Below are 1108961 nucleotides of genomic sequence, written 5' to 3'. Positions count from 1 at the left end.
TCCTTGGTGATCAGGGAGCCTAAGTATGTGAGGTTGTCCACCACAAAGGTAGAGTTATCAACAGTGAATTGGTGACCGATGTTTCCGGCTCTATTGTTGGGTGTTGATGTCATCATCTTAGTTTTCTCATCGTTTACTTTCACGCCCATATTTTTTTAGGCATTTGAGAAGGTGGTATACATTTCTTCTAGTTTGCCTGTTGTGCGGGCAACTAGGTCCACGTCATCTGCATATGCCAAAATTTGGGATGATTTTTAAAAAATATTTCCTCTGTTGTCTATTCGGGCATCTCTGACCGCCTTTTCCAGAGCTATGTTGAAGAGGAGACACGCCAGCGCATCTCCCTGTCGCAGCACAACATTCGTTTCAAACGCCTGTGATTGTTCGCCCTGTATTTCGACTTTGCAAACGACTTTACGCATTGTAGGCTTAAGAGCACACAGTAGCCATCAACAGGTAGCAACAAACGCGGTCCAAGATTGAGAAAGTTCTGCGAACTTTCAAAAGTGAGGCAACAGTACGTCGGTAATTCGACACTGACAGTGACGTTTATACTATCAAAAACAATAATTTTTATACACATAGGCGCGAAATGTTGCCAAATCAGTGACGTTCGATTTCTTGTTATAAAAAATCGATTTTTTTTGTCTTTCTAATGCCCGGTTGCACCAACAGATCTTAGGGTTAAGTCGAGAATATCGTAAGAATTAATATAATATAATTATAATATATTACACTAAGAATACCAGAATATAATAATAGATAAATAATTGATAATAAGGTAAGAATCTAAAATTATGGTGCAACGTAAGTGATACTCAAGGAGGCCCTATCTATAAGTAGAGCTTAGCTAAGCTGGAGCTTAAGATCTGTTGGTGCAACCAGGCATTAATGGCGGTACAGGATCCTTTTTTCAATATTTTATTTAGTTATAGAGTAATTTCCACATACTAAAATATTTCTGAAATTGGGCTCTGTACCGCCATTCTTTATTATATTACGAATATGTGTGCCAAATATCTCGACAAAATATTCCAAATTAGAGCCGCAATCTTGGAACTCGTTTGTTGCTACCTGTTGATCGCTACTGTTTGCTCTTAACCAATCTTATCAGTTTATCAGGAATGTGGAATTCTTCCATGGCTTCATACAATTTATTTCTTAGAACACTATCATAGGCCGATTTAAAATCTACGAAAAAAAGGTATGTGTCGAAATTGATTTCATTGGTTTTTTCCAGTATTTGCCTTAGCACAAAGATCTGGTCTGTTGTTGATTGACCAGGCCTAAAACCACTTTGATATTCTCCAAGAAGCTCCTCTGAATGTGTACTTAGGCGACCATATAAGATACTCGAAAATATTTTGTAAGCTGTATTAAGGAGGGTTTTTCCCCTATAGTTTCTACATTCCAATTTATCACCCTTTTTATGTAGCGGGCAAACGATTCCAACACGTGAGTGGTGTCATCCGGGATTTGTTACTCATTCCAGGCTCTCAGCATTATTTTATATATTTGATTAGTTAGAGTAGCACCTCCATTTTTAATAAGTTACCCGGACATACCATTACTTCCTAGAGATTTATTATTTTTCAGGTGTTTTATAGCATCCCGTACTTCTTGAATTGATGGAGGCTCTAAAGGTGTATTGTTGGTTGCTCCTGGGGGTGGTTGATTTGGATCTTCTACTTCGATGGTAAGTAGTTCTTTATATCTCTACCAACTCGAAATCGTCAGATTAAGATAAGTTAAGTACATGCAAAACAGTGTATATTTCAAAAATCAGACGATTTGAGCGGGGCGTAAGGAAATGGGAGGTCCCAAAGTTTCACAAGAAAAAAACGAATATTTCGCGAAATGAATGACATATCGTAAAACTAAAAAATACGTACTCAATATTTTTCAAAAATCTATCGAATGTTACCAAACACTACACCCACAGAGAGGGGTGGGGAGTAAATTTAATATTTGAAATACGAATCCCGCGATATTTTGCGAAATTAACATCAGATCGAAAAACTGAAAAATACACTTATTCAATATTTTTGAAAAATCTATCGAATGGTACCAAATGGGGTTGGAGTTACTTTAAAATCTTAAATGGGAGGCCCCATTTTTTATTGCAGATTTGGATTCCTTACGTAAAAATAAGTAACTTTTATTCGAGACATTTTTTCGATTTATGGATAGAGGGCGCTATAATCTAAAAAAACGATTATTGGAAATGGAAAATTAAATTAAACATGGAAAACTTTACTTAACTTTTTTGGTTTTAGGACCTACTCTTCACAACCCAATAGGTCGCCAAAGCGCTCGAGTGACTGCACATTGAGCATACTTTGCTCCCCTACAAAACATAATCGTAAGCTTAACAATTACAATTATTTTAAACAAAACTCAAACTTAAGTATATTAAACAAAATCCTTAAGTAGGTACTCTGAAGGACCCGATAAACCATATTTCTCCATTCACTTCTATTTTGTGCTTTTTATCAGTCCCTCACCTACAAGTGTTTAAGGTCTTTTTTCACTTTATTAATCCTCCTCGTTCTGGGTCTGCCTCTGCTTTTGGGAACGATTAGTTTTCTGGTCATTACTAGTTTAGTTCACTGGAATTCTTTCTAGATGTCCCAACCATCTGATTCTTTGTGACTTGACGAACCTGGTGATCCTAGTTTCTTTATACAAAACCATTAATTTGTTGTTAGTTCTTCTCTCCCACCCATCTTCTTTCTTCCGTCTTCTTCCAAATACGCATCTCAATATTTTTCTTTCCAATCTTTTCAGAGAATCCTCTTCCTTCGTGTTTAATGTCTATCAAATGTGGATCTAATTAATGTTTTATATATTTAAAATTTGCCTTGTCTAGAAACGTTTTTTAAGTTCATTAGGGCTCTCAAACTACCTAAGTTTTTATTCCCTTTTGCTATTCTGTCATCGAGCTCCCATTTCTCTTTTCCATTTTTATCGAATATGTACTACACCCAGGTGTTCAAACTTGTCCACTCTCTTAAAACTGTAGCTTTTACCAATTACAGACATCACACTTAAGTCTTCTTTTTTTTTTGTCTACTATCTCTTCCATGATCATATTATATTTGTTTTTTCTTCATTTAGCTCCAATTTCAATTTCTGTGTTTCTTTAATAATTTCCTTCGCACTCTTGTCAAGCCAATTCCAAGCAGTGGTGCTCATTTTCCATGATAGTTTCTTTCACTTTCATGCTGAATTTTCTGATTACTGTTTATCACAGTAAGTTGAATAATATACTGGATAACGGATCTCCCTGTCTCAAGCCTTTTGCAACCGTAAATTGATCTGAAATGTGACCTTGCCAAGAAAATTCAAAGGGGGGTTATTTAGTGTCATTTTAACCGACCTGATCAGTTTCTTTGGTATACACAAATGTTATATTGCTCGATTCAGTTTGTCTCTATCAACCCTATCATGTGCTTGTCTAAAATCCACAAACAAAACATGCAGGGGAGCTTTACCTTCATAACAAGTTGTCTATATCCTTTAAGCAGAATATTTGGTCTGTCTTTTCTAAAGTCAGCCTGAAGCTCATATAAAATTATTCCTTTCGTATAGCAATTTATTCTATTTCTCAATATTGTTTCTGTATACAGTATCTAGTAAGGCTATACCTCTATAGTGGGGCCTCATACAAATGCGTTGGTATTAATTCATTTTCCCATACTTGCACTATTAGTTTCTGTATCATTCTCTGGATTTGCTCTCTACCAAACTTGGATCATTTGTATGTAAATATCATTTTCCCCAGAACTTCTGTTATTTTTCATTTCTTGTATTGCTGACACCACCTCCTCCTTTGTAAAATGCCCTTCATTCATCTCATCTTCTCCAACCGCCCAGTTGTCTACTGCTTCGTGCTCCACTTCACCATTTAATAATAATTCTTCAAAATGTTTTTTGAAGAATTTCTATCGGATCTCTAATTAAATTGTCTTTCATATAACTACAGCGACTTTGGCCATTTTTCCCATCTTTTAGTATTCTTGATAGAACTTCTCTTCTATCTCTTTTAATTTCAACTCATTATGACATCTATTTTTAATTTCTTTTTGATATTCTGGCATCGAGTTTCGAATTCTCTTTTCCATTTTCATCGAATGCTACACCCAGGTATTCATAATTGTCCACCCTTTTAAAACTATAGCTTTTACTATTTATAAACCTCAACCTATACGTTTCTTCTTGTTTTTTCTTATGTCTCTCCCATGATTATACATTTGGTTTTGTTCCATTTAGCTCCAATCCGAATTTCTGTTCTTCTTTTAATTTTATTCACACCTTTGTTTAATTCTTTCGCGGTTCTTGGTAGGATCGTTAGATCATCAGCGAATGACAAGCACTGGTGTTCATTTTTCATGATTGTTTCTTCCACCTCCATGCTGCATTTTCTGATCACAGTTTTTAACACTAAGTTGAAGTGGATAAAGGATCTCCCTATCTCAAGCCTCTTGCAACCGTAGACTGATCGTAAATGTGAGCCTGCCAAGAAATTAATCAGGTGGAGTTCTCTATTAGCCTTACGACATCCAATATTGGACATAGGCCTCCCCTTCGCTCCTCCATCTTTCTCTATCCTGAGCCATGTGCATCCATTTTGAGCCGGCTTGGTGTTTTAGGTCATCTACCCATCTCATCTGTGGTCTCCCTCTCTTTCGTTTATATGTCCATGGTCTCCACTCTGTAATAATTTTATTCCACCTTTCATCTTTTTGTCTAATCGTATGACCGGCGAATTTCCATTTTAGTTTAGCTGTTTGACGAGTAGCATCTTTAACTTTTCTGATATTTCTTACACAGGAATTCCTTTTTCTATCTGATAGTCTTACGTTGATCATTTGTCTTTCCATTGCTCTTTGTGTTTTAGCAATTCTGTCCATATTCGCTTTTGTGAACGTCCATGTTTGACATCCATATGTGAGGACCGGAAGAATACATTGGTCGTAGATTTTCGTTTTTAGATATTGAGGGTATTTTTTATTCTTCAATATGAAGCTGAGCTTACCAAACGAGGCCCACGCTAACTTCGTTCGTCTCTTTATTTCTGCTGTTTCGTTGTCTCTATTCAATTTTATTATTTGTCCCAAGTATATGTATTCATTTACTTCCTCTATTTGATTTTGTTTAACTACGACTCTTAACTCATCTTCTTACCACTTTTTTCTCTTTAGTTATCACTTTTGTTTTGCTATAATTCATATTTAATCCAACTTTACTGCCTTCTTGGTCTAGTTGTTGTATCATTATTTGTAGTTGTTCCTTGTCTGTAGCGATAAGGACCATATCGTCAGCGTATCTTAGGTGATTTAAGTATTGGCCGTTAATGATGATTCCATATTCTTCCCATTGTAATGTCTTGAAAATGTGTTCTAGTGCTTGGTTGGAGAGTTTCGGCGAAATCGTATCTCCCTGTCTAACGCCCCTTTTAATAGGTATGGGGTGTGTATTCTGTTCAAGTTGGATCGTAGTTGTGGCCTTACTGTATATATTAGAGATTAGTTCTGTATACCTGTAATCAGGGCAGATTTATCCATTAGGCAATATAGGCAGTTGCCTAGGGCGGCACATTATGAGAGGGCGGCAAAAATACTGTACAAAAATATTTGTATATAAAAATTATGGATCAGGGTTCTGTCAATAAAGAGTATGACTTTTTCAAATTACTTTAAGAGTAAACAGTAGCGCGTCATCAATATTTTTGTTTTTTTTAAGTTCTGCGAACTTTCAACTGTGAGGCAACAATGCGTCGGTAATTCGACACTGATAGTGACATTTATACTGTCAAAAACGATAATTTTTATACTCATAGGCGCAAAATGTTGCCGAGTCAGTCACGTTCGATTTCTTGTTATAGAAAATCGATTTTTAATAGATCCAATGTGACACAAAATCTAGGCATGGGTTAAAAAATTTATTTGAAGAAAGTGTATTTTTTGTTTTTCTTAATGGCGGTACAGACTCTTTTTTGCAATATTTTTTATTTGCCACATACTAACATATTTCTGAAATCGAGCTCTTTACCGCCATTCTTTATTAAGTATATTACGAATATGTCGTGTGCCAAATATCTCGACAAAATATTCAAAATTACAGCCGCAACCTTGGACCGCGTTTGTTGCTACCTGTTGATCGTTACTGTATGCTCTTAACGCAAGGAAGCCAAAAAATTGTGCCCAACTAAAACATATAAAGAAATTATAAATAAAGAAAAAAGAAAAATTCAATTTGACGAGCTTTTCAACTAGTGATGAGATGAAAATCCACACATTCAATATTATCTATTCTCTTATTTTCATCATAACTTCAGCTCATTTGATAGGTACTCCGAAGTACTTTGACAAGTGTTTAGCAGGTATATTTTATAAAATGCATCGTTTTCCCGTTATTTAAGCTTGAATACTTAGATTTGAGTACTCGTCGAAAAAAATATACATTCAATTACCCATAACTCACTTTGAATTAACATTAGTTTAGTTCTTTAAGTGATGGGTGTATTCAGCTTTTTATTATATTCAATTTTGGTAATAATAACTTGTTTGTAAAAGCTTACAGTTTTTGAGTTATATGTGAAAAACAGCTTTAAAATATGCATTTTTTTAAGAAAAAATAAAATTGTTGATCTTTAATAACTCAAAAAGTATTGATTTATATTAATAACTTTATATAACAAATTTTGCTTAGAATTTGTCTGTCTATCGATTTATGGTATTATCAAAAAAATTTTCACCCCCGAGAAGGGGTGCCATCCACCACCACGGTAAAAGCTCAAGTTGGCATCATGTCACCTTTATTGAGGTATCCTCTAACTCAGCGTTTTCCAACGTTTTTTAGCTTGCGGTACACTAACTTAAAAACTGGTTCAGGCACAGCACACTTAGGTAAATAATCTCTATAATGATAGTGAGTATAACCAAATTTCGCGGCACACCTACAGGGACTTCAGGGCACACCAGTGTGCCACGGCATACTGGTTGGGAACCTCTGCTCTAACTACTCACCAATTTTCATGAAAATCGATGGAGGTTCAATGAAATCGGAGGTAAAAACCTGCAGTGACTGCACTAAGTGAATTGAAAGATATTTTTCCTAATTTTGACATTGCTTTGCACAATTATTTGTGCATCCCAGTTGCCAACGTGTCCGTTGAAGGGCCATTTTCGAAAATGTCAAGCATTAAAAATAACTTTCCATGAAGTATGACGCAAGAACGTGTGATAACAATTTGTCGATTTTGTCAAGAACATTTTTTTGTCTCTTTTTGAAAGGAAGTCTTTGATGTGATCGAACTGGAATGACAATTTTTTCTGTTAAGTATAGGTATATAAACATCGTAGTTTAAATACATTTTTAGTGTATTCTTATTTAAATAATAATTTCTGCAATTTTTTTTCGCAAAAATGGTACATATTTGAAGGGCGGCTACTATAGAATTGCCTAGGGCGTCAATTTACCTAAACGCGGCCCTGCCTGTAATCTACTCTGCTATTGTGTACCTAGTGATTGTTTCACTGCCCAGTGTTTTTTGGAGTCGAATTCCTTTTCAAAATGTATAAATGCCATATATATGGGTATTTGATACTCATTTATTTTCTCCATAAGTAACTTCATTTTCAGTAGGTGATCACATGTACTGTAACCTTTTCTGAATCCATCAGGTGTAGTTATTTAGTGTCATTTTTTACTAGCCTGATCAGTTTTCCTTTTATACTCAGATGTTCCATTACTCGATATATTTTGACTCTATCGACTCTATATGCCTGTCTAAAATCCACAAACAAAACATGCAAGGGTAATTTTACCTTCATAACAAGTTGTCTGTATCTCCTTTAAGGAGAAGATTTGGTCTATAGTAGATCTGTCCTTTCTAAAGCCGGTCTGATACTTATATAGGATTCTTTCCGTTTTTTAATTTATTCCATTCCCCAAATTTGTTACGTATATGGTAGCGAAGTATGGACAATGAACAAAGCAAATACGAATAAATATAGATGGAGGCAAAAACACGGCGGAAAGTTGGGTGCGACGAAAAAATAAGCTTTATAAAGGTACAAAGAGTGAGATAGATTGGACACCTGATGAGAATGGAAAGAAAGAGGATGCCAAAGGTGATCCTAAAACGGGACCCAATTACGAAAAGAAGGAAAGGAAGGCAGATCTCAGAAATGAGTCAATTGTTGGTTGGAAAGGAAAAGCAATAAACAAGGATGAAAGGAGGAGAATTGTAAGTCAACTTAGTAGGCAAGCAGCATGATTGGTCAAGAATCATCCCACTTGATACAAGGTTTGTAATATTATTATGTTATTAATTTATTATATTAATTGTAACTTTAGCCCTATAGTCCAGAGAACTAAGATTTTTCTCGTGACACATCCATATTTTTTAAGTAGTATGGACATCTATATTAATAACCTATATGTTTCCTGCAGCCAATTTTGATGAAATACATAGTTATAAACAAATGAAGATAAAAAACGGTAAATTTTCGTTTTTTTGTCTGTTAATAAAAAGTGAAGCATTCTAAACAAATTTGAGAAAAAGAAACTCATAAATCGTATAAAAAGATTCAATATGGCGTTCGCTCAATATGTCTATGCTTATTTGTTGCTTAGAAAGTTGCAAAATAAGTAATAAATTTTGAGATTTTATAAACCTTCATAACTTATGTAAAAATTAAGTTAGAACCTTCCTATGACACGGAATGCTGAGACTTCTTGTGCTTAAATTATATTTTAAATTTCAAAGCAATTGGTCAAATAGTTTAAAAGTTATTTAATTTATTTATCCCAAATTCATTTTTTTTGCAACACTATAAGTCAGAAAATTATAAGGTCACAGTAATACTTCCGACAGTTTATGAAAAAAACAACATTTATAATATTAACTTAATTAAAATAAAATGACAAAAAGTAATTTTAAACAGTGTAAAATTATTTTGTAAAAACATGTCGATTTTTTGCTTACTTATAAACAATTAGAATAACTCTTTAACCGTTACCCGCAGAAAAAATATTTTTTCACATTTAGAGACTGAATTTTTATACACATTTAGAAAGAAAAACAGTTGTCATACGACAATTAGGGACGAAGTTAGCCCCCCCTTTTTTAATTCACATGTTCTTGCAAAATAATTTTGCAATATTTAGAATCATTTTTTGTCATTTTTTTTAATAAAATTAATAGTGTAAATCTTCTTCTTTCATAAACTATCCAAAGTATTACTGTAACTTCATCATTTTCTGACTTATAGTGTTGCAAAAAAAATTAATTTGGGAAAAACAAATTAAATAACTTTTAAACTATTTGACCACCTGCTTTGAAATTTAGGGTATGAATTAAGCACCAGAAGTCTCATCATTTCATATAATAAGAAGGTTCTAAGTTAATTTTTACATAAGTTATGAATATTTATAAAAACTTACAATGTATTATTTATTTTGCAATTTTCTAAGCAACCAATAAGGATAAACATATTTTTAAAAAGATTTTAATATTATATCGCTTTTTTTGTCTGTGTCTATAATATTTCTATAAATATTTTAGTCATACGAAAGGAGAATAGAAATATCTAGGGTAAAATTCAGAACTGATTGATGATACCTACTTAACATCATAATAAACACAATTAACTTTCTAATATAATTAATTAGATTATACTTATATAAATTTTTAATATTTTCAAGGGAGTGTCATAAAACCATTAAAAAGGTGTTAGGGAAAGTATTTACATTTATCTCTTAAAGACTTGAAAATGTGTACATATTCATTTCAAGTCTAACGAGGTCTATTGCAAATTATTATTATAATAGACTGGTAATGAACTTGACTTTCTTATTATGTAGTAGAGGATCCGATATAAGGTCGACCTGCACCGATTTGTTTAATGGATAAATTATTTTTGATATATTACGTAATTTAGTATGTTAAAAATAATAAAAAACAAGGGTTGTCCCATATAATTTTGTACTGACTTTGACTATAATTAATTAATAATTTAATAAGTGACTTTTTTTCATAAATAAAAAAATCGGTCCCGGAAGATAATTTTTTAGATTTTTTTTTGGATCATTCGAAACAAAAAAGGTTTTTTGTATTTTTCTCTTTGGTTGACCGATTTCGAGTCATAAATAATTAAAACTAAGAAATAGAACGAGAAATGACGATTTTCAAGGTTCAAAGACACAAGTAAAAAATATTATGTTTGTCCTAATCATCAAGTACCTAAATTCAAGTTCAAACCTTCTATCATATCGCGATAAGAATTTTTACCGTGTTTTATTCTAAAACATATGTTTTTAATTGTTAATAAAGAATGTTTCTAATGGGAAGAGGGGCGGTCGGGCTGCATTAACAACTATCGGACAATGTTTTAAAATGAAAAAGTTCCAAATACTTATCCAAGAATTAATAGAATAAGGTGTGAACTTGAGTCTATACTTCGTAATTTCAAAAATGATACTTTTTTACGTATTTACCTTTTTGGGCATTGAAAATAGTCATCTTTTATGTTTATAACTCGAAAATGATCAAAAAGATAATGGAAAAATTACAAAAAACCTGTTTTGTTTAGAATGATTCAAAAAATCTAAAATAATACCTGCCCGGGCCGAATTTTTTTTAATTTAAAAAAAACTTAATTTGTTAATTAATAAGTAATTATAGTCAGAACAAAATTATAGCGGGCACTCCTTGTTTTTATAATTATTGTTAACATACTAAAAATTACATATCAAATAATTTTTATTCATTAACCATTATCCGAGCAACACATTTTACTTACGTAACCGGGCAACTCGGGTCCGTTGGGCCCACCACTTTTTTTGAATGTACTATTCATATTTACCCATATATTTCTAATATTCTTTTTTAATTTTTTATTAAAGTTAAATTTAAATTGCCTAGATTAAAAAAAGGTTACTATTGTATGCGGTCTACCTCGAGGGTGCGATATACCTGAAGGATTTGCACAAAATAATGAAATGTAAGAAAACTGTTATAGAAAAAATATTTATTCGCAAGTAATGAACATTTGGAGCCAACTAAAAACTTAAATAATAAATAAATAAAACCTTTTGTAAATCTACCAGGCCATTTTATTTGAAAAGAGGGGTTGATGTTTTACGCATACCTTGGAAACAGATTACGGTGTTGTTGCCTTTCATTATTGTGTGAAAACCCCTCTGAGAAACGATTATGGTAATTAGCAGCTCACGTATAAAGTACCGAGAGAAACAATCTTTACAAAATGAATAAAACGCATAAGTCAGAAGAATATTATTATTTTCTTTTTACAAATTAATACTTTGTCATATCAATTTACTATTTTAGTTGGAACTAAGCCAAAAGATTAGCTTATTCCCAACTAGAATAGCAAATTGATACGACAAATAAAATTATTATTACGTACTAGGTTAAAAACAATAAAAATAAAAAACCCATAGATTAGTCATTTATTTTTTTAGTGGTCATATATTATATTAGTCATACATTGGTCGATATCAAACGCCTGATAGCAGATGCATTATTTATTTCAAAATATGTATAGGTACTTACCTACCAATATTATTGCATTCCAACAATGATTATCAGTTCTAAAATTCATTTAGAATAGATATAACGTCTATTGTAAGCATATTTTTAATCTTCACATCAAAGAGATGTTTATATTGTTTGTGACACGTTTAGACTTTATTATTGGATATCCAGAATCATAAAACTCGTTTAGAATATCCACAAAAACATTACCTGACTGCCAGGTTAACTTCTGTAACAAATATTTAGACTTTAGTTTACTTCTAAACAAATTCAGTGATGCATAAAATTCAATAAAATTATTTTTATCAGTTTATGATAAAAGAACTGGCGTCTCGGGCCCGTTGGACCCACCTTGTCCGGATAAGGGTTAAACAGATTGGTGCATGTCGACATTATATCTTATCTTAGAATAAACTAATTAAACTTTTTTAAGTATTACTTAAAACTTAAACTTAAACTTTAAAGTATGACTCTGAATTATTTGTGTAAAGTCGATAAGTCTGAAGAACTCATGTACCTTCCAGTGACATGATGATCTGGAGGCACCACTGGACGGATTGATAAACAAAATTCTGGACTCACGAGTAATCGTTCAAGACTTATTGGTCAACCTGGTATGCGAGTCTTCAGGTTGATACGAAGTCAGAAGAAGAGCCCGAAAGGCTTCAGTGGAGGACTAACTCTCTTTTCCAGTAAGTGACCATTATCTCATCGGAAGAAGGCAAAACAAAACAGGCGGGAACCATGAAGGCTGTGTTCAACCATAACTTCCAAACCCCAGGATCAGCCCCACTACCTCCAAAGGAGGCTGATTTGTGTTCAAAATTGCCACAAATTTTGTATAAAATAGTTAAGCTGAGTGAAGTAGGGATCATCTGGCCTGTCACAAGCGAAATTTGTAATCACCTATAAATGTCGGTCATTGATGACCGCTGTGACCTTACTGATAAGAGTATAGGTTACTGATGGCCGCCCTGACGCTTAATGTATTAAAGAATTTCACATGTAGAAACCTGCATAATAATATGACAAACATTTTTAATATCTGAAAAAGTCTATCGTTTAAATCTATTGTAATTAAAAAGAAAGAGCTTATGACCTTTTGACACCTGGCAGATATTCGTGGCCCAAGATGGTTGCTAAAGTTTTCGTTTAAAGTTTCACCATGTTCCCAGATGTATCTACTAACATCGGCGTTAAGCCTTCTTAATTTCAATACACTAGCATGTAGATTGAATTATAATCACAACTATTGTTTGGTTCTGGGGCTAGTTAGCAAGAATATGAGTACCACAATTTTCAACCAACATTCAAAATTCAAACCATCTTTTCAATTTTAATAGTGGGATTACTTATTCTATTTGAGGTTCACTGATGATGGACTGATAGGTCCGAAAACGTTCGTTCTGAACATATTTTATACAATCCATTGGGATTTTTAGGTTTTTTATTTTATACCTATTACATAGAAGTTGTTTTATTTCGATGTTAGAGTTTTTTTATAATCATAAAACTCTTAAAGAGGTGTTAGGGAAAGTATTTATAATTATATCTTGAAGACCTCTAATATGTGTACCTTACATTTCAAGTCTAACGAGTTCTATTGCAAATTATTATTATTAGAGTGCTAATGAACTTGACTTCCTTAGAATAGAGGATCCGATAATATAAGGTCGACCTGTACCTTTTTCTTTAAGAGGAGCAGAGCAAAATGAAAAATTTTGACGCATGTCAAAATTTTCAATGTGTTTTAAATGCATTCATTTTTTCCGAACCCTGAGAAAACTAATAAATATTTTTGAAAAATTTAAACGCAGAATGAAAGCCTACATTATTATCGAGTGCCGAAAATGCCTGAAATCTTATATAATATTGGTTTTAATAAGTTACGGGGGTGAAAATAAAAGAGAAAATTTAGTGTGATTTTTAATTGCAAATACTTCATTCAAAAGAAACTTTTTATTTATTTTAAGGTACTTTCGGCCCTCGGTAATACGTTTATAATTTCATTATACGTTTAAATTTTTCAAAAATAATTATTAGTTTTCTTTGAATTCGAAAAAAATGAATACTTTTCAAACACATTGAAAATTTTGACATGCGTCAAAGTTTTGCATTTTGCTCTGTTCCCCTTAATGGATAAAAATTATTTGATATGTATTTATTAAGTATGTATGTTTAAAATTATAAAAAACACGGGATGCCGATCTAATTTTGTTCTGACTATAATTAATTATTAATTAAAAAATTACTTTTTTATAAACTTATAGGCCCGGAAAGATATTATTTTAGATTTTTTGGATCGTTCGAAACAAAAAAATTGCCTTTTGTAATTTTTCTCTTAAGTTGATCGTTTTCGAGTTATAAGCAATTTAAAACTTAAAAAAAAAACGAAGAATGAAGAATTTCAAGGCTTAAAAACACAAGTAAAAAATATTATTTGTGTAATGATCAATTATTATCTAAATTTAAGTTGAAACCTTCTCTTATAAGGTCCCGATAAGAATTTTTGCCATGCTTTATTCAAAAACATGATTTTTCAATTGTTAATGACGAAGGGTCCTTATAGACGAAGCAACGAAGCATTAAACCTAGGAATTTTGTGCAGTAAGATGAATCGTCATGCAACTTTTTGCATTCGATTAGAGAGAGTGTCAGGCAACTTTGTGAACTAAATTCATCTAGGGCAAAAATTTTTGTGCATAAGAAAACGCATTTTAAAAGTGCATCTCGAAGAGGTGAAAATAAACAATTTAGAACGTGGGCAATATTGATGGAAATGAGTTGAATTTTTATCATCTGGGGTTTTGGGGATCGCTGAGTACGAATTTCATATCGGCGATGGTCTCCAAGGTACCTGGTGCCCACGGTGGAACTCGTCGCTCAGAGTTTTACGTTATAATCATTAAAAATCAGTCAATATCCATTACTCGGGGGTTTTTGAGGTCGCCGGCCACGAATTTAGTGTTGGCGATGGTCTCCAAGATACCTGGTGCCCAGGGTGGAACGCGTCGCCTGGAGTTTTATGTTATAATCATTCAAAATCAGTCAATAACCATTACTCTGAGGGTTTTGGGGGTCGCTGAACAAGAGTTTCATGTAGTCGATGGTCTCCAAGATACCTGGTGCCCAGGGTGGAGCTCGTCGTCTGGAGTATTATGTTATAATTATTCCAAATCATTTAAAACCATTAGGCGGGGGGTTTTGGGGGTCGCTGAGCACGAATTTCATGACGGCGATGGTCTCCTGTGTACCTGGTGCCCAGGGTGGAACTCGTCGCCTGGAGTTTTATGTTATAATCATTCAAAATCAGTCAATAACCATTACTCTGAGGATTTTGGGGGTCGCTGAACAATAATTTCATGTGTTCGATGGTCTCCAAGGTACCTGGTGCCCAAAGAGGAACTCGTCGTCTAGAGTTTTATGTTATAATTATTACAAATCATTTAAAACCATTACTCGAGGAGTTTTGGGGGTCGCTGAGCATGAATTTCATGACGGTGATGGTCTCCAAGGTACCTGGTGCCCAGGGTGGAACTCGTCGCCTGGAGTTTTATGGCATAATCATACAAAATCAGTCAATAACCATTACTATGAAGATTTTAGGGGTCATTGGGCATCAATTTCATGTTGGCGATGGTCTTCAAGGTAGGTATACAATAATCTAAAAAATACGTGTTAAATTAGGAAAAAAGTAAAATAAAATAAAAAATATATTTACTTACTTGAAGTTACACAAATTTCTCTCTTCCGCAATTTCGAAAACCAAAATTATAAAACAGCGCAGCTATAGACTGTAGATAATGAAAATTCCTTTAATACCAATCTTAAACAGCTTGATATTATAATATTATTTATTATTCTGTATTATAAATTACCTATTTTTTAATAGGTAATTTTTTAGGATATAATATAAAAGTGTTTTAAGAAAAATTATTAATGAAAAATATATTTAGCGACACCCAAAACACCGAAGTAATGGATATTTACTGATTTTGAATGAATATAACATAAAACTGCAGGCGATGAGTTCCACCCTAGGCACCAGGTACTTTGGAGACCATCGCCGACATGAAATTCGTACTCAGAGACCCCAAAAACCCCCGAGTAATGGTAATTGACTGGTTTTGAATGGTTACAACATAAAACTCCAGGCGACGAGTTTCACCCTGGGCACCAGGTAACTTAGAGACCATCGTCGACATGAAATTAGTACTAAGTGACCCCCAAAACCCCCAGATTTATGGTTTTTCACTGATTTTGAATAATTATGACATAAAACTACAGGCGGCGAGTTGCACCCTGGGAACCAGGTACCTTGGAGACCACCGCCAACATTAAATTGTGTTTAGCGACTCCAAAAACTCCCCGAGTAATGGTTATTGACTGATTTTGAATGGTTATAACATAAAACGCTAGGCAACGAGTTCAAACCCTTGGCACCAGGTACCTTGGGCACCATCGCCGACATGAAATTCGTACTCAGGGACCCTCAAAACCACCAGGCAATAGTTTTTGACTAATTTTGAATAATTATAACTAAAAACTCCTGGCGACGAGTTCCACTTTAGGCACCAGGTATCTTGGAGACCATGCCGACATTAAATTCGTGGTCAGCGACCCCAAAAACCGCCGTGTAATGGATATTGACTGATTTTTAATTATTATAACATAAAACTGCAGGAGACGAGTTCCGCACTGGGCACCAGGTACCTTGGAGACCATCGCCGACATGAAATTCGTACTCAGCAACCCCCAAAACCCCCAGTGTAATAGTTTTTGGCTGATTTTGGATAATTATAACTAAAAACTCCTGGCGACGAGTTCCACCCTGGGCACCAGGTATCTTGGATGCCATCGCCAACATTAAATTCGTGGCCGGCGACCCCAAAAACGCTCCGACTAATGGATATTGACTGATTTTTAATGATTATAACATACAACTGAAGACCATCGCCGATATGAAAATCGTGCTCAGCGATCCTCAAAACTCCCGAGTATAAAAATTTAACTCATTTCCATCAATATTTCCCAAGTTCTAAATTTTTCATTTTCACCTCTTCGAGATGCACTTTTAAAATGCATTTTCTTATGCACAAAAATTTTTGCCCTAGCTAGATGAATTTAGTTCACAAAGTTGCCTGACACTCTCTCTAATCGAAGGCAAACAGTTTCATGACGATTCATCTTACTGCACAAAATTCCTAGGTTTTGGGCTTTTTAGTGCTTCGTTGCTTCGTCTATTATGGGAAGCCAGGCGATCGGGCTACATTCACAACTAAAAAACAATATTTTAAAATGAAATAAGTCCAAAATACTTATTAAGAGGAAACAGTAGCGATCAACAGGTAGCCAAAACGCGTTCCAAGATTACGGCTGTAATTTTAAATATTTTTTCGAGATATTTGGTACACGTATTCGTAATATAATAAAGAATGGCGGTACAGAGCCCAATTTGAAAAATATATTAATATGTGGAAATTACTCTGTAATTAAATACAATATTAAAAAAACGAGCCTGTACCGCCATTAAGAAGAACAAAAAAATACATTTTCTTCAAATAAACTTTTTTATCCGATGCCTAGATTTTGTTTCATTTTGGAACTACTAAAATTTTTTATTTCATTAGTAGTTCCAAAATGACACAAAATCTAGGCATCGGATAAAAAAGTTTATTTGAAGAAAGTGTATTTTTTTGTTCTCCTTAATGACGGTACAGGCTCGTTTTTTTAATATTGTATTTAATTACAGAGTAATTTCCACATATTAATATATTTTTCAAATTGGGGTCTGTACCGCCATTCTTTATTATATTACGAATACGTGTGCCAAATATCTCGAAAAAATATTCAAAATTACAGCCGTAATCTTGGAACGCGTTTTGGCTACCTGTTGATCGCTACTGTATCACCTTAAGGTCTAATAGAATCAGAATTGAATTCTTTAAATAATTCTTTAAATATAGGTTTTCAAGTTTTTTGGGCCTTGAAAATCGTCATTTTATTTCATATCAAATAATTTTTATCCATTAAACAGATCGCTGCAGTTCGACGTTATATCGGATCCTCGACTACTAAGATCATAATAAATACAATTAATTTTCTAATTATATTATTAATTGGATTATACAGTGTGTCGCATTTAAGATAAAGACATCCCTATATTTCGGCTATCAAAATAAATACAGATTTGAAATTTTGCACAGTCATACAGGTTGATGGTTCACACTTTTTAAGGTAGTCAAATAAACTTTAAATTTACTGCGACTCCACAAAAAGGGTAAATTTTCGATATTTTACTTCGCGTTAGATATATCTTCTTCTTCATGTACCATGTCCTTTCAGAACGTTGGTTACCATCATAGCTATCCTAATTTTATTCACTGTCACCCTAAATAGCATGCTTGTATCAACACCATACCAATCTCGCAAGTTCTTCAAGCATGACGTTCTTCTTCGTCCTGGACCGCGTTTGCCCGCTATTTTTCCTTGCATAATATTTTGTAGCAACCTTGTCCGAAGTACTCCAGCTTTCTCTGCTTGATGCTTTTTATGATCTCAGTAGTCTTGCTGAGACGTTCTAGTATTGTGGAGTTTCGAATCTTGTCCACCCAGGAAAGTTTTAAAATTCTTCTATAGCACCACATTTCGAAAGCCTCAAGGCGATTTAGATCTATTTTATTCACAGTCCATGACTCGACACAATAAAGTAAGACCGAGAACACGTAGCAGCGAAGTAGGCGGATCCTTAATGCCAATTTTAGGTCACTGTTACATAACACCTTGGACATCCTTCTAAAAGCGGCTCTAGCCTGCTCTATCCTAGATCTAATTTCGCCGTGACTTTCTGCGTTACAATTTAGTTGCTGTCCAAGGTAAACGATTTTACCAACTTGCTCAAGTTTGGTATTATTTACATATATAGACGGATTTATATGCTGCTGTTTACTTATTACGAGTATTTTGGTTTTTCGTATGTTTAGATCCAGACCTGCCTCCCTACAACTCTCAACGACACTATCAAGTAGTTTTTGCAGATCTTCTTTACTAGAAGCTAGGAGTACTGTATCGTCCGCATATCGCAAATTATTGATGACTTCACCGTTCACAAGTATTCCTTCTTGTTTTTCAGAAAGAGCTTTTCTGAAAATTCTTTCGGAGTAAACGTTGAATAGCAGTGGTGACAAGAGGCATCACTGCCGTACTCCTCTTTTAATATTAAGAGCCTGTGATTCCACACCATCTACTAAAACTGATTTAGAGATATCGGAAAAAGTAATTTGAAAAATCTCGGGACAGCCGTTTTAGGATCCCGACTACAAATACTGAAAAAAAACTAAAATTGCGAATTTTGTTATGAAATTTGGTATGTGTGATTATCATAATATTTGGAACAACTTCTCCAATAAAATTGTTCCGATATTTCAACGTGAAACTTGGAAATATGGAAAAAAATAAATATTGAAAATTTATCCTGTTTGTGGATTCGCAATAGGTCGCGTTTAAAGATTAAATATCATTTGGCTATCTTAAAAAATGTAAACCATCAACCTGTATAGCTGTGCAAAATTTCAAATCTGTATTTATTTTGGTAGCCGAATTAGAGGGATGTCGTCATCTTAAATGCGACACACTGTATATGAAGTTTTTTTTTAATATTTTGAAAGGAGTGTCTAAAAACTAAAGGGAAAGTATTTACATTTATCTCTTGAAGACCCGTAACATCTGTACATATACATTTCAAGTCTAACGAGGTCTATTGCAAATTATTATTATAATAGACTGGTAATGAACTTGACTTCCTTATATAAATTTCTCGTCAATCAGAATCAACTTTCATTGCACGAATCACAATGCATTAAATTACTCTTTCAAGTATTTTATACTGTGTAATTGATAGTATGCAGATATATTATTAAATTATTTTCACCAGCATTCAATTAGAAGTACTTAACGATATTTCCATCGGACATAAAATTATAATAGTAATTATAATAAATGTGTTTATTAATATTTGCAAATAATAAAATAAGGATCTGTAATCTATTTGTAGGGGGAGATTCAGTTTGCATATTGCTGCCAAAAGACAGCAACATACACCTGCTCTTTCACCTACTAACCCCCGTTGATTAATAGTATATATTTTTTGCTTTTAATTATATATTATGTATACAGGGTGTCTCATTAATAATTGGAGATATTTTAACTGTATATTCCTGGGCTCAAAATATTAAGGTTTACCCAAATCCCTGATGTAGTCCGATAATGATTCCTAAGGGAGCTAGAGCTGTTTGAAGATGACGGCTTCTAATAAGTTTTTTAAATACCTCTGAACGCTTCTATTTCGAAAAACGAAAACTGGTACGTCTACTTATCTTCCATAAAAAAATCGATTCCATAAATTGGTCCCAACCCGATCGGTCGAGTAGCTTTTAAACTATTTGTTTATCCTATTTGAAAAATAAAAACGTCATTTTCAAATAGCTGTACAGGTGCATTGTCAATAGTAGGGGAGGAAAGTATGCTAAATGTGCAGTCACTCGAGCGCTTTGGGGACCTATTGGGTTGTGAAGAGTAGGTTCTAAAACCAAAAAATGTTAAGTAAAGTTTTCCATTTTAGTGGGGACTTTCCATTTTTAATTTAATTTTCCATTTCCAACAATCGTTTTTTCCGACTATAGCGCCATCTATCCATAATTCGAAAAAATGTTTCAAATAAAAGTTACTTAGTTTTACGTAAGGAATCCGAATCTGCAATAAAAAATGGGGCTCCTATTTAAAATTTTAAAGTCACATCCATGGGAAGTCGCGTTTGGTGCCATTCGATAGATTTTTCAAACATATTGAATAAGTGTATTTTTCAGTTTTTCGATCTGATGTTCATTTCGCGAAATATAGCGGGATTCATATTTAAAATTTTAAATTTACCCCCACCCCTCTCCGTGGGCAGTCGTGTTTGGTATCATTCGATAGATTTTTGACAAATATTGAGCACATATTTTTGAGTTTTTAGATCTATCGTTTATTTCGCGAAATATTCGCTTTTTTCTTGTGAAAATTTGTGACTCACCCATTTCCTCACGCCCCGCCCAAATCGTCAGATATACACTGTTCTGCATGTACTTAACTTACCTTATCTTAACTGACGATTTAGAGTTTTTCTAAGGATAGGATTTTCTTTCGCCCCCCCCCCCCCCTTAACGAACTCCCCTATGTTTAGAGCCAATAGATATGGTAGAGGTACATCTACAGGGTACCAGGGTTCTCCCCATATGATAATCTGACGCGCTCGAGTTACTGCAAAAATCCCCGCTTGGGCTCCCCTACCACAATATTCAGAAGTGCTTTTTTGGTACAATTATCTTCGTAAAATCTCAAATTGTCATGTTAAAAAAACATATTCATTTTTAATTGTTTACTTACAAATAATTGGTGCAGAATGAAGTACCATTTTTCGCCTGATAAAAAATTAAATTATCTGCTCCGTTTTAACCTTACAACAAAAACAAAATACAACTTCTGACAAACACATCTTAAAAAAAAAAGAAGTTTGTACGACTCATAGAACCTTAAATAATACTCTTTTATTCACAGCGCAATTGTTTTAGACGCGTATCTTTTGTCAAAAAGGTCAATTCCATACCCACAAGCTGTAATTTGTTTTAATCGATATATTATTATGCCATTATGCTATGTTCAAAAGTTTACCGAAAATTTTCCATGACAAACTATTTATTTAGAACAACTGTTAAACAAATCAATCATAAAAAATTGCTTTTCTCGCTTCAAAATAATTTTTTTGATATTTAATGCCAAATGAACTTGAATGCCGATGAATTTTTTTAATGCCGAATAATTTTTTATTTTTTATTATTTTTTGTTTTTTAAAATGCCAATCTGATGTCCAAACTATTGAAAAATGACCCTATAAAAGCCTAAAAAGGTGCTAAAGTTTTTTCGGCATTTTTAATTATTTATTTGCATTTTTCGCTAAAATTAAGCATTTTACGAAAATTTTTTTGTTATTTGGATTTTTTGGAAAATTTGTTTAAAAAATGTTAGGTTTTTTTGGTTTACTAACTATTATAGTACGGGATCTGAATAGGAGGTCGAAAATAGCTATCTTTATGTCATAGCTATGTCTTTATGCCTTAAGAGGGGGCCGTAGGGGTTGAAATCAATATTTCAAGCACATTTTTTTTGAAAGTATGGCAGAATTATTTTATTTTTAAATTAAATAGGCACATTCAGAAAAACACTGAATAATAAGCCAACGGTGGCAAATTTTTAAAAGACACCTCAAAATATAATGAATTTTGCGGTGGACATCAGGACGCATCCTTGGATCATGGTAAACAAACAATTCAAAAAGATTTTATTAGATTATGAGTTTCTTAATATAATGCTGTCGAGTTTTTTAGTTTTATCTAATTTTGACCTTTTGATATCACTCAGAAGTCAAAACGACGAATTTTTTTGCAAAAAAGAGTGAAAATTAACATATTTATTATTGTTAAACAAAAAATAAGCGCACAACAAAAAATATCTCGACAGCGTTACCTCAAGAAATGTCTAAAGAAAATATATACAAAATTCCAGGTGGGTCGGTCAAGTAGTTTTTCAGTTACAATGTCTACAGACTTTGAAAAAAACAGTTTTGAGGAAGACGCGCTTAAAGCATTGTCAACTTTTATTTTCATTTTATTATAAAGAAAATTAGAACAGCTGTTGACCGTTGTTCTCTACGTTAAAGCGAGCTGGCGCAAACCTGCACGAACGTGAGAAACGGTCAACAGCTGTTCTTATTTTCTTTTGTAAATTACTCCGCGATTGAAAAACATATTCCGGCGTGCATCACTTTACCATTTGACAGACAAAAAAGAAATTGAAAATAAAAGTTGACAATACTTTAAACTCGTTTTTCTCAAAACTGCTTTTTTCAGGCTCTAGACATTGTAACTCAAAAACTACTTGACCAACTCACCTGGAATTTTGTATATATTTCCTTTAGACAACCCCTGAGGTAACTCCGTCGAGATATTTTTTGTTTTATGCTTATTATTTGTTTAGAAATAATAAATATGTTGCTATTTACCCTTTTTTGCAAAAAAAAAATCTTGGTTTAGATTTCTGAGTGATATAAAAAAATCAAAATTAGATAAAACTAAAAAAACTCGACAGAGTTACCTCTAGAAACTCGTAAGCTAATAAAATATTTTTGAATTGTTTGTTTACCATGATCCAAGGATGCGTCCTGATGTCCACCGCAAAATTCATTATATTTTGAGGTGTCTTTTAAAAATTTGCCACCGTTGGCTTATTTTTCAGTATTTTTCCTTGAATTTCTTCTTGAGTAATCTATGAATTGTACTGAATATGTCTATTTAATTTAAAAATAAAAAAAATTCACCATACTTTAAAAAAAAATGTGTTTGAAATATTCATTTCAACCCCTTCGTCCCCCTTAAGGATAGTTATGACTGGATTTTGATAGGCAACCCATGCTGTTCATGTTTGTCTATGTATGAAATTTAATAAAAAAAAATGTTTCATCCGGCAAGCAGATGGGTACATTTTGACCTCCTATTCGGATCTTAGACTATTACACTTAATTAAATTTTAAATGAAACCCCGAAATCAAAAATGAAAAACCATTTACAATTTCGTTGCAACACGAAACTACAGCCGCATTATATTCTAGTTCAGTCAGAGAGTGCAGCAAGCACCTCTACCGGTTTCGAAACTTGTTAGTCTCTCATCAAAAGGCAAATATGGTGCTCTTTCTGTCCCAACCAGGACAAACCCCAGCGTGCAGTTACGTACTACAATGAACGAAATGGAAGGGATGCCCTAGTAGTATAAGAGCTGTGAGACATTTTTGAGTAGGTATTTTAGGCAGTCTGAAAATTTTTCAGGTGACTCTTCTATGATAGTCTAATACAAAAATGCCGGTGTGGCTGTAGGGTAGCGGTTATTTTCCCCAAAATCCCCCCCCCAAATTAAAAAAAGTGTAAAAATTGTCATTACAAAAAATATCATTGAAGTGACTTTAAAGTAAATTTAAATATTCAAATATAAAGAAAATAAAGAGGCCAGGCGATTTGAGGTCGATTTTAACTCTGCAAGATACTTGCATTGGCGCCCCATGATTATTTTCAGGAGGTGCATCTGAACTTCAGAAAATTTCATTTGAACCTGTACATACTATTGCCGAGTATAAAATATACAACTATAAATACATGCATAGATATGTACATTCCTAGCGGACAGGGAGGTGCAATTGTTATTTTGACAGGGTATTTTTTAATTTTAAAAATAAATATTCTAAACAGGTTTTTTTGTGAAATTTTCCAATTGCCATTTGATGAAACAAATTATGCGTGCATATAAATGAAAAGCGCTATAGGAAAGCAGCAGTGTGAGAAAGAGCGTATACCGATAGCTGTTTGCGTCCTCTGTTGTAGCTGATCGAGTCCGTCCGCTCGAGAAAAATCACGTGACCTGGCGATATCCATGTTGTTGTTCCTCGAAACTTTAGAGTATTTATTATATATTATAGTTTTTTAAGTAACTTTTTCTTAATTAAAGAAAAATAATACGTACTATAGAATAGATTTTGCAAATATGATAGAAAAAGACAAATTAATTATTATAAATATATAGGTAGAAAAGTCTAAAACTATAAACTAAATTAATTCTGTGTCCGAATCTTGTACTTCTTCTTCAAACTTCTCATCTGAGCTTAAATGTTCATTCTCTTCTTCTTCGTCAGACTCCCCTGAAGACTCAGATTCCTCTTCTACATGATCTGTAAATAGTTGTAATATGTATTTAGAATTAGTTCAAAATTAATCAGTGATTAATTAATTGAGTTGCTACGTATTCTCTGTCCTTTTATACAGTGTCGAAGCCTGGACAATCACGGGCGCATCTGAAGAAAGACCTACCATTGTTGAGATGTGGTGTTATCGAATAATGAAAAATATCATGGACACAACACTTAACAAACACGGAAACATTAAGAAAGATGATAAAGGCAAAAGAAATACTCAACACTATGAAGGAAAGAAAAATGAGCTAAAATAAATATACATTCTCTTCTTCTTCGTCAGACTCCTCTCGAGACTCAGATTCTTCTACCATTCTACCTGATCTGTAAATAGTTGTAATATGTATTTAGAATTAATGAAAAATGAATTAGTGATTAATTGATTGAGTTGCTACGTATTCTTATTTATATAACCAATGCTTAATACTTTTCCTTGTATAACCAATCACATCACGTTTTTTATTTCTTAGTATATGACCAAAGTAGCTCATGTTCCTTTCCTTCAAAGTGTTGAGTATTTCTTTTGCCTTTTTTATCTTTCTTAATGTTTTCGTGTTAGTTACGTATGTCCATGATATATTTAACATTATTCGATAACTCCACATCTCAACAACGGCAAGTCTTTCTTCAGATGCGCCCGTAATTATCCAGGCTTCGACTCCGTATAAAAGGATGGAGCACACGTAGCAACTCAACTAATTAATCACTTATTAATTTTTAGTTAATTCTAAATACATATTACAACTATTTACAGATCATGTAGAAGAAGAATCTGAGTCTTCAGGGGAGTCTGACGAAGAAGAAGAGAATGAACATTTAAGCTCAGATGAGGAGTTTGAAGAAGAAGTACAAGATTCGGACACGGAATTAATTTAGTTTATAGTTTTATACTTTTGTACCTATATATTTATAATAATAAATTTGTCTTTTTCTATCATATTTGCAAAATCTATTCTATAGTACGTATTATTTTTCTTTAATTAAGAAAAAGTTGCTTAAAAAACTATAATATTTAATAATTACTCTAAAGTTTCGAGGAACAATAACATGGATACCGCCAGATCACGTGATTTTTCTCGAGCTGACGGACTCGCTCAGCTACAACAGCGGACGCAAACAGCTATCGGTATACGCTCTTTCTCACACTGCTGCTTACCTATAGCGCTTTGCATCTATATGCACGCGTAATTTGTTTGATCACCAGGCAGTTGGAAAATTTCACCAAAAAAAACCTGTCTTGTTTAGAAAATTTATTTTTTATATTAAAAAATACCCTGTCAAAATAACAATTGCACCTCCCTGTCCGGAAGCAATGTACATAGCTATGCATGTATAGTTGTATATTTTATACTCGTTAATAGTATGTACAGATTCAGATGAAATCTTCTGAAGTTCAGATGCATCCCCTGAAAATAATCCTGGGGCGCCCATGCAAGTATCTTGCAGAGATAAAATCGCCCTCAAATCGCCTGGCCTGTTTATTTTTTTTATATTTGAATATTTAAATTTACTTTAAAGTCACTTCAATGATATTTTTTGTAATAAAAATTTTTACCCTTTTGTTTAATTTTGGGGGGGATTTTTGGGGAAAATAACCGTTACCCTCCAGCCAGACCGGCATTTTTGTATTGGGCTATCATGGAAGAGTCACCTGAAAAATTTTCAGGATGCCTAAAATACCTACTCAAAAATGTCTCACAGCTCTTGGACCATAGCGGCAACTGCTAGCAAAAGTCTAAGTTTTCAATCTCATAGCACATAAAATAATATTAAAAATATTACTCAACATCCCAGCAGATTGAAAACAATGGGAACCTTCTATGGTAACAGCTCCGAGGCTTCTAAAATTTTTGAACGTGAATTATAAATTGTAACATTCCCTCATTTTCTTTAGTCTCAGCATCCGTTATGGCTTGCAAATTTTAGAAGTCTCCAAGGTGTAACCAGAAAAGGTACCCATTGTTATCAATCTAGTGGGATGTGGAGTAATATTTTTAATATTATTTTATGTGCTATTAGATTGAAAACTTAGTCTTTTGCTAGCAGTTGCCGCTAGGGCATCCCTGCCATTTCTTTCGTGGCAGTCCGTAACTACACGCCAGGGTTTGTCCTAGTTGGGTCAGAGAGAGCAGCATATGTGCCTCCTGATGAGAGACTAATAAGTTTCGAAACCGGTAGAGGTGTTTGCTGCACTCTCTGATTGAACTGGAATAATGATGCGGCTGTAGTTTCGTGTTGCAACGAAATTGAAAACGGTTATTCATTTTTCATTTCGGGGTTTCATTTAAAATTTAATTAAGTGTAATAGTCTAAGATCCGAATACGATGTCAAAATGTACCCATTTGCTTGCCGGATGAAATATTTTTTTATTAATAGCTATCTTTATGTCATAGCTATGTCTTTGTGTCTTAGGAGGGGGCCGTAGGGGTTGAAGTCAATATTTCGAGCACATTTATTTTTTTAAAGTATGGCAGAATTGTTTTATTTTTAAATTAAATAGGCGTATTCAGAAAAATACTGAAAAATAAGCCAACGGTGGCAAATTTTTAAAAGACACCTCAAAATATAATGAATTTTGCGGTGGGCATCAGGACGCATCCTTGGATCATGGTAAACAAACAATTCAAGAAATTTTTATTAGATTACGAGTTTCTTGATATAATGCTGTCGAGTTTTTTAGTTTTATCTAATTTTGACCTTTTGATATCACTCAGAAGTCAAGACGACGCATTCTCTGATATAACTAGAATATCATGTGGCTGTAGTTTCGTGCAACGAAATTGAAAATGGTTATTTATTTTTGATTAACATGTTTACTCTGATTGAAGTACGAAGGGAACCATTCTCGTTGGAGCTTTACCGCGCTGAGCAAATGGGACGTGAATTATAAATTGTAAAATTCCCACATTTTCTTTAGTCTCAGCATCCGTTATGGCTTTCAAATTTTAGAAGTCTCCAAGGTGTAACCAGAAAAGGTTCCCATTGTTATCAATCTAGTGGGATGTGGAGTAATATTTTTAATATTATTTTATGTGCTATTAGATTGAAAGCTTAGTCTTTTGCTAGCAGTTGCCGCTAGGGCATCCCTGCCATTTCTTTCGTGGCAGTCCGTAACTACACGCCGGGGTTTGTCCTAGTTGGGTCAGAGAGAGCAGCATATGTGTCCTAATGAGAGACTAATAAGTTTCGAAACCGGTAGAGGTGCTTGCTGCACTCTCTGATTGAACTGGAATAATGATGCGGCTGTAGTTTCGTGTTGCAACGAAATTGAAAATGGTTATTCATTTTTGATTTCGGGGTTTCATTTAAAATTTAATTAAGTGTAACAGTCTAAGATCCGAATACGATGTCAAAATGTACCCATTTGCTTACCGGATGAAATATTTTTTTATTAATAGCTATCTTTATGTCATAGCTATGTCTTTGTATCTTAGGAGGGGGCCGTAGGAGTTGAAATCAATATTTCGAGCACATTTATTTTTTTAAAGTATGGCAGAATTATTTTATTTTTAAATTAAATAGGCGTATTCAGAAAAATACTGAAAAATAAGCCAACGGTGGCAAATTTTTAAAAGATACCTCAAAATATAATGAATTTTGCGGTGGGCATCAGGACGCATCCTTGGATCATGGTAAACAAACAATTCAAAAAGATTTTATTAGCTTATGAGTTTCTTGATATAATGCTGTCGAGTTTTTTAGTTTTATCTAATTTTGACCTTTTGATATCACTCAGAAGTCAAAACGACGCATTCTCTGATAGAACTAGAATATCATGTGGCTGTAGTTTCGTGCAACGAAATTGAAAATGGTTATTTATTTTTGATTAACATGTTTACTCTGATTGAAGTACGAAGGGAACCATTCTCGTTGGAGCTTTACCGCGCTGAGCAGATGGGACGTGAATTATAAATTGTAAAATTCCCTCATTTTCTTTAGTCTCAGCATCCGTTATGGCTTGCAAATTTTAGAATCCTCGGAGGTGTAACCAGAGATGGTTCCCAATGTTTTCAATCTGGTGGGATGTGGAGTAATATTTTTAATAATATTTTATGTGCGATTAGATTGAAAACTTAGTCTGAAACCCTGAAATTTTATTAACAAACTGCCTAAATTTCTTCACCTAATGTTTATAAACAATTTCGCTGTGATTAAAAAGATATCTTCAGTAATTTTTTTAAGAGTGCATGTAATTTAATTGTTTATAAGGTGAAAAATTGCACTTTAATCTGCATCAATTATTTGTAAGTAGATAATTAAAAACGAATAGGTATACTTTTTTATAGAAAGGCAAAATATGAGACATTACGAAGAGATTGAGACCAAAAAAGCACTTGTAATATTGACAACGCACCTGTACAGCCATTTGAAAATGAGCTTTTTTTCTCAAATGGGCTAAACAAATACAAATTGTCTAAAAACTACTCGACTGATCGGTTCCATCTTTTACAGTTACTACATAAAAACTGAACATTATAAAATGTTTATTTTTTTTAAATAACTTGTTTATTTTAATAATTATAAATATTTGGAAAAAATCATTATTTTAGGGTTTAAATTGTAATTAGTGCGGCAGATTCGTGCCAATATTATAAGAATTGTGCATTTAATGATAGAAGCATATAATTTGGACCAGATATACTACACATACAAAGGATCAAATTTAGACCCAAGGCCATCTCAGATTTTAATTTTTACAAAAATCGCGGGCATTCAAAATGGCGGCTATACATATGTGACTAATAGCACGATAACTTTTAAATGAAAAGTCCAACTTCAACCAAATTTGGTATATAGGTTCTTTTTTTGATGTATAAGATCAAGCTTCTGAACCGGAACAATCGGTTTACCAGAAGTTGTGGTTTTCCTGATTTTGTAGGTAAAAATATGTTGTTGTTTTTTTTTCAATTCTTTCACCCTGAATATATTAATTTTTCAAAAGGTAATACCGGCGTTGTGATATTTTAAAAATACTTTTTGGGAAATATTTTGTTTTTTTTAGATGTGTTAATTACCATTTAATAAATGCATAACTTATCTTCACATGTACCTTTGTGTGGCAGATTCGTGCAAATATTATAAGAATTATTGCGCATTTAATGGTAGAAGCATATAATTTGGACCACATATACTACACATATAAAGGTTCAAATTTAGACATGAGGCCATCTCAGATTTTGTTTTTACAAAAATGGCGGGAATTTAAAATGGCGACTGTACATGTGTGACTAATAGCACGATAACTTTTGAACGAAAAGTCAGATTTTAAGCAAATTTGGTATATAGGTTCTTTTTTATATATAAGATCGAGCTTTTGAATCCGTAGAATCGGTTTACCAGAAGTTGTGTATTTCCTGATTTTTTGGTAAAAATATGTTGTTTATTTTTTAAATTCTTTCACCCTGTATAAATTAATTTTTCAAAAAGGTACTACCGGCGTTGAAAGGAACGTAAAATTATTATCTAGGAAATATTTTGAACTCTTTAGTTATATTAATTACCATTTAATAAATACATAATATATCTTCACATGTATGTATCTATGTGCGGCAGATTCGTGCAAATAATAATATAAGAATTATTGTGCATTTATTGGTAGAAGCGTATAATTTGGACCACATATACTACACATACAAAGGTTCAAATTTAGATAAGGGGCCATCTCAGATTTTAATTTTTACAAAAATTGCGGCCATTCAAAATGGCGCTTATACATATGTGACTAATAGCACGATAACTTTTAAACGAAAAGTCCAACTTCAACCAAATTTGGTATATGGGTTCGTTTTTTGATGTATAAGATCGAGCTTCTAAACCGGAAGAATCGGTTTACCAGAAGTTGTGGTTTTCCTTATTTTTTAGGTAAAAATATGTTGTTTTTTTTCAATTCTTTCACCCTGTATATATTAATTTTTCAAAAAGGTGATACCGGCGTTGGTATATATAAAATGCTTTTTGGGGAATATTATGAATTTTTTAGATATGTTAATTACCATTTAATAAATGCATAACTTATCTTCACATGTACCTATATACGGCAGATTCGTGCAAATGTTATAAGAATTATTGCGCATTTAAAGGTAGAAGGTTATAATTTGGACCACATATACTACACATACAAAGGTTCAAATTTAGATATCAGTCCATCTCAGATTCTGCCTTTTACAAAAATGGCTGCAATTTAAATTGGCGACTATGTGACTAATAGCACGATATCTTTTACGGTTAGAATCGGTTTACCAGAAGTTATGTTTTTTCCTGATGTTTTGATAAAAATGTTTATTTTTTCCATTCTTTCACCCTGTATGTATTAATTTTTCAAAAAGGTAATACCGGCGTTGAAAGGAGCGTAAAATGATTTTTAAGGAAATATTTTGAACTCTTTAGTTATATTAATTACCATTTAATAAATGCATAACCTATCTTCACATGTATGTATCTATGTGCGGCAGATTCGTGCAAATAATAATATAAGAATTATTGGGCATTTAATGGTAGAAGCATATAATTTGGACCACACATACTACACATTCAAAGATTCAAATGTGAGGCCGTAGATATGAGGCCATCTCAGATTTTGTCTTTTACAAAAATAGGGGGCATTCAAAATGAATCTGCCGCCCAAAAGTACATGTGAACATACGTTATGCATTTATTAAATGGCAATTAACATAACTAAAAATTTCAAAATATTTCCTACAAATTTTTTTACACTCTATTTAATTGTGGTATTACCTTTTTGAAAAATTTATATATACAGGGTAAAAGAAGTGAACAAGAAACAACATATTTTTACATAAAAAAACAGTAAAAACACAACTTCTGGTAAACCGATTATTCCAATTCAAGACCTCGATCTTACTCATCAAAAAAGGAACCTATATACCTAGTGTGACCAACTCCAATTTAGTCGAATTCGGGACAAGACTGAAAAGAATACCGAAATCCGGGACTTTTCAATGAAAATCGGGCCATTTTTTTAATAGATAACTTTAATATTTATTTAACATTTTTATGTTGACATACATTTTTAATGGAATTAAGACACAATTGGTTGTAATGATAATTACATTTTTGTTAGCTTTTGACGTTTCGACTTCCAATCCGGAAAACGTTCTCAAAAAGGAAAAAATTAGAAATCAACTAGTGTTGGATTTCTATGTAAATATAACCTTATGTTAGGATAATTTAAAAATGTATATATCATTATAACCCATTGTGGCCCATCATATCCCATCAAAAATATAATTCTCAAGCATGCCACAGGAAAACAGTTTCAGAACATTTTTATGTTGATTCAGAACATTTATTTATATTATTGTTAATTATTTGTCGAACGATTGAATTTGCTTAAAAATGAGAAGAAAGCCTTTAAAATCACTAGGATATATTCAATACAATAGATCAAATATGATACTTGAAATACAGAAACGAAAATAAGTCCACGGTTTGAGTTTTCGTAGAACTATAATACCACGATATAAAATGCATCCATTTTGGATGTGGTATTTGTATTACGCTCTAGAAATTTTCGACTTTTTTTGGTCCCACCAATTCAATTTGATGTGAATTCTTAGACGAATACGTTGAAAATTCGGATGGCCCGGAAGCCTTGTCCGGGACGCCGGGATACGACTTCGTAATTCGGGCTATGTCCCGGATTTTTCGGGCTAGTTGGTCACACTATATATACCAAATAATTTGTTTGAAATCTGACGTCTCGTTCAAAAGTTATCGTGCTATTAGTCACATCTGTATAGTAGACATTTTGAATGCCCGCCATTTTTGTAAAAGGAGCAAAAACTGAGATGGCCTCGTATCTAAATTTAAACCTTTATATGTGTAGTATATGTGATCCAAATTATATGCTTCTACCATTAAATTCACAATAATTCTTATAATATTTGCACGAATCTGCCGCACATATGTACATGTGAAGATACGTTATGCATTTATTAAATGGTAATTAACATAACTAAAAAGTTCAAAATATTTCCAAAAAAATATTTTTACGATTTTTTCAATGGTGGTATTAACTTTTTGAAAAATTAGTACGTACAGGGTGAAAGAATTGAAAAAAAAACAACATATTGTTACATTAAAACCAGGAGAAACACAACTTCTGGTAAACCGATTCTTCCGGTTCAAGACCTCGATCTTATACATCAAAAAAAGAACCTATATACCAAATTTAGTTGAAATCTGATGTCTCGTTCAAAAGTTATCGTGATATTAGTCACATGTGTATAGTCGCCATTTTGAATGCCCGCCATTTTTGTAAAAGGCAAAATCTGAGATAGCCTCATATCTAAATTTGAACCTTTATATGTGTAGTATATGTGGTTTAAATTATTTACTTCTATCATTAAATGCACAATCGTTTCACATATCGGCTGCACTAAATAACTTTTTTGTTAATAACCCTTTTTGATTTAGACAATCTCCTTTTAAAGATCAAGTATTTTCAAGACAGTCGTCTGTTAAACAATTCCATCTACAGTACGTAGTTTTTTCACAATAGTGAAATGAATGACAAAAGTAGCTTATTTTGCTTAAATGTTTATAAAAGACCATGACGCTTTAAACATTTGATTCCCACGAGATCGTACTCCCTTTTTAATTGACTTCCCCAGATTTTTCAGCTGAAAAATAACGGCCAATAATTTTTCGATTTTTTAAGTGTTTTTTGGATTTCGTTTCCTGGGGTATGACCTAATTCCTGCTTTTTTCGATCGCTCGCCATAAGTCAATAAAACTTTAGAGTTTGGAACTAACTTGATTTAAAATTGATTGGAGTATACGTTCAATACTATAGAATGACCTAGTTAAACCCGGAAAAGTAAATAAAGTTCAAATTAATTTTAAAGTTTAGACTTAATGTAGGTCAATATATCGGGCGTTTCATTAATAATTGGAAATATTTTAACTGTAGACTGTTGGGCTCAAAATATTAAGATTTAGCAATCACTTAAATAAACTGTAACTCCTTACTGAGTTACAAGGTGTTTTATTTAAAAATTAAAAAATTATTTTTACCCAGGACTTTAAAACCGTTTGATATATCCTTGTAATACTTGACAGAAAGTGTAGGTACTGTAGACCCTACTAAATTATGTTAAACAAATGTTTCAGGCTATGCTACACTAAACTCGACTTTGGAAAGAAAGATAGTCGAAGTTAGTTATTCAATTTGAAAGAAAGTGAGGAAAGTATAGAATAGAGAAGAAGGAAGGAAGAAGAATAGAATAGAGCACCGGCTAACTAAGCTCGAAAAACAAGAGACTAAAAATAAGGTGGGATTCGAGAGCCAGAAAAAGGAATAAAATTAAAACAGATTTCTTTCTGAAATAATTTGGGCGTGAAAGAAGGAGAGCTGGAAGAATAAAACAAAAATTAGATAAATAAAAACAAACAGAGATCCTGAACAAACTAAAATGGAGGGCGCCAGTCTTACTCTTCAACAAATTAACAAATACCGATATAGATTAAATAAACTTTCATAATATAAAATTTATGTTGTTTCATCCTAAACCAACTACCCTTTGAAGTGAAACTGGAAAGAGATATTTAATAAGCAAAAGCGAATTTTACTAAATTATTTATTACAATTTTCACAAATATAGTACAATTTACAAAAGAAAATATACAATTTTACAGTGTGATACATATAGTTGGTAAATAATTGAAAATAAAAGTCTTAGTGAGCTTTGATGGTTTCAAAATAGAATAACACAGCCCAACAAAAAAAATTTTTTGTCTTGCTGCCGAAAAAAATCAACTGATTTTAGTTAATTCATCTGTGCTGATTCCAAAAATACAAACCTTTTCTTTGTATCAGCTCTAGTTCTCGAAATATAACATACTTATCAAATACTTACATATTCTTACATTTCTGTATATTCAATATTCCACCACTACAGGGTGTCCCGAAAATAATGGTCATAAATTATACCACACATTCTGGGGTCAAAAATAGTTCGATTGAACCTAACTTACCTTAGTACAAATGTGCTCACAAAAAAAGTTACAGCCCTTTGAAATTACAAAATGAAAATCGATTTTTTTCAATATATCGAAAACTATTAGAGATTTTTTATTGAAAATGGACATGTATAATTCTTATGTCAGGAACATCTTAAAACAAAATTATAGTGAAATTTGTCCACCCCATAAAAAATTTATGGGGATTTTGTTCCCTTAAACCCCCCCAAACTTTTGTGTACGTTCCAATTAATTCATTATTGTGGTACCATTAGTTAAACACAACGTTTTTAAAACTTTTTTGCCCCTTAGTATTTTTTCGATAAGCCAGGTTTTATTGAGATGCGGCTTCTTTTTCAATATATTTACGTAAAAATTTTATGGGGGTTTTGTTCCTTTAAACCCCCCTAATGTTTGTGTCCGTTCCAATTAAACTATTATTGTGGTACCATTAGTCAAACACAGTGTTTTTAAAACTTTTGTCTCTTAGTCTTTTGTTCATAAGTCACCTTTTATCGAGATGTAGCTTCTTGTTCAAAATATACCTAAAAATGTAAATTATAAATAAATTTTCAGATTATTAACAGGTCTCTATAACCGTACTTAACCATATACAAATATGTGGTGGATTCGACAAATATTCAAAATATCTCGATAAACACTGGCTTATCGAAAAAATACTAAGAGGCAAAAAAGTTTTAAAAATAATATGTTTAACTAATAGTGCCACAATAATAATTTAATTGGAACGTACACAAAAGTTTGGGGGGGTTTAAGGAAAGGGCTGTAACTTTTTTTTGTGTGCACTATTGTATATAGGTAAGTGAGGTTCAATCAACCTATTTTTTACCCCAGACTCTGTGGTATAATTTATGACCAATCTTTTCGGGACACCCTGTATAATTGCAATATGTTTATAAACAAGCTTAAATTCTAAGACAAATGGACAAATGAACAAAAGGGCCTATTTTAGTGTTCATTTAGGAGATCAAGATAAATCCTGAGCTCCACATGTAGTGTGCAAAACTTTTCTTGAAAACTTGCGACAGTGGACGAAAGGACAACGAAAATGTTTAAATTTGGTTTTCCAATGATATGGAGGGAACCAAAAAATCACTTTGACGATTGCTATTTCTGTTTTGTGAATATAAAGGGCATTAATCGTAACAATCGACATACGTGAACATATCCTAACCTGCATTCAGCAATAAGGCCAATTCCACATCAGCTTGAGCAGGTACCCATTCCAATATTTAGCAGTCTACCTATGTTACCAGGGGATAATGCCGAAACGTTATCTGACGAACTGCAGACTAATAGATTTGAGGAAGACAACAATGATTTTGAAGGGGATTCAAAACGTCCTGAGCGCTTTACTCAGGAAGAGCTAAGCGATATTATCAGAAATTTGAACCTTCCAAAGGATTCTTCCGAGTTGCTTACCTCCAGACTAAAAGAAAAGGATGTTCTTTACCCAGACACCAAATTACATACTACCGTAATAGAGATAAAAGATCCTTTGTCTTTTTTTCTCAGCAAGATTATATGGTTTTTTATAACAATATTAAAGGACTGTTAGAAAAAATGGGTGTATCGGAGTATACACCAGATCAGTGGCGTCTTTTTATCGACAGTTCCAAACGAAGTTTAAAGTGTGTCCTACATAATGGCAACAAATATGGAAGTGTACCAATTGGGCATTAGAATGGAAGAAATGTTCAACAATTTTAACAAACACGGTTGTCATATGCCTATTAAAATTCATTACCTCCACAGCCACTTAGACCGTTTCCCAGAAAATCTTCACCAAGATATCAAAATGATGGAAGAGGGGTATCAGGGAGATGAGGCTATCGCATGATGGCGGATTACTGCTCAAGTCTTCAAAGGGACCGTCCTTTTAAAGCCTTTGCAAGAAAATCATATAAAGGAAAGTTTTTAGGTGACGCCGAATAACACATTTTTGGCGCGACGTTGACGGTTAGGTTATATGAAAAGTCAAGCTTTTTTGGCAGATATGTGTGATGATTTTTGTAAGTACATTATTGTACAAAAAATATCTTACTTTTTATTCGTATTTGGTTTATTTCATGGGTAGCAGCACTACATATATATAGGTAGTGCTGCGTTAAATTACCATATATGTTAGAAATGTGATCTGTTGTCGTATTTTCTGAAAATGATCTGATGGAGCAAATCTGGTGGCATTTTTGGATTCAGCAGACCAAAATTACCTAGAAACAGTAAAAAAAATTTCCGGCAGCAAACTGTGTGTTTACCAGTGTAATCTATCAGTTTTTATGTTTGTACTGTTCATTGAAATTTAAAGAAACCTAAAAATAGCACACAGGAATATTTGTGATACATATTTTACCGCTTTTTGACCAGTAGCGATAGAAAATCCTGGGTAAAGTCTCCCTGAAGACTTTAGTCGGCTGATATTCACATCAGCGATCACCACACCGTAGTAGAAACGAAATTGAATGGTACGTGACCCATAAATTCACGTACGATAGAAGGAAACCATTCAATTTTCGGAAACGTCTAACCATAGACCATTCCAGACAGCCTCCAACCAGAAAGTAAACCTATTTACTTTGAAGAAACGGAAAGTTTCCAGGTACGGAAAATATGTAGAAAAGCCAACAAAAACCAAAACCAAAAACCATAAGACCAAACTCCAAAACTCCAAAATCCGAACGAAAACCAAACCCTGAAACAATAGATTATTCTTTAGGATTTAGAACACTAAAGTGACAATTTTTTACCGGGATAGGAAAAGAAATTAAAGAATTATTACCTTGTATAATGGTTATTCTCACAAACGACTGCTTGCCACCACAGCAAAATAAAGACAAATTAGATATTAGCTGTCTTTCAAAATAATGAACTTTACAAAAACTAAACGATGTATAGAGGTGGGAGCGGATATATTTTCGGTAGAGGCTTTGTAACTGTAACAGCTACTACTAGAGGCGTACGATGGGGAAAGTCATTGGCTGACCCTTCCCAAATTCTACGCCACTGGCGGAATTGCTATTTTAGTGCAATTTTTCGATTCTCCAATACTTTGTATGTAAATAATATCTATACCCATTCAACATTTGAATATCTACACTCTTCATTTGTAACGATAGAGTCATAAGTTTTCGAGATTCTATAGCGGTACGCTTTAATTACTATTTTTGCTAATTTTATTTTCTTAATTTTTAATAACTTTTCTCGAAACGAAATGGCATTGGTCATTTAAAATCCACATGTGATATACAAACCATATGCCGTTGATTTCGAGAAAAGTAATGTTATCCCTTAAACATATTGTGTAAGATTAATGTTTCTTTCAAGTAAACACTAATAGATTGCGATGCCCTCCGAGTGCCACATTCGTTATGTCAACTTCTTGAAATACAAAAAGGTTCTTAAAAGGCAGATGCAAAATTTATGGCCCTTTCTGGTGATTATCTTAAAACCGCAAAACCAGTTGACATAAAAGTGGTGGTCCGGAGGCCAGTCTCTACACAGCATGCAAACGATGCAGACAAACCTTCGGCTCGCTGACAATCAACCCTCTTTCGAGATATAAGCGAACACACCGCTTGTTCACCCAAAATAAATAAATAGATTACTGTTCGTCGTTACACATATTTTTATTATTTGTAATTAATTCCATCAACTCTCCATAACGGAATATATCTGAAGTTAAATAAGAAACGGCACAGTTAATATTTTGATTAATGTATTATGCTCCTTCGTTTTTAACTTCAAATAGCTCTAAAACTAATGATTTTATCGTTACGAATGAAGAGTATATTATTTACAGAGCAAGTATTGGAGAATCTATTGGATAATTATACTAAAATAACAGTTCCATCAGTGGCGTAGAATTTGGGAAGGGTCAATCATTCACATTCCCATGTCGTACGCCTCTGGTAGTAGCCAGAAATGATTATTTAACATAATTTAGTATAGTGTACAGTACCTACACTCTATGCTAAGTATGATAAGGATATGTTTAATAGTTTTAAAGTACCGGGTACAAATAGTTCTTAGAAGTTGGAAGAAATAATAAATTATTTAAAAAAATAATACTAAAACTGTTTGACACATCCGTCTCATACTTGGCTGAAAATGTAGGTACTGTACACCCTAGGAAATTATGTTAAATAGCCGATTCTGGCTACTACCAAAGGCGTACGACAGGGGAAAGCGAATGGCTGACCCTTCCCAAATTCTACGCCACTGACGGAACTGCTATTTTATTATAATTTTTAGATTCTTCAATAATTTCTATGTAAATAATATACCCTTCATTCGTAACAATAAAATCATTAGTTTTAGATATTATACAGAAAACGGCAAAATTAACGGAACACCTTAAAAATGGGATATGTTAGAAGCCTCGAATTTCCTAGACCTGTTGTCCGATTTGAGAGATTTTTTTAGTATGTTATAGTCTTCTTATTTAAGAAAATCGTTGTAATGATATTGTTGCTAGACAGGTAAGTTCATTTTATACCGGGTGTAACAATCATTCTGTATTTTTTCTTAAAGGTCGGAACACCCTGTGGAATATTTTAGCATATATAAAATATTGAAATTAAAACTCAATTGTTGCTTTGCTAACATTTTGTTTTTTAATTCATTCGCTTATGTTTGATAATAAACAAGGCATGTACAGTATGCGTCAAAATAAACAGTACTGAAATGCATATGCCTGAAATTTGTATGTGTCATGGGCCGAAACGTACTGAGCGGTTTCCGAACGTAGCTATAACGTATGTGAATCAGTGGAGTAGCTGAAGATTGGGGCCCCCCCGCGACAATTTTTGTGGGCCCCTTATTATAAACATAACAACAACTAATAACAGTTTAACTACTAAAATATGTGTAAATGACAATGTTTGGCCTTTCTTTAATAAGTCTTCATAAGTTAGTGTTAATAGATTTTTGGGAATAGACATGAAAACCTATTATATTAATGTCTCTCAATACGAAAAACGTATTAGTAAGTTATTGCAATATTTTAACTAAATTTACAGTGAAAACATGAACTTTAAAACTTTTTTTGCTACAAGTTATTTTTTCGTCTCAGCTGAGCACATTGTAAAAATTTTTATACGTTTTCCTTCTCATTTCTCGAAGATTATAACGCGTTTTTTCAAAAAGTTGAAGGGCGGCCGTTAACTCTACTGTTTCAGATTGCAAAAGTTTTAATGTTAGATTAATAAAGTTAAGTATTTTAGATCGAATAGTAATGATAACGGCAAATTCAAAATTATTCATATGCTCTAATAATGCATAAGCTTTTAATTTTTCATCGTCTTTTTAGATAATAATGAAATTTTTGTTAAAGATTTCATTACTTGTCGGAAAGTTCGAAGCAAAGCCATAGCTTAAGTATTGGCGATATAATTTAAGTGTTGGCGATGAATCCAAAGTAATAATAGTACATAGTACATCCCATCTTTTAATACTTGCACATGGGTAGCTGGTAGGAACTCCTTTGGATAGTCCTATCAGGGAAAATGAATCAATCCCTACCCCCCGTAGATTCCAGGGGTTTCCTGACCCGGGAAACTAGTACCTGTTTAGGGTCCCTTGTCCAGGGTTACGAATGAAGACCACAACGGCACCCATGGCGGAGAAGGACACCTTTGGTACGGTATGGATGGCGGAAGTGGCAACCCATTGATTGTAGGGTTTGTATGAAATCAACTAGCACGCAGTGTCTGACCCAGAGTGGGCGGCTGCAAATAGCGTCTGTATCCAGAGGATCGGCTAAAATACAAACCAGAGAAGGCAACGGGAAACCACTCTGGTATATATTTCCCAAGGAAACTACAATGAAAGCACAAACAGAAATGGCCCCTAGTCCCCGGCAGTTCTTAGATGATCAAGAGGTGCGAAGAATCCCCGGGAGGAATAATTTAAATATTTTGAATACAAATTTTAAGATTGCGACATGGAACGTTATAAGTCTGTTCGAAACAAGAAAACTCGCAAATGCATGCCTCGAAATGAAACGTTTAGGATTGCAGATATTGGGTTTGAGTGAAGTTAGATGGCCAGGTTCAGGTAAAGTTAAAACCATGAACAAAACTTTCTATTACTCTGGTAATAATGATCCGGCTCATCGTAACGGAGTTGGAATAATTTTAGAAGACAAATACAACCATGCCGTCACAAACTTTGTGCCATTTTCGGACCTATGTCTACTTATTCAACTATCCGGAAAGCCAGTAAATATTAACATCATTTAGACTTATGCCCCTACGACAGATAAACCCATGGAAGAGCTAGAAGCGTGGTATGCTGATGTAGAAAAACTTATAAAGATGACCAAAAAACGAGACCTAACATTTATCTTAGGTGACTTTAACGCTAATTTAGGTAGAGGAAAGGTATCTGGATTGATTGGAGATTTCGGACTTGAAGTGCGGAACGATAGGGGAGAGAGAATGACCGAATTCTGCCAACAACACAACATGGTAGTGACAAATACGTGATTTGAATTACATCCTCGCAGATTATACACTTAAACTTCACCACAACACAATGAAAGCAGAATAATCCGTAACCAAATAGATTACATATTGGTCAACAAAAGATATCACAACGCTATCATCAATGCAAAAACATATCCTGGAGCTGACATCAATTCTGATCACAATCCTGTTGTTGTAAAAGTGCGCGCAAGATGGAAAATAATAAAGAAACAAAAACCTCAACACAAACTAGACATCCGATTATTGAAAAACGACACTATACAATACTCAGTAAATAAATAATTGAATAAAAATTTAGGAAATTTGACCACCACAGAATTACCGAGTCCGATGACATAAACGTTCTTTGGAAAACTATTAAACAACAAATGAACAATGCAATAGAAAAACATCTAAAAGTATCATCCATAAATAACAAACAGGAATGGATGACAGATAAGATTTTACAATTAATGGACAAACGAAGAGAATCTAAAGGAAAAGATGATCAGGATGGATAATACAAAAGACTAAATAGAATAATTCGAAGAAAAATAACCGCAGCAAAAGAAAAGTGGTCGGAAACAAAATGCGTCGAAATAGAAGAACTGCAACAAAAGCACGATTTTTTTAATTTACATAAAAAGGTTAAAGAGTTTACATCAACTACCAAGCGAACAACTTTTCACACCATGCTGAACACGGATGGCAAACTGCTAGAATCAACGGAAAATAAACTGAAAGAGTGGGAAAACTATAATAAAATTCTTTTTCATGACATACGAGAAGAACCAATATTGGAAAATAACAACGAAGGGCTAGCAATTCTGAAATCTGAAATTATAAATGCAATTAACCAACTCAAAACAAATAAAAGCCCAGGTCCAGATGGAATTTACCCAGAAACGTTGAAACTAATCAGTGAAGAAAATATCTAAATATTTGTACTTTTATTCAATCGCATTTATAATACAGATAAAATACCCCAAGACTGGCTAGAGTCAATATTCATCCCATTACCAAAAAAGCCAAACCCACAACACTGCAATGAGTTCCGTCTGATAAGCCTTATGAGTCATGCAGTAAAAGTCCTGTTAAAAGTCGTACATAATCGTATCTATAGAAAGTGCGAAACAATCATCGGAGACGATCAGTTTGGATTCAGAGCCGGCATGGGAACGAGAGAAGCCCTCTTCAATTTACTAGTTCTCGCGCAAAAATGCTACGAACAACAGAAAGATATATTTATATCCTTTATAGACTTCGAAAAAGCATTTGATAGAGAAGACACGACCTACTATTAGAACGTTTGCAAGAAGTCGGCTTAGATGGAAAAGACATCAATTTACTGAAGAACTTGTATTGAACCAAAACGCCAGAGTTAAGATCGAGGGTTCCACATCCGCAGAAGTAGAAATTAGTAGGGGAGTTAGAGAGGGATGTGTTCTGTCGCCTCTGCTGTTTAATCTTTACTCCGAGTTTCTATTTAAAGAGGCACTGGAGGACTCCAAGGATGGAGTCAAGGTGAATGGCGTAAATATCAACAGCATCAGATACGCCGATGATACGGTGTTGATCGCGGATTCCGACTTGGGTCTACAACGACTCATCGACAAGACCAACTCGACCTGTGAGCAGTTTAGTATGAAAATAAACATTAAAAAAACCAAAGTGATGTCAATCCGAAAAAACCAAAATGTACCTCAACCTTGCACAATAAATGGGCACATTTTAGAACAAGTCAATAGATTTAAGTACTTGGGATGTTGGATCGATAGCAGCTTAAATCCTGATCTAGAAATAAGATCGAGAATAGAACAGGCCAGAAAATCTTTCGAAAAAATCAAAAAACTGCTTTGTGATTCTCGAATAAATCTCGAAATTCGACTACGTTTATCCAAATGCTACGTCTGGTCGACTCTTCTCTATGCAGTTGAGACATGGACCCTTAAAACATCAATCATAAATAAGTTAGAGGCCTTTGAAATGTGGATCTATCGGAGAATTCTTAAAATTTCGTGGACATCGCATACCTCAAACGAAGAAGTGCTGCATAGAATAGGCAAGGCAAGAGAACTTTTCAAGGCAGTGAAAGTTAGAAAAACATCATACCTGGGCCACATACTGAGAAATAATAAGTACCAATATGCTCAACTTATAATGAAAGGAAAGATCGAGTGAAGGAGAGGACTAGGAAGGAAAAGACTATCGTGTCTCAAAAATATCCGACAATGGACAGGGCTGAATTTTGAACAGCTAATAAGAACAGCTGAAGAGAGAGAAGAGTTTGTAATTGTAGTAGCCAACCTCCATTGAGGAGACGGCACTTTAAGAAGAAGAATACTTGCACTAAAAAACATATAATCTCTTAATTATATCGTAAAAAACAACTCCTGTACACCAGCAACGACATCACTCAACACTAGGTTCAGAGTTCAGATTATTCAGATTATGGGATGCACACTGAACATAGGGAGCTGTTTTTTCGATGTCAGTTATGCGCCTTTGTAGGCCGGAATATACACCACTCATAACGCTTGTCCCGTCACACTCTTTTCCTCTGCAGTTGTGTACCGAAAGGTGCTTTAACTGTATAAATCTTAAAATTTTATTTACAAGACCTTTGCACTTTGGTCTAACATGCGAATAAATCCCAAAAAACTTTCAATTTCTGCTTTGGAAGGTAAATTATTTTCATAGCAAGTTATTTTTACGTACCGGAAAATAAAACTAATAGTAGGGGAGGAAAGTATGCTAAATTTGCAGTTACTCTAGCGTTGTAGGGACTTATTAAGTTGTGAAGATTAGGTCCTAAAACCAAAAAAAGGTAAGTAAAGTTTTGCATTTAAGTGGGGACTTCCCATTTTTTAATTTAATTTTCCATTTCCAACCATCATTTTTTCCGATTAAATGTCTCGAATAAGAGTTACTTACTTTTACGTCAGAAATCCAAATCTGCATTAAAAATGGGGCTACTATTTAATATTTTAAAGTAACCACCCATCCCACCTCCGTGGGGGTCGTGTTTGACGTCATTCGATAGATTTTTCAAAAATACTAAATACGTATATTTTGTAGTTTTTCGATGTGATATTTATTTCGCGAAATATAGCGTGGTTTCTATTTAAAATTTTAAATTTACCTCCCATCCCTCTCCGTGTGGGGTCGAGTTTGGTATCACTCGATAGATTTTTAAAAAATATTGAAAACATATTTTTTTTTCGATCTGACGTCTATTTTTCGAAATATTCCCTTTTTTCTTGTGAAACTTTGTGGCTCACCCATTCTCTTACGCCCCGCTCAAACCGTCAGATTTTTGAAATATACATTGTTCTGCATGTATTTAACTTACCTTATCTTAATCTGACGATTTAGAGTTTTTCTAAGGATAGAATGTTTTTCGGGCCCCCTTAACCCTCCGTTAGTCGCTAGGCTAAACGGAGCATCAAGAGTCGCTACGGTGTCAGAGACCGACAATTTAAAAAAAACTAGTTATTGTTATAAAATTCGTACAAATATTTTATATTGTGTATAGGAATGACTGAAAAATATTTTTGAACATGTTTTATTGAAAAACAACAGATATAAAATGAAAAACCGCTTTCATTTTCACTTTCCTCATCGTCAAAATAATTTTCATCGTCGCTAGGAACCATTTCCCATAATTTCATTCCAACGTTTTTGTTCGGCTTTAAAGGACATCTATAAATAAGATTTGACCAAAACTTACCGATAAAATGCAATAATAAGATGCTAAATCTTTAGCTGAACTGCAAGTTATGCCAATAAAGTAATAACCACACCGTTAGTCGCTACGGAGTCTTGCACCGAAAATAGCTATAAAACTCGCACAACTGTACCCAAGTAGGTAAGAATGTACACTAACACGAGGTTAGTTGATAGGAAGAGGTACAGAAAGTGGCGATAGAAAAAAACAGTTATTTTGTAAATCCCGAATGAATAATTTTGTCGTCGGTGTGTGACACCGATAGCGACTAACGGAGGGTTAACGAACTCCCCTGTATTAAGACTAATTAATGGAAGTGGTACATTTACAGTCAACAAGGTTTCTCCCCATGTCATACTCTGACGCGCTCGAGTAACTGCAAAAATCTTTGCTTGGGCTCCCCTACCATAAGCTGATCTTGTTTTGAAATACCTTGAGTGGTATCAAGTTTGAGTGGTATCAGTTTCTTGAGCCAACAAATTTATAACTTCGTTTTGTATTTGGGGGCTCAAGTAATTTGTTTTAAGTTATTGTTTTTATCGATTAATTTAGGATCATAGTTAGCTAGTAAAAGAACCACCGACAAAAAAATTATCTTTTTGGGATTCACTTACCAATCTAAACTACCAATACGTCCACTAAACGCTAAATTGCACCCGGAAAGAGTAAGAGTTACGTCAATTACCTGCTTCATTACTTCCTTCCAAATTCCAAATTCCAAATTCCTTAAAAGTAGAAGTATAAAGCTTAAAGGTTTTAAGGGGCCATTCCTAACGTCGTGGTCCCCCCGCCTTGCGGGCCTGTCAGCTACGCCACTGATGTGAATGTCATGTTATGGATAGATCCTTCAGGATGGTTCTCAGTTTTGCAGAAATTTTTTTTATCGTGGAATAGTTTTTTCGGTAATAAGGAAAAGGTCGCAGAAAACGGTCCAAGCTTAAAGTTAACAATGGTTTCAGAAGGACGGGACAACCTGTCACATAGCCAGGGAGTTTCTTCGAATACTCCGCGATCATTTTGGGAGATCATCACTCACCTGACCTAACGCCACCTGATGCGTATACGCGTGAGGAATGCTGAAGGGGGAAGGCCGATGTACATCGTCTTACATTCCGGTATTGCAGATAAGAATTAAAGTTCTTTTCATGCCAGAGGTCATTTTTAACATCCGTTTTGCGGGAACGTCGCCGTCGTCGTGAATAATGTTCGACGTGAATTTTACAAATGTAGTGCTACTCCCCATTAAATTTTAAACCACTTGTTGCCTTGTCTCTGTAGTTATGATAATCCTATGTGTTTTGTGTTAATTTATTTATTTATTTTAAAATTTCTCAATGTAAGTGCCTACACCCTGTAATTATTTATTCAATATTTGCTTTCTGAACATACACTATCATAAAATAGCTTAAACAAACCCCATTCTTTCTCAGATCACCTTTAATAATCTACAGTTTTTAACCAATATTTTAATTTGACATTCTTTTCATCTAATTAACTTTTTTATAGTTCTCTACATTTCATAGATTTTCTAGTGTTAGGCACCTACAATGATACAAATTAACTGACATCCCTTAGTCCTGTAACTGGGAACAATACAAACTTGCAATTTATTCCTACTTGTCTTTTTTCCTTACTTCGACCTTTGCCCATAGCTCAAAACACCTAAGGGCAAAGACCTTTACAATCGTACAAGTGCTTACAAGAAGTCTATTTACACCTTAGCTGCATTTATGAACATTTCCATCCGAACGTTGTCTTTCTCATAACTAATACATCTGTCTCTGTTTCACATCACACATCTGCCTTCAGGATCCATTCCAATTCACTGTGTTTTGACCTACGATGTATGTCCGCTTACCCAGTCCCTCACCTAAGCTATTCTATTAGCATAATCTGGACGTTTAAACATGTTATCGATGAACTTACAAAGCATCCCTTGTAACGGCATGTAAGTAGATCAAAATTATTAGTCCTGTCGCCAGTAGGGGTACAACGGCCTCCTTAATTCAGATGAACTTACCCAAGTTTTTTTTATGTATTTTGACCCGTAGAATACGAATTTTTTGAGTAACAGTCGATCCGGATGTCGATAAGATTGTTATAAACAAAGAACTTGAGGAATCACATAACAGCGATTTTTCGCAAAACAGAATATTTTTTTGTATTTTGTGGGTTATTCTAAGCAAAAAATGTTTATACAAGTTTTTTCGTAGGATGCATAGTTTTCGAGATAAACGCGGTTGAACTTTCAAAAAATCGAAAAATTGCAATTTTTGAACCCGAATAACTTTTGACTGAAAAATAAAATAGCAATTCTGCTTACCGCATTTGAAAGTTCAAGTCAAATTCTATCGGTTTTGATTACTTTCATTGCTAAAAATTAATTTTTTTATTGTTAAACAAAGCGATAAACACATAGTGATTGAATGATGTTTTCAATGCATTTCTCATTTGAAATCCAACGAGTAGGCGAGCATACAGACAATTTCTACGTAGATTACGTACATTAAAACGCATGCATTGGGCACGGGAAACACTATATGTTTGTGGCTTTGTTTAACAAATAAAAATTTAATTTTTAGCAATGCAAATAATCAAAACCTATAGAATTTGACTTGAACTTTCAACTGCAGTAAGCAGAATTGCTATTTTATTTTTTAATCAAAAGTTATTCGGGTTCAAAAATTACACTTTTTCGATTTTTTTGAAGTTCAAAACTATGCATCTTACGAAAGAATTTGTTGGAAAATTTTTTGTTGAGAATCTCCCAAAAAATACAAAAGAATGTTTTGTTTTGCGAAATATCGCTGTTATGTAATTCCTCAAGTTCTTTGTATATAACAATCTCTAACAATCTTATCGACATCCGGATCAACTGTTACCCAAAAAATTCGTGTTCTACGGGTCAAAATACATAAAAAAACTTGGGTAAGTCCATCTGAATTAAGGATGCCGTTGTACCCCCCTGGCGACAGGAGTATATATAGTTTTTAGAATTTTTTAAAATTTTAAAATTTAACCTAATTTAACAAATAGTCACAAACCGCATCTATTAGACGAAGCACTAAAAATCCCAAAACCTAGGAATTTTGTGCAGTAAGATGAATGGTCATGGAACTTTTTGCAATCGATTAGAGAGAGTGTCAGGCAACTTTGTGAACTAAATTCATCTAGGGCAAAAATTTTTGTGCATAAGAAAATGCATTTTAAAAGTGCATCTCGAAGAGGTGAAAATGAAAAATTTAGAACTTGGGAAATATTGACGGAAATGAGTTGAATTTTTATACTCGGGGGTTTTGGGGATCGCTGAGCACGAATTTCATATCGGCGATGGTCTCCAAGGTACCTGGTGCCCACGGTGGAACTCTTCGCCTAGGGTTTTATATTATAATCATTAAAAATTAGTCAATATCCATTAGTGGGGGGTTTTTGAGGTCGCCGGCCACGAATTTAATGTTGGCGATGGCATCCAAGATACCTGGTGCCCAGGGCGGAACTCATCCCCTGGAGTTTTATGTTATAATAATTAAAATCAGTTAATATCCATTACACGGCGGTTTTTGGGGTCGCTGACCACGAATTTAATGTCGGCGGTGATCTCCTAGATACCTGGTGCCTAAAGTGGAACTCGTCGCCAGGAGTTTTTAGTTATAATTATTCAAAATTAGTCAAAAACTATTACCCTGGTGGTTTTGAGGGTCCCTGAGTACGAATTTCATGTAGGCGATGGTGCCCAAGGTACCTGGTTCCAAGGGTTGGAACTCGTTGCCTAGCGTTTTATGTTATAACCATTCAAAATCAGTCAGTAACCATTACTCGGGGGGTTTTTGGAGTCGCTAAACACAATTTAATGTTGGCGATGGTCTCTAGTTTACCTGGTGCCCAGGGTGAAACTCGCCTTGAGTTTTATGTTGTAACCATTCAAAACCAGTCAATAACCATTACTCAGGGGTTTTTGGGGTCTCTGAGTACGAATTTCATGTCGGCGATGGTCTCCAAAGTACGTGGTGCCTAGGGTGGAACTCGTCGCCTGCAGTTTTTTGTTATAATCATTCAAAATCAGTCAATATCCATTACTTAGGTGTTTTGGGGGTCGCTAAATATATTTTTCGTTAATATTTTTTTTTAAACACTTTTATATTATATCCTAAAAAATACCTATTTAAAAATTATTTTAAAATTTTGTCACTTTTAATGCAGTTGTCGTTAAATTTTGACACTAATGACATTTATGAAATTTTGACATAATTGGCATTTCAAGGGTAATTAAATTACATCAGCGATTTTTTGTGTTTCTGCGGTAATATTTTAATTTTTAGATTTCTAGTCTGCTTTTATGTAAAGAAACAGTGGTTTTTAGAACTCTTTAGCGACGTATTAGTATAATATAATGTTGATGGATTACCCTCGAATTCCGATATGATAAACCAAAAAAAGAAGATGTATATGGTGATTTTTCTATTGACTTTCTTGGGTGTGAACCTGTCTTTTTATTTTACTGCTCCTGGTTTAAAAACAAAGCATAGTATATATGTGAATACCTCCAAGCTACACTTTTATGTAGTTCTGTTCTTTTAAAAATTTTTAATTGATTATAAAAAAACATCTAAAAAGTGATACCGTATTTAAAGCAAAGTAAGTTTTTAATGTTGGTGTTTTGAAAAAGTCATATATTTTATACTTATTAGTTTTGTTAATTACTCTCCCTGGGACTGTAATTCTACCTCGACGACGGTGGGAGGGCCGAGTAACCGGTCGTGGTCCCTAAAAAATTGTGAGGGGAGCACGACCGATGAAACCAAGAACAGTTCCAGCGTCCAGCGACTGTGCACCGGGTGGTCGCCGGACACCGCCGCTGGACGCTAAAAGGCGGCGCAACTGAGGCGAGCAGTTGCGACGCCTTCGCCTTCAGCAGTCGTATTTCACCCTCCAACTTCCCTGCGACTACTCTAATTCCTAAAGTTAATCTCGCCCACTCCAGCGTTGTGGCCGGGGGTCGATGGTGGAGCCCCACGCACCATGCGGGGGCTCTGCCGTCGAACTCCGATCACAAATCTCTATTCGAAATCTTTTTCGACATACCCATAACGAGTAGCCGCCATGTCTTACCCCGCCAAAGTACCTTTCCCAACACACATCCACTCCCAATCCCGCGTAACAGTGGAGGCAGCAGTTACGCGGAAATTCCAGGTAGCCTGTGAATACAGGCTGCTACTGCGTCCGGAGGCAACCGTGATAAAAAGCCTAGAGGAGTAAACCTCAATAAAATAATCCCCACTATCACGGTGGAAGGCATCGTGCCAAAGATATGAGAGATGCGAGGGTTAGAGCATCACAAACGATCCCTTCGGGATACCTGGCGACCTCCCGAAGAACCTAGCCTTAACGTGGTAAGGGCGCACTGCCACGTCGGACGCGTAGCACGTCCCGACTCGTGGGAATTCATATGAATAAAACCAACTCAAAAAAACCTAAAGGAAAAAATAACGACGACCAAAGGCAAAAGGACAATGACGACGCATTAATTAGTAAAATTGAGAATAGGGAAGAACAGTCGCAAGACGGCACAATAGATGAAGATGAGCTGAGAAAGTTTGAAAGGGAATTGCTACAACGGCACGATCAACAGCCTAAACTAAACAGGTCGGGTGCCATAAAGCACTCGACACTTGTAGGGGAAGAAATTAATACAAGAGAAGAAGAAGAAAAAGAGGAGGAAGAGAAAGAAGAGGAAGATCCCTCGGTGAAAATCCTGGAAGCGAAAGCCTTCACAGAAAGTCACGATGAAAAAACGGAAGAAGAAAGGGGAGGAACTTGGGAAGATATAGAGGAGAGTGTTTTAACAGCCTTCTTGTTCGACGAAGAGGACAGAAGAGAAATGCAGCAAATGAAAAAAAGAAAAGGGGACAGCCTTGAGATAAATGAAAAATTCAAAAAAGAAAAACTTGAAGAAAGCAAAAAATATCCAGAAGAAACCGACAGGGAAAAGGTCCAACGGAAAATGAAACAAATACTCGATATACTTAATACAGAAGGCCCAATAGAGGACGAAAGAATAAGAATGAAAAAACTCATAGGGGAAATTAACTCTATGCAAAACAGAAAAATTAGTCCAAATCAAACAACACAAGGGGAGGAGAAAAATATAAGATGCGAACAATGTAAAATTAAGATCGAGCAAGAGAGACAAAGAAAAGAAACAGAAAAAATAATAGGAATTGTAAACAAGGGAGGAGACATAGACACCTTTAGTCAAATCCACGAGAAGAAATGGGAGGACAAGGTGTTTGAAAAAACGAAGTGGGAACATGGGGGACTGCAAGAGACAATTGAAAAAAAAGAATGCATAATAATAACTAAAAACGAAATAAAAGACGGAGGGGTAGAGGGCGTCATAAGAACGCTCAGGGAAGAAGTAGCAGAAATCATTGAGGAATGCAAAGTGGGCGACATAGAGTACATAGAAAATGTAAAGAAAAGCTCTATGGCCAACCAAAGGAGGCAGTGGTACACATATGTAACCAAAGTGGGTGAACAGGGAATGTATGAAATGGCTGTAAAGGCCATAAATATAATAAAAAAAAGGGAGAAGCCCCCGGAAACCGTTAGAGTCATCGTTAACAACGAGATAAATAAGGAAGATGTGCGAAAAGCTCTCGAATTTGTGGGGAGAAAAGAAAATATAGTATGGGAAATAGTTATCAGAGGGAAGGAGATGGATAAAGGGGAGAGGCATGAGCAGGAAGAAGCGCTCCTAATCAAAACGGGGGGGAAATCATACACTGATGTATTAAAAGAGATGAATCAGAAAATTGATATAGGGAAGATTGGCTTAAAAGTAAATAGGCTAAAAAAAACAGAAGGGGGAGACATCCTCGTAAAACTAAAGGGGAAGGGAGCAGCGGAGAAACTGAAGAAGGAGATGGACAGTAAAATAACGGGAATGAGCATGGCTGTTCGGAAGAAAGAAAATTATTTTTCCATCACGGCAATAGACCCTGGGTTTACAGAAGAACAGCTAATAAGCGCGATAACAACATATACCGGTATCCCCGAGGACGAAATAGATGTCAAAACGCTACGTATAAATAGGCATGGGGAACAGGTGGCGACCATAGCCGTACGCCCCTCAAAAGCAGAAGAGCTACGGAGGTATAGAACGATAGTAATAGGTTGGGTTATATGCCCCATAATGGAACGCCATACGCCAGTAAGGTGTTATAAGTGCCTCCATTATGGTCACAGCACCTATGAGTGCACAGGGGAGAGCAGGGTAGCATGCTGCTACAACTGCTTTAAAAACGGGCATACAGCGGTGCAGTGTAGCAGCACTGCGTACTGCTTAACTTGTAAGGAAGAGGGTCATAGAATGGACCGCATGACATGCCCAGCCTATAGGGCGTGGGTGTACGGCAGGGGAGGGGAAAGGGAACACATAAAACATTAAAAGAAACAAAAGCGAAAGGGTGAGAAGTGGTTTCCTGATGAACGGAGGTGGGTCCGTATACAGCCCACCAGTGAAACAGGAAATCACCTTTTATAGGGTAAATTTATCGATTTTAATCATACATATTTTTATTTATTTATTTAATTTATTTGAAAATTTTATCTATACACATTTTATTTATATAAATTTTATTTATATAAAATTTAATTTCACATATAATTTTAAAAATCTTAGTGTGTTGTGTATTGTCCAGTATACCATTTTAATCTTTTATTTATTTATTTACCTATTTATTCATTTTATATTTACACCTTTATTTTATTTATATTTATTGTGTTCAATATATACAAACGGATACGGGTCAACTCTCTAGGGAACTGAACCAAAAATGAACCTCAAGGATCAACCTGGTATAAGGATAATGCAGGTGAACGTGGGCCGCGCAAAACGGGCACACGATCTCGTCCACGCGAAAGCCTGCACGCTAAAAATAGACTTACTCATCGTCCCGGAACCTAACAAAAAAATAACGTCGGACGGTGGCTGGGTGCAGGATACAAACAAAAACGTGGCGGTGCTCTTCAGAAATAAAGATCTTGGCGTGCGTGGCATAGTCAGGGGCGGAAATTATATTCTCATTAAGATGAAGGATTTTTGTCTCCTGGCATGCTACATATCTCCAAACATACCCATCAGAGACTACAAACAAAAAGTAGATGAAATAATGAGCATCGCTACAAGAGAGAAGCAAATAATGATTGTCGGGGACATCAACGCAAAATCTAGGTCATGGGGCTCTCCCATGAATGATGAGAAGGGAGAGTTCTGGAATGAATGGATAGCCCAGGCTAGCCTCCATGTACTCAACAACAACAAACCCACATTCGTAAGAGGGGCTAGCAAATCACATATTGATGTAACCATTGCAACCGAAAGGCTATCCAGACGCATAAAAAATTGGGATGTCCTCGACGAACAGTTATTCACCTACCACTGTTACATAACGTACGAGGTGATGGTTAAAGGGAGGGTTCTAAGAAAACCGATAGGTCGAAGAGAGAAAATATTAAACAAAAACAGGTACCTGTCGGAGATTAAAAAAATCGACGAAGATGCAATTACAGATCTCGGCCAACTTAGGAAGACACTCGCTAATGCCGTTGAGTTGGCCACAGAAAAGACAAAAAATAACGAAAGAACCCCCTATTGGTGGACGGATGAGATAAGAGAACTACGGGAAGTGTGCCTCCGAGCTCGGAGGAATTACACAAGAAGCCAGGGCAACCCCGAGCTCAATGAGATATATAAAACAGCGAAGAGGAATCTAAACAACAAAATAAAGAAAGAGAAAAAGGAAAGGTGGCAGAATCTGATAGACGCGCTAGAAAATGACATATGGGGAGACGCATACAAAATAACAATGAAGTCTCTCAAAATGATCGCCCCATACAGACTAGACGAAGACCAGCGGCGTGAATCCGCGGAACTTCTCTTTCCTGCCAAGGAGGAGCAAGCTTTCTTGAAGATTTTCCCCACGGTAGTGGAGGAGTTTACGGAGGAAGAAATAAAAGCCGCTGGTCAGGAAATCAAATCGGGTAAAGCTCCCGGCCCCGATGGTCTGCCACCCGAGGCACTGAAGATAATAGCAACAGAGAAACCAGGTTTGATCAGAAGAGTATTTAACAATCTACTGCGGAATCAAGAGTTTCCCAGGGAATTAAAGGAAGCAAATCTGGTATTGCTACTCAAGCCTGGGAAACCCCCCGACTCGGCATCCTCCTACAGGCCGATATGCCTTCTAGACTGTCTTGGCAAGTTTTATGAAATTCTTGTGAAGAAGAGGCTGGAAGGGGTATTGGCAAGTGAGAGAGCTCTATCCAGTCAACAATTCGGATTTCGAAAAGGTCGATCAGCAGTAGACGCAGCGATCTGGATTAGAGACGCGGCACAAATAAGTAGAAAGAGGTGGGTGGTACTTGTTCTATTGGACATTAAAAATGCCTTCAACTCGGCGAACTGGGGCCTCATCATCGACAGGATTGTCGAGCTGGGGGCCCCGGATTACATGTCCAATATAATAAAGGACTACCTATCGGAAAGAAGCGTATGCATAACGAAGAAAAATAAGATGAATATGACTGCTGGAGTACCCCAAGGGTCAGTCCTGGGACCCACATTATGGAACATATTATACAATGGGGTACTAGAGGTAAATAGAACACTAGGAGTAAGGGCAATAGCATACGCAGACGACCTAGCCCTACTAATCGAGGACGACACGAATCGGGGCATCATACATAAAGTAAACACAGCAATAGAAAAAACCGCGAAATGGATAGAGAACAACGATTTAAAATTGGCAGTAGAAAAGACTGAGATAATTATCTTGAGGGGACGGCGGGATCGAAAAGACATTAATTTTCGGTTCAGAGGCTCCGAACTAAAACCCCAGAAAACAGTTAAGTATTTGGGAATAATCTTCGACGACAGAAGGTCATTCGGCCCACATATACATGAAGCATGTCGGAAAGCGGAGGCAAGGACCTCAGTCCTACAAAAATTAATGCCGAATATAGGAGGCCCTGGATCACACAAACGGGCAGTAATGCTACAATCCATTATGTCAATAATATTATACGGGGCTCCAGTATGGCATGAAGTTGTAAATAAAGCCAAATACAGAGACATGCTTCTCAGAGCACAAAGAAAACCCCTGATCAGAGTGTGCAGCGCGTACAGAACCGTATCAACCGTTGCTCTACAGGTAGTGGCCGGAGCTGTGCCGGTGCACATTCTGACAGAGGAGAGGGTACGAATGCATCGAAGGGGTAACGGAGCTATAAGTTCAGGACCAGAAGAAAGAAGAAGAAGCCTGGAAAGTTGGCAGGATCAGTGGTCAAGAGAAACAGGCAAAGCCGCCTGGACGAGGACCCTTATCCCTGATGTAGTGAGGTGGTATGAATGCAGACACAGGCGCGTTAACTATTATTTCACACAATTTTTGACGGGCCATGGATCCTTTCGGGCATATACATATCGTATAAGAAAGACTGAGGACGATCTGTGTACCGAGTGTGGAGTGGTAGATGACGCGTACCACGTGATATTCGTATGCCCTGTATATCATGCAGGGCGAACCTCGCTGCAGCTGAGGATGGGGTCCCCTCTGGGTGAGCCCCAAGAATTAATGCATAAAGCCATTATGAATGAAAAAATGTTTGACTTGATCATTGGATTTGTCACTGAAACGATGAAGCATAAGGAAGAAAGAGAGAGGAGACTCCAACAAAGATAATCTGTTTGTATTTCTTTTGAACATGTGTCGTTTTGCACCGACCGGGGTGGGCAGTCAATATACAACTCCCACTTCTGCCGGGGCAGTGTCCTTTAAAATAAAAGGATTTTTAATCCTAGTGTTAGTAAATGTTAGATGTTTTGTTTTTCATGTGTTTATATCTTATGTTGTGAGTGTATAGATGAATGGGCCACTCCTACAGGGGGTGGGGAATGAAAGTTTAGTTGTTCTCACTGGCTGTTTAGTAATTCTTTGCCAGTTTACGGTGGATGGGATGATAGCGTGGTCGCGCCTCCTCACCCATTATCATGCAGATAGGTCGGTTGCCTTACGGACCCTGGCTGGCTGCATGCGTGGATGGGGTGGCGAAACCGGGTTGTCATGACAGTCACAGAGCGCACGCAGAGAGTGCTAGATGGGGTGACGAGCAAAGCTGGTGGGTCAGAGCTATGCCCGCTAAGGTCGGTTCCTGGCCCGCCGGTTGGAGAAAGAGGAGGTGAGTTTAGTTGGTAGGCGGCTTGCTACGGTTAGGCGTAGAGAGTTGAATCCAACACACCTGGGACACCTTCCCAGAAGTCTTTAGAAGATTCTCACCTCCCAAAAAAAAAAAAAAAAAAAAAAAAGTTTTGTTAATTACAGTATTAAAGGAATTTTCATTATCTACAGTCTAAAGCTGCGCTGTTTTATAATTTTGGTTTTCGAAATTGCGGAAGAGGGAAATTTCTCTAACTTCAAGTAAGTAAATATATTTTTTCATTTTATTTTACTTTTTTATTAATTTTTTCATTATATTATACAAATAAATTGATTATGAATACGTGCACTAACATTTAATTTAACACATATTTTTTAGACTATTGTATACCTACCTTGAAGACCATCGCCAACATGAAACTGATGTCCAACGACCCCTGAAACCTTCATAGTAATGGTTATTGACTGACTTTGTATGATTATACCATAAAACTCCAGGCGACGAGTTCCACCCTGGGCACCAGGTAACTTGGAGACCATCACCGTCATGAAATTCATGTTCAGCGACCCCCAAAACTCCCCGAGTAATGGTTTTAAATGATCTGTAATAATTATAACATAAAACTCTAGACGACGAGTTCCACTTTGGGCACCAGGTACCTTGGAAACCATCGAACACATGAAATTATTTTTCAGCGACCCCTAAAATCCTCAGAGTAATGGTTATTGACTGATTTTGAATGATTATAACATAAAACTCCCGGCGACGAGTTCCACCCTGGGCACCTGGTACACAGGAGACGATCGTCGACATGAAATTCGTGCTTAGCGACCCCCAAAACCCCCCGCGTAATGGTTTTAAATGATTTGGAATAATTATAACATAATACTCCAGACGACGAGCTCCACCCTGGGCACCAGGTATCTTGGAGACCATCGACCACATGAAACTCTTGTTCAGCGACCCCCAAAACCCTCAGAGTAATGGTTATTAACTGATTTTGAATGATTATAACATAAAACTCAAGGCGGCGAGTTCCACTCTGGGCACCAGGTATCTTGGAGACCATCGCCAACACTAAATTCGTGGCCGGCGACTCCAAAAACCCCCCGAGTAATGGATATTGACTGATTTTTAATGATTTTAACGTAAAACTCTAGGCGACGAGTTCCACCGTGGGCACCAGGTACCTTGGAGACCATCGCCGATATGAAATTCGTACTCAGCGATCCCCAAAACTGCCGATTTTTAAAATTCAACTCATTTCCATCAATATTGCCCAAGTTCTAAATTTTTCATTTTCACCTCTTCGAGATGCACTTTTAAAATGCATTTTCTTATGCAAAAATTTTTTGCCCTAGATGAATTTAGTTCACAAATTTGCCTGACACTCTCTCTAATCGAATGCAAAAAGTTGCATGACGATTGATCTTACTGCACAAAATTTCTAGGTTTAATGCTTCGTTGCTTCGTCTATATGTGCGTAGGCGTGCTTATGAGTACCTGTTTCTCATATATTTGCATACGTATGTATCAGTTTGTTGTTCTGAAATGTCAATAGTTACAGACCTTTCAAAATTTTTGGCTTTTTATTAGCATTTTGATACAACCAGACAATGTTCTAACTCTGGCTATCTTTAATTCTAGCATTTAACTACTTGTAACGCCGACCTGAAGATGATCTGTATATTGTAGAGATCGAAACCTGTCGTCGAAGTAAATTAAATGATTGTGAGTATGTCTGTGTTTCTTTAGTTCATTTAAAATGAACTCACATATGCAACCCGTTCAACAAATGTTCGAAGGCTATATCATGTATACTAAATATGTATATAAATAATCATTCTTCTTCTTCTTCGTCTAGCCATTCACGTCCACATCTGAACATAAGCCTCTTCAAGTCTTCCTTTCCATTGTTTTTTGTTGTACGCTACTTGTAGCCAATTTTTCCCGGCAGTTCGTTTCAGATCATCTGTCCATCCATAAATAATCATTAACATTTCAATATTCATTTCAGTGCTGTTTATTTGTAGTTGTAGATTTCAGCGTTGGCTCTAACGCACAACGTAAATAAAATGGAAGAAAACGATGCGCTGTTGCGAGCTTGTTGTCTGATTTTCCGTGGCAGACCCGGCTTCAGATGCGCGTAAAACGATATGGGAGTATCGGCAACCTTGCTTTTCATAAGAAGTGTACTGAAATTTACTCGTGAATCCGAGTACATAATATATATATACATACATATATTGCGAGTTTTTGCCAGTGATTTTCCTTTTTTGCCAATTTTGGCAATCAATTTCGCTCAAGATTTTTTTGTACCTTTATATTTCAGAATATTCCAATTATAAGGATATATTTCTATATTGCAACATATTTTTAATGCTGAATAACTTTTCTCCGAAGCGAAATTCATATTTTTTGACATACCTCGTATAAAATTTATAAAATTGATGATGGCACCTTAGGTTTTAGACAATTCAAAGCTCTTTATGAACAATTGCTTTTTTCGCAAAATTAGTAATAAAAGAGTTATCCTACTTATAAGAAATAAAAATGAAGTTTGGAATTTAATTTCAGAAAAATTTGCAATTTTTTTTCCAATTATAATGATGTAATTGCGCACTAAAACATATTTTATGATTATTAATACTTTTTCATGATCGCAATTTTAGATTTGTGAAAAATAAACGAAACGAAAATAAATGAAATTAACATTTTTTGACATAACTCGTATAAGATTGAAAAAATTTGACATCTGATTGTTGAATCATAGGATTTACATCATGCAGAAATTTTTAATAAGAATAACTTTTTTTTCGTAAAATTAGTAATAACAAAGTTTTTCATATGTTTAATTATCCATAAGTAGACGCTGTAAAATTTTAAAAATTAGGCAACCCTCATTTAGAACAGGCTTTTTACGGGCAACCCTATGTCATCGTATTTGCAATTAAACAGTGCTTATTTTTGTGTTTGGTTGATAGATTAAACAAGTAGGTGCAAATGAACAAGACACCTGTTTCAACCTGGAAACCCAATCTATTTGACAGGATAAAAATAGGCACCCCTATGTTTACATGTCCTATAGGCTTTGCACTTACCGATAGTGTTAATTTTTTTTGTTAAACACGTCAGTCAAATTTATGAAAAAAAATCATTTTTTAACTATTAATTAATTATAGTCAGAACAGGATTATATCAAGCACACCTTGTTTTTTATAATGTTTAACATACTAATTTACATATAAAACAAGTAATTTTTTTTCATTAAACAGATCGGTGCAGTTCGACCTTATATCGTATCTTCTACTATAATTTTCAAAATACTCACCGGTATAAATTTCAACAATATTTATATCACTATTCGATATTTAGAAGCCTTACTAGTTGAGTACTACAAAAATTTTCTCAAAATAAATCGAAAGAGTCCTACAAACTCATTTGACATGCACTATAATATAACCTAAGGCAAGCCGCACACCAACGAAACATGAAACGTAAAACATGAAACATGAAACGTAAAACACGTTTCATGAAAATAAAACACGGCTAAACAAATCTTGAAGTCCGCCTACCAATGAAACGAGTGTGATTCATGCTTATAAAACATTTTTATTTTCGGAGAGTTTCATAAATGGCCGGACGTTTATTTATTTAGCAGTGTTTTATTTCCATGAAACGTGATTTACGTTTCATGTTTCTTTGATGTGCGGCCTGCCTTAGAAAGCTTAGCACAAATCTAATCACGCTTTACTGCCAAACGATAATAAGTTTTTAATAATACGATAAATAGTTACCTTCTAACATCTACTCTGTGCCGTATATTAGGACAAAAACTATTGTTTACTTTTTTTCTGATAATTAGATGGCGAAATATGTAGGAGTGTCTTGCGTATTACATAAAATATGGTGGGCATTAATGGATTTTAAATAGTCAGACTATAACATACTAAAAAAATCAATCAAATCGGACAACAGGTTTAGGAACTTCGAGACATCTAACATGTCCCTTTTAAGGTGTTCCATTAATTTTGCCGCTCTGTGTATTAGAAGTTATAAACGTGAAAGGGGCGTAATACATTAATCAACAATAACTGTGCCGTTTCATTTTTAACTTCAAATATCTCGAAAACTAATGACTTTATAGTCCAGGGCGCATCTGTTTTGAGATGGACGAATGGACGTTGAGAGGTGACTCAAATTTTTTTGCAGAAATTGCTTGAAAATAAATCAAATAATAATATTTGAGTTATCCTCCCTCTCAAAAAGGTCCGGAACATTGTTTAAATAATCAAAATGTCAAACATTGAAGGAAAAATTCGATTTTTTTCTTTGTTTTTTGATTATAACTTTAAAAGTATTCATTTTCGAGAAAAGTTGTACTGACATAAAAGTTGCGTAATTTAATTTCCTACAATATAGAATTGGTTAAAAATTTAAAAAATAGTCACCCTAGTTACAAAATAGCAATAATTGCGAAAAAACCATACAAAAACAAGTATTGGCATTTTACGTTTTTCAACCATTTATGCTACACTTAGGACCTTCATATTTCACCCAGAAAAACTTTATGATACAGTAAAACAATTCTGTAAATTTCATTAAGATTGGTTCAATAGATTTTGCAAAATAAATTTTGCAATCCAGGTTTCGCAAAAAAATTCATTTTTCCAAATGTTACAGGACTGAAAATAAAGCAGATAGCAAGTTGAAATTTTTTTTTGCTTATAGAAGTGTACTGTACTTTTCATTTGCAATTTTTAAAATTAAAATCGATTAATTACCACGGCGTCAGAAAATTTTTGAAATAAACAATAATTTTTGGTGCTACGCGCAAGACAGCGGTGTTCGATTCACACAAGTTGATTTCCACCCAAATTTTTTCCAATCTATATCTAATATATTATTTTCTTACTCAATATTTTGTTGTATTTTAATATTTTAATTCCACAAAAATCAAACTATTTTATTATTGTTTGTGAAATATTGTTTAGACAATTGCATATATTTAAAAATAATAAACTTTTATTATTTAAGTTAAAATATATGAGCAAAGAAAGTTTTTGCTAATAAAAGTGTTATTTCAAAGGATAGAGTATGTGTTTTTATTTTGCAATAAACAAATTTATTTATTTATATCGAAATGTAATAAAAATTAAAATGTATCAATCATTATCAAATGTCATTGGAATGCCCAATCAGAGCAAACTATCCGCTGTCCTGCGAGTAGCACCAATAATTGATGTTTATTTAAAAAAATTCCTGACGCCGTGGTGTTAATCGATTTTAATTTTGCAACATTGCAAATGAAAGGTACAGTACACTTCTATAAGCAAAAAATTTTCAACTTGCTATCTGCTTTATTTTCAGTCCTGTAACATTTTGAAAAAATGAATTTTTTTTACGAAAGCTGGATTGCAAAATTTATTTTCGAAAATCTATTGAACCGATCTTAACGAAATTTATAGTATTATTTTACTGTATAATAAAGTTTTTCATGGTGAAATATGAAGGTCCTAAGTTTAGCATAAATGGTTGAAAAACGTAAAATGCAAATACTTGTTTTTGTATATTTTTTTCACAATTATTGCTATTTTTCAACAATGGTGACTATTTTTTAAATTTTTAACCAATTCTATATGGTAGGAAATTTAATTACGCAACTTTTATGTCAGTACAACTTTTCTCGGAAATGAATACTTTTAAAGTTATAATCAAAAAACCAAGAAAAAAATCGAATCTTTCCTTAATTTTTTGACATTTTGATTATTTAAACAATGTTCCGGACCTTTTTGAGAAGGAGGATAACTCAAATATTATTATTTGATTTATTTTCAAGCAATTTCTGCAAAAAAATTTGAGTCACCTCTCAACGTCCAAATGTACTAAGATTTTTACAGATGCGCCCTGGTCTATTATTCTTACGAATGAAAAGTATATTATTCACACAGAAAGTATTGGAGAATCCAAAAATTGCACTGAGGTAGCAATTCCCATAGTGGCGTAGAATTTGGGAAGGGTCAACCATTCACTTTTGACGTCAAGGGTCAACGTTTAACATAACTTGTAACATGATTTAGTAGGGTGTACAGTATGTACCTACATTTGCTGGCTTTGCTGCTAAGTATGACAAGGATATGATGGTTTAAAAGTACTGGGAACAAATAGGTTTTTAAATTTTAAATAAAGCACCCTGTAACTCAGTAAGGAGCCTTTGAGACTAAGAATCTACAGTTAAAATATTTCCAATTATTAATGAAACACCCTGTATAGGTAACTAAATTGAAAAACTATATAAATATTAAAATACTTTGGGATATCCTGAACAATATTATAATCATTTTGTGTAGCTTAAATAATTAAATTATACGTTACATCTTTGCTGTTTATTGGCAATTATCGATGTGCCTTGATCTAGTCAGTGGCGTAGCTAGCCCCACAGGGACCCCGTATCAAAGTTTGTCGCTGGGTCCATTTCACGACTAATATGGAATAGAGCAAAAAATATTTAACAAAAGAAGCAAACACCCTTGTATTTAACAAAATATCTAATTTTAATCGTAATTTTCCAAAACAGCAATTATATTTTTACATTCATCACGTCAGTCTTTTTTAGTAGAAATTACATTTATTTTTTCTACAACCGTGTTAAAAATGCAATTTTTAGCACTCCATAGGAGCGTTAAAAATGCTACTGTAAAGCACTATTTTGTGCTTTAACAATTTTAAGGCACTGCACTTAAAAGTGAACTGTCAAATTGTGAAACGTCAAAATATTTATATTTCATTCATTAACATTAATATTAATAGTACAACTTGCGAAATTTGAAAAAGGTGGTTTAAAAGGTTTTTTAAAATATAATTTAAACTGTATTATTGCATTTTTAACACGTTTATAGAAAAAAACTATTCAAATTTGTTAGAATATACAAGAATAAAAGTAAGATGTTTTTCTATAGTTGTTATGATTTATGTATTGACAGTATAGGCAGTTTTGATGTAATGTCAAGAAAAATATAAAAATGGAATGTCAGTCAAGTTCAAGTAAAAGTTTTTGTAGATATTTTCCTGTAATTGAGAATGAATAAATTATAATTGTTGATATATAAGACGTTATGGTTATTAGAAGAACAGTACTGTACGTTACTACGTAAGTATCAATAAAATATTTATAAATATAATACCTACAAAAACACAAATAAATTCCTCAAGACATAAATCATATTTATTAACCGATTTTCAGCCGCCATTATGACATTTAGATGTTTTACCAGCAGGTTATACGTTTTTGCTATTTGCGCAGAAATTGGCGCAGTTCTTGTACAAGAATCTGTCTCTGGCACAAATTCTTGTATCGTTTCTGATATCGTTTCTTGTATCTGTGTATGGCACTATACATTTTTTTGACATATCAGAAACGATATTAGAAATGATACAAGAAAATGCATAGTGCCATACAGCCTTAAGGCTCTAATACCTGAAAGTAAAATTGACTTATTTAATAGAATCAAACGTGGTGGGTGTATTATACGTCTGATAACATATTTTTGTATTAAAATTTGGCGCATACCTAAGACATAAATGTTTAATACGCCAAAAAAGTAGTTCAAACAGCCCAAATCCCCGTTATACATACGTAGAAAAATTCACTGAATCTAATGGTATAAAAAGTCTATTTTACAAAAACTGGCGTATTATACATTTTACCTTTCAAGCGTCGAACGGTTCCAAAGTTACGGAGGAAGTATAGTATAATATAGTAAAATTGGTCCAAAAAGGCCTAACTCAGACATCCAAATTAAAAGTTTTCCTCCAACACCAAATTGTTCCATATGGTCCACATATGGTTCAGTAAAAAGTTACACCATTTTGAGCGTCCGATTTGTGGGGGTGATGGGGAAGATGGGGAAGAAGTCGGTAAATTAGTAGTTTTTTTTTAAGTTTTTCGTTAATATTTCTAAAACTATGCTTTAACGTAAACTATGTTCTACACAAAATGTTCCATATAAAATTTAAAACAAAAAAGGTTCTATACATAGTTGTTATAAAATTCACGGTTCCAGAGTTACGTAACGTTAAAAGTGGAGGTTTTCGACACTTTTTATATTTTTTGGGCAATTTATAATATTATTACTGATAAAAGAAATTTTCTTTAACATAATTGTGTTTTGTAAATAAAATTTTTCTGTTTCGGTGGCCGATGGTATGTTAGTGATAAGCCCTTGAAGTAACGTCAACCTCACCACCCAAAATCATCACCAATTGCCCAAATAATATAAAAAGTATCGAAAACCTCCACTTTCACCCTTCGTAACTCTGGAAACGTTGATTTTATAACAACTATATATCGAACATTTTTTGTTCTAAATTTTATATAGAACATTTTTGTATAAAACATTGGTTGCGCTAAAGCATAGTTTTAGAAATATTGACGAAAAAAAAAACTACTAATTTACCGACTTCTCCCCCATCTCCCCCCAAACCGGACGCTCAAAATGGTGTAACTTTTTACTGAACAATACGTGGACCACAATAGAAGAATTTGGTGTTGGAGGAAAACTTTTACTTTGGATGTCTGGGTTAGGCCTTTTTTTGGACCAATATATACTATACTACCTCCGTAACTTTGGAACTGTTCATTTTAGGATTGTGCATAGGACCATATCAAATCTATGAAACATAAATGTGTTTATTTTTCTGTTTTAAGAGCTTTTTCTATTATTTGTCTTATTATGAAAATCTGATCGTTCGTCCCTCTTTCCTTTCTGAAACCACTCTGGCTCTCCTCAGAGGTGTTTTCCAGTTTTTCTCTTAGCCTTTTTTCTAGTCTTCTTCTTCACGTGCCATCTCCGCGACGGAGGTTGGCAATCATCATGGCTATTCTGATCTTAGATGCTGCTGCTCTGAATAGTTCGGTTGATGTGCATCCGTACCATTCCCTCAAGTTACGCAACCACGAGATTCGTCACCTTAATACACTTCTCTTGCCCTGGATTTTCCCCTGTATAATCAACTAAAGTATGTTGTATCTCTCATTATGCATACCATGCCCCAGGTACTGCAGCTTTCGTGTCTTGATGGTTTCCAATATTTCCAGTCTTTTGTTGACTCTTCTCATGAATTCGTTGTTTGTTATATGCTCTGTCCATGATATCTTTAGGATTCTTCTATACACCCACAGTTCAAATGCTTCCAACTTTTTAGTAGTCCATGCGTTAAGTGTCCATGCTTATATCCCGTAAAGCAGAGTCGAGAAAATATAACACCTTGCCAGCCTAACTCTCAAGTCTAATTTCAGTTCTCTTGCACAAAGTACCTTTCTCATTTTATTGAAGTTTGTTCTTGCTTTCTCTATTCGAACTTTAATTTCTTTGGAGTAATCGTTCGTGTGATTAATTATTGTGCCAAGATAGTTGTAGTTTTCTACTTGTTCTAAAGTTTTACCTTTAATTGTCAGGCTTTCATCATTATTTTGGGTTTTTGATATCCTCATAAATTTAGTTTTCTTGATGTTTATTGATAATCCATATTCTTCTCCATACTAAACTATCTTGTTCATTAGCTTTTGGAGGTCTTTAACGTTGTCTGCTATTATGATAGTATCGTCCGCATATCTAATGTTGTTAATTGGCGTTCCATTTACCTTTATTCCTGCTCTTTCTCCCTCAAGAACACTTTTCATAATTTCTTCAGAGTATGCACTGGATAGTAGTGGTGATAATACACACCCCTATCGCACTCCTCTTTTAATTTCGAACTCTTCTGATGTGTGTTCGTTAATGCGTGTGTGTGCTTGCTGTTTATAATATAGATTTGTTATAATTCGAATTTGTTTCTAGTATGTGTGTATTTGTTTTCTAGTATACTAGCAGAAAGTTTTCCTACTGTGCTTCCAAGTGTTATTCCTCTATAGTTTGAGCATTCTTTGATATCTCCTTTTCTATACAACGTTGTTATAATGCCTATCGGCCAGTCTGGTCGTAGTTTCTTTTCATTTTAAGCTTGGTTCATGATGTTTAGTAATTCTTGTTGTCTTTCTTCATTCATGTATTTCACCATTTCTGCAGTTATATCGTCATGTCCCGGTGCTTTTCCCATCTTGATTTTGTTGATTACATTTGTTAATTCTTTTTGTGTTATATTTCCTATCTGTTTCGTTGCTCTTGTGGAGTGTGTTGATTTTTGTTTTGTTCTATCTTATCTCCTTCTACTTGTTCCACTTCCAAGAGTTCTTCAAAGTATTCTCTCCACCTCTCCATAATCTCATTCTCTTCTGTAAGTATGGTTCCATTCTTATCCTTCACGTTTTTCAATGTATTTGGTTTTGGTTTTCTCATGCTCTTAAGTGTGCTATAGAAAAATTTCTGGTTTTCACCGAATGCTTCTGTTAATTTATTTCCAAATTCTACCAACGTTCTGTCTTTGTTATTTTTAACCATCTGTTTAACTTCTGTTCTTTTTTCTTTGTACTTGTCATAGCTTTCTTGCTTTCTGTCTGTTAGGTATTTTTTCCACAGTTGCTTCTTTTCTTGTACTATTTTTTCTTTTGTCCACCATGCCGTGCGTTTTTTGGGGTTATTACTTATTTTTGTTACTCCACAACTCTCTTTTGCAGCTGCTAATAGACTATGTTTATAATCTTTCCATCTATCTTCTATGTTTTGGTACTTATTTTCTCTTTTCCTATGTTCGTCTAGTCATTTCTGATATCTATTCTTAACTTCTATTTCTTTCAGTTTGTAGCTTCTGATTTTTTTTTATTATTTTTCTCTTCTTGTCATTTTGTGTCTTTTATTATTCTAAAATTCATTTTGACTAGATAATGGTCACTTCCAATCTCTGCGCTCCTTTTTACCTTAATATTTTTGACTGCTTTCCATATCTCGGAGTTAATTAGGAAATAATCAATGATTGATCTCTCGCCTCTACCCCTCTCTTCCATTGTGTATTTGTGGACGTATTTGTGTGTAAACTTTGAATTTCCTATTATCAGATCATTTTCGATGCATAAATTTATAGTCCGTGTTCCATTATCGTTTCTCGTCTCTTCTCCTTCTTTTCCTAGCCATTTTTCTATACCAGCATTTTGTTTTCCCACTCTTCCATTCATGTCGCCCATTATTATTAAATTGTTATTCTCTGCCTTATCTATTATTTCTTGAAGTTTTTCAAAATACTCATTTTTTTTTTCATTTTTGTTTGTAATAAATAAATGGATGCATAATAGGATGCATCCAAAGTCTATACGAAAAAACGAAAAGCTATGTAAGGACAAGAAATGAAAAATCAAAAGTATTCGACAACAACATTGGATTAAAACAGGGTTGTGTCCTGAGCCCACTACTCTTTAACCTAGTACTATATGACGTAATAAAAGAATGCAAACACAAATGGAGAAAATATAATGTAGGATATTGGAAGTTGAGAATGATACAAATAACAGAACTATGCTACGCAGACGACCTGGTGATCATTGGGGAGTTAGAATAACAATTACAAGAAAATATAAACATATTGTATGAAGAGCTTAAAATCAGAAATATGAAAATAAACAAAGAAAAATCAAAAACAGTGATAATTGGAAGACAAAAAGGAAAACATGAAATAGAAGTAGATGGCAAGCAACTTGAACATGTAGACAGATATAAGTATTTGGGGGCAATCATAAGCCGGGATGGAAAATTAGATGATGAGATAAATGAACGAATTGGAAAGACTGGTAAGCTATACAATATTATTAAGAGTAACTTTTTAAAAAAGAAAGAAATACCTAAGAATATAAAAACGAAAATAGTAAAAAAGGTTGTGAAACCCACTCGAACCTATGCCTGTGAATCTTGGGCATTAACAAAAAGGCAAAAGAATGGACTAGTAAGCACAGAAATGAGATTTTTAAGAACAATAGAGGGGAAAACAAGGAAAGATAAAATTAGAAATCAACCCTTTAGAGAAAATCTGAAAATACACCCAGTTACAACAACAATCGAACAAGGACAACTTAGATGGCTCGGACATGTACTGAGAAGAGGAGAAGAGAAAATAGTAAGACAAATATATGAAGCGAGAGATATGGGAAGAAAGAAGAGAGGAAGACCAAGAAAGACGTGGACAGAAGAAGTGAGGAAAGCGGCCGACAAAAGAGGAATGAAATGGGAGGAAACAAAAGCATTGGCCATGGATAGAAGGAAATGGAAGGAAATGTGGAAGAAAACGACGGAGAATCTAACTCCGTAATAACTCACACCGAAAGGTAGACGAGTTCTGGATTAAGTAAGTAAGTATGCATAGGACCTTTTTTATTTCAAATTTAATGTAGAACATTTTTGTATAGAAGATTGTTCATGCTAAACCGCATAGTTTTAGAAATATTGACGAGAAACGTAAAAACTACGAATTTACCGATTTCTCCCCCTCTCCCCTCTAAAACCCGAGGCCCACAATGGTGTGACTTTTTTCTGAACATTATGTGGACCATATAGAACAATTTGGTGTTGGAGGATAACTTTCACTTTGGATGGCTGGGTTATGTCATTATTCAAAATTAGATTTTAGCCCTTCTGTACTGCATCCGACCAAAATCACGAGATAAAAAGACGTATTGAAATTGCCAGGTCTACTTTTATAAAAATGAAAAAATTATTTTGTAATCATGATATTAGTATTCATCTACGAACTAGAATGTTAAAATGCTATGTATTCAGTACTTTGCTCTACGGTGTTGAGTCATGGACTCTTAAACAGAGGAATATTAAAAATCTTGAAAGTTTTGAGATGTGGTGCTACCGCCGTATACTAAGAATAAGTTGGGTGGATAAAATTACAAATGAAGAAGTAATACGCAGAATAAATAACAAGCCAGAAGTTCTACTGAATATAAAAAAGAGAAAACTTGAATACTTAGGCCACCTGATGAGGGGACAAAAGTACACATTCCTACAAAACATAATGCAAGGAAAAATCCAAGGACGAAGAAATCCAGGCCGTAGAAGAATGTCCTGGATGAGAAATTTGAGAGAGTGGTTTGGCTGTACCACTAACGAATTGTTCAAAACAGCAGTAAATAAAATTAGAATCGCCCTAATGATATCCAATCTCCGATAGGAGAGGCACTCAAAGAAGAAGACTGCATCCGCTACTGATGTCAACCCCAAAAGAGACCTCAAACGATATTTTGATTTCTTTGGTTACACACTCATTGTTTTCTACTACTGACACGTATCGAAAAACTACAGAAAAGTTGATTAACAGAAAATTGGTCAGTTTTTGACAAGTCTTGAGTTGTGTCCAAAATAATCACCATAAATGGCGCTTTTTAAAATCTCTGAAACTATTATTTTTCTAATTGCAATACCTTAATGACCATACGACTTCTAACTTTTATTGTAGTGATTTGTTGTGTTAAACCACGTAGCTACCCTGTAAAGACTACCCAAGTAGCACAATAAAAACATTTTGATTTTATTTAGTTTTATCTACCTTGTAGATATACTGCCAGAACTTTAAAACTGTTAAGCATTTGTCACTAGTTTTAAAGTATCTAATAAAAGTATCAAATAAGACTAAGTAGTTTTAAAATGGTCTAATCTCAGTTCACTTTAAAACTAATCAGTTTTATGAAGAACTTCCGGACTGTTTGGTTCTATTAGATTCTAATGTTGTTCTGAAGCTATTTGCTTGTGGCATTTTTATAATAAACTATTTTTAATGGGAAATAAGCCACAATTTTACCAAAAAATGGTTTTATTAACGTTTCGATTTAATTAATGATGTATTAATTTTAAATTTTATTAAATTCCGTTTTTTATTAATCAATTATAAATTATTTATTTCATGTAATCGAATGAACTATATTTTAGTAAAGTCGTCCCAGGAACGCAACTCATAAATATTGGCGATATCATTTTAAAGTCTTCTACTTTAAAATGTATAATATACGTCTGAATTGCCAATATAAATGAGTCAGATTAAATAAAATAACAGAAGAATTTTTTTACTTAGCAACAACATTTTTGTTTGTTTTAGTAGTATTTTGTATTTTGACAACGAAACCCGATTTGGGCTTCGAAACGTTAATAAAATCATTTTTTGGTAAAATTGTGGCTTATTTCCCATTAAAAAAAGTTTATTATTAGATTCTAGTTTGTTACCTTTTAGTTTTATTGCAGTTTTAAAGATTCTTCTAATATGACTAATAAAACCTATTATTAAAACTATTTGATCTCAAGACTATTATGTCAGTAAAACATGTGCCTTAAAACTGTTTTTTTAGTTTTCTTAAAAGTTGCTTTCTTAAAAGCAATTGGTAGGCTATACTAAAACCAAACGCTCTTAACTGAATCAATTAAGTTATCGTAAAGACTAAACTATGCTTCTTGTTAGAAACAATAAAAATTAACTTATTCCCTCTTCTTTCATGTCCAAAATGGTCGGCCAATTGTTTAGAGAGAAACAGTGGTGTAGTGTGTTGTTAAAAGTGGAAGTACAGTTAACACGGAAGAACTTGTAAGTACAGTCGAACCCGCTTATTGGAATAGACTTCGTGACAAGCAAAAGTATTCTTATAACCAGGATATTCTAATAACCAGTCATTGAAGGCCAGTAGAAACGTTTCGGGACCTCAAATTTCTATTCCTTAAAGCGGGATATTCCTATAACAGGTATTCTATTAAGCGGGTTCGACTGTACTTAAAATATAAACGCACTGGTCATTTTAAAAGAAAAATTACAACACACACAGCACTACGACGCCTCGGTTTTAGGTTAGATTCACATTAAAACCGAATGTCACTATTGATAACAGCATTCAAACTAAACGGTTTTAATTCCAAGGCAACCTTGCTTTTATGTAGGATATATGATCTTGGAAAAGTATAAAATAAAACCATTTGACAGTTCTCTGTCGATAGACCAAATAGATTTATTTGGATTTCGGCCATATTGCTTTCTGGAGATGCTGAAAGCCATGATAGGCTTACATACAAATTATAAATAAGCGACTTAAAGATATAAATTCGATTTATTTAAACATTAAAATTGTAGATAAAATTATTTTTTTTTCAAATTAATATTTTTCTAATTTAAATTTTTTTATTATTTTTATTTTTTAATCGCCAAAAGTCAGAAATTTTAGGGCGCGTGAGTTATTTAGATCTATTTTTGTTAACATTATCAATAAAGTTGGGTGCGCAAGTGTTTTTCTACCTTGAAAGTCCGGAATAACCAAGAACTTTTTATTATTTTATGGTTACAAATACGTATCTACCTATCATAACACATGTAAAAATTTGTTGGCTTATATGGAGTAATGAAGTATATGGGTTTAAAGGATCATTTAATATGGTAAATTGTCAAAAGTCTCCATTTAAGAAACCTTTTTAAGTTTGCTATAAAACTGCCTGCACTTAACGTGTCTTTTAAGGTTTTTATTTTTGGTTTTATTAACCTCTTTCAGAGTGGGCCCTTTTATCCTGAAATCGGTTTTATTGCAACCTTAAGGTTTACTTAAAAACCAAATGGTTTTAATTCTAGTTTTATTCTACAGTTTTAAAGCACCCTTAAAATACTTAATAAACCCGTTCGGTGCTACTTGAGTAGTTGTAACATTCCATATCTCTCGCTGTTCCACATGATGTGACCGAGGTATTCGATTTTGGCTTCTTTTATTGTGGTTAACACTTCTATTTTTTTGCATTCCCAACAAAACACCCTAATTAGTATCGTCTGTGTAAGATATGATCAGGATTCGGTGATAAAGCCACGTTTCGAAAGCCTCAATTTCCTTGCAGATGGCGTCTGTGAGAGTCCACGACTCAACTCCGTACAACAGAATAAAAAAGATGTAACATCGTAGTAACGTGATTTTTATGGGTATTGATAAATTATGACATTTGAATAGTTTAGCCCTTTTTTGAAATGCTGATCTTGCTTGCTCTATCCTAGATTTGATTTCTAGAGAGTGGTCCCAATGTTCACTGATGTTCGTGCCAAGGCAGGTGTATGTTTTTTACTATTTCTATTTGTTGTACCATACGACTTAATAGTGTAATATTGCTGATAATTTTTCCAATTTTTATAAATTGAATTTTTGTTTCGACATATTAGGGGCCCCTGTATGTCGAGGCCACGGTATGTCGGGGGCCCCGTATAATTGATATGGTTGATACGGCGGTAGCTACGCCCCTGAAGCCGATTCCGAGTAGAAGTAAAAGTATGATTTGTAAATGATAATTTTCGCACACAGGTATAATACCAGTATGTACTTACTTTCCTCATTAAATTGGTACAATCATTAACTTTTGTTTTATTTCTAACGAGAAGTATGTTAACTTGACGTTTAATATAGGTTTATTATATGAACGAGGTAGAAATTTCATTTACGGCAATATTGAGGTCTTTAATCTGGGAACGGGGTCATTTAAAATTTTGTGTTCATTTAAAAAGAGTGGAAGTCGAAATTGTAGCTCACTACGTCTTCAAAAATTACTCAAATTCTAAAAAAAATTTGTACACATAAACAAAGAGTCAGATATGATACAAGGACGCCAATTTTTATTTATCGTATGGCACTTGACACATTCTGCCGAGAGGATTTCTTCTGTTTCTTCAAATAACTTACATCTTGTTGCAAGCACCAGTCATCGGCGTAACCAAACTTCCTTGATCTGGTTTCTGGTACATATATCAGCAATGCACAGGCTAAATAGAAGAGGAGCTAGGACAGAGCCCTGAGGCAGCTCATTCTTCAGTTTTCTTGGGGTGCTGATGTCGGTTCCCATGTCCACTTGAATAGTTCGGTCGGCAGGGGATTGTACTGTACAGAGGAGCTTGTATATCATACCTTCTCTCTAGATATCGTAGGCTTCTGTTAGGTCTGTGAATGCGGCTGCAGTTTTAATTTTTCTCTGGAACCCTGCATCAAAAAATATGGTAAGTGAAAGAACCAGATACGCAGCTTTTTCTTGGGTCGGAAACCTGCCTGATCCACCGGTATTGTTTCAAGTAGCTTTGGACTAATTTTGTTGTAGATGAGTCGTTCTAGTAGGTTAAACGTCACCGATAGTAGGGCTATTGGTCTGTAGTTCTTAGAGTTGTTATCGTTTGGTTTTCCTGGTTTTAATATGGCAATGACCTTCGCGTGTTTGGGTTCATGTGGTATGGTACCGGTCTTAATAATGCCTGTGAAAAAGTGGGCCATCCATTCTCTCGCATATTTGCCGCCGTTAATTAAGAATTTAGGATGAATATTGTCAAAACCTGGGGCTTTATCTGGCTTTACATCCTTAAGAGCAATAGTGACTTCTTCGAAAGTGAAAGGGCGGGAGTATTCGGTTTCTGTAGATTGTAATTTTAAAGTTTAGAACTCTCGTTTTACCTTGATTGAATGTGGCTTGTCTTTCCATGCTCGATATGTCGATACCAGATGTGAAGCAATAGTCCTTGGTTTAATTGTTCTTTTGTTCCTTGTTATAGGAGTTCCGCTTCATAATTGCCTTAGTAGTGTCCGTGTTTGCCAGCTTGTTGTTTCAAAATTAAGACTTTTTACAGTTTCCGTTAATTTTTGCTGTCTCGCTGCATCTAGGCTATGGAGCAATTAATTTGCTCATTCTTGAGCGCCGCTTTCAAGGACATTTTGGTACAGTTCTTCGCTATTATGACACCAACCAGGAATGCTATTCGTTTCGATAGCCTCTTGGTATATGCTTTTTGGCCATGCTAATTACGGCTCCGGCGAATCTTATGTAATATCTGCTGGTGGGGGGTATCCAGCCTAGAATATTGTCCAGTTCCGCAGAAAACCTACTCCACATAGCTTTCTTTAGATTCCACCGTAGGGGAGGGATGAATGTGATTATGGAATTTGGGATCCTGCCTCTATGATCACTGGGCGGTGTTAGCTCTGTGGGAAGTCGTCCATTACTTTTGGTGATATTGCTAGAGGTTACTCGCTTTTATTAGTAGAGACAAAATATAGATCAGGGCTGTCAGGACGCCAAGAGGTAGCATGTAAATTTCTAGCCCAACCCATATTAAAAAAAATATGTATACTGTATAGGCATAGGAGTATTTCCAGTAGGAGGAGTATTAATATTCCGATTAATAAAAATAAAATGATTATTGTCCACTCTTTTATCTTTATACCTCTTCTGGTTCTTCTTCTTCTTCTTTTTCTTCTTTTTATGTATACATGACTATATGATTTTCAGTGTGCCTCCTGTAAGTTATAGAAAACTACCTCTCTCCGTCATTACTACTCTATTGGTTATCATCCGACTTATGTGGTCGTTCCATTCCACTCTTCTATTTCTTACCCAGTCTTAATGTTTTTCACCTTGCATCTCCGCGGTATATGTATATGTACCGTCGCGGTGACTAAATAGTTTACATCTTCATTTTTATATTGTATTGCTGTAAAATTGCAGTGTCGGACTAAGCGGTCGGATTTACTAAAGGTTAAATTGCTTGACGGAGGACGAACAGTTGTCAGAAAAAAAAATTAGACGTAGGGTGAAATAGAGAATGCCTAATCGGTAGAGATTCTAGAGCTATTGAAGGCGAAACAGCGGAAATAAAGGTAATAAACGGAGTTTCCATTAACAATATTAGTTTTGCGGATAACACTGTAATATTAGCTAAAAATATTGAAGATCTTCAGAGACTGGTGAACGGAATAGTGGTGTATAGCCAAGAATATGGTCTAACAATGAACATCAAGAAGAAAAAATTTATGAGAATATCTAAAACGCAAACAAATAACGAAAATCTCCTCATAAACGGAACCAATGTCGAACGAGTAGACCAATATGCATATCTTGGAACAATGATCAACTCCAGAAAAGATTGCTTCCAGGAAATTAAAATCAGAATAGAAAATTCTAGAGCGAATTTTAACAAAATGAGAAAAGTGCTTTGCACAATAAATCGGAAGTTAGAGCTAAGAGTAAGGTTGGCTAGGTGCTACAATTTCTCGACACTGTTTTACGGAATGAAAGCTTGGACCTTGAATGCGGCATCAATGAAACAACTGGAATCATTCGGGTTGTGGGTGTATAGAAGAATTCTGAAAATATCATGGACAAAACACGTCACAAATAGAGAGGTTCTAAGAAAGGGTAATAAAGAAATGGAAGTCTTAAATACAATAAAAACCATAAAATTGGAATATCTCGGACATATTACACGTGGAGAGAGATATAACTTCCTCCAACTCATTATGCAGGGAAAGATTAAAAAAAAAAAAAGAAACATAGGAAGACGCAGAATATCGTGGCTGCGCAACCTGAGAGAATGGTACTGTACATCAAATGACGTTTCAGAGCAGCCGTCCCTAAAGTCCGAATAGCTATGATGATTGCCAACTTCCCTCATGGAGATGGCACTTGAAGAAGAAGAAGAAATTGCGTGAAATTTCACGCGTATTGAAAAATAAAATAAGAAGCTCTTAAGCGCGTCCGATACTCTTATTAGTCCTGGATCCCGCGAACCAAAGAAAAGTTTATTAATAGCAAGCTAGAAATTTAATCATAGCTTAACGGTGTTAAGTCGGACAAACTTTGATGTATGGGAACACTGGAACAGGGGAAGTTTTAATTGTGGAATATGATAAACGTGTCATCCTGAAAAGTTTATGATTGTGAAAAATGGCATGTTGTTTTTAAGTTTATTATTCAATAGCCAACGTTATATATGAAAAAATGTTTGTTCGGCAAAAATGTTTGGCATTTTTGCCCAAATGATAGGAATTATGTTGGTGATAAATAGCAGTCACTCTGATTTTTGCATGAGCGTTTAATAAAAGGTTCCAATCAATTGGAAGTTCTGTCCGACAAAATTAATGGGAAGTTTTCGTAGCTTGACGTTCGAAACATGTAAGATATAGACAAAAATGCTGGTGATAAATAGCAAGCTTATTTTAATTTTTTTATGTACAAATTATATTTTGTAACGCAAAAAGTTATATGTCGGACAACAAAAATTTGGGAAAATCGACAGAAATAAATAAAAAATCATGTTTTCAAAATGACTTAGTTGCATAATTATTTATATTCACATACTTGCATTTGTATAGATATACATACATACATGCACACTCCAAAAACTGTGAGGTATTAAGTATAAAAATAATGTATATATTTAAAAAACTTTGTTATTCTTTTTTGGGTGTAATTTGTTCTAGATATCTTTCATATTTTTAGGGTTCTCAAAATAATCATAGAAAATGTCATAGAACATGTGAAAGTAATCTCTTATGGTTTTCTAATTAGGCGCATCAGAAAGTATGGAAAATTTCCTACAAGAAACGTTGTATACATTTTTTCCATAATCAAATCTTAACCCTGTAAAACGACGTCGTTGAAAAATGTGAAGAGTGTAAAAATTCGGTGCTTGTAATAGTAGGGTAGAAAAGTATGCTAAATATTGCAGTTATTCGAGCGTTATGGGGTCCTATTGGGTTGTGAAAAGTACGTCGTAAAACCAAAAAAAGTTAAGCAACTTTTCCATTTAAGTGGGGATGGTTTTTTCCGATTATATCGCCATCTATCCATAATTCGAAAAAATGTCTCGAATAAAAGTTTTTTTATTTTTACGTAAAGAATCCAAATCTGTAATAAAAATTGGGGGCTCCTATTTAAGATTTTAAAGTAACCCCACACCCCACCTCTGTGGGGGTCTTGTTTGGTGCCATTCGATATAATTTTCAACAATATTGAATACGTGATTTTGCAAGTTGTTTTTTTCGAAATATTCGAAATATTCTTTTTTTTTTTATTTTAAATGTATAGGATTTTTTTAAGATTGTTTAATACGATTTTTTAAATATACACTCTTTTGCATGTACATACTTAACTTTTATTCTTATCTTAAATTGACGATTTCGAGTTTTTCTAAGGATTGATTTTTTCGGATCCCCCTTAACGAACTACCCTGTATTCAAATCCAATATATGGTAGAGGTACATTTACAGGGTACAAGGTTTCTCCCCACGTGATAATCTGACGCGCTCGAGTAACTGCAAAAATTCCCGCTTGGGCTCCCCTACCATAAGCATACACGTAAATATGATACATGTAGAAGGCTGCATTTTTCTGTGTAACATTTTGTGCCCTACACAAAGTGGTATTTGAAAGCACATGGTCTCTGACTTTCTGTTGCCTCGTGTGTTGAAAAATAAAATTTATTATACTATGTAGTGTTTTTGGGTCCATTTTTAAGTGTGAACAGTTCAAATTTTAAGCCACCAAATGAAAAAGTGAAAAAATTCAACGGACATTTTTTGAGTAATTGTAGAACACTTTTAAAAGTTCGTAAAATACTTGGTCATTAATTCAATGAGGCTCAGTTGCCGGATAATTGTAAAAATTCTATTGGATATCATTCCTCGTGCTATAGCACGATATAGGCTTTTTGCTAGAAAATTATATAAATTTTTCTCAAATTTCTACAAATAAAATATATAATGTATTATGTCACATGGCTAGAAATAATTTGCCGCCAAAATAAATCGATTAGTTTTAATTTGAAGTTACGATTGCAATTTATTATGAATTATTGTCAAAAATGACAGTTTTTAGTCTCTATTGGGACCGTGCAAGCTTGGAAGAGCGACACCTGGTTTCACAGCTCGGCAACATTTTTAGCACTTTTAATTATATTTTGGCTAATTATATTAGTCCTGGTTACTGGATACATGTCAAGGCAATAGCCCAAAAAAGAGTAAGAAGAAAAAATAAGATTGAGGTTATGTTATTAAAAGGTAAACATTTTACTACAAGCAAAATACCATTGATTAAATTCACTTTAATAATTGCATATCATATCAATATTGTGGAGCAACATATAATTTTTACAATTTATAACACATCATTTGCGAAATCCCATTTTCTTCAATGACAGTAGGTATGAAATATACGTCAATTTGACAATTTCAATTAACAATATGAATTATTTAAAAAGTATATGTTAAGAAAGTTGCAAGATTTGTCCTCTATACGCGCAAGAGCATTTCTCGTATCCCCTCCAAGTACTTGCACACAGCGAATAGCTTGAGGTACCTAAAAGAGTTTGAGATAAATCGAAATATATCGACTATAGGTATGTACTTTTGACATAGAATTATCACCCGTTATTGAAATTTCAAAAATTAATTTTTTTATACTGTCAAACTACGAAATCTACCCATTATTTTTTTCGGACAACAATCATTATTTGTAAGGAATAGTTTACAAATTATATGACGTTTTTGTCGGAAAGCTATTTATCGCCAGCATTTTTGTATATACCTTACAGGTTTTTTAGAACGTCAGACTACGAAAACTTCCCATTAATTTTGTCGGACAGAACTTGCAATTGTTGACTGCAGACTGTTATTTATCACCAATATAATTCCTGTCATTTGACATGTTCTACGTTTCGAACTCGTTAAAAGGCCCAACATTTTTGTCGGACAAACAATATTTCATATATTATATAACGTTGGCTATTGAATAAATTTAAAAACAGCATGCTATTTTTCACAATCATAAACTTGTCAGAATGACACGTTTTTCATGTTCCACAATTAAAACTTTCCCTGTTCCAGTGTTTCCATACATAAAAGTTTATCCGACTTGACACCGTTAAGCTATGAACAAATTTCTAGCTTGCTATTAATAAACTTTTCTTTGGTACGTGGGACCCACAACTATATAGGCATTTGAACGACGCGACCGACGTGCAAAACCAACTGCAATAGCCAAACTCAATAATTGTAACTTAGTTTCATTAAAAAAAACTTCTTTTTATAATTTTCGTGTGCTTACATTTTGTAAAATAGATTTATTTTATTTTGATTTTTTAATTTTAATCGACCTATTGTGGGTCAGCCACTGGTAACGTCACGTTGACGTAAAAATATGTTTTTAAACGAGGTAAAAGTTTTAAAAAATTGATCACTGGATAAAGGGTGTAAACTATTCAATGGCCACAACTGTATTTCTTGCTCTGTCCTGTTTTACCATCGATATTTCTGATAGGCGAAGGAATAAAGCACTAAAATCGGCCTTACCTCCGAAGAAAAAACGACAAGACAGATTTTAATAATTCTTTTTGCATTCTATTCGTGAATGCGCCAGGAAACTTTGTGACCCCTAGGAAAAACTGCATACAAAAATGCATTCTTAAAGTGCATCTCAAACAGACAATAAAAAAAATTCAGAAGTCATCAATTATCGGCTAAAATGAGTTCAATTTTGTTACTTTGAGGTTTTTGGGATCGCTGAAAACGAATATGACGTCGTAAGTGATCTCCGGAGTACCTGGTGCCCAGGGACCTACTCTTTACCTTGTCTTGTGAAGTTTTCCCCAAATTCATTAAAAAATTAGTCAAAAATCATTACTTGGGGGTTTTTGGGGTCGCTAACGACGAATATGACATCGGAAGTGATCTCCAGAGTACCTGGTACCCAAGGTACCTACTGTTTACCTCATCTTGTGGAGTTTTCGGCAAATGTTTGTTAAAAAATAGTCAAAAATTATTACTCGGTGTGTTTTTTGGGGTTTCTAACAACGAATATGACATCGGAAGTGATCTCCGGAGAACCTGGTGCCCAGGGTACCTACTGTTTACCTCATCTTCTGGAGATTTCGGCAAATTCATTAAAAAATTAGTGAAAAATCATTACTGGGGGGTTTTTGGGTCGCTGACGACGAATATGACATGGGAATTGATCTACAGAGTACCTGGTGCCCAAGGTACCTACTGTTTACCTTTTCTCCTGGAGTTTTCGGCAAATTCATTAAAAAATTAGTCAAAAATCATTAGTCACGAGATAAACAGTGGGTACCCTGGGCACCAAGTACTCCGGAGATCACTTACGATGTCATATTCGTCGTCAGCGATCCCAAAAACCTCCTGAGTAATGATTTTTGACTAAATTTTTATTAAATTTGCCGAAATTTCCAGAAGATGAGGTAAACAGTAGGTACCCTGGGCGCCAAGTATTCCGGAGATCACTTCAGATGTTATATTCGTCGTTAGCGACCCCAAAAACCCCCCGAATGATGATTTTTGACTAATTTATTAATAAATTTTTGCCGAAAACTCCACAAGGCGAGTTAAACAGTGAAACCCTGGGCACCAGGTACCCCGGAGGTCACTACTTTTGATGTCATATTTGTCGTTAGCGACCTCAAAAACCCCCCGAGTAATGATTTTTGACGAACTTTTTAATGAATTTGAGAAAAACTTCACAAGGCGGGGTAAAAAGTAGGTACCCTGGGCACCAGGTACTCCGGAGATCACTTTCGACGTCATATTCGGTTTCAGCGACCCCAAAAACCCCTGAGTAACAAAAGTGAACTCATTTCCGCCGATAATTGACGAGTTCGGAATTTTTTTTTGCCTGTTTGAGATGCACTTTAAGAATGCATAGATATTTAAACTATACCGCTTGTTCTATTTACTGACCCTCCAGTTCTAATTTAAACCTTAAATATATTTTCTATCATAACAATGCATTTTGTCTTTTTTGTGAAAATTAATAGCTTAAAATTTCTGGCAGTTATATTAAATTGGTGCAGCATACGTTGTAAATCATTTTTACACACTTTTAAAGATTGCTTCTTTTATTTTATTGCTTCTTTTGTATAGCAGAACATTTTAAGTTCCTTTCTCAGTTTTCTCCCTGGGTGAACAATTGTGGATACAGGAAATCGCCTTGTTATATCCTGTTGTCTGCTTCAATTGGGTCAATAGTTCTTTTTCTGCTTTTTCCCGTTTTTGCCGTTTCCCTTCCGTCAGCCAGGACTTTCATTTGTCACGATCTTCCCAATCTCCGTCTACCAATACTTTCTTAGACATGGCTTCGTCGAGTTCATTTTTTCCATGATCTTCTTGAAAGTCGTATTAGAACGGGAACATTAGCAAAGATGGATGAGTAGAAAACCTTAGATAATTGTACAAGACAGCAAAAAAACACGGAATACATCAAACATCAGTTATAACATAAAACTAATCAACGCAAATATCCAAAAAAGAACAAAAATAAGTAGAGAACTTACATATAGCAAAATATCTAAAATAAAACTGTTGATATATATCCAAATAATCTTCTTCTTGCGGTGCCGTATCCTTAAGGGTGTTGGTTATTACATTTGCCCATTTAAACGTATTTGCAGCCACCCGGAATAATTCTATGAAGGTCATATTCGTCCATTGTCGTAGGTTTTTAAGACAAGTGTTGCGTCTTCTTCCTGGTCCACTTTTGTTATTGATTTTGCTTTCGATTATAAGTTGGAGCAGTTCATACTTTTCATTTCTTGCGATGTGACCAAAATATTGTGTTTTCCGTTCTTTTATTATAAGCATAAGCTCTATTTCCTTTTTCATCCTCCGCATTTGTCGTAATGGCTTATAGCATAGAGGATATTTTGAGCATTTTACCAAGCTGTAATTGCCAAGGTTCAACACCGTAGAGCAAGGTGGAGAAAACATAGCACTTAAGTATTCTAGTTCTCAATGAGATATTTAGCTTGCGGTTGCATATAACTTTTTGCAATTTGTAAAACACTGTACGTGCCTTTTCCAGACATGTTATTAACTCTAGTGAGTGTTCCCAAGTTTCATTAAGATTACTTCCAAAGTACGTTATTCTTGTTAATTTTCCAGATCTGTTCCGTCGATATTGATATTTACTCTTCTGTTTTGATGCTTGCTAATGACCATCAACGTTGTCTTCTTTATATTCAATTTCATTCCAAATTCTCTACAAGCTGTCGTTACTCGGTCCATTAGGAGTTGCTTCGGCATTATCTGCCAGAATGACCGTGTCATCAGCGTATCGCAGGTTATTTTTGCATTGCCCGTTTATAATTATACCATCCGAGGTGCCTTTCAAAGCTTTTTTTAAATATCTTCTCGGAGTAAACGTAGAACAGCAAAGGTGACAGGACACATCCTTGTCTTAATCCCTTATCGATATTGATTTTTCTAGATGTTTCGCTTTTTATTCTGATTTTAACCTTTTGTTCTTGGTAGAGGTTTGAAATGATCCTGAAGTCTTCATCATTGATATTATATGACCTTAAAATATCTACTAGTTTATCACAATAGTATATAATAAATATATAATAAGATGCCACTTTATAAGAAGTTATACAAAATCAAATAAAATCGTAAATTGTACCCCGCACAAACCTTATGAAAATTATGTCTCAGTAGATTTAGTTCATACTTTGGGAAAATACCCTTTGAAGCATCTTGATAAAAAGTTCTCATGGGCACATCTCGATCGTATGGAGGATTTTCAAGATATAGAGGCACAAACTCGGAAAATTATAAGATTTACCGGTTACTCCAATTTCCTGAGTTACTGGTTATCTGCCAACATGTAAAAGTTTGGATTAAATAAAAGTACTAGCAGTCTAGGATTTTTTCCTGGCTATCCAATGACGTCTTTTATTTTGACCTTGACTTTCAACGGACGTCATCTTCTTGAGTATCGAGGGCTTTCAGCATTGAAATGATATAAACAGATTAGTCATGGGTTTTTCATCATCATCAATGGCGCTACAACTCTTCGTGAGTCTTTGTCTTTGGGGGGGGTTTGATAATGACGTCTTGAGGCTTTCAAAAGCTTTTTGGCATTCTGTTGTCCACTAAAATTTTACATTTTTTCTTGATAGTCTATTTATGTTTTCTGTAATAATTTGCAAAGGCTACGAATCTTCTTGCTTCTTTTGCATTTTGTTGTATTGGATATTGTTCCAATGCTGTGATCTTTTCCAGGTCTGGTGCTATACCTTTATTCGAAATCTTGTGTCCTAAATATAATATGTAGTTCTTTTTTTCATAAACTCGCATTTAATTGGATTTAATTTCAGATTTACTTTCCTTAGTCTCTCTAAAACCTTCACTAAATTTTGATTATGCTGTTGTAGACTGTTGCCAAAGACTATTAAATCATCAATATATATAAACATGTTTTCATAATTTAAACCTGACATTGCCAGTCATGGCTCGTGAGAAACATCCAGGGCTTGTCTTTAACCCCATCGGAAGTCGTGTCATTTGATATTAGGTCTGGATCCCGCGTATGAAAAAAAAGTTGATTAACAGGAAGCTGAAAATTTGTTAATAGCTTAAGGGTGTCTAGTCGGATAAACTTTGATATATGGGAACACTGGAACAGGGGCAGTTTTAATTGTGGAACAGGTTAAAAATTTGGAACGGTCAGACCACGAAAACGGCACATTTATTTTGTCCGACAGAATAGACTTAAACTCTCCGAACAGAGATTAAACTCTCATGCAAAAATCAGACTGATATTTATTACCTGTCATAATTCCTGTCATTTGACATATTCTGCATGTTCCACTCAGAACGCCCATTTGGTGATAAATAGCAGTCTGATTTTTGCATGAGAGTTTAGTCTCTGTTCGGAGAGTTTTCTGTTCTGTCGGACAAAATACATGTGTCGTTTTCGTGTTCTGACCGTTCCAAATTTTTAACCTGTTCCAGTGTTCCCATATATCAAAGTTTTTTCGACTAGACACCCTTAAGCTATTAAAAAATGTTCAGCTTGCTATTAATCAACTTTTTTTTCATACGCGGGATCCAGACCTATATTTTGACCTCTATCGGTTGCGAATGCTGTGTACGGTCTGGACTTAGAATCAAGTTCTATTTGGTAATATCCTTGGTATAAATCTAAATGTGAAAAATATGTTGCTCCTGATAAAGCGTCTAGGATTTCTTCTATGCATGGTAATGGAAATCTGTCATTCTCAATTTTGTTGTTTAGTTGTCTGTAATCTATCACAACTCTCCATTTCTTGTTTCCATTTTCATTGTTTTTCTTTGGTACTATAAGTAGTGGAGATGAGAATTCTTATACTGCATTTTGAATAATCCCGTTTTTTACCATTTTGTCTACTTGTCTATTAATTTCGGTTTTTGTCCATGTGGTAATCTATACGGTTTTGTATAAGCAGGTGATACTCCTTTTTGCAATTTTATTTTTGCTTTGTATACGTCCGTCGTTGTGCATGGATCGTTTTCTAAGAAAAACACATCGGAATATTTTACACATATTTTTTCTATTGCTCCTTTTTCCTCTAGCGATACATTTGTTGTGTTTATTATATTCAAAAGTCTTTCCGCACGACTCACCGATTGTTTTGATTCTCCCATGTGGAAAACGTCGAACTTGTCTAATCTTTCGACCTTCGGTCTAAAATTCTTAACAATTATTTCTCTATCGTTGATATTTAATATCCTTACTGGTATTTTTCCGTCGACTGGTTTTGAGACTGTTCCTGCCGAGAATATTCCTTCCGCTATCTCCTGTGGTATAGTTACAAAATCTCCGTAGTATGTCCCGATTTCAAAATAAATTAATTTTTCACATCTCCTAGGTATTATTATCGTGTATATTTCTCCCATAGATAGCATTTCCAAATCTCTTCTCATTCCTTCTACATGCAACGATAATTTTAAAGTTTCGTAATTTATTGTAGCAAAATATTGGGATAAAAAATCGCTGCCAATGACTCCATCGACTTTATTTGTGAAACTTTTCATAATTGCAAATTCCTGTGTCAATGTTATATTCTCTGAGTCATATAATATTTCCAGGTCACACAATAAAGTTCCGCTTGTAAATACAGTTTTTCCCGTAACGCCTCGCAAGCTGATACGTCGGGTTTTGTTTATGTTGGTGTAGTTATTATCTAAACATCCTTCAAAAAAAACGCTGACTGTTGCGCCAGTGTCAATTAATAGTTTTTTGCGTTTTCCTCTGTAATAAACATTAATATAATTTAATCCACTTACTGGAATTATCCGCCTCCATTCGATGGGCCGCGAAAAAAATCTACTTCTTGTATTGTGCTTGTGTGTGGCTGCTCTTGGCGGGGCTGCTCCTCTGTTGCGAAATATGCTCCTGGTGAATTTCTGTTGCTGGGGTTTCTACCTTGCGACCAATTATTCTTTCTCCCTCGTCGACCATGTCCTGCTCCTCTTTTTTTTTGAGACCTACCCCTGTTATGATATTGTATTACTTCGTTTTCATTTGTATTCCTATTATTATATGTCTTGTTACCTTCTTTTCTTCTGTCAAAACTATTTTTGTATCCGTTTGTTGTATTTCTTCTTCCGCCTCTATATGTTTTGTTCATGTGGTACATTCCTGCAGTTTCCGTTCGAGGTAGCGATTCTTCGTTCTTTGCGCTTGTGATCGCTTCCGCTAAGGTGGTAAAGTTCTTGGCTTTCAAAATTGTCTTTATCTCGTCATTTTTTAAACCGTTAGTAAACACGCTTACTGCAATTTTTTCGTTTACTTTGGCCAGCACTTCTTCTGCATCTTTGTTTCCCTCTGCTTGTGCTATTGTTAATTTTGCCATGAGGTCCTCTAAACTTCTTCCAAATTTTTCTATTGACCTATTCGCTTGTTTCGCTGAGTTGATCTCCGCTGGCAGAACAGGGATATATTGTTTTACTAGAAACTTTTCTTTAATATCGGTTATTAGTGCCGCGTTTGTTTTACCTTCAACAGGTACTTCGTTAGTTGCGGTTTTCCCTCATTATCTAAAAATTCATCGTACAATTCAATTGCGTCTATGAATGCTCTAATTGATTCTTCGGTGTTTCCTATGTGAGGGATCAGGTTCCCTGCTGTTTTCAGTTCGAATTTCTCTCCCATCTTGTCGTTGTTATGTTCAACTTGTCTTTTCCGTAGTTCTGTTTGGACTTTTTCGATTTTTTCTCCAATTTTTGCAATAACATCTGCAATGAATTTGTCTTCTGCTGCCTTACAGCTGTCAACTTTGTATACTTTATGCACCGTCCTAAACTGTTCCGTGATAGTCCTGAGTTTTTCCACCCATTTATCTGTGATTAGCTTATTTTTCCTTCGTTCTATAGTGTCTTTTGTGAGATTCCTATTTAATATCTTCCAGAATACGTTGAAATCTTTCCTCAACCATAAATTCGGCTTGGTCTGACTACGTTACTCAATAGTATATGGCCTAATGTCTCGAAGTCGCAATTACTTCGTAAATCTTATCATTGCCGTTAAGTATATCAAATATAACAAAATATAACATATAAAATAATATTATAATAAAATATAAATGTAAGTAAAAATTAAAAGAATCAATAATATTGGATAACCGTCAATATTTAAAATGGCAGTAAATTAGTAAAAAAAAATTTTAAAAAATCAAAATTTCAATATGAAAATTAAAAAAAAAGTAGTCATCAAACTTACTTCATAAGCAGTTAAACAGTATTAAAAAGAAAAATTACTCACGAATATGGGCACATGTGTCTATGCGTTTGGTCCTGGATTATGGGCGTCTAACCTCAGCATCTCCATTGACTTAGATATCTCCTGTCGGATGTGGCGTCGAAGATGCTTCTTCCATCGTCGATACAGTATCCATCCAACGATGATTAGGGCCAGGCTGAACGATACAATTCCCAAAATTCCAGGGATTGATAGCTTCTCGTTTTCGCCGGTTTCAGCTGTCACACCTCCGCTCTGTTGCCTGCTTGGTTTATGAAGATCTGTTCCTCTTTTTCCTTGTTCTGGTTGTTTCCCATCTTAAGTGTAGAGCTGCATACCTCAATCTATATGCGAACCAGAAAACTCCATTCTTTAACTTAAGGCCGAGTCGCCATGTGAAGTTGGGGGTTGATAGACGAAGACACTACCCCGAAAAAACGAACTTGAACTTTTTCAGAAACTTTATTCTTATCTAATTTAATGGTCAATTATATTACGTTGACCTTGAGATAGGTCGCGGGTAACCCATTTCTCGGTAACTAGATCCCCTGACTAGCGCGACAGAGTGCAACGACAACAAAAGATGTCTCAGGTACTCGACCTTCCTATTTATATCTGTTATAGTTAAAAACAGTGCCAATATGTATGACCATATATGGTTAGGTACTATACGTATTTTAATAATGACGTGTGCTTTCTTTGCAGTCTTTCAAATGAGTTCAATACTTTGAACTTTGCTTACTTACTTACTTAGTCCTAAGCCTTTCTACCTTTAGGTGTAAGGCTGGTGGAGTTGAGTTTGGCATTGTAGTCTCCATGCTTTCCGATCTTGCGCTAGGTTTCTTGCACTTTCCAATGTCAATCCCTTCTTCTCGACTTCTTTCCTGATTTCATCTACCCACATAACTCTTGGTCTCCCTCTTTTGTTTTTCCCCTGCACTCTCGTTTCGAACACTCGTTTTGTTAGCCTCTCGTTCGACATTCTACACACGTGCCCGAACCATCTAAGTTGTCCTTCTACTATTTTTTCATTGATTGGTTCTAGTTTTAGGTTTTGTCTAATTGTTTCGTTTCGTATTTTGTCTGTCCTTTTTCTGTTTGCTATTTTCCTCAGGAACCTCATTTCCATAGCATTGACTCTGGATTTTTGTCTCCCCGTCAATGTCCATGTCTCGCTGCTATACATGATTGTTGGTCTAACTACTGATTTAACGACTGCCGTTTTTACTTTTTCCGGTATCCCTTTTTTCCCAAAAAATGTTGTTTTCATAGTGTTAAATAAGCTTCCTGTTCGTCCCATTCTCTCGTTTATTTCCATGTCTTGTTTACCATTTGATTCGATTATTACTCCTAGGTATTTAAAATATTCCACTTGCTCTAGTTGTTTCCCGTCTAATTCTATTGCGTGTGTCTTCCTCGTATTTGAAATTATCATTGTTTTTGTTTTCTCTGTATTAATTTTCATATTTATGTTTGATAGTTCTTCTTCTAGGATTTCAAGATTGTTCTGTAAGTCTTCTCTGTTTTCTGCTATCAATACCATGTCGTCTGCAAATAGTAGCTCCGATAGTTGAGTCTGTTTCATTTGCCAGTATCCTAATGTTAGTTTTCTCATTCTTCTCTTGGCTTTCTTTATCGCTTCATCCAGTACCACTGAGAATAGCAGTGGACTCAGCACGCATCCCTGTTTGACGCCTTGACTTGTAGAAAATTCTCTGGATTCCTCGTTATTGGTTCTTACTGTATTTGTATTATTTTTGTACATATCCTTTATTACTTCTATTATGTGTCTGTCGACTCCCCTTTCTGTTAGTGTCTTCCAAACGTCCTTTCTTCGGATTCTGTCAAACGCCTTTTCCAGGTCAATGAAGCACATATGTATCTCTCTATTTTTCTTGATTACCTTCTCACTTACTTGTCTTAATGTGAATATTAGGTCTTGCGTGCTTCTGTCCTTCCTGAATCCACACTGTGTGTCTTCCATAGTTGTTTCTATTTGTGTTTTTATTCTTGTCTCTAGTATTCTTGCTAATACCTTCCCAGGGATACTTGATATGGTGATACCTCGGTAATTATTACAGTTTCTCTTGTCTCCCTTTTTGTGTATTGGTAATATAATGTCTTTCTTCCAGTCCTTTGGTAATTCTGCTCTATTTATGATATCATTCATTAGTTCTTTCATGCTATCCATTCCCTCTGTCCCCATGAATTTTATCATTTCCGGGGTGATATGATCCTTGCCTGGTGCTTTGCCCAGTTTTACTCTTTCTATTGCTTTCTCTAATTCCTCTCTTGTTATGGATTCCACTTGTTGTTCTTCATTCCTTTCTTGTATCTCCCCTATGTTGTCCTTGTCTACATGAGTTAGCTCTTTGAAATGTTCTCTCCATCTTTCCATTATTTGTTTTTCTTCTGTTAGTACGTTTCCATTCTTGTCTTTTATATTCGGCATCGTGTGCTCTTTCTTTTGTCTGAGTTGTTTTAATGCGCCGTAGAAGGGTTTTTGGTTTTCCCTATAATTTTTTGTCATTTTTTGTCCAAATATCTCCCGTGACCTTTCCTTTCCTGCTTTCACCGCTATTTTAACCTCTTTCCTTTTTTCTTTATATGCTTCGTAATCTTCCGGGTGTTTTGTGCTTAGGTATCTTTTCCATTTGTCTTTTTTGTTCTTTATTTTCTCTCGTATTTCTTCCGTCCACCATTCTGTTCTCCTCATGTTAGTGTTTGCTATTTTTGCTTTCCCGCAAGTTTCCTCAGCTGCTTTGATTATGCTGGTTTTTAGATATTCCCATTTTTTTTCTATATTTGTATTTTTTGCCCTACCTTTCAAAGTATTATCTAATTTTTCTTGGAATTTCTTCTTATATATTTCCTCTTTTAATTTGTAACTTTTTATTTTTTCATTTACTACCTTTCTTCTCTTTTCTTCTTTTTCCTCTGTTGTTCTCATTCTCATTATTACTAGATGGTGGTCACTGCCAATCTCCGAGCCTCTTTTCACTTTCGTATCCTGTACTCTTTTCCATTTGTTGCTGCTTACCAAAAAGTAATCTATGATTGATTTTTCGTTTCTGCTGTCTTGTACTCTCGTGTATTTGTGTACTTCTTTATGTTTAAATTTTGTATTTGTTATAACTAGTTTATTCTCCATACATATTTCTATTATTCTTTCCCCATTTCTGTTTAGCATTTCTTCTCCTTCTTTTCCCATGCACTCCTCTATTCCGCTGTTGTTGTTTCCGACTCTACCATTTAGATCTCCCATTACAATTATGTTTTCTTCCCCATTATCAATTTGCATTTGGAGCTCCTCGAAAAATTTATCTTTCTCTTCCTTTCTTGCATCTTCATTTACTCCGTAGGCTGTTATTATTGTCCATATTTCTTCGTCCATCAGTTTAATTTTCACCGATAATATTCTCTGGCTAACATATGTTTCTTCTATAACGTGTTGTAGTCTATTCGGTGCAATTATTATCCCGACTCCTTCTTTTGCTCTCTCTTTTGTATCCGCTCCTACCCAAAGTAACCAATATCCTTTGTGTATTTTCTTAAGACCTTTTCCTTTCATCTTCGTTTCTGTTATTCCTAGTATTTCTATTTTTTGTCTTATCATATCTTCTACCAGTTCTTCCTCTTTTCCATTGATGCTTCTCACATTCCATGTTCCCATTGTTATCTCTCCTTTTTTCTGCAATCTAGCTTTCCCCTTTTTCCTATTTTCATCCTTGTTTACCTTTGCATCATCTTTTTCCCTATCGCTTTTCCCATTCATTGCCTTGGTTGTCATTGTTGTGGGTCCGGTCTCATTATTTTCTTTTAGTTTTTTGAAGTCCCTTCCCCGATATTTCTGTGAGTTAGTATAAGTTTCTCTTTATTATGGTCCCATTTCCACTCCTTTCCATTAATCTCCAGTTTCATATATCCTATCTTCGTAGTATTACCTTTGTCTTTTTCTTCTTTTGCCATTTTCCTAATTTTTGCTTGTATTTCCCTTTCCTTTCTTGTTAAATCTGATTCTATATACACCTTTTGTCCCTGTAGATTTTTCAGTTTTCCTTTGTTTTTTAGTACACTCATCTTATCCGTTAGGTTTTCCATTTCTGCTACAAAGATTTGGTCGCCGATCTTCACCGCTCCTCTCAGTCTGACCTCTAATTTCAGATTTCTTCCTATGAAGTGTTCTACTGACTCCTTTACAGGCTTTCCGTCGGTAGCATCTAGTGTTAGGCCTTTTAATACTATATTATTTCTCCGTCTATCTTTTTCCAATTGTTCTATTCTATTGTTTGCCATTTTTAAACCTGAACTTTGCTACGATCATAATAAAGTATACAAATTGCAACTAAAATATTATGACCTTATTTTTATAACAAATAAATTAGGAAAATTCCGTGAGGGTTGTCGTGTACCATCACAGGTCCTGTGCCACTAATTCCCATTGTCGCACTCCCATTTTCTCTAGATCTTCTTTGACTGCATCTTTCCACCTTTTTCTAGGCCGCCCTACAGACCTTCTTCTATCTGACCTTTCCCAGAACACATTGTTTATAAGGCGATTGTCGTTACTCCGTATCACATGCCCTGCCCATCATTAGCCTTTATATATCTGACTAGATTTTCTTTCCCGAATAGAGACTCTAGCTTGTTATTGTATCTGCTCCTCCATTCGTTTGTCACGCTGTCTCTGCAAGGGCCAAATATCATTCGAAGGATTTTACGTTCCCACACCAGCAATTTATTTACTTCTCTTTTTGTTAGCTCCATGTTTCGCTTCCGTGCGCGACTTTTGGTCGTATTATGGTCTTATATATCTGGATTTTTGCACCTCGTGAAAGAAGTTTTGACTTCATTAGATGTTTCATTGCAAACAATTGCAAACAAAGATCTGGGGGAAAGATCATGGGTTTTTGGGATCGCTAAACACGAATATGCCATCAGAATTAATCTCCGGAGGACGTGGTGGCCAGGGCCACTGTAAGGGACGTCATATTCTAGAGTTTCGATGGTTTTCGGCATTTAACTGATGCAAATGGATTACTGAAAGGTTTTTTGTGGTCGCTAAATACGAAGATGCCACCAGAACCAACACCCGGAGCACCTGGTTTCCAAGGTCAATGAAAGGGGCTCCTGGAGTTTCGAGAGTCTTCGGTACTACATTGATGCAAACGGATTACCTATAGGTTTTTGGAGTTTCTGAACACGAATACCCCATCAGAACAGACATCGAAGTACCTGGTGCCTAAGGCACGCCATGCTTTGGAGATTCTAGAGGTTTCGGTACTAAATTAATGTAAATTGATTACTCACAGATTTTTGGGGCTGCTCAACGTGAATACGGCATCAGATCCGACCCACGGAGCACTTGGTGCCTAAGACAGGTCCTCTTCTGGAGTTTCACCAGGTTTCGGCATTAAATTGATGCATCAGAAAACACACCGGGGTACCTGGTGCCTAAGGCACGTCATCTTCTGGGTTTTCGAGAGTTTTCGGTACTAAATTGATGCAAGCGGATTACTCTTGTGTTTTTGGGGTTGCTGAACACGAATATGACTTAGATAAAAGACTCTGGAGTATCTAGTGACCACGATGAATATCACTATCAAAATAGAATATAGTAAATCGATCTTAAAATAAATAAAGAAAAAACATTGTCAGATATAAATTGAGTTTATATTTATAAATAATTAAAAAATAGTTTCTGTCCTTGTGGGATCGGTACTCACCGGAGGGACCGCAGACGTTCGGATACAATTAGCGTCTCTTTGCAAAGACAATGGCGTCGACTTTGCAAAGTAACAAGACACTTACTCAACACACACACTACACATTACACCTGAGTTAGTGATAAGTTATACAATTACGTGGCTAAAGGTTCTAGTTCTAAACCAAGGCCAGAATTAGAGAAAAAAAATTAAAACAATTGAATAGCACAACATAATTATTCAAGTACAAACAAAAATCTACAAGTAGCAAAAAACTTTTCACCAATTTGTACGCTTGCTTTGAACAGCAACTCAGAAAACCTCCAAGTACTCGGTGTGTATCAATCCGTTTGCATCAATTTAGTACGGAATACTCTCGGAACTCCAGAAGTTGACGTGCCTTAGGCGATAGGTGCTCCGGTGTATGTTCTCATGGCGTATTATTGTTCAGTAATTCTAAAAAGCCATGAGTAATCCATTCGTATCAATTTAATGCCGAAAACTCTCGAAATTCGAGAAGATGAATAACTTTAGGCACCAGGTGCTCCGTGGATCAGATCTGATGGCGTATTAGCGTTCAGCGACCCCAAAAAGCCATGAGTAATCCGTTTTTATCAATTAAATGCCGAAATTCCCTCTAAACTCCAGAAGATGACGTGCCGTAGGCACAATGTGATTCGTGAGTCGGATCTGATAGTGTATCCATGTTCAGTAACCGCAAAAACCTAAGAGTAATCCATTTGATTCCTCCGAAACTCAAGAAGATAACCTGTCTTAGGCACCAGGTGCTCCTGTGTCTGTGCTGATCACGTATTCGTGTTCAGCAGCCCCAAAAACCTATAACTATGTCTTAGGCACCAGGTGCTCCTGTGTCTGTGCTGATCACGTATTCGTGTTCAGCAGCCCCAAAAACCTATAACTAATCCGTTTGCATTAATGTAGTACTGAAGACACTCGAAACTCCAGGCGCTCCTTTCATTGACCTTGGAAACTATGTACTCCGGGAGTCGGTTCTGGTGGCATATTCGTGTTTAGCGACCTCAAAAAACCCTCCAGTAATTCAGTTGCATCAATTAAATGCCGAAAACCATCGAAACTCTGGAAGATGATGTCCGTTGAAGGTCAACGTCAAAGTAAAGGTCGCCCTGGATAGCCAGGAAAAAATCCTAGACTACTAGTACTTTTCTTTGATCAAAACTTCTACATGTTGCCAGATAACCAGTAACTCAGGGAATTGGAATACCCAGGAAATCTTATAATTCTCCGAGTTTGTGCTTCTATATCTTCAAAATCCTCCATACGATCGAGTTGTGCCCATGAGAACTTTTCATCACAATGCTTCAAAGCGTGTTTTCCCAAAGTATGAACTAAATCCACTGGGACCTAATTTCCATAAGGTTTGTGCGGGGTACTTTAACCGGATGTAACAACGTTTAAACTTGGAGCGATAAAATATCTCTTCTCTTCAACTCTTAAAGAATGTATTGACGTTTGGTTGAATGGTTGTAATTCATCTTTATATGTGGGAGAGTAATAAAGATAATTAGCAAACTTTTCAGGTACAACTTTACTACTTACCAATACATGAGCGTGCTATCTAAAATCAAAGTAATGCAGTCAGTCTAAAAATATGTGTTTTAATTAATTCGACCTTTATTTTTAGTTAAAAAACTAAATTATTATTAGTTTATAATGGATGAATTAGTAGGGTCATCGACTGGTTTAACTAGGAAAAAAGTCCCGAGAAGTGGAAACGTTATTCTAAATAATAATGTATCTAAAACAAATAAAAAAATCTGATTTGCAAAACAAATTATAATTAGTTTTAAAGAGTAAAACGTCATAACACTGTTCAATAAATTTAATTAAGCATGTGTTAAAAATTAAATTAAAATAAAATAATTTATTTAAGGCTTTTATATCACAAATCACCTTATTTTTTTTGGTCCTAGATTTTAATTTCAAGTTAAAATATGAATAAAGCAATGTTCAAATATTTTGCTTCATAACTAACATTACCCATGAGAGTTTGGTGCAAAACTCACAGTTAACCACATTTTGGTCCAAAACTCACATTGTCTGAATTTTAAATTAAATTCACAAAACAATGCTAAAGAAATACAACCATAAAGTTTAGCCAAACAGTTTCTATTACAACAAAGTTGTTAAACAAAAAAATTGAAGGATTATACCACTGTCATTAATATTAAACAGTTTTTCTCATTTTTCCGAAAGTTAATAAACGTGGAGAATGTGAATTCTGCATCTACACAATTCATTATTAGTTAAAATTATTTATAAATAGAATTTTATTCATGAAATAATTTTACTGAATTACACTCGAGCGTTTAAAATTGTCCATTTTTATTTCCCTCCTGACAATTTGACATTAGATGCAGAACTAAAAGTTTATTTTGGTTAATTTTCTTAAATGTGTTATTTGTCAAAACTATAAAACTCGTTGTAATTAATATCTGTCCAATCAGATTATTATTATTATACTGGGAATAATGTAAGTAGATTATTCCCGATATAATAATAATCTGATTGAACAGAATTAAATACGTGATGAAAAATCTTACTACATGATTGGAAATTAAATTCATTAAAAAATAATCAGTAGTAATTGCACAATAGTTCTAAAATTATCGAATTTTTCCCGAGTGACATTTTGACAGTTTTAATTTCACGACCCGAAGGGGAGTGAAATTATGTCAAAGTGTCACGAGGTCAAAAATTCGATAATAATTTTAGAGATCGAGTGCAATTTGTTGCGATTATTTCATGAATAAAACTGTTCAAAACCAAAATTTTATTGTAATTTATTTATGTAAGTACAAATTAGTACAATTAATAACACAGTTGTTATAAATATTTGACGGTTGAAAGTAATTATTTTTATAATTTTTAAAACATTAATTGTCATTAATGTCACTGAATGTATTTTTTCGTAGCAACGAAGGGCATCTGACGTAATATACTTGACGACGGGATATTATAAAAATTATCAGTTTAATTTTTATTTCTGTAGTTTTCTATTGGTCAGAATCTCCTATGAACGAAATAATCGCTGAAATTTTTATTTTTATATGTTTCTGTTGGTCAGAATCTCTATGAATGAAATAATTACTTACTAGTATTATATATAATAATTACACAAGAGCTCTAAAATTACCAATTTGTATTCCGAGTGACACTTTGACAGTTTTAATTTTCCGACCCGAAAGGGTCGAAACTAAATTAAGAAAAAAACAAAAAGGATTAATAAATTTTATAAATCAATCTCGCAAGGTTCCTCGTGTCTCATATCTTAATTCTCTATTACCTCTCTGTTTGCCTACTCTCCTCATCTCGTCGATCTCCTTCATGGTTCTTTGCAGTTCCTGAACAAAACTTTCTGGTCTTTTAATGTTCACAGCTAGCCCCCGAATAGGTTTCTCTATATTATTTTCAAAATTTATTTTATCTCGATTTTTCCACTTAAGCTTAGTGGCACTACAGTAAAATGTCCTCATTATTGACCTGCCCCTGATCTCTCACCATCTAAAGCTCCAGGATTATTGGCTGATGATTTGAAAAATATTCGCAACCTACTGAGGAATCCACCAGCCTATGTACTAATCCCCTTGAAATGCATGCCAAATTTGTTACACAGCTAAAAAGTACCTACAAAAGTAAATTCTCCCTCATCTCCTAGATAGACCTGGATCCCGAGTACCAAAAAAAGGTGATTAATAGCAAGCTGAAAATTTGTTAATAGCTTAACGGTGTCTAGTCGGACAAACTTTGATGTACGGGAACACTGGAACAGGGGAAGTTTTATTTGTGGAACAGGTTAAAAATTTGGAACGTCAGACTACGAAAATGTTCCATATATTATGTCGGACAGAACTTCCAATTGATTTGTTACCATTTCATTAAATTCTCATGCAAAAATCAGACTGGTGTTTCTCACCAACTGGGCATTTTAATGAATGGAACACGAACAACATGTCAAATGACAGGAATCATGTTGGTTAGTAATCAATAAGGGTAACAAATCAATTGGATGATCTGTCCGACAAAATACATGGGACGTTTTCGTAATCTGACGTTCCAAATTTTTAAACTGTTCCACAATTAAAACTTCCCCTGTTCCAGTGTTCCCATACATCAAAGTTTGTCCGACTAGATACCGTTAAGCTGTTAACAAATTTTCAGCTTGTTATTAATCAACTTTTTTGGTACGCGGGATCCAGACCTATGTGCTTAGAGGCATTAAAATCAAAATGTCTTGAGACTTTAAATTTAAGATTTTATTGAATAGATAATTCCGAGCAATCTATAAAATCCATCAGGCCTGGATCTCACGTACCAAAAAATTTTTTTGGTACGCGGGATCCAGGACTAAGAGTCTTACCATTCAAAACTACCATAATATTTTCCTTACAAAATCCCATAATCGTCTTTCCATGAGCATTGACTATTTTGTATCCTAACATTTTAAAATCCATTTACTAGCGGTTTTTTCTCCGGATTTTAAAAAACCGCTTAGATTGCTAACATGTCAAACAAGTGATATTGTGCCGATGTGTTCTTTTGCCCTGGTTAGTGAAAGTCAGCCCTTCTCGTGGGTGAAGAAACATACGTACAAGCTAAGTTCCGGAAATGGAGAAGTCGAATAATTCTAAGCAACTATTGCTCTATACAGATTTTTCACTACGTCAATAATTTTCAAGTTCTATTCGAGTAAATATGTTCATTTTTGAACAAAGAGAAAACACGTTTTTAGACGGCGCCAGCGTTTCGTAAATAACTTTAAAAGTAAGTAGTTTATCGAAAAAAATATTACTACCAAAAATATAGCTTATAAAAAAGTGCAAAAAACGGCGTATGCATAAAGTCTGCAGACCTGGTAGAAGCAGAGTTAGCGCCAATGAAAAGCAGGTTATTATTCGTCAAGTTCCAAATCGACTATTTCAACGTTAAAATAACCAAAAAATAGAAAACTTTTCGGAGAAAACTCATCAAAAGTTTTTTAAACTGTTTAAAAATAGCTTTATTTTTTTTCTGTTTTAGTGTTTCTAGCATCAAAAGTATGCAAGTCGCTCAAAATAAAGTTGGTCCCTTGAAAATCATCCCCAAGCATCAAAAAGTGTTTATTAAAAAAAATTGATTTTAAAGAAAAATATTCTTTTGTTAATTTTGAAAAAATGCCTTTTATTCAAAATAACTTAAAAAATTAATAGTGATACCAAGAATCTCAAAGACTAAAAAAATGTAGGTTTTGCTTTTCTAAAATGTTTTGGATGTTTTTTCTGTTGTTAATCAAGACAACAATTATTTGCTAAGATATAGCTCTCCAAAATTTGTATACACGCGTGATTAGTGACTCGTTGAAGCCCTTTCAACTGCAGCCTTTTCAAAAATACGCACTTTTAACGATTCTAGGTCAATTGCTCGAACGAAATTGCTCGAAATCAACTTCTCGAAAATGAATTGTTCGACATGAAAATTGATTGAAATACAAATTGCTCGAATAAAAAAGAAAATTGTATAGGTATCCAAACATTTATTCACTATATTTATTCAAATATAATATGTAGGTACCTATATAAGAAAGATACTTTTAATATGACAAATTATGTAATATTCCACGTATATAATCACAGATAATAATTTGTAAACAATCGTTTATTAAACGCAATAAATTATGATATGTCTGGATCCTGCATATGAAAAAAAAGTTGAATAATAGCAAGCTGAAAATGTGTTAATACCTTAAGGGTGTCTAGTCGGACAAACTTTGAAATATGGGAACATTGGAACAGGGGAAGTTTTAATTGTGGAACAGGTTAAAAATTTGGAACGGTCAGACCACGAAAACGTTACATGTATTTTGTCCGACAGAACTTCCAATTGATTTGTTACCCTTTCATTAAACTCTCATGCAAAAATCAGGCTGCTATTTATCACCAAATGGGCATTATAATGAGTGGAACACGTAGAACATGTCAAATGACAGGAATTGTGACAGGTGATAAATAGCAGTCTGATTTTTGCATGAGAGTTTAATGAAAGGGTAACAAATCAATTGGAAGTTATATCAGACAAAATACATGTGACGTTTTCGTAGTCTGACCGTTTCAAATTTTTAACCTGTTCCATAATTACAAGTTCTCCTGTTCCAGTATTCCAATATATCAAAGTGTGTCCGAATAGACACCCTTAAGCTATTAAAAAACTTTCAGCTTGCTATCAATCGACTTTTTTTTCATACGCGGGATTCAGACCTATGAGCACTATCTCTATATTTTCTATGGCCCACTTGAGGTTGTTCGCCATTTATGTACTGTTTAAATTTTTAGCTCATTTTAACTTTTAGGGCGGAAATAAATTTACAAAATGCTTAGATGGTCAGCACTTTTTTGCATTTGAAATCTACGATGCCAAACTTCGATAATATTATTTGTTTTAGGAAACCCACCCCGTACTGCATTGTAACAATTCGACTGGTATGGGCAAAAAGTGGTTGACGTTGTTGACGTCCCCTGCGTTGTGACCGGCTAATCCAAGTATCTTCGAAATAATCCAGGACAGTCTCAAACTGGTGGAAATATGTTCTGACCGCAGTGATGAGGAAAAGCATTAACTACGTTATTTGTGGGAACAAATATCAAGGTCCGAAGCATTTTTAAAGTTAATGCTGTCTGTTAATTCTGCTCTCGTATGCTCTTATGAAGCGGTAAAGATTAATTTCATTTGGGATGCTAATTAGAGGGTGATTTTCACGATTTTTTTATTACTAAAAAAAAGATCAACTTTATTTTGAGCGTGACTTGCATACCTTTAATATACGAAAGGCATTGGGAGCAAGAATAGGATATTACCTCCGAATTCTATCCTACTGCATGGATTTTAATGAAATTTTGGGCCTAGCCCTAATTATCTCCTAATTCAATGTCTACCCTATGCCAATGTGTGCTTTTATCTTGGGGGTGGTTCCCACCAATTCTTAGGGGTGGAAAATTTTTCGGTTAAAATTACCACGGAATTCGCTAGAGAACCTAATTCTAAACAAAAACTGTTCTATTTTTTGAAAACTCAATACTTTTTGAGATATTCGTGGTTGAAATTGGCCATTTTCATTGAAACCTAATAAATACCTTTTCGAACGGTTTTTTGCGAATACCTTAAAAACTATGCATCTAACTAAAAAAAACTATATTAAACATTTTTGTAGGTAATAAAAAAACAAAGAGACACTTGCCTTCATAAATCTTCTAATTATAATACAAAAAGAGATATGGTAGGTGAAAATAGTTTGTTTTTTGGTACATTCTTAAATTGGTGTATTCAACTTGAAACAACAGAGAAACGTTCGATTTTGGATGTATAATGGTACTAATACCTTTTGTAGTACTTGAAAAGGCCTTTAAAATGAGCTATATTAAAGGTCCATTACATTAAAACTACGCTAGCTATGCTGCAAACAAAATTGATAACTAATGTATTTTAAGAAAAAATGAGAAGTAATTTTAACTCCCATCCACCCAAATGTAAGTGTATCGTTTTCCTTCCACAATACCTTTTATTATAGTGTTATTTCTATGTTCAAAAATTTGGACGAGTTCAAAATGAATGGTTTTTGAAAAAAAAAAAAGAATAAATTATAGAGCACATTTTTAAATTTTCTTAAAAATCTTCCTTTTTCTCCATGTAACTTGAAAATGATAAGAAATATAGTAATGAATAATAAAAAGTAAATTTCTATCTGCAAAAGCCCTACATTTTTGTGTAGTATCTTTTTTCTCGTCTCTTCTCTTTCTATCTCTTATCTTTTTCGAGTTACATGGAGGAAAAGTAAGATTTTTAAGAAAATTTAAAAATGCGCTCTATAATTTGATCTTATTTTTTTCAAAAACCATTTATTTTAATCCAGTCCAACTTTTTGGACATATAAATAACACTATAATATAAAGTATTGTAGAATGAAAACGATTTATTTAAATCCTGATGGATGAGGGGTTAAATATACTTCTCATTTCTTCATAAAATACATTAGTCATCAACTTTTTTGCAGAATATCTCGCTTAGTTTAAATGTAATCGACATAAAGTACTGCTCATTTTAAAGGTCTTTTCAAGCATTACAAAAGTTATTGGTATCATTGTACACCTAAAATCGACAGTATCTCTGTTATTTCAAGTTGAATACACCGATTTGAGCATGCAGCAAAAAAACCAAACTCTTCTTACCTACCATATCCCTCTTTGTATTTTAACTAGAAGATTTATGAAGGAACGAATCTCTTTGTTTTTTTATAACCTACAGAAATATTTTATATAGTTTTTTTGTTAGATGTATAGTTTTTAAGGTATTCGCAAAAATTCGTCCGAAAAGGTGTCATTTTTCAATGAAACTGGCCAATTTTTAACCAGGAATAACTCAAAAAGTATTGTTTTCAAAAAATAATTATAGAACAGTTTTTTCTTAAAATTAGGTTCTCTAGCCCCTTCCGTGGCTACTTTCACCAAAATATTTTTCAGCCCCGAGAAGAGGTGGGAACCACCCCAAGATAAAAGCTCACTTCGGTATAGGGTAGACTTTGTTTCGTGAGCTATTCCCTACTTACTTTGAAAATATCAAGTAAATCGATCTAGTAGGATGGAATTCGGAGCCAAATACCCTCATTGACTGCCCTATACTAGAAGCTTAAAAAAATAATGATTGTTTTTCATACTGTAAAAAGCTATGAGTTATGAGCTTTCCACGAAAACTGCATCATTTTTCATTAGCTACAATTCTGCTTCTGCTGGGTCTACAAACTTCAAACATGTACCATTTTTTTTAACTTTTTCATAAGCTATATTTTTGCTACCAATATTTTTTAAGTGAGCGAAAAACTCTATAGAACAAAAGTTGCTTACAATTAGTCAGTTTATTCACTCCCTGACTTATTTTGAACGTATAGTTTTTCATTCCCGAGAAAGTACTCACCCTCAGACATCGGTACAATATCACTTTTTTTCTTTGGAATGTTAGCTATCTGCATGCCAAATTTCATATCAATCCTAGCGGCCCTTTAAAATTCGGAGGTGTTGCTCTACTTTACCGTGAGTTAATGGAATATTACTATTAATTAAAAACCTAATATACACTACGTTTTTAATAAAAAAGGGTGAAAGCTATAATAGGCTCTTCGATTCGTTAAAAACTCACTGTCGTAAAAGAGTAAATAATTAATAGTTGTGTGTCAAGTATATATCATGGGTAATATATAGCTTAAAACCATAAACATCACCTTAAAATAACGATGCCAACTACAGTCTGTGGGCCAGGCTATGTCACAATGGCCTTTTTAATTCTGATAGGTTCACCCAAGTTTTTTAATGTATTTTGGCTGCAAATTACGAATTTCGAGGGTGGATTTCGATCTGAGTGGTCAAACAGTTGTTATAAACAATTTAGTTGCTTACGTGAGGGTTCAATAAATAGTCTTACCTTCCGATGGCGCTACTGTCGCAAACGAAATTTATTATCGTATACATTCTACTAGACACTAGACGACCTATACAGGGTATAACAAATATGCAAGTCATAAATTAAATCACATATTCTGGGACAAAAAATAGTTCGAATGAACCTAACTTACCTTAGTACAAATGTGCACATAAAAAAGTTGAAGCACAGCCCTTTGAAGTTACAAAATGAAAATCGATTGCAAATTTCCGAGATTCGGTTTCAGGCATGTCAGCAATATAGAGGCTAAAAAGTAAAGGGGCAAGGACAGAACCCTGTGGAAGGCCATTGTTAAGTTTCATCTGTCTACTCGTTTCCTTTCCCATTATAACCTGGAAGGAGCTGTTTGTCAGCATGTTGTCAATGAGGTTAATTATCTTTCCGCAGGGGATAATACGGGCCAGTTTATATATTAATCCCTGTCTTCAAATAGTATCATATGCTGCTGTTAGAGCTATGAATACTGTTGCTGTCTTTTGTTTTATTTAGAAAACTAGCTTCTATAAAAGTTATTAATGACAGCACTTGGTCCGCACAGCTTCGATGAGGGCGAAAGCCAGCTTGTTCAATGGGTGCGTTTTCTAGTATCCTGTGACTAATTCTGTTGACTAGAAGCTTTTCTAATAGTTTATATACCATGCTTAGTAGAGCTATGGGTCGGCAGTTTTCTGGCTTATCGTTTGATTTGCCCGGCTTCGGGATTGCAATTATCTTTGTTCGCTTAAGTGAGAAAGGAATGTTTCCTGACTGAAGTATATCATTAAAGAACATTGTAAGCCACTGTTTCGTGTATGCACCACTGTGTATCAAGAACTCAGGATGGATACCATCAAACTCAGGTGCTTTACCTGATTTCATTTCTTTCAGCTCATGTGTGACTTCAGAAATAAGTATTCTTGCTGAATATTCGGAGTTCATTCTGTTCGTTTGTTTTAATGCCCTTAAGTCTTTTTCACGTTGGTAGTATGTGTTCGTTCTCGTGGAGCTCTGGTTAGAGATACTATATGAGAGGCAACTTTGTTAGGAGACATTTTAGACTCTCTTGATTCCAGCTGGTTAGCTCCTCCAATTTTCCGCAACAGGGACCATGCCTGCCCGCTTGATTTTTTGAAGTCAAGGTTTTCGACAGTCTTTATCCATTTTTGGCGTCTAGCTGTATCGATGTTGTGTTAAAGCTCGTCGGCTATTTCTTGGTCACCACTTTCGAGAAACTTCGCGTATAAGTCTTCACATGTTTCAGTCAATCAGCGCTTATTACTACACCCACAAACCTCTCGTAATGTTTGCTGGTTGGATGGACCCAGCTCAAGGTCCGGTCTAGTTGTTCAGAGAACTTCTTCCAGTTTGCTTTTCTAAGATTCCACCTGGGTCGAGGATCTGATCTAATTATTGGAATTGATATTCCGATAATGATAAGCACAGGACGTTATTGAGTATGTAGGAAGTCTGCAAGGACACTTCTCGCAGTTGTTAGTAGTTTTCGTTAGTATCTTTTGAGACAAAACGTATGTCTGGGTTATATTTTTTTCTCCATGCAGCTGATTTAAATGTTCCTCTATCTTTGGCATCAAAAACTAGATATGTGTTTTGCTCTTCGGACCATTCTACTAGTGTCTCCCCATTTTCATCATGTGGCGTCCACATTGCGTGGTGGCTGTTGAAGTCGCCGATGCATATGTATAGTAGGATGTGGATGAGTCTTTAGCACTTCTGGGTTCCATGTAGTGGCTGGAGGTCTGTATATGTTAACTACGGTAATCTCTTGAATTTTGGTGACCACTTCATGTATGTTTAAAAGGTATATTTAAATCCCTAGGTCCCTACATAAGGGTTACATTATATTATATTATAGAACGTTTTCGGATTAGAAATCCATCATCAGTGTTAAAAAAGCCAATAGTGTGCATGCCTGAGCAGGGCCCCCGTAAGAGGTACTGGCGCCTGTGTTCAAAAAAGGATTTTGGCGCCCCTTAAGGCATTTTGGATCATGTTTTTATTTATTTTTTTAAGGTAGGTAAGTGCTTGAAATAAACCAGAAAACTGAAGTATAGAATGTGAGTTTCACCCCTTCTCGGGGGTGAAAAATCATACGTTAAAAAAATAGTTATTTTCTTAACAAGTGCAGAAAGTCATACTTTTCCGCACGCGACTGCAGTTTGCCGAACGACGCGAAGCGGGAGTTCGGCAAGAAGTCGAGGGCGGAAAAGAGACTTTCTGCAAGCGTTAGGAACAATGTTTTTTCCACGAGTCTTTAAAAAATGACGAAATCTTAATCAATTAATTTAATTAACCCGGCACCTGCCACGTGGCTTTGCAAGGCGCCAACTGCCACGTGGGGTGCTCACAGCACCCCTTAAAAATTTTCTGTGATCTGCTTGTTTAAAAAACAAAATAATGTGTTGAGTAACACAAGAATATAAAAAACATGTTTTATTAACTTATTAGCCACTAATATGCTATAAAAGTTAAAAAATAAAATGAAAAAGGTGTTATAAGCAAATTAATAAGTACCAAGCGATAATAAATGAAGTCAAGTAAAATATCTAAAAAAATTAAGATTTAGTGAGTATAGAGTCTATTAATATTAAAAATTTAAATCAATTATTTCAATAAAAAATGTAAATTTGACCTGTTTGACCAAAAATACAAAAAAGATTTAAAACTTAAAGTGTCAGATGATGACACCCCAATTCGACTTTAGAGCTATAAGTTCAGAATGATACTAAATAACCACTTCAAACACTAACACATCTATGTTATATAATATTATAGAAAGCTACTCTGACGCAAAGCTCGGTTACCAAACTTGAAATACCAAATATTTGATAAACATGTGTAATGGGGTGCTGGTAGCACCCCACGTGGCAGGTGCCGGGTTAATATGAAAATACATACACAAATTAATTCTTTGACAAGGTTGTCAAAACCAAACTTTCAGCATAATTGGTTAGCATGACGACGATCTTGGTTTCCATGACGACGATTCAAAACCACTGTTATTGTCTATTGATTTGACTTTCGAATATTATGTCAAAATTATTTTATTTCATCGAATTCTCGCGTTAATTTCATTAAAACATGAATATAATAAGATATATATTTGAAATAAATTAGTAAATAATATCTAAATATTAGTTTATTGCATGTATTATAATTACTTTAAAGCTATATTAACATATCTAAATTAACACGCGTGCGGAAAAGTAAAACGCGTGCGGAAAAGTAAAACGCGTGCGGAAAAGTAACACGCGTGCGGAAAAGTAAAACTTTCTAAACTAAAACGCGTACGCGAAAGTAGACATTTTTGCACGCACGTAGAAAAAATACTTTGCAATACTCTGTCAATACTTTTCAATAGTTTTTAAGTTATTTGCGAGTAAATTTATGTTCATTTTTCAACAAAAAAAAAAAAAAATTTTAGACGGATTTTCGCAAATAACTCAAAAAGTAAGTATTCTATCAAAAAAATATAGCTTATAAAAAAGTGAAAAAAAATGGTGTAAGTACCTACCTATGTATGAAGTCTGCAAACCCAGTAGAAACAGAGTTGTAGCTGATGAAAAGGAGGTTCTTATTCTTCAAATTACAAATCAAATATTTCAACGTAAAATAACCAAAAAATCAAGTACTTATGCAGGGAAAACTCGTTACAGCTTTTTTAAAGTGTTTAAAAGAAGCTACAGTCGGAAAAATGAAAGAATACCCATGAAGGTATATATAAAACACGCTGTATTTTCCTGTCACCGTGTCACAAAGAAAATTGCCCAGGGCAAGTACATGTAATAATAATTATTATATGTACTTGCGCTGGCCAATTTTTTGTGTGACACGGTGACAGGAAAATACAGCGTGTTTTATAAGTTCGTTCATGGGTATTCTTCCATTTTTCCTACTGTATATTTTTTTAATATCAAAAGTAAGTAGATAAGTTAAAAATATTGCTGGTCGCTTTTTTTGGTAAAATAAATCATGAAAACCACCCCCTAATTAGCATCCCAAATAAAATTAATCATTATCGCTTCACCACAAGTTTCATCAGTTCAAAAACTAAAAGTCCTGTAGCTAAAAGGGCGAAAAGGCTGAACGAGTCATTAATCATGAGTGTATGCAAAATTTAAACAGCAATATCTTCCAATTTTTGCCTTACAGGAAAACAAAACATCCAAAATATCCAGAAAAGCAAAATCTACATTTTTTTACTACTTGAGATTTTTGGTATCACTAATTAATTTTAAAGTTATTTGGAAAAAGAAATTTTTTCAAGATTGAACTTTAAAACCAATTTTTTTTTAAATTAGCAGTTTAAACCGATGAAACTTACAGATCATGTAAATAAAGCTTTTCTTAAACATTTTAAAGAAGTTGTAATGAGTTTTCCCCGAAAAGTGCTTAATTTTTTGGTTATTTCACGTTGATATATTCGATTTGGAATTTGACGAATACGAACCTACTTTTCCTGTTTTCGACTGGGTTTTGCAGACTTCATATCATTATATAATTTATTTTTTTCACTTTATTGTAAGCTATATTTTTGCTAAGAGTATTTTTTCGATAAATTAATTAGTTTTTAATTGCGAAAAACCGTCTAAAAACGGTTTTTTTTTTGTTGAAAAATGAACACACTCACTCGCAAATAACTCGAAAAGAATTAACTTAGTGAAAATCTGTATAAAACAAAAGTTGCTTAGAATTAGCCAGTTTATCCAATTTTGGACTTATTTTGAACGAATGTTTTCTCACCCCCGAGAATACCCCCAGGTATTATCGGGCGTATTTCCCTGAGAATACCCCTTTTACCCCAGGGTTAAAGCACACATAGGTACAGTAGGTATCACTTCTTGTCTTGTTAGCTATGTGTATGACAAGTTTTATGTCAATATAAGCGGTTCTTTAAAATTTACAACAAAAACCGTGAGTAAATGGACTATTATTAGTAGGCTAAAATATCAAAATACATACAGAATAAAAGCATATCTAACAAAATAAATTAAAATGCCTGACTACCTGAATGTACTAATAAAATTTCGTGTGTGTTTAAACTGAATCCTATTTAATTTCTCAACTTTTATTTTAAAATTAATTTTTGTTTTTTTGCTTCTTTGCTTTTTTGCAATTTTTGACCCCTGGTTTTGGCGCCCCTAAAGGATGGCGCCCGTGTGCATTGCACACTTTGCACATATATTAGCGGGGGCCCTGTGCCTGAGCCACCAAAATGTTTTGGGTAAAAACCCTTTAAATGTTGAAAAGTATTATAATTTACTACATATTTTTAATAAAATTTTGTGATATTGCAAGCAAGTATTCCTGGATATTATCCAGGGCAACACAGGTCTCTTCCCACGTGGTTAGAATGTAAGAGTTGAATACATACCTCACATATTATAGTTGAAAGGCTACTCTAGGTTGCCTGAATTGACTTTTTTTTGTACAATGAATACAGGTATAATGGATTTTATAGATTGCTCCGAATTATCTATCTAAGAAAATCTTAAATTAGCAAAAAAAATTTTGGTAAGGGTCCCGAATAACTCGGAAAATGTGAAAAAAATTGATGAACTACGCTTTTGTTTATATGACCATGGAGGCATTTCTCTTATTGAAGATATACCACCAACTTCTAACCAAATCCAATTGCATATAAAAACGAACATGTTATGTGGTGTGTATACAAATGTGCTTTGATGATGCTGCTGATAACCTCGATCTACATTTATTTTGATGTCACATATTATATAGTAAGGCTCTAAAGTCTCAAGGCAATCAGCCAATCGGGTCGACTGCTGCACATAGGCCTCCCTCAGTTGTTTCCAGTGTTCTCTACACTGGGCCGCTTGTAGCCAGATTCCCGCTACTCTTTTTATGTCGTCGGCCCATCTAGTCGGTGGTCCTGGGCTTCTTTTATAGTTTCTGCGAATCCATTCGATGATTCGTCTTGTCCACCCTCCATCTCGTGTTCTAGCTAAGTGCTTTACCCAGTTGCACTTAAGCGTCGTGATTCTTTCGATGACGTCTTGAACTTCTGATCTTTGCCTGATTTGTTGGTTTGTTATGTTGTGTCGAAGGCTCACGTTCATCATTGCACGTTCCATGTATCGTTGTGTAACTCTGAGTTTATTCGCGGATTTTTGCGCTTTAACAGTGAATCCATAACAAGAGAGAAATCAGAGAAAGCAATAGAAAGAGTAAAACTGGGCAAAGCACCAGGCAAAGATCATATCACCCCGGAAATGATAAAATTCATGGGGACAGAGGGAATGGTTAGCATGAAAGAACTAATGATTGATATCATAAATAGAGCAGAATTACCAAAGGACTGGAAGAAAGACATTATATTACCAATACACAAAAAGGGAGACAAGAGAAACTGTAATAATTACCGAGGTATCACCATATCAAGTATCCCTGGGAAGGTATTAGCAAGAATAATAGAGACAAGAATAAAAACCCAAATAGAAACAACTATGGAAGACACACAGTGTGGATTCAGGAAGGACAGAAGCACGCAAGACCTAATATTCACATTAAGACAAGTAAGTGAGAAGGTAATCAAAAAGAATAGAGAGATACATATGTGCTTTATTGACCTGCAAAAGGCGTTTGACAGAATCCGAAGAAAGGACGTTTGGAAGACACTAACAGAAAGGGGAGTCGACAGACACATAATAGAAGTAATAAAGGATATGTACAAAAATAATACAAATAGAGTAAGAACCAATAACGAGGAATCCAGAGAATTTTCTACAAGTCAAGGCGTCAAACAGGGATGAGTGCTGAGTCCACTGCTATTCTCAGTGGTACTGGATGAAGCGATAAAGAAAGCCAAGAGAAGAATGAGAAAACTAACATTAGGATACTGGCAAATGAAACAGACTCAACTATCGGAGCTACTATTTGCAGACGACATGGTATTGATAGCAGAAAACAGAGAAGACTTACAGAACAATCTGGAAATCCTAGGAGAAGAACTATCAAACATAAATATGAAAATTAATACAGAGAAAACAAAAACAATGATAATTTCAAATACGAGGAAGACACACGCAATAGAATTAGACGGGAAACAACTAGAGCAAGTGGAATATTTTAAATACCTAGGAGTAATAATCGAATCAAATGGTAAACAAGACATGGACATAAACGAGAGAATGGGACGAACAGGAAGCTTATTTAACACTATGAAAACAACATTTTTTGGGAAATAGAGATACCGGAAAAAGTAAAAACGGCAGTCGTTAAATCAGTAGTTAGACCAACAATCATGTATAGCAGCAAGACATGGACATTGACGGGGAGACAAAAATCCAGAGTCAATGCTATGAAAATGAGGTTCCTGAGGAAAATAGCAAACAGAAAGAGGACAGACAAAATACGAAACGAAACAATTAGACAAAACCTAAAACTAGAACCAATCAATGAAAAAATAGTAGAAGGACAACTTAGATGGTTCGGGCACGTGTGTAGAATGTCGAACGAGAGTGCAGGGGAAAAACAAAAGAGGGATACCAAGAGTTATGTGGGTAGATGAAATCAGGAAAGAAGTCGAGAAGAAGGGATTGACATTGGAAAGTGCAAGAAACCTAACGCAAGATCGGAAAGCATGGAGACTACAATGCCAAACGCAACTCCACCAGCCTTACACCTAAAGGTAGAAAGGCTTAGGACTAAGTAAGTAAGTAAGTAAGTAACAGTGTTAGACACTGCTCCATAAGTTTGTACGAGCAAAACACATTTTTTAGAAAATTTTCGCTTGAGACACATGGGAATTGAAATATTTAGATTATGGCTAAGTTTGCCAAATTCTGCCCATGTCAGGCCTATTCGCCTCTGTAGTTCATGTGTTTGATTGTCTCTGCTTATTTTGATCTCATGTCACAGACATTTGTAATTATCTCTTTGTTGTGTGGTAGGGATGGCGGTTTTTTACTAAACACCGGTTTTAGGTTATACCGGTTCTTTCTGCTTACGGTTTAACCGGGCGGTTATAACCGGCAAAAAAAACCGGTTTTTTCAAAAAATAGTTTTCGGTTTTTTTAATCCAATAGGTTACAATGTTACATTTACAATGCCCTTTAGTTTGCGATACTCCACTCGGCTCGATACTCGATATTAATATAAATAAAACACAATTTTTAATAAAAGCATTTTATTCTATTAAGTATTATATTTATTTATTATTATTATATATTTATTGATTATTATTAAATATAATATAGCGTAAGATTAATATACACTGTGTCCGTAAAGTATGGAACAAATTCTTTTTTAGCTAAACAGAGCATTTTAAGAAATAATCCTGAAACACGTCGATTTTTGATTTTAATTTACCGTATTTTAAAATAATATTCTTATATACAGGGTGAATTACTTTCGAGTAATGACGTCACCGTCATTTTTTTTAAATGGAACACCCCCATTTTGTCTCAATTTTCGGATTACTCTAGCTGAGCTGATTCCAAAAATGTATCACATATTGATTCAAATTGGTACAGGGTGGACAAAAATACAATAGTTTTGTGTGTGCTCATATTATTAAATTTTAATGAATTTTTGATATTAAATTAAGATATTAAATTAAACAATATCAAAAATTAATTAAAATCAAAAATTAATTAAAATATCAAAAATACAATAAGTATTTTTGATAATATTGTTAATTTAACAAACGCGTTATTTTATGAACACACACAAAGCTATTGTATTTTTGTCCACCCTGTACCAATTTGAATCAACATGTGATACATTTTTGGAATCAGCTCAGCTAGAGTAATCTGAAAATTGAGAGAAAATGTGGGTGTTCCATTTAAAAAAAAATGACGGTGCCGTCATTACTCGAAAGTAATTCACCCTGTATATTAGAATATTATTTTAAAATACGGTAAATTAAAATAAAAAATCGACGTGTTTCAGGATTATTTTTTAAAATGCTCTGTTTAGCTAAAAAGAATTTGTTCCATACTTTACAGACACAGTGTATACATATTGCAATAATATAAAATTTAACCCAACCATTTCAACTTATAAAAAATTTCCCAGACTCTTTCAAATGATATTTAAAACAATAATGTCAACATAAATATTTTACTTAAAAATAAATTGGATAAATATCTTTTATTTTTACTACCATCAAAAAAAATTATCAGTAGTAATTGCACAAGAGCTCTAAAATTATTGAATTTTTCCCGAGTGTCACTTTGGCAGTTTTAATTTCACGAGCCGAAGGCGAGTGAATTTATGTCAAAGTGTCACGAGGGCAAAAATTCTATATTAATTTTAGAATTCGAGTGCAATTTGTTGCGATTATTTCATGAATAAAACTGTTCAAAACCAAAATTTTATTGTAATTTATATATGTAAGTACCAATTAGTGAAATTAAACACACAGTTGTTATAAATATGTATTTGACGGTTGAAAGTCATCACTTTTATAATTTTTAAAACATTTGTCATTAATGTCACTGAATGTATTTTTTCGTAGCAACGAAGGGCATCTGACGTAATATGCTTAACGACGGGAGATTATCAAAAATTATCACCTTAATTTGCATGTCTGTAGCTTTCTATTGGTCAGAATCTCCTAGGAATGAAATAATCATGTACATCTTTTAACACGTTTGTATACTCTTCTTTTAACACATTTAATACTTCCTGTATGGGTGTATCGTTTTGAAAACGTAGGAAAATCCTTGGAGATTCGTATTATTCGAACATTATTTTTGGTAATCAGAAAAAGTCATTCACCCACTTTCAGTGTCAAGAGTCAAGTGTGAAAAATAGATGATGTTTGCGTCTGCTTCAACCAGATCACTTCTTATGTAAATATTATGATTACAAATACCTTTTCAACGAAATATTATAATAAAACTTAATTGTTTCTGGCTGATGTGAGTTTGCATTTTCAGTTTGCTGCTGTATTTATAAAATAAAATTTGAATTATGGTTTTGTTTGGAATAATTACTTGAGAATAATAATTATGATTGGGATCCAAAATAATACCTAACCCAATCCTAATCACCGTAAAAACCTAATAACCGGTCTTTACTTTAAAAAGAAAAAACCGGTTATAACCGGGACAGAAAAACAACCGGTAAAACCGGTTATTGCGAGGTAAAAAAACCGGTTTTAGGTTAAAACCTGTAGGTTTTTCCTATCCCTATTGTATGGTATTATTTTCAATAGTTATACTTTCACTCATTACGAGATTTATCATAAGTTTAGTTTTCCCAAACTTTATTTGAAAAAAAAAAACCGACGTTTTAAATAAAAAAATAAACAGACTTAATACTATCATGTAAATGTAAAGAACTCTTTTCGGGCAGGGAAACATCGAAACATCGCCGTACCTCAGAGCAAAAGTGTATTAAGTCCAAAATTTCAATGTGCTACTTTTTTGGCTCACTGGGATTAAAATTTTCCCCTCTATTCACTGGTGTTTCTTATTCGCTCTTTGGATTAAAATTGGCCAAAATAACCTTTTATGGACAGTACTAAGTCCACATTGCGCTTAGAGAAAAACAGCATCTTCTGCATTTAAAATGTATTAGATCCAAAATGGTGTATACAGTTCCCAGGGCAAAACCATATTATATCAAACAAAAAGTATTATGTCCCACATAATGCAATTCAGGCAAAGCATTAAGTCCACTGAAATACAGCTAAATGCAGCTGCTGTTTTTAGATGTAGACATCCCTTCTTCAAGTAGCAGCGTGCTTATTAACAAGATTAACAAACCACCGCTGGAGCTTAATTCGTCTACAAGTACCATACACCAAGATGAGGAAGATCCATTTGAATATTCGGGAAGTTTATTTGTTCATAACATTAACTCGAGTACTGACAATGATTTTGAAATCACAAATGAGAGTGAAGATGAAAATGAAAAAGAGTTCATGGAAGCCGATCATCAAAGAAAAGGAAAGAAACGTTTAAGGAACGAAACTACGTGGCAAAAGAAACGAACGAAAAAAAAGAGGATGGCAGGTAAACAATATAAATCTTCCAAGACTAAAAAGACTGTAAAGAAGGGAGGTGCTAGAGCCATGTAGAATCTGCCGTTTAAAATGCAATGCATCTTACGTCCTCAGAGAACACAAATTCACCGACAATTTTGGAATCATGAGACAACCATAGATTAAAAAAAGATAGTCTTTATGTTGTGGTCTTGAAAAAACGTGTATCAAAAGAAAAAGAGAATGAACAGGTGCTCGAGCTGGAAAATGCCATTGTAACTAGAAATATTTTTTTACTTTTTAAGGAAAGAGGATTCAAGTCTGCAGTAAGTTTTATTTGCGTACTCTAGATATTTCTCAATCTTTTGTTAGATGTGCACTTGAAAAAATGCAAGCAAGTGTAGTTGTAGAATGTGACGAAAGGGGAAAGCAGCCATCTATAAATAAAGTAAAGAATGAGGTAAAGGATAGGATTCGTGAGCATATTATAATGGCCTATCCATATGAGGATTCACATTATAGTCAAAGATTGACGGCGAAAAAATATTTTGGAGGTCACTTAAATATTTCTACAATGTTTAGGATGTTTAAGGAAGAATGTGATTTAAAAAACATTCCTTTGGACGAAGTAGGCAAAGCAGGGCTTTACAATCACATTTTTAATACAGAATTTAACTTATCATTGGCTGTTCCTTCAAAAGACACTTGTAATAAATGATAAATGTGATGAATTTCTAATCAATCTAAGACAGTCAACGTCTGAAGCTGAGCGAGAAACATTACAAGTGCAGTATAACGCTCATTTGTTTACAGGCCGATAGACGGTACAAATTGAAACAGATAGACAAGGAGATGTCTAATGTGGGATGAATCAATTGCTGGTCGAGGTGAAAACGAAATGGTCTCGTGCTTGGTCCAGTGCACTCATCCATTACCTCAAAGTAGAACTTTGGTTGTTCTTTGGACCGATAATTGCCAATCCCAAAACCGGAACTTAGAAATGGTTATGTGCTACTTTTATCTACTTTCGAGATATCCACATATAAAAGAAATCAGTCACAAATTCATTTTTCGAGGGCATACGCACATGGAGTTGGACAGTATACACTCAGTTATAGAAGGTTAAAAAAGTCCTAATTTTCAAATTATTACTCAATGGGATTGGTTACAGTTGGCTAGAATTTCCGGAAGAAAAAAAAGATTTTAAAGTGTATGAAATGACAACTTCTAATTTTAAAGACTTTAATAAACTGTACAATTCTTGCGATTCACCGTTTCCAAATAAAAAGAAAACTGAGAATAACGAAAAACTTTTAATTTCAGAGCGAGTACGTATGCAACTCAGATTCGAAAATCCACGGATTCTGTACTTTAAAACAGACTTTTATTTGGAATTTCAGAGTGTAGCCTTTAATCGAAGAGTTGGTAGAAGAAAGTATCAATCTGTAGAAGATTCTCTGGTTTCTTTGAGAGCTACCTTAATTCCGATAAATACTAAAAAATTAAATGATCTTCAAAAGCTGCTAAAGTGAGTTCCAGCGATGTTTCACAATTTTTTTTCAGACTCTAGTGCATAAAGACACAATTCAGATTACCGATAATTAGTGGCAGTAGCCCTGTATCTGTATAGTTTTTAATTATTATTTTTTTGTGTATTTCAAAAAGGCGTTACAACCATTTCTGTATTTTAATTCAACATTTTAAGAAGTTTTTTTAGTACTTGTATTAATAGTTTTGTTATAAACACTTCCGTTCTTCCGTATAATATTTTTAATTATGTATATCCAAACATTTTCTTAATTTTGTAAAATAGGTATAATATTTTTCGTAGGTGGCAATCTTTGCCATAAGGTAGGTGGCAAAATTAATATTAAGTCGCAGTCAAAAATTTATTTTTCAGAGCAAAAATGTGTTAAGTCCATTTTTTTTCAAAAACAGTAGTATTCAAAAAAAAATTCTTTTTAGTGGTAAAAGAACAATAATCAATATTCACATTTATAAGAATTTGCTAACAAAAATTTAATGTATTAAATGCAAAATGTTACAAAACATCTAAAAAAAATTATTTTCGCTCTCCTGCAAAAATTAATTTTATGAATTTTAATACACTTTTGTTCTGAGGTACGGATTCGTGAGATACATAAAAGGCAATAGACTAAGATGGACACGCTACGTGGTACGGAGTGATGACTGATTACGGTAGACTGATTAACAATGTGTTTTGGGAAAAACCGGTAGGACGCCCTAGAAAAAGGTAGAAAATAGTAGCACAGGACCGGAACCAATGGAAGGCAATCGTAAACGCGGCAAAGAGTCACGAAGAGTTGTAAACGCCAAAGATGATGAAATGTAGAGAATGTTCTAAAAACTTATGCAAATTTAAAAATGTTGAGATTTCATGTACATCTTGATGTAGATGCATGAAAGAACATTTTTCTAAAAAATAATATTAATAAGGTAATACCAATTCCTATCCTATTTAGTTATATTTCTGAAAACATTTAAGTAAAAAGTAAAGCAGAAAACTCATTATGAACGCCCGGCTCGGCACAGCCCGACACGGCACAGGACAGGCCGGCATGGCACGTCCAAAAAGCCATTTGTAACGGCCGGCACGGCACGGCATTGGAAAAATGATCATTTGTCATGGAGAGCTCGTCAAATGAAAATTACGATGGAAACATCGATTGTGGGTGCATGAAATATTAAAAAAAAAAGAAGAGAATATGACGAGTTTCATCGTCTCTTCCCGCATTTCTTAAAAGATATGCAAAATTTTTCAAATATTTTTCAAAATGTCTCAAACCAAATTTTATATTTCCGTATTTCAAAACAAACAACGAGCTTTCAGTTAAAAAAATTAGCATATGTCTCCTGACTACCAACAATAGGAAACTTGTAAATTTTTTTTACATCTTGTTCAGTTTTGTTTAAAAATGAGATTTCCACAATTTCACGCTTCAAAACTCATAATAACTTAGAAATACAAATTTAAAATTTTCTGTGTTTTAAAATAGTTCAAACGACCCGTGACGTCACATAGTTGGACTTTATGGTTATATTTATATTAATGGCTATATTTAGGTATATTCTTCTTCTTATTCTTTAGTTTATTGGCCTCCAAGTACTTGGGGCCAGCTCATCGTCGCGGAATAAGGGAAAATATTTATTTTCTAATGACATTTATCGTATGTCATTGTAATAATAATATATACAAGCTTGTTGAGATTGGAGTTTGATACAGTTTTTAAAGGAAAGGAAAGAAGATTTACTATGGAAAATAAAAGAAAACACTATAAGTGTTGTTTAGTGCCATTTTGTAAAAGTGCAAGTTTTCTATGTATTTAAAATAGTTCAAACGATCAAACGTATTATTTCCTACTGACGTTTATGTCTAATTTAAAATTATATATAATTTTGTTTACTTTGTTGGTGCAGAACGTAAACACACAACCATTTGACGTCACGACGCGTTTTGTGCTAGCTGCAATAATTTGAATTTAGAATCGTCTTTAGGGACCAAACGGAACACAAAAACAACTTTTTTATCGTTGGTACCTGTTTTAAATTGTGTTCTGTTTTAATTTATAGCATTTTTTTCTAAATTAAAATTTTATGCAATTTCCCCATTATAACGTACCTACTATACTGGCCGTTCGACTTCAACGGATTTTATTCTCCTCAGAGAATTCCGGCCGTTTCGTTTGCATGGGTTAAGTTGGATTTAAATCTATTGGGACCGTGCAAGTTCGGCAAAGCGACACCTGGTTTCTACGCTCAGCAACATTATTCGCACTTTTAATTATATTGGCAAATTATATTAGTCCTGCTTACTGGATAATTGTCAAGGCCATAGTCCAAAAAAATAATAAGAAAAAAAAAATAAAATTCAGGTTATGTTATTAAAACGTAAACAATTGTATGTAGTAAATAAAATTAGTTATTAAAATGCAGTACTGCAAGCAAATACAATTAATTAAATTTACCTTCATATAATAATTGCATAATTATCATATCAATATTTTGGAGAAATATATAATTTTTCTTCTTCATTGACAGTTAGTAGATATGAAATACACGTCAATTTGACAATTTAAATTGACAATGAATTATTTAAGAAAGTTACAATATTTCTCCGCTATTCTTGCACGATCGTTTCTCGAATTCCCCCCAAGTACTTGCACACCGCGAATACACTAGTTATTTCTAAGAGTCTTTAAAAAATTACCAAATCTTAATCGATTAATTTAATTAATATGTAAATACATACACAAATTAATTCTTTGACAAGGTTGTCAAAACCAAACTTTCAATATAATTAGTTAGCATGACGACGATCTTGGTTTCCATGACGATGATTCAAAACGACTGTTATTGTCTACCGATTTGACTTTCGAATATTATGTCAAAATAATTTTATTTTATCGAATTGTCGCGTTAATTTCATTAAAACAGGAACACAATAAGATATATTTGAAATAAATTAGTAAATAATATCTAAATATTAGTTTATTGGATGTATTATAATTACTTTAAGGCCATATTAACATATCTAAATTAACACGCGTGCGGAAAAGTAAAGCCGCGTGCGGAAAAGTAACACGCGTGCGGAAAAGTGAAACTTTCTAAACTAAAATGCGTGCGCGAAAGTAGACATTTTTGCACGCTCGTAGAAAAATGAATTTGGTCTGTCCTGTGCCGTGCCGGGCTGTGCCGAGCCGGTCGTTCATAATGGGTTTCCTGCTTAAATAGAATGAAAGGGATCTACTTTATGATGATTTAGTTATAAAAATAATATGAGAAAATTATATTATGATATTCAAAAATAAGGTTAACGTATATATTAATTTTTATTTAGCGGTATTGCGCGTACCTTTTCGCTGCGAGCCGAGCTTGCGTATCTTATGCCGAGCGCGCTATTAAAATATCGATATCTGATCCAAAAAATAACGTACCGAACATTTTTTCAAGATCAAAATATTCATTTTAAGTACTTCTATCATTACTGTTTATTCAAATATAAAGGCTTATTGCTCAAATTGGCTTCAAATCTTCAAAAACCAATTAGTTTACAACTTTTTTAAGAAAATTATAACTTCAAACAGGTATAACTTAAATACAAATAAAGATAAAGTACCTAATTAAACAAATTTTGTTTTAAAGCCAAAAAGTTAAGCTTTAAAATGAGCCATTACAAAGCTGATTTGAAGGCGTCAAAGAAGAGTTACTCTATGAGATTGAAAAAGCTTCGAAATTATTTATTTTGCAACAATTTTGCATTACTTTTACAATATCTCGAGTTATAATTATTGTATTAATGATTAGTAAATGCCTTTCTTTGTTTTTAATCAAGAAACAAATTTCATTTAATTAAAAAATATAAATAAACTTCTAAGTGTATAATAATAATATTTATATTAGTGCTGAGGATAACATTTAACATTTAATTTAAAATGGCCAGTGGCGGAACAGGAACAATCCGAAAGGAAACCTATAGAAAGAATGAAGAACTATCTTATAGTGACGACGAAGAATATAAGAAGAAAAAATATAAAGAAGATAAATTATATTTTGAAAAGAGTAACCTGACGAGACGAACACCGAATAAAAGCAACGACACAAATGAAGAGATGATAAAAATGATGCGGGAAGTTATGTGGAAAAATGATGAAATGATGGCAGAAATAAGAACCATACGGAAAGACCAAAAAGAAACGATGGAATATATTAAGGAGCTGAAAGAAAAAAACGAAAAATTGGAAGAAGGTTTAAAAATGGCAAACAATAGAATAGAACAATTGGAAAAAGATAGACGGAGAAATAATATAGTATTAAAAGGCCTAACACTAGATGCTACCGACGGAAAGCCTGTAAAGGAGTCAGTAGAACACTTCATAGGAAGAAATCTGAAATTAGAGGTCAAACTGAGAGGAGCGGTGAAGATCGGCGACCAAATCTTTGTAGCAGAAATGGAAAACCTAACGGATAAGCTGAGTGTACTAAAAAACAAAGGAAAACTGAAAAATCTACAGGGACAAAAGGTGTATATAGAATCAGATTTAAAAAGAAAGGAAAGGGAAATACAAGCAAAAATTAGGAAAATGGCAAAAGAAGAAAAAGACAAAGGTAATACTACGAAGATAGGATATATGAAACTGGAGATTAATGGAAAGGAGTGGAAATGGGACCATAATAAAGAGAAACTTATACAAACTCACAGAAATATCGGGGAAGGGACTTCAAAAAACTAAAAGAAAATAATGAGACCGGACCCACAACAATGACGACCAAGGCAATGAATGGGAAAAGCGATAGGGAAAAAGATTGTGCAAAGGTAAACAAGAATGAAAATAGGAAAAAGGGGAAAGCTAGATTGCAGAAAAAGGAGAGATAAAAATGGGAACATGGAATGTGAGAAGCATCAATGGAAAAGAGGAAGAACTGGTAGAAGATATGATAAGACAAAAAATAGAAATACTAGGAATAACAGAAACGAAGATGACAGGAAAAGGTCTTAAGAAAATACACAAAGGATATTGGTTACTTTGGGTAGGAGCGGACACAAAAGAGAGAGCAAAAGAAGGAGTCGGGATAATAATTGCACCGAATAGACTACAACACGTTATAGAAGAAACATATGTTAACCAGAGAATATTATCGGTGAAAATTAAACTGATGGACGAAGAAATATGGACAATAATAACAGCCTACGGAGTAAATGAAGATGCAAGAAAGGAAGAGAAAGATAAATTTTTCGAGGAGCTCCAAATGCAAATTGATAATGGGGAAGAAAACATAATTGTAATGGGAGATCTAAACGGTAGAGTCGGAAACAACAACAGCGGAATAGAGGAGTGCATGGGAAAAGAAGGAGAAGAAATGCTAAACAGAAATGGTGAAAGAATAATAGAAATATGTATGGAGAACAAACTAGTTATAACAAATACAAAATTTAAACATAAAGAAGTACACAAATACACGAGAGTACAAGACAGCAGAAACGAAAAATCAATCATATATTACTTTTTGGTAAGCAGCAACAAATGGAAAAGTGTACAGGATACGAAAGTGAAAAGAGGCTCGGAGATTGGCAGTGACCACCATCTAGTAATAATGAGAATGAGAACAACAGAGGAAAAAGAAGAAAAGAGAAGAAAGGTAGTAAATGAAAAAATAAAAAGTTACAAATTAAAAGAGGAAATATATAAGAAGAAATTCCAAGAAAAATTAGATAATACTTTGAAAGGTAGGGCAAAAAATACAAATATAGAAAAAAATGGGAATATCTAAAAACCAGCATAATCAAAGCAGCTGAGGAAACTTGCGGGAAAGCAAAAATAGCAAACACTAACATGAGGAGAACAGAATGGTGGACGGAAGAAATACGAGAGAAAATAAAGAACAAAAAAGACAAATGGAAAAGATACCTAAGCACAAAACACCCAGAAGATTACGAAGCATATAAAGTAAAAAGGAAAGAGGTTAAAATAGCGGTGAAAGCAGGAAAGGAAAGGTCATGGTCAGGGTCAGGAAAACAACTCAGACAAAAGAAAGAGCACATTACGCCGAATATAAAAGACAAGAATGGAGACGTACTAACAGAAGAAAAACAAATAATGGAAAGATGGAGAGAACATTTCAAAAAGCTAACTCATGTAGACAAGGACAACATAGGGGAGATACAAGAAAGGAATGAAGAACAACAAGTGGAATCCATAACAAGAGAGGAATTATAGAAAGCAATAGAAAGAGTAAAACTGGGCAAAGCACCAGGGAAGGATCATATCACCCCGGAAATGATAAAATTCATGGGGACAGAGGGAATGGATAGCATGAAAGAACTAATGAATGATATCATAAATACAGCAGAATTACCAAAGGACTGGAAGAAAGACATTATATTACCAATACACAATAAGGGAGACAAGAGAAACTGTAATAATTACTGAGGTATCACCATATCAAGTATCCCTGGGAAGGTATTAGCAAGAATAATAGAGACAAGAATAAAAACCCAAATAGAAACAACTATGGAAGACACACAGTGTGGATTCAGGAAGGACAGAAGCACGCAAGACCTAATATTCACATTAAGACAAGTAAGTAAGAAGGTAATCAAGAAAAATAGAGAGGTACATATGTGCTTCATTGACCTGGAAAAGGCGTTTGACAGAATCCGAAGAAAGGACGTTTGGAAGACACTAACAGAAAGGGGAGTCGACAGACACATAATAGAAGTAATAAAGGATATGTACAAAAATAATACAAATATAGTAAGAACCAATAACGAGGAATCCAGAGAATTTTCTACAAGTCAAGGCGTCAAACAGGGATGCGTGCTGAGTCCACTGCTATTCTCAGTGGTACTGGATGAAGCGATAAAGAAAGCCAAGAGAAGAATGAGAAAACTAACATTAGGATACTGGCAAATGAAACAGACTCAACTATCGGAGCTACTATTTGCAGACGACATGGTAGAAGACTTACAGAACAATCTTGAAATCCTAGAAGAAGAACTATCAAACATAAATATGAAAATTAATACAGAGGAAAAAAAAATAATGATAATTTCAAATACGAGGAAGACACACGCAATAGAATTAGACGGGAAACAACTAGAGCAAGTGGAATATTTTAAATACCTAGGAGTAATAATCGAATCAAATGGTAAACAAGACATGGAAATAAACGAGAGAATGGGACGAACAGAAAGCTTATTTAACACTATGAAAACAACATTTTTTGGGAAAAAAGAGATACCGGAAAAAGTAAAAACGGCAGTCGTTAAATCAGTAGTTAGACCAAAAATCATGTATAGCAGCGAGACATGGACATTAACGGGGAGACAAAAATCCAGAGTCAATGCTATGGAAATGAGGTTCCTGAGGAAAATAGCAAACAGAAAGAGGACAGACAAAATACGAAACGAAACAATTAGACAAAACCTAAAACTAGAACCAATCAATGAAAAAATAGTAGAAGGACAACTTAGATGGTTCGGGCACGTGTGTAGAATGTCGAACGAGAGGCTAACAAAACGAGTGTTCGAAACGAGAGTGCAGGGGAAAAACAAAAGAGGGAGACCAAGAGTTATGTGGGTAGATGAAATCAGGAAAGAAGTCGAGAAGAAGGGATTGACATTGGAAAGTGCAAGAAACCTAACGCAAGATCGGAAAGCATGGAGACTACAATGCCAAACTCAACTCCACCAGCCTTACACCTAAAGGTAGAAAGGCTTAGGACTAAGTAAGTAAGTAAGTAAAAAATATATCTCTTTTAGTTTATGAGCCTTATACTCCGCCTATCCGCTGTTGGGTGAACTGAGTACCTCAACAGCGGGTTGCCGGTCCCAAGCCCGGATAAAGGAGGAGGGTTCAAGGGTGAGGCTAGCGACCTACCATGGTAAAAACGAAAATGCTCATAGAACCGATCACCAAGCCTCGGATACCGGACAAAAACATTTTTTCAAGACGACTCTAGCAAAGAATAGGACTACGAAAAAGGATAAAGAATTAAGAATAGCATGCTGGAACATTAAGTCATGGACAAAGAGAGACCAAGAGATACTAATAGAAATGAACACCCACAAAATAGATTTATGCGCGCTCTCCGAAATCAGAAGAAATGGAAAGGGAACTTCAAAATGCCGAGATTTCCTACTCATATACAGCGGAAAAGACACGAAGCGGGGAACTATGCTAGCTCAGGAGTAGGCCTTATATTCCACACGAAATTTGAAAAGTGCATTAAAAACATCGAATATATTAACCATAGAATCCTGATGACGACTTTGAATATGGAAAACACTAAACTCCACATCATATCAGTCTACGCACCAGATATAAGTAAACTTGAGGGAGAGACCGAAGATTTCTATAATAAACTACAGGATGTAATCGACAAGATACAGAAGAACGAAAAAATAATTATTCTTTGAGATCTCAATGCAAGAATAGGAAACGACAGCATAGATAATATCAAATAACGATTTAACGAAGATACATTGAACCGAAATGGAGAATACCTTGTTGAATTCTGTACCCAAAATTTGTTGAGAATAAACAACACGTTTTTTCCACACAAACCTCAACACAAATACACGTGGCAAAACATGCAAGGCCAACAATCAACAATAGACTATGCAGGGTATCCAGAAACTCTACCGACAAACGAAGACAGGAGATTCTTCAGATAATTTTAAGATAATTTAACCCAATTCACTTAGTCCGAAAATGCTTCCCAAGGAAGCTAGAGCTCTTTGAAAATGGCGTCTTGTAATTAGTTTTTCTTAAATACCTCCAGAACGCTTCTATTTAGAAGAACAAAAATTGGTACGCGTATTTATCTTCAAGATATGAATCTAATCCATCCATTGCAAATTTCTAGTACCGATCATAGGCGTCCGTTTTGGGTAGGGCAACGGTTATTATATCGCATAACTTTTTTATCTTTAACTTTTATGCATTTCTGATACTGGATTATTAAATTGGGAAGTATTTTAGTACTAAAAGGTACTCTTGTTTTAAATCGGTAGGATACACCGTTTTCTAGAAAAATCGATTTGAAAACTTTTCGCTTTTTGAATTAAAAAAAATTTCAAAATAAAAACGGTTTAGAAAGACGAAAACTGGTACATTTATTTATATTCCAGAGATAAATCGATTTCATTAATTGCGAATTTCTAGTATTGGTCATAGGCGTCCGTTTTGGGTAGGTCAACCGTTATTTTATAGCATAACTTTTTGTCTTTAATTTTTGAGCATTTTTGACACTAGATTATTAAATTATGAGGTCTTCGTGTACTAAAAGTTACTCTTACTTTATGTTGGTAAAATACTTCGTTTTTTGTTGAAAAGTTCTTTCAATTTTTTTTCAAATTCCAAAAACGAAAAACTTTCAAATCGATTTTTCTAGAAAACGGCGTGTCCTACCGACTTAAGTCAAGAGTACCTTTTAGTACTAGAATACCTCACAATTTAATAATCCGATGTCAAAAATGCATAACAGTTAAGGACAAAAAAGTTATGCGATAAAATACCCGTTGCTCTACCCAAAACGCACGCCTATGACCGGTACTAGAAATTTGCAATGAATGGAATCGATTCATCTCTGAAAAGTAAATAAGCATACCAATTTTCGTTTTTCTAAATAGAAGCGTTCTGGAGGTATTTAAGAAAAACTAATTTCATGATGCCATCTTCAAAGAGCTCTAGCTCCCTTAAGAAGCATTTTCGGACTAGGTGAATTGGGTTAAATTGTCTTAAAATTATCTGAGGAATCTCCTGTCTTCGTTTGTCGGTAGAGTTTCTGGACACCCTGTATAATTAGTCCATTAAAATGTTACATTTAGGTTGCATTTCTTAGAGGAGTCAATTTTATTTTTTTAATGTGTAGGGGGGTTCAGTAGAAGCTTAAGTTTAAGTTTTTGGGGTCGCCACCCTTGTTCCCCGGCCGCCATATTGGAAAAAGGGGTGCAAAGGGCTTTCGCGCTGTATCTTCTAAACGAGCAATCCTACAGAAAATTTAATTACACATAAAATGTAGGAAATTGAATTCTATACAATTTTATATCTATTACTTTTTATCGTTAAGTGACCAACAAAAAAGTTATAAATAAAAATATGAGAAAATTTTGTAAGAAGTTTCCTTTTGGAGGTTATAACTTTTTTTCCGTTCATTTCACAATAAAATAACATCATAGCGATTTTGTAGAGGATTTTTCAGTGAACAATTTTCGCTATAAAGTTGTTTAATTTTATTTATTATCTTGGTTTTACAGCGCTCCAATCTTGACCAGATTCTCGAATTCTCATAGGAATACAATACAAAAAAAATACTTTTCTATCTATATACAGTAGGAAAAATGAAAGAATACCCATGAACGAACATATAAAACACGCTGTATTTTCCTGTCACCGTGTCACACAAGAAATTGGCCAGCGCAAGTACACGTAATAATTATTGTTACATGTACTTGCACTGGACAATTTTCTTTGTAACACGGTGACAGGAAAATACAGCGTGTTTTATATGTTCGTTCATGGGTATTTTTTCATTTTTCCGACTGTATTAGTCGAGCGGCAGCAATCGTTATGCCGACCACGAAAATCAAATTTAAGGTGAGGGACCAATTTTGGTCTATTTTTATGTTTTCGAGGTCGCTGAATCCGAATATGGAGTTTATTTTTATCTAGATTTGGTGGAACATGTTCAAAAATTAAATTTTATACAAGAATGCCGAAAATCAATTTTGATGATTTTTCAAATTTACCTCGGTGTATCTTTGGTCGCTGTAAATATTTCCTTTTGAAAATTTTACTGTTTAATCTATGAAGTATGTAGGTAACAATGGGATTTGTCCTAAATATTTAAACACATTAAAAAAGGAGTTGTTAGTTTTTAAACATTTTGTCATCATATTTCGTTAGTTTCATGTTTACTTAAAAAGTTGAGTAACAATCTTTTTAGTTTATAATTTTAACCAACATAACAATAAAATACAATTCATGGAGAAGTTTTTTGGACCATTTTAAGTCAAAATATACAATAGGAAAAAAGTTATGTTACTTCATAAAAAGCGGCACACCCCAAAAAACGCTTATATCTCGAGATTCTGACCATGGTGTGGTGAATGGCTAATTTTTATCATACCTTATGATTTTGATAACAAAAATTCGTTTTTTGCTCTTCTTAAGGATTTTGCAATAAGCGGTTGCGTCATTCTTCTTCTGAACCGGCGAATTTGTCCTCAAACAACTTCTTGGGCCGTTTCTATATGTGCTTAGAAATATTAAAATCATAATAAATTGTATGAATAAAAAATACATATAGATAGAAAAGTAAGCCTTTTGTTTTTATTATATCCCTATGAGCATTCGAGAATCTGGTCAAGTTTGGAGCGCTGTAAAACCTATATAACTAAATAGAATTAAACAAATATATAGTGGAAATTGTTCACTGAAAAACCCTCTACAAAATTGCTAAAACGTTATTTTATTTTAAAATGAACTGAAAAAAAGTTATAACCTCCAAAAGGAATCTTGTTAAATTTTTTTTACATATTTTTGTTAGTATCTTTTTTGTTGGTCACTTGACGATAAAAGTAATAGAAATAAAATTGTAGAAAATTTAATTTGCTACGTTTTATGTTGAATTAGATTTTCCGTAGGGTTGGTAGTTTACGAGATATAGCGCGAAACCCCTTTGCACACCATTTCCAAGATGGCGGCCGGGGGACAAGGGTGGCGATCCCAAAATCTTGAACTTAAGCTTCTTCTGATCCCCCCTACACATTAAAGAAATAAAATTGACTCCTCTAACAAATGCAAGGTACGGCTTAAAAAATGTAACATTTTAATGGAGTAAATTACAAATAGAGAAATAATATCTAAACAAATACTAGACGTAAGAGCATTAACATCGCCCAATATCGGATCAGACCATAAAATGGTGCTTGGAAAATTTTTGCTCAAAATACCACAACACAAGGAAAAACCACCGAAGTACTTCGAAAAACTAAACATTGAGTCTCTAGAGAACCAAAACACAAAATAGCTGTATAAAAGACGTTTAGAACAAAGATTTGAGATAAACCCAGTAACAACAGGTGAAGGAGTAAATGAGACATGTGCAAGAATAGAATATAATATATTACAAGCCGCAAAGGAAAGCATAGGGGCCAGAAAAATTAACCTGAATGCAACAAAATATCAAAGCCCTGCCCTGGTTCAATACTGAAATAAGAGATCTGGCGTATGAGAAGAGGAAAGCATACCTACAATACTGCACTAACAAAACACCAAACAATTACCAACCATACAGAGACACAAGAAATGACATCAATTCTAAGATAAGAAATATAAAAAGGGAATATTGGACACGCTTTACCAAAGAAATAAAACACGATTTGTATGGGGCGCAAAGAAAAGTTTGGAAAATACTAAAAAATAGGAAAAAACCCATTAACGAATATAGAAGTTTAAATAAAATAGAAGCAGAACAATGGACCGCCTATATAGAAGAACTATATAAGGAAGATACTATAGTACCTGAAGAAGAGGAAGAAACAGGAAATGAAGACGAATCCAACATAGACACAGAACTAGAAATCACAAAAGAAGAAATAAGGAATACCATACGTAAATTAAAAAGCAATAAAGCACCAGGACCCGATGGGATACCAAATGAACTCCTGAAATACGGAGGAGAAACCTTAATCGAAAACATAGAGATCCTCTTTCAAGAAATAATATGTAGCCAGCGTGTACCAGACCAGTGGAGGACGAGTGCAACAATACCTATACACAAGAGAGGAAATAGCAAAGACCCTAGCAACTACCGTACCATCACATTGCTGAGCACAACTCTTAAAACCTTAACAAAAATACTTGCCAATAAAATCAATGAAGAATACACAATTAATAAGGAACAACAAGGTTTTCGGAAAAATAGGTCCACAATAGACGTCATATTCATAGCCAGACAAATTGCTGAGAAAGCACTGGAATATAATAAACCTTCATTTATGTGCTTTATAGATCTGACTGAGGCCTTCGATTGTGTAAGATTGGAAGATATGCTAAGATTGATAAAGGAGAAAAATCAGCCCAACAAGATGATAAGGATAATTAAAGACATTAATACGAAGAACAAAACCAGAATAAAAGTCGAGAATGAACTAACATCGGAAGTAGAAATCAACTCGGGAATCAGACAAGGGGATCCTTGAGCCCATTGCTTTTTAATTTAGTCATGGACAAAATCATAGAAAACATTACAGGTACTGGAAAAGGATATAAGATGGCGGAAAAACAAATAAAAATCCTCTGTTATGCTGAAGACGCAATCTTAATCTCCGATAACGAGGATAACCTACAGCGAATGACACAAACTTTCAATACAGTGGCGAAGAACTACAACATGAAAATATCAACAACCAAGACAAAATCCCTGGTAGTGTAGGGAACCCATAAGCTGCACATTAGTAATTAACAACGAACTAATTGAACAAGTCTCGAGATTCCAATATCTGGGAATCGAAATATGTAGTTATGGAGATGTTAAAGAGAGCGTCCGAAATCAAGCAAATAAAGCCAATTACGTGTCAGGATGTCTGAGGGATGTCATCTGGAGGAACAAAGATATGAGGCTGGAAGGGAAAGTACGCATATACAAATCATGTGTAAGACCGATCATGACGTACGCGATAGAAATAAGATGTGACACAGCAGAAACCAAGAGGGTACTGAGAACATCAGAAATGAGAACGCTGAGGTCAATAACTGGGAAAACACTGAGAGACAGAATACCGAACGACAGAATAAGAGATCTCTGTAACATACAAGATAGAGTACGGTGGGGAAGACAGAGACGACGAGAGTTGAATCAGCATGTGACGAGAATGGACAGCGAGAGAATAGCCCGTATAGCCAGGGATTCGAAGCCTACAGGCAAGAGACCAATAGGAGGGCCCTTTAAAAGGTGGCGAGATAGCTGGCAGTCAACATCACAGCTACGAATACAAGCTCAAAATCGGTAAGGAACAGGCCAAGAGGCCTATTATAAGAAGAAGAAGAAGAAGAAGAAGAAGAAGAAGAAGAAGAAGAAGAAGCCTTATAAACAATTGTATTGTTTATAACAATTGTTTGAGTCCTTGGAGCGAAATCTACCCTCGAAATTAATAAATACATAAAAAAACTTGGGTGGACCCATCAGAATTGCAAAGACCATGGTGACTAAGCTGGCCCCTGGACTACTAGTTCTGGCCGAAGACAATGTCAATGGTTTGGTCCGGGTGCACACCTCAGTGTAACATACAAGACGTTCAGCGAATGAATAACATATATGTCAGTGGAAGTCGATAAGTAGGCAAAATGCACCTTCAGGTGATTGCATTAACCTCGATCAAGGTCACGGTGACTTCCTCTTGCAGAGGCGGTACAAAAACTAAAATTGTTCGATTATATTCACGCAAAATTACAACAAATCAATGCCAATTTGGTTTTATTCTTGGCGGATACACCGTAAGAAATACTCAGGTGGTAATTCTCTTTTATTTATTGTGGCAAGTTTTTTGTTACTGTGAGCGGGCACACTCAGTAAATTTAATCACACTTGGGTGCTGATTAGACCACACGCGTGAGGTTTCCAATGAGGAATATTTCAATAATTAATCAACATAATCTGCTTTATAATTTATTTGTTAACATGATGAAATTTTTTTAGTTCTTTTAATGATATACGGAAACGTTCATCTAGGAAACCGATTTACTTTAATTCATTAAAAACAAATAAAATAAAATATTTATAATTAACTTTAAGGTTTTAAAAAGCAAGTGCCATTTATAAGGTTCTTGAACTCATAAGTGGAGTATAGGACTTCAGTGAAAACGCGCCATAAAGTTCTATTTTGTGCCAAGGTCTTCACCTCTTCCCAAGACTTTCCTTGACTTCTTATCTTGTCCATGATGGATCTTCTCCAAATTAGTGCTGGGCAACTTGTTATTCTTTCTTCTTGGTGATTCCACTCAGTCTCTGCAATACTGGAGCTATTTTTTGAAGTGTGTAACTGATCCAACCCCACTTTATGGACTTTATTTCATTTGCTACCCCCTTTTTTGTTCGGTCAGTTCCCAGGCAACCAAGTGACGTCATATAACGTTGAGGAAACGTCAGTTTTTGGTTGAATATAACAAGTGTTTGAACATTACGTCATATAAACGTCTTTTGTAGGTGATTTTAAATACGTAAGATTAATGACGTTAAAATTACGTTTAAAAAACGTTTTAGTTTCAGACAGCCTAAGTCTGACGTCACAAAATTGGGAGGAGCTTGCTTGTTTGTATTGACTCCAAACAATTTCGTTTGGGTATAGATAACGCTAAATGTTCATAAGAAATTTCTCATTTATTGTTTACGTGGTTTGTGCCTTGTGTGATAAAATAAGACTTTTTTTTCATTTAGATATTTAGTTGAAGAAACGTGTAAATTAAGCGATTTTTATTTGTTTTTGCTCAGTGAGTTAGTTTAATGCAGTAATTCGTCTTGGCAACTATTTGAGGTTATGTTTATTTGTTTTTAATTAAGCGTTAAATGAAGATATTAAGACAGCGTTAAATTAAGATATTAGTATGCTGGATAACTTGTTAATAAATTATTTATTAGTTTCATATATATGTTGTTTCAGTTTTGACACAGTAAGTAGGTATATATAACTAGTGAAAATTCTAAAATGTGAGGGCTGGTACAATCATGCAGAATTAATGATGCTTCTAGCTTCTAGCCTAGCGCACGAGCGATCTTAAACAAGTGGATTCGACACATGGGACGTAGGCCTATAGGTTTCATGTTATGTACCTATTTTTTATACTATTTTGAAACATCTGAAAGAGGTCACTTTTTGAAAGTATTAAAGACGTGATTTTACCGACGTGAAAAAAACGTAGATACGATTACGTTTTAAAATCGTCACAATTATGACGTCAAATCGATGAGACAAATACACGTGATTTTCAACGTCAGTACTACGTCATAGAAACACGTCAATTGGTCATTTTTATGACGTGTTATCTACGTTATAAAAACGTCGTTTGGTTGCCTGGGTTGTAGCAGATCTTCGTTTATGATGAGTTAGACCAGAAAATATACACAATTCTTGGGGCATTCAGTTTGCCTGTAAGGGTTTTTGTCAGTTTCCAGGTTTCACAACCGTAGAGTAGAACAGACATGAAAATACTTGGATATTTTTTTTCTAGTATACTAGCCAGACCTTCAAACAGAGTTAAACATACTGAATGCTTGTCGAGCTTTTGTATCTTCATCAGAGTATCCGCTTTCTGTTATCATACTTCCAAAATACGTAAAATTGTTCACATTATCAATTTGCATGTTGTTAGTAGTGAATTTATTCTCATCTATTTGGCTTTATTCAGCCCTATTCTGTAACTTTTAACAAATCGAATAGAAATGACCAAGTCGAATCGTAATTACCCAAAATCGGAATGTTTGATATCTATCGCGTCATTTTTGTGTTTGGATCGGTATTCTGTAACTCATATCGTAATCGAAATCTCTGACTTCTATTTCACGCGGTTCTGAGGAGGTGGCAACCGCGCAGTAACTAGCGAAATTGTGTTCTGTGACCTATTTTGTTACTTGAAATATGACACCGTTGCCATTTTTCTCAATGTTTTCATACTTTCTTCATACTATCCTCAAAGTTTTGAGAAGTAAATAAAATATTCGTGTAAATACTGGATGCAAAAAGCTCAAAAAAGGATAAATGGTTTTAAATTAAAGTTAATTAAAATTGATATAAAAAAGAAGATAAACTGATAAATAAAAAAGATAAGTGAAGATAAGAAGTATAAATGCTTTTAAATCAAAGATATTTAAATTGATGTTATTAATTCATTATTATTAATAAATTATTTAAAATTGATATTACTAATAATATGCAATCTTTAAGATTCGATTCCAGTTGAAATAACTGCTAAACAGCTTTTCCCAAAAATGGCATCTTTTCTATAATTTGTTCAGACTATGAGCGTTGACTGATAAATATACAAGTATACTGGTATAATATTTATTTATCAATTAACGCATAAGAAGTCTATCGTATGCTATTCTTGTGCATTATACCATTGATTGCAATTGTACAAGAAATATGCGAACAAAATATGGCAACAATGTGAATGGGAAACATTCAGACGCCAAGTAGCAAATAAATAAGGTTAGGTCCAATTATTCATACTCGTACAACATGTCTAAATGAAATATATATAGTTCTCTAAACAAATAACACCACAGACTAAAAATTAAGCAGCTAAAAAAAGGTACAAATACTATAAATAATTATAAATAAGTAGTATGTAATTAATTATTTTTATATATAAAATATAAACGTCAAAACAAAACAAAATGCGCTTGCGTCAACCACAATTCCGATAATCGAAATCTCATCTCGACAGGGTAAATGCTGTCGAAGTGATTTCTATTCACATTACGATTGTAGAGATTCCGAAGTAGTTATGGAATACGGATTTGGACTATTTCTATTCGACTTGGTCACTTCTATTCGATTTTACTGACTTCTATCATCGAAATGAGTTACAGAATAGGCATGATTGGATTCTCAAACTTATTTTATTGGGTTCAGTGGTAAGTGTCTCCAATTGGTCACATCTTGGAACCTTGTCCTAATCTTGGCCACATCTTGGAACCTTTGTCCTAATAGGCATATATCGTGTGTGAATTCTAGATCGCATAGGCATGTAGTTAATCCATTAGTGTAGATTATTTTTTTCCAGTTTTTAGTGTGATGTTAATATTTTTTGGCGGCAGTTTGATTAAAAAACATAAAAATAAATGAATTTATGCATTCGGATTTATAGATCATTCAATATATGACGTTGCATATATGTAACGCTAGGAGCTAATATGTGCAAAGAATACAAAATATCACTGCAAACAGTTTTATTTATTTAAATACGGAAAATAAAGAAAAAGGAATTTAAACATTTTGATTTGTGTGATAGGTAACGAAACAATCAATACAAAGACCTGCGTTACATTTCCTACAAATCGTGCGTGTTGAACTTTTTCAAGATATTCCAGCACAGCGCCTTCTTTTGTCGTTTGGAATTTTATCCACTAGGTGTTCCATCCTTTCAAATCTAATTCTGCCAGTGCCTTTGGGCGGTGACGAATACTTCTTCAAATAAACTTGCACAATAGCCATTCGAAATTCTATTTGGGACATCTGAGAGTTGTTTCATTTTCGATACAAACACCACGCGTTATTGACTGAAACATCAAGAAGCCATGTAAACAATGCCCAGTACCATTTCCTGTTTCTAATTTGAATCCTGTAATGTCCAACGTTCTAATCCATTTGATCAGTACCACCCATTTTTTTGTTGTACTCTGCAAATACTGCGGTCTGCTAACTTGTATGTGTTTTTTCCTTTTGCGAATAACATTTGACATTATTTGTTATTGGATTGATACCATATCTATTGGAAGCAATGCAAACTACGGAATTATCGACGCACTTAGCTACTAGCACATCATCTGTCTTACTAATGGCACTTTCATAGTATCCCCTTTCCTGTTTCTGAAGATCTTTTTTAGCCAATAAAAGACAGCTCCTAGGTAAACGATTTTCTCTTATAGTCCCTGTGCCTCTGTATCCTTTCGAACGTAAATAAGACAATCAACTGAATGTAGTAAACAAATTGTCAAAGTAAAATGAGAATGGAAAAGATTTCAGATTATCAGGTAGTTTTCTATCATTTTCACCAGTGGTGCTGCCGTCTTTCCAAAGTTTCTTTCTATGTCAATATCGGGAATTACAGATTTTCCCTAATATATCTCGAAATCAATCAAATAGCCCACCACTGTATTTAGGCACCAGACTTTATAACCAAATCGTATGGGTTTGGCTCTTAAAAATTGCTTGCAGCTATGTTTACCGTAATATTTGACCATACTTTCATCAAAAGCCTCTTTTTCAGGAACAAAATACTTTCTGAACCTGTCTTTCACTTTATTTATGAATGGCCTTATTTTCCAGAGCTTATCACCTTTATCAATATTTGCGTTAGAATTTAAGTGAATAAGCCTCAAAATTTGCTCAAACTTGTTGCGTCTCATAGAATTATATACAAGTTCGTTTCTAGTGTTAAGGCTTTGCTCCCAATACATACATTTGCAGGTAGGTTCTTAAAAGTAGCCTATTGGTTTGTTTCCTGTACAAGGAATAAAATTATATCTTCATCTATGAACATTTCGAATATATCAACAACTGATTTGTTTTCAAACAGTGAATAATCTGACTCAGGAAATTGTTTCTCGTTATATGTGAAATCTCCCGAAACCCAATCCCAGGCTGCAGAATCTTTTGGATTTACCAGATGAGCAGGTGTCATTATTTGTCAAATAAATGTTACCGTCTGTCGATTCTGACGGTTGAATAAAATCATCTTCTCCCAGTATAATTCCATTAGTCGTTCTAACTTCTGCATCGGCAAGTAGCTGACGTTTGCTCAAATTGTTCTCATCTCTGGAATCCTCATTTCAGAGTAGCCGGATCCGGTGGCGCTATATAAACTGCCTCTATAGAGCCATCTATCCCGTTGTATTCACCAAAGGCTATATCGATAGCTTCTTGAACAGTCAGGCCTCTTTGAAGAACTGTAGCAAGGCCTCTGAAATAAAAAAAAAACTTAGTAGGTACATACTGCATTTTTAAATTACTGCATTTTTAAATTTTCTTAACTTCTATAAACACTCTGTATACTAATATTTCGAAAAATGTTACTAAAAATACCATACAATGAAAACAAAACACGTAATACATCGGTACAAAATAACTGTAAAATACGCTTACATTGCCCACATAACAATTTCATGTTCTTAGTAGATTCATAGAACATACTTTTCAGAAAAAGTATATACTGAGAATGTGCGTAATTACCATTGCGAATGTGCAGAGCAGATACTGAGTATATACTACATTACAGTACTTAAACGTTCTATGTATATACTTAGAATGTACTACCGCACTTCTTTTCAGTATATACCAAGAATGTTCTTTTTAGAACATTCCAAGGACGTGCTATAAACCTTCTATGTGTATACTTAGAACATACTACCGCACATCTTTTTAGTTTATACCAAGAAGGTACTTTTTAGAATATTCCAAGGAAGTGCTATAGACCTTCTATTTATATACTAAGAACGTACTACCGCACATCTTTGTATGGGAAGAATACTATATTTTTAAGAATATTCTAAGAAAGTGCTATCAAGTGCTATATTGCTTAGAAGTATGTTTTCAGCATCACCTAATCTCATCTTAGGTTCTGCTGGTTCTACCAAATATCTATTTACATATTTTAATTGCAAATGAGAATGTAGTTAGTACCTACAATCTACAATATTACTTAAAAAGTAAGTACATATTTATAAATTTTAGTTATTTATATAAATCATTATATAACATTTAGCTAAACTAAACTATGCATAATAAGTAACTAAAATTTATATAATACTTACATGTACTTACCTATTTAAGTAATATTGAGTTATCAAAATAGATTATATGTATTTTGAAGCACCGCAAACAAAATAAACAGATTATGTATGTTCTTTAGTCCTAGTACTACATCATTCGCCTTCATCCTTAACACTGCATAGATCCATAGATGATACAAATAATGAAATGCCTGTTTTCTTTTTCATATTTTACGGTTTTTTCCTATCCCTGATCCATTCAGGTAAGAATAGAAATGGTCAGAATATGATGGGGGGGGGGGGTATGAATGTATTGTGAAATAACAAAATCGGTGGTCAGTGTTGCCAAACGGAGAGAAATTTCCCTTTTTGCGGGAATTTTCAACATAAAAGGTGATAAAGGGAAAAAGTTAACTCAATAGGGAATTATTGTTCCAGTATAAATTGTAAAATATTAAGAAAAAATCAAAATATTTGAAAATAATTCAACATATCTTCTCAGATTTTGTAAACAGGAGGGAAGTTTTTTTTTATAAAAGTGGGAATTTTTAAGGTAAGTTGACGGAAAAAGCTTACTCGACGGTTGGCAACGCCAAAGCCTTTGGTTGCTTTGGTTGTGCAGTTTGGCACGTTTTGGTTCTGCGAAATGGCCTATTGAATTGAATGTACCTAAATTCAAATTCCAAGGATGTAAAAATACAAATGATTCATGATAAACTCGAAACGGTAAAGTCATTTCAATTATGAAAACGAATTTTTAATAGTATCTATGTAAACGTTAATACAATTAATGTTTAAACTTTTTTACCCTACAACAATTTTGAAATGAAATTCGTCCAATACTACCTACATACATAAATTTTATTAATTATGTATTCTAAAAAATAACGAAGTTGATAATCTATAAGGCTAATATTATACTTCCTATACATACAAATTATTTTTAAGATATTTTAAAATTATCTACTTATAAGTATGTGTTAAGAATGTACTTATAAGTATGTGTTAAGAATATTCGATAAAGGTATATTCTAAGAATAAACTTTTACGAATATTCCGAGATCCTACGTACACGAATATACTTAGTATATTCGGTACGAGAATATACTTTGAAGTATATGCAAAGAACATGAAATTTAGAATGTTTTTAAGGTAGATGCTATGCTTGTACTACACATATACTAAAAAGAATATACTCCGACGAATGTTGGTAGTATATGCTTAGAACATGATGCGAACATCATTGTTATGTGGGTACATCCTAGCGTTACAAATATGTAACAGTCAACTTCCTAACCTAGCAACTTATTTATTTGAAAAAATATAGCTTTTTTACACAAAAAATATGTATTTATATTTACTTTTACTATTTGTTTTCTAATATTAACTTTATTATACAAAATGAGATTTATATACTTACACTTTATCGACGAAGTCCATTATTTCAAGCTTTATTTGTTTTGTTATACTTTATCGACATGCAGATTCAAAACAAAGTTCTAATAAAATAGCACACTTCAAACAATGTAAACACTGCAACCTTCTGACAACAACTGACCTGTTTTCAACTGAAAATTTGCGACGTACAAGACAGAGGATCTATTTGGATGCCACCACTTTGCCGTTACATAACTGTAACGCTAGGAACTAATGGGTTAGCGTCCATTATGTTCCTCTTATGTCGGAGTCTGGAGTTTGGAGAGAACGTAGTCTACCATTATGGTAAAAAGAAACGGAGAAAGTACTCATCCCTGTCTGACTCCAGTTAGTACGTTAAATTTGTCGCTGTTGATTCTATTGTGTGTTACGCTGCATTTCGCCTCAGTGTGCACTAACTTTACAAAGTTAAAGGCATAATCAGCGAATTAATCACATTTGGGTGCTGATTAGACCACACGTGTAAGTATTCCAATGAGGAATATTTCAATAATTATTCAACATATCTGCTTTATAATTTTGATTTTTAATGATGAACCTTTTTTAGTCCCTTTATGCCTTGTTGCACCAAAAAATGTTAAGCTCCAGCTTAGCCCAGCTCGGCTTATAGATACGACCGCTTAAGTTTAACTTCGCACCATAATTTTTGATTCCTATCGATCCAATCCACATGGCAATCTATTGTGACAAGCTAAAAACTGATCTAAGACTCAATGGTGTAACGCGTATATTTGTAAGCTGAGCTTAAAGCACGTCTCAAGTTTAAGATTTGTTGGTGCAACCAGGCATTAATGATATACAGAAACGTTCATCTAGGAAATCGACTTATTTAATTCATATAAGACAAATAAAATAAAATGACTACAATTAACTTTAAAGTTTGAAAAGCAAAGTATTCATTGTATAATTTTTGTAGTAAGAAAGGTCACATTGGTATCACATACAGTATGGTGCAAAAGTTTGGAATAAATTCGTTATTTCGTAAGCCATTCTACGGAAAAATTCTGAAACAGATCGATTTTTATTTTTGAATTATGATTTTTTGGCATATATATCATACTAGTGACGTCATCCATCTAGTTGTAATGACGTAATTGATGATTTTTTTAAATGAGAGTAGGTGTCGTGTGCTGGCTCATTTCAAAGATTATTCAATTCTCTATTCAGTAATATAAACATTGACATAATTATTTATACAGTGTCAAAGAAAAAAATACCTTGAATTAAATTAACTGACACGAAAAGAAGAATGTACGTAATTTATTTAATTTAAAATACATCCTACTGCTGTCATAAAACAGAAAAAATGTATTTGATAAACTAACATTGCTTTTCGCTTAAATTAAATGTTGAAACTACCAAGAGGCAGATGGGTGACAGCTTGAACATTGAAATTAAGCGAAAAACAATGTTTTAAAAAAATGTTTTTTCTCTTTTCTGATAGCAGTACAATTTATTTTGAATTAAATAAATTACCCACATCATTCTTTTTGTTTCAATTAATTTAATAGAAAAAAAATTCTTAGAAATTCTGTATAAATAAGTATAACTGAATTGAATAACCTTTCAAATAAGCTAACATACGACCCCTATTCTCATTTAAAAAATCATCGATTACGTCATTACGCCTAGCTGGATGACGTCACTAGTATGATATATATGTCAAAAAATCATAATTCAAAAATAAAAATCGACCTGTTTCCAAATTTTTCCTTAAAGAAACTGGCCTACGATATAACGAATTTATTCCAAACATTTGCACCATACTGTATAGAGTCGAAATAAGACAGTGTAAGTATTATCTACGAAGTGAAGACAGGTGTGTCTATTTTTTTTTCATCTAAAGTACTACTAATTTTTTTTTCATCTAAGGTGCTACTGTAGTATCTCTTGCTGAGTGGGAAATTTATTTAGTACTTGGTTTTCCTCCCCCCATTATGTCCTCGGTCCTGGCCCTAACCTCTCAATAAAGACTTTCATTAAATTCGTCGTCCTTTTTTACTTTTTCTTCTGTATAAGGATGTAGTGGCTTCATGTTACTTGTTTATTTCTGTACAATATCTCTCTCATGTGCGTGGGGTTTTGCTTCGGACAATGAGTAGCCAGTCATGTCCTTTAATTGGTCCGACCGTCGTGCTGGAGATGGATGCCTCATCCAATTGAATGGCAAATAAAGCTGAAGATTTCCCCACAAGTTGCTCTGTAATATCTTTTGCCATGTAGTAAATCCCGCAAAATATCGTAGTCTTTGAAAGAAGAACATTTTTATTTTTTTAGCTGTCGATTTTCCAATCATCACTCATCCTATTAGTCTAAGATCCGATCCTAGGTCGACTTTCACTCATCTGCTTTTCGGATGAAACATTTTTTTTATATTAAATCTCATACATAGACAAATATTACTTGCATGGGTTGCCTACCAAAATCTTGTCATAGCTATCCTTAAGGGGGGCGTAGGTTTTGAAATCAATTTTTTTTTTGAAAGTATGGTAGAATTATTTTATTTTTAAATTAAACAAGCATATTCAGTATAATTCATAGAGTATTAAAAAAAATTAAAAAAAATACTGAAACATAAGCCAACGGTGACAAATTTTTAAATACACCTCTAAAAAAATGGATTTTGTGGTGGACATCAGATTTTGTGGTAAACAAAAAATTCAAAAACATTTTATTAACTTATAAGTTTCTCGAAGTAACGCTGTCAAGTTTTTTTAGCTTTATCGATTTTTGACTTTTTGGTATCAATCAGAAATCAAAACAATGAATTTTTTGCAAAAAATGGTTAAAATCATCATATTTCATGAAAATGTCTAAAGAAATGGTCAAAATCATCAAAATGTCTAAAGAAAATATATACAAAATTACAAGTGGATCGCTCAAGCAGTTTTTAAGTGTGAAAAAAAGCAGTTTTGAGGAAAACTTGTTTAAAGTATTTTCAAATTTTATTTTCAATTTCGGAGCAATTTACTGTTCTTACGATGTCAGTTGGACCAGAAGCATTTTTGGGGTCCGGTCAATAATTCTACGAAGAGCATAGAAATAAAGATAAACCATATAAACATTTGCTTGCTTCAAAATTGATCACTCCTTGTATTAGTCCACATGGACGCTGGTGTGGCTTACTACTTTCTAACGTATCTTATTGGGCAATACTGAAGAGTAATTGGTCAAATTGTTCGGAAGTGCTTAGGCTCAAATCATATCGTTATCTGGTCAAAATACCTTCTCATGTTTCAAAGGCGGCAAGCAATATAAACACTAAATAAACAGTGTCGTCGTCATAACTTACAATTATTTTATTTTTATAATACATTTTTTGTCTCATTTCTTTAGTACTTAAAAAATGAATAAGCACATTAAATTGCATTTGTAAGTATTATATACTTTTAATGATCAATTTTAAATTTTATTGTATTGTATTATACTGAAACTGTATTGTTTATACAGGATGTCCCATATATTATGCGAGATTTAATGACGTCAATTTGCTCAGTCCGCTGATTGGATAATGTAATTAATGGAATTTTTCATGTTTCATATTTTTATTTTTTCCATATTTTCCTTTGTATGTGTCCATGTCTAAGAGCCATATATGAGGAGAGGGAGTGTACATTGATTGAAGACTCTTGATTTTAGGTATTGGGGGTATTTTTTTTCTTTAGAATAAAAGACAGTTTTCCGAGTGATGCCCAGGCCAATCTTATTATTTTTTTTTATTTCTTCGGTCTGATTTTTTTTATTTAATTTAGTGATTTGTCCTAGAATATCTCTTTTACTTGCTTTATTCTTGTTTGGGTCACTGTAATTATTGGTTCTCCTTGTTGATTGGTCATGGCTTTTGTTTTACTGTAAGCGATGTTCAGTCCCATCTTTGTCGATTCACTATCTAGTGCTTCCATCATTCTTGGTAATTCTTCACTATTTTCTATTTTAATACAATATATATACTTACAAGTCAAAAGTGACATTTGGAAAAATTGTGTAGCTCAAGTTCAAGTAAAATTAAAATATTATCTTGCTTTGTCACCAATATTAATGTCTTCTTCTTCTTTTCCTTCTTCTTCTTCTTGTGTAGACATGACTGTCTGTTTTTCAATGGGGCTCCAGTAAGTTGTCATTCCATCGTTTTCGTGGTCTTCCCACTTAGTTTTGGATCCCGCGTATGAAAAAAAAGTTGATTAATAGCAAGCTGAAAATTTTTTAATAGCTTAAGGGTGTGTAGTTGGAGAAACTTTGATATATGGGAACACTGGAATAGGGGAAGTTTTAATTGTGGAACAGGTTAAAAATTTGGAACGGCCAGACCACGAAAACGGCACATGTATTTTGTCCAACAGAACAGACTTAAGCTCTCCGAACAGAGATTAAACTCTCATGCAAAAATCAGCCTACTATTTATCACCAAATGGGCGTTTTAATGAGTGGAACATGTAGAATATGTCAAATGACAGGAATTATGACAGCTGATAAATAGCAGTCTGATTTTTGCATGAGAGTTTAATCTCTGTTCGGAGAGTTTAAGTCTGACCGTTCCAAATTTTTAACCACAATTAAAACTGCCCCTGTTACAGTGTTCTCATATATCACAGTTTATCCGACTAAACACCGTTTAAGCTATTAACAAATTTTCAGCTTACTATTAATCAACTTTCTTTTTCATACGCGGGATACAGACCTAACTGATCGTCTTCCTATTGGGGAACCGTCTCTCGCCGTCCTTACTACTTTGTTTTTTGTCATTTGGCTCATGTAGTTGTTCCATTATACTCTTCTGCTTTTTACCCAGTTATTGATGTTGTCCACCTTGCATATCTGTCGTATATCTGCACTTCTACCTCTTCCCATATCCCATCGATTTTTCAAAGTATTTTCATCTCTGCTGTTTCTAGCATTCTTTCTGTCCTTTCTGTATCAAGTCGTGTTTCTGCCGCGTATTTATGTCATTATTGGTCTGATAACTGTTGTGTAAATTGCGCCTTTCACTTCTTTTCCAATATTGGTGTGGTAGTTATAAACACGACAAGTGTCGAATTAAGTTCTGAACACACGGATAGTGATATATTTCAACTTGTCAAAAATATGTCCTATGTATAGTATTTTTACTACAAAAGCGATATTACGTAGGTCAAAATTTTTGACGTAAGAGAACTGTCAAAACATTAGAATGTGAATTTTCATTATTGCCATGTTTATTATAAACATGGATATAATGAAGAGTCACATTCTAATGTTTTGACAGTTCCCTTACGTCAAAAATTTTGACCTACGTAATATCGCTTTTGTAGTAAAAATACTATACAGTAGTAAAAGTGACCTTTTCATTAGTCATGAATTAGACAATTCCACTGGAAGAGGAATTGTTCGTTTTCATGTATTTTATGTGTATATTCAAAGTGTAGTCTTATTTCTTTAGTTCTCAAATTAATAAGCACGTTAAATTTCATTTGTATTATGTATTTTTAATTATCTTTGGTGTCAATTTCATAAAGAAATGTGAACAGTTAACAACATTATTACTGTTTAACAAATATTGAACCATAATTTAAAAATAAAAGTTTACTCATTAATTTCTATTGCGCCGCCTATGTTTTACAAACGATGCCGACAATCGGTGTCGAATTTTGTTTTTATACTGGTCCAACTGACATCGTAAGAACAGTACATAGATAAGAGCTACTGACCGTTGTTCATTACGTTTAAGCGCGCTGGCGTGAACCTGCTGCAAAACGAGTCGATGGTAGGGATATTCAACACAATCTCCCTACCTTTCTACCTTCGATTGGCTTTGCAGCAGGTTCGAGCCAGTGCGCTTAAGCGTAGTAAGAAACGTTCAACAGCTGTTCCCATTCTTTTTTGTAAATTACTCCGCGATTCAAAAACATATAACGGTGTGCATCACTTTACGGTTTGACAGACAAAAAATGAATTGAAAATAAAAGTTGGCAAAACTTTAAACGCGTTTTTCTCAAAACTACTTTTTTCAAAATCGGTAGACATTGTAAGTCAAAAACTAGTTGACCGATCCATCTGGAATTTTGTATATATTTTCTTTAGACATTTCATGAGGTACGCTGTCGAGATATTTTTTGGTTTATGCTTATTTTTTATTTAACAATAATAAATATGTTGGTTTTCACCCATTCTGCAAAAAAATTCGTTGGTTTGATTTCTGAGTGATAACAAAAAGTCAAAATTCATTAAAACTATAAAAACCCGAGAGCGTTACCTCCAGAAACTCATAAGCTAATAACATATTTCTGAGTTTTTTGTTTAACATGATCCAATGATGAGTTCTGACGTCCACAGAAAAATCCATTGTTTTTGTGTGTCTTTTCATGTGTCTTTCAAAATTTGCCACCTCTGGTTTATTTTTTAATATTTTTCTTTAAATTTTTTTTGAATATTCTATGAATTGTACTGAATATGCTTATTTAATTTAAAAATATACAACATTAACCCATAAGTACTTAATAACCAAAGAGCCTACCATCACAATGCTCATACTGTAGATGCCTGATAACAATCCAGCACATTCTTACAGAATGTCCACTTTACTCGTATGAACGAAGCATCAACAACATTTGTGAAGAACCAAGTCAGCTGAAGAATATATTAAATTATAATTTATTCAGTACAATTAATTATCTTAAAGATATACATGTGTTTCATAAAATGTAATAATTATATTGTAATTGTTCAACATCCGCTAATAACCTTCCAAAATTTACCATACTTTCAGAAAAAATTCACAAAAATGTGTAAGATTTTGATAGGCAACCCATGCAAGTAATGTTTTTTGTCTACGTATGAAATTTAATAAAAAAATGCTTCATCCGGAAAGCAGATGGGTGAAGGTCGGCCCAGATTCGGATCCCGTACTATATATCAACCGCTACAACAGGTAAGATTAGTTCCGAGTTCCGAAGGAATCATTTGTGGTTTCTTACATTTAACGACACCGTGAGCTACCATGTAGGAGGCGAGAAATGTTTTGGTAAAGATTGATGCTCTTGAAACTAATATAAAGCCCTGGGCTGTTTCAGTTCTCGCAATTTTCTTACAAAAAGCCTCTCGGCTTACTTTGTACCTGACTGTGAGTTGATTCCAAATGCCTATTCCAATGTTGATTTCAGTTTATTAGGGAGCATACTTTTAGCTGTGAAGAATTTGTGACAAACAACACATTGAGGAAATTCTACGGTATGCTACAAAAGTATAGAGTTAATTCATTATTTGAGAAACAGACGACTTTTATTAAACGGTATAATATACAGTTTGATAAAAGTCGTCTGCTTTGTTTTGTCTTTTGCTTATGTTGTTCAGTCAAGCTTCTGTTTTGTTTTGTTAGTTACGCCCGCGGAGTTTTGATATTGACTATGTACCTATATTCTTCCAAAAAAATACAAAATTATGTAAGGACTTAGGCGAGAGCAGTAATATAACTTGAGGTAAACGGAATAAATACAAGAAGTATGACGACCAATATTTGAATTATAGAGATATAATATATCTCCTTTGGTAATACCGGTAAATTTTAAATTCAAATATTGGTCGTCATACTTTCTGTACTTGTTCCGTTTATCTCAAGTTATATTACTGCTCTCGTCTAAGTCTTCACATAATTTGTATTTTTTTGGAATAATATAGCTACATAGTCAATATCAAAACTCCGCGTGCGTAACTAACAAAACAAAACAGAAGCTTCACTGAACAACATAAGCAAGCAAAAGACAAAACCAAATATTTTTTTTATTTAGCTTAAATGCCTCGACAACTAAGGCCATTGGCATGGTATAGTTGATTTCGCAATCAGGTTATTGTGTAATGTGTAGTGTGTATGTTGAGTAAATGTCTTGTTACTTTAGTAAGTCGACTTCATTGTCTTTAGTCCTTGTTTATGTGCCATCTGCGCGCGGAGGTTGGCAATCATTATTGCTATTCTAACTTTTGACACTACAGCCCGAAAGATTTCAGTTGAGCTGCATCCACACCATTCTCTGAGGTTTCTCAACCATGACATATTTCTTCTACCTATGCTGCGCGTTCCTTGAATCTTTCCCTGCATTATTAATTTTAGGAGTTTATATCTGTCACCACGTATTATACGACCCAAATATTGCAGTTTTTTTATTTTAATGAAATCCAGTATCTCCTTGCTGTTCTCTATTTTTCTTAGAACTTCTTCATTGGTTATTCTGTCTGTCCAGGAGATTCTCAGCATTCTTCAATATGTCCATATTTTAAATGCTTCCAATCTATTGGTACATTGTTTATTAACAGTTTTCTCCACACCATACAAATGAACATAAAATACATACATAATATAACACTTTAGTACTCGTTTTCTAAGATTTAGGATGAGGTCACTACTACATAATATTTGTTTCATATTATTGAATGCACTTCTAGCCTTTTCTTATCTACTCTGATTTTTTTGGTATAATCGTTTGTTTCATTCATGTTTATCCATAGGTAGTTATAATTCTGAACTTATTCTATGTTTCTAATATTTTTCTTTGATATAACCATGAATTTGGTTTTCTTTATGTTTAGTGACAGACCAAATTCTTCATTCGTTGTAACAACCTTATCTAAAATTCTTTATAGATCTGTAATATTTTCTGCTATTAGTATTGTATCATTAGCATATCTAATTTCATATATGGGTAGGCCATTTATTTTTATGCCTGCTACTTCATTTTTTAATGCTTTTTTGAATATATTCTCTGAGTATGAACTAAAGATTAATGGAGACAAGACACAGCCCTGTCTAACACCTCTTTTGATTTTTATTTTATGAGTTTTTAAATTATGTATTCTTATAACAGATGCTTGTTCATAGTACAGAATATTTATTGTAATTGTCTTTACAAAGAGACGCTAATTGTATCCGAATTTATGCGGTCCCTCAGGTGAGTACTGATCCTACACAAGGATAGAAAAATTCTCTGACCAGCTGGAATTCGAACACATAACCATCGGATCAAAAGGTCGGCTCTCTTACTACTGATCTACAGACATAAAATATTGTTTTATAGTGTAATCGTTTTAAATAATTTATAATTTTATTTAAAAATTGTATATAAATAATTAGCAGATATTATTACAGACATGTTTTTAGTATCAAATGTTTATATTGGATATACTGTTTTTAATGGTTCCTTCCATATAATAGTAGGTACGCGATTCGAATAGGAGGTCGAAATGTACCCATCTGATTGCTGGATGAAACAAACATTTTTTTTATTAAATTTCATACATAGACAAACACGATCAGCATGAGTTGCCTATGAATCGTGTCATAGCTATCCTTAAGGGGGGGCCGTATGGGTTGAAATCAACATTTTGAAAGTATGAGAGAATAATTTTATTTTTAAATTAAATAAGCATAATAAGTATAATTAAAAGAATATTAAAAAATTTTTTAAAAAAAATATTGAAAAATAAGCCAACGGTGACAAATTTTTAAAGACAACTAAAAAAACCAATGGATTTTGCGGTGGACATTAGAATTTATCATTGGATCACGGTAGAAAAAAAATTCAAAAGATTTTATTAGCTTATGAGTTTCTCGAGGTAACGCTGTCAAGTTTCTTTTAGTTTTAATAATCTTTGACTTTTTACTATAACTCAGAAGTCAAAACAACGACTTTTTTACAGAAAAAAGTGTGAAAATCAACATATTTATTATTGTTAAACAAAATATAAGCATAAAACAAAAAATATCTCGACAGTGTTACCTCAAGGAATGTCTAAAGAAAATATGTACAAAATTTCTGGTCAGTTGGTCAAGTAGTTTTTAAGTTACAATATCTACAGGCTTTGAAAAAAGCAGTTTTGACAAAAACGCTTTTAAAGTCAACTTTTATTTTCAATTTTTTTTGTCTGTCAAATCGTAAAGTGATGCACACCGGTATATGTTTTTGAATCGCGGGGTAATTTACAAAAGAAAATAAGAACAGCTGTGGACCGTTTCTCACTACGCTCAAGCGCGATGGCGCGAAGATGCCGTAAGCGAGTCGAATGTAGGGAGATAATAAGTGCGTTCGCGGGTGCCTGTCGGCGACTAGTCGGCGACAAATTAGCAGCAAAACGCATGCGCACTTTAAAATGATATAAATAATATCGTTAATAGATAAATATACAAGGTATATTTACCTATTATAATTTAATAATTAGTTATTAATATTAATTAAAAGTAAATATACCTTGTTTATTTATCTATTAACGATATTATTTATATTAAATGAGGTTAGAAATTGTCGGCGACAATTTGTCAACTGTACCCGCGAACGCACCTTGTTGAATATCTTCCACTCGCTTGCAGCAGGTTCGCGTCAGCGTGCTTGAAGGTAATGAACAACGGTCAACAGCTGTTCTCATTTTCTTTTGTAAATTACTCCGCGATTCAAAGAGATATTCCGGTGTTTATCATTTTATGATTTGACAGACAAAAAAGAAATTGAAAATAAAAGTTGACAATAGTTTAAACGCTTTTTCCTCAAAGCTGCTTTTTTCAAGGGCTGTAGACATTGTAACTCAAAAACTACTTGACCGACCCACCTGTAATTTTGTATATATTTCCTTTAGACATTGCTTGAGGTAACGCTGTTGATATATTTTTTGTTTTGTGCTCATTTTTTATTTAACAATAATAAATATGTTGATTTTCGCCCTTTTTTTGTTTGATTGTTGTTGTGATTTCTGAGTGATACCAAAAAGTCAAAATATAACTAAAAAACTCGACACAGTTATCTCGATAAACATATACGCTAATAAAATATTTTTGAATTTTTTGTTTGCCATGATCCAATGATAAGTTCGGATGTCCACCTCAAAATCCATTTTTTTTTCGAGGTGTCGTTAAAAATTTGCCATTGTTGGCTTATTTTTCAATATTTTTCCTTGTATTTTTTGAGTCTTCTTTGAATTATACTGAATACGCTTATTTAATTTAAAAATAAAATATTTTTATCATAAAAAAATTCGCAAAAATGTGCTTGTTGTGTTGATTTCAATCCCTACCGCCCCCTAAGGATAACTATGACACGATTTTGATAGGCAACCCATGCTGGTCGTGTTTGTCTATGTATGAAATTTAATAAAAAAAATGTTTCATTCGGCAAGCAGATGGGTACATTTCGACCTCCTATTCGTATCTTAGACTAATAGATAAGTTTTTTTATTCATATATTTATACAAAAACCTTTTACTACAAAAGAAATATCAAACACTGTATTATTTGAAACAAAAACTTTTACTTAGGTATTCATCGTCAGATACTGACTGGAGTAAATCTGTATTTGATGTTTGGTACACTAAAATTGTCAAAGTAATTTTTATACAGATAATCGAATATAATTTCTTTCCTTAAAAAGCATTACAGGGCTTTAAATCAAGCATATGCTAGATCCGCATTTATTACTTTAAGCTGACCTGTATGTTCATATGTACAGAATATCTCGGATGGCGGTCGACAGACGTGCAAAATCAACTTTCTTCCGCGACTTTTATCATCAATCACAAACCAGATCAAAAGTGCATTCAGTATGCACGAAATATACAGGGTGTTAATGATTCAAGAATAAATTCGTCCATTTATTAATATCGATGAAATATAAATTTATTAATATTGATGAAATATTATGACATTGATACTTTTATGAATAATAAATTTTATCATCCCAATAGGGAACTTGCATTAAATTTTAAATTCGAAAAATTGCTATACTAGTCCTGGATCCCGCGTAAGAAAGAAAAGTTGATTAATAGCAAGCTGAAAAGTTAATAGCTTAACGGTGTCTAGTCGGACAAAATTTTGATGCACGGTAATAGTGGAACAGGGGAACTTTTAATTGTGAAGCATTATAAACGTGTCGTCCTGACAAGTTTATGATTGTGAAAAATAGTAAGTTCTTTTTAAGTTTATTCAATGGCCAACGTTATATGTACATATAATACTTATATGAAAAAATGTTTGTCCGACAAAAATGTTGGACATTTTAACGAGTGCGTTTTAGCAGTCTGATTTTTGCATGAGATTTTAATGAAAGGTTAACAAATAAATTGGAAGTTCTCTCCGACAAAGAACACGAAAGAACACGTCCGAAAGAATAATTCATCAATGACTATTACAATATTTAAATATACAACAAGAGATTGTGTGAAAATTACCGGAAATAGTTATTTATGTACCAAGTCAGTAAAGAGTCTTTACTGACGTGGTGCATGCAAAATTTTATCGCCAATCATAAAAAACATTAACACTTACTTAACACTTACTTAATTACATCCTTCTAATGAAAAAACAGTGTGTGTACTTAAGTCCTTATAATAGTCGAAATATGTCAATAACCATTAATATTAAACAAAAAAGGTTTCCTTGCGGGGGATTCGAACCAAGTACTGACACGTCTGTAACTAGATACGCATACCGCTAGCCTACGCAACCACTTGCTAGACATGGCCGATATTATTGTAAAAAGAAGAAATAGGCAAGTAAAAAATGTAAAGAAAATAATTGACATTAAATGAAAAGACATTATACATAAATCATGGTAGATTCAAGGATATGAAAAAGAACTTTACGTACAATATAATATGTAATAGTAATTTTATTTTTGTTGAATTACCTTCATCATTAAAAATAATCGTTATCAGGTGCATTTATAAGAAATTTAGCACTTCTTCTTGCGGCAGGATTTTTGATTTTTTGAGAATGTAATTCCTTCCTTTTTGTTTCAAAAAAGCTGTAAGTTTTTTATAATTGCTTATATCTATGTCTTTATTTGTGGTCAAAGTTGCCTTTAACATTGAATAATAGGACCGATGGACAAGATTCTTTAGGAAATTCAGAGAAATATGCTAGTAAAACACTTCCACTATAATTTGCAATACAATTTTTTTCACGCCATGCTTCAAATATGTCATATTGCCTATTGCATTTTTCGATGGATTTTGCTGGGAGAAGCTCTGAAACTGCCTCTAACGATTTCTTGCGTATTTCAGGTGGCGTTCATGTAATTTCTTCCATTTCCAAAGCAGCACTACTGTACTATAATTTGATTTCGTTTTAACACTTTTATTACAATAAATACAATTTTCAATTTAAACTTTTTAAATATGATAGTGATGACAGGTGACTTCCGCATGCCGCTTTCGATTTTTAATCGATAGATAGTTATCAATATTGAATAATTACTAAATCGGTAGAATTTTGATTAATTTTATATGAATATAATTGCAAAATACTACAGAATTTCACTTTTTGGCATACATTTAATTAATAATAACGTAAATTGTGTACAATATTTCCAATAATTAAAGTAAATAAATTTTAAGTTCACTCAAATAAATAATCGATTACTGCCATCGACCACTTACATTAAATCTAGGTTAATTTGATTAATCGCGGCAGGTAAAGTAAAATTGTTCTTTCAGTACAATAAAGTGTTACTTTACTGCCGCAAATGGCGTCAAATGAGTACAATAATGAATGACTTTAGTGACGGTTGGCGATAAATATTATTACTTTCTGTAGCCTAAAAATCACAGCTAAAATTCTAGGAAATTGCCTACTGTCTGTTGCAGAAAAGTTACTGCCAGAGTACCAGAAACTCAGTGTGGGTTCAGGCGTAATAGAGGGATCGCTGACATGATTTTTAGCTCAAGGCAAATGCAAGAAAAACCCACAGAACCAAACCGGCTACATTATTATGGCCTTTATAGATCTGGTTAAGGCCTTCAACATTGGAAGAGCATTCTGGAATATCTTAACCTCTGCTGAACTTCCTGAAAAATATAATAAAATAATATATAAAATATGTATTAACATAGTGCAGCTACTGCATGCAAATATTAGTGCAAGCGTTCGTACGGGCGGTGGAACCACTGAGCCTTTTTAGATTACCACATGAGTTAAATTTTTCTTCATAAAACGCCGTCTTCTTTCGAAGGTTGGTGATCATCATGATTACTAAAACTTTGTTTACTGTTGCCCTCAAAGCTGTTTCGATGAACAATTAAATATCTGAAATTGCGCAGTCATGACACTCATCGCTTTCCAACACTACGCTTTCCTAAAATATTTCATTTCATGATATTTTATTCCTCTTATCACGTGACATTGTAGTTTTCATATATCTTTATTTCATTATTGAGTTATTTTCTTTTTTAATTCTTTCTGTAAATCCACATTTATATCGTATAGTAGGATATTGAATTTGTAACATCTAAGCATGCATATTTTTGTGGCGACAGCTAACGTTACATTGCAAAACAAAATATTTCTTTCAATGCTGGTTGTTATTTCCTTCGCAAAATCGTTATTCTCTCATTTATTAAAGTTCCAAGATATTTATATCTGAAAGTATATACCTAATTTTTGTTCTTGTCTTGCTAGGAATAACATATCGCTTGTACTATTCCGGCGACTTTAATATAGTACTTTCTATTGCATTTTCAAACCGCAAGTCTTGGGTCAAACTCACTTTTAGTACCTCTAGTACCTCTATTACTAAACGTGTGAAATTTCGGTTGTAAGCTTTCATTCGACACCTCATTTGTCATATTATCTTGTATCATAACGGAGGAGCTGTGTTTACGGACGGACGGACGGACGGACAGACGGACGTGGATAATTCAACGTCTTCACATTTTTCCAAAATTGGGTCAAGGACCGATTTAGTCAGGACCGATTTACGACGTGATCTAGGTACTGTTTAATATCCTGACTGAACTATCCATTTAAAATGTTTATCACATATTATGTATCATATGGAAAAATCAAAATAATTATATTTCCGATTTGGGAGATTTGTTGAATACATATTTTCGCGAATATTAAAAAAATTCTACATATCCTTGGCATTCCTAATACAAGCGAAACTTTCCATACGTGTTAGTGACAGATGACGCGTTTCAGCTAGGGAAACATTTAATGAAACCATTAACCAGTCATGTGATACACTAAATATGTATGTTCAGATACTTAACTATCAATTACCCCCAGTGTCAGTAGTCAAAAATACCCTTACTATCCTAGTAAACAGGTTGCAGAATTGCCAGAACAAAATTATTTTGTCCCAAGAAAAAGCGACCTTAATTAATATTTTGACTGTATTATTAGGCGAGCGATTTGAGGCTTAGAAATCAAAAAGCGACCATGATAGCTGAATGGCCAATTTTGCTCATTCTTTAAATTTTAGAGGTTGGTAAATCCGAATATGAAATTTATTTTTACCTAAAATTGGTGGAACATGTTCAAAATCTTATGGAAAAATTCGAAAAATCAATTTTTATGATTTTTCTCATTTACCTCGCTGTATCTTTGGTCACTGTAAATATTTCCTTTTGAAAATGTTACTGTATCATCTTTCGAGTATTTAGATGACAACGAGATTTATCCAAAATGTGTAGACAAATTATAAGATGGGTTGTTAATTTTTTAACATTTTGTCGTCAGATTTTGTTAGTTTTATGTTTACTTAAAACAGCTGAGTGACAAACTTTTTAGTTTATATTTTTAACCAACAAAGCAATAAAATATAATTCATGAAGAAGTTTTCTAGAAAATTTCAAGTGAAAATATGCAATATGAAAAAAGTTATGTGACTTTATAGACAAGTGGCACTCTTCCAAAAATGCGCTTATTTCTCGAGATACTGACCACTGACCACAGTGTGGTGAATTGCTAATTTTGGTCTTACTTTATGTTTTTAATGATGCTGAAAACGAAAATAAGGTTTGTTTTGAATTTTAGATAGAGAAACATTGTCAAAATGGCAATTTTACCCTAAAAATAAAAAATAAATGAAACCACGTTTCTCTTAAAATAAAAAGTTGCATTATTTTCTTTCTATAAATCATTGTTTTCTTTGTACCCTATATTTTAACATAAACTTGATTAAAAAGCTAAAGTTCAAATTTTGTCCCTCAACGTTTGCAAAAACTTTAAAATTCAGAAAAAAATATTAAAATGGAACAGAGTTATTAAACGCAAAATATGTGATTTCATTTTTTTTATTTTTAGGGTAATTGCGATTTTGCCAATGTTCCCCCAAGTAAAATTCAAAATAAATCTAACTTTCGTTTTCAGCACCACCAAAACATAAAGTATGACCAAAATTAGCCATTCACCACACCGTGGTAAACACACCATACAGTATCTCGAGAAATAAGCGTTTTTTGTGGGGTGCCGCTCGTATATAAAGTCGCATAACTTTTTTCCTATTGAATATTTTGACCTAAAATTTTCCAGAAAACTTTTTCATGGACTATGTTTTATTGATGTGTTGGTTAAAGTTATATTTTGTCATTCAACTTTTTTAAGTAAACATGAAACTAACGAAATCTGACGACAAAATATTTAAAAATCAACAACTTCTCTTTTAATCTGTATAAACATTTTGTACAAAGCTCGTTGTTATCTAAATACTTCAAAGATGACGCAGTAAAATTTTCTAGAGGAAATATTTACAGTGACCAAAGATACAGCGAGGTAAATTTGAAAAATCATCAAAATTGATTTTTCGCATTGTTGCATAAAATTTGATTTTTGAACTTCTTCTACCAATTCTAGATAAAAATAAATTTCATATTCAGATTCAGCGAGCTCGAAAACATAAATAATTACCAAAATTGGTCATTCACCTTAAAGTTGATTTCCGTGGTCGGTATAAGGTAATTTTAGAGGTTGCTGCGGCTCGCCTATATGTGCTGTTGTTTACATAACTTTTTAATAAAAAAACTAATTATATCCGTAATCTGAGAACCGATGAAATACAAAAAATTAGAAAATCTAAAAAATTATTTTAACACAGTATGACGGGTGCCATGGCAAGATGACAACGTGAACAGTAGTACATTTTCATTGTCATCATTCACAAAAAGATTGTAATATAATAATAATCGAGTTTTTCTACAACCGTGTTAAAATGCAATTTTTAGCACTCCATACGAGCGTTAAAAATGCTACTTTAAGGCACTAGTGCTTTAAAAATTTTTTAAGGCACTGCAGTTCGTATTGACCGTACAGGCAATTTTGATGTAATGTCAAAAAAATATAAAAATGGAATGTCAGTCAAGTTCAAGTAAAAGTTTTTGTAGATATTGTCCTGTAATTACGTTTGTAGAAAAAAAAATATTGTATGATATGCGTGTTAAAAAGTACATTTTTAAGGCACCCATGTGAATTGCAGAACTTGCTATCGCTCATTCTGCAAACTTTCACATGCGTGCCTTAAACGTGTACTTTTAACACTTATATCATAAATAACTATTATTTGTAGCAACTAATACATAATAAATAAACCCAGTTTCTCACTGAAGTTGTTAGTCAAATAGACTACAACTTGTGCGTGAGGCTTAAATTTTGATTAAGCATATTAAATAAATAATGAATTTTGAGTTTTCCTACCTCATTTGGTGAATATTGTGAGCCGCCAAAAGTATTACCGACAGTACATCAGCATTATGTCCTCATACAATCAATAATAATCTTTTACGTATGTCGAGCATTTTTTAGTCATTATCAAAAGAAAATAAACATTACGAAAATTATTATTTTCTTAAATTATTATCTTTTTTCAAAAATATGAACTTTAAACCGATTAAAATTTTTGAGATACCTACTTAGGATAAAATAAAGAAAATATAGCAATTACTATAGTCCAGAAAGCCACTGCGCTGCGCATCCGCTAGGAAAAATATTCCGATTCGGATTTTTTGCACAATCTTACTCAAAAAGGACCCCTTTTAACAAATTTGCATGTTGCCAGGACCAAAAGTGGGTCAAAAATTTTCTAAACGTTTTTTTTTTGTTTTTTTCGTAAAATTACTTTTTTTGCATGGAACAAAGGTATTTTAGGTTTTTTGGATCATTCCAAACAGAAAGTTAGGTAGTGGATAGGTAGCCGGTACCGGTGACTTATTCTGTAGCCGGTAGTTGCTTATTATTGGTTTAAATCAAGGTCTATGTTTAGTTTAGGTTATGTTTATATTTGCTTTGGTTTGCTTCGTATGCTCCTGTGTTTGTTTTGTTTGAAGTTTAAAGCATTGAATATCGAATTGAATTAAAGGTTGAAATACCAAAAGAACAAGATGTAACCAAAATTGGTTTACAAAAAAAGAAAATAAAAAGCCTATCCGATCAAGTTGAATTTAAAAAAAAATATTTTCTAATCTCTTCTAATCCTGTTTCGGTATCAATTTTAAAACTATGGTAACTTGTGAAACATGAAAATCTATACAGGATATTTGTTCATGCAGAAAAGCAGAGTTTTGCCTTCTGAACTGCATCAATCAGGCAAATTTGATTATCTGTGATGGGGACTAAATTTTGGTTCTGCCGGGGTACAATAATAATCATAACTATTGTTACTGTTTAATTTTTTTAATAAAGTTTTATTTGATTTTTGAGTTAATGATTGTGATCTGTTTTATTACATTTTCATAAAAATGCACACTGTTTGAAAATAATTATTTAAAAGAAAATGCACTTATTTCGCACAATCATTGAAAATGTATAATGTAAATGCAGCTATTTTGTATAATTTTCGTAAGTAATACACATGGTAATACGTGGTAATACATCATTACTTAATGTATTACCGGTACCGGTAACCAACTCATTGACCGGTAGTTCCGCCCACTTAATTGCTTAAACAATAAAAGCGAACTACCGGCTACGGAAGAAGTCACCGGTACCGGCTACCTATCCACTGCCTTTAAGTTATGATATTGTGGCATATATGGTATACTAGTGACGTCATCCATCTGGGCGTGATGGTGTAATCGATGATTTTTTAAATGAGAATAGGGGTCGTGTGCTAGCTCATTTGAGAGGTTGTTCAATTCTCTATTCAGTAATATAAACATATATATATATATATATATATATATATATATATATATATATATATATATAAAGAATAATTTTGGGGAATGCAGTCAATGTGTTTTGGGCTGATTAGAAGTGAAACACTTTGAACTTTTGTCGAGCTTTCGGACAATTTATTTCCTTTATCAAGACAATCTAAAAATACAAATGTTTAAATTTAGATGAAAACTAGAAAAATAAAAACTTACTGCTCGTGGTTTACAAAATAACTAACATAATTATAAAAAACATAAAAATTCTTTCTAAAAAATATAAATTGTAAACGTAAATTAATTTTGAAATATGTCAAAAAGACATTAATCAAATGTAGTTAGACTACTTTAATAACTCGATAGATTGGGAAAGAAGTTAGTTAACAGTGTATAAAATAATGATATAAAGATGTAAGTAAATTTGAAGTTATAATTATTAGTAAAAAAAAAACTGATAGTAATGTAAAACAAGTTGATTTAGAATGTTATAAATATTTTTCTTTTGATACTATTTAGTGAAATTTTAAAAATTAATAAGACCAAATTGTTTCTAAATTGCATAAATTAGTAATATCAGATCTCAAAATTAAAGTCAAAGTTAGTAAAAATTACAGTCAAAGTTAGTTAGTCAAAGCCAAAATGTTATTATAAATAATGCTTAGATTATTGATATCAGATCTCTTATTAATACAATTTGATTTTTTTTATCCAAACCATTTCTTTAAATTCTCTTTTACGTAAATTTACTTCTCTTTCCAAAATTGTTGCTTCTTGAAAAATGAAAACATGATCCTCATTAATAACATGCTCTGCCAATGCACAAGAAGGGATATTTCTCTTGATATCACTTTTATGAGACGTTAGTCTAAGAGATAGGTTACGTGAAGTCTGTCCGATGTAACATTTACCACAAGTACTACAAGGTATGGAGTAAATAACATTAGAACTCTCCATAATTTTTAGCGGAGTCTTAGTTCTGGTATAAAGACTGTTCAAAGTTTTGACATTTTTAGTAGCAATTTTAATGTTTTTGTTTTGTTTAAATAACTTAATTAATTTTGGTGTTAAAGATGGTAGATATGGTAAAGAAAAATAAGATAAGGTAGGTATACTTTCTATCTCTGTTCCTTGTTCATTGATATCTGCCTGCAGTGTTCTATTATAATTAGTGCTAAAAATTAATTTATTTAATAAACCCCTAGGATATCCATTTTCTAGTAAAATTTCTCTTAATTTTGTGAGGTCACTATTAATAAAATCCCTATGTGATAGTTTACATATTCTGCTTTTTAGACCTAAGATCAAGTTAATTTTCATTTTATAAGGATGATGTGAAAGGTAATTAATATAGCGATTACTACAAAGAGGTTTTCTGTACCATTGAGCTCTGAGGATATTATTAGAATCTCTGTGAATCAGTAAATCTAAGAAAGGTAAGCAATTGTTTACCTCTCTTTCGTAAGTAAATTGGATATTTTCATTCCAATTATTAAAAATAGACAATGTATACTCAATTTTTTCCGATGGTAAAGCCAAAATTAAATCATCTACAAACCTCTTTATAAAAGGGATTGGAAAATTAATTTTACTTCTTACATCACTAATTAGGTCATCCAAAACAAAATTACTAACTATCGGGGAAATTTTTGAACCCATCGGTGTCCCATGGACTTGTTTGTAAATAATATCTTGAAAAATCAAAATATTTGAGTTAAATATGAATTCCAAAACACTTTTAAACGTTTGTAAATTAAGTTTACAATTTTTTGATATTAAATTCCAATGTTTCTCAACACTTACTAGTACCATATGTAATGGTAAGTTAGTAAACAAAGATGTTACATCAAAACTAATGAGTTCATATCCATTTGGCAATTTAAAATTATTAATGTAGTTGCTAAAGTCAAAAGAATCTTGTATACTAAAATCATTAGAGAAATTGTATGATTTGGTTAAGATTTCTGTAAAGAATTTAGAAAGTTTACTGTTGGGAGAATCAATTGCTGAAATAATTGGTCTCATTGATAAAGTAGGTTTATGTATCTTTGGCAGAGCATAAAATCTAGGAACCACAGAGTTATATATTGTCAAAGTGGAAGCAATTTCTTTAGTAACAAATCCTTTATTTTTTAATTGTGAGACAATCTTGTTTGCTTTTTGTTGAAGTGATGAAACAGGATTGTTATCTAGTTTAACGTAATATTTTTTGTCATTTAATAATGCTAAACTTTTTTTTGTATAGTCATCTTTATACATTAGTACTGTAACGTTGCCTTTGTCACTTTTTACCAAATATAACTCTGGGTGATTTTTTAAGAACTGTTTACTTCCCTCATAGAGATTATTTAAAAAATGTTTATTTGAACCATATAAGTGAATGTAATTTGTAATAATATTTGTACATTTAGCCCTAAGGTTATCTTTAATATTATGGTCAAAATTGTTTAAAATATTCTCTATATCTGCTAATAATGAAGATATGCTAACATCTTTACGTTTAGGCAACAAACAAAATTTTGGACCCAATGCTAATAGTTTTTTAACATTGTATGGTATATTAATATCAGTCAAATTTTTTATCCATTTTTCTTGAAAACTAACAATTTTAAAACTATCTAATTTTAATGTATCAAATTTATTTAAATTATTATTTTTAATTTCAAGAAACTTTTTGTTGTAAAAATTATTTTGTCTAAAACTAAAATTGTCAATAATAAATTGTGGAAGATGACTAGTTAATTTAATTTTAGTTTCATCGAGTTCTTTTTCTAACATCCTAATATCTGAAAAAGTAACTTTAATTTCTAAATTAAGTATATTCTTTCCCAACCTCGAATTAAAATTGTGAATGAGAGTTCCAGTTCTTCCTCTTGTGTGGTTTACCAAATTGTTTACGTTTACCGTTCCATTGCTTATATGTTTAGGTAGAAGGTGGTGTTTTCTACATTTTAATAAAAAAACCTTTCTGTTTCTCAAAGATGCCAGTTTGTTGTTCAAGTTTGCCCATTGTTTTAGGAATCCAACAGCAGCAGGACCATATTCATAGTAGATGTTACCATAAAACCCCATTATAACCAATCTATGATTATTAATATGTAGTGACTGTTAATAATACAAAAAGAATAATTTTGGGGAATGCAGTCAATGTGTTTTGGGCTGATTAGAAGTGAAACACTTTGAACTTTTGTCGAGCTTTCGGACAATTTATTTCCTTTATCAAGACAATCTAAAAATACAAATGTTTAAATTTAGATGAAAACTAGAAAAATAAAAACTTACTGCTCGTGGTTTACAAAATAACTAACATAATTAAAAAAAACATAAAAATTCTTTCTAAAAAATATAAATTGTAAACGTAAATTAATTTTGAAATATGTCAAAAAGACATTAATCAAATGTAGTTAGACTACTTTAATAACTCGATAGATTGGGAAAGAAGTTAGTTAACAGTGTATAAAATAATGATATAAAGATGTAAGTAAATTTGAAGTTATAATTAAATAATTTGTTACTAAAGAAATTGCTTCCACTTTGACAATATATAACTCTGTGGTTCCTAGATTTTATGCTCTGCCAAAGATACATAAACCTACTTTATCAATGAGACCAATTATTTCAGCAATTGATTCTCCCAACAGTAAACTTTCTAAATTCTTTACAGAAATCTTAACCAAATCATACAATTTCTCTAATGATTTTAGTATACAAGATTCTTTTGACTTTAGCAACTACATTAATAATTTTAAATTGCCAAATGGATATGAACTCATTAGTTTTGATGTAACATCTTTGTTTACTAACTTACCATTACATATGGTACTAGTAAGTGTTGAGAAACATTGGAATTTAATATCAAAAAATTGTAAACTTAATTTACAAACGTTTAAAAGTGTTTTGGAATTCATATTTAACTCAAATATTTTGATTTTTCAAGATATTATTTACAAACAAGTCCATGGGACACCGATGGGTTCAAAAATTTCCCCGATAGTTAGTAATTTTGTTTTGGATGACCTAATTAGTGATGTAAGAAGTAAAATTAATTTTCCAATCCCTTTTATAAAGAGGTTTGTAGATGATTTAATTTTGGCTTTACCATCGGAAAAAATTGAGTATACATTGTCTATTTTTAATAATTGGAATGAAAATATCCAATTTACTTACGAAAGAGAGGTAAACAATTGCTTACCTTTCTTAGATTTACTGATTCACAGAGATTCTAATAATATCCTCAGAGCTCAATGGTACAGAAAACCTCTTTGTAGTAATCGCTATATTCATTACCTTTCACATCATCCTTATAAAATGAAAATTAACTTGATCTTAGGTCTAAAAAGCAGAATATGTAAACTATCACATAGGGATTTTATTAATAGTGACCTCACAAAATTAAGAGAAATTTTACTAGAAAATGGATATCCTAGGGGTTTATTAAATAAATTAATTTTTAGCACTAATTATAATAGAACACTGCAGGCAGATATCAATGAACAAGGAACAGAGATAGAAAGTATACCTACCTTATCTTATTTTTCTTTACCATATCTACCATCTTTAACACCAAAATTAATTAAGTTATTTAAACAAAACAAAAACATTAAAATTGCTACTAAAAATGTCAAAACTTTGAACAGTCTTTATACCAGAACTAAGACTCCGCTAAAAATTATGGAGAGTTCTAATGTTATTTACTCCATACCTTGTAGTACTTGTGGTAAATGTTACATCGGACAGACTTCACGTAACCTATCTCTTAGACTAACGTCTCATAAAAGTGATATCAAGAGAAATATCCCTTCTTGTGCATTGGCAGAGCATGTTATTAATGAGGATCATGTTTTCATTTTTCAAGAAGCAACAATTTTGGAAAGAGAAGTAAATTTACGTAAAAGAGAATTTAAAGAAATGGTTTGGATAAAAAAATCAAATTGTATTAATAAGAGATCTGATATCAATAATCTAAGCATTATTTATAATAACATTTTGGCTTTGACTAACTAACTTTGACTGTAATTTTTACTAACTTTGACTTTAATTTTGAGATCTGATATTACTAATTTATGCAATTTAGAAACAATTTGGTCTTATTAATTTTTAAAATTTCACTAAATAGTATCAAAAGAAAAATATTTATAACATTCTAAATCAACTTGTTTTACATTACTATCAGTTTTTTTTTTTTTACTAATAATTATAACTTCAAATTTACTTACATCTTTATATCATTATTTTATACACTGTTAACTAACTTCTTTCCCAATCTATCGAGTTATTAAAGTAGTCTAACTACATTTGATTAATGTCTTTTTGACATATTTCAAAATTAATTTACGTTTACAATTTATATTTTTTAGAAAGAATTTTTATGTTTTTTATAATTATGTTAGTTATTTTGTAAACCACAAACAGTAAGTTTTTATTTTTCTAGTTTTCATCTAAATTTAAACATTTGTATTTTTAGATTGTCTTGATAAAGGAAATAAATTGTCCGAAAGCTCGACAAAAGTTCAAAGTGTTTCACTTCTAATCAGCCCAAAACACATTGACTGCATTCCCCAAAATTATTCTTTTTGTATTATTAACAGTCACTACATATTAATAATCATATATATATATATATATATATATATATATATATATATATATATATATATATATATATATATATATAATTATTTATACAGGGTGTCCTTCTACTTCTTTTTTTGTCAAATAATTTAATTTAATAAAAATTTTTTGGACACCCTGTATAAATAATTATGTAAATGTTTACATTACTAAATAGAGAATTGAAGAACCTTTCAAATGAGCTACCACACAACCCCTATTCTCATTTAAAAAAAATCATCGATTACGTCATCACGCCCAGACGGATGATGTCACTAGTATACCATATATGCCACAATATCATAACTTAAAAATAAAAATCGACCTGTTTCGGGTTTTTTCTTTAATGTCGCCGGTTTATGAAATAACCAATGAAAGGAATAAATTTTATTCCTTTCATTTGCACCATACTGTAGGTGGAAAATAGTGAAAATTAAAAAACAAAGGAGTTTTGAATGTTGTATTGCAAAAAATTCTTCGGGATTTCATCAATAGATGTTTAAAGAATATTTGCCTACCTTGGCAACATTCAAATTTTCAGTTTTTCACATAGTTTTTGAGGGTTAAAAATGGCCAATTTCGCAATTTTTCAATTTTTAATCGTTTATATGTCAAAAACTATCAACTTAAGAGAAAAGTCACTAAAGATATTTTCTGTTTGGAATGATCCAAAAAACCTAAAAATCTTTGTCCATGCAAAAAAAATAATTTTAGGAAAAAAACAAAAAAAAAAGTTTAAAAAATTTTTGACTCACTTTTGGTCCTGGCAACATGAAAATATGTTAAAAGGGGTCCTTTTTGAGTAAGATTGTGCAAAAAATCCGAATCGGAATATTCTTCCTAGCGGATGCGCAGTGGCTTTCTGGACTACTATAAATTTTAATTTTTGTGGAACTGGCGTATGTTTTATTTTTCACTTTTTCCTAAAAAATTCGAAAGGGTTCGCATATTTTCATCATAACTTGCTTAATTTTCATCCTATCAACTTCTTTTGAAGCTCGTTTGATAGGTATTCCTAAGTACTTTAGTAAGTATATTATTTTATAAAATTCATCGATTTTCCAATATTTAAGCTTGAATGATTAGATTTGAGTACTAGCCGAAAAGAAATATACATACATTCAATTATTTATAACTCACTTTAAATTAAATTTAAATGGTTTTTGATTTAAGGAAGTTATCCAATTTTTTTTATTTATTTAATTTTGGTAATGATAACTTTTTTGCACAAACTTATAGTTTTTAATTTGTTGTTGAAAAACCGCTTTAAAACATGCATTTTATTAACAAAAAATTTAAATCTTTGATCCTTAATAACCCAAAAAGTATTAGTTTATATTAATAACTTCATTTAACAAATTTTTCTTATTTATAACACTGGTCAACAAAAAAAAAATGAAAAAAAAATGAACAGACACTCTGATGGGTGTTCTTTACTAATTTTGGGTCGCTGAACTCGAATATGACCTCCGTTTTTTTCCATCACCCTCCATTTTTCCGCTCCCCCCTATTCTTGCCAAAATAGTGGTGAAATAGGTAAATTTCGTTTAATTTGCTCATTTCGCCGCGATAAATGCCAACTTATAGATTAAAATTACAGTAAAATAATGATTAAGATTACGCCCAACGATAAACATAATTGGGGATCCGAGGGGGCGAAAAAAGGGGAAGAAAGGGGTATTTTTCTGAAAAAAATGTAAAACATCAGCATTTTTCAGTATTTTTTTTTGGAAAAAAGCGACATTACAGGCCTTTTGCCATTTTTTACACCTTCCGAATACCCCCCTTGAACCGCCTTGCATCATCATATCTCTCTTTTTCACCCTCCCCCCCTTAAAGCCCCCTCGTTCTTCAACAAGAAAAAAAAACATAAATATGGATGTACAAAAAAAAAGAAGTTACCTATTTATTTGAAACAAACTCTTATGTGGTTTTGATTGTATCTGAGAATTATGACAAAAATATGATTAGACAAGGTGGAGGGGGAGAAAAAGTATTGAAATTAATCATAAGGCTAAGCAATCAAAAAGTCTGAAAAAAAACATACCTGCATCTACTTGGAAATTTTTCTCCTTTTGTAAGCGTCCTCCGGTGTTTCTCGAATTTGAGTCCAACAGTAGTCCGCCAACATACTAGGGTTCCATTTTCCAGCGTATCTCTTCTCCATTTGGGCAATCTGCTGATGAAATCTTTCACCATGCTCGTCCGAAACGGCTCCACAATTTTCCGGGAAAAAACTCAGGTGGGAGTGGAGAAAATGGACTTTCAATGACATATTGCAACCTAAAGCCTTGTAAGATTTAAGTAGCTCATCAATTCGTTGTTGATAGTCATCTGACCTTTTGATTCCAAGAAAATTGCGACAAACAAAAACAAAAGATTCCCAGGCTCTTTTCTCTTTTCTTGACAAACTGTTGGAGAAAGCATCGTCATCAAATAACTGTTTAATCTGGGGTCCCACAAATACGCCTTCTTTGATTTTGGCATCACTTATATGCGGAAATTTTTGCTTCAGGTATAAGAATCCTTTACCTATTTAGAGCCTTAACGAATTGTTTAAAAAGGCCCAGCTTAATGTGAAGTGGAGGTATAATGATTTTTTTTTGTCTACTAAGGCACCAAAAGCGATGTTTTTACAACCGGGAATATCATTCACGCTCAAGGGCCAGTCTTTTCGCACATAATGTTGATCTTTAGCACGGCTGTCCCATTCACAAAGAAAGCAACAAAATTTAGTGTATCCAGCTTGCAATCCAGTTAATATTGCCACTACTTTGAGGTCAGCACAAACATTCCATTGATGATGATCGTAACTAATTTTTTTCAAAATTTTTCTTAGATTGTCATATGTTTCCTTCATACTGGTTGCATAGGCAACAGGGACCGATGGTAGATCATTTCCATTATTAAGTAAAACCGCTTTTAAACTAGTTTTTGAGGAATCAATGAAAAGTCTCCAGTTTTCAGATACGTATGGTATTTTTAGCTCAGTCATTAGTCCTGCAATGTTGTTACAGCTAATTAAATCTTCATCATCATCATCTCGCGAGAAAAAGAAATGAAAGCGGAATATCTTTTTCTGAAAAACGTAATATTGACATCTTTCTGCAGGAGATTTTTCTGCTGAAGTCGTGAACCAAGAAGCTCAGCTTTTATTTTAGGCAGGTCTAAATCGCGAACTAAGTCGTTCAATTCCTCCTGAGTAAAAAGTTGTGGTTCGTTCGAACCGTTAGGCGTGTAGTCTCCATCTTGGCTCCCATGTGAGGTCTCCTCTTCCAGTGGTGACGCATTCTGTTCAGTTGCTGATTCTTCATCATCTAGGGTGTAGTTTACGGGTGGTATGGGAACAGGCAGCATATTACTATGTTCCACGGGTCTAATTGCCGAAGGGATATTCGGATAAGTGATGGTACGTTTCGATTTTCGCGAAAATCCAGATATTTTCGTCATACAAAAATAACAGTCCTCGGCATGAGAAGTGGGCTCACGCCAGACCATTGGTACAGCGAAGGACATCGGACGTGATTTCCCACGTAACCACGAACTTAAATTAGTGTAACAACTATTGCAACATAATTTTGGGGCCCATGGCTTGTCTTGATACCCGACTTTGCAACCGAAATAATGCTCATAAGCTTTTCGAACCATCTTATTTAAAGGTCTCCTTTGATTCTTATAAGTTACTTCTCCACAAATATAACAGAAAGAATTCACATCATTCTTACAAAAACGCGGCATTGTAACTCCAAAAACTTTACAAAGAAATGTACTTGAAGCACAGAAAAAAAAACACGTGTGCTAAACCCAAACACCTCACTTTTAATAGTCTAGTAAAATAAAATTACACTACATGTAAATCAAAATGTAAATTCGTCCAGGTTGAAACAAATTTTATATCAAAGTTTAGGTGGGTACAAAAGATATTTTCAAGAAAGTATCCAAATCATACAAGGGGATCATTGTTTAAATAATTAAAAAGGGGTCATTTTTGCAAAAAAAAATACTTTTTTAATTGCTGAGGTCATTCAATTACAAATGAATGTCTATAGGATTGTTTTCCGTAAAGTTGAAGGGTAAATATTTCACATAAGTCTTACTAAATTAAATTTGACCCCCTAGTTATTTAAATATTTATACATAAAACTTTAAAAACAAATTTTCAAAAAATTATTTTTAGCGTTTTAAATAAGCACTATAAAATATCTTGTTTTACAGAATAAGTTGTGCTATGTTATCTGTATTAAGCAAGAAAAAAATTGGTCGAAAAATATTTAATATTTTTTGAGATATTGAATTTGTTTATTAAATGTTACTATATTTTCAATTGCAAAAACGCGGTTGTTGCCAAAGAAATATTCAGCTGTATTAAATCTTATTATTTTTATTTTTATGTATATTTTCGATAAATGTATTGATAAATTTAAATTTCTATTAAACTGCCCCCTAAAATTGCATTTGAAAATAATTTAAATTTGTTTATAATCTGTTGTTTTAATAACGTCGCGGTGATTAAATATTTTAAAATTCCGTTTTGATAATTGGGTTCCTGGGAATTTTTCACTAATTAACAAATTTTTTTGTCTTTTTTTCCTCTTCTTTTTTTTTCTTGACATTGTATTACTACGGGCCCTTTTTGGGTTAAGTTTCATTAAGAATGTCGATTCTCTAAGTTGTAGATTCTAGACCTAAAAATATCAAGATTGGTCTAAAATCACTTAAATAAAATGTGGCTACTTACTGAGTTACAGGGTGTTTTATTTAAAAATTTAAAAATTATTTTCACCAAGTACTTTCAAACTATTTGACGTATCCTTATCATACTTTACAGAAAGTGTGGGTACTATACAGTCTACTAAATTGTGATAAATAAAAGTTTCTAGCTACCACCAGAAGCGTACGACAGGGGCCAGTTAATGGTTGACTCTTCCCAAATTCTACGCCACTGAGGGAATTACTATTTTAGCGAAATTTTTCGATTCTCCAATACTTTCTATGTAAATAATATACTCTTTACTGGTAATGATTAAGTCATTAGTTTTCGAGATATTGGACGTTAAAAATGAAACGGCATAGTTATTTTGATTTATTCATTCATTCATTTTAAACTTCCAATATTTCTCAAACTGATGACTTTATCAATACCAATAAAGTTATTTACATACAAAGTATTGGAGAATCGAAAAATTTCGCTACAATAGTAATTCACTCAGTGGCGTAGAATTTGGGAAGGGTCAATCATTCACTATCCCCTGACGTACGTCTCTGGTATTAGCTAGAAACGTTTATTAATCACAATTTAATAGGGTGTATAATAGCCACACTTTCTGCCAAGTATGATAAGGATACGTCAAATAGTTTTAAAGTACTTGGTAACAATAATTATTAAATTTTTAAATAAAACACCCTGTAACTCAGTAAGTAGCCACATTTTATTTAAAAGATTTTAGTTAAATCTTAATATTTTTAGGTCTAGAATCTACATCTCAGAGATTCGACATTCTTAATAAAATTAACCCTAAAAGGGCCCGTAGTAATATAACTCCAAGAAGAAAAAGAAGAAGAAAAAACGACAAAATTTTGTTAATTAGTAAAAAAATCCCAGGAACCCAATGATCGAAACGGCATTTCAAAATACTTAATCCCCGCGACGTTATTAAAAAAACAAATTGTAAACAAATTTCAATAATTTTCAAATGCCATTTTAGGGGAGAGTTTAACTGAAATTTGAATTTATCAACACATTTATCGAAAATATACATAAAAATAAAAATATTGAAATCTTAAGCAGATGAATATTTCTTTGGCAACAACCGCGTTTTTGCAATTGAAAATATAGTAAAATTTAATAAACAAATTCAATATCTCAAAAACTATTAAATATTTTTCGACCAATTTTTTTTTGCTTGATACTGGTAACATAGCGCAACTTAGTCTGTAAAATAAGATATTTTATAGTGCTTATTTAAAACGCTAAAAATAATTTTTTGCAAATTTGTTTTTAAAGCTTTATATATAATTATTTAAATAAATAGGGGGTCAAATTTAATTTAGTAAGTCTTATGAGAAATATTTACTCTTCAACTTTGCAGAAAAAAATCCTATAGACCTTCGTTGGTAATTGAATCACCTCAGCAGTTAAAAAAGTAATTTTTTTGCAAAAATGACCCCTTTTTAATTATTTAAACAATGATCCCCTTGTATGATTTGGATACTTTCTTGAAAATATCTTTTGTACCCATCTAAACTTTGATATAAAATTTGTTTTAACCTGTACGAATTTACATATTGACTTTTTTTATTTTATTAGGCTATAAAAACTTCGAGACAGTCTGTCTCGAACAACACGCTCACTGCAACTGACAGGTGCTTGCTTGCGAATTCAAGTAGTAAGAGAGATAGGAAGGTGCAAATGGGTAGTGGGAAGGTGTAAAAAATGGCAAAAGGCCTGTAATGTCGCTTTTTTTCCAAAAAAAATACTGAAAAATGCTGATTTTTTACGTTTTTTTTTCAGAAAAATACCCCTTTCTTTCCCTTTTTTCGCCCCCTCGGATCCCCAATTATGTTTATCGTTGGGCATAATCTTAATCATTATTTTACTGTAATTTTAATCTATAAGTTGACATTTATTGCGGCGAAATGAGCAAATTAAACGAAATTTACCTATTTCACCACTATTTTGGCAAGAATAGGGGGGAGCGGAAAAATGGAGGGTGATGGAAAAAAACGGAGGTCATATTCGAGTTCAGCGACCCAAAATTAGTTAAGAACACCCATCAGAGTGTCTGTTCATTTTTCCATGTTGACCAGTGTAATTTGTCCCTTTTTCGATTTATGGGGTTATTATTTTTAATACATAATTTTCACACCCGAGAAGGGGTGGCACTTACCTACAGGTTAAAATCACGAGTTAACACCATGTCACTTTTGTTTCTTGAGGTATCCTCCAACTACTCACCAATTTTCATGAAAATCGATGGAGGTTCAACGAAATCAGAGGTGAAAACTTTCAGTGACTGCACTATAAGTTCTTTTTCAAAAACATTTTAATAAATCCTTACCAGAGGAGAATACATTGGGAAAACAAACTAAGGAAAACTGCTATGTGTAAAGTATTTCAAAAATTAGGCGGAAGTTAGAACAATTTCCTGTATATTATCGTTGATGAAATGACAGACGTATGTGCGGCGACAGGTATACTATAGCTAATTTGCTGATTGGAATTTTGGAGGTAAACTTCAACAATTAAACCTTATTATTTAGTTTTAATGCTTTCAAATGCTGCAGCATATATGTGAAATGCTAAGGGTAATTTAAAGAATTTTTATACTCTTAATTAATTACACTTTTGTAGCCCACGGGGTACATAGAGTTGTAGAAGAAAATAAGATATGCGTTTCCGTTGATGATAAGTTTATAAATTTTATGAAAAAAGTTTCCTAAAAACCCCATTGAGGGTGTGATATCCAGAGTGTCCAGAAACTGTCCTAATAAACGAAGACCAGAAACTCATCAGATAATTTTAAGACAATTTAATCCAATTCACCTAGTCCGAAAGTACTTCCTAAGGGAACTAGAGCTCTTTGAATATGGCGCCTTGTAATTCGTTTTTTAATATTTCCAGAACACCAGAACGCTTATATTTAGGAAAATTAAAACTGATGCGCCTATTTATCTTCCAGAAATAAATCGATTCCTTCAATTATTAATGTTTAATACCGATCATAAGCGTTCGTTTTGGGTAGGGCAACGGTTATTTTTGCGCATAACTTTTTTGTCTTTAACTTTTAAGCATTTTTGCCACTAGATTATTATACTTGAAGGCACTCTAATACTAAAAGATATTCGTGCATTACTTCAGCTGCTTAATAAAAATATTTGCTTTATATAGGCGCCATTTTCTTGAATTTTTGTTTCCTATAAATCCGAACTCTGGTTATAACATTTTTATATATGTAAATAAATTTCTAAATAAACTACTTAAATGTAAAATGCTAAAAAATGATCTAAGAGATAGGGAACAAATGAAGAGAGAATATAGAGAGAAAGATAAAGAAGTTAAAAAAGTGCGAGAAACGACAAAAGACAATATAGCGAAGAACTGTTAATAAAAGCAGAAACAGCAGCAAAAAACAACGACATGGGAACTCTATATAAAACGACGAAAAAACTAAGCTCGCGCGGAAAAATGAACGTTGAGCATGTAAAAGACAAGAACGGGAAAATATTGAAGAATGAAAAGGAAATAGTTGAGAGATGGATCGAACATTTTAGAGAAGTATATGCCAACAGAACAATAGAACACGAAATGGAAAATGAAGAAATAAAGGAAGAACTAAACTTCACCGAATCGGAATTCACAAAAAAAGAAGTAAGTAAAGCAATACAACAGCTGAAAAGAGGGAAAGCAGCTGGAATAGATAACATTACCACAGAACTACTGAAAGCAGATAGAGAAACATCGGAAGAAATCCTGTATGTACTAATAAACAGAATATGGCAGGAGGAGAGAATACCTGATGATTGGAAAAAAGGTATAATTGTAAAGATACCCAAGAAGGGAGATCAAACGAATTGCAACAATTGGAGAGCAATAACACTACTTTCTACAGTGAGTAAAGTTATGACAAGGATGATACTAGAAAGAATGAAAGAAACTATAGACCAGTTGTTAAGACCAAACCAAGCGGGCTTCAGAAGTAATAAAGCATGCACAGATCATATTAACACATTAAGAAACATTGTAGAACAAACAATAGAATGGCAGAGCAAAATCTATATAGGTTTCATTGACTTTAGACAAGCCTTTGACCGGATTAACAGAGAAAAAATGTGGGAAATATTAAAGAGATATGGAATTCCATTAAAATATATAAGAATTATCAAAATGTTCTATGAAAACTATACCGCACAAATCATGCACAATGGGAAACTCACAGAACCAATCAACATAGACAGTGGAGTCAGACAGGGGTGTATTCTATCTCCAACCATATTTCTGATCTTAATTGACTGGGTCATGAAGAAGGCAACGAAAAATAAAACAGGAATTAGATGGAATGCTTTCGGTCAGCTTGAAGATCTAGACTTTGCAGATGATATATGTCTGGTGTCCGAAAAAAGACAACATATGCAGAAAAAAACAGAAAAGGTGACAAAAGAAGCAAGAAAAATAGGACTAGAGATTAACACAAGAAAAACCAAACTTATGAAGATAAATACGGAAAGAGAAATGGGTATATTAATTGAAGGAGAAGAAGTAGAAAATGTACAGAAGTTTTGCTATCTGGGAAGCATAATTGACGCTAGCGGTGGAATAGAAGAGGAAATTAATGGAAGGATAACTAAAGCCCAAAATGCGTTCTATATGCTGAAGAAAACATGGGAGTCCAATAGATTAACAACCAAAACCAAAATCAGGATATTTAATACAAATGTAAAGAGTATTTTGCTATATGCAGCAGAAACTTGGAAAATAGAGAAAAAGATTATACAAAAGGTTCAAACATTTGTAAATAGATGCCTTAGACGAATATTGCAAATATATTGGCCAAATCGGATAAGTAACAAGGAACTTTGGAGAAAAACTAATCAAGAGCCGATAGCCAAAACGATAAACAGACGCAAATGGAAGTTTATTGGACACACATTAAGGAAAAATGAAGATGATATAACCAAACAAGCCCTGGATTACCAACCAACTGGAAAAAGAAAACAAGGCAGACCAATGACATCCTGGAAAAGAAATATTACCAGAGAGCTAGAAGACAATGGGTTAACATGGAAAGAAGTGAAAGCCCTGGCCAGAAACAGAGATGAATGGAGGGGGACTGTAGAGGCCCTATGTTCCAAATGGAATCAAGAGGAGTAAAGTAAAGTAAGTAAATAAATTTCTAAATGACATGTAAGGTACAACTATTAACTATTTTAGATTTCTAAGAAAACTAAATTTATGGTGATCAGTAAAAAGAACATTCAACATATCGACCTGAATATTGAAGCCGAACGTATTGAAAGAGTACACCGATTTAAATATCTGGGATATACAGTAAATGATAAGTGGGACCCAGACGTAGAGATTAGGTTCCGAATTGAAATAGCAAGATCCAAATTCATAAAAATGAGAAAGCTCTTAAGCAACCGCAACCTAAGCGTTAACCTCCGATGGCGCGCCACAAAATGCTATGTACTCTCTACGCTACTTTACGGAGTAGAAGGGTGGACGTTAACAGCAGCAACTATAAAGAAGTTAGCGGCTCTAGAAATGTGGCTGTATCGACGCATACTGAGAATTCCTTGGACAGACAGAGTGACCAACACAGAGGTATTGAGACGAATGGGTAAAGAGTTGGAATTGTTAACAACTGTTAAAAGGAGGAAAGCGTCATACCTGGGCCATGTGTTCCGTAATGATAAGTACAGTCTGCTACAGCTTATCGTCGAAGGCAATATTGAAGGTAGAAGAGGTTTGGGCAGGAAGAAGAAATCCTGGCTGAGAAACTTGAGAGAATGGTTTCAAATACCAGAAGCTGCGAACATAATACATGCGGCACAAAACAGAGAAACCTATCGTTTGATGGTCGCCAACCTTCGGTAGAAGACGGCACATAAAGAAGAAGATTTCTAGGAATTATTTTACTCAGCCATATGTACCACTAATTAAGTTATATCTACACATAGTTTCAAAAGTTATGCATTACCTCTCATATTCACGGTTTTTATACAATCCATCCTAATCACATATTATTTAAAGAACTTTTTCACATAAAATAAACCTTTTTTGGTATTTTATTTTATTCAAATACCAATCTAATTGATCATCTGACTTTGTCAAGGTTTAAGTGTTTGAAAAATTAGTTCTTGTAAAGTTTGTGAAAACGTACTTTTATTTATTAGTTGGACCGTTGAAGAAGGCCATTCACAGCAGTTCGTGAAAGAAAGAGTGATTGTTTCTCAGAGTGATATCTCATGGATATGGAATAGTTTTCTGGACACAAATTATAGAGCACACAAATTATAGATACAGAATAGAGGTCGCTCTGATAGACCGTGAGTTACCAATGACGAACAGAATAGATATATCAGAATTTTCATTCCAATCTCTGTAAGAGTCCTCCAAAGATACTTCGGGAATGCTACAGGAGTCCGAGTATCGTTGACTACATTAAGAAGTTTAGAGTCAGGTTTGAGGAGTCATCGACAAATAAGAGTTCCTCAGCTACAACCTAGACATGTTTTACACCGCCTCCAGTGGACTCAAGAACACATAAAGCTCCTTTAAAGTTTAAGAATTTTTTGCTTTTTTCAGACGAGACCAGAATCTCTTTAAATCGTGATAGTCAGCAAATTCATGTTTTTGCAAAGACATTTTGCACTCATTCAAGCAAAGAGCTTCACAACTAGCACACGGCGTCTAATACTTCCTCTAGCTGGTGGCAGTGATATATTTTGGCAGGTATCATACCAGGGGGGCGCACGGAATTGGTGGTTATTGACGAGACTCTAACAGGAACAAGGAACATCACACGGGTTTTAGAACTTCATCATGAGAGATTCTCATGAGGAGCTGTGGGTGGAAATGTTTCATTTATGGACGATAACGTCCGCCCACATAGGACTCAAACGGTAATGTCTCTCTTGAGACAGAGGCCATTCGCCATTTGGAGTGGCCTGCAATTTCTCCAAACATGAACTTGAACAAACTCTGCCTGGGACAGGGAGAGGAACGGGTGAACTGAGTAGCTCGGAAATCACCTTACTGCAGCCAGTTCGAACCCCGGGTAAAAGAGGAGGATTGAGCGGAGGGTTAACTACTCACCATCGGAAAAAGAGGCTAATTATAAAATATGCAACTTTGCCTCGTAACCGGACAGATAAACACAAAAAATGACCAATGCAATATAAAAGGACTATGAATATCGGAACTTGGAACGTCCAGGGTTGGTACAGACCTAGAGCTGCCACAAATGCTGTGGAACAACTGGAAAACATAGGAATGGATATAACAGCAGTGGAAATATAAAAATAAATAAATCCACCATCTTATTCAGCGGTAACAAAAACGGAAGACATGAATTTGAAACGGGCTTTGTGATTATAAACGCCCAGTTTAGAATATACTAAATTTCAAACCTATAAACGAAAGGATATGCTATATCAGAATGAAGGGAGAACGATACAACATTTCGATCATCTTAGCTTATGCGCCAGCGGAAAAGAAGAATGAAGATATCAAGGATGACTTCACATCTAGGATGTGAACATCAAGGATGACTACGACGCCCTAGAAAAAGTGATAGATACGATGCCCAAACAAGATGTGCGCATATTCTGCGGGGATTTTAATGCTAAAATAGGCAAGGAGCCTAGCCTACACCCCACAATCGGTAAACACAGCCTTCACAATATATCCAACGACAATGGCTTAAGACTCACAGAAACTACAGCAGCTAATAATATGTTAATAAAGTCAACTATGTTCCCGCATAAAGACATTCATAAGCAAACCTGGATCCTAAACGACCATATTACGCGAAACCAAATTGACCACATCATTGTAGATGCCCGACATGGGAACAATATCATAGACGTAAGAAGCCTCAGAAGAATAGACGGAGACACAGATCACTACTTAGTCAGAGCCAAAATCAAATCCAGAATATCTAGCCACAAACACAACAAAACAACAATAAACCCTCAATGGAACATGGACGAAATGTAGAACACAGAGAAACATCAAAAATATATAGAACAACTTGAACTCTGAAAAAGTTTACAATGATATAGAAGAGCTGTGATAAACGACTGCCGAAATATCAACCAAGACAGCTGACAAGATCTTTGAAAGGAGTACACAGAGAAACATCAAAAATATATAGAACAAATTGAACAAACCTTGAACTCTAAAACTGTTTACAATGATATAGAAGAGCTGTGGGAAACGACTGCCGAAATAATAACCAAGACAGCTGACAAGATCTTTGAAAGGAGTAGGCAGAAGAGGGCAAGAACATGGTATGACAATGAATGTCGGAAACAACTGGAAAAAAGACAAACAGTAAGGAAGACATGGATACAATTACAAACAAACAAAAGTAAAAAGGAACACGTCGACTGCCGAAAAGAAACAAGAGAAATGATAGGTACAAAGAAAAGAAACTATGAACAACAAAAATATGAAGCTGTGGAGAGAGACCGACCGAAACCAGGCTCCAGAGAATTCTACAGGCTCCAGAACAGTCTCCACTGAGAAAAGAGGACATAGAACCAATTCTATCCATACACTGAGAGACAACCAAGGCCATATGATAATCGATGATAAAGAACTAACAGAAGAATGGAAAGGCTATTTCAGAGACCTTCTAAACATCATACAGGAATGTTGTTCTGAAGCTATTTTCTTGTGGCATTTTTATAATTACGTATTTTTTTTTATGGGAAAAAGAACAATATAGGGTACTATGTAAACTTGAATTGGAAAAATCTAATAAAATTGAACAGAACATCAGCAAAGAGGAAATGAAAGCTTTAAAAAGTTTAAAAAATGATGACTCCATAACAATCCTACCAGCAGATAAAGGAAATGCAACTGTAATAATGGATAAAATACAATATGAGGACAAAATTACAGATCTAATTACACATGGACCTTATACCAAATTAACGAAGGATCCAACGAAGACACTGGAAAACAAAATTTATAAAACTTTACTCAAATTTAAAAATGATGTAACGTACTATCAAAAAAAAATTAATGACACCTCATTACAGTAAGACACCACATTTTTATGGAGTACCGAAAATTCATAAAGCGAATATTCCACTTAGACCCATTTGTAGTACCATCAATTCTCCTTGTAGTGAGCTCTCAAAATTTTTATTAAATATTATAAAACCATTTGCAAATAATAATGACACATTTATAAAAAATACACAACATTTTTTAAACAAATTAACAAATATTGAATTTAATCCAAATAATATTTTAGTAAGTTTTGACATAAACAGTTTATTTACAAATGTGCCATTAGATAAAACTTTAAACATAATTAAAACGAAGTTAGAAAATGATAATACATTGACAACTAGGACAAAACTAAATGTATCAGCTATAATGGAGTTATTGACATTATGTACTAATAATACCTATTTTCAACTAAATAATGAATTCTATAAACAAAATTTTGGTCTAGCAATGGGCTCTCCTTTATCTCCATTATTGGCTAATATATTTATGGAGGATTTCGAAACTAATATCATTTCTAAACAAAATTTAAAACCCACTGTATGGTGGACAGTAGATGATGTGTTTTCAATATGGCCTCATAGATCAGAATTGTTGGATACATTCCTGAATATTATAAACGACCAAGAAGAGACAATAAAATTTACAATGGAAAAGGAATACAATAACACTTTGCCTTTCCTCGATGTTTTAGTCTCAAAGAAGGATACTGGATATGAGACTCAAGTGTATAGAAAACCAACACACACCAACAGATATCTCAATTACAAATCAAATCACAACATCAACGTTAAAAATAGTCCTGTCGCCAGGGGAGGTACAACGGCCTCCTTTATTCAGATGGACTTACCTAAGTTTTTTTCATGTATTTTGACCCGTAGAATACGAATTTTTTGGGTAACAGTTGATCCGGATGTCGATAAGTTTGTTATAGACAAAGAACTTGAGGAATTACATAACAGCGATTTCTCGCAAAACAAAACATTTTTTTGTATTTTTTGGGCCATTCTAAGCAAAAAATGCTCTCACAAGTTTTTTCGTAGGATGCGTAGTTTGTGAGATAAACGCGGTTGAACTTCCAAAAAATCGAAAAATTGCAATTTTTGAACCAGAATAACTTGGTTATTATTAGGTATTAGGTACGGGAAACACTATGTGTTTATAGCTTTCTTTAACAATAAAAAAATAAATTTTTAGCAATGCAAATAATCAAAACCGATATAATTTGACTTGAACTTTCAAATACGGTAAGCAGAATTGCTATTTTATTTTTAAATCAAAAGTTATTCGGGTTCAAAAATTGCAATTTTTCGATTTTTTGAAATTTTAACAGCGGTTATCTCGAAAACTATGAATCCTACGAAAAAACTTGTAGGAACATTTTTTGCTTAGAATGACCCAAAAAATACAAAAAACTGTTATGTTTTGCGAGAAATCGCTGTTATGTTATTCCTCAAGTTCTTTGTTTATAACAATCTTATCGACATCCGGATCAGCTGTTACCCAAAAAATTCGTGTTCTACGGGTCAAAATACATAAAAAAAACTTGGGTAAGTCCATCTGAATAAAGGAGGCCGTTGTACCCCCCCTGGCGACAGGACTAAAAGGGAATCATTAAATCCTTATATGATAGAGCCAAAATTACTTGTTCTAACGAAAATTCATTTTAAGAAGAAAAAAAATTGTTAACATCTGTTTTATTAAAAAATGATTATCCTTTATCGTTTATAAATAAGGAATTGACAAGATTAGATCGAATGGAACAGAACAACTTAGAACGGGATCCTACAACATTCACAAGAAATAATACGAGGAAAATAACAATACCATATATAAAAGGACTATCCGAGAAACTTAAAACGATAGGAAATAAATTCAACATTTCAACAACATTCAAAACAACAAACACATAGAGATCTATTCTATCTAAAACTAAACCTAACAATGAACAAGAAAGAACAAAGAATTGCATTTATAGAATACCTTGTGAATGCGAACAATTTTATTTAGGTGAAACATCAAGACCATTAAACGTTATAATAAGTGAACATCAGTCTTATATTAAAAACAGAGAATTTGATAGATCTCAGATATGTCAACACGCATGGGATAATGAACATAGAGTTCAGTGGAGAGATTCAAGTATAGTCCTGAAAGAATCAAATAGTAAAAAGAGAAAAATCAAAGAAGCGGCTCTAATTATGCTAAATGAAACCAATTGTGTCGCAAATTCCTCGGTAGAATGCAGTAGGATGTGGTTACCCATACTGAAAGAGGAAGTCAATAGAAAGAAAATACCACGATTAGTAAGTCAATAACATATCGAGTTAGTACAAATTTTATATTTTAGTATTACTTATTGTATATCTATGTAATATTAATATTATTTATAATTTAAACATATTAAAATCAGAATTTGGTATTAGTTTTTTGAAGGTAGATTAAATGTAAGACCAAATACTTACGATCTCGGGATAGTATCACGAGGTTTTTTCCTGGTTTTCCCTCGTGATTTACTATGGAATCTCTAACGCGAGAATTTTACTGTCATCTTTGCATTTGGTTGTCTTTTTAAAGACAGATCACATGCTATGATTTTTTTGCGACGGATATTCTTGAGTTGGGATTGATTTCATGTAATCGAATGAACTATCTTTTAGTAAAGTCGTCCCAGGAACGCAACTCATAAATATTGGCGATATCATTTTAAAGTCTTCTACTTTAAAATGTATAATATACGTCTGAATTGCCAATATAAATGAGTCAGATTAAATAAATTATTAGAAGAATTTTTTTACTTAGCAACAACATGTTTGTTTTATTTTAATAGTATTTTGTATTTTGACAACGAAACCCGATTTGGGCTTCGAAACGTTAATAAATTCATTTTTTAGTAAAATTGTGGCTTATTTCCCATAAAAAAAATACGTAATCATACAGGAAGGACAGCACAAAGAAGAGATTTATATAATAGCAGACATGCTCGTCGAAAATCCCTCTTTTAAAGAAATCTGAAAGGCCTTAAATAAGCTGAAAAATCACAAAGCGCCGCGTACGGACGAGACACCAGTAGAATTTCTGAAATAAGGTGGAGAAACATTACATCGCCAAATCCTCCAATTAATAGCACAGATATGGTTAATAACTCTGCCTGTGTTAGGTGTGGGGTGAACTGAGTAGCTTCACACATGATGCAGCCGGTCCCAAGCCCGGATAAAAGAGGAGGGGAGAGGAGTAACACCTTTATAAAAAACCAGGGTTTAGCTGGCCCGGCTAATAGCACCCTGTAAGGGCCCCTTGTCTAGGGTTATTGATAAACCGAATGATTGTCGGAATAAGCAATCCACCACTTACTGACCAACGGCTTCGGGCGGATGAGTTAGTAAGTGTTTAGGGCACTATTTTGCCCTGGAGTTGAGAAATTGGCTCCGAAGGCGCATGAACCAACAATGTGTCAACGGCATAAGGATCAAGCAGGCAAACGGAAAACCACTTGATTACATATTCCAGAGCACGTTATGGAATGACAAAGGAAAGTAATATAGTGGTATGCGATCCGGCAAGCAACCGGCGCCACGTCGATTCCGGGTCGACGGGTGTGAAATGGAACACCGGGCAGATGGATGTGGGCAACCAGGCTACATCTGCGAAATTGGTGACTGGAAACCCAAAATTAAAATTACGCACAAAACACCGTATAGCCACATGGAACGTCCGAGGTCTGTTAGAACCAGGAAAACTACATATCTTAGAACGAGAGCTTATTAGAGAAAAAGTAGACATATGTGGGATTTCAGAAACACACTGGGAAGGCCAAGGACACTGGGAATCCAACTACTATAAAATATTCATGTCGGGAGCCAATAAAATTGGCCAAAATGGCGTAGCAATACTGGTACGGAAGAACCTCGCAAAATGTGTATATGAATATCTCCCAATAAATGAGCGCCTAATTAAAATTATTCTTGATGGACAGCCAACAAAGGTTCATGTAATACAAGTATATATGCCAACATGCGACGAGACAGATGAAGAAGTAGAAGAGATGTACCAGTTAATAAACAGTAACATCGCTAACATACCCAAAAAAGAACCAGTTATAATATTGGGTGACTGGAACGCAAAAATAGGCAAATCAACATCAGAAGAGCTGCTGAAAGGAACAGTTGGTGGGTTTGGAATAGGCGAACGAAATGAGAGAGGAGAAAGGCTATTACAATTTGCCATCGACACTGAACTTAGTATCACGAACACCATGTTTAAACATCACCCGCGAAGACTATCAACTTGGACTTCACCAGGGGGAAGATATAAAAATCAAATAGATTATATTCTGGTCAGCAAACGATGGAAAAGTTCGGTAGTAAACGTAAAGACAAAACCAGCGGTGGATTGCGGAACAGGCCATAAACTGTTACAATCCGAATTGCGTATCAAATTTTGTAAGAAAATTGAAACAACTAGAACAGTTAAATATATTCCTAAAGAGCCTGGAACATACAAAGAAACACTAAGACATAGTAACACACCAAACATTACTGGCGATCCCAATCAAACATGGGAACATACAAAGACGTGCATTATAGACTCAATAAATATTACAAACCCCAAAGAAACCCAACGGAAAGAAAAACACTGGATGACTGATGAGACACTGAACCTAGTAGAAGAACGAAGAAATATTAGAAACAACGCTGCAAATCCAACAGAAACTGAAAACAAGATAGCAGATGTAAACAGACGCATAAAATTATCAAGTAGAAGAGACAAAAATAATCACATTAAAATATGCAAACAACTAGAAGACCACGCCGACCGTCAAGAATCTAGAGAACTGTTTGCCAAAGTGAAATACTTAACTAAAGAGTTTAAACCACAAACGCAGGTCATTAACGATTACTTGGGAACGACCATCACCAATGCAGAGGGCATAGCAGCGACATGGAAACAATACTGTGAAATGCTGTTTCATAGTGACCATGAAGATGTGAACCCAGAAGAAATAAATGACGAAAAGGAACCACATATTTTAAAATCGGAAATAGAAACCGCAATAAAAAAATTGAAAACTGGAAAATCTCAAGGAGAAGACGGAATCACGGCGGAAGCACTTAAAGAAATGGGAGACATAGGAGTTGAAGTGATGTTCAAACTGCGTAATGAAATCTGAAACACAGGAAAATGGTCAGATGATTGGTGTAAGCTTACTTTCATACCCATTTATAAGAAAGGCTCACCAACTGATTGTAATAACTATTGCACTATAGCCCTGATCTCCCACGCAAGTAAAGTCCTTCTAACTATAATTAACGAGAGATTAAAATCAATACTTTTACCACAACTCCCACAAGAAAAATGTGGATTTGTCCCTGGAAGAGGCACACGAGAATAAATTCTTAATCTCAGACAAATTATAGAAAAATCTAGAGAATTTAATCCAGAAACATATTTGTGCTTCGTCGACTACTCGAAAGCGTTCGATAATGTAAAGTGGCATAAAATGTGGGGAATACTGAGAGATATGGGTACCCCCGAACATCTAACCTACATGCTGAAACAACTGTATATCAACAACACAGCAAACGTAAGAGTCAACAACACATACTCCTATAATTTTAAACTAAAAGCCGGTGTTCGTCAAGGATGTATTATCTCTCCCAAGTTATTCAATATATATAGCGAACACATCATGCGCATTGTATTCGACGGATGGCTAGGAGGAGTATCAGTCGGAGGCCGAAAAATCAGCAATATCCGCTATGCTGACGACACTTTAGTACTACCATCATCAACAAATGAACTTGAATACATCATGTACAGACTAGATACTATTAGTCGTGAATATGGACTTAAAATTAATGCACAGAAGACCAAGGTAATGATAATCGATCGAATTAGAAATAACCAGCCGGAAATACGAAACGTAGCGGGGTTTGAATTGGTAAGCCGTTTCAATTACTGAGTTTCTGTTATCACAAACAATGGTGGATGCGAAGAAGAAATACGCCGACGCCTTACAATGGCCAGATCAGCAACGGTCAAACTCACTAAAATATGGAAAGATACGGCCATAACCAGGAACACGAAACTGCGCCTGGTACGAACGCTTATCTTTCCTATCGCTACCTATGCTTCAGAAACTTGGACCATTAAAAAGTCCGACTCACGACGTATAATGGCCTTTGAAATGTGGGTATATCGTAGAATGATGCGCATACCCTGGACAGCACAACGCACAAATATCTCAATATTATCAGAACTCGACATCAACACTAGGCTTACCACCATCATCAACCAAAATATATTGAGGTACTTTGGACAAATTACCAGACGAAAAGAAGGCATGGAGAGGTTGGTGGTTGAAGGCGAGGTAGAGGGTAAAAGAACTCGAGGAAGATCGCCACTCCGATGGTCAGACCAAATAAAATGCGCCACCGGTTACTCTCTGTCTGAGGCAGCACACCGCGCCCAGGAGAGAGAAGAATGGATAGCAACCATTCGTCAAATACCATAACGTCACCACATCCTTACGAAGGATAAAGGACAGAGGAGGAGGAGGTTAGAAGAAAGGATACCAGCAAGATGGAAGGAAAACATCATAGCGCCCATCCACAAAAAAGGTGACAAAACAAAATGCGCGAATTACAGAGGAATTTCACTCTTAAACAAGGCATATAAAATCCTCTCAAACATCATTCTTAGTAGACCAACCACTTATGCTGAAAATGTCCTAGGAGACTATCAAGCCGGTTGAACAATATCCCTTCGTTGGCTCAGTGTAGTTGGTCTTTAAGTTGTGATGGAAACACCAAATAATAGTATCAGAGTTTATTGATGAGACTTACACTATGGATGTTGACCCGGGGTACTTTGAGTAGAGACTTAAATGGTGAGCGTTGAAGACAATCACTCGCGTTAATGAATTAATAATAATTGAATTTCTAGACAAGAGATCTTAGTTTTATATAAGTTTAAATTGGGTCAATGTAAACACGGGCCCCGCGTGATTTTGTGTATCTAATTAAGGTAAATTGTTTATCTTATGTCAGCAACTTTTGGCTGATGTCCAAATTATATTATTGATAATTGACCAAATGTGTATGTAATTTAATTAATTACGTGTGTGTGTTTAATAACAAATAAATGCATTCGATCTACTGGGTGATAAAATGATACTGTCCAATTTCGGATATGAATACTGAATATTTGATATTGGACATACTGCGGACTCGGGCAAAAACTGGCCCAAGTGTCAATACTCAAAGTTTACATATAAGTATTACATAAAATAGTCAAATTCAAACATGTTAATAAATAAATAGTTTAAGAATAATCAACAATCTTCCAACCGTACTCTAGCTATCAATGTCCGACTCTATCTCTAGATTAAAATTAGGGCAATTGGATGAAAATGTGGAGAGTGGGATGTCGGCCTTTGAAGTCGACGGTACATTGTTATGCCGATTACTACTTAATACAGGTACTTCCTGTTCGTTAGTCTGAGTATGTGGATTCCCTGAACGACATAGTCGTACAACAGGGCGGTATTTCCATAACGTGAGTATCCCAATAATTACCATTATAGTGATGGTCCCGGTGGCTACAAAATAATGCCAATTAGATTCTGGAATCGATTGCCACTGCGTATGCGTCATTTCTTGTTCTAGACTTTCCTCCTCAAGTAACGCGTGACGTAGCTCTCCTCCTGGTATGTCCAGGTAGGTGTTTAGAGGCATGTTAAACCTGCGGGGTGTCCTCGCCACCAATTGGGCCACGGGAGTGATTGGCGCCTTCAGGTAGCTTGTTACCGCTCTCTCCATCCCACTGCTAGTGGGGAGTAATGTAATATTTTTCGTTTGGGCGATACATTTGGGTGAAAGTTTCAGGAATGTGACTCGTTCCAGTACTCTTTCGCTCCGATTTCCATCGCAAATAATAGATATGTGTATCGTGACTGGCGTGATAACGAGCCAGAGGTTGGGGGTACCCATCTTACTCCATTGAGCTGTCTGTATTGTCCTGGCTACCACTGGACATGTGCTATTCTTAGATCGCTCATAAATTTCTTCAAGTATGCAGTTTGGTTGGGTATCCATGTTCCTTATAGCCGTTGGTGAGCACGCTATCTGCGTCTTTGTCAACAGTAAACATCTTTCCCTATCTTCTGCGGTCAATTCGAAGTAGTGCAGTGTGTTATAATCTACGACCAGTAGATTCCTTGGGGCGACAAATGTGCGCAACACCGACCCCTCAACGTTAAGTGGTATGGCCGTGACTTTCAGCATGCTGTACTTAATTTTCCCTGTCACTATGAAATAGCCGATGACTGTTATATATCTGTCGTCATGACTGACTTCTGTTTCTATAATGGGATGTCGTCGTATTTCGACCCCTTGTGGCAGTATCTGCCCTGCTTTCTCTATCAATTTGGTTATCTCACCCGGTTTCACTATATCAATGAAGTGTCCGTGGTTATAGTGAAGGTTTAATATTCCCTCGTAAAATTGAGTATATTCGTCTATGAATTCCATAACTTGCAACGCTATCGTTTGTATTCGCAACGTGCTATATTCGGTTTCTAGTCTCTGTGCTTTGTCTTCTACTTCGTTAAGTCCTTTAGATATTTCTTGTAGGCCTGTGATTAGTGCTTTGTTAAACTTGTTCATTTGCTCGTTTATCCTGTTCTCTGTGTGATTGATTGATGTTATTGTTTCTAACATTATCTTCGCTTGATGCTGTGATCCCTTTATTAGCTCCTTTTGGTTATTGTCTAATGCTTCAATGTTACTGTAGGCTTCGTCATTGACTCCAAATACTGAGGTTAATATTGTTCCTAATATTTCTCTTCTTTCCCTTGCTTTTATTTCTACTGTCAACCCCTCGCTTACTGATTCCGCCTTTCTTTGTCCTTCCTCTAACTTCCCTATTATATCCTTACAATTCACGATTTTTATATCTTGACATAGTTCTCGTACTCCTTGTATCATATTTCCTATTAGTTGGTGCTCTGTTCGAATTCTTCCCTTTTCTAGTAACACCTTTATTCGAAATGTTCCCCGGTCTATAACGACCTCTCCAAGATCTTCTGTGAAAAATCCTGGTTCCGGATAATATATTTTATATGGTTCTGCCTTTATGGGTTTTAACATCGTTAAAAACATTATAGCTACTAGTATTTTCTTCCATCTTAGTGCTGCTGCCTTCTTCGGCTTTTCCTGTTTCTCTTCTTCCAGTCATATTAGTTTATGTATGGGTCTTTTTGTCAGTTTCCCGTTCGCCTTTCGCACTGTTACGACTCTGGTTAGTCCCTCCGCTCCAGGGTGTGTTTCTGTTACCCTCGCTAATGGCCATCTGCCTGGAGGTGTATCTTCTTCTTTTATTATAACTATTTCTTCTTCTTTTATGTTAGAGTGCGCCTTATGCCATCTATTTCTCTGTTGTAATTGGTGCAGGTATTCCTGTTTCCAAATTTTCCAGAAGTCTCTTTTTATTTTCTCCAATAATCTCCACCTCGTCGGCATCTTCAAATAAGTCGTAAGCTCTTCTTCCCGATTTAGTGATATAATTTCTCTCCCTATAAGGAAGTGAGCTGGTGTCAGGGCTATTTTCCCTTCAGGGTCTTCTGCTGACCCACATAATGGTCTCGAGTTCATACATGCTTCTATTTGTGTCAGCACCGTACTCAATTCTTCATATGTTAGAACTGTTTCCCCGATGATTCTTTTCAAGTGATATTTCATTATCCGCACTGCGCTCTCCCATAGTCCTCCGAAATGAGGTGCATATGCAGGTATGACATGCCATTGGGTACCTAGTGCCAGTAATCCTTGTTTTATCTCGTCATCTATTTTTTGATTTTCTTTTTTCAACAAATTTGCTGTTCCTACGAATGTGGTTCCGTTATCGCTGTATACGTTGTTGCACTGTCCTCTGCGTGCCGTAAATCTCTTGAACGCCGCGATGAATGCATCCGTAGACATATCGCTTACTACTTCGAGGTGTACTGCCTTCGTTGACAGACACACAAATACTGAGATGTAGCCCTTATAGCTCCTCTGTCCTCTGCCTCTCGTGGTACTTATTTTTATTGGCCCGGCATAATCTATCCCTGTGTTAGTAAAGGGATGACTCGGGTTCACTCTGTCTTTCGGTAGATCTCCCATTAATTGTTGTGCTGCTTGGCTTTTATACCTCCTGCACCTTAAGCATTTTGCTAGATGATCTTTCACGGTTCTTCTGCCGTTGATTATCCAGTATTTCCTTTTTATATACTGTAGTGTTTGTTGTAATCCGCTATGTAGATTTTTTGCGTGACTATCTGCTATAAGTAACTTTGTTAATGCACTATCCTTTGGCAAAATTATCGGATGTTTTTCTCCGTACTTTAGATTCGTGTGTCTCAGTCTTCCGGTGACTCTTAGAATTCCTTGTCTATCCAGGAATGGTACCAATGACGCTAATTTATTTTTCTTGTCTAACTGCTGTTTCTTCTCCAGCTTCTTTATTTCTTGTTTGAAGTAGGCGTGCTGTGAGTGCTTTATCACCTTTAATAGCGTTTCCTCTAATTCTTGGACTGTCAGCTGACTTTGTCCACTGTCCTTCTTTTTTCTGCATTTGTCTGCAAATCTCCTACAGTATGCAAGTACTCTTCTCATTCTTTCTAAATTTGAGAATCTCTCGCATATGCCCTCCTTTATCGTTGTCGTGTGCACCGTTATTTTCGTTTTGACTTCCTCCTCATTTGTCTCTGGTATTTCTTCTGATTCCTGCGTTAAAGTTTTGTTACTAGTCAGCCAAGTTGGTCCCTTCCACCATAGCTCTGCTTCTAATAATTCTGATGCTGTACTTCCACGTGAGAGGATGTCCGCTGGGTTTTCCTTCGTATCTACCTTATGCCAATTTTTCGGTCCTATAACGCCTCTTATTTCCTCTACTCTGTTGGCGACGAACATTTTCCACCTTTTTGATGATCCCCTTATCCAAGCCAGGGTTATCATTGAGTCTGACCATGCATATACCTCAATGTTTTCCCTATTCAATGCTTGTAGGGTTTTCTTCATTAAATTTGCTAATAGCACCGCGGCACACAACTCGAGCCTCGGTAATGTCGTTTTTCCTTTCAATGGTGCGACTTTCGATTGTGCTATCATTAGATTCGTTTTGATTTCTGGGCCTAACACCCTTGAGTAGATTACCGCTCCATATCCTTTCATAGATGCATCTGCAAATCCATGTAGTTCTACTCTGTTTGTCTTGCTTAAGTTGTTCCACCTGGGCAATGTTATTTTCTCCAGATTTACTAATTGCGCCTGGTATGTATTCCACCTGCTTTGTTGGTTGCTAGTTAATTCTTTATCCCAACTGGTTTTTTGCTCCCATAATTCCTGTATGAACATTTTCGCCTGAATTACTACAGGTGCTATCCACCCTAGTGGGTCGTATAGTTTTGCTACTTCTGACAGTACGTGTCTTTTCGTTATTTTCTTTGCTGTCGTTATCCCTATTTTGAATGTGATTATATCTTCTTTAGGGGACCAGTGTATTCCTAACGTTTTCCGTACTTCTTCTTGTTTGAATGCCTTGGAGTCTACGTTCCTCATTTCCTCCGGTACGTTCTCCATTATTTTTTCTTCGTTGCTCAACCATTTTCTGAGAATGAAACCTCCTTTTCTGAACAGTTGTATTAATTCCTTTTGGGCTATTTCTGCTTCCTGCACTGTCTCCGCTCCTCCTAGTATATCGTCTACATACATGTTTTCTTTTACAATTTTCGATGCCAACGGGAACCTCGCTCCTTCGTCTTCTTGTAATTGCTGTATTGTTCTCAACGCTAAAAATGGTGCTGCTGCCGTGCCGTATGTCACCGTCGTTAAGTTATATTCTTGTATTGGGTCCTTTGTGTCCTTTCTCCACAAAATTTTTTGATATTTTTGGTCTTCTTCTGCCATTCCGATTTGTCTAAACATTTTTTCCAAATCCGCTGAGTATGCTATCTTATTGGATCTCCATCGTAATAGTATATTTGTCAAATCTTGTTGTAATTTCGGCCCTGTGTGCATAATATCATTCAGGCTTACTGCCGATGAGCTTTTACTTGATGCATCAAACACGGCTCTTATTTTCGTTGTAGTACTGTCCTCTTTTCTCACTGGATGATGAGGTAGGTAGTACCCATCTCCCTGGTTTTCTGCTATTACCATATGACCTTGGTTTTCATAATCTTCCATGAATTGTCTGTAATTCGCTTCTAACTGTTTGTCTTTTGCAAACTTTCTTTCTAGTTGCATCAATCTGGCGAATGCCTGCTGCTTAGATTCTCCTAGCTTTGTTACGTCTTCCTTAAACGGAATTCTCACTTCGTATCTCCCGTCTTCATCTCTTTTTACTGTCTGTCGATACATTTCTTCACATTCTTGTTCTTCTACTGATAAACTTGTTTCCTGATTTACTTCTTCTAATTCCCAGAATTTCTTTATTTGTATGTCCATCTCTTGTCTGGATATCATACAGCATACTTCTGCTTTTGTAGTCTCCTTCTCTCGTGCTATCCCCGAAACTATCCATCCTAGTTTGGTGTTTTGACTCAGGAGTCCATTACTTATTCTGTGCATCCCTTCTGTCAATATGTAACTGTATTCTTTTACTCCTAGTAGTAAGTCTATTTTCCCTACCTTGTAATATCTTGGATCTGCCAGTATTGCATTTTTCTCGTTATAGTCCGGTAGAATTATATCCTGTTCTGGTAAATTCCTTGTTATCTTCGGTAATACTAGTGCTTCTATTTCCATCTCGAAGTCACTTTCGTAATGAGTTTCGATTAAAAGTTTCATACTCCAATTGGCTGTTTTTTCTCCTGACGAGCCTATCCCGGATATGGTCGCCTGTATAGGCTTCCTTGTTGTTCCTAGCGTCGTCGCAGCTTGTTCCGTTATAAATGCGCATTGTGACCCTTGATCGATTAATGCTCTCATTATGTGTGAATCTCCTTTCGCATCTCTTATGCGTACAACAGCTGTCGCTAGTAATGCTTCACCTTCCTTATGGCTTGCACAGTTTACTGAATTCTGCCCTCTTTGGTGGTCGTTGATATTCCTATGCCCATTGGTATCTTGTGTATTTTCTCGCCTTCCGTTATTTTGTTCTCTGGCGTTGTATGGATTATTATTTCCTCCTCTGTACCTATTAGCTTGATACCCGTTTCTTCTATTATTCGAATCTCTTCCATTTCTTTCTTGTGTTTGTTCTCCTTTCGTTTCATTGGAGTTTCTTTTGTTGCCTGTGGTTCCTTTCTCATAATGCAACATATGGTGATGGTCTCCGCCACAGTGTCTGCACCTATATTGTACATAACATTGTTTTTCTTTTTTATGTGCTAGGCAGTTTGCACACAATCCTTTTTCTTTTATCATCCTGTTACGGTCTCTTACATTGAGTTCCTGAAATTCTCTGCAGTTCGGTACTCCGTGATCTCCGTTGCATATCACGCAACGTGTTCTTGGTTTCCTCCCAGATCCTCCTTGCTTCTCTTGTCTTTTTTCTGACTCCAGCAGTTCCAGTGTCTGGAATCTTCGCTGTAAGAATGTTTGTGTCGATTTGTACGTCGGTATCTCTCTACTGTCTCCAACGTGGTTTTCGTACAGCCTCCTGGTTTCATTGTCCCATTTCGTTATGATAATTCGGGCTACCAATGGGCTCCACGCTTCCGTGTCTGTTCCTAACCCTCCTATGGCTTCCAGACTTTCGTGGAAGGTGTCATGTAGTGATTTCAATGCTCTAGCAGAAGATTCCTTTACTTCCTGTGCTAGTAGCATCCTGTCTATCAATTTAAACAATATCATCCTTGGATTCTCATATCTATCTTTTAGCATGTTCCAGGCCACTTCGTAGTTGGCCTCGGATATGTTTAAGTGTTGTATCATTCTGTTGGCTTCCCCTCTTAGTTGAGTTTTTAGGTACTGCATTTTTTCTGCGTTTGATAACTGGTCGTTTTCATGTATTACTTTAGTAAACAGATCGTGGAAAGTTCTCCACGTTTCATACCTGCCTTCATACACAGGGATTTTTACCTGCGGTAATGTCACACCGTCCCTCCTCTGTGTGCTTTCTGGCCGTTGCATTCCTGGCCTTATTTTCTTCAAGGTTTCCCTGACTCTCCTCTTTAGTTGATTTATTCTCTCTACTTCTCCATTATCTATAGCGTCTAGTTCCTCATTTACTGCTGCTTCAATTATTAGTGTATTCACCTTTTCCATGTATTCTCTTAACTCTGACTGCAGCTCTTCATCCTCCTGCAAATCTTGTTCATTTTCTGGCCGTAATAATTCCTCGATTCTTTGCTTCCTTATCTGTATCTCCTTTACTTTCGGTGCTTTTCCTCTTTTCAGCACCCTTCCATATTCTTCCAACAGGGTTTTCCCCTCAATATATGTCTTAAATACCTGATCATGGTATTTTGTTTCAAAATATTTTTCTTTCGTTATACCTCCTTCTAGCAGCTTTTCGTGGTTATTCAGAAATTTTGCCCAATATTCTTCTAATTTTTCCTGCCTATCCCGGATGTATTGTTGAGTCCTCCGAGATTGAGAATCCTTTTTAGTATTAGAAACTAGTTTCGCTAATTCTGCTCCTATCTCCGCTTGCTTAACGTATACACTTTCCATGGTTATTTTTATAAAATTTTAAATTCAGCGGTAAATATATTAAACAATATGAACTGTATTTTATTTATTAAGCAATGTACTTAAATATGCCTATAATGTCTGGCTAATTGGCTAGTCCAAGGCCATCAAATTCACACAAAAAAATATCTGCTTATTAACAATTATATTAATTTTCTATACCTGTACTATCACGCTCTCTCGTAAGCCAGAATGTATATAAATAAAAATGTAATTGTATGCCCTTGTCAAGTTTGCAAATTTTTCAACGTTACCGTAGGTCGCTTGCCTGACTAAGTGATTTCTGTTTGTAAATAAACTGAATAGTATTACGATTTCACTAACGCTAAAATTGAAATTCTTTGGTTGGATAATGTAATAAACCTTTGTATTTATAAAAGATCTGTAAATGATATATTTAATATTAATACTGGAATCTTATTCAAATTTGGCAATTAGATATCTATGTGATTAATTTTTACAGAAGTAGGTAAAATATTTTCATTTTCTAAAATAGTGAAAATTTAACTGAAATTATTATATAGAGTGGACTTTTATCGTTCTATAAATTACGTAGTATTTTAATTTTTTCGAAATAAAGTATTTAATTGAAATTAAAGCAAGCTATATGTTTATGAACGTTTCTTTTTTTTTTTTTTTTTTTTTTTCAAATTATTTTTCAAATATATTTTTGTCTCTTTATTATTTATATGGTATACATTCTAAAGTACATTATTTTACTATTGATAGAGTGGAGATTGTTGTTCTAGATTGTTGAATTATAATAAAAATACAAACTTGTTAAATTGTACGATTGTAACAGTTGGAAGATTTTGTAATTATTCAAAAACTTACGGTTTTTTTTTTGTTTTCTTAGACGTCTAGGGTCCCTCGCTTCTGATAGGCTCTGCAATCGGCTCTCGGCTATGGTACTGCTCTTAGCTCTGCTATCGGCTCTCGGCTTTGGTACTGCTCTTAGCTCTGCAATCGGCTCTCGGCTTTGGTACTGCTCTTAGCTCTGCAATCGGCTCTCGGCTATGGTACTGCTCTTAGCTCTGCAATCGGCTCTCGGCTATGGTACTGCTCTTTGCTCTGCAATCGGCTCTCGGCTTTGGTACTGCTCTTAGCTCTGCAATCGGCTCTCGGCTATGGTACTGCTCTTAGCTCTGCAATCGGCTCTCGGCTTTGGTACTGCTCTTAGCTCTGCAATCGGCTCTCGGCTTTGGTACTGCTCTTAGCTCTGCAATCGGCTCTCGGCTATGGTACTGCTCTTAGCTCTGCAATCGGCTCTCGGCTTTGGTACTGCTCTTAGCTCTGCAATCGGCTCTCGGCTTTGGTACTGCTCTTAGCTCTGCAATCGGCTCTCGTTCTCCCGGGTCTAGTGGTCTCTCTCTGAGGGTGTTGCTGGTGTGGACTGTATAGGCTTTCTCAAACTTCCTTGAAGTATTCTTTTTCTCGATAGGACCATGAACAATATCCCTTCGTTGGCTCAGTGTAGTTGGTCTTTAAGTTCTGATGGAAACACCAAATAATAGTATCAGAGTTTATTGATGAGACTTACACTATGGATGTTGACCCGGGGTACTTTGAGTAGAGACTTAAATGGTGAGCGTTGAAGACAATCACTCGCGTTAATGAATTAATAATAATTGAATTTCTAGACAAGAGATCTTAGTTTTATATAAGTTTAAATTGGGTCAATGTAAACACGGGCCCCGCGTGATTTTGTGTATCTAATTAAGGTAAATTGTTTATCTTATGTCAGCAACTTTTGGCTGATGTCCAAATTATATTATTGATAATTGACCAAATGTGTATGTAATTTAATTAATTACGTGTGTGTGTTTAATAACAAATAAATGCATTCGATCTACTGGGTGATAAAATGATACTGTCCAATTTCGGATATGAATACTGAATATTTGATATTGGACACCGGTTTTAGGGCAAACAGATCCACAATAGATCAACTGGTCACACTGAGACAGCTTCTAGAAAAGGGATGGGAGTATAAGAGACCCATACACAATCTCTTCATCGACTTTCGACAGGCATATGACAGCGTAGAAAGAAGCCAAGTATGGAATGCCATGATAGAGTTCTCAATACCAAAGAAACTCATTCGGATGACTAAAGTCTGTATGGAGGGTGGAATATCAAAAGTACGTGTAAATAATAAACTGTCTGACAGCTTCGAAATCAACAGTGGACTCAAACAGGGTGATGCGTTATCTCCACTAATTTTTAACCTTGTATTAGGAAAAGCCATGAGGTCGGCCGAAATAAAAACAACTGCTATCGGTTCAAGGTCCCAACTTATTACTAGCATACTCAGATGACATTGATCTCGTTGGAGACTCCATCCTATCCAGAAAAGCCATTTTCAACAAGGTGAAAGGAGCAACAAGCGAGGTAGGGCTGAGGATGAATGAAGAGAAGACGAAATATACGTGTATAAATAGAACGACACGAAGAGACAGGATAGGGCAAAATATGACGGTCAACATCTTCAATTTCGAAAGAGTACAACGTTTTAAGTATCTGGGGGCTGTAGTCACAGGTGACAACGATGTTACTGAAGAAATAAAAGACAGAATCCAATCAGCAAATCGCTGTCTATTCGCACTGGATAAGCTTATAAAATCAAAAAATCTTACAAGAAGTTCCAAGATCAAAATCTATAAATCCATCGTCAGAGCTGTGCTAACATATGGTTGCGAAACGTGGACCATGACCAAACCAAACAAAGAAAAGCTCAGACGTTTTGAACGAAAAATACTTAGAAAAATTTTCGGGCCTCCCCACGACATTAACACAAACCAGTATAGGATCAAAACCAACTTCGAATTAAAATCACTCTACAATGACACCGATATTGCCCAAGAAATTAAATCACAGCGACTAAGATCGGCAGGCCACGTGCAGAGACTTCATAACGAGAGACTTGTAAGACTGGTATGGGAGGAGATTCCTACAGGCAAAAGACCACTCGGACGTCCCAGAATTCGATGGAGAGAAAACATCCAAGCAGATCTCCGAAAAATGAATTTTTACCCATTTGACCCTAGGTTGATGGAAGACCGAACAAATTGGAAGAAAGTTGTACGGTCAGCCAGGACCCACCCAGGGTTGTAGGGCTACGTGATAATGATGATGAACTTGAACATACATGGGATGTGTTCTCCAGAGCTGTTCAATGTTCATGCCCGGAGGAATCCTAGAACCCAGCATGAATTTACAATTGCCTGTAGAGAAGAATGACAAAATCTGCCACAGGAAATTATTGATCGACTGGTTAGCAGTATTAGAGCTCGAGGCCCGTGGTGGAAATACACGGTATTAAAATATTGTCAAATACATTTTAATAAGAAATCAATTTTTAGTTTTTAATTTTTTATTTATTAAAAGAAAACAGTATGTCCATTAAAAACAAAAAATATAGGTTAATATTATGATGTTTTTAGAAATTTAGAAAGATGTAATAGATGCTTGGAAGGAATTCAAAACTATCCATGGATAACAAATTACTGATTTATAATCAAATATTAGGACAAGTATGGACATACGACGCACAGCTCTGGGGATGCGCCAGTAAAACTAGGGGTCGCCAACTTCTTGAAAATTTCAAGATCTTGTCTTGATCTTGTCTTGATTTCAAGACAAGATCAAGACAAGAAGTAATTTAAGATTTCAAGATAAGACAACAAATTTTATGTTAATATTCAGATTCAATGTCAGATTTATTGTCAAAAAAACAAGAAATCTTGAAATATCGTAAGTAATAATCTAAAACGTATTTATTTGTGAAAAAGATAACTAGTCCAGAAAGCCACTGCGCATCCTCTAGGAAAAATATTCTGATGCGGATTTTTTGCACAATCTTACTCAAAAAGGACTCCTTTTAACAAATTGGCATGTTGCCAGGACCAAAAGGTGGTCAAAAATTTTTAATCGTTTTTTTTTTGTTTTTTTACTAAAATTATTTTTTTTGTATGGGAAAAAGTTTTTTTAGGTTTTTGGATCATTCCAAACAGAAAAGGTCTTTAGGGACTTTTCTCTAAAAATGATAGTTTTTGACATATAAGTCATTAAATATTGAAAAATTACGAAATCGGCCATTTTTAACCCTCACAAAAAATGTGAAAAACTGAAAATTTGAATGTTGCCAAGGTAGGTAGATATTCTTTAAACATCGATTGATGAAATCCCGAAGAGTTTTTTGCAATACAATATTCAAACCTCCTTTGTTTTTTAATTGCTAATCAAGCGTGCGCGACACTATTTTCCACCGACATGCGACAGTAGGGTGCAAATGAAAGGAATAAATTAGTTATTTCATAAACCGGCGACTTTAAGGAAAAATCCCGAAACAGGTCGATTTTTATTTTTAAGTCATGATATTGTGGCATATATGGTATTCTAGTGACGTCATCCATCTGGACGTGATGACGTAATCGATGACTTTTTTTTAAATGAGAATAGGGGTCGTGTGCTAGCTCATTTGAAAGGTTCTTCAATTCTCTATTCAGTAATATAAACATTTACATAATTATTTATACAGGGTGTCCAAAAATTTTTTATAAAATTAAATTCTTTGACAAAAAAAGAAGTAGAAGGACACCCTGTATAAATAATTATGTAAATGTTTACATTACTGAATAGAGAATTGAAGAACCTTTCAAATGAGCTACCACACGACCCCTATTCTCATTTAAAAAAATCATCGATTACGTCATCACGGCCAGACGGATGACGTCACTAGTATACCATATATGCCCCAATATCATATCTTAAAAATAAAAATCGACCTGTTTCGGGATGTTTCCTTAAAGTCGCCGGTTTACGAGATAACTAATTTATTCCTTTCATTTGCACCATACTGTCGGTGGAAAATAGTGTCGGGCACGCTTGAGTAGTAATTAAAAAACAAAGCAGTTTTGAATATTGTATTGCAAAAAACTTTTCGGGATTTCATCAATCGATGTTTAAAGAATATCTAACTACCTTGGCAACATTCAAATTTTCAGTTTTTCACATAGTTTTTGAGGGTTAAAAATGGCCGATTTGGCAATTTTTCAATTTTTAATCGCTTATATGTCAAAAACTATCATTTTTAGAGAAAAGTCACTAAAGACCTTTTCTGTTTGGAATGATCCAAAAAACCTAAAACAACTTTTCTCCATGCAAAAAAATAATTTTAAGAAAAAAACAAAAAAAAAACGTTTAAAAAATTTTTGACCACCTTTTGGTCCTGGCAACATGCAAATTTGTTAAAAGGAGTCCTTTTTGAGTAAGATTGTGCAATAAATCCGAATCAGAATATTTTTCCTAGCGGATGCGCAGTGGCTTTCTTGACTAAACATTATTTTAACATAACATAACATATTTTAATTTATTGAACACTTTTTTTGCTAAAACGATTTACAAAAATGTAAATTAAAAATAATAATTAATGACACTTACCTAATCCTGTTGAAAATAAAATTACAAACTATATTCTATTTTAAATAACAAATTTAGCACATCTTTAATTCAGAATTGATAAGCCATGAATTATTAAGGCAGATAACACTTCTCATGGAGTCAACGCCTAGCCGATTTCTTGGCTTTGTTATTGTTAAAGCTGCTCTTGAAAATAGCCTTTCCGCAGGTACACATGTTGCTGGCGTTCCGAGAAAATCCTTGGCCATTTTCGATAATGACGGGTAGCTATTTTCGTATCTTCTCCACCAATCAAGTATATTCTCAGTATCTTCTGACCTAGGCTCATTTATGTATTTTTCAATTTCATACTTCCATGATTGTAAGTTATCATTTTCAGCTTTCTTAAATAGGTACCTCTACTTTATGCCGAGGATCCAAAATAAAAACTATACAGTATATCCAATTAGTTTTGTTATAGTGTTTCAGTATTTTGTCTCTCGTAGCTTGAATGCGGTAAATTAATTGCGCATCGGTAGCGTCTCTATCAATTTTATTATCAAGTTATGAGCCCAATATTTCCAGTTTGTCTAAAGTAAGTTTACTCCAATTACCACCAATGGGAGTGGGCAATATATTTCCCTTTCGAGTATTGAAGAAAGTGTTTTAGAGCTTCTCAGATACTGACAAAATTTACTGATCAGAACCCATTCTTTATCTAATATTCTGCAATTATTTAGATTTTGGATGTTGTCGCAAAATATAGTTAAAGCATTATTTACACTCAAATCCCATGTTAGCCTTTCTAAAGTTGAATGCCATTTTGAAGGCACATCTAATTTTGGCATAGTAATCTTACAATTTATGGCCTCGCAAGCACTGCTAAGTTTAAGTTAAATTTGCCGTGAGTTTTTGATCTTTTTTGAGAAGGTATTTAATTTTACTTACAGGAGAGTTGAAATCTAAAGCAGTATCATTTATATGATTTTCCACTTCTATAACTTTCTACTCATTCTCCAAATAATCAAAATCTCTTTCAATGTCTAAACTAGGGGTGGCGAACCTTTTTATATTAGAAGGCCAATTTTCAATTTACCATTTTTGAGAAGGCCGCATCCATATATATACGATTTAATTAAAGGGATTTATATGCAAAACATATAATATATCCAGAACAGAAACATACTCATCCAAATTTTGAGGGGAATAATTTTGCTCCATCATAATTTCCGATAACTGTGGGAAATGTTCTTTAGAAATTTCTAATCGACTTAGTAACGATTTAAAGAATAAAAGTTTTTTTCGAAAAGCTTGAATTTTTTGCCACATTTCGTATATATATTTAGTTTTTCCCTGCAAGTTTAAATTCAATTCATTTTGCTTCATTGTCATGTCACATAAAAAGGCAGCATTTCTACAAAATTCTTTATCTGATAAATCGCAATATTTCTTTTGTTCTTCAAAAAATTTAATTATTTGTTGACGCAGGGTGAATATTTTTAGCAAAACTTGTCCTCTTGATAGCCAACGTATTTTGCTCTGATATGGTAAGTCTCCATTGAATGTGTCATTATCTGACATTATTATATCTCGAAATTGACGATGACGCATTGAACTTGATCGATTACAATACCAATAATTTTTCCTTTATGTAACTGCGAGGATCGTTTTCATGGACGTATAAATAAAGATGGACTAGGCATGCTCTACTCTTTGTTCACCGAAATTTGAAGCCAAACAGTTTATAGGCGCGGGGAAGGAATCGAGGTGATAGCAGATAGAATGTGACATTTCCTTCTTAGTCAATGGCGTACCTTCCAATAATTGAACGATATTTGAAACAATTTTTTTGTTTGAATAAATGATTACTAATGGTATTTTTAGTATCGTAAACTTTTTTTTATCGTTTAGTATCGTAAAATTTTTATAATTTTTAATTTATGAAAAGGCCACAGCTTGGGCAAGAAAAGGCCACATGCGGCCTTAAGGCCGCACGTTCGCCACCCCTGGCTAAACTATTTCGATTTGGTTCAATAATTTTTATAAACATACAAAATGCTTATTTTAACACATTGCGTGCCACGTCGCTCCTATATGAGAGATACAGATATTTTGCCAGAGGCCATGTGGCTCATTTTTGATATACACGTATGACTAACTTTCATAGCCGTGAATATCAATGGCCCCTGAGAGTAGTAAACCGATTAAAGCATGGCACGCAATGCGTTAAGCTTGCAATTACACATCAATTTTAAGTTCGCCAGGAAACAAATGCAGATAGGGGACTCCCCCCAGTGGCAGTGGATTCCGAGTTAGCACGCAACGCAATAAAAAGCTCGTCGAGGAATCACCGGACCGGGTAATCAAGAAATTTCAAGATCTAGAAATTTCTTGAGTCAAGACAAGATATAAGATGTCAAGAAAATGTCAAGATAAGATTTTTTTAAATTTCTTTATTTTTTCTCAAGACAAGACAAGAAAAAAAACAGACTAAGTTTTCAATCTAATGGCATATAAAACAACATAAGGTTACTCTACATCCCACCAAATTGAAAACAATGGGAACCTTCTCTGGTTACACCTCCGAGGCTTCTAAAATTTGCAAGTCATAACGGATGCTGAGACTAAGGAAGATGAGGAAATTTTACAGTTTATAACTGACGTCCCATTTGCTCACTGCGGTAAAGTTCCAACGAGAATGGTTCCCTTCGTACTCCAATCAGAGTAAACATGTAAATAACAAATGAATAACCATTTTGAATTTCGTTGCAAAACAAATACAGCCGTATCATATTTTAGTCCAATCAGAGAGTGCAGCAAGCACCTCTACCGGTTTCGAAACTTATTAGTCTCTAATCAGGAGGCACATATGCTGCTCTCCCTGATCCAATCAAAACAAACCCCGGCGTACAGTCACGGATTGCAACGAACGAAATGACATAGATGCCCTAGCGGCAACTGCTAGCAAAAGACTAAGTTTTCAATCTAATGACATATAAAACAACATAATGTTACTCTACATCCCACCAGATTGAAAACAATGGGAACCTTCTCTGGTTACACCTCCGAGGCTTCTACAATTTGCAAGCCACAACGGATGCTGAGAACTTTAGAGCGCTGAGCAGATGGCACGTGAATTATAAATTGTAAAATTCCCTCATTTTCCTTAGTCTCAGCATCCGTTATGGCTTGCAAATTGTAGAAGCCTCGGAGGTGTAACCAGAGAAGGTTTCCATTGTTTTCAATCTGGTGGGATGTAGAGTAACATTATGTTGTTTTATATGCCATTAGATTGAAAACTTAGTGTTTTGCTAGCAGTAGCCGCTGGGGCATCTATGCCATTTCGTTCGTCGCAATTCGTGACTGAACGCCGGGGTTTGTCTTGGTTGGATCAGGGAGAGCAGCATATGTGCCTCCTGATGAGAGACTAATAAGTTTCGAATCTGGTAGAGGTGCTTGGTACCTAGCTAGTAGCTTGATAGCTTGGTGCTCTAGTAGAGATACTAAAATATGGTACGGCTGTATTTTCGTTTGGCAACGAAATTGAAAATGGTTATTCATTTTTGACAAGACAAGAAGTTGTTGTCAAGACAAGAATTCTGTTCTTGTTGACCCCTAGTAAAAACAACATTGAGGTAATCCTAAAGTTTCAAAACATGGTACTAAGTAGCAGCGTTGATGCTCCATGGTACGTAAAAGCAGAGCATTATGTGAGACTAATATACCTGTGTAAAATACGAGTAGAAATATTACTGTAACTTAGTACCTATAAAAACATTACTGAATAGAACTATAGATTTTAAAGTGCACTTTAACAATTTAGGCTAGAATAGAACTGCTCATTGATCATCATAGCTCAGATTGTAGTACAAAGTACATTCAGTTCGTTGGTATAACAAAAATCAGTGGGTTCTGGAAATAGTTAATAATAGCGAAAGTTTTCGGTGATGCATAACTTTTGAAACCATGTGTATTATAATATTTAAATTTTGCAAATCCTCCTCTAGTTAATTATAAACTGGAACCACGACTTTTATATCCGATCTTTCACAGAGAAATTTATTATTTTCCAGCCAATGTAAATGATAATAGATATAAAAGAGATAATCTATGGTATGTATGTTATTGAATAGCGTTCACTATGTATATCAGTCAGATACTGTTAGAATATGTCATAATGAATATTCATGATCTTGGCGCGAGACTTAATTTGCAAACCAGTTGGATATTTTTAACTTTTTTTTTGTTTAATACATAATTATAGTGATTGTGTCTTAATTAATGAATTAAGGTCGGGAAATATGAACCTAATATAGCTTCGACATAATTGACGGACTGAGAGAAAAAGTGGTACAAGTGATATATAGCTAGTTTTGAGAAAATTAGAGTAAAGTGCAAGTAAAGTACTTTTAAAGCGATTACGAACACTCGTAATTTATTTGAAGAAAGTTTATTTTTTTGTTCTTCTTAATGGCGGTACAGGATCCATTTTGCATTAATTTATTTACTTATAGAGTAATTTCCACAAACTAACATATTTTTCAAATTGGACTCTGTACCGCCATTTTTTATTATATTACGAATATGTGTGCCAAATATCTCGAAAAAATATTCAAAATTACAGCCGCAATACTGGACCGCGTTTGTTGCTACCTGTTGATCGCTACTGTTGTCTCTTAATATAGTGACACAGTAATGAAAAACTACAGACAAACATATTTACATAACTAGGGGAGTGCAATTAGAACGAAAACATGCATTGTTTCGGAAAAATTCAAACAAGCTTATATTTTTCTAAAACTTTTTTTGTTAGTTTAATACATGTTAAAGTAAAAAGTTCTACTCGCGGATTTGGCCGCTAATTGTTTATTAATTGTTTAAACAATAACAATTTTTTTGTATTAAAATTTTAAAAATATCGTTAAATTCATCATTTTACTTTGATCAAATATGTTTCTATTTTGTTTTTGATTAAACTCAATCCGAATATGGCATTGCAATTTGAAAATTCTTATACAGAAGCTCTTATACAGTATGTCTGCGTAGCTAGGAACCACATGGAAAACTTTCTTATTATCTGGTTTACGAAAAAAAGTTATTCTTCATAAAATGCTCTGGATAGTCAAAAATCTAATACTCAACCATCAGATATCAAATTTTATCAATTTTATACGAGTTATGTCAAAAATATGAATTTCGTTAAAGAGTAAAGTATCTTTATATTTCAGAATATCAAAAATGCTATTATGAAAAGTTGTTTGAAATTAAAAACTATGTTTAAATATACAATTACATTATTCCAATCGAAAATTTTTTTCAATTTTTCTCAAATTACGGATACTCATCATCATTTTATTACAATTATAACTATTTTATTATCGCTTTTACAAAAAAAAGTTATTCTTCATAAAATGCTCTTCCTGGTCTAAAATCTAAGATACAACCATCAGATATTAAACTTTTTTAATTTTATACGAGGTATGTAAAAAATATGAATTTTTCTGAAGAGTTAAGTGCCTTTATTATTCACAATATTTTAATTAGAAGGATATAATTGAACACTAAAACAAATTTTTTAATTCCAAACAACTTTTCTTTATAACAATTTTCGATATTGTGAAATTTAACGATACTTTACTCTTGAGTGAAATTCATATTTTTTGACATACCTCGTATAAAATTCATTAAATTTGATATTTGATGATTGCATCTTAGATGATATACGATGCAGAGTATTTTATAAAGAATAACTTTTTTTCGTAAAACTGATAATAAAAAAGTTATCAATAGGTTCCAAGTTACGCAGACATACTGTATGTGTATAGAGCTAAAAAAAAATTTTTGCTGAACATTTATTATTGTTGAAGTTTATTATTAAATGTATTTTAGGTAAGTTTTCCAGAAAAAGTTTTGATCACTTTATATAAACATTTTTTTAGCTGGTAATTTTCGGTTTTTGTATTACATATTTTCTCAAAAAGAAATAGTTTATTTAATTTCTAAAGTAAAATAATTTAGTGCGTTTTAAAGATTACATCGTAAGCTTAAAAAAAACACTTGTAAAACTGTAATAGATCTGTTCAAACTTGAGTACTACCGTCTTAAAATGGTGGTAATTCTATAAAACTACGAAGCTTTCAATAATTACATTTTTTAAGACGTCATACCATTTGAATTAAATCTTTGAGATTTTTTTTGAATAAAACATCATTTAGTACGATGCTTGAAAGGTAAGTTGTGCAAAATTGAGAGTTTTATAATACTCTGGGCTAATTAGCAAAATACAAGGAAAAGTTATTTACCAGCAATTTTATTGCTGGAATCGAATCTTATGATTGTATGTATTAATAATATAGATATACAAAGTCCGCAGATAGTGTGCTACTTTTTTTATAAACAAAATGGCGCCCGAAAATCGTGTTTTTTTCAATTTTTGCTCTATAACTCCAAAGATTTTAACTTTAGACCAAAAACACCCAAATAAAAATTCACCGCAATTAAATTCTGCATAGAGACGTGTTTTTTCCGATTTATTTCGACGAAAACTTTCCCCGGAAAAAGCGGGTTTTTCCAACAAAATCTTTAATTTTCAACTAAACTTTTAGATAAATAGTTGTTAATCAATAATTGAATAACTTGGTAACATTAAAGCCCTTTCTGCATATATTATAATTCCAGAAGTCTATGGAAATTGAATGAAAAGTTAGCAACAATTAAAATGTTAATTAAAAATTTACGGTCGCTATAATAAGGACAATAATTATGATGCATATAAATAACTATGATTTTTTCATAAAAAGACACTATGCCTATCTAATGTACTTTACAGAATTGAAATTGGACTATTTAAGCGGCCTCAGGAATATTTTAAATTTATAAACAAATTTTTGGTTTATAAACAAATAGAATATCTCGGGAAATATTAAACAAAATTAAATTGTGAAAACGGTATTCGAAAGACAGCGGCAGGACGCTTCTTTTAAAAGAAAAAAAGTTTAATTATGACGAGTGGTTCCTGAGATACAACCGGTCAAAGTTGACCGGAATTTACAGCAAAGATATAAACAATAGGATCATAATTTTCAAACCATCACCTTTTTATTTTTGTCCTATTTCTCCACACCAATTTTCATATATTTACATTCCTCATAACATATATTATTATAATAAAAACTATCGATAATACGTGTGAAAATTGGCAAAAATAGCAAAATTCCAATCAAAAATTAGGTTGGATAAAATGTAACCCTCAAAGTTCAAAATCGGTATACGTTAACAAAATTCATTTTCTCGGCTTCCCATGGAGCAATTTCCTTCATTCTTTTTTTGTTACCTAATAACTCGAGTAGAGCCATCGAACTAACGCATTATTAAGCGTTAAACTTGCTTTTGTTTTGTTATAATAGATTAATTTATTTATAAGAACAGAAAATTACATATTTTTTCCAGTTGTAGGCTTTTTTTTTAGATAAACTTACTACAAGTGTACCTTTTGAAGTTAAAAACATAAATATTCTCATTTGAAAGCTGTATAATTATTTAAACAATTTTTATTTAAATAAATTAAAATATTGTGTTATAATAAATAAATTCATTTATTATAACAAAACAAAAGCAAGTTTGACATTTAATAATGCGTTAGTTCGATGGCTCCACTCGAGTTACTTGGAAACAAAAAAAGAATGAATTGCTCCATGGGAAGCCGAGAAATTGCATTTTTTTAACGTATACCGATTTTGAACATTGAGGGTTACATTTTCTCCAACCTAATTTTTGATTGGAATTTTGCTATTTTTGGCAATTTTCACACGTATTATCGATAGTTTTTATTATAATAATATATGTTATGAGGATTTTAAAGATATGAAAATTGGTGTAGAGAAAGAGGATAATAAAAAGGTGATGGTTTGAAAATTATGATCTTATTGTTTATATCTTTGCCGTAAATTTCGGTCAACTTTGACCGATTGTATCTCAGGAACCACTCGTCATAATTAAACTTTTTTTCTTTTAAAAGAATCGTTCTGCCACTGTATTTCGAATAATGTTTTCACAATTTAATTTAGTTTAATATTTCCCGAGATATTCTATTTGTTTATAAGCCAAAAAATTGTTTATAATTTTAAAATATTCCTGAGGCCGCTTAAATAGTCCAATTTCAATTCTGTAAAGTACATTAGATAGGTATAGTGTCTTTTTATGAAAAAATCATAGCTGTTCTTATTTATCATAATTATTGTCGGCATTATAGCGACCGTAAATTTTTAATTAGCATTTCAGTTTTTGCTAAACTGTTCATTCAATTTCCATCGGCTTCTGGAATTATAATATATACCGAAAGGGCTTTTACGTTACCAAGTTATTTATTTATTGATTAACAACTACTTATCGAAAAGTTTAGTTGAAAATTAAAGATTTTATTGGAAAATCCCGCTTTTTCCGGGGAAAGTTTTCGTCAAAGTAAATCGGAAAAAACATGTTTCTATGGAGAATTTAATTGCGGTGAATTTTTATTTGAGTGTTTTTGGTCTAAAGTTAAAATCTTTGGAGTTATAGAGCAAAAATTGAAAAAAAAACACGATTTTCGGGCGCCATTGTGTTTATAAAAAAAGTAGCACACTATCTGCGGACTTTGCATATCTATATTATTAATATATACAATCATAAGATTCGATTCCAGCAATAAAATTGCTGGTAAATAACTTTTCCCAAAAATGGCCTATTCTCCGATAATCAGCCCAGACTATAAGAAAAATTAGTCACACATTTTTAAATCATTTTTAAACAAAATTCATGTAAGGCTCATTTTCCTCCCCCACCGTACTTATGCCCATACATTTTATTTCTTTTTATTATAACCATAATATAGCTTCCCTATTCTTCTGTTAGGTTCAGTTTGTAAAATTTCATTGATTCATTAGTTAAATAATTACATTAAAATAACTCAACCGTGCACTTCGCCGTACGCTAGTTTACAGTGCGCCAATGTTTGTGAGAAGGGTGACTTTAGCGTTATAAATAAAAAATTATAGAAGATACAGATTTAATTTTAGAAAATTCTTTATATAAGTTTTTTTGGTAAAATTTTCTGAATTTTTCAATGGTCAAGTCAGTTTTGTTCTAAAATTTATATTTTCGGAGTTATTTAAAAAAACATCAAACTTCGTAGTTCATTTGTTTAATAAAAAATGAAGCACCCACTTCTCGAGTAGAGCTTTTTGATATGTTGTTTATTAAAAATGTCTTAATGAAATTACAAAAAGTTCTAATTTGTTTGATATTTTCCGAAGTGAAAATCTATATGCACTCCCCTAAACGCTGTATTGATAAGTAAAGGTAATACCACGTTGAGATTCAGAGGAGATTTAAGTCATTATAGGCGAGCGGCAGCAACCCCTAAAATTACGTTATACCGACCACGAAAATCAACTTTAAGGTGAATGACCAATTTTGGTTAATCTTTATTTTTTTTTGGAGGTCGCTGAATCCGAATAGGAAGTTTATTTTGATCTAGAATTAGTTTAACATGTTCAAAGATCAAATTTTATGCAAAAATGCGAAAAATCAATTTAAATGATTTTTCAATTTTACCTCGCTGCATTCTTTCGGTGTAAATATTTATTTTCGAAAATTTTACAGTATCATCTTTGAAGTTTTTTTATAACAATGAGATTTGTCCGAAATGCTTAAACTAACAAAAAGAGGAGTTATTAATTTTTAAACATTTTGTCGTCAGATTGAGTTAGTTTCGTGTTTACTTAAAAAAGTTGAGTGACAAACTTTATAGTTTATAATTTTAACCAACACAGCACTAGAATATCTATATTCATAATGAAGATTCCTGGAAAACTTTAACACAAAATATGCAATAGGAAAAAAATTATGTGACTTTATAGACCAGCGGCCCACCCCAAAAAACGTCTATTTCTCGAGATATTAGCTACGGTGTGGTGAATGGCTAATTTTGATCATAATTTATATTTTTTATGGTTCTAAAAACGAAAATTAGATTTATTTTTAATTTGACATGGGGTAACATTGTTAAAATCGCAGTTTTACCCTAAAAATAAAAAAAATGAAATCACGTTTTTTTGAGTTTAACTAGCTACAACTCTGTTCCATTTTCATATTTTTTTCTGAAATTTTTACAGTACCTATATATTTTTTGCATCTCTGAAGACAATGGGATCTGTTCTAATCTGTATCTCTAATTATTATAAAAGTTATGAATTGTTTAAAGTAAAAGATGCAGATTCCTGAATTGCAAAGTTTAATCGCAAATGTTGAGTGACAACATTTGAAATTTGGCTTTTTAATCAAGTTTATGTTAAAATATAGAGTACAAAGAACAAAATGTTTTATAGAAAAAAAAAAATGGTGCAACTTTTAATTTTAAGAGAAACATGATTTCACTTTTTTTATTTTTAGGTTAAAATTGCGATTTTGACAATGTTCCCCCATCTAGAATATAAAATAAACCTTATTTTCGTTTCCAGCACCATCAAAAACATAAAGTATTATAAAAATTAGCCATTCACCACACCATGGTGAGTATCTAGACAATTTAGCGTTATTTTGGTGCCACTCGTCTATAAAGTCACATAACTTTTTTCATATTGCATATTTTGACTTGTAATTTTCCAGAAAACTTCTTTATGACTTATGTTTTAATATTGTGTTGATTAAAATTATGAACTAAAAAGTTTGTCACCCAACTTTTTTAAGTAAACATGAAACTAACAAAATCTGACGACAAATTGTTTAAAAATTAACAACTTCTCTTTTAATGGGTTTAAACATCTCGGACAAACCTCATTGTTATCTTAATACTTCAAAGATGACACAGTAAATTTTAGAAAGTATTTACAGCGACCAAAGATACAGCGAGGTAATTATGAAAAACCATCAAAATTGATTTTTTGCATTTTTGCATAAAATTTTATTTTTGAACATGTTCCACAATTCTAGATAAAAATAAACTACATATTTGGATTCAGCGACCTCAAAAACACAGAATGATCTAAATTAGCCATTCACCTATCATGGTCGCTTTTTCGATTTCTAAGCCTCAAATTAGGGGTGTGCCGCTTGCCTATTAGTGGGTCAGTCAAGTTAGCTAGTTTTGGGGGGTTCCTACTGTTGAGCACAAGTACATTTAATCGTCAACTGGGTACGAGAAACGATTAATAAATGTACTTCATTAAATAATAATAAAGTATAAATAAAGGAAAAGAAAAAGAATAATAAAGTAATTTGAAGGGAAATATGGTGTTCCTGAATAGCTAACCCCGTCACACAGGTAGTTCCCAATTATTTCTTTATATAATCATCATCTGACAAATTTTCATATATAGTATATTGTAGTATTGTTCATCGTCAAACTTTTCGTTACTTCAAGTTGTTCCGCATATAACACAAGAAATTAAATGACAATATGTAAATTGATATATGTATGAGTTGAAATAGATAATTGTACAAAAAGAACAATTAGCAATACTTACAGGTACAAAGATAATTTTATTAGTCCAAAAAAATATTTTTTTTTGTACCAGAACAACCTTGTAAACAATCTTACTAATCGTAATCGTCTAAGTTTTTAGCACTTTTAATAAAATATATTAGTCGTTTATAAACTGCAAATAAAATGACTTAACTTGTTTATTTAATACAAGAATTGTTGTAATTTATAACAATAGATGACTTTTTAAATAAAAATTTTAATATTTTTGTAACTCTAAAAATGGGAAAGTATATTTTTTACGTTAAGATGTCATCATCTGGACACTTAAGATCGAGGTTATTAAAAGGTAAACATAAGCAATATTTACATACACATAGGTACATAAGTAAACAATGTTTATCATAAACGTAAATATATAGGATTTTAATTGCAGTCATATCTACTATTATAGGATACAATTAATTAATTAAATTCACTTTAAAAATAATTGTATTAATATTAAATTTTGGAGCAATATTAAAAATGCAGAATTTAGGTTATGTTACTTACTTCTGCTGTATTTTTATAGAAATCCACTTTTATCTTTATATCTATGTGCTTATAATTTGGAAACGAATAGAACTTGAATTGACTACTTCTTTTTATATGAAGTAAAGAAACACAGACTTACTCACAATCATTTAATAATACTTTGACGACCGGTTTCGATCTCTACCCTATTCAGATCATCTTCAGGTCGGCGTTACAAGTAGTTAAATGATGCCGCTACAAGGGATGCGTTGCAAGTTCATCGATAACATGTTTAAACGTCCAACTTATGCTAATAGGATAGCTAGGTGAGGGACAGGGCATACGGACATTTTGACATTCTTTTTTATCTATCTTTTTATCTAATTAGTTTTCTTATAATCCTCTACATTTCATAGATGTCAAAGTGTCAGGCACCTACAATTTTATTAAATATATGACATCCCTTAGTCCTTTGACTGGGAACAATACATATTTAAAAAAATTTCCTATTTGTCATTTTCCTAACTTTGACCTCTGCCCATATCTCAAAACATCTACGAGCAAAGACCATCACATTAGTACAAGTGTCTACAATCAAGCTTTTTCGTACTTAGCTACATTAGTAACATTCCCACTCGAACGTTGTCTCTCTCATTACTAACACAACATTCTCTGTTTCTCAACACACATTTTCCTTCAGGATCCATTCAAATTTCACTATGTTTTGACCTACGAAGCATGTCCGCTTGCCCTGTCCCTCACCTAGGTATCCTATTAGCATAAGTTGTACGTTTAAACATGTTATCGATGAACTTGCAACGCATCCCTTGTAGCGGCATCATTTAACTACTTGTAACGCCGACCTGAAGATGATCTGAATAGTGTAGAGATCGAAACCGGTCGTCAAAGTATTATTAAATGATTGTGAGTAAGTCTGTGTTTCTTTACTTCATTTTATATGGACTCACATATGCAACCCATTCAATATTCTTTTTATACAGGGTGTTTCATTAATAATTGTCCATATGGTAACTGGAGAAACCTTAGGACAAAATACGAAGATTTAACCTAAAACACTTAAATAAAATGTGGTTCCTTACTAAGTTACAGGGTGTTTTATCTAAAAATTAAAAAAATATTTTTGCTCAGAATTTTAAAACTATTCGACGTATCCTTTTCATACTTGGCAGGAAGTATAGGTACTGTACAAACTATTAAATTATGTTAAACAAACGTTTCTGGCTATTACCAGAGGCGTACGACGGGGGAAAGTGAATGGTTGACCCTTTCCAAATTCTACGCCACTGGCGAAATTGCTATTTTAGTTCAATTTTTGGATTCTCCAATACTTTCTATAAAAGTAATATACTCTTCATTTGTAACGATAAAGTCATTAGTTTTCGAGATCTTTGAAGTTAAAAATGGAACGACACGGTTATTTTGATTAATGTATTGTGTCGCTTCATTTTTAATTTCAAATATCTCGAAAACTAATCATTTTATCGTTACGAATGAAGGGTATATTATTTATATAAAAAGTATTGCAAAATCAAAAAATTACACTAAAGTAGCAATTTTGTCAGTGGCGTAGAATTTGGGAAGGGTCAACCAGCCACTATCCCCTGTCGTACGCCTCTGGTAGTTGCTAGAAACGTTTATTTATCTTAATTTAGTAGGGTGTACAGTACCTACACTTTCTGCTAAGTATGATAAGGATACGCCAAATAGTTTTACAGTACTGGGTACAAATAATTTTTTAATTTTTAATCATTATGAATCATATCATATATTAATCAAAATAACTGTACCGTTTCATATTTAACTTCAAATATCTCGAAAACTGATGACTTTATCGTTACCAATGAAGAGTATATTATTTACGTAGAAAATATTGAAAAATCTAAAAATGGCACTAAAATAGTAATTCCTCCAGTGGCGTAGAATTTGAGAAGGATTAACCATTAACCATCCCCTGTCGTACGCCTCTGGTAGTAGCTAGAAACGTTTGTTTATCAGTATTTAGTAGGGTGTCTAGTAGTCGCACTTTCTGCCAAGTAGGAAAAGGATACGTCGTATAGTTTTAAAATGCGGAGCAAAAATAGTTTTTAAATTTTTAGATAAAACACCCTGTAACTTAGTAAGGAACCACATTTTATTTAAGTGTTTTAGGTTAAATGTTCATATTTTGTGCTAAGGTTTCTCCAGCTACTATATGGACAATTATTAATGAAACACCCTGTATATTCACAATATTGAATAAAATAAAGAATGTAGATTAATTAGACTGATATAGCCATATACTTAGAGTATCCTTTGCTCTAACTCGCTTGCGCATATAGATATCCCAAATTAGAGGAACACGTAAGTGAAGTTCAATTTTGATTTAGAGCAGGATTAGGAACGAGGGAAGCCCTTTTCACTTTGTAAATTCTAATAAGAGAGCCAGGGATGTCAACTACGATGTTAGTCGAAGCAATAAAGCACTGAACCTCCGAAAAAAAGGGCAAGACGGATCTTAATAATTCTTTTTGCATTCGATTCGTGAATGCGCCAGGAAACTTTGTGATCCAGAGCCATGATATAATATTGAAAAACTGCATACAAAAAATGCATTCTTAAAGTGCATCTCAAAAAGACAATAAAAAATTCAGAACTCGTCAATTATCGGCGGAAATGAGATCAATTTTGTTGCTCGGGGTGTTTTTGGGGTCGCTGAAAACGAGTATGACGTCAAAAGTGATCTCCGGAGTACCTGGTGCCCAGGGTACCTACTGTGTACCTCGTCTTGTGGAGTTTTCGGCAATTTCATTAAACATTAGTCAAAAATTATTTCTCGGGGGTTTTTGGGGCCGCTAACGACGCTAAAATTGGCCATTCACCTCTCAGTGGTCAGCATACCTGGTCATTTTGGGGGTGCCTGCCGCTAGCCTATAGAGTGTATAACATGTTATTATCCTTTAGCGGTATACCCATATTCTTACACTTCCTTTTCCAGGATTTTAAAACTTGCTCCAAATATATTTTTAAATAGCGTCGGCGATAAACAGCAGCCCTGTTTAAGACCCTTATTCACTTCAAATTCTGACGAGATTTCCTTGCCTAGCTTAACTTTTGCTATATTGTGGTGGTATAGATTTTTTACAGCTTTAATGAGGTTCGGACTGATGTTAGTTTTCTCGAGGGCTTCCCAGAGTTTACTTTGTGGTACAGTATCGTAAGCCGTATGCTTTAACATAGGGAATATACATTGAGATAATTATGGCAACTGCGCTCTCTCGATGACAATATGGTTGTTAGCATTAAGGGGCATTAACTTCAAAATTGACAATTCATTTCGGCTGACATAAATAAACCATGCCCCGCGCACTATAGTAAAAAAAGGGTAATCGTATTTAGTTTCCTTCCAATTTTACAGAGGCGCTGATGTCGGCATCGTGATTGGTGGAACATGACTTTTGACAAATCTTGCACTGACTAGATTTTGTACGGGCTTTTCCGAGAGGACGCATCCCGCCAGAGATTCTGCGCTCTCTGTGTTCAGTCATTATGGTCGGTTATTATTTTGTGTTTGTAGTTTGTTTGTGTCACCATAAAAAGATATTCAGTCGTGTTTTTTGATATTTTCGTTATTTTGTAATCGAGAACCTTTTTAAAGGTAAGTTTTTTTTAGTTAGTTAGTTATCTTTATTCCAAAAAATCACAAATTTGCAATAAATATAATTTTAACAAAAATATTTGTACAAGAACAATATGTGATTTTAGCCTAAGCGTTGGAACCGTCTAGATCATTAAAATTTATTAAAAAGAATTCATCCAGACTATAAAAAGAGGAGGACTATATTTTCTGATTGTAAGGTAGAGATTTTCTGATTGTAGGTACCTACTGTTTATCCAACAGTTTTAAAATACACATTTTATTTCCCGTTTTGTTGTTAGGTCTAATGGCTCCGATCAGCTGTTGTGTACAGACGGTGGAAAAATTCAACAAGTAATCATATATTTAATCCAAATTAAATACTCATATTTGTATGTAAAATGTCACATTATTGTATAAATAAATAATTAAGAAACAAAAGTTGCTTGTGTTTAACCTTTATTGTCCACTTGAATAAAATATTAAATATTGGAAGTACCGTATGGAGGCTATGATGTACCTAGCATGGAGGCTAGATTACGCTATCCTTCCTATCCAATCAACAACAAGAACGTTTAAAATTTCACACCTATCATGACGAAGCTACTGACCACTTATGTGGAGGCCAGATTTGTAGTATCCTTCCAATTAACCAGGTGCTGAAATGGCGCTGAAATACATGACATATTTTTTGAAGAGTAAGATCGCGTTCTACCCAATCACACAACACTTTTATCTATGAAATAAACGTCAAAACATGACAATGTAGTGGCTAAATATTTTTGGCTTAAGGAAATGGGAAAATTGTCTGTTTAATTTTGAAATTGGCTTTTAAATAAAAAATATTTAAAAAATGAAAGTATTATTAATCATTTATCTCATTAATCACACTCTTTGTTTTTGATTTATTTATGGACAGCCTTCCTTCTAAACTCACTCATTCTGTTCGTTCTAACAGCTCAATTGCACCAACCAGAAACTCGTACTCGAACAGAAGCTTCAACTAACACAGGTTAGCGCAGTTGCCACAATTATCTCAATGTATATTCCCTATGTCCAGCTGAACGATTTACGTACTGTACGTATGATAAAAACAATGCATATTTTCGATACATTCAAGCGAGTAATTTACATATTTATGCTCATATTGAATGCATTTCTTATGCATAAAAATGCCAACTTATTAAACATAAATTTTCATTAATTACGAGCTAACACTCATCACAAATCATCAAAATCAAATTTGCAATATTAAACAGCACAAGAGAAGTCATAATTAATTTAATTATATTAGTGATATGTGAATTAAAATGCAAGAACTTCGTTTAAAAACACTTTTACATCTTTTTCTTTCTAGAGTAAATTAATCACTTTTATCGGAGAATCGTTCATTTGTTAAGTAAAAACAGTTTGCTTTCAACATTTCTTTTTGCGCCTACTTGCTAGGTAACCAGGTCACCCAACTGTTAATTCTATAGTTTTGTTAAGCCAATACTCAAGTCTTTTCTCCTCTTTATTTAGGTACACAATTAATATTTAAGTATTTCTCATTACCAAAACTGAAAGTGATAGACAGTAATTATCGGAGAAATTCTTATTTTATGATGGATTTTAAGTGGATATTTAAACCAGGATATCATTGAATATTTCTAATACATGGTCTAAGCTGAAATTAGGTTAAATAACCAAAAAAAGTTAAGTAAAGTTTTCCATTGAAGTGGGGACGTTCCATTTTTTAACTTAATTTTCCATTTTCAACAAATGTTTATTCCGATTATAAGGCCACCTATCCATAATTCGAAAAAATGTCTTGAATAAAAGTTACTTATTTTACGCAAGGAATGCAAATCTGCAATAAAAAACGGGGGCTCCTATTCTTCTTCTTATTTGATGTCCTTCGATAGATTTTTCAAAAATTTTGAGTACATGTTTCCTATTTAAAATTTTAGTTTGGTGGTCCAGCTCTGAATCAAATAAAAACAAACCTGCCTTTATCTTTTTCATCTTTACTCAGTTTTGAGTACCTACCTGAAACTATCTTTCGGTCCTTTTCCTAGACGAAAAGAAGGTAAATACGTGGGTATTGTCCTTTATTTGCTTTCTTCTATATTCGTCGTCCCTTGTGCTTATATATTGTAAAAGCCGGAGATACAGGATGCAGTCAGAAAGCAGTTTCTTAACGAAAAGTCTTGGATTTAAAATATTGTTTATTATTTTTATTTTAATTATTCTAATTGTTTAAATGTAGTAAACCTTGTATCTATGGCTTTTCGTCTTTCTCCTATTACGAGAGATATCGCTGTTTTGCGTCTCAAAAGATGGAACCATTGCATCGCGATGTTTTCCCTTAAATAGGCACGGTGTAGATATTTGGTTTAGAGTTATGACTGCATAGCTTTACTGATGATGCATAAATGCTGAAATAGCTATATGGAGATGGTGGTCCAATTCTGAATCAAATAGAAACAAAACCTGGCTTTATCTTTTTAAAATTTTAAATTTACCCCCCCCCCTCCACTCAGTGTTTGGTATCACTCGATAGACTTTTGAAAAATAGTGAACATGTATTTTTTAGTTTTTCGATCTGACGTTTATTTCTCAAAATATTCGCTTTTTTCTTGTGAAACTTTGTGAGTCACCCATTTCCTTACGCCCCGCTCAAACCGTCAGATTTTTGAAATGTATACTATTCTTCATGTACTTAACTTACCTTATGTTAATCTGACGATTTCGAGTTTTTCTAATTATAGATGTCTTTTTTTCGGACCCCCCTTAACGTACTCCCCTGTATTAAGACCCAATATATTATGGTAGAGGTACATTTACAGGGTATAAGGTTTCTCCCCATGTTAATTTCTGACGCGCTCGAGTAACTGCAAAAATCCCTGCTTGGGCTGCCCTACCATAAAGAAGCCCTATGATTAGGGATGGCGGATTTTGACAAAACACCGGTTTTCGGTTATACCGTTTTTTTTTGCTTACGGTTTATCCTGGCGGTTATAACCGGCCAAAAAAAACCGGTTTTTGAAAAAACCGGATTTCGTTTTTTTTAATCGAATAGGTTACAAAGTTACATTTACAATACACTTTAGTTTGCGATACTCCATTCAACTCGATATCAATATGATCAAAATTAGTACTATCGAAAGAACATGTATTACTTTTAACACGTTTGTATATTTGTAGAATAGGTACATTTTAACTTTAACTCATTTAATACTTCCTGTATGAGTGTATCGTTTTGAAAACGTAGCGAAATTCTTGGGGATTCGTATTCGTAATCAGTAATTCGATATTCATAGTCAGAGCATTATTTTTGGTAATCAGAAAAAGTCATTCACCCACGTTCAATGTCAAGAGTTAAGTGTGAAAAATAGATGATGTTTGCGTCTAATTCAACCAGATCACTTCTTATGTAAATATTATGATTACAAATACCTTTTCAAGGAAATATTATAATAAAATTTCATAATTGTTTCTGGCTGATGTGAGATTGCACTTTCAGTTTGCTTCTGCATTTTATAAAATAAAATAAAATTTGAATTATGGTTTTATTTGGAATAATTACTTGAGAATAATAATTATGATTGGGCTCCACAATAATACCTAATTTAATCCTAATCACCGTAAAAACCTAATAACCGGTTTTTACTTTAAAAAGAAAAAACCGGTTATAACCGGGACAAAAAACAACCGGTGAAACCGGTTATTGCGAAGTAAAAAAACCGGTTTTAGGTTTAAACCGGTAGGTTTTTTCCATCCCTACCTATGATCAGCTTTATGGTTGACCTCAGCATTTATTTATCTCTCAAAAAAGAAAAATGCTAGAAAATGCACCGACCACCGCACCATAATCCTGATGTCTCACACACTTAAAATGTTTTTAAAGATCATTCATAAACGCATTTACCAAACACTCGATATGGATATTGAAGAAACACAATTTGGATTCCATAGAGGCGTAGGTCCCCGTGAAGCTCTCTTTGCATTCCACGTACTAATCCAGAGATGCTTGGATGTGAACCTTGATATGTAAGTCTGCTTCATAGATTACAACAAGGCTTTCGATAAAGTCCGGCACAAAGAGCTAATGGGCGTCTTCAAGGCAAAAAAAATACAATACAATGACCTTCGGATTATAACGAAATCTATATTATAAACAGCAAGCACACATACGCATTAACGAACACACATCAGAAGAGTTCGAAATTAAAAGAGGAGTGCGACAGGGGTGTATATTGTCACCACTACTATGAACCATGAACTAAGAACATAATGAAGGGAGAAGATATAGTTAGATTTATTAAAGCACAGAGGCTGAGATGGCTGGGACACTTCAATTAATTATAAAAGGGAAAATCCAGGGCAAGAAAAGTGTAGGAAGGAGAAGAATCTCATGATTGTGTAACTTGAGAGAATGGTATGGATGCACATCAACTAAACTATTCAGAGCAGCAGTTTCTAAGATCCGAATAGCCGTAATGATTGCCAACCTCCGTCGCGGAGATAGCACCTAAAGATAATCAACTTTACGGTTTCAGAAGAATATGACTTTAGTTTTATATAGTTCAAAAATGCTAAATCTGTTATCGGTAATGCATTTAAATGATAAACTGTCATTGCAAGAACAGAAAAAAACAGCCATTATTTTTACCTATAATAATAGCAAAATTGAAAGTGACAGTTATTATCGGAGAATCCTTATTTTATTCTAAAGGGGATATCTAAAACCGAATATGTACTATTGAATATTTCTAATGCCGGCACCACACTTCGCTTCGCTATGTGTCATTTGTTATGCGTCTACGCTGTATGCGCCCAAATATTTTTGTCCTTTGAAGTGCTTCAAAAACAGACAACTGGACGGATAGGCGTATTTGCTGTTATTCGTTACGCGTGGGAATAAAGCAAATATTGACGAATGAACCCTCCATACTTTGTCCTATGCGGCCGAATAAGGCGCATAACAAATACCACATAGCGAAGTGTGGTGCCGCCATAATTATAATCTAAGCCAGCGATACTCAACCTTTTTTTTCCTGGGCCACAAAGCAGCTATTGCCACAGCTTGCGGGCCGCAATCTATGTGAAATAATATACAGTATGGTGCAAACGAAAGGAATCAATTCGTTATTTCGTAAGTCGGCGACTTTAAGGAAAAATTCTGAAACATCGGTATTTAGTTTTAAATTACGATTTTTTGGCATAATATGTATCATACTAGTGACGTCATCCATCTGGGCGTGATGACGTAATTGATGATTTTTTTTAAATTAGAATAGGGGTCGTGTGCTAGCTCATTTGAAAGACTATTCACAGGATGCCCAAAAAATTTTTGTTTGGAATTAAATTAATTGACACAAAAAGAAGAATGTATGTCGTTTGTTTAACTCAAAATATAGCATATTGTTGTCAGAAAACAGAAAAAAATGTTTATTTCACATGTATAAACATTGCTTTTAACTTAAATTTATTGATCGAGCTTCCACCCACCTGCCTCTTGGCAGTTTAAACATTGCATTTAAGGGAAAAGTAGTGTTTATTTGTCAAATAAAGATTTTCTTCTGTTTTCTGACAGCAGCAAAATGTATTTTAAATTAAATAAATTACATATATTTTTCTTTTTTTTTGTCAATTAATTTAATTTAAAACAAACATTTTTTGGGCATACTTTATACTTAATTATGTTAATGTTTATATTACTATATAGAGAATTTCAAATGAGCTAGCACACGACCCCTATTCTTATTCAAAAAAGATCGATTACGTCATCACGCCCAGATGGATGACAATAGTATGATATAATATGTAAAAAAATCATAATTTAAAAATAAAAATCGACCTGATTCTCAGGATTTAAAGTCGCCCGCTTACGAAATAACAACGTCGTCCAGGTGCGAATAAGTGTCAGGATAGGTAAACATTTTTTTGCATATTTTATTTCTAAATATGAGGATTCGCACAGGTATGATGAAGCGAACAACGTGAGGAACAAGGAACAAGTAAACGCAAATTTTGAGAGTTTTATAGTTATCCGGTACTAATTTCCAGAATTCTTCATATTGATTTGCGTCTCTTTTTTCTTTAAAAATTGCATTTAGATTTGTATCATTTTTAAAATTAATTAGTTCATGTAACAACTTTGCGCTATTAAGTCAAAACGGTTGCAAGTTGTATAGTAGCGGCTACCTCTAAGTGCCAGGGATTTTTCATTAATAGAAGACATTTCCTAATGTTTCACAAATCATTAAATCTTTCCTGAAATTCATTGCTCAAGAAAACTAGAAGATTAGAAATAAGTAGCATAGTTTTCTGGAAATACATCAATTCCATCTTGTTGAGCTTTCACCAATGTCGGAAAGTTATGCAGATTTTTTGTATTAATTTCATCGATGTACATCTTTAGCTTGTCTACGAAAGCAAATACTTTATTTGTCAACTACGAAAATAATTTTATGTTTACCTTTTAATGTGTAAACGACGATTAAGTTCGCCAAGTTTTTCTGTTATGTCGCAAATAAATGCTAAAAGCCAGCACCAACTAACTTACTTTAGTTCAAAACAATTTGATCATTTACAGGGCCTTTTAGTTAGCCTTCGGGCCGCATAAAAAACGTAAGAGGGCCGCATGCGGCCCGCCGGCCGCAGGTTGAGTATCGCTGATCTAAGCTGAAATCATCAATAATTATGCCTGGACATTTAAAAAATGTATAAAAGTAAGTAAACCCGTTGAATATAAAATAAAGAAGATAATATTTAGATATTGTATTGTAGCACACATAGTAACCTATGGTTTCGAAGCCTAGGTAATTACGAAAAAAGATGAAGCCCAGCTCAGAACATTCGAAAGAAAGATATGTACTGAGAAAAGTGTATGGCCCGGTGCAAGAGGAAGACGGCACAGGTAGAATCAAGAAAAAGACGAGGTTAATGAATTGAATGAAGGGTACTCTATTGTAAGCTTTATGAAAACGGGTATTATATTCTAATGACAACGGATCCCCCTGTCTTACTCCTTCTTTCACTTCAAAATTTTCTGTTGGTTTGTTATTTACTTTTACTCTATTTTCTGTTTTCGTAAGTGTAAGCTTTATCATCCTTATTATTTTTGGTGAAACTTCTAGATTTTTAACGCTTTATACACTCTGGGCCAAAATTAATCGGCTACCTTAAAAATTGGTCATTTTTGATGTCTTATATCCCCTAAACCTGTCATCCGATTTAAGTGATTTTTTTAGTATTTTATAGGCCTATTCCTTGACAATATCGCTATAATAATAATGTTGCTAAACAGGTAAATGTTCATTGTATACCGGGTGTACGAATCAAACTGTGTTTTTTTCTTAAAGTTTGCATCACCCTGGGGAATATTCAAGCATTTGTAGAATACTGAAATTAAAACCAAACTATAGCCTCATGCTTTCTCAACATTTTGCTTTTTGATTGATTCGCTTATGCTGGATAATAAAAAAGTTAGGTTCTTTAACAACTAGACATGTTTTTTATCAATACAGGGTGTTTTTAAAAAATTTTGGCAAAGTTTAAGGGGTAATTCTGCATGAAAAAATAATGACAGTTTGCATCATAAACTTATGTCCGCAAATGCTTCGTTTCCGAGATAGGGGGTGTTGAAATTTTTCTGACAAACTGACGATTTATTTATTGCTTTAAAACCGGTTGAGATATTCAAATGCAATTTGGTGGGTTTTACGACGTAGTTATTGAATATTTTTTGACATACAATTAGGAATTTAATATTCACCATTACGGGTAATATGAGCTATCATATTACCCGTATGCGCGCCAATGGTGAATATTAAATGCTTAATTTATGCCAAAAAATGTGTAATAACAACGTCTTAAAAACCACGAAATTGCATTTGCATATCTCAACCAGTTTTAGAGCAATAAATAAATCGTCAGTTTGTCAGAAAAATTTCAACACCCCCTATCTCGGAAACGAGGCATTTGCGGACATAAGTTTACAAAGCAAACTGCCATTATTTTTTTTATGCAGAATTACCCCTTAAACTTTGCCAAAATTTTTTAAAGACATCCTGTATTGATAAAAAACATGTCTAGTTGTTAAAGCACCTACCTTTTTTATTATCCAACATAAGTGAATCAATCAAAAAGCAAAATGTTGAGAAAGCATGAGGCTATAGTTACGTTTTAATTTCAGTATTCTACAAATGCTTGAATATTCCACAGGGTCATGCAAACTTAAAAAAAAACACAGTTTGATTCGTACACCCGGTATACGATGAAAATTTACATGTTTAGCAACAATAATATTATAACGATATTGTCAAGGAATAGGCCTATAATATATTAAGAAAATCACTTAAATCGGATGAGAGGTTTAGGGGATATAAGACATCAAAAATTACCCATTTTTAGGGTGGCCGGTTAATTTTGGCCCAGAGTGTATATTTCTTTTCTTTTTATTCTATCAAAAGCTTGCTTAAAATCTATGAAGAGTGCCACTATCGGCTTATTATATCCATAGCTCTCAGCTTGTATTTCTCTTAAAGTAAAGATGTTGTCTATAGTACTTCTCCCTTTTCTAAAGCCACACAGGTATTCACCTATGCTATTGTTAAGACTTCTTGCTAGATGGTTTTTGATGTGGACTGCTAATATCTTATATATTACATTTAATAGTGCCACACCCCTATAATTTTGACATTCTGCTTAACTAGATTAGAGTATGGACAAAAGATCTCTATAGGTCGAATTGTGGAGAGGCTGCATGACCTTAACCGCCTCACATAATCTATCTATCCTGTTCCAGAACCATTCTTGGGATGCAGTTCAACTAATTATTCCTTATTAAAAGGATCCTCACAGATTGCGGTCATATATGAGCATGGATAAATAAACGCATAATTATTATTCACAGTAAATTTTGGTTATTGTACTTCTGGTAGTTCTGCTATTTCTAAAAAAGAAATGCATGAAGAAGCTGACATTTTTTTAATGTGCTCTTTTTGTACTTAATTAATAATGAATATGACCGAGGTAAATTCCAAATTTTTGTTATTCATTTCCAATTGTTTTATGACTTTATAAGTAATTTATATTATTGCGAGTTTTTTAAGCCAACGTTTTACCAGGTTATTGAAATGTGTAATATTTAATTGTTTTACAAGTATCATTTTGTAAGCCAATATATTATTACCATGTCATTGAAATATGTAACATTTAATTGTTTTACAACTATCTTGTTTTATTGGACATTTCTGTTTTGTACAATGAAAATTAATAAGTGGCTAGTTTTTATAATTTAGCCAGCAATAAACGTAATTGGTAGGTAACTATATTATTTTCGACTCCAATGCTTACCTTGTCCTGAAATGCAAAAAAATTCTAATAATTTTTAATAAGGACCATATAAGGTAGTTGGGATTATTGCCTTTTTTGTGCATTTTCGGAAAGTACCTAACATACTTGTTCCATTATTTGTTATACGTTTATATATATGCACAGTTTTGCTGTACCTACTTGTTAGTTTTAGTTCTCTAATTAATTTTGTTAGTTACATAAATAAATTATTTAAAAATAAAAAAATGATTTGTTACTTGAGGAAGGTGGAAAAATCCGTGACCAGACACCTCGTAACGCGACAGTTCGTAACCGGACAGTTGGTAACGGACAATTCGTAACAGCGACAGTTCGTAACGGCGACACTTCATAACGGCGACAGTTCGTAACTATACAAATTCGTAACGGACAATTCGTAACGTCGAAATTGAATTATTCTGTTTATTGTTGTTAACGTGGAAACTAACTGTTATTCTTTTTCTCATGATCATCTTTCAATGCGTCACAGTTTTTCGATTTCTTTCTAACGCATTAAATTGTATGTGACAGAAAAAAAGGCACGTCCTTGATTACAGACATTTACAACATTTATTCTAGTTATTCTATTTGTCGATAGATGGCACCATAATAAAAAAAATATTTTTTTTTAATTAGATAATAATATTACAAATATAATCTGTATAATTTATAAATACCATTTTATAAATGCAAGAAACACATTTGATTTGTTTTTATTCCAAATTGAAAATAAAATGTGACAACTGTCAGATTTAACTAAAATGTCATGTTAGAATAAATGTCATAAATGTGTATTACACGGACTTACCCTTTTTCCTATCATTTGTTACGCACTGAAAAATGCTCATGAAAAGGACAATATTACAGTTATAAATGAAACTATGTTTATCAATTTGACGAATCAGTATCAGGATAAACATTTTTAAGGCATTTCATATTTCGTGTTTCAAAATATAATAAAAGTATTTTTCTCCAACCGTGTTAAAAATGCAATTTTTAGCACTCCATAGGAGCGTTAAAAATGCTACTTTAAAGCCCTAGTGCTTTAAAATTTTTAAGGCACTGCAGTTAAAAGTGAACTGTCAAATTGTGAAACGTCAAAATATTTATTTTTCATTTATTAACATTAATATTGATAGTACAACTTGCGCAATTTGAAAAAGGTGGTTTAAAAGGTTTTTTAAAATTTAATTTAAACTGTATTATTGAATTTTTAACACGTTTGTAGAAAAAAAAACTATTAAAATTTGTTAGAATATACAACAATAAAAGTAAGATGTTATTTTATAGTTGTTATGATTTACGTAGTTTTGATGTAATGTCAAGAAAAATATAAAAATGGAATGTCAGTCAAGTCCAAGTAAAAGTTTTTGTAGATATTGTCCTGTAATTGAGAATGAATAAATTATAATTGTTGATATATAAGACGTTTGTAGAAAAAATATTGTATGATATACGTGTTAAAAAGTACATTTTTAAGGCACTCATGTGAATTACAGAATTCGCTTCGCTCATTCTGCAAACTTACACATGCGTGCCTTAAAATTGTACTTTTAACACTTTTATCATAAATAACTATTAAACCAAGTATTAAAGTAATAAAAGCCATCCCTCTTATCAACTACATATAACCGTTGATTGAATGTCTCAAGGCTATTACCAATCACAAGGTTTATTATAATAACAGGTAATTATAATCTTTCCTTTACAAAAGGTTTATTTAAAAAGTTGGGATTGTCTAAAGACGATTGTCAGATTAAAGATTTCAGGAATTAAGTAATTCATTATTCCTTTATCTAGGTACAGTAAAACCTGTCAGTAACGGCCACTAAAAATACGAATTTGTCTAGTTACGAACTGTCGCCGTTACCAAGTGTCGCCGTTACGAACTGTCGCTGTTACGAATTGTCCGTTACCAACTGTCCGGTTACGAACTGTCGCGTTACGAGGTGTCTGGTCACGGATTTTTCCACCTTCCTCAAATAACAAGTCATTTTTTTATTTTTAAATAATTTATTTATGTAAGTAACTAACAAAATTAATTAGAGAACTAAAACTAACAAGTAGGTACAGCAAAACGGTCGACTGGCAAATATTCGTCAAATTATTAATGTAAACATTGTTAAACCAAAATAATAATATACTGTTTATTACATTCTGCAAAATACAGGGTATTCTACAAATAAACGTTAAAATGTATAGATATAGTCCGCCCGCTATAACTTTTCCCATGCGGTACGATTCATTTTCAATCAAATTAAGTCAAAACATAAATTGAAACGAACGTCGATGTGTATATACATTTTGTATACTGTATACTATATACTACATACATCGGCGTACGTTTCACTTTCTGTTTTGACTTAATTTGATTGAAAATGGATCGTACCGCGTGGGAAAAGTTTTAGCGGACGGACTGTACTTACTAATAGATAATAGAATATTGTATAGGGCGTCAATAAATTATTTCATCAATGACATACCATGACGTCACTTTTATTTTTCCGCCCTAGGGAGGAAAAGTACGACTTTGCTCCCTACAATCAGGTCAGGAAAAGTACACTTTCGGTAGAGGTAGGTGGAACGATAATGATCCATACTATTAGAAGCCGCAGAGGTCGAACTTAAATTTTCCAAATTTTTGGGAGTTTTGTGGACGAGAGCGAGAAACAGACCCCAAATGGGAAGGGCCGTAAAATCCACATCTTTGATCAAAATGGATGGTTGACATATATAGGGTGAGGCAGATAAAGGGCCTATTAGAAATATCTCGAGAACTAAAGTAAAGAAACTTATGAAAATTGGAATATAGGGGTTTTGAAGTGTGAACTATTTAATGAAAATATTTTGGTCTCTTTGCTACTTCCGGTTATACCGGAAGTTGATTGTAACTTCGTTTTTTTAAATGGGACACTCTATATATTTTTACGTTTTTGGATTCTCCTCGATTTCTTATTTCTTAAAATATAAAGTTTTGTAATATTATACAAGGTAGATTAAAATATAATTACGTTTTTTTTTATTAATTTCGTAGCAAAATTCACACCCTGTAGAATTGTAGTAGTTTTACATCAAAATCCCTTTATATGTTCAAATGATTTTTAATATGATCTACTATTGTTACCAATTATTAGTATAGCTAAATTTTGAATTTTAGTAAACAGGGTGGGTCGAAAATCGGAATGTGTATTTTCTGAGTTTTCTTAAATGGAACACACTATATTTTAGTATTGTAATGAAATGGTATTTTATGGTACTTTTTAATTTCTTAAGCATTCACTATACCCAACTGCTTTAATTTGTGCTTAATTGTTAATCGCACCAACAATCTTAACTACATAGATATTTTGATAGCTCAACCATTATTGGCAATTTTAAGTATCAGTCTCGATTAGTATGTATTTATTTCCGAAAAATTATTTGTGATTAAATATTTTTACTGCCAACCTAATAAAATTTCAGGTATTTTGTGTTGCAATTAATGTTTGGCTTGAATCACCAATAACTCACAAATTGAAGCCGTTAGGTATAGGGATTGCTTAAGAAATTAAAAAGTATCCTAAAATAAAATTTCATTACAATACTAAAATACAGGGTGTTCCATTGAAGAAAACTCAGAAAATACTCATTCTGAGTTTCGACCAACCCTGTATACAAAAAAGGAAAAATTTAACTATACTAATAATTCTTAACATAATAGACTATATTAAAAATCATTTGAACATAAACATAGTTTGTTATGTCAAAGCATTGATTAATAAACACATAGATACCTCACCTTAAGGTAAAACCGAATTCAGTGTTAAACTCCGCCTACTAACACCTCTTTGCCCCTCAAATCTAAGTACTACCTGACTGGAGGTACCTTAAGCTAGCATGGCCACATGAGCAAAACCCAATTTAACCTATGCCATAATTTTTCACCAATTTTTCACTAATTTATTACCGCCCTAATAATTTTTCACCCCTTAACCCCGCTTCAGGAGAGATGTCACGCTAGCTTAACATTCAAGCTAGCAAAATTCTCGATAAAACGGCATTGCATGAGCGGAATCCAATTTAACCTATGCAATAATTTTTCACCCATGTTAAACTAATTTATTATCACCCTAATAATTTTTCACCCCTTAACCCCGCTTCAGGAGAGATGTCACGCTAGCTTAATATTCAAGCTAGCAAAATTCTCGATAAAACGGCATTGCATGAGCGGAATCCAATTTAACCTATGCAATAATTTTTCACCTATGTTAAACTAATTTATTACCACCCTAATAATTTTTCACCCCTTAACCCCGCTTCAGGAGAGATGTCACGCTAACTTAATATTCAAGCTAGCAAAATTCTCGATAATACGGCATTGCATGAGCAGAAATTAATTTAACCTATGCAATAATTTTTCACCCATTTTAAACTAATTTATTACCACTCTAATAATTTTTTACCCCTTAACCCCGCTTCAGGAGAGATGTCACGCTAGCTTAATATTCAAGCTAGCAAAATTCTCTATAAAACGGCATTGCATGAGCGGAATCCAATTTAACCTATGCAATAATTTTTCACCCATGTTAAACTAATTTATTACCACCCTAATAATTTTTCACCCCTTCACCCCGCTTCAGGAGAGATGTCACGCTAGCTTAATATTCAAGCTAGCAAAATTCTCGATAAAACGGCATTGCATGAGCAGAAATTAATTTAACCTATGCAATAATTTTTCACCCATGTTAAACTAATTTATTACCACTCTAATAATTTTTTACCCCTTAACCCCGCTTCAGGAGAGATGTCACGCTAGCTTAATATTCAAGCTATCAAAATTCTCGATAAAACGGCATTGCATGAGCGGAATCCAATTTAACCTATGCAATAATTTTTCACCCATGTTAAGCTAATTTATTACCACCCTAATAATTTTTCACCCCGCTTCAGGAGAGATGTCAGGCTAGCTTAATATTCAAGCTAGCAAAATTCTCGATAAAACGGCATTGCATAAGCGGAATCCAATTTAACCTATGTAATAATTTTTCATTCATGTTAAACTAATTTATTACCACCCTAATAATTTTTCACCCCTTAACCCCGCTTCAGGAGAGATGTCACGCTAGCTTAATATTCAAGCTAGCAAAATTCTCGATAAAACGGCATTGCATGAGCGGAATCCAATTTTACCTATGCAATAATTTTTCACCCATGTTAAACTAATTTATTACCACCCTAATAATTTTTCACCCCTTCACCCCGCTTCAGGAGAGATGTCACGCTAGCTTAATATTCAAGCTAGCAAAATTCTCGATAAAACGGCATTGCATAAGCGGAATCCAATTTAACCTATGCAATAATTTTTCACTCATGTTAAACTAATTTATTACCACCCTAATAATTTTTCACCCCTTAACCCCGCTTCAGGAGAGATGTCACGCTAGCTTAATATTCAAGCTAGCAAAATTCTCGATAAAACGGCATTGCATGAGCGGAATCCAATTTAACCTATACTATAATTTTTCACCCATGTTCAACTAATTTATTACCACCCTAATAATTTTTCACCCCTTAACCCCGCTTCAGGAGAGATGTCACGCTAGCTTAATATTCAAGCTAGCAAAATTCTCGATAAAACGGCATTGCATGAGCGGAATCCAATTTAACCTATGCAGTAATTTTTCACCCATGTTAAACTAATTTATTACCACCCTAATCATTTTTCACCCCTTCACCCCGCTTCAGGAGAGATGTCACGCTAGCTTAATATTCAAGCTAGCAAAATTCTCGATAAAACGGCATTGCATGAGCGGAATCCATTTTAACCTATGCAATAATTTTTCACCCATGTTAAACTAATTTATTACCACCCTAATAATTTTTCACCCCTTAACCCCGCTTCAGGAGAGATGTCACGCTAGCTTAATATTCAAGCTAGCAAAATTCTCGATAAAACGGCATTGCATGAGCAAAATCCAATTTAACCTATGCAATAATTTTTCACCCATATTAAACTAATTTATTACCACCCTAATAATTTTTCACCCCTTAACCCCGCTTCAGAAGAGATGTCAGGCTAGCTTAATATTCAAGCTAGCAAAATTCTCGATAAAACGGCATTGCATGAGCGGAATCCAATTTAACCTATGCAGTAGTTTTTCACCCATGTTAAACTAATTTATTACCACCCTAATAATTTTTTACCTCTTAACCTTACTCCAGGGGAGATGTTCCGCTAGATTAATATTCAAGCCAGCAGAATTCCAAAAAATGGCACCTCGTGAACGGAATTGTTTATAATAGGTATTATTACTGATGAAAGAAATTGTATTTAACAACATTGTGTTTTGTAAATAAAATTTGCTATTTTAGTGGCCGATGGTATTTTAGTGCTAAGCCCTTGAAAAACGTCAGCCTCACCACCCAAAATCATCACCTCCACTTGTCACCCTCCGTATTTAACTCCGGAACCGTTGATTTTATAACAATTATGTATGGAATTTTTATGGAATTTTGTTAAATTTTATGTAGAACATTTTTGTATAGAACATTGTTTATCCTAAATCATAGATTTAGAAATATTGACGAAAAACGTAAAAAACTACTAATTTACCGACTTCTCCCCCATCTCCCCCATCTCTCCCCGCCCCCCAAACCTGACGCTCAAAATGAACAATATGTGGACCATATAGAACAATTTGGTATAATTTTTTAAAATAAGGACACAAACAATTTTTTTCCATAAGTGGTTTCCACACATTATAATTTCAAAATTTCACCCTGTCTTATTCATAATATACCATACATGATGTAGTTCGATGAAATCAGGTTGTTAAGCAACTTTTAAAAGTATAAAAATATATAGGGTGTTTCATTAAAAATAAAGCTTATGGACTATGCTAGACTTGCGTGAATCACCCTGTACAATCAAATTTAGGTTTAAAAAGCGTATATTTATATTTAAAAATGGACGGGTCTTGGCGTTTTTTAAAATTGTTTAAAACAAGGACAGAAATAATTTTGTTCCATAAGTGCCTTCCACCCTATACAGGGTGAGTCATGAGTAGGGAGCGGATTTTATGCTAAATGCATACTGCATGCATATTTCGCATATTTGAGAACTTTACTAAATTTTGCATATTTTTAAAGAAACATGCATATTTTGTGCCTATTTAAAAACATTTAAGTCCAAAAAAAATTTAAAATTTTTTAATTCAACACAAAATATTTCCCCGCGCAGGCTGTCGTATGTATATATGAAGGGCTTAATGTGAAACAATGACAAGCCACACATGATTTCAAAACAAGTTAGTGTTATACTTGGTTAAAGTAATAGCATAACAAGCCACTAACAAATTATCTCAGCCCTTCGTTAATAGATGGCCCGATAAATCTATGGTCACACTATTGCATAGGTCTAGTTTGTCTCTAGTATCTACTCGACATAATGACAAGCCCCATAAAAATGGCGAACATGGGCGGAAGCAATTCGGATAATTATTGAGTTCTGATGATTCTAGCAAGAAAAATAGTAAAGTTGACTTGAAATTCGATGACAGTGACCGTAACCCTGACTATGTACAATCTAGAAGTGACTCAAGTAATGAAAATACAGTGATATATAATTTTTTCCTAAATGTGGCTTGTCACATTATTACCATTCAAGATTAATGTAGTGGCTTGTGACGTGGCTTGTTATATTATTGCATTTGGTTGTAGGATAATGAACAAGGTCCGTCAATAAAAAGGACAAAATCAAACACACCCGTCAAAAATTTAAAAAGTTGATGGAGACAAAGAAATAAACACTGTTTAACACGTATAGGGTTGAAACCACCACGAACTCAGTCAATAATAGAAAATTATGAATCTACATATATCTAAAATTTGGGTATTTATTATTAATGGAATAATGTAACATGCCACATTTTTTTAAAATAAATGCTGTTTTTTCTCGAGTTTCAAGTAATTTTATTAATATTGTTGTCAACTATGATCTCATAGGGCATGATGCATCGAAATATCTAAACTAAAACAATAAAAGTTGTTACTGGATTTTTTAATATTATTTTTAACATTCAAAGTCAAATATCTCATTTTTACCTTTTTGAGGCTTTTCATTGTTTCACATTAAGCCCTTCATATATTAATTCGAGGACTACCTGAAGAGAGACGGCTCATTCACTGCCTTTCATTTTTTCTTAGAAAATACCCGATCTTTACACAAAGTACTTATTTACTAGTGCTTATCGTACGCCGTTAGAAAATGATTGTAAGTTGTAATGATGGAGGATGGTTTACCTGGAAATCCGAATTTTATTTACATTTATTATATTTAGTAGGTACCTATAATTCTGATAATTCTTTTAAATCCTCTATTGTCAAAAGAATTTACACCTTAACCATAGTTTTACGAATTTCTAACGGAAATTAACAAGTTATTTTAAATACGCCTTAATTACTTCTATTGATGTTGAAAGGATTTTTCAAGTTATAAAAATATTTTATCTGATCAAAGAATACGTTTCCTCGTAAAGAATTTGGAAAAACAAATTTTAGTGAATTATAATCGAAGATAATTTATAGTGATATTGTTGTTTTATTTTAAATAGGTAACTATTGGTAGCAGTTTTTGTGAATAAATTGCATATATAAAAAAATTATTTTATTTGAAAGATAATAAATAAGATTGCCACCCCCCCCCTATAAAAGAACCCCCTAGAATAGAACAGAAAATTTGTGGTTTCTTGAAATGCGCATTTTTTGAATTTTTGTGCATATCTTGCACATATTTCGTAATTTTTTACCGCATATATATGCGCATATTTCATCAAAATTGATCGAATATAAATCCGCTCCCTAGTCATGAGGAACTGTACATGCTCCTACCTCGTATAGAGGCCCCTATGGGGAATAACAAATGACCTAATAAAAAGTGTCTGCTCCCATTGTTTAATAATATACAGGGCGAGTTTCGCATTTTGACAGAAATTTGTATTCGTCATAATTTTTGAACGGTCAGATCGATGTGTCTCTTATTTTGGTCAATCGTTACACTATTACCACCTAATCAACTGATTTATTCAAACTGGAAAAAAATCAGGCCCGAATTTAAAAAATTAGTTCGTTTTGGTCTTAGAAAAAATTTCACCCTGTATATGCTTTTTAAAAACTCTAATGTGAATTTTACAAATTAGACAAATAGGCAATTAAAATGGCATATTTATTTTTCCCCACACGGTTACTTAATTTTTTATTAAAAAATCAAATTTGTCAAAATCGGAATTTTAACCCAAAAATGAAAAAAATATATCACAGTTAACTCGCTACAACTTTGTTCCATTTTAATATTTTTTTTTCTAAAATTTTTACAGCACATATCTCTTACCATTGTGAAGATTATGAAAATTGTTGTAGACTTTTAGTCTTCTTCTCGTAAAAGTTATGAATTTTAATTTAATAAATGAAAAATGAAAAAATTTAAAATTTATCTATTTAATCACGTCTATGTTAAACTATAGAGTCCAAAGAGAAGTGTTATGGGGAGTTTTAAATCTAGACGTGTTATAGAAAAAAAAAATGGTAAAACTTTTAATTTTAAGAAAAACTTTGTTTAATTTTTTTTATTTTTATGGTAAAATTGCGATTTTGACGAATTTGATTTTTTAATAAAAAATTAAGTAATCGTGTGGGGAAAAATAAATATGCCATTTTAATTGCCTATTTGTCTAATTTGTAAATTTTTTTCTAAGACCCAAGCGAACTAATTTTTTAAAGCCAGACCCGATTTTTTTCTAGTTTGAATAATCAGTTGATTGGGTGGTAACATAAATTAAATATTTGTTTAAAAAAAATTAATTTTTGTAATAAAAGTTAATTTTTTTAAATCTATGGGCGAATCAAGAATTTTTTTAAATCTAATCAAGCGAACTAATTTTTTAAAGCCAGACCCGATTTTTCTCTAGTTTGAATAATCAGTTGATTGTGTGGTAACATAAATTAAATATTTGTTTAAAAAAAATTAATTTTTGTAATAAAAGTTAATTTTTTTAAATCTATGGTTCACTTTACTTTACCAAACTTTTAATTCATAGTCAAATTTGATTTTTTTATAAAAATTTATGTAATCGTGTGGGGAAAAAATATGCCATTTTAATTGCCTATTTGTCTAATTTGTAAAACTCATATTAGAGTTTTCAAAAAGCGTATACAGGGTGAAATTTTTTCTAAGACCCAAACGAACTAATTTTTTAAAGCCGGACCTGATTTTTTTCTAGTTTGAATAAATCAGTTGATTAGGTGGTAATAGTGTAACGATTGACCAAAATAAGAGACACATCGATCTGACCGTTCAAAAATTATGACGAATACAAATTTCTGTCAAAATGCAAAACTCGCCCTGTATATTATTAAACAATGAGAGCAGACACTTTTTAATGGTCATTTGTTATACCCCATAGGGGCCTCTATACGAGGTAGGAGTATGTACAGTTCCTCATGACTCATCCTGTATATAATAATATTAGATTAATATTATATTAAGATTTTAGAACAAGAGTCGCCAGAATTTTGCTAAGAATATCCCAAGTGGTTTTTAGAATATCATAAGAATGAAACGTTTATTGGTGTTTATCTCGATATGTATACAATGTGACATTTATTGTTTTTCCCCTGTACTCTATAACTTAGCCTACTTAAGTCAAAATATGAACTACTTAGCAGTACAAATTAATAATTAAGCATTTATACATTAGAATGCAAAAATATTTTGCATTCAGCTAACGCGAATGTGTAGCTTGTAGAATGTTTCCCATTCAGTGTGGTTTTGGTTGTAAAATTATGAGGTTGGTTAACATTAAGTAAAAACTTACCAGAGCCCTTTCTTATTTTACTTATAAATATAGTAGGTATAGTGAAATGTACTACATGTTTTATTTGTAAATAAGCCACAATTCAAGTTAAAAATGAAATTTATTGATGTTTCGACTTCCACTTCGGAAGTCGTCATTGAAATACAAAATATTAATAAATTAAAAATAGTTTGTTTGTGTTGCTTAGTAAAAAAATTCTTCTAAAAATTTAATTTAATCTGGCTTAAACTAGGTATAGTATATATTTCTAAATAAAATAGTAAATTTTTTTCAAAAAGATTCCACAAAGAAACAGCTTCAGAATAATATAAAGTACATACAGTAAAATTGTAAAAAATGATTTTTTTGTCCTTAAATCTTAACTTTCCTATACTAACGTGGTTAAAAATTATTCATAGAAGTAAATAAATGTTAATACAGACCCACTTACTACAACAATAGTAGTAGATACAATAGGTAAACATCTGGGCGGTGGTTTTATGACTTTGAAATGCGGAAAGAATAGTATCATAAAATGCATTATTATCGGTACCCTATTATAAAAATTAAGTAATAAATGTTCCAAAGGGCTGTGTTAGCTATATTCAAAATTACATACCTGTTAATTTAAAAATTATTTTACTTTTATACTTATATATCAGTTCATTGTCCGTAGATATATTATACCTATTCGTGTTTTATTCATTATTAATGATAAAATCTAAAAATCAGTTTTTTAAACTGATCTTTTAAAAAATATTGAGAGATGAAAATTGAGTCCTATAACAATAATAATTACAAGAATAAAAAACCGCTAAACGCCGTAAAAATGAGTGGCGCATACAATATTCCAGCTACAAAAGATCTGATATGAATATTACGTGGCGCGACAATGTATTTTCGAAAAACCAAAATTTTCAAAGTTTAGTTTTTCAGTTTTTCGGCTATAATACTGAGCCGTGTGTATGTCCCTAACAACACACAACATTCCAGGAATGTACTACCAAAGTTCTATCAATATTTGAATGTCCTGGACATTTAGGGAACATTCGGTGAACATCTGTTTAAATTATTCCTGGAATGTTACCATAAGACATTCTGTGAACATACTACCAATGTTCCTATATTTTAAGTTGCGAAATAATACATACGTGTAAGAGATACAACATTACTTATAACATACCAGACAAACTAAGTGACATTTTAGGCCTACAGTGCAATAATATGTCAAATTTAAAGAGTTTCCCAAGATTATAAACATACAAATGTAATAAAAATTATTGTTCGCGAATATTCAATTTGGAATGCGATTTTGTTAATAAAAAAAATACTTATAACTTATGCAAAACCCAAGAGAGGCATTTATATTTATTTCTTTTGCGTTCATTTTCAAATTCGCCGTGCATATATTTTTGTGCATGGCGCTTGAGAGGGCATCACGTGACTAAAAACGACCAACCAACGACCTCGCTTCGGCCATCTTGGCATCTTCATCTTGGCGACCTTGCCTTGCCGTGGATTGTTTTTAGTTGTTTGTATTATTTGTGCTTTTTAAGAATATTTTTTTAATTCGGATACTTTTATAATAGCTTTAATAGTATTATTAACATAGTGCATAAAATGGTGTCCTGTTTTTAACGCAGTTGGAGTAGCAGAAACAAATGTAGATAAAAAAATCTGCAGGAATAACGTTTCAATTATGACAGAAGCTCAAAACAAATGACTGAATGAAAAGCCCTATTAAAAGGTTAGTATGCAAATATGTAAACGAAAGCATGCCCTGTATTTCAGAAAATAAATTAATACTATTAATACCCTAATAATACTATTCATAAAAAATCTTTTAAGTAACGTAGATATAACAAAGTGAATAAAAGGCATAAATCAGAAGAATTATTATTTTATTTTATAAGTTAATAATTGGTCATATCCATTTATTATTTTAATAATAATTGTGAATAAGCCACAAACTTCGCTTATTCCTAACTAAAATAGTAAATAGAGATAGGTAATAACAAAAGGATTTGTAAAACTAAAATAATTCTTTTTGCGTTTTTGCTAGTGTATGCCTTTATAAATAGGATGGTATATAGACCACACACTATAATATGCAGTACCAACTAATGAATACACAGAATATTATAGTCGATTTGCTAAACTCAGTCTCAGTACTAATTACTGTAATTTTGGCAAAATTGGCCAAAAACAAAAAAAATTGTTGTGTCTGAGTTTGGGGAACCGACTATACTAATAAACAATTTCTAAGCTGTTTTATAATAATTTTGTGAGTTCATTAATCATATTTTTTATTTAAAACTAAAATTTGTTAATAATGCTTAGTAATGCATATATTTTGTATTTTTAGCTTTCCAGAAGATCCTGCGAAGAAGACATGAAGTATAGATCAGATTTGTTAATAGAGGAGTATGTTCAAAACACTTTTTAGAAAAAGATATTGACAGAACTTCACTTTCATCTGTTCGTTTGAGAGACTGTGCTGTTCCAATAGCTTATGTCACACAGGTATATGCATAACCTAATTAATAATACAGTCCGTACAATATAGATACTGTTGTAATTCATTATCTACATCAGAGATCTAAGTTGACATTGTTGCCCAACTACAAAAAATTTTTGAATTCATTTTAAGTCAAATATATCACATAATTATTGCGAAGTAGATTATACAACAAAACAGATTAATATTCAATGTAAATAAATAAAAACATCAGAAATCGAAAACAAGAATTAAGGTATAATCTTATGTTACAGTTATTAAGGTACCAAGGGTATTATAGGGATATATGTTGACCGAAAGCGTTATTATTATAATACCTGTGGTGCCTTCAACGTTTAATGCCCGACTAAATTATTCTTTATATGCGAAAAATTTGAATGAATTTTGAATTGATTAGTTTTTAAATAAGTACATTTACCAGTAACAGTAGTAACGTAATTGTGGTAACCATAGTTTTACTTAGGTTGATATTTGTCAACTTGACAGTATCTAAGTCGTTATTTAAATTTAATGCCCAAGGGCGTTATATCGTACTTAACAGACTTCGAAATGTCATTATTTGTCAAATAATGTACCAGTAGGACATTAAAGTAAATAATAAAAACAATAAATATAATGAATACTAAATACTTATTTGTTTGTGAAAAATCTATTTCTTTGTGGCTTTTTTGTAATTAATTATTCTAATGGGGAAATAAGCCACAATTTACTTGAAAAAATAATTTTATTAAGGTTTCTACTTCCACATCGGATGTCGTTGTCAAAATACAAAATGTTCATTATTATTATTTTATTTATTAAATATTATTTATTATTTATTTAAATATTATTTAATATTTATTTTTTTATTATTATTATTTATGCATATTATTACCTGTAAATAATATTTCTTCTGATTGTTAATTGTAAAGGATAGAAAAATTACCTTTTATTTTATTTTCTTTTAGAATCAGCTGAGAGAAGTGGTCTACAAAAAACCAGAAAGGAAACGGAATATGTGGCTACGAAAAGCAAAAGAAAGGTTTACAAAGCAAATGTGACACATTTTTTTATAATATTTAGGAATGTCAGCAAATTACATTAAAAAATGTATATAAAGATTTTTTGCAATAAAAATGTTTATATTTATCAAGGATGTATTATTTGGTATGGCCATATATCGTCAGTGATGTGACAGTACCTCCTATCTGTTTTTTTCAAGAGATTTGTAAGATAGAGTAAAAACTTGTTTCGGCCACCTCCTGTTTTCATATATTTTTTGACTTGTTTTGCAGTAAATTCAACTATCTATTTACTACAAAAAAAGTCAGAATACGTACGAAACCAGAAAGTGACCTTAAAAAATGTTTTTCGTCTCCTGCAAACCTCATGAAAAAACATATAGGAGGTATTGTCACATTACTGACGATATATTTCAGTGAATGTCTAAAAAATATACTGTGAATGTTCAAAGAACGTTCGTAGACATTCATGGAATGTTCTAACAAGACATTCAGTCTAAAAATATACTGTGAATGTCCAAAGAGCATTCATGGAATGTTCCAACAAGACATTCAGTCTAAAAAATAGACTGTGAATGTCCAAAGAACATTCGTAGACATTCATGGAATGTTCCAACAGAACATTCTAAGAATATTTAAAATGCTGACACAGCACTTTCCTGGTACTTTCCAGGGACATTCGTGTGCATTTGGGGACATTCCAGGAATGTTTTCAATGTCCTGTGTGTACATTCTAGGAACATTCATGGAATGTTTTGTGTTATTAGGGGTCTGATCCTGACGGCTCACAGACCATTTGAAATCTGAAATCAACACTATTGATTGGGTGTATTTGCGGTTCTCCTGTATATTCTTGAACTGAAGATATATGTAGCCCCAAAAATATACCGTTTTGTACCTACCAAGTCCTATAACTGGCTTATGGCTGGTCAAAAATCACAAACTACACCGGTTCCGAATCGGCCCTAACTCCCTCTTCAAACACAGAAAAAAAAATTCAGATCGGTTTAACTTATCCACACACATACATACATACATACATAGATACATACAATATAAGTGTATACACTTGTATACACTTATACACATATACACTTGTACATATCCACAAACATTTTCCCTTTTTTAATTAGAAATTGAGTCATATTTATTTCTGAGCTCGGTAACTTTTGAACTGTCAGCAGAAAGATAAAAGAATCCAAAGAGAAATGGTTACAAGAAAAATGTCAAGAGATAGAAGAGCTAGAACGAAGACACGATAGTTTTAACATGCATAAAAAAATTAAGGAGTTTTCTTATACTTACAAGAAAAAACAGTTTGGTAAGTTAATAGACGAGAACAACAAACTTATTGTAGATAAAGAAGAACAGTTACAGACTTGGGCAATTTACATAAAAGATTTGTTTACGGATTATCGTCATATTTCTACGAACTCTCTTGATCTGAATGGACCAAAAATATTGAAAAGTGAGGTGATAAAAGCTATAGATCAAACGAAAGATGGGAAAGCAACAGGATGCGATGAAATACCAGTCGAATTTTTAAAAGTTTTTAACGAGAACAACATGAATGTAGTATTGAAACTGTTCAATAAGATATACGATACTGGTCAAATTCCATCGGACTGGCTGAAATCTACATTTGTGCCCCTTCCCAAGAAATCCAATTCTAAGACGTGTAGCGAATATCGCCTTATAAGTTTAATGAGTCATACCCTTAAAGTATTCTTGCGTATTATCCATTCCAGAATACGAGCAAAAGTAGAACACAGCATAAGTAAAACACAGTTCGGTTTTAGATGCGGTTTTGGAACTCGAGAGCCCCTATTTGCAATACAAGTCTTGATTCAAAAATGCCTGGATCAACAGAAAGATGTTTACGCCTGTTTTATCGACTATGAGAAAGCATTTGATACTATCAAACATGACAAACTCATAGAACTATTACATCTTTCAGGACTTGACACTAAGGATATCCAGATTATAAAAAATCTATATTGGAATCAAACAGCCCACATAAAGAATGGACATATGGTGAGTGAAAACATAACCATTTCTAGAGGGGTTAGACAGGGCTGTATTCTTTCGCCACTGCTTTTCAACGTGTACACGGAACAAATATTTCTAGAGGCACTAGAAGAGTACAATGAGGGCATCAAGATTAATGGCGTACCAATAAGTAATTTTCGATATGCAGATGATACTGTTATACTAGCCGATAACATCGAAGATTTACAGATGATGCTAAATAGAGTAAATACAACTGGCAACCAATTTGGACTGAAGATCAATAGAAAGAAAACTAAATTTATGGTGATCAGTAAAAAGAACATTCAACATATCGACCTGAATATTGAAGCCGAACGTATTGAAAGAGTACACCGATTTAAATATCTGGGATATACAGTAAATGATAAGTGGGACCCAGACGTAGAGATTAGGATCCGAATTGAAATAGCAAGATCCAAATTCATAAAAATGAGAAAGCTCTTAAGCAACCGCAACCTAAGCGTTAACCTCCGATGGCGCGCCACAAAATGCTATGTACTCTCTACGCTACTTTACGGAGTAGAAGGGTGGACGTTAACAGCAGCAACTATAAAGAAGTTAGCGGCTCTAGAAATGTGGCTGTATCGACGCATACTGAGAATTCCTTGGACAGACAGAGTGACCAACACAGAGGTATTGAGACGAATGGGTAAAGAGTTGGAATTGTTAACAACTGTTAAAAGAAGGAAAGCGTCATACCTGGGCCATGTGTTCCGTAATGATAAGTACAGTCTGCTACAGCTTATCGTCGAAGGCAAGATTGAAGGTAGAAGCGGTTTGGGCAGGAAGAAGAAATCCTGGCTGAGAAACTTGAGAGAATGGTTTCAAATACCAGAAGCTGCGAACATAATACATGCGGCACAAAACAGAGAAACCTATCGTTTGATGGTCGCCAACCTTCGGTAGAAGACGGCACATAAAGAAGAAGATAACCGATTTTCAAAATTAGACATGCGTTGGAAAGGTAATGATCAGTAATATTAGAAGCCGCAAAGCTAGCTTGAATATTAAGCTAGCGTGACATCTCTCCTGAAGCGGGGTTAAGGGGTGAAAAAATATTAGGGTGGTAATAAATTAGTTTAACATGGGTGAAAAACTACTGCATAGGTTAAATTGGATTCCGCTCATGCAATGCCGTTTTATCGAGAATTTTGCTAGCTTGAATATTAAGCTAGCCTGACATCTCTTCTGAAGCAGGGTCAAGGGGTGAAAAAGTATTAGGGTGGTAATAAATTAGTTTAACATGGGTGAAAAATTATTGCATAGGTTAAATTGGATTTTGCTCATGCAATGCCATTTTATCGAGAATTTTGCTAGCTTGAATATTAAGCTAGCGTGACATCTCTCCTGAAGTGGGGTTAAGGGGTGAAAAATTATGAGGGTGGTAATAAATTAGTGAAAAATTGGTGAAAAATTATTGCATAGGTTAAATTGGATTCCGCTCATGCAATGCCGTTTTATCGAGAATTTTGCTAGCTTGAATATTAAGCTAGCGTGACATCTCTCCTGAAGCGGGGCTAAGGGGTGAAAAATTATTAGGGTGGTAATAAATTAGTTTAACATGGGTGAAAAATTATTGCATAGGTTAAATTGGATTCCGCTCATGCAATGCCGTTTTATCGGGAATTTTGCTAGCTTGAATATTAAGCTAGCGTGACATCTCTCCTGAAGCGGGGCTAAGGGGTGAAAAATTATTAGGGTGGTAATAAATTAGTTTAACATGGGTGAAAAATTATAGTGTAGGTTAAATTGGATTCCGCTCATGCAATGCCGTTTTATCGAGAATTTTGCTAGCTTGAATATTAAGCTAGCGTGACATCTCTCCTGAAGCGGGGTGAAGGGGTAAAAAATTATTAGAGTGGTAATAAATTGGTTTAACATGAGTGAAAAATTAGTGCATAGGTTAAATTGGATTCCGCTTATGCAATGCAGTTTTATCGAGAATTTTGCTAGCTTGAATATTAAGCTAGCGTGACATCTCTCCTGAAGCGGGGTGAAGGGGTGAAAAATTATTAGGGTGGTAATAAATTAGTTTAACATGGGTGAAAAATTATTGCATAGGTTAAATTGGATTTCGCTCATGCAATGCCGTTTTATCGAGAATTTTGCTAGCTTGAATATTAAGCTAGCGTGACATCTCTCCTGAAGCGGGGCTAAGGGGTGAAAAATTATTAGGGTGGTAATAAATTAGTTTAACATGGGTGAAAAATTATAGTGTAGGTTAAATTGGATTCCGCTCATGCAATGCCGTTTTATCGAGAATTTTGCTAGCTTGAATATTAAGTTAGCACGACATCTCTCCTGAAGCGGGGTTAAGGGGTAAAAAATTATTAGAGTGGTAATAAATTGGTTTAACATGGGTGAAAAATTATTGCATAGGTTAAATTGGATTCTGCTCATGCAATGCCGTTTTATCGAGAATTTTGCTAGCTTGAATATTAAGCTAGCGTGACATCTCTCCTGAAGCGGGGTTAAGGGGTGAAAAATTATTAGGGTGGTAATAAATTAGTTTAACATGGTGAAAAATTATTGCATAGGTTAAATTTGATTCCGCTTATGCAATGCCGTTTTATCGAGAATTTTGCTAGCTTGAATGTTAAGCTAGCGTGACATCTCTCCTGAAGCGGGGTTAAGGGGTGAAAAATTATTAGGGTGGTAATAAATTAGTTTAACATGGGTGAAAAATTATTGCATAGGTTAAATTGGATTCCGCTCATGCAATGCCGTTTTATCGAGAATTTTGCTAGCTTGAATATTAAGCTAGCGTGACATCTCTCCTGAAGTGGGGTTAAGGGGTGAAAAATTATTAGGGTGGTAATAAATTAGTGAAAAATTGGTGAAAAATTATGGCATAGGTTAAATTGGGTTTTGCTCATGTGGCCATGCTAGCTTAAGGTACCTCCTGACTGGACGGTGGCGACATTTATTGAAATTTTTGCCAAGATCGAAAAATAAATTTGAGCGGCTTGGCTGGCATAATAGACAACGATATAAGGGTAGTATTCAGCATTTTCACAAATAATTTTAACGCGCTTGTAATCTCTATTTTGGAATTCCGATTTTACTTCAGATAAAACGCTAAAAATTGAATAATAAAAGTAGTGAAGAGATTTCCTAAAAATTATTTAATTATTAATACACTGCAAAAAAACAAAATAGAAAATACATAATAAAATTAGCAGGGATAATTCACATGTAAATTATTTTTTGCAATTTGTAAAAGAAATTAATTTTCAGAACTAATGCGAAATAAAATATTTGAAGTTGATATACAGAATTTCTTTCCAGATCTAACCCATTCACTCAAGGTAAAATATTGCAAAACCTCCGAATTTTAAAGAATCCATTTTATTGGCATGAAATTTGGTATACACATAGCTAAAATATCAAAGAAAAAGTGATGTTGTGACACTGTGTGCTTTTGCACTGGGGTTAAGTATCACTCCTTCCCGGGAGTGAAAAAATATACGTTCAAGATAAGTCCAGAATTGGATAAATTGATTAATACTAACAACTTTTGGTCCAGAGTTTTTTCAATAAGTCAATACTTTTCGAGTTATTTTCGGGTAAATATGATTTTCGCAAATTACTCAATAAGTATTTAATCGAAAAAAAAGGTATATGTAGCAGAAATACCTATAGTTTTTAAAAAGGTAAAAAAGTGGTATACGTATGAAGTCTGTAGATCCAGCAGAAACAGAGTAGTAGGTAATGAAAAGTGGGTCCTTATTCGTCAAATTCCAAATCGAATATTTCAACGTGAAAATTAAGAACTTTTCGGGAAAAACTACAACTTTTTTAGTGTTTAAAAAAAAGTCTTTATAAAAAATCTAAAAAAGTAAAAAAATCTTTATTTTTGTTTAAGTTTCTAGCATCGAAGTAAGCAAGATATGGTCAAAATAAATTTGGCCCCTATTTTTATTTTTGGTACAAAAGTCGTGAAAATCACCCCCTAGTTAGCATCCGAAATTAAATGAATCGAAACGGCCTTACAATTTACTTAACTTGTTTATTTTTTATATTGTCTGTAAGTTCCATATATTCAAAGCGCCTATTTTTGAAAAAATTGGTTTTAAAGAACAATTTTTTGAAATTCTGAAAAAAGCATTTTTTAGACTATAAAGGGAATTTTGCTTTTCTGAATATTTTATATTTTTTGTTTTTTTTTAAGACAAAAATTGGTTAAAACATGGCTGTTAAAAATTTTCCAAAACTTACAGATCATATAAACACTACATACGTAAAGTAATTTAACAAGCGTTGACGATTAATTTAATTTTAGACGCTAATTAGGGGGAGATCTTTACGATCTTTTTTACAAAAAAAAAAGGAACCAATTTATTCTGAGCGTAACTTACTTACTTTTGATGCTAGTAACTTAAAAAAGAAACAAAAATAAAGCTTTTTTTAAACATTTTAAAAAAGATACTAAGTTTTCTCCAAAAGTGCTTAATTTTTTAATTATTCCACGTTTAAATATTCGATTTGAATTGACTTGAATTTCAAATCAAACTCAAGTCAATCCTTCTGACAAATAATTCAAGTCAAGTCAAACTGGTCAATCGTACAGGTTTGAAAATTCAAACTATTTGTCAAACTAGTTTGAAAGAGTTTGAAAAATAATTTATTTCGTAGATATACTTTTTTAACAATCCACGAGGAAAATAAATTTCCTGTAGCTGGCTGTATACCATAAATCACAAAAAATACAGGATCCTTCGTAAAAGGTATATTTAAAAGACCCTAATAAGGGTTGCATCACAAAACGAAACGTTTTCGGATTAACAAGTAATCCATCATCAGTGTTAAGCCAATAACATGCATGCGTGAGCCACCAAAAAGTTATGGGTAAAAACCCTTTAAAAGGTATAAGACCTTATATTATACTACATATTATGTTTAAAATAGTTAGATGTTGCAAATATTCCTAGATATTACCCAGGGCAACACAGGACTCTAACCCACGTGGATGTGATATGAAAGGGATAAACCTCACATATTGAAAATTTAGTGTCAACTATATCTTTTAAAGGGTTTTTACCCATAACTTTTTGGTGGCTCACGCATGCATGTTATTGGCTTAACACTGATGATGGATTACTTGTTAATCCGAAAACGTTTTGTTTTGTGATGTAACCATTATTAGGGTCTTTTAAATATAACTTTTACAAAGGATCCTGCATTTTATTTTTTTTATTTTTTATATAATTTTTTGTTGAGATAGACATGTGAGTTGCCAATTAAGATAAGAATTTTAATAATACGTTGAGTGCCATATAAATCATCCTTTAGTTCCAATAATGTTAGTATTTGTTTCCTTCTACTCATTTTTAAAAATCATGTACAATAGAACAGTGACACTTTCACAGTAAACTATTTTTTAGCTCAACATGCACAACAAAATTAAATAAAATAATACTAAATGAACAGTTTTTGGTTTAAATGGGATCTAGCTATTTTTATAATTTTCTGCTTTTATAACCGAAAACAATAAACACCGGCTCCGTCTTCAACGACAGAACGAAAGTCATAAAAAAAGTGAAAGTTAAAAAGGAAGAAAACAAAGAACCTCAAAAATCTGTTTCCGTACCAACCCCTTTTTAAGGATGTTAAGGCCTAGTTCCTTGAAATTTTATGGTCAAATTTGGATTATCTACATTTTTTCAATACAAATGCCCCAGAATCTCATAAAATGTGGTGTGCACTACAAGCTGCGTTTAGCAGAAGGTACTAATAAAACAGTAGAAGTTGACCTGTACCTTACAAAGCAGACTTTTAAAATTAAAAGTTGTACTGTTGGAATAAAATCAATATTTGTACATGAAAAACAGGCTATTGATTTATACTCTTAGTACAAAAATTATTAATAAACATTCAAAATTCAAAATATACATAATATAAAGATTTTATATAGATTATTTGTATTTTTTAATTCAATTACATATATGTAAACACAACATTTTCACTTTAAAAAAATTCCATCATTTTTTGACGGAAACTTCAAAATTAATGTGTACATTAATGGGGACAAGACTGTTATTCTGGCCAAACGCTTAGTTTAGCATAAACAGACCAAAGTCGGCGCTTAGTCTACAATTGCGAAACTGTTATGAATGGCAGTTATGGATATATGGCAGTTATGAATGGCAGTTATGAATATCGGCTTGTTATGCAAAACTAAAAACCCTTAATAGACAGAATGTCGCTTGGTTTATTTTTGTTTTTATTAGTAACCGTTAACGTGACAATAACAGGGATTTTTCCAAGATAGTTTTAGCTATGTGTCACCAGAATCCACTGTTATCTCGATTTTAAAGAAATGGCGCTTGGTCGAGTTATGCATAACGCTGTCCTTTTAAAGAATTAGTTCACTGTTTGTGATTTTATAACGCTGTTCTTTATTTTTACATAATAGAAGTATGTATGTACTTTGAAATTTTCATTGTTTTGAAATCACCTGCCGCAACATCAAATAAATCAGTATATTTATTTTTCTTAATTAATACTGCTTCGACTACAGATTGTTTCTGTTAATTTTTGCAGTGAGAATACCTTCAATATCAGACTCAATTTGTTCTGGTACTTATTCTGAACCGAAAAATATCCATATTCAGATATTAGGTTTGTTCTAGCAAACAGTCAAACTAGTCAGAAACCGTCAGCAAACAGTTGGTCAATGAGAGAACATAATACAGTCACCAGTGATATCCCCTCTACTCCCGCTGGTCCACTATTCGCTGATGGTTTCAAACCGTTTGAAACTGATGCTAGAACAAACCTATTGTCTCCCAAAGCCACACACTTCAAAACGAAAGTAATAAACAAGCCAAACTTGGACGTCTAAATATGAACTACAAACTAATTTGCGGAGTAGCAGAATATAGATTCAGACCTATCCAAATAAGTCACAACAAAATCCATACGCTCTCAAATAGAATTGGAAATAAACACGTTGCCAATATGACATTCAAACTTCAAACTGTTTGAAGAAGTTTGATTTCAAGTCAAACCTAAAGATATCGAAATCAAGTCAAGTCAAACTTTTTTACAAAAAAAGTGTGATTTTCAAGTCAAGTCAAGTTTGTTGAATAAAATCAAACTAGTTTGACTTGATGCATCTCTATTCATGAACTAAAACTCTGTTTCTACCGGGTCTACAAACTTCATACATTTATTATATATAACTTCATACCATTCTGTACTTTTTTTATAAGATAGGTATATTTTCGTTAAGAATATTTATTTTTTCGATCAAATACTTAAATACATTTTGAGTTATTTGCGAAAAACCGTGTAAAAAGGGGTTTTTTTTTGTTGAAAAGTGAATATGTTCACTTGCAAATTACTCGAAAAATCTTGACTTAGTGAAAAAAAACTCTATAGAACAAAAGTTGCTTAGAATTACTCATTTTAATACCGGACTTATTTTGAACGTATATAAATTAGGGGCAAAACCCGTGAGTAAATAAAAATATTTTGTGATGGCTCGAAATGTCACATAAAAGTAACGTCATCGTTCAGAAAAAAGTTCAGTTATGTTATAAAACTAAACAATAATACTAGAATATGTACTAGGTATATTAGAGATATGGTATGTTTAACAGTAAATGGTTGAGTTCAATTAGTTACCACTATAAACATCCTGGATTAACCGATAAAAGTATAAAAGGCCCGGTTTCAGGTAAAATTTATTTCAGGCTTTATTATGGGAGTACCGCAAAATTAGTGTTAATTGCAAAAGACAAACTCTGTCTACCTCGGTGGCTTATCGCTCCGGGTGGGTCTTAACAATGGGCCAGGTCAGATAAATTTAATAATATTTACGACCGCACTAATTGAACTCAACCATTTACTGTTGAACAAACCATACTCAAATACCTGCATTTTTAATTTACCGGAAATGAAAATTAGCTATATATTTTTTTCTGAGAGTACCTAACATTGTATTACAAAAAATTGACAATTTGTCTACAAATGGTAAAATAGAAGTCAATTATATTCTGTACAAAATAAGAAATAGTATAGAGGTGAAATAAAATCGATAGGATCTACTGTTCGATCACATACTTTTTACATTTAACAGAACAGAGCTACTAGGTCTGGATCCCGCGTATGAAAAAAAAGTTGATTAATAGCAAGCTGAAAATTTGTTAATAGCTTAAGGGTGTCTAGTCGGATAAACTTTGATATATGGGAACACTGGAACAGGGGCAGTTTTAATTGTGGAGTTAAAAATATGGAACGGTCAGACAACGAAAACGGCACATTTATTTTGTCCGACAGAACAGACTTAAACTCTCCGAATAGAGATTAAACTCTCATGCAAAAATCAGACTGTTATATACCATCTGTCATAATTCCTGTCATTTGACAAATTCTACATGTTCCACTCATTAAAACGCCCATTTGGTGATAAATAGCAGTCTGATTTTTGCATGAGAGTTTAATCTCTGTTCGGAGAGTTTAAGTCTGTTCTGTCGGACAAAATACATGTGCCGTTTTCGTGGTCCGACCGTTCAAAATTTTTAACCTGTTCCACAATTAAAATTTCCCTTGTTCCAGTGTTCCCATATATCAAAGTTTGTCCGACTAGACACCCTTAAGCTATTAACAAATTTTCAGCTTGCTATTATTCAACTTTTTTTTCATACGTGGGATCCAGACCTATACGGCCGGTGAACGGCATGATCACTGGCATCATACGCCAGAGCACGCGGGTTGAAGCCCTGCAAACGACAATCAATTTTTCATTTCTAAAAATGATAAGAGCCGTTTCACCGTACCTCGGAGAGCACGTTAAGCCGTCGGTCCCCCTGGGCTAGTGTACATTGACAATAGTTACTTGAAACAGGTTAAAGATGTAAATGGCGCCGGAACAATCCGAAAGGATCTCTCCGGCAAAAATGCCCTACGATATTATTATTATTTCATTTAACAATTTCTGAGGACCTTTCTGATGGAATTACTTCAAAGAGGTTATTAAAAGCAGATAGTGATGTGTACCAAATACAATGGATTATATTTTTCTTTGACAAAACACCACAAGTTGTCAACGTTTAAATGAATAATATTGATAAAATGACAGGGAATTTCCAAAATATAAATAGCCGAGGACATCTAATTCTTTCATTTTGAGTTTTAAAATATGCAGGTTTTTATCAAGAATGCATTTTTCCCTAAACTTTATAAAAAAGTTTTCAATAATCGCTCACCCGGAAGAAAAGTAACAAAACTCAAAAAATGCATAATTCCAGATCTTGTTCAATTGACTATTTATTGTATTATATTCATGTTTGTTTAATTTTACTTTTATCGAAAATAAGTAATTTTCTGTTTTTTGTTTGCTTTCATGAATGTTATACCACTGACAAATTTTTAAAAGTTTGATTTTCACCAAGAATTTTATATTTTTTCTTTTATGGTCTCTACAGTTTTCAAGCCAGTTTTTCGTTAATAAAATATGCTTAGCCAAATAGGTTTCAATATTGTCAAAAACTGCATTACCTACTTTAAATGAATTAAAGGCCCCGTGAAACTTTTTCTAACATTATTGTAGTAATAGTAACAAATAAATCTGATTATCTCTGAAGAATCTTTATTCATGTGCACCATATTCTCTAAGAAGTAACATTAATTCGTATTTCTGTAATAGAGTTTTAGTGTCTTGCAAATCTTCATGGCATTTAATCCAATTCAAATTCTTTATAATCTTATAGTAAATATAACCAGTAACATGCACATGTAACAGCACACGTTTCTAAATTTGTGGTTGTTGTCTTAAATTCCGCTTTAACTTATCACAGCACAATACGCAGGTTTTAGAAGGTAATACACCTATAGGGTAAGTTCGGCTCTGACGCCACTGTTAACTACTCGCAAGTCAGACAGCGACTGAGAAATCTCGATACGGTTTTCGAGTAGCGCCATCTAGTTGCCGATACGTCTTTCGGTTACCAGGAGGTGAGCTATCTATGGGTAAGTTTATAATCAATGGTCAAAGTACTACAATTCTACAGGGTGTGAATTTTGCTACGAAATTAATAAAAAAAACGTAATTATCTTTTAACCTACCCTGTATAATATTACAAAAACTTATATTTTAAGAAAGAAGAAATCAAGGAGAATCAAAGAATGTAAAAATATACAGGATGTCCCATTTAAAAAAACGAAGTTACAACCAACTTCCGGTATAACCGGAAGTAGCAAAGAGACCAAAATATTTTCATTAAATAGTTCATACATCAAAACCCCTGTATTCCGATTTTCATAATTTTCTTACCTTGAGTTCTCGAGATATTTCTAATAGGCCCTTTATCTGCCTCACCCTGTATATGAATTGGCGAGTCTGTTCCTAAATTTTAAGATGGGATTTGGCCATTTTTCAATTCAGCCAGGTTGAGAGAATCGAAAACTTCGTGTATATTATGATAGTGTGTGAATATTAATCTTATGATATACATGGTGTATTATTAAAAATGTCCAATTTCTGAGTTGTAGATTGCCAAAATATTAAGATTTAAACTAATTCACTTAAATAATATATGGCTCATTTTCAAGTTACAGGCGTTTATTTAAAAATTGGAAAATTATTTTTACCCAGTACTTTAAAACTATTTGACGTATCCTTATCATACTTGGCAGAAAGTGTGAGTACTATACACCCTACTAAATTATCATAAATAAACGTTTTTAGCTAGTACCAGAGGCGTACACCAGGGGATAGTGAATGGATGACCCTTCTCAAATTCTACGCCATTGGGGAATTACTATTTTAGTGTAATTTTTAGATTCTCCAATACTTTCCATGGAAATAATAAACTCTTCATTGGTAACAATAAAGTCATTAGTTTTCGAGATATTTGAAGTTAAAAATGAAACGGCACAATTATTTTGATTAATGTATTGTGTCGCTTCATTTTTAACTTCAGATATCTCGAAAACCAATGATTTTATCGATACTCTCTCTTCAATCCTGACCCCCCGGAGGGAGTGTAGTGGTCGACGTGATATCGTGTATTGTCCGTCTCCAAAGATCTCTGTCTCTGGTCATTTCTGTTAATTCATGCATAGGTCTTTTGCATATTCCTGTAATCTGATCGATCCATCTTGTTTGGGATCTTCCTCGTGATCTTCGGCTTTCCACCTTTCCTTGTATAATGAGTCTTTCCATGTTTTCTGTGTTGGCTCTCATAACATGTCCAAAGTATTTTAATAATTGTTGGAGATGGACTTTACTGGAGAGCCGTTGGCTAACTTTTAGCTCTCTTAAAATCGAATTATTTGTTCTATAATCGGTCTAAGGAATTCGTAGCATTTGTCTCCAACCGAACATTTCAGTGGCGTCTATCTTTCTTCCTTCCGAATTTCTCAGGGTCCAAGATTCACATCCGTAAGTCAGTATTGTGAATATTAAGCAGTTGATCAACCTCATCTTTAACGCTCTTGAAATTTGACAGTTCTTCCATATTGTGGTCATTTTTGCTGTGGCGACTTTTGCTAGATCACATCTACGTTTTATTTCCTCCTGTAGTGACCCTGTGTTTGTGATTAATGATCCCAGATATAAGTATGAGTTCACAACCTCAAACCGATCAATTGTGGTTATATGTGGATGATTGTTATGTAGTCTATCCGCTATCATGATCTTTGTGTTTGATATTTTTAATTGCAGACCAAATATTTGACTTTCGTTTTCAACCAGTCGTAAAAGATCAATCAGCTCTGCTTGACTATTTGCAAGAAGGGCTGTGTCATCTGCGAAACGTAGGTTGTTTATTTTATGACCATTTATTGAGATGCCTTTTTCCCATCCTTCAAGTGCTTTTCTCATAATATGCTCTCCATATATATAAATATATATATATATATATATATATATATATATATATATATATATATATATATATATATATATATATATATATATATTGAATAATTGTGGCGATATTATACATCCCTATCTGACACCCCGTTCTGGATGAAATTCGTTTGAAAGTGTGTCAAGCACTTTAACTGATCCAGTAGTGTGTTCGTATAGTTCAGTTATAAGCGAAATAAGGTGTTGGGGTACGCCCACTTCTTTTAGTATTTGCCATAAGTGACTCCACTTGACCCTGTCTAACGCCTTACGATAATCTATAAAGCATATGTACAGTGGATTATTGAATTCCCTAGATTTTTCGATTATCTGTCTTATATGTAACAGGTGTTCTCTAGTACCCCTACCTTTGGTAAATCCAGTTTGCTCTTGTGGAATTTCTCTTTGAAGGAATGTTTTTAGTCTCTCGTTGATTATATGTAGCATTATTTTACTAGCATGTGATATAAGAGAAATAGTTCTATAATTGTCGCATTTATGGAAGCTACCTTTTTTATGAATTGTGGTTATTGTAGATTTTGTCGTCTTTAGGCCATTGTTTTGAATGCCATATTTGGTTACAGAGTAGATGAAGTAGTTTTACGCCAGTTTCTTCTGTGGCTTTGAGCATTTCTGCTGTTATCATATCTGGACTTGGTGCTTTATTATATTTGAGCTTACTGATCGCGAGTCTTACTTCATTTTCAAGTATATCAGGTTCTTCTTCCACCTCGTCAGAGATTTGGTTAACAGGTTCTTGGCGTTGAGCATCTTTATATAAGTCCCTGCAATACGATCTCCATGTCTCTGCTATATCTTCTCTGTTTGTTCTCAGAGTTCCAGTGTTGTCTTCAATGGCCCAAGTTCTGGCTTTAAAGTCTCTTGTTAAGTAGCGTATTTTTCTAAATAGATCTCTCGGCTGATTATTCTGATCATGTCTCTCAATTTCTTTGCATATACCCTGGTAGTACTGGTTTTTGTCTGTCTTGCATCTTCGTTTTATTTCTCTATTGAGGTTTCTTAAACTAGCTTTTTCCCTTTCACTATGCACGCCACTTTGACAAAGATTTCTTCTATTCTCAATGATTTGAAACTATCGATACTAATGAAGAGTACATTATTTACATAAAATGTATTGGATAATCTAAAAACTACACTGAAATAGCGGTTCCGTCAGTGGCGTAGAATTTGAGAAGGGACAACCAGTCAGTTTCACCTGTCGTACGCCTCTGGTAGTAGCCAGAAACGATCATTTAACATAATTCAGTAGGGTGTACTGTACAGTACTTACACTTTCTGCCAAGTACCTATGATAAGGATACGTAAATATTTTTAAAGTTTTGAAGCAATGAGAATACATACAGTTGTTTCCTGGACATGCTTAATCCTATGCTTTTTCTAAGTTGATAAAAGTCATATTATGTATTCCAATGTTTTTCTCTTTGTTCTTTTCTATACTAGACATGATCTGGCTTTTCGGAATCCGACTTGTTCTTCGCCGTATTGGGTCATGTGTTGTTCTTTTTTTCATTGGGTCATTTTTTCTTTTATAAGTGTTTCTAGTTTTTTTGACCAAGAAAAGAATAAGGGGAATAAAAAATCTATTACGTTCACAGCAAAACTTTATTTTACAAATTGGACTTACAATAGATTATATAAATTTACAAACTTTAAATTCCAAATTGTGCACCATAAGTATATATTATAATGACTAAGATAGTGATTGTAGACTTATTAAAATGGCGTAATAGTGTACCATCTAGTAACAGCAAATATTTAGTTAATATACCCGCAAATCATTCTCTACATTTGACTAACCTTTATTACTTGAAACTATCATAAACAAAGTAATACATACATCAAATGTGACATATCTACCACCAAAAATATATTAAAAATTATATAAATGAATAAGTAAAATAAGTGAAAATTTAGCATACCTATAGAAGTTTTTGACTATCCAAAAAGAGAAGATTTGGAATTATTAGTTCCTTTCATCACTACGTACTTTTGGGAACTAACTTTGTCTCGTTCTAGTAATATAAATAGGCTTCAGCTCGAAAATTGTTTAGCTATTTGAGCATCAAAAATAAAACTAAGACCAGAAAAAATATTCTCCTTCTTCCTCTATGGAAGGATGTCACTCCATTATTTGCGCGGCCGTCCGATATTTCTTTTGCCAATTGGTGGCTTATCTCTTACTATTTTGATCACACGGGTCTCCCCATTCTGCCTATGTGGTAAGTCCACTCTTTCTTCTATTTAGTGCCCATTCGTTTATTTACTGCACATTACATTTTCTTCTAATGTCTACTTCTCCTTCGATCTATCAGCGTGTTCCCTGTAATTCTTCCCAGTACTTTTATCTCTGCCGATTACAGTAGTCTTTATGTTGGACCTGTGTCGGGTATTGTTTCTAATGCATATGTCATTATTAGTTGTACAATGACTTTATAAATTTTATTTCGTCCCAGAGGTAATTTGTCGGTTTCACCATATAGAAGAAAGGTGGAGGAAGATCAGAGATAATATCAAAATGACAGCAACGGAAGCACTTGGAGAACGGAAGATAAGTAAACCTATAGGAAAGAAAAGGAGAACTCCATGGTTCTGTGAAGAAATAAAAATAAAATGCCAAGAAAAAAAGAAAATCTACCTATAATACAAGTCCAAAAGAACGAGACAAACATATGAAGAATATAAAAGAGTACGAAATGAATTCAACTCAATAGTAAGAAGCAAGAAAACAGAACATTGGAAAGCATTTAAACAAAATGGAGCACGACTTTTATGGGATGCAAAAGGAAATGTGGAAAATGATAAGAGGTCAAAGAGCAGAGATGAAGGAATCGATAGAAGTAAAACATATTGATACAAATACATGGACAACTTACCTAAAAAACCTCTATCAAACAGCTAATCACAAAGAACTGCAAACACCAGGATTAGAATCGGATGAGAAAACAGAAATAGAGGAAGATATAAAGAACGCCTTAAAAAAGATGAAAAGTCGAAAAGCTCCTGGGAAAGATGGAATAGCTAATGAACTTTTAAAATACGGAGGAGATAGACTTCACAAAGGACTGAATATCCTTATAAGTAAAATAATAAATACAGGAAGAATTCCAGAAGAATGGAGAACCACTCAAATGATTGCGTTATATAAGAAAGGTGATAGAGCAGACCCCAGTAACTACAGAGGGATAAATTTACTGAGCACTATACTGAAACTCACAACAAAAATACTTATAGAAAATAATGGCGTGCATAAATATATCGGATGAACAACAAGGATTTAGCATTGAAAGATCATGTAACGATGCAGTTTTTGTGATAAGGCAAATAGCGGAGAAATCATTAGAATATAACAAACCAGCCTATTTCTGTTTCATATACCTAGAGAAAGCGTTTGATAGAATCCAATTAAAAGATGTGATACACCTACTATATGACAAAAATTTACCACTGGATATCATAAAACTAATAGAAAACATATATTATGTAAGAAATAAAATAGAAATTAAAGTCAATGGAATAAGAACAGAACCCATAGAAACAAACACAGGAATTAGGCAAGGAGATTCACCAAGCCCTCTACTGTTTAACATAATCTTGGATGCAATAATAAAACAAGTGAAGAAAAAAAGGGCAAAATGGGCAATAGAGAGATTTAAATACTCTGTTACGCTGATGACACCGTGTTAGTAGCAGAGTGCGAAGACGACCTACAAAGATTATTGGATGATTGCACGAGTTCAAGATTAACGCAAAAGAAATGAATATGAAAATATCAGCCCAAAAAACAAAAAGGTTAGTAATTGCCAAAGAACCAATAAGATGCAAATTGGAGTTAGACAATCAAATTATACAACAAGTAATAACTTTCAAATATCTGGGAATTAATCTATCAGCCGAGAAAAATATCAAAGAAGAGATAAAAGACCAAATAATTAAAGCCAGTAGAACGGTCGGATGCATTTGGAAAAACAAACACCTAAGATTGGAAACAAAGGCCCAAATATTTAAGTCAGTTATTAGGCCAGTTATGCCTTACACGGCCGAAACAGGACCAGATACAAGCAAAACACGAAGACATCTGGAAACCAACGAAATGAAGATCTTAAGAAGGATTGCTGGAAGAAGACTACAGGATAGGGTAAGAAGTGAGGAAATCAGACGCATATGTGGGGTAGACAATATAAATACCTGGGTAAAGAACAGAAAACAAGAGTAGACTGAGCACATAAGCAGGATGTCTGAATCAAGGATAGTAAGAATAGCCAGGGACAAGTCACCGTTAGGCAGGAGAAGTATAGGACGCCCAAGGAAAAGATGGAATGACAACTTAGGGGCAGAATGAAAGGCACCGTTGAAGAGAAACAGGCAGTACTGCCTATATAAAAGAAGAAAAAGAAAAAGAAGAAGCCATATAGTGTTATTAATGCATCCTGCCTGTATATTTACTTTTTGTACTTGATCTCTCACTTCTTTGTTCAGGTCTCCTTAGTAAAATAGTGTCATTTCAAGCGCCTCACGCTGGCCTGTATTGATCGGGGTAGGATTTCATGTGGGAGTCCGTGTACCCAGGACTCTCATATGATAAACACTTTGCTTACTGGGAGCCCCTATAGCGCATCAGAGTGGTATCGGGGGGGGGGGCGAAGTGGATGGTCTGGATGGTCTGGATGGGCGCAAGTCTCCCAGGCTTAAGTTAAACCACTATTGCTTGCTTGTATTTTATTTCAATTTTTATTAATTCAATACTTCTTCTTCTTCTTTTTCTTCTTATTTTTTTTCTTCTTCTTCTTATACTTGTTGTAGATATGTCGATCTGTTAATTCCGACGTTGAAGTGGTTGAAGTATTTCGTGAGATGTAGACTGCCAACTGTCTCTCCATCTTTTTGGTGGTCTCCCCGGTGGACGCTTGCCAGCTGGTTTTCCTTCTAGAGCAATTCTTGGTAGTCTGTGCTCTACACCATTCTTTTTACATGACTGAACCATTCTCTTGATCTTTGCCTGCCCCATCTGACTACATCTTGCACGCCACATTGTTCCCTGATGATGTTGTTTCGTATTCTATCTCTTCTTGTCTTCCCTGCTATTGTTATTAGTGTCTTCATTTCGGCTATTCGTAGCATGCTTTTGGTTTTATTGGTGTCTTCTCTTGATCCAATGACATAGGTCATAACAGGTCTGGTGCAAGTTTTATAAATTCTAACTTTGCTGTCCATTCACATATATGGGTTATTCCAGACCACATATCTCAAAAATCCGGACAAGACAGCGGCCTTGTTAACTTGTCCTCTTAGGTCTCTGGCTGGCTCATGATAACTTGATAACTCTACACCTAGATATTTGAACTGGTTTAGCTCTTCTATGGGTATTCCCTCTACCACGAGATTGAATCTAATTGGGTCTTTCGCAATGGTAATGCATTTTGTTTTCTGCGTGGATATGTTCATGTTCAGTCGTCGACATGCTTGATAGAATCGATAAAGTTGTCTTTGTAGGTCATCCTCGTCCTCTGCAATCAGGGCTGCATCATCCGCATAGCACACTATACTGAGTCTACTTCTATTTCAATACTGACATCATTAATTTCTATTTTACAACTTATTTCTTCTTTGCTGATTACTATTGTTGTTGTTTTATGAGTTGAGATTGTCATATTTAATTATTTTGCTTCTATGTTAAATCTGTGAGAATCTCTATCTAATTATACTAACAATATTGCATCGTCTGCGTAACAGAATATTTTTACTTCTTGGTTTCCCATTCTGTATTGTCTTCCTTTGTTGGCACTTTTGATGATTTCATCCATGATTACATTGAGGAGCATAGGGCTCAAGGAGTCCCCGTCTCTTATTACGCTGCCTGTGTCTATAGGTTTAGTAAGTTGTCGATCTACTCTTACTTCCATTTCGTTGTTTTGGTAGATGTTATTAATAGTTTTGGTCTTGAATTTTTGGTTACGAGGTTCAGACTACCTGATTCTTCCTCGAGTCCTAAAAATACCTTTCTCACATCTTTTGTAGCATGAATGACTGCATCTAGATCATCAGCAAAGGCCAACAATAATTTTTATCCTCGATTTCTCAAATCCCCCTGTCAGCTCAGATAATATTTTACTTATTGCTTATTCTAAGAACAACTTGAGTAGCAACGGTGATAAGGAATCTTCTTGTATAAGTCCTAATGTTATACAAAATGATATCGATCAATGGTCATAAAATAAACAACCTACGTTTCGCAGATGACACAGCCCTTCTTGCAAATAGTCAAGCAGAGCTGATTGATTTTATACGACTGGTTGAAAACGAAAGTCAAATATTTGGTCTGCAATTAAACATATCAAAGAAAAAGATCACGATAGTGGATAGACTACATATCAATCATCCACACATAACCACAATTGATTGGCTTGAAGTTGTGAGCTCATACTTATATCTGGGATCATTAATCACAAACACAGGGTCACTACAGGAAGAAATAAAACGTAGATGTGATCTAGCAAAAGTCGCCACAGCAAAAATGACCACAATATGGAAGGACTGTCAAATTTCAAGAGCGTTAAAGATGAGGTTGATCAACTGCTTAATATTCCCAATACACAGGGTCACTACGGATGTGAATCTTGGACCCTGAGAAGTTCGGAAAGAAGAAAGATATACGTCACTGAAATGTTCTGTTGAAGACGAATGCTACGAATTCCTTGGACCGACCATAGAACAAATAATTCAATTTTAAGAGAGCTAAAAGTTAGCCAACGACTCTCCAGTAAAGTCCATCTTCAACAATTAAAATACTTTGACCATGTTATGAGAGCAAATACAGAAAACATGGAAAGGCTCATTATACAAGGAAAGGTGGAAGGCCGAAGATCACGAGGAAGATCCCAACAAGATGGATCGATCAAATTACGGGAATATGCAAAAGACCTCTACATGAGTTAAAAGAAATTACCAGAGACAGAGATCTTTGGAGACGGACAATACACGACATCACGTCGACGACTATACTCCCTCCGGGGGGTCAGGATTAAAGAGAGAGTTCTGTTTCCTATTCTTACCTGTGCATATATGTCTGTCACGCACCTTTGCGTTAGCTTTATTACTTTTATTGATATTTCTAGCATTGCTAGCCATAGTTTGCTTCTTTTTATCGAATTATATACTTGCTGAAAATCAACGAAAATTTGGTGTATCTTTCGGTTGAATTCCAAGTTTTTTTCTAATATTCGTCGGATCGTCAATATTTGATCTATTGTCGAACTTTCAGCACGAAGGCGCATTGGTAGTCGCCTAGAATATCTTCCGAATACGGTTTTAATTTCCAACTTGTTGAAGTCATTCTCCAAATACAAATTAAACCAATTATTTTTATAATACAAAATAAAATGTCAAAAATAATTTGTTTCCATTGTATTCTGAGATATATTTCCGAGGTGGAAATTGAAACATGAACTCGAACCTATTACATATGTGGATAATATTCAAAAGATATTACATTGTTACAATAAATATAGTGAATAATATGTAACGGTTGTTAGACTCATAAAAACCTTAACTTAGTTTCTATTTTGATTATTATGACCACTATTTAAATAACAGGATACTCATTAATAAGACATATTCCATTCTCCATAATTACAATCAAGTTCATAATCAAATTATAGTTGCCAACGTTACCATAAGATTTATTACACATATTTATGTATCTTCTAAACATTTCCTTCAAAACGATACATTTTATAGTATTTAAATCTTCTGCATCGGTGGAATGAAGATAGTGCATAGCGAACAAGACATTAATAAACAAAGGGCCTAGCCGGGTAAGATGATGAAAAGTGCCCCCAACTCGATTCGAATTCCATATAGGTCACCGTTTAGCATATATAGTGAAACTAACTTTCTGAAATTTTTAGCCCCCTAGGTGGTCATGTGACCCACCTAGAGCCTAATTAGGGTTTTTAGGTTTTTATTTTTTATCTCAGCCGCATCGAGAACTAGCGAAAAACTTTAAATAAAAAAGTTGTAAGCTTTAAAAAGTTCTGTCCAAAAAATTTTTTTTTATATTTTAGGCGGGAAATCTAAATTTTAGAACGATTTTAAAATTTTAAATGAGTATAAAAAATAACTAAGACATTAGTTTTCACGAAAAAAAATAATATAGGGTGTATTTTTGCACAATGTTTCACCCTGAATTTTTTCAAATTTTTAAAATTGGTGAAACGCACCTTTAAAAATTAAAAACCGAATTTTTTCGGTTTTTTTTTTGGTTTTTTGATACAATTTCATACATATTTTTCAAAAAAGGTAACACCGTCACTAGAATAGATAAAAAACTGAAAAATAATTGGGGTTGGCTTAATAAAAATTTTTTGTAACGCCATCCATTTTCAAGATACAGGACGTTGAAGACAACAAAATTTTACACATTTTTTACGATTTTGCCGAAACTACGGGCAACATTGTAATAAAAATTGGCGGGTTTTAAGAGGTAGTTATTGTGCATGTTTTGACATACAACTAAGGATTTGATATTTATCATTGGCGCGCATAGGGGTAATGGTCTGAACTTTTCAAAGAAAAAAGATAGTACGCCACTGACATATTTCAAATTACCAATAATTTTTGAATTCCTCGTTCAATTTGCGATAAAAAAAAACTATCTTCTCATTTTTTCATACGACGAGCTGTTTTGCTGCAAAAAATAAAATATCTTAACCTCTAATATCTTAAAAATCGTAAAAAATGTGTAAAATTTTGTTTTCTTCAACGCCCTGTATCTTGAAAATGGATGGCGTTACAAAAAATTTTTATTAAGCAGACCCCAATTATTTTTCAGTTTTTTACCTAATCTAGTGACGGTGTTACCTTTTTTTGAAAAATATGTATAAAATTATATAAAAAAAAAACCAAAATATGCGGTTTTTTATATTTAAAGGTACGTTTCACCAATTTTAAAAATTTGAAAAAATTCAGGGTGAAACATTGTGCACAAATACACGTTATACATTTTTTTCGTGAAAACGAATACTCATTTAAAATGTTAAAATGGTTCTAAAATTTAGATTTCCCTCCTAAAATTATAAAAAAAAATTTTTCGGACAGAACTTTTTATACTTACAACTTTTTTATTTAAAGTTTTTCGCTAGTTCTCGATGCGGCTGAGATAAAAACATAAAAACCCTAATTAGGCTCTAGGTGGGTCACATGACCACCTCGGGGGCTAAAAATTTCAGAAAGTTAGTTTCATTATATATGCTAAACGGTGACCTATATGGAATTCGAATCGAGTTGGGGGCACTTTTCATCATCTTACCCGGCTAGGCCCTTTCCACAAAAAAGTTGAAGTATGCCCAATATTTGCTGATACCAGAATTCTAACAGGACACAGTGTTTTCCTCACATCTAAACATATTTAGATTCTATTTCTAAATCAGAAAATTCAACTAAGGTACTTTATTCTTTAGAACATTAAGGTATCCATTTTGTGTTGTTACATTATACGATATAGATAACAATTTAGATTTGTTGATTCTCAAATGAAATCTTCCTAAGGTACTTTATCTTAGAAATTCAAAAGTTGGGAGATTATCTTTAGCGTTTTAATACGTCAGTGTAACTTATCAATATTTAAAAATTAAATATAAGTAATCTGCAGTCAAATATTACTTAACATAATTATATCTATATTGAATTTGGGTATTGCCTCTGTCCTAGTGTATTGCCAAGAATATCTTTATCTGTGTCAGGTTTTATATACATTTTTAAATTCTTTGTATGGTCTTGATTAAGGCTTTTTGAAAACTCTCTATTTGTTGTAATTTGTTGTCTGATTTTAGAGATGTAGAGTGGGCCCTTAAAGTATTTCAGTATGCAAACCTGAGGACCGGCAACTACATTCAGATTTTTTTACCCGATACCTTGAACAACGAAAAACTGAATCTTGCCGGAAGGTGCGATGGTGCCTTGTTGCCCCCTCCCTCCCCCTATGTTACGGGCAGATAAAAAGCGATTTTCCGCAAAAAAAACAAATTTTTTTGAATTTTCTTGGGCCATTCTAAGCATAACTTTTAAGTAAAAAATAAAATAGCAATAATGCTTGCAGCATTTGAAAGTTCAAGTCAAATTATACGGGTTTTGATTATTTGCATTGCTAAAAATTAATTTTTTTATTGGTAAACAAAGCTATAAAAAAACAGTGTTTGAGCGTTTTGTCGCATGTCCGCACCGCGCCAAGAATTAAAACCGAACGGAACCGACCAGGTAGGACTTCCTTGGCGCGGTGCCGATATGCGACAAAACGCTCAAACACTGTTTTTATAGCTTTGTTTAACAAAAAAAAATTAATTTTTAGCAATGCGAATAATCAAAACCGGTATAATGTGACTTGAACTTTCAGATGCTGCAAGCAGAACGGACTCTCTCTCAATATCAAAAAGACGAAGTTTATGAAAATTAATAAAGACAACCATAATACTAATAGTCCAGGGTAAGGGTAAGGTAGTCAGGTTTTTTCCATGACACTTGAACAGCCAGGGTACTGAAGCGTTTTTTCGACAGGTAATACCTATAAGAGCAAATTGTAATTATTTCCTGCGTAGGATCTGGCGGCCATTTTTATTTATAAACAATTAAGTGTCAAAAAATGACATTTTTCAATTTCTTTTTCAAATCAATGGAAAACAGGGAAATGTATGGTTTTTTTAGTACACATATCTTCAAGATTATGGAAAAAGCTTTAAAATGACTTATTACAAAGTTTGATATACTCATTTATTGTTATCTAATATAATTGCGAAAAAAGGTACGAATTGCAAAAAAAATTATTTTCGCAATAACTGTTGTAAATATTAGTGTACAAACCTGAAATTTTTGTCAAATAAGGGTTCTTTGGTGCTTAATATGTTATAAAAATTTCAAAGCGATTCATTCAATTGTTTAAATTTTATTCAAATTTTTTATCCCAGAGAACATTTTTTTTTGCAATAACATAAGTCAGAAAAAAATGACGTTAGAACTATTCCACAGGTGTCAACTGAAAGAGCATGAGCTATATTTTCCACTTGGTTTAAAAAAAGTGAATAAAAAATGCATTTATTGGTAATCAATAATTATGCAAAAGTATCGTAAATCTTTCCATATAAACTTTTTATTTTGTTATATAAGAAATTATACATATTTATTACAATGTTTTATTAATTATAATATAAATAACATTACTCGGTAGTTGTACACTTAAAACAGGGTAAAAAAGTTAATTTTTTTGGAAAAAGTTATTCAAAAAGGTTATAAAGAAAAATTGACGATACTTTTGCATATTTATTTATTATTAATAAATGCATTTTTTATCCACTTTTTTAAACCATGTTGAAAATGTAGTTCATGCTCTTCCATTTGACACCTGTGGAATGGTCCTAACGTCATTTTTGTCTGACTTATCGCACCTTTAAAGTTAAACCGTTACTAAATGAAAAAAGCAAATTTTACAGTAGAGGGAAAATAAAAAAAAATCTTTTTTTTAATTTGATACAATGCAAGTGATACTGTGACCTTATTTTTGTGAGATATGATAGATATATGTTTACATTCAAACGGACAACAGAGGAAAACCTGAATAATTTATTGGAACAATGTTTCTTGAATTTTTAATTTTTATAGTAACACTTTACCACTTAAATTTATTATATTATAAATGGTAACTATGAAATTTGTAAATAATAAAATTAACCAAAAAATAATAAAGTTGATATTTGTGGGTATTAAATATGATAAATTAACAAACTATCATACTTATTAATATTTTGTTGTCATATTAAAATATTAATAATAAAAAGAATCTTAACAAACAAAAATATTTTTTTCATAAAATAGCTGAAAATAATAAAATCTTTTGAAAAGTTATCATAAAATTCAAAATAATTGATAATAAAAATATAAAGTTTGTAAAATTTGTGTAATCCTTTCAATAGATACATTTTAGGCGACATTTTTTCCCACATGGAGGTCCTACCTTCTTCTCAGGGACGATATTTTTCCTCTTATACATGGCAGTACATATATTTTTGTCCACTATTACATTGTTTTTTAGCTTTTTGCTGTCGAGACAAATGATTAAAATGTTTACGCCTTCGTTTTTTCGGTACATTGCTATCAGCTGGGAGATTTACATTATTTTCCTTTCTGCATTATACTGTTACGCTCTAAAATGGGCCTGTATAATAGTTATAGCGTCTACTTTGAGTTGATATTAAATAGTCTGGATCTCTATCTGCCTCATCGGAAGAAAAGTTTTTACCTGATGTGGATGTATTTGATGAAGATGAGGTTGAGCTAGATGACGAGGAACATTATGATGCTGATGATGAACTAGATGAAAGAGATCTTTTTCCTTTATTATCTGCAACGTCGTTTGTACAAAGCATTCATTTTCTTCGGTAACCGGAAAATCTGTATCCGAATGAGTTACTGATTCAGTTTGGAGTAGTTGTTGTACTTGTAAGCGCAACTGCTAGAGCAAACTTCATAATGTGAATTTGTAAACTGCAACTAACCTGAAAGTCTCACTATTAAATTTAACAATATTGATTTCTTCACGCTCTACGTAAAAGAAAAGAGTGACTAAAGGAATTGTAACACTTTAGTAGTAATAAAAATTAGTGTACATATTGCTACCATTTTAAAAGTGTAGTGTGGTTATACTGAACGTAACACTTTGTTGATGATGTTGTATGTTCATTGTAAAATTTGTTTAAACGAAAACTGTGATTAAACAATATGTTACACTTTACGAATTAAAAGTTTCAAATACATGCTTCACTCCGTCTTTCAGTCGTGTCTATACAAATAAGTAATCACAATGTTGTTTTAAAAATCTGTGTTCACTCCTCAGAATATGTGGAACAACTAGTATAGTCACACTGTTTTGTTTAGCATGTCGAGAACATTTTGTTTAAAACCGGAAAAAAAAATAACGCCATCCAGCCTCTAGGATAAGATTTTGATAGGAGAGTCAAATTGATCAGGTAGCTTATAAAATTTTAAGATAGATGGCACTGATAACTCAATTCTCAAAAAATTTTGTTTAGTAACGGTTTATGTTTAAAGGTGCGTTATGTTATTGCAAAAAAAATGTTCTCTTGGATAAACAATTTGAATAAAATTTAAACAACTGAATGAATCGCTTTGAAATTTATTAAGCACCAAAGAATCCTCATTTGACAAAAATTTCAAAGCTGTACACTAATTTTTACAACAGTTATCGCGAAAATATTTGCGACCTTTTTTCGCAATTATATTAACAATAAATGAGTATATCAAACTTTGCAATACGTCATTTTAAAGCTCTTCCCATAATCTCGAAGATATTTGTACTAAAAAAATCATAAGTTTCACTGCTTTCGGTTGATTTGAAAAAGGGGGAAAATTCCATTTTTTGACAGTTAATTGTTTATAAATAAAAATGGCCGTCAGATCCTACGCAGGAAATAGTTACAATTTGTTCCTATACGCTATGAGCTCGTACGTAGAGGGGATATTTAAAAATTCGCGAGCGCCAGTAGTGATAAGTCCGTAAACGTTTACTGGAAATTTTACATAAATGTCAAAGTTATTAATTTAAAATTAAAATTAAAAACATTAATTATAAAAAATATTAGTTGGTCAAAGCTGTGGTATATAATTTTACTCACAATCGGTTAGTAATTTATGGATTTCTAACCTTTGAAATAATCAGAAAGCGACTTATTACTTACTTTACTTTCCCAGCTAGCCGGATAAGTACTTTCCCGGCTAGCATCTGTCACTTTTTTACCTGCAAATGTCAATGTAATTTTTGATTAAAAGATGGTTTAGAAAGAATAGAATCCACTCAACATTTATTTAATTAAGAAACAACAACAACAATAACAAAAAGAAAACTATTTGGAATTATAAATATTAATAGTTACATTGGAATTATGATTACTATTAACGGTTAAAGTAAGACCGTGTTGCTCAAAATTATGAGTTTCAGAAATGGATGATGACGCCGACGTTTCTGGATTTTCTACATGAGACAACCTATTAGCAATTTTTATTTGTCCATGTAATGAATTCTCCACATATCCCTCTGCTACGGTGTTGGATTTCCAACCCCCCAACTTTTTCAACTGTAGGATGTCTCCACCTGTATTTGCTAATAATGTTGCTGAAGTACGTCTAAAACGATGTCCTGTAAACCTGTTAACATTTTCCAACTTTAAATAAGTTGCTATTTTTTTTGGGAAAACTTCCTATGCCCAAAAGGCTGTCGTGTAATTTTACCAAATCTTATTTGTAAAAAAAATCTATCAAAGTCAATGTTATTACGAAGGTCACAGTATTGCTTTATTATTTTTATCCATTCCAATTTTGTTATTTCAAATGTACGGAAAGAGTAGGTTTTTGTGACAGGAATCACTATTATAATTCGATTTTCTAAAATATCCAGGTCACTTATTTTCATTTTTAAAAGTTCATCGCACCTACAGGCTCCGGAAATGCCAATAATTAAAGCAACCTAAAAAAATTTAATATAACATATATTTAATATGCACTAAATAAATTAAAATTACCTTTTGAGGAAGATATTCTATCGTGGCATTGTCTAAAAATGCATCGATGTCTGCTTCAGAAAAAACACCTGACTTTTTAGCTTGATATCCCACATTCTGCCTTTTCAAAAATGCCCGCAATTTTGCGTATTTACTAATATCAACATTATGCCTAAAGTTTAATACTGCTCGCAACATCGAATATCTTGACCATAATGTGGAGGCTTTACTTTGTTTGCTCATTTCACAAAAATAAGCAAGAAGTACCGTCTCAGAGGTATGCTGCACACCTTTAGCCACACACAATTTACTGTATAGTTCATAGGTGTTTTCATACCTCTCCCTGCTTTTTTCAGGAATTATTCCTTCAGTAGCTCTCTCTGCAGCTACCCGCAGTTCTGGTGGCGTACATTCAAATTCACTATGAGACATTTTTGTAAAATAAACACAATTTGATTATATGTACAATTAATGGCGTCGTGTATCGCCTAAATGTCAGATTCAACAAACTTGTTTTGTTACCTAGCAACGATCTCACAGGTTACTTAAAATAATTCATCTTATCACATAATGAAAATGGATACAGATATTTGAAACGAAATTATTATTGGTAGATTGTGAGTATTAGAAATCCATAAACTACTAACCGATTGTGAGTAAAATAGTATACAAACCTCGCGGGAACTCATTCTAGCCTCGCGTCTGTAGTTTACCTCGGTGCTTCGCACCTCGGTAAACTACCTTGCCGCTCGGCTGAAATAGAGTACTTTTCCGCTAGGTTTGTAATATATTATTACCTTAAATATACTTACGTTTTAAATACTGAATTTAATTTTTTTAATGTTCCGTAATACCTATGTAATTATAAATTAATCTATTAATCTTAGCGCCATCTACACCACAATTGTGAAAGTATCAGAAGTAAGAAATTAATATTTCATCAATAGAACGTCAAAATGATTAGCAAAATCTTAAAAAAATTGATTACAATTTAATTACTTTTTGCGTTGTAAATATTAAGCGATAACAATTAAATAATAAATTTAAAAATTACCGGTGAAAGTTGCATTACTAATCCGCTAGGAGCGACACCAGCGAAGCTCAGAGCGTATAGGTATTACCTGTCGAAAAACCGCTTCAGTACCCTGGCCGCTGAAGTGTCACGAACAGGGTATATTTTTGTCTTATTACCCTGGCCTATAACGAAATCTTGATAGTAGAGGGCCAGCAGATCGAAAGAGTAAAAAAGTACGCTTACCTAGGAACACTTATATGTAAAAGAAAAAAATGACTACACAGCAGAAATCAAAGTCAGAATCGAAAAAGCATGTTTTAATTTTATGAAAATGAAAAAGGTCCTATGTAGCATTATTTAACATTAGCTCTTAAAGTACGCCTAAGAAAATGTTATGTATACACTGTACTATGTTATGGAGTAAAATCATAGACGTTATATTTAGAGACAATGAGACGACTTAACATCTTTGAAATGTGGACCTATAGAAGAATTATGAAGGTTTACGGGGTAGATAGAGTTACGAACAATGAAGTATGTACTGAGAAGAATAGGTAAAGAGAAGGAAGTTGAATTTACAATTGAGAAAGAAAGCTACTGTATCTCGGACATGTGATACGGGGCGAGAAGTATGGCATCCTGCAAGGAAAGATAGATGGCAGAAGAAGCATCGGAAGATGACGAATTTCATGGCTGAAGAAATTGAGAGAATGATTTGGATGCAGCCCAAAACAACTATTTAGAGCTACTGCCTCAAAAATTAAAATAGCTACGATGATTGCCAACCTCCGTAGCGGAGATGGCACCTGAAGAAGAAAAAGAGGAAGAGATCTTTCTTGTTTCCTTTTGTAAAAGATTTTGGGAAATATTGTTTACATCTTCATTATTGATTCCAGTAATCTCAATAACCACAATATATTATAAATAAAACAAAATCGACTTTTTGTATTATAGTTCCGAAGTAGATCTAAACGTCAAGTATTATCACCCTTCATAGGGCAAAATTATTTTTGGTAATATAAATAACTTCAAAGTATATGACGGTTGTGGTTTTAAAATCGACCACATTGCTGCCACGTTGCCGGGTTTTGTTCTGTGGTGTACATTTTGGGTAAAGTTTATTTACGAACACCAATACGGTTTAAAAATGGTTTAATGGTTTAAAAACCACCAATAAACTTTAATTTACCAGCAGCTCGATCGCGATGTAAAACAAACTATTTTGTTTTGGCATCGACATTGCTGTAAACCGAGATGATAGGTCGCGAGGGTGAACGGGTAACACATCCTTGGTATGTGCGATCTCATCGCACATACCAAGCATCGCACATACATAAGAAAATGAAGGTTTGTTTTGACATCGATGTAGCGACCGCGATCGCGACCTACACCGCGCACATCCATGTATCTTCGGCATGTTCGTACCCTAAGGACGAGGCACCATCAGTGCGTTGCACTGCGTCGCTTCGATCAGTAGAGACCGCCCGATTAATCGGCTTCGGGATCGCCTTCGGCCAATATTTAAACCTTCGGCCAAAATTCGGCTTCGGCCAAAACGAAGCCGAAGGTTTCGCCGAACGTGGAATAATAAAATGCTCTGAGTATAATACTATACTATATAAATAATTTCTAAACAATATGCTTCGGCGAGCCTTTGATAATTTGAATAATATTTACACCCTATTTTATACCATAATAAACTAAAACGTTGTACAAACTTTCAGGTAGTAGGTAGGATATAAATTTTAACAATAGGCCAAGATGTCTCAAAGATCTTCATTTGAATATTTCTCACGTAATAAAATTCTGAGAAACTATAATAATTTTATTGTATTTGTTAAAACTCAAGATTACTGGTTTTTTGACTACCTAAAGTAATGGCAAATCCTATCCCTACTATGAATGCAAATATTTAGTCACCTTCGGCTTCGGCTTCGGCTTCGGCCGAAGGTATCCTACAGGTCCAACTTCGGCTTCGGCCAAAAAAAATCACATTCGGTCGGTCTGTATCGATCAGTTGGGATGTTTCAAAGGATTGACGTACAAGGGTTTTCTTCGATGGCAGTGTCATCGAAAGGCAGGTGTACAATGCGTTATTCCGTTGCGATGTCGCAACGCAACGCACTAATGGGGGCTCGTACGTAAAGCCTCGGTTTTCTCGAAAGCGGCACCGACAAACTACGACCGTAATACTGAGATGAATTACGTCAGATTACGGTGAAAAATTCAAGGTTCTTCACTGCGGCAATGAAATGTGCAAACTCAGCAAGCGGTGGCTTGGTACAGCCACCGCTGTGGCAAGCGGCACCGCTATTATTTTGCGTGATACAGTTTTTATGACGTCATTCATCGCAGTGTTACGCTCGCAGTTTGTCGGTGCCGCTTTCGATGAAACTGAGGCTTAAGTGGAGTGGTCGAAATATCGACCACTGACCTTGAAATTGTGGTTAATTAATAAGATAGCAATAAATGGTAGGTATTATTTTCAATATTATTGAGCTGCTCCCCAATTTTATTTGGTATTGAGATTTGATAATTAAAATATTAAATTATTAATAGGTTATTGAAACGTGATGAATTAATGTTGTGTTATTTTTAAAATGACTGTTAAAATACACAAATATCAATTAATAGAAACAGTTGTATATCATAATGGACACATTTTGCCTGTTACACAGCTAATAAAAATAAGTTATAGAATAGAGGCAAATATAAATTATGTACTAAATTGCTAAAGATGAAATGTAGCATCTCCGCGTAACTGCAACTATATATAAATATACAGGAAGAGCAAACGATACATACCATAAATATTACATCAATAAAATATCTAGATATACATGCTAAGATGTACCCGAATCTCCGAACTGTTTTGAAATTCAGAAATAGAAAATCTACAAAAATATGCAATATTCGAATAAAGTTCTTATTTTTGACTCTTTGAATTATTACATTCCTTAAACCTATTTAGTATTTATTTTTAATCTTTACGATTGTGACCACTTTTTGAATCTAGACATAAAATATTGAAAACTTTTCAACATTTCCACAAAATTTTAATTTTATTTAAATAATTATTTTATTACAATTTTGATTTTATTCATTTCACTTTCTGTTTTGTTTTACTATTGTCTTCTAAAAATTGGCGCTCAATATTTTTATCAACTTAATATCCTGTTTCATTTTTCAATTATCTTCAATTATCTTTTACCCGTATTCAAGCTCAGTAACTAACAGTTATAGGCATATAAAATTGCTGTGACGTATTTATGCTCTCTCATAAGTTGTTACAAATATTTGTTAGTTTGCAACTCTTGATGTCTGTCAATGTCCTTCAAAATAATAGAAAGGGAACTTTTTTATAAAAAGCTTCATCTATTTAACATGATTTGTCTCTCCACAATTTATTTTATTTCGTTAAAACTTCTTGGGATTTGTTGATTTAAGGTATAATTGACTCTTACAATGTAAACAAAAATCCAGATGCAAATAGTGCAACATTAAATGATGTTGAGAGCCAATAGATATTCACGGCATCAGAACAACCTACCCAAATCTGTTAAAAATATTTAATTAAAAATGAACTTTTTATCTAAGAGGTAAGGTTGAAAATTGGTTGAGATTGATAAAATGATGAACTACATACTACGTATTGTCAGTATTACTTAAAAAACCAACAAAACAACAAATTGTTAATATGGATAATTTTGGAGGAGCTCTGACTCCGCTGAAAGTCGCAATAATTGTGGTAGTGTTCTTCTTAGGGTGCTTGTCTGTTCAGAACGTTGGCGATCATTCTGGCTATTATAACTTTGTTGGTTGCTATACGGAATAGTTGTGTTGAGGTCTTTCTATACCATGCTCTCAGGTTAGCAAGCTAGGATATTCTTCTTCGTACTGGGACCCTTTTTCCTTAAATTTTACCTTGTAAAATGCATTGCAGTAGCTCGTATCTGCCTCGATTTCTCATTATATGTCCCAAGTACTGCAGCTTACGGGCCTTCACGATGTTGACTATATCTGCGGTTGTGTTCATCCTTCGTATTACTTCTTCATTGGTGACTTTGTCTGTCCATGGTATCTTGAGGATCCTTCTATACAACCATAGCTCGCAAGCCTGAATTTTCGATAGAGTTTCTGCCTTCAATGTCCACGTTTCTACTCCGTATAGACGCACTGAGTACACGTAACATTTAAGGAGCCGTATTTTTGTTTGTAGGGTGAGGTCATGGCTCTTGAACACAGAGCTCATAGTCAAGAATGCACTTTTTGCCTTTCTGATGCGACATCTAATCTCTTGAGTATTGTCCCATGACTCATTGATTATAGTTCCCAAGTAGTTGTATCGTGAGACACGTTCAATTCTCATTTGGTTCACATACAGATTTGCTCCAGTTATGTTTTGCTTGCTGATGATAATTAGCTTGGATTTGCTGGTGTTTATATTTAGTCCATATGTTCTACTTGTTTCCGTTATTTTGTTCATTAAGTTTTGCAGAGCCTTCTATGGTATTGGAAAACACTATTGTATTATCTGCATACCGCAGGTTACTGAGCTTGATTCAATTTTTATTGAGATTCCTTCATCAATATCTTTTAGAGTTTAGAGCCTCTTTAAAAATGTGCTTTGAGTACAGATTGAACATCAACGGTGAAATTATGCATCCCTGTCTCACTCCCCTTAAGATTTTGACCTGATCTGTATATTCTCCATCTATTCGGAGCACTACTGATTGATTCCAATACAGATTAGCTATTATTTTCAGGTCTCTTCCGTCAATCCATGTCCTCTTCAGCACTTCCATTCCGTCAAAGCTTATTTCGCAAAATTATCCCGCGACACCTGTACAAACGCCTTTGAAAATGACCGACAAGTCCCAAGCAATTTCACCTTTATAGGTTCCACAACAGATTTCGGAACCTTAAGTGTCAATGTAATTTTTCATTAATCGTTTTAAAGCATGTTTTGTGTTGAAACAAAGTAAAGGACCCGCTCTTTGGCGATCGGCACCCCCAACATCCTGGCGCCCGTTTGCACCGCACACCCTGCACAATAGGTAAAGCCGCCTCTGAACTTCTGTCAACTAATGGTCGTATCCATTACTTTTTCATTCCTTAATTTCCTCAGATCTTTGTCTATGTGGATATTTTTTTGTCATCTTTAGTGTTTTTTATTTTGTTATTTAGATTTCTGTTGTTCTGTTTTTGTATTTTGTTTTCAGGTTTACATTGTTTTCACTAGGATTTTTTTACTTTAAATTAGTACCTGTTTATGTAAATTAACAAGCAAAATCTATTCAATATCTACAGATTCAACTAGTACATATTCGATAAAATTACATTACAAATATTACATATTTTGGTAGAAACTAGTTTTGAATTATAGATAATGCAAAAATAAAAAATAAATACAACATTGAATACAATTTGATTAATATGGAAAATATTGGCACATAAATAGTAATAATATTCTTAGAAGCTAAACACAGAAAACATTTGTTTAAATATTTTGGAAGATACAGGCAACATTCAGAAAAATTTTAAAAATACTTACAATGTGAGCATAGGCTCACTAAAAATGAATACAGTATAGGAAATAATAATGAAAGACTGGTTTAATAATATCTTTAATAACTGGTTTAATAATATCTGTTATACAGTGATGACCGCGCTAATAACCGACAGAATAACGCAATAGATGGAAAACATATTAAGTTGTGAGATAAAAAGAAATGGAACTTGTTGAGTTAGGAGATTTAGCGATAAAAACCTATAAATTTATATTATATTTATTGTTTCCCACTTTTAGACGTATAGGCCGCGTTTGGCAACTGCCACTGTGACAGTGACAGTTTTAGTTGACATAATCCTCTGATACGTCTAAAGATGGGAAGCAATAAATATTATGTAAATTTATAGGTTTTTATCGCTAAATTTCCTACCTCCACTAGTTTCATTTCTTTTTATCTCACAACTTAATAGGTTTTATATCTTTTGCGTATTCTGCCGGTTATATTAGCGCGCACATCACTGTATAATACGCAATGTATTTTACGTAGAGTAGGTGTATACATTAGGGTGGGCTGAAAAAAATAAATGTTTTTTTTTTCAAGTGCTATACCGCGAAAAACTTGCATATATACTTCATAAATAAAATGCAACTGAGAAAAAAATTATTTTTTCAATATCACGGTAGCGCAATGCAATTAAAATAGTTCGTTTTTTGAAAAAAACTTGGATTTTTAAAATTTTTTCTCCGGTGTAAAAACTTTAAATAATCAATCGCTATAGTGAAAAAACTGTATAATTTGACTTAGAAAACAGAAATACACAATGAACCAGTTTAAAAAACAATGTTTACGGTAGCGCAAACAGCTTTAAATAACGGATAATTACGCTAAAAGGCGCAGTTTACAACACTGCCGTCCCGCGCGGAATGATTCGTTTTGTATGTGACTGTACCGTTTCCCCCACCACTCGTACCCAACCCACAATTCCTTGTGTTGTGTACGCTTGCTTCGCCATTTTGTGAGCTCGCGTCAGTGACTCGGCAGTGTTTGTCAGTGTCAAAGCTTTTGTTGTGTTACTTTTACTGTTACGTTGAGTGTGTGTTGAGTGTCATGGCTTTGTCCAAGAAAATTACGCGTAGTGAGTTTGATTGTCCAATATTCGGTTACCCAAAGGAACTACCTGTAAGTAAACTGCCTTCCTATGAAAACGTTTTAAAGTGCTTCTTTCTTGAACATTACAATTTAGCTGTGGAAACCAACAACAAATTGTTGAACAATAACAGTTTTTCACAAATTTCTAATATTGTTGCACCGAAAGTTAAGCAATTATTTGATAAAGCCTCAATACCAACAGTCTCCCTTTACAGAATTGTTCAAATGATCAATGCCTACAATAACAGTTACAGAGGTCTTATGAAGTGCTACAAACGAGATAAGGAAAAAGACTCGTTCAAAAAAAAAGTTGAAGATTTCAAGCAAAAGTCCTTGCGACTGTTTGATATCTCCGCATGCAAATGCACAATAACATTAGATTGCAATTGCCGAAAGGCCGTTGACTTGTGTGAGTGTCCGGTATCGATTGTTTGTACATGTGAGAAGTCAAAAAAAGTACCAGTCATTGAACTTAAGTTTTTGTACCTTCAAAGAAAACATAGTTTAGGCAAAATTGGTAACGTAGATGTGAAGGAGTCAAAAAAAATTATTCAAAGACAAAAAAGAAAAAACACTGAGTACAGCAGATGTCAGTCGAACGTTGACTCATTGTCACAGCCATCGTGCTCAAAAACTATGGAACCTACACAAATAGAAGACTTTGACTCAACTGAAATAAATAGAAATGAGGATAGTAGCGATGAAGAAGAGTTTGAACCTGTTGTAAAGTCACCATGGCAGATGCGAATTAAATTGACTAATACTGCGCTAACAAGTGATCGTTTTGGAGTTTCTGATAGAGCAACAGCTGCTATTGCTTCTAGCCTTTTGCAAGATTTTGGTATTATAACTGAAACTGAACATTCTAATGTTATTGATAAAAATAAAATCCGAAGGGGGAAAAAGGTTATCCGCACAGAACTGCAGGTGCAGAATAAGGCTGAGCTCAACACATTTCAAGGATTGTATTTTGATGGAAGGAAAGATGACACCATTGTGATTGAGAAGGTAAATTCAAAGCATTTTCGGAGAGTGATTAAGGAAGAACATTATTCTATCATTCAAGAACCTGGATCTGTATATGTTGGTCATGTTACACCTTGTTCTGGATCTGCTCAAAACATTGCCGACAGTATAATTACTTATTTGAAAAAAACTGGACTTTCCCTTGATGATTTAGACGTCATTGGATGTGACGGCACCGTTACAAATACAGGGTGGAAAGGGGGCGTAATTCGAACAATTGAAGAAAAATTGAAAAGGCCAATGCAGTGGGCAGTTTGTCTCTTGCACTTCAACGAATTACCACTCCGACACCTGTTCCAGTTTTTGGATGGAGACACTACAGGGCCTACAACATTTAAAGGACCTATCGGAACAGAGCTCAATAACTGCGAAAAACTCCCCTTGGTGAAATTTGCTAGTGTGGAGTGTGAAATTCCAGATATTGACCGAAGCATATTGAGCAAGGACCAACAGTATTTACTGGACATAAGTTCTGCTGTACAATCAGGAATCTGTCCCATAGATTTATCTCACCGTGAACCTGGCCCACTCTCTCACGCAAGATGGCTAACAATGGCTAACAGGATTCTAAGATTGTATGTGAGTGTTGAATATCCATCAGACGAACATAAAATCGTAGTTCATTTTATTCTGAAGTCATACATGCCTGTTTGGTTCAATATCAAAAAAAGCAAGTACTTAACTGATGGACCAGAACACATATTTCAAACTGTAAAATCCTCAAGATTCCTGCCTGAAAATCTGCTTCAAGTAATAGACCCCGTTATTGAAAGGAACGCTTACTTTGCCCACCCAGAAAACTTGATGTTGAGTATGATAGTAGATAAAAGAACTCACATAAGAGAATTGGGATTGAGACGAATCATAAAGGCCAGGACATCAGCACCCAAAAGAAAGTCAATTAGAGCTTTCCATCCACCCAAATTAAATTTTCAAGCCACAGAGTACAGTGAACTGATTGACTGGACTGCCACCACATTGTCACCACCACCATTACTAAGAAGAATCAGCGACGAAGAAATTCGTGCAAAAATCTTCACTGGGGACACCGCAGCTGAATGGAGATTCGACAAATTTCCTTGTCATACGCAAGCGGTTGAACGATGCATCAAACTTGTAACCAGCGCTTCACAAAAAGTAGTTGGTTTTGAAGCAAGAGATGGGCTCATCCGAACTACACTACAGTCAAGAGCAGCTATGCCATGCTTTGAAAGCAAATCAGCCTTCAAACTTCCTAAACAAGAATGATTATGGACTTAGTGATGAAATATATTCTACTAATCAAAATTCCTTTTTGAATTTTCAATAACAATTTTCATGAAAGATTTGTAATGCTATGATTTAAGTTGATGCTAATAAACTATGTTAAAAGGAATTTGAATTATTAATTTGCAGTCCCCACACTTTAAACAACAAATAAATTAAAAGAAATCTTTTTATTAAAAGGCATTGTGAGTAAACTGTCGCAGGACGGCAGTGTTGTAAACTGCGCCTTTTAGCGTAATTATCCGTTATTTAAAGCTGTTTGCGCTACCGTAAACATTGTTTTTTAAACTGGTTCATTGTGTATTTCTGTTTTCTAAGTCAAATTATACAGTTTTTTCACTATAGCGATTGATTATTTAAAGTTTTTACACCGGAGAAAAAATTTTAAAAATCCAAGTTTTTTTCAAAAAACGAACTATTTTAATTGCATTGCGCTACCGTGATATTGAAAAAATAATTTTTTTCTCAGTTGCATTTTATTTATGAAGTATATATGCAAGTTTTTCGCGGTATAGCACTTGAAAAAAAAAACATTTATTTTTTTCAGCCCACCCTAGTATACATTATATAATTATATGAAAATGTGCACTGCTGCATAAAGGTAAGTAACCACCATTGAGAACCAAAGCTTTCACCAAAAAAATCACAAAAATAACTTTCATCTTAGAATATCACTAGTTATTAAAAAATGAGAATTAAGTGCAAAAAAAGAATTTTAATAAGTTATTTAAAAATTGTTTAATTTCCTTTGGTTTCCCAACTTTAACAAGTTTTTACAATGTTAAATATCCATAATATTAAACTTAGTTAAATTTTAAATGGAAAACTGAAACTTCATTAACAAACTGCCCAAATTTCAGCTCTTTATGTTTATATACATTTGCGCTGAGTTGAAAAAAAATGTATCTCCGGTTATATGGGTCGTACAAACTTTACATTTTTTTTAAGATGTGTTTTTTTAAATTGCTTCTCTTCACCAAGTTTCAGGGGAAGAGGAAAAACAATCTTCTCTAGACTGACTATTGGGTCATTCACAGCGTTTAGCATCTCAGAATATATCTTTATATAGAGATCTTTATATAAGATATAATTATTTATATATTTTGTATAAAGGGTCGTCTGTAGCTAGTGCCATTTCCCATCCGTCAGCCAGGACTTCCATTTCTTGCGATCTTCCCAGTCTCCTTCTTCCAATCCTTTCTTTGATGTGGCTTCGCCGATCTTCTTTCTCCATGATCTTCTCGGTCATCTTCTCCTACTTGTTTCTCTTGGGCTTCATTCTGAAACCTTGTATATCCATGTATTTTCTGCTCTGCGTACATCCACAAAATATTAATTTTATTTTCACAAAATCTGGAGCTTTTAGAAAAACTTTTTTGCTTTCTAGTGTTATTATTGTACACCATACTGTATATTTCTGTGAATATTGATATAAAACATTGATAAAACATTTGACACCTATTTATTTAAATATTGATATTTGATAATATAATTGGATAATATCCAATAGAAGCTTTTGACCCGAAAAAGCATTTATAGAAAAAAATAATTGTTGTATACCAGTTTTGTACCACTTCTAAAGCATTAAAGATGAATACCAAGAAAAAAACAAATTTTAGAAATAAAATTTGGATCTATGTGGTCATTCATTATTATTTACAATGTATTCATTTTATTATACACACATAATATTTAATTATTGAATACTGTATACGGTAACATACAGATATGGAATAAATTCTTTATCTAGTATTTTTCATTCAGTCCATTACTTAACTCTACAAATATACAATATATGCATAGAAAAAACCATTTTGGAACTATAAATTTAACGGTAAAATAAATAAAAACAATCATCTAGTTATTATACGTTATAGTCATATTATTTAATACTTCCTAATCAAGAATAAAAACTGGTTAACATTCTGTTACGCCAGTCGATGGGAACAAGAATAGGATATTACCTCAGAATTCTATCCTACTGCATGGATTTTAATGATATTTTGGACCTAGGGTCTACTTATCTCCTAATTCAAAGTCTACCCTATGTCGATGTGTGCTTCTATCTTGGGGGTGGTTCCCATCCCTTCTCAGGGATGGAAAATGTTTTGGTTGAAATTACCACGAAATTCTATATAGAACCTAATTCTAAGCAAAAACTGTTCTATATTTTTTTTTGAAAACTCAGTACTTTTTGAGATATTCGTGGTTGAAAATTGGCCATTTTCATTGAAACATAATACGTTTTCTAACGGTTTTTTGCGAATACATTAAAAACTGTGCATCTAACTAAAAAAACTATATTAAACATTTTTGTAGGTTATAAAAAAACAAAGGGACACTTGCCTTCATAATTCTTCTCGTTATAATACAAAAAGAGATATGGTAGGTGAAAATAGTTTGTTTTCTGGTACATTCTCAAATTGGTGTATTCAACTTGAAATAACATAGAAACCGTCGATTTTGGGTGTGTAATGCTACTAATACCTTTTGTAGTGCTTGAAAAGAACTTTAAGATGAGCCATATTAAAGGTCCAGTAAATTAAATCTAAGCGAGATATGCTGCAAACAAAATTGATAACTAATGTATTTTAAGAAAAAATGAGAAATAATTTTAACCCCTATCTACCAAAATGTAAACGTATCGTTTTCCTTTCACAATACCTTTTATTATAGTGCTATTTCTATGTTCAAAATTTGGACTGGTTTAAAATGAATGGTTTTTGAAAAAAAAGATCAAATTATAGAGAGCATTTTTAAATTTTCTTAAACATCTTCCTTTTTTTGCATGTAACTTGAAAATGGTAAGAGATACAGTAATTAAAAATAAAAAGAAAATTTGTATCTGAAAAAGCCCTACATTTTTTGTGATATCTTTTTTCGTATCTCTTATCATTTTCGAGTTACATGGAGGAAAAGGAAGATTTTTTAGAAAATTTAAAAATGCCCTCTATAATTTGATATTATTTTTTTTTTCAAAAACCATTCACTTTAATCCAATCCAACTTTTATAACATAGAAATAACACTATAATAAAAAGTATTGTAGAAGGAAAACGATGTATTTAAATTCTGATGGTTGAGGTGTTAAATATACTTCTCATTTCTTCTTAAAATACATAAGTCATCAATTTTTTGCAGAATGTCTCGCTTAGTTTGAATGTAATCGGCATTTAGTATTGCTCATTTTAAAGGTTTTTTCAAGCACTACAAAAGTTATTAGTATCATTACACACCTAAAATCGACCGTTTCTCTGTTATTTGAAGTTGAATACACCGATTTGAGCATGCAGCAAAAAAACAAACTCTTCTTACCTACCATATCTCTCTTTGTATTTTAACTAGAAGATTTGTGAATGAACGAATCTGTTTGTTTTTTATAACCTACAGAAATATTTTTTTTATATAGTTTTTTTGGTAGATGCATAGTTTTTAAGGTATTCGCAAAAATCCGTCCGAAAAGGTGTCATTTTTCAATGAAAATGGCCAATTTTCAAACACGAATAGCTCAAAAAGTATTGAGTTTTCAAAAAATAATTATAGAACAGTTTTTGTTTAAAATTAGGTTCTCTAGCCTCTTCCGTGGCTATTTTAACCAAAATATTTTTCACCCCCGAGAAGGGGTGGGAACCACCCCCCAAGATTACCTCGATATAACGGACCTCTATTTAACGGACTTCGGATATAAATGACAAAAAATCCGATAAAATGTAAAAAAATTAAAATCGTCCTGCTAATACTATACATACTTAATCCTGCCCATACCAAAGTACATTTCATAACAACGGGGTCGCCGTGGACCCCAAATGCTGTATTTTACAAAGAATTTCAATAACTTTTTTATTATAGCATATTCAGGACACATCTGATTTATTTTAAACGTATTTTTTAATAACGGACTTTCGGCTTTAACGGACACTCCGTCCCCCCAGTTGGTCCGTTGTATCGAGGTTTTACCTACATCGATGTAGTAGGATGGAATTCGGAGCCAAATACCCTCATTGACTGCCCTATATTAGTTTGGGATGGGAATTTAACATTTTTGTTCATAATTTAGTTTTTGGTACACTTGCATATTTTTCACTAATAGGTCTTTATTCTAATCTAATATGACTACATATGAAAAAATGTGCACTCACATACTAATAACTAAAATGGACATAATAACCATAGTATACTAAACTTGTCAGTAGTCGAAAATCTAGTACTCTAATTATACCGTGTTGGGAGAAACCAAATATCTTTGAAACAAAAAGATATTAATTATGAAACTTTTTATTGCAATACAATGACACAAAATACCCTCACATTATTCAATTTAAATGGGGCACCCTGTATATTTTTGGAGAGTTTAAAATTAAAAGAACTGGCTATTCATAATTCATGCATACCAAGTTTGGTAAAAAATTGTTAAATCACGATACAAATCACTTTATAGTTAAAGAATAGTTAAAACTAAGACCAATGAGAATAAAAATTTAAAACATAATTTCAAATGTTTAAGATTCTCGAAAAAGTTCACATCCTCGCAATGTGTAAATATTATTAATTTATTCTGAAGCTATTTCCTTGTGGCATTTTTATAATTACGTATTTTTTATGGGAAATAAGCCACAATTTTACTAAAAAATGAATTTATTAACGTTTCGAAGCCCAAATCGGGTTTCGTTGTCAAAAACGAAACCCGATTTGGGCTTCGAAACGTTAATAAATTCATTTTTTAGTAAAATTGTGGCTTATTTCCCATAAAAAATACGTAATTATTAATTTATTTACTATCTATTAATTTATTTACTATTTTTTATAGCCTCATATGAGTAAAAACGTCAACTCGTGTCTTGTTTTTTTTTGTAGTAAAACAATGTACTAAGAAATAAACGAGTACTATTTAGTAGGTAACTGTTGACGAAGCAATTCACAGTAATAAGTTGTACATAGAATAAAAATGGTTCATTTAAGTGAAAAATATCTTGTTAAAATATGTGTTAATGATCGCTGCAATCGGGTTAGAACAGCATCCAAAAAAGTTGAATTTTGGATAAACATTTTCCAAAATTGGCTTATAGACTCATATTATATAGATGGAAACTTAAATGGTCACAAGTATTTGGATTTACTAAATAACCAAATTATTCCTACACTTCAACAGAATGGCCAGTTAGCACCAAATTTTTGGTTTTAACAAGATGAAATAATTCCTTGTAAGTAACGTATGAAATGTAGTGACCCCACTACATATTATTGACGGCTTAGAAATTTTTTGAATGCGAATTTTCCAAATTCAAGGATTGACCACTCATAGGCTGCCCTGCTTGTTCTCTGGACCATAATCCGTTAGATTTTTTTCTTTGGGGTTATCTAAAGTCACGTACTTATTTATTTAGTTGTATCCAATTAAAAAAAGATTGTGTTGAGGGACTTATAGCTGAACTAATTACATAGTGTTATATTATGTCCGTAAGTTTTGCAGTTATTATATATTATAGTTTCCATACGTAAAATAGCAGAAAATATCTTTAAGGTTTAAAATAACAAAAAACCATAAATAAATAATAATAATTATACATAAATATTATACCTACATAAGGTTATGTGTAATGCTATAATATTCATACTACAACGAAGATTTTCTATGCATATATTTACTGCTTTCTAAAATTTTAACTCACTAAGCCCATAAAAGAAGGCACAACAAAAATTGGTCAATTGCCTAATGTCAACATTAATTTGATTAACTCGTTTAATAATAAATAAAACGTTAAACTATTGCTTTTTCCAATAAATTATTCAGAAAGTTAAACTACCATAGATTTTTTAAAACACACTTAATATTTTCACATGTATATAAATGCAAAAATATTTGTTGTGTAAAAAATGCCAATATTTCATTAATTCGGATAAATATATGTAATAATAAAAAAACAGTTGTAGAAAACGTTTTTTAAGAATTTAACTTAATTTACTATTTCCTCTTTCCTTCCCTTCCCCCTTCTAATTTTTCACCATCTTCTGACCCTTACAATCTTAAGGTCTTCTACATCATCAATCCATTTTCTACGCGGTCGTCTTCTACTGCTTCTGCTCTTTGGTTTTGAGAATATCAATGTCTCTGCACCCTAATAAACTTTACAATATATCTGGATCTGTGTATCTTCTTCTTCTTCTTCTTCTTCTTCTTCTTCTTCCTACTTGTACGTAGGCTTTTAAGCCTGTTTCTTTTCACTATTAGCCTCCTAAATTGTTTAAGTTATCGCACCAGCTTTTTCTTGGTCCGCCAATACTTCTTCGTCCATTTGGTGACTTAGCCCGTGCTATTCGTAGTATCCTATACTCTGTCATTCTACTAATGTGTTCGTTCCACTCCTGTTTCCATTTTGTCACCCATCCATTTTTGTTTTCTACATTGCATGATCTTCTTATGTTTTCACTTCTCTCCCTATCCAACAGACTTTTCCCTGATATTCGTCGGAGTATTTTCATCTCTGTTGTTTCTAGTAGTCGTCTCGTTTTAGATGTGTCAGGTCTTGTCTCCGCCGTATATGTCAATATAGGTCTAATTGCTGCTTTCTAGATTCTTGCTTTTGTGTCTTGTCTTAGGTGTTTGTTCTTTCAGATTGTGTCATTAAGAGATCCCGACGCTTTACTTGCTGTTAAGCTTTGTTGTCGTACTTCCTCTTCAACATCTCCGTAATTGGTTAGATCTACATATTCCCAGATATCTAAACCTTGTTTCCTGCTTTATTATTTTCACATCAATTTCGATTTTACATCGTAGTGGGTATTTAGATGTTGTCAGACATTTGGTTTTTTCTGCTGATATTATCATATTGTATTTCTTGGCTGTTGTATTTAGGATGTGTATTAATCTTTGGAGATCGTCTTCTGTCTCGGCGATTAATGCGGCGTCATCTGCATACCATAATATTTGGATTTCTTTGTTCCCCATTCTCTAACCATGACTTTTACGTACTGCTTCTATTATTTCGTCCAATATTCGATATGTGTATGTATCTATTTCTATCTTATCAGTCTTAAAGGCCCATTCCTGGGCATAGACCTCCCCTGTTAATCTCCATTGGTCTCTATTCTGGGCGATCTGCATCCAGTCGTTTCCCGCCTATCTCTTAAGGTCATCCGTCCATTTCATCACTGTGGTCTTTTTTCTTTTCTGTTCCCATGGTCGCCAGTGTAGAATTCGCTTATTCCATCTTTCATCTTTTTGCCGCAGAGTGTGGCCGGTGAAGTTCCATTTAAGTTTTGCAACCTGTTCTGATACCCCGTTCACCTTTGTTTTTTCTCTGATCCATGAGTTTCTTTTCCTGTCTTTAAGACCGATACCCATCATCTGTCTTTCCATTGCCCTTTGTGTTTCGGATATCCTGTTGATATTCTTCTTTATGAAAGTCCATGTTTGTGAGCCATATATGGTGTCAATTTGAAAAGTTTTCAACCCCTATAATTTGGTCCCTATAGAAAATCTAAAAATATACAAAAACACTTCAAATTTATTTGTAAGGGGGACATTTTATAGACCAGTTTTCAACTAAATTACACTAACCCTCTAGCGGGGGCGGACAAAACCACCAAAATCTTTAATGGGAAGGGGGTTGAGTGATACCTTATTTTAAAGATCGTTCGATTACCTTTTCAAAAATACCACATAAATTATATTTCTTTTCAGTAATTTTGGAAAAATCAAGTGAAACGGTACAAATATTAAATATCGAGTTCAGAACTCCAAAAATTTTTTTGGAGTATTGAACTCCAAATTGAATTTTTTTGGGGTGCTGAAGTATTTAGAGTATTTTTATGAAGTATTTTTGGAAAAATCAAGTAAAACCGTAAAGATATTAAGTATCAAGTTCAGAACTCTAACATTTTTTAGAGTATTGAGTCCAAGATTTTTCCAAAAGTACTGGAAAGAAATATAAGGCATGTGGTATTTTTTAAAAAGTAATTTAATGACCTTCAAAATGAGGTTTCACTCAACCACCCTTTCAATTAAAGATTTTGGTGGTGCTGTCCGCCCCCTCTACAGGGTTGATGTAATTTAGTTGAAAACTGGTCTACAAAATGTCCCCCTCACAAATAAATTTGACGTGTTTTTGCATATTTTTAAATTTTCTATAGGGACCAAATTATAGGGGGTGGCAACTTTTCAAATTGACACACTGTATGTGATAACTGATAACTGGTAATATGCACTGGTTGAATACTTTCGTTCGCATATTTTATTTTTTAAGGTACTTTTTATTTTTATGATAGTTTACCAAATGATGCCCATGCTAATCTAGTTTTTCTTGTTATTTCTTCTGTTTGATTGTCCCTGTTCAGCTTTATTATTTGTCCTAGGTATATGTATTCTGCCAACGACATGCTCTAATTTATTCTGTCTGACTACTATTTCTAATTTGTCTTCTTGGTTTGTCATAGTCTTGCTTTTAGTATAGTTCATCTCTATACCTACTTCTGTCGCTTTTCTATCTAGTTTCTCAACCGTCTTCTGTAACTCTTCCTTCTTATTTGATATCAGGACTATATCGTCTGCATATCTCAAGTGGTTCAAGAGCTCTTTATTTATTCTTATTCGATATATTTCCCATTCTATTTTTTTTAATATGTCATGAATAGCCTGATAGAACAATTTTGGCGATATTGTGTCGCCTTGCTTGAGTCCTCTTTCCAGTTTTATTGGTTCTCTAGCTTGGTTGTCTGTTAATTTTATTGTGGTACTTGCGTTTTTGTATATGTTTGTTATTAAGTCTGTATACCTGTAATCAATTCTGCCGTTCTGTAGGGAGTTATTGATGGCCCAATGTTCTATGCTGTCGAACGCCTTGCGGAAGTCTATGAATGCCACGTATAATGGGATTTGATATTTGTTCGACTTTTCAATCAGTATTTTTACTGTTAGCAGATGGTCTCACAAAAAACGTGGAAGGCAGAATACATTATAAAAGAATGCAAGCGAGGGTCAGAAGAAAAATATGTTAAAAGAAAAGCGAATCCTGGACAAAAAGTGTACCATGCTAAATACATACATAGGTGGAAGCCAAAGTTCAGAAAGTTGGAAACTATTAAAAAATTTAAGAAATGACAGAACGAAAGACATTATTGAGTCAGGTTGTATACAAAGCGTCAGGTTGATAGGATCACCAATCAGAGTAAATGAGAGAGAAGTCGAAACCATATACAAACAGTTGAAGAATGGCAAATCACCTGGCCCAGGAAATATAGCTCCGGAACTCATCAAATATGGACCTAAAGTTCTAATTAAGCGGCTAAGACAACTTTTTCAGCAATGATTGAATAACCATGAAATACCTGAAGAATGGAAAGAGTCACATCTGAGCACTATCCAAAAAAGGGAGATAAATCAAAACCTGAAAACTATAGAGGAATTGCAGTCACTAGTAGTATCAGCAGAATATATATGGAAAACTTATTAAAAACCGAATAGAACAAGAATACCAAAATATGGAAGCCGAAGAACAGGCTGGTTTTCGCGTAGGTCGATCTACAATAGATCATGTTTTCTCCATTACCTACTCAGAAAATTGAAAAGAAAGTGGCTCGTGGCCAATAATCCATCTGATGCTTGTAGACCTTAAAAAAGCGTATGATAGTGTCACGCTGGTTAAATTATGGGAGGCACTGGAGAATACAAATATAAATATAGAATTGGTTGAAGCCGTAAAAACGTTGTACTACCAACAAACAACAAGAATTAAAAGGGGAAATCTCATAACACCTGGATTCACAGTAACTAAAGGATTAAGGCAAGGATGCTGTATCTTACCAACACTATTCAAAATATACCTCGAAGCAGCACTCAACAAATGGAACAGAAAATGTACGAATATGGGCATACCACTAACGAACTCAATGTTGTACACTATGTACGCGCTGTGCTTTGCGGATGACCAGGTGATCATCGCACAGGACTCTGAAGAACTTAGTTACATGATGCGAAAACTATTAAAAGAGTTTACAGAGTGGGGCCTAGAAGTGAATATGGAAAAAACTGAATACATAAGTATCGGAGGAGACCCACATAGCCTCCAGGTAGAGGAAAATCAAGAAATAAAATTATGTGAAGACTACAAATACCTAGGAGTAAGGATCACTTAAGACGGAAAATTAGATGCAGCTATTAAGGAACGAAATATACAGGGAAGGAAAGGCATAATCTTACTGAACAGCGTACTGTGGGATAAAAATGTTTCTAAGGAAAATAAAAAAGAATATATAACACTATAATAAAAATCATCACAACATACGGATGCGAAGTTTGGCCCCTAAAAGACAGAACAGAGAAAATGCTTAGAGCAACAGAAATGGACTTCTGGCGCCGTTCGGCGGGAATATCTAGACGCGACAGAATAACAAATGAGAGAGTCCAAGAAATCATGGCGGTTACACATACTATTGTTGACGACATCAGGACGAAACAACTCAGCTGGTACGGACACGTAAGGAGAATGCCGGAAAATAGAATACCAAGAAAAATCCTCCAACGGCAACCAAGAGGATGGAGAAGACCAGGAAGGCCTAGAAGAAGTTGGAGAGAAGGAGTTGATAGAGAAATCAGGGACAGAGAACTCGAGGACGATCTATGGAATGACAGAACGAGATGGAGATTGGAAATCGGAAGACGTCGAAGAACGTTGTAAACCGATATTATATATGTAGATGGTTGCTAGTTCTAACACCCTTTCTGAATCCCGCTTGTTCTTCTGCTTGGTATCCGTCAAGCTTAGTTGTGAGTCTATTTGTCATGATATTCGTTAGTACTTTAAATACAACACATGTTATTGGTCTGTAGTTTTCTAAGTTCTTTCTAAGTTCCAGCTACCGGGTATTTCTTTTATGGTCAGTATTTTGTTCATGAAGATATATGCAGGACTTCTCTAGTTGTTTTCCCTTCTCTCTTCAGCAGCTCTGCAGTTATTCCGTCATTTCCAGGTGACTTATGGTCTTTTAGTTTTTGAATTGCTTTCTTGATTTCTGTTTTAGTTATTTCTGGTTGTAAGTCAGAGTTTATATTTTTTGTGTCAACTTTATTATTTGTTTCATATCATTATTGGTTGTTTCTTCGCTATTTGTCATTTCATTTCTCTGTGTTTGACCAAGTCGTCGCATTTCATATTTACTGTGTATAGTTGTTACAATTTCTCAAAAATCTATCGAAGTATTTTCCTCTCAAATATACCAAGTACTCTCTAGTTTTTGAACAAAGTCCATATTTCAGCCCCATATATCAAAATCGGTCTTATTAGTGACTTGTAAATGTTAAGCTTTATTGCACGTCTCTCTGTCTTATACAATTATAATTATTAAAGAACGAATAATTTTCTTCTTGAATTATAATGAACCAACTTATATTTTGCATTGTTAGTTTTGTCAATTCAATTAATTTAGGTGGGATCCCAAAGTCTACCATTGCATCATAGTGCATGTCTTTTAACACTGTCACAGGCTGCTTTGAAATCGACGAAGAGATGGTGTATATATATTTTTGCTATATTATATTGTACTGATTTTTTTTAAATTTGCCGGTATGCTTGTATTCAGTGTATAGTTGACTTCCCGGCAGTAAATTCGTATTGTTAATGTCTAATACTATCATTTGTAAAGAGTTTAGCACAAACCAATACTTTTTATTCCCTTTAGCCACTCATCTGGTATTAGTTCGTTTTGTTGGTATAAATGCTATCAGTTTATGGATTACTGCCAAAAGATAGTCACCACCTTCCTAATGCATTTCAGAGCAGATTTCGTTGATTCTTCTTCTTCCTCTTCTTCCTTCTTGTATGTAGGCTTTAAAGCCCGTTTTTTTCTTGAATATTGGCCTCCTAAATTGTTTAAATTATCGCACCATCTTTTTCTTGGTCTACCAATACTTCTTCGTCCATTTGGTGATTTATCTCGTGCTATTCGTACTATCCTATCCTCTGCCATTCTACTGATGTGTTCGTTCCACTACTGTTTCCGTTTTGTCACCCATCCATTTATGTCTTCTATATTGCATGACCTTCTTATGCTTTCGCTTCTCTCCCTATTCAACAGAATTTTCCCTGATCTTCGGAGTATTTTCATCTCTGTTGTTTCTAGTAGTCGTCTCGTTTTAGTTGTGTCAGGTCTTGTCTCCGCCGTTTATGTCAATATAGGTCTAATTGCTGCTTTGTAGATTCTTGCTTTTGTGTACTTGCTTTTAAACTTTGTTGTCGTACTTCCTCTTCAACATCTCCGTAACTGGTTATATCTTTTCCCTGATATCTAAACCTTGCTTCATGCTTTATTATTTTCCCATCAATTTCGATTGATTTCGTTGATTCCTGGGGATTTATTATTTTCGGGACCGGACGGCACAGTGTTTATACGTTTTCTTTTAGGTTCTACTATTTAAGTTATAGGCTCTTATCGTGCCTAAAATGATTAGCAAATTTCGCCTATACCTACCAGCTCCTAGTCGGTAAACAGTCATAAACTGCAGAAAATAAGTTGTTTTTTTTTATTTGATATAATTTGTCTAGTAAAACTTCAACATCCCCGTTAGTTTAACTTCCCAATAACTTTAATAACGCTACTAATGACTAATGAATATTAGTAATACAAAACCTAATGACTCCTTTATTAAAGCTGTACCTCGCCTTTTATTATTCATGTACATTTGGAACACCTTCTTCTTAAATAGATTCCAATTTTAAATGCTATATTATTCTATACACTAATATACATTACAACAAGGTGGACCCAAATTGATTAAATATATTTTGTATGCCCTTATATCTACTAAAGGGCTTGCTACAAAGTCACACTTAGAGCAAAAATTAAAAACGGTATCAAGAGTATTTCAAAATATACACATCTGACAATTTCTTGCGTGAAGACGACAATTAAACAGTAGTTGTTAACATACACTACTTTTACTTTTGCCAAATTTTGCCTATTACGTTTTAGTTCCAGTTCCTGTATAACTTTTTTGGAGCTACTTTTACGTTTTGAATATTGGTTAGTTTCATGTTGGAACGTACCATTCGTTTAACATAAACAAAAATAAAAAATACAATTATTGTAAACATAAATCCTACACTTAGACAACTTAACATTACAAGTCACCAAGAACAGTGAATTGGACGGACTGGACAGACAAGTTTGTAAGAAAATTGTTCTAAGCGGTCAAATATAGAAAACAGTTTTAAATAATATTAGACACTTGTAGTTAGATTGAATACAAGAGAAAAGTAAATAATTGGAATTGGGTTTGTTTTAATCGATCATCTCCGTCAACTCCGATAAATAATTTGTGCATTGTCATTTTTTTCGACAATTTCTTGATCAATATTTTGCTTAACATTGTCGAAAAAAAATGACAATTCGCAAATTATTTATCGGAGTTGACAGTTACTAAAGGCGGGTTCTCACAGTCTATCTGATTCAGTGATACTGAAGAGAAAATGAACATGAGAACACATTTTCATTTTAAATGATCACTACATTCATACTTTCAGTTAAAGTGAAAACCAATTCTACTTTTTATCATTTTGACTGATCATTCTCTCATGATGGTATTGTTTTTTTTTTATTTTTGAAACAATTGTTTGCTGAATCTCTTGAAATTTGTCTTCGTTCATTCTTATTTGTATATGAATCACAATATTCCAAAGCTAATTATTTCAATATAGTTTCACTAGCACCACATTTATTTCTGCACAATATCCAGGACCTGACCCACCATCTACGAAATTTCCTTTTCTTTTGATTCACTAGAATATTCTGTAATTCATTTACTAATTGTAAACATACTTCGCGAACAGCTGGTCTCAATTTTTTAATCATTTTCATCATCACGATATAAAATGTTTGGACTAACTGCATACTGATTGTAGCAAAACATGAAAGTGTGAATACAAACGTTGCTTTTTATTTTTCATTTTTAATGAATCAGCCAGACTGCGTCAGCGAAACTAATAAGTGAGAACCCGCCTTAACCCTCGTAAGGCGGTGCGGGGTGCAGCTGCACCCCAGGTCTCGTTTTTCTCATCTATCTTTTTTTATAAATTTTTTTTATTTTTGTCCATTTTTTTATTGGCATTAAATTCAATTCTAAACGCATTCCACCCATCACAGCATTTAAATCTCTTTGTGTTTAGGTTTTTTTTTGGAAAAATGACTGTAGGGTGCAAATGATGAAAATTTCGTATCTTGAATTGGACGTTTCTGATGTTCCACCTGGAGCTTACAGAGCTCCGGGACAAGGTCGGTGTTACTTATGTCAGAGAAAAAAGACCGAAAGTCCCGGCATAAATGTATTGCGTGTAAAAACTTTGTGTTGCTCATTCTGTGAAAAATTTCATGTGTTTGTCTTGCAACGATAATTATTTTTTTTTAAGAAGAAATGAGTACTTTGTTTGTAAAATTATGTTTCATAGTATAATAAACAAGTCCTAATTATCTTTCAAATCAATTTCCCCGACGTTCACATATAAAAAAATGGATATACAGATGGGGTGCAAATGCACCCCGCACCGTTGTTTATGTAAGAATTTAAGCAATGCCTTACGAGGGTTAAGCTACATTGTAGGTGAGCACCACTAGATTATTGTTATGATTTCGAACTTAGTGCAAAAATTTATAGAGATTTACATAAAATTGGCTACAAAATTAAGTAGGTTTTGAAAAACTTGAATTTTATTACGTTTTATGGGGTTTTAGAACAAGCAAAACTTTTTATCAAGAATGACATTTTTCGCTAAAATTGAAAATAAAAAAGTTTTTCCTCTTGGGCACCCCATCCGTGGACACACTTTATATTGTTTATGAATATTCTAAAAGGTATGTGACGAGTAGCTGATGACAAGTCCTTAAAGACGCACGATTTTACATTGTTTTTTTAAACAATCATAAAAAAGTACGTCGGAGACCATCGCCGTCATGGTATTCGTGATCAGTGACCCCAAAAACCCCTTAATTAACCTCTTTGCACACTGATTTTGTGGTGCATCGAAGACCATCGCTGTCATGATATTCGTGATTATCGTCCCCAAAAAAATCCCCTAGTAATGCGTTTGCACTGATTTTGTATTGAATTTCCATAAAACTCCAGACGAGGCCCAATATGGATACCAGCTGCCTATAAAACCAACGCTGTCGTGATATTCGTGTTCAGCAAGCCTAAAAACTCCCGAATAATATTATTGAACTTCAATTATTTCCTTCAATTATTTCCGAATCATTTTCATTACTTAGAAGTGCCTTTGGAAAATGCATTTTCCTTGTTAAATAATACAATTTTCATTAGGTCATCATCGTTTTGTTCACAAAATTTCCTAAGGCTCTTTAAATTAAATGCAAAAATGCAAAACGTTTCATTGAGATTCACCCAGCTTCAAAAATGTAATAGGTTTATTGCTTCATTTTCTTGCCTATAAGTAGAAAAGGGATATACTTTTATACTTGAATAAGTAAGTGGTTTTAGCTTAGATGGTTTTATACTTGAATAAATGAAGGCTGCCATAGGAATGCTCCCCGTATTTTTGGCAAAATCTCTTGTAGATCGATTTCAATTATTAAAAAAGAACAAGATGTGTATTAACTGTCTTGGATCACATCGTTCTATCCTATGCAAATTTACATTCGCCAGCCAACTCTCTTAGTAAACAGACACTTTCAACTCCGAAAAGTGTGTAGAAAAAAGATAGTCCTCGCGAGTGACTTTTCTATCTCAGCAATAGCGGTACGAAGACATAGCAGGCCTGCTAAGATTGTTCACCGAGAATTGACAAGGTAGGAAATCTTTCTATTACAAGTTACGTTAAGGTCCGCTTTCTTTACTGTTATTTTTTTATTTTAAATTCACCCTATGGTAAAAACAGTCCACTCATAAAGCTCGCTGAGTTAGTAATCTCCTACAAGAAATATTTATTGGTCTATCTACATATACGTATTTATCTACATTGGATCCGTATATCTCCGATCCGAACCGATCCGATTAGACGTCGGATTGAAAACAAACTTAAGGTATTAAATGGTTACACCTACATTGGATCCGTATTTCTCCGATCCGATATCGGCCGACGCCGAACTGCTTCTCTGCTGTAGCTTCTCCTATCAATAAAAGCAGTTCGACGTCGGACGATATCGGAACGGAGAAATACGGATCCAATGTAGGTGCAGCCATTTAATACCATGAGTTTGTTTTTTAATCCGACATCGGATGGGAGAAATACGGATCCAATATAGGTGCAGCCCATGGTACAATAAAATTGAAAGTTTATTGTACCATGGGTGCAGCCTAACAAGCCCATATAAATGATCGGAGGGGGTGTAGTGGTCGGCGTGATGTCGTGTATTGTCCGTCTCAAAAGATCTCTGTCTCTGGTCATTTCTTTTAACTTATGCATAGGTCTTTTACATATTCCTGTAAGTTGATGGATAGATCTTGTTGGGAATCTTCCACGTTACCTTCGGCATTCCACCTTTCCTTGTATAATTAGTCTGTCCACGTTTTCTGTGTTAGCTCTAATAACACGTCCAAAGTATTTTAATTGTTGGAGATGGACTTTACTGGAGAGTCGTTGGCTAACTTTTAGCTCTCTTAAAATTGAATTATTTGTCCTATGGTCGGTCCAAGGAATTCGAAGCATTCGTCTCCAACAGAACATTTCAGTGGCGTCTATCTTTCTTCTTTCCGATTTTCTCAGGGTACAAGATTCACATCCGTAGGTCAATATATGTATATGTAAATGATAAATAATATCAATAAAACCATTGTTTCCTTTTGCTTTCACATTGTTATTTTCATTTCTCGATTGCATTCGGGTGTGAAAAATTACAGCAACGTAAAGTACAATTCCGCTCGAATTATCTCGAGTGCGCACAGTTTTTATCAGTTTAGCGCGCTCGAATGAACTCGAGTGTACACTTTAATTTAAGGGGTTAAAAGTTCTTCAATTAGCAACTTTCTAAAATAATGGTAATCCATAAAAATTGACTGAGATAATTGCAAAAAATCCTTATTTTTGCAGTAATTTACGAATGTTAACTTTGCTATTTGCATAATGACATGTAATATAAGTACCTGTTGACTTATTTTAGCTTAAAACCATTTACAATAACTGATAATTTTTATGTCAAGTGCTTGTAAGACATCATTATTATCATCATCATCAATCAGCCCTTTTCATTCACTGCTGGATATAGGCCTCCCCCATTTCCTTCCACTGTCTTCTGTCCTGGGCGCTTAGAATCCAATTAGTGGTCATTCTTTTATATCGTCCATCTATCGCGTGGGTGGTCTTCCTCTACTTCTTTTATCAACACTTGGTCTCCACTCGAGCAACCTCTTTGTCAATCTCCCATCTGTCAGACGGGTCACATGACCGGCCCAGTTCCATTTAAGTTTAGTCACCTAATATAAAACATGTGTGACTCCTGTTCTCAATCGTAGTTCTTCGTTTGTTATATGGTCCCGCAATGACACACCACTCATCGACCTTTTCATCTTACGTTGAGCAATTCTTAGCTTCTTAGCAGATGCCGTTGTTAATATTAGATTTTCAGCACCATAGGTCGTAACGGGCAAAGCGCATTGGTTAAAAACTTTCCGTTTCAAGCAGATTAGAAGATCACTTTTGAATACGTCTCTAAGTTTACCGTATGCGGCCCAGGAGAGGATAATTCTTCGTTGCAATTCGCATGTTTAATTGTCTCTCGTGAATCGTATTTCATGACCAAGATATTTGTACTTTTCCCAAAACTCCATTTCGTAGTCGTTAATGACAATGTTTTCACTGAGGACCAGGTTTGTCAGTAGCTTTATCTTAGATATGTCAATTTTTAACCTAACCTGAGAGAACACTTCTTGAAGCTCTTGCAACATTATTCTAATATCCTTTGAACTGTCTGCTAGTAGAACTACATCGTCTGCGAAACGCAAGTTTGTTAAATTTTGTCCCTCTATATTTAAACCTTTCTACCTCCAATCAAGCATTTCATTTTAAGGCATATTCCAGAAAGGTGACATTAGTATCGCCCTGCCGTACTCCTCTGCCAATTCGTATGGGATTGGTATTCTCGTACAGCTTCACTACCATTGTGGAGTTCTGAGAGATGTTGTATAAAGGCAGGTTTACATGTATCCAGTAACTGGCGCCAGTCGCACTGACACCACAGCTCTGGCATGGTAGTGGCATCATGTAAACGCGTTTTTGCTCCAGTCCAGCGCTGCTGTCTCGAATAGAAAGCTGGTCTATTTTTCATGCCAGTGGCCTTCATCCGCGTCCCCTTTAACGCCGTGCCAGTGGTTGTAGACACGTGTAAACATAGCGTTCCAGTCGCTGTCGCTGTCGTACCTGTGGTTTCAGTGGCAGTATTAGGATTTTTAATAAGAGTGCCAGTGAGATTGGCGCCAGTTACTTGATACGTGTAAACGAACCTATCCAGCGCTGTCTTAGTCAAGCACTCGCATTCCAGTGAGACTGGCGCCAATTAGTATATCGATAATCGATACGGCATACATGTAAAGCACTCAAAGCTGCGTCTTGGACGCAGTCTTGACGCTTGTTAGTAGGTTCACTGAAAAGATGGTGAAAAAAACAATCGTTTAAAAAAATGACACCTCTACGACCAATAGGAACCAATATGTCAATATTTTCCCTTAAAATGATATTTCCATTGTTTAGTAATATTAAGAGCTGAAAATTAAACAGATTATAAACGAAGATCTAAGTTTTATGATCCATTTTATAGGTGGCATATACCAAGACCAAGGCACATAAACAAAATCCAGAATGGTGGTCAGAGAAACTAAAAGGTTTAGTAGACAACAAGAAGACAGCGTACCAAAAATGGCTACAGACACAGGACTTACAAGATCAAAGAGTATACGCACAACTGAAGAGAGAAGTGAAAAGAGAAGTAATAAGGAGTAAAAATGACACATGGGAAAGAAAGTGCGAAGAGGTGGAAAGATACATAGGCGGATCCAAAGTAGCTGAAGCATGGAAAACGATAAAAAATATCAGAAAAGAAAATATAGGGTAGAGTAATTTAAATTTAATAAGTACCAAAGAATGGGAAGATTACTATAAGATACTACTGAAAGAAACTAGACCCGAATTTGTGGTAAATGAAATGGACATGCAGACGAATGTAAATGAACAAGTTAGAAGAATAACTACAAAAGAAATAAAAGAAGCCTTATTAGAATCAAAAAATGGGAAAGCATCAGGACCTGGAAATATCCCCATCGAACTGATAAAATATGGACCAGACATACTGCACGAAATAATGACGGATCTCTTCAACAAATGCATGTTGCAGGGAGAAAAAATACCAGAAGACTGGAATTGTGCATACATTAGCTCGATTTACAAAAAAGGAGACAAAACGTTGTGCAAAAACTACAGAGGTATAAGTATAACCAGTGCAATGGGGAGGTTGTATGGCCGAGTATTAAAGAAAAGGGTGGAATTAGAAATTCAGGACATGGAAGAACAAAGTGGTTTTCGCGCCGGTAGATCGTGCGCAGATAGATATGCGCTAACATATTCGTGATGCAACAAATAATAGAGAAAAGAAGAACAAGGAATCTGTCTACTCACCTAACATTTATTGATCTGGAAAAGCCTACGACACGGTGCCTTTAAAGAAACTCTTTGAAATTTTGACCACGATAGGCATAAGCGAAGCATATGTGGGAGCAATTCAAAATATGTATCAAAATCCGAAAAGTTGTATTAAACAGGGAAAATCTATGTCGAAACTATTCCCTGTTGCAAAAGGTTTAAGGCAAGGGTGCTGCTTATCGCCAACACTATTTAAAATATACATCCAGAAAGCTCTGGAGCAATGGAGGAAAACAGTTGCTGGGATGGGAATAATGATTGAAGAAAACTGCTTAACAACTTTGTTTTTTGCTGATGACCAAGTAATTCTTGCCAACGATGAACATGATATGGATTATATGCTAAGAAAGTTACAGATCGAATATGAAAAATGGGGCCTATATATGAACATGGAGAAAACGGAATATTTGAGAATAGGAGAGGAAACGGAAGATCCGGAATTAGAGTTAAGAAATATAAGGAAATGTAAGGAATATAGATATTTAGGAAGCATAATATCAGAAGAAGGAACTACAAAAAGAGACATACAGCATAGGATACAGCAAGGAAGGAAAGCAACTCGTATTTTAAATGGTCTACTATGGTCTAACAAGGTGAAGCTGAACACAAAGTTAACAATCTACAGAACAATTGTGGAACCTATTATAACTTATGGAGCAAAGTGTTGGCAACTCACAGGAAACGAAAGAAAAAATATAGAAGTAGCGGAAATGGATTACTTACGTAGAGCATGCAGAGTATCTAGATTAGAACATGTACAAAATGAGGAAATAAGACGACGGACAAAGAGTTTATATTCCACGGTTGACCATATAGAAACAAAGAAACTGCTATGGTATGGTCATGTTTTGAGGATGTCAGAGGAAAGATGGCCAAAAAGAGCATTAAATTACACACCCATAAATAGAAGAAGAAGAGGAAGGCCTACAGAAACATGGAAGAAAGGCATAGAACAGTCTATGGCAGATAGAGCTATTGACGAAAACGAATGGGTGGATAGAAAACGATGGCGAGCGAAATGTGGGATGCGGAGGAGACCGTAGTAACCCCACTACTTATATATTATATATACCAAGACCAAGAAGGATCAAAAAGAGCGATGGTACTCGTAAAATACCGCATGTCCTAGTTTCGTTTATTTTTAGAATAGAACTGCAAATTGGAGCGCGCTGAAAAAATTGGCCATACATATTTTGGTTTCGATGGTACGAACAAACTTGTATATTTTTTAATTGCGGTAGCTAGGTAAAACAATAAGAAATTGTTCAACTTCTGTGTACATGCCACCTATAAATTGCGTCATAAAATTTTCACTTATAATCTATTCAGTTTTCAGCTCAATGTGAATCAACAATGGAAAAATAATTTTTATAAAAAACATGCTACATATAATGTTATTATAAATGTATAAAAGCTAAAAAGTCAGCTATTTTTCTAAAGACTTTTTAATAAAAATGTTGATTAATTAAAAGAAATTTTTAATAATATCTTAAAATTGAAGCCTCAAAGAATCGATTGCGATCTGCTAAATACCTCTAGAGTCTCACATTGAATAACTTAAATTATTAGGTCGATCTAGCTGAGATTTTGAAAAAAACGTTTTAATAGACAAAAATGATTTTTTCACTTTTTATGATGTTAAAAAAAAACAAACTAAAATCAGCTTTACGCTGTACGTCTTCAATGATTTGTCATTAGCTATCCCTCCTATATCTTTTAACCTCTAAGCGAAAGGCCACATGGGCGATAATTTACGGCCCCGAAAGAGCAGTAAACACGAGGCATTGGTTGACTAAATCCTATTTTATCTACAATTGGTTAGTCAAATGCCTCGTCAGGTTTACTGCTCTTACGGCGCCGTAAATTATCGCTCGTGTGGCCTTAGTCTTCAAAAACCTGTACAAGATTTTTACTGATATCGATTATTTCTCCACAGATATACTGAAGTATAAACCATCATATTTGTTATGATTTTATATCAAACATAACCAGTTATGTTGTATTCTATTGATACAAATATGTTGTAGATATAATAAGCATTTCATCATCATTTCATCATCATCATAGGTGACAATATTTTAGCCATGTAAATTAAAGATGTTTATACTGACTTTTAATTTCCAAATCGGATGCTAGCAAGCCCTTAGTAAATAAATAGGATACATATATACAACGTTAAATTCTTTATTTCGCACAAATTGCAAAAATTTCTTAAGACTTTGGTGTTTTAGTTATGGACCCGACAATACAAAAAATGTGATAAACAGATACTACAGCTCGTGACAAGACATCTCGTAACGCGACAGTTCGTAACCCCACAAATGATAACAGACAGTTCGTAACGCCGTCAATTCGTAACGGTATAATTCGTAACGTCAAAATTGAATAATTTTGTATATTTTTGTCAACGGGGAAACTAACTTTAATTACAGCTACAATTTGCAACTATGTTTATCAATTTAACCCTTATCCGGGCAAGATGGGTCCAACGGGCCAGAGACGCCAATTCTTTTATCACAAACTGATAAAAAAAAATTTATTGAATTTTATGCACCACTGAATTTGTTTAGAAGAATGTTTCCTTCAACATAGTCATGAGCTATTCAAAATATGCTCATTTTTGAAATTATTCCGTCGAAAGAATTTTGTCATGTAAAGGGGCAACACGGGCCCGTCGGACCCTATTTGTATTTATACCTGAAGTCTAAATCTTTGTTACAGAAATTAATCTGGCAGTCAGGTAATGTTTTTGTGGATTATTTAAACGACTTTTATGATTCCGGCAATACAATAATAAAGTCTAAACGTGTAACAATCACTGTAAACATCTGTTTGATGTCAACATCAAAGAGATGCTTACAATAGGTGTTATATCTATTCTAAATGAATTTTAATAATTGATAATCATTGTTGGAATGCAATAATATTAATTGTTAGGTGGGTACCTATACATATTTTGAAATAAATAATGCATCTGCTATTAGTCGTCTGATACCGATGTTAGTGTCGACAACTAAGCTCCTAAAATTATATTGAATTACAGTGAACGTAGTTAGTGCTAATAAAATGTCCCGAAAATTAATCTATGTTTTTTATTTTTATTGTTTTTTTTTAGCCTAATACCTAATAATAATTTAATTTGTCATATAAATTTGCTATTTTAGTTGGGAATAAGTTAATATTGTGGCTTAGTCCCAACTAAAATAGTAAATTGATATGACAAAGTATTAATTTGTAAAAGTAAAATAATAATATTCTTCTGACTTATGTCTTTTATTCATTTTGTAAAGATTGTTTTTGTCGGTACTTTATACATGAGCTGCTAATTACCATAATCTTTTCTCAAAAGGGTTTTCACACAATAATGAAAGGCAACAACACCGTAATCTTTTTCCAGGGTAAGCGTAAACATCAACACCTCTTTTCAAATAAAATGACCTGGTAGATTTACAAGAGATTTAATTTATTTATTAATTAAGTCTTTATTTAGCTCCACATGTTTATTACTTGTGAATCAGTGGTGTCATGGCAAAATTAGCAGTGCGGGAACGCAGTGCCGGAACGCACTGCCAATTTTTGTTTAGAAAACCTAAATTCTCTATTATTTTTTTTCTTTTCTTAACCAGTGCGGGAACGGCGTTCCCACGCGTTCCCACACGATGACACCACTGTTGTGAATAAATATTTTTTCTACAAAAGTTTTCTTGCATTTCATTATTTTGTGCAAATCCTTCAGATAGAAACCGCATACTATATTAGCACCTTTTTTTTTAATCTATACAATTTAAATTTAACTTTAATAAAAAATCAATAAAGAATATTAGAAATATATGGGTAAATATGAATAGTACCTTCAAGAACAGTGGTGTGCCCAACGGACACGAGTTGCCCGGTTACGTAAGTAAAATGTGTTGCCTGAATAAGGGTTAACAAACCAACATCAGGATAAACATTTTTTTAGCACATTTAATATTTCGTGGAAAAATATATTTTTAAAATTAGGAGCTTAAAATAAATTTCATACATACAGTGGAGAAAAGAGTTCAAGAATCGAGAGAATACAACAGAGAAATGTACCTAATATTTATAGATTTCAATAGCGCTTTTGATATCATCAATCGGACGAAAATGATGGAGGAGCCAGAGAATCTTGGAACCCCAGAAAAATTAAAACATATGCTAACAGTGAGCTTACAGAACACCACATCAAAGATTAGTTTCAACGGAACAACTTCTAAGAAGGTCAATGTAAACAAAGGCGTGTCAAAAAGAGTGACTCTATCTCACCGACAGTATTTAATCTGATACTGGAAGTAATAATAAGGCGGACAAACTTTGCAAACAAAAACATTATTACAGATCAACTTCAACTAGTAACTTAATATAATAGTAACAAATCAGTTGAAAAATTAGATATTGAAACGACGAGAATAGGGGTCGAGATAAACCAGCATAAAACAAAATACCAACATGACTATAGGGAAGCACATATAGGGACACACCAACTCAGAAATATCTAATAACATAGAACCATAAATTTGAAACTGTATCCACTTTAGCTACTTGGGAGGTAATAATAGGGAAAACCGGAAAAGAGGAAAGAATTCTGAAATAAGGCAAAAAAACATACGGAATAAATAGAAATCTGCTGAGAAGGAAGACTATAAGTAAGCGAACAGGATGAACCGATATAATACCTTAATAAGACCTGTTTTTACATATGGGATGGAAACAATAACAATAAAAAAGGAAGAGAGCCTTCTGAAATTTGAAAGAAATATAATGAGACAATCCTGCTATTTAAGAAAGGCGACAGAAAAGACCTAAAGAATTACACACCCATCTCACTGCTGTCGCAAACATATAAACTATTCATGAGGATTATCAACAACAGGCTAACACACAAATTGGACTCGTATCAACCAGTAGAGCAGGCAGGATTCCCAAAGGGATATAGCACCACTGACCATCTTCTAACAATTAGGACACTAATAGAAAAAGCTAACGAATACCATATAGATCTGCACTTAGCGTTCGTTGACTACGAAAAAGCATTTGACAGCGTGGAAATGTGGGCAATAGAAAAAGCTATAAACAACTGTAGAATAGATTCCAGATACAGAATGCTTATACATAATATATATAAGAAAGCAACAATGGCAGTACAATTGGAAGAAACCACAAAACCCATACCAATTAACAGAGGAGTGCGACAGGGAGATATTATTTCTCCTAAACTATTTACATTAGCACTGGAAGATGTTTTCAAAACAATGGAATGGACAAACATATGAATAAACATAAATGGAAAGAAACTAAACCACCTAAGATATGCAGACGATGTAGTAGTCATAGCATCAAGTTTTGAAGAACTACAAACCATACTAACCGAACTAGCAAATGAATCCGAACAAATAGGTCTAAAAATGAATTTTGCCAAAACAAAAACAATGACAAACACACAAGACAATAGAAACGTAATACTAAACGACACCACAATAGAAGCGTTTAATGATTATATATATTTGGGACAGATGATAAAAATAAATAAGGAAAACCAAACAGCGGAGGTAAAAAGAAGGGTCAGATTGGCCTGGGCAGGATTTGGAAAATTAAAATGGGTCCTAAGGAATAAAAAAATACAACAATACTTAAAAACAAGTGTGTTTGACCAGTGCATACTCCCAATTCTCACATACGCATGCCAAACATGGACCTTGACCAAGGCAAACATGGATAAAATAATGAAGACACAAAGAGCCATGGAGAGAGCAATGTTAGGAGTAAAATTGACAGACAAAAAGCAAAACAACTGGGTCAGAAATAGAACAAAAGTCAAAGACGCAGGCCAACATATAGCCAGGCTAAAATGGAGCTTCGCAGGTCATAACGCTAGACAAACGGACAATAGGTGGAATAGCACGATACAACAATGGAGACCATGGACAGGAAAGAGAGCAAGAGGACGACCCCAGATGAGATGGGGAGACGACATTAAAAAGATAGGAGGAACGCACTGGAAACAGAAAGCACTAAACAGAAGCGAATGGAGGAAACTGGGGGAAGCCTATGTTCAAAATTGGACGAATTAAAGGGCAAAAGAAGAAGAAGATAATGAGAACCATACTGGTCCACAATGTAACAAAAGAGTGAGTAATATTAATTAAAATAAATGTCTAATGTTGGTCTGAAGCCATTTTCTGTGGCATTTTTAATGAAACGTTAATAAAACCATTTTTTAGTTAAATTGTGGCTTATTTCCCATTTAGAATAGTTAATTACAAATGCCTAAATTGAAGAAAAATTATTAAAGAGAGAGAAAATAAGTATAGTCAGATACATAAAATCTCTTCGCTTATAATGGAAACGACATATACAGAGACGCCCACAATCAGATATGTTGAGAAGGATAACTAACTGGACACCACTATGGCTCAGGTATTGAGGAAGACCTAGAAGAAGATGCCTGGATGATGTAGAAGAAGACATAAAAGCAATGAGTGTGAACGACTGGAAAGTTCAGTTCAAGGACAGGAAGAAATGGAAAATAGTCATGACAGCAACAAAGACACACAGCAAGCTAAACATGACAGAGGAGTAATCCACCTCACCCAAGAAAATAGGATTTTGAACGCCATGGCGTTTGCTATAATCCCTAGGGATTGTAATGCTTAATGAATGTAAATTGTATTAATTTTATTGTAAATACATTGTTTTTATTTTTAACTAATTCTATTTGTTTCATTTTTTTCAGACTTGTTTTTACGGCAGTTTAGTAGTTTTATTGTTCCTGACAAACTGCCGAACTACAAAGAAGGATCACTTTAGCATGGGCAACGTATGGAGCTCTATTAGACATCTTCAAGAGCAACATGTCAAATTATTTGAAAAAGAAGACGTTCGACCAATGTGTGCTTCCAGTCATGACTTACGGCGCCGAAACATTATCGTTAACCCAGGTCACAGCAACCAAACTTAGAATGGTCCAATGAAGAATGGAACGGTCACTTCTTGGATGGACTCTCAGAGACAGGGTTAAAAACGAGGAAATCAGAAGGTCAGGCTTTCACACAATTACAGTGTGGAGACTAAGAGCTGACAGAAGACGTAGAGGTAGACATATAGACCACCTACATGATGAACAGACGACGTCAAAAGGATTATTGGGAATTGGTTGCATGAAGCCAAGGACGACAAAACTGGAAGAAATTAGGGGATGCCTATGTTCAAATTTTAATGCAGAAGGTTGGATGATGATGATGATGAAGTTTTACGAAAAAATCTTAAGTTTTCATATTAGCAAGAACATATCGTGGGCGTACTGGGAAAATCCACTAACTCCAATTTTTTCAATATTAACATTTTAATACCATTAAATCCACAAATATCAATTATATTAACAGGAAAAACCGTATATATCCAAATTTGTCATCCACCGTGCTGAAACCGGTATATTCAACGACAAAGAAAATCAACTAACCCCAGCTTTTTTTAGTTTTCATGAATAAAATAATGTTTTTCCAAATATTTTTATGTCCATGTATGTGCACGCCACATGTGGTTAACATCCTTCAAAATCATATCCAGGTACCAAAACTTGAATAGCCAGTGTACCCGATTTTTAAGGTATAATAATCTTTAAATGCGATTTTCTCAAAACTTTACTTTTGTGAGTTAGTGGATTTTCCCAGTACGCCCACGATATATTATGCAAAAATATGTGGTCTTAAAAAAGTACCATTACTATTATAATACTATTGATGACAGCTTCACAAGAAGAAGACATCAACAGGTTGTATGGTCGTCTAGAAGAAACTGTTCGCGCTATTCTGAATCGTGAAATCGTCATAATAATTTTAGGAGATTTTAACACCAAAGTGGGGTTATCTAATGAAAATATTGAAGGAGTGCTGGGCAAAAATGGACTGGGACAGAGAAGTGAGAATGGCGACCGTCTAGTGGAGTTCTGTGTAGAACCACATCTTGCAATTTCAAACACGTTATATCAACATCATCCACGGAGATTATACACATGGTGCAGCCCAGATGGACGAACAAGGAATCAAATAGACTACATCCTAATAAGATCAAGATGGAAGTCGTCGTCCATCAAATATAAAACATATCCTGGCGCAGACTGTGGAAGCGATCATCAACTCCTGGTATTGAACGTTCGACTTCGTTTTAAAGTCCCCAAAAGAAAACCCCAGAGAAAAGTCATGTCTCTAAATTCATCAAAAATCAATGACTTACCACAAAACCTAGAAGATGCTCTTTCTTCAGACCAAGTAGATAGTGACCCTGAGAGCACTTGGATCTATCTCAAAGATAAGGTAATCGAGGCTGAAAAAAATGTGAGGCAGCGGTTTCCACTGGCCGTAAGCCATGGATATCCGATAATACGTGGACTGTGATTCAATGTAGAAAAGAACATAAAACTAGATACGGAACAAACCATGAATACAGAGCGTTATCGAGAGAAATCAGAAAACAGTGCCGCAAAGATAAAGCTGATTACATCTCTCAAATATGCAGAGAGATAGAGGAACATGGCTGTTAAAATGAACCGAGGGACTTATTCCAGAAGATCAAACTCCTTACCAGATAATTTAAACCTCAAACGTGGTCTGTAATAGATAAGGAAGGTAATTTAAAGACCGATACTGATGAAATATTGGAAACATGGCAAAACTACTGTGGCCAGCTATATAAAAATATCGAGGTATGAGCAGAAAATCAGTGGCCTTCTGACTACCCTAGAGAACCTAATGTCTTACTCGCTGAAGTCAAAGATGAAATTAAATCACTAAAAAGAAATAAATCCTCAGGCATTGATTCAATACCATGTGAAATACTACAGTTACTAGGTGACAAAGGATTACATATCATCCATTCTATCTGTGTCGCTGTTTGGAATTCAGGAAAATGGCCATCTGATTGGTGTACCTCAATTTATATCCCACTACACAAAAAACGAACTACTACCAGATGTGAAAACTACCGCACACTGTCACTAATAACACATGCTAGTAAAATCTTGTTGCATCATCAAAAACAGATTAAAAACCTATCTCCACTACCAAATACCTCAGAAAAAAGCGGGGTTTGTAAAGGGTGAAGGTACAAGGGAACAAATCCTGAACCTGAGGCAACTCTTTGAACAGTCTAGAGAATTTCAAGTACCTATGATTATATGCTTCGTTGACTACCAAAAGGCATTTGATTGTGTAAGCTGGATAAATCTGTGGTCAATTTTAATAGAAATGGGCACACCAATGCACCTGGTGACACTTATTAAAAATCTGTACCAGTCTAATATAGCGACAGTACGACTAGATCAGAAGTTCTCAAACCAATTCAAGACCGAGAGAGGTGTTAGACAAGGATGCGTATTGTCACCTGACTTATTTAACATTTATGGTGAACATGTCATGAGGATGGTTTTAGAAGGATCGGCCGGTGGACTAACAGTAACTGGTAGGAAAATCTCCAATTTAAGATTTGCTGATGACACTACACTTATAGCAGCAAATAAACAAGAAATGTTTGATCTTCTGCAAAGAGTTGAGTACGAAAGCAATAAAGTTGGTCTGAAAATCAATAAAGCTAAGACAAAAATAATGGTGGTCGACAGATTTGACATTATTCAACTGACTAACATATTACAGGAATACCAGATAGTAAACACCTTTGTCTATCTCGGGTCTAGTATAACTAACGATGGTAACTGTAAAGCAGAAGTTCGGAGACGTATTGGTATGGCAAAAAATGCGATGAGTCTAAAGTTTGGAAAGACATATCTATCTCTCAAAATATCAAGATGAGACTGGTGAATGCCCTTATATTCTCAATATTTCTATACGGAGCAGAGACTTGGACTCTTCGCGCATGCGAGCGCCAAAAAATTGATGCCTTTGAGATGTGGTGCTGGAGAAGAATGCTGCGCATACCTTGGACAGCTCATAGGACAAACGTTTCCATTCTAAACACTCAATATTAAAAAAAGGCTGTCCAAAATATGTCTGCAACGAATTCTGCAATTCTTTTGTCACGTGGTTCGCAGAAGCATTCAGCTGGAAACTCATTCTGTGAAGCTCTTAGAGCAGCTGAAGATAGAGACCAATGGAGAAACATTGTTAGGAATATTGGAAGAAATCACGATCCTCAGTAATGGGGAAACGACAGGAGAGAGAGAGATTACATAAAATAGAGGAATGAATGCAGAGTGCGTTTTTGTATAAATTCAGTAATACTAAATTTGCTAAAAAAAAAATCAATGTTGGCGTTAGACACTATACCGTTACCACCAGTTATAGTCGTAACTGTTGCCGTTACGAACTGTCGCTGTTACGAACTGTCCGCTACCATTTATGGGGTTACGAACTGTCACGTTACGGGATGTCATAGAACCACTACAACTTTATTATTACAAAAAAAACCTGGTTAAGTGCTTTAAAAAATTGTCACTAACTTCCAAATCTGGTATGAAGCTCAAAACATTAGATATGATCGGTAAAATTGGATATGTTTTTTAAATACATACATACTATCGTCCATATCGGTGAAAACTTTTTAAAGCAGTGTTAGTAGGTATGGAATGTTAAAATAAAATTGACGCGTTTTCTACAATATACAAAAAATTTAATGAAAAAAGATAAAAACACTTACGCATCCTTTACGTGAAAGACCTAAATATAAAAACAAATAACAAAACATTACTATAACACTAATCACAAGATAATTGTACTTTATATAATTTTCAAATTTCCTTTATTCAATATAAACAAATACTTTCAGATTTTTTTACATTAAAACTTTATGCAAGGTATTTGTTATGCAGTATATATATTTAAATAATGGAACCTGGATAAGCCCGACTCACTAATTCAAAACTTCTGATAATCCGGATGACATTTCAAATAATAAAAATTAATTTAATCCTCAACTGGTATGGTGGGTCAAAATTGACCCAACAAAATTTAGTTTGACAATTTAACCAATATTGTAATCGGCGCACGGCAATGGCCGACTATGAAATCTCCTATTTTCTACAGTAGTCTCAGTTGACCTACGATCATTGTTTGTGCGGGCGACTATTTTTTGAAAACAAGTCTTCAAACAGTTTTCCCTACAACTTTGAGCATATTGAGAAATTTACATTCACTAGAAAAACGAAAACAAAGAAATTTTCAGCTGCCTTATTGGGATGAGAAGTGGAAAATCATAGCACGGATAATCAAGGTTCCACTGTACTCAGGTTTAAGTAATCTATTTTCGTAAAGATGGTTCTTCAGCTAAAATCATTAACAAATTGAACAAAACCACTTGCATTTTCGGAATCATGCGATTTCTTATTAGTCCAATTAACAGCCATTTTCTCGTGGAATTTTGAGAAACAAGGTCGATTTATTTAAAAATTTGAATTTGGGTAGTTTTTATAGCCTTTGTTAAAATCTACCCTACGCCGAAGCGTACTTTGCCCTGGGGGTGAAAACAACTTCATCTAGGGGATGAAAATTTTTTAAATCAAAATAACTATGGAAGTCGATAATTAACTAATTCTGAGTAAATTCTGTTGTATAACATTTGTTTGCAAAGTTTATATATGGTGTATTCAACGAATATACGTCTGTTTTGGATTATCGCGACAACGAATATTTTAGTGTGCAACATAAGAAGTACGAAAGTATTTTGCTCTAATAATTACTCCAATAAACAACAATATACTTTGCAATTTACATTCGTTCTTCATATTTTGCACAGTAAAATATTCGTTGTGGCGATAATCCAAAACAGACGTATATTCGTGGAATGGGGTATACTTTCCAAGTTATTAGCGATTGAAATTTTGCATTTTTTATTGAATTTTATAACCGTTTTTCATGGGTAAGTTAAAAAAATTTTAATTTAATAGAAAAAATCATTAAAACCAAAATAATTGTAGCTAATAAAAAAACAAAGATATTCGCGTCAAAAAGACCTGTAAACCCAATAACGACTGAGTTATTGCTCTTTAAAGGATGGTTATTTTAGAAGAACCTCGAAATGGAGAACTTTAAATTTCAAATAACTCAAATGTGGTGCAATTTTTTCGGAAAACTTAATAGACATCTTTTAAAGCTCATTAAAATCCTTTTAAATAAAGTCTGATAAAAGTTTTTTTTTTGTAACAATATTAAACCCTCGTCATTACAATATTAATAGAAATGAATAGCTTTCCACTTGAAATTAACTTTATTTTGGTATAATTGATACGATCCATGGGATTTGACCGTTTCCGAATGCTAAGTATAGAAAAAATAGTTGATTAAATCGAAAATGACATTTTTGTATTTAAAAAAAATGGTTATTTTCTTAAATAAAGCTAAAAGTATTCATAACATGAAAAAATGTTTTAAATACTAATAATTGTAGAATTTTTTTACTAAAAATTCTGATTTTTATTTTGTTTTTGTACCATGATTACTTTTAGATTTATTTAGGAAAAATTCACTTTTTTTTTAATTATAAAAATGTCATTTTCGATTTAATAAACTATTTGTTCTAAACTAAGCATTATTTACCGGTCAAATGACATGGATTTTATCAATTATACCTAAATAAAGTAAATTTCAAGAGGAAAGCTATTCATTTCTATTTATAGGATTGTAATGGTAAGGGTTTAATTGCTACATTAAAAAAAAAAAGGGAGCATCGGATAAGATGGGCAGGTCATGTAGTAAGATCAGAGGAAGACAGAGTGCTAAAGACAGTGTTCTTCGAGAGACCAGACGGTAGAAGATCAGTGGGCCGTCCCAGAAAAAGATGGAAGGATGATGTTGAAACCGATCTATCTAGGATTGGGGTACAACAATGGCAAATCGAAGCGCAAGATCGCAGACGATGGAGGGCCATAGTGGATGCGGCGAAGACTCACCCCGAGTTGTAAAGCCAGTCAAGAAGAAGAAGAAGAGGGAGCGACTTTATTTTCGTCATAAGTCAGTTAGTTCTCATGTAAAAACTTATGTCAGAGGTCATTTGAAAGGTATTTTAATCAGTTTTAAAAGATGTCTTAAGTTTTCCCAAAAAATCTTGCCACTTTCGAGTTATTTGAGTTTGAAGATTGTCCATTCCGAGGTTTTTCGAAAATAGCCATCCTTTAAAGACCAATAACTCATAATATCAGTCGTTGTTGGGTTTACATAGGTCTTTATAAGGCGTATCTCTTTGTTTTTTATTAGCTGCAATTTTTTTCTTAATGATTTTTTCTATACAATTAAATTTTTTTAAGTTATTAATGAAAACGGTTATAACACGTGAGTTTGTTCAATGAAAAATGCCTAGTTTCAATCGCTAATAACTTGGAAAGTGTCCACTTTGCAAAAATAATTTATAGAACAAAATTTACACAGAATTGGTCAATCTATCGACGTCCATAGTTATTTTGATTGGAAAAATTTTCATCCCTTAGATGGGGTTGTTTTTACGCCCAGGGCAAAAGCCCGGTTCGGCATAGGGTAGATTTTGAAAAAGAGGGTCAACCAAGCTTATATCCAAATTTTAATTAAAATCGGTGTTGATTTTCAAAATTCCACGGTTTTAGTGTTTTTTACCTATACGGCTCTATATCTGATACGCATAATAATTATTGTGACTTAATTTAATAACCTACTGTTCCTAATTTTCAGGTGTAAAGTACCAATGTATATTCAACAACTAACTACAAAATATTTTAAATAAGGTATTTGTGTAGAATATTTAACAAGGTAACAGGATTCGTACAATTTAAAAATACAAGTTTACTTAAATTGCTACAAGTACAAAATATATTTTGTCCACGTCCCTACCTAGACTCGTACATTAAAATTATGTTTTGTCTTTATGTGACTATGCTTTTAACAGATAATGCAGTAAAACCGTAAATTGTATAATGTATGTCTAAATACATTTTATGTTTTTCTCATGAGGATCTTTCAATGCGTCACAGTTTTTCGATTTCTTTCTAACGCATTAAATTGTATGTGACAGAAAAAACGCACGTCGGTGATTACATTTCGTCGGTGACATTTATAACATTTATTATAGTTGTCAATAGATGGCGCTATAATCGAAAAAAAAAATATTTACTAATTATATAATATATATCTACGAATATAATCTGTACAATTTATAAGACTATACAAATCAAAGATTGCTAATAAAACATATAATGGACTCATTAAACATCTAAGATCTAAAAACATCACGAGAAAAACCAAATGCAAAATATACAAAACCCTGATAAAACCGGTCCTTATATATGGATCAGAGACATGGACACTGACGAAAAGCAATGAGAACTTATTAGGTAGATACGTTTGAACGAAAAATGCTTAGACACATATATAAAGGGGTGAAAGAAAATGACGTATGGTGCAGAAGATATAATTTTGAACTATACGCAGCATACAACGAACCCGACGTCATAACATCCATAAAGATCGGACGTCTGCGCTGGATGGGCCATGTTGAACGAATGTTGGAGACCGAAACACCAAAACACATAATGAAGCAAACACCAGTAGGGAGAAGGTCAAAGGGAAGACCCAAAATTTAGATACATGGAACAAGTGGAACAAGATCTGAAAACACTTGAGATTACCCACTGGAAGAACAAAGCAAGGAACAGAACAGAATGGCGGAAAATCCTAGTACAAGCCAGGACCCAAAAAGGGTTGTCGAGCTACTGATGATGATGATGATACAAATCAAAGAAAATACCATTTTATAAATACAATACACAATTGATTTGTTTTTATGCCAAATTGCAAATAAAATGTGACAACTATCAGATTTAACTAAAATGTCATGTTAGAATAAATGTCATAAATGTGTATTATCACAGACATACCTTTTTTTCTATCATTTGTGACGCACTGAAAAATGCTCATGAAAAGAAGCATATTAGATACAATCCGAGGTCACGAGACACCTTATTTGGAAGTTCTTCTAATCGTTTTTGCAACGCTCTATCATTCGAGTATTTATTTCTACAGGGTTAACCAAAATAATGTACTTAGTTAAGTAAAATTGAATCATAATAAATACTCTTCCACTGAACTAAATTACAATAAGAACCGCCACTACGAATAAAAAAGGTGTATTTTTGCCGGTTAAAAAAAAAAGAAATACATACATGGATTGATAACGTTACATTGTTAGTGACATTAATCTATAAAGCTGCCAACTAAAAGCAGCATTATTACCAGCATTGGAGAGATATTGCAGAGTCACTTTTGCACTTGCTGTTTTATAGCATGCGTTATTTTGACAGTAGAGCATGCGCAAATGTGATATTTGGCTTACGCTGCGTTATTGGAAATAGTGCCTTAGGGGAACCGTTACGCTGTGCGGTATTCGTTGCGCTATTTTCTTTTTAGGTTATGTTTGTTGTTTGTTTCTCATTTAAACCAAGTTTATTTGTAATCTTCTTAAAGTGCCTATCCGTTCCGAATGTTGGCGATCATCATGGCTATCTTGACTTTGTTTACCGCAGCGCGGAACAGTTCAGTGGTAGTCGCGTTATACCACTTTCGTAAGTTTTGAACCCACGAAATGCGTCTTCTTCCCGGTCCACTTTTGCCATTTACGTTCCCTTGGAGAATCAGTTGGAGAAGGCCGTAACGTTCTTATTTGTGTTTGGTATAGTTGGTGATGATTTGTGTTTATTAAAACAAGGTTTAAGTCACAATCAATTGACTTATCCTGAAAATTGGACGTTAGTTCAGGAAAGCATGAAGAGTGAAACAGGAAAATCTTTTATTATAAGAACACTCAAGGATCATCTGTCTGTCTTGCTCGATATTTGGAAGAAAATTCCAACCTTCCTTGCATTTAAGTCAAATTTTTTATTTTGAGCATGTAGCAATGTCTATTAAGCTAAAATAGCCATTTTATAAGGGAGCCATGAGACTTACCCCATTTTTTTTGCTATTTCATTGCTAATTTATTACGCAAATTAAAAATTTATTGGTTTATCTCCTTTAGAGAAACAGGTGGCTATTCTAGCTTAACATTCATATTTCCGGAACGAAAGTAGATAGAGAGTCGATTCCGGCCCCCTATTTTATTGCTAATTAATTGCTAATTTATTACGCAAAATAAAAATTTATTGCTTCAACCCCTTCAGAGAAACAGGTGGCTATTCCAGCTTAATATTAAGCTAGAATTGCCAACATTCATATTTCCGGAAAGAAAGCAGATAGAAGGTAGCTTCCAGCGGCATATTTTATTGCTAATTAATTGCTAAAAGATTGGGTATACAAGAATTTACAAACTCACCCCCTTCAACCACTACCGTTATCATCATACCCCGGAATCCACAAAAAATGAAAATAACCAGTTTAAAGACCTAAAACCAAGTGGGTATTTTTTGCTGATTAATTGCTACAGGTCTAAGCCAAAAATGAATATTTTGCTTCATCCCCTAACGAGCAACAATGGCTACTGCGGTTTAATACTTAAGCTACAATACCCACACCGAACACTCCTATTTCAGGAAAGAAAACAGATAGAGGGTCGCTTCTGGCGGCATATTTTATTTCTAATTTGCTGAAAGATGGAATATACCAGAATTTACAAAGTCACCCCTCCAACCATACCGTTATCATCATTCTCAGGATTTTATAGAAAGTGAAAATAACCAGTTTAAAAACCTAAGACCAAGTGGGTATTTTTTCCTAAGTAACTGCTGCAGGTCTACGCCAAAAACGATTTTTTTTTTGCTTCATCCCCTAACGAGCAACAATGGCTACTGCGGTTGAATACTTAAGCTACAATACTCAACACTCAGGAGGGTGTCTAGAGGATCGCTTCCAGCGGCATATTTTATTGCTAATTAATGGCTGAAAAATGGATATACAACAATTCACAAACTCACCCCCTTCAACCCCTACCGTTATCATCATTCCCCAGATTTCACAAAAAGTGAAAATAACCAGTTAAGAAGCTAACACCAAGTGGGTATTTTCTTGCTAATTCTAGCTTAATAGACATCATCTCTCAGAATATTATGCAAGATGATAGACTCGATGTCTTCATCATTAGTATTGGCCAAAATGAGAGCTTCTAAGTCTTGATCCATTTTAAATTGCATACAAAGTAGACAAACAACTAATGAATTGAGCTGTAAAAATACCGCAACCAAAATGTTGAGCAATATCTGTATTTATGACACGTCTGAGAAATGTCAATTCTGTCTAAATAGCGCGGTGTAAATAACGCAACGTAGGCTGGGTTAAATTTGCAATATCTCTATCTTTACAAAAATGAAGAGCATCTTGGCACTTTAGCAGAGAAGAATTTGCCAAAATTGTTACCGATTTTCGATAGGACAACGCACTCGAAGACGTAGGCAATCTTCTCTCACAAAAACTGTGCTACGCAGTTCCAAAACGAATATAAGTAATGCTTACAATAAAAGTGCATTTCTTAGTTTTTTTCCAAATTATTGTGTTTAATTATAGTTTTAATTATAGTTTATAGTTTTTAACCCTCCGTTAGGCGCGTGGTCTACAATCGTAGACCACTCTCCTTTAAGTGGTCGCCAATTGCATAAAACTGCACATACGGCCCCATCCCGCTTAGTAGCTGTCACTAATACTTCCAACCTACTCTTTAGTTTGCTAAACGCCGCCTATCTGTTTGCATAATTTTTTACCATTATTCAAAGAGCACTGGTCTACAACCGTAGACCACGCGACTAAGCGCGTTCCAGTTTTTAGTTGTATAAAGGTAATATGTAGTCTGCTGTGTATATAAAGCTAATAACATAAACGAAAATGTTTCAAGAAGCGACTTCATTGAAAACTTAGCATGGGAACTAATCAAACAGCAAATTAAATATGGATCAACTATGCCTTCCCTGCTAAGAGAACTTAGACGACGAGCTCGCGCACTGCTCGGAGTTCAAGAAGTCGTACGCCCTTCCCCTAATATTCCAACAAATTACGTGGGACGATGTTGTATTTGTGCATGAATTTGCAATATGCCAAAGATGTGACATATTTGCATTCAAGGATCCTTTTGGGGATATTTGCACTGAATGCAGGGCCGGCGATAACGGGACTGCAAGGGATGCACTGCAGGGGGGCGCCCCTATTTGGGGGGCGCCAAAATGAGCTTTTTTTCTGCTGGTGCTATACAAAATACTAATTTAAAATAAACCAAAAGGAGCCTATGCTAGTTTTGCAGGCGGGCGCCTCATACCCTAGCGCCGGTACTGACTGAGTGTTTGACGGACTAAAATTGTGCCACTTTGACCATTTAATGGTTTTGTTCTTTTTTTACTATTTAGTTCTATTCTTTATTATTTATCCCTATTGGTCATTCTATAAGTTCAAAGATAAAAAATATTTGTGTTTTTTTACTAAATTGAGCTTATTTTTGTGACCATTTTCATTTACTTGCGAATAAAGACCCAAAAAGTCATAACCTCGTTTTTAATTTTACCACTGTCAAAATGAGAGAAGCCAAGGATTAAAACATATTTAATATCAAAGTGCGAACATAAATAAACATGTTATTAACCACTAATTTGTTAATTTTGTCAAAATCCGGTATTATACGACAAAAAACTCTTTGTCTACAATCGTAGACCGCGCGCCTAACCTTGTCAGCAATAACGACGCGCCTAACGTAGGGTTAATTATATTTTAATTTACCTTTATTTTCATTCAGTAATAGTTTCATTCAGTTAAGTATGTTCAATGTTGTACCGAATATTTCAAACACAAATTTATTAATTATGTTGTTTACTAATAAATCAGACGGAACTATACATTCTGGTAACCCGTATTTATTAAAATGATAGCCTATAATCCCCTTTTACGAATAATATAGGGTTTATGAATAACTGAAATACACAATTACCTCATTTAAACTCCCCCATAAATAAATCTCTATCTGCCTTCTAAAACGATCGAGACTGATGATCGTATCAGGCATTATTTCCATCCCTTTTGTCAGTTCGCATATAAATCAAAAATTTTAATATTCCTACAATAATTTTGCAGCTTCTTATCCGGACCAAAAATTCGTTTTACTGATCAAGGACGTAGGGGAAATTTATATAAATGGAAATAAAAGTCTGATACGATTATCACGCTCGAGTTAATAATCATAATTTCATAAGAGAGTTCTCAGATGTACCGGTTGACAAAATTTTTTTAGTTATTGATTTTAGCTTTTATAAAAATGCCACAAGGAAATAGCTTCAGAACAACATTGATTTTAGCCTTAATTCATAATAATTTGTGATTTGACAAGTACTCTAAAAATATAGTGATAAATTTTTGTTAGGTATGGCACCTAATATAACCATTTTTTAGATATTTTACTATAGTTTATTTCAATTAAAATAAAAGAAATAAAAATGTATACCATTTGTGGTGTACATTTTTAGTTTTACAAGAAAAAAAAATGGTATACATTTTTATTTTTATTTTATTTCATTTTATATTGGTTTTACTCCTTTGAGTAACTAGGTCCATTTTCCGTTGGAGTTTACTAGCTGAACAGACGGGGTCATGAATTGTAAGTTTTTTTGAATTCCTTCTTGTCTTCTTCGATTCAGCATCCATATGGCTTCCAATTTTTAGAAACTATGGAGGTGTTATCAGGAAAATGGTCCAACAATTTTCAATTAAATATCCTTTAGGAAAATTATGTTTCAATATTTTTAATATTTCTATTAGGTTGAAAACTTTAAAACTTTGACTAAAATAAAAGAAGTTGCAGTGATTTTAGATTAATCAGTATGATGAGCCACACAATTAAGATACTTTTACGAGTTATACAAAACCGAGTATTCCCTCTATACGAAAGAAGAATGGGTAATAAAGCAATTTAGATTTAAAAATGGTCTAGGAACTATAGAGAGGCACTATTTTTTTATGCGCGTTTTCTTTTAAAAAACTTGTGAGTTCTGAAAAAACATTAATTATGTTTGTTTCATCGACTTCCAGAAGACATTCGAGCGAGTACAACACGATACTGGACATAGGCGTACTGAAAAATTATCCATAAAACTTGGTGTACTACACGATTATGTTTTATCACCCGGTCTTTTTAATCTATACTCTGAAGAAATCGTTAGAAAGGTTTTTGATGCTAGACAAGAAGAAGTAAGACTAGGTGGAGAAGTAATGAACAATATCCAAAACAATATAGCCGTTTTTGCAGAATAGGACCCCACAACACTCCTTATGGAAAAGTGGTCCCGGTCAAATTTAACGAAATTTTGGTCAATGATACTTCTCGATGTGTAGATTAAAAAAGTCCACGGGACCTGGGTCTGAATAACTACTATTCCCGAGCTACAGACTTCTAAAGTTACTGGATTCGAGTGCTCGGTTTACGTTAAGTGCACTAATTCATGGTAAAATGAACGAAAATATTTATTATGGGAAGAAGAAAGAGTTATTTTTTCATGCATACTTGCGTGTTGTATATGAATTCGTGGTCAAAAATAAACACGTTATATTTTAGTCTTCAGAAAACTTCCGAAAACTCCTCAGAAAACCAAAGAATTGTGATATAAAATGTGCTACTAGAGCGATGTAAGAATTATAATGTTTTGATGAATGCTTCACAGTTATGCAATACCAGCAAAGCTGCAGTTTCGCCTAATCTTTAGAATACTACTGAACATTGGCGGATCTAGGGGGAATGGAGGAATTCCTCCCGTGATACGGTCTAGAACTAAAGAAAAATTTGTCGGAACATAAAAAATACATTAGCTGACATAAAAATTGTCCGCGCATATCAGATATACCTAAGTCAAGCAGAGAACATGGATTTGATGCCAATACGAAAAAAACAAAGTACCTTGTAGACAGTGAACGCTAAATATTAATGTTGTTCTGAAGCTATTTTTTTGGAGCATTTTTGTAATTAACTATTCTGAATGGGAAATAAGCCAAAATTTAACTAAAAAATTATTTTATTTTGACAACGACGTTTGATGTGGACGTCGAAACGTTAATAAAATAATTGTTTAGTTAAATTGTGGCTTATTTTCCATTTATAATAATTAATTGCTAAATATTAATTACAATTGTCTATGGAAAAATTGGGTTTAAGTCATCAATGACTATCTGTACGTTAATATTTTGCTGATTTCGGTTAGATGCAGCATCATAATATGTCGTGTTGACTAACGACCTATCAGGATACTTAACATTGAAAATATAGAAAATATTCGAACTCTTATGAATCCCGGTTCATCCATATTCTCATCAATTTGAAACTTTTCGTCATTGTCTCTGATTAGTTTATCTTGTATGTAACGGTGCCAGTTTAATTTGATATATATTAGTCGTAAGGTCTTTTAGGTATTCTAAGTTGAAAATAGGAAAGATGGCCAAATCATGATTATGAAGCCTTCTCCATTGAGCATTTCTTCTAATCAGATTATCAGTCTCAACTCTATCTGGTACATTAGGAATTAATTACCTATGTAATAATTGTTGAGCATCTTCAGCTGTAGCACCTTCCATTGTACAATATTTTGTATTAAAAAGTTCATCATCACTGGCTATAGAACTTCTGGTCGACCTCGGCCTGTTCAAAAATCATCTTCCATTCCTTCATATCCTTCGCCTTGGTTTTCCAATTTCGTACCCTTAACACCCGTAACTCGTCTTCCACCTGGTCGTTAAATCGTACTCCGGGTCTACGTATTGTCCTCACCCCATCCGGTCTTTGGTTATAAATGTGATTTGATGGCTCCATATCGTTCACTCTCGTTAAATGAAGAACAATTTTTTTCTTTCATTCTGGAGCATGTTACGGGTGGAATTATCCCATTCCCCTAGATCCGCCACTGTTAAGTAGTATGCTAAAGATAAGGCGGAACTGCAGCTTTGCTGGTATTGCATTACTGTCAAACATTCATGGAAACATCATAATTCTTACATCGCTCTAGTAGCACATTTTATATCGCACATCTTTAGTTTTCTGAGGACTTTTCGGAGGTTTTCTGAAGACTAAAATATCATGCGTTTATTTTTGACCACGAATTCATACACAACACGCAAGTATGCATGAAGAAATAACGCTTTCTTCTTCCAATAATAAATATGGTCGTTCATTTGACCGTGAATTAGTGCACATAATGTAAACAGAGCACTCTAATCCAATAACTTGTAGAAGGCTGTAGTTCGAGAATAGTAGTTATTCAGACTCAGGTCCCATGGACTTTTTTAATCTACACATCTAGAAGTATCATTGACCAAATTTTCGTTAAATTTGACCGGGACCACTTTTCCATGAGTGTTGCGGGGTCCTTTACAAGGTCTACAGACAGTAATAAATCTAGTCAGAAAGTTATCGAAGATGCCTTAAAATTAACATTTTAAAGAAAAGTGGATGGCAGAACGAAAGATTAATATAGAGCATGGTCTGCTTTCTCCTAATAGAGACTAGATAGAATGTGTAAATCATTTTAAATACTTTGGCAGCTGGTTGAACGTCAATTTTGATTCGGATGAAAAGATAATAACGAGGAGCCAGATGTAACGTAACGCTTTTATGACCTGGAAACCAGTTTAATGTAACAGAAACTTGTCCATGCATATCCGCAAGAAAGTCCTCAAATGTTATGTGTACTAAATCCTATTATATGGTTATTAGGAATGGACATTAAAAACTACAATGCTTAATGAATTGGAAGTATTCGATTTGCGGTGCTATCAAAGCACCCCAAAAATACCGTAGGTTTTGCACACTTTCAATGAGGATGTAGGTACTTGAAATGCTGAATTCAGAACATCTGCTTGTAAACATCATAAAGACGAGAAAAATAGAATACTTTGGCCATATAACTAGAGAACCTTAATACCATCTAGTTCGCCTTATAATACAAGGAAAAGTAGAGTGAAAGAGACGGATTGGTCGAAATAAACTTTCATGGCTAGGGCCGACCAGAGGGGGGGCAGGGGGGGCAAAATCCCCGGGGCCCGGGGCCCAAGGGGGCCCGGGCCCGGCCGTTAGCAAATTTAAAAAAATTCCTTTTATTAAAATATTTTACAACAGATTGAATTTGCTTGCGGTTTTAATTATGAAATTATTATAAGGAATATTATGCATTTGGAAAAGGCAATATGCAAGAAATTATTTCTTTGCATAAGTTACAATTAATAAAAATATATCGGGAATACATTGCGCGTGGGAGCCCCAGATCGGAAGTGCATCCTCATGATGTCAATTTGGGTGAAAGTGTTGGTACCCATGAACTACAGAAGTCAACTACTTCAAACTATGGACGCTACTTTGGATGTTGAGAGTAGTAATATAGAGAGCCTAATTGATGATTTAAGTGCCTTAAGAAATAACTGGGACAAGATATTGTCTGAATGCAAACATGTTGCAAATGCTTATGGTATCGAACCGGAACTCTCCACTTCCCGTGCGAGAAAGAGGAAGACTTTTCACGATGAAACAGCTACAGAAGATGTAATGTTAAATTTATCCCCGGAAGAACGCTTCAAAACGGAAGTTTTTTACACAATAATTGATGTTTTGGTGGCCAACCTGAAAACGAGGTTCACAGCACAGAGAAATCGAAATGAAATTTTCATTTTTATGGAAGTATAACGAAATAGACGAGAATACGATCTCAGAAAGTTGTGTAAGATTCGCCGAAGAGTACAATTCAGATGTAAGCAGGGATCTACTTGATGAAATGATTTACTTGAAAACTGTTAGTAAATCAAACATCTCAGATACGTCGCTGAAACGAGCAAAACTTTTGAACAAGCTCGTGTCCCTTAATGTGACAAATCTTTTCCCCAATGTGTGCATTGCTCTTCGCATATTCTGTTGCCTACCAGTATCCGTTGCTCAGGCTGAGAGATCATTTAGTGTTTTGAGCCGAATTAAGAATTGTTTAAGATCTACTATGGGTCAACAACGATTATCTGATTTGGGACTGTTAAGCATAGAGTCGAAACTTGCAAAAACTCTTGATTTCGACCACGTGATCCAAAACTTTGCGGATATGAAAGCAAGAAAAGTTATGTTGTAACTAACAGTTCTATTGTAAATAATTAAAAACAAAGTTTAATTGTTAAAACTGTTTTAATTTTCCTCTTTCCTGTGTCAATAGCATGAGTGTTCACTATTACATATCCCAGTTTATGAGTTATCAGATTTTTGGGAATTTTCGTTCAACTGGGTTTGGGGGGGGGGCCGGCCGGGTCTCATCCCCGGGGCCCGGCCTGGCTCTGGGCGGCCCTGTTCATGGCTGCGTAATATTAGACCATGGTGTGGTTCCACAGTAGAAGAATGTTTCTCAGCAGATAAAGGTTTCAGGAAATTATAAACATCATGACGGCCAACGTTTAAATACGGACACGGCACCTAAAGAAGAAGATAAGTTTTATTACAGATTTACATTCTTATCAATGGAATTAGTACAAGTTATACTTGTGCTGACATTGACACATTTAGACATGGTTTACCTTCCATAGCTCTCATGTTACAATTTTTGTATCCATATGTGAGGCAAATAAGCAAATATTATATCCCTATGACAGGATGTGGTTTCAGTTTTTTAATAAGTCACATCCACCAAAAGGTTATTAGCGACGGAACAAAATATAAATAACAAAAGTAAACAACTACAGATTGTACAAAATGATTATGGATCTTAGATAATTAACTATATTGTCATAGGAACAGTTTTGACCTAGAACCTCTGGTAGAGCGTTTGGGATATTGCAGCGCTGTCTTTCTTGGTCATATTTACTACAACTTATTAAAAAGTGTTCGACTGTTACTCGGACGTTACACTGATCACATATAGGTGGATTATTCTTTGTGAAAAGGTAAGAGTGCGTTAACCTGGTATGTCCTAGACGTAAACGCGCAACCGCAATTTGTTCTCGTCTATTGCGCGACGATGAAATCCACTGAGACACATTATTTTTGATTTTATTCAGCTTAGAATTATTTTAAGATCACTCATTTCGCCACAAACACAACATTTATTTTTAAAATAAGCTTTTAAGTCACTGGAAATACACTTGCCTATCGGCTCTGAAAAATCACTAAATTGCCTCTGGTGCAGTCCTGTCAGCTTCTTCATTTCTTGTTATTCCAACGTGTGAGGGAACCCATAACAATTGGACGCTTCTTCCATGTTCATGAGTCATGAGCTTAAGAAAGCTGGTATTTTAGCAACTTTTCAAAAGGATGTTTCGAAAAACTGTGTTTTAGTGAGTTTAGGGAGCTAAGGTAATCTGTTATGATCAGGGCTTTTGTGAGTATAAGCTCGTTAAGAAGTTTCACAGCACGGTATATGGCATAGAGTTCAGCTAAGTATGTGCCTACACCACCGCTTGCACGACTTGCATCTGTGCGGTCTTTGCGGAAACAAGTGAAATGTTTTGAATTGTACAACTGATTGGTCTTTAAGTTTGTCTCCTGTAGACAAATAATATCTGGAGAATATTCAGATAAAAGAATCTGTAGCATAGGGAGACGATGGAAAAATCCATCAATGTTCCATTGAAGTATCGAGTTAAATGTTGTTAACAGATTCGGAGTTAGATGATACTGAACAATTGTTTACAGAAGAGTCACTGTCTAAGTCAGAAATCTCTTTCCCTAAATGGTTGTGTAGTTTCTTTTGCAGTTTTGTAAACTTGGTTTTTGTAGATCTATCATTTGCATATTGAAATTGATAGCTGCTTTGTAAAAGATGGAGTAAACCAGCCATATCGGTTGTAAATTCTTTAACGACGCCAATACTGTCGGGAGAGCCTTGGACATTATCAATCAGTAAAGATAATTGGTGGTAATTAAAAACGAATGGTGGGGTATGATTATCAATAAAATTTTCAAGAGTTTCCCGTGTAGATGGGACTTAAGGTGAGCGCGTTTTTTTTTTTGGTTTAGAGGATTTGGGTTTTGCAAAGAGATTTTGTGATAAAATTGCTGAGGCTGGAGAAGGCGTATCGAGCTCACCAAGACTGCGTTTTATGGAAGAACTTGCGTTTTCGCAAGTGCTATTAGAGTTTTTACTTAGATGCTGTGGCTTTATTACATATGAAAGTACTGGAGCAAACTCATTGGTAGTGACAGAAGTCGAGCTTGAAGTTTTATTTTGTAAGACTGGTTGAAATTGTTGTTTTAGAAAATTGTGGTAATGTTTCAGTTTTATTAGAGTTTTCTGCAGTTGCATCTAATGGACAAGTTGCTGATAAATTGGAGGATATTGCTTCCGAAGTTTGCGAAAACGGTATTGCCGCTGAATGAGGTTGATTGAAAGTGTTGCTATGAGTAGGAGTATAAGTAACTTCTTGGTGGTGGAGATTTGTAGGTGTAAGTGATATGCTCGAATTTTATAATGGATAACTTGAGTGAACTTTTTATGGGTTAAGGCTCATATAGGACTAACGCATAATGAATATGTTGATAGTTTGGCTAAAAAAGCTATTGAATATGGTACTTCACATAATCGTAAGTTTTGCATATCTGACTTAGTTAACACTATTAAGCATCGAGTTAAAAATCAGTGGAGTCAATCATGGCGAGATCTTTGTAAACAATCCAAATCTCAGTATTCACTGATTCAACCTTCTGTTCCAAATATATATTGGTTTAAAAATTATGTAGTACCTCGAAGATATATAACAACATTAAATAGAATGAAGTTTGGACATGCATGTTTCCCTCTACATCTAGCAAGAATTAAAGTTTTTGATTCAAATCCTTGTACAGAATGTCAGAAGGTTGGTGACTTAAATCATACTTTCTTTGAGTGCGCAAAATATATTCCATGCACATATAATTTAATCCAAGATTTAATAAAATGTAATGTTTTTCCACCTTTCAATGTATCCTATCTATTGTCTCTGAACAGCAAGAACATATATGATTGTTTAATGAAATTTATCTGTGAAACTAAAATTAACCTCTAAACTTATTAATCCTGATAATTTGGTATATTATGTACATATGAAAAAAGAAGATACATAATGGAAAATGTGGTGAGCAACTTGGACAGTCCATAGCGGCCAGCTTTTGAACTGAGTAGAGAGCTGTAGAAGAGTTTGCTATGGAACTCTAAGGACCTCATTGCCTTCCTTATGTATGAACAGAAAACAAAAAAAGGTGTGACTGGCTCAATGACACGCAAGTCTATGTCATAAAAAAAACTTGATGACTGCTGAGTTTGGTACCTTGTGTAATATACTTGTTGGAGCTGTTTGATTTGGTACTTCATTTTTTGACACAATATGAGTTGATTTCGTTATTGAACTGTTATTGCATTGGGATGATATATGTCCTGTACTTTTGCAAATAAAGCAGGTGAATGTATCTTATGACAAAAATATGCGGTAAGGTGTTTGGTCGAAATTTATTAGAATAGAATCTGGAATTGATGATGTTAGAGGGCTTACATAAACTTGCCTCCGAAAGCTCAATATGTGACTATATTCGGGAAGAGTCGAGCTAATTTTTAGAAATGTTATTGGCGAAATAAGCTTTAAACCGATATTCTGTAATTCTTCAACTAATACTTGATGAGGAGTTGACGGGCAGACTTTAGATAATATTAGTCTTTCTGTTGGAGAGACAAGTATTCGTGCTGTTACAACTTCGCCGAGTACTTTTATAGAGCCATGTTTTGTCATGAAATTATCTACTACGGTTTTGTTTGCCAAATACATACAGATTCTATTATGAGATAATCTAGATGAAAAAATAATATTTTTGGGTTGATTATTGTGCCCAAAGAAATAAGATAATACTGCAGTTTAGCATTATCGATACTACTAAATACACTTGCTTGCGTCTTACTCGGAAAAGAATGTGAAGCGGCTGATGCATAACTGTTTGTGAAGTTTGAACGTTCATTTACTGGACTGGTCAGATCGGAAGGTGTATTTACATTGTGTGAAGTCATTTTAAGCTACGGTGGCGAAAGCTTCACTCCGACTCTGGTAAGTGACAAACCAACCTCATGCTAACCAACCTCGCAAAATTATTTTACGATGGTGTATATTTATTATTTGACGTTTTCTTTTCACAATAATAAAATATTAATTACGTATAGATCACTTACAGTAGTATCTAGCAGATATACAATTTTGTTTTTAAAAACTATTTAATAATACCACTTGTTTTTACTAAAAACTAGAAGTACAAAATCAGTACAACTTAACCATACCTTGCCAGGGCCAGTCTCGATGTGGTTTCAGTAAAATAGCATTTTGTTTGATTTTTCATTCGAATAGCGGCTGATTGAATGATTCTGAATTAGAGGAGAGAGATATGTATGTATTTCTGCTTATCATATTCTATCCCTATCGAAAGATACTGTGCAGTAGAATCGTAGAAATATAAGAGGACATATTTTCTAACTGACTAATTTGAGACAATTATACCACTGTAATACAATGATACAATGGTATAATTGTCTCAACTTGTTTAGACAGAATATACCTCGACTTCCTATGCTTCTTCTTTCCATTATCTTTCGCTATAAAATGATCTGCAGCAAAACTTATATCTCTCCTCTCATGACATTCCCCAGATATTGAAATTCCCTAACTTTAATAATAATTGTGTTCAAAACCTCCTTCTCCTTTCCCTGTTAAGCTGTCCAGAGCAGCAGTATCAAAGGTGAAGATAGTCGTAATGATAGCCAACCTTCTTAAAGAACGTGGTAATTTCAGACGAAGAAAAAATGTATAACACCGTTCTTAGGCGTCAACGCCCTTCGGTAGGGATCTATGGGGGAGTATCACCGAGCTGCAAGCCCTTATCCCTTGCCGTACTGCTCCCTCATAGGTCGATCAGATGCCCGCATATTCAGGTCTAAGCGCCAGATTCATATTTAGAATTTTATACTGACGCGTTAGCCTTTTTGTTTTCCGATGGCCTGGGCTGGGCTTGAACTCTCGTACCTCACGGCGAAGTGAAGTGCGGGTCAGCCGCTAGTCGCACTGAGCTATCCGATCGACCGAAGAAAAAATTCCCAGTTAAATTGCATTTGAAAACATTTCCCAAAACAGTAGGTAGGTACCGTTTGGCCAAAAATATTTTTGCTTGAATTTTTTTATTTCTTTTTAAGTCTTCTCAAGTTACACATCTGTTTTTACACTTAATAATATAAGTTAAATTATTTGTGAGAAGCATTAAAACATTAATATTTCAACAGTATACCGATATATTTACTGTATTTAAAGACTTGTCATGTTTCACTTTTAGACTTAAGTTTTCTATGAATCTAATACAAAAGCATTATGTAATAATGTAAAAGCATTATATAATATAGCAATTATAAAACATTTCCTTTTCTGATATGAAATACTTTTACTTAGTATTTGTAATCACATATAGGGGAGTGCAATTAGAACGAAAACATGCATTGTTTCGGAAAAATTCAAACTACCTTATATTTTTCTAAAACGTTTTTTGTTAGTTTATGATATGTTAAAGTAAAAAGTTCTACTCGCAGATTTGGCTGCTAATTGTTTATTAATTGTTTAAACAATAACAATTGTTTTGAATAAATAATTTTAAAAATATTGATAAATTCATTATTTTACTTTGATCAAATATGCTTCTATTTTGTTTTTGATTATGCTGAATCCGAATATGGCATTGCAATTTGAAAATTATTATACAGAAGCACTTATACAGTCTGTCTGCGTAGCTAGGAACCACATGGAGAACTTTTTTATTATCAATTTTACGAAAAAAAGTTATTCTTAATAAAATGCTCTGGATAGTCAAAAATCTAAAACTCAACCATCAGATATTAAATTTTATCAATTTTATACGAGGTATGTCAAAACTATGAATTTCGTTAAAGTGTAAAGTACCTTTATATTCCAGAATATCAAAAAATGCTATTATGAAAAGTTGTTTAAAATTAGAAACTATGTCTAAATATACAATTACATCATTCTAATCGAAAAAAACAATTGAAATTTTTTCTCAAATTACGGATACTCATCAACATTTTATTACAATGATGATAAATATTTTATTATCACTTTTCCGAAAAAAAGTTATTCTCTATAAAATTCTTTCCCTGGTCTAAAATCTAAGATACAATCATCAGATATCAAACTTTTTTAATTTTATACGAGGTATGTAAAAAATATGAACTTTTATTAATAGTTAAGTGCCTTTATTATTCACAATATTTTAATTAGAAGGATGTAATTGAACACTAAAACAAATTTTTTAATTCCAAACAACTTTTCTTAATAACAATTTTCGATATTGTGAAATGTAAAGGTACTTTACTTTTGAGTGAAATTCATATTTTTTGACATACCTCGTATAACAATAATTCAATTTGATATTTGATGATTGCATCTTAGATTATATAGGATGCAGAGTATTTTATAAAGAATAACTTTTTTTCGTAAAACTGATAATAAAAAAGTTATCAATAGGTTCCAAGTTACGCAGACATACTGTATAAGAGCTAAAAAATTTTTTTGCTGAACATTTATTATTGTTGAAGCTTATTATTAAATGTATTTTAGGTAAGTTTTACAGAAAAAAGTTTTGATCACTTTGTATAAACATTTTTTTAGCTGGCAATTTTCGGTTTTTGTATTACATTTTTGTTATCTTTCTTAATTTTCTTAAAAGGAAATAGTTTATTTCATTTCTAAAGTAAAATAATTTAGTGAATTTTAAAAATTACATTCTAAGCTTTATAAAACTGTAATAGATCTGTTCAAACTTGAGTAATACCGTCTTAAAGTGGTGGTAATTCTATAAAACTACGAAGATTTCAAAAATTACAATTTTTAAGACGTCATATCATTTGAATTAAATTTTTCAGATTTTTTTTGAACGAAACATCATTTAGTAAGATGCTTGAAAGGTAAGTTATGCAAAATTGAGATTTTTTTAAGAAAAATTGTATTAGTTACACATTTTTAAATCATTTTTAAACAAAATTCATGTAAGGCTCACTTTCCGCCCACACCGTACTTATGCCCATATATTCTATTTCTTTCTATTATAACCGTAAGATAGCTTAATTATTCTTCTTTCATGTTCAATTTGTAAAATTTTATTTGATCAATTAGTTAAAGAATTACATTAAAATAACTAAAGCGTGCACTTCGCCGTACGTTAGTTTACAGTGCGCCAATGTTTTCGAGAAGGGTGACTTTAGCGGTATAAATAAAAAATTATAGAATATACAGATTTAATTTTAGAAAATTCTTTATATAAGTTTTTTTTTGTAAAATTTTCTGAATGTTTCAATGGTCAGGTCAGTTTTTTCTAAAATTTATATTTTCGGAGTTATTTTAAAAAAAATCTAATTTCGTAGTTCATTTGTTTAATAAAACATGAAGCACCCACTTCTCGAGTAGAACTTTTTGATATGTTGTTTATTAAACATTTCTTAATAAAACTACAAAAAGTTCTATCTTGTTTGTTTTTTTCCGAAGTGAAAATCTATATGCACTCTCCTAATAGGTATTTATTGAGTTCAACGATAGCTGAGAACTGTTCTTACTCTTAACTACCTCTATTTACATACTGAACCTACCTCAAACTAAATAAATATCACATTTCTTTACAATACGTGTAAATTCTCACAGGACTTGGACTTGCTATCTCTGGCCCAAACTTTCCCTAAAAGGTTTCTCACTTTCAAACTCGCCGAGGTTCTCGACCCTCTATATTTCTTGGGGGAATTTTGGCAACTCCCCGTCGGAGTCGCCGCCCCTGACGCCGGACTCTTATTTCTGTTTAAATTTTTCTTGGACGAGCTGCGTTTGCGGAAGATGTCGCGACTTCTTTCGGGATTTTCGAGCTTCAGCCGGATCTGCGAGAGGATTCCTACCAGCAATTCGTCGACGTTATGGTTGATGCCGACAGATGTCTCTATGTACTTGCAGTCGTACGACGTGGCCATTGATTTGCCCTCTACAAAGTAATAGAAAGAGAAGTGTTATTAAAGAGGCATTCACATTAGAAAACATGGTAGTAAAAGTCAGTAGCGTGGAGGGGTAATAAATTGTAGAATATTAATAATTATTTTACAATAGACATATACCTACATTCTACATGTATAGATATGTATAATGTCTATTGTATTTTATTTGAACAATTTACAGAAGATTAAATAATGTAAGTATGTATTAATTCGTTACTATAATTACATAAAAAACGAAAAACTAGAGTAAATTATTAATAGAAAGTTAATGTAAATACAAAGTGAGAAAAAAATACTAAAATACGGTTTTGTTTCAACAAATTCATTGATTCAGAATTCAGAAAGAAATAGAACAACTAACAGAATCAAAGATATAAAACAAACAGGTATATTGGCAAAAATTCTCAAATGACATGGAACGAGAAAGTCAAAAAAAGTATGGAACATGTTGAGGAACAGGAAGAAGCCGATTACCGAAGAATTACAAATTAACGCAATAAAACCAGAAGAATGGGTAATTCACTTCGAAAATATAAATACAAAGACGATAACGATAGTAATGAAGTACAAATAAATGACCTACAAAATATTCTCCAAAAAAACAGAGAATGACAACATCACCCAAGAAGAAGTACACGAAGCAATCAAAAGATCAAAAAATAGAAAATCACCAGGTCCGGACAATCTAATGGGTATACCAAATGAATTAATTAAATACAGGGGTACAAAAATAATAGCAGAGATAACAAAATTATTCAACAAAATTGAAAACAACATGACAGTACCAGAGGAATGGAGAGAGAGTATAGCAATACCCATCTACAAGAAAGGCTTAAAGGCAGATTCTACGAACTACCGAAGAATAATACTACTCAATTCTACATCAAAACAAACTATTGACAAGAATTCTATCCCAAAAATATTCAAGAAAGTCGGTGTACCGGAAGAACAACAGTGTTTCCGCCCAAACAGATCTACAATAGACGCTATATTCATCATGCGACAATTAGTTGATAAATCAATAGAATTAGACAAGCCCATGTTCACATGGTTTGTAGATCTGAAACAGGCATTCGATAGAGTACGATTAGAGAACGTGCTCACTCTCCTTGGAAAGAAACACATGAGTCAGAAATATAGAAGCAGAATCAAAGAGTTTAATAGATCCAACAAAACAAGAATAATAACCACACGGGTGCACGGAAGAAATCAAAATCAATGTCGGTATTAGACAAGGTGACAGCCTCAGCCCATGCCTATTTAATTTTATAATGGATGAAGTTACAGCTAGTGTTGACAAAATGAATCACGTATACAGAATGGGTAACCGAACCATGAGTATACTTTGCTACGCAGATTACGCTATCTTAATAGCCGAAAACGAGAATACTTTACAACGACTACTACTAAAATTTAAAATGACTGCCGAAAAGTATAATCTGAGACTATCAACAGAGAAAACCCAATTGATGGTAATATCCAAGAACCCAATTAGATGTAAATTAGTAGTGAACGACCATATAATCGAACAGGTAATGGATTGTAGATATAAAAGCATGGCATCTGTGGCAAGAAACAAAACAGCAAGCAAAGAAAGCAGCAAGAATATCTGGTTTCCTGAGCGAGTTCATCTGGCGGAATAAATATGAACACGGAAAGCAAACTTCGCACTTATACGACGTGTTAGATATGTACTGACATACGCAGCCGAGATAACGGCCGAGACAACAAAAACCAAACAAATAATAAGAACAGCAGAGATGAAAACCCTAAGGTCCATAAGAGGTATCACACTCAAAGATAGGATGCGAAACGAAGACACATTTTGAGAGCTAGGCGATCAAGACATAGTGAGATGGACAAGAGCACGACGACGCATGTGGAGAGATCACGTAGATGGGATGGACCATAAACGTATGGCGAAATTGGCGAAGACACAGAAGTCCAACACCAAGTGACCCATAGGAAGACCCCAAAAAAACGATGGTACCAGAGCTTGAGCTCCGTCTAGCAGCAGAGACTGTAACAGAAGAGGACATAGTCATATTAAAAAAAGTAGAAGAAATTTAATGATTAGGTATTAAACATTGCTCTCTTAAAAATTTTTTTTTCAATTTTGTTTTTGCTAACCTTTCGGTGTGATTTATTAAATCGAAAGTTTTACTTTACACAAATCGTACCGAACGGAATTATTTTCGAGACTATTATTTTCACCTTGTACACAGTCGGCCCTAGAGATAGCAGACTACCCTGCTATAATCCCAAAGCCGCGTTAGCGGTATAAAAGGGCGACTATTATTATTATTCAACAAATAAAAAAAATCTTTTGTATTTGAAACCAATTTATTCTTTCATTTGAGCAGATTCCCGTATATATTTCGAAACGCAACGGTATGTCAATTTGTTTATGGATATGAAGGGTCAGAGGAAAAAACGACGAATGTCAATTTTTGGTATGTAATTTTGCGATTTTTGTGCAATCTGTTATTTAGAAAGAGTACTATCAAACTGTGAATGACCAAGAAGAAATAACGATGAGAATCATCTTAAAAACACGTCACAAGACTGGACGCAAGGGGGAATAACAATGAATATGTAACTTTGATTCTCGTTTTAACGAAAATGCTTCCAGATAGACATTCATCGTTCTTCCCCTCGATCCTTCATATTTTGAACTGACCTCTGCAATATAAAATCAAAATAGAGTTACGCATTTTGAAACCGCTTGACTTAAGCTTTCATCTCATATTTTTTGTTTTTTGTTTTAAATTTTCTGTCCAACGAATTTAATTTTTTTTATTTGTAATTTATTTTTAATTGTTTATTTGCATTTTAGGCTTAAAGTAAGCATTCTACAAAAAAAATATAGGATAACTTTAGTTTTAAAATAATCAAAGTTATCAAAAGAGATGGATTCCAAGCGAGAAATAGTTATTTTCCTAACAAGTGCAGAAAGTCATTCTTTTCCGCACGCGACTGCAGTTTGCCGAACGACGCGAAGCGGGAGTTCGGCAAGCAGTCGAGTGCGGAAAAGAGACTTTCTGCAAGAGTTAGGAATAATATTTTTTTAAGAGTCTTTAAAAAATTACCAAATCTTAATCAATTAATTTAATTAATATCATTATTTCATTCATAGTCGTCGTCATTCAACGACGCGAAGCGGGAGTTCGGCAAGCAGTCGAGTGCGGAAAAGAGACTTTCTGCAAGAGTTAGGAACAATATTTTTTCTAAGAGTCTTTAAAAAATTACCAAATCTTAATCAATTCATTGAATTAATATGATTATCTCATTCATAGGAGATTCTGACCAATAGAAAGCTACAGAAATCTGAATTAAATCGATAATTTTTGATAATCTCCCGTCGTTAAGTATATTACGTCAGATGCCCTTCGTTGCTACGAAAAAATACATTCAGTGACATTAATGACAATTAATGTTTTAAAAATTATAAAAGTGATGACTTTCAATCGTCAAATATTTATAAAAACTGTGTGTTTAATGGTACTTACATAAATAAATTACAATAAAATTTTGGTTTTGAACAGTTTTATTCATGAAATAATCGCAACAAATTGCACTCGACCTCTGAAATTAATATAGAATTTTTTCTCTCGTGACACTTTGACATAATTGCACTCGCCTTCGGCTCGTGAAATTAAAACTGTCAAAGTGTCACTCGGGAAAAATTCAATAATTTCAGAGCTCTTGTGCAATTATTACTGAAAATACATACACAAATTAATTCTTTGACAAGGTTGTCAAAACCAAACTTTCAATATAATTAGTTAGCATGACGACGATCTTGGTTTCCATGACGATGATTCAAAACGACTGTTCTTGTCTACCGATTTGACTTTCGAATATTATGTCAAAATTATTTTATTTCATCGAATTGTCGCGTTAATTTCATTAAAACAGGAACACAATAAGATATATTTGAACTAAATTAGTAAATAATATCTAAATATTAGTTTATTGCATGTATTATAATTACTTTAAGACCATATTAACATATCTAAATTAACACGCGTGCGGAAAAGTAAAAACCGCGTGCGGAAAAGTAACACGCGTGCGGAAAAGTGAAACTTTCTAAACTAAAATGCGTGCGCGAAAGTAGACATTTTTACACGCTCGTAGAAAAAGTAATTTTCGACAATTAACCTTTTTTGACACAAGCCATCTGCCAAAAGCAATTGCGATGTGAATTAAAAAAATACTTATTATGTCCGGTTCTATAGGTCGTACAAATTTCTCTCTTTTTTAAAGGATGTGTTTTTTTAATAAAATTTCAAATGGTGTATTTGAAATATAATATAATATACAGTCGACTCGCGTTAATTCAAACCTGCGATAATTCGAATCTCTCTATAATTCAAAGTTATCACGAGATCCCTACAAAATCTCTTTATATTTCGAACTAAATCAATACATTTTTATACACTTGGTAATTCGAACGAAAAATATCATTGCTATATAACAAAACGACGCGTTAATTCGAACTCATCGGCGTCCAACACTCGACAATTCAAAGTTGCAGAGAGTATGTGTGTGTGTGTGTTTGTGTTTTATTGGCACTGGTTTTAGCAACAAAAAAGTGTTGGAGACAGAAAGAGGCGGAAAGGTTGTAGTAAGTACAGTTTTCAAACTTGTATAAACGTCCTTTGCTTTTGTTATGATTAATTTGACGATTTGACACACACTTCTCACGAATTGGTTTGTTTAGTTTTAGTTACTGTTAGGTACTCTTTCGTTGGTATACAGATTAAAATTTTGTTAACCATGAGCCCTAGAAAGTATAAATGTTTGACGATTGCTGAAAAGAAGAAGTTAATCCAAAAAGTAGAGGAAGGTGAGAAGAAAAGTGATATTGCAAAAGAATTTAAGATTCCTCTGAAGACTCTCTCAACCATAATAAAGCACAAGGAGAAAATTAATATTGTTCAAAATGCTGGATGCTGGAGTACGGAAAAGAACTACTTATGGATGATGAAGGACCAGTAATAGAACAATTAGTTGACATCAGCGGTGTGAGTTTTTCTGACTTTGTTCAAGTGGATGAAGATGTTGCTGTCTCAGGTTCACTAACCCATGGCGAAATTTTATCTGCGACAGATACGAATAAAAAAAGTAACAAAAGTAACGATGAAGATGAGTACGATACATCAGAACCTTTGGCAGAGGTGACAGTGAAGGAAGCAAGATCCTCATTCGATACCTTACAAACCTGTCTACAAAACGAAAGTGATGAAAAAGCATTTCAGGCACTTTTTCTCTTAAAAAAATTATTGAGCATTCGGAGCAGCAGCAATGTGCTTTGAAGCAAACCACAGTTCTTTCCAAAGATTGATTAATTCATATTAGGAATACCTAAATGTATGTATGTACACGAATGTACCTCTAAACTTTTGTCATCGTTATAGAATAAGTAGCAGTTAATAAATAATCAACACTTAATAATTCGAAGTTTTATTTATTTTCTCTCACAAATTTCGAACCATTTGATATTTCAAACACTCAATAATTCGTAATATTTTAAGAGTCCCTAGAGCTTCGAATTAACGAGAGTCGACTGTAATTGTTTAGAAGGCGAAAAATAGTACTTCATTCCACATTAATTATTTGTAAGGAAACAATAATTAAAAATAATCTTTCTTTTAAAAACATGAAAATTTAAGACCATGCGATAATCCATGTGGTGAGACCGCTCCCGTCTGGAAAAATTTCTGATCCGGTTTGTTGTGGATTCCTATTCAAACATGTCCCCTTTAAACAAATCTGAAGGGTGCCGGGCGGAATTTTTGGGCAGAAATTGTTTAAACAAATACAAAAATCACGTTTTTTTTTGCTCCGGAACATATATTTGTAAGTTTTGTGGGTCACTCTAAACGAGAAAGGTATCTTTTAAATGGATGTAATGGATGTAAAAGGATGCGCAGTTACTACTTTGAAAGGTCTTATAAGTTCCTCTCGGTTGCCCTCATCATGCAGCATCCACACGGGAGAGCTGTATAGCATTCTCCAAGCCTTTAAATCCATCTCCACATCATTGAAAAATGTAGCAATTTGTACCGATTCGCTTTCCTCCATATTCTCATTAAAATCAATGTTTACTGACCATCCACTAGTTCAGAATATACACGATATATACCAAGCTCTTCATGCTCAAGAAACAAAGGTCTTACTTATTTGGCTCCTATCGCACATTAGCCTTGACGGTAACGAAACTGCTGATCACCATGCTAAAGAAGCGGTTACTTCATCTATTAGCCAAATAACCCAAACAACAATCCAACTAAGCAAAGACCTTAAATCCAAGTTCAAAAAGTCAATCCTACAATCTTGGCAAACCCGTTGGGATAACTGTGACACAGCCTTACACAGAATTCAACCTCCACTTATTACTCGGCCAAGTCTTAACAACCTTACCCGCAACGAATCACGGGTAATAAGAAGACTTAGAATCGGACACACAAGACTGACACATGGACACTTAATGTCCACCAATAATGAACGTCCAACATGTCAAAAGTGCAATACAACCCTTACAGTAAGCCATATTTTAACAGACTGCCAAATGTACACCAGATATGCCAGGAAACACAACATGAAGACGTCGCTTCAAGATATCCTAAACGATACAACTGAATTCTCCAAAGTGCTACAATTCCTCAAATACATTAATCTCTTTAATAAAATTTAATAGATAATATCAAAGTGCAACACAACCCTTTCAGTAAACCATATTTGAACCGACTGCCAAATGTATGAATACCAGATAGACCAGAAAACACAACATGAAGACGTCGTTTGAAGACATCATAAAGGGTACAACTGAATTTTTCAAAGTTCTACAATTCGTGAAAGACATTAATCTATTTAATAAAATTAAATTTAATAGCTAAGTAATATCTAATTGTTATTTGTATCTATTAAGAATTTTTGTTATCTTGTAATCCTAAATAATTGTGTGCATTAAATATGTACCATGCCAATGGCCTTAGCTGTCGAGGCATTTAAGCTAAATAAAACAAAAAAAAATACATATTTTTTAAAAACATAAAAATTAAAGACCATGCTATAGTCCATGTGGTGAGACCGCTCCCGTCTGGAAAAATTTCTGATCCCGTTTGTTTGTGGATTCCTATTCAAAAATGTCCGCTTTCAACAAATCTGAAGGGTGCCGGGCGGAATTTTTGGGCAGAAATTGTTTAAACAAGTACAAAAGATCACGTTTTTTTGCTCCGGAACATATATTTTTAAGTTTTGTGGGTCACCCTACACGAGAAAGCTATCTTGTAAATTTTGGTATCTTGTAAAAACTCATATTTAAATTAGTATTTTTAAGGTTGCCAGATACTTCAATTGAAGACTAAACATTCAGCTTCAAGATTCTGAAGAGTCATCGCGTTTAACCTTAATTTATACCGTCGTTTTTTAATTGTTAAATATGAGTGTTTATCCGATTTTTTGCCGGTGCGCGTGCGGTGAGCTCTATTTCAAAAATCTCCTATTTTCCTCCGAAAATTATTTTTTATAGATTCTTTGAGTATTCTATATAAAATAAGTTTCTTGATATTTTTCTCAAAAGTTAATAGTTTTAAAGTTATAAGCAATTTAAAATCCAAAAATGCGTTTTTTGGCATTTTTCGGATTTTAAATCGCTTGTAACTTTAAAACTATTAACTTTTGAGAAAAATGTCAAGAAACTTATTTTATTTATTTTATTTAGAATATCCCAAAGAATCCAGAAATAAAATTTTTCGGGGGAAAATAGATTTTTGAAATAGGGCTCGCCGCCCCGGCAAAAAAATCGGATAAACACGCATATTTAACAATTAAAAAACAACGGTATAAATTAAGCTTAGACGCGATGACTCTTCAGAATCTTGAAGCTGAATGTTTAGTCTTTAATTTTAGTATCTGGCAACCTCAAAAATACTAATTTAAATATGAGTTTTTAAGCCTCGAAAACGTGTATTTTCTCATTTTTCAGCTTTTAAATCGCCTATAACTCGAAAACTATCAATTTTTGTGAAAAATTACAAGATACCTTTCTTGTTTAGAATAACCCAAAAAATCTATAAATATGTGTTCCAAAGCAAAAAACGTGATATTTTGTATTTGTCTAAAAAAATAATTATTTAAACAATTTCAGCCCAAAAATTCTGCCCGGCACCCTTCAGATTGGTTTAAAGGGGACATTTTTGAATATGAATCCACAAAGAAATCAAATCAGAAATTTTTTCAGACGGGAGCGGTCTGACCACAGGGACTACGAGGAGAATTAAAAAAGCTCATCTAAATATTGACAAAGCACCTGCACAGTCCATTTGAAAGTGACCTTTTTCTTCTCAACTAGGATAAATAAATAAAATTAACTGTAACTAACTTAACTTAAAAACTATTGGGCTCATATTTTGCACATATAGAGTGGCAAAGCCAAATGAAATAAATTCATTATTTCGTTAACCGGAGACGTTAAGGAAAAATCCCGAAACAGGTCGATTTTAATTTTTAAATTATGATATTTTGACATATATGTATATCATAATAGTGACGTCAATTTTAAATGAGAATAGGGGTCGTGTGCTAGCTCATTTAAAAGGTTATTCAATTCTCTATTCAATAATATATACATTACCATAATTATTTATACAGGGTGTCCAAAATTTTTTTAATTAAATGTACACAAAAATAAGTATGTACACAAAATTAGAAATTTATGTCATTTATTTAATTCAAACTACTGCAGTCAGAAAAAAGAAAAAACAATGATTACTTGAGAAAGAAACATTGCTTTTCGCTTAAATTTAATGTTCAAGCTGCTAACCACCTGCATGCTGTTTAAACATTTAATTTATGCAAAAAACAATGTTTATGAATTAAATAAATTAATATAAATATAATTGAATTAAATAAATTATACACATTCTTCATTGTGTCACAACAATTTAAATAAAAATTTTTTTTGGACACCCTATATAAATAATTATATTATGGTATAATTATGTTTATGTTACTTAATAGAGAATTGACTATCCTTTCAAATGAGCTAGCAGACGACCTCTATCTTCATTTAAAAAAATTATCGATTAAAAAATCATAATTTAAAAATAAAAATCGACCTCTTTAGGGATTTTTTCTTAAAGTCTTCGGTTTACGAAATACTGAATTTATTCCATTTGGCATTGCCACACTGTATAATATCTACATAGAAACCCATTTTGTGAAATATTTAAATATTTTTATTGTTTATTTTAATAATTATCAACAGTTAATTTATTAATATTTTAATAATTATCAACAAAAAAAAACCTAAATATTGGGTTTAATTTGCAACAATTTTTTTTGTTAATTTATTAATATTTTGTATTTCAATAAATTTTTGCTTATCTACATTTTTTAATTTAGAAAAACTTATTTCAAAAAGAAAGAATTTCCAAAAAAGTAGTCTGTTCAACGTTTTCATCTACGCCGGTGCCTAGTGTTTTCACATTATTGAAATACCTGTTTCGATGTTTAAATGCTTAATTTCCTGGGGCATTAATATCAGTAACAAAGTGGTGATATTTGCTCAACTATTTTCCTGGTCATACAAAAGAGATATAAGGCCCAAACCAGACGGGCCACTCTGCAGCGCTACTCTGTGGGTCCACAAAGCAGCTTCTGATGATTTACCGTGGGTTCTTATGTGAAGTGGACATCGCACCCCAGACGAGCCACAGTCGCCGAGCCCCTCTGCTAGTGGCGTCCACTAATGGCAAATGCCATTCAGACGGACCACTTTTGTAGCTGCCACAGATGTTTACGAGAATTTATAGGGTGAGCACCTAAAATGAATTTCGATTCGGAACGGTTTTTGATTGAAGTGCAAAACAGACCGGATATATGTGATACAAGAACCCGAGGGCATATTTAAGGTCGATTCTCACTATACCTTCCGTTTACTTCCCATATCCGTGGCATTCCGCTTCCATAAAATATTATTAAATACAAATCATACAGGGTGTTTCATGGGGAAAGTAACATACGTTAACTGTAGAAAGAGGACACTTAGGCAATCTAAAAAATACCATACTTAATGGGTCTTACTCCATTAATAACAAAGATACTGGGTGTTTTATCTATTTTGCCATTTTCTAAATTGGTTCATAACTTTTTAACCACACTGTATATTTATTTTATATTTGGCACACAAATATCAGTTAGCAAATTAAGTCGCATTTTAATTTTTTCTACTTAGAGCCCTCGCAATTTAGTATAGTATAGTTGATCCAAAGGATGGCATAACCCAGACATCCAAAGTGAAAGTTATCCTTCAACACCAAATTGTTCTATATGGTCCACACAATGTCCAGAAAAAAGTCACACCATTTGAGCGTCGGGTTTGGGGGAGGGGGGAGAGAGGGGATAAATCGGTAAATTCGTAGTTTTTTAAATTTTTCGCAAATATTTCTAAAAGTATGCGGTTTAGCATGAACAACCTTCTATACAAAATTGTTCTACATTAAATTTGAAATAAAAAAGGCCCTATGCATAATCTTTCTAAAATGAATGGTTACAAAGTTACGGAGGCAGTATAATATGGCCTAATCCAAACATCCAAAGTAAAAGTTTTCCTCCAACACCAAAATGTTCTATATGATCCACATATTGTTCAGTAAAAAGTTACACCATTTTGACGTCCGGTTTGGGAGGGAGATGGGAGAGAAGCCGGTAAATTAGTAGTTTTTTTACGTTTTTCGTCAATATTTCTAAAACTATGCTGTAGCGTAAACAATGTTATATACAAAAATATTCTACATGAAATTTAAAACAATAGCTATTTGTATAACAAGGGAGGAAAGTGCTACTTTTCCTCCCGAGAATGAAGTTTACTGCCCGACGCGTAGCGGAGGGCAGTAATCATTCAAGGGAGGAAAAGGCACTTTACTCCCATGTTATACATATGGTTTTTCCACCTTCCTCAAATTAATACCAAGTCATTTTTTATTTTTAATCAATTTATTTAGGTGACTAACCAACAAATTTTATTAAAACTAAAACTAACAAGTAGGAACAATATAACTGTCAACTGTCAAATATAAGTCAAATTATTAATGTAAACATTGTTAAATAAAAATAACAATTTACTGTTTTTTACCATTCTGCAAAATACAGGGTGTTTTATAAATACACGTTAAAATGTATAGATACTTACGTAATAGAAAATAGATATTGTACAGGGCGTCAATAAGTTATATTTCATGAATGAAATACCATGACGTCACTTTTACTTTTCCTCCCTAGGGAGGAAAAGTACAACTTTGCTCCCTACAATCAGGTCCGGAAAAGTATACTTTCGGTAGAGGTAGGCGGAAAAAAATATTCTATACATAATTGTTATAAAATCAACGGTTCCAGAGTTAAGGTGGGTGAAAAGTCGGAAGTTTTCGATACTTTTTATATTTTTTGGGCAATATTTATGATATAACTATACCAAAAACCCAGACATCCAAAGTGAAGGTTATCCTCCAACATTAAATTGTCCTATATGGTCCACATAATGTTCAGAAAAAAGTCACAACATTTTGAGCGTCGGGTTTGGGGGGGGGGGAGAGGGGGGGGGAGAAATCGGTAAATATAAAAAGTATCAAAAACCTCCACTTTTCACCCTCCGTAACTCTGGAACCGTTGATTTTATAACAATTATGTATAGAACATTTTTTGTTTTAAATTGTATGTAGAATATTTTTCTATAGGACATTCCTTACGCTAAAGCATAGTTTTAGAAATATTGACGAAAAACGTAAAAAAACTACTAATTTACCGACTTCTCCCCCATCTCACCCCCAAACCGGACGCTCAAAATGGTGTAACTTTTTACTGAACAATATGTGGAGCATATAGAACAATTTGGTGTTGACGGAAAACTTTTACTTTGGATGTCTGGGTTAGGCCTTTTTTGGACCAATTATACTATACTACCTCCGTAACTTTGGAACCGTTCATTTTAGAATGATTATGAATAGGGCCTTTTTTATTTCAAATTTAATGTAGAACAATTTTTTATAGAAGGTTGTTCATGCTAAACCGCTTAGTTTTAAAAATATTGACGAAAAACGTAAAAAACTACGAATTTGCAAATTTCTCCCCCCTCTCCCCCCAAACCCGACGCTCAAAATGGTGTGACTTTTTTCTGAACATTATGTGGACCATATAGAACAATTTGGTGTTGGAGGATAACTTTCACTTTGGATGTCTGGGTTTGGGCCTAATTATACCATACTAATTGACATAACTTCAGAATTCAAATTCACAATATTATCAGAAAAATCATTTTGCCGAAAATTCAAAATATACTACTAATTTTGTTTTTCATCCTCTTTTCAAATGCAAAATCCATTTTAAAAAAATTTAATATGCAAGGTGTTTTTTTGGGTCGGAATATTTACACAATATTTTTTAATCAGGACCTAGATTTTTTATAATTGTAAATAAATTAATTGACTGGTCACCTAAAAGAATATTCGAGTGTTAAATATAAAATCAATATACAGTGTGTTTGACAAGTTGTAAGTTGTATTTCAATTTTTTTCAACTTAGAGCTCTCGCATTTCACTTAATTTCAGAATTTAAATTCAAAATTTCACCAGAAAAATCATTTTGACGAAAATTCAAAGTATACCACTGAGTTTGGTTTTTATCCTCTTTCCAACTGAAAAATCCATTTTAAAAAAATTTAATGTTGTTTTGGGGTCGGAACATTTTTCCAATATTTTTTAATCCGGACCTGGATTTTTTACAATTGTAAATAAATTAATTTATTGTACACCTTAAATGATATTTGCGTGCCAAATATAAAATACATATACAGTGTGGTTAAAAAGTTATGATCCAATTAAGAAAATGGCAAAATAGATAAAACACCCAGTATCTTTGTTAATAATGGAGTAAGACCCATTAAGTATGGTATTTTTGGAGACCGCCTAAGTGTCCTCTTTCTACAGTTAACGTATGTTACTTTCCCAATGAAACACCCTGTATAGTATATGCCTACTTTCCGTTCCTTTTACCTACCATTCCCGAAGCCTTGCGTTCAATATCGGCCACGTAATTTTCGGCGACATCTCGGGTACCCTATGGATAGTGTGAATATTGCTATTACCTTGCAGTTCAGCCACGTACATATTTTTTTCTGCAACAAGGTGTGACTTGTCGGGTAGGGTCTGGATAGGTGGAATACATACCGGTTCAGTCGAAGTTGTTGAGATAAATTTGAACGACAAAAAATTTATAGAACTTGTCTGGCATGCATTTTATAATTTTGAAAATAAAAAATACAGTGATAATACATTTAAAATCAACAGTATTTTGGACGGCTGTTGCGAAGAAATTAAAATATTTTCTTCATTCAATATCTTCTTATTCCTCTTTATAAGCAATTCTGCTTGTTCATTGTCGGATTGATAACCTCTATGGAGATTGACACTCTATCTTTGGCTTGGTCGGACGATACTTCTACCGATTGGTGATTTATTTCTGGCTATTTTGTCCACACGTGTCTCTCTATTCTGCTATGTTGTTGTTCCATTCTTTTTGAAGTTATACTTCTTTACCAGCGATATGAGGGTGAATTTTTATATGTTAAAACCTATGATCCCGGCGCATGCGCATTATAACTTTGTTCTGATTGGATGTTCAAATGACATGTCAAAAATTATTCAATATGGCGGCTGTGGCACAGTTGTAGTTAGATTATTTATGGTTGTTGCGTTTTAAAATTTGTGTGAAAAGAAACAACAAACAAAAGTTAGTTAATAGTTATACTGCCTTTTTAAATAGTTTTCATATACCTATATTTTTGGACTTTTGGACTATTTTGGACAAGGAAAACTCATTCTAATTTGGTAAGTAGTTTTTATTATAATCATATTGTAATTATACATTTGGATTAGGTTCAAATACAGTAGAGCGTCGATTATCCGAACTAATTGGGGGACATAGGTGTTCGGAAAACCGATTTGTTACACAACCGGATAATCGAACTACAATATATTGATACATATTTATAGTCATACATATTTATCCACAAGTGAATAAAAGCCATATTTATATACCTACATATTTATTTATATCTTGATAATGACAACTAGCAACTAAACAAAAAAGTGCAGTCTTTGCAACAACATAATTATTTTTGGGTACAATATTGAAGAAAATTGAAGATATTTTAAGCGTCAATTACTAACGCTTGCTCGGTATTCGAGTGCGGGACGCGGGAATCGATAGTTCGAATAAGCGGTCGTTCGGTTGATCGAAGTTCGGATAATCGACGCTCTACTGTACATTTATTTTCTCAAGAATGGGGATTTTAGAGAGAAATCCCAAATTAGGTCCGATTTTTATTTTTAAATTATGATTTTTTGGCGTAGATTTATTTATCTAGTAGGTATGTAATGCTTTGATTTACATACTTAATTTGATTACCAACAAAAGTTCTACCAATCTTCATCTAATATATTGTTTTCGTACTGTTTTGTTATATTTTAATATTTTCTTCCACAAAATTTAAACTACATAATTTAATTATATTCAAACAACTGTCAAACAGTAAAACGTTCAGTTACCCTATTTTTCCACATGACAAATAATGTGGAATTGGACGAGCCAGTCTAGGTTTCTATTACGAATCAAAGCGCCACGAAATTCACGGGTTCGATTCCCGATGCAAGTTTTTATTTCTTTATTTTTTATGCATTTTATGATAGTAAGTATATTTGTTATATAATTTTTTTTTTCAGAAAATGCGTATTTAAAATTTTTGCCAACAATTATTATCGTTCAGAAATCATTTTTTCTTTGTGGCATTTTTCAATGTGTTTGTGTGCGTTTTATTCTTTTATTTTTTTAAATGTTTGGTATTGTCTTAAAAATCACATAATATGTAGTAGAAGTATAACTTCTTACGTGCGTACAAAGTACACACACATTCTTTTTTCTTCTCTTTAGTGTCCATTCGTTTATACATTGTTGTACGTTACATTTACTCTCTTCTAATCTCTTTACTTATTTTCCTCTAATTCTTCTTATTACTCTCATCTCTAGTAATCTCGTTTCCAATAGTCTTTGTGTTGTAGCTGTATCGGGTCTGATGTTTCTGATGTATTATGTCATTATAGGTCGTACACTGGCTTTATAAATTATTGCCTTCATCTCAGTGTAAATATGTTGGTTTCGCCTTATAGCGTTATTAAGGCATCCTGCTAGTTTATTTGCTTCTTGTATTTGATTTCTCACTTCTTTCTCCAGGTCTCCGTAGCTTGACAATGTAGTTCCAAGGTGTTTTATTTCCATTACTTGTTCAATACTGATTTACATACAGTAAATAATTACTGATTACTATTGTTTTAGTTTTCTGAGAAAATTAAAACCATAGTAATCAGTAAAGAACCAATCAGATGTAAAATAGAAATTGATGGTATCAGTATTGAACAAGTAATGGAAGTAAAATAACTTGAAATTACATTGTCAAGTCACGGTGACCTGGACAAAGAAGTGAGAAATCAAGTACAAAAAGCAAATAGACTGGCAGGATGCCTTAATAACATTATATGGCGAAACCGACATATTCTCTGAGATATAGTCAAGAATTTATAATGCCAGTGTAAGACCAATAATGACGTATTCATCAGAAATAAGACTCGATACAGCCACAACGCAAATACTACTGGAAACGGCAGAGATGAAAGTACTGAGAAGAATTACAGGAAATACGCTAAGAGATCGAAAGAGGAGTGCAGACATTAGAACGTACAGTGTATAAACGAATGGATACTAAATAGAAAAAAAATAATAGAATAACCACTTAACCAGAAAGGGGGGACACGTGTGGTCAAAATAGCAAGAGATAAATCACCAATCGATAGAAGAAGTATCGGCCGACCGCGCAAAAGATGGAGTGACAACCTTTCATAGAGGTATCAATCCGCCAATGAACAAGCAGAATTGCTTATAAAGTGGAAGAAGAAGAAGAAGATTATTTTTCCATCTAATATAATATTAAATTTATTCAACCCACATTTTATCAGACCGGAAAAAAACGCGTATCCCTGTCAAAAACACAAGATAAAATGTTACCAAACTGGAACAAAATACAATAGTTAAACGGCGACGGAAAGTAAACGCGACGTCTACTGAGAATGGTAGTAAAAATAATGGGAGGTGTATGGAACGGGTATGGTAAGTAAACAGAACGCATAGTGAGAATTTTATTTTAATGGGAGGTGTATTGAATGGGTATGGAAAGTAAACGGAATGTATAGTGAGAATCGACATTTATAGAGCATTAAAAGGAAAAGCGTGGGACGTCATCTTTGAATTATTTGTTTTTGATTTTAAAGAAGGTAGCCCTATCGAAAATAATAAATCCCATAAGCAATGTTTTCTCTATTTATATTTACATTTTACTATACATTGGATGCATTGGAGCTGAACAAAACAAATACTTACAATCTATTTTGTTTATTTATGTTAAATAGTGGGGTCCCATCCTAGGTCAAAAAAGGTCTTATTGTTCGTTGTTGAAAACAAAACGATAAGATATTAGTTAAAAGGGGGTTGCAAGCTAACATGTTTTTCACTTTCACTCAGTTGTCAGGTTGTATCAAACTATTTTACGCCTGTAGGATACCAGATGTACAGGTTGATTTTTTATGTGCTTATTTCTGTGAAAGCTGTTTTTGTCTAGTTCTTCTTAATTTCATTTATGGAGTTTATTGGTATTTTTTCAGAAGCGTTGAAATTTTACAAAATATTTAAAACTATGGACATTACAAACACTGATTTTGATGAACACACTTTTTTAAAGAATATTAGCAGGCACGTTTTTAATCATTTGAAAAAACTTTTTTTCTCACCCATTACATTACATGCCGCACCCTTCCAAACGATCCACTTCGCAGCGTAGTTGCCGGCGCTATAAAATCGCCAAAAGTATAAATTCAGTCACTCTGCGGATCCACAGAATAGCGCTGCAGAGTGGCCCGTCTGGTTTGGCCCTAAATGCGTATTTGTATAAGAAACAAATTCTTTTTATTAAGGCTATGGGTACATATTTCGCAAATATTTTACGGCTATCCCTACTTTTTCTGTCTTTACACGGCAAATTACGTGTAGTAAAATTCTAACTGGTATGGAAACTGCAGATGTAAACATTAGGTTGACAGTGATATTGTCATTAGAAAGATAGAGATGGCTATTTCGGTTTCGTTCAGTTTTTGAATGTTCTTGGATAACCTTTACTTGTATAAATGATAGGATTATTTTTTCACTAATTATGTATTCAGTGGTTACCATTATTTATATACTATACAAATAGTCGAAAAAGAAAAAAAGTTGTAAAGTAATTTTAATAATGTCCTGTTACCATGGAAAGCTTAGATAAGGTTTGAACATGTGAAGAACTCCCTTGTATAAATGTAGTATTACTCAATTAATTTATTAAGAATTAATTTATTTGTTTATTAGCGCAAATTAAAATATGGAACGTTGTTATAAGAAATGTGTTACTAAAAATCGAAAAAATAGACGGTTAGCTCAATTGAAGTAAGTATTTTTTACATAAATCAAATTAATTACTTTTGTATTTTTCAAATTAATTTTAAATTTATAGTGAAAATATGATTTATAAAATCTACCGGTAAACCAATAATTTTCGCATTAAATTTTATTCTCGTTTAAAGGAGTAAACTATTTATTACTATACAACAGAAGTACCCACTACTGACCAGAAGTATCTACTACAAAGCGTAGCGCCAGCCGTGTCTGCATTACACCAATCGTGATGGAATTAGTTTTCCATGTGCTTGTGATTTGTGAATTCACATTTTTACGTACCAAATTATTAGAATTGTACACGAGTAAAAATGAGTGACTCAGATCCGAAGCAACAAAAGAGTTACGCGAGGATAAAAATGAACAATTATTTGTTAATTTTCTTCACAATTATTAAATTTTATTTGATAAAAGAATGACCCCAAAAATTAAGAAACTTCTTCTTAGTTTGTAAATTTTTCTATGACACACATTCATAAATGCTGCCATATTGTAACAAAAAAAGAATGTGTGTGTACTTTGTACGCACGTAAGAAGTTATACTTCTATTATATGATTTAAACGAAATTAATATACTTTTTATTTATATTTTGTTTAAATATTAAACTAATTTATACTTACTACTTCTCAAACATTTTTATTAGAACAGTGCCAAAAATTAAAATAATAAAAGAATAAAACACACACAAACACATTAAACAAGCCACAAATGATGTCTGAACATTAATTGTCGAAAATTTTTTTTAACTAAATACGTATTTTCTGAAAATATAATTATATAATAAATATACTTACAATCAAAAAATGTATTAAAAAAAACCAAAAAGAAAGTTTCTATTGTGACTCGAACCAGCGCTGATAAGAGCGGTTGGTATTGGAATTCATTCGCCTTCTCCGCTTAGCCACGGACACTATGTGTCATTATTTACGAAGATCGACTAACTAAACGGATTAAACTTGTGATATTTTGATATTTTGAAAATTGATCAAATTATTTTAATTTTGAATTGAAATGATTTAGAATTGAAAAAATACAACAAAACATAGAGTAAAAAAAACAATATATTAGGTGAATATTGATAGAAATTTTGATGGTAATCAAATTATATAAATAAAAGTATTACATACTATGTATTTTGGCAGATCAAATAGGTAGGTTTATACCCATGATACATTAACAATTATTACGTACCTGTTGCTTTTAAACACTATTTAAAAGTCACTACAATATTATAAACTTTTTTGTTTCTGTCCTCACAACAATAAAACTAATATATTATACATTTGTTTACCTTTACCTTTACCTCCAAACCACAGCTGCCATATCGGATAATTTTTGACATGTCATTTGAACATCCAATCAGAACAAAGTTATAATGCGCATGCGCCGGGCTGATAGGTTTTAGCATATAAAAAAATCACCCTCTATCGCCGGTAAAGAAGTATAACTTCAAAAATACCTACCCCGAAGACGTCCACCCACCAACTTCACTTAAACTGAAGCAAAATACTACTAAACAAGCACATACTTCAAAAGCGTAGTACATTCTTCTATGTAGGCTGGTAAATAGTAGCAAATACTACGGAGAAAAGCAAATGCTTTTTAAGTGTAGTGAAATCTTCAAAAATGTAGTACATACTTGAAGCATTAGCATTTACTTCATTGTATGCCACCATGGGCACTTTACTTTATAGCTAAACTCGTACCTATTTACGGTTATCGGAACAAATTCTTATAAAATAATACTTTTATTTGAACTATAATAACTTAAAATAATTGGATTTTTCATAAATAATATATAAACAATAAATAACTTTTTATTAATTGTACGCCTTAAATCAATTATTATTTTTCAAATACACTATCAATACTATTTAATAAACAACTCTTTGATTGATTTTATTATCATCGTAAAAGCGTTATGCAGAATTGCATAACGCTAGCAGAATGAACTGCTGTATAAAAAATAGCGGGTCGGCCACATCTCTACTTGTCACTGTCATAACATTATATTCGAATGAGTGCGTTGTATGACAAAGATAGCGAATGTTCGATTTCCACGGACATGGTGTCCATTTTTTCGAATCCTGAAAAAACTAATAAATATTTTTAAAAAATTTAAACATAAAATGAAAGACTAAATTATTATCGAGGGCCGAAAGTCCCTTAGAATATATAAAAAGTTTCTTTCGAATGAGATATTTGAAATTAAAAATCACACTACATTTTCTCTTAGTTTTTCACCCCTGTAACTTATTAAAATAAACATAATAGAAGTTCTCAGGGACTTTCGGCCCTCGCTAATAACGTAATCTTTCATGCTGCGTTTAAATTTTTTAACAATACTTATTAGGTTTCTCAGGATTCGAAAAAAATGAATCCCCATTTGAATAGCATTGCAGCCGAAAATACGTACCGATCCTCTTAAGGTAAACAATAAAAAAAAAACAAAAAAAATTTATTTTTCTGAGCTAAGGCCCAACCAGTACACTTTTTTAAAATATTAATAAATTCGTCAATTCGTGTATTTCTTTGCAAACCAAGTAAACTTTACTATCGAATTCTTTTTCGTCTGATACACGTAATATACGGATTTTATTCATGCCCTATACTTTTATTTATGAATGGATTTCTGCCGCTGTAGACCCTTTTGAGGTAGCTTATTCCCAGAATCTAAAGTTTCTTAATCCGTGTGTATCTTTGAGAATATCCTCACTTGCCTTGCCAGATCGTGTTCCCAAGAAAGAAAACCTAACTCCGAGCATTTTAAACACTTTTATACTACGAAAGGAATTTTCTTTCTTGCTTTTTTGTAGGCATAAATAAATTACTAAAGTACACGTATTAGTATCTTTTCTTTAGACGGTTTTTGTGACTTTAAATAATAAATATGCCGGTTTTTATTTTATTAAAATTTGAGCATATTTTATAAGAAAAGCCAAAATCAATATACTCTGGGAAAATTAGGAAAAAACAAGTAAAAGGTATTTACCAGCTATTTTATTGCTGAAATCAGGAATACCTTAGGAATACCTAACAAATAAGCGTCAGAGGAATTTTATTGCACCAACATTGAGCAAGTTATAATGAAAATAAGAGAACCCTTTTGATTTTTTTAGAAAAATCTGAGAAATAAAACAAAATTTAAAATTTATAGTTATCTGTAAAAGACTTTTTTATTTTAGCATAAGTAATGACCTCAAAATATTGACAGTAAAATAATTAGAAGTTTTAAAATTTTTATAATTTTCAGTTTTTTGATAATAACTACACAAATACTCGATATAGGTAAAAATGGTTCAAAAGCAAATTTTAGTTTCTTCTCTAGCATATATTTTCCTTTTTTTTTATTATTTTGATAGGATAAAAAGTAACCGAGAGAGAAACGTTTAAAGCAAAAATTTTATTTTATTGCGAGAGCCGTGTGACCGGGGCCTTAACCTTTTGTCTTAAAAAATAAGGGATCTAAAAGATTAACTTTTTGTAAAAATTTTTGATTTTTTTTTTCTTTTGGAGCTAATTTGATAGATATCTCTGAGTACTTTGACAAATGTTTTGTAAGTATGTGTTATAAAATGAAATGCATTGTTTTCCCGATATTTAAGCCTGAATACTTAGATTTGAGTACCTACTCGAACAAAAAAATATACATTTAATTATCTATAACTCACTTTAAATTAATACCAAAACATTTTTCAAAGAAGGAATCTATTTGACTTTTTATTATCTTCAATTTTTGTAATATGTAATAACTTTTTTGTAAACACTTATAGTTTTTGAGTTATTTATGAAAAACCGCTTTAAACCATGCATTTTTCACGGAAAATTAAAATATTTGATCTTAATAAGGAAAAAGTATTAATTTATTTTAATAAATTTATACAGTGCATTCGTAAAATGTGGAAACGGTCTACTATCTCATGACTTAATTATTTTCAGAATTAATAATAATATTTGATCTTAATAACGAAAAAGTATTAATTTACTTTAATAAATTTATACAGTGCATTCGTAAAGTGTGGAAACGGTCTATTATCTCATGACTTAATTATTTTCAGAGTTAAAGCTCTGACAGGTCGATTTATATTTTTAAATAATGACTTTTGACGTATATCCCATAATAATGACGTCGTCGATTTGGGCGTGATGACGTCATCGGTGATTTTTTTAAATGGGAATAGGGGTCGTGTGGTAACTCGTTTGAAAGGCGATTTAATTCTCTATTCAGTAATATAAACATTAACATCAATATTTATACCGGGTGGCCAAAAAAATTTTGAATTAAAATAATTGACGCAAAAAGAAGAATGTATGTAATTTATTTAACTCAAAATAGATATTACTGATGCCACATAATATAAAAAAAATGTTTATTTTATAAATAAATATTGCTTTTCGCTTAAATTAAATGTCAAACAGCCACACACCTCCCTCTTTGCAGATTGAACATTTAATTTAAGCAAAAAGCAATGTTTACTTATGAAATAAACATTTTTATAAGTTATGTGGCATCAGTAAAATGTATTTTGAGTTAAATAAACTACATAAATTCTTCTATTTGCGTCAATTATTTAAATTCAAAAATCATTTTTTGGCCACTTTGTATAAATAATGATGTTAATGTTTATATTACTGAATAGAGAATTGATTCGTCTTTCAAATGAGCTACCACACGACTCCTATTCTTATTTAAAAAAATCACGGATGACGTTATCACGACCAAATCGATGGTCACTATTAGGGATGGCGGTTTTTGACAAAACACCGGTTTTCGGTTAAACCGGTTTTTTCTACTTACGGTTTAACCTGCCGGTTATAACGGATTAAAAAAACCGGTTATTCCAAAAACCGGTTTTCGGTTATTTTAATCAATATTCAACACCCAATTGGTAACAAAGTTACATTTACATTGCACTTTAGTTTGTGATACCCCACATGTCCATTTTAAATATAAAATCTCTTAACAGTTTTCGATATATTGGAAAAAATCTATTTTTATTTGGTAACTTCAAAGGGCTGTAAATTTTTTTGGTTCAATCGATCTTTTTTGGGTCCCAGAATATGTGATTTAATTTATGACCTACCTTTATAAAAAACTAACTCAATGAAAATTTCAGAGCCAAATCATATCATATATATAATTGCAAAATATAAAAGGTAGTGAAATTAGGTACCTATATAAAACTATGTATAAACGTAATATGAAGCAAATTAGACTATATCGTGTATATACCTGTACCTAACATCAAAAATAGTACTTAAAACTTATTAAAACAAATAATGAAACATTGTTAAAATTCTGAATTGGATATATTATTGTCCTAAATGTTTTTGCAAAGTTGTATTTATGAAAAACAATACATAATTCCTTTTTACACAAAATACACAAAATTATTTTATTTTTTTCATTATTTTAAGTGATTTCACAGGAATGATTTTTCTTCTGGATTTATTAATGACAAAATATAAGCTTATTCTCGCTTGTGTCGGTATAGCCTTTCTATACAATTGTAATACAACTATGCAGACTGCACAGATGATTGATACTAATATCTACTTTTGCTAGGATTCCCCAATTCAATAAACAAGAGATGCTAATTCTCAAGTTCATCAAAATAGCCAATTCAGCTTATCACAATTCTTAAACCTATTATTTTAGTGAGTGTGAGAGTCATTAACGAATATAACATTAAACAAATCAAGAGTTGATGAACAAGCAAACAATATTTCTTTTCGGAATTCCTTATTTTTTTTTTCAGAGATAACTTATCCGGTTTTTTACCGGTTAATACTTTAAAAAGAAAAAACCGTTTAAAACCGGGACAAAAAAACAACCGATAAAACCGGTTATTGCAAAGTAAAAAAACCGGTTTTACGTTAAAACCAGTAGGTTTTTCCCATCCCTAGTCACTATTATGTACTATACGTCAAAAAATCATAATTTAAAAATAAAAATCGACCTGTCAGAGCTTTAACTCTGAAAATAATTAAGTCATAACTTTGCTTATAATTTGTTCGTCTGTCGACTTATGGGGTTATTTTTATTAAAGAATTTTCACCCACGAGAAGGGGTGGCATCCACCCGCAGTGTAAAAGCGCAAGTTCACACCATGCCACTTTTGTTCCTTGAAGTATCCTCTAACAACTCACCAATTTTCATGAAAGTCGATGGATATTTATCGAAATCGGAGGTAATAGCCCATATCCACCTTCAATGACTGCACTATTGTTAATTAATTGATTTTAGGTGAACTAACAAAATTTAATATAAAATTTATCAATCCAAATAAGTGTTTTGAATTTTATATATAAATAATTTAAGGCTAATTATATTGGGGCTTTGGATTCATGCTTTTCCAATTACAGGTCCTCTAATTGATTTGATCCTATGTGTGCTTTTAAAACTGATATAACAAAATTTAATCTACTTAGTTAACAATATGGATTTTATAGTTTTAAAACAATATAGGAATATGATTTTTATGCACTTCAGCTTTTGTACAGTGTACGTTTGGGTTGTAAACTTAAAATATCTCCGTTAATATAGCATTTAAAAAAAATCAGACAGGTCGATTTTTGAATTTAGTTTTCGTTTTATTGAGGAAAACCGTAACTATGATAACGTGGCTGTGACGTCGTGATGACGTCATCCATTTATTTTTTAAATGGAAACCTATATTTTTTCTGTCAAACTTAAATATGTAAAGTAATTTTAAAAACGGCAATATATCACTATTGAAAGTTTTTGATATATACGGCGTCCAAATTCAAAAACTTCTAAAAAACTAAGCAAAAAATTGCTCATGGCAAATACGAAAAAAAGTTAAACCGTTACTTATCATGGAATTGGGAAACTAAGATCCGACAGGGAAGGAAAAGATCATGTAAAAGACGAGGCCTTCCAGGTTGATAGCAAGCAAGTTTCTTGTTTAAATAATAAAATTCATCGTCTAAGAATACACAAATATAGACCAATATGAGTTACAAGATGAAATATAAGAAGCTTGTACCAGCCAGGAAAATTAAACAATATAGGTACGACATGACCATAATTTAAATAAATATACTGGGCACTTTCTGGACTTACTTACTTTCATTAATGTAAGAGAGGAGAAAAGCCAAAGGGAGAAATGAGCCAAAATACCAAGAACTACAAGGTAGAATAATAATTAAAGTAGGTAGAGATAAAAAAGGTGGTTAACAGATCAATATATAGAAATAGAAGAGTACGGCAGAAAATACGACAGCTATAATATGCAAAAAAAAAATAAAAGAACTAACAAATTCCAAAAAGCGAGCACATTATGCGATACTCTTAGATGATAATGGTAAACTCATTGCAGACATCAAATGTATAATACAGTGAGCACGTAAAGGTTGGAATAAATTCATTTTCTCGAGAATCAACGATTTTTGAAAAAAAATTCCGAAACAGGTCTATTTTTATTTTTAAGTTACGACTTTTTGGCATATATATCATACTAATGACGTCACCCATCTGGGCGTGATGACGTCATCCATGATTTTTTTAAATATGAATAGGTATGAAAGGTAATTTAATTCTTGATTCAGTAATATAAACATTTACATAATTATTTATACAGGGTGTCTAAAAAATTTTTTTTTAATTAAATTTATTGACATAAAAAGAAGAATGCATGTAATTTATTTAGTTCAAAATACATTTTACTGCTCTCAAAAAACAGAAAAAAATGTTTATTTGAAAAATAATCATTGCTTTTCGTTTAAATTAAATGTTCAAACTGTTAAGAGGGAGGTGGGTGGCGGCTTTAATATTGAATTTAAGCAAAAAAAAAACGATATTTATTTGTCAAATGAACATTATTTCCTGTTTTCTGATAGCAGTAAAATGTATTTTGAGTTAAATAAATTACACACATTCTTCTTTTAATGTCAATAAATTTAATTAAAATTTTTTTTGGACACCCTATATAAATCATTATGTTAATGTTTATATTACTGAATAGAGAATTAAATTACCTGTCAAATGAGGTATCAGACGACCCCTTTTCTCATTTAAAAAAAATTGTAAATGACGTCATCACGCCCACATGGGTGTCGTCACTAGTATGATACATATGTCAAAAAGTCGCAATTTAAAAATAAAAATTGACCTGTTTCGGTATTTTTTTCCAAAATGGTCCATTCTCGAGAAAATTAATTTATTCCAACCTTTACGTGCTCACTGTATATATAGGGTGTCAATTTAAAAAGTTGCCACACCTTTAATTTGGTCCCTATAGAAAATCTAAAAATATAAAAAACACGTCAAATTTATTTGTGAGGGGGACATTTTATAGACCAGTTTTTAACTAAATTACACTAACCCTCTAGCGAGGGCGGACACAACCCCCAAAATATTTATTGGAAAGGGGGGTTGAGTGATACCTCATTTTAAAGGTCGTTCGATTACCTTTTCAAAAATACCACATACATTATATTCCTTTTCAGTAATTTTATTTTTTTTATAATTAATTTTAATAATTAAATATCGAGTTCAGAACTCCAAAAAATTTTTTGGAGTATTGAACTCCAAATTGAATTTTTTTGGGGTGTTGAAGTATTTAGAGTATTTTTTGGAAGTATTTTTGGAAATATCAAGTAAAACCGTAAAGATATTAAGTATAGAGTTCAGAACTCCAAAAATTTTTATAGTATTGAGTCCAAGATTTTTCCAAAAGTACTGAAAAAAAAAAATATAAGGCATGTGGTATTTTTGAAAAGGTAATTTAATGACCTTCAAAATGGGGTATCACTCAATCCCCCTCCAATTAAAGATTTTGGGGGTGGTGTCCGCCATCGCTATAGGGTTGATGTAATTTAGTTGAAAACTGGTCTACAAAATGTCCCCCTCACAAATAAATTTGACGTGTTTTTGCATATTTTTAGATTTTCTATAGGGACCAAATTATAGGGGGTGGCAACTTTTTGAATTGACACACTGTATAATGTATATATGTGTGCATAATAATTTCAATAAATGCGCATTTTGAGAAACCGCATATTTATCTACAATAAAATATCGGCGTAAAAGTATCGTTGTAAATTTGAGGTACGTAATTTTTTCCCAATGTACTTTCATCCGGAACACTTTTCTTGGAATATATTTCCAAAAAACTTTTAAACATAGGATTTTCCAGCTTTTTTAAAGGTATGTTTGCACAAATCATCGCCTCGCACAAATGCGAATTAAATTTATACTGTTCATTGGATGAAGTCATCAACTATTGTCTATTGTCAATGGGTAACTGATCAACTTTCGATTCGCTAATATTCTTGCATTTTGACTCACGTACTTAGTTCTATCTCGACGTGTTGTGTATCCGAAAATTTTTACTGAGATGGTATCTACGACAATAGCACATATTTTTTAAACTGTTTAAACTTAAAATATTGAGGCAGCATAGCAGCCAAATATTATTTAAAGAAAAAAAGAGGAAGAAAGCAATCTTAAACTCACTATTTTACTATATACTTTGCAGAATAATTTTTCATTGGTGTAAGGAAGCTGGGGATAGGTTTCGATCCGGGAATAAACCAGACTAGAATCTTTCGGAATATTGCAGAACTACTTCAAACAGAAGTACTTTTACACAAAAATTAAACATTCGTATTAACCGACTAAAGGTGACTGATTAAAATCATATTTAAATTTCCGTTAGAGAACCGTAAAACAATGTTTAGAGGTGTAAATATTCTCTAAACAATAGGATATTTAACATCCTACTATAACACTATACGCACTTTGTGGGTAAAGATCGGGTGTTTTCGAAGAAAACCGAAAAGGTGGTGAACGAGCCGACTTCAGGTAATTCTCGAAAATATATGACGTGCAAGGGAATGTTTTGTGTCGAATTAAACAATTTTAGAATTTTTTTGTTTGGACAAAAATGTTTTTATATATACAAAATATGCATGGTTTTTTAAAAATATGCAAAATTTGGTAAAGTTCTCAAATATTCGAAATATGCAAGAAATATGCATTTAGCATAAAATCCGCTCCCTAACCATTATATTTGTAGATAGCAGTAATACTTCCTATGAAATAAAACGACTTATTACATAGGAATACTTTACCTAGTATATTTGCATAAAAAAGTGAAGTAAAAAGTATAACAGAAGTGAAACCCATTTATGTGATTAAAATTTTAACATAATAAGAAACAATAAAAGATATCTCTTGCTCAACATTAATGTCATACTTTTAAAAACAATGCAAAATGAGTAAATGTCTATGCCTATGAATATATAATTCATTAATTCTCTTTTAATATAAACGAAAAGATGCAGGAAACTTGCTGTTCATATATCTCTGCTTAAATTTCTTTCCCGATCAAATTAATGCATAAATTTGAAGTACATAATATACATGTATTGCAATATATGAATAAAAATCCTGTTACTACAAATAGGAGGCAAAGGTAGATTACTCGGTATAAAAGATATATAGCTTAAAGGACAAATTTTAGAATTACTTAAACTTTCATAAAATGCGAGAGAGCTTTCCCTAGGTATTTAATTAATCCAATCGTCCAGAGTTCTACCCCAAGAAGGTACATTCGTGCCATTACTTTTCACATTTAATTTTCTTGGTATTATACAAAGGGCATCTTTATGAACCGAATTCATCGATTGTAGAGGTCACGTTGATAGTCTTCGGCCTTCCTCCTTCTATTCTCTTTTGTTATCGTTATCGACTTCTCTTCGTTCGCCACTCTTATAATTTTATCCAGGTCCGTACTACCTAGATGTAAACGGAACATTATATTATCTCCTGTTATTGCGAATATCTACTGTTTATTATTATACAGGGTGATTGATTAGTGGGGTAAAGCTCGTTTAATAGCTCCGCTATAGTAATAGACAGCAATAAAAGTTAATAACAAAAATTTTAGCCACCTTTGAGCTTCACATTACAAAATTAGTTAGAATGTTACAGGGTGTTCGATAACACAGTGGCAGACCAAACATATGTTTTTTTTAAATAGAACACTCTATATTTTATTTTATATTCGAAATCCTGTTAATAGGTCTGGATCCCGCGTATGAAAAAAAAGTTGATTAATAGCACGCTGAAAATTTGTTAATAGTTTAAGGGTGTCTAGTCGGATAAACTTTGATATATGGTAACACTGTAACAGGGGCAGTTTTAATTGTGGAACAGGTTAAAAATTTGGAACGGTCAGACCACGAAAACGGCACATGTATTTTGTCCTACAGAACAGACTTAAACTCTCCGAACAGAGATTAAACTCTCATGCAAAAATCAGACTGCTATTTATCACCTGTCATAATTCCTGTCATTTGACATATTCTACATGTTCCACTCATTAAAACGCCTATTTGGTGATAAATAGCAGTCTGATTTTTGCATGAGATTTTAATCTCTCTTCGGAGAGTTTAAGTCTGTTCTGTCGGACAAAATACATGTGCCGTTTTCGTGGTCTGACCGTTCCAAATTTTTAACCTGTTCCACAATTAAAACTTCCCCTGTTCCAGTGTTCCCGTACATCAAAGTTTGTCTGACTAGACACCCTTAAGCTACTAACAAATTTTCAGCTTGCTATTAATCAACTTTTTTTTCATACGCGGGATCCAGACCTATAACTTTTCCATCACAAAATATAAAGGTTTGTAATGTTATACAGGGTATTTACAAAGTTATAACCAATTTTGTATGAAAATCGTAACCACCACCAATTCAACCACCTGTATAAACAAAAATAAGAACAACAGTAATGGTTTATTAATGCCAATGAAAGCTGGCAAAAACTCAAAGATAACATAATCGACGCTATAACAGAAATACTTGGAGAGAGAAAAGTAACGAATACTCACATATTAAAGAAGAAAACCCCGTGGTTTAGAGAGGAAGTTAACAAGAAGATAAAATGCGAAGAAAAGAAGAAAGTCTTTTTACAATACAAAAGAAAACAAACACAACAGGCATACAACCACTACAAACGAATCAGAAACGAAACGAATACTTTAGTAAGAAAAATAAAAAGGGAGCACTGGCAGAGTTTCTCAAAACAGATGGAACACGACTTCTACGGAACACAAAAAGAAGTATGGAGAATGATCAGAGGGCAAAGAAAGGAGATGAAAGAATAATTAATAAAAGCGAAACAAATTCAGAATGAAACATGGGCGGACTACTTCCGATCTCTAATCTCTACTTGCAAAAGGCGACGATAATGAACCACCAACACCTGAAGTTACGACAAACGAAGAAATATACATCGAGGAGGGAGAGGTAAAGGAAGCATTAAGAAAATTAAAAAATAGAAAATCTCCAGGAGAGGACAGAATATCGAACGAACTCCTAAAGTACGGAGGACAAGATCTGACTAAAAAACTATTACAACTAATACAAAAAATATTAGAACAAAACAGAATACCACAAGAATAGAGATCAAGCATCCTAATACCTCTCTTCAAAAAAGTAGACAAATCAGACCCGGAGAATTACAGAGGGATTAACTTAATAAACACAATATTAAAATTAACGACAAAAGTGATAACAAACAAATTGAATGAAATTATAACATTACCAGAATAACAACAAGGTTTTAGGTCGGGAAGGTCATGCACTGACGCTATATTTATAATGAGGAAAGTTCAAGAGAAATCGTTGGAATACAACAAACCGGCATATTTATGTTTCGTGGACCTTAAGAAAGCATTTGACAGGGTCACATTAAAGGACGTTATCCACTTGTTATACTCGAGAGAGCTACCTCTGGGAATAATTAAAACGACAGAAAACATCTACCGGAACAACACAATCAATGTAAAAGTGGAAAATGAACTAACTGACCCAATTGAAGCCGGCAATGGGATAAGACAGGGGGATTCCTTAAATCCTTTATTGTTCAACCTGATCATGGACGAAATAATAAAAAAAGTGAGAACTAAAAAAGGATACCAAATGGGAGAAAAACAACTTAAAGTAATCTGCTATGCGGACGATGAATACTAATCTCTCAAAGTGAAGATGATTTTCAACGTAAATTCAACATAATCGCCAGAAAATTCACATGTTATTTTCCTCAAAAAAGACAAAATGTATGGTTATAACAGCAGATCCAATAAGATGTAAATTGGAGCTGGAAGGTCAGATAATAGAACAAGTGATGGAGTTTAAATACATAGGCATCACACTATCTAGCTACGGAAGACTCGAAGCAGAAGTGAAAGATCAAGTGAATAGAGCAAACAGAGCCGCAGGTTTCCTGAATGACACAATATGGAGAAATGAAATATCGGAAAAGAAATGAAAGGCAGAATTTACAAAACAGTCATCAGACCAATAATGACATACGCGGCAGAAACACGACCCGACGCAGAGAGGACAAAAAAATTCATCGAAACAGCGGAGATGAAAACCCTTCGAAAAATCGATGGTAAGACTCTCTGGGACAGAGCTAGATGTACAGATAAACGACGGAGCTGCAAGGTGGATAACATTAATAACTGGGTAAGAAACAGAAGAATAGAATGGAGTGACCACATAAGCCGAATGACAACAAATAGGTAGTCAGGAGAGCGAGAGACAATTCCCAAATAGGAAGACGATCAGTGGGAAGACCACGAAAACGATGGAACGACAACTTACTAGAGGCACATTGAAAAAACAGACAGAGTCATGTCATTACAAAAAAAAGAAGAAGAAGAAGAATATAGACCACTTAATCCCATCAATGCCCCGTAAATAAAACTGAGTGTATAGAAATCGAGGAGGAGCTACGCATTATTAATTTTTTGACGAAAATGACGTTGCAAATTTGTTTAAAGTGCTATCAAATAATCAGAATATTATAATGTATATTTCCATTAAAAATAAATATTTAAAAAAATATTTGTCCTTCTAGGTGTTGCATTTGTCTGGATATCAATATACGTACTTCTGTTTTTTTGGTTTTCATAAAAATTTAACAAAACAAGAACTGTTAGTAACGAATAATAAATAATGCAATTGATGCTATTATACAGAGATGAGCGTGCTAATAATCGGCAAAATAGCGCAAAAGATGGAAAACATATTAAATTGTGAGATAATAGTTATTTATGATATAAGTGTTAAAAGTACACGTTTAAGGCACGCATGTGAAAGTTTGCAGAATGAGCGATAGCGAATTCTGCAATTCACATGATTGCCTTAAAAATGTACTTTTTAACACGCATATCATACAATATTTTTTCTGAAAACGTAATTACAGGACAATATCTACAAAAACTTTTACTTGAACTTGACTGACATTCCATTTTTATATTTTTTTTGACATTACATCAAAATTGCCTACACGGTCAATACGAATTGCAGTGCCTTAAAATTTTTTAAAGCACTAGTGCTTTAAAGTAGCATTTTTAACGCACTTATGGAGTGCTAAAAATTGCATTTTTAACACGGTTGTAGAAAAAAATAAATAAAACTAGTAGAGTTGTTAAATTTAGCGATAGTAACATATATATTGACATTATATTTATTGTTTCCCACCTTTAGGCGTATCAAAAGAGTATGTCAACTAAAACTATCACTGTGACAGTGGCATTTATCAAATTCGTTCGATCCGTCTAAAGGTGAGAAACAATCAATATAATGTCAATCTATAAGTTACTATCGCTAAATTTAACACCTCCACTAGGTTCAGCTCTTTTTATCTCACAACTTAAAATAGGTTTTCCATCTTTTGCGTTATTTTGCCGGTTATTAGTGCGCTCATCAATGTATAGGGAAATTAAATAGAAAAAAGCTTTTTCGCTCGGAAAATGCACTTTTCCATGAGCTGATGGCAACTTTAAAACTGTACATTAATTTCACTTCGCATTGCGTCAATATCCACCATTATTTCCATATCTAATAGCAGTCAGCGACTACAGTCTGTTCGCATACTTCAAAAGAATGCCCTAGAGAAAGAGATATGGATCAAATACTTTTGGGTAGACTGTAAATAGCATTATTGTCATACTAAAAACAATAGGGAACTTGCACATTTTTTTTATTACATAATAATGTTCAGTTTTGTATAAAAATGAGATTTCCAAAATTTCACACTTCAAAAACTCATAATAACTTAGAAGTACAAATTTAAAGTCTTCTTTATCTTAAAATAGTTCAAACTACCCGTGACGTCACAGAGTTTAACTATGTGGTTCAGTTGATGGTTATATTTACGTATATTCTTCTTCTTCTTCTTCTTTAGTTTATTGGCCTCCACCTACTTGGGTATTTAGCCAGATCGTCGTCGGGGAATAAAGGAAAAATATTTATATCCTAATGAAATTTACCGTATGTCATTGTAATAAAATATACCAGTTTGTTGAGATTGCAGTTTGATACAGTTTTTGAAGGAAAGGAAAGAAGGTTTACTATTGAAAATAAAACCATTTTGTAAAAGTACAAATTTTCTATGAATAATTCAAAGGATCAAAAATATTTTTGTAACGTCACATAACTGTATTTTCTACTGACGTTTATAATGTCTAATTTAAAATTATATATACAATTGGTGTAGAATGTAAACATAAAACCCCGTGACGTCACGACGCGTTTTGGGGTGGCTGGTATAAGTTGAATTTTTATTCGTCTTTAGGGGCCAAACGAAAGACAAACGAAACTTTTTTTATTTTTGATACAGGTTCTAAATTATGTTCTGTTGTGACTTATACCATTTTTTTGAATTTAAAATTGTATGCAAGTTCCCTGTTGTTAGAAAAGCTTTAAAATCGAATTAGATGAAGAAAATGTGAAAAAATTATTTTTTGTTATAATAGTTATTTATGTACCAAGTCAGTAAAGTGACTCTTTATCGAACGAGTATGATATTACGAGTAGAGGGAGCGAAACGAGCGAGGCGAGGAACAGACGAGTTCGATAAAGAGTCTGTACTGACGTGGTGCATACAAAATTTTATCGCCAATCATAAAAAACATTTACACTTACTTAATACTTACTTAGTTACATCCTTCTAATGACAAAAGAGTGTGTGTACTTTGTACGCACTTAAGAAGTTATACTTATAATATTATGATTTCAACGAAATAAACATATTTTAAACAATTTAATTGCATTTTTATTTAAATAACTAATTTTCTTACAATAATAATAATTATATTTAATAATAATAATTCTTACTATATAATCGAATTAAAAAAAAAACACAATTTCACACATTATTTGCATTAGTAGGTAGTACCTAACTTAAAAGATTTAAGAATTTGATAAATTTTTGACGTAATAAAATTTTTGTATGACAATGACAGTAATGACAGAATGCCTTTGCATTATGGGCGGTTTCGATGTTTAATCGATAGTTGTTGTCAATATTGGATACCTAATTAATAAATTTGTAAAATTTTGATTTATTTTCATAGAGGTATATATTAACATAGAGGGAGCCTACCTTCCGCGCTTCCTGACGACAAGATCTCATGGACTGGTTTGCTGCATCTCTTTCTAACACATTGTATCGAAAATCTATTATGACATTCAGTGTGAATATAGGCACGGAAGAGGAGGACAACTGTAGCAGTTTTACTATGCGTATGAGTGAAACAGCACTAATCCAAATAAAAAAGATGGTGTCGTCACTTCGCTCTGAATGACACTCTCTCTATGCTAATATATAACTCTATGTTTATTTTGTGTGAATATAATTTCAAAATAATGCAGAATTTCACTTTTTGACATAACTTTAATTAATAATAACGTAAATTTTGTACAATATTTTTATTAATTAAAGTAAATAAATTTTAAGTTCACACAAATAAATAATAGATTACTTCCATTGACCACTTACATTCAATCTTGGTTAATTTGATTAATCGCGGCAGGTAAAGTAAAATTCTTCTTTCAGTATAATAAAGTGTTACTTTACTGCCGCAAATGAGGGCAAATTAGTACAATAATGAATGACTTTAGTGACGGTTGGCGATAAAAGCTATTGTTTTATTTTATATGGTATATGTATTTATAGGTATTAACGTATCAAGAGTATTATAAGGATAATAACGCTTGAGATCAATGTTGTGTATCTCGAAAGCCCCTGGCCCGAGGGATATACGTTAAACGAAAGCGTTATTATAGTTCTTCCATTATATCTTTGCACATGCATGACATTATTCACGAATTACGTTTTATATTACTTAGGTCTCTTTTTACTCACAAAAACTATCACAAAATTAAACTGCTTGTCCATAGAAACCACAATAAGTTAATCAAGGATAAACAACACGTCATGTCTTTGATACCTTGTTTACTATAAACTTTGACGTATGTCATTTTCAGTGTCAGTGACATTATCGCATTTGTTGTGTTTATTGGAATTTATAACTTATTGGGACCGTGCAAGTTCGGCAAAGCGACCTCTATTTCTACGCTCTGTACTTTTATTCGCACTTTTAATTATATTGGCCAATTATATTAGTCCTGGTTGCTGGATAATTGTCAAGACCATAGTCCAAAAAAATAATAAGAAGAAAAAATAAGATGCAGGTTATGTTTAGCAAACGTAAACAATTGTATGTAGTAAATAAAATCAGTTATTAAAATGCAGTACTGCAAGCAAAATACAATTAATTAAATTTACCTTTATATAATAATTGCATATCATATCAATATTGTGGAGCAATATATAATTTTTCTGCGTCAATGACAGAAGGTATGAAATATACGTCAATTTGACAATTTCAATTGACAATATGAATTATTTAAGATATAGTATTTTTACTACAAAAACGTTATTACGTAGGTCAAAATTTTTGACGTAAGAGAACTGTCAAAACATTAGAATGTGACTTTTCATTATTAGATATGTTTATTATAAACATGGCAATAATAAAAAGTCACATTCTAATGTTTTGACAGTTCTCTTACGTCAAAAATTTTGACCTACGTAATAACGTTTTTGTAGTAAAAATACTATAGTTGCAATATTTCTCCGCGACTCGCGCACGGTCGTTTCTCGTTTCCCTTTCCAAGTACTTGCACACCGCGAATAGTATTTTTACTACAAAAACGTTATTACGTAGGTCAAAATTTTTGACGTAAGAGAACTGTCAAAACATTAGAATGTGACTTTTCATTATTGCCGTGTTTATAATAAACATAGCAATAATGAAAAGTCACATTCTAATGTTTTGACAGTTCTCTTATGTCAAAAATTTTGACCTACGTAATAACGTTTTTGTAGTAAAAATACTATATTATATTGTATTTATTTTATAAAGATATAGAGGTACAATAATATAACTTTATAAAATACGCCCACTGATAATAGCCATTTCCTAAATATTACATTGACAGTACATATTCAATGATATTACCTATCGATAAATCTATTTTGTATAACTGAGTAAATATTATATTTTGCATGTTTGTATAATAATATGCTAGTAATAAACGTGAAAGAAAATAGTTTGTTGTCAAATGAATGGTAAATTTAATAGGTCGTAGGCCCTAGGGTAATAGTTTTAAAAATAACGCCATAGGGAAATATATTAACATATATTTAACTGATTTTTACATCATGTCATTAGTCATTACTATTGTCAAATAATATACCAGTCGGACATTAACCATTTGAACAGTAAGTGTGTTGATAGTCCAATCAACAGCCATTTTTTGGTGGAATTTTGAGAATCAAGGTTGATTTCCTTGAAAATTTGTATTTAGCTAGTATTCATAACCTTTGTCAAAATCTACCCTACGTCGAAGTGTGCTTTTGCCCTGGGGGTCAAAACAACCCCATCTAGGGGATGAAATTTTTTAAATCAAAATAACTATGGAAGTCGGTAGATTGACCAATTTTGAGTAAATTTTGTTTCATAAATTTTTTTGCAAAGTTGATACAGTCCAACCCGCTTATTGGAATAGCCTTTGTGCCAAGCAAAAGTATTCCTTTAACCGGGATATTCTAATAACCGATCACGGACGGCTAGTAGAAACTTTTCGGGACCTCAAATTTCTATTCCTTAAACTGGGATATTCCTTTAACCGGTATTCTAATAAGCGGGTTCGACTGTACTTTCCAAACTGTGCAACTATGCATTTTTCATTGAAAAAACTCAAATTTTATAAAGGTTTTTCAGGAATAGCTTAAAAAAATTTAATTTTCTAAAAAATCATTAGGATCAGAATTGGAGCTAATAAAAAAACAAAGAGATTTTCATCGGAAAAACCTATGTGAACCCAATAACAACTGAGTTATTGCTCTTTGAAGGATGGATATTTTCGAACAATCTCGAAATGGAGAACGTTCAATCTCAAATACCTCGAATTTGGTGCAATTTCTTAGGAAAACTTGACAGGCATCTTTTAAAGTTCATTAACGAGTTTTTCAAATGAGCTCTAATAAAAGTTTTTTTATCTAACAATAAAACACGAAAACGTTTGTTTTCTATACTTCCACAAAATTTATTATATCTAAGTGACTACAGCTGTTTCGGCGGAGTGCCTTTCTCAAGTAATATAGTTTACAATGTGTTTGCCTTTTTAATCTTCAACTGAAGAGGTTGAGGAGTGGGGAGCTGTTTGTCTCGAGTTGGTCATTCAGAATTATATCTGTATTTTTCAGTTTATTAATTTCCATAGATTCTAAAAAAGATAGCTTAAGGCCTTTATTTTGAATATGTAGAATTTGAAACTCTTCATTGAAAGAATGATTATGATCTAGAAGGTGAAGTGCGTATGTAGAAGTGTCTGTTTTTCTATTGTTGAATGCCCTTTTGTGTTCTGCTATCCGTTTGTCAAAAGTTCTGCCAGTTTGACCGATGTACGTTTTCGGACAGTCACCACAAGTTAGTTTGTACACACCACTCTGTAGTTGCTTTCTCTTTCGGCTTTTATTGTTCTTAATATATTTGCTTAAGTTGTTGTTAGTTCTGAAAGCTGGTGTTATTCCTTTCTTTTTTATGTATCTGGCTATTGTTGTTGTTATCTTGCCAGTATATGTGAGAGAGCAGAAGGTACTGGGTTCTTTCTGTGGTGGTGGATACACTAATTTCAGGGCTTTCTTATGGAGTTTTTGGTTTAAAATTTTGTTAACTGTTTGTTCGTTATAGCCGTTGTTTACTGCTATTTGTTTAATGATGTTTAGTTCTATTTCGAAGTTATTTTTTGTCATGGGAATTTCTGTCAGTCTATGTATCATGCTATGGTAGGCTGCTAATTTGTGTTGTGTAGGATGGGATGATGAATTGTGTATAGTTGTGTCAGTATGGGTAGGTTTATGATATATGGAGAACTCATGTTTGTTGTGTAGTCTGGAAATCGTTACATCTAGAAAGTTTATAGAGTTATTCTGTTCTGTTTCTACTGTAAACTCAATATTATTATGAAGTGAATTAATATATGATAGAAATTGGTCAAGTTGTCTGTTAGTTCCTGTAAAGCATACTAGTATATCATCCACGTATCTCCACCAATATAAGAACTGTTTAAATACGGGATGTTTAGAAATTGTTGTTTCAAGTTGGTTCATAAATATATCTGATAGCAATGGGCTTAGAGGATTACCCATAATAAGTCCTGCACTGTTGTTTGTGTATATTTGATTATTGAATTCAAAATAGTCTTGATTTATGCAAATTTCAAGAAGGTGTAAAATTTCAGATGCAATGATCGGATTTGTACTATTATGGTCTAAAAGATTCTTAACTAAAACAAAAGTTTCTGTAGGAGGAACACTAGGAAAAAGATTTTTTACGTCAAATGAAATTAGTCTGGAGTTTTTGGGCAATTGAAAATGTTGTATTTTATTAACTAGTTCTAGTGTATTTTTTACGGTGAATTTAGGTGAAAATTTAGTGTATTCTGTAATAATATCTGACAGTTTTTTTGAAATTTTATATGACGGAGCTGTATAAAAAGAAACTACAGGTCTTATTGGGTGGTCAGGTTTGTGTAGTTTAATAAAAGAGTATAATTTAGGAGGTTGTGGGTTCATAATATTAAGGTATTTCTGTTCTGTTGGATTTAGTATTGATTTTGAATTTTCAATGGCTAGTTTAATTTGTTTTCGGTATTTTTCTGTGGGGTCTTTGTTTAGTTTTATACTGTTTTGGTTAGTTAAAAATTCTATTGTTTTGTTATTATAGTCTCGTTTGTCGATAGCAATAGTAGTGTTACCTTTGTCTGCTTTTGTAAATATTATGTCATGTTTTATTGATTTATTTTTAATTGAAACGGCTATTTGGTTTTCTTTGAAACAGGAATTATTAGTTTCACTACATACATCAGTAATAGATTTTGCAATGATGCTTTTTTCTATGTTTTTGGCAGTTTTGTTTAACGCTACTTCACATTCTACACCTAAATACTCTAAATTTTTTTGATTATTATGTTGAGGCAAGTTGTGTTTGAATCCTTTCTCTAAAAGTTCTATTTCACTATTATTGAATTTAGTATCTGTTAAGTTTATAAATCTATTGAAAAAACTATGATTTGAAAAATTTGTTGTATGAGTATTGAGTTTTTTACTATTGCAAATTAGATTATTTAGTTTTTTACATTGTGTATTAAATTTTTTGTCTATTATATTATCTACTTCAGTCCTTACTTTAGAATCTAGGATGTCAAATTCTATATTATCTAATCTATAATGTAATTCTGAATGACATACCTTAAGATAAACAGCTATAATATCTCGTTTTCTGTATTGGGTGCTCCTATCCCGTTTCAGGGAGCTCCTATCCCAGGGTGCTCCTATCCCAAAAGTTTTTTTGCATAAGAACTCAACTGACTGACTAATGACGAAAATTAAGCTGCTCCGTGCTTTTTCTTTGGAATGTAACAATTAATCGTCATTACAATCCTAATTGAAATGAATAGCTTCCCATTTGAAATTAACTTTATTTAGGTATAGTTGATTGTATTCATGTGATTTGACCGGTTTGGAAGCTAAGTTTAGAAAAAATAGTTATTCAAAAATGAGATTTTATAATTAAAAAAAAGTGAATTTTTCTTAAATAAACCTAAAATATTCATGATACAGGAACAAAAAACAAAAATAACAATTTTCGGTAAAAAAAATCATACAATTAATATTTGACACATTTTTTCATATTAGGTTTGTTCTAGCAAACAGTCAAACTAGTCAGAAACCGTCAGCAAACAGTTGGTCAGTGAGAGAACATAATACAGTCACCAGTGCTATCCCTCTACTCGCGCTGGTCCACTATTCGCTGATGGTTTCAAACCGTTTGAAACTGATGCTAGAACAAACCTAATATGAATACTGTAAGATTTATGTAAGAAAAATGCATTTTTTTTTAATTATAAAAATGTTATTTTCTGTCAAATAAAATATTTTTTTTAAACTAAGGGCGGGTTTTTCGAACGCTAATAAAAAATGATCATTATCAAATATTTAATTACTGTCACAACTGTCAATGTCAACTTTGATTGGGTTGCTGAAAACATAATTATTGATTACAATTATGAAATTAGTTTATCAATTATGTTAATAATTGTTATGTTAATTGATTAACTAACCTCATAATTATAATCAATTATGTTTTCAGCAACCCAACCAAAGTTGACATTGACAGTTGTGACGGTAATTAAATATTTGATAGTGATCATTGTTGACTAGCGTTCGAACAACCGGCCCTTAGTATTCTAAACTGGTCGAATCACGTGGATCGTACCAATTATACCTAAATAAAGTTAATTTAAAGTGGGACGCTATTAATTTCTTTTAGGATTGTAATAACAAAGGTTTGATTGTTACATTAAAAAAAAAAGAGAAAAGCAGGGAGCGACTTTATTTTCGTCATAAGTCAGTCAATTCGTATGAAAAAGACTTTTGTTAGAGCTCATTTGAATGGTTTTTTAATGTGATTTAAAAAATGTCTGTCAAGTTTTCCCAAAAAATTGCGCCACATTCGAGTTATTTGAGATTGAAAGTTCTCCATTTCGAGGTTCTTCGAAAATAACAATCCTTTAAACAGCAACAACTCAATAGTTATGGGATTTATATAGGTCTTTCCAACACAAATCTATTTGTTTCTTTATTAGCTACACTTTAGTTCTTACTAATTTTTTTGATTATTTCATTCATAGGAGATTCTGACCAATAGAAAGCTAAAGAAATTTGAATTAAATCGATAATTTTTGATATTCTCCCGTCGTTAAGTATATTACGTCAGATGCCCTTCGTTGAAATTGTAATCGTAATGACAATTAATGTCTTAAAAATTATAAAAGTGATGACTTTCAATCGTCAAATATTTATAAAAACTGTGTGTTTAATGGTACTTACATAAATAAATTACAATAAAATTTTGGTTTTGAACAGTTTTATTCATGAAATAATCGCAACAAATTGCACTCGACCTCTGAAATTAATATAGAATTTTTGCTCTCGTGACACTTTGACATAATTTCAAAGTGTCACTCGGGAAAAATTCAATAATTTCAGAGCTCCTGTGCAATTACTACTGATAGTATTAAATTTTTTAAGTTATTCATGAAAAACCGTTATAAAACGTGAGTTTTTTTCAATGAACAATGCATAGTTTCAATCGCTAATAACTTGGATCAACTTTGCAAAAAAATTTTATAGAACAAAATTTACTCAGAATTGGTCAATCTATCGACTTCCATAGTTATTTTGATTAAAAAATGCTCATCTCCTAGATGAGGTTGTTTTCACCCCCCAGGCCAGGGCAAAACCCGGTTCGGCATAGAAGAAGATTTTGAAGGTCAACCGAGCTTAAATCCAAATTTTCATTAACAAGTTGACAGACACAACGTCTATAGACGTCTAATTTCCATTAATGTAATGTGACACGACGTATATAGACTACATTTTTAAAATAACGAGTTGTGACCAAAAATCGGTGTCAAAAAATGTCACATTACATATTATACAGATGCATATTAAATGGTACACGATGTCCATGTTCGTCGTCCACATGTTTACAAATATTGTTAAAAAACTCATTTTTTCCATAAACTACACACACCGGCAAAATTTGCCGAACACCTTAAAAATGAGACAAGTTTGATGTCTCGAATTTCCTAAACCTGTTTTTCGATTTGAGTGATACTTTTAGTATGTTATAGCCTTATCATTTAAGAATATCGGTGTAATAATAGTGTTGCTAGACAGGTAAATATCAATTTATACCGGGTGTAATAATCATACTGTGTTTTTTTTTCTTTAAGTTTGGAACACCCTGTGGAATATTCTAGCATATATAAAATATTGAAATTAAAACTCAATTATAGCCTTAGGCTTTGTTAACATTTTCTTTTTGACTCATTTGCTTATGTTGGAAAATAAAAAAATTATGGGCTTTAACATCTAGCCATGTTTTTCATCAATAATTCCTCTTAGTATGGGAGGAAGGTATGCTAAATTTGCAGTTACTCGAGCGTTATGGGGACCTATTGGATTGTGAAGAGTGGGTGCTAAAACCAGAAAAGGTTAAGTTAAGTTTTCCATATTTATAGTCGGGGACTTTTCATTTTTTAATTGAATTTTCCATTTGAAACAATCGTTTTTTTCCGATTATAGCGCAATTTATCCATAATTCGAAAAAATGTGTCGAATAAAAGTTGCTTATTTTTCGTAAAGAATCCAAATCTGCAATAAAAATTGGGGGCTCCTTTTTAAGATTTTAAATTAAATCCCCACCCCCACCTCCGTGGGGGCTCGTGTTTGGTGCCATTCGATAGATTTTTCAAAAATATTGAATACCTGTATTTGGCAGTTTTACGAGCTGATGTTCATTTCGCGAAATATCGTATTTAAAATTTTTAATTTACCCCCGACCCCTCTCCGTGGGGTGACGTGTTTAGTATTATTCGATAGATTTTTGAAAAATATTGAAATCCCCACGTATTTTTTAGTTTTTCAGTCTGACGTTTATTTCGCGAGATATTCGCTTTTTTCTTGTGAAACATTGTGACTCGCCCATTTTCTTACGCCCCGCTCAAATCGTCAGATTTTTTAAATATACACTATTTTGCATGTACGTAACTTACCTTATCTTAATCTGACGATTTCGAGTTTTTCTAAGAATAGATTTTTTTTCGGTCCCCCCTTAATGAATTCCCCGGTGTTAAGAACCAATAATATGGTATAAGTACATTTACAGGTTACAAGGTTTCTCCCCATGTGATAATCTGACGCGCTCGAGTAACTGCAAAAATCCCCGCTTGGGCTCCCCTAGCATCATTATCTACTTAGTTTAATAAACAAGCCTAAAGTAATTCAATATATGTATTAAATAAATAAATTAATAAGCGATGTCACAATGACCACCTCCCGTGGATTTCAGCTGAACTAGCTTCGAGGGGGGTTTTAATGTCAAACGCTGAGCGCACATGCATTGTAATATTCAGTATTTATTTTTGCATGTTTTTTTTACAAATTTCATATACAACATCGACGAAAAATGAACACCAGATCGAAAAACTGCAAAATATACGTATTCAATATTTTTGAAAAATCTATCGAATGGCACCAAACACGAGTCCCCACGGAAGTGGGGTTGGGGGATTTAATTTAAAATCTTAAATAGGAGCCCCCAATTTCTATTGCAGATTTGGATTCTTTACGAAAAATAAGCAACTTTTATTCGACACATTTTTTCGAATTATGGATAGATTGCGCTATAATCGGAAAAAAACGATTGTTTCAAATGGAAAATTATATTAAAAAATGAAAAGTCCCCCACTATATGGAAAACTTAACTTAACCTTTTTCTGGTTTTAGTACGTACTCTTCACAATCCAATGAGTCCCCATAACGCTCGAGTGACTGCAAATTTAGCATACTTTCCTCCCCTACTATGAGGATTTATTGATGAAAAACGTGGATAGTTGTTAACGCACATAACTTTTTTATTATCCCACATAATAAAATGAACTGGAAAGGAACATGTTAAGAAAGCCCAGCTCTACAATCGAGTTTTAATTTTAATATTTTAATATGCTAGAATATTCCACAGGGTGTTCCAAACTTTAAGAAAAAAACACAGTATGATTGGTACACCCGATATAAAATGATATTTACCTGTCTAGCAACAATATTATCGCAACGATATTCTTAAATAATAAGTCTATAACATACTAAAATAATCACTCAAATCGAACCACTGGTTTAGGAAACTCGAGACATCAAACATGTCCCATTTTTAAGGTGTTCGGCTAATTTTGCCGGTGTGTGTATAAGCACTAAAAGAAATTCAGCAATTTTCCTATTCTACTTTGCAAAATACATAAAGTGTCACAACACTTGCTTATACATATTTGAGGCACTGTCCGTGAACGTGTTAAAATTGGTGTTGATTCTCAAAATTCCACGGTTTTACAGTTTTTTACCGCTGATGAAGGGTTTCTATGAATTAGAAATTCAATTTTCAGTTTGAGAAGACCAATTTGAGTCCAATCCTGTAACGTCCCAATTCAAATCGGCGTTGAAGTCTGAAAATGTTGCGCCTATTGATTCTAATTAATGTCGTCTGATTAGAGTTTCCAGAATATGCTTAGGTTGCAGATGTGGAAAATATTAATAATTAATTAAAAATTGCCAATTGGAAAAGCCCCAATCAATTATTGATGATAAATTATTATCACGATAAAATCTATGGACTAATTTAATGTTTGTAATCTACTGACTAGACTTATGTATTTTCATTAATATATAGTATGGTGCAAATGACCGAAATAAATTCGGTATTTCGTATGCCTGGAACTTAAAGGAAAAACCTAAAACCGGTCGATTTTTGTTTTGGAATTATAATTTTTGGCATATACAGCATACTAGTAACGTCATCCATCTAGGCGTGATGACGTAATCGATGATTCTTTTCAATATTCTATTCCCATACATCTATACAGATGGTTCCAAAACATTTAATAATGTAGATAGCGCTTATTACGTTGCTAATATGAAAATTAGTAATTCTTTCAGACAAACTAAATTTACATCTATCTTCACTGAAAATGAGATAATGGATAAAATGGCAAAGAATTCACTAACTTTAAATGAAATAGTAAATTTAACAATCTCCAGCGATTACATTCCAGAATTGAAAAAAAAAATTAAGAACGAAATGGGAAACTACATATTTGACTTACGTTTGTAAAAACCAAGGAATCCATACACTTGGTTTACCCACAATTTCCGCAAAATATCCCACATAATATATTTGATCATCACGTTACTCGATTTTATTCCACACCCCTTAGTCGCTTAAGATTAACCCATATTAATATTTCAATCAACGATTAAACCATGGTAATTTTCTTGCACATTTAGCTAAAATTAGAATGCGTATGTTCTCTGTTCATGTGATAACTACTCTACGGCAGATTTAAATCATGTAATCTTTAATAGGGCGTTTCATTCACAGTCATTTGTTTCGAGCTTCTGTCACGTGTCACATAATATTAATATATCTACGTCGTACTTTTTTGGTATATACCAATAATACAAACCAAAGACGTATGACGTAGATATATTAATATTATTTGACACATGACAGAAACTCGAAATAAATGACAATCGATGAAAAGGCCTATTGTGAACTTAATAAATACCATACGAAAGCACTAATTGCTAGACTTCAAGAGCAGAATGTAAGTTTACCGCTCAATATTTCACACCTACTAAGATTCAACACCAAAACAACTATTAATGATATTATCATACAATTTATTAAAGATTCTAAAATAAAAGTTTAATATGACATCTTTAACTTTCAAATATTTGTGGCAAAAATTTTATCTAATGCCATCCCCTCTTTGTGAACACACACATAATTGCCTTTTCTTCTCCCATAATTGCCTTGGCTCGTTGATATTCGCGACCGTCAGTAGAAATAGAATAATTTTAGTTTGATAGTTAAATTGTATGCAGTTTTATTCATGTGATATGGATTGTAAATAAATTTGGTTGTAAAGAAATGCAATTCAATTATATCGAATCGTTTTCGAAAACCATTCATTTCAATTTTAGATTAAATTCCGAAATCTGCTTATTAAAATTTCCTCTTTATGTAAATTTTCTACGACTAACACTGACCCAATTTTTGCACGTCACACTTATCTGAGTGGGTGAAAACGATTGTAAGCGTATTTGAATATGTTGGCCATCGATTCTGTTTGAAGAAAGAAATAATATAAAGTATTACGGAAATATAATACGGAAGTATAAGTGTACAATAATAAAAATCTGCCAAACCCGGTAAAAATGAGTGGAGCATACATTACTCAAGCCAAAAAATTATGGATAAAGTATGGAGAATGACCAGAGAACAAAGGAAAGAGATGAATGGATTAATAACAACAAAACACATTTAGAAGGAAACATGAGCAGACTACTTCCAATCTCTATATTTGCTAAAGGTGACTATAACGAACCACCAACACTTGAAGTTACGACAATCGAAGAAATATTTAAACATCAAGGAGGAGAGGTAAAGGATTCAATAAGGAAATTAAAAAATAGAAATTTACCTGGAGAAGACAGAATATCGAACGAACTCCCAAGGCATGGAAGACAAAATCTGACTAAACAACTATTAAAACTAATACAAAAAATAACAAAATACCACAAGAATGGAGATCAAGCATCCTAATACCTCTCTTCAAAAAAGGAGACAAATCGGACGCGGAGAATTAAATAGGAATTGTCCTATTAAACACAACATTAAAATAATTAACAACCAAAGTGATAACAAACAAAATGAAGTGGCGTAGCTAGCCCCACGGGGGCCCCATATCAAAGTTTGTCGCGGGGCCCTTTTTCACCCGCTACAAAAAAAGCAAAAACGCTCGTATAGAATAGAATAGAAATATGTTTTACTGTCACTGAAAATTTTACAATCTTATGGCCAAAGCTTACAAAATTTAAAAAAAAAACAATAACAAATACAGATAACTGAAATTAAATAAATCGACAATATTAGTAGACACAAAATAAAATATAATGAATTAAAACAAAACAATTTATTGCAAAATTTAACTAAATTACAAATTACATAATACAACCTTAGGAACTAATAATAAGTTCTGCGTATTACACCCAAATATAGATAATAATAGTAAACCTGATAAACTCTAATAAACCAAAGTCGAAAAATTGATTTGAATTGTCGAGACTCATTGTTTGAAAACATATTCAGTTTTTTCAATGCAAGGATGAATGGATATTGAAAATGAGCTTAAACAAAGAAAAAACCTCTGTGCTTATGGTATAACGGCGAGCCGCCGGCAAATACACTTCTCCAAGAAATTAACGTATCACCTTAACAGTAGGTCATTTTTGAGGTGTCGAATTTCATAACACTTGTTGTCCGATTTAAGTAATTTTTTAAATATGCTATAGCCTTATTTTTTAACAATATCGCTGTAATAATATTGTTGCTAGACAGGTAAATTGTCATTGTAAACCGGGTGTACCAATCAAACGTTGATTTTTTCTCAAAATTCGCGTCACCCTGTGGAATATTTTAGCATTTATAAAATACTGAAATTAAAACCCAACTATATAATATAGCCTCATGTTTTCTTAACATTCTGTTTTTTGATTCATTCGCTTATGTTGGATAATAAAAACGTTAGGTACTTTAACAACTAGTCTTGTTTTTCGTCAATATACAAGGTGTTTTTAAATAAGTATGGCAAACTCTAATGAGTAATTCTGCATAAAAAAATATTGACAATTTTCCTTATAAACGTATGTCCACAAACGCTTCGTTTCCGAGATAGGAGGTATTAAAATTTTTCTTCCAACCTGACGATTTATTTATTGCCCTAAAACCCGTTAAAATATGCAAATGCATTTTGGTGGGTTTTAAGAGGTAGTTATTGTGCATTTTTGTTATACAATTAGGAATTTAATATTCACCATTCCCGCTCATACGGGTAATACGATCCGTATGTGCGGCAATGGTGAACATACAATTCTTAATTGCATGTTAAAAAATGCACAATAACTACCTCTTAAAACCCGCCAACTTTAATTTGCACATATCAATCGGTTTTAGAGCAATAAATAAATGGTCAGTTTGTAACAAAAATATCAACCACCCCTTTCTCGGAAACGAAGCATTTGCGGGCATGCGATTGTAGAGCAAACTGTCATTATTTTTTCATGCAGAATTAACCCTTAAAGTTTGCCATACTTATTTAAAAACACCCTGTATTGATGAAAAATAAGACTAGTTGTTAAAGTATTACCTAATTTTTTAAACGCTTTTATTTAGTTCAATAATTTGTGTCAAATTTTTAGACGTTAATTTGACTGCCTTTTCTTCAATGCAAATGAATGAAAATTTGCAGACATATGCATTCACGGGAACAATACAGGAATAGTCAATAAAATTTTTTTTTTCATGTTTATTAATTGTTTAAATAAAAAAAACATTTTAATGGAAAACGCTTAAATTCTCTTGTTTTTTACAATGTAAATCTTGAAACTTTTACGGATTGTATAGCTAATGATATGAACAATACATAATTTCACTTTTTACGTTAATTGTTTACGTTATGCTTCATTAATAAACAATAAAGTTTCAAATTTTTGCCGATTCCGACTACTTTTCATGTTAGTACATCATATGTTTTAAACATATTTTAATAAACATGACGATATATTTTATTGTTTGAAAAGTGTAAGACTAAAAAGTAAAAAATAAAAAAATATAAAAAAAAAATTTTAAGAAACGCTTTTCTTTAGTCACGAGTGACTAAAATTAAAAATATTATAAAAAAATCAACTAAAAAGCAAAAAAGAATGTGTGTGTACTTTGTACGCACGTAAGAAGTTATACTTCTATTATAATATAATTTCAACGAAATAAATATACCTACTTAACAGTTACAGTACAAAAAATTAACAATAATTACCAAAAATGAACCAAAACTTAACAATACCAAATATTAAAAAAAAAAGAAAAAATATGAATCGTCCGGGATTTGAACCCGCAATCTCGCGATTTTTTTATCTCTGGTCCAATGCTCTACCAACACGGCCATCAAGCCGCATGCTAGTTACCTTTCAGATATACATAATTATACATCACGGTAACAAGTGAAATATAAAAATAGATGTTTTATTATTTTACGCCCAAGGAAGACAATTCCAAAGACACAAAATTATAATAAAAAAACCTTTTAAACCACCTTTTTCAAATTGCGCAAGTTGTATTATTAATATTAATGTTATTAAATGAAATATATATATTTTGACGTTTGTGCCTTAAAATTTTTAAAGCACTAGTGCCTTAAAGTAGCATTTTTAACGCTCCTATGGAGTCCTTAAAATTGCATTTTTAACACGTTTGTAGAAAAATATATTTAAAAACACTAATATATTCTTTCCACGCCTTCTCTGGACTGATACATACATAAATTAAATCATTTTGAAGTATAACTTCAAAAATATAATATGAACACTATTTAAAAAGGCAGTATAACTATTAACCAACCTTTGTTGTTTCTCTTCCCACAAATTTTAAAACGCAACAACCATACACAACCAAACCGTCAACCGTCCAAACCACAGCTGCGCTACAGCTGCCATATTGGATAATTTTTAACATGTCATTTGAACATCCAATCAGAACAAAGTTATAATGCGTATGCGCCGGGATCGTAGATTTTAACATATAAAAATTCACCCTCATATCCCGCGTAAAGAAGTATAACTTCAAAAAATAAAAAAAAAGAAAAAATCTAACACATTCGTTAAAGAAAAGCGTGGGGCGAAAACCGTTTATTCGATGAACACGCGCACGCTTTTCTTTGATGGATGTGTTAGCTTTTTTCATTTTTTTTTGCTTTTTAGTTGATTTTTTTATAATATTTTTAATTTTAGTCACTCGTGATTAAAGAAAAGCGTTTCTTAAATATTTTTTTTCATATTTTTTTATTTATTATCCTACATAAGCGAATGAATAAAATAATAGAATATTAAGAAAACATCAGGCTATAGTTGGGTTTTAAATTCAGTATTTTATAAATGCTATAATATTCCACAAAGTGACGCGAACTTTGAGAAAAAATCACAATTTTTTTGGTATACAATGACAATTTACCTGCCTAGCAACAATATTATTACAGCGAGATTGTTCAAGAATAAGGCTATAACACATTAAAAAAAGCACTTAAATCGGAGAACAGCTTTAGGAAATATGAGACATTCCAAATGACCAATGTTTAAGGTAGTGCTTTAATTTCTTGGAGAAGTGTAGGTATACATAAAGACAATTATAGGTAAAGAATAGAATACACGAAAATATATCCAAACAATACATATTGTTTCAAATATTTAAAGAAAAAGCGATTACAAAAATTGCAATTTGGCATTACACATTATACAATAACTCACACACAGCCAATGGAATTGACAATGAAAGGTAGCTTGAAAACAAAAAAGCTCTGTTCTTATGGGGCGGAGAATAAAAAAATAGATAAATATCCAAACAATATACACTGTTTCAAAAGCGTTTTAATAGTGAAATAATTGTAGAATATTTTGTTCAATCTTTGTAAATGGAATTTTGTTTCGACATGCCGCACTGGGGCCCCTGAGTGTCGGGGACCCCGTATAATTGATACGGCTGATACGGCGGTAGCTGCACCTCTTAGAACAACACAATAAAAGTTGAAGATGAACTAACCGACCCAGTTAAAGCTGGCAATGGAATATGACAGGGGATTCCCAGAGTCCTTTAGTGTTCAACCTGATCATGGATGAAATAATAAAAACAGTAAGAACTAAAAAAGGATACCAAATGGGAGAGAAACAATTTAAAATAATCTGCTATGCAGACGATGCAATACTAATCTCCCATAATATAAACATGATTTACAATATATCTTCTTTTTCAAGTGCCCTGTCCGTTGCGAAAGGTGGCTATTAACATATAAATTCTGATATTGCTTGCGGCGCTTTTAAATAGTTCGACTGATGTGAGCCCCTAACCACTTCCCCAGGTTTTGCAGGCAAGAATGTCTTCTAATGCTTGGCCCTCGCTTACTTTCTATTTTCCCCTGGACAATCAATTGCATTAGACGGAATTGCAATTACAACATAAGTTGCACCAATTTAATATAACCGCCAGACAACAGCAAATCCAATAAGTTGTAAATTAGAGCTGGAGGGTCAGATAATAAAACAAGTGATGAAGTTTAAATATCTAGGCATCACACTACGGAAAGATTAAAACAGAAGAGGAAGATTAAGTGGAGCCGCAGGTTGCTTGAATGACAAATCTTCATCATCATTTGGCTCTACAACTCTATGTGAATCTTGGCCGCGTTTACTATTTCCCTCCATTGTTGTCGGTCCTGAGCAACTATTTCCCATTGCTGTACTCCCATTTTACGTAGATCACTGGCAACTGCGTCCTTCCATCTCTTTATTGGGCGACCAACTGACCTTTTGCCATCGGGCCTTTCCGAGAATGTGGCGTTCAGAAGTCTTTCGTCACTCGATCTTAGCACGTGACCCGCCCATCGTATTCGGTTTGCTTTAGTGTAGCGTACTATGTTTTCATCTCCATATATTGTCTGGAGTTCATCATTGTGTCTTCTTCTCCATTCTCTGTGAATGACACCATATAAAGAAATAAAAATATCGGAAAAGAAATGAAAGGCATAATTTACAAAACAGTCATGAGACCAATAATGACATATGCGGCAGAAACACGACCCGGCACAGAGAGGACAAACAGATTGCTCAAAACAGCGGAGATGATAACCCTTCGAAAAATCCATAGTAAGCCTCTAGGGGACAAAACCAGAAGTATAGATATACGACGGAGATGCAAGGTGGAGAACATTAATAACTGGGTAAGAAACAGAAGAATGGACTGGAATGACCACATAAGCCGAATGACAACAAATAGGATAGTCAGGACAGCGAGAGACGGTTAACCAATAGGAATACGATCAGTGGGATGAACACGAAAATGACGGAACAACAACTTACTGGAGGCACATTGAAAAACAGATTCAGTCACAAAAAGAAGAAAAATAATGGTCGAATTTCATTGCCCCTTCTTGAGGGTGCTTTTATCATCGACGGATACAAAAAATTTTAAAGACAGGTGCCCATGGTCGTTTAACGGAATGGTCGGTATACAAGAACGGCAATTTCTATTTATAATGACCGCCAATTCCCAATTGGTCGTTCTTCTTCTTCAGGTTCCCTCCCCTATCGGAGGTTGGAAATCATCATCGCTATTTTAATTTTATTGGCCGCACTTCTAAATAATTCTAATGAGCTGCAACCGAACCACTCTCTCAAATTTCTTAGCCAGGATATTTTGCGTCGTCCTGGGTTTCTCTTCCCTTGCATAATTAACCTAAGTAATACGTACATCTCGCCCTCATTATATGACCCAGATATTGAATCTTTCTAATTTTAACAGTTTTTATGACTTCACATTCTTTCTTCATTCTTTGTAACACCTCTATATTAGTTACTTTTTGAGTCCACGATATTCTGTGGATTCTCCTGTAGCACCACATCTCAAAGGAGTTTAATTTTTTGATTTCAGACTGCCTTATTGTCCACGCTTCCATGCCGTACAGTAAAGTAGAAAAAACCTAACAACGTAGCATTCTTGTGTGGATCTCTAGATTTAGGTTACGGTTGCAAAGTAAGTTCTTCAATTTTATAAACGTGTTTCTTGCCATTTCTATTCTAGATCTGATTTCTTTTGTTTGATCTCCATCTTCGGTTAGCCACGTTCCTAAATATTTATATGTTGTTACTCTTTCGATCGTTGTATTATTGATGATAAGGTTATCTACATTTTGTGGTTTTTTTGAGAATATCATTGATTTCGTTTTCTTGAGATTCATTCGCTGTCCGTACCTTTCACATGTGTTGTTCACATGTCACTTGCAAATATGACCGTATCGTCCGCATATCTAATATTATTAATGCTATTTCCGTTGACCAAAATACCTTCCACAATATCCAATAAAGCTTCTTGAAATATCACTTCACTGTAGACGTTGAATAAGAGTGGTGAAAGTATGAACCCTTGTCGAACTCCTCTAAGTATACTTACTTCCTCTGTCAGTTCTCCTTCGACTCTTACTCTTGCTTTCTGATTTTGATCCAGATTCCATATAATTTGTAGATCTCAACTATCTATGTTTTTGGTCTTAAGAATACTTAAAAGCTTTTCATGTTGAACTCTGTCAAAAGCTTTTTTAAAATCTATGAAGCAAGCATAAGCATATATGTCCTGATTCATATCCAGACATCGTTGTGTCAGAACATTGACACCGAATAATGCTTCTCTAGTTCCTAGACCCTTCTACCTTTTGTGTGTTTTATGGCATAAATAACTTCCTCTTTCATTATTTCTGGTCCCGTGGTTTCTCCGTCAATTTCTAATTGTTCTACTTTTTGGTTATAAAATAGGTGTTCAATGTATTCTTTCCATCTACGTAATTTGTCTTGCGTTTCAGTTATAGTGGTGCCATCTGCATTTGTTAATATCCCGATTGAGGCGTTCTTTGCAAAAACCCCAGTAGTCCTTTTTTTCCGAAAATGGACTTATGCCATCTATGGATTGAAGGACTAATTACCTAAGTTCCTTGCGTAAGAAACTTCCATTAAAGTTATAGTAGTCCAAAATATAAGCGACAAAAGTATAGGCGATTCCGCATAAACCCCATATGTCAAGCACAATTCCCTTTGTTAATGACTATTGGTGTTTTTGCGGGAAACTTTATCGCTTGGCTGTCAGTAGGTTTTTATAGGTTAAAGTTCCTTCGAATAGTTGTGTTGTGTGATTTTATAAGTAAACACCATTTTTCGTTAATTTTTTATTTTGGTTTATTACTATAAATATCGTTTTTCCTATAAATTAATGAAAAATTCCTGCAAAAACCCCATATGTCAAATGAGTAAATGTCCTTCATAAATAAACAAAAGGAAAAAATAATGTTATTTATATTGTAAACTGTGTGTAATCATCAAAATAATAAATCACTAATTTGAGAATTTCCGTAGACTTAATAGGGTTCAATTAAATAACTTTTTTTTTTAAATATCTCCGATGTTGTAAAAAGTGACATGTGGGGTTTTTGCAAAGAATGCCTCGATTGGTTTGTTACGATTTCCTGAAATCCTTTCTTTAACCTTCTTATGGGTGTTGAAATTGTCATATTTTGCCTCACATTCCTCAATTTCTTGACATTTAATGGACATCCATATTTCCTTAGCTTGTTTTTTTTTCTGTTTTATTTGTTTATTAATTTCTTGATATTTAATTTTATCTTTGTTTTTGTGTATTCTTCTTTCGTCCATCGTTTCGAGAATTTCTTGTGTCATCCATCTTGTTGGCAGCTTTTGTAAATGTTAATGTTTTCCGTCCCACAGTCTCTATTGTGTTTTTTATATTCTTCCATTTTGTTTCAATATCTGTAGTGTTCTTTTTTTGTTGTTTTATTTCTTGGATACTCTGATTTATTTTATTTGAGTTTCTTGGTGTGTATTTGGTTCTCTTAGTTTATCAATGTATATTTGTGGTCTAGATCTTTTCATTAATGGTTTTCTCAATCTTACATTCATATTTGCTACTACTGGGTTGTGGTCCGAGTTTACATCTGCTCCAGGGTAAGTCTTCACTACTGTAATAGAGTTCTTGTACCTGTTCCTTATCAAGATGTAATCTATCTGATTTCTTATAATTCTATCTTTCTTATAGTTCTTCTCTTTGGCACATCTGAATTAGTCTTTCACCACGCTCATTTCGCTCTCCCAATCCATACATTCCAACACAACACTCCACACTTCCTCTGCCCACTTTGGCATTGAAGTCACCCATTAATATCAGAACTTCACGTTTTTTTGTTCTTTTCATTATTGTTTCCAATCGCTCGTAGAAGTCTTCTATTTCTTGTTCCTCCTTGTCAGCTGTTGGTGCATATACTTGAATAACATTCATTTTCCCCATATTGGTGTTAATTTGTAGCATTATAATGCTATTCGAAAGCGGGGTGAAACCAAGTACGGATTTATCTATTTCCTTGTTTACCATTATGGCCACACCATATCGGTTTGTTCTGTCAGAATATACACTATAATATATAGCTCCGTTTCTAGTCCGTTGTTTTCCAGACCCTGGTCATTGTACATCGCTTATTCCTAGAATTTCGATATTTAATCTTTCCATTTCTATCGCAGTATTATCTACTTTACTTGGTTGTAGTAAGCTTTGTACGTTCCATGTTGCAATTCTCATATTTCCTCTTGTGGTAATTTTTAAAAGTGTTCCATTATTTACTTCACAGGGGTTTCGCTGGCTTACGACCTGGGAAGCCCTGTGGCTAACTTGTGATTTACTTTCTCTGTCGGATCTTGGTTTCCGCGGCCCATGATCAGTAAGGTTACTCATTTAGTTATTGCTAGCCGTGATGATTGTACTAGGGATGCTCTTGTGAGCCTTTATCACAGTGGTTTCCCGTGGCCTTCTGTAGCCCTATGTCGTTGACTATCTTCCTGGTTCATCCACCCTTGAGACCGATTTCTCGATCTCAGGAGAAAGGAGTGCCCTTCCATTAACCAGCTCGTCCGCCCGAAGCCGTTGGCCAGTAGGTGGGGGATTGCTTATACCGGCAATCACTCGGTGGTTTTTCGCCATATCTGGCTACCCTCACTTAGTTTAGCCTGCAGACAAATGCAGTTGCCCATGGTGTGGCACGTGGAGCCATAAGTGAGAGTTAGGTGTCTTATGAGGACCAGTAATTAAGAACCATCTCCCGTTTATGACGCTCGATGTGGTGGTTCCGATAAAAGGTACTACCTCTATAACACACTCACACACCCCAATTGGTCGTTATACGCAGGTAATCACATTTTAGGAGTGGTCACTTACAGAGGTTTCACTAATTCCTATATAGCTCAAAGCTCCCTAAAATTTCTTTGAATTAGTTCCGTTAATATCTTTTGGTGCACATAGTTCAGAGAAATAAGGAAAAAAATAGCCTGTTGGTGACACAACCCCCTCCAGGTCGAAACCAAATTTTTTGAGTAGTGTGGACATCTATAATAATCACCTATATGTTTCCTGCAGCCGATTTTGATGATATACATAGTTATAAACAATTGAAGATCAAAAAAACGCTAAATTTTCGCTTTTTTCGTTTATTGCCAAATGGCTAAGCATTTTAAATAAATTTGGAAGTAAGAAACTCATAAACCATATAAAAAACTTCAATATGGCTCCCGCTGAATATGTCTATCCTTATTGTTTGCTTAGAAAATTGCAAAATAATTCATAAATTTTGAGTTTTTATAAATATTCATAACTTATGTAAAAATGAACTTAGAATCTTCTTATTAAACGGAATGCTGATACTTCTAGTGCTTAAATTATACACTAAATTTGATAACAATTGGTCAAATAGTTTAAAAGTTATTTAATTTGTTTATCCCAAATTAATATTTTTTTGTAACACTCTAAGTCAGAAAATGATGAAGTTACAGTAATACTTTGGATAGTTTATGAAAGAAGAAGATTTATACTAATAACTTAATTAAAAAGAATGACAAAAAATAATTCTAAGTATCGCAAAATTATTTTGCAAGAACATGTCGATTTTTTGCTTATAAACAATTAGAATAACTTTTTAACCATTACCCGTAGAAAAATTATTTTTTCACATTTAGAAAGAGTGAATTTTTATACAAATTTAAAAAAGAAAAAATTGTCCTAGGACAATTAGGGACGAAGTTGCCGCCCCCCATTTTTTAATTCACAGCAGCTTTCTTTATAACAATTACGAAATCAAATCAGTCACATTGGAAAGAACATACTTCAGAGTTTTAATGTACCAAATATAAAAAATATATACTTTCAAACAAATCGTCCACAAAGCTTCAAAATGTGACCCTTAAAATCGGCCGGCCTCGAAACTTGGGAGATCGATGAGAAGGGGGAAGGAAATGTTAGCTGTATCTCTTGTTCTCGCCTATGAATTTCGACGTTTCTTTTTTTAATTTGTATGTACTTTTTGCGTACAGTACGAGTATGGATTATTTAAATAAATTAATTGTTATATACACCATCAAATTTGTTTAAACAATTTTTTTTTCAATTTTTTTTTAATAAAATTTGAAGTAATTTTAATCACAAAACATACATATTTATGAATAATATAATAATACATAGTTTTTATTAAACTTAGTAATAATTTAAAGTATGAAAAAACAAATTATCCCATTCGATGGTTTCTAAATTGGTAAATGGAAATCAGAAAATCTCAAATAAACTAGGTTTTATTTTTTTAGTAAACATGTTATTTTATTCCTTACTTGTTATAAACAAAGCTGCCGTGAATTAAAAAAAGAAGGGGGCTAACTTTGTCCCTAATTGCCGTAGGAAAATTGTTTTTCTTTCTAAATGTGTATAAAAATTTAGTCTTTCTAAATGTGGAAAAATAATTTTTCTACGGGTAACGGTTAAAAAGTTATTCTAATTGTTTATAAGCAAAAAATCGACATGTTCTTGCAAAATAATTTTACACTATTTATAATTATTTTTTGTCATTTTTTTTAAATTAAGTTAATAGCATAAATCTTCTTCTTTCATAAACTGTCCGAAGTATTACTGTAACCTCATCGTTTTCTGACTTATAGTGTTGCAAAAAAAATTAATTTGGGATAAACAAATTAAATAACTTTTAAACTATTTGACCAATTGCTTTGAAATTTAGAATATAATTTAAGCACCAGAAGTCTCAGCATTTCGTGTAACAGGAAAGTTCTAACTTAATTTTTACATAATTTATGAACATTTATAAAATCTCAAAATTTATGATTTATTTTGCAATTTTCTAAGCAACAAATAAGGATAGACATATGCAGTGAACGCCATATTGAAGTTTTTTATATGATTAATCAGTTTCTTACTCTCAAATTTGTTTAAAATGCTTTACTTTTTAGTAATAGACGAAAAAAGCGAAAATTTAGCGTTTTTTGATCTTTATTTGTTTATAGCTATGTATATCATCAAAATCGGCTGCAGGAAACATATAGGTTATTAATATAGATGTCCATACTACTCAAAAAATTTGGTTTTGGCCTGGAGGGGGATGTGTCACGAGAAAAATCTTATTTCTCTGGACTAACAGGATCTACTGACCTTTGTTGCAATAATTAATCAGTCTGTATATTATTTATCTCCTAATCAGCTACACTATTCATATCATCATAATACCTATATTTAACCCATTTGTTTGCATAAAATATAAATGCTCAAGCATTTTATTTTCAATAAACATAAAAGCAATTTATTTTAAGTCTAAACACATTTCTAGCTGTCATACTCGATGATAAAATGTTTTCTTTTTAAAGATTGGAAATATATTATACCAACAATAATCGACTAAAATCAACTGCCACAATTTTCTTTTAAATTATATGTTTAAATATTCAGAAATCTGCTTGTTATAATAATTCTGTTATGTAAATTTCTACAATCAGCCGAAGGGCTGATCAAATTTGTGAATAATTTGGAACACCATTTAGGAAAAAATAACAGGCATGCGAAAATCGACTAAACGAAGGAAAATCGAGAATAAGCTCGCCAGATAATGATAAGTATGACACCAAGATATACACAGAAAACTGCGATTAATTCAACGTTCACAAAATCCTTGCCAGCGAAAGCAAAAGGACAATAATAGCTAAATTAGACAGCAGTAGCAGCAAGGCTCAAAAAAGAGGCCAGAACAAATAGCTAGTGTATGGAAAGAATATTATAAGAAAAAACTTGATTCTAAATTAATAAAGGAAGACAATGTAATAAGAAGGCAAGGAAACACAGAACTAGAGCAAGTAAGTAGAGAAGAAATAATAGAAGGATTATCAAAGATAACATATTAAAATATATTGCAGAACACGGAATAAACTGGCTACGGAAAATATATAAAAAGGATTGGGAAAAACAAGCAATTTCTAAAAATTGACAGAACAATATCATTGTGCCAACATACAAAAGAGGAGAAATACATATAAACTGAAATAACTATATAAGATACGATATGAAAGATAACAAAATATAGATAAAATGTAAAAACAGAACTGGAAATAGTTACAATTTACGAATACTTGGGAAGCATAATTACTAACGACGCAAAAATAGACTGGGAAATAACAAAGAGAACAAAGAAATCAAACAAGTTACACTATGCGTTAGTACCAATAATGGGAAAAGAGAACTTACACGAGAGACAAGGACAAAAATATATAACACAATAGTGATACCGACTGTGCTCTATGAGAGTGAAAATTGGAAAATTCTGAAGAAACAGGATAAATGCAATGGAGATGGGACACCTAAGAAGGATAATTGGAAAGACAAAATGGGATAGATCAAGCAACGAGAGTATTAGGAGAATAGCCAATCAAGAACCATTATTAAATATAAAAGCAAAGAAAAAAATTAACTGGTATGGGCATTTGATGAGGATGTAACCCAACATAATTACAAGAAAAGTCCACGAAGCAAAGAAATCAAACGAAAAAGAGGCAGAAGAGGTACAAAATGGATACGACAAGTAGTAGCGGCTGGAAAAGTTAAACAAAAATCACTCGAGGAATAGAAAATAATGACAGGAAATAGAAAATAATGAAAGAGATGGATGAATTAATATCTGGCCGACATCCGATACCCTGATAGGGTAAGAGGAGGGGGAGAAAAAAAGAAAGAGTATTAATTAACAATGGAAATATGACTTTCAGAAAAAATGCTAATTTATTTCCAATTGGACATAGGTAGTTTTGTGTTTTGGAAAGTGTGTTTTTACCAGCTTTTCATTGAGTTTATTTGCAAGCCTGTCGCATAAATAACGTCAAAGTTAGTATAACTGTTTATAAGCTAAAAAGCTCCTTTTCAAACTGTTTTTTAATAATAAATTTCAAACTTATTTCTTTATATAAGTTTTTTAATATCTTTTGTTGCACCGGGTCTAATGACCTTTACTACAATAACTAATTAGCCTGTATATTTATTCCTTAACCGCTACACCCTTCAAATCACCATATTTTGACCCATTTCTTTGTATAAAATATAAATGCTTAACCATTTTATTTTCAATAACCATAAAGCCGATTCATTTTAATTACATTTTTCTATTTGTCATATGATGAAAATGTTTTCTTTTTAAAGATATATTATGAAAAAAATAATCCACTAAAATAAACTGCCTGAAAACAATTTTAAATTATATATTTAAATATTCTGAAATCTACTTGTTATAACAATTCTTTTATGTAAATTTCTACAATCAGTCGAAGATCAGCCCTCAGGCTGATCAAAACTGAAAAATTTGGAACACCATTTAGGAAAAAATCGACTGAACGAAGAAAACTCGAGAATGAGATCGCCAGATAAGGATAAGTATGACACCGATATACACACAGAAAACTACGATTAATTCAGCGTTCACCAAATCCTTTCCAGCGAAAACAAAAGGAAATTAGGGGCAATAATAGCTAAATTAGACAGCAGTAACAGCGAGGCTCAAAAAAGAGGGTTGGAAAAAGCCGAAAATTAATGATAGAGAAACGAAGTATCTAGAAAGTTGATGATTCGTGTGAATAATCAACGGGGATATATTATAGAGATAAAATCTTGGCAATTCAACGAAAACTTGGGATTTTCTTTGGTTGTGAGTTACGCTTTAATACAGAGTTTCCATCAGTAAATCAGTTGTTTTAGGAATTGACTAAAAGTAATCAATATATTTAAAAATTATTATAACAATTTAATACTACATTTAAATAAAAAAAAAATATTATTATTTTCTGAAAAATGTAGTTTTAATGGTCTAAATAGTCTAATCCATTAGCAACAAAATAGTATATTGTGCAACACTACTACTACATTGTTTGATTTGCTTGTCGTGATAATGTTAAGAAGAAATGCGTACAATGTGATTCCCCGTTTAGGATTTTGTCCTCTTCAGGGTTTGTGGTGAATGTTTAGAGTTGGCAGCAAAAGCAAACAGTCCGAAAAACACACTGGGGCAAGCGCCGTGTCCTGGTGTTCTTGGATCCTTGGTTATGCCGGACGGTGGTGTCCAGAAGGCTAAGAAGACAACAGAGAAGAAAGTTTGATTGTGCAACAAGTGCAGAAAGGTACTAATTTCTCACGAGTTTGAAAGATTGCGGTACGAGCGCAAGCGAGTGCCGCAATTCAAATGAGTGAGAAATTACCTTTCTGAACGTGTTACACACTATACTTTTTCTACAACCACAGTTTTTGCTAAAAATAAAAATCACAATTTCCAAACGAAGTTTATTATAATAATAGATTATAAACTTTTAAACTGTATTTAATTAATACTAAACAATTTAAATTCATTATACCTAAACAAATTTCACAGATGTCAGTTAAAATATTAATGCACTGTCTTAATTTGTTTGAATTTAAACTATTTTAAATAATTATTACAAAATTATGTCACATTTGACGTTATATTTATGCAGTCACGGAGTTCCACCAAACCTACTTCACTCGACGTATTTTGTTGAGGTTGCTAACTAAGTCCTTATTGGTTAATTGATAATAATTATAAAATGTTTATTAAGAATAAAATTGTAAAATAAAACAGTTGTAAAGTCCATAATTTAATTTCTATTCTATAGGTAAATATAATAATTGTCTTATAGGTTATATATTTGTCTAAACATTAACCACGGACGTAAACAGAATATGACGTTACTCAGAATGAGGTAGTCAACTGTGCAGAAAAGAACTTTTTCTACAACCACTATTCAAAGTGCACTTTTCTGCACGGTTTTATGTTAGCAAACTTGATATTTTCTCACAGTATAAGATATTTGACATTAGTGTGCAGAAAAGTGACGTTTCTGTGCCGCAAAGTGACGTTTCTGTGCCGCAAAGTTCTTTTCTGCACAGTTGACTACCTCATTCTGAGTAACGTTATATTCTGTTTACATCCGTGGACTACCGCATTCTGAGTAACGTTATATTCTGTTTACATCCGTGGTTAAACTTTAGACAAATATATAACCTACAAGACAATTATTATATTTAACTATAGCATAGAAACTAAATTATGGATGTTACAACTGTTTTATTTTACAATTTTATTCTTATTAAACATTTTATAATTATCAAATAACCAATAAGGATTTAGCAACCTGTGCAAGAGACGTCGAATGAAGTAGGTTTTGTGTAAATCCGTGACTGCATAAATATTATGTCAATAATGTGTAATAATTGTTTAAATTTAAACAAATTAAGGCAGTGCATTAATTTTTTAACTGATTTCTGTGCAATTTATTTAGGTATAAGGAATTTAAATTGATTAGTAGGTATTAATTAAATACAGTTTAAAATTTATCACATAGGTACCTATTATAATTAATCGTCGTTTGGAAATTGTGATTTTTATTTTTAGGAAAAACTGTGCTTGTAGAAAAAGTATAGTGTGAAACACGTGCAGAAAGGTAATTTCTCACTCGTTTGAATTGCGGCACTCGCTTGCGCTCGTACCGCAACTTTTCAAACTCGTGAGAAATTAGTACCTTTCTGCACTTGTTGCACAATATACTATTCCGGCACAGAAACATCACTTTTCTGCACACTAATGTCAAATATCTTCAACTGTGAGAAAATATCAAGTTTGCTGACATAAAACTGTGCAGAAAAGTGCATTTTGAATAGTGGTTGTAGAAAAACTATATTTATTAATTAAAAAAATCAAAATACCAGAAAAAATTTGGGAGTTAATGCAAAGAAAATGACAAGCCAGAAAAATATAATAAAATAATAGTACCTAATTACTGTAGAAAATAGGAATGTCTTAAACAAGCTCAGGTGACAGTTAAGAAGATAATTAGATAGAATGAAACATTAATCAATAAAATATACCTAAACGATCTAACAAATAATCAAATTACTAAATACTCACTATGGAAATGTACTTTTTCTTCTTCTTTTTGTATGGACATGACTGTCTATTTTTTTTATCTTCTAGTAGCCTGCCCATGTTTCCTTCTGAATGTATTTCGTTTTTTTTAATTTGGTCATGTCCTTTCTTTGCCCTCTGATCATTCTCCATACTTCTTTTTGTGTTCCGCAGAAGTGGTGTTCCATCTGTTTTGAGAAACTCTGCCAGTGTTCTCTTTTTATTTGTCTCACTAAAGTATTCGTTTTGTTTCTGATTCGTTTGTAGTGGTTGTATGCCTGTTGTGTTTGTTTTGTTATGTATTGTAAAAAGGCTTTCTTTTTTTCTTCAAATTTTATCTTCACTTTCTTTATATACCACGGGGTTTTCTTTTTTAATATGTTAGTATTCGTTACTTTTCTCTCTCCAAGTGATTCTGTTACAGCGTTGATTATGGTTTCTTTGAGTTAAGAGACTTGAGTAATATTCCATTCTCAGTAATCTTCTCTGATATTCTTTTCCGGTATAATTATTCCGTGGATTCCGTATTTAGTCCTTCGACTCTGATTTTTATTTGGATTAGTGCTCTTGGGTGTGAAATATTTCATAATTATTCATATTTTACATAATACTATAGTCGCTACCTACATCTGCTGAGTTGAGGCATCTTATGTCGATTATTTTTGATGGATGTATATCTCTGTTGGTTACAACATAATCTATCATAGGTCTTTGTCCACGGGTGAATGTATATTTGTGTTGGTCTTTGTGGTCAAAAAATGTGTTGTTTATTATGGAAATGTACAACAGGATTAATCCGACCAGATAAACAGATCACGATAATTCTAAAAGAAGATGGAACATGTGCACGTAATGAAAAGGAAAGTAAATCTGTTTTTTATAACCCAAAGCGATAACGATGATGAACATACAGAGCACTAAGTGAACAGTACTATCAAGGAATAATAAATCCTGCCCAGAAGAAGCAACCAAAGTATTAAAAAATATATAAATCTCAAAAACGTCCCAACGTTTGATTAATAACGGGAACCTAGGAAAGCCATTGTTAAAGTGATAATCTCATAAATATTGCATTTAGGTTATAATATGTACCAATAACGTAGAAAAGAGGTGAACTAATTTTGAGCTTACTATTAGATATGAAACTCTGATAAATAAATTGGAACCATATAGAATATAGACCATTATCATTGCTATCAGCTATATCCAAACTTTTTAACAACACATTGCCAACAATAACTTACTTTACATCTGACCATCAAGAAATTGCTATATCCTAGAATTTTGGAGACTCTAATAAACAATAGATCAAGCTTGGTTAGTTATTTTCCTAGTTACATATAGCAGGAATATAATAATAACGTGTGGCAGAAAAGCTTAACACTAAATAATAAAAAGAGACCGACCCACTCACAAGGTCCAGTTAATAGTCTTCTGAAGCTTTTTTATTTTGACATCTTAATATAATTAACATATAAATATAGATAGATAGATTAAATGAGAAGACATTAACATAAAATGTGCTCTGATGTTTCTTCTAAGTGACAGAATCTTCATCTGCCAATCTCATCACCTTTAATTGGGTATTCAACTTACAGTCCCTTGTTAGCAGACCTAGTATGGCTTTGACTGTTTTCCTGTATTTGCTGAATACTGAATAGGTAAACTTTGTTTGCTCTAAATTTTGGCGAACGTTCCGTGACAAACTGTGTCGCCCGTCTTTATACTGGTGCATTCCTCCACCATTTCAGAGATATGTGAGCTACCTACTTTATTCTGGTACATCATGTTACTGCTTTTGCAATGCCGCAGAAGGGTTCCGGTCCAATAAATGGCCCTAATGTGATCCTTGTTTGGCAACTTCATCTGCTTTTTCATTGCCCTTATGACCCTCAGGCCTCGGTACCTAGACTACTGTAAACTGTCTCCTAGTTTATTTAGGGCAGTCACACAATCCTAAAATAGCTTAGAATTTACATCTACAGAAGTAAGTGTCTTAATCAATGCGCCTGGCTATCTGTAAAGATACAATCTTCACAGCTTTTACCTAGGAAAACTACAATGTTTCATTGGAAAAGGGTGCTCCTTCTGTTTAAAAATTTTTACTTTGTTGAAAGAGTGAAACCATCTCAAAACGATCCTGTGTTGTTAGTGTTAAACGTACACCATACACGTTGTCCAAATTTAGAAATGATAGATATGTTTGACAAAAGCAGACTATTGTTGACATAATGTGCTTGCCGACTCATTCTACCCACCCCTTACAGCCATTAGATAAAACGGCGTTGATGTAATTTTTAAGGTCAAGGCAAAGGCCAATTTCACACTATGACATTGCTAAACTATTTGAAAAGGTGTACCTTAAGGTACAAACTGGGGAAATTACCGATAATAGCTTTAAAAATGTATTTCCTCTAAATCGCTACGTCATTAGTGAAAGTGATTTACTTGCTTAAAGACAAGATAATACTAAAACATTAGTGTGGATAAGAGAGAAATTATTGTATCTGAAAAAATTACATCGGTGCCAACCTTAAAAAAAAAGAAAGGGCCTCGAAGGGAATGGAACACCTAGAAAGGCAGCAGCAGTTATTACATCGTCTCTATAAAGAAACCTCTAAATCTCATTAGTCAGAAAGACATTAGTGTGGCTAAGAGATAATTTATTGTATCTTACAACATTATACCGTTGCCAACCTTTAAAAAAAAAAAGAAAGGACGTCGAAGGGAATGGACACCTATAAAGGCAGCAATTATTACATTGTCTCTATATAAAGATGATTTAGAAACTTTAATAATAGTAGGGGAGGAAAGTATACTAAATTTGCAGTTACTCGAGCGTTATGGGGACATATTGGGTTGTGAAGGGTAGGTCCTAACACCAAAAAAAGTTGAGTTGAGTTAAGTTTTCCATAAAGTGGGGGACTTTCCATTTTTTAATTTAATGTTCCATTTTAAATAATCGTTTTTTCCGATTATAGGGCCATCTATTTATAATTCGACAAAATGTCTCGTTTAAAAGTTGCTTATTTTTACGTAAAGAATCCAAATCTCCAATAAAAATTGGGAGCTTTTATTTAAGATTTTAAAGTAACTCCTCACCCCACCTCCATGGGGGGTTGTATTTGGTGCCACTTGATAGACTTTTAGATTTTTCAAAAATATTGAATAAGTGTATTTGGCAATTTTTCGATCTGATGTTCATTTCGCAAAATATCGCGGGGTTCGTATTTAAAATTTTAAATTTACCACCATGCCTCTCCGTGGGGGGTCGTGTTTGGCATCATTCGATAGATTTTTAAAAAATAATAAACACGTATTTTTCAGTTTTTCGATCTTCATTTCGCGAATTATTCGCTTTTTTTTGTGAACCTTTGCGACTCGCCCATTTCCTTACACAAATCGTCAGATTTTTGAAATATACACTGTTTTGCATGTACTTAACTCACCTTATCTTAATCTGACGATCTCGAGTTTTTCTAAGGATAGATATTTTTTCCGCCCCCCCCCTTAAAGAACTCCCCTGTATTAAGAGCCAATATATGGTAGAGGTACATTTACAGGGTACAAGGTTTCTCCCCATCTGATAATATGACGCTCTCGAGTAACTGCAAAAATCCCCGCTTGGGTGGACAGTATTAATGGCATGATTAGATAATCAATGATTATCTTGTACTGGCCAGCATCTATGTAAAATCAAGAAGAATGTTTCAAGATTTCTTGTCAGAATCCGAATCATAGATATTACAGCAGAAAACCCCGAGGAAGCAGAATCTACTTATTTTTATTGCGATGGAAAATTCCTGAAAGACAGAAAAGCAAAGAAGTGGATTTGTATTGTCTGCAAAGAGTCGTGCCGTACGGATTATTTCAGGTGTGAAACTGAAACCTTTATTTGCCGCATTTTCATGGAGCATTATTATGTTTTGTTAGTAGGTAGAAGGTACCTAAATCCTAAAAATATAAAAGTAAACAATGTCACAAAATGTACACTATTTTGAATATTAATTTTCAATATTATGGTTTATATTTTAACCAGGAGGAGTAAACAAAAAAACAGATTCACACCCAAGAAAGTCACTAGAATAATTACCAAATACATCTTCTCTTTTGGTTGATCATGTCGGCCCTCGACGGTAATCCATAAATATTATATTATATTAATACATTGCTAAAGAGTTCTAAAAACAGTTGCTTCTTTAATGTTGTTCTGAAGCTATTTCCTTGTGGCATTTTTATAATCAACTATTTTCAATGTGAAATAAGCCACAATTTTATCAAAAAAATGATTTTATTAACGTTTCGAAGCCCAAATCGGGTTTCGTTGTCAAAATACTACTAAAATAAACAAAAATGTTGTTGCTAATTAAAAAAAAATCTTCTAATAATTTATTTAATCTGACTCATTTATATTGGCAATTTAGACGTATATTATACACTTTAAAGTAGAAGACTTTAAAATGATATCGCCAATATTTATGAGTTGCTTTCCTGGGACGACTTTACTAAAAGATAGTTCATTCGATTACATGAAATCAATCCCAACTCAAGAATATCCATCACAAAAAATCATAGCATGTGATTTGTCTTTAAAAAGACAACCAAATGCAACGATGACAGCAAAATTCTCGCGTTAGAGATTCCATAGTAAATCACGAGGTAAAACCAGGAAACCAACATCGTAAGTATTTGGTCTTATATTTAATTTACTTTCAAAAAACTAATTCCAAATTCTGACTTTACTATGTTTAAATTATAAATAATGTTAATAATACATAGATATACAATAAATAATACTAAAATATAAAATTTGTAACACGATATGTTATTGACTTACTAATCGTGGTATTTTCTTTGTATTGACTTCCACTTTCACTATGGGTAACCACATCCTACTGCATTCTACCGAGGAATTTGCGACACAATTGGTTTCATTTAGCCGCTTCTTTGATTTTTCTCTTTTAATTATCTGATTCTTTCAGGACTATACTTAAATCTCTCCACTGAACTCTATGTTCATTATCCCATGCGTGTTGACTGATGTTCACTTATTCTAACGTTTAATGGTCTTGATGTGTCACTTAAATAAAATTGTTCGCAATCACAAGGTATTTTATAGTCTGTTCGCTAAACTCAGACGCAACTTTCTAGATATTTTAGTCGGTAATTTTGCCAATTTTAGTAAAATTGGCAAAAAATAATTACTAAATAGTTAATAATTACTAAATAGTTAGTAATTTTGCAAATTTTTGCAAAATTGGCTAAAAACAAAAAAATTATCGACTAAAATATCTAGCCAGTTGCGTCTGAGTTTAGCGAACCGACTATATAAATGGAATTCTTTGATCTTTCTTGTTCATTCTTAGGTTTAGTTTTAGATAGAATAGATCTTAATGTGTTTGTTGTTTTGAATGTTGTTGAAATGTTGAATTTATTTCCTATTGTTTTAAGTTCCCGTTCTGTTTTTCTGTTCCATTTGATCCAATCTTGACAATTCCTTATTTATAAACGATAAAGGATAATCATTTTTTAATAAAACAGATATTAACAATTGTTTTTCTTCTAAAAATGAATTTTCGTGAGAACAAGATCTATTTTACCTAAAACTAAACCTAACAATGATCAAGAAAGAACAAAGAATTGCATTTATAAAATACCTTGTGAATGCGAACAATTTTATTTAGGTGAAACAGCAAGACCATTAAACGTTAGAATAAGTGAACATCAGTCTTATATTAAAAATAGAGAATTTGATAGATCTCAAATATATTATGTCAACACGCATGGGATAATGAACATACAGTTTAGTGGAGAGATTCAAGTATAGTATAGTCCTGAAAGAGTCAGATAACAAAAAGAGAAAAATCAAAGAAGCGGCTCTAATCATGCTAAATGAAACCAATTGTGTCGCAAATTCCTCGGTAGAATGCAGTAGGATGTGGTTACCCATACTGAAAGAGGAAGTCAATAGAAAGAAAATACCACAATTGGTAAGTCAATAACATATCGAGTTACAAATTTTATATTTTAGTATTACTTATTTTATATCTACGTATTATTAATATTATTTATAATTTAAACATAATAAAGTCAGAATTTGTTATTAGTTTTTTGAAAGTAAATTAAATGTAAGACCAAATACTTACGATGTCGGGATAGTATCACGAGGTTTTTTCCTGGTTTTCCCTCGTGATTTACTATGGAATCTCTAACGCGAGAATTTTACTGTCATCGTTGAATTTGGTTGTCTTTTTAAAGACAGATCACATGCTATGATTTTTTGTGACGGATATTATTGAGTTAAGATTGATTTCATGTAATCGAATGAACTATCTTTTAGTAAAGCCGTCCCAGGAACCCAACTCATAAATATTGGCGATCTCATTTTAAAGTCTTCTACTTTAAAATGTATAATATACGTCTAAATTGCCAATATAAATGAGTCAGATTAAATAAATTATTAGAAGAATTTTTTTTTACGTAGCAACAATATTTTTGTTTATTTTAGTAGTATTTTGTATTTTGACAACGAAACCCGATTTGGGCTTCCAAACGTCAATAAAATCATTTTTTTGGTAATATTGTGGCTTATTTACCATTGAAAATAGTTAATTTTTTTTTATAAAATCAGACTAAAATATAAAGGAATAAAGCAGAAAATACAAAAAATCGCCGATATAACTTAACCTATGAAATGCCAATTGTGTCAAAATTTTATAAATGTTATTAGTGTCAAAATTTTATAACAGTGGAGTAAACTTGCCTGCAGTTGGACCAATTACGAACAAGCAATATAGCGTGGTAAGTTTAAAATACAATAAGTTTAAAAACAAACTATAGCATAAGAACATATTCCATATTAAGTACCTACATATTCCATAGTAGTTATAAAATCATATAAAATACTAATGTTTTGTATTTGCAAAACAAAGATTCTCATATCGTTTTAAGAAACAAAAAAATACAAAACAAATACAAAACAGTATTCTATATTATATGCCACATCAATTGGAAGCATTTAAGATTTGAGATATGGCTCCATTGGAGAATTACTAAAATCCCATGGACTGATCGGGTCACAAAGGACGAGGTCCTTAGAAGAATGGGAAAGAACCGAGACGTACTAACCACCATCAAATCTCAAATGTTGGAATACTTGAGACATATTATGGGAAATGAATCTAGATATGCCCTCCTACAAGCCATCCTGCAAGGAAAAACATTTGGAAAGCGAGGTCCAGGAAGAAGAAGAACATCCTGGTTAAAGAACCGCAGAACCTAGTTCAACATAACATCTGTGCAGTTTTTCCACGTTGCTGCAGATAAAGTGAAGATTGCCATGATGATCGCCAACATTCGTCACGGATAGGCACATCAAGAAGAAGATGGCACATCTCATCTACAGATAAAATTTATGATCTTTGAATTATTTCTATAACACTATCATTTAATTCTGTTTTTAACTTCTCATTATCTACAGATTGTTAGTGTTAACAAGACCATTTTAATAACCAATACAAATTAGTCTAATGGTATAGATAAGGGTGAAGATAAGGAGGATATCAAATAGCTTCATTAGTTGTACTTCATTTATGAGGAAATAAACTATTAACATAATGTGCTACAATAAAGCTATTATCAGAGATTGCCTGTAATGCTACCATATTGCGGTATCATATATCTCTTGGTATTTAAGGGAACATTATCTGGCAATTCAGGTTAATCGTCTATCCAAATCAATAGATTGTAAATGACTATAATTAAAAGAAATAGAAAATATGATTATTAGCCCAATAAATGACCGTTTTGGAGTGTAATTTCCAGGAGCAACTCCTAATTGCATGACAATTTGGATTTAGGTTCTACTTACCCTCCACTTCAAAGTTGAATTTGTGCCGTTGGTTGCTTTTACTTGGGGGGTGACATTTACCCCTTCTCGGTGGGTGAAAAACGCGTGTTTAAAATAAGGCCGGAAGTGTATAAATTGACTTATTTTAAGCACCTTTTGTTCTATAAAGTTTTTTACGTAAGTCAATACTTTTCGAGTTATTCGCGATTTAAAATATTGATTTTTCGACAAAAAAAAACTACGTTCTCAGACAGTTTTTCCCAAATAACTTAAAAAGTAAATATTTTATCGAAAAAAATATTTTTAGCAAAAGTGTAGCCTATAAAAAAAAAACGAAAAAAATGGTGTACCAGTAAAGTCTACAAATTGAGTAGAAGCAAAGTTGTAGCTCATGAAAAATACGTTCTCATTCGTCTAATTCCCAATCGAATAATTCAACACGAAATCACCGAAGAAAGAAGCATTTTTCGGGAAAACCTTATTAACATTTTTAAAGTATCGGAAAAAAGCTTATTATTTGTTTTTTTCAAAAGTTTACAGCATCAAAAATGATCGAGTTACACTGAAAAAAAAAGTTGGCCCCTTTTTTCTGGTAAAAAACATCGTGAAACCTCCCTCTATTTAGCACCCTTAATGAAACTAATCGTTTGGCTTTACCATCTATTTTAACTGTATGTGTATTGTTTATATGATCTGTAAGTTTGATTGGTCTGAAGTGCTTATTTTTAAAAACATTTGGTTTTATAGTAAAAAAAATTCTAAAAATTTTTGAAAAATTTCATTTTTTCAAAATAACTTAAAAAGTATTAGTGATAAGAAAAATCTTGAAAAAAAGAGAGTAATAAAATGTAGGTTTTGCTATTATAAATATGCTAGTTTCATTTTGTTTCTCCGTAAGACAAAAATTGGTTAAGATATGGCTGTTCAAAATTTGCATACACTCGTGATTAGTGACCCATTCAAGCTTTCTCAGTTATAACCCTTTCAAAAATAAACACTTTAAACCGGTGAGACTGGCACATCATATAAAAAATAGATAGGTAAGTAAATTGTTTGTAAAGCGGTAGCGATTAATTTCATTTGGGGAGCTAAACACGGCGAGATTTTCATGATTTTTTACAAAAAAAAAAGAGGGCCAACTTTATTTTGAGCGTAACTCGCTTATTTTTAATGCTAAAACTTTTGTTAACAATTAAAACAAAGCTTTTTATAAACACTTTAAAAAAGTTTAAATGGGTTTTTCCCGAAAAGTGCTTAATTTTTCGGTGATTTCACCTTGAAATATTCGATTTGGAATTAGACGAATAAGAACGTATTTTTCATGAGCTACAACTTTGTTTTTGTTTGATTGATAGACTTTACTGATAAACCATTTTTTTGGGTTTTTTATAAGCTACACTTTTGCTAAGGATATTTTTTTCGATAAAATATTTACTTTTTCAGTTATTTGCGAAAAACCTTCTGAAAACGTAGTTTTTTTGTCGAAAAATTAATATTTTCAATGGCAAATAACTCGAAAAGTATTGACTTACGTAAAAAACTCTATAGAACAAAAGTTGCTTAAAATCAGTCAATTTATCCATTTCCGTTCTTTTCTTGAACGTATGTTTTTTCACCCCCGAGAAGGGGTGACTGTCACCCCCCAAGTAAAAGCAACCAACGGCACAATTTCAATTTTGAAGTGGAGGGTAAGTAGAACCTAAATCCAAATTTTCATGCAATTCGGAGTTGCCCCTGAAAATTACACGGTATCGCCAAATTTCCCGTTCATTTACTGGGCTATATATCTTGTAATATTAACTAACAACCATATAGATGAATAATCGAAACTCATTGATATTATTAGTAGCGATTATAGAGCTAGTGGTACAATAAGCGAGTAATACAAAATGTCGCACCTCCGCTCAAACAGCGTCATAAGTCAAAAAAGCAAAGTATGTATCGAGAAAACGACGTTTAAAATTAGTGCTAGAACTTTTCTGTTGCAAAGGTTTTTGAAGCTGTACATAATAGTGTAAAAATATATACTGCTGAAAGTACTTTAAAAAAATAGTTTTTTTGAGTTGTGACACTATACCGATAAAATAACGAAAAATTTACGAAATATTATTTATCAAAAGTGGCTCTTGCAGTACAGAATATAATATCATTATTATTATCTGGTTAACAGACTTATAATTTTTAATGATGTAGCTTTAAATACCAGTAAAAACATTAAACAAAAATTACTGCAAAAAAAAAGATAAATAAGTGATAAATGTGTCACTTTTCTTGAGTGCATACACAGATTGTTTTGAATTAAGTAATCACATACTGTCTTAATTCGACAAACGACGTTTTATACACATCTTAGATAGACAAATGCCAAAGTCGATATGTGACACTGTTTATGTTCGGTGCATCGTTGATTTTGGTTAATCATAAAGACTCTAGTGTCATATAACGACAAATACTTGAACTATAGACGTAATACTTTTTTCAGATAAGATTTTGTAGTTTTATGAAACTGTTGGTGCAATAAAACCGGTTTAATTTTTTTTGAGTTGTGACACTATTTGAGCGGATGTGCGATGTGCAAAAAAACTCTCGCCGAAAAAAGTAGACATTCTGAAGAATCTTCTACTTTCAGACGTTGAAATAATTTCAAAAGCTGTATTAGTCTTCCCTTTTCCCTTTTCCCTTTTCCCAAGTAAGTCCAAATGACCATGTCCTTTCCTGAGATTTCAATTAAAATTGTGGTTTATTCCCAATAAATATTGCAAATAGCATAAAAATATAATAAAGGAAAAATGCTAGTTTCACGTCCTTCAAAAATAACTTAGAGTTTTTTAACTATTTATTATAAATTAATATTCTTGTTCTCATGATCATTTTTCAGTGCGTCACAGTTTTTCGATTTCTCTCTAATGCATTAAGTCAGATGAGACGGAAAAAGCGGTAGCTCCATGATTAAACACAAAAATAATACAGCATTACAATGGTTATATACATAAGATGTCTATTCCTAACCTACGTTTGATTCGTTGATATTTAGAATGCGCGTTTTTTCTAGCCAATCAAATACTCGTATTACGAACATTTGACGAAAACTCCGTCCATTTTTGCCATTTTTTTTAGAAGTGTCAAAGAGTCAAGTGACGGTTATTATTCAGATCCGTATTTTGTGTACCTGTCATTTTGAAATTCGAATTCGACTTCCCTTGTGTTTCACAACGTGTTTGTGCATTATTTTGTGTTTTGGTTTAGAATTTAGTTCGTTAAAAGTTAGTCATTGGCGTGAGGAGACTAGAGACATTTGAGATGTACCGAAGAGTGCTAAATATCTCATGAGTAGATAGAATAGCCAACGTGGAGGTAATGAGACTTACGCATAGGGAACGAGAAGAACTAACAAATAAGAAGAAAACTGAGATATATGGGACATGTGATGAGAGATGTATATCTAATACTCCAGGTCATTATGCAAAAAAAAGATCCATAGTAAGGAGACGTAACTCATGGCTGAAGAACCTTAGGAACTGGTTTGGATGTAAAAACAATTAATTATTTAGAGCCGCGGTTTCATAAATAAAGATCTCTCTGATGATTGCCAACTTTTGAAGCAGAGACAACACCTAGAGAAGAAGATAATAACACAGTTTATGGATAGTTTTGTATAATTTTTTAATGTTTCCATATTTATAAATTTAATTAACAATATTGTTTACTTTCTAATTTTATTCCCCTTTATAAAAAATACCTACATGTTAACATATTGTGTAAAAATCAAATCTACTAAATTACTAATTAGTTTAATTCCACAAGCTTTTCACCTATGGCGAAGTACGATTCTGGCATCTGTCAGATTCGTCAATAATTACATGAAATAAGTCTCGACACACCCAATAGGGTATGTGACGTCATAATTAATGACGCACTGAAAAATGATCATGAGGACAAGAATAAATGAAAATAGTTTCTGTCCTTGTGGGATCGGTACTCACCGGAGGGACAGCAGACGTTCGGATACAATTAGCGTCTCTTTGCAAAGACAATGACTTGGACTTTGCAAAGTAACAAGACACTTACTCAACACACACACTACACACTACACCTGAGTTAGTGATAAGTTATACAATTAAGTGTTCCTCATTCAAAATATTATTTCCATCTAATTTTTACCAACCATAAAACACAAACTAATAGGTACATTTTTAACCAATTGAACTAAGACACAAGTTCACAATGGTTATGACGTTTCAATAAAGTAATAATTAGTATGGTATAACTAGACCCAAACCCAGATATCCAAAGTGAAAGTTATCCTCCAACACCAAATTGTTCTATGTGGTCCACATAATGTTCAGAAAAAAGTCACACCATTTTAAGCGTCGGGGTTGAGGGGAGAGGGGGGGGGAGAAATCGGTAAATGCGTAGTTTTTTACGTTTTTCGTCAATATTTCTAAAACTATGCGGTTTAGCATGAACAACCTTCTATACAGAAATGTTCTACATTAAATTTGAAATAAAAAAGACCCAAGCATAATCCTTCTAAAATAAACGGTTCCAAAGTTACGGAGGTAATATAGTATAATTGGTCCAAAAAAGGCCTAACTCAAACATCCAAAGTGAAAGTTTTCCTTTAACACCAAATTGTTTTATATGGTCCACATATTATTCAGTAAAAAATTAGACCATTTTGAGCGTCCGGTTTGGGGGGGGGGGAAGATGGGGAAGAAGTCGGTAAATTAGTAGTTTTTTACGTTTTTCCGCAATATTTGTAAAACTATGACCAGTGTTCTATACAAAAATGTCCTACATAAAATTAAAACAAAAAAGATCCTATACATAATTGTTATAACATCAACGGTTTCAGAATTACGCAGGGTGAAAATTGGAGGTTTTCGATATTTTTTATATTGTACACAGAAAGTTTTGATCACTTTATATAAACATTTTTTCGCTGGTAATTTTCGCTTTTTGTATTACATTTTTTATCTTTCTTAATTTTCTCAACAAAAATTGTTTATGGTTCATTCCACGAATATACGGCTGTTTTGGATTATCGCAACAACGAATATTTTAGTGTACAACATAAGAAGTACGAAAGTAAATGGCTCTAATAATTATTCCAATAAACAACAATATAATTTGAAATTTACTTATGTTCTTCATATTTTGCACAATAAAATATTAGTTGTAGAGAAATAGGGTATATTTCATTTCTAAAGTAAAATATGTAAGTAGATTTTAAAGGTTAAAATCTTAAAAAAAAAAACACCTACGAAATTGTAATAAATTTGTTCAAACTTGATAAATACGGCTTAAAATGGTCGTAATTCCGTAAAACTACGAAGTTTTCAAAAATTACATTTTTTGAGACGTCGTATCATTTGGATTAAGTTATTGAGATTTTTTTTTTAATAAAATATCGTTTAGTTCGAGTTTAGTATCGAGTTTCAAACTTAAGTAGCTGTGCAAATTGGAGAGCTACATGGGTAAAATTGTATTAGTTACACATTTTTCAATCATTTTTAAACAAAGTTTATGTAAGTCTCACGTTTACATCCATACCGTACTTATGCCCATAAAATTTAGTTATTTTTATTATACCCATAAAATAGCTTAATTGTTCTTCTTTCATGTTCAATTTGTAAAATTTCATTTGATTTATTAGTTAAATAATTATATTAAATTAACTCAACCGTGCACTTCGTCGAACGCTAGTTTACAGTTCGTCAATGTTTGTGAGAAGGGTGACTTTAGCGTTATAAATACAAAATTATAGAAGCTATAGATCTAACTTAAGAATAAATTTTATATAACTTTTTTTTTTGTAAAATATTCTGAATTTTTGAATGGTCAAGTCAGTTTTTTTCTAAAATTTATATTTTCAGAGTAATTAAAAAGTTCACTTGTTCAATAAAAAATGAAGCACCCACTTCTGGAGTAGAACTTTTTGATATGTTGTTTATTAAACATTTCTTAATCAAATTACAAAAAGTTCTATCCTGTTTGATTTTTCCGAAGTCAAAATCTCTATTGACTCCCCTAAAAATCGATAATTTAACAGCTTGCTTAAAATTATTTTCAATGACACCTACATGATTTTACTATACATTTAATTAATACAACAAAAAAATAATATCTTAGTTAATAATGCCCAACTAATTTAACCCCAATATATATTATATCTGAATTTAATAATGTAGAATAAAAATAGAAAAGTCTTTTTTTTTAGTAAAAGTAAATTAAAACGTTTCATTATGTCTTTAGAGTTGAATTTATTGTTTAGTTGTAAATCTAACAGCAAAAAATATTTTTGCAAAAACATGAATGATCATTTACTAGGTATACTCTGCTTAACCAATCCAATATATCTCTTATGATTAACTCGAGTAGGTAGTATTGTGAAGGCTAATCAGATATTCCTTTATCATCAACACACACTACTGGGTCAAATCTATTAGTATGTGGTCAATCGATTGGACTGTTATTGAGAGACACATTAATTTTTTTAAGAGTAAAATATATCTAGTTTGTGTAATTTAGTGCTCGTTCTTTTTTCAAGCTATTTTTCAACAATTTCTCAATTGTCTCATGCTAATTTCAGGACAAATAGGTAAAGAGGATTGATATTCAAACAGCTACAACCCAACGGCATACAAGGCGTCAGGTTGATAGGATAACCAATCAGAGTAAATAAGAGAGAAGTCGAAAATATGTGCAAACAGTTGAAGAATGGCAAATCACCTGGCCGAGGAAGGGACAAGTTGAGTTCACTCCCAAAATATGAATATTACCTGACTCCCTAAACTCCCGGGCGATTTTAAGACGTCATTAGTATAAGTAATTATTATTGGCTCCATGCGTCTACCCCCTATTTACAGTCACGTGACACGCTACCAGTTTTGTAAATACGTTTTAACATTGAGTCTTATGGGATTATTTTTTTAAACTTGAATATTTTATTATCTAGTGATAATAAACGAATATAAATTGTTAGAATTCATTAGCTATTCTTTTATAGTGTCATTTATAGTTCAACAAAAATATTATTTGTCGTTAATAAATATTTATTGACATAATCTGCGATAGTGAGGTTATATAGGACATACCGTATCCCTACTTTTTGGAGTCAATTCGGATTTATCAGAGTGTATGTAATATGTACAAAACTTATAAAAACGTAAATAATATTATTATATCATTTGTATATTGCAACATCCTTTGTATATATAGAAAAAGTTAACCTCACTTCATCCTTTTAACAGAGTTAATTAATTTTATTCTTTGATCTAATTTTTTTTTGGGAACGAGGAAAATAAAATATTTCACATCATTATTTTTCCATGTATTTTTACTGTGAACAACACAACAAATAGCGTGATATGGCATTTTTTTTAATGTCCCATTTAAACAAACAATAAAGCGTCCTTACAAAGATTCAAGCAACCGCCACCATGAGCAGGTCGGTCGATTTTGCTTTGACACTTTGTTAACGCTCGGAGCGAATACCTTAAAATATGGACACTGTTGACAAATCATTCGTTTAAAAGTATAAATATTTCTTATTGGACGTTCTTGCAGATCTACATCTAATTGAGATGATTTTTGAAAATGCAACTTTGTGGTAATTCAAGAGAAGAAAGTGCCATTGTTGTTTTTGTTAAAATTTGGTCACTAAGTTTCATTGAATACATACATTAGAGTAAAGATGAAATTGCTATAACTGCCCCGCATACTATTTTTTAAAATATAGATATTTGATATTATGTTTTCATCAAATAAGTAGTTTTTTTTATTTTAATTTTTAAAATAAAACAGTAGTTACTTTTGAATATTTTATTAAAGAAAATCTGAAAAATTTTATATAAAAATTTATATACAGGGTGTTAGTAAATAAGTATGAAAAATTTTAAGGGCTAATTCTACATGAAAAATTAATACCAGCTTGTTCTATAAACATATGTCCGCAAATGCTTAGTTTCGGAGATACGGGGTGTTGAAATTTTTATTTCAAACTGCCAATTTATTTATTGCTCTAAGACCAGTTGAGCTATGAAAATGAAATTTGGTGAGTTTCAGGAGGTAGTTATTACAAAGTTTTTGACATACAATTTAGAATTTTGTATTCATCATTGGCGCGCCTACGGGCAATGGTCTGAATTTTTTTAAAGAAAAAAATAGTACGCCACTGAGATATTTCGAATTAAAAATTATTTTTAAATTTCACGTCTAATTTATGATAAAAAACCTTTCTTACCTTTTTTTCATATGATTCACCGTTTTTATGCAGAAAAATAAAACATCTTGACGCGTATTTTTCATTTCTTAATACATCATCAAGAACTATCCAGTATAATAATACTAAACTAGAACAATAACAGAAAATATTACTAACAAGATTTCAACTAGGTGCAAAGCTGCAAGAAATGTTTAAAATTATCTTCTTTACAGATAACAGAAGAATTTTATATTCATCATTGCCGCGCGTAAGGGGTAATGGTCTGAATTTTTTAAAGAAAAAGAATAGTACGCCACTGAGATATGTCAACTAAAAATCATTTTTGAATTTCTCGTTCAATTTACGATAAAAAATCTTTCTTTCCTTTTTTTCATACGAGGCGCCGTTTTTATACAAAAAAAGTAAAACATCTTAACGCTTACCAAGTATTTGAGCTAGTTTCCATATGCATAGAAACTTAGTTCAAATACTTTGTGAACGTTAAGATGTTTAATTTCTTGCATAAAAACGGCGCCGCATATGAAAAAAAAGGCAAGAAAGATTTTTTGTCGTCAATTGAACGAGGAATTTAAAAATGATTTTTAGTTTGATATGTCTCAGTGGCGTACTATTTTTTTCTTCAAAAAATTCAGACCATTACCCGTACGCGCACCAATGATGAATATAAATTTCTTCTGTTACCTGTAAAGGAGATCATTTTAAACATTTCTTGCAGTTTTGCACCTAGTTGAAATGGTATTAGTAATATTTTCTGTTATTGTTCTAGTTTAGTATTATTATATTGGATAGTTCTTGATGATGTATTAAGAAATGAAAAATATGCGCCAAGATGTTTTATTTTTCTGCATAAAAACGGTGCATCACATGAAAAAAAGTCAAGAAAGGTTTTTTATCATAAATTAGACGTGCAATTTAAAAATAATTTCTAATTCCAAATATCTCAGTGGCGTACTATTTTTTTCTTTAAAATAATTCAGACCGTGGCCCGTAGGCGCGCCAATGATGAATACAAAATTCTTAATTGTATGTCATAAAATTCGTAATAACTACCTCCTAAAACTCACCAAATTTCATTTTCATAGCTCAACTGGTCTTAGAGCAATAAATAAATTGGTAGTTTGAAATAAAAATTTCAACACCCCGTATCTCCGAAACTAAGCATTTGCGGACATATGTTTATAGAGCAAACTGGCATTAATTTTTCATGTAGATAAATGATAAAACATGACAAAAAAATTAAAAAAAAATTAATTGAAAATGAAATAGATTTATGAAAGTTACATTTATACCATTAGTTACTATTTAACATATAAATTCTACATACATCTAACAGAATTTATAAATTCAAAATTGGTGAGGCGGTCATTTTGTTGATCTTTCAAATTATTATCTATAAAGTTATTTCTCAATAGGTATTATTTTTTTATCGTACACTTTCACAACGGTACCTATACTTTGAACTTTGATATAAGTATCTAATTGAAAATATCGAAGAACATGAATAAACTAGTTAAGATTTGGATGTGTATTGTAAAATGAAGCATTATAGCAAGAGTGAAAAGACTCACATCCGTTTGTTGTCCTTTGTAAAGACGAAGAATTTTCAGCCCAAATGTAAAGAGGATATGTTGATGTTTCTTCAATATAGGTTTCAACTAAATAGTCACTAAACTTAACCACTCTTTCATCTTCTGGTTGAATTGCAACAAGATCTATAAAAAAGCAATCCCCAACATCCTATTGGATAAAAGTACTATTTGGCAACAATGCTTAAATTTTAGAAAAATAACATCGTTTACATCCTTTATTGTAAAGTCACTCAGGAGTGAATTCGAATAGTGTCGGGAGTGAAGTCGACTAATAAAATAACTACCTGCTCAAGACGGGAGTGAACTCAAAGGTGCCCCCGAGGAAATGTAGCTCCTGAACTAATCAAATATGGACCGAAAGTTTTAATTAAGCGGCTAAGTATCATTTCAGACTAAGACACTGGTGTCTGACACCGGTGTCCGCCACCGGTGTTCAATTGCAGCAAAGCATTGTTGAGCCACTAAAATCAGTCAGACACTCGAAAGTGGCTCGTCTGTAGTCGTCAATACAATGCTTTGTTGCCTGTGGCGGATACCGGTGTCTTGGTATGAAAGGGTCTTTAGACAACTTTTCCAGGTATGCGTTAATAAGCATGATATACATGAAGAATGGAAAGAGTCACATCTGAGCACTAAACAAACAGGGAGATAAATCAAAACCTGAAAACTATAGAGGAATTTCAGTCACTAGTGGTATCAGCAGAATATATGAGAAATTTATATAAAATCGAATAAAAGAAGAATAGCAAGTTATGGAAGCCGAAGAAGGTTTTCGCGCAGGTCGATCCGCAATAGATCATGTTTTCTCCATTACACAGATAATTGAAAAGAAAGTTGCTTGTGTCGAAGAAGTCCATCTGATGTTTGTAGATCTTAGAAAAGCATATGATAGTGTCCCGCTGGTAAAATTATGGGAGGCACTGGAGAAAACAAATGTAAATATATAATTTATTGAAGTTGTAAAAATGTTATACTACCAACAAACAACAAGAATTAAAACGGGAAATCTTATATCACCTGGATTCAAAGTAACTAAAGGACTAAGACAAAGTTGCTGTATCTCGTCAACACTATTTAAAATAACCTCGAAGCAGCACTCAACAAATGGAAGAAAAAATGTACAAATATGGGTATACCACTAACGGACTCAACTTTGTACATGCTCTGCTTTGCGGATGACCAGGTGATCATCGCGCAGGACTCTGAAGATCTTAGTTACATGATGAGAAAAACTATTAGAAGAGTTTACAGAGTGGGGTTTAGAAGTAAACATGGAAAAAAACTGAGTATATGAGTATTGGAAGAGATCAACATAGCCTCCTACTAGAGGAAAATCAAAAAATAACATTATGTGAAGACAACAAATACCTGGGAGTAAAGATCACTCAGGACGGAAAATTAGACGCAGTCATTAAGGACCGAAATATACAGGGAAGGAAAGGCATATCCTTACTGAACAGCGTACTGTGGGATAAAAACCTCTCTAAGGAAAATAAAAGAAGAATATACAACACTTTAATAAAAAGCATCACCACATATAAATGCGAAGTTTGGCCCGTAAAAGACAGAACAGAGAAAATGCTTAGAGCAACCGAAATGGATTTCTGGCGCCGTTCGGTTGGAATATCTAGACGTGACAGAATAACAAACGAGAGAGTCCCAGATATCATGGGGGTTACACATACTACTGTTGATGACATCAGGACGAAACAACTCATCTGGTACGGACAAGTACGGAGAATGCCGGAGAATAGAATACCAAGATATATTGTCGAATGGAAACCAAGAGGTAGGCGCAGACCAGGAAGGCCTAGAAGAAGTTGGAGAGAGGGAATTGATAGAGATACCACAGGCAGAGAACTGGAGGACGATCTATGGAATGGCAGAATGAGATGGAGATTGGAAATCGGAAGACGTCGAAGAACATTGTGATCCGATATTATATATGGATTGATATTGGTATTGTATATATGGATTGATATTGGTATGACTCAAGATAGAAACTGATTGACAAATGTAACCAGAAAAGGCGATACCGCGTATGGATAACGGCAAAGGGAACGATGATGATGATGATAACGTATTATATTAGTGATTTATTCTTGCAGCCTTTCACGATGAATTTTTTAGTTACTCAGCTATGATACCATTTTCACTAGGTGATTTTTGTGTTTCTAAGTTTTTACATGTTACAAATTCTTCCTTGATAAGTTTCCAATGAGATGCAAATAATATGGGGATGAAACCCGGACAAATTGCACTGTGTCCACCACGGTAATTAAACCTTCAGTTAACTATGCAACGACGTAGTAGTGGACTAAGAAACTTCAGGCAGCTGCAAAAACCAAACTCAGTAAGGTGCAAAGACTTGCGTGTATGGGTGTACATACTAGTCCAAAAGCAGCTACGAAGGCTCTACGAAGGACATCATTAATGCGGAAGAGAGTCACACGATAAGCAGATACAATTTTAAAAATGCCTACATGGTATCTATTCCAGACAGGAATGTTTGGAAAAATATGGAACATAAGGGACATACGGAACATAACCTGTATGGGCAACCAAGATGCGACTCCGGTATATTTTTTATACACCAAGGAGAAAGACCTGTACAAACTTCTACAGAGTACAAAAATTGTAGACTGGGTGTAGGAAACAACAATGGGCAGCAAAAACAATAGGCTTTAGCTTCAGTGATAAGAGAGATCTTTATGGATCAGACATGTCTACGGAAGAAAAAAATAGGTTATTAAGTGTTTCTTTGTTATCGACTGTTATTTCGCCTGGAAATTTACTCTTAAAAAATCTTTTTGTCTTTTTTTTAACTTTACCCATAAGCATTATTTTACCCATTATTTTTTTCATGTTTCTAGTATTATTTCTTTAATCTACCTCTTCCTTTTTCCATCTTCAGTGGACGATCTTTATTTTCAACGTGGGTTAATTTCTTCTATCCTCTCCTGCATTTTCCAATAGCGATTTTTTCCTCTAAAATTAGTATTAACAATACCACCGGTTTAATTGCCTAAATTACTCGTATGACTAATTGTTCTTTTACTGTTTAGTTCACAAAAATTTTAACTTTTTATATTATAAACAGCTTTAACCGCTCGCAGATCGTATAACTAATTATGTCACAATTAATTATATTACCGTCACAATTAATTATATATATTAAATTTGCGTATTCAGTAATCCACAAAAAATATACTTTGTGGACAAATGAACTAGATACTGCCTGAAATTTCGAGGTAATTCCACGGCCCACATTTCAAATTGACATAATAAGTGCATAAAAAACGTACAAAAATTTAATATGTTGAAAACAGAAACGTTGTATTAACCATTATAAATAACAAAAATGTATTATTTATTATTATCCCAGTAAATGAATGTGAAATACTGCGATACCGTGTAATTTTCAGCATGAAAATTTGGATTCAGGTTTTACTTACTTCAAAGTTGGACTTTACAGTTGGTTGCTTTTACTTGGGGGGTGAAAGTCACCCCTTCTTGGGGTGAAAAATCATACGTTTAAAATAAGTCCCGAAATAAATAAATTGAATAATTCTAAGCACCTTTTGATCTATAGAGGTTTTTTAATAAGTCAATACTTTTCGAGTTACTTGTAAGTGAAAATGTTTATTTTTCAACAAAAAAAAAACACGTTTTCTGGCGGTGTTTCGCAAATAACTCAAAAAGTGGGTATTTTATCGAAAAAAATCTTGTTTGTAAAATATAGCTTATAAAAAAACGAAAAAAATGGTGTATTCAGAAAGTTTACTGACCCAGTAAAAGCAAATTTGGAGCTTATTAAAAATACGTTCTAAAGCGTATTATGTATGTATCTTACAGTGTTCTGATGTATCCTAAACCATGTTATTGGTTTTGTGGCATTGGTAAGTGCCTAAAAAACCATTTTGTAAGTTTTTTAAGGGCACATTATTAAATTATTTCAATAATTTTTTTAAACCTATAGTTTTGAACAAAGTCGTAGTTGAAAGGGCTTGAACGAGTTACCAATCACGCGTGTATGCAAACTCTGAATAGCCATCTGTTAACCAATAATTTTGGTCTTACGGAAAAACAAAATAAAACTTAAATAGTTATAAAAGCAACACCTTCATTTTTAAATCTTTGCGATTTTGCGTATCCGAAATAGATTTTAGAAGAGGTAAAAGACCAAATAATTAAAGCCAGTAGAAAGTTTGAATGCCCAAACGATAAAATTTGGAAAAACAAATACCTAAGAATGGAAACAAAGGCCCGAATATATGTCACTTATTAGGCCAGTTATGACTTACACGGCCGAAACAAGACCAGATACAAGCAAAACACGAAGACATCTGGAGACCAACGAAATGAAGATCGTAAGAAGGATTGCTGGAAAAGGACTACAGGACAGGGTAAGAAGTGAGGAAATCAGATTCATATGTGGGGTAGACAATATAAACACCTCGGTAAAGAACAGAAAAGAAGAGTGGAATCAACACATAAGCAAGATGGCTGAATCAAGGATAGTAAGAATAGCCAGGGACAAGTCATCGTTAGGCAGAAGTATAGGACTCCCAAGGAAAAGATGGAATGCCAATTTAGGGACAGAACGAAAGGCACCGTTGAAGAAAAACAGGCAGTACTGCCTATATAAAAGAAAAAAAAAGAAGAAGAAGAAGAAGAAATAGATTTTAAGCTATTTGAAAAAGAGCGTTTTTCCCAAAATTAAAAAATAATTAAAATAAACGTTTTCGGTTATAATAGTTAAACAAATTTCGGACTTATTTTAAACGAATGTTTTTCACGTCCAAAAAAGGTGACTCTCACCGTCCAAGTAAAAGCAACCAACGGCATAGATCCAACTGAAGTGGAGGGTAAGTAGAACCTAAGGCCGATGCCACATTATGCGTTTTGAACGGATGCGGTGAAAACGCATCCGTTTCCAACGCAACCGGACCGACCTGTCACACTATGCGTTTAGTCTGGTGCAGGTAGTAAGCGCGTACCGATGACTCAAAACGCATCCGCTTCCAACGCAACCGGACCGATCTGTCACACTATGCGTTTTCACCGGATGCGTCGGAAACGCATCCGGTCAAAACGCATAATGTGGCATCGGCCTAAGTCTAAATGTTCAGGCAAATCCGTCGTGACGCTTAAAAATACACTCCAAAATGGTTATTTACTGGGATATACCTATACCCATGTTAAAAGCAGCAGGTAGAGTTTTTCAATCCCGAAAATTGATATGGAAATTTCTGTAAATATTTGTAAATTTGAAGTAGGTTACAATTGAAACATAATTAATAATTATAATTTAGAAACTACTAACAACCATTTTAGTGTATATGATAGACAGTTCAAAGTAGACGATAGAGTGAAAATCGAAAGGAAATGACTTAGACAAACAGCTATTCCGCAAAGACGCCAAATATCGAGACGCGTACAGTAAACCGGCGGTATACAATAATATACAAAATAAACATACATACAAGCGTATATAATTATTATAGCTTAAAGCGGAGCTTAAAGAAATGTTCTTCTCCAAATGAAAACTGTAGACATAATGAGAAATATTGATAATTTGTGTCGACCGAAATGTTGCTTTCTCCTTTGACAGCAACATGGATATACAAAGAATCCCTTTTTTGTGTATGTGTTATAGTCAAATCCCGAATTTCAGGCACTCCTAGGTTTGACTAGGCAATCCTCAGGTCTGACTGACGGTCTTAGTCAAAGCCCGAAATAAATTACAGTTTCGGCCTTTGACTAGTAGACCAATCAAGTTGGGTTTTTACTCGATATAACTGAAAGAACAGGGTTTGACAGTTGAAATGTGTAGTATGAGATGTTACAAAAAGACTACCATCTTGGAATTCATCAATTTTTTAGTGGAGCAATTTTTAAATTAACAACAAAAACGTCAAACTTAGTTTTTTGCTCATAACTTAACAACTTATTTATTTAGAGATTTGACGTTCATAGATAACTTTTTCAGATAAAAAAGACATATCGATTGAGATAGGTACGCTAAATAAAAATCGGTTAACAAACAAAAAAGTTATTGCAAAACCGCCGACAAAATCGCTGTTTTTGGATATTGATAATAACAATTTTATTTTTGATTAAAATTTGTTTAGATGTATCTATATTTGAGGGTATTATGGTGTTTGAATGATGTGCAAAAAATGGTCCAGATCTGTTAAATCGTTTTTGCGAAATTGAATTTGTTTATAATTTTTTTTTTAAACGAGCTAACTTCTGAGGCTCGTCCAGTTAATTTGGCTCACTAGATTTCAATGATCTGGGGCTTATTTCCTTCGTCAAGATTTATACTAATAACCTATGAAAACAATAAAAAAAAGTTACATTTATGAACTCAAAATTATTTGTTAAAAAATAGCACTTTTTAAGCTTCTAAACAATTACAATAACTCCGTGGAAATTAGATCAAATTAAATGGCAAAATACACAACTTAAAAAAACTTAAAAGTCCTATCACCCTGGGGGTTGAGATGAACCCATTTTTTTAAATCACTGTTACGTTAATTAACAACATTAAGAGCTGAAATTAACCAATCTTTTATAAGAAAAGTCAAAGTTTCCAACAAAATTTTTAGCTAGAAAAGATATTAAAAATTGTTTAAACAGAAGTGTTATAAACAAAGAGTATTTTGCATTCCGAGTAAAAAATAGTGGACGTAGCGGCTGGCGTAGCCGAATGAGACTGAATTCGAGCGCTATTACACTATGCGCACATGCGTCGACAGTGGCGCATCAAAGTTTCCACTTATGGACGGGATAAATAAATTAAAAGGTACCCCCCTCACTAGCAGTATTCAATTTATTTCACTTTTTAAGTTCTATGTGATTAAGAAATAAGACTAGCAATACTTAATAACGTAATTTCAACACACCACCCCTTCCCCACTTTCAAAAACCAAAAAGAAATTTCCGATTTTATTTTTTTTAGGTGGGATGCAATCAATTTTTAAATTTCAAAAAATTCACACGCATAATTGAGGCTTTTATAAAATATGTCTATTTTTTATAGGCCTGTAGGTTAAGTGTGTACATCACCTCAAAAAAAATTTTCAGAGAAAAACCTATAACTTTTTTTTGTGGATGGCTGCAGGTCTAATTTTGTTAATCTTGTATTTAATGTATTTAATATATTTTATCAGACACTATATTTCTAATTTTTTCAGACTTTTCCTTAAGGTTCGCCACGTTCAATATTCCAAAAAAACTGTTTTTTAGTGGTTTTTGGGGGTTTGAACGTGTTTTTCCCATTTTTAAATATTCTAAGGAACTCAGTTACTTCAATTTTCATGTAAGGTCAGTACTTGAACACACTCATCGCGGGTCAATTTCCTTGTAGCGCGTTCCATTTCCACCAAACAAAAGATAAATTACGGACTTAATTAAATTAAAACTTTAAATAATAAATCTACTAATTTTCACAACAAATCAGAACAATTTTTGACTATTAACAATTTGACATTTATCAAATTGTTAATTTCTCATAAGGCTTGGTTATTAAGCTAAGCAGAAAATGTGGATTTATCGACGAAAAACATGGCAAGTTGTTAAAGCACCAAACTTTTTTATTTTCAAATTTAAACGAATGAATCAAAAAACAGAATGTTAAGAAGGCATAAGGTGTTCCGAACTTTTAGAAAAAAAAAACGGTATGGTTGGTACACCCGGTATACAATGATAACTTACATGTCTAGCAACAATATTATAACAGTGATATTGTTGAAGAATAAGCATGTGTGTGTGTGTGTGTTCACAAAGAGGGGATGGCATAAGATAAACTTTTTGCCACAGATATTTGAAACTTGAAGATTGAACATGTCATATTAAATTTTTATTTTAGAATCTTGAAGAAATTGTATGAAAATATCATTAATAGTTTTGGTGTTGAAGCTTAGTAGGTGTGAAATATTCAGCGGTAAACTTACATTCTGCTCCTGAAGTCTAGCAATTAGTGAATAAGCCTATAATATATTATAAAAATCGCTAAAATCGCACTAGATGTTTAGGAAATTCGAGACATCAAAATTGTCCCAAGTTTAAGATGGTGCGTTAATTTTGCTGCTTAGTGTATTTTCATGTCCTTGTTTTATCCTAGACTTTCAGCGAAAGTAAAATGGGTCGTGTGCCTTACACCACTGCGTCACTGTCAGCGTCGGTCGCGAAATAAGGGGTTGTTGACCCTTTCCTTACAAGGCAGCCGACAAGGAAGTTCATTTTGTCATTTTAATAGAAATTAAAAACTTTAACGTGTAGCAATTTTAATTTAGTAACACAATACGGAGTGTTACTATGTTACAATAAAAAAATTTCGGACTTCTTCTTTAATATGTTCCAAGATACTCCTCAAAAATGCAAATTATACATATTATTACCAGGTCTCTATAATCTTACATTTACACATATATGTAGCGGATTGTAAAAATATTTAAAATATCTCGATAAAAACTGGCTTATCGAAAAAGTACTAACATGAAAAAAGTTTTAGAAACATTACGTTTAACTATTGGTGCCATAATAGGGTTTAACTAATGGTTTAGGGGAGTTTAAGTGTACAAAACTCCACAAAATTTTTATGAGGTGCACAAATTTCACCATTATTTTTTTAAGATGTTCCTGCCATAAGATTGCTACATGTCCATTTTCAATAAAAAATCTCGAATAGTTTTCGATATATTGGAAAAAATCGATTTTCATTTTGAAACTTCAAAGAGCTGTAAATTAATTTTATGTGCACATTCAATCGAAATATTTTTGGTCCCAGAATATGTTATTTAATTAAGGATTTGTCTGTTTGTTACACCCTGTATATTGTATTTAAAAAATAATTACACAATTACAGTTTCTGATTTAAATATTAAGTTATTAAAAAATTTTTCATAAAGTTAAAACTTCTTTTGTAAATTGGTATAAATTTATTAATTAAAAAAATAGTTAAAATATATCCAAAATGGATTTATAAAGTTTCAGAACGTTTTCAGTCCTATAGGGCTATCCTCACTGAAAAATGTTTATACGTAGGAATAGTAGATGAAACTAGCCATAAAATAAGGTCAGATGACCGTTAAATTACATAATTAAATTAATAAATTTTACAATCATTATGACACTACTCTGGTCCTGAAAGGCCTGTAAAAAAGCTACATAATATGACACTGCAGCGTATTTCAGACATGAGATTCAGTGTACGAAGGACACCCACAGTACAAATTAAATGAGAATCTCCTTGACAACGTTGCCGCTCTTCACTGCATCAGCCGTGAAAAGTAGTACCAGGGAAGTACTTGTAGATGATTATCACTGTTAACTGCTGTGGAGTACTGAAGGACGATTTATTTATGATAATTCACAGAATGGCAAACCCGCCTGCAATATACAACTTTACTGATTCTAATGTTTGAAACAGAGTGTAGGTTGATGTCGAAAGATTTCATTTTTAAGGAAAACATACAGATCCCAACTCGAAAACCTGGGCGTGGTCCAACGAGTGGTACCTATAGTCGATTCGCTAATCTGAGACACAACTGTCTACACTAGAATCACAATAAAGAGGCACTAGAAATAAACACTAAAGTAATATTATTACACAAGAAAGGTGATAATAGAAAGTTGGAAAACTATAGGCCCATTTTAAAATACTCACCAAAGTCATAACTACCTGACTAACAAGGAAATTAGATGAATGCCAACCATACAAATAGGCAGGTTTTAGGAAAGGTTATTCAACTGCCGATCACCTGTTGACCACAAAAATATTAATAGAAAAATGTAACGAAAACAAGTTTCCAGTTTTTATAGCATTTGTAGACTACGAAAAAGCTTTCGACACTATAGAACACACGGCCGTAATAAACGCAATGCAAAATTGTAGAATAGACAGCAGATATATTAACTTAATAAATGAAACTATGAACCAAGCTACAGCTACATACTACCTAAATGAAAATGAATACACGAACCCTGTAACATTAAAGAGGGGAGTCAAACAGAGAGACACTCTATCACCAAACTGTTCACCTTAGTTTTAGAGGACGTTTTTAAGAACCTAAATTGGAAATATAAGGGAATGAACATCAATGGCCGCTACCTCAGTAATCTACGGTTTGTGGATGACATAATCCTGATAGCCACTGACCTACAAGAACTGCAAACCATGCTTTCAGAACTACACACCCAATCTTCTAAAATAGGACTGAAAATGAATTTAAACAAAACAAAAGTCATGCACTCCGAAGAAACCGTGACAATAATAAACGACAAAGTTATAGAAAAAGTTGAAGAATATAATATATACTTAGGACAAAAAATAATACTAAATAAGGAAATTCAAAAGGAAGAAATAAAAAGAAGAAAAAAGAATGTGTGTGTACTTTGTACGCACGTAAGAAGTTATACTTGTATTATATGATTATAAACGAAATTAATATACTTTTTATTTATATTTTATTTAAATATTAAACTAATTTATACTTACTACTTCTCAAACATTTTTATTAAAACAGTGCCAAAAATTAAAATAATAAAAGAATAAAACACACACAAACACATTAAAAATGCCACAAATGATTTCTGAACATTAACTGTCGGAAAATTTTTTAACTAAATATATATTCTCTAAAATTAAATTATATAATAAATATACTTACAATCATAAACTGTATAAAAAAAATAAAAAAAATAAAAGTTTCTATTGGGATTCGAACCAACTTAACAGCGCGGCTGGTATTGGCGTTGTATTGGGGTTCACTCGCATTAAACGCTTCGCCACGGAGACAGTGTGTCATTATGTGCGAAGATCGACTAACTAAACGGATTAAACTTTTGACATTTTTGAATTATGTAAATCAAATTATTTGATTTTGAATTGAAATGATTTAGAATTGAACAAATACAACAAAACATAGAGTAAGAAAACAATATATTAGGTGAATATTGATAGAAATTTTGATGGTAATCAAATTATGTAAATAAAAGTATTACATACTATGTATTTTGGTAGGTTCAAATAGGTTATATGAACATGAACATCTATGATACATTTACAATTATTACGTACCTGTTGCTTTAAAAACTATTTAAAAATCACTACAATTATAAACTTTTTTGTTTCTGTCCTCACAACAATAAAACTAATATATTATACATTTGTTTACCTTCATATTGAACAATTATTTATTATTGACAGATCATTTCAACACCCAATCAGAGCCCGTATAACGACTAATAAGTTTCGCAATCACTTGCATCGTGCAAAGTGGCTATGTTCAAATATCATAACAAAATTTGATCAACTATTTTTAAAACAATTACCAGTGTAAGATTTTTTAGCTTTCAATAAGCGAGCTCGTAGATCGTCCCGGTTGATTGTTGTTATCCACAGTTCTCTACACCTTCGAGCTAATAGGTTTTTTATCAGTAATTTTGCGGCACTCATACTAGTCACAGTTTGATGTTTTTTCACATTGGCATGCAACAATCATCTCTTCTATGTTAATAAGTCCAAAAATATAATATGAAAACTATTTAAAAAGGCAGTATAACCATTAACTAACTTTTTGTTTGTTGTTTCTCTTCCTACAAATTTTAAAACGCAACAACCATACATAACCAAACCACACTCCCACAGCTGCCCTATTGGATAATTTTTGTCATGTCATTTGAACATCCAATCAGAACAAAGTTGTAATGCGACTGCGCCGGGATCAACGGTTTTAATCCTATTAAAATTCACCCTCATATCGCGCGTAAAGAAGTATAACTTCAAAAAAGTTAGCATGGCCAGCATTTGGCAAACTAAACTGTATACTCAGAAATCAGCAAATTAAACTACATCTTAGATCTAAAATTTTTGATGCATGCATTATTCCGATATTAACATATGGGGCACAAACATGGAAAATCACAAAAAGGAATATAAACATACTCAGAGTCACTCAACATTCGATGAAAAGAGCAATGCTTGGCATATCACTTAAGGACAGGAAAACAAACACATGGATAAGACAGAAAACCAAAGTCACCGATGAGGTACAAAAATCATTAAAACATACCAACACAAAGGACCCAGAGGCAGACCTCCTATGAGATGGACAGATGATCTGAAACTGACTGCCGGGAAAAATTGGCTACAAGTAGCGTACAAAAAAAAACAATGGAACGGAAGTCTTGAAGAGGCTTATGTTCAGATGTGGACGTGAATGGCTAGACAAAGAAGAAGAAGAAGAAGAAATAAACAAGTACGAGGAGATGATCATGAGTTAGATCATGATTTGGGGGTGCTTCTCGAACATTCAACGTGTCTTGATTTGTTTATTTCTATATAGTGCATCTTTATTGTGACTGTAGTGTAGACACTTGTGTCTCAGATTAGCGAATCGACTATGACTATAGCAATAAACCAACCAGCAGTTGGTGGGTACAAATCCGCGATCGAAAACATGGACGTCGTCCAACGATTGGTAACGACCAATCATTTAACATTCTTTTGGTACAGAGCCCGACTCGAACACATGGACGTAGTCCAACGGGTGGCAACAATCAACCAATCAGTAGGTTGTTGTTACCACTCGTTGGACTACGTCCATGTTTTCGAGCGGGGATCTGTATGTTTTCCTTAAAAATGAAATCTTTCAACATCGACCAACTGTTATAATGATTATAAAATGTATTACTTTAATTATGTAATTTAATGGTCATCTGGCCTCGTTTCGTGTCCATTTTCAATTACTACATGTATAGACGTTTTTCACTAATAGACCAGGGCGCATCTGTAAAAATAATAGTAGGTACATTTGGATGTTGAGAGGCGACTCGTATTTTTTTGCAGAAATTGCTTGAAAATAGCTCATATTATAACAACATTTGAGTTATCCTCCCACTCAAAAAGGTCCGGAACATTGTTTAAATAATCAAAATGTCAAAAAATTAAGGAAAAATTCGATTTTTTTCTTGGCTTTTGATTATAACTTTAAAAGTGTTCATTTCCGAAACAAGTTGCATTGAGATAAAAGTTGCGTAATTAAATTTCCTACAATATGATATAGGATTGGTAAATTTTTTTAAAAATTGTCACCCTTGTTGCAAAATAGCAATTATTTCGAAAAAAAAAACATAAAAAACAAGTATTAGCATTTTAGGCTTTTCAACCATTTATCCACTTATAACCTTCATATTTCACCCAGAAAAACTTTAAAATACAGTTAAACAATACTGTAAATTTCATTAAGATCGGTTTAATAGATTTTGCAAAATAAATTTTAAAATCCAGCTTTCCCAAAAAAAGTGCATTTTTTCAAAATATTACAGGACTGAACATAACGCCGATATCAAGTTGAAGTTTTTTTTGCATATAGAACAATACAGCTCATTTCATTTGCAATTTGAAAAGTTAAAATCGGTTAACTATAACGGCGTCAGGAATTTTTTTAAATAATTGGACATTCCAGTGACCTTTGATAATGATTGATAAATTTTAATTTTTAGCACATTTCGATATAAATAAATAAACTTGTTATTTGCAAAATAAAAACACATACTCTGTCCTTTGAAATAATACTTTTTTTAGCAAAAACTTTCTTTGTTCATATATTTTAAGAAGAGAAGTTTAGAGCATACAAATGTATTATTTTTAAACATGTGCAATTGTTTAAACAATATTTCAAAATCAATAATCAAATTAGTTTGATTTTTGTGGAATTAAAATATTAAAATACAACAAAATGTAGAGTTAGAAAATAATATATTAGAAAAAGATTGGTACAACTTTTTGACAGATCATTGAAATGCCCAATCAAAGCAAACGTATCCGCTCTCCTGCGCGTAGCACCAAAAATTAATGTTTATTAAAAAAAATTCCTGACCCCGTGGTAGTTAACCGATTTTAATTTTTCAAATTGCAAATAAAAAAAAAGTATATTTCTACATGTAAAAAAAAATAAACTTGCTATCTGCTTTATTTTCAGCCCTGTAACATTTTGAAAAAATGCATTTTTTTGGGAAAGCTGGATTGCAAAATTTATTTTGCAAAATCTATTAAACGGATCTTAATTAAATTTACAGTATCAATTTACTATTTTATGAAGTTTTTCTGGGTGAAATATGAAGGTCCTAAGTGTACCATAAATGGTTGAAAAACGTAAAATGAGAATACTTGTTTTTTAAGGTTTTTTCGTAATTATTGTTTTTTTGCAACAAAGGTGACAATTTTTAAAAATTTCAACCAAACTTTTATTGTAGGAAATTTAATTACGCAACTTTTAGGTTAGTACAACTTTTCTCGGAAATGAATACTGTTAAAGTTATAAATAAAAAACGAGGAAAAAATCGATTTTTCCTCCATTTTTTGACATTTTAATTATTTAAACAATGTTCCGGACCTTTTTGGGTTCGGATCACTGAATTATTATTATATGATGTAAATCCAAGTAATTTCTGCAAAAAAATATGAGTCATCTCTCAACGTCCATCTCAAAACAGATGCACCCTGGATTATAAGGATAAACCGATAGAACTGGAAATGTTCTGAAACTTATAAATCCACTTTAAATATATTTTAAATTTTTTTTAATATATTTATATTTAACAAAAGAAGTTTTTACATCATACGGTTTTTTTTACCTACGGTTCTTAAAACTGGTATAAAGATAAAGCCAACCACTGGAACTAGGACTTTCTCATTTAAAAATGATCTTAATGTTAAACGATATAGAAGGATAACTGTCTAGAAAAAGGATAGACGTGTCGTTATTGCCTTACGTATATCAAACGATCAATACTTTCAATGTTTCTGACAAGCAATGTGCTAGTGTAAGAACTGTGTTTGATATATCTTCTACGCTTCACTGTATATTAACCTAGAATATACACCTTCGATCTTTTTTATTTATAGAGATAACAGAAAGCAATTTCATGCTTAAGTAGTTACTTTGGATGTATAATGTAGGCCGGTATATTATGTGCAAAATTCTAAATATAAACACAAAACGGCTTACAATCGTATACGATTAAAAACGATTTCCTTTTATGCCTTTTTAACAGGGAATTTAAAGGTTGAATGGTTTGTGGTGGAATATACCACTACTTTAATTGTATCATTTTGGGTAGCATTATACAGGGTGTAACAAAAAGGCAAGTTATAAATTAAAACGCAAGTTCTGAGACCAAAAATAGTCGACTAAACCTAACTTACCTTAGTACAAATGTGCACATAAAAAAGTTACACCCCATTGAAGTTACAAAATGAAAATCGATTTTTTCCAATAAGTATATCGAAAACTATTTTCGAGATTTTTTATTGAAAATGGATATGAAGTATTTTTAGGGAAGGAACATCTTAAAAAAATAACAGTGAAATTTATACACCCATAAAGATTCTATGGGGGGTTTGTTCTCTTAAACCACTCCAAACTTTTGTGTACGTTCCAATTAAATTACTTCCCTGATGTCACTAGTTGAACACAATGTTTTTAAAACTTTTTCGCCTTTTAGTATTTTATCAATAAACCAGTTTTTAAAGAGATGCAGCTTCTTTTCTAATATGTTTACATAAAAATTTTATGGAGGTTTTGTTCCTCCCCCAAAAATTTTTGTGTAGGTTCCAATTAAATTAATATTGCGGCACTATTAATTCAACACAACGCTTTTAAAACTTTTTTGTCTCTTAGCATTTTCCCGGTAAGCCAGTTTTTATCAAGATACAGCGTATTTTTTAATATGTTTCAAAATAAACCTAAAAAATGTAAATTATACCTAATAGTTATTTATGAAACAGTTCGTGAAGAACGCATGCGATTTTTATAGCACGAGCGACAACGGAGCGAGTGCTATAAATCGCGTAATTTCGCAAAAAGTACTTCACGCACAGTTTCATACAATATTTTATCTACGATAAACAAATAAAAAAGCTGTTATTCTTCGTCACTGGAATTCATTTCTATTCTACAATTTTTAGAACTTTGACATTTAAAAATTCTAACTACTTTCAAACCACAAAACTTTCAAAACTTTTGTTGTAATTCATTGCTCATATTGTCATCACCATGACAACGCGAAAGTTAAGGATTGTCACCATGACAACTGGAAGGTTACAAACAGTGCCAAAAAGTAAATCCCATTTAAAATACATTGTTACTTCACGCACACTTTAAATCCTTCACGCAGTGCTATCTATAATGACAGTTTTCACAAACTAAAAACTTATACATAATATGACATAGAGTAGATAAATAAATTTTTTAGCATTAGGTACCAGGGTTCTATAATATTACCTAAACATTTACAAATAGGTGGTTGATTTTACAAATGCTCAAAAGATCCCGATAAAAACTGGCTTATCGAAAAAATACTAAGAGACAAAAAAGTTTCACAAACACCCATAAAATTGTTATGGGGCGAGCAGATTTCACTGCTATGTTTTTAAGATGTTCCTGCTATAAAAATGCCAGATGTTCATTTAAAAAAAATCTGTAAAAGTTTTCAATATATTGGAAAAAATCGATTCTCATTTGGTAACTTTAAAGGGCTGTAACTTATTTATGTGCACATTTGTACTAAGGTAAGTTATTTACCGTAAATAGACTACCGTATTTACAGAAACAATGACTCAACAATAAAAGAAAAAGGAATACAGAAACACAGAAGCAAAGAGGTGAAAGAAGAAAGAGAAAAAGGAAAAATGGCAAGAATAGGATACAAAAATGAGATGGGACGAAAAAGAGAAGCAGCAAAAGGGGGGTCAAAAAACTAATACATAGTAAGCAGTAGCAAAAATGGTAAAGACGTGGCTACGATAAAAAAAGATAGCAGGAAAGGAAACAAATAAATTGAAAATGGATTGAAAATGAGAAAATCGAACGTGAGCGGGACCCACGAGGAAAAAGCATTAAGAAATTTAGATGAAATACATGAAAAATATAGTATCGGCTTAAAGACCTCACAAAAAGTGCAGTCACTGAAGGAGGATATGAGCAAAGCTATTACCTCCGATTTCGGTGAACCCCCATCGATGTTCATGAAAATTGGTGAGTAGTTAGAAGATACCTCAAAGAACAAAAATGATATGGTATTAACTTGCATATTTCCCGTGGTGGTGGATGCCATCCCTTCTTGGGAGTGAAAATTATTTTATCAAAACTATCCCCACAAATCGATAGAGGGACAAATTCTAAGCAAAATTTGTTATGTGAAGTTATTAAGATGGGCTTAGAGGAAGACCACCACTTCTATCAGATATTTTTACGAACCATCTAGAAACAAAGATTTCAAAATATGCCATATTCAAAAAGTTCTTAGATTGGTGTAGATACGTGGATAATATACTAGTATGTTTTCCAGGAACTAACAGGCAACTTGAACAATTTTTATCATACATTAATTCACTTAATAGTAATATTGAGTTTACAATAGAAACATAACAGAATCAGTCCATAGCAATTATAAACCGGGGGATATTAACAGAAGTTCAACCACGATTTTCTAAGTCCTGCCCTTTGCAATAAAGGAAGGTTAGAGAAGGTACTTACAATTTGTGGAAAATCCACTGGTTTCCTGTGACATTTTCCTGTGAAAATTAGATTTTCCATGAAAAAAAAAATTGGGAGTTGCGATGAATTTTTAAGTCTTGCCATATCCATAGAATAACAGGATACTATCTATTTTATGAAGAACATTTTTTGGGCAGGACGGTTGAAAAAGGACTAAGGGAGTATACAGATATACAAACATGTAATGAAAATAATGAAATTTTCATAATTTTCTAAGTCCTGCCAACTTAATAAATTAATCATATTTATTTCAAAATGACCAAAAAAATGTTGGCGTGACGTCACCTAATGTTTAACTTCACTTGTTTCTTGGAAAATTCTGTATAAAATTTTCACTCTGGTTCCGTGATTTTATAAGTCATAAAATAAATTTTGTTATAAAATAAATAATTTCAGTAGACATTATTCAAAGTGGCAGGATGTTTAGTTACACCTTTTTTACTATATATAGTTAAAATATGTGTAAGAAAATTCGTGGAAACACGATTTTCTAAGTTATGCCATTTCGCACATATCTCAAGAAGGTTAAAATAAATCTATTTTCAGAGAGGCAGGATGGTTGTATAGTTATTTCGTATAAAAAAAATTAAATTGTGTGTCTGTAAAATTATTTCAGGGTGTTATACAAACATATTCATATCACCACAATTTTCTGAGTCATGCCATGTCGAGTATGCTTAAAAAACACTAATCTAAAACCGTTTAAAACTTGGCAGGATAATCGCAAAGATGAATAATACAAAAAATTAATTTGTATATCATTAAAACAATCGTATCCTATTAAATATTATTTTCCTGAATAATGTCTCGGAATTTTTACACACTTTTCAAATCTAATAGCAGACTGTAACATCTTTATTTTAAGTGATTAGATCATATTTTTATCTAAGTAAACGCAATAAAAGTAAATAAACAATTTTTACAATTTATTGGTTATAGTAGGAAATTTACCTACCAATTATATTATACAGGGTGTCCAGAAACTCTCATAACAAATGAAAACCGGAGATTCCTCAGATAATTTTAAGAAAATTTAACTCAATTCACCTAGTTCAAAAATGCTTCCGTGGAAAGCTAGAGCTCTTTAAAGATGGCGTCTTGTAATTCATCATCGTCATAATTCAACCCGGATCTATCCACTGCTGGATATAGGTCTCCCTCAGTCTTCTCCATGCATTTCTGTCCTGTGTTGTCTGCATCAAGTTTCTGTCGATCCGTTTGATGTCATCAGACCATCTGGCTGGCGGACGACCTCTACTTCGATATACTTCGTCTAGAAGAAGCATATCGAAGTCTTGTAATTAGTTTCTTTAAAATAGCTCCATATACGTTCTTCAGACACAAAGATCAACAAAAATATAGATTCCAAAATACAAGAGGACACAGATCCGTTATTGATTATAATATATTGACAAACAGAAACATCCACCACTCTCAAGTACTAGACATACGATGTTTAAGTGCAGCTAATATTGGAAGCGATCACAACCTAGTACTTGGAAAAATCAGAATATAGCTACAAAGAAACAGGAAAGAAGACCCTGTTGAATGTGAGACAAGAATAAAGGTAGAACAGCTACGAGACTTGTCAACACGAGATCTATACCAGAGAAGATTGCAAAAAGTACTGAATGAAAACTACATTACACCGGATGAAGACATAGAAGAAAGTCGGAGGAAGATCAGAGATAATATCAAAATGGCAGCAACGGAAGCACTTGGAGAACGTAAGATAAGTAAACATATACGAAAGAAAAGGAGAACTCCATGGTTCTGTGAAGAAATAAAAATAAAATGCCAAGAAAAAAAGAAAATCTACCTATAATACAAGTCCAAAAGAACGAGACAAACATATGAAGAATATAAAAGAGTACGAAATGAATTCAACTCAAGAGTAAGAAGCAAGAAAACAGAACATTGGAAAGCATTTAAACAAAATGGAGCACGACTTTTATGGGATGCAAAAGGAAATGTGGAAAATGATAAGAGGTCAAAGAGCAGAGATGAAGGAATTGATAGAAGTAAAACATATTGATACAAATACATGGACAACTTACCTAAAAAACCTCTATCAAACAGCTAATCACAAAGAACTGCAAACACCAGGATTAGAATCGGATGAGAAAACAGAAATAGAGGAAGATATAAAGAACGCCTTAAAAAAGATGAAAAGTCGAAAAGCTCCTGGGAAAGGTGAAATAGCTAATGAACTTTTAAAGTACGGAGGAGATAGACTTCACAATGAACTGAATATCCTTATAAGTAAAATAATAAATACAGGAAGAATTCCAGAAGAATGGAGAACCACTCAAATGATAGCGTTATTTAAGAAAGGTGATAGGGCAGACCCCAGTAACTATAGAGGGATAAATTTACTGAGCACTATACTGAAACTCACAACAAAAATACTTAGGGAGAAAATAATGGCGTGCATAAATATATCGGATGAACAACAAGGATTTAGAAGTGGAAGATCATGTAACGATGCAGTTTTTGTGATAAGGCAAATAGCGGAGAAATCATTAGAATATAACAAACCAGCCTTTTTCTGTTTCATAGACCTAGAGAAAGCGTTTGATAGAATCCAATTAAAAGATGTGATACACCTTCTATATGAGAAACATTTACCACTGGATATCATAAAACTGATAGAAAACATATATGTAAGAAATAAAATAGAGATGAAAGTCAATGGAATAATAACAGAACCCATAGAAACAAACACAGGAATCCGGCAAGGAGATTCACTAAGCCCTCTACTGTTTAACATAATATTGGATGCAATAATAAAACAAGTGAAGAAAAAAAGAGGGTACAAAATGGGCAATAGAGAGATAAAAATACTCTGTTACGCTGATGACACCGTGTTAGTAGCAGAGTGCGAAGACGACCTACAAAGATTATTGCACGAGTTCAACATTAACGCAAAAGAAATGAATATGAAAATATCAGTCCAAAAAACAAAAAGCTTAGTAATTGCCAAAGAATCAATAAGATGCAAATTGGAGTTAGACAATCAAATTATACAACAAGTAATGACTTTCAAATATCTGGGAATTAATCTATCAGCCGACAACAATATCGAAGAAGAGGTAAAAGACCAAATAATTAAAGCCAGTAGAACGGCCGCACAGTGTTCAAAATTGGTCAAAACGTGATCGAAACTAAATTTGTTTAAACTGTAAAAGTGATCCGGCTGAAAACTTGGAATATTTGAGGTATTATACCGTATAACGAGTATATTATAACAGGGGTCGTTTTTTTTAGTTTTCATCCCTTCATGAGGGGGTGAATTACTTAAAAAATATCGTTATACAGGGTGTTTCATTAAGAATGTCCAATTTGATTTGTAGATTCTAGACCTCAAAATATTAGGATTTAACCCAAAGCACTTGTTAGATTTTCTAACATAAAGCTAATTATCATTTCTACTTATATAAGAATCTTAATAAAATTCGTCGAATCATTGATAATTTCAAACGAACACATCTGCCCTTTGTAGCTTCCAAAATTAACCAATTCCGAGAAAACATTTGCTTGTCCCGTGGCCTCCCATTTCAGTCGGCGATACAAGGACCCGTGCACTACGAAAACATTCTAGGTTAAGATATATCCGGTTCCCAGGGTTTGGATCGAAATTAAGAACAATTCTTTCAACTTGACAATGTGTGAAGCTGTCTTGCTGTCGGATTTATGTATCCTTAAACCAATAAAGGCCTTTGTCGTTACTGGACTAAATTAAACCTTCTGTTTATTTCTGAACGTAAATTAGACACGCATAGGACATTGATGAATGAGTTCCACTTCTTTTTGGGGACCCAAAGGAAAAAGGAATCCTTATGCCTAAGTCGTTTTTAGTCTCTCGTCTCTCAACCACTTATTCGTCAACTACCGAGCTAATCGGTCGCGTCTCTCGCTCAACTCTGAAAGTGTTCACGTCTCGTATTTTCCTATCGCATTACACGGTTTTTCACGCGAATCTTCTCTCACTTGTTACTAATCACATGTTTCACTCTTAAATCGCGGTTCACTTTACTGTCAATTGCACATAGCAAATTTATGTATGTTTTTTTGTTGTAGTAAAAACAATAATAATTATTTTGTACGATACTTGTAAATATTAGTGTTTGTGTTAAATAAACTAATTATCTCACACGTATTTTAATCATTTCAACACCGATTTACACCTTGCTTCGACTCGACAAAGAATATCAGAGTCTAATTATATCAACCACTATAGAAGCTGGTTCCCCTCTTGTGTGAAGGACAGGAGATATTCACCAGGTCCTTTTACCACAGGTGAAGCGTCCTACACATAATTTGGTACCCCTGGTGGGACGATTCAAAGAATCGTCTGCATACCCAGAAGCAAGGCTCGCGGTGTTGAAATTGAATCGAATCGTTATCGGCTGTTCCGGTGATCGTATTACCTCTACTTGGACCGTTGCTGTCCCGCTGACCGCCTCCACCTTGGACCGTTGCTGTCCCGCTGATCGACTCCACCTTAGACCATTGCTGTCCCGCTGACCGTCTCCACCTTGGACCGTTGCTGTCCCGCTGATCGCCTCCACCTTGGACCGTTGCTGTCCCGCTGACCGCCTCTACCTTGGACCGTTGCTGTCCCGCTGATCGACTCCACCTTGGACCATTGCTGTCCCGCTGACCGTCTCCACCTTGGACCGTTGCTGTCCCGCTGATCGCCTCCACCTTGGACCGTTGCTGTCCCGCTGACCGCCTCTACCTTGGACCGTTGCTGTCCCGCTGATCGACTCCACCTTGGACCATTGCTGTCCCGCTGACCGTTTCCACCTTGGACCGTTGCTGTCCCGCTGATCGCCTCCACCTTGGACCGTCGCTGTCCCGCTGACCGCCTCCACCTTGGACCGTTGCTGTCCCGCTGATCGCCTCCACTTTGGACCGTTGCTGTCCCGCTGATCGACTCCACCTTGGACCATTGCTGTCCCGCTGACCGTTTCCACCTTGGACCGTTGCTGTCCCGCTGATCGCCTCCACCTTGGACCGTCGCTGTCCCGCTGACCGCCTCCACCTTGGACCGTTGCGGTTCCACTGATCGACCCCACCTTGCACCATTGCTCTCACGCTGATTGCCATCCAACTTGGACCGTCGCTGTCCCGCTGACCGCCTCCACCTTGGACCGTTTGCTGTCCCGCTGACCGCCTCCAACTTGGACCGTTGCTGTCCCGCTGATCGCCTCCACCTCGACCTGGGGCTGCTCCCGCTGCCCGCCGCCACGCTGACACCGTCCCATTCTTCAAGAACAACGCTTTCTTGACGCATACTAAGGTAACATCGCAATAATAAAAAAAACTTTATGAACTTTTATTTTATTTCCTTAAATATTACTCCACATATTATCTTTCACTCAATAAGTTTGTGTACGCATGTGATTTAAAGGACAATTTATTTGTTTACTCTTTATTTTTTATATATATCTGCTCATCTCTTTTTTAAATATTTTGCATAATTTTTATTTCTTTTTACACTACATACTCACTTTACTCACTCTATTTTCAACCACGATCTCTCTTTGTGTAATACCGTTAAAATCACAATATTTACAGATTGTCACTGGACAATCAATATTTTAATTTTTTTTAAATTTTGGTATATTTTAATTATGGACGCACTGAAGAGGGAGATTGGTACATGCAAATCATCACTTGAACGAAATTTGAATTGGATAAGCAATTTTCTCGATAGTCAAACTGAAACATTTGAACTAAGTCATAGAAGAATTCACTTAATTAATGCATTTAATAATTATAATGATATTTGTAATAAGATAGACACTCACAAAAATGCTGATTTGCACACAGAAAATAGAGAAGAAGTTGAAAATAAATACTTCTCTGCTATGTCTCGAATTGACGGTAAATTGGCGCAATTTTCGAAAGTTAATTCTTCTTCTTCGGTACCTTCTCAGTATCAACACGGTAATCATGCTAACTCCAACGTACGCTTACCACCTGTTTCTGTTCCTATATATCATGGCGAGCCCAGTAAATGGGTCTCATTTTACCAATTGTTTTCCTCAATTATAAAGGATAATCACACACTCACCAAAGCTCAAAAGCTAATTTATTTGAAATCTTCCCTCCGCGGAGAACCCTTAAATTTAATTGATTCGCTTGACGTAACTAACGAAAACTTTGATCTCGCTATTGACATACTCGAAAAGAAGTACGACAACAGTCTTGCTATTATCAATTCTCACATCAATCTTATCATAGATTTCCCTACACTCACAAGGAGCAATTATCGGTCACTAAGTGATTTTACAAACGATTTAAAAAGAAATATTGACTCCTTAAAGGCTCTACAAGTTCCCGTCGAATCGTGGGATTATCTCTTAATTAATTTAATAACAAGAAAGCTCGATTTTGCCACCAAACGGTATTATGGGGAAAGAAGAGATCGAAATTGCACTCCCTCAACTGTCGAACTCTTTGATATCCTCAATGAACGCTGCAACATTCTCGCAGACTTCACCAATATCCCTGAAACAAAAAGGGACAAACCACATGCTAAATCTCACGCCACTGCTCTTCTCTCAAATACCTCTCCACCTCTCTCCCCTAGTAATAACATCAAATGCAATTACTGTAATAATTCAGCGCACAAGATATATTCATGTAGGCAATTTGCTGCCCTCTCTCACTCAGAAAAATATAATTTTTTAAAATCGCGACACATGTGCTCTAATTGTCTTGGTACAAAACACACTTATGCTCAGTGTACTTCTCGCGGTTGTTTTATTTGTTCTAAAAACCATCACACCCTTCTGCACCAAAACTCATATGCAGAAAACACTAAACGTACTCGTTCTTCTCACGCTTCTCACCCCGAAGAGAATCGCAATGCAAGCACAGATGTAAATTCTGCTAGATTTACGCCCTATGCACAAACCGATCAACAGAATAGTAACATAAATACACGTTATAATGCTTCTCGTTTTAATAATGATGCAAATTCGCAAGCACAAGTTGCTGATGCTCGCAGTCTCTCACACCTCACCACAAATGTCATAAATTCCACTAACTCACTCCACGCAAATATTGCTCAGCCATCTTATTTTAATGACTCCCAAGAAGATGAATGTAACCCTAACGTAGCTCTAACCGTCACAAATAAACCTTTTACACACTCTTCGACTCTTTTACCCACCGCTCAAGTAATTTTAATTGACAAATCTGGAAATGCCATATTTGCTAAGGCAATCCTTGACTCTGGTAGTCAAAATTCTTTTATAACGGAAAATCTCGCTAATAAAATTAATCCCGAAATTTCTCGCAATGAACTACAAGTTTGTGGCATTGCCCAAAGTTCTCTCACTTCGAAATCAATGGCAAAAATCATGCTTTACACACCTGGTTTCGAACGTAATGTCAATTTAAACTGTGCAATACTTCCAAAGATTTCTTGCCAGCTACCGCAATTAGATATCAACCCTGATCTTCTTAAAATTCCAAAAGATCTCATCCTGGCTGATAAATATTTTTATATGGAATCAAATATTGAAATTCTGATAGGAGCAGATGCTTACTACGAAATCCTCTTACCGGGTATCGTAAAATTAGGAAAAAATCTACCCACACTCTTCAATACAATATTTGGATGGGTAATCGCCGGTAATATTCCAAACGCAGCCCATTCTAAACAACAAAACATTTCTTTATTTTCTCACTCTACAAATGTGTATTTTGACAAAATCAATTTAACCCATAAAACACCATCCGAGAATTTGAATATTGACGAATCATTTCCTATCCCAAGAAAACGTCTAAAATCTCATTTTAAAAGGCATTAACAAAAATGAAAATGTTTCTTCCCTTTTTAGGAAACACAGTTCAATAACCGACCTTACCCTCAAAATATTACCGCTAGCATTGTATAACTAGACAATGCCTCTATCTACTCAAGTACCCAAGTCACCCGCACTTTCACTTGTTGACAATAAATTTGAAAAATAAAAACACCACAACAGTTCACTCAGGGCAAAACGCCTATAATTTATGACACATTTACAGTTACCCGCGACAACTGATTTGTAAATTTAGGTCAAAACCCTTTTGTACAAAATAGTATATACACTAAGAAAAATGAAAAAAAAAACAAGTTTTGTTTATTATTGTAAAGAATTATCTCTTGATTTTTCGCAATTTATTTGTAAATATAATTTTTAAATAACTCACAACTGAAGATAAAGTTTCCCATAATCTCTTCTTCTCTCAAGCAAATTTACTAAAAACCGCACTCTCTCTCTCCCTCTCTCGCTCTCTCTCTCTCTTTCGATCTCTCTCTCCCAATCGCTATCTCTCTCCATCGCTCTCTCTTTCTCTATCTTGCTCTTAACATTTATTTTTCCTCCTCTGGCGCGGGGGGCAATTTATGTTAGATTTTCTAACATAAAGCTAATTATCATTTCTACTTATATAAGAATCTTAATAAAATTCGTCGAATCATTGATAATTTCAAACGAACACATCTGCCCTTTGTAGCTTCCAAAATTAACCAATTCCGAGAAAACATTTGCTTGTCCCGTGGCCTCCCATTTCAGTCGGCGATACAAGGACCCGTGCACTACGAAAACATTCTAGGTTAAGATATATCCGGTTCCCAGGGTTTGGATCGAAATTAAGAACAATTCTTTCAACTTGACAATGTGTGAAGCTGTCTTGCTGTCGGATTTATGTATCCTTAAACCAATAAAGGCCTTTGTCGTTACTGGACTAAATTAAACCTTCTGTTTATTTCTGAACGTAAATTAGACACGCATAGGACATTGATGAATGAGTTCCACTTCTTTTTGGGGACCCAAAGGAAAAAGGAATCCTTATGCCTAAGTCGTTTTTAGTCTCTCGTCTCTCAACCACTTATTCGTCAACTACCGAGCTAATCGGTCGCGTCTCTCGCTCAACTCTGAAAGTGTTCACGTCTCGTATTTTCCTATCGCATTACACGGTTTTTCACGCGAATCTTCTCTCACTTGTTACTAATCACATGTTTCACTCTTAAATCGCGGTTCACTTTACTGTCAATTGCACATAGCAAATTTATGTATGTTTTTTTGTTGTAGTAAAAACAATAATAATTATTTTGTACGATACTTGTAAATATTAGTGTTTGTGTTAAATAAACTAATTATCTCACACGTATTTTAATCATTTCAACACCGATTTACACCTTGCTTCGACTCGACAAAGAATATCAGAGTCTAATTATATCAACCACTATAGAAGCTGGTTCCCCTCTTGTGTGAAGGACAGGAGATATTCACCAGGTCCTTTTACCACAGGTGAAGCGTCCTACACAGCACTTACATAAAATGTGGCTCGTTACAGAGTTACAGGGTGTTTTATTTAAAAATTTAAAAAATAATTTTGCTCATTGGTTTAAAACTATTTGACGTATCCTTTTCATACTTGGCAAAAAGTGTGGGTACTGTACACCCTATAAAATTATGTTAAACAATCGTTTCTACCTATTACCAGAGGCGTACGACAGGGGACAGTGAATGGTTGAGCCTTCCCAAATTCTACGCTACTGGCGGAAATGCCATTTTAGCACAATTTTTCGATTCTACAATACTATCTATAAATAACATACACTTCATTCGCAACGATAGACTCATCAGTTTTCGAGATATTTGAAGTTAAACATGTAACGGCACAGATATTTAATTAATGTATTGTGCCGCTTAATTTTAAACTTCAAGTATCTCTATTACCAATGATTTTATCGTTAGGACTGAAGAGTATATTATTCATTATTAATGATAAAATCATAAGTTTTCGAGATATTTTAAAATTAAGCGACACAATACATTATTCAAAATATCTGTGCCGTTACGTGTTTAAGTTCAAATATCTCAAAAACGAATACTTTTATCGTTAGGTGTGAGGAGTATGTTATTTACATAGCGAGTATTGGAGAATCGAATAATTGCGCTAAAATGGAAATTCCGCCAGTGGAGTAGGAATTGGAAACGGTCAACCCCTCACTCTCCCCTATCTCGTACGCCTCTGGGACTAACTAGAAACGGATATTTAACATAATTTCATATGGTGTATAGTGCCTAAACTGTCTGTCAAGTATGAGAAGGATACGTAGAATAGTTTTAAAATACTGAGCATAGTTTTTAAATTTTTAAATAACACACTCTGTAACTCTGTAAGGAGTCATATTTTATTTAAGTGATTTTGGTTAAATCTTAATATTTCGAGGTCTAGAATCTACAACTCAGACATTGGACATTCTCAATGAAACACCCTGTATATATATTTTTAACAGTGTTATGGGTAGTAAGAAATACTCAATACTTTTAGAAAAAACACAGTATTATTGGCACACCCGGTATACAATGACATCTTACCCGTCTAGCAACAATATTATTACGGAGATATTGTTAAAGAATAAGGCTATAATATATCAAATAACTTAAATCGGATAAGAGGTTTAGGAAATTGGAGACATCAAAAATGTCCCATTTTACAGGTGGTGCGTTAATTTTGCTGCTTAGTGTATTAATATACACGGATTATGCGACAGATTATGACGGAAGCTCGAAACAAATGAGAAGCGTTGAAAAACCCTATAACGTATCTGCGCGTAGAGCTAACAATTTTTGATGAATTCGCGCACATTTACATTTACATTTACTCCAAATCCCAACTTTTTTCCCAATCGCGCCTAAAGAAATATAATTTCAATAAATTGTTAATATAGCTATTTATAAAACTAATGTACAATATATTCTCTATTAAGCAAAAACACTACTTCATCAAAACTAAAATATCTTTTCACAACCCCAACAAATTCATGTGTTTGACATACATGTAAACAATACGTACGAATGCAATTAATTTAGACTAAACGCGCGCAGCGCTCGATTCAATGCGCCATGTACTCAGTTGCGCAGTTTTCCGCAGTTTGTGTTATATATTTTTTTATTCCTTACATTGTAATCTTTCATCTAGTGAAGGATTTAACGTGGCACAAGATGGCACAATAAACGTAATACGCTGTCAAACATTAATTTTATCAAAAATTGTATAGGTTTTTAGACAGCCGATTATATCAAAATTATAATCACCTTTCCGTGAAGCTAACTATATCATTTTAATCTTTAAAGTATGTATCTTTATCTCCAATAATTACTTTTACATTAGCTATCCACATAAATGAAGTAATAATCAAAGTAAAAGGCATATTCTGAGGATTTAAATTTGATGTATAAAATTTTATTGAATTTTGTACTTTTGATCATTAATACATCTGGCCCTAACAAACTTAAAAAATCAATTTTTGCTGAAAAGTTGCATCATAAGTAGTACAAACAAATCCCTTCATTTCGGCATTCTCAGATTTCTTTTTTTTTTTAACTTTCGATCACGTTTCCTTCAATTTTGAACACTGTGGGCCGGGTGCCTAAACGACACAATTTGGAAAAACAAACACCTAAGATTGGAAACAAAGGCCCGAATATATAAGTCAGTTATTAGGCCAGTTATGACTTACACGGCCGAAACAAGACCAGATACAAGCAAAACACGAAGACATCTGGAAACCAACGAAATGAAGATCTTAAGAAGGATTGCTGGAAAAGGACTACAGGATAGGGTAAGAAGTGAGGAAATCAGACGCATATGTGGAGTAGACAATATAAATACCTGGGTAAAGAACAGAAAAGAAGAGTGGAAGGAGCACATAAGCAGGATATCTGAATCAAGGATAGTAAGAATAGCCAGAGACAAGTCACCGTTAGGCAGGAGAAGTATAGGACGCCCAAGGAAAAGATGGAATGACAACTTAGGGGCAGAATGAAAGGCACCGTTGAAGAAAAACAGGCAGTACTGCCTATATAAAAGAAGAAGAAGAAGAAGAAGAAGAAAATAGCTCCAGAATGCTTGTATTTGGAAAAACGAAAACTGGTACACTTATTGATCTTCCAGAGGCCAATTGTCAAATGTCAATTATCAATTGTCAATTTTTAGTACCGGTCATAGGGGTCCGTTTTGGGTACGGAAACGGATATTTTATCGAATACTTTTCTGTCTAACTTTTAAGCATTTCTGACACTGTATTATTAAATTCTGGGATAGTTTTGTACTAAAAGATATTTTTGCTTTAACTCAGAAGAATACGCAGTTTTCTAGAAAAATCGATTTGGAAAATTTTTCGTTTTTTGGTTTTTTGAGTTTAAAAGAATTTAGAAAAATTCTATTCAGGAAAACAAAAACTGCTACGTTTATTTCTCTTCCAGAGATGAATCGATTTTATCAATTGTGAATTTCTATTACTGGTCATAGGCATCCGTCTTGTGTAGATCAAGTGATATTTTATCTCATAACTTATTGGCCTTTAAATTTTTAGACATTTTTGAGAGTAGAGTATTAAATTATGAAGTATTCTAATACTAAAAGTTACTCTTGCTTTGAGTCGGCAAATACACCGTTTTTTAAATTTTTTTTTAATTATTTTCAAATTCAACAAACGAAAAATTTTAAAATGGATTTTTCCAGAAAACCGTGCATCCTACTGACTTAAAGCAGGAGTACCTTTTAGTACTAGAATACCTCACAATTTAATAATCTAGTGTCAAAAATACCTAAAAGGGAAAGACAAAAAAGATTCCTATGACTGGTACTAGAAACTCGCAATTGATGGAATCGATTTATCTCTGGAAGGAAAAAAGGCGGACCAGTTTTTGTCTTTCGAAATGGAAGCGTTCTGGAGATATAAAAAATAATTACAACGCGCCATCTGTAAAGAGCTTTAGCTCCCTTAGGCAGACTGCACATCAAAGAAACATGAAACGTAAATCACATTTCATGGAAATAAAACACTGCGAAACAAATAGACGTCCGCCCATTTATGCGACTCTCCGAAAATAAAAATGTTTTATGAGCATGAATCACACTCGTTTCATTGGTAGGCGGACTTTAAGATTTGTTTAGCCGTGTTTTATTTTCATGAAACGTTGTTTTTTGTTATCAATATATTTTTGTTGCATAGCAATTTTATCCCGCCTTCTTACTTCCCACAATATACACACGCATGTACCAGGCGCTAAGTTGCCGCACTCAACTGGTTTTCCTGATATAGTAGGATTGTAGATATTGTCCTGATATTGTTTCCTATATTTAATAGCAAAATGTTCTAACACTAACAACACCAGAATAAATCGATTTTTAAATACAGCACCTATCTACTTGCAACTTTTTGCATTGTTTTCAGGATAACATCAGGAAAAGGTATACAATATAAAAATGGGTGGAAATTGCATTTTAGTGCATAACATGCATCCAAAAGGGCATAAACCTGTCAAAATCAGTGTATTAAGGGCAACATTTTGTTATTTGGGAGGTTTATGGAGTTAAGAATACGCAAGCAGAACCGACCTCGGAATCACCTAGTGCACCGAGAGAACAATTTCTTTTCTCCTAAAACACCGATTTCTTTGAGCAATATTTCTTAAAAGTTAACATATCCTATTAACTTTAACATACCGGTTCACATATAAAGAAACGAGTTTTTTAAACACAACTTAATAATTTCTTACAGATAATTTCTTCAATACTAAGAAATGCATTAATGGTTACATTTAATTTTCTTATCCTAAAGTTTTTATTTCTTAAATTGAAAACTACAAATATTTTGCAGTATAAGAAATATAATGTTAAGTTAATCCATATTTATATTTGTGAACAAGAAATTTTCTTGTAATCAAATAAATATTTTAAACCACAAGAAATAATTCTTCAGAAATACCCTCTGTAGTAACTGTGGTTATAAAATAAAAACTTTGTCATTAATGCCGAAATGTTACTTGCAAAGAGATTTTCTTCCACAAAAGAATTGCGCAGATTAACTATTTATGATTTAGTCGTCAGTGTTTGTCAAGATGGCGTGATATGTTCATGTTTATGTAGATGGATGTTGGATTTATTGGTGTACTTTAAAAATTAACGGATATTTTGAAGGTACGTACATATATAGGTATTAAATAAAAGTAAATTGAGTAATTTAAGATGTAATAATAATATTGTTGCGTATCCGAATGGTTAAAAAAGAAACATAATAGTATCTTTATATGCTTTTTAGGTATAATGATGGACGACTCTGAAATAAAGGAGCTTATTATTCTAACTGGGAAATATGCCACAATTTAAAGCTGGGACAGAATGATATAATATATAGCTTCAGAACAATATTAAAAAAGGAGTTATTGACCAACGCGGGGCCTTCCAGAAATGGTAGAACTTCATACATGTAGGTAAGTACCTTTTTAAAAATGTGTATACTTATGTATCAAAACTATAATAGGTTTCTTCAATGTATCGTCTTCTATAAAAATATACAATACAACGCTATATCAAACATGGCGGGTGCAACGCTGAGGATTTGTTCTGTTAATTTCTTTGAGATAAAGAAATTAGTTAGTCTAAAAGAAACACATGTTTATGGTTAAGAAATGTTATTGCCGAAAACCGTGAATTAGTTAATATGTATTAAATGACTTAGATGTAACCTAATAATACTTTCCCGTAATAAAATTTCTTAATGATTAGGTATGCTGTCTCTTTCTGATTATAAAAATTAAGAAAATTACATATTATTATGTCTGCTTCAATGTTTTACATTGGTTGTATTTTCCCTCTTCTTTTAGCTAAACAATGTTTATTGTGTGACTTAATATTATACAGATAAATAATTAATATTTCATTAACAAAAAGAAAAAAATAAACAAAGATGTGTAGGTTAAATAATGCCATGTTTAAACTAAATGTGACTGATTATTATTAGTATTAATAGTTCTTATGTGGGGCCGTGTATTTGTTTTTTTTTGTATTTCCTAAATTTGTCAAAATAAATATCTATATCTTTATAAAAAAAATTTATTAAAGTAAGTTTACTCTTTCTACATAACGATTTTGTTTTAGTGAATTGCTGATATACAAAGTGCTATTAACAAAAGAAGGAACATTTGAGGAAGTTAGATTTGCCTCTCCATCCTTTTATTGTTGTGTAGAAGATGGTAGAAGCCAGTGGTTTAAGAGTGGAGAAAATATTTGTATGTAACAATAACGTTTTATATCTTGTTTTATTAATAAATAATGATTTTACCTTAACACAATGATTTATTTCGCCGTATGTAATATCACTTAATTTTCAAGAAATATTAACTTAACTATAAATATACGTTTATCTCTGCGAAATATATTTCTTAACATTAAATAAATTAATTATTAATAGTAAAATAATAATATTCCTTACTAAGAAATATTATTGCTCAGAAAGAATAGTTTTCTAATGTGTAAAAAATATATTTTTATGACTAATAAAATTAATTAACATCAAGTGTAATTTCTTTCTGATAAATAGGTTTGAAATTTGCCAGAAAGTGATAGTTCAATCATGTTTAGGATATATTTCTTTGGCTATAGTAGAATCTATTTGAAATATTTTAGAAAATTATATCTTACATACAAAGATATATTTCTTAGGCAATATGCCAAGTCGATCTTTCTTAAATATTAATAAAGTTTCTTTATGTCAAGAATTTTTTTCTCTCGGTGTGCCCAGAGTTGCTGCTAAGGCACGTCATCTGGAGTTTCGTGCGATATCGGCAATAAATTAAAGCAAACAGATTATTCGAGGGTTTTTGGGATGGCCAAACACGAATATGACATTTCAACCGACCCTCGGAGCACCTGGTGCCCAGGGTGACTGATCTCGAATTTAGAGGGTTTGTGGAGGTTGATTCTGATGGCGTATTCATCTTCAGCAACCACAAAACTCCTCGAGTAATCTACTTGCATCACTTTAGTGTCTGAAAGCCTCGAAATTTAAGAATATGGCGTGTATATCAGTCACCCTGAGCACTAGGTAAAGATCTGTTCTAATGTGACATTCTTGTTCAGAAACCCCAAAAACCACCTGAGTAATCTGTCTGTATCAATTTACTGCCGAAATTAGTATATAAATATGGTATAGAAAATGCTTAACAAATAAAAAGGAACCATAAAATATCATTTTATTATAATACTAAAATACAGGGTGTCCTATTTAAGAAAACTCAGAAAACACTCATTCCGAGTTTCAACCAACCCCGTATACTAAAATTAAACATTTTGGTATACTATTAATAACTGACAATAGTAGACTATATTAAAAATCCTTTAAACATAAATTAATAGAAGTTTGGATATCAAATCACTAACAATATGTATAGGGTGTGAATGTTCCTACAAAATTAACAAAAAAACGTAATTATATTTTAAACTACCTCGTATAATATTTCAAAACACTACATTTTATTAAAAAGAACATCGAGTAGAATCCAAAAATACTGTTAAATCATAGTCCTATCTGTGGCCCATGTTTTACCTAAATAACTTTTTTCGTATATCTTACGACAAACGAGTAATTGGACTTTGTCACACTAATGCCCCATCCTGTATACAAAATAACCATAAAACCATCCTGCCTCTTTGTAAATAGACTTATATTAAGATTCTTGAAACATGTGCAAAATGGCATGACTCAGAAAATCGTTGACTTTTTTACGAATTTTCTTACAAATCTAGGACTCCTGCCGTCTTACAAGAACCATTTAACCTTCCTGCCGAGTACCGAAAAGGTATTGATTGTATTTAAGTATTATAACTTTTTAAAGGAAGCACTAAGAAAATCACGGAATCAGGGTGAAAATTTTCCGCAGAATTTTCCAAGGAACAAGTATACTTAAACATTAGGGACGTCATGCCAATATTTTTTTGAGCATTTTGAAATAAATATGTTAATTTATTTAGTTGGCAGGACCTAGAAAATCATGAAAATTTCATTAGTTTCCTTACATGTTTGTATACATATTTACTCCGTTACCCCGTTTGCAACCCTCCTGCCCAAAATATTTTCTTCATAAAATCGATAGTATCCTGTCTATCTACGGATATGGCAGGACTTAGAAATTCATCGCAAAACCCTATTTTTATTTTTTGGGAAAATCTCATTTTTACAGGAAAATGTCACAGGAAATTTGAGGATGTTTCCACAGATTGTAAGTACATCGTCTACCCTTCCAGTATTGCAAAAGGCAGGACTTAGAAAATCGTGGCTGAACTTCTGTATAATATCTCCCAGTATTACCAGACTGCAAAACAAACATGAGTTCTTCGTATTTCATAAAACAACCTACACTGACACAACTACACATAATTCATCATCACATCGTACATAACTCAAATTATATAAACCTCTCAGAGCATGATACATAATATATGGAGAGAAATCCCCATGTCAAAAAATTGCTTCAAAATAGAACCGAATATCATTAAGCACATAGCAGTCAACAATGACTACAACGAACAAACAATTAACAAAATTTTAAACCAAAAACTCCATAGGAAACCCCTTCAATTAGTCTATCCACCACCACAGAAAAAAACAGTACCTTCTGCTCTATTACATATATAGGCAATATATCAACAAATATAGCCAAATACATAAAACAGACAGGGATAACACCAGTTTTCAGAACTAGCAACAACTTAAGCAAATACATTAAGAACAGTAAGAGCCCAAAGAAAAAGCCATTACAGGTGGTGAGTGTCCAAAAACTTACATCGGTCAAACTGGCAGAACTTTTGACAAACTGATAGCAGAACACGAAAGGGGTTTCAACAATGTTAAAAACAGATTCTATAGCGGATTCTATGCGGACAGCAGAACACGAAAGAGGTTTCAACAATAGAAAAACAGATTCTACACACGCACTTTTAGACCGCACCGTTTAGATCCTAATCATTCTTTTACTGAACAGTTTCAAATTCTTCATAGTCAAAACAATAGCCTTAAGAGCCTTTTGGCTCTTAATGGATGTATGGAAATTAATAAATTAAAAATTACAGATATAATTCTGAATGGTCAACTCCTGACAAACAGCTCCCCACTTCTCAACCTATGTTAGATACTTTAAAATGCAGAGACACGTAGTAAAATAAGTCACTTGGGAAAGGCACTCTATCAAAACAGCTGCAGTGACATAGTTAAGATAAAATTTTTGGAACTATCTATTGAAAAAAAAGTTTTCATTGTTTTATTGTTACATAAAATGAACTTCCACTAAGTAACGGTCGAACCCATCAATTAAAATATACATATTTAATCTATTTTTTTTGAAAATCGTTTTAAAAGATGAAGGTATAAAAAAACGACTTACATAAAAAAAACAATAAAATTCGTTTGCCTTTGATACCGCTACAATAGTGAGAACAAAGAATAATTACAAACATACAATAATAAAAAAAAAAAACAAAACCTTAAGGAGGAAGCGGGAAGAAGAGCAATATGTATCAAAAGGTTAAGGGCCAAATATATGGAAAGAACAGATATAAAGTTTACCTCAGTTATACCCGTGAAACGTAGAAACGTAGACACGTGATGAGCAAAATTATTAGGGAAGATATTTGGGGAAAAATGACTAAATTGAATGTGAATAAGAAGGACAAAGGACATGTGGATATGAAAGACATAAACTAGTTTGTTGTTTAAATTTCTTTGTCATAAAATAATTTTGTAAACGACTTTAAACTCATATAAATCAAATAAAATGTTTAAGAGCACACAGTAGCGATCAACACGTAGCAACAAACGCGGTCCAAGATGTAACAGTGGCAGAGGCAACAGTGCGTCGGTAATTCGACACTGACAGTAACGTTTATACTATCAAAAATAATAATTTTTATACACATATTCGCGAAATGTTGCCAAGTCAGTGACGTTCGATTTCTTGTTATAAAAAAATCGATTTTTAGTAGTTTCAATGTGACACAAAATCTAAGCACGGGACAAAAAAGTTTATTTGAAGATAGTGTTTTTTTTGTCTTTCTTAATGGCGGTAGAGGCTCCTTTTCGCAATATTGTATTTAGTTATGGAGTAATTTCTACATACTAACATATTTCTGAAATTGGGCTCTGTACCGCCATTCTTTATTATATTACGAATATGTGTGCCAAACATCTCGACAAAATATTCAAAATTACAGCCGCAATCTTGGAACGCGTTTGTTGCTACACATGTTGATCGCTACTGTTTCCTCTTAACACACAACTTTAAGGGAAATATTGGAAATTATTTATTTATCAAACTATATTTCATAAAATTTTATGTCTATTGCCTACTTGGTTTTCAAATTTAATTTTGGAATTCCAGATCCACTACGAAGTAGGCCAGGGTAATAAGACAAAAATATACCCTGTTCGTGACACTCGAGCAGCCAGGGTACTGAAGCGTTTTTTCGACAAGTAATACCTATAGGAACGAATTTTAACTATTTCCTGAGTAGGATCTGGCGGCCATTTTTATTTATAAACAATTAACTGTCAAAAAATGGCATTTTTCCCTTTTTTTTCAAATCAATGGAAAAAAGTAAAACTTAAAATTTTTTTAGTACAAATATCTTTGAGATTATGGAAAAAGCTTTAAAATGACATATTACAAAGTCTGATATACTCATTTATTGTTAATATAATTGCGAAAAAAGGCCGGAATTGCAAAAAAAATTGTTTTCGCAATAACTGCTGTAAAAATTAGTGTACATGTTTGAAATTTTTGTCAAATGAGGGATCTTTGTTGCTTAACCCTTAAACGCCCAACCTTTTTTAGGTTCCATGTACGCCCAAGGGTGGGTAAAAAATGTCCACCTCGAAAATAGCTAAATATTAATTGAGAGTTGTTGAAAATGGATTAAACTTAAGAATCTTATGCTTAATAAACACAGCATCTTCTAAAATATTAATATAAACAACTTAAAACCTTAAAATAACCTTATAACCTTAAAACAAAATTATAATGTAAATTAAAATTAACATACCAGTAATTCAGATTTGTCGATTTTCTCCATATTCTTTCTTTCAGCCTACTCATTGACGGATAATTATGTAGATTATGTAATTATACATCGATAATTATATGGATTATCTTCCTACCAACGAGAAATTATATAGAAACCTTTAGTAACAAGTTTTGCCAAGGGTGTACTTTTTATGCCCATCCATATTTAACTCAAGATGCTGCTTCTATTTTCAAAAATATTGGTAGAACCAAATTAACATTCGATAATGGGCTGTCTTTTTAACAATAAATAATTAAAAAAAAAATTTAAACACGTAATAAATATGTTACAACAGAATACGCATTAGGTGGACATTTTTTACCCACCCTTGGGCGTTTAAGGGTTAATATGTGATAAAAATTTCAAAGCGATTCATTCAATTGTTTAAATTTTATTCGAATTGTTTATCTCAGCGAGCATTTTTTTTGCACTAACATAAGTCAGAAAAAAATGACGTTAGAACCATTCCACAGGTGTCAAATGGAAGAGCATGAACTATGTTTTCAACTTGGCTTAAAAAAAGCGAATAAAAAATGCATTTATTAGCAATAAATAATTATGCAAAAGTATCGTAAATCTTTCCTTATAAACTTTTTGAATAACTTTTTCCAAAAAAATTAACTTTTTTACCCTGTTTTAAGTGCACAACTACCAAGTAATGTTATTTATATCATAATTGATAAAAAATTGTAATACATATATATAATTTCTTATATAACAAAATAAAAAGTTTATAAGGAAAGATTTACGATACTTTTGCATAATTATTTATTACTACTAAATGCATTTTTTATTCACTTTTTTTAAACCAAGTTGAAAATATAGCTCATGCTCTTTCATTTGACACCTGTGGAATGGTTCTAACGTCATTTTTTTCTGACTTATGTTATTGTAAAAAAAAAATGCTCTCTGGGATAAACAATTTGAATAAAATTTAAACCATTGAATGAATCGCTTTGAAATTTTTATCACATATTAAGCACCAAGGAGCTCTTATATGACAAAAATTTCAAAGCTGTACAATAATTTTTACAATATATATTGCCAAATTAATTTTTTTTGCAATTCCGACCTTTTTTCGCAATTATATTAACAATAAATGAGTATATCAAACTTTGTAATACGTCATTTTAAAGATTTTTAGATAGCCTCAAAGATATTTGTATTAAAAAAACCATAAGTTTCACTGTTTTCCATTGATTTGAAAAAAAAAAGGAAAAATGCCATTTTTTGACACTTAATTGTTTATAAATAAAAATAGCCGCCAGATCCTACGCAGGAAATAGTTACAATTTGCTCTTATAGGTATTACCTGTCGAAAAAACGCTTCAGTACCCTGGCTGCTCGAGTGTCATGGAAAAAACCTTATTACCCTGGACTAAAGTGATTTATGGCATTTTGAGTACTCAAACAAGCAATTTGATTCAACCCAGTCTGTGAGACTTGTTCACTTCTGAAAATGACGTCCGGGTGCAACAATTCATTGGATCGAGATGTATTAGTTCGTGCCATACAGGAACCATCCACCACGCTCCAATGCTCCAGACCATCCCTTTCCCCCTATAGCCCCTATAGGTGGATTCCTAAAGGAGTTGGAGATATTTATCGGCGCAAGAGTAATGTTACGAGCTAACATTAATGTTGAAAAAGGACTAATTAATGGGAGAGTAATGTTACGAGCTAACATTAATGTCGAAAAAGGACTAATTAATGGGGCTATGGATAGCATTGTTGAGATTATGTGGCCTCTATATCGGCTATATAGCCGTGATCAAATGTATGCAATATGTCCACAAACAACATATTGAATCATGAAATGTCAAAAATGCTTAAAAATTAAGACAAAAAAGGTATGCGATAAAATTTACCGTTAACCTACCCAAAGCGGACGCATATGACTGGTACTAGAATGTCGCAATTAAGGAAATCGATTTATCTTTGGAAGATAAATAAAAGTACCAGTTTTTTTTTCTAGATACAAACGCTCTGGAGATATTTAAGAAAAACTAATTCCAAGACGCCAGCTTTAAAGAGCTTTAGCTCCCTTAAAACTCAATATATCCATATAACGGCAGTTAAATATTGCATTGTTAACTAGTTCTGAGCTATTCTGAAAATTTCGGATGCCTAGGTAGCCTAGAAGTATGTTTAACCAGCGAGCAGTCGCGCCGTTAAAAACATCTTTTGTCCTTTTTCGCGATTTTCCACCCGTAAGTGCTTCGAGAAAGGGTGTAGTAATGCGTAGATTTTTTTTCTTTTTCCTCTTCTATTTGTGGAATTTATGGCTTTGGGAAGAGTCAATTAGCTTTAATAATTGTTAGAAATAATATTTCTAACATAGCAAGTAAATAAAAATACTATAAAATAAAAATTTCTTGTAAATTCGTACAAGAATAAAAAACCGCTAAACCCCTTAAAAATGAGTGGCGCATACAATATTCCAGCTACAAAAGATCTTATATGAATATTACGTGGCGCGAAAATGTATTTTCATTTTGATGTAAAACAAAATTCTAGTTTTATTTTAAAAGATTTTTCCATAATATTTGCTAAATTTGAAGTAAACGCGCCACAAAAGATTAACTTTGATATAGTTTGAATTTTGAAACTCTTTTGTGGCGCGTTTACTTCAAATTTAGCAAATATTATGGAAAAATATTTTAAAATAAAACTAGAATTTTGTTTTACATCAAAATGGAAATACATTTTCGCGCCACGTAATATTCATATCAGATCTTTTGTAGCTGGAATATTGTATGCGCCACTCATTTTTAAGGCGTTTAGTGGTTTTTTATTCTTGTATCAAAAGTTTTTCAAAGTTATTTATAAATTAAATGTATGAAGTTGAATGCAATGTTCCTCTATTACTCGTTAAGCTTTATAAATGGTCACCTTTGTTATATTATCTCCCAAATGATCTAGTGTCGATCGAATGTACGCTAGATTTTTTTCAATTCGAAATAGATTGAAAAAAATATTGAGATGACCGGTAAATGAAGTCGGATTGCCCGTTGCCAGATCAAATTTAGCGTCATAATCACTACAACTACATAAACCATTTCGGGAATAATCGTTAATTGGTTTATACTTTTGTAGCTTAATAACTTCCAAAAGGCTTAACCGATTTTGATTAGTAAACATAGGTTTGAAACGTATTTACCAGTAGTATCTGATATATCTAAGGTGAAGTATGATAACTGAAGCTATTACAGGAATTATTGAGCTTAAGAAACCGTTTTTCCCGTAGGAAATAGATTTGATCATATTTATGAAGCCTATAACTTAAAAATTTGAATTTTCCCGGATATGACGTATACACCGTTAGATTCGTCTAGAGTTCTTCTACAAACGCTTAGTTATGGGCGCAATTCGTAGGTTGAAATTTTTAGTAATTGTCGAAAAACCAAAAGTTTCAAAGTATAGTTTTTCAGTTTTTCGGCTATACTGAGCCGTGTGTATGTCTGATCCTGACGGCTTAAACACCATTTGAAAGCTTAACTCAACACTATTGGTTTTCTGTATTTGCCGTTCTCCTGTCTCTTCTTGATCCGAAGATATATACCCCCAAAAAATATGCCGTTTTGTATCTACCAAGTCCTCTAGCTGGCTTATGGCTGGTCAAAAGTCACAAACTACACCGGTTATGAATCGGCCCTGACCCCCTCTTCAACTACAGAAAAAAATTCAAATCGGTTTAACTTTCAAACACACATACATATCCACAAACATTTTCCCTTTGTTAAATAAAAATTGAGTCATATTTCTGAGCTCGGTAACTTTTGATTGGTATCACCGATTTTTAAAATTAGACATGCGTTGGAAAGGTAATGATCAGTACTATTAGAAGCCGCAAAGGTCGGACTTAAATTTTTGAAGTTTTTGGGAGTTTTGGAGACGAGAACGAAAAACAGACTCTAAATAGAAAGGGCCGTAAAATCCACACCCTTTGGCCAAAATGGATGGTTGACATATGAATAGGCGAGTCTTTTCCTGAACTTTAAGATGGGACTTGGCCCACCTTTCAAATCAGTCAGATTTAGAAAATCGAAAATTTCGTGTATATATAATGTCGCGTGTAGGGGGGTGTTGGTGTGCGCCACTGGCGAGAACTGCCATTCTCTGGTAATTTAAATTCGTATTGCGAGATAAAATCTAACACGCGACTGTTCACGTTACAGAAGTGAGCGCGACTGCTCCCGGGTTAAAATGGATTACAAAATTTGCCAGAGTGACATAGTCACATATTGACAAAGACCAAGCCAAGTATATAAAAACGTTTTAAAATAAAGGGAGTGTTTCTTATAGAATCATCAGCATAAGAACATCAAACCGTGGGTACCGGTAGAACTAATATATTTATATCCTTACCCCTAGATCAGTTTCCCGTCTTCATAAAGCATTACTTATTTTTATGCAATTACTAAAATAACCAAAAAGTTAAGTTCAAAGAAGAAAAAAAGTAAAACTTATCATTATGAAAATGGAAACTGGGATATTTATTTTGAGCTAAGCTCACATACATCAAAAAGTTACGTGGCCTTTATCTTTTAAACCAAGCTAACTACGAAGTCTGGCAACAAAAGAAAACGTGTCATAAATGACTGAATGTATTAATATTATTTTGGTAAAAGCCGAAACGACTGGCCTATTTCTTCTAAAAGAAATATGAATGCGCGTAGTAAGAATTACTGGAATTAGTTTGATATACAGTTCTTACTCTGTTCTCTCTTTCTTTATTTCAGACTTGTAAATGATAGCTTCAGATTCTGTAGGAAATGTTAAGATTTATTTGACAAACAATTTTTTCTGAATGCCTTTGAATGTTGGAAATCAAATGTACCATAAAAGCAATGTAGAAAATCAAACGGTACATTTTAAAATCAAATAAATTACTTGAAATTTCTCACACGTCGAAAAATATAAAATAATATTTTTTATATACATAGTTTGTTAGGACTAAGAGAAAAAAATAACGTAGTTGTAAGGCACATAAGAAAGACAAAGAGGCGAATAAAAGATTATTGTTTTTTCAATAAAACAATAAATTTCAATAGACACTTACCGGCACGAAAAATGGACACGCCTTGAGTTTTTGATGAAATTGTCGAAACAGACTTTATTTTTTATTGTAACCTTTATTGACGATTGGGATGCTCTAATATTAGTACAATCATTCAAGCTTAAAATGGATAAAAACCTCACAATTCTAATTGCCTTCATCGATCTTCTTGAAAATTTGGAATTAAGTTCAGTTTACCGTCCGCTTCAAACCTGACTTGGTCGCAAAGTATGATTTTTATTTTTAAGGGGTGAAAACTACCCCTTATTCCAATAAATTGAAACCTAATGAATTAAAGCGGTAATGGGCTATAATTATGTTATAATATATTTCATGTTGATTGTTTTGAATCATGACTTTAATAGGTTGATATTTTATAGCTCACCACCCTTTGAAAACAACCCCTCATACAAAGATTATTTAAAAAATATGGTCAAGAAACATGGATTTTTTTATTTTGGATCGTAATAGGAGAATTATTTCTTTCCTTCAAGTACAAGAAATCTGTCACTTAATTTTTTTCAATAATGCATCCACCAAAAATCACCCCTAAGACTGAAACTTAGGAATAAATTGATTATTAATAAATGGAAACAGTTATAGACATCAACATGTTAAATTTTTGTTTTTTTTACAATGTAACTAATAGTTCGATATTTTTATATGTAACTACCATCAAAAACTACCCCTCATACAGTTATTTAAAAATGGCTGAGATCCTTTTTTACAATTGCAAAATATCATTTTAAGTAGTTCTTCTAGTGCAGAAATATTTGTCATTTTGTTTGGTACCAAGGTGCCATTCACTTTTGTCCATCCCCAATCGGGATAATTGAGAGTTTTGTTGCCCGATATGTAAATACAAAGCAGAAACTGCATCTATAAAAGAACAAATAGTCCAAAAACATCAACATTTAGACGCTCCGTATTTTTCAAACATTATCTCTAGAAAAATGTATTTGCTTTTTTAACAATAACTCGGCTTCCCTTTAAGCTTTTTACATTCACTCTCACATCATTTTGTAGGTAATTATATAAGCTATAAGATCGTAAGAGTTGCAATCTTTCTAGATCATTTTATTCAGAGATATGTTGAAAAAATTACGTATTTTTTGAAAAATCGAAGAAATATAAATTTACTTAAAACAAGGTTTTTTCAAAATGTAATTGTTCTAAATAATTTAAACTTTTGGAACATGTTGTAGAAACATATATAAAGTTAATTTTACATGGGCTACGATTAATATTAATTTTGCCGCACGTGGCATACGTTTTACCGTCATTTTTTCTTTTATAAATTCGAGGTATTTGACTAATTTTCGTCATAACTTGTTTAATATTAATGCTAGAGGCTTTTATCAAAGCTTATCAGAAGGTCTAAAACAGTACTTTAAAAATGTTTATTAACATTTTCTATGAAAAAATAATCATTTTTCCGTTATTTGAGCTTAAATCTTTGCATAAATATATGAAAATCAAAAAAATCGTTTTCAATGACTCATAAGTTGCTTAATATTATCAGCAGTAATTGCACAAGAGCTCTGAAATTCTATATTAATTTCAGAGATCGAGTGCAATTTGTTGCGATTATTTCATGAATAAAACTGTTCAAAACCAAAATTTTATTGTAATTTATTCATGTAAGTACAAATTAGTACCATTAAACACAAAGTTTTTTTTAAATATTTGACGATTGAGAGTCATCAGTTTTATAATTTTTAAAACATTAATTGTCATTAATGTCACTGAATGTATTTTTTCGTAGCAACGAAGGGCATCTGACGTAATATACTTAACGACGGGATATTATCAAAAATGATCACCTTAATTTGCATTTCTGTAGCTTTCTATTGGTCAGAATCTCCTATTAATGAAATAATCAGTAGTAATTGCACAAGAGCTTTAAAATTCTATATTAATTTTAGAGTTCGAGTGCAATTTGTTGCGATTGTTTCATGAATAAAACTGTTCAAAACCAAAATTTTATTGTAATTTATTTATGTAAGTACAAATTAATACAATTAAACACAAAGGTTTTATAAATATTTGACGATTGAAAGTCATCACTTTTATAATTTTTAAAACATTAATTGTCATTAATGTCACTGAGGGCCGGTTGTTCGAACGTTAATCAAAAATGATCATTATCAAATATTTAATTACTGTCACAAGAGCATCTGACGTAATATACTTGACGACGGGAAATTATCAAAAAGTATCGATTTAATTTAGATTTCTGTAGCTTTCTATTGGTCAGAATCTCCTACGAATGAAATAATCTAAAAAATTATTAACTAAAACTGAGTAGTTCCTTTGTTTATTTTATAAACATAAATTTTAATAGGGCTGATTTTTTCCTGAGAATGCGCAATTTTCCAGTTATTCGAGAAGAACTATTAAAAAACGTGTTTTTTTTTGGAATTTTCAATCGCGAATAACTCGATCACGAAATTATTAAGTGAAGTAAAAGATTGTCTTCTACATTTTCTTCATAAAATTCAATTCTCTATTGATTCCCGGTATCATTTTGAAATTTTAAAATTCACCTTCGGGGTGGAAGCATACACTGGCACCAAGTCAGGTTTGTTATTTGCGTCATTTTTGAGTTAATGTCGAAATTTTAAACAAATCCATGAAGGCCTTTACAGTTGCGAGGTGAATTGCTTGAATGAATGTACTATATAGGATTTTAAGGTATCTTCTTTGGACTTTTTGCTAATACCAGTACTATTTCTCTGTCTTCAAATTTGAAAATTTGCATTAAATCCTAATTAACGTTATAGTCTGGGCTGATTGTCGGAGAATAGGCCATTTTTGGGAAAAGTTATTTACCAGCAATTTTATTGCTAGAATCGAATCTTATGATTGTATATATTAATAATATAGATATGCAAAGTCCGCAGATAGTGTGCTACTTTTTTTATAAACAGAATGGCGCCCGAAAATCGTGTTTTTTTCAATTTTTGCTCTATAACTCCAAAGATTTTAACTTTAGACCAAAAATACCCAAATAAATATTCACCGCAATTAAATTCTGCATAGAAACGTGTTTTTCTCGATTTACTTCGACGAAAACTTTCCCCGGAAAAGCGGGTTTTTCCAACGAAATCTTTAATTTTCAACTAAAGTTTTAGATAAGTAGTTGTTAATCAATAATTAAATAACTTGGTAACGTAAAAGCCCTTTTCGTATATATTATAATTCCAGAGACCGATGGAAATTTAATGAACAGTTTAGCAACAATTGAAATGTTCTAAGTATCATATGTAGCTCAGTATCTAATGTACTTTACAGAATTGAAATTGGACTATTTAAGCGGCCTCAGGAATATTTTAAAATTATAAACAATTTTTTGACTTATAAACAAACAGAATATCTCCGGAAATATTAAACTAAATTAAATTGTGAGAACGGTATTCGAAAGACAGTGGCAGGACGCTTCTTTTACAAGAAAAAACGTTTAATTATGACGAGTGGTTCCTAAGATATATATAAGTAGTGGGGTTCCTGCGGTCTCCTCCGCATCCCACATTTCGCTCGCCATCGTTTTCTATCCACCCATTCGTTTTCGTCAATAGCTCTATCTGCCATAGACTTTTCTATGCCTTTCTTCCATGTTTCTGTAGGCCTTCCTCTTCTTCTTCTATTTATGGGTGTGTAATTTAATGCTCTTTTTGGCCATCTTTCCTCTGACATCCTCATAACATGACCATACCATAGCAATTTCTTTGTTTCTATATGGTCAACCGTGGAATATAAACTCTTTGTCCGTCGTCTTATTTCCTCATTTGGTACATGTTCTAATCTAGATACTCTGCATGATCTACGTAAGTAGATATGTATTAGGTTCCTACATATAGTAGGTTCCTGAGATAAAAGCGGTCAAATTTGACCGAAATTTACGGCAAAGATATAAACAATAGGATCATAATTTTTAAACCATCACCTTTTTATTTTGTCCTCTTTCTCTACCCCAATTTTTATATCTTTAAAATCCTCATAACATATATTATTATAATAAAACCTATCGATAATACGTGTGAAAATTGCCAAAAATAGCAAAATTCCAATAAAAAATTAGGTTGAAGAAAATGTAACCCTCAAAGTTCAAAATCGGTATACGTTAAAAAAATGCATTTTCTCGGCTTCCCATGGAGCAATTTCCTTCATTCTTTTTTTTATTCCTAAGTAACTCGAGTAGAGCCATCGAACTAATACATTATTAAATGTCAAGCTTGCTTTTGTTTTGTTATAATAAATTAATTTATTTATTATAACACAATATTTTAATTTGTTTAAATAAAAATTGTTGAAATAATTATACAACTTTCAAATGAGAATATTTATGTTTTTAACTTTAAAAGGTGCACTTGTAGTAAGTTTATCTAAAAAAAAGCCTACAACTGGAAAAAATATGTAATTTTCTGTTCTTATAAATAAATGAATCTATTATAACAAAACAAAAGCAAGTTTGACATTTAATAATGCATTAGTTCGATGGCTCTACTCGAGTTATTTTTCTTCTTCTTAAGGTGCCGAGACCGCTTGTCGATCGTTGGCTCTCATGTTGCGCAGCATATTAACAATCATTGTCTTATTTACAGCCGCACGAAATAGTTCAGTGCTAGTTTTCCCAAACCATTGGCGTAGGTTTTTAAGCCAAGAAGTTGTACGGCGGCCCACACTTCTTTTTCCCATTATTTTACCTTGCATGACAAGGTGAAGTATGCCATATTTTTCTGGGTGACGCATTATATGACCAAAATATTCCAATTTGCGCCTTTTAACCGTGTTCACTACTTCGCAACTTTTATTCAAACGTTGCAAAACCCTTTCGTTTGTGACTCTTTCTACCCAACTGATCTTCAGAATACGGCGGTAGACCCACATTTCAAATGCTTCTAGGTTTTTTAAAAGCGATTCTGTCAGTGTCCATGCTTCAACCCCGTAAAGTAGTACTGGGAATATATAACATCGCACCATTCTTATGCGAAGTTCCAAATTTAGATCATGACTGCACAGGATTTTCTTAAATTTCATAAAACTTGTTCTTGCTTTGGCAATTCTACTTTTTATTTCTGTACTAGGGTTCCAGCCTTCATTAATATGAGTACCCAGATATACAAGATTACTTACTAGGGAACAAACAACAAGATTACTTACAAGAGTTATTAGGGAACAAAAAAAGAATGAAGAAAATTGCTCCATGGGAAGCCGAGAAAATGCATTTTGTTAACGTATACCGATTTTGAACTTTGAGGGTTACATTTTCTCCAACCTAATTTTTGATTGGAATTTTGCTATTTTTGGCAATTTTCACACGTATTATCGATAGTTTTTATTATAATAATATATGTTATGAGGATTTTAAAGATATGAAAATTGTTGTGGAGAAAGAGGATAAAAATAAAAAGGTGATGGTTTGAAAATTATGATCCTACTGTTTATATTTTTGCCGTAAATTCCGGTCAATTTTGACCGGTTGTATCTCAGGAACCACTCATCATAATTAAACGTTTTTCTTTTAAAAGAAGCGTCCTGTCGCTGTCTTTCGAATACCGTTTTTATAATTTTATTTAGTTTAATATTTCCCGAGATATTCTATTTGTTTATAAACCAAAAAATTGTTTATAATTTTAAAATATTCCTGAGGCCGCCAAAATAGTCCAATTTCAATTCTGTACAATGTATTAGATAGGTATAATGTCTTTTTATGATAAAAGTATAGTTATTCTTATGCGTCATAATTATTGTCGTTATTATAGCGACCGTAAATTTTTAATTAACATTTTAATTGTTGCTAAACTGTTCATTCAATTTCCATAGACTTCTGGAATTATAATATATATGGAAAGGGCTTTTACGTTGCCAAGTTATTTAATTATTGATTAACAACTACTTATCTAAAAGTTTAGTTGAAATTAAAGATTTTGTTGGAAAAACCCGCTTTTTCCGGGGAAAGTTTTCGTCGAAGTAAATCAGAAGAAACACATCTCTATGCAGAATTTAATTGCGGTGAATTTTTATTTGGGCGTTTTTGGTCTAAATTTAAAATCTTTGGAGTTATAGAGCAAAAATTGAAAAAAACACGATTTTCGGGCGCCATTTTGTTTATAAAAAAAGTAGCACATTCTCTGCGGACTTTTCATATCTATATTATTAATACATACAATAATAAGATTCGATTTCAGCAATAAAATTGCTGGTAAATAACTTTTCCTTGTATTTTGCTAATTAGCCCAGAGTATTATTATAAAGCAAGAAGTCGAGCACGCCAGCATATCAATATTTATACATAATATGTTAAAAAATTTGGAATATTGGTATATTTCATCTTATTATTGATTTTTATACATATAATCTTTTCTGAATAGTTGAACATAAGTTTGATTTAATTCTCATCAATACTAAATTAATCTCAAAACCAGATAAACGATACGCAAAAAAAATATTTAATTTCTTGAAGTGAAAAACTTAAGATGTACCAGTTGTATTTAAAAATAAATTAGTATAGATAAAATTATTTTTAATAAAACTAATAATCAATATTTTCTCCATTGGCTTGTACGCATGCCTGTAGGCGATTTGGCATGCTGCCTATTAACTGGACGAGCTGGGCTTGCCGAATTCGCTCCAATTCTTCACGAGCAGTATCTTTTAGTTCTCGGAGTGTAATAGGGGGATTATTTCGCTTCTTGATGCTTGTTTTGAGGATGTCTTAAGCATGTTCAACGATGCTCATATACGAGGAATTCGAGGGCCACTGTAATATGGATATTCTTTCTTCTTCCAAAAAATTTTGTACTGCTGTTCTTCGATGAGGAGGTGCGTTGTCATGTATCAACACAAATCCATCACCTACTGTCTCTCGTAATAGATGCACGACAGGATTTAAAACCTTCTCGATGTACACAGCCCCAGTGACTCTTCTCACCAAAACCAGCAGTGGCATCCGTGTACCACTCATAATACCACCCTTGGCTTCGCGGTTGGGCTGTTTCTAGTCGGCTTGCCGTTCTGGGGCCCTCCAAACCAGTGTTCTTAGCGAATCAGTAACCAATCCAATTTGCTATTCACCCGAGAACATCAAGATATTCCAGTTATGGCCATGATGCAACATTTCTCTAGCCCATTGCAACCTTGCCATTTTGTGTTATTAGGTTAGTTTGGGAACACGTAAGGGTCTTCTACGATACAAATTTACCGCATTTAGTCTGCTAAATGCGGTAAAAAGATTCAGTCATGAAATATTCAGTCCTTGAAGCCTAGCAATAATTTCTCTGGAAATACCACTTGTAGATCCAAGACGATTTCTTCGAGCTATCAATGTTATCTATCGGTCTTGTGCTGCTGTTTTACATCGACTTGTGTTACTTCTGGGGAGATCCTTCACGTCATTTGTATCTTAATAATTTTTTTAAATTTTTGTTACAACTCTCTGAGTAACATCAACAATATTCACAATATGACTTTGAATCAAGCCCTGTTGTGACAGCAACTACTTTAGATTTGTTAAAATTTCTGACCCTGGTGAGATTAGAACTCACGAACATTCGGACCTTTCGATCCAAAGGTAGGCGCTCTTACCACTTACCACAGAGGAAGTAATTTTCATTTAAAAACGCTCTATAATGAATATTAACAACAGTTTTGAAACCACCATAGGCGTAGATATATTATTTGTATATATTCCAAACTTTTCATAGGGGATTTTTGTAACAGGATAGAGGATTCTCCAGTTGCTGTTATTAATATGTAATTTGTCAAAAGATTTAAGAAGCAAATATTTTCCTCGGATGATATCTTCGTCTTAACAAAACTTCTAGAAGCATTTTTGGCTACTTCATACCTTAGTTAATGGACTAATAATAGGTCTCCAACATTTGCTTCTAGCTATTTAATGGATCCGCTGCATTTCTGTATCTCCTAGTTTATCAACAAAATGCTTGAAAAAAATTGTCCTAGTCGATCCTAGTGCATCAATTCTTGTCTGGGAGTGAAAAAGTTGTCTGGGACTATTGGATAGGCTAATATGATTATGATTATACATGATGACTTGAGCTGACTTCTGTTGCTTACGCCTTAGTGGGTTGGGCTAGGTACACTTGCTTCTGTCTGCTGGATATTGAGAAATTCTTGTAGGAGGTAAATAAGAGCTGATGTTGCTTACTCCTTATACGCCGGACAAGGAGTTGGCATCTTTGCTGGCAGCAATTGTTTTAAATTAAGCGATCATCCTTTTATACTATGTAATGTTGGTGGTATATTTTAGTAGGGTTGAAAAGAGAAGTGTCAGTCGTTTCAGCTTTAATTTCTTAATTCTTTTGGATCTATATGCGCGATCTTAAAGTGCAATCATTTGTCACTGCGTGTATCTCTGCAGTAGTGTCAACCATAGCATTTTGCATGTGCATATTATATAGTGTTACTATTATTGGCATAAAATCCACAAGAAAATGAAAATTATTTACTGTAGTTGGCTGTAAATCATCAATCACAAAAATTGGAAAAATTCTTTGTAAAAGGTATACAATTTTTTTATTAAACATCCCTTTAAGGGCTACATCACAACAAAACGTTTTCGATTTTATAAAAAATCATCATCAGTGTTAGACAGATTGGATGCTAGCTGAGCCACCAAAGAAATATTCGGGTAAAATCCCTTTAAATATAATATGGATGCATTAAAGGTGCAGACTTAAATAAAACGCCTTAGGATGGATACATGGCAACAAGGATAATGTCCTTAGGTAAGGTATTGAATCTTCCAACACCTGGGATGCAAATTCAGTTGTTTACATTCCAATGACTTAATGGCAATTTACATTCCAATTTGCATCCCACGTGTTGAGAAATTCAATACCTTACCTAAAGGCGGGTTCTCATTAGTCAATCTCATTGATCAATAGCGTTGATTCTATGCAACTGAACATAGAATTCAAATTGACACTATTTCAAGGATATTGAATTCGGTCTACAAAGTGCTAACTTTAATAATGGCGGTAAAGAATAAAATTGTGCATGCTGGCGTTCGCATTGGTTGTGAATATTTAAAAAACTTACTTAAAAATAGGAAAACAAGAACATATCTGACTCTATTTTGCAACGGAAACACCTCTTAAACGTTTTGGTTTATGATGGTTTATGTTTATACAGATCACCTGTTCCTGTACCACTTTTATTTGCTTTTAATATTTTATTCAGTTCAACTTTGTAGGTTGTCCGGACACTTTTAATTGTATTTTTAATATCGTTTAGATTCAGGGTTTCTATTTCCATTCCAAAACGATTAGCTTCATAGCTTTTTTCCCGCTTTATTATATTTTTATATTGTTCACTCCTAATTATCCCTAGCACTCCTCTCTCTAGTATAGTTCTAGGAACTTGGTTGTCTCTCCATTTAAAATGTGACATTGTTCACGAAATTATATGTGTATGGTTTTCACAAAGAATTTAACCTAATCTCATATGCTTACTATTTAACTCCACAAAATACAAGTCAACGCAACTGAACGCTAGTTCTCATTGTAAAGCATTGTTCTATTTGATAGAATCATTTCCATTGATCTATCAAAAGTAGGAAGGCTTTTCACTTTTATTGAAATACCATATGATAGACCAATATCGCTGAATCGACGTTCCTATAAATCTATTTTTCTTCTATAGAATAGAATCAAGGAAATTTATCAATGAGATTGACTAATGAGAACCCGCCTTAAGGGCATTATCCTTCTTGCCATGTATCCACCCTAAGGCATTTTATTTAAGTATGCACCTTTAATGCATCCGTATTATATTTTTAAAGGGTTTTTGCCCGAATATTTCTTTGGTGGCTCAGCTAGCATCCAATCTGTCTAACAATGATGATGATTTTTTATAAAATCGAAAACGTTTTGTTGTGATGTAGCCCTTAGAGGTATTTTTCATAAAAATTTTTTATACCTTTTACAAAGAATATTTCCATTTAATGGCATCTTGTATCTCTACGTATAGCTCAATCTTTGAACCACTTAATTAGCCACGAATAAATTCCTGAAGAGCTTTTAAAATATTGCATCAACTTTTTCTAACAGCGCTTCTTAAATTTTTTTTTGTAATTTTCTTGTGTTTCTTTGTGATTTGCTTATATTTTGTTCATCAAAGCCTGTAACGTAGATAACTTCCATTCTTCCATATCACTATCGGGTTTGAAAAGAAACCGACATCAGAAGGTTTAATATTCATTATCTAGTCTGAAATATTCTCGTAACTTCAAAAAGCTTCTTTCTATAGTTCTTACTATTTTTAGATTTTGTAGTATTGTCCTTTTCAACGTTCCAGTTAGCGCTATCATAGCGATACCAAATATTCAACACCTGTTGTGAAATGTTTTTGGTTAGTTGAAATACAATTTTTACATTGCAACGGTCAACTGCAGATGTATTGTGGAAATAAAAGGTTATTCCTAACATACTACAGTATGCTCCAGTAAGCTTGGAGATTTTAATAGAGTTTCATGACGTCATTTCAGAATCCTTGCTTCGTCAGACACTCGGGCTGATATGACTCTAAGACAGTAATTTTTGGTTAGTTAAAAGTATTAGAAAAATAGTTATGGTCGAGGATTGTTAATTTATTAATTAAAAGCAAAACCTCTTCTACTTAGTCAGTAACAATAATTATCGCACTTCAATGGCCAAATCATATTATTTTTACCGTGATATGTTTATTATTGTGTAGTGGGTTAATTCTTGTTCTGATATTATTTCTCGTCATTTATTTTATGAATAAGACTAATTTTTTTAAATAAAAATCGACTGAGACTGTCTCTTTGATAACTATAATTTTCACAATAAAATTGTTCAGATTTTTTTTCTATTTCTACTCCTTTAGAAATTCCTAAATACCTTCTATTATTTTTATCAAATTACGTACTAGGTACTTTCATTTTTCTCAATCGTTTTAATACATATATACACTCACCGGCACAAAAAACGGGTACCCCAAAAAATGGGTCATTTTTAATGTCTTGTATTTCCTAAACCTGATGTCCGATTTAAGTAATTTTTTTAATATGTTATAGCCTTATTCTTTAACAATATCCCTGTAATAATATTGTTGCTAGACAGGTACATTGTCATTGTATGCAGGGTGTACGAATCAAACTGTGTTTTTTTCTCAAATTTTAGAACACCCTTTGGAATGTTCTAGCTTTTATAAAATACTTAAATTAAAACACAACTATAGCCTGAGGTTTTCTTAACAATCTGTTTTTTGATTCATTCGCTTATGTTGGATAATAAAAAAGTTAGGCACTTTAACAACTACGCCTATTTACTTGTATTTAGTTTTAGAGCTTTAAATAAATCTTCAGTTTGTAAGAACAATTTCAACACCCCCTATCTCGGAAACGAAGCATTTGCGGGCATACGTTTACAAAGCAAACTGTCATTATTTTATCATGCAGAATTACCTCTTAAAGTTTGCCGTACTTATTTGAAAACACCCTGTATTGACGATAAATAGGGGTAGTTGTTAAAGTGCCTAAATGTATCATTATTCAACATAAGCGAATGAATCAAAAAACAGAATATTAAGAAAACCTGAGGCTATAGTTGGGTTCTAATTTCAGTATTTTATAAAAGCTAGAACATTCCACAGGGTGTTCCAAAATTTGAGAAAAAAACACAGTTTGATTTGTACACCCTGTATACAATGACAATGTACCTGTCTAGCAACAATATTAGTACAGCGATGTTGTTAAAGAATAAGGCTATAACATATTAAAATAAATCGGACATCAGGTTTAGGAAATAGAAAACATTAAAAATGACCCATTTTTGGGGTGTCCGTTTTTTGTGCCGGTGAATGTATTTTTTAATATATTTAAATGATACCCTAAAATACTAGTCGACAGTACATCATCCTTTTTGAAAGATGATTACAAATGTGTTAAAAATGGTTTTAACTGCTTCGTTTGAGCGAGTCTACCACTTTTTGAAAAATTTCAGAGTTCAGGTTGGACGTGTTTCCTCACGCCCCACGCCCAAACCTGTAGCTCTAGCGCAGTTAGGTTTTGTTATTGCAAAACTATAAAAATTATAATTTTAATGAAAAGATTATACGTTAAAATAAATTAAATTATTTTTGTCAGACAAAAAAAAAGGGCGCGATCGTCGAGTCCGACACCCGCAAGATGTCACTCTAGCGCGGTATTTTTGTTATTACAGAATTCCTAATTTTCAATTGAAAGTACTTATCTTTAATTAATAAAGATTTTTAATCTTTTGTCCGACAAATTTACAGCCTCGTTTCGTTAGTTCGACAACGTAAATATGTTAATGGCGCGGGACGCGGAAACGCGTCCAACCTGCACCCTGAAATTTTTCAGAAAGTGGTATATTCGCTCAAACGAAGCAGTTAAAACCATTTTTAAGACTTTTGTAATCATCTTCCAAAAAGGACGATGTACAGGGTTATTCACTACATTTTGACCCCCTTTAAACTTCTTTATTTACAGAATTAGAAAAAAATTTAAATACAAAAGTTATTCGATTTTTAAATTATGATTTTTTGACATAGTATATATTTATCGTATTATTGACGTCATCCATTTGGGCGTGATAACGTAAAAACTATTTTTTAAATGGGAATAGGGGCGAGTGCTAACCCATTTAAAAGGTTATTCAATTCCCTATTCAGTAATATAAACATTAACATGATTAATTATAAAGGGTGTTCAAAAAAACTTTTAATTAAATTAATTGACACAAAAGAAGAATTTATGTAATTTATTTAATTCAAAATACATTCTACTGCTGTCAGAAAACAGAAATAAATGTTTTTGAAATAAAAAATAAAAAAAAATGAATAACCATTTTCAATTTCGTTGCAAAACGAAAACACAGCCGAACCATATTCTAGTCCAATCAGAGAGTGCTGCAAGCACCCCTACCGGTTTCGAAACTTAGTAGTCTCTCATCAGGAGGCACATATGTTGCTCTCCCCGATCCAACCAAAACAAACCCCAGCGTGCAGTCCCGGATTGCAACGAACGAAATGGCATAGATGCCCTAGCGGCAACTGCTAGCAAAAAGACTAAGTTTTCACTCTACTGGCATATAAAACAACATAATGCTATTCTACATCCCACCAGAATGAAAACAATGGGAACCTTCTCTGGTTACACCTCCGAGGCTTCTACAATTTGCAAGCCATACGGATGCTGAGACTAATGAAGATGAGGAAATTCTACAATTTACAATTCACGTCCCATCTGCTCAGCACGGTATAGTTCCAACGAGAATGGTTCCCTTCATACTCCACACAGAGTAAATGTAAATAAAAAATGAATAATCATTTTCAATTTCGTTGCAAAACGAAAACACAGCCGAACCATATTCTAGTCCAATCAGAGAGTGCTACAAGCACCCCTACCGGTTTCGAAACTATTAGTCTCTCATCAGGAGGCACATATGCTGCTCTCCCCGATCCAACCAAAACAAACCCCAGCGTGCAGTCCCGGATTGCAACGAACGAAATGGCATAGATGCCCTAGCGGCAACTGCTAGCAAAAAGACTAAGTTTTCACTCTAATGGCATATAAAACAACATAATGCTATTCTACATCCCACCAGAATGAAAACAATGGGAACCTTCTCTGGTTACACCTCCGAGGCTTCTACAATTTGCAAGCCATACGGATGCTGAGACTAAGGAAGATGAGGAAATTCTACAATTTACAATTCACGTCCCATCTGCTCAGCACGGTATAGTTCCAACGAGAATGGTTCCCTTCATACTCCACACAGAGTAAATGTAAATAAAAAATGAATAATCATTTTCAATTTCGTTGCAAAACAAATACACAGCCGAACCATATTCTAGTCCAATCAGAGAGTGCTGCAAGCACCCCTACCGGTTTCGAAACTATTAGTCTCTCATCAGGAGGCACATATGCTGCTCTCCCCGATCCAACCAAAACAAACCCCAGCGTGCAGTCCCGGATTGCAACGAACGAAATGGCATAGATGCCCTAGCGGCAACTGCTAGCAAAAAGACTAAGTTTTCACTCTAATGGCATATAAAACAACATAATGCTATTCTACATCCCACCAGAATGAAAACAATGGGAACCTTCTCTGGTTACACCTCCGAGGCTTCTACAATTTGCAAGCCATACGGATGCTGAGACTAAGGAAGATGAGGGAATTCTACAATTTACAATTCACGTCCCATCTGCTCAGCCCGGTAAAGTTCCAACGAGAATGGTTCCCTTCATATTCCACACAGAGTAAATGTAAATCAAAAATGAATAACCATTTTCAATTTAGTTGCAAAACGAAAACACAGCCGAACCATATTCTAGTCCAATCAGAGAGTGCTGCAAGCACCCCTACCGGTTTCGAAACTTATTAGTCTCTCATCAGGAGGCACATATGCTGCTCTCCCCGATCCAACCAAAACAAACCCCAGCGTGCAGTCCCGGATTGCACCGAACGAAATGGCATAGATGCCCTAGCGGCAACTGCTAGCAAAAAGACTATGTTTTCACTCTAATGGCATATAAGACAACATAATGCTATTCTACATCCCACCAGAATGAAAACAATGGGAACCTTCTCTGGTTACACCTCCGAGGCTTCTACAATTTGCAAGCCATACGGATGCTGAGACTAAAGAAGATGAGGGAATTCTACAATTTACAATTCACGTCCCATCTGCTCAGCGCGGTAAAGTTGCAACGAGAGAGTTTTTGAAATAATTAAAATTGTCATTGATTGTCACTGTCTGACTGACAATATGCTGACAATATTATATTCCACTGAGTGCGTTGTAGGACAAAGATAGATTTGCAAAATTATTACCACCGACATTGTGTTCATTTTTTTCGAATCCTGAAAAAACCAATGAATATTTTTGAAAAATTTAAACTCAGAATGAAAGACGAAATTATTACCGATGGCAGAAAGTTCGTTAGAATAAATAAAAGGTTTATTTTGAATGAGATATTTGAAATTAAAAATCACACTAAATTTTCTCTTAGATTTTCACGCCTGTAACTTATTAAAATAAACATTTTAGAAGTTCTTAGGGACTTTTGGCCTTCGCTAATAACGTAATCTTTCATTCTGCGTTTAAATTTTTCAAAACTACTTATTAGTTTTCTCAGGATTCGAAAAAAATGAATCCCTATTTAAATAGCAGTGCAGCCGAAAATACGTACCCATCCCCTTAAATTCAATGTTCAAGCTACCACCCATCTGCCGCTTGGCAGTTTGAACATTGAATTTAAGCAAAAATCAATGTTTATTTGTGCAATAAACTTTTATTTCTGTTTTCTAACAGCAGTAAAATGCATTTTAAATGAAATAAATTACACACATTCTTCTTTTTGTGTCAATTAATTTAATGGAAAAAAATTTTTTTGGATACCGTGTTTAAATAATTATCTTAATGTTTATATTACTAAATAGATAATTGAATTACCTTTCAAATGAGCTTGCACACGACCCCTATTCTCACCCAGATGCATGGCGTCACTAGTATATGTCAAAAAATCATATTTTTAAAATCGAATAACTTTTGTATTATACATTTTTTTCTAATTCTGTAAATAAAGCAGTTTACAGGGGGGTCAAAATATAGCGAATAACCCTGTATTGTGGACTATTATACATATTATATGACCGCTCATCTTAGCATTCACTAGAGACTATGTTTCTCTCTATTAGATTTTTAATAATATAATATACGTTTCCATTTGTCTGTCTTTCTGTTCTGTATCAAAATTTTGTAATGTTTTAAGATAATTTTTAAAAATCTTTTTTATTTTCAAAAAAATAGACCCAAGGTTATAAGCACAACTTTACAATTTAGATATCTTAGTATTAAGATCACAAAAATCGCTAATAAATTCCCTTATACAAAGTTTCAAAATTAACTGTAAATCAATGTCTCAACCATTTCAAATTCCAATTTTAATGGCTGCAGACAAGTCCAATACTAATTACCTTACTTTGCGCGATCGTTTCGTAACTTTAACCGCCAAAGTTCCGGAAATTGCTTTTGCTGGATTTTCCGTCACCTGCAGACAATAGTGCGATTTACTGCCTCCTGCAGGAAATTTTGAATATCTTGGGGAACCGCCGAAATATTATTAGTACGTAACAAATAGAGTGTACGTCTGGAAAATATTTGGAAGCAGGGGCGGATCTATTGGGTGAAAGGGATTGATTGATTGAATCTATTGAGGAATGATTGAGGGGAAATTGGCCGTCCCCAACAAGATCCAGTCGAGGAAAAATCTTGTTGAAACATAAAAATTATTGGCTGACATGAAACTTAAACCATAGACAGACAAATTCAATCCAATAAACCGCTAGTTAGAGAATTATGAGAACTTAATGCATACTGAAGTTATTATTTATTATTGTGAACGTTTATGTTATTATTTGTCTTTTACAGGGACGGATCTACGAATTTGAGCGCCCTGGACACAAAAATTACACAATGAAACGTTGTGTAAAAGTGTATTTATTAAAACAATTATACAATATATAAACATTTTCAATTTCTTTGCAACACGAAAATGCAGCAGCTGCATAATGCTCTGGTTAAATCGGAGAGTGCAGGAAGAGTCTATATCGGTTTCGGAGCTCTTTTCAACCTCATCAGTAGTCCCATATCCCCTTCTCTTCGATTTCCCCAGGCATCACACTTTGGGCCTTTCCGAATTGCAAAGAAAGAAATGTCACGGATGAACTAGAGTCATCTACCGAAAAACAAAGTAAGTTATCAATCGAAGTAGCACAGAAAACGACAATAAATATCGTCTCCATACCACCGGATTGACAACAGGTGGAATATTTTCTTCGGTTACACCTCCTGAGATTTTCAAAATTTATAAATCAAACAGGATGCCGAGGAAATTAAGATGAGAGAATTTTAAATAATTCACAACTCGTCTGCTCAGCGTGGTAATTCTGATTCTAAATTCTCTCATCTTAATTTCCTCGGCATCCTGTACGATTTATAAATTTAAAAATCTCAGGAAGTGCAACCAAAGAAAGTATTCCACCTGTTGTCAATCTGGTGGTATATGAACGATATTTATTGTCGTTTTCTGTGCTACTTCGATTGATAACTTACTTTGTTTTCCGGTAGATAGCTCTAGTTTATCCGTGACATTTCTTTCTTTGCAATACGGAAAGCCCCAAAGTGTGATGCCTGGGGAAATCGGAGGGAAGAGGATATGGGACTACTGATGAGGGGAAAAAGATCTCCGAAACCGGTATAGACTCTTCCAGCACTCTCCGATTTAACCAGAGCATTATGAAGCTGCTGTATTTTCGTGTTGCAAAGAAATATAAAATGTTTATACGTTTTTAATTCATTTACTCTTTTGTAGGAGTATTAAGGAATCTTTCTTGTTGGAACTTTCTCATCTTTAATTTCCTCGGCATCCTGTATGATTTATAAATTTAGAAAATCTCAGGAGGTGTAACCGAAGAAAATATTCCACCTGTTGTCAATCCGGTGGTATGGGAACGATATTTGTTTTCAAAAAACCAATACAGAAGTAAAAACTTCGAGATGTATTCTGGTATAAAATCGTTTATTTAAAAACTATAAAATGTCATCGAATGCAGAACGTTTTCGTTCTAAACAGAACATCTTCAGTGCCTAGAATGAAGTATTTCCACGTTAGATTAAAGCAAAAGGTTAAAAATGTGACTGTTAAAATGAAAAATGTGGGAATACTTACATCCTACCGAGTATTTTGAAACTAGCACACCGTAAATAGTGTTAACATCATCATATATGGTTTACATAATGTAATATGTTAAAATTTTATGACTACAAGTCGATGTTAATGGATAAAGTGGAACACATGCTAAAAGGGTGCCATGGTTCCCTGCTCGAAGATACTAGGTACTTGCCAATTCAATGGGCACAGACCAACTGAGAAATTGTGAAGTGGATATACAATTTGACAAGGGTGACATGACATGACAAGATAAAGCCAATTTTTGGTTAAAGTTTCATTTGATTTTGGATTTTTTAATAAAATGCGAAGGTTTGTCTGCAAAAATAATTTAAATTATTTGAATAATAAAATATACTGTAAAGTTTAAATTAGCAACTCTCTATTCCAGAATAACTTATAGATTCATTAAATTTAATGCAGATATATTACGTGGTTTAAGTTGTGACGTCATCGGATGTGAAATGACGAGATGAAAGTTGAGTTTGTTGAAACAAGGAAATACACTACATAATAAGATAATTAGACTTGCATGGAAAAACAAAGCTAAACAAGCCGAGAAAACCAGAATTTAAGAGTGTTTTTATGTGATGAAATGTTGGTTGCCTAACAAGGCAAGCAGACAACAGGTTGAATGTAAACGGTAGAATATTGCAAGAAAACAGTATATATACAAAAGGTGGCTATTTATTGTGTTAAATTTATTATTATACTATTGTAATGAATAATTATGTCTGTTAAAAGTTGGAAAATAGTTGTTAAAAAATTAAATAACTAAAGATTACTGTTAGTGAGGTAGATATATGTGTGACGGATATGATTGTATATAGTATTGTGAAATGATGAGAGTATGTAATAATATAATAAAATTAAACTATGTGACCTAAAGTCTAATTCATCTTTATGTAGTTTTGAAAGGACTGAATGAATTGAAAGTAATGTATCTTGATATTCCACCAACGTGGAATAGTGAATAAAATAATTAAAATGAGAGCTACCAATATAGGTCAAATTGTGTGTTGGTGTCAGTATGTAAAGAAGAATCTAAATTGAATGAGTATATGAAATAGAAAAGTATGAGATTGATTTCTATTGGTGATAGTGGAGTGAACAGACTGAACTAAATGAAATATATTTAAGTGCACAAACTTTATGAACGTATGTGATTGTAACTGAAATCAAACAAATGAAAAATGTGAAAAATTTTTTTTAATTTTAAATTGGGATAAATGGATATTGGAAGTTGCCTGATACGAATGGAAATGAAAAGATAGATGAAAAAAGAAGAATAGTGAATGCAATAAAACTTAAATGTTATAATCTGAAAGAAGTTTGACTGAATGGGTCGTAATGGATATAGGTGTGCAGTATCCTATTGTTAAGTGAAGTCTAAGAATCTAAAAAGAAAGAAGTGACAGAATGTTACTAAGTAAGGAAAGTGATATATATGACAGACCAGAGTGATTGGATGTATGGTGTTATTTATTATTGTAAGCGGAGATGAGAAAAAAAAAATGAGTAAGTAACATAACAGGCAACAGGATAAGGGAGTGTGAAGAACATTCCAAAGAGACAATATACCAGACCGATTTAAGGATTAATAATAATAAGAGGCATTTAAATAAATTATGAAAGAAGTGGTGAGATGAGATATAGAGGACCTGAAAAAGAGACAGAGACACAAGGTCAGACCAGAAATGAATAGGAGTGGAGGAAAATATGAAGGATAGGAAAATAGAAGAATCAAAACTGTGTTAGGGATGGGATGGTGGGGGAGGCAGCCATGAAGTTGAAAAGAAATGCAAGTTGAGATATGTGTTAATGGGTGATTAGTATGGAAAGAGAAGACTGTTAAACTAGTGGGGTAGTGGAAAAAGAGGGGGAGGGGGAATGGAGAATAGGAGTATAGGGGTAGGGGGGTGAGAGGAATAATGAGAGAAAACTAGGGTTGGATTAAGGGAATAGTTGTCGATGGATAGGAGTGAAAGGACGATTTAAAGTTGTTTGACGATTAACGCAATTGGGGCTGGTCCTCATGTCTCTGGAAATCTCGAGGTCCTCGTACAAATCCAGGCGTAGATTGTTTCTGTCTTGGATGTTATGAATTAATTTAACACCATCAGGGATGTCAAGATGATGATTATTAACTTTCAAATGATGGGAAAAGGCTGATGTAGTGTCTCTTTTAGAATGTTCAGCAGATCTGGTTGAGAGTGATCTGTAAGTCCTGCCGATGTAAGAGGCATCACAATCAGAACAAGTCAGTCTATAAACACCACTACGATTCATATAGTGTATTGTATCCTTAGTATTTGTCAAAAAGTGGCCAAGGGTATTTCCAACTTTGAAAGAAATATGTATATTCTCAGAAGAGTTAGATACAATACGTTTAATCTTTTCAGATAGATGTGGGTTATGATATGGTAGTGACCTGTAAATAGCAGAAGATGAAGATGACTGATGGAAAGCAGAATTTTGAAGCAATTTAGATTCTCTTTTACGGATGAGTTTATCTATTATAGAGGGATCGTAACCATTGTTGACAGCTATTTGTTTTATAATGTTGAGTTCTTTGTTGAACGAATCTGTTGACATAGGTATAGAGAAAAGTCTGTGTATGAAGCTTCTGAAAGCTGCTAGTTTGTGTGATAGAGGATGATTAGAAGAAAAATGAATTACATGGTCAGTTTGGGTGGGTTTACGAAAGATACCAAAGTTGAATTGGTTGTTAAGTCTGGTAATAGATAAATCAAGGAAATTAATGGCCTGAGAAGATTCTAGTTCCATGGTAAATTTGATATTAGGGTGAATTAAGTTAATTTTAAGAAGTAGTTGTTGAGCTGAGTCATGATGTCCAGCGATGAAGACCAAACAGTCATCTACGTAACGAAACCAATGTAAAATTTCTGGATTTTTCATAATGTGATTGGACTCTAAATGATCCATAAAGACATCAGCTAGGAATGGGGATAAGCAACTGCCCATTGCTAAACCATCTGGTTGTTTATAGAATTTGTTGTTGAATTGAAAGAAATCTTGAGATAGACATAATTCAAGGATATCTAGTATCGGTGAAATGACATTGGGCTGAAAAGACTTGTTGACTAAGAGTGATTTTACCAGACTTAAAGTTTCGATTTTGGGCACTGAAGTAAATAGGTTGCTTACATCAAAAGAAAGCATAGTTATGTCTGGATTGAGATTGATGAGTTGAAGTTTATCAACTAATTGGTATGAATTTGATACAGTAAAACGGGGTGTGAAGTTGATTAAATTTTTTAAGGTGTTAAGTATGAATTTTGATAAAATAGATACTGGAGTGTTAATGAAACTGACGACAGGACGTATAGGAATTCCAACTTTATGTATCTTGGGTAAACCGTACAACCTCGGAATAAGAGGGTTGCCAGGCAGTTTGTTGTAAGGGGCCTCATAATTGGATAAAAATTCAGAGTGTTTTTTGATGTTATCTTTCAATTTACTTATGAATCTCTTGGAAGGATCAGTTGGTAAAATAATGAAATGGTTGTCATCTAGAAAAGATGAAACTTTATTGTTGTAAGTATCACGGTCTAGAATAACCAAACAATTACCTTTATCAGCTTTAGAAAAAATTAGGTTGTGATTAGCAATTTTATGTTTAATTGATTTAAGAGTTTTGAGATGAGATTGAGCTTGTTTAAATGATAGATTATCAATAAAAGAAGAGTTCTGAGAAGAAGAAGAATTTGAAGATGAAGAAATCTTATTTTTATATTTATTTATGTAACGGTAACAGGAATTTCTAGTTGACGTTCTTTGTGAAAGAGATAATGAAAGGTTTTGGATTACTACATCTGTCTCAATAGATAGACTCTCAAGATCGTGTAAAGATAAATCTTTAGGGACGGAGTATTTGAGACCATAGTTTAATAATTTAATTTCATCTGTTGAAAAGCTGATATCGGTAAGGTTCTTTATTCTAGGATGGAATTGAAAATCTGAAAACTTTTTATTGTTATTTCTATCCTGAGAGGCTTGATCATATACAGTTTTGTCTCTAATGAGATTAATAAGCTTGTTATGTACTCTATTGAATTTAATTGTGTTAGAAGCATCTACCTTGTCATGCACATCTGTCAAAAAATTATTGAAGTTAATGAATCCTATAATATCGAGCAAAGAATCATACATTACCTTAAGCTTACAATTGATGTAATTAAGTTTACTATAATGTGAACATATCTCTTTTTTCATAAGTTTTATCTGTAGTGAAGTCCTGATGTTGGGTGGTACATTTTTTGATGTCCTGACTATACTAAAAGTTGGAAAAACTTTGAATTTGAGACACTGTTGAATAAACCATATATCGAGTTTCAAGTTGTTTCGTCGTGTTGCTAGTCGCAAATACTGAAGAGCCAAATTGACCATACTGTCATTAATAAAAAATCAATGGGAAAATCCCAATAGTTGGCTGTATACCATAGTTTAAAAAACCAATACAGAAGTAAAAACTTCGAGATGTATTCTGGTATAAAATCGTTTATTTAAAAACTATAAAATGTCATCGAATGCAGAACGTTTTCGTTCTAAACAGAACATCTTCAGTGCCTAGAATGAAGTATTTCCACGTTAGATTAAAGCAAAAGGTTAAAAATGTGACTGTTAAAATGAAAAATGTGGGAATACTTACATCCTACCGAGTATTTTGAAACTAGCACACCGTATTTAACTTCAATAATTTTTTGACAGATGTGCATGACAAGGTAGATGCTTCTAACACAATTAAATTCAATAGAGTACATAACAAGCTTATTAATCTCATTAGAGACAAAACTGTATATGATCAAGCCTCTCAGGATAGAAATAACAATAAAAAGTTTTCAGATTTTCAATTCCATCCTAGAATAAAGAACCTTACCGATATCAGCTTTTCAACAGATGAAATTAAATTATTAAACTATGGTCTCAAATACTCCGTCCCTAAAGATTTATCTTTACACGATCTTGAGAGTCTATCTATTGAGACAGATGTAGTAATCCAAAACCTTTCATTATCTCTTTCACAAAGAACGTCAACTAGAAATTCCTGTTACCGTTACATAAATAAATATAAAAATAAGATTTCTTCATCTTCAAATTCTTCTTCTTCTCAGAACTCTTCTTTTATTGATAATCTATCATTTAAACAAGCTCAATCTCATCTCAAAACTCTTAAATCAATTAAACATAAAATTGCTAATCACAACCTAATTTTTTCTAAAGCTGATAAAGGTAATTGTTTGGTTATTCTAGACCGTGATACTTACAACAATAAAGTTTCATCTTTTCTAGATGACAACCATTTCATTATTTTACCAACTGATCCTTCCAAGAGATTCATAAGTAAATTGAAAGATAACATCAAAAAACACTCTGAATTTTTATCCAATTATGAGGCCCCTTACAACAAACTGCCTGGCAACCCTCTTATTCCGAGGTTGTACGGTTTACCCAAGATACATAAAGTTGGAATTCCTATACGTCCTGTCGTCAGTTTCATTAACACTCCAGTATCTATTTTATCAAAATTCATACTTAACACCTTAAAAAATTTAATCAACTTCACACCCCGTTTTACTGTATCAAATTCATACCAATTAGTTGATAAACTTCAACTCATCAATCTCAATCCAGACATAACTATGCTTTCTTTTGATGTAAGCAACCTATTTACTTCAGTGCCCAAAATCGAAACTTTAAGTCTGGTAAAATCACTCTTAGTCAACAAGTCTTTTCAGCCCAATGTCATTTCACCGATACTAGATATCCTTGAATTATGTCTATCTCAAGATTTCTTTCAATTCAACAACAAATTCTATAAACAACCAGATGGTTTAGCAATGGGCAGTTGCTTATCCCCATTCCTAGCTGATGTCTTTATGGATCATTTAGAGTCCAATCACATTATGAAAAATCCAGAAATTTTACATTGGTTTCGTTACGTAGATGACTGTTTGGTCTTCATCGCTGGACATCATGACTCAGCTCAACAACTACTTCTTAAAATTAACTTAATTCACCCTAATATCAAATTTACCATGGAACTAGAATCTTCTCAGGCCATTAATTTCCTTGATTTATCTATTACCAGACTTAACAACCAATTCAACTTTGGTATCTTTCGTAAACCCACCCAAACTGACCATGTAATTCATTTTTCTTCTAATCATCCTCTATCACACAAACTAGCAGCTTTCAGAAGCTTCATACACAGACTTTTCTCTATACCTATGTCAACAGATTCGTTCAACAAAGAACTCAACATTATAAAACAAATAGCTGTCAACAATGGTTACGATCCCTCTATAATAGATAAACTCATCCGTAAAAGAGAATCTAAATTGCTTCAAAATTCTGCTTTCCATCAGTCATCTTCATCTTCTGCTATTTACAGGTCACTACCATATCATAACCCACATCTATCTGAAAAGATTAAACGTATTGTATCTAACTCTTCTGAGAATATACATATTTCTTTCAAAGTTGGAAATACCCTTGGCCACTTTTTGACAAATACTAAGGATACAATACACTATATGAATCGTAGTGGTGTTTATAGACTGACTTGTTCTGATTGTGATGCCTCTTACATCGGCAGGACTTACAGATCACTCTCAACCAGATCTGCTGAACATTCTAAAAGAGACACTACATCAGCCTTTTCCCATCATTTGAAAGTTAATAATCATCATCTTGACATCCCTGATGGTGTTAAATTAATTCATAACATCCAAGACAGAAACAATCTACGCCTGGATTTGTACGAGGACCTCGAGATTTCCAGAGACATGAGGACCAGCCCCAATTGCGTTAATCGTCAAACAACTTTAAATCGTCCTTTCACTCCTATCCATCGACAACTATTCCCTTAATCCAACCCTAGTTTTCTCTCATTATTCCTCTCACCCCCCTACCCCTATACTCCTATTCTCCATTCCCCCTCCCCCTCTTTTTCCACTACCCCACTAGTTTAACAGTCTTCTCTTTCCATACTAATCACCCATTAACACATATCTCAACTTGCATTTCTTTTCAACTTCATGGCTGCCTCCCCCACCATCCCATCCCTAACACAGTTTTGATTCTTCTATTTTCCTATCCTTCATATTTTCCTCCACTCCTATTCATTTCTGGTCTGACCTTGTGTCTCTGTCTCTTTTTCAGGTCCTCTATATCTCATCTCACCACTTCTTTCATAATTTATTTAAATGCCTCTTATTATTATTAATCCTTAAATCGGTCTGGTATATTGTCTCTTTGGAATGTTCTTCACACTCCCTTATCCTGTTGCCTGTTATGTTACTTACTCATTTTTTTTTTTTTCTCATCTCCGCTTACAATAATAAATAACACCATACATCCAATCACTCTGGTCTGTCATATATATCACTTTCCTTACTTAGTAACATTCTGTCACTTCTTTCTTTTTAGATTCTTAGACTTCACTTAACAATAGGATACTGCACACCTATATCCATTACGACCCATTCAGTCAAACTTCTTTCAGATTATAACATTTAAGTTTTATTGCATTCACTATTCTTCTTTTTTCATCTATCTTTTCATTTCCATTCGTATCAGGCAACTTCCAATATCCATTTATCCCAATTTAAAATTAAAAAAAAATTTTTCACATTTTTCATTTGTTTGATTTCAGTTACAATCACATACGTTCATAAAGTTTGTGCACTTAAATATATTTCATTTAGTTCAGTCTGTTCACTCCACTATCACCAATAGAAATCAATCTCATACTTTTCTATTTCATATACTCATTCAATTTAGATTCTTCTTTACATACTGACACCAACACACAATTTGACCTATATTGGTAGCTCTCATTTTAATTATTTTATTCACTATTCAACGTAGGTGGAATATCAAGATACATTACTTTCAATTCATTCAGTCCTTTCAAAACTACATAAAGATGAATTAGACTTTAGGTCACATAGTTTAATTTTATTATATTATTACATACTCTCATCATTTCACAATACTATATACAATCATATCCGTCACACATATATCTACCTCACTAACAGTAATCTTTAGTTATTTAATTTTTTAACAACTATTTTCCAACTTTTAACAGACATAATTATTCATTACAATAGTATAATAATAAATTTAACACAATAAATAGCCACCTTTTGTATATATACTGTTTTCTTGCAATATTCTACCGTTTACATTCAACCTGTTGTCTGCTTGCCTTGTTAGGCAACCAACATTTCATCACATAAAAACACTCTTAAATTCTGGTTTTCTCGGCTTGTTTAGCTTTGTTTTTCCATGCAAGTCTAATTATCTTATTATGTAGTGTATTTCCTTGTTTCAACAAACTCAACTTTCATCTCGTCATTTCACATCCGATGACGTCACAACTTAAACCACGTAATATATCTGCATTAAATTTAATGAATCTATAAGTTATTCTGGAATAGAGAGTTGCTAATTTAAACTTTACAGTATATTTTATTATTCAAATAATTTAAATTATTTTTGCAGACAAACCTTCGCATTTTATTAAAAAATCCAAAATCAAATGAAACTTTAACCAAAAATTGGCTTTATCTTGTCATGTCATGTCACCCTTGTCAAATTGTATATCCACTTCACAATTTCTCAGTTGGTCTGTGCCCATTGAATTGGCAAGTACCTAGTATCTTCGAGCAGGGAACCATGGCACCCTTTTAGCATGTGTTCCACTTTATCCATTAACATCGACTTGTAGTCATAACATTTTAACATATTACATTATGTAAACCATATATGATGATGTTAACACTATTTACGGTGTGCTAGTTTCAAAATACTCGGTAGGATGTAAGTATTCCCACATTTTTCATTTTAACAGTCACATTTTTAACCTTTTGCTTTAATCTAACGTGGAAATACTTCATTCTAGGCACTGAAGATGTTCTGTTTAGAACGAAAACGTTCTGCATTCGATGACATTTTATAGTTTTTAAATAAACGATTTTATACCAGAATACATCTCGAAGTTTTTACTTCTGTATTGGTTTTTTAAACTATGGTATACAGCCAACTATTGGGATTTTCCCATTGATTTTTTATATTTGTTTTCATTTTCTGTGTTACTTTTATTGATAACTTACTTTGTTAATTATACAATAGTCATTTACCTACAAGTGATGCAACTTATGGAACAGAATAATGAGTGCATTTGAAAAGAAAGTTATGCTATTCTTGTTGCATACGTGGAATATCCAAAATTTTCTGTAATGATATCAATATAAATTTTAATCGATCAATTCGACTTTATCAGCGAGTTTCGACAATTTGCTGTTTTTTCGTTTGGTTTTTCGACAGACTTTGGTTGCATATACTGTGTTTTTTTATTATAAGCGCATCCATAAAAGGACATGTATCATTATTGTCCTGTTCTATGGTGAATTTGATGGATTCTTCTTGATTGCTGATCGATATAAGAAATTTCTTTAAATCCTCTGGCTAGTGGAGTCAAATGGAGAACACATATCATCTACATATCTCCACCATACTATGGGCTGTTTGTCTTGTTTGTATAGTGTGTTGTATTCAAAATACTTCATAAATATATAAGCTAATAAAGGAGATAAAGTAGAGCTCATAGCTAATCTGAAATTTTGTGTTTATAGCCCAATAAATGACCGTTTTGTAGTGTAATTTCCAGGGGCAACTCCGAATTGCATGAAAATTTGGATTTAGGTTCTTCTTACCCTCCACTTCAAAGTTGAATTTGTGCCGTTGGTTGCTTTTACTTGGGGGGTGACATTTACCCCTTCTCGAGGGGTGAAAAACGCTTCTTTAAAATAAGGCCGGAAATGAATAACCTGATTTATTCTAAGCACATTTTGTTCTATAAAGTTTTTTACGTAAGTCAATACTTTTCGAGTTATTCGCGATTTAAAATGTTGATTTTTCGACAAAAAACTATTTTTTCAGACCGTTTTTCCCAAATTACTTAGAAAGTAAATATTTTGTCGAAAAAAATATTTTTAGAGAAAGTGTAGCCTATAAAAAAAACGAAAAGAATGGTGTATCATTAAAGTCTGCAAATTGAGTAAAAGCAAAGTTGTAGATCATGAAAAATAAGTTCTTGTTCGTCTAATTCCAAATCGAATAATTCAACGCGAAATCACCGAAGAAAGGAGCGTTTTTCGGGAAAACCTTATTAACATTTTTAAAGTATCGAAGAAAAGCTTATTACATGTATTTTACAAAAGTTTACAGCATCAAAAATAAACGAGTTACGCTGAAAAAACAGTTGGCCCCTTTTTTTGGTAAAAAAAATCGTGAAAATCTCCCTCTATTTAGCACCCTAAATGAAATTAATCGTTTGGCTTTACCATATATTTTAACTATGTGTGTATTGTTCATATGATCTGTAAGTTTGATTGGTTTGAAGTGCTTATTTTTAAAAACATTTGGTTTTAAATTAAAAAAAAATTCTAAAAATTTTTGAAAAATATCATTTTTTCAAAATAACTTAAAAAGTATTAGTGATAAGAAAAATTTTAAAGAGTAAAAAAATGTAGGTTTTGCTATTATAAATATGCTAGTTACATTTTTTTTTCTCCTTAACACAAAAATTGGTTAAGATATGGCTGTTCAAAATTTGCATACACTCGTGATTAGTGACCCATTCAAGCTTTCTCAATGATAACCCTTTTAAAAATAAACACTTTAAACCGGTGAGACTGACAAATCATATAAAAAATAGACAGAAAATTTTGTAGCTGAACAATGTTAGCTTGTAACAGTTATATTACTGTTCTACAATGTAAAATCATCTATATGGCCTGTTCTATACATTTGTAAAAATGTCTTGAAAGGATTAATAAATTTTTCTATTTTATATTTCTATTTCTAGGTAAGTAAATTGTTTGTAAAGCGGTAGCGATTAATTTCATTTGGGGAGCTACACAGCGAGATTTTCATGATTTTTTACAAAAAAATAGAGGGCCAACTTTAATTTGAGCGTAACTCGCTTATTTTTAATGCTAAAACTTTTGTAAACAATTAAAACAAAGCTTTTTATAAACACTTTAAAAAAGTTTAAATGAGTTTTTCCCGAAAATTGCTTAATTTTTCGGTGATTTCACCTTGAAATATTCGATTTGGAATTAGACGAATAAGAACGTATTTTTCATGAGCTACAACTTTGTTTTCATTTGATTGATAGACTTTACTGATACACCATTTTTTGGGTTTATTATAAGCTACACTTTTGCTAAGGATATATTTTTCGATAAAATATTTACTTTTTAAGTTATTTGCGAAAAACCGTCTGAAAACCTAGTTTTTTTGTCGAAAAATCAACATTTTCAATGGCAAATAACTCTAAAAGTATTGACTTACGTAAAAAACTCTATGGAACAAAAGTTGCTTAAAATCAGTCAATTTATCCATTTCCGGTCTTATCTTGAACGTATGTTTTTTCACCCCCGAGAAGGGGTGACTATCACCCCCCAAGGAAAAGCAACCATAGGCACAATTTCAACTTTGAAGTGGAGGGTCAGTAGAACCTAAATCCAAATTTTCATGCAATTCGGAGTTGCCTCTCAAATTACACGGTATCGCTGAATTTCCCGTTCATTTACTGGGCTGTTAGAAGTCATTGACTAGTTGAAAATAATTGTCTGTGCAAAGTGCTATTATCATGTAGGATTTCGAACACTACACAGTACACAAACAAGACAGACAAACAACCCACAGTATGGTGGATATATGCGAATCGTTTATTGTTGAAAGGGGGTAAGCACTATTTTTAACTTTTGAAGTTACAGTAAAAACCACCTTTCTCTTTCTATATACATGCCATTTGGTGTTAAAGGCAGTTTCGCAGTATAAACTATATCCATGCAGTGCATCAGTGCTTGCTTGCTTTCAACACCAAATGACACGGATAAAGAAAGAGAGAAGGGTTTTTTACTGTAACTCGAAAAGTAGAAAATGGCGCTTACCCCCTTTCAACAATAAATCGATTCATGTAGATAATGTGTTCTCCCTTTGACCTCACGGACCAGAGGTATTGAACAAATTTCTTATGGACATGCGTATTAAAGAAGAATCCTTCTAATTTACTATGGAACAGGAGAACAATAATACGCTTCCTGTTCTGGATGTGCTAATCAGTGGTGTCATGGCAAAATTAGCAGTGCGGGAACGCAGTGCCGGAAGGCACTGCTAATTTTTGTTTACAAAACCTAAATTCTCTATTATTTTTAACTTTTGTTAACCAGTGCGGGAACGGCGTTCCCACGCGTTCCCACACCATGACACCACTGGTGCTAATCATAAAAGAAGACACAGGATGTACAACCAAGGTCTACGGAAAAACCACACCCACCAACAGATATTTAAATTGCCACTCCAACCACATCATGAATGAAATAATTAACTCTCTATATAATAGAGCCCGAAGCTCCTGTTCCAACGAAAATACATTCCAGGAAGAAAAAAACCAGTTGTCTTTTATAAACAAAGAATACCACAAGATTGAAAAAAGAAACAACAAAACACCACAAGCACACCAGAGACATTCAAAAGAAGGGATTCAGAGATAACAAAAATACCATATCGCACCCTCAGTAATATAAGGACTTAACTCAAAATTTGTTTAACTGTGATTTTAAATGATAAGGACACAAAATGAAATTCTCTACCAGTTAGCGTTGAGAGAGGGAAAAAAGAACATGAACGGTTCGGTAAATATATTTGTGCCACTCTCTCTCACTCTCCCCGGCCACCTCTGGTTTTTATCGCTACAAGGGAGCAATCAGTAACATGCCTTTCTATGACGAAAATCCTGGTTAGTTTGTGTTTTAACATTTTTTATTATATAGAATAGTTTTTAATTAAGCCGTTATATTATGTAAAATATAATAAATAAATGGGTCTAATTCATAATAGATCGCTATTTTGCATAAACAGTGACAGGGCATTAAAAATATAAGGGATCAAACTTAACAGTTCCTTATTTCTGTTATGTTTTTTTGAACTATATGAGACTAACTTGAAAGTATTTTTTTCAAATACATGTAATTAATGAAATTTATTTATATTATTTTTTTTATTGGCAATTTATAGTGCAAGTACCAAATAACAAATCTGCCAAATTTCACATTTATAACTTAATAATAAGCATGTTATTTGAAAAAATAGCTGTAATTTTGGAAACCAGAATCTTTAAACGCAATTTCCCAAGAATCTATTTTTTTGAATTGTGCCTCTATATTGCTGAAGGTACGATATGTAAAGGGCTAATCAGAAAAATTTAAAAGGATGGGAAACAAGTACAACATTACAACAACGTTAAAAATAACCAATACTCTGAGATCTACCATGTTCAAAACCAAACCCATACAGGGAAACACACACAGGAAAGATTAAAAAGCTGCATCAATCTACAAATTACCCTGTAATATAAATGCAACAAGTTCTAATACGTGGAAGAACCTACAAGACCACTATGTGTCAGGATGCAAACATGACTGCAAAGAGGAAAGAGTACAACGGAAATATGCATAAATAATCATGAAAGAAACATACATGAAAATGAGAAAAGTCAAAAAGGCAGCCCTCGTCCTCCCTTAACGAAGAAAAGTGTGTTACATATCCATCAGCAGAATGCAGCAAGCTTTGGTTGCCAATATTAAAAAAGAAGTCAACAAAAAGAACATATCAACAAAAGCGGAGTAAAAGAAGTCGCAGAACAAATGGTCTTAACAATCTCATGCACAATATATAGGCAACACACAATACACAAACAATATACACAAATTTGAAAAAAACTTAATGTGTGTATAATACGATATTGATTTCGTAAACAAATTAACACAAAAACAATTAGAATTTGATAACCCTAGACTAATAACATCATCGTTAAACAATATTTTCAACCACATACTTGCTGTGTACTATAAGATCTAGGCTAAATATAATATCAAGTTTTGAAAATACATACATCTAATCTAGGTTAATTTTTAGAATAATCTTTTTTGAGAACGATTTCTGGAATGGAAATTCAAACGGAAAGCCAAAAATTTTAAAACCTGATCTACTCCCAGCCCAGAATACCTATAACGAGATACTAAATAAAATCAAGTAAGCATCTCATGAGGCGCTCGGCAGAATCCAAAGGAACAAAAAGAATACTCCATTGTGGTGGACAGATGACATTGCTAATGCAGTACATAACAAGAAACAAGCGTATCAAAAATGGCTGCAAACAGATGACCCAGATGATAGACGAACGTATGCAAGATCAAACAGAGAAGAAAAAATCTGGTAACGAAAGCAAAAAGTATTTCCTCGGAAAGTAAATGCGAAGAGCTCAAAAAATATATAGGGTCAACAAGATCAAGAGAAGCATGGAAAACGGTAAAAAATCTGAGAACAAACAGAAAAGAAACTACTAGAATAGATTTAGTTAATTAAGAATATAATTATCATTACACCAATTACGCCAGTAAATGGGAGCAAGAATAGGATACTAAATACCTCCGAATTCTATCCTACTGCATGGATTTTAATGAAATTTTGGGCCTAGCCTCTACTTATTTCCTAATTCAAAGTCTACCCTATGCCGATGTGTGCTTTTATCTGGGGGTGGTTCCCACCCCTTGTTAGGGGTGAAAAATTTTTTGGTTAAAATTACCAAGGAATTCGCTAGAAAACCTAATTCTAAGCAAAAACTGTTCTATAATTTTTTTTTGAAAACTCCATACTTTTTGAGATATTCGTGGTTGAACATTGGCCATTTTCATTGAAACATAATACCTTTTCGAACTGTTCTTTGCGAATACCTTAAAAACTATGCATCTAACTAAAAAAACTATATTAAAAATTTTTGTAGGTTATAAAAAAACAAAGAGACACTTGTCTTCATAAATCTTCTATTTGTAATACAAAAAGAGATATGGTAGGTGAAAATAGTTTGTTTTTTGGTACATTCTCAAATTGGTGTATTCAACTTGAAATAACAGAGAAACGATCGATTTTATGTGTATAATGCTACTTATACCTTTTTTTAGGGCTTGAAAGGACCTTTAAAATTAGCTATATGAAATGTCCATTACGTTCAAACTAAGCGAGACATGCTGCAAACAAAATCGATAACTAATGTATTTTAAGAAAAAATGAGAACTAATTTTAACCTCTATCCACCAAAATGTAAATGCATGGTTTTCCTTCTACAATACCTTTTATTATAGTGTTATTTCTATGTTCAAAAAGTTAGACGGGTTTAAAATGAATGGTTTTTGAATAAAACAGATAAAATTATAGAGCGCATTTTTAAATTTTCTTAAAAAACTTTGTTTTTCTCCATGTAACTTGAAAATGATAAGAGATATAGTAATGAAAATCAAAAAGAAAACTTTTATCTGAAAAAGCTCTATATTTTTGTACGGTATCTTTTTTCGTATATCTTAATTTTTTTCGAATTACATGGAGGAAAAGGAAGATTTTTTAGAAAATTTAAAAATGCGCTCTATAATTTAATCTTATTTTTTTTCAAAAACATTTTGATTTTAATCCAGCCCAACTTTTTAATCATAGAAATATATATATATAGTTTAGCTCTCCAGGCCTAGAAGGCCCATGGCTTGGTTTACTATTCTTTTCCAATCTCTCCTATTTGCTGCTTTATTTTTCCAATTTGTGATTTTCAGTTCTTCTATGTCTTTTTCAACATCTTTCTTCCATCTGGTTTTCGGTCTACCTTTCTTCTTCTTTCCTCCTATTCCTCCCGTTAGTATTTTTTTGGGAAGTCTCGTGTTTGGCATCCTTTGGATATGTCCCAACCATCTCAGTCTTTGTGATTTTACGATCCCTACTATGTTTGGTTCACCATACATCCTCTCCAATTCCACATTTGGTCTTCTTATCCACATTCCATTCCATATCTTTCCGCCAAATATTTTTCTTAGGACTTTTCTTTCCCATACTTTAAGCATGACTTGCTCGGATTTGTTCATCGTCCATGTTTCACTGGCATACAAGACTATAGGTCTTATCACTGTCTTGTATATTCTTATCTTAGCCCCTCTAGATATGTTCTTATTTCTCAATAAGTTGTTTAGAGCAAAGATACAACGATTGCCAGCCATAATTCTCGCTTGGATTTCCTCTTTTATATTTGGTCTCCTAGTGAATGTCGCTCCTAGATATTGGAATCTCTCTACTTCCTCGAATTTATATATTTTTGCCTCTGTGTTTATTGTCAGGTATTGTCCTTGTGTGTATTCTCGTTCTGTCCATTCCATATATTTAGTCTTTTCTTCGTTTATGTATATCCCTTTCTTTCTTCCTATCGCCTCTAGTCTTTTTAGTATTTCTTTTAATTCTTGTTTGCTTCTGGCTATCATTACTATGTCATCAGCGAATGCCAAGCATTGGTGTTTTCGTTGGTATACAAGTCCTGTCCTGTTAATTTCGGCTTCTCTGATGACTATTTCAAGAAGGATACTAAACAACAGTGATGACAGTGGGTCTCCTTGTCGTACCCCTTCACCGACCCTAAACTTATCTGTTTCCTTTCCATTTATTTTAACCCTGTTCTCTGTTTCTCTGAGTGTAACTTTTACCATCTTTATTAATTTTTTACTAATTCCAATTTCACATAGTGCTTTGTATATTTCTTTTCGTTTAACTCTGTCAAAAGCTTGTTTAAAGTCAATGAATAGGGCCATTGTAGATTTTCCGTATTCGTAGCTTTCCGCTTGTATCTCACGCAGCAGGAAAATTTGATCCACCGTGCTGCGTCCTCTTCTGAATCCACATTGATATTCTCCTATGTCATTATCTATCTTTTGTGTTATCTTGTCTTTTATATGTACTGCAAGTATTTTATATGCAACGTTTAGTAGGGCTACTCCCCTGTAATTATGGCATAAACTTTTGTCGCCTTTTTTGTGAATTGGACACAGTGTGGCTTCAGTCCATTCTTTTGGTATGTGTTCTTGTTCCCAAATTTCTTTTATCAGCTTTTCCAAATGCTTAATTAGTACTGGTCCTCCATATTTAAACATTTCAGCTGTTATTTCATCCTTACCTGGGCTCTTGTTTTTCTTTAGTTTTTCTATTATTTCTTTTATTTCTTTTTCATTAGGCGGTCTTTCCTGTATTTCTTCTTGATCAATATTTTCATTCGGTCCTTCTTCTTCTTCTTCTGCATATTCTGTTGTGGGAATTTCATTTAGAAGCTCTTCGAAGTATTCTCTCCATCTGCTCAGTATTTCTTCGTCGCTTACTAAATTCCTTCCATTTTTGCTTTTGTAGTGTACAGGTTTTCTTTGGAACCCCTTTTTCTCATTTTTTACTCCTTGATATAAGTTCCTGACTTCTCCATTTTTATAGTTTTCTTCTATGCATTTCAATTTATCTTCGTTGTACTTTCTTTTCTTTGCTCTTATGATTCTTTTAGTTCGTTTTCTTTGTTCGTTGTATTGTATCTCCATCTCTGGTGTTTTCACTTGCATCATTTTGAGTCTTAACTTATTTCTTTCATCCAGTTCTATTTTACATTCTTCATCAAACCATTCTTTGAATCCATCTTTTATATTTCTATTACTGACTTGCGCTGCTTTGGTCATACATACTTTTATTTGCGTCCATTTTTGTTCGATGTTTTCATTTTTTGCAATATTTTCCAGTTCTCTAGTGACTAGTCTTTCATATTTACTTTGTTCTTCTTCTGACAGTAGTCTAATAGGTTTAGTTACTTTGTACCTTTTTTTCTGTTGATTTCTAAGAACTGGTATAACCTGTTTAAGTTGTATTCCGACTATAAAGTGATCTGTGTCTGCATCCGGTCCTCTATATGTTCTTATGTTCTTTATACATTTTTCCATGTCTTTTTCGATGAGCACATGATCTATTTGATTTATGGTTTTTCCATCTGGTGATCTCCATGTTCCTTGATATATTCTTTTGTGTTGAAAGTACGTGCTCATAACGATCATGTTTTTTTCTTTTGCAAAATCTATTAAGAGGTGACCATTTTCATTCGTTGTTTCATGCAGACTATATTTTCCTATGGTGGGTGTGTATATTTCACACAATAATCATAGAAATAATACTATAATAAAAAGTATTGTAGAAGGAAAACGATGTACTATTTAAATTCTGATGGATGAGCGGTAAATATACTTCTCATTTCTTCTTAAAATACATTATTCATTAATTTTTTGCAGAATATCTCGCTTAGTTTGTATGTAATCGACAATTGGTATTGCTCGTTTAAAGGTCTTTTTAAACACTACAAAAATTTATTACTATTATTATATACCTAAATTCGACAGTTTCACTGTTATTTCAAGTTGAATACACCGATATGAGCATGTAGCAAAAAAAAACTCTTCTTACCTACCAAAATCTTTTTTTGTATTTTAACTAGAAGATTTTTGAAGAAACCAATCTTTTTGTTTTTTAATAACCTACACAAAAATTTTATATAGTTTTTTTGTAGTATGATAGTTTTTAAGGTATTCGCGAAAATCCGTCCGAAAAGGTGTCATTTTTCAATGAAAATGGCCAATTTTCAACCACGAATAACTCAAAAAATATGGAGTTTTCAAAAAATAATCATAGAACAGTTTTTACTTAAAATTAGGTTCTCTACCCTTTTTCGTGGCTATTTTAACCAAAACATTTTTCACCGCCCGAGAAGGGGTGGAAACCACCCCAAGATAAAAGCGCACATCGGCATAGGGTAGACTTTGTTTCTTGAGCTATTCCCTACTTACTGTAAAAATATCAAGTAAATCGATGTAGTAAGATGGAATTCGGAGCCAAGTACCCTCATTGACTGCCCTAAATAATTGTGGCTCAATACCATATAAACATAACACATAAATTAGATATGCCACAAGAAAACAGTTTCAGATCCCTATTATAAATTAATTTTACTAATATTTAAACTAATTTATCTACCTAATTTATTATATCAATTGATTTTCCTTTACCGGTGCAAGAAGATATAGTTGCTCCGAGCTATATACCTACAGCATTTACTGAGATTACCGATGGAACGATTATTAACGTGATATACCAGTAAGTGCACTGATTTATTCCTGACAACCCTAATATTTTGACAAAGGATGTTGGTTTATTTCTCATTAAACGCGACAAGTTAAATTTGTAGGAACTGCTTGCTGCATTAACTATTCACGTTTAATTGAGCACACCATTACTAGAACGTAATTTCACAAAATAAACGGATAATAAGGAGTATTAATTAAATCGCTTTATAATATTTTATAGGCATGCCAAATAAATCAGTATATCAAATGTATAATAGCGATATGACGACATTTTATCAAATTTTTTAAGACTATTCTAACAGGCTTTTGAAGTATAGTAGAGCGTCGATTATCCGAACTAATTGGGGACAGAGATGTTTGGAAAATAGGTTTTTTCGGAAAAATCGAACTGTATTTATATAGTCACACATATTTATCTACAGGTAAATCAAAGCCATATTTACATACCTACATAATATGTATATGTAAAATGACAAATAGGATAGGAATTACTAAGAAAAGTTCAGTATTTGCAACAAAATGTTGAATTTTTAAGTGTCAATTACTAATGATAAGAAAGTCTGGAATTTTTGTGTGCTTAAGAAAGTCTACCCATTTTCGAGCGGCTAGATTACGTTGTTTTTAAGGAAAATAATAACAATAATAATACATTAGCTCTTCGAGCCCAGCAGGCTCATGCCTTGGTTTACAATCTTTCTCCATTCCTGTTTGTTATATGATACATCGAGATACCTCAGGTCGTCATTAACTTCATGACTAGATCTGGTCCTAGGCCTTCCTTTTCACTTTATACAACTTATAATTGTAGTGCTTAACAAGATATTTGGCATTCTAGCTTGGATTTTTAAGGATAGATATTTGAGACTATTTTCTCTCAGCTTGTATTTCAGAAGGCAATGTCTAACCAAGTAAACGCTCCTGAAGCACCATTTACGTTTTCATCTTCATTATCTGACCTTGAAGTTAATAAACTACTCGTGGTAGTGTCCGTTTTATTAGTTATGAGGCCTAAATGTCTAAAAGTTTGATGAGCCATTCTTTAAAAATATTCCTTCACTACAGATTCTCCACAAAATGCGATAAGGTTATTGGTTGCTCACAATTTGGATTTCAAATAGGCCTGGGTACCAGGGAAGCACTAGTTGCAACCCAAGTGCTAGCTCAGAACTGCTACGATCAAAGGAAAGATGCAATGATGTGCTTTATAGATTATGAAAAAGCCTCCGATCGAGTACAACATCATAAACTCGTACATATAATAAAACAACTCGACATAGATCAAAAAGACATTCGCTGCATAGAAGCCCTTTACTGTAATCAAACACCTTTCGTCAAGGTGGATAATGAAACAACGCAAGCTCAAGAAATTCTCAGAGGTGTAAGACAGGGATGCATTCTCTCTCCACTACTGTTCAATCTATATTCAGAAAGTATCTTCCTGGAAGCTCTTGAGGAATGCGAAAGCGGCATCAAAGTAAATGGTACCTGGGTCAATAATATACGATATGCGGATGATTTGGTCTTAATAGCAGACAATATAGAAGACCTCCAAAACCTTCTTAATAAAATTGGAGAACAAAGCGAGAACATGGTACTTAGCATCAACATAAAAAAGACGAAGTTCCTTATAATCAGCGGTCATGTCAATTATGTCAACATCAAAATACAAGACTAGCATATAACAACCAAGATGTAGAGCGCGTAAGAAAATTTAAGTACCTGGGAACCTGGCTATGTGAGGACTGGATGTCGGATATGGAAATTAAATTTTGGATAGAAAGGGCCAGAAGTGCATTCATGGAATTCAGAAACGTCTTTACGAACTCTGACTTTGACCTGAACCTAAGACTAAGATTCACAAAATGCTATATATGGTCGGTGCTCCTATATGGCATGGAAGGATGGACTTTAAAAATAAACACAATGAGTAAGCTAGAGGCATTTGAGATGTGGATTTATTGACGAACCCTTAAAGTTCCCTGGACCGCATAAATAACAAATGAAGAAATCCTGAGAAGAATTGGTACAGAACGACAACTGCTATGCATAATTAAACAGAGAAAAACGGCATACCTGGGACACCTAATTAGAAACGAAAGATACCAGTTTCTGCAAACCTTAATTAAAGAAAATATCGAAGGAAGAAGAGGAGTGGGCAGGAAGAAAATGTCATGGCTCCGAAATGTCAAACAATGGGCAGGACTAAGAAACATAGAAAACCTAACACATACTGCAAGGGATAGAGAAAAATTGTCAAATGTGATCGCGATCATCCAATAATCATCGTCGAAATCCATTCATTGTTGAAATTCTCATCACATCCATCGCAATTGACTTGTTTTACCATATTATCTATCATTTCAGATATATCTTTGCGTACTTCATTTTTTTTCAATCAGTAGACAGTTTTTCTTCTTGTATTTGATGCTCACAAATGCCATGTATCGATTTAAATCGTTTTAACCAGCCTGTACCTGCTTGAAAATTTGACGGCCTCTGAGTTTTTCGTGGAATTAAAAACTACTTTTTGACATATAATTGGACTAGAAATAGTTTCTCCCTTGGACTTTTTCTGAGTCAACCACGTATATATGTACAGCATCATCTAAATCCGTGTTTGATACAAGTTTCATCGTTTTACGACTTGTGGATCCTTCAGAAGAAACAAGCTGGGAGAAAAAATTACTTACGCTCGTCTTTTCTGAAGTTATTCACCAACTTATCAACTTTTTATTCATTGGGTAACTTGCAAATTCTTATATATAACTTGACGTTCGGACAATCGACTCTATAGTACATAAAAATCTGTGACGAAAAACAATAACTTTCTAATCAGAAATACTAAGGAAAATTTATATAACCTGACTGAATTGAAAAATGAACCAAATACCATCCTAAAGTTTATGAGAAGATCAGTCAATCAATATATCAACCATCCATTTTGGTCCAAGGTTGTAGGTTTTACAGCCCTCCATATTTTGGGTCTGTTTTCCGTTCTCGTTCCCAAAACTACCAAATGTTTCGAAAATTTTAGTTCGACCTCCACGGTTTCTGATAGTATTAATAATTACCTTTCCAATACATGTCTAATTTTGAAAATCGGTTATACCACAATTTAAAAGTTACCGAGCTCAGAAATTTCACTAAACTTCTATTTCAAAAAGGGAAAATATTTGGATGTATATGTATTATGCTTGTATGTATTGTCGTGATCTTATTTTTGAGATCTGATGCTGTTCTCAGATGTAATTTATTTTAATTAATTAATTAATGATTATCTCATTAATCAAACAGATCAAATACCAATATAGTTTCAATCTCAGGGCTAAATTATAATATCAATTACTTACTTTCGTGGCTTCAAAATATTTCTCAGTGGATTCCTAATCGGGATAGATAAAAGAGAGTAAAATAATACACACATATGAATTTCAATTAGAAATTACAAAATCGTTTATTTTATCTAAATGGCATTCAATGCTTAATATTTCTTATATCTTATCTTTCTATCTTTATTTAATATAACATTTACAAACATGGGAATCTTATTTCTTTTTGTCTCCAAAAGTATTTTATTTAAAATGAACTATTATGATTTATCAGTGATAAATTGATTTAGGTTTGATAAAAAATTTTTTAATAATGATTGTGTGCCTTAATTTTCAATGTGGTATTTAATACATAAACCATACATTCATGTCATAACAAAATAGACTGACCTTTACTGATGATTTGACAATGTCTTCACACAAAACACGTTTCCTCCTATCTTGGGTTGCGATCAAACGACTCGTACCAGCTTCCCAGTAAAGCCTCTGCTCCTTTCTGAAAACTACGCCTCGTACCGCCCTCGTTCCTGCCTTCTCCTGATGCCGTGTTCTACCTTTTTCAAACACTTCAACAAAAACCGGGATACTCTAGACTCAAGGAGTTATATCTTATCTCGACTCGGCCTAACACTCGTTCCACGATATTTTACTTTTTAAATTTCAACAACAAACTAACTATACCGGCGTTTCACCTTTTTGTACACTCTTCTCGAACACTGGACTTCGCCTTTCGATCGCTCAAAACATTCTGCCACACATCTCTCATCCATTCTCCTACTTCCAAATTACCCCTTCCAGCATTCAAAAATCAACCAATCCCAAGCAACTTTCAATTATCCGTATTTATCAACACAACTTTCCTTTTTCTAAATATCTTAATGGATTTCAAGAAAAAAATAATATTCCCAATTTCAATTTTACTTTCTACATTAATACAACATTTACAAATTTAATGACCTATTATCTTATTCACTAAATTATTAGTTAGCGGTGGTTAATGACAAATCCTTCCGCGAACACTTTCTTTGTACACATCACTCTAATTGTTTATTTGAGTCGTATTGTTCCCGCGGTTCGTAAACACTTCTCCGAATCACTCTCTTAAAAGCTACCTAGACATAATTTGTTTTATACAGGGTGTTCCAAATTTACATGCCCGTGGTCGAGAAAAATGAAAATCTTTATTTTAATTTGACTTTAATTTATGTTGGCCATTGAAATCCAATATGTGAGGTTTTCTCCAAAAAAAGTTCCAACCACGTGGAGAGAGTCCTGTGTTGCCCTGGGTAACATCCAGGTTTATCTATACCATCCAATGAATTTTATATAAATATGTAAAACATCCTTATTATTTACATTTAAAGGGTTTTTATCCGATACATTTTGGTGGCTCAGGCATGCAAATTTTGGCTTTTAAACACTGATGATGGATTCCTTAATCCGAAAACGTTTTGTATTGTGACCCTTATTTAGGGTATTTTAATATATACCTTTTACAAGAAACTTGGTATTTTTTTTAATTTATAATTATAAACTTTTATTTCTTATATCAATTAGGAATATAACAGTATGTATGTGCAAAAGTTACACCGATCTAATTTTTTTTCTATGTTTCAAGAGAGGGTCAAGGCCGATTCATAACCTGTGTAGTTTGTGGCTTTTGATCACCCATAAGCCAGCAATAGAACTGGGTAGGTACAATACGGCATGTTTGGGGGCATGCATCTTAGGTTTAAGGACAGACAAGAAAACCGCAGATACATCAAATCAATACCGTTGCGTTAAGCTTTCAAATGGTACCTACGCGGTCAAGATCAGATATAAACAAGGCCCAGTAGAGCTAAAAAATTGAAAAACTGAACTTTGAAAATTTTATTTTTTCGAGAATTACTCAAAATTTCAACCTCCGAATTACGTCAATAACTGAGCGTTTGTAGGACTTCAAACATGTCCAGTACTGTCCAGCAGTGTATACCTTATATTCTGGGAAAATTCGAATTTTTTAGGTTATCCGCCTCATATATAAGTAGGATCAAATCTATTTCCAATGGGAAAAACGGGGTTTCAAGCTCACTTAATCATATAATACTTTCAGTTATCATATTTGATCTTTGATAAAATTAGATACTACTTGTAATTACTTTTCAAACCAATGTTTAGTGATTAAAATGGGTTAAACCGTTTAGAATTTATCGAGCTCCAAAATATAATCCATTTAACCAATATCACCGAAATGCTCTCCCTAGTTTTAGTGGTTACGACGCCAAATTTGATCGGGCGATCCTAGTTCATTTGCCGACCATCACAATATTTGTTTATACAAAGAATTATATTGAAAACAGAAAAGTATTGAGATGGTTGGGATATGAACTCGATATGTGAAACCCACGAAAAGTTTGGTGTCGTAACCACTAGATCATTTGGGTGATAATTCGTAAAGCTTTACGTTTAATCGAGAAACATATTCAAGTTCATACATTTAATTTATAAAAAAACTTTGAAAAACTCCCGATACAAGAATAAAAAAACTGCTAAACGCCGTAAAAATAAGTTGCGCATACAATATTCCAGTCACAAAAGAGCTGATATGAATGTTACGTGGCATAAAAATATATTTTCATTTTGACGGAAAATAAAGTTCTAGTTTTATTTTGAAAATTTTTTCATAACGTTTGTTAAATTTGAAGTAAAACGCGCGTTGAGTTTAATAAATCAATAAAAATTCTTGATGTTATGTACTTTTATTTTAAATAATAACAATTTCCTCCCCCTCTTATCTTAATTAAAAAATCTTGTTTGTTATTCCGTGATTCAAAAACATATGCCGGTGTGCATCACATTGCAATTTGACAGACAAAAAAGAAATTGAAAATAAAAGTTGACAAAATTATATCGCGTTTTTCAAAAAACTGGCTTTTTCAAATTCAGTAGACATTGTAACACAGAAACTACTGGACCGATCCACATAGAATTTTTTTGTGAGGTAACGCTGTCGAGATATTCTTTTGTTTTATGCTTCTTTCTAGTTTAACCACAATATATATGTTGATCTAAACCCTTTTTGTTGCACAAAATTTTGTTGTTTCGACTTCTGAGTAATTCCAAAAAGTAAAGAATCGTTAAAACTAAATAACTCGACAGCGTTACCTCAACAAACTAATAAGCTAATAATATATTTTTGGATGTTTTGTTCCACATGATTCAATGATGTCCACCGTAAAATCTATTTTTTGGAAAATCTTTCAAAATTTGCCACCGTTGGCATATTTTTTAATATTATCTCTTGATTTTTTTAAATTTGCTTTGAATTTGTACCGAATATGCTTATTAATTTAAAAATAAAAATATTTCTACCATTATTAAAAAAAAATCACAAAAATGTGCTTGAAATGTTGATTCCAAACCCTACGTCCCCCCTTAACCCGGCATCCGACAGGTGAACTTTTTAGCCACTACCAGACAATCGGGGTGTGACAAACCCCAGCAATTGAAAAAGTTAAAGAATCTTCAAAAATATCTTTACGTTTAGTTGTCCGTGGTATCTGGAACGTCAACATCTTGAAGCTGGCCAGGATAGTCACTATTTTACACTAACATTGTCTATTTTTTCCGAATTACTTCCGAATCCCTCTTTCCAATACATTCGTCGCTGTCTGCTTCATCCTATAAGGCATGAAGACGTGCTTATTCTCGTTCGTAATTCATTTCAGCTTAGGATAATAAAAAATAGGTTAAAATCTGTAATAAGTATTATTCACTTACGTTGTGAGCTTGTACGTAGAGGGGATATTTACAAATTCGCGAGCGCCAGTAGTGACAAGTCTGTAAACCTTTACCGGAAATTTGACATAAATGTCAAAGTGATTAATTTAAAATTAAAATTAAAAACATTAATTATAAAAAATATTAGTTGGTCAAAGCTGTGGTATATATTTTTAACTTAAATATACTTACGTTTTAAATACTGAATTTAAGTTTTTTTTAATGTTCCGTAATATGTAATTATAAATCAATCTATCAATCTTAGCGCCATCTACACGATAATTGTGAAAGTATCCGAAGTAAGAAATTCATATTTTATCAATACAACGTCAAAATGATTAGCAAAATCTTAAAAAAATCGATTACAATTTTATTCATTTTTTGCGTTGTAAATATTAAGCAATAACAATTAAATAATAAATTAAAAAATCACCGGTGAAAGTTGAATTAGTAACTGCTAGGAGCGACATCAGGGAAGCTCAGAGCGTATACTTAGTTATTTATAGGAGTAAAACAAAATTAAGATAATTGTGTAGAAAGTACAAAATCCGAACAATGGGGTGTGACCACTTTTAATCCAAATGTACTTGCTGAGACTGAACAGACGACTAAAAACTATGTGTCATCGCATAGATGAATATACAATAGAAAGCTATCTAACCGTGGCTGTGGCCACTACATGCAAAATTTCCTTATGTTTTAGGCGCTTCAGCATTGTTGGGGTGTACTACACCCCACAAATGTTTACACCGAATTTAATAAAAAAATGTTTCATCCGGAAAGCACATGGGTGAAGGTCGACCTAGGTTCGGATCCGCTACTATAATGAAATATGTTAATTGATGTGGTCCACTTTTAGTTAATTCTGCCTGAAAATATACCTACGTCCTGCTCCATAAATCTTCGTTTTTTTTGTCAAGAGCTCTTAATTAAGTGAAAAATATTTGTCCTATAGGATATGAAATACGGGAACGTCTTCAATTGTGGCTTGAATCATACTATAATAATTGTGAGATATGTAGAATGTACAAGAGGTACGGATGTATTTCACTCAATAAATATTAAATAAGTAAACAGCTACATCATTTTAAGAGCCAAGATGAACAACTCGCTAAGTTCGTCACCATACTTACAAAGCAAATGATTTATTAATTGGGTAAGCTACCACAAGCCACATAACTTAGGAAACTGTTTGAAGCCACAAAGTTCGCAAATGTCTCTCACTAAATAACCAGTTTAAATATGCTCAGCTTATGTATATTCATACTAAATAAGAACGATTCAAGAAAAATCATACGACGTAGAACTATATAATTATATAGACTTAGAGCTTTTACACAAGCTTTTGATAGTCTGAATAGAAATAAAATGCTGTAATCTACAGGGTGTAACAAAAATACAGGTCATAAATTAAATCACATATTCTGGGAAAAAAATAGTTCTAATGAACCTAACTTACCTTAGTACTAATATGCACGTAAAAATAGTTACAGCCCTTTGAAGTTACAAAATGAAAATCGATTTTTTCAAATATATCGAAAACTATTACAGATTTTTTAACGAAAATGCACATGTGGCAATCTTATGGCAGGAACATCTTAAAGAAAAACTATAGTAAAATTTGTGCACCCCATAAAAATTTTATGGGGGTTTTGTTCTCTTAAACCCCCCCAAACTTTTGTGTACGTTCCAATTAAATTATTATTGTGATACCATTAGTTAAATTCAATATTTTTAAAATTTTTTTGGCTCTTAGTATTTTTTAGACTAGGCAGTTTTTATCGAGTTGCGGCTTCTTTTTTAATATGTTTGCATAAAAATTTTATGGGGGTTTTGTTCTTTTAAACCCCCAAATGTTTGTGTACGTTCCAATTAAACTATTACTGCGATACCATTAGTTAAACACAGCGTTTTTAAAAATTTTTGCCTCTTTGTATTTTTACGATAAGGCACCTTTTATCAAGATGTGGCTTCTTTTTTAATATGGTTCAAAATATACCTAATAAATCATAAATAAATTTTCATATTATTATTATTAAGTCTCCATAATCGTATTTAACCATATACAAATAAGTGGTAGATTTGACAAATATTCAAAATATCTCGATAAAAACTCGACTTTTCGAAAAAGTACTATGAGCTAAAAAAGTTTTTAAAACATTGTGTTTAACTAATGTTACTACAATAATAATTAAAATGGAACGTACACAAAAGTTTGGGGGGTTTAACCCCCATAAACTTTTATGGTTTGTCTAAAATTCACTATAATTTTTTCTTAAGATACTACTGCCATAAGAATGCCATATGTCCATTTTCAATAAAATATCTCAAATAGTTTTCGATATATTGGAAAAAACCGATTTTTATTTTGTAACTTCAAAGGGCTGTAACTTTTTTTATGTGCACATTTGTACTAAGGTAAGTTAGGTTCAATCGAACTAATTTTGGTCCCAGAATATGCGATTAAATTTATGACCTGTATTTTTGTTACACCCTGTATATAGGTAGGTATACCTAACAAAGAAATAAAGTAATTTGCGGTAGGGATGGCAGTTGTTTTTTTACTTACGGTTTAACCTAGCAGTTGTAACCGGTAAAAAACCGGTTATTTCAAAAACCAGTGTTCGTTTTTTTTTAATTAAAGCCAATACCCACTAGGTTAAAATGTTATATTTACATTGTACAATTTGCGATACTCCATTCGAATCAGTATCAATATTATCGGTATTGATACAAGTGAAAGAGTATATCGATACCAATATAATCAATCGATATACATATAATATACACGATGGCTTAAAGCATGGCATATGTCTAGATTAATTTCTGATAATGTGTCAGAAATATTGGATCTTTCGAGATTTGACGATGGTATCGGTTATTCTTCATTTTTCTGAGTACCTCCTCATTTACGACTCTCAAATGCTTCCAATTTTCTGCACATATCTTAGTTCAAAATCCACGATCCAACACCGTAAAAAGGACAGAAAAGACGTAGCATCGCTCCATTCTTACTTTCACATCAAGAGCGGGATTTTGGTTCTTGAAGGAGCTAACGATCCAGTTGAAGGTGAATCTATCCAGAAATATTGTAGCTTTCGAAATTTGACGATGGTATCGGTCATTCTTCATTTTTCTGAGGACCTTGTATTTACGACTCTCAAATACTTCCAATGTTCTGCACATATCTTAGTTCAAAATCCACGATTCAGCACGGAAAAAAGGAAAGAAAAGACGTAGCATCGCTTCATTCTTACTTTCACATCAAGAGCGGGATTTTGGTTTCTGAAGGAGCTCCCGATCCAGTTAAAGGTGAATCTATCCAGAAATATTGTAGCTTTCGAGATTTGACGATGGTATCGGCCATTCTTCATTTTTCTGAGGACCTCTTCATTTACGACTCTCAAATACTTCCAATGTTCTGCACATATCTTAGTTCAAAATCCACAATTCAACACCGTAAAAAAGAGTTATAGTTTTTTTTATTTGTTTATCGTAGATAAAATATTGTATGAAACTCTGCGTGAAGTACTTTTTGCGAACTTACGCGATGTATAGTAGGGATGGCGGTTTTTGACAAAACACCGGTTTTCGGTTATACCGTTTTTTTTGCTTACGGTTTAACCTGGCGGTTATAACCGGCCAAAAAACCGGTTTCTGGAAAAACCGGTTTTCGGTTTTTTTAATCCAATAGGTTACAAAGTTATATTTACAATATACTTTAGTTTGCGATACTCCATTCGACTCAATATCAATATGATCAAAATTAGTAATATCGAAAGGACATGTATTACTTTTAACACGTTTGTCTATTTGTATAATAGGTACATTTTAACTCATTTAATACTTCCTGTGTGAGTGTATCGTTTTGAAAACTTAGCGAAATTCTTGGAGATTCGTATTCGTAATCAGTAATTCGATATTCATAGTCAGAGCATTATTTTTGGTAATCAGAAAAGTCATTCACCCACTTTCAATGTCAAGAGTTAAGTGTGAAAAATAGATGATGTTTGCGTCTAATTCAACCAGATCACTTCTTATGTAAATATTATGATTACAAATACCTTTTCAAGGAAATATTATAATAAAACTTAATAATTGTTTCTGGCTGATGTGAGATTGCACTTTCAGTTTGCTTCTGTATTTTATAAAATAAAATAAAATTTGAGTTATGGTTTTCTTTGGAATAATTACTTAAGAATAATAATTATGATTGGGATCCGAAATAATACCTAACCTAATCCTAATCACCGTAAAAACTTAATAACCGGTTTTTACTTTAAACAACCGGGACAAAAAAACTACCGGTAAAACCGGTTATTGCTAAGTAAAAAACCGGGTTTAGGTTTAAACCGGTAGGTTTTTCCCATCCCTAATGTATAGCACTCGATCCGTTGTCGCTCCTGCTCTAAAAATCATACTTCACGAACTGTTTCATTCATAAATAACTATTATATTTTTTTTTTCGGTAGATGCATAGTTTTTAAGGTATTAGCAAAAAAACCGTCCGAAAGGGTGTCACTTTTCAATGAAAATGGCCAATTTTCAACCACGAATAACTCAAAAAGTATTGAGTTTGCAAAACTTAGAATTAGGTTCTCTAGTAATTTCTGTGGTTATTTTAACCAAAAAATTTTCCAACGTTAAGAAGTGGTGGGAACCACCCCCAAGATAAAAGCGCACATCGGCATAGGCTAGACTTTGCTTCTTGGGTAAAAACCCTACCTATTGTAAAAATATCAAGTAAATCGATGTAGTAGGATGGAATTCGGAGCCAAATACCCTCATTGACTTCCCTAGATGGAGAACTGACTCTCCTATTTGACATTAAGAAGAGAGTGAGGCAGGGAGGTGCACTATCAACCAAGCTGTTGGTTTAAAGTATCATGACGTAGTTCTTGAGGCAGTCGTCAGAAAAATCAATGTAGCCGGCCATACAAAAACCAAATTAGTCTAAATTATTACATATCCAGATGATGTAGTAGGAACAAGGAACGACTAATGGAAGTGTTCAAGGAAAGTGATCCTGGGGCAAAAAAAAATCAAAAAAACAAATACACGCCGTCAAAAGAGCAGCTGGCAATGACTATTTCACTCATCTTAAAATTTTCACATAATCTGACCAATCACAAACCAAAGACAGCTTGTGTTATCGCGAAAACACCAACTGTCTTTCAATTCTGATTGGTCTATCAGCTTCGTGTTTTCAACGACGTAACTATGGACACCGACGCAAAGCAAAGTTTGACGTTTGCCAAAAAAATTATTGTAGCTGTATACGTCAAAATGAGTCGTTTCGGTGGTACTTCAAACGAAGTTATAAACCAAAACATTGAAGAAAATATACCGAGTAACACAAGAAAATCTAAATATTATATATGGAGACAATTTATGATGTTCTGTGTGGATCGCAACTACAAATTAGATGCAGAAAATAACAACGAAAGACTAGCATTCATTCTAAAAGACTGGGCCTTCAACATGCGAAACATTTTTGACCTATCACTTTGTTCGTGAAATAGTCTAATAAAATACCACTCGTGATTTAATTTATCTTATAAATCTGTCTTTTATTTCTAAATTCAACTGAGTTGCTTAAAGAAAACACCACTCGTCCTACGGACTCGTGGTGTTTTCAAGCAACTCAGTTTCGTTTAGAAGTAAATCGACAGACTTATCGCGAAAATTGAATCACTAGTGGTATTACTATTGAAAATATTATGGTAATATACACAATAGACTATATCATCGAACGAGATGCATTCGAAATTATTAGACAAAAGAACCAAAATAACTATTTATAGAACATCAATTAGACGCATCGTAATCTATGGTTGAGAGATCTTTATAGTGAAAAAATGATGAAGCCAACTCAAGACATTCTGAAGAAAGATACTAAGAAAAGTATACGGCGCGGTGCAAGAGAAAGACGGCAAATTATGAGATTAATTAATTGAATGAACGGTTCTTCATAATATATTGTATGATTAGTTAAACATGAGAGAAAGTCTTGGCTAAAAAATTGTCCAGAGAAAAGAAGATAAAAAATCAACAAAGAAAATATTACAATAGATGCAAACAGGAAGACCAAAAAAAGGAAGACCCAGAAATGATTGTTGATGACGTGGAAGACAACCTAAAAACTATTAACGTAACACGATGGAGGAGAAGGATACAAGAGAGATCTGAATGGAAGGACATAGCCAGACAAGCAATGACCCATCTAGGGTTATGATTCCGAAAGAAGAAAAAGAAGATGAAGAAATATGTTGTCATGGTGGCTAATTCTGTAAGGATAACAAGGATATGAGTGACTCAAAGAAGAATGAAACGTTCACTACTTAGACTGATTCTCAGAGACAGGGTTAGAATCGAGGAAATCAGAAGGGCAGGTGTTACAAAAGTCTTCTTCCTCTTCTTCTTCCTTCTTGTATATAGGCTTTAAAGCCTGTTTCTTCTTCAATATTAGCCTCCTAAATTATTTAAGTTATTGCACTACCTTTTTCTTGGTCTGCCAATACTTCTTCGTCCATTTGGTGACTTATCTCGTGCTATTCGTACTATCCTATCCTCTGCCATTCTACTAATGTGTTCGTTCCACTCCTGTTTGCGTTTTTTCACCCATCCATTTATGTCTTCTACATTGCATGATCTTCTTATGTTTTCGCTTCTCTCCCTATCCAGCAGACTTTTCGTCTCGTTTTAGATATGTCAGGTCTTGTCTCCACCGTGTACGTCAATATAGGTCTAATTGCTGTTTATAGATTCTTGCTTTTGTGTCTTGTCTTAGGTGTTTGTTTTTTCAGATTGTGTCATTAAGGGATCCCGCTGCTTTACTTGCTTTTAAGCTTTGTTGTCGTACTTCCTCTTCACCATCTTCGTTACTGGTTATATATATTCCCAGATATTTGAACCTTGCTTCCTGTTTTCTTATTTTCCCATCAATTTCGATTTTATGTGGGTATTTAGATGTTGTCATACATTTGGTTTTTTCTGCTGATATTATCATATTGTATTTCTTGGCTGTTGTATTGAAGATGTGTGTTAATCTTTATTATTCTTCTTTACGTGCCATCTCCGCGACGAAGGTTGTCAATCATCATTGCTATTCTCACTTTTGACACTATAGCCCGAAATAGTTCAGTTGAGCTGCATCCATATTCTCTAAGATTTCTCAGCCAGGACATTTTTTCCTACCTATGCTGCGCCTTCCTTGAATCTTTCCCTGCATAATTAATTTTAGGAGTTCATATCTGTCACCACGTGCTATACGACCGAAGTATTGGAGTTTTCTTTAATACTGTTAATCTTTAGAGATCGTCTTCTGTCTCGGTGATTATTGCGGCATCGTCTGCATAACATAATATTTGGATTTGTTTGTTCCCCATTCTGTAACCATAACTTTTACGTACTGCTTCTATTATTTCGTCCATTATTATATTAAAGAGCAGTGGGCTTAATGAGTCACCTTGTCTGACTACGCTTTTTACTGGTATAAACTGCGTTAGTTTTCCATTTATCTTTGCCTGTATTTGATTATGAAAATAGATGTTTTCGATGGTTTGTATAATATTGATTGGTATGTTTCTTCTATACAGTAAATGTAAGACGTCTTCAAAGACAAATAATGTTACAAAAGTTATAGAGCGAATAGCATGGCTGAAGTAGAATTGGGCGGGCCATGTTGCCGGAAGGACGAGAGGTAAATCCAAAAAATTACAGTGTGTAATACACGAGCAGACAGAAGAAGTAGAGGTAGACCACCTACACGATGAACAAAGGACCTGAAAAAGGTTGTAGTGCAGCTGATATGTGAAACAACTGTGCATTTAATGATAGAAGGCATATAATTTGGACCACATATACTACACATACAAAGGTTCTAATTTAGATGGGAGGCCATCTCAGATTCTGCCTTTTACAGAAATGGCGGGGATGCAAATTGGCGACTATACGTATGTGACTAATACCACGATAACTTTTAAACTAGACTTCAGATTTCAACCAAATTTGGTATATAGGTTCTTTTTTTGATGAATAATATCGAGGTCTTGAACCGGAAGAATCGGTATACCGGAATTTGTGTTTTTCCTGGTTTTTATGTAAAAATATGCTGTTTTTTTTAAATTCTTTCACCCTGTATGTATTAATTTTTCAAAAAGGTAATACCGCCATTTATAATAGTGTAAATATATTTTTTAGGAAATATTTCGGACTTTTCAGTTGTGTTAATTACAATTTAATAAATGCATAACCTTTGTTCACAAGTACCTATGGGCGGCAGATTCATTTTGAATGCCCGCCATTTTTGCAAAAGACTAAATCTGAGATGGCCTCATATCTAAATTTGAATCTTTGTATGTGTAGTATGTGTGGTCCAAATAATATACTTCAATCAATAAATACACAATAATTCTTTTATTATAATTTGCACGAATCTGCCACACATAGGTACCTACATGTAAAGATAGCTTATGCATTTATTAAATGGTAATTAATATAACTAAAGAGATCAAAATATTTCCTAAAAATATTTTTACGCTGTTTTCAACGCCGGTATTATCTTTTTGAATAATTAATATTTACAGGATGAAAGAATTGAAAGAGAAACAACATATTTTTACATAAAAAAATACAGTAAAAACACAAATTTTGGTAAACCAAGTCTTCCGGTTCAAGGCCTCTATATTATCTAGTAAAAAAAGAACCTATGTACCAAAGTTGGTTGAGATCTGACATCCCGTTTAAAAGTTATCGTGCTATTAGTCACATATGTATAGTCGCCATTTTGAATGCCCGCCATTCTTGTAAAAAGAACAAAAACTGAGACGGCCTCGTATCTTAATTTAAACCTCTATATGTGTAGTATATTATGTTGTCCAAATTATATGCTTCTACCATTAAATGCACAATAATTCTTATAATATTTGCACGAATCTGTCGCACTATTGCTAGGAATTGGTTGCAGAAAGCCCAAAACCGACAGATCTGGAAGAAATTAGGAGACGCCTATGTTTAACTTTGGACTCAGAAGGCTGGCTGGTGATGGGTTTCGCCGATAGTAGCCATTTATTGTCATTTACGGAAGATATTAACCATTTCATTACCACGCAGGCCTGTGCGGGTTGGTAGCAGAATATAGCGGAATATTGTACGGATTGTAAAAAAAGGGAAAGATGGGTTGGTGACCTGGCCTCTTCTAAAGGCTTGGACATATGAGAAAGTCAGAGTCAGAGAATTGAACAACATGCTATGGTAAAATCAATGTTAGATATTACGATCAGAGATAAATTACCAAACATAGGAATAAGAAAAAGAACAGGAGTCACGGATGCAATGGAAAGAACAGCCATGGCTAAATGGGTTTGGGCCGGACATGTTGCCAGATTGACGGATCAGAGATGGACCAGAAAGATTCTGGAATAGCGACAAAGACAAGAGGCATATCGGAGAAGAGGACGACCATCGACTAGATGGACGGATGATATAAAGCGCATCACGACAAATGGGAAGCAAGAAGCTCAAGACAAAGATAGGTGGAAAATTTTACGGAAGCTCTACGTTCAGCAATGAACAGATTGAGACTAATTGCTGGTGATAATGATCATAAATTTGAGCCATTTGTTCCCTTGCTCTTGTTGTACAAGAATAAACCAGAAACAAACAATAAATCAAACAAGGGAACCGGAAAATATCGAACTGCATTCTATTATAGTCCACACTACTTCTAAAGATAAAAAAAATTAAAAATGAATAACCATTTTCAATTTCGTTGCAACACGAAACTACACAGCCGCATCATATTCTAGTTCAATCAGAGAGTGCTGCAAGCACCTCTACCGGTTTCGAAACTTATTAGTCTCTCATCAGGAGGCACATATGCTGCTCTCCTTGGTCCAACCAAAACAAACCCCGGCGTGCAGTCCCCGATTGCAACGAACGAAATGGCATAGATGCCCTAGCGGCAACTGCTAGCAAAAGACTAAGTTTTCAATCTAATAGCACACAAATCAACATCAAAATTGTGCTCTACATCCTGCCAAATTGAAAACAATGGGAACCTTCTCTGGTTACACCTCCGAGGTTTCTACAATTTACATGCCACAACGGATGCTGAGTCTAAGGAAGATGAGGGAATTTTACAATTTATAATTCACGTCCCATCTCCAACCATTCTCGTTGGAACTTTACCGCGTTGAGCAGATGGGATGTGAATTATAAACTGTAAAACTCCCTCATCTTCCTTAGACTCAGCATCCGTTATGGCTTGCAAATTTTAGAAGCTTCGTAGGTGTAACCAGAGAAGGTCCCCATTGTTTTCAATCTGGTAGAATGTAGAGCAACATTTTTGATGTTTTGTGTGCTATTAGATTAAAAACTTAGGCTTTTGCTAGCAGTTGCCCCTAGGGCACCCATGCCATTTCGTTTGTAGCAATGCGTGACGGCACGTCGGGATTTGTCCTGGTTGGATCAGAGAGAGCAGCATATGTGCCTCCTGATGAGAGACTAATAAGTTTTGAAACCGCTATAGGTGCTTGCGGCACCCTCTGATTGAACTAGAATATGATTCGGCTATAGTTTCGTGTTGCAAAGAAATTGAAAATGGTTATTTATTTTTTATTAACATATTTACTCTGATTGGAGTACGAAGGGAACCATTCTCGTTGGAACCTTACCACGCTGGGCATATGGGACGTGAATTATAAATTGTAAAATTCCCTTATCTTCCTTAGACTCAGCATCTGTTTGGCTTGCAAATTTTAGAAGCCTCGGAGCTGTTACCTGAGAAGGTTCCCATTGTTTTCAATCTGGTAGGATGTAGAGCAACAGTTTTGATGTTGTTTTGTGTGCTATTAGATTGAAAACTTAGTCTCTTTTTATATTAAAAAAACTGTAAAACCGGACTGATGTTTATCAAGGACAAAAATGGTCTGACCAGCGAACATAAGGGGTAAAACAAGAAACTGTAAATTTGTGTTGCATGATGTGCTCAGATCAATGTAGGCTTACCAGCAGGTGCTTAAGTGAATCCAAAATCGACAAAAATAAAGTAAGGTATACATAATAAATATTTATGAAACAGTTCGTGTTTTGATTTTGAAAAGTATGCTTCTTGCGCACGCACGCGATGTTTAGAGCACGAGCGGAAGAGTGCTATATACATCGCGTAAGTGCGCAAAAAGTACTTCACGCACAGTTTCATACAATATTTTATTTATGAGAAACAAATAAAAAAACTGCAACTCTTCGTCACTCGAATACATTTCTATTCTACAATTTTTAGAACTTTGACATTAAAAATTCAAACTTCTTTCAAACCAAAAACTATCAAAACTTTTGTTGTAATTTATTGGTCACATGTCATCATCATGACAACGCGAAAGTTAAGGATATTAGATTATATTATGAAAGTGTGCCAAAAAATAGTGCGAAAAAGTAAATCCAATTTAAAATAAATTGTTACTTCACGCACACTTTAAACCCTTCACTTACTACTATCTATAATGACAGTTTTCACAAACTAAAAACTTATAGAGTTTTCAAGGATAGAGTAGATAAATAACATTTCGTACCTTACTATAGAAACTGTATAAACTACATAGCAAAATGACCTGTGTATCTACAGTCTTTAATTTACTAGCAAAACATATCGGTATTTCATGTCACCGTGAGTCTGAGCTAACCACTAAACCATGCAAGACAGACTGGTTAAGGAACTTCATATCCACACGCGGTCCGTCTTAAAACTAATAGGAAAATCCCTACTATGGATCTATTATGTACATAATAAAGACCATAGAAGCAAAATAACCAGTGAAAGTAAAATTTGAAAATTTTCAAATTTGAAAATACATACAGTATGGTGCAAATGTCTGGAATAAATTCGTTATTTCGTAAACCGGCGACTGTCAGGAAAAATCTCGAAACACCTCGATTTTTAATTTTCAATTGTGATATTTTGGCATATAGTTCTTGCTAGTGACATCATCCTTCTGGGCATGATGACGTAATCGACGATTTTTTAAATGAGAATAGGGGTCGTGTGACAGCTCATTTAAAATGTTATTCAATTATCTTTTCAATAATATAAAGACAAAAATAATTATTTATGCAGTGTCCAAAAAATATTTTTAATTAATTTAATTGTCAAAAAAGAAAAATATATGTCATTTTTAATTCAAAATTATTTTACCGCTGTCAGAAAACAAAAAAAAAATGTTTATTTGACAAATAAGCATTGTTTTTCGCTTAAGAGGAAACAGTAGCGATCAACAGGTAGCAAAAACGCGTTCCAAGATTGCGGCTGTAATTTTGAATATTTTTTCGAGATATTTGGCACACGTATTCGTAATATAATAAAGAATGGCGGTACAGAGCCCAATTTGAAAAATATATTAATATGTGGAAATTACTCTCTAATTAAATATAATATTAAAAAAATGAGCCTATATATATTAATTTCTACATATTAATATATTTTTCAAATTGGGCTCTGTACCGCCATTTTTTATTATATTAGGAATACGTGTGCCAAATATCTCGAAAAAATATTCAAAATTTGGAACGCGTTTTCGCTACCTGTTGATCGCTACTGTTTCCTATTAAATTAAATGTTCAAATAAACTCCCGCCAACCACCTGTCTCTTGGAAGTTTTAACCTTTAATTTAAGCGAAAAGCAATGCTTAATTGCCAAATAAACATTTTTGTCTGTTTTCTGACAGCCGTACAATATATTTTTAATTAAAACAATTACATATATTCTTCATTTTGTCAATTAATTTAATTAAAAAAAATTGGCACTCTGTATTAATAATTATGTTACTGTTTATATTATTACATAGATAATTGAATATCTTTCAAATAAGCTGTCACACGACCCCTATTCTCATTTAAAAAAATCATCGATTACGTCATCATGCCCAGATGGATGACGTCACTAGCATGAAGTATATGCCAAAATATCACAATTTAAAATTAAAAATCGACCTGATTCAGGATATATCCTTGCAGTTGCCGGTTTACGAAATAACGAATTTATTCCAGATATTTGAATAATACTGTATAACCTATTCAACAACTTTGGCGGTAATATTCTGTTCTTCAATTGTTAAACAATCTTAATGATTTATTCATGATAAAAGAACCTTGAGTATGTGAAAGTCGAATAAAAGATTCATTTGGTGTTGGTCGAGATCTTATGTGTAGCAGATTTGTCGAACGGTGCAGAACCGAGGGCTTCCAGAAAAATCGTACCAGTTTAATGTTGTTGGTGACATTTAGTCACGTCATAAATTATACTACATAAATTTTGTATGAAAAATTATTCAAAAGTAATGCCGCTAATAACCGGCAAAATTACGCAAAAGATGGAAAACATAATACACTGTGAAAGAAAAAGAGATAAAACTAGTAGAGGTGAAAATTATCGATATAAACGTATAAATTAACATTACATTACATTTTTCTACCTTTATAGATATTGGAGTAGTATGACAACTGTCACTGACAGAAGACTTATACAAAATACTCTTGCCACAGACGTCTAAATATCTGTGGCAAAAAGTTTATCTAATGCCATCCCCTCTTTGTGAACACACACACACACAGACGTCTAAAGGTGGCAAACTATGTAATGTAATGTTAATTCATACGTTTATATCGATAATTTCCGCCTCTACTAGTTTCATCTCTTTGTATTTCACAATGTATTATGTTTTCCATCTTTTGCGTTGTTTTGCTAATTAATAGCGCACTCATCAATTTACTTTAAAAATAATTAAATATGAAGTAAAACACGGACGTAGGTACTCTCAATAATTTAATGGTTGAGAGTACGTCTGTCTTTTACTTAATTTAAAATGAACTCTCACATGCAACCCATGCAACATTTAATTAAATATGGTTTATTGCAGTGGCGGCCCGTGAGGTAGTGCCAAAGAGCCATGGGACTACCTAGCTAACTATGCAGAAACATATTTTTTTATCTTAATAACATCTTAATGCCTGTTAATTTTTTTTGTGATTATTTCTCTTTATTTTCATAAATTATATAAAATCTGGCAACTGTGTAGCGCAATGCAAATCCACCGACTCTGGCCACCCACAGCTGACCGGATAAGGGATGAAGATCACAAAATCCCGGTGCCGAAAGTCATAGTGGCACGCCAGAAAAGAGAAAGATTGTATGAGCATCCTATGTAAGTGACAGAGATAGAGCGGTACTGCACTTTTAATATACGTTTAAATATGACTCTTCCTGCCAGGCTCGAAAAGGAAGTTAAATAGTAGATCTTAAGATACAATGTTTTAGATCTATGTCTAGTTTCTTTACGCGTTCGCTTGCCGCTATTGTGTTTATTATCTACTACTGTATTGTATATTTGTGTTTACACTCTGCTATATTTTTTAATTTGTAATTATTAGTGCGTCGTGGTCGTGGGTGTCGTAGGTCTATTAAATAATATTTTGATTATTTTCTAAGTTTAATTTATTTATTGACAATGAATCAAATTAGTATATTAAAAAACTCTCTTGGTGGTTTATCGTTAGAAAAAAAACTACAAATTAAAGAACTCGGTCGGCCTTTACCCGATTTAAAAATTGAAAAACAAAGTGGAAATGGACAAAAACTTCGCTGTCGTAAGTTTAATAAAACTATTTATGATAAAAATAGCTGGTTGTGTGGTTGCGAACAAACTAATAAACTGTTCTGTTTTGTATGCGTTTTGTTTGGAGGTGACGAGACTTGGTCAAACAAAGGCACCGATGATCTTGTACATATGGGAGAAATTGAAATCCCATGAAAAATCTAAAGTGTACATGAATAACGTTTTTAGCTTTTTAATGCTTGGTAAGTTAAATATCAAAACCCAATTAAATTCAGCTTATCGTGATACTCTAATTCAACATAATGAACAGTTAGATAAGAATCGATATATCTTGAATCAAATCATAAATTTTATAATGTTTTGTGGAGCTTTTGAGTTAGCTCTAAGAGGTCACGACGAAACGAAAAAATTCAGACAACAGCGGCATATTTAAGGAGTTGGTCAATTTTAGCGCTGAATTAGACAACGGCTTAAAGGTTCACATTCAAAGTTCCAAATCTTTTAAAGGTACCTCAAAAACAACCCAAAATGAACTACTGGAGTGCAGGTTAGATGTTTACCACGAGGAAATTAAGAAAGAAATTGAAAATTCTCCTTATGCTGCAGTGATTGCCGATGAAACCACAGACGTTGCTGGTGAATTTCAATTAGTTATAGTCTTCCGATATTTGTGTACAGGACGACCAGTTGAGAGATTTTGGAGATTTTACGTGCCGGGCGGACATGATGCTAAGTCAATCGCTGAATGTATTTTAAATGTTTTTCCTACGACCGTTTAATAACATGCTCATTATTCGCTATTTTTTCATAGATAATAGCACCCATTACTGTACCCGTGAGTAATAATTCATTACTCACGGGCTGAAGTTACTCACGGGTCATTACTCACGGGCTGAAGTTAGATTCAAGTGGCGCATGCCACTTTTAATATTAATCGTATATAAACTGCAAATAAAATTACTTAAATTTGTTTATTTAATACAATATTTATTGTAATTGATACCAATAATTAACTTCGAAAAATGTTTAAAGGAATTTTAACTGTAACAATGTCAGTATATTTTTTACGTTTATATCTTGTTTACTAAAAATTTTGACGTTTATCATTTAATTTAGTGACAGTGACATTAGCGCATTTTGTTTATATTAATTGGAATTTATAACTAATATTGTGTTTGATTTTCAAGTTATATTGTGTTAAATATGTTATAACATATTATGTATAGTTATAAGTTATATTATTATATTATATGTATATAGTTAAATGTAAATATACATTATAACTATATAATATATGAAATACGTCCACCGACAACAGCCATTTCTTAGATTCACTGACAGTATAGGTACAAATGTAAGCTTATAATTTTTCGGAAAGGAATAGATCTTATAATATTAAGTATTTCTAGTTGTATTTTTACAATAAATAAGAATTTAGTAATAGTAGGCAACCAATTATTCAGCCACGTACTAGGGGTAAATAGCATTTAGGTATTTTTGTAAATTATTATAATTTAAATCTCGAGTAGATAATTAAATTTTTTACTAATTAAAATAAAAAAAGGTCGTAGAAAAAGTATAGTATTCTACTCGCATGTAATGGCTATTACATGCTCGTTGAATAATATACTATTAAATCCCTTATTAAAACATACTTCAAACAAATTAATTGCTCAAAGTTATGATGGCGCATCTGTTTTGAGTGGTGGCTTAAATGGTGTGCAAAAAATTATTAAGGAGACATATCCTCTTGCAAATTACGTCCATTGCTATTCACACCAAATGAATTTAATTATGACAAGTGCATGTTCCATCAATAAGCAGGCTAGGATATTTTTTTCTAATTTATCTGGTTTGTGCTCATTCTTTTCAACGTCTCCTCAAAGAACAAAAATTTTGGATGAGGTGGTTAATAGCAGGCTGCCAAAATCTTCCCAAACACGTTGGAATTTTCAATCACGAAGTGTTCATACTGTTCATGAAAATAGCAACGGCCTCATTGCAGTTATGGACATTATACAAAGTACTTCACGTGATTTGTCTTCCATTAATCAAGCGAATGGTTACAAATTAAAGCTCCCGGATAAATATTTTATATTTTGGTTATTTATTTTTAATAAAATTAAGCCTCGCGTAGAAATTATTTTTCATCAATTGCAAAAAGTATGCACTGATTCTCTCAAAGTGAAAAAAGATTTGGAGAATTTTGAAGCAGCAGTTCAAGGTATAAGGGAGCAAATGGACGTCATTATTGATAATATTCAAGAAGAAATAAATACGTCACAGAGACAAACCGATAATGATAATGATGAACCAATAAAAAAGAGGTGCGAATTGAAGAGGACAGGCCCAGCAGAAAACGGGAAGCCTTAGAGATATACGATGCAGTTTTGTTGCAAATAAAAACAAGGTTTACCTTCTCCGGAAATTTACCTAGTTGCTTCTCATTTATTTATGTCAGAGAAGTTTTCTGCTTATAAGAATAAGTTCCCCGAATCATTTCTTAATTAAACATGCAAAGTACATCAGCAGTAAATACTGGTGGTAAGTTGAGTTTTTTTATTGTTAATTACTTAATTTACGGAACTGTTTTGATAAATTTTAGTCAATTTCTTGGCATCCCAAAAATAGTTAATATATAGATACATATATAAGATAAAAATATCTGCGCCTATTTTTTTTTTAATTTCTATTTTATATCCTTTTTGACAATATCGTGAAACCGTCACTAAAAATTTAGGCAGCTGCCCGGATTCTGGCACTACCTTCCTAAAGTTATACGAGCCGCCACTGGTTTATTGTTTATTTTAAATATTGGTAACTAAAATTTACAATACAAAATATAAAATTAATCTAAAATTTTTAATGAAAAACTTACCTTCTGTCGTTACTACCCTTGATCGTACTAAATCAGCCTTATTTGCAACTAAAATTACCGCTTTGGTGCTAATTGTATCTAAAGTCCATAAATTCTGTAGAATTTTTTCTGCTGTCTCGAGACTCGATCTATCGGCGCTATTGTACACAACGCAGAAGGCATGGGTGTCAGTATATTTGTTTATACAGCTATCAGGCTAGAACAAAATAATTATATTGAATACCTACATTATAAGTTCATCATTAAAATTTATGGGAAAGACTAGTTTGAACGGGCATAGGTAAATTGAGTCCCATATACCTGAATTAAGAAGGGTCAAAACATTTAGATGGTCGAATTGAGTCCCGGGCATCGTAATACCTTTTAATAGCTTTCTAATTTGTAAGTACTTACTAATTTGTACTTAAACATATTTAGAAATATTGTTATTACCTGGAATAACAATAGAGGAATGAAATGACTTTATTGGTTATACACTTATGGTAATCAAATATAAAAAAGCAATATCCTACAAAATATTTAGTATGGTGCGATCTATCTGTATACGATACGGTGTTAAGTTGATTGCCAAAATGAGTTCAGTGAAAATTATTCTTAGTGAAAAAGGAAAACAATTGATTGCGTTAAATGGCTTCAAATATCGTTTTCACAAATCTTTAAAGAATAACGACAAGCGTTGGATGTGTTGTGCGCAGACGAGAGAAAAATGTAAAGCATTTTTAAAAACCCACGGTGACAACGTAGTGACGGAAATTCGGGATGAACACAATCATAGCGAATTAAACGAAGATGCACTTAACCGTCAAATGTTAAGTAACTCCTTAAAACGAAAGGCCGTAGAAGACATCGGTGAAAGACCTATGAAAATTTTGCAAAAGGAATTACGAAATGGAGATATTAGTACCTTGACTACCAAAGACGTGGCATTGGTTCGAAAACATGTATAACGCCCGACGATCTCTTCTGCCTAAATTACCAAAAATATGGAAGAAACTCATGATATATTAAAAACATTTCCAGTGAAAACCAACAAAAACGAGGATTTTCTAATGGTGAACGACATAGAAAACCAAATTATTATGTTTTCCTGTAGCAGCAATTTAGAATTTTTAGCAGATTTGGACACCATTTATATAGATGGAACTTTTGAATATTGCCCAAAGTTTTTTAAGCAAATGTTCTCAATCCATGGCCTAAAAGAAGATCATTATATACCTTTGGTTTTCTTCTTATTGCCAAATAAACAAAACATACATATACACTGGCACTTAAATACCTAATAGAACAAGTTGAGAAATGCAATAAAAAACTCGCTTTATTTGCAGATTTTGAAGAAGCAATTCAGCCAAGTGTCACTGAAGTTTGGACTAATGTTTCATTGAAGGGCTGCCGATTCCATTTAGAACAATCCTGGTAAGTAGTCATATTTGAATCCTTTTTTGAATGATGATGATGTGTATGTGTGCTTTTTGTTTTTTGGTTTTTTTTGTACTGATTTCCCATATGCCACGCTGTTGTAATTTTCCTGGTCCTGATAAGTAGTCATATTTGACATACTTGAATTTTTTTTTGATGATGATGATGATGATGACGATGATGATGTGTATGTAAACTTTTTGTTTTTTGGTGTTTTTTACTGATTTCCCATATGCCACGTTGTTGTAATTTTCCTGGTCCTGATAAGTAGTCATATTTAACATACGAGTATGTGAATTGTATTTTTGATGATGATGATGTGTATATATGCTTTTTGTTTTCCGGTGTTTTTTACTTATTTTCCATATATCATACTGTTGTAATTCTAATGATGTTTTTTTCTTTTTTCAGGTGGCGCAAAATTCAGGCACTAGGTTTAACATCCTTATAAAAAGACAAAGAGAGTGATGTAGGAAAATATTTAACATACTGTTTTGGAATGCCATTTCTCAACCCAGAAGGTGTAGGAGATTGTTCTGTTGAAGCTTTATCATCAATACAGCCACAAAATCATAGAATAGTAAAATTTGCGAACTATCTGGTCGATAATTATGTCTCGGAATCGGCTAAGTTTCCGCCAGAAATATGGGCGGAGATGTCAAGCAGTTTACAACGGACAACGAACGCATGTGAGAGTTTTCATTCCAGGTTTAACTCGTCATTTTATTTTGCTCATCCTCATATTTTTCAATTTTTAACAGTTTTAATAGACTTTCAAAGTGAAACGTATGTTAAAATTAGAAGTGTACAAAAAAAGTAAAAAAAATATCCTGCACAAACCCTTACATCAAAAAAATTTGTAGATGAACAATTTAAAATTAAATAATAGATTAATATCAAAATTTGTTTACCTCAAAAGTGTAGGTGAAAAATTTAGAATAGTTAAATAAATGAATTAGCATGTAATTCTAGCTTATATAGCTTTTTGTAAATATTGCAGGTATACACTTTTGTAATAAAATTATATGCTCTAAAATAAATTATTGTTTTCTAATTCCTAGAAATCATTACGTACACCGACTAAGCCCCAGGTAGACAGGGGACTCAATTTACCCATCTTCGGGACTCAACTCGGCTATTAGAAATACGGATTATAAATTCTGGGACTCAACTAGATTACTCCGGTTTGAACGTTTTAATAAAGTTAGGAAGAATAAAGTTAGAATAATTGTTTATTAAATGGAATACTGTAAACAATATATGTAACAATTTTGTAGGATTTTACTGGCTATTGCACAAATCTAATTAGGTTAGGTCATGTAATAGGTCTTCCTCGTTTTGGATGGCTATTTAAGTACACAAAAGGAATTAGCGTAGTTTAGTACAAAAACTTAGGTATACAATTGTTAAATTTATTTAAAACACAATTTTGGAGATAATTAGATAACCTAAAAAGATATGAATGAGAGTTAATTATCAGTAATATAATAATGTTCATATAAAGTACGTTTTTCTACGACCGTTTAATAACATGCTCATTATTTGCTATTTTTTCATAGATAATAGCACCCATTACTGTACCCGTGAGTAATAATTCATTACTCACGGGCTGAAGTTACTCACGGTTCATTACTCACGGGCTGAAGTTAGATTCAAGTGGCGCATGCCATTTTAATATTAATCGTATAAAAACTGCAAATAAAATTACTTAAAATTGTTTATTTAATACAATAATTATCGTAATTTTTACCAATAATTAACTTCGAAAAATTTTTAAAGGAATTTTAACTGTAACAATGTCAGTATATTTTTTACGTTTATACCTTTAGTGTAGGAAACAGAGGTTGAACCTTGCAAAATGGACACAAGTCCGGTTTTATTTTTTTTCCGTTATATCAAAGGGTGATTATTATAAGACTAACTTTTTCTGGAAAAATTTCGCCCCGGAACCCCCTTTTCACCCCTTTAAAGTGGGTAGTTTGTGGTTTTTGCGGAACGTAGCCCTTCCTGTACCTTTTACAAAAATTTTTTTATAGACATATGAAGAGGACTATATTTTCTACGATTTATTTCCCAACAGCATCTGTCTATCATCCACCGTTTAGCGGGGGTGGCGCCCCAAAGTTTACAACTTTTTAAAAAAGATGTTTTTAAAAAACATATATTTTTCCCTAACTGTAACATAAATTAAGAAGCAATCCTGCGGCAATTATTCACAAATAAGTGACTGATTTTTTGGTATAGGTTTCACTTAAGGTTAATTGCCCTATTTTTAATTACAGGGTGTTACATTTTAAAAACCCCTTTTTATACCATCTGAACCCTTTATGCTAGAGTAAAAAGACATTCAGCGATTACCCATGTACTGGTGCTATTTACAAATTTGTATAATGTACCCCCATTTTTTCCGCGGAACCACCCAAAAAAAAAAGAAGAATTAATAAATAAAGTGATTTTCTTAGAATCCTTCACACACAATGCCCTTTATTAATATGCTTTATATATCATTTTGTGCACGTTATTATTACCCATGCATGGACACCAAAAGCGATTTCCTAGTGCAACCCCTGTAGCAAAAAAAAATAAGTAAAATGGGGGTTGAAATTTTTTTTTTGTTTTTTGCTTTTTGATCCATATGGGCATATGCTTCATCAATAGTGATTTTGAAAAATATATATGGTTATTGCAACATCCCTGCGGAAACCACCCCTATCCTTGAAAATATACTGCAGAAACTACCCCTATCCTTGGCGAGGATGTTTTTACGATTTTCTCATTACCTATGCATTCTTTTTAAACAAATCTTATACAAGGTTAAAGACCACTATTTACTCTAAAAATTAGATCCTATTCGTTTTTTTCGTATAAGCAACCGTTACGGCACAGTGGCGCCGTAAACCTCATAAATGCTTTGGCGGGCTCCAGTTTTTGTTTTTTTTTTCGTCATCTGTTCGTTTTATTGATAAAGTACTTATGTAAAATAAAACAACACAGTGTAATCTACAAATTATGACCTATGCACATTTTACAATCTTTGCGCCCCAAAGCCACAGTGGTGGCCCAAAATCAATTTTTGCATATTTTCGGCACCTACACGCATTTTATTGCATTAATGCTACCTTAATAGCACAATCTTTACCCTTAAGTGGTCGCTAAGCAGTGGCGGATCCAGCGAGGGGTGATGGGGTGATCACCCCCCTCTCAAACCAAGTGATATTATATTCAAAGATTATAAAAATATTCATTTATTTTTATAGAAATACTTATATTATATTATTATTTTTATAAGAATGGCGTACTTTTTATGCTTTACTGACAGTGGAGGATCCAGCATCGTTAAGAGGGGGTGCCAATTGGCTAAATTTCTATAAAAATAAAAGAAGATTTTTATAGTCTTTGAATATAATATCACTTGGTTTGAGAGGGGGGGAGGTGATCACCCCCATCACCGCTCCCTGGATCCGCCACGGCTTAGCGACCACCTAAGGGTAAATATTGTGCTATAAAGGTAGCATCAATGCAATAAAAAGCGTGTATTTGGCGAAAATATGCAAAAATCGATTTTGGGCCACCACTGTGGCTTTGGGGCGCAAAGATTGTAAAATGTTCATAAGTCATAATTTGTAGGTTACACTGTGTTCTCTTATTTTACACAAATACTTTATCAATAAAACGAACAGGTGACGAAAAAACAAACTGGAGCCTGCCAAAGCATATATGAGGTTTACGGCGCCACTGTGCCGAAAGGGATGCTTATACGAAAAAAGTGAATAGGACCTAATTTTTAGAGTAAATAGTGGTCTTTAACCTTGTATAAGTTTTGTTTAAAAAGAATGCATAGGTAATGAGAAAATAGTAAAAACATGCTCGCCAAGGGATAGGGGTAGTTTCTGCAGTATATTTTCAAGGATAGGGTGGTTTTTGCAGGGACGTTGCAATAACCATATATATTTTTGAAAAGCACTATTGATGAAGCATATGCCCATATGGATCAAAAAGCAAAAAACAAAAAAAATTTTCAGACCCCCATTTTATTTATTTCTTTTGCTAGAGGGGTTGCACTAGGAAATCGCTTTTGATGTCCATGCATGGGTAATAATAACGTGCATAAAATTATATATGAAGCATATTAATAAAGGGCATTGTGTGTGAAGGATTCCAAGAAAATCACTTTACTTATTAATTATTCTTTTTTTTTGGGATGGTTCCCGGGAAAAAATGGGGGTGTATTATACAAATTTGTAAATAGCACCAGTATATGGGTAATCGCTGAAAGTCTTTTTACTCTAGCATAAACGGTTCAGATGGTATAAAAAGGGGTTTTTTAAAATGTAACACCCTGTAATTAAATAAAGGGCAATTACCCTTAAATGAAACCTATACCAAAAAATCAATCAATTATTTATGAATAATTGCCGCAGGATTTCTTCTTAATTTCCGTTACAGTTAGGGAAAAATATATATTTTTTAAAAACATCTTTTTTAAAAACTTGTCAATTTTGGGGCGCCACCCCCGCTAAACGGTGGATGATAGACAGATGCTGTTGGGAAATAAATCGTACAAAATATAGTCCTCTTCATATTTCTATAAAAAAAATTTTGTAAAAGGTACAGGAAGGGCTACGTTCCGCAAAAACCACAAATTGCCCCCTCTAAAGGGGTGAAAAGGGGGGTTCCGGGGCGAAATTTTTTCAGAAAAGGTTAGTGTTATAATAGGCATCCCTTGATATACCAGAAAAAAATAAAACCGGACTTGTGTCCATTTTGCAAGGTTCAACCTTTGTTTCCTACACTACTTGTTTACTAAAATTTTGACGTTTATCATTTAATTTAGTGACAGTGACATTAGCGCATTTTGTTTATGTTAATTGGAATTTATAACTAATATCGTGTTTGTTTTTCAAGTTATATTGTGTTAAATATGTTATAACATATTATATATAGTTATATATTATTATATTATACATATATATTTAAATGTAAATGTACATTATAACTATATATATGAAATACGTCCACCGACAACAGCCATTTCCTATTTATTAAATTCACTGACAGTAAGTAGGTACAAATGTAAGCTTATAATTTTTCGGAAACGAATAGAACTTATAGACTATTTCTAGATGTATTTTTACAATAAATAAGAATTTAGTAATAGTTGGCAACCAATTATTCAGCCACGTACCTACTAGGGGTAATTAGGTACTTTGTAAATTATTATAATTTAAATCTCGAGTAGTTGATAATTAAATTTTTACTAATTAAAATAAAAAAAGGTCATAGAAAAAGTATAGTATTCTACTCGCATGTAATGGCTATTACTCAATCTGATGAATTACGACACTCGCCTACGGCTCGTGTCGCAAACTTCATCATCGTGAGTAATAGCCATCGTTACATGCTCGTTGAATAATATACTATTACTCACGGTTTTTGCTGTAAATTTTAAAGAACCGCTTGGATTGACATGAAATTTGGCAAACGCATATGTAACATATCAAATAAAAAGAGATATTGTGCAGATGTGTGCTTTTGCCCTGGGGGTAAGTGTCACCCCTTTTCCAAGGTGAAAAAATATACATTCAATATAAGTCGGGAATTCGATAAACTGACTAGTTAATTCTAAGCAACTTTTAGTCAATACTGTTCGAGTTATTTGCGAGTGAATATGTTCATTTTTCACCAAAAAAAACACGTTTTTAGACGATTTTTCGCAAATAGTTCAAAAAGTAAGGATTTTATCGAAAAAACATTCTTAGCAAAATTATAGCCCGTAAAAAAGTGAAAAAATGGTGTATGCGTGAGCTCCTTACACCTAGCAGAAGCAGTAGCCAATGAAATATAGGTTCATATTCGCCAAATTCCAAGTAGAATATTTCAATGCGAAATATCCAAAAGAGAAAGCACTTTTTGGGGAAAACTCAATACAAGTTTCTTAAATTGTTTAAAACAAACTTTTTTTCTGTTTTTACAACAAAAGTTTCTAGCAATAAATGTAAGCAAGTACACTTAAAATAAAGTCAGTCCCTTTTGTTTTAGCAAAAAAAATCAGAAAAATCACCCCCTAATTAGCAACTTAAATGAAATTATTCATTACCGCTTCAGAATCTGCTTTACTTTTGCTGTGTTTATATGATCTGTAAGTTTCATTGATTCAAAGTGCTTATACTCACTCCCAGGGCAAAAGCACACATCGGCCCAATGTCACTTTTTTCTTTGACTTGTTAGACACATGTATGCCAAATTTCATATCAATCAAAGCGGTTCTTTAAAATTTAGAGGTTTTGGAACATTTTACCGTTACCGAACGTACTAATACAAGTTCAAACTTTATTTGACTGCATATGGTACATATATTTTAAGCATTTTCAAAGATTCTGAAGCATATCGAAATCCTCCAAAAAGAACTGAAATTAAAAACTAACTGGATTATACTCGAGAACTTTATGCTTAATTCACACCAATAGACACGTTGCGCGATTTTGGTCTCAGCAACGTGTCTCAGGAAGTCTCAGTAGATATGTCTCTAAACCAAACTCGGATTATAGGCCGTTGGCCAAAAATCGCATGGCTAAAGTCTCCCGATTGAAATGAGAGACTTGGTGCATCGAACAGTAATGTTGAGACATGTTGCGCAACAAGATCATAGTGAGAAACTCACGTCTATAGCCGAGACATACCCCACTCCAGGATGTTTTTTCTTACGTAAAAAAAGAAAAATGCACTTATATCTTACTTAAAAATAAATTTGATAACGAAATTTGAAATTATGGTTGTTTGGAATAATTACTTGAGGGGATAATCATTTAAGGTTCTTACATGTTACAAATAAAGGAGTGACGATAAGCGGCGAAAACTTAAACCATCTGAGATCAAGTTTCCATTTGCATAACTTTACAGCAGAGCAGTTCTTTTTTTTAACAAAAAGTGTCATTGCTACAACTATTTATTGCGAGGTCGAAATAATATATTATAATTTAATATGAGGACATTTTACCGTTACTCTCTCTCTCTCCTGTCGTTTCCCCATTACTGAGGATCGTGATTTCTTCCAATATTCCTAACAATGTTTCCCCATTGGTCTCTATCTTCAGCTGCTCTATGAGCTTCGCAGCATGAGTTTCCAGCTGAACGCTTTATTTGTTCAGACCATCTAGTTGGTGATCGTCCTCTTGATCTTCTCCCCGGAACGTTTCCAGAAACAATTAATCTCTCAAAACTGTCGTCACCTGTGCGAACCACGTGACCAAAGAATTGCAGAATTCATTGCAGACATATTGTGGATAGCCTTTTTTTAATATTGAGTTGGTTTAGAAGGGAAACGTTTGTCCTTTGAGCTGTCCAAGGTATGCGCAGCATTTTTCTCCAGCACCACATCTCAAAGGCATCAATTTTTTGGTTCTCGCATGCGCGAAGAGTCCAAGTCTCTGCTCCGTATAGAAATATTGAGAATACAAGGGCATTCACCAGTCTCATCTTGATATTTTGAGAGATAGATCTGTCTTTCCAAACTTTAGTTAGGCGACTCATCGCATTTTTTGCCATACCAATACGTCTCCGACCTTCTGCTTCACAGTTACCATCGTTAGTTATACTAGACCCGAGATGGATAAAGGTGTTTACTATCTGGTATTCCTGTAATATGTTAGTCAGTTGAATAGTGTCAAATCTGTCGACCACCATTATTTTTGTCTTAGCTTTATTGATTTTCAGACCAACTCTATTGCTTTCGTACTCAACTCTTCGCAGAAGATCAAACATTTCTTGCTCATTTGCTGCTATAAGTGTAGTGTCATCAGCAAATCTTAAATTGGAGATTTTCCTACCAGCTACTGTTACTCCACCGGCCCATCCTTCTAAAACCATCCTCATGACATGTTCACCATAAATGTTAAATAAGTCAGGTGACAACACGCATCCTTGTCTAACACCTCTCTCGGTCTTGAATTGGTTTGAGAACTTCTGATCTACTCGTACTGTCGCTATATTAGACTGGTACAGATTTTTAATAAGTGTCACCAGGTGCATTGGTGCGCCCATTTCTATTAAAATTGACCACAGATTTATCCAGCTTACACAATCAAATGCCTTTTGGTAGTCAACGAAGCATATAATCATAGGTACTTGAAATTCTCTAGACTTTTCAGTGAGTTGTCTCAGGTTCAGGATTTGTACCCTTGTACCTTCACCTTGTACCTTTACCAACCCCACTTGTTCCTGAGGTATTTGGTAATGTAGATAGGTTTTTAATCTGTTTTTGATGATATGCAACAAGATTTTACTAGCATGTGTTATTAGTGACAGTGTGCGGTAGTTTTCACATCTGGTAGTAGTTCCTTTTTTGTGTAGTGGGATATAAATTGAGGTATACCAATCAGATGGCCATTTTCCTGAATTCCAAACAGCGACACAGATAGAATGGATGATATGTAATCCTTTGTCACCTAGTAACTGTAGTATTTCACATGGTATTGAATCAATGCCTGGGGATTTATTTCTCTTTAGTGATTTAATTGCATCTTTGACTTCAGCGAGTAAGACAGTAGGTTCTCTAGGGTAGTCAGAAGGCCACTGATTTTCTGCTGATACCTCGTTATTCTTATATAGCTCGCACAGTAGTTTCGCCATGTTTCCAATATTTCATCAGTATCGGTATTTAAATTACCTTCCTTATCTATTGCAGACCACGTTTGAGGTTTACATTCTCTGGTAAGGAGTTTGATCTTCTGGAATAGGTCCCTTAGTTCATTTCGACAGCCATGTTCCTCTATCTCTCTGTATATTTGAGAGATGTAATCAGCTTTATCTTTGCTTTACCGTTACTACCTAAACTTAAATGGACAAAACAATATGCAAGAAATTTTGAAAATAAAATAGAGGAACGTATTCAGCGGATAGACGTGAATATGATGAGACCAGAAAGTTTTGTTGAGGAACTGCAAAGAATCATTATGGAAACCGCCGAAATGGGAGGAGTATGCGAACAGAGAGGTACGAGAGGGAGTAATAAAAAAGGTAGGCAAGTATGGTTTGATCGAGATTATGGTAATTTGAGAAAGCATGTAATGAGTTTCCTAAATATGTTGAGGAAGATGGGTGGAGGATATGTGAGAGATATGTATTTGCAGAGAAAGAGAGAGTATAAACAGACTTGTGAAAGAAAAAAGAGAGAGTATTACAAAAGAGTGGCAGAGGATCTAAGTAGGGCCCGTGACTCTAAAGAGTTTTGGTCTTTGGTAGGAATTTTTAAAATTAAAAATAGTTTGAGATGTGCATCAATCCCCTTAGAGACATTTCGTCTGCACTTTTTGGGTCTCCTAAATCCAGCACTTCCCTCGGACCAACTAAGTTATGCAGAGCCTTATATTGTCGATGAAAGTATGGATGTGAGTTTTGATATGACGGAGTTGGATATAGCGCTCATAAGCCTAAAGAATAATAAAGCACCTGGCACCGATAGGATACCGGCTGAGTTTTATAAAAATATTTCAGTTAATAGCATAGCAAAGTTATTGGTTGCTTGCAATGTTCAATCGAGCCTCAGTTCCGCATTGTTTCTGGAATGCGATAATTTTTCCTTTGCGAAAGGTACGACAGACGATCTGGTGTAAGCTTATCCCAGCTAAGGAATTTCACTATAATCTATGATAGTTATCTTTTTTTTCATATTCATTAATTATATTTTTTAATAATTATTGTTAATTTTATTGTTATTTATAGGAAAAAAATGTTGATTTATTTTTTGGCCAACCCCCCAGACGACCAATGATCATATGGGAAAATATTTAATAGGAGAGCTATTAATTTAACCCTAGAAGGACCAAGGAGGGTTAAAAAGTATCCATAACATTGCATTACATTCAATTTTCTAAATATCTTTATTTCTAAAAATCTCAAATAATTAGTAGTTGTCGGCGTGCTACTGCCCTATTAGATGGTATAATTAGCATTTCTATAATTTATTTCATTTTCTCATACTTTTATAAAAACGTGACAGTGGACTATAAATAATCCCCTTAAATACCTTCAACACCATTCCAAAATGGAAAAGGGACGATATCATTCATGTGTCAAACTAGCAAAATCTGAAAAGAAAAAAGCCAATAAGTGTGTAAAAACAACCATAGTTTGTTCAAAATGCAAGTATGTATGCGGTAAGCACAGCAAGAAGTCAAAAATCTTTCTGTATCCTACGATGATGCCAATCCCACTGAAGCCGAAGACTCTGGGTAAACTATAAATTCGTATCTTTTAACTGTTCCATTAACGTCTACCTAACGACTTTCTATTTAAAAGCAATAAACATTTCTGAATCTGAATCTGAATCTGAATAATTGAATGGAACATTATATCTACGAGTATTGTTATTTGCATCATGGATTTGTTGTAATATTATATCTAACTATTTGCTAGTGTGTAAAAATGGTCATAATTGAAAAAGATGTATCCATCCGAGGGCTACTGGTTGTAGTCCTAATTCAAAAATAATATCACATTGAAAGATAAAAAAGTGCCGAAATGAAACTTTTATTATTAAATGTGTAAATCTAGACACTAACAAATTTGTTACATTTAATTTTTTTTTGGGTGTTGGTAATATAATAAAAAAGATGTATAATTCAGTTTACTACAGGCTAACATAAACAGGTAATTTTTTTTAATTTAAACAAATTTTAATGGTTGAAAAAAAATTTAATTTTTAGTCTCTTATAAATAGAACGCTGACCTATAAGGGCTTAACGATTCTATCCATTGTTATTATTCGTTACTTTGATTTAAATCAGACTACAGATACTTAAAAATATAAAACTCATACAAATTAAGTATACTTATGTAAAAATCTCTCTTATCTTTCTAGTCTAGGCGCCAAATAGAGGTACCGTGTCATTTTCAATTCTGATGGACAAACTCAACGGTTTCTTATGGATTTTGGGCTGCTGATTACGAATTTCGAGGGGGGATTTCGATCGGAGTGGTCAAAGAATTGTTATAAACAATTTAATTGTTTATAAATTGTTTATAAAACTCTGGCTCATAAACTAAAAGAGATAAAAAAAAATGTTTCAGACAAAATTTGTTCCCTAATAAAAAACGAGGAAATAACCGTTCACTAAACTTAAATACGACAATTAGAACACAAGATATTGTAAAATTAGTGCACAATGCAAATTGCAAATTGCAAAATAAGTATTTTTCGAAGCTTAACCCATCGTAACTCGGCTTCTACGCATGCAAATGAACCTTATAAGGTGTCCTTTTAAATCTTAATTAAGAGGCTTCCAAACAAAGTTTGTTAAATTATTTGATCTTCGTTTGTTTTAAAGTTATACCCGTTTGAATTTATAATTTTCTTAAAAAAATTGTACATTAATTTGTTTGTAAAGGTTTCAAGCAAACTTGAGCTATAAACATTTATACTTTAATTAACAATAATGATAAAACAACTCAAAAGGGGCAATTTGAGCTTACGAAAATGTTCGTAAGTTTATTTTTGGCTAAGATGTCGATATTTTAATGGCGCGCTATGAGGCGCAAGATTGGCTCACAGTCAAGTAAGTATGTATTCTTCAACGCTTTATCGATCGTAACTCGGCTTCTACGCATGAAAATGAGCCAATATGTGATACCCATATAAAAATGGATCGAGTTCTTTTGCAGCATTGCATATAAAACGAGCATTTATGATGTGGCGGCATACACACAATTGACGGGCCTTGATGATGCTGCAAAAGAACTAGATCCACTTTATATGGATATCATATTAGGTAATTAGACTCTAAAGCCTCAAAAAGTTTTAGTTTTACTGCCTAAAAGAACAGACTTGTACCACCATGTAACTGTTAAAATTTCGCTAAGAACTTATGCAGATGTAAAAAAGCTGATATTCCCTCTACATCTCTATGCAGATTTGCAGATGCATAAAAAAAAGTTTGTAAAAAAAGTATTAATAAATAATATCAACTTACTTTTTAGTTATACTTCTGAGATATTAGTTTTTAATGTTTTTTTTCTCATTTAGTGCAAAAAATTGAAGACAATGTAAATAGAATGAAAGGTGATACGAGGTACAGTATGATGATTTAATTATAAGAATTATATGATAAAATTTTATTAGGATCTTCAAAAATGAAAAATGAAGATAACGTATGTATACATAGAAATTATAATTTGCATCGAGAAGTTAGCGCGTGAACCTTTACGCGGTGAGCCGATCTTGCGCCGTATTATTTGTTTATTTCATATTTGCACAGAATATGTATAAAATACATAAAACTTTATTATATTTATTTTTAACGTCAGCAATTTGTTTCGAACGGAAACTTCGGTTTCGTGTTTTTCAATTAAGTTTGAAGTACCTTTAAATCCACCGTTTTAAACCAAAAATGAAAACTTAACTTCTATTTAACGAATTATGAGGTGCAGTTGACCCACTACATGGTAAACATCAGCCATTGTTTGTCGAGTACTAAAACCTCAAAAATAGTGAATTCGCATCGTTTAAAAATAGTGAAAGTGGTCCAGCAAGAACATTACACTATCCACTAGCTGGGTAAGTGTTTGCCAAATTCAAAATGTCCAAATAGACTATTAATTAGAATTAGTATTACACAAAGACTATATAGACTTTTTATCAGCAATTTATTTTCAAATGTTTTTATTTTATTATTCTTGGGTGCGACTCAATTGCACTAGACAAGAAATACTAATCATCCATTTATAAAAATGTTTTTGGCTGGAAATAGGAACGGATCCGGTCCAGTCAACAATATATATATATATATATATATATATATATATATATATATATATATATATATATATATATATATATATATATATATATATATATATATATATATATATATATATATATATATATATAATGCACAAATGAATCAACCCTCAAATACAATGATACCAATGCAACCAAATCATCAATATATGCAACAACACAACTCTGTATCAGCAGACATGATGCACTATTATCAAAATCAATTCCCACCTCTTCCAAATATGTACACTCATCCATCTAATTTCCAAAATTTATCCTTACCTCAAATGAGCCAAAACTCAGTTCCTCCGCAGCCAGAGATACACTCAAAAACTTTCGAAGAAGGAATAGATTATTCCCTACCGTCCTCATCAAGTGACGATGAAAACATGAAAAGTGATGCAAATGTTTATCCGTGGCAACAACTAAAAGAGTCGAGATCAAAAAGAAAACGTAGAAAAATAGCAGAAACTACTGAGCAAGGTGATTCAGTAAGCACATCTAATAGGTTTCAAACTCTCTCAGAAGAAAACGCAGATACAAACCAAATCCATACCAGTAAAAGAAACGATGACAACCCAAATACTCAAACGAAAGATCCCAAGCCGCCCCCTATTTATGTTTACGGAGTAATAGACTACAATGCAATGACTGACTCTATAGCGCAAGTTACTGAAGATGAAACATATTATACTACCACTCTTCCTGAAAATGTTGTTAAAATAAATGCCAAAACACCTGATTCTTATAGGAAAATAATAAATTACATGAGAGAAGAAAAAATAGTACACCATAGCTATCAACTCAAACAAGAAAGAGCATATAGAGTCGTCCTAAGAGGTTTACACCATTCTATACCCTTAGAGCAAATAAAATCTGAATTATTAAGGCAAGGCCACACAGTCAGAAATGTTTTAAACATCCGGCACAGAGTAACAAAAGAGCCCCTACCATTATTTTTCGTCGATTTGGAACCAAAAAACAACAATAATAAAGTTTTTAATGTGGAATTTATATACAATACCAGAATTAGAGTAGAAGCTCCGAAACACAAGAACACCATTGTGCAATGCACTCGATGTCAGGCATACGGACACTCTAAGTCATACTGTTATAAACCTTATAAATGTGTTAAATGTGGAGGATCACACGACACCAAAAGTTGCACAAAGCCGAAAGACACACCTGCAACATGTACTCTTTGCAAGGGCAACCTCCCAGCGAACTATAAAGGCTGCACTGTTTATCGAGACTTATTAAAAGCAAAGAACAGGAATAACGACACAACTGGACCTAGAAACACACAAGGATACATAAATCCCAATCCAGCACTGCACCAAATGTCTCAACAATATGCGCAAAATGGAATCAATTATGCTCAAGTAACCTCAGGAAATATCAACAGACCAAATAATGGTGAAGATTTAACACACATGATGACAAGCTTCCTAAATGAATTCAAAAATCTATTTAATCAACTTCTGAACCAAAATAGCATGATCCTGAACATGCTAACAACAGTCATTAGTAAAATAACGAATTAATGGCTCCATCAATTAGAATAGCCGCCTGGAACGCCAACGGGCTACCAAACCATGTACAGGAAATCACAGCATTTTTAAAAGTAAATAAATTAGATGTTCTTCTCATCTCAGAATCACACTCAACCGAAAGAACAGTAGTAAAAATCCCTTTATACACTACGTACCTTACTCATCATCCTGATGGAACTGCTCACGCAGGAACAGCAATTATTATTAAATCTTCTATTAAACACTATTTCCTACAAAATTACGCCACACCTAAAATACAAGGAACCATACTAAAAATAGAAACATTTACTTGGCCACTTGCCATTGCAGCAATTTACTGTCCTCCTAGACACTCCATATCAATTGAAGAATACGAGACCTTTTTTCAAGAACTAGGACCCCGATTTATAGCAGCTGGAGACTGGAACGCCAAACACACCGTATGGGGATCGAGGCTTATAACACCAAAGGGTCGAAATTTATTGGCGTGCTCGCAGAGAAATAATTTAAACTTCCTTTCGACAGGTCAGCCAACGTATTGGCCGACCGATCAAAATAGGATTCCTGACCTGCTAGACTTTGCCGTTATCAAAGGTATCTCAAATATACATTACAAAATAGAACCCAGTCTTGATTTAAGTTCAGATCACACTGCAATAATCATAACACTAAGTACAACTGAAATTTGGAAGGAACCTGTGGCAAAACTCTGCAATAAAAGAACCAACTGGGAACAATTTCAAGCTATTATTAACACAAATATAAACTTAAAACATCGAATTAAAGAACCCCATGAAATAGAAAAAGCAGTGCAACATTTAACAGAAGTAATACAAGATGCTGCATGGAAGTCAACTCCAGATGATAAAAAAATTACCACCCATGATCTTAACATTCCTTTACAAATTAAAGAAATTTTAAATGAAAAAAGAAGAGCTAGAGCCAAATGGCAGCGGTCAAGGAATCCCCGGGATAAAACACAATTAAATCGGTTAACACATCAACTGCGTACAGCTTTAATCCAGGCCCGTAATGAGACTTTTAAATATTATATCTCCAACCTAACACCTAATGACCATTCATTATGGCAAGCGACCAAAAAATTCAAGAGACCAATAGCATCTATTCCACCAATTAGAAAATCGGATCTAAGCTGGGTAAAAACTGATGAAGAAAAATCAAACACATTAGCACAACACCTCGCCCAGGTATTTAGTCTACATACAGAAGTCAATGCTGAAGATGAAGAAATATACACATTTCTCGACGCTCCTTGTCAATTATCACTACCACTGAAACCATGTACACCAACAGAGATCTGGAAGGCGATAAATAAAATAAACCCTCATAAGGCTCCAGGTTATGACTTAATTAATGGTGATGTACTAAAGCATTTGCCTAGAAAAGCGATAGTCCTGCTAACTATTGTATATAACAGCATGATAAGACTGTGTCACTTTCCTATTCAATGGAAATACGCACAAATAATTATGATTGCGAAACCGGGCAAACCGCCTACAGTACCCTCCTCCTATCGTCCTATAAGCCTTCTACCAATAATGTCAAAAATTTTCGAAAGACTTCTTTTAGTCCGAATTCTCGAAAGAATAAACATAAATAACATAATACCTGACCATCAATTTGGCTTTCGACAGAACTACTCAACAATACAGCAGTGCCATAGGATTGTAAATTATATAAAAGAAACTTTAGAGGGAAAGAAAATGTGTGCGGCAGTATTCCTTGATGTGGAAAAGGCATTTGATAAGGTGTGGCATAAAGGCCTGTTGTATAAAATGAAAAAGAATATGCCTAATGAAATATACCTGATATTAAAATCATATCTGAATGAGCGATTTTTCCAAATCAAAGTAAATACCTCACTTTCCAAATATCATCCTATACAATCCGGAGTACCTCAAGGTAGTGTCCTCGGTCCCTTCCTTTATCTCCTTTACACTGCTGATATACCTGCTGACGATGACATTACTATGGCCACATTTGCCGACGATACAGGAATCCTTACATCAGACGATAACCCAGATAGAGCTTCTAACAAACTGCAAAACTATTTAAATTCACTTCAAACATGGTTAACAAAATGGAAGATTAAAGTAAACGGTGAAAAGTCTTCACAAATTACGTTCACAACAAGAAGGATCGACTGTCCACAGGTTCATATTAACAACATTCCTATCCCCTTAAAATCAGATGTCAAGTACCTGGGACTCCATTTGGACCGAAAGCTGACATGGAAGAACCATATCAAAACCAAGAAAGCTCAACTAAATTTAAAAGTCAGACAAATGTATTGGCTGCTAGGTAAACGATCCCAGTTATCATTAGAAAACAAAGTATTATTATACAAAATTATACTAAAGCCGATATGGAGTTATGGTATAGAGTTATGGGGCTGCAGCAAACCGAGCAACACTAAAATACTGCAAACTTTTCAATCAAAGACGCTGCGCATGATAGCGAATGCACCATGGTACGTCTCCAATATAACTATCCATAATGACCTTGGGATACCATTCATCGAAGATGTTATTAAACTACAGGCAACCAAAGCCCAAGAAAGAAATTTCGCCCATGAAAGTCAAACTATTCAACAACTCTACCAGCCGCCACTTGTGGGAAGAAGACTGAAAAGGACATGGCCAGAGGACCTAACTGATTAGGTGTATTGGAGAACCATCGATGGATGGTGCCCAAAGCATGCCAGGATTCAAGACTTTGCTACTATTTGCTAAATACTCTGTGTTGTAATTGGAGTAGATTGTAAATTTGCACTTAATAAAATGAAAAAAAAAAACGAATTATGAGAAATTCAATATTTTAAGTGAATGAATTCTAAATTCATTCACTTATAATATTGTCAAAATGTCGTACTCGTCAGTATTAAATAACATAAAAGCCGAAAATAGAGCTCATTATTTCTGTGTATGTGTTGACATCCCCTGATTCGACAGAAATGTATATTGCTCGATTATTGATTGCTATCCTTAGTATTAGACCAAGAGGCAGCGCTGAAAAATCTATTTCAATTTACTAAAGCTAGATTTTTCACAGTTGATTACTGTGAGTGTGTAGAGAAACATACTGCGGTCGGTCAAGCGAAACGTAGAACAGGGGTTACTGAGAGGGTATCAAAGTTGCATTCCTACGAAGGTAATTATTTCCATTTACTAAGGCTAAAAATCAGTACACACATTCTAAATTAAATATAAATAAAAGTTATTATAGTCGGTCAGCTGTATGACGGGACAGAGCCGGTCGGTCGGCCCCAATAGTCGATTGAGGAAATGAAGCATTTTGGCTCGCCATTTTTTCGACCAGCATGGATTTACTTGAAATTTTCACAGAAGGTAGCGAATATTCCAAGGATCATTTTATATATCATGCCGCTATCATACGCTAAAACCTTGGGGGTGGTTGCCACACCATCTCGGGGGTGGGAATTTTTTATTAAATTGTAACCATGTAATTCGATGGAAAAAGTGATTATAAGAAAAAATTTATTTTACATTTTCTTCGTAAAACTAATATTTTTCGAGTTATTCGCGCTTGAAAATAACAGTTTTTCGACGAAAAAATCGACTTTTTTAGAGGGTTTTTTGAGCATACTTCGAAAAATATTCTATATATTTTTGGCGATAAAAAGTTTCTTCAAAAAGTATTTTGTAGGATTTTTAAAGAGCTATAAGTTTGTGTAAATTAAATTACAAATAAATCCGACAAATAATACGTCATTTAAATGTAGATTTCTAATTTTAAGATGTATACTAGAAGAGCAGTTACATGTTCTTCTAATGTTACATGTTACTGTTTTTAGGCTCTCCTGAAAAATTAAGGAAAATGGAGTTACGTGTTTTTCTTGTGTTGACGACGAAAAGGAACTACAGAAAGGTAAAGACCAATTCTGGATTGGGAAGGTATTTAGGGGGTTGTTCTCACTGATTTTTTCGTAGAGAAAAGCAGGTACCGACATTTTTTTGATTATAAGTCGCTTAATATTCATGCTAGAATCTTTTTATTATTATTTTTTGAAAGGTCTAATTGTTTACTTGAAAAAAGATTATTTAAGTTTTCCTCTAAAAATGAAAATTTTTCCCATTATTTGGCTTTAAATATTTCAAATTATTGGTAGTATTGGTCTTAAATATATTACTGGAAAATAATATGGTTTGTGTTAATAAAAGGTACAATTTTGGTATCTACAGTTTTTTTTTAATAAATGCATATTTTTCGAGGTATTCTCAAAAAACCCTCCAAAAAAGTCGATGTTTTCGTCGAAAAACTGTTATTTTCAAGCGCGAATAACTCGAAAAATATTAGTTTTACGAAGAAAATGTAAAAAAAAAAATTTTCTTAGAATCACTTTTTCCATCGAATTGCATGGTTAAAATGTAATAAAAAATTCCCGCCCCCGAGATGGGGTGGTAACCACCCCCAAGATTTTAGCGTATGATAGCGGCATGATATAGAAAATGATCCTTGGACTATTCCCTACCTTCTGTGAAAATTTCAAGTAAATCCATGCTGGACGAAAAAATTGCGAGACAAAATGCTTCATTTCTTCAATCGACTATTGGGGCCGACCGACCGGCTGTGTCCCGTCATACAGGTGACCGAGTATAATAAATTTTATTTATATTTAATTTAGAATGTGTGTACTGATTTTCAGCCTAAGTAAATGGATTTAATTACCTTCGTAGGAAAGCAACTTTGATACCCTCTCAGTAACCCCTGTTCTACGTTTCGCTTGACCGACCGCAGTATGTTTCTCTACACACTCACAGTAATCAACTGTGAAAGATCTAGCTTTAGTAAGTTGAAATAGATTTTTCAGCGCTGCCTCTCCGTCTATATACAGATCTGACCAAAATCCTAATTAACTTCCTGTACGAAAGCAGAAAAGTCAATGTTTTAACATGCTTCTTTTTCAAATGCGATTTTCATCAGTAGATCTGGGCAATAATTTCAGCGAACTGTGTGCGGGTTTTTGCCATTCTCAGCAGTGTATGTAAATTGGAATCATTAGTTTTTTTTTCTTAAAGTCCCCTCTTCTCAATGGAGGTTAGCTACTACAATTACATACTCTCCTCTGCCTTCAGCTGTTCTTATTAGCTGTTCCTACTTTAGCCCTGTCCATTGTCGGATGTTTCTGAGCCATTATAGTATTTTCCTTCCTAGTCCCCTCTTCCCCTCGATCTTTCTTATAAGTTGAACATATTGGTATCACCATCACCAGTATCTTTTTAACCCTACCCTTCTTTAGAGTTAACATATCTCACTTTTCCAAGGAAACACCCCGTATAAAGATTTTAATCTCTGTGAAAGACGCCACCATAGTATTAATGTTAAAAATATATGAATTGAATAAATATTCAATATCTATAACTAAACAAGATTACAATCCTACTCAACATTTTTATACACAAATAGTTTTATACAAGGTGTCCCAAAAGTAGTGGAACGGTCGAATATTTCGCGAACTAAACATCGGATCGAAAAACTGAAAAATACGTGTTCAATCATTTTCAAAAATCTATCCAATGACACCAAACACCAACCCCCACTACACCCCCTGGAGGTGGGGTGGGGGGTAACTTTAAAATCTCAAATGGAAACTCCCAGTTGTTATTGCCGATTTGGATTTCTTATGTAAAAGTGAGTAACTTTTATTCGAGACATTTTTTCGAATTATGGATAGATGGCGCTATAATTGGGAAAAACGATTTATCCTGATACCATAGGTAAATTATAAAAACGGTCTAATATCTCGAGAAATACACTTCCAAATGAGAAACCAAAAAAAAAGGTTTTTAATACTTTTCGAAAACCTATCGAATAACAACAAACATGACCCTCCAACCCACCCCCCGGAGGTGGAGTGGGGGGTAACTTTAAAATATTAAATAGCAACCCCTGCTTTTAATTGCAGATTCGGAAGTTCAGCGTCGGACGCTGAACAGTAAAGACGTGCCAGCGGAGCGGTGCAACAGCGAAGAGCAGCCGAACGAGGTGGGGGTAGCTTGACTGTGGACTTCTCAGTCCAGTTGCGGATGTAAGCGCAACACCAGTTGAGCGATACTCACTCTCCGAGGCGAGAAGGAGAGGCAAAGGCCGATTGACTGGATGCGGTGAAACTTAGGGAATTTGATTTTATTGGATTCTCTGAGACGCCCTAGCTAGACAACGGTTAGCGGAAAAAGCAAGACGGGCTCTACTTGAGCCCGTCACGGGATTTCTACTGTGCCTCCGTAAGGGTATCGACACTGCAAGGTGTAGTTCTTTGGAATCTACATCGGGCAGCCCCGGCCCCTAGGTCAGTAGAACGAGAACAGCAAGAGGATCCCGTACTCAGTTCTGTCTGAGTACGTGAACAACCGCGCCTTTGTGCAGGGAGCCAACCCTGAAGCCGACGTGGTGTCGGACCAGTCGGCAGACAAAAAGGCTTCATCAAAATTAGATAAATCCGTCCCCAAACCCCAGATGAATCGAGCTAGATCTCGATCACCCCCCCGTTCCATGGCGCCTACCCCGCCAACTTATGAGGACACACGTAAAGTGGGTTCAAACGTGTTTCAGAGATTAGGTTCGGAAGAAAATGATGGATACTCGTCCGTGGACGAGAACGCAAAAACCGATGGTTTTAAACTCCCCAAGAGCGAGATAAAGAAGGAAAAGTCAAAAATAAAGAAAGAGGAGAAAAAGAAAGAGAGCGACAAGAAAGAAAAGAAAAGCTCGGAAGTAGAGGCCATGGAGGAAGAAGTTCCCGATGAGGCAGGCAGAGGTACGACCAAAAGAGCACGGACATCAAAATCCGAGAGCGAAGATGAACCGAGAGACAAAGTAGCAATCCTAGAAGAAATAATAGAAACGATGAGGGCCAGTTTTCAAAATGCCGAAGAACAAATGGCAAAGAAAGAAGAAGAAAACGAGCGACTAAGAGCTGAACTCCGGAAGATGACAAACCGATTGGACGACCTGTTGACAGAACAGAAAGAAACAAGAAAACTCATGGAACAGATGCACCAACAGCTACAGCAGATTAAACCGAAGCCACAGCCAGCCTCTGACGTGAAGAAGCCACAGCCAAGCCCTGAAGATAAAAAGCAAAAACCAACTGCTGAAGAGAGATTAAAAAATATCCGAAACGAAGCTAAACCAAAAAACAAAGAAGATTTCCCAGCGCTGAAATCACCGATTTCAAAGGAAGAGGCGACGGCATGGGAACTCCAAGCAGGCAACGCTATGAGGGCAAAGTCTCCCCAGATGCAAGACACCCCCAACCTGCCCCAAGGATCAGTTTCCCCAATCCATCCAGCTACGAGCGCAGGTGGCGACACGCCTGCCCCGAGACGTCCCAGTGTCTCAGAGTCAGAAAGTCGGATGGAAACAAACGAAGACGAAGACACCGCTGTGTTGCCTGAACAACAGGTAACACATCACCGAAAACCGCCTGTAATAAAATTACAGAGCGTGAGCGAGACAGGGGCCATCCTCAGCATCGCCCAAAAGAAAAAAATAATCACGATAAACAAAATCTCCAGGAGCGGTAGGGAAACCCTCATTCAAGCAAAAAGCCCCGAAGATTACAGAAGCATGGTCAGGATAGTGGAAGACTATGCAAAAGCATACGACGCAAAAGAAAAAACCAAAAGGCTACAATGGATAGCCTTCCCGTTAGACGAGGATAGAAAACCCAGAGTGGTTTTAAGAGGGTTACCAACGAACACCACAGAAGAGACAATAAAAGACGAAATGGCAGCACAATATAACATTGTCTGCCATTCGCCGAAAAACATGTCCACCAGAGCCGGTCCCAAGAGACAGCTTCCGATGTTCGTCCTGACTCTGGACCACGAAGACGTTGAGGGTGCAAAGCGGATAACCAACCTGTGCCATATGAAGGTCGTGGTAGAGGACCTACGAAAGGCAAACGGACCAACGCAGTGCTTTAACTGCCAGGGCTTTCATCACGCCCAAAACGCTTGCCACAAAGACCCAAAGTGTGTTAAGTGCGGTGAAGACCACCAAACAAAAGAGTGCAAACGTGTCAGAGATGTCAAAGCAACTTGCGCAAACTGCAAAGGCAGCCATCCAGCCAGCTACAGAGGATGCCCTAGGTGCCCAATATGGGGAAGACCACCGCCAAGGAGGCCACAACACCAACAAGCACAACAACAAAGACGACCACAAGCAGCCGGGGTTTCCTACGCCCAGGCCACACAAAACGCGCAAAACACCACAGCGATCCCAGACGAAGACTACATAGTCAGAATAGTGACTAGGGTAGTCAGAGAGGTGATATTGGGCACCAGGGAGGCACAGAAGTAATGGTGACAGAAAGGGGATACTTGAGGATAGGTTCCTGGAATCCAGGCGGTATTTCAACCAACCAAAACATCCTAGATGAACTCGTCAATAGATACGAGATGGACATCGTAGCAATACAGGAAACCAAGCTCACTAACAACTTCAACCTAAAGTTTCCTGGGTACGATGTTTACAGGAACGACCACACAAGAAGATCAGGAGGAACGGCCATACTAGTCAAGAAGGGAATTAAACACACAAGATTCACGACTCCACCACTAGTAAACATGGAGGCAACAACGGTAGAAGTGAAAATGAGGTACGGCGCAGTCAGAATAACATCAGCCTACGTAAGACCGCAAGACCCATTAATGGACGAAGATCTAGAGGCGTTCCTAAACATCCCAGAACCATCAATAATAATAGGAGACCTTAATGCAAGATCCCCCAACTGGAATGATAGAGCTACGAACCGAAACGGAAGATTATTAAACAGTTACATAGAAAACAACGAAGATACAGTGGCAATGGGCCCAGAAGATCCAACACACTTCCCAGGAAATGGACTTCCCACCCACATAGACATCGTTGTTGCTAAAAACCTAGGACTCCAAACATAATTAATCACACTAAATGAAGGAACCACAGATCACAACCCCATTCTACTAGAAATAGGAACATGGGAAGAAACAAACAAACCGAAGAGAACTAAAAAGAAAATAAAGTGGACAAATTACAAAAGACTAGTTAGTGAAAGAATAAATATAGTACCAATTCTAACTGACCCAGAACAAATAGAAGAAAAAGTCCTAGAATTAGAAAACACCATACAAGAAGCAATTAGAAACAGCACAACGGAAGAAGAAGTCGAGATCCACACGGGAAGGTTCAAAGACATAACACAAGAAATAAAAGATCTTATAAGGGAAAAGAACAGAGCGAAGCAAATAGCCAGAAGAACGAGAAACAGAGTAGACAAAACCTGGGCAAATACACTAAATAGAGAGGTGAAGACGGCTCTTCGACTACACCGCAGCAAAAAATGGGAAAACTACGTACAAGAGATGGAAGAAACAGACTCAAACATGAAAAACGTCTGGAAGCTTCAGAAAATGCTAAAAAGCGATAGAAAACCCATCCCCCCATTACACGGAGTAAACGGCATAGTATACTCCATAGAAGAAAAAGCTGAGGCGATGAGGTCCACACTCGAAAGTGAATGCAGGCTAAACTTCCATGTAGACGAAGACGATGACTTCTTGGAAGAAGTAGAAGAGCAAGAAGAGGTACCAGAGGATCCGGAAGACATTATTCCCCCAACATCACCGGAAGAAATTAACGAACATATAAGAAACAGTTCTCCGAGAAAAGCGCCTGGTCTAGACCAAATATCAAATAGAGCTCTGAAATACCTTCCCAGAAAAGCTATAGTGTATTTTACAAACATAGTGAACGCTATACTCAGATATAAAAGATTCCCAAACAGATGGAAAGAGGCCCATGTCATCATGATCCCAAAACCTGGCAAAAACCACACGTTCCCGCAGAACTACAGGCCAATCAGCTTACTCCCAGCTATCAGCAAGATAGTGGAAAGAATCATCCTCAGCAGACTGCAAGCGGAAACAAATAGATTAGAGATAATCCCTGAAGCTCAATTTGGATTCAGAGCAGAGCACTCCAGTGAGCTACAAGTACTCAGACTAACTGAGTACATAGCAGCTGGTTTCAATGATAAGCAGTACACTGGAGCGGCATTCCTGGACGTAAGCAAAGCTTTCGACAGAGTATGGCATAAGGGGCTCATTTATAAAATGCGAGGATATGGGTACAGCGGGGCGATGACGAGACTGATCTCTTCGTACTTGGGCGACCGGAGTTTCAGGATTCGGATAGGACAAGTCCTGTCCGAGCTCGGGAGCCCGGAAGCTGGAGTGCCACAGGGAGCGGTCCTGTCACCTCTGCTGTACACAATATACACCGCTGACGTACCTAGAACACCAGGGACCCTAATGAGCCTCTACGCCGATGATACAGCGATAGCGGCCAAACACAGAAATGTAGACATAGCAGTGACCAACCTGCAAACAGCGTTAGAAGACATCGAGGAATGGAGTATAAAATGGAAGATAGCCATAAACTCAGAAAAGACGCAAGCGGTACTATACAAGAAGGGAAGACAACAGCCAGAAGAACAGCTGACAGTGCAGAACACCCCCATCGAGTGGAAAAATGAAGCTAAATACCTAGGTGTCATCATGGACAAAGGATTAACCTTCCAAAAACATGTAGAAGCCACAGTCCAGAAGGCCAACATAGCGAGAGCAACATTAAGAGGACTCACAGGAAGAAAAAGTAAACTAAGACTAAAAACAAGGTTAAGATTAATAAACAGCATAATATTACCGGTATTAACATACGCATCTCTCGCATGGGGACAAGTATGTAACACCCACAAAAAGAAGATACAAGCGGTCCATAACAGCAGCTTAAGAGAAGCAGCCAGAGTCCCAAGATACGTAGCAGAAAGATTCCTGTTCAGAGAACTTCAACAGGTGAGAGTCACCGAAATGATGACAGACAAGGCAAGGGTCAAATTCGCGGAACTGGAGCACCACCCAAGTCACATACTGCGAGAGATGCTAGGGTACGATGCGTTCCACCGATGGAAACACAAACGTCCAAAACAGCAAATATTGTGAAATGGGAAAAATAGTGAAAACAGTGAACCGTTCGTAGCTCGAAAACAACAAGTGCCGAAGATAACGTAACACACGTAGGTTCAATACCACGATCACCTCAAGGTAAGACAGTAATAGAAAATTACAGAAGGGCGTAAGCCCCCAAAAAAATATATAAAATACAAAAAAGGCGTAAGCCCCCAAAAAAAAAAAATAAAAAACCAAAAAACACTCAAAAAAAAAAACTCGAGCAACAAGTCATTGGACAGAGCTCAATGGGGCTCGGTACAATGACTTGGGGCCCAAGCAAGCAATTTTAGTTTCCGCGGATAAGTAAGTAAGAAGATAAAGGCATAGAGCGCTTCACGCTGGCCTAGTTTTTTGCATTCGATTAGGGTACCACATGGAATCTTATTACCCAGGATTCCATTGTGAAGAGCACTTGGCTACGATAGTTGTGCCCCCATCGCGCATCAGCGTGCTATGGGGGGGAAAGGGATGGCCTGGGGCATTGGAGCGAGGTGGGGTGATCCCTGTTCATACTCGGGTCAAAACACCTCGCTCCAATGAATTGTTACACCCGAATGTACTTTTTCGATAGGGTGGACACATCCCACAGGTCGGGTTGAATCAAATTGCTTGCATTGCTTGAATTGCAGATTCGGATTCGTACTGAAAAATTAAGCAACATTTATTGGAAACATTTTTTAGAATTGTTGATAGATGGCGCTTTAATTGGAAAAATACGATTTATTAGCGCCATCTATCAGCAATTTTAAAAAATGTTTCGAATAAATGTTGCTTAATTTTCCATGACGAATTCGAATTTATAATAAAAAGTGGGGGTTGCTATTTAAGATTTTAAAGTTACCCCCCACCCCACATCCGGGGGTGGGTTTTAAGGGTCATGTTTCATGTTTATCGATAGGTTTTCGAAAAATATTAAAAACCTGTCTTTTGGTTTCTCATTTGAAAGTGTATTTCTCGAGATATTAGACCGTTTCCATAATTTACCTATGGTATCAGGATAAATCGTTTTTGCTAATTATAGCGCCATCTATCCACAGTTCGAAAAATGTATTGAATAAAAGTTGCTTACTTTTACGTAATGAATCCAAATCTGCAAGAAAAACTGGGGGTTTCCATTTGAGATTTTAAAGTTAACCCCAACCCCACCTCCAAAGGGTGTAGTGGGGGTTGGTGTTTGGTGTCATTGGATAGATTTTTGAAAATGATTGAACACGTATTTTTCAGTTTTTCGATCCGATGTTTAGTTCGCGAAATATTCGACCGTTCCGCTACTTTTGGGACACCCTATATAATTATATACAGACCAATTAAACCTCCAAGATGTACTCCTAATATTTAATCGTATCATCAAGAATACGAATAATCTATTGCACAACCGACAGTACACACTACCGATACAAGTTCGATAGTCTTTTTGTTAAACATTCATGGAAATCTATCTGTATCAAAGTGAGAATCGAGCGATGATGTTAACGTTAATAGGGTAATTTCATTCTCAGGTAATATTATATGATTGTAGAGAGGCCCTATTGAAAGCTGAGCTATAGTACGAAGATATCCTTAACGTTTGGGCTTTGATCCCTCTTCGATTTAGATACATTTGAAATAATGACTTATCAAAGTGGAATAGAACTTGTAAACACACCTAAACTTGTATGGAATCACCATGTATTTCAAAGTAATATTTATTTATTTTGAAAAAACTTGTTATTGTTGAGAAGAATAAAGGCTTTTATTGAAAATAAACAAAAAATAAGACAATCGGATAGTACAGCTCGATAGGGTATAGGTTATTTGCTTGAGTTGCAAATTGAACGAAAATAAATAAACTAACTTTGCGTCCAAAAACGAAAATATGCCTCATGTGAGGTTATAGAACTTACAACGAGGAAAGATTATTGGTCTTGTGGAGAAAGTAATGTTCTCAGAGGGACATAGCTGTAGAGCTAGGCGTAATACAGGGCGTTCTGTCCAAAAACTATGCTAGGTCACAGGAACTAGGAAAGCTCAAAAATAAAGCAAGTGAAAGTCGCCAAAAGTAATTACGGCTCTAAAAGATCGTTTAATTGAACAATCAGCTGGAAGACACCCAATTATTTCTCACCTGCAGCTCCAAAGGCAGCTTTTGAAAGTTACAGGAGTAACTGTTTCAGTGGAAACGATAAGAAGAAAAGTTCGTACCAAGAAGTATACAGCAGGAGACAGTTGTGGGTTCCAGAATTAACCAGGCAGCTTAAGATTGATCGCCTAAATTGGTGTCTTCACCACCAAAACTAGAATATTGGGAATTGACAAAATGTGCTATTTTCAAAAAAGTCAGGATTTGTGTAAAATCAGATAACCCATGAAATCGTGTACTGAGAGGTCGAGGATGACAAGCAAGAACGAAAACTGTCAGATCTGTTCACAAATGTACAAGGGGAAGTGTAATGTTCTGGAGAGTAATTTGTGATCAGTAAAAAACTCCTTTAATTTTCATCCAATAAACTTTATCTGCTTAAAGGTATGTTGATAACCTGTAGTCAGGCTCTGGAGAGGTGCAACAGGAGAAAATTTAATTTTATTGCATGATAATGGACCTCTACACACCATTAGAGTGACTACAGACATCATTGAAGAAGGCTTGTTTGGAGTGGCCTGCTTGTTCACTCGAGCTTAGTCCTATAGAGGATTTGCGGGATATGCTTAAAAGAAAAATTAGAGCTCGCCGGGATAATCCACAAAACACCGCATGGCTATTACAACCTGCTCTTAAAGGATGGAGCAACCTACCACAAAAAAAAAATGTTGATAATTTGATTAGGAGCGTGCCCACGCAAACTGAAGCTTGCATAAGGACTAGATGTAGTAACACTGACTAGCATTCGTTCGCCAGCATTGGAAGCGAACGGTTGTGTGTTTTGATTTGTTTCTTGTGTTTTGTTGTTTGTTTTGATTGTTGTGTTGTGAATACTAGCTGTAAGTGTTTACATTTTATTACTTTCATCACATCGACTAACTTTCAACGACGTAGGTAAATATTTGTATATTTAACCTTGACATCATGGCGTACAATAATAATTGTGAAATTTGCTTAGCTGAATTTTCCCAAAACGAAAAATATATTTTACGTTGCCATGGGGATTGCAAACGGTATTTTTGCCTCAAATGTTCTACTCTCAACAAAACAACGGCAAAAACTCTACTGGACCCAAAAAATTGTCATTTAAGATTCTTCTGTTCTTTATGTGAGTCTCCTAGCCTCAGATATTTAAATGAAAAAATAAACGATTTATCAAAAAATCAAATACCACAAGAGAATTTTGACGCCTTAATTCATGTGACAAAAAAACTTAATGATAATTTGCCAATATTCATCGAGACATATGATTTATTAACCAAAAATGACGGCAAATTAGACTATCTGACAAAAAAAATTGACGAGATCCATAAATTAAATAACCTGCTAAATCCTGAATATCTTTTAAAATCGATAAGGCAGATGGAACAAGATATCTTCAATATATCGTCAGTTTTTTTCGGCTGTTCCACTGACACAATTAAAGTCCAAGTCCAAGATTCAAATTCATCTGAGATCAAATTGGGATTAAAGAGGCTCTCTTCAAACATAAGTGAAATATCAAATCAAATGAGTAACCTTTCAAACAAACTACCTGCTATACCAACTAAGAAAGAGGTAGTGAAGAGAAACATAGTATATGCCACTACAGGTACCCAAACTGAAGACACTCATTTCGAAGCAGGTCCAGTCAAAAAATCAAAAATTGCAGAAGATAGATGTCACTTTGTCGTTATTAGCAACTTAACCCCAATTTACACCCCTATTCAAGTAGTTCATTACATTAAAGAGAAGCTAGATATTAAGGAATATATTCGATGTTACGCCCTACTTCAAGACGCCAACACAGCAACTGGTTCCTCATTCAAAATAGGCATAAAATCAAAAACGTCCATCGACTTATTATTTAATAAGGAAATTTGGCCACCTGGTGTCAACATTAAATGGTCCACAGAATCATCATACTCTGAACCAAAGACTTCATCTGAACAAAATATGAATCCGAAGTACAATAGAAGCCCGGTTAGCTTGGAAAATCCAATTACCATTCCAAGCAACAACAAAAATGAAGTTGAAAACACAAATATATTTACAGACAAGCAGTATGGTCTCTCAATGCACGTTAATTCTCCTACAAGGATTACAAAAACTACATCTACCATAATCGATTATATTGCCTCAGATTTCTCACCCCTTGATGTCTGCTCTACAGTTATTAATGCGGGACTATCTGATCACGAAGCAGTGTATACGAAGTTTAACATCTTCAGCAAACCCTCCTCAGAACCCAGACGTTTAGGTAGGATTTTTTCCGCCCAGAATTTTCGTAAATTCCAAAATTTATGCTTAACTTCTGAGTGGCAGTTTCCTTCTATGGACGTGGACTATAATTTCAGTGTTTTTCTAGATAAGCTTATCCGCATCTTCAATAAAGCTTTTCCTTTAATTCCTATTAAGCCAAAACATCGAAAACCTTGGGTTACGAAAGGTATCCGCATATCAGCCAAGAATATGCGTTCACTTCTATACATCAAGAAATTTACTACCAATGTTTCTGTCACTGAATATATCACGAAGTACAGGACAACATATCTAAAACTTGTCAAATCAGATAAAAAAGCCTATTATCAAAATCATCTGGGAAGCTCTAAAAGTGTTGCAAAAGAAACCTGGTCTATAATAAACGATCTTCGAAATAAAACTCACACAGCTCAATCATTTTCCCTTCCAAATCCTGAGAGTCTAAACGATTACTTCGTTAATGTCAGTAAAAATATAACATCAACTATTTTGCCGCAAAAAGATCCCATTTCCTATCTCCCTAATTCAAGAAAGGTCTCGAATTCATTCTTTTTAAAACCAGTCGATAACTCTGAACTGACCCAAACAATCAATAGTATCAAAAGCAAATCATCCTGTAGTACTGATGGACTATCTATAAAAATTTTCTCTAATCTCACAGAAAATGTGTTGGAAATCCTCGTCTCACTAATTAATGATTCCTTCGAAAAAGGTCAATTTCCAGAGTGCCTAAAGACAGCCATTATTATTCCTCTTCATAAGGGTGGCGAAAAATCTAATGCCTGCAACTATAGACCTATTGCCTTACTACCGGTACTCTCCAAAATTATTGAGAGACTCATTAAAACTCAACTTATGTCTTTTATCGTTGATAACAACATTTTATCTCAAAATCAATTCGGCTTTTTAACCAATAAATGTACCACTGATGCCATGTTTTCTGTACTACATGAGGTTTATCAAGCACTAAACAATAATTTTTATACTGCCACTGTTTTCTGTGACTATGCCAAAGCTTTTGATTGTGTAAATCACGACATCTTGATTAAAAAACTAAATTTCTATGGAATTAGAGGTATTTCTTTGAATTGGTTCCAATCCTACTTGAATAATAGGAAACAACTAGTTAGAGCAAATGATACTGACTCTAGTCTCAAAAACATTGTATGTGGAGTACCGCAAGGTTCAGTATTGTGTCCTCTTCTGTTCCTTATCTTTATAAATGACATCACTAATTTAAAAATCGATGGGAAAATTTTTCTTTTTGCTGATGATACCAGTATCACTTGGAGCAAATCAACTATAGCATCTCTTCATGAAACTATAACCTCGGATCTACTGACGATAAAGACCTGGTCTGACTCTAATTTACTCTCTTTTAATGTAGATAAAACAGTAGCATTATCCTATAAAGGAGCTCTTCAACCTTTGCCTCTTAATAACAGTCAGATCAGTACCGTTGATTCTGTAAAATTTCTTGGTATTTTTTTAGACAGCAACCTCAAATGGTCCCTTCATATCGATTCGTTAAGTAAGAAACTCGCCTCAGCTTGCTTTGCAATAAGATCTGTCTCAAGGGAACTCAATTTAGCATCTTCTAAAATAACATATTTTTCATTATTCGAGTCTCATCTTCGATATGGTCTTCCTTTTTGGGGTTCTAGTACAGCTGCTCAATTTGAGGTTATTTTTAAATTGCAAAAAAGAGCAATAAGGTATCTGTTTGGCCTCAGAAGATCTACACATTGCAGAAGTTACTTCAGGAATCACGGAATTTTAACACTTCCATCTTTATATATTCTAGAAACGGTTTGTTTAATTCGTAAACACCTTCATGCCTTTCCAGCAAGGCCCAATCATCTTTACTCCACCAGAAATTCAATCTTTGATATTTATTTACCGATCCCATGCACTGAGTTAGTAAAGAAATCTATATTATATTTCGCAAAAAAACTTTACAACCATCTGCCTTTACAACTTAAATCTGCAACATCTTTCCCAAAACTCCGTAAACTGACAAAAGCCTATCTATCTGAAAGACCATATTATTCAATAGAAGAATTTCTTAATGAATAACTAAGAAAATTGGGTTTCATACGCAGTAGCTTAAACTGTCAATTCCTAATGTTGTATTTTAGTTGTTGTAAGTATGTTCAACTTTCAATTTGCAATGTATATAAATTTTGCAATTAATTGTTTTTGTCTTTGGTTTTATATCTTATTTACTGTCTATTGACGATTTATCTAATTTTATTGAATTGTAGTTGTTATTTGTTATTTCTTTTTGATATTATTTTTCTTTTGACTGTATGTAAGCTTTGTCCATAAAATTGTAAAAATTTTCAGTGACAATAAAGCATATTTCTATTCTATTCTATTCTAGCATAAAATACAAAAAAAAATAAATAAAAATAATTTAAACATTATTCGTTTTACATTGAAATTTTGTATGCTATTGACTTTAAAACAACTACTTTCAATTTGTTTGTTAAATACTTTATTGTTTTATTTAATTTTTATATGTATTTTTTACCAAAATTGTTTTAAAATATATACTGTTTGACTTCGTGAGTTTGTTTTTTTTTAAATTCGCAAGAAATAATAAGAAATAGCAGATGATTCCATATAAGTTTGGATGTGTGTATAAGTGCATACCCAAATTTGACCGGCCCAATTCTGCGTTCGATGATTTTGTATTCCTTTCCAAAACAGGTGTGTCTTTTGAACAAAGATCAATTATTTAAAAAATATAATCCATAATATACCATTATCCACGGTGCTTTTTACCTTAGTATTGGAGGCCATAATAAAAAATAGCCGAGTTAAAACGACCGGATCCATCTTCAACAATGAGCATCTATGTCTGACCTTCGCTGACTATTTTACTGTTTTAGCGAAAACAAGAAAATAGTTAAGAAATGTTATGAAAAGATGAGGAAAGGAGGCAAAATGTTTGGATCTAGAAATAAACCAGGAAAAGTCAAAGTAAATGATACTCGGAAATACAGAGCATAAAGAAGAGGGGGACAGTTTACTTTCGTATCTAAAGAAAAAAGGGAATATAATTTCGAGAGAGTGGCCCATTTTACGTATCTGGGGGTTATTATAGATGAGAAAGTTCAGAAATAATGGTAACTGAATTCCAGATTAGCAAAGGAAAATAAAAAGATGGGTAGTCTAAGACCACTGATAAAAATATGTATCGAGGAAAACACATATATTGATACCTATTTCGCCGGTCAGGAATAAGAATGTCGAAAGTGTAAGTTTCGTCAATTACTGTTTATTGCGTATACTCTGGGCTAATTAGCAAAATTCATGGAAAAGTTATTTACCAGCAATTTTATTGCTGGAATCGAATTATAATATCCTATATATTAATAATATAGGTATGCAAAGTCCGCAGATAGTGTGCTACTTTTTTTATAAACAAAATGGCGCCGACAAATCGTATTTTTTTCAATTATAGCTCTATAACTCCGAAGATTATAACTTTACAACCAAAACACTTTAATAAAAATTCACCGCAATTAAATTTTGCATAGAGATATGTTTTTTACGATTTGCTCCAACGAAAATTTTCCTCGGAAAATGCGGGTTTTCCTAACAAAAACTCTAATTTTCAAATAAAGTTTTAGGTAAATAATTATTAATCAATAATTAAATAACTTAGTAACATCAGAGCTTTCTTGGTATAGATTGTAATTCCAGAAGCCGGTGAAAATTAAACGAATATTTTAGCAACAATTCAATTGTTAATTAACAAATTACGATCGCAATAATAACCAAAATAATCATGATACATTGATCAAACTTATAAAGATTATAAAGATGAGATGCTTATTTAATATTTTATCGACAAAATATAAATGTTTCTTTTTTTTGGATAATCTTTGAAAAAAATAGTACATTATATACCGCGGGACTGAAGTAGTACATTTAATCCTGAAGGTAAAGTTTATGGCCCGACCGCAGGGAGGGCCATAATTTACCTGAAGGATTAAATGTACTTCAGTCGCAAGGTATATACGATACTTTTCGTACTTCCGGTATGATTTTATTAATTATTTCAATAATTTCAATCAGTTTTTTCTCTCTTCAACTCATTTAATAAACTGTCTTTAAAATAAGTTACCATAGTAACATTGCGTTGTGACAGTTATAATTTAGAAACATTGTCATTACTAGTGTCATTGTAAAGAAACATTGTTATTGATAATTATTGGTATCATGAGTGAAGAAGGTGTATCTGATATTGATAAAAGAGCAGCCGAAGTAGGTGAAGAATTGTTACCACCGAAATCTAGAAAACTATACGAGCAGCAGTACGATGCTTTTAAAAAGTGGTGCCGCTTAAAAAATGTGAGACAACCTACTGAAAATGCGCTGTTAGTCTACTTCGATGATAAATCAAAAGCGGTTTGTGCCTCAACTCTCTGGGCACATTACTCAATGCTGAAATCGGTTATTAACATTAGAGAAGATATTGATATAAGTAAATTTCCAAAATTATTAGCTTTTTTGAAGAGAAGAAATGAGGGATTTAAGCCAAAGAAGTCAAGAATTCTCACGTCTGAGCAGGTAGATCAGTTCTTACGGGAGGCTCCGGATGATAAATATTTAATGCTTAAGGTAAATTTGGAAATTTGTTTATATTCAGAAATTTTAAGAAATCAATTTTTTTGTAGGTTGCACTTATTTTGGGCGTTGCGGGAGCTTGTCGTGGAAAAGAGTTGGTTGATTTAGAAATCGACGATGTGAGAGATTTGGGCGATTCCTTCCTAATTGCGATTAGAAACACCAAAAATAAAATTGACCGAAATTTTGTGATCAAAAATTCAGAAAACAGTGCCATCAGTTTTGTGGCGATATTTCGGAAATATGTGGCATTGCGAAAGACAGGGACAACTCATTCAAAATTTTTTGTTCAATACATCAACAAAGAATGTACTACGCGAGTAGTAGGAAAAAACATGTTTGGTACAATTCCACGGCAAATAGCAGCTTTCTTGAAATTAGAAAATGCGACGTCTTATACGGGACATTGTTTTAGACGCACATCTGCGTCTTTGTTAGCTGATTCGGGAGCAACAATAGACGTGCTGAAGAGACATGGAGGATGGAAATCCTCCAACGTGGCCGAGGGATATATTGAATCGTCTATTAAAAATAAACAAAAAATTTCAGATAAAATATTTGGTCAAGTCGCCGATTCGTCCACTATAGTTATGCCACAGTCCTCATTCTCGCTTCCTGTTTCCGCAGGATCTTCGAAACAAACACCAGTTCAATATGAAAAGGACCTATCTGTTACTCGTCAGTTACCTGCTGCATTAACCCAGGAAAGACTGGTCAATATGACGAACTGTCACAATATTAATTTGAATATTAACGTTAATTACCATTCTAATTAATTATATTTTTCAATAAAATATCCCTTAAATTCGTTTGTTTGTGATTTAATCGTTCCGGGAGTTTCGTCAATATTTAATCCCGGAGGGATTAAATGTGACACTTTAGTACCTGTCACAAGGGAGTGAAGTTGTCACTTTAGGCCCGGAAGTACGAAAAAATAGTTATAATACGCTGGTCTAATTAGTAAAGTACAAAGAAAGGTTATTTACCAGCAATTTTATTGCTGGAATCGAATTATAAGATCCTATATATTATTAATATAGGTATGCAAAGTCCGCATATAGTGTGCTACTTTTTTTATAAACAAAATGGCGCCGACAAATCGTTTTTTTCAATTATTGCTCTATAACCCCGAAGATTTTAACTTTACACCAAAAATACTCAAATAAAAATTCACCCCCATTTAATTCTGCATAGAGTCATGTTTTCCCGATTTGCTCCGACGAAAATTTTCCTCGAAAAATGTGGGTTTTCCCAACAAAATCTCGAATTTTCAAATAAATTTTTTGGGCCAGTAATTATTTATCAATAATTATATAGCTTGGTGAAATAAAAGCTTTCTTGTTATAGATTATAAATTTAGAAGCCGGTGAAAATGAAACGAATATTTTAGCAACAATTCAATTGTTAATTAACAATTTACAGTCGCAATAACAACCAAAATAATCATTAGACATTGATCAAACTTAGAAATATTATAAAGGTGTGATGCCTATTTAATATTTTGTCGACAAAATATAAATTTTTAATTTTTTTGCATAATCTTTAAATGTTTAAAAAAAATTGTTATAAACAAATTAACATTTCTCATAAATTGTTTATTATATTCTAATTTAAAAAAATACTTAAAATGCGTATTTCATAGGTCTTGAAAAAGAATGCTTTAAAAAAAATTTCCAACCACTTGCAAAAAAGTTATGAAACAGCAAAATAAATATACCAAATCTCCGTTGTTTATAATTTGTTTTAATTGTTTCAAAGCTTAAAAGTTAGTCTATGGTACAACCTAATTACTCACAAAGAATATCGAAAATTAGTGCAATGGTTATATTTTAATCAAAGATTAAAAATACTTTTTTTTGTAATTTTTAGCGCAAACGTAGGCCTGATACAGAGTCGGAGCTAAAATGTTCACTCGAAGCGACTGACACGCAGCACGTATTATTTATTAAAAGTGTACATCACGCGGCCGGTCGTCGCTCCGAGTGAAAATTTTAGCTACTACAGTACTGTGTTACTCTACGTTCGCGCGTGAAAATTACAAAAAAATATATTTATAATCTTTAATTAAAATATAACTATTAAACTGATAATCGATATTTTTTGTAAATAATTAGCTTGTACTTTAAACTCACTTATACGCTTTGAAAGGATTAAAAAAAATTATAAACACAGTAGTAATCGTATGTTTATTTTGCTGTTTCATAACTTTTTTACAAATGGTTGCAAAAATGTTTTAAAGCATTTATTTTAAAGATATTTAAAATGCGCATTTTAGCTATTTTTTAAAATTATAATATAATAAAAACTTTCTGAGAAACGTTAATTTGTTTATAACTATTTTTTTAAAACATTTAAAGATTATGCAAAAAAATAAAAAACTCATATTTTGTCAACAAAATATTAAACAGGCATCTCATCTTTATAAGATTTCAAAGCTTGATCAGTGTATCATAATTATTTTGGTTATTATTGCGACCGTAAATTATTAATTAACAATTGAATTGTTGCTAAAATATTCGTTTAATTTTCATCAGCTTCTGCAACTATAATCTAAACCAAAAAGGCTTTTAAGTTACCAAATTATTTAATTATTGGTAGATAATTACTTATCTAAAACTTTATTTGAAAATTAAAGATTTTGTTGGGAAAACCCGCATTTTCCGAGGAAAATTTTCGTCGGAGCAGATCGAGAGAAGCGCGACTCTATGCATAATTTAATCATGGTGAATTTTTATTTGGGTATTTTTGTTGTAAAGTTAAAATATTCGGAGTTATAGAGCAATAATTGAAAAAAACACGATTTTCGTGCGCAATTTTGTTTATAAAAAAAGTAGCACACTATCTGAGGACTTTGCATACCTATATTATTAATATATAGGATCTTATAATTCGATTCCAACAATAAAATTGCTGGTAAATAACTTTTCCCAAAAATGGCCTATTCTCCGATAATCAGCCCAGACTAGTAATTAACTTATAAAATACTGTGTACACATGATACAAAAGCGACATAGCTGTAACTATGTGCTGAGCTCTTACAGAGTAGTTGCGTCGTTATTGAAATACGCACCATTTTAGACCTTGTCTCAGATGAAAAATGACGCAACAATAAATAGGGTTGAAAATGGGGGGACTAAATTAAGATAATTAAATTCGGATCAATAGTTTTGAAAATAAAAGCCATCGCTATAAGAATAAGCGGCATACTAAATATTTAATAATAGTTTTTTTGTACAGAAAAAATTTAACCTCAAGGATAACGCAACTGTAGATAGGGTAAAAAATGGGCGGATTAAATTAAGATAATGAAATTCGAACCAATACGGATGAAACTAAAAGCCATCATTGTAAGAATAAACGCCATACCGATGCTCCCGACGCGCGACGCGACGGTTATTCTTTATTTAATCACGCTCGCCTAATAATCAAAAATAAAATATAAACATTTTTTAAAATGATGAATTTACCGATATTTTTAAAATGATTTATACAAAACAATTGTTATTATTTTAACAATTAATAAACAATTAGCGGCAAAATCTGTGTAGTAGCATATTCATAAACAAAAAAAAAACAGTTTTAGAAAAATATAAACTTGTTTGAATTTTTCCGAAACAATGCAAGTTTTTGGTGGCTATTGACTCCCCTAATAAAACTTTTATAAACTAAACTGCGCGTCATAGAAAACGGGCACCCTAAAAAATGGGTAATTTTTGAGGTTGCGTATCTCCTAAACCTTTTGTCCGCTTTAAGTGATTTTTTGAATATGTTATAGCCTTGTTCTTTGTCAATATCCCTGTAATAATATTTTTGCTAAACAGGCAAATTTTCATCGTATACCGGGCGTACGAATCAAACTGTGTTTTTTTCTCAAAGTTTGCAACACCCTGTGGAATATCCTAGCATTTATAAAATAATGAAATTAAAACTCAACTATAGCCTGAGGTTTTCTTAAGGTCTTGTTTTTTGATTCATTCGCTTATGTTGGATAATACAAAAGTTAGGTACTTTAACAATTAGCCATGTTCTTTTTCAGTACAGGGTGTTTCTAAACAAGTGCGACAAACTTTAAGGGGTAATTCTGCATTAAAAAATAATGACAGTTTGCTTTATAATCGTATGTCCGCAAATGCTTCTTTTGCGAGATACGGGATGTTGAAATTTTTTCTTACAAACTCACGATTTATTGATTGCTTTAAAACCGGTTAAGATATGAAAATGAAATTTGGTGGATTTTAAGACGTAGTTATTGCACATTTTTTGACATACAATTAAGAATTTCATATTCACCATTGGCGTGCATACGGGTAATATGATCGGTCATTTTACCCATATGCACGCCAATAGTGAATATAAAATTCTTGATTGCAAGTCAAAAAATTTACAATAACTATCTCTTAAAACCTACCAAAGTTCATTTGCATATCTCAACCGGTTTTAGGGCAATAAAATAAATCGTCAGTTTGTAAAAAAATTTAACATCCCGTATCTCGTAAACGAAGCATTTGCGGACATAAGTTTATAAAGCAAACGGTCATTATTTTTTCATGCAGAATTGCCCCTTAAAGTTTGTCGCACTTATTTACAAACAACCTATACTGATGAAGAACATGACTAGTTGTTAAAGTACATAACTTTTGTATTATCCAACATAAGAGAATGAATCAAAAATCAGAATGTTCAGAAAACCTATGGCTGTAGTGGGGATTTCATTTCAGTATTTTATAAAGTCTAGAATATTCCACAGGGTGTTGAGAACTTTGAGAAAAAAACACAGTTTGATTCGTACACCCGGTATACAATGAAAATTTACCTGTTTAGCAAAAATATTATTACAAGGATATTTACAAAGAATAAGGTTATCAAAAAATCACTTAAATCGAACAACAGGTTAAGGAGATACGCGACATCAAAAATGACCCATTTTTTAGGGTGCCCGTTTTCTATGACGCGCAGTGTATATCACAACTATATTACGATAATTATATCAAGCACTTTAGTAAATTATTTTACCTAAAAAGCAAAGTTCCTGAATTTATTTTGGAGTACAGGCAACGCAGCAGTACGAGAAACAAAATAGTTATTTATGAAACAGTTCGTGAAGTATGCTTTTTGCGAACGCACGCGATTTTTAGAGCACGACCGACAACGGAGTGAGTGCTATACATCGCGTAAGTTCGCAAAAAGTACTTCACGCACAGTTTCATACAATATTTTATCTACGATAAACAAATAAAAAAACTGTAACTCTTCGTCACTGGAATTCATTTCTATTCTACAATTTTTGTAACTTTGACATTTAAAAATCCTAACTACTTTCAAACCACAAAACTGTAAAAAATTTTGTTGTAAGTCATTGCTCATATTGTTATCACCATGACAACGCGAAAGTTAAGGATATTTGATTATATGAAACTTTGCCAAAAAAACCATTGAAAGTGTGCGGAAAAGTAAATCCCATTTAAAATACATTGTTAGTTCAGGCACACTTTAAACCCTTCACGCACTGCTATCTATAATGACAGTTTTCACAAACTAAAAACTTATACATAATATGACATATTATAGTAGATAAATAAAATCAATTTAGGGAATTAAAAACAAAACTTTAAACAACATACTGCCAAAAGTTATGTAATTATGGTAAGAGACGTTACATGTTTGATACAAATATATAATGTCATTATCGTCAACATCGTCGCTGTTGAATCCCCTCGGATTGTGGTTTACGCTGCCGCGTATTATTACGAGGCTTGTTCAATAGAAACCAATCTCTGGTCTAGAAAAAAATTATTGGTAAATACACATAGTTTCAAAAGTTATGCATCACCTAAAACTATGCTTATTTTCATAGTTGAATTTTTCGTAAACAGACTAACGGATTCCACTAATTTTTATTTATTATTTTAGATATTTCTTTGGCATTTACACAGTTGGGCAACGGTACAGTCAAACTTATTAAATTAAAGATAAAATTATTTATAAATACAGTAAGTTTTATTTTTATGAAATACTCTTACCGAAGTAAACTCAAGTGTGGAATTACTGCATCGCGCTGATTTACCTTAAGAGGCAGGCTTGTTGACTTTGATTTCAGAGTTGGGACTGCATAGCTACACTGATGAAGCATAAGATCCAGAAATAGCTATCTGTAGATGGTGGTCCAACTCTGAATCAAATTAAAACAAAAGTGCGTTTCCCTCTTGTTCTTCTGTACTCAGATTTTTGAGTAGTCGAAACTGTCTTTCGGCACTTTTTCCTAGACAAAAAGGGAGTAGATACGTGACCGTTGTCCTTTCTACTTTCTTCTATATTCGTCGTCTTCGTGATTATAATGCCGGAGATTCAGGATGTAACCAGAAAGCAGTTTATTTCGATGAAAAGTCTTGGCTTTAAAATATTGTTTATTGTTTTGTTTCAATTATTTTAATTGCTTTATTACAGTAAACTTTGCATCTGGGTCTTTTTGTCTTCTTCTTAGTTTTACTAGAGATGTCGCTGTTTTGTGTCTCAAAGGTGGAATTACTGCATTGCGGTGATTTCCCTTAAAAGGCAGGCTTGTTGATTTTTGTTTCAGAGTTGGGACTGCATAGCTACACTGATGAAGCATAAGATGCTGAAATAGCTATCTGTAGATGTAGGTCCAACTCTGAATCAAATTAAAATAAAACTGCCTTTCCTCCCATTCCCCATTCCCCCTTAAACTCAAGTGCTTAAATTTGTCAATTTGTGTTCTCCTCGTGACAATTTGACATTAGATGCAGAACTAAAAGTTTATTATGGATATTTTCTTAAATGTGACAGTTTAGTCCAGTCGGGTTAGACGAATAACAGGCCTAACCTTGCATTAGGAGCCGCCCAATTTTATTTTCTTAATATTTAGGGGGGTCAATAGTAGTGTAAATTTAAAATCTCGACTGAATTCCGCCATTGCATTAGCCGCCATCTTGATTTTAAACGAGAACCGTTTTTGCTCAATATCTCCGCCATTTTCAACTTTTCGACAAAAAGTATAACAACCAAAATTCTTGAAAATGTAATTTTCTATCATTTCTGTTTTTACAATTTTTTCGTGCAATCGATATTTTCGGAGTTATAGCGGAAAATAGTGACAGTTATATATAAATAGAGCATAATTATTGAATTATCTCGTTTATTGTTAGTTTTACGACAAAAATGTTCCTATACAAAAATAGGGAGAGTTGAATTCTACACAATTAGTTTCTTTCATTTTTTTGCTAAAGTTAATAGGTAGTATGTATGCGATAATGGCGCGAGCGTAAGACCTGATTGCTTTTGTAACAATTGTTTTTGTTCAATATCTACGCCATTTTCAACTTAAATTGTTCCAAATATGATTTCCTACAAATTATTTTTAACAATTTTTTTCATGCGGTTGATATTTTCCAAGTTAAGTGGGAAAATAATAAAAAGTGGTGGGGGGAGCATAAGTACTGAATTGAATCTTTTTTTCCGAGCTGCCCCAAATTTTATAATTCTATCCTTTAGGGGAGATCAATAGCAGTGTAAATTTAAAATCTCGATTGAATTCCGCAGTTGCATTATCCGCCATATTGATTTTAAAGGTTTAAAGGTGATTAAGCAACCGTTGTTGCTTAATATCTCCGCAATTTTCAACTTTTCGACACAAACGGTAGGAACTAAAATTTTTGGAAACGCAATTTCCTACAATTTCTTTTCCACAATTTTTTTATGCGATCAATATTCTCCGAGTTAAGGAGGAAAATAGTGGAAGCGGAGGAGAAGCATAATTATTGAATTGTCTCATTTATTATTAACTTTACGACATAATTGTACCGGGTGTCCCAATAAGAATGGCTCTTGGCCATATCTCAGGAACCGTTTATAGTAGAGCTTTGAAATAAAAAATTTTATAACAAAAGTTGCCTCAGGAAAAGCCTGGAAATTATTTTCATAATTGTGGGACCACCGCTAGAGGGCGTAATTGAATATCAAAAATTTAAAAATCTAAATTTTACAAAATTTTCCTAATGAAGGGGCACTGGAAATCCGATCGTCGTATTCTTCATAAAATTCTACGCATATTTGATTTCACAAGTTTAGGTCTACCTTTGGAAATAAGAGGTGGGGGTGAGTGGGAACCTTGTTATGAAAAACTGGCTGTGAGTCCGGTTCTGCTTAATCAAATTTTGCAAACTTGGTCTTGTTGAAGACAGATCTTTTTCGTCAATGTAAAAGTTATGATTTCGAATCAACTTACTGAGTAATGTGCCAGCAAGAAGCCGTTATTTAATTTTTTTCAGAAACCTAGTTTTCTTTGGAAAATATTAAATACAAACATGCATTTTTAATACCATATTACAAAATTAAACAAAATTAGCAACAGAATAGCGAAAACCGCATGTTAATACCTTTCTTCTATTTCGAGATATCTTACAAAACGTGTAAATTTAAAAACATAACTCTTACTGTCACCGGTAAACGAAGTTCAGGAAAAGTAGTGTGCTATGGAAACAACACAGAAACATTTTCCAGCTGTCAACGTATATTAGGTCTTTTCAAAGCTTCTCATTTATTTTGAGCCTGGTTCATATCTCGTATATTAATATTATACACGGATTATACGGCATATGACAGAGGCTCGAAACAAATGAGAAGCGTTGAAAAGCCCTATTACAAAGAAATAAAAACAACTATTTAGTGATGACATAAATGTTCAAATTTTTGCCCATCATTTTCGTTGCAAACATTTACTCTTTCAAGAATAGATTGAACAGCAGTCTCAATTTCTTCTCTCGATATGCTTTGAATGGCGTTTAGTATTCTCTGGATAATGTATTCTAGAGTAGTGTATGATGGGCAACAATTTGAATATTTTGGTCGTCACTAAGTAGTTCTTTTTGTTCTTTGTTATATTTAATTTTAATAGTATTATTTCTCTTTATATTGTTGTTTGAATTAATTATATTTTTATACGTCGACATCTGTAAAATGTTATTTTGTTTTTTTCCACAGCACACTACTTTTCATTAACTTAGTTTACCGGTGATAGTAACAGTTATGTATAAAATTTACACGTTTCTCGAGATATCTTGAGATAGAAAAAAGGTATCGACATGCGGTTTTCGCTATTCTATTGCTAATTTAATCTAATTTTATAAAGTATGATTAAAAATGCATACCTGTATTTAATATTTTCCAAAGAAAACTAGATTTCTGAAAAAAATTAAATAACGCCTCCCAGCTGGCTTATTACTTATTAGGATGGTTCAAAATTATCACGCTTACATTGAAGAAAAAAAGATCTGTCTTCAACAAGACCCAGTTTTTAAAATTTGATTTAGCAGAACCGGACTTACAGCCATTTTTTCATAACAATGTTCCCACTTAGCCCCACCTCTTACTTGCAAAGGTAGAGTTAAACTTGTTAAATCCAATATGCGCAGCATTTTATGAAGAATACAATAATCGGATTTCCAGTGCCCCTTCATTAGGAAAATTTTGTAAAATTTAGATTTTTTTATTTTTGATATTCAATTACGCCATCTAGAGGTGGTCCCACAATTATGAAAATAATTTCCAGGCTTTTCTTGAGGCAACTTTTGTTATACAATTGTTTATTTCAAAGCTCTACTATAAACGGTTCCTGAGATATGTCCGAGAGCCACTCTTATTGGGACACCCGGTACATAAACAAAAATAAAGAGAATTATATTTTATACAATTTTTGAAACTTCCAATGAAACACAAATCAAACTAAGTACATAAAAGACATAAATAATAACTTATATGCATTAAGTTCTCTTAATTTTATCAACTAGCGGGTTTTATTGGTTGAATTTGTCTGTCAATAATTAAGTTTCATGTCAGCTAACATATTTTAATATTTCAACAATTTTTTTTTAAATTTGGGACCCCGTTAGGGGGAATTTTCCCATTCCCCCCCCCCCTATTAGACCCGCCACTGTTTCTCTCGAAAAATTGTAGTAAATCGTAATTGCAACAATTTCAGTCCTTACACTTTTTGTCGAAAAGTTGAAAATGGGGAAGATATTGAACAAAAACCATTGCTTTAAAATCAATCGGGTCTTACGCTCGCGCTTTGCCGCATACTTACTACCTTAAATATTGATTTTATCAAAAAATTAAAGAGATTAAAATTGTACAAAATTTAATTTTCTTCATTTTTGTATAGATTATAATTTGTTGTAAAGGTAATAATAAACGAGATAATTCAATAAATCAATAATTATGCTTTAACTGTCACTGTTTTTCCCCATAACTTGGAAAATATGGACCGCACGAAAAAAATTACAACAAACGAAATTATAGAAAATCGGATTTTCAACAATTTCTTTGTACAAACTTTTTCTTTCTTTTGTCGAAAATTTGAAAATGGCGAAGATATTGAGCAAAAACGGTTCTCGTTTAATATTAAGATGGCGGCTAACGCAACGGTCAAATTCAGTCGAGATTTTAAGTTTTTGCTACTATTGACCTCCCCTAAAGATTTGAAAAATAAAATTTGGGGCAGTTCCTAATGCAAGGTCAAATGGTATCCCGACTGGGCTAGTTGTCAAAACTAGGAATCTGGTTGCAATTAAACCGAAACAATCTACTTAAAATTATTTATACTGTAATAATGTACAGTAGAATATTCCCGCTGTAATAATAATCTGATTGGACAGAATTAAAGAAGTGATGAAAAATCTTACTACAAACTAATCGCTGTAATTTTTATTCTTGTAGCTTTCTGTTGGTCACAATCTCTATAAATGAAATAATCGAAAAAAATTCCCGGCGTTAATATCACTAGAGAGTGAGAATAAATTGACAATAATATGACAATTTTTCGAAAACTTGTTTTCTAGCAATAGAAAAGAGAGTCCGAAGGGCTCGAGTGACTACTGCCGCATGGAAACAAGTTTGAGAACAAAAATTGGGGCATTATTTTCTTATTTATTCTTACCGTCGTGTGATATTCAGTAGGTTATTTTTTAATACTTAGGTACACAAAATGCAAGTCTTTGTATAAAAACATTCAGTGACTTGATCCGTATTCATGTGACACACATTTTCAACTTGTCAAAGTGAACAGCATAGTTTAGAAAATATTTAGACGAAGATATATTAGTTAAAATTATTTATAAATACAGTTATATTCATGAAATAATAATCTTATCGAAACAAACTCGAGCGCTTAAATTTGCCAATATGTGTTCTCCTCGTGACAATTTGACATTAGATGCAGAACTAAAAGCTTATTATGGATATTTTCTTAAATAAAATCCACGAGGAACATAAGTTTCCTGTAGCTGGCTGTATACCCTAAATCACAAAAATACTAGATTTGTTGTAAAAGATATATTTTAACATACCCTAAATAAGAGTCAAATTAAAACAAAACGTTTTCGGATTAAGAAATCCATCATCAGTGTTTTTAAAAGCAAAAAAAAATAGTATGCCTGAGCCACCAAAATATATTGGGTAAAAACCCTTTAAATGTAAAAAATTATGTTATGTTACATGTTAAAATAAAAGTTTAAAGATGTTACAGATATGCCTGGATATTATCCATGGCAACACAGGACTCTTCCCACGTGGTTGGAGTTTTTTTTTTAAGAATTAAACCTCACATATTGGATTTCAATTCCTCGTCAGTTGGCCATTAAAATCCAATATGTGAGGTTTAATTCTCCAAAAAACATTCCAAGCACGTGAGAAGAGTCCTGTGTTGCCCTGGGTAATATCCAGGCATATCTGCAACATCTTTAAACTTTTATTTTAACATGTAACATAACATAATTGTTTACATTTAAAGGGCTTTTACCCAATATATTTTGGTGGCTCCTTTGTTGTTAGATCCTTATTTAGGGTATTTTAAATATACCTTTTACAAAAAAACTAGTATTTTATTTTCTTAAATGTGGCAGTTCTAATAATGTACAGTAGAATATTTCCGCTGTAATAATAATCCGTTTGGACAGAATTAAACACGTGACGAAAAATCCTACTACACGATTGGAAATAAAATCATTAAAAATTAATCGCTGTAATTTCTATTCTTGTAGTTTTCTATTGGTCAGAATCTCTATAAATGAAATAATCGTGTTTATGTGGAGGCACACTTGCTTGTAATGAAATTTACATTTTAATTATAAATTTGACGTTTCATCAAAAAATATTTCACGTCAAGCTTCCACTTTGAAAATCGTTTTCCAAAAAGGTTATTTAAAAATTGTGTGAAACGAGTATAACCGCCAAAATTGTTGAGGAGGTTATGTCTTTTCAAAACTCATAGTTGACTTACTTGGCCAAGGTATTGTAAGTCAACAGTAATGCTTTTCAAATATGTGGCAAAAGGTTTATCTAATGAACACACACACAGCATAGTTCAGAAAAATAAGGAAAAAAATATCCTGTTCGTGACACAACCCCCGCCAGGCCGAAACCAATTTTTTTGAGTAGTATGGACATCTATAATTATAACCTGTTTCCTGCAGCCAATTTTGATGATATACATAGTTATAAAGAAATTAAGATCAAAAAACAGTAAATTTTCGTTTTTTCGTCTATTGTCAAAAAGTTAAGCATTTTAAACAAATTTGAGAATAAGGAACTCATAAATCGTATAAAAAAATTCAATATGGCGTTCGCTGAATATGTCAATCCTTATTGGTTGCTTAGAAAATTGCAAAATACAGTAGTTTCTCTTTATAACGATTCCCTGTATAACGATAATTCCTCTCTAATGATCAAAATACTAAACATTGTTTGGTTCGTCATAAGGAAAATGTATTAATTCTATCTCTATTCGCGGTGTGCAAGTATTTGGACGGGATACGCGAAAAGATCGTGCGAGAATAGCGGAGAAATATTGCAACTTTCTTAAATAATTCATATTGTCAATTGAGATTGTCAAATTGACGTACATTTCAAAACTATTGTCATTTAAGAAGAAAAATTATATATTGCTCCACAATATTGATATGATATGCAATTATTATATAAAGGTAAATTTAAATATTGTATTTTGCTTGCAGTACTGCATTTTAATAACTAATTTTATTTACTACATACAATTGTTTACGTTGTAATAACTAACCTAAATCTTATTTTTTCTTCTTATTATTTTTTTTTGACTATGGCCTTGATAATTATCCAGTAACCAGGACCATATGATTGGCCAATATAATTAAAAGTGCTAAAAATGTTGCCGAGCTATGAAACCAGGTGTCGCTTTTCCGAACTTGCACGGTCCCAATACCGATATCGTTCTCTCTTTATAACGATAACTCTTCAATAGTCAGTCAAGACCTGAGGTCAGTCAAGTGAGGTCAATAGACCTCACTTTTCAAAAAGCAACTGATAACCATTTGCGTTTGACAATATTTAAGATAACTAAAAACTAAACCCTGAGAATTTTACCAATTAAAGATACCACTTAGGTAATTGAAACACAGGGAATAACTGACAAAGCTCTTGCGTAGGTGTAACTTGATAAAAAGTGATTAGTGATTAGTGAGTCATTCATTTTGTTGCTCCAATTTAGCAACAAATTGGTGGTTCAAATTTCAATCCGATATGCAGAAAGTTGAGTACACGCTTTTATCGTTCGGGCGGTGTGCCTTAACCACGGGCGCCCGTATAAAAAATTTCAGGGGGGGGCCAGACGTAAAGATGTTGCACATTATATTTTGTATACTTTGTATAACCATATATAGTTTACAGCACTCGAAAAGCCAGGGGGCCACGCCCCCCCTGCCCATGGGTATGGGCGCCCATGGCCTTAACTGTTTTCACAAAGATGTTGTCCTTTATTGACGACTTCTAAGTTTCAGTTTCGGTTATATCTCAATCTGTGAACAGTCAAGATAACAAAGTTATTTGGTACAGTATGATTACTATTACAATAACGATTTTTTTTCTCTCTCTGTATAACGATCTCTCCTTATAACGATGAAAATTCCCGGTCCCGTGCATATCGTTATAGAGAGAGGACTGTAAATAATAAATTTTGAATTTTTATAAATATTCATAACATGTAAAAATTAACTTAGAACCTTCTTATTACACGGAGTGCTGAGATTTCTGGTGCTTAAATCATACCCTAAATTTCAAAGCAATCGATCGGTCAAATAGTTAAAAAGTTATTTAATTTGTTTATCCCAAATTAATTGTTTTTGCAACACTATAAATCATAAAATGATGAAGTTACAGTAATACTTTGGATAGATTATGAAAGAAGAAGATTTACATTATTAACTTAATTAAAAAAAATTACAAAAAATAATTGTAAATATTGCAAAATTATTCTGCAAAAACATGTACATTAAAAAATGGGGGGGGGGGGGGTCTAACTTCGTCCCTAATTGTCCTAGGACAATTGTTTTTCTTCCTAAATATGTATATAAATTCAATCTTTCTAAATATGATAAAAGAATTTTTCTACGGGTACCGGTTAAAGAGTTATTCTAATTGTTTATAAGTAAGCAAAAAATCGACATGTTTTTGGAAAATGATTTTACACTGTTTAAAATTACTTTTTGTCATTTTTTTTTAAATTAAGTTAATAGCATAAATCTTCTTCTTTCATAAACTGTCCGAAGTATTACTGTGACCTTATAATTTTCTGACTTATTGTGTCTAAAAAAATGAATTTGGGATAAACAAATTAAATAACTTTTAAATTATTTGACAAATTGGTCTGAAATTTACAATATAATTTAAGTACAAGAAATCTCAGCATTCCGTGTAATAAGAAGGTTCTAACTTAATTTTTACATAAGTTATGAACATTTATAAAATCTCAAAATTTATGGCTTATTTTGAAATTTTCTAAGCAACAAATATGGATAGACATATTCAGCGAACGCCTATTAAGGGGAACGCACGTCTATTTATCAGTGTTAATTTCCCATTTAATTCAGTAAGATTATTTTATCAATAAAACTTATAGCTGAAATTTTGAATTTTGTAGGTTTCTATTTTTTTTTCTTTCTAATTTCAAAATCTCTAAATGAAATAATCATTACAATCAACTGTGGCCTCATACAATATAAACACGATATTTAATTTATATTACAGATCCCTTTATTTAGAAACTCACCCTTTAACCATTATTGGTCAACACGCTTTTTAGTCAGCTGCCAAAATCCAATATATCGGCAGACTCTCACCGCTATTTGTGGATGTATGTAAAGGTCCAGGTATTCGATTTCAAAACCATTTTTGGCATAAACGTGTTTATTACGGATAAGGGGACATTTCAATATGGATCGGAATACGGCGGCTCCACAGGAGTAATTAAAAACACAATTATTAAAGATTGTATCATTGTTCGTAATATCCTTCAATGTTATTAATTCAAGCCTGCAAGCTGGAAATAATCAGTTGTTAAAACGTTGAGAAAAATACGTAGAACTTTTATGAAAAATTGCAAAAAAGAAATATAGAACTTTGATTCATTTATATTTTTTCTGTTTTTTTTTTGTATATATAGTACACTCCTGATCAAAAATTGTAAGATTTTTAAATTTTGTCAATAAGGCTTTTCATTCACAGTCATTTATTTCGAGCTTCTGTCATGTGTCACATAATATTAATATATCTACGACATACGTTATTGGTATATACAATAATACAAACCAAACACGTATGACGTAGATATATTAATATTATGTGACACATGACAGAAGCTCGAAACAAATGACAATCGATGAAAAGCCCTATGTATAGGTAGTGGTTTAATCGGAAGGAAGTAAAAAGTTAATAAAAAGCAGTTCATTCATAACCATAAAAACAGTTCTTTTGATGTTTTTGAGTGATCGCGTCACCATAGAAAAAAAAATGACGTTTGGCAATACATTGTACCTACTTTATCTTGATTACTAGCAGGTTAATTTAAATAAATTAATTTTAATAAATTTAAACTGATTTTTGGCATCTATGATAAGTTTCATGTTTATTCTGATAAATTCAGATGAATGTTCATTAGTGTTTTCAAATAGATTTAGTATGACTTCTGAAAATAATGCAAAAGTTGTGGCATTACATGAAGATGGTCGGAGTATAGTTTATGTTGCATGTTACTAGAATATTGCCAAAATTTCCGTCCATGATGCTCTTACAAAGTATAGTCAGACTGAATGATCCACTAAAAGACCAGAATTAGGCAGAAAAGGGTGCAACGTGATAAACTTTTTTTAAAGATAAAATAAAATGTATACCATTTTTATTCAGTTGCAATGCGAAAGCAAAACAATCTTATTTTTCACTTAGAATAGGGAGCGCAGTCCAGTACTCTGAATAGATGATTTTCGACTCTTAATTGGAGTCATCATCGGCGAGGCGTAGGCCTGTTGCTCTCTGCTCGAAGTGACCAAACCATGAAAGTTTATCCCCACCACGAACCATACATACTTATAGACGTTTCACGACCATGTTAATCTTTCGGATCGAATTAATGCCATCTCTTGATTGGAATGGGAACTAAATTGACAAATTTTAGTTACGTGACAATTTCCAATTATAAATTTTGCGGGATTTTTGATGAAATTTCGCAGGAAATTAAAACAACAGAAAGATAATTCAATGTTTTATTCCATATTTTACTGAAAACTTCAAATATTCCAATTTGTTTTCAAAATGCTAAACACTACTGCTATGCGTCACGTGAAAGCACTGATGTGTATCGAGTTGAATGAAAAGTTTTGAAAAAATCTTGTACATAGGATGATTGTTTAGATAAATATTACCTTATAATATTTTACAAACTTCCAAAAATATATAGGTCCAAAATGTTGATGACACACTTGTGTATTGGAATAAACTGTTTCAGGATCTATTATATTGTTTTTTTTAATGTGGAGAAACTCAACACGGGATGATCAAAGTAAACTAAAAATTCTACTCACAAAAATGGAGAGGAGGTTAATACACTTATTAAAATTGTGATTAAATCTAATTAAAAACGTAACACCACTATAATAAAATAATTAAGCCACAAACTGTAAAATAAGTAAATAACAAATTAATTTAATTGTCAACTGTCAGTTATTAAATATGACAAGAGAATTGACTGACAGCGACATCTCTCGATTGGAATGGTAACTAATTTGCTGTCTTGACCACAAACCATACATACTTATAGACGTTTCACGACCATGTTAATCTTTCGGATCGAATTAACGCCATCTCTTGATTGGAATGGGAACTAAATTGACAAATTTTAGTTACGTGAGAATTTCAAATTATAAATTTTGCGGGATTTTTGATGAAATTTCGCAGGAAATTAAAACAACAGAAAGACAATTCAATGTTTTATTCCATATTTTACTGAAAACTTCAAATATTCCAATTTGTTTTCAAAATGATAAACACTACTGCTATGTGTCACGTGAAAGCACTGATGTGTATCGAGTTGAATGAAAATTTTTGAAAGAATCTTGTACATAGGATGAATGTTTAGATAAATATTACCTTATAATCTTTTACAAACTTCCAAAAATATATAGGTCCGAAATGTTGATGACACACTTGTCTATTGGAATAATAATATGTTTCAGGATCTATTACATTGTTTTTTTAATGTGGAGAAACACAACACGGGATGATCAATGTAAACTAAAAATTTTACTCATAAAAATGGAGAGGAGGTTAATACACTTATTAAAATTGTGATTAAATCTAATTAAAAACGTAACACCACTATAATAAAATAATTAAGCCACAAACTGTAAAATAAAAAGTAAATAATAAATTAATTTAATTGTCAACTGTCAGTTGTTAAATATGACAAGAGAATTGACTGACAGCGACATCTCTGGATTGGAATGGTAACTAATTTGCTGTCTTGACCTTGACAATTTACGTGAAACGTCTATAAGTATGTATGGTTTGTGGTCTTGACCTTGACAATTTACGTGAAACGTCTATGAGTATGTATGGTTGTTGATCCCCACATTGCAACTGACGTGTGTGGATTAGGTGACTAGCGTCATCTGGCAATTGAAAGGTAAAATTTTCAATCCTAACAGCAATTAATAATATTGAAAAATATTAAAAATATTACTAAAAGATTTTTAAATTAACAAACTTATTGGTCCATTTCCCTGGTAACACCTCCAAGGCTCCAAAAATTTGCAAGCCATATGGATGCTGCAGTGAAGACAAAGGGAGGGAATTCTAAAAAGTTGCAATTCACAACCCCCGTCTGCAGCTTGGTAAAGTTCCAACGGAAAATGGACCTAGTTACCATATAGGAGTAATACTAATATAACATAAAATAAAAATGTATATTACCATTTTTATTCAGGAAATTTATTTGGGCAAAAAGTCACAGCGGGATAAAAGGTAATGAAATAGTAGACGAGCTTGCTAAGAATTCCACGCATTCTGGTATACAAAAATATATTTTCACTGTTACGGATCTAACCAAATTTCATAATGAAAAAATAAACTATAACTGGAAAGACAGATGGAAAGTATTGGCGAATACTTCAAATAATCATTATTATAAGATTCATCCTGTGTTACCATCCTTAACAGAATTACCATATATATTTCAATATAACATAACTAAACGATCAGCTGCAACTATCGTTAGACTAAAAACTAGTCACGGTGCTGTTCCAGCTCACCTGGCTAGATTCAACATTATCGAATCAGGAAAGTGCTCATGCGATAATATTTCCCAGTGTGATATTAATCACATCCTTTTTGGATGTTTTAAGAATAAAACGCTTTCAGATATATTTTCTGAAAACCTTGTAAAAAGTAAGGTGCAACTTCCAGCAAACATAACCCATCTGCTGTCACTCAATCAGAAATCAATATTTGAACTCGTATGCAATTATCTATACGCTTCCGGATATATAATTTAGATTTGTAAGAGTCAAGTTTCAGTTCGTAATATACCATAATTAATAACTTATAATAAGATTATATTAATATGCAAAAATCTGTGGCAAATGGACTAGTTTCCATGCCAAACATCACCATCATCATCATCATCATCATTTTTATTCAGTTGCAATTCAGAGTGCTGGACTGCGCTCCCTGTTCTAAGTGACGAATAAGATTGTTTTGCCTTCGCATTGCAACTGAATAAAAATGGTGTACATTTTTATTTTATGTTATATTAGTATTACTCCTATAGAGTAACTATATAGGTCTATTTTCCGTTGGAACTTTGCCAAGCTGCAGACCTGGGTTGTGAATTGCAACTTTTTAGAATTCCCTTCCTTTGACTTCACTGCAGCATCCATCTGGCTTGCAAATTTTAGAAGCCTTTGGAGGTGTTACCAGGGAAATTGACCAATAAATTTTTCAATTTAAAAATCTTTTAGTAATATTTTTAATATTTTTCAATATTATTAATGTTGCTATTAGGATTGAAAACTTTATATTTCTGTTTTTTTTAAAGCTTTGCGCACTACGAAACCGCTTTTTAAGATTAAATTTATGTTCTCGATAGTCGTTTGTTACAAGCTCGAGGAATTAATTTTTCTACACGAACTGTAAAAAGGGTCCTACATGAAAGTGGTTTACGTTCTCATAAGCTAGTAGCGTGCCCTAAATTAACAGCAGCTCTTCAAGCTAACAAGATGATATTTGTGAATGATCACAGACTCTGGACTGTTCAGCAATGGAGAATTGTAATGCTTTCTGATGAGCCCCGTCTTGTTTACGACGTCCATAAAAACGCGAACGTGTATAGAGGAGACTTAAAAAACGATTTGCACCTTGCTGTATTTTACCCAGAACGCCGTTTGGCACCGGAGCTGTTTTGGTGTGGGCGGGCATTTCTTTCAACGTATGGACCGTATTCGTTTTCATCGAACGTGGAACTTTAATAGTAGACAGGCACATACGACAGTGTCTGGAGGACAATGTTGTCCCCTATGCTCCTTTCGTTGAAGATAGTTTATTATTTATACAGGATAATGCGCGTTCACATACTGCGCGAATCGTCATCGACTACCTAAATACTGTTGGAATTCTAGTTTTGCATTGGCCCATTTTTAATCCTGACGAATTCATTAGAACATTTATGGGACATTTTAGGGAAAAAGATTTAAAAAAGGCAACTATATTCACAAACGATTCAAGAGCTGAAAATAGCGATAAATTAAGAATGGGAATTTACAGGGTGTTTTATTAGTAATTGTCCATATAGTAACCGGAGAAACTTTAGCATAAAATACGACGATTTAACCTAAAACATTTAAATAAATGTAGTTCCTTACTGAGTTACGTTTTATCTAAAAATTTAAAAACTATTTTTGTTCAGCATTTTAAAACTATTCGACGTATCCTTTTTATACTTGACAGGTATAAGTAATATACAAACTACTAAATTATGTTAAACAAACGTTTCTGGCTATTACCAGAGGCGTACGACGGGAAAAAGTGAATGGTTGACACTTTCTATGACTTTCTATGAAAATAATTTACCCTCATTTGTAACGATAAAGTCATTAGTTTTCGAGATCTTTGAAGTTAAAAATGAAACGACACGTTTATTTTGATTAATGTATTGTGTCGCTTCATTTTTAATTTCAAATATCTCGAAAACTAATCATTCATCGTTACGAATGAAGAGTATATTATTTACAAAAAAAGTATGGCAAAATCAAAAAATTATACTAAAATAGCAATTTCGTCAGTGGCGTAAAATTTGGGAAGGGTTAACCAGCCACTATTCCCTGTCCTACGGCTCTGGTAGTAGCTAGAAACGTTTATTTGTCTTAATTTAGTAGGGTGTACAGTACCTACACTTTATGACAAGTATGATAAGGATACGCCAAATAGTTTTAAAGTACTTTGTACAAATAATTTTTAAATTTTAATCATAATATGAATCATATAAATTAATCAAAATAACTGTGCCGTTCATATCTACCTTCAAATATCTCGAAAACTAATGACTTTGTCGTTACCAATGAAGAGTATATTATTTACTTAGAAAGTATCGGAAAATCTAAAAATGGCACTAAAATAGTAATTCCTCCAGTGGCGTAGAATTTGAGAAGGGTCAACCATTCACCATCCCCTGTCGTACGCCTCTGGTAGTAGCTAGAAACGTTTATTTATCATAAGTTAGTAGGGTGTCTAGTAGTCGCACTTTGTGCCAAGTATGAAAAGGGTACGTCGAACAATTTTAAAATGCTGAGCAAAAATAGTTTTAAAATTTTTAGATAAAACACCCTGTAACTCAGTAAGGAACCACATTTTATTTAAGTATTTTAGGTTAAATCTTCGTATTTTGTGCTATGGTTTTTCCAGTTACTATATGGACAATTATTAATGAAACATCCTATATACCGCAAAAACAAATTCACCAACAAGTTTGTCACCCAACTTTTTAAGTAAACCTGAAACTAACGAAATATGACGACACAATGTTTAAAATTTTTCTCGATTATAGCGCCATCTGTCCATAGTTCAAAAAATGTCTCTTTTACCTAAGGAATCTAAATCTGAAATAAAAACTGGGGGTTTTCATTAAGATTTTAAAGTTACCCCCTACCCCACCTCTAGGGGGTGGAGTGGGAGGTCGTTTTTTTTGTCATTCGATAGATTTTTGAAAATGATTGAAGACGTATTTTTCAGTTTTTCGATACTATGTTTATTTCGAGAAATATTAAACCGTTCCACTACTTTTGGGACACCCTATATAAAGACATAGGTTTAAGCTTCAACCGCACTTTCAAAAATTGAAATAAGTCAACCAGCAGAGCCTAGAAAATTTTTCAAAGTTACGATGGTACAGGTAGCCCTTCTGCGCGCCGAACTTATTCCCTATTTGCCTGTTTTCAAAAAAAGATTGTTTTAAAAATTCTCGGAAAATGTACAACCAACAAGTTGATAATAGCGTATATTTTTCAAAATTGATGGTGAACTTGGAAAATTGATAGCCTCGGTATTGTAGGCCTTTTAAATAAATAGTTCTGATTCAAATTCTGATTGTTTGTGTGTTCTTTTTTTGTTTTTTCTGTGCATGTTAACATGGATTATATGTTTGTGTATTGTATGTTGCATATGTATTATGTATAATTGTAAATCACGTGCGTGCGGATGGGTACGTATTTTCGGCTGCAATGCTATTCAAATGGGGATTCATTTTTTTCGAAACCTGAGAAAACGAATAAGTATTTTTGAAAAATTTAAACGCATAATGAAAGATTACGTTATTATCGAGGGCCGAAAGTCCCTGAGAACTTCTATTTTATTTTAATAAGTTACAGGGGTGAAAAACTAAGAAAATTTAGTGTGATTTTTAATTTCAAATATCTCATTCAAAATAAACTTTTTATTTATCCTAAGGGACTTTCGGCCCTCGGTAATAATTTATTGGCTTTTTCAGGATTCGAAGAAAATGAACACAATGTCCGTGGTAATATTTTTCAAATCTATCTTTGTCTTACAACGCACTCAGTAGAATAGAATATTGTCAGCATATTGTCAGTCAGACAGTGACAATCAGTAACAATTTTAAATATATAACATGGCATTGGGAATATTTTGAGTTGATTAAATAATATTGGTATATTATAGCGTATTTGATAAATAATTGATTTAAGACGTGAACTTATTAAAAAGTTTTATTTATTGTGTATTATTTGCAGAAGATCCAAGCAGAGAATACATCAGGATAATATATTCTGTGTTCCAAGTATCTCGTTGTTAAAGATGTTCAAAATTGTAAGCGTTCCATAGTAACAATATATTATTAAAAAATCACTTTAACACTTTTACTCTTTTCTCGATTGAGTATTAGTTTTTGTTGTACATAAAAATTATTACAATCACTGAATACATAGTTAGTGAAAAAATTATCACATTTATTAACTGAATTAATAATTTGGAACTATACTAATAACAGTTATCCAAAAACATTCAAAAGCCATCTCTTTAAGTTAATGATGACATTTTCAAGTAGAATGACGTTCTAGTAATATTTACATATCCATACCAGTGTGAATTTTACTACACGTAATTTGCCGTGTAAAGACAGAAGAAATAGGGATAGCCGTAAGATATTTGCGAATTATGTACCGATGGCCTTAATTCTCAATTTTTGGTTCTTCTTCTGGAAATAATCATATTCTTTTAGTATTGGCAACCAAAGCCTGATTCATTCTGCTGTTGGATTTGCTACACATTTTTCTCCAATAAGTAGGATAAGGGCTGCTTCTTTGACCTTAATTTTTTTATTTATGTCTATTTGATTCATGAAATTTTATTAATCATGAAAGTTCATTATTTCTGCCAACTAACAAGTTCCGTGTATCACTTGTTTAATTTTTTGTGTATGGTACCTTCGCCATTTTCTACTACCCTATTGTGAATTTCTTTTTTGTCCAATAATAAGTATTCATCCCAGGATTATTAGTTCATCTTTTTTTTATATTGTCGATTACATTCCATAACATAAGTCTTCTTGCTTTAGTACTTCCACAGTATCAGTCGGTGCATATATTTTTTATTATCAATGGATGTTCTCTTCTCTTTAGTGGGTTACTTGCTATTCTTTCATTTATTGAGTTAAATCACCTTATCTTTTCTTTCATATTTTCATAGCCGCTAAACAAAAATGTGAATGAATCTTTATTTATCTCCACGAGGATTCTCTCTGTTTTTTTCTTTTTGAACTACTCTATAAATATATGAATTATATTTTTTTTTACTTGGTCCATTTCTTTGCTGTCCGTCTCTGGTGATTTTGAACCTAAAAATTTTTTGGTTCATTTAATTAGCTTTCTTTTTTATTACATACTCACACTTCATTTTCTATAGCCAGTTTACGGAAATGGATTTGAATTTTGTTCTTTTTTGTTATTCCTCCTATATCTTTTTCCTTATATCCTTATATGATAATGTTTAGTTCATAGGATCTTTAATTTTGCATATATTTTAATTTTTCTAATAATTTTTATGCTTTTTTAATTTCGACTTTAACCCCTATATTACATAAAGTTTATCATGTTTACTTCCAATTCTTCTTACTTTGGCTGTTTCCCTTTTTTTTTTGTCGATTTTTGTCGATCAAGTATTTTCAGGTTTTGTTCAATATCCTTCATTTCTATCTTAAGGGTTTAGTTCACTTTTACTACTTTCTTCTATTTAGTGATTGGATTTTTGTTTTCTCGATTTACTGATTGAATTTCTTCTCTGAATTCTCTCTGTTCTGTTTTAAATCCGTTTTTGTTTTTTCACTTTTAATATCTTTAATTACAGTTCATTAGGTAACTAATATTTTTGATGTTGATCATTAACCTTTAACTACCCGTGCATTAAGTTGTAACATAAGAACACGCGTGGCGTACTTTAGACACCACCAAAAAATATACTTAAAACAGCGGTTCGCTCGAAATCGTCAAATTAAGATAAGGTAAGTTAAGTACATGCAAAACAGTGTATATTTAAAAAATCTGACGGCTTGAGCGGGGAGTAAGGAAATGGGAGAGTCAAAAAGTTTCACAAAAAAGCGAATATTTCGCGAAATGGACGACAGATCGAAAAACTAAAAACTACGTTCTCAATATTTTCCAAAAAATATATCGAATGATATGAAACCTGACTCCATACGGTGAGAGGTGGGGGGTAAATTTAAAATTTTAATTAGGAATCCCGCGATATTTCGCGAAATAAAAATCAGATTGAAAAACTGATGGATCAACTTGTTCAATATTTTTGAAAAATCTATCGAATGGTACCAAACACGACCCCCCACGGAGGTAGGGTCGGGGGTTACTTTAAAATCTTAAATAGTAGCCCAAATTTTTTATTAAAAATCTCTATTCCTTACGTAAAAATAAGTAACTTTTATTCGAGACATTTTTTCGAATTATGGATAGATGGTGCTACAATCGGAAAAAAACGATTGTTGAAAAAGGAAAATTAAATTAAAAAATGAAAAGTCCCCACTTAAATGAAAAACTTAACTTTTAACTTTTTTTGGTTTTAGAACCTAATCTTCACAACCCAATACGTTCCCATAACGCTCGAGTGACTGCACATTTAGCATACTTTCCTCCCCTACTACTAGTTTCGTCTTCTCCTTCCAATTTCGTACCTCTCTCTCTCTCTCTCTCTCTCTCTCTCTCTCTCTCTCTCGTTCCATCCCTCCTTGTGGAGTATTGAGCGCTTATGCGCTTCTTGGCCAAAAGTGTAAGATTGCTCTCTGGTCGGGACAGCGCATCTTCTTTTGGTTTTATTCTTTGGATAAATTGTGAACTAATTCCCTCCACTCTTTTCTATCTTTTGCTCTCCTTTTTAACTTCGATCCATCTTAGTCCAATTTTTTCGAGTTCTCTCGTTGTTGCTCTTTTCCAGCTATTGTCTGGTCTGTCCCTCTTTCTTTTCCCCTCTGTTTTGTATTCAAGTGCTTGTCTTGCTATGCTGCTTTGGTCTTTCCTCAAAGTGTGGCCGATCCATTTCCATTTTTTTTTCCTTGACTGTAGTAGATATGTTAGTTTGCTTTGTCCTTTCCCATAGTTCTGTATTAGTTATTTTGTTTGGCCAGTATATTTTCAGGATTTTTCTTAGGGATTTGTTTACAAATGTTTGTAGTTTTTTAGTTGTATTTTCTTCCTGTTTCCATGTTTCTGCTTCATAGAGCAGTATACTTTTAATGCAACTATTAAAGATTTTAATTTTTGTTGTTTCTGATATTTCGTTTGTTTGCCAAATTCTATTTAAAGCGTTGAATGCGTGTTGCACCTATGTTATTCTCGTCTGTATATCCTTTTTGCACCCCCGCTCCTTTCCATGACCGATCCCAGATATGTGAACTTGTCTAACTCTTCTACTTCTTTACCGTTATCATTATTTTATTATTTTGATGGTTATTATTTTTTAGAAGTTTAGTTTTTTCTGTGTTTATTCGAAGTCCGATCGTGTCGGAGTACTGTGCCAATTTGTCAATTTTAACTTGCATATGATTTCGGTGTTCAGTTATCAGGCAGATGTCATCTGCAAATTCTAAACCTTCTAACTGTTTGAAAAGTTTCCACCTGATGCCAGTTCGATCTTCGATTACTTTTCTCATTACCCAACCAATTTCGTAACTACAGTTGAGTAAATGTTTAATACCTTAATTAATCTTCTTCTTCACGTGCCGTATCAGAATTATCCGACGTTGGCGATCACCATTGCGAAGGCTTATCGATATTCCGAAATATGAAATAATAATTGTCCCACATTTGATATAGTCGGTTCGCTAAACTCAGACACAACTGGCTAGTGATTTTAGTCGGTAATTTTTTTGTTTTTGGCCAATTTTCCCAAAATTGGCAAAATTACTAACTATGTATTTAGTAAATATTAACTATTTAGTAATTATTTTTTTGCCAATTTTACCAAATTGGCAAAATTACTTACTAAAATCACTAGCCAGTTGTGTCTGCACCGACTATACCTGACTCCATTCATGAATGTTTTTTTAACCAAGAAAATTGTTTTCTTCCTAAATTTCTATGGCCCACTATCTTGCCTTTAAGGATCAGTTGTAGTATTTTAGATGGATTTTCCCTTACTCTATGTCCCAGATAAGATATTTTTCGGTGTTTAAATGTCTTTAGCAATTCTCTGTCTTTGTTGACCCTCCTTAATACTTCCTCATTAGTTTTTCTTGCTGTTAAAGTTATCTTCGGCATCTGTCTATATATCCACATTTCCAATGCTTCACTTCATTCTGTTCATGATCGATACTTTTAGTATCCTTACTTTTGCACCATACCAAAGTACAGACCAAACATAGTACTTTACCATTCTTTGTCTTAGTTCTAAACCTAACATGATCATCACACAGAAACCCATCTGTTAATACCCATACGTATCATAAATCTACCATCGAAAAAGATAATAGGTAATTGCATTCATGGCAACTTTTTGAAAAAAAAAAATATGCTAAGCAATTTTTAATTTTTAATTTAATTTTTAATTTTAATAAGCAATAACTAAAGGTTTTTAATTTTTTAGCATTACTTAACTCTAACGATGAAATAATTTAACTTTATATTGCTGTATAAACTTGCCACTTCCGTTTTTACTTTATCCTTTGATAAAGATGAAGATATAAAAAAATCTATGCCATTAATGAAATATTAAATATAAGAGTACAAATAGAGGCTTTCAGAAAACGAAAATTGCTGCCCCAATGCAAGCGCTGCCAGGAATATGGGCACACACAAGATTACTTCAAAAGGGAACCAATATGTGTCAAATGCATTGGAAAACATCTAACCAAAGACTGTCAAAAACACAAAAATATAGCTCCAAAATGTGTTCACTGCGGCAATGACCATCCAGCTAATTATAGAGGATGTAGCACTGCAAGAGCTCTGCAAACACTAAGAAATAAAAATATAAATAAGAAGGCTCCTGAGAGCAGACCAATTTAGAAAATATGGAAGATAGACACCGAACTTTAAGAAGAGCTGGAGTATCTTATGCTCAAATAACACAACTAGAAGCAGAAAATAATACAGACACAGTAACTGAAATGCTGCAAAAAATAATGGAGAAAATGAGCAAACAAGAAGAATTTAACAAAAAAGTACTTGAAAGGCTGGACAGACTTGAAAATATCAGAAGCCGCTCATAATCAGACTATAATGCCCCCAGAACTTAGGATACTCCAATGGAATACAAATGGACTCTTACAACACCAGCAAGAGTTATTAGTAACCCTACAAACACAAAAAATAGACATATGCCTAATTGCAGAAACACATCTAACTACACAATCATTTATTAAGCTGCAAGGTTATCAAATCTATCATGCCATACATCCACAAAATTCAGCCAGAGGCGAAGCTGCTGTCGATGTTAAAAATAGTATTCTCCACTGAGAACGCGAAAAAATTGAAACTGAAGAAATACAATGTGCGTCTATCAGTGTTAAAACTAAGAAATACACACTTAACATTGCAGCTGCATATTTCCCTCCTAGACATAACCTCAAAAGAGAAGACTATGCTAACTTCTTGTCAACCTTGGGTGAAAAATACATAATTGGCGCAGACTTTAATACAAAAAATACCTGTTGGGGCTCCAGACCCTCAACACCTAAAGGTAAAGAATTGCAGCATGTTGTGACCGGACACAATTGTAGATGGCACTGTACTGGGAAACCCACTTACTGGCCAAGTGATGCAAACAGAATCCCGGACCTCCTAGATTTTTTCATATCCAGAGGTGTAGCAACAAATTTTATAAAAGTAGAGGATGTAGAGGAGCTTATATCTGACCACTCTCCAATTCTACTAACAATTAGTAAGCAAATTGTGACCACTGCAATGAAACCCGCGTTGATCAATAAGTTTACGGACTGGGTAAACTTCCAATCAGAAATGAATGAGAAAATTGAGTTCAGTGGATTTATTCAAACGATAGAAGAATTGGAACAAGAAACCGAGCTATTTATGATAAACATCCAGCAGGCAGCGTGAAACAACACACCTATAATCCAAAGAAAAACAGTAGGAAACAATTATTTTAAAGAAATTAGAGACTTGATACAGGAAAAAAGAAAGGCTTGGAAGGTATGGCAAAGAACTCGAATGACAGAAAATAAAAATAAACTAAATAGGCTCACACAACAGCTGCAAAGAGAAATCTCGAAAATTAAAAACGAATCAATCAATAAGTACCTGAGAGAACTAACTGATGATGAATGCACCGATTACTCCTTCTGGAATGCAGCCAAAAAGATAAATAAGCCAGTTCAGCATATACCTCCTTTACGAACAGAAAACAGAACATGGGCAAGAAATCCCAAAGAGAAAGTGGATGCGTTCGCTGATTATTTAGAAAACATATTTCAACCAAACCCTGGGGAAACTCATGTAGACAATGAACGAATAGCTACTGATTCTGTTAACATACAACTGACTACTACAAAAGAAGTTCAAAAATTAATCAAAAACATCAGTACAAAAAAGCACCTGGGTTTGACCTGATCAATGGTGAGATACTAAAAAAATTATCTAGAAAAGCCATAGTAAAGCTTACTACACTAATAAATGGATCCTTTAGGCTTAGATATGTTCCCATCCTTTGGAAAACTGCAGAGGTTATAATGATACCCAAAGTAGGACAAGATAACCATGAATTAACATCACACAGGCCAATATCCTTACTATCCATAATCTCAAAGTTGTTTGAAAAATTACTACTGCGAAGAATGAACCATATAATTGAACAAAAAAATATTATTCCAACACACCAATTTAGATTTCGTGATAAACATTCCACAAATGACCAGATACGTCGAATATTAACTAAAATAGAGAAAGCATTGGAAGGGGACAAAATTTGTTCAGCAGTAATACTGGATATCGCAAAAGCATTTGACAAAGTGTGGCCCGACGGTCTGTTAGTGAAGCTAAAAAAATACTTCCTATGCAACTCGTTGATATATTGCGGTCATACCTACACCAGCGAACATTTAGAGTTAAAATGGAAAACAAGTACTCTGAGTTAAAGCAAATAAAGGCAGGGGTTCCGCAAGGTAGCGTCCTTGGACCAATATTATACCTTTTGTACACATCTGATATTCCGGAGAGGAAAACATCCAACTGGCCTTATTTGCTGATGATACAGCAGTCCTGACAATAGGAGCAACCATAGAAGAATCTACGATTAACTTACAAAATGCAATTAATGGCATAGAAGGCTGGTCCAAAAAATGGCGTATAAAGTTTAATGAACACAAGTCAGTTCATATGAACTTCACTAACAAGAAAATCAATAATCTTTTAATTATCCTAAACAACAACGTTGTTCCTAATAAAAAAAACAGCGAAATACCTGGGTTTAAGTCTCGACGTCAAACTAAAATGGAAGGAGTACGTTAAGAAGAAAACTGAACAGTTGAAGATAAAGTACAAAAATATGTATTGGCTAATAGGTAGGTACTCTCAATTTTCCATCCAGAATAAAGTACTAATTTACCAACAAATATTGAAACCGGTGTGGACCAATGACCTACAATTATGGGACTGTACCAAAAAGAGCAATTACCGAAATTTAGAAACGCTCCAGAACCGAATATTAAGGAATATTGTATGTTCTTCTTGGTATGTTCGGAATGACAATTTGCGTAGAGATCTTAAAATCGAATCTATTCCAAATGAAATTAAGAAAGTCGCCAGGAGACATGAAGAGAGGCTTTATAAGCATCCCAACCATGAAGCACTTCAGCTTCTTGTCAACGAATCCCAGATGCGAAAGCTCAAGAAGACTAAACCGTTCGAGCTCGTGTAATGTGTGAAGTTGTGCCGGGCTTAGTTAGTGTTTTGCATTGTATTGTAGCCACAAGAAAGACGTGAGCAATTAGAGAAAAGCAGAGTCAGTGCTGTGCTGTGTAGCCACCACAACAAAGAAGTGGGCATTTCATGTAAAAAAAGCTAGGATGGACCAGGTGACATCTAGTATACAAACATTTTTAGGGAAATTAGGTTAAAGAAAAAATACTGATTAATCTTGTAGATTAGGTGTGTTTATATTGTTTAAATAAAAAAAAATATTGCTGTATATTTTATATTGTTTCGCTATTTCCTAATTATATTATACTAGTATTAGTAGTGAGCACATATTGAAAATTACGTGTTTGGGTTGATAAATTTTAAATATACTGATTAATCGTTTAATATTAAAATGAATTGATTTTAGTAATTTTTACAGAAAACTATGTAAATACGGCGCTAAGTTGGAATACTTGTTCTCACAAACACGTAAAGCTGTAGTGAAACGACACATTAGTGCAGTAACTATTGTAATACATTAATGCAATAAATAACCAGATTTTTTCACAAAATTACTGGATAAGCAATCAATTTTCCGTACGTAACAAGACCTAAATTTTCTCTGTCGGACGATTCACTAAAAATAAATTTCAAATATGCCTAAACCCATAAAAACTAAACATGTACATTGTACATTAGCTACTGGCCTAATATAAACCTAACCCAGTTCGTTTTAAGAGAAAAAAGGATAAAAAGCAAACAAGGCTCTTAAAGTGACTGTAGAGAGCTCTTTATGAACAATCGTAAAATAAACGAAAGCACTAAATTCGCATTTCCCGAGCTACCAATATCAACATAAATTCCTGAAAAGGAATTTGGAATATAATAAAATTAACAATGGCTCTTAACTCAAAGGTGGTTTGTAAAATTCTGAGTCAAATGGGGATTTATATTAAATTTGAACATGAATGATACATAAAAATTTTAAGTAATTATAATAGATTATGAATGATGTTCACTTATGTATCATTCATGTTCATTCACGTTATTCTCTTTAAAACTGCAATTATAACTTTTATAAAAGATTAATTTTTTATAAATGCTCCGTAACTAGAGCTTTTGTAGATATTTAATATCAACAAAAGCTGTAGTTTAGGCATTTATAAAAAATTAATTTTTTATAAATGTTACAATTGTAGTTTTAAAGAGAATAACGTTCCACATTCTATTCGAAATTACAACAAAATTACAGTAGGAAAAATGAAAGAATACCCATGAACGAACATATAAAACACGCTGTATTTTCCTGTCACCGTGTCATACAAAAGATTGGCCAGCGCAAGTACATGTAATAATTATTATTACATGAACTTGCGCTGGGCAATTTTCTTTGTGACACAGTGACAGGAAAATACAGCGTGTTTTATATGTTCGTTCATGGGTATTCTTTCATTTTTCCGACTGTATATCTCGTTCAAGCCACTATACAGGACTCAAAGAAAACTGTATAAAAGCTAAAAATTATACCAAAACTGACCTTGCTATAAAGATTTATAATATTGTGGATAACATAAGGCGAAAAGCTCGGGTTCAGTCAATTAAATCTCACTTTCGTGAGACTACCTCTTTCCAAACTTTCTTAAAACGGGGTACCCTTATGACAAAATAAAAATAGGTGGCCAATTCCTTATCATAGGTACCCACTTCATTAACCGTTTAATAACCGTTGTCAAATTAAGGGAAAGATCCAATGTCCATTTTAGGATTTCTTACATTTGTGTAAAGGTGCGTATAGATAAGCGCGCGTAGGGCACTTCGCACCGTGCGTGCGCCGCGCGTTCTTGGCAGGGATAATATTTTTGTTGAAATTTTTAATTTTGACGAACCTTTCGCAATGCAGAGAAAACATACGAACATTTAGTAATTTAGTCCAAGTAATGAAGCTTAAAATAGGACAAAACCTCGCAATTTTTACAGAATGGATCGATTTGTTTGAAAATTTAAGAATAAGTATTGGATAGTTGCGATAGTCCAAGGATCAAAATCTATATAATACCGAAATTTGCTTTTATCATGGGGGTGTTTGCCACCCCATCTTGTGGGTGGAAATTTTTTATTATATTTTAATCGCAAAATTTTGTAAAACGTTCATTCCAAGTAAAAAACGCTCTATAAAGTTTTTTGATAAAATTGATAGTTTTCGATTTATTTTCTATCAAAAGTGTGAGTTTTATATCGAAAAAATCAATGTTTTTAATAAGCTTTCTGCTGATAACTCCAAAAATTTTCGTTTTATCAGAACAACTTTACTTAACAAAAATGTACCTTTTGAAAAAATAAACAAAACCGTTTTTTTTAAATTTCTTTAAGCCCAACAGTAATCGAGCTAAACTTTATTATGTTGGCTCTTCTTCGTCAAATGCTAAATATTGTAGTTTCAAAGTCAAAAGACGGGAAAACTATGCATTTTTCGATTACAACTTGTTGAAACTAATTTAAAGTACTTAAAAATATCTATCTCCAGAAATAAAAAAAGTCTTTAGCTCAAGAATTAAGTGACTTATAATGAAAACAATGTCAGTCCCTATTTTTTTTCAGCGAAATAGTGATTGCAAGCAACCCCCTAATCACCACCCCAATTAAAATTAGTCATTAATCTTATTTGTTCTTTTTTATTTATATATTATCAATAGGTTCTAGAAGTTTGACAGGCTTAGAATGATTAGTTTTAAAAAAACTGGAGTTAAAATCGAATAACGAATTTTTGTAGTTTGGTAAAAAATGTCATTTTCTTCAGAATAGAAAGATTAGCATCAGAGATACGAAAAAATGTTTAAATAAGGAATTGTAGTCTATTTAATTCCCAAGAATTAGGTTTGCAAAAAATTTTTCCAAGGCAAAAGTTGAGTAAGCTATTGACAATTAAAACTTGTAATAACATGCAAAAACCACCTTTACTAACCCTTTCAAAGTCATTTTTTTTGCGACAGAGGATTTTAAAAAGATTTAATATTAACAGGCTTATAGATATTTTCAAAACCTACAAAATAATTTGTTAACAAACTTTCTAAAATAAATAATAAAAAAGTTACGGTTAAAAAATCAATATATTTTAAAAAAAAGGAGAAATCCAATTGGAAGCATAGTAATGTAAGTTAGCGGTGTTTTTAGTCATCGACCTTACTCATTCTTATTTATTTATGTATTATTAATATATTCTAGAAGTTAAACTGGCTTAAAATGATTAGTTTTAAAAAAACTGGAGTTAAAATCGATTAACGAATTTTTGTAGTTTGGTAAAAAATGACATTTTCTTCAGAATAGAAAGATTGGCATCAGAGATATGAAAAAATGTTTCAATATAAAACTGTAGGCTATTTAATTCCCAAGAATTTGGTTCGAAAATTTTTTTTCTACGGCAAAATTTGAGTGAATCGTAAATGAGTATATCTAAAATATTGATTTTTTCTATACAAAACTAACACTTTCGATAGCGAACAAGTCGAAAACTATTAATTTTATCAAAAAAATACTATTATAAAAACTAAAAAATTATAAAAAAATATTATTTTTACTTGTATTTTAGAGCCTTGAAGATCGTCATTTTTCGTTTTTTTTTTCAATTTTAAATTGTTTGTAACTCAAAAACTATCAACTATAGATAAAAATTAAAAAAACCACCTTTATTGTTCCGAACAGAAAACAAACCTAAAATAGTATCTGCCAGGGCCGAAAAAACATTTTTAAAAATTTTTTTTTTTTTGGTTTAAATAAATGTAGCAATAACTCCAAAATTGTGGCATTTATGTAGAGCGAATATTACATAAAAAATAATAAGTATTTCTTAAAGACTTCAAAACGCAAATAATATACAGGGTGTTCCATTTGTAATAAAAATTTTTATTAAATTTCCAGAAAAACGGAAAATCTGATCACAATGTAAATATGACTCCATACATAAAAACTCACTCTGTATATTATGTGAACTTCAGTCACATATAGATATGAGTAGATATATGCTAACAATGTTGACCAGATTTCCGTAAATTTAATTAGCCCATTTATTAGATAATAATCACCCTTTATAGGCTACTGATTATGTTCAAAATAAGAGAGCTAAAAGGAACCACAACAGCTACAACCTTACCGGGTGTTATTGTTTCATATGGTCAATGGACCCCTAACTAAAAAAAACCGCTGAGTGCTACCATTTAAAGGGGTGCGTTTTTGAGAAACGGGTGAATGAGTCCCTAGGCACAGGGTGAATTGGAAATTCATGCACTTTTGGTACAAATACATCTACAGAAAAATTTTTCCAGGTTAAATTCACTATCAAAATATCACCTTTTTAAAGTCAATAATATTTTTTTTACAAAAATATATTAACGAAAGAGAGCAATTTTGTTTTTTGCCCTATAACTTTTTTGCGTGAAGATATAGGTATAGCCATTGATTCACAAAAAAAATTTCCTTCCTTTCCCTTTAAACGACGTTTGGTAGAAGTTTTTAGCATTTATAGTTTCCAAAATATGATTTTTCAAAGTGCGCCTCTCACATCATTTTTGGGCGATTTTCCCCACTATTTCGCAAACCGATGGCTTAGTGTGAAAACCTCGTATCTCATTAAATTACAATTTTACAGGAGAGACAAAAAACTAATTTTCTGCATAATATAATCTAAAAACAAAAACTATTGTTACGTATTTTAATTTGAGCACATTGAGACAAATATCTGATCTTGGCCCAGAGCTGAAAGTGTTAAATGTTGCTATTAAATTGAAAATAAAAATATTAACTATGAAAAACACGTAAATATCCTTGCAGTACATAGAGCATTTGCCCAAGTAACTATGATAACCTCGTATATTTTGATATACGTGTTGTTCATCTAAAATGAGGTTGTGTTTATGATTATTTACGAGGTTTTCATTTTTCATAGCTTATTGCACACCTCCAAATACTAGGTTGATACAGTACAAATCTTTTGACTTACGGTTCATAAAATGTTTCTATATACCGGACTACCTTTTGTTGTTCACAAAAAAACATTTCTCCAAGTCGAATTTTTTAAACAAACACTCCAAATTAAGTACCAAATTCGTGGTTATAAATATACGTGGTATTCACACTAAATCAAGAGAGCAATTGATATACGTGGTTTCTTTTTTCGACTGTAGAAAATAGTCTGGTGTATTTGGATTTTTTCTAACAGTTGTAAATCGTGAGATACAAGGTTTTCAAACTAAAACCACCAAAATGTCATTTTCGAAAAAACATTAGATACGAGGTTTTCACACTAAGCCATCGAAACAGTGTTCTGTAACTTTTTTATACGCATCTCTAGGTATACGCAATGGTATATTTAGGGAGAGAGGTCAATTACCGTTAAAATGGCCTTTCGCATAAGGTTGTACGACTATTTTTAAGCAACTTATGGTTCTTCAAACTTGTATACTTTTAAGGATTTTTGATATTTTTTACGATTATTTTTGAAATTTCTCATTATAACATTTGTATTGTACATTTACGTATATACATGGTCAAATAAAAAAGAAAGCTTATTTTCTTTACTTAGAAACGGTGTATTGTAAAAAATTCTAGGACTACTTTTAAACAAGGTATCCGTAGGATACCCAAGGGTATCCGTAATTTGAGAAAAAATTTGAAATTTTTTATTTTTTCTTATTAGAAGAATACAATTGCATATTATAACATACTTTTTAATTCCAAATAACTTTTCTTAATAACACTTAAACTAGAGGGTGCCCCGGAAAATAGTGCGTTCCTTAAAGGTATAGGTAGAAGGCTCCATGTAGAACAAAAAACTCTTATAACATTTTTTTTAAATGCAACCGTTTGACCAAAAAATTAAAATACATTTTGGTATGCAAATTTAAATCTGACAACTATGTGCGGTACGCAAATTTAAGCATAGACAGTCCCATGTTCCATGTAAATAGATAGAAGACAGATAGTAAACAGATAGTTTTAAAGAATCCTGTTAAGTATCAATGCCGAAAATGTTTTCGGATCGTGAGTGTATTACCTATTATGTTATTGCGTTGATTATTTATGTCCGATCACTAAATGGAGAGGCATAATAATTAATTTTTTTCAAAATGTTTTGCCGGTATTTCTCGTCGTAAGAATGATGTTTGTGAAAGTGGGTTACTTGGAACATCTATTCAGTATAATAATTATTTTCAAGTAAGTACAACTTAATTATTTCAGTTCACAAGTAAACAAATTACTGAGACATTATCTGGTGTATTTATGTTCCGCTGTAAACTATGTACCTAGTTCAATTAAAGCCCTCAGCAATACTCAGCATTCAACACATTTAAACCTTACTAAATACCTAAAACTAGTTCAGTTAAAAGATGTGTTTTTATGTTAAAGGATGTGCAATTCGTTTAAAATTATGCAATAGGTATTTTAATACATTTCAAAAGAAAATAATTTTAGTAAACAAAAACAAATAGTAAATACATAAGTACCTCCTATTAGGTTGGATTATTCTAAATACTGTAAATCACAATCACAAACGAGTTCTTATTATCTGTTATTATTCCGTATTGCTTACGATGTTGCCAGTTTATTAAAATTTCCAAACATTAAAATACAGTTATATGGAAAACAATGTTATCTTTTTTTGGAAACGGTTAACTTTAGAAAAAAATGGTATAGGACTTTTTTGTTCTAAATTGTGTATTCTCTTCATACCTTCAAGGAACGCACTATTTTCCGGGACACACTGTATAAATCCTGGAAGTTTTTTTTTTTCTATGAAGTAATACCTATACCTATATCCCTGTGGAAAAAAGGTATGGGGCTAAAAACAAATATGTTTTCTTTCGTATTTTTTGCTTTCCTTTTACAAAAATATATTTTTGACTTTACATGAGTGATAATCCGATAGTAAATTTAACTTGGAACAATTCTTCTGTAGACGTGTTTGTACCAAAAGTGCATAGAACTCATAATAATTCTCCTTGTGCCTAGGGACTAATCCACCCCTTTCTCAAAAACGCACCCCTTTAAATGGTAGCACTCCGCGGATTTTTCATACTTATAGGTCCATTGACCACATGAAATAATAAAACCCCGTTAACGTTGTAGTTCCTTTATCCATCCATCCAATGGCACTACAGCCCAAATCGAGCCTTGGCCTCCTTCAATAAGCTTCTCCAATCATTTCGATTTACCGCTGTTCTTTTCCATGAACGCGTTCCCAGGAAGTTCCTGGCATCCTCATCGACTTCGTATTCCCATCTCTTTTTAGGTCTTCCAACAGGTCTTCTTCCCTGCATTCTTGCATTCAGCAATTTTCTGGGGATTCTATTCTCATGCATGTGGACCACGTGCCGTGCCCACCGTAATCTCTGCGGTTTAGTGTGTTGTGCTAGAGTTGGTTCGCTATATTGCTCGTATATTTCTCTATTATACCTAATTCGCCAGTTGTTATTTTCACTTATTGGGCCCAGTATCTTACGTAATACTTTTCTTTCAAACACATCTAATGCATTGGCAGATTTCTGTGTCACCACCCATGTTTCGCAGCCATAACTTACTATGGGCCTGATTATTGTTTTATATACCCGGAGCTTTGTTTTCCGGTGTACGTCTCGCGATTTGAATATGTGGCCATCGCGAAATAGGCTTTGTTTGCCAGCACAAGCCTTCTATTTATTTCCGGTTCTTCCTCATTGCTTGCAACCAGATCCATTCCTTGGTACGTGAATCTATTCACATGTTCTATATCGTCAATAAAGTGTTGTTGCGTCGGTCTATTTGATCTGGTTTGTATGAGTAGTTTTGTTTTATTTGTGTTTATTGCTAGCCCTACTGCTTCTGCACTCTGTTTCAACTCAACGTAGGTTTCTTCCGCTACATTCATTGTTCTGCTCATTATGTTTATATCATCCGCGTATGCTGCTAATTGGGTAGATTTGTTTGTAACTATTTTATTTCCACTTACCGTCAACCGTCTAATTACATATTCAAGAACAAGATTAAAAAGCGTTGGAGCCAGTCCGTCGCCTTGTTTCAGTACTTGCGTTATCGTAAACGCATCAGTGATCTGTCCTTGAATACATACTTTTGCTTCTGTTTCTGTCATTGTCATTTGCACTAGTCGTATTAATTTTGATGGTATGCCAAATTCTTCCAATATATTAGGTAGAATTGTTCTATCTACTGGATCATTGGCTTGTTTAAAATCTACAAAGAGATTGTAAATGTCCGTGTCATATTCCCATGCTTTGGCTAGTATTTGTTTAACTGTAAATAGTTGGTCAATGGTAGATCTATTTTGCCTAAACCCTGCTTGATATTCCCTGATGGATTTTTCCGTGAGAAGATGAAGTCTTCGATTAAGGATGTTTGTGAATATTTTGTATCCCGAACAAAGTAAAGAGATGCCTCTATAATTCTGACACAACAGTTTGTCTCCTTTTTTATGAATAGGGCAGATTATACTTTTCTTCCATTGTTGGGGGATTTCTTCTTCTATCCATATCTCTCGTATTAGCTGGTACATCTGCTGTGTCAAATTCCTTCCTCCTTGCTTGAGTAGTTCTGCCGATATTTTATCTATTCCCGATGCTTTATGGCTTTTTTGTATGTGGATTTCCGTTTGGACCTCCTCTAGCGTTGGGGGTCTAGTTAATTCATTTTCTTCTCCATCTTCCCCCAGCTCTTGTTGTTGTACCTCCTACTGTGCCTGCTGCTGCCTCTGTTGTTTTAATGGCGGTTGTGCCCCTTTGTTTAATACTTCCTTAAAATATGTCATCCAGGTTATCTTAATTTCGTCCATATCGCTAATGATTTCACCCTTCTTATTTTTGCAGAGGCTAGTCTTCGGTTTGTATCCCTGTCTTAAATGTTTAATAAGTTGATATGCACTACGTGTTTCGTTTTCCTTAAACTCCCTCTCTATGTTTAGCATCCGTTGGTTTTCGTACTTTCTCTTTTTCTGCCTGCACAGTTTATCTGCTCTTCGTCTTTTGTTCTCAAATTCTGTTTTTCTCTCTCTAGTACGTCTGAGTATGTAATTCTTATGTGCTTCATTTCTTTCCTGTGTAGCTTGTTTGCATTCTTCATCGAACCATGTTTCTACTCTCCGTTGTGTCTTTGTTCCTATGACTTCTTTCGCTGTGTTTAGTATGATACTGCTTATGGTGTTCCATTGATTTTCTATTGTGGAGTCTGCTCTGTTTTCTTCTAGTAATTTTTCATCCAGTGTTCTCTCAAATCTTTCTTGTACCTCAGGCACTTTTAGGTTATCTAAGTTTAGTTTTTCTTGTTTTGGATATTTTTCCTTTACCTGTCGACTGATTTTGCATCTAAACCGTGTCTGCACTAGTAGATGGTCTGAGTCACAGCTTGCGCCACGTCTGCTTTTTACATCTAATATACTCGTCGCCATTTTTTTTTCAGTCAATATATGGTCTATTTGATTTATTGTGTTTCCGTCAGGTGATATCCAAGTGCCCTTATGTATGTCATGATGTGGGAAGCATGTCGAACTGATAATCATATTCTTTCCAGCTGCGAAATCTATTAGAAACTGACCATTCTCATTTGTGTCTCTATGCAAACTATGTTTCCCTATTACCCCTATGTACTCTTCTTCTTTTCCGATCTTGGCGTTTGTGTCGCCTATCACCATTTTAATGTCGTTTCTTGGTATTGAGTCATAGATTCGTTCTAGATCTTGATAAAAGGCTACCTTAGTGTCTTCTTCCTGTTCATTTGTGGGGCAGTGTACATTTATAAGGGTTATGTTAAAGAAATGCGATTTTATCCTAAGCTTGCAGATTCTTTCATTGATGGCTTGAAAATCTGTTATCAGAAAAGGTATGGGGCTAAAAACAAATATGTTTTCTTTCGTATTTTTTGCTTTTCTTTTACAAAAATATATTTTTGACTTTACGTGAGTGATAATCCGATAGTAAATTTAACTTGGAACAATTCTTCTGTAGACGTGTTTGTATCAAAAGTGCATAGAACTCACAATAATTCGCCTTGTGCCTAGGGACTAATCCACCCCTTTCTCAAAAACGCACCCCTTTAAATGGTAGCACTCCGCGGATTTTTCATACTTATAGGTCCATTGACCACATGAAATAATAAAACCCCGTTAACGTTATAATTAATAGCCTATTACTTAGAAACTTAAATATCCTAAAATATCCCAACATTGAACTCTACCTTTAGTAGCATTATACATACATGATACATCTCAAAGAATTCAATTTTATATAAATTATCTAGTCTCACATAATATATTATTTAAACCTACCGCTAACAATAACACATTAATAATTGATAATATTTTAACTTTAATATAGCCATTAAACAAAAACTTGTTTGTTCAAACTATTTATGTAAGTTTTATTAGAGTAAATTTAGCTCTAACTAGACTATTTATTAATAATTATAAAGCAAGTTTCTGTTTCGTCTAATAAAATTCCTCGAAGATTTCTCTCGAACTTTGTAGATAAATTTTTGTTTGTCCGTTTTCCTATAGCAGGGCATAAAGATACTTGAAATAAATTATTAAGTTTTAGTTATGGAAATCTTGAGCTTACAGCATTTATCTTTGGCACAAGTAAGCCTGTGTACAAAGTTCTTGATTTAAGCATAAATCCGCCACATTAGTTCCTGGCCATGTACACGTACATACCAGATGTAGTTGAAAGTGACAAATTTGCGTAGCCAAAGAAAATGGTTGGGAGAATGTAGACGTTTTCATCGGCTTTTAATTTTATAGTGCAGTCAGTGAAAGTATTTGGCTCCGAATTCCATCCTACTGCATCAATTTACTTGATATTTTCATTGTTAGTAGGAAATAGCTCAAGATACAAAGTTTACCCTATATCCTATGGTGCTTTTATATTGAGGGATGGTTGCCACCCCTCCTTGGGAGTGGAAAATTTTTTGGGCAAAATAATCAGAATCACTAAAGTGCATAGAAAACCGAGTTTTAAATAAAAACTGTTCCATATTTTTTTTTAATTCAATACTTTTTGAGATAATCGTAGTTGAAAGTTTGTCATGGAGAACAGTGCCTACGTTTCTTCTGATGAAGCTCCAATAAGAGCAGAAAATCGCGGTTAAAGGAACTGGACTGCACTCCGTATTCTAATTAAAAAGTAAGATTTGTTTGCCTTCGCATCGCAACCGAATAAAAATGGTACACATTTTTATTTTGTCATTTTCATTGAAAATTGTTACTTTTTCGGACGGTTTTTTGCGAAACCTTAAAAATTATACATCCAACGAAAAACAGTATATAAAATAAAACATTTTTGTAGCTTATGAAAAATCAAGGAGATTCATTTTTTCATAAATGTTTTAGTTATAATACAAAAAGGGATATGGTAGGTAAAAATAGATTTTTTTTGGTGCATGCTCAAATCGGTGTGTTCAACTTAAAATAACAGAGAAGTGGTCGATTCTAAGGGTATAATGCTACAAATAAGGGTGTTAAAGCCAAAGTGGTGTAAGTCATATTTGTGAAATGATGTAAGCCTTCCTTTATTACCTTGATAAATAGACCTCTTTTCACCAGGAAAAGTGGTTTAAATATTTACAGTAATACAGTAAGTAATCAAGTGAAAACTTTCAGGACTTTTTCTTTGAAGAGTTCTGTATATCAAGATTATAAAGCAAGGCTTACATCATTTCAAAAATATGACTTACACCACTTTGGTTTTAACCTTTAAAATGAGCACTGTTAAATGTCGATTACATTCAAACAAAGCGAGATGCAAGAAAAATTGATGACTAATTAATTTGAAGATAAAATGCGAAATATATTTAACCTCACTTTCAACAGATTGAAATGCATCGTTTTACTTCTAAAATACCTTATATTATAGTGCTATTTTTATGTTCAAAAAGTTGGAAGGGTTCGGATACATAGTTTATGAAAAAGATAAGATCAAATTTTAGAGCGCATTTTTAAGTTTTTAGTAGTAATTACACGAGAGTTCTAAAACAGGAAGATTCTAAAAAAAATCGATTTTTATCTCGAGTGACACTTTGACAGTTTTAATTTCGCGACCCAAACGGGAGTGAAATTATGTCAAAGTCTCACGAGAGCAAAACGAATCGATGATTGAGAGCTCGAGAGTAATTCGGTACGATTATTTCATGAATAAAACTATTTTTCTAAATCATTTTAACTAGTATTATATTGATACCTTCGCCTGAATATTTGCTAAACCTGTTTCTTGGTGTTCTCTGTGACAAGTTGTAAAACATTAATTATTGTAATTAATGTCACTGAATGTATTTTTACGTAACAACAAAGTGCATCTGCTGTAAAATACTTGACCACGGGAAATTATCAAAAATTATCGGGTATAATATCATAAGAGAGTGAGAATAAATTGACAATAGTGCGACAGTTTTTCGAAAATTTGTTGTCTGGCAATAGACACGAGAGCCCTCAGGGCTCGAGTGGCTGTTGCCCAATGAAAACAAATTTGAGAAAAAGTGAAGCATTATTATCTTATTTACTATTACTGTCGTGTGATATTCGTAAAATTATTTTTTAAATATTACGTATAAAATTTAAGTCTCTACTTATATAAAAACAGTCAGTGACATTGATCCCAATTAATGTGACACCCATTTTTCAACTTGCCAAAGTGAAAAGCACAGTTTAGAAAATATTTAGATGAAGATAATAATAAACTATTAGTTAATTTATTTATAAATACAGTTATATTCACGAAATAATCTTACCGAAGTAAACCGAGCGCTTAAATTTGCCTATTTGTGTTCTCCTCGTGACAATTTGACATTAGATGCAGAACTAAAAGTATATTAAGGATATTTTCTTAAATGTGACAGTTGTCAAAACTAGGAAACTGGTTGCAATTAAATAGAAACAATCTACGAATAATAATCTGATTGGACAAAATTAAACACGTGGTCAAAAATCTTACTATCTTACTATGTTAAAATCATTAAAAAAATAATCGCTGTAATATTTATTCTTATAGGTTTCTATTGGTCAGAATCTTATATGAATGAATTAATCTTAAAAATCGTTTTTTCTCCATATAACTCGAAAAGGATAAAGTGATACAGTAATAAAAGAAAATAAATTGTTATCTGAAAAAACTACATGTTTGTACTGCATATTTTTTAATTTCAAACAACTTTTCGTAATAACAATTTTTGATATTCTGAAATTCAAAGGTACTTTACTCTAACGAAATTCATATTTTTGACATACCTCGTATAAAATTGATAAAATTTGATATCTGATGTTTTAGATTTTAGACTATGCAGAGCATTTTATGAAGAATCACTTTTTTTTCATAAAATTGATAATAAAAAAGTTTCCCATTTGATTCCTAGTTACTTAGAATACTCTATAATAGCTCAAAATTTTTGAATTTTCAAATAACTGTAATGCCATATTCGGATTCAGAATAATCAATAACAAAATAGAAATATATTTAATCAGAGTAAAGTGATGAATTCAACGATATTTTTAAAATTATTTTTACAAAACAACTTGTTTAAACAATTAATAAACAATTAGCGGCTAAATATTTAAGTAGAACTTTTTACCTTAACATGTATATAAACTAACAAAAAATGTTTTAGAAAAATATAAGCTTGCTTGAATTTTCCCGAAACAATGCACGCTTTCGTTCTCTTGACTCCCCTATGACAAAATATATAAAAGAAAGGTCGGATTCTTCGCCTTGTTTAACGTCAATATAGGATTTAAAAAAGGAAACCACCCTGTCAACAGACTTTTTCAACATATAATGGGATTAGCCAATGTCAAGGCAAGCTGCACGATTTTGAACAAAAGACAAAGTGCATAAGTCTTGCTTATGACTTGGTGTTTCTAACACGTTCAAGAATAGTAGGTACTTAAAAAACTGTTTACAAAATTTGAAAAAATGCTAGAAAATATGACATGACTATAAACCAAGAAAAAACCAAGCATAGGGAAGTGAGAGGGAAAAATGGAGAAACAAATAAATGGATCACTCTAAGGACGAATGACAGAGAGTAGGAATACATTTGAGAAGTTAACTGAATTTGAATACCTTGGAGCAACAGTTACAAATAGAGTCAGAGCTTGTTTTACTTCAAATCAATTTTACTTCTAAATATAATTTAATAATAATAATAACTTTTTTAAATGTATTAGTTATTTAATATAAATATAGTTGCACCAGAAATTTAAATTATTATTAACAATAAATAAAATTTCTATTTAAACAATTAAACATTGTTTAACCCTGCTGTCCTGTTCGAGTCAAGTACACAAATGTATTGTTGGGGTCAATATGACCCAACTACGGTTTATGCTCCTTAATCGAAATAAAATAAGCTAATGGTGATAAATAAAACTTTACTAACAATAAATTAATGTAAATTAAACCTTATTAACAAAAGTCAAAGGTATTTTTTTCTTTCATTAACAAAAATGCCTAGTAAAAAATGTCTACAAAAATTTAATTCAGTTTACAACTGGGACAGTAATACAACAAATGGGTTTTACAAATATGTTTATGATATATTATACAACATCAAAATTAGTCATGATATCGTTTTTAGAGCAAGTTTACAGCGTGCTCGTTTAGTAGAATGAGTTATATTGTCCATAAACGGTTCACTTGCATTTCCTTCTTGTCTACTCGTTACTGCTCGTATCTCCTTTTTACCAGTTTTTATGAGCTTTTAGTTATTGGTATATTTTTTCTGGAAACGCTGACTGGTTTTACCAGTCTTTTTTCCAATTCCTCAAGAAAAATTCGCCGTATTGCCAGTTTATTGGTATTCCACTGGAGATTTATTGATGTCCATAAAACGAACGCGTTGTAGGCAGAAATGTCCAGTAGATTATAAAAACATTCATTGGCCAACGATTTGTCTTCTTCTTACATTTATATGTACCAACAAGCTAATCTAGAGTATCCACTGCTCCCTTATTGGAATTGTAATCTCAAATAATTTGGGGGATTTTTCATTTGATGAAAGTGATTCATGATGCATTGATTCATGATGCATGAGTACTCAATATTGTCAACAACAGTGGTATATTTCGTAAAGTTATCACAAGTAATATTGTGGCCTTTCAAATCTACTACCGAAGTCACACACCACACGCATTCCCTGATTTCGTTCTAACTCGGCACTTGCTTTACTGTATAGATCTGTAATTTTAGAACATAAGAAGTTTTACTGTTCATAAATACATAAAGCCCAAATTATTGTGCCATATTTCGCTGGCTTGCTTGGAATGTACTTGAAGCGATAACGGTATCTAAAGGCAGCTAGTTGCTCATCGACGGTAACATTTTCATCGGAGGTAAAAAATTTTGGTACATTTTCTACCCATTTTTCCCAAATTTCACGTATTGCAGCAAGTTTACTCCCAAAACGTATTACTTGCAAACTTTTTGTAAATACCTCAATGGACGTTGTTGATCGAAATATACTACGACCCGTTTCTTTATTCCACAAACTTTAAGTTGATTCGCCATGGGACTTAAAAACTCGAGCTAAAAATAAAAGACCAATATATATGCTTGGAAACTAATTTTATCAGTCTTTCCAGTTGGTTCCAAAAATACGCTGTCCTTTCATGTTGGTCATATTGATAATTTGGTTTGCAACTATGTTTGTAACATCGTCCAGCTATACTTCAAGTTCTCGCTTGCAGAAACCTGTTTTTATTTATAGATGTACCCGACTGACAAACACTGTTAGAAATAGTATATTGTACATTAAGTGAGAAAAAAGACATATTTCTCACGAGCGCAGAAGTTTGTTGGCACGAGCCGAGGCACGAGGTGAGGGCCGCAAATCAAGCGAGGGAGAAATATGTCATTTTATCATGTGTTGTACACTGTACTTTTTATATGGATGCGGTTTTTTCAAGAGTTCAAACTTCAAAATTAAATAATTTAGGTGCTTTTAGGTATATTATAAATATGCATAAATTGAAATAAAATACATATACATGTAGGTATTTAATATACTTAAAATTTATATACCTTATTCTTTAAAATTCTAATTAATGTTATTTTTGAACAGTTTTGAAAGGTAATTCCTGGTAAGTTTTGCTTCAACACATTTGTTTGACAACATTAATTTATTGTGTTTGTATTGTGCATGTTACCATGGAAACGGCGATCATAGTATGGAAGATTGTAGGAGAACCTTAGTTCAGAGAAATAAGGAAAAAAAAATAGCCTGTTGGTGACACAACCCCCTCCAGGCCGAAACCAAATTTTTTGAGTAATATGGACATCTATAATAATAACCTATATATTTCCTGCAGCCGATTTTGATGATATACGTAGTTATAAACAAATGAAGATCAAAAAACGCTAAATTTTCGCTTTTTTCGTCTATTACTAGGAAAATAGGCATTTTTAACAAATTTGAGAGTAAGAAACTCATAAACGGTATAAAAAAACTTTAATATGCCGTTCGCTTAATATGTCTATCCTTATTGGTTGCATAGAAAATTGCAAAATAAATCATAAATTTTGAGTTTTTATAAATATTCATAACTTATGTAAAAATTAACTTAGAACCTTCTTATTACACAGAATGCTAAGACTTATGGTGCTTAATTCATGCCCTAAATTTCGAAGAAATTGGTCAAATAGTTTAAAAGCTATTTAATTTGTTTATCCCAAATTTATTTTTTTTGCAACACTGTAAGTCAGAAAATGATGAAGCTACAGTAATACTTTGGATAGTTTATGGAAGAAGGAAATTTACAGTATTAATTTAATTAAAAAAAATTACAAAAAATAATTATAAATATTGCAAAATTATTTTGCAAAAACATGTGAATTAAATAAATGGGGGGGCTAACTTTGTCCCTAATTGTTCTAGGACAGTTGTTTTTCTTTCTAAATGTGTATAAAAATTCAGTCTTTCTAAATATGAAAAAATAATTTTTCTACAGGTAACGGTTAAAAAGTTATTCTAATTGTTTATAAGTAAGCAAAAAATCGACATGTTCTTTCAAAATAATTTTACACTGTTTAAAATTATTTTTTGTCATTTATTTTTAATAATGGTAATAGTATAAATGTTCTTCTTTCATAAACTGTCCGAAGTATGATTGTAGCCTCATAATTTTCTGACTTGTAGTGTTGCAAAAAAAATGAGTTTGGGATAAACAAATTAAATAACTTTTAAATTATTTGACCAATTACTTTGAAATTTAAAATATAATTTAAGTACAAGAAGGATCAGCATTCCGTGTAATAAGAAGGTTCTAAGTTAATTTTTACATAAGTTATGAATATTTAAAAAAACTCAAAATTTATGATTTATTTTGCAATTTTCTAAGCAACCAATAAGAATGAACATATTCAGCGAAAGTCATATTGAAGTTTTTTATGCGATTTATGAGTTTATTATACTCATATTTGTTTAAAGTGCTTAACTTTTTGGTAATAGACGAAAAAAGTGAAAATTTAGCGTTTTTTGATCTTCATTTGTTTATAACTATGTATATCATCAAAATCGGCTGCAGGAAACATATAGGTTAATAATATAGATGTCCATACTATTCAAAAAATTTGGTTTCGGCCTGGAGGGGGATGTGTCACGAGAAAAATCTTATTTCTCTGGACTACCTGTGAGAAAAAATATTTCTCACTGCAATGGCCGACTTTTCTTACTGTGTGAGGATTTGTTCGTTTTGAATGTACGTAAGTAGTGAGAGAAGTTGCATATTGTATAGCATCCATAGAAAAATATAGAATACTGCCAACTAAATCTACATACAGAGGTAATTTTTAACGGTTTAAATACGCGGGTCATATTAACCCGAACGTACCCTAGGTAACAGTTTAATTTTTATCAAAAAAATCAGGACGTTGATTGTTTATCTCATATGCAATTGAAAGACCTCATATTAGGTAATAATGTCTTCTTCTTCTTTAAGTACCTTGCCCAAATTTTTAGGCGTGGGTAGCTTCCATAACAATTTGCCGATATCGTTCTCGATCTTGTGCGGCATGTAACAATTGATCTGCTGATAAGCCAGTCCATTGACGAAGGTTTCGGAGCCATGAATATTTCTTTCGAGCAATTCCTCTTTTTCCGTCGATCTTTCCATTGAGTATTAACTGCTGCATCCTGTATCTGCTACCTCTCATTATATGCCCCAGATATTCAAGTTTTCTCTTTTTTATCATCTTAATTAAGTCACCTTCGCCTTGACCTACTCTGTTTAAGACTTCTCTGTTTGAAATGCGTTGAACCCAAGATAGTCTGAGCATTCTACGATACGACCACATCTCAAAGGCTTCTAATTTGTTCATCATGTTAACCTTCATGATCCAGGTTTCACATCCATATAGTAATACAGGATACACATAACATTTTAGGAACTTGATTCTTAGTTGTAAATTCAGCTGAGAGTTGATCAGAATAGATCTAAGTTTCATAAATGCTCCTCTTGCAATTTCTATACGAGTTTTAATTTCTTCATCCGGATTTAGTGTCTCGTTTATCCAACATCCTAGGTATTTAAAATGGTTAACTTTTGTTATTGATTCATCACTGAAAATTAGTTGAATAGGGCCGACGTCTTGTTTACTAACCACAAGTAACTTTGTCTTTGTTGCATTTATGTTAAGTCCGTTATTGGAGCATTCTCTAGTGACTCTATCAATAAGGAATTGAAGATCTTCGATATTTTCAGCCATGATTGCGGTGTCGTCTGCATATCTGATGTTGTTAATAGTTTCTCCCCCGATTCGAACTCCACATTGTCCTTCCAAGGCTTCATTAAAAATTATTTCTGAGTATACGTTAAACAAAGTTAGGGATAACACACAACCCTGTCTGACACCTCTTTGAATGCAAATTTTGTCTGTTTCTTTGCCGTCTACCAGAATAGAAGCTTCTTGATTCCAATATAGATGTTGTAAAAGTCTCAGATCTTTATCACCTATTCCAATCATTTCTAGATATTCAAACAACCTATCATGTTGAACTCTATCAAACGCCTTCTCAAAATCTATAAAGCAGACGTAAATTGGTTTCTGTACTTCCCATGATCGTTAAAGTAATGTTAACATTGAGAACAAAGCTTCCCTTGTTCCCAATCCTTCTCTGAAACCGAATTGTTTGTTTCCCATTGTCTCTTCACATTTCTGCTTGATTCTATTAAGAATTATCTTAAGAAGTAGCTTGAGAGAGTGGCTCATGAGACTAATTAGTCTAAAGTCTTTACATGATGATGTATTAGGTTTTTTTAGGAGTGGAATAAATGTAGACTCCAACCATATCTGTGGCATCATTCCAGTCTCGTATATATGGTTATAAATGTTTGTTAATTGTGAGACATTATCGTCATCCAGAAGTTTGAGCCAGTCTGATGGTATTTGGTCAGGGCCTGGAGATTTCCCATTTTTGCTCTGTTTGATGGCTTTCTCTACTTCCGCTTTTAAAATACTAGGACCAGTATTCGTATACTTTGTGGTGTTAAGTGGTGGCCGCGTATCCAGGAAGAGCTCTTTTATATAGTTAGTCCATTTTTCCTTTTTTTCATCCAAGTCGAGAATTATGTTACCTTTGGAGTTTCTCATAAAGTGAGGAGTTCTTTTTCTCTGAGTGTAGGTAATTTCTTTAAGCTTTTTATGTATATTAAACTCGTCATGTTTTCTTTGTAGTTCTTCCATTTCACGACATCTTTGTTCCATTCAGTCCTCTTTTGCTCGCTTAACCTCGTATCTTATTTGTCGATATATCTCTCTATACCGAATCTCGTCTTTGTTTTTCCAATTTCTTCTTTGTTGAATAAGGTCTAGTATTTTATCGGTCATCCAATCCTTTTTCTTTATTGGGTCTTTTTCTGGTTTCAAAACTTCGTTTGCTATGGTGACCATGGCGGAATTCATGATATCTAGATTTTGACCGATATTTTATTGTTCAGATCTTTCTAACTGTTTTTTAATCTCACGATTTATCTTATTTCCGAACTCACCTGCTATTACGGCATTTCTTAGGAGTCGAGTATTAGGTTTCTTCTGCGTTGTGGGGGCTTTAATTTTTTTAGTTTTAGTTTGAATCCAGCACAGAGCAGATTATGGTTAGTTGCTGCGTCTGCACTTGGGTATGTTTTTGCAGATGTAATACTGTTTCTAAACCTTCTATTAATGATAATGTAGTCAATTTGATTTCTGACTATCTTTCCCTCTTGATCAGCTGGAGATTTCCAGGTATATAGTCGTCTTTTAGGTTGCTGAAACAAAGTATTTGCTATAATGCATTTCTCTTCTTGGCAGAACTGTATTAGTCTTTGCTCTCTTTCGTTCCTTTCTTCAAGTCCATACTTTCCGGTTATATCTTGTCTGATTTCGGCACCAACTTTTGAGTTGAAGTCTCCCATAATAATTGTAGTTTCATGTTTTTTTGTGTTCCGGAGAATTTGTTTAATTTCGCTGTAGAATTGCTCAATTTCTTCATCTGGTTTGTCAGCTGTTGGTGCATAGACTTGTATTATATTAATATTCAGCAGTTTATTTTGCAGCTGAATCATCATGATACGATCATTGAAGGGGACGAAATTTCGGATACAGTTACGAATTTCTTCTTTGACAATGATTGCGACTCCGTTACGTCTGGGTCCTTCTGCCTTTCCCGAGTGGTATACAATGTATCCATTACTCTCAAATATGTTTGACCCTAGCCATTTCGTCTCGCATATACCTAGGATAGGAATGTCTAGTCTGGCCATTTCTAGCTGAATATTTTGTAATTTCGCACCTTCAAACATAGTTGTTACGTTCCACGTAGCTATCTTGTGAATTTCCACGACACGGGGTTTTCGTTTGTTGACGACCTGAGAGGCCCCGTGGTCTGGTTGTGATCTTCCTCCCCTGCCGGATCTTGGATTCCGAAGTCCATGATCATTAAATGTATGTATAGTTTCCTTATCTGTCTTGGGAAGCTGTACTAGAGATATCCACAAGGATCTTTAATGTAGTGGTTTCTCCTGGCCTTCTACATCCTGATGCCGTTGACCATTTCCTGGTTCCTCCGCCTTTGAGACCGATTTCTCGGTCTCAGGACAACAGAGTGCCCTACCACTCACCAACTCATACGCCCGAAGCCGTTGGTCAGTAAGTGGGGGATTGCTTATACCGGCAATCATTCGGTGAGAAGTATTGATAGATTGATAGAAGTAAAAAATAGTGACCCGTCTGCCCTCGGAAACCTAATAGCCATTCGGGGTCGGAAAAATAAGAATTGGCCAAGTGAGGCCGATAGGAAAGATTAAAGAAATTTTACTCAAGACAAGTTGAAAGAAAGTAAAATGTGAAGGCCCTCATGACTCGCCAGATGCGACTCATGAGAGTGTGAGTATTTTTCACCGTTTGTTCCCGCTCATACCTCGGGGTGTTGACTACAGACTCTATGGCTTGTCCAGCGTACCATAGCATGATGCAACGAAATTCATGGACTCCCATATAATTTTGGAGCCCACACATTCCCGACATCATGGCCTGACGGGTAATAATGTCACGAAACATTAAATCTTTACGCCGCGTAATATTTTGTAAAATATGAAATAAATTTTTTTTTGTCAAATAGACCCGAACAGGACAGCAGGGTTAATTATAACTCTTATTGATATCATTTATTATTTCCTGTTGAAAATGAAAGAATTTTGAAAATTTATTTTGTTATTTTAATAAAAATGTTTTTTTGGGGATCTTTCCAGGCCCCATTAAAATACGGCCCCGAGGAAGGTGCCTCATGGGCCTAGTGGTAAAATAGGCCTTGAATAGAGGAGACGAAGAGAGGTAAATAGATAAACGGTTGTTAAAAGGTAACAAAACAGTAGAATAATTAAACAGACTGTTAAAGGCAAAACATGTATCCAGGGCAGCCAAGATTCGAACTGATGAAATAATAGTGAGCTCAACGGTGTGCTGTATTTATGTAAAACTTGGGCAATGAATCAGAAAAAAAAGCATATTTCGGAGAGAAAAATCTCGAGAAAACTTTTTGGCGGTATAAAGAGGCTAATGGAAAATAACGCAGAAGACAAACAAGGAGCTAATGAAAGTGTATGAGACTTAAAATAACACTGAAAATTAGGGCACAGAGAGTTAGATGATTAGGACATGTTTCACGAATGCCACAACAAAGAAACGTCCACAATATGAATTTTTCAGGCAGGCGACTAATGAAAGAAAAGAAGAGGGAGACTACGAAGGAAATGGTTTGATGCCGTCCGCACTGACATAGAAGAAATGGGTACAAGGGACTGGAGAGGACAAGTAAAGGACTGGAAAAAGTAGAAGAATGTAATAAGACTATCGACGACAAGGGTCTTTGAAGCCTGCAGTGCTCATTTCGTTTTAAACTAAGAATAAAAGCAAAATCTTGCAATTATATTGAAATAGTAAACGCTACTATTATAGAAACACACTATGGATAAATAGTTTAGAAAAATGATTTGTTTTTATAAATTTTGTTTTTATTAACACGAATTAATTTTTGCCTTTACAGGCTTCAATCGTGTGTTCGTGTAATTTTATTTCGCTCTGCCGTTATAGTTTATTTTCAAGAAATGTAAAATATAAAATTAATGTAGTATTTTTTACTAATCTTTATATGTAGGTATCCTAATATAATTTTATAACCCCTATTCTATGTTCTTTACTCAATCGTTTAACATGTTGACGGACAGAACGTCTTCTTTTTCTTTATGTGCCATCTATGCGACGAAGGTTGGCAATCATCATTGCTATTCTCACTTTTGACACTACAGTCCGGAAGAGTTCAGTTGACCTGCATCCAAACCATTCTCTGAGATTTTTCAGCCAGGACATTTATCTCCTACCTATGCTGTGCCTTCTTTGAATCTTTCCCTGCATAATTAATTTTAGGAGTTCATATCTGTCACCACCTGTTATATGACCCAAATATTGAAGTTTTCTTATTTTGATGGAATCCACTATCTCCCTGCTGTTCTGCATTCTCCTTATAGTCTGGGCTGATTATCGGAGAATAGGCCATTTTTGGGAAAAGTTATTTACCAGCAATTTTATTGCTGGAATCGAAGCTTGTGATTGTATATATTCATAATATAGGTATGCAAAGTCCGCAGATAGTGTGCTACTTTATTTATAAACAAAATGGCGCCAGAAAATCGTGTTTTTTTCAATTTTTGCTCTATAAGTCCAAAGATTTTAACTTAACACCAAAAACACTTAAATAAAAATTCACCGCAATTAAATTCTCCATAGAGACGTGTTTTTTCCGATTTACTTCGACGAAAACTTTCCCCGGAATATGCGGGTTTTTCCAACAAAATCTTTAATTTTCAACTAAACTTTTAGATAAGTAATTGTTAATCAATAATTAAATAACTTGGTAATGTAAAAACCCTTTTTGCATAGATTATAATTCCAATAGCCGATGGAAATTGAATGAACAGTTTAGCAACAATTAAATTGTTAATTAAAAATTTACGGTCGCTATAATAACGACAATAATTACGATGCTTAAGAATAACTATGATTTTTTCATAAAAAGACACTATACCTATCTAATGTACTTTACAGAATTGGACTATTTAAGCGGCCTCAGGAATATTTTAAAATTATAAAGAATTTTTTGGCTTATAAACAAATAGAATATCTCGGGAAACATTAAACTAAATTAAATTATAAAAACGGTACTCGAAAAACAGCGGCAGGATGCTTCTTTTAAAAGAAAAAAAGTTTAATTATGATAAGTAGTTCCGTAGATACAACCGGTCAAAGTTGACTGGAATTTACGGCAAGTATGTAAACAATAGGATAATAATTTTCAAACCATCACCTTTTTATTTTTGTCCTCTTTCTCCATACTAATTTTCATCTCCTTAAAATACTCATAACATATATTATTATAATAAAAACTATCGATAATACGTGTGAAAATGGCCAAAAATAGCAAAATTCCAATCAAAAATTAGTTTGGAGAAAATGTAACCCTCAAAGTTCAAAATCGGTATACTTTAAAAAAATGCATTTTCTCGGCTTCCCATGGAGCAATTTCCTTCATTCTTTTTTGTTCCCAAGTAACTCGAGTAAAGCCATCGAACTAATGCATTATTAAATGCCAAACTTGCTTTTGTTTTGTTATAAAAAATTAAGTTATTTATTATAACACAAAATTTTAATTTGTTGAAATAAAAATTGTTTAAATAATTATACAGCTTTCAAATGAGAATATTTATATTTTTAACTTTAAAAAGTACACTTGTAGTAGGTTTATCTAAAAAAAAAGCCTACAACTGGAAAAAATATGTAGTTTTCTGTTCTTATAAATAAATTAATATATTATAACAAAACAAAAGCAAGCTTGACATTTAATAATGCGTTAGTTCGATAGCTCTGCTCGAGTTATTAGGGAACAAAAAAATAATAAAGTAAATTGCTGCATGGGAAGCCGAGAAAATGCATTTTTTAACGTATACCGATTTTGAACTTTGAAGATTACATTTTCTCAAACCTAATTTTTGATTGGAATTTTGCTATTTTTGGCAATTTTCACACTTAAGTTTTTAATTAACAATTCAATTGTTGCTAAACTGTTTATTCAATTTCCATCGGCTTCTGGAATTATAATCTATACAAAAAGTTCTTTTACATTACCAAGTTATTTAATTATTGATTAACAATTACTTATCTAAAATTTTAGTTGAAAATTAAAGATTTTGTTGGAAAAACCCACTTTTTCCGGGGAAAGTTTTCGTCGAAGTGATTCGGGAAAAACACGTCTCTATGCAGAATTTAATTGCGATGAATTCTTGTTTGAGTGTTTTTAGTGTTAAGTTAAAATCTTTGGAGTTATAGAGCAAAAATTGAAAAACACGATTTTCAGGCGCCATTTTGTTTATAAAATTGCTGGTAAATAACTTTTCCTTGTATTTTGCTAATTAGCCCAGAGTATTAGTACTTCCTCATTGGTTATTCTGTCTGTCCAGGAGATTATCAGCATTCTTCGATACGTCCACATCTCAAATGCTTCCAATCTATTGAGGCATTATTTATTGAGAGTCCATGTCTCCACACCATACAAAAGAAGAGAAAATACATAACATTTTAGTACTCGCTTTCTAAGATTAAAGCTGAGGTCTCTACTACATAATATTTGTTTCATATTAGTGGATGCACTTCTAGCCTTTTCTATTCTAATTCGGATTTCTTTGGTATAATCGTTTGTTTTACTAATGTTTGCCCCTAAATATTTATAATTCTAAACTCGTTCTATCGTTTTATTATTTACGTGTAGATTAATGTTTCTCATATTTTTCTTTGATATAACCATGAATTTCGTTTTCTTTATGTTTAGTGACAGACCAAATTCTTCACTCGTTGCAACAACCTTATCTAAAATTATTTGTAGATCTGTAATAGTTTCTGCTATTAGTAATGTGTCATCGGTGTATCTAATTTCACATATGGGTAGGCCATTTATTTTTATGCCTACTACTTCATCTTCTAATGCTTTTTTGAATATTTCTTGCATAGTATGCATTAAACAGTGATGGCGACAAGACACAGCCCTGTCTAACGCCTCTTTTGATTTTTATTTTATTGGTGTTTAAATTATTTATTCTTATGACAGCTTCTTGTTCATAATACAGATTATCTATTATTCTTATATTCTAATTTCCATTGATGTAATGTGGCACAACGTCTATAGACATTGCATTTTTCCCTATTCTACTTTGCAAAATACATATAGTGTCACAACACTTGCTTATATATTTGACGCATTGTCCGTCAACGTGTTAAGGTTCAATCAAAAATAAATATCTTTTAAAAGAAAATGTCCAAATAGATACTACAAAACACTTACCGACAAGTCCGCTGTGGCAAAATCTATAAAACAAAGTTCAGATTCCTCGCCGGCTAGCAGAACAGATACAGACTTCTCACCGCTTTCATCATCTGAAAGGTAAAAGAAAAAGTGTTAGAGATACTTTAGGGCAACACAGAAAATTGAATTTTCCGCCCGAAAAAAGTTTTGTTATAGCTGTAAGATGATCGTAATCGATTTTCCAGATGTCTTCTTTCAATTTCTCGTACACAAGTGATTACTAGATTATTTTCAGAGTGGTCCAGATATAATTTTCTTGTTGTATTTGAAGGAAATTTGACGAAGTTTTTCATTTAATTCGAAGAAGTAAGAAAACAGAATTTAATTAAAAATAATAATTCTAAATTCAACGAAAATAAAGTAGGTATATACACACACCCAAACTTATATGGAGTCACCATGTATTTCAAAGCAATATTTATTTCATTTCAAAAAATTTTTTATTGTTGCGAAGAATAAAGGTTTTTAGTGAAAATAAACAAATCGATAAGACAATGAGATAGTACAGCTCGGTACGGTATAGGTTATTTGCTTGAGTTGAAAATACAGGGTGCGCCAAACCTCTGGTTTTCTTTGATTACGGCTAAACTGTGAGATATACAAAAAAATGTTTATAACAAAACTAATGTTTATCAAAGACGTCTTTAATTTAAAATTATTTTCGATTATACAGGGTGAGTCAGAACGACGGTATGAACCAAAGTTTTATTTTTTAAAATGGAACACCCTCTATATTAAATCATTTTTGAATATATTATTTAAAAATCTGAAAAATTTGTGTAAGGTCTTATAGGCCTAAAGTTAATAATTTTCGAAATATTTACATTTTTATTGAGAAAAATGGTAATATTTATAGGGTTGTGGATTATGTTTCCAAGGTAATAAAAATTTAAGTGATAGGTTAAAGTTTTTATAATACAGTGGAACCTCGATTATCCGTCTCTCCATTAATCGTCACCTCTGTTAACCGTCAGGGTCCGTACATAAGTTGTATTGACTACATAAGCAAAAATTGGGTCATCAATTCATTTTGTTTGAGCATTGCGATAAGCCAAACGAAATTCGCTGAAATGTACAGTGTGGTAACAAATGAAGTTATGGCTGAATGGCTATTTTGTTTTTATTGGCTAAAGATGACATAAACGAATTTTTAATTTGTGATAAGGACGCAAACGGCTATCGATTGCGGACAGATGATGAAATCATTGAAATAGCAAAAGAGGCGGACGAAACAGTTTCAGAAGCTGAAAATGTCGATGATGTTATTGTAACTGACAAAGATTTGCGTAAAGAAGCTAGAGAAGCTGCATCGCACATGTAACAATTCATCGAGTGGTATTCTTGACAAGAAGAAGCCAATAAAGTAGATTGCATGATCTTACGAGGATTAAGAAAAATGTGAAGCATCAGCAAAATAAACAAAGATTTCAGAATATTTTAAACCAAATTGATTCAATTGTACTAACAAAAATTGCTCTTATCTTGTAAAACAAAACATACTATATGTAAATAAAATTTGAGAGTTGTACTATCAATTTTCAATTTTTTTTAATGTTCTGTTAACCGTCTTTTCGATTATCCGTCATACCCTTGGTCCGGTGCCCTGACGGATAATCGAGGTTTCACTGTATAGTGTTATTATTAAATAATTTAATATCTCTTACTTTTATCCATAAAATATACAGTGTGATCACTATTTGCAAATACAAAATTTTCTTATTTTTTTTAAATGGGACACCCTGTATATTAATTTTGCATTTTGTAGTAAATATTACAACCTTTCTTCTGGTATAAGGTTGTATGTACCTAGCATGTTTCGTTTGGAGATATTTTTAAAAAACTGTAGATTTTACGTTTTTGCGGATTTTATATTTAAATTTTTTTTTGCAAAAAAAAATAATTATAATCTGGCTTTAGAAACATACACTAAAATATAAAATATGAACATAAAAACGTAATTAAAGATTAAAATAAATCGTATACTAGTACAATTCAATTGAATTTGATAACTTTAAATTATTTTACAAAAAATATTTCACCATAATAATGAATGCATAAATTAGTTACTAACTTAAGGCTATGGGTACATAATTCGCAAATATTTTACGGCTATCCCTACCTTTTCTGTCTTTACATGGCAAATTACGTGTAGTATAATTCACACTGGTATGGATATGTACATATTATTAGAATGTCATTCTAAATGACAATGTCATAACTAGCTTAAAGAGATGGCTTTTGAATGTTCTTGGATAACTGTTATTTTTTGTATAATTGCAAATTATTAATTCAGTTAATAAATGTGATAATTTTTTCACTAGCTATATATTCAGTGATTGTAATATGTACCTACAACAAAAACTAATACTCAATTGAGAAAAGAGCAAAAGTGTTAAAGTGATTTTTTAATAATATATTGTTACTATGGAACGCTTACAATTTTGAACATCTTTAAAAACAAAATACTTGGATCACAGAATATATCTTAATGTATTCTCTGCTTCTATCTTCCATAAATAATACACAATAAATAACTTTTTATAAAGTTCACCTCTTAAATCAATTTATTTTTTTTTAAATTAATTAATTTTAAATTAATTAATATTTATTTATTAATAATTTATTAATATTTATTAATTAATAATAAGTTAATTAATATTAAATCAATTATTTATCAAATACAGTATATATCAATATTATTTAATCAACAACTAAAATATTCCCGATTCATGTCAAATAATTATTTAAAATTGTCACTGATTGTCAGTGTCTGACTGACAATATTCTATTCGACTAAGTGCGTTGTATGACAAAGATAGATTTGGAAAATATTAACGGACATTGTGTTCATTTTTTTCGAATCTTGAAAAAACCAATAAATATTTTTGAAAAATCTAAACGCAGAATGAAAGACTAAACTATTACCGAGGGCCGAAAGTCCCTTAGAATAAATAAAAAGTTTATTTTGAATGAGATCTTTGAAATTAAAATTAACACTAAATTTTCTCTTAGTTTTTCACCCCTGTAACTTATTAAAATAAACAATATAGAAGTTCTCAGGGACTTTCGGCCCTCGCTAATAACGTAATATTTCATTCTGCGTTTAAATTTTTTAAAAATACTTATTAGTTTTCTCAGGATTCGAAAAAAATGAATCCCCATTTGAATAGCATTGCAGCGGAAAAAACGTACCGATCCTCTTAAATAAACAACCAAATTTTAAATCTACCCAAGTAATTTTTCTACGCAGCAACTTTCCTGTACCCAATTAATTGTTAGTTATATTGTATTTACGAGTAAGATCAGTTAATAACTTTTTAATTTACCTACACTTTGAGAACGTATAAAGTATGCTTTGAAAAAAATGAACGTTATAGAAGTATATTAAGAAGTAAATAGTATCTATGTACCTACTCGTGTCACAAAAGCTGGTAATAATTTCTAATGGTTTCGCCAAAAACAAATGTCATATCCACCAGTTGTTCGGTTGAAAAATTAAAATTTAAAGTATAAAAAATTGTTACAAAAATTTCAACTACAAAAGCATTACCAGCTTTTGTGACACCAGTAAATATCATTTAATAAAAAATAATTTGGCTGACACATTTAACATTCATTTGTTTCAAAGCATATTTTATAATTATTATGTTCCCCAGATTATGTGTAAATTAAAAGTTTAACTGATCTTACTCGTAAATACAATATAACTAACAATTAATTTGGACAGGAAAGTTGCTGTGGTAGAAATATTACTAAGGTAGATTTAAAATTTGGTTATTTATTTAATTTAGTAACTAATTTGTGCATTCATTAGTATGGTAAAATATTTTTTCCGCAAATCGCCAGGAAATTTTGACATTCCTGTCAAAATTTCTTGAAGAAAAAGTCAGGACTTCCTTACTGTAAGGAAATGTCATTTCCTTACTGTAAGGAAATGATATTTTCGTACAGTTGTTAGTATTCTACATAAATCCATAAAACGTCTGTATGCATTTTCGTACTTTTCTCTTGATTTCTTTGGCTATAATTCTAATGAAGCAGTATTCACTGCCTCAACCAGCTCTGGAGGAGTCCCAGGAATGGAAATTCCATCATCACTTATCATTTTACTTTCGAGAACACCAGCAATTAAATTTATAAGCGTCAAGTTTGACAATTCAACCTCAATACGTTTCCATAGTAACCCAAGTAATTTTATTAGGAATTTCAAAGCACCATTTATTTGGGAATAAAATTATCGCGTTTTTTTTAAATCAATCAATATCTGTCGAATTTTAAACGATTTGCGGAAAAATAGTATGTTTACCTCGTAGGAAAAGCCACATTCCTGGACTCTGTGTTGCTAAGTCTCGGCTTGCGCCTCGACTTAGCAATCTTCACAGTCGTCCAGGAATGTTAAGCTTTTCCTACCCGGTAAACAATGTACTATTTGTAAAATAATTTAAAGTTATTAAATTCTATTGAATTGTACAAAAAATACTAGCATACGATTTATTTTAATCTTTAATTACGTTTTTATTTTCATATTTGATATTTTAGTGTATGTTACTAAAACCAGATTATAATTATTTTTTTTGCAAACATTTTTTTAAATAAAAAATCCGCAAAAACATAAAATCTATAGTTATTTAAAAATATCTACAAAACGAAACATGCTAGGTACATACAACCTTATACTGAAAGAAAGGTTGTAATATTTGCTACAAAACACAAAACTAATATACAGGGTGTCCCATTTAAAAAAAGTGAGAAAATTTTGTATTTGCGAATAGTGATCACACTGTATATTTTATGGGCAAAGGTAAAAGATATTAAATTATTTAAAAATAACACTATATTATAAAAACTTTGACACACCACTTAAATGTTTATTACATTGGAAACATAATCCACAACCCTATAAATATTACCATTAATCTCAATAAAAATGTAAATATTTCGAAAATTATTAACTTTAAGCCTATAAGACCTTGTACAAATTTTTCATATTTTTAAATGGTAGATTAAAAAATAATTCAATATACAGGGTGTTCCATTTAAAAAAATAAAACTTTGGTTCATACCGTCATTCTGACTCACCCTGTATAATCGAAAATAATTTTAAATTGTAGACATCTTTGATACACATTAGTTTTGTTATAAACATTTTTTTGTATATCTCATAGTTTAGCCGTAATCAAAGAAACCCAGAGGTTTGGCGCACCCTGTATAACGAAAATAGATAAACTAACTTTTGCGTCCAAAACCGAAAATATGCCTCATGTGGGGTTATAGAGCTTACAACGGGAAAATATTATTGGTCTTGTGGAGCAAGTTATGTTCTCAGAGCGACATTCATAGCTGCAGAGCTAGGCGTAACACAGGGAGTTCTGTCCAAAACCTATGCTAGGTAACAGGAACGAGTAAAGCTCAAAAATAAAGCAAGGGAATGTCGCCAAAAAGTAATACCCTCTCGCCACGATCGTTTAATTGTCCAATCAGCAAAGGCAGCTTTTGGAAGCTACAGGTGTAACTGTTTGAGTTGAAACGATAAGAAAAACAGTTCGTGCCAAGAAGTATATAGTAGGAAACAAATATGGATTCCCGAGTTATCCAGGCAGCACAAGATTGATCACTTGAGCTGGTGTCTTCATCACCAAAACTGGAACATTGGGAACTGACAAAATGTGCTATTTTCAGAAACAGTCAAGATTTGTGTAAAATCAGATGACCCACGAAATCGTGTACTTAGATGTCGAGGAAGACAAGCAAGAATGACACCTGTCAGATTTGTTCACAAATATAAAAAAGGAAGTGTAATCTTCTGGAGAGGAATTGTGATCCATAAAAAAATTCCTTTAATTTTCATCCAATCAGCTCTAACTGCTCACAGGTATGTTGATGACCTGTAGTTAGGCTCCGGAGAGGTGCAACAGGAGAAAATTTAATTTTCATGCATGATAATGGACCTCCACATACCATTGGAGTGACTAGAGACATCATTGAAGCAGAAGGTATACCTTGTTTGGAGTGGCCTGCTTGCTCACCCTATAGAGTATTTGTGGGATATGATTAAAAGAAAAATTAGAGCTCGTCGGGATAATCCACAAAACACCCCACGGTTAGCAGAAGAATGGAGCAACCTACCACAACAAAATGTTGGATAGTTAAATTAGGAGCGTGCCCACGCAAACTGAAGCTGGCATAAGGACTAGAGGTGATAACACTGACTACAAAAATAAAACAAAATGATAAACAAAAACAATTTAAACATTATTTGCTTTACATTCAAATTCCTTATGCTATTGACTTTAAAACCACTAGTTTTGATTTGTTTTTTAAATACTTTTTAATTCAGAAAAAACGAACTGATAAGTAATAAATCCACAAGGAAAAAGTTTTCCTGTAGTTGGCTGTATACCATGTAATACAAAAAACAGTAAAATTATTTATAAAAGGTATATTTAAAATCCCTAAAAAGGGCTACATCACAATCACATAACTAGTTTTCGACTGGTTTGCCAGTCATTATCAGTGCTTACCTAAAATAAATATAACCTGGTAAAATAATGCAAAGATATTGAAATTTTGACTACGGTTAAGAAAAGTTTTAGGTTATACTCACGTGATATGTACATGCTAACCACCAAGATATAATTTAACAAAAATATGTGGGTCAAAGCCCTGTAGAAGTAGTCCGTCAAGGAAACATTGGTTTAAAATGCTACATTAAGCATGAGTGTTTAAAGTATTTTACTAAAATGCCCAAGGTAACATCTGAGCTGTGCATTTGACTTGTTCACATGGTGAAAGTATGACAGCAAGTGACAATGAAATGGATAGAGGCCTCCAAACCATGACAAGACCGAAATGACAGTTCCACAGGAAGTTGAAAAATTAACCTGTCATATTTAAAGACTATGTTGTACAGCTTGTTAAAATAAGAAATGATGTAACAACACACTCCATTGTGAAAATTATCATTTAAAATTCAGTAAACTAGATGTTGTAGTTAAAAATATATTCACGTATTCACGTAAGTGGAGGTGGTTAGGCAAACCACATTACATAATGTTTGTATTCGAGAACTAAAGTCAGTAATCAAATCTTGTTATCAAGAGATCTAAGATTAAAAAAAGCAATTTTGTGTTGATTTAAAGTTATCGAAGTTATTTAACTTATTGGTAGCTGTTGGAATTTGTGTAAGTAAGTGTGTGTGTAACATCGGAGAACAACTAGAAGATCCAGAAGAAATATGGAGTGAATTTAAAAATCAAGTTAACGAAATCTCCACAAACAATGATTATAGAAAAAACTTAATCAAGAAAAATAAATGGATGACAGACGACATCTTGAAATTGATGGAACAACGACAACTGATCAAATCTAATGAAACAGAATATAGACACCTGCAGAGAAGAATAAGAAAGGAGATCAAATTAGCCAAAGAAAAATGGATGAGAGAAAGGTGCGAGGAAATGGAGGATGTGATATCTAGACACGACTTGTTTAATGTGCACAAAAAACTAAAAGAAATAAGTAACATATTTAAAAAACGAGTTCCCTCTGTGCTCGTTGACAATAATAACAAAATTATTGTAAATGAGCACGAAATAAGAAAAGAATGGCAACTGTATATATCAGAGTTGTTTGAAGATGATAGGAATAATATTACCGAATTCTACCAAAACTGTACTGACGGCCCAGAAATTATGAAATGCGAAGTAAAACACGCTATCTTCTTCTTCTTAGGTGCCGAGACCGCTTGTCGATCGTTAGCTCTCATGTTGCCCAGCATATTAACAATCATTGTCTTATTTACAGCCGCACGAAATAGTTCAGTGCTAGTTTTCCCAAACCATTGGCGTAGGTTTTTAAGCCAAGAAGTTGTACGGCGGCCCACACTTCTTTTTCCATTATTTTACCTTGCATGACAAGGTGAAGTATGTCATATTTTTCTGGGTGACGCATTATATGACCAAAGTATTCCAATTTACGCCTTTTAACCGTGTTCACTACTTCGCAACTTTTATTCAAACGTTGCAAAACCCTTTCGTTTGTGACTCTTTCTACCCAACTGATCTTCAGAATACGGCGGTAGACCCACATTTCAAATGCTTCTAGGTTTTTTAAAAGCGATTCTGTCAGTGTCCATGCTTCAACCCCGTAAAGTGGTACTGGGAATATATAACATCGGACCATTCTTATGCGAAGTTCCAAATTTAGATCATGACTGCACAGGATTTTCTTAAATTTCATAAAACTTGTTCTTGCTTTGGCAATTCTACTTTTTATTTCTGTACTAGGGTTCCAGATTTCATTAATATGAGTACCCAGATATACAAGATTACTTACTCGTTCAATTGAGTCATTACTGATTGTTACGTTATAGTTATTATTATTTACGGCTGCCTGTTTACTAATAACCATAAACTTTGTTTTTCTTGCGTTGAGTTTGAGTCCATATATCGCGCAGAATGCCACCATTCGATTCAATAACGCTTGAAGATGTTCAATTGATCCAGTCAGCAACAAGGTGTCATCTGCTTATCTGATATTGTTCATAAGTATACCATTAATGAGTATTCCCTCTTTTGCGTTTTCCAACACTTCATTTAAGATTGTTACACGCTATAAATAGTGCTAAAATTAGAAAAGCTTGTGGTCCAGATGATACACCAACTGAGTTGCTAAAACTAATAGAGGATGATAACATAAAAGTAGTAGTAAGACTTTTTAATTCAATATATAACACCGGAGTGATTCCCACAGATTGGCTCAAATCCATCTTTGTCGCAAAACACAATGCGAGAAAATGCTCAGAATATCGATTAATTAGCCTAATGAGCCACACTCTTAAGATTTTCCTAAGAATTCTTCACAACAGAATTAGACGCAAATGCGAAGAAGATCTCGAAGATACCCAATTTGGTTTTAGAAATGCTACGGGTACCAGGTAGGCACTTTTTGCGCTTAACATCCTGTTACAAAAATGCCGTGATCAAAGAAAAGATGTATTTGCATGTTTCGTGGACTTCTAAAAGGCATTCGATAAAGTACAGCATGTAAAATTAATGCAAATACTAAAAAATATCGGAATAGATGACAAAGATATTCGTGTCATTAAAAATTTGTACTGGAATCAAACTGCTACGGTCAAAATTGGAGATAACTACACCGATGAAATCTCCATACAACGAGGCGTCAGACAAGGTTGCATTTTGCCACCAACATTGTTTAATGTTTACTCGGACCAGTTATTTAAAAAGGCACTTGAGAGACAGCCATATGGAATAAAAATCAACGGAGAACTACTTAATGTGATAAGATATGCAGACGATACAGTAATTCTGTCAGATAATATTGAAGGTCTCCAAATCCTGCTTGATCGTATTCACGAGGTAGGAGAGGAAATGGGCATTAAAATAAACTCAAACAAAACCAAATTTTTAGTGTTTAGTCGTGACCCACATCCCGATACAAAGCTTCAATTAAATGGAGTCCAAGTTGAGAAAGTTCACAAAATGACATATCTGAGAACTGTGATAACGGACCAACTAGATTCAGACATATAAATAAAACGTAGAATAGCAATGACTAAAACCACTTTTACGAAAATGAAGTCATTTCTTTGCAATAATCATCTCAGTTTAGAACTAAGACACAGAATGGTCAAGTGCTATGTTTGGTCCGTACTTTTGTATAGTGCAGAAGTGTGGACGCTAAAAGTATCGATTATGAACAGAATTGAAGCATTGGAAATGTGGATTCATAGAGGATGCTGAAGATACCCTGGACAGCAAGAAAAACTAATGAAGAAGTACTAAGGAAGGTCAACAAAGATAGAGAACTGCTAAAGACTGTTAAACATCGAAAAATGTCTTATCTGGGACATATAATGAGGGGAAGTCGATATAAAATATTACAACTCATCCTTAAAGGCAAAATAGAGGGCCGTAGAGGTGTAGCAAGACAACAAGTTTCTTGGTTAAAAAACATTCGTGAATGGACTCAGATATCAAATGCAGGACAACTATTCCATATTGCAGAAGATCGAGAAGCCTTCGCAATGGTGATCGCCAACGTCGGATAATTCTGATATGGCACGTGAAGAAGAAGAAAAAGTGTGTAAGAAATCACAATGGAGGTGACTGAGGTGTAAAAATGTTTTAAATAATCTAGGGGGATGTATCATTAAGAAAGCACAAGCTCAAACTTAGGCGACTAATTCCCAAAGACCTCGCAGACTGCCCGGATCCCTAAGGGTCCAAAAACCAAAACCATCATAAGATGATGACAGTAGGGGATGGGGGGATGAAATGTCTGTGAGGAAATTAGTGAGAAAGGAACATGAACGGGACCCAGAAAGAAAATTAGACTTTTGATTTGGTTTTACTATTTACGAGTGTTATATGTTGGTAATGACAGATTGAATAGGTAGGGTGAGAATAGCCATATGAAGAAATATGGTGGTGGGTTGTACGTAGATGAAAATTTGTATAATGTGGATGTCTGTGGATGATGATATCAGTAATTTATATGTATGTTATGGATAGATAAAAGTGGTTAGAGGGCTGAAGATAAAAAACGATTATTGTGGCAAGTACCAGATAAGTTATAAGTGTGAATATGAACGAAGCAGTAGAAGGGGGGTGAAAAGTAATATTGTTAATGTGTTAAGAAAAAAGTTGTCGATGGAGTGGTTGGAAGTCCCGGTTGAACGAAACATGGCGGTTTCATGTTCCTTTCTCACTAATTTCCTCACAGACATTTCATACCCCCCACCCCTACTGTCATCATGTTATGACGGTTTTGGTTTTTGAACCCTTAGTGATCCGGGCAGCCTGCGAGGTCTTTAAGAATTAGTCGCACAAGTTTGAGCTTGTGCTTTCTTAATGATACATCCCCTAGATTATTTAAGACATTTTTACACCTCAGTTACCCCCATTGTGATTTCTTACACACTTACTTACACAAATTCCAACAGCTACCAATAAGTTAAATAAATTCGATAACTTTAAATCAACACAAAATTGCTTTTTTTAAATCTTAGATCTCTTGATAACGAGATTTGATTACTGACTAGTTCTAGAACACAAACATTTTTGTAATGTGGTTTGCCTAACCACCTCCACTTACAGTATACGTGAATACATTTTTAACTTCAATATCTAGTTTACTGAATTTTAAATGATAATTTTCACAATGGAGTGTGTTGTTACATCATTTCTAATTTTCACAACCTGTGCACCATAGTCTTTAAATATGACAGGTTAATTTTTTAACTTCTTGTGGAACTGCCATTTCTGTCTTGTCATCGTTCGGAGGCCTCTATCCATTTCATTTTCACTTGCTCTCATACTTTCACCATGTGAACAAGTCAAATCCACAGCTCGTATGTTACCTGGGGCATTTTAGTAAAATACTTTAAACATCCATGCTTAATGTAGCATTTTAAACCAATGTTTCCTTGACGGACTACTTTTACAGGGCTTTGACCCATATATTTTTGTTAAATTATATCTTGGTGGTTAGCACGTACATGTCACGTGAATATACCCTACATTTTTCCTAACCGTAGTCAAAATTTCAATATCTTTGCATTATTTTCCCGCACTCGACTGCTTACCCGAACTCCGCTATCGCGTCGTTCGGGTCAACGGCAGTCTCGTGCGGGAAAGCATCACTTTCCGCCCTAGTTAGTAAAATAACTATTCCTTACAGGAGATTCAGAAAAAATGATTAAAGAACAACTTTATCGAACACTCATCATCACTCATGATTAAATTAGGTAATTTTGCTTTTTAAAATGATTACAATCACAGAAAACACGAGAAAATTTGATAATCCATTATTTTTGTTTCTATAGTTACAAAACCTGTATTTGGTGGCATCACGAACATTTGAGTCAGAATAATAATATGTCTATTTGAAAATTTTAACATGTTTACTTTAATATAATTCAAATGTTCGAGTTTCGGACAAATAGTATGTATACCTTGTAGAAAAAGCCACATTCCCGGACACTGTATTGCCTTGTCTCGTCTTGCGTCTCGACGGCAATCTTTACATCGCCCGGGAACGTTAAGCTTTTCCTACTAGGTACTTACACAATGTGCTATTACTTGAAATAAAATTTATGTTTTAATGCTATATTTCAAGCAAGAATCTGTATTATATATTTCTACAAGATGTTTCACATAGACCGCATATTAGACGTATCTTTAAAAATAATCGTATTTTAAAATTACGAACCATGATCATCATGGCATCTACATCGCCCTCTTCAGGCTCTTCGGATTCATTTGTCGTGGGGAATCAGACCGCTTTTACATTTTGCTTTTACAATTATTGGTTGTGTGACTTGGCGTCTTCTACAATATCTCTCCATTTGTTCATGTTTTTGCCTATGGTTATCTAGTCTCTCACTATCACCTTCTTAAGGTATGCAATTATCTTGATCTACCATATCCTTTTCTGGTATTCTGGTATATACTCGTATTCATTTGGGGATTTTCTTGATAACTGCTTGCGGACTTATCATTTCTATATGTCCCATACATCTGAGACTCTGTGGTGTGAAAAACCTGACGATGTCGTCTCCTTTCAAAATTTCTCTTATTTTCATAGTCATCAGTTTTCTAAATTAGTTATTACCTGAGATGTGTGCGCCCGCTATTTTGTACGAATGATTTTTCTCTCCAAAATCCTCATAATTTCTTCATCTTTCATTGTCGAGTACATTACTTCAGCATCATAATCTGATTACTGGTCTAATTGTTGCTCTCTAAATATTCAGTTTAGTGTTCTACGTTAGCTTCTTATTTTTGAAGAAATTGTTTTTTTATTCAGTAGCTTGTGTTTCTAGCCAGGATTCTTTCATTGATTACTATGCTTCTATTATTAGTTTCATTAACTGAAACCACAAGCCATTTGAAGTGTTCTACCTTTTCAAACTCATATTCGCCAATATTTAACCTTTTAATATCAACTGTGTTTTTGTTTTCACTTCATAAATTATTTACTTCATAATAATGTTTACCTTACGCGCTATTTTTCAATTGACAATTAGTACTTGACGCCACCTTTCAACAAGTCTATTGACAAAATCACAAAAGCAGCAAACGTTGGACGGAGGTAGGGGAATTAAAAAGAGCTCACTGTCATGGGGACCGTTCAGTAACACGTTCCGCAAGTAGCGATACATTCAGAGAACGAATTTCCAACAGTTGCGGAACCGCTCCATCACTTTTTCGTCTCCTGATGCGACAAATATTGCGTCGTTGGCGTAACAGAATATTTTTAACTTTTTTGTTTCCCATTCTATTTTCTACTTCTTGTTGACGCTTTTGATATTGCATCCACAATTAAATTGAAGAAAATATTGCTCAATGAATCCCCCTGCCTTATCGCTGCCTATGTTTATAAGTTTTGTAGATCTATATAAATAATTGAGATAATAAAATTCATTCTAGATAGTATCTACTGTGTGCCATATTTCGTTTTGTTGCATTTTAACAAACTACTTTGTAATCGTTCTTCTAAAATGGATTAATAATTACTAAATACTTATTAACAACCAAACACTATGCATATCATAGTAGTTATCAACAACAATCAAAAATTGTCAGCAACTCTCTAAAATAAATGGGGTGTTACGCCAGTCAATAAGAGCAAGAACAGGATATTACTTCCGAATTCTAACCTACTGCATGGATTTTACTGCATAGCTTCTACTTATCTTCTAATTCAAAGTCTACACTATGTACTATGGCGCTTTTATCTTAGGGCGATTACCACCCCTTCTCGGGGGTGGAAAATTTTTTGGTGTGAATGACCACGGAGGTGGCGAGAGAACCTAATTCATAGCAAAAACGTCTTATAAGATTATAAGATACTTTTTACTTAAGTTTTTACTCTCTTATAAGATACTTTTTGAGTTATTTGTGGTTGAAAATTAGCCAGTTTCATTGAAAAATGACATCTTTTCTGACGGTTTCTTGCGAATACCTTAAAAATTATGCATCTAACTAAAAAACTATATTAAACATTTTTGTAGCTTATAAGAAATCAAAGAGATTCATTTCTTCATAAATCTTCTAGTTATAATACAAAAAGAGACATGGTAGGTGAAAAGAGTTTGTTTTTTTTGTGCATGTTCAAAACGGTATATTCAACTTGAAATAACATAGAAACGGTCAATTTTAGGTGTATAATGCTACCAATGCCTTTTGTAGTGCTTAAAAAGGCCTTTAAAATGGAAAATATTAAATGTCGATTAGATTCAAACTAAGCGAGATAAACTGCAAAAAAAATTAATGACTAATGTATTTTAAGAAACAATGAGAAGCATATTCACCCCTCATCCACCAAAATTTAAATGCATCGTTTTCCTTCTACAATAACTTTTATTATAGTATTATTTCCATGTTAAAAAATTTGGACGGGTCTAAACTGAATGATTTTTGAAAAAAAAATAAGATCAAGTTATAGAGCGCATATTTAAATCTTCTTAAAAATCTTCATTTTTCTCCATGTAACTTGAAAATAATAAGATATACAGTAATGAAAAATAAAAACAAAATTTTTATCTAAAACAACAATATTTTTAAGAAACAACAATATTTTTATCTGGGAAAAGGGAAGATTTTTAAGAAAATTTAAAAATGCACTCTATAATTTGATCTATGTTTTTTTCAAAAACCATTAATTTTAATCCCTTCCAAATTTTTGATTATAGAAATAACACTATAATAAAAGGTATTGTAGAAGGAAAATGACTCATTTAAATTCTGGTAGATGAGGGTTAAACCCTCGCAGGACCAATCTTTTAGTAGAAACAGCGAGGACTAAGGAGGGTTAATAAATGTCCACACATAAATTAATAAAAAACGTGCTTCTTTATTTAAACTAATTTAAAAATACCACTTTTATATTAATGCTAGACGTTAAGGAAACAGTTAAAAGATACGAATTTATAATTTGAGTCTTCGGTTTGAGTGGAATTTACATCATCGTAGGATACAGAAACATTTTTGACTTCTTGTTGCTGTGCTTACCGCATACATACTTGCACATTTTGAACAAACTATGGTTGTTTTTGCCCACTTATTGGCCTTTTTTCTTTTAGATTTTGCTGATTTGACACATGAATGATATCGTTCCTTTCCATTTTGGGATGTTGTTGAAAGTATTCAAGGGGATTATTTAGAGCCCACTGTTAATTTTTACAAAAATTGGGAAATGAAATAAATGATAGAAATGCTAATTATGCCATCTATTAGGGCACTAGTACGCCGACAACTACTAATTATTTGAGATTTTTAGGAACAAAGGTATTTAGAAAATCGGATGTAATGCAATATTGTGGAGAATGTTTAACCCTCGCCTTGGTCCTTCTAGGGTTAATGTACTTCTTATTTTTTCTTAAAATACAGTAGTTATAGCCGATTTGATAAACTCAGACACAACTGGCTAGTGATTTTAGTTGGTAATTTTTTCGTTTTTTGCAAATTTTCACAAAATTGGCAAAATTACTAACTATTTAGTAGTTATTAAATATTTGGTTATTATTTTTTTGCCTATTTTACCAAATTGGCAAAATTTATTTAATATTAATCGAGATTTATTGTTGCTCATTTTAAAGGTCTTTTCAAACACTACAAAAGATATTGGTATCATTATACACCTAAAAGTGATCGTTTATCTGTTATTTTAGTTGAATACAATGATTTGAGCATTCACCAAAAAAACAAACTCTTTCCACCGACCATATCTCTTTTTGTATTACATATAACTAGAAGATTTATGAAGAAACGAATTTTTTTGTTTTTTTTTATAAAATACAAAAATGTTTTATATAGGTATTTTAGTTAGATGCATAGTTTTTAAGGTATTCTTAAAAAACTGTCCAAAAAGGTGTCATTTTTCAATGAAAATGACCAATTTTCAACCACTAGTGTTGCCCAAAATCGGTCTTGGTCTTGCAGTCTTGGTCTTGTTCTTGCGTTTTCGCAAGACCAAGACCAAGACCGCTTTATTTTAGCAAGACCAAGACCAAGACTTGCCGTGCAAGACTTGAGCAAGAACAAGACTAAGCCTGCGAGACTCTTGCGTCTTGCAGTTAGGATTGAGTGTCGTTTTAGGGAATACAGTAGTTTGGGGATATGCTTAGAGACTATGAGACGCAACAAATATGTAACAAAAATTTGTAAAATTGGACTTATGCGCATTATGAACAATACAAGCAATATCAGCGGAACCAAGACAATGTAAATTCGTCGTAAATAACAAATGCCGATGCGGTCGTAAATAACAAAATAATAGAACAAGTGATGGAAACGGAATACTTGGGAATAAAACTGTCAAGCTACGGAAAAGTGGAAGAAGAAGCACAAAAACAAGTGAACATGGCGAACAGAGCAGCAGGATGTCTAAACAACACAATCTGGAAAAACAAATACCTCACAATGGAGACGAAAACCAAGATATATAAATCAACAATAAGACCGATAATGATGTACACAGAGGAAATAGCTCAGAGACGGCGAAAACACAAAGACTGCTGGAAACAGCAGAAATGAAAGTCTTACAAAAATAACAAACCAAACTCTAAGAGACAGAGTAAGAAGTGAGCAAATACGAGCAAGATGTGGTATAAAAGAAATAAACATGTGGACCAAAAGAAGCAAAATAGAATGGAACCGACACATGCAAAGAGTGACAGAAAATATAAGAGTACGAATAGCAAGAGACAAATCCCCAAATGGAAGAAGATGTCAGACAATGTCAATTGAGGCTAAAAACCGAAGTAAAACAGGCATTGAGCCTATTTATAAATTAGGAAGAAGAAGAAGATGAACAATACAATAAACATACATTGACATATTTATTTGACACGTACTCAGAGGTCATAATAAATTATTACAATATAAAAATAAAATATTTTTAATACATTTTTCCTAGCAGACGACACCTTCGCTCTAAAATTAATTGTAATTGTCTAGATTTTGAGAAGAGCTGTCCTTTCATAAAATAATCTTTTGTTGTGACGCCGACAGTAATATCCTATTGACTATTGAAACTTTTTAAAGATATTATGTCGTAAAAAATATAATACGACACCCACTTAATTGTTTTTCCTTATCAGTTAGTAGGATTCTAAATACCACATCGTAAGTCGTAAATACTAAACAACGTTCTTATAAACTTTGTGCAGAGTTTGCAATTATTATATCAATTGTTCAAACAAAATTCCTTTCTATTTAGAGAGAAAATGTTCTTTAATATGTCATTTATTTGATTTTTATTTGTTGTAACCATGCTTTAGCACATGTAAAGTTATTAAATACAAATGCTTATTAAGAAACAGACTGACTCCCGCGGGACATGGTAGATAGCTCAGTTACTGAGAGTATAGGCCGGGATAGTTTAGATCGTGGGTTAGAGCGTCACCCGATGTGAGTAGTTTAGACATTTATTAATTTGGTGGGTTTTTACTATGTCTACAGGGTGAGGCAGATAAATGACCTATTAGAAAAATCTCGAGAACTAAAGGCAACAAAATCATGAAACGTTTTTTTGAATGGGACACCCTATATATTTTTACATTTTTAAACTCTCCTCGATGTCTTCGTTGTTAAAATATAAGATTTTGTAATGTTATATAGGGTAGTTTAAAAGAGAATTACCTACATTATTTTTCTTAATTTCGTACAAATATTCACATCCTGTAGAATTGTAGTAGTTTGAAAATAAAAACTCTATTTATGTTCAAATGATTTGTAATATAGTCTACTATTGTTAAGAATTGTTAGTATAGCTAAATTTTTAATTTTAGAATACAGGATTGGTCGAAACGCGGAATTAGTATTTTCTGAGTTTTCTTAAATGGAACACCCTGTATTTTAGTATTGTAATGAAATGATATGTTATGGTACTTTTTTATTTCTTAAGCATTCCCTATACCTAACTGCTTTAGTTTGTGAGTTATTGGTGATTCAAGCCAAATATTAACTGCAAAAAAAAATACGTGAAATTTTATTAGGTTGGCCGTGAATATATTATTCAATCGCAAATACTTTTTCGGAAGTAGATAAGTACATATTAATCTAGACTCTAGACTCATAGACTGATCCTAAAAATTACCCATAATGGTTGAGCTGTCAAAATAACTACCTAGTTAAGATTGTTGGTGCGATTAACAATTAAGCACAAATTAAGGCAGTTAGGTATAGGGAATGCTTAAGAAATAAAAATGTACCATAAAATATCATTTCATTACAAGACCAAAATACAGGGTGTTCCATTTAAGAAAACTCAGAAAATACTCATTCCGAGTTTCGACCAACTCTCTATAAAAAATTCAACATTTTGCCTATACTAATAATTTTTAACAATGGTACACTATATTAAAAATCACTTGAACATAAATAAAGTTTTTGATGTCAAATAACTACAATTCTACAGGGTGTGAAATTTGCTACGAAATTAATATGAAAACGTAATTATCTTTTAAACTACCCTATATAACGTTACAAAACCTCATATTCTTAGAAAGAAGACATGGAAGTGAATTCAGAAATGTTATAAGCAACTTCCGGTATAACTGGAAGTAGGAAATAGATAAAAATATTTTCATTAAATAGATCACTCTTGAAAACCCCTACATTCCAATTTTTATGATTCTGTTGTCTTTAGTTCCCGAGATATTTTTAATAGGAAGTTTATCTGCCTCGCCCTGTTTGTTAAGTCAAGCTGAAAATGTACCATTACTGTTACGTTGTTCTAAAATCTAAAGTAACGTTTAATAAATAGCCATATGCTAGTGGGTAACTGTGAGACTTGCAAGACTCTTGCTGCAAGACCAAGACCAAGACCAAGACCAAGACTAAGACCAGGTGTATTGGTGCAAGACCAAGACCAAGAGTCTCTAAGTCTCGTCTTGGTCTTGCATTTGGGCAACACTATCAACCACGAATAACTCAAAAATATTAAGATTCGAAAAAAAATTACAGAACAGGTTTTCCTTAGAATTCGGTTCTGTAGCCACCTCCGTGGTTCCTTTAACCAAAAAATTTTCAACCCCCGAGAAGGAAGATAAAAGCGCCGTAGTATAAAGGGTAGACTTTGTTTCTTCTTGAGCTGTTTTATACTAACTGAAAATACTAAGTAAATCGATTAGTAGGATGGAATTTGGAGCCAAATACCCTCATTGACTGCCCTATTTATAAAACTCCCTATACTCCGTCGGGGAAATCAGTACTATTTGTTATAACCTGCGTGAATTAAACAAACCGTAGGCAACTCATTAAATATAACCCTTGGATGCCGATTTTATATGAAAGTTTGTCAACTTTCCCTTTTACACTGCCACCCTGACAAATATATTATAAACTCGACGGATACCTTCAAGCCAAAACATTTATATCACGTGAATATTAAAGTTTGCATATTAACTACTCATAGAATTGAAAGTCCTTTAGGTATTTGGAACGTGTTTATTACTATCTTACGATATGTAAATAACGACTATAATTAGGAGTAGCACAGTTGCTTTGGAAACATAAGCTCTGTAGTTTATAAGGGCAGGACAGGACAGGACAAGAAGTTTAAATTACAAAACTTTTTTTTCCAAAATACAAATGCTCCTCTGTCTTAATTAATATTCTATACCCGACTTTAAACGTATATACAGTCACGTCTGAGCTACCTACGAGTAGGCCCAAGTTGGTAGCTCAACAAAGTTTTGAATGGAGAATAATCCTTTTTATCCGGATGGATTAAGCAAACCCCAATTTCGGATTCAACATTCAATTAAGCATCATGTGTCTTGTATCATTAAAAACAGGAAACCTACAAAACTTAAATGTCAGAATTGGATTACAATTAACAATTGTAAAAACCGAAATGGTTTTGTACACACTTATGACCACTGAATGACAGGGAGAGAAGAGGAGTTTTGAGGTGTGTAAAATATTTAATTCCTAGCTAAGCGCTTTCGGCTTATAAAGACATCTTCAGAGCTATGGTCAATAATTTTAAAATACCACTATGAAGAGAAAGAGATTCCATGAATGATTGAAAAAAAAATTTTATGCAGTTTTTTATTAATTGCAAAAATTTTAAAAATGAATAACCCTTTTCAATTTCGTTGCAAAACGGAAATATACCCGCACCATATTCTACTCCAACCAGAGAGTGCTCTACCGATTTCGAAACTTATTAGTCTCTCATCAAGAGGCACATATGCTCCTCTCCTTGATCCAACCAAAACAAGCCCCGGCGTGCAGTCGTGGATTGTAACGAACGAAATGGCATAGATGCCCTAGCGGCAACTGCTAGCAAAAGACTAAGTTTTCACTCTAATGGCATATAAAACAACATAATGTTATTCTACATCCCACCAGATTGAAAACAATGGGAACCTTCTTTGGCTACGAAGCTACGAAAATATAATTGGTGATTAACAAAATGGATCCAGACCAAATAGAGCCACTACAGACAACATATCGACGGCTGAAAGGCAAAAATGACCAAGCGACGTTTGTCTAACTTTACACTAGAGCGGATCAAAGTTTGAAATTTTGAAAAAAAATTCATAAAACATGATTTAGTGGTTTTATTGTTATAATTCCAACGAACTTTAAATGCAGTTTAGATACTTTATAAACTACCATTTGTAGATTATCTATTTTTTGAATAGTTTATGAAATAGTATCGGTTGGTAATATGTATTTGCTGCTAAATCGCAACCAGGAAAAAGTTACCTACCGATTATTTTTTTTTATCTTTAACTGGAAAAAAATACTGAAGTTGACGGATTTTTATTATCGGAATGATAAAATTAACTAAACCTGATACATTTCTGACTGTATTTTGAGAAATATAAGCTATCCGAAAATCATTCATGTTTTGTAACAGGTAAAATGGTTGAACTAGAAGACTAAAAAATATAATATACAGTAATTATCAGTAGTAATTGCACAAGAGCTCTAAAATTCTATATTAATTTTAGAGATCGAGTGCAATTTGTTGCGATTATTTCATGAATAAAACTGTTCAAAACCAAAATTTTACTGTATTTTATTTATGCAAGTACAAAATTAGTACAATTAAACACACAGTTGTTATAAATATTTCACGGTTGAAAGTCATCACTTTTATAATTTTTAAAACATTAAAATTGTCATTAATGTCACTGAATGTATTTTTTGTAGCAACGAAGGGCATCTGACGTAATATACATGACGACGGGAAATTATCAAAAATTATCAATTTAATTTAGATTTCTGTAGCTTTCTATTGGTCAGAATCTCCTATGAATGAAATAATCGTATTAATAACATGCCTTACTTTGAATCATGTCGTCTTTATCTATACGGCATGCATGATCAGTGAAATGTATAAATTTCTTATTTGAAATATGTATTGATTTCTTGTACACTAAAAATATTAGAAATATAGTTACTTGCCAAAAGTAAATCTTTGGTAAATGCCCCTGCGCTTGCCAAAGCTAGGTTTAGGATATATTCGTTTACTATCCATTATATTAATAAAAAAATACGATCACGTTGATCCAAAAATGAGTTATAATAATAAGTAATACCCAATAGTAAAAAATTTAGATTTTAACCATTTCACAATTTGGAGCACACTGACCGATATTCTGTTACTAACTACAAATCAAACTATGATTTGGAGCCCTTCTAAACGGCGCGGCCGAACAAGTTACGTGCAATAATGATAAGCTTCCTTTTAAAATTTCTTTTTAAAGAAATATATTATATCTAAGCAACAAAAAAATTAAACAAAAAACGGCAAGTAAATTATTACCAAACGACAAATTCCACCTATTTTAGGTACAAAGAACTATTTATCTTGTTTAAGAAAGTTACACCTAGATATAATTAACTAAACAAAAAATGTTATTTATTTAAAGTGCGAAAAAAAAGTAACAAATGATAAAAAAATATTTTTCGATAGGGTAAAATTTCTTAAGCATGTTAAAACTCTAGATATTGTTTGTAAAAAATCGCTTCACGCTCAAACATTTAAAATGCAATCTAACAAAAACTTACTAACTGTAAAGAGTTAAAATGGAATAGATACCAAATGAAAGTTGTTCTTAAATTTACAAAATTGTAGTCGCTTAGTCTCCGAAAATTGTTAAAAATGTCAATTATGTTAAATTACCAAGCGACAAAAATTTCGTCGTAGCCACATGAGGATACAACCAATCGACGCAGAAAAATTTTATAATTTCAGTGATATGTATATAACTCAATATCGCGCAAATTGGCGTTTGGTAACTTTTGCCTTTTAACCGTCGATATTTATATGTACTAAGAACGATACAAGAAAAAGCTTATGAATACGACAGAAATATATAATATGTATATAGATTTTAATCAAGCTTTTGATAGTGTGAAAAGAGACAAAATGTTGGAAGACCTCCGTAATCTAGGTATAACAAAAATAGATATCAGCTTCACAAAAATGACGTTGCAGTGTTCAAACGCTGCAGTTAGAATAGATGGAGATCTGTCTCCCCTGTTTGATATCAAAATGGGGGTGACACAGGGAGACGCACTTTCAACCATGCTGTTTAACCTAGTTCTTGAGGCAGTCATCAGTAAAACTAATGTAACCAGCAATATAAATACCAAAACAGTACAAATTACTGCATATTATGCAAACTATGTCGCCACTATTACTAAAAGCAAGACACGACTAATGGAAATGTTTAGGGAAATTGATCCTTAAGGATAAAAAAGGGGTTTAAAATAAACGAAAAAAAAAACAAGTACATCACCACAAAAAGAACACCTGACAGTGAAAATAATATAGCAATAGACAACTATACTATTGGACGTGTGGATGTCTTCACATATCTGGGCACAGGAATCAATAAGAAGGATTCCCTAAGTAGCGAAATTAATCAGTGGATATCGTACATACTATGCTAATAAAAGATTGATGACATCGAAATTATTAGACAAAAGAATAAAAATGACTATCTATAGAACCTTGATTAGACCCGTAGTAACCTGTGCTTGTGAAACCTGGGAAATGACGAAAAAAGATGAAGCCCAACTCAGGTCATTCGAGAGAAAGATACTGAAAAAATATATGGCCCGGCAAGAGCAAGACGACACATGGAAAATCAGGAGAAACGACGAGGTTAACGAACTGAATGAAGTGAGTAATATTGTAAGATTTGTGAAAAGTCAAAGGCTGGGCTGGGACATATTCAGCGAAAAGAAGTTACAAAAACCAATATAAAAATAATACAGTGGAAGTCGATAGGAAGGCGAAAAGAAAGGCCCAGGACGAGATGGTTGAATGAAGTGGAAAAAAACCTGAAAACCATGAATATAAGACAATGGAGGAGAAGGGAACAATAGATATCTGAATGGAAGGACGTAGCCAGACAAGCAAAGACTCATCCAGGGTTAGGATGCCAAAACAAGAAGATAATTTGTGTAGTTTCATAAATAATGTTGCTAAGTATTGTTTTATTTGTATAGAGTTTTATTTACAAATATTATAAAATTGCAGTTTCTATTAGTTTTGTAAAGTACGATTTGTCGATGATAATACTGCCGTGCTAGGCCCAAAGGCGGTAACTAACATTTGACAAAATGGTGGCAAAATCGATTTCAAAATTGAATGCTAAAATTTTGGCCCGTTAGGGATTTATGGACTAGCTAATAGTTTTTATGCATGGATATATGCCCCAGTTTATTAAGGGAACCGTTAATTATATTTTAAAACAAAGTTTTATATAAAAAGAGGTAGATACCGCTAAAACGTTTTATCAAAACTTACTATAAAACTAAGCCTATTAGCGGCATGTGTGTTTACAGTGGATGTGATTGATATGAAATAAAAAGGTTTTCTGTGTATCAGTGGCGTGCTGGAACTTTTAAAGCGGCCCGGTGATTTTATAGAAAAGCGGCCTCCCATCCTCATTTTACCTTCTATTATCAGGATTTTTTATTCATTATTTATAAAACAAAAATATAAATTATTTTTAAATCAAACATAAAACTTATGAAATTCAATGAAATTTTTTTGAATATGCGCTGTTTTTTATTTAAGAATAAGCAATCTTACAAATAATAAATATTATCACATATATGACAATATTGTTTGTAGTAAGGCAGAAACCATAATTTCCTAAATAAAAAATATACAGTGAGCACGTAAAGGTTGGAATAAATTCATTTTCTCGAGAATGAACGACTTTGGAAAAAAATCCCGAAACAGGTCAAATTTTGTTTTTAAATTACGACTTTTTGGCATATATATCATACTAGTGACATCACCCATCTTGGCGTGATGACGTCATCAATGATTTTTTTAAATGAGAATAGGGGTCGTGTGATAGCTCATTTTAAAGGTAATTTAATTCTCTATTCAGTAATATAAACATTAACATAATTATTTATACAGGGCGTCCAAATTTTTTTTTTAAATTAAACTTATTGACTTAAAAGAAGAATGTATTTTATTTATTTAATTCAAAATACATTTTACTGCTCTCAGAAAACAGAAAAAACAATGTTTATTTGAAAAATAATCATTGCTTTTCGCTTAAATTAAATTTCAAACTGTCAAGAGGCAAGTGGATGGCTGCTGTAATATTGAATTTAAGCAAAAAACAATATTTATTTATCAAATAAACGTTTTTTCCTGTTTTCTAATAGCAGTAAAATGTATTTTGAATTAAATAAATTACAGATATTCTTCTTTTTATGTCAATAAATTTAATTCAAAGAAAAAATTTTTTGGACACCCTGTATAAATAATTATGTTATTGTTTATATTAATGAATAGAGAATTGAATTACCTTTCAAATGACCTATCATTCGACCCTATTCTCATTTAAAAAAAATCATCGATGATGTCATCACGCCCAGACGGGTGACGTCACTAGTATGATATATATGCCAAAAAGTCGTGATTTAAAAAAAATTGACCTGTTTCGGGATTTTTTTCCAAAGTCGTCCATTCTCGAGAAAATAAATTTATTCCAACCTTTACGTGCTCACTGTAAATATATGAATTTAGTGTAATTAAGATAAAAGGAAAATACAATTTTATGAATTTTTCAATTATGCTTTGAATTGAATTTTAGTAAATCAATTAGACAATAGAGTACAAATAAAAGTAGTACAGTACAAATACTTTAACTTAATAATAATGTTTAAATGTTTATACAACGCAATAATCTAAACATTATTTTGCAATTACTTTGTAAAATAATTAACTGTCAAGCAATAATTTCCGCATTAAGATTTTTGAGCAAATTCGTCGATTATTTCAGTTGGAGTTGTGATAGTAAATATCCTCAAAAATTTTTTAGCAATCACGATTTTAGAGCTTTAGATAAATCACAAGCGTTGTCATTACCACTGTTTTTAATAATCTCTTCTAAACTTAAAATTAATTCAACAAATAAACTTTCTGAACTGAATTATCTTCGAAGGTTTGGTATCTCCTACTAAAATTAAGTCTTGTGTTTTTGCAATATTTTTTCTAAACATCCATTCTCAGATAACTATCTCAAAAAAAAGAAGCAATGACATTTAATAGTCCAAACAATGTTGATAGTTGATTCTAAACCTCGATTTTTAAATAGGAGCAGTACTTCAAATTTACCGCGCTGTAATGCTTGTTTGTAATTGGTTCAACCATAGGCAAGTTTACTCCAATAAATTATAAAATTTTGACACTATTAACATTTATGAAATTTTGAAACTAATGGCATTTAACATTCATAGGTTAATTAAGATATGTCGGCGATTTTTTGTGTTTTCTGCCGTATTCCTTTAAATTTTAGATTTTTAGTCTGCTTTTATATGAAAAACAGTTGATTTTAGAACTCTTTAGCGACATGATCAACCAAAAAAGAAGATGAATTTGGCTATTTTTATAGTGACATTATTGGGTGCGATAATATAATGTCTTTTGAGTTTACTCCTCCTATTTAAAAAATGAACCATAGAATTATGTTACTTGTAGCATCACAAATAACTAAGTTAAATTTGTGAGCGTAACACCAAACAAAATTTGCCCGGATGAGAATGATTCCGACCAGGTTTCTAAACTGGCTAGCTTTTGAAAAAGAACTACATTTTCTTGAAATGTTTTGTTAATATCATTCGATTATAAATAAAAAAACAAAATTTGTTACATATAAAATTTTTGTGAAAAATAGGTACTTATTTAACCGGCCTCAAGAGGCCGCAGCCTCTCGGTGATTGCACCGTTTCGTTTATATGGCCAGCACGCCACTGGTGTGTATTCCAGTTTATTAAATTGAAAGAATTAAAGTACTATTAAATGTTATTATTTTGTTGAGCCACAATATGACAACAACAAATTGACAATATTTAGTTGTCGTTATATCTGTTTTCTTTCAAGAGTCGATAAATACATATTGGTTCATTAATATTAATGTTCTATTTGCGATTTGATTAGACAATTTAATAGACAATCGAACACCATACCTTGTGTCCGGTACATACACAAAACCTATTTAGTATTACAATGGTATTACCTCATAATTATCATTTTTTATAAAATCTTTTATAGTGCGTCTAATAATTTGGGCAGAACTGTACTTATACAACGAAAAACCATATTGGGGTTCAGATTGTTATAGCTGTTTAAACATCTGCGTTTTAAAGAATTCTTCAACTGTAAATGTGATTGTAAACCATACTTTTGACTTTCTCTTCTCAGCTATTTTTATTTTGTTTCTTGCAAACAAATTTTTGGATCATTATCCAGGTACCTGACGCATTCTTAGAAAATTTATAAAGGAATAAAACCAGCATTTTTGTATAAAACTTATGTAAAGGATTCTCAAAAGATTAGGTAAATATATCCCAAATCTACAATCCCGTATCTATAATAGCATTGTATAACTAGACTACTAGACATTGTCTAGTTAAACAATGATAATCGCTTGTATTGAAACAAAAAAAATGCAATCAATGGGTTGCATTGATTTACTTGTTGCAACCTAACAAAGGGTTTAAACATACATATAAATCATCCACTTGGCGCAGATTCATATTGTTTAGGACAACATAAATGGTTAATTCTTGAAATATGTACTATAAACAATAATGAAAATATATTTCAATAGATATAATAATCTCAAAAAGTTCTTACCATCCTCGCTAATTATTTCTTTTACTAACACAACTCTTTTAACTAACACAATAATTTAACCTTGTAAAGTTAGGCCGAATTTGCTTTGTAATACTAAGGAGATTTGGCGGTTTCTAAATGTAGGTGTAGAATTCTTGAAAGTAGATTAGCGGTAAGTGCAATATGCTAAGGTATATGGACGGCAACTGTAGCAGATACCGTCAAAACGCCATAGTATTTAACATTTGCCGCCAACTTGCTTAGTATTTTAACTGAAAAGTGTAGATACCGCTAACAAAATTGCAATTTTATTTAAAATATAATGCTTCTACAACTCCAAAGACTTTATAAATATACACTAAATACCCTATTCTACCTAAAAATACAAAAATCCTATTTTCGATAAAAAATCAGATCCCGCCTTTGGGCTTAGCACGGCAGAATAATTTAGGTAAATTTAGGTAATTTGGCAGTTTAGCCAAATTATACTGGTGGAATGGGTGAAACTCAATTGTTTAAATCGCATAAAATGTTCACAGTAAAATTATTTTCTTAAGTTTTTACAGAAAGAGGCCGACCGCCCACTATAACGTTTATACCATAAATATATTAATTGAAAAAGCAACCCTCTGTTTAATCTGAGTACAATCCTGTTCCTCACCTTTTATTATTTGTATTCAAGGGATTGGGTCGTATATTTGTTTATGCTAAACTTGCCTTGGAGTTGAATTGGCTGTTGTACCATTTTAAATCATTTTGTTAAATACGCTATTTGTATGCTCAGAAAAATTTCAAATAACAAGGAGGGCAAACACCATGCTAACAGACCCTAAGAATGTTAAGAAGATTACCCAAGTAAAAGAAAGTTTGTGTAATACATACAAACAAAAATACAATGATATCTACTCTTATTCTTGCTTTTAAATTTTAAGCATACTTCATTACTTCAATTTCAGTAATACTTCACCTAATAATATGTGGGTTATATATGTCCTTTAGGACATCATTAAGTTGGAGGGTCCGAGAAGTTAGCCACATTAGATTTTCACAGAACGTTAAATTTAAGTTTGACAGTGGTGCCATGTGATTATAATGTATATAATGTATAGTATGTTGCACGCTTCAAATATACAGGAAAAGCTTTGAAAACTACCTGTTTTAGACTATTTTATGGATTTTGCTATTTTTTAGTTCATGTAAAACAAAACGAATAAATATTTGTTGTTATTTTTTGATATTAATCGCAGTTTAATTTTTTTTGTGGTAATTGCCCTGATGGATTACTGGATAGATTTGGCAATAGAGTCAGAACGTTTAAATTTGCGTTTTCCAGATTGCACAGAATCTAGATGTTCCGCAGATATAAATTTTATGACTTTCTTTTTATTATTTTATTATTTATTAGGTCGATCAGATTAGCCAAGCGGACTGGGGCTCACGATTGACAAATCTAGTGGATATGCGGTCGAGGCGATCGAGGTCCGAGCCCCAGCCCGGTGAACAGAAAAATAAAAAGGCTGACGTCGTAGTCTAAAATTCTAAAAAGAATCTACGACTTGTCTGGAATAAGCTGGTGTCTGATCGGCCTATGGAAGAGCGGTACGGCAAGGGATAAGGGCTTGCGGCTCGGTGACACTCCTCCATAGATCCCTACCGGAAGGCCGTTGACGCCTAAAAAACGGTGTATATATACAGGGTGTCCCGAAAAGAATGGTCATAAACTATACCACACATTCTGGGGTGAAAAATAGTTAGATTGAATCTAACTTACCTTAGTACAAATGTGCCCATAAAAAAAGTTACAGCCCTTTGAAGTTACAAAATGAAAATCGATTGTTTTTAATTTATCGAAAACTATTAGAGATTTTTTATTGAAAATGGACGTGTATCATTCTTATGGCAGGAACATCTTAAAACAAAATTATGGTGAAATTTGTCCACCCCATAAAAATTTATGGGGATTTTGTTCCCTTAAACCCCCCCCAAACTTTTGTGTACGTTCCAATTAATTCATTATTGTGGTACCATTAGTTAAACACAACGTTTTTAAAACTTTCTGGCCTCCTAGTATTTTTTTGATAAGCCAGTTTTTATCGAGATACGGCTTCTTTTTCAATATGTTTACGTAAAAATTTTATGGGGGTTTTGTTCCTTTAAACCCCCCAAATATTTGTGTACGTTCCAATTAAACTATTATTGTGGTACCATTAGTTAAACACAGTGTTTTTAAGACTTTTGCCCCTTAGTCTTTTTTTATAAGTCACCTTTTATCGAGATGTAGCTACTTTTTCAAAATATACCTAAAAATGTAAATTATAAATAAATTTTCAGATTTATAGGTCTCTATAACCGTACTTAACCATATACAAAAATATGTGGTGGATTCGACAAATATTCAAAATATCTCGATAAACACTGACTTATCGAAAAAAAACTAGGAGGCAAAAAAGTTTTAGAAACATTGTGTTTAACTAATAGTGCCACAATAATAATTAAATTGGAACGTACACAAAAGTTTGGGGGGGGGGCTTAATGGAACATAACCCCATAAAATTTTTATGGGGTGCACAAATCTCACTTTAATTTTTTTTTAAGATGTTGCTGCTATAAAAATGCCACATGTCCATTTTCAATAAAAAATCTCTGAGAGTTTTCGATATATGAAAAAAAAATCGATTTTCAGTTTGTAACTTCAAAGGGCTGTAACTTTTTTTTTGTGCAATATTGTATATAGGTAAGTGAGGTTCAATCAACCTATTTTTGACCCCAGAATCTGTGGTATAATTTATGACCAATCTTTTCGGGACACCCTGTATATTATTTATTATTTGGAATGAATGTACCTGGATACTGATATGCTGTTAGTTACTGAAAAGTGTTCACTTCGTCATTACGTTATTTTTGTTTTTATTGTGTGCCTTTTTAAAATATTAAAATGCCTACAATTATTGTACCACGTGAAAGTTTTTCACTGTTTAACTTTAGTATTTATATAAATTGTAATTTTATATAGATAATAATAAACTACACTCCTGGCCAAAAAAAACCTGGACACCTTAAAAATGGGTCATTTTTGATGTCTCGAATCTCATAAACCCGTTGTCCGATTTTAGTGATTTTTTCAATATGTTATAGCCTTATTATCTCAGAATATGGATGTAGTAATAGTGTTGCTGAACATGTAAATGTCATTGTATACCGGGTGTAAAAATATTACTGTGTTTTTTCCTGAAAGTTCGGAACACGCTGTGGAATATTCTAGCATTTAAAAAATATTGAAATTAAAACTTAGTTATAGCCCTAGTCTCTCTTAACATTCTGCTTTTTGACTAATTCACTTATGTTGGATAATGAAAAAGTTAGGTACTTTGACAAGTAGCCACGTTGTTCATCAATATAGAGTGTTTCTAAATAAGTGCGACAAACTTAAAGGGGCAATTCTGCATGAAAAAATAATGGCCGTTTAATTTATAAACATATGCCTGCAAATGCTTCGTTTCCGAGATACCGGGTGTTCAATTTTTTCTTACACACTGACGATTTATTTATTGCTCTAAAACCGGTTGAGATATGCAAATGAAATTTGGAGGGTTTTAAGAGGCAGTCATTGCGCATTTTTTGACTACAATTATGCATTTTACATTCACCATTGGCGTGCATACGGGTCATATTACCCGGTCATATTACCTGTATGCACGCCAATGGCGAATATAAAATTTTTAGTTGTATGTCAAAAAATGTGAAATAACTACCTCTTAAAACCTACCAAATTTAATTTGCACATCTCAACCGGTTTTAGAGCAGTAAATAAATCATCTGTTTGTAAGAAAAAATTCAACATCCCGTATCTCGGAAACGAAGCATTTGCGGACATATGTTTATAAAGCAAACTGTCATTATTTTTTCATGCAGAATTAACCCTTAAAGTTTGTCGCACTTATTTAGAAACACCCTGTATTGATGAAGAACATGGCTAGTTGTCAAAGTACCTAACTTTTTTAGTATCCAACATAAGTGAATGAGTCAAAAAGCAGAATGTTAAGAAAGGCTAAGCCTACAATTGAATTTTAATTTCAATATTTTTCAAATGCTAGAATATTCCACAGGGTGCTACGAACTTTCAGGAAAAACACAGTAATATTGTTATACCCGGTATACAATGACATTTACATGTTCAGCAACACTATTACTACATCCATATTCTTAGAGAATAAGGCTATAACATATTAAAAAAATCACTAAAATCGGACAAGAGGTTTATGAGATTCGAGACATCAAAAATGACCCATTTTTAAGGTGTCCAGGTTTTTTTGACTAGGAGTGTATATAGTATACAGGGCAGCGAGATAGTATGGAAACACGGTAATTTATCGGAAACTGCATGACCGATTTTTATAAATTTTGGTGTGTAGGGGTTTTCTAATGCGGTCGATCTTATAGTGGTAATTACATTGTTGTCAAGTCTTCCGTTTTTCTGGAAATCTAATGAACTTTCTTAGTTTAAATAGAACACCCTGTATATTTTTTGCGTTTTGAAGTACTTAATAAATATTGATTATTTTTTACATTATATTTCCTATACCTAAATGCCACAATTTCGGAGGTATTGCTCCATTTATTAAAATACAAGAATTTAACAAATTATAAAAATTAATTTTATCGGCCCGGTTTGACATTTTTTTGGGTTCTTTGGATCATTAGGAACAAAAAAGGTCTTCTGTAATTTTCCTCAAAAGTTAATAGTTTCCGAGTTATAAACAATTTAGAACTGAAAAAAATCGAAAAATGACGATTTTCTAGGTTCAAAAACACATGTAAAAAAATATTATTTTTGAAATTAAGAACTGCCTAAATTCAAGTTCAAACCTTATTGTATCAGATACCGATAAGTGATTTGGTCTTATTCTATTTTAAAATATTATTTTTTAGTTGTTAACCCGGGAGTAGTCGCGCTCACTTCTGTAACGTGAATAGTCGCGTGTTAGATTCTATCTCAAAATACGAATTTAAATACGGATTTACAACAAATTTTTATTTTATAGTATTTTTAATTACTTGTTATGTTAGAAATATTATTTCTAACAATTATTAAAGCTAATTGGCTCTTCCCAAAGCCATAAATTCCACAAAAAAGAAGAAGAAAAAAAAATAAAAAAATTCCTATGCATTACTACACCCTTCCTCGAGGCACTTACGAATTTTTTTCGAAATAGCCAAATTTTTCATCAATTTATCGCGAAAAAGAATAAAATGTGAGATTCTATCTAACGGCGCGACTACTCGCGGGTTGCCCGATCGCCCGTCCTCTCGTATGAGCTTCATTAAAAATTAAAAAAACAAAACAATATTTTAGAATAGAACATGCCAATAGTTCTTATTAGTATGATAGAATTGACCCAAAAGATGGCATAACCCAGACATCCAAAGTGAAAATTATCCTCCAACACCAAACTGTTCTATATGGTCCACATAATGTTCAGAAAAAAGTCACACCATTTTGAGCGTCGGGTTTGGGGGGGGAGAGAGGGGGGAGAAATCGGTAAATTCGTAGTTTTTTACGTTTTTCGTCAATATTTCTAAAACTGTGCGGTTCAGCATAAACAACCTTCTATACAAAAATGTTCTACATTAAATTTGAAATAAAAAAGGTCCTATGCATAATCCTTCTAAAATGAACGGTTCCAAAGTTACGGAGGTAGTATAGTATAATTGGTCCAAAAAAAGGCCTAACCCAGACATCCAAAATAAAAGTTTTCCTCCTACACCAAATTGTTCTATATGGTCCACATATGGTTCAGTAAAAAGTTACACCATTTTGAGCGTCCGGTTTGGGGGGAGATGAGGGAGAAGTCGGTAAATTAGTAGTTTTTTTTACGATTTTCGTCAATATTTCTAAGACTATACTTTAGCGTAAACAATGTTCTATACAAAAATGTTCTACATAAAATTTAAAACAAACAAGGTCCTATACATAATTGTTATAAAATCAACGGTTCCAGAGTTACGGAGGGTGAAAAGTGAAGGTTTTTGATACTTTTTATATTTTTTGAGCAATTGATGATAATTTTCGGTAGTGAGGTTGACGTTTCTTCAAGGGCTTATCACTAACATACCATCGGCCACTGAAATAGCAAATTTTACTTATAAAACACAATCCTGTTAAAGAAAATCAGTAGAAAATTGCCCAAAAAATATAAAAAGTATCGAAAACCTCCATTTTTCACCCTCCGTAACTCTGCAACTGTTGATTTTATAACAATTATATACACAACCTTTTTTGTTTTAAATTTTATGTAGAATATTTTTGTATAGAACTTTGTTTACGCTAAAGCATAGTTTTAGAAATATTTACGAAAAACGTAAAAAAACTACTGATTTACCGACTTTTTCCCCATCTCCCCCCCAAACCGGACGCTCAAAATGGTGTAACTTTTTACTGAACAATATGTGGACCATATAGAACAATTTGGTGTTGGAGGAAAACTTCTACTTTGGCTGTTTAGGTTAGGCCTTTTTTTGGACCAATTATACTATACTACCTCAGTAACTTTGAAACCGTTCATTTTAGAAGGATTATGAATAGGGCCTTTTTTATTTCAAATTTAATGTAGAACATTTTTGTATAGAAGGTTGTTTATGCTAAATCGTATAGTTTTAGAAATATTTACGAAAAACTTAAAAAACTACGAATTTACCCATTTCTCCCCCTCTCCCCCCCAAACCCGACGCTCAAAATGGTGTGACTTTTTTCTGAACATTATGTGGACCATATAGAACAATTTGGTGTTGAAGGATAACTTTCACTTTGGATGTCTGGGTTTGGGTCTAGTTATACCATACTATATAGGGATCTGATACAAGAAGGTTTGAGCTTGAATTTAGGTACTTTCTAATTTTAAAAATGATTTTTTTACTTGTGTTTTTGAATCTTGAAATTCGTCATTTTTCTATTTTTTTCAGTTTTAAATTGTTTATAACTCGGAAATAATTAACTTTGGAAGAAAATTACAAAATACCTTTTTTGTTCCCAATGATACAAAGAACCGGTGGGTGTAATTTCCTCACCAAGATAATCTTTTGCCTGCGTTTATAAGGGTATGCCATAATTCCACAGGTATTTTCCTCACCAAGACCAAAATGGTTATTTCAGTTATTTCAGGTAGATTTTACTAAAAGGGATTTAATTGAATTATTTATCTAATATTAAATTACAGTAGGTACCTATAATGAATTAATTAATTATATTATTTTATTTTTAGTCACAATTGGAATTTTGACAAAAATGGCCTGTTTAATAGAAAGTGATCGCGGTAAACCTTACGCGGTATTGGTATTTGAAAATTTTATTTTTTATAAAGTGAATGTTTTAAAAAGTGAAGAAGTGTTCTGGAGGATAAACAAGTTGTAGTGCGAAATTTTTTACTATTGGTGCAACTTTTACAATATCTAGAAGTAGCCGACAACATAATCATGAACCAGATTGTCAGAAGTTAGATCGAAAAATTGTTTCTAATTATTGTAAACGTAAAGCCGAAGAGAATTGAAAAACCAGCAAAAATTATACGGCAAGCACTTGCAGCTAATTTGTCTGAAACAATTACTACGATTGTTGTCAATTACATAAGAAAAAATATATAATTATCGACGAAAAATGATGCCTGGTCGACTTCTTTTCAATATTGATGAGGTTCAAGAATTTGTGAAGAGGTGTGCTCAAAAAACAACCAAGAGGGAACATTTTCTCTTTATAAACTGTGTCAAAAGTAGGATAATTGTATTTAGTGGTGAAACAAATATAAGACTTTTAGCCACATTGAATTTTATTATATGTATGGTACATTTTCTTATCGTACCACATATTATTTGCAATTATTCATTATTCATGGGCTAATTAATGGGTATTATATTTCTTTATTATACTGTTTACTGCCAAACAGAAAAACAGAAATTTACAACAATATTTTTTATTTGTTAAAATCAGAAATTTTTAAAGCTCTCAAAATTGAGTTTAATGCTAGTAAAATTTTTGAAGATTTTGAAAAGGGATGCAATCATTGAAATGTGTCCGAACACTGAAATACATTGTAAATTTCACCTACACCAAGCTTGGTATAGAAATGTTTTGGTCTCTTGATTTAATATCAGAATATAAAAATGATTCTGAAAGAGGCAAGTGGCTCAAACATACTTTTGGCCTTACATATAAAACCAGAAGACGTATCAGATTGTTTTGTGTTTGATTTAATGTCATGCACACCAGGAAATGAAATTTAAGATAGATATATTGATCATTTAGTTGAAACTTATATAGACGAAAATGCCATATTCTCCCCATATTTGTGGACAGAGGCAAATTCTTCTGTTATTCGTATTACGAATGTTTGCGAATCTTTTCATTCGCATTTTAATTTATCGTTTTGTAATATGCATCCATACATATATATTTTCTTTGAAAAAATTAAAGAATTTCAGGTAGATACGTATGTTAAAATTTAAAGTTTGCATATTGCAAAACCTATCAAAGATAAACAAGTTAAACTGAAATTGAAAAATGTACTTAGTAAATTTATTAATACGATATCAGTCTAATCAAATGACTAGAATGGATTTTGTAAAGTGTCTGTCTTATTATAGTAAATATTAAATAATAATTTATACGTCTTGCATAATAATATTATCTATATTATAAACTATTATTATAATGTAAGGAAATTAATGTCTTGTATTTGGATTTCTGATGCTTTCATAATAGAAATTCTTAAATTAAATCTGTATTTTTACTGCCTTTATCTTTTTTAAATCTATATTTTTATTTTATTACCTGAGTGAGTTGGTGAGGAAAATACCTACCGGATTAATAGGAACCTTTAAATTTGGTGAGCAAACTACCTGTCGGATTATATGCTTTTACTGGTTGGTGAGGAATTTACCTCCGCCCAAAGAAGCTAAAATAATATCTACTCGGGCTAAAAAAAATTATTTATTATAATTTGTTTAAAATTTCTTTTTAATAAATGTAGCAATAAATTCGAAATTATGGCAGTTAGGTATAGGGAATATAACATTGAAAATAATAAGTGTTTCTTAAGGACTTTAAAACGCAAAAATATACAGGGTGTTCCATTTAAAATAAGAAATTTCATTAGATTTCCAGAAAAACGGAAGAACTGACAACAATGTAATCACCACTATATTATCGGCCACATTAGAACATCCTTGCCCACCAAAATTTATAAAAATCGTTCAAGCGGTTTCCAGAAATTACCGTGTTTCCATACTTTTTCGCTACCCTGTATAGTAAAATCTTAAAGCAGCAGAATTTTACTTTTAAGTTTTTAACTTTATTATTGATACTAAAATCTTGGTATTTCGTCATAATTAGAGAAATTTAAAATTTTTTCTAGTTATTTTATCTACAAAGTTAATGTTAACATCTTAATAAATAAATTAATAAAAATATATCACATGCTCTTATCCGATTTATTCTAAGAACACATGGCGACACTGCCATGCCTTCATTTCCTTATATCTGTAGCTAACTTCTCGGCCCTACAAATTAATGATGCCCTAACTTTAAATTATTGAACATATTTCATCAATCAGCCCTGATTTGTTCATTGTTGAACACAGGCCTCCTCCAGATATTTCCATCTTCTTCTGTTCTTCGCATCTGCTATCCAATTGGTCACAATTACTTTTAGGTCGTCGGCCCATCGCTTTGGGAGTCTCTCCGAACTTCGCTAGTCTGCCCGTGGTTTCCACTCAAGCAATTTTTTGTCCTTCTGTCGTCTTCCATTCTTGCAACATGTCCCGCCCAACTCATTTTTGCATTGTATTACGTTCGATGATATCTTCTGTTTCGAATTTTCCTATTGGTCACACTAGATTCTGTTTTTCTTCAGAAAGTGTGTTTTTCACCAGCTTTTTATTTAGCCTCCTTACTAGAATTTAACGTAAAAATGTCAATGTTGTCATAAATGTTCACAAAAACTATTTTTCAAGCTGTGTTTTCATAACAAATAAATTTAATGCCCGACTGGTATATTATTTGACAAATAATGACATGATTTCGAAGTCAGTTAAGTATGATATAATATAAATTTAAATAACTAGTTAAATACTGTTAAGTTGACAAATAACAACCTAATTGAAACTATGGTTACCACAATTACGTTACGACTATTGCTGGTAAATGTACTTATTTGAAAACTTATTAATTCGAAATTCATTATAATTTTTTGCATTTAAGGAATAATTTAGTCGGACATTAAACGCTGAAGGCACCACGGGCATTATAGATAATAACGCTTTCGGTCAACGTATTTCCCTTGGGTCAAAGGCACTTGGTATATAATACACCATTGACCTCAAGCGTTATTATCCTTATAATACCCTTGGTACCTTAATAACTATAATACAATGTTGAAATTTGTATGCCTAAAAATTAATGAGCCTCTTACTATCTATTTCAATGTAGAAAATATCTCTAGAATGACTGTTTAGGCCAGTACATTTATCTATATAATCGTTCTCTGGAATAAGCATATTGAATAACTTCAAACTATTTGGTTGATCATAATATTTCTTAATTGTATTTTTTTTTCAATATACACATAACCACTATTCTATAGCCATATAGTAAAACAATAGTTATTTATGAAACAGTTCGTGAAGTATGCTTTTTGCGGACGCACGCGATGTTTAGAGCACGAGCGACAGCGTAGCGAGTGCTATACATGGCGTAAGTTCGCAAAAAGTACTTCACGCACAGCTTCATACAATATTTTATCTACGATAAATAAATAAAAAAACTGTAACTCTTGGTCACTGGAATTCATTTCTATTCTACAATTTTTAGAACATTGACATCTAAAAATTTTAACTTCTTTCAAACCACAAAACTGTCAAAACTTTTGTTGTAATTTATTGCTCACATGTCATCAGCATGACAACGCGAAAGTTAAGGAGATTTGATTATATGAAAGTGTGCCAAAAAACAGTACAAGTAATGAACCTTAAAATAGTACAAAACCTCGCAATTTTTACAGAATGGATCGATTTGCTTGAAAATTTGATAATAAGTAGTGGATATAATAATAAGTCCAAGGATCAAAATCTATATGATGCCGAATGGCGCTTTTACCATGGGGGTGGTTTCCACCCCATCTCGGGGGTGTAAATTTTTTATTATATTTTGTCCGCAAAAGTTGGTAAAAACATTCATTCTAAGCAAAAAAACGTTCTATACATTTTTTTGATAAAATTAATAGTTTTCGATTTGTTCGCTATTGAAAGTAGTGTTAGTTTTATATCGAAAAAATCAATGTTTTTAATTATTGTTCTGCTAACAGCTCCAAAAGTTTTCATTTTATCAAAACAATTTTGCTTAACAAAAATGTACCTTTTGAAAAAATAAACAAAACCGTTTTTTTTTTAATTTTCTTTAGGACCAATAGCAATCGAGCTATACTTTATTATAATATAATAACATATTATGTTAGCTCTTCTTCATCAAATGCTAAATATTGTAGTTTCAAAGTCAAAAGACAGGAAAACTATACATTTTTCGAGGATAATTTGTTCAAACTAATTTAAAGTATATAAAAGTATCTATCTCAAAAATTAAGTGACATAATGAAAAAATGCCAGCCCCTATTTTTGTTCAGCGAAAAAGTGATCGAAAGCGGTGCCGCCCAAAATCCCGACAGCCAAAATCCCGACAGCCAAAATCCCGACGGCCAAAACACGGACACGCCAGAATCACGACACGCCAGAATCCCGGGAGGCCAAAATCCCGGCAGACCAAAATCCCGACATGTAAATTATTATGTATTTTAAAAGAAAAAATTATTTAAAGACTTCATTTTATAATATAAAAGCTATACTTACTGAAATGGAAAGTTGTAAGTGACATGATAATATCTATTATATTAAAGTAAACTTGAATTTAGAATTTGATTATACGTATTGTGGGTCTCTAATTTTATTTAGAAAATTAGTTCATATTAATTGGTAAATACTTTTGTTTGGTAACAAAAAATAAAAAACAGATGGCCATAAACAAAAAAAAAAAAAAGAAATAAATGGAATTATATGTTAAAAAGAAACTTATCAAACCTGTCGGGATTATGGTTTGTCGGGATTTTGGCCTGTCAGGATTCTGGCGTCTCGGGATTTTATCCGTCGGGATTGTGGCTGTCGGGATTTTGGGGTAGACCATATCGAAAGCAACCCCCTAATCACCTTCCTAATTAAAATTAGTCATTGACCTTACTTGGTCTTCTTTATTTATGTATTATTAATAGGTTCTAGAAGTTTGGCAAGCTAGAGTGATTAGTTTAAAAAATAAATGGAGTTACAAGCAAAAAATGTTTAAATATGAAATTGTAGCTAATTTAATTTCCAAGAAACTGATTTACAAAAAATTTTTCTACGGCAAAATAAATTGAGTGAGCTATGGACAATTCAATCTTGTATTAACATGCAAAAACCACCTTTACCAACCCTTTCAAAGTCACCTCTTCTTGCGACTGAGAATTGTAAAAAGATTTAATATTAATAGGCTTATAGATCTTGTAAAAACCTACAAAAATTTTTTTTGCCAAACTTTCTGACGTAAAAAATAAAAAAAAGTTACAGTTAAAAACTCAATATATTTTTTTGAAAAAAAAAAAGGAGAAATCCAATTGAAAGAATAATAATGGAGGTTAGCGATGTTTTTAGTCATTGGCCTTATTCATTCTTATTTATTTATGTATTAGTAATAGATTCTAGAAGTTTGACTGGCTTAGAAGGATTAGTTTTAAAAAAACTGGAGTTAAAAGCGAATAAGGAATTTTTGTAGTTTAATAAGAAAATGCCGTTTTCTTCAGATAGAAAGATTAGCATCACGAATACAAAAAAATGTTTAAAGTATGAAATTGCAGGTTATTTAATTCCCAAGAATTTGGTTTGACAACAATTTTTTTTACGGTACAAATCTTTTTTCTACGGCAAAAATTGAGTGAATCGTAAATGAGTATATCGAAAAATATTGATTTTTTTTATATAAAACTAACAGTTTCGATAGCGCATAAATCGAAAAATATGAATGTTATCAAAAAAATGTATAGATCATTTTTTATTTAGAATGAACGTTTTTATTAACTTTTATGGTCAAAATATAATAAAAAAGAATGTTTGCGTACTTTGTACGCACGTAAGAAATTATATTTCTATTATATAATTTCAACGATATAAATGAACTTAACATGTTATTTGTATTTTATTTAAATATTAAACTAACTTCCTTACCTACCACTTTTAAATTTTTTTTAATAAAACGATACCAAAAATTAAAAAAAAAGATTATGAAACGTCCGGGATTTGAACCCGGGACCTCTCGATCTCTGGTCCAATGCTCTACCAGCCAAGCTATCCAGCCCCTTGTAAGTAACGTCTCGGATATAATTACACATCACGGTGACAAGTAGATCAAGTGAAGTATAAAAATGTTATAATAGATATTTTATTACCTTAGTTCCGAGGAAGACAAATACATTTACTAAAAACACTAATATATTCTTTTAATGATTTATTCGCGCTGACAGAGCTGATACATACATATCTTGAAAGATTAGCAACGAACTACATACTGTCTGTGTGCGCATGCGCCCAGGATAATAAAATTTCACTCTCGATCGTAAAGAAGTATAACTTCAAAAAAATTTCACCCCCGAGATGGGGCGGCAACCACCCCCATGGTAAAAGCGCCTTTCGGCATCATAATAGATTTTGATTCTTGGATTATCCACTACTTATTCTCAAATTTTAAATCAAATCGATCCATTCTGTAAAAATTGCGAGGTAAAAAGCTTCATTACTTAGACTAAGTGCGAAAAAGTAAATCCCATTTAAAATACATTGTTACTTCACGCACACTTTAAATCCTTCACGCACTGCTATCTGTAATGAGAGTTTTCACAAACTAAAAACTTATACATAATATGAGATCGAGTAGATAATAATAATTTTTACAATTCTTGCCCATATAATTTGTGAAACATAAAATCGTAAATTATTTCCTATTCCTGTTAACTAAATACAACTTGGAAGAAGTTGGTAGATGTTGCAATTAAATTCCATTCAATCTAGTGCCTTAGGGCCCTGCTTTCTATAAGTAATCACATTGGAATAACCTAATAAAATCACGTTGTCGACATGAGTATATTGAATTAAAGTCTGTAAGGGCTGCTACTGGAGTAACCAATTTAATTATATTACCGTTACACTGTACAAGTGTACAACGAGTAAAACAAGTCAAATGGCTGTTTATATCAGTAGAAAGAAATTAAACGGTATTAAAATTATTAGTATAATCTTATATCCATTCGTAACTAATTAACATACGTTCTTGAACCTTTTATATTTTTATAGTATCTCTTAAAATGTAAGCAGATTAAATCAAAGTGTTGCACAAATTGGTTTATATTTAACATATTAATTGGTTTGAAAGAAAATAATTATGCGATATTGTTATAATAAAAGTAAAATCTTTATTGATTCAAGATTAAATTCTAACAAAAAGAAAAGTAAGTTTGGTACGGTTTTATAAGAAAAAATACTAGTCGCCCTACAAGTAGCTGAAGTCCTAAAAGAAATTAATTTGAGACCAGAGATTTGAAAGCAAGAAAAGCTTTGAAGACAATATACCAAATACAATAATATTTCAATAGTATATAAAAGATGATATTCAGTTAGCTGTAATAGTACAGAGAAATAAGGAAAAAAATATCCTGTTGGTGACACAACACCCTCCAGGCCAAAACCAAATTTTTTGAGTAGTATGGATATCTATAAGAATAACCTATATGTTTTCTGCAGCCGATTTTGATGATATACATAGATATAAACAAATGAAGATCAAAAAACGGTAAATTTTCGCTTTTTTCGACTACATATTACCAAAAAGTTAAGCATTTTAAATAAATTTGAGAGTAAGAAACTCATAAATCGTATAAAAAACTTCAATATGGCGTTCGCTGAATATCCATCCATCCAATGGAACTACAGCCCAAATCGAGCCCAAATCATTTCGATTTACCGCTGTTCTTTTCCATGAACGCGTTCCCAGGAAGTTGCTGGCATCCTCATCGACTTCGTCTTCCCATCTCTTTTTAGGTCTTCCAACAGGTCTTCTTCCCTGCATTCTTGCATTCAGCAATTTTCTGGGGATTCTATTCTCATGCATGCGGACCACGTGCCCTGCCCACCGTAATCTCTGCAGTTTAGTGTAGGGATGGAAAAAACCTACCGGTTTAAACCTAAAACCGGTTTTTTTACTTCGCCATAACCGGTTTTACCGGTTGTTTTTTTGTCGCTGTTATAACCGGTTTTTTCTTTTTAAAGTAAAAAACCGATTATTAGGTTTTTACGGTGATTAGGATTAGGTTAGGTATTATTTCGGATCCCAATCATAATTACTATTCTCAAGTAATTATTCCAAACAAAACCATAATTCAAATTTTATTTTATTGTATAAAATACAGAAGCAAACTTAAAGTGCAATCTCACATCAGCCAGAAACAATTATTAAGTTTTATTATACTATTTCCTTGAAAAGTTATTTATAATCATAATATTTACATAAGAAGTGATCTGGTTGAATTAGACGCAAACATCATCTATTTTTCACACTTAACTCTTGACATTGAAAGTGGGTGAATGACTTTTTCTGATTACCAAAAATAATGCTCCGACTATGAATTATGAATTACTGATTGCGAATACTCCAAGAATTTTGATACGTTTTCAAAACGATACACTCATACAGGAAGTATTAAATGAGTTAAAATATACCTATTCTACAAATATACAAACGTGTTAAAAGTAGTACATGTTCTTTCGATAGTACTAATTTTGATCATATTGATATCGAGTCGAATGCAGTATCCCAAACTAAAGTATATTGTAAATGTAACTTTATAACCTATTGGATTTAAAAAACAAAAAACCAATGAGATCCAAGGGAACCAATCAATGTATAATGAGAAATTTAAAAAATAATGCTAAAATCAAAAATCGTTGCAAGTACTTAATACATTTTGAAAAATAATATCGTATTCAAAAATAATTCCAGAATTTTTTGTAATACACCATTTTAAAGTAAACAAAGTAAAGCTTTTTTTATTATATAATATAATATATACCTACCTAAATGTAGAAGAAAAAAAGTTATAATGAGAAATTTCAAAAATAATCGTAAAAAATGTAAAAAATAATATTTTTTTATATTATGTATTATATAATATATAATATAATATTATATAATATATAATACTATATAATAATATTTTATTTTTATATTATATTATATAAAATCGCTAAAAGTATAAAAACTTGAAAAACCATAATCTCTTTAAAAAAAAGTCGTACAGCGTTATACAGTAGACCATTTTAAAGGTAATTGATTTCTATTCCTATTACGTGTATCATTGCATATACCTACAGTAATAATCCGGACAGTGTATGAAAGAAGATTTGTACTATTAACATAATTAAAAAAATGCCAAAAAATCATTTTAAACAGTGTAAAATTATTTTGCAAAATCATGTCGATTTTTGCTTACTTAAAAACAATTAGAATAACTTTTTAACCGTTACCCGTAAATAAATTATTTTTTCATATTTAGAAAGACTGAATTTTTATACATATTTAGAAAGAAAAACAATTGTCCTAGGACAATTAGGGACGAAGTAACCCCCCTTTTTTAATTCACATGTTTTTGCAAAATAATTTTTCAATATTTAGAATTATTTTTTGTCATTTTTGTTTCAATTAAATTAATAGTGTAAATCCTCTTCTTTCATAAACTATCCAAAGTTTTCTGTAACTTCATCATTTTCTGACTTAGTGTTGCAAAATAAATTAATTTGGTATAAACAAATTAAATAGCTTTTAAACTATTTGACCAATTGCTTTGAAATTTAGAGTAGCAACCAATAAGGATAGACATATTCTGCGAACGCTATATTGAAGTTTTTTATACGATTTATGAGTTTCTTACTCCCAAATTTATTTAAAATGCTTAACTTTTTGGTAATATTTATGTAGTCGAAAACCAACTCTAGCACAACACACTAAACTAGGGATGGCGGTTTTTGACAAAATACCGGTTTTCGATTATACCGGTTTTTTTCGCTTACGGTTTAACCTGGCGGTTATAACCGGCCAATAAAACCGGTTTTTGGAAAAACCGGTTTTTTGTTTTTTAAATCCAATAGGTTATAAAGTTACATTTACAATATACTTTAGTTTGGGATACTGCATTCGACTCGATATCAATATGATCAAAATTAGTACTATCGAAAGAACATGTACTACTTTTAACACGTTTGTATATTTGTAGAATAGGTATATTTTAACTCATTTAATACTTCCTGTATGAGTGTATCGTTTTGAAAACGTATCAAAATTCTTGGAGTATTCGCAATCAGTAATTCATAATTCATAGTCAGAGCATTATTTTTGGTAATCAGAAAAAGTCATTCACCCACTTTCAATGTCAAGAGTTAAGTGTGAAAAATAGATGATGTTTGCGTCTAATTCAACCAGATCACTTCTTATGTAAATATTATGATTATAAATAACTTTTCAAGGAAATAGTATAATAAAACTTAATAATTGTTTCTGGCTGATGTGAGATTGCACTTTAAGTTTGCTTCTGTATTTTATACAATAAAATAAAATTTGAATTATGGTTATTTTGCAACACTAAGTCAGAAAATGATGAAGTTACAGAAAACTTTGGATAGTTTATGAAAGAAGAGGATTTACACTATTAATTTAATTGAAACAAAAATGACAAAAAATAATTCTAAATATTGAAAAATTATTTTGCAAAAACATGTGAATTAAAAAAAGGGGGGTTACTTCGTCCCTAATTGTCCTAGGACAATTGTTTTTCTTTCTAAATATGTATAAAAATTCAGTCTTTCTAAATATGAAAAAATAATTTATTTACGGGTAACGGTTAAAAAGTTATTCTAATTGTTTTTAAGTAAGCAAAAATCGACATGATTTTGCAAAATAATTTTACACTGTTTAAAATGATTTTTTGGCATTTTTTTAATTATGTTAATAGTACAAATCTTCTTTCATACACTGTCCGGATTATTACTGTAACCTCATAATTTTCTGACTTATAGTGTTGCAAAAAAAATGAATTTGGGATAAACAAATTAAATAACTTTCAAACTATTTAACCAATTGCTTTGAAATTTAAAATATAATTTAAGCATAAGAAGTCTCAGCACTCCGTGTAATAAGAAGGTTTTAACTTAATTTTTACATAAGTTATGAACATTTATATAATATCAAAATTTATGACTTATTTTGCAATTTTCTAAGCAACAAATAAGGATAGACATATTCAGCGACCGCCATATTAAAATTTTTTATATGGTTTATGAGTTCCGTATTCTCAAGTTTGTTTAGAATGCTTCACTTTTTACTAATAGATAAAAAAAGCGAAAATTTACCGTTTTTTGATTTTCATTTGTTTATAACTAAGTAGATCATCAAAATCGGTGCAGAAAACATATAGGTTATTAATATAGATGTCCATACTACCCAAAAAATTTGGTTTCGCACTGAAGGGTGATGTGTCACGAGAAAAATCTTATTTCTCTAGACTATGATTAGGTTTTAGCAAATTTTCAATGGTAATTGGCAACATTCAAGTTGGACAGAGATAACCGGACATATTAGCTCCCACGCCGCATATGATTAGCCTGGCAGTGTTAAGTAAATTAAACTATATATTAATTAAGTTGGATTTACCCATATGTCTCAGTAAGAAAATCCTTGACCAGTGTATATTACATGTACTCACTTATGGAGCAGAAACATTAACGCCCGATTTCATAATAAAGTTAAAGTGGACTTTAAATTTGAAGTTGACTTTAACAATGCAATTTTTATCCTTAAAGTCAACTTTAAATTTAAAGTCCACTTTAACTTTAGTATGAAGTCGTTGTCGAGTTGCAGGGTTGTCATGTCGAGTTGTCGTGTTGGATCCTCAATGGAACGGAAGGGTAGCCAACTATCGGAACTTACCCATACATACCCATCCCGGACCTCAAGATCGAAGAAGGGGGGACAGCATGTCATCAGCCCCTCCAGACAGATTTAAAAGAGTGAGGGCAGTACAAACGAACACTGACTATAACTTATAACTTTATTTAAAGTTTACAACATCCATACACGTAAAGTTACGAAGATGTTGTTTCGCGGGGTAGTCTTTCAGACACCCATCTCGTACGACTGCTAACTAGCATAGTGACGATCTTAATCTTAATATGAGCATTTATATCTTCCTATAATTTGGACTTTAAATGTAAACGGTACGTGAGTATCCAAGCGGTACGCGAGGTTACTCAAACAAGCTCCGTCAATCAACCTTCGCTTTGCTTGTGATTGTAGAAACATCTTCTGTAACGACCTAATTATGCTTAAATTTTCTACATTTTTTTAGATACATATTATATTATACCGTAAGGGTTTTTTCCCTCAATGTACATCGGGCGTAACACTCACAAAACAGATAGTGAACAAGATTAGCGTAACTCGGAATGCTACGAAATGCCAGATGTTGAGGAATCCCAAACAAGGTAATACGTCATATAACAAAAACAACAGACGCTGTCGAAAGAATCACGTCGCTAAAGTGGAATTGGGCAGGGAGAGTGGAGAAACACTGCGGAATAGAGGACGCATACCAACTAGATGGACCGACGATCTGAAGCGTGATAGTAGTAACTGGATGCAAGCCGCACAAGACAGACAGGTAGTCAGAGCTGAGGAATACCTATGTCTAGTAGTGGACGCACACAGGTTGATGATGATGAATGGTAATCTAACAAATATAAGGAGGCAAAAAAATCTATAAATATTCGCCGTATAAGAAAATCTGCTTCCCACTACTGCAATGTGATTTAGGTGTACTTGATACAATTCTGATTTTTGTAGATGAAATGCTAGTCATTGTGGACAAATTTAAGGTTCTTCAAATGGTATAATTATTTCTCTCGCAGTCTACTGCATGTACTTATTCGTAGTAAAACCAGGGCGGATTTGTGAAAAAACGTCTATTTTTTGAAGTGCGAGGTGGCATTCGGATTTTTGCAGATAAAGTTAGGTGACAACTTCAACAATAAGAATTGACTTATGCTCCTTTTCAAATATGCCCGGAACATTAATAAAACAATTAAAATATTTAAAAATTTCGAAAAACATCGATTTTTTTCTACTTTCTCTGCTTATAATTTTAAAACGACTCATTTTGGAACAAAGTCGTAGGGAAATAAAATAAAGATAATTGAATTTTGTATGATAAACGACTGGGTAAAAAAAATGTCTTAAATTATTTTAATTCTTAAATAATTAATTAAACTAATTAAATTCTTAAATAATTTTTTGGAAAACAGCAATAAATACAAAGGAAGGGGGCAAAATAAGCCTGTTTTTATTTAAAGTTTTTCAACTACTTTGGTTGCACTTAGAACCTTCATAGTTCGCTTAGAAAATTCTTACTTATACCGTCCATCAAATTTCATTAGAACAGACCTAATAGATTTTGCATAATAATTTTGCAATCTAAATTTTTTTAAAAAAGTTAAAATTTTTTAAAGACCATTTAGAAGTTTGCTAATTTTTTTGCATATAAAAATTTTCTCTACCTATCTAATACAAATCCACGAGGAAAAATTTCCTGTAGTTGGCTGTATACCATTACAAAAACATAAAATCCTTTATAAAAGGTATATTTGTTAAAATCCCTATCATCAGGGTTCAGAATCCCTCCCAGATCAGAAAACAGTTCTACACCTTTGTCACCCACACAGTGATTTTTATGGTACTTCCACATACTATAACAACTTCCAATTATTCTAATATAATTGATAACTTTTAAATAAACACACAACTGCTTTTCTAAGCCCTAGATATCACATATAAAGGGTTTGATAACGTTTATTAAGTTGTCTGTATTATGGTTTGCCTACTTCCTCCATTACAATATTTTAACATTTACATCAAGTCTATTTCCATTTTTACAGGCTATCTACCACAGTGGGAACGACTGTTTTTATTGTTATTAATTTAACAAATTTTACAATAAATACCACAAAACAACAGGGAAATTATAACTTCCTGTGGAACTGTCATTCTTGTCATGTCACCATTCAGAATTTCCGTTATCAAAATCACTTGCTTCCATACAGTCATGATGTGAACTTGTCAGATAGAGCTCATTGGTACCTCGGGCGAAAAACATTGGATATCTTAATCATCCATTTTATAATTCACATCTTAGTCATATGTTCCGATGACGGATCAATTGTAAAGGGTTTTTACCCTGTTATTTTTACTTTGGTGGCTTGCATGTAGATTCTAAGTGAGTATAACCTATAAAAATTTTTTAACCTTAGTCAACATTTCAAATACTTTGCATCATTTTATCTGGTTGTACACATTTTAGGATTGCACTGATGATGATCGGTCAACCGATTGAAAACTAGTTCTGTCTTTGATGTAGCCCTGTATAGGGATTTTAACAAATATACCTTTTATAAAGGATTTTATGTATCTAGTACACTTTACAGAATAAAAATTGGAATATTTAAGCAGCCTCAGCACTGTTTTAAATTTATAAGCAAATACAGTGAGGACGTTTGAGTTATCATAAAATAATTTTCTCAAGAATAGGCGTGTCTGGAGATAAATCCCGATACAGGTCGATTTTTATTTTTAAATTTTAAATTTTTGGTGTATATGTATCATACTAGTGACGTCATCCATCTGGGCTTGATGACGTAACCGATGATTTTTTAAATGAGAATAGGTGCCGTGTGATAGCTCAATCGAAATGCTATTCAATTTTGTATTCACTAATATAAACACTAGCAGAATTATTCATACAGGGATTAAATTGAACAAATTTTTTGAATTAAATTAATTACGATATTTAGATTACGTCATGACACCCAGATGGATGACGTCACTAGTATGATATTTATGCCAAAAAATTATAATTTAAAAATAAAAATTGATCTGTTTCGGGATTTATCTCCAGAGTCGGCCATTCTCAAGAATTTATTTATATTCATAACAAATGAATTTGTTTATAAGCCAAAAGATTGTTTATAACTTTAAAACAGTGCTAAGACCGGTTAAATAATCCGATTTTAATTATGTAAAGTGTATTAGATAGGTAGAGAACTTCTTTATGTATATGTAAACAAATTAGCAAACTTCTAAATGCTCTACTTTTTGGTCAGAAACTTTTTAAAAAATTATTGCAAAATTAGTATGCAAAATCTATTAGGTCTATTTTAATGAAATTTGGTGGACGGTTTAATTATATTGTAGGAATTTTCTAAGCGAATTATGAAGGTTCTAAGTGCCACCAAAGTGATTTAAAAAATTGAATAAAAACATTCTTTTTTGCCCCCTTATTTTCCATTTATTGCTATTTTAACCTTCGGATGACCAAGCGGGGGAAATTGTGACCCCATCCTATGTTTTTGTTTAATGAATTCAAAAGTATTTTTAATTTTTAACTCATTATTTTTTAATTTGACTTTCATATCATTCTAGATATCCGCATATTTTGAAATAAAAAAAAAATCCCAATATTTTACGAATAAAACATATATTCTGAAGTTGATGTTTAGTAAAATAGCGTCTATTATGTGTAATTACAAGTAGTTTTACGCTAATGACGTCGACTGTGCAAAGTAACAAGACACTTACTCAACATACACACTACACATGACACTAATACTCATGTTGTGACTGACTGAATGACATAAAGTCCATGCCAAAAAAAAAATTCAACATTAAAAAAAATCCTTATTTTTTTGTTAATTGTCATTTTTGACCTGGGGCCATTCCCCCCCCTTCCCCCTTGGTCATCCGTGTAACAAAAAAAGGTTGGTCATCGGAAGGTTAAAGAAAGAGTAAAAATTTAAGACATTTTAATCCAGTCGTTTATTATACAAAATACAATTATCTTTATTTTCTTTCGTTACGAATTTGTTCCAAAATGAGTTAAAGTTATAAGCAATGAAAATAGAAACAAATAGATTTTTTTCGAAATTTTTAAATATTTAAATTTTTTTATTGATGTTCCGGGCATATTTGAGAAGGAGCATAAGTCAATTATAATTATTGAAGTTGTCACCTAACTTTATGTGCAAAAATCCGAATGCCACCTCTCACATCCACCTCAAAACAGATACGCCCTACTCTAAGTACCTATCCCATTCCCATCTTAATATTATGATGATTTCAATGTAATTTATAATATTTGGTAATCTGTATAAATACATAGTATCGTTCAAAATTAATACGTGTCCTCTATAATCCAAAGTAATATCTCTAAATATTCAAGTTATTGGTCTTATCTATAAATTTTTTCTAGGAACAATAGGGCCAAGACATAAAAATTCTTGAACAGATTCAATGTTTTGTTCATCCATAATAATTAAGTTCTGCATAACATATATCTTTTATGAAATTCAAACATATGTGATTTCCATAAGCTTGCATTACAATTTACGCCGTTATTAATCAAAATTCAGAGTTGGCGCAGTGATACGAAATGATTGTAATTTCACGATGAATCTATTCATGTAAATTTTATTGCATTTGAGTGATATTACATTTTCCATAAGATGTGTGGGGTGTCCTTTAGTAATATTTTTTTACTAATCTACAAGAGAGACTACTACCAGGATAAATCGACGATGGAATAGAGACAATACGAGTATGCTGAAATGGCATACACAACTAGACGTAAGCCTTACTGATGTTAAAATTTACTGTCTTCTTCGCTGTTTGTAATCAGAAAAACGCTTATCGTTTTCGGTTTCAATTGTAAACTCTGAATGGGTCTCCACTCCCACGTTTTTTCTATTATTTCCCAACTTGTACTTCTGCACATTGTCCCTCCTATTTTAACAGTAAAAATAGAAACTGTTTTCGTAACAAGATAATAAATTTGTGTGAAATGAATGTACATTAGGGACATGCAATGTAAAGGGAATTTTCTATGAGAATATAATGAACTAAAAATGTTTTGACATTTGAAAACCTAAAAGTGATAAATGTACCATTCCGATAAAATATTCATCACCTTTAGGTACAAACATATGTACCTAATCGTTCAAACATTTTGTATTGCATGAAGTTATTTTATCGACAATTCAAAGTAACTTATGAGTTTAGCAGTGCCTATCACAACAAAGGATTCAGAATCAATATAAAACTCAAATTTTAGTCCAGAAAGTCACCGCGCATCCGCTAGGAAAAATATTCTGATTCGGATTTTTTGCACAATCTTTCTCAAAAAGGACTTCTTTTAACAAATTTGCATGTTGCCAGGACCCAAAAGTGGTCAAAAATTTTTTAAACGTTTTTTTTTTGTTTTTTTCCTAAAATTATGTTTTTTGCATGAAAAAAAGTTTTTTTAGGTTTTTTGGATCATTCCAAATAGAAAAGGTCTTTAGTGACTTTTCTCTAAATCTGATAGTTTTTGACAGATAAGCGATTAAAAATTGAAAAATTGCGAAATCGGCCATTTTTAACCATAAAAAACTATGTAAAAAACTGAAAATTTGAATATTGCCAAGGTAGGTAGATATTATTTAAACATCTATTGATGAAATCCCGAAGAGTTTTTTGCAATACAATATTCAAAACTCCTTTGTTTTTCAATTGCTAATCAAGCGTGCTCGACACTATTTTCCACCGTTGCATGTATATACAGTATGGTGCAAATGAAAGGAAAAGGTCGATTTTTATTTTTAAGTTATGATATTGTGGCATATATGGTATACTAGTGACGTCATCCATCTGGACGTGATGACGTAATCGATGATTTTTTTTTAAATGAGAATTGGGTTCGTGTGCTAGCTCATTTGAAAGGTTTTTCAATTCTCTATTCAGTAATATAAACATTTACTTAATTATTTATACTGGGTGTAAAAAAAATTTTTTAATTAAATTATTTAAAAAAAAAGAAGAATGCATGTAATTTATTTAATTCAAAATACATTTTACTGTTACCCGGAAACTAAAAAATGTTTATTTCGCAAATAAATATTGCTTTTCGATTAAATTCAGTGTTCAAGCCAGCTCCCGCCAGCCACCTGCCTCTTGGAAGTTTGAACATTTAATTTAAGCGAAAAGCAATGTTTATTTGTGAAATTAACTTTGTTTTCTGATTTTTTTTAAAGCAGTAAAATATATTTTGAAATAAATAAATTACATAAGTTCTTCTTTTTTGTCAAATAATTTAATTTAATAAAATGTTTTTGGACACCCTTTATAAATAATTATGTAAATGTTTAAATGACTGAATGGAGAATTAAAGAACCTTTCAAATGAGCTAGCACACGACCACTATTCTCATTTAAAAAAATCATCGATTACATCATCACGTCCAGATGGATAACGTCACTAGTATACCATATATGCCACAATATCATAACTTAAAAATAAAAATCGAGCTGTTTCGGGCTTTTTCCTTAAAGTCGCCGGTTTACAAAAAAACGAATTTATTCCTTTCATTTGCACCATACTGTATACACATGCAACGAGATACACATGCAACTGTATACACATGCAACTGTATACACAAGAGACTTAGAACAAAAACTGGAACAGTGGAGACAAGCTCTGGAGGAAAAAGGTTTAAAACTTAGTAGGACAAAAACAGAGTATTTGGAATGTTCATTTAAAGATGGAGTTACTACAAATAAAATGGTATCTTTGGATGGTGAAGTGATTGTGAAAAGCAATAGTTTTAAGTACCTAGGATCGGTATTACAGAGTAATGGAGAAATATATGGCGATGCATGCAGCAGAATTAGGGCTGGATGGATGAAGTGGAAAGAAGCGAGTGGTGTGTTGTGTGACAGAAAAATGCCAATGAAGCTGAAGGGAAAATTCTATAAAACAGCCATAAGACCGGCTATGATGTACGGAACTGAATGTTGGGCAGTAAAAAGGAAAGAGGAACAACGAATGCATGTGGCGGAAATGAGAATGCTTAGATGGATGAGTGGAGTGACAAAGAAGGATAAAATTAGAAATGAGTATATTAGGGGAAGTCTAGCTGTGGCACCAATTGATGCCAAAATGAGAGAGCATAGGTTAAGATGGTTTGGTCATGTTCAACGTCGAGACGTTAATCACCCAATACGAAGAATAGCTGAAGTGCAGATTCCTGGAAGGAGTAGGAGAGGAAGACCAAAGAAGACCTGGGGGGAAACGATAAGGCAGGACATGTTGGTAAAGGGGATTGACATTGATATGACCCAAGATAGAGTGGTGTGGAGAAATGCAATTAGGGAAGCCGACCCCGCATAGGGATAAGGCAAAGAGAATGATGATGATGATGATGATGATGTATACACATGCAACGGTGGAAAAAAGTGTTGCGCACGCTTGATTAGCAATTATAAAACAAAGGAGTTTTGAATATTGTATTGCAAAAAGCTCTTAGGTATTTCATCAATCGATGTTTAAAGAATATCTACCTACCTTGGCAACATTAAAATTTTCAGTTTTTCACATAATTTTTGATCGTTAAAAATGGCCGATTTCGCAATTTTTCAATTTTTAATCGCTTATATGTCAAAAACTATCATTTTTCGAGAAAATTCACTAAAGATCTTTTCTGTTGAGAATGATCTAAAAAACCTAAAAAAACTTTTTCCATGCAAAAAAAATAATTTTAGGAAAAAGACAAAAAAAAAACGTTTAAAAAATTTTTGACCACCTTTTGGTCCTTGGCTACATGCAAATTTGTTAAAAGGAGTCCTTTTTGAGTAAGATTGTGCAAAAATCCGAATCAGAATATTTTTCCTAGCGGATTCGCAGTGGCTTTCTGGACTATTTTAGGATAGGATTATGTAGTTATATTAGGGATGGGAAAACCTACCAATTATAAACTAAAATCGGTTTTTTTACTTTGGAGTAATCGGTTTTTCCGGTTGTTTTTTTTTGTCCCTGTTATAACCCGTAATAACTGGTAAAAAACCGGATAAATTATCTCTGGAAAAATTAATTAATTCAGAGAAAATAAGTTTTTTTTTGTATATTATGGGATTCATATAAACATAGTTTCAAAAGTTATGCATCACCTAAAATTATGCTCATTTTCATAGATGTTTTCATTAACCCTTAAACACCCAACCTTTTTTAGGTTCCATGTACGCCCAAGGGTGGGTAAAAAATGTCCACCTCGAAAATAGCTAATATATTTATTGAGAGTTGTTGGAAATGGATAAAACTTAAGAATCTTATGCTTATTAAACACAGCATCTTCTAAAATATTAATATAAACAATTTAAAAACCTTACAACAAAATTACAATGTATATCAAAATTAACATACCAGTAAAAGCCAGTAATTCAGATTTGTCGATTTTCTCCACATTCCTCCTTTCAGCCTCCTCATTGGTGGATAATTAGGTCGATTATGTAATTATACGTCGATAATTATATGGATTATGTTCCTACCAACGAGAAATTTAATAGAAACCGTTAGTAACAAGTTTTACCAAGGGTGTACTTTTTATGCCCCCCCATATTTAACTCAAGATATTACTTTTATTTTCAAAAATATCGGTAGAACCAAATTAACATTCGATAAAGGGCTGTCTTTTTAACAATAAATAATTTTTGAAAAATTTTTAAACACGTAATAAATATGTTACAAGGAAATACGCGTTAGGTGGACATTTTTTACCCACCCTTGGGCGTTTAAGGATTAACAGGTTAACGGATTCCCCTAATGTTTTTTTTTATTATTTTATATTTTTCTTTGGTATTTACACAGTTGGGCAAAGGTTTACTTAAACTTTTTTTTGAACTTATACTGGGTGAAAGAAAAGATATGTTTTAGTTATGTCAAGTTTGAGACACCCTGTAGCGAGGACACGGCACATGTGTGGATATACACCAGAATGGTATTGTAGTCTTAAGTTTTCTGAATATTTTTTTAATGTCCCTGATATCTTTAGAAACACATGTGATTTAACTGAAACAAAAGTTTCAGACACCCTGTAGGGAGGAAAAGGTACAAAGATACCTTTACGTCCAAATTATGTTATAGTCTCACTTTGTAAACATTTTGTTTTTTTTTAGTTTTTCTGATATCTTTAATAAAAACGAAACTACACGGTTTTAATCATTAGTATGTGTTTTAACTGATGGTATGCGATACGTGAGGAGGCCATGTCTTATTAGACACTAAGATGAAATTATTTCCTATACATACTGCGAAAGAAATAAAGTGTTCACAGAAAGTCCTCTGTGCAATGTACCTCTCGCTCTTTATAGAGCCTCCATGTAGACACCCAATTCATACTTATTCTTAAGAAAATTCCACCCAAAAACATCACACAGCCTCCCTTAAACAATCTCACTTCTCTTATGTAGCACTGTGCATACCGCTCACTTGGTCGACAACTAAACTCTTAAGGTGTCGACCAGAGTTGTTAACGTTATATGCCTTTTTGTTTTAAAGGTTTATTAACTGTTATTTTTTATTGTTAATTTATTTTTGTTTTAGTTAAAACACGTCATGTTAAAGAATAAAACTGTCTAATTTCATTTTTTCTAAAGATATTAGGGATGTTCAAAAAACAAAATATTTACAAAACATAAGGCGATAATACGATTTCAATGTATACCTACACTTATACCTCATACTTCCTACAGGAAGTCTTAAATTTAACATCAGAAAAACATATTTTTTCTTCCACCCGGTATAAGTTCAAAATATAGGTTTGAGTAAACCTTTGCGTATTTGAGTAAATACCACAGAAAAATCTAAAATAGTAAAAAATAATTAGCTGCATCCTTTAATCTGTTCACGAAAAAATCAACTATGAAAATGAGCATTATTTGAAGTGATCCATAACTTTTGAAACTATGTGTCTTTATATTGATCCACCCTTATACATTTACAGTGAAATGTCTATAAGCTGAAATAAAAGCATCTCTAGCTAGACAGCTAGAAGTCTTCAAAACTAGTATGGGCTGAACCCATGGTACAAAGACGCCAGGTACGATAGCCGGAATATCCGACATTCGGATGAGTTCGCGCATGACGTCACAATGAGAGTGATTTTAAATATTTCCCATTTAAAACATTATAGAGCAGTAAGGATCTGTTTTTAGGTGGATGTGAGAGGTGGCATTCAGATTTTTGCGCATAAAGTTAGGTGATAACTTCGTTAATAACAATTGATTTACGAATATAAATACGAAGCAAGCTTTCAATCCTAATAGCAAATAATTAATATTGAAAAATATCAAAAATTACTAAAAGATTTTTAAATTGAAAACTTACTGGTACATCCCCATGTATACACCTCCAAGACTTCTACAATTTGCAAGTCATATGGATGCTGCAGTAAAGACGATAGGGAAGGAATTCTAAACTTTGCAATTCAAATCCCCCGTCTGCAGCCGGTTAGGAACTGAAAGATGCACCATAGTTACTCTACTGAGTAATAAGAAAAATAAAATAAAAATGTGTGTACCATTTTTATATATTCGGCTGCAATACGAAGGAAAAACAATCTTACTTTTTAATTAGAATAAGGAGTGCAGCCAGTCCCTTTAACTGCAATTTTCTGCTCTTATTGGAGCTTCATCAGAAGGAACGTAGGCACTGTTCTCCTTAATCCAATCAAATCGCATCGAAATGTTTTTCCAAATATTGCAGCCAAAATGATGGTATTGGGTGGCTAGCGCCATCTGGCCGTAAAAATACGAAGCAAGCTTTCAATCCTAATAGCAAATAATTAATATTGAAAAATATCAAAAATTACTAAAAGATTTTTAAATTGAAAACTTACTGGTACATCCCCATGTATACACCTCCAAGACTTCTACAATTTGCAAGTCATATGGATGCTGCAGTAAAGACGATAGGGAAGGAATTCTAAACTTTGCAATTCAAATCCCCCGTCTGCAGCCGGTTAGGAACTGAAAGATGCACCATAGTTACTCTACTGAGTAATAAGAAAAATAAAATAAAAATGTGTGTACCATTTTTATATATTCGGCTGCAATACGAAGGAAAAACAATCTTACTTTTTAATTAGAATAAGGAGTGCAGCCAGTCCCTTTAACTGCAATTTTCTGCTCTTATTGGAGCTTCATCAGAAGGAACGTAGGCACTGTTCTCCTTAATCCAATCAAATCGCATCGAAATGTTTTTCCAAATATTGCAGCCAAAATGATGGTATTGGGTGGCTAGCGCCATCTGGCCGTAAAAATACGAAGCAAGCTTTCAATCCTAATAGCAAATAATTAATATTGAAAAATATCAAAAATTACTAAAAGATTTTTAAATTGAAAACTTACTGGTACATCCCCATGTATACACCTCCAAGACTTCTACAATTTGCAAGTCATATGGATGCTGCAGTAAAGACGATAGGGAAGGAATTCTAAACTTTGCAATTCAAATCCCCCGTCTGCAGCCGGTTAGGAACTGAAAGATGCACCATAGTTACTCTACTGAGTAATAAGAAAAATAAAATAAAAATGCGTGTACCATTTTTATATATTCGGCTGCAATACGAAGGAAAAACAATCTTACTTTTTAATTAGAATAAGGAGTGCAGCCAGTCCCTTTAACTGCAATTTTCTGCTCTTATTGGAGCTTCATCAGAAGGAACGTAGGCACTGTTCTCCTTAATCCAATCAAATCGCATCGAAATGTTTTTCCAAATATTGCAGCCAAAATGATGGTATTGGGTGGCTAGCGCCATCTGGCCGTAAAAATACGAAGCAAGCTTTCAATCCTAATAGCAAATAATTAATATTGAAAAATATCAAAAATTACTAAAAGATTTTTAAATTGAAAACTTACTGGTACATCCCCATGTATACACCTCCAAGAATTCTACAATTTGCAAGTCATATGGATGCTGCAGTAAAGACGATAGGGAAGGAATTCTAAACTTTGCAATTCAAATCCCCCGTCTGCAGCCGGTTAGGAACTGAAAGATGCACCATAGTTACTCTACTGAGTAATAAGAAAAATAAAATAAAAATGTGTGTACCATTTTTATATATTCGGCTGCAATACGAAGGAAAAACAATCTTACTTTTTAATTAGAATAAGGAGTGCAGCCAGTCCCTTTAACTGCAATTTTCTGCTCTTATTGGAGCTTCATCAGAAGGAACGTAGGCACTGTTCTCCTTAATCCAATCAAATCGCATCGAAATGTTTTTCCAAATATTGCAGCCAAAATGATGGTATTGGGTGGCTAGCGCCATCTGGCCGTAAAAATACGAAGCAAGCTTTCAATCCTAATAGCAAATAATTAATATTGAAAAATATCAAAAATTACTAAAAGATTTTTAAATTGAAAACTTACTGGTACATCCCCATGTATACACCTCCAAGACTTCTACAATTTGCAAGTCATATGGATGCTGCAGTAAAGACGATAGGGAAGGAATTCTAAACTTTGCAATTCAAATCCCCCGTCTGCAGCCGGTTAGGAACTGAAAGATGCACCATAGTTACTCTACTGAGTAATAAGAAAAATAAAATAAAAATGTGTGTACCATTTTTATATATTCGGCTGCAATACGAAGGAAAAACAATCTTACTTTTTAATTAGAATAAGGAGTGCAGCCAGTCCCTTTAACTGCAATTTTCTGCTCTTATTGGAGCTTCATCAGAAGGAACGTAGGCACTGTTCTCCTTAATCCAATCAAATCGCATCGAAATGTTTTTCCAAATATTGCAGCCAAAATGATGGTATTGGGTGGCTAGCGCCATCTGGCCGTAAAAATACGAAGCAAGCTTTCAATCCTAATAGCAAATAATTAATATTGAAAAATATCAAAAATTACTAAAAGATTTTTAAATTGAAAACTTACTGGTACATCCCCATGTATACACCTCCAAGACTTCTACAATTTGCAAGTCATATGGATGCTGCAGTAAAGACGATAGGGAAGGAATTCTAAACTTTGCAATTCAAATCCCCCGTCTGCAGCCGGTTAGGAACTGAAAGATGCACCATAGTTACTCTACTGAGTAATAAGAAAAATAAAATAAAAATGTGTGTACCATTTTTATATATTCGGCTGCAATACGAAGGAAAAACAATCTTACTTTTTAATTAGAATAAGGAGTGCAGCCAGTCCCTTTAACTGCAATTTTCTGCTCTTATTGGAGCTTCATCAGAAGGAACGTAGGCACTGTTCTCCTTAATCCAATCAAATCGCATCGAAATGTTTTTCCAAATATTGCAGCCAAAATGATGGTATTGGGTGGCTAGCGCCATCTGGCCGTAAAAATACGAAGCAAGCTTTCAATCCTAATAGCAAATAATTAATATTGAAAAATATCAAAAATTACTAAAAGATTTTTAAATTGAAAACTTACTGGTACATCCCCATGTATACACCTCCAAGACTTCTACAATTTGCAAGTCATATGGATGCTGCAGTAAAGACGATAGGGAAGGAATTCTAAACTTTGCAATTCAAATCCCCCGTCTGCAGCCGGTTAGGAACTGAAAGATGCACCATAGTTACTCTACTGAGTAATAAGAAAAATAAAATAAAAATGCGTGTACCATTTTTATATATTCGGCTGCAATACGAAGGAAAAACAATCTTACTTTTTAATTAGAATAAGGAGTGCAGCCAGTCCCTTTAACTGCAATTTTCTGCTCTTATTGGAGCTTCATCAGAAGGAACGTAGGCACTGTTCTCCTTAATCCAATCAAATCGCATCGAAATGTTTTTCCAAATATTGCAGCCAAAATGATGGTATTGGGTGGCTAGCGCCATCTGGCCGTAAAAATACGAAGCAAGCTTTCAATCCTAATAGCAAATAATTAATATTGAAAAATATCAAAAATTACTAAAAGATTTTTAAATTGAAAACTTACTGGTACATCCCCATGTATACACCTCCAAGACTTCTACAATTTGCAAGTCATATGGATGCTGCAGTAAAGACGATAGGGAAGGAATTCTAAACTTTGCAATTCAAATCCCCCGTCTGCAGCCGGTTAGGAACTGAAAGATGCACCATAGTTACTCTACTGAGTAATAAGAAAAATAAAATAAAAATGTGTGTACCATTTTTATATATTCGGCTGCAATACGAAGGAAAAACAATCTTACTTTTTAATTAGAATAAGGAGTGCAGCCAGTCCCTTTAACTGCAATTTTCTGCTCTTATTGGAGCTTCATCAGAAGGAACGTAGGCACTGTTCTCCTTAATCCAATCAAATCGCATCGAAATGTTTTTCCAAATATTGCAGCCAAAATGATGGTATTGGGTGGCTAGCGCCATCTGGCCGTAAAAATACGAAGCAAGCTTTCAATCCTAATAGCAAATAATTAATATTGAAAAATATCAAAAATTACTAAAAGATTTTTAAATTGAAAACTTACTGGTACATCCCCATGTATACACCTCCAAGACTTCTACAATTTGCAAGTCATATGGATGCTGCAGTAAAGACGATAGGGAAGGAATTCTAAACTTTGCAATTCAAATCCCCCGTCTGCAGCCGGTTAGGAACTGAAAGATGCACCATAGTTACTCTACTGAGTAATAAGAAAAATAAAATAAAAATGTGTGTACCATTTTTATATATTCGGCTGCAATACGAAGGAAAAACAATCTTACTTTTTAATTAGAATAAGGAGTGCAGCCAGTCCCTTTAACTGCAATTTTCTGCTCTTATTGGAGCTTCATCAGAAGGAACGTAGGCACTGTTCTCCTTAATCCAATCAAATCGCATCGAAATGTTTTTCCAAATATTGCAGCCAAAATGATGGTATTGGGTGGCTAGCGCCATCTGGCCGTAAAAATACGAAGCAAGCTTTCAATCCTAATAGCAAATAATTAATATTGAAAAATATCAAAAATTACTAAAAGATTTTTAAATTGAAAACTTACTGGTACATCCCCATGTATACACCTCCAAGACTTCTACAATTTGCAAGTCATATGGATGCTGCAGTAAAGACGATAGGGATTTGAATTGCAAAGTTTAGAATTCCTTCCCTATCGTCTTTACTGCAGCATCCATATGACTTGCAAATTGTAGAAGTCTTGGAGGTGTATACATGGGGATGTACCAGTAAGTTTTCAATTTAAAAATCTTTTAGTAATTTTTGATATTTTTCAATATTAATTATTTGCTATTAGGATTGAAAGCTTGCTTCGTATTTTTACGGCCAGATGGCGCTAGCCACCCAATACCATCATTTTGGCTGCAATATTTGGAAAAACATTTCGATGCGATTTGATTGGATTAAGGAGAACAGTGCCTACGTTCCTTCTGATGAAGCTCCAATAAGAGCAGAAAATTGCAGTTAAAGGGACTGGCTGCACTCCTTATTCTAATTAAAAAGTAAGATTGTTTTTCCTTCGTATTGCAGCCGAATATATAAAAATGGTACACACATTTTTATTTTATTTTTCTTATTACTCAGTAGAGTAACTATGGTGCATCTTTCAGTTCCTAACCGGCTGCAGACGGGGGATTTGAATTGCAAAGTTTAGAATTCCTTCCCTATCGTCTTTACTGCAGCATCCATATGACTTGCAAATTGTAGAAGTCTTGGAGGTGTATACATGGGGATGTACCAGTAAGTTTTCAATTTAAAAATCTTTTAGTAATTTTTGATATTTTTCAATATTAATTATTTGCTATTAGGATTGAAAGCTTGCTTCGTATTTTTACGGCCAGATGGCGCTAGCCACCCAATACCATCATTTTGGCTGCAATATTTGGAAAAACATTTCGATGCGATTTGATTGGATTAAGGAGAACAGTGCCTACGTTCCTTCTGATGAAGCTCCAATAAGAGCAGAAAATTGCAGTTAAAGGGACTGGCTGCACTCCTTATTCTAATTAAAAAGTAAGATTGTTTTTCCTTCGTATTGCAGCCGAATATATAAAAATGGTACACACATTTTTATTTTATTTTTCTTATTACTAAGTAGAGTAACTATGGTGCATCTTTCAGTTCCTAACCGGCTGCAGACGGGGGAATTGAATTGCAAAGTTTAGAATTCCTTCCCTATCGTCTTTACTGCAGCATCCATATGACTTGCAAATTGTAGAAGTCTTGGAGGTGTATACATGGGGATGTACCAGTAAGTTTTCAATTTAAAAATCTTTTAGTAATTTTTGATATTTTTCAATATTAATTATTTGCTATTAGGATTGAAAGCTTGCTTCGTATTTTTACGGCCAGATGGCGCTAGCCACCCAATACCATCATTTTGGCTGCAATATTTGGAAAAACATTTCGATGCGATTTGATTGGATTAAGGAGAACAGTGCCTACGTTCCTTCTGATGAAGCTCCAATAAGAGCAGAAAATTGCAGTTAAAGGGACTGGCTGCACTCCTTATTCTAATTAAAAAGTAAGATTGTTTTTCCTTCGTATTGCAGCCGAATATATAAAAATGGTACACACATTTTTATTTTATTTTTCTTATTACTCAGTAGAGTAACTATGGTGCATCTTTCAGTTCCTAACCGGCTGCAGACGGGGGATTTGAATTGCAAAGTTTAGAATTCCTTCCCTATCGTCTTTACTGCAGCATCCATATGACTTGCAAATTGTAGAAGTCTTGGAGGTGTATACATGGGGATGTACCAGTAAGTTTTCAATTTAAAAATCTTTTAGTAATTTTTGATATTTTTCAATATTAATTATTTGCTATTAGGATTGAAAGCTTGCTTCGTATTTTTACGGCCAGATGGCGCTAGCCACCCAATACCATCATTTTGGCTGCAATATTTGGAAAAACATTTCGATGCGATTTGATTGGATTAAGGAGAACAGTGCCTACGTTCCTTCTGATGAAGCTCCAATAAGAGCAGAAAATTGCAGTTAAAGGGACTGGCTGCACTCCTTATTCTAATTAAAAAGTAAGATTGTTTTTCCTTCGTATTGCAGCCGAATATATAAAAATGGTACACACATTTTTATTTTAACAATTGATTTATGCTCCTTCTCAAATCTGCCCGGAACATTAATAAAAAAATTCAAATATTTAAAAATTTCGAATAACATCGATTTTTTTCTAGTTCTTTTGTTTATAACTTTAAAACGATTCATTTTGGAACAAAGTCGTATAGGAATAAAACAAAGATAATTAAATTTTCTATCAGATGCGATTTGTTATAAATGTCTTAATTTATCACCCTTGCTGCAAAATAGCAATAAATATAAAATAAGGGGGCAAAACAAGCCTGTCATTATTCAATGATTTTCCATCACTTAGGTTAAACTTGGAATCTTGCTAATTCGCTTAGAAAATTTTTATAATATGCTAAAACCGTACACCCAATTTCATTAAAATTGACTTACTAGATTTTGAATAATAATTTTGCAATCAAACTTTTTTTAAAAAATTTAAATTTTTTAAAATCTTGCACAACAAAAACTAGAAGATACAATGATTTGTCAATTTTTTTACATAATATAAAGAAGAACTCTACTTGTCTAACGCACTTTACAGAATTCAAATCGGATTATTTAAGCAGCCTCAGCAATGCTTTAAAATTACAAACAATTTTTTGGCTTATAAACAAATTAGTGCTCTGGCCAGGAGGGGGTGCTACGCGCTCCTTTATTTAGATGGACTTACCCAAGATTTTTATGTATTTTTTGACCCGTAGAACACGATTTCTTTGGGTAACAGTTGATCCGGATATCGATTAGATTGTTATAAACAAAGAACTTGAGGAATTATATAACATCGATTTTTAGCAAAATAAAACATTTTTTTGTATTTCTTGGGTAATTCTAAGCAAAAAATGTTCTTACAAGTTTTTTCGTAGGATGCATAGTTTTCGAGATACACGCAGTGGAACTTTCAAAAAATCGAAAAATTTAAATGTTTGAACGCGAATAACTTTTGATTAAAAAATAAAATAGCAATTCTGCTGACAGCATTTGAAAGTTTAAGTCAAATTATACCGGTTTTAATTATTTGCATTGCTAAAAATGATTTTTTTTTTATTATTAAACAAAGCTATTTTTTATAAGCCAAAAAATTGTTTATAAGTTTAAAACATTGCAGAGGCCCCTTAAATAATCCGATTTTAATTCCGTAAAGTGTATTAGATAGGTAGAGTACCTTTTTATATGTAAAAAAATTAGCCAACTTCTAAATGGTCTACTTTTTGTTCAGAAAGATTTTAAAAAATTTGAACTTTTTTAAAAACATTTAGATTGCAAATGTATTATGCAAAATCTATTAGGTCGATTTTAATGAAATTTGGTACACGGTTTAAGTATGTTACAAAGAATTTCCTAAGTGAATTACTAAGGTTATAAATGCCACCAAAGTGGTTAAAAACATTGAATAACAACAGGCGTATTTTTTCCCCTTATTTTGTATTTATTGCTATATTGCAGAAAAGTTAATACGTTAAGGCATTTTTGACCAGTTGTGTATCATACAAAATTTAATTATCTTTATTTCATTTCTCTACGACTTTGTTCCAAAACGAATCGTTTTAAAGTTATAAGCAAAGAAAGCAGAAAAAAATCGACGTTTTTCGAAATTTTTAAATATTTTAATTTTTTTATTAATGTTCCGGGCATATTTGAGAAGGAGCATAAGTCAATTATTATTACTGAAAGTGTCACCTAACTTTATCTGCAAAAATCCGAATGCAACCTCTCACATCCAAAAATAGACTTTTTTTCACAGATCCTTACTGGTCTATTAGCGCTCGGAGCACAATTAGTTTTAAATTGGTCATAAAGAGTCATTTTAATAGATTAATATAATTTATGTTTAACTATTTCGGATTTATTGAAATGTAGGTGTTTTACTATTTTGATTTAAAAAATTAATTAACAATACAATGAACAAAAATAAATTTTTAAAATAAATTTGCGAGTTATATTTAATTTTTTTTTTGTATTCGTCGATTTTTAAATAAATTTTACGAGCTTGTTTTTGATTGGCTTGTCTTATTTGGCTCCAGTGTTAAGGAGGGGATCGAGCCATGGGCGTGCATATAAAAATTTATAGGGGGGCTAGACGTGAAGATGTTGCACATTACATTTTGTATACTTTTGATAACAATATATAGTTTAAAGCACCGGAAAGGCCATGGGGGCCATGCCCCCTACCCATATGTATGGGCGCCTATGAATCGAGCCTTCAGTTAGTTGCACGTAAACAGATGAACATAATTGATGTCTGAAACAAAATCACAAAACAAATAAAACAAGACTTTAAGTTACAATTTTCTTTAATTTTCTCTTATTTCTCATATTTTCATTGTGTTAAGTTTAATTTCTTAATCCTAAAATACATGCGCGACCGAAAGAACAGGTGTTTGGTTTTGTAATCACATTCAATCTTTTCAGACAAATCAATCAGTCTTTGCAAATATTTTTTCCCTGATTTTAACTGAAGTCCAGACCCATTGAAATTATTAAATATAGTATCCAGTTGATGCATTTTTACCACCAATTCTTCTGGAGGTTTCTTTAGGCCCCCTTCGGAAACTTGGTCAATCCACGTGTAAGTGGAAGTATCAGTACTTTCAGCCAAATCTAACTTCTTGCAGATATACCCACTGACATATTCCAATGCATCATATTGTAATTGGTTTAATTCTTCGACGTCTGCATCCACTTCTTCTTTCTCTGCATCGTCAGATAAATCTGAGAAAATATTCTTATTAATCCTAAAAATTTTCAAGCACTTGCGAAGAAGGTCTAGAAACGTATAATATAAATACCTAAGTGGCAGTAAATATATACATGTGGCAGTATCTAAATAGGTACCTTTTTTATTGCCCAATGCCCAGCAGGGGTTGAGTCACTGTAAGATGATATTAATTTTTTTCTAATAACGTTCAGTCGGAACTATTGATAACTGATACAAATTTATGCCAGAATTTTGTTTTGCGATAGGGCAAAATTTGATGAATAATTAGGTATAACTTTGGTCTTCAATATAAAATACTATACACAGCAATTTTGAAATTGGAACTACACTGCACGTCATAGAAAACGAGCACCCTAAAAAATGGGTCATTTTTGATGTCGCGTATCTCCTAAACCTGTTTTCCGATTTAAGTGATTTTTTGAATACGTTATAGCCTTATTCTTTGTCAATATCCCTGTAATAATATTTTTGCTAAACAGGTAAATTTTCATTGTATACCGGGTGTACGAATCAAACTGTGTTTTTTCTCAAAGTTCGCAACACCCTGTGGAATATTCTATCATTTATAAAATACTGAAATTAAAACCCGACTATAGCCTCAGGTTTCCTTAAAATTCTGCTTTTTGATTCATTCGCTTATGTTGGATAATACAAAAGTTAAGTACTTTAACAACTAGTCATATTCTTTATCAGTATAGGTTTTTTGTAAATAACTGCGACAAACTTTAAGGGGCAATTCTGCATGAAAAAATAATGACCGTTTGCTTTGTAAACTTATGTTCGCAAATGCTTCGTTTACGAGATATGGGATGTTGAATTTTTTTTTACAAACTGACGATTTACTTTATTGCCCTAAAACCGGCTGAGATATGCAAATAAAATTTGGTAGGTTTTAAGATATACTTATTGGGAATTTTTTGACTTGCAATTAAGAATTTTATATTCACTATTGGCATGCATACGGGTAATATGACCGATCATATTACCCGTATGCACGCCAATGGTGAATATAAAATTCTTAATTGCATGTCAAAAAATGTGCTATAACTACGTCTTAAAACCCACCAAATTTTATTTGCATATGTCAACTGGTTTTAAAGCAATAAGTAAATCGTCAGTTTGTAAGAAAAAATTCAACATCCAGTATCTCGGAAACGAAGCATTGGCGGACATACGATTATAAAGCAAACTGTAATTATTTTTTAATGCAGAACTACCCCTTAAAGTTTGTCGTACTTGTTTAGAAACACCCTGTACTGAAATAGAACATGGCTAGTTGTTAAAGTACCTAACTTTTGTATTATCCAACGTAAGCGAATGAATCAAAAACTAGAATGTTAAGAAAACCTGAGGCTATAGTTGAGTTTTAATTTAAGTGTTTTATAAGTGCTAGAATATTCCACAGGGTGTTGCGAACTTTGAGAAAAAAACACAGTTTGATTCGTACACCCGGTATACAATGAAATTTTACCTATTTAGCAAAAATATTATTACAGGACTATTGACCAAGAACAAGGCTATAACATATTCAAAAAATCACTTAAACCGGACAACAAGTTTAGGAGATACGCGACCTCAAAAATTACCCATTTTTTAGGGTTTTCTATGACGCGCAGTATAGGAAAAATATTGAGTAGGTATATACCAACATATACAGCGTAAATTGTAATTAAGAACATTGGATATAATTTATATAATATTTCAAACCATCAAATCACCAATTTTATACATAAGTATATCCATCTTTAAATTTCAATCATTTCTGTAAAACTGAATAATTTGTTGACCGAAGGAAATTTCAAAAAATTAATTTGTATATTATTTATTTATTAACGGTATCCATTTACAAAAGTTTTAAGAAAGCTATACTTTATAAACAATAAATTTTAAACTATCAAACATTTTAGAATATTAAACTACAACAAACTTATTTTAAGATACCCTTCAGTTGTTTTTTAAATAAACTAATTTTGGAGACAATACATTAAGGGGTAAATAATAATTTTTTCACACTAACAAGCCTATTGATCAACTTTAATCTCACAAAAATCTCCCCAAAAGCTAAAAAATCAGTAAAACTCCCATATAAATGTATGTATGTATTCCAGCAGCGGCTACTCTCATTGTGACGTCGACAGAACGCGGTCAGCTGATAGTCGCATGCGCAATATCGTACCTGGCGTCTTTGTACTATGGGCTGGACCATAGACACGGATTTGACTAGTATTGATCGACTGTCTTTTAATCAGTGTATCAAAATTGTGGATTACTGTAAATATACCTCATTATAATTAGCAAGAAAAAGATAACAGAAGGTCAAATCTACGTCAAACAAATCCCAGTAGAAAAAGCGATGAATTGCAGCTACCTGGACATCATAATGAATGAAGAAGGAACCAACCACGCAACAACCAGAATAAAAGAGAGTAGGGATGGCGGTTGTTGACAAAAACACCGGTTTTTGGTTATACCGTTTTTTTTTCACCTACAGTTTAACCTGGCTGTTATAACCGGTCAAAAAAACCGGTTATTCCAAAAACCGGTATTAGGATTTTTTAGTCATAGCCCATACCCGATAAGTTACATTTACATTGAGCTTTAGTTTGCGATACTACATTCGAATCGATATCAGTTCCTATCAGTATAGAAATCAGTCATCAGTGTTGTAAAATAGGTTTCAGTCAGCTTAAAGTTTATCATTTTTGCACGTGGGCGAAAAACTTTCCCATTTTTTCTCTAAACTCAGTATTTTTTCCACTTATCCGGTTTTTTACCGGTTATTACTTTAAAAGGAAAAAACCGGTTATAACCGGGACAAAAAAACGGAAAACTCGATTACTGCAAAGGAAAAAATCCGGTTTTAGGTTATAACCGGTAGGTTTTTCCCATCCCTAAAAGAGAGCTCATCGGAAAAGTTTTTTTTTATGACCTTGGCGTAGATAATTAGCCAGTCTAGTTTGGTATTAACGCAATTTCACAAGTTAAATTACAATATATTACACATTTTCATATATCATATAATATATAGACACATACATATATAGTATTTTTACTACAAAAACGTTATTACGTAGGTCAAAATTTTTGACGTAAGAGAACTGTCAAAACATTAGAATGTGACTTTTCATTATCGCCATGTTTATTATAAACATGGCAATAATGAAAAGTCACATTCTAATGTTTTGACAGTTATCTTACGTCAAAAATTTTGACCTACGTAATAACGTTTTTGTAGTAAAAATACTATATTATATACATTTTTATTTATTTATTATATATTTTTTTTGTTTATTATTATTTTTTATTTATTGATTTATTTTTTAAATTTTTTTTATATCTATAAATATGTTCATACTAAAACTAAAGCAGGAAAATTTTAGGGAAACATGGAAGAAAACTGGGTAAAATAACTTCTCGTTCAGAGGCCCGTCAGGACATTTTTATAGTAGACGTATCAAAATTAGGCCACGGTTAGGGGGGTAAGAAAACATTATTTAAAAAACAAAGGTTGTCGGGATAGTAATCGGAAAAGTTAGATAGACCTTTAATCGGATGAGGGTTTCCTTCAAGAGCTACAACCTCGCTCTTGGTATAAAACTAAGAATATGACGAGGCTACGTTTTTTCTCTTCTTGAACGACGATATGTGCAGAATGATGAAAGCATTTGAGATATTGCTATATCGGAAAATACTGAAGATCTCATGGACTGATGACTCCTAAATGAGGAGCTCCTCAGAATAATGATGAATATCCGAGACCACCATCAAATTTTAAATGCTGACACATTATCACAGTATAATGATAACGAATCAGTAGAGGCACTCAGCGAAAAATCCTTTGTTCTCTATATTCTATTTTAGTGATAATGTCACCGAATTCATCAAAAATTTTTGTCCTTTGCGCAGATGAATGACAGTTAACGAAATCCTACCTTTGCCGTGATTGGTAGTTATCGTCGCGCATTTAAATTTTTATTACAGGAGTGAAACCGTCAAAATCGAGAATGACCCTACTGTCTTTTTAGCATTATACTGTGTCATTATGACCAGGTATACCCTGTTACAAGCCATGCTGAACCGATATCGATTGGATTCAAATTTTTGTCTCAGGAGTGGAACCGTCAAAATCGAGAGTGACCCTACTGTCCTTTTAGCATTATACTGTGACATTATCACCAGATATGCCCTGTTAAAGCCATGCTGAACCGATATCGACTGGATCCAAATTTTTGTCTCAGGAGTGGAACCGTCAAAATCGAGAGTGACCCTACTGTTTTTTAGCATTATACTGTGACATTATGACCAGATATACTCTGTTACAAGCCATGCTAAACCGATATAGATTGGATTCAAATTTTTGTCTCAGGAGTGGAACCGTCAAAATCGAGAGTGACCCTACTGTCCTTTTATCATTATCCTGTGACATTATCACCAGATATGCCCTGTTACAGCCATGCTGAACCTATATCGATTGGATCCAAATTTTTGTCTCAGGAGTGGAACCGTCAAAATCGAGAGTGACCCTACTGTTTTATTTTTAGCATTATACTGTAACATTATGACCAGATATGCCCTGTTACAGCCATGCCGAACCGATATCGATTGGATTCAAATTTTTGTCTCAGGACTGGAACCGTGAAATTCGAGAGTGACCCTACTGTTTTTTTAGCATTATACTGTGACATTATGACCAGATATGCTCTGTTACAAGCCATGCTGAACCGATATCGATTGAGTATCGTGGTATCGATATATTATTTCAACAGTATCGATTCCGATTCGAATGAGGTATCGCAAACTAAAGTTTAATGTAATTTTAACCTTATGGGTATAAGCTATTGATTAAAAAAACCGAACACCGGTTTTTGGAATAACCGTCTTTTTACCGGTTATAACCGCCAGGTTAAATCGTAAGTAAAAAAAAAACGGTATAACCGAAAACCGGTATTTTGTAAAAAACCGCCATCCCTAAGTTATATTAGTCCAGAAAGCCACTGCGCATCCGCTAGGAAAAATATTCTAATTCGGATTTTTTGCACAATCTTACTCAAAAAGGACTCCTTTTAACAAATTTGCATGTTGCCAGGACCAAAAGGTGGTCAAAAATTTTTTAAACGTTTTTTTTTTTGTTTTTTTTTTCTAAAATTATTTTTTTTGCATGGAAAAAAGTTTTTTTAGGTTTTTTGGATCATTCCAAACAGAAAAGGTCTTAAGTGACTTTTCTCTAAAAATGATAGTTTTTGACATATAAGCGATTAAAAATTGAAAAATTGCGAAATCGGACATTTTTAACCCTCAAAAACTATGTGAAAAACTGAAAATTTTAATGTTGCCAAGGTAGGTACATATTCTTTAAACATCGATTGATGAAATCCCGTAGAGTTTTTTGCAATACATTATTCAAAACTCCTTTGTTTTTTAATTGCTAATCAAGCGTGCGCGGCACTATTTTCCACCGACAGTATGGTGCAAATGAAAGGAATAAATTCGTTATTTCATAAACTGGCGACTTTAAGGAAAAATCCCGAAACAGGTCGATTTTTATTTTTAAGTTATGATATTGTGGCATATATGGTATACTAGTGACGTCATCCATCTGGACGTGATGACGTAATCGATGATTTTTTTAAATGAGAATAGGGGTCGTGTGCTGGCTCATTTGAAATTGAAAGGTTCTTCAATCCTCTATTCAGTAATATAAACATTTACATAATTATTTATACAGGGTGTCCAAAAAATTTTTATTAAATTAAATTATTTGACAAAAACATAAGTAGAAGGACACACTGTATAAATAATTATGTAAATGTTTACATTACTGAATAGAGAATTGAAGAGCCTTTCAAATGAGCTACCACACGACCCCTATTCTCATTTAAAAAAATCATCGATTACGTCATCACGCCCAGACGGATGACGTCACTAGTATACCATATATGCCACAATATCATACCTTAAAAATAAAAATCGACCTGTTTCGGGATTTTTCCTTAATCTCGCCGGTTTACGAAATAACGAATTTATTCCTTTCATTTGCACCATACTGTCGGTGGAAAATAGTGTCGCGCACGCTTGATTAGCAATTAAAAAACAAAGGAGTTTTAAATACTGTATTGCAAAAAACTCTTCGGGATTTCATCAACCGATGTTTAAAAAATATCTACCTACCTTGGCAACATTCAAATTTTCAGTTTTTCACATAGTTTTTGAGGGTTAAAAATGGCCGATTTCGCAATTTTTCAATTTTTAAACGCTTATATGTCAAAAACTATCATTTTTAGAGAAAAGTCACCAAAGACCTTTTCTGTTTGGAATGTACCAAAAAACGTAAAAAAACTTTTTTCCATGCAAAAAAAATAATTTTAGAAAAAAAAAACAAAAAAAAAACGTTTAAAAAATTTTTGACCACCTTTTGGTCCTGGCAACATGCAAATTTGTTAAAAGGAGTCCTTTTTGAGTAAGATTGTGCAAAAAATCCGAATTAGAATATTTTTCCTAGCGGATGCGCAGTGGCTTTCTGGACTATATGGTCAATATAATATAGTCTAGTATGTAGTAGTTGTAGGGATTAATAAGGTGATTTCATAATTAGGTACTGTAATAGCGTGAAGATTAAATTCGAACAAGATTTCTGCATTATGCCCATATATTGTGAATATGATGCAATAAAGTTTTACACGCATAATCAATAATTAGGACAGTAATCATGCGACGGGCAAGGATCAAACACAAACCTATTACACCATTGTAGACAAAAAATATGAGAGATTTCAGGATAAAAATCAATACAGGTATTTGAAGGTTCTAACTCGTAGGGGGATGTAAGATATATTTAATTAAAAATACATACAAAGGTACTCGTAAATCAACTCCATTTTTTTATGAACAAATGCCAAGTCAGAAAATATTGTTTTTGCCATATCTTATTTTTAGTATCATATTAACAGCTAAAGTTGTATTATAAAAGTTATATATCATGGAAAACCAATAATTTTAATTTTTACTAGTTAAAATCCATAAATGATTAACCGAGATAAATGCAAAAATTACCTAATTTGCAGTATTTTGTAAATGTTAATAACTTTTACCAAACAAGCCGTAAGAAACTTATTACACCTTGACCATGAGGTAATTAAATGTCTTTATTAGTTTGCAATATTTCAAGATGATCTAAAATATCAAGAAGACTATCTGCCATGTATTCCAGAATTTCAAAATCTTTTGTAGGTAATATATTACATAGGTACACAAAATTAATATTATTTTCATCGTACAAAAGTGCAAGCACTGCTACAAGGAGATTTTCCTGTCCGTGTAGAATTCTCTAAATGATAACAAAATTTTAAAAATCATAATGAAAATTTTTTAGATATATTTTATTTTTTGTGACGGTTTTCTTCATTCACAAAAAATGGAATTTTTAATGTACATAATGGACATTATTATTTTCTAACATTTTTTTTTAAATGAAGAACATCATAATGAAGATTTTTTAGATATAATTTATTTTTTGTGACGATTTTCTTCATTTACAAGAAATGGAATTTTTAATGTACATAATGGAGAGTATTATTTTGTAACATTTTTTTTAAATAAGATTAGTAAATAATTAGTATACCTTTTAGATTAACTATAAATCCCTTTACAAGCACCAATGTTACACCCCTGGCCTAACTGCTCTGGTAATAATTTCGTTGTCGGAATGACAAACGAAATTAGTTACTGGGATCATAACGGGCCTGGGTGGTCAGGTTGTAAACGGTACCATTTTCTTATTGCAGCCTTGCCGAAACACGGTGTTTTGAAAGTAGACCGAAAGTCTCTTATTTTATAGAGCTCTTGTTATTGTAATCTGTTTAGTATAAAAGGTACCGAAATAACTGTTAAGAAACCTCTCAACAAATTTACTACTAAAATCCCGTCAGGTACCCTATTCAAAACGGGGACGTGCCTTGCAATAGTTTATAACTATTTTTCGTTAACATTCTAATTGATCTACGTATATCGTCCTATTTCAAAGGAAACTTTTTACTCAATAGCTTACCGTTTACCTTTTTCGGCATTATTTTGATGTCCTGTTATATTGTTGAGATTATCGAGGAACAGCCTGGTTTTTGCGAAAGCAAAATTTTAATTTTTGGAGAGAGGAAACACCCCCACTATTTTTAGAGAAAGAAAATAGGAAAGAGTGGGAAGACGAAAGGACCTGTTGGCTGAGTGTCTTAGAGTGTAGACGTGTCTGTCTCGTATCGAATATCTTATCTGCGATACATCTTGTGTGATAATTCACTCTATTATCTGATCTGAGTGTGTATTCACTCCTATTTTCCTCTATTTGGATCTAACACCCGATTAGATTCAATATACAATATAAGTAACTTCAGTGTTTGATTACTAATTATACTGCAGAAATACTGTAAGTGGCCTTAATTATTACTACCTCCAACTATCTCCAAAAGTAGAGTAATCTACGGCTATCTACGACAAACTTTTCCTCATACGTGGTTTAGGTAACCATATACTGGTTCCACTAAAGGATTTCATCAGTAGAACTTATCAATCACTAAATAAGGACTTTTTATTATAAAACATTAACTACAAACATTTACTGTTTATTTAAAAGCCGTGCGATTGACTTGTTTGTTAAACCAAGTGCGGTTTTGGTTATTTTGAATTATAAACTTTTGGTAAACAATTTGTATGTTTTGAATTTAATTTTATTACATAATTGTTCTTTATATTTTCTATCCATCAATAAATTCACAATATCAGTTATCTCGAGATGAGCCCTAAACAGCAAACAGAGTATTTTTTATGATGATTTTTGTTTTAATAATGACCTCTTTTTTTGAACTTTGAATTGTGCATGATTTTACCATATGATATATGTATTTATTTTATCATGTTGTTTATTCTCATATGTATACAACCACACATTAATTAATGTTGGTGCTATTTTTGATTTCTGTATATAGTTTCCTGTTTATTTCTTGTTTTTGAGATTCACCCATCTGGTGAACCATTTGTTCAATAAACATATATATCATTTTTATTCAGTTGAAATGCGAAGCCAAATCTGTCTTAACTTTTACTTAGGTTAGAGAGCGCGGCAAGCACTCTTATCGACGATTTTATCTCTTGTTAGAGGCTCATCAGAGAATGCATATGCTGCTATCTCTACTCCAGGTAAAAATTTTGACATTCATTAGTCCCCCCCATTACAATGGGGGGACATGCATTCAGACTATACATTCTCTGAAGAGCCTCTAACAAGAGGTGAAATCGTCGATAAGAGTGCTGGCTGCGCTCTCTAACCTAAGTAAAAGAATGATATAAATTTTTATTGAACAAATGGTTTACCAGAAGGGTGAATCCCCAAAACAAGCAATAAACAGGAAACTATATACACAAATCAAAAATAGCAGCAACAATAAAATTATTGTGTGGTTGTATACATATGAGAATAAACAATATGATAAAAGAAATACATATATCATATGGTAAAATCATGCACAATTCAATGCTCAAAAAGATAGGTCATTAATAATAAAAAAAAAACAATAAAGCATCTATCATAAAAAATATTCTCTTTGCTGTTTCCTATCTCGAGATAACTAATATTGTAAATTTAATGATGGATAAAAAATATAAAGAGTAAATGTAATAAAATTAAATTCAAAACATACCTACAAATTGGTTACCAAAAGTTTATAATTAAAAAACAAAAACCGCACTTGGTTTAACAAATAAGCCAATCGCACACGGCTTTTAATTAAATAGTAAATGTTTTTAGTTAATGTGTGATAATAAAAAGTTCTTATTTAATGATATTTAAAAATTAAGACAGTTTTGGCTTCGCATTGAAACTGAATAAAAATGGTTATACATTTTTATTTTATATTAGTATTACTCCTAGAGTAACAGACAGGAGTAGTAAGGACATAGAGTAACTAGGTCTATTTTCCGTTGGAACTTTACCAAGCTGTAGACGGGGTTGTGAATTGCAACATTTTAGAATTACCTCTTTTCTTTAATGCAGCATCCATCTGGTTTGCAATTTTTAGAAGCTATGGAGTTGTCACCAGGAAAATGGTCCAAACAGATTTCAATTAAATATCTTATATTACATATTATAATATATATTTTATAAATATTTTTATTAAGTTGAAAAACTTAGACTTTCATTTGTTCAATATTATATTATTGCTTTTTGTTTATTTAACGAATTTTATTTCTCTACAAGACAAGTTATTCGTTAAAATATCCGTTGCCTGCCCAATACGGACACCTACGACCGGTATTAAAATTGCAATTATTGATAAAATCGATTATATCTCTAGACGATAAATAAGCATACCAGTTTTCGTTTCTCTAAATATAAATCATCTGGAGGTATCTAATTACAATGTGCCATCTACAGAGAGTTCTAGCTCTCTTAAAAAATATTTTCATACTAGCTGAATTAGGTTAAATTGTCTTAAAATTATCAGTTGTAATTACACAGGAGCTCTAAAATTACCGATTTCTATCCCGAGTGATAATTTGACAGGTTTAGTTTCCCGACCCGAAGGGGAGGACAATACGAATCGATAGTTTTAAACAGCTAGAGTGTAATTCGGTAAGATTATTTCATGAATAAAACTGTATTTTCAGACCATTTTAACTAAAATTTTATTGATATCATCGCCTGAATATTTGCTAAACTTTCTCATTCTGTTCTATTTGACAAGTTGTAAAACATTAATTGTCATTAAAGTCACAGAGATATAGAAAGATAGTGAGAATAAAAATAATGCAACAATTTTTTATAAACTTGTTGCCTGGCAATAGACACGAGAGCCCGCGGGTCTTGAGTGACTATTTCCGGATAGCAACAAGTTTAAGAAACAAACTGGAGCATTATTTAATTATTTATTATTAATATTGTGTGATATTCGAAAGATTATTTTTTAATACTTTAACACTTAAAATTCCAGTCTTTGTAAATAAACATTTAATGACATTTATCACAATTAATGTTAAATAATCTATCAAAGTAAACACCATGAGAAAGTTTAGCAAATTTTAGATGAAGATATCAATAAAATATTAGTTAAAATCTAAAAAAAAATACAGTTTTGTTCATGAAATATTATGGCCAAATTACACTCAAACTCTTAAAATTACAGATTTGTATTGGCCTCGCGACTATTTGACAATAAATGCAGAACTAAAAGGATATTTTGGGTCATTGTCTTAAATGTGAAAGTTGTCAAGACTATTTATTCGTTATCATTAAACAGAAACAAAATACTAAAATTTATTCTCAGTATCATAATATAAGTAGATTATTCCCAGTATATCCAGATAATCTGATTAAACAAAATTCAACACATATGATGAAAAATCTTACAACACGCTTGAAAATTAAAATCATTTAAAAATAATCGCTGACATTTTTATTTTTGCAGGTTTCTATTGGTAAAAATCTCTTTGAATAAAATAACCTGGGGAACCCCCGGTCTTCGTTTGTTAGGAGAGTTTCTGGACACCTTGTGTACAGTATTATTTTAGCTTTTTCCTTTTAACACTTGCTTCTGAATTTTTAGAAAAGTTAAGATCGGTTATTTATAATTTACCAGAATATCATCTAATCTTCAAAGAGACTGTCAAAGTTGAATTGCAAAAAAAGCTACTTTACTAAAAAGAACATGTCAAGCTCAAAAGAGCAGTGTTTCCTCCTCTTTATTAAAATATCGTCAAAGGGTCAATCTAAAACGAAATGTTTGAACATGTTACTCATGACTGATTCTAAATGGAAATTGTGTTTAATACAGAAATCCCTTACGTACAATTTCTATCAACTTGTTAAAGGTTTAAAGAGAAAGCAATCAAGATATAGGGTATATTAAAATAATTGACAGCCATGCTATTGGGACTTGGTTTTTAGGACTACAGCAAACCAACAAAAAAAAAGAATAATTTTTCGATTTTTCCTTTATTTCGAGATCATGAATAAAAACATCCAGCTAGCCGTTAGAAGCTTCTAATAGTTCAGTCAATGGGGGTATTTGGCTCCGAACTCCATCCTAATACATCAATAATTTACTTTATTTCCACAGTAAGTAGAGAATAACTAATAAAAAAATTAAAGTCTACCCTATGCTAAAATATGCTTTTATCTTGGGATTAGTTCTCACCCCTTCTCGAGGGTAGAAATTTTTTTTGGTCACAATAACTGCGGCAAAGGTTAGAGGACCGAATAGTTCAGTGATTTGGTAGAAAAAGTTGGTTACCTGGAAAGTTTTCCGGGAGTCTTGAAAATTGGTTATTTTATGGATTTTGGTATGCTTTTTATGAATTTTAAATTTGCTACCACGTATCTACGCCGCTCGCGCCTCCATATTGACAAAATGGCGCCTAATAACAGTTTTTTGGGAAAATCTCCTTTCCGACGCATTTTACGAAAAAATATCTCTGTACAAAATTAAACTACAAAAATGACGCTTATTTCTCGAGATACTGTGTGGTGTGATGACCACGGTGTGGTGAATGACTAATTTTCATCATTCTTTTTGTTTTTGATGGTGCTGAAAACAAAAATTAGGTTTATTTTGAATTTTAGGTGGGGGAACATTGACAAAATCGCAATTTTTCGCTAAAAAAAGGGAATCACATTGTTTGTGATTAACTCTGTGTTAATATTAGATATTTAACATAACATTTTAATATTTTTTTTTAATTTTTGTAGTATGTATATATTTCTTACTTTTTTGAAGAGAATGATACCTGTTTCAATCTTTCTGTCTAATTAAAATAAAAGTTATGAATTGCTTAAAGTGAAAGGGGTAGATTCCTGAATTGCAAAGTTTAATCGCAAAAATTCAGTGACAAAATTTGAAATTTAACTTTTTAATCAAGTTTATTTTAAAATATAGAGTACAAAGAACAAAATGTTTTATAGAAAAGAAAATATGCAACTTTTAATTTTAAGAAAAACGTGATTTCATTATTTTTTATTTTTAGGGTAAAATTGCGATTTTAACAATGTTTCACCATCTAAAATTCAAAATTAACCTCATTTTTGTTTTCAGTACCATCAAAATATAGGGTAAGACCAACATTAGCCATTCACCATACCGTGGTCAGTACCTCGAAAAAAAAAAACGTTTTTTTGGGGGGTGCCACTCGTCTATAAAGTCACATAACTTTTTTCCTATTGAATATTTTGTCTTCAAATTTTCCACAAAACTTCTTCATGAAGTATGTTTTATTACTGTGTTGGTTAAAATTATAAAATAAAAAGTTTGTCACTTAACTTTTTTAAGTGAACATGAAACTGACGAAATCTGTCGACAAAATGTTTAAAAATTAACAACTCCTCTTTTAATTTGTTTAAACATTTCGAACAAAGCTTGTTGTTATCTAAGTACTTGAAGGATGACGCAGTCATCAAAAGAAATTTGAATTTTCAAAAGAAAATATTCACAGCTACCAAAGATACAGCGAGGTAAACATGAAACATCAACAAAATTTATTTTTCGTATTTTTGCATAAAATTTGATTTTTTAACATGTTCCACCAATTCTAGATAAAAATAAACTTCATATTCGGATTCAGCCACCTCGAAAATATAAAGAATGACCAAAATTTGCCATTCACTTATCATGGTCGCTTTTCGATTTCTAAGCCTTAAATTAGGGGTGTGCCGCTCGCCTTTAGGGTAGACTTTAAATAAGGAGCTCAGTAGAGCCTATTTGCAAAATTTTATCAATATCGATGCATTATGATAGGAATCGGAAGCAGTATACTTTTTTTTTCTCATTGACTGAAGTATATGGGTGTCCCGAAAAGATTGGTCATAAATTATACCACAGATTCTGGTGTCAAAAATAGGTTGATTGAATCTCACTTACCTATATACAATAGTGCACACAAAAAAAGTTACAGCCCTTTGAAGTTACAAAATGAAAATCCATTTTTTTTCGTATACCGAAAACTCTTACAGATTTTTTATTGAAAATGGACATGTGGCATTCTGATGTCAGCAGCATCTTATAAAAAAATTAAAGTTAAATTTGTGCACCCCATAAAAATTGTATGGGGGTTTTGTTCATTTAAACCCCCCCCAAACTTTTCTGTACGTTCCAGTTAAATTATTATTGTGGCACCATTAGTTAAACACAATGTTTTTAAAACTTTTTTGCCTCTTGGTACTTTTTCGATAAGCCAGTGTTTATCGACATATTTTGAATATTTTTCGAATCCACCACATATTTGTATATGGTTAAGTACGATTATAGAGACCTGTTAATAATCTGAAAGTTTATTTATAATTTGCATTTTTAGGTACATTTTGAAAAAGAAGCCAGATCTCGATAAAAGGTGACTTGTCAAAAAAAGACTAGGAGGCAAAAAAGTTTTTAAAATACTGTGTTTAATTAATAGCCAGGGAGGTAGTGTCAAATTTGACCGGAGCATTTTAGCATGGCTGCTTTCTTTTTATTTAATTAGTTATTCCAAAGCCTATTAACAAATGATGTGTCAGCTGGCCCAAAACCGGGAATTTTAGACAAGAAAAGGTAAAATATGAAACTTGATGGAAAAACGCTACAACTTATGTCAAATATTTATCTACCTGACTTACAACTATTAATAGCCTTGCTAACTTCGCTCCTAACTTTCACTCAGGCAATCCGGGTTCAAATCCTGGCGTTGAAATTTGTTTTTAAAATTGACAATTTATTTTGAAAAATAATTATTTTTATAATAAGGGCGTTATTGAGCGGAATACTGGATTTATTGTGTTTTGATTGATTTGCACACTTTCGACAGATATTTTCTATTGGATATATTCCGTTTGGAAAGAATTGGCTGTACCCACTGGATATATTTCATGACAAAGCTATTTAGTAATTATTTAACTCGCTCCTCATACAGACAAGGATCCATTTTTATATACCTATTATAGAGAACAGGGAAATATTTGCTATTAAAAAATGGAGGTTGGTGAGAGAAAAGGGAAAAATTAGGGTTGTATGTATCTTTTGGTTCTACATCATATTACATTAAGAAAAAACATTTTGTCCAAAAAATAAAAAAAAAGTCGGGAGAGGGTTGGGATGGCAACCCCATTTTTCACGTAGATTGGTCGTACTAACTCAGGAAGCTTCAGGGGTTCATTTAAAACAACTTTGCTTATTAAGGTCAATCATAATATTTATGATCAAATGCATAGTTCTATTTCATAAGTTCTATGCATAACTCTATAAAAGACATACAGACTATTTTATATTGTCTCGTATAAATAATACAAACGTGGCATTATAAAAATAATTATTTTTAAAAATAAAATGTCAATTTTAAAAACAAACAAAAATTTCAACGCCAGGATTTGAACCCGGATTGCCGGAGTGAAAGCTAGGAGAGAAGTCAGCAAAGCTATTAAGAGGTGTAAGTCACGTAGATAAATATTTGACATAAGTTGTAGCGTTTTTCCATCAAGTTTCATATTTTACCTTTTCTTGTCTAAAATCCCCGGTTTTGGGCCAGCTGGCACATCATTTGGTAATAAGCTTTGGAATACCTAACTAAATAAAAAGAAAGCAGCCATGCTAAAATGCTCTGGTCAAATTTGACACTACCTCCCTGGCTATAATGGTACCACAATAATAGTTTAATTGGAACGTACACAAACGTTTGGGGGCTTTAAAGGAACAAAACCCCCATAAAATTTTTATGTAAATATATTTAAAAAGAAGCCGCATCTCGATAAAAACTGGATTATCGAAAAAATACTAGGAGGCAAAAAAGTTTTAAAAACGTTTTGTTTAACTAATGGTATCACAATAATAAATTTATTGGAACGTACACAAAAGTTTGGGGGGTTTAAGGGAACAAAAGCCCCATAAAATTTTTATTGGGTGGACAAACTTCACTATAATTTTGTTTTAAGATGTTCCTACTACAAGAATAATACTTGTCCATTTTCAATAAAAAATCTCTAATAGTTTTCGATATATTGAAAAAAATCGATTTACATTTTGTAACTTTAAAGGGCTGTAACTTTTTTTACGAGCACATTTTTACTAAGGTAAGTTAGGTTTAATCGAACTATTTTTGATTCCAGAATGTGAAGTATAATTAATGACCAATCTTTTCGGGACACCCTGTACATATAATTGAAATCATATTTATGATCGGGTATATTTCAGTAAAATATAAATTAAAACATAACGGTTCTGAAGATATTTCTACTTATTTTAAGAATAGAGCTTTATATGTGATATAGATAGATCTATTAGGTAACATTTTCGGATAATATCAAATAGAAAATAAATGGATTCCACAATTTGATTATCTTTATTCCGTTTAGACCTACACTTTCAAGAAAGCTTATTATCCGTTTCAGATCACGTTTATTACTTAATTATGGTAGGGGAGCCCAAGCGGGGATTTTTGCAGTTACTCGAGCGCGTCAGATTAGCATATGGGAGAAACCTGGTACCCTGCAGATGTACCTCTACCATATATTGGCTCTTAACACAGGGGAGTTCGTTAAGGGGGGCCCGAAAAAAAAAATCTATCCTTAAAAAAACTCGAAATTGTCAGATTAAGATAAGGTAAGTTAAGTACATGCAAAAGAGTGTATATTTCAAAAATCTGACGATTTGAGCCTGGCGTAAGGAAATGGGTGAGTCCCAAAGTTTCACAAGAAAAAAGCGAATATTTCGCGAAATGAATGACAGATCGAAAAACTAAAAAATATATGCCCAATATTTTTTAAAAATCTATCGAATGATACCAAACACTACTTCCCACGGAGAGGGGTGGGGGGTAAATTTAATATTTTAAATACGAATCCCGCGATATTTCGCGAAATGAACATCAGATCGAAAAACTTTAAAAGACACTTATTCAATATTTTTGAAAAATCTATCGAATGGTACCAAACACGACCCCACATGGATGTGGGGTGGGGGGTTACTTTAAAATCTTAAATAGGAGCCCTCATTTTTTATTGCAGATTTGGATTCCTTACGTAAAAATAAGTAACTTTTATTCGAAACATTTTTTCGAATTATGGATAGATGGCGTTATAATCGGAAAAAGCGATTGTTGGAAATGGAAAATTAAATTTAAAAATGGCAAGCGCCCACTAAAATGGAAAACTTTACTTAACTTTTTTTGGTTTTAGGACCTACTCTTCACAACCCAATAGGTCCCCAAAGCGCTCGAGTGACTGCACATTTAGCATACTTTGCTCCCCTACCATTAGGTTAACCTTCCGTCTACTGAAAAATAAAACACTTGCCTTACTTACTATTTGGGTCCATCGCACCCGTGGGTTACATGAACGAATAAATATGTACTAATTTTTGGCTAAATAAATTTAAATAAGGTACTTGAATTCAAATAAAATATATTTATTTCTAAAAACAACTAGTAGGTATGTAAAAAGTAATTAGCTAGAATATTTACATTTTAATAGAAATTAAGGATTTACATATAGGCCAGGAGCCCACGTACCAAAAAAAAGTTTATTAATTGCAAGCTGAGAATGTTTAACCGAATCTAGCTTAACCGAAGTTTTAATTGTGGAACAGGTTACCGATTTGGAACGTCAGACTACGAAAACGTCCCATATATTTTGTCGGACAGAACATCCAATTGATTTGCTACCCTTTCATTAACCTCCCATGCAACAATCAGACTGCTATTTACCAGCTAAATAATTCAGGTTATTTGATATATTCTACGTGTTGGACTAACACTTAAAATGCCCAACATAACTGCCGGGCAAACATTTTTTCATATATTATAAATATAAAGTTTGGTATTGAATAAATTAAAAAACAATCTGCTCGTTTTCACAATCATAAACTTACTATAATAAGAAGGGAATGTTCCCCACAAATAAATTTATCGCATTTTGCACATTTTGATCTTGTTTTTGTCTCCTCATTAGAGGGAGAAATATTCTTGAAATAAATATCTACACGAATCAAGTTTTCTGTTAACCGAGATATTAAAATATCAAAAGGCGCTGCTAGGAAAATATTCCAACATGCGTGTCAGAGAACCCATATGAAACGAGTTTTATGTACTCTAATACAGAGTATAGTATAAATGAAAATAGACGGTTTCATTTTCATTCAAATCTGTCTCTTTCCATCCCTCGATGGCTATTTCTAGGTCTACCCGTTGTCAAGAAGGCTTTGCAAGAAGACAAATTTGTTTTAAAACTTCCGATCTTTTCGGTATAAAATAAAATATTTATACCGTAGTAAGGTAAGAATGACCTCTAACGGGGCATAAGTGAAATTAATGTCGACACGAATCAAGTTTTCTGTTAACCCAGATATTTAAATATCGACAGGCGCTGCTAGGAAAATATTCCAACATGCGTCGCAAAGAAACCATATGAAACAAGTCTTTTGGACTTGTGACACAATACTCTAGGTATTGTGTTGAGAAGGAGTAAGAATTAGAAGAGGTAAGAATTAGAAGACGAAGTTACTGAATATATTAACAAGAAAGGCTTAGCTCAGAAGAACAAACTAAAGCTCTCGGAGAGACATAAACTCTCAAGTGAGGATTCGAGCTAGCTTTATTATACTGAAGATTGGCTTTGGGATGTAAAACAGGGATATTGGATAAGGAAATGATACAAACTAGGAAGAAAATATGATCTGTTAATACAAAAAAATTGAAGGCAACTAGATAAGAACGCTGGAAATAGAATGATATGAAAAGGACTATAAGTAGAGAAGAATAAGGCGCCAACTCAAGAAGAATACTTGAGATTTGTGAAGTAATGAACAACAGGAAACAAATGAAACTTGATACAATTACCTGAAATAAAAAAAAGAATGTGTGTCTACTTTGTACACACGTAAGAAGTTATTCTTCTATTATATAATTTTAACGAACCAAATATACTTAACAGGTTATTTGTATTCTATTTAAATATTAAACTAACTTTCTTATCTACCACTTTCAAAAATTTTTTATTAAAACAACCAAAAATTAAAAAAATAATCGTCCAGGATTAGAACCCGGGACCTTTCGATCTCTGACCGAACGCTCAACAACTAGACCACCGAGTCTCCTGTAATTGACACGTAAGTTTCGGATATAATTACACAACACGGTGACAAATAGATTGAGTGGTATCGTGATAAAAATGTTATACCTACATATTTTATTATCTTACTACAGAAGGAGAAAAATTCAAAGACACAAAAATTATAATAAATAGTACATTTACTAAAAACACTAATATATTCTTTTAATGACTTATTTGCGCTGATACAGATACTATCTTGAAAGATTAGACACAAACTACATACTGTCTGTGTGCGCATGCGCGCAGACTTATGAAAAATTTTACTCTCAATCGCGCCTAAAGAAGAATAACTTTAAAATTTTTATTAAAACAACCAAAAATAAAAAAAAATGAATCGTCCAGGATTGGAACCCGGGACCTTTCGATCTCTGACCGAAAGCTCAACAACTAGACCACCGAGTCTCCTGTAATTGACACGTAAGTTTCGGATATAATTACACAACACGGTGACAAATAGATTAAGTGGTATCGTGATAAAAATGTATACATTTACTAAAAACACTAATATATTCTTTTAATAACTTATTTGCGCTGATACAGATATAGTATAAGAGCTGTGAGACATTTTTGAGTAGGTATTTTAGGCAACCTGAAAATTTTTCAGGTGACTTTTCTATGATAGCCTAATACAAAAATGCCGGTCTGGCTGGAGGGTAGCGGTTATTTTCCCCAAAAATCCCCCCCAAAGTTAAAAAAAGGGCAAAAATTGATATTACAAAAAATACCATTGACGTGACTTTAAAGTAAATTTAAATATTCAAATATAAAGAAAATAAACAGACCAGGCGATTTGAGGGCGATTTTAACTCTGCAAGGTACTTGCATGGGCGTCCCAGGATTATTTTCAGGGGATGCATCTGAACTTCACAAGATTTCATCTGAATCTGTACATACTATTAACGAGTATAAAATATACAACTATACATGCATAGCTATGTACACTCCTTCCGGGCAGGGAGGTGCAATTGTTATTTTGACAGGGTATTTTTTAATATTAAAAATAAATATTCTAAAAAAGACAGGTTTTTTTTGGTGAAATTTTCCAACTGCCATGTGATCAAACAAATTACGGGTGCATATAAATGAAAAGCGCTATAGGTAAGCACCAGTGTGAGAAAGAGCGTATACCGATAGCTGTTTGCGTCCTCTGTTCTAACTGAGCGAGTCCGTTCGCTCGAGAAAAATCACGTGACCTAGCGATAACCATGTTGTTGTAACTTTTTCTTAATTAAAGGAAAATAATACGTACTATACAATACAGTGATGAGCAAGCTAATAACCGGCAAAATAGCTCAAAAGGTTGAAAACATAACACATTGCGAAACAAAAAGAGTTTCATCTCTTTTTGTTTCGAGATGTATTATGTTTTCCATCTTTTGAGCTGTTTTGCCGGTTATTAGCGCGCTCATCACTGTAGATTTTGCAAATATGATAGAAAAAAAAACAAATGTATTATTATAAATATATAGGTAGAAAAGTATTAAACTATAGACTAAATTAATTCTGTGTCTTGTACTTCTTCTTCAAACTCCTCATCTGAGCTTAAATATTCATTCTCTTCTTCTTTGTTAGACTCCCCTCAAGACTCAGATTCGTCTTCTACCTAATCTGTAAATAGTTATAATATGTATTTAGAGTTAATTAAAAGATTATTAGTGATTAATTAATTGAGTTGCTACGTATTCTTTCTTTTAAAACCAATACTTAATACTTTTCCTTATATAACCAATCACATCAGGTTTTTTATTTCTTAGTATATGACCAAAGTAGCTAATTTTTTTCCTTCATAGTGTTGAGTATTTCTTGTCTAATTTTCATCTTTCTTAATGTTTCCGCGTTTGTTACGTGTTGTGTACATTATTTTTTTACATTATTCGATAACACCACATCTCAACAATGGCAAGTCTTTCTTCAGATGCGCCCGTGGTTGTGCAGGCTTCGACACCGTACAAAATGACAGAGAATACGTAGCAAATCAATTAATTAATCAGTAATTAATTTTTAATAAATTCTAAATGCATATTACAACTATCTACAGTTCATGTAGAAGAAGAATCTGAGTCTCGAGGGGAGTCTGACGAAGAAGAAAATAATGAATATTTAAGCTCAGATGAGGAGTTTGAAGAAGAAGTACAAGATTCGGACACAGAATTTATTTAGTTTATAGTTTTATAATTTTCTACCTATATCTTTATAATAATAAATTTGTCATTTCCTATCATATTTGCAAAATCTATTGTATAGTACGTATTATTTTCCTTTAATTAAGGAAAAGTTACTTAAAAAACTATAATATATAACAATTACTCTAACGTTTCGAGGCACAACAACATGGGTATCACCATGTCACGTGATTTTTCTCGAGCGAACGGACTCACTTCGCTAGAACAGAGGACGCAAACAGCTATCGGTATACGCTCTTTCTCACACTGCTGCTTACCTATAGCGCTTTTCATTTATATGAACCCGTAATTTGTTTGATCACATGGCAGTTGAAAAATTTCACCAAAAAGCTGCCTTTTTTAGAATATTTATTTTTAATATTAAAAAATACCCTGTCAAAATAACAATTGTACCTCCCTGTCCAGAAGGAATATACATAGCTATGCATGTATAGTTGTATATTTTATACTTGTTAATAGTATGTACAGATTCAGATAAAATCTTCTGAAGTTAATATGCATCCCCTGAAAATAATCCTGGGACGCCCATGCAAGTATCTTGCAGAGCTAAAATCGCCCTCAAATCGCCTGGCTTGTTTATTTTCCTAATATTTGAATATTTAAATTTACTTTAAAGTCACGTCAATGATATTTTTTGTAATAACAATTTTTACCCTTTTTTAACTTTGGGGGGGATTTTTGGGGAAAATAACCGCTACCCTCCAGCCAGACCGGCATTTTTGTATTAGGCTATTATGGAAGAGTCACCTGAAAAATTTTCAGCTTGCCTAAAATACCTACTCAAAAATGTCTCACAGCTCTTGGACCAATACTATCTTGAAAGATTAGAAACGAACTACATACTGTCTGTGTGCGCATGCGCGCAGATTTATGAAAAATTTTACTCTCAATCGCGCCTAAAAAAGAATAACTTCAAAAAAATTCAATATTTACCTTGTCTTGCTATATTATATATACTGTTAGTAGGAACTGAAATAAAAGCAAAAATAGAACAACAAATATATTTAAAATAAATAATTCGAAATAGGGTAGATATAAATAATTTAGATAATTATACATAAGCAAATAATTTAAAAATAGTGGTGTGTATGGTGAATAGGTATAACAAGACCTTCTAGCCACTAAAAAACCAAAAAGTACACGACTACTGGGCCGAACGACAAGGTATTTGAGAAGAAAACTGTCCAAGTCCGGGAGAAAGCACAAGTCTTATCCTACGGATAGTAACCTAATAATCCTGGGACTGTCAAGTGTCCAAACAGCTAACGTACCAGATCTATGTGCAAGTAGTATACTTACACATAGATACTGGGAGATATACAAAACGACTGGTTCGTCCACACCATTATGAATAACAATTTTTATTTTTTCTTATTTTTGTAGAGAATATTTGAATTTATTTTTCAATATTATAATAAAATTATTTATCAGGTTTTTGGGACACTTCGTATACGAGTAGACAAATATTTCAGTGAGTTAAACTATTCATTTTTATCTTTTTTCAAAAAAGACCTTAAAGTTTTTTGTTTTATAATTGCCTCTCTTAGTACTCACTTAGTAAACAGACACTTTCGTCTCCGAAAAGTCTGTCGAAAGAATATAGTCCTGAGATAGAGTGACTTATCTATCTTAGCAATAGCAGTACAAAGAAATAGCAGGCCTGCTCAATATTGTTCACCGAGAATTGACAAGGTAGGAAATCTTTCTATTACAAGTTACTTTAAGGTCCGCATTTTTTTGCTGTTTATTTTTTATTTTAAATTCACCCTATGGTAAAAACAGTCCGCTCATAAAGCTCACTAAGTTAGTAGTCTCCTGCAAGAAAGATTTATTGATCCGTTACGACTCGGATAGATCCATTTTCTATATTTTTTCTTGCATTTTTCATTTTTCTAAGGGTAATACAGTCGGGGAAAGTTTCTTTTAAACCTGAATTGGTTGATTTTATTGTCATACTTTGCTAATTTACAAAGATCAAAATCAAATTCAGGTCATTTAACCGCATTTTCTTTGACTTTATTTTTTTTGTTCTTTAACATATTATAAAATAAAATAACATAAAATAACATAAAATTAATATTCTTTACAAAATTAAAATCATGATTTATGTAGTAAATCGGTTTTTTCCTTTTGTCGTCGGTTGTACCTCATTAATGTTTTTCTTTAAGTAAAAAAGGAACACGTTAATATAAAAATAATTATTGATACACCAGTTAATAGGGAAAAAAATCATCGATTTCACGTAAAAATGTTAAACAGGGTTTTGAAGGTTTTAAGCGATAGATGAGGTATAAATGATAATAATTCCGTGAAGACGTACAGCTAATTTTTCTTCTTCTTTTTTTAAAACAGTTATAAAAAATGAAAAACTAAGTTTTTTTACTATAAAACGTTTCTTATCCATTTTAGAGAAAAATGTTTCAAATAAATATTGTAGACCTTAAAAAGTTCTTCAATTTGGTGTTACACATATTGCAATATATAAACAATTGACCGAGATAATTGTAAAAAACTCTCATTTTTGCACTAATTTTTAAATATTAATAACTGTATTTTTTGCACAACGATATTTAATTTAACTACTTTAAATTATGCCAATTAATGGGTTATTTTAGTGAGCTAAATTTCAACCAGATCGACCAAATAGTTTATAAGTTATTCAATTTGTTTATCCCAGACAGCAATTGTTTAAACAACTGTTCTTGCCCTAACAGTGACTCTACAGATATTTTAAAAATCGCAATCGATTATTTGAGACTTTAGTTTTAAGATGTATTGAAAATGTTTTAAGATTTTATCAAAATTGTTGTTAAAAAAACCGCCTGAAAAAGACCCTACTTTTTAGGTTATAAACAATTAGAATAACTTTGACAGTTTTTACGTTACACGCTCGTATGTAGGCTCACTGAAAAGCTGGTGAAAATATACACATTAAAATAATAAAGTGGATTTTATATGACTAATAGAAATCGAGTTAGAATTTTTTTTTCAATAAATCATATTTCCATTTTTTATAAACATTAAGAGCTGAAAATTGAATAGGTAAGTTGTTTAAGAAAGTCTATATTTTACGATCCAGTTTATAGATTGCATATGCAATAAAAAAAATAAAAAGTCATGACTCATTAAACTGATGGTACTCGTGAAACACCGCCAACAAATGTGAAGGTGAGAATAGCTTCGTTTTATTTTTTAGAATGGAATCCCAATTTGAAACATGTTGAAAAAATTTGCAGTTTAATTGCTATTACTTGCTTTAATTTTACAATAATTTCTCGTAAGAATTACTTGTATTTTACTAATTAAAGAATATTATTTATATAAATATACAATAATAATTAGCTCAGGCCCAGAAAATAAATTGGTTGAAAACACGATCTTATCCATAAAACAAAAAATATTTTTAGCAGTTAGTAAAAATAAAAAGCAATTGATTCAACTTTTATGTGCAGAGCTCAACAAATCTGGGTACCGAACTAAAGTAGTAGATGAAGATGCAGACGTATTAATAGTGGAGACAGCTCTTCACGAACATACATATGAAACTAACAAGACCATTGTAATAATTGGTAATGATACTGATATACTCATAATATTGACGCAACTCTCTGCTCCGGACAATAACATATATTTTGAAAAAAAAGGCGCAAAAGGAAAATCTATCTATTATAGTTGTAATAGTTTTAAACATTCTCATCTAAGAAAATACGTTGGGTTCTTATATATTTTTACTGAGTGTGATACAACTTCCTCTTTTTTAATCAAGGAAAATTCAAATTATTTACTGCATCGTCAGAAATTGTAGATCTGATAAATATTTTGTATGACGAGAATGCTAACAAGGAGGACATCATGAAAAACGGATGTGATATCATTGTTGCTTTGTATTCTGCTGCAGTTGATGTTACATATGAAAAAAATAATAACATATTGGCATTAAATTAGTTACGTTTTTTACAATTTATAAGAAATACAGGGAAAAAATCTTTTAAATTGGAAAATTTGCCCCCAACAGAAGGTGCAAGTTATCAGCATGTACTTCGCGTTTAACACTGGTTAGGTAAAAAACTGGATGCTACCCAGTATGGATGGAAAAAAACTGATACGGGTTTTGAACCTATTTATACCTTAGATTGTTTGATACCTAAAGAGATATTAAAACAAATTACATGTAAATGTTCAACGGGTTGCAAAAGTACAAGATGTGGCTGTAAAAAATATGGTATAAACTGTACGGATCTTTTTACAAACTGTGCAGTGGAAGAAGAGGAGAAAAAATGTTGTAATCGCGCTGCAGTGGTACTTGACGATGTCGAGTCAGACTTTGTAGAGGATAAACTGTATCTTGCCGAGAAGCGATTTAGAAGTTATAGGCGTTCACTAGAATAATCAAATTAAAATTCATAAACAATGTTTTACTTTTTTATTTTTATAATTAATTATATGAATTTATTAAAATATATATATTACTATCAAAACAAATATATGAATTTTAATCTAATTATTGAACTTAACATACATCATTAAATAATAGTGCAAACATATTACATATTTATACTTATTAGATGCCTATCTAAACAAATATTAATAGCTTCATTAAATTAAATAACATTTCATAACAATTCAAAAACAAAATAAAACAAAAATTAGTTTTTTAAAAACTATTAAGGACTTTTAAATACTTTTTAATTATTTCAAATAAAAAAAAATAAATAATGTATTGTACTAATTTATAATTATTTTATATTTATATAAAAAATATACTTTAATTAATAATTTAAATAATTTTTAAGGAATACTTGTAGAGTTCAATAACTTTTATAATAAAATTCAATTAATTGATTTTCACGGGATTTTCCAACTGTGCAAGGTGAAATTTACACAATTTTTAGTATTTTCTTGAGCTACTCCAGTTAAAAATGAAGGTTGTGCATGCTATGGAAGGTGATAATATATTGCAGTTTTTTCCCAAAAAAGGAAGCGAAGCTTGAACAATTCCCACCTTCACTTTCGTTGGAGGTGTTTCACGAGTACCATCAGTTTAACAGGTCATAAGTTTTTATTATTGCACTGCATATGCAATCTATAAACTGGATCGTAAAATATAGATGTTTATAAACAATGCAAAATTTGATTTATAAAAAAAATACTAACTTGATTCCTATTTGTCATATAAAATTATTTTTTCTTTTTTAATATGTATTTTTTCACCAGCTTTTCAGTGAGCCTACATGCAAGCGTGTGATATAAAAACTGTCAAAGTTATTCAAATTGTTTATAACCTAGAAAGTAGGGTCTTTTTCAAACGAGTTTTTTAATAACAATTTTAATAAAATGTTAATTTTTTCTTAATGCATCTTAAAAGTAGACTCTCGGATAATTGATTGCGATTTGCTAAATATCTCTAGATTCACTGTTAGGGCAAGAACAGTTGTATAAACAATTGCTCTCTGGGATAAACAAATTGAATAACTTATAAACTATTTGGTCAATCTGGTTGAAATTTAGTGCACTTAAAGAAACCATTAAATGGCATAATTTAAAGTAGTTAAATTATATATCATTATGTAAAAAGTAAAGTTATTAATATTTAAAAATTAGTGCAAAAATGAGAGTTGTTTGCAATTATGTAGGTCAATTGTTTATGTATATTAATATGAGTACTATCAAATTCAAGAACTTTTTAAGATCTACAACACTTATTTAAAACATTTTTCTTTAAAATTTACAAGAAACGTTTTATAGTCAAAAAACTGAGTTTGTCATTCTTTGTACCTGTTTAAAAAAAAGAAGAAGAAAAATTAGCTGTACGTCTTCACGGAATTATCATCATTTATCTCTTATCTACCGTTTAGCACCTTCAAAACCCTGTTTAACATTTTTTCATGTTTTTTTCCCTATTAACTGGGGTATGAATAGTTGACAAAGTCAATAAACAAATTTTGTTAGAAAATTATTATAAAGGTAGTAGTCCATTATAGATAAAACTGTGTGTTTATTTTACACAGTAATTTTTATTTAAAGGGTTTATTATATGTTTTACAATTCTTTTTGTCAATAAATATTCAAATAGCAGAGGACATAGTTTTCTATTTTATTGGCACAAAGTTCGGTTGTATTTGTTAATTTTCGTGTGGTGAACCTATTTTATTTCCTAACGAAAATTTCATATTTTTCTAAATTTAATAATTCTACATTTAAATTTACAAAGGGCAGATAAAATTAAAAAATATCAATCTTTAAGAAAAGTTGAATTGCAACAAATGACTGAAATTCATGAAGTTGCTTTAAAGGTAGCTGCGGGGGACAAGAATTTTTACCCGGTTTTGGAAGTTATGTAAGAAGGATTGGAAAAAATTTGTGACACTTTTTATGATCTTCATAATAAAATAACTACGAGTATGTTAGTTTCTGAGAAAGATAATGAGGACGCGATATTTAAAATAGGAGATGACTGCCGTAGTAATTTTGATAAACTATATTATAAAATTAAATTAACATACATGCAAGCTTTTACAAAATTCTCAACATCAAGTCAGTAAAATGCATCAACTTCACTGTCTCATAATCCTTTACCTATAAATTATTTTAATTTACCGAAACCAGAATTGCCATCTTTCAGTGGAAAAATAACTGAATTTAAATGTTTTATAGATCAGTTTGATGCTCGCGTTCATATTCTTACTTACAACCAATTGACAAATTTAATTTGTTACTATCGTGTTTAAGGGGTGCAGCGCGCGATGCTGTGGATCATATTGACATCACAGCAAACAATTATCCAATTGCCTATGACCTGCTTTGTGAAAGGTTTAATAATGTCATGGTAATCGCTGCCAATTTATGAAATAACCTTGAAAGTTCACCACAGCTGACTTCAGAAGATCCAAAAGAACTACGCAAGCTCTTAGATAGATTTTCGAAAAATGTGGCATCTCTAAATAAGCTAGGATTACCCACAGTACATTGGGATTTTATACTTGTTCAAAGGGTTTTAAAACGATTAACTGTTTCTTTAGTAACAAATTTTGAGCTTTTTCATAATAATTTAACCACTCCAAGATATAAAAACTAATCGATTTTTTAAATCAAATTTGTCTCGCTTTAGATAAAATTGATTTTCACACCAAACCAAAATCTAGTTTTTTTAAAAAACCTAATTTTTCCAAAGTAATTTTTTCCAAAACCAGTAATTTTTCCAAATCTACATCATTGCTTGCTCAAACTGATCCTGAACCAAAATGCTCTATCTGTACAACTAATGATACCCATGCCATTTATAAATGCTCTGTTTTTGAGGCAAAATCTCCTGTAGATCCATTTCAATTAATAAAAAAAAACAAGATGTATATTAACTGTGTTGGATCACATTGTTCTAGCCTAGCCTATGCAAATTTACATGGACATGCCACTTGTGCCATAAAAAAACTACATACACAACTTTGTTTCTCCTCTTCTAAGAAAGAAGAGAATGTTCGAGTTTCGGCGGCATCCACGTCAAATTCAAAGACTGTATCATCCGTTTCTGTGTGTTTCTCTTCCGCTTTACTTTACTACTTTACTTTACTATACTTTACTTTCCATTGCATGTATTGAGGTGCTTGATTGTCACGGTAACTACCAACCTGTTAGGTGTCTGTTAGATTCGGGAAGCATGACGTCCTTCATTTGTCAAAAGACCCTTAGACGTTTTGGTTTATGTCCCATGAAAACTTCCGCTAACATCCAAGGATTTGGTTCTATGCAGTCGAACACTAATTTAGGTATGGTTACCATTTCTTTTAAACCAGTACGTAAATCGTCTCCTATTTTGACAACCGACGCGTTGGTCCCGACAAAAATATGTGAGGATCAGCCTTTACGTAATTTAGTTAATACTTGGCTCCATATTTCTAATTTAAAGTTAGCAGATGATAACTTCTTTCGTAGAGGATCCATAGATATTCTTTTTGGAGCTGATGTATTCTCTACAATTCTTTTGGGTGGACGTATTTACGGCAATTAAGATCAACCTGATGCAATTAATACTATATTTGGCTATGTGCTTTTGGGAAAAGTAAATATTTCAAATGCACCTACTCATGCTTCTTTATTTTGCCAAGTTGAAGATAAGGTTTCCTTGGATCAGCAAATAAAGAAATTATGGGAATTAGAAGCAGTTCCTGAAGTAACGACTATGAGTGATTACAAAGACTTTTTATTTAATCCTTAAAAAAACCGTAAACAATAAACCTCTTCCCCTACTAAATCCGTTTAAAGGTTTAAATTTAATTATCCCTTCCCTTGAGTACTTTTAAATTGATTTATTTAAAATTATTATTCACCATTACCTACTAGGTTTCTATGTTTCGTTAAGATATATAATCTATTTCATTTTTTGTCTTTTTATCGGGGATCATCCATGTCCATTTTTGAAGATATTTTTCTTTAGCGGCGAATCGATTGAGGGTAAAATTTGATTGATCCGCGCGCATGCGCACACCGACAGTATAGTATTAGTTGTTATACGGGCTCTGATTGGGTGTTGAAATTTTGAAATGATCTGTCAATAATTGTTCAATATGGAGGTTATCGGTAAACAAAAATATTGTATAATATTAGTTTTTATTGATGTGTGGACAGAAATTAAATAAAATTTATAATTATAGTGACTTTTTAAATAGTTTTGAAAAGCCGCAGGTACGTAATTGTAATTCTAAATGTTTCAGTTGGAAATACCTAATAGTTTCAATACCTATATATTTGGAAAATGTAAACAAAATAATGTAGTTACCTATTAGTAGACAATGCTTTAATTTACATAATCTGATTACGAACAAACTTTCTACAAATCATCATCTCATATATCGTTTTCTTACTCTATATTTTGTTGTATTTTATTTCGACAAAAATCAAACTAATAATTTTATTAAATTCATATAAATTTATGGTGTAAACGTTTAGTTTGTGTATATTCCCACATGACGTATACGAGAGTTTGGTGCAGTTTGAAATGGCGTCAACTTTCGTACGGCGCGGTAGACGTGAAGTGGGTTCAAGTCCCAAGCAAGCTATTATTTTTTTAATTTTTATATAGATTTTATGATTGTAAGTATATTATTATATAATTTTTGAAGATATTCTTCATTTTTGAAAGTGGTAGATAAGAAAGTTAGTTTGATTTTTAAATAAAATAAGTACAAATAACCTTTTAAGTATATTTACTTCGTTTAAATTACCTATTATATAATAGAAGAATATCTCCTTACGTGCGTACAAAGTACACACACATTCTTTTTTTCTTTGTTTTTTATTGAAAAGGGAGTTCATTGCGTGCATGTACATGTTTAAACACGGCACAACGTACTTAACCTATGAACTAAATTAAGGAAAAGTAAGGACACGTCTCGTGATAAAGCGATTTTGCTTTTTTCACGATTTTTGCACGAATTTTGTTTTGAACACTTAAGATCTATGACTATGATATAATACTATATAAAAAGGACTATACATATAACATAACTATATGTTATTATTTACAAACAGTTCAGTTAACGCTACACATATGTAATATATATAAATTGTATCATTTATTTGCAAGTTTTCTTAAGGTATGCAATAATTGAAAACAAAATAACCAATCTGTTTATTTTAAAGCCTGAGATAATGACAGTATAAAAAAAGGTCCTCCCTAAATACATAATCAATAACAATGAAAAAGGGTCCTACTTCACAAAAATAGCAAATATTTACAAATCGACCTATTTGAAAAAAATCTCAATCTCGTGAGCAAATATTGTTCCAAGGGACGATTAGTTATTGTTGGTCCATGTACAGTGCACCAACAAAGACTTCACCATTCAAATATATGTCCTGAATTCTAAAACTTAATATATTTTTAAACAACTAAAGTTTCAAAATTTCATAATATTCCAGTGACGTAAAATTTATAGGGCGTTACGTTGTAAAATGATTTAAAAAACCACCATTAGTCTGGGTAGATTATTGGAGAATAGGCCATTTTTTGGAAAAGTAATTTTCCAGCAATTTTATTGCTGGAATCAAATCTTATGATTGTATATAGGTATGCAAAGTCCGCAGATAGTGTGATACTTTTTCAAAAACAAAATGGCGCCCCAAGTAGTGTTTTCTTCAATTACTGCTAACACCGAAGATTTTAACTTTACACCAAAGATACTCAAATAAAAATTAACCGTAATTAAATTCTGGATAGAGGCATGTTTTTCCCGATTGGCTTTGATGAAAATTTTCCTCGGAAAATGTGGGTTTTCCCAAAAAAATCTTTTATTTTCAGCTAAAATTTTAGGTAAGTAGCTATTTATCAATAACTCAATAACTTGGTGACATAAAAGTCTTTTTAGTATAATATATTATATTTCCAGAAGCCGATGGAAATTGAACGGATAGTTTAGCAACAATTATATTGCTAATTAACAATTTACGGTCGCAATAATAACCATAACAGTTATGATTCTTCTTGACGTGCCTATCCGTGACGAAAGTTGGCGATCATCATGGCAATCTTCACCTTATCTGCAGCAACGCGGAAAAGCTGCACAGATATTGTGTTGAACTAGGTTCTGAGGTTCTTTAACCAGGATGTTCTTTTTCTTCCCGGGCCTCGCTTTCCAAATATTTTTCCTTGCAGGATGGCTTGTAGGAGGGTATACCTGGATTCATTTCGCATAATGTGTCCAAAGTATTCCAACTTTCGAGATTTGATGGTGGTCAGTACCTCTCGGTTCTTCCCCATTCTTCTAAGGACCTCCTCATTTGTGACCCGATCAGTCCATGGGATTTTAAGAATGCTCCGATATAACATCTCAAATGCTTCCAACTTTCGGTATATATCCTCGTTTAAGGTCCATGATTCAACACCATAAAAAAGGACAGAGAAAACATAATATCTCAACATTCTTACTTTTATACCGAGAGAAAGGTTGTGGCTCTTGAAAAGCGCGCCCATACGGTTGAAGATTGATCTAGCTTTTCCGATGCGCATTATTATCTCTTGTTTGTTGGTCCATTCTTCATTTATTATGGTGCCGAGGTAGTTGTAGTGCCTCACTCTTTCTACAGGGGTTTGGTTGATGTAGAGTTGACCATCTGTTATCTTTTTCTTGCTGACGGTCATAAGCTTTGTTTTCTTTACGTTTATATTGAGTCCATATTGTTGACTATAATACGTGATTTTGTTCATGAGGACATGTAGGTCTTCTAGTTTGTCCGCAAATACTATGGTGTCATCTGCATGCCTGATGTTATTTAGCCGGTGCCCGTTAATAGAATACCTTTTTCAGTTTCTTGCAAAGCTTTGATAAATATTCTTTCAGAGTAAAGATTGAAAATTAATGGGGGCAAAATGCAGCCCTGCCCCACTCCAGGTATTGTTTTCACATATTCGGTGTGTTCACTCTTAACTCTGAGGTTTACAGTCTGATTCTAGTAAAGGTTTCTAATTATTTTCAGATCTTGGTTGTTAATTCCTGCTTCTTTTAGTATTTGCATCATCTTGGTGAGTTGTATTCGATCAAACGCCTTCTTGTAATCAACCAGACATGCGTATACGTCGCAATTGACGTCTCTGCATCTCTGAAATAAAACTTGTATTGAAAACAAAGCCTCCTTCGTACCAACAGCATTTATGAACCCGAACTGGTTGGGAGATATTTGACTTTCACATATCTTGCAAATTCTCGTATGGATTACCTTTAGGAACAATTTTAGGATATTACTCATCAGGCTTATCGTACGGTATTCTTCGTATTTTTTGGCTCCTGGTTTTTTTGGAAGTGCAATGAACTCAGACTTCAGCCATTCTGTTGGTATCTCTCCAGAGTTGTATATGTTCTTGAATATCTGTGATTATTTTTATTGATTCGTTGTCCATCAGTTTAAGTAGTTCTGCTTGTATATTATTGGGACCTGCTGCTTTGCCATCCTTTGATACATAAAAATAACTATGATTTTCGTAATAAAAAGGAATGATACCTATCTAACGTACTATGTATGTCCGATCCTGACCATTTAAGCACCATTTGAAAGCTGAACTTAAGCGCTAATGATATGGTGTATTTGAGGTTTTTCGGTCTCTCTCTGAAGCTGAGATACATCTACCCAAAAATATGCCCTGTTCTGAATCAGTCCCAACCTCCTTTTCATATCGGTGAAATTTTTATACACACATAGGTACCCACAAACATTTTTTCCTTTTTAAATAGAAATTAGGTCAAATTTCGAAGCTCGGTAGCTTTTGAACGGTACATATAACCTATTTTCAAAATTAGAAATTCATTGGAAAGGTCGGTAATGATCACTAGTATCCGAAGCCGTCGAGTTCGGACTTTAATTTTCGAAATGTTTGGGAGTTTTGGGAACGAGAACAAAAAACAGACCCCAAATAGAGAGGACCCTAAAAACCACACCCTTGGACCAAAATGGATGATTGACATACGGATTTTCGGGTATTTTTATTAACTTTAATATGGGATTTGTTGTTGTCGTTAAAGATGTTACAGTATTAAATACATTTTCGGTCACAAGCGATCATAGAATAGTCCGAGCAACTGTAGTAAACAATATTTAGCAAGAAAGACAACATGATAAAATGTAAAAAATTTAAACCCTAGATACACCCAAAGAATCAAGTTTGTCTGCCTTTGTTTGCTGTTTGAAAACTATAGCAGCAGTAACTTACTCAGGAGCACAACAAAAAAAAATGTTAACAACCTAAAGAAATAAATATTATAATATACAATAACATAAGCCCAAGAAAATTTTGGCCTCAAACACGAAAGAAAAAAAGAAAAAATTAAGTAATAAATGATTAACGAAATAAAAATTGAATGCCATTGGCATTATATTTAATGGGTGGGTTGTGTTGTTGAGACCGTTTGAGCTTTCTTGTAGCTTTCCAAAGTGAATAATCTGTAGCTTTGGTTGGAGATAGATTTTCTCTCGATCAAATCTTTTTGTTTAATTATTTTTTTTCGTATTTTCTTCTGCGCCAATTTTTTCAGCTGTCGTTTTCTTTGCAATTTTTGTTTGCAAAATAGAAAGGAGATGCAAGGAGATCGGAATGTTATCTTTGGGACATGCTTAAGTATTTCTCATTCAGTGGTTCATGATTGACTCCACCTTTTGTTTGATTCTCAAAGTCTATTTTTTGGGGTTTATTTTTTTATGTAAATTCTCCTCATGCATTTCGCTTCGAAATGTTACAGTTCTATTCTTGCTGGGTACGTAACTTATCGATATTAAATCGCTGCAAAATTGTGAAATAGTCAAGAATTTATTTCCTTTGTTCGCAATTTCTAAAATTTATTGAAACTTTTATCAAGTGTGCCGATATAGGCCAGGGTAATAGGACAAAAATATACCATGTTTGTGTCACTTCAACAGCCAGGGTACTGAAGCGATTTTTCGACAGGTAATATCTATAAGAACAAATTGTAACTATTTACTGTGTAGGATCTGGCGGCCATTTTTATTTATAAACAATTTAGTGTCAAAAAACGGTAGTCTTTTTCCTTTTTTTGTTCAAATCAATGTAAAACATTCGAGAGAATGGAAAAAGCTTTAAAGTGGCGTATTACAGACTTTAATAGACTCATTTATTGTTAATATAATTGCAAAAAAAGGTTTAAATTGCAAAAAAAAATAATTTCGCAATAACTATTGTAAAAATAAATGTACAGCTTTGAAATTTTTGTCAAATGAGGCTTCTTTCTCAAACCGAAACAAAAGTTTGTGACTCCCTGTAGCAAGGAAAAGTTACAAAAGTATACATCGATATTATGTTGTAGTCTAGGTTTTTGTGAACATTGTATTTTTAAAATTTCTCTGATATATTTAATAATAAAGAAACAAGACAGTTTTACTCTTTAATTGTGTTTGAACTGAAGACATGAGATTCGTGAGGAGGTCAAATCTTATCATACCACTAAGATGAAATTATTTTCTACATTTAGAGCGAAAGGAACAGATGTTCAAAGAAAAAATCTGTGTAAAGTACCTCTCGCGATTTAAAGAGACTCCACGTAGACAACAAATCATTAGTTACCCCCAAGGAAGTTCCACCGCAAAAAATCACAGATCTTCCAATAAACAATCTCGTCTCTCTTATATTGCGCTATGCCTACCGCTCACCTGGTCGACAAATAACTCTTATAAGTGTCGATAAGAACTGTTTACGTTATATGCCTTTCAGCTTTTAAAGTTTTGTTAACTGCAATTTTTCATTGTTGATTAAATTTTTTTTACAATTTGATTCAACCACAAAGGGTTATTAGCATTGTACTGTATTTGCATCAGATTACAACGATAATATTAAATTTGGTTAATCAGTCATATGGCACGTACAAAATTTAAAGTCGTAGATAAATATTTTCACTTAAACATTGTTAGTTCCACTATCACACACATAACACATCGGAGGAGGTTCCTTCTTTTATAAAATCATTGGTGATTTTCGTATGTCCAAGTCGCAGTATGAATTATATTATATTACTTGGTTTCTTCTCTTAGTAGGAGGTGTCGACGGCATCACATTTTGTTTGATGGTTCAATGTAGAGTTTGAATTTTTCAAATTTATTTGCCATGTGTCATGGTTGGTGTTCTATTAAATGTCAGCAAGTGTCGTTGTAAATGTTGTTCTATTACAAAATTGAGTAGTCCCTCGATATCTTCTGTATACGTTTTTGCAATGCTAAGAGGATCGGCAGAACCGTGTACATTCCCGAAGAAATCACTTAATTCTGCCTGGGGTTAAGTATCCGTTATCAAAATTATCTTGTAAAAGGAACTAGGGCAGTTCATAAGATCTTTTGCTAAATTATCATTACCCTTAGGTTCAGTTTTCTGGTTTCTTAGATTTACGTAGAGGTTCTTTAAATGGGTTCGGGTATACTGTTGCCAGAGGGGTCGTTATTTTTGATACCCTTCGTTTGGACGACTGAGTGTCAGATGATGGCGGAGGTTGATTTTGACCGCGATTATTATTTCAAAGTTATCTGGCTGGATAGGTGTCGGTGCGGGATTTGAATCTAAAGAAGAAAAATATTGGTTGTTTCTTTCGATTGTAAATTACTGGATTGTAGTGGAAATTGTGAAGAATGGGTAATTAGTTGAATATCTTTTACATTGGAGTGACAATATTAGATACAATTTGGTTGAGAAGTAAGCGGTGAATTTTCGATAGATATTTGTGTGTTTGTATTAATTGATGCACTGAGAGGCATGATGACCTTGTTGTTTGCAAATGTAGCATTATTGTTTTTCAAGTGAAAAATAAATTCGATAATTGAATTGTTCATGATTAATTACTAGAATTAGGAATTTTTTCTATATTTTTAGGCGAAATGTAAATATAACGACGGAAACTCCAAATATGCTTAAATAAAGAGTTATGCGTTCATATTCCTAAAAAATTTATTGGAGTTATTTGACGAATGCCAATATTTTGTAGCTCAGTCTCTATAACAGGTACTTTGTGGTATTGTTGGGGAGACATTAGAAATTATCAGTCTTTCGTTTGGTGTGACTCACTTCCTAGCTTTGATACGTTCCTGATTGATTACTATTCTTCAATTATCTGTTCTAAGAGGCAAAAAAGTTTTAAAAATTTTGTGTTTAACTAATGGTACCACAATAATAATTTATTTAGAACGCACACAAAAGTTTGGGGGGTTTTATTGGACACTGCCAGAAAATTTTTATGGGGTGCCCAAATTTCACTATTATTTTTTTAAGATGTTCCTGCTATAAGAATACCATATGTCTATGTTCAATAAACAATATATAGTAGTTTTCGATATGTACAGGGTTATTCACTATATTTTGACCCCCTGTAGACTGCTTTATTTACAGAATTAAAAAAAATAGTAAATACAAAAGTTATTCGATTTTTAAAATATGATCTTTTGACATATATAACATACTAGTGACGTCATCCATCTGGGCGTGATGACGTAATCGACTATTTTTTTAAATTAGAATAGGGGTCGTGTGCTAGCTCATTTAATAGGTAATTCAGTTCTCTATTCAGTAATATAACCAATAAATTAATTATTTATACAGGGTGTCCAAAAATAATTTTGTTTAATTAAATACATTGACACAAAAAGAAGAATGTATGTAATTTATTTAATTTAAAATACATTTTACTGCTGTTATAAAACAGAAATAAAAGTTAATTGCACAAATAAACATTGATTTTTGCTTAAATTCCATATTCAAACTTACAAGAGGCAGATGGGAGGCAGCTTGAACATTGAATTTAAGTGAAAAGTGATGTTTATTTGTTCAATAAATATTTATTTCTCTTTTCTGACAGGAGTATAATGTATTTTGAATTAAATAAATTACATACATTCTTCTTTTTGTCAATTAATTTAATTAAAAGAATTATTTTTGGACACCCTGTATAATTAATCATGTTAATGTTTATATTACTGAATAGGGAATTGAATAACCTTTCAAATGAGCTAACACTCGACACCTATTCCTATTTAAAAAATAGTCGATTACGTCATCACGCCCAGATGGATGACGTCACTAGTATGACATACAGCGTGTCTACTTAAGTTGGAAACATATGGGAAACTTTTTTGTTGTGCATTTTACGAAAAAAAGTTATTCTTTATAAAAAGTTCTGCATGCTCTAAAACCTAAGATTCAATCATCAGATATCAAATTTTCTCAATATTATACGAGGTATGTCAAAAAATATGAACTTTGTTCAAGAGTAAAGTACCTTTATTTCTCTCAATATCGAAAATTCTTATTATGAAAAGTTGTTTGGAAATATAAACTAAAATCAAATATGCAATTACATGCTTCTAATTAGAAAAAAATATTTTCCAAATTTTTCTCAAATTTATTGATACTAACTTCTTTTTTATTTATTACACATACGATAACTCTTTTATTATTACTTTTACGAAAAAAAGGTATTCTTTATAAAAAGATGCAACCATCAGATATCACATTTTAATAATTTTATACGAGGTATGTCAAAAAATATGAATTTCACTCAAGAGTAAAGTACCTTTATTTTTCACAATATTGAGAACGGTTATTAAAAAAGTTGTTTAGAATTAAAAACTATGTTTTAATATGCAATAACATCCTTCTAATTGAAATATTGTGAAATATAAAGGTACTATAATCTTGAGCGAATTCCATATTTTTTGACACACCTCGTATAAAATTAATAAAAGTTGATATATCATGGTTGTGTCTTAGATTTTAGATCATGCAAAGCTTTTTATGAAGAATAACTTTTTTTCGTAAAATGAATAATAAACGAGTTATCATATTTGTAATAATTAAAAACGATGTTGGGTATCCATAAATTTGAGAAAATTTTTTTTTTATTTAGAAGAATGTAATTGCATATTTGATCTTAGTTTTTGATTCCAAACAACTTTTTATTATAAGAATTTTCGATATTGAGAGAAATAAAGGTACTTTACCCTTGACCGAAATTCATATTTTTGACATACCTCGTATAATATTGAGAAAATTTGATATCTGATGATTGAATCTTAGGTTTTGGGGCATGCAGAACTTTTTACAAAGAATAACTTTTTTTCGTAAAATTAATAATAAAAAAGTTTCCCATATGTTTCCAACTTAGTAGACAGTATATGTCAAAAAATCATAATTTAAAAATCGAATAACTTTTGTATTTTACATTTTTTTTCTAATTCTGTAAATAAAGCAGTTTACAGGGTAGTCAAAATATACCCTATGAATATACCTATATGAATAACCCTGTACATATTGACAAAAATCAATTTTTTATTTGAAAATTCAAAGGGCTGTAACTTTTTTTATGTGCACATTTATACTAAGGTAAATTAAGTTCAATCGAACTATTATTTGTCCCAGAATATGTGATTTAATTTATAACCTGCCTTTTAAATACACCTTGTACATATTGACGTAGTAGTATGTACTATTATTACGTATATTCGGTACACTTATTTATGCTTACATACCACATAATTGATATAAGTTGTTTAATAAGATAAAGCAAAGGAAAAGACCAAGATCCCAAGTAGCAATTTTACGACCTGCAACCAATTTTGTCCTAACGGACGTTAAATTTAAGGACAAAATTGGTTCACAATAAGCCTTAACCAAGGACAAGGTCTGTTTTTCCTATGGACCAACGTTGCTCCTAATAAGCATGCTAATAAGTAATATAATCTGATGACCAACCGACATCGGGAATAACGACGTCAATTATTAGGATAAGGTTTGACGTTAAGCTGACGTCGGTCTTAACCTATCTGTAGTATAAGTCCAATTAAGTGGCATACATCAACGACTACTCAACGTAGGGAATTACAACGTTTTTTTTAGGATAGATGCCAACGTTCAGAGGACGTTGGTGTTTTATCGAGTATGGTAGACGTATTTTTCGGGAAGACGACAACGACAATCCAACGTTGAGAATACCAACGTTAATTATTAGGTTAAGGTTTAACGTTAAGCTGACGTCGGGTATAATTTCTATACTACAATGTAATTTACTGGAAGACATTTAACGACTGCTCAACGTCGGGGATTACAGAGTATTACAGAGTTTATTTTTGTTTATAAAAATCACAAAAGAAAATGCAAGGCACCCGTCAACTGTCAAATGTCAATCTCAAATCGTCCACCAGATTAAGGCGTGTTCACGACGACGACCGGTCGTCGGGAGCCTGTCGTCAAGACCAGGTTGTTTGCGCTTACTTTAGGACGTATTAGGTATACCAATAGGTAAATTCGAGGTGTGCAAGGTAAAAATAGGTTATACTAAAGGTCGGCAGGGGGTGTCCTTGTCCAAATCAGTTAAAATGTAGTGCAATTTAGGTCGCGAGTCAAATCCGCCATTAATGAAAGATCGCCATGGTTCAGCCATTTTTTGAAACATAATGTTTGGCAATTATTTTTGCTAGATTTTATTGAATATTTGATGGTTATTAACGAATTTTGTTTATATATAAATCAAGGATAATTTTGTATAGGTCTAGACATAATAATATGTTTTTTTAATTACGATGGTTATTTCTATTTTTACCGTTTTGTTCGATTTAACCTGTAAATTTCTGAGGCGCTTTCAGTTTTTAGCAATTTTTATACCTAGTTTAACAGTACACTTCCTTGCGTTTGTAAATTTTCGACCGCATTATGCAATGAGGCAGATGATTAATAAAATAATTATACAAGTCACTTAGGTTATATTATGAATAGAGTAGGAACCAACTTAAATAAATATCAACAGGCCGTCATGCATCTTAGTTTCTGATGAATTAATATCCTCCAAGATTATTAACCTATTTGGTAAAAATGAAGTGTGTCGGCCGTACTTCTGTGGTAAAGAATTTTATACTATTACTTTACAAGACCAAAGTTATAAAAACTAACGTAATTTGACGATAAAATATCTCGAGCTGAGAAGTCGAGAGGGGGACGTCGAGGCAACCCGTATTTCTATTCCCCACTTAGGTGCAAATACCGGTTTTCTGACCGTCGTCGCAACGTCGCGTGTTAACGTTGGGGCATTTAATCCAACGTTAAGACGTCGTAATATTACGTCCAATTGCTTCTTGGGATAACATTACTTGCCGTTTTATGTCGGAATTTAAATTGGAATTTAATTATAATAATCCTATTGATTTTACCACAATTTTAAAAACTGATTCGACTCGCGCTCTACTGAATAATTGGTTAAAATATTTATATAATATTCCCGCGCGTAAACTGTGCGAGAGAAATGTTCCAAGTTCGGTCTTATTCCACGAAATCAAATTATATCCAGTAAATTCAAAGGAAATGGATAAATTGAAATTTTCATAGGAATTAAGCCAGAAACAACATTCAGAATGCTCGGATTTAAATACTCGAATAGCGTAAATTGAAAACGGGGAAGTTCCAGACTGTCTAAATTCTAAATTAAGTGTTTTTCCTAAGACTTAAGCACATACGAATCCTTCAACAGTAGTAATCCAGTTTGAATTTAGACGTAAATGATGAGCGTGATTCGTTTGTTTTTATAAATCCGTTAGTCTAAACGAATTTCATTTAAATTTGGAACATATTTAACAAAAAATCATTAAATGTATTGGTAGGGGAGCCTAAGCGAGGATTTTTGGGGAGAAACCTTGTACTCTGTAAATGTACCTCTACCATAATAAATATATTGGCTCTTAATGCAGAAGAGTTCGTTAAGGGGGGTCCGAAAAAAACTTTAAAAAAACTCGAAATCGTCAGATTGAGATAAGGTAAGTTAGGTACATGCAAAACAGTGTAAGGAAATGGGAAAGTCACAAAGTTTCACAAAAAAAGCGAATATTTCGCGAAACGAACGTCAGATCGAAAAACTAAAAAATACTTATTCAAATATTTTACAAAAATATATCGAATGATACCAAACGCGACCCACACGGAGAGGGTTGTGGAGTAAATTTTAAATTTTAAATACGAACCCCACGATATTTTGCGAAATGAACATCACATCGAAAAACTAAAAAATAGACGTATTTAATATTTTTGAAAAATCTATCTAATGACACCAAACACGATCCAACACGGAGGTGGGGTGGAAGGTTACTTTAAAATATTAAATAGGATCCCCCATTTTTTATTTCAGATTTGGATTTCTTACGTAAAAATAAGTAAACTTATTTGAGACATTTTTTCGAATTATGGATAGATAGGGCCCTATAATCGGAAAAATCGATTGTTGGAAATGGAAAAATAAATTAAAAAAAGGAAAGTCCCCCACTTCATGGAAAAATAAATTAATTTTTTTTTTGGTTTTAGTACTATATATAGGTACTTACTCTTCAAAACCCAATAGGTTTCCATAGCGCTTGAGTAACTGCAAAAGCATACTTTCTTCCCATACTATATTTATAAAGTATAGGTATTATAAATGATTTAATGTATAATCCCCCGAGTTAATGTTTGTTTAAAAATATTTTAATATGATTGATACTGGCAAAAAGTTTTTTGATATTATGTATAATTTTGATATTTCTTTTGTATAATAATAGACTTTTATAATTTTTTTTTGTATATTTATTATAGGTACAATCTTTTATAACCATATGTTATCTATGAATATTAAGGGGATAGGTGGAAACTTTCGGCTCCAGTGCTATTTAAATGGGATTCATTTTTTTCGAATCCTGAGAAAACTAATAACTACACTCGGGTGCAAAATTAACCGGACACCTTAAAAATGGGTAATTTTTGATGTCTCGCAATTCCTAAACCTGTTGTTGGATTTAAGTGATTTTTTAATATGTTATAGCCTTATTCTTTAACAATACCGTTTTAATAATATTATTGCTAAACAGGTAAATTTTCATTGTATACCGGGTGTACCAATGAAACTGTGTTTTTTTCTCAAACTTCGCATCGCCCTGTGGAGTATTCTAACATTTACAAAGTACTCAAATTTAAACCCAACTATAGCCTCATGTTTTCTCAACATTCTGTTTTTTTAGTCATTCGCTTATGTTGGACCGTTAAAAAGTTAGGTACTTTAACAATTAGCCATGTTTTTTATCAAAACGGTATGTTTTTAAATAAGCATGGCAAAGTTTATGGTGTTATTTTACATGAAAAAATAATGACGGTTTGCTTTATAAACCAATATCCGCAAATGCTTAATTTCTAAGATAGAGGGTGTTGAAATTTTTCTTATAAACTGACGATTTATTTATTGCTTTAAAACCGGCTGAGATATGCAAATGAAATTTGGTCGGTTTTAAGACGTAGTTATTATACAACTTTTGACAAACAAGTTAGAATTTAATATTCACCATTGGCGCGCATACGGGTAATATGAGCTGTCATGTTACCCGTATGCGCGCCAATGGTGAATATTAAATTCTTATTTGTATGTCAAAAAATGTGCAATATCCACGTCTTAAAACCCACCAAATTTCATTTGCATATCTCAACCGGTTTTAAAGCAATAAATAAATCATCAGTTTGTAAGAAAAATTTCAACATCTCCTATCTCAGGAACGAAGCAATTGCGGACATACCGTTTATAAAGCAAACTGTCATTATTTTTTCATGCAGAACTACCCTTTAAAGGTTACCATACTTATTTGAAAAGACCCCGTATTGATGAAAAACATGGCTAGTTGTTAAATTATCTAACTTTTTTATGGTCCAATGTACGCGAAAGAATAAAAAAACAAAATGTTTAGAAAACATGAGGTTATAGTTAGATTTCATTTTCAGTATTTTGTAAATGCTAGAATATTCCACAGGGTGATGCGAAGTTTAAGAAAAAAACACAGTTTCATTGGTACACCTCGTATACAATGAAAATTTACGTGTTTAGCAACAATATTATTAAAACAGTATTGTTAAAGAATAAGGCTATAACATATTAAAAAATTACTTAAATCGGACAACAGGTTTAGGAATTGCGAGACATCAAAAATTACCCATTTTTAAGGTGTCCGGTTAATTTTGCACCCGAGTGTATTTTTGAAAAGATTAAACGCAGAATAAAAGACTACGTTATTACTGAGAGCCGAAGGTCACTGAAAACTTCTACAATGTTTATTTTAATAAGTTACAGGGGTGAAAAATTAAGAGAAAATTTAGTGTGATTTTTAATTTCAAATATCTCATTCAAAAGAAACTTTTTATTCATCCTAAGGGACTTATTCTTTCGGGAATTTCGCACTTTGTCATACAACGCACTCAATCTATCAGAATGTGCTGACAAGACAGTGAAAATTTTAGATATTTAACACCGCTTCAGGAAGATTTTGAGTTGTTTATTAAACAATATTGATAGTGTATTTGATAAATAATTGATTTAAGATGTGAGATTACTAAAAAGATATTTATTGTTTATTATTTTTGAAAGATACCAAGGAGAGAATACACCAGGATATATTCTGTGATCCAATTGATTTTCTTGTTAAATATGTTATCTAAGCGTTCTATAGTAACAATGTATTATAAAAAATCACTTTGTCACTTTTCCTCTTTTCTCGATTAAATGTTAGTTATTATTTCATACTATAAAAATTATTATAATCACTCAGTGCTTTAAAGTGGCATTTTTAAGGCTCCCATGGAGTGCTAAAAATTGCATTTTAGCACGTTTTTGGAAAATTTATTTAATTTAATTTAGTAAGTTTCATAAAAAATATTAATTTATTTAAGTAATTGTAAATCAAGCTTGAAAACAAATTTTCAAATAAATATAATTTGAATTATAAATAAGGACTATACAGCATTTTTTTTGCAGAAAAAATTGTATTTGTTACAAAGTTTTACTAGATATACAGTGATGAGCGCGCTAATAACCGGCAAAATAAAGCAAAAGATGAAAAACATAATACGTTGAGCAACAAAAAGAAATGAAACTAGTGGAAGTTGAAATTATCGTTATAAACGTATAAATTAACATTACATTACATAATTTCCCTCCTTCAGACGTATCAGTAGTGGGAGCACGCAAAATAGTATTCCATTCTAGTGACGTCATGTTGCCTAGCAACCGTCGATTTTCGCATTATAAAATTCGTTTTGTGACGTCAGCAAAATAGAATTCTATTTGGTGTGCTCCCACTACAGAGGAGTATGACAACTGTCACTGTGACAGTAGAATTTTATAAAATACTCCTGTTGCAGACGTTTAAAAGTGGGAAACTATGTAATATAATATTAATTATTTATATGTTTATAACGATAATTTCCACCTCCACTAGTTTCATCTCTTTTTGTTTCGCAATGTATTATGTTTTCCATCTTTTCCGTTATTTTGCCGGTTATTAGTGCGCTCATCACTGTACACAGTAATTTAATAATAATGGAAAACATAATACATTGCTAAACAAAAAGAGATGAAACTAGTGGAGGTGAAAATTATCGTTATAAACCTATACGATCTGAGCTTCGCTAGTGTCGCTAACTAGCGGATTACTAATGCAACTTTCGCTGAAAATTTTTAAATTTATTATTTAATTTTTATCGCGTAATATTTACAACGCAAAAAAGTAATTAAATTGTAAACAATTTAAGATTTGTTAAATCATTTTGACGTTCTATTGATGAAATATTAATTTCTTACTTCGCATACTTTCACAATTATCGTGTAGATGGCGCTTAGAATAATTTATAATTACATTTTACGAAATATAAAAAAACTGAAATTCATTATTTAAAACGTAAGTATATTTAAGGTAAAAATATACACCACAGCTTTGACCAATTAATATTTTTTTCAACGTTTTAAATTTAATCACTATGACATTTATGTCAAATTTCCAGAAAAAGTTCACTGACTTGTCACTACTGGCGCTCACGAACTTTTAAATATCCCCTCTACAGGCGCGCGACTTTTCCGCAACACGACTCTAGCTTATTGGCAGAGTCTACGAGAAGTGTACGGTAAATTGAAGCTGTAATTACAAAGAAACAAATATGTATGTCTTTGTACTCACTTTATCACGCTTAACGAATTACAGGATCTGGATTTCAATGCTTTTTTTATAATTCTCGTATCAAAGTTACGCGTGAAGTTAGTCGTATTGATGACAGTTGGGGAAACATCCGTGAGCCCCCCTCTACGTACGACCTCACAGCGTATACGCTCTGAGCTTCGCTGGTGTCGCTCCAAGCGGATTAGTAATGCAGCTTTCACAGGTAATTTTTAATTGTTATCGCTTAATATTTACAACGCAAAAAAGTAATTAAATTGTAATCGATTTTTTTAAGATTTGGCTAATCGTTTTGACGTTTTATTGATGAAATATTAATTTCTTACTTCGGATACTTTCACCATTATCGTGTAGATGGCGCTAAAATTAATAGATTAATTTATAATTACAGTAACTTCAAAGGAAATGGATAAATTGAAATTTTCATAGGAATTAAGCCAGAAACAACATCCAGAATATTCAGTTTTAACTACTCGAATAGCGTAAATTGAAAACGGGAAAGTTCCAGACTGTCTAAATTCTAAATTAAGTGTTTTTCCTAAGACTTAAGCACATACGAATCCTTTAACAGTAGTAATCCGGTTTGAATTTAGACGTAAATGATGAGCGTGATTCGTTTGTTTTTATAAATCCGTTACTCTAAACGAATTTCATTTAAATTTGGAACATATTTAACAAAAAATCATTAAATGTATTGGTAGGGGAGCCTAAGCGAGGATTTTTGGGGAGAAACCTTGTACTCTGTAAATGTACCTCTACCATAATAAATATAATGGCTCTTAATGCAGAAGAGTTCGTTAAGGGGGTCCGAAAAAAACTTTAGAAAAACTCGAAATCGTCAGATTGAGACAAGGTAAGTACATGCAAAACAGTGTAAGGAAATGGGCAAGTCACAAAGTTTCACAAAAAATCGAATATTTCGCGAAATGAACATCAGATCGAAAGACTAAAAAATACTTGTTCAAATATTTTACAAAAATATATCGAATGATACCAAACGCGACCCACACGGAGAGGGTTGCGGAGTAAATTTTAAATTTTAAATACGAACCCCACGATATTTTGCGAAATGAATATCAGATCGAAAAACTGAAAAATAGACGTATTTAATATTTTTGAAAAATCTATCTAATGACACCAAACACGATCCAACACGGAGGTGGAGTGGAAGGTTACTTTAAAATCTTAAATAGGAGCCTCCATTTTTTATTTAAGATTTGGATTTCTTATGTAAAAATAAGTAAAATTTGAGACACTTTTTCGAATTATGGATAGATAATGTGCCAGTTTCTCGTACAATGGATAGATAGGGCCCTATAATAGGAAAAATCGATTGTTGGAAATGGAAAAATAAATTAAATAAAAAAGGAAAGTCCCCCACTTTATGGAAAAATTAAATTATTTTTTTTGGTTTTAGTACGAGTATGGTATAACTAGACCCAAACTCAGACATCCAAAGTGAAAGTTATCCTCCAACACCAAATTGTTCTATATGGTCAACATAATGTTCAGAAAAAAGTCACATCATTTTGAGCGTCGGGTTTTAGGGGGGGGGGGGAGAGGGGGAAGAAATCGGTAAATTCTAATTCTTAAGTTTCCTTCAATATTTCTAAAACAATGCGGCTTGCATGAACAACCTTTCTTACAAAAATGTTCTACATTAAATTTGAAATAAAAAAGGTCCTACACATAATCCTTCTAAAATGAACGGTTCCAAAGTTACGGAAGTCGTATAGTATAATTGGTTCAAAAAAAGGTCTAACCCAAACATCTAAAGTAAAAGTTTTCCTCCAACACCAAATTGTTCTTTATGGTCCACATATTGCTCATTAAAAAGTTACACCGTTTTGAGCGTACTTTGGGGGGGGGGGATATGGGGAGAAGTCAAGTTTTTTACGTTTTTCGTCAATATTTCTACAACTATGCTTTAGCGTAAACAATGTTCTATACCAAAATATTCTACATAAAATTTAAAACAAAAAACATTAAATACATAATTAATTGATGGATTCGACCATTATTTGATGGAAGTTCATTTTATCTCACAATAAAACACACAATGTTTTCTATACTTCCGCAAAATTTATTATTTACAACTATGTGACTACAGCTGTTTCGGCAGAGTGCCTTTTCGACACTTTTCGGCAGAGTTTCGGCTGGGGTGCCGAAACAGCTGTAGTCACATAGTTGTAAATAATAAATTTTGTGGAAATATAGAAAACAAAATTTTTCAGTGTTTTATTTTGAAATACATAATTGTTATAAAATCTACGGTTCCAGAGTTACGGAGGGTGAAAAGTGGAGGTTTTCGATACTATTTATATTTTTTGGGCAAATTATAATATTATTACTAATGAAAGAAATTTTCTTTAACGGGATTGTGTTTTGTAGATAAAATGTGCTATTTCAGTGGCCGATGCTGTGTTAGTGATAAACCCTTGAAGAAACGTCAACCTCACCACCCAAAATCATCATGAATTGTCCAAAAAATATAAAAAGTATCGAAAACCTCCACTTTCCACCCTCCGTAACTCTGGAACCGTTGATTTTACAACAATTATGTATTGGACCCTTTTTGTTTTAAGTTTTATGTAGAATATTTTTTATACAACATTGTTTACTATAAAGCATAGTTTTAGAAATATTAACGAAAAACGTAAAAAAACCTACTAATTTACCGACTTCTCCCCATCTCCCCCCAAACCGGACGCTTAAAATGGTGTAACTTTTTACTGAACAATATGTGGACCATATAGAACAATTTCGTGTTGGAGGAAAACTTTTACTTTGGATGTCTGTAGAGCCATCCCAAGTAACTGGAGTAGAGCCATCGAACTAACGCATTATTAAATGTCAAACTTGCTTTTTTTTTGGTATAATAAATTTATTTATTTATTATAACACAAAATTTTAATTTGTTTAAATAAAATTTTTTTAAATAATTTTACAGCTTTCAAATGAGAATATTTATGTTTTTAACTTTAAAAGGTAAACTTGTAGTAAGTCTATCTAAAAAAAGCCTACAACTGGAAAAAAATATGTTGTTTTCTGTTCTTATAAATAAATTAAGCTATTATAACAAAACAAACGCAAGTTTGACATTTAATAATGCGTTGGTTCGATGGCTCTACTCGAGTCATTAGGGAACAAAAAAAGAATGAAGGAAATTGCTCCATGGGAAGCCGAGAAAATGCAGTTTTTTAACGTATATCGATTTTGAACTTTGAGGGTTACATTTTCTCCAACCTAATTTTTGATTGGAATTTTGCTATTTTTGGCAATTTTCACACGTATTATCGATAGTTTTTATTATAATAATATATGTTATGGGTATTTTAAAGATACGAAAACTGGTGTGGAGAAAGAGGACAAAAATAAAAAGGTGATTGTTTAACATTATGATCCTATTGTTTATATCTTTACCGTTAATTTCGGTCAAATTTGACCGGTTATATCTCAGGAACCACTCATCGTAATTAAACATTTTTTCTTTTAAAAGAAGTGTCCTGCCGCTGTTTTTCGAATACCTTTTTCATAATTTAATTTAGTTTAATATTTCCCGAGATATTCTATTTCTTCTTAAGCCAAAAAATTGTTTATAATTTTAAAATATTCCTGAGGCCGCTTAAATATTCTAATTTCAATTCTGTAAAGTACATTAGGTAGGTATGGTGTCTTTTTATGAAAAAATAATAGTTATTCTTATGCGTCATAATTATTGTGGTTATTACAGCGACCGTAAATTTTTAATTAATAATTCAATTGTTGCTAAACTGTTCATTCAATTTCCGTCAGTTTCTAAAATTATAATCTATATGAAAAGGGCTTTTACATTACCAAGTTATTTAATTATTTATTAACAATTATTTATCTAAAATTTTAGTTGAAAATTAAAGATTTTGTTGAAAAAACCCGCTTTTTCCGGGGAAAGTTTTCGTCGAAGTGAATAGGGAAAAACCCGCCTCTATGCAGAATTTAATTGTGGTGAATTTTTATTTGGGTGTTTTTGGTGTAAAGTTAAAATCTTTGGAGTTATAGAGCAAAAATTGAAAAAAACACGATTTTCGGGCGCCATTTTGTTTATAAAAAAAGTAGCACACTATATGCGGACTTTGCATACCTATATTATTAATACATACAATAATAAGACTCGATTCCAGCAATAAAATTGCTGGTAAATAACTTTTCCTTGTATTTTGCTAATTAGCCCAGAGTAATTGTCAATACATTCGTCACTGTCTGTTTCATACCATAATACCTGAAGACGTGCTTATTCTCGTTTGTAGTTCAGTTTAGCTTTTAGCATTTTAAGCAGACAAATAAAAAATATGTTAAAATCTGTAATAAGTATTATTCACTTACCTATACTTACTTATTTATAGGGGTAAAACAAAATAAAGACAATTCTGCAGAAAGTACAAAATCCGACTTACGGGGTGTGACCACTTTCAACACAAATGTATGTACTTGCTGAAACTAAACAGACGACTAAAAACTATGTGTCATCGCATAGATGAATATACAATAGAGAGCTATCTATTCGCTGTGGCCACTACATGTAAAATTTCCTTATGTTTTAGGCGCTTCATCATTGTTGGGGTGTACCACACCCCATCTGTCGGATGCCGGGTTAAGGTCGCTACGGAAATAATTATTTTTCAAAATTTCATATACCTAAGTTTTACAATATCGCACCTCCGCTTAGAGAGTGTCATAAGTGAAAAAAGCAAAGTTTCAGCAAAATTACTATTTTATTCAGTTACAATGGTTTTTGACGCTCCATAAAATAGCGTATTAAGCAAATATATTATTAAAAATATTATAATTTTTCTTCAGTTGAGACACTATGCAAATAAAATAACTAAAAATTTACGTAATATTATTTATCAAAAGTGACATATCCAGTACATAATATAATATCATTATTAATTGATGGATTCGACCGTTACTTGATGGAAGTTTATTTTATCTAACAATAAAACACTGAAAACGTTTGTTTTCTATACTTCCACAAAATTTATTACAACTATCTGACTACACCTGTTTCGGCAGAGTGCCTTTCTCAAGTTATATAGTTTACAATGTGTTTGCCTTTTTAAGTCTTTAACTGAAGAGGTTGAGGAGTGGGGAGCTGTTTGTCTCGAGTTGGTCATTCAGAAGTATATCTGTATTTTTCAGTTTATTAATTTCCATAGATTCTAAAAAATATAGCTTAAGGCCTTTATTTTGAATATGCAGAATTTGAAACTCTTCATTAAAAGAATGATTATGATCTAGAAGGTGAAGTGCGTATGTAGAAATTTCTGTTTTTCTATTGTTGAAAGCCCTTTTGTGTTCTGCTATCCGTTTGTCAAAAGTTCTGCCAGTTTGACCGATGTACGTTTTCGGACAGTCACCACAAGTTAGTTTGTACACACCACTCTGTAGTTGTTTTCTCTTTCGGCTTTTATTGTTCTTAATATATTTGCTTAAGTTGTTGTTAGTTCTGAAAGCTGGTGTTATTCCTTTCTTTTATATGTATCTGACTATTTTTGTTGTTATCTTGCCAGTATATATGTAAGAGAGCAGAAGGTATGGTTTGTTCAACAGTAAATGGTTTGAGTTCAATTAGTGCGGTCGTAAACATTATTAAATTTATCTGACCTGCCCATTGTTAAGACCCACCCGGAGCGATAAGCCACCGAGGTAGACAGAGTTGGTCTTTTGCAATTAACACTGACTAGACAGTACTCCCTTAATAAAGCCTAAAATAAATTTTACCTGAAACCGGGCCTTTTATACTATTATCGGTTAATCCGGGCTGTTTATAGTGGTAACTAATTGAACTTAACCTTTTACTGTTTAACATACCATACTGGGTTCTTTCTGTGGTGGTGGATACACTAATTTCAGGGCTTTCTTATGGAGTTTGTGGTTTAAAATTTTGTTAACTGTTTGTTCGTTATAGCCGTTGTTTACTGCTATTTGTTTAATGATGTTTAGTTCTATCTCGAAGTTATTTCTTGTCATGGGAATTTCTGTCAGTCTATGTATCATGCTATGGTAGGCTGCTAATTTGTGTTGTGTAGGATGGGATGATAAATTGTGTATAGTTGTGTCAGTATGGGTAGGTTTATGATATACGGAGAACTCATGTTTGTTGTGTTGTCTGGTAATCGTTACATCTAGAAAGTTGATGGAGTTATTCTGTTCTGTTTCTATTGTAAACTCAATATTACTGTGAAGTGAATTAATGTATGATAGAAATTGGTCAAGTTGTCTGTTAGTTCCTGTAAAGCATACTAGTATATCATCCACGTATCTCCACCAATATAAGAACTGTTTAAATACGGGATGTTTAGAAATTGTTGTTTCAAGTTGGTTCATAAATATATCTGATAGCAATGGGCTTAGAGGATTACCCATAATAAGTCCTGCACTGTTGTTTGTGTATATTTGATTATTGAATTCAAAATAGTCTTGGTTTATGCAAATTTCAAGAAGGTGTAAAATTTCAGATGCAATGATCGGATTTGTACTATTATGGTCTAAAAGATTTTTAACTAAAACAAAAGTTTCTGTAGGAGGAACACTAGGAAAAAATTTTTTTCGTCAAATGAAATTAGTCTGGAGTTGTTGGGTAGTTGAAAATGTTGTATTTTGTTAACTAGTTCTAGTGTATTTTTTACGGTGAATTTAGGTGAAAATTCCACATTTGTAATTTTGAACCAATCAAAATACGTTATTTTGACAGATCACCATGGCAACGGAGGTATTTTATCGGAAATTTTTTGCTCGTGGGGTACCCAACAGCGAATTATAGTGGAAATTTTTGGACGTTTACAATAACAGAACATTTTTGACAGACTGGTTTTTATTTGTTTACATAATTTAGTTTTGATTCATTTTCTATCACTTGCAGTTACTCAAAACTTATGTAAAATTGAAGAATATACTATTTTCTATCTTGAAAGGGTATTCCCATGCAACTACAGTGAGTAGAAATTACGAATTTGAAAGCCTAAATAATTGCTGACAAAGCTATGGCGCGCTATTAATCTGTTCATGCAGCTTTGGATTTTCAAATGCAAATTTGGTGTGGAATTTTCTTACCGAATACCACGCGAAGTCAAATTAATATCCGGAAATTTTTTTTGATCATGAATATTTTTAGAAAATTTCCCTCGTCTGCGACTCGGGAAATTTTCAAAATATTCATGATCTCAAAAAAATTTCCGGAAATAATTTGACCTCTAGTGGTATTACTAGTGAAAATTCCACACCTGTAATTTTGAACCAATCAAAATACGTTATTTTGACAGATCACCATGGCAACGGAGGTATTTTATCGGAAATTTTTTGCTCGTGGGGTACCCAACAGCGAATTATAGTGGAAATTTTTTGACGTTTACAATAACAGAACATTTTTGACAGACTGGTTTTTATTTGTTTACATAATTTAGTTTTGATTCATTTTAGTTACAAAGCTAAGATGTTTTCTATATTCTTCGGACACCTCCTCTCTTCTTAATGGCGAAAATGCAGGACTTTGAATGTTTTCAATTAAGTTTCTATGTCTAATAAAATATTCAGTGTGTCTACTTGAGTTGGAAACATATGGGAAACTTTTTTATTATTAATTTTACGAAAAAAAAGTTATTCTTTATAAAAAGTTCTGCATGCCCCAAAACCTAAGATTCAATCATCAGATATCAAATTTTCTGAATATTATACGAGGTATGTCAAAAAATATGAATTTCGGTCAAGGGTAAAGTACTTTTATTTCTGTCAATATCGAAAATTCTTATGATAAAAAGTTGTTTGGAATTAAAATCTAAGATCAAATATGCAATTACATGCTTCTTATTGAAAAAAAAAATTTCTCAAATTTAAGGATACCCAACATTGTTTTTAATTATTACAAATATGATAACTCGTTTATTATTCATTTTACGAAAAAAAAGTTATTCTTCGTAAAAAGCTTTGCATGGTCTAAAATCTAAGACACAACCATGATATATCAACTTTTATTAATTTTATACGAGGTGTGTCAAAAAATATGAAATTCGCTCAATATTATAGCACCTTTATATTTCACAGTATTTCAATTAGAAGGATGTAATTGCATATTGACACATAGTTTTTAGTTCTAAACAACTTTTTTAATAACTGTTTTCAATATTGTGAAAAATAAAGGTACTTTACTCTTGAGTGAAATTCATATTTTTTGACATAACTCGTATAAAATTAATAAAATGTGATATCTGTTGGTTGCATCTTCGGCCTTATGACCTACAGAGCTTTTTATAAAGAATACCTTTTTTTCGTAAAAGTAATAATAAAAGAGTTATCGTATGTGTAATGAATCAAAACGAAGTTAGTATCAATAAATTTGAGAAAAATTTGGAAAATATTCTTTTCCAATTAGAAGCATGTAATTGCATATTTGAGCTTAGTTTTTATTTCCAAACAACTTTTCAGAATAAGCATTTTCGATATTGAGAGAAATAAAGGTACTTTACTCTTGAACGAAGTTCATATTTTTTGACATACCTCGTATAATATTCAGAAAATTTGATATCTGATGATTGAATCTAAGGTTTTGGGGCATGCAGAACTTTTTATAAAGAATAACTTTTTTTCGTAAAATTAATAATAAAAAAAGTTTCCCATATGTTTCCAACTCAAGTAGACACGCTGTATATAATATTTAGACACTAATTTATTTACCTTTTTCCCATTCAGTACTTTCAATTTTGCGTAGTTTAGTTTTAAAAACGCCAAAAAATAATTTTCTATCACTTGTAGTTACTCAAAACTTATGTAAAATTGAAGAATATACTATTTTCTATCTTGAAATGGTATTCCCATGCAACTACAATGAGTAGGAATTACGAATTTGAAAGCCTAAATAATTGCTGACAAAGCTATGGTGCGCTATTAATCTGTTCATGCAGCTTTGGATTTTCAAATGCAAATTTGGTGTGGAATTTTCTTACCGAATACCACGCGAAGTCAAATTAATATCCGGAAATTTTTTTTTGATCATGAATATTTTTAGAAAATTTCCCTCGTTTGCGACTCGGGAAATTTTCAAAATATTCATGATCTCAAAAAAATTTCCGGAAATAATTTGACCTCTAGTGGTATTACTAGTGAAAATTTAGTGTATTCTGTAATGATATCTGACAGTTTTTTTGAAAGAATATATGACGGACCTGTATAAAAAGAAACTACAGGCCTTATTGGGTGGTCAGGTTTGTGTAGTTTAATAAAAGAGTATAATTTAGGAGGTTGTGGATTCATAATATTAAGATATTTCTGTTCTGTTGGATTTAGTATTGATTTTGAATTTTCAATGGCTAGTTTAATTTGTTTTCGATATTTTTCTGTGGGGTCTTTGTTTAGTGTTATACTGTTTTGGTTAGTTAAAAATTCTATTGTTTTGTTATTATAGTCTGTTTTGTCGATAGCAATAGTAGTGTTACCTTTGTATGCTTTTGTAAATATTATGTCATGTTTTATTGATTTATTTTTAATTGAAACGGATATTTGGTTTTCTTTGTGACAGGAATTATTAGTTTCACTACATACATCGGTAATATATTTTGCAATGATGCTTTTTTCTATGTTCTTGGCAGTTTTATTTAACGCTACTTCATTGTAAAATCTATTACCGATGTATGTAGTGAAACTAATAATTCCTGCCACAAAGAAAACCAAGTAGCCGTTTCAATTAAAAATAAATCAATAAAACATGACATAATATTTACAAATTTTTATATTCCATACTATTGCAATAAAATATTAAAACAAATAAAGGAAAACTTGTTGAGTACTGCTGATTAATACAACAGAGCAATAAAATGTTAGTCATAAAGATAGTGTAAAATATATCGCCGTTTATCATAAATACCATCCGTATTCATTTCAGATACTTCCATCTCGCAAACAAAAACACGTAAAAATAAACATTTGGCGGTGAGTCACGCGTCCCAAGGCCCAAGAAAACTGTACGCCGATGACAAACCTTCCCAAGCGAGACCTGCGAACGCATGAACTGATAGTAGGATGCGCAGAATGGTCTACGCAGTCCGCCGACTCAGGCGGGACGGGTGACCTGTGCAGTTATTTTTATAGCGCACCGCATATTGAACACAAGCCAACCCGACCGTCGGCTGTCGCCGTAACGAATAGAGACGGGCAAAATCAGTGCGGACGTGTAACCGTTACTTTTGATACCGGTTCTCAGTGGTACTGAGTACAAATACTGATTACAAAATACTGATGTATCTGATCCTGTACTGAATTGAGTAGGTAACTAAAAAACTGTAGTTCTGTACTTGTAACTAGTAACGTTTTAAAAATATCTTACACGTCCCTAGTAGTCGTAGCGGTATGACTTTCGAAAACATCGAATTTGATCATAAGCGGGTGCATAAAAAGATATCTTACACTGAGTATTTTATTTCTACATACCTTTATAATAACCAGCATAAGTTATACACTGCATTGATTGTGATTACAAAAACGGTTCGCATGTTTTAAATGGGATTTTTGCTGATTATGTATTTTCCTAAAATATTAAATAACACAAAAAATACAATTCACAACCATCATTTAATTTTTAACGATAAACAAAAGACTAATATGATGACAAGTTTGAAATTGATCGACTTTGTCGGTAACAGTGTCATTAACAGATATTTTTAAATACCATGAATCATTTTCCAATGATTGTGTGGATTTAAGAAATACATACTAAACAATGTTTTTACCTGTATAAAGGAGATTATAATTAAGACACATTATGGTACTCCTTATTTTTCAAATAATATGCTCTTGTAAACAAATAACTTTGATTTATTGGCTAAACCTACATTAGATACGTCACAAGAGATTAAAAATAATTAACATGTAATAAATTCACTGTTTTAATCATACATATTATATTCCCTATTATTGCAATAAAATATTAAAACGAATAAACGAAAACTTGTTGAGCAGTGCTGATTGATACAATAGAGCAATAAAATGTTTTTCATAAAGATAGTGTAAAATATATCGCCGCTTATCTGGTCCGCTGGTAATAAAGTTATCAGCATTTAATTGCAAAGCGGTATCTTAGCTGGAAAATACTTGTAAATACCATCCGTATTCATTTCAGATACTTCCATCTCGCAAACAAAAACACGTAAAAATTAACATCTGGCGGTGAGTCACCCATCCCAAGCACAAGAAAACTGTACGCTGACGACAAACCTCCCCAGGCGAGACCTGCGAACGCATGAACTGATAGTAGCATGCGCAGAACGGTCTACGCAGTCCGCCGACGCAGGTTGTGTCTGGCTTATTAACAATTTGCGCCGGGGTTAAAGCCGGGTCCAGACACATGTAATGTAATGCGTAACGTAACGTGTAATGAAACGCGAATTCTGTGTTTGGACGGCGCTATGAACATTACATATTACATGTACCATTCGCGCTGGACCCATCGGAAGTCGGTTTTTCCGTGAACACAAAGGCGCTCGCAGCGCTCGTTTGAACGGCGCTTCGTGAAAGTTGTACCGTTTTGGACGTTTATTATGTGGAGTAACGAACATTTGCTTGAACTTATTAGTTTATACCAAGAAACCCCGGTATTTTTGGATCCAAAAAAATTTTTTAAGAAGAAATATCTAATTCTGGTGTATGTATTTTAATAAAAAAATATGCACCCACATAAAATGCTTCATATCTACATATCGCATGAATTTAATGTTTATTATTGGATTCATGCACAGAAAACGTATTTTTTTTTAATAAAATAAGTTACACTGCTGTATCATTGACATAAAAAGACTTAAAACCATATAAATATATATGTATGTATGTATGTATGTATGTATGTATGTATGTATGTATGTATGTATGTATGTATGTATGTATGTATGTATGTATGTATGTATGTATGTATGTATGTATGTATGTATGTATGTATGTACTTATAATGTACATATACGTCCGTATTGTTGTACGGAGTGGAGGCACGGACACTTACAGACACCACTATTAAAATACTTGAAGCATTTGAGATGTGGCTTTGCAGAAGAATGTGAGAAGACCATGGACAGCAAGAATCACCAACAAGGAAGTTCTAGGAAAAATGAAGAAGGAACCGGAGATTGTGTTTACAAACAAACGCATAACGGGACACGTTATGAGAAATAAGCACCGCTACTCCCTGCTGCAGTCCATATTGCAAGGTAAAGTCAAAGGTAAGCGAAGACCCGGTAGAAGGAGAATATCATAGCTGCGGAATTTGAGAACATGGTTAAAGAAAACCTGAATGGAACTATTTCGAGCGGCAGCGAGCTAGATTATGATTGCCAATATGATTTCCAACATCCGAAACGGATAGGAACCAGAAGAAAAATATGAATCTCATGTTGTCAAAAATCTTAACATTAGTGCCAGTCTGTACAGTAAGGGAAAACCCTTACTGTATAATATAATATGTATCGAAAAAAATGTATATAATTTTAAGTAATTTAGGTTGTTACAAAAGATATTGTTTCTACATACAAAAACAAAACGAAAGTTGATTGCCGAAGTTTGTTTGTGTAACCTCGCAGAGACTCACGTATAGCTTACTTCCAAAGTTCGAGTTGGAAGAAGAGATAAATAGCCCACAGAGGGATTGAATTGAGCATTATAGTATTGTCATTATTCATAGTAAGATTAAGATCGTTACTATGCTAGCGAGCCGTCCTGCGAGAAGGGTGTCCTGAATGACTACCCCGCGAAACAACATCTTAGTAACCTTATGTTGATGGATGTTGTAAATCATAAATGAAGTTATAAGTTAGAGTCAGTGTTTCAACTCGATCTACTAACCCTGCAACGTATCATGGCAATCAACCAACTTAACAAGTCTATCTTGCGGTGAAATTGCATATTTCGTGACAGTACAGTGTCTTAATATTTTGCATGAAATCTATGTTAATAAAAAATATTTAAAATCAATAGGCGACATCCGGGTAAAATTTTAATATTGGCCATTAATTTGCTAAGATTTTAGTTCCACAAATAAACTAGATATTTTCTGATACAAATCAGTTTCCTACCATCGACGCACTGAACGATATTTCCGGTCTTCAGTTAGTAAATACATACAAATAAAAGCAATCCAAATACATACAAATACAAGTTAACTACCTGCTGTCACGACCTCCCTATTCGTCTGTTCGTAGCAACTGAATGGAAACAAAGATTTGTTAAATGTTTCGTGTGGACGTTCGTGTGACGTCCACACTAGTGATGCTAAATTACACGTAATCTTAGATTACACGTTACACGTGTCTGGACCCGGCTTAAGAGCCGTAGACGTAAATATAAACAGAATTTCTATTTCAATTCAAGCTACCACAAGTATTCCTAATAGGAGAAGCAACGAAGCACTAAAAGGCCCAAAACCTAGGAATTTTGTACAGTAAGATGAATCGTCATGCAACTTTTTGCATTCGATTCGAGAGAGTGTCAGGCAATTTTGTGAACTAAACTGATATCTGGCAAAAAATTTTCTGCATAAGAAAATGCATTTTTAAAGTGCATCTAGAAGAGATGGAAAATGAAAAATATAGAACTCAGAAAATATTGACGGAAATGAGTTCAATTTTTATGCATAGAGGTTTTGGAGGTCACTAAACACGAATTTCATGACGGCGATGGTCTCCGAGGTACCTGGTGCCCAGGGTAGAACTCGCCGCCTGGGACAATCGAATGATTCGCGGGACGATCAAATAATTCGCGAAATACAGATTGGATCGAAAACCTGAAAAATACGTTTCAATATTTTTCAAACATCTATCGAATAACACTAAACACGACCACGAACACGAACACTTCACCCCCTGGAAGAGGGGTGGGGATAACTTTAAAATCTTAAGAGGCTACAGTAGTGGTCAACAGGTAGCAACAAACGCGTTCCAAGATTGCAGCTCTAATTTTGAATATTTTGTCGAGATATTTGGCACACATATTCGTAATATAATAAAGCATGGCCGTACAGAGTTCAATTCCAGAAATATGTTAGTACGTGGAAATTACTCTATAACTAAATAAAATATTGAAAAAAGGAGCCTGTACCGCCATTAAGAAGAAAAAAAAAACTTTCTTCAAATAAACTTTTTTATCCCATGCCTAGATTTTGTGTAATCTTGGAACTACTAAATTTTTTTATTTCTAACAAGAAATCGAACATATTATAACTAAATAACTAATTAGGCAACATAGAGAAATTATCACTCTCATTTTGACAAACCTGCGTCAGATTCTCTCTAATTTGTTCTGTCATCTTTATCGATATCTGTTCAGTGCAGTAGTGTGTTAATCTAAGAATTCGTTTGTGTTGTTTCATAGGAAAGTAGTGTTTATTGATAGTTAATTTATTATATATTTGTTGTGGTTGTATAAGTTGTTGGCCTCTTTGAAAGAATAGATTGTTGTTAATTGTTAGTTTTAGTTATATGTAGGTGGATAAGTATATTTTACGTAAAAATATTTCGAATTCTAATGCGAGTATATAAAGTTTTAGGAGGATTTTTTATTCTAAAAATATTATCAATAGTTTAACAAAATGGAAAAAGTAAATCAAACGAAACATAAAGTGAAACCTTCCAAGAAAAAGTCCATTAAAAACCGTGCAAGAATTATGCGAAAATCGAAATTTGTTTCGTTTCACAACAAAAAATGAATATTTATTATTGTTATATTATTAGATATTTCATGCAAATATCTTTCTAAATACCTATCTTAACATAAAATGTTCACCCATTTTGGTTTATTTTTATAAATATCTATTTATTAATAATAAAATCCTTTTCTATTACTTCCATTTAGCGCGACTATGATATTTTCAAAATATTAATCTTAGATAATGTCAAAGATTACCACTGTTGCCAAAGTTTATGATACTATCTCCCGAAGTTATATTTTGTTGCTACCTGTTGATCGCTACTGTTTACTGTTAAATAGGAGCTCCCATTTTTTATTGCAGATTTGTATTCCTTACGTAAAATAAATAAATTTTATTCGAAACATTTTTTCGACTAATGGATAGATGGCTCTATAATCGGGATAACACTATTTATTAGCGGTATCTAGGAATAATTTTTAAACATGTTTCGAATAAATATTGTGTTATTTTTATGTAAGGAATCCAAATCTGCAATAAAAATGGGGGCCCCTATTTTAAGATTTTAAAATTACCCCCTACCCCACCCCTAGGGGGTGGAGTGGGGGTCGTGTTTAGTGTCATTCGATAGACTTTTGAAAAATATTGAACACGTATTTCTTGGTTTTTTATTTTGAAGTGTATTTCTGGAGGTATTAGACCGTTTCTATAATTTACTTATGGTGTCACGATCAATCTTTTTTCCGATTATAGAGCCAGCTATCCACAAATCGAAAAAATGTCTCGAATAAAAGTTGCTTACTTTTACGTAAGGAATCTATATCTGCAATAGCAAATGGTGGTTTCTATTTAAGATTTTATCCCAAGATTTTCCACCCCAAAGAGTGGAGTGGGGGTGTCGTGTTTGATGTCATTGTATAGATTTTTGAAAAATATTGAACACGTATTTTTCAAAAATGTATAAAGGTTTTACCAAAAAAACTATTCCACCTGTTGTCATTCTGGTGGTATGGGAATGATATTTATTGTCCTTTTCTGTACTACTTCAACTCACTTAACGTTTTTTTCAGTTTTCCGATCCAATTTTCATTTGCCGAATTATTCGATCGATCCGCGAATCATTCGATCGTCCCAGGCGACGAGTTCCACCCTGGGCGCCAAGTACCTCAGAGACCATCGCCGTCATGAAATTCGTGTTCAGTGACCTCCAAAACCCCCAATTATAATTATTGAACTCATTTCCTTCAATATTTCCTGAGTTCTAAATTTTTCATTTTTCATCTCTTCGAGATGCACATTGAAAATGCATTTTCTCATGTACAAATTTTTTTGCCGGAGATCAATTTAGTTCACAAAATTGCCTGACACACTCTCGAATCGAATGCAAAAAGTTGCATGACGATTCATCTCACGGCACAAAATTGCTAGGTTTAATGCTTCGTTGCCTCGCCTATAATGAGAAACCTAAACGCCGAATCATGTATAGTAGTGGATGATGCATGGTGGAGTTCAATTAAAAAAAATAATAAAATTGTCTACTTTCAGTAAAATAATATATTCCAAAAGTTTATCAATAATTTTTACTAAGAGATATTTAATATCTTTTATTAAATACAAGATTACTTACCAATACTAGTATCATAAGCATGTAGATATTCCGAGGTCATAAACTGTAATACTAATGATGATTTTCCTACGGCAGGTCCTCCTAACATAAGTACTTTGTAAGGTGTTGGTCCGGGAGCACTGGTACTAGATTCTCGAGAAGATGCTAAACTACAAGAAGCAGAAGTCCTGGCAGAGCCCGCTGCTGATACAGCCGTTGGAAGTTGTTCCGTACTAAAACAAAAGTAATTGTTACACTTTTTATTTAAAGTATCAAATCAAATAAAAGTAATATTGGCTCTAGGATAAAAACTGTTTTACTTAAAATCTAAAATATTAGTTAGCAATGTTGCCAAGCGTACTCAATACGAATACTCGTTTTCATAAACGCTACTACTCATAAATATACACTCCCGCTGCCCGCTACCAGTGGCGGTTCTTGACCAAAAAAACTGGGGGGCGAGGGAACACAACCGGCGAATAAACAAGATAACGTGCCTTTTTAACGAAGATTATAGTCCAAAAGTGCTGTAAAAACTGGGGGGCACCTGCCCTCTGCCCCGGGCTAGAACCGCCACTGCCCGCTACTATTTATAAATACACACATCGGAAAAGTCTAAGAATATTTTTTAACATATTAAAAATAAATTCACGTGATCGTTTAATTTCAATTGAAGTTGTACAGTTGCTCCTCCTGTAGATTTTTGTCAGCAAAACATAACGGCAAACGTGATATAGTCGATTCGCTAAACTCAGACACAACTGGCTAGTGATTTTAGTAAGTAATTTTGCCAATTTGGCAAAATTGACAACAAAATAGTTACTAAATAGTTAATAATTACTGCATAGTTAGCAATTTTGCCAATTTTGGCAAAATTGGCCAAAAACAAAAAAATTACTCACTAAAATCAATAGCCAGTTGTGTATGAGTTTAGCGAACCGACTGTAAAGAATATTTGACAAAGCTCGTTACAAGAGAGGAAAAGACTTTTATAAAAAGAGATATTATACTGCAGTAAATATTCTGCTAGTTTCTATGTTCAGGCGAAGCAATAAAACACTAAAATCGGCCTTACCTACCTCCGAAAGAAAAAAACGACAGGACGGATCTTAATAATTCTTTTTCCATTCGATTTGTAAATGCGTCAGGAAACTTTGTGACCATATAGCCATGAGATAATATTGAAAAACTGCATTTTTCCATACAGAAAATGCATTCTTAAAGTGGATGTCAAACAGACAATAAAAAAAAAAGAATGTGTGTACTTTGTACGCACGTAAGAAGTTATACTTCTATTATATGATTTCAACGAAATTAATATATGTACTTTAAACAGTTTATTTATATTTTATTTAAATATTAAACTAATTTTAATACTTACTACTTTCCAAACATTTTTGTTAAAACAATACCAAAAATTAAAAAAATAAAAGAATAAAACACACACAAACATATTGAAAAATGCACCAAAGAAATGATTTTCTGAAACAACTTATATTAACCAACATATTCGCAATTATAAAATGTAAAAAAAAAATAAAAAAATAAAAACTTGCATTGGGACTCGAACCCGCGTGCTTGGACTTGAAATCCACTTACACACACCCGTCACCCGACTTGACCACTTACACGTACTTGTCATGTGGGAAGGTAGGCTAACTGAACGTTTTACTTTTTGACAGTTCTGAATTTAATCAAATTAGTTTGATTTGTGTGTATGTGTGTGTGTGTGTGTGTGTGTGTGTGTGTGTGTGTGTGTGTGTGTGTGTGTGTGTGTGTGTGTGTGTGTGTGTGTGTGTGTGTGTGTGTGTGTGTGTGTGTGTGTGTTCACAAAGGAAATTAAAATGTTAAAATAGAACAAAACATAGACTAAGAAAACAATAGGTATATTATATGAAGAGTGGTAGAAATTTTGTTGATAATCAAATTATGTAAATCAAAACATTACCTACTAGTAGGTATGTACATGCATTTTCCAAATAGGTAAGTACCTATAATCCGTCCGCTATAACTTTTCCCGTGCGGTACGATTCATTTTCAATCAAATTAAGTCAAAACATAAATTGAAACGAACGTCGATGTGTATATACATTTTATATACTATATACTGTATACTATATACTACACACATCTGCGTACGTTTTACTTTCTGTTTTGACTTAATTTGATTGAAAATGAATCGTACCACATAGGAAAAGTTATAGCGGACGGACTATATGCAATTGTTTATTACAATACTGAAACATTTACGATTAAGTACGTACCTGTTGCTTTTGAAAACTATTTAAAAAGTTACTACAATTATGAACTTCCTTTTCTCTGTGTCCTCACAATAATAAAAACTAATATACAATATTTGTTTATCATAACCTCCATATTGAAAAATTATTATTGTCATGTCATTTGAACACCCAATCAGAGCAAAAGTATAATACGTCTGCGCCGGAGAACAAGATTTTTGATGAATTCGTGCATATTAAATTTCACTCCCATCGCGCCTAAAGAAGTATAACTTCAAAAATTCAGAACTCGTCAATTATTGGCGGAAATAAGCTCAATTTTGTTACTCGGGGGTTTCAACCTTAAGTGGTCCCTTCGTATTGATTTGTTAAGGAAGAAACTATCTTCAGTTTGCTATGCTATAAGATCTGTTTCGAATGAACTCAATTTAGCATCTTCCAAAATAACATATTTTTCTTTGTTCGAGTCGCATCTTCGTCATGGTCTTCCTTTTTGGGGTTCTGGTACAGCTATCCAATTCGATTTTATTTTAAAATTACAAAAAAGGGCAATAAGATATCCGTTTGGCATCAGAAGAACAACATATTGCAGAAGTTACTTTAAAGATCAAGGAATTTTAACCCTGCCATCTTTCTATATTTTAGAAACTGTTTGCTTAATTCGTAAACATCTACATAATAATGTCTTTCCACAAAGACCTAATCATGACTACTTCACGAGAAATTCTACGTTTGACGTCTATTTACCGACCCCGTCCTCTGAGTTAGTAAAGAAATCTATATTATATTCCGCAAAAAAAATTTACAACCATCTCCGTCTACAACTTAAATCTGCAGCATCCTTCACCAAATTCCGTAAAATGACAAAATCCTACCTATCTGAAAGACCTTCAGTAGAAGATTTTCTTAATCAATAAGTAAGAAATTACAGTATACCCTTTGCCAAGTATCCAGATTTAGCCATACGGCTCACACTCCCTCTAAGGGGAAAATTGACTCATCCCAGATACCTACGGTATCAAAAGGATTGAGCTCTGGTGGAACTCTTTCCGTGTTATCGAGCCCTAGGTGACTTGGTATGCAGGTGTATCTCCCAAAAAATTTTGTACACATCTGGCCATTGCGAGTAGTACAGCTTTCTGCATGGTCTTGTAAAGATGTTCATTAAGACCCAGCTTTTGTATGCTTTCGAGGAGGTTCTTCGGAACGACTCCAGTGGTAGACATAGTAATAGGTATCGTCTGGGTACTTTGCATTCTCCATTGTCTTCGTATTTGAATTTCCAGATCTCTGTATTTGGCGATCTTGTCAGTAAATTTACTACGTAGATTATTGTTGTTAGGCATCGCCACATAAATTAGTGTTGTTTGCCTTGTTAATTTATTAACTAGTACAAGATATGGTCTATTATGTGCCACTGTTTGGTCTATGAGCACAGTGCGGTCCCAGTATAGCTTGTAGTTGCCATCCTCAAGCATACTCTCTGGGACGTATTGATAATAATATGGAAGATGGTCCGTTTGAAGAAGTCCTAGCTTGATAGCTATCTCATGATGAAGGATTTTCCCACTGTGCTATATGAAAAGATACTAAATGTCAAAGATATCAAATGAAACTCTGTGACGTAGAGATTGCTCAGAAGATCGTTTTCGATATTAAATACGTTTTAGCGAGCACATAAACCCCAAGTAAAGTTTGACTAATTATTTATCAAAATTATCGAAAACTCCAGGAGACGAGCTGATGTTTATTCATCGTCAGCTACCCCAAAAAACCCCGAGTAACGATTTTTGACTAATTTTTTAATGAATTTGCCGAAAACTCAAGAAGACGAAGTAAATAGTAGGTAACCTGGGCACCAGGTACTCCGGCAATCACTTCCGATGTCGTATTCGTCGTCAGTGACCCCAAAAACCCCTAAGTAATAATTTTTGACTCATTTTTTAATGAGTTTGCCGAAAACTCCAGAAGTCGAGGTAAACAGTAGGTACCCTGGGCACCAGGTACAATATTTAACCAATCAAATCAAAATTTTATGCATATTAAAGTTTACAATGTTTTTATAGTTATAATTTTTGAAAATAAGGAGTAGTATAGAGCCCTAAAAATAATCAACGTTGTTGAGCATGATATAAAATATCAAGTACAGGGTGAGATGATCCTAATCCCAATTATGCAAATCGATGCAAGCCAAAATCATTCTTTTAGGATAAATAAATTGTTTATACAGTCGGAAAAATGAAAGAATACCCATGAACGATCACATCAATCACTTGTTTTGTATTTGATATCTTTTTCTATAACAAACGTTTGTTATTTATAGAAAAAGACAGCAAATACCAAATAAGTTATTGATGTGATCGTTCATGGGTTTTCTTTCATTTTACCGACTGTATATAACTCCAACAAGGGTGGTTTTAATGGTTGAAATATTATTATATTATATCCAAAAACATAAAACAATCATTATTTAACTAATAAACACCAAATGTTGGCCATATTAAAGCTTAAAATATTATTTTATAATTTTTTACAATTAGGGGTCGTTTTCACCCTTAAAAAACCAATAGCGTACAACGGCTCAATATAGAAAATAAACTAGAGGGTGAAATGAGGCTAATCCCAAATTTTTGTACAAATAGATGCTGGACGAAAAAATTGCGAGGTTTTGCCATTATTTCAGCTTTATATCCTGGCCTAATAAAGGAATTATTAACCCTTAAACGCCCAAGGGTGGGTAAAAAATGTCCACCTAATGCGTATTCCCTTGTAACACATTTATTACGTGTTTATTTTTTTTTTAATTATTTATTGTTAAAAAGACAGCCCAATATCGAATGTTAATTTGGTTCTACCCATATTTTTGAAAATAAAAGCAGAATCTTGAGTTAAATATGGATGGGCATAAAAAGTACACCCTTGGCAAAACTTGTTACTAAAGGTTTCTATATAATTTCTCGTTGGTAGGAAAATAATCCATATAATTATCGATGTATAATTACATAATCTACATAATTATCCCCCAATGAGGAGGCTGAAAGAAAGAATATGGAGAAAATCGACAAATCTGAATTACTGGTATGTTAATTTTGATGTACATTGTAATTTTGTTGTAAGGTTTGTAAATTGTTTATATTAATATTTTAGAAGATGACGTGTTTATTAAGCATAAGATTCTTAAGTTTAATCCATTTTCAACAACTCTCAATAAATATATTAGCTATTTTGGAGGTGGATATTTTTTACCCACCCTTGGGCGTACATGAAACCTAAAAGAGGTTGGGCGTTTAAGGGTTAAGGCCGTTGGTATATAATTCGCAAATATTTTACGGCTATTCCTACGTTTTCTCTCTTTAAACAGCAAATTACGTGTAGTAAAATTCACACTGGTGTGGATATGTAAACATTACTAGAATGTCATTCTACTTGACTATGTCATCATTAATTTTAAAGAGATGGCTTTTGAATGTTCTTGGATAACTGTTATTTGTATAATTGCAAATTAATTAATTGAGTTAATCAATGTTATATTCTTTTTACTAACTATGTATTCAGTGATTGTAATAATTTATATGTACAACAAAAACTAATACTCAATCAAGAAAAGAGGAAAAGAGTTAAAGTGATTTTTTAATAATATATTGTTACTATGGAACGCTTACAATTTTGAACATCTTTAACAAAAAATGCTTGGATCACAGAATATATCCTGATGTATTCTCTGCTTGGATCTTCCATAAATAATAATAAACAATAAATAACTTTTTATGAAGTTCACGTCTTAAATCAATTATTTATCAAATACACTTTTAATATCAACAACTTTAATCAGCAACTCAAAATATTCCCTATTAGTGTAGGAAACAAAGGTTGAACCTTGCAAAATGGACACAAGTCCGGTTTTATTTTTTTTCTGGTATATCAAGAGGTGCTTATTATAAGACTAACTTTTTCTGAAAAAATTTCGCCCCGGAACCTCCCTTTTCACCCCTATAAAGGGGGTAATTTGTGGTTTTTGCGGAACGTGGCCCTTCCTGTAACTTTTACAAAAAATTTCTTTTATAGAAATATAAAGAGGACTATATTTTCTACGATTTATTTCTGACACCATCTCTCTATCATCCACCGTTTAGCGGGGGTGACGCCCTAAAATTGACAAGTTTTTAAAAAAGATGTTTTTAAAAAAAATATATTTTTCCCTAACTGTAACGGAAATTAAGAAGAAATCCTGCGGCTATTATTCACAAATAATTGACTGATTTTTTGGTATAGGTTTCACTTAAGGGTAATTGCCCGTTTTTAATTACAGGGTGTTACATTTTAAAAAACCTCTTTTTATACCATCTGAACCGTTTATGCTAGAGTAAAAAGACTTTCAGCGATTACCCATGTACTGGTGCTATTTACAAATTTGTATAATACACCCCCATTTTTTTTCCCGGAACCACCCCAAAAAAAAGAAGAATTAATAAATAAATTGATTTTCTTGGAATCCTTCACACACAATGCCCTTTATTAATATGCTTCATATATCATTTTGTGCACGTTATTATTACCCATGCATGGACATCAAAAGCAATTTCCTAGTGCAACCCCTGTAGCAAAAAAAAAATAAATAAAATGGGGGGTTCACAGTTCGAATTCATCAGTCTAATAGTGCGGACATAAATTCGTGTGCTGGTATTTTTACTTTTTGCTGAGATAAGTATATTACCTGCTAATTATATTTTAATTGAAATACCTAGTATTTCAACTATTGTTTCCTATTTATATTTAAGAGTTTGGTTTTGATTTTACGATTTATATATTTTATTTACAAATATTATTTAAAAACATTTCTAATATTTTATAAACCATGGGGGAAAATACGGGCGGGAAACCGCCCGATTTAAATTTAAATAATTGTCCGAACAATACTGAAAAAGAAAATATTGATTCTAGTTATAATAATATTATTGATTTAGAAAATCGTTATAGACCAGGCGATAAAGGTCCTTATTTTGTTTTCGTGGAAAGTAAAGAAAAACATATTGGAAGGCTTTTCCCAATTAAAATTGGTCACTATATACTCCCGGAGGAGAAATTAAGTAAACAAGTGGAGGATATAAAATCGGTAGGAATAAACCGCGTAAAAGTCATATTTAAAGCTATGGAATCCGCTAATTCGCTAGTAAATCATTATGTTATAAATCAAAATAACTTAGTAGCATATATCCCTAAATTTTACACCCATAAAAAAGGCATCGTCAGAATGGTTGATACGACTTTCTCCGAGGAGTATCTACTAAAAGCCATCATTTCCAATAAACAAATTGTAAGCGTTCAAAGAATGAAAAGAAAAATTATAGACTCAGACGGAAATTCCAGTTTAGTTAACAGACAAATGATTATAGTACAATTTCTGGGCAATGAAATCCCACAAAACATACAAATTAATCTTTGTAACTTTCAAGTAGAACCTTATGTACAACCGGTTGTCCAATGCTTTAAATGTTTGCGTTATGGCCATTCGGCCAGACAGTGCAAATCTAAAGAAAGCAGATGCAAAAAATGCACAGGTTTGGATCATCTGGAAGATGAGTGTCAATCAGAAAATGTTTGTATTTACTGTAAAAACAATGAACACACTTCAATCTCCCGTAAATGCCCTATTTTCACAAAACAAAAACAAATTAAACATATTATGGCTCAGGAAAACATTTCCTTTAAAGAAGCTGAAAATATGTATGTAAATCCTTCCTATGCCAAAATTATTACGAATAACAGGTTCTCGGTGTTAAATAATATTAACAACTTTCCACCATTGCCTGAAGTAAGGCAAACATCTTCTCAGAGTTCTTCAGCCGTATTAAGGAAACCCTTTATCAAAACAAATATTCCTACTTCCAAAAAACGAAAACCTTCCCCACTATCTCCCACTACAGAAATGTCACCAATAAAAAAAAACCCCCAATTAAAATCAAATGCTAATACTGTTCTTCCTAATCCTTATAGGGACGAATATATGAACTATAAAGAAAAGTCAGTACTTATACTATCTACATTCGTTAAACAACTTCAAAAAAGTTTTCCGTCTAGCCCAGTTTCTTTTGCAGAATCAGATATAAGAGAATTTGTTAATAATATGTTTGATACCGACAATTACACAGATGGAATGGACATTAATATTAGTGGATCTGAATCCGAATATTATTAACCTTCCCAATTCCTGACCATAATATTAAAAAAGACAAACTATATATTTTGCAGTGGAACTGCAGATCTTTAAAATCAAATAAAGCAAGTTTAATTAATTTTGTTAACAGTACAACTATTGACATCATTGTTATATCAGAACTATGGCTTAAGCCTGACGAAAACTTTTTTTTGAAAGGGTTCAATTTAGTTAAAAAATGTAGAGTTGATGGTTATGGTGGCGTTGGTATTTTTGTAGCGCAAGGGCTCGGTTTTAAAGAGGTTAATATCATCCAGCCGTTAAACATAGATTTAGAAGTGTGCGCAATTACTTTACCTTCTATAAACTTATCAATAGTGTCTATTTACCGACCACCTGACGTGATTGTCAATTTTACCGACTGGCTACAATTATTTCAGCAGTTCAAGTCCCATACTCTTTTTTGCGGAGACTTTAATGCGCACCATGATAGGTGGGGACCTATACCTGATGATCGACATGGTAAAATTTTAGTAGATGCAATAGATCATCTAGACCTTGTTGTATTAAACGATGGTACTCCCACTAGAATTAACTCTAGTGGAAATCATTCAGCTGTTGACATAACATTAACCTCTCATTTTTTAGTTGATAAATTAACTTGGACGGTTTTAGATGACACTATGGGATCGGACCACTACCCAATAGCTATCGACATCCAAATTAAGCCTTCAAATTTTTCAATAAACCCATCCACTAAGTGGAATGACACATGCGCAGACTGGGAATTATTCCAAACACTCTTGGAAAAAGATGTTACTCAGTTACTTACTGAAAATAACACAAGTAATGCATCAACATTTTTCGAAATGATTTCCAATGCAGCGACTCGGTCTATGCCTGTTAAAAAATCTTTTACTCCCATTTCCCCAAGACCAATTTGGTGGGATCAGGAATGTAGTAAGATGGTAGAAAAACGGAAAACGGCCTTAAAAAATTATAGAATTCTGTCCAATCATAATAATTATTTAGTTTATAAAAACGTAGCTGCCCAAGCTAAACGTTTATTTAAAAACAAACAACGTTGTAGCTGGATTAACTTCCTAAATAAACTTAATAAAAATACACCACTAACTGAAATTTGGAAGTTCGTTAAAGCTGTAAATAATAAAAATTTTCATTGTCCCAAAAAACCTCTTTCAAAAAAATTAATAGAGGAAATACTAAACAAAATAGGTCCTCCTTCTGCTTCTAATTTTGTGGTTAAATCAGTTAACAAATTCCCATTTAATCATGAAGATGAATTGTCTACTTCTTTCACAATGGACGAATTGGATTTAGCGATCAAAAATAGTCGGAACACAGCTCCCGGGTTAGATGGCTTTACTTATAAAATAATTTATAACTTACCATATTCTGCTAAAAATTTTCTTTTGCAATTATTTAATGACTGGTGGAGGAAACAAAAATATTATGACTGCTTTAAAAATATTATAATTTGTCTGTTACTTAAACCTTATAAAGATCCAGAAATTCCATCATCATACCGCCCAATCTCGTTAATATCATGCGTGACCAAAACATTCGAAAGATTAATTAAGTTTAGATTAGAACATTTTGTGGAATATAGATCCCTTTTACCAAGCATTCAATATGGTTTTCGCAGAGGACGGGGAACAATAGATGCGGTGAGTCACTTAGTTTCAGATATACAAATAAGTTTTTCCAGAAACCTATATACATTATGTTTATTCATAGATCTAACAGGGGCCTATGATGTAGTTGACCTAAATATTTTATCAAAAAAGATGGAAAAAATTGGAATTAATAAAACTGTATGTACCAATATCTTAAGTATCTTTCATAATAGAAAAATATTTTTACGTGATCATAATAACGTATTACATGGTCCACACACAGTATGTAACGGTTTACCTCAGGGGTCTGTATTGAGCCCTATTTTATTTAATATATACACTGCAGATCTGCATACGTTAGTAGGTGATAAATTCAACATGATACAATACGCGGATGATTTATGTTTTTACTTCAGCCATGGTTCATATGAGAAATGTTTAGATGACTTAAATGAATGTATGCATTTGATAACAGGTTGGTTTAATGACATGGGATTCAGTATTTCTCAGGATAAGACTGCCTTGGTATGTTTTACTCGTCACCGAGTTAGAACTGCTAGAGCTGCTTGTCTAGACGAGTTCACGATTCCATTCGTCGACGAATTTAAGTACCTAGGTATAGTACTAGATAAAAAACTGCTTTGGACTAACCACATAAAATATATTAAAAAAAGATCCGAACACGGCATAAATCTACTAAAAGTGGTTTCCAAAAAAAAATGGGGAGCAGATGTTACTGTATCGTATACATTCTACAAAGCATATATTCGTTCCATATTGGACTATGGTTGTACATTATACGGGGCGTCATCCAAAACGAATCTAATCACTATTGATCGTATACAATATAAGGCTTTAAAAATTTGTATGGGTCTAATGATGTCATCGCCTAACCAAGCAGTCCTTGCAGAAATACAAGAACCCCCATTAAATATACGTAGACAGTACTTAGCTGAAAAACAAATAATTAAATACAGAACATTTAATACGAGTATGATCCGAAAAATAGCTTTTATTAACACTTGTAATCTTACAACACCTTATTGGAGGATAAAAAATTCCCCTCCCTTGGCAGATGGCTTTGTTAATACCAACCATTATGAAATTTTTATATTAAATAGTCCCAAATATCCAATATTTCAATATAGTTATCAAAGTATCATATTTCGGCCAACAATTATATACCCTGAATATTCAGAAATCCCTAATTTAAATAACCTAATACTCACCACCACATTGAATGCTTTTGGAAAGGATGTAACTAAAATATTTACAGATGGGTCCAAAAGTGAGGTTGGAATAGGTGCAGCATTTTTTGTTTCACACATCAATCATGTCGAAAAATTTAAACTAGCGGATATATTCTCTATTTACAGCGCCGAGTCCTTGGCGATTAAAAAAAGCCTATTATGGTGCACGCTAAATCCAGTTCAAACTGTTTGTATTATGTCAGATTCTAAGTCCGTTTTGCAAGCTATTGAAGGACCTCCAATAAATATATATAATCAAGAATTAATTTGTGAAATAAAAAACTTATTGTACCAATTAAATCAGCAAAATAAAAAAATAATTCTCATATGGGTAAAAGGTCACAGCGGTATTATCGGTAACGAAAGGGTTGATTATGAAGCGAAAGAAGCTTGTAAATCAGATAAATTCGTAAAAATATTTTCACATACCGACTTAAGTACTAAATTAAAAAAATCTATTAAAGACAGATGGACAGAATCTTACAATAATTTTAGCAAGACATCGAAAAATCTTTATTTTCAGCTTTATCCACAACTTCCAAATAAAATACCGCATACGACTTTTGATTATATCAAAAGACATACTTCAGTTATAACTCGCTTAAAATTGAATCACGGCCGTTTTCCGGCGCACCTTCATAAATTAGGGATACTTAACTCCCCGTTATGTGACTGTGACAACATGTCCATAGGTGACATTAACCACATGTTCCTGGAGTGTCAAAAGAATAGCACAGCTATTTTTAAACTATATAATTCCTTAATAGAACACAACACACCTCTCCCTCTCAACATCGGTTCCCTGTTATCTAGCAATAATAAACTCGTCTTCGATGCTATAATAAATTTCGTTAAAGAAGCTAATATATATATATATAGTGGCTAAACACCCCTTTAGGGGTTACGCCGCTTACGCTCTCTAGATCTATGTTTTGAGGTAGATCAGTCCTCATGTTCGTTATTTAATTTTCTCTGTTATTTTTCTCCACTCTTTCCTGTCTCTGGTTTTCCCTTTCCAATGTCGTATGCCCGCATTGTTGAGATCACTTACTACTTCTTGTAACCATGTAGATCTTGGTCTTCCACGTCTTCTTTGGCCAGCTGGTGTCCATTCCAATATTGAGTATATCGTCGTAGTTGATCCGGATCTCCATATGTGTCCTAGCCATTTTGCTCTTTGCTGTTTTATTTTACATACTATATCCTCCTTAATTTCTTCCAGTAACTCAAGGTTCGTTCTTTGTCTAAATTCATTGTCATTTATTTTTATTGGTCCTAATATTGCTCTTAGTATTTTTCTTTCTTGTATTCTAAGGTTTTCCTCTTGTTTTTTTGTCATGCTAAGAGTTTCGGCTGCATACATCATCGTCGGTCGAATTATTGTTTTGTATACTTTCATTTTTGATTTCTTACTCAATAACTTATTTTTAAGTAATTTTTTATTTGCATGGAAGCTCTTATTTGCTGTAATAATCCTTTCTTTGATTTCGGTTTCTCTTTCTCCATTGTTTGTTATTAATATTCCTAAATATTTAAATTTTTCGACTTCTTCAAAAGTGTATTCTCCTACTCTAACCTTTCTGTTTTCAAAGTTTTTGTCAAATCTCATTATTTTGGTTTTCTCTTGGTTTATTTTTAATCCCATTACTTTTCCTTCTGTTACCATTTCGTTTAACATTCGTTCCATTGTTTTTCTATTTTTTGTTATTAGCACAATATCATCAGCGTATGCTATTATTTGTCCTTCTCTCGTTCGGAGGGTGCCTTTGTTGATCTTCCTGACGACGTATTCTAGGGCAAGATTAAACAGAGTTGCTGATAATGAATCTCCTTGTCTCACCCCTTTATTGATGACAAATTCTTCTGTGTCGCCTACTTGAGTTTTTATACTAACTACAGTTCTACTCATTGTCATTTGTATTAATCTTCTTAATTTATGTTGTATTCCCATTTCTTTCAGAGCTACCATTAGTTTTGATCTATTTATTGTATCAAATGCTTGTCGAAAATCTATAAAAAGCAGTTCAATTTCTATTTTATATCCATGAGCTTTTTCCATAATTTGTTTAACTGTATGTATGGCATCTGTTGTAGACTTTCCCTTAACAAATCCGCATTGATAGTGTCCTATGATATTCGTGGTAGCTTCGGTCAGTCTTCGTTGTATTAAGGCGGACATGATTTTATATGCTGTGTTTAATAGCGTCAGTCCTCTGTAGTTTTTACACATCTGTTGATCTCCTTTTTTATGAATCGTGATAATTTGTCCTTTGTACCATTCTTCCGGCATTTTTTCTTCGTCCCATATGTCTTTTATTAAATTGTATAATCTATCTTTTAATTCTTCACCACCATATTTTATAAGCTCCATATTGATACAGTCCGATCCTGAGGCTTTACCATTACGGCTGCTATTAATAATTTCCTCAACTTCCTCTTTTGTTGGTATTTGTAGCTGGTTTCCTAACATCATTGTCTCTTCTCCTCTGTTTTCATTTAGGTCTTGATCTTGTTGTTCTGTTAATAATTCTTTAAAATAGTTAGTCCAAATTTCTTTATACTCTTCATCGTTTTCTGATACTTTTCCATTTTTATCTTTTATGCTTTTTATCTTTCCTTTAAACGTTTTGTTCTGCTCACTAATTTTCTTATAGAATTCTTTTGTGTTTCTGTTCTTACTCTCTTTTTCTATTTCTTTTATCTTATCATCCAACCACTCACGTCTAATTTTCCTTATTTTTTTCTTACATGCATGCCTTATTATATTGTATTCTTCCCTATAATCCTGTCTATTTGTTCTTATCCACATTTGTCTCATTTCTACCTTCTTTTTTAACATTTTATGGCATTCTTCATTATACCATTCTTGTCTTTTTTTGTTTCTTTTTATCCCTACGTGTACTTCCGCTGTTTCATTTATACATTTTTTTATATTTCTCCATTCTGTTTCTATATCCTTTGTAGGTTTAGATTGTTCCTTCAGTTTTTTGTTCATGTCATCAGCATATTTAATCCTTATGTCTGGAGTATTCAGTTTTTCTACGTGCCATTTATTTTTTGTTGTCGTGTTTTTTAGTGTTCTTTTGACTTTTTGTCTTACTTTTGCAGTCACCATAAAATGGTCTGTGTCTGCATGTGCACCTCTGTAGGACCTCACGTCTGTTACCGATGTTTGCTTCCTTCTTGTAATCAGAATATGGTCTATTTGTGACCATGTTTTTTGGTCTGGGGAAATCCACGTCACTTTATGGTATTTGGGATGTTCGAATTTTGTACTAACGATAATCATATTGGTACTAGATGCTAGATTACATAATCGTTGGCCATTGTCGTTAGTTTTTTCGTGTATTGTGTGCTTACCTGCTACTTGGTTAATGTAGTCTTCTTTACCTATTTGGGCATTAAAATCTCCCATTACCAGTATTGTGTCTTCTCTAGGTAACTTCTCCATTTCTCGTTCGAGTTCCTCATACAATAATTTGTCTTTTTCCTCCGCAGTAGCACTTTCAGTTGGGGCATATACGTTTATGATTGATATATTAAATGGTTTGGCGTTAATTCTCAGGTAAGCCATACGTTCATTTATTGGTTTAAATTGCATAATGTTATTTTTTATTTTTCCCATAATTATGAAAGCAACTCCATATTGACCTTGTTTTTCATGTCCCGAGTACTGTAGTGTGTAGTTTTTTCTATTTATTTCTCCTTGACCTGCCCATCTGATTTCTTGAATCACTGCAATATCAATTTGGTATCTTTCTAGTTCTGAGACGATATCCTGCATTTTTCCTGGTTCAAGCATTGTTCTGATGTTCCACGTACTTATTTTTAGTTGATCACATTTTTTCGGTTTTTTATTATATTTTTTTGTGTTCGTATGTTTTATTTTATCTAATCTGTTCAGGTCCTTTTCCTTTGCCATTTTCGTGTCCGTTTTTTGTGTTGTATCCAATATTTGTTTTTTTATCAGTTTTTTGGCGTGTCCTGCTTTGCCCTTTCCAGTTCATTCTTCTCTTTGTTCCATTTCCATTCAGTCCCGTCAATAATTAATTTTTGATAACCTACTCTAGTGTTCTTACCGTTTTCTCTTTGAAATTTTGCAATTCTCCGTATTTCTTGTTGTATTTTCATCTCTTCTTGCGTTAGATCGTTATTGATATATATTTCCGGCTTTGAATTCCTTAGTTTGTTTTTGTTCTTCATAATTTTTATTTTTTCATTTTTGTTTTTTAGTTTTACAAGACATGTTTTGTCCCCTATTTTATAAGCTTCTTCTATTTCTACTTTAATACCTAATTCTCTTTCCACGAAATCTGCCATAACCTCATTGACTACATTTGGGTTATTTGTATCCATCGGTAGACCCTGGACAATAACATTGTTAGCTTTTCTCTCTTTCTCGAACTTTTCTACCTTCATTTTCACTATCTTTAGTTCCTGTTTCATTTCATCATTTTCTTTTTGTAGTTGTTGGTTACTTTGTTTGAATTCATTTATTTCTTTTCTTAATTCTCGGAGGTCATTTCTATATTCTCGTTGTTCTTCTTTTATTCCTTTTACCTCCGATGTTAAACTTTGTGTTTGATCTGTGTAGGACGCTTCACCTGTGGTAAAAGGACCTGGTGAATATCTCCTGTCCTTCACACAAGAGGGGAACCAGCTTCTATAGTGGTTGATATAATTAGACTCTGATATTCTTTGTCGAGTCGAAGCAAGGTGTAAATCGGTGTTGAAATGATTAAAATACGTGTGAGATAATTAGTTTATTTAACACAAACACTAATATTTACAAGTATCGTACAAAATAATTATTATTGTTTTTACTACAACAAAAAAACATACATAAATTTGCTATGTGCAATTGACAGTAAAGTGAACCGCGATTTAAGAGTGAAACATGTGATTAGTAACAAGTGAGAGAAGATTCGCGTGAAAAACCGTGTAATGCGATAGGAAAATACGAGACGTGAACACTTTCAGAGTTGAGCGAGAGACGCGACCGATTAGCTCGGTAGTTGACGAATAAGTGGTTGAGAGACGAGAGACTAAAAACGACTTAGGCATAAGGATTCCTTTTTCCTTTGGGTCCCCAAAAAGAAGTGGAACTCATTCATCAATGTCCTATGCGTGTCTAATTTACGTTCAGAAATAAACAGAAGGTTTAATTTAGTCCAGTAACGACAAAGGCCTTTATTGGTTTAAGGATACATAAATCCGACAGCAAGACAGCTTCACACATTGTCAAGTTGAAAGAATTGTTCTTAATTTCGATCCAAACCCTGGGAACCGGATATATCTTAACCTAGAATGTTTTCGTAGTGCACGGGTCCTTGTATCGCCGACTGAAATGGGAGGCCACGGGACAAGCAAATGTTTTCTCGGAATTGGTTAATTTTGGAAGCTACAAAGGGCAGATGTGTTCGTTTGAAATTATCAATGATTCGACGAATTTTATTAAGATTCTTATATAAGTAGAAATGATAATTAGCTTTATGTTAGAAAATCTAACATAAATTGCCCCCCGCGCCAGAGGAGGAAAAATAAATGTTAAGAGCAAGATAGAGAAAGAGAGAGCGATGGAGAGAGATAGCGATTGGGAGAGAGAGATCGAAAGAGAGAGAGAGAGCGAGAGAGGGAGAGAGAGAGTGCGGTTTTTAGTAAATTTGCTTGAGAGAAGAAGAGATTATGGGAAACTTTATCTTCAGTTGTGAGTTATTTAAAAATTATATTTACAAATAAATTGCGAAAAATCAAGAGATAATTCTTTACAATAATAAGCAAAACTTGTTTTTTTTTTTCATTTTTCTTAGTGTATATACTATTTTGTACAAAAGGGTTTTGACCTAAATTTACAAATCAGTTGTCGCGGGTAACTGTAAATGTGTCATAAATTATAGGCGTTTTGCCCTGAGTGAACTGTTGTGGTGTTTTTATTTTTCAAATTTATTGTCAACAAGTGAAAGTGCGGGTGACTTGGGTACTTGAGTAGATAGAGGCATTGTCTAGTTATACAATGCTAGCGGTAATATTTTGAGGGTAAGGTCGGTTATTGAACTGTGTTTCCTAAAAAGGGAAGAAATATTTTCATTTTTGTTAATGCCTTTTAAAATGAGATTTTAGACGTTTTCTTGGGATAGGAAATGATTCGTCAATATTCAAATTCTCGGATGGTGTTTTATGGGTTAAATTGATTTTGTCAAAATACACATTTGTAGAGTGAGAAAATAAAGAAATGTTTTGTTGTTTAGAATGGGCTGCGTTTGGAATATTACCGGCGATTACCCATCCAAATATTGTATTGAAGAGTGTGGGTAGATTTTTTCCTAATTTTACGATACCCGGTAAGAGGATTTCGTAGTAAGCATCTGCTCCTATCAGAATTTCAATATTTGATTCCATATAAAAATATTTATCAGCCAGGCTGAGATCTTTTGGAATTTTAAGAAAATCAGGGTTGATATCTAATTGCGGTAGCTGGCAAGAAATCTTTGGAATTATTGCACAGTTTAAATTGACATTACGTTCGAAACCAGGTGTGTAAAGCATGATTTTTGCCATTGATTTCGAAGTGTGAGAACTTTGGGCAATGCCACAAACTTTTAGTTCATTGCCAGAAATTTCGGGATTAATTTTATTAGCGAGATTTTCCGTTATAAAAGAATTTTGACTACCAGAGTCAAGGATTGCCTTAGCAAATATGGCATTTCCAGATTTGTCAATTAAAATTACTTGAGCGGTGGGTAAAAGAGTCGAAGAGTGTGTAAAAGGTTTATTTGTGACGGTTAGAGCTACGTTAGGGTTACATTCATCTTCTTGGGAGTCATTAAAATAAGATGGCTGAGCAATATTTGCGTGGAGTGAGTTAGTGGAATTTATGACATTTGTGGTGAGGTGTGAGAGACTGCGAGCATCAGCAACTTGTGCTTGCGAATTTGCATCATTATTAAAACGAGAAGCATTATAACGTGTATTTATGTTACTATTCTGTTGATCGGTTTGTGCATAGGGCGTAAATCTAGCAGAATTTACATCTGTGCTTGCATTGCGATTCTCTTCGGGGTGAGAAGCGTGAGAAGAACGAGTACGTTTAGTGTTTTCTGCATATGAGTTTTGGTGCAGAAGGGTGTGATGGTTTTTAGAACAAATAAAACAACCGCGAGAAGTACACTGAGCATAAGTGTGTTTTGTACCAAGACAATTAGAGCACATGTGTCGCGATTTTAAAAAATTATATTTTTCTGAGTGAGAGAGGGCAGCAAATTGCCTACATGAATATATCTTGTGCGCTGAATTATTACAGTAATTGCATTTGATATGATTACTAGAGGAGAGAGGTGGAGAGGTATTTGAGAGAAGAGCAGTGGCGTGAGATTTAGCATGTGGTTTGTCCCTTTTTGTTTCAGGGATATTGGTGAAGTCTGCGAGAATGTTGCAGCGTTCATTGAGGATATCAAAGAGTTCGACAGTTGAGGGAGTGCAATTTCGATCTCTTCTTTCCCCATAATACCGTTTGGTGGCAAAATCGAGCTTTCTTGTTATTAAATTAATTAAGAGATAATCCCACGATTCGACGGGAACTTGTAGAGCCTTTAAGGAGTCAATATTTCTTTTTAAATCGTTTGTAAAATCACTTAGTGACCGATAATTGCTCCTTGTGAGTGTAGGGAAATCTATGATAAGATTGATGTGAGAATTGATAATAGCAAGACTGTTGTCGTACTTCTTTTCGAGTATGTCAATAGCGAGATCAAAGTTTTCGTTAGTTACGTCAAGCGAATCAATTAAATTTAAGGGTTCTCCGCGGAGGGAAGATTTCAAATAAATTAGCTTTTGAGCTTTGGTGAGTGTGTGATTATCCTTTATAATTGAGGAAAACAATTGGTAAAATGAGACCCATTTACTGGGCTCGCCATGATATATAGGAACAGAAACAGGTGGTAAGCGTACGTTGGAGTTAGCATGATTACCGTGTTGATACTGAGAAGGTACCGAAGAAGAAGAATTAACTTTCGAAAATTGCGCCAATTTACCGTCAATTCGAGACATAGCAGAGAAGTATTTATTTTCAACTTCTTCTCTATTTTCTGTGTGCAAATCAGCATTTTTGTGAGTGTCTATCTTATTACAAATATCATTATAATTATTAAATGCATTAATTAAGTGAATTCTTCTATGACTTAGTTCAAATGTTTCAGTTTGACTATCGAGAAAATTGCTTATCCAATTCAAATTTCGTTCAAGTGATGATTTGCATGTACCAATCTCCCTCTTCAGTGCGTCCATAATTAAAATATACCAAAATTTAAAAAAAATTAAAATATTGATTGTCCAGTGACAATCTGTAAATATTGTGATTTTAACGGTATTACACAAAGAGAGATCGTGGTTGAAAATAGAGTGAGTAAAGTGAGTATGTAGTGTAAAAAGAAATAAAAATTATGCAAAATATTTAAAAAAGAGATGAGCAGATATATATAAAAAATAAAGAGTAAACAAATAAATTGTCCTTTAAATCACATGCGTACACAAACTTATTGAGTGAAAGATAATATGTGGAGTAATATTTAAGGAAATAAAATAAAAGTTCATAAAGTTTTTTTTATTATTGCGATGTTACCTTAGTATGCGTCAAGAAAGCGTTGTTCTTGAAGAATGGGACTGTGTCAGCGTGGCGGCGGGCAGCGGGAGCAGAACCAGGCCGAGGTGGAGGCGATCAGCGGGACAGCAACGGTCCAAGTTGAAGGCGGTCAGCGGGACAGCAAACGGTCCAAGGTGGAGGCGGTCAGCGGGACAGCGACGGTCCAAGTTGGATGGCAATCAGCGTGAGAGCAACGGTGCAAGGTGGGGTCGATCAGCGGAACAGCAACGGTCCTAGGTGGAGGCGGTCAACGGGACAGCAACGGTCCAAGGTGGAGGCGATCAGCGGGACAGCAACGGTCCAAGGTGGAGGCAGTCAGTGGGACAGCGACGGTCCAAGGTGGAGGCGATCAGCGGGATAGCAACGGTCCAAGGTGGAGGCGGTCAGCGGGACAGCGACGGTCCAAGCTGGAGGCGATCAGCAGGACAGCAACGGTCCAAGGTGGAAACGTTCAGCGGGAGAGCAATGGTCCAAGGTGGAGGCGATCAGCGGGACAGCAACGGTCCAAGGTGGAGGCGGTCAGCGGGACAGCGACGGTCCAAGCTGGAGGCGATCAGCAGGACAGCAACGGTCCAAGGTGGAAACGTTCAGCGGGACAGCAATGGTCCAAGGTGGAGTCGATCAGCGGGACAGCAACGGTCCAAGGTAGAGGCGGTCAGCGGGACAGCAACGGTCCAAGGTGGAGACGGTCAGCGGGACAGCAATGGTCCAAGGTGGAGTCGATCAGCGGGACAGCAACGGTCCAAGGTGGAGACGGTCAGCGGGACAGCAACGGTCCAAGGTGGAGTCGATCCGCGGGACAGCAACGGTCCAAGGTGGAGACGGTCAGCGGGACAGCAATGGTCCAAAGTGGTGGCGATCAGCGGGACAACAACGGTCCAAGGTGGAGTCGATCAGCGGGACAGCAACGGTCCAAGGTAGAGGCGGTCAGCGGGACAGCAACGGTCCAAGTAGAGGTAATAGGATCACCGGAACAGCCGATAACGATTCGATTCAATTTCAACACCGCGAGCCTTGCTTCTGGGTATGCAGACGATTCTTTGAATCGTCCCACCAGGGGTACCAAATTATGTGTAGGACGCTTCACCTGTGGTAAAAGGACCTGGTGAATATCTCCTGTCCTTCACACAAGAGGGGAACCAGCTTCTATAGTGGTTGATATAATTAGACTCTGATATTCTTTGTCGAGTCGAAGCAAGGTGTAAATCGGTGTTGAAATGATTAAAATACGTGTGAGATAATTAGTTTATTTAACACAAACACTAATATTTACAAGTATCGTACAAAATAATTATTATTGTTTTTACTACAACAAAAAAACATACATAAATTTGCTATGTGCAATTGACAGTAAAGTGAACCGCGATTTAAGAGTGAAACATGTGATTAGTAACAAGTGAGAGAAGATTCGCGTGAAAAACCGTGTAATGCGATAGGAAAATACGAGACGTGAACACTTTCAGAGTTGAGCGAGAGACGCGACCGATTAGCTCGGTAGTTGACGAATAAGTGGTTGAGAGACGAGAGACTAAAAACGACTTAGGCATAAGGATTCCTTTTTCCTTTGGGTCCCCAAAAAGAAGTGGAACTCATTCATCAATGTCCTATGCGTGTCTAATTTACGTTCAGAAATAAACAGAAGGTTTAATTTAGTCCAGTAACGACAAAGGCCTTTATTGGTTTAAGGATACATAAATCCGACAGCAAGACAGCTTCACACATTGTCAAGTTGAAAGAATTGTTCTTAATTTCGATCCAAACCCTGGGAACCGGATATATCTTAACCTAGAATGTTTTCGTAGTGCACGGGTCCTTGTATCGCCGACTGAAATGGGAGGCCACGGGACAAGCAAATGTTTTCTCGGAATTGGTTAATTTTGGAAGCTACAAAGGGCAGATGTGTTCGTTTGAAATTATCAATGATTCGACGAATTTTATTAAGATTCTTATATAAGTAGAAATGATAATTAGCTTTATGTTAGAAAATCTAACAGATCTGTTAAATTTTGCATCATTTTTAAAAGCTGATCAATTTTGTTTTCATCTTTCTGTTGTTTGGTTGGTGTTCTGGATAGTTTCTTGCTCTTGTTAAAAATATTGTCTGCATCTATCTCTAGACTTCTCTTTTTACTGTCTTCTGAGGTGTAATCATTATCACTATCCACCATTTTTTATGTATTTGTACTCTATATTAAAGCAAGCGATAAGCTCTAGTTCCCCAGTCGACCCGGCGAAGGCTCTAGAACTTCTCAAGCAATAATTGAGTATGACTTTAAATATATTAAAATTCTTTTTACTTCGAAATCTTGTTTACTTAGTTTATTATTAATTGATTGATTTCCTTTCTTGGATTTTTAAAACTTTTTGGAAAACCGGCAACGTCGCTTTTAATTTGATCAAGACTTGTTCTCTTATCTGTTGTCAAAAGAACTGGAATTTATAAAATGTCCTTTGTTTTGATTAACATAAAATGTTCTATAAGTTACTTATAGGCCGATTTTTGCCACTATTTTTTGCACTTTAGATAGTTTATGACCTTATACAAATGTTCGCATATAGTTAATATTTTATTTCGCACTATTACCTCAAAAATCGGAATAAACTCTGGTGAAAATGTTTAACACTTTTATTTCGCACAATGCGTTGTTGCCACAATTAAAGAAGCTAATATCGATATTTAATCTTATATACATCTAATATAAATATGCGTATGAATAAAAATAAATTCTGTGGCTAATAGACTGCGTCTAAGGCCATCCCTTTCCTCTACACACACACACACACAAAATGGGGGGTTAAAAATTTTTTTTGTTTTTTGCTTTTTGATCCATATAGGCATATGCTTCATTAATAGTGCTTTTCAAAAATATATATGGTTATTGCAACATCTCTGCGAAAACCACCCCTATCCTTGAAAATATACTGCAGAAACTACCCCTATCCCTTGGCGAGCATGTTTTTACGATTTTCTCATTACCTATGCATTATTTTTAAACAAAACTTATACAAGGTTAAAGACCACTATTTACTCTAAAAATTATGTCGTATTCATTTTTTCGTATAAGCAACCGTTACGGCACAGTGGCGCCGTAAACCTCATATATGCTTTGGCGGGCTCCAGTTTTTGTTTTTTTTTCGTCATCTGTTCGTTTTATTGATAAAGTACTTATGCAAAATAAAACAACACAGTGTAACCTACAAATTATGACTTATGCACATTTTACATTCTTTGCTCCCCAAAGCCACAGTGGTGGCCCAAAATAAATTTTTGCAAATTTTCGCCACCTACATGCATTTTATTGCATTAATGCTACCTTAACAGCACAATATTTACCCTTACGTGGTCGCTACGCAGTGGCGGATCCAGGGAGGGGTGATCACCTCCCCCCCTCTCAAACCAAGTGATATTATATTCAAAGATTATAAAAATATTCATTTATTTTTATAGAAATTTAACCAATTGGAACCCCCCTCTTAACGATGCTGGATCCGCCACTGTCGCTAAAGCATAAAAAGTCATTCTTATAAAAATAATATTAATATAATATAAGTATTTCTATAAAAATAAATGAATATTTTTATAATCTTCAAATATAATATCACTTGTTTTGAGAGGGGTGGGGGTGATCGCCCCCATCACCACTCCCTGGATCCGCCACTGCTTAGCGACTACTTAGGGGTGAATATTGTGCTATTAAGATAGCATTACCGCAATAAAATGCGTGTAGGTGGCGGAAATATGAAAAAATTTATTTTGGGCCACCACTGTAGCTTTGGGGAGCAAAGAATGTAAAATGTGCATAGGTCATGATTTGTAGGTTTCACTGTGTTGTTTTATTTTACATAAGTACTTTATCAATAAAACAAACAGATGACGAAAGAATAAACAAAAACTGGAGCCCGTCAAAGCATATATGAGGTTTACGGCGCCACTGTGCCGTAACGGTTGCTTAAACGAAAAAAATGAATAGGACCTAATTTTTAGAGTAAATAGTGGTCTTTAACCTTGTATAAGTTTTGTTTAAAAAAAATGAATAGGTAATGAGAAAATCGTAAAAACATGCTGGATAAGGTATAGGGGTAGTTTCTGCAGTATATTTTCAAGGATAGGGGTGGTTTGCGCAGGGATGTTGCAATAACCATATACATTTTTGAAAAGCACTATTGATGAAGCATATGCCCATATGGATCAAAAAGCAAAAAACAAAAAAAAAAATTCAACCCCCCATTTTATTTATTGTTTTTGGCTACAGGGGTTGTACTAGGAAATCGCTTTTAGTGTCCATGCATGGGTAATAATAACTTGCACAAAATGATATATGAAGCATATTAATGAAGGGAATTGTGTGTGAAGGATTCCAAGAAAATCACTTTATTTATTAATTCTTCTTTTTTTTGGGTGGTTCCGGGAAAAAAATGGGGGTGCATTATACAAATTTGTTAATAACACCAGTACATGGGTAATCGCTGAAAGTCTTTTTACTCTAACATAAACGGTTCAGATGGTATAAAAAGGGGTTTTTTAAAATGTAACACCCTGTAATTAAAAAAAGGGCAATTACCCTTAATTGAAACCTATACCAAAAAAGCAATCATCTATTTGTGAATAATTTCCGCAGCATTTCTTTTTAATTTCCATTACAATTAGGGAAAAATATTTTTTTTTTAAAAACATCTTTTTTAAAAACTTGTCAACTTTGGGGCGCCACCCTTGCTAAACGGTGGATGATAGAGAGATGCTGTCGGAAATAAATCGTAGAAAATATAGTCCTCTTCATATTTCTATAAAAGAAATTTTTTGTAAAAGGTACAGGAAGGGCTACGTTCTGCAAAAACCATAAATTACCCCCTTTAAAGGGGTGAAAAGGGGTTTTCCGGGGCGAAATTTTTTCAGAAAAAGTTAGTCTTGTAATAAGCACCCCTTGATATGCCAGAAAAAAAATAAAACCGGACTTGTGTCCATTTTGCAAGGTTCAACCTCTGTTTCCTACATTATATGCTATGTCAAATATTTAAAACTGTCTTGTCATCATAATATTATTATATTTGACTCAGTGCGTTGTATGACAAAGATAGCGAATGTTCGATTTGGAAAATATCACCACGAACATGGTGTTAATTTTTTTCGAGTCCTGGAAAAACTAATAAATATTTTTAAAAAATTGAAACGCAAAATGAAAGACTAAATTATTATCGAGAACCGAAAGTCCCTTAGAATAAATAAAAAGTTTCTTTTTGAAATTAAAAATCACACTGCATTATCTCTTAGTTTTCCCCACCTGTAATTTATTAAAATAAACATTATAGAAGTTTTCAGGAACTTTCGGCCCTCGGTAAGAACGTAATCTTTCATGCTGCGTTTAAATTTTTCAAAAATACTTATTAGTTTTCTCAGGATTCGAAAAAAATGAATACCCATTTGAATAGTATTGCAGCCGAAAATACGTACCCATCCCCTTAAAAGCAAGTGTTGTGGTTTTCCTAGAGTTTTGTAAGGTTAAGCTATTGTCGTTATATAAATATTACAAAGAAAATAAGTCTGCAAAACAGATCAATAAATTCACTAATGTCCCTAAGTATTGTGTTCGTTTGGTTCGTGGTGATAAAAGTTTTTTTTTAATAATCATAATTTCAATTTAACCGATTTTTCCCTACACTCTATTTAAGTACTTCTATATGAAACAGAAAATTTTTGAGTAATATTTGAATATTTCAATATTTTTCATAAATAATAAAGTCTGCTATGAAGAACCTCTTTAACGTTGAATATAATGTATGTAGATACTTATAGTAAATTGAGTAATTGACCATCTTTTCATATTATTAAAAATATCTACATATTATTTAACGTGGAAAAATGTTTACAAGCATCACCAAAATAATTAAGACATTAACAGCCGGTTTCCGAAACGTTATTCAAATCTCCGATCATCTAATCGGCTGTCAGATTTGATCAACTGTTAACCAGTGATGGGTTTCTCAAACGCCAATTATTGTAAAATTACACGATCATAGATCATGTAATCGATTATCTGACATACAATTTGTTATCGATACTGTCACAATTGACTGTTATCCTTCAAAATTTCAATTATATTAACCTCTAAATCCAAACTTGTATCTTTATATCTCTAAAGGTGCATTCTCTCTTATAGGTCTGGATCCCGCGTATGAAAAAAAAGTTGATTAATAGCAAGCTGAAAATTTGTTAATAGCTTAAGGGTGTCTAGTCGGATAAACTTGGATATATGGGAACACTAGAACAGGGGCAGTTTTAATTGTGGAACAGGTTAAAAATTTGGAACGGTCAGACCACGAAAACGGCACTTTTATTTTGTCCGACAGAATAGACTTAAACTCTCCTAACAGAGATTAAACTCTGATGCAAAAATCAGACTGCTATTTATCACCTGTCATAATTCCCATAATTCCTGTCATTTGACATATTCTACATGTTCCACTCATTAAAACGCCCATTTGGTGATAAATAGCAGTCTGATTTTTGCATGAGAGTTTAATCTCTGTTCGGAGAGTTTAAGTCTGTTCTGTCGGACAAAATACATGTGCCGTTTTCGTGGTGTGACCGTTCCAAATTTTTAACCTGTTCCACAATTAAAACTTCCCCTGTTCCAGTGTTCCCATATATCAAAGTTTGTCCGACTAGACACCCTTAAGCTATTAACAAATTTTCAGCTTGCTATTAATAAACTTTTTTTTCATATGCGGGATCCAGACCTATTACGTACTGTCACTTTTGTTTGGAGCCAGAATTGAATGATAGTATTTTAAAAATAAGGCTAGATAATTTGAAAAAGAATAAAACGCATTAAATTTATGTGATGAGATTTGGAGATATAAAACAGTTTATTTATGATCTATAATATTTTATACTCATATTTTTATTTTTGGTCTATATAATTACTTTTTGTATTTATTTTTAATTTATTTACCGGCTGTTTTATTGTCTTCAAAGTTAGCTGCTATAATTTCACACACGTTTTCCCTCTTATTTACATCGCTATTATCATTATGTTCTACATTTTAGAGCTCTGGCCTCTCAAAAAATAGCTCTGAGTCAAGCATCGTTGTTATCTTACATTTTTAAACGAAAAAAATATAAATTATATAATCAAATATACAAAAATGTCCGAGATATCCATGTTCTCCAAGTTAAATAAATTTTTTAAATTATTTCTTCCACAAAAAAACTTATGTTTATTGAATAATATGATTTATCTCATTTATATATGTGTTATTTGACAATTTTTTCCCGGTATTTGTTAATTACAGTAATTAAAAAACTAAAAAAACTCTTAACAGCCCGTTAATCGACGGATAATCTCATATTAGGTAACAGTACATTTTTACCGCCGTTTGACAAGCGAAACTGGTTAATCGACCTTTCAGAGACTCAAAACACTTATGATCGGCTGTTAACAAGCGATTAATCTTTTGTCAGGTGATCTACTGTTGTTAAAACTAGTTTGTTTGACGTTTCTGACGCATTTAATCCATTGTTAATCCTCGATTACATAATTTGTGAGATGATCATCCTTTCGGAAACCGGGCGTAAGTCAAGTCAAATTTATTCATCACATACGACATTGTACAAAGTACATGTATGAGACAAGTCAAAGTTACAGACATACAAAATATATAAATTAATAAATACGACAAAACATACTTAAAAGTTATGTTTAGAATATGGCTATAGCTCACAAATGTATTGATGTACACACCTCCGAAAGCTTGGCTGATGTAAATTCATTCGTATATCTATTGGCAATTTGTTAAAGAAACTTATGGCTGCATAATGTGTGCTACCTTCCAACAAAACAGAACGATGTTGTGGAAGCATAAAGTGATTGTCTCTGAATCTTGTTGAATAAACATGGTTAAATTGAAATTTATTGAATTCATAAATTTTGCAATGTAAATACATTATACACGAAAATATATACAGACCAGGAATAGTAAGAATATTGTTTTGTCTAAAGATGCTTCTAAAAGAATCTCTAAATTTCATTTTATAAATTATCCTAATAGCTCTTTTCTGAAGTACGAATATCTGCTCTAATTCAGAGGTACAACCCCAGACTTCAATGCCATATTTGGCTATTGAGTAAAAATGGGCAAAGTATACTGTTTTTAATATTGATGTATTAAATAGACGTGAAAGAATTCTCAATGCATAACATGCGCTACTTAATCTGGATTTCAAATTAAAAATGTGGTTTGACCATTTAAAATTACTGTCTAACAGGACCCCCAGCAACTTCGTGCAGTCTGTTTTATCTATTGCTGCTTGTATAGTGGCTTGATGGTTTAATAAATTATTTGAGGTTAAAATCATATACTTTGATTTCTCTTCATTTAAAACTAGTTTGTTGGATAAGAAATAACTGTTGATGGTGGATAGTATCTGTATTACCCTGATAATAATAATACTCTGGGCTAATTAGCAAAATTCATGGAAACGTTATTTACCAGCAATTTTATTGCTGGAATCGAATTATAAGATCCTATATATTAATAATATAGGTATGCAAAGTCCGCAGATAGTGTGCTACTTTTTTTATAAACAAAATGGCGCCGACAAATCGTATTTTTTTCAATTATTGCTCTATAACTCCGAAGATTTTAACTTTACAACAAAAACACCTTAATAAAAATTCACCACAATTAAATTCTGCATAGAGATATGTTTTCACGATTTGCTCCGACGAAAATTTTCCTCGGAAAATGCGGGTTTTCCTAACAAAGACTCTAATTTTCAAATAAAGTTTTAGGTAAGTAATTATTAATCAATAATTAAATAACTTAGTGACATCAAAGCTTTCTTGGTATAGATTGTAATTCCAGAAGCCGGTGAAAATTAAACGAATATTTTAGCAAAAATTCAATTGTAAATTAACAAATTACGATCGCAATAATAACCAAAATAATCATGATACATTGATCAAACTTATAAAGATTATAAAGATGAGATGCTTATTTAATATTTTATCGACAAAATATAAATTTTTCTTTTTTATGCATAATCTTTAAATTTTGAAAAAAAATAGTTATAATACGCTGGTCTAATTAGTAAAGTACAAAGAAAGGTTATTTACCAGCAATTTTATTGCTGGAATCGAATTATAAGATCCTATATATTATTAATATAGGTATGCAAAGTCCGCATATAGTGTGCTACTTTTTTTATAAACAAAATGGCGCCGACAAATCGTATTTTTTTCAATTATTGCTCTATAACTCCGAAGATTTGAATACACAAAAAACACTCAAATAAAAATTCACCCCAATTTAATTCTGCATAGAGACATGTTCCCGATTTGCTCCGACGAAAATTTTCCTCGGAAAATGTGGGTTTTCCCAACAAAATATCGAATTTTCAAATAAATTTTTTGGGCCAGTAATTATTTATCAATAATTATATAGCTTGGTGAAATAAAAGCTTTCTTGTTATAGATTATAAATTCAGAAGCCGGTGAAAATGAAACGAATATTTTAGCAACAATTCAATTGTAAATTAATAATTTACAGTCGCAATAACAACCAAAATAATCATGAGACATTGATCAAGCTTAGAAAGAATATAAAGGTGTGGTGCCTATTTAATATTTTGTCAACAAAATATAAATTTTTCATTTTTTTGCATAATCTTTAAATGTTTAAAAAAAATTGTTATAAACAAATTAACATTTCTCAGAAATTGTTTATTATATTCTTATTTTAAAAAATACTTAAAATGCGTATTTCATAGGTCTTGAAAATGAATGCTTTAAAAAAATTTTCCAACCATTTGCAAAAAAGTTATGAAACAGCAAAGTAAATATACGAATTCTCCGTTGTTTATAATTTGTTTTAATTGTTTTAAAGCTTAAAAGTGAGTCTATGGTACAATCTAATTACTCACAAAGAATGTCAAAAATTAGTGCAATGGTTATATTTTAATCAAAGATTAAAAATACTTTTTTTTGTAATTTTTAGCGCGAAAGTAGGCTTGATACAGAGCCGGAGATAAAATGTTCACTCGAAGCGACTGACACGCTTAAACTCGCGCGAGTTGTGTATGTGGGCGGGTAGCTACGGTACTGTATTATTCTACTTTCGCGCGTGTAAATTACAAAAAAATATATTTATAATCTTTAATTAAAATATAACCATTAAACTGATAATCGATATTTTTTTATGAATAATTAGCTTGTACTTTAAACTCACTTCTACGCTTTGAAAGAATTAAAAAAAATTTTAACACCGTAGTAATCGTATGTTTATTTTGCTGTTTCATAACTTTTTTGCAAATGGTTGCAAAAAATGTTTAAGGCATTCATTTTCAAGATATTTGAAATGCGCATTTTAGCTATATCTTAAAATTATAATATAATAAAAACTTTCTGAGAAACGTTAATTTGTTTATAACTATTTTTTTAAACATTTAAAGATTATGCAAAAAAATAAAAAATTTATATTTTGTCGACAGAATGTTAAATAGGCATCTCATCTTTATAAGATTTCAAAGTTTGATCAGTGTATCATAATTATTTTGGTTATTATTGCGACTGTAAATTATTAATTAACAATTGAATTGTTGCTAAAATATTCGTTTAATTTTCACCAGCTTCTGGAACTATAATCTAAACCAAGAAGGCTTTAAGTCACCAAATTATTTAATTATTGGTAAATAATTACTTATCTAAAACTTTATTTGAAAGCTAAAGATTTTGTTGGGAAAACCCGCATTTTCCGAGGAAAATTTTCATCGGAGCAGATCGGGAAAAACACGTCTCTATGTAGAATTTAATCACGGTGAATTTTTATTTGGGTGTTTTTGTTGTAAAGTTAAAATCTTCGGAGTTATAGAGCAATAATTGAAAAAAAACACGATTTTCGGGCGCCATTTTGTTTATAAAAAAAGTAGCACACTATCTGAGGACTTTGCATGCCTATATTATTAATAAATAGGATCTTATAATTCGATTCCAGCAATAAAATTGCTGGTAAATAACTTTTCCCAAAAATGGCCTATTCTCCGATAATCAGCCCAGACTATAACTACAATATAGTGAAATGGCCGGTGGTTGCATAATATTATGACTATGACCAACGATATGACGTTTTCTATGTATCCAAACATGGTTCAGATTTTTGTTCTATTTAACTTTTGATTTAGAATTTAGACGATTTAATTCTTAGATAGTCGAGAGTCTCGGTCCTGTCCAGTACTGCATATCGGATTCTAAAGCGCGTGATACACACCCAATCTTTAAGTACGCGGGTTTAAAGATCGAGGACTTACTCGGCTCGCCGTCGGTGATACACGGCAGACTTAAAGTACGCGGTTTTAAAGATCGCGGTCGCCGTCGGTAGCAAAAAATTTAGAAACTGTCCTCGTGGTTAAATTTTTTATTTTCTGTGTACCTAATTTTGCTGAAATCTTATGTTTTTTAGTAGAGTTTGATTATTTTTTTGATCAGGTTTTGTTAAATAGAAGAATAATTTGATTTTTTTATAAGTGTAGTAAGCTGTCAAAATCATGATGTGAAGTATAAATAGCACTTGTTTTTGATCTATTTTAATTTAATACAAGGTAAGCATAAACAAACAAAATATCATAGATAAGATGGTAATATTTTCATCAGGAGGATAAAACATCCTATAAATAATTAGGTTTACTCAAAAACAAATAATCAAAATAATTTAGTATAGCTTAAAATAGTGTTTTACGGTTTTCTCAAAACTTATAAAATGTAACTTGTCTCCTTTCAACAATAAACGATTGAATTATTTCTAGGCAATTTGCTTAATTAGTGAAAATATAAGTGTAACTTTAAACGCAATAACATGATGGCTCGAGGCTCGTGGCTCGTGACAGTGATACACGTACGGGTTACGGGTAAGATTTCAAACTTGTTGGATCGACGGCGTACTTACTCGGCGGACTTAAAGTACGCGTACTTGCGGTGATACACGCGCGAAAAAGGTCGCGAGCCATAAGTTCGCGTACTTACTCGCGTGTGTATCACCCCTTTAATACCTCAATATGTATTTACCATTAAATAGAACGTCAGGACGAAAATAAGGGATAACGGTATATTTCAACAAAGGCATCAAGAGAATTATCGCAAATATTCTGGAGCAGGGTTTACTGTTAATATGACAACTGACGTTTGGGAATATATTTAACCCATACTAAATTTAGAATGACGATGCAGTAGAAATAAACAAGCCAAGACACGTTAAATGCTACTAGAAGCACTCCTGAATCATAATTTACAATGTATAAACTTTGGAAATCATAATTTGAGATTTACAATATATTATATGTTACCGGCCGAACCCGATTGCAGGACAAACCAGTTTGGCCTAGGCCAAACTAGTTTGTCCTAAGCACGTTAGGATAAACTAGTATGGTCTAGGCCAAACTAGTTTGTCCTCTCGCGCGTAGGCCAAACTAATTTGCCCTAGGCCAAACTAGTTTATCCTGATATAAATACACAAACTTCAGGCCAAACTACATTATATCCTGATATAATAAAGACTCACACTTCAGGAAAAACTAGTACGGCCTAGTCTAATCTAATTTAGCCGAGTCGAAAGTAATTTAGCGAAAATGTGAGGATTTTTACATGCGGGGAATTTCCAAATCACGTCCCAACAGAGATGGCAAAAAAAATTACACATCGATATATTGTATCATATCTAAAGATTAATAAAACTTAAACACACCATAAAATGATTACAAAAAGAAAATTAATATAAAACGTAACGAATTTACGGTGTTGAGTTTAAACATTACAATTAAATGATGTCACGACCAATAAGGGCGTGTTTTGGGCTAACGAAACTTTTGGGGGTTTTGGTCAAACGAAAGATAACAGCAACATTTTTTTTTTCTCTGATATATTGTATTTAAAGAATTATGCTCTGTTGTGATTTATATCATCTTTTTCGAATTAAAAATTGTACGGTTACCTATTGCCATAATTTTAATTAATTGTATTGCATATCAAAAAAGAAAGGTATTAAAATTTATACAGGGTGATTAATTAGTGAGGTAAAGCTCCGTAGATTTGTTATAGTAATAGATAGCAATAAAAGATAATAACAAAAATTGCCGCCAACTTTGAGCTCTACATTTCAAAATTAGTTAGAGTGTTACAGGGTGTTTGATAACATAGTGGCAGACCAAACTTATGTTTTTTTAAATGAAATACCCTATATTTTATTTTATATTCGAAATCTTCTTAACTTTTCCATTACAAAAGTATAAAGGTTTGTTATGTTATATATAGTATTTACAAAGTTATAACCAATTTTATATGAAATTTGTAACAAGTTCAACTCACTGTATAAATAAAAATAAGCACAAAGGCAATGGATTATTGATACCATATTTTTTTATTTGATTAACTATTTAGATGGGAAATAAGCCACAATTAAATTGAAAAAATTCAAAGTGGAAAAATGTTTACAAACATTCTAATTTAAAAACATTTTAACAAAAAATAATACAATTATTTTTTTAATTTAATTGTGGCTTATTTCCCATCTAAATAATTAATCATAAATATGCCACAAGGAAATAGCTTCAGAACAACATTTTTTTATTTATTTTCAAAATTTTCATGAATCAAAACGCAAGCGGATTATTTTCTCAGTAATTTTGAATGGAACACCCTGTATTTTACACCACTATCGAAAATTACGATTACCTTATTTTAATTTTTATACAACGTTCGATAAAATCATCGATTACGTCATCACGCCCAAATGGATGACGTCATAAGATGATATATATTATGCAAAACATTATAACTTAAAAATTTTAAATGAACCTGATTCGGAATTTATCTCCAGAGTCGCCCGTTCTCGAGAAAATGAATTTATTCCAACTCAAACGTCCCCACTGTACCTATAACTTCAGAGGCTTATATCTTAAAACCATGATTTTTTGGAGCTACGGGCCCATTGAGTCTTTTGTTCTACATATCAAGGACTACTAGAACCCAAAGTTTCAGAGCATTTGACAGAGAGACATTTCCCATAAGGTTTCTGCGGGACCTTTATAAGTTTTCGAGATATTTTCATTTTCAGAGCAAATTATTAATTACCCTCCAAATTTTAAGTAAGCCATGACTGAATTGTGTAAAACTGAAAATTTACGATTACTGATTATCAATCTGGTAATAAAAAATATAACAATGTAGGAAATGAAGAAAGAAAAATAATTTATTAGTAATAAATTTTACAAAAAAACACAACCACATCATAAAATATTTTTAAAACAATTAAAACTACTTTTGTATGTAAGTGTAACAAATAAAGAAAGAAAAATATTTTATTAGTTATAAATTTTACATAAAAAAACACAAACACAAAATATAACATTTTGTGAAAACAATTAAAAACTAAAATTTAAGAAAAACTTCTTCGTAAAAGGTATATTTACTTTAACAACCCCAAGAAATACAATACAATACAAATACTACAACTACAATACAGAACGTTTTCGCTCTATAGTATCATCAGTGTTCTTTGCAAGCTCTACATGCTAAGCCACCAAAAATACATGGGTTAGAACCCTTAAAATGCTGACTAAGTGTCTTACATTAAAATATTAAATGCTAAATCCTGACGATGGATAAAATTACTAGGGATCTACCCCAAGGCATTTTCTTTGTGAAGATAGAGAATTCAACTCCACAACCCACGTGCTTCGCGATAAGGTCATACAATATTTTAGGGTAGATCCTTAGTAATTTGATCCATCGTCAGAATTTAGCATTTAATATTTTAATGTAAGACATTTAGTCTACATTTTAACCCATGTATTTTTGGTGGCTTAGCATGTAGAGGTAGTAAAGAACACGGATGATGCTCTCTTTAGAGCGAAAATGTTCTGTATTGTATTTGTAGCCCTTTTTGGGGTTTTTAATATAAATATACCTTTTAAGCAGAAGGTTTTTCTTAAAATTTTGTAATTAATGGTATACAGCCAACAACAGGAAATTCTTCCTTGAGAATTAAAAACTACTTTTGTATGTATGTAAATGTAACAAAGTAACAAATAAAGAACGAAAAACAATTTATCAGTAAAAAATTAAAAAAAAACATGAACACAAAATACATTTTTGAAAAAATTTGAAGCTACTTTTAATGAAATATTTTAAATATTTAATTACATAAGTTGTTCAAAATGATCTCCTAACATATTTATGCATGCCTAAAACGGCCATTGAACAAATTGCTTACACTATGAAGTATTTGTAAATTAAGACTTCGAAATACACTTTGTATTCTATTTTTCACCGCATCTCTTGTTGTTTTGCGATTATCTCGGTTAATTGTTTTTGTTTTAATTTATAAATAATGGTAATTTAAAGAACTTTTTAAAATCTACAATTTATATTTAAACCATTTTTCTCTAAAATGTATAAGAAAAGTTTTATAGGCAAAAAATTTTTTTTTTCACTTTTTATGTTTGTTTACAAAAAAAAAAGGAAACTCAGCTGGTAATTTAAAGAACTTTTTAATATCTACAATTTATATTTGAACCATTTTTCTCTAAAATGTATAAAATGTATAAGTTTTATAGGCAAAAAAATTTTTTTTTCACTTTTTATGTTTGTTTACAAAAAAAAAGCAAACTCAGCTGTATGTCTTGAAGGATTTGTCAACAGCTATACCTCGTATATCTTTAACGATACTATTATTATACATCTTTTAGTATCTACAAAAACCTATATAAGATTTTAACGCGAAATCGATGATTTTTTCACGGATAAACTGAGTATACGACTCTCAATAGTATTATTTAATGTTAGTACGGTTTGATATATATTTTTTATATAAATGGCACTGCTAACAATATATTTTATTAAAAATTTAATCCAGTTGCGGTCTAAAATATTAAAGGTAACCTAATTTTAATGTAAATAAACCTAAAGATACGATTTTATTATAAAAAACAAAAAAAATTGGGGTACATTTATCAAGGTGCTTAAATTGATATTTAAACAGTTCATGATACTTTTAATTTATATATGGATCAATTAAATTCTTTTTTAAATAAAAAGATGTGTGCCAAAAAACGTTAGATAAATATTTGTTTTCTTTCAGATTATAGAGAGAACTAAAATACATATGTGCAAAAATGGAAAATTATAAATAAAAAATAACAACAATACCTTGCAATATGCGCCTGAATACATGCCAGCGGTATCACACTTTCACAACCACTCGCGGGATCGTTTTTTTGAGTAAAATTTTTCTGTAATACAAAATTTAACATTCCGGATTGACGCGAACCGTCCTTGGGGCGTTATTTGCAATTAAAATTTGAAGTTAAGCGGTTTAGTCTCAACGAACAACAACATGAGGAATGAGAGTAGAGCACTATGGCAGATCGATACAGAGTGTTGGTTATAACTTTTGCCCAAACTTGTGGAAATAACGCGACATCCGGAACAAACAGCCATTCCTATAAATAGGATGAAAGCGAAGCTTATTTTCGTGTGAGGGGAGATAAACACTAGAATACACGTATGTGAGTTCATTTTCGATGGAGTTATCGAATTAAGTCGATATACACAACAAGCTTTCATTTGGTTAGAATTGGATAAAAAAATTTAACTATTACATTGAAAATATTTATAAATATATATTCTAAATTTACAATCAAGATGCAGTAGAAATAAACAAACCAAGACACGTTAAATGCTAATATACTAAATTTACAATCAAGATGCAATAAAACAAACAAACCAAGACACGTTTCATGCTACTATACTAAATTTACAATCAAGATGCAGTAGAAATAAACAAACCAAGACACGTTAAATGCTAATATACTAAATTTACAATCAAGATGCAATAAAACAAACAAACCAAGACACGTTTCATGCTACTATACTAAATTTACAATCAAGATGAAGTAGAAATAAATCAACCAAGACATGTTAAATGAATGCTACTAGGAGCACTCCCGAATCATAATTTATAATTTTTATACATTGTAAATCCCAAATCATGATTTCCAAAGTTTTATACATTGTAGATTATGATTCAGGAGTGCTCCCAGTAGCATTTAGCGTGTCTTGGTTTGTGGTTTGTTTATTTCTACTGAATCTTGATTGTAAATTAGGTTTAGTGCACTTTAGCTATATATTTTATAATAAAGTAATATACTTCCAATTTATTTATTTATTTATTTATAGTACTATACAATTGACCTGGCCTCTTGTGACTAATCCAGGTCGTTTCCTGATGGGATTACAGTAGTTTATTACAATATTATTATTTTAAGAATTTTTTCTATTTGACTAATTAACAATAGCCCTAATCTACTAGTAATTATGAAAACTACAAATTGTAAACAATTCTAATAAACAATTCTAATAAACAAATAACAACAACTAAACAAAAACTAATAAACAAAAGATAAATTATTACTTTTTTTTAACATATAATTTTTATAAAAGTGCTCCCATTTCTCATTCTCAGATGAGAAATGCCGGCACTATTCATCTAAAAATAGTCACGAATAATTTTAAGTGCAGGTCTAATCGACTTTATGATATTCTCAATGGTGTTTCGGTGAGCCTTAGACCATTGAATTTTAAAATTTCAGGTTTTTAGTTTAATTTTTTTTTTATTATTATTTTTTTTTATTTTTGATTTATTCTATTTTATTTTATATTTGATATTAATTTTTAACTATTTATTTAATTATTCCAATATTTTATTTTATATTTTTATATGTAATTTTAATTTTTTTTTTGTATAATTTCTTAATCAAATTCATAGAGGTTGGATATTATTTACTTGATTTCTTCTTCGTCTAATATTATATAATTCTAATTGTTTCTTTGATATTATGTCCGCTAAATTATTTAGTGTATTAAATAATTCTTCATTTTGTATTATATTTTCTATATTTATGCCAACAAGGTCTCTTCTCATTCTTTGTAGTTCTTGTGTATTTGTTCATTCACAATATTAATTCATTGCACATTCACAATATTAATTGTCTTTTAAGTTAAATCTATCTAGGTATGTAGGGTACGGACCGTGCCCTGTAAGAAAATGGATTAATCCTTTTTTTGGGTTAAAATATACTTCCAATATAAAAACTATTTTTGTTATAACTATGCTTATTTCGAACTAATACGTTTAAGATTGAGAAAGAGACAGAACCCCAAAAAACCTCGGCCAGAATGACATGTATCAAGAACCGTCAGAACAAAACATGGCTGAAACCAAGCCAACGCAACAAATAAAAAAAAGAAAAATGACTGGTTCAACGAAAAGCTGGTGGATATTAAAAAAACAGAAACATCATAAAATAAAGCAATTTAAAAAAGGCATGACAAAAAAATACGGCCAGCATAAAAAAGGAATACAAAACAAAAAAGAGAAACTGTATCAGATCAGCAGAATATGGGAAGAATATTTATGAAAATATTCTATTAATTACGGAGGAAACATACTGCGATTAATAAATAAAGACCAATCGTACGAGATAAAATTTCCACAGAAGAAGTAAAAAAAAGTTATTAAAAATTTCCGAAAGGGAAAAGTAGCAGGAGAAGACGCAATAGCAGTGGAATTAATAAAATAGCGAGGAACAGAATCACATAAAGATATAAACAAGCTAATAAAACAAATATGGACACGAAACACCTACCAGAAGATTGAAACAGAGGTATAGTAGCTATTTAAAAAATAGGAAATCATGAGGAATTCGAGAATTACAGAGCACTAAACTTATTAAACTCCTCATAGAATTCTAACAAACAATACAAAACATGAGGTTTAATCATGCTCTGAACCAATACTAGGAGAATACCATAACAGGTTCAGACCGGGGTCCATACATACAGTGGAGAAAATGATTCAAAAATCGAGAGAATACAACACAGAAATACACCTAACATTCACAGCTTTCAAAAGAGCTTTTGAGACAATTAATCGGGCGAAAACGATAGAGAAGCTAGATAATATTGGAATCGCAGTAAAATATTAAGACGTTATGCTAACAGTGAGCTCAAAATAACACTACAGGAAAGGTCAGTGTCAACCGATGTAAAATGTACAGAAATGTAAACAAAGGCGTGAAACAAGGTGACTAGATCTTCCCTACTCTATTTAACCGGATATTCGAAGCAATAAGGAGGACAAACTTTGCAAACAAAAACATTATTATAGGTTAAGTTCAACTAGTAGCATATGCAGATGATCTAGTCATCATAAAGAGAATAGGGCTAGAGATAAACCAGGACAAAACAAAATATATGACGATGGGGACGGACGACACAACACAGAAATATCTAATAACGGAGAACCATAAATTTAAACCGTATCCACCTTTAGCTACTTGGGAGTAACAACAGGGTAAACCGGAAAAGAGAAAACAGTGGACAGAATTCTGAAAGACAAACAAAAAACATATGGAATGAATAGAAATCTGCTGAGAAGCACGGCTTCAAGTAAGAGAACAAAGATGTATAGGTTCATAAGATAATAAGACCTGTCGTTACATATGTGATGGAAACAAAGACGATTAACAAGAAAGGGGAAAATAGCCTTCTAAAATTTGAAAGAAAACTAATGAGAAGGACACTGACTCACAATGTAACAACAGAGAGAGGGAGAGAAATAAAAATGAAAACAAATTCCGAAATTAACGGAGGAATAAAGAGAGAAAATACAGTCAGATAAGTAAAATTCCTTCGCTTAGAATGTATAAGATATACAGAGATGCCCACACTCAGATATTTTGAGCAGGATAACTAACTGGACACTACTAGGGCCCAGGAGATCTAGCAGAAGAGAGATCTAGAAGGCTGGATGATGGAAAGTTTAGGGCAAGGACAGGAAAAAATGGAATAGAGTCACGACAGCTCAGCAGCAAAGACACACAGCAAGCTATGAGTGACAAAATAGTAATCCAACTCACCCAATAATAGGATGTTAGCTGTAATACTTAGGAATTGTAATTCTTAGGGGGAACGAAACAAAATGAAAAATTTTGACGGATGTCAAAATTTTCAATGTGTTTTAAATGCATTAATTTTTTTCGAATCCTGAGAAAACTAATAAATATTTTTGAAAAATTTAAGGGCAGAATGAAAGAATACATTATTACCGAGAGCAGAAAGCCCCTGAAAACTTCTATAATATTCATTTTAATAAGTTACAGGGGTGAAAATAAAAGATAAAATTTGTTGATAAAAAATATGTTGTATGTTGATAAAAAGTGTGATTTTTAATTACAAATATTTCATTTAAAAGAAACTTTTTATTTATTCTAAGGGACTTTCAGCTCTCGGTAATAAAGTAGTCTTACATTCTGCGTTTAAATGTTTCAACAATACTTATCAGTTTTCTTAGGATTCGAAAAAAATGAATGCATTTAAAACACGTTGAAAATTTTGATATCCGTCAAAATTTTGCATTTTGCTCCGTTTCCCTTAATGAATTAATTATTACAGTGATTGAAACAATTCACCTCGCAATTCTAAAGGCTTTCATGGATTTGTTTTACATTTTGAGAGTAGCTCAAAATTGATGCCAATAACAAACCTGACTTGGTGCCAAGGTATACTTCCACCCCGGGGGTGAAAATATAAAGTTTCAAATGACACGTTAAGTCGACAGAGAATGGAATTTTATGAAGAAAATGTAGAATACAATTTTTTACTTAAGAGGAAACAGTAGCGATCAACAGGTAGCAAAAACGCGTTCCAAGATTGCGGCTGTAATTTTGAATATTTTTTCGAGATATTTGGCACACGTATTCGTAATATAATAAAGAATGGCGGTACAGAGCCCAATTTGAAAAATATATTAATATGTGGAAAATAATTTGTAATTAAATACAATATTAAAAAACGAGCCTATACCGCCATTAAGAAGAACAAAAAAATACACTTTCTTCAAATAAACTTTTTTATCCGATGCCTAGATTTTGTGTCATTTTGGAACTACTAAAATTTTTTATTTCATTAGTAGTTCCAAAAAGACACAAAATCTAGGCATCGGATAAAAAAGTTTATTTGAAGAAAGTGTATTTTTTTGTTCTTCTTAATGGCGGTACAGGCTCGTTTTTTTAATATTGTATTTAATTACAGAGTAATTTCCACATATTAATATATTTTTTAAATTGGGCTCTGTACCGCCATTCTTTATTATATTACGAATACGTGTGCCAAATATCTCGAAAAAATATTCAAAATTACAGCCGCAATCTTGGAACGCGTTTTAGCTACCTGTTGATCGCTACTGTTTCCTCTTAACTTAATAATATCTGAGTTATTCGCTACTGAAGATTAAAAAAAACACGTTTTTCAACAGTTTTTCGCGAATGACTCGAAAATTACGCACTTCAGGAAAAAATCATTCCTATTAAAATTAAATCTCGTAAAAAACAAAAAACTAGTCAGTATTAACTAAATTTTTTAGATTATTTCATTCACAGGAGATTCTGATCAATAGAAAGCTACAGAAATCTAAATTAAATTGATAATTTTTGATAATTGCCCCTCGTCAAGTATATTACGTCAGATGCCCTTCGTTGCTATATAAAAATACATTCAGAGACATTAATGACAATTAATGTTTTAAAAATTATAAAAGTGATTACTTTCAAGCGTCAAATATTTATAACAACTGTGTGTTTAATTGTACTAATTTGTACTTACATAAATAAATTACCATAACATTTTGGTTTTGAACAGTTTTATTCATGAAATAATCGCAGCAAATTGCACTCGATCTCTAAAATTAATTTAGAATTTTAGAGCTCTTGTGCAATTACTATTAATAATATTAAGTACCTTATGAGTCATTGAAAACGATTTTTTTTTTTTCGTAAATCTATGCAAAGATTTGAGTTCAAATCACGGAAAATGATGAATTTTTCATAGGAAAATGTTAATAAACATTTTTAAAGTACTTTTTCCGACCTTCAAAATAAGCTTTGATAAAAGCCTATAGAGTGAGAATTAAGCAAGTTATGACAAATATTATCCAAGTACCTCGAATTTATAAAAAAAAATTGACTGTAAAATGTATGTCATATGCGGCAAAATTAATAATAATCGTAGCCCATGTAAAATTGACTTTAGTTATGTTCCAACAATACTCCAGGGTATAGTCTGTTCGCTAAACTCAGACGCAACTTTCTAGATATTTTAGTCGGTAATTTTGCCAATTTTAGTAAAATTGGCAAAAAATAATTACTAAATAGTTAATAATCACTAAATAGTTAGTAATTTTGCCAATTTTTGCAAAATTGGCAAAAAACAAAAAAATTATCGACTAAAATATCTAGCCAGTTGCGTCTGAGTTTAGCGAACCGACTATAATAGGTTAGAAATATACCATGTTCGGGACACTCAAAGATCCAGGTAACTGACTACTTTTTTAGTTATTGTAGACCTATAGGAAGAAAACCTACCTGTTACATGATGGAGTTATTCTCAATATTTCTACGTGTTAGAGAAAGATGTTACGCATACTTTGGACCGCTCACAGAACAAACGTTTTCGTTATTAACCCACATGACATTAAAAAAAAGGCTTTACCCAACACGTCTAATGTCTATAGTTCTTTATTCATCTCGTTCGAAAAGTTGAGGATAATTTAAAGAGGTTAATTGTTTCTGGAAACATTCCTGGGAGAAGACCAGGCGGACGGGCACTAACCAGGTTGTCCGACCAAATGAAGAGACACACAGGGAGAGAGAGAGAGAGAGAGAGAGAGAGAGAGAGAGAGAGAGAGAGAGAGAGAGAGATACAGAGAGACAGAGAGAGGCACACACACAGAGAGAGGGAGAGAGAGAGAAAGAAAGAAAGAAAGAAAGAAAGAAAGAAAGCACTACTAGTTACTACTTCGTACTACGAAGAACTGCTTGTCGGCCAATGGCAAAACAAGTACATATATTTTTATGTATCGGAGATATTAATACTGAAGTATTACTAATTGGAATAAAAAAAATCCATTATTATATTCGGATATGATACAGTCCAAAGATATATTTTAACAACATTTAATGAATTTAGGAGTTACTTTTATTTCACTTTGCCCCTTAAGGATTATCTAAACCTGTGTTTTTAAACACTGCTGATAGTAAAATATCATCATTATTACGATTAAATATATTTCTTGAAAATATAAAGAATCATTTATTGTATTTGGTTATTTTAGCATTTTTAATGGTTACGAATTACGATGATGTTTTCAAAATACAAATTTTTTACAGTGTGTCGAAATGTATCAATATAATACTGGTTAAGATGAGTAAATACTGTTATTGTTGTATGCAATATAAAATTTAAGTACTTTTGTGAAAAACGTATAACTGAAAATAAAATAATGGATTTCAGTATTTCATTTCCTACTTCAGGTTTTTATGAGTTTCTGCGAGTTATGTTTGATTCCGTTTGTTACAGGAAGTCCGTCCTACCCTCGAGGACTCGTATGTTAAGGCTGCAGGAAAAAACAAATATACTCTGGTTTCCGCACATAAAAGGATCAAAACAAAGGGAGTTCTAAGGTCCTTCAGGTATTAATGTGCCTTCGTAAGGTAAATAATAAAATATTAAAGAAAAATTGGTTTTCATTATAATTGAATATTATGTTGACATTGGGTAAAAAACATCAAAATAAAGTTTATAAAAACCTTTAAAACCATGAAAGTAAAGTTCTTTATTGTTGGTATGTAGATTAATTTATATTAAAAAAGCACTAAAAGAAAATAGCCAAAAAAAGCATATTATAATGACGTGTTTAAGCCAAGTAATCTTCTCTTTTCTCTTCTTTTTCTTCCTCTTCTTCTTCTTCTTCTTCTTCTTCTTCTTCTTCTTCTTCTTCTTCTTCTTCTTCTTCTTCTTCTTCTTCTTCTTCTTGTAGGCCATGTTCCTGTTGAGCTCAATATTGATACCACGAGTTCCAGGCGAAGTTTTTCTTTTTTATTTTCTTGATTGTATTTTTACATTTTCATTATTTATGTCGTCTTCGTTATCGTCAATACCTTAGTCAATATTTACGATACTCTTATTATTCGGTCTATACAATGATGAGCGCGCTAATAACCGACAAATTAGGAAAAGACACGGAAAACAAATTAGGTTGTGAGATGAATCTTGTAGAGGTGAGAAATTTAGCGATAGAAATCTATAAATTTACATTGCATTGATTTTTTCCACCTTTGGAAGTATCGGATGAGTTTGGCAACTACCACTGTGACTGTGACCGCTTTAGTTGACATACTCCTCTGATACGTCTAAAGGTGAGCAACAATCAATATAACGTACATTTATAGGTTTCTATCGCTACATTTCCCACCTCCGCCAGTTTCATCCCTTTTTATTTCACAACTTAATGTGTCTTCCATCTTTTGCTTCATTTTGCCGGTTATTAGCGCACTTATCACTGTATATCGGTATTATTGTACAGATTATTGAAGTGTTGTGGAATGATAGATGGATTTAAATATTTTAGAGATTGGTATACGGCATACAGTTCTGCAGTGAAGATGGTTGTTTCTGGGTAAAGTTTAAACATACGACTATATATTGTGGAAACTATAGCCGAGACTACATCGTCATTAAATTTAGATGCGTCCGTGAAGACAGGAATACAATTTGTTTGTGCTTCTAAGCAGTTATTTATTGAGATTTTCATTAAAGCAATGGAGTATTCCGTTTATCGAATTGAGTAGGGAAGACCGATGTTCCAGAACAGTCGCATCAAGGAATTGGTTTTATAATTTCATGAAGAGAAACTCCACCTTATCAATAAGGCCGAGCAAAATTGTGTCAACACCGGAGACAAAACAAGTAGGAGCTGTTACCTCTGCGGAAATACTTTAGTAACTCTCTCTTGCTGTAAACGCAATAGGGAATACGGTTCCGCCGATGTTCCTATTCCCAAGAAAGTGGTTCAAACCCTAGTTCATGACTCGAGGTTTCAATAGGTTTAATCGGAGAAGCTGATGGTTCCGGTTAAATGGATACTAACACTTTTTTTATCTTCATGGAATATTTTGCAAACTGTACTAAGTCATCCTCTAAAAATAAGATATTACTTTAACGAGAAAACTGTAGATCGCACCTATGTCTTCACTATTTACTTCTGTCGACAAACTGCCATTGTTTTTCAGTCCCCACACTTCCCCACACATCAAACAAATTACAGCCGTTAGACCGCAGTGTCTACAGACCACTAAAATATGTATTATCTGAAGAATTTTATGGATACTTGAAGGAAGAATAATCCCGATTGAACTATGACCATTTATGACTAACCTGGACTTAAGGGCGTATGCGCAAAATTTCGGACCAATGTGTTTAAATGCATTCATTTTTTTCGAAGTATTTTTGAAAAATTTAAACGCAGAATGAAAGATTGCATATTAAATTATATTAATAAAAATTATATTAAAAGAAAATTTTTGGATATTTTAAGGGACTTTTGGCCTTCGATAATATTACAATCTTTCATTTTGCGTTTAAATTTTTGAAAAATACTTACTAGTTTTCTCAGGATTCGAAAAAAATGAATTCATTTTAAATACATTGGCGCGTAATATTGCGCCTACGCCCTTAACACTGAAACACTACCCAAAGCTACCTCTCCAGCCAATATACCAAGTGGTTTTAGAGTGACTGAGATATTTTCTTTTAATGATATTTTAGGATATCAAAAATCGTTAAAAGTATAAAACTTTGAAAATCCATACCTTGCTTAAAAATAGTCATACAACTTTCTATAATATACCATTTTAAAGGCAATTGACTTCTCTTTCTACTAAATGTGCCATTACATATACCCAAAACTGCGTGGAAAAAAAGTTACAGAACAATGTTTGCGAAATAATAATAGACCAGGGCGCATCTGTAAAAATATTAGTACATTTGGACGTTGAGAGGTGACTCAAATTTTTCTGCAGAAACTGCTTGAAAATAACTCAAATAATAATATTTGAGTTATCCTCCCTCTCAAAAAGGTCCGGAACATTGGGTAAATAATCAAAATGTCAAAAAAATAAGGAAAAATTCGATTTTTTTCTTGGTTTTTTGATTATAACTTTAAGAGTATTCAATTCCGAGAAAAGTTGTACTGGCATAAAAGTTGCGTGATTAAATTTTCTATAACAAAAAATCGGTTAAAAGTTTAAAAAATAGTCATCCTTGTTGCAAAATAGCAATAATTACAAAAAAACATACAAAAACAAGTATTCGCATTTTACGTTTTTCAACCAGTTATGCTAAACTCAGGACCTTCATATTTCACCCAGAAAAACTTTATGACACATTAAAACAATACTGTAAATTTCATTAAGATCGGTTAAACAGATTTTGCAAAATAAATTTTGAAATCCAGCTTTCGCAAAAAAATTCATTTTTTCAAAATGTTACAGGACTGAAAATAAAGCAGATAGCAAGTTGAAATTTTTTTTGCGTATATAAGTTTACTGTACCTTTCATTTTCAATTTGCAAAATTAAAATCGATTAACTACCACGGCGTCAGGAACTTTTAAAATAAACATTAATTATTGGTGCTACGCGCAGGGCAGCGGACAGTTTGCTCTGATTGGGCATTCTAATGACCGTTGATAATGATTGATGCATTTTAATTTTTATTGCATTTCGATATAAATAAATAAATTTGTTTATTGCAAAATAAAAACACATACTCTGTCCTTTGAAATAACACTTTTATTAGCAAAAACTTTTTTTATTCATATATATTCTAACTTAGAGAATAAAAGTTTATTATTTTTAAACATATGCAATTGTTTAAACAATTTCTCACAAACAATAATAAAATTAGTTTGATTTTTGTGGAATTAAAATATTAAAATACAACAAAATATAGAGTATGAAAATAATATATTAGATAAAGATTGGAAGAAATTTTGGTGGAAATCAACTTGTGTGAATCGAACACCGCTGTCCTGCGCGTAGCACCAAAAATCAATGTTTATTTAAAAAAATTATTGTAATAATTGGTAATTAATCGATTTTAATTTTGCAAAAAGCAAATGAAAGGTACAGTACACTTCTATTAGAAAAAAAAATTCAACTTGCTATCTGCTTTATTTTTAGTCCTACAACATTAAAAAAAAAAATGAATTTTTTTTGCGAAAGCTGGATTGCAAAATTTATTTTGCAAGATCTATTAAACCGATCTTAATGAAATTCACAGTGTTGTTTTACTATATCATCAAGTTTTTCTGATTAAAACATGAAGGTCCTAAGTTTAGCAAAAATGGTTGAAAAACGTAAAATGCAAATACTTGTTTTTGTATGTTTTTTTTTTCGCAATTATTGCTATTTTGAAACAAGGGTGACTATTTTTTAAATTTTAACCAACTTTATATTATAGCAAATTTAATTGCGCAACTTTTATGTCTATACAACTTTTCTCGGAAATGGACAGTTCTAAAGTTTTAATCAAAATACCAATAAAAAAATCGAATTTTTCCTTCATATTTTGACATTTTGATTATTTAAACAGTGTTCCGGACCATTTTGAGTCGGAGGATAACTCAAATATTATTATTTGAGCTACTTTCAAGCAATTTCTGCAAAAAAATTTGAGTCACCTCTCAACGTCCATCTCAAGACAGATGCGTCCTGGACTATAAAGAAAATGACCCAAACATGCTGTGAGTGGCGAACTTTGAAAAATCATATTTCGGAAACTGTAAATCCTAACCCTTAAGTACTAACACCCCGTCTCTCAGACGGCATCGCTTGTTGAAAGTGGGATATTTCCCTTCCTAGAAAATTTTGAAGTTCCCCCGTTTATGATTTTTCAAGTTAAGTTGTTCTTTTTTCTTCATGTGCCATCTCCGCGAAGGAGGTTGGCAATCATCATGGCTATTCCGATCTTAGATGCTGCTGCTCTGAATAGTTCGGTTGATGTGCATCCGTACCATTCCCTCAAGTTACGCAACCACGAGATTCGTCTCCTTCCTACACTTCTCTTGCCCTGGATTTTCCCCTGTATAATCAACTGAAGTATGTTGTATCTCTCATTACGCATAACATGCCCCAGGTACTGCAGCTTTCGTGTCTTGATGGTTTCCAATATTTCCAGTCTTTTGTTGACTCTTCTCATGACTTCGTTGTTTGTTATATTCTCGGTCCATGATATCTTCAGGATTCTTCTATACACCCACAGTTCAAATGCTTCCAACTTTTTAGTAGTCAATGCGTTAAGTGTCCATGCTTCTATCCCGTGAAGCAGAATCGAGAAAATATAACATCTTGCCAGCCTAACTCTCAAGTCTAATTTCAGTTCTCTTGCACAAAGTACCTTTCTCATTTTATTGAAGTTTGTTCTTGCTTTCTCTATTCGAACTTTGATTTCTTTGGAGTAATCGTTTGTGTGATTAATTATTGTGCCAAGATAGTTGTAGTTTTCTACTTGTTCTAAAGTTTTACCTTAAATTGTCAGGCTTTCATCATTATTTTGGGTTTTTGATATCCTCATAAATTTAGTTTTCTTGATGTTTATTGATAATCCATATTCTTCTCCATACTCAACTATCTTGTTCATTAGCTGTTGAAGGTCATTAAGGTTGTCTGCTATTATGATAGTATCGTCCGCATATCTAATGTTGTTAATTGGCATTCTATTTACCTTTATTCCTGCTGTTTCTCCCTCAAGAGCTCTTTTCATAATTTCTTCAGAGTATGCATTGAATAGTAGTGGTGATAATACACACCCCTGTCGCACTCCTCTTTTAATTTCGAACTCTTCTGATGTGTGTTCGTTAATGCGTATTTGTGCTTGCTGTTTATAATATAGATTTGTTATAATTCGAAGGTCATTGTATTGTAATTGTTTGTCCATTAGCTGTTTGTGGCGGACTTTATCGAAAACCTTGTTGTAATCTATGAAACAGACGTACATTTCCTGGTTCACGTCCAAGCATCTCTGGATTAGTACGTTGAAGGTAAAGAGAGCTTCACGGGTGCCTACGCCTCTACGGAAGTTGTTCTTTAGTAGTATTGAATTCGGCAATTTGCGGCAGGTTTTTATTCGAAAGATATTAAGACTCAAAGTGTGATTTCCCTCTAATACAGGGGTGGGCAAGAGCCGGCCCGCGGGCCGGATCCGGCCCTTTTCCTTACTTTATCCGGCCCGTTGAGAAATCCCGCAAGCAATTTTTGCAAGCAAGAGCGTACGCGTAAAATTTCGGGCAAATGCTTTCTAAATGCATTCATTTTTTTCGAATCCTGAGAAAACTAATAAGCATTTATGAAAAATTTAAACGCAGAATGAAATAATACATTATTACAGAAGGCCGAAAAGTCCCTGAAAACTTCTATAATGTTTATTTTAATGATTCACAGGGGTGAAAAAAAGAGAAAATTTAGTGCGATTTTTAATTTGACATATCTCATTCAAAAGAAACTTTTTGTTTATTCTAAGGGACTTTGGGCACTCGGCAATAATGTAATATTTTATTCTGCGTTTAAATTTTTCAAAAATATTTATTATTTTTCTCAGGATTAAAAAAATTAATTCATTTAAAAAGCATTGGTCCGAAATTTTGCGCCTACGCTCGTAATCTCTTTTATGCGATTTTGTTGAAATCAACAGTAGGTATTAGTGTTCGTAGTGTTCATATAAATAATGAATCTGTATCTTCTGCTTTTCTTAAAATTGTCTGTGTTTAACCCCGTCCAGGCGCGAATATTTTTCGACCACGGCATTTGTCGTCTACCAGGGTCTCTTTTCCTTCGATTTTACCCTTCATAATTAGCTGCTGCAACAACAACGTACTTATCATTTCTAAGTATGGTCTCCTTCTTCTTGCTGTCTTTCTCCTTTTATTGAAGGTCAAAAGTTCTCTAGTCTTTCCCCATTGCGTGTAACACCATTTCATTCGTAATATGATCGGTCCATGGTATTTTCAAAATTCTCCTAAAAAGCCACATCTCAAAAGTTCCCAGATTTTTCATTAAGTCAACATTAACAATCCAATGTTTTGCTGAAGATGGGGAAGGAATGCGAAGTCATAAAAACCATACAAACGAGAAAAGTGGAATATCTAGGCCACATAATGAGAGGGGAAAAGTACTCCCCGCTAAAGCTCATAATCCAAAGAAAAATCTTGGGAAAGAAAAACGTGGGACGTAGGAGGATTTCCTGATTGCGAATTTTAAGGGAGTGGTACGGGTGCAGTTCAATACAATTGTTCAGAGCTGCAGCCGACAAAGTTAAGATTGCTGTGATGGTAGCCAACCTCCGATAGAAGTTGGTACTGCAAGAAGAAGAAGAACAATCCAATAAAGAAGAATAGAGTGGACATAAAATTTTTATTATTATCCCGGTTTTTCATGGCGTTCTCCGCCTTCCGGTTTCCAGCTTCGTCGGTTGTTGAATTCGCCAGGGTGAAGGTTCCTATCCGACATTGCCTCTTGAATGCCGCCTAGTCAGGATTGTTTCGGCCTTTCTCTCTTCCTTCTTTCCCTTGGCGTCCATTTTAAAATTTGTTTTGGCAGCCTGTCATCGTCCATTTTTTCTACATGACCATACAAGATCAGTTGTCTCCTTTTAATTTCGTCTATGATGGTTGAGATGACATAACATTTTACCATCCGATATCAGATGTGCAGATTGAATCTTTGGTTACTCAGAAATTTCTTCATCTTTAAAGAGGCTGATCTTGATTACTCTATTCTTGATCGAATTTCTGAATTTCATTTTTTATCTGGATCCTGGTTATGGCTTAATATAAAGGACCATATTAATAATTTTGTAATTTTACTGGGCATAAATTGTTCGCATGTACACCCAAGTAAGACAATTTATTATTACTATTATTTATTATTAACAGTCAAATATACCTACTTGTCCATTTGTTTTAAAATGATATACTTATAGTATTTTTGTCAAAAAATTTCTTGGGCAGAAAAAAACTACCAAAAACATTAACTTGTGCGTAGCGTGCATAGTGGGTATAATCCTCCGGCCCGGGAGACATTTTGAAAATTTCATTTTGGCCCGCGCTTAAAAGTATTTGCCCACCCCTGCTCTAATAGATGGGGTGTTAGTGTTTGTGCCCAAATCGTCATTACACATAATGTGCCCCAGTTTGTCAAAAAACATCAAATAAGGGAATAAAGACTGTGAGGAAACTTTTTTGAAATGGTTTGAGGAGGTAGAAGATGACATAAGCGAAGTGAAATCAATTTGTGATGAAAATGTTGCCACTGACTACCATTGCTACACTGTACTAACCATAGTACCTGTCAGTTTTTTTGTTTTAACATTTTTTAAAAACCTTTGTATTTTTATGTTTCTTACTCTTTGTTTAACTCGATTAGAAATTTTTATAAAGATTATTGATTTTGTTTAATTTTTATCACACTTTTTTTCAGGAGTAAAAAGGCACACAAGCAATCCTTCTATTCTTATTATAATCTTTTTTATTTTAATAAATACAGAAAATCTAGATTAATTACTGTGTTTTTTTTAGATAATCAATACTTTTAGTAAGTCATCGAGATATTTTTTTGGATTAAAATATTTAACAAAAACAAAAATTACCACTAAAATGTTCAACCCGTCTGTCAGGCGGTTAGTTAGTGTTCACGTCATTGATTTAAGATGTTAGTACTTAAGGGTTCTACCAAACGTCGTTGTAAATAAGAAGGACGGAATATTTTTTTATGTGAACCAATGCCTATACCTATATCCCTATAGAAAAAAGGTATGGCGCAAATCAAAACTGCTTTATTTCGTGTTTTTTTGCTTTTTTTGAATATATTTTTGTAAATAAAATATTTTTGACTTTCAAAAGTGACATTTTGGTAGTAAATTTATATTTGAATAATTTTTTTTGTTGATGTATATGTACGAAAAGTGCACAGAACTCACCCTATGCACCCTAGTGCATAAGGTTAATTCACCTCTTTCTTAAAAAACGCACTTCTTTCGGAGCACTTCGCGTTTTTTTCATAGTAAGAGATCTATTGACCATATATAAAATAATAAAACTCCTTGAAGGTTGTAGTTTCTTTCTAAAGTACATAATCAATAGCCTATAATATTCAAAGTACATTGGAATCAATATTTAAAACGATTTTGATTAAATTCACATAATTACAATGAATGGGAAAATGGGAATATATATATCAATAGTGTGTTCCAGTTTATCTTCGCACACTGATATAAGCATTAATGTAAAATATGTTGAAAACAGGGATTGTCTGGAATAATTTTCAATGGTGAAAGTGATATCAGAAATGTAGATACCAGACAAAACGTTTATATGCGCACACAATAAATGCAAATATCTAGATCGTTCAAAATGAAATGGAACAGTGGGAAGATTATAATACCTTAACATGCTATACAGGACCGACTCGATACATATTCTGCCAGCATATTATGGGTATGGGTTGGTGATCTCTTCGTATGATAATTAATTTTGTACCTATTACATAGAAGTGGTTTTACTTCATGTTAGAGTTTGTTTAACTATATGGTATACAGCCAACCCAGGGAACTACCTTTTTTAGTTTAATTATTTTTGTCGGCAATTTTGTCCACTTTTGCATTTTCCTAAAATATATTGATTTTTCTATTTCAAATTTATGATTAAGTATATACTGCAGACTAAAAAACACTAAAAACGGAAAAAGCGCTGGGCCAGATCAACTTATTAATATCCTTAAAATAATAGAAAATGAGTACATGGACGTCCTTTTAAAGCTCTTTATAGTCCAAGTAATGACGCTTAAAAAAGGACAAAACCTCGCATTTACAGAATGGATCGATTTGCTTGAAAATTTAAGAATAAATAGTGGATAGTCCAAGGATTTTAACAGGGGGGTGGTTGTAACCCCATCTCGGGGGTGGAATTATTTTATTATATTTTAATTGCAAAGGTTGGTAAAAACGTTCATTCTAAGCAAAAAACTTTCTATACATGTTTTTGATAAAATTGATAGTTTTCGATTTATTCGCTATCGAACGTGTTAGTTTTATATCGAAAAAATCAATGTTTTTAATAAGTTTTCTGCTAATAACTCCAACAGTTTTCATTTTATCAAAACAACTTTACTTAACAAAAATGTACCCTTTGAAAAAATAAACAAAACCGTTTTATTTTGAATTTTCTTTAAGACCAATAGTAATCGAGCTATACTTTATTATATGTTGGCTTTTCTTCTTCAAATGGTAAATATTGTAGTTTCAAAGTCAAAAGACGGGAAAACTATACATTTTTCGAGGACCACTTGTTTAAACTAATTTAAAGTACATAAAAATGTCCATCTCCAAAAATAAAAGAAAAGTCTCTAGCTTAAAAATTAAGGGACTTATAATGAAAAGAACATCAGTCCCTATTTTTTCAGCGAAAAATGATCGCAAGCAACCCCCTAATCACCACCCCAATTAAAATTAGTCATTGACCTTATTTGGTATTTTTATTTATATATTATTAATAGGTTCTAGAAGTTTGACCGGCATAGAATAATTAGTTTTAAAATAAAAATGGAGTTAAACGAATAACGAATTTTTGTAGTTTGGAAAAAAAAGGCCTTTTCTTCAGAATAGCAAGATTATCATCAGAGATACGAAAAAATGTTTTATTATGAAATTGTAACTTATTTAATTCCCAAGAACAAGGTTTGCAAAAATTTTTTCTACTACAAAAAGTGAGTAAGCTATTGACAATTAAATCTTGTAATAAACATGCAAAAACCACCTTTACCAACCCTTTCAAAGTCACCTCTTTTTTTGCGACTGAGGATTTCAAAAAGATTTAATATTACTAGGCTTATAGATCTTGTAAAACCCTACAAAATTGTTTTTACCAAACCTTCTAAGATAAAAAATAAAAAAGTTACGTTTAAAAAATCAGTATATTTTTTTGAAGAAAAAAGGAGAAATTGAATTGGAAGCATAATAATATAAGTTAGCGGTGTTTTTAGTCAATGGACTTATTCATTTTTATTTATTTATGTATTATTAATAGATCTTAGAAGTTTAACTGGCTTATAATGATTAGTTTTTACAAAACTGGAGTTAAAAGCGAATAAAGAATTTTTGTAGTTTGGTAAAAATGCCATTTTCTTCAGAATATAAAGATTAGCATCAGAGATACGAAAAAATATTTCAATATAAAATTGTAGGTTATTTAATTCCCAAGAACTTGGTTCAAAAAATTTTTTCTACACCAAAAATTGAGTGAATCGTAAATTAGTATATCGAAAAACATTGATTTTTTCTATATGCTCTGAGCTTCGCTGGTGTCGCTCCTGGCGGATTACTAATTCAACTTTCACCGGTAATTTTTAAATTTATTATTTAATTGTTATCGCTTAATATTTACAACGCAAAAAAGTAATTAAATTGTAATCGATTTTTTTAAGATTTTGCTAATCATTTTGACATTCCATTGATAAAATATGAATTTCTTACTTCGGATACTTTCACAATTATCGTGTAGATGGCGCTAAGATTAATTTATAATTACATTTACGGAACATTAAAAAAACTTAAATTCAGTATTTAAAACGTAAGTATATTTAAGGTAAAAATATATATCACAGCTTTGACCAACTAATATTTTTTATAATTAATGTTTTTAATTTTAATTTTAATTAATCACTTTGACATTTATGTCAAATTTCCGGTAAACGTTTACAGACTTGCCACTACTGGCGCTCGCGAATTTGTAAATATCCCCTCTACGTACGAGCTCACAGCGTATACAAAATTAACACTTTCGATAACGAATAAATCGAAAACTATTAATTTTATCAAAAAAATGTATAAAACATTTTTTGCTTACAATTAATGTTTTTATCAACTTTTGCGGTCAAAATATAATAAAAAATTTTCAACCCCGAGCTGGGGTGGCAACCACCCCCATGGTAAAACCGCCTTTCGGAATCATATAGATTTTGATCCTTCGACTATCCACTACTTATTGTCAAATTTTCAAACAAATCGATCTATTCTGTAAAAATTGCGAAGTGAAAAGCTTCAGTTGCTGGCCTATTAATGAAATTTATCAGTCGGGTGACGTACCCACCATTGACCTCACCATTATTTGTCTCCCAAAAAAGAAAAATGATATAGAATGTACCGACCACCGCACCATAAGCCTGATGTCTCACACACTTAAAATGTTTTTAAGGACCAATATAAAATATAAATAATTAAATTAATCAATTAAATATAAACGCATTTACCAAACACTTAAAAATATGGATATTGAAGAAACCCACTTTGAATTCCGTAGAGATGTAGGTACCCTTGAAGCTCTCTTTGCATTCAACGTACTAATCCAGAGATGCTTGGATATGAACCAAGATATGTACGTCTGTTTCATATATTACAACAAGGCTTTCGATAAAGTCCGCCACAAAGAGCTAATGGACGTCCTCAAAGCAAAACAATTACAACACAATGACCTTCGAATTATAACAAATCTATGTTATAAACAGCAGCCACACACATCAGAAGAGTTCGAAATTAAAAAAAGAGTGCGACAGAGGTTTGTACTGTCACCACTACTATTCAATGTATACTCTTAAGAAATTATGAAAAGAGTTATTGAGGGAGAAACAGCAGGAACAAAGGTCAATGGAACACGAATTAACAACACTAGATATGCATACAATACTATCATAATAGCGGTCAATCTCCAAGACCACCAAAAGCTAATGGACAAGATAGTTGGGTATGGAGAAGAATATGGATTATCAAGAAAAATCAAGAAAACTAAATTTATGACAATATTAAAAAACCCACAAAAATGATGAAAGCCTGACAATTAACGGTAAAACTTTGGAACAAATTTAAATTGCAACTATCTTGGCACAATAAATACACAAAGGATTACTCTAAAGAAATCAAAGTTTTAATAGAGAAAGCACGAACAAACTCCAATAAAATGAGAAAGGTACTTTGCGCAAGATAACTGAAATTACACTTTAGAGTTAGGCTGACAAGATAATATATTTTCTCAACTCTGCTTTAAGGGTTAGAAGCATGGACACTTAACGCGTCGACTATTAAAATGTTGGAAGCATTTGAACTGTGGGTGTATAGAAGAATCCTGTAGATTTCATGGACCTAGCATGTAATAAACAACGAAGTCATGAGAAGAGTCAACAAGAGAATGCAAACATTGGAAACCACCAAGACACGAAAGCTGCAATACCTTGAATAACTTCAATTAATTATACAAGGGAAAATTGAGGGAATGGTATGGATGCACATCAACCGAACTATTCAGAGCAGCAGCATCTAAGATCAGAATAGCCATGATGATGCCAACCTCAGTCGCAGAGATGGCTCGCAAAGAAGAGGAAGATACTGCAGACAATAATTTTTGGGTTTTTTTTTATGGCATAGGCTTGGGTGTCAATTAGCCAGTTACAACTTTTTTGTTTTCTATTCATACATAAGGAAGGCAAGAGGCCCTTAGAGTTCCATTGCAAACTCTTCCACAGCTCTCTACTCAGTTCAAAAGCTGCAGGTGGCCGCTATGGACTATCCAAGTTGCTCACCACATTTTTCCATTATACATCTTCTTCTTCTTCTTTTTTTATATGTACATAATATATATCAAATTATCAGGATTAATAAATTTAGAGGTTAATTTTAGTTTCACAGATAAATTTCATTAAAAAATCATATATATTTTTGCTGTTCGGAGACAATAGATAGGATATATTGAAAGGTGGAAAAACATTACATTTTATTAAATCTTCGATTAAATTATAGCTGTGTGATCATTATTGGCGTTAACACAAAAAATTTATGAAATAGCTCCGATGTTTTGTTAAATGGATGTATGTACGTACGTATATATTTTTATAATTTTTATACTCCCCCCACCTAGTCACATTCCTAGAAGGCAACTTTGAGATTTTAAATAGGAATAACCAATTTTTATTGCAGATAATAGTATGGAATCTTCATAAAAGTAACTTTTACAATGAACATTTTTGTTATTGTTGATAGATGGCGAGATGAAGCTCTAATCGGAAAAACGGTTTAACATCATATCATACGTTTAAGCGGAATTGAAAAACCAAATAATACGGGTTGACTATTTTTAAAAATTTATCGAACGGCACTAACCACCACCCTGCATTCCCACCCCCTGGTGAGGCCATGGACAACTTTGAAATCTTAAACGAAAAACCACATTTTCCATTGCAGATTAGCATTTTATGTAAAGAAGTAAACAAGTTTTATGTAATGAATACAGTTTTTTAGGAATGTTTTGGAGAATCAGAATCTGCAATAAAAAATGGCGGTTCCGAGTAAAGATTCTATAGTTGCTCCCACCCCACCACCAGGGAGTAGGATGGGGATCATGTTTGGTATGATTCGACAGATTTTAAAAAAATATTGAAAATGTTTTTTTCATTTCTTCGTTTAGAACTCTATTTCTCGAGATATTGGACCGTTTCGATGATTTTACATAATTTTATTATTGTATAAGAATAAATCTTCTGTTTCCGATTATAGCGCCAGCTATCAATAATTCTAAAAATGCCTCGCATAAAAGTTACTTATTTTGTATGAGCAATACAAATATGTAATAAAAAATGGGGATCCCTATTTAAGATTTTAAAGATGCCCCCCATCCCACCTACAGGAGAGTGAAAAGTGGTGTTTGGGGTCTGAGTGTTGTTTTTCAGTTTTTCGATCCGACGTTCGTTTCGCGAAATTTTCAACTGTGGCGCTATTTTTGACACCCCCTATATATCTATATTCACCTTTGCGATTCTATTTCATTTGCTATGTTTTTAAAAAATACGTTTTTCTGTAACAATATATTGTTATAATAGTTTCGTAAGATTTATTCCATACAGAAAAAGTCCCGTGACAAAAAAGAACAAAGCTTAAGAAATTTTGAAAATTTGAGATCTCCTTTAAAAATCCTCTAAAAATCCCAAAATACTTCGTAAAGTCTAGATTGTCAGAAAATGTATATAAATATATGTTATGATATTAACTTAAAAGCAAACAGTAGCGATCAACAGGTAGCAACAAACGCGTTCCAAGATTGCGGCTCTAATTTTGAATATTTTGTTGAGATATTTGGCACACATATTCGTAATATAATAAAGAATGGCGGTACAGAGCCCAATTTCAGAAATATGTTAGTATGTGGAAACTACTCTATAACTAAATAAAATATTGAAAAAAGGAGCCTGTGCCGCCATTAAGAAAGACAAAAAAAACACTTTCTTCAAATAAACTTTTTTATCCCGTGCCTAGGTTTTGTGTCACATTGGAACTACTAAAAATCGATTTTTTTTATAACAAGAAATCGAACGTCACTGACTTGGCAACATTTCGCGCCTATGTGTATAAAAATTACTGTTTTTGATAGTATAAACGTCACTGTCAGTGTCGAATTACCGACGCACTGTTGCCTCACTTTTAAGGTTAAGGAGGAGGGTCGTATAAAACTAAAGGTAGAATTTATAAACCGTTTATCTCAAATTCACGAAAATTTTAAGTTAGAGATAAGTAAAAATTACTAGCAGCATGGACAAATTAGAAGAACAACAGAACGACATACAAACCGGACAAGAAGGACAAGCAATAAAACTATTTAGAAAATAAAATAGAACAGAAATAAAACAATTTACAAATAAGTGAAATTTAATAAAAAATTTTCCTCTTGGTAAAAGGTATATTAGTTTAAAAAGCCCTAAAGGACTACAAACATATAAACAAAACGTTTTCGCTCTGTAACAAGAGCATCATCAGTGTTACCTAAAATAAGTATAACCATATTAATTAAAGCAAATGTTAGAGTTAAAATGATGACCAAGGTAAAAGCAAAGTTTGGTTATACTTACAAGGTGCCACTTACAAGGTATCACTATACTTACATGGTGAGCCAACCAAAAAATACAAAGGTCAAAGCCTTTCAAAAAACAGACAAAAGTCTTATATAAATAAACACATCGAAAAATCCAAAGGATGGATAAAATTCCTAAGGATACGGCCCTAGGGCAACATATGACTCCCACACGTGGTAAGTGGGTCAAAAGGTAACTAGGTCATGATGTTATAAGAGGTGGCAGGAAACTAAGAGATGTGACTTCAAAAGTGAATCTGTCTGATGTCAGGACGACAATTGTCAATGAAAGAAGTTTTATGAAATGTTGGTTACGCAGCTAATAAAATTAAAGTTATTTATGGTACAAGCAATGATAACAGCTAACATCAGTGTGTTGGAATTATAAAATTACAAGGACTTAGTGAGAATAAATTATCTAAGATTTATAAAATAATGGGAGAATTTGAAATTCCATTATCATCAATTAGGTGTATACAAATTGATGAAGAAAAGATAGGCAAACCAAAATACAGGAGGCATATTTTGTGGTTTGTGTTAAAATTAGATAATTAATATTTGTGAACCAACACAAATGATGGTTGATAAAAAAGGCTACATGAAGATGAGACAAGTGAATAGGAGTTGTGATATCGAATGCTGAGAAATGTTGTAAATGCAAAAAAAAGTATAGTTAATAGAATATAGGTGGATTCATCAACACCAATTTAAATGACTGAAAAATTTGTTTTAAAGCTTAGTCCAAATTTCTTTATTCTGTCCTTTTATGTAAAATAACATCTAGGGCAAAGAAAAATTAATAAAATTGGATAAAATTATCTAAGCTATGTCTAAAGTGAGGTCAGATGAAGTTAAGTGTTGAGTAAAATTATTGAGTAAATGGGGAAAAATTGTTTTTAAAAATGTGTTTATTTAATTAAATTAAAAGGTAAAACAGAATAAAAGAACGGTGGATAGATAAATGAAGTTGTGGATAAAATTTTTTTTTGATATCACAATTATGACAATTAATGATAATAATAATTTAGAGACTGGGAACTCAAGAGACCCAACAACCAAACAAACCTGATGATGTGAGTAGAAGGTGGGCTGATAGAATAACTTGATGTGAGAAATTTAATTGAATTATTGTATGTATTGGATGAATGAGTTGAAATAATGAAATGGTTATGATTGAACACCAAACGAAGACCAGGTTGACAAAGATGATGTGAAGAGACTGGGAGAGATATTGACTAGATATAGTTGTGCAAAAATTATGACAAGTAGATGTTGTAAATATCGTTAAAATGAATTATTTGGGAGAAAATTTTTTTGATGAAAGGATTAGATGATTATCGAAAATTGAGTGGAATGTCTGAAAGTGTAAATGTAGATAAGAAAGAAATAAATAAAGAAATGGGAACAGTATTAATGTAAATGAGAATAATTAGGGAAGCAAAGATAATATGAGAAACAGATTTATATAATATAATATAATTTATGAAAAGAGTTGACGACGTAAAGGTTGAAAGTCACGATTGAACGACACATGGCGATTAACACAATTCGGACTTCTCTGTTTCTCTTTGACTATTTCTCTTTGTGGGAGTCATATGTTGAACTAGGGCCGTATCTTTAGGAATTTTATCCATCCTTTGGATTTTTTGAAATGTGTTCATTTATATAAGACTTTTGTCTGTTTTTTAAAAGGCTTTGACCTTTGTATTTTTTGGTTGGCTCACCATGTTCTTGTAAGTATTACCAAACTTTGCTTTTACCTTGGTCATCATTTTAACTTTAACATTTTGCTTTAATTAATATGGTTATACTTATTTTAGGTAACACTGATGATGCTCTTGTTACAGAGCGAAAACGTTTTGTTTATATGTTTCTAGCCCTTTAGGGCTTTTTAAAATAATATACCTTTTACCAAGAGGAAAATTTTTTATTGAATTTCACTTGTAATTAATGGTATACAGCCAACTACTGGAATTTCTTCCTTGTGGAAATTTACAAATACAAATAATTGAATTGAAAGAAAAATTGGTACCCCAGTTCATCATCTTCCAAGGTTAAACTAGGCGCAATAAATTAGAAGTAGTAAAGTTTTAAAACCACTCATATCTAATGGTCAAACAACATGGGAAACTCATGCTTTTCAATTTGAACTGCAGCTAGAGCAAATGGCTGGACTGAGAAAGAAATGGCAGCTTCCTTGGTAGTGTCGCTTTAAGGATAGTCTATTAAAAGATTATTGCATTTGGAATACACGAAATAACTGTACGCAGGCTCACATCATTGTTTTTTTATTGTTGCAGGTAGCCTCCTTAATAGCACGGAAAGGCTGTGGTTCGCGATTACTCAACAAATCATCGTAATTAGAAGCAAAAATTGTAGCCGAGGTGTTAATGTCGGGTAACGCAATTACTCAACGTATCCAGATATATTCGCCAGTGTCTAACACAGCTGCAGTTATCTAATTATCTAGAGCTTAAAGTGAATTTTTAATTTATAATATTTTTTTGAAAACGACTTCCGATTTGGAAATTAATACATAAAAAATAAATACAATATTCATTACAATCATTTGTGGTTTCTTCTTCCATAGGTGCCGTGCTCGTATCCAGACCTTCGCTCTCACCAAGTTTACAATTTCCTGAAACCTTTCTTTATCGACTTCTGGACGAAATAGTTCTTCTACTGTGGAACCACACGATTGCCTAATATTACGCAGCCATGAAAGTTTCTTTCGACCTATCCATCTCTTTGCCTCCGCATTTTATTGTACTATAAGGCAAAGTCAATTGGTCAAGTTGACCAATGTGTGTTGCCTGTGATGACTTATGGTGCCGAAACTTTGACATTGACAGCTACAACTTCTAAAATGCTGCAAATAGCCCAGAGTAACATGGAAAGGTCAATGCTAAGTATATCGCTTCGTGACCGATCTCAAGAAAATGTCTGGAAATTGGATGCAAAGTGCTTAAAATAGAGCACAATGGACAAAAATGACGGAGGCCTATGTCCAGCAGTGAAAGCAAAGGGCTGAATTAAGATGATGATGAAGGCAAAGTATATGGTATTTAGGTACTCTAATTATATGGCCAAAGTATTGTTTTTCTCCTCTTTATGATGTTTATGACCAGACGTTGTGAATTCATCATTTTAAGAACATCTTCATTGAAAGTGTGCCAAACCCACAATATTTTTAGAATCCGTTGATAGCACCACAAAAAATACTTCTTATTTATTGTAGTAGTATTGTGGTTTTTAATGTCCATGTCTCACAACCGCATAATAAGATAGACCATACATAACATTTCAGGACATTGTTGTGAATATACGTCTACAAGTTTCTGTTATACAAAACTAGGTTTTAGGTGATAAAATACTTATGTGCTATTTAGATTCTGGTGAGTACCTCTTTGTCATAGTCACAATTTATATTTACCTCTCTCTCACAATTTATATTATAGAATGGTTTACATGTTCTATCCTCTCTCAATTGAGAAAGAGCAAAACCTAATCTATGTTAATCTTTCCAACTATCAGCCACGTTATTTTTGAAATGTCAATTTTAAGGCCTATTCCAATCTTATATATGTCACAGGAAGTACGTGTAGCATTTTATCGGGAGGAATCGTCAAAATGATCAATGATGTATCCATTATTTGCACTGTTTTTTGGGATCACACGTTGTCGTTTAGTCCCATATAAATACATTATTTAGCTTAAATATTTTATCACAAGAAAACATATTAAAAACATGTTTTATTCCATTGTGTTTCTTCAAAAAAGCAGCACGCATCACAGAATTTTTTTTATTGGCTTTAGGATTAGACCACGCGGCCAGAAACAAAGTAAATAGTACATACATAAACATAATATATCTTATCTAAAATATCTAATTAGTAATCTAAGTTAAGGTTGTATAAGTTTGACCGACCTTTTTGTTAAGAATAGATATAATAAACATTTTATTTTCAAAATCAATTTTTGCTAAATTAATCTTAATAAAAATTTTGGGATAAGGACAAGGGCCACACTTTTCTCATTCAAGGGTTTTACTTTTTTCTTAATAATTATTGATTACCCATATACCCACCCCACACGGTAAGGCAGGCATGTAGGCAATCAAAAGTAAATACATTTAAGGTTACAAGCCTAATCTAGTCATTCTGTAACTTAATCACAGACTTAAAATCGTAAGAGAATCTCGTTGCACAATAAGCAAACTAGTTATGTCTCCGTATATGTAGTTTGAATTCAAATCTAGTTTTTTATAAATAAAATGTTTTAAAAAAAAATTCTGATATTTGTTGAATATGTAATGATCTGAAAACTATTCAGCCGTTCAGATATAATAAGCTCTTTGTAATATCAATCCCAACGATTTTACATAGTAATAGTGCATTTATCTAACAGACACACACTGCACACATACTTTTTTAAATCTGTACTTTACGTCTAGAAACTTATTAATCAGTTTTATATTACTCTCTTTATAATTAAAACTATAAGTATGACAGTTTGTATTAGGAAGACAGTATCTAAAAATATATAATATACAATAAACAATTTAATAAAAATCACACAAATGTTTGTCTTTGTGACTTTACCTTTATTATAGATTATTCAAAAAGTCTGGATTATCTTAATTTTCTGAATGTCGCTTTTTCACGATTAAATTGACTATAATACTAATTTTAGAAAGGGCGGCCCTGCTACAAAATGATAAAAGGGTGTGTTTTATAGGTCCCATTTTCATAAAAAAAAATTTAAAGTAGTTAGGTCACATGCAAAGTGGAAACAAAACATCGAAACTTGGTACTTAATTAAATGAGTTCATACTTAATTATTTTAATGAAACACATTTAATAAACAACTAATTTAACACTCGTGCCACATATATTTTGAACAGTTTAGATGAGATACAGCAACTATGGCGCAGATCTTGGTTTACAGGAATTTCTTTATGTTACCTACCAATTTTTATTCTTAAAGTTAAAATAGTATAAAGTGTTTCAGGACTTTTAAGGGCGTAGGCGCAAAATTTCGCGCCAATATATTTTAAATGCATTAATTTTTTTCGAATCCTGAGAAAACTAATAAGTATTTTTAAAACATTTAAACGCATAATAAAATATTACATTATTATCGAGGGCCGAAATTCCCTGAAAACTTCTATAATGTTTATTTAATAAGTTACACAGGTGTTACCATTTTACTAAGTGAAAAAAAAAGAGAAACTGAGTGAGATTTTTATCAAATATCTCTTTCAAAAGAAACTTTTTCTTTATTCTAAGGCACTTTCGGAATGCTTAGATTCGGTGTCACATTATGATTACTAAAATCGATTATCTATAACAAGAAATCGAACTTGACTGACTTGGCAACATTTAGCGCGCCTATAAGTAGAGTAATTATTGTTTTTGATCGTAAAAGTGTCACTGTCATTGTCGTACTGCCGACACATTGTTGCCGCGCTGTTGAAAGTGCGCAGAACTTTCGAAAAACAAAAATATTGATGACGCGCTGATGTTTCCTCTAAGCAAGAGTCCTTGATTTTTGTTTTTTGTATTGTCATATCTAGCATTCCTACAGGAACTCTTGTTCCTGTAGGATTCAAAAAGTCCCTTGATGAAAAAGAGGCGCATTCAAGTCAAGAATATTAGAGATGTCATCGAAAATCCAGAAATGTTTTTAAAAGGTTTTAAAAGAAATGAATTTCAAGCTTTAAAATTATAATTTGTATGCGTTCAGCTCCTACCTCCTACAAAGGTATTATTACCCGAATGTGGTAAAATGTCTCTCTAGACCAGGGGTGGGCAAATACTTTTAAGCGCGGGCCAAAATGAAATTTTCAAAATGTCTCCCGGGCCGGAGGATTATACCCACTATGCACGCTACGCACAAGTTAATGTTTTTGGTAGTTTTTTTCTGCCCAAGAAATTTTTTGACAAAAATACTATAAGTATATCATTTTAAAACACATGGACAAGTAGACATTTGACTGTTAATAATAAATAATAGTAATAATAAATTGTCTTACTTGGGTGTACATGCGAACAATTTATGCCCAGTAAAATTACAAAATTATTAATATGGTCCTTTATATTAAGCCATAACCAGGATCCAGATAAAAAATGAAATTCAGAAATTCGATCAAGAATAGAGTAATCAAGATCAGCCTCTTTAAAGATGAAGAAATTTCTGAGTAACCAAAGATTCAATCTGCACATCTGATATCGGATGGTAAAATGTTATGTCATCTCAACCATCATAGACGAAATTAAAAGGAGACAACTGATCTTGTATGGTCATGTAGAAAAAATGGACGATGACAGGCTGCCAAAACAAATTTTAAAATGGACGCCAAGGGAAAGAAGGAAGAGAGAAAGGCCGAAACAATCCTGACTAGGCGGCATTCAAGAGGCAATGTCGGATAGGAACCTTCACCCTGGCGAATTCAACAACCGACGAAGCTGGAAACCGGAAGGCGGAGAACGCCATGAAAAACCGGGATAATAATAAAAATTTTATGTCCACTCTATTCTTCTTTATTGGATTGTTCTTCTTCTTCTTGCAGTACCAACTTCTATCGGAGGTTGGCTACCATCACAGCAATCTTAACTTTGTCGGCTGCAGCTCTGAACAATTGCATTGAACTGCACCCGTACCACTCCCTTAAAATTCGCAATCAGGAAATCCTCCTACGTCCCACGTTTTTCTTTCCCAAGATTTTTCTTTGGATTATGAGCTTCAGCGGGGAGTACTTTTCCCCTCTCATTATGTGGCCTAGATATTCCACTTTTCTCGTTTGTATGGTTTTTATGACTTCGCATTCCTTCCCCATCTTCAGCAAAACATTGGATTGTTAATGTTGACTTAATGAAAAATCTGGGAACTTTTGAAATGTGGCTTTTTAGGAGAATTTTGAAAATACCATGGATCGATCATATTACGAATGAAATGGTGTTACACGGAATGGGGAAAGACTAGAAAACTTTTGACCTTCAATAAAAGGAGAAAGACAGCAAGAAGAAGGAGAACATACTTAGAAATGATAAGTACGTTGTTGTTGCAGCAGCTAATTATGAAGGGTAAAATCGAAGGAAAAGAGACCCTGGTAGACGACAAATGCCGTGGTCGAAAAATATTCGCGCCTGGACGGGGTTAAACACAGACAATTTTAAGAAAAGCAGAAGATACAGATTCATTATTTATATGAACACTACGAACACTAATACCTACTGTTGATTTCAACAAAATCGCATAAAAGAGATTACGAGCGTAGGCGCAAAATTTCGGACCAATGCTTTTTAAATGAATTAATTTTTTTAATCCTGAGAAAAATAATAAATATTTTTGAAAAATTTAAACGCAGAATAAAATATTACATTATTACCGAGTGCCGAAAGTCCCTTAGAATAAACAAACAGTTTCTTTTGAATGAGATATATCAAATTAAAAATCGCACTAAATTTTCTCTTTTTTTCACCCCTGTGACTCATTAAAATAAACATTATAGAAGTTTTCAGGGACTTTTCGGCCTTCTGTAATAATGTATTATTTCATTCTGCGTTTAAATTTTTCATAAATACTTATTAGTTTTCTCAGGATTCTAAAAAAATAAATGCATTTAGAAAGCATTTGCCCGAAATTTTACGCGTACGCTCTTGCTTGCAAAAATTGCTTGCGGGATTTCTCAACGGGCCGGATAAAGTAAGGAAAAGGGCCGGATCCGGCCCGCGGGCCGGCTCTTGCCCACCCCTGCTCTAGACTATACAGGAAACATTGTTTCTATGTAATGTTTCTTAAAATTATAGAGCTCAAAGGTAATCCACTAGGGGAAGTAATTAATATCACAAGTTATTGTACATCAAACATGGGTTATTGAAAAAATAGACAATATCTTTATTAATAGAAGCTAATATTAATTCCAAAAATGAAATTATAAATAATACTAAACAATCAGAAATAAATCCTATTTATGAAATAGAATTAAAATATCTTGTGGAACCAATCGGTACTATTAGAACAGCGTATTTTGCACAAAATAAATCGATTTTCAAATAGATCAACTTTTTGTATTGTGTTCAGGATGATGTCAGGAAAAAAGTCTACTATAGAAGCATGGGCGGAAATGCATAGCTGCATTTTAAAGTAACTAAAATGTATCCAAAAGAGTATAAACATGTCAGAATAAGCGTATTAAGTAGGGATGGGAAAAACCTACCGGTTTAAACCTAAAACCGGTTTTTTTACTTCGCAATAACCGGTTTTACCGGTTATTTTTTTGTCCCAGTTATAACCGGTTTTTTCTTTTTAAAGTAAAAACCGGTTATTAGGTTTTTACGGTGATTAGGATTAGATTAGGTATTATTTTTTATCCCAATCATAATTATTATTCTCAAGTAATTATTTCCAACAAAACCATAATTCAAATTTTATTTTATTTTATAAATACAGAAGCAAACTGAAAGTCCAATCTCACATCAGCCAGAAGCAGTTATTATTATTATATTTCCTTGAAAAGGTATCTCTAATCATAATATTTATATAAGAAGTGTCTGTTTGAATTAGATGCAAACATCATCTATTTTTCACACTAAACTCTTAACTCTTGACATTGAAAGTGGTTGAATGACTTTTTCTGATTACCAAAAATAATGCTCTGACTATGCATATCGTATTACTGATTACGAATACGAATCTCCAAGAATTTCGCTACGTTTTCAAAACGATACACGCATACAGGAAGTATTAAATGAGTTAAAATGTACCTATTCTACAAATATATACAAACGTGTTAAAAGTAATACATGATAATTTTTTTTGATGGTAGTAAAAATAAAAGATAAATTGCATCATCCAATTTAGTTTTAAGTAAAATATTTATGTTGATATTATTTTTTTTAAATATCATTTCAAAGAGTCTGGGAAATTTTTTATAAGTTGAAATGGTTGGCGAATTTTTTAAGTTTGGGAGGAGAGGAAAATTGGTGGGTATTTTAGATAATGAATAAATATATTAATTAATAGAATAAAATGGTTTTATATAGTACTAATTGTGATCATATTGATATCGAGTCGAATGGAGTATCGCAAACCAAAGTGAATTGTAAATGTAACTTTGTAACCTATTGGATTAAAAAAACCGATAACCGGTTTTTCCAAAAACCGGTTTTTTTCGGCCGGTTATAACCGCCAGGTTAAACCGTAAGCAAAAAAAACCGGTATAACCGAAAACCGGTGTTTTGTCAAAAACCGCCATCCCTAGTATTAAGGGACATATTTTTTTACTCGGGGGGTTTGTGCAACAATAATTTTTTTTTAATGTGTTGGGATAAATTTAAAAAACCGTGGAAGGAATCTTTCAAATATAAAGGTATTTGGTATCAACAGCTACAACCAGTTTCCAAAAATAGTTCTTAGTATCTCGATGTCCCTTACATTTTACAAAGATAGAAGACATCTAACTCTTATTATAATGCGTAGGTAAAGAAAGATCACTGTTTAGTTCCAAATCACCTATCCAAAATAGGGGTATTGAAACATCCTTACTGTGAATCTGGCCAATTAGCAGATTTTCAACATGTAATTCTTGAGTCCCCTATTAACACTGTGCAAAATTTTGATTTATACAGAGTGAGTTTTATGTATGGAAATCCTCAATTATCTCGGAAACGGCTCGCACTATTTTTATAGATTTTGATGGGTAAGGGTTATCTAATGCGGCCAATATTATAGTGGTAATTACATTGTTGTCAGATCTTCCGTTTTTCTTGGAATCTAATAAACTTTCTTATTTCAAACGGAAAACCCTTTATATTTTTTCCGTTTTGAAGTCCTTAATTAAAATTGATTATTTTTCATATTACATTCCCTATACCTAAATGCTATAATTTATGAGTTATTGCTAGAGTTATTTTAAAAAAAAAATAAACAAATTATGAAAATCAGTTTTTTTAACCGGGAAGATATTATTTCAGGTTCTTTGGATCATTTGGAACAAAAAAGGTTTTTTTGTAATTATTTTTCTATAAAGTTAATTGTTTTCGAGTTATAAACAATACGAAAAATGAGGATTTTCAAGGTTCAAAAACACTAGTAAAAAATATAATTTTTGAAATTATGAAGTATATAAAATATACCTAAATTCAAGCTCAAACCTTCTTCTATCAAGATCCCCATAAGAATTTTTGGCACATTTTATTCTAAAATATTGTTTTTGAATTGTTATTGAAGCGCATATTATGAGAGGACGGACGATGGGGCTGCATTAACCACTAAGAAACAATGTTTTCCACCTATACCCCAGGCTGTGGGTGAAAAAACGTGATATAATTCAGGAATTTTTGAAACCTATCAGGTGTTGTAAAGGACGATGCCAGGAATAACTTATACTAAAATGTAACCAACAATTTTGTGCGGTTTTTTATTTATGACGATTTTCATTTGTTAAATTTGCAATTTTTAAAGATTTTTAATTTTGCAGCTTAGGATATTTATTTTAGAGAAAAACTTTTTAATAGAAAATTGTAGTAAATTGAAAAACCTACAATTTGACCTATGGCAAGTTTAATTTCGTTAATACTTTATTGCAAAATAGCCTGAGAAAATTCCAAAATGGCCGTTTCTTGCAATTGCCTTATTTATTGTAAAAATAAATTTTATGTATTTTGTGAGGCTTTAGAATGAAGATATTTTAACACTAAACATAAAAAAAAATTATAGTGCCCGATTGGTGAACTTGTTGTTTAGATATTATAATTTGTTTATCCCAAGAGGTCAAATGTCCAAGGCTATAACTTTTTGAAAACAAATCGTACAGAGTTAATCCAAGATCCAGTCTCCTTCTAAAGACTTATACTTTCATATTCTGATGTAAATAAATGCGTATAACATTTTTCAACCTATTATTTCAGGTTTGAAAATAAGGGGGCAAATTTCATTATAAACATTTAGAACTGAAGCCGCCCCTGTACATCCTATGAGTTTTTAACTTGTAGTTTATTGTTGCTAAAGACAAAATAAAGATTTAAAACTAAATAAAAATTTTTTACGACCAACTAAAGCGGAGATAATTGTTTTTGTTTTCTTAAATCGTAGTGACTATATTTATAACAATTAAGAAATTATTTCACAGTCATTGACTAAAGAAAGACTTATATTATCTTACTATAAAAATTTAATTATTAAAAATTATTTTTAAAGTGTAATGGAGGTTTATTTTTCGTTGCGACTATAATTTATTGTGTCGGTTGCCCTTAGAACGGCTAGCAACTTATAATACATTGAATCACGGTTTTTGCTTTAAATTTTAAAGCACCTCTTGGATTGACATGAAATTTGGCAGACACCTAGATAATACGTTAAAGAATAAAAATGTTATTGGACCTTTGTGTGCTTTTGTCCTGGGGTGAGTTTCACCCCTTATGAGGGGTGAAAAAATATTATGTTCAAAATAAGTTCGGAAATGGATAAAACATCTAATTCTAAGCACCTTTCGTTCTATAGCATTTTTTCACCAAGCTAATACCTTTCGAGTTATTTTCGAGTAAATACCTTAATTTTTCAACAAAAAAAAACACGTTTTTAGTCGGTTTTTGACAAATAACTCAAATAAGTTTTTTATTGAAAAAATGGGATTTAACAAATATACAGCAAATTAAAAATTGAAAAAAATGATGTATGCATAAAATCTCTAGACCCAGTATAAACAAAGTTCTAGCTAATGAAAAATAGGTTCATATCCGTCAAATTTCAAAGTGAATTATTTCAACGTGAAATAATTAAAAACTCATGCACTTTTTGGAGAAAAGTAATTTTTTAAAGTATTTAAAAAAATATTATATCTGTTTTTAAAAAATGTTTATAGCATCAAAAGTAAGCAAGTTACGCTGAAAATAAAGTTGATCTCTTTTTTTTTTTGACAAAAAACTCAAAAGCCAACTCCCAATTAGCATCTTAAATCAAATTAATCATTACCGCTTCACAAGTTACTTTGCTCTTGTATTATTTATATGATCTGTAAGTATCATCGGCTCAAACGGCTTATTAAAAAAACTTTGGTTTTAAAGTAAATCTGTTTTAATTTTTAATTAAAAAAAATATTTTTTTTTAAATAACTTAAAATTTATTAATGTGACCAAAAATCGCAAAGAGTAAAAAAATTTAGTTTTTGCTGTTATGAATATTTTGGATTTTTTGCTTTTTTTTGGAAGGCAAAAATTTGTTAAGATATGGCTGTTCTAAATTTGCATACTAAGCACTTTGAACCGATGAAACTTACAGACATAAACGACACATACACGAGTAAAACAACATTGAAGTAAAATTGATTAATTTCATTTTTGATGCTAATTAGGGGGTGACTTTCCCGAGTTTTTAGACAAAAAAAAAGAGATCAACTTTATTTTCAGCGTAACTTGCTTACTGTTGATGCTATAAACTTTTTTTAACCTTCGGAGTACGAAGATTATTTGACTTACTTAGATTACGATGATGGGTCAAGCGTGACCCATTCTCATTTTATTTATAAGGATGCTTTAAATAGTCAGTATTATTAAACAGTATCTTTAATTACAAAAAAAACAAACAAACAACAATTATAATCCTAAATTATTGTATTTCAATTTTTTAAGATGGTTCCCATGGGCTTATAATAGCTCGCTCCGGCGGCCATATTTTAATACCTTACAGAAAACGGGCATAGGTAAATTCGCTCTGGTCATATATTTGAATACTTATACCCGTAAACAGAGACAGCTGCGATTTACGTGTACCTACAAACATATTGAGAATATTCTTCGAAATCCGAAGACCGGGTCACGACTGAACCGGTATCATAGATGTTACGTAGAGGAAAAACTGTAATTTGCATGTTCACGAATTATATACGAAAAAATAGATTGAAACAAATAAAGAGAACTTACGATCAATCGGATTTGTAAAAAAATTATTTCATAAAATATTAACAAATAAGTGAATTTCGGGTCACGCTTGACCCAGTCTTCGTACTCCGAAGGTTAAGGTATACATAATATTTTTTTAAACACTTTAAAAAAGTTGTAATGATTTTTCTACAAAAAGTGCATGATTTTTCGGTTATTTCACGTTGAAATAATTCACTTTGAAATTTGACGGATATGAACCTCTTTTTCATTAGCTAGAACTTTGTTTCTACTGGGTCTAGAGATTTCACGCGTACACCATTTTTTTTTCAATTTTTAATTTGCTATATTTTTGTTAAAACTCTTTTTTTTTCAATAAAATACTTACTTTTTGAGTTATTTGTCAAAAACCGCCTAAAAACGTGTTTTTTTTGTTGTTGAAAAATGAAGGTATTTACTCGAAAATAACTCGAAAGGTATTAACGTGGTGAAAAAGAGCTATAGAACAAGAGATGCTTAGAATTAGACGTTTTATCCATTTCCGAACTTATTTTGAACATATATTTTTTATATATTTTTTCACCCCTTATAAGGGTGAAACTCACCCCTAGGACAAAAGCACACAGAGGCCTAACATAATTTTTATTCTTTAACATATGTTATCTATGTGTTTGCCAAATTTCATGTCAATCCAAGCGGTGCTTTAAAATTTAAAGCAAAATCCGTGACTCAATGTACTTACTATAAGTTGCTAGCCGTTGCTAAGGGCAACCGACACAATAAATCACAGCCGAAACGAAAAATAAATCTCCACTACACTTTAAAAATCATTTTAAATAATTAAATGTAACTTTCGGTTAAAATAATTTTTATTTTAAGATAATATCAGTCTTTCTTTAGTCAATGACTGTGAAATAATTTCTTAATTGTTGTAAATAAAGTCACTACGATTTAAGAAAACAAAAACAATTATCTCGGCTTCAGTTGGCCATAGAATATTTTTATTTGGTTTTGAATCTTTATTTTGGCTTCAGTAATAATAATCTGCAAGTTAGAAACTCATAGGATGTACAGGGGCGGCTTCAGTTCTAAATGTTTATAACGAAATTTGCCCCCTTATTTTCAAACCCGAAATAAGTGGTTGAAAAATTTTATACGCATTTATTTACATCAGAATATAAAAAATATAAGTCTTTAGAAGGAGAGTGGATCTTGGATTAACTCTGTACGATTTTTTTTCAAAAAGTTATAGCCTTGGACATTTTGACCTCTTGGGATAAACAAATTATAATATCTAAGCAACAAATAAACAAATCGGGCACTACAAATTTTTTTTATATTAAGTATTGAAAGATCTTCATTTTAAAGCCTTAAAATACATAAAAGTTATTTTTACAATAAATAAAGCAATTGCAAAAAACGGCCATTTTGGACATTTCGCAGGCTGTTTTGCAATATCGTATTAACGAAATTAAACTTACGATAGCTCAAATGGTAGGTTTTTTAAATTACTACATTTTTTTGTTTAAAAGTTTTTCTCTAAAGCGAATACCCTAAGCTGCAAAATTAAAAATCTTTAAAAATTGCAAATTTAACAAATGAAAATCGTCATAAATAAAAAACCGCACAAAATTTTTGGTTACATTTTAGTATAAGTTATTCCTGGCATCTTCCTTTACAACACCTGATAGGTTTCAAAAATTCCTGAATTATATCCTGAAATCGACCTATTTTTCACCCACAGCTTGGACTACTACCTCTACCGAAAGTATACTTTTCCGAACCTGATTGTAGGGAGCAAAGTTGTACTTTTCCTCCCTAGGGAGGAAAAGAAAAAGTGACGTCATGATATTTCATTTATGAAATATAACTTATTGATACAATATCTATTTTCTATTACGTAAGTATCTATACATTTTAACGTTTATTTATAAAACACCCTATATTTTGCAGAATGGTAAAAAGCAGTAAATTGTTATTTTGATTTAACAATGTTTACATTAATAATTTGATTTATATTTGACAGTTAACAGTTATATTGTACCTACTTGTTCGTTTTAGTTCAAATAAACTTTGTTGGTTAGTTACATTAAATAAAAATGAAAAAATGACTTGTTATTTGAGGAAGGTGGAAAAACCATATGTATAACATGGGAGTAAAGTGCCTTTTCCTTCCTTGGATTATTACTGCCCTCCGCTACGCGTCGGGCAGTAAACTTCATTCTCGGGAGGAAAAGTAGCACTTTCCCCCCTTGTTATACAAATAGCTATTTAAAATGACACAAACCCAAATTACGTATTAATAGCTGATAAAATAAGGTTTGAACTTGAATTTAGGCACTTCGTAGTTTCAAAAGTAATATTTTTTATTTGTGTTCTTGAACCGTGAAAATCGTTATTTTTTTAGCTTTAAATTGTTTATAACTCGGAAATTATTTTTAGAGAAAAGTTGCAAAAGACCCTCTTTGTTTCCAATGATCCAAAGAATCTAAAATAATGTCTGCCTGTGTTAAAATAATTGATTTTTTTAATTTGTTTAATTTTTTCTAATAAGTGTAGCAATAACTCCGAAATTATGGCATTTAGGTATAGGGAATATAACACAAAAAATAATGAGTATACTTCAAAACGTACAAAATATACAGGGTATTATATTTGAAACAAGAAAGTTCATTAGATTTTCAGAAAAATGGAAGATCTGACAACAATGTAATTACCACTATAATATTGGCCGCATTAGAAAACCCTTACCCACCAAAATCTATAAAAATACTGCAAGCCATTTCGGGGATAATTGAGGGTCTCCATACATATAAAACTCACTCTGTATATCGTCGCCTCAAACAACAGTAGGATATGTAAAAAAATGGTTTTTGTGATATACATATCAAATGATTCGAAATAAACCCTTCTGTTGAGTGTAACACTAAGATAAATAAAAAGTGAAATACTTTTTTCATAATATTACATCCTTGTGTAGCTTAACTCCTTTTAGCCCAAATTCTACAGGGTGTCCCGAAAAGATTGGTCATAAGTTATACCACAGATTCTGGGGTGAAAAATATGTTGACTGAACCTCACTTACCTATATACAATAGTGCACACAAAAAAAGTTACAGCCCTTTGAAGTTACAAAATGAAAATCGATTTTTTTTTCATATATCGAAAACTCTTAGAGATTTTTTATTAAAAATGGACATGTGGCATTCTCATGGCAGCAACATCTTAAAAAAAATTGAAGTAAAATTTGTGCACCCCATAAAAATCTTATGGGGGTTTTGTTCCCTTAAACCCCCCAAACTTATGTGTACGTTCCAATTAAATTATTATTGTGGCACCGTTAGTTAAACACAATATTTTTAAAACTTTTTTGACTCTTAGTACTTTTTCGATAAGCCAGTATTTATCGAGATCTTTTGAATATTTGTCGAATCCACCACATATTTGTATAAGGTTAAGTACCTATGATAATACCTGTTAATAATCTGAAAATTTATTTATAACTTACATTTTTAGGTATATTGTGAAGAAGAAGCCACATCTCGATAAAAGGCGACTTATCAAAAAAAGACTAAGAGGCAGAAAAGTTTTAAAACACTGTTTTTACCTAATGGTACCACAATAATAGTTTAATTGGAACGTACACAAACAGTTGGGGTGTTTAAAGGAACAAAACCCCCATAAAATTTTTACGTAAATATATTGAAAAAGAATCCGCATCTCGATAAAAACTGGCTTATCGAAAAAATACTAGGAAGAAAAAAGTTTTAAAAACGTTGTGTTTAACTACTGGTACCACAATAATAAATTAATTGGAACGTACACAAAAGTTTGGGGGGGTTTAAGGGAACAAAATCCCCATAAATTTTTTATGGGGTGGACAAATTTCACTATAATTTTGTTTTAAGATGTTCCTGCCGTAAGAATGTTACATGTCCATTTTCAATAAAAAATCTCTAATAGTTTTCGATATATTGAAAAAAATCTATTCTCATTTTGTAACTTCAAAGGGCTGTAACTTTTTTTATGAGCACATTTCTACTAAGGTAAGTTAGGTTCAATCGAACTATTTTTGACCCCAGAATGTGTGGTATAATTTATGACCATTCTTTTCGGGACACCCTGTATAATGCAACACTAAGACAACATATTATCATACCATTATATTTTGTCGTTTACCCATTTTGGTCATAAATATTAATGCAATTAGGGCCGGTTGTTCGAACGCTAATCAACAATGATCATTATCAAATATTTAATTACTGTCACCAACTGTCAATGTCAACTTTGATTGGGTTGCTGAAATCATAATTATTGATTACAATTATGAAATTACTTAATCAATTATGTTAATAATTGTTATGTTAATTGATTAACTAATCTCATAATTATAATCAATTATGTTTTCAGCAACCCAATAAAAGTTGACTTTGACAGTTGGTGACAGTAATTAAATATTTTATAGTGATCATTGTTGATTAGCGTTCGAACAACCGGCCCTTGTTATCTTACGCACATATCCTACTGTTGCCATGTAGTTATTGCTTTGCGATTATGTCTTTGTTTATATTATCCAGCTTGCGGTCACTATTTTATCTTCAGTAATCTTAAACAATAGTTCTATTACATTGATGTTAAAAGGTGTAGGTTAAGAGTAAAAATGAATAGTTTAGGTAATTTAAATTGTAAAAATTATGGGTATCTAGAGGAAGTCAGTATTTAGTGTATTTAGCGAACAAAAATAATACTGATTCTGAGTTGCTATCTGGAATTTATCAAGCACAGGAAAAAGGTAAGTTAAATTCATGATAAATTTCCCTTTAGAAATTTCGGGCTGAGAATGCAATAAGTTTTTACTTTCAAAACTTTCAGCATCCGCTATATTACCAAATCTGATTCTGATGATTTTTTCACTTTATTTTGTTTATTATCTTGTCAAATTTTTAAATTTTTGGAAAACAAGTATGTTCATGTTATAATTTATGTAATAACATGTTTGAACAACAAAATTGTTTTGTTTTTTGTATTGAAATGTGTAAAATTTTAAACAAAACTTTAGTGCAATATAAGTTTATATAACAGAAATTTACGGATATCTTTAAAAAACAGATTATCTTTGAGGGCAACAGTAGGACAACTAATTTTTTTCCAATTATTTTTCACTTTTTTATGAATTAATATAAATTGTTATGTGACGACCGATGGACAAAACGTATTGTTGAGTGGAGGCCGCGAGAAGAAGCACTACGGAGCAGAGGACGCCCACTAACCAGATGGGCCGATGATTTAAAGCATCTTATCGGTAACTGGATGCAAGCCGCACAAAATAGAGATAACTGGAAAGAGCTGAGGGAGACCCATGCCCAGCAGTGGACGCATACGGGTTGATGATGATGATATTATGTGACGCATGTAAAGTTAGGTACTCAAACAAAATTCCATGTAAATCCATTCAAATATAAAAAAGTTATTAATTACTGAAATTTCGTAAAATTTTCAATTGCGTTTTTCTCGAAACTACATTACTTTACATATCCTACTGTTGCTTTGAGGCGACGATATACAACTGACTAAAAATGGGTGCCAAACACCTTATATCCCTTACAACTCTTCTTTTTAAGTCGCAGTTGGTTGTTATTAAACTCTTAATAGAAAAACTAATAACTATAAATAAATACTAATAACAAAATAAACTTATGAGGAAAGCAACTTATGAGGTATCTAAGAAAAAACAAGTCACTGGTATACATAATGACCAAAATAAACTAATAACGGGCCCTAGTGATATACTTAATATTTGGAAACTGTACACAGCCAATTTGTTCAATGATCACAAAACACAAAAGCAACCACAACTGGGAAACCATTTGTATGGTCCAACTATTTTGAAAGCTGAGGTTGTACACGCTATCAAACTATTAATAAGTGGCAAAACCACAAGTCCAGATAATACGTATGCAGAATCAATCTTAATAGAGAAAGCCTAGACATTATTGTGAAGCTCTTTAACGACATCTACGATACGGGCCAGATTCCAGAAGATTGGCTTCGCTCTACATTTACCGCTCTACCAACAACACCACGTGCGAACTTCTGCAAGAACCACCGATTAATAAGCCTAATAGTCCAAGAGGCAGAGCTGAAAAATCTCTTTGCATTTACTAAAGCTAGATTTTTCACAATTGATTACTGTGATTGTGTAGAGAAACATACTGAAGTCGGTCAAGCGAAACATAGAACAGGGGTTACTGGGAGGGTATCAAAGTTGTTTTCATACGAAGGTAATTAAATCCATTTACTAAGGCTAAAAATCAGTACACACATTCTTAATTAAATATAAATAAAAGTTATTATAATCGGTCAGCTGTATGACGGGACAGAGCCGGTTGGTCGGCCCCAGTGAATGTACGGGGTTATTCACTATATTTTGACCCTATATACTTGTGGAAAAATCGGTACACAAGATTTCTTTAGAAGAACGAAATCCTCAGTCACAAAACCATTCGCTGACTCTGAGCACATAACAGTCTCTCTATGTGTATCACTAAATTCGATAACTTTATATTTCGATATGGTAAATTTTGCACCAGAACTATTTTTAATATTGCTTTTCTTAAAAAATGGCTCCAGAACTTCTTTATAGTTTAGAATCATATCTTGTTTAACAGTTTTCACAATAAACTTCTTACTGGTATTTGCTATCATGCGACTCCATTCCTCTGGCAGATAAACTCTTTCTTTCTTTCTTTTTTCTTTTTCCACCAGAGCAAACGACCTGTCACAGGGCAAAAAGCTATGCCCAGGTTCGGGATAACGATGTCTTATTCTCTTGAATCTTCCATGCAATAGAAGAGATTGCCAAAAGTGAACAAGAACGGAGTTCTTGTTCTACGAAGCACAGTTGTCACTAAAAACGTAAAGGGTTGTTACCTGCGGATCAATGTAGTTATTAATAAAATCGTGTAAGCAACTTATCACTTCATTTGGAGATTTCCGACCCATTATTTCATCGAAAACATAAAAGTAACTCTTCGAAACGCTGCCCTTATGGATGCAAAATGGATAAAACCACAACTGGCGCTTGTAGAACACGTCACCAGAAGGAACATGTGGCAAGGGCATGTTTTGTTCAAAATAAAATGACATGACTTCAACTCTGGGATCTTCCTTAGCCAAAGCAGTTTTTCTCTTAAATCTTTATAGAAAGTATCAGCTTTAGTCAGGTGCACTTTTTTTCCCACCTTCAATGTGTTTTGAGTTTCATCATCTTTGGCGCATTTTATTTTATTGTCAAGGATGTCGCAAGTTTTGCAAGTATCTGTTCGCGGCGGCGCATGGGAAAATGAACAGGACCGTATTTCAAACTGTCTAGAAATAGAATAATATTAAAATTATTGCATTACTACTTAAAATTCAAAAGAAACTAAACAAATACATGAAGATACCAAACTTATTTTTTATATTCCATGCATATTTTTATATCTTTTCTACATTTTCTATTATATTATTTTGACAACAGTTAAGTGCAAGAACCAGGCAGCTCCAGGAACTGCCCGGTTCTTGCTACAAACCGAAAGCAAGGTAGCTCCAAATATCGTTGCCATTTATGTGCCGTTATTAAGAGATACCTGATGGTTGCAGGGAACGATCGGCCGATTTTTTTAAGAGTAAGTCACTAAAAATCTCATTTTCGTAAAAAAGTGGAGCTGCCTGGTTATTGCACCCACCCCTTCAATTGTAAAATACAAAAGTTATTCCATTTCTAAATTATGATTTTTTGACAAAATATATATCGTACTAGTGAACTTCGGTCCTGAAAAGAAGTTAACAAACACTGTGTGATAGAAGCTCCTGACAAAAGGTAGGTTTTAATAATAAAATTAAAAATTTAAAACTTGGAAACATTTTAATAGTGTAAACATAAGTGCAGTGCATCAGTGGACGAAAAGGCATTTACTATAAAATACTAAAATTTAAAACTAGACAAAACTTGACTATCATTGCCCATAAACTTTTTTGCAAATTACCTAAATTAAGTGGTAAGGAACAAGAAGCAGATAACAGAGCTCTTGATAGTTGAAAATTTCAATTTAATTGTAGAAGACAGAAGCCGGATCATAAAATTTTAACCGAAATAAAAACAAATATTTTCATGAAAGATAATAAAGTTTTCTAAGGAAGGGAGTAGAGACGGGTATATAGAAGGGTAGCTTAGGTGACTGGTCAAGGGGTGGACTGAGTAGCTTCTCGGCTGGTTTCCCTGAGACGTCCAATATTGCCCAAGATCTGAAAGGGATTTCAGACGACTATCCAGATGATCAAAACAAGAAAAGACCGGCTGAAAACTTTGAGATATTTCAAAACAGTAAGAAAACGCATCGAACACTCACCAAAACAAGTGATGAAAAACTCAGAAATAAAAGATGAAATGAAATTAATAAGAGAAGAGCAAAAATCATATGCAATGGAAATGAAAAAGTTAAAAGAAGAGAACGAGGAGCTCAGAAAAGGAAATGAATATATAAAAGCAGAATTAACACAAAAAACAGAATATGGAATGGATAGATAAAGAAAAAAGTAAAAATAATATTGTTGTAAGCGGCCTGAATATTGATACAAAGAATTAAACAGACCTCAAAATAGCCATGGAGAACTTTTTACAAACCAATCTACATCTAGAAATAAACATCAGAACTGTAATAAAAATAGGAGAATCCCACTATCTCATCCAACTATATAATGGTGAAAACAAGCAGACAGTCATGAAAAACAAATATAAACTAAAAATATAAGAAATCAAAAAATCTTCCTAAACAACGACATGGCGAAACAAGAGAGGAAAATACAAAAACAGCTCCGAGAACTAGCTAAAGACGAAAAAGAAAAGGGAAAAGAAGTAAAAATAGGTTACAATAACGTTACAATAAATGGGGAGGAGTGGAGATGGAATAGAGTAAAAAAAAATAGAGAATTCTGTTCCAAAAAACTAAGGAAACAACAAACGAGAGATAGTAAAGATGATGACGACAACGCAAAGACAACGGAATGTAATCTTTGGCACTTTAAGTTTTAATTTTTTTTTGTATTTTTGATAAACAGGTTAAATTTACATTTTTTATTGAAATAACTGATTTAGATTATTAATATAGACTCTATACTTACTAAATCTTAATTTGTTTAGATATTTTACTTGACTTCATTTATTATGACTTAGTACTTGCTAATTTGCTTATAACACCTTTTTCATTTTATTTTTTAACTTTTATAACATATTAGTGGCTAATAAGTTAATAAAACATGTTTTTTATATTCTTGTGTTAACACATTATTTTGTTTTTTAAACAAGTAGATCACAGAAAATTTTGAAGGGGTGCTGTGAGCAACCCACGTGGCAGTTGGCGCCTTGCAAAGCCACGTGGCAGGTGCCGGGTTAAGAAATGTGAAGAGGTTAATGGCTGGAGGAATTGGGTGCGTTCACCAGACCAATGCGCTGTGTGAGCGCTTTGAAACTGTTTAAGATTTTTCGGGTGAACGTCAATGTCAATTTAGGCTAAACTTCAACGTGTTGACGAAGCGGTCGCCATTTTATTCAACGTAGGGTTTGCATCGCTTTAACGTGTTTAAAAAATATATTGTAATGGAGCGCTTATTTGAAAATATTTATTTTACAATGGTTTTAATTATAAAGTAATTGAAACTGAGGAGATACATAATTGTATATGCTCATGAAATTGTAAATCTGTGTATTGAGAACAATATTTTTAATATAATTCATATTTTTCGTGTAATTATTATTTCTTTATGATGGGAATATATCATCATCATCATCCAATGATTCTGCCAAGTCCAGCCCAGCAGCACTAAAAATTATTTTTTGTTTATTTCATTATCAAACAACAATAAAGGTATTTAGTATATTATCCATTTTTGAATTAAATTTGTTTAAAACACGTCCAAGTTAATATTGAACGATATAAATAAACAAAAACAACGAATTTCGTTTTAGGTTAAGTTCAAAAAACAGGTGACAACACAAACAAAACCAACTATGAAAATGTTAAACGGAAAAATACCATTCACCAGACTGAACGTAGTTTTAAAGCGCTGAAACACAGCTATTCAGTTGAAACTTAAACCGATTAATTCTGGTGAACGCAGTCATTAACACGTAATTGTTTAGACCAAAGAAATAATGTTCTAATATGTTTCATCGATGATGAAAACGCATTCTATAAAGTAAAACAGGAATTGATGATAAAATACCTACAAAAGTTGGGATTGGATGCCAAGGACATAACAAATATCGCCAATCTGTATTGGAACCAGACAGCAACAGTACGTCTTTTACAACATTTTAACGAAAAAAAAAAAAAAATTTCTCAGATCTATGGAGAATAAATCGAACAAGTCAGACAAGGGACCGTAAGAATGAAATAAAGAGCAGAGTAGAACAAGCCAGAAATGCTTTTTTGAGGTTTCCTAATGTCTCACTGATCGCAAGTTGGATTTAAATCTCCGATACAAGATGCTAAAGTGTTAAGTTTGGCCTCTGCTTTTTTAAGGAATGGAATCGTGGACGTTAAAGGCCAGTTCCATTAACAAACTTGAAGTGTTTGAAATGTAGTACCAGCGCCGAATGCTTAGAATATCATGTATGCAGAGTCAGAAATGAGGAAGTAATAATAAGAGCGGGCTTACAGGATAGGGAACTTTTTAATTATGTTAAAAGTAAGAAGCATGCCTACTTGACGTACATATTACGAATACACTTTCAGCAAGTGATAGTCGAAGGAAATATAGAGGGTAAGAGACCCAGAAACATGTCAGGGGTAGACGCATACTCACCAAAAAAAAGTAACCGGGAAACAGCATGGAAACAGTCGATCGGTGGTCTATCTATCTCTTTTAACAAAGCGACCCCGCGCATGTGACCGACAAAGATGGCTAGACCACTCAATCCTATGTCGGCGTTACACCGCGATGCATTGAGTGGCATATATGACTAGCCTAATCTACCGTATATAATATCTTTGAAGAGACCCCTCTGGGACGTAAAAATATGTCATGGCTGCGTATTATTCGCCAATAGACAGGAATCCACAACTATGAAATGCTTCGTAATGCTGCTAAAATCAGAATTATTTTTAATCCTGACGAGAAATGAATCCTTGAACATCCGAAAATGTATATATTATGTTCCAACATAGGAAATTGACATTCATAGAACAGTAGTTGTATTTCGAAGTTTATAGTGTCATTGAGAAGTTTTGTAAACGGGTTGGTGTTAAATACAGTCGGAAAAATGAAAGAATACCCATGAACGATCACATCAATCACTTATTTTGTATTTGCTGTCTTTTTCTATAACAAACGTTTGTTATTTATTTCTTCTTATTCTATTTCTATTTACTCTTTCATTTTTCCGACTGTACACTGATTTTAAAGCTGTGTAACAGTGCGCCTTTCCCGTGGATCTACGAACATAAGTATTTTATTTTTTTAAGCAAAAAAAGTTTTCTTAGAAAGTTTATTTAAATGTATTCTTAATAGAAATCCAACATCTATGGATTTGGATATTACTTACGAAATTCAGTGTGTTTTAAATGTAATCATTTTTTTTCGAATCCTAAGAAAACTAATAAGTACGTTTGAAAAATTTAAACGCAGAATGAAAAAATACTTTATTACCGAGATTTGAAAGCCCCTTAAAATAAATAAAAGTCTCTTTTGAAAGAAATATTTGCAATTAAAAATCACACTAGATTTTCTCTTTTATTTACACCTTTGTAACTTATTAAAATAAACATTATAGAAGTTTTCAGGGACTTTCTCCCCTCGGTAATAACGTAATCTTTCATTCTGCGTTTGAATTTTTTAAAATTATTTAATAGTTTTCTCAATATTCGAAAAAAAAAAATGAATACATTTAAAACACATTGAAAATTTTGACATGCGTCAAAATGTTGTATTTTGCTCCGATCTCCTTACCCAAGAAGCAATTGGACGTAATATGACGACATCTTAACGTTGGATTAAATGCCCCAACGTTAATACGCGACGGACGGTCAGAAAACCGCTATTTGCACCTAAGTGGGGAATAGAAATACGGGTTGCCTCGACGTCCGCCTGTCGACTTCTCAGCTCGAGATATTTTATCGTCAAATTACGTTAGTTTTTAGGACTTTGGTCTTGTAAAGTAATAGTATAAAATTCTCTACCACAGAAGTACGGCCGACACACTTCATTTTTACCAAATAGGTTAATAATCTTGGAGGATATTAAATCATCAGAAACTAAGATGCATGTCGGCCTGTTGATACTTATTTAACTAGGTTCCTACTCTATTCGGAATAAAACCTAAGTGACTTGTATAATTATTTTATTAATCATCTGCCTCATTGCATAATGCGGTCGAAAATTTACAAACGCAAGGAAGTGTACTGTTAAACTAGGTATAAAAATTGCTAAAAACTGAAAGCGCCTCAGAAATTTACAGGTTAAATCGAACAAAACGGTAAAAATAGAAATAACCATCGTAGTTAAAAAACATATTATTAGGTATAGACCCATACAAAACTATCCTTGATTTATATATAAACAAAATTCATTTTAGAAGGGTTCATTTTAGAAGGATTATGCGTAGGACCTTTTTTATTTCAAATTTAATGTAGAACATTTTTGTAAGGAAGGTTGTTCATGCTAAGCCGCATTGTTTTAGAAATATTGAAGGAAACTTAAAAAACTACGAATTTACCGATTTCTTCCCCCTCTCCCCCCCTAAAACCCGACGCTCAAAATGATGTGACTTTTTTCTGAACATTATGTGGACCATATAGAACAATTTGGTGTTGGAGGATAACTTGCACTTTGGATGTCTGAGTTTGGGTATAGTTATACAATACTCGCACTAAAACCAAAAAAAATAATTTAATTTTTCCATAAATTGGGGGACTTTCCTTTTTTATTTAATTTATTTTTCCATTTCCAACAATCGATTTTTCCGATTATAGGGCCCTATCTATCCATTGTACGAGAAACTGGCACATTATCTATCCATAATTCGAAAAAATGTCTCAAATTTTACTTATTTTTACGTAAGAAATCCAAATCTTAAATAAAAAATTGGGGCTCCTATTTAAGATTTTAAAGTAACCTTCCACCCCACCTCCGTGTTGGATCGTGTTTGGTGTCATTAGATAGATTTTTCACAAATATTAAATACGTCTATTTTTCAGTTTTTCGATCTGATATTCATTTCGCGAAATATCGTGGGGTTCGTATTTAAAATTTAAAATTTACTCCACAACCCTCTCCGTGTGGGTCGCGTTTGATATCATTCGATATATTTTTGTAAAATATTTGAACAAGTATTTTTTAGTTTTTCGATCTGACGTTCACTTCGCGAAATATTCGCTTTTTTGTGAAACTTTGTTACCCATTTCCTTACACTGTTTTGCATGTACTTAACTTACCTTATCTCAATCTGACGATTTCGAGTTTTTCTAAAGTTTTTTTCGGATACCCCTTAACGAACTCTTCTGCATTAAGAGCCAATATATTTATTATGGTAGAGGTACATTTACAGAGTACAAGGTTTCTCCCCAAAAATCCTCGCTTAGGCTCCCCTACCAATACATTTAATGATTTTTTGTTAAATATGTTCCAAATTTAAATGAAATTCGTTTAGAGTAACGGATTTATAAAAACAAACGAATCACGCTCATCATTTACGTCTAAATTCAAACTGGATTACTACTGTTGAAGGATTCGTATGTGTTTAAGTCTTAGGAAAAACACTTAATTTAGAATTTAGACAGTCTGGAACTTTCCCGTTTTCATTTTACGCTATTCGAGTATTTAAATCCGAGTATTCTGAATGTTGTTTCTGGCTTAATTCCTATGAAAATTTCAATTTATCCATTTCCTTTGAATTTACTAGATATAATTTGATTTCGTGGAATAAGACCGAACTTGGAACATTTCTCTCGCACAGTTTACGCGCGGGAATATTACGTAAATATTTTAACCAATTATTCAGTAGAGCGCGAGCCGAATCAGTTTTTAAAATTGTGGTAAAATCAATCGGATTATTATAATTAAATTCCAATATAAATTCCGACATAAAACGGCAAGTAATGTTATCCCAAGAAGCAATTGGACGTAATATTACGACGTCTTAACGTTGGATTAAATGCCCCAACGTTAATACACGACGTTGCAACGACGGTCAGAAAACGGCTATATGCACCTGTGGGGAATAGAAATACGGGTTGCCTCGACGTCCCCCTCTCGACTTCTCAGCTCGAGATATTTTATCGTCAAATTACGTTAGTTTTTATAACTTTGGTCTTGTAAAGTAATAGTATAAAATTCTCTACCACAGAAGTACGTCCGACACACTTCATTTTTACCAAATAGGTTAATAATCTTGGAGGATATTAATTCATCAGAAACTAAGATGCATGACGGCCTGTCGATACTTGTTTAAGTAGGTTCCTACTCTATTCAGAATATAACCTAAGTGACTTGTATTATTATTTTATTAATCATCTGCCTCATTGCATAATGCGGTCGAAAATTTACAAACGCAAGGAAGTGTACTGTTAAACTAGGTATAGAAATTAACGGTTTAATCGAACAAAACGGTAAAAATAGAAATAACCATCGTAATTAAAAAAACATATTATTATGTCTAGACCCATACAAAATTATCCTTGATTTATATATAAACAAAATTCGTTAATTAAAATCAAATATTCATTAAAATCTAGCAAAAAAATTTGCCAAACATTGTTTCAAAAAATGGCTGAACCATGGCGATCTTTCATTAATGGCGGATTTGACTCGCGACCTAAATTGCACTACATTTTAACTGAATTTTGACAAGGACACCCCCTGCCGACCTTTAGTATAACCTATTTTTACCTTGCACTCCTCGAATTTACCTATTGGTATACCTAATACGTCCTAAAGTAAGCGCAAACAACCTGGTCTTGACGACAGACTCCCGACGACCGGTCGTCGTCGTGAACACGCCTTAATCTGGTGGACGATTTGAGATTGACATTTGACAGTTGACGGGTGACTTGCATTTTCTTTTGTGATTTTTAAATCAAGATGAATCAAGTCAGATAAGCCCTAATCAGCAAATTTTTACGTCGTTTTGTAGTTGGAAACTAAACAATCAATTGTCGAAAATTTACTTTACGACGTTGGATAGTCGTCGAGGTTTTTTAGTAAATTACAGGTATCTTACAAAAAAACTTTGACGTCAGGTTAACGTATACAACTTTACTTAAGTACTACGTTGTTATTACCTACGTTGTATTGTCGTTCTCACCTTCCCGTAAGTACACGCAGCAATCTACCATATACCTACTGAGAAAACACCCGACGTCTCCTGAACGTTGGGTTCGATACTAATAAATACTCTGTAATCCCGACGTTGAGCAGTCGTTAAATGTCTTCCAGTAAATTACATTGTAGTATAGAGGTCATACCCGACGCGCGACGTCAGCTTAACGTTAAACCTTAACCTAATAATTAACGTTGGTATTCTCAACGTTGGATTGTCGTTGTCGTCTTCCCGAAAAATACGTCTACCATACTCATAAAACACCAACGTCCTCTGAACGTTGGCATCTATCCTAAAAAATACGTTGTAATTCCCGACGTTGAGTAGTCGTTGATGTATGCCACTTAATTGCACTTATACTACAGATAGGTTAAGACCGACGTCAGCTTAACGTCAAACCTTATCCTAATAATTGACGTCGTTATTCCTGATGTCGGTTGGTCATCAGATTATATTACTTATTAGCAGCAACGTTGGTTCATAGGAAAAAGAGACGTTGTCCTTGGTTAAGGCTTATTGTGAACCAATTTTGTCCTTAAATTTAACGTCCCATTAGGACAAAATTGGTTGCAGGTCGTAAAATTGCTACTTGGGTTAATAGTAAAAATTTCTCGTTTAAGGAAGCTGTTAGGCAGCTAAGTTAAGTTGAGGATATTCCGTGTCAATTAAAGAACAATATTAGGTTTTAAGTTTTGTTTTATACTCAAAAAAATAACATTGAGCTAAATGTAAGTCTTTTAAAATGTTCTTTACTTTAGAGGTAAATTTGTTAAGAGTAGACCTCCATTTCAATGCCAATTTAGAAACGTAACGTTCTTAATACCACCCTGATGCTACCTTATCTGCATACTTTTCCCTCTGTCGCACAAAGGACTATTGGGTTGACTGCCCGTTTCTATGTGTGTATTCAATTTACTACAGTAAATTGGCACATCTTTTCAGCAACGATAATAAGTTTGTTTTATGCTTCACTCTAAATTCTGTGGACAGTTTGAAACTCAACAAAATCAAATATATAATCGTTTACAAACATAATTACGCTCATATAGGATACCTTTAACTACTCATGATTAACAATTATTATTTTTTTTATTCAGATATTTTATTTCTTAAATATAAAACGCATATATTGAATACAGTTATTTATTAAATCTTGTCCAAGTCTAGGGAAGACGACACAACAACTCAGAAATATCTAATAACACAGAACCATAAATTTGAAACTGTATCTAACTTTAGCTACTTGGGAGTAACAATAGGGAAAACATGAAAAGAGAGAAGAGAAGAAAGAATTCTGAATGACAAAAATATATGCATTGAATAGAAATCTGCTGAGAAGCAAGACTAAGTAAGAGAACAAAGATGAACATATATAAGACCTTAGTAAAACCTGTTGTTACATATGGGATGGAAAAAACGAAGATTAAGAAGAAACAGGAAGATTGTCTTCTGAAATTTGAAAGAAAAATCATGAAAACAATATTTTGCCACAACGTAAAAAGAGAGGGATAAATAATAATGAAAACAAATGCCGGAATTGAAGAAGAAGTAAACAGAGAAAATAGATACATAAAATCTCTTCAATATATATTATGTTGAGAAGGATAACTAAATAGACACCTCCATATGGCCCAGGTGTACACTAAAAAAATTTTGTTCTTAATATTGATTACAGTAATTATTGAATAGTATTTCGTTGTAACAACAATTTAATTTTTTGTTTAAACGAACTTTTAGACATTGATCAATGTATTTGGTTATTGTCACAATGATTGAATAATAATTGTGAAAATAACTAGAGTACATTAATCAATAACACTCAATTTATTCAGACAATAAGTTAGTTTCGTATATTTAATAAATAATGGTAATTCTGGCAGCAAAGAACTTTCTTGATTTCGTAGAGGATAAGTAATTACCTTGCTTTATCGTGACAACGTAGAGATTTCATTAAAACAATGTAAATATTTTTTGTTAATATAGAGTAATATTTGATAATTCCATAGATGTAAACTGATTGTTGTGACAACGAATGCATTAATCAATCTACTACTGCGTTCATGGTACCACAATCAGTGCGTTCATGGTAACAATAAACACAGTTGTTGAAACAATAAATGTTTTGCTCGACAATTTGAAATGTAACAGCTTTTCCTTATCGTTCTTTGTTAAACAATGCTGTTACCTCTACCGAAGTGCCGAATAATTTCATTTCGTTTCCAAGTGTAGTCCGTACTGGAAGGAAGTTTTCGTGTGTCTATTATCGTATTCATTTTTTTCGAAAAGTCGTAGAGAAATAAATAAAGATAATTGAATTTTGTATGATATACGACTGGTCAAAAATGTCTTAACGTATTACCTTTTCTGCAATATAGCAATAAATACCAAATAAGGGGGCAGAATACGCCTGTTGTTATTCAATGTTTTTAACCACTTAGGTGGCACTTAGAACCTTATTAATTCGCTTAGGAAATTATTTGTAATATACTTAAACCGTGTACCAAATTTCATTAAAATCGACTTAATAGATTTTGCATAATAAATTTGCAATCTAAATATTTTTAAAAAAGTTCAAATTTTTTAAAATCTTTCTGAACAGAAAGTAGACCATTTAGAAGTTGTCTAATTTTTTTACATATAAAGAGGTGCTCTACCTATCTGATACACTTTACAGAATTAAAATCGGATTATTTAAGGGGCCTCAGCAATGTTTTAAACTTAAAAACAATTTTTTGGCTTATAAACAAATAGCTTTGTTTAATAATAAAAAAATTAATTTTTAGCAATGCAAATAATTAAAACCGGTATAATTTGACAAAGGCTGTCAGCAGAATTGCTATTTTATCTTTTAATCAAAAGTTATTCGCGTTCAAAAATTGCAATTTTTCGAATTTTTGAAAGTTCCACTGCGTTTATCTCGAAAACTATGCATCCTACGAAAAAACTTTTAAGAACATTTTTTGCTTACAATTACCCAAGAAATACAAAAAAATGTTTTATTTTGCGAAAAATCAATGTTATGTAATTCCTCAAGTTCTTTGTTTATAACAAACTTATCGACATCCGGATCAACTGTTACCCAAAAAAATCATGTTCTACGGGTCAAAAAATACATAAAAATCTTGGTTAAGTCTATCTAAATAAAGGAGCCCGTAGCACCCCTCCTGGCCACAGGACTAATTTGTTTATAAGCCAAAAAATTGTTTATAAGTTTAAAACATTGCTGAGGCTGTTTAAACAATCCGATTTTAATTCTGTAAAGTGCATTAGATAGTTGGAGTGCTTCTTTATACGCAAAAAAATTGACAAATCTTTGTACGTTCTAGTTTTTGTTGTGTAAGATTTTAAAAAATTTTAATTTTTTAAAAAAAGTTTAGTATGCAAAATTATTATTCAAAATCTAGTAAGTCAATTTTAATGAAATTTGGTTTACGGTTTTAGCACATTACAGAAATTTTCTAAGCGAATTAGGAATGTTCCAAGTGTAACCTAAGTGATGGAAAATCATTGAAAAATGACAGGCTTGTTTTGCCCCATTATTTTATATTTATTGCTATTATGCAACAAGGGTGTTAAATTAAGACATTTTTAACCAATCGCATCTGATAGAAAATTTAATTATCTTTGTTTTATTCCAATACGACTTTGTTCCAAAGTGAATCGTTTTAAATTTATAAGCAAAAAAATAGAAAAAAAAAACGAAATTTTTAAATATTTTATTTTTTTTATTAATGTTCCGGGCATATTTGAGAAGGAGCATAAATCAATTATTATTAACGAAGTTATCACCTAACTTTATCCGCAAAAATCTGAATGCCACCTCTCACATCCACCTAAAAACAGATCCTTAATTGTCTAACAGTAAACTTATATCTTTTAGAAACACAAACAATATTCTTTTTTTATAATTTTGCGTAATTTGAAATATTCAAGCCTAATGACGGGAAAACATTGACGGAAATGCATTTCTCGAGGAAAACTTACAGAATCTCTTTTCAAGTATGCAATTAGCGGTTTAAAAAAAAAGAAAAAAGTTTCTAGCATAAAATTTAGCGACTTATGATCAAAATAACGTCGGTACGCCGGCCACAGTCGCTCGTCTGGGGTGTAATGTCCACTCTACATAAGAACCCACGGTAAATCATCGGAAATTTCTTTTGTGGATCTACTGCAGCGTGGTCCGTCTGGTTTTGCCCTTAGGGACGGTCAATAGTAGTGTAAATTTAAAATCTCGACTGAATTACGCCGTTGCGTTAGTCGTCATTTTGATTTTAAACTCGAACCGTTTTTGCTCAATATCTCCGTCATTTTCAACTTCTCGACAAAATGTATGAAAACTAAAACTGTTGAAAATGTGATTTTCTACTTGAACTAAAATTTGTTTAGACTAAGTTTTCACTCTAATGGCATATAACATATCCCACCAGAATGAAAACAATGGGAACCTTCTCTGGTTACACCTCCGAGGCTTCTACAATTTGCAAGCCATAATTGAAAATGGTTATTCATTTTTAAAATTTCTTTCATTACAATTTTTTTCGTTCCGTCGATATTTTTAGCGTTATGGGGGAAAATAATGACAATTAGAGCATAATTATTGAATTATTTCTTTTATTTTTTATTATTGTCGGAGTAGCGACAGATACCTGTTCTTTCTAGGATATTGTTTTTTTTTATGAAAAATACATTAGCCTATCAAGTCAGCCCTTTGTCCTACTGTTACTAAAAAAAAATGGTCTTGTGGTATTAACAACTTTTGAAAGTAAAACCAGGACAACGTACCACACAATTTGTAGGACAATGTGAGACAACATATACCTATTTTTCGTCCTAGCTCAGTCGGGATAGCCTTGCGTGCCGAGCCTTTTTTGTATAGGTACATTTTTGTCGTTAAATTAATAATAAACGAAATAATTCAATAATTATGCTCTAACTGTCATATTTTGACCCATGACTCTGAAAATATCGACCGCACGAAAAAAATTGTAATTATAGAATTTATAGAAAATCATATTTTCAACATTTTTAGATCTCATACATTTTTTCGAGAAGTTGAAAATGGCGGAGATATTGAGCAAAAACAGTTATTTCACTTATTCCCCATTAGAGGGCGTTTTAACCTTACTCCGGTATAAATAGTTTTGTTGTATACCGAGAACTACGGAAGTTTTGATGTAAATTTGTCTTCTGGCATAGCCTCCTTGATAAAAGGTAGACCTAGAAATAGCGCTATCGGGGGATGGCAGGAGACAGATTTAAATCAAAACGAAACCGTCTATTTTTGTATTTTTACTAATGGTAGGGGAGCAAAGTATGCTAAATGTGCAGTCACTCGAGCGCTCTGGGGACCTATTGGGTTGTAAAGAGTAGGTCCTAAAACCAAAAAAAGTTAAGTAAAGTTTACCATTTTAGTGGGCGCTTGCCATTTTTTAATTTAATTTTCCATTTCCAACAATCGTTTTTTCCGATTATAGCGACATCTATCCATAATTTGAAAAAATGTTTCTAATAAAAGTTACTTATTTTTACGTAAGGAATCCAAATCTGCAATAAAAAATGGGGGTTCCTATTTAAGATTTTAAAGTAACCCCCCACCCCACATCCATAGGGGGTCATATTTGGTGTCTTTCGATAGATTTTTCAAAAATATTGAATAAGTGTATTTTACAGTTTTTCGATCTGATGTTCATTTTGCGAAATATCGCGGGATTCGTATTAAAAATATTATATTTACCCCCACCCCTCTCCGTGAGAAGTCGTTTTTGGTATCATTCGATAGATTTTTAAAAAATATTGAGCATATATTTTTTAGTTTTTCGATCTGTCATTCATTTCGCGAAATATTCGCTTTTTTCTTGTGAAACTTTGGGACTCACCCATTTCCTTACGCCCGGCTCAAATCGTCAGATTTTTGAAATATACACTCTTTTGCATGTACTTAATCTACCTTATCTTAATCTGACAATTTCGAGCTTTTTTAAGGGTAGATTTTTTTTTCGGGCCCACTTTAACGTACTCCCCTGTATTAAGAGCCAATATATAGTAGAGGTACATCTGCAGGGTACCAGGTCTCTCACCATATGCTAATCTTACGCGCTCGAGTGACTGCAAAAATCTCCGCTTAGGCTCCCCTACCATAATGCCATACGCTGTATGAGAGTACAAAGACCCGTTTCATATAGGTTCTCTGAACCGCATTTTTGGAATATTTTCCTAGCGGTGCCTTTTAATATTTTAGTCTAAGAGCTAGTGAACCCTACGACTAACGGTCGTCCTGTAAGGCTAGAAATTTTTCTAGTGATAATTCATAGCACACCAAGACTAAAAACCATGACCTGACAGGCCTCAGCGGTGCACGTGTATCTACCAGGTGAATCAAAAAGTGCAAATTTAGGGGGTAAAATAAACTTTCTCCTGTAAGGTTTAAATTTAAGTATGTGTTTGAGTAAGTCATTTAGAAGAAATGTGTACAATGACAGGCGATTCTGAAGAGCATAAGACCTTGCCAGGCGAGAGAAAAGATTAGGGGTGTTTCCTAAAATTATTCTTTTTGCATCGATTAATTTTTTTTTAGATTTCTTGATACATTACAAACAGAAAACGTCTTTAGTGATTTTTATCTTAAGTTAATAGTTTTTGTTATATAAGCGATTGAAAATTTTGAAAATTGCGAAATCGGCCATTTTTAACCCTAAATCGGACATTTTTCTAAAAATTTTAATGTTGCCAAGGTACGTAGATATTCTTTAAACATTGATTGATGAAATCCCGAAGAGTTATTTGCAATAAAATATCGAAAACCCCTTTGTTTTTTTAATTGCTAATCAAGCGGGTGCGTCACTGTAGTATAAGTGAGGACGTTTGAGTTTGCATAAATTCATTATCTCGAGAATGGGTAAATTTCAAGAGAAATCCTTAGATAGGTCGATTTTTATTTTTGAATTAGGACTTTTTGGCATATATATAATACTAGTGACGTCATCCATCTGGGCGTGATGACGTAATCGATGATTTTTTTAAATAAGAGTAGGGGTTGTGTGATAGCTCATTTGAAAGGTTATTTAATTCTTTATTCAGTAATATAAACATTAACATAATTATTTATACAGGGTGCACAAAAAAATTTTTTCTTCTATTTGTCAAATTTAATCAAAGTTAATTTAATAAAAAAAAATTTTTTGTACACTCTGTATAAATAATTATGTTAATGTGTATATTATTGAATAGAGAATTAAATAACCTTTCAAATGAGCTATCACACAACCCCTACTCTCATTTAAAAAAAATCATAGATTACGTCATCACGCTCAGATGGATGACGTCACTAGTATTACATATATGCCAAAAGTCTTAATTTAAAAATAAAAATCGACCTGTTTGAGGATTTCTCTTGAAATTTGCCCATTCTCGAGATAATGAATTTATGCCAACTCAAACGTCCTCACTTATACCACAGTGTCGCGCCCGCTTGATTAGCAATTAAAAAACAAAGGCGTTTCCGATATTGTATTAAAAAAAAACTCTTTGGGATTTCATCAATCAATGTTTAAAGAATATCTACCTACCTTGGCAACTTCGAAATTTTTAGATAAATGTCCGATTTAGGGTTAAAAATGGCCGATTTCGCAATTTTCAAAATTTTCAATCGCTTATATAACAAAAACTATTAACTTAAGAGAAAAATCACTAAAGACCTTTTCTGTTTGGAATTATTCAAGAAACCTAAAAAAAATTTGTTCGATGCAAAAAGAATAATTTTAGGAAAAACCCCTAATCTTTCCCCTCGCCTGGCAAGGTCTTATGCTCTTCAGAATCGCCTGTCATTGTACACATTTCTTCTAAATAACTTACTCAAACACATACTTAAATTTAAACCTTACAGGAGAAAGTTTATTTTACCCCCTAAATTTGCACTTTTCCATTCACCTGGTAGATATACGTGCACCGCTGAGGCCTGCCAGGTCATGGTTTTTAGCCTTGATGTGCTATGAATTATCACTAGAAAAATTTCTAGCCTTACAGGACGACCGTTAGTCGGAGGGTTCACTAGCTCTTAGACTATTTTCATATCTGGGTCAACAGAAAACTAGAATGGAGTCGAAATTTATTTCACTCATTTCCCGTTAGAGGGTGTTCTAACCTTACTCCGGTATAAATAGTTTTATTGTATACCGAGAACTACGGAAGTTTTGATGTAAATTTGTCTTCTTGCATAGCCTCCTTGATAACAGGTAGACCTAGAAATAGCGCTATCGGAAGATGGCAGGAGACAGATTTAAATCAAAACGGAACCGTCTATTTTTGTATTTTTACTAATGCCATACTCTGTATGAGAGTACGAAGACCCGTTTCATATAGGTTCTCTGAACCGCATTTTTGGAATATTTTCCTAGCGGTGGCTTTTGATATTTTCATACCTGGGTCAACAGAAAACTAGAACCGAGTCGACATTTATTTCACTTATTCTCCGTTAGAGGGCGTTCTAACCTTACTCCGGTATAAAGAGTTTTATTGTATACCGAGAACTACGGTAGTTTTGATGTAAGTTTGTCTTCTTGAATAGCCTCCTTGATAACAGATAGACCTAGAAATAGCGCTATCGGGGATGGCAGGAGACAGATTTAAATCAAAACTAAAACCGTCTATTTTTGTATTTTTAAAAACAGTTCTCGTTTAAAATCAAAATTGCGGATAACGCAACAGCGAAATTCAGTTGAGATTTTAAATTTACACTACTATTACCCTCCCTAAAGATTAGAAAAATAAAATTTGGGGCAGCTCGGCATGCAAGGTTAGGCCGGTTCATCTAACCCGACTGGACTATCCCTGTTATCTAAAGTAGGGCGTCTTGTCAAAATGAAGCTACTCACGAAAAATCAGCTTCTTAGTAGTAAATGGTGAAAATAGGCCTGGGATCCCTGACTATTTTGCGTTTTGGTTTATTTTATTAACTTGCATTTTTTATATTGACGATTTATCTAATTTCAGAAAATTGTATTTGTTATTGTTACTTTTTTTAAGCTACGTTAAGCTTTGTCCATAAAATTTTATAATTTTCAGTGACAATAAAGCTTATTTCTATTCCATTCTAATGTCCAACACATATAAATATAGCAGTTGATGTCAATTCAAAAATTAAAATTGACATGTTTTAAGATGTTTTTTAATAGTCACCTCTTTCTGTAATCATGAATTTGTCACCATCAAACCACACCAAAAATATTTTAAAATAACTCTAATTTCTATTATACAGACCAAAGGAAGATTTTTGAATCAAATTTCCTTTCCTAATTCTGTTTACTACAAAGTGTAAACTGTTTACTTAAGCTTCTGAATATACTGATATACTGTGCCTTCTAGGCAGAATTTGAACCTGTTCTAATAACTTAACTACATTTTATCAATTAGCTTACACTATCAGAATATCCCATTAGACTGTAAAGTAGGAAACTGTGATAGCATTATTCGCAGAAGGGTTAAAACAAAGTTGTACTGAATATGTTACCTCTTGGTGTAATATTGAAAATTGATATGCAATTTTCAAGTAAAACGTTAATGTAGTCATAAACTTTAGTACATGTTATGCACTAGGATAAAATGCCCACTAAGATTAAAGCAAACTGGGGGATTTTCTGGAAATTCATCCGGTAACGAAATACCACAATAATTAATATTGGAAAAACACCGAACCGCACTAGCTAGTCATGGTTATTTAATAAGAGATATAATTCTAATAGAGTTAAAACAAAAAATAAACGTGAGGATGTAGAAATAATGGCAGTGAACAGAATACCTAAACTAGTTATGACCAGAAAACTAATCGGCCTTAAAAAAAGAGGTAAATCCTATAAAGTCGAGGAAGACCTTGAACTCGTAAAGGTGAGGTACTGGAACACAAGCATAATACTGAAGTGAATAGAGAAATAATGTTTGAGAGAACTTTGTATACAGTGCTAGTCAAAAGTCCGGTCCCCCCTCGTATCTTACAAACGGTTATAGGTACTTATAACAGTGAAATTTGGAAGGAGGAAACAAACGGAAATAGACTTCTTAACTAGCCATAACAGATGACGTAATAGTGACAGATGACGTTACAGCGCCACTGTGACCGATAATTTTAAATGGCACTTTATGCCTAGTGATACCTCGTTTGAAAGGTATTGAAAATACCTTGCACATAATTAATAAATATTCAAATATCATCATCATCAGTAGCTCGACAACCCTTTTTGGGTCCTGGCTTGTTCTAGGATTTTCCACCATTCTGTTCTGTTCCTTGCTTTGTTCTTCCAGTGGGTAATCTCAAGTGTTTTCAGATCTTGTTCCACTTGTTCCATGTATCTAAGTTTGGGTCTTCCCTTTGACCTTCTCCCTACTTACTGGTGTTTGCTTCATTATATGTTTTGGTGTTTCGGTCTCCAACATTCGTTCAACATGGCCCATCCAGCGCAGACGTCCGATCTTTATGGATGTTATGACGTCGGGTTCGTTGTATGCTGCGTATAGTTCAAAATTATATCTTCTGTGCCATACGTCATTTTCTTTCACCCCCTTATATATGTGTCTAAGGATTTTTCGTTCAAACGTACCTAATAAGTTCTCATCGCTTTTCGTCAGTGTCCATGTCTCTGATCCATATATAAGGACCGGTTTTATCAGGGTTTTGTATATTTTGCATTTGGTTTTTCTCGTGATGTTGTTAGATCTTAGATGTTTAATGTGTCCATTATATGTTTTATTAGCAATATGTATTCTTCTCTTAACTTCTTCGCTGACATTTTTATCTGCGGTAACTAGTGAACCTAGGTATGTAAAAATTTTTACGCTTTCGATGTTATAGTCTCCTATTGTCAAATTGTGTAGGTTTCTTTGGCCTGTCGACTTGCTGGAATTCATGTATTTGGTTTTTATTTCATTAATATTTAGGCCACTGTTTTGTGCCGCTCTTTCTATAGCATTAAATGCTTCTATCATTTCTCTTTTGCTTCTAGCTATTATATCAACATCATCTGCAAATGCCAATATTTGTACACTTTTTGTTATTATTGTTCCTCTGGTGTTGACTTTTGACTCTCTAATTATTTTCTCTAATGTGATGTTGAATAGAATAGAGGATAGGGCATCTCCCTGTCGTAGGCCCGTTCTAACATAGATTGTATCTGTTAGTGCGTTTTGAATTCGAACCCTGCTTTGTACTTTAAGTGTTTCTTTTACTATTTCAATGAGATGAGTTGGAATATTAAACTCTTTCAGGGCGTTGATCAGAAATTCTCGATGGATACTATCATAGGCACTCTCAAAGTCAATGAAGAGATGATGTGTTTCTATATTAAATTCACTAGTCTTTTCCAAGATTTGTCTCAAAACGATAATCTGATCTATTGTGGACTTCTGCCTGCAGAAACCACATTGATATCCCCCAACAATTTGTTCCGCATATGGTCTCAATCGCTCAGACACAATATTTGACAGTATTTTATATGTCACAGTCAGTAGTGTTATTGCCCGGTAGTTGTTACATTGAAGCTGATCTCCCTTTTTATGTAGTAGAATGATTACTCCGGTATTCCAGTCTTGTGGCAGCTGTTTATTATTCCATATGTTCACTATAAGTTCGTGTATCGCATTCAATAGGGAGTCTCCGCCTTCTTTTATTAATTCTGCGCTAATGTTGTCCAATCCAGGTGACTTGCTGTTTTTCAGTCTGGTAACTGCTTCTTGCATTTCAGCTTCTGAGGGGGGATTGTTTCTCTGGTATCCGTTTGATCCAGTATAATTTCATCGTACAGTGGATCTCCGTTTTGTTCAAACTTCTCTTTGAAAAATTCAGTCTATCTTTGCAGTATTTCACTCTGTTGAGTTACTATATCTCCTTCTTGGTCTCTACACATCATTGTTCTTGGTTTAAATTCTTTTTTGCTTTTGTTAAGTTTTTGGTAGAATTTTCTGGTTTCTGTTGGTTTATTTAACCCTGCTGTCCCGTTCGAGTCAACTACACAAATGTACTGTTCGGGTCAATATGACCCAACTATGGTTTACGTTCCTTAATCGAAATAAAATAAGCTAATGGTGATAAATAAAACTTTATTAACAAGAAATTATGGTTAATTAAACAAAAAAATATGTTGCTAATATAAATTAAACATTATTAACAAAAATAAAAGGTATTTTTTCTTTCAAAAAGGCCTAATAATAAATATCTAAAAAATTTAATTCAATTTACAACTGGGACAGTAATAAAAAGAATTTATTTTACAAATATATTTATGATAAATAATACAACAGAATAATTAGTCTTTATCATTTTTAGGGCAAGTTTACACCGTGCTTGTTTAGCAGGCGGAGTTAGATTGTCCATAGATGGTTCACTAGCATTTCCATTTTGTCTACTTGTTTCTGCTCGTGTCCATTTTACCAGTCCGTGAGAGCCTTTAGTTATTGGTATATTTTTTCTGGAAATAATGACTGGTTTCATTAGTTTTTTCCAATTCCTCAAGAAAATTAGCCATTTTGCCAGTTTATTAGTACTCCATTGGATATTTATTGATGCCCATAACACGAACGCCTTGTGGGCAGAAATGTTCAGCAGATTATAAAAAACAATCATTGGCCAGCGATTTATCTCTTCTCATATGTATACGTGCCAACAAGCTAATCTAGAGTATCCATTGCTCCCTTATTAGAATTGTAATCTAAAATCATTTGGGGCGTTTTCATTTGATGAAAGTGATGAATGTTGCATTATCGATTCATGACGCAAAGTACTCATAAGAACAGCATTTTTATTATTTTTACGAATATTGTCAACAACAGTCTTGCGTGAAGCAAAAAAGACGTACTATGAACTTCTTTATTCGCGATTTTTGCTGAAAGCTCCGGTTTATTTTACCTATAATTCCCGGCATTGTATATACTTTGTTTGAGAAGAAATTGTCCTAAATTTAACGATGTAAAAAAGTTATTACACGTAATATTGTGTCCTTCCAAATTACTACTCAAGTGACACATCACACGCATTCCTGTATAGATCTGCAATTTTAGAGCATAAGAAGTTTTACTGTTCATAATTACATAAAACTTAAACGTTTGTGCCATATTTCGCTAGCTTGCTTGAAATGTACCATTTGAAGGGAGAGGCATCTAAAGGCAACTAGTTGCTTACTTACGGTAACATTTTCATCAGGGTTAAAAATTTTTGGTACATTTTCTGCCTATGTTTCATAAATTTCACGTATTACAGCAAGTTTATCAAAACGTCTCCTATCATGTCTAGTAGTTTTGTTATCAAAACGTATTACTTGCAAACTCTTTGTAAATATGTCAAGCTACACTGTTGATTGAAATATACTACGACCCGTTTCTTCATTCCACAAACTTTTATTTGATTAACCATGGAACTTATAAACTGGAGCTAAAAATAAAAGACCAATGTATGCTTGAAAACCAACTTTAGTCTTGTCTTTCCAGTTGGTTCCAAAGACCATGTTGGTCCGTCCATATATCCGTTGGTCATATTTATAATTTGGTTTGCAACATCGTTCAGCCATACTACAGTTTATGTTACAAGTTCTAGCTTGCAGAAACCTGTTTTTATTTACAGACGTATCCGGCTGACAAACACACAGGTACTGCCAATATAGAATACTGCCATCTAAACACACATACACAGCTAATTTTTAACGGTTTAAATACGCGGGTCATATTGACCCGAACGTACCCAAGGTAACAATTTCATTTTTATCAAAAAAATCAGGAAGATGATTGTTTATCTCAAATGCAATTGAAAGACCTCATATTAGGTAATAAAGTCACGAAACAATAAATCGTTACGCCGCGTAATAATTTGTAAAATAATAAATAAATTATTTTTTGGGTCAAATAGACCCGAACAGGACAGCAGGGTTAATTCTTCAATTTCTTGGAGTTCTTTTTCTATATGTTCTCTTTTCTTTCTGCGGTGTATTTTCTTCTCTTCCCTCCTTAGAATTCTATATTCCTCCTCTGCCTGTCTTGTTCTATGTCGTTGTTGTAGTCGTTGATATGCATCATTTTTTCTTTCTGTTATGTTACGACACTCTTCATCGAACCACATCCCTTCAGTTGGTTTGACCTTTTTTTGTAGACCCAAGGTCTCTTTGGCAGCGTCTTGTATGATGTTTTTATACGCTTCCCATTCTCTGTTTATATCCTCGTGCTTTTGTCTGTTTTCTAGCCTTCCTTTTATATATTCTTTATATTTGGTCCTTTTGCTGTTGTCTGCTAAGTTTTTTTTCATATTTTTCAATTTTGGATCCATTTTCTTTTTTAATGTTTGAGATTCTGGCTCTTATTCTACTTTCCACTAGGTAGTGATCTGAGTCTGCATTTGCCCCTCGTCTGCTGCATACGTTTATTACGTCTGAGTGATGTCTAGAATCAATGATAACATGATCGATCATGTTTACTGTAATTCCATCTGGAGATCTCCACGTTCCCTTATGAATTTTTTTTTCGCTGGAAGCATGTGCTGGCAATGACCATGTCAAGGGAAGTTGCTAGATTTATTAGTCTGATGCCATTGTCATTGGATACTTCATGGAGGCTGTGATTACCTATCGTTGGTAGATATTGTGGTTCTTTTCCTATTTTTGCGTTGAGATCACCGTAAATAATTTTGATGTCATTCTTTGGGCATGAATGGTATGCAGCTTCTAGGTCTTCATAGAATTTTTCTTTGACATCGTCTTCTTTTTCCTCTGTAGGGGCATGCACATTTAAAATGCTATAATTAAAAAAAATTCCCCTTAGTCTCAGGATACACATTCTAGGGTTCATAGCACGAAAGTCTCTTACGAGGTGATTAACCTTTTTATTTACAATAAAGCCAGTACATACTGCGTGGTCTTTAGAGTCGCAGCTATAGAATATAATGTGGTGTCTTTTGTCGATGGTGCCAATCCCGGTCCATCTCATTTCCTGCAGAGCTGTTAAATCTATGTTATATCTATTCAGTTCACCGAGCAGATTTTGGAGGGCTCCCGGTCTGTATAGGGATCGGATGTTCCATGTCGCAATTCTTAAATCGTGTACTTTTTTCTCGCGCAGTCGTCGTCGTTTGATCAGTCCGGTTTTCTTTCCTTGAACTTTCGTAACCTGTGTGTTTTCTAGGATAGGGTTGTTAACCCTACGCCCAACCCCCTTTTCAGATGGCTATTTCTCCCATATTCAAATATCTGCCTCTGGTTATTTGTCAAAAAAGTTTACGTTTGCGCAAAAACAATTATAGAATTGAAAAACGTCAACTTTTTTGAAAACTAACCAGGAGAGGACGTTTGAATATTTATTAATTAAATAAGAAACTACAATATTTTTATTAATTAAATACGAAACTACAATTTTAGCATTTTATTTAATTTATTTATCAAAATGAGATTAAACTCAAATGAAATTAGTATGACTGAATAGGTATTTTCAATATCTCTCAAACTAGGTATCACTTGCCATAAGGTCGCATTTAAAATTGTCCGTCGCAGTGGCGCTGTAACGTCATCTGTTACTATTACGTTTCAATTAATTTAATTTAGAACAATTTTTTTTCGACACCCTGTGTTGTATAATTAATTATGTTAACGTATATAACAGAATACTTAATAGTCTGGGCTGATTATCGGAGAATAGGTCATTTTTGGGAAAAGTTATTTACCAGCAATTTTATTGCTGGAGTCGAATCTTATGATTGTATATATTAATAATATAGGTATGCAAAGTCCGCAGATAGTGTGCTACTTTTTTTATAAACAAAATGGCGACCGAAAATCGTGTTTTTTTCAATTTTTGCTCTATAACTCCAAAGATTTTAACTTTACACCAAAAGCACCCAAATAAAAATTCACCGCAATTAAATTCTGCATAGAGACGTGTTTTTCCCGATTCACTTCGATGAAAACTTTCCCCGAAAAAAGTGGGTTTCTCCAACAAAATCTTTAATTTTCAACTAAAATTTTAGATAAGTAATTGTTAATCAATAATTAAATAACTTGGTAGTGTAAAAGCTCTTTTCGTATAGATTATAATTCCAGAAGCCGATGGGAATTGAATGAACAGTTTAGCAACAATTGAATTGTTAATTAAAAATTTACGGTCGCTATAATAACGACAATAATTATGATGCATAAGAATAACTATAATTTTTTCATAAAAAGACACTATACCTATCTAATGTACTTTACAGAATTGAAATTGGACTATTTAAGCGGCCTCAGGAATATTTTAAAATTATAAACAATTTTTAGGCTTATAAACAAATAGAATATCTCGGGAAATATTAAACTAAATTAAATTGTGAAAACGGCATTCGAGAAACAGCGGCAGGTCGCTTCTTTTAAAAGAAAAAAACGTTTAATTATGACTAGTGGTTCCTGAGATACAACCGGTCAAAGTTGACCGGAATTTACGGCAAAGATATAAAAAATAGGATCATAATTTTTAAACCATCACCTTTTTTATTTTGTCCTCTTTCTCCATACCAATTTTCATATCTTTAAAATACTCATAACATATATTATTATAATAAAAACTATTGATAATACGTGTGAAAATTGCCAAAAATAGCAAAATTCCAATCAAAAATTAGGTTGGAGAAAATGTATCCCTCAAAGTTCAAAATCAGTACACGTTAAAAAAATGCATTTTCTCGGCTTTCCATGGAGCAATTTCCTTCATTCTTTTTTTGTTCCCAAGTAACTCGAGTAGAGTCATCGAACTAACGCATTATTAAATGTCAAACTTGCTTTTGTTTTGTTATAATAAATTAATTTATTTATTATAACACAAAATTTTAATTTGTTTAAATAAAAATTGTTTAAATAATTATACAGCTTTCAGAATACAGAATATTTATGTTTTTAACTTTAAAAGGTACACTTGTAGTAAGTTTATCTAAAAAAAAACTTACAACTGGAAAAAATATGTAGTTTTCTGTTCTTATAAATAAATAAATCTATTATAACAAAACAAAAGCCAGTTTGACATTTATAAATGATTTAGTTCGATGGCTCTACTCGAGTTATTAGGGAACAAAAAAAGAATGAAGGAAACTGCTCCATGGAAAGCCGAGAAAATGCATTTTTTTAACGTATACCGATTTTGAACTTTGAGGGTTACATTTTCTCCAACCTAATTTTTGATTGGAATTTTGCTATTTTTGGCAATTTTCACACGTATTATCAATAGGTTTTATTATAATAATATATGTTATGAGTGCTTTAAAGATACAAAACTTGGTGTGGAGAAAGAGGACAAAAATAAAAAGGTGATGGTTTAAAAATTATGATCCTATTTTTTATATCTTTGCCGTAAATTCCGGTCAACTTTGAACGGTTGTATCTCAGGAACCACTCATCACAATTAAACGCTTTTTCTTTTAAAAGAAGCGTCCTCTCGCTGTTTTTCGAACACCGTTTTCACAATTTAATTTAGTTTAATATTTCCCGAGATATTATATTTGTTTATAAGCCTAAAAATTGTTTATAACTTTAAAATATTCCTGAGGCCGTTTAAATAGTCCAATTTCAATTCTGTAAACTACATTAGATAGATATAGTGCCTTTTTATGAAAAAATTATAGTTATTCGTATGCATCATAATTATTGTCGTTATTATAGCGACCGTAAATTTTTAATTTACAATTCAATTGTTGCTAAACTGTTCATTCAATTTCCATCGGCTTCTGGAATTATAATCTATACGAAAAGGGCTTTTAAATTACCAAGTTATTTAATTATTGATTAGCAATCACTTATCTAAAATTTTAGTTGAAAATTAAAGATTTTATTGGAAAAACCCGCTTTTTCCGGGGAAAGTTTTCATCGAAGTGAATCGGGAAAAACACGTCTCTATGCAGAATTTAATTGCGGTGAATTTTTATTTGAGTGTTTTTGGTGTAAAGTTAAAATCTTTGGAGTTATAGAGCAAAAATTGAAAAAAACACAATTTTCGGTCGTCATTTCGTTTATAAAAAAAGTAGCACACTATCTGCGGACTTTGCATACCTATATTATTAATATATACAATCATAGGATTCGATTCCAGCAATAAAATTGCTGGTAAATAACTTTTCCTTGTATTTTGCTAATTAGCCCAGAGTATAATTGAATTACCTTTCGAATAAAGTAGCACACGACCAATTTTATTCTAATTAAAAAATGTGGATTACGTCCTCACGCCCAGATGGATGACGTCACTAGTATAATATACATATAAAAAAATCACGATTAAACAATAAAAATCGAGCTGTTTCGGCATTTTTCCTTAAAGTCGCCGACTTACCAAATAATGAATTTATTCCTTTCATTTGCACCATATTACGGTATTTTTTTATTCTTTAAGCTTTCTTCTTAGTAGTTTTTTAATTCTAAAGTTGAGAAACTAATTGTTTTTTAAATATTTTGTTGCCATCAGTTTTAAAACATATACATACCCTGTTTGGTAGCTTAAATATTTGAATACTTAACTAATATCCTGTATATTTATATTGTTATGGTAATGGAGCCCAAGCGGGTATTTTACGCGTTTCTCGAGCACGTCAGAAAATCATATGGAGAGAGACCCTGTTTCCCGTAAATGTACCCTAAATATAAGGATTCTTAACACAGGGGCGTGTTTGGGGGGGGGGCAGTCCGTAGCCGGCCGTAAAAATCTATATTTAGTAAAACTCGAGCGTGTGAGGAAATACTTGAGCTTTGTAAATAGAAAATAAGTTATGGTCATAAATAACAGTGTACCTATATTTAAAAAATCTGACCATTTCAGCGGGGCTAAGGAAATGGGTGAGTCACAAAGCTTTACAAAAAAGCGAATATTTCGTGAAATGAACATCAGATCGAATAAGTAAAAAATATGTGTTCAATATTTCTCAGAAATCTATAGAATGATACCAAACACAACCCCCAACGAAAAGACCTAGGGAGTAACTTTAAAATCTTAAATAGGAACCCCCTCGATATTTCGCGAAATGAATATCAGATCGAAAAACAAAAAATATATAAACACCGTTATTGGGCGTCAACGCCCTTCCGGTGGGGATCTATGGAGTAGTATCACCAAGTCGCAAGCCCTTATCCCCTGCCGTACCGCTCCGCCATAGGCCGATCAGACACCAGCTTATTCGATACCAAGCCGTTCGTAGATTCCGTATAATTTCCGTACGACGTTGGAATTTTTAATTTTTCAACGGCCGGGATCACACCTCGACCGTAAATCTGCTAGATTTTTCGATCCAGCGCCTCAGCCCGCTAAGCCATCTGACCGACAAAACTGAAAAATACGTCTTCAATACTATTCAAAAATCCATTGAATGACATTAAACATTACCCCCCACGGAGACTTTATTGCAGATTTGGATTCCTTACTTCAAAATAAATAACTTTTATTCGTGACATTTTTTGGAATTGTGGATAGATGGCGCAATAATCGTAAAAAACGATTTTGAAAATGGAAACCTAAAATGGAAACTGCAAATTAAGTATCCAATGCTCCCTACTATTATGATCGAAAATGTAGAAAAATTAAAAATAAAACACAGATAAAAGGAACAATAATCAAACTTTATAAAAATTTGTTGTTTCTGTATATTATGTAGATAAGGCTCAGAGTTAGATTTTTTATAGAAAACGAAAATGGGAAATTTAAAGTTATTTCTGGAGCACCAGGTACCTTGTGTGAATTTAAAGGGCTAAAAGATGATTTGTTAAAAATACTGGTGGAAGGAAATTTTTGATTTGATTGAGATTTGGAGATTTTGAAGAGAATAATTCAGTTAGTGTTGCTGACGTTTGAAAGAAGAATATCTATACCAGACAAGTGAATTAGTGCCGGTAATTTTTGAACGGTGTGAATGTAATTTTGGAGTAACAGGTGAAAACTGGTAGCAGTTCTGGACTATGAAAGCTGATTAAAATAAGTTTTAGTGCAGTTACTGAAGGTGGATATGAGCTATTACCTCCGATTTCGTTAAACCTCCATCGATTTGCGTAAAAATTGGTGAGTGGTTAGAGGATATCTCAAGGCACAAAGGTGACATGGTGTCAACTTGCGTTTTTACCCTGGGGGTGAATGCTACTACCCCTTCTTGGGGATGAAAATTATTTTATTAATAATAACACCATAATCCGATAGAAAGACAAATTCTAAGCAAAATTTGTTATATAAAGTTATTAAAATAAGTTAAAACTTTTGGAGATATCAAACATCAAAAATTTTAATTTATCGTTAGAGAAATGCATGTTTTTAACCGAATTTTCACAAATAACTCATAAGCTATAAGTTTTACAAAAAAGTTATTCAAACCAAAATTGAAGCTAATAAAAAATAAAATAAACTGCTTACTAGAAAAACCTTTTAGTGTTAACTAAAAGTGAGCTATTATAGGTAATTGAATGTTTATTTTTTTCGGCGAGTACCCAAATCTAAATATTTAAGCTTAAATAACGGGAAAATTATGCATGTTATAACCTATAATTATTATTAAACATTTGTCTAAGAACTTAGAAATATTTATCAAATGAGCTCCCAAACGAGTCGATAGCATTAAAACTTATGCTCCAAAATTTTTTAAAAATATATCTTTTAAAATGTTTTCCAAAAAAAAAATGTTATTGTTTAAGACCTCCATTAATTTTTAAGGTATCAGTTTCAGCCAAAACCCATTTGAAAATAATTCCAAGGGCTAATAAACTAAGTTAAATTTTATCCTTTAGTTCCCCTACCTTTTTAAAAATAAAAGGTTAAATGGCCCCGGTCACATGGTTCTCCCAGCAAAATTTAAGCTTTAAACGTTTCTATCTCTATTTTTTACCCTATAGAAATTGTAAAAAAGGTAAAATATTTGATCCAGACAAAACTAGCATTTGGTTATATATCATTTTTTGCGTATATTGAGTATTTTTGCAGTTATTATCAAAATAAAATGAAAAGTACGATAATTTTAAAAATTCTGATTTTCTTAAAATATATCTTTTTTTCAATATTATGTATTCTAAACCGGTCAAAATTATCTAAATAATTACATATGCTAATATAAAGAAATTCTTGTAAGGAGTACTATAAGTTCTAATTTTTGTGGAAATGGCATATGTTTTATTTTTCACTTTTTCCTACAAAAATCGAAAGGGTTCACGTATTTTCATCATAACTTGCTTAATTTTGACGCTATTAACTTCTTCTGGAGCTCATTTGATAGGTATTCTGAAGTGCTTTGACAAGTGCTTAGTAGACATATTTTATAAAATGCATCGTTTTCATGTTATTTAAGCTTGGATACTTAGATTTTTATTACTCGTCGAAAAATAGTTATTTATGAAACAGTTCGTGAATTTTGATTTTTACAGCACGAGCGACAACGGAGCGAGTGCTATATATCGCGTAAGTTCGCAAAAAGTACTTCACGCACAGTTTCATACAATATTTTATCTACGATAAACAAATAAAAAACTGTAACTCTTCGTCAGTGGAATTCATTTCTATTCTACAAATTTTAGAACTTTGACATTTAAAAATCCTAACTACTTTCAAACCACAAAACTGTCAAAAATTGTGTTGTAAGTCATTGCTCATATTGTCATCACCATGACAACGCGAAAATTAAGGATATTTGATTACATGAAAGTGTGCCAAAACACCGATTGAAAGTGTGCGAAAAAGTAAATCCCATTTAAAATGTTACCTCACGTACACTTTAAAGACTTCACGCACTGCTATCTGTAATGACAGTTTTCACAAACTAAAAACTTACACATAATATGACATAGAGTAGATAAATATACATTATAACCCATAACTCACCTTCAGTTAACATTAGTTTAGTTGTTTAAATGAGAAGTGTATTCAGTTTTTATTATCTTCAATGTTGACGATAATAACTTTTTTAAAAGGTTATAGTTTTCGAGTTATACGTAAAAAACAGCTTTAAAACATGCATTTTTTACGAAAAAATAAAATTTTTGATCTTTAGTAACTCAAAAAGTATTGATTTACCTATATTAATAACTGTATATAAAAAATTTTGCTTTAAATTTGTCCTTCTATCGACTTATGGTATTATTTTTAATAAAATAATTTTCAACCCGGAGAAGGTATGGCAACTTCCAGGGTAAAAGCGCAAGTTGGCATCATGTCACCTTTGTTTCTTGAGGTATCCTCTAACTACTCTCCAATTTTCATGAAAATCGATGAAGGTTCAACGAAATCGGAGCTGAAAATTTTCAGTGACTGTACTATTTGCAAAAATTGAGTTTTTTGGTATGTATTTATAAGTACAAATAAATTATTATTCATCGGGAGAACATTAGAAAGATAGTTCGGCAGCTGAAAGATATGGGAAGTATTGTTATACCATTTTATCAAGATTCCGTGTAATCTAAACAAATGGAGGAGTTGGTCTAAAGAGTGTGATAAAAGAACGTTTCTTTATTTAAAATTTAAATGTAAAGAAAACGGGGACATTTTAGAGTTGCAATAATTGAAACTTAAATAGCTGTTGGGAGCAACCGATCTTAAACATAAAGTCTTAAAACGAAACAAGAAAATAAAATTATTTGTGTTATAATTAATTATTAATTTTCTGTAAAATACTACGTATCTGTTTTTTAAAGGCTATTATAATATTGAACTTTTCATTTCAAACAGAATTACAACGAATCAAATAGAAACGAAAATGTTTGTGAATTAACGTCAGATCACACAACAGTCCTACTAAATTTTAATTCGACAGAAAAAGAAAACGTTACACGAAATCATTTGTTTGAATAATACAATAAAGTAGAATGGGGTAAGATCGTAAACGGGGCAAGTTCTTAATCGATCTAATTCTTTAAGTTAAGGAGTAGAAATCTGTACTGGATTAGTATGAACTGATTGACATAGACGTATTTCACTCAGAAGTAATTCTTACATTGTTTTGCCATTTATAAAATGTGAGTTCGTGTGCAGTACATATCTAACCTAGAGCTGTTGAACAAAGTGCCGGTATTTTACAGCAATTTCTTGTGCATTTATTTGTGGTACGTATTAAAAACATTGCTTAAAGTTTACGTTAAATAAATAAATCCTTTCGATTATTTGAAATTTTCTGTAAAAAGTACAACTCTGGTATTTCCCAGGAACTATTAGTGCACGGGGCAAGTTCGGTGCATGTGGTGGGGTAAGACTGGAGTTGTGCCTTTTACAGCCAATTTTAAAGGTTTTTTACCTTTTTATGGCTTCTTGATCATATTATTTATTTATAACTTTTGTTAAATCCAAAATCGTTAGACATTATGTTAGAAAAACGAACCGAAGAGCGTAATCAGCAGAAACATTTACAGAAGCATTGATAGAAATTAGGGCAGGCGCATAAATGTCATGCAAAAAACCATTCTTTATATCTAAATGTACAATTAGTCATGTTGTTCTGAAGCTATTTTCTTGTGACATTTTTATAATCAATTACTTTTAATGGGAAATAAGCCACAATTTTACCAAAAAAAAAAAATGAAATTGGCAATATTTCTACTCTTCTCTTCTACTCTCTTCTATATAATTTTAAACTCTTCTACTTTAAAATGTATAATGCATGTCTGCATTACCGATATAAATGAGTCAGATTAAATAAATTATTAGGAGAATTTTTTATTAAGCAACAACATTTTTGTTTAATTTAGTATTATTTTGTATTTTGAAAACGACACCCGACTTGGGCGTCGAAACGTTAAATAGAATCATTTTTTTGGTAAAATTGTGGCTTATTTCCCATTAAAAGTAATTGATTACAACTGAGTGCTATGCTCGAACAACGTTGTAACCGCCAATAATTTCAAATGTGTAGAAAAACGTACTGTATGAGCAAAATAATGTACCTACCGCTGACTGTGTTGAATATTACGAGACTTTACTTTATGCGTCGAACTGCTATTACCTATCTATCTTTTACCCATTTTTTCCACGCCTTCCGGTCTCCTGCCATTTCCTTCATCTGCTGCGCTGTTTTTTCTCTCTTGGTCCCGATTTCCTTCTTCTTTTCCCTTGTCCTTTCGCATTTGTCACCTTCTTTACTAGTCTGTTCTCGTTCAATCTAGTTATATGTCAGTATAATCAATTCAGTTTTCTTTTTTCAATTTTTGTTTTGTATTGGTTCCTGTCTTAGCAAGTTTCTGATATTTTCGTTCCTTTCCCTGTCCATCTTCATCTTTCTAGCTATTTTTCTCAGCTGCTTCATTTCTACTGCATTTATGGCACTTTCATGTTTTTTATTTGTAACCTATACCTCGCTTGCATATAGAAGAGTTGGTACTGTGATTGTATTATTAATATACATGTATTTTTGATTCCTGGCCGATTTCCCTTTTCCCAGTATCGTATTATTAATCGCATAATATATTTTCGTAGCTTTTTTTGTCCTATTTGCAATTTCTACGTCTAGCTTTCCGTCTTTCGATAAAAATTAAAATTAAATTAAAATACAGAAACGAAAAAAAGTCAACCGTTTTAGTTTTTGTAGAACTACAGAAGACCACCGTCTGTCACGTTAGAATTGTCGACTTTTTTCGTCCCACCAATTCAATTAGATGTGAATTCTTAGAAGAATAACGTATTCAAAATTTCAAAATAGAATTTTGCCAAAACGTTGAAAATTCGGATGGCCCGGAAGACATGTCCGGGACGCCGGGACACGACTTTCTATTTCGGGCCATGTCCCGGAATTTTCGGACTAGTTGGTCACACTATTTTTATGAATCACGGATTAGGAATTCCGATTTTGTCCCATAACATATACAGATACATTTCAATGAGTTTTAAATAGCTGTTTACGAATTTGCCCCATATATGGGATAAGTTCGGAATAGTTACTGTTTTTTCTAATTCTTTATAAAAGTAGTAATTTCCAATGTAAATTACTCTACGTTGATATCATGAAAATGCTAAATATTTAAAATATAATTTACAAAAAAAATATTAAAATCAAACTTAACAAAAACCGGTCCGAATTCACCCCGCTCAATCTTATTATAATTATTTTTTCTTTCAAAAAAAAATCGAATTAAAAAAAATATAAGATATAAAGCTTTAGTTAAATAGTTTAAAAATGTACAACTCCATTCTGATTTTATGTTGCAGAAGTCAGTTTAAAATATCCATTAACAAATTGATATACCGTTGCGTTTTGAAATATATAAACTTAATTTCTACTTGATTTTGTTAATTACTACAATTGTTTACCTTGAATTACTGGATGCTACACTGTTATTTGACCGAGATCTTCTACTCTTTAGGCTGTCTCCCCGATTAACCACTCCTTTCCCCGTAATTGAGAAGTGCCTAAGGCGATAATATTCCTCTTCAACACCTGTATTTGGCATTGATGCTACTCGCGATCTTTGTTGTGGAAGACATAGGTAGTTTGGCCTTCCTGAGGATCGACCAGGAGTTTTTACAGATTGAGACCTGTTGTGATGGGGACTTCCGTATCTAGAACAAAAAACTAGTTTTATTCACGTGCAAGACAGATATTACGTACAAGTGAAAATACAAATCAAAATAATTTTTTTTAAAGAACACTAATTTAATTCACCAACACTTGTCTTTAGAAAACCGTTAGGAATACAATATGAAATATACAGGGTGTTACAAAAAGGCAGGTCATAAATTAAATCACATATTCTGGGACTAAAAGTAGTTCGATTGAACCTAACTTACCTTAGTACAAATGTGCACATAAAAAAAGTTACTGCTCTTTGAATTTACAAAATGAAAATCGATTTTTCCAATATACTTATCGAAAACTATTAGAATTTTTTTATTGAAAATGGACATGTTGCATTCTTATGGCACGGATATCTTAAAAAAATAATAACAGTGAAGTGCACCCCCCATAAAAAATGTATGGTGGTTTTGTTCCCTTAAACCCCCGCAAACTTTTGTGCACGTTCCAATTAAATTATTATTGCGGTACCTTTAGTTAAACACAATCTTTCTAAAACTTTTTTACTTCTTAGTATTTTTTCAATAAGCCAGTTTTTATCGAGATGCGGCTTATTTTTAACATGTCTATATAACAATTTGATGTATGTTTCAATTAAATAGTTATTGTAAATTATTATCGTGGTACTATTAGCTAAACACAAAGTTTTTAAAACTTTTTTGCCTCTTACCTAGTATTTTTTCGATAAGCCAGTTTTTATCTAGATGCGGCCTTTTTTTAGTATGTTTCAAAATATAATTTAAAAAGGTAAATTATTTTCATATTATTACCACGTCTCCATAATCATACTTAGCCATGTAAAATTATGTGTTGGATTTTACAATTGTTCAAAATATGTCGATAAAAACTGGCTTATCGAAAAAGTACTAACAGGCAAAAAAGTTTTAAAAAACATTAGCTAACGGTACCACTATAATAAATTAATTGGAACATACACAAATATTTGGGGGGGGGGGGGGGCGGGTTTCTGTACGGGGGAACAAAATCGTAATACTTTTTTAAGATGCTCCTACCATAACAATTCCACATGTCTTTTTTAATAAAAAAACTGTAATAGTTTTCAATATATTAGAAAAATTATATTATCATTTTGTAATTTGAAAGGGCTGTAACTTTTCTTATGTGCACATTTTGTACTAAGGTATAAAGATATAAACGTAAAAAATATACTGACATTGTTACAGGTAAAATTCCTTTTGTATTAAATATAGTTATTTTCCTAATAAGTGCAGAAAGTCATACTTTTCCGCGCGCGACTGCAGTTTGCCGAACGACGCGAAGCGGGAGTTCAGCAAGCAGTCGAGTGTGAAAGAGACTTTCTGCAAGCGTTAGGAACAATATTTTTTCCACGAGTCTTTAAAAAATGACCAAATCTTAATCAAATAATTTAATTAATATGAAAGTACAAACACAAATTAATTCTTTGGCAAGGTTGTCAAAACCAAACTTTCAGTATAATTGGTTAGCATGAGGACGATCTTGGTTTCCATGACGACGATTCAAAACCACTGTTATTGTCTACTGATTTGACTTTCGAAAATGATGTCAAAATTATTTTATTTGATCAAATTCTCGCGTTAATTTCATTAAAACATGAACGCAATATGATATATTTGAAATAAATTAGTAAATAATATTTAAATATTAGTTTATTGCATGTATTATAATTACTTTAAGGCCATATTAACATATCTAAATTAACACGCGTGCGGAAAAGAAAAACGCGTGCGGAAAAGGAAAACGCGTGCGGAAAAGTAAAACTTTCTAAACTAAAACGCTTGCGCGAAAGTAGACATTTTTGCACGCTCGTAGAAAAAACAAGTTTTAGTAATTTTATTTGAAGTTTTTACACGATTAATATTGAAAGTGGCATGCGCCACTTGAATCTAACTTCAGCCCGTGAGTAATAAACTACTACTCACGGGTAAAATAATGGGGGCTATTATCATTTAAAAATAGCGAATAATGAGCATATTATTAAACGGTCGTAGAAAAACTTATTAATACATCATATTCAAATGAAGCAGATCGAAATATACCGAAAGAAAACAATATTACCTAATACATAGGTTAAATGATAAATAATTTCAAAATTTAACCATGTCTTATTTATTTTAGGAAACATTCTACACTTCTGTTGAAGTCAACGACTACTTATCAAAGATATTTCAAACTTACAAAATAATGTGGTAATTCCGCATGAAACAAAACAATTTGGAAAATTGATCAAACGGTTGAACTATATAAAAGTCAAGCACTCTGACCTATGGAATATCAATTAAAAAATTTCCATGTCACATCTAAAACCTCAATATGCACAAACATGCACCGTACCTAAATAGGAACATTTTGCTATCTGCTATGTTTACGCGGATATGAAACAACGTTTGGATTTGGCATTTTTGGATTTTAAATAAACATATTTTTGCATTTACCAGCAGGAGTGGTTAATGTTAGGTCCTACCTAAAAAGTTGTACACGAAATATACAAGCGGGATGGATACGGAAAGTAGGCAAAAGCTGCGTTAAGGAATCATTTAATTCGAAGGTGTCATTTTTACATATTATGCTCTGGGCTAATTAGCAAAAAACAAGGAAAAGTTATTTACCAGCAATTGCTGGAATCGAATCTTATGATCCTATATATTAATAATATAGGTATACAAAGTCCGCAGATAGTGTGCTACTTTTTTTATAAACCAAATGGCGCACGAAAATCGTGTTTTTTTTCAATTTTTGCTCTATAACTCCAAAGATCTTAACTTTACACCAAAAACACTCAAATAGAAATTCACCGAAATTAAATTCTGCATAGTCATAGGTTTTTTCCGATTTACTTCGACGAAAAGTTTCCTCGAATATTGCGGATTTTTCCAATAAAATCTTTAACATTCAACTAAAATTTTAGGTAAGTAATTATTTATTAATAATCGTACAACGACTTAATAGTCGTAGCTTGGTGATATAAGAGCTCTTTTGGTATAGATTATATTTCCAGAAGCCGATGGAAATTGAATGAAATATTTAGCAACAATTAAATTGTTAATTAAAGATTTACGGTCGCTATATTAACCATAATAATAATTATGATGCTGTAAAAACTGTAGAAATCTTCTCTAATGATATTAGTATGCACTTCGGTCTAGACAAGTGCCGTATCTTAAATATAGTCAGATGACAGGTTCAGCCCGGTGGTTTGGATATGCAAAATGGCCAGAACATCGAGGCCATGGGTGAAAATGACATGTATACTGATGTGATCTTGATTATTGATATGAGATAATATTCTTATTTGTCATTTAATTTAATCAATGCATTAATAATAATCTAATTAATTTACCAGATCACATATCAATATGTTTTCAATCTCAGGGCGAATTATAAAATTAATTACTTACTCTCGTGGCTTCTAAGTATTTCCCAATGGTTCCTAATCGGGATAGGAAAGAGAAGAGTAAAATAATACACACATATGGGTTACAATTATAATCAAAATCTTGTTTATTCTATTTAAATGGCAATCACTGCTTAATATTTGCTAGATCTTATTATTCTTAACATAACATTTACAAATGGGAATCTTATTTCCTTTTGGTTTCCAATTGAAAGTTTTTATTAACATTTAACTATTAGGATTTATTAGCAACAATTCTATTTAAGTTTGATGAAGCTTTTCTGATATTATTTATTATGTTCTTCAATTTATAATATGGTATTTAATCCGAAAAACCCATACATTCATGTGCAAACAAATGAGACTGACCTTTTTCTGGTGAACTGAGAATGTCTTCACACAAGACCCGTTTTCTGCTATCCTTGGCTGCGATCAAAACCTCGTCCTGGCTTTCAGTACTGTTCTCCTTTGAAAACTAGCTCGTATAGCTCTCGTTTCTGCTTCTGTCGTGATGCTGTATTCTACCTTTTTCGAAACTGCAATCAGCTACCGGAACACTCTTGGCTCAAGGAGGTTCTTTTACTCTCAACCTGGCCTACCTCTCGTTCAACGATAGATACTCCACACTCACGGAACTACACCGGCTTTCTCACTCCCCGTACACTACCGTCTACTACTGGACTTCACTTCTCGACAGCTCAAAACATTCTGATCTCTATTTGTCATTCATTCCCCTACTTTCTAAATATCCCTTCCAGATTCACAAATCAACCTTCCACCACCAACTCTCATTCGCAGTCTTCCTCAAAACCAATTTTTAATCTTTCTAAATATGCTTAATGGATTTCAAAGAAAATAGTTAATTCCCATTCTAAAATTACTTTCTACTATTCACAAAATTTAATGACCTATTCTCTATTTCCACTAAGTCTTATTTAGCATCGGCTAATGATCGAACCTTCCGCGAACAACGATAATGACCTATTATCGATTTCACTTGAGTTTTATTTAGCATAGGCTAATGATCGAACCGTCCGCGAACAACGATAATGGTACGCGCCATTCACTTTGTTTTTTCTAAGCGCATTGTCCCGAGTTCCGTAAGCTTTTTCTAATCACTTCTTAAAATTAAATATAACAATTTGTTGTATACAGGTTGTTCTAAATTTATATGCCCGTGGTTGAGAAAATTGAAAATATTTTATATTAAATTGAATCCTGTCTATTATTATCAAAATTTAATTTTCATATCAAATAGAAATATAACAATACATATCTCGGTGTAAAGCAAGCACGGAAAATTGACCATAAACAAATAAAAACCGAACTAACTCCTGAATTTGTACGAAGGGTAAGACGGCTTAATCGGTCATATCTTAATAGTAAAAATTTGTTTAAGGCATTAAATACGTACGTCTTTTCCGCGCTTAGCTACTCATTTGATATTATCAAATGGTCAAAAGCCGATATAGAAAGTCTTCAGAAGAAGCAAGAACACTTCTCACAAAGGCACACAACCATCATCCTCGCAGTGCAGTAGAGAGAACAACATTACCGCGGTATCTAGGAGGAAGAGGACTCATGGACATAGGTGAGCAATTGGATAAACAAATGGCTAACTTAAGAACTTATTTTCAGGCACAGGCTGAATCATCTAATTTACATCGTTCAATCTGCGCAGTAGATGACTAAACGCCGCTTAAACTGAGGGAACAAGAGATGCGCATAAACCACCTATCTAAGGATAGGTGCATAAACCACTGCATGGACGGCATCTCAATGAGGTCAACCAAGAAAATGTCGACAGTAAAGCGTCGAATAATTGGTTGGTATCAGGAAAGATGTTTTCCGAGACAGAAGGTTTCCTACCTGCCATTCAGGATCAGGTTATTTCAACTAGAAATTACCTGAAGTACATGGTAAAAGATCCTCAGGTCCAAAACGACAAATACCGATATGGATGTCAAGCCCAAGAATCCATCCAACATCTTACTGGGGGCTGCCAGGCGTTTGTCGGAACTGATTATAAAGAACGCCACGACTCAGCAGGAAAGATTCTCCACCAAGAACTAGTTAACAAACTTGGACTTCTCCAAACCGACCATCTTTCTTATTATCAATACGTCCCCGATAGAATGCTTGAAAACGACAACTACAAGCTATACTGGGATTGCACTGTGCTCACAGACCAAACAGTGGCACACAATATACCGGATCTCATACTAGTTAATAAACTTATTAGGCAAACAACCTTAATAGAGTTGGCGATACCTAACAACAATAATCTGCGTGTTAAGCACAATGAAAAGATCGCCAAGTATAGAGATCTCGAAATACAAATAAGGAGACAATGGAGAATGGAAAGCACCCAGACAATACTTATTATTCTTTCTAGTACTGGAGTCATTCCAAAGAGCCTCATATAAAACATCAAAAAGCTGGGTCTAAATGAACATTTTTACAAGACTGTGCAGAAAGCTGTGCTACTCTCGACTTCCAGATGCGTGTGAAAATTTTTGGGAGATACTCCTGCGTACCAAGTCACCTAGGACTCTATAACACGGAAAGCGTCCCACCAGAGCTCAATCCTTTTGATACCCTAGGTATCTGGGATGAGTGAATTTTCCCCTTAGAGGGAGTGCGGGTCGTATGGCTAAATCTGGATTATGATGCAAAAGAAGGACTATGTTTTTTGTATAAAAAGGCACATGAACATTTTTACAAGACTATGCAGAAAGCTGTGCTACTCTCGACTTCCAGATGCGTGTGAAATTTTTTGGGAGATACTCCTGCGTACCAAGTCACCTAGGACTCTATAACACGGAAAGAGTCCCACCAGAGCTCAATTCTTTTGATACCCTAGGCATCTGGGATGAGTGAATTTTCCCCTTAGAGGGAGTGCGGGTCGTATGGCTAAAACTGGATTATGATGCAAAAGAAGGACTATGTTTTTTGTATAAAAAGGCACTATACCTATCTAATGTACTTTATAGAACTGAAACTGGACTCTTTAAGCGGCCTCAGGAATATTTTAAAATTATAAGCAATTTTTTGGCTTATCAACAAATAGAGTCTTTGCTTTGGAAATGCGACAGGACGCTTCTTTTAAAAGAAAAAAACGTTTAATTACGATAAGTGGTTCCTGAGATACAACTAGTCAAAATTGACCGGCATGTAATGGTAATTTTTAAACCATCACCTTTTTATGTCGGTCTTCTATCTCCACACATATTTTCATATCTTTAAAAGACTCATAACTTACATTATTATAATAAAAACTATCGGTGTTACGAGTCAAAAATACCAAAAATACCAAAATTTCAATCAAAAGTCAGGTTGGAGGAAATGGAATCTCAAAGTTCAAAAGCGGTATTCGTTAAAAAAATGCATTTTCTCAGCTTCCCATGGAGCAATTTTCTTAATTTTTTTTTGTTCCCAAGTAATTCGAGTAGAGCCACCTAACTAACGCATTATTAAATATCGAAGTCTTTTATTTTGTTATAATAAATTAATTTACTTATTATAATAAAAATTTTAAATTTGTTTAAACAAAGATTGTTTAAATAATTATACAGCTTTCAACTGAGAATATTTGTATTTTAAACGTTAAAATGTACACTTTTGGTTAGTTTATTTAAAAAAAAAAGTATAAAACTGAAAAAAATAAAATGTGTAGTTTTATTTTGTTATAAATAATTTAACTTATTATAACAAAACAAAAGCAACTTTGACATTTAATAATGCGTTAGTTAGGCTCTACTTCAGTTCCAGGGAAGCAAGAAAAATTAAGAAAATTGCTCCATGGGAAACCGAGAAAATGCATTTTTTAGCATATACCGATTTTGATCTTTGAGATTTCCAACCTAATTTTTGATAGAAATTTTGGTATTTTATATCACCGAGTTAGTTAATTATTAATAAATAGTTACTTACATAAAATTTTTAAAAATTAAAGATTTAGCTGGAAAAACCCGCATTTTCCGAGGAAAATTATGGTCGAATTTAATCGGGAAAAAATACCTCTATGCAGAATTTAATTATGGTGAATTTTTATTTGGGTGTTTTTGGTGTAAAGTTAAAATCTTTGGAGTTATAGAGCAAAAATTGAAAAAAACACGATTTTAGGGTGCCATTATGTTTATAAAAGAAGTAGCACACTTATTAATATATAGGATCATAAGATTCGATTCCAGCATTAAAACTGCTGGTAAATAACTTTTCCCAAAAATGGCCTATTCTCCCATAATCTGCTCAAACGAATAAAATATATGAAAATATGGCTTATTTATATATTTATATTATATTCAACACATATACGTAACTGAAAAAATTCTCCAAAGCTGGTTAAAATCGACCTTCGTAACTATACCAAAAAAAAAATGTAAATACCAAAATAAGTGAAGACTACAGAACCACTATCCTAATGAGACAATTAATTAAAACGTTTTTAAAAGTGTTACACTTCAGAATAATATTCTGTGGCTAAGCTATGGGAAGCTATGAAAGACATCGAAGTTCCATGAAGATTAATAACAGCAGTAAAATCACTCTACAAGGATGACACAGTAGCTATCAAAACGGGCAATAGAATATGCAGTCCATTTAAGACGACAAAAGGACTACTACAGGGCTGCTCCACATCCCCTACCCTATTCAAAATATTCCTGGAAAAAACCCTGGATCCATGGAAAACAAAGTGCGAAGGAAAGGATATACAAGTAAGGAACGATTATCAATATATCTTAAGTTTTGCTGATAACCAAAGATTGATCGAACAAGACGAAGATGACCTCAGTTTTATTATGAGGACACTGGAACAGGAATATACAGAGAATGGGATGGAGATAATCCTAAAGAAAACTAAATAGCTAACAACGGAAAATTCAGAAATAAAACAGCTAGAAATAGACTAAGGTAAACAAATCAGAGGAACAAATAAGTACAAGTATTTAGGTTTCATATCAAACAAACAAACAGCTGAAGAAAATAGTAAAAATAACTAGTCATAAAATAGAATAGAACAAAAATAATCTCAATACTCAGTAGCAAAATTCAATGTCAGTAACCAATCACCAACTTTAAAGACGGTTCTAAGACCATTTTTAGATCAGGCATAATATGCAAATTAGTGCCTTCCCAAATGACGGGACCTATATCATGGCCAGAAGTATCCTTATTGATGGGTTTGAAAATTGGACAATAAATGAGAAAACCAGAAACAAAATAAGAGCAACAGAAATGGAAATCCTAAGGAAGAGCTGCAAAGCAACAAGAAGAAATGAATAAATAACAAGGAAATTAAGAGAAGAATGGGAGTGAATTCAGACATAATACACTACATCGAACATAGTCTGGACAGATTATCGGAGAATAGGTCATTATCGGGAAAAGTTATTTACCAGTAATTTTATTGCTGGAATCGAATCTTATGATTGTATATATTAATAACATAGGTATGCAAAGTCCGCAGATAGTGTGCTACTTTTTTTATAAACAAAATGGAGCCCGAAAATTGTGTTTTTCAATTTTTGCTCTATAACTCCAAAGATTTCAACTTTACACCAAAAACACCCACCTAAAAATTCACCGTAATTAAATTCTGCATAGAGATGTGTTTTTCTCGATTTAGTTCGCCGAAAATTTTCCCCGGAAAATGGGGGTTTTTTCAACAAAATCTTTAATTTTTAACTAAAATTTTAGATAAGTAATTGTTTATCAATATTGAATAACTTGGTAATATAAAAGTTCTTTTAATAGAGATTATAATTCCAGTAGCCGATGGAAATTGAATGAACAGTTTAGCAACAATTAAATTGTGAATTAAAAATTTACGGTCGCTATAATAACCACAATAATTACGATACATAAGAATAACTATGACTTTTCTATAAACAGGCACTGTTACAAAACAATTACAGAATTGAAATGGGACTATTGAAGCGGCCTCAGGAATATTTTAAAATTATAAACAATTCTTTGTTTTAAATTAAAACTTAAAAACGGTATTGGAAAAAAAGTGACAGGATGCTTCTTTTAAAAGAAAAAAAAACGGTTAATTGTGATGACTGGTTCCTGAGATACAACCGGTCAAATTTGACCGGCATTTACGGCAAAGATATAAACAATAGGACCATAATTTTCGAACCACAACCTATTTATTTTTGTCCTCTTTCTCCACACCAATTTTCATATCTTTAGAATACTCATAACATATATTATTATAATAAAAACTATCGATATTATGAGTGAAAATTGCCAAAAATAGCAAAATTCCAATCAAAACTTAGGTTGGAGAAAATGTAATCTCAAAGTTCAAAATTGGTAAACGTTAAAAAAATGCATTTTCTCGGCTTCCCATGGAGCAATTTTCTTCATTCTTTTTTTGTTCCCAACCAACTCGAGTAGAGCCATTTAACCAACGCATTATTGAATGTCAAAATTGCTTTTGTTTTGTTATAATAAATTAATTTATTTATTCTAACAAAAGTTCTTAATTTGTTTAAATAAAGATTGTTTAAATAATTATACAGCTTTCAAATGAAAATTTGTGTTTTTATTGTTAAAAGGTACACCTGTAGTTAGTTTATCTAAAAAAGTCTACAACTGTAAAAAAATATGTAGGTTTCTTTTCTTATAAATAAATTACTCTATTATAACAAAACAAAAGCAAGTTTGACATTTAATAATGCATCAGTTAGATGGCTCTACTCGAGTTACTTGGAAACAAAAAAATAATGAAGAAAATTGCTTCATGGGAAGCCGAGAAAATGCATTTTTTTAACGTATACCGATTTTGAACTTTGAGATTTCATTTTCTTAAACCTAAGTTTTGATTGGAATTTTGCTATTTTTGGCAATTTTCACCCGTAATATCGATAGTTTTTATTATAGTAATATATGTTATGAGTATTTTAAAAATATGAAAATTAGTGTGGAAAAAGAGAACAAAAAGAAATAGGTGATAGTTCGAAAATTTTGGTCCTATTGTTTATATCTTTGCCGTAAATGCCGGTCAACTTTGACCGATTGTATCTCAGGAACCACTCATCACAATTAAACGTTTTTTTTAAAGAATAGTCCTGCCGCTTTTTTTCCAATACCGTGTTCACGATTTTCTTTAATTTAATATTTCCCGAGATATTCTATTTGTTTATAAGCCAAATTTTTTTTTATAATTTTAAAATATTCCTGAAGCCGCATAAATAGTCCAATTTCAATTTCGTAAATTACGTTAGATAGGTACAGTATCTTTTTATACAAAAATCATAGTTATTCTTATGTGTCGTAATTATTGTGGTTATTATATCGACCGTAAATTTTTAATTAACAATTTAATTGTCGCTAAACTGTTCATTCAATTTCCATCGACTTCTGAAATAATAATCTTTACGAAAAGAGCTTTTATATTACCGAGTTATTTAATTATTGATAAACAATTACCTATTTATCTAAAATTTTAGTTGAAAATTAAAGATTTTGTTGGAAAAACCCCCATTTTTCGGGTAAAATATTCGTCGAAGTAAATCGGGAAAACACGTCTCTATGCAGAATTTGATTACGGTAAATTTTTATTTGGTTGTTTTTGGTGTAAAGTTGAAATCTTTGGAGTCATAGAGCAAAATTAAAAAAAAACACGATTTTCGGGCGCCATTTTGTTTATAAAAAAAGTAGCACACTATCTGCAGACTTTGCATACCTATATTATTAATACATATAATCATAAGATACGATTCCAGCTGGTAATTGATGGTAAATAACTTTTCCTTGTATTTTGCTAATTAGTCCAGAGTAACAGAAATATTAACCTAGTACGGACATGTCAGAAGAGCAGATCAAAATCGTTGGATAAACAGAGTAACAGAGTGGAGCCAGAAAGGAACAAGGAAGAGAAGCAGACCCGAAGATCCTTCAGAGATGAATTGGACGAAGCAATGGAGAGAAAAAACCTACTAGAAGGGAACTGGCAAGATAAAACGGGCTGGAGAGAACGGTGAAGTGAAGAAATACAGTAAAAACTATGGAAATCCTTAGTATTATACCTTCGTAATCTAAATGGTATAATAGGTATCATTAACTTTATCATTTTTAATGGATACCGTACATTACGTTTTTAATTTAGTCTCCACTGCTAAAATCTGGCCCTATATCTATTTGTTAAAATATTTCGCTAAAAGTGTTAATAGTGTGTTGAACATGCTGTAATGAAACTGTTTTTTGTTAATATTATTTATCAGATTTTTAAAATTAAAAATATTTTGACTGAAATGCTCAAAAAATAAATTAAAAATAAAACTACAAGCTTGTTTCCACATTCACTCGGATAAAACAAACTTTGTAGAAAACCACAAACACAACACGAATACCCGTGCACGAACTTTTGAAATAACACTTTATTTGGTATACTACTTGGAAAGTATTTTATTCTGAAAAACGCTCTTTTCACGAGATTAATTCAAAATTCTCCCGCATTTAGTAAAAAAGTTTACGGGCGTTGTATTAAACATAACATTCTTTTCGGATACTAATAATGGCGAATATGGTGTTGAAACGAATGGAAAAATAAAACTGCGCCTCTATTGATTGTTTAATGTGAGCAACAATGGTAGTATACAGGGTGAGGTTTTAGTGCGGAATCGGTCGATAATTCCATTATGGTACACAATACCGAAAAAAGTTATTTAGAAAAAATGTAGACAATGATATTCTCCAGGCTTGGAAAATATGCCCATTTCTACAGGGTGATCAGTAACTGCGTGGTATATCAAACATATAAATTTTTAAATGGAACACCCTATATATTATTTCATATTTATATTCCCCTCATAATTTCTGTTAATAAAATATAGGGTTTGGCATTACTATACAGAGTATTTAACAAGTTATGACCATTTTTATTTCGAAATCCCTATGAGATTAACACCATGTATATAAAGAACTAATTCATAAACAATAATTTGTTTTATATAATAAGATAAACAATGCACTTTAGTTTGTAAATTAAGTTTAATTGAAATCATTGACGATTATTTGTATACAGGGTGAACTACAAAACCAAATTACGATTTTCTCAATTTTTTTAAATGGATCAACCAATATTTTATTTTTTAGGCGTATTGTACTTATGATATTCTTTCATTTTTATATAGCATTCCCTATATCTAAACACATCACTTTCCGAGATATTTTCAGTTGTCTTCAAATTTCGGGTACACATTCAATTTTTCTTCTAGAAAAAGTTAGTATTTAGTGATAATATAACAAAATTATTCTTATTCAATAAATAGCTAACAAAAAATATAAAGCATAACAATATGCAATGAATGTATCAATAAATGTGATATTAAGGAAATATCATATTTCCCTAATATACAAGAATCATAATATTCCTACAAAAAATATGTCTTGTGTATAATAATATAATAAGATTATTTTCATTTTATAAACAACTCACACAAAACGTAAATCAAGGCAATATACAACTGATGTAACAGTTTTTAGATTGCTATATCAACAGTATTCTAAGCCAAGAAGGTTTTAGTAACACGTTCCTAATTGCAGATTGTGACGCGCAGTAATTAATACTATAATTTTCATTAATATGCATCAAGAAATCTCTACTTTGTTAACACTCATAGTCAGACAAGGTGATCTATAAATGTTTAAGGTGCTATTGTTGGCGATTATTTGATTGGCCCACATTTTTTTTACGATTGAGGTTTTTACACGACGGTGCTCCAGTTCTCCCAAAATTGATTTTTTAATGTGGGGCTATATAAAAAAATTGTATATCAGAAGCATCCAACAAAACCTGATGATATGAAAAATAGAAGCTGATATAATAAGAGAACAAGAGAAGCTTTTAATGATATTGACTTACAAAAATGTTAAGAAATGTGACTCGGTCATTTGAACATCAGTTACAAAATTGCATAGACGTTGAAGGTGAACATTTTCAACATTTACTTCAGACTTATATCCTTAACATCACATTAACTGGTACATTCATTAAATTTTGTTATGGTTTATACATTTTGTTAGTTGTTTACTGAATGCAAATATTTTTTAAATTATTACACAATACTTATTTGTTACCTACGTTATTTTTACTTATAAAAATTGAATGTATTTCCGGCAAATGAACAAAACTAAAAATATCTCAGAAACTAAGAAGTTTATGTATAGGAGATGCTATAAAAAATGAAAGAGTATCATAAATACAGCATTCCTAAAAAATAAATAATAGGGTGTTCTATTTAAAAAATTGAGAAAATCGTAATTTTGTTTTGTAGTTTAAAAGTGCTTATAAAATTGGATGTTTTACTAAAAATTTCTTGGCTTAGAATACTGTTGGTATGACAATCTAAAAACTGTTACATCAGTTGTATATTGTTTTGATTTATGTTTTATGTGATTTATTAATTGAATAAAAATAATCTTGTTATATTATTATACACAAGACAATTTTTTTGTTGGAATTTTACGATTCTTGTATATTAGCGAATTATGATAATTTCTTAATATCACATTTATTGGTACATTCACTGCACATTGTTATGGTTTATATTTTGTGTTAGTTATTTATTGAATAAAAATAATTTTGTTTAATTATCACTTAATACTAACTTATTTTTATTAGAAAAATTAAATGTATTCCCGAAATTTGAAGAAAATTTAAAATACCTCGGAAAAGTCGGAAACTAATGAGTTTAGGTATAAGGAATGCTATATAAAAATAAAAGAGTATCATAAATACAATATTTAAAAAAAATAAAATATAGGGTGATCCATTTAAAAAAAAAATGAGAAAATTTTAATTTGGTTTTGTAGTTCACCCTGTATACAAATATTCGTCACTGATTTCAATTAAACTTAATTTAAAACCTACATTATATTGTTTCTCTTATTATATAAAACAAATTATTGTTCATAAATTACTTCTTTATACAGGGTGAGGCAAATAAAGCGCCTATTAGAAATATCTCGAGAACTAAAGGAAACAGAATCATGAAAATTTGAATTAAGGGGTTTTGAAGAGTCATCTGTTTAATGAAAATATTTTCATCTATTTGCTACTTCCGGTTATATGGGAAGTTGCTTATAACTTCGTTTTTTTTAAAGGAACACCCTGTATATTTTTACATTTTTGGATTCTCTTCGATGTGTTCTTTTTTAAAATATGAGGTTTTGTAATGTTATACAGGGTATTTTACAAGATAATTACGTTTTTGTATTCATTTCGTAACAATATTCACGCCCTGTAGAAATATAGTGGTTTGACATATAAAACTCTACTTACGTTCAAATGATTTTAAATATAGTCTACTATTGCTAAGAATCATTAGTATAGCCAAATTTTTACTTTTAGTATACAGGGTTGGTCGAAACTCGGATTGAGTATTTTCTGAGTTTTCTTAAATTGAACATCCTCTATTTTATTATTGTAATGATATTATATTTTATGATACTTTTTTATTTCTTAAGCATTCCCTATACCTAACTGCTTTAATTTTTGCTTAATTGTTAATCGCACCAACAATCCTAACTACGTAGGTATTTTGGTAGCTAAACCATTATTGGTAATTTTAAGGATTAGTTTGGATTAATATGTATTTTTAATCATAAACCTTTAACAACCTTTAACAACCTAATAAAATTGTACGTATTTTTTGTTGCAATTAATGTTTAGCTTGAATCACCAATAACTCACAAATTAAAGCAATTAGGTATAGGGAATACTTATAAACTAAAAAGTACCATGAAATATCATTTCATTACAGTACTAAAATACAGGGTGTTCCATTTAAGAAAACTCAGAAAATATTCATATCGAGTTTCGAACAACCCTGTATACTAAAATTTTAAAATTAGCTATACTAATTATTCTTAATAATAGTAGACTATATTAAAAATCACTTGAACGCAAGTAGAGTTTTTAATGTCAACCTGTTACAATTCTACAGGGTGTGAATTTTGCTATGAAATTAATAAAAAAACGTAAATATCTTTTAAAATACCCTGTATAATATTACAAAACCTCATATTTTAAGAAGGAAGATATTGAGGAGAATCCAAAAATGTAAAAATATACAGGGTGTCCCATTTAAAAAAAACGAAGTTATAAGCAACTTCCGGTATAACCGGAAGTTGCCAAGAGATGAAAATATTTTCATTAAATAGATCATCCTTCAAAACCCCTACATTCCAATTTTCATGATTCTGTTGCCTTTAGTTCTCAAGATATTTCTAATAGACCAGTTATCTGCCTCACCCTATGCCCTATATACATGGTGTTAATCTCATAGATTAATTTCGAAATAAAATTGGTCATAACTTGTTAAATACTCTGTATAATAATACAAAACCCTATATGATATGAACAAAAATTACTAAAGGAATATAAATATGAAAAAATATATAGGGTGTCCCATTGAAAAAATTATATATTTGATATACCACGCAGTTACTGATCACGTTGTAGAAATGGACATATTTTCCAAGCCTAGAGAATATCATTGCCTGCATTTTTTCTAAATAACTTTTTTCGATATTCTATACTATAATGGAATTATCGACCGATCCCGCACTAAAAACTCACCCTGTATATATAATATTTAGAATGCATATCACACTGTTTTAATTGCGCAGAATACACTAAACGCAAAAAGTATCGCATAATTTTTGAAACAGAAAAAGATTTTAAAAATAATTCTTAATTTTTAGCAGAATTTTATAATACCCGTCTATCGTATTCTTTTGGTGTTTACAGACCCATTTAATTTCAAATTGAAGCGTGTTTTTGCCGAAAAAAAAAGACAAGAAACAAAACGTTGTTAAAGCAGAATATTTATTTTGGACATTTGTGTTCGAGATTTTGATCTGTGCACTATGTCTGCTTGAGTTTTCGATGAGGAGGTGCGTTCTTACAAAAAATGAGTAATATAACGTCAGCAGCCGAAGCAGCACAAATTGTAGGTTTAATTGGAGATGGCCGATCGCAGCAATATGTTGCTGAAGTTATGGGAATCCACCAATTCAGCGTTTCAAGAGCTTTTTAGGTATAGAGAAAATGATTGATACAGAAAAAGACCAGTTACAGGACTTTCCAGGTGCCCGAACTCAGCAAATGGACCTTATTTACGTTTGCAGACTTTGCGTACACATCATTAAAGCTCGGATGATAGGCAAAATGCCTTTTTTTGCCTATTTTGCCTATTATAATTGTTTTTTGCACTTTTTACCTTTTTTCGTAAATTCCGCCTATTTGTGCCTTTTTTAAAATTTCATGGTACTACCCATGATATTATTCTATTACTAAACCATTCTATAATAAAATTTTGGGCCAATAATAAAATATCAATGGTTTGTTTATATAACAGATTTCTAGGAAAATGTACCTGATCGAGACTTGAGGGTTAACTATTTGGAAATCCCTAAGCTTTATTAGTTTATTATCAGTTGTACAGTCGGTTAGTGTATCAGAGTTTAGTCACAAATTGCTATATCCTAGTTTAGTTTTGTTGCGTATACCGAAAAGCAAAGAACACGTTTTAAAACGTTTTAGACATCTGTGTGAAAAGATGACATCTAAATTAAGGCTATGGATCGCACCTTATTCGGAACTTTCTTTAGAAGGAGATGGAGCATTTTGTAAACCATGCGGCAAATCGGTAAGTTTTATTTTTTCTCTTTTTTTCTCGTCCCACAACTAACTAAATTCTAAAGCGGTTTTAGAATTCTAATTATTTTTTTTTTTAAATTATCAGATTTCAAGTAGAAAAAAGTACTTTATTGACCAGCATTGTGGAACCCCACTTCATAAACGTAATTTGGAAAAATTAAATTCCTCTAAGTTAGCCCAAATATCTCTGCGAGATAGTTTAAGCAGTTCAAAAAAAAGGAGGAAGACGCATTTAAATTTGATTTATGCCAGATGATGATTGCATCCAACATTCCACTATATAAAGTTAATAACCCTAGTTTTAAATGCTTTTTCGAAAAATATCTTAATAAATCCTTACCGGACGAGAGTACATTGAGAAAACATATTTTGTATATTATCGTGGATGAAACGACAGCTGTATGCGGCAGGTAATATATAGCTAATTTAATGATTGGAATTTTGAACGAAAACTTTGCGAGAAAACCTTATTTAGTTGCCGTTAAAGAATTGGAAAAAACAAACAATTTAACAATAAGTCGATTTATACAAGATAGTTTAACAAATCTCTTTTTACCCAACCCTATACCAGTGAATAAAATAGTTTTAATGCTTTGAGATGCTGCGGCATATATGTTAAAAGCTGCTGTTAATTTAAAGATTTTTTATCCTAATTTAATTCATTGCACTTGTGTAGCCCACGGGGTAAATAGAATTGCTGAAGAAATAAGAAATCTGTTTCCGTTGGTAAATAATTTTATAAATTTTATGAAAAAAGTTTTTGTAAAGGCTCCGTTGAGGGTGCAAATATATAAAGAAAGACTTCCCGGTGTCGCCTTGCCACCTAAACCAGTAATTACAAGGTGGGGAACCTGGCTCGAAGTAGTTTTTTTTACTTTGAACACTGCAATGAAATAGAATTAGTTATGTCAGAATTTGATGATGATATTTCCGAAGCCATTCGAGAAGCAAAAAAAAAATATTAAAAAATCCCAAATTGAAACAGGAACTCGCTTTTATAAATGACAATTATAAATTAATAGTTACCACAATTACCTTATTAGAAAAACAAGAGATAAATTTATGTGAGTCAGTAAAATTAATAGATAATTTAAAGACGAAAATTAAATCGGCACCTGGAAGTAACGATCAATTAATATAAAAAAAAATAAATATGTTTTCGACAAGAATGAAGGTTTTTCGTTTTTATCTAATGTTGCTAAAGTTTTGAATGGGACATTTTCCGAGGAATTACAAATTATGCCAGATTTATTATCCGCTCTGAAATATGCTCCAATTACATCTGTCGATGTCAAACGTTCGTTTTCAATGTACAAATTAATTTTAAGTGATCGAAGACATAGTTTTAAGACCGAAAATATTGAAAAACATTTAGTTGTTTCTATTAATGATAAAATTTTAAGTGGTTACAATGTTTAATTATTAATTAACAGTTATTTAGTTACTAGTTTATTTATACTAATGTTATGATTATGATGTGTAAATATACCTACCTTAAGTTAATATTACGTTAATTCACTTTGTACAATAAATAATAAGTTATATTCCTTTATTGCCTATATTTTGCCTAAATGTTAATATTCCTGCCTTTTTTAATAAAAATCTTATATAGGCGCCTTTTTCTTCAATTTTTGTTGCCTATAAATCCGAGCTTTACACATCATGTTACAGCTAGACAACTGCAAAATGATCTTTCCACAGCCCGTGGCCCGTAATGTTCGGTTCGTAAAGTGCCAATTCGGTTAGAAACAGATTATGGGAATTTGGAATCAGAGTCAGAATAACTACTGCTGCTCCACTGTTAACGAGGGCTCACCGTATGTCACGTTTAAGTTTTGCACCAGAACATGCCGATTGGGATATTAACGACTGGACTAATATTCTTTTTATCGATAAGTCTTTTTTATTTGCACTTTTTAAACGTGACATACGGTGTGCCCTAGTTAACAGTGTCACAGTAGCAGTCATTCTGACTCTGAATCCAAATTCCCTTAATCTATTTCTAACCAAATTGGCACTTTACCAACCGAATATTACGGGCCACTGGCTATGGAAAGATCATTTCGAAGTTGTCTGCTTTTCTGCAGATGTAAATAACGTTCATCTTCTGGGTTCGTGCACTTTCTTTTTCTTCAGGTTCCTTCCCCTATCAGAGGTTGGAAATCATCATCGCCATTTTAATTTTATTGGCCGAACTTCTGAATAATTCTAATGAGCTGCAACCGAGCCACACTCTCAAATTTCTTAGCCAGGATATTTTGCGTCGTCCTAGGTTTCTCTTCCCTTGTATCTTCCCTTGCATAATTAATCTAAGTAATACGTACTTCTCGCCCCTCATTATATGACCCCGATATTGAATTTTTCTAATTTTAACAGTTTTTATGACTTCATATTCTTCCTTCATTCTTTGTAACACCTCTATATTAGTTAATTTTTCAGTCCACGATATTCTGTGGATTCTCCTGTAGCACCACATCTCAAAGGAGTTTAATTTTTTAATTTCAGACTGTTTTATTGTCCACGCTTCCCTTCCGTATAGTAAAGTAGAAAAAACTTAACAACGTAGCATTCTTGTGCGGATCTCTAGATCAAGGTTACGGTTGCAAAGTAAGTTCTTCAATTTGATGAACGTGTTTCTTGCCATTTCTATTCTAGATCTGATTTCTTTTGTTTCATCTCTATCTTCAGTTAGCCACCTTCCTAAATATTTATATGTTGTTACTCTTTCGATCGTTGTATTATTGATGATCAGGTTATCTACATTTTGGGTTTTTTGAGATTGGTTCTCTTGAGATTCATTTCTCATCTTTCACATGCATTGTATACCTACATGTTGTATTATGTACTATAATAGATCTTCCATGTCACTTGCAAATATGACCGTATCGTCCGCATATCTAATATTGTTAATGCTATTTCGTTGACCAAAATACCTTTCACAATATCCAATAAAGCTTCTTGAAATATCACTTCACTGTAGACGTTGAATAAGAGTGGTGAAAGTATGCACCCTTGTCGAACTCCTCTAAGTATACTTACTTTTTCTGTTAGTTCTCCTTCGACTCTTACTCTTGCTTTCTGATTTTGATACAGATTCGATATAATTTGTAGATCTCTACTATCTATGTTTTTGGCTTAAGGATACTTAAAAGCTTTTCATGTTGAACTCTGTCAAAAGCTTTTTTAAAATCTATGATGCAAGCATATATGTCCTGATTTATGTCCAGACATCGTTGTGTCAGAACATTGACTCCGAATAATGCCTCTCTAGTTCCTAGACCCTTTCTAAAACCCATCTGTGAATCACTTATTTCTTGTTCTAATTTCACGTGGATTCTGTTATGTGTGATTTTAAGGAAGGTTTTCAATGCGTGGCTCATTAATGCAATTGTCCGATAGTCATTGCAATCTTTAGCATTTGTGATTTTTGGAATCGTTACAAAAGTTGAGAGAAGCCATTCTTTGGGTATGTGTCCCGTCTTGTATATGGAGTTAAAAAGGTATACCAAGATATCAATATTATATCTTCGTCAATTATCTTCAATAGTTCAATTGCTGTTTCATCGGGTACTGGAGCTTTTCTACCTTTTGTGTGTTTTATGGCATAAATAACTTCCTCTTTCATTATTTCTGGTCCGGTGGTTTCTCCGTCAACTTCTAATTGTTCAACTTTTTGATCATAAAATGGGCGTTCAATTTATTCTTTCCATCTACGTTCGTGCACCTGGAAAGTCTTATAACTGGTCTTCTTGAGTATCCTCCACTTTCTCTATACCTTCTTAAATCTCTTAAAACGCTGGATTGGTGGATTCCCATAACTTCAGCAAGATATTGCTGCGATCGGCCATCGGCAATTAAACCTACAATTTGGGCTAGTTGTTCTGACGTTGTATTACTTATTTTTTGTAAGAACGCATCTCCTCATTAAAAACTCAAGCAGACATAGTGCACAGATGAAATTCTTGAACAAAAATATCCAAAATAAATAGCCATATTGAACAAAGTTTCGTTTCTTGTTTTTTTTTTGCGGCAAAAACACGCTTCAACTTGAAATGTTATGGGTTTGTAGACACCTAAAGAAGACGATTGACGGGTATTATAACATTCTGCTAAAAAGTAAAAATTATTTGTAAAATTTTTTTAAATTTTTTTTCTGTTTCAAAAATTATGCGATACTTTATGCGTTTAGTGTATATAAAGGAATATGGAAAAATTACTTTAAAGAATTACCAATTGATCCAGTTATAAATGATGAAATAGAAGAAGAGGATGAAGAAGAAACGATCACACAGGATCGCACAGAAATAGGTCTGTGTGCGGGGGACTATATTATGTTGTTACTCTTCGCCGATGTTACCGGTTTTTATTGAAGGTATGCGAAGGTAAATAACTAGTTTTATTTTCAACCAAACAAAAAAATAATAATAAGAAATCAAAAAAATCGGAGAATTCACAAACTATTTATTCTTATTAACCAAAACTAAAAAAATTCATATTAATCTTGATTGAAAATATAAAAAAACCCAAAAGGAAAAGGTAAAAAGCTCAACTAAAGTTTATATTTGCCTCTAAGAATATTCTTTTCAGCGTACACCCATATTATAATTCTTAAAACTATGTAATATTATATTTAGGTACTATTTACAAGAAAATAATACAAAACCGAGATATTTCTCAGACTGCTGTATGGTGTGGTGGCTTAGACAGGCAAAACAACGTTCTTTTAAGAGAAGTATTGGTTTGATCCTACCTTATGTTTTTTTCGTCGATGTTATACACGTGGATGATGTCGTACTGCATTTATATACTTGGATACTTCACAGATATACAGGTTATATAAATATCGACCCTGGACAAGGGTGTTTCAAAAAAACTCACAACTTCAAAATGAATTGGAGAGAAAGAAAAATTGTTGGCCTGAAATGAATAGATACATCAGCATGCAAGCAGAGCAAAAGGTATAAATTAAAATTACTAAAGGTTTCCCTTTAGACAACGAATCAGGTGTTAAAAAAACAAAGCTTACCTTAAAGATAGCGTATGGCCAAAAAGAAAGGTCTTGAGGACCTAAATATCCAGATATTTTAAATCCTTGCTGAGCAAGACAATCTTCAACTTCATCAAATTGAATATTTCTTAATTAGTTATCTGGATTACTTCTGATTAAATATCCTCAAGGAGTTTCATAGGACAACACTAACTTGTCCTCATGAAGTGTAAATCAAAAGTGAACAAGATATGACACTAGACAGGTAAAGACAAAGAGATGACACTTACTAGACAGGTAGCAATGTATACCTAAAGCCTACTTCATGCCTGATTTTCTATATGATTTCGGACTTAAAAATGGCTTGATAGCAGCTAATGTTCAAGACAATATAGAAGCCTGATTTTTATAATTGTTTAGGCCAGTACTTGTGACAATAAAGCAAAAATTATGACAATCTTATTTATAAGAATCGTTTCTAGTTGCTTAGCGACTTTTAACCCGTAACAATGTGTGCGGGGGAGAATAAATGAAAGTGAGCGGGATATTTAGCGAGAAGACAACTGACAATAGAGGGGCCACTAGACATACACTGTTTTGTTTAAGTGGCGTCAATAGACCAAGATGACGGGAAAACTTAAAATGGGACTATGACATCAAGAAACAATAAGGTACAACATGGCGCAAAGAGGCGGATATTAAACAGTTGTGGGCCGAAATAAAGAACGACTATGAAAGAAAGGCTGCACCATAATCGGTAGAATACGTTGAGAATGATGAAGTTGGTACTATCGACGAGAATGCAGTTTTCTAATTTATGCTCAGATCGTAAAACCTGGATAGAATCTAATTCTAAATGATGAGGAAGTTGCTCATATAGTTCATAGTGACTATATTTTGGTTTATCCATGTAAAGACCAGTACTTACAAATAATCTAATCTTATTATTTATAAGTTTGATAAAAGAGTATGTAGAATACGGCCCTGATATAATATTTACTCCTTTGATAAACCATTTCAAAGTGCCGCTAAGTGATTAGGTGAATGACGACTATCTACAATATGCTGGAGGCGCAGGGAATTAATTTCAGCCAGGTTGCTAGCTGACAATAATGCATTTTATTTTTGGGTTGTATTTCATGAATTAACACTAAAAATAATTACACTTCTATAAAAAAAGAACTTTTTATAATACATACCAGGTTTTTATTATTTTAAAGAACACAATATAAAAAGTCTTATAAAAATTATTTTTCAAATCAAAATGTCAATTTTAAAAATAAAAAAAGGTTATTCCGATACCGGGAATTTAACCCGAGCCTTCTGTGTGAAAGCATAGTATCTTATCCACTAGAAGTTCATGATGTTTATCGTCAAGCTATAGCCCAGTAAATGAACGGGGAATACGGCAATACCGTGTAATTTTCAGAGGCAACTTAGAATTGCATGAAAATTTGGATTTAGTTTCTATTTACCCTCCATTTCAAAGTTGAAATTGTGCCGTGGTTGCTTTTACTTATAGGGGTGACGGTCACCCCTTCTCGGGGGTGAAAAACATACGTTCAAGATAAGACCGGAAATAGTTAACCCGACTGATTTTAAGCAACTTTGGTTCTATAGTTTTTTATGCAAGTCAATATTTTCGAGTTTTTTGCAATTGAAAATGTTTATTTTTCGACAAAAAAACTACGTTTTCAGACGATTTTTCGCAAATAACTCAAAAAGTAAATATTTGATCGAAAAAATATCCCAAGCAAAAGTTTAGCTTATAAAACCGAAAAAAAAAATGGTGTATCAGCAAAGTCTATCAATCGAGTAAAAACAAAGTTGTGGCTCATGAAAAATACGTTCTTATTCGTCTAATTCCAAATTGAATATTTGAAGGTGAAATCACCGAAAAATTAAGCACTTCTCGGGAAAACTCCATTCAAACTTTTTTAGTGTTTATAAAAAGCTTTATTTTAATTGTTTATAAAAGTTTCTAGCATTAAAAATAAGCGAGTTACGCTCAAAATAAAGTTGGCCTTTTTTTTTGGTAAAAAAATCATGAAAATCTCGCCTTGTTTAGCTCATCAAACGAGATTAATCGCTACCGCTTTACAAACAATTTACTTACTTCTATCTATTTTTTATATGATCTGTCAATTCTTCCTTTACCTTCAATATATATATTTGAAACATTGATAACTGTTCATAATAATATACAAGATGTAAAAACACATGCTGATCAACATCAGTATAATACAAGAAACAAAAGTCAAATCATTATACCATATTTCAGATTGTCTGTTACAAAACTTAATACAATAGATTATAATCTGTATAATTGTTTTTAAACCTAAACAAAAATATTTATATTAAGGCAATGAATTCTAAACAATTTTATAAATTAGCAAAACACTTTCTGCTGGAACACTGTTTCTATAGTATAGAGGAATTTGTTTGTTTGAGCTCCTAGTGTGGTCGTTTTTATGAAAACTATATTATACCTAACTGAATTGTTGTTGTTTTTTTGTATTTTTATATTTCTATTTTTCACTGTATATGTTATATTATGTGTTCTTGTATTATTTCTTAGTTATTTCCTATGTATACAAAAGTGACTTATGTATATTGTGACATGACATGTAGTGTTTACTATGTAAAAATTGTCAATAAACGTATCTATCTATCTATCAATCTCACCGGTTTAAAGTGCTTATTTTTGAAAGGGTTATAGTTGAAAAAGCTTGAACGGGTCACCATCACCAATCACGAGTGTATCCAAATTTTGAACACCGATACCTTAACCAATTTTTGTCTTACGGAATAACAAAACGAGACTAGCATATTAATAAGAGCAAAACCTACATCTTTTTACTCTTTGAGATTTTTCTTATCACTAATAATTTTTAAGATATTTTGAAAAAAGGAAATTTTTCAAAAATTTTTAGAATTTTTTTTTACTATTAATCCAATTATTTTCAAAAATAAGCACTTTAAACGATCTGATTGTTTCGTACTTTCTATAGATTCGATTATGTAGGTACAACTTTTAATAGGACTTTCTGATGGAATTGGCAGATGAAAACTTATGGAGATTTTGTCATCTAGAGAAAAGAACACCAGAGCGCATTTTATATCAGTGTAACAACCAGGCAAATGTGCGGTTGTTTACATTAGGCGAAGAAAAGTTACCAGCAAAGAGCTACATGGAAGGTTCATTTTCAAAGTTACTAAACATTTTAAAGTCAGGCTAGAGAACAGAATATAGGACTTTTTTTCTTTAGGTGCCGTGTCTGTATTCAGACGTTAGCCGTCATCAGGTTTACAATTTCCTGAAATCTCTCTCTATCGGCTGCTGTGCGAAATAATTCTTCTACTGTGCAGCCACACCATTGTCTAATATTACGCTGCCATGAAAGTTTCTGTCGACCAATCCATCTCTTTTCCTCCACTTTTCCTTGTATTATAAGGCGAAGCAGATGGTATTTAGGTCCTCTAATTATATGGCCGAAGTATTCTGTTTTTCTCCTCTTTATGATGCTCAGGACTAGAGGGCCACAATTGATCTCAAAACGTCGCAGTGCAATGTGCCAAAAGCAATCTCATTGAACCTACATTCTTCTTCTTACGGTGCCTCTTCATTCCAGATGTTGGCGATCAGCATGGCTATCCTAACTTTGCTTGCTGCTATTCTGAAATAGTCCGGTGGTCGATGTATCTAACCACCACTTTCTCAGGTTTTAAAGTAAAAATATTATTTTTCTCTCTGGTCCTCTCTTTCCAAATGCCTTTCCCTGAAGAATGACTTGCCACAAGACATATTTCTGTTCATTCCTCCTTAGATTGCCAAAATATTCTAGTTTGCGCACTTTGATGGTATTAATAATCTCGCACTCCTTGTCTATTCTACGTAGGACCTCAACATTAGTCACACGATCCACCCACGAAATTCTTAAAATGCCTCTGTAACACCACATCTGGAATACCTCGAGTTCTCTTAAAGAAGCTTCGGAAGTGTCCAGGCCTCTACTCCGTATAATAATGTAGCTGTTCATGATAATATGACAGTAATGTAGTCCTATAGCATGATGATAAAGATTTTGGTAGCAAGTGGTAAATCGTGACTTCTGAAAAGAGACTTCATCATTATGAACGCTGATCTCGCTTTTCCTATGCGTCATTTTACTTCACTTGACTGGTTTCATTGGCTGTTTATGTACTCTGTAGTTGTCCACTCTGTCAATTGGTTGTTAGTTAACTAAAAGCTGTGTATTTAATAGTTCGACAAAAATGACTACCATGTACCTACTTTGTTTTTTTCGTATTGAGATTTAATATTTTGTAATGAGATTTTATTTAATATTTCGTATTGAGATTAATCAAGTTTTTCGTATTGAATTTGCGGCATTATGCTTTGTCATCTAGACCAGACAATAAGATTGAGAACACTAAAGTGTTATGTGTGGTCTCTATTACTATATAGCTGTGAGACCTCGACATTAAAACAGTATGACGTCAACAAACTGAATTCATTCGAAATGTGGATGTACCAACAAATGCTAAGAATAAGCTGGACCAGCAAAACTACAAATGAAGAAGTACTGGAAGTAATGAACACACGTCCTCATCTGTTCAACACAATCAAAATTATAAAGACGTCATATCTAGGACACATAATGCGCCATGGGGAATTTGAGCAGCTCCAGGTAATATTAGAAGGCAAAATGGAAGGTAAAAGGGGTATAGAAAGAAAGAAAAAATCCTGGCTCCGAAATATTAGAGATTGGACGCACACAACAGGAAATGACTTAATCCATCAAGCCCAGAACAGAGAGAAATTTGCCATATTGATTGTCAACCTCAATAGAGAAGGCACTTAGGAGGATCTAGACAAGGGGTCACCAATTGGCCGACCGCGATCCGCATTTGGACCGTCGCACAGTGGGGGAGGAGAGCTAAACAGTTGGCATAAAACGAAAATACTAAATGCAGTATTTTCTGTCGCATTCATTTTAATTAAATAGTACACAAACCTGCGTATGATTTGGCATAATTTTTTTCCCATTAAATCCCCCTCCACCAGTTGCGACGCGTCGCAAAGGGCACATGGTCCCGTGTTAACAATGCATAGGCCGCGATAACGTGATTCGACTTACGTTTGATCCACTTATTTCAGGTCAAAAGTTAATTTACTAGTAAAATTGGCTACGGATATTTGATCTTCAGGAAAGTGACAATATTATTGCGGATGTGATATAATAATTAAGTAAATATAGTCTCTTATAATATGTTGTTTAAAATTACCTGTAAAAAATATCAAAATATGTATTTTTCAAAAAGAGCAAGTGATTTGTTAGTGTTCCCAGACAGATCCAACTTTAATTTTGTTTTATTTTGAAAGCTTGAGTATCATTCTTTAGAAGGTCATGTTAACTTTTTGCTCATATTTGCTCCTTTTTTCATAATTTTATTTTTTGTGAGGTTATGTTGACCTAATTAAATTGAAATAACACTCTCTTCTAATTTTTCGTTATTTGCACAATTCAAGCATAATAATTCAAGAAAGTGTAGTAGATCCAAAACAAATTAAGATGTATTCCACTTTTTGTTGATTAGTAGTGATCCACTGATCACAAGCAAAAGAAACATAAATAGAAAGAAATTAGAAGACCTGCCAGTGGAAGCACTGCATATTAGTGCATAATATATTATGTTCAAATCTCCGAATGTGCAAGATGTTGACGTCACATCTGATGATTCTGATGATGATCTGTAGTTTAAGTTTTTCAATATTTTACCTACAAAATTTTATGTTATTCTTATAAATACGCGGTAAATGGTTTTAAAGAACAATCTGGTTAAGCAATTTTTCAAAAATAATGTTGACACAATTGTTTTGAGATATAAATAATATTAGATAATAAATCTACATAAAACAAGTAAATTAGACTGTAGATTTATTTTAAATTAAAATGACTAAACTTCAAATATCATTTAAATCAATATTGGTAGTAACTACGGACATGCAGCTTTGAAAATTTTGAGCAAAACATTTTTTGAACAAGCCATCTTTCAAGGAAAAATATTTGTAAAGCGGGGCCAGGAAGAAGAAGAACATCCTGGTTAAAGAACTTCAGAACCTGCTTTAACACAACATCTGTACAGCTTTTCCGCGCTGCTGCATATAAAATAAAGATTGACATGATGATCGCCAACATTCGTCACGGATAGGCACATTGAGAAGAAGAAGAAAACATTGAAAAAACATCGTTTTTCTTTATGTACACACAACTTATAATATTTGAAAAAAAAATTGGCCATAATATATCGACAATGATTTAATGCCAACTTATGTTGTCTCTTGCCCCACTGTGCGTCGGCTAGTTTTTTGCGGACCGCGATTAAATTCCGAATATAGTGATTTGCAATTTTGAAAATGTTTGGCCATGAAATTATGTATAAGTTTAGCTCACCTTATGTCTGCGAAGCAGCTTTTCCAATAATGAGCTTTATTAAAAATCGGTACAAATTACAGATACATCAAGTCACAGAAATAACAGATGAATATCTCAAGTCCCTCATGAGAATCAGTTACACTAAACTCATTCCAAACTTCATTTTGGTTGGACAGGTTGTACATTTTTTACACAGTAAATAATTTTTTCAAAAAAATTCAAAATTACCTTTTTGCTCCGAAAAATCTATTTTTAAGATTTTTAGGTAATTTTAAACTAAAAAGGTTTCTTGTTATTTTTTACAATAGTTTTGGGAAAAACTATTGGAAAAAGTGACAAAATATCTTTTTTGTTTAAGATGACTCCAATAATGCTAAAAACATATTTCCGGCGGCAAAATAGTAAATAGTAAGGTAATGTTTTGAATTTGTTAAAAAAAATTATTTTCAAAACAAATACAACAAAAACAATTTCTTTTCAAAAATATAGAGCGGCACCCTTCTGATTTAAAGGGGATAGTTTTTAACAAGAATCTGCAAATATACCGAATTAGAACAACCCGACAGAGGTAGCATTCACTCCGGAACCCTCGGGGAACATAATTGGTGACCCCTGATCTAGAATATCTGCAAAAACTACTGCATCATCGGAAAATCCAATGTCGTTTAGACACACTCCGTTGACTAATACGCCTTCCTGTAGTTCTCCCACCGCTTGCTCGAAGATATATTCAGAGTATATATTAAACAACACCACGGAAAGAATGCATCCTTGACTCACTCCTCTGTCTATGAAGACTGCCTTTGTCAATTAGTCATCCACTTTAATCTACATGATCTACATTAATTTACATTTAGTCCTGTCGCCAGGGGGGGTACAACGGCCTCCTTAATTCAGATGGACTTACCCAAGTTTTTTTTTATATATTTTGACCCGTAGAATACGAATTTTTTGGGTAAGAGTTGATCCGGATGTCGATAAGATTGTTGTAGACAAAGAACTTGAGGAATTACATAACAGCGATTTCTCGCAAAACAAAACATATTTTTGTATTTTTTGGGTCATTTTAAGCAAAAAATATTCCTATAAGTTTTTTCGTAGAATGCATAGTTTTCGAGATAACCGCGGTTGAACTTTCAAAAAATCGAAAAATTGCAATTTTTGAACCCGAGTAACTTTTGATTAAAAAATAAAGTAGCAATTCTGCTTACCGCATTTGAAAGCTTAAGTCAAATTATATCGGTTTTGATTATTTGCATTGCTAAAAATTAATTTTTTTACTGCTGAAGAAAGCTATAAACACATAGTGTTTCCCGTGCCTAATACATGCGTTTTAACGCAAGCTACGTAGAAATTGCCTCGTTTGCACTTGTAGCTACTCTACCTACTCGTTAGATTTTAAATGAGAAATCACTGAAAACATCACTAACGCACCTAGGTGTTTATAGATTTGTTTACCAATAAAATAATAAATTTTTAGCAATGCAAATAATCAAAACCGATATAATTTGACTTAAACTTTCAAATGCGGTAAGCAGAATTGCTACTTTATTTTTTAATCAAAAGTTATTCGTGTTCAAAAATGGCAATTTTTCGATTTTTTGAAAGTTCAACCGCGGTTATCTCGAAAACTATGCATGCTACGAAAAAACTTATCAGAGCATTTTTTGCCTAGAATGACCCAAAAAATACAAAGAGATGTTTTTATTTGCGAGAAATCACTGTTATGTATTTCCTCAAGTTCTTTGTCTATAACAATCTTATCGACATCCGGATCAACTGTTACCCAAAAAATTCGTATTCTACGGGTCAAAATAAATAAAAAAAACTTGGGTAAGTCCATCTGAATTAAGGAGGCCGTTGTACCCCCCATGGCGACAAGACTAATTAACCGAGGAGTCGAGTCGTATTTAAAGAATACGCGGGTTTCGTATACTATTTTAAATATTTCGTCGATTTATTCTGACTACGATAAAATTTTCAAACGCTTTTAATTTCATTTTAAACTTAAACACCTTTTATGTCTGTTTTGTAAAGCTTTTCAATTCACTTATTTATGTACCCTAAATTAATTAAAATTTTGATAATGGAAGCGTAACGGAAATGATTGTGATATTGCTACATTACCCCTGATAAATGCATACTATAGCATATTTCTCGTTTAATGAAAATTTATATTTAATTTATTTGCACCGGCTATATTATATTGCCGCATATGGGATTTGTGAAGGGACTTAAATGTATTTTGCCTACCGAAAATTGCCTTTATTTGATTCTAAACGGTATTGTGGAATTGTAATTAGTATTAACTATTACAGAATATTGGAAAACTAGTATTATTGGCACAATTTGTAGTAGGTATCTATTCTGTATACATATTTCTATATGTATAGTTGTAGAATTGTTTTTTTTTAATTAAAAAAATTATAGTTCAATATTTAAAAAAAAATTAAATTTATATCAAAGACCATTAGATCATAGGTTCTCATCCCAATCTAATTTAGCTATCAAAAAGTGTTTCGGGGAAGTGAAAACGATTACTGATAAGGATTAGACGAAATAGATTGGTACACTAACAAACAATTTCGGGTTTAGAAAGTGGACATATCGTTTTCGCGAGAACAATAATGTTTTGAAAATGTTTCCGGGAAGGTTTGATGATTGTAAACACTTTGTTTTAGTTTTAAGAAGTAAAAGTATGTAGAAAAAATCTAATTATGATATTTCTTAAAATTTGACAAATTGAAAAGTTATATAGAAAAATATGTGGTTCTTGAGAAATGGGTAGGAAAGGTTTTGAGAGAGGCTTATTTTTGATTGGGTGGAAAAGAACGGTAGAAGGGATAAGAAAGTTGGAGTCTGAATTTGCTAGAGAAGAGAGGGTCACTGTATAATGGATATCTAAAGAGAACAGTCGAGTTTCCAAAAGTAAGAAATCAGTGTATAGTGTTGTGATCGGCCTTTGCGAGCAGAATCAAGTTGAAACCGAATTGTCGACCGGTTGAAAAGTTAGTTTTTCCTTGTCCGAGGGAGATTCCTTTGTTTTGTCTAGAACGAGTAGCTGATTGATATCTATTTGCACAAGATATCGAGCAAGGAGAAAATTGAATGAGAGAATTCGAGCAAGTTCCTGTGTGTTGTTTTGGAAGCAGTTTGGACGAGAGGGACCTTTTCGCAACATCCAGAGAGTACGTTAGGAGAATCGAGAACCACGCAATCCGGAAAAAGGAGGAAGTGAAGAAACAGAAAGGTTAGTCAAATAATCGGAAGGGAGGGAATTTGTTTATATCAGAACCATATTTGCTTATTTTTTTATTAAACATTACTATAACGCAGTTAGTCATTTCAAATTTAAGAATTCAATTCAAATGAATAAAAGTACAATTTATTAAATTTCATATAAGAAAATAATAATTTATTTAAATAAATTTTTTGTTAAAACAAAGAGGTATCAGAATTAAAGTTTGATTTATTAAGTAAGAAATTGTTGCAACAAAGTTAAATGTAGTATTTTTGAATCATATGTACACGGCTTATTTGGTAAATGAATAATATATTACATTTATATAATTTTGAATGTTTTTAATTTCCCTGTTTCCATCCTGGAAGAAGTGAGCAACTAGAAATACTAGAAGCCACACATCATAGGTATTGTATCAAATACAGAATAAGCCCTGAGAATAAAATTTATTGGAATATTTAATTTGAATTTAGTTTTTGTTTTACATAGGCAGTGATTAAAGTAATTGAATAATTAATTGAATTAAGAATTTGCCAATCAATCTAAATAAATAGTTAAAGTAGAGCATAACAGTATTGATCAATAAAAAAATAATTTTTTTTGTTTCGTATAATGAAGAACAAACGTCATAGGCGAAGACAAAAAGAAGAAACAAACTTACTATTTTATATTAAAGGTGTATTTTTCATAGACACGAACACTGACTCAATTATAAATTTTAAAGGTAACAGAGTCAATGTAAATTAATATATTAGTTCATTATTTCTATAAGACAGCAAGATAATACTCTAAAGTATATTAAAAAAGTAGTCATTTACCAAATGAAAAATGCACAGTAAGTACTAATGCCAACCCTACTGTATACCATATACATAGCCAATTCCCTTAATTCACCGTAAACTTAGAGGTAAGAAGAGACATGAAGACACCTTACCATACGAATCCTTGCAGAATTAGAAAAATAACGAATCAAATGAAAAATAGCCGATCTCGAGAAGAATATCTGTAATATTCAGGAAAAGCGTACTAGAACCATATAATAAGTCAAAATATGTGTTAAAATGTACTGAAAACTACTAGAGACCAGGTTGGCTGCTGAAAAAAAGTAATCTAAGAATAAAAATAAAGACAAGACTAGTGAATGGAATTGTTATACTACCGACCTGCATGTATTCCCCCGGTAGAATGGGGGTCTTCAAGACAAATAGAAAAAGATTAAGGCAATGCAAAACACGACCAAAATGGCAGCCGCGGGCTGCCCTACTGCGTTATTAGACGATATAACAATATGACGTATACATTAAATACCAGAAAATAAAAAAATGACCTGGAAGATATACACTGAACTAAGATATTACCCTAACCTTATTGTAAAAGAACTAACCAGCTACGATAAAAAGACATGTGATAAGAATGGGAGGGAATAGGCTACAAAAAGAGCACTGAATGCTAAAATGCAGGGAAAGAGACCGGTTGGAAAGCCAAGAAAGCGCTGGGAAGACACAGTAAACAGCGACGCACAAGCCCTTTTAGGAGTGCGTTTATGGAGAAGAGCAGCCACAGACAAGCAAGGGTGGAGGCAAAAAATAAAGGAGGCCAATGCTCAATTTGGGCTGTAGTGCCGTAGAAGAAGAAGAAGCTACGATAAAAACATCAGACGAAAATACCTCAAATCCAAAAAACCGCTGAGGACATACATGGAAAAATCTCCAGAACATGAAGGTGTACCTAATACTAAAGGAAAGCACTGACAACAACAATATTTGACATAAAATTCTTTATTTGCTAAAATTATTAAAAACAGCAATTATAAAAAAAAATTGAAGTTTGCATATTTGTAATGCCCTTAAATCGCTTAATTGAAAGCAATGAGATCACGTCTAGGAATACCAGAGAAACTAATTCGATTAACTAAAATCATACTAACTAATACTGTCAATAAAAACATGATAGAAGAAAGTTTTTTAAATCAATTTAACGTCAACACAGCATTAAAACAGGGAGACTACTCGTATCTACAGATTTATTCAACTTAGTACTAGAAAAAATAATTAGATGAGCCAAGATCCAGATAAGCGGCACAATTCTAAACAAAACCAACCGTGCATAGGTTTTAAAGATGACTTGGTAATTCTGACATGTTCAAGAATAGAACTTCGAAGAATGTTCACTGAATTTTAAGAAGAAGATAGAAAATATAGCCTCACTATAAATCAAGAAAATAACAAATATGGAAATGAGAGGGGCTATACACGAGAAAACAAATGGATCAACCTAAGAATACACGACAGTTAGAGAATAAATTTGAGAAGGTAACATAATTTCAGTACTTTCGAGTAACAGCTACTAATAGAGAATGCGAAGAGAGAGTTATAGATAAACGGTTGAAAAAAGATTGCTAATGGGTAGGATCATTAAGAACTATTCAGAGCAGCAGCATCTAAGATCAGAAGAGCCGTGATGATTGCCAACATCAATCCTTTAAATTGAACTCAAAAAATTGATGAAGAAATTTATTCAAAGCTGAATCCGACACAAGGAAAAAGTTTTCCTCTGGTTGGCTATATACCATGTATGTATACAGAGTGGGCCAAATAAAAGGAGCCACCCCGATATTTGGCAGTACGTTATTAGATTTTAAGAAAATAAAAAAACAGGACAATTTTTGATCTAAGGGGGACACATTTTTACGGTACAAACATCTGTCATTTGTCAACTCCTTCCCTTCCACTTCCCCCACCCCTTTTTTTAAATAGGGAATAAGGGTCGTGTGCTAGCTAATTTGAAAGGTTATTCAATTCTCTATTCAGTAATATCAACATTAACATAAAAATTTATACAGGGTGTCCAAGAACAATTATTTTAAATTAAATTAATTGACACAAAAAGAAGAATATATGTAATTTATTTAACTCAGAATACATTCTACTGCTAATAAAAAAAAACAGAAAACAATGTTTATTTGATAAATAAACACTGTTTGTTGCTTAAATTCAATATTCAACCTACCAAGAGGCAGATGGGTGGAAGTTTGAACATTAAAATTAAGCAAAAAGCAGTGTCTATTTATCAAAAAACATCTTTTTCTGTTTTCTGTCAGCAGTAGAATGTGTTCTGAGTTAAATAAATTACATACATTCTTCTTTTTGTTTCAGTTAATTTAATTCAAAATAATTTTTCTTGGACACCCTGTATACATTTTTAAGTCACTGTTGATATTACTGAATAGAGAATTGAATAACCTTTCAAATGAGCTAGCACACGACCCCTATTCCCTATTTAAAAATAAGGGGTGGGGGAAGTGGAAGGGAGGGAGTTGACAAATGACATATGTTTGTATCGTAAAAATGTGTCCCCCTTAGATCAAAAATTGACCTGTTTTTTTATTTTCTTAAAATCTAATAAATACTGCCAAATATCGGGGTGGCTCCTTTTATTTGGCCCACTCTGTATATAAAAAAACAGTAAAATCCTGTATAAAAGTATATTTAAATATACCTTTTATACAGGATTTTACTGTTTTTTTTAATTTTTAAATTCTTATACAGAAGCTCTTATACAGTATGTCTGCGTAGCAAGGAACAATGGAAAACTTTTTTATTATCAATTTTAACAAAAAAAGTTATTCTTCATAAAATACCCTGCATAGCCTAAAATCTAACACTCAATCATTAGTCATCAAATTTTATAAATTTTATACGAGGTATGTATTAATTCTGTTAAAGAGTAAAGTACGTTCATATTCCAGAATATCAAACATTGTTATTATAAAAAGTTGTTTGGAATTAAAACCTATGTTTAATATATAATTACATCTTTCTAATTGAAAAAAAAAATCAATTTTTTTTCAAATTACGGATATCCATCATCATTATATTTCAATTATGATAACTATTTTATTATCAATTTTACGAAAAAAAGTTATTCTTCATAAAATAATCCATCTGGTCTAAAGTCTAAGATAATACCATCAGATATCAAACTTTTTCAATTTTATACGAATTATATGTAAAAAAATATGAATTTCGCTTAACAGTTAAGTGCCTGTATAGTTCACAATATTTCAATTAGAAGGATTTAATTGAATACTGAAACATAATTTTTTAATTCTAAACAATTTTTCTTAATAACAATTTTCGATATTGTGAAATATAAAGGTACTTTACTCTTGAGTGAAGTTCATATTTTTTATATACCTCGTATAAAATTAATAAAATTTGATATTTGATAACTGCATCTTAGAATATATACGACGGTCCAGAGGATTTTATAAAGAATGGCGTTTTTTCGTAAAACTGATAATAAAAAAGTTATAAATAGGTTTCCAGTTAACATACCTAATATACAGGGTGTTTCATTAATTATTGTCCATATAGTAACTAGAGAAACCTTAGCACAAAATACGAAGATTTAACCCAAAACACTTAAATAAAATGTGGTTCCTTACTGAGTTACAGGGTGTTTTATCTAAAAATTTAAAAACTATTTTTGCTTAGCATTTTAAAACTATTCGACTTATCCTTTTTATACTTGGCAAAAAGTGCATCTACTATACACCCTACTAAATTGTGATAAACAAACGTTTCTAGCTACTACCAGAGTTGTACGACAGGGGATAGTAAATGGTTGACCCTTCTCAAATTCTACGCCACTGGTGGAATTACTAATTTAGTGTCTTTTAGATTGTCCAATACTTTATATGTAAATAATATACTCCACATTGGTAACGATAAAGTCATTAGTTTTCGAGATATTTGAAGTTAAATATGAAACGGCACAGTTATTTTGATTAATTTTATATGATTCATATGAATAAAATTTAAAAATTATTTGTACCCAGTACTCTAAAACTATTTGGCGTATCCTTATCATACTTTGCAGAAAATGTAGGTACTGTACACAGTGTACCCACTGCTAAATTAAGATAAATATACGTTTCTATCTACTACCAGAGGCGTACGACAGGGGATAGTGGCTGGTTGACCCTTCCCAAATTTTACGCCACTGACGAATTTGCTATTTTAGTGTAATTTTTGGATTTTTCAATACTTTTTATGTAAATAACATACTTCTCATTCGTAACGATAAAATGATTAGTTTTCGAGATATTTGAAATTATAAATGAAGCGACACAATATATTAATCAAAATAACCGTGTCGTTTCATTTTTAACTTCAAATATCTCGAAAACTAATGACCTTATCGTTACGAATGAAGAGTATATTATTTTCATGGAAAGTATTGGAGAATCGAAAAATTGAACTAAAATAGCAATTCCTCCAGTGGCGTAGAATTTGGAAAGGGTCAACCATCCACTTTCCCCCGTCGTACGCCTCTGTTAATAGACAGAAACGGTTGTTTAACATATTTTAGTAGCTTGTACAGTACCTATACTTTCTGCCAAGTATGAAAAGGATACTTTAAATAGTTTTAAAATGCTGAGCAAAAATAATTTTTAAATTTTTAGATAAAACACCCTGTAACTCAGTAAGTAATCAGATTTTATTTAAGTGTTGTAGGTTAAATTTTCGTATTTTGTGCTAAGGTTTCTCCAGTTAATATATGGACAATTATTAATGAACCACCCTGTATAAGAGCTAAAAAAAATTTTTTTTGTTGAACATTTATTATTGCTGAAGCTTATTATTAAATGTATTTTAGGCAAGTTTTACAAATGTTGATAACTTTGTATAAACATTTTTTTAGCTGGTAATTTTCGGATTTTGTATTACATTTTTGTTATCTTTCTTAATTTTCTCAAAAAAGATAGTTTATGTCATCTATAAAGTAAAATAATTCACTTCATTTTAAAGACTTCATCCTAAGATTTAAAAGAACACATATAAAACTGTCATAAATCTGTTCAAACATGAGTAGTACCGTCTTAAACTGGTAGTAATTTTGAAAAATTAGGAAGTTTTCAAAAATTACATTTTTTGAGACGTCGTATAATTTGAATTAAATTTTTGAGATATTTTTTGAATAAAACATCGTTTTGTAAGGTGTTTGAAAGGTAAGTTGTGTAAATTTGAGAGTTTCATAAGAAATACTGTATTAGTTACACATTTTTAAATCATTTTCAAACAAAATTCATGTAAGTCTCATTTCCGCCCACACCGTACTTATGCTCATACATTTTGTTTCTTTTTATTATAACCATAAAATAGCTTAATTGTTTTTGTTTCATGTACAATTTGTAGAATTTTATTTGATCCATTAGTTAAAGAATTACGTTAAAATAACTCAACCGTGCACTTCACCGAACGCTAGTTTACAGTGCGCCAATATTGTGACAAGCGAAGAACTTTAGCGTTATAAATAAAAAATTATAAAAGCTACAGATTTAATTTTAGAAAACTCTTAATCTGAGGTTTTCTCTGTAAAATTTTCTGAATTTTTCAATGGTCATGTCAATTTTTTTCTAAAATTTATTTTTTCGGAGTTATTTAAAAAAAATATCTAATTTCGCAGTTCATCTGTTTAATAAAAAATGAAGCACCCACTTCCCGAGTAGAACTTTTTGACATGTTGTTTATTAAACATTTCTTAATGAAATTACAAAATGTTCTCTTGTTTGATTTTTTTCGAAGAGAAAAACTCTATGCACTCCCCTAAAATCGGAAAAAGGGATTGATTGTAGTGGACATCGGTTAATAACCAACCTGCATAAAAATTATTAAAATAATAAAAAATTCAATTTTTAATTCAAAAAGGATCCAAAAAAGGGAATCAATTCACCGGAATTGACTTATTTTTGCCTTGATCTATATACTGTCTGGAAAAGAGTTAGCCCTACTGGGACATAAAAAAAAGTATGAAGACACAATATAAAATTATCTCGGGAATTAAACCGCCTTACCACAACGAAGAGATAAAGAGACTTCGTCTCAAAGCAAGAATAAAACTTGGTTTTAAGAAATCGACCTTAAAACAAAAGACGCATCATTTTGTAAGAATAAGTACACTCACCGGTCCAATTAACCGCCAACCTTGTATTTCTTTCAATTTGCAGAAATTGTCAGTCTGGTACCACATTTTATGAAAGATACGGTGGAAAATACATCGGAGGAAAACAATCAAATTATCAAAAAAAAAAATTATCAAGAGATGCTTAGCGAAAATTCAGTGTTTAAAATTCTTCGAAAAAAATTCAAACATCATTTTGAAAATCATCGTCTAATTAAAAAAATAAATAGAAAAAGACTTTATGACTCCTACACACTTCTCTATAAGTTAAAACGGTAACAGGTATATTGTTTCAAAAACTGATAGTGTATAAAGTATTTATTAAAAATCAGGTAAGTACTTTAGGCATGAAAAACGGCACTAAATACAGATTACTGAAGGTAATCCTTCAAGGTAAAGTATTCGAAAAGCGAAAAATTGGAAGAAGAAGACTATCATGGTTAAAGAACCTGAGGAAATGGTTCTTCACAACAACAACTAATCTATTTAAAGCATCAGTCTCTATTACCTCGAATTATTACATTATGTGCATGTTGTATTGAACTGTTGCCATTGTAGATACGGATACATGTAAGTAGGGAAACTTGTTTGTATCTGTTATTAATAAATAAATAAATCAGTTAATAAAATAATTATAGCCAGAATGATCGCCAATATTCGAAACGAATAGCCACTAAAAGAGGAAGAACTTTAGGCATAACAAAATGCTATCATCAAAACTTCGTTATTTAGGTATAAAAACTTCCTAGAAGAGCAATTGTTGACAAACAACATATTAAATTTAAAATTGATTCAGGCCTAGCCCTGAATCAATTTCAAATTTAATAGTTTATTCAGGCCTAACCCTGAATTAATTTTAATCTTTAATCTTTAATTTTTTTACCCAAGATCCAAAAGCTTAGACCTGGATTAATTTTAAATTTAATATGTTGTTTATCAACAATTGCTTAATATCGGATATCCAGGGTATTATGAATGCATCGCCTAACCAACCCCAAAAATTCCCAAGGGCCAGAGAAGGCAACACCCACTATTAATTGAGTGCTAGGCTTGAATCAATTTTAATCTTTAATCTTTAATCTTTTTCCTAAGATCGGAGGCTTAGCCCTGAATCAATTTTAAAAATATACAGAATACAGAATTTAATATACATTTTGCAGTCAAAAATAGTTCGATTGACCCTAACTTACCTTAGTACAAATGTGCTCATAAAAAAAGTTACAGCCCTTTGAAATTACAAAATGAAAATCGATTTTTTTCAATATATCGAAAACTAATAAGATTTTTTATTGAAAATGGACATGTATCATTATTTTTGGGGGTCAACTTTTATGGGGGTTTTGATCCCTTAACCCCCCCCCCCCCAAACGTTTGTGTACATTTCAATTAATTCATTATTGTGATACCATTAGTTAAACGCAACGTTTTTAAAACTTTCTTGTCTCTTAGTATTTTTTCGATAAGCGAGTTTTTATCGAGATGCGGCTTCTTTTTTAATATATTTACATAAACAATTTATGGGAGTTTTGTTCTTTTAAACCCCACGAATACTTGTGTATTTTCCAATTTAACTATTATTGAGGTACCATTAGTTAAACACAGTGTTTCTAAAACTTTTTTGCCTCGTAGTTTTTTTTAATAAGTCACCTTTTATCGAGATGTGGCTTCTTTTTCAAAATATACCTAAAAATGTAAATTATAAATACATTTTCAGATTATTAACAGGTCTCTATAATCGTACTTAACCATATACAAATATGTGGTAGATTCGATAAATATTCAAAATATCTCGACAAACACTGGCTTATCGAAAAAGTCCTAAGAGGCAAAAATGTTTTAAAAACAGTGTGTTTAACTAATCGTGCCACAATAATAATTAAATTGGAACGTACACAAAAGTTTGGGAGGGTTTTAGGGAACAAAATCCTCATAAAATTTTTATGGGGTACACAAATTTCACTTTAATTTTTATTTAAGATGCTGCTGCCATAGGAATGTCACATGTCCATTTTTAATGAAAAATCTCTGAAAAAAAAAACCGTTTTCGATATATGAAATAAAAATTGATTTTTATTTTGTAATTTCAAAGGGCTCTAACTTCTTGTGTGCAATATTGTATATAGGTAAGTGAGGTTCAATCAACCTATTTTTGACCCCAGAATCTGTGGTATAATTTATGACCAATCTTTTCGGGACACCCTGTATTGTTTGTCAACAATAGACGGCCAGAGTGTGACGTCACGGCCAACTGCGGCTATATTCAGTGTTATGATCACTTTCCAAACAAAGATTGTAAACACGTTGAAAAGTAAGGTTTTACCGAATCTCAAGACTTTTTAATTACATAGTATAAAATCTAAAAAAATAAAATTAAATATAAAATCTTAAATTTCTAAAAATCAAATAAATTCTAACCTTACTTCACCATAGGTACATGTACATACATTTTATTGCTCTTTATATAAAACATCATGCTTTATTATTTACACAACCTTGTAAAATTGTTGTAGTAACTATACCAATACTTACATATGCAAAAAACGGAAATATTCTGTGTAAAAACTGAAAAAAAAAATAAAAAATACAAATTTGCCACACTAAACAACGTTTGTTTGGAAAGGTTTGGAAAAATCTGACATGACATATGTCAATAAAAATTGACACTTCTATGTCATCACTTCGGCCGTCCATTGGCCAATATCGGTTATCCGGGGTATCCTGAATGCATTGCCTAACCAACTACAAGAATTCCTAAGGGCCAGATGAGGCAACATTCAGTATTAATACTCATTTTTCAAATTGGACTCTGATTTTTAAAATTATGTTTGAATTTTCTTCGAAGATTTTCAAACATTGAATTTTTGCTAAGCATCCCTTGATAAAGGACTTTATTTTAAACTTTATAGTTTTTTTGCTCAAAAGTAGTTTTTACCATTAGCCTGATAAAGGAACACAAAATTTTTACGAAAACCTCAAAAAATAAAGAAAGGATGAAAATTTGGGAATAGGTAGTTGAAATTGTCTATTATTATACAGGGTGTCCCGAAAAGATTGGTCATAAATTATACCACAGATTCTGGGGTAAAAAATAGGTTGATTGGAACTCACTTACCTATATACAATAGTGCACACAAAAAAAGTTACAGCCCTTTGAACTTACAAAATGAAAATCGATTTTTTTTCATATAAGTATCGTAAATTCTCAGAGATTTTTTATTGAAATTGGCGTGTGGCATTATTATGGCAGCAACATCTTAAAAAAAATAAAGTGAAATTTGTGCACCCCGTAAAAATTTTATGGAGGTTTTGTTCCTTTAAACCCCCCCAAACTTTTGTGTACGTTCCAATAAAATTATTATTGTGACACCATTAGTTAAACACAATATTTTTAAAACTTTTTTGCCTCTTAGTACTTTTTCTATAAGCCAGTGTATATCGAGATATTTTGAATAATTGTCGAACCCACTACATATTTGTACAATTATAGAGACCTATTAATAATCTGAAATTTTTTTTACAATTTACATTTTTAGGTATATTTTGAAAAAGAAGCTACATCTCGATAAAAGGTGACTTATGAAAAAACGACTAAGAGGCAAAAGTTTTAAAAACACTGTGTTTATCTAATGGTACCACAATAATAGTTTAATTGGAACGTACACAAACATTTGGGGGGTTTAAAGGAACAAAACTCCCATAAAATTTTTTCGTAAATATATTGAAAAAGAAGCCGCATCTCGATAAAAACTGGATTATCGAAAAAATACTACCAGGCAAAAAGTTTTAAAAACGTTGTATTTAACTAATGGTACCACAATAATCAATTAATTGTAACGTACACAAAAGATAAGGGGGGTTTAAGGGAACAAAGTCCCCATAAATTTTTTATGGGGTGAACAAAATTCACTATAATTTTGTTTTAAGATGTTTCTTCCATAAGAATGACACATGTCCATTTTCAATATAAAATCTCTAATGGTTTTCGATATATTGAAAAAAATCGATTTTCATTTTGTAACTTCAAAGGGCTGTAACTTTTTTTATGAGCACATTTGTACTAAGGTAAGTTAGGCTCAATCGAACTATTTTTGACCCCAGAATGTGTGGGTGGTATAATGTATGACCATTCTTTTCGGGACACCCTGTATAAGAAAAAATTACAATTCTACATTCCCTCCATTTTACAAAAATTGGGAAATACGGAATGAAAAATATTTTCTCGGGGGTGAAAAAATGTACGTTCAAAACACATAAGTCCGAAATTGGATAAAGTGACTAATTTTAAGTAACTTTTGTTCTATAGAGTTTTTCACTAAGGTAACACTTTTCGAGTTATTTGCGAGTGTATACGTTTATTCTTAAAAAAACCTGTTTTTGGACAGTTTTTCGCAGATAACTCAAAAAGTAAGTACTTAAGCGAAAAAAATATTCTTGGCGAAAATATAGCTTAAAAAAATGAAAAAGAAAAATGATTTATACATGAGATCTGTAGCCCCAGTAGAAGCAGAGTTGTAGCTAATAAAATGTAGGTTCTTCTTCGTCAAATTCCAAATCGAATATTTCAATTTGAAATAACCCAAAAACGAATCGATTTACAGTGAAAATTCATTTCAACTTTTTTAAAGTGTTTTAAAAAAGGTTTATTTTTGTTTTTTAAAAAAACTTGTAACATTAAAAGTAAGTGAGTTACGCTCAAAATATTGTCCTTTCTATATTTTGGTAAAAAAATCACAGAAAATCACAATCTAATTAGCTCTCCAAACAAAGTTAATCGTTACCGCTAGTAATAAAAGTTATTTTACTTACATATGTATTTTTTATATTATCTATAAATTTAATTGGTTCAAAGTGCTCATTTTTGAAAGAAATGGGGTTTAAAATAAAACATTTTTTTTTATTTTGGAAAAAAATTAATTTTTTATGGAATTAACTTAAAAATTATTAGTAATACCAAAAATCCCAATGAGTCATGAAATGTACGTTTTACTTTTCTGAATATTTTTGATTTTTGGTTTTCTTGTTTCTGTCGTCTTCAGGGCATATTATCTATAAATTTAATTGGTTCAAAGTGCTCATTTTTGAAAGAAATTGGGTTTAAAATAAAACGTTTTTTGTTATTTTGGAAAAAAATGAAATTTTTTATGGAATTAACTTAAAAATTATTAGTAATAACAAAAATCCCAATGAGTCATAAAATGTACGTTTTACTTTTCTGAATATTGTTTATTTTTTGTTTTCTTGTTAGATAAAAATTGGTTATGCTATGGCTGTTCAAAATTTGCCTAAACTCGTGATTAGTTACTTGTTCAAGCCATTGTAATTACAGCTTTTTCAAAGATAAACACTTTGAACCTATGAAACTTACAGATCATATATAATACATAAGCAAAGTAACTTGTCAAGTGGTAATGATAAAATTTATTTGTGATGTTAATTAGGGGGTGATTTTCGAGATCTTCTTACCAAAAAATAAAAGGAACCAACAATATTTTGAGCGTAACACACTTACTTTTAATGCTAGAAGTTTAAAAAAAAACAACAAAAATAAACCTTTTTTAGAAACTTTAAAAAAGCTGACATGAATTTTCCCCCAAATGTTAGTGAAATAAAAATTTATGAGTTATTTCACATTGAAATATTCGATTTGGAATTTGATGAAAAAGAACCTACTTTTCATTAGCTACAACTCTGCTTCTACTGTATCTACAGACCTTGTGCATAACCAATTTTTTCAATTTTTAATAAGCTATATTTTTGCTAAGAATATTTTTCTTTCTATAAAATACTTATTTTTTGAGTTATCTCCGAAAAACCGTCCAAAAACATGTTTTTTTTTTGTTGAAAATGAAAATATTCACTCATAAATAACTCTAAAGTATTGACTTTCAACTACTTATTCCCAAATTTTCATCCTTCCTTTATTTTTTTTGGGCCAGGTTGTTCTTTGATCGGGCTACATGTCTTTTATAAAATTTTGTCCAATATTTTTTTTCGCAATTTCAAAGAAATACTAGGTGGGCAGTTAATTGTGGAGGTGAGTGTATATTTTAACTGAAATTTTTCTGTTTTTACTAAAATTTTTTCTTGCCTTTTTTCTTTTTCATAAAGCTGAAGCTTTTGTCCCTTTTTTCAACCGCAAATTTTTACTTTAGATTTAGAATGTATGCATACAAATAGGACTTAAGCAGAACACATAGATTTTGCCATCATGCGAATATAAATATATTCTTCCATACATACACTTTCCATAAATTATGTCTAAATTATATGTAGATGTTGGGGATTTATGAAGGGTTTAAATATGCAAAATAATGTGAACGAATTTGTAAAAGTTGGATCCTGTCGATATACAGGGAACGGCATTAGTGGGAGGAATCCAATTACTCGTTTGTCGTAAGAGATACGAAAAAAATGTATTTAGGTAAAAGTTGGGGCTTAGATAGGACCATAATATAAAAACATTTTCAAATATACAGGGTCACTCGAGCATCAATCGAGAATTACTGATCCACGCCCTGAAAGAGTTTAATATTCCAACTCAACTCATTGACATAGTAAAAGAAATACTTAAAGTACAAAGCAAAATTCAAATTCAAAACGCACTAACAGATACAATCCAGGTTAGAACGGGCCTACGACAGGGAGATGCCCTATCTTATATTCTATTCAACACCAGAGCAGGAATAATAACAAATAGTATACAAATATTGGCATTTGCAGATGATGTTGATATCAGAGCTAGAATCGAAAGAGAGATGATAGAAGCATTTAATGCGATCGAAAGAGCGGCACAAAACAGTGGAATAAACATTTGAAATAAAAACCAAATACATGAAGGCCAGCAAATCGACAAGCCAAAGAAACCTACAGAATCTGACAATAGAAGACTATAACATCGAAAGCGTGAACAATTTTATATATCTAGGTTCACTATTTACCGCAGATAACAGTGTCAATAAAGAAGTTAAGAGAAGAATGCATATTGCTAACAAAACATATTATATTGGATTAATTAAGCATCTAAGGTCTAACATCATCACAAGAAAAACCAAATGCAAAATATACAAAACCCTGATAAAACCGGTCCTTTTGTATGGATCAGAGACATGGACACTGTCGAAAAAAGTACGTTTAAACAAAAAATCCTTAGAAACATATTATATTTAAGGGGGTGAAAGAAAATGACATATGGCGCAGGAGATATAATTTTGACCTATACGAAGCATACAACGAATCCGACCTCATAGCATCCATAAAGATCGGACGTCTTCGCTGGATGGGCCATGTTGAACGGATGTTGGAGACTGAAGCACCAAAACATATAATGAGGCAGACACCAGTAGGGAGAAGGTCAAAGAGAAGACCCAAACTGGATATATGGAACAAGTGGAACAAGATCTGAAAACTCTTAAGATTATCAACTTTAAAAACAAAGCAAGGAACATAACAGAATGAAATCCTAGAACAACCCATGACCCAAAAAGGGTTCTTGCGCTACTGATAATGATAAAGAACACATAGATTTGGCCTTCATGCGAATATAAATATTGGACAACTTCGATAGAATGGACTCTAATAATAATCAAAACTTCTTATATTTAGCTAAAAAAATTAATTACTAATTGCCAAAATGTGAATTATAATAATGACAATCAATCTGACAAATATGTTGTGTATTTCTTTATGCTTGTTTTTATCCCGTCATTGAGCAAGCGCGGAAGTGTCTATCCAATAATAAATAATACTTTTCGTCCATACTCCCCGCCTTGAACAGATCCAAGACCGTTCAAATACAAATCACTTAAGTTAATGAGGAACACCAGAAACAAGTCTCAGCTAATGGTAATGGACAAATTTTAGTTATTCCTCGTTTATAAAGTCCATGAGCGGTTTTAACAGTTAACACTCGAATTTCACCATCATCACCAGGGTGAACAGACACTATTCTTCCTAACTGCCACTGACAAGTGGGCAAATTGTCAGATCTTAAGAGCACTAAAGATCCGACTTGAATGGTGGAAATACTACTTCTCCATTTATGATGTTGTTGGAGATCATTCAGGTAAATCTTTGACCATTGATTCCAAAAGTCTTGCAATAATTTCTGTATCAGTTGGAATCTGCACAATTGGTTTATTTTTATCTCTCCTTGAAACGTATGATCAGGGACAGCGGTCATAGGTCTTCCGATTAAAAAATGTGAGGGAGTTAAAGGAGTGTAATCGTTAGGATCAGATGATAGAGCATATAAAGGACGTGAATTCAAAGTGCCTTCAATCTGAATTAGAAATGTACAGAATTCTGCATAAGTTAGAAGGGTTTGACCAATAATACGAGATAAATGATATTTTACCCCCTTTATATTACTTTCCCATAATCCCCCGAAATTTGGAGTACTAGCCCTAATAACACAAAACATTCCATGAATGTTCCTAGAATGTACACACAGGACATTGAAAACATTCCTGGAATGTCCCCAAATGCACACGAATGTCCCTGGAAAGTCCCAGGAAAGTGCTGTGTCAGCATTTTAAATATTCTTAGAATGTTCTGTTGGAACATTCCATGAATGTCTACGAATGTTCTTTGGCCATTCACAGTCTATTTTTTAGACTGAATGTCTTGTTGGAACATTCCATGAATGTTCTTTGGACATTCACAGTATATTTTTAGACTGAATGTCTTGTTAGAACATTCCATGAATGTCTACGAACGTTCTTTGAACATTCACAGTATATTTTTTAGACATTCTCTGAAATATATCGTCAGTAATGTGACAATACCTCCTATATGTTTTTTCATGAGGTTTGCAGGAGACGAAAAACATTTTTTAAGGTCACTTTCTGTTTTCGTACGTATTCTGACTTTTTTGTAGTAAATAGATAGTTGAATTTACTGCAAAACAAGTCAAAAAATATATGAAAACAGGAGGTGGCCGAAACAAGTTTTTAGTCTATCTTACAAATCTCTTGAAAAAAAAACAGATAGGAGGTATTGTCACATCACTGACGATATGTGGCCATACCAAATAATACATCCTTGATAAATATAAACATTTTTATTGCAAAAAATCTTTACATACATTTTTTAATGTAATTTACTGACATTCCTAAATATTATAAAAAAATGTGTCACATTTGCTTTGTAAACCTCTCTTTTGCTTTTCGTAGCCACATATTTCGTTTCCTTTCTGGTTTTTTGTAGACCACTTCTCTCAGCTGATTCTAAAAGAAAATAAAATAAAAGGTAATTTTTCTATCCTTTACAATTAACAATCAGAAGAAATATTATTTACAGGTAATAATACGCATAAATAATAATAATAAAAAAATAAATATTAAATAATATTTAAATAAATAATAAATAATATTTAATAAATAAAATAATAATAATGAACATTTTGTATTTTGACAACGACATCCGACGTGGAAGTAGAAACCTTAATAAAATTATTTTTTCAAGTAAATTGTGGCTTATTTCCTCATTAGAATAGTTAATTACAAAAAAGCCACAAAGAAATAGATTTTTCACAAACAAATAAGTATTTAGTATTCATTATATTTATTGTTTTTATTATTTACTTTAATGTCCTACTGGTACATTATTTGACAAATAATGACATTTCGAAGTCTGTTAAGTATGATATAACGCCCTTGGGCATTAAATTTAAATAACGACTTAGATACTGTCAAGTTGACAAATATCAACCTAAGTAAAACTATGGTTACCACAATTATGTTACTACTGTTACTGGTAAATGTACTTATTTAAAAACTAATCAATTCAAAATTCATTCAAATTTTTCGCATATAAAGAATAATTTAGTCAGACATTAAACGTTGAAGGCACCACAGGTATTATAATAATAACGCTTTCGGTCAACGTATATCCCTCAGGCCCTTGTTAAAAACACCATTGACCTCAAGCGTTATTATCCTTATAATACCCTTGGTACCTTAATAACTGTAACATAAGATTATACCTTAATTCTTGTTTTCTATTTCTGATGTTTTTATTTATTTACATTGAATATTAATCTGTTTTGTTGTATAATCTACTTCGCAATAATTATGTGATATATTTGACTTAAAATGAATTCAAAAATTTTTTGCAGTTGGGCAACAATGTCAACTTAGATCTCCGATGTAGATAATGAATTACAACAGTATCTATATTGTACAAACTGTATTATTAATTAGGTTATTTATTTATTTATTTATTGAAATATACATCCACCAGGTATAAACCCATAAAGGTGTACATAAGAAAACTACATACATTGACTGAACACTTGATGACAAAATATAAAATAAAATAAAGAATAACCAAAAATGTTTCTGTTGTTAATACACATACACAATAATAAACAAAGACCTTAATAAAGAAAAATAACATGGCATCAATTCGATAAGCTATTGCGTATTTCGCGTTTAAAGATGTTAAAACCAAGAAAAAAAATGCATATACCTGTGTGACATAAGCTATTGGAACAGCACAGTCTCTTAAACGAACAGATGAAAGTGAAGTTCTGTCAATATCTTTTTCTAAAAAGTGTTTTGAACATACTCCTCTATTAACAAATCTGATCTATACTTCATGTCTTCTTCGCAGGATCTTCTGTAAAGCTAAAAATACAAAATATATGCATTACTAAGCATTATTAACAAATTTTAGTTTTAAATAAAAAATATGATTAATGGACTCACAAAATATTATAAAACAGCTTAGAAATTGTTTATTAGTATAGTCGGTTCCCCAAACTCTGACACAACTGGCTAGTGATTTTAGTAGGTAATTTTTTTTGTTTTTGGCCAATTTTGCCAAAATTACAGTAATTATTAACTATTTAGTTATTATTTTTTTTTGCCAATTTTACCAAATTGGCAAAATTATTTACTAAAATCACTAGCCAGTTGTGTCTGAGACTCAGTAGTACTGAGACTGAGTTTAGCAAATCGACTATAATATTCTGTGTATTCATTAGTTGGTACTGCATATTATAGTGTGTGGTCTACCATCCTATTTATAAAGGCATACATTAGCAAAAACGCAAAAAGAATTACTTTAGTTTTACAAATCCTATTGTTATTATCTCTATTTACTATTTTAGTTAGGAATAAGCGAAGTTTGTGGCTTATTCACAATTATTATTAAAATAATAAATGGATATGACCAATTATTAACTTATAAAATAAAATAATAATTCTGATTTATGCCTTTTATTCACTTTGTTATATCTAGGTTACTTAAAAGATTTTTTATGAATAGTATTATTAGGGTATTAATAGTATTAATTTATTTTCTGAAATACAGGGCATGCCTTCGTTTACATATTTGCATACTAACCTTTTAATAGGGCTTTTCATTCACAGTCATTTGTTTGGAGCTTCTGTCATAATTGAAACGTTATTCCTGCAGATTTTTTTATCTACATTTGTTTCTGCTACTCCAACTGCGTTAAAAACAGGACACCATTTTATTCACTATGTTAATAATACTATTAAAGCTATTATAAAAGTATCCGAATTAAAAAAATATTCTTAAAAAGCACAAATAATACAAACAACGATCCACCCACGGCAAAGCAAGGTGGCCAAGATGAAGATGCCAAGATGGCCGAAGCGAGGTCGTTGGTTGGTCGTTTTTAGTCACGTGATGCCCTCTCAAGCGCCATGCACAAAAATATATGCACGGCGAATTTGAAAATGAACGCAAAAGAAATAAATATAAATGCCTCTCTTGGGTTTTGCATAAGTTATAAGTATTTTTTTTATTAACAAAATCGCATTCCAAATTGAATATTCGCGAACAATAATTTTTATTACATTTGTATGTTTATAATATTGTATTAATTGAACTTGGGAAACTCTTTAAATTTGACATATTATTGCACTGTAGGCCTAAAGTGTCACTTAGTTTGTCTGGTATGTTATAAGTAATGTTGTATCTGTTACACGTATGTATTATTTCGCAACTTAAAATATAGGAACATTGGTAGTATGTTCACAGAATGTCTTATGATAACATTCCAGGAATAATTTAAACAGATGTTCACCGAATGTTCCCTAAATGTCCAGGACATTCAAATATTGATAGAACTTTGGTAGTACATTCCTGGAATGTTGTGTGTTGTTAGGGAGGAGGAATGAAATGCCATATAATATTCTAAGCTGCGCAAGAGGCGACAATTTCATCCTCTGATTTTCTAATAAAATCTTACAAAATTTTTAGTTAATTTTGGGCACCTACAAAATTTGTACCGTTATCTGAATACAGATGCCCGGGTTTACCGCGTCTAAAAACAAATCTTCTAAGGTCTGTCATGAAAGCTTCAGATATCAAAGAACTAATTAATTCTAAATGTACTGCTTTCGTGGCGAAGCAAATAAATAAACATATGTACGCTTTATACGTTTTACATCCGTGACCTTTTCTATCCTTTAATGTAACTGGCCCTGCCTAATCTAATCCAGTTATGAAAAAAGGTTGTGATATATTAACACGATATTCTGGAAAATCAGCCATAATCGTAGAACCAGGTTTGGGTTTAAACCGATAGCATCTAATGCAATTCCTTACAACTGTTTTAGCTAGGGACATCCCCGCAATTATCCAAAATTTTTGACGAACTGTCGCTAACAAGAGTTGTGGACCTGCATGCTGAAGTTGCACATGCTCATGTCTCAATATTAGTTTACTTAAAACATGAATCTTATCTAACAGTAAGGGATGTTTCCCATCATAATTCCTAGAAGATTTTCTAAGACGTCCTCCTACTCTCAATAATCCAGTTTCATCTATAAAAGGCGTTAAAGGTAATAATCTACTCCTTGACGGAAGGTCTTTACCGTTAATTAAGAATGAAATTTCTTCAACAAAACTTTCTGTCTGAGCTAATCTAACAAGAAAAACCTCTGAATCAGTAAATTCGAGTGCTGAAATCGGGCCATACCTTTTAATATTAGACTTTGACTTTAAATTATTAACAAATCTTCTACAATAAGCCATAGTTCTAATTAATCTGTTCAGATTCGTGTATTTATAAAAAAGTGAATTAAAATCATTTTTTTATAGAAACTAATGCCTTAGATTTCTTTCTCATTTCAGGAAGGTTTGATATATCAAGTAAATCATAGAACTTAGTTTTATCAAAATCTGTTGATAAAAATTGAGGGCCATTAAACCAGAGCTTACAGTGAGCTAATTGGTCTGGCAAAATTCCTCTAGTACCAATATCTGCAGGATTCTCAGACGAGCTAATATAATTCCAATTTTCAATTGTAGTACATCTTTGAATTTCTGCAACACGGTTTCCAACAAAAACTTAAGGTTTGCTGGGTCATTATTGAGCCAATGCAAAACAATTTGTGAATCCCACACCAATAATATGGAGTGTATTGAAAAGTAACAGAATCTGAAACAGCTTTCATAAGTTGGACCAATAATAAGCTACCACACAATTCTAATCGAGGAATAGTCAACATTTTGACTGGGGTGACTTTAGTCTTAGCACATAACAAGTAAACATTTATAGAACCTTGTGAATCAATGCATCGAGCACAAATTGTTGCACAATATGCCTATTGTGAAGCATCAGTAAATCCATGTAATTCAATTATTTTAGGTTTGTTACTCAGAACGCACCGTGCAATTCTTAAATCATTTAAGTGGCATAATTTAGACTGGAACTTTTTCCATTTACCACACAAATCAGAGGGAAATTCGGAATCCCAATCAAGTTTTAACGACCAAAGAGATTGAATCATAATTTTTACTAGGATTATACAACAACTGGCTAAACCTAAGGGATCAAAAATTTTTGCGATTGCAGAAAGCATTGTGCGCTTCGTTATTTTTGATAAAAGATCAGGGTTTTCAACATGAACACTGAAAATATCTAACTTACTAGACCATTGAATACCAAGAGTTTTGATACACTCGTGATCTCCTAAATAAAGTACTTTTAAAGGATACAATTGGATATGGTAATTGAGTCAATACTCGCAATCTTTAGTTTGTATTTTTATTAGTTGTTACATAATCGTGGGGCAACCGGTTTCGAGTCTTACAATATATGACTCATCATCAGGCTCAGTACAAAAAAGTCTTCTCAATACAAACTACAAGCTAAAAAACACAAAACGAGAGACATGTACACATATATATAAAACATAAAAACAACTTTGTCTTGGTTTTAATCACACACCATGAAGCCAAGCAACTGTGTAGTATTGAACTCAACCTTCCATAGTATGTAAAGATGAGACTTATTGTCATTGGGAGCGACCAATCTGATGAAAATTGCTTGGTATATAATTTTAATATATATACTACCATCATTCCTCAACTAGTTAAGGGATGATGGAGTTCTGACAAGATAGTATGCGATCAAAAGACATAATATAAAGTTATTAGTAATTGGTATGTACTTACATAACAGCCATTGAAACTGTTCCACAGCTAAAGATGTACATGCAGTCACCAGCTCCCATAAGGATAGTTGATCGATCAAACAATCTTTAGTCTCTTATATTGTAAGTTGTGTTCAATGTGGAACTTGGAAAAGAAAAGTTCTTATGTTCCCAAAGATGTGTGTTTTATATCCTTCACAGTTGTTTTTTGTCAGGCTTAGCCGTTGTTTTTATATGTTTTATGTTTAGTAAATTTAAAAAATATTTAATAATTTAATATTGGGACAACACTCACAAAAATTCCACATACACAAATTTTAAAAAAGTTTTTTGGTTTCCAAGACTTTTTATTTTATGTCATATTTTAAGGTTGTGTTATTAGATTTCCCACAAAATTTATTGATTGACATGTCTTCTACTTCCTCGAGGAGCTGGCGACTACAGGTCTGATATATTGTAGGTTGTACAGTTATTATGTTTATACACATATAAGACGTGCAGCTCTAGTTTTTGATCTATGAATACGGGATCCTCATGTCCCATGTTTATACAAGTATATGTAATTTTTTCATTTTATATCTACTATTATATATATGTGTGTGGTGTGTGTGTGTGTTTGTGTATGTGTGTATGTGTGTATGTGTGTGTGTGTGTTTGTGTGTGTGTTGTGTTTGTAGATATAAGTTGACCGCCATGTATATACATTTATATGTTGTTTTATTTATATTTATATCTTACGTCATATGCGTATGTGTGTGTTCGTATGTATCTGTGTGTGTGTGTATGTGTGTGTGTGTGGTGTGTGGTGTGTGTGTGTGAGTGTGAGTGTGTGTGTGTGTGTGTGTGTGTGTATGTGTGCATGTGTAGTTATATGGTTTTATGTGTTATATTTTTTACAGTTGTTTGTACAATTGCTATGTATTTTGTTACTTTTATTTTCTTATTCATACATAAGGGTAAATCAGAACAAGTCTAATCTACACATATATACACCTGTTTGTTTCCGAGTGATGTTTTTATTTATTTACTTTTATTTTTATTTTTTTTTATTTTTATTTTACTTTTAAAGGGTCGGAATTATCTTTAAAGTGATCTAATACCGATTGGCAGTTTGAAGACCCTTTCCTTAAATTAAAACAAGCTGACTTCAATATTTTAACCACTTCATCACATCTTTTAATAGCTTCAGCCTCACTTGAAAATCCAGTAATGAGATCGTCAACATAAAAATCTCTAAGGATAATTTCATTTGCTTCAGGAAACTTGATTTTATTATCAAATGACAATTGCTGGATACACCTAATGGCTAGATATGGCGCACTGGCAGTGCCATATGTTACGGTTTTTAAATTATAAATTGAAATTGGCTGAGATGGACTATTCCTCCAGACAATTTTTTGCATTCTTCTGTCATCGGAATGAACAAGTATCATCCTATACATTTTGCTGATGTCGGAAACAACAACAACTGCATGTTGTCTAAATCAAATCAAAATACTCAAAATATTATTTTGAATTGCTGGTTCTGAATATTGGATATCATTTAATGACTTCCCTTTAGTCGATGGCGCAGAATCATTAAAAACAACACGGAGTTTGGTTGTCAGGCTTTCATTTTTGATAACACCATGATGTGTTAAAAAATAATTAGGTTCTGTGGTGCCTTCCACATCTAAATTATAATCAATTGACATGTGATCTAAATCTGAATATTCTTTCATGAAATTTAAATAACCATTTTTACGTTCGGGACATTTCTTAAATCTATCCTCTAAATACAATAATCTTTTGACAGCTAATTGTTTAGAATCTCCTAGGACAGAAGGATGTTCTTTCCAGGGAATTTTAACACTAAACTGACCAGTTTCTGAATGAGAAAATGAATTTTTAAAATGATTCTCAACATAAACATCATCCTTTGAATAAGAAATATGAGACTTTGGTTCTTTAACAGACCAAAATATCTCTAATTGTAAATCATCACTACTAAATCTTTGTGAAAAAATGACATCTAATATGATTTTGTGTTGGATATGGAACTTTACCAACCACAATATAACCAAAAACAGTATTTGGAGGGAGGGTAAATTCTATCCAAGATCTATGCGACCATCTAACATTATATCCCAAAACAAACTAGCATAAAGTAACATATCTACCTTACTGCTTACATTAAATGAATGATCAGCCAAAGTTATATTAGGGGGTATTGAGAGATTTGAGACATTAAAAGTATAAGTTGGCAAATTCTCAGTAATCTATGGCACCACTATGCAATATAAATTTGACCTAAAATTGTTTAATATAGAACCAATTTTTAATTGACATTTTTTATTTAAAGATGAAACGGAATTATTGATTCCTGAAACAAAAACATTTGCTCTATTTGTGTCTAAATCGAGTTTACTTAGAAAATCCTCTGTAATAAAACATGATTGGCTTCCTGAATTTAGGATTACTGGTGCGATATGAGTATTTCCATATCTATCATTTACTCTAACTTTAGCAGTACTCAACATTACATAATCATTATTTGAACAATTATTTTTTAAAACAATCTCATTTCTATTAACATTATTTTCTGGAGTATTAGTTGACAACTTAACTTTATTTGGCTCATTCTCTAAATCATTGTTCGGGTTGAAATTAATTGAACTGTTGCCTTTAACATGAATATCAGATGGTTTATTTTCGTGTAAAAGAGAACTGTGTTTGGCTTTACATATCTTACAACCGAACGATTTACATTGTTTGTAGAAATGTCCAATACATAAACAATTTCGACATAAATTTAATTGTTTTATTTTATCCCATCTTTGGGCTACTGAAAGTTTAAGAAATTCTTCACATATGTAAATCAAATGATTTTGTTTGCAAAAATTACAGATTTTTTCTGGTCTGTATTCATAAACAGAGATCTAGAGCGTTTATCCTGGTATTTAGATTTATAATCCGGTTTTGTCACATTGCTTAACTCTATAGTTTCCAAAAAATCCGCACGATTCTTCAAGAATTCAAGATATTCGTTTAAACTTGGCAAATAATTATCTATTTTTCTTTTTTCCCATTCACGAGAACTAAATTTATCTAATTTACCACTTGCCAAATAAACCATAATATCATCATAATGTTCAGTCGGTAGTTGAAGTGATTTTAAAGTGACTAAATGCTTTTTAACTGAATCTATCATGCTTCTAAGACCTAATGCAAATTCTTTATTTAAATTTTCAATCTCAAAATGAGCTTTTAAATGAGTGTTGACTAACATCCGAGAGTTGTCAAATCTGTTGCATAGATTCTGCCATGCAGAATTGTAATTTTGTGCAGAAAGATCGAAGGCCGGTCCTGGAAATCGAAAGTGAACAACGTGAAAAATTTAGCTCTCATAAAAATCAAAAATTAAGTGGTATAAACAAATAATAAAATATTAAAAGTAAGATTAATAGTTAAAGGAAAGTGCAGTGTACGACACAACGCAAAAGCCTTCAGAAAAACTGTAAGTTAATGCATGCCTAGATTAATATTCATAAAATCAAAAATCCAGTACCTAATATTTAGGCATATTATAATCAAAAACTAAATAAAATAAATCAGGAACAAAAAACTTGTCGAGAATAGATTAAGACCAGCCGTTTAGCAAAATTAAATATAAAAGTCAGGGACGGCTTTGGAAAATTTAATCAGGTGGAAGATAAATTAAATTAAAGTAGGTAGGTAGTGTTTTTCTCTGAACGGATAGGGTGGAAGACACTCCTGACGCCAACTTTAAACAAAATAAGGTTACGGGTATAATCCCACTCGAATGAACAATAAAAGGAGCAAACCGGAGCATGATAATTCGTTTGACAAAGAGGAAGCATTTAAGAAAAGTAAGTCAACAATAAGAACACCACCCCAAAAAGACGATAAGGAAAAGCAAGAAATGGATGAAATAAAGAACATATTAGCAGAACTGAAGCAGGAGATTAAAACAGAAATAAATAACTTAAAAACAGAAATGAAGGAAGAAAATAAGAAGACCAGAAGTGATATAAAAGAACTAAAAGAAGAAATAAAACAAAATAATGAAGAAATAAATATTATAAAACTAGAAATCCAAAAAATGAAAAATGAATGGACTAAGGAAAGACAAGATTTGATAGAAGAAAATGAATTGTTTAAAAAAGAAAATAAAAAGATAACAGAAGATATAAAAGAACTCCAACGAACAATAGAAATAATGGACAAAGACAAAAGGAAAAATAATTTAATTATTAGTGGGTTAGAAATTGATACTGACGATTCAGCAACACTGAAAGAAAGAGCAACACATATGATTGGAAAACATTTAGGTGTAAATATTAATATTAAAAGAGCATGTAAGATTGGAATAAGAACATGCTTAATAGAACTAGGAAACGAAACAGAAAAAACAGCCATTCTACGAAATAGGAACAAACTAAAGAATGTTGAACCCAAGAAAATATGGATAACAGAGGACCTTACAAAAAAAGAGAGAGAAAAAATGAAATCTCTAAGAGACAAAGCAAGGGAAATGAGAGATAAAGGAAAAACAGTGAAAATTGGGTACAACAAAATTACAGTGGATGGTAAGGAATGGAGATGGAACTACAATGAGGAAAAGGTAGTGGAGGTAGCGAGTCCAAAAAACTAGCAGAGCGACAGAGAAGAGACGAAGTAGATGCCAGACAAGGATCAGAAAACAAGGAAATTACGAATACACTGGACAATGAAAATAAAAGTATAGACTCGATTAGTGATAAGATTAGATTTAGGAGTGCAAATGTTAAACATAATAATAGAAATAGGATGGGTGGTGGAAATATTGGTAGTATAGGTAGTATAAATAGTAGTAGTAGTAGTAATAACAATAATGGAAAATCAAATACTAGTTTTGTAAATGAAGAATCAGAACAAATAGGAATAGCAACATGGAACGTGACCTCTCTAAATGGAAAGGAAATAGAAATAACTGAAGAAATGGAAAAAATGGGTATCCAAATAATGGGAATAAGTGAAACAAAAAAGGTAGGAGGAGGGCACATAAATCTAAATGAGGAATATAGTCTTTATTCTTCAGAAGTACCGCAGGGACAAAGAGCAAAGGAAGGAGTTGGTATAATAGTAAATAAGAGACTAGAACCAAGAATAACACACTATGAAACATTATCATCTAGAATTATAACAATCCAAATGGACCTAAAAGACAAAATAGGATTCATACAATTATATGGACCAACTGAAGGCAGAGATGAAGAAACGATGACAGAATTCTACAATGAACTCCAAAGAGCACTAGACAAATTAAGAGAATCGAGAGAGAAAATCATAATTTTAGGAGATTGGAATTCAAGAGTGGGCAAGGATGTCAACAAAGGATTAGGATGCATTGGAAAATACGGAGAGGAATGTTTGAACAGGAATGGTGTCAAAATGCTAGATTTCTGCCAAGCAAATGACCTACTAATAGGAAACACATTTACAAACCAAAACATCGAAGACAAATATACGTTCGTAGCGGAAGAGAGAAGAGCGAAAAGTTTGATAGATTACATAGTTTATACGATAAACCTAGAAGATAAAATACATAACGTCTTAACTGAAAAGGAACCGGAACTAGCTACAGAGCACAGGATGGTTACTGCAAAACTCGAGGATGAAAAAATAAAGGAGGTGGAAAGAAAAGATTACCAAAGAGTAAAAGTAAATAAGCTCAAATTAGAACAGGTGCGCGAACATTACAAAAAAGAAACAAATAGAAGATTAAGACAACTAGAAAACCAAAAAGAGGCATGGACACTGGAAGAAAGATGGAACGCCTTCAAAGTAGTCATAAAGTCTACAGCAAGAGAAATATGTGGAATCAGAAAACATAACAAACTCCATAAAAGAACGAGATGGTGGAACAATGAAGTTAAAACAGCAGTGAAGAAAAAGAAAATAGCATGGAAAAAATACATTGAGACCGAACTGGAAGAAGATAAAGAAGAATACAAAAGGCTGAGACGATTAGCGAAAAACACCATAAAACAAGTAAAAACAAAAACGTGGGAAGAGTTTGGAGAAGAATTACAACAAAACTATGTAACAAATAATAGAAGCTTCTGGACAACAATCAGACATATGAAGAAAGGAAAACATAAAGAAATAACAGCCGTAAGGGATACAACAAACCAAATCCAAACAACTCCAGAACAAATAGCTAAAGTATGGAAAGAATACTATGAAAACAAATTTAGAAATGCAATAATAGATGATAGAAATGAAACATATCAAGATAACGAGAACAAAGAATTAGAGCAAATAAATAGAGAAGAAGTAATATTGGAAGTATCAAACGTAAAAATAGGTAAAGCTGGAGGGGATGATGACATAGACCCGGAAATGCTCAAGTACATGGGAGAAGAAGGGATAAACTGGTTGTTGAAAATATACAAAGAGGCATGGGAAAAGCAGCAAATCCCAAAAGACTGGCAAAGTAACCTTATAGTGCCAATATACAAAAAGGGAGAACACGTCAACTGCGAAAATTATAGAGCAATATGTTTATCATCGGTATGTTTTAAAATATACACGAAAATAGTAGAGAAGAGGCTAAGACAAGAGGTAGAAAAAGAACTGGGAGAAGAACAAGCAGCGTTTAGACCAGAAAGACAGACAAACGATAACATTTACATCATTAGAAATATAATAGAAAGAAGTATTGACTCGGGGGGAAAGCTCATTCTAGCATTCATAGATCTAAGGGCAGCATTCGACTCTATAGAAAGACAAATTATATGGAAATGCTTGCAGAACATGAAAGTACCAAGTACACTGATAAAAATAATTGAAAATATATACGGAGTAGTAAAAGGACGTGTACAGATAGCAGGAGAAAGATCTGAAGAATTCAATTGGGAAAGAGGTATCAAGCAAGGAGACAGTCTTAGTCCGCTACTATTCATAATAGTCATGAATGAATTGACTAGAAATACTGGAGAAAGAACGAACCAAATACAGACAACAATAGGATACCAAAGATTACAGCCAATAAAAATAGAAGCCCTATTGTATGCGGATGACATAGTCCTTATAGCAGATTCCGTGACAAAAATGCAAAAACTCATAAATATATGGACAGAAGAAATAGAGAAATTAAAAATGGAAATAAACATCGAGAAAAGTAAAATAATGGTCATCGGCGAAAAGGAAGAAAATGAAGTAATTATAAAATGCAAAAATACTCAACTGGAAATAGTTACAGCATATGATTATCTTGGAAGTATTATTACCAATGATGGGAAAATAGACCTCGAAATAACAAACAGAACTAAAAAATCAAATAAACTGTACTACGCACTAGCGCCAATTCTGAGGAAAAAAGAATTGTCCCACGAAACAAAAATTAAAACATATAATACGATTGTGATACCGACGATACTGTATACAAGCGAAAATTGGACTTTACAGAAAAAGCATAATAGTAGGATAAATGCAATTGAGATGAGACATTTACGTGCTATAGCCGGAAAGACCAAATGGGATAGAATAAGAAATGAGACAATAAGAGGGATAACTAAACAGGAACCAATAATGAATAAAATAATAAAGAGGCAATTAAACTGGTATGGACATCTGATGAGAATGAAACCTAGTAGGAAAATTCACGAAACAAGGAATATTACAAAAAAGAAAAAAAGGCAGGCCGAAGAAAAAATGGATACAGCAAATAGTAGAAGCAGGAAAAATCAAACAGAAAACGCTAGAAGAAATGAAACTAATAGCACAGGACCGAAAAGAATGGAAGAGATGGGTAAATATGTAGCTAAATTAAACCCAAATCCGACACCTGAAAGGGTATAAGGAAGGGGAGAAAGAAAGAAAGTGCAGAAAGATCTAAACTTTGTATAATTTTCAATGCATCATCTTTTAAACTCGCACGCAAATAATGATATTTTTGAATATCTGCCAATACTTTAATATTATGAATTAACCCTTCAAAAGTATCTTTAAACTCCATCCACTTCAAATAGTCTCCATCAAAGACAGGTAACTGTATAGGAGGTAATTTGACACCTTCTAATCCACTATATTCATGGCTTATATCTAACCTTTTCGACTCTGAACTTGATGACTCGGAACATTTTCTTTTTAAAATCATTCTTGCTCTAGACAAAGTTTTTGAAAATATAGTATCTAGTCGTTGTCTTTTCCCATAGTCTTGTTGAATATCTTGATCCTGACAATTTAATTCAATTGACATTTGGATTTCATCAAATTCCGGAACGAAACTTTCAGTTCTTTCCGTATTCCATTCTATTTGCAAAAAATGGTCTTCGCTTAAATCATTAATCGCGATATTTGTCATCGACTCTATAAATTCAATAAAATTGTTTAATCTTTGTTCAATTATATCTCTTTTGCGATATAATTGACGAAAATCAGAAGCATTCATAGGCATTTTTAGCTTTATATTAATCAAAATACGTAGGAAATAATATTATTTAATTATACGAATTTAAAAATCACCGTTAATCAATCAAGTAATAAAAGTCAAATCTAAATCTGTCGTTTATCTAATAATCAAACAGCCGAATATTGGCTATGGTCCTATAATCATTTATATTTAAATAATTCCGATAATAATAGCAATATCTACTAATAATAATCAGAAATCGTATAGCATTCCACAAACTAATACTCCAAATCAACCCAAATACATGTATACATACACACAAAGGTGTACAAATCAATCTAATAAGTAATTATTTTTTAACAAGACACTTACTCAACACACACACTACACATTACTCCCCTGACTTAGTGATAAGTTATACAATTACGTGGCTAAAGGTTCTAGTTCTAAACCAAAGCCAGAATCAGAGAAAAAAAATTATTTTTTAGCTAAATAAAATTATAGGTTGTTATAAATCAACTATTCAATGCGCAAAATCAAAATTTTTAATGGAACCCCAAAAATCCTCAAAGAATCTAATAATTTATTGGCACTTTGTTCAAAGGAATAAATATGAAGAATGAACAAGGAACAATCAAGATAATAAATGGAAAAACCTCATATTTAATTCAATCGGCAGAGCGGATCCAATCTCGCTTAATGATAAATTATTTATAAACCAATAATCTTCATACCCATCTGGATCTATTATACTGTTGTTTTACTAATCGGGTTCGATCGGACCAAATTTTATACTTCTCAGGCTCGAAGGTCCAAATTTTATGGACAACTTCGGCAGAATGGACTGTAATAATAATCAAAACTTCTTATATTTAGCTTTTCGTCCAAATATATTCGTTCATACATACACTTTCCATAAAATTATGTCTAAATTATATGTAGATGTTGGGGATTTATGAAGGATTTAAATATGCAAGATAATGTGAACGAATTTGTAAAATATGGATCCTGTCGATATACATGGTACGGCATTAGTGGAAGAAAGCCCAATTACTCGTTTGTCGTTAGCAATAAGAAAAAAGGTATTTAGGTAAAAGTTGGATCACAATAGGACCATACTTTTAAAATATTTTCCACTATTGAGGGCCACTCGTATTGGCAGGGTGAAACCAATTTATATTTTTTTAATGGAACACCCTGTATATTTTTACATTTTTGGATTCTCCTCGTTATTTTCTTTCTTGATATATACAACCTTGCAACATTATACGAGTTAGTTTTAAAGATAATTACGTTTTTTTAAGTTAGACCCTTTAGGCGCGATAAGGAAAAATGTTGAGAGTGAATTTTTACGATGCGCCCTCACAACGACAGAAAAAAGGAACAGTCTGAAGTCAGTTGCTGAATCTTTCAAATGTTACGTATCAGTGCAAATAAACAGCGTGAAAAATATGTATTGATATTTTTGTTAATTCAATTATATTATATTTGACGGCAACGGTGATATCCTAACAGAACAAGAAGATCCATCCTAACAGAGGAAGAAGTCATCAAAGCAATACAAAAATTGAAAGAAAACAAAGCTCCTGGATCAGATGGCGTACCTTCTGAACTTTTAAAACATGGCACAAAAAATCTGACCTGTAGAATAAGTAGGCTAGTAGAACTAATTTTCAAGCTGGTGAAACTACCAGAAGACGATTAAATACGTAGGTATAATTGAACCTATTCACAAGAAAGTAGACCAAGCAGTTTTTGATAACTACAAAGGCATTACCTTCCTAAACGTGGCTTACAAAATATTGGCATACATTATTTATGATGTACTGTTGGGATACTGTGAGAGCATAATATGCAAATAGCAATGTGGATTTCGTAAAGAAAAGTCTACTATCCATCAAATAATATTCCTTCTAAGACATGCTTTGGAAAAAACCTATGAGCATGAAATTGATACTCACCATTTGTTTGTAGATTTTAGATTTGCCTGTGAGAGTGTTGATAGAAAAGAATTATAAAAAGCCATTGTAGAATTTAATATCCCAATGCACTTAGTGAGGTTGGTTAAAGCAACCCTCTTAATAGTCGAGCGTAAGGTTAGAGTGCACAATGGAATATCAAGAAATTTCCAGATACAGGACTTCGAGAGGGAGATAATCTATCGTACCTTCTGTTCAACATTGCCCTATAGAAAGCTATTAGAGAATCTCGGATAACAACAAGAGGGACCATTACTAATAGAAGTACAAATACTGGCGTATGCAGATGACATTGATATCATAGCAATAAGAAAAGCGGACCTGGTTCAATCGTTAACGTTATTGGAAACACCAGCAAAAAGAATGGAGTAATAACTATAACTACACGTTAACACTAATTAAACTAAGTATATGAACATCACAAATAATTATAAGTAGCAGAACCTGGGGATCTAACTGTTGAACATATACTTTCGAAGGAGTAAGAGGGTTCGTATATTAGCCCAGTCGGGATAGCATTTGACCTTGCATGCCGAGCTGTCCCAAATTTAATTTTTCTAATCTTGAGGGGGATCAATAGGAGTGTAAATTTAAAATCTCGAATGAATTCCGCCGTTGCGGAATGCCATCTTGATTTTAAACGAGAACAAAATTCTTTTCCAAATGTTCATACGGATTTTGAAAATTTCAAAACACAGGGTGTTGTTTCAAGATCATAATTACCTTAGATTTTTTTGTTAATCTGGACCTGGAGTTTTGTTGTGATTAGTATGTAGGTCGTTCCAATGTAGTAAATAAGTATTGATTATTTTGAAAATAAGTATTTATTCATTCACTTAATTAATTTATTATTAAAAGTTTCAATAGAAATTTCAATATATTTAATTTCGAATTCAAAGTCATTAACTTTTCTGTGCAAAAAATTAAAGCGAGCCAATACACAAAGTTTTTGTGCTCTTTTGAAATGTGCAAAAGGAATTTAAAAATTTCAAGATACAGGGTCTTGTTTCAAGGTCAAAATTACTTTATGTTTTTTGTTAATTTTCCTTGTGATTAGTAAATGGGTCGTTATAATGTAGTAAATAATATAAATACATATTATTTATTGATTATTTTTAAAATTAACGTTTCTTCAATAATTTTCATAATTTATTATAAAAAGTTAATCGGTAACAGCTGCTTGTTAATCTCTGAGTTCTTAAAAATTTCAATATAATTTCAAAATTAAAGTTATTAAATTGTCTGGTCAAAAAAAAAACGAAATGAAGCGAACCGTTAAATTTAGATTTTTGTGCTTATTTTAAATATGCAAACGGATATCGAAAATTTCACGATACAGAGTGTTGTTTCAAGGTCACAATTACTTTGTGTTTTTTGTTAATCCGAACCTGGCTTTTTCTTGTGATTAGTAAATCGGTCGTTCTAATGTAGTAAATGTATTGATTATTTTTAAGACCTTTTCACTGCGGCTAGTTATAAAAGTAGTATGGTCTCTGGTACGGCTGTTTCATGCCTGTGCTGATCAATCCGGTTGTCGCAGTCAGTCGATGTAGTAGTATTAGACAAGACAAAAACGGCGGGTTCGTTTGGAAAAATATTCCCATGAGATTTTTTTGCATAATCACATTCGTGAGATATCCCAGAATAAGGTTCAAGAAGTCGCCCACGTGAAAAGTGGTCCCAATTTTTTTTACCAATTTTTTTAATCAAATTGTAAAAATCAATATTTTGGCCCGGACAATTTTTTTTTAGATTTTTTGTAGCATTCTGGACTAAAAAGGTCTCTTATAATTTTTTTCTAAAGTTGATTGTTTTCGAGTTATAAGCAATATAAAATTTGAGAAACGCGAAAATGGCCATTTTTAAGACTTAAAAACTCTTTAACTTAAAAAAATTTTAAGTTAAAAATTATTCTTATGAAAGTTAGAAACTGACTAAATCAAAGCCTAAAGCCCCCCTACATGATCCTGAAGAAATTTGTGTCATTATTTTTTTACTAAGCTGTTATTTTTAATTAATAACAATGAGCGGTTAGATCGTATTGACGCGGCTGTAAATTTGAGTACGAGTAAGATGCACAATTGGACTGCCGGAATGGCATCTCTCTCGCACCCAGCATTTACGGCCGCCTAACACTTGCATGGCGGTCATTATTATTACTTAAAAATAACAGCTCAGTAATAAAATAATGACAAAAATTCCTTTAGCATCTTGTAGGGGAGACTTTAAACTTTGATCTAGCCACTTTCTGACTTTCATAATAATAACTTTGAACCGAGTTATTAAGCTTTGAAAATCGCCATTTTTCGTTTATTTCAATTTTAAATTGCTTATAACTCGAAAACGATTAACTTATAATTATAAGAGAACTTTTTTGTCCAGAATGGTGCAAAAAAATATAATAAAAGATTGTCCGGACCAAAAATATTGATTTTTGCAATTTGTTTAAAAAAATTGTTAAAAAAATTGGACCACTTTTCACGTGGGCGACTTCTTGAACCTTATTCTGGGATGTCTCACGAATGTGATTATACAAAAAAATCTCATGGGAATATTTTTCCCAACGAATCCGCCGTTTTCGCCTTGTCTATATGGCGTATAGATACGGTTCGCGCAGTGTATTATCAGTACAGTGTATTCAGGACCGTATTGGCAATTTTGTAGAAGTATCTGTTAAGTTCTTGGTGTTAGATTCTTGAAAATTAATAATTTGTCGACGTAACAGACCTTGTTCAACTGTTTGTAATTATGTTTTTGGAGATTTTTCCAACTTTTATTAGTAGTGGCAAAACCGGATATAATTGCAGAACATATCATGTTCTGCAATTTTCAGCCCTCATTTGTAATCATTTTGATGCTAAATGCTATACACACAAAATCTTGAAAATGCAACCCAAATATCTCAGATTATTTACTATTATTTTTATTAGATTATTTATCAAATTACCGGTCATAACGCTCTTGTACTTAAAGTCAATAATAGGTTTATCAGCAGCTGTAAGTAACACAATTGAGTTCTTAAACAAAAAGGAAATAAGCTGATAAACACTATCCTAATACGCGAAGTGGAATCCTAAGATTTTATAAGTAAATCCTCCAGAGTGCGTGCCTGTATAAAAAGGTGCGGATTTGTACGGCTCACGCAGTGAAGTATAAAATTCTTAAATGTATTGTAAATTTTGATATAATATGCCAAACTCTCTTCTATAGGCAATATACAATACGCAAACAATATCTGATTTATACGTTTGCCGCAGCGAATGCCAAAAAAGGTTACGCGTATTTATCCGATTCCCGTTGTACGGACACGGAATTATTTTATGTAGGAATATTTTATGTAGGAATATTATTTTATGTCCGGTTCCTGCAGTGAAAAGGTTAAAATGAATGAATTTATAATTTGTTCTGGTCCGGACCTGGATTTTTCTTGTGGTTAGTATTTGGATGGTTTGGGTTCTAAATGAGACATCAAAAAAATATACAAGGTTATTCGAAAGTTATGGGTCCAGAAAGAAATGGGCAAAATCGATAAAATACCCTGTAACTCGGTTATAAATATCGGTGAGGCAATAAATGTAGTCTGTCTAGAACCGCCTCAGTAACCTCTATTCACCATTCAAGTATTTCCGGTTCCGAATGAAACACCCTGTATACAGTCGCCCAAAATAAAACCAGAAAAATGAAAAAAAAAATAGGAGAAGGCTTCATGAAATGTGCTAACTTCCCAATTTTATCGCCGCAATTGATGAGAATCATATCGGCTTGATACAAATAGACTACACAGGTTTACTTTATTTCAATTACAAACACTATTTCTCATTCTCAATTAGGTATCTCAAATGAGATGCTCTTAAGCTGGGAAATAAACCTGACACATAAAAAGCGTTCAAATTAAATATAATGGAGAGCAAGGCGCTTTAATGAGTGTACTGCCTGTTGAATAAGAAATAATTGTCTGCAAACATAAGAATTTGTAGAAGTTATTATCAAAGCTTGCACTGTACTATGCAATTACGTTCGAGCACGCGATGGTTATAGATATGAAGAGCAATTTACATCAGTTACCTTTACAGTCTATAAATTCAGAAAATTTGCCACGAAAAACTGCAAGAGAGAAATTCGCCAGTTATTTTGTAAACAAATTAGAATATTAATAATCTTCTAATTAATAAAATCAGAAGATTACTTAGAATAAAGAAATTATAGATATTATAAACTTGTACAGTAAACAAAAACAAAAAAATCTTTGCTCTGACAGCCTAGATTCTCACTGTTCAATAAATATGGCCATGATGAAAAGTAATATTCTAACGTTTCGGCAATGCTCTGATGTCAGAAATCTTGAATACCGTAATAGTCCAGAAAGCCATTGCGCATCCGCTAGGAAAAATATTCCGATTCGGATTTTTTGCACAATCTTACTCAAAAAGGACCCCTTTTAAAAAATTTGCATGTTGCCAGGTCCAAAAGTGGGTCAAAATTTTTTTAAATGTTTTTTTTCTTCCTAAAATTATTTTTTTTGCATCGATCAAAGTTGTTTTTTAGGTTTTTTTGGATCATTTCATTTTTAACAAACGATAACGTCTACATCATAAGAAATATAATAGAGAGACAATACGGTAAAGGGAATGAACTATTTCTCATGTTCGTCGATCTGAAGGCGGCATTTGATACGATAAAGAGAGAAATATTGTGGAGAATATTGGAAAGCTATAATATACCAAAAAAGATGATAAAAGTCATAAAATCTATATACAGGGTGGTGAATCGGAAAACGGGCCATAGGAAACTCAATGTAAAATTTTAAACTGTTGAATTCCTGCTTCCCTAATTATGTTACATCAAAAGTCATGAGAAGTTATTTGTAGAGGATTGAAATCTGTATTAAAAACAGAAGTTACAATTGTTCTACGATTTAAACACATTCCAAAATTTTGAAAAATATAATGTATTTATGTGTGGGCATCTTAGGCCACACGTTACTATTTAACTGACAGTGAGCACACTATTGACTGAAGAAAATATCTTTATTATTAATACTTTCTCCTTAACTGAGCGTATCTGATCAACTTTATTGTGTTTTAAACAATAAATGATAAAATAAATAAAAAAATTGACAGTTCAAATTGTTAATATAATAAATTCATTGTCACCGAATGCAATCTTATACACATTATTGCACTGTGTGTGGCGTAACTTTGGCGTATTTCTCTGAAAATTGTATTATATTTTTACAAAACTTTGAATAATTATTGTTCGTAGAACAATATTAACAGTTGTTTTCAATACAGATTTCAATTCTCTACAAATAGTTTCTTATGACTTTTGCTGTAAAATAATTGGGGAAGCAGGAATTTAACAGTTTAGAATTTTACATTGAGTTTCCTATGGCCCGTGTTCCAATTCACCACCCGGTATATGGAACTAGAAGGCCAAGTACAAATAAATGGAGAAAGATCAGGCAATTTTAAATGGGATAAGGGAATTAAACAAGGAGATGGACTAAGCCCCCTCTTGTTTATAATAGTCATGGATACTTTAATCAAAAATACCAAAGATCAAACAAGAAACTTTCAATACATAGTAGGATATAAAAGCTTGAATGCAATAAAAGTCAACTCCCTTCTATACGCTGATGATATAGTTTTAATCACAGACACAGTAGAGAAAATGCAGAAACTATTAGATATTCGGCAAAAAGAAATACATAAATTAAAAATGGAAATGAATCTTAACAAAACAAAACTTATTATAATAAATGAAAATGAGAAAAGGGAAAGGAATAATAATATAATAGTAAGGGAAAAAGTAATAGAACACGTATCTACTTTTGAATATTTGGGAAACATAATAACAGATGATGGGAAAACGGACTTGACAATAAGTAATAAACTGAAGAAGGCAACTAGCGTGTATTACTCTTTAAATAATACAATTTTTGGAAAGTCAGAAATAGGCAACAAAACTAAACTCAGAGTACACAACAGCATAGTAAATCCGATAATGACATATGGGGCGGAAACATGGATTGTCCAAAAGAAACATGAATCAATGGTAAACGCGACCGAGATGGAATACATGAGAAGAATAGCCGGAGTTACGAAGTTTGATAGATTCAGAAATGAAGATATAAGAAGAGCGCTGGAAAAAGAACCGATAATGAGGAAGATCGAAAACAAACAATTAAGCTGGTTTGGACACATACAACGAATGGAGCAAAATAGACTTACAAAGAAGGTACATGAAGCCAAAATGGGAAACAAAAGAAAAAAGGGAAGGCCGAGGAAGACATGGATGGACCAGATCCAGGATATAGTTGAAAGTAGACACATCAGTATGAGGGATATGAAGAACCTGGCCACCAAGAGAAGCAATTGGAAGAAGTGGATAAAAGGCGGACTCGACATCCGACGCCCTGAAGGGTACTAAGGATTATGAGAAAGAACAAGAAGAAGGATCATTTAAAACAGAAAAGGTCTTTAGTGGCTTTTCTCTAAAGATCATAGTTTTTGACATATAAGCGATTACAAATTTAAAAAATTCGAAATCGGCCATTTTTAACGCTCATAAACTATGTGAAAACCTGAAAATTTTGATGTTGCCAAGGTAAGAACATATTCTTTGAACATTTGATGAAATCTCGAAGAATTTTTTGCAATAAAATATCGAAAACCCCTTTGTTTTTTAGTTGCCAATCAAGCGCCGTTGCATGTATATGTAACATGCGTAAATATATGTCCGGAAAAATATTTCGATTCAATTTTTTTTCACCATCTTGCTTGAAAATTCCCCTCTTAATAATTTTGTATATTGCCTGCATCAAAAAGTCAAAAAAATTAACGTTTGTTTTTTATTTTTTCCTTAAACTAACTTTTTGCATCGGAAATTTTTTTTTTAGGTTTTTTGGATCATTCTAAGTAGAAAATATATTAAGTGAGTTCTGTAAATTTAATAGTTTTCGAGATATAAGCGAAAATTTAAAAATTGCAAAACTGGCCATTTTTAACCCTCAAAAACTCGGAATGGGACGTTTCATCGCCGCCGGTTTATCGCCGCCGTTTAGATGCCGCCGGTTCATCGCCAGTCCATTTCATCGCCGTCCGTTTCATCGCTGGCCGTTTCATCGCCAGTTTGCCAGTTAGTCAGTTGATTTTGTATTATGGGAAATGACACGACACGACGTTAAATTCAGTTCAAAACTTATGACAAATAAAAATATAAAAAATTTTATTATATTAATTTACTGTTCAATTTCTACTTCCCCTAAATTTGATACTAAATAATATTAAATTTGTAATGTTAAATTATATTTTATATTATAAAAGTTTAAAAGCCTATTAAAAGATTAAGTATGACAACGGGAATGGTCATATCTCGCATTTCCTAGAATTCCTAATTAATACTAAAAATAAATAATAAATGTAACTGTCGAAAATTGGTAGAAAATTCGGAAATATATCAGTTAACGATTAACTGACTGGCGATGAACCGGCCGGCGATTAATCGGCCGGCGATGAACTGGCGGCATCGAAACGGCGGCGATGATCCGGCGGCGATGAAACGCCCTAGACCCTCAAAAACTATGTAACACACCGAAAATTTCAATGATACCGAGGTACGTAGATATTCTAAAAATATCGATTGATGAAGTCCCGAAGAGCTTTTTGCAATACAATATCGAAAACCCCTTTGTTTTTTAATTGTTAGTCAAGCGGTCGCTACACTATTTTTAACCGTTGCATGTATGTATACAGCATTGTACGTAATATGCGTAAATATATGTGCGAAAAAATATTCTGATTCAATTTTTTTCACCATCTTGCTTAAAAAGGTTCCCTATTAACAAATTTGCATGTTGCCAGGATAAAAAATGTGTCAAAGAAATTTCACACAATTTTTTTTAAAATGTTCTCCGATTACATAATACTTACATACATGCAACGGTTGAAGATTAACCGCTTGATTAACAATTAAAAAACAAAAGGGTTTTCGATATTGCATTGCAAAAAACTCTTAGGGATTCCATCAATCGATGTTCAAAGAATATCTTTTTACCTTGGCAACATCGAAATTTTCAGTTTTTCACATAGTTTCTGAGGGTTAAAAATAGCCGATTTCGCAATTTTTAAATTTTTAGTTGCTTATAATATGTCAAGAACTATCAACTTTAGAGAAAAGTCACTTAAGAACTTTTCTGTTGGGAATGATAAAAAAAACCTAAAAAACTTTGTTCAATGCAAAAAAAATAATTTTAGGAAAAAAACAAAAGAAAACGGTTAAAAAAATTTTGACCCACTTTTGGACTTGGCAACATGTAAATTTTTTAAAAGGGGTCCTTTTTGAATAAAATTGTGCAAAAATTTCCGAATGGGAATATTTTTCCTAGCGGATGCGCAGTGGCTTTCTGGACTATAAGCGTATTTTTGTAGTAAAAAGGGTGTAAGTGTATTATTGATTGTTCTATTAAACTGATTGACTGTGCTATTAAATTGATTGTTCTATTAAGTTATTCTTAACAGAGTTCCATGATGCTACCTAGCATTAAAAGATCACGGTTTTTAATATTTGAGTTTAATTATAACTTATTCTGGTTTCGTTCTACATTTACGTTGAGAAATATAAAATCGATTTAAAAGGTATAATTAAAGTTAAGTAATTACTTTTTAAATGTACATAGTACAATTGTGACAGGCGTTGAACGGGAAATTACTAACTTTATAAATTGCTATTAGTTTCGATTAACTGCTGTGACATTTTGTAGTGACAACTTAATCACAGAAAATAAGTGAGCAAAAATATTATCCAAACATTCCATTTCCTACAATGTATATTCCATTTTTTTTTTAATAATGTTAAATACAGGGTGTTTTATTGATACTTGGATATATTTTAACTATAGATTAAGGTTAAAACATCAACGTAATATTTTTTCCGTCTTTTTGCTTTATTTTGCCGGTTATTAGCCCACTCACTACTGTTTAATTTAGCTACAGTTGTTCGGTGATAACATAATTGTATGATTTGACACCATTGGATTTATTTTATAGGGTTATTTGAAGTCAAAGGCCTGTTACAACAAGCCTATAACCACAATTAAGCCACATTCCTGATTTCTGTCAAATGGTCCTGAAATATTTCAACAAAAGAGTGCGTATGTGCTAACAAAGCCGTAGAGTCCATTTAACTGACATGCTATTCCCTACATCTACATATAATAACCCTATACTATTAGGTCTCGATCCCGCGTATGACAAAAAAAGTTGACTAATAGCAAGCTGAAAATTTGTTAATAGCTTAAAGGTGTCTAATCGGATAAACTTTGATATATGGGAACACTGGAATAGGGGCAGCTTTAATTGTGAAACAGGTTAAAAATTTGGAACGGTCAGACCACGAAAACGGCACATCTATTTTGTCCAACAGAACAGACTTAAACTCTCCGAACAGAGATTAGGCTGTCATGCAAAAATCAGACTGCTATTTATCACCTGTCATAATTCCTGTCATTTGACATATTCTACACGTTCCGCTCATGAAAACTCCCATTTGGTGATAAATAGCAGTCTGATTTTTGCATGAGAGTTTAATCTCTGTTCGGAGGGCTTAAGTTTGTTCTGTCGGACAAAATACATGTGCCGTTTTCGTGGTCTGAAAGTTCCAAATTTTTAACCTGTTCCACAATTAGAACTGCCCCTGTTCCAGTGTTCCCATATATCAAGGTTTGTCCGACTAGACACACTTAAGCTATTAACAAATTTTCAGCTTGCTATTAATCAACTTTTTTTTCATACGCGGGATCCAGACCTATATGTACTTTATAATTCAATAAAAAAATTACAATCTCAAGAAAAAAGCAGTGTTTTTTTAATTAATTCAAATTTTGCGCAGATTTTGGGACACTATTTATTATTTATATTTTTTACTTCTTAACCTTCTTTTTTGTATTAAAATATTTTCTGTCATTCTCCAGAGATCCTCGCTCTTACTACTTTTGTAATATTTATATTATTATCCTTCATTTGGTGATCTTCGTTCTTTTTGTATCACTCTTTCGGCTTGACATACAACACTTACAACAACTTCGTATTATTGTACGGCCCTACATGGTGATTTTAACAAGGATCTACAGTTCGAGCGAGTCTCGTAAATTGCAGGAGTTCGAGCCACGCTTCACGCAACCGTATTTGCGTACTTGTGTTTCGAGTTGCGTGGTCGTGCGGAGTTTAATTTACCAAATTTAAATATAATCGTTTCTACTGATTCATAATATGTATACTATAATATATTATATTAAAGTTTTTAAATATTTTTAAAGTTTTTAACATTGTATTTTAATATGTTTTGAGTTGTGTGGTCGTGCTCTGGTCGAGTGGAGTTATAATTTACCAAATTTAAATATACCTAATCGTTTCTACTGATTCATAAAATGTATAGTATAATATAATGTATTAAAGTTTTTAAATAATATTAAAGTTTTTAACATTGTATTTTAATATACTTTGTTTTATTAATAATAATATTACCTAAGTATTGCACCTTGTTCAAAAAAAGTTCAAGAAATACCGCGGTTTTTCCATATGAAAATGCAAAGCAAAATAATACAATTTGCAGAGTTTGTAAATGCTTGTTTTTTGATAAAATAATACAAATTGTATGTAGGTAGGTAGAGTAGCAAAGCGTTGAGTAGTTATAGCGAAAGTAGCTACGCCATCTGAGACACGATAAGGATGAAATTAGTTTTATATTTTCTTTTCTCATGGAGCATGCAGGATGGAGAGTTTTTTAAATACGTAACAAAGCATGTTGTTTTGTTATCTATGTTGCAAATATGTTTTTTTTTAATTACAAAATATGTTGTTTTCAATACAAGTACCTAATTGTTGTTATTATTTACTGAGCATTTAAAATTTTGACTAACGCTCGATTTCATAATAAAGTTAAAGTGTGTGTTACCTTAAAAAAAATGCAATTGTTACAGTACTCAAATTTTCAAACACCTCACCTGACACAGTGTCTCAAGTACGATTGCGCGAAGTCGTGCAATTTACGAGACGCGCCCGGTCTGTAGATCTAAGTTCACACAACGCAGAGTGTGATCCAAATAAGCGGTATTCGAGGATTGCGTTCAAGTACTTGGAGGGAATACGAGAAACGGAAAAACGATCGTGCGCGAATAGCGGAGAAATCTTGCAACTTTCTTAAATAATTCATATTGTCAATTATTGAAATTGTCAAATTGACGTATATTTCATACCTACTGTTATTGAAGAAGAAAAATTATATGTTGCTCACAATATTGATATGATAGTATGCAATTTAATTAATTGTATTCTGCTTGCAGTACTGCATTTTAATAATTAATTTTATTTACTACATCCAATTGTTTACCTTTTAATAACATAACCTTATTCTTACTTTTTCTTCTTTTATTTTTTTTTGGGCTAAGGCCTTGACAATTATCCAGCAACCAGGACCAATATGATTGGCCAATATAATCAAAAGTGCGAAAAAATTTGCCGAGCTATGAAACCAGGTGTCGCTTTTCCGAACTTGCACGGTCCCAATTCCTCACGTTAGAGGCGATGGAATGCCTGACTCGCCAACGCACTTGGTAAGGATGGCGTTTGAAATTTGCCAAGTGTCAAGTATCACCAATAAATTAGCCCAGGTGATTAAAGCTAAATACTTAAAATCTCATACTAAGCAATCAGTTAGCTTACTCTTATTATAATCCAAAAGCTATGTGGCACCAATCATCCACACATAACCACAATTGACCACAATTGACCGGTTTGAGGTTATGAGCTGATACTTATATCTGGGGTCATTAATCACAAACACAGGGTCTCTACAGGAAGAAATAAAATGTCAAGATGCTGTCGAATTTCGAGAGCGTTAAAGATGAGGTTAATCAACTGCTTAATATTTCCAATGCTGACCTACGGATGTGAATCTTGGACACCCAGAAAATCGGAAAGAAGAAAGATAGACGCTACTGAAATGTTAATGTTCTGTTGGAGACGAATGCTACGAATTCTTTGGACCGACCATAGAATAAATAGTTACATTTTCAGAGAGCTAAAAGTTAGCTAACGACTCTCCAGTAAAGTCCATCTCCAACAATTAAAATATTTTGGACATGTTATGAGAGCAAATACAGAAAACATAGAAAGATTTATTATACAAGGAAAGGTCAAAGGCCGATCATGAGGAAGATCACCAACAAGATGGATCGATCAAATTACAGGAACATGCAAAAGACCTATGCATGAGTTAAAAGAAATGACCAGAGACAGAGATCTTTAACCCGCCGTTACACGCGTCTTCTATTGTGACGTGGTTGCACGCGTATGAGCGTCGCCCTCACCTACATAAATTCGACTTAATTCGAGGAAGAATGAATGTCAACATGTATAAATATAAAATGGGTTGTACTCACATATTATAGAAAGTCTCGTAAACCAATTTTTTTTATTAAATTAACCAAAAAAAAGTAAAAATAATATAGATCAAAAGCAAGTTTTCTTAATTTTCAATTTCAGCAAGCCACTGAAGAAATTAACGTTCTTTACGCGAATTAATTTTACTAAAAATACAAATTAAAATTAAACTGTTCTAAAGCTATTTCTTTGTGGCATTTATGTAATTAACTATTAATATTTTGTATTTTGATAACGACGTCCGAGGTGGATTTCGAAACGTCAATAAAATCAATTTTTCAAGTTAAATTGTGGCTTATTTCCCAAATAGAATAGGTAAATTTAAAAATGGGTTCTTAACCAGTGGCGCACCTAGAATTTTCCTCTGGGGGGAGGGGGGTTTGCTTGGGCACCGAAAGTTTTTTGTATTATTTGTGAAAGACAAGTTACATTTTCCTACTTTCTTTTATATATATTTCTATATGCTCTGGGTGGGATTTTAACCCCCAAACCCCCCTCGGTGTGCCACTGTTCCTAACCTAATCCAAACAATAATATTTTAATTAAACCTACCTAAATATTAAATAAAAACCTAAAAGTTTCTTTGAGATAACAGAAACGTGATTTCACTGTGATTGCACGCGCAGTGAGGAATTCCCTCACTTGAAGAGGAATGTCTCTTATTTCAACTATCACACAGCACACTGGCCGCCTAAAATATTCTATAACTTTTTCATACCCTCTCATAAGCCATGCTAAAGGCATTCCTGGGTGCTTAAGGTTATCGTATTAGTTTACACAATTTCATTGGTTATAAACAAATATGGTGAGGGATTTCCTCATAGCGCGTGTAATGGCGGGTTAAAGACGGACAATATACGACATCACGTCGACCACTACACTCCCTTCGGGGGGTCAAGATTGAAAAGAGAGATGTGGCACCACACGGGAGTCCTCAGCCTCCCTACTCAGATCATCCGCTCTCGGACTCGTATACTCGGCGGCTGAATATGCTTCGCCGGTATGGCTCAATAGCAAACACACGAAGATTCTTCTTCTTCTTTACGTGCCATCTCCGCGACGAAGGTTGGCAATCATCATTGTTATTCTCACTTTTGATACTACAGCCCGAAAACGTTCAGTTGAGCTGCATAACCATTCTCTAAGATTTCTCCGCCAGGACATTTTTCTCCTACCTATTCTGCGATTTCCTTCAATCTTTTCGGCCTAATTAATTTTAGGAGTTTATATCTGTCACCACGTGTTATATGAACCAAGTATTAAAGTTTGCTGTTGCTTCAAATTTTGTTAAGTTGAAATTTTGCTTCCTCCGCTGCTTTTCCGGCTAAGTATGCAAGTGATAATGCTACCATAATTCAGTCTTAAATTTCTATGAAATATAGTTTTTTTGTGATATTCACCAAGCAACGGTTAGATACTTTTCTGATCCATTGTATTGTGTATATTGTTCGTCCGCTATAACTTTTCTCATGCGTCACGATCCATTTTCAAATAAATTAAGTCAACTCATAAAGTGAAACGTACGCCGATATGTGTAGTATGTTGTATACATTAGACAAAATGTATATACACATCGACGTTCGTTTTACTTTATGTTTTGACTTAATTTGTTTGAAAATGATCGTGACGCATGGAAAAAGTTATTGCGGACGAAAAATAGTAAACATGGTATATACATAATGTGATTGGCCCCGGATTGTAAACACTATTATTTATAGTGAACGAGGGATATGTAGATTCTTTGTGTTTCCAAACGATCTCGTTGTGAAGAAGAGGTAGATTTCATTAGTAAGGCTTACAAATTATGTCATCACGAGAAGCATTGTCGACATGTCATATTATCTCCTACTTGTCAACCCTCCCAGAGGATAAATTTTTTCTGTACCAACGATGGATTTCAATTGAGTAAGCGTCGTAATTTTGAAATTCTTTATCACTATCACTAGTTTATGATATTAAATTGGAAAATGTCAGCCGTTTGTGAAAAACTTTGCTATCATGCTATCAATAATTTTCAAATTAGATATTTAGTGGAGTCACTTAAGGTTTTCACCTCCGATTTCTTTGAACCCCCATCGATTTTTATGAAAATTGGTGAGTAGTTGGAGGATACTTTAAGCAACAAAGGTGACATGATGCAAACTTGCGCTTTTACCTTGGAGGTGGAAGCCACCCCTTCTCGGGGGTGAAAATTATTTTATCAAAAATAATGCTACAGATCGATATAGGGACAAATTCTTAGCAAAATTTGTTATATAAAGTTATTAATATAAATCATTGCTGCTTTTTGAGTTACTGAGGATCAAAGATTAATTTTTATTCGTAAAAAAATGAATGTGTTAAAGCTTTTTTTCACGTATAACTCAAAAATTGTTAAGACAATAAAAAATTGAATAAACTCATCACTTAAAGAACTAAAATAATGTTAATTCAAAGTGAGTTATGGGTAATTGAATGTAATTTTTTTTTCGACAAGTACTTAAATCTAACTATTCAAGCTTAAATAACGTGAAAACGATGCATTTTATAAAATATACCTGCTAAGCACTTGTCAAAGAACGACTTGTCGGATTACCTATCAAATGAGCTCCAGAAGAAGTTAATAGCATTCAAATTAAGCAAGTTATGTTGCAAATAAGAGAACCCTTTCGAATTTTTTAGGAAAAAGTGAAAAAAAAAAAAACATACGCCATTTCCATAAAAATAAAAATTTATAGTAATCCTTACAATAATTTCTTTATATTAGCATAAGTAATGATTTCAACCATTTTGACCGGTTTAGAATGCAAATTTAAAAAAAAATTATATAATTTAAAAAAATCAGAATTTTTAAAATTATCGTAATTTTCATTTTCTTTTTACATTAGCTGAAAAAATACTCAATATACGTAAAAATAATATATAACAAAATTTTAGTTTTTTTCTGGTTCAAATAGTCTACCTTTTTTTTTATTTCTGTAGGGTAAAAAATAACCGAGATACCGGTTTAAAACTTAAATTTTGCTGCGAGAACCTTGTAACCGGGGCAATTTAACCTTTTATTTTTAAAAAGTAAGGAGTTTAAAAGATTAAGTTTGACGTCTTTCAATAGCCCCTAGAGTTATCTTCCAAATGGTTTTTAGGTGAACCTGATAACCTAAAAATTAACGGAGTTATTTTAAAAAACCAATATCAATTTTTGGAAAAAATTTTAAACGATAAATTTTGAAAAATTTTTATAACATAAATTTTAATGTTATCAAGTTTTTCGAGGATTCATTTCGACACCCCCATCGAACAAGGTTGTAACTCAGTTTTAGCGATTTTACAGGAGAGGCAAAAAACGAAAACATGACTTTTTAAAAATTTGTTTCGAAATGATTAGACTCTTTTACACTAATGTGATATGATATTTATATAATAATAAGGGATTACTGTGAGATGTATGTTTTGTAATTATAATAACTATTGAAAATCTTGAGGCTGATTGAGATAAAATCTTGAGATTAACTTACTAGTAGAAATAAAATAAATATTAGAAGACCAAAAATAATTATTTTTTTCAATAATTTTTTTCTCAGAACCTTTATTAAAAATGAACATAAAACTTTTTACATATTAATATGCAACTCTTATAGAGTACAAAAAATAAATCTCTTTTCATGTATGCACTTACACTAATATTGTAGAGGGCGCAAAATCGAGGCCTCGAAAAATGATGGCGGACAGTTAATCTCAGGATTGCGATATGTGAAACAAAAAAATTGTACTGCATTTGAAAAAGGAAGGTTTTCTACGTGACAATTTACCACAATTTCACCAAAAAATTAAAAATAAATACTTTTTAACCATGAAAAACTGAAGAAAAACGGGCGATTTTTTCACAAAATTTTTTCAAATTTCCGTAGAATCTTTTTTGGGCAGAATTTTTCACTAACGGTGGTAAACTGTCAGGTAAAAGACCTTCCTTTTTCAAATGCCGTACGATCTTTTTGTTTCAGAGATCCCAATCCTGAGATTAACTGTCCGCCATTGGAACTACTTTTTTTCGAGGCCTCGAATTTGGCGCCCTCTACAATATTAGTAAATGTGCATAAATGAAAGAAGATATATTTTTTGTATTCTCTAAGAGTTAGGTATTAATATGTAAAAGGTTTTATCTTCATTTTTAATAAAGATTCTGAGGAAAAAATCTTGAAAAATGCTTATTTTTGGTCTTCTCTAAAAAGTGTACTAGTACCTTACATGAGTATTCGTAGAAAAAGGTTGTAAGCCGCATAACAACCATTTTACACTCTCTGAGTTAATTACTTTTCCCGTTTAACTATTAAAAGGTTGTATGTTTTGAGTTATTTGCAGTATAGCTAGGAGAAAATGAGTTTTTAAGGGATACTTAAACAAAATATCAACTAACAGTTTTCACAATTTTAATTGGAAATTATAAATTTTACATAACAATAATATTCTATCACTATGAAAAAATCATGGTATAAAATATTTCAAATTTTTTGCATTTTTATTGCGTATCTGTAAATATTTAATTCTAGACCATTTTACTTAATTACTTTAGTCTTTGACTATTAATATCTACTTCAAAGTTAACATGTGTGTCCTTAAATAGGTTAAAATTTATAATTTGATTCTTACTTATAATTCTATTTAATTGAGTTACGGATTTAGGCTTGCTTGATGCTTTGGCATATCGTACCATGGTTATCCATTGGTCTGCAGCATATACGACTTAATGTTTTTTCCATTTCTCTATAAGAGCATGCATTGAATCACCCTCGTTTTGTGAATGTACTATTTCGAAAAATACATGTGTAATATTAATATTACACTGTTTCACTATATAGAAGTATGTAGCAAAAACTATTCTACAATATATTTATTTTGTCCACCGCAAACCGCAACTATCAAAATGGAAAAAAGTCTTTAAATCCTTTTTTTTAATTTCATTTCGATAAATTGACTTCTGAGATACACCATATGTTTAAATACTTAATAAATTAAACATACGTGCAACAAAGTTGTAACTCATTTAACAACCTTGTTAATCGTCAAGTATAAAGAAAGTAAATATTTAACATAGGGAGTATCCAGTGTTACTGACTTTTTTACGCTAAAATGACACACGTAAGTTAAAATACAACTTTTTTCAATGGAGTATTAGCCAAATTATTGAGAATTAAGCTATGTCGTTAATATTGACGTGTGCGCAATTTTTTGCTGAATTCGCCTGTGTTGAAATCTGAAAATAGATGTAACTTGAGTTACAACCTTTTTTGATGGGGGTGTCGATTTGATAGATATTTCTAAGTACTTTGACAAATGTTTAATAAGTTCATGTTATTAATTGCATAATTTTTCCGTTATTTAAGCTTAAATACTCAGATTTAGGCACTCGCCGAAAAAATATACATTCAATAACCTATAACTCAGTTTCAGTTAACATTAAAAGGTTTTTTTAGTAAGGGTTTTATTTCGTTTTTTATTAACTTGAATTTTGGTGATAATAACTTTTTTGTAAAAACTTATATTTGTTGAGTTATTTATGAAAAATCGGTTAAAAACATGCATTTTTCTCACGAACAATTAAAATCTTTGATCTTTAATAACTCAAAAAGTTATGATTTATTTTAATAACTTTATATTATAACAAGTTTTGCTTAGAATTTGTCCCTTTATTGAATTATGCGATTATTTTTAATAAAATAATTTTCACCCTCGAGAAGGGGTGGCACCCACCCCCAGGATAAAGGCGCAAGTTGCATCATGTCACCTTTATTGCTTGAGATATCCTCTAACCACTCACCAATTTTCATGCAAATCGATGGAGGTTGAACGAAATCGGAGGTAATAGCTCATATACGCCTTCAGTGACTGCACTAATTCTCTGGGAGTAAAGAATAAATCGAAAACTACACAATTGTGTTTTCTGTTCATGTTATAACCGATTGTCCAATCGCAAAAAAAATAATAAAGATTCATGTAATTGCCACGAAATTTTACGATTTTATATAACATGCTATTTAACTGCTTTAACTGTGTATTATGTCAAATTATCCAGAAACTATCACTAATAAAACCACGGCACAAACAACATTTTTAAAATTTTTGATTTCATAAAATTTGGGTCACGGACCTTTACCTCTTTCAGCGTAATAACAACCTTTAAAATCATAATAAACCTGCTGATTTTTGTCAAAATATTTAGGAATGTTTGAATACATTCCAACGGTTTGTATCGATTTATATAAAATATGTCCGATCACTTTTGGTTAAAATTGATTTATCTGTTTAACATAACATAAAACATATTTCAAGTAGTGTTTATTTATACCTTTGAAATCTATAAATAACAGAAGATGTATTTATATCAGGTCTAAATTTTACTTTAAACGCATCAGTTAAATTTAGATCAAAATTCTAAAAATAACCGCCATTATTGCAACGTCTCCCTTGATACATTTATTTGTTTATTCGTAGTATACACGGATATAACGCAATTCTTGGAATCGTGACCAGATGTGACTAAATTTATAAAGCTGATTATTTAAAAAAACCAAGAGTTTACAGATTATTTTTGGTAGTTACAGAAAAGTTGCAGATAGAAATATGGAGAAGTCGTTTATCAAAAAGTAACATACACTGGGGTGTAAAATTAACCGGACACTCAGATTTTTCCATCAAACTGTCGTTTAAAAAGTTCAAGATGTTGCCAATTGAGTATTTAATAATAAACAAAATATAAAAGTCAAATTTATTACATCTTAAGAATGTTACACACAAAAAAAGGATCAAAAAATAAAAAAATTTGAAAATCTGCAAAGAAACATAAATTAATATTTTTTTAGTTTAAAATTTTTTAATGAAAAACCATACAATGGAAGAAAGGAAAATGCTGCTACCATATCTCAGAGAAGCAAGAGAAAATGGAAAACGAGCATATCTCAGACAAAATAAATTAATTGTAAATGACAAGAGCTATACAGTGGAAAACTTTAATGAAGAAGAATAAGAACAAAACGAAAAATACTGTAAACGCTCTACAAGTGAACGATCCCCAGAGAGTGATCGGCTAAATGAACAACAAAGGAAATTTACTAAAACAGACCCAAAAAACTAGCAAGTAATGGTCAAAGGGTGGATGTACAGGATAATGACCAGGCGTGGATACGGAAAACGAATAAGAGAGCACCGAAAAGTAATAGAAATAGAAAATTGAGAGGTATAATAAATATAGGAACGTGGGATATAAAAACTATGCTAGCCATGGGCAAAATGGAAGAAGTAGCAAAAGAAATGAGAGATTATAATATAGACATAATAGCATTGCAAGAATTGAGGTGGAAGGGAGAAGGCAGGATCGACAATCAAAATTACACAATGTACTACGGAGGAGAAAATACACAAGGTAGAAATGGAACAGGCTTCATGATAAGTAGAAGATGGAGAGAAAATGTAGTAGAATTTAAAAAAGTAAATGAAAGAATATCTTATTTAAGGATAAAGAATAGAGCTGCTAATATCTCAATGATAAATATCTATGCACCCACAGAACAAGCCGATGATAAAGAGAAGGATGATTTTTCTGAAGCTCTAGAAAGGCTCTGTGAGGAAATTAAAAATCAAGACACACTTATAATTCTAGGAGACTTCAATGCAAAGATGGGTAAAGAGGAACATTGAAGATCGGTAGCAGGGAAAGAAACAGCACATGACACAACAAATGAAAATGGAACAAGAATTGGCAATCTAGCAACAGATATGAATATGTTTGTAGTAAGTAATAAATTTCGGCACAAGCTAGGGCATAAAATAACATGGCTTATTCCAGGAAGAAATATAGGAAACCAAATTGACCACGTTATAATAAATAAACAGAGAACAAGAATGATCCAAGATGTAAGGTCATATCGAGGCGCGGATGTGGGATCTGATCACTTCCTTTTAATAGCAAAGCTTAAGCTAAGAATGATAGATATGGAGAAAAAAGAAAACAAAAGGAAGAGATGGAGAATAGAAGAGTTAAAAACACAGAAACGGCAATATCAACAAGAAATGGAACAACAACTATTGGAAAATATAGAAAATGAAAGCATTGAAACAGACTGGGAAAATATACGAAGAAGTATAGAAAACACAGCAGATACAGTGCTAGGAAGAAAATATGTAGAGAAAAGTAATGACTGGTTCGACAATGAGTGCGAAGAAATATTAAAGAAGAAACAATCAGCAAGACTCAAATGGTTAAGAACGGGAGTCACAGATGATTACAGAATATACCAAAAAATCAGAGGAGATACCACAAAACTAATAAAACACAAAAAGGTGAGGTGGATTGAAGAAACCATGGATGCACTGGAAAAAGACACAAAAAACAACGGCAAGCTGTATAAATATATTAACAAGCAAAATAAAAAATTAAATATGGCAACAATAGAAAAGAAAGGGTGGCAAAATTATTTCAAAAATCTCTTAACGCAAGAAAATATACAAGCAAATGAAGATGAAGTTTTGGAAATAACAGAAGAAGAACGGCCTGAACAAAACATACCAACGGCAGAAGAATTTAACGAAGTGATAAGCCAACTAAAACAAAATAAAGCAGGGGTTACAGACTGTCTAGTTAATGAGTTGATTAAACATGGAGGGACAGCCATACCGCAAAGATTGTATAACCTGATTAAACAGATTTGGATAAAAGAATCAATGGCTAATGAATGGGAAAAAAGGGTTAATTGTTCCGATATTTAAAAAAGGAAACCCAAAAGTTTGTGAAAACTACAGAGGTACTACTCTTCTAAATGTAGTTTATAAGATCTTGACCACAATGATAAATAAACGATTGATAGGGCATACAGATATAAAAATAGGGGATTATCAAAATGGTTTTAGGAAAGGAAGATCTACCGTAGATGCCATACACATAGTGACTCAGACAGTCGAGAAATTCTATGAATATGACATGTGGCTGCATATCCTCTTTATTGACTTCAAGCAAGCATTTGACAGTATTAAGAGGCCAGAAGTAGTAAACGATATGAGGAATATAGAAGTACCTGGAAAGATAATAAAACTCGTGGAAATGACGATGAAAGAATCAAAGGCATCCGTATTAACGCAGGAAGGAACAACAGAAGAATTCGAGTACAATGCAGGAGTAAGACAAGGAGATGGGCTGTCAACTACGCTCTTTAACATAACATTAGACGCCATAATTAAGACGTGCAAACTCAATGGGACGGTCACCAACAATTCAGTCCAGATAGTAGCATATGCTGATAACCTAGCGGTGCTGGCAAGAGACAAAAGAACCTTAGATGACATAACCAGACAAATTGAAAAGGAAGCGGTGAAAAGAGGCTTAACAATAAATGAAGAGAAAATTAAATACATGAAAATAGAGAGGAAAAACAAAGATACAGAGGAAAGAAATATAAAAATCGGAAATTATAATTTTGAAATAGTCAGTAATTTTCAATACCTAGGAGTCACAATTAACAACAAAAATGAAAGAAATATAGAAATTACCAACAGAACACAAGCGGGTCATAGAGCATATTATAAATACAAAAGTATTTTAAAAAACAAAAAAATCAGAAGGGTTACGAAAATCCAAGTATATAGAACAGCAATTCGAACAGTGGTGATATATGGGGCAGAACCATGAGCCTAACAAAGAGGGAAGAAGAAATGTTATAAATATTTGAAAGAACAATGGTAAGAAGAACTTATGGACCAAAGAAAACAGTGCACGGGGATTATGAAAGGCTCTTGAATTTAGAAATAAGAAACATACTAGGAGGCGAGGACATAGTGAAAGCTATAAAAACTCAGCGACTACAGTGGTATGGACACTTAAGAAGAATGGGAGAAGAAAAAGATTTAAGAAAAGTTACAATGTGGAACCCAAATATAACAAGGGCGAAAGGAAGACCAAAAAACAGGTGGGAAGACCAGATATTGGAGGACATAAAAAGATTGGAAGTGCCGAGATGGAGACAGAAAATATAGGACCGGGACATATGGAGGAAAATAACAGAGGACGCTAAGAGGAACCCTAGATTAGACTAGTTAACTTGAGAGAAGAAAGAATGTGGAGTGACTCACCACAATAAATGAGCCAATGAGCTCAATAAGAGTGGCTCCAACTCCGCACGGAGTGTATAGCCTACATATATACAATGAATTGTGTGAAATCCACGATCCCTAATTATGGCTCTCATTTCATCAGACATACTTGTTAAGGCAGCAAAGCCTGCCTGAAGGATTTGCTCCTTTCGGAACGAACGGCTTGCTAAAATTATTCACGGTTTCAAACTCACTGTGGTTACGTAGAATACGTCGTCCCAAAATATCCCATGTCAGTCTATTGTATTTAAGTCTGGACTTCTTGGAGGCCATGGCAATAAAATAATCCCAACTTTATTAAAGTGATCCCGTGTTATTCTTGTGATGTGCACACTAGCATTATCTTGCATCAGACCAAAGTTTTTTGCAACAAATGGGGCAAATGGTACTACATGATCTTCCAAACATTGGTCAATATACAGGGTGAGTCACCACTAACGGGACGGAAGATTACAACGAAATGGTAAAAGATTTTAAATTTTTTTTAAATTAGTAGTTTGTAAGTTGATAAAAGCTAAATTTTAAAATTATTGTGAAATATACAGGGTGTCCCAAGAAATGACGGCGTGTCAAATATTATATTTTATTGTATATAAATATGTATATTGTATTTTATTTTATATATATATATATATATATATATATACATAAATATATATTATATTTTTTCTTATAGAACACCCTATATTCTACTGCATTTTTAATTGTCCGCAAAAAATAAGGTATAGTTTCATAAGGCTTCCCTATACCTATGTACAGAGTGTTCTGAGTTATGTTGACTTTTCTTAAAATGTAAAATTTTAAAAGAAGGCTTATTCTCAAGTTATTTAAGAAATTATAAAAAATTACTTTTACATCTATATAGCTGGATATTGGTTGAATGTATTCCATAATAAATTATTACACATTTATTTACAGGGTGTTCAATATTTGCAGTTTCATTATTGGATTATTCAATGTGTCATATGATTCTTATTTTAAATGGAACACTATGTATATTAATAAATAATTATACTAAACAAAGTTACGTCTTTCGAATGGTATATCAATGTCCTATACACCTAGGTCTCATAGTTTTTGCGTAATTTACAATTATTTAAATTACTAATCTGTAAATCAATTTTAAAACAAAAGATGTATCTCATTGTATAACATTGTCATTTTATGACAGTACGGTCTGGTAATTATCAAAAATATAAACATCCGTGTATGGTATTCAAATTTAATTGTTACCAAAAATGAATAATCACTGTTCTCTACGAAAGAGTAGACATGGTACTTTGCATTGGGGAGTGTTTCCAAAATTGTATCTTACCTTCTAAAGTTTACTCTCAAAAGTATTCTGATAGAAGACACCTAAAAAGGGCGTTTTTGAGAGATTCCTCAATAGATTCCGTACTACTGTTAATGTTGCATACCTACGGAAAGTTAAATAAAAATAAACCAGTTATTTGTGATGATGTCAAGGAACTTGATAACCTCTATTAGATCGAACAGGATTATGAAAAATATTTAACTTATCGTTGATGGACTTTAGAATTTGGAGAAGATGTGATTTTTTTAAATGTATTCTACACAGATCAATCTACCTACTTTTCATAATAATGTTCTAGTATATAGGCATAATTTTTCATTTCATTATGATACAGTAAACAAACATTAATTTCCTACTGTTGATCGCCAGCACCGATAGTGTGTTAATGTTTGGGGCGGTATTCTGGGTGAGTACGTTATCGACCAGTATTTTTTTGACGAAAATCTGAATTCAACAACTTTTTAAATTTCCTAAAAAAGGTTTTTGGATCCTTCTTGAAAACCTTCCACTTAGCGTCCGAACAAACATGTGGCTCCAATTGGACGGAGCTCCTGCTCATTTTTGACGTGATGTTAAGAACTACTTTAACAGAAAATTTAAAAATAAATGGATAGGTAGATAGTCCAGAAAGCCACTGCGCATTCGCTAGGAAAAATATTCTAATTCGGATTTTTGGCACAATCTTACTCAAAAAGGACCCCTTTTAACAAATTTGCATGTTGCCAGGACCAAAAGTTGGTCAAAAATTTTTTAAACGTATTTTTTTTGTTTTTTTCCTAAAATTATTTTTTTTGCATGGAACAAGTTATTTTTTTTTAGGTTTTTTGGATCATTACAAACAGAAAAGGTCTTTAGTGACTTTTCTCTAAAGTTGATAGTTTTTAACATATAAGCGATTAAAAATTGAAAAATTGCGAAATCGGCCATTTTTAACTCTCAAAAACTATGTGAAAAACTGAAAATTTGAATGTTTCCAGGGTAGGTAGATATTCTTTAAACATCGATTGATGAAATCCCGAAGAATTTTTTGCAATACAATATCAAAAACCCCTTTGTTTTTTAATTGCCAATCAAGCGTGCGCGACACTATTTTCCACCGTTGCATGTGTATGCAGTCTGGTGCAAATGAAAGGAATAAATTCATTATTTCGTAAACCGGCGACTTTAAGGAAAAATCCCGAAACAGGTCGATTTTTATTTTTAAGTTATTATATTGTGACATATATGGTATACTAGTGACGTCATCCATCTGGGCGTAATGACGTAATCGATGATTTTTTTAAATAAGAGTAGGGGTCGTGTGCTAGCTCATTTGAAAGGTTCTTCAATTCTCTATTCAGTAATATAAACATTTATATAATTATTTATACAGGGTGTCCAATAAATTAATTTTTTTGTCAATTTGCCAAATGATTTAATTTAATAAAAAATTTTTGAACACCCTGTATAAATAATTATGTACACGTTTATATTACTGAATAGAGAATGGAAGAACCTTTCAAATGAGCCAGCACACGACTCGTATTCTCATTTAAAAAAATCATCGATTACGTCATCACGCCCAGATACTATATATGCCACAATATCATAATTTAAAAATAAAAACCGACCTGTTTTGTGATTTTTCCTTAAAGTCACCGGTTTACGAAATAACTAATTTATTCCTTTCATTTGCACCATACTGTATACACATGCAACGGTGGAAAATAGTGTCGCGCACGCTTGATTGGCAATTAAAAAACAAAGGGGTTTTTGATCTTGTATTGCAAAAAACTCTTCGGGATTTCATCAATCGATGTTTAAAGAATATCTACCTACCTTGGCAACATTCAAATTTTCAGTTTTTCACATAGTTTTTGAGGGTTAAAAATGGCCGATTTCGCAATTTTTCAATTTTTAATCGCTTATATGTCAAAAACTATAAACTTTAGAGAAAAGTCACTAAAGACCTTTTCTGTTTGGAATGATTCAAAAAACCTAAAAAAAATTTGTGTTATGCAAAAAAAATAATTTTATGAAAAAAAACAAAAAAAAAAACGTTTAAAAAATGGTTGACCAACTTTTGGTCCTGGCAACATGCAAATTTGTTAAAAGGGTTCCTTTTTGAGTAAGATTGTGCAAAAACTCCGAGTTAGAATATTTTTCCTAGCGGATGCGCAGTGGCTTTCTGGACTAAGAGGTGGTCCATATATTTGGCCATCTAGGTCACCAGGATTGACAAAGATGGATTTTTCCTGTGGTTTTAAATGGAGTTATATTAAAAATATTGTACATCTCTATGCTGCATTTCCGACTAAAACAGATGTGAAATTAAGAATTTCGAACGCTTTTGTGTCTATAACAACAGCTATTTTAAATAATGTAAGCAAATCATTTGAAGTTATAGTCGTTTGTTGTGCTGCACAAGAAGGCAAACATTTTGAACATCTCTATTACAAAACTGATAATTTTTTAGTTATAATAAATTGTGGTTCATTATTTATGTATTTGTTTTAAAAAATTCTTTATGTCTCGTTATTGTATATTTAATCATTCATCTTTTATCAATAAAAAAAAATTATTTTACATATCATCAACTAAAATTAACGTAATTTATTTACAACTAAAGTGGTTTCTAACAACTATGCAAGATGATGGGTTTAAAAATCGAGAGTGACTATAAATATTATTTTTAAAATCAATTTACCGTTTAGAAAAATTGTAAATTACGCAAAAAACTATTACTCCTAGTTATAGACCATCCCTATACCATTCGAAAAAGAAACCTGTTTTTAGTATAATAATTTATTAATATACATGGTGTTCTATTTAAAAGAAGCATCATGTGACACATTAAATAATCCAATAATTAAACTGTAAATTTTGAACACCCTGTAATCGCAGGGTTAATCGTTCTGTTAACGCAGCAACAGAATCACTTGGAGAGAGGAAAGTAACGAATACCAATATATCAAGAAAGAAAACCCCATGGTTTTGAGAAGAAGTGAAGATAAAATGTAAAGAAAAGAAGAAAGCCTTTTTAGAATACAGAACACAACAAACACAACAGGCAAACAACCACTATAAAAAAATTAGAAACGAAACAAACACTTTAGTCAGACAAATAAAAAGAGAACACTGGGAGAGTTTCTCAAAACAGATGGATCACAACTTCTACGGAACACAAAAGGAAATATGGAGAATGATCAAAGGATAAAGAAAAGAGATGAACGAACTAATAAAAGCGAAACACATTCAGAAGGAAACTTGGGCAGACCATTTTCCATCTCTGTTTGCTAAAGATAACAATAACGAACCACCAACACCTGAAGTGACAACAAACGGAGAAATAAATATTGAAGAAGCAGAGGTAACGGAAGCATTAAGGAAATTAAAAAATAGAAAATCGCCAGGAGAGGACAGAATATCGAATGAACTCCTAAAGTATGGAGGACAAGACCTGACCAAACAATTATTAAAACTAATCCAAAAAAATAATAGAACAAAACAGAACACCACAAGAATGGAGATCAAGCATCCTAATACCTCTCTTCAAAAAGGGAGAAAAATCGGACCCGGAGAATTACAGAGGAATTAATTTATTAAACACAACACTAAAATTAACGACCGAAGTGATAACAAACAAACTGAATAAAATTATAACATTAGCAGAAAAACAACAAGGCTTTAGGTCGGGGGAAGATCATGCACCGACGCTATATTTATAATGAGGCAGATTCAAGAAAAATCGTTACAATACAACAAACCGGCATACTTATGTTTCGTGGACCTTAAGAAGGCATTTGACAGGGTCAAAATAAAGGACGTTATCCATTTATTGTACACAAGAGAGGTACCTCTAGGAATAATTAAAACAATTGATGGATTCGACCGTTACTTGATGGAAGTTCATTTTATCTCACAATAAAACACTGAAAAACGTTTGTTTTTCTATACTTCCACAAAATTTATTACAACTATGTTATTACTACAGCTGTTTCGGCAAAGTGCCTTTCTCAAGTGATATATTTTACAATGTGTTTGCCTTTTTAAGTCTTTAACTGAAGAGGTTGAGGAGTGGGGAGCTCCTGAAGTAGTAACAACATAGTTGTAATAAATTTTGTGGAAGTATAGAAAAACAAACGTTTTTCAGTGTTTTATTGTGAAATAATTAAAACAATCGAAAATATCTACCAGAATAACACAATAAAAGTAAAAGTAAATGAAGAACTAACTGACACCCAATTGAAGCTTGCAATGCGATAAGACAGGAGTCTCCCTGAGTTCTCTGTTGTTCAACCTGATCATGGACGATATAATAAAAAAATTAAGAACAAAAAAGGATATCAAATGGGAAAAAACAACTTAAAATAATCTGCTATGCAGACGACGCAATACTAATATCTCAAAATGAAGATTATTTACAACGTCTGCACGAATTTAATATAACCGCTAGAAAATTAAACATGTTAATTTCCCCAAAAAAGATTAAATACATGGTTATAACAGCAGATCTATAATAAGGTGTAAATTAGAGCTGGAGGGTCAAATAATAGAACAAGTCATTGAGTTTAAATATCTAGGCATCACACTATGCAGCTACGGAAAGCTCGAAACAGAAGTGGAAGATCAGGTGAATAAAGCCAACAGAGCCGCAGGTTGCCTCAATGAAACAATATGGAGAAATAAAACATCGGAAAAGAAGTGAAAGGCAGAATTTACAAAACAATCATCAGACCAATAATGACATACGCGGCAGAAACACGAAGTGACACAGAAAGGACAAAAATAATGCTAGAAACAGCAGAGATGAAAACGTTGTGAAAAATCGATGGTAAGACGCTGTTGGATAGAGCTAGAAGTGCAGATATACGAAGGAGATGCAAGGTGGACAACATTAATAACTGGGTGAAAAGCAGAAGAGTAGAATGGAACGACCACATAAGCCGAATGACAACAAATAGAGTAGTAAGGACGGCGAGAGACGGTTCCCCAATAGGAAGACGATCAGTGGGAAGACCACGAAAAATATGGAATGACAACTTACTGGAGGCACATTGAAAACAGACAGAGTAATGTCTATATAAAAAGAAGAAGAAGAAGAAGTCTTCGCACTGTATAAGCGGAATCTGCGCTGCGTTTCTATGGATATCATTTAAGAGTTGAACAAGTACTGGTGCTAACAATATGTGATCGCGTATCGCTTGCAACCTATAAAAGCGATCTTCAACTTGACTTGTGGTCCTTCGTCTACCTTACCCTGGCCCTCTGGTCTAAATTGTCCTGTTTCCCGAAATCTTTGTATTATATCAAACATTGTACTTCGAGAAATTCCTAAAGAATTTGCGACGTAACGAATACTCCGCCCGTCGTCCTGTAAAGCAACAGCTTTTGCTACTAAACCTGGATCTCGCGTACCAAATAAAGGTAATTAATAGCAAGCTGAAAATTTGTTAATATCTTAACGGTGTCTAGTCGGACAAAATTTGATGTATGCGAACACTGAAACAGGGGAAGTTTTAATTGTGTAACAGTTTAAAAATTTGGAACGCCAGACTACGAAAACGTTCCATTTATTTTTCCGGCCAAAACTTCCAATTGATTTGTTACCATTTCATTAAACTTTCATGGAAAAAATCAGACTGGAGTTTATCACCAACTGGGCATTTTAATGAGTGGAACACGAAGAACATATCAAATGACAGAAATAATGTTGGTTAGTATTAGCATTAGTAGTCTGATTTTTGCAGAGTTTAATGAAAGGGTAACAAATCAATTAGATTTTCTGTCCAACAAAATACATGGGACGTTTTCGTAATCTGACGTTCCAAACTTTTAAACTGTTCCACAATTAAAACTTACCCTGTTCCAGTGTTCCCGTATATCAAAGTTTCTCCGACTAGAAACCGTTAAGCTATTAACAAATTTTCAGCTTGTTATTAATCAACTTTTTTGGTACGCGACATCCAAGCCTATACTACTCATTTTGGTGTCTTAACCCGCCAGTGGTCGCTATATGAGATTTTCTCTCACGGTTTCAGAAAATTGCGCAGAATTTTTTTTCTGGGAAATTATACGCTCTGTAGTTCGTTCTAGTCTCCTAACTATCCTCCCTCGACAATCTAATAGACTCGTCCGCTTAGATAGTGACTCAGTTGACCTAATATCACCCAATTGTTGAGTCAGCGCGCTTCAAGTGAGACATTCTCTCATCAAGCGACCACCCGCGTTACGAACTGTACATAAAAATTAATTTTATTTTGGCACTTAAAACCTGAAATAGTGTAAAAAAATTGTAATTATTGTCATCAATCAATTTTTCCAGAGCATTCTTGTTATATTTGTGTGTTGTGCTGTAAATTATCAAGATACGGAGATTGATTAATATTTGTTTAATTCCGATTATTTCTTTTTATTTTATTATATTATTATCTATATTATGTTATATTATTTTTTTCTTATTATTAGTCAATAAAAAAAGTTTAAAAGCTGTTTTAAAAATTTTATTTTGTAAAAAAAGGCAAAATTTGGAAATGTGAGAGAAAATCTCACGCGCGACCACTCGCGTAACAATCTACCTAGCGACCAATGCCGGGTTAAACATAATTTTTTTGTGTCTTAAACAGGAGAAAACACAAAAAGCTACAACCGAACTTGCAAACACCTACAATACCGAAATAAACTTAAATTAATTCTGTTTCATTTCAGCCACTATTTCACATTAGTAAAAAAACGTTCTTCTAGAAGTGTTGTTGTTCGTACAAAACTTTTAAACAGGTTCAAACAAGAAGAAAAAATGTTATCGCTAATAAATAAGGCATACAATACAATTATTCAAACAAACTAAACAAGTTTTAATCTAAACACCAAAAAAATCTGAGTGTCGGTTAATTTTCACCCCATTGCATTTTTTTGTGAAGTATTCGCCAATCTAAACAAAACCGAAACTGAAGATTGTATTTATTTTTTAACCCTAGAACCACATAGTGAAATTGGTGTAACGATTTTACAAAGTGGGGTCACCGGCGACCCAAGAAGATATTCATAATAAAAGATATTTTATATGTTTTTTAAACTTATTTGTCAAAACATTTATTAAATTAAAAGGGAAGTTCCCTGGGTTGGCTGTATACCATATAGTTAAAAAACTCTAACAAGAAGTAAAACCACTTCTATGTAAATTGGTATATTTATTAAAACTTAAAAATCCCAATGGATTGAATAAAATATGTCCAATTCAGAACGTTTTCAGACCTATCGGTCCATCATCAGTGAATGTGCATACTTGCTAAATAGCCCCAGAACCAAACAATGGTTGAATTTAAAATTCGATTTACATTATTGAAAAATAATATTAATCACGCTAAACGCCGATGTTAAAGGATATCGCCTATGGGAACATGGTGAAACCCTACCAAAACCTCAATCAACCATCTTAGGCCAACTTTGACTATAAAGTGACTGTAAAGACTTTATAGTCAAAGTTGGCCTAAGATGGTTGATTGAGGTTTTGGTAGGGTTTCACCATGTTCCCATAGGCGATATCCTTTAACATCGGCGTTTAGCCTGATTAATATTATTTTTAAATAATGTAAATTGAATTTTAAATTCAACCAGTGTTTGGTTCTGGGGCTATTTAGCAAGTATGCACATTCACTGATGATGGACCGATAGGTCTGAAAACGTTCTGAATTGGACATATTTTATTCAATCCATTGGGATTTTTTAAGTTTTAATAAATATACCAATTTACATAGAAGTGGTTTTACTTCTTGTTAGAGTTATTTATTAAATTATTTTCAATTTGGTCATAAAATGTATCGGTAGATAAAAATGAGCAAAACGGTACAGAGTGATTCAGAAAACATGAATACTTAGGCATATTTGACGTACATATTTTAGAATTTAAAACAATTTACGAGTTCAATAGTTTAGCCAAATATTATGTACTTCTTCTTCTTCAGATGCAAATCTACTAATGAATGTTAGCGATCACAGTTTCCATTAACATTCTGTTTCTTGCAATGTGTATCAGATGTTGTATGTCATTGAGCCCTGTCCATTTTCGTATGTTTCAGAGCCAGGACATTTTATTGCGTCCTATTCCTCTTTTGCCTTCAATTTTACCCTCTATTATAAGTTGAAGGAACTGGTATATTTGTTTCCCATGAAGTAGCCCAAATACACCGTTTTCGTTTTCTTGGTGGTTTCGAAACATTGGCGTTCTAGGTTGATTCTGTTAAAGACCTACATTTGTGACTTTCGTCGTTCATGGTATCTTTAGGACACCATGGACACAAAGCCACATTTCGAAGGCTTCTAAGCTGTTTGTATTCCTCGTTTCGAGTGTCCAGCCCTCTACGCCATATAGGAGGACCGACCATAAGTAGAGCACTTATTAAACCTTAGTCTCAGTTGAAGATCACATTCTGAACATGTCAGTACCTTCCTGAGTTTTACGAAAGCTTGTCGAGTTTGCTCAATGTGACATTTTACTTCCTTGTCCGATGCCCAGTCTTCAAAAAGCCACGTTCCCAGGTATTTAAATTTGCTCACTATTCCAATGGAATTGGTTTTCAGTGTTATGGTGGAGTTTTCAAGTGCATCCAAGTTTCTGGAGATGATCATGTATTTGGTCGTTCCGGTAATCCGGTGATCATGTATTTCTCTAATCCCATTCGTTTACTGTATTTTACGATTATAATGACAAGTTGTTGAACATCGATTATGTTATCACAAATTAAGGCACCATCATCAGCATATTGTATGTTGTTTGTTGATCAATACTCCATTAACTTTGATTCCCATCTCTGCATCTTCCAAAGACTCGTGAAATATGGCTTCCGAATACATGTGAAATAAAAGAGGAAAAAGCACACATCCCTGTTGAACACACATATTATATACAATCTTCACAAATAGTAAATTGGTGATCTGTACACATATTTTTTGTACAGTAAACACAAATATGGCGGCCTTTTCTATCGTTACTTGTTAGACAGAAATAACATAGACAAATTCGTTTCTGGGAATTTACAGTGGGTTTTTCGGCCAGATATCCCAAATAATCACAAACAGATGCTCTTAACTTTTTCGGATGTCTTGTATTATTCATTCTTTGTTGCATATGACCTTGTACTAATGCATCAGCTAAAGATTTCAAGAATTTCAAACGGGAAATTTTTATCAGAATATTTCAGTTTGTACAAAACCATTGTGTTTACTTGACCTCCGTCTAGCATTCCATACAAATCTCTAATTGGCGCTCTCGTTTTACTGGCAACGGTTTTTGCTTTAAACAGTAAATTGACTCGTTAGTTTTTCGTGAAATAAAATCATACGCTTGTTCATTTAAAACATATCTTTGGACAGTTTTTGGCATCGAAACGTTAATAAAATTATTTTTTTTATTTAATTGTGGCTTATTTCCCATATAAATAGTTAATCATAAAAAATTCCACAAGAAAATAGCTTCAGAACAACGTGAATAAAATATATTGAAAGTATGAAGTGGGATGTTGCTTATCCAAAATTTGTTTAGTATTAAAAACGTAGATGATAGTCATAGTATGATGATACAAAGAAGATGAGAAGATATAGATATGTGTTATGAAAAAAGTTGTCGATGTAGAGGTTGATAATCTTGATTCAAAGAAACATGGTGATTAACACAATTAGGACTTTTCTGCTTCTCTTTAACTATTTCTAAATTCTCATACAGGTCCAATTTTAGAAAGTTTTTTTGAGGGATGTTATGTAACAATGAGACGTCTTCTGGGATGTTAAGAGTATGTTTATTTTGTAGGAGTTGTTGTGAGAAAGTTGAAGTGTTGGCTCTTTTCGTATGTTCTAAGGAAAGAGAAGCGAGTGATCTACAGGTTCTTCCTATATATGTAGCATCACAATCGGAGCATTGTAATCTATAGACGCCGCTACGATTCATATAGGTAATAGGATCTTCAGAATTGGTAAGACACTGTCCTAGATTATTTGGTACTTTAAAAGAAATGTAAGTGTTATCAACTGCTCTTGTAAGAAGATATCTGATATCACCGGAAAGACGTTCATGATGATACGGTAAGGAAGCATGGAAGGGTTTGATGGTCTGGTCTCTGGGGAAAACAGTCTCCCTCAAGACTCTAAGGTGTCTTTTTTGGATGAGTCGGTTTATAAGATTAGGATCTATCGATTAGAATCTTATAAACAAACTCATCAAAAAGAGACACCTTGAGATTTTCAACCCCTATATCGAAAACTTTTTCATAACACATATCATCTATATCATCTAATCTTCTTTGTATCATCATACTGTTACTATCATCTACGTTTTCATCTTAGAAATCTAAACAAATTTTCGATAAGTAACATCCTGCTTCATACTCTCAATATATTTTATTCACATTTCATCTTTCCACATTCTTATTATTTCTCTTCTACCGTACCTTCGACATACTTCCACACTATCCGATATATTTTCTACATTATTGATTATCTCTACATCCTACCACCCTGATCCTCCACCCTTTTTCCTTCTTTACCCTTGGCTTATCAGTAGAGCCCGGGAAATATGCAAAATGCATATTAAGTGCATATTTGCATATTTTGGACAAATTTTATAAGTGCATATGCAACTTTTCACGAAAAATCAAAATTTTTGATCTTTGATAGCTGAAAAAGTATTGATTTATGTATTTTAATAACTTTATGCATATAACAAATTTTCCTTAGGATTTGTCTCTTTATCTATTTGTGGGGTTATTTTTCTTCTTTTTCTTTAAGTGCCATCTCCGCGACGGAGGTCGGCAATCATCATAGGTATTCGGACTTTGGAAACAGCTACTCTGAAAAGTTCATTTGATGTACATCCGTACCATTCTCTCAGGTTGCGCAGCCACGATATTTTGCGTCTCCTTATGCTTCTTTTTCCTTGAATCTTTCCCTACATAATGAGTTGGAGAAAGTTTTATCTCTCTCCACGTGTAATATGTCCGAGATATTCCAATTTTCTTGTGTTGATTGTATTTAAGACTTTCATTATTATTTTTAATGATTTATTTTAATATTTTTATTATAATTAAATAAAGTATTTTTCACCCCCGAAAAGGAGGTGGCATCCACCCCCAGGTTAAAGCGCAAGTTGGCACTATTTCACTCTTGTTTATTGAAATATCGTCTAACCATTCACCAATTGACTGAAATAGAAGGTGGTTGACTGAAATAGAAGGTAATAGTTGATTTTTACCTTCAGTGACGACACATTGCAATTCAATAATCGAAATGCGCATATTTTGCAAGCTCATAAATAAATAGTAAACGATATGTAGTCACAAAATACCTAATTTTTTTAATTTTAAGTACAATTCTCTCTTAAGCCGGGAGGATTTGGAGGTTTTCTTGCGAAGGGGTTGTAGCTCAAAAATCGAAATGCGCGTATTTTAAAAGTTTATTATTAGAATTTATACGCTATCTATACGAATGATATCCTCGATTCGATATATTTTAATTTTTCTCGACATTTTTCTCTTGAGTTGAATCAATTAAATTGTTTTTCGAGGATTAAGGGGATAAGCTCAAAAATTTAAACTATATCACTTCGAAAGCTCATAAATAGCTCGTAATTCCGTCGCCAAGATCAATTCAATATCTCTATTTTTAAGTAGTGGGAGGAGGGCTGCGTCAGCCTCCACAAAAATATTAAATTTCTGCCCAGTGTAACGAGCCCGAAATTTTTAATCTACGATATATGAAATCTCATAAATAGCTCGTAATTTAGCGCTATTTGTATTTTAATCTCTACAAGGTGGGGGCCAGCTCAACAGGGGTGAAATAGAAAGAGGTTTTTCTGCGTACCAACAATTATTATCAGATAGACGGCATACTTTTTCTCTAGAAAATTTAGAAATAGTTATTTTCCTAAGTGCAGAAAGTCATACTTGTCGGCACGCGACTGCAGTTTGCCGAATGACACGAAGCGGGAGTTCGGCAAGCAGTCGAGTGCGGAGAAGAGACTTTCTGCAAGCGTTAGGAACAATATTTTTTCTACGAGTCTTTAAAAAATGACCAAATTTTAATCAATTAATTTAATTAATATGAAAATTCATACACAAATTAATTCTTTGACAAGGTTGTCAAAACCAAACGTTCAGCATAATTATTTAGCATGACGACGATTCAAAACCACTGTAATTTTCTACTGATTTGGCTTTCCAATATTATGTCAAAATTATTTTATTTCATCGAATTCTCGCGTTAATTTCATTAAAACATGAACACAATATTTGAAATAAATTAGTAAATAATATCTAAATATTAGTTTATTGCATGTATTATAATTACTTTAAGGCCATATTAACATATCTAAATTAACACGCGTGCGGAAAAGTAAAACGCGTGCGGAAAAGTAAAACGCGTGCGGAAAAGTAATACGCGTGCGGAAAAGTAAAACTTTCTGAACTCAAACGCGTACGCGAAAGTAGACATTTTTGCACGCTCGTAGAAAAAACATTTAATAATAAATATATAGTTTTCATGCCGTTTAATAACAATAAAATAAAGAATGATGATGATGATGATGATGATGATGATGATGATGAATATAAAAACTCATGAATATAATGATGTAGAAATTTCAATAAATATTTTTGTGAATTTACCATAAAATAAATTAAATATTTTCAATACAAAGATTGCTGAGCTTTTTATTTTTATGCATTAAATGCATAAAAGCATATTTTAGTGCATATTTCAACTGTTTTTTGTGCATATTTACATGTATATTTTAGGGTTTTTAAGTGCATATTTCCCGAGCTCTACTTATCAGTCTCATCGAGTGTTTTAGTCTCATTCACATTCACACATAACAACAAAATTTCTTTAGCCACACGAAATTTACCATCACTCTCCAATGTTTTCAGTTTCATCTGTACTTAATTAACAAATTAGATCAAATCAGTCATCAAAACACTCACACATTAATCAATAACTTAGAATTGTACATGTACACATTAAACAAATTCTGATAACCTAGAAGACGTTACACGTTAAAAGAATTTTTAATAATTCTAAGTCTATTTTTACATTTTAATTTTTCTAACGTATTGTTGACTACGTATCTCCTAGTACATTTTTATTTATTTATATATGTACCTATTTATCATTTTGTCATGTTCATATATTTAATCATTGCATATTTCACAATTTTTTACATTTAAGTTCGAATATTTTTAACAACAAAATATGGATATTTGATAATGTTTTATTTTTAACATCAACATAAACTTTGATATTACATCCAAGTGGGTTAGAGTCCTGTGTTGCCCTGGGTAATATCCAGGAATATTTGCAACATCCATCAATTTTATTTATAATATGTAGTGTCATTTAAGATCTTGCAACATTTAAAAGGCTTTTACCCATATAGGGGAGTGCATATAGATTTTCACTTCGGAAAAAATCAAACAAGATAGAACTTTTCGTAATCATTAAGAAATGTTTAATAAACAACATATCAAAAAGTTCTACTCGAGAAGTGGGTGCTTCAGTATTAATTAAACAAATGAAATACGAAATTAGATGTTTTTTTTTTAAATAACTCCGAAAATATAAATTGTACAAAAAAACTGACGACCATCGAAAAATTCAGAAAATTTTACAAAAAAAACCTTATATAAAGAATTTTCTAAAATTAAATCTGTATCTTCTATAATTTTTTATTTATAACGCTAAAGTTCCCCTTCTCACAAACATTGGCGCACTGTAAACTAGAGTACGGCGAAGTGCACGGTTGAGTTATTTTAATGTAATTCTTTAACTAATGGATCAAATGAAATTTTAAAAATTGAACATGAAAGAAGAGTAATTAAGCTATCTTACGGTTATAATAAAAATAAGTAAAATATATGGGCATAAGTACGGTGTGGGCGGAAAATGAGCCTTACATGAATTTTGTTTACAAATGATTTAAAAATGTGTTACTAATACAATTTTTCTTATAAAACTCTCAATTTTGCACAACGTACCTTTCAGACATCTTACTAAATGATGTTTTATTCAAAAAAAAATCTCAAAAATTTAATTCAAATAATGACATCTCAAAAAATGTAATTTTTTAAATCTTCGTAGTTTTATAGAATTACCACCATTTTAAGACGGTATTACTCAAGTTTCAACAGATCTATTAGAGACTTATAAGTGCTTTGTTAAAGCTTAGGATGTAGTCTTTAAAATGAACTGAATTATTTTACTTTAGAAATGAAATGAACTATTTCTTTTTGAGAAAATTTACATAATAATTTTTGAAGAAATATAACAAAAATGTAATACAAAAACCGAAAATTACCAGCTAAATAAATGTTTACACAAAGTGATCAAAACTTTTTTTCTGTAAAATTTACCTAAAATACATTTAATAATAAGCTTCAAGAATAATAAATGTTCAGCAAAAAATTTTTTTTGTAGCTCTTATACAGTATGTTTGCGTAACTTGGAACCCATTGAAAACTTTTTTATTATCAGTTTTACGAAAAAAAGTTATACTTATAAAATAATCTGGATCGGATATACTCTAAGATACAATCATCAAATATCAAATTTAATTAATTTTATACGAGGTATGTCAAAAAATATGAATTTCACTCAAGAATAAAGTACCTTTACGTTTCACAATATCGAAAATTTTTATAAAGAAAAGTTGTTTGGAATTAAAAAAATTGTTTTAGTGTTCAATTATATCCTTCTAATTAAAATATTGTGAATAATAAATCCACTTAACTCTTAAGAAAAATTCATATTTTTTACATACCTCGTATAGAATTAAAAAGGTTTGATATCTGATGGTTGTATCTTAGATTTTAGACCAGGGAGAGCTTTTTATGAAGAATAACTTTTTTTCGTAAAAGTAATAATAAAATAGTTATCATCATTGTAATAAAATGCTGATAAGTATAAGTAATTTGAAAAAAAAAATTTTCGATTAGAATGATGTTATTGTATATTTAAACATAGTTTTTAATTTCAAACAACTTTTCATAACAGCATTTTTATTATTCTGGATTATAAAGGTACTTTACTCTTTAACGAAATTCATATTTTTGACATAACTCGCATAAAATTGATAAAATTTGATATCTGATGGTTGAGTTTTAGATTTTTGACTATCAGAGCATTTTATGAAGACTAATTTTTTTTCGTAAAATTGATAATAAAAAAGTGTTCCATGTGGTTCCTAGCTATGCAGACATACTGAATAAGAGCTTATGTATAAGAATTTTCAAATTGGAATGCCATATTCGGATTAAGCATAATGAAAAACAAAATAGAAACATATTTGGTCAAAGTAAAATGATGAATTTAATGATATTTTTAAAATTATTTATACAATAAAATTGTTATTGTTTAAACAATTAATAAACAATTAGCGGCCAAATCTGCGAGTAGAAATTTTTACTTTCACGATTTGTTTATATGATGTAACCCTTATTGGGGTCTTTAAAAATCCTTTTTACAAATGATCCAGTATTTTTTGTGATTTATGGTATACAGCCAGCTACAGGAATTTTATTTTCCTCGTTGATTTTTATTAATAACAATATTAGAATATTTAAAAATTACAAAAAATATCGATTTTTATCTACTTTCGTTGCTTATAATTTTGAGAAGATTTGTTCTAGAGCAAAGTCGTACAAAAATAAAATAAATATATTTAATTAAATTTATTATAATATATTAAAACTATTTAAAAATTTCTTAATTTATTAACCTTGCTGCAAAATAGCAATATATAAAAAAAGGGGAAATACAAGGCTGTCCTTCTTAAATATTTTCTGTTTAAACCTTGTATCCTTTTAAAGCTCTGTTTTAAAAAGGAGTGACTTTGAAAGGGTTGGCAAAGGTAGTTTTGCATGCTAGTACAGTATGTACAAGTTTTAATTGTCAATATATCTAAATTTTTGTGATAGATAAATGTGATCAAATAGATAAATTTGAAATTTTGTCACTTAATTTTTGCGATTTAACTTTGCAAGTAACGAATCTTTACCTTTTATTTTAAAAAATTCATAACATTTATGAGAAAAAGACAGAAAGTCTAAAACAGTTTTCGTAGTCTTCACAAAGGTGAGAAATACATCTGTAAAAATTTAAGCAAAAAATATTAAAATGAAACAGAATTGTAGCGAGTTAAACGTAAAAAAAACGTGATTTAATTTTTTTTTCAATTTTAGGTTAAAATTAAGATTTTGACCCCTCAAATAAAATTCACAATAAACCACATTTTCAGTTTCAGCACCATCCAAAAGATAAAGTAAGACCAAAATTAGTCATTCACCGCCCATGGCCGGTATTTCGAAAAATAAGCGTTATTTTGGGGATCTATAAGATCTATATTAAAAGTTGCACCATTTTTTTTAAACATTTGTATCTAAAACTTTCCAGAAAACTTCTTTGTACTCTATGGTATTTTTATAAAGATAAATTTCAAATTGTGTCACTCAACTTTTGCGATTAAACTTTGCAATTCACTAATCTCCACCTTGTACTTTAAAAAATTCATAACTTTTATTAGAACAAGACTAAAAGCTTGAAACAGATACCATTGTCTTCAGAAAAGTAAGCAATATACACTGTGTAACAAAAATACAGGTCATAAATTAAACCACATATTTTTGGACCAAAAATATTTCTATTGAACCTAACTTACTTTAGTACAAATGTGCACATAAAAAAGTTACAGTCCTTTAAAGTTATAAAATAAAAATGGACTTTTTCTATTATATCGAAATCCATTAGAGATTTTTTATTGAAAATGGACATTTGATATTCTTATGGCAGGAGCTATAGGAAAATAAATTATAGTAACCTTTGTGCACCTCATAAAAAAATTATGGGGGTTTCGTTTCCTTAAACCCCCCCAAACTTTTGAGCACGTTCCAATTAAATTGTTAATGTGGTACCATTAATTAAAAACAATGTTTTTAAAACCTTTTTGCCTCTTAGTAGGTACTTTTTCGAAAAGTTTTCGAAAAGTTTTTATCGAGATATTTTGAATACTTGTCAAATCCAGCACATATTTTGTATGTTATGGTTAAGTACGATTATCGAGACCTGGTAATAATATATGAAAATTTAAATTTTTAGGTATATTTTGAACCATATTAAAAAAGAAGCCACATCTCAATAAAATGTGCCTTATCGAAAAAATACTAAGTGACAAAAAAGTTTTAAAAACGCTGTTTTTGACTAATGGTACCGCAATAATAGTTTAATTGAAACGCACACAAACATTTGGCGGGTTTAAAAGAACAAAACCCCCATACAATTTTTATGTATACATATTAAAAAAGAAGCCGTATCTCGATAAAAAATTGCTTATCGAAAAAATACTAAGAGGCAAAAAAGTTTTAAAAACATTGTGTTTAACTAACGGCACCACAATAATAATTTAATTGGAACGTACACAAAAGTTTGGGGGGTGGGGTTTAAGTGAACAAAACCCCCATAAAATGTTTATGGGCTGCACAAATTTCACTTTAAGTTTTTTTAAAACATTCCTGCCATAAAAATGCCACGTGTGCATTTTCAATGAAAAATCTCTAATAGTTTTCGATATATTGGAAAAAATCGACTTTCATTTTATAACTTCAAAAGGCTGTAACTTTTTTTATCTGCACAATTTGTACTAAGGTAAGTTAGGTTCAGTCGAACTAGTTTTGGCCCCAGAATATGCGATTTAATTTATGACCTGCATTTTGTTACACCCTGTATACTGTACAAACTTTGGAAAAACCTATTAAAATGGACCAGATTTGTAGCGATTTAATCGCAAAAAAACGTGATATATTTTTTTATTTATATGGTTAATTTGCGATGTTGACAATATTCCCCCACCTAAAATTTAAAATAAATTTCATTTTCGTTTTCAATACAGTCAAGAACATAATGTAAGACCAAAATTAGCCATTCGTCACCCATGGTCAGTATCTCGAAAAATAAGCGTTATTTTGGGGATTTCTAATTTCGATATTAAAAGTTGCACTAATTTTTGTCTACAAAACATTTTGACCTAAAGCTTTCCAGAAAACTTCTTAGTACTCTATATTTTAACATAAATGTAATTAAAATGCTGAATTTCAAATTTCGTCACTCATCTTTGGCGATTAAACTTTGCAATGTACAAATCTGCACCTTTTATTTTAAAAAATTGATGAACTTTATCAGAATAAGACTGAAAGCTTGATATAGGTACCGTTGTCTTCACCAATGTTAGGTCTATATATTGTAAAACTTTCAGAAAAAAATATTAATATGGAATAGAGTTGTAGCAAGGTAAAATTGCGATTTTGACAATGTTCCCCCACATAAAATTCAAAATAAATTTCATTTTCGGTTTCAGCACCATCACAAACATACAGTCTGACTAAAATTGGCCATTCACCTCTCCGTGGTCAGTAAATAGTCATTTTGGGGGTGCCTGCCGCTCGCCTAATGGATTTTGATCCTTGGACTATCTCCTACTATTCTCAAATTTTCAAGTAAATCGATCTATTCCATCAAAATTGCGATGTGAAAACCTTTGATTCCTGGACTAATAGTTTGTATAAAATAACACATTATACAATAACATGTGTTATTTCTACTTCTATTATATATTATAATAACAGTATTGCCGTAGAAAAGACACATTTCAACGTTATCATAATACCTACCTTCAATTTATCTTTATATTTCTGTGAATACAATGCTTCACTAGATATAAGTGTATATTTCTTTATTTTATTTTTATTCTTTTTCTTTAAAATAAATGCACTCTTATTTCCATGCAATTTAAAACACGTGATGTTTGATATTGTTTACCTACTAAAATGCTATGACAGTTTGTAGGTCATTGTACGCAAGCATCTGGCAGGATTCACAACGGATTTTATTTGCCCAGCCTCAATTTAAACCAGGTTATGTCACATAGTATTTAAAAATATACTTCATAGAAAAAAATAAATATTTTTCCTTGGTATACTAAAAATAGAATTCGTCTGTCAGAGTTTTCAGGGAAATCCGTAAATTTTAGTTTTAGGTAATTAATACGGAACTAGGCGGCTACTTCACAGGAAAACTCTTTTTAAGATTTTGTACGCTTATTAGACCAGGTAGAAAATATCTTTTAATGAGGGCGTTAACTTTTATTTATGCCAAAGTAATTTTGGTTTTCATGCTCTCTAGATATACCTATGTCATATCGAATCAAAGCAATTTAAATTACATTATAAACTTACTTCGATTATTCATCTAGTGTAAATTTTTTTTATATCGTTAATCTGTTGTTTTCATTTATTGTAAATTTTTGTTTTCCACATAAGTTTTGCTATAGGGAGACGTTGTTTCCCCGTTGTCAGAGATGAAATGTCACTGAACTTCTAAAAATCATCTTCTTCTTCTTGTGCCACTCCTATTGGAGATTGGAAATCATCAAGGCTATCCTGACTTTGTTTACAGCTGACCTAAAAAGTTCATTAGTGGTGCAGCCAAACCACTCTCTCAAATTCCGCAACCATGACATTATTTTACTATATTCCCTTTTCCTTCTATTTTTCCTTGCATTATATTTTGAAGTAATGCGTATTTATGTCCTTTTATCAGATAACCCAAATATTCGAGTTTTCTTCGTTTTATTGTTAACAAAATTTCTGGGTGTTTTCCTATCCTTCATATCACCTTAAGGTTTGTAACTCTCTCATCCCTAAAAATCAACCTAAAAATCATACGAATATACAAAGAAGCTGAATTTAGCTACAGTGTTAATTTTAGGACCCCAAAAATGCTACAAACAAGTTTGCCACTCTTACCCCCAGGCTCCCCTAAAACTCAATCGTAAGGGGGAAGGAAAGGAAAACATTGATTTATCAAGAATCTGTACGTCTTAGAAAACAATGTTTCGAACAATAAATGTAGCTAAGATAATTTTGAACAAACGTTTTGATCAGAACTTTTTCAGTAAATAGTCCAGAGAAATAAGCTTTTTGTCGGGACATTTGACCAGCCAGGTTGCAAATGGATTTTTTGGGTACTATATACCTAATACATCATAATCAGATGACACCGTGATTATGGCAAGCTCTGCTGAACAACTCCAACTACTACTGAACAAAACAAACAATTTCTTTGAAGAATATGGACTAAAAATGAATATAAAAAGACCAAATACATGATAATAACTAAGAAAACAAACATACAAATAAGCATACATTTGGGAAATGTACCGATAGAAAGGGTTGATAAATACAGATATCTAGGAACCTGGATTTCAGAGAAAAATTATCAAACAACAGAAATAAGGCCCAGGAGAGAAATAGCAAGATATGCGTTTATAAAAATGAAATCAGTTCTCTGCAACAAAGACCTTAGCTTAGAACTGAGAGTAAGAGCTTTGAGATGCTACGTGTTCTCGATACTACAATATGGACTTGAAAGCTGGACATTAAAGCAAGAACACATAAATAAGCTACAGTCATTTGAAATGTGGTGTTACAGAAGAATGCTTAGAATAGCATGCACACAGAGGAAAACGAACACGGAAGTACTGCGAGAAATGGGTAAAGAATGCGAAATAATAAACGCAATAAAAATAAGAAAGTTACAATATCTGGGACACGTAATGAGGGGACCGCAATATGAAATGCTAAGACTGGTAATACAGGGAAATATAAAAGGCGGAAGGAGTATAGGAATAAGGAGAGTGTCATGGTTAAAGAATTTAAGGGACTGGTTTAGATGCAGCTCTATAGAACTCTTTGGAGCAGCGGTGGATAGAGTAAAGATAGTGATGATGATATCCAACCTCCGATTAGGAGACGGCACTTGAAGAAGAAGATACCTAATACATTATAAATACAGAAATGCCCGTCACAGTTCGGACGACAATTTTAACTAATAACAAATAAGGGTCAAAAATCAATAAAAAGCCATTTTTACAATTCCGAAAAAATTTTAGTAAGGTAGAGTCATTTGTAATGGCTTAAAAATAATTTGACAATTTTATAACAATTTTGTTAATATTGACTGTAGACTTAATCTATTTTGGGATTTAGAAAGCTGGTGTTTTACAAGAATTTTTGAAATAACATTTTTCGCCTAGGTTAATTACGGTCAAAGTTAGCCACTTAAAAAACTTCAATCTCCAAACAGTCTTATAAAAAAAGCATTTTTAGAAATTATACCAAAAAAATGATATGATGTTTGTTGATGCTTCTAAAACTACCACTATTGTTGCCTGTGCTGTTACCACTAAATATGAACTTGTAAGTTCTTCTCGGTTACCCTCAACATGTAGCGTTTACACAGGTGAACTATATTAGTATTATGTTGGCATTTAAATGCATATCCCAGCAAAACCAACATATTGCCATTTGTTCTGATTCCCTTTCATCTATCCATTCAATCAATACAATTTTCTCTCTGCTCAAGATGTAACAGTCTCTCTCATATAACCTCTCATACTGGGATTACTGGTAATGAAACAGCAGATCATTTTACCAAAGAAGCTACCAACCACAATACTGGAATAACGACAATTATTCAAGTAGCTAGCGATCTCACACTTGTTTTCAAAAAATCAGTAAATGATGCCTGGCAAAACCTATGGCTACAGAATAAAACAACTCTACATGAACTCCATCCATTTTTATTGGTCATTTCTCCCTGGACTTTCTAACTAGAAGATAAACGTCGATTATTGGAAGACTCCGAATTAATCACACCAATCTTATTCATAGTTTGTAGCAAGCAAGCAATTTGATTTAACCCGACCTGTGTTAGATGTCGACCCTATCGAAAAAGTACATTCGGGTGTAACAATTCATTGGGGCCAGGCGTTTTGACCCGAGTAAAAACAGGGATCACCCCACCTTGCTCCAATGCTCCAGGCCATCCCTTTCCCCCCATAGCAAGCTGATGCGCGATGGGGCGATGGGGGCACAACTATCATAGCCAAATGCTCTTCACAATGGAATCCTGGGTAATAAGATTCCAATGTGGTGCCCTAATCGAATTCAGAACTAGGCCAGCGTGAAGAGCCCTATGCCTTTATCTTCTAATTACTTATCCGCGGAACTAAAAATTGTTTGCTAGGGCCCCAAGTCATTGTACCAAGCCCCACTGAGCTCAGTCCAATGGCTTGGTGCTCAAGTATTTTTTTGTTTTTATGTTTTTGATATTTTTTTGGTGGCTTGCGCCTTTTTCTTCTATTTTTTTATGGGCTGACTTTACCTGATCGTGGTGTTCAGACCTACGCTTGGGTTACGTGTTTCTTCGGCACTTGGTGTTTCGAGCCACGAACTATCTACTATTTTTTATTTTTACTTCTTTTTATCACTTTACTTTCACTTTATTCTTTGTGTCTCTCTTTATTTACTTTATTTATTTCACTTTATTTCCTTTACTTTATTCCACTATTTGCTGTTTAGGACGTTTGTGCTTTTATCGGTGCAAAGCGTCATACCCTAGCATCTCTCGCAGTATGGGGCTTGCTGGTATTCCTGCTCCGCGAATTTGACCTTTGCCTTATCTGTCATCATTTCAGTGACTCTCACCTGTTGTAGCTCTCTGAACAGGAATCTTTCTGCTACGTACCTCGGGACTTTGGCTACTTCTCTTAGGCTGCTGTTGTGAACCGCTTGTATCTTCTTTTTGTGAGTTTTGCATACTTGTCCCCATGCGAAAGATGCGTATGTTAATAAGGGTAATATTATGCTGTTTATTAATCTTAACCTCGTTTTTAGTCTTAATTTACATTTTCTGCCTGTGAGTCCTCTTAATGTTGCTTTCGCCATGTTGGTCTTCTAAACTGTGGCTTCTACATGTTTTTGGGAGGTTAATCCTTTATCCATGATCACTCCCAAGTATTTGGCTTCATTTTTCCACTCGATGGGGTTGTTATGCACCGTCAGTTATTCTTCTGGCTATTGTCTTCCTTTCTTGTATAGTACCGCTTGCCTCTTTTCGGAGTTGATGGCTATCTTCCACTTCATACTCCATTCCTCGATGTCTTCTAATGCTGTTTGCAGGTTTGTCACTGCTATATCTACGTTTCTATGTTTGGCCGCTATCGCTGTGTCGTCGGCGTAAAGCCTCGTAAGGGTACCTGGTGTTCTAGGTACGTCTGCAGTGTATATTGTGTACAGCAGAGGTGACAGGACTGCTCCCTGTGGTACTCCAGCCTGCGGGTTTCCAAGCTCGGACATGACTTGTCCTATCCGAACCCTGAAACTTCGTCCGCCTAAGTACAAAGAGATCAGCCTCGTCATCGCCCCGCTGTACCCATAACCTCGCATTTTATATATGAGCCCCTTATGCCATTCTCTGTCGAAAGCTTTGCTTACGTCCAGGAATGCTGCTCCAGTGTACTGCCTGCTATGTACCCAGTTAGTTTGAGTAGTTGTAGCTCGCTGAAGTGCTCTGCTCTGAATCCGAATTAAGCTTCTGGGATTATCTCTAATCTGTTTGTTTCCGCTTGCAGTTTGCTGAGAATAATTCTTTCCACTATCTTGCTGATCGCTGGGAGTAAGCTGATTGGCCTGTAATTCTGCGGGAACGTGTGGTTCTTATCAGGTTTTGGAATCATAATGACATGGGCCTCTTTCAATCTGTTTGGGAATATTCTATATCTTTGTATCGCGTTTACTATGTTTGTAAAATACACTATAGCTTTTATAGGCAAGTACTTTAGGGCTCTATTTGTTATTTCGTCTAGACCAGGCGCTTTTCTCGGTGAACTGTTTTTCATAATTTGTTGATGTCCTCAGAAACTCGTCCAACTTGCCTCCATTGCAATGTTTACCTGACTGTGAAACATATCCTCACCGACTGTAATTCATTCACCAACCTGTATACTTCACTGGATATGAAACCTACTGTTAAAAAAATGCTCAAAAACCCTACATACAGAGATCATAAAAAATATTTTGTTTTAAAAACCGCTCAGCTTTACAACGAGATTTAATATAATAGATATTAGTTCCTCCTCCTCTATATTTTCTCCTTCATAAGGATGTACTGGCGTCATGTAAGTCGTTTGACTATTTCTGTCTAATTCTCTTTCTTCTACGCGTGTTGTTTTGCTTCGGAAAATGAGTAACCAGTTATGTCCTTTTTATTTGGTCCGACCATCGTAATGGAGATCTTCCCCTGAATCTTCTGCCCTCTGCGTTGCCTTCAACTATCACTCGTTCCATGCCTTCTCTTCTTCTAGTTATATGTCCAAAATATCTCAGTAGGTACATTTTGGTTGATAGTTCTGGCGAAGACAAGATAGTTTTGACATGCATAAAAAAATCAAAGAGTTTACTTCTACTTACAAGAAAAAACAGTTTGGTAAGTTAATAGACGAGAACAACAAACTTATTGTAGATAAAGAAGAACAGTTACAGACTTGGGCAATTTACATAAAAGATTTGTTTACGGATTATCGTCATGTTTCTACGAACACTCTTGATCTGAATGGTCCAAAAATATTGAAAAGTGAGGTGATAAAAGCTATAGATCAAACGAAAGGTGGCAGAGCAGCAGGATGCGATGAAATACCAGTCGAATTTTTAAAAGTTTTTAACGAGAACAACATGGATGTAGTATTGGAACTGTTTAATAAGATATACGATACTGGTCAAATTCCATCGGACTGGTTGAAATCTATATTTGTGCCCCTTCCCAAGAAATCCAATTCTAAGACGTGTAGCGAATATCGCCTTACAAGTTTAATGAGTCACACCCTTAAAGTATTCTTGCGTATTATCCATTCCAGAATACGAGCAAAATTAGAACACATTATAAGTAAAACACAGTTCGGTTTTAGATGCGGTTTTGGAACTCGAGAGCCCCTATTTACAATACAAGTCTTGATTCAAAAATGCCTGGATCAACAGAAAGATGTTTACGCCTGTTTTATCGACTATGAGAAAGCATTCGATACTATCAAACATGACAAACTCATAGAACTATTACATCTTTCAGGACTTGACACTAAGGACATCCAGATTATAAAAAAATCTATATTGTAATCAAACAGCCCACATAAAGAATGGACATATGGTGAGTGAAAACATAACCATTTCTAGAGGGGTTAGACAGGGCTGTATTCTTTCGCCACTGCTTTTCAACCTGTACACGGAACAAATATTTCTAGAGGCACTGGAAGAGTACAATGAGGGCATCAAGATTAATGGCGTACCAATAAGGCGTAATAATTTTCGATATGCAGATGATACTGTTATACTGGCCGATAACATCGAAGATTTACAGATGATGCTAAATAGGGTAAATACAACTGGCAACCGATCTGGACTGAAGATCAATAGAAAGAAAACGAAATTTATGGTGATCAGTAAAAAGGACATTCAACATATCGACCTGAATATTGAAGCCGAACGTATTGAAAGAGTACACCGATTTAAATATCTGGGATATACAGTAAATGATAAGTGGGACCCAGACGTAGAGATTAGGATCCGAATTGAAATAGGAAGATCCAAATTCATAAAAATGAGAAAGCTCTTAAGCAACCGCAACCTAAGCGTTAACCTCCGATGGCGCGCCACGAAATGCTACGTACTCTCTACGCTACTTTACGGAGTAGAAGGGTGGACGTTAACAGCAGCAACTATAAAGAAGTTAGCGGCTCTAGAAATGTGGCTGTATCGACGCATACTGAGAATACCTTGGACAGACAGAGTGACCAACACAGAGGTATTGAGACGAATGGGTAAAGAGGTGAAATTGTTAACAACTGTTAAAAGGAGGCAAGCGTCATACCTGGGCCATGTGTTCCGTAATGATAAGTACAGTCTGCTACAGCTTATCGTGGAAGGCAAGATTGAAGGTAGAAGAGGTTTGGGCAGAAAGAAGAAATCCTGGCTGAGAAACTTGAGAGAATGGTTTCAAATACCAGAAGCCGAACATAATACATGCGGCACAAAACAGAGAAACCTATCGTTTGATGGTCGCCAACCTTCGGTAGAAGACGGCACATAAAGAAGAAGAAGTTCTGGCGAGTCTAATTTTTATGTTAAGTTCGACTAATATTGAATTATTTGTGCGATGTGCGGTCCATGGTATGCGCAACATTCTCCGCTAGACCCACATTTCAAATGGCATTATACGTTTTGAATCTGCTTTTTTGATGAAACAAGTCTCTGAGGCGTAGGTGGCGATAGGAAATATTAACGCTCGAACAAAGGGTAATTTTGTGTTTTTTTGTAATATTAGTATTCTTACATATTTTTGTGAGTTTGGCTGTTGCCGATCTGGCCATTATGATGCGTCTACGGATCTAGTCTTCGCATCCTCCAGTGTTAGTAATAACGGAGCATAAGTAACTATTAAATTGTCTGACCCCCTCGTAACCTGCCAAGTTTCTTATCTCCGTTTGGTTGTTTCTGATTCTATCGATGATCATCAGACATTGGTTAAACATTGGAGACATTGTAGACATGGTTAGACATTGGTGAGAATAGGAAAAAACAGTCGCCTGACGACTTGAAATGGGAAGAAGGAATGAACAGTTTTGAGAGGGAGCTCATAAACTCACATAAAAAGAAACAGAAGATGAACAGGTCGACTGCCCCAAAACAGTCGACACTAGTAGGGGATGAAATGCTGGAAAGCAGTGAAAATGATGACGATGAGATAGGGGAGAAAAGATCACAAGAGGAAGTGGAAAAAATAGAAAAGGGATGGCAAAATATTCAGGAGAGGGTGTTAGCCTCTTTCTTGCTTGATGATGAAACCATGAATAAGAAGAAAAGGAAAGGGGACAGTCTAGAGAGAATAAATGATCTGAAGAGGGAGAGACTGGAAGAGAGTATTAAGTTTCCTAACGAAACCAAACAACAAAAAATAAACAGGAAACTCGAAGAGTTAAATATAAAACTAATAGAGATATTTACTAACCTAAGCGAAAAAAAGGGGGAAAAGGTGGAGATGGATACGGAATTAAAAAAACTGTTAGGGGTCATAAAATCCACTAACAACAAAAAAGAAGACGACAGTATAGCCGAAAAAACACAACAAGAAGTAAAATGCGATCACTGTAAGCTAAAAGTGGAACAAGAAAGACAGAGAGAAGAGCAAGAAAAAATTAAAAGGGCTCTAAACATGGGGGGAGGAAAAAAAACCTTCATGAGTATATGTAATAGCAAATGGGAGGAGAAAGCATATATAAAGACAAATCGGGAACAAGGGGGGTTACGAGAAACGGTCGAGAAGAAAACATGTCTGATAGTAACAAAAAAGGATGCGAAGGACAAGGGGGTAGAAAATATAATAAAGGACGTGGGAGAGGATCTGGCAGAAACACTAGAGGAAGTGAACGAGGGAGAAATCAAATTCCTTGAGAACTTTAGGAGGAAAGAAAATAAAAAAACAATTTGGTACACGTTCGTCGCTGGAATAGAAAAAGAAAGTGGTGGCGATATATACGACCTAGCAGAAAAGGCTATAACTAAAATTAAGAAAGAGATGGATGAAACACCAAAGGTTGTACGGGTCGTAGCCGGTAACGACCTTAACAAGGAGATCATAAGGAAAGCCCTCGAATATGTGGGGCGGAGGGAAAGTATCTCATGGGAGATGATAGTAAGAGGGAAGGAACTCGAGGTAGAGAAGAAGTCAGAACAAGAAGAAGCCCTCCTTATAAAGATGGGGGGGAAAAAATATAACGAAGTTCTTAGCGAAATGAGAGAAAAAATCGACATTGGAAAAATCGGTCTACAAGTGGAGAAGTTAAAAAGAACGAATGGGGGAGATCTCCTTGTAAAGTTAAAGGGAAGAGGGGCTGCGGAGAAGTTGAGGGCTGAACTGGACAGCAAAATGAACGGGATGGACACGGCAATCAGAAGAAAAGAGATTTTCTTCACGATTACGCGGTTGGACCCTGGGGTTGGTGAGGAAACTCTAAAGAAAATGATAAAGAGCTATACAGGCGTTCCTGAGAGAGAGATAGAAGTCAAGGTTCTACGAACAAACAGATATGGGGAGCAGGTAGCTACGATAGCCGTACGCCCCTCCATAGCGGAAGAGCTGAGGAGGTACGGCTCAATAAAAATAGGGTGGGTTGTGTGTCCAATAATGGAGAGACACAACCCAGTTAGGTGTTTTAAGTGCCTAAAGTTCGGGCACAACACTTACGATTGCAAGGAAGAGAGCAGGGCGGCGTGCTGCTATAATTGTCTCCAAACGGGACATACCGTTGCAAGCTGCGGTAATAAACCGTACTGCTCGGTATGCAAAGAAGAAGGGCATAGGATGGACAGGATGGCCTGTCCGTCGTACCGAGCCCTTGTATACGGTAGGGGAGGAGAGGGGAACCCCTAAAACGAACTGACCAAACATAAAATAGACTCCCTGGAAAACGAAGGTGGGCCCATATACAGCCCACCTAGGTGTTATTTTATATCTTTAAAATTTATTTTATCTATTTTATTTATTTTATTTATTCTATTTTACTCTATTATTTCAATTTTACTAAACCGCTTTTATTTATTGAATTCTTTTACTTTTACATATTTTATCTATATACCGTATCTATTTATTTTATTTATATTAATTTATTTATTTGTTTTAGCTTTTATGCTTTTTAATTTTTTCGAAAGACGTGAGTCCGACGCAGAAACGACCTCTGGGAACTGAACCAAAGTGGACCTCAAGGATCAACCTGGTATACGGATATTGCAGGTGAACGTGGGCAGAGCACGCCGAGCACACGACCTTGTCCACGCAAAAGCCTGCAAGCTAGAAATAGACTTGCTCATCGTCCCGGAACCGAACAAAAAAATAACATCAGCCGGTGGTTGGGTCCAGGATAATGGGAAGAATGTGGCGGTGCTCTTTAGAAATAGGGGTTTGGGGGTGCGTGGTATTGTCAGGGGAGGAAATCATATCCTCATCAAACTGAGGGATTTCAGCCTGCTGGCATGCTACGTGTCCCCAAATATCCCTATGATAAGATACAAAGCAATTGTAGATGAAATAATGAGCGCCGCCACGAACGAAAAAGAAGTGATGATCGCCGGGGACATTAACGCGAAATCGAGGTTGTGGGGTGCCCCCATAAACGACAGAAAGGGGGAAATATGGAATGAATGGATAGCCCAGGCTGGCCTCCAAGTATTAAACAATAACAAACCAACATTCGTAAGGGGGGTCAGCCGAACACACATTGATATTACGTTCGCGAGTGAAGGGCTATCCAGGAGAGTGCACGGCTGGGATGTCCTTGACGATCAGTTATTCACCTACCACCGGTATATACAATACGAAATAAAGGTTAAAGGGGGAATAAGGCGGCCGATAGGACACACGGAGATTTATTTTAACAAAACCAAGTACCTATCGGAGGTCAGGAAAATTAATGAACAAGAGATTTCTGACCTTGGCCAACTGAGAAGAGCACTGCAAAGTGCAGCAAATTTGGCCACCGTGAAGAGAAAAGATAATAAAAAATCCCCCTACTGGTGGACGGATGAGATAGAAGGTCTACGGGAGAGATGCCTCAGAGCTCGAAGGAATTATACGAGAAGCCAGGGCAGCCTCGAGCTCAAGGAAATATATAAAGATCTAAAGAAAACTTTAAATAAAAAAATAAAACAAGAGAAAAAAGAAAAGTGGCAGACCCTGATAAAAGCATTGGACGAAGATATATGGGGCGATGCGTACAAGATCACTATGAAGACGCTGAAAATAATCGCCCCATATAGACTCGACGAAGACCAGCGGATGGAATCAGCTGAGCTCCTCTTTCCTACCAAGGATCATCAAAATTTCATTAAGATATTTCCAACGATGGTAGAGGAGTTCACGGAAGAGGAAGTTAGAATAGCTGGTCAGGAGATGAAGACAGGGAAAGCTCCCGGCCCTGACGGGCTGCCACCAGAGGCAATAAAAATAATAGCAACGGAGAAACCAGGTTTGATCAGAAGAATATACAACGACCTACTGCAGAAGCAAGAGTTTCCCAGGGACTTAAAGGAAGCGAACTTAGTTCTACTCCTAAAGCCTGGGAAACCCCCCGATTCAGCAGCCTCTTATCGGCCAATATGCCTTCTGGACTGCCTTGGTAAGTTCTACGAAGGGCTTATCAGGAAGAGGCTGGAGGGCGTGTTGGAAGATCAAAGAGTGCTATCAAATCAACAATATGGATTTCGAAAAGGTAAATCGACAGTCGATGCCGCGACCTGGATAAGGGACGCGGCTAAAGCAAGTAAAAAAAGATGGGTGGTCCTTGTTCTGTTGGACATAAAAAATGCTTTTAATTCAGCAAACTGGGGTCACATAGTAGACCGAATAGTCGAATTTGGGGCTCCAGAGTATGTGTCCAACATAATAAAGGACTACCTATCTGAAAGAACCGTATGCATATCGAAGAAAAAGAAGAAAGAAATGACCGCGGGTGTACCCCAGGGGTCAGTCCTGGGACCCTTACTTTGGAATATACTATACAACGGGGTACTAGAAGTAAACAGGCAGAGAGGAGTGAGAGCGATTGCATACGCGGACGACCTAGCACTACTGGTCGAAGACGACATGAATAGGGGAATAATACAAAAAGTAAACGAAGCAATACAGAAGACCGCAGATTGGATAGAGAGAAATGATCTAAAGTTAGCAGTAGAGAAGACAGAATCCATTATCTTGAGGGGACCAAGAAAGAGAGATGACATAATATTTGGATATAAAGGCTCTGTAATAAGACCCCAAAAGACGGTTAAGTACCTCGGAATTATTTTCGACGACAAGCTTAAATTCGGACAACACGTACAAGAAGCATGTCGGAAGGCAGAAGAAAGGACCTCTATACTAAATAAATTTATGCCAAATATAGGGGGTCCTGGATCCCAGAAGAGAATAGTGATGGCACAATCCATCTTATCCATAGTTTTATACGGAGCCCCAGTGTGGCACGAGGTCCTTCGAATGAAAAAGTATAAAGACGTGCTTCTTAGGACACAAAGGAAACCTCTGATCAGGGTGTGCAGCGCGTATAGAACCGTATCAACCATTGCCTTACAGGTGGTGGCTGGGTCTGTACCGGTGCACATCCTGGCCAGAGAAAGAGTCCGAATGTACCAGAGGGGCAACGGGGCAATAGGTTCAGGTCCACAAGAAAGGAAAAGAAGTCTAGAGATGTGGCAGAGGGAATGGGCAGCCGAAGTCGAGAAGGCGGCCTGGACGAGATCCCTGATTCCAGATGTGGTGAGGTGGTACGAGTGCCGGCATCGGCGCGTCGGCTACTATTTCACACAATTTTTGACGGGACATGGATCGTTCAGGAAGTTTACTCATCGTATAGGGAAAACCATGGACGATCTATGCCCTGAGTGTGGAGTAGTGGATGACGCGCAGCATGTCGTCTTCGTGTGCCCTGCATACCAGGCGGGACGTACCGAGCTGCAGCTGGGACTGGGATCCCCTCTAGGCGAGCCTCACGAGCTAATTGATAAAGCTATCAATAGCAAGAGAGACTTCGACCTGATCATTGCTTTTGTCACGAAGACAATGAAGCACAAAGAGGAGAAAGAGAGGCGACTGCAAGCGGGATGACCGTCTATTTATTTATTTTTTTAACGTTTTTATTTTTGTGTCGCGGATGGCAGCCAGTGGGGGGAGGATCCTTTACATCCAACCTGCGCTGTCTGTCTTATTTTAACTAGTTTTACTTATTTATTTATTTTATCTTGTTTTATCTTCTTATTTACTTCTTCAATCTTATTTATACAATATTTATCATTTTAAATCAATTTTATTACTGAAATGTGTTGCGTGTTGTAAGCGGTAGTCAGCAGGGGGAGGACCTTTTACATCTAACCCATGCTGACCGCCTTTGTATTGTTTTGTTTACTTTCTGTTTTGTCTTGTTGTAGTCTGTTTTTTGTTTTGTATCAGGTAGTGGGGGAGGATTTTTACACCCAACCTCACTGACTGCTTCCTGTTAACTGTAGAATGAATGGGTATGAGTGTGAGTGCGAATTGATGAAAGCACGAATGTTTGGAGTTGCTCGTAACTGTCGACTGGTATCCTTTTGCTAGTTCATGTTTGATTGGGGGCACCCCGGTCGCCCCACCCGCACATGGGCTGCACGGGACGGTCGTCTTCACCGACCGGTCTTTGTGCGGGGTGTGTGCGGGACGGGGCGGCTGGGTGGCCGCTTAATCTACGGAGTGCACGCAGAGGGTGCCCGGGGGGAGTTATGAGTAAGGTCGACGGGTCAGACATGCTCGCCAAGAGCGGTTCCAGACCTGTCGGCTGGAGGAAGAGGAGGTGAGTTTAGTCGGTAGGCGGTTCGGCACGGTGAAGCGTGACGGATCGAATCCGACACACCTGGGACACCTTCCCAGACGGTCTTTTGAAGATTCTCACCTCCAAAAAAAAAAAAAAAAAAAAAAAGACATTGGTTAAAGTTATATAATTATTATTTTATTTTCGATATTTAATATGTATCTAATGTTAGTGTCCTTGTACCAATGGCCATAGTTGTCGAGGTATTTTATGTAAATAGAAAAATACCTACCAAAAAAGTTGTTTGTTGATAAAAAAATCCACGTGGAAAAAATTTAATTAAAGTTTACAACAAATGATGAGACATGGGATTTACACTTTTGTCCTATTAAAATCAATGGAATGTAACCTTGCTTACCTTAAGTTTACCTTTAGGTATATATTTTAGTTTAAAATTAATTTATATAAAATAAAGAATGATGCTGCCTAATCTTAAATAGTTAAATCTGGATATAGCACTAACGACCACTTACTGGTAATAAAAAACCAAATAGAGAAGTCTGCGGAATAAAACAAACCATTGGCACTGATATTCGTGAACTATGAGAAAGCATTCGATACCATAAGCCAGCAGAAAATGTTAAAAGCATTGACAGAATGCTGAATAGACCATCGCTACATTAACATGATCAAATATATCTACCAAAAGTCAACGGCTAGTATAAGACTGTCTGAACAACAAACAAATACATTCTGTATACAGCGAGGAGTGCGGCAGGGAGAAACCATCTCACCAAAGCTATTTACAACCCTTTTATAACACACATTTAAGAAGACAGATCTAAACGAATATAGTATCAATATAAATGGAAAGAAGCTCAGTCATTTGAGATTCGCAGATGATATCGTCCTTATAGCCGATCGTATGGATGATGCAATAATAATGTTAAACAAATTATATTACGCTTCCTTAGAGGTCGTACTAAAGATATCAACAAGACGCAAATAATGACTAATCTGGTGCTAAATCGTAACATTGTTGTTGATGGAATGGATATTGAGCAGACTGCATCTTATAAGTATTTGGGACATGAAATTCGGTTGGGACGAGTTAACCAGACGTGCGAACTACCACGTCGCATAGGATTAGCTTGGGCAACGTTTGGTAAACTGAACTATGTACTTAAATCGGACTTGCCACTATGCCTCAAAAGGAAAATCTTTGACCAGTGTGTGTTGCCTGTACTCACTTATGGAGCCGAAATATTAACACTAACACAAAAGGTAGTGAACAAGATTCGCGTAACTCAGACGGCTATGGACCGCCAGATGTTGGGTGTCTCCCTGAGAGACCGAATCCCAAACGAAGAAATACCCCGTAGAACAAAAACAACAGACGCTGTCGAAAAAATCGCGTCGCTTAAGTGGAGTTGGGTAGGACACGTCGCCAGATTGCCAGACAACCGATGAACAAAACGTATTGTCGAGTGGAGGCCGCGAGAAGAAGCACTACGGAGCAGAGGACTCCCACTAACCAGATGGGCCGATGATTTGAAGCATGTTATCGGTAACTGGATGCAAGCTGCACAAAATAGAGATAAATGGAAAGAGCTGAGGGAGACCTATGTCCAGCAGTGGACTCGTACGGGCTGATGATGATGATGAATCTTAAATAGTTAGCTTCATTTCTCTGGTGGTATACCGAGCTGGGGTATACGGGGAAAACCCAAGCCTTAGTGAGAGCCTAAGTAATAACTCTACTATCTTCCAAGCAAAGATGAATGCTATAGAGATATGCCTGAAGGAACTGATAAAGAGGAACTGAGGGACATATCTATAAAAATTATATCTAATACCTAGAATGCATTAAAGACACTGTAGTCGAATTTATTAACTCCAAGTTAATTTGGAACTGTATTCAAAATCTAATTCGGATCGGAAAAAGTTACAAAGTAAGTTTACTTTTGGTGCCCGGACATACTGATATTGAACGGAACGATAATACGCGGATCTACGTGCCAAGGGAGATAGACAAGAAATATTCATTGGCCAATAACAAGTTTTGTCATTGGCTGATTGGCATTGCAAGAAGCGTAATCAAATGAACAATATAAACTTACGTGCATAGAAATCGGCCCACTTAAAAATTTGACCATTTTTGATGTCTAATATTTTCTAAACCTTTTGGCCGATTTAAGTGATTTTTTAAACATGTTATTGCCTTAATTCTTGATCAATACCACTGTAGTAATACTGTTGCTAACCAGGTAAATTTTCATTGTATACCGGGTGTACAAATCAAACAGTGCTTTTTTTTCTCATAGTTCGCGTCAGCATGTGCAATATTCTAGCATTTATAAAATACTGAAATTAAAACTAAACTATAGCCTCAGTTTTTCTTAACATTGTTTTTTGATTCATTCGTTTATGTTAGATAATAAAAAAGTTAGGTACTTTAACAACTAGATATGTTCTTTATCAATTCACGGTGTTTCTAAATAAATGCGACAAACTTTAAGGGGTAATTCTGCATGAAAAAATAATGACAGTTGGCTTTATAAACGTATGTCCACAAATGTTTCGTTTCCGAGATAAGGGATGTTAAAATTTTTCTTACACACACTGACGATTTATTTATTATAAATCGAAAATCGTCGATTGAGAGGGCTGGACTGCGCTCCGTATTCTAATTGAAAAATAAGATTGTTTTGCCTTCGCATTGAAACTGAATAAAAATTTAATTTTTATTTTATTTTTAAAATAAGAACAATATCACAACTTAAAGGACTAACTACGAATAATAAAGTACAAACAAAAACCAAGAAGGTAGAAATCCCTTTAAAATATGAAACTAATTTTAATACTAATAGAGGTAGCAAACACCTCATCCCTGCAATGCAGAAGAAAAATGTGATAGAGAATTTTGTTAATTTTTTAAATTTTCGAGTGATGATTGATTTCCATCTAGTGTTTCTTTATAAAAATGAAGGTATTTTTTAAGAAATAATTTCATCATCAGTGGAATAACAATAATTTAAAGCTGAACATGAATATGAATAAACTTTTAAAATAATCTTCAATACTAATTAAAGGGCTACATCTAAATGGGGCCTATATTTTTTCTGGTTTTTTTCTGTAAGGTTAGGTTAGGTTAGGTTTGTTTTTAATCATTCACTCATCATGTATTATTTTCCTCACTTTATTAATGTTTGTAGATGAATGATTCCATGATTCGCTTTGAATTATTTTTTAATGAATCTAAGTCCAGATTTGGCATTTCAATTTACAGTTTATTGTCAACTGTATTATGTTATATGAAGTGACGTAGGTAATGGAATTCTAGAAAAAAATTACAACTTCCTCATATTCAGAGTTCCAACAAGGAATTGATGAATTTAGTTTTTTATGATTATATTTATGTACCTACCAACAGCTTTTTCAGAGGTATGAAGTAAATATTTTTTTCTACGAGCGTGCAAAAATGTCTACTTTCGCGCACGCATTTTAGTTTAGAAAGTTTCACTTTTCCGCACGCGTGTTACTTTTCCGCACGCGGTTTTTACTTTTCCGCAGGCGTGTTAATTTAGATATGTTAATATGGCCTTAAAGTAATTATACTACATTATGCAATATACTAATATTTAGATATTATTTACTAATTTATTTCAAATATGTCTTATTGTGTTCCTGTTTTAATGAAATTAACGCGACAATTCGATGAAATAAAATTATTTTGACATAATATTCGAAAGTCAAATCGGTAGACAATAACAGTCGTTTTGAATCATCGTCATGGAAACCAGATCGTCGTCATGCTAACTAATTATATTGAAAGTTTGGTTTTGACAACCTTGTCAAAGAATTAATTTTTGCATGTATTTTGGTAATTTTTTAAAGACTTAAAAAAAATTAACTCCCGCTTCGCGTCGTTCGGCAAACTGCAGTCGCGTGCGGAAAAGAATGACTTTCTGCACTTGTTAGGAAAATAACTATTGTGCATATCACAGTTTTTATATAATTTTTTGTTCTCAGTTGTAGCGCACAGCATGTAACAACATCGTAAAATCGATTGTAAAAATACCATGTGAAACTTGTAAGAATTTAGAATTTATGTGCTGCAGATGAAAGTAGCTGTGAAACTAATAAACTCTGTTGTTACTGATCAACTTGTAGTGCTGACGTATTGAATTTTTATTGAGATTGGAACTATTATTATCAATAAATTTAAGTAAATGCAAATATTAGTACGCCAGTTTCTAGTCTTGACCTATTTTTATGTGCTAGTATTTCGTTATTTAGCATTTTAGTTTTGAGAAAACACTAATTCTTGATTATTTTATAAATAAATGTAATCAACTGTCTAATTAAAAATTTCACTAAAATTTTCAGTTACCACCGATAATTCACCAATATATTTACCTAATGTTTTAAGTTGGTGTGTCGGTGCAGCTTCAAACAATATTATATACTCACAGACAAAATATTAAGGGAGTGCAATTAGAACGAAAATATGCATTGTTTCGGAAAAATTCAAAGAAGCTTATATTTTTCTAAAACTTTTTTTGTTAGTTTATATACATGTTAAAGTAAAAAGTTCTACTCCCGGATTTGGCCGCTAATTGTTTAATAATTGTTTAAACAATAACAATTGTTTTGTATTAATAATTTTAAAATTATCGTTAAATTCATCATTTTACTTTGATCAAATATAATTCTATTTTGTTTATGATTATACTGAATCCGAATATGGCATTGCAATTTGAAAATTCTTATACAGAAGCTCTTATAGAGTATGTCTGCGTAGCTAGGAACCACATGGAAAACTTTTTTATTATCAATTTTACGAAAAAAAGTTATTCTTCATAAAATGCTCTGGATAGTCAAAAATCTAAAACTCAACCATCAGATATCAAATTTTTTCAATTTTGTACGAGTTATGTCAAAAACATGAATTTCGTTAAAGAGTAAAGTACCTTTATATTTCAGAATATCAAAAAATGCTATTATGAAAAGTTGTTTGAAATTAAAAACTATGTTTACATATACAATTACATTATTCTAATCGAAATTTTTTTTTCAATTTTTTCTCAGATTACGGATAGGTACTAATCATCATTTTATTTCAATTATGATAACTATTTTATTATCACTTTTACTAAAAAAGTTATTCTTCAAAAAATGCTCTCCCTGGTCTAAAATCTAAGATACAACCATCAGATATTAAACTTTTTTAATTTCATACGATGTATGTAATATGAATTTTTCTTAAGAAAGTGCGTTTATTATTCACTATATTTTAATTATAAGGATGTAATTAAACACCAAAACAAATTTTTTAATTCCAAACAACTTTTTTTAATAACAATTTCCGATATTGTGAAATTTAACGATACTTTACTCTTGAGTGAAATTCATATTTTTTGACATACCTCGTATAAAATTCATTAAATTTGATATTTGATGATTGCATCTTAGATTATATACGATGCAGAGTACTTTATAAAGAATAACTTTTTTTCGTAAAACTGACAATAAAAAAGTTATCAATAGGTTCCAAGTTACGCAGACATACTGTATAAGAGCAAAAAAAAATTTTTTGCTGAGCATTTATTATTGTTGAAGTTTATTTTTAAATGTATTTTTGGTAAGTTTTACAGAAAAAAGTTTTGATCACTTTATATAAACGTTTTTTTAGCTGGTAATTTTCGGTTTTTGTATTACATTTTTGTTATCTTTCTTAATTTTCTCAAAAAGAAATGGTCTATTTCATTTCTAAAGTAAAATAATTCAGTGCATTTTAAAGATTGCATCCTAAACTTTAAAAAAGCACTTATAAAACTGTAATAGATCTCTTCAAACTGTAGTAATACCGTCCTAAATTGGTGGTAATTCTATAAAACTACGAAGATTTCAAAAATTACATTTTTAAGACGTCATATCATTTGAATTAAAGTTTTGATGAGATTTTTTTTAATAAACAATCATTTAGTACAATGCTTGAAAGGTAAATTGTGCAAAATTAAGGGTTCTATAAGAAAAATTGTATTAGTTACACATTTTTAAATCATTTTTTAACAAAATTCATATAAGGCTCATTTTCCGTCCCCACCGTACTTATGCCCATAAATTTTATTTCTTTTTATTATAACCATAAGATAGCCTCATTATTTTTCTTTTAGGTTCAATTTGTAATATTTCATTTGATCCATTAGTTAAAGAATTACATTAAAATATCTCAACCGTGCACTTCGCCGTACGCTAGTTTACAGTGCGCCAATGTTTGTGACAAGGGTGACTTTAGCGTTATAAATAAAAAATTATAGAAGATACAGATTTAATTTTAAGCAATTCTTTATATAAGGTTTTTTTTTGTAAAATTTTCTGAATTTTTCAATGGTCAAGTCAGTTTTGTTCTAAAATTTATATTTTCGGAGGTATTTAAAAAATACCTCAAACTTCGTAGTTCATTTGTTTAATAAAAAATGAAGCACCCACTTCTCGAGTAGAACTTTTTGATATGTTGTTTATTAAACATTTCTTAATGAAATTACAAAAAGTTCTCTCTTGTTTGATTTTTTCCGAAGTGAAAATCTATATGCGCTCCTATATTGCATATTTTGAAATTAAAAAATGTGTTTTTTTGTAATTTTTCGGATTTTAAATAGCTTGTAACTTTAAAACTATTAACTTTTGAGAAAAATGTCAAGACACTTATTTTATTAATAATGTCCCAAAGAATCTAGAAAAAATATATTTTGGAGGAAAATAGGAGATTTTTGAAAATAGTGCGCGGCGCACCGGCAAAAAAACCGGATGAACACGCATAATTAACAATTAAAAAACTACGGTCTAAATTGAAGTAGATCCGATCACTCTTCGGAATCTTGAAAAGGAATGTTTAAGCTTTAATCCAAGTTATTGGCACGCTTAAGAATACTAATTTAAATATGAGTTTTTAAGTCTCGAAAATGCGTATTTTCGCATTTTTTTAGATTTTAAATCGCCTACAACTCGAAAACTGACAATTTTTGAGACACAAGATACCTTTCTTGTTTAAAATGACCCAAAAAAACCTAAAAATATATTTTTTGGAGCAATTTAAGTTGATCTTATGTATTTGTTTAAAAAAATTGTTTAAACAATTTCTCTCCAAAAATTCCGTCCGGCACCCTTCAGATTTATTTAATGGGGACATTTTTGAATACGAATCCGCAGTGAAACCGAGTTAGAAATGTTTTTCAGACGGGAGCGATCTCACCCCCTGGACTATTTTCTAAGATAGTGATAATTGCAGACATCAAAGACTACCATTGTGTATATTCTAGTAATTGGGTGTGGTTACCCAAAATTAAACTCACAAAACATTATCGAATATACCCTTGCACGCCTGAATAATCGACCCTTTACTTATAATTGAACTTTACTTTTTGCAGTGTAGGTAGTAATATTATCCTCGTATCCAATACATTCCTGTTGTGCCAACCACAATTTATTTTGAGGAGCTCAGCAGAAAATCAGTCAAGTATCATAACCTTGTTTAAACCGCACGGATAACTTCGTTGCCAATAGGGCCTTTGCGCAATAGCCGAGTGGGAGCCCTTAATAAAAGCTACTTCAAAAATTTATCCGAAATGGAAAAGAAAATAATATCGAAAGTAACATTACGAAAATTTAAATATCTCTGGCGTTTGATGTTAACTTCTATACCGAGATTTTGTATTTCTAATAAAAGGTATTAGGCTATTGATTATGTACTATAGAAAGGAACTAAAACGTTAACGGGGTCTTATTATTTCATATGGTGAATTAATCTCTATATATGAAAAAACCGCGGAGTGTTACCATTTAAAGGGGTGCGTTTTTGAGAAATGGGTGAATTAGTCCCTGGGCACATGTTACATTAGGGTGAGTTCTATGCACTTTTGGTACAAACAAGTCTACATAAAAATTGTTTATGGTTAAATTTCCTATCTAAATATAACTTTTTAAAGTCAAAGATACTTTTTTTTACAAAATATATTCAAAAGAAAAAGCACAAAGAAACCCAAAAGAAAGAAATTTTATTTTTTGTCCCATAACTTTTGTCCACGGGGATATAGGTATAGACATTGCTTCACAGAAAAAAAATTACATATTTTGTCCTCAAAATGATGTTTGCTAGAGGTCATTAGGATTTATAGTTTTCGAAATATGATTTTTCAAATTTCGCCACGCACAGCAATTTTGGGCAATTTTCCTTGTTATTTCGCAAATATTGTTCTGTAACTTTTTTCTACGTAACTTTAGTCATATGCAATGGTACTTCTAAGAGGAATAGAAATCAATTACCTTTAAAATATTCTGCTGTATAATGTTGTACGACTTCTGTTAAAGAGGTTATCTTTTTCAAGACTTTATACTTTTAACGAGTTTTTATATTTTTTACGATTATTTATTAAATTTCCCATTATAACTCTTTTTTCTCTACATTTAGGTATATATTATATCATAAAAAAGAAAACTTATTCTGTTTACTTTAAAATGGTGTATTATAAAAAATTCTAGGATTATTCTTGAATGAGATATGCTTTTTCAAAATGTAATAAGTACTTGCAACGATTTTTGATTTTAGGATTATTTTTGAAATTCCTCATTATATCTTTTTTATGTGATTGTGTGTTATGATTGAATCTTATTTTTTATAGGCAATAATTTGGATCCACTTGACTCGGCCGGGCAAACTTCAAAATATGGATTAATTCCAATATTTAACTCTAAGGCAACTGAGGTGTCAGAGAAAGATATGGAAGCTAATGCTAACGAAAAGATGGACTTTGATTTTGAAAATTTTTTAAGTGTCAACGTTTAAATAATTTTAACTAAATGATTTTTTCTAAGATTAATTTTTATGTAATTTTTGTAAAAGAAATAATTTTAAATAATACAGGTAAAATAATGTCAAAGAATCACTCGGTTTCCATTACATACTTATTTAAATATAGATGATACACCATTTTAAAGAACAGAAAGTAAGACCTCTTTATTGAGCAAGATAAATTATATTCATGTAAAAGAAAAAAAAATTATAATGAGAAATTTCACAAAATAATCGTATAAAATGTAAAAAATAATATTTTTTTTATATTAGGTATTATATAACATAATATTTAATATATATTATATTATATACACTATATATAATATAATATTATATAATATATAATATATTATATAATGATATTATTTTATATTTATATTATATTATAAATAATCGTTAAAAGTATAAAACCTTGAAAAACCATAATCTCTTTAAAAAAAGTCGTACAACGTTATACAGTAGACCATTTTAAAGATAATTAATTTCTGTTCCTATTACGTGTACCATTGCATATACCTAAAGTTACGTAGAAAAAAGTTACAGAACAATATTTGCGAAATAACCAGGAAAATTTCCCAAAATTGCTGTGAGTGGCGAATTTTGAAAAATCATATTTGGAAAACTGTAAATCCTACTAACCTCCACTAAAGAAAATTTTAAAGAAGAAATATGTTCGTTTTTTTTTTCTATAAGGCAATGTCTATATCTATATCCTCGTGGACAAAAGTTATGGGACAAAATACAAAATTTCTTTCTTTTGGGTTTCTTTGTGCTTTTTCTTTTGAATATATTTTTGTAAAAAAAAGTATCATTGACTTTAAAAAGTGACATTTAGATAGGAAATTTAACCAGCAACAATTTTTATGTAGATATGTTGGTAACAAAATTGCATAGAACTCACCCATTTATAACCTGTGCCCAGGGACTAATTCACCCATTTCTCAAAAACGCACCCCTTTAAATGGTAGCACTCTGCGGTTTTTTCATAGATAGATGTCCACTGACCATATGAAATAATAAAACCCCGTTAACGTTGTAGTTTCTTTTAACTATCGTATTTTGAATATAGTCAATAGCCTATATTTAAAAAATTCTAGTAAAAAATAGAATTCTAATAGAAGAAAGATATTTCTAATAAAAGATACTTTTCTTTCTACACTAAAGAACAAAATAAAAATAACAGGCATACAACCAGTATACACGAATCAGAAACGAAACGAATACTTTAGTTAGACAAATAAAAAGGGAACACTGGCAGATGTTTTCAAAACAGATGGAACACGACTTCTATGGAACACAAAGAACTAATAAATACTAAACACATTCAGAAGTAAACATAGGGGAGAGGTAAATGAATGCAAAAATTAGAAAATCAGCAGGAAAGGCCAGAATATCGAACGAACTCATAAAGTACGGACATCAAGATGTGACCAAACAACTATTAAAACTATCCAATAAATAATAGAACAAAACAGAATACCATAAGAATGGAGATCAAGCATCTTAATACCTCTCTTCAAAAATGGAGACAAACCGGAACCGGAGAACTACAGAGGAATTAACTTATTAACCACAATATTAAAATTAACAATCAAAGTGATAACTAGAGCTCGGGAAATATGCACTTAAAAAACATTAAAATATGCATGCAAATATGCACAAAAAACAGTTAAAATATGCACTAAAATATGCTTTTATGCTTTTAATGCATATAAATAAAAAACGCAGTAATCTTTGTATTGAAGGTATTTCATTTATTTTATGCTAAAATCACATAACACATTTATTGAAATCTATATTACTTAAATCATTATATTATTTATTATTCTTTATATTCATCTTCATCAACATTCTTTATTATATTATTATTACAGTTAAAACTCTATATTAATAAATGTTTTATAAATTTTCTAAAGAAAACTGTGCCGTTTATCCGATAATAATTTGTTGTTTATACCCAGAAAAAATTATTTCTACTTCACATGAAGTTAAAGCAGCACACTGAAAATATTGTATAATTGAAGGTTCTACCAAGGACTGGGCTATAGCTCAGGGCGGCAGAATTCAGGGGCGGCAAATTTTGGTAAAGAGGTAAAAAATGGCGGGGGAGAGGGTGGCAAATTGTGGATAGCCTAGGGGCGGCACATCTTCAAATCTCTCTCTGGTTCTACCTGTAAAATTAAATTATCTTAACAATTCCTCATTTTTTAATGAATTGATAATTTCAATACTTTGGTCTAATGAAATGTTTCGCTTTTCTAATTTAGTAGTTGATTCAGCAATACTTAAAAAATTGATTTGGATATGTGTAACGTGTAAGATAAATCACCCTTAATACCAACTTTACCAATTGCATTACTTATGTCCTCATATGTTTGACCATATTGCGATATATCTTAAAATATGCACTTTTAATAAATGCATATGCACCTATGCAATTTATTCAAAAATATGCAGATATGCACTTAATATGCATTTTGCATATTTCCCGAGATCTAGTGATAACAAACACACTGAATGAAATTATAACATTATCAGAAGAACAACAAGGTTTTAGATCGGAAATTCGGAAATATGCAATTATGCTTTATCTACAATGAGTCAAGCTGAAGAGGCTTATTAGAATACAACATACCAGCATATTTATGTTTCGTGGATCTTAAAAAGGCATTTGATAGGGTCAAATTAAAGGACGTTATCCACTTATTTTACTTAAGAGAGATACTTCTAGGAATAACTAAAACGATCAATAATATCTACCAAACAACGCGTTAAAAGTAAAGTAAGAAATGAACTAGCTGATCGAATTGAAGCTAGCTGATCGATTTGAAGCTGGCAATGGGAGAAGACAGGGGGATTCCCTAAATCCTTTATTGAACATCCTGATCATAGATGAAATATTAAAAAAAGAATAAGAACTAAAAAGGATAGCGAAAGAATAAATTTAAAATAATCGACTATGCAGACGATGCAATACTAATCTCTCAAAGTGAAGATGATTAGATAATAGAGCAATTTATGCTGTTAAAATATCTAAGTATCACACAATCTAGCTACGGAATGCTGGAAACAGAAGTGGAACATCACGTGAATAGAGCAAACAGAGCCGCAGTTTGCCTAAATGGAAAAATATGGAGACACAAATATACCGGAAAAGAAATGAAAGCAAAAATTTACAAAACCAGACCAAGAATGACATACGCGGCAGAAACGCGACCTGACACAGGGAGTACAAAATTATTGCTAGAAACAGCAGAGACGAAAACCATTCGAGTGGGAAATCATTGTGAGACAGAGCTAAAAGTACAGATATACGACGGAGATGCAAGGTGGAAAACAATGGATAGGGTAACAAACAGACGAGCAGAATGGAATGAACACATAAACCTAATAACAACAAGTAAGGATGGATTACAACAAATCTAGTATTTTTAACAAATAGAGTAGTAAGGATGGCGAGACACGGTTCCCCAACAGGAAGACGATTAGCCAGAATACTACGAAAACGATGGAACGACAATTGACTGGAGGCACATTGTAAAAAGAGCGTCATGTCTATAAAAATGGAAGAAGAAGAAGAATAAGAGAATAAAGTGCTTAACTCTAAGAACGTAACACAAATTTTTTTTATTAGAGTGGATGTTTCAATCATAAAAAAGGACGCGTTTCTGCCCAACACGAGCCATCATCAGCTAATAATACAGGAACACAACAACATATAATTGATCCAAGAGGAAGGAGGAATAATCGATTGGTTCAAGATCAATTATACTACACAAACATTCTTAAATTAAGCTTTAAATAATTTACATCGTGCTTTAACTTCTTCTTCTTCTTCTTCCTCTTTATAAGCAATTCTGCTTGTTCATTGGCGAATTGATACCTCTACGGAAGATTGTCACTCCATCTTTTGCGCGGTCGGCCGATACTTCTTCTACAGATTGGTGATTTATCTCGTGCTGTTTTGACCACCCGTGGCTCCCCCATTCTGGTTATGTGGTTGTTCCATTCTTTTTTCTATTTAGTGTCCATTCGTTTATACACTGTACGTTACATTGCCTTCTAATATCTTCGCTCCTCTTTTGATCTCTCAGTGTATTTCCTGTAATTCTTCTCAGTACTCTCATCTCTGCCGTTTCCAGTAGTCTTTGTGTTGTGGCTGTATCGGGTCTTGTTTCTAATGCATATGTCATTATTGGTCTTACACTGGCTTTATAAATTCTTGACTTCATCTCAGTGTTAATATGCCGGTTTCGCCATATAGTGTTATTAAGGCATCCTGCCAATCTATTTGCTTTTCGTACTTGATTTCTCAGTTCTTTATCTAGGTCTCCGTAACTTGACAATGTAATTCCAAGGTATTTTACTTCCATTACTTGTTCAATACTGATACCATCAATTTCCATTTTGCATTTGATTGGTTCTTTACTGATTACAATTGTTTTGGTTTTCTGAGATGAAATTGTCATATTGAATTATTTTGCTTTTTGTTAAATCTGTGGACTAATCTTTGCAGACTATCTTCATCTTCGGCTATCAATATTGCGTCGTCTGTGTAGCAGAGTATTTTTACTTCTTTGTTTCCCATTTTATATCCTCTTCCTTTGTTGACGTTTTTGATGATTTCATCCATGATTAAATTGAAAAGCATAGGACTCAATGAGTCTTTCTGTCTTATTCCCCTGCCTATATCTATAGGTTCTGTAAGTTGTCCATCTATTCTGACTTCCATTTTATTGTTTTGGTGCATGTTCTCAATAGTTTTTATGATATCTAGAGGGATTTCTCTATTATACAGAAGATGGATTACATCTTTGAGTCTTACTCTGTCAAATGCTTTCTTTAAGTCAATCAGACATAGAAATGCTGGTCTATTATACTCTAGTAATTTCTCAGTAATTTGCTTTATGACGAATATTGCATCTGTACAGGATCTTCCAGTACGAAAACCCTGTTGTTCATCTGCTAAATTTATCCTCTGATTCATTACGTCTTGTAAGATTTTAGTTGTAAGTTTTAGGGTAGTATTTTTTAACAAGTTTATACCTCTGTAGTTTTCTGGCTGCTTTTAATCTCCTTTTTTGAATTGTAGAATTAGTTCGCTCGTTCTCCATTCTTCCAGTATTTTATTGTGTTTTATGATTTTGTTAATTAATGTTGTTAGTTGTTGTGCCATTGCTGCTCCACAATATCAGTAATTCGTTTAGTATTCCATTCTTACCTGCAGCTTTTCTGTTCTTCAGCTTTTCGAGTGTTTTTCGTACTTCCTGTGCACTTATATTAACATCTTCATTTGTGGTAATTTCTGGTGTTTCCGGTTCTAACATCATTTGTCCTTCTTCTGCATGGAGCTTTTTTAGATAGTTAATCCATGTATCCTTTTCTATGTGTTTTGGTTCTATTAGTTCTTTACCTCCGTTCTTTGACCTCTGATAAAGTGCCATATTTCCTTTTGGAGACCATAAAAATCATGTTCCATTTCTTTCGAAAAACGTTCCCAGTGATCATTTTTTATTCTTCTTACTACTGAATTTGTTTCGTTTCTTATAGTCTTATAATTATCGTATGCCTCTTGTGTTTTAGTTGACATGTATTTTAGGTAAGCTTTTTCTTCTCTTTACATTTTCCTTTACAGAGAAACAAAATAATCTGGGCATTTTAGTATTAGAAAAATCAAACTCTTGAAATGAATATTACCAATTTAAAGTGCTTTAACGCAAAAAAAATAGAATTTCAGGTTTTCAGTATTTGAAATAAATAAAGTATATCAATTCAATATAAAAAATTTTGCTGCATTTTTTGCTTTACAGAAAAAATATTACCCTCATCTTCCTTAGTCTCAGCATCCGTATGGCTTGCAAATTGTAGAAGCCTCGGAGGTGTAACCAGAGAAGGTTCCCATTGTTTTCATTCTGGTGGGATATGTTATATGCCATTAGAGTGAAAACTTAGTCTTTTGCTAGCAGTTGCCGCTAGGGCATCTATGCCATTTCGTTCGTTGCAATTCGGGACTGCACGCTGGGGTTTGTTTTGGTTGGATCAGGGAGAGCAGTATATGTGCCTCCTGATGAGAGACTAATAAGTTCGAAACCGGTAGAGGTGCTTGCAGCACTCTCTGATTGGACTGGAATATGGTTCGGCTGTATTTTCGTTTTGCAACGAAATTGAAAATGGTTATTCATTTTTTATTTACATTTACTCTGTGTGGAGTATGAAGGGAACCAGTCTCGTTGGAACTTTACCGCGCTGAGCAGATGTGACGTGAATTGTAAATTGTAGAATTCCCTCATCTTCCTTAGTCTCAGCATCCGTATGGCTTGCAAATTGTAGAAGCCTCGGAGGTGTAACCAGAGAAGGTTCCCATTGTTTTCATTCTGGTGGGATATGTTATATGCCATTAGAGTGAAAACTTAGTCTTTTGCTAGCAGTTGCCGCTAGGGCATCTATGCCATTTCGTTCGTTGCAATTCGGGACTGCACGCTGGGGTTTGTTTTGGTTGGATCAGGGAGAGCAGCATATGTGCCTCCTGATGAGAGACTAATAAGTTTCGAAACCGGTAGAGGTGCTTGCAGCACTCTCTGATTGGACTGGAATATGGTTCGGCTGTATTTTCGTTTTGCAACGAAATTGAAAATGGTTATTCATTTTTTATTTACATTTACTCTGTGTGGAGTATGAAGGGAACCAGTCTCGTTGGAACTTTACCGCGCTGAGCAGATGTGACGTGAATTGTAAATTGTAGAATTCCCTCATCTTCCTTAGTCTTAGCATCCGTATGGCTTGCAAATTGTAGAAGCCTCGGAGGTGTAACCAGAGAAGGTTCCCATTGTTTTCATTCTGGTGGGATATGTTATATGCCATTAGAGTGAAAACTTTTGCTAGCAGTTGCCGCTAGGGCATCTATGCCATTTCGTTCGTTGCAATTCGGGACTGCACGCTGGGGTTTGTTTTGGTTGGATCAGGGAGAGCAGCATATGTGCCTCCTGATGAGAGACTAATAAGTTTCGAAACCGGTAGAGGTGCTTGCAGCACTCTCTGATTGGACTGGAATATGGTTCGGCTGTATTTTCGTTTTGCAACGAAATTGAAAATGGTTATTCATTTTTTAAAAAATATTACGATACAATTAGTATTTTGTAAATATAAATACCAATAAATGAATTAACATTTAAATTAAATTACTCAGAAATTCCGTCCCTTTTTACGTTCAGTATAATCCATATTAAATATTAAATGTATTTTCTATTATAATGTTGAACATTGACATACTTGATACTCATATCTGTATTTGGAATTTTGAGCTATATTAGAAAGATCGATGGTAAGAAGTAAATAATTTTATATTGATTATCTCTGAAAAGATCTAAAAAATACGCTTGTTTTAAGAATTAAGGAAAAATCATCAAAAAGAGCAGCGATACTATAAAATTAACCCACTAAATAAATAAAGTGAAACTGAATAACATCAATAAAATATACCGCTAGCTAAACCACTAAAAAATATCAAAGCTGTCATCGCTTAAATAGTGATCTTTAGCTATAAAATATGATATCAAAAAGAAAATTAATTAATTATCTTTAAACCAGGAAAAATAAATTATAATTTTGTATACAAGGTGTTTCACACCGCACATTAAAATTATTTGTATAAATATATCACATCTAAAATGTTTACAGCTTTCTACCATTCTCAGCAAAGTAATCTGGAGCAAGTAATTTGATTTAATAATATTTATCGGAAAGTATTTTTTTTTAATTCAAACTAGTATAGAAACTCCAGTGAGCTACACAAGCGAATGGCAAAAGTTTTTGTCATTGTTATTCAGTACCTAAGTTTTCCTCAAGCGACCGCAACATGATATAGGAAATTCTTAAAATAACAAGAATAATAACGGCTCGCCTTTTTTTGTGTTTTAAGTTTCTTTGTGACCATTTGCTCGTAAGATTTTTATTTATTTTTGGCAATGTCTTACACCGAGAATAGCAATGATGCGACATCTGCTAGGGAATAATTTGCTTCTAGTTTTAATGAAATTGTTTTGTCACGTAGTTAGAAGCAAATCGCTTATAAACAAGACTCAGAAATTGAGGCGTAAACTATTTTCCCACGACATTAACCCTTAAACGACCAAGGGTGGGTAAAAAATGTCCACCTAATGCAAATATCCTTGTAACATATTTATTACGTGTTTAAAAATTTTCCAAAAATTATTTATTGTTAAAAAGACAGCCTTTTATCGAATGTTAAATTGTTTCTACCGATATTTTTGAAAATAAAAGTAATAGCTTGAGTTAAATATGGGTGGGCATAAAAAAGTACACCCTTGGTAAAACTTGTTACTAAAGTTTTCTATATAATTTCTCGTTGGTAGGAACATAAACCATATAATTATCAACGTATAATTACATAATCGACATAATTATCCGCCAACGAGGAGGCTGAAAGGAAGAATATGGAGAAAATCTACAAATTTTGAATTACTGACATTTACTGGTATGTTCATTTTGATGTACATTGTAATTTTGTTGTAAGGTTTGTAAATTGTTTATATTAATATTTTACAAGATGCTGCGTTTATTAAGCATAAGATCCTTAAGTTTAATCCATTTCCAACAACTCTCAATAAATATATTAGCTATTTTCGAGGTGGACATTTTTTACCCACCCTTGGGCGTACATGGAACTTAAAAAAGGTTGGGCGTTTAAGGGTTAAGGGCGTAGGCGCAAAATTTCGCGCCAACATGTTTTAAGTGCATTTCATTTTTTCCAATCCTCAGAATACTAATAATTATTTTTGAAAAATTTAAACGCAGAATAAAAGATTGCATTATTACCGAGGGCAGAAAGTCCCTGAAAACTTCTATAATGTTTACTTTAATCTTAAAGTTACAGGGTGAAAAAAAAGAGAAAATTTAGTGTGATTTTTAATTTCTTATATCTGCATGAAAAAAATGAATGGATTTAAAACACACTAGCGCCAAATTTTGTGCCTACGCGTTGAGGAAACATATTTTATTTAGGAAGGGACACTAGTAGTACAAACTAATAAAGAAAAAAATGAGACTACTGAGACATAAAGAGAACATCCAACGTTCCTTCGAATAGTTTTGAAGATGAAAATACTGTACGACATGTCACTGCTGAATAAAGTCTAAATAATATGAACTCGGAAAAACCCAAAATATTTGAATGCCCACCAAAACTTTCTAAAAAACGAACACGAAATCCAGGTGAGGGGAAACGTAAGAAAGATGCAATATTAAGAAACAGAGAACAAGAATATATAACACAATAAGAAAAAGTTTTGAAAAAGAAAGTAATACCGACTGAAGTACTCTGCAAGAATAATTATCGGGAAAAGTGAATACACAGATACGTTTGCTAATGAAGAAAGACAAACACTATACAAAAAAATAAGCGTTAAAGGTAAATGTTAAAGATACATTAATTTTTAATATTTTAATTTTAATTTGAATACTAATTTTCAAAAATATCGATTTTGAAAATGGTCGGTAAACTTCCTGTTTAAGGAGATTGTTAAAAACTACAAATGAAAATATGCAACCACATATTATATCGCACACCTAGTTCAATAGTGCCACAAGTGCAAGACACAATACTTTCGAGAAATCAGAAAAACATTCTGTACCAAACGAGTTATGCCTTGTAAGTAATTGAATTTGAGGATGACTGGCTTCAAAATTAGAATTTAGTTGGCAACTTATAAAGTTATTTGCAGGATTTCATGACTATTTATTAAAAATAACACCTTAATTATTGTATTTTGATAGTTATGGCGATATTTCATTCTGAAGGAAGTGATTTATAAAGCGATACCTAGGAGATACGGAGGCAATATACAGTACCTGGCCAAATTATTAGGCCAACCAAGGAAAAATTTACTATATGAAGTTATTTCTCTCATGATTATGAATATATTTGATAAAATATTGTTTTGTTCCTTTTTTGTGAATATTAACTCATAAGGTGCTTATCCATTAGTTTCTCTGCTCCGCGCTCGCTGCAACTATTCCAATCGATACGGCATGCGCTTCTTTACATATAAAGGTGCGTACCCATGAGGTTCGCCGCTCCTCGCACTTGCAACTGCTCCATGTAGTGGATACGTTGGCCATGCAACAGTGCGCGCTCCGCCTCGGTGCTCCAATCGGTGGCGGTTTATATGTAGAGTAGCGCATGCCGTATCAATTAGAGCAGTTACAGGAAGTTCGGAGTAGCAAACCTAATGGATACGGACCTTAAAGTTAATACATATTCACAAAAAAGGAACAAAACGGTATTTTTTCAAATATTCATAATCATGAGAGAAACAACTTCATATAATAAATTTTTCTTTGCTTGGCCTAATAATTTGGCCAGGTACTGTAATGAAAAAATTAACTAGTTATTACAAATTATATTTTTATTGTCGATATCAAGTACGTACAAACATTTTTTTAATTATTATTAACCAAGTCCATATACACTTTGTGATAAACAAGTATTATTAAATTTTTAATCCACAGTTCCAATGGTTCCAATAGTAATTCAGTCAATTTGTACTCTACGAGCTCCCTAGTGGGAAAGTTTTGGGGTAAATCTGATTTCTTTCATTATATGTATTTTGGGCTGCTGAATCCAAATATGAGGTTTGCGGACAAAATTTCTTGAAGAAACATTGAAAAAATCGCGAAAAAAGCGAAAAAATTCTGCTTCTTTCCGCTTTTTTGCTAAAATCTGGAAAGCTATTATTTTTTAGTAAATGGTCTGTTAACAGAAATTAAAGTAGGTACTTAACATTCTCTGCAAGTATCACTATTCACTTTTTTTTTCAAACGAACCGTTTGGTATAAAGTTCAAGTTGAAATCTGCCAATTTTTAACGGTCTCGGCCAAACCCACTTTTTACATTCCAAAACTTTATTTTTTATTAGAATGCTGTCATTTGACAAATGTCTTTTAGTTTTCTGTACAAATAATAAATGTTAGTTTATAATATAAATATGGTATGCCTCTTGTGACAGCTTCCATAAATCCATTCCATCCTAAGAGGCCGGGAATGTCTCTGCTTTTTCCCTTAGAGCCACAAAAGATCAGGCACAGATGGAGTCACAGTTTCAGTTGATGTGAACTTTTCGGATATGTTATGTTGATTTCTGATAAACATTTAGGTTTCGTCTTTTCAAAATGTATTAGTTAAACAGCTCCCTGACTTTCATAAACCTCAGGCGTGGGTTTAGTTTTTAACCGAGAAATGGACTGGTCAGTAGCTACTGCATGTTTTGGTGCAATTCAAGAAATGCCACACAGGACGTGAAAAGTGTGGTATCGGTCGATTGTATGTACGTTAAAATCAGCGTTATCGTACACCTGTTGTGTAAAGCACGGCTGGTCAATTTTCTGCGGATTGCCTGCGATTGCTGACACTTCCAGACAAGCAACGCGCCTGCTCAAAATCTTGTAGCGGAAGTAAGCCCCAGATAATTCGTCTCACCATTCCTTGCAGAGTTGGCCGTTCTCTCTACAAAAAGTACGGCTCAGGAAAATAAGTTGATGTAGTTTCCTCTTTGGGGTATTGTTCATCCTATACAGAAGCTGTTCGCCTGGAAGTGTCAGCATTTGCAGGCGATCCGCAGAAGATTCACCTGCCGTACTTTACACAGCAGGTGTACGATAGTTCTGATTTTAACGTACATACAATCGACGGATACCACACTTTTCACATCATAGGTGGCATTTCTTGTATTGCACCAAAACATGCAGTGGTCCTTGCCAATCCATTCCTCGGTGAAAAACGAAACACGCTCCTGAGATTTATGGAAGTTAGGGAGCTGTTCAACTAATTAATTTTAAAAGGACAAAACCTCAAGGTTTATCAGAAATAAAGATAACGGATTCCGAAGTAAATGTTCACACCAACTGAAACTGTGGCTCTATCTGTGTCTGATCTTCTGTGGCTCTAAGGGAAAAGCAGAGACATTCCCGGCCTCTTAGGATGGAATGGATTCATGGAAGCTGTCACAAGAGACATACGAAATGAACTAACATTTATTATGTGTGCAGAAAACTAAGAGAAATTTATCAAATGACAGCATTCTCGTAAAAAATAAAGTTTTGGAATGTAAGTGGGTTTTGCCAAGACTGTTAACAATTGGCAATTTTCAACTTGCATATTAGACCAAACGGTTTGTCTGAAAAAAAAAGTAAATAGTGATATTTGTAGAGAATTTTTAGTACTTACTTTAATTTCTGTTAACAGATCATTTACTGAAAGTTAATAGTTTTCGAGATTTAAGCAAAAAATCGAGAAAACGCAGAAATTTTACGCTTTTTTCGCTAGTTTTTCTGTCCCGTCACGAAATTTTGTCCGCAAACCTCATATTCGGATTTAGCAGCGCAAAATACATATATAATGGAAGAAATCAGAACTACCCCAAAACTTTCCTAGTAAAAACAAAATTTTATTGAATTATAGGTGTTGCTTGGTTTTTGCGGATATCGAGAGTGTCTTTATGTAGGCATTTTTCAATCGATTACTACTTCCAAAGTAGTTACGAGCCCCCCCTTGTAGTCGCTTCAACTCATTGAACTCATCGGCAATAATATTCTGTTTTATAAAAGAAAGATTTAGGAGTACTTTTGTCAACTTTAATAATTTGGAGATCATTACAGACTACCTTTTGATCTTTTGTATTCTTTGTAAAGTTCTTCCAACTTTTGAACTGAAATTTTTAGTCACAAAATTTTCTGTTAACATTGCCTTTAAATTTTAAGGTTGGTTCCCTCCTTTTTACTTACCCTATAATGACAGGCCATTGTGCAGGAACATAATAGGGACCTGTTTTAAGTATTTTCTTCTTTTGCCTCTAATAGTTGCATGCATGGCGTCCCCTTCATTTTGGGTATGTCTAACTGTTAAAAATTTGTGTGTGCTTGATTTAAAATTATTTTTTGCAATTGCATAGGGATACATCGTTAGTATAAATCTATTTTTTACTTCAATAGTTTGCATAAAATCTTTAGACGTTAATTTGACTAACTTTTCTTAAATGCAAATGAATGAAAATTTGCAGACATTATGCATTCGCGGAAACAATACACGAATAGTCAATAAAAAAAATTTTTATGTTAATTAATTTTTTAAATAAGAAAACGATTTTAATGGAAAATGCTCAAATTCTCTTGTTTTTTACAATGTACAAACTTAAAACTTCTACGGATTGTAGCTCATCATATGAACTATACCTAATTTCACTTTTTACGTTAATTGTTTACGTTATGCTTCATAAATAAACAATAAAGATTCAAATTTTGAACGCTCATATATTTGTTTATATAGAAATCGGCGTTTATTCGTGTCAAATTTCAATACGATACGAAACAAAATATCAACCAAAACTCGAATTAAAAAAATTCGTGTTTTTATCGTAGTTTTAGAAAAACCATCAGTAGAGACGTTTTGAGCTACAATTAACATTAGAAGTCGTTCTGTCGTATTAATTAATTAAACGCTTTCTTTAGTTCAATCGTTTGGGTCAAATTTTTGGACGTTAACTTGACTGTCTTTGCTTCAATGCAAATGACTAACAATTTGCAGACATATTCATTCGTGGGAATAATACACGAATAGTCAATAAAAAAATTTTTGGTTATTAATTGTTCAAATAAAAAACGATTTTAACGGAAAATGCTTAAATTCTCTTGTTTTTTTACAATGAAGAAACTTGAAACTTTTACAGATTGTAGCTAGTTATATGAACTATACATAATTTCACTTTTTACGTCAATTGTTTACGTTATGCTTCATAAATAAATAATAAAGTTTCAAATTTTTTGCCGATTCCGACTACTTTTCATGTTTGTACATCATATGTTTTATACATATTTTAATAAACATGACGACATATTTTAATGTTTGAAAAGTGTAAGACTAAAAATAAAAAATAAAAAAATATGAAAAAAATATTTTTAAGAAACGCTTTTCTTTAGTTACGAGCGACTAAATTTAAACATATTATAAAAAAATCAACTAAAAACCAAAATAATAAAAAAAATTGAGAAAATCTAACACTTTCGTTAAAGAAAAGCTTGGTGCGAAAACCGTTTATTCGATGAAGACCCGCCACGCTTTTCTTTGACGAATGTGTTAGATTTTTCAATTTTTTTTATTTATCCTTCACAACTGCCGCTATAAGATATAACGTCTTTCTCATTAGAATGAGTGGAAAGGTAATTCAACAGACATTATCAGTAGCTATTTCGTTTGAGCCGCGGCTTTAGCAATACCTTCGTGTCAAAAATAACAGTAACCACTATTGAGTCCAATTTACGAAAATGTAAATTTGAAGCAGTTCAGGTAGCATTTATAATGGAAGCTTGAAACATGTCATTGATATCAAGAACAATGTGTGGGAAGGATCGCCTGCAAATCAAAACAAGCTACCAACACTTGAGGAACATATTTTGCTCTTGCTATAACTTGTGTTTTTTCTTATCTGCTTCTACATTTATTATAGATATGTTTATTATAAGTTTGATCAAGAGTAGCTTGCTGCCCAGAAAAATAATTTTTGTATGATTCACAAAACGTGCACTGACCTTTTTTGGCTGAAAGAAGCTTACGTTAATGGCGGTTTAGAAAATAGGCTAGTAAGCCAGTATTTTTAGCCTCAGGCCTTCCTTTACTCTCTTCCTGTAATTTTAAGTGACGATACCTTGTGCTAAAGTAAGTGAACCATCTATGTCTTTTTCTTCAGCCTCTTTGCATCCATTCCTGGACAAAGGCCTCCCCATGAGCTCTTCACTCTTCTCCGTTTTGTGCTATTTGGTGCCAGTTTCTCTCTACTTTGGCTTTGATGTCGCCTAGCCATCGTTTTTGTGGTTTTCCTCTACTACGACCATGTTCGCGTTCCAATGTACAATGTTTCTCGTCCACCTGTCGTTGTTTTGCCATGCCACGTGTCTTACGCACTTCCATTTCATTTGCGCAATTCTTCCAATTACATCCTCCAGCTTCGTCCTGTTTCGCACGTCCTCATTTCGTATATGCTCCCTCAGAGATACTCCTAACATAGCTCCTTCGATCGACCTCTGTATCGTTCTCAATCTATTGGCTGATACCTCTGTAAGTGTCATGGTCTCTATTCCATAAGTCATGACCAAAAGTTCTTCTAGAAATTATTGATTCCTATGGAATTGGTCCAGCTGAAGTGGAAGCTGATCCTGCCGCTTATAGGTCATTTCTCACTTCGGAAAGAATTATACACCTAGAAAAGTCAAGGGAATGTCACCGAAGTTATTATGCCACTGGCTCTCCAAAGCGAAATTTTTAAACAACAACGTGTTCTGAGGGGCTAGAAACCTCAAATTATTTTAGTGATGACAACTTTGGCATGGCTCTGATTAATATTCGTTCTATAAGAAATAAAACTGTTGAATTATTTTTGTTTCTGGAGGAATTAGCACTTCCCCGGATAGTTGCGGTTACAGAGCACTGGCTTGAAGTCAACGAGCATTTTTTTGTAGCAAAATATATCACAATTGCCAGGTATGATCGTCCAAGTTCGGCTCATGGAGGCACCCTAATTCTTTCTACAATAATTATTTTTCTCTGGTAACAAAATATGACTTTTTGTTAAGTGAATCCTTCTTTGAGTTTTCCTTAGCTTATAATAAAAATCCTAATCTTTACATTATTTGCATTTATAGATCCCTTGACTCTACTGTGAAACTATATTTTCAGTCCCTGCTTTTGATAAATGACCTGTCTCATAAAAGCTGAAAGATTCTATGCGGTGCCTTTAACATGAATGCTGCTTGTACTACCCAAGTGTCCCTAGCCAATATATTTGAATCGTATGGTTTCTCAATGCACGTTAATTCTCCTACAAGGATTACAAAAACTACATCTACCATAATCGATTATATTGTCTCAGATTTCTCACCCCTTGATGTCTGCTCTACAGTTATTAATGCGGAACTATCTGATTATGAAGCAGTGTATACAAAGTTAACATCTTCAACAAACCATCCTCAAAAACCCGACGTTTAAGTAGGATTGGTTCCGCCCAGAATTTTCGTAAATTCCAAAATGTATGCTTAACTTCTGAGTGGCATTTTCCTTCTATAGACGTGAACAATAATTTCAGTGTTTTTTTAGATAATCTTTTCCGCATCTTCAATAAGGCATCTAAAACTGAATTTCTTATTGAATAACTAAGAAAATTGGGTTTCACACGCAGAAGCTTAAACTTGTCTAATGTTGTATTTTTGTTGTTGTAAGTGTGTTCAATTTGCAATTTATATAAATTTTGCAATAAATTGTTTTTGCCTTTGCTTTTCCTTACAGTCGAAAAAATGAAAGAATAGGGCTTTTCATTCACAGTCATTTGTTTCGAGCTTCTGTCATATGTTGTATAATCCATGTATATTTTTATTAAACACGGATTATACGACATTTGACAGAAGCTCGAAAAAAATGACAATCGATGAAAAGACCTATACCCATGAACGATCACATCAGTCACTTATTTTGTATTTGCTGTCTTTTTCTATAACAAACGTTTGTTATTTATAGAAAAAGACAGCAAATACAAAATAAGTGATTGATGTGATCGTTCATGGGTATTCTTTCATTTTTTCGACTGTATATACTGTATGTTGACGATTTATCTAATTATAGTAAATTGTAGTTTTTATTTGTTATTGATATTATTTTTCTTTTGACTGTATGTAAACTGTGTACATAAAATTGTGAAAATTATCAGTGACAATAAAGCATATTTTTATTATATTCTATTCTAACTGGTAGAATACAACTGTTGAATACCCTTTTCTTTAGATTTCTTGGTACCTTTTTGTTTCCTAACCCATCACTGAGTCTTTCTACTGCTGCCCAAGTCATTTGGATTCTTCTAGTGATCTCTGCCGTGCCTTATTCACCTTCCTTAGAACCTCTTTGTTTGTCACGTGTTTTGTCCACGATATATTCAGAATTCTTCTGTACACCCACAACTCCAATGATTCCAGTTTTTTCATTGATGCCGCATTCAAGGTCCAAGTTTCCTTTATCAATACTAAATTCTAAGTATTTATTAAAGCGATTGAGCATAGGTTTTCGGTGGTTGGTCATAGCTATCTTGGTTTCGAGAGAGACATGGAGCGCATCGAAAAAGCACTAAGAAAAAATCAAAACATTTAGGTTTCAAACCAATACAGAAAAGTTATTCGATGCACAAGTGCTAAAAATAGTGAATGTTTTAATATGGAATATTTCTCTCATGACAGAAATGCTTCAACTAAACTTAATTTATTCAAGAAAATGAATAACACCATTCATGAAAAAAATAATCTACGAAATAACGTCCGATGGATTAGTGTACATAGATAACTTTGGATTTTATTTTTATAAAATAGACTTGGATTTTTTATTAAAAAGTAGTTATTAATTTTTGTTAAAATCCAATGCCGGATTTACAAAAAAAAATGTACTAGAAAGATGATATTTAACAACGTTACCTCAAATGTACTAAGTACCTAAATGTGGTGGTTTGATGCTTGATGGTAGAAAAAATGTCCAATTTAAGAGAGTCACTAAAATTTGTCAACCTCGACTACAGATGTACAACGAGGTTTAGAAGAAAATGTTGGAAATCGGAAATAATAAAAAGAAAAAGAAATAATGTTTTTTTCAGATTTCGGGGTTAAAGTTAGTGGATATACTATATACACAAAAAAACAAGTTTTAAAAAATCTTGCTCTTTTTTTTTTAATATTATGACCAACAAAAGAGAATATATACAGGGTGAGTGGGGCGGAATGTGCCAAACTTCAAGACTGCATAATATACGTAAAAATAACCAAAAAGAACTCATATATTGTTATTCGATTTTCATTTGTTTCCGAGATATAGTGTGTTAAAATTTTTCTTGCAAACTGACGATTTATTTATTGCTCTTAAACCGGTTGAGGTGTGCAAATGAAATTTGGTGATTTTTAATACATAGTTATTGCGCATGTTTTGACATACAATTAAGAATTTTATAGTCACCATTGGCGCGCGTGCGGGTAATAGTCTGAATTTTTTTAAAGAAAAAAAAAATAGTACGCCACTGAGATATTTTTAAAAATTATTTTTGAATTCCATGTTCAATTTCTGACAAACAATTTATCTTTATGTTTGTTATACGATGCTTCGTTTTCATGCAAAAAATAAAATATCTTAACGCTTAAAACCTATATGGAATAAGTTTCTACACCTTCATAGAGAAACTTTTATTTTCTGCATGAAAACGAAGCGTTGCATGAAAAAAGGGAAGATAAATTTTTTGTTAAAAATTGAATGAGGAATTCAAGAAAGATTTTTAATTTGAAATATTTCAGTGGCGTACCATTTTTATCTTTAAAAATTACAGACTATTATCCGTATGCGCGCCAATGGTAATTATAAAATTCTTAATTATATGTCAAAACATGCGCAACAACTATGTCTTAAAACCCACCAAATTTTATTTGCACTCCTTAACCGGTTTTAGAGCAATAAATAAATCGTCAGTTTGTAACAAAAATTTTAACACCCCATATCTCGGAAACAAATGAAAATCGAATACATATGAGTTATTTTTGATTATTTTTACGTATATTACACAGTCTTGAAGTTTGGCACATTCCTCCCCACTCACTCTGTATATGGGTCATAGCCCAAAATTATTTATTTTTTAGAGTGTCACTCATTGATATCAAACAGAAAATAAAACGGTTCAAAAAATACAAAACACGATTTGTTAATTTACCCTAAACTTTGAAAATGCGAAATGAAACCTTTATCCACTCATGGCTTCAATTAGTTGTAACAATTATTTCTTTAATGTTCTGAGCTGAAATCTAATCTTCCATATTATTACCTATTTTTGTTGTGTTAGAGATAGAAAATGTACTATTCTTCCAACTGTCTGAATTAATCGATCTTATCTCTTCTCGTAACTCCCTCTGACAGATTTGTGAAGGAAGGAAGAGAGAACTGAGAAACAGTAGTAAGCAACTACAAAGTCAAAGATGAGAATTAGGTACTGGGTACTTCTAAAAACCAACTAGTTGGTTGACTATTGCGTAACTATTGTACATATAAGTAAGAAGTAAATACAGCAGTTATTTCTTATAAAGTCAAAACCTTCAACATTTCCAACATTTCAATTTGGGTTAATTTTCAAACTACAATGAAAAAGTAACAGAAAACGTTAGAAATTTGTGAAGTTACACTATTTTTACAGATTTTTAAATACTTTTACAAAATACATTTTGTTGTAATAAAAATAACACACTATAATGGTAATTATAGTCCAGAGAAATAAGATTTTTCTCGTGACACATCCCCTCCAGGCCGAGACCAAATTTTTTGAGTAGTATGGACATCTGTATTAATAACCTATATGTTTCCTGCAGCCGATTTTGATGATATACATAGCTATAAACAAATGAAAATCAAAAAACCGTAAATTTTCGCATTTTTCGTCTATTACCAAAAAATTAAGTACTTTAAACAAATTTGAGAGTAAGAAACTCATAAATCGTATATAAAACTTCAATATGGCGTTCGCTGAATATCTCTATCCTTATTGGTTGCTTATAAAATTGCAAAATAAATCATACATTTTGAGTTTTTATAAATATTCGTAACTTAGGTAAAAATTAACTTAGAATCTTCTTATTACGCGGAATGCAGAGACTTCTTGTACTTAAATTATATTTTAAATTTCAAAGCAATTGTTCAAATAGTTTAAAAGTTATTTAATTTGTTTTCCAAAATTCATTTTTTTTTCAACACTATAAGTCAGAACATTATGAGGTTACAATAATACTTTGGACAGTTTATGAAAGAGGAACACTTATACTACATATTACCTTAATTAAAAATAAATGACAATAACAATTTTAAACAGTGTAAAATTATTTTGCAAAAACCTGTCAATTTTTTGCATACTTATAAACAATTAGAATAACTTTTTAACCGTTACCCGTAGAAAAATTATTTTTTCATATTTAGAAAGACTGAATTTTTATACACCTTTAGAAAGAACAACAACTGTCCTAGGACAATTGGGGACAAAGTTAGCCCCCTCATTTTTTTAATTGACATGTTTTTGCAAAATAATTTTGCAATATTTATAATTATTTTTTGTCATTTTTTTAATTAAATTAATACTGTAAATTTTCTTCTTTCATAAACTATCTAAAGTACTACTGTAACTTCACCATTTTCTGACTTACAGTGTTGCAAAAAAAATAATTTGGGAAAAACAAATTAAATAACTTTTAAACTACTTGACCAACTGCTTTGAAATTTAGGATATAATTTAAGCACCATATGTCTCAGCATTTCGTGTAATAAGAAGATTCTAAGTTAATTTTTACATAAGTTATGAATATTTATATAAATTCGAAATTTATGAATTGTTTTGCAATTTTTTAAGGAACCAATAAGGATAGACATATTGAGCGAACACCATATTGAAGTATTTTATACGGTTTATAAGCTTCTTACTCTCAAATTTGTTTAAAATTCCTAATTTTTTAGTAATAGACGAAAAAAGCGAAAATTTACCGTTTTTTAATTTTCATTTGTTTATAACTATGTATGTCATCAAAATCGGCTGCAGGAAATATATAGGTTATTAATACAGATGTCCATACTACTCAAAAAATTTGGTTTCGGCCTGGAGGGGGTTGTGTCACCGACAGGATATTTTTTTCCTTATTTCTCTGAACTATTAATACTTATGTGCAGTATTCACTAAAAAAAGCTTGAATAAACAACATTTAGTGAAAAGGGTAGGTACTCAAGTAATTTTGTTTAATTCAAAATTTTCAACAGAATTGCAGATATAATAAATAAACTAAAAATAAACTTACTTCATTTCGAAATCGTGCATTTCCTCCAATGTCAAATTATGAGCAACGTCCAAAAGCTGCTTCATATTCTCTTCCCTCTTTAACTTTCCTTTGGCACTATCTTGAACGTTTGACACGAATTCACTACCGTTTTTTAGAAGAATTGTCGACACATTCGTGTGGTCTAGACTAACTGAAGGCTGTTGAACGACTATCGTCGCCTGCGGTGTTTTCCTGGTGCTACCGCTACCGCCGAAATGCACCGGGTCCAGAGGATTCGTAGTCACGTTTATGGGGGAAGTGCAAGACTGCTCCAAGTGTACTCCCACCTGTCGACAAAACGGAATTGGGTAAGTCAAAGTACTTACGCGTTTATTAGAGATGGAAAAAACTGTTCTTTTATACTATTCTATTATCCATGAATACTCAAAAATATGCATATGTATAAGTAATTTTAATATTTTAAATATTGTTTTAGATTATTTCATTCATAGAGATTCTGACCAATAGAAACCTACAAAAGTCAAAATTTTACCGATTATTTTTTTAAGATTTTAATTTTCAACCTTGTGGTAAGATATTTCATCACATGTTCAATTCTGTTCATTCAGATTATTATTAAAATGGGAAAAATCTACTTACATTATTATACTAAGAATGAATTATAGTATTTTGTTTCAGTTTAATGACAACGAGATTTCTAGTTTTGGCAACTGTAACATTTAAGAAAATGAACCAGAATAAATTATTGGTTTTAGTTTTGCATCGGTAGAAGAAATTAATAAAGAGATTACAAAAAATGCAAGTAAGAATAATTTAATTAGCAATGATGCAATTTTGAAGCAATTTCAAGTATTCTGTGACGAAGGGGGATATACAAAAAATATTACTATCCCAAAAAAATGCCCTCATTTTAAAAGACTGTATGTGAGTTTTAAACAATATGACACGATAGTAAGAATAAATAAGAAAATAATGCTCCCATTTGTTTCTCAAGCTTGTTGCCATGTGGTAATAGTAACTCGAGCCCTTTGAGCTCTCGTGTCCAGGCAAAAAGTTTTCGAAAAATTATCTCATTATTTTCTATGTATTCTCACTATTGTGTGATATTAATACTGTTAATAATTTTTGATAATTACCCGTCGTCAAGTTGCACAGCAGATATCCTTCGTTGTCACGCAAATTTAAAATTAAATACATATTCAGTGACATTAATCACAATTAGTATTTTACAAATTGCCAAATTGGACACCATGGGCAGGTTCAGCAAACTTTCAAACGAAAATATCAATAAGGCGATTAAAAAAGTAATTAAAGAGTTATTCATGAAATAATCCCACCGAGTTACACTCGATGTCTTAAAATTACCGATTTTTATTGCCCTCGTGTCAATTTGAAATAATTTCCCTCCCCTTCGGGTCGGGACTAAGACAGGAATTAAAACTATCAAGGTGTCACTGGGGATACATATCGGTAATTTTAGAGCTATCTTGTAGTTATAAGTAATAATAATTTTTGATAATTACTCGTCGTCAAGTAGCGCGGCAGATGTACTTCGTTGTTACTCAAATTTAAAATTAAATAAACATTCACTGACAGTAATCTCAATTAACGGTTTACAACTTGTTAAAGTTAACACCATGAGCAGATTTGGCAAATATTCAGACAAAGATAAGGTGATTTTTTTTCGTTTTATTATTATAAAATAATCTTACCACATTACACTCGATTCCTAAAGTTAGCGATTTTTATTGCCCCATGACAATTTGACATATTCTCATTCCCCTTTGGGTCCGAAAATTAAAACTGTCAAAGTGTCACTCGGGATACAAATCCGTAATTTTGGAGCTCTGGTGTAATTAATTGTAAGTGATAATATCCTTCTTATTATTTTCAACCAAGTTTTGTAATATGTCGGGCATAAATGAAATACCGTTTTAATAATATTAGATAGTTATACTGAAGTAAAATAAAAATGTTAAAACAATATATTTATCTGGAGACCGGCCCTGGCAAGGTATGGTTAAGTTGTACTGATATTGTACTCTTAGTTTTTAATAAAAACAAGTGGTTTTATTAAATAGTTCTTTAAAATTAAAGTATTTATCTACTGGGTACTACTACGTAAGTTACCTATTCGTAATTATAATTTTATTATTGTGGAAAGAAAACATCAAATAAGAAATGTTTACCACCGCACAATCATTTTGTGAGGTTAGCTAGCATGCGGTTGGTGTGTCACTTATCAGAGTCGGAGTGAAGCTTTCGCCACCGCAGCTTAAAATGACTTCACGCAATGTAAACACACCTTCCCATCTAACCAGTCCAGTAAATCAACGTTCGAATATCACAAACAGTTATGCATCAGCCGCTTCACATTCTTTTCCGAGTAAGACCCAAGCAATTGTATTTAGTTGTATCGATAATGCTAAACTGCAGGACTATTTAATTCCGTTTGGCACAATCATCAACCCAAAAATATTATTTTTTCATCTAGATTATCTCATAATAAAATCTGCATGTATTTGGCAAACAAAACCGTAGTAGATAATTTCATGACACAACATGGCTCTATAGAAGTACTCGGCGAAGTTATAACAGCACGGAGACTTGTCTCTCCACCAGAAAGACTAGTCTTGTCTGGTGTCTGCCCGTCAATCCCTCATCAAGTAGTAGTTGAAGATTTACAAAATATCGGTTTATAGCTTATTTCCCCAATAACATTTCTGAAAATTAGCTCGACTCTTCCCGAATATAGTCACATATTAAGCTTTCGGAGGCAAGTTTATGTAAGCCGTATAACATCAATTCTAGATTCTTTTCTAATAAATTTCGACCAAACACCTTACCGCATATTTTTGTCACAAGGTACACTCACCTGCTTTATTTGCAAAAATACAGGACATATATCATCCCAATGCAATAACAGTTCAGTAACGTAATCAACTCATATTTATTCAAACAATGAAGAACCAAATCAAACAGCTCCAACAAGTACTTATATTACACAAGGTACCAAACACTCAGCAGTTATCAAGTTATCCATTATCAAATCCGAGCATATCACCTACACCTACAAATCTCCATGACCAAGAAATTAATAATACACCTGCTCATAGCAACACTTTTAATCAACCTCATTCAGCGGCAATACCGTTTTCACAAACTTCGGAAGCAATATCCTCCAATCTATCAACACCTCTTTCATTAGATACAACTGCAGAAAACTCTAATAAAATTGATACATCACCACAATTTTCTGAAACAACCATTTCAACCAATCTTACAAACAAAACTTCAAGCTTGACTTCTGTCACTACCAATTAGTCTGCTCCAGTACTTCCAAATGCAATAAAGCCACAGCATCTAAATGAAAACTCTAATAGCACTTGTGAAAACGCAAGTTCTTCCATAAAACGCAGTATTAGTGAGATCGATATGCCTCCTTTAGACTCAGCAATTTCATCACAAAATCTGTTTGCAAAACCTAAATCCTCTAAACCAAAAAAACCGCGCTCATCTAAAGTCCTATCTATACGGGAAACTCTTGAAAATTTTATTGATAATCATACCCCGTCATTATTTTGTTTTAAATTACCACCAATTATCCTTACTGATTGATAATGTCTAAGGCTCCCCCGGCACTATTAGCGTCGTTAAAGAATTTACAACTGATATGGCTGGTTTACTCCATCTTTTACAAAGCAGCTATCAATATGCAAATGATAGATCTGCAAAAACCAAGTTTACAAAACTTCCAAAGAAACTATACATTCATTTAGGGAAAGAGAGTTGTGACTTAGACAGTGACTTTTGTGTAGACAATTTAACATTCAACTCGATACTTCAAGGGAACATTGATGGATTTTTCCATCGTCTCCCTATGCTACAGTTTTTTTATCTGAATATTCTCCAGATATTATTTGTCTATAGGAGACAAACTTAAAAACCAATCAGTTGTACAGGTCAAAACATTTCACTTGTTTCCGCAAAGACCGTACAAATGCAAGTCGTGCAAGCGGTGGTGTGGCAATAGCAATCGTTTCTTCAGAAAACAATCTTCTTCTCCATTTAACCCCAGAATGTAGCACATATTCAGTTGAACTCTACGCCATATACCGTGCTGTGAAACTTCTTAACGAGCTTAAACTCACAAAAGCCCTGATCATAACAGATTCCTTTAGCTCTCTAAACTCATTAAAACACATTTTTCCAAAATATCCTTTTGAAAAGTTGCTAAAATACCAGTTGTCCCAAGTTCATCAACATGGAAGAAGCGTCCAATTTGTATGGGTTCCGTCACACGTCGGAATAACAGGAAATGAAGAAGCTGACAGGACTGCACGAGAGGTAATTTTAAGTGATTTTTCGGAGCCGATAGGCAAGTGTGTTTCCAGTGACTTAAAAGCTTTTTTTAAAAATAAAGTGTTGTGTTTGTGGCGAAATGAGTGATCTCAAAATAATTCTAAGGTGAAAAAAAATTCAAAAATAATGTGTCTCAATGGATTCCATCGTCGCGCAATAGACGAGAACAAATTGCGGTTGCGCGTTTACGTCTAGGACATACCAGGTTAACGCACTTTTACCTTTTCACAAAGAATAATCCACCTATAAGTGATCAGTGTGATGTCCGAATAACAGTCGAACACTTTTACATATAAGATAACAATATAGTTAATTAACAAAGATCCATAAACATTTTGTACAATCTGTAGTTGTTTTCTTTTATTATTTATATTTTGCTTCGTCGCTAATAACCTTTTGGTGGATGCGACTTCTTTTTTTAATGAAAAAAATATATATTCATCTGAAAAGGGAACCGATAAAACTTAAATTTGTTCTAAATTAACCTTCATGCACTTTTTTCTTTATCCCTATGTGGAGTCGGCTTCGCTAATTACATTTATCAATAAGTTTCACTCTTCAGTAATACCAATCTCAATCTCTTTTATAAGTTCTTCCACTATAACTTTTCCCATGCATGAAATAATTCACGAATTACTTTTTATACTAGTTCTCTTTTTTACTCACAGAAATTAGTATTCCAAAATTAAGCCGCTTGTCCATAAAAACCACAATAGTTAAACAAGGATAAACAATATGGCATGTCCTTGATACCTTGCTTACTTTTGACGTTTATGATTTTAAGTGACAGTGACATTAGCGCATTTGTTGGTTATTATTTAAATATATTGTTTATTTGGTTTTTCAAATTATGTATTTAACTTTTAGTATTTATATATGTTATTGTAATTTTTATTTTCAAACATAATTATTGTTAGAATTCTGATTCTAGCCATTTATCAGGGGTTAATCCCGTATTGTATATTTTATTGAAGACAGCCGTGATCCAGTTTATTCCTTCTTCCTCCAAGAGTTTGAAAAATTCAGCTTCGATATTATCAGGCCCTACAGCTTTCCTGTTTTTCATCCGTTTTATTGCGTCTTCTACCTCGGATTTAAGCATGCCCGGGCCCGTCATCCTATCTGAAAATGGATGCCTGTAATCCGTTCTTTTATCTTGAAAATGTTTCTCCAAATATATTCTCCATTTGTTCTTCATGTCTTGGTTGTCAATGATTAATTTTCCATTGGTGTCTATAGCTTCATTTGTGTTCGCTTTTTAAAAGTACCTGTTACTTCTTTTACCTTTTTTGTACATTAAAATTGTCATGCTTGGCTTGTAGTCAAATTAAACAATTCAATAAAATATTTGGCAGACTACTTCGAACCACCAACACCTAAAGTTACAACAAAAGAAGAAATAAACATCGAGGAGAGAGAGGTAAAGGAAGCATTAAGAAAATTAAAAAATAGAAACTCTCCAGGATAGGACAAAATATAGAAAGAACTCCTAAAGTACGGAGGACAAGATCTTACTAAACAACTTTAAAACTAATACAAAAAATAATAGAACAAAACAGAATACCACAAGAATGGAGATCAAGCATCCTAATACCTCTCTTCAAAAAAGGACACAAATCGAACCTGGAGAATTACAGAGGAATTAACTTATTATACACAATATTAAAATTAACAACCAAAGTGATAACCAACAAATTGAATGAAATTATAACATTAGCAGAAGAACAACAATGTTTTAGGTCGGGGGGGTCATGCACTGACGCTATATTAATAATGAGGCAAGTTCAAGAGAAATCGTTGGAATACAAAAAACCGGCATATTTATGTTCGTGGACCTTAAGAAAGCATTTGACAGGGTCACATTAAAGGACGTTATCCATTTGTCATACTCGAGAGTGGTACCTCTAGGAATAATTAAAACGATCGAAAACATCTACGAAAACAACACATTAAAATTAAAAGTGGACGATGAATTAACTGACCCAATTGAAGCCGGCAATGGGATAAGACAGAGGGATTCCTTAAGTCCTTTATTGTTCAACCTGATCATGGACGAAATAATAAAAAAGTAAGAACTAAAAAAGGATACCAAATGGGAGAAAAACAACTTAAAATAACCTGCTATGGGACGATGCAATACTAATCTCTTAAAGTGAAGATGATTTACAACGTATGCTGCACCAATTCAACATAATCGCCAGAAAATTTAACATGTTAATTTCCTCACGAAAGAAAAAATGCATGGTTATAACAGAAGATCCAATAAGATGTAAATTGGAGCTGGAAGGTCGGATAATAGAACAAGTGATGGAGTTTAAATACCTAGGCATCACACTATCTAGTTACGGAAGGCTCGAAACAGAAGTGGAAGATCAAGTGAATAGAGCAAACAGAGCCGCAGGTTTCCTGAATGACACAATATGGAGAAATAAAAATATCGGAAAAGAAATGAAAGGCAGAATATACAAAACAGTCATCACACCAATAATGACATACGCAGCAGAAACACGACACGACACAGAAAGGAAAAAAAGATTGATCGGAACAGCGGAGATGAAAACCCTTCGAAAAATCGATGGTAAGACTCTATGGGACAGAGGTAGAAGTAAAGATATACGACAAAGGTGCAAGGTGTATAACATTAATAACTGGGTAAAAAACAGAAGAATAGAACGGAATGACCACATAAGCCGAATGACAACAAATAGGATAGTCAGGACAGCGAGAGACGCTTCCCCAATAGGTAGACGATCAGTGAGAAGACCACGAAAACGATGGAACGACAACTTACTAGAGGCACATTGAAAAAACACAGTCATGTCTATACAAAAATAAGAAGAAGAAGAAGAAGAAGAACAAGAAGAAGAAAAAGAAGAAGAATAAAATAACTTTATAAATTACGTCCACGGAATAATAGCCATTTCTTAGTTATTACCACTTTCAATATGTATCAATGATACTACTCATCGACGTTTGTTTCATTTTGTGTTTTGATATAGTTGTTTGAAAATGATTTATGAATCATGATGCATGAGCAAAGATAAAATGGAACAACTATTATACAGATGTGTATCCTGGTAAAGCGTCTTACACTAAGGGCCGGTTGTTCGAACGCTAATCAACAATGATCACTATCAAATATTTAATTACTGTCACAACTGTCAATATCAACTTTGGTTGGTTTGCTGAAAACCTAATTGATTATAATTATGAGATTAGTTAATCAATTAACATAACAATTATTAACATAATTGATTAACTAATTTCATAATTGTAATCAATAATTATGTTTTCAGCAACCCAATCAAAGTTGACAATGACAGTTGTGACAGTAATTAAATATTTGATAATGATCATTTTTGATTAGCGTTCGAACAACCGACCCTTAGTCTTATTTAGTCTTTGTATCATATTAACTTTTGCTCTCTTATTTTGGCATCAATTGGTCAAATGTATTACACTATTTCTTCATTTTATCCATTTCGTTACTCCACTCATACAAGCACTCTTATTTCCGCCGCATGCATTCATTTTTTTCTCTTTATTTTTCTGCCTAACATTCGGTTACGTACATCAGCGCTGATATTGTAGCAGTTCATATAATTTTCCCTTCAGCTTTATAGGATTTTTTGTTTCACACAACACACATTTCACATTTCTTCCAGTCCATCCAACCATCACCAAATATACTGCATGTAATACAGGTCCGGAAGATGAATAACGTAACTGCAAAAAGCAGAATTCTTCAGGAGAGCAAAAAAAGGATTTTTAATTATTAAAAATAGGAAGCATAATCATCTAGACCGGGAATGAGCGTATTAAAAAAAAGTTTATTAAGCAAGCTGAAAATTTGTTATTAGCTTAGCGGTGTCTAGTCGGACAAACTTTACTGCACGGGAACACTGGAACAGGGAAGTCTTAATTGTGGAACAGGTTATAGGTTTCGAATGTCAGACTACGAAAACGTTCCATGTATTTTGTCGAACAGAAATTCCAATTGATTTGGTACCCTTTCATTAAACACTCATGCAAAAATCAGAGTGTTATTCACCACCAATATACTTCATTTGACATGTTCTACGTGTTGGACTTTTTAAAATGCCATATTTGAAATGACATATTTATCGGACCAACATTTTTTTATATATTATATAAAGTTTGTTACTGAATAAATTTAAAAACAATCTGCTAGACTTCACAATCATAAACTTGTGAGGATGGCACATTGCAGAATTAAAATCACGTTCCACAATTTTACAACTTCCCTTGTTCCAGTGTTCCCGTACATCAAAGTTTGTCCGACTAGACACTGTTAAGCTATTACCAAATTTTCAGTTTGCTATCAATCAACTTTTTTTTGGTACGCGGTATAGCATCGGAATAGCGTTTATTCTTAGAACAATATCTTTATTTTCATCCCTATGGGTTCGAATTTCATTATCTTAATTCAGTCCCCCATTTTTAAGCCTATCTACAGTTGCGTCTGGAAACTAAAAACTAGAAAACTAGAAAACTGGATTATTTGGGTCACATTACCAGAGGAGAAAAATATGAGTTGCTGAGAATTATTATGCAAGGAAGAATCCAAGGAAGAAGAAGCATAGGAAGAAGACGCATCTCCTGGCTGAGGAACCTTAGAGAATGGTTTAACTGTAGTTCATTACAACTATTCAGAGCAGCAGCCAACAAAGTGACCATAGCCATTATGATATCCAACCTCCGATAGGAGAGGGAACTCTAAGAAGAAGAAGACAGTTGCGTCATTGTGAATCTGAAACAACGTCTAAAATGGCGCGTAGTTCAATAACGACGCAACTACTCTGTAGTGGCTAGTTGGTATCATTTGACACAACATTTTTTAAATCAATTATTATGTTATAAATAGGAATCGAGAAAATTTGCAGTTAGGTCATTCTTCTTCCAGACCGGCGGTATTCCGGAGGATCTGTTAAACCAATCTCTCAGGTTTCTAAGCCACAACTTTCTTCTTCGACATAGCCCTTTTCTTCCGTTTACCTTGCCTTGTATTATTAAATGTAGTATATTATATCTCTCTGGCTGTCATAGCATGGCTGATAACGACCCATACACATTAAATAATCGATTTTGTTTTTCGTTTGTAACAAAGTAATAGTATATTATACAACGAGCATTTAATGATGGTCATTATGAAGCTAGTATGAGGGATACGAAACGAGCCGCCTAGCGGCGAGTTTCGTATAGAGTACGAGCTTCATAATGATAATTAAATGCAAGTTGTGTACATGATTTTTTCTGTAATCATTCACAACAAAAATATATTCAAATTTATTATTTTGTAACGCAAACAAATTAAGTAGTTTGTCAGTTTGACAGTTTGTTTACATATTGAGAACTGTCAGAGTGTTATGTGTTTGACTCGCCACTGGTCACTGCGCGTGTGCCACCTTTATCGCGAATGCCACCTTTATTGCGAATGCCATATCGCGATTCTATTGGTTAAAAATATGTATAATGAAAATATGTATCATAATGAAGTTCATTATGATACAGGTAGTGAAATCATAAATATTATAGTATGAGAATAGAAAAATTATATTTATGTAAACAGTTGTATTGGAATTAATTATGGGTAACTAATATTATCACACTTTAATATGATTTTCATAAATATACCTCAATTTTTGTTTCATTTTAGTATATTTGCAGTAATAGGTTTCGCTATTTATTTAATAGTGCATAAACACGTATATAATACATAATTTATTTGGCCATTTAACTGAATATTATTTAAACGTTAAAGTGACGAATAAAAAAAAAATATCTATATCCACCTACGTTTAACCAAGGGTATATTTAATTTGGAATATAAAAATAAAAGTTTTAATATTGACGAATATAGGTATTCTATTATGAATGGTCGTCATTCTGCTAACAAGTTTGTAAAATATAAGCTAGAAAATTTGGTTTAAAAATTTGGTCGTTATATGAAACTACACTGCGCGTCACAGAAAATGGGCGAACCACCAAATTGGTCATTTTTGATGTCTCAGATTTCCTAAACCTGTTGTGCGATTTAAGTGTTTTTTAAAATGTTGTATGTAACCTTATTCTTTAACAATATCGCTGTAATAATATTGTTGCTAAACAGATAAATTTTCATTGTATACCGGATGGACCAATCAAACTGTGTTTTTTTTCTCAAAGTTCGCAACACCCTCTGGAATATTCTAGCATTTATAAAATATGAAGTAAAAGAAAATATAGTATGCCAAAATGTGTAAATAATTTATTTTTTTAGCTGAGCGCTTTCGACATAAACATCATCATCGGAGCTAATGGTCAGTTAGTAAAAAGTACCGCTACTTTGGGGTGTAATGCTAGTTCGCCTCCATGTGGTGCACCCTGGGTAACGCTAAATGAACTAGCAAAAATTTGGCGGCAGACGAACGAAAAACAAAAACAATATCCTGCCAACATCACAGATCACAAACAGAAATCTTATCTATACGTAAACATACGATGGGAACAAATAAAGGTTCTTCTCAGAACCAACTGACTAGAGATCTCGGACCGTGTATCCGAGTCTGTCACCTTAACATCGAGGGCATAAGCCAGGCAAAATGCCAAGTGTTGCAAAAAATCCTACACGATAACGACATTGACCTGGTTGCCATACAAGAGACCCATACTGAAGACAAAGTCCAGCTTGATTTAAGGGGAAAGATACCTGGCTACGATTTACTGGGAGCCACCTATGATAAACATTACGGCGTCGCAACCTACATTCGCTCCAATATAGAAAATGGTTTCCTACTTTCTGCTTCCAATGAAAATAATATACATGAAGTAGTCACCAAGATTGGAGATATTACCGTAGTTAACATATACAAACCTCCAGCCACTACATGGAACCCAGAAGTGCTAAAGACTCATCCACATCCTACTATATACATCGGCGACTTCAACAGCCACCACGAAATGTGGAAGTACACCACGAATGATGAAAATGGGGAGGCACTAGTAGAATGGTCCGAAGAGCAAAACACATACCTAGTTTTTGATTCCAAAGACAGAGGAACATTTAAATCAGCTGCATGGAGAAAAGAATATAACCCAGACCTATGTTTTGTCTCAAAAGATACCAATGACAGACCACTAACAACTGCGAGAAGTGTCCTTGCAGACTTCCCACATACTCAACATCGTCCGGTGCTTATCACCATCGGAATATCAATTCCAATAATTAGATCATATCCTCGACCCAGGTGGAATCTTAGAAAAGCAAACTGGAAGAAGTTCTCTGAACAACTAGACCGGACCTTGAGCTGGGTCCCTCCAACCAGCAAACATTATGAGAGATTTGTGGGCGCAGTAATAAGCACTGCCAAGAAAACCATCCCTAGGGGGGTATCGCAAAGAATATGTGCCTGGATGGACTGAAACATGTGAAGACTTATACACGAAGTTTCTCGAAAGTGGTGACCGAGAAATAGCCGATGAGCTTTTACACAACATCGATACAGCTAGACGCCAAAAATGGATAAAGACTGTCGAAAACCTTGACTTCAAAAAATCAAGCCGGCAGGCATGGTCCTTGTTGCGGAAAATTGGAGGAGCTAACCAGCTGGAATCCAGAGAGTCTAAAATGTCTCCTAACAAGGTTGCCTCCCATATAATATCTCTATCCAGAGCTCCACGAGATCGAACACATACTACCAACGTGAAAAGAGACTTAAGGGCATTAAAACAAATGAACAGAACGAACTCCGAATATTCAGCAAGAATACTTATTTCTGAAATCACACATGCGCTGAAAGAAATGAAATCAGGTAAAGCACCTGGCTTTGATGGTATCCATCCAGAGTTCTTGATACACAGTGGTGCATACACGAAACAGTGGCTTGCAATGTTCTTTAATGATATAATTCAGTCAGGTAACATTCCTTTCTCACTTAAGCGAACAAAGATAATTGCAATTCCGAAACCGGGCAAATCAAATGATAAGCCAGAAAACTACCGCCTCATAGCTCTACTCAGCATGGTATATAAACTATTAGAAAAGCTTCTCCTCAACAGAATTAGTCACAGGATACTAGAAAATGTCCCCATTGAACAAGCTGGCTTCCGCCCTCATCGAAGCTGTACGGACCAAGTGCTGTCATTAACAACTTTTATAGAAGCTAGTTTTCAAAAGAAACAAAAGACAGCAACAGTATTTATAGATCTAACAGCAGCATATGATACTGTTTGGAGACAGGGATTAATATATAAACTGGCCCGCATTATCCCCTGCAGAATGATATTTAACCTTATTGACAACATGCTGACCAACAGAGCCTTCCAGGTTATAATGGGAAAGGAGACGAGTAGACAGATGAAACTTAACAATGGTCTTCCACAGGGTTCTGTCCTTGCCCCTTTACTTTTCAGCCTCTATATTGCTGACATGCCTGAAACCGAATCTCGGAAGTTTGGATATGCTGACGACTGGACCCTTGCAACAAGCCACCAATCTTTAGAAACTACAGAAATCACTCTCACGAATGACTTATCCATCCTCAGCGAATACCTTAAGAAATGGAGACTACAGCCAAGTACTTCAAAAACTGAAATATCAGCTTTTCATCTAAACAACAAGTTGGCAAACAGAGAATTGCGAGTGTATTTTAATAACAAGCTGTTAAAACACAATAAATACCCGAAATACCTTGGGGTTACTCTAGACAGAACGCTCACATTCAGAGAACACCTGACGAAAACAGCAGCAAAATTGAAAACACGCAACAATATAATACAGAAACTCTGCGGCACTACATGGGGGTCCACAGCATCAACATTAAGATCCTCTGCTCTTGGCCTGATATATCCGGTGGCAGAATACTGTGCTCCAGTGTGGCTAAATAGCAGGCATACCCACCTGGTCGACACCCAACTAAACCGTACTATGCGTATGATAACAGGCACAATTAAGCCCACCCCTACAATGTGGCTACCTACCCTTAGTAATATAGCACCACCCAACCTACGCCGCGAACATGCATTGGTTAAAGAATATAACAAAATAATGGACAGTCGCCAGCTTCTAGTCCACAACGACATCCCCGATATTCTTGGAAACCGTCTCCGATCCAGGTTACCCCCTCTACAATCTGCTCAAGCGCTGCAGCAATCCAACTTTGACTTAAATACCCGATGGAGAGAAGATTGGGAAAGTAGGACAGATCCGCATTACCATAGTCTACCGGACATCATAGGGAAACCTGGCGAATTTGAACGTCCCCGTAAGATTTGGGCAGCCCTTAATCGAATTCGAACAAACTGTGGAAGATGCGCCGACTCCCTCCACAGATGGGGTAAACTCCCCTCGCCTTCTTGTGACTGCGGCGCTGCAAGACAGACGATCAGTCACATTGTTCAGGACTGCCCACGCAGAGCATACACAGGCGACCCTATAGACTTTGTAATGGCAACCGAAGGGTCAATCGAATATATAAAAAAATTGGACATCTGTTTGTGATGCATTGTATAATGCATAAATCTAAATATATTCTGTGATATACTTAAGCCATACGCTAAATAAATAAAAATAAACCGCTACTTTGAGGCATGTGTGTGAGCATATTAAGAATATAAATATGAATTTGCACTACTACTTGCTAAGTACTTTGTCCACCGTAAAACCTCAAACAGCAAAAAACAGAAAAAACGGCCACATACACGTTATACAAGCACATAAAAACTTTTATCATGGAATATGTGTAGGTATCACCCATCCATGTTGGCCTAGTAGAGACAGCTGACTGACTAAATGGATGGGTGATACCTACACATATACCATGATAAAAGTTTTTTATGTGTTTGTGTAACGTCTATGTGGCCGCTATGATGTACCTCATGACACCATTTTAGTGTACAATACTATAGTTGATATAAGGTATTGTACTTGTTATCAAATTAACTCACAGAAATGTAATTCTGATTGTTAATAGATGCTTACAAAAAAAAATAATATTTATATTTTTCAGATGCTTAAATTTTAAATTTTCATTTTTAATAAAATTTGATTGGTAAACAATTGGGTAAAACTTGCTAAACAAAGTTTTTTTTAATTGAGTGTGGCTTTGAAAATTTGAAAATTTTAGATTTTTTTTATTATTTTAAATGAAAGTACATAATCTCAAGAATTAGTGGAGTCACTGAAGGTGAATATGAGCTATTACCTCCGATTTTGTTGAACGTCCATCGATTTGCATGAACATTGGTGAGTGGTTAGAGGATATCTCAAGGAACAAAGGTGACATGGTGCCAACTTGCGCTTTTACCCTGGGGGTGGATGCCACCCCTTCTCGCGGTTGAAAATTATTTTATTAAAAATAACCCCATAATTCGATAGAGGGACAAATTTCAAGCAAAATTTGTTATATAAAGTTATTAAAATAAATCAAAACTTTTTGAGTTATTAAAGGTCAAAAATTTAATTTTTCTTGAGAAACATGCATGCTTTTAACCAATTTTTCACCAATAACTCAAAAAGTGTAAATTTTTACAAAAAACTTATTATTATCAAAATTGAAGCTAATAAAAATGAAATAAACCTCTTACTAGAAAAACCTTTTAATGTTAACTAAAAGTGAGTTATAGGTAATTGAATGTATATTTTTTTTGGCGAGTAAAAAACTCTAAGTATTCAAGCTGAAATAACGGGAAATTGATGCATTTTATAACATAAACTTATTAAACATTTGTCAAAGTACTTAAGAATACCTATCAAATGAGCCCCCGAACATGTTGACAGCGTTAAAATTTATGCACCAAAATTTTTTTAAATTTTATCTTCTAAAAATTTTTTCAAAAAATGTTATGGTTTTTTTTAATAACTCCGTTCGTCTTTAAATATCAGGTTTATCTAAACACTGTTTGAAAGTTAATTCCAAGTGCTATTTAACTGCGTTGAACCTAATATTTTAAACCCCTTACTTTTTTAAAAATAAAAGGTTAAATTATCCCGGTTGCATTGTTCCTACAGCAAAATTTAAGATTTAAACGTTTCTATCTCGGTTAGTTTTTACCCTATGGAGATAGTAAAACAGGTAAAATATTTGGCACAGAAAAAACTAAAATTTGGTTATATATAATTTTTTACGTGTATTAAGTATTTTTGGAGTTATTATCAAAAGAATATGAGAATTACAATAATTTTAAAAATTATGATTTTTTTAAATTATACCTTTTTTTCAAAAATATGCATTCTAAACCAGTGAAAATTATTAAAAACATTACTTATACTAATATAAAGAAGATTTTTAAGGATTGCTATTCGCGGTGTGCAAGTACTTGGAAGGGAAACGAGAAACGACCGTGCGCGAGTCGCGGAGAAATATTGCAACTATCTTAAATAATTCATATTGTCAATTGAAATTGTCAAATTGACGTATATTTCATACCTTCTGTCATTGAAGCAGAAAAATTATATATTGCTCCACAATATTGATATGATATGCAATTATTATATAAAGGTAAATTTAATTAATTGTATTTTGAGTGGAGTACTGCATTTTAATAACTAATTTTATTTACTACATACAATTGTTCACGTTTTCATAACATAACCTGAATCTTACTTTTTCTTCTTACTATTTTTTTGGATTATGGCCTTGACAATTATCCAGTAACCAGGACTAATATAACTGGCCAATATAATTAAAAGTGCGAATAAAAGTACAGAGCGAAGAAATAGGGGTCGCTTTGCCGAACTTGCACGGTCCCCATACATTTTAATTTTTGTGGAAATGGCGTATGTTTTATTTTTCATTTTTTCCTAATAAATTCAAAACGGTTCTTTTATTTTCATTATAACTTGCTTAATTTTGACGCTATTACCTTGTTCTGAAGCTCATTAGATAGGTATTCCGAGGTACTCTGACAAATGTTTAGCAGGAATATTTTATATATTGGATCGTTTTCCCGTTATTTAAGCTTGAATACTTAGATTTGAGTACCCGTCGAGAAAAAAACACATTAAATTGCCAATAACTCACTTTGAACTAACATTAGCTCAGTTCTTTATGTGAGGAATGTATTCAATTTTTTATTATCTTCAATTTCAGTAATACCACCTTTTTTGTAAAAGCTTATAGTTTTTGATTTATACGTGAAAACCCGATTTAAAACATGCATTTTTTAACGAAAAAATAAAATTTTTGGTCTTTAATAACTCAAAAAGTGTTGATTTATTTTAATAACTTTATATAACAAATTTTGCTTAGAATTTGTGCCTGTATTGATTTGTGGGGTTATTTTTAATAGAATAATTTTCACCCCCGAAAAGGGGTGATATCCACCCCAGGGTAAAAGCGCAAGTTGGCATCTTGTCACCTTTGTTCCTTAAGGTATCCTCTAATTACTCACCAATTTTCATGAAAATCGATGGAGGTTCAACGAAATCGGAGGTGAAAACCTTCAGTGACTGCACTAAATAGTCTCTGAAAATTTCAAATTCAAAAGCGGTAGACATTGTATCTCAAAAACTACTTGACCGATCCATCTGAAATTTTGTATATACGCTGTGAGCTCGTACGTAGAGGGGATATTTACAAATTCGCGAGCGCCAGTAGTGGCAAGTCTGTAAACCTTTACCGGAAATTTGACATAAATGTCAAAGTGATTAATTTAAAATTAAAAGTAAAAACATTGATTATAAAAAATATTAGTTGGTCAAAGCTGTGGTATATATTTTTACCTTAAATATACTTACGTTTTAAATACTGAATTTAAGTTTTTTAATGTTCCGTAACATGTAATTTTAAATTAATCTTAGCGCCATCTACACGATAATTGTGAAAGTATCCGAAGTAAGAAATTCATATTTTATCAGTAGAACGTCAAAATGATTAGCAAAATCTTAAAAAATCGATTACAATTTAATTAATTTTTTGCGTTGTAAATATTAAGCGATAACAATTAAATAATAAATTTAAAAATTACCGGTGAAAGTTGAATTAGTAATCCGCCAGGAGCGCCACCAGCGAAGCTCAGGGCGTATATATTTTCCTTAGACATTTTAGTGAAACAACGCTATCGAGATATTTTTTGTTTTAGGCTTATTTTTTGTTTAAAAATACAGTGGAACCTCGATAACTCGGATTAATCGGGACCGCGGCCGATCCGGGTTATCGAAAATCCGAGATAGCCGGAGAATATGGTAAAAATTAATAAAATACGGTATACCTACTTACAGATAAACTCCGTTAGAATTGAAATAAGATGAAATATATTTATAAATATGCACAATACCTACACATCAAAATTGCTAAAAAAACACCAAACACAAACGTAAGCAAACGGAAGCGAACAATACAAGACACACAATACAGTCACAACGATGTAATGTTATTTAAGAACAGTGAAAACTAGAGACCATTGTTTGTAATAGAATTTTTTAAATAGCCTTTCCTAAACAATGCTAAGACAGTTTGAAATAGAAAGGAAGAGGTACTACAGACAGGTGCCTGTTGTTTCTGCGGCGTGTGCTATGAGTCATTTTTACTATCGTATAGTTCAAATTACACACATACACATCTCTCAAATATTATATTACATACATTTTTATTGTTGAAAGGTTTGTCTGATAACTAACTATTTTGATGGGAAATAAGCCACAATTAAATTGAAAAATAATTTTATTAACGTTTCGACGCACAAATCGGGTCGTTGTCAAAATACAAAATATTGAAAATCAAAATGTTTATCTGATGAAAATCGGTCCGGGTTAGCCGGACTTCCAGGTTATCGGGGGCCGACTTATCGGGGTTCCACTGTATGTTGATTTTCACTCGATCTTGCAAAAAAACTCGCAGTTTTTACTCGTGACTGATACCAAAAAGACAAAAATCGTTAAAACTAAAAAACTCGACAGAGTTACCTCCAGAAACTTAAGACAATAAAATCTTTTTGAATTTTTTGTTTACCATGATCCAATGATGAGTTCTGATCTCCACTGCAAAATCCATTGTTTTTGAGGTGCTTTTAAAAATTTGCGACCGTTGGTTTTTTGTGAATATTCTATGAATTGTACTGTATGTGCTTATTTCATTTAAAAATAAAATAATTGTACCATAGGTTCAAAAAACAAATTCACAAAAATGTGCTTGAAATGTTGATTTCAACCCCTACGCCCTCCCCCTTAAGGATAGCTATGACAAAATTTTGATAGGCAACCCATGCTGGTCGTATTTGTCTATGTATAAAATTTAATAAAAAAAATTGTTTCATCCGGAAAGCAGATGGGTGAAGGTCGACCCAGATTCGGATCTTAGACTATGACACTATGAGTTTTCTGATTCCAGCACGTTAGACGAGCGGAACAACCCCAAAAAACGCTTATTTCTCGAGATACTGACTACGGGGAGGTGAATAGCCAATTTTAGTCATACTGTATGTTTTTGATGGTGCTGAAAACAAAAATGAGGTTTATTTTGAATTTTATATGGGGGAACATTGTCAAAATCGCAATTTTACCCCAAAAATAAAAAAAATCATGTTTTTTTGCGTTTACCTCGCTACAACTCTGTTCCATTCTAATAGTTTTTCTGAAATTTTTACAGTATAGCTCTAACATTTCTGAAGACAACGGTACCTGTTTCAAGCTTTCATTCTTATCCTGATAAAGGTTATGAATTTTTCAAGGAAAATGTGCGGATTTGTGCATTGCAAAGTTTAATCGCAAAAGTTGTGTGACGAAGACTAAAATTTAGCTTCTTAATCACATTCATGATTAGTACAAAGAAGTTTTCAAGATTCATGAGAGTACAAAGAAATTTTCTGGTAAGTTTTAGATCAAAATGTTTTATATAAAAAAAAGAGTGCAACTTTTAATGTCGACACTAGAAATCCCCAATATAACGTTTATTTTTCGAGATACTGACCATGGGTGGTGAATGGCTAATTTTGGTCTTATGGGCCATTTCACGAACATACGCCTGTTTTGGATTACTTCGACAACGAATATTTTACTGTGCAACATAAGAAGTACGAAAGTAAATGGCGCTAATAATGATTCCAGTAAACAACAATGTAATTTGCAATTGACTTTCGTTCTTTTTATTTTGCACAGTAAAATATTCGTTGTCGAAGTAATCCAAAACAGGCGTATGTTCGTGGAATAGGGTATAGATTATGTTTTTGAAAATGAAATTTATTTTAAATTTTATGTGGGGGAATATTGTCAAAATTGCAATTGTAACCTAAAAATAAAAAAAAATGAAATCACGTATTTTGCGTTTAGCACGCTACAACTCTGGTCCGTTTTAATATTTTTTTCAAAAGTTTGTACACTATATTATATCGTTTTTGAAGACAATGGTTTCTGCTTTAAGCTTTTAGTCTTATTCTAGTAAAAGTTATGAATCTTTTAAAGTACAAGGGGCAGATTTGTGAATTGCAAAGTTTAATCGCAAAATTTGACTGGCAAAATTTGAAATATAGTTTTTAAATCAAATTCAAAAACAAAACATGAGTACAAAGAAGTTTTTTTGAATGTTGTGGATCAAAATGTTTTATGGAAAACAAATGGTGCAACTTTAATCATCTACGTTCTAAATCCCCGAAATAACGATAATTTTTCGAGATACTGATCATTGGTGGTGAATGGCTAGTTTTGGTCTTACTTTATATCTTTGATGGTGCTGAAAACGAAAATCAAGTTTATTTTGAATTTTGGATGGAAGAAAATTGTCAAGATCACAATTTTGCCCTAAAAATAAAAAAAAAATACCTTTTTCTTAAAATTAAAAGTTGCACCATATTTTTTCTATAATACATCTAGATCTAAAACTCTTCATAAAACTTCATTGAACTCTATGATTTAACATAAACGTAATCAAATAGATAAATTTTAAATGTTGTAACTTAACTTTTGCGATTTAACTTTGCATACGCGAATCTGTACCTTTGATATTTAAAATTCATAACTTTTATAAAGAAAAGACTGAAAGTCTACAGTTGCTCTCATATTCTTTACAAAGGTAAGGAATATATGCTGTAGAAATTTTGGAAAAAAATAATAAAACGGAACAGAGTTGTAGCGAGTTAAACGTAAAAATTCGTGACTTCACTTTTTTTTCATTTTTAGGTTACAATTGTGATTTTGACAATGTTCGCTCACATAAAATTCAAAATAAACCTCTTTTTCATTGTCAGCACTATTAAAAATATAAAATAAAACCAAAATTAGCCATTCACCGCCCATGGTCAGTATCTCGAAAAATAAGCGTTATTTTGGGGAAGTGTAACGTCTACATTAAAAGTTGCGCAATTTGTTTTTCTATTAAACATTTGTGACTAAAACGTTCCAGAAAACTTCTTTGTAGTTTATGTTTTAACATGAACGTGATTAATAAGATAAATTTCAAATTTTTCCGCTCAACTTTTGCGATTAAACTTTGCAATTCACGAATCTGCACCTTGTAGTTTAAAAAATTCATAACTATTTCTAGAATAAGACTAAAATTTTAAAACAGATACCATTGTCTTCAAAAAAGTGAACAACATAATATGGTGTACAGACCTTAGAAAAAAATATTTAAATGAACCAGAGCTGTAGCGAGTGAAACGCAAAAAAACGTGATTTCACTTTTTTTATTTTTATGGTAAAATTGCGACTTTGGCATTATTCCTCCACCTAAAATTTAAAATAAATTTCATTTTCGTTTTCAGCACCGTCAAAAACATAATCTAAGACCAAAATTATCCATTCACCACCCATGGTCAGTATCTCGAAAAATAACCGTTATATTGGGGATTTCTTATGTCGATAATAAAAGTTGCAGTATTTTTTTTATAAAACATTTTAATCTAAAATTTTTCAGAAAACTTCTTTGTATTCTCTATTTTAACATAAACGTGATTAAAAGGCTAACTTTTAAATTTCGTCACTCAACTTTTGCGATTAAACTTTGCAATGCACAAATCCGCACCTTTTTCTTTGAAAAGTTCATAACCTTTATCATAATAAGAGTTAAAGCTTAATGCAGGTACCGTTATCTTCAGAAATGTTCTATATACTGTAAAAATTTCAGAAAAAAATATTAAAACGAAACAGAGTTGTTACGAGGTAAACGTAAAAAAACGTAATTTTATTTTTATTTATTGTGGAGTAAAACTGCGATTTTGAAAAAATCCCACATGAAATTCAAAATAAATCTTATTTTCGTTTTTAGCACCATCAAAAATATACAGTATGTCTAAAATTGGCCATTCATCTCTCCGTGGTCAGTACATGGTCATTTTGGGGTGCCTCCGCTAGCCTAGATCTGATTGTGTATTGTATAGCTATAGTGAAGGTTTGTGGTGAGAGTGCACCTTCCTGTGTTAGTCGATTGTTTATTTCAAAAATCTCCCAGAACTGTCCACCAACCTTCATTTTATATCATAGCTTCTCCATACACATCAATATCGCATTGACGTGTTATTTAAAAAAAAAATTCTTACAGTGCTGCGTACCCACATGTGGAAAAAAAGAAAGCAGCTGGATACTTAATGGAAAAAGCTGTACTGGCTCCTTGGAAGAAAATCACAATTATCATTGGGGAACAAATTACTAGCTTACAATACCGTTCTCAAACCAGTATGGACCTATGGAATCCAGTTATTGGGAACAGCATCTAAATCGAACATTGCTATCATCGAGAAATTCCAGTCAAAAGCCCTGCGCAGTGTTGTAGATGCTCCTTGGTTCGTAACAAACCGAGACATTTATTTATAATGATCTAGAGACGCCAACGGTTACGGCAGTGACTAAACAGCTTAGCACAAACTACAGCGACATCCAAACACACTGGCAATTAATCTGATTAACAACAGTGAAGAAACCCGAAGGCTGAAAATAAGAACACCCTTGGATCTACCATTCTAACAGCAATAATTGTACATATGCAATTAATTTTAAATTGTTATAGTTTTATTTGATTTTTTAATATCAATGTAATAATGTAAAGTTACAAATTTTTATTGCTTTTAACATAAATGTAAGAATGTAAAAGTGCATACAGAGAGTGGATCATTGGACAAACTCTCTCTCACGATAGTGTACCAATCAACATGTATGCTTATTGTTATTATATGATGTAACAGATTGCAAAATAAACATTAAACAAAAAAAAATGAACGGCTGATGAACTTCACGACCAAAATCTAAGCATTATCCCATGATCGGTTTGATAATATTAGGATATTATTTTTATTATTATAGTGACATTATATTGCGTTAAATAAAAATTAACTATTTTCATAGATAGCTATTTGTTTGTGAATATACGGGTACACAAACAACTTTAAAAAATACTAAAATTAAGCTGGTAAACCCCACGTAAAGTTTTATAAATATAGTCATTCAGTTTCCATTAGAAATTTATTACGTAGAGTTTCACATCCGCCACTTAAAAAAGAGTAAGCTACAAAAAAACTTTATCCATTTACATGTTTATGACGTTGGCAGAATATGAATAAAAATTTTTAATTTATTTATATTAATTTTTTAATACTGATATTTTTTGTGTGTTTTAAGTAAATATTATGAATTTATTAACAATGAAAAAGAAATTAAAATCTAGCGTTATTAATCCAACCAGTAGAGTTTGAATAATAACTGTTGTACGCATATATTCCTGGTAAGCGTTCTTATAATTAAAGGAGGGCAATATTTTTTCCACTTTATGCTATTTTAATTTTATTCTTCTTTTGCGAGTTTCGATTGATTATCAAATGAAAAAAAATAAAAAGTCCGGATGGAAAATTATTTATTAAAAATATTAAATAATAAGTCACAATTGCTTTGTATTTTTTGTTAATCCGGACCTGGATTTTTCTTGCGATTAGTAGTTGGGTCGTATGCGTACAAAATATCAAAATAATATACAAGGAGGTTCTAAAGTTATGAATCCAGAAAGAAATGGGCAAAATCGATTCTACAAAATACCCTGTACGTCGGTTATAGAAATCGGTGGGGCAATAGATATGTAGTATATCTAGAACGGCATCAGTGACCTCTATTCACCATTTAAGCATTTCCGTTTCCATGTGAAATAACCTGTACAATGTAATAATAAACAACAAAATAACATCTAATTTAGTGAAGGCTGCGCCAACTGTCACGAGTGAAATTTGCCGCAGAAAGAACCTAAGCGGCGACGGCGCTTGGGTTCTTTCTGACATAAACGGATTATTTATAAGGCTGCCAAATAGCATTGCTGATATATGGAACATAAGTTATTTCTGCACCAAAGATGTGTTTACCTTTAAATTGGTACCAAATTTACCTTTAATGTGGTACAACCAAAAACACATTTTTTGATATTTTGTCACTTAGGTGGTTTCTGAAATAAACGATACAATTAAAGGAGGGCAATATTTTTTCCACTTTATGCTATTTTAATTTTCTTCTTCTTTTGCGAGTTCCGACTCATTAGTAAATGAAAAAATAAAAAGTCCAGTTGCAAAATTATTTATTAAAAATAATAAATAATAATTTAAACCTGAAAACTTTTTTTGGAACTACGTTCTGGTAACATCCTTAGTCTCTTACTTTTACAATCCATAAGACAAAAGACGACGAATAAAGAAGGCAAAGGATTCTAAAATATGCAGTCACATTCCGCCTTGTTCGTCTAGAAAATGGTCCGACACATAGTTCCGGAACTCTTACACTGATCTCTTCCTATTGACAGTATTTGCAAGTAGTGGCAGTATTATTGACCGTGTAATAAACCAGTAAAAATACTGTCGCGATATTGACGAAATATCTAGATATACTGATATTCTCCATCAATATTTGAACAGTGGAGGGGATACTGACAGTATTACTGATCATCAGTAATATTGATCGTATAAGGGCCGCAGTAGGCATCCTGATTTCTCACTTTCCTCTCCAGGTCTTCATGACTGGATAGTGGAACACCACGGTGTCTTATTTCCAGTATTGTTCAATATTAATACCATTGATCTTTGGTTTCAGGGAAGACCTGGAGAAGATGGAAGTGAGACCATGGGAAATAGTAGCACAGGATCGGTACCAATGGAAGACAATTGTAAGCACGGCAAAGACTCACGAAGAGTGGTAAAAGCCAAAGATGATGATGATGATTGATGATGATGAATTCTAATTTACATCTGGTTGGTTCTTTGTTGATTACGACTGCTTTGGCTTTATAAGTAGATATAGTCATAGTAAATTATTTTTTAAACCTTTATACTAGTTTCTTAGATTAGTATAGATTATTTTTATTTCTTCGTTCCCCATTCTGTATTTTTTTCCTTTATTGATTAATTAATTAAATAAAATACGGTTTAACGAGTCTCCTTGTTTTATTTCGTTGCCTATGTCTGTAAGTTCTTTAAGTTTTCCCCCTATTTGTAATACCATTTTGTTGTTTTTGTAGATGATTTCAACAGTTTTTATGAACTGTAAAGAAAATGTTCTAATATATAGAAGTTGAAATATATATTTGAAACGTAATCTATTAAATAGGTGCAAAAGTCAGTCAAGCAAAGACATGCTGGAATATTATACTTTAGTAATTACTTGATAATCAAAAAAGAATGTGTGTGTACTTTGTACGCACGTAAGAAGTTATACTTCTATTATATAATTTCTTAAATATAAATATACTTTAAACAGTTTGTTTTAATTTTTTTTTAAACACCAAACTAATTTTGTGCTTACCGCTCTCAAAAAAATAAAAAAAAGTATAGGATTGCTCCGGATTCGAACTCAAGACTTCACGATCTCTGGTCGAATGCTATACCAAATACGCTACGAGGACTGTGTCTGTATCGGTTCGGACCTACCTAATGACAATTCACGGTAACAAACAGACAAGGTGAAGTATAATAAATATACAATAAAATGTTTTAATAATACTCCTCTTTTCGTCTAATTTACTAACCGTTGCACGTCATCCGCCTCATAGCCTGTGACGGCGCATGATACCAACACGAAATATTTGGCGGTAGGTGTGTTCTTTTTTAGAATCATTTTGACGAGTACACTGGAATTACAGCCACTAGGTATATTTTATTATATACGCGTAGAAATAATATTTCAAGATTTCTATTAATGTTAACCTAAATAAATACACAATAATATGTTTCACTTAATTTGTATAAATGGATTATAAAGCGTTTTTATGAAGCACATTTGTTCGGAACACACTGTAACTGTAATCGAATGAAGGTCACATTTTAGAATAAATTGGTAACATTTATTTGACAGTTGCGGTGACGACACTTCATATTTGTTTATATTCTTTACTATAAGTATCTGTTCTATTATGTTTACTGTTTTTATTATTTACTTTACTGTAAAAAGATCATCTACTATAAAAATATAAATTTCACCTAATTTTATCACGACTTGGAATAATCGAGGTATCTGACAACTTTTTTAGTTGTTATTGTAGACATATACAAAGAAACCTATCGGCTTCTCCTAAGAGTTCGGAGCGGTTTTTTAATAATTAAACAATGCAGTTCAAAAACGCTTTCACTGCAAATCTTAAATGATTATAACTTGATTCTTGTTCTCTATTTCTTAAGTTTTTATTAATTTACATTGAATATTAATTTGTTTTGTTGTATAATCCACGTTTACAATAATTATGTGATCTATTTGATTTAAAATGGATTCAGAATTTTTTTATACTTTTGCAACTATGTCAACTTAGGTCTTTGGCGTAGATAATGACGTGCAACGGTAAGTAAATTAGACGGACTCTACATAACTTGAAAGATTTAGCAACTAAACGCCATACTGTCTGTGTGCGCATGTGCGCAGAATTATGAAATTTTACTCTCAATCGCGCCTAAAGCAGTATAACTTCAAAAACAATTTAAAAAGTAAAACAACTTAATCATCTCACTGATTTAAAATACGATAGCTGGTGCGGAAGGACAAAGACGTATAAACAATAAGAGCACCTGGTGTACTAGAGTCTGTTATCCACTAAAATCACAATGTTCTCTCTTACACTTCAAGTGCAATTTATCCGCCATTGATCGGCAATTTAATCTGCAATTCAATCGGCAAATATAGAGGTAAATAAAGCTGCAATTCTACAGTTGTACTTAAATCAGATTAACTGGAAATAATTTACAGGGTCGGTCTAACACGCCATGCACGAATAATGGAAGGTTTGAGACAATGCTATAAATGTTCTATAAATAGACCAATCAAGTTAGTAAAAAATAAGCCGTTTTTCGACATAATTGAAAAGACGAGGTCTGACAGTTGAAATGTGTAGTATGAGATATTACAAAAGGGCTACCATCTTGGGATTCATCAATTTTTTAGTGGAACAATTTTTAAATAAACAATCAAAACGTCAAACTTAGTTTTGTGCTCATAACTTAAAAACTTGTTTATTTAGAGATTTGACGTTCACAGGTAACTTTTTTAGAATAAAAAGATACATCGAATGAGATGCGCTAAATGAAAATCGGTTAATAAACAAAAAAAGTTATTGCAAACAGGCGACAAAATCATTGTTTTTTAATATTGTTAATATCAATTTTATTGTTTATTAGAATATGTTTAAATATACCTAAACTTGAGGGCATTATGGTGTTTGAATGGTGTGCAAAAAATGGTCCAGATCTGTTTAATAGTTTTCGCAAAATTGAATTTGTTTATAAATTTTTTTGAAAAACGAGCTAATTTCTGAGGCTGGTCCAGTTAATATAGCTGAATGTATCTCAATAATCCGGAGCACATTTCCTTCGTTAAGATGTATACTAACAGCGTATGAAAAAAAAAGTAAAAAAAATTATATATACGTACACAAAATTATTTGTTAATAAATAGCAGTTTTTAAGCTTATAAACAATTACAATAATTTCGTAGAAATTAGATCAAATTAAATGGAAATAAAAATACGGAAAGCTGGTTAAAATACACAACTTCTAAAAAAAAAAAATTAGGTCGTACCACCCTTGGGGTCTGAGATAGCCCCTTTTTTTTGAAAAAATCACTGTTACGTTAATTAAAAACACTAAGATCTGAAATTAACCAATATTTTATAAGAAAAGTCAAAGTTTTTAACAAAGTTTTTAGCTAGAAAAAATGTTAAAAATTTGTTTAAACAGTAGTGTTATAAACAAAAAGTATTTTGCGTACCGACTAAAGTAAAAAATAGCGGGCGTAGTCGACTGACTGAATAGTGGGCGCGGTTGGCGATCGGCAGCAACTCCTAAAATTACGTTATACCGACCACAAAAATCAACTTTAAAGTGAATAACAAATTTTCGTCGTTCCTTATGTTTTCGAGGTCTCCGAATCCGAATATGGAGTTTATTTTTTTCTAGAAATAGTGGAACATGTTCAAAAATCAAATTTTATGCCAAAATGCGATAAATCAATTTTGATGATTTTTCAATTTTAACTCACTGTATTTTTGGTCGCTGTAAATATTTCCTTTTGAAAATTTTACTGTGCTATCTTTGAGGCATTTAGATAACAAAGAGATTTGTCCAAAATGATTAAACACATTAAAAGAGAAGTTGTTAATTTTTAAACATTTTGTCGTCAGATTTCGTTAGTTTCATGCTTACAAAAAAAGTTGAGTGACAAACTTTTTAGTTTATAATTTTAACTAACACAGAAATAAAATATAATTCATGAAGAAGTTTTCCAAAAAAATTTAATTTAAAATATGCAATAGGAAAAATGTTATGTGACTTTATAGACGAGCGGCACACTGGCACACCCCAAAAAAAGCTTATTTCTCGAGATACTGATACTAATTTTGGTAATAGGTACTTTATATTTTTGATGGTGCTGAAAACGAAAATTAGGGTTGTTTTGAATTTTACGTGGGGGAACATTATCAAAATCGCAATTTTACCCTAAAAATAAAAATCACGTTTTTTTCGTTTAACTTGCTTTCGTTTGACGTTTTGATTGTTTATTTAAAAAATGTTCCACTAAAAAATTGATGAATCCCAAGATGGTAGTCTTTTTGTAATATCTCATACTACACATTTCAACTGTCAAACCTCGTCTTTTCCGTTATGTCTAGAAAAAACCTAACTTGATTGGCCTAAAATATTTCTTTTAGAAATTAAAAAAATAACAAGAAATTATAATAGTATAGCATAGTTGATCCAAAAGATGGCATAACCCAGACATCCAAAGTGAAAGTTATCCTTCAACACCAAATTGTTCTATATGGTCCACACAATGTCCAGAAAAAAGTCACACCATTTTGAGCGTCGGGTTAGGGGGGGGGGGGGAGAGGGGGAGAAATTGGTAAATTCGTAGTTTTTTAAGTTTTTCGCCAATATTTCTAAAACTATGCGGTTTAGCACGAACAACCGTCTATACAAAATTGTTCTACCTTAAATTTGAAATAAAAAAGGTCCTATGCATAATCTTTCTAAAATGAATGGTTCCACAGTTACGGAGGAAGTATAGTATAACTGGTTCAAAAAAAGGCCTAACCCAAACATTAAAAGTAAAAGTTTTCCTCCAACAAAAAATGTTTTATATGGTCCACATATTGTTCAGTAAAAAGTTACACCATTTTGAGCGTCCGATTTGGGAGGGAGATGGGAGAGAAGACGGTAAATTAGTAGTTTTTTTAAGTTTTTCGACAATATTTCTAAAACTATGCTTTAGCTTAAACAATGTTATATACAAAAATTTTTTACATGAAATTTAAAATAAAAAATGTTCTATACATAATTGTTACAAAATCAACGGTTCCAGAGTTACGGAGGGTGAAACATCGAGGTTTTCGATACTTTTTATATTTTTTGGGCAATATTTATGATATAACTATACCAAAAACCCAGACATCCAAAGTAAAAGTTATCCTCCAACCCAAATTGTTCTATATGGTCCACATAATGTTCAAAAAAAAGTCACACCATTTTGAGCGTCGGGTTTATGGGGGAGATGGGGGAGAAATCGGTAAATATAAAAAGTATCGAAAACCTCCACTTTTCACCGTCCGTAACTCTGGAACCGTTGATTTTATAACAATTATGCATGAACCTTTTTTGTTTTAAATTTTATGTAGAACATTTTTCTATAGAACATTCCTTACGCTAAATCATAGTTTTAGAAATATTGACGAAAAACGTAAAAAAACTACTAATTTACAGATTTCTCCCCCATCTCCCCCCAAACCGGACGCTCAAAATGGTGTAACTTTTTACTGAACAATATGTAGACCATATAGAACAATTTGGTGTTGAAGGAAAACTTTTACTTTGGATGTCTGGGTTAGGCCTTTTTTTGGACCAATTATACTATACTACCTCCGTAACTTTTTAACCCTTCATTTTAGAAGGGTTATGCATCGGAACTTTTTTATTTCAAATTTAATTTAGAACAATTTTGTGTAAAAGGTTGTTCACGCTAAACAGCTTAGTTTGAGAAATATTGACGAAAAACCTAAAAAACTACGAATTTGCAGAATTCTCCCCCCTCTCCCCACCAAACCCGACGCTCAAAAAAGTGACTTTTTTCTGAACATTACGTGGACCATATAGAACAATTTGGCGTTGGAGGATAACTTTCACTTTGGATGTCTGGGTTTAGGTCTAACTATACCTTACTATAAGTCATATTTCTGTTCATCAGCCTAACTTGGCATTCACTCTATACTTATGTCGTCGTAAAAGTATGGTCTTTGGTAAATAGCGCTAAGAAAAATGAAACAATTAATATCGATTGTTAATCTCTAATTGAAACCAAAATTATAAAAACAATTTTTATTTAAAAAAGTTTACGATGATTTTCAACAATTTGTCATCTTCAGCTTTCTAAATTAGGAGAAGTCAGACACGCGATAATGAGTTAAGTGTTTATAACCATCTAACTATTATCTAACTAATAAACGAAACTGGACACCAAAACAATGAAATAAAAAGTCGTATCTAAATTGCCAGGGCCACCTTCATAAAGATGGGAAAATTCTTCTGCAACACAGATATAAGTATCCCTCTACGATTATGAATGCTAAGAGTATTTAACACGCTATTATATGGTGTAGAGGCCTGGACTCTCAAAGAAAACAACATAAAAATATTGAAAGAGATGTGGTGCTACCGTCGAATGCTGAAGAAAGGTTGGGTTGAAAGAATCACAAAACTTGAAGTAATACGAATGATAGGAAGAGACCCCGAAATTTTGTTAACGATAAAACGAAGAAAACTCGAGTATTTTGGTCACCTGATAAGAAGTCATAAATACGCATAACTTCAAAATATAATGCAAGGAAAAATAGAAGGAAAACGGAATCCAGGCCGTAGAAGAATGTCATGGTTGCGGAATTTGAGAGAGTGGTTTGGCTGCACCACTAATGAACTTCTTAGGTCAGCTGTAAACAAGGTCAGGGTAGCCTTGATGATTTCCAATCTCCGATAGGAGTGGCACAGGAAGAAGAAGAACTATTAAGTGTTTTTAAACAATAATTATACACGGTGTACTAGAAGTGCAGGTCATAAATTAAATCACATATGCTGGACCCAAAATAGATCTATTGAACCTAAGTTACCGTACAAATGTGCACATAAAAAAAGTTACAGTCCTTTTAAGGTACAAAATGAAAATCGATATTTTTCCAATATATCGGAAACTATTAGAGATTTTTTATTTCAGATGGACATGTGGCATTCTTATGGCAAGAACATTTAAAAAAAAATTAAAGTGAAATTTGTGCACCTCATAAAAGGGGGTTTTGTTCCCTTAAACCCGCGCAAACTTTTGTGTACGTTCCAATTAAATTATTATTGTGGTACCATTAGTTAAACACAATGTTTTTAAATATCTTTTGTCTATTAGTACTTTTTCTAAAAGCAAGTTTTTATTGAGGTATTTTGCATATTTGTCAAATCAACCACATAAGAATTTGTCAAATCAACCACGTACGTATATGTACGATTATAGAGACCTTACCTGGTTAAAATATGAAAATTCATTTATAATTTTCATTTTGGGTATTATTTTGGACAATAGTAAAAAGAAGCCTCATCTCGATAAAAGGTGGCTTATCGAGAAAATACTAAGAAGTAAAAATGTTTTAAAAACACTGTGTTTAATAATAAGTGCACCACAATAATAGTTTAATTGGAACGTACACAAACATTTGCGGGGTTTAACGGCACAAAACCCCCATAAAATTTTCATGTAAACATAATATTAAAAAAAATCGCGTCTCGATAAAAACTGGCTTATCAAAAAATACTAAGGGGGCAAAAAGTTTTAGAAACATTGTGTTTAGCTAATGCTATCACAATAATAATTTAATTTGAAGTTACACAAAAGTTTGGAGGGGGGGGGGGGGGGTTGAAGGGAACAAAACCCCATAAAATGTTTATGGGGTATACAAATTTTACTGCCATCTTTTTAAAGATGCTCCTGGAATAAGAATGCCTTATCTCCATTTTTAATAAAAAAATCTCTAAGATTTTTCAATATATTGAAAAAAAATCGATATACATTTTGTAACTTCAAAGGACTGTAACTTTTGTTATGTGCACATTTCTACTAAGGTAAGCTAGGTTCAGTCGATATATTTTTGGCCCAGAATATGTGATTTAATTTACGACCACCATTTTTGTTACACCCTGTACATTTGGGATGTTCCACATGACTTGAAAAGCCAGCCACTTTCCACTTCCTTTTAAAGTAGACTCGGTAAGTAGCAACTTTCTCTTAAACAACCTTTGATACACTGAGTTATTTCTTAAAGTTATGTATTGTGTATTCTTACGCATTTCAGATATATGTACGTTCTCCTAGTTTATAAATGTGAGCCGTATTGTCGAAACGCGTCCTGAACTTTTTTAAATAAATTTTGTTTTTACTGTTCTTTTGTTATCATCCTCCCATCACCATGACAGTACAGCCCACGAACCAGAAAACCTGACATTATTGCTAATTAGAACTCCACTAAAATTGATGTCGACTCGTTAGATGAGAAATAAGTGATAGATGAGAAGTAAGTTTACGTGTCTTGTAGTCGTTGAACTCAATAGCCTACTAGATATGGCAGTATTTTTCAGAATATTTGACATTAGTAAAGTAAATGCGTACACACCTTACCAATCTTAAAAAATATTGAGGACCTATCTCAAAATTGATTGAACATGTTAGCTTTTGTTTCTTCTTCTTTATGTGTCATCTCCTCTAAGAAGATCGGTAACTATCATGGCAATTCGCACTTTCGATACCGCTGTTCTAAAGAGATCAAACAAAAGTGTAATTGAAACAAGCTCTCAAATTGTTTAACCAGCAGATCCGTCTTCTTCCACGACTCCTTCTACCCTGTATTCTTCCTTTTATTGTTAATTGCAACAAGTTATAACGCTCGCCCCTCATGACATGTCCCAAATATTGCAGATTTCTAATTTTAATTGTATTAAAACCTCTCTTTATTTTCCCAATCTTCACAACACCTCCACATTCGTGACTCTATCCACCCAATTTATTCTTAATATCCTTCTGTAGGCTCATAACTCAAAGGTTTTCTAATTTGTCCTTCAGCTTGTGTAATCCACATTAGAAAAATTGGGAAGTCAATATCTATTAATGATAGTCTCCAGATCGTCCCAAACCCTTTTTTCAGCGAGTCACAGATTATCGAATAGTGTAAGGCATTACAGTTGGAAGTTACAGAAAAAAACGTACCTCTGTGATTATTATACATTGAACTTAGAAAGTTATGTATTCCTTGACTGGTATTTGCATGTTTACAGGGATTTATACTTATGTATATATGTGTCGGTTTTAGAACGTCTTTCGACGTTGTCCGATGCCTAACTTCCACGTCCGTCTATCATTCCATTAGCCATCTCTAAGATCCCTTGTACTCATTTCTTTGGTTACTCCTTCTTTCCATGTCTTTTTGGGTCTTTCTCGTTTTTTTGCGGTTTGGTGGTACCCACTGCATAATCTTTTTGGGCAATCTTGTGTCTTCCATTCTTTGAACATGACCATACCAAATCATCTGTTTCCTCTCAATGTTTGTTGTTAAGTAACCATCTATTCCAATTCGTCGTCCTACTTCCTCATTTCGAACTCTTTCCCTACGGGATATAACTAACGATCTTCTTAACATTTTAATAAGTGTTTCATAGGTATTGTATTTTCGCTGTATTCCTATTTCGGAGCTCCAAAGTATTCCATTTAGGCAGCCAATTGTTCTTCTAGCTTGTGTAACCCTTTTATTTATTTCCTCATCATCTTTTCCCGTTCTATCGAAGATTACTCCCAGGTACGTGTATTCACTACAGGATGTGATTTCTTCATTATCCTCTAGTTTGATATTGGATAACAGCTCCGAATTTATACTTATAGATGTATAATTGGTTTGCGACTACAATACTCTAACACGTTGCGTGCCACGTCGCTAATATATTATGAGAGACACAGATATTTCGCAAGGGCCACGTCGCTCATTTTTGATTTACACGTATGACTAACTTTCATGCCCGTCGATATCAGTGGCCCCTGAGAGTAGTAACCCGATTAATAAAGCCGATTAATCGTGACACGCAATGTGCTAAAGAGATAACCAATCAATGAGACGAGTAAAGATAATTTGACACAAAAATAATCGATCATATGGTAAAATGACAATTGTAATTTTTAGGAATTTTTTTAGTATTTTTCAGCGACGTAAATATAAATATTTTATGTCATTGGTATATTCGGACATTGTATAGTGAAATTTGAATATAAATTTATTTATTTTTACATTATAATATTTTAAATGTTAATATTCTGACAAATATTTGTATAAATATTGATGTTTATATAAATATAAATATAAATATAAATATTCTGACAACTGTCAGAGTTAACTAAAATGTCATGTAATGATTTGTGACATTCTTAAAATCCTATACGACGTCAAAATTAATGACGCACTAAAAAAAAGGTTTGGGATTCACTATAGTGAAGTTGTAACGGGTAAAACATTGATACCCAAGGCTGTGGGTGAAAAAACGTGATATTATTCAGAAATTTTTTAAACCTATCAGTGTTTTAAAGGACGATGCCAGGAATAACTTATACTAAAATGTAACCAAAATGTAAACAAATTCCATTTGTTAAATTTGCAATTTTTGAAAATTTTTAATGGCCGTTTTTGCAATTGCCTTATTTATTGTAAAAATAACTTTTGTGTATTTTTTAAGGGTTTAAAATGAAGATCTTTCAACACTAAACATAAAAAAAATTGTAGTGCCTGATTGGTGAACTTGTTGCTTAGATATTTTAATTTGTTTATCCCAAGAGGTCAAATGTCCAAGGCTATAACTTTTTGAAAAAAAAAATCGTACAGAGTTAATCCAAGATCCACTCTCCTTCTAAAGACCTATATTTTCATATTCTGATGTAAATAAATGCGTATAACATTTTTCAACCTGTTATTTCAGTTTTGAAAATAAGGGGGCAAATTTCGTTATAAACATTTAGAACTGAAGCCGCCGCTGTACATTATATGAATTTCTAACTTACCGGTTATTGTTGCTGAAGACAAAATAAAGTTTTCAAGCCAAATAAAAATTTTCTACGACCAACTGTAGCCGAGATAATTGTTTTTGTTTTCTTAAGTCGTAGTGACTTTATTTATAACAATTAAGAAATTATTTCGCAGTCATTGCCTAAAGAAAGAATTATATTATCTTAAAATAAAAATTATTTTAACCGAAAATTATACTTAATCATGAAAAATGATTTTTAAAATGTAGTGGAGATTTATTTTTCGTTACGAATGTGATTTATTGTGTCGATTGCCCTTAGCAACGGCTAGCAATTTATAATACATTCAATCAGGGTTTTTGCTTTAAATTTTAAAGCACCGCTTGCATTGACATGAAATTTGGCAAACACATAGAAAACATGTTAAAGAATAAAACTTATATTGGGCCTCTGTGTGCTTTTGTCCTGGGGGTGAGTTTTACCCCTTATAATTGGTAAAACGATATATGTTCAAACTAAGTTCGGAAATGGATAAAACGTCTAATTCTAAGCACCTCTTGTTTTATAGCATTTTTTCACCAAGTTAATACCTTTCGAGTTATTTTCGAGTAAATACCTTCATTTTTCAACGACAAAAACAAAAAATATTTTTTTAGGCGGTTTTTGACAAATAAAAAAAAGGATCAACATTATTTTCAGCGTAACTTGCTTTTTTGGATGCTAAACAATTTTTTTAAAAACAGATATACATATTTTTTTAAACACTTTAAAAAATTTGTAATGATTTTTCTCCAAAAAGTGCATGATTTTTTGGTTATTTTACGTTGAAATAATTTATTTTGGAATGTGACGGATATGAACCTATCTTTCATTAGCTAGAACTTTGTTTCTACTGGGTCTAGAGATTTCATGCATACATCATTTTTTTCAATTTTTAATTTGCTATATTTTAGTTAAAACTCTTTTTTTCAATAAAATACTTACTTTTTGCGTTGTTTGTCAAAAACCGCCTAAAAACGTGTTTTCTTTGTTGTTGAAAAATGAAGGCATTTACTCGAAAATAACTCGAAAGGTATTAACTTGGTGAAAAAATGCTATAGAACAAAAGGTGCTTAGAATTAGACGTTTTATCCATTTCCGAATTCATTTTGAACATATATGTTTTAACCCTTTATAAGGGGTGAAACTTACCCCAACGACAAAAGCACACAGAGGCCCAATATCATTTTTATTCTTTAACATGTTATCTATGTATTTGCCAAATTTCATGTCAATCCAAGCGACGCTTTAAAATTTAAAGCAAAAAACCGTGATTCAATTTATTATAAGTTGCTAGCCGTTGCTTAGGGCAACCGACACAATAAATCACAGTCGTAACGAAAAATAAATCTCCACTACTCTTTAAAAATCATTTTTTATAATTAAATGTAATTTTTGGTTAAAATAATCTTTATTTTAAGGTAACATAAGTCTTTCTTTAGTCAATGACTGTGAAATAATTTCTTAATTGTTATAAATAAAGTCACTACGACTTAAGAAAACAAAAACAATTATCTCGGCTTAAGTTGGTCGTAGAAAATTTTTATTTGGCTTGAAAACTTTATTTTGTCTTCAGCAACAATAACCTGCAAGTTAGAAACTCATAGAATGTACAGCGGCGGCTTCAGTTCTAAATGTTTATAACGAAATTTGCCCCCTTATTTTCAAAACCGAAATAAGAGGTTGAAAAATGTTATACGCATTTATTTACATCAGAATATGAAGATATAAGTCTTTAGAAGGAGAGTGGATCTTGGATTAACTCTGTACGATTTTTTTTTCAAATATTTATAGCCTTTGACTTTTGACCTATTGGGATAAACAAATTTTAATATCTAAGCAACAAGTTCACCAATCGGGCACTACAAATTTTTTATATGTTTAGTGTTGAAAGATCTTCATTTTATGTAAAGCCTTAAAAATACATAAAAGTTATTTTTACAATAAATAAGGCAATTGAAAAAAACGGCCATTTTGGACGTTTCGTAGGCTGTTCTGCAATAACGTATTAACGAAAATAAACATGCCGTAGCTCAAATTGTAGGTTTTTTAATTCACTATAATTTTCTATTGAAAAGTTTTTCTCTAAAATGAATATCCTAAGCTGCAAAATTAAAAATCTTTAAAAATTGCAAATTTAACAAATGAAAATCGTCATAAATAAAAAACCGCACAAAATTTTTGGTTACATTTTAGTATAAGTTATTCCTGGCATCGTCCTTTACAACACCTGATAGGTTTCAAAAATTCCTGAATTTTATCTTCAAAGAGACCTATTTTTCACCCACAGCTTGGACTATGATATAAAAATCAGATTTATGCGAACTAAAATAAAAAATATATCTACATATTAAGCAATAATTAAAACAAATATTTTTCCGCTCTCATGTAAAATTTCCTTTTTTTTTTTAGTTGCTACGGTATAGAACGATATGTGAAATCTTCGGCGTTGAAGACATCGCGTCGCAAAACTCTTGAAAGCGCGAGTTGGGGAGCTAGAAAAAAGTAAAGATTACGCACTTTTTCTCAACAAGAAAAAAATAAAATGACCAATCATTTTGGAGTGCCAAATACCAATCTGTTTTTCATAGTTGGTTTATTTTTAATCTTTCTCGATAAATATTTATCTTTATACAGTATGGTGTAAATGAAAGTAATAAATTCATTATTTCGTAAGCCGGTGACTTTAAGGAAAAATCCTGAAACAGGTTGATTTTTAGTTTTAAATTATAAGTGTTTGACATATATATTATACTAGTGACTTCATCCACCTGGGCGAGATGACGTATTTGATGTTTTTTTTAATGAGAATAGGGGTTGTGTGCTAGTTCATTTGAAAGGTTATTCAATTCTGTATTTAGTGATATAAACATTTACATAATTATTTATTTATGTCAAAAATAAAGATACACATTGCAGATTATACTACTGTAATTTTTTCAAATATTTTTTTACAAAAACGTATCAGGTAGTTTTTGAACTATGTGAATACTGGTATATTTCGATACTAACAATAAATAACGGGGGCCAAAAAAACGAGAAGTTTTTGAAACGGTGTGATAGTGTAAATATTATTAATTTAATGTGTTAGTATTTAAGGGTTAAAAAGTGAAAATAATAAAGTTATTTTATTGTCCGACAAGCAAAAAAATTGTATTGTACTGATCAGCTTAGCAAATGCTATAAACAGACAAGTAACTTTTTAATTTAACCTGGCAAACAGGTGAGAAGATTATACGTAATATATGGGGAAGTTTTGTCAGCAGTAAGTAATTCTCCGTCAACCGGTCCATCCATGTCAGCAGCAAAAAAGTGACGCTACGTCAATCTACACTCTCTGCTACGTCTTTCAAAAAAGGCAGTCAAGTCAAGAATATTTTTGCTCAAAATGCAAAAAAGACGTTTGCAGTGCACATAACCATTTAACGTGTTATCGAAATAATATATTATAATGTAATCTAAAATCAAACGTGTTATTGAATGTGTGATATATGTTAAAATACGTACATATTTATATTTACTTACTTAATATATAAAATAGGTTTATAGCAATCAAAGTTCAAGAAAGAATTGAATATAAGAGCAACTGCTTACCATGTTGAGATACTACCATTATTAAATATCTTTGTTATTTTATTAATATGTACTTGGTATGTATACACGGTATTAAATATTATCTCTTATTTAGAAACTTTCTAAATAGTGCAGTCACTGAAGGTTTTCGCCACCGATTTCGTTAAACCTTCATCGATTTTCATGAAAATTGGTGAGTAGTTAAAGGATACCACAAGGAACAAAGGTGACATAATTCCAACTGGGGTGCATGCCACCCCTTCTCGGGAGTGAAAATTATTTTATTATAAATAATACCACAAACCGATAAAGGGACAAATTCTAAGCAAAATTTGTTATATAAAGTTATCAAAATAAACCAAAACTTTTTGTGTTAATAAACATCAAAATTTTTAATTTTTCGTGAGAAAAATGCACGTTTTAACCGATTTTTCATAAATAACTCAAAACCTAAAAGTTTTTACAAAAAAGTTATAATCATTAAAATTGATGCTAATAAAAAAAGAAATAAACTCCTTGCTTAAAAAACTAAACTAATGTTAATTGAAAGTGAGTTAGGGGTAATTGAATGTATATTTTTTTAGACGAGTACTCAAATCGCAGCGCAAGAGGGTCGTGAACGTAGTGGATGGTTGGTGCTCCCGGACCGTGCAAGTGTGCGCCAACGACCATGCAGCAGGGCATCGGTGATCCAATATTACGAACATAGTGGATACGTACCTTTAGAAAGACGGGTACTCTGGTATTCAGTTTTGTTATAATCTAGGGCTGGGGGAAGGGGCTACATAAGGGAGGTTGTGTAGTGTTGTAGACAATATGTCGAATTTATGCAACTGGCACAGTGCGAGACAGGATTGAAAAGTGTAAACTGGGAACATCTAAAATAATTTTTAAAAAACATAGAGGGCCTTTTTGACAAAGAAGCTGAACAAGGTGTAGGCAATGTTCTAAACATACTATTTTTGTTTATCAAAAACGCCAGGTCCATTTACACTTTAAACGTTTTGAGACTTTTCACAAAAAATAAAATTGTGTATTTCAATTTTTATATCTCGTTTCCGCCAAAGGTTCGAAAACGAACCATTTTGTTGTTATGACACCTGCCATCATCAAAGTGTAAAACAATTTTTTTACGAATGTTTAAGTTTATTTTACTCCAGTTAATAAAATATATTACATATTATTGCAGTATTTCTTTGCTTGGCGGTTAATGGGTTGAAGTATTGTCAACTTTTATTTTAAATTTCTTTTTTGTCTGTCAAATCGTAAAGTGATGTACACCGGAATACGTTTTTGAATCGCAGAGTAATTTACAAAAGAAAAAGAGAACATTTGTTGTTCACTACGCTCAAGTGCGCTGGCTCGAACCTGATGCAAAGAGAGTCGAAGGTAGGGATATTCAACACTATTTCCCTACCTTCGACTCGCTTTGCAGCAAGTTCGCGCCAGCGCGCTTGAGCGTATTGAGAAACGGTCAACTGCTCTTCCCATTCCCTTTTGTAAATAATTCAGCGATTTAAAAACACATTCCGGTCTGCATCACTTTACGACTTAACAGACAAAAAAGAAATTGAAAATATAAGTTGACAATAATACCTTAAACGCTTTTTCTTCAAAACTGCGTTTTTCAAAGGCAGCAGACATTGTAACTCAAAAACTACTTTACCGACCCACCTGGAATTTTGTATATATTTTATTTAGACTTTCTTTGACGTAACTCTGTCAGGATATTTTTGAAGTTATACTTCTTTAGGCGCGATATGAGGGTGATTATTTATTATCAATCTGGGCGCATGCGCACACCGACAGTATGGTATTAGTCGTTATACGGGCTCTGATTGGGTGTTGAAATAATCTGTCAATAATAATTGTTCGATATGGAGGAAAACAAATGTTGTATAATATATTAGTTTTATTGTTGTGAGGACAGAAACAAAAAAAATTTATAATTGTAGTAACTTTTTAAATAGTTTTTAAAAGCAACAGGTACGTAATTGTAAATGTTTCAGTGTCCTAATAAAAAATTTCATAGGTACCTACCTATTTGAACTTACCAAAATACGTAGTATGTAATACTTTTATTTGCATAATTTGATTACCATCAACATTTCTATCAATACTCACCTAATATACTATTTTCTTACTCTATGTTTTGTTGTATTTTTTCAATTCTAAATCATTTCAATTCAAAATCAAAATAATTTGATTTAATTTAGAATTGTCAAAAGATTAATCCGTTTAGTTACTTGAACTTCGCACATGATGACGAATAGTCTCCGTGGATAAGCGTTCAAGGTGAATGAATCTCAACACCAACCGCGCTTATAAGCGGGTTCGAACCCCAATAGAAACTTTTATTTTTTAATTTATTTTTATACATTTTATGATTGTAAGTGTATTTATTATATAATTTTATTTTCAGAAAATAAGTATTTAGTTAAAAAATTTTCCGAAAATTATTGTTCAGAAAGCATTTGTGGCATTTTTCAATGTGTTTGTGTGTGTTTTATTCTTTAATTATTTTAATCTTTGGCACTGTTTTAATAAAAATGTTTGAGAAGTAGTAAGTATAAAGTAGTTTAATATTTAAATAAAATATAAATAAAAGTATATTAATTTCGTTTAAATCATATAATAGAAGTATAACTTCTTACGTGCGTACAAAGTACACACACATTCTTTTTTTGTTTTATGCTTATTTTTTGTTTGAAAATAATAAATACACTCTGGGCCAAAATTAACGGGCCACCTTAAAAATGGTTCATTTTTCATGTCTTATATATCCTAAACCCGTTGTCCGATTTAAGTGATTTTTTTAATATGTTATAGCCTTGTTCCTTGACAATATCGTTATCATAATATTGTTGTTAAAGAGGTACATTTTCATTGTATACCGGGTGTACGAATCAAACTGTATTTTTTCTTAAAGTTTGCATCACCCTGTGGAATATTCTAGTATTTTTATAACACTTAAACTAAAACCTAACTATAGCTTCATACTTTCTCAACATTTTGTTGTTTGACTGATTCTCTTATGTTGGATAATAAAAAAGTTAGGTGCTTTAACAACTAGACATGTTTTTTATCAATAGAGGGTGTTTTTAAAAATTTTTGGAAAAGTGCATGAAAAAATAATGACAGTTTGCTTTATAAACTTATGTCCGCAAATGCTTCGTTTCCGAGATAGGGGGTGTTGAAATTTTTCTGACAAACTGATGATTTATTTATTGCTTTAAAACCGGTTGAGATACGCAAATGAAATTTGGTTGGTTTTATGACGTAGTTATTGCATATTTTTTTATATACAATTAAGAATTTAATATTCACCATTTGCGCGCATACGGGTAATATGAGACATCATATTACCGTTATGCGCGCCAATGGTGAATATTAAATGCTTAATTGTATGCCAAAAAATGTGCAATAACTAAGTACTAAAACCCACCAAATTTCATGTACATGTCTCAATTGGTTTTAAAGTAATAAATAAATCGTCAGTTTGTCAGAAAAATTTCAAGACCCCCCATCTCGGAAACGAAGCATTTGCGGACATAAGTTTATAAAGCAAACTGTCATTATTTTTACATGCAGAATTACCCCTTAAACTTTGCCAAATTTTTTTAAAAGCACCCTGTATTGATAAAAAACATGTCTAATTGTTAAAGCACCCAACTTTTTTATTATCCAACATAAGAGAATCAATCAAACAACAAAATGTTGAGAAAGTATGAGGCTATAGTTAGGTTTTAGTTTAAGTGTTCTAAAAATACTAGAATATTCCACAGGGTGATGCAAACTTTAAGAAAAAACACAGTTTGATTCGTACACCCGGTATACAATGAAAATGTACCTCTTTAACAACAATATTATTACAAAAATATTGTCAAGGAACAAGGCTATAACATATTAAAAAAATCACTTAAATCGGACAACAGGTTTAGGAGATATAAGACATGAAAAATGACCCATTTTTAAGGTGGCCCGTTAATTTTGGTCCAGAGTGTATATTGATTTTTACCCTTTTTTGCAAAAAAAATCGTCGTTTTTGATTTCTGAGTGATTAAAAAGTCAAAAGTCGATAAAACTAAAAAACTCGGTAGCTTTACCCCGAGAAACTCATAAGCTAATAAAATATTTTTGAATTTTTTGTTTACCATAATCCAATCATGAGTTCGAATGTCCACCGTAAAATTCATTGTTTTTTGAGGTGTCTAAAAATTTGCCACCGGTGATTTTTCGATATTTTGCCTTTAATTTTTTTTTTAATATTCTATTGTTTGTACTGAATAAGCTTATTTATTTCTAAAACAAAATAATCCTATCATACTCTAAAAAATGTTGATTTCAAACCCTACTACCCACCCTTACGGAGAGCTATGATCAGATTTTGATAAGCAACCCATGCAAGTAATATTTGTCTATGTATGAAATTTCTTTTTCTTATAATAGGCCTTTTGGCCTGTTCCTTACCGATTTTGAGCTTGTATTCGTAGTTGTGATGTTGACTGCCAGCTATCTCGCCACCTTTTAAAGGGCCTTCCTATTGGTCTCTTGCCTGTTGGCTTCGAATCCCTGGCTATACGGGCTATTCTCTCGCTGTCCATTCTCGTCACATGCTGATTCCACTCTCGTCGTCTCTGTCTTCCCCACCGTACTATATCTTGTATGTTACAGAGATCTCTTATTCTGTTGTTCGGTATTCTGTCTCTCAGTGTTTTCCCAGTTATTGACCTCAGCGTTCTCATTTCTGATGTTCTCAGTATCCTCTTGGTTTCTGCTGTGTCACATCTTGTTTCTATCGCGTACGTCATGATCGGTCTTACACATGATTTGTATATGCGTACTTTCCCTTCCAGTCTCATATCTTTGTTTCTCCAAATGACATCCCTCAGACATCCTGACACGTAATTGGCTTTATTTGCTTGCTTTCGGACGCTCTCTTTAACATGTCGATAACTACATATTTCGATTCCCAGATATTGGAATCTTTTTGGAATTTATGTATGAAATTTAATAAAAAAAATTTTTTTCATCCGGAAAGCTGATGGCTGCAGGTCGACCCAGATTGGGATCACATACTAAAAACTTGTGTGTGAAACAATATTTTAAAATTTGTTTTTTTGGAAAATTTTCATTGAAATGTGTAAAAATCGAAACATTGTCGTAACGTATCTAGTAATGATCCAGGAACGTAAATCATAGTGATTATTTGTTTTTCTTGGTAATAATAACTGCATTTTATAACGCAACAATGTACAATAGTAACAAGCAAAAATACGTTATTTCTATCTCACTGAGCATTTTACTTCAATGGTTTTCGTGGGAAAATTATTGTAAAAATTGTCACACAAATTGTATTGTCACTCGATACTCAGGCAGACTAATTGGCAATAATTTTATTTAATCATGCGTTATCTAAGCTATACGCGTCCATATTATTTCGATCTTGTGATTTATTAATCTGCTTTCTGATTTCTCATACCAATACTTCGTATTTTAATAAATAATTGTTTCTGATAACATGTCCAAGTCCAATTATTTAGAAATTTTAACCTCTTCGAATTTATTTCTATTTTTTTGTGTCTTTTTTTTGTTTTTCTTTACTAATATCAATGTATTCTGATTTTGTTTTGCTGGGCATTCGTCCTTCTCTCTAACTGTAATCTCTCTCATTTAAGAGGAAACAGTAGCGATCAACAGGTAGCCAAAAAGCGTTCCAAGATTGCGGCTGTAATTTTGAATATTTTTTCGAGATATTTGGCACACGTATTCGTAATATAATACAGAATGGCGGTGCAGAGCCCAATTTGAAAAATATATTAATATGTGGAAATTACTCTGTAATTAAATACAATATTAAAAAAACGAGCCTGTACCGCCATTAAGAAGAACAAAAAAATACACTTTCTTCAAATAAACTTTTTTATCCGATGCCTAGATTTTGTGTCATTTTGGAACTACTAATGAAATAAAAATTTTTGTCGGAAAAAAAGTTTATTTGAAGAAAGTGTATTTTTTTGTTCTTCTTAATGGCGGAATAGGCTCGTTTTTTTAATATTGTATTTAATTACAGAGTAATTTCCACATATTTAAATATTTTTCAAATTGGGCTCTGTACCAACTGGAGAAAGAAAAAGTTTGATTTGTCGGTAATGACCGAAGGTGAAATCCAAGAACTTATGGAATCTGTTGAAACGGATTCGTCAGAAGGTGATTATAGCAGCGATGATCCAGACATCCAGCCAGATTATGAGCCGGATAAAATCGATCCAAATTACATGATTATACAGTGTAATTGCGTTCGCCATTATCTACAATGGACGATTCTTTTCTGTTCCTTACTTCTGTTGGAGTTTATCTTTGCCTTTACTTCCACTCCAACAGAAGTTCTTAAATTTTTTTTACAATTGGCTTCAACACGCCTTCTATTGGTGGTTTTACTGGCACATGTGCTAATTATTACTTTAACAATATCGTAATCTTTTTATTCTCATTTCAACTATTCCGGATATAAAAAAAAAGATTCGGAACTATTTATCAAGGTAACGTGGCGTAAGCGATCAATGCGTTTGCATGTAAACGAAGTAGCTTCCAAGGAGATGCTATCGTTAATAAATGAACTGAAAACGTCAATAAAACTATTAAATTATTTCTTCGCAAAAGAGATTATTAATTTGGTGGCCAATGAAACGAATACCCGAAGTGTAATGGTTCGAATTTTCTACTACTTGATCGATATGGCGGCAACAAACCCTTATATTTTGTACCGTCGCATACATGCTGAAAAATGCAATGATTAAAACAATACTTCAGCGGAACATAAGAAGTTTTTGCAGCTACCAGAATTCAGAGAACAAATTGCTGCTGCTCTGGTTGTATTCAGTAACAAACATGAACTTCAATATCAAGATCACAATCGAGTTCACCGCACCCAATCAGTTCTGGCATTGGAAAAAGCAAAAAAATCCCATTGATGACATTCGCTTTGACGATATTGATCACTTTCCAGTTTGGCTCAGCAAAGAGGGTGGGAAAAAATGTAAATTTTGCAAAGTGTCGAAAACTCAATAGTAGGGGAAGAAATTTACTCGAGCGTTAGGTGACCTATTAGGTTGTGAAGAGTAGGTCCTCAAACCAAAAAAAGTTAAGTTAAGTTTTCCAGAAAGAGGGGTACTTTCCATTTTTTAAATTAATTTTCCATTTCCAACAACCGTTTTTTCCGATTATAGCGCCTCTATCCAATTTTTACGTAGACATCCTAATCGAGGCTAGTATTTAAAATTTTAAATTTACCCCCACCCCTCTCCGTGGGGGTCGTGTTTGGTCTTATTCGATAGATTTTTGAAAAATATTGAACACGTATTTTTGAGTTTTTCGATCCGACGTTCATTTTCCGAAATATTCGCTTTTGATGACTCACCCATTTCCTTGCGCCCCGCTCAAATCGTCAGTTTTTTTAAATATACACTGTTTTACATGTACCGGGTGTCCCAATAAGAATGGCTCTCGGCCATATCTCGCGGACCGTTTATACTACAGCTTTTGGGAAAAAAAAATTTGTAACTAAAGTTGCCCCGAGGAAAGCCTGGAAATTATTTTCATAATTGTAAGTCCACCGCTAGAGGGCGTAATTGAGTATCAAAAATTAAAATATCGAAATTTTACAAAATTTGCCTAATGAAAGGGCACTGGAAATCCAATCATCGTATTCTTCATACAATTCTGTGCATATTTTATTTCACAAGTTTAACTCTACCTGTGCAAATAAGAGGTGGCGGTGAGTGGGAACATTGTTATGAAAAAATCGCTGTAAGTCCGGTTCTGCTTAATCGATTTTTACAAACTTGGTCTTGTTGAAAACAGCTTTTTATCGTCAATGTAATAGCTATAATTTGGAAACAGCCTATTACGTAATATGCCGGAGAAAAGGCACTATTTATTTTTTTTTAGAAATCTAGTTTTTTTTGGAACATGTTAAATACAAATATGTATTTTTTTTCCTGTATTACAAAATTACACCAAATTAGCAGAATACCGAAAACCGCATGTCGATACCTTTTTTCTATCTCGAGATATCTTAAGAAACGTGTAAATTTTAAACATAACTGTTGCTGTCATATACGTGGAAATATATAGAAGCACGTAGTGCGCCATGGAAAAAAAAACAAAGGAACATTGTCCAGATGTCACCATATATAATGAATCAAAACAACAGTAAGACAAGTAACACTATAAAATATAACAAAAAAGAGTTTGTGTACTTTGTACGCGAGTAAGAAGTTATACTTCTATTATTATGACTTTAACGAAATAAATATATTTTAAACAGTTTAATTTTATTTTTATTTAAATATTACACTAATTTTAATACTTAAAATAATACCAAAAAAATAGAGGTAATATGTAAATTTTTATGAATTGTTGCCTCCGCGCATTTGCTTTTTTCTCGATGAATCGTAGAAAATGTGAAAACGTCAGATTTTCTACATAAATGTTTAATTTTTATTTCATTATATTTTAATATCAATTATCCTATTGCCAACTAAGATAAATACATAACTGTTATTGTCACCGGTAAACTAAATTAAGGAAGTCAAATTGGAAGCAAGTAGCGTGCTATGGAAAAAAATAGAACTATTAGAAGTATTAACTTCAAAAAGTCTTCATGTGTCAAATTATGTGTCAAATCAGTAAAACAGAAAAATTTGTTCATTGATGGTATGTTGCGGTTTGTTTCTATTAAATTTTATATAAAATTTATACAGAGTGAAATTCAAGATGATTCTTACAAACTAAGAAGCATTTGACATGGTAGACACATTCTTTGAATGCATAAGAAATGCAACTGTTGCGACTAGAATATATGCAATGAAATATCCCCAAAGACGTCACCCCAGTATACCCTATTCCACGAATATACGCCTGTGTTGGATTATTTCGACAACGAATATTTTATTTTGCAAACTATGAAGAACGAAAATAAATTGCAAATTACATTGTTGTTTATTGGAATAATTATTAGAGCCATTTACTTGCGTACTTCTTATGTTGCACACTGAAATATTCGTTATCCCGATAATCCAAAACAGTCGTATGTTGGTGGAATGAACCACAGTAGAGTTTCTCATATTTTGTTTTGATTTATTATATACGGTGACATCTGGAAAATGTTTTTTTGTTTTTTCCACAGCACACTACTTGCTTCTATATATTTCCACTTATATGACAGCAACAGTTATGTTTAAAATTTACACGTTTCTTAAGATATCTCGAGATAGAAAAAAGGTATAGACATGCGGTTTTCGGTATTCTGTTGCTAATTTGGTCTAATTTTGTAATACAGGAAAAAATATACATACTTGTATTTAATATTTTCCAAATAAAACTAGATTTCTAAAAAGAAAATAAATAGCGCCTCCTAGCCGGCATATTACGTAATGGGCTGTTTCCAAATTATAACTAATACATTGACGAAAAAGAGCTGTTTTCAACAAGATCAAGTTTGCAAAAATCGATTAAGCAGAACCGGACTTACAGCGATTTTTTCATAACAAGGTTCCCACTCACCCCTACCTCTTATTTGCACAGGTAGGCTTAAACTTGTGAAATAAAATATGCGCAGAATTTTATAAAGAATGCGATAATCAGAGTTCCAGTGCCCTTTCATTAGGCAAATTTTGTAAAATTTCGATTTTTTAATTTTTGATATTCAATTACGCCCTCTAGCGGTGGACTTACAATTACGAAAATAATTTCCAGACTTTTCTCGAGGCAACTTTAGTTATAAATTTTTTTATCCCAAAGCTGTACTATAAACGGTTCCTGAGATATGGCCGAGCGCCATTCTTATTTGGACACCCGGTACAGTCACAATCACTGAATAGTTTACACCCTTTAATATCCAGTAGCAAATTTTTTGAATTTTTACCACGTTTAAACGCACCTTTTACGTCAAAGTGACTTTACCAGTGGCGAACCCAGAATAGGTTGATTAAAATTAAAAAATCAAAATAAAATAAATCTTTTTACAAAATTTAACAGAACGGAAAGTATAGAAAAGCATTTTTTTTAAATAAAATTGAGTTAAAATTATTGAGTTTGACAATTACTTCTGTTTTGCGCGTAATATAAACGGCATTTTGGACGCTTTTAATAATTTCTTATTTTATTTTTCAATACGCATTAAAATTTTTGACAAGCAATTTGACATTTAGTAAATCCGTACGACACTGCCATTTTACAGTATTACAATATAAAAGTAAAGGTGTAAACTATTCAGTGATTGTGACTGTACCTAACGTACTTTATCTTAATCTGACGATTTCGAGTTTTTCTAAGGATAAATTTTTTTTTGGGCACCCCTTAACGAACTCCCCTGTAATAATAGCCAATATATGGTAGAGGTACATTTACAGGGTATAATGTTTCTTCGCATATAATAATCTGACGCGCTCGAGTAACTGCAAAAATCCCGGCTTGGGGTACCAATACAATGACCATCGAATTATAACAAATCAATATTATAAACAGCAAGCACACATACTACACTATATGTTAGAACTATATGTTAGAACTGTGCATATTATTGTTTTGTAGAGGTTGAGCTTTGTATTTCTTGATACAATTGAGGATTTAATAATGAGATTGAACCCAAAATGGCACCTGTTGGGCGTGCAAATTCTAAGGTTTATCTCTGCTGTAGTGTTATTTTCAGTATTGACGAGCGCTCCCAGGTATACCCATTGGTTAACACTTTTAGTGCTACATACGTCGTCGTTCAACGTTTTTTAATAGACTAGTTCTAATAGACCTCTAAGAAGCGGAGATTTTTCACAAATCAAATAAGGTGAGACCACAGGAGAGGGTGTCTTCTACCCTCCAGTGGTCTCTCCTCGTGAATGACTTGGTCTCGCTGCTTGACTAACAGAGTGTAAGCCAATTAAGCATCCAGAAAATAGGAGGCATTTGAGTCATTAGCAAATTCAGTTTAAATTTTAAATCCTCTAATAACAATATACGAAATTATTACCTACTCAATATTTTTGTTTATGTATTTACTTGTATGTATGTATAGACTAGGAAAGATCTGTTTTTAGGTGGATGTGAGAGGTGGCATTCGAATTTTTGCGGATAAAGTTAGGTGATAACTTCGCTAATAATAATTGACTTATGCTCCTTATCAAATACGCCCGAAGCATTAATAAAAAAAATAAAATATTTAAAAATTTCAAAAAATTTCGTTTTTTTTTCTATTTTCTTTGCTTATAACTTTAAAACTATTCATTTTGGAACAAAGTCTTACAGAAATAAAATAAAGATAATTAAATTTTATATCAGATACGATTGGTCAAAAATGTCTTAATTGAACAACCTTGCTGCAAAATAGCAATAAATATAAAATAAGGGGCAAAACAAGCCTGTCCTTATTCAATGTTTTTCCATCACTTAGGTTACACTTGGAACCTTCCTAATTGTCTTAAAAATTTTGTAATATGTTAAAACCGTCCACCAAATTTCATTAAAATTGACTTGCTAGATTTTGCAAAATAATTTTTAAATAAAAAATTAAAATTTATTAAATTAAAATTTTTTAAAAACCTTGCACAACAAAAACTAGAACATAAAAAGATTTGTCAATTTTTTTACATATAAATAAGCACTCCACCTATCAATTTCACTTTACAGAATTGAAATCGGATAGCAGCCTCAGCAATGTTTTAAATTTGTAAAGAATTTTTTTGCTTATAAACAAATTAGTGCAGTGTCCAGGAGGGGGTGCTACGGGCTCCTTTATTTAGATGGACATACCCAAGTTATTTTTATGTATTTTGACCCGTAGAACACGAATTTTTTGGGTAACAGTTGACCCGGGTGTCGATAAGATTGTTATAAACAAAGAACTTGAGAAAGTACATAACATCGATTTTGCGCAAAATAAAACATTTTTTTGTATTTCTTGGGTGATTCTAAGCAAAAAATAATCTTTCGTTTTTTCGTAGGATGCATAGTTTTCGAGATAAACGCGGTGGAACATTCAAATAATTGAAAAATTGCAATTTTTGAACGAGAATAACTTTTGATTAAAAATAGAATAGCAATTCTGCTGACCGCATTTGAAAGTTTAAGTCAAATTATATCGGTTTTAATTATTTGCATTGCTAAAAATTTATTTTTTATTATTAAACAAAGCTATTTGTTTATAAGCCAAAAAATTGTTTATAATTTTAAAACAGTGCTGAGGTCCCTTAAATAATCCGATTTTAATTCTGTAAAGTGTATTACATAGGTAGAGCACCTCTTTATATGTAAAAAAATTAGCCAACTTCTGAATGGTCTACTTTTTGTTCATAAAGATTTTTAAAAAATGAACTTTTTTAAAAACATTTATATTGCAAATTTATTATGCAAAATCTATTAGGTCCATTTTATTCAAATTTGGTAGATCATTTAAGTAGGTTATAAGAATTTTTTAACCGAATTACTAAGGTTCTAAGTGCCACCAAAATGGTTAAGAAACATTGAATAACAACAGGCGTATTTTGCCTCCTTATTTTGTATTTATTGCTATATTGCAGAAAAGATAATGCCTTAAGACATTTTTGACCAGTCGTATATCATACAAAATTCAATTATCTTTATTTTATTTCTGTACAACTTTGTTCTAAAACGAACCGTTTTAAAGTTATAAGCAAAGAGAGCAGAAAAAAATCGATGTTTTTCGAAATTTTTAAATATTTTAATTTTTTTATTAATGTTCCGGGCATATTTGAGAAGGAGCATAAGTCAATTATTATTACTGAAGGTGTCACCTAACTTTATCTGCAAAAATCCTAATGCCACCTCTCATATCCAAAAATACACGTTTTTTTACAGATTAGTCCTGGTCTAGTATTAAGTTATGTGACATTGTATATCCTTGTAATTGGGACACGCACCGCAAAGTGCAAGGTAATCAGAAAAGTTGTTGTTATATTCACGGTCGTGTTAGTATTAAATTAAAATTCATAATAAACAAATAAACATTAGATATATACTACCGCAAATAATGAGACAGATGACTCGAAGAAAGATCTCAGTAATAATCAGATGACGCAAATATGTCAACTGAGTACTTCTTCTTCTTAACGTGCCCTATCAAGTCCCCTTGACGTTGACGATGAACATGGCGAAACTGTCTCTGTCTCGAGCTATTCTAAATAGTTGTTCTGCTTTCTTTCTTTATTCCACTCCTGGATATTCTTCAACCAAGAGGCCTGCTTTCTACCAATTCCTCTGCGTCCTTCGATTTACTTTAAAAACTGAGTACTAGTTATTGTTTTTTAATTGTGGACTAAATAAATACATATATGAATACGTATGTCCAGTTGCACCAACAAATAAACGGTTGATTTGGATCGCTTGTTTATTTTGAAATATAATTGTCAAAAAACTGTCAAATTAAAAACAGAAGTTTTAACGATTCTCTCAAAAAATATTAAATTTTAACCTTTTTCGAAAGAAAAGGAAAGTGTTCTGTTATTATATTAGATGGTAAAAAATTTAATATATTTCGAGAAAATCGTTAAAATTTCTGTTTTTAATTGACAGTTTTTTTGGCAACTATTATATTTTAAAATAAACGGGCGATCCAAATCAAAAAATCAACCGTTTATTTGTTGGTGCAACTGGACATAACTGTGTTGAACTCAATCAACCCCATCACGAGGGTAGTTCACCTTTATTTTATCATAAGGGGGTAGAAGTGCAAGCCTATACGGATGATCTGGTAATTATGGTTATGGTAATGTTCTGTCGAGCACATTCCAAAGAATATTAAATATCCTTACTAGGTGGTACGACAGGCAAAAACTCATTGTCAATCATATTAATACAGTAGAAGTCAGTTTTACATTGCCACGGAACCTAGATAACATCTGAAAGCCAGCTCTGTATGGAGAAAATGTCAAAGAGGCGTATGAGGTTAAGTAATACTAGATAAACGGCTTACATGGAACGCCCATTTAGTAAGAATAAATTACAAAACAAAGCTTTCCCTTTGGACATGTCGAAGAACGTGTATGTAGTCCAAACCGATCCGCTGGCTATATAATGCCTCCTGTACACATCGGCAGACGCGTCTGCGGATGCATGTGCCGATGTATCATCACGAGCTGACCACACATCTGTAGGTACACATCTCGTTGATTAGGAAGAATAGTATGATAAGTCAAAAATGGTTCATTTTTAATTTATATCAACAAACTACTCAGAATGAATGGATCTATTATGGAGAAAAGTATTATAAGTGCAGTTTAAACGACAAGCACTAGAGAGCTCGGTGACCAACTACGGTATCTCCCACTTCCACACAACCGCTGTGGAGAAGACTCGGGTATAATAACTCAGTTGTCTACAGTTCGTGCTAAGTTTAGGTCATATTTTTTTAATCAATACTATTATAAGTCAAAATATTAACACTGCTTGCGTCTAATTATTGAATATTTTTGGAGCAAGAAAATTATATTTCAAAATATCATACTTTTCTTTAACAGGTAAGCATTTATTTTTATTATAATTTTGGTCAGTATGATGATTACAAATAATATGATACTTTTGAATAAAATAAGTACACATGTGGGCATTTTATCTTTTTTTCATTTTGATTTAACCTAGTTTTGAATATAATTTTGCCCTAAGTATAACGTGATATTTTTAGTTAACATTGTCTTCAACATAATTTAACTCAAATCCAAGAAATTATTTCGTTTTATTATTCTACTCCTTAAAACATTTTTTTCTTACTAGATACTTAAACTAGGATTTTCGTTTCTTTTAAAACTCTTTGCAGCTCGAGATTTCATAGAATTATTCGATTGCACGTGTTAAATGACTTCACTTATCAAGAAACAACAAACTGATAAACATTCGAGTGTAAGCCGATATCTAAACTGTGGGAATTTCACCAATTAAAGATAACATTACTTAATAGGAACAGAGGCAGTAAGTACCTAATACAAACCTCTTGCGTAGGTGTAATTTGATAAAAATAGATTAGTAATTGGTTCAAATTTCCATCCAGTGTACAGAAAATAGTTAATAAATATGTGTGTTGATTGCACAATTTTTTATGGACCTAATAGCTTATATGTATTTTGTTCTAGAAAATGAGTGGGAATCGAAGTCGTATTCTACTAGACCTCGCTAGGAAAATTTGTGAAAGAGATGAAAGTACTACCAGACATTAAAGTACGGGTTCGTATTCTCATCAGCCATTTGTGGCTAATGAAAGTGAAAACCATAATATTCCCATATTCAATGATTCTGTCACCAGCAAGTTACAGAAAACTACTTTTATAAATGAAAGTTCTAAAATTGCTTCTCCTTTAGCTGAAAAACAATACGGACAATATTTTTATATGGCTGTTGATTTGGAAAACAAAGAAAACCAAAAAGTCCAACTATCGACGAAACCATAGGTACTGAAGATGCAATAGGATCAACGTTTACCAATAATGACGTTACAATCAGAAGGAAGCGTGAAAAGGACAGTAGCAGCTCTTCGTCTTCCATATCAACCAGTTCTTCTAGTATTTCCGTCTTTGATACCACCTCGGGCGACCCAAATTATTCTTCCAGTAGCTGTTCATCATCCTCTGATGATTCTTCAAAGCAAACGACGACTTCCATCAGCACGTGACGTTACTCTAAAACAAGCTTACAAGAAGAAAGTGGGAATAAGTGAAAAAAAAAGGAAGCTGGTCTGCTCTCTCTTCTTGAAAAGAAAAAAATGTAGCGGTTATGCCACAATACTATAGGGATTTTTACGCTAACTTGTAGAAACTTTAATTTTTTTTAATGGGGGCCCAAATTTTTTATTTTTTTATATTGGTATTGTAGTATAACTGCGATTTTTTTCATTCATTGTTGTTTAAACTCTAATAAGACATTTAAACTGTTCCGTTTTATTGTCCCTAATAACCTAATAACCCTAATGACCCTAATAATTGTGAAATAGTACAAAAATTTTATAGAGAAAAGTATTATAACTCAAAATGGGGATGAAAAATATAAGTTGGGGGTGGTATATGGATTGGATGCAAAACCCATATTGTCAGTTAATACTGTAAGTTTTAATTATTCTGATGAAAAGAATATTTAATATTGTATTGCTTAAGTAATCCGATCTCGTAACCCATCTCAATATTTAATTGTCTTTTCTGTTAACCTAATGTTTTTGAAATATCTTACTATTCTTCCCAATCAACGATCTGTAAATCGTTCAGTCTGTGTTAATTCTGGGTTGACGCAATATCTACTTTGAATTCACTGCGAAAACTAATGCGTCGTAGAGGTCAGAGGTCAGATGTGTGAAGAGGCATCGGGTGTTCGTACCGAAACCCTTTGATCTGTGCTCGGAAAACCGACAATAATCGGATATTTCGCAGAAGCGTCCGCCGACGTGATATATAAACAACAAACGATCAAATTACCCCATTTACACATCTACGGATGCATACGCCGATGCCGTCCGCCGACGCGTCTGCCGATGTGTACAGGAAGCGGTGGTCTAAATGCCAATAATAGACCACTAAAGAGAAACAGAATAAGCTTTAACGACAAGCATGCTTAATAATCATAAGAGGAGTGATGTAGGCTACCCCAACCGCTTCCATAAAATTATCAGTAGTAATTGCACAAGAGCTCTAAAACTCTATATTAATTTTAGAGTTCAAGTGCAATTTGTTGCGATTATTTCATGAATAAAACTGTCCAAAACCAAAATTTTATTGTAATTTATTTATGTAAGTACAAATTAGTACAATTAAACACAAAGTTTTTATAAATATTTGACGATTGAAAGTAATCACTTTTATAATTTTTAAAACATTAATTTTCATTAATGTCACTGAATGTATTTTTTCGTAGCAACGAAGGGCATCTGACGTAATATACTTAACGACGGGCAATTATCAAAAATTATCGATTTAATTCAGATTTCTGTAGCTTTCTATTGGTCAGAATCTCCTATGAATGAAATAATCACATATATACCGGGATAAAATCTGGACAGATAATTAAAAATTACCCAGTGAAAATGTCACCAGATGCAATAGACAGATCTTCTTCTTAACGTGCCCTATAAAGTCCCCTTGACGTTGGCGATTAACATGGTGAAACTGTCTCTGTGTCGACCTATTCTAAATAGTTATTTTGCTTTCTTTATCCCTGTCCACTACCGGATATTCTTCAACCAAGATTCCTGCTTTCTACCAATTCCTCTGCGTCCTTCGATTTTACCCATCATAAGTTGAAGAATATTATACCGGTCTCCCTTTACTACGTGTTCAAAATAGGCCAACTTTCTATATTTGATGTTATCAAGCAGCTCGCGGGCAGCATTTGCTCTCTTAAGACAGATTTATAAAATTTAAATCTGATAGCTAGACGACATTAACCCGGGAATAATCGCACTCACTTCTGTCACGTAAGCAGTCGCGCGATTAGATTAAATTTTATCTAACAATACGAATTTAAATACGAATTTAAAACAAATTTCTATTTTATAATATTTCTATGTACTTGTAATGTTAAAGATATCTATATCTAACAATTTTAAAGCTAATTGGTTGTCACCAAAGCCATAAAAAAAATAAAAAAATTAAAAAAAAAATATAATTTAAAAAAACTACCTAGGCATTACTACCATGTGAAACAAAGAGAAGGAAGTTGAACTTACAATTAAAGAAAGAAAACTACAGTACCTCGGACATGTGATGCGGGGCGAGAAGTATGGCATCCTGCGACTCATAATGCAGGGAAAGATAGATGGCAGAAGAAGCATCGGGAGAAGACGAATTTCATGGCTGAAGAACCTGAGAGAATGGTTTGGATGCAGCTCAAAACAACTATTTAGAGTTAGTGCCTCAAAAATTAAAATAGCTATGATGATTGCCAACCTCCGTAGCGGAGATGGCACCTGAAGAAGAAGAAGAAACATTTTCACATCTACCAGATGTGAAAACTACCGCACACTGTCACTAATAACACATGCTAGTAAAATCTTGTTGCATATCATCAAAAACAGATTAAAAACCTATCTACATTACCAAATACCTCAGGAACAAGCGGAGTTTGTAAAGAGTAAAGGTACAAGGGAACAAATCCTGAACCTGAGACAACTCACTGAAAAGCCTAGAGAATTTCAAGTACCTATGATTATAATGCTTCGTTGACTACCAAAACGCATTTTATTGTGTAAGCTGGATAAATCTGTGGTCAATTTTAATAGAAATGGGCGCACCAATGCACCTGGTGACACTTATTAAAAATCTGTACCAGTCTAATACAGCGACAGTACGACTAGATCAGAAGTTCTCAAACCAATTCAAGACCGAGAGAGGTGTTAGACAAGGATGCGTGTTGTCACCTGAATTATTTGACATTTATGGTGAACATGTCATAAGGATGGTTTTAGAAGGATGGGCCGGTGGAGTAACAGTAGCTGGTAGGAAAATCTCCAATTTAAGATTTGCTGATAACACTACACTTATAGCAGCAAATGAGCAAGATATGTTTGATCTTCTGCGAAGAGTTGAGTACGAAAGCAATAAAGTTGGTCTGAAAATCAATAAAGCTACGACCAAAATAATGGTGGTCGACAGATTTAACACTATTCAACTGACTAACATATTACAGGAATACCAGATAGTAAACACCTTTGTCTATCTCGGGTCTAGTATAACTAACGATGGTAACTGTGAATCAGAAGTTCGGAGACGTATTGGTATGGCAAAAAATGAGATGAGTCGCCTAACTAAAGTTTGGAAAGACAGATCTATATCTCAAAATATCAAGATGAGACTGGTGAATGCCCTTATATTCTCAATATTTCTGTACGGAGCAGAGACTTGGACTCTTCGCGCATGCGAGCGCCAAAAAAATGATGCCTTTGAGATGTGGTGCTGGAGAAGAATGTTGCGCATACTTTGGACAGCTCATAGGACAAACGTTTCCATTCTAAACCAACTCAACATTAAAAAAAGGCTGTCCACAATATGTCTGCAACGAATTCTGCAATTCTTTGGTCACGTGGTTCGCAGAGGTGATGACAGTTTAGAGAGATTAATTGTTTCTGGAAACGTTCCGAGGAGAAGATCAAGAGGACGATCACCAACTAGATGGTCTGACCAAATAAAGCATTCAGCTGGAAACTCATTCTGCGAAGCTCAGAGCAGCTGAAGATAAAGACCAATGAAGAAACATTGTTAGGAATATTGGAAGAAATCACGATCCTCAGTAATGGGGAAATGACAGGAGAGAGAGATTACTACAATCTTCCTCGAGGCACTTACGAGTGGAAAGTTATGTAGCACAAAATGTTTTGCCAAATTATCACGAAAAAGGATAAAATGTTAGATTTTTTTCTAACTGCGCGACTACTCCCGGGTTGAAAGCGCTGATGCAGTGGCGCCAAAGGTAAGTTTTGAATTATCTTCAGAATCTGATTCGGATCGGAAAAAGTAACAAAGTCGGTTTACTGTGGGTACCTGGACATACTGGTGTTGAAGGTAGCGAAAAAGCGGACCCACATACCATGGGTTTAATTCGTTTATATTATACAATTTGGATACAATATTTTAGATTATTTCATTTTCGTTTTCAATCGTCTATGTACTTTTTGTTTCGTGATTTTCGTAAGATTTCTATTGAGTTAGAGTTTTATTAAAAAATAGTCAATTCACTCACGGAACAATAGTCACTATCTCAGGGGGAACACCATTGCAGGTTAGAAAAATCAGGATAGGGTCGTGGAATCTTGGTAGTCTAAAGGCGGAAATACATATCCGCGCCGCGAACTCCGCGCCGTGTGTGGGCCGCGCGTTCGTGGCGCGGTTATTGTTCGTTAAAATTTTTCATTTTGACGATCCAGAGGAAACTTACGAACGTTTAGTAATTGTAGATAATCATGTCTCTGTCCTGTACTTCTACTACATCTTATTTTGGTATTGTTCTGAAACTATTTTCTTGTGTCATCTTATGCAATTTACTATTTTATGTGGAATAAGCCACAGTTTGGGAACATTTCGGGAACTACCTTTTTCGCTTCCTGGCAACACAAATATAATGGTAGGGGAGCCCAAGCGGGGATTCTTGCAGTTACTCGAGCGCGTCAGATTATCATATGGGAAGAAACGTGGTACCCTGCAGATGTACCTCCACCATATATTGGCTCTTAACACAGGGGAGTTCGTTCAGGGGGGCCCGAAAAAAAATCTATCCTTAAAATATTCGAAATTGTCAGATTAAGATAAGGTAAGTTAAGTACATGCAAAAGAGTCTATATTTCAAAAATATGACGATTTGAGCGGGGCGTACAGGTCCATGTCACCAGCCCCCCCTTTTTCAATTTGAGAGTCAAAAAAAAGCTCATTCGTTTGTATTGCGTTAGTACTGGATTGTATCACCCTTCATTCGTTTGTACTGCCCCCACCCTTTTAAATCTGCCTGGAGGGGCTGGTGACATGCCATCCCCCCCTTTTTCGATTTGAGGGTCAAAAAAAGGTTCATTCGTTTGTATTGCGTTAGTACTGGATTGTATCCCCCTTAATTCGTTTGTACTGCCCCCACCCTTTTAAATCTGCCTGGAGGGGCTGGTGACATGCCATCCCCCCCTTTTTCGATCTGAAGGTCCGGGATGGGTATGTTCGTTTGTACTGCGTTAGTATCGGATTGTATCGTCCTTATTTTGTTTGTACTGCCCCCACCCGTCTAGATTGGCCTGGGGGGGCCAGTGACATGCTACCCTCTACTCTGCACTTTTTGCCTTCTGAATGTCGAAAATAGGCTATTTCGTTTGTACTGCGTTAGTACTGGATTGTATCACCCTTCATTCTTTTGTACTGCCTCCACCCTTTTAAATCTGCCTGGAGGGGCTGGTGACATGCTATCCCCACCTTTTTCGATATGGGGGTCCGGGATGGGTATGTTCGTTTGTACTACGTTAGTATCGGATTGTATCGCCCTTATTTTGTTTGTACCGCCCCCACCCGTCTAGATTGGCCTGGGGGGGCCAGTGACATGCTACCCCTCTAATCTGCACTTTTTGCCATCTGACGTCGAAAGTAGGCGATTTCGTTTGTACTGCGTTAGTACTGGATTGTATCACCCTTCATCAATTTGTACTGCCCCACCCTTTTAAATCTGACTCGAGGGGGATCCCTTTTTTCGATCACGGGGTCCGGGATGGGTATGTTCGTTTGTACTGCGTTAGTATCGGATTGTATTGCCCTTATTTTGTTTGTACCGCCCCCACCCGTCTAGATTGGCCTGGGGGGCCCAGCGACATGCTACCCTCTACTCTGCACTCTTTGCCTTCTGAACGTCGAAAATAGGCTATTTCGTTTGTACTGCGTTAGTACTCGATTGCATCACTCTTCGTTCGTTTGTACTGCCTCCATCCTTTTAAATCTGTCTGGAGGGGCTGGTGACATGCCATCCTCCCTTTTTCGATATGGTGGTCCGGGATGGGTATGTTCGTTTGTACTGCGTTAATATCGGATTGTATCGCCCTTATTTTGTTTGTACCGCCCCCACCCGTCTAGATTGGCCTGGGGGGCCAGTGACATGCTACCCTTCTACATTTAAAACAGGGGAGGATTAATGCTAGGAGTAAGGACACAAAATTAGCCAAAACTATTATAGTAACACCGCGGGTGTAAAATTTGGTAAATTCGTCAAAAATGTAACGAATTACATTTTGAAACTGAAAAACAGGCTTGCAAGCCACTCTCCATGAGGAATGGAAAGTTACACCCTCAGATGGATCTCGGAGTAGTTCTACGCTACCGATTTGAAAAATGGTACATGTATTTGTTGGAGATATTTTGAACACCATTTTCGATCAGAAATCAGAGGAGCGACCTTGCCTTTTCCTACTAGGAAGAAATTTATCCATCCCCTTAATAAATTTTACAGTTTTACACGCTATCGATATGAAAATCAAAGATCTCATGCGGCGCATTCCGAAATGCACTCTTCGTTGTACAATTTCAACCTCTCTGTTGAAAACTTTTCAATCGTTTTTAAAACCATTCATTTTGGAACAAAGTCGTAGGGAAATAAAATAAAGATAATTGAATTTTTTATGATATAGGACTATAAAATACACTTAATAGATTTTGCATAATAATTTTGCAATCTAAAATTTTTAAAAAAGTTAAAAATTTTTATAAACTTTCTGAACAAAAAGTAGACCATTATTTAGAAGTTTGCTAATTTTTTTACATATAAAGGTACGCCCTACCTATCTAATACACTTTACAGAACTTAAGTTGGTTTATTTAATCGGCCTCAGCAATGTTTTAAAGTTATACACAATTTTTTGGCTTATAAACAAATACAGTGAAGACGTTTGAGTTAATAAATACGAATAAATTCATTTTTCTATTACAGTGGAACCCCGATAAGTCGGCCCCCGATAACCCGGAACTCCGGCTAACCCGGACCGATTTTTATCAGACAAAAATTTCAACAATAAAGATGTATTCTATGTAATATAATATTTGAGAGATAATGGGTACTTGTGTAATTTGATCTACATATACCATTAAAAGACCATTAATATTCTTTTTTTAACAATGGTCTTAGTCATCACTGTTATTAAATAACATAACATCAGAGAGGGTATTGTGTGTAGTAAAGTCGTATTTCGTATTGTTCGCTTCCAATCGTTCGTAAATCTATTCAGATTTTGTGTGCGTGTTTTTGTCTATAAGGGCAACAAAACGTAAAAATGTTGTAGTGACAATGGAAAAGAAACTAGAAGCATTAAGTAGAATTGATAAAGGTGAATCTTGCAGCATTATATGGTGTCGGTACATCTACAGTATCGGATTGGAAGAAAAATAGAACTAAAATCGAAGATTTTTTTTTTCAAAATGATAACAAAAGACAGTTTGGACAATCGGTGCAAAGCTAATAAAGCTAAGAATAAGACTCTTGACGACGCTTTGTATGTGTGGTTTTGTGTGGAATGCGAACGTGGTTTACCAGTGTCTGTGTGACAATTATAACGGAGTTTATCTGTAAGGATACCATATTTTATTAATTTTTACCATTTTCTCCGGCTAACCCGGATTTTCGATAACCCGGATAGGCCGCGGTCCCGATTAATCCGAGTTAACGGGGTTCCACTGTATTTATGAAATAAACATTTTTTTCTGTTTTAGGACAACAGTAAAATGTATGTCGAATTAACTAAATTAAATACTTTCTTCTGTTTGTCTCAATTAATTAAAAATAATTTGGGCACCCTGTATAAATAATTATGTAATAAATAGAGAATTGAATAATGTTTCAAATAAGCTAGCACACGACCCACATTTTCGTTTAAAAAAATCATCGATTACGTCATCACATCCAGATGGATGACGTTAGTAGTACGATAGATATCCCAAAAATTATAATTTAAATATAAAAATCGACCTGTTTAGGGATTTATCTCCAGAGTTGCCCATTCTCGAGAAAATGAATTTATTCCAACTCAAACGTCCTCACTATATTTGTTTATAAGCAAAAAAATTGTTTATATCCTTAAAACAGTGCTGAGGCCGCTTAAATAATCCGATTTTAATTTTGTAAAGTGTATTGGATTGGTAAAGTACCTCTCGATATGTAAAAAAATTAGCAAACTTCTAACAGGTCTACTTTTTGTTCAGAAAGTTTTTAAAAAATTTGAACTTTTTCTAAAAAAATTTAGATTGCAAAATTATTATGCAAAATCTATTATGTCGATTTTAATGAAATTTAGTGGACGGATTGAGTATGTTGTAAGAATTTTCTAAGTAAAATACGAAGGTTCTAAGTGCAACCAAAGTGGTTGAAAAACATTGAATAAAAAGAGGCTTATTTTGCCCTCTTATTTTGTATTTATTGCTATTTTGCAGAAAGGATAATCATTTAAGATATTTTATACCAGTCGTGTCGTATATCATACAAAATTCAATTATCTTTATTTTATTTCCCTATGACTTTGTTCCAAAATGAATCGTTTTTAAGTTACAAGCAATGAAAGTTGAAAAAAATCGATGTTTTTCGAAATTTTTAAATATTTAAATTTTTTTAATAATGTTCCAAACATATTTGAGAAGGAGCATAAGTCAATTATAATTACTGAAGTTGTCACCTAATTTTATCTGCAAAAATCGGAATGCCACCTCTCACATCCACCTCAAAACAGATCCGCACTGGTCTATACAGCGATAATTCCATAGTAGAAATCGAAAATTGCAATGTCATTGTTTATTTAATAGGTCAGTTTGGCATTTAATATACTTGCAAATATTTTTCTATAAAAATGTCTCGTTTTGGCACTGAATGTGTAGAGTCAATTAACACGTTGACGGACAGTGCGTCAAATGTATAAGCAAGTTTTTGACACTATATTTATTTTACAAATAATGAAATACGGAAATTCTGAATCTTATTGCAGTCATAAATGAACAATACAAACCTTTCTAGAAAACAAATTACCATAACATAGCAGCTGCAATTATTGCTATCTGGTCTCTGACATTAGATGGTAAGAAAGATATTGATTGTGGGAATTTTTCATTTAATGTTCCAAATACTTTTAATAATTTTCGATTCCAATGAATTCTGCCGTATGTATGTTTCAGTTAATCAGTTATCCAGAGAGGTTGAAATTGTACAACGAAGAGTGCATTTCGGAATGCGCCGCATAAGATCTTTGATTTTCATATCGATAGCGTCTGAAACTGTAAAATTTGTTGAGAGGATGGATAAATTTCTTCCTAGTAGGAAAAGACAAGGTCGCTGCTCTGTGTTCAAAATATCTCCAACAAATACATGTACCATTTTTCAAATCGCTACTACTCCGAGATCCATCTGAGGGGGTAAATTTCCATTCCCCATGGAGAGTGGAGAGTGGCTTGCAAGCCTGTTTTTCAGTTTCAAAATTTAATTCGTTTCATTTTTGACGAATTTACCAAATTTTACACCCACGGTGTTACTATGTGCAAGGTTTGGCTGTTTTTTGTCCTTACTCCTAGCACTAATCCTTCTCTGTTTTAAATGTAGAAGGGTAGGGGTAGTACAAACAAAATAAGGGCGGTACAATCCAGTACTAACGCAGTACAAATGAAATAGCCTATTTTTGACATTCAGATGGCAAAGAATACATAGTAGAGGGGTATCATGTCACTGGCCCCCCAGGCCAATCTAGACGGGTGGGGGCGGTACAAACAAAATAAGGGCGATACAATCCGATACTAACGTAGTACAAACGAACATACACATCCCGGACCCCCATATCGAAAAAGGGGGGGATGGTATGTCACCAGCCCCTCCAGGCAGATTTAAAAGGGTGGAGGCAGTACAAACGAATGAAGGGTGATACAATCCAGTACTAACGCAGTACAAACGAAATAGCCTATTTTCGACATTCAGAAGGCAAAAAGTGCAGAGTAGAGGGTAGCATGTCACTGGCCCCCCAGGCCAATCTAGACGGGTGGGGGCAGTACAAACAAAATAAGGGCGATACAATCCGATACTAACGCAGTACAAACGAACATACCCATCCCGGACCCCCAGATCGAAAAAGGGGGGGATGGCATGTCACCAGCCCCTCCAGGCAGATTTAAAAGGGTGGGGGCAGTACAAACGAATGAAGGGTGATACAATCCAGTACTAACGCAATACAAACGAATGAGCTTTTTTTTGACCCTCAAATCGAAAAAGGGGGGGATGGCATGTCACCAGCCCCTCCAGGCAGATTTAAAAGGGTGGGGGCAGTACAAACGAATGAAGGGTGATACAATCCAGTACTAACGCAATACAAACGAATGAGCTTTTTTTGACCCTCAAATCGAAAAAGGGGGGGCTGGTGACATGGACCTGGGGCGTACGGAAATGGGCGAGTCAAAAAGTTTCACAAAAAAAAGCGAATATTTCGCGAAATGAACGTCAGATTGAAAAACTAAAAACTACGTGTTCAATATTTTTCAAAAATCTATCGAAAAATACCAAACTTGACCCCCACGGAGAGGGGTGGGGGGTAAATTTAAAATTTTAAATACAAATCCCGCGATCTTTCGCAAAATAAACATCATATCGAAAAACTGCAAAATACACTTTATCAATGTTTTTGAAAAATCTATCGAATGGTTCGACCCCCCACGGAGGTGAGGTGGGGGGTTACTTTAAAATCTTAAATGGTAGACCCCGTTTCTTATTGCAGATTTGGATTGTTTGTATAAAAATAAACAACTTTTATTCGAAACATTTTTTTGAATTATGGATAGATGGCGCTATAATCGGAAAAAGGATTGTTGGAAATGGAAAATTAAATTAAAAAATGGGAAGTCCCCACTAAAATGGAAAATTTTACTTAACTTTTTTGGTTTTAGGACCTAATAATCACAACCCAATAGGTCGCCAAAGCGCTCGAGTGACTGCACATTTAGCATACTTTGCTCCCCTACCATAATATATCTGCTTGTTCCTACAACCAGAAACAAAATTAGAGAACTATAGGTACTTCCAAGTCATGCGATACCTTTTTCGTTTTCCGGTGACACAATTGTAATGTATCTGCTTGTTTCAACTGCGTAGCTTCACTAGAAACGAAATTAGAGAACTATAGGTTCTTCCAAGCCCTGTGTTAACTTTTTCACTTTCCGGTGACCCAATTATAATATATCTGCTTGTTCCAACTCAGTTGCTTCACCAGAAGCGAAGTTAGCAAACTATAGGCTCTTCCAAGATGTGCGTTACCTTTTTCGCTTTCCGACGACACAATTATAACATATCTACTTGTTCCAACTTCGTTGCTTCACCAGAAGCGAAGTTAGGAAACTATAGGCTCTTCCAAGTTGTGTGTTACCTTTTTCGTTTTCCGGTGACCCAATTATAATATATATGCTTTTTCCAACTACGTTGCTTCACCAGAAGCGAAGTTAGAAAACTATTGGGTCTTCCAAGTTGTGCGTTACCTTTTTGGCTTTCCGGTGACCCAATTTTAATATATCTGCTTGTTCCAACTCCGTTGCTTCACCAGAAGCGAAGTTAGAAAACTATTGGGTCTTCCAAGTTGTGCGTTAGCTTTTTGGCTTTCCGGTGACCCAATTATAATATATCTGCTTGTTCCAACTCAGTTGCTTCACCAGAAGCGAAGTTAGGAAACTATAGGCTCTTCCAAGTTGTGCGTTACCTTTTTCGTTTTCCTGTGACATAATTATAATATATCTGCTTGTTCCAACTCCGTTGCTTCACCAGAAGCGAAGTTAGAAAACTATTGGGTCTTCCAAGTTGTGCGTTACCTTTTTGGCTTTCCGGTGACCCAGTTATAATATATCTGCTTGTTCCAACTCCGTTGCTTCACCAGAAGCGAAGTTAGAAAACTACTGGGTCTTCCAAGTTGTGCGTTACCTTTTTGGCTTTCCGGTTACCCAATTATAATATATCTGCTTGTTCCAACTCTGTTGCTTCACCAGAAGCGAAGTTAGAAAACTATTGGGTCTTCCAAGTTGTGCCTTACCTTTTTCGCTTTCCGGTGACACAATTATAATATATCCGCTTGTTTCAACTGCGTTGCTTCACCAAACACGAAGTTAGAAAACTATAGGTTCTCCAAGTCGTGCGTTACCTATTTCGCTTTCCGGTGACACATAATATATATCTGCTTATGAATGTTTTTTTGATATTGATAACTATTTCCGAAGCGAAAGTCGAAAGGTCAAGTAAACTTGATTTCAAACTCGAATTGTGGCTTATGCCCAAATAAAATAATAAATCTTATTTTTAATACATGTTATTTTTAGTACAACAATGAACTAACATTTTTTAAAAAGGTCCGCATGTACATTTTTTTATTTCAGCTTCTATTTCCGTTCAGATCGGATTTAAGTTGTTTCTTTAAATTAAATGGTTCTTTATTGAGGATCCCACAATAATGATTTTCCACAGTAAACATCAATTTCCTTCCGACAGTTCCGACCATTCCATTACTAACAAATATTCAACTCATGCGCGCCAAAACCAACAAACCACTCGCAAACCCGTCCAAATACGTATTGCGAACCATCAAAGCGTTTGTTGAAAAACCGACAGAATTTAGATCGTGGTGCGCCGTGTGCGTGCCGTTTGTGCGTCACTTGAAAACACGTACTAATCTGACGAATACGCTGCGCGCGAGCGGCTCGCACACCGAGCAGAGCGCATATGTATCTCCGCCTTTACAGGTAAGAGTCTGGAGTTAGTGGATGCGCTCAAACGAAGAAGAGTTCAAATTGCTTGTATTCAAGAAACTAGGTGGAAAGGACAAAGGGCGAAAGAACTAGGTGAAGGATATAAATTTTGGTATGTAGGGAGTAGTAACACTAGAAATGGAGTTGGTATAATTGCTGATAGTGAAATGAAAGATAACGTAGTAGAAGTTGTAAGAACGAGTGATAGAATGATGTCGGTGAAATTTGTAACTGATAAAGAGGTATTGAATGTTGTGTGCGTGTATGCTCCCCAAACAGGTCTGGGTGAGAATGAAAGAAGAGCTTTCTATGATCAATTAGGAGACGTACTGAGTGATATTCCAGCAGAGGAGAAAGTTATAATAGGAGGTGATTTCAATGCACATGTGGGCCAAACCAAGACAGGATATGAAACAATACATGGGGGATTAGGCTTTGGAACTAGAAATGAAGCTGGAGATGACATGCTTGAATTAGCAACAGCATTGGATATGGCGATTGTTAACACATTCTTAAAAAGAGAGAAACTCAACTTATTACCTACAAAAGTGGACAACATCAATCCCAAATAGACTACTTCATGATAAGGAAAGAAGACATACGTGAACGCAAGGACTGCAAGGTAATAGTTAGTGAGACAGTAAGCCAACAACATAAGCTGCTTGTTCTGGACATCGAATTAAAAAGCGAAACTAAACAAAAATATTGGAGAGGACCACAAAAGATCAAGTGGTGGCTGCTGAAAAATGAGAAAGAAGGACTATTCAGGAGAAGAATAGTAGAAAAAATATGTTGGAACATGAAAGGAAGCCCTAATACAATTTGAAGAAAAATGGCCAGTAGTATTAGAGAGACTGCTATTGAAACACTTGGGAAAACGTCAGGAAAAAAGTTTGAGGATAAAGAGACTTGGTGGTGGTCAAACGAAGTACAAGGAAAAATAAAAGAGAAGAGAAAATTATATAAAAAGTGGCAAGAAACCAGATCCGACACAGATCTTCAAAACTATATGGTGGCGAAAAAGGAAGCGAATGTAGCAGTAGCAAAAGCCAAAGCAGAAGCGTATTCAAACCTATACGATCAACTGGATACCAGGGAAGGCGAAACGAAGATATATAAAATAGCCAAACAGAGAGCACAGAAAGCAAAAATTTTAATCAGATTAGATGTATCCCAGATGAAAATAATAAAATACTAGTTCACGAAAAGGATGTCAAAAAGAGATGGAGAAAGTACTTTGACAGCTTACTAAATGAAGAATTTGACAGACAGCTTTTAGAATCAACGGAGACAGCAGCAGCAATGATCACTAAAATAACCAACGAGGAAGTGGCTCAAGCGCTTCAAAAAATAAAGAAAGGAAAAGCGGTAGCACCAGATGATATTCCTGGGGAACTATGGAGAGCATTGGGAGAGACAGGAACAAGGTGGCTAGCATGTCTATTTAATAGAATTATGGAAGTCGGACAAATGCCAGACGAATGGAGAAGCAGTATACTGGTACCTGTTTACAAAAACAAGGGAGATATACAACAATGTACAAACTACAGGGCTATAAAACTGCTTAGCCACACCATGAAAATATGGGAAAGAGTAATTGATAGACGGATACGTGAAGTGACCGAAATATCCGAGAATCAATTTGGCTTTATGCAGGGTAGATCAACAACAGATGCAATTTTCATTATAAGGCAGTTGATGGAAAAGTACAGGAGTAAAGAAAGAAACGCTCATATGGTATTCATTGATCTTAAGAAAGCATATGATAGAGTTCCTCGAGAGATTCTGTGGTGGGCACTCAATAAGAAAGGAGTCCCTGGTGAATATGTAAAAATTGTGAGGGATATGTATGAGGGAGTAACGACTAGTGTTAGGACAGGTGTGGGAGAGACTGATAAATTTCATGTGAAAGTAGGATTGCACCAGGTCTCTGTGCTTAGTCCGTATTTATTCTCATTAGTTTTGGACCAAATTACAGCGAAACTACAGGGTAACATTCCATGATGCTTAATATATGCTGATGATGTCGTGTTACTAGGAAATAGTGAAAGAGACTTAGAACAAAAACTGGAACAGTGGAGACAAGCTCTGGAGGAAAAAGGTTTAAAACTTAGTAGGACAAAAACAAACAGAGTATTTGGAATGTTCATTTAAAGATGGAGCTACTACAAATAAAATGGTATCTTTGGATGGTGAAATGATTGTGAAAAGCAATAGTTTTAAGTACCTAGGATTAGTATTACAGAGTAATGGAGAAATAGATGGAGATGCATGCAGTAGAATTAGGGCTGGATGGATGAAGTGGAAAGAAGCGAGTGGTGTGTTGTGTGACAGAAAAATTCCGATGAAGCTGAAGGGAAAATTCTATAAAACAGCCATAAGACCGGCTATGATGTACGGAACTGAATGTTGGGCAGTGAAAAAGAAAGAGGAACAACGAATGCATGTGGCGGAAATGAGAGTGCTTAGATGGATGAGTGGAGTGACAAAGAAAGCTAAAATTAGAAATGAGTATATTAGGGGAAGTCTGGGTGTGGCACCAACTGATGCCAAAATGAGAGAGCATAGGCTAAGATGGTTTGGTCATGTTCAACGTCGAGACGTTAATCACCCAATACGAAGAATAACTGAAGTGCAGATTGCTGGAAGGAGTAGGAGAGGAAGACCAAAGAAGACCTGGGGGGAGACGATAAGGCAGGACTTGTTGGTAAAGGGGATTAACATTGATATGACCCAAGATAGAATTCTGTGGAGAAATGCAATTAGAGAAGCCGACCCCGCATAGGGATAAGGCAAAGAGAATTATGAGTCAATTCACTCACGGTAAACATTGCAAAACCTTCAAATTTTAAACAACCGCTAATTGACATGAAATTTGGCAAACACATAGCTAACAGGCCAAAGAGAAAAAGTGATATTTTCCAATGTGAAGGGTGTCCCTTCTCGGAGTTGAAAAAATGTACGTTCAAAACAAGTCCGGAAATGGATAAACTGACTATTTTCTTTTCTATTCTAAGCAACTGTTGTTCTATAGCGTTTTTTCATTAAGGTAATATTTTTCGATGCTCAACTAACTCGAAATGATTATGTTCAGTTTTTAACAAAGAAAACTCACTTTTTTATACAGTTTTTCGCAAATAATTTAAAAAGTAATAGGTCTTGATCCCGCGTATGAAAAAAAAAGTTGATTAATAGCAAGCTGAAAATTTGTTAATAGCTTAAGGGTGTCTAGTCGGATAAACTTTGATATATGAGAACACTGGAACAGGGGCAGTTTTAATTGTGGAACAGTTTAAAAATTTGGGACGGTCAGACCACGAAAACGGCACATTTATTTTGTCCGACAGAGCAGACTTAAACTCTCCGAACAGAGATTAAACTCTCATGCAAAAATCAGACTGCTATTTATCGCCTGTCATAATTCCTGTCATTTGACATATTCCACATGTTCCACTCATTAAAACGCCCATTTGGTGATAAATAGCAGTCTGATTTTTGCATGAGCGTTTAAGCTCTGTTCGGAGAGTTTAAGTATGTTCTGTCGGACAAAATAAATGTGCCGTTTTCGTGGTGTGACCGTTCCAAATTTTTAACCCGTTCCACAATTAAAACTGCCCCTGTTCCAGTGTTCCCACATATCAAAGTTTGTCCGACGAGACACCCTTAAGCTATTAACAGATTTCCAGCTTGCTATTAATCAACTTTTTTTTCATACGCGGGATCCAGACCTATAAGTAATTTATTAAAAAAAACATTCTTAACAAAAATATAGCTTATAAAATGGTGAAAATCGTGTATACATACATGAGGTTTATAAAAAAAGCACCAAAAATTAAGCACTAAAGTACTAGTAAAAGTAAAGTAACGTAAAATATAAGTAAAAAATAAGCATCTTCAACCGATGAAACTTACAGATTACATAGATAATACATAATGGTAGGGGATCCCAAGCGGGGATTTTTGCAGTTACTTGAGCGCGCCAGATTATTACATGGAAAGAAACCTTGTACCCTGAAAATGTACCTCTACCATATTGGCTTTTAATGCAGGGGAGTTTGTTAATGCGGGCCGAAAGAAAAATATATCCTTAGAAAAACTCGAAATCGTCAAATTAAGATAACGTAAGTTAAGTACATGCAGAACAGTGTATATTTCAAAAGTCTGACGATTTGAGCGGGTAAGGAAATATGTGAGTCCCAAAGGTCCACAAGAAAAAAAGCGAATATTTCGCGAAATGAATGACGGATCGAAAAACTAAAAAATACGTGCTCAATATTTTTCAAAACTTTATGGAATGAGACCAAACACGACTTCCCACGGAGATGGTTGGGGGTAAATTAAAAATTTTACATACGAATCCCGCGATATTTCGCGATATCAATATCAGATCGAAAAACTGAAAAATACACTTATTCAATATTTTTGAAAACTCTATCGAATGGCATTAAACATGACCCCCCACGGATGTGTGGTGACGGGTTACTTTTAAAGCTTAGATGGGTGCCCCCATTTTTTATTGCAGATTTGGATTCCTTACGTAAAAATAAATAACTTTTATTCGAGACATTTATTCGAGTTATGGATAGATTTCGCTATAAACTAAAAAATCGATTGTTGGAAATGGAAAATAAATTAAAATGGAAACTCCTCACTAAAATGGAAAATTTACTTAACTTTTTTGGTTTAAGGACCTACTCGTCACAACCCAATAGATCCCCAAAGCGAGTGACTGCATATTTAGCATACTTTGCTCCCCTACCATAACTAAACGCTGTGCCGAATGGTGTGTATATTTCTTAAAAAAGTGTTAAATACGTCACTGGATATCTTTATCTAATCCAATAAATTTGAATTTAGAGCCCATAAAATAGATTCAGATAACATCAATTTTCTCCACAAAGCAGAATATTAAGATAAACTCACTTAAAACTTCCAATTGAGAACCGTGAAATTGAATATACTTGCTTTGGTTTATAGAATGCTAGCTCAAACTACTTCAGTTACAAGAGATTTGAGGTAATTAATTTAATTGTAGCTTTTGATATTTAAAGTGTTTGGTAATTGATATAAAATTTTCTTTACACTCCAATCAAGAGTTCTCAATGAAAATGTCTCTAAGGTAAATAAAGTTTCAAACAAACGAAATAGAAATTGTAGCTTTATTAATTTAATTGTAGCTTTTGATATTTAAGGTGTTATGGTAGGGGAGCAAAGCATGCTAAATTTGCAGTCACTCGTGCGTTATGGGGACCTATTGGGTTGTGATTATTAGGTCCTAAAACCGAAAAAAGTTAAGTAAAATTTGCCACTTTAGTGGGGACTTCCCATTGTTTAATTTAATTTTCCATTTCCAACAATCGTTTTTTCCGATTATAGCGCTATTTATCCATAATTCGAAAAAATATCTCAAATAAAAGTTGCTTATTTTTACGTAGAGAATCCAAATCTGCAATAAAAATTTGGGGGTCCCATTTAAGATTTTAAAATAACCCCCCAATCCATCTCCGTGGAGTGTCGTGTTTGGTACCATCCGATAGATTTTTCAAAAACATTTTGAAAGTGTATTTTGCAGTTTTTCAATCTGATGTTCATTTTGCGAAATACCACGGAGTTTGCATTTAAAATTTTAAATTTACCCCCCACCCGACTCCGTAGGGGGTCATGTTTAGTACCATTCCATAGATTTTTGAACAATATAGAAGAAGTATTGTTTAGTTTTTTGATCTGATGTTCATTTCGCGAAGTATTCGCTTTTTTGTGATATTTTTGACTCACTCATTTACATACGCCCCGCTCAAATCAGTCAGATGTTTGAAATATACACTTTCTTGCATGTACTTAACTTACCTTATCTTAATCTGACAATTTCGAGTGTTTTTAAGGATAGATTTTTTTTCGGGTCCCCCTTAACGAACTTCTCTGTGTTAAGAGCCAATATAATATGGTAGAGGTACATCTGCAGGGTACCAGGTTTCTCCCCATATGATAATCTGACCCGCTCGAGTAACTGCAAAAATCCCCGTTTGGGCTCACCTACCATTAGTTATGCACCTAATTGATATAAAATTTTCTTTCGATTAAAATCGAGAGTTCTCAATGAAAATGTCTCTACGATAAATAAGGTTTCATCAAAAGGATATTAAATAATTTTTACCTGAAAATTAATAGAGAATTAAATATCAAATAATTGAATTTATTTAGAAGAAACAATAAAAAACAAACACCTTTCGCACATAATCCTTCTGATCCAACTTTTTCTTAGTCCTCATTTCGACACATCAATTCGGATTTAAAAATAAGCACGCAACAATCGACCAGGTGCACAGAATCACAAAAATATTATCGAAAGATCGCTAGAAAAAAAAAGAAACTCTGTTCAACTGTCGTCCTTCATGCTGCACACTGCACAGGCTTTTGATAAAGTCTGGCATGAAGGTTTAATATACAAACTAAAAACATTTTTACCTAAACATTAAAAAAATGCCGCATTCTTTCCAATACCGTTTTCATAATTTAATTTAATTTAATAGTTGCCGAGATATTCTATTACCAGAAAACGGCAGTTCTCGTCAGTGGCGCACAACCCCAACAACAATACACCTGCAAGCGACACTATATTTATATACACGAAATTTTCGATTTTCTAAATCTGATTGAATTTAAAATTGGACCAAATCCCATCTTAAAGTTTAGGAAAAGGATCACTCATCCATATGTCAACTCTCCATTTTGGTCAAAGGGTGTGGATTTTACGGCCCTTCCCATTTAGGATCTGTTTTTCGTTCTCGTCCCCAAAACATTCAAAAATTTCAAAAATTTAAGTCCGACCTTTACGGCTTCTGATAATACTGATCATTACCTTTCCAACGGATATCTAATTTTAAAAATCGGTTATACCATTCAAAAGTTACCGAGCTTAGAATTATGACTCAATTTTTATTTAAAAAGGGGAAAATATTTGTGGATATTTTTGTATATAAAATCCACGAGGAAAATAAACTTCCTGTAGCTGGCTGTATACCATAAATCACAAAAATGCCAAGTTTCTTAATAATTTTAATATATACCTTTTACAAGAAACTTGCCATTTTTGTGTATATGTATGTATGTGTGTGGAAAAGTTACACCGATCTGAATTTTTTTTTCTGTTTTTTAAGAGGGGGTGAGGGCCGCTTCAGAACCGGTGTAATTTTTAACTTCTGATTACCCGTAAGCCAGCTAGAGGGCTAGGGAAATACAAAATAGCATATTTTTTGGGCGTATATATCTTAGGTTTAAGGGGAGACAGAAAAACCGCAAGTACACCAAATCAATAGGGTTGAGTTAAACTTTTAAATGGTGCCTAAGCTATCAAGCTGAGACATAAGCATATATATATTCATCATAACCGAAAAACTGAAAAATTAAGCTTTAAAAATTTTGGTTTTTCGACAATTACTTAAAATTTCAACCTAAGAATTACGCCAATAACTGAGCGTTTGTATACCCTATTCCACAAACATACGCCTGTTTTGGATTACTTCGACAACGAATATTTTACTGTGCAAAATAAGAAGAACGAAAGTAAATTACAAATTACATTGTTGTTTATTGGAATAATTATTAGCGCCATTTACTTTCGTACTTCTTATGTTGCACAGTAAAATATTCGTTGTCGAAGTAATCCAAAACAGGCGGATGTTCGTGGAATGGCCCATAGGAGGTCTCTAGTCGCGTCTAACGGTGTATACCTCATATCTGGGAAAATTCGAATTTTTAAGTTATAGGCTTTATAAATATGATCAAATCTATTTCTTATGGAAAAAACGGTTTTTCAAGCTCAATAATTCCTGTAATAGCTTCAGTTATCATACTTGACCTTAGATGCATAAGATACTACTTTTCAATACGTTTCAAACTCATGTATGTATATTGATCAAAATCAGTTAAGCAGTTCAGAAGTTATAGAGCTCCCAAAGTATAATTAGTCCAGGAAACTTATCACTTCGCAATTTTTACAGAATGGACCGATTTGCTTGGAAATTTGAAAATAAGTAGTGGATAGTCCAAGCATGAAAATCTATATGATGCTGAAAGACGCTTTTACCATGGGGTGGTTGCCACCCCATCTCGGTGGTGGAAATCTTTTATTATATTTTGACCGCAAATGTTGGTAAAAATATTAATTGTAAGCAAAATATGTTTTATACATTTTTTGATAAAATTAATAGTTTTCGATTTATTGGTTACCGAAAGTGTTAGTTTTATATCGAAAAAAGCAATGTTATTAATCAAAATTTATGCTAATAACTCAAAAAGTTTTTGTTTTATCAAAACAACTTTACTTAACGAATATACACCTTTTAAAAAAAGAAGCAAGGTGTTTTTTTCTTTAAGACCAATAGTAATCGAGCTGTACTTTATTATAATATGTTAGCTTTTCTTCGTGAAATACTAAATATTATAGTTTTAAAGTCAAAAGACGGAAAAACTATGCATTTTTCGAGGATAACTTATAGAAACTAATTTTAAATGTTTAAAAAAATCTATCTTCAAAAATAAAAAATAAAGTATGTAGCTTAAAAATTAAGTAACTTATAATGAAAAGAATGTCAGTCCCTATTTTTTCAGTCGAAAAGTTATCGGAAACAACCCCCTAATTACCACCCTAATTAAAATTAGTAATCGACCTTATTCCGTATTTTTTATTTATGTATTTTTAAGAGATTACAAAAGTTTGACCTGCTTAAAACAATTAGTTTTTAAAAAACTGGAGTTAAAAGCGAATAACGAATTTTTGTAGTTTGGCAAAACATGCTCTTTTCTTCAGAATAGAAAGATTAGCATCAGAGATTCGAAAAAATATTTACTTGGTCTAAGTAAATTTTTTCTACGATAAAAATTGAGTGAGCTACAGACAATTAGAACTTGTAATAACATGCAAAAACCGCTTTTAAAAACCCTTTCAAAGTCACCTCTTTTTGCGACTGAGGAGTTTAAAAAGAATTTAATATTAATAGTCTTATAGATCTGATAAAATCCTACAAAAAAATTTTTTAACAAACTTTCTAATATAAAAAATAAAAAAGTTAGGGTTAAAAAACCAATAAATTTTGTTGAAAAAAAATGGAATAATCCAATTGGTAGCATAATAATGTAAGTTAGCGGTGTTTTTTTGTATGGTGTACGTTAAAAACTTATTACCAGAGAACGGCTATTCTCGCCAGTAGCGCATAATATCCCTACTTTCGACACTATTTATAAAGATTAACGTGTATTCGATAAACATTGCATTCAACTTCATACATTTAATTTATAAATAACTTTAAAAAACTAATGATACAAGAGTAAAAAACCGCTATTAGTACGTTCTTTAAAGGTAAAATATTGCAAAACCTCTAAATTTTAAAAAACCGCTTGGATTGATATAAAATTTGGCAAACACATAGCTAACAAATCAAAGAAAAAAGTGATATTGTGCCGATGTGTGCTTTTGCCCTAAGGGTGAATTTCACCCCATTTTTGGGGTGAAAAATATATGTTCGAAATAAGTCCGGAAAAGATAAAATGACTAATTCTTATCAACTTTTGTTCTATAAAGTTTTTTCACCAAGTTAATAATTTTCGAGTTATTTGCGAGTGAACATGTTAATTTTTCTACAAAATAACCACGTTTTCAGACGGTTTTTCGAAAATAACTCTAAAAAGTAAGTATTTGGTCGAAAAAAAAATTCTTATCAAAAATATAGCACGTAAAAAAGTGAAAAACATGGTGTATATATTAGGTCACTATACCTAGTAGGAGCAAAAGTTATAGCTAATGAAAAATAGGTTCATATTCGTCAAATTCCAAATCGAATATTTTAACGTGCCATACCCAAAAAACGAAGCACTTTTTTGGGGAAAACTAATTTTAAATTTTGTAATGTGTTTAAAAAAACACGTATTTTTGCTTTTTAAAAAAGTTTTTTAGCATCAATGGTAAACAAGTTACGCTAAAGATAAAGTTGGTCCATTTTTTTTGGTAAGAAATCGGGAAAATCACCCCCTAATTAGCATTTCAAATGAACTTAATCGTTACCACTTCACAAGTTTTTTACTCGCGTATGTATTGATCATATGATCTGTAAATTTCTTCGGTTCAAAGTCCTTATTTTTGAAAGTGCAGTAGTTAAAAGTGCTTGAACGAGTCACTTATCACGAATGTATGCAAATTTAGAAACACCGAATCTTAACCAACTTTTTTCTTACAGAAAAACAAAAAAATACAAAATATTCAGAAAAGTAAAGCCGACTTTTTTGATTGTATAAGATTTTTGGTATCTTTAACAATTTTTAAGTTATTTTGAAAAAAAAAGCATTTTTTTCGAAATAAAAATTTTTAAAAATTTTACTTTAAAACCAATTTTTTTCAAAAATAAGCACTTTGAATCGATGAAACCTACAGATCATATAAACAAAACATAAGCAAAGTAACTTGTGAAACGGTAACGATTAATTTCATTTAAGTTGCTAATTTGGGGGGTGATCTTCCTGATTTTTTTTTGTCAAAACAAAAGGGAACAACTTAATTTTGAGCGTAACTTGCTTACATTTGATGCTAGAATTTTTCTTATAAAAACAGAAATAAAGCCCTTTTAAATACTTTGACAAAGTTGTAATGTGTTTTCCCCAAGAATGCTTCATTATTTGTATATTTCACATTGAATTATTCTATTTAGAATTTTTCGAACATGAACCTATTTTTCATTAGCTATAACTCTGCTTTTGCCAGGTAGAGACCTAATATATACACCGTTTTTTAACTTTTTTATATGCTATAGTTTTGCTAAGAATATTTTTTTGGCAAAATGTTTACGTTTTGAGTTATTTGGGAAAAACCGTATAAAAACGTGGTTATTTTGTTGAAAAATGAACATATTCACTTGCAAATAACTCAAAAAGTATTGATTTGGTGAAAAAACTCTATAGAAAAATAGTTGCTTAAAATTAGTCAGTTTATCCATTTCGAGACTTATCTTGGACATAGCATGTCCATATGAAAAAACATTCTGTTTTTTCACCCCCGAGATGGGGTGAAACTCGCCCCCAGGCAAAAGCACACATCGGCACCATATCACTTTTTTTCTTTGACATGTTAGCTATGCGTATGCCAAATTTCATGTCAATCCAAGCGGTTCTTTAAAACTTACAGCAAAAACCGTGAAATAATGTACTACATATACAGGGTGTTTCATTGGGAAAGTAACATACGTTAACTATAGAAAGAGGACACTTGGGCGGTGTCAAAAATACCATATTTAATGGGTCTTACTCCATTAATAACAAAGATACTGGGTGTTTTATCTCTTTTGCTATTTTCTTAATTGGTTCATAACTTTTTAACCACACTGTATCTTTATTTTATATTTGGCACGCAAATATCATTTAAGGCGTACAATAAATTAATTTATTTACAATTGTAAAAGATCCAGGTCCGGATTAAAAAATATTGGAAAAATGTTCCGACCCCAAAATAACACCCTGTACATTAAATTTTTTTAAAATGGATTTTTCAGTTGAAAAGAGGATAAAAAACTAAATTTAGTGGTATACTTTGAATTTTCAGCAAAATGATTTTTCTGGTGAAATTTGGAATTTTGAAAAAAAAAATGAAATACAGCTTACAACTTGTCAACCACACTGTATATTGATTTTATTTTTAACACGAGAATATTCTTTTAGGTGGCCAGTCAATTCATTTATTTACAATTATAAAAAATCCAGTTTCGGATTAAAAAATATTGTGTAAATGTTCAGACCCAAAAAACGCCATGTATATTAAATTTTTTTAAAATGGATTTTGCATTTGAAATAGGACGAAAAACAAAATTAGTGGTATACTTTGAACTTTCGGCAAAATGATTTTTCTGATAAAATTTTGAATTTGAATTCTGAAATTATGTGAATTGCGAAGCTCAAAGTAAAATAAATTAAAATATGACTTAATTTTAATTAATACCATTATTTAATCTAAATTGGTATAATATTAACATTTGCACACATAACAATAATTTTTAATGACCCCCTCTGTGGCTCTGTGGTAAGAGCGCCTACCTTTGGATCGAGAGGTCCGAATGGTCCTGACTTAGAATCTCACGCAGGGTCAGAAATTTTTCGTTTATTATAAATTAATAAATGAAAATAGTTTCTGTCCTTGTCAGATCGGTACTCACCGGAGGGACCTCAGACGTTCGGATACAATTAGCGTCTCTTTGCAAAGACAATGACGTTGCCTTTGCAAAGTAACAAGACACTTACTCGACACACATAGTACACATGACACTAGGTATCTAACTACAAAAATTTACCGTACTTACGTATAAAAAAAAAATAATTTTTGATGGTGGTAATTTTGAATAAGTAGTTTAGTTTTGAATAGTTATTATGCTGCAAATTTTCGCTGTTTTGTTATAATTTTTAGCTATTGTGTTGATTAAAGTGATGTATAGTTTATTGACCCTGTATTATTTATTCATTATTTAAAGATGCATATTCGCCAAAAACTATTTTTCACACATTAATAAAAAACAGTAAAATATTAACATTTTACCAAATTAGATTAAATAATGGTATTAATTAAAATTAAGTCGCATTTTAATTTTTTCTAATTAGAGCTCTCGCAATTGACATAATTTCAGAATTCAAATTCAAAATTTTACCAGAAAAATCATTTTGCCGAAAATTCAAAGTATACCACTAATTTTGTTTTTCATCTTTTTTTTCAAATTCAAAATCCATTTTAAAAAAATTTAATATACAAGATGTTTTTTTGGGTCGGAACATTTACACAATATTTTTTAATCCGGACCTGAACTTTTTTATAATTGTAAATAAATTAATTAATTGGACACCTAAAAGAATATTCGGGTGTTAAACATAAAATCAATATACAGTGTGTTTGACAAGTTGTAAGTTGTATTTCAATTTTTTCCTACTTAGGACTCTCGCAATTCACTTAATTTCAGAATTCAAATTCAAAATTTCACCAGAAAACTCATTTTGCCGAAAATTCAAAGTTCACCACTGAATTTAGTTTTTTATCCTCTTTTCAACTGAAAAATTCATAAAAAAAAAAATTAATGTACAGAGTGTTGTTTTGGGGTCGGAATATTTTTCCAATATTTTTTAATCCGGACCTGGATTTATTACTTTACTTTACTTAGTCCTAAGCCTTTCTACCTTTAGGTGTAAGGCTGGTGGAGTTGAGTTTGGCATTGTAGTCTCCATGCTTTACGATCTTGCGCTAGGTTTCTTGCACTTTCCAATGTCAATCCCTTCTTCTCGACTTCTTTCCTGATTTCATCTACCCACATAACTCTTGGTCTCCCTCTTTTGTTTTTTCCCTGCACTCTCGTTTCGAACACTCGTTTTGTTAGCCTCTCGTTCGACATTCTACACACGTGCCCGAACCATCTAAGTTGTCCTTCTACTATTTTTTCATTGATTGGTTCTAGTTTTAGGTTTTGTCTAATTGTTTCGTTTCGTATTTTGTCTGTCCTTTTTCTGTTTGCTATTTTCCTCAGGAACCTCATTTCCATAGCATTGACTCTGGATTTTTGTCTCCCCGTCAATGTCCATGTCTCGCTGCTATACATGATTGTTGGTCTAACTACTGATTTAACTGTAGTTAAAACTGCCGTTTTTACTTTTTCCGGTATCCCTTTTTTCCCAAAAAATGTTGTTTTCATAGTGTTAAATAAGCTTCCTGTTCGTCCCATTCTCTCGTTTATTTCCATGTCTTGTTTACCATTTGATTCGATTATTACTCCTAGGTATTTAAAATATTCCACTTGCTCTAGTTGTTTCCCGTCTAATTCTATTGCGTGTGTCTTCCTCGTATTTGAAATTATCATTGTTTTTGTTTTCTCTGTATTAATTTTCATATTTATGTTTGATAGTTCTTCTTCTAGGATTTCAAGATTGTTCTGTAAGTCTTCTCTGTTTTCTGCTATCAATACCATGTCGTCTGCAAATAGTAGCTCCGATAGTTGAGTCTGTTTCATTTGCCAGTATCCTAATGTTAGTTTTCTCATTCTTCTCTTGGCTTTCTTTATCGCTTCATCCAGTACCACTGAGAATAGCAGTGGACTCAGCACGCATCCCTGTTTGACGCCTTGACTTGTAGAAAATTCTCTGGATTCCTCGTTATTGGTTCTTACTGTATTTGTATTATTTTTGTACATATCCTTTATTACTTCTATTATGTGTCTGTCGACTCCCCTTTCTGTTAGTGTCTTCCAAACGTCCTTTCTTCGGATTCTGTCAAACGCCTTTTCCAGGTCAATGAAGCACATATGTATCTCTCTATTTTTCTTGATTACCTTCTCACTTACTTGTCTTAATGTGAATATTAGGTCTTGCGTGCTTCTGTCCTTCCTGAATCCACACTGTGTGTCTTCCATAGTTGTTTCTATTTGTGTTTTTATTCTTGTCTCTAGTATTCTTGCTAATACCTTCCCAGGGATACTTGATATGGTGATACCTCGGTAATTATTACAGTTTCTCTTGTCTCCCTTTTTGTGTATTGGTAATATAATGTCTTTCTTCCAGTCCTTTGGTAATTCTGCTCTATTTATGATATCATTCATTAGTTCTTTCATGCTATCCATTCCCTCTGTCCCCATGAATTTTATCATTTCCGGGGTGATATGATCCTTGCCTGGTGCTTTGCCCAGTTTTACTCTTTCTATTGCTTTCTCTAATTCCTCTCTTGTTATGGATTCCACTTGTTGTTCTTCATTCCTTTCTTGTATCTCCCCTATGTTGTCCTTGTCTACATGAGTTAGCTCTTTGAAATGTTCTCTCCATCTTTCCATTATTTGTTTTTCTTCTGTTAGTACGTTTCCATTCTTGTCTTTTATATTCGGCATCGTGTGCTCTTTCTTTTGTCTGAGTTGTTTTAATGCGCCGTAGAAGAGTTTTTGGTTTTCCCTATAATTTTTTGTCATTTTTTGTCCAAATATCTCCCATGACCTTTCCTTTCCTGCTTTCACCGCTATTTTAACCTCTTTCCTTTTTTCTTTATATGCTTCGTAATCTTCCGGGTGTTTTGTGCTTAGGTATCTTTTCCATTTGTCTTTTTTGTTCTTTATTTTCTCTCGTATTTCTTCCGTCCACCATTCTGTTCTCCTCATGTTAGTGTTTGCTATTTTTGCTTTCCCGCAAGTTTCCTCAGCTGCTTTGATTATGCTGGTTTTTAGATATTCCCATTTTTTTTCTATATTTGTATTTTTTGCCCTACCTTTCAAAGTATTATCTAATTTTTCTTGGAATTTCTTCTTATATATTTCCTCTTTTAATTTGTAACTTTTTATTTTTTCATTTACTACCTTTCTTCTCTTTTCTTCTTTTTCCTCTGTTGTTCTCATTCTCATTATTACTAGATGGTGGTCACTGCCAATCTCCGAGCCTCTTTTCACTTTCGTATCCTGTACTCTTTTCCATTTGTTGCTGCTTACCAAAAAGTAATCTATGATTGATTTTTCGTTTCTGCTGTCTTGTACTCTCGTGTATTTGTGTACTTCTTTATGTTTAAATTTTGTATTTGTTATAACTAGTTTATTCTCCATACATATTTCTATTATTCTTTCACCATTTCTGTTTAGCATTTCTTCTCCTTCTTTTCCCATGCACTCCTCTATTCCGCTGTTGTTGTTTCCGACTCTACCGTTTAGATCTCCCATTACAATTATGTTTTCTTCCCCATTATCAATTTGCATTTGGAGCTCCTCAAAAAATTTATCTTTCTCTTCCTTTCTTGCATCTTCATTTACTCCGTAGGCTGTTATTATTGTCCATATTTCTTCGTCCATCAGTTTAATTTTCACCGATATTATTCTCTGGTTAACATATGTTTCTTCTATAACGTGTTGTAGTCTATTCGGTGCAATTATTATCCCGACTCCTTCTTTTGCTCTCTCTTTTGTATCCGCTCCTACCCAAAGTAACCAATATCCTTTGTGTATTTTCTTAAGACCTTTTCCTTTCATCTTCGTTTCTGTTATTCCTAGTATTTCTATTTTTTGTCTTATCATATCTTCTACCAGTTCTTCCTCTTTTCCATTGATGCTTCTCACATTCCATGTTCCCATTTTTATCTCTCCTTTTTTCTGCAATCTAGCTTTCCCCTTTTTCCTATTTTCATCCTTGTTTACCTTTGCATCATCTTTTTCCCTATCGCTTTTCCCATTCATTGCCTTGGTTGTCATTGTTGTGGGTCCGGTCTCATTATTTTCTTTTAGTTTTTTGAAGTCCCTTCCCCGATATTTCTGTGAGTTAGTATAAGTTTCTCTTTATTATGGTCCCATTTCCACTCCTTTCCATTAATCTCCAGTTTCATATATCCTATCTTCGTAGTATTACCTTTGTCTTTTTCTTCTTTTGCCATTTTCCTAATTTTTGCTTGTATTTCCCTTTCCTTTCTTGTTAAATCTGATTCTATATACACCTTTTGTCCCTGTAGATTTTTCAGTTTTCCTTTGTTTTTTAGTACACTCATCTTATCCGTTAGGTTTTCCATTTCTGCTACAAAGATTTGGTCGCCGATCTTCACCGCTCCTCTCAGTCTGACCTCTAATTTCAGATTTCTTCCTATGAAGTGTTCTACTGACTCCTTTACAGGCTTTCCGTCGGTAGCATCTAGTGTTAGGCCTTTTAATACTATATTATTTCTCCGTCTACCTTTTTCCAATTGTTCTATTCTATTGTTTGCCATTTTTAAACCTTCTTCCAATTTTTCGTTTTTTTCTTTCAGCTCCTTAATATATTCCATCGTTTCTTTTTGGTCTTTCCGTATGGTTCTTATTTCTGCCATCATTTCATCATTTTTCCACATAACTTCCCGCATCATTTTTATCATCTCTTCATTTGTGTCGTTGCTTTTATTCGGTGTTCGTCTCGTCAGGTTACTCTTTTCAAAATATAATTTATCTTCTTTATATTTTTTCTTCTTAGATTCTTCGTCGCCACTATCAGATATTTCTTCATTCTTTCTATAGGTTTCCTTTCGGATTGTTCCTGTTCCGCCACTGGCCATTTTAAATTAAATGTTAACCTCAGCACTAATATAAATATTATTATTATACACTTAGAAGTTTATTTTTATTTCGCACAAGAACGCTTTTTAAGTTTAACGATTATCGATAACGATAGGTCTTTTAAAAAACCGGTGTTTTTATTGTGATAGGTTTCGAATTCGAAATTACCTTATCGCCAATACACCTGCCACACGACCCCTCGCCTCGCTTGCCAAACTCGAACTCGACATAATTAGAGCTCTCGCAATTGACATAATTTCAGAATTCAAATTCAAAATTTTACCAGAAAAATCATTTTGCCGAAAATTCAAAGTATACCACTAATTTTGTTTTTCATCTTTTTTTTCAAATTCAAAATCCATTTTAAAAAAATTTAATATACAAGATGTTTTTTTGGGTCGGAACATTTACACAATATTTTTTAATCCGGACCTGAACTTTTTTATAATTGTAAATAAATTAATTAATTGGACATCTAAAAGAATATTCGGGTGTTAAACATAAAATCAATATACAGTGTGTTTGACAAGTTGTAAGTTGTATTTCAATTTTTTCCTACTTAGGACTCTCGCAATTCACTTAATTTCAGAATTCAAATTCAAAATTTCACCAGAAAACTCATTTTGCCGAAAATTCAAAGTTCACCACTGAATTTAGTTTTTTATCCTCTTTTCAACTGAAAAATTCATTAAAAAAAAATTAATGTACAGAGTGTTGTTTTGGGGTCGGAATATTTTTCCAATATTTTTTAATCCGGACCTGGATTTATTACAATTGTAAATAAATCAGTTTATTGTACACCTTGAATGATATTTGCGTGCCAAATATAAAATACATATACAGTGTGGTTAAAAAGTTATGAAACAATTAAGAAAATGGCAAAATAGATACAACACCCAGTATCTTTGTTATTAATGGAGTAAGACCCATTAAGTATGCTATTTTTGAGACCTCCTAAGTGTCCTCATTCTACAGTTAACGTATGTTACTTTCCTAATGAAACACCCTGTATACGCCGTAAAAATGAGTGGCGAACATAATATTCCATCTACAAAAGAGCTGATATGAAGACTTATTACGTGGCGCGATAATGTATTTTCATTTTGATGGAAAATAAAATTCTAGTTTTATTTTAAAAGATTTTTCCGTAATATTTGCTAAATTTGAAGTAAAACGCGCCACAAAGAGCTTCAAATGCAAATTATGTCAAAGTTATCATTTGGCGCGTTTTACTTCAAATTTAGCAAATATTATGGAAACATCTTTTAAAATAAAACTAGAATTTTATTTTCCATCGTAATATTCATATCAGCTCTTTTATAGCTGGAATATTGTGTGCGCCACTCATTTTTACGGCGTATAGCGGTTTTTTACTCTTGTTTGTTTATAAGCCAAAAAATTGTTTATAATTTCAAAATATTGCTGAATCCGCTTAAATAGTCCGATTTCAATTGTGTAGAGTACATTAGATAGGTATGATGCATTTTTATACAACAATCGGAGTTATTCTTATGTATCATAATTATTATGGTTATTAAAGCGGCCGTTAATTTTTAATTAACAATTTAATAGTTGCTAAACTGTTCATTCAATTTCCATCAGCTTCTGGAAATATAATTTATACCAAAATGGCTTTATGTCACCAAGTTATTTAATTATTGATAAATAATTACTTACCTAAAATTTTAGTTCAAAATTAGAGATTTTATTGGAAAAACCTGCATTTTCCTACGAAAAGTTTTGTCAAAGTAAATCGGAAAAAACATATCTGTATGCAGAATTTAATTACGGTGAATTTTTATTTATGCGTTTTTGGTGTTAAGTTAAAACCTTTGTAGTTATAGAGCAATAATTGAAAAAAATACGATTTTTGGACGCCATTTTGTTTATAAAAAATAGTGGCACACCATCAATCTGCGGACTTTTCATACATATATTATTAATATGTAGAATCATAAAATTCGATTCCAGCAATAAAATTGCTGGTAAATAACTTTTCCTTGTATTTTTCTAATTAGCCCAGAGTACTTGCGAATATCACACGACAGTAAAAATAAGAAAATAATGTTCCACCTTTTCTCAAACTGGTTGTCATTGGGCAATAGACACGAGAGCCCGCATGGCTCGAGTTTTTTGTGTTCTATCGGTACAGGATGTTTCCCCAGTATAGTCCAGTCGGGTTAGACGAATAACAGGCCTAACCTTGCATTAGGAGCTGCCCCAAATTTTATTTTTCTAATCTTTAGGGGGGGTTAATGGTAGTGTAAATTTAAAATCTCGACTGAATTGCGCTGTTGCGTTAGCCGCCATCTTGATTTTAAACGAGAACCGTTTTTGCTCAATATCTCCGCCATTTTAAACTTTTTGACAAAAAGTATAACAACCAAAATGTTGAAAATGTGATTTTCTATCATTTCTATTGTTACAATTTTTTCGTGCCGTCGATATTTTCCGAGTTATGGCGGAAAATTGGCTATGGCTATGGCTATGGCTAGTATGGGGGAAAGCGTGGAAAGTAATATTTGAATTTTTTTTTTCCCGAGAGGTACGGAACAATACCAATTTAAACGACCCATACTTATCAAATTACTTTTAAGCCGTAAATATTTTTATAAAAACACACAAACTCAAAGCAAAATGGAAGAACAATGTCAATATCTTTAGTTACTCCTATGCTCACCAGGTAGCGTACCGCTTATTTTGATTTGCCCGTATGTTACGTGTAACATTAAGTAAACGGGTAATCTTAGGATTACCCAGGTAAAGTACGAAGTACCCCCGAGGTATCAGTAATATCCGATAGTAAGTAAAATATAAATACATATATTATATATTATATTTATATACACTCCGCCAAAAAAGTATCGCATCACTTATGTTATAGCTTTATTCGTCAAGAATATCGATGTAATAATATTGTTGCTAAACAGATAAGTGTCATTGTATACCGGGTATAACAATGATAGTGAGTTTTTTTTTCTCAAAATTTGGAACACCCTGTGGAATATTCTAGCGTATAAAAAATATTGAAATTAAAACTCGACTGTGACCTTAGGCCATCTAAACATTTTGCTTTTTGATTTATTCGCTTATGTTGGATAATAAAAAAGTTAGGTACTTTAACAACTAGCAACGTTCTTCATCAATACAGGGTGTTTCTAAATAAGTGCGACAAACTTTAAGGGGTAATTCTGCATAAAAAAATAATGACCGTTTACTTTATAAATATGTGTCCGCAAATGCTTTGTTTCCGAGATTCGGGATGTTGAATTTTTTCTTACAAACTGACGATTTATTTATTTCTCTAAAACCGGTTGAGATATGCAAATGAATTTGGTAGGTTTTAAGAGGTAGCTATTGCGCATTTTTTGACTTAAAATTATGAATTTTATATTCACCATAGCCGTGCCTACGGGTCAGATTACCCGGTCATATTACAACACCCTTTTTGTTAGTATTTATGTATTTACTTAATATTACAATCTCTTTTTATTTTTAATATGCATTTTCCATTGTTGTCGTTTATAACCCCAGTGGTTCGGAAGACATTAAATTTAAAAAATATAATATGTTGACGATAAAATTTTGTACGCACCACGTCAGTAAAGACTCCTTATCGAACTCGTCTGTTACTCGCCTCGTTCGCTACGGTCGCTCTTCTCATAATATCAGACTCGTTCGATAAAGAGTCACTTTACTGACTTGGTACATAAATAAGTATTAAATAGTTAAAATTTCGGGCTTCACCCGGGTAAAACAAATTCTACCTGCTGCCTCGTGGTTAAATGCTTAATAGGGTATACTAGTGATGACAAAGCCGTAAGTGTTTGAAAGCTATCTTAATGTAAGGAAAAACGCATCTTACAAAAGTAACGGAAGTAAAACTATAAATAGTGAAGAAATAAAAATTATAATATATTTGTTAAAACAAGACAAGCTGCTGTGACATTTGGAATTACAAATATTTCTAGCAGCTTTACATTTGCATTCATTTATTTTAACAAAACCTGGAGGATACTTCGTACTTTACCCGGGAAATCCTAGGACTACCTATTTACCAGTGGCGGCTCGTCAGAGGAGGCAAGCGAGGCTCAGCCTCCCCATAAATTTTTTACACACTTTACACTGTTTTGTTTATCATGAATCGCGAAAATAACAAGCACTCTCACTATTATACAACGTGTAAAGTCCATATTATCACTAATTATTCATACGTACGGAGCATTAGCATTAGAACGCATGATCGCGTCTCAGTTTTATTACATATTATTGTAGGCAGGACCCTGGGTTATCCCGAGATGCATGAACGGAGCACGGAGCCGAGAAGCCCAGCAGTCTCCGTTGCTAATGCTCCGTGCAGCGCAGCAGGCCTTTAAGGAGACCCGGTCTCCTAACAGTGGCATCTACGGTGCCATCACACGAGGCAAGCGAGGCTCAGCCTCCCCATAAATTTTTTACACACTTTACACTGTTTTGTTTATCATGAATCGCGAAAATAACAAGCAATCTCACTATTATACAACGTGTAAAGTCCATATTATCACTAATTATTCATACGTACGGAGCATTAGCATTAGAACGCATGATCGCGTCTCAGTTTTATTACATATTATTGTAGGCAGGACCCTGGGGTATCCCGAGATGCATGAACGGAGCACGGAGCTGAGAAGCCCAGCAGTCTCCGTTGCTAATGCTCCGTGCAGCGCAGCAGGCCTTTAAGGAGACCCGGTCTCCTAACAGTGGCATCTACGGTGCCATCACACGCTGCCCGGAGATATACCAAGGGAGGCAGAATAGCTTCTCGGCTCCGTTGCGTGGTTGCGTGCGTCTCGGGACAACGAATTTTAGGGTCCTGACTAAAAATAATGAAAAATCTAAAAGTGCGAATTTTGTTATGAAATTTGGTATGTGGGGTTATAATAATATTTGGAACAACTTGCTCAAATAACTTTTTCCGATATATCTCTAACTCAAAGCAAAATATCGGTAATTTATGGTGTTTTTGAATTCGCAGTAGGCCGCGTTTAGTATTAAAAAATTCAGTTGAGTATCTTAAAAAATTTAAAGCTTCATTATGTATGGACTGCAAAACTTCAAATCTGTATTTATTTTGATATGCGAGGTATCTATTTACAAATAGATGGAATTGTTAACAAATAAACGACACAAATTTTGGTATTAAACTTTTACAATTAGACTAACTATTTTTAAAATGATATGATATCATGAAATTATGAATTAGGATGATATTATGAAATGTAAATAAAAAATGGTCAAAAAATGGGGCCTTAAATTACATTTTTTGGCGCATTTTTTTGCTAGTGCAAATTTGTCTAGATATTTTACAGTTAGGTATAGCCTCTCCTATTGTAAAAATCACGAGCCGCCACTGCTATTTACTTAACTTTACCCTTAACATAATATTTACATACATTGTAAATCCCAAATCATGATTTACAAAGTTCTTATTATTCTTGTGCCACTCCTATCGGGGATTGGAAATCATCAAGGCTATCCGGACCTTGTTTATAGCTGACCTAAAAAGTTCTTTACAAAGTTAATACATTGTAATAAATCATAACTCATAACATTCAACGTGTCTTGGTTTGTTTATTTCTAGTGCATCTTTATTCTGATTTTAGTATAATAATTATACTCGAGCTCTTAAATGTTACCGATTTGTATTGCCCTAGTGACAATTTCACATAAGTTCAATAAATAATTTAATAAGTTAAATACAACTTTTATAAATTAAAACTGTCAAAGTGTCACTCGGCATACAAATCGGTAATTTAAGCGGTAAATATAAAAAGCTCAGTTAATTAATTTTTCTACGAGCGTGCTAAAATGTCTACTTTCGCGCACGCATTTTAGTTTAGAAAGAGTCACTTTTCCGCACGCGTGTTACTTTCCCGCACGCGGTTTTTACTTTTCCGCACGCGTGTTAATTTAGATATGTTAATATGGCCTTAAAGTTATTATAATACATGCAATAAACTAATATTTAGATATTATTTACTAATTTATTTCAAATATGTCTTATTGTGTTCCTGTTTTAATGAAATTAATGCAATAATTCGATGAAATAAAAGTATTTTGACATAACATTCGAAAGTCAAATCGGTAGACAATAACAGTCGATTTGAATCATCGTCATGGAAACCAAGATCGTCGTCATGCTAAGTAATTATATAGGGGAGTGCATTTAGATTTTCACTTCGGAAAAAATCAAACAAGATAAAACTTTTTGTAATTTCATTAAGACATGTTTAATAAACAACATATCAAAAAGGCCTACTCGAGAAGTGGGTGCTTCATTTTTTATTAAACAAATGAACAGCGAAGTTAGATGTTTTTTTAAATAACTCCGAAAATATTATTTTTAGAAAAAAAATGACTTGACCATTGAAAAATTCAGAAAATTTTACAAAAAAAATCTTCTATAAAGATTTTTCTAAAATTAAATCTCTAGCTTCTGTAATTTTTTATTTATAACGCTAAAGTCACCCTTCTCACATTGGCGCACTGTAAACTAGCGTTGGAAGAAGTGCACGGTTGAGTTTTTTAAATGTAATTCTTTAACTAATAGATCAAAAGAAATTTTACAAATTGGACATGAAAGAAGATGAAATAAGCTATCTTATGGTTGTAATAAAAATAAATAAAATATATGGACATAAGTACGGTGTGGGCGGAAAGTGAGCCTTACATGAATTTTGTTTAAAAATGATTTTAAAATGTGTAACTACTACAATTTTACTTATAAAACTCTCAAACTTACACAACTTACCTCACAATCATCTTACTAAACCATGTTTCATTCAAAAAAAATCTCAAAAATTTAATTCAAATAATACGATGTCTCAAAAAATGTAATTTTTGAAAACTTCGTAGTTTTACAGAATTCCCACCAATTTAAGACAGCATTACTTAAGTTTGAATAAATATAATACAATTTTTTTGCTATTTTTTTAAAGCTTGGTATGTAATATTTAAAAAACACTGAATTATTTTAATTTAAAAATGAAATAAACAATTTCTTTTTGAGAAAACTAAGAAAGATAACAAAAATGTAATACAAAAACCGAAAATTACCAGCTGAAAAATGTAAATACAGAGTGATCAAAACTTTTTTCTGTAAAACTTACCTAAAATACATTTAATAATAAGCTTCAACAATAATAAATGTTCAACAAAAAAATTTTTTTTACCTCTTATACAGTATGTCTGCGTAACTTGGAACCTATTGATAACTTTTTTAATATCAGATTAACGAAAAAAAGTTACTCTTTATAAAATACCCTCCATCGTATATAACATAAGATGCAACCATCAAATATCAAATTTTTTAAATTTTGAACGAGGTGTGTAAAAAAATATGAATTTCACTCAGGAGTAAATTACCTTTATATTTCACAATATCGAAAATTTTTATGAAGAGAAGTTGTTTGGAATTAAAAACTATATTCCAATAAGTAATTATATCCTTCTAATCGAAAATTTGTTTTTTTTTTTAATATTCTTTCTAATACATTTTAATTTTTATTATTATTGTGAAAATTATTTGTTTATCTTTTTTTTTAAGAATGAAATTCCATATTTGTTTGATTGGATTCTACTTATTTTTCATTTAAATATCCGCCATTTTGGATCCGCCATTTTGAAATTTAAATTTTTAATCTTTAATTCAGATTCAACAACCTGTTAAAAATAAAGACAATAAATGTTTTAGAAAAATGTTCTTTTTTATGTTCTTTTTAGAAAATCCGCATTTTGGATCCTCCATTTTATAGTTTATAATGTTGACATTTAAGTTAGGTTTATCAAAGCTCTCAAAAATAAATATATGTAGAAATAAATACATTTTGTAAAGAAATTATGATTTTACAACTATTTCTTAAGTTATCCGCCATTTTGGATCTGCCACTTTATAATTTAAATTATCAAAATTTGATTCAGGTTCAGCAACCCCTCAAAAATATTCACATATATGTAAACAAACACGTTTTATAAAAAAAATTCGGATATTACAACTACTTTTTAAGGATTTTTAGGAAATAATCCGCCATTTTGAATCCGCCATTTTGAATTTGCAAATTGTAATGTCAGATTCGGGTTCAGCATAATCAAAACTAAAATAAAATCATTTTTTATCAAAATAAAATGTTGAATTCACCCATATTCTTAAAAATATTTATACAAAACAATTGTTATTGTTTAAACAATTAATAAACAATTAGCGGCGAAATTTGTGAGTAGAACTTTTTACTTTAACATATTTATAAACTAACAAAAAAAGTTTTAGAAAAATATAACTTTGTTTGATTTTTTCCGAAACATTGTGTCTTTTCGTTCTAATTGCACTCCCCTAATATTGAAAGTTTGGTTTTGACAACATTGTCAAAGAATTATGTATTTTCATATTAATTAAATTAATTGATTAAGATTTGATAATTTTTTAAAGACTCTTAGAAAAAATATTGTTCCTAACTCTTACAGAAAGTCTCTTTTCCGCACTCGACTGCTTGCCGAACTCCCGCTTCCCGTCATTCGGCAAACTGCAGTCGCGTGCGGAAAAGAATGACTTTCTGCACTTGTTAGGAAAATAACTATATTCCAACTTTTTTTTTGGATAAGCTAGCTTTGCTAACTTTTTTATGGATTTTTATTTTTTATAAAATATTTTGTGCATTTAATAAAGGATAAGTTTTGTTTAACTGTAACTAGAAGTATTTTGAAACGCTTCCACCTTTTTAGTTTGTGACTAACTCTATTTTTAAATTTTGCGTACGGGTGTGTATATGTGTCAGGTTGCGTGAGTTCAAGTAATTCACAAATCTGGCAAACAACTAAAATATTTATACGCTAGGGAATTCCGTGAAAGTAAAAAAGTCAACAAACTGCGCCCCAAAATTTGTTTTTGCCAATAAGACGTTAGTCAAGAATCTAATTTATGATTTATTTATAACTATTAATTATTATGTTTTACTATCTTTAATAAATACGTGATCTAGAAGTATACGCATTCCCGTAAATAAGGAAGAAAGGAGAAGAAAAAATAAACAACTTTTCTACTTTCTCTGCAAAAACAGATTGCGAGCACGCGTTGCTACAAGAGGTGTAAATACCCGCTATTGAATTGTTTTGTTTTGTTGTTAATTTTGGTTTGTTTTGTGAATTTTAGTGCGTTTGATATGTTTAATTAAATTAACCTTCAAAGCAGTGTTTTTATTTACAGCTCTTACAAGACAAGAGATATTCGGATAATTCAAAAAACAAATCCTTAGTGATACCTCCAGGATAATACAAAAGAAGTATGAAACAAAATCATCCCTCCAATTTTTCCACAGAATTTTTTAAAGGACCCCGCAGAAACCTTATGGGGAATGGCTCTCTGTCAAATGCTCTGAAACTTTGGGTTCTGGTAGTCCTCGATGTGTAGAACAAAAGAATCAATGGGCGCATAGCACCAAAAAAACATGGTTTTAAGATATAAGCCTCTGAATTTATAGGTGCAGTGAGGACGTTTGAGTTGGAATAAATTCATTTTCTCAAGAATGGGCGACTCTGGAGAAAAGTTACGAATTAGGGGTGAGAGCACACCAAATAGAATTCTATTTTAGTGACGTCACGTTGCCTAGCAACCGTCGATCCTCCCATTATGAAATTCGATTTTGTGACGTCAGCAAAATAGAATTCTATTTGGCGTGCTCTCACCCCAGGTCCATTTCTATTTTTAAATTATAATATTTTGGCATATTTATCATACTAGTAACGTTATCCATCTGGGCGTGATGACGCAATCGATGATTTTTTAAATAAGAATAGGGGTCGTGTGATAGCTCATTTGAACAGTTTTTCAATTCTCTATTTATTAATATAAACATTAACATAATTATTTATACAGCGTGCCCAAATTTTTTTTGAGTTAAATTAATTGAGATAAAAAAAGAATGTATATAATTTATTTAATTCGAAACCCATTGTACTGCTGTCAGAAAACATAAAAAAATGTCAATTTGAATAATAAACATTGCTTCCTCTTAAATTAAATATTCAAACTGCTAAGAGGCAGGTGGGTGGCAGCTTTAATATTGAATTCAAGCGAAAAACAATATTTATTTATGAAATAAACATATTTCGAATTAAATAAATTATATACATTTTTCTTTTTTTCTCAACTAATTTAATTAAAAAAAAATTTTTGGGAACGCTGTATAAATAATTCTGTTAATACTTATATTAATGAATAGAGAATTGATTAACCTTTCAAATGAGCTATCACACGACACCTATTCTTATCTAAAAAAAAACAGCGATTGCGTCATCACGCCCAAATGGATGACGTCACTAGTATGATATATATGCCAAAATGCTATAATGTAAAAATAAAATTCGACCTGATTCGTAATTTATCTCCAGAGTCGCCCGTTCTTAAGAAAATGAATTTATCCCAACTCAAACGTCCTCATTGTACCTATAAGTTCAGAGGCTTATATCTTAAAACCATGATTTTTTGGAGCTACGCGCCCATTGAGTCTTTTGTTCTACACAGCGAGGACTACCAGAACCCAAAGTTTTAGAGCATTTGACAGAGCATTCCTCATAAGGTTTATGCGGGGTCCTTTAAGAGAAACAGCAACGCTTCCATTCACCCCCGTATAATGCCATCTAAGCAAAATGTTTTTGTTATCAGAATAATAACAAACGACTTCAATACATGTATCTACAAACTGATGCAAGAATCTTGAAAATCGGAGTACAAATAATAAAGTTATAGATTGTCAAACTTAATCAAAAATTTTTGGGGGGCGGAATTTTGTGCCGGTGAGTGTATAATAAAAAAGAAATGTATAATAAAAAAGAGAAAAGAATTTTCTTGAAAATTTAGGTTTTCATAATATAATTTCAAGGTACAAAACACCCTAGACTTTTTGACGTTTTGACTAGAATTCTTCATTTTTTATTTCTTTTTTTACAGGACGAACATAAAGAAGTTGGTAAACTAAGATTTAATAAAATTGCTGTTTTTTAAATATTTCTACTATTATTTTTTCTACTGTTAGTTTTTGTGTCAACGTGTACAAAATGCAACGTTTATGTTTAATTCATAATAATAAGGAATATACCAAATCTCTGTATCCATTTATTTTCTTGTTTATATTTTTCCTAAATGTTTAATTAATAAAATAAACTGATTACAACATTACATGTTATTTCGCACATTATGTAAAAACGTGCAGGATTTGTAGTCGCGGGTCACCATTGACTCATTATAACTTAAACGAGCTAAAAGAGAGGGATTCCCTAGCGGCAACTGCTAGCAAAAGACTAAGTTTTCAATCTAATAACACATAAAACAACACCAAAAAATGCTATTCCACATCGTAGCAGACCGAAAACAATGGGAACAAGCGGCAACTGCTATTTCGTTCGTTGCAATCCGTGACTTTTGTACTAGTTGGGTCAGATAGAGCAGCATAATATGTGCCTCCTGATGAGAGACTAATAAGTTTTGAAACCGGTGGAGGTGCTTGCTGCACTCTCTGATTGAACTGGAATAATGATCCGGCTGTAGTTTCGTGTTGCAATGAAATTGAAAATGTTTATTCATTTTTGATTTACATGTTTACTTCTGATTGGAGTATAGACCAGGACGCATCTGTAAAAATATTAGTACATTTGGACGTTGAGAGGTGACTCAAATTTTTTTGCAGAAATTGCTTGAAAATGACTCAATAATAATATTTGAGTTATCCTCCCTCTCAAAAAGGTCCGGAACATTGTTTAAATAATCATAATGTCAAAAAATGAAGGAAAAATTCGATTTTTTTCTTCGTTTTTTGATAATAACTTTAAAAGTATTCATTTCCGAGAAAAGTTGTACTGACATAAAAGTTGTGTAATTGAATTTCCTACAATACAGAATTAGTTAAAAATTTAAAAAATGGTCACCCTTGTTGCAAAATAGCAATAATTGCGAAAAAACCATACAAAAACAAGTATTCGCATTTTACATTTTTCAACCATTTGTGCTACACTTAGGACCTTCATATTTTACCCAGAAAAACTTTATGATACAGTAAAACAACACTGTAAATTTAATTAAGATTGTTTCAATAGATTTTGCAAAATAAATTTTGCAACCCAGCTTTCGCAAAAAAAATTCATTTTTTCAAAATGTTACAGGACTAAAAATAAAACAGATAGCGAGTTAATAGCTATTTGTATAACAAGGGAGGAAAGTGCTTCTTTTCCTCCCGAGAATGAAGTTTACTGCCCGACGCGTAGCGGAGGGCAGTAATCATTCAAGGGAGGAAAAGGCACTTTACTCCCATGTTATACATATGGTTTTTCCACCTTCCTCAAATAACAAGTCATTTTATAATTTTTACTTAATTTATTTATGTAACTAACCAACAAAATTTATTAGAACTAAAACTAACAAGTAGGTACAATATAACTGTCAACTGTCAAATATAAGTCAAATTATTAATGTAAACATTGTTAAACCAGAATAACAATTTACTGTTTTTTACCATTCTGCAAAATACAGAGTGTTTTTAAATAAACGTTAAAATGTATAGATACTTACGTAATAGAAAATAGATATTGTACAGGGCGTCAATAAGTTATATTTCATGAATGAAATACCATGACGTCACTTTTACTTTTCCTCCCTAGGGAGAAAAAATATTTTCCTCCCTAGGGAGGAAAAGTACTACTTTGCTCCCTACAATCAGGTCCGGAAAAGTATACTTTCGGTAGAGGTAGGTGGAAAAAAATTTTTTGCGTATAGAAGTGTACTGTACATTTCATTTGCAATTTCCAAAATTAAAATCGATTAACTACCACGGCGTCAAGAATTTTTTAAATAAACATTAATTATTGGTACTACGCGCAGGACAGCGGATAGTTTGGTCTAATTGGGCATTCCAATGACCTTTGATAATGATTGATACGTTTTAATTTTTATTACATTTCGATATAAATAAATAAATTTGTTTATTGCAAAATAAGAACACATACTTATATCCTTTGATATAACACTTTTTAGCAAAAACTTTCTTTGTTCAGATATTTAAACTCAGAGAAAAAAAGTTTATTATTTTTAAACATAATATGCAATTGTTTAAACAATATTTCACAAACAATAATAAAGTTAGTTTGATTTTTGTGGAATTAAAATATTAAAATACAACAAAATGTAGAGTAAGAAAATAATATATTAGATAAAAGTTGGAAGAAATTTTGGTGAAAATTCCACACCTGTAATTTTGAACCAATCAAAATACGTTATTTTGACAGATCACCATGGCAACGGAGGTATTTTATCGGAAATTTTTTGCTCGTGGGGTACCCAACAGCGAATTATAGTGGAAATTTTTTGACGTTTACAATAACAGAACATTTTTGACAGACTGGTTTTTATTTGTTTACATAATTTAGTTTTGATTCATTTTAGTTACAAAGCTAAGATGTTTTCTATATTCTTCGGACACCTCCTCTCTTCTTAATAGCGAAAATGCAGGACTTTGAATGTTTTCAATTAAGTTTCTATGTCTAATAAAATATATATAATATTTAGACACTAATTTATTTACCTTTTTCCCATTCAGTACTTTCAATTTTGCGTAGTTTAGTTTTAAAAACGCCAAAAAATAATTTTCTATCACTTGTAGTTACTCAAAACTTATGTAAAATTGAAGAATATACTATTTTCTATCTTGAAATGGTATTCCCATGCAACTACAATGAGTAGAAATTACGAATTTGAAAGCCTAAATAATTGCTGACAAAGCTATGGCGCGCTATTAATATGTTCATGCAGCTTTGGATTTTCAAATGCAAATTTGGTGTGGAATTTTCTTACCGAATACGCCGAAGAAGCCGTGGTAATTAATCGATTTTAATTTTGCAAATTGCAAATAAAAGGTGCAGTACATTTCTATAAGCAAAAAAAATTCAACTTTCTATATGCTATATTTTAAGTCCTGCAACAATTAAAAAAATGATTTTTTTTTTGCGAAAGCAGGATTGCAAAATTTATTTTGCAAAATTTATTAAACCGATTTTAATTAAATTTACAGTGTTGTTTTACTATATCATTAAGTTTTTTTTGGTAAAATATGAAGGCCCTAAGTGTAGCACAAATGGTTGAAAAACGTAAAATGCGAATACTTGTTTTTGTATGAATTTTTTCGAAATTATTGCTATTTTGCAACAAGGGTGACTATTTTTTAAACTTTTACCAGTTCTATGTTGTAGGAAACTTAATTACAAAACTTTTATGTCAGTACAACTTTTCTCAGAAAGAATAGTTTTAAAGTTATAATCAAAAAACCAATAAAAAAATCGAGTTTTTCCTTCATATTTTGACATTTTGATTATTTAAATAATGTTCCGGGCCATTTTGAGTGGGAGGATAACTCACATACTATTATTTGAGTTATTTTTATGCAATTTCTGCAAAAAAATTTGAGTCACCTCTCAACGTCCATCTCAAAACAGGTGCGCCCTGGACTAGTACGAAGGGAACCATTCTCGTTGGAACTTTACGGCGCTGAGCAGATGGGACGTGAATTATAAATTGTAAAATTCCCTCATCTTGCTTAGTCTCAGCATCCGTTATAGCTTGCAAACTGTAGAAGCATCGGCTGTGTTACCAGAAAAGGTTCCCATTGTTTTCAGTCGGGTATGATGTGAAACAGCATTTTTTGATGTTGTTTTATGTGCTATTAGATTGAAAACTTAGTCTTTTGCTAGCAGTTGCCGCTAGGGTATCCTTGCCATTTCGTTCGTTGCAATCCGTGACTGCACGCCGGGGTTTGTCCTAATTGGGTCAGAGAGAGCTGCATATGTGTTTCCTGATGAGAGACTAATAAGTTTCGAAACCGGTGGAGGTGCTTTCTGCACTCCCTGATTGAACTGGAATAATGATCCAGTTGTAGTTTGGTGTTGCAACGAAATTGAAAATGGTTATTAATTTCTAATAAAAGATACGTTTACTATGGGTCAAAGGACACAAAGGAAGCAGTGGATAAAATATCTAGAAAGCCCCTCACGAAAAGAAATCATCTATAATGCCTGGTTGGACCAGCAAATCTTAAGCTCCAGCTTAGCCCAGTTCAGCTTATAGATAGGGCCGCTTTAAGTCTTACTTACGTTGCACCATAATATTCGATTCTTATCTAAGCGCGTCTCAACTGAGACAAATTTTAATATGAAATCCACGTGGCAATCCATTGTGTCAAGCTGAAAATTGATCTAAGACTCAACGGTTCAACGCACGTTCTAAGCTTAAGATCTGTTGGTGCAACCAGCTATTATAAACTTACACTAGAAGAAATTAAAACAACAGTAAATCAGTTGTATACAACAAGATGGCAGCAAGTATAAGGAAGCCGGCAAAAAGTATGTGGTATAAGTAAATTCAATCTACAATATCAACAATGAAATTGAACCATACTCTATTTTAAACATACCTGCATAAAATATATTTAGAATAAAATCTTTGTTATTGCACATGTGGAGAAATATTATACAGGGTGTCCCAAAAGTAGTGGAACGGTCGAATATTTCGCGAAGTAAACATCAGATCGAAAAACTGAAAAATACGTGTTCAATCATTTTCAAAAATCCATCCAATGACACCAAACACCAACCCCCACTACACCCCCTGGAGGTGGGGTGGGGGGTAACTTTAAAATCTCAAATAGAAACCCCCAGTTTTTCTTGCAGATTTTAATTTGTTACATAAAAGTAAGCAACTTTTATTCAAAACATTTTTCCGACCTGTGGATAGATGGCGCTATAATTGGGAAAAACCATTTATCCCGATACCATAGGTAAATTATAGAAACGGTCTAATATCTCACGAAATACACTTCCAAATGAGAAACTAAAAAACAGATTTTTAATCTTTTTCGAAAACCTATCGAATAACACCAAACATGACCCTCCAGCCCACCCCCTGAATGTGGGGTGGGGGGTAACTTTAAAATCTTAAATAGCAATCCCCACTTTTTATTACAGATTCGGATCCGTCATGAAAAACTAAGTAACATTTATTCGAAACATTTTTTAGAATTGTTAATAGATGGCGCCTTAATTGGAAAAATTCGATTTATTAGCGCCATCTATCAGAAATTTTAAAAAATGTTTCGAATAAATGTTGCTTAATTTTTTATGAGGAATCCGAATCTGCAATAGAAAGTGGGGGTTGCTATTTAAGATTTTAAAGTTACCCCCACCCCACATCCAGGGGGTGGGTTGGAGGGTCATGTTTGGTGTTATTCGATAGGTTTTCAAAAAAGATTAAAAATCTGTTTTTTGGTTTCTCATTTGGAAGTGTATTTCGTGAGATATTAGACCGTTCCTATAATTTACCTATGGTATCAGGATAAATGGTTTTTCCCAATTAAAGCGCCATCTATCCACAGTTCGAAAAAACGTTTTGAATAAAAGTTGCCTACTTTTACATAACGAATCCAAATTTGCAAGAAGAACTGGGGGTTTCCATTTAAGATTTTAAAGTTACCCCCACCCCACCTCTAGGGAGTGTAGTGGGGATTGGTGTTTAGTGTCATTGGATAGATTTTTGAAAATGATTGAACACGTATTTTTCAGTTTTTCGATACGATGTTTAGTTCGCGAAATATTCGACCGTTCCACTACTTTTGGGACACTCTATATAAAAGAATCGAAGAACATTTTGGCGAAACTCAATTTGGCTTTAGAAATGGACTAGGTACACGAGAGGCCCTGTTTGGGTTGCAGGTATTAGTACAAAGGAGTAGAGATGTAAATGCTGGTGTGTACCTATGATTTCTTGATTTCTAAAAAGCATTTGACAAAGTATCACATACTAAGGTGTTAGATGTTCTAAGGTCAACTAATATTGACGATAAAGATCTAAAAATCATTGCTAACTTGTACTGGAATCAAAAAGCCACAGTTAGAGTAGACGGTGATCACACAGAAGAGATTCAAATTCAACGTGGAGTAAGACAGGGATGTATTCTTTCACCATAAATTTTTAACATTTATTCAGAAAAGATGTTTGAAGAGGCACTCAGTACTACACAAGGTGGAGTTGTGATAAATGGGAAACTGATAAATAATCTCCGATATGCAGACGACACTGTACTGATTGCCAGTAGTGATACCGAATTACAATATCTATTGGATTCTGTGGTAGCACAGTGCCCATGACAAAAAATAACTTCGAAATAGAACTAAACATCATTAAACAAATAGCAGTAAACAATGGCTATAACGAACAAACAGTTAACAAAATTTTAAACCAAAAACTCCATAAGAAAGCCCTGAAATTAGTGTATCCACCACCACAGACAGAACCCAGTACCTTCTGCTCTCTAACATATACTGGCAAGATAACAACAAAAATAGCCAGATACATAAAAAAGAAAGGAATAACACCAGCTTTCAGAACTAACAACAACTTAAGTAAATATATTAAGAACAATAAAATCCGAAAGAGAAAGCAACTACAGAGTGGTGTGTACAAACTGACTTGTGGTGACTGTCCGAAAAGTTACATCGGTCAAACTGGCAGAACCTTTGACAAACGGATAGCAGAACACAAAAGGGCTTTCAACAATAGAAATACAGACACTTCTACATACGCACTTCACCTTCTAGATCATAATCATTCTTTTAATGAACGGTTTCAAATTCTGCATATTCAAAATAAAGGCATTAAGCTATCTTTATTAGAATCTATGGAAATTAATAAATTCAAAAATACAGATATAATTCTGAATGACCAACTTGAGACAAACAGCTCCCCACTCCTCAACCTCTTCAGTTAAAGACTTTAAATAGGCAAACCATTGTAAACTAAATCACTTGAAAAAGGCACTTTGCCGAAACAGCTGTAGTCACTTAGTTGTAATAAATTTTGTGGAATTATAGAAAACAAATGTTTTCAGTGTTTTATTGTTAGATAAAATGAACTTCCATCAAGTAACGGTCGAATCCATCAATTATTTTCAATACCTATCAGGAATTACCTTTAAAACTGTTCAAAAATAACTACTGTTAATTAGAATTTTAAAAAATACGGTATTTAAATTTTAAGGATATTAAATACCTACATGTATATGTATTTTATTTTAATTTATGCGTATAATATACCTAAAAGCACCTGAATTATTTAATTTTGAAGTTTGAACTCTTGACAAAACCGCATCCATAAAAAAAGTACAGTGTACAACACATGAGAAAATGACATATTTCTCCCTCGCTTGAATTGCAATAAACTTCTGCGCTCGTGAGAAATATGTTTTTTTTCTCACTTTTTGTACAAAATTCTATTTTAAATCCAGTTTTCTTGCATTTGTATTTATTTTTCTCATAAACTAATCACTTTAAGCATCAAGTGTTATACATTTTTGAAATCAGTACAAAAAAGGAAAATCCAAATCTAAAATAAGAAAGGGGGTAGTAATGTAAAAAAAAATTAAGGGATGATACAGGGGTGAGAGGGTGCCTTTCCCGTCAAGCTTAAATATGGCATAATGCCTCCCCCTTCAAGTATTATATGACGTGTTTTTACGTTTTCTCTAAAAATCACTGGCTCAACAGTTATTTAAGGTGGATAGTTTTATCTGAGAAGCACTGTATATCATTTAATATAATTCACTTTTGATTTAGGATTTATAGCACTAATTTTACTTAGATAACTTTTACTGTCACTATAAATTATAAACTTTGAATGATTTATATTAGATAAATATTTTAATACTTCCATTATCGCTATTAATTCAGCTGTGTATATACTCATGATAGAATTTAGTTTAAACATTTTACTGCTTCTTTTACTGCTATCCCAATAGACACACCCCACACCTTCAATATTTTTGGATGCATCTGTATATAGCATACAACAATCTTTGAACATTTGGAAAAACATAACATACAACAGTAAACTATCCATTTAAAACTAAATAAAAATACATTAATGAGTATTTATATGACCAAGTCAACTTAACATATTATTATGGTATCTCAAAATAATAATACAGAATCACTTCAGTTGTTGACTGTTGACATTAAAAATAATAAAGTAAAAGTTGAACTGTTATGTAACGTAACAAAAGATATTCAAGCTAACGTACGATAAAAGTAAACCCTTGTGTTTCATCTATATCTAAAGTACTCTCGTCTCCTTTCCGTGGCCGTATTTGTTGAAATCGTGTAGGAGTTAAAACATCCGTAGGTGTAAATATTTGTCCCAGTAGGAAGAATAACGAAATAATTAAAACTCAAAAAATATAATATCTTTTATCGCCAACCGTCACTAAAGTCATTCATTATTGTACTCATTTGCGGCAGTAAAGTAACACTTTATTGTACTGAAAGAAGAATTTTACTTTACCTGCCGCGATTAATCAAATTATCCCAGATTGAATGTAAGTGGTCGATGGCAGTAATCGAATGGCGAGAATTTAAATAAACTTAAAATTTATTTACTTTAATTATTAAAAATATTGTACACAATTTGCGTTATTATCAATTAAATTTATGTCAAAAAGTGAAATCTGTAGTATTTTGTAAATATATTCATATAAAATAAATTAAAACTTTACCCATTTAGTAATTATTCAATATTGATAACTATCGATTAAAAATCGAAAGCGGCCATTTTTCAAAAATTATCTGTCATTACTGTCATGCAATTATTATGACGTCTAAAATTTTTTTTTTATTTAAATTTACGTGTCTCGGCTGCAATGGCCACTGACACAAAGAGTATCGGTTATACAATAGTTAATTACAATGAGGACTTAAAATTAATTATTATAACAGTTAATTTCTAAATCTTAAATAACTTTAGGTAAAAATTATGACAGAAATATTGGGAGTACAATTATTAGATACTATAAAGACTTACAACTAATTATTACAATAATTATTAATTATGGATTATAGTGATTAATTATTAATCACTAAATTTTGAATAATAGGTAGAGATTATAAAGACAAAAGATCATATTGTGTTAAATAATCGAATGTCTTTCAAGAAACTAATTAGGTTATGAAGTTGATCGGACGAGTTTAAAATATCTTTAATATTTGGCTTAAGTTTATGTCGATTTCTTTGAGTCACATACTGAGGACACTCAATAAGGATGTGTTTCACGCTCAAAACACTACAGCAAATTTGACAATTAGGCTTCGGTTCAGACTTCATTAAGTATTCGTGTGTGTATCGGGTATGTCCAATTCTCAACCTTCGAATGACTGCTTTTTCTTTTCTAGTCATAGTTGGGAGTTCAAATATATTGACAGTCTGCCGGATCTCGTGTAATGTGTTTTTGATTGTGTTCCAGTGGATTTGCCAAGATATATGTTGTTGCTGCTTAAACATCTGCTTCAAGTCACTACATATTTGAACATGTACTTTTGAGTGCTCACCATTTAGGGTAGAAGCTACTTTGGCGACGTGATCTGCTTTTTCATTACCGGGGATGCCGATATGGGATGGTACCCAGATGATAGTAACAACTACGCCTTGAGAGGCAAGTGTACTATATATGTTATGGATTTCATGAACTAAAGGATGTTGAACATATAAACTTTTTATGGAGAAGAGTGATGATAAGGAATCTGTGCATATTGCTTGGTTTTTACTATCGATTTCTAAGGATTTAAAAGCTTCTAATATCGCGTATAATTCACCAGTATATACGCTGCATACATCTGGTAATAAAAATGATTTTATTGTCTTATCAACTGTGGTAACAGCACATCCAGTTCCTATTTCACTTTTGGAAGCATCTGTGTATAAAATTTTTTGGAATTGGTTCGTTTCTATGATTTCTTCAAAGTATTGTCGTATTAAAATGCTCGGAGTTTCGTGTTTGTTATAGGCCAACAAAGAAGTATTTAAATGTAGGATTGAACTGCTCCAAGGAGGGGTAGTTGGAATTGGATATGGAAGTGTTTTGGTAAGATCGATGGCATTTCTTAAGGTTGATTTCTGGATTTCAATAATTGATTGGATCGTTTTCGGTAAATCCGAGAGGGGCTTTGAATTTATTAGACGATAGACGGGGTTAGATGGATTTGCAGATACTGTAGCAAAGTAAGATTGTAGGAGATACTCTCGTCGAATCCAGAGGGGTGGCTCATTAGCCTCGCAATAAAGGCTCTCTACAGGACTAGATTTGAAGGCGCCTAAACAGAGACGAATGGAAGTATTATGCACAGAGTTGAGTAACTTTAAGTCAGACTTTGACGCAGACATGTAAATGAAACTACCGTAGTCCAGTTTAGAGCGAATTAAGGCTCTATACATATTAAGTAAAATGCTTTCGTCTGCACCCCAAGTATACTGTGACAGTGCCTTGATTATATTAAGCCTCTTCATTGCATTTCCTTTTAGTTTGTTAATATGCTCTTTCCAAGTTAGTCTACTATCAAAAGTTAAACCAAGTATTTTGTAGTGTGTTACAGTTTGCAATGGAATTTCGTTGAGATATACAATAGGATTTTGGTTACAAGGTCTTCTGCTAAATCGAATTAATTTTGATTTGGAAGGCGATAGTATTAATCCTGTGTTTTTAGTCCATTCGTTAAGTTGATTTACGGCGGTTTGCAGTACTTTACATGTGGCGGTTGTATTTTTTCCTTGACAATATAGAATAAGATCATCCGCATACATTACATATTTGACTGGTAGACAAACACTCGAACATATGTCATTTATTGCGAGAATAAACAAGATTGTACTGAGTACGGAACCTTGTGGGACTCCATTATTTTGCGGGTATGTTGCAGATATTTCACCGTTTACTTTTACCTTGAAAGTCCTTTTTTTTTTTAAGTTTTGTATGAAGAAATAAATATTGCCTGTAATATTGTATTGAAGAAGCTTTTGAAGAATGGCTGGTCGTGAAATGCTATCGAAGGCTCCTTCTATATCAAAAGCACTAGCGATAACATCTTGTTTATTCGAAAAGGCGGTAGCTATTTGTGTTTGCAGTAACACTAAATTATCAAGTGTAGAACGGTGGTGTCTGAAACCAGATTGGGCTTCGTTAATTATAGCATATTTTTCTAGAAGCCAGGTTAATCTTGAGTTTATCATTTTCTCGAGAAGTTTGCATGACGAGCAGGTTAGTGAAATTGGCCTATATGATTTTGGCAGATTGGAAGGTTGATCAGGTTTTTTTATTGGTATGATGATTGATTCGCGCCATATGCGAGGAAATTTCTTAGTAAGCCATATTCTATTGTACAGATTTAGAAGTTTTGCAAGGCTGGAATTAGATAAATTTTTTAAAAATATGTATGGAATATTATCTGGCCCGGCAGTGGAGTTTTTACAAGACGCTACTGTTAATTCTTCTAGTGTAAAAGGAAGGTTGATAGCGGCTATATCATGTCTACTAATTTGAGGAGTGTGAGAAGTTAACGGATTTTGCTCATTTAAACTTTGGTTATGCTCGAATTCATATCTAAATTTCAGTGCGAAACTTTCAGCCATAATATGCGAAATTGTTTGGTTATCTGTAATTACTTTTCCTTCCCGTGTAATTGCTGGGATTTTTGGTGAAGATTTCTGTCCTTTCATTTGTCTTATTTTTGTCCACACTTGTGTTGGAGAAGTATCACTGGTAAGAGTGGAAACAAAATTTTGCCAGGAATCTTTTTTACTTTTTTTAACAACATATTTAGCTTTAGCTTTTAGTCTTCTGAAGCAAATCAGGCTTTCTTGACTTCTCTTTCTTCGATATCTGTTAAGAGCAGATTTACATTCTTGTACTATTTGTTCGCATTCTGGATTCCACCATGGTACAGCCTTTTTAGAGGGGCATATTGTTATTTTCTGAACATGAGTTTCTGCAGCCATGATAATGCAATTATTAAAAAGAGTTATTGTCTCGTCTATATCTTCAGACCCTTGTACTAAGGATAGTAAGTTTTCGGCACTACTTAAAAATGATTCCAGTCTGCTTTAGCAATATTCCACTTAGTGACGGGGCAATATTTTTTATAACTATTTGTTATGACTATCGGGAAATGATTACTATCGTATAGGCTGTCTAACGTATACCATGAGAGTGAATCAGCTAACTTGGGATCACATATACTTAAGTCAATAGAGGAGTAACTTCCTGATGCGATATTAAAATATGTGTTAGCTCCACTGTTCATCAAACAAGCATTATTGCAACTCAATACGGTTTCTATGATTTTTCCTCTTCCGAAAGTTTTCTTGGAGCCCCACATAGTATTATGGGCGTTAAAGTCTCCGACTAGTATAAATGGGCTAGGTAGTTGGCGGACTAAATCATCTAACTCGGTTTCAGAGAGGTTATAGTTAGGTGGAATATAAATACTGCATATAGTTATTTTACCTGGACACCAGATGGTTACTGCTATAGCCTGCAAATTAGTGGTTAGGATATGATGTAAAGAAAATAAATCGTTAGACACGAAAATAGAGGTTCCTCCACTTGCTCTAGTAAATGTTGTTCGAAGAAAATGGTAACCTTCAAAGTTTTTAAGCTCTCGTTAATGAGAGTGTTTAAAATTAGTTTCTTGAAAGCAAATGATATCGGCTTCTGTATTGTTGATTAACTGTTGTATGCGTTCTAAGCGAGGGTAAAACCCATCACAATTCCACTGAACTAGCGTGAAAGTAATGGCTTTAGGTAGTTAAGGAAGAGTCTGAGAGATAATCGTTATCATTATTGGTTGATTGAGATGCTGTACTTTCCGTTTCTGTGTTGTCTATATTTAACTGTTTTTTAATTTTCTTAGAAACTCTTGTGAATCTATTTTTCGCTGTTCTGTCTTCAAGTGAGGGGTATATTTTTCTCATATCGTCAAGGAGTGCCTGGACATTTTGAGTGAACTCCTGTGCTTCGTGCAATGGGTTATCACTGCCGAATGTATTTTCTAGGAAGGCCAGAAAATTTTCAACAGGAAGGGAAAATGAGTCTGGATTTTCTTGAAAAAGATTTTGGATAGTGTGAATTGTGGAATTAGTTAATTTAGACTTATCGGGAGAGTCTTTCTTAGATCTTTTGGCTTTTTGCTTAGTGGGAACAATTACATCTGGTGAGGGCATTTCATTGATTTTAGTGGGTGTATTTTTAGAAGTTTGTGTTTCTAAAGAGCTTGTATCACTGATGTCAGAACGACTTCGTTTCTGACTGGTGGATGGGGGTATAAAATCATTATTTGAGGTTATGGAAGTAATGGGAACATCGACTGTATTTATTTGTTGACTAAGATCTATATTATTTGTTGGGTTTGATAGTGTGTCATTATTTGATATTTGGGAAGTGGGGATGGGTTCAGTAGGAAACGATTGTTCATTTAGGGAGGGATTTCTAGGAGGATTTTGACAATTATTTGCTGTGTGATTTTGTTGTTTGCATAGAAAACATACCATTTTATCCGTAGAGAGGAATATTCTGTGAGAGTTGTTGTCAAAAGGGATTATTATTGAAGTTTGGAGCTCAAAGTTTTCTGTGGATTGAGTGACATATACTTGTCTTCTGAAACTCATAATATGGGTAAATACATCACCGGGGATTCCAGCTTTTAAATATGACACTGGTGACGCGAGTTGTAGACCAAGATCCTTGAGATGTTTCTCTATGATGTCGTGTGGAATTGATGGACAAGCGTTGGAGATTATAAGCCTTTTAGCTGGGGTTACTAATCTCCGTACTGGTAGTTCAACTGTATTTATTTTAATTGTAGGATGTTCAGTAATAATTTGATCAACAAGTTCAGAATTTGTTAGGTAGATACAGATTCTATTATTGGAAATTCTTGAGGCGAAGCAGATGTTTTTCAGATTAACAATATTACCTATGGCCTTGACATAGTCTAGTAGTACTAAATTTGGTTCTGCATGAATTAAAATAGCTTCGGTCTTCTTCGGATACCTAGGACGTGCTTTAGTCATTGTAGCGGTTGCATATGAACTAGTAAGATTACTTGAAGAATTGGGTATAGACATGGTGTTGCTAACAGTGGGGGAACATTGATTTAAATTGTTACTCATGTAGTCAAAAGTAACTCGAATTTGTTTATATTAACGCTTTGGTTGTCTGGAAATAAGCGACAACTTGGAATACATCACTGCAATACTGGTTGCCTAACCGTTTGGGGCCAGAGAGCAACCGTGGAAAACTATTGACAGTTTCACACTGAAAGTGTTTAAGTTGGAAGATTATTACGTAAAAAAGGTCTTACTGACTGAAGCTACAGCTTGTTCTTGATAATCAACACTTAACACAATTGTTATTAGTCACTGTTTGAGCGAAAAATAGTTTCAATAACTAGTATTTACAATAATAATTACAAATTACGGCACCAATTTACAGATCGATACATACACGTTCTGACGTTAGTTTGAGAGTCCAAAGTCTAAAATTTAAAAAGTTCTTAAATTGTAAATTGCAAGTGTGTAAGTGTTAAAACCAATATCAAATTATTGTAGAAACTGAAATTGTAGATAAAATACAGGGTGTAACAAAAATACAGATCATAAATTTAATCGCATATTCGGGGACCAAAAATAGTTCGATTGAACCTAACTTACCTTAGTACACTTCGCGTCAAAAAAAACTGGTACAACTCTTATAACCGAAAATCGTGTTTTTCAAGTTGTGTAAGTTGATCTTGTCACAAGTGTCATTCCAATTTCTAGGGCAACGTTGCCAGTTCAACGAAAAAATTATATCAAACTAGGTAAAAACGGGACTGTGCGACAGACCGCATTTTTTAATATAGAGGAAAGGCACCAAATTTGAGACACTTTTTTTGAAAAACAAATATAAAACAGAATATTCAAAAGTTTTAAAACATTTATTTCGAAAACTTAAATTTAATATTTCTACAACACAACAAAAAATGAATAAAGCGAATAAGACATATATTTTTGCAAAAAAAATACATTTAATTTTTTTGCGACATTTAATATTAAAAATAAAAGGTCGCCTAATTTGAGATAGCCAGGTATCCAAATTTGAGACAGGTACCCCAATTTGACGTACTATTCAAAAAAGCCCTTTCCTTCGCAGAAAAGGCAAATAAATGTGCTGGACTTTATTTCTCCACAGTTTTCATGTGCCCACCTGCCACATTGGTAACACTTTGCCCATTGTTCTCCATATTTATCGTCGGAAAATTTTCCGGTGCAAAATAGACATTCCGCGTCGTTTTCTCCACTTTCGTCGGACGATGAATCAGCTAATGGAAAGTCTTCGCTGCTATCTGAACTTGAACTCGAAGAAACTTTCCGTTTCCTTCTTGATGTTTTGCCTTTTGATGTAGAAGGTTGACCTACGTCTTCGTGTACTGCTATTTACTGAATTATTTTTTTTCTGGAGCTAATACACAATCCAAGTTTAGCTAGTGTACTAGCTTTTGCTTTTTTCTTCTGCAAACTTTGCTTATGTGGCTTTTTAGTGGTGTCTCTCTTGTATGCAGGGATCGGACAGATGTCTTTCGGAGACACAAGTTGTTGATGAGGTAGTGGTGGACTAGGAGTTCTATGTTCTCGCATTTGATGATTTGGTTGTTCATGGTTTGGTTCTATTATTTGTTCGTCCCTTTCGTTTTGTGTTTCCAAGTGCTCTTGAATTCCAAATTCAAAGTCCCTAAAAATATGGCGACGAATAGGGACCAGCCCCGTTTTTCGGAAACCATTGCAAGATATTTCTATCGTCGCAGCTTTGTTATACGCTTTACAAAAAATACTGGCAATGCCATAAGGCGACACAACACTCAACTGATTTTCTCTAAGCCAGTTTTCTATTTCTTGTGCGTAGTAAGTTTTCAGCGGTGCCATAAAGGCAACATCCAACGGTGCATTTTATGTGTAGAATATGGTGGGAGGCAAATAATCGTCACATGATTCTGTTTGGCCAAATCTATTAGAGCAACGTTTCTCGTATGAGAATAGTGGCCATCAAGGACGAGAAGAACAGGGTCTGCAGCTGAAGGTTTAGTGAATTTTATGAAGTGTTGTAGCCATCTAGTGAAAATATCGGCCTGTACCCAACCTGACACATGGCATTCTGCGACTACTCCAGTGGGAGCTCCTAGCATCAACTCTGTTTTCATATTTTTTCTAGGGGAGATTAAAAATGGTTGTACGAAAACTCCTGCAGCATTCATACATGTAATAACAGTAACCAGCTTGCTCCTTTCTGCTGAAGTAAGTTACGAAACCTGCTTCTTCCCTCTCAAAGAAATGACTTTGCTATGTTTGTGCTGAACAATTGTAATACCTGTTTCGTCTACATTTAATATACGTGGTGCAGGGTTAGCAAGCTTAAGATATTCTGGTTCATACAGGTCAAAGAACTTGGATACATTTTCATGAGTAAACGATTTTACTCGAACAGATGACATTCCCTGAGGAGTACGCATTGAAAGCGTCGGATGCCTTTTCAGAAAGAGTCTCAACCATTTCTTTCCGGCTGATTTTTTGACTACGCTAAATGGATGTGGTATTAGTTTCGTATTGCAAGTTGAAATGCCAGTCGTTTTATATCACGCGCTCTTAGCCCGAAATAACGTTGCTCCATAGTTAGGGCATACTCAACCAACTCATTTTCTAATTCCAAAGGAAGAATAGGTCGGCGGCCAATTGATATCCCGACGAGTTCTTTTGGAATCTTGTCTGATTTCACGTATCGTTCTAAGGTACCTTTTGGTACTCCAAAAACTTTTGAGGCCTTCAAATAGCCCATCTCTATTTCTTACTGTATTTACAGCCCGTATCATATCATTTGCATTTCATTTTTTATTTTTTGGCGGCATCTACAAACAAAAAAATACATAAAAATAAAAATTTTACACGGAGTCCTAATTTGAGACACTCTCAAATTTGGAACCTACAGGTGTCTCAAATTAGGATTTTTCCGTCAAAAAATAAAACGGATTTTTTTTGGTTTTGTATTCCACACAATTACCGTTTAATTTGCATAAAATGTATTAACTGATATTAAACTACCAAAAAAAAATTACTGGAGTAAATGTAATCATCTTACCTTGATGTATTGTAAATTTTTATAAATTCTGAAAAACTTTGTGTATGGTGTAAATTAAATTAACGTCGACAAAACAACAACGGTCACTTCTAAGCGCCAACTAAAAGCTGATCTACTACTAACTTCACAGAATGATCAGTTTTCAATATTTTCACTAGATGTCAACCCATCGTACACAAATATACGACGGTGTCTCAAATTAGGCGCCTGTCTCAAATTTGGTGCCTTTCCTCTACTAAAAACTAAAACAATTGTAATTTTCCGTCATCTCAATTAAGTATCCATATACATTGATTCGTGTTTTATTATAATTTATGAAAATATTTCAGTTCAAAAATAATGATAGAAAATATATCTTGACATGACTTTAAATTATTATGTTTAATGTCAAATGACAATGACAAAACTGCATTAAGTTGTGTAGAATAAATAAAACATACTGGAAAAATTAAAATTTTAATTTGAAATTAATACAAAATGAATAACTTTTACAATTCGAAATATACATTTTAAATGTAATTTTACAATTCGAAATATACATTTTAAATGTTATTTTTTTTATATTTAGATTTAGTGCAATTCCGTTATTTGTGATGGCAACGACGAAGTAATTCACGAACAATAATTGTCAGTCTGAACACAGGTTTACATTGGGAAAAAAAAGTGTACCAGTTTTATATGACGCGAAGTGTACAAATGTGCACATAAAAAAAGTTACAGCCCTTTGAAATTACAAAATGAAAATCGATTTTTTCCAATATATAGAAAACTATAAGAGATCTTTTATTGAAAATTCCACACCTGTAATTTTGAACCAATCAAAATACGTTATTTTGACAGATCACCATGGCAACGGAGGTATTTTATCGGAAATTTTTTGCTCGTGGGGTACCCAACAGCGAATTATAGTGGAAATTTTTTGACGTTTACAATAACAGAACATTTTTGACAGACTGGTTTTTATTTGTTTACATAATTTAGTTTTGATTCATTTTCTATCACTTGTAGTTACTCAAAACTTATGTAAAATTGAAGAATATACTATTTTCTATCTTGAAATGGTATTCCCATGCAACTACAATGAGTAGAAATTACGAATTTGAAAGCCTAAATAATTGCTGACAAAGCTATGGCGCGCTATTAATCTGTTCATGCAGCTTTGGATTTTCAAATGCAAATTTGGTGTGGAATTTTCTTACCGAATACCACGCGAAGTCAAATTAATATCCGGAAATTTTTTTTTGATCATGAATATTTTTAGAAAATTTCCGGAAATAATTTGACCTCTAGTGGTATTACTAGTGAAAATAGACATGTGGCATTCTTATGGTAGTAGTATCTTAAGAAAAAGTTATAGTCAAATTTGGACACCCCATAAAAATTTTATGGGGGTTTTGTTCTTTAAACCCCCCAAACTTTTGTGTACGTTCAAAACTTTTTTGCCTCTTAGTACTTTTTCGAAAAGTCAGTTTTTATCGAGATATTTTGAATATAATTTGTCAAATCCACCACATATTTGTATATTAGTCCGTTCTTTAACGGTAAAATATTGCAAAACCTCTAAATTTTAAAGAACCGCTTGGATTGACATGAAATTTGGCATACACATAGCTAACAAGTCAAAGAAAAAAAGTGATATTGTGCCGATATGTGCTTTTGCCCTGGGGGTGGTTTTCATCCCCTTTTGGGGGTGAAAAAATATTCTTCCAAAAAAAGTCAGGAAATGGATAGACTGGCTAATTTTAAGTAACTTTTGTTCTATAGAGTTTTTTCACTGAGTCAATACTTTTCGAGTTATTTGGCAGTGAATATGTTCATTTTTTCAACCAAATAACCACGCTTTAGACGGTTTTTCGCAAATAACTCAAATAGTGAGAATTTTGTCGAAAAAACATTCTGAGTAAAAATATAGCCTGTAAAAAATTTTAAAAAATGGTGTATATATCACGTCTCTGCACCTAGTAGAAGCAGAGTTATAGCTAATGAAAAATAGGTTCATATTCGTCAAATTTCAAATGGAATACTATAACGTGAAATAACCAAAAATGAAGCACATTTCGGGGAAAACTCATTAGAACTGATTTAAAGTGTAAAAAAAGCTTCATTTTTATTTTATAACAAAAATTTCTAGCATCAAAATTAAACAAGTTACGCTCAAAATAAAGTTAGTCCCTTTTGGTTTTGGTAAAAAAATCGAGAAAATCACCCCCTAATTAGTATTTTAAATGAACTTAATCGTTACGACTTCACAAGTTTCTTGACTCGTGTATATATTGTTTATATGATCTGTAAGTTTCATCGGTTTAAAGTCCTTATTATTGAAAGGGCTGTAGTTAAAAGGGTTGAACGAGTCACTGATCACGAATGTATGCAAATTTAGAAACACCAAATCTTAATCAATTTTTGTCTAACAGAAAAACAAAAAAATACATGATATTCAGAAAAGCAAATCTGACTTTTTTTGTTTTTCGAGATTTTTGGTATCTCTAATAATTTTTAAGTTATTTTGGAAAAAAAAAACATTTTTCAAAATTTAAATTTTTAAAAATTTTATTTTGAAACCAATTTTTTTCAAAAATAAGCACTTTGAATCGATGAAACCTACAGATCTTATAAACACAAAATAAGTAAAATAATTTGCGGAGCGGTAACGATTAATTTCATTTAAGTTGCTAATTAGGGGGTGGTCTTCCCGATTTTTTTTTGCAAAAACAAAAGGAACCAACTTTATTTTGAGCGTAACTTGCTTAAATTTAATGCTAGAAACTTTTTGTAAAAACAGAAATAAAGCTTTCTTTAAACACTTTAAAAAAGTTAAAATGGATTTTCCCCAAAAAATGCTTAATTTTTTGGATATTTCACGTCAAAATATTCTATCTGAAATTTGGTGAGTAATTTGGTGAATCTATTTTTCATTGGCTATAACTCTGGTTCTACGAGATCTACAGACCTACCGCGTACACCATTTTTTTTTTTACTTTTTTATAGGCTATATTTTTCGTAAGAACGTTTTTTTCGACAAAATACTTACTTTTTGAGTTATTTGCAAAAACCGTCTAAAAATTGGTTATTTTGTTGAAAAATTAAAATATTCACTCGCAAATAACTCGAAAAGTGTTGACTTGGCGAAAAAGCTCTATAGAACAAAAGTTACTTAACACTTTAACTGCCAGGTAAATTCAGAGTAAATTTTGTACAGCGTCTTCTGGGCCAAAATATTTTTTTCTTCTTAATTACTCTATTTGTGTTTGTTTTTAGCAAAAATCATAAAATCAGATTTGTTTTTTGGGTATTTTTGAAAAATTGCTGTGTCCTCATTTGGTGCACGCGGCCTGCGATTGTGAAATTGTTCCTAATATCTAATTGCAGGCCATTAGTACCATAGATGGACACAGGTCAAATAGTCCGTTATATTAGGGAAGGTCCCAAAAGAAAAACTGCAGTTATTGTCGAGTACAATAACGCAAAAGCATTTGTGAACATGTCAGATCAAAAGACAGCTTACTCAAACTGCTTACGAAAATCTGTCAAATGGTACATAAAAGTGGCATTTGAGATGATTACTGGTACTTCACTGGTGAATACTCTAATTATTTTAAATAACATCAACCAAAGCAAAATGTCAGTTACAAAATTCAAAGAAAATGTGTGCATGCAACTTCTTGAAAGTAGCAATCTACTTATTCCTCTACAAGTTCAAGCCAAACATGAACTTACTCAAAATGCTTTGAACAAAAGAGGCAGATGCACGATTTGTTGCAAAAAAACTCTGAACTCTATGGTCGAAATTTTGCTATAAAAAATACAAAACAAATAACACGAGTATGAAACGAATGTGAAGACAGCCCTTTTATGTGCTTAGAATATTTCTTTGCCAACCATGCTTTCACAAAAAAATAACTAAAACATGTACAATAAAATTGACTCTCAGTACCTAATTTTCTAGTTAAAAAATACTACATTATATACTTTTTATTATAATATGTCATAAAAATAAAAAAAGTTAATGTATAGTTAATTTTTATTGTATTATCCCTTATACCTTTAAAAATTAAAATAATCCCAGGATATTTTTAAACGTTGTAGTTCTACACCAGACTCAATGATATTCCCATTTAAATACACGGTAAATGCATACCAACCACGGACACATGGCTGAAACGCTGATAAATCCTGTGTCCAATAAATGTACACATGGCAGAGAACTAAAATTGCTTGTGTCCATATATGGTACACATGGCAGTTAAAGTGTTAAAATTAGTCAGTTTACCCATTTCCGGACTTATTTTGGACATATATTTTTTCACCCCCAAGAGGGGGTGAAAGTCACCCCCAGGGCAAAAGCACACATCGGCACAATATCACTTTTTTTCTTTGACATGTAAGCTATATGTATGCCAAATTTCATGTCAATCCAAGCGGTTCTTTAAAATTTAGAGCAAAAACCGTGAAAGAATGGACTATATGGCTAAGTACGATTATGGAGACTTTGTAATAATATGAAAATTTATTTATGATTTACATTTTTAGGTATATTTTGAACCATATTAAAAAAGAAGTCACATCTCGATAAAAAGTGCCTTCTCGAAAAAACACAAAGAAGCAAAAAATTTTTAAAAACACTGTGTGTAACTAATGATATTGCAGTAAAAGTTTAATTGGAACATACACAAATATTTGGGGGGTTTAAATGAACAAAACCCCCATAAAATTTTTATGTAAACATGTTAAAAAAGAAGCCGCAACTCGATAAAAACTGCCTTATCGAAAAAATACTAAGAGGCAAAAAAAGTTTTAGAAATATTAAATGTAACTAATGGTACCACAATAATAATTTAATTGGAACGTACACAAAAGTTTGGGGGGGTTTAATGGAACAAAACCCAAACAAAATTTTTATGAGGTGCACAAATTTAACTATAATTCTTTTTTAAGATGTTCCTGCCATAAGAATGCCACGTGTCCATTTTCAATAAAAAATCTCTAATAGTTTTCGATATATTCGAAAAAATCGATTTTCATTGTGTAAATGCAAAGGGCTGTAACTTTTTTTATGTGCATATTTGTACTAAGGTAAATTAGGTTCATTCGAACTATTTTTGGTCACAGAATATGTGATTTAATTTATGACCTGTATTTTCGTTTCACCCTGTATATTTTGGCATTATCCAAGCTGTCCAGCTTTCAGTAATTCATTTTCCAGTTTTTCATTCAGGGATTATTAAAATTAAAGATGATTAATTTTATGAAATAATGAAGATAATCAAATTAAAAAATTATGTAGTGTTATAATGAGATTTTAAAAAAGTTAAATAAACGACAGATTTTTATTCAATTTATTTTATAAAGTTTATATTATTTTTAAATAATTACAGAGCCTAAACACTTACTTAGTCAAATTTAAGGCGCGAATCATCGAATTTCAAATTCCAAGTTGATTTCCAATCACATTATGTTGGCGATAAAATATTGTATGCACCACATCAGTGGTCATGGACCTTGAACGAGGATATGTGCCGAAAATTGGAAGCATTTGAGATGTGGCTATATCGGAAAATTCTTAAAATCCCATGGACTGATCGGGTCACAAATGAGGAGGTTCTAAGAAGAATGTGGAAGAACAGAGAAGTACTTTGGTCCAACTTTTGCAATTTAACTTTGAAATTCACAAATCTGTACCTATTATTAAAAAAAATACGGAAAAAGATTTGATGTTTCGAATTCCACTCCGGAAGTTTTGTTAAAGAGATTAATTGAAAAATTGATTAAATAAGGAAAAATTGTGTTGAAAAGCATACATGGTGGTGAATCGTAAAACGGGTCATAGGAAACTCAATGTAAAATTCCAAACTGTTGAATTCTTGTTTCCCTAATTATTTTACATCAAAAGTCATGAGAAGCTATTTGTAGAGGATTGAAATCCGTATTAAAAACAAAAGTAACAATTGCTCTACGATTTAAATACATTCCAAAATTTTGAAAAATATAATGTATTTGTACATTAGGTATATGTGTGCAAGTTTGGCCACACGTTACTATTTAACTGACAGTACGCACAATATTGACTGAAGAAAACACCTATATTATTAATACTTTCTCCCTAATTGAGGATATCTTATCAAGTTTATTGTGTTTTAAACAAAAACTGATAAAATAAACAAAAAAAAAGTGACAGTTCAAATTGTTAATTTAAAAACTTCATTGTCACCAAATGCAACCTTATACACAATATTGCAATGTGTGTGGCCTAACTTTGGCGTGATACTGTATAAAATGTATTATATATTTTACAAAATTTTGAATAATTATTGTTTGTAGAACAATTTTAACAGTTGTTTACAATGTAGATTTCAATCCCCTACAAATAGTTTCTTATAACTTTTGATGTAAAAAATTAGGGAAGCAGGAATTCAACAATTTAGAGTTTTACCTTGAGTTTCCTACGGCCTGTTTTCCAATTCACCACCCGGTATATATAACCTCCAAGTTATTGTTAGGATATGTTCTAGCAAAAACATAAAACCATAGACATAAATATAATACCTAGACACTGCGAGCTGCGATCTAAAACTGTTCCATAGTGCGTGCTAATCGATGAGGTTTATCCAATGGCGTTGGGTTTATCGACCACGTGATTTTTCCACTGCCACCGACTTGATACACCCCGCCGATTACAAAGAGATGCATAATAACAAACATTTTTCTCTGTCATACTGGGACACTTATAGACCGCAACGTGCAATCTGGGTATTCTATTTCTATGCATACAACATATAAAGACATAACCTCGACAACCAGGTGCTCCGGGGTAGATTCTGATGGTGTACTCATGTTCAGCAACTCCACAAACCCCCAACTAGGTAATTTCTTTTTATCAAGTAAGTATGGAAAATCCTCGAAACTCCAGATGACGTGCCTTAGCAGTAACCACGGGCACCTAGTGTTTAGGATGTCGGTTCTGATGATGTATTCTTATTTAGCGATCCCAAAATCCCACGAATAACGAATTCTGGCCCTTAATATATTATTTGGACATATATGTGTATGCATATTTGGATACATTTTATGCACTGTTAATGCAGTTATGCATTTCCGTTCAGTTTTATATTGTATCGGGTGTCCCAATAAGAATGGACCTCGGCCATATCTCAGGAATCGTTTATAGTGCAGCTTTAAGAAAAAAATATTTATAACAAAAGTTGCCACGGGAAAAGCCGGGTAATATTTTGATAATTGTAGGTCCACGGTCCACCCTAGCCCTCTAGCGTAATTGAATATAAAAAATAAAAAAAATTAAAATTTTACAAAATTTGCCCTACGGAAGGGCACTAGAAATCCCATCATCGTATTCTTCATAAAATTCTGCCCATACTTGATTTCACAAGTTTAAGTCTACCTTAGCAAATAAGAGGTGGGGGTAAGTAGGAACCTTATAAAAAAATGGCTGTAAGTCCGGTTCTGCTAAATCGAAATTTTCATACTTGGTCTTGTTAAAAACAGATCGTTTTCGTCAATGTAATTGTCTTATTTTTGAAATAGCCTAATAAGTAATATGATAGCTAGGAAGCATTATTTAATTAGTTTGGGAAATCTAGTTTTCTGTGAAAAATATTAAATACAAGTATGCATTTTTAATCCTGTATTACAGGACTAGACCAAATTATCAACAGAATACCGAAAACTGCATGTCGATACCTTTATTCTATCTCGAGATATCTTAAAAAATTTGTAAATTTTAAACATAACTGTTACTCTCACCGGTAAACGAAGGTAAGGAAAAGTAGTGTGCTATGGAAAAAGCAAATAAACATTTTCCAGATGTAAACGTATCTAATTAATTAAAACAACAGTAATACAAACAACACTATAAAATGTAACAAAAAAATAAAACCAACTACATACTTAGTGACGGCCTCAATATTCAAATTGTTGCCTATCATTTTCGATGCAACCATTTACTCCATTAATGGGGACGGATTGAAGACCTTGTTTTTGCCGCTAGGTCCACTACTC

The 1108961-nt window shown here is 32.8% G+C and overlaps 2 protein-coding genes and 1 long non-coding RNA gene across 3 annotated transcripts; 2 read left to right on the top strand and 1 right to left on the bottom strand.

The window, feature by feature from the left end:
- The first annotated feature begins 50035 nt into the window (after positions 1–50035).
- Positions 50036–52036, top strand: LOC126883737 (neurofilament medium polypeptide-like). Its single transcript, XM_050649400.1, has one exon. It carries the CDS (start codon positions 50036–50038, stop codon positions 52034–52036), a length of 2001 nt encoding a protein of 666 aa, XP_050505357.1.
- A 179004-nt stretch (positions 52037–231040) lies between these two features.
- Positions 231041–233392, top strand: LOC126883228 (uncharacterized). Its single transcript, XR_007697579.1, has 3 exons — positions 231041–231493; positions 232112–232269; positions 233212–233392. It is a non-coding gene; the product is annotated as an uncharacterized LOC126883228 (long non-coding RNA).
- An 82132-nt stretch (positions 233393–315524) lies between these two features.
- Positions 315525–989493, bottom strand: LOC126883227 (GTP-binding protein Rit2). Its single transcript, XM_050648506.1, has 6 exons — positions 989177–989493; positions 839556–839804; positions 727313–727524; positions 599339–599430; positions 507462–507657; positions 315525–323284 (listed from the first exon to the last, which is right to left on the bottom strand). Exons 1-6 carry the CDS (start codon positions 989239–989241, stop codon positions 322932–322934), a joined length of 1167 nt encoding a protein of 388 aa, XP_050504463.1. The 5' UTR covers positions 989242–989493; the 3' UTR covers positions 315525–322931.
- Between the last annotated feature and the right edge of the window lie 119468 nt (positions 989494–1108961).

The sequence above is a fragment of the Diabrotica virgifera genome, chromosome 4, assembly GCF_917563875.1.
Source record: "Diabrotica virgifera virgifera chromosome 4, PGI_DIABVI_V3a".
Taxonomy (NCBI): domain Eukaryota; kingdom Metazoa; phylum Arthropoda; class Insecta; order Coleoptera; family Chrysomelidae; genus Diabrotica; species Diabrotica virgifera.
The sequence above is the reverse complement of the archived record's forward strand: the minus strand, read 5'-3'. Positions and strand labels throughout refer to the sequence as shown.

What these genes read in the sequence shown, in the direction of transcription:
- LOC126883227 (XM_050648506.1), bottom strand. Translation starts at nt 989,241, where the DNA reads ATGAAGCAGCTTTTGGACGTTGCTCATAATTTGACATTGGAGGAAATG. An exon ending in GTAGCATCCAGTAATTCAAG is followed by an intron (nt 727,525 to 839,555) that starts GTAAACAATTGT and finishes CTTTTGTTTTAG; the next exon opens with TACGGAACAACTTCCAACGG. An exon ending in TGCTTATGATACTAGTATTG is followed by an intron (nt 599,431 to 727,312) that starts GTAAGTAATCTT and finishes TTTACCTTTCAG; the next exon opens with ATGATGAAAGCGGTGAGAAG.
- LOC126883737 (XM_050649400.1), top strand. Translation starts at nt 50,036, where the DNA reads ATGAATAAAACCAACTCAAAAAAACCTAAAGGAAAAAATAACGACGAC.